At 43.8% G+C, this 1092063-nt stretch overlaps 8 protein-coding genes across 18 annotated transcripts; 2 read left to right on the top strand and 6 right to left on the bottom strand.

Annotated features, from left to right (window-relative positions):
• Positions 1-86890: 86890 nt before the first annotated feature.
• TOR4A (torsin family 4 member A) lies at positions 86891-146368 on the bottom strand. 2 transcript variants are annotated; one of them, XM_033959918.1, is made up of 4 exons: positions 146224-146368; positions 107478-107711; positions 106839-106924; positions 86891-90341 (listed from the first exon to the last, which is right to left on the bottom strand). In XM_033959918.1, exon 4 carries the CDS (start codon positions 90290-90292, stop codon positions 89033-89035), a length of 1260 nt encoding a protein of 419 aa, XP_033815809.1. In that variant the 5' UTR covers positions 90293-90341; positions 106839-106924; positions 107478-107711; positions 146224-146368; the 3' UTR covers positions 86891-89032. The 2 variants fall into 2 exon arrangements, with proteins under 2 accessions (XP_033815809.1, XP_033815810.1); XM_033959919.1 differs by lacking the exon at positions 106839-106924.
• Positions 146369-453334: 306966 nt separating this feature from the next.
• ANAPC2 (anaphase promoting complex subunit 2) lies at positions 453335-593003 on the bottom strand. Of its 2 annotated transcripts, none has more exons than XM_033960663.1 (14): positions 592875-593003; positions 592105-592301; positions 588093-588706; positions 570991-571123; positions 543240-543414; positions 513684-513803; positions 508489-508606; positions 493367-493566; positions 490426-490567; positions 478895-478970; positions 476514-476717; positions 472242-472371; positions 457713-457948; positions 453335-454372 (listed from the first exon to the last, which is right to left on the bottom strand). In XM_033960663.1, the coding sequence occupies exons 2-14, from the start codon at positions 592189-592191 to the stop codon at positions 454160-454162; spliced, it is 2448 nt and encodes an 815-aa protein (XP_033816554.1). In that variant the 5' UTR covers positions 592192-592301; positions 592875-593003; the 3' UTR covers positions 453335-454159. The 2 variants fall into 2 exon arrangements, with proteins under 2 accessions (XP_033816554.1, XP_033816555.1); XM_033960664.1 differs by lacking the exon at positions 592875-593003 and adding an exon at positions 592592-592807.
• Positions 593004-593085: 82 nt separating this feature from the next.
• SSNA1 (SS nuclear autoantigen 1) lies at positions 593086-614039 on the top strand. Its single transcript, XM_033960666.1, has 3 exons — positions 593086-593282; positions 598183-598382; positions 611432-614039. Exons 1-3 carry the CDS (start codon positions 593231-593233, stop codon positions 611543-611545), a joined length of 366 nt encoding a protein of 121 aa, XP_033816557.1. The 5' UTR covers positions 593086-593230; the 3' UTR covers positions 611546-614039.
• LOC117367759 (tigger transposable element-derived protein 1-like) lies at positions 603743-605637 on the bottom strand. Its single transcript, XM_033960665.1, has one exon. The coding sequence runs from the start codon at positions 605556-605558 to the stop codon at positions 603843-603845; it is 1716 nt and encodes a 571-aa protein (XP_033816556.1). The 5' UTR covers positions 605559-605637; the 3' UTR covers positions 603743-603842.
• A 10849-nt stretch (positions 614040-624888) lies between the features above and the next one.
• TPRN (taperin) lies at positions 624889-711006 on the bottom strand. The gene is made up of 4 exons (XM_033961408.1): positions 708320-711006; positions 646425-646647; positions 629296-629420; positions 624889-628714 (listed from the first exon to the last, which is right to left on the bottom strand). Exons 1-4 carry the CDS (start codon positions 710873-710875, stop codon positions 628652-628654), a joined length of 2967 nt encoding a protein of 988 aa, XP_033817299.1. The 5' UTR covers positions 710876-711006; the 3' UTR covers positions 624889-628651.
• A 188-nt stretch (positions 711007-711194) lies between these two features.
• NDOR1 (NADPH dependent diflavin oxidoreductase 1) lies at positions 711195-971623 on the top strand. 3 transcript variants are annotated; one of them, XM_033961410.1, is made up of 15 exons: positions 711195-711239; positions 781865-781999; positions 804145-804222; positions 826157-826254; positions 828459-828557; positions 839094-839195; positions 842970-843173; positions 869925-870046; positions 871142-871362; positions 886246-886353; positions 886605-886719; positions 914293-914439; positions 936411-936529; positions 964012-964106; positions 968143-971623. In XM_033961410.1, exons 2-15 carry the CDS (start codon positions 781865-781867, stop codon positions 968285-968287), a joined length of 1788 nt encoding a protein of 595 aa, XP_033817301.1. In that variant the 5' UTR covers positions 711195-711239; the 3' UTR covers positions 968288-971623. The 3 variants fall into 3 exon arrangements, with proteins under 3 accessions (XP_033817301.1, XP_033817300.1, XP_033817302.1); XM_033961409.1 differs by lacking the exon at positions 711195-711239 and adding an exon at positions 778218-778354; XM_033961411.1 differs by lacking the exon at positions 711195-711239 and adding an exon at positions 778757-778770.
• TMEM203 (transmembrane protein 203) lies at positions 764357-778642 on the bottom strand. 6 transcript variants are annotated; one of them, XR_004540902.1, is made up of 3 exons: positions 778124-778261; positions 771463-772552; positions 764357-766808 (listed from the first exon to the last, which is right to left on the bottom strand). XR_004540902.1 is itself a non-coding variant. In XM_033961415.1 (2 exons), exon 2 carries the CDS (start codon positions 772434-772436, stop codon positions 772026-772028), a length of 411 nt encoding a protein of 136 aa, XP_033817306.1. In that variant the 5' UTR covers positions 772437-772552; positions 778464-778642; the 3' UTR covers positions 771108-772025. The 6 variants fall into 6 exon arrangements, 5 of the variants coding, with proteins under 5 accessions (XP_033817306.1, XP_033817303.1, XP_033817304.1 ...); XM_033961415.1 differs by lacking the exons at positions 764357-766808; positions 778124-778261 and adding an exon at positions 778464-778642 and having other exon boundaries at positions 771108-772552; XM_033961412.1 differs by lacking the exon at positions 764357-766808 and having other exon boundaries at positions 771108-772552.
• A 40965-nt stretch (positions 971624-1012588) lies between the features above and the next one.
• On the bottom strand, positions 1012589-1052785 carry RNF208 (ring finger protein 208). 2 transcript variants are annotated; one of them, XM_033962173.1, is made up of 2 exons: positions 1052712-1052785; positions 1012589-1017525 (listed from the first exon to the last, which is right to left on the bottom strand). In XM_033962173.1, the coding sequence occupies exon 2, from the start codon at positions 1016494-1016496 to the stop codon at positions 1015699-1015701; it is 798 nt and encodes a 265-aa protein (XP_033818064.1). In that variant the 5' UTR covers positions 1016497-1017525; positions 1052712-1052785; the 3' UTR covers positions 1012589-1015698. The 2 variants fall into 2 exon arrangements, with proteins under 2 accessions (XP_033818064.1, XP_033818063.1); XM_033962172.1 differs by lacking the exon at positions 1052712-1052785 and adding an exon at positions 1052257-1052481.
• Positions 1052786-1092063: the final 39278 nt, after the last annotated feature.

A 1092063-nucleotide genomic window follows, 5' to 3' on the forward strand; every position in this document is an offset into this window, starting at 1 on the left:
TGTACAGGGAAAGGGAGAGGGAGGGAAAGGGGAAGAGAAATGCCTCTCCTGCACAGGAAAGGGGGAAGGGAAATGATGCTTCTGTTGCTGCTGCACCCAATTGGGGAAAGAGAGGGAAGGAAGGAGAAGGGAGAGGAGAGGAACAAGAGAAGAAGCCAAGTTCATGGGAGGGAGGGAAGGAAAGGAGATATCAGACCATGGAGGGGGAGGGAGAGATGCCAGGGCATGGGGGAAGGGAAGGAGACAGATGCCAGACCAGGGGAAAGGAAGGAAAGAGATGCCAGACCATGGAAATAGGACGGAAGAAGAGAGAGATAGGAAAGGAAGGGAAGACATGGAAACGTAGATTTTGAAAAGAAAGCAGAAAAATTGAATATTAAGTTAATGCCAAAGATGGATGCAAGGCAGAAAGTGAAGATGGAGAGAAAAACAGTCAAAGGACAAGAAGGCCCTGTAAACATAGTTGAAAGCACAGAAAAATAAAGTCACCAGACAACAAAGGTAGGGAAAATGATTTTATTTTAAATATAGTGATTGAAATGTGCCAGTTTTGACAAAGAAAAGATATTAAACTTTAAATGTGAGGGCTGCAGAAAAAATAGTTAATGTCTTATTAAAGAAATGACAATTTTGCATGAGGTAAAACTCTTTATAGTTTATATATCTTTCCTTTTAACTGTTAAAGGAAAGTTTTATAAACTATAAAGAGTTTTATCTCATGCAAAATTGTCATTTCTTTAATAAGACATTAACTATTTTTTCTGCGGCCCTCCAAGTACCTACAAATCCAAAATGTGGCCCCGCAAAGGGTTTGAGTTTGAGACCACTGCACTATATCCTATTCTTTCTCCACTGCTCATGAATTCCCAGCCATCCTTCACCACCCCCTCCCACCAACAGAACTCCATCTCTGATGTACTGGATATAGATAAGCAGACCTAATTATATGACTCAAATATCTAGTTGGAGCACAGAGGGCAATCTGGCCAATCAGAAGTTGGAAAGGACAAAGATTTTTAATCTGCCTGACCTTTGAAGCTCAGAGAATAGAAGAAGCAAAAGTGGTGCTTGCCTGTAACTCAGCCGGTTTGCTCTTTCTAGGTTGGGCAGTGGGGCATAAACAGTTGAGTTTACATGAGATTAGCTGTAACCACTAGGAGAGAGTGTATCACTTCTCTATGGAGCTCTTCTTGTAGTTTTACTTGCGGAACCTGCTGCCAGGTCTCTATGATTTGTGACTGGGACATTGCTATATTCTGTATACAGAGGATAAAGGCCCTACAGTATGAAGTACAGAACAGTACTCAGCAAAGTTCCTGGGGAGACTGAATAACCCTTCACATATAGCACATGGGCATAGATGACTTGAAACCTAAGGAGAGCAGTATTCCAATTGAATTAATGAAAGGTTCAGAAGGTGCTAACATGGCCCTCACTCAACTGTGTCAACAGATTTTGAAGGAGAAAACATGGCCAACTGATTGGAGAAGATCATTGTTCATACTTATACCGAAGAAAGGTGATGCCACGGACTGTAACAACTACAAAATACTGATGAAAATAATACAACTAAGGTTACAATCATACATTGAGCAAGAACTACCCAATGTCCAGGCTGGTTTCAGGGACGTTAGATAGATTGCGAGCCCACCGGGACAGATAGGGGTAATACTTGAGTACCTGATTGTAAAACCGCTTAGATAATCTTGGCAAAAAGTGAAAGATTTGGGAGCCATTTTTCAGCTGGCTTATCCCTGCAAATGCCTCATTAAATATTTGGGGACAAAATATACTTTCTTTGTTTCAGAACACCTCAGGAGCTTTCTGGACATGAAAAAGATCTTCAGGGACTAAATGGGTATTATTATCTTCAGGAACTAAACGGGTATTATTATATATTAGAGTTGTTGTTTCTCGCTAAAGCCATTTTCTTGTAATATAGTAGCTGATGGCAGATAAAGACCCAAATGGTCCATCCAGTCTGCCCAATCTGATTCAATTTAAATTTTTTTTTCTTCTTAGCTATTTTTGGGCAAGAATCCAAAGCTCTACCCAGTACTGTGCTTGGGCTCCAACTTCTGAAGTCTCCATCAAAGCTCACTCCAGCCCAGCCACACCTTCCCAGCCAATAAAATCAGTTAAGAAATCCCAATAAATAAGCTAGGGTTCAAGCCCTACTAATGTTTAGGGGAGTCGTGATTTTTGTTTTCTCAGGTCCCTTTGTGCTGACCCTTTCCCTCTTTGTATTTATATTGGGGTCTAAGAAGTGTTTTTGTTACTTATTCTGTTTGATTCTATATTATATCTTTTCATGTTGCTTGAACAAGTGTATTACTTGCTATGATTTTCAAATGATATAAATAAATAATTTTAAAAAAGGTAATCTTGATTAGTGGTATATAAAAAAACCTAATAAACTTGAAACTTGAGAAAAGGTCAAGGAACAAGAGACATTATTGCCAATATTAGAAGGTTATTGGAGAAGAGCAAAGAATACCAAAAGCTCCTACACCTTCCTTCATCGACTACAGCAAAGCTTTTGACTGTGTGTATCACAATGAACTATGGAAAACTCTAGCACAAATGGGAATACCCAAACTGAGCTGATAAAGAACCTTTATCTTTTTTTTTAAAATATATTCCACATATCCTACAATTCTATGTGGATTACAAATTATTCAGGTACTCAAGCATTTTCAAGAAGCTGCAGTAAGAACTGAATAAGGCAACACTGATTGGTTTCCAATAAAACGTGGCGTCAGGCAAGGATGCATCTTGTCATTTTACCTGTTCAAACTTTACAGCAAAGTCATCTTCAGGAAAGGCAAAGAAGACATGATGCATCTACAGAGAAAAAAAAGTCAAAAGTCATAACTTGGGAGTAGAACTGAAAATAAACAAGACAAAAATCATGAACCCAGAAAATGATGAAGATTTTGAGCTTGGATATTCTGTTCACGGTGGAGGATCCTGAAGGCTCCTTACCTGCTATATTAGGAGAGTTGGAGGAATTTGGTGCGGTATCGGGCTTTCGAGTCAATGTTGGAAAATCTGAGCTCCTTAATATTAACCTGTCTGATGACCGAGTGTCTTACCTTCGGGACCGGTTTTCGTTTCGGTGGGTTCAGCATTCATTGCGATATCTTGGGGTATGTTTCGGACCGCCGGGAGTGGATCTCTATGATCTGAACTTTCCTCTGCTCTTCCGCCGCATCCGACAGGACTTGCTTAGTTGGAAGGATCAGTACTTTTCTTGGTTGGGCAGGGTGGCAATTGTGAAGATGATGATTATGCCGCGTCTTTTGTTCTTATTCCAGGTGTTACCGCTCTGGGTGGGCAGGAGAGCGTTGGAGGGGGTTCAAAGACATATCTTCGATTTTATTTGGGCTGGTCGGAGGCCTAGAGTGAGTAGGAAGGTCTTATGTATGGGGAGGAGCGATGGGGGACTGGGGGTTCCCAATGTGGTAAAATATTATCAGGCTGCCCAGCTGCGCGCCCTTTATAGTGGCAGACGCAGACACCGAAGCCGTGGGTGAGGATAGAACAAAGTTTAAGTGATGGGGTGCCTTTATTACATCGGCCATGGTTACCTGGCAGGGTGCGGTGGGTGGGCGGTCTGTCCTCGGTTAGAACTGCTTTGAGGGTATGGAACCAGACCCGAAGGGGTTTATTGTTGGGTAGGCGCCACTCCTGGTATACCCCGTTGAGACATAATGCTGACTTCCCACCGGGAAGGGGAGTGGGAGTGTTTGCTACTTGGGAATCTAGGGGCTTAGTATGTGTGGACAATTGTGGGATCCGGTTTTGGGCCGTATTAGACCCTTCACAGAGCTCCGAGGCCAGTTTGACTTTGGGGTCCGTGATCTGTTTCCCTATATACAAGTTGTTCACTATATCAGGACCTCGGGTCTACTGGGGGAGTTGAGGGGTGGCAAGACTCCCTTTGAGCTGGTGCTGGGTCCGGTGCTCCGGAAGGGAGCTCTATCTGCTGTGTATCGGTGCCTTAATAGTCGGGGAACCCAACATCCCTACATGAGGGCTTGGGAGGGTGATTGGGGTTCTGCTATTTCCTGGGACACCTGGGGGGACATCTGGTCAGAGATCTCCTCAGCGGGTATAGCTGCCTTGCTGATAGAGAATGGATATAAGGTCCTCTTTCGTTGGTACTATACCCCACAGGCTGTGGCACGTTGGCAGGAGGGTGCGAGTGTTCTTTGTTGGAGGGGCTGTGGGGAGGTGGGTACATACTTCCATATGTGGTGGCAATGTGGGAGGGTATGCGGGTTCTGGACTGGGATTTTCTCTCGAGTGTCCCGGATCCTGGGTATCCAGATTCCGGTTGATTGGCGTCATGCCCTGTTGTTCTGGCATCATTTGGATCTGGCTTGGGGGGATTCTCTGTTTTGCAAGTTGGCATTTACTGCTGCTAGATTGGCAATAGCCTCCTTATGGAATCAACCGCACCCTCCCACATGGGACATGGTGGAGCAACGCTTGCTCAATTGGCAGCTCCTTTACCATTTAATGGCCCTACGGCATGGTAAATTACATGGATATGCTCACATTTGGCGTAGATTTCAGGCTTCTGTGGGGGGTTGTGGCAGGGGTGGCTGGGGGCCTTGATTTGAGCTTGGGGCTGGACTGGAAAGATTGGGACTTGGGGGAATTCATAATCATTTTTCTCTTTCATTTTTGGTTTGCGTATAACCTTGGATGTATCTCAACCTATTGGGTGCTGTGGGTTTGGCGTTTTGTCCCTGGGGGGAGGGGGAGGGGGTATGGGCTGTGTTCTGGTGGGTATATTAGTCTGTTTTTGTTGAACTGTAGGGATTACATATGTTTTTGCTCTGGGCTTCACTTCGGACGTTTTCTGGAGTGTGGTGTCTTGCTTGTTGTTCCATTGCTGTTGTATCTCCTATGTATATGTAATACTTGCTGTGTTTATTGTTAATAAAAGCTTTCATTTAAAAAAAAAAAGATTTTGAGCTTGAAGGTGATAGATTGAAATCTCTTACAACTTCTATTCTGAGCTCTTCTGTAAACAAAGAAGCAACTAGCAGGGAAGAAATACTCTGCAGAATAACACTTGGTTTCTCTTCAATGAAGGCTGCTGACAAAGTTTTCAAAGGCAAGGAAATAATCCAAATGAATATCAAAATTATCCACACACACTCATTTTCTCTGGTCAATTACAGATGCACAAGCTGGACACTACGGAAACAAGACAGAAAGAAGATTGACTCATTTGAGTTTTGGTGCTGGAAAAGTATTTTATGTATGTTGTGGACTGCCAGAAGAACTAACAAATTCTGGACTAGAACAAAACAGATTTCTTTTTAGATATGTAATTCATGAAGTTGCTAGGACTAGAACACGAGTCGGTGGCACCTAACTAACTCACTAACTGTATATTGGTATATATGCGCAACAAAAAAATTAAATTACTCTCTATGCATGTATTCATTACATATAAAAATTTTCCTGTACATTGCAACTCTGCCCCTGCTCTGCTCATGTAAACCGCCTAGAAATCATCTGTTTGTGGCGGTATAGAAGACTAAAGTTATGTTATGTTATATTATGTCACTGGGAATACCTAAACACGGCAATCATATAAGAAAATACTGTCTTAATATGCATATATAATCGCAAGGGAAGGTCTTGCCTCACAAACTTACTACATTTCTTTGAGGGAATAAACAGCCAGATAGACAAAGGGGAACCCATAGACATAATTTACCTCGACTTCCAAAAAGCTTTCGACAAGGTACCCCACGAACGACTGCTTAGGAAGCTGTGGAACCACGGAGTGGAGGGGGATGTATACCGATGGATTAAACACTGGTTGGCGGGCAGAAAACAGAGGGTTGGAGTGAAGGGCCAATACTCAGACTGGCAACGGGTCACGAGCGGAGTTCCGCAGGGGTCGGTGTTGGGACCGCTCCTGTTCAATATATTTATAGACGATCTGGAGACAGGGACGAAATGTGAGGTTATCAAATTTGCAGATGACACCAAACTCTGCAGCAGGGTTAGAACCACGGAAGACTGTGAAAACCTGCAAAGGGACCTAACGAAGCTGGAAGAGTGGGCCAAAAAGTGGCAGATGCGTTTTAATATAGAGAAATGCAAGGTCATGCATGTTGGGAAAAAGAACCCGATGTTCAGCTATACAATGGGGGGAACATTGCTAGATGTGAGTACCCTTGAAAGAGACCTGGGTGTGCTGGTGGATACAACAATGAAAGCATCAGCACAATGCGCGACAGCCTCAAAGAAAGCAAACAGAATGCTGGGTATCATCAAGAAGGGTATCACGACCAGGACAAAGGAAGTCATCATGCCACTGTACCGTGCAATGGTGCGCCCGCATTTGGAGTACTGTGTCCAGTATTGGTCGCCGTACCTCAAGAAGGACATGGCATTGCTTGAGGGGGTCCAGAGAAGAGCGACGAAAATGGTAAGAGGTATGGAAAACCTTTCATATGCCGACAGGCTAGAACAGCTGGGGCTGTTCTCCCTGGAAAAGAGGAGACTTAGAGGAGACATGATACAAACTTTCAAGATCCTGAAAGGCATAGATAAGGTAGACAGGGACAGATTCTTCAGACTGGGGGAACAACAAGTACAAGGGGGCACTCGGAGAAACTGAAAGGGGATAGGTTTAGAACCAATGCCAGGAAGTTCTTCTTCACCCAGGGAGTGGTGGACACATGGAACGCACTCCCGGAGGTAGTGGTGGGGCAGAAGACACTACAGGGATTCAAAGAAGGTTTGGATAAATTCTTGAAGGAAAAGGGGATTGAGGGATACAGATAGAAGTAAGGATAGGTTTTTTTTAGGGCAGGGAACACTTGACAGGTCATGGACCTGATGGGCCGCCGCAGGTGCGGACCGCTGGGTGCGATGGACCTCTGGTCTGATCCCGGTGGAGGCAACTTCTTATGTTCTTATGTTCATGTTTAAACAGGTTTTTCATGCAAAAACTCCTTTTAAATTAAGAACATAAGAATAGCCATACTGGGTCATATCAATGGTCCATCTAGCTCAATATCCGGCTTCCACAAACCATTCAAAATAATGAAGGGAATAGACTTAGCAGATAAAGACAGATTGTTCACCCTTTCCAAGGTAGGGAAAACGAGAGGGCACTCTCTAAAGTTGAAAGGGGATAGATTCCTTACAAACGTAAGGAAGTTCTTCTTCACCCAGAGAGTGGTAGAAAACTGGAATGCTCTTCCGGAGTCTGTCATAGGGGAAGACATCCTCCAGGGATTCAAGACAAAGTTGGACAAGTTCCTGCTAAACTGGAATGTACGCAGGTGAGGCTGGACTCATTTAGAGCACTGGTCCATCCGGCCAACGATTTAAAGGTACCAGGGGGAGGGATTGAGGGGGGGGGATCGTGCGGTCGGCAGGGGGGTGAGTCGAGGGCAGGAAGGCCTAGGATCCATCCTTCCCATATTTTAGGGGGAGGTAATGGGTTCGCCTGGGCAGGAGGAGTTAGGCAGAGCAAATCAGGCCAGTAGAAGGCCGCGAAGCAGCGTGTTTAGAGTGCTGCGGCCGCTGCTGGAGTCAGGACGTTTGTCGGGACCACGGGAAGGGGGCGGCAAGGGCCTAAGGGAGCCGGCCACACCGCAGGAAGGGAGGGTCAGATGGGAGGGATAGGGGGCTGCTTTGGGGGAGGGATGTGCTGGGAGGCAGACAGCTTTGCTTGGTGGGGGAAGACAGAAGGGAGGCCACAGAGAGACAGTCAGGGAGGAACTTGAGGGGGAGAGGGAAAGGAGGCTGCTTTGGGGAGAGGGGTGTGTTGGGAGGTAGACAGCTTTGCTTTGGGGAGGGGAGACAGAAGGGGGCCACAGAGAGACAGTCAGGGAGGAACTGGAGGGGGAGAGGGAAAGGGGGCTGCTTTCTAGCACCCATTTATGTAACGGGCTTTAACACTAATAATAATAATAATAATAACTTTATTTTTCTATATCGCCATAGTCAAGCGACTTCTAGACGGTTCACATTGAAAGAAGGCTGGACAGTCAGATCCTGATTCTGTATAGGACGCCCGGGAGAGGTGTCCTATACAGAATCGGGCCTACACTAAACCCCGATTCTGTAACCGGCGTCCATGTTATAGACGCCGGTTAGAGAATTGGGTTAGATTAGACACGGGCCGCTACATCAAACGTACTGCACCCTAATCAAACTGGTTTCCGTAAACACCATAACACAGAGTATTCAATGTTAGGCTTGGTATCCAACATTCATTACTACTTAGACCACCATAGATCGGTCGCTCTTTTTTCTTTGGATCTTTCAGCAGCTTTTGACACTATAGATCATGCTCTCCTACTCAATCGTTTGGAATCCTTCGGTATTGGAGGACAAGTACTACAATGGTTTCAATCCTTTCTTTCCAACCGATCCTCAACTGTCAAAATCAAAGAAGATCACTCTACCCCTTACACTTCGCTTTTTGGTATATCTCAGGGTTCTATTCTATCTCCTCTTTTATTCAATATCTTTCTTTCACCTTTTCTTACTATATGTCAATCACTAGGCTTTACAACTTTCTCCTACGCTGACGATATCCAACTTCTCCACCCACTTGATCCCGGAAACTACGATGAAATTATAGCCATCAACTCCAAATTGGATACAATAAAAAATTGGCTCTGTAATAATAAACTCTCTTTAAATATAAAAAAAACACAAACAATGTTATTTACATGGAAAAAAGACATTATACTAATTTCTCCTTTTTTGCTTGAAAATAATCCAATTGATTCTGTCTCATCCATAAAAATATTAGGAGTTATAATTGATACGAACTTATCTTTTCATGATCATATAAGTCAAACGGTTAAATCTTGTTTTTATAAATTACGTCTGATAAGATCCATTTCATCCTTCTTAGAACCAAAATCTGTTAATATCCTTGTCCACTCCATGATCATTTCCAAATTAGATTATTGTAATTCTTTGCTATACAATATTTCCCAAAAAGAAAAGAAAAGACTTCAAATAATCCAAAATACGGCCATAAAACTTATACATAAAGCAAAAAAATATGACCATGTAACACCCCTTCTTATTAAATCACACTGGCTACCTATTAATCATCGCATAACTTTTAAAATAGCATTTTTAGTCTTTAAGGTTCTAATATATAACACCCCTCAATTTATATCTAGAATGATTATCCCTTATCATTCTAATCGAACTCTTCGCTCATCACAACAAGAATTACTTTTGGTCCCTTCACTCAAAATTGTGGGAACACGGAGAAACGATATGTTCTCTGTTTTAGCTCCCCAACTCTGGAACACTCTGCCTCTTTTTATTAGAAAGGAGAGAGATATTATCTCTTTTAAAAAACTTTTAAAAACTTTTTTATTCAATGATGCTTTTAATGAATAATTTTTCTCTTATTTTACAACCCTTCTTTATGTTTTTTTCCCAATATATGTTTTTTTCCTTCAACATTAGAAAATATGTAACTTTTCCCCCCTTTCCTCCCTTTCTCATGTTTGTTTTTAATGTATTATTTAATTATTTAACAAATACGTGTTTTATTGTGTTTTTTTTAACGTTTTACTAAAATGTCTGAATGTTCTCTTATAACTTGTTTTTAAATGTACATCGCTTAGAATGTTTTAAATAGGCGATTCATCAAAAATAAAGTGAACTTGAACTTGAACTTGAACTACACTTATCGCGGCAAGAGATATGTATAGCGGCCGCCTGTCCCATCACTGGAGGAGGATGCCCAACTCCTCCTGCTGAACCCCGAACCCCCCCTACCCCCCAAACTCGTAGTCGTCGGCAGGAGGATGCCTAACTCCTCCTGCCGGAAAGCCAGACCCCCTCCGGACCCCCCCCAACTAACCTCCCTCCTCTAACTAACCTTTAAATGTTGGTCGGCTGGACGGGTCTTGCTGCCGTCCAGCCGACAGGCCCGCCTCGTGGAAATGAGACGGGCCCGCCCCTTCCCGTCCCATCCCCACTAAATCTAAGGCCTGATTGGCCCAGGCTCTAGAAGCCTGGACCAATCAGGCCTTAGGCATAGCGGGTCCGCCCATCCCCACTAAAACTAAGGCCTGATTAGCCCAGGCTAGGCACCTGGGCTAATCAGGCCTTAGATTTAGCGGGGATGGGGCGGGCCCATCTCATTTCCATGAGGCAGGCCTGTCGGCTGGACGGCAGCAAGACTCGTCCAGCCGACCAACATGTAAAGGTTAATTGGGGGGAGGGTCCGGAGGGGGTCTGGCTTTCCGGCAGGAGGAGTTGGGCATCCTCCTGCCGGCGATTATGAGTATTGGGGGGAGGGGGGCTCCGGGGTTCCGGCAGGAGGAGTTGGGCATCCTCCTGCCGATGATGGGACAGGCGGCCGCTATACTTATTGCAGCAGGGAGATCTCTTGCCGCGATAAGTTTAGCGGTCGCATCTACTTACAATGTAGACCAGCATTTTGCTGGCCTACATTTTAAGCGTCTCTTCCTCTACTAGGGAGACGCGTAGGGTTGCCTAGGTTCGCCTAGGGCCCTTAGGCGAGCTTAGGCGTCTTGCGGGTCTCCCTAGGCTCCCGGAGGCGCCTTCAATATAGGCGGCCTGCCTGGGAAGCATTTTTTTTTTTTTTTTTTAAACGTGCATCCCAATTGGCTGATTAGACAGCTGTAGGACGCCTACAGCTGCCTAAAATCAGGACGCACTTTGCAGAATCAGGGCCTCAGTGAATAACAAGAAGCCTAAAATAGAAAAGTTACATACTAATTGGAGTTCCATGGGTAAAGAATACATGAAAATTGGAGCTTCCTGAGAGATTGAAATAGCGTTTACAGAGGGGAATATCATAGTAAGAGAGGGTGATCTGTTTTAGTCAATGAATTTGTCGAATAGGGTGGTTTTAATTGATTTTCGGAATGCATTGTAAGTCTGTTTGGGTTTATTTATGCAGTTTCTCAGTCAGACTTGCTGTCTATTCGTTTGGAACGTGAAGGTTCTATCCAGGAAGGATTTGTATCTGCAGCCTGTGATCTTTGGGTATGCAAAAATATTTTTGTTTCTGGTTGTTCATGTGGGGTTGTGCAGAATGAAGTGAGTTTGCAGGTAGGAAGGTGCTAGTCCCCAGACTTGTTTGAAACAGATACATGCAAATTTGAATAGTATTCGCGCTTCTATTATTAGCCAGTGCAATTTTTTATAGTAGGGGATAATGTGGTCTTTCTTTCTCAGTCCGAAGATTAAGCGAACAGCGGTGTTTTGTACTAATCTCAATTTTTTTTACTGTTTTTTGTGAGATACCCAGGTAGATGATGTTGCAAGTCTACTGTGGGGCTCATTTTCAAAAAATGAAGACATCCAAAAACTGTCACAAAAGCAGTCTAGACAGCTAGGGAAGCCGGAAACATCTAAGTCACATAATCAAAAGTTTAAAAAAAAGATGTCCAGGAGCGGTAGACATTCAAGCAAAAGACGTCCAATATGTGGGCATTACATGGGAGTGCTTACAGATTGGGGCCTGGATTCTCTAAATGGCGCCGTTGTTAGCAGCCACTTTAAAAGTGACCACCGATTGCATGTCAATAATGTGATAGCGCTGTTTAGAGAATTGTGCTTTCGGGAAGGGTAGGCACCGGAAATATAGGCCAGGGTTTCCAAGGCCTACATTTCCAGTGTCTACCTTTAGTATAAATCATGTTTTATTGGCACACCATCAATAAACACACAAGACAACACGACCATACAACAAGGTCGCGAACATCAAATGTACCATCAAACACATTTTCACCCCAACCAAAGAATCCCCCAATCCCCACCCACTCCAAATCCCAAACCCCCACCCCAACCCAAACCCACACCATGAGACCCATTCCATACCCAAAACCCCCCAGCAAGAAAGGATTATGCTGAGCAAGCTGTTTGCTTATGCCGCTCAGCACAGATCAAACAAAACAAGAGATCCAATTCCCATCCTCCCACCCACAATGTGTAATCCCACCCTACCCCCTGAACTCCACATACGTCCAACCACTCATACCTACCTTTCACACTCTCTCAAACATCCACCCACCAACCCGGGGAAAACAGCTGAGAGCATAAGGTATCAACAACAGAGTGAATTCAAGACCAGACTTCTGGCCCTAGGGGAAAGCGAGGAAATGTAGGGGTCCCAGGTCCTCCAGTGTCTACCTTTGACATGAATCATACCTACCACCAACACCTAAGTTAAGGCGCCGTTTATAAAATATGGGCTTGGACGTCCAAGTTTGATAACAGAAACTACGACAATTTGTTTTGGGCGCCACCAAAGACGCCTACAGTTAGACCCATTTTAAAAGTGTATAAGGTGAGTCCCAGACTGTCTTTTGACTCATTAACAATCTGGTTGTATTGGAGAGCTAGAGCAGAGCGTTTATTTGAATAATTAGAGTTCCTGAGTGCTAGATTGGCTGTCTCTGTCCCTATCTCAGCCTTAACTTAACCTGCCCCACTTCTCTAACAGACCCATTTCTCATCCCACACTCATACCTTACAGCCCCCTGCTATCCCACTTCCTCACCCCTTCTACCTGATACTGGCCTCTCTACCTCTCTTCCATTTCCATTCATTTCATTCACTCACTCAGCTTGCTCTCTGTTGCTGTGCTGTATCTTTCTGTCTGTCCCATGCGCCAGGAGCTGCAGAGTGAGTACTGATTGTCTTACCTGTGTCTGTCTGCTATGTCTGTTGGGGTGGGCTGTCTGCTTGAGGACTATCGTTGCTGGCTGTGTCTGGGATAGGGAGTGCCTTGGGGTCATTTGTATAGGGAGGGGAGCACAACCTTTGGTAGGTGGTGGAGTTAGCAGGTATAGTGGGCTGCACGTGTGGTGGTGGTGGGTCATGGACGGTGGCAGAAGTTCTGCTGTGGGAGGAACATATTGGGACAAATCAAAGGTCCATCAAGCCCAGTATCCTGTTTCCAACAGTGGCTAACTCAAGTCACAGGTACCACATTCAGGCATATGTAAATGGCAACCCACTCCTTTCCTTTGGTATAGGCAGAGAGGTTCTATCCCCTGGGGCAAACAGTTATATATATAATAATAATAATAATAATATAACAGTTTATATACCGCAAGACCGTGAAGTTCTATGCGGTTTACAATAATTAGAAGATGTTACAGTTTGAATGGATTTAGCAATGTTCTGCCGGTTAACATTGATTGAAAGATGCTACAAGTTGAGTGGAATTAGCAAAGTTAGAAACTAGTGATTAACAACTCTAGGGATCAGTTATTATGGGATGAGGTTAGTTGTCTAAGTACTTTAGGAACAGATATGTTTAGGCGTTTCTTAAATTCCCCATAAGTAGTAGACGTAAGCAATTGTTCTAGATCTTTACCCCATAATGCTGCCTGGTGTGAGAGGAGATGTTGATGATGTCTTTTGAATTTACATTCTCTAACCGGAGGGGAGACAAAATTTGAGTGTGAACTCTTATGTCTGTTGCCCCTGTCTCTTATGTCTGTTGCCCCTGTATCTCTTGAATCAACATATCTACTTCAGCATCTGAGAAATTAACCTTGTGGCTGGTCCATCTTCCTCAGCTTTATGGAGCCATCTCTACTGAAAGCTCCTAGTTCCACTCAATGCAACAGTTTCCAAAGACACTAAAAAAATCTACTCTTGGGCACTCTCCAATAAGCTAAAATTAAACACCACTAAAACAAAGTTACTCTGGATCCATTCTGCCACTCAGACTGTCCCTGTGACCCTATCCCTTCCCTCAGGTACAAAGCTCAACGTGGGAAAAACTTCTAAAGTACTTGGTATCCTGCTAGACTCCACTCTCTCCTAATAACCCCAAATATTCAGCCTCTGGGAAAAAAACTTTCTACTGCCTAAAGCAATTAAGACTGATCAGACCTTACTTCTACAACCACCACTATGCTGGTTCAAACACTTGTCCTAAACCAACTATTGCAACTCCCTCTATGCAAGCATAATCTCTTCTTACATGCACAAACTCCAAATGGCTCAGAACAATGCAATCAACCTGATCTTCAGCTTAAAGAAATATGACCCAGTTTCTGCTTATTATCGCAAACTTCACTGGCTACCCATAAATGCTTGGATCTTATTCAAGCTCTCCTGCATCACCTACCATGCCCTCGACTCCAACTCTCTAGAACAAATAATTCACTTGTTCTCTGACTCCTCCTTCACATTGCACAGAATTAGAAACACCTGCCAACTGATCTTCCCCTCATCCAGAGGAGTGAAATACAAGCGCATATTTACTTGTACAGCCATGAAAACCTGGAACAATCTTCCCACATCTATAAGTACAGAGACAAACTATCTTACCATCAGAAAAAAAAGCTGCAAATGTACTTCTTTAATGAATTACGTGCTACTCAGTACCTCTACTTAACTGCCATGCTAAGAATCATCATCATTCTCTTACCCACTTGATTTTAGCTGTACGCTCACTTTATTCCATTCATAAATCTGACTTAAGCTGTACGCTACCCTTTCCGTTCATGAATCTGTAATTACCTTCCCCCCCCACTACGGTTTATCCCAGTTGTCTCAAACTCAAACCCTTTGCAGGGCCACATTTTGGATTTGTAGGTACTTGGAGAGCCTCAGAAAAAATAGTTAATGTCTTATTAAAGAAATGACAATTTTGCATGAGGTAAAACTCTTTATAGTTTATAAAACTTTCCTTTAACTATTTTTTCTGCGGCCCTCCAAGTACTCTATTTTTTCTGCAGCCCTCACGTTTAAAGTTTAATATCTTTTCTTTCTCAAAACTGGCACATTTCAATCACTATATTGAAAATAAAATCATTTTCCCTACCTTTGTTGTCTGGTGACTTTATTTTTCTGTGCTTTCAACTATGTTTCCAGGGCCTTCTTGTCCTTTGACTGTTTTTCTCTCCATCTTCACTTTCTGCCTTGCATCCATCTTTGGCATTAACTTAATGTTCAATTTTTCTGCTTTCTTTTCAAAATCTACGTTTCCATGTCTTACCTTCCCTTCCTATCTCTCTCTTCTTCCGTCCTATTTCCATGGTCTGGCATCTCTTTCCTTCCTTTCTCTCCCTCCCTCCTTCCTTCCTTTCCCCTGGTCTGGCATCTGTCTCCTTCCCTTCCCCCATGCCCTGGCATCTCTCCCTTCCCCTCCATGGTATGATATCTCCTTACCTTCCCTTCCTCCCATGAACTTGGCTTCTTCTCTTGTTTCTCTCCTCTCCCTTCTCCTTCCTTTCCTCACTTTTTCCATTTGGATGCAGCAGCAACAGAAGCAGCATTTCCCTTCCCCCTTTCCTGTGCAGGAGAGGCATTTCTCTTCCCCTTTCCCTCCCTCTCCCTTTCCCTGTACAGCAACAGCAGCATTTCCCTAGGAGTCCCCCTTTCCTATGTAGCAGAAGCATTTCTCTTTCCTCTCCCCTTCCATTCTCTTCCTTGTGGAGCAGCAGCGTGTCTGGCCGGCTCGTTCCGTTCAAAGCCGCTCCTTGTGAGATCTGCGTCTGAAGCCTCTCTGATGTTGTGACGTCAGAGAGGCTTCCGATGCAGGAGTGGATAGCACGAGGAGCCGCCAACTCGCGGCTTTGAATGGAACGAGCCGGCCACACACGCTGCTGCTCGTAAAGGAAGGGAAAGGGGAAGAGAAATGCTGTTGATCGTGTCCAGACCGCGGGCCGCAAATAAAACCTGGAGAGCCACATGCGGCCCGCGTGTTTGAGACCACTGGTTTATCCCTACCTTCAGAGCTATGTGACTACTCCCCCCATCACCCTATCTACTTGCAACATATCTTACACTCATTGATATGATGTAACCACTTCCCCTAATTTCCTTACAGACCTCCCAACTTGTAAATCGCCTAGAACCTGTACTGGATAAATGCGATACAGAAATTCCGATTAGATTAGATTTGAAAATTGCATTTTGGGCGTTTATTTAGTCGTTTCTAGACATTCTGGGTGAGCCATGGACATCCTGCAGATGGACAGCCAATATTTCAAATATGGTCAAATCAGAAGGACATTTATGGGATGTGCTGCCCTCTAGATGTCATTTTCAAATGTTCTCTAGGATGTCTAAGGGTATCTGCACAGTAAATGTCCTAGGGAACATCATTTTCATTTCCTAGGACATCCATAACGTTGCAACCTGTAGAGCTTGGAATGTGAATTGACTCTCCATTCTCTCCACAGGGTAGATGCCTGACATTGTGGATGCACTGAGCCTGCTGACTCCTCCTGCTGTACCTATGATCAGGTAAGCTACCACTCCTGCTCAGACTGTTCAATCTCTGGCCTTGGCTAAGCAACTGCTCCATCTGCCTCCTAATAGTTTCTTCTTTTCTGTATTGCAGGACCTGGCCACTGGACAGCAGTTGCTACAGCCATTGACCACAATAGCCTTTATTATTTCTGGGAGATTTCAGACCTACAGTACTATGTAACACTGTTTCATAACTCAGAGGAGGGTACCCTTCCTTTATGGGGAACATAGGCCCAGCAAATCCATATCTCCCTACTGTAGTCACAGGATTTGGAAAAACAAGTTTTCAAAAACAATTGAAACCTGCAGTTACTGTAAGGATATATTCACAATTAGATGAGACCCCAAAATGTAAGGATATGGCTCCACAATTGGCTAGTCTGTTTTGGGTGTGCAAGAAGTCCTGGGTCCTATACCCTCAGAGGCTCCAGATTCCTTGCCCTAACATCCTCATTCGATCTGTAGCTGTGACCACCAGCCCTACACACCAGAAAGGACGCTGCCTCCAACTGCTCCACCATCAAATTCTGTAAATACCACCCTTCCCCTCTCTGCAGATGAGCTTCAATGTGGAGAAATGTAAGATCTTGCACATAGGGAAGGGGAACTCCATGTACAGCTATACGATGGGAGGGAGGGTACTCGGGGAAGGCAGCCAAGAAAAAGATCTGGGGGTATTGGTGGATAACATAATGAAGCCGGCGGCGCAATGTGCAGCGGCCTCAAAAAAAGCGAGCAGAATGTTGGGCATTATCAAAAAAGGTATCACTACCAGAACAAAGGAAGTTATCCTGCCACTGTATCGAGCAATGGTGTGCCCACATCTGGAATACTACGTCCAATACTGGTCGCCATACCTCAAGAAGGACATGGCAATACTCGAGAGGGTTCAGAGGAGAGCAACGAGGATGATAAAGGGTATGGAGAACCTTTCATATGCCGAACGGTTAGACAGGCTGGGGCTCTTTACCCTGGAAAAGTGGAGACTGAGAGGGGACATTATAGAGACTTATAAAATCAGAAAAACTGAGAGGAGACAGATTCATAACGAATGCAAGGAAGTTCTTCTTCACTCAATGGGTGGTAGACACCTGGAACGCGCTTCCCGGAGAGGTGATAAGACAGAGTACAATTCTGGGGTTCAAAAAGGGACTGGATGACTTCCTGGAAGCGAAGGGGATAACAGGGTACAGATAGAGGTTTACCTTACAGGACATTGAGCAAATAGGGTATGGACATTTTAGGTTAGGTAGGGAAACTTTCAGGTCAAGGACCTGGAGGGCCGCCGCGGGAGCGGACTGCCGGGCACGATGGACCCCTGGTCTGACCCGGCAGAGGCAATGCTTATGTTCTTATGAACATCATCTGTTAATGTTAATGTTCACAATTCATCACCCCACTCCCTAGACCTGGCCAATCATCACCAATACGTTCAGGAACTTTCAGGCTATTGACCCTGGAGCCCTCGTCACCACTGTTTCATCTCTCTCCTCAGCTACTATATCACACAAGAATGTCAACGAAACCATCCTCTTCTATAATACCATTCTCTCTCCTGTTTCAGACACCCTTGTTCCTCCAATTTCATGCTCTGTTAGGTGTGCCAAGCCCCAGCCCTGTCTGACCCCTTACATCTGCTACCAGCGTTCCTGTGCTCGTTCCACTGCATGTCTCTGGCTTAAATCCCATGCGCATGCTAACTTCATACACTTCAAATTCATGGTGGCATCATTCTAATCTGCCCTCTCACTGGCCAAACAAGAATACAATACCCACTTAACTATCTCTCCTAGCTCCAACCCTCACTGTCTCTTTACCACACTGAACTCCCTACTCAAAGCACCCTCACTGCCTATCCCACCTTCAATTTCTCCCCAGACTATGGCAGAGCTCTTCTACATTAAGATCCAGAAGATTCACCTTGAGCTCTCAACCAGGCTGCCTCCCCCGTTCCTTGTACTAACCTCCCCTAAACATCTGCCACCCTTTTCTCCTTCTCCGTAATCACCGAGGAGGAAACCGCACATCTTCTCTCATCCTCCAAACCCACTACCTGCTCCTCTGATCTGATTCCCACTCACCTACTCAGCGCCATCTCGCCCGCTGTCATCCCTCCTATCTGTCACATTCTCAACCTATCGCTTTCCACTGCATCTGTCTCTGATGCTTTCAAACATGCCACTGTCACACCCCTCCTCAAAAAACCCTCACTGTACCCCAACTGCTCTTCCAGCTATAGCCCCATCTCCCTCCCGCTGTTCACCACGGTTGCCTAAACTTCTTCTCCTCCCAAGCTATTCTTGATCTGCTTCAGTCAGGCTTTCACCTGCTGCATTCCATGGAAACTGCCCTTACTAAAGTTTCCAATGACCTGTTCCTGGCCTCATCCTTCTCAATCTATCTGCCAACTTTGATACTGTTGATCACCACCTACTCCTTGATACACTGTCCTCACTGGGATTCCAGGGTTCTGTTCTCACCTGGTTATCTTCCTATCTCTCGTATTGAACCTTCAGTTTATGAAACAGTAGTTCCTCCTCCATAGCCATTTTGCTATCAATTGATGTACTTCAAGGCTTGGTCCTGGGACCACTCCTTTTCTCAATCTACACTTGCTCACTTGGAGCGCTGATCTCCTCCCACTGCTTCCAGTATCATCTGTATGCTGATGACACCCAGATCTACCTCTCTGCACAAGATATCTCTTCTCAAACCCAGACCCGAATCTCAGCCTGCCTGTCCCTACATTGCTACCTGGATGTCTCACCGCCATCTAAAACTGAATATGGCTAAAACAGAGCTGCTCATCTTCTCACCTAAATACACCTCCCCACTTCTCCATTCTCTATCTCTGTGGACAACACTCTCATCCGCTCTGTTTTGTCTGCTTGCAATCTCGGGATCATCTTTGAGTCCTCTCTCTCCTATGCCCAGACACAACATGTCGCTATAACCAGCTTCTTCTTCCTCTATAATATTACCATAATATCCATGCCATCATCATCTCACGCTCAAATAATTGCAAATTACTACTCTCAAGTCTTCCGTTCAGCCATCTTTCTCCCCTTCAATTCATCCAGATTTCGACTGCATGACTCATATTCTGTGAGAGCTACTACACTCATGCTATTCTTCTCCTAAAGTCACTTCATTTGGCTCCCCATCTGTTTCCGAAAACAATTAAAACTCTTCTTACTGATCTACAAATGCATTCACTCAGCTGCCCCTCACTGTCTAACCTTTTTTTTTTTTTTTTACTACAGAGACTGCTGGGCAGGAGCATAAAAGGATTGCTCCTGCCCTACCTCTATGCTAGACCACCAGTGACTTGCAGGGGGACTGGGAGGGGAGAGGAGTGGTTTGATTAGTTATAAAGTCACTGTTGGGAAGGAAGAGAGGGAGGGAAGGATCGGTAGCTTTGGCTCCCCTCACCACTGGACCAATGGGGCAGTAAGGACCAGGAGGAGGGCGGATTGGCAGTCTGGCTGGATGCAGTCAGCAGACAGGACACCTCAGGGAAGGGAGGAGGGGTCGCTTTTGCCCCGGTACTTGAATATAAACCATTGTTTTTTATTTGAATTAACATTTTTCCTCTAAAATAATGTTATCTCAGTTTACGTATATTCGGATAGGTTTATCTTTGAGTATATACGGTAACCAGTTAAGTCTTATTGCTGAATGTAATGAATTACAATTATCGGGATAAACTTATCTGGATAACCTTACAGGTATTTGGGGAGCCCAACAACTAGTTAAGGTTAACTAGACAACACTGTATTCATCTTTGTCTGGCTGAACTAATAAAACTAAGATTTATCCAGGTAATTTCTGAAGATGCTCGGACAAATCATTTGAATATTGGCGGTAATGTAGCCAGCAATGATGCAAAGTCCTTGGGTTCTTTTTATTTGCAGCCTTTGTATCACTTCTCAAAGGGAAAATACAGTACACGCACCCTTTCCATTTGAAAGTTGCCCCATGGAAAATAAACAGACATTTGTATTCCATTCCATTCCATTAGTGACTTTTATTCCGCCTTTACCTTGCGGTCCTAGGCAGATTACAAGAGGTATTCTGGACATATCCAGGCAAATTACAGGATTAGGAACAAATAACAGGGGCCAATTACATGTTAGTTATTTAACCGGAAAGTTATAGGATCCGGGAATAAATTGAAATGATCAGATATGGCATTAGTTTGTCCTGATCAAGTTCTTGAATAACAAGGTCTTTATCTTTCTTCTGAAGGTTTTGTAGTCTGGTGTTGTGATCAATAGGTTGGAAAGGTGGTGGTCTAATTTTGCTGCTTGTGTATAAATTTAAGTGTGTTCATATGCCTGTGTGAAAATGCAGTAAATTAATGCTGTTTTCTATCCCGAAAACCCTTTTCTCTGTATGGGTAAACATGTGCATAGAAGTCAAGTTTTAGACCACCTTCTTACTCAGATAATCAGTATACAGTATTCCTAAATTATTGCTTTAGTTGCATTTAAATCCTTTCAGGCTAGAAACATAGAAACATAGAAAGTGATGGCAGATAAGGGCCATGGCCCATCCAGTCTGCCCACACCAATGACCCTCCCTTACCTCTCTCTGTGAAGAGATCCCACGTGTTCATCCCATTTAGTCTTAAAATCAGGCACGCTGCTGGCCTCAATTACCTGTAGTGGAAGACTATTCCATCGATCCACCACCCTCTCGGTGAAGAAGTATTTCCTGGTGTCGCTATGCAATTTCCTGCGCCTGATTTTCCACGGATGCCCTTTTGTTGTCGTGGGACCTTTGAAAAAGAAGATACCCTCCTCCACCTCGATACGGCGCGTGAGGTATTTGAACGTCTCGATCATGTCTCCCCTCTCCCTGCGTTCCTCTAGTGTGTAGAGCTGCAATTTATCCAGCCGTTCCTCATACGGGAGATCCCTGAGTCCTGAGACTATCAGGATCAGAGAGAAAACCCAGGGCTGGCCCAATTATTAGGTAAGACTAGGCAGTTGCCTTAAGTAGCAAGTTCTTTGGGGTAGCAATTAGCAGCTCCAGTCAAAGAAATAATCTTTAACAACTACACACTCAAAGAACCATCAGCACAAATGTTAGCCTACATTTTTATAGGATGTTTGTGCAATGATAATTGTTGAGTTTAGTGATCAAAGTCTTGAAGGGCGAGCAGCTGCAGGCTAGGAGCATAACAGTTAATTTTGTGTGTGTGTGTGTTGGACACATATAAGGCTGAAGGTTCACCTTCTGCACCAGCTGTAACAATATGTAGAATCCAGTAGGAGCTGGGTATAGATTCATCTGAAGTACTTCAAACACATTTTGAAGTGGGTGGGAAGAAACACTTGTTTCAGGTTTTATGCTCAAAGACATGTGCATTGTTTTGCTCATATTTTTATCTTTGTACCCTACATCATCTGGACCCCTGAGGAAGGCGGTCTTGCCGAAACACGGACTGTGTAGGGGTCCGTCAGGACAATCATACGTGTATTACTAATTCAGACTTTTATTTGTATTTTTATTGTGAAGAACGAATAAAACCATCTTTCAGGACATCATTTTATCTTTGGTTTGTGTTAACTGTGGCTCATTGGGTCTCCTTTTTTGCTTTTTTGAAATAAACAAATAAAACATTTGGTCTAAAAACAAGCAATTAGAAATAATTTAGGTTTATTTTGTGACCAAGAACCTGGACTTCAGTAGATAAGCCAAATAGAAAGGAACTTTAGAGCTGAGCGGTATAGAGCTCTCTTCACCACAGAACAATTGGTGTGAACACTGAGCTTCCTCTCTATAAGCAGCCTGTTCCTGTTTACCTAAAATGCAATGTATATTCATCGGATCGATGAATGGCTGTTTAGCTTTGCTGCACTTTTTTTGCTATTTAGAAATCATATGTAGAATTTGCCTTTCCTTTCCAGATGTGTGAAGCGTTTATATCAGATTTTAATAAGACTTGAAACTCGAAGTTAAAAAATGAAAAGAAATTCAACATTTAACAATTTATTCCATATATAAAATGTAGAAATACATGAAACAGGTAGTTATTTCCACTAATAAATGGATGATCACCTCCACCTACCAATAAATAAAAGAAAGCACATTTACAGTGATAGATTCAAATTCTAGGTCTTCATTGTACAGATGCAGCATAGTATGTTCATGTGGCTACCTCTGGGGTGTATTGCAAAGCACTCTGCACACTCCAAGGACTTTCGATAGCATTATGTTCCTATAATTACAGCCATATAAACAGAAGTATAGGGAGATAATATGAATATAAAAGGATTATAGTACAAGAACTGGATTCAACCCATATCCCTCCTTACCCTGACTGTACTGCCCTTCCTTCCATTTCTCTTTCAGTTCAGTACCAGTGAGGAGATACAGAAATATTCGCTATTAACATAAACAGCTACAAAAATGGGTATAACATGCTAGTGTCATTCAGCAGGTTCTCTGGGTAATTGTTCAGTATAATGTGTGCCAAACTCCATGAAAGTACAGTCTAGGAGGTTTGAAAAGAGGAAGCACCTCTGAGTTCTATATGTAGCACATGCCTTTATCATTGTTATTTGATCTTAAATGAATTTCTCTGACTCATTGTCAGAGGCAGCATCTGCTACAGTCTCAGCTCAGCCCTGCTGGGATTCGCAGCCACCTGTGAAGCGAAACACATTTTCACCTGTTAAGCCTTCTCTCTGGTTTGGGCTAGCTTGTCTCCGGCTCCCATGCCGTTGACCTGGTTCAGGTTCTAGTCCTGCAGGATTTTCTCTCCTGACACAAAAGCATATTTTGATTGGTGTTCAATGGACCGAGATGTCTTTCAGTCTGTCACCCTGAAACTGGAGACGATCCATCCTTGTGAGCATAATTGTGCACCTCCTGTTTGAGGTACTGTTGGTAGCGGAATTCACAGCTAGCGCTGGTTTCCCATCTCTGAAATAGCTTGCTAGCCCTGACTCTTTTCTGTGTAGCGTGCCCCGTTCTGCGGACCTGTCCGTGACAATCTCCATCATAGGCAGTCTGTTCATGAGCAACCTGAAATCAGGCTCACGATCTCGGAGACCTTCAGGAAGCACCAATTCATTCTGTGCAGCTTCTTCTGTACAGACCTGGAGAAGCACCACTGCACCAAGGAAGAACAGCCACCTCTTGGCTGGGTCTTTCTCCGTGGGAGGCAGGTATTTTTTCACTTGAGCTGGGTACAGCACTCTTCGGGGTCTCCTCCTCCTCATGGCTGGTTGTATGCACTTCCTGGTCACCCTGGGAGCACAGTCATTGTTAGGAAGGCTCCTGGTTTTGCTTCCCATGGTCACTCCCTGGTTGGAGACATATGCTTCTTGGCTGAGTGACAGCATGCCTTCAGCAGATTTTATGCACATTGTTCTAGATGGTCCTGCTGAGATTCAATATTCACAGTCTTGACCAAGATGCTGAAATCTTGCCACTGATGCCCCTTTTGTCAATAGCCTCTTTCTCAGATTATTGCAGCAGCTAGTGGAGCCCAGAGTTGCCCTTGGAAACTTGGCTGTGACTTCTGGCTGCTTCCTGGTTGGTTTGATCTGATTTTAGTCACATCTGGTAGCTGTGCTATAAATACTCTTTTCTCCCTGTGAAGTCATTGTGGGTGGGGTATATGTTGGCCAACTCATAGGAGACACATTGGAATGCAACCACCCAGTGTACTTCCATTTACCAGCCCACCCCAATAGGGGGTTTCCCTCCCTTCCGCCTTCACTTTCGTCTCTGTTTTGGGCATGCCTTTCTAAATTCTGCCCTCAGGTCTTTGGTGTGGGAAGAAGCATAATACATTTTTGGTACTTAATGCGCCTATTTAAATCTTTTCTTCATCTGCCCTCGAGATGCCTCAATTGCCTTAGATTCTTCAGAGATAACCATAGGAATCTTTAGTGATTAAATACAATTAGCTGATTAACAAGTGGGTAACAGTTATTAAACCTGTTAATCTCACTGCCTGGAGCTGCAATCATCCCTTTACACTCTTTCCTGTAACACTAAAAGAAATTGCACTTGTTCAGTGCAGACAACTCATATTCTAAGGAGGTTTTAAGATTCATCTCTTGTTTAAGACCCTCACAAGCCACTGTTTCGGTGTGACCTTGGTAAATGACTTTATCCTCCTTTGCCCCTCCCTTTCTCAAGTTACCCAGCTCTCACTGGGAAATAATAACACCATTGTCCTTTTCTCCTCTTGGCTATAGAACTGGTGCACCAAAGAAGCGAACATAACAATAGTAAAAATGTACTGACGGGTTACCCACCATAGAGATGTTTGCAAGACAAAAAGTGTAAGGGACTTTAGTATTCTGGATGGACAAAAGGTGTTTTGTAAACCACATGACATATGATCTTCTATGTTCATAATCTCAGCAGCACAAAGAATATGCAATCAGCATAATTGCATGTTGTCGCAACCGCGGTTCCTGATAGGCCAAGCGAACCGAGCTATCTACGACAGATACTGACTTGGCGAGTTGGCGTGTTCCTTCCTACCAAGGAACCCTTCAGGCTCTTCTCTAGGCACCAGCCTAGGGTGTATAATATCAGGTAAATGACCAATACCTTACAAGCAAGGAAAACACACATCCAGAAATGAACAAAAATTTGTGCTTTTATTTCTGACCCCTAGTCAGCTTGCGTTGATATTGTCAGCAGGTTGCAATATCTTTTCAATACACAGTCTGGTTCTAGTTCAAAAACAAAACAACAAAACTGTGTCTAGACGTTTAGTCTTTACTTTACCAGTTCTCACCAGCACAGCACTTTTATAGTTGCAATTTCATTACTCTCCTACCACAAAAGTGCAGGAGAAAGGAGCAAACAAATACAGTACATGCTGCAGAAAAATAAAGCTTTCAAAAGACAAAATCAATCTTTCCTAGAAACTCCTAGGTAGATTCTTCCTTTTTTTCTGAGCAAGACCTCAGGAGAACTTGTAGGCAGGTTAGTTCACCAACTCTTGATATTTCCACAAAAATTCATACAGTGGAAAACACATCCAAAGGGAATACTCATGTTATTACAGCATGTCCCTAGTTCAGCCTGCATTGACTATCACTGGCTGAAAACCTGGGCTTAGCAGAGCAAACATACTTTAAAATGCTAATGAGTTCAAGGCTTAAGTTCTTCTTCACAGTACATACAATTTAACACTTTAGTAGGTCAAACAAAACAGGATAGAAAAATAAACCCGAGCCAAAAATTTCCTGGCAAAAGGTAAAAATCAAAACAAAACTCACAACTCTCCTTAGCTTGTGTCCATGGCTTCCATTCTCAATTCTGGAACAAACGGCTCACAAGTATCCATTGCTTCAAAACCTTCAAGCTGCCTCTCAGCTATAGTGGAAGGCACCTCTGAAGTAGAGAGTTGCACGGGGACAGAAATCCCACTCATCCCCGCCCATCCCTGTCAGGATCCTCTCCATCCCCACACTTCCCCGCCAGGATCCTCTCCGTCCCCACCCGTCCCCGTCAGGATCCTCTCCGTCCCCATCCATCCCCACAAGGAATTACCTCCATCCCCGCCTGTCCCCATAAAAAGCAGCAATTACTTCTGACAGGATCATCAATTCCACAGTTTTTTTGTGTTTGCGCTGCTGTTTTCCTTGTGGAATCTCTTTGGTGGAACCCTTTTTTTGTTTTCTGTTCAGGTAATTAACTTATAAACCCCATCTTTTACTAAGGCTGACATGCCCATTATATTATATGGACGAACCCTGCTTCCAAAGCCTTCCATCCCCATGGGAGTCCCATTGGCTAGAGGGGGGTCCCCGTGGGAGTCCCGTGGGCCAGAGGGGAGTCCCCATGGGAGTCCCAAAGGTTAGGGGGGATTCCTGTGGGACCCCTGCAGGACCCGTGGGACTCCTGCGATCCCCGTTCCCGTGCAGACCTCTACTCTGAAGTATCCACCATTTCCCAGTCTCTCTCCTCATCAGAGTTCAGCTGGGGAGACAAGCACTGCTTTCTCTGAGGCTCTCTCTGCTGCTCTCTTTGCCCTTCTTCCTCTGTGGCTCTCACTTGTCTCACTTTAACTTGATCCAAGCCACACCTCCACAACCTGGAGAAGGGGAAGGGAGAAAGCTCTCCCTGCAGCTGTGAATGCTCTAACCTCAGCTTCTTGCTGGTTCTCTGCCTTAAAGGGACTTGCAGCCTTTTAGATTCAATGTTTTGACTGGACTGCAAACAGGCTTAAACAAGTTGTAACACAGTATTCTATGTTCTAACTGGCATTCTCTCTCTCTGGCTTATCTTCACTAGTGCAAGTGTAATCCCCTCCTTCTCAGACTGAGATAAAAGGTATCCCTCTTGAAATAAGATTTGTTTTGTAGTCGTGCACACCGAGGGTTAAACTGATGCCTTTCCCCAGGAGAAAGAGTGAATTACATAAGAAATAGTAATAAAATGGTATAACCTTGAAATAAAAATATTTATTAAATATATAATAAAAGAGATATAAAGAAGCACTAAGGATTCAGTATCACCATACTACCGGCAGTTACATTGGCTACCGATGGAAGCATGCATAAAGTTTAAATTTGCCTGTTTCTGCTTTAAAGCGCTAAAAGGACTTGCCCCTAAATACATAATTTGACCTTTTCTCCTTCTCTGCCAACAGACACAAGAGAAGCTCATTCCTACTTCGTTTCCCCCCCAGTTAGAGGTTGTAAACTGAAAAAACACCATGAACACCTTCTTTCACATCAAGAGCATTGTGGGGTAAAGACCTAGATCAACTGCATTCGCCCACTACTTATGAGTAATTCAGAAAACGTCTAAAAACTCAACTGTTCCTAAAGTATCTAGACAACTGACCCACTCATCTTCTTTCTCCTCCATAGTGATTCCTCTGTCCTATTAATCTCTTTCTCCTCAACAACGCATTTCCGGTCCTATTAACTCTCCTCTTCCCTCCTCTTAAATTCAATCAATTTGTACCTTGCTTAATCTATTGTAAACCGCATAGAACTTAACGGTATTGTGGTATATAAAGTGTTATTATTATTATTATTTAAATTATAAATAATATATAATAAACAAATGCTGTATATCAAATATAAATTTCCTTTAGAAATCACAGGGATAATACTAGTTGAAAACTAGAGGAAGTCAGAAATTGCTTGAATCAAAAAATATGAACTGACCTCACATTCAAAATAGTAACCTAACTATGGACCGTGACCAGAAATTTTTAAGTTACTCAGAGACGTGAAACTCTACAAGGAAGGTATACACCCTCCTAGAGATGATACAGAGTTTACCTTCCAGTCTGTTTCAATGCTGGTCACGCTCTATAGCAGGTTACAAAAATAAATAAATAAAGGTTGTCACAGTCTTTCAAATGCTTAAAAATGTGTAGGAGTTCTTTCTTCATATATTATATCAAACGAACATCACTTAAGATGGATAAGTAGTAATATGATGACTTAGCTTTATGAAGGGTTGGGGTCAATCAAAAAGAAATATACAAGATGGAGTCAGTCCAAAGGGTAGCTATTAAAATGATCAGTAGCCTTCGTCATAAAGTATATGGGGGCAGACTTAAAGGAGTAGAAATTCAGCTGCTGATGGTCATGAATATCCGGTGTTAATTTGGGCTGCCTGGCCACTGAAGCTTACGCAGGTCCCAGCCAATATTCAGCCAAGGCCCCAACTGAATATTGGCCAGGACCTACATTTTAAAAACTGGGCTGTTTTGCTGACCCTTCCCAGTAGCTTCCTCCTAACTTTCTTTCCTTCCTCCTCCTCCCAGCCCATGACAGGCAGAAATCCTTCCCCCCCCCCCCCCCCAGAACGAATCCCCTGGGCCTTCCTTAGTTCCCTGGGCCCATCCACTCTTACTTGCAGTAGTTGTGTAGTACCAAATTCTTTCAAGCTCTAGAACAGGGGTGTCCAATGTCGGTCCTCGAGGGCCGCAATCCAGTTGGGTTTTCGGGATTTCCCCAATGAATATGCATTGAAAGCAGTGCATGCAAATAGATCTCATGCATATTCATTGGGGAAATCCCGAAAACCCGACTGGATTGCGGCCCTCGAGGACCGACATTGGACACCCCTGCTCTAGAATATCTCCATCAAGAAAGATTTTGCATCTATAATAAAGTGCATCCACAGTGTACAGATTTTCACCAGATAAAAAGAGTGGGCAGGAAATTAGAAATGCTTTGGCAAGGTGTTCTGAAACCTGAGAATAGTATTGCGTATAGGTGACAGGTAAGAGAATACAACTGAAAGGTCATGGAGACTAAAAATAGTTTCTTGGAGATAAGGATTTCTCAAATCATGAACTGTGCTTGAACTTCTGATGAATCTGCAAAACTTTCATAATCAGTTAAACCAGGATAAAGTATGATTTCAGTTATAGAAATTATGATATACAAGTATTTGGCAAATGTTTTATAGAAATGATTACAATAATTTATAAAGAGCTAAAACTGTGTTCAGCCAATCCAGACTCTATTACGAATTATGAATTTGGTATGGTATCTGTTACTGAAATTAAAGATATCCTAAATATAGTACCTAGGGGGACACAAATACCATGAACGAGCCTGGCAAAATTCTCAGTAGTAGAGGCCACCTTCTGTTGCATCTCTAAGGTGTCAGCATTTCTTCTCCTCTCTCTACCCTCTATCCTCGCCCTCTGGGCAGGGCAGGATTAACCAATAGGCTAAGTAGGCACATGCCTAAGGCCTGAAATGGTCAGGGGGGCTCGATGAAGGATGGCATCAACATTGTTTTTTCTAAATGGCGATGGGCCCCTCCAGCATCAATTGGCAACACGAGCCACCCCCGATCGGCAACGCGGGCCCCACCCCGATCAGCAACGTAGCCCCCCCATCGATGGAAAGTAAGACAAGTAAGCAGCGTGGGTAAGAAAGGCAACAGGAACTGTAATTGTGCAAGTGGTGCTGCTTGCCCAAAGCTTCCCTCTGACGCAGCTTCTTGTTTCTGCTTGGGCGCATGGTGGGGTGGGGCGGGGCAGGGGGGCCCAGTGTACTTGTGTGCCTAGGGGCCCTCGACGAATTAATCCTGCCCTGCTCCTGGGGCCCTTAAAATTGACAGAAGGCAGACAGCAGAGGCTGCAAGATAAACAGACTTCCACTGCTACATCCCAACCATAAGAAGTGACATCAGAGAGATGGGATGCGGCAGTGAAAAGGCTCTGGTGGCATCAGCCAGAGGCAGTCTGTTTACCTTGCTCCCTCTGCTGTCTGCCTAAGGTCAATTTTGAGGGCCCTAGGGGAGTGAAAGAGATGCCAGGTTCTGTGACGGAGAGGGGAAAGGAGTAGTGAAAGAGATGCCAATACCTGAGGGGGGAGGGCAGAGGAAAGAGGGATACTATACCAGCTAGGAGAGAGGCAAGTGAAATGAAGGTGCTGGAACCTGTGGGGGGGGGGGGGGGCAGGGGGAAGATCCAAACCTAGAGAAAAAAAGGTGAGAAATGATTCTAGACTAAAAAGAGTGAGTGGAGGGAAGAAAGAAAGAGATAGATGCTGAAACTTAGGGTAAGTAGAAACATAGAAACATAGAAAGATGACGGCAGAAAAGGGCCAAGGCCCATCAAGTCTGCCCACTCTATAGACCCTCCCCTTAATATTAGCCAATGTTCTACCCTGATCCACTTAGGGATCCCACATGGGCGTCCCATTTATTCTTAAAATCTGGCACGCTGCTGGCCTCGATTACCTGTACTGGAAGCTTGTTCCATTGATCAATCACTCGCTCCGTGAAGAAATACTTCCTGGCGTCGCCACGAAATTTTCCGCCCTTGAGTTTGAGCGGGTGCCCCCTTGTGGTTGAGGGGCCTCTGAGAAGGAAAATGTTATCTTCCACTTCTATACGTCCGGTGATGTATTTAAACGTCTCAATCATGTCTCCCCTCTCCCTGCGTTCCTCGAGAGTGTAGAGCTGCAAACTGTTTAGTCTTGCTTCGTACGAGAGACCTTTAAGCCCTGAGACCATTCTGGTGGCCATCCTTTGGACCGACTCGACCCTCTGCATGTCCTTGCGATAATGTGGATTCCAGAATTGCACGCAGTATTCCAGATGAGGTCTCACCATGGTCCTGTATAATGGCATTATGACTGCAGGCTTTCTGCTGACGAAACTTCTACGGATGCAACCCAGCATCTGTCTTGCCCTTGATGAAGCCTTCTCCACCTGATTGGCAGATTTCATGTCTGCGCTGATGATTACTCCTAAATCTCGTTCTGCTGAAGTCCTGGTCAAGGTCTCCCCGTTCAAGGTATAAGTTCTGCACGGGTTTCTGCTACCCAGGTGCATGACCTTACACTTTCCAGCATTGAAGCCCAGCTGCCAGGTTGAGGACCAGCTTTCCAATGTACGTAGGTCCTGCGCCATACTATCTTGTAGCTTGCCCTCGCTTACCATATTACATAGTTTGGTGTCGTCGGCGAATAATGTTACTTTACCATGAAGCCCTTGAGTCAGATCTCCTATGAATATGTTGAAGAGGAGTGGACCCAAGACCGAGCCCTGCGGCACCCCGCTGGTCACTTCCGATGTCTCAGAGAAAGTACCGTTAACCATCACCCTCTGAAGTCTGCCACTCAGCCAATTATTGACCCATGCCGTCAGAGTCTCTCCTAACCCCATCGATTTCATCTTGTTTAACAGTCTGCGGTGTGGGACGCTGTCAAAAGCTTTACTGAAGTCCAGGTACACTATGTCCAGTGATTCTCCTTCGTCCAGTCTTTTTGTTACCCAGTCAAAGAAGCTGATGAGGTTTGATTGGCAGGACCTACCCTTGGTGAATCCATGTTGATTGGGGTCCCGTAGATTCCCTTCGTCCAAGACCGTGTCCAATTGGCGTTTGATCAGTGTTTCCATGAGTTTGCATACTATCGATGTCAGACTCACCGGTCTGTAATTTGCAGCCTCTGTCCTGCATCCCTCTTTATGTAGAGGAACGACGTTAGCTGTTTTCCAGTCCAAGGGGACTGTCCCTGTACTCAGTGAGAGATTGAAGAGCACGGCTAACGGTTCTGCCAGGACATTACCTAACTCCCTGAGCACTCTGGGGTGCAGATTGTCCGGTCCCATGGCTTTGTCCACCTTGAGTTTTGTTAGCTCAAAGTAAGCCTCGCTGGGTGTGAATTTAAAATTCCGAAATGGGTCTTTTGTGTTTGACTGTGGCTTCAATTGAGGGCCGGACCCTGGCGCCTCGCAGGTGAAGACCGAGCAGAAGTATTCATTTAGTAGTTCGGCCTTTTCGAGATCCGATTCTGCGTAATTCCCGTCCGTTTTTTTCAGGCGTACTATCCCGTCTGTGTTTTTTTTCCTGTCACTGATATACCGGAAAAAGGATTTGTCCCCTTTCTTAATGTTGTTTGCTAGAGTTTCTTCCACTCGAAGTTTGGCCTCCCTGACTGCCGTTTTGACCTCTGTGGACTTGATTCTGTGTAGCAGTTGATCTTCACTTTTCCCCGTGCGTTTGAAGGAAGCAAATGCGTTTTTCTTCTCCTTAACGAGACGCGAGATCTCTGCGGTGAACCACTGGGGTTTTTCTTTTCTTCGCCGTTTGTGTGATGATTTTATGTAACGGCCGGTTGCCTCGTGTATGACAGATTTCAGGGATGACCACATATCCTCCACATTCCCTGTCTCAGTTTGGACCTGGAGCGCCTGATGGACGAAGACTCCCATGCGTGCAAAGTCTGTTCCTCGGAAGTTGAGTACCTTTGTTTTAGTGTTTGATCTATAGAAACCTTTCCTCAGGTGGAACCATACCATGTTATGATCGCTGGAGGCTAGCTTATCTCCCACGAAGACTTCTGAGACGCTTTCCCCATTGGTGAGTACTAGGTCAAGGATCTTTTGGGCCCTAGTGGGCTCCATTACCATTTGATTGAGGCGTGCTCCTCTTATGGAGGCTAATAGCCTCTTGCTGCCGCTGGTTGTTGCTGAAGGTGTGCTCCAGTCTACGTCCGGCATATTGAAGTCTCCCATTAGTACAACGTCCCCCCGTAGAGCGATATTTTCTATGTCTTCGATTAGTTCCGTGTCCTTGTCTTCCGGTTGTCTTGGAGGTCTATATACCACACCAAGATACAGGCATTTTTCTCTCCCTCTGGCCAGGTTCACCCAGAGGGATTCCCCGGTGTACTTAACGTCCGTGATTCTGGTGGTTTTGATGCCTTCTTTAATGTATAGCGCTACCCCTCCGCCTACCCTGCCCTCTCTGTCTCGACGAAGTAAATTGTAACCCGTAAATTGTAACCCGTAAGTAGAGAGAAGAATGGGAGAGACCCTGAATCAATGGAAGGCAAGAGTGATGCCAAGGAGAGGGGGGAAAGAGAGAGGGGGAGACACTGAGTATGAGGTGGGGAGTATGGAAGGAGTGGAAGTGAGAGGCAACAAAATGGATAAGCCAAGTAACAGGGACACAGAGAAGGGATGTTGGGCACAGAACAGGTATAGGAACACTAAGAGGGAAGGTGCTGAAATTGAAGGGAAGATAGCGAGCGATGAAATATGGATAGTGGACATAGAGAGAAAAGAAATATCAAAATGATGGAAGACCCTATAAAGAGAGTTGAGAAGAAAGCATAAAAGAGAAATAACAAAGATAGGAAAAAAGTATTAATTGTAATATGTCAGCTGTAGGAAATGTGCATCTCTGATATGTGGGAACAGACAATGAGCACGCAGCAAGAGCCGGAAGTATGAAGAAATGTCTTATTTATTTCAGTTTGGGATGTACAATAACATGGATCCATGTTATTGTACATCCCAAACTAAAATAAATAAGAGTGCTCATTGTCCATTCCCACTGTCTTCTTTGCTGTTTGGTACCTGTGAGTTTTCGTCCTGTTGGACTTTTGGTTGTGTGATATGTTGTATTTCAGCTTCCATTTCTATTACTATGATAGGTATAGGTCCGGAATGTATTTGTTTTTTGCAGGGTTTGTTTATTGGAGCTTTGAAAAGGTGTCTCGTTCATTCCTCACTCTCCTCTCTACACTCTTTCCTGCCCCCCCAATTCCCTACTAATTTGGGAGAGATAGTCTGGAACCCATTCCATCCTAGCTACCTCACTGATAGTAGTACCCTGCTACCTTGCTCTTTGTGCACTCATCTCATATCATTATGCATGTTCAATTATGGGTTCCAGAACCTAAAGTCCTTTTCTACATTTCATTTCTTAAATATAATGTTCCACTTACGGCAGAGCCCTATAGGAGATTACTATGCAACAAAATGTGAACGCATTAATTTGCAAATCTGGCACACCACCCTATGTGCTTAGTGAAAGTTTCCTCACCACATGGATGGATATATGGTCTCTTTTTGGTTGAGACTTGAAAGGTGATAGTGTCTTTCTTTAGGTCCCAACTTAAACTGAGGCTGTGTTGTAATGGAGGTATGTCTATTCACAAGTCTAAGTTCTTCAAATCTTTGGAAGGGTCTTAAGAGAATGCTTTCATCACCTCAGTGCAGTTGGAAGCTATCTTGTGGAGTCTCATGTTGGCCTCCAATGACATTGTCTGCATTTTTCTTAACAGATCAGTGACTTCTGCTTCACTAAGTACAGGCTTCAATCCATCATCTACACCACAAAATGCCAGTGTCTGCATCATATCCCCTTTCTCCTTCTTTTATAGTTCTTCTGAGTACAGAGGTGGCAACTGCCAGCAGATAACTGTTGCCAAAGACTTGGACTCACAGGCAAGGGGAGGGCAGAGGGGCAGTCCACCCTAGGTAAGGCCCATAAGGTGATGCTCTGCTGGCATCAGGCTTTCCTTTCTGCTGGGGCATCTTTGCAGAAACAGGAAGTAGGTGGGACATGGCAGAGAGGAAGTCCTGAAGTTGGCAAGAGCAGCAAGTTATGAAGGACAGGAGGGGCTGATGACAAGGGGGGGGGGGAGAGACAAAGATAAAGAGAGAGAGAGAGGGAAGGGAGAGGGAGAGAAATGTTGCATCTGATTGGGGAGAGGGAGGGAGAAGGAATACCTGGGAAAAGAGAGGAGAGGAAAGAAAAGAAAAGAAAAGAGAGATGCCAGACCATGGGAAAGGGAGGGAAGGAGGGAAAGGAAGGAAGGAAGAAAAGGAGATGCAAGATCATGGAGGAGGAGAGATAGATGGAAGGGAAGGAGAGGAGAGAGATGCCAGGGCATGGGGGAGGGGAGGGAAGGGAAGGAGACAGATCCAGAGAGAAAGGAAGGAGAGGAGATACCAGAGCAGGGAGGGTGAGGGGAGATAGAAGGCAAGGAGAGGAGAGAGATGCCAGACCATGGGGTGGGGTGGGAAGGAAAGAAGAGAGAGAGAGGCCAGAGCATAGGGGAGGGTGGAGACAGAGAGAAAATGGGAATGGGTGAAGCTGAAATGAATCATGTATAAAGGTGAGAAGGGGCGCAGGATAGACAGTTTATGGAAGGGACACAGAAAGAGGGAAGATGCCATATGGAAGGGGGAGAGGGCGGACAGTGGATGGAAAAGAGAAAGAGGGCAGACAGTGGATTGAAGGGGCAGAGAAAGAAGGCAGGTGCTCCATGGAAGGGGGAGAGGGGACAGAGGTTACATGAAAAGAAGAAAGTGAAGAGAAGATGATTAAAGCAGAAACGACAAAAGGTAGAAAAAAGATTTTTATTTTGTTACTTTAGAATAAAGTACTATTGTAGCTCTATTGATAAATGTTTATAAATAGAAAATGGAAATAAGGTAATATTTTTATTGGACTCATTTTAATACAATTTTTACTAACTTTCGGAGGCTAATACCCACTTCCTCGTGTCATGACAGGATACCATGATAGTAGTATACTGACCTGAAAAAGGAGGTTTTGGCCTCTGAAAGATAATTGAAAAATGGATTAGTCCAATAAAATGGTATTTAATTTTCCATTTTTAGTTTTATTTCTATTTGTTAATTTATAAAATGGTGATTGTTATTTGTTAGGTTTTTGGGGCTTTTTTCCAAATTTACATCTGCTCTCTTTATATTTAGCACAGTATTAGAGAACATGTGCCACTGTTTCTGTGGTGTTGTATTATATGTATAGACTGGCTTCTTGGTGGTTTAGTTTAACTTTGGCTCCATATTTCTATTTTTAGTTTGTGATTACTTATTTCATACTGGGCGAAGGTGTATCTGTATTCTGTATATATGGAAAGCAAATGGTTTTCTGTTAACACTGACTATGCAAGATCTATCTGTATTAATTTGGCTTGTTTAGATTTACAATAGATGTATTGATGATCTAGTGCTCACTGCAATGTATAAGATGCTTCCTTTTCCTTGTTGCACCCTTGTGTGACTCATGGATTATTTTTTTTAAAAATTGTTTTTTGTATAGAGGAGGGGGTGGTAAAAAATGATCGGCCCTGGGTGTCAAATATGCTAGGTACTTCTGTGGTAAGTAAATTAATGAAAATGCTTTTAAAACAGAGAATAGTGAATTTTCTGGAATCCAATAGATTATAGGACCCTAGACTAGAAGCAAATCTTGTCAGACAAATCTAATCAATTTCTTTAACTGGGTGACCAGAGTACTGCATTGGCTGACAATGGAAGCGCGAGTGAAGTTTAAGTTTGGTTGCTTCTGTTTTAAGGCTTTGTTTGGTTTAGCTCCCAAATATATAATTGAGCTTTTCTCTTTTGCAACCAACAGACATAAGAGAAACTCGCATCTGAATTTTGTTTTTCCGCCTGTTAGAGGATGTAAACTTACAAAACATCATCAAAATCTTTTTTCATATCAAGCAGTGTTATGGGGTATAGATTTAGAACAATTGCTTTTGCTTACTGATACTTATGGGGAATTTAGGAGACATCTATAAGCATATCTGTTTTCGAAGTATTTAGGCAGCTAATTTGTAAAAATTTTATTATGCACTATTTTGATCATTTTAGTGTCTCTAATTATTAGCTTTTAACTTTTTTAGTTCTATTCAACTTCTTTTATTGGGTTTTTTTAACTATTGTAAACCGCATAGAACTTTACGGCCTTGTGGTATATAAACTGATTATTATTATTATTATTTATGGTGTGTTTTGATTTTAGCAAAGTCTTTGGCAGTGTTTCACATAGGCATCTAATAAATAAACTGAGTGCCCTCGGTATGGACCTTAATGTGATGGAGTTGGTCAGAAACTAGTTGAGTGGAAGGTGACAGAGGGTAGTGGTCAATGGAGATTGCTCTGAAGAAAGGGTATGCATTTGGTAGAGACCTCAAAGGAAGGTTTGGTTCTTTGGTCTGTTCATTTTAAAATTTTTGTAAGTGATATTGATGAAGGGCTGTCTGGTAAGATTTGCCTCTTTGTGGATGATACCAAAATCTGCAATAGGGTAGCCACATCTGATGGCATGGATAACATGAAGAAGGACCTAGAAAAACTTGAGGAATGTCTGAAATTTGGCAGCTAAGATTTAATGCTAAGAAATGCAAGGTCATGCATTAAGGCTGCAAAAACCCAAGAGAATAGTACAGTTTAGGGAGTGAAGAACTTTTGTGGATGAAAGAAGAGTGGGACTTGGGTGTGATAATATGTGATGATCTTAAGGTGGCAAAATAGAATGAAAAAGTGATGGTGAAAGCTTGAAAGAAGCTAGGGTACATAGGGAGAGGAATGGCTATCGGATAGAAAACAGAGGGTAGGGTTAAATGGTCACTTTTCTCAATGGAGGAGAGCAAATGTTGGAGTGCCGCAGGGGTCTGTATTGGGACCGATGCTATTTAACTTATTTATAAATGATCTGGAAATTGGAACAATAAGTGAGGTGATTAAATGTGTAGATAATAATAATAATGACAGCTTATATACCGCAATACCGTGAAGTTCTATGCGGTTTACAGAAGATTAAGCAAAGGTAACAAATTGATTGACATTAAGAGGGGAGGAAGAAAGAGAATTAATAGGACAGGAAATTCATTGTTGAGGAGAGAGTGATCAATAGGATAAGTTAATCACTATAGATGACACTAAACTTTTCAAAGTTGTTACAATGCATGCGGATTATGAAGAATTGCAGGGGGACCTTAGGAAATTGGAAGACTGGGCGTCCAAATGGCAGATGAAATTTAATGTGGGCAAATGCAAAGTAATGCACATTGGGAAGAATAACCTGAATCACAGTTACTGGATGCTAGGGTCCACCTTGGGGATTAGCACCCCGAAAAAGTATCTTGCCTGCCGCGAATTCTATGCTGGGCTGCTGTGGGGCCTTGAGAATCTACGCATGCTCAAGGCCTTCTGGCTCTCACCTTCTCCGAGATTCTCATGAGATTCTCGGAGAGGGTGAGAGCCAGAAGGCCTTGAGCATGCGCAGATGCTCAAGGCGCAACAACATCCCAGCACAGAACTTGCAACAGGGTCTTCCAGCACCAGAATTCACAGCCGGCATGCGTATGTCCTGTGGGTTGGCGCGTGCCAGTGTCCGCTGCAGGTAAGGGTTTGGGTATGGGCTGCAGGGGGGGGGAGAAGCTGGTTCCCGGGGTGGGGTGAAGCGAACAGCACCAGTGGCCTCGGGTTGTGGTGTGCTGTTTTTGGGATGTGCTGGGGGGGGGGAAAGAAGCCGGTTCCTGGGGTGGGGTAGGGTGGAAGCCAGCAGCCCCAGTGGCCTCAGGGGTGGGGTGGGGGGATCTGTTTTTGGGATGTGGAATGAATCATCCGAGTTTCCCTTACTTCCTACGGGGAAACTCTCTTTGATATATGAGCGCTTTGGTTTATGAGCATGCTTCTGGAATGAATTATGCTCGTAAATCAAGGTACCACTGTACTTTTCTACAGAAAGGGTGGTAGATGCATGGAACAGTCTCCCAGAGAGATGGTAGAGATAGAGACTGTGTCTGAATTCAAAAGGGCCTGGGATAGGCACATGGGATCTCTCAGAGAGAGAAAGATATAACGGTTACTGCAGATGGGCAGACTAGATGGGTCATTTGGCCTTTTTCTGCCATCATGTTTCTATATAAACAGGATGGAGTCGTCCAGAAGAAGGCTACTAAAATGGTTGGTGGCCTTCAGTGTAATGAGTATGGAGACAGACTTAAAGATCTCACTATGTATACTTTAGAGGAAAGGTGTGAGAGGGGGGATTTGATAAAGATGTTTAAATACTTACATGGCATAAATGTACATGAGGTGAGTCTCTTTTAATTGCGAGCAGGCTCCGGAATGAAGGGGCATAGGATGAAGGAGGAAAGGGATAGATTCAGAAGTATCCTCATAAAATACTTTTTCTCAGGAGTGGTGAATGCTTCCAATGGCCTCCCAGTGAAGGTAGTGTTGGACAAGGTGTCTACCAGTGATTGACATGCAGTAGGTGCCTGTTTTGCAAGCGCCTACAATGGCAAATACTGTTTCCAGAATCAAGCCCATAGGATCTTATTTTCAAAGGTGGGAGAGGGGAGATATGATAGAGATGTTTACATATACAGTCAAACCTCGGTTTGCGAGTAACCCGGTTTGCGAGTGTTTTGCAAGACGAGCAAAACATTCTCGCAAAACGTGTCTCGCAAACCGAGGTTTGACTGTATATGTAAACATCTCTATCATATCTCCCCTCTCCCACCTTTGAAAATAAGATCCTATGGGCTTGATTCTGGAAAGGTAATAGATTGATTGACTTTAAGAGGGGAGGAAGAAAGAGAATTAATAGGACAGGAAATTCATTGTTGAGGAGAGAGTGATCAATAGGATAAGTTAATCACTATAGATGACACCAGTGGCGTACCTAGGGTATGTGGCACCCGGGGCCCATCATTTTTTGACACCCCCCCCCCCCTCATGGAAAAATTTTTTTTTTTTTTTTTTTTTGCAATAACCATGAAATGGAATAAATGGTCAGAATAGAAACAGGCAGTGAAAATTTTCTTTTATTGAACCTCATTTATGTAACCATTATTCCAAACATAACATAACATAAATTATGTCGGAATTGTCATGACATCAGAAGTACATATGGAGTAGTTGCAGGTGATGCTTGGGACAGTTCTGATTATGTTAGTTTGGTTTTATGTGTTTTTTGAATAGAAGGGTTTTTATTTCTTTTTTTAAGGTTTTGTAGTTTGTGGTCGAGGTCAATAGGTTGTAGAGTTGGGGGTCAAGTGTTGCAGCTCGAATGGCTAGGAGGTTGTCGAACAGTTTTTTTCTTTTGACGTTTTTGGTTGGAGGGTGTGTGAATGGTGCGTGAGTTCTCCTATGTCTGTTTGAAGTGGATTGAATTATTTAGCTGAAGAAATTAGTTACCTCCCCATTCCACACACATTAATTCTCTTCCATTTTTGTTCCCATTATAAAAAAACACTGATAAGTTCCCAGGAAAAAAATACATTAAAATAAGAAGTGAAAACAAAGGCCCCTACAGATGAGAACATAACATAAGAATAGCCTAACTGGGTCACACCAATGGTCCATCATGCCCAGTAGCCCATTCTTATGGTAGCCAATAGTGCTGCCCGATTCAGAGAAAAATATTTCATTCGATTCGATTCACCCTGTTGAATCGATTTTTCGATTAGATTCACTGTTAATGACACCGCTTTTTAAGTTTAAACAAAGTATAACAATAAATTTCACAACAACAATAAATTTCACAAAGTACTTAAAAAAAAAAAATCACATTTTTCCATTAAAGCAGTTCTGGAGACATTTGCTTGAACAGTCTTTTTTCCCAGTCCATAAGCAAGCAATATGAAAAAGATTTCCTTAATTATCTACTCAAACATTTTTGCTATTTACTTTCATTGTACCTAGACTATTATTCAGTAGAAAAAATTTAGTTTGTTCAATCAAGCAGAACATTCACTCATAGAAGTCCAATGTCCACACAGGATTTGATTGAACAAACCATATTTTTTCTACTGAATAATAGTTTAGGTATACTGAATAGCAAAAATGTTAAAGCCACACAGAAAAGCAGTAAAAGTCAATAGGTTCTCCAAGTGGGAACAACCTGATGTCTCAGCACTTGAGGAAAAGACCACGTAATAATGTTTATAAGATAAATCATATAAATGATTATACTGAAGCAGGGTGTCCTCAGCGTGAGAGGTAAGCGAGAGGAGAGAATTCTCCAGTGCTTTACACAATAAGGCTCCTCTGCCTGCAGTGCACACCATCATAGGACACCTCAGGTGTGCTCAAATTAATCAATGTGATAAATTAAACAGTGATAAACAATTGGTCAATCACAAGAGTGCAAGATCAAACAGGTTGTTCCCACTCAGAGAACCTATTGACTTTACTGCTTTTCTGTGTGAGTAGATAATTAAGCAAATTTCTGATAGCCTACAGAACTGATTCTCACCTTCCATCCCCAGCCCCCAAGACTTACCAGACCCCCCCTGCCGATGCATTTACTTACTGCCTGAACTGGATATTAAATCGTGGGGAAGAGAGGAGAAATGCGGGGAAAGAGCCAGCCAAAACTAGTATTTGTTGCTGCTGAGTGCACCAATCCAGGGCAAGCAGACGCTTCCCCCATGTCTTAATAACAGACAATGGACTTTTCCTCCAGGAATTTGTCCAAACCTTTCTTAAAACCAGCTACGCTATCTACTTTTAACATAACTTCTGGCCACTTCATTTTTAAGCTTAGATCTTTCCTTCCAAACAGAGACCTTGCTAGATGTCAAATACAGCACAAGGTAACTTCACATGGACTTAACTGTGCAGGAAATGAATCTCCTCATACACCCACCATATAGTGCAAAAATGTGCAAAGGTCTGTTTTTTTCTTTCGATCACTACATAGCCTAATGCCACACAAGCAGCGCTGTTACAAACATATTCTGAAGGTCAATGCTAAGGTTGACAAAGTTTCCTTCCTTGGACCAGAAGGAGATACTGACAAACCACTGGAAGAGATTCTAAAACAACTACCCAGAAATAACACCCAAAGACCCACTCAGTGTGTGAACCAGTTGAGTGGAGTGGACTAACTGGGGGTGGAAATGGGCCCAGAGTTTGCTCAGCAGAATTTCCCAGACTACCTCTTCCTCTCAACACACTGACATGCTACCACCACCACCAACACTAGGAACACCTCACCGAGTATGCCAGCAATGCTTATAAACTTTATAAAACACATTATTATATTTTCTTATAAAGCATATATTTTAACTGAACTCAGCCTTGCCATTCACAAAAATAGAAAAGTTCCCATTTCAAGCTGTCTCATGTACACTTTTCAAATCTAACATATTGTAATCACAAAACAGAAAATAAAATTATTTTTTCTACCTTTTGTTCTCTGATCAATATTCAAATCTTGTTGGTCCCAGGCTCTTGTTGTCTTGCTTGCCAGGGTCTCCTTTCTCCGTGCTAACCATCCGTCTGCCATCTCTGTTCTCCCCTTCCCTCTCCCGGAGATCTGGCATCTTTCCTTTTTTTTGTCTCCATCCACAGATTCACCTTTTCTCAACTCCCCACCACCCCAGGATCCACCATCTCTCCCTTTCTGTTCCCAACTATCCTCCTATCCAGTATCTCTATCCCCCCTCCACACCATCCCCTGTTTCCAAGTTCTCTCCCTTTCTGTTCCTTCCCTCCCTAAATCCCATTATGCACCACCTCTCTCCCACTCCTCTGTTTTTAGACCCATTATTTCTAACCCCCAAAGTCTGGCATATGCACGTATCTTTGAACCCCCCCTTCCCTCTCTCCCTCTGTGTACTTTTACACCAGGACCCCCCTCCCCCGAAGGTCTGTCCCCCCTCAGAAGGGCTACACCCCACCCCTGAAGACCTGCACCCCCCGAAGGACTTTACCTCCCACCCGAAGGTCTGTCCCCCTCTGAACGCCTAAACCCCACCCCTGAAGGCCTGCACCCTCCCCGAAGGATTGTACCCCCCACCCGAAGGTCTGTCCCCCCCTGAAAGCCTGCACCCATCCCGAAGGCCTGCACCCACCCCGAATGCCTGCACCCACCCCGAAGGCCTGCACCCACCCCGAAGGCCTGCACCCCCGAAGGCCTGTCCCCCCCCCTTGAAGGCCTGACCCCCCCTTGAAGGCCTGCCTGCTTGTCCCCCCTTGAAGGCCTATCCCCCCTTAAAGGTCTGCCTGTCCCACCCCCTTGTAGGCCTGTCCCCCCTTAAAGGTCTGCCTGTCCCACCCCCTTGTAGGCCTGTCCCCCCCTTGAAGGCCTGACCCCCCCTTGAAGGCCTGCCTGCTTGTCCCCCCTTGAAGGCCTGTCCCCCCCCTTGAAGGCCTGCACCCCCCCTTGAAGGTTGGCACCCCCCCAAAGGCCTGCACCCCCTTGAAGGCCTGTCCCACCCCCTTGTAGGCCTGTCCCCCCCTTGAAGGCCTGCCTGCTTGTCCCCCCTTGAAGGCCTGTCCCCCCCCTTGAAGGCCTGCACCCCCCTTGAAGGTTGGCACCCCCCCAAAGGCCTGCCCCCCCTTGAAGGCCTGTCCCCCCCCCCTTGTAGGCCTGTCCCCCCCTTGAAGGCCTGCCTGCCTGTCCCCCCCTTGAAGGCCTGCACCCCCTTGAAGGTCTGCACCCCCCCCCGAAGGCCTGCACCCCCCCGAAGGCCTGTCCCCCCACTTGAAGGCCTGCCTGCCTGTCCCCCCCTTGAAGGCCTGCACCCCCTTGAAGGTCTGCACCCCCCCCCGAAGACCTGCACCCCCCCTTGAAGGCCTGCCTGCCTGCCTGTCACCCCCCTCCCCCTTGAAAGTCTGCCTGCCCGCCCGCCCGCCCCACCCTGAAGGCCTGATGCCCCGACCCACCCCGAAGGACCATTCGCCCCCCTGGCCTCCCCGCACTACCTATGAAGCAGCCGCAGCAGGATCGCGACGTCAGCTATCTTTGCGCTGCTTAGGAGCTGCTTCCTGCGCCGGGCTACCTTAAGCTACTGCCCCCCCCCCACGCCCGAAGGACCGCTCGCCCCACTGACCTTCCAGCACACCTATGAAGCAGCCCGCAGCAGGATCGCGACGTCAGCAATCCCTCAGCTGCTTGGGCGCTGCTTCCTGCGCCGCGGTCCCGCCCCCTCCTCTGACGTCAGAGGAGGGACGGGACCGCGGCGCAGGAAGCAGCGCCCAAGCAGCTGAGGGATTGCTGACGTCGCGATCCTGCTGCGGGCTGCTTCATAGGTGTGCTGGAAGGTCAGTGGGGCGAGCGGTCCCTTCGGGCGTGGGGGGGGACTGAGCGGCAAGGCCGGGAACACCCCCTCAGGGCTGGTACCCGGGGCGGCCCGCCCCCCCCGCCCCTCCCTAGGTACGCCACTGGATGACACTAAACTTTTCAAAGTTGTTACAATGCATGCGGATTATGAAGAATTGCAGGGGGACCTTAGGAAATTGGAAGACTGGGCGTCCAAATGGCAGATGAAATTTAATGTGGGCAAATGCAAAGTAATGCACATTGGGAAGAATAACCTGAATCACAATTACCGGATGCTAGGGTCCACCTTGGGGATTAGCGCCCCGAAAAAGGATCTTGCCTGCCGCGAATTCTATGCTGGGCTGCTGTGGGGCCTTGAGAATCTACGCATGCTCAAGGCCTTCTGGCTCTCACCTTCTCCGAGATTCTCATGAGATTCTTGGAGAGGGTGAGAGCCAGAAGGCCTTGAGCATGCGCAGATGCTCAAGGCGCAACAACATCCCAGCACAGAACTTGCAACAGGGTCTTCCAGCACCAGAATTCACAGCCGGCATGCGTATGTCCTGTGGGTTGGTGCGTGCCAGTGTCCGCTGCAGGTAAGGGTTTGGGTGTGGGCTGCAGGGGGGGGGAGAAGCTGGTTCCCGGGGTGGGGTGAAGCGAACAGCACCAGTGGCCTCGGGTTGTGGTGTGCTGTTTTTGGGATGTGCTGGGGGGGGGAAGAAGCCGGTTTCTGGGGTGGGGTAGGGTGGAAGCCAGCAGCCCCAGTGGCCTCAGGGGTGGGGTGGGGGGGATCTGTTTTTGGGATGTGGAATGAATCATCCGAGTTTCCCTTACTTCCTACGGTGAAACTCTCTTTGATATATGAGCGCTTTGGTTTATGAGCATGCTTCTGGAATGAATTATGCTCGTAAATCAAGGTACCACTGTACTTTTCTACAGAAAGGGTGGTAGATGCATGGAACAGTCTCCCAGAGAGATGGTAGAGATAGAGACTGTGTCTGAATTCAAAAGGGCCTGGGATCTCTCAGAGAGAGAAAGAGATAACGGTTACTGCAGATGGGCAGACTAGATGGGTCATTTGGCCTTTTTCTGCCATCATGTTTCTATATAAACAGGATGGAGTCGTCCAGAAGAAGGCTACTAAAATGGTTGGTGGCCTTCCGTGTAATGAGTATGGAGACAGACTTAAAGATCTCACTATGTATACTTTAGAGGAAAGGTGTGAGAGGGGGGATTTGATAAAGATGTTTAAATACTTACATGGCATAAATGTACATGAGGTGAGTCTCTTTTAATTGCGAGGAGGCTCCGGAATGAAGGGGCATAGGATGAAGGAGGAAAGGGATAGATTCAGAAGTATCCTCATAAAATACTTTTTCTCAGGAGTGGTGAATGCTTCCAATGGCCTCCCAGTGAAGGTAGTGTTGGACATGGTGTCTACCAGTGATTGACATGCAGTAGGCGCCTGTTTTGCAAGCGCCTACAATGGCAAATACCGTTTCCAGAATCAAGCCCATAGGATCTTATTTTCAAAGGTGGGAGAGGGGAGATATGATAGAGATGTTTACATATACAGTCAAACCTCGATTTGCGAGTAACCCGGTTTGCGAGTGTTTTGCAAGACGAGCAAAACATTCTCGCAAAACGTGTCTCGCAAACCGAGTATTGACTCGATTTGCGAGCACCCCCGATAACCGGCATCGCTCCCCGCCACTCGCAAAGGGCCCCCTCCTGCTCGAATCGGCACCCCCCCCGCGAGAACAGGAACCCCCCGCCCGACCAACTTTAACTCACCCCCCCTTTGGCACCGGCACGCAGCCCACAAGTGCCGGTGCCGCTTGAAGATCTTCTTCTTCCCAGTCTCTGCCGGCTTTGAGCATGCATCTGCGCATGCTCAAGCCCTTCTAATTCTCCCTCTCGCCGGCTCGGTGAGAGGGAGAATTAGAAGGGCTTGAGCATGCGCAGATGCATGCTCAAAGCCGGCAGAGACTGGGAAGAAGAAGATCTTCAAGCGGCACCGGCACTTGTGGGCTGCGTGCCGGTGCCAAAGGGGGGGTGAGTTAAAGTTGGTCGGGCGGGGGGTTCCTGTTCTCGCGGGGGGGGGGTGCCGATTCGAGCGGGGGGGGGTCTTTGTGAATGGGGGGAGCGGTTCTTGTGCCAGTGCCAGACGGGGGGGGGGGGGGTGAGTTAAAGTTGGTTGGGCGGGGGTGCCTGTTCTCACGGGGGGTGCCGGATCACACGGGGGGGGGACTTTGTGAGCGGGGGGGAGCAGCACCCTGGCCTTGGTGGGGGGGGAAACGTATGAAAGTGAGTTTCTATTATTTCCTATGGGGAAACTCGGTTTGATAAACGAGCATTTTGGATTACGAGCATGCTCCTGGAACGGATTATGCTCGTAATCCAAGGTACCACTGTATATGTGATGTAAATGTGCATGAGTCAAGTCTTTTTCATTTGAAAGGAAACTCTGGAATGAGAGGGCGTAGGATGAAGTTAAGAGGTGATAAGCTCAGGAGTAATCTAAGGAAATACTTTTTTTATAGAAAGGGTGGTAGATGCGTGGAATAGTCTCCTGGAAGAGATGGTGGAGACAGAGACTGGGTCTGAATTCAAGAAGGTGTGAGATAGGCACGTGGGATCTCTTAGAGAGAGGAAGAACTAATGGTTACTGTGGAAGGGCAGACTGGATGGGACATTTGGCCTTTATCTGCCATCATGTTTCTACATGTCTAAGTGCTTCTCACAAATTTACAGCTACCACGAAGATGGTTAAATGTGAGCGAGTTCTCCATCTGTATACATGAGTATTTAGTAAAATATGTGTGTACATCACAACTCCACCCTAGTTCCACCCAAACTATTCCCCTCGGAATTCCTATAACCAGTGCACATAGAAGTGCATTCAATCTTGTTGGCATAAGTACATTTATTCAACCAGTGTTTTAAATGAGCCGCTTTTTATATGGAAATGCTTTATTAAAAAATTACCCCCAGAGAAGACGTTCCAAAAGCTATTTACCAGGCTAAATGGGCTATTTGAAAATTGCCTACTCTCCTTATAAGTGATGGACTGTACTGGCTATTGTTCTTTGTTACCTTTAAGAAGTGCTACCTTAGGTGATTGCCTAGTCTGCTAGCCCTACTGCTCTCTTCACGTGGCACACAGAGCTCTAAAAATGCAACTCAGTGTTGCTCTGCAGCACCCCCTCTGATTTCAGTATTTTCACTTTAAGTACAGTAAACTTTTATGGGATATATATTCAAAGCCACTAGGGGTTGTGGCAGCCATTTGGGGGCAATAGCAGGAGTTAGTGGGCATTGCTTTAGTCCATTTCCCCACTGGACCACCAGGAAAGGGGCAGGTAAGCTCAAAATTGTAGGGGAGGGAAGCTTGCTGTTTTTGAGTGGTTAGAGAGGGGGATCAGTGGGGAGATAGAGTCTTGCTGTGCTTCTAGGGGGTGGGAGGGGGATAGGTATTGAAAGAGGGCAGATCTTTGGATCCCGGCCAATACTGAGCCTGGACCCGCATTTGTCTCTTGGTTCCTGGCTGAATATCAGCCAGAAAGCACATAAGCTCTAATATCTAGCCTTTGAGGAATTAGCCCTTGGATATTCAATGCTGGTAGTCTGACATGGCCCAGTATTCAATATCTGGGTCTAATTCTGCCCATGACGCTCAGCATTTAAAAAACATTGACTGCTGTGGGTTGATGTGACTATTGACCCTGTCGTATTTTGCATTAGATTTAGTACGTAGAGAAATACCTAGATGCTTAGTGGGAACTTTCAAGAGCCCTTTCACACAAATCTGCCATGGACAAGCTGTTCGTTTAAGGACAGTCTGAAGTGCTTGCAGCATAATAAAGATTTTGTATTAGATCTGAGAATGTTGTTCGTGAGTAAGTCACCAGTCTAATTTCCCAATGAACATAGTATGCCTGAGCACGAATAAAGGCTTTATTGTCACATGCAGGGAATGCTTATTCATTGTGTTAAACATTACCTAGAGGCAAATGAAACTGCCATCTCTAATTTCATAGCTCTTCTACTTTTAGCATAGGTTGTTATTATACAGTGAGGTATGTGTGTGTACTGAATCCAAGTATATTATATAAGTGCAGGGGGTGTGGAACTGAGGAATGCTAAGACTCTGCATGATTATTACATGATCATGCAAGGGGACCAGGGCACTGAGTGTAATGAAAGTTCAAATTCAAGTAGATATTGAAAGCAACTATGTAGAGGTAGGCTTCACTAGAGGTAGATCTTATCAGACTAATTTGATTAATTTCTTGAGGTGACTAGAGAGTTGGATCACGGAAGAGCTCTAGATGTAGTCATTATAGCTTTCAGCAAAGCCTTTGGCACAGTTCCACATAGGCAACTTATAAATAATTGCATTTGGTAGAGACCCTAAAGTAACTAACTGAGCTAAAAACCAGTTAAGTGGAAGGTGACAAAGTGTAGTGGTAAACCACTATGGGCTAGATTCACTAAGCCCACTGATCGTGTTTGCAATCGTGTGCCGACCCAATTTTCCTCCGACCTGATTCACTAACCTCGTGGCTGATCAACCTCTGATCCAATCCGATCCACACATGCAAATGAGGGGAAACAGCATGCAAAGTAGAAAGGCAGTGATTCACTAAACAAAATCTGTAACACCGGCTGGGCTGGCCGATCAAAAAAGAAGCGACTGCTGGGGACCAGTCGCTCATGTCCTTTCTGACTGTACTGCTCTCTGCCGCCCTGCTGTCATGATGTATGCAGCCATCTTACTCACGAGCCCTTGGTTTTAACAGAACAGAACAAGCCATGAGGAAGGATAGAGGAAAGCAAGTTAGTTCCATTTTTAAAAAAGCTTTATTGTCGCAAGCCCATGGTTTTAATCCATCTTAAACCCGCGGGTTAAAACCATGGGCTCGCGACAATAAAGCTGGTTTCAGTTGGAGTAAATTCTTACACCCACTACTGAGTGCATATCTCAATGCTATGTGCTATTCTATAAGAGGTGTCCATTCTGGAATATCTTTTATATGGAAAGATTAGGTTCTTACCTCAATAATCTTTCTAGTAGGATGGCATATGAGTCTTGAACCAGTGGTTATTCTCCTTTAATCATGAGTTGTGTAGAAGGCTTCATCTACATTTTTTGGCTGCTCATCCTGCATCTCTGGACTGTAATGTAGTTCCTCAGTTTGTACCAAAGCAGTTGAAAACCAATATAAGCAGAACAAGAAAAAACAGGAGGGGGTACAGGGACTTCCCCGACAAATGCAAATATGTTCTGCTCTATAACGATTACAATGAATAAATCAATTTCAATAGAAACATAACTTAAAACAAGGTGGAAACGACCAAGCCACCTGCCTGAGTGCAACAAGCACTAACACTTATGTAATACCTACAGTCTCTCACTTGGCTCTTCACAGTAGAGAGGTATCTCATCACTCTTCGCACCTGTTTGACAATAGAGAACCAAACATCTGTAAATACAAACTTGTCTGAGACAGTAAGCAGGCTAAGTGAAATCTGACAGGGCAGGCCTTCAAGCCTCATATGCCTTTCTACTAGTAAGAAAATTATCAAAGTAAGAACTTAATCTTCCTTCCTAGTGCAAAAGGCATATGAGTTTTGAACCAGTGGGACATACCAAAGCATTCCCCTGAGTCTAGATTGGGGCAGACAACCTACTGCTAGCCACAATTCTCATAGAATGTACTCTCAAAGAAATTGGTGATTGCTTACGACACGTGATATATGCTGAACAAATCCATACAAATGCCATACAAATCCATCTGGAAATGGAAGCCTTAGAAGCTGGCTTCCCCAGGTGGCTAGGACTCATTAGCACAAAAAGATGATCTGAGATATGAAACTCATTTATCACCCTGAGATAATGAAAAACTCTCCTAACATCTAGTAAAAAAGACTTTGGAACACAGGTAGACTTCCTGATTTATGTGAAAGGCTGAGACCACTTTTGGCAGAAAAGAAGGTACTGTGTGCAATGAAACACCTGATTCTGTAAACCAGATCCGAGATCCTCTTGCTGAAGTGATAGCTATCAGAAAAACCATCTTAATGGTAAGATCCATCAGTGACACCTCTTGCAAGGGCTTGTAAGGGGCCTTGGTGAGGGCATGCAACACAATGTTATGGATCCAAGACTCTGTAGACTACAAACTATATAGAACACAGCCATTTATCTCCTCTCCTGTGCCTCACACTTTGATCGCTTAACCCCTCTATATCTTCAATATCACTAGTTAACCCATTTCTTTTCGCATTTGGGTCAAAATCCTGATTCTAACATTCAAATCAATTCATTGTAATAGTCTAGCCTATTTATCTTCTCTCATTTGCTCTTAGGGGCTGATTCTAAAAATGAGTGTTCTGATTGTAGGCGGCGGTAAGTGTCCTACTGCCGTCTGGCAGCCAATTGGGATGCACATGAAAAAAAAACCAACAAAGCAGGACACCAACATTGTAGTCATTTGTCACAGGTCTAAGGAAATGGGTAGGGACAATTAGGATCACCCAAGTCTGGGCATGGGTATGGTTAGAGAATTGCATGGGGAAAAAAATTTGTCCCCTCTGCCCCTTCCCTGTGAGTTTGACCGCGTCCCGTCCCCATGAGCTTGATCCCCATCCCCGCGAGCTCAGTCCCCATCCCCGCGAGCTCAGTCCCCATCCCCGCGAGCTCGGTGCCTGTCTCCTCCACGCAAACCATCTGATCCCATCCACACAAACCATCTCCCTTCTGTGTTCCTATTTTCCCCATTTCTAATATCTCCCCTCTGTATCTGTATACTTCCTCCTGTGTCTGGCATTGACCCCCTGTGTCCATGTATCTTCCCTTTATGTCTCAGTCCCTATGCCCCCATGCATATAATCTCCCCTCTGTTTCTGTTACCTTCCTGTGTCCAGATTTCCCCTCTCTTCCTCTTCCTCACCAATGTGTCTCTCTCCTTTCCAACCCCATCTAATTTCTTTCCCTCTTTCTCCCCCTGCTTCCAGCATCTGGCTCACCTGCCTGTCCTCCTCTTTCTCTTTCCTGCAGTGGGTTCAACATTTGTCTCCCTCTTCATCCCCTTGGCCCAGCATCTCTTTCCCTTTCACTCCCTCCTTCCTACTGTGAGGGAACACACACGGTCACGGATTGCATGGTCCAGCAGCCCCCTCCCACCCGATTGCCGCGTCCCGTCACCTCCTTCCCTCCCCTAACCTTATGTGGTGAATTTAATTTTTTTTCTCCCAGCGGCACACTTTCAACAAGACACACATGCAGCTGCTTCAGTTGAATCTTCTCCTCTGATGCAACTTCCTGTTTCTGGTTCCGTCAGAGGAGAAGATTCGACTGAAGCAGTCGTGTGCGACTTGTTGAAAATGTGCCGCTGGTAGCAGAAAAATTAAATTCACCACATAAGGTGAGGGGAGGGAAGGAGGTGGCGGGACACGGCGATCAGGCAGGAGGGGCTGCTGTACCACGTGATCTCTGATTGCGCGCGTTCCCTTATTTCACCGCTTCACAGGGCAGTAAATGGCCTTGTCCCCGTCCCCACAGCGACCACTATTTTTTCTCTCCTCGTTTTGGTGGGTTACCCATGGCTCCCATCGGCTAGCCACAGGTAACAGCCACCGTGCCATTCTCTAGTGGGGTTTTGCTCAGAAGTGGCCTACTCATCTCCCTAGTGCTGTGACAGATGTCTGAAATGTAGGCCCATAGGAGGGGCCTTAGGAATCTGGGCCAATCAGGGTCTGAAGAAACACTAGGACCACTGACAGCAGAGCCTTGAAAGGCTCCATAACCTGCTTAGCATATCAACGCTGAGAGATTTTCCAAGCCTTAGCATAGACTAGCACAGTTGCCGATTTATTAGATCTTAGAAAGGTAGCCATGACCATCTCCGAGTAGCCCTTATGCACTAAGACTGTGTGCTCAAGAGCCATGTCACAAGCCCAAAGTATTCCAGATTTTCCAGGAAAACTTGACCCTGTGATAGAAGAGTTGGATAAAGAGGCAGTTTGAGACACTTGCACCTCTAAAGATGAATCAGATTCATGTCCATAGCCGATGCAGCCAATCTGGAGCAACCAACCTTTTTGCTGTCCTTACTTTAGCTGGGAACTTACTCAGCTAACAGACTATCTCTGCTAACCAGGTAAATTCCTATGCCACATCAATTCTTCTCCTAAAACTGACCAGATAGTACTACAGTGGTCACATCAGAATCTCAATGGCACTGTGTGGTTAAATACCACTAATAAGAACATAAGAATTGCCGCTGCTGGGTCAGACCAGTGGCCAATCATGCCCAGCAGTCTGCTCACATGGCGGCCCTTAGGTCAGAGACCAGTGCCCTAATTGAGTCTAGCCTTACCTGTGTACGTTCTGATTCAGCAGGAACTTGTCTAACCTTGTCTTGAATCCCTGGAGGGTGCTTTCCTCTATAATAGCCTTTGGAAGAACATTCCAGATTTCTACCATTCTCTGGGTGAAGAAGAACTTCCTTACATTTGTACAGAACCTATCCTCTTTTAACTTTAGAGTGCCCTCTCGTTCTCTCCACCTTGGAGAGGGTGAACAATCTCTCTTTCTCTACTAAGTCTATTCCCTTTATTATCTTGAATGTTTTGATCATGTCTCCTCTTTTCAAGAGAGAAGAGGCCCAGTTTCTCTAGCCTCTCACTGTATGGCAACTCCTCCAGTCCCTTAACCATATTTGTCACTCTTCTCTGGACTCTTTTGAGTAGTACTATGTTCTTTTTCATGTACAGTGACCAGTGCTTTGACATGCAGCTCCTGATTGGTGAGGCCCAACTTTAGTACAGGAAGAGGCGGTCGGAGCATACCACGAGTGATTTCCTTCACTCACCGGCACTCCAGCTGCCCTCTCTCCTGCCTCTCCAGCTGCCCTCTCCTGCCTCCCCTTCGCAGTCAGAAAATACCACGAATGACCGGGACCATGAAACACGGACTGCAAATTTGCGGGGGAGCACTGTATAAGATTTTTGTTACCGACATGCATCACCTTGCACTTATCCACATTGAACCTCATTTGCTATTTCGCGGCCCATTCCTCGAGCGTGTTAATGCTTCATTGTAGGTCTTCACAATCCTTCTGTATCCTCACTGCTCTGAATAACTTTGTATCGTCCGCAAATTTCATCACCTCGCTCATTGTACCAATTTCCAGGTCATTTATAAATATGTTGAAGAGCACCACCCCTAGCACCGAACCCTGCAGCACTCCACCTGTGACGCTTTTCCAGTCTGAGTATTGTCCATTTACCCCAATCTCTGTTTCCTATCCGCTAACCAGTTTTTAATCCACGTGAGTATATCACCCTCGATGCCATAGCTCGCAATTTTTCGAAGTAGTCATTCATGTGGGACCTTGTCAAACACCTTCTGAAAATCCAGATATACAATGTTGACCGGGTCACCCTTGTTTACTCCGTCGAAGAAGTGTAGTAAGTTTGTCAAGCAAGATCTTCCTTTGCTGAATCCGTGCTGGCTGGTCCTCATCAGATTGTGTCCGTCAAGGTGATCAATGATGCTGTCCTTTATCAGCGCCTCTACCACCTTTCCTGGTACCAAAGTCAGACTCACTGGTCTGTAGTTTCCCAGATCTTCCCTTGAACCTTTCTTGAAGATCGGCGTAACATTTGCCACTTTCCAGTTTCCGGAATCCTTCCTGATTTGATTGAAAAATTGCCTATTAGTTGAAGCAGTTAAGGTATAACCCCTTTCAGTTCCTTGATTACCCTTGGATGGATGCTGTCCAGTCCCGGGTTTTTATCATTTTTAAGCCTATCAATCTGCCTGCATACCTCTTCTAGACTGACCGTCAACCCTGTCGTTTTTTTTTCCTGTGTATAGTCTGTCAGTTTCCGGTATATTGGATATATTCTCTTCGGTAAATACAGATGCAAAAAATGTGTTCAGTTTGTTGGTGATGGCTTTGTCCTCCTTTAGTACTCCCTTTATTCCATGGTCATCTAATGGCCCTACAGCTTCCTTCGCGGGTTGTTTCCCCTTAATATATTGAAAGAACCACTTAAAATTGTTTGCCTCCTTGGCTATTTTTTCTTCATAGTCTCTTTTGGCCCCTCTCACCACCTTAAGGCACTTGCTTTGATGTTGTTTGTGCTTTTTCCAGTTTTCATCCTTTTTCATTCCTTAAACGAAGTCTTCTTGTCTCTGATCGCTGCCTTTACCGCTACAGTGAGCCATGCCAGTTCCTTGTTCTTTTTCCTCTTGGAACCCTTGTTGATACTCGGTGTATATAGATTTTGCACCTCGGTGACTGTATCCTTAATAAGGGACCATGCTTGCTCTAGTGTTTTTACAGTGCTTAGCCTCTTCCTAATCTTCTTCCCCACCATGACTCTCATCCCTTTGTAGTTTCCTTTTCGGAAGTTCAGTGCTGTGGCCGTTGTTCTGGATCGATGTTTTGTTCTTGTGTCCAGGTTGAAGTGGATCATATTGTGATCACTGTTTCCCAGCATCCCTTCTACTTCTATACCTTGTGCCGGTCCTCATAGTCCATTTAGAATTAAGTCCAGAATTGCATTTCCTCTCGTATTTTCCTTGACAAGTTGTTCACCTATAGCATCCAGGTGACAAGCAATCACCTATAGCATCAGGAACTTGGTCTCCCTACTGTAGCCAGAGGTGCCTAGGTTCCAATCTATCCCCGGATAATTGTAATCACCTATGATAACACCGTTGCCTCCCTTGCAGTTGCGTTTAATCTCGTCCATCATTTATTCATCAGTCTCTTCGGAGTGCCCTGGAGGTCGGTAGTAGATGCCAATGTTCGTCTCTGTTCCATTTGTTTCTGGTATTTTGGCCCATAGAGACTCTACCTTATTCTTCATTTCCGTTGTATTTTCTCCGGTAGACTTAATTCCCTCTTTTATGTATAGGGCAATACCCCTACCTTTTTGTCCTACTCTGTCTCTGCGGTATAGCTTGTATCCCGCTAGCACAGTGTCCCATATGTTTTCCTCATTCCACCATGTTTCTGTGATGTCAATGATGTCTAGGTTATCTTTTTGTGCCATAGCTTCCAATTCCACCATCTTATTCCTTAGGCTCCTTGCGTTCATGTACCTACACTTAAGTTTGCAGCCTGTTACTTTCTTGCATTTCCTTCCCTCTTCTGTCTCCTTCTCTTCTGTCTCTTTCGATGATCCGGTGAGTCTTCCCCGCAATCTTCTTACATGGTATCCTCTGGGTATACCTTTTCCCTAACCATCAACTCTTGGTCAACTGTCAGGTTTCCCCTTCTTCTTAGTTTAAAAACTTCTCAATTTTTCGCTTGATGTTGCTTGCAAGCAGCCTCGTTCAGTCTCCGCTGAGGTGGAGTCCATCCTTCCTGTATAGCTTGCTCTTCCCCCAGAACGTCATCCAGTTGCGCACAAAGTAGAATCCTTCTTCCTCACACCTGTGCCTCATCCATGTGTTGACTGTTGCAGCTCCGTCTGCCTCTTCCCGTTGGCCCTGGGTACTGGCAAGATCTCTGAGAATGCTACCCTTGGCGTTCTGGTCTTCAGCTTCCTTCCTAGCATCCAGAACCAGTTTTTCAGTGTTTCCTTGCTGTAGTTCCTGTTGCTCATGTTGTTTGTCCCAACGTGGCTCACCACCGCCATATCTTCCCCTTTCACGCTGTCGATGATCCTGTCGATGTGGCTCATCAGCCGATCCTTTCTTCCTCCCGCTATGTGGCTGTCGACTTGTCTGATGATGGAGGCCCCCATGACAATTGCTGGCCTCTCTATCTTGTCTTATCTCTCGAGCAACAGGTCTGTGTCCCCGGTGTATATCATCTCTCCAGCCATAGGTCCGTGTCCTCTGTGCACATCCATCTTCCCTCATCCTGGCATTGGCTTGCACCAGACTCATCTTCCTGTGGGTTTCCTCTGCTGTTTTCAGGTCTCGCTGCTGTGTTATCTATTTCTTCTTTGTGATTGTTATCCAGGTGGTTCTCACTCACTGTAGGTGTATCTGGGCAGTTCCACTGTTGTTGATGATTTTCCACGGCCTCTCTGTATGCCTTTTTGATGAACTTCTCTAACTCCCTGACTTCTTCCTCAACGGTTCCCTCTGTCTTGAAGTTTTCTGCCTTTCTGTCCTCCTCCTCCACTGCTCGAAGTGCTTCTAGTTCTAGTACTCTGCCCTCCAGTTCCTCACATCGAGTGCATACATAAGACTGCCTCCCAGAGGGGAGGTAGTCATACATATGACAAACAATGCAGAAAACTGGGTAGCTCAACATCCTGCTTCTGTCTGCAGCTTCCATTGCTGTCTGCTTGCTGGTCTGAAGTGGCTTCTCCCTATTTCCCAGGTACTCTATGCTTCTTGTTCTTCCCTATATGCCTTCTCATGCTTTGTCTGAAGTGGCTTCTCCTTGTGTAAGAATATGTGTAGCGTCCTTGTTGTTAATGTGCAGTCCCTCTCTTGATTTTAAACCTGCTACCCCTGTTGCTTGTGTGTTTCCTCTGTGTCTGCTGTGTTTCCCCTCTGCTATTACTGTGTTTGTTTAACTGCTGCTTGTCTGTCCTGTTGCTCTTGTGGTACTTGCCTGTGTAGGTGTCCTTCCCTAGTGTTTCTTCTTTGCAGTGACTCGTCCCTTCGCAAAGGCGCTCTCGCTAAGGTGAACACCTTTAACGCTTGCCTTCGACGTGTGCCGAACAGCTGAGCGCCGTTGGCCCCTCCCATTTTAAGGGAGAGCTCCTGATCTGTGCTTCGCTGATGTCGGAGGGGTGGGCAGAGCTTCCTGTCACCGCTGCCCCTCACTCTCACCTGCCTTCTCTTGCCCTTTCCCTTCTTACTCTGCTCTTTCTCTTCAACTGATTTTCCTCCTTCTCCTGCCTCCCGACTTTCACCTGGCTGCCCTGCTCTCTGGGCACAGTGGTGTACTCGTCGTTGGCCCTTCCCCTCTTAAGGGGGAGCTCCGGATCTGTTTTTCGCTGATGTCGGAGGGGTGGGCAGAGCTACCTCTCACCGCTGCCCTCACTCTCGCCTGCCTTCTCCTGCCCTTTCCCTTCTTATTCCGCTCTTTCTCTTCAGCTGATTTTCCTCCTTCTCCTGCCTCCTGACTTTCTCCTGGCTGCCCTGCTCTCTGGGATGGTCTCCTCACTGTGATTTAATCACATGGCAGCACCAAAGCAGAAGCAAGAGGACATCATTCCTGCATCTTTCAAAATATGGGAGTTTGAAGGGTCTGGAAGGTCCTTGGGGAGGGATCAGGGGTAGGAATGGTGGCACTAAACAGCATGGAATTTTTTTAAAATATCAGGTAAGTGATTGTTGCAATTGTCTGGATCTCGCTGCATCTGGGTAGGTAGAACCAATGTTTCAGGCATCATGCTCTGGCTTTCTTCAGTGTGCTGTGAGATTTACTGTTTGTCTTTTGTGGATATATTGTGGATCTTTAAACCTGATTGGCTGGGGCTGATCAAGGGAGGCTACAGCCCCTGCCCAACAAAGATACCCCAAATCAAAAGTTGTGCAAGTATGCATTTCCAAGTGAAAATATTTATTCATATGCATTTTTAACAAATGTATATTACACACATTAATTTTCTGCATGTATTAGTTGTATATGTTTTGTGCCTTCCCATATTAAATTTGCTTTTCATTTATTTTATTTGCCAATATACCTGAAAGGAGTGCTTTTAGACCTTGGCCTACTAGTTTCCTTCTCTTCTCTGAGGAAACTTGTGTCATCAGTTTTTTTTCTTGGGTTTGTTCACCTCCTGATAATTTTTAAACTTTCGGGTCGGTTTTGAAGCAGCGTCGAGGAAGGCCAACTCTGCTGTTGAGCCTCCTCTTCACAGCCCTACTCCAAGGCCGTTGACTTCAATATCCAGCTCTACCTCAGCTACTCCGGTGCTTCAGGGGAACCGTGTAAGAAAGCTAAGAAGCACAAGCATTGTTCCTCCTCTAATGCTGCTGCAATGCATGCATCTTCTCCAGCAAAGAAGCAATGACTGGATGCCTCTGCATAGGCGCATTCTGTGCTGTCTACTGCACAAGTGCCAGTTCCAGTATCTGTGCTGCCTACTGCACAAGCACTATCTTCACAGCAGCAAGTGCATTCTGTGCCACCAACTGCACAGGCACTCCACCTCCAGCAACTGACACCATATGTACCGACTACCATACTGGTCCCCGCTCTCCAAGATCATCTGAATATGCTGCTCTGGAATGGGCTAGCCGGGCTACTGCAGTCACATGCTGTGCTCAACGGGGTCTGAGCAAAGTAAGTGAGATACCTTAGGCTGCCACTCTCAGGCTCCTGTATGTGTGTTATGTACACTTAATGAAGGTGTTGATAACATACACCTATCACCTGCTTCTATGGCTGCATCATCATTGGGAGGGCGGGGCGTATCATCTGACTCTCGACACTCTTCTTGACGGCCTATTATGGCATCCACTTCGATGTTCCCCTGAGGTCACAGCTGTACTCCTAGACATCACAGCAAGACCAGGCATCCTGCCAGATGCTCCCCTCATTGCTCCTGCCAATGTCTAAGATGAGGACTAAGATTCTGACTTGTCTCTTCCTGTTTCTAGCAGGCCTGACTACAACGATGACTTCTCTTGAGGCAGCCTTTCAGATTCAGAAACTACTGTTCCAGCTCTTCTCTCTCTTTTTAGTCTTTCAGATTCACCTTCACTGCCTGAGCAGACTCTACTCCCTGCCAGCCTCTCCTTTACCAAACTACAAATGGGTAAAGTGTTCTATAACATCTATTACAAGTATTTTTTATGCTGAAGAGGAGAACAGTGTAAATAGTTAGCCATTGCTTGTGTTGTCTCATCAACTGAAAGCACTAGCAAAGTTGTTTTTGATTCAAGTTAAAACCTGGTATGCACTATTTTATTTCCATAAAGTCTGATGCTAAGCTTGCCTGGCCTGTCAGGACTTCCTGATCCTGACTTTGACCCTCAAATAAATTATTTGTGTGCCCTTCTTCCTACCATCCCAGGCAGGAACTAGGCAGCTGCCTAACTCACATTATGAATGAGGAGTGGGGGGGGGGGTGTGTGTATACTAGCATGGTATTTTTATTTGTTAGCCAGCCTCTGGCCAACTCAGCCACTTTCAGTCAGTAAACAGTACTTGGCCTTAGCCAGGGGGGAAGATGAGTAGGGAAGACAATGGCAAAATTGCCTCACAAATAGCCTACCATGAAACCATTCCACAAATGGCAGCTCATATAAGTCATTCATACCTTGGTACTTGTTTACAGGGGTCTACCTTTACCTTTAGTCCAGATAGGGATGTTTTTCAAGTGCTCTATCCTTGTTTTCTTAAATTCTTCTTAAACATGGGAGAAACACAAAAGGTGAAAAAGTTCACATAATTAACTGCAGTAGCAGAGTACTCTACAGCTCACTAAGGTGGAGCTTTTATTGGGCAGAAGCTGTAGGGTATTCTGGAATACATTCTCAAGATCCTTACAAAGTGAAATATTCCGCAGACTCCAGCTTCATCATACGTATACATGTGTCCTCTTTAGCCGGTGTAGTGACTTGTAATACTAGGGTTAAGCTTAGGTGTGTTCCAGGTAACTGAGAAGGTGAGACAGTTGCCTGGGTGTGGAATGATTCACCCAGGCGGTGGCTGCATAGTTAGGGACCTGCCACAGGCCTTTCTGTACCACAGAGACATAGCATGCTATCTTGGATGCTACACTTAAATATTCTGATGCCACTGAGTCATCTATTGACTATACATGGGGTTACTGGCTGATTCCTGGTCATTTGGCACACCTGAACAGACTAAATTAAAGTTATATTTAGTGTTAGGCACCATAAAAAAGTTAATAAGTATAATCTTTATCTTACCTTAATGAGGTAGGCCTGTCTATTGGTTTTGTCAGTTTCACACTTTTTTTTTCTCTGTACACTTTTCCCCTCTCAAATAACTATTTTATTTTTGCATTTGCATTAACTAACTTTAAGATTATTATCTGAATTATTTTCACTTATCCCTTTGCTTTTACACTTCCATTTCCAGTTGGAAGGTTCAGCGGGAGCATCTTCAATTTAATTTAATTTTACCTGTTTTAACCTTTACTTTGACCCTGCCAACTTTCCACAATGAAGCTAATCTCACAAACACATACCCAGATCACCCTACTGATAATCCTCTTCTTAACCAGCTATGAACAAAATCCACCACCTAACCAGGAGAATTTCAATAAACAGAAGCTCAAACCACTAGACCACTAGACTAGATATTTCAACACTCCATCACTCCAACATGGGGAAGAAGGCCAATAAACCCCAGGACCAAACCTCACCCTAGATCTCTCATCTACCCCAAAACAACCCACAACCCTCAAACAGAACTCACCACACTTACATGTACCTACATAAACATCAGAGCCATAGGCCCAAAAACAGAACATATCAAAAACTGGATAAAAAACGAAAAACCTAGACTGCCTCTTCCTCACAGAAACCTGGCTAACATCAGACACAGATCCCAGAATAACTGAAGTCTGCCCACAGGGATACAACATAACAGTGGTCTGCAGAGAGAAAAAGAGAGGATAAGGACTAGCAATCTTAATAAAAGAATCCCTAATCCTAAATTTACTTGAAAAATCATCCACCCCATACATGGACCTTCTAGCCTGCCAATTCTCATGTTCCACACTAAAAGGTTCACTAAACTGCATGCTCTGCTACATAACACCAGGAAACTAGACCATAGTAAGGCCTGGACTTGAAGACTTCATATACAGAAACTCACTAACAGCAACCTACAACCTAATCCTAGGAGATCTAAACCTACACCTTGAAGACCAATCATCCAAACAAATTGATAACTTCCTATTATTTCTCGATGCCTTATCATTCCAGATTTTAGACCCACAAACCACTCATGAGAAAGGTCACCAACTTGACATCGCAGCCTTCATGACCCATCAACCATCTCAATCAGAAATTCATACATCTAGTGGAATATGATCCCGATCCCTCTGGTCATACCACTACACATACTCCTTCAACATCAACTGGACCAAAAACAAAACCACACCAAAATCCCAAAAAGTAACCTACACCTCACATTGAGCCAATCAAATTCTGGAATAAAATAGATGATACAATACAGGAATGCAACCCCAAAGACTTCATTTCACAATGGTATAAACTGAGCACTCACATCCTTGACGAACTAGCCCCAATACAAACCAGAACCAGCAGATGATCAGACCAATGGTTTGACAACGAACTACTCCTACTCAAAAGACAATGTAGACGACTAGAAAGAAAATGGAGAAAGACTAACCTAGAACATACAAAAAACGCCTGGAAAAAACTAAACAAACTATACAAACTACAACTAAAGGATAAGAGAAAAGCATACTACACCAACTTAATAGGCACAGAAACTCAAGACACCAAAAAACTATTTCAAATACTAAAAGATCTAACTGACACCAAACCCTACCTGACCACTAACAATATCTCCCCTCAGCCACCCTCTTAGCAGAACACTTCAAAAACAAAATTACAAATGCCAGAGCTACCCTCAACGTACCCCAACCCACCTAAAATAAATCACAATACCCCCCACAGAAAAAGAATCAACTGCTGCAGACAGAACTTGGTCCCATTTCCCCACAATGGTCCGACCTTAACAAATTCTACAGAAAGTACAGCCATGCATCATGTGACCTCAACCACTGCCCATCATATCTCTTAAAAACCTCCAGCACAAAATTCCGTGCCCTACTCCTACAATGGATACAAACCATGCTCTAAAATGGCCTCTTCCCAACTGGCCTCAGTGAAATTGTCATCACACCGATCTTAAAAGACCCTAAAGGAGCAATGGACCAACCATCCAATTACAGACCCATTGCCTCAATACCTCTCTATGTCAAACTAACAGAAGGGCTAGTAGCCAAACTCCTCACTAACTATCTGGAAGACCACAACATACTCCACCCCACGGAATCCGGCTTCAGAACCAACTTCAGCACAGAGACACTACTAGGTTCCCTTGTTGACACAGCTGGACAACACCTCAGCACAGGCAAAAAAATGCTGCTCGCACAACTGGACCTGGTAGACCATAACATCCTACTGCAAATTTTGGACACAATAGTTATCACTGATAAGGTATACTCATGGTTTGAAGTATTCCTCAAATCCAGAACCTACAGAGTAAAGTTGAACAAAGAAAAATCAGAACCTTGGTCCAACCTCTGTGGCATACCCCAAGGATCCCCACTATCCCCCACTCTCTTCAATCTCTATACTGCCTCCCTCGGTGCCTGCCTGGACAAACTAGGCCTAACCTCATATAGCTATGCTGATGACATCACCATTCTCATACCTTTTGATCAACCAAAGCCCTCTATGACAGACACATTACACCGAACACTAGAAACGATAGTAACATGGATGAGAGATCATAAACTGAAGCTGAACCCAGACAAAACAATATTCTTCCTCCTCGAAAATAACAAAGTCCCAACCATAACCAATATAGAAATTAACTCAATCAATTACCCCATTCAACCCACCCTAAAACTACTAGGAATGACGGATAGATGCTGCACCATGCAACCACAAATCAATACAACAATACAGAAATCATTCGCAGTTATGAGAAACTTAAGACGTTCGAAAATTCTTCGATAGAACACAATTCTGGCTCTTAGTACAATCCCTAGTCCTAGACCTTTTAGACTATTGCAACATTCTCTACCTCCCCTGCCCAGCAACAATGATAAAACAACTACAAACAATCCAAAACACAGCACTGAGACTTATCTATTCATTGAGGAAACATGACCACATCACAGAGGCATACCTAAACTCACACTGGCTTCCAATTCCGGCAAGAATACTATTCAAATTCTACTGTCTACTATTTAAAACCATAAACGGCGACAGCCCAACCTACCTGAACAACCGTCTCATCCAAACTAAATCAACTAGACATAGGAAAACCCACACTTAGGGCCAGATTAACCAATAGGCCCAATAGGCACATGCCTAGGGCCTGAAATGGTCAGGGGGGCCCGATGAAGGAGGGCATCAACATTCTTTTTCCAAACGGTGATGGGCCCCTCCAGCATCGATCGGCAACGCGGGCCCCCCCGATCGGCAACGCGGCTCCCCCCCATCGACAAAAAGTAAAACAAACAAGCAACGCGGGTATGAAAGGTAACGGGAACTGTAATTTTGCAAGCGGTGTTGCTTGCCCAAAGCTTCCCTCTGATGCAGCTTCCTGTTTCCGCCTGGGCGCATCAGAGGGAAGCTTTGGGCAAGCAGCACCGCTTGCAAAATTACAGTTCCCGTTGTCTTTCTTATCCGCATTGCTTGTTTGTTTTACTTTCCATCAATAGGGGTGGCCGTGGTGCCGATCAGGGGGGGGCGCTTTGCCAATCAATGCTTTGGGGGGGTGTCGCAGTTCTAAAAAAAAAAAAAAATTTCAGAGTGAAAGGTGAGTCTTGAGGTGGGCCTGGCATGGAGGGAGAGAGAGAAGGGGGCAAGGCAGAGCAGGGCAGATGATGGATGTGGGAAGAAAGGGGCAGGGCAGATGATGGAAGTGGGAAGAAGGGACACAGAAGGGAGCAGGGCAGATGATGGATGTGGGAAGAAAGAGGCAGGGCAGGACTGATGATGTACATGGGGAGAAGGGAGACAAAAGGGAGCAGGGTAGATGATGGATGTGGGAAGAAAGGGGCAGGGCAGGACAGATGATGGATGTGGGGAGAAGGGAGACAAAAGGGAGCAGGGCAGATGATGGATGTGGGAAGAAAGGGGCAGGGCAGAACAGATGATAGAAGTGGGGAGAAGGGAGCAGGGCAGATGATGGAAGTGGGGAGAACTTGTGCCCAGCCCTCACCTCCTCACCACTGCTACTGCTTTCCCACATGCTGGATAGAGGGAAGAAGATAGTTAGTGAGATAGTGGAGGGGTGAAGGAAAGGGTTGACAAGCTGTGAGTAGATTCAGTGAAAAGAGGGAAACTGAGGGCTGAATAGGAAGAAATAATTTAATTTAGACAGCAGCAGAAAATAGAGAAGGAAGACCAGAGAAGAAAAGGAAAGGGAAGAGAGAGGAGAGAGATGCCAAAAAATGGGGAAGGACACAGATATATCACATTCAAGTGAAGGAAATGAGAAGAGAGCATTGCAAGCGTCCACCACTCGCTGTGTAAAACAGAACTTTCTGAGGGGCGACAGGCCCAGGACAAATGTCAGAAAGTTCTGTTTTACACAGCTTGTGGTGGACGCTTGGAATGCTTTCCCGGAGGAGGTAGTGACAGAAACCTCCATTATGGGATTCAAATGCAAGTTTGATGCACACCTCCTTGCAAATCACATTGAGGGATACGGGAAAATAAGGTCTTCATCAGGGAACACCTAGGTCTTCATCAAGGAACACCTAGATTGGCCTCCGCGTGTGCGGGTCACCGGACTAGATAGACCAAAGGTCTGATTTGGTGAAGGTATTTCTTATGTTCTTATGATCGTAAAGTCGTCTGCATAACTGAATAATTTTATTCCTAGTTGGGACAGTTGTGTACCTAATGTTGACATGTAAACATTGAAAAGTAATGGGGATAGTGGTGACCCTTGTGGGACGCCAGATGTGTTACTCCAGGCGTCCGAGAGATTGCAATCAAAACGAACTTGATAGGTGCGGGATATAAGGAAGCCTCGGAACCAGTCTAACACCTCTCCTCTGATACCAAATGCATCTAAGCATTGTAGCAATTTCCCATGGTCTACTAAGTCAAAGGCAAAACTCATATCACATTGCATAATCAGGGCATTGAGGCCTCTACTAAACAAGGAGCGTAAGTTATCTAATATGGCTGCAATTGCTGTCTCAGTGCTAAATAAAGGTCTGAAACCAGATTGGGTTTCATATAGGAGAGAGAACTGGTCAAGATATTCCATCAATTGGGTGTGCACTAATCCTTCCATGATTTTTACAAAAAATGGAATGGAAGCTACTGCTAGTGATTCTTTACTAGCTAATGCTAGTGATTCTTTATGATTTATGGGAATTGGGGTTATTATAATGTGACCATTATTAGTAGGGAATTTTCCATTTTTTTAATTTTCGGACAAATAATTCAACAATGTTAGTTTAAAGTCTAATAGGGCTGTTTTCATAATTTCTGTGGGACAGGAATCCAAAACGCAGTACGATTTTGTGTACTTATTGTATAATTTGATGTAATTATTCCATTCTAAATTTTGAAAGGAGCTCCAGATCATATCCACTCGTATTTCATTTCCTTGTCTGTTAACTATTTGATGTTCATGTATGTCGTTTGCTGAGCAGTTATTCCTTAAGTTTTTAATTTTTGAGTCAAAGGGCTCCTTTTATCAAGGCGCGCTACGGCAGCCTAAAATCCTAACGCCTCATCAATGGAGGCGTTAGGTACTAGCGTGGCAGGCGGTTTAACGTGCAGTATTCCGCGCGTTAAACCGCTAAAGCGCCTTTGTAATAGGACCCCAAAGTGTTGTGCTAGATCGTTTGCTGAAGGTAACTTAATGTTATGCATGGGTTGAGTGTGGCATATGGTATCAAATAAATTTGTAACCAAGTTGAAAAATTATTTTGTATTGGTTCCTGTCGAGCTAATATTGGATGGGTCAATTTTGGATGAGTAGAATGCTTTGCGTTTATCTTTTATCAATTGTTTGTAACTTTTTATGTTGGATCTCCAGATATTCCGGTCTGACAGTTTTCCCAATTTTTTTCCAGATCCTTTCAAGGCGTCTTACTACTTGTTTCATTTTCAAAAGTTCAGCGTCGAACCATTTATTATGTTTATTTGGGCGGCGTTATACTATTACGTTTAGGGGCAATATTGTCTAGGATGGTTGTGCTCGTTTTCATCCAGTGATCCCAGAAATCACCCCCTCTTCTATCTCTGTTTGTAGTTCATATTGAGACCAATATTCCTCTGGGTTGATATGGCCCCTTGAGAGATATTCTTTTTTTTTAATCTTTGGTTGTGTTTTAGAATTTAGATGAGTCCAGGATAGGGTAAAATAGTAAGTGAAATGATCAGACCAGATGTCACGACACCAGGTGCCCTCCGGTAGAGAGATGGAAGGATCCAGAGACTCCTTTGTGGACATAGCTACTACATCTAAATGATGTCCTTTTTCATGTGTTTGTGTGGTTAGAGGGAGGTTATAATTAAGCAAAGATATGAAGTTTTTAAAATCTTTCGCTTCTGGGTTGCCCTCTTCATCTAAGTGTAAGATTATGTCTCCTGCGATAATATTATATAAAGGAGCAATTGAATTATGTAGAACAAATTTGCAGAAGTCCTCTCTGGCTTTTGTCCAACTTTTTGGTGGGACATAAAATAGTATGCAAGAAAGGGATTCTTCTAGTTCCTTATTGCTAATTTTGCATGCTAGTATTTCTAATTGATTGGTCATTTTGGAATCCAATAGTTCAAGTTCAAATCCTTCTTTAGAAACAACTGCAAAGCCTCCCCCTCTTTTGCCATCCCGATTTAGCTTGAGAATTTTGTAGTTATCTGGTAGAAGGTCATTTATTATTGGATCTTCTTCAGACATTAACCATGTTTCCGTTAGAAAAAGACAGGCTATTTGTTTGCTGATGATCCAATCTTTGATTAAAAAAGCTTTGTTTCTTACGGATCTGGTGTTAAGGTATGCGCAAAGAACAGAAGTGGGTGTGATAGGTCTGGCGGGTGTGGTGGTTCTAATAGGTTTTATTTCCCTTGTCCTTTTTCTGAGGGTACATTGGTGTCTTCCGTTGCTTGTAATTACTTTAATAAGATTTTCTCTATCTTCCCGTTGGTTAGTTAGGAGCCTGAAAGGTTCTTCGGGGTAATGGACTATTTGTAGTTGTGGATAGAGTGCATTAGTATCCTTAATGCAACCAGATGTTAAGTAGATCAATAGAATCAGTAGTAAATTCATGGTTGTAGATTAATGTGACACCTTCCTATTGCAATAACTATATTGATTTCCCTAGCCTGATCTAATTTCTGAGTTTCTTAAGTGATAGTCAATTTTTGGATTATTTAAGTGATACTGAGCGGTTTGCTCGGCCCTTAAGAGTAGTTGAATTCTGATCGTATTGGTTATGTTGAGGGGGGTTAATTCCCTCGGCCCAGATCTCGCATAGTTCGTCTGGGGCAAGTCTTAATTGGAAACTTTTTCTTAGCAGTACACTCCAGGTCTTGGTAACAGTTCTAACGCCTATTGGAACCCATCCCACCCCTTAAGAGGTTGGGAGTTATCAAAAAGGCATTATCAAAAAAGGTATCACTACCAGAACCAAGGAAGTTATCCTCTCGCTGTACAGGGCAATGGTGCGACCGCATCTGGAGTACTGCGTCCAGTACTGGTCGCCGTACCTAAAGAAAGATATGGCGATACTCAAGAGGGTCCAGAGAAGAGCGACAAAAATGATAAAGGGCATGGAAAACCTCTCGTATGCTGAGAGGCTGGAGAAGTTGGGGCTTTTTTCCCTGGAAAAGAGGAGACTTAGAGGGGATATGATAGAAACTTATAAGATCATGAAGGGTATAGTGAAGGTAGAGAGAGACAGATTCTTCAGACTGGCGGGGGCAACAAGAACTAGAGGACACTCAAAAAAATTGAAGGGAGATAGGTTTAGAACAAATGCTAGGAAGTTCTTCTTCAACCAGAGGGGGTGGTTGAGCAGAGTACGGTTTTGGGTTTCAAAAAGGGATTGGATGAATTCCTGAAGGGTAAGATCCAGGGGTACAATTAGAGGGTTACTATACAAGACAAAATGCTCTTGAGTAATAGATCACTACAAGTCATTGACCTGGGGGGCCGCCGCGGGAGCGGACTGCTGGGCATGATGGACCTATGGTCTGACTCGGCAGAGACCATGCTTATGTGCTTATGAGTTAATGTTAGGGCCGCAGGAGGGTGTCGGGAGATGGAGCTGGTCTCCCACGCCGACCCGATCTCCTTCCCTGCAGTGGAAAGGCAGGGTTTCTGTTGGGGCAGCTCCCGGTTTCAGTGGAGCTGCCCTGAAGAGGCTGGAGAGCGTCTGTGCAGAGCTGCAGTGGGCGTCGAGAGGCAGAGCTGGTCTCCCACGCTGACCCGATGTCCTTCCCTGCGGTGGAAAGGCAGGGTTTTTGTTGGGGCAGCTCCCGGTTTCAGTGGAGTTGCCCTGAAGAAGCTGGAGAAAAAAAAATTCTATTTTTTTATTTTTGCTTTAGGATAAGGTATTATTGTAGCTGTGTTGATAATTGTTTATTAATAGATAATGGAAATAAGATGATACTGTTTATTGAACTAATTTTAATACATTTTTTACTAATTCAGAGACCATAACTCATTTCCTCAGGTCAGAACAGGGATACTGTAAAAGCAGTATAGTTTACTGATCTGAAGAAAGAGGTTTTAACCTCTGAAAGCTAAGTAAAATGATGGGCACTAAATTTTCTTCCCGCTATGCCCCATGCCTCCTACCCAGTTTGGATGACAGCGGTAATGAGTGGATCCCTGATGAAGCTGAGGCGAAACATGTCAGGTCCTACCGCTAAACGCTAAATCAAAGAAAGTTACATCATTATAAGATAAGTGAAAGTTTAATTAAAAATTAAAATTTAAAGATTAAATTAAGTATTAAGAATTGAGAACGTCATATAAATATAAAAGCTGTAAAACCTTTGACCAATGAGGACTGGCATAGTAAGCTCCCCAGAGAAATATGCTGTATGGATGGAGGAGTGGTGGCTCTGAGGTCTATGGTAAGTCAGCTGATATGACTGTGATAAATGTGATATGAAGGAGAGTTAATGAGAAGAAAGTATCTTAGAATATTTTTTTGAAGTAGTGTCAAATCTTACTATAGCATGTGACAGTCCAAAGGTTATAATGCATGCTCCTTAAACTCTCTTTATTAAACTCAGGGCCTGCTCAGGCAAAGTCTGATTGTTGCCCATATAAGGGATGCTTAAACAAGATAAGAGATAAGAAAAGGGTAAACCTGTGTCAGGTTAATATGTGGCAAGAGTCTTGTGACAAAAGGGGAGAGGGGAATGCCTCAGCATTCTGTCTCAAGGTGCAAACCTTTTTCCTTGCTTTGTCAAGAGGGAAAGAGAAAGGATTCATACTTCTACACAAGGCCTAGATCCGTACACAGACCCTAGATCAGTGTGCCAACCTGGCCTGGTTCAGAACTACCTATGTCCTGACCTTGCCTGTGTTCTGATGCCCTGGATCAGAACTTATCAGATCTCCATCCCTACATTTCCCCTTATTTTACTATTTTAAGGGCTTTACAGAGGTAGGGCAAATCTGCTCGGGATAATTTGCGACAGCGGCCAGAAAATGGACTTATGAGCAAGTTAAACAAGGAAGGCAGGCATTGCAGAAAACAACAGAGGGTAATCACGAGACCTAATCCAAAGAGGAGATATTGCAGAATAACCCAGATCCACTGGCCAAATGGGAGCCATGCCCATAAAGCATTCCAGCACTCTGGTGAGTTATCGTGTTCTTGAATTAACAAGCTAAGTGCTGTGTGAGGTATGATCGATGTTTTTTGGCTAATGCACAAGCTAAGCGTGATAAAAGTTTATTGATTCTATAATGCTAACCCAGAGGATGAGGTGCACCAAGTCTAATTGTCAGACGGAGCAAGCAGGGCGAGGGTCGGCGAGAGTCCCTGTTTCCCGGTGCCATTTGTAGGAATGTCACACAGGAAACACACACATGTAATCTTAGAGTCGGGAAGGAGGCGCTCTAAATGGATGGTCTCTCCCCCTTTTATTGAGAATTTTCACTAGGTGCTTTGAATGAAAGGAAAGTCTTTATTATATGATATATGTGTTATGATATATTGAAAAGTTGGGAGGGAATGGGATAAAATATATTGAGTATGATTGATTATAGAATTTCAAGTGATATATTTAAGTTAAAATGAGGTAACTTTTTGTTACACTTGATGTAAGTTATAAAAATGAATAAAGAATTAAAAAAATAAATAAAAAGAAATCAGCATAGGATCTGTTTTACTACTTGGGATCTACCCATGAACCATCCCCCTACCCTCCCTTCCCCACCCCCAAAAAGGAAGGAAGGATGCCCACTCTCTCCTGCCACCGGATGCTCCCCCGAACTCCCCCTCCCCAGTAACTTTTTCCGAAGTTGCAAGCATGAGGGAAGCCACGATCAGCTGAGGGCAAGGGATCAGGTGCTATTCTCTAACCAGCGCCTGTGACATGGATGCCAGTTAGAGAATCGGGGTGGTTAGGCAGGGTTAGGCATCTGTCCATTAGGACAGACGTGATTCTGTATAGGACGCTTGTGTGCAATTCTCAGCAGCTGCTTAGGCGGTTGTTGAGACGGACATCCTATACAGAATTTCCCCCTCAGTGCAGAAGATAAACAGCTTCATACAAGACACCACAGACTTCCTGAACAAATAATATCAAGCAGTTACCAATTGGTGCGCTTTTAGTCACAATGGAAGTAGAATCACTATACAGTAATATCCCCCATGCAAATGGCATTGCCGCATGTGAAGAATTCCTAAAACCATCTACCCTGGCCCACCAACACTCACCAGAGACTATTACAGCATTAATCAAATTCATTCTAACTCACAACTATTTCCGCTTTAACAATGATATCTACAGTATCTGCAAATCATGGGCACTGCTAAGGGCACTAGGATGGCACCACAATATGTAAACCTCTTCATGGCAGAACTAGAAGAGACATTTCTAAATACATATCAGACTAAACCTCTGAAATACCACCGATATATTGATGACATTTTTATGATTTGGACTGAGGAAGAAAAGACCTATAGACAGATGTAGCTACCTCCACAATCCCAGCTTCCACTCCTCACATATAAAAAAAAAAATCCATTATACACAGCCAAGCCACATGATACCACTATATCTGCTCTGACCCGGGAGACAAACATCTAAAATCCTTGATTAAATCATTCAAGCAAAAAGGATACAACCCTAAAATAGTCTCCAGGAATATTGCCTCATCCCTTAAAACACCCAGAGAAAACCTATTGCACTACAAAGACAAGAAAACCACAGAAAGGACCCCCTTTGGTAGTGACATACAATCCAGAGCTGAAAAACTAAGAACAATTCTAAGAGATCTACAACCACTACTCCAAGAAGATGAATTACTAAAATTACAGAGTAATGCTTTTAAAACCAATAGGAGGAAATATTTTTTCACTCAGAGAATAGTTAAGCCATTTCTAAAGTGAGCCAAAGAGGTGCTGGGTACTGGCAATATTCAGTGGATGAAACAGGACAGCATAAATAGCAATCCAAACTTTAGTTGTTTGGTTATGTGGGTGCTGGCACTGAATTTCAGCCAGTACCTGCATATTTGTCAGTGATATCCTGCAGCTTTAACATTTGCTCCCTTTCTGTTCACTTAAATTGCTTTGAATATTGACTGGATAGTTAAGTACAGCACTAGCTGTGTGAATGTCTTAGCAGAGGTAGGGAACTCCGGTCCTTGAGAGCTGTATTTCAGGATTTCCCCAATGAATATGCATTGAAAGCAGTGCATGCAAATAGATCTCATGCATATTCATTGGGGAAATCCTGAAAACCCGACTGGAATACGGCTCTCGAGGACCGGAGTTCCCTACCCCTGTCTTAAAGTAACATACAGTATAACAGAAAAGTATTTCCAATAAAAAAAGACTGTGTTAATGTAATTGATATCCTTCAGCACCTTTTACTTTGTTGTGCCTAGGCAACACTAGGGATTTCTACTAGTAAGCTCTTTCTCTCTCTCTTCCTACACCAATAGCTGGTCCCTGTCTGTCTCACAGATTGTCTGTCTGAAGGCTTCTCATCTTCTTGTTATGGATTGTCAGTACCTGAGGCGGGGGACGGGATATAAAGACAGCAAGTCTCACACAACAAGATCTGTCTCTATGGCACAATTTCCAACACATTATGAATATTTACAGTCGATTATATTTCACCTCCCAGCACCTTCCAAGGCAAACTTGGTTTCCAAGTGTTATTTTAAAACAATTATCAGCAACAGCAACCAGGTTTTTTATTACATAATTATAGATAATGATTATCAGTGCTCTGACAGCTACCTATTTATAGGACAGGTGTAGCTCTCTATTTTAGGCTGAATTCTTTTCTCCTTTTCCTCCAGCACAAGTGATGCAGAAGCCAATTCCAAATACCACAAGAAAGTGTGGAGAGAAACTATGACTGAAACCGTCCAATTAAGCATACAAGAAGATCATGTTGAGTCTTTCTACAAGAGACTCTGTGATTGTACTGTTATGGTGAACAGGTGGATTTTGTCTGCATGATACACTATTGCAGTGTGCGTAAAATTCTTTGTTCCCTGATGTAAACCCTGAAGCACTGCAATTGTTAGAGGTGACACTGCAAGATTTTGATTTGATCAGAGATTTTCAGAACCCTGCTCAGGGGGATTTGCCACCAAACTACTTCTTAAAAGATACCTGCCAGAGTTGTAAGCAGGAAGGACACTTAGGGCAGGATGCACAAAGCACCAACACCACAGTAAAAAATAAAGTGGTGGGAGCGACTTTTTCTAAATGGGTGATTCTCAGCACAAATAGCATGCAAATTATATGCATGCTATTTATGCGGTGCAGCCCTGGTAAAAGGGGGAGGAACTGTGCCTGGCACCTGCTCAGAAGAGCAGTTGCTAGGCAAAACTCCTCTCCCCATCCCTCCTGTCAAAATTTTTTCTTCTGCTGCTGCCTCCTTGCTGGCTGAGCTGATTGCGGCAGGGGAATCCCCAATCAGCTGAGCAATCAGTACTCCCCAAATATGCCGATTGGCAACTTTGGGGATCCCCCTTCCTCTCAGCTGTTTGGGGCTTATATGGTATTTAGGGGCTTATACGGTCTTTAGGCCCCTCCCAGTGCATCTCAGGATGCCCTGGGAAGAGGCAGTGCTGCCGCTTTGAAGAAGTGGGCCTTGAGGCAGGAGGGAGCGAGCATCCCTCCTGCTAATCTTTCATTAAAAAAGGTACTGGGTGTCAGAGGTCACAGCCCAAATGGCCAGATGGGGGGAGGGTCTTTGAGCGGGGGGGGGGTCAGTGGGAGGGGGATGGGGTCCCTGCTGAGCTGCAGACTTTCTTTTGGAGGGTGCAGCTGTTGTGCATGTGTTGTGTGAGTGCACAACACAAGCACAGCATATACCGGCAGCTCCATTGATTATTCGATGCTGGGGAGGGGGGGGGAGGGGATTTCTGTTTGTACATCATAAGGAAGCTTATTAGACTATTAATAATATTCCTTGTAATGCATTTGCATAGGGGTCTTGGTGGCTGCTATGACGTTCGGTAGCAGCCATGGAGAACCCGTTTGTGTATCAGGAGTATGACTGTTTTAACGAGTCTTACTACCAAGGAAAGCTTTTGAGCATCAGGATCTTAGTAGGAAAACATGAAGACATACAAGGAAGAAATAACTGGCAGATGGATCTTTCTGTTGTTATAGTAATACTAGAACTATAACACATCTCAGAAAGTAGTTGGATCTGTCTGGCAGGATTACATTTATGTTTGGAAAACTGGATCAGTACAATGGGGTATCACCCAGAAAGATCATGTGGACCTCAAAGTCTGGTAGAAATCTGTAATGCTCTTCCAGAGGCTGTTATAGGGGACAGCACCCTCCAGAGATTCAAGAAAAGGTTAGACAAGTACGCAGGTAAGGCTAGACTCAAATAGGGGCCGCCATGTAAGTGGACTGCTGGATACGATGGACCACTGCTCTGACCCAGCAGCAGCAAATCTTATGTTCTTATATGGCTGCTTGGACTCTTGTGGTACCCTGTAGTGCTGACTGATTCAGGAAAAAAATATTTCTAATCGATTCAGCCTATTGAATCGATTTTTTGATTCGATTTTCCTGCACAATTGGGTGTTTTTTTTCCCATACATCCTGGTGAGTTTATTTTATAGCCTCTTCACCCCCTTTGCCCTCTCCTACCCACACTAGCACTGTGGTGTAAACAAAATAAACAAACAAAAAAGTCTTTTCCTCTCTGTTAAATCCTAGCTCATGTTCGCGGTCTAATACCAGCTCTGGCAGGATACAAATTTCAAATCTGACACATTGTAATCACAAACAGAAAATGAAATTATTTTTTTTACCTTTGGTCATTTTTTAATTCATGTTGGTCCCAGGCTCTGCAACAAACGTCTTCTGATAACTTGCTTGCTAGGGTCCTAGCCCATTTGTCATTTTCTTCTTTATCCATCTTCCATTTCTGTCCTCCCCTTCCATTTCCCTTTCCTCCCCTGGAGGTCTGGTATCTTTCCTTTTTTCTGCCAATATTCCCGTAGCTGCAGCAATGGACCCTCACCATACCCAGATCCACCATCTCTCCTTTTCTCAACTACCCTTTCATCCAGCATCTCTCCCTCCTTCCTCACCAGCTCTCCCTTTCTATTTCTAACTACCCTCCTATCCAGTATCTCTATCCCCCCCCACACCATCCCTTGTGTCCAACTTCTTTCCCTTTCTGTTCCTTCCCTCCCTAAATCCCATTGTCCAACATCTCTCTCTCTCTCCTGTTTTAAGATCCATTATTTCTTCTATCCCTCTCCCCCAAGTCCATCTCCCCCATCACCACCCATCTTCTCCCCCTCCACCAAGTTCATTTCTCCCATCCATCTTCTCCCCATCTCTCCTCCAGTCCACCAACTCCCCCAAGTCCATCTTCCCTTTTCCTCCATCTACCTTTATTTTGATGTTACAACGTGTTGCCGGTGGTGGTAGTTATTTAGCGATCCACTCCTGCCACCACTCCTTGCGTCTTCTCTCCACTGTGGCCTGCCCTCAGTGAAAACTTCCTGTTTCTGCTTGGGTGGTCAAATGGAGAGAAGATGCCCGGAGTAACGGCAGGGTAATGAATTGCATTCACTACCGCTGCTTTTGCTTGACCAGGGAAGACAGGAGACATACTAATACCCGGGAAGGAGAGAGCCTTGCTGCCGCTGATCTGCATGCAGAGACCCGTTCGGGATTTCCCTCTACCACCGGAGTCCTTTTTTCGATATAACTTCCGATTTTGCAAAACCGGATGTTACATCAGAAGCAAGGACTCCGGTGGCAGAGGGAAAGCCTGAATGGGTCTCTACCAAGGGGGCCGACGAATCAGTAAGTCCGATTTTCTTCAAAAACATATTGATTCGAATCGATTTACCTGAAGTGAATCGGTGAATCGATTCGAATTGCGAATCGGGCACTAGTACCCTGTGGTTGGACATGAGGAAGAAGGATTGGATATTAATGTAAAAAAGAACTATGCTTGTTGAGCTATTTATTGGAGAAAGGTAGAGTGTCATGGAGAAAAATTGGAAAAAAAAACTGTCTAAGAAAAGTAAGGATAGCTTAGAAACTGTCAAACTTTATGGCTGGTAGTTGAGATACATACTCAGCAATATACATAGGAATAACCAACCAGACTGTATGGATCAATGGTTTTTTTCTGTTCTCATCTCTTATGTAGGTGTTATTATCTAATCAATCAGTGGTTCTATAGGAGACTAGCCTTTTTCTTAGATTGCAATCAAAAGGAGACCGGCCTTTCTTCCTAATGTAACTTAACTGGTGTTGCCTGCTGATTCTTGGCTACCTGGGCTAAAGAAGACAGGAAACACTGGCTAGGATGATGACCATAGAGGTTTTCAGTGCGGGCCGGCAAGGTAAATGCTCTGATGCTCATAGAAATTCAATGAGTGTCAGAGCATTTACTGTCCCAGCCCATGCTACAATCCTCTAGCACAGCTTGATAAAAGGGGCTGTTTATTATGACTCTAAATCCTTATAAAGATGGGCCTGTTCAGAAAACTACCCCAGCAAACTGCCAAATGGTGTTAATTTTTATTTTTTTTTTCTAAAATTCTATAAGTGGAAAAAAAGACCTCAATGCCAGTGCTCAAAAGGTGATTATACCTTGCAAGCTCCTATCATCATTGGTAATTAAAAAAAAACTCCACTGCAAAAAATATTTTAATCAAAATTTAATCTCTATATATTTTAAATGTTTCACAATTTGAAAGCACCATTTGCCAGCTGGGTAGTCTGATCAACATTCATGAGATTCTATGCTAAGGGATCTCTTGTCAATGTAATGAATTACTTATCTGGAACTGTCACTTCTTCCGCAGCTTGATCAGATTCACTTTTCCTAACTTCCTTCAAAGTTGTAAACATCTCTTCCAGTTCTATAATACCAACAGAGGTACTCTCCATTTTGTTTATTAAATAAGCTGCATCAGAGGAAATTATATCACAAAAAGTTTCATCCTGCATGAAACTCAAATCATTAGCATGGCTACCAGCTGATCTCTAACTTTAAATGCACTTCATAATGATATAATCAATCATGCAACTCTTCCTTTCGCAATCAAAAGAAAGTCTGCCATTCCGCTATAGTATTAAGACCTCTTGCTGCTGTTGGCTGCATGAAGATTGAATTACAGAGGCCATGGAGGAGGTAGGAGGGGGAGTCGGGAGAGCCGGCTAAACCCAGACAGTCCTCTATTACTACTACTATTAATTATTTCTATAGCGCTACCAGACATATGCAGCGCTGCAGAGTCACAAAGAGTAAGAAAAAAGTCCCTGCTCGAAAGAGCTTACAATCTAAACAGGCAAGACAGACAAACAGGATGTCATGAATACAGTTAAGGGGAATGGTTAATCAGCGGGCTGGGTTGGAGGGCAGAGGAGTAGGGTTAAGGATTGAAAGCTATATCAAAAAGGTAGGTTCTCTAAAAAGAGGATGTCTGGGTTTTCCCAGACATATATTTTTACGGAACCTTTTTCTCAGTGTATGTGCCAAATTGTATTCCATCAGTTATATTGGGGGCAGATATTCTTAGAAAACAAAAGTGGCAACTGGAGCTTGCTAATTCATGTTTAGGGTACATCGTTTGCCAATATACAAGGTAACGTTATTCAGAGTTCTTTGACAAGTTTCTTTAGAAGTTTGGCTGCCAGTACTTCTTTCAGTACATTCCTAAAAGTCTTTTTCAAGACTACCTGAAATAGAGATAGCACTATAATATCTAGTTATCAGTTTGGTATATGTCCCCTGAGGATCCTAGTTGGGACTTCCCATAGGAACTTTCAGTAAAATACTGTGACATTGGCTTTGCCTTTCTTTTGTTTTACTAGAAGCAGGAGTAATAAAGGTAATCAAGTCCTTACAATTCACCACTGTATCCAGTGCTTAAGAGCAACAAACTACCACCTGGTGGTTGACTTTAGAAAGGTAAATGAGGTTTTGAAAGACAAATTAAATATTAGCTGAATTGTGGCCTGAATATGCAGTGGGTTTTTTTAAAAGCATATTTGTATTTGCCCAAACTATGGAAATAACAAGGTTTATGTACAATTATAGACAGAATCCTCCCGGATATTCAGTAGGACTTAGCTGGCCGAGAACGGCTCCTGGTTGATTGTCTGCCAATATTCAGTGGGAGATAGCAAGCTAACTTCCAATTGGATTTCCTGGCCAGCCTGGTGACCAGCTATGTTTTGCGACATAACTGGTCACCACCAATTTTCATCGACTGGCTGGCTGGCTGGCTAAGATAGACCCACCTGACTGATAGTCTTATCTGGCAAGCCATTATAAATCAGCTTGGCCAGCTAAGTGTGAGCTACCAATCTTTACCTTGGGTATTCAAAGCCAGCAACACCGACATTGAATATCTGAGATCGCCTCCCATGGTTCACCATCAGGCCCTAAGTATTTATTCATCTACCCCGAGCTTTGAAGCACAGTCCAACAATCTTTCACAGGGTAGTGGCAGCAACCATTGAAATCCAAGATAGTGAGAAAATGCGATGCGTGTGTTTCATTATGTAGATGACATCTTAATTGCAGAACAAACAGAAGTAGTGATTGAGATCTCTGGAATCTCTGGAATGGTTATAGACATCGGTTTTATTATTGATTGTACATGGCTTTTCATGGATAGGTGGTTATCAATTTCTACTCCTAAGATTCGGGATTGTAGTTCTAATGGAAAGATTGTCATCTACTGTAATCCTTGGAGTGTAGCATGGGTTGGTTGAGGAACCTAGCCAAAAGAATTTGGTTTTGTTATTATTTAGTTTGAGCCGGTGGGTTGAAGTCCAGTTTTCTATGATGTGAACACATTTTTGGACAGTGGTGAGGGTATTGACTAGTACAGTCATTACAGGTAGCATGATCATTATGTCATCTGCATAGGTAAAATATTTTATTTGGGTGAGATCTAGGTTGGCTTCCAAGAATTGCATTAGGAGGTTGAACACTGATGGTGAAAGTGCTGAGTGGTTAGGAAGCCTTGGAACCAGGAGAGGACTGGGCCGCTAAATCTAAAATTACTGAAGATCTTGGACATTTGATCGAAGTCTACTAGGTCAAATGTGCTGCTTAGGCAAATTGAATCATGATTGTGCTGTGACTCCTGCTTAGTCATTCTTTTTAGTATGTTACTAGTGCTATGATTTTTCCTGAATCCCGATTGTGAAGGGTGGAGGATATTGAAGTGTTGTAAGTAGAATTTGACATATCCCTACATCATTTTAATGAATAGAGGGGATGGAAGCTACTGGTCGATAATTGGCTACATCAGAGGGGCTGAGTTTTGGGTTCTTGGGAATGGGATTTGGGGAAAAGGCCAGTTGTTAGGTGACAGTTGAGCTATTGGGTTATTTTTCCTATGGTTGTTGGGGAGGATGTTTTGATCAGGTAAGATGGACAGGTGTCAAAGCTGCGGTATGCTATAGAGTATTTTAGCAGAAACCATTTTGTACCTTTGAATGAAATCTCTTCAAAATCATTCCAAGATCTGTCTGCTGGTATTTCCATAGCTGGTTTTGTTGTCGTGGGTCTAGCTGGATTGGTGGGGGGTAGCTGGTCTCATATGGATTGGATCTTTGTTTTAAAATAGTTGGCTAGATCTGGGGCTGTTGAAATAGAGTGGATGTCACCATTTGTGATCTTGTTTGTGTTGGTTAGGTATCTAATATTGATGTTGATTTTAAGATAATCTGAGCTGATCTGTTTAGAGTAGTACTCTCTCTTTTTTTGCATCACTATTGATTGTTTTCTGGGGATGGGTGTTTATGCTAATAGCGCTCAGCTTGTCAGCAAGCTATTTTTAGGGACATAAGTGCTGGGTCAAACCACTTCTCTGATGATATTTGGATTCTTTTGCTGCTTTTGAGTGGGGCTGGTTTGTTTAGGATTTGTTCACTTATTATTTTCCAATGGTCCAGGATGTCTTAGTCAGGGATGGGGAGACATAATGATGAGTTATCTAATTCCAGTATGATACAGGGGCTATTTTGCTTCTATACTACAAGGTTACTTGGAGGGTCAGTTTGGTTATTGATATCTCTTTCTCAGAATATGGTGAATTTTAGGAGTAGGTGGTCTGACCAAGGTACTTTGAATAGGGAGTTATAATTCTAGGTAATTTGTGCTTTTTGCTTAAGTGGAGGAGGCAAGTAGATCTAAATGATGGCCCTTTTCATGTGTGGGTTGTTGAAACAAGGGTTTGAAGTCTAATTCATTTAAGAGGTCAATGAATTTCAAGGTTTGAGATTTTGAGATTGAGTCTAGGTGGTGAAGGGACACACATATATCTTATAAGTTTTCTGGCTCTATTTGTGCTGGGAAACACAGACACAGTTTGTTTTGATTCTGCTGATATGTACTGAGACAAGGTCATTTAATCTTGTTAATGAAGCTAGCTACTTGGGACAATGGAGGTTCGACCCCTCCACAGCTATGTTCTGGTTGAGAAAGATAAGGGAAGCTTTAGATAAGACACTGTTGCTAAGACAGCACCTTTAGATGTTAAACAATGAAGCACATATACTGTTCACCCATCCCCTTTTCTTGTGTTGGTTACTTTTTTGAAGTTTATGTATCCTGTCACCAGATATGGTTTGTACTCACGTCATCTGCTAATACCACTGACCCATGTAAAAAGGTATAAAACTGGATGTAAGACTAATAATAAACAGACAATTTATTTGGGACAAGTCTGAGTATCCTTCCTTCCTAAGGGGATTGCCTCCAGATATCTGAAAAGGCGACAGGGTGTGTGCAGGGCGGTTTCGGGACCAAGAAATGGACCCCGTTCGTTTCAGGTGGAAGTTGAGGTCTCCCATGATGAAAGTGGAGTCATATTGTACCGTGGTTCTTGAAATGATATCTGAGAACTGTGGTTAAGCTTCTAGCCACTTTCCAGGAGGGATGTAGTATGTAGCAGATGGAGTATTGGGAAGAATCACTGTTTATTTCTATCATTAGTAGTTCTAGAGAGATGAGTTATAGATTCCATGATTTTGATGTGAAAAGATGATTTGTGCAGTATCTCCAGCTGCTGCCCCTAAGACCAGTTCTCGATAGGTGGCAGAGTAGTTGTAATCTAGGGTCATCTTTCATTGGTATCCATGATTCAGTTAGGAATAGAAATCCAGGTTGTAATTCTTCAAGCAGATCTTTTATACTTTCAGTCTTGTTGACCACTGATCTTGCATTAACATATCCACATAGGATTGAGACAAGTACAACTTCATTAGTGTAAGTGGTTGGGATTCTTATTAGGTTGTGATGTGATTATGGTGTGGTTATCTATGTCTCTGTGATCTAACCAGTGTTGGGATTACCCATTGCATGTGGTCAGTGCAGTTGATCATAGGGTAACTCCATGATGGGCTGTGTGTTCTAAGGCTGTGTGATCTACTGTTGGAATGGGTGAAGTAGGCTTTGGTTCATCTGGTGCTGATCAGTAGGCAGCGAATTGTTATGAGAAACCAACTCATTTTGGTTAGTTCACTGTAGAAGATTGGGTGGGTGTTGTAGATGTATTTGAGTGAACTCACATTCAGAGATTAGTGCCCTATACCAGGTAAGTTTGGTTAGATGCTGTAATTGTCTGAGTTTGGTTCAAAAATCCCGGTTTATATTTGAGTATATATGGTATCTTCAATTCATAAATTTATTATAAAACAATGAAATTTATATAATTTTGAGCTTGGAGAAATTGGAAACATGTATAAAACACAGATGATATTTGATCTTCCCAGCAACAGAACTGTGGCAAGCCTAGGAGATAAAAATCTTTTGAGGACAACCAGGAATGCTCTCTCTCTTGTTTGGTGAATGGAATCAATTTGAGGTCTGTAGTCATTTTTGCAAAGAAGACATTGCCAAAAACAGTTAAATTTCTACCATGAATTACTGTGTGTATATATGTCAAAGCCTAGATGGATGAAGAAATAACCAAAATATGGCTTGACGAGATTTGGAATAGATGACTGGGTATTGCTTTGAAGAAAAAAACATCTTTGCTTGTTTTTTAAAAAACACTTATCTGAAGATATCAAATAGAAGGCAATGTCTCCTCAGACTACTCTGGTAGTTATACCAGGAGGTCTTATATCTGTTTTACAACTGTTAGATGTTTGAATAAATCTTTCAAGGATTGTGTACAAAAGATGTGGCATGGTGAAACACGCTTGACAAACCCAGAAATCTGATGAAACTAGACATTGCAAAGTGAACCAGAGATACTTGGGAAGACATTCCAGAAGATATGATTCAACATACTTTCAAAAAATATAGTAACATAGTAACACTGTAAGGGGAAATTCTAGAAATGACGTCTAAATTTAGGTGTCGGTTGATGTCCTACCAGTATCTAAGTTAACAAACACTGTTTATAATGGCAAAAAAACAGCACCATCCATCCAGTCTGCTCAATAGTTAAACACATTTTATATTCATGATTAAATTAAACTGTACCGGCCTTGGTTCTTCAATTTATACCCTTCATTTTCTGATTACTTTATTTTCTTTTATTCCACCACTACCTTGCGGTTCGAGGCAGATTACAAATGAAAGAGATTCTAGTCATTTCCAGAAGATTACAGGGAAGCTATTGGTTATAACATTTGGAGCCTAGTGATGGAGTGAGGATATTGGTTGTATCAGGAGTTTGACCTGACATATTTCTTGAACAGCTTGGTTTTTATTTCCGGAATGTTCTATAGTTTGGTGCCGAAATCAGTAGATTGGAGATGTAGCTGTCTAGTTTCACTGCTTGCGTGGTGAGTAGTCCATTGTGTATTTTTTTACACTGAATGCCTTTGATTTGGGGGGGGGGGTGAAGGGTGTCTGAGTTCTCCTTGGTCTGGAAGAGTTGTTCCAAGTTAGGCTAGTGTTCAGGTAGGATGGTCCATTGCCATGTAGGGTTTTGAAGAGAATGCAATAGAATTTAAAAAGTATTCTTGCTTGTATTGTAGCCAGTGTGTGCCTTGGTATGCACCGGTAATGTGGTCACACTTCTTCAGTGAGCAGATCAGTCTATCTTGCACTGTTTGTATTGTTTTATCCTCTTACTCATCCCATGCTTTTTTGAACTACATGTTATAAGCAATGTCATGGATGACGTGAGAGACCGCCCAGAACGCCCTCATTCGATAATTAACAAGCCAGCCAGGAAAGGAAGTTTTCTCGACGTGTTCCGGTGGTGGGAACCTGCCCACGCCACCAAAGACAGAGGGGTCACCAGCGGCCCTGCCCGCAGGGTGAGCGAGCCCCGCTCCACCTCCTCCCCACAACCAGCTGGAAGAGGAAACTTTCCCTTGAAACTCCAGCGGCAGCAACTGCGCAGAGAACTGGAGGAAACATTGTTACGTGAATCACTACAGCAGACGACCCACCTCTTCAGCAACACACCCTTCAAGAGACCTAGCCGATGCCCCTGTACAGAAGTGCTGAGAGGTAAGGAGCCATCTTCTTCTCTTCTCCCTCCAATCCACACATCAGATACAACTCCCACTACCGACCAGCCTAGCAAAGAGCCCACAAGTGAGCACAGCAGACTCCCCAACCTAACAGGACAGAGAGGAAGGGAGTCGCTCTCTCCTCCTCTACCTTCCCCAATATATCTCTACACTTCTCAGAAACTTGCACCTCACACCATATTCCAGGCAAAGGTATATCCTCCACCGCACACAATAACACAATGACACCTGGTACAACAAAAATCATACTCGTCCATCTACTACTCTTCCTATTCCTAACCAACAGAAAAACAACAGGGTACCATACATCCTCAATCCCAATCATAACAGAATCCTACAGGCATCCACAACCATCCAGGAAACTCTACTCTCCCAGAAATCTGATAGACTGCTCTTCATTCAACCATAACAGCATTCCTACCAGCTGTTATGGTTGAATGAAGACCACCTCCAAAACCAAGGTCAACAGTCCACAACACTCACCCTCTAACAAAAAATCTCCTCCACCCAAAATGCACCTCCTTTCCGCACACAAATTATACCTCATTAGCCTGTGCATATATGAACATCAGATCGATAGGCACAAAGGACTGGATAGTTAAAGAACAGTTAAGTTGCTTATTCCTAGCTGAAACCTGGCAAACCTCCGACTCAGACCCCTGCATCACAGAACTCTGCCCTAAGGGATACAAAATAGAGTTGGTCTGCCAAGAAAAAAAGCGAGAAGGAGATCTAGCCATCCTACTCAAAAACAACATCAACATAAAGATTCTAGACAAACATTCCACCCCCCATTTGGATCTTCTAGCCTGCCAACTATCTGACAATTCACTCATAGGTACCCTGACCTGCATTCTTTGTTACATAACACCAGGAAAATGGAATGCAAACAAACAAGCACTCGAAGAATTCATTTACTAAAACTCTCTAACATCACCTCATAACCTGCTTCTTGGAGACATAAACCTCCACCTAGAAGACCACACCTCCAAACAAGTAGAAAATATACTCTCATACCTCAAAGCACTGACCTACCAGATCCTCAACCCCCAACCCACAAACGAAAAAGGCCACCAACTAGATATCGCTGCATACATGTCCCAACACCCTCACAATCCTGATATCCACATCTCAAACGGGGCCTGGCATCCCTCCCTCTGGTCAGACCACTACAAATACACCTTTAACATCAACTGGGTTCAATGCAATAACAAACAACATCCCCTCAAAATCCCCTTCAAAACTCGCCAAAAAATTGAACCCTCCACATTCTGGGATAAAGCAGACTCCGCAATCGCTACCATAGCCCCCAATAAATTCATATCCCAATGGCGAACTTTAAGCAAACCATCCTGAATGAGCTCGCTCCAGAAAAATCAAAACTCAGAATCTGCAGATCGTCAGCCAAATGGTTCGACACTGAACTTCTCCAATTAAAAAAGCACTGCAGACAACTAGAAAGAGAATGGAAAAAAGAACCTAGAACACACCAAAATAGCATGGAGAAGCCAAATCAAACAATAAAAGAACAAACTCAAGGAAAAACGGAAAGCCTACTACTCCAAAATGGTAAGCACAGAAACTCTAGACACAAAAAAGCTAGTTAATCTAGTAAAGAACCTCACTGATACCAAACCTTTCCTAGCTACACAAGGAAGCCATCCACCGACAGCCATCCAACTTGCAGACCACTTCAAAAATAAGATCACCAAGATCAGAACTACCTTCAACAATACACACATCCACCTCGACGAGATAACTACAAACCCTTCAATAGGAGAAGCCATTGCTGCAGACAGAAGCTGGACCAACTTCCCAGTAGTACATTGGTCTGATATGAATCAACTCTACAAGAAATACAGCCAAGCATCATGCGACCTAAATAACTGCCCCACCTACCTGATGTCAAACGCCTCCACCACATTCAGAGCTAGCCTCATGCAATGGATACAAACCACATTAACGGAAGGAAAATTCCCACAGGACCTAGGAGAGATCATAATCACCCCAATTATGAAAGATCACAAAGGCCCAATAGACAACCCCTCCAACTACAGACCCATCGCTTCAATACCAATATACATTAAAATAATAGAAGGTCTAGTTGCACAATTCCTCACTAACTACCTGGAAGACCATAACCTACTTCACCCCTCACAATCAGGATTTCGAACCAACCACAGCACAGAGACACTACTAGTAACCCTACTAGACACAGCTCGACAGCATATTAGCAAAGGCAAAAAGATGCTGATAATCCAACTTGATCTCTCTGCAGCATTTGACCTGGTCGACCATTCCATACTGCTAAAGATACTTGACACCATTGGGATCTCTGACAAGGTATACAATTGGTTCCAAGGATTCCTCAAATCAAGAACCTACAGAGTAAAGTCCAACGATAACAAATCAGAACCATGGGCCAACCCCTGCGGAGTTCCACAAGGATCACCACTATCACCTTCGCTCTTCAACCTCTTTATCTCCTCCCTTGGAACCACTTTAGACAACTTAAATGTTACATCCTTCAGCTACGCAGATGACATCACCATACTCCTCCCCTTTGACCCAACAGAGCTCACCTCAACAGTAAAACAGGAAAAAACACTAGACGCAGTGGAAAAATGGATGGTAGAGCACAAACTGAAATTAAACTCAGATAAAACAAAAATCCTTCTGCTCGAAAAGGCCAAAACCCCCACCATCACAGAACTGGAAATTAAGAACACCAAATACCCAATACAGCCCGAACTTAAACTCCTAGGAGTAACGATAGACAGATGCTGCACAATGCAGGCCCAAATCAATAAGACAACCCAGAAAGCTTTTTTAATTATGAGAAATCTACGTAAAATATGAAAATTCTTCGACCCAGAGCAATTCAGGCTAATTGTCCAATCCCTAGTCTTAGGTCTACTGGACTATCTACCTTGCCCTGCCAACATGCTAAAACAACTTCAGTCTATACAAAATACCGCTCTCAGACTGATCTACTCTCTGAGAAAATATGATCACATCACCACTGCCTTCCTAGACTCTCACTGGCTACCAATACAAGCACGAATTCAATTCAAATTCTACTATCTATTATTCAAAGCATTAAACGGCTCTGCCCCCTCCTACCTAAACAACCGCCTAAATCAGATCCTCACCACAAGACAAAGAAGAACCCTGACCCCATTTGCCTACCCTCCGCTCAAAGGCACTCAGTGCAAGAAGATGTTTGACAACCTTCTTGCGACGCAAGTAGTGAAACTTGACCATTCCATCTCCAATCTGCTGACGGCAACGGGCGACTCAAAACATTTCGAAAAGAAATCAAAACCCTGCTATTCAAAAAATTTATCCAGATACCTTAACCCTCCCCCTCTTCCCTCTCCTCCCTGATAAATTCCCCTCCCAAAGCCTCCACTTTAGTAATCTCTTCCTTCTCAAAATGCCAACCAAGAATACAGATCCCTAAAATGTAATGTAATCTTATTTGTAACCTATTTGTAATATTACCTAGAAATGTCCAGTCATCTTACTATCCAATTTGCAAGTTCTCCTGGAAATTATCCAGCTATCTTACCTTTTTTGTAACCAAAAAACAACTGTAACGTTACTGGAAATGTCCAGTTAGCTCTTTTGTAATTCGCCTTGAACTGCAAGGTATAGGCTGAATAGAAGTCACTAATGTAATGTAATGTAATGTAATGATGTGCTGTATGAGAACAACAACAGCAGTGATGATAATGACAATGATGACATTGATAATGATAATGTCTATGCTGATAACATCAAAGAAGTTGATTTCTATTGTCTGTTTGGAAATTCTCATGATGAGGAATCCTGTTTTGAAGAACTATAAATTATTTATTGATGATTAAAATCTACATGAAGTTAATAAATGTATTAAAGTTTGGGGAAGGGTGGATGCGGGTAGAAAACTGGGGATTACAGTGCGCCATTTTCATGCCACTTCTCTTTCTTCTGTGTTGAGTTTGTGCCCCCTCCCCCTTGAAGCTGACCTGTCCAGAGAAGCCGCAGGCACCACCGGGGTTCTCTGCCTACCCCCCACTGAAGCCGATGCTTGGCAAGGATCCCTCCCTACTCCCCTGTCTGCCCGCCTGCTGCACCACCCCCCACCCCCAAAGATGACCCTGCCACCTCGCTGGAGCAGACACACTCCATCCCCCCCCTCAGCAGCAACTCCGCGCAAGGACGGGCCAGGGCGCGTGCAGCGACTCACACATTGCACACGGCCGGCCCACAAGCCTTTCTCCCGACGTCAATTCTGATGTTAGAGAGAAGGCTCCGGGCCACCCTCCTGCTGGAACCCCCCATCCTAAAAAGTAGACCACCCAGACCCCGCAAACCCATCTGACTCCCCCTAAGCCCACCCCACCCTTTTTATTAAAAGGGGGGATAAAGCAGTACTAGCTCCGATGCTCATAGAAATTCTATCAGCATCGAAGCTTTTACCGCCATGGCCGATGATAAAAAAGCCTAATGTGGCTTCATAAAAGGGGGGAGAGGGTATAAATGTCTAGTTATTTGTATTATTTACACTGGGCTTCATTGGTTGTAGCAGAATTAAGTGTTTTATTGTATTGATTAATATTTTTGAGGGGTTGTGTCATGGGTAGGGAAATAGTGGTAAGTGTTCTTGTGTTAATGACAATAATGCATCACTTGCAAATAAAAAATATGAAAATTCTTTATTTTACTGATGAATTAAACCTGAGCTTAGCACACAGGAAGTCCAACATAAAAACATGGTAAGCTAATTTTTTTGGACTGGTACAATGACATCAATCTAGTTCATCTCTGGTTTTTCCTTTCACTTATTCATAATTAGGGATTCTTTGGTCTTCTATCACAAAAAGGAGAGTGGGAAAATAAATTCTAACAATCAAAAAAAATTCCACACACCAATCTTTTAGGCTATACCAGACAGTCTTCACAACAAAACATGCAAGTGTTTGAATAAATCAACAATTTAATTAAAGAAGGACAAAAGCATCAGAACCCAGTTTGAAGGACACTTTACCTTTAAACTAAAATGGAATAAAACACCTCATTGGCTAAATAAACCTTCCCTCCAAACTTTTCAAATATAAACACTGTCAAAAAGAAAATTCTTTCTTGGAAAAACTTAGTATGAAAAAAACTTTACTTATCTGAATGTTCTGATAAATGCTCAAAAGGCATGGTCCAACCATGCTAATAAAGCTGCATCAGGGAAACAGGGCCATATGTTCAAACTAGCTACCCACTCAGAAGTTCAAAATATGTGGACTTGTGGAGAGACATAAGAACATAAGAATTGCCGCTGCTGAGTCAGACCAGTGGTCCATCGTGCTCAGCAGTCCGCTCACGTGGCGGCCCCTGGGTCAAAGACCAGTGCTCTAAAATGAGTCCATCCTCACCTGTGTACATCCCAGTTTAGCAGGAACTTGTCCAGCTTAATTTTGAAACCCTGGAGGGTGTTTTCCCCTACAACAGACTCTGGAAAAGGACAACTTGGATGTTTCCTGCTAAGGTTAGAAGTATAGAAACGTCCATTTCTGAAAAACGAACTGCTAGATGCCCAAAAATATATATTTTTTGGAAAATTGCCTAGTTGGACGTCCAAGCTGACAGGACATCCAACCTTTAGGACACTTAACTTTAAACCCCATTTTCAACCACAAAACTGTCCAAGTTGAAAACGTCCAAATCCAGACCATTTGGACATGGGGTAGGCCATCATTGTAATGGACTGGCCACACAGACATGCCAACAGAGCAGTGGAACACCTCAGAGGGCACTGCTGTGAATACACATAAAGGGTACCAGAAGTACACCTCATCATAATCCCGTTATAATTTATGGTAAGTCCCCCAAAACTTCTCCCAAACCTACTATACTCACCTGTCTACCACCCCAGTAGCCCTTATAGCTGTAAGTGACACCTATATAGCAGTATAATAGGATTTTGGTGAGTTTTGGTGGCCTCACACTTTCTACCATAAATGTAATGGTTAGAGGGGTCCTCCTCTTGAAGTGTTCACTACCCTCACTCTCCAAGTTACTTAAGACACCTGTGTGATGTTCTACTAGGCTTTTTCCCATACCAAGTACTGCTGTTCTAGAGACATGTATGTACTGTTTCATTCAGATTCTTGTGGAGTGGAAGGGGGGTCAGTGGCCAGTGGGGGTTTAATACCTTCATGTATCCAGTGGACATCTGGTCATTTAAGTACTTTTATGGCACTTAGACACTTCTAAAACAAGTGTAGCCCGAACGTCTAAGTTCTATCCAGGACATCTTGAGAAAGGTTTGATTATCACTGCAAGATGTCCATGTTAAACATGCCCAAAGACTGCTCAAAGCACACCTATAACATCCCTCCCAACATAACCCCTGTAACTCTGGACACACCGCAGGCAAAATGTCTTGCTATGTATCCAGAAAAACAGCTTCAAAAATTGGCACTTGACTTATGTTGGTTTTTGGACATTTTTATCTTTTCATTATGAGCCCCATATTCTTTATGAGCACAGTGGAAATGATGTATATGATGTCACCCACTATATTAAAATGAGAAAGTTTCCTTTGGCCGCCATCTTTGAGAACTTCTGGGCAGGTTACCAATTTGAACGTATGGCCCTGTTTCTCTGATGCAGCTTTATTAGCAAAATGCTAGCCACCATTGGTTGGACCATGTCTTTTCAGCATTTTTCTGAACATTCAGATAAGTAAAGTTTTTGGCTGGCCTGGGTTCTAGTTGTTCACATACTTTAGATGAATAGAAAATGCCTATGCAGCCAAGTTCCCATTCTAGTTCATCACTACAACAAGTTAACTTTGGCTCCAACCTGTTTGCAGCCTGTAGTGGAGTACTGTCTGTCTTCTCTAGTGTAGTAGTTAATCTGTCCTGCTAAAGTCTCTATGTGTTTGTTATCAGGATAAAAGCCTTCCCTCATCAGTTCATCTAGAAAACAATGCATGATATGGCTCCTCTCCAGAAGAATGAACGGAACAATATCAGTGTAGTTCCAGAGTGGATGGTGCTGCTGCAATGTTGACCGAATGACACCGATGAGGTCTCCATTCATACTGTGTGAGTTCAGGATATCAACAGAAGCATTATGCAGGACATACTTGGTGATCTCATTCCCTCCAATATTGCTTATCAGGACATAGATAGCATTAAGGAATTCATTGGTTTGATTGGACCAAAAAAAGCCATTCAGTGTGTCCAATAGAGCAGGAGGCATCAGTTCTACTTCATCAAAAATAAACACTGGGATCTTTTCTTCAATTTCTGCTTGGCTGACCATAGTAAAAATCTTGCTAGTCAAATTCAGCTGGCAGGAGATGATATTTTCATTAGCAGGACAATGGTGCATCACAAAGTACTGTAGTACAAATTCGCCATCCATGACTGAGCGGAAATGTCTAGCTAGCAACCGCCCTACATAGCTCTTTCCAACCCCACTAGGACCATGAACAGACATCACAAGAGGTTTGTTATGGATGTGGGTGGCCAGATAGTCCTTTAAGAGGTTCATAATGATTTCCATGGCTATCTTCTGTCCAAAAACTTCTCGCTGTAAGGTCTTCTCAAGCCCATCCAAATCATACTTCTGTAGGTTATCATCCAGGTTCTCAATTGCATTTAGTATCTGAAAGCAGATAATGGCAATCAGCAGTAGAAGGCAGCGTTTGGCCTTGCTCTTTTGCTCTAGAGGAAGGTGTTTTTTTGTATTTTCAGGGTACAACACAGCTCTGGACTTTCGGCTTTTCTTTTTTTTCCTTTGATTCAACATGGAAACACGTTCAAGTGTTGGGGTGTCAAAGGTAAAATATTGGGGTTTATGAAATCCCTCTGTGTCCACAAGCATTTTTTGGTTTATGCACGGATGTTTTTGTATTAGCCTGATTTGTTCTGATTCCAAGGATTTCTCCCCAGTCAGATCCAAATGGAGGCGACTCTTCCTCAGGATCCTTATTTTACGTCGAAGGCGGACCACAGCCTGCACAGGAGACACCAGGCAGACCTTCTGAGGTCTGCTGGGAGCCACAACACAAGGGTCACTCTTTTCCATTTTTCTTACACCATTCAGATTAACTTGAAGGAATGCAAATCAGTCTTACCTGGGAAAAGAGAGAAAGATTGATCAGATGAGGAAAGGGGACTTGTATACTGCCTTTTTGTCAATTTAGCATTTCAAAGTTGACATTCAATGTGGTGGATACTGGAGGGGCCTAAGGCCCTGATTGGTGCAGGTGCTTATAAAAAAACCCAAGAAGAGGAGAGCAGAAAAGACTACAGGGTGAAACTGAAAGAAGCCAAGAGAGAGATACGTTTGGCGAAGGCACAGGCGGAAGAACAAATGGCTAAAAATGTAAAAAAGGGAGATAAAATTTTTTTCAGATATATTAGTGAAAGGAGGAAGATAAAAAATGGAATTGCTAGGCTAAAAGATGCTGGGAACAAATATGTGGAGAGTGATGAGGAGAAAGCAAATGTGCTAAACAAATACTTCTGTTCTGTGTTTACAGAAGAAAATCCTGGAGAAGGACCGAGATTGTCCGGCAAAGTTACACGAGAAAATGGAGTAGATTCTGCGCCGTTCACGGAGGAGGGTGTTTATGAGCAACTTGAAAAACTGAAGGTGGACAAAGCGATGGGACCAGACGGGATCCATCCCAGGATACTAAGGGAACTCAGAGAGGTTCTGGCGAGTCCTATTAAAGACTTGTTCAACAAATCTCTGGAGACGGGAGTGATTCCTGGGGATTGGAGGAGAGCGGATGTGGTCCCTATTCATAAAAGTGGTCACAGGGATGAAGCAGGAAACTACAGGCCGGTGAGCCTCACTTCAGTTGTTGGAAAAATAATGGAAGTGTTGCTGAAAGAAAGGATAGTGTATTTCCTTAAATCTAATGGGTTACAGGATCCGAGGCAACATGGCTTTACAAAAGGTAAATCGTGCCAAACGAACCTGATTGAATTTTTTGATTGGGTGACCAGAGAGCTGGATCGAGGACATGCTAGATGTAATTTATTTGGATTTCAGCAAAGCCTTTGATACAGTTCCTCATAGGAGGCTGTTGAACAAACTTGAAGGGCTGAAGTTAGGACCCAAAGTGGTGAACTGGGTCAGAAACTGGCTGTCGGACAGACGCCAGAGGGTGGTGGTTAATGGAAGTCGCTCGAAGGAAGGAAAGGTGACTAGTGGAGTCCCTCAGGGTTCGGTGCTGGGGCCAATCCTGTTCAATATGTATGTAAGTGACATTGCTGAAGGGTTAGAAGGAAAAGTGTGCCTTTTTGCAGATGATACCAAGATTTGTAACAGAGTAGACACCGAAGAGGGAGTGGAAAATATGAAAAAGGATCTGCAAAAGTTAGAGGAATGGTCTAATGCCTGGCAACTAAAATTCAATGCAAAGAAATGCAGAGTAATGCATTTGGGGATTAATAATAGGAAGGAACCGTATATGCTGGGAGGAGAGAAGCTGATATGCACGGACGGGGAGAGGGACCTTGGGGTGATAGTGTCCGAAGATCTAAAGGCGAAAAAACAGTGTGACAAGGCAGTGGCTGCTGCCAGAAGGATTCTGGGCTGTATAAAGAGAGGCGTAGTCAGTAGAAGAAAGAAGGTGTTGATGCCCCTGTACAGGTCATTGGTGAGGCCCCACTTGGAGTATTGTGTTCAGTTTTGGAGACCGTATCTGGCGAAAGACGTAAGAAGACTTGAGGCGGTCCAGAGGAGGGCGACGAAAATGATAGGAGGCTTGCACCAGAAGACATATGAGGAGAGACTGGAAGCCCTGAATATGTATACCCTAGAGGAAAGGAGAGACAGGGGAGATATGATTCAGACGTTCAAATACTTAAAGGGTATTAACGTAGAACAAAATCTTTTCCAGAGAAAGGAAAATGGTAAAACCAGAGGACATAATTTGAGGTTGAGGGGTGGTAGATTCAGGGGCAATGTTAGGAAATTCTACTTTACGGAGAGGGTGGTGGATGCCTGGAATGCGCTCCCGAGAGAGGTGGTGGAGAGTAAAACTGTGACTGAGTTCAAAGAAGCGTGGGATGAACACAGAAGATTTAGAATCAGAAAATAATATTAAAGATTGAACTAGGCCAGTTACTGGGCAGACTTGTACGGTCTGTGTCTGTGTATGGCCGTTTGGAGGAGGATGGGCAGGGGAGGGCTTCAATGGCTGGGAGGGTGTAGATGGGCTGGAGTAAGTCTTAACAGAGATTTCGGCAGTTGGAACCCAAGCACAGTACCGGGTAAAGCTTTGGATTCTCGCCCAAAAATAGCTAAGAAGAAAAAAAAAAAAAAAAAAAAAAAATTTTTAAATTGAATCAGGTTGGGCAGACTGGATGGACCATTCGGGTCTTTATCTGCCGTCATCTACTATGTTACTATGTAAGGCCCCTCCTGTAGGATCCCTTAGGCCACCCCCCATAGGAGAGGGCTAGGGGATCTGGCTAATCAGAATCTTAGGCCATGCCCAGTGCATCCCAGAATGCACTGGGAGATAGGCCCAAGCAATTTATGTACTAAACATAGCAGGCTAGATCAGAATTTTGGGAGCTAACAGGATTCTACCCCTGAAATGCTCTCGATGTAGCCACTGAAAATGACTGGAAAGCCACATATAAGTGAGTTTACTGGCTGGCGGCCATTTCAGGCTGTTTAACTCACTTTGAATGTTGACTGATATGTAAAAATATTGTTTGATATTGTTGCCTTTGCTATTGTACCTAATGATTGCCTCACTGATTGTGACTGCCATGAAAATGACTTTAGAAAGTAGCTGATTGAAAAAAATAACTATGGATTTGTCTGAGTTACTGTGTGAGCGGACTGTATAAAAGTCTGAGAGAAGCTGTTTATTAGTCTCCTGATACAAACCAGTTCCAGCCCTAGTCCCAAAACCAATACAGTAGAATCCTGATTAACCGGTATTCAAGCAACTGGCATGTTCACACAACCAGCAAAAAAATTTGCTGGCAAAAAAATCAGCCCTGATGCAGCAGCAGTCCTGAGCTCTGAATCACACCTCCCTCCTGTCCTGAAGCAGCAGCAGCAGCCCTGAACCACAACCCCCTTCCTCCCTCCAGCCCCAAAGCAGCAGAAGTGGCAGCGGTCCTGAACCATGAACCCTCTCTCAGTCCCTCCCTCATTTACTGAAACAGCCACGGCAGCTGGTCAGCAGACACAGTGCTGAAAACAGGCTGCTTGCGGCCAGCCCCAGCAGGGTCTTTTCTCTGGCACATCACTTCCGACCCTGCAGAGGAAAGGCCCTGTTTACAGCACTGCCTCTGCTGACTGGCTGCCACTGCTGCTTCAATAAATGAGGGGGGATCCAGGAGGCCAGGCCCACACAGAGGGAGGGAGGGAAGATGGGAGTGAGGTGGACCACAAGTGTGTGGTGGGGAAAGTCCAGCAGGGTGCAGGGGAGGGGACATGTTGGACCCATAAGTAGGGGGAGAAGGGGGAATAGAAATTGGGAGAGAAGTGAATGCAGTTTACAGAATTATATGGCGCAGGACCTGCTTACATTGGAAAGTTGGTCCTCAACCTGGCAGCAAGGCTTCAATGCTAAGAAATGTAAGGTCATGCACTTCGGAAGCGGAAATCCATGCAGGACGTACTTCTTGAACGGAGAAACTTTAACTAGGACTTCAGCAGAACGAGATTTAGGAGTAATCATCAGTGCAGACATGAAAACTGCCAATTAAGTGGAAAAGGCTTCATCTAAGGCAAGGCAGATATTGGGTTGTATCAATAGAAGTTTCGTCAGCCGAAAGCCTGAAGTTATAATGCCGTTGTACAGGGCCATGGTGAGACCTCATCTGGAGTACTGTGTGCAATTCTGGAGGCCACATTACAGTAAAGATGTGCGCAGAATTGAATCGGTTCAGCGGACGGCCACCAGGATGATCTCGGGGCTCAAGGGTCTCTCGTACGAAGAAAGACTGAACAAATTGCAGCTCTACACTCTCGAGGAACATAGGGAGAGGGGAGACATGATCGAAACATTTAAGTACCTCACGGGACGTGTCGAAGTGGAAGATGATATTTTCTTTCTCAAGGGACCCTCGGCCACAAGAGGGCACCTGCTCAAACTCAGGGGCGGAAAATTTCATGGCGACACCAGAAAGTTTTTCTTCACAGAGAGAGTGGTTGATCATTGGAACAAGCTTCCAGTGCAGGTGATCGAGGCAGACAGCGTGCCAGACTTTAAGAATAAATGGGATACCCATGTGGGATCCCTACAAGGGTCAAGATAAGGAAATTGGGTCATTAGGGCATAGACAGGGGGTGGGTAAGCAGAGTGGGCAGACTTGATGGGCTGTAGCCCTATTCTGCCGTCATCTTCTATGTTTCTATGTAAGGGGGAGGAGAGAGAAGGGGGAAGAGAAAATGACACAGAAAGAAGGGAAGAACAGATGCTGGACCTACAAGTGGGGGTGGGGGGGATGATAGAGTGAGGTGGAAAGGGAGACAAAGCTATTTGTACAGTAACTCTCAAGCAATCAGAAACTACAGTTATCTGGCATCCACCAATCCTTATGGGTGCTGGATAACTGAGAGTTTACTGTACTGCTGATATAAAGGATTATCTACCCTCTGTGTACCAGCTAGGTAACCATTAAGACAACTTTGTTTAACCAAGCTTTTCTTGAAGGTTATTTTATGATTGTTTTTGCTGCTTCTGTGATTGTGTGTCTTGATTTTATTGTGTATGTTTTATTGTACCCCACGCAGAATTGTGGGATGCTGTGGGTAATAAATTTTTAAATAAATAAATCAATAAATAAATAAGTCAAACCATCAATTACTGTCAGGGAAGCTAGTTTCTGAACTCTGTTGTAGAATGTAGAATTCAGTCAATATTCAGCCAGTGGCAGTCAGCGTTTTTTTAAATTCCATCTGCTGCAAGCTGAATTAGGCCCTGATATTCAGTGCTGGCACCTATTTGAGTATTGACACTGAATATAAGCTCTGGCCAGCTCTTGCTATATCCAGAATGCAACAGCTTGGATGTAATATTTTTGGGATGCCTAAATGGAGGTGCTCTGTTATAGAATTGCCCACATTCTTTTCAAAAATATACATTTAATACAGTATTTTGAGGATTTAACAAACAAAGCAGTGAGATGCAGATAACAATTCCAGGTGGGTAACTATGTAATAAAGATCAAAAGCTGAATAAGTAAATCACTTTATTATGGAGACTAGACACGGCTGTGTTTTGACACACATTGGACAGAATAATCCAAATCATAGTTACCAGATGCTAAGGTTCATCTTAGGAGTCAACACCATTCCCCCCTCAAATAAATCTAGATGTCATTATAGATAATACGCTGAAATCTTCAGCCCAGTGTGTGGCAGTGACCAAAAAGCAAACCGAATGCTAAGAATTATGAAGACAGGGATGGTATCTCTCCATAGGGTGACCTCACCTTTAGCATTGTATTCATTTCTGGTGGCCGTATCTCAAAAAAATATATAGTGAAATTAGAAAAGGTTCAAAGAAGAGCAACCAAAATGATTAAGGAGATGGAACTCCCCTCATATGAGAAAATAATAGAAGTTTGGGCTCTTCACCTTAGAAAAGAGATGGCTCAGAGGAGATATGACTGAGGTCTGCAAAATCCTAAGTGGTGTAGAATGGATAACAGAGAATCAATTTTTTACTCTTTCAAAAACAACAAAGAATAGGGGACACTCAATGAAGTTACATGGAAATACCTTTAAGATCAAACAAATTTTATTGATGCAAAAATCAATTTTTATTGACGGCGACACTAGGGTGTGCAGACTAGATGGGCCGCGGCCCTTATCTGCCGTCTTTTTCTATGTTTTTAATGGCAAATTTAGGAATATAGCTAATACAAAGAACATCTAAAGACCTGCATCAATTTCAAATTGTAACATCAAAAGACAGAATAATATAGAAATATTGACACTGCAAGAATGAAAATACAATAGTGAAAAGTACATAATATAACAACATTCCTACCCCCCTCACAACCTCAAGAGATGTGAACAATAAAGAAATTAGGCCATAACTATACAAAAAGAATAAATAACTCTTCGACAAGCCCAACAGAGGAATAACCCAAAGAAATATTATAACACACCAAGACCCTGGATTATTATGAACCCCAGTGAAACCCCTTCTTAGACCATTAATTACCAGCCCTCCCAAACCCTAGAGCGAGTGAGATATGCTCTGTGGAGAATTTTGTCTCCTGTAAAGAGGCTGCCTTCATATGGATATAAAGGGTTTGAAAAAGTTGGTGAAGGTCATGGACAGTAACGTCCAAGCCCAATTCTTTGGTCCATTCTTGGACCAAATAGGATAAACAGTCTCTACCCTGAGAATCCCTACCAGCTGCATACCAAGTGGAGATCCTATTAAGAAGGGAAGCAGGTCAAGGGTCCCATAAGCCCACTCATCCCCAGACGCCCGAACCAAAGACAAGTAGTAGTGCCTAATTTGGAAATGGGTGAGAGACTGAGCAAGAGGCAGGCCCCAAGCCTCCCCAACCTGGGATAGAGAAGGGAACTGTCCCTCCCAGGTGAAGTAGCGCCCCCAAGGTTAGGTACCTCTCCCTCCTGCTCCCCCAAGCCCACTAACCCACCGATACAAGGAGAAAAAGCAGGGTTATGAAGGAGAGACAAAAAGGGTGAGGATGTAGGTGATCTACCCTGTTGCAATCTCCACCACCGCCAGGCTTTGCTCAGGGGCATGAGAAAGGAAAACACAGGAAGAGGAGGTTCTGCCCGCCCCCCCCCCAGAACTATGTAAATGAGAAGATAGCGCCCAAGGCAAGCAGACATCTGTAAAGAAATCCAGAGGGGAATACCGATGGGAAGACATCAAGTGCTCATGGGTCCACCGGAGAAGGGCCGCAACATTATAAAGACGGAGGTCAGGTAAACCGAGGCCACCCCGATCTCTGCTTTGGGTCAATTTAAGAACGCTGTTATGGGCCATCCTGCCTCTCCAAAGGAGCGAGCAAAGCACAGATTGGAAAAGTCATTCTTCACTGCGAGAAATCTAGATGAGAATGGTTTGGAGTGGATACAAGAGCTTTGGAAACAGAACCATTTTGATTAAGGCCACGCGTCCCATCAAGGAGAGAGGGAGCGCACGCCATTTATGACATAGAGTTTTAATCTTTACAATAGTGGCTGATATGTTGGCTTCATACAATTTTGGGGGGTCACGGTATAGCATAATACCCAAATATTATAGCTTCCCAGGTGCAATGCCAATTCCCAACCACCCGCGCCAGGGCTCGGAAACGTCCGCCCCCAGCAGCAAGGCCTCAGTTTTGTCAAAATTAATCTTAAGGCCAGAAAATCGCCCGTACCTGTTGATGATGTCCATAAGGTAGGGCATTGTACGATCAGCATGCCCAAAATACAACATGTCATCTGCAAACATGCTGATGCGAAATTCGCAGGCGCCCAAGTACCTGGCAAGATCCCAATAGAGTAAAACAGATTTTATGCTGCTATCCTAGAAATATGAAGTGGATTTTCCCCAACTCCTGTATCTCTCTTTCACACTCTCCCTTCCTCCCCCTCCCCATGATCTTCTGTTCAGGTTTTCCTTCCGTGACCTCGCCCCAAACTGCATCTGGCCAGCATCGAGGCCTTCTCAATGCAGTGTACAGGGCCCTGCCTACTGTGACGCAATTTCATTTTTTTGCACAGGCAGGGCCCTGTAGAGAGAAGGCCTTGATGATGAATGGATATAGCTTGTGGTAACTGCTGCCAAGATGTGGATGGAAGACTCAAACAGAAAAGTATGGGGAGAGAGTGAGGATAGGGTTATCATATTTGGGAAGACAAAAAAGAGAACACATGACCTCACCCCTGGTCCCACCCATACCCCACCCTCACTCAACTCACACCCCTCTTCTCGCCATGCCCTACCCCTGCCTCCCATCAGTTCCAGTCCTGCCCCTGTCCATCCCTACGCCTTTCCCCCATTTCCTTAGTCCCCCTTCCCATCCTTTGTACCTTTTAACCCCTCATCTACCCTTCATAGTATTTCATCACACTTTCAGTCCCAGCTCCATCTCTATCTCTCCTTCCTAGGGTTACCAGATTTTCTGGAACGAAAATCCGGACCCATGGCCCCGCCCCCCCAGTTCCTCCAATCCCCGTCCCATTCTACCTGAATCACGCCCCGTTACGCCCCCCCCCCCCCGCCCTCTGCCCCAATCCCTCAACCTATTCTCTTGTCGGAAGGGCATGTGCGCATGCGCTGGTGTGATGCGATGATGTCACATACATGCACGTGACATCAACGCATTGCATCTGCGCATGCGCAGATGCCGTCCTGACATCGCTGCTAGCTGGAAGCTTTTCAAAACCCGAACAAAGTGCCAGGTTTTGAAAAGCCGTCTGGACCACCAGACATGTCCTCGAAAAGGAGGACATGTCCAGGGAAATCCGGATGTCTAGTAACCCTACTCCTTCCCTCCCTTGCCTCCAAGGCCATTCATCTATCCCTGTCCATGTATTTTACCCCATCCAGCTTCTCTTCCTTCTTTACCCTTTCTCCTATACCCCCAACCACAGGATCAATATCTCTCTCTTTTCTCCCCATGGAACTGCATCTCTCCCCCTCCCCAGATCTACCATCTTTCTCAATCTACCCTCCCATCCCAGCATCTGCCTCCCTCTAAACCATCTATTCCCCAAAAGCTCCCCATGGTAGCATCTCTCCCTACCTCCTAGCCAAGGGTTCTTCTCTCTGTCTCTCCTTCAACCCCCCTTGGCATGTGCTTTTGTCTGTGTATGTGTGTCTCTCTTCTTCCACTCCCCCAGAAGGATCCAGACAACCTCTCTCTCCACCTCCCGACTCCCCCACATACCTGCTCTCTGGCCGCTGCATTGAATCTTTGGGCAGAAATCCCACCCGTCCCCACATGTCCCGCCAAAGTCTCACCCGTCCCCACCCGTCCCCGTGAGGAATCCCACCCGTCCCCGTGAGGAATCCCTCCGTCCCCACCCGTCCCCGCGAGGAATGTCCTCCGTCCCCGCCCGATCCCGTGAGGAATCCCCTCCGTCCCCGCCCGTCCCTATAAACTTCAGAAATAGTTATTTCATTTAATTATGCTACTGAATTAAAGGCTCTGGTAGAAACCCATTTACAAATAAGCAAAAAGACTTTATTAATTTGGAAATATTAATTGGGAAGAATACACACTTTGTAAACGGGTTTCTACCAGAGCCTCTTTTGTTTATAAATTTTTATCAACACAACTAATATACTACTTTATCCTGAAGCAAAAAAAAAAGAAAAAAAGAAATAGAATTATTTTTCTACCTTTGTTGCCTGGTTTCTGCTTTCCTCATGTTCTCATTCAGTTCCTTCCATCCACTGTCTCTCTTCCTTCTGCGTCTTCCATTTGCTCTGTTACTGTGCCTCTCCCTTTCTCCCCCCTTCCAAATTGGTCTGGCACCCATCTTCTTCCCTCTGCTCCCCCCATAGTCTGGCATCTCTGTCTTCTTCCCTGCCAGCGTCTTCTCCCCACTCTCTCTTCCCCATTTCCTTTCAGCGTCCTTCTCCCCCCCATCTTCCCCATGTCCTGTCAGCGTCCTTCTCCCCCTTCTGTCTTCCACAAATGCTTTCAGTGTCCTTCCCCCCCCACCCCGTCTTCCCCATGGCCTTTCAGCGTCCTTCTCCCCCCTCCTTCTCTCCCGCCCGGGTGCAGCACAGCCGGCCAGGTCCCCTTACTTTTGTGGCGCTTCCGCGATCGACAGACCGACAACAGCCCCGGTCTGACAAACCTACCTGCCCTTAACCACGAATTTAAATTTCCTTCTTACAGCTGCTGTAAGAAGGTAATTTAGATTCGCGGTTAAGGGCAGGGAGGTTTGTCGGACCAGGGCTGTTGTCGGTCAGTCGGGTTAGCTCCACAAAAGTAAGGGGACCTGGCCGGCTGTGCTGCACACGGGGCGGGGCGGACCACCCCCCTCCCTTGGTAGCCACTCGAGCCGCGAGGCTACTCCTCCTTACCTACCCTGCCTGCAGCACAGAGCCGAACGGAAGTCTTCCCAACGTCAGCGCAGACGTCGGAGGGAGGGAGGGCTTTGTTTACCGACGTCAGCGCTGACGTCGGGAAGACTTCCATTCGGCTCTGTGCTGCAAGCACAGCAGGTAGGGAGAGAAGCCGCGTGACTTAGTACATCCAGCTCCGCAGGAACCCCGCGACCCTCAGAGGCGTCCCCACGGGATCCCCGCGACCCGTGCAGCTCTCTATTGCGGACCTTCCCGCGTGCCAGCTGCAAGGCCTTCGCGTGCCACAGCTGGCACGCGTGCCATAGGTTCGCCATCGCTGGCCTATATGCTTCCTCTCCTCCAGACCTCATTCCCTCCCCCAACTTTTTCTTCCTCTCTCCCTGCCCTTTCTTTCTTTTTTCTCTCTTGATGCCCCCTTTCTTTATTTCTGTTTCCCTTCTGTCTCCCTGCCTGCCCCCTTTCTTTCTTTCTTTCTCCCTACCCTCCACAAAGCCACTGCTGCCACCATCGGGGGAAACAGGCCCCAAAGCCACCGCCGCAACCATTGGGGGAAACAGGCCCCAAAGCCACCGCCGCGGCTGCCCCAAGCTCTCTTTGCTTCCCCCAACGTCAATTCTGCCTTCGGAGAGGAAGTTCCGCCCAGCCAGGCAGCGATTGGCTGGCCCGAACTTCCTCTCCTACTGCAGCCTTAGGAGGGGTGCACAGCCGGGGCGGACCGCCCCCCCCCCTTGGTACACCACTGAAGATGTGGCAGCGGCTCCTCTCACGAATCCCCACCGGAAGTCCGATGCAGTCGGGGATCTTGAGAGGAGCCGCCGCTGCATCTTTCAACTTTAAAATACCCCTAAGGCCGCTGCTGCTTCCTCTCACCTCCGCCCACCCTCGAGTGAGCGACGCCACTGAAAATAGTGAGCGATCACTCATGCGCTCAGCTTAGAGGGAACACTGCTTTAAACACTGTGCCACACTCTCCCTTACTCTGTCTTAAAAAAACAATAACATAGAGAGAAACTAAAATATCCAGAAAAGGGGAACAAAATTTATAAAGGGAATAAAACAGCTTCCCTATGAAGAAAGGGTAAAGAGATGAGCAAAGATATGTAGTTTATATCAATTTTAATAAATGAAAAGATCAGGGTTTTTCAGCTTGAAAGAGACAACTGAAAGGAGGTATGATAACAGGTTTACAAAATCATGGAACATAGAACATGATCATAGAACATGATTATTTGTTCCATCAAATAGCACTAGAATCAAAGTACACTTCATGAAACTAACAGGTATAAGGGAAGGGATTTGAGGTCTAGTTCATACCATTTTTCAGTAAAAGCTCAAGGTGAGTTATATTCAGGAACAGTAGGTATTTCTCTGTCCCTGGAGGGCTTGCAGTCTAAGTTTGCACCTGAGGCAATGAAGGGTTAAGTGACTTGCTCAAGACTACAAGAAGGTTCAGTGGGATTCCTTGGTTCTTAGGCCACTGCTCTGACCATTAGGTTAGTCCTCCATTTCCCTGGTCTGTGGCTCCCTACTCCCCACTACATTCCAATCTCCAAACTAGAGAAAATAATTTTATGAACAATAAAGCAGTAGCATTTGTTGCTGAAAGTAGTATTCAAGACTTTAATACAGCATTTTGACAGTTTCCTAGAGAAAAAGTCTAGAAATAATTATTAGCCAGTTAGACTTGGAAAAGTCACTGCTTACCTTATGTGAGCTGGACGCACTAGCCACTGTTGGAGAGAAGATTCTGGACTCAGTGAACCTTTGGTCTGACTCAGCCTGACATAGCTTATATTTTCATATTTATTAATAGTAAGAGTGCGCATAGTCAGTAGCAAGATAAGTGATAATCCTGCCTCCTAAAGATCCTGTCACCAAGCATTCTAAAGCCTTCATGATAATAAACAAAATACCCATATTAACATAGCTGTTACTGAAAAATGCATGCAAATATACTAAAAGCCAGACTTGACTAGGGCTCACAAGGAAATGCTCAGATATTGAAATGTAGATGTTATAAATTTGTGTCAGGGGATTTTTGGCGGTAGCTATTAGGGCTGCACATTTAACACATTATTAAAGAGATTAACAAATTTATATTTTTGAGCATTAAAATAAATTTAATTTGATTAACAGTATGGAATCTTCCTCTCTCCCCTTCGCTCTCTAACAGTGTGGAGGGGCATAATCAAAAGATATGTCTAAGTCTATTTTGGGCCTAAGTCGCTAGTCGCCCAAAGTCAGCAGTGTCTAAAGATCATTCTCGAAAAATACGTTCAAAATATTTTTATTTTTTTTCGAAGATTGTCTAATTATACATCCAGCCGTTTGATTGGCCAGACCGCTAAGTCGTCTATCTTTATACTCCATTCTCGTCCAAGTCAAAAATGCCTAGAACAAGACCTTTTGGATGCGAGGGGCCAATCGCTGGCCTGGACCTTATCTCTGACATCAGAATTGACGTCGGGAGAACACTTGTGGGCTCAATTGCATGCTTCCGGTCCTTCCCTTCATGGAGTTGCGGTTGCAATGGGTGAGCGGCAGACCAGGGAGGAATTGGCACAGCAGGGAGGAAGGCAGGCAGACTTTGGTGCGGGAGGGAGGCAGACTTCGGTGCGGCAGGGAGGGAGGGAAGAAGGCAGACAGGCTTCGGTGCGGGAGGGAGGAAGGACAGGAACTCAGGACATAAGAAGGAAGGAGGGAGGGAGAGAATAGAAAGAGACAATTGTTGGGCCTGAGGAAAGAAAGAAAGAAAGAAAGAAAGAAAGAACTATCTAGTGCAACCAGAAATCACCAGACTCCAAAGGTAGGATTTCAATTTAGTGATCAAAATCTGTCTGCTGCAGTATATTTGTCTATTTTTCTAGGGGGCTGGGTTCAGAGGCACAATTTGGTTCAGAATATTTTTTTCTTGGTTTTTCCTCTAAAGCTAGGGTGTGTCTTATGGTCAGGTGCGTCTTATGGAGCGAAAAATATGGTATTTCTGTTTGGATTATGAGCCCCACAACATCTCACTTCTCAAATGTGGCTCTGAAATGGCAGCAGCGGTAGCTTTGGGGAGCAGTAGCAGTGAGAAAAACTGTGGATTTCTGAATGGCACACTACAGAACCTGCTGGTTTAAATCAGGAGGTGGAGTGGTGGGCATTCCTGTAAGAGTCATAATCAACAGTTTTCTAACAAATTGATATTGTAACATCTTTGGTGATTTAATTTAAGCCAACTTCTCCTTTGAAGATTCAGCAGTTTTTGTTTCTCCACTCGTCCAATTGCAGATATCTGTATTTGTCACATGACTTGAGTTTCCATTTTTTAAAAAGGGAGGAACTATCCTGTCAGCGTCTTTTCTAACTGGTCTCCCGGAGTGCTGCCTCTCCCCCTGCAATCTGTGCAAAACTCTGCTGAACGACTCATCTTCATTTCTTGGTTCCATAACTAAAGCACACCGGACATTGGCGCGCCGACAAAGACGCACTGACATTTGCACACAGGGCGTATGCACGCCGCAGGTCCTGCCACTTTAAACCGGTAACGTTACCGTTGTGAGGGGGGTATAGGAGTAAGCCCTCCAGTACATGTAGAAGTCTTACGCTCCCATTGAGGGGGTTTGGAGGGGTGAAACCCCCCCCCCACAAGCACACTTAAAAGTTCCATTTTCTGTTAAGTTTTTGGAGTTTGAGAGTTTTTCCGTGTAGTGGGTTTAAAGCGGCAGGACGTTTGTCAACACGTCTTTATCGGAGCTCTTTTATCCTACGCTCAATTGACGGGTCACCTCGTTTCTCAGATGTGCTTGTCATCAGTGTATATATCTTTTTGAACCATTTTCAAAAAAAGCATGTCCAAAAGAAAAACGCACAAATCAAGCCATTGGAATGTAGGAGGGGCCAGCTTTTTTAGTAGACTGGCCACACAGCCCAGCACAGCAGTGGGGCACCCTAGGGGGCACTGCAGTGAACATCACATAAAAAGGCCCAGGTGCATATCACCATAACCTCCTAGTAGAATATGGTGAACCCTTCAAAACTCACCCAAAACCTACAGTGCCCAATTGTACACTACAACAATAACCCTAATGCCTGCAGGTGTCACCTATATGTGGTATAGTGGGATTTTAGTGGGTTTTGGAGGGCTCACATGTTCCACCATAAGTGTAGTAATTAGAGATGGATAAGGGCCTTAGTCCCCATCTCTATGGTTCACTACACCTCCCAATAGGCTACTTCAGGAACCTGCCTGCTGCTCTACTAGGACTGGTCATAACATCTGAAGCTATCATACATTCATAAGAACATAAGAATAGCCTTACTGGGTCAGACCAATGGTCCATCTAGCCCAGTAGTCCATCCTCATGGTAGCCAATCCAGGTCACCAGTACCTGGCAAGATGTGGATGGAAGACTCAAACAGAAAAGTATGGGGAGAGAGTAGCAACATTCCATGCTACTGATCCAGGGCAAGCAGTGGCTTCTCCCATGTCTTTCTCAATAACAGACTATGGACTTTGCCTCCAGAAACTTTCTTAAAACCAGCTACTCTATCCGCTCTTACCACAACCTCTGGCAATGCGTTCCAGAGCTTAACTATTCTCTGAGTGAAAAAATATTTCCTCCTACTGGTTTTAAAAGTATTTCCCTGTAACTTCAAGTGTCCCCTAGTCCTTGTAATTTTTCAGAGTGAAAAATCGATCCACTTGTACCTATTCTACTCCACTCAGGATTTTATAGACTTAAATCATATCTCCCCTCAGCTGTCTCTTTTCCAAGCTGAAGAGCCCTAACCTTTTCAGTCTTTCCTCATACGACCTTAGGCCCCTCCCCGGATGCAACTCAGGAGGGGCCTTAAACAACCTGGGCAAATCAGAGTCTCAGGATGCACCAGGAAGGGGAAGGCCCACCATTTTGAAGAGGCGGGCCTGCTGGTCAGAGGGAGTAGGCATCCCTCCGGCCAGCCATCTGAGAATAAGGTAAGGGAGAGAGGCAGGGGTTGTTGGAGGCACGGGGGGAGGGGGGTTTTGTGGCGGCGGGAGAGCGTGGACATCTCTCCCACTGCTGAGAGGAGTTGGCATGGGGGGGGGTTGGTTGGCAGCGGGAGACATTGGGCATCTTTACTGCTGTCTAGGGGTGTGTCAGTTGGGCAGGAGAGACTGGGCATCTCTTCCGCTGCCAGTGATGTGTGTCGGTTGGTGGCAGGGGAGCGTGGGCAACTCTCCTGCTACCAAAGGGAGGTTGGGTGTTGATAGGTGGCAGGAGACATTGGGCATTTCTCCTGCTGTTGTTGGGGGGGGGGTGTTTATTCTGCGCATGAGCCTATCAGTATAACTAGCGATGGGCACATGCCAATTTAGTGAGTCTTCGCTACTCTCCGCCAATCTCATTTGCATGAGCATTTTTGGGAGAATGACTCGCTTTTTTAAATCGCTACTATAACAGCTGTGATAGCAGACCGTCGGTTTTTGGAAAATCTAGGCCAAAGTAAGATCTTCCTCAATTACATCTGTTTCCGTCCCTCCTGATCTCCCCATTTCCTGAAATAAGCTCCTGATCCTCTGATTCCCCATTCTTCCAAGGTGACCCTGAGATCCTCTGATCCTCCACCCCAGAAAGTCTCCCCCATGCTCTGATCCCCCACCTGTTAAGAGATGCCCCTGTTCTCCTATCACTAACCAAAAATTCCCTGGTAGTCTAGTTGACTTCCCCAACACCACAAAATATATCCCTGAGAGTCTATTTAACCTCCCTCATTGTGGCCCCCACACCTCTCCTCCATGTGCCTTGAAGAAGAGGCAGGAATGATACCCACTTTGTACTGCCTCTGCACTGACATTTTCTATAATGGCAGCACCTGGCCCCAATGAATGCATCTTGGAACGCAACACGTGTGGTCCGTCTGCTAAAAAAGAGAATTTTTCCTTTATTTGGTAGCAAACTACCAAATTGGATATTACCAAAATAAGGGAAAGTTTTCTTATTTGCCAGAATGATCCTGTGCGGTGTGTCCCAGAATGCATACTGCAGGATTGGGTACCACAATTTTGGAGGATTGCAACATAGAGGCAGGAATGCGTGAACATCATTCTTGCCTCTTCTTCAAGGTACCGGTATTAATTTGGGTGAAGGGGTTCCTGAAGGACGGCAAATCCACTAGACTACCAGGGATACTGTTTGACAGGAGTGGGGTCCACTAGAGTGTCAGAGCCTTTTTGTGCAGAAGGCTTTTTAAAAATATCTCTCTTCCTGTCAACGCATAAACTAATCGCCACTCACACATTTACAGGAAAGGGACCATTTTAGCAATGAACTACTGACTACTGCAGTGGTGTGCACTGCCTTTTATTATACTGCACATTTTTTTAATGCTGCAGTAGTTTGGATGCTGACTGTTTATTGCATTGAGGCATTAAATTTCTGTAGCAAGCTTGTGTGAGAAGCCATGTGCTGAGCCACTGGCATGCAGCTGTAATGTGTGGCTTTCTGCATCAGCCCCTAAATGCATATTTCATTCTGACATGATAAAGAGAGAATAACTCTAAGGTTAGCACAGATATATTAAGTTAGTTCAATAAAAAGGTCTCACCTACAGCTGGTTGTTGACCCTTTCACATGTCCAAATTGGTCAACACGGTATCCACAATTCTTTGTTCAGGAGTTTGTTTTTAAAAACTGTCAGAGAAATATTAATAGAGCATTTTGAAACCAAGGACCCCACATCCAAGCAAACACAGAACACAAGAATTACTAAGCAAAGCTCTCAAAATATACTCACAAAAATTAGGAGCAAAATATCACCTACTGATTGTTTGTTGATCCTTCTTTGCAAGCAAAGAGAAAAGCTGACTCTAGAGACAGTGACATCTGACAATGATTAGGGTGTGTCTAGCAAGCAAGTAAAACTCCCTCCTCTGCTCCCAATATACCAATCACCAAAAAATTTCTTAAAAAAAAAAAAAGAGACTGTAGGATCATTTAAAAGAACCTTTTTGGGTAAATTATAACTTACTGAAAAAGGAGACATAGTTCCAATAAAGCAATCTAGAATTTTAATATATTAAAAGTGTGTTAATAAAGTGAATGAGCGTCCTAAAAAAAACAAAACAAAACCATAAATCCAAGATAAGGTCATTGAAAGTCATATGTGAACTTATCTTGTTGTACAAAAAGGGAGTGTCACAACTGGGTTGGTTTAGCTCTGCCAGCGACATAACCATTTACTCACCTCTAGGCCATCTACCCAGAGTCCAGGAGAAAGGAATAAAGATTCTGTGTCCCAGAGACTTGCCCTTAAAAAGATAGTGTGTATTTGGTAAGCGAGAGAGGGAGAAGCCTGGATAAGGTATTTCATTCCAAGTCATGAGTGACGTATGAAAACTCTAATCCGATCTGATTTATTGTTCACCAAATCCTCAAAAAGTATTCAAGGCAGATTACAAAATGAAGAATCCAGTAAACTCTGAGGAATACAAAATATAAACAGAACATAATTAGGAGCCTAACTATTTGTCATTTAGGTAGTTTTTTTAAACAGTGACATAATAAAACAAAGGCACCTAGTGGCAAAGTAAGGGTAAGCGCCCCCCCTCCCTCCAGTTGCGCGCACGCCCCCTTCCCTTTCCCCGTACCATTTTAACTTCTTTGGCGTGAGCAGCATGCCCATGTCGGTGTCGGCTTGCCCTTTGTCGTCACTTCCTAGGCGCAGGTCCCCAAAGTGACATCAGAGAGAGTGCTGATGCCAATGCGGGCAGCAACCTCGCACCGGGGAAGTAAAAAAAGTTCAGAGGAAGGTAAGGGGCATGCAAGTGTGGCAAGGAGAGGTTTGGGGGGGGGGCAGAGAGGAGGAGGGGTGCCGCGCCCTTAGGAAGACTGCACCCGGGACGGACCACCCACCAATACCCCTTTACTATGCCACTGTAGGCGTCTTGTATCCTGATTACATGTACACTATTCCAGACATAGATAGCCTGAACTTTTTTTAAAAAAAAGAAACTATTCAAAATCTTCTTATAACATACCGTATTTTTTGCTCCATAAGACAAACTGTTTCCACCCCCAAAAAGGGAGTGGAAAAGTGGGTACGTCTTATGGAGCAAATACACCTCTCCCCCTCCCCCCCACCCAGTACCTTTTTAAAGTTGCAGTGCTCTCCTGCTGGACGGCTGTCTTTGGAAGCAGAGCAGAGCGGCGCGACTCAGGAGTGCGACCTTTGTGCTTCCTGCCTGGTCCAGCACTGCTCAGTGATTGGCTGATGTCAGTTCTCAATAAGAACTGACCTCAGCCAATCAATGAGTGGCGTGGGACCAGGCAGGAAGCGCAAACACATCGCACCACTCTGCTTCCAAAGACAGCTAAGAACATAAGAACATAAGAAGTTGCCTCCGCTGAGTCAGACCATAGGTCCATCCTGCCCAGCGGTCCGCTCCCGCGGCGGCCCATCAGGCCCATCGCCTGAGTAGTGGTCTATACCTATCTATACCCTTCAATCCCTTTTTCTTCTTGGAATCTATCCAAACGTTCTTTGAAACCATTTAATGTTTTGTTGTCTACAACAGCCTCTGGAAGCGCGTTCCATGTATCCACCACCCTCTGAGTGAAAAAGAACTTCCTAGCGTTTGTTCTAAACCTGTCCCCTTTCAATTTCTCCGAGTGCCCCCTTGTACTTGTGGTGCCCCTTAATTTGAAAAATCTGTCCCTGTCTACTTTTTCTATGCCCTTCAGGATCTTGAAGGTTTCTATCATGTCTCCTCTAAGTCTCCTCTTTTCTAGTGAGAAAAGTCCCAACTGCTTCAATCTGTCGGTATATGGCAGATTTTCCATTCCCTTTATCAGTTTAGTTGCTCTTCTCTGTACTCCCTCAAGTACTGCCATGTCCTTCTTGAGGTACGGCGACCAGTACTGGACACAGTACTCCAGATGCGGCCGCACCATTGCACGATACAGCGGCATGATGACTTCCTTCGTCCTGGTCGTAATACCCTTCTTAATGATACCCAACATTCTGTTTGCTTTCTTTGAGGCTGTGGCGCACTGCGCCGATGCCTTCAGTGTTGCGTCTACCATCACTCCCAGGTCTCTCTCCAGGTTACTGACCCCTAGCGGTGTTCCCCCCATTCTGTATGTGAACATCGGGTTCTTTTTCCCCACGTGCATGACCTTGCATTTCCCTATGTTGAAGCTCATTTGCCATTTTTCGGCCCACTTTTCCAGCTGCGTTAGATCCTTTTGGAGATCTTCGCAGTCTTCCCTGGTTTGAGCCCTGCTGTATAGTTTGGTGTCATCTGCAAATTTAATGACCTCACACTTGGTTCCCGCCTCTAGGTCGTTTATGTAAATATTGAACAGGAGCGGTCCTAGCACCGACCCCTGTGGAACTCCACTCGTGACCCCTTTCCAGCCTGAGTAATGGCCCTTTACTCCAACCCTCTGCTTCCTGTTTGCCAGCCAGTTTCTGATCCATCGGTGGACCTCCCCTTGCACCCTGTGGTTCCATATCTTCTTAAGCAGTCTCTCGTGTGGTACCTTGTCGAAGGCTTTTTGGAAGTCAAGGTAAATGATGTCTATAGATTCCCCTTTATCCACCTGGTTGTTCACCCCCTCAAAGAAGTACAATAAGTTGGTGAGGCATGACCTGCCCTTGCAGAAGCCATGTTGACTCGGTTTTAGCTGCCCATTTTTTTCGGTGTATTCACAGATGCTGTCTTTAATTAGTGCCTCCATCATCTTTCCCGGGACTGAGGTCAGGCTCACCAGCCTGTAGTTTCCTGGGTCGCCCCTTGAGCCCTTCTTGAAGATGGGCGTAACATTTGCTATTTTCCAATCCTCCGGGATCTCTCCAGTTTTTAAGGATAGGCTGTATATCTGTCGAAGTGGCTCCGCTATTTCGTTTTTTAGTTCCTTGAGTACCCTTGGGTGAATGCCCAGCAAGAGAGTGCCGCAACTTTAAAAAGGTACTGGGGTGGCTTCTGACTGTGGGCTGCGGGCGAGCAGGCAGCTTCGGGTGCTGGCGGTTTCGGGCGGGCTCCTTCGCTGCGGGCGGCTTCTGACTGAGGGCTGCAGGGGGGCGGCTTTGGGTGCAGGCGGATTCTGGCTGTGGGCTGCGGGTAGGCTGCTTCAGGAGCGGGTGGCTTTGGGCTGCTTCATGCTGCTTAGCACCAAACCACCAGACGCACCTCCCTTTAGAGGAAGAAATTTGTTTTCCTTGGTTTTTCCTCCTCTACAGGGGGGTGCGTCTTATGGACGCGTGCGTCTTATAGACAGAAAAATATGGTAAACCAGCCACAGATAGAAAATGAGGCAGTAGCATATCTTTAAACTGAAAAGAGAAAGATAATTTATCGAGTGCAGCGAGGGGAGCCAATACAAGATGGTGTCTCATTAACATTAGCGCTGCGAAGGGCTCCATTTGAAAAACTTTTTCCTCGAGCTGGAGAGCTCTAAATCACTGTCGGAGATGGATAAAAGAAAGGGGACAGTTAGGACTTACCCTTCTGAGTCCTCTCCTCTTCCCCTTTCCACCATTGATAAGTTTGTAATCCGCACAGCGCGACTCCCTGGAGCAGGTGCATGCGCAGAGGCGGCCCTACCTGAGCTCAACGTCACTCTGAGCCCGGAGGAGAGACTTCCGCCCTCTGACCCAGACATGGGATCACGCACAGAACAGCTGATGAGCCCGCGGGAATTGAATTACTCTGTGATTTTCTCACCATCTGAGTGTGGCAGGAGCTGCCAGAGAACTAAGAAACAATATGGGAGCAGATTCTATGCTTACCTTGGAACTTGAAGGGGCTGTGGGAGGAGTAGAAGGACGACCCCGAGAGAGCTCCAGGACTGAAACTTTGGATCATCGGTAGAATATTGGTGAGTGGCTCTTAACACCTATGGCCAAGCCCTCCCATATTACATTAGACTGTAGCACGCTTGGAGAAGATTTTCATAGGGAACAAGGTATTGGTGGATAATTCTTTGCAAGACTGTCAAACACGTATTGTCATCCAGGAAGCAAAGAATATTGAGATTGAGAAGGGTCTGGAGGAAGCTCAATGAGATCTTAGAGAGATAAAATCAAACACCCAGACTTATATGCAAGAAAAAATGGAGAATTACACCCGAAGGTTGAATCTGCGTTTTGTTAACTTTCCTCAATCCAAGAACATAGCCCCCATTGAAATGCTTAAGAAATGTCTGATGGAAATTCAGGGGGTTCCAAAGGAAGCTGTGCCTCTGGTTTCTCGAGTCTATTTTTTGCCAGGGAAAAAACGACAGGCTCATGTCTAGGAAGATCTTAGTATGGACAGTTTGAATATCACACAAATGTGAGAACTACACTCCTAGTTACATTTGTATTTGAGTCTGGGTAATGAGATTGTTTTTTTCGTAATTCTGATAAATTGTTTTTGGGAGGAAAAGTATAGGCATTTCCTGATAATAATAATAATTTTATTTTTGTATACCGCCATACCCCGAAGAGTTCTAGGCGGTTCACATTGGTTAGACAGAGATTACAAGTAGTTACATATCAAATTGATCATAGAGTTGTAAACAATATGGAGATAGTAGTTACAAGTGGTTGCATATCAAATTGATCATAGAGTTGCGAATAGCAAGGAGAGAAGAAGAGGGGAGGGAGGGAGACAGGGGAGGGAAGTGGGTCAGAAGGGGGGAGGAGGAGGATAGAAAAGGGGATTAAGGGTCTTGATCTCGAAATAGGTGAGTTTTGAGTAATTTTCTAAAGTCGAGGTAGTTGTAGGCCTTGAGGACCATTTGGGCTAGCCAAGGGTTTAGTTTGGCGGCTTGATGTCTGTGTAGATACACAGGAAAAAAAAGGAAGCAATTCCTAATGTTGCACCCCCAGGTGTTATCCCTGGAAGCACATTTCTTTTTACGTTTTCCTTGTAAATGTTTGATTCAATTTGAATCAAATAGGTATCTTTTCTTTGATCCCAAACAATTAAAGGCTTTTCTTGAAAATAAGCGTAAAATACAGGTTCAGACTTCGGGTCCGAGGGAAGAACTAAAAAAAAGTAGCTTATAGGAAGAAAAATGTATAGCTAATGAGACGTCACTTATTTTCTATTGGATAATTTCTATTGGAGTTTCCACCACCACCGCTACTACACGCTGCTACACGCGGCTGGAGAGAGGGAGAGGGAGAGCAGAGGGAGAGCTGTGTAAGGCGCTGGGAGAGTGGGAAGCGCCAGCACAAGCATCGAGGACTTCGGGGAAGCGGCGTGAGTAGCTCCGCCCACCCCATTGCATCAGTAGCCAGCGACCAGGCTCCTCTATAAAAGGAGGCGAACCAACGGGCACTGCTACAGCTTCCACCACCACCACTACTACATGCTGCTACACGCAGCTGGAGAGAGGGAGAGGGAGAGCAGAGGGAGAGCTGTGCTAGGCACTGGGAGAGTGGGAAGCGCCAGCACAAGCATCGAGGACTTCAGGGAAGCAGCGTGAGTAGCTCCACCCACCCCATTGCATCAGTAGCCAGCGACCGGGCTCCTCCACAAAAGGAGGCGAGCCAACGGCGCACAGCCATCCGGCGCGCAGCGAAGGTGAGCGGCGAAGGCGCTTGCCTTAGCGAGAGCGCCTTTGCGAAGAGCCTTAAGAAGAGCCTAATTACAGACAGGACAAACTTCTCTGTTAAGATAGAATTTCTCTAATCTTCTCAATTTTCTAATCTATTTCTCTAAGTTAGTTTCGGATCTAATGTGTAAAGATAGAGAATTCCAGATTGTGGAGGTACTTAAAGATCTCAAACATGAAATTGCTGATTTGCTCTTAGTGATCTGTAACCTGTCACTAAAATTGACTGTAGTACCTGAAGATTGGAGGATAGCCAATGTTATGCCGATTTTTAAAAAAGGCTCCAGGGGTGGTCTGGGAAATTACAGACTGCTGAGCCTGACTTCAGTGCCGGGATAAACAGTTGAAACCATTATAAAAAATAAAATTACAGAACATGTAGACAAACATGGTTCAATGGGACAGAGGGGATGGCTGCTAAATCGGTTCCAGATGATTTAGTGTGGAAGTATTTTACCAACCAATTATCAAAACAGCTCACTGTGGTCTTTTCCAAGCTTCCTGGTAGACTCCAACTCTGCCATGCAGATATATTATAACGAGGTCATTAATATTAATGTAGTAGTAAAATGAACTCATCAATATTTAAACAAGTGATTCTTTAACATTGCCTGGTGATTCTGTAACCTCGTTGTGCTACATTTGTGGGCAAAATTTTTCGGCAGGATCTGAGCTGTCATAGCCTTACTTTCTAGTCAGTGCCTGAGCGCCAATTTGATTAGGCACTGACAGGAAAGTATGGCTTGAGAGCCCAGACTCCCCCTCCCCACACAAATTAAAAAAAGACCCCTCCCCAATCCCTCCTAACAACCACTGCACCTTTAAACAGCGTAATGCCCAGTCCCTCCCACTGCAGGGGTCCCCCAACAATCCTAGACACCTCTATGCACTTTAAATTGAAGGATGGCAGGAGGGATGCCCAGTTCCTCCCGCTGTTTGAGGTCCCCCAGCCTCCCAACAAACTCCCCAACACCCCTCACACTTTGAACTGAAGGATGGCAGATGGAATGCCCACTCTCTCCTGCCATCAAGGTCCCCTGCTACCCGATGACTCCCTGAACCCCACATCCCCCTTGACAACCCCCTGCACCCCCCATACCATGAAGACAATGATCAGCTAGAAGGATGCCTATTCCCTCCAGTCGGCAGGCCCACATAGGTGTCTTATCGACAGAAACTGGAATGAATTCTCCCCTGTTACCTCTCCAGATGTCTCACATTTGTTGAGGAAACTCTCAAAAAATTCTGTTGTTTGAATTAGAGAATGACACAGGGGAAAAATCTGTTACCGTCTCCACCCTGTCCCCATGAGCTCATTCCCGTCCTGTCCCCGCAAGCTTGGTCCCAGTCCCCGCGAGCTCAGTCCCCGCCTCATTCTTGTGAGCTCGGTCCCCATCCCCGCAAACCATCTGAGCCCATCTGCACGAACCATCTTGCTTTTGTGTTCCTATTTTCACCATTTTTAATATCTCCCCTCTGTATCTGGCATTCCCCCCCCTGTGTACATATACCATCCCCATGTATCTCCCATTTATGTCTTTGTCCCTAAGCCCCCAAGCAATTAATTTCCCCTCTGTTTCTGTTACTTTCCTATGCCCAGATTTCCCCTCTCTTCCTCTTCCACACCAATGTGTCTCTCTCCTCTCCAACCCCAACTAGCTTATTTCCTTCTTTCTCCCCCCATTTCCAGCATCTGGCTCACCTGCCTGTCCTCCCCTTTTTCTTTCCTGCTGTGGGTTCAATATTTGTCTCCCTCTTCATCCCCAGCCAATATCTGCCCAGCCAATATACTCCTCTGGGATTTTCACGATGGCTGACAAATTTTGTTATGACACAATTAATGTGGAAAAAAATTGTCATTCACTGATCAAAATACCAAACAAAAAACGAACACAGTATAAACTTTTACAGTGATATCAAATTTATAATAATAAGGAAGAAGACCTCAAATATTCCCGTGTCTCAATATTTTGAAGATTTAAATAAGGAAAAATAATAACAGTAAAAAGAGGTCACTTATGGTGAAGGCACAATTATAATGAGGTTTTTTGACTGAGACATGGGGGTGTCTGAGGTCTTTTTCATCATTATTATAAATTTGATGTCACTGTAAAAGATTATACTGTGTTCATTTTTTGTTTGACAAATTTTGTTAACATATGCTTAGGAAGAGGTATGTATCCTAAAAAAAATATATGCTATCACCCTGACCCCTATATTGTACCTAAGGCATTGCGGTTAGACCTATAGAGTTGAAAGCTTTAGGCTGATGGCAAGAATACCATGGCCTGCAAAACTGTTAGAATTCTGTGTCAAAATACAACTGACAGACTTCTTAAATTGGACCAATGTATTTCACAGTTCACAACACAGTTTCAGGAAGTCACATAGTACAGAATCACTACTGCTTGAATTGACATTAATTGCTCTTATTGACTGATCCGGAGCGTTCTTTATCGCATCTGCTTGATGCACTGACTGAATTTAGCTTCCATTCTGGATTTTAATTGAATTACCAGAACTTGATGGTTCTTCCATTCCAATCGTCATTACCTTCTCAATGGACTGGTACCTTTCCCTTAACCTGGACGCCAGGTAAAGTAGTATATCTAGGTATAACAATACTGCAAGATCTCACTCAACTTCATGATATAAATATTAAGCCATTGTTGTAGCGCAGAGAGCCACGCTGAATGGCCTGCACTGCTCCCGACGCTCATTGGAACTCTATGAGCATTGAGAGCAGCGTAGGCCATTCAGCGCGGCTCACCGCGCTAAAAACTGCTATCGCAGTTTCGTAGAAGAGGAGGTAAATCTCAGCTTTTGATGTGGCGTCATTTTCCAATTTCTTTGATGGGGCAAATTGCTCTTTATGATAATTTTACCTCAATGGCTTTACATTTATCTGATGCTTCCTCTTATTCTTTCCCAAAAAATTGAATGTTATTAAGCATGTAATATCACTATGCTATTTAAATTCATAAATATCAATTCATTGTAAGTGAATATTGCTTTTATAAAAAACTATAAATTAAATCTCTTTAATCAATTAAATCTCTTTAATCAATTAAAGATTTAATTTATAGTTTTTTATAAAAGGAATATTCACTTACAATGAATTATTTATGAATTTAAATAGCATAGTGATATTGCATGTTTAATAACATTATTTATTAGATAGGCATAATATTTTTAACATTTTAATTATTTATATTAGAAAAGGTTAGATTATTATTAATGTGCATAACACATTAATTGTGATGAGCATTTAAGTTGTTGAAGTATTTAATTGCTGTATGCTTTATTAGTAGCATTTGTGAGTAGAATTTTTTTTTTTTCAGTATTCAATTTGTGTATTATTTATAATAGTACAGAAGCTTTAACACAGTCCAACGGATGTTGATGTACAAGTAAACTATATTTCTATAAATGATACTTTTGTATTGTATAAAGCGCCTCCATGAACCCTTGAGAAAGCCTTTTGGGCGAAACGGGTCCCGTCAGGGCATGCTAGAGACACTGCATTAAAACGATAAGTAATATAAAAAATTTTGTCTACTAGTTTTTATTTCTGGATGAAATGATACAGAAGTATTTTGACTAGTTACTTCACATTAAGGGGGCAATGAGAAGAGCCTTTTCCTGACTTTTTTTGGTTGGGTGTATAGACTTTGATGATCTTGATATCTCCATTGCCATCCCTTGGTTGAATCTGAAGAGTGAGGATATCGGTTTCTGTGGTTGTTTCCAGTGAAGCCTCACCTTTTCATCTTCCATACTGGTTTAGTGTTTGAACCTACAACCTCAGGGTGCTGAGGTTATAGCTTTAACCGCTGCGCCACACTCTCCTACTAGAGAGGCAGAGCTTCAGATCACCAAGGGCAACTTGGCCACCTGGGAACCTGGACACCAGACTTACACAAAACATAACAGTTCAATAGTGACCCAGTGATCGACACACATTAAGGAGAAATGAGACAAGGACGTCATGGACCATTGTCCATTCCAAAGACTCAGAGACTCTCTCTTTTCTCTCTTTTATGTTGTTTGTTTGTTGGGGTTGTCAGTCTTTCGCTTCAGCTCCTGCAAGACTGCCATCAGAGACATCAAGACAAGCAGGAAGTCATCAAGTCTTCAAGTTCCAGTTACTTTTGGACTTTGTATGGACTGTATGGTATTAATAAGTTTGAATAGTAATAGTGGTATCTACAGATATTAGGTAGTGAATGTTCTTCTCCCAGACAGGGCACATTGAATGTGTAAATAAGGTTTATGGCTTTAAGACAAGTTCTCAGAGTGCATTGCTGTATCCCTGGTGGGTTGATACCCACCTTCCTCTTGCTTGGTTTGGTTGGTTTATTTTTTTTGCTCTAACTATAGTAGGTGCTGGTTGAGTGCAGATTCTGTGGAAGAAGAAATCCTTAAGAACAACTGAACTGTAAGCTTGTTTACTTCTTTGTTTTAGTTTGCTATTAAAGAAACTTGTTTAAGGAATCATATAGTCCAGCCTGGTAATATTACTAGCTACAGATTTAATGAGTTTATCTGTCTGGGATAAAGTTCCTCACGAGAGGCTCCTGAGAAAATTAAAGTGTCATGGGATAGATGGTGTTCTTTCCCTCAAAGAATTTTTTAAATGTAAACCGCTTTGTTATGTGCACCATTTACATTTCTCATCACATTTCTCCTGAAAGAGCTAACACTACTGTGAATAAGCCCTGGGATTCTGGAGTACAGATGCTGCACTATAACTTGAAAACTAGTACTTATTGCTCACCCTGTAGTTGGTTTCTCTTTATCAGTGGGTTTCTGGTTCCTCTTTCTGTCTGTGGTTACCTCTTTTTAAGTTCCTCTTGTCTTAATCTTGAGTAACATCTGTCCTCAAACTGACTTTACTTTTCGTCTTTCTGCATAGTCAGGAAATTGTTGTTATGTTATACACGGAAATGCAATTGTGAAACACTACATGTTTTTAATGTCATAAAAGAGAGCAAAATCTAACATATTTATGTTATGACCTGTATACCTGGATGCCCTATGAGCGAATAACAGACACCTAACATCACAGCTGAATAATTACGCACTACTGAAGAATATGCTCAGACTGGAGGATTTAAAGCAGTAGTAGCAAAGTAAACTATAGTTTTGGGGAATCAACTCAGTATATGTGAGCTGGATTGGCCACTAATAAATCATTGAGATATCTAATTTTTTTAGGTTTCATTGAATTCCTTGAGAATTTTAGACAATTATATTTCTGAAAACTCTTCCTATATAAATATAAAGTAGAAATACATCAGGGACTGCTGAAGGACAAATATTCATCAAAGCTTCGTGCATGGCTATCTGACTCTCAGGACAAGGGAAAGTTTCTAGCAGAGGAAGGTAATATAATTATCACACCATTAATTAAAAATATTAAGGACCATTTAAAATTATTTGAAGTACTAGACGCATTAGGAATTCAAGGGAAGGTTCTGTCATGGTTCAAAGGGTTTCTCAAACTAAGATCATACCAAGTTAAATTCAAATAACTTATTATCTAACATTTGGAAGAACCCCTGTTGAGTTCCCCAGGATTCTCCACTTTCTCCTACATTGTTCAATGTTTACCTTTCTTCCTTGGGTTATATATTAAGTGATTTGGGGGTGAAATTGTTTAACTACAAAGATGACATCACAATTATTATCCCATGCAATACTGACTTATCTAATAATACCCATATTATTGAGTCTGTGGATGCAGGAATTTAAATTTAAATTGAATCAAAATAAAACCAAATTCTTTTTTGCATCCTCACAAAAGAACTGTATTGAATCTTCAATTAAGACTAATTCATCATCTTATACTATGGGCTCCTTTTACTAAACTGCACTAGTAATCTCTTTTGTGGTGACATACGAGTTTGTTTAATTACACATGGGATTATTGTTTCTTCTGATTGAGATTTCTTATAGTCTAACAACATTTCCCTAGGATTGTGTAAAGCTCGTTTTTTGGCTTTCTTCACTATAGTCTCTGGGTAATCTCTTGTACAAGAAGCAAAAATATTAGAACAAAGACTATTGTCAAGAGATTACCCAGAGACTATAGTGAAGAAAGCCAAAAAACGAGCTTTACACAATCCTAGGGAAATGTTGTTAGACTATAAGAAATCTCAATCAGAAGAAACAATAATCCCATGTGTAATTAAACAAACTCGTATGTCACCACAAATAATTAAGAAATATAAAAGACATCTTCCACTACTGAAAACTCTCCCCTGCTTTGAAAATAAGCGATTTATTTTTTCCCAGTCAAGAAATAAGAATCTGAGTGACCTGTTATGTCATACTTCTAAAGAAAAATTTATAGATGAAGATTTAAACACTATATATGGACACAGGCCATGTGGCCACTGCTCAAATTGCAACATAATGGCTACTGTTTCTAATTTTATTAATCCTACTGATGGTAAGAATTATGCTTTACATCACCTGTCTTCATGTCAATCTATAAATATAGTTTATGCAATGCAATGTCCATGCGACCTATTATATATAGGTCAAACATCAAGGACTTTAACTGTAAGAATAACTGAACATAAAAGTTGTTTTAACACCCGTAAACTAACAGCTCCATAGTTGCTCATTGCATCCAATTTGGTCATAAATTTGAAAACTTGAAATGTTGGGTAATTGAGAAATTGCCTTTCACCCAGAGAAGAGGAGATATCAGAAGAGTGTTGTGGCAGAAGGAGCAACAGTGGATCAATAGATTACAGACTTTGGAACCGTTGGGTCTAAATACAGTACACGAATGGCAACCTTTTTTCTGAAAATGAATATTATCATTGAACTTGTCAATTTATGATTATTTAGTGGTGTTGTTATATGCCGTTGTTTAGCCTATCACGCATCACGTTTGGTGATGACGTCATGACGCCCGGTTCGTTTTGTCTTTATTCGAGCCGGGCGCGTCTCACAGTCCCAGCACCATTTTGAGAGGAGCCGGCTTCACTACCTGTGGATTGTAAGAAGCAAGGAGACATTTGAAGATGGCATATATCCCCTGAAGTAGCCCTTTCCAGGCGAAACAGAAAGCCTTTTCTGTCGGGATTAGGAGTTGAAAGCCTCTTTTGAAACTTCACACCTTCAGATGAGTGTATTCCTTCCTTAATTGAGATTTCGTGCTCCATGCCTCCAAAAACTACTTACATAAGTGAAACTGAGCTGTGGCCCTCACTATTAATTTAGTTTAGTTTGGGATTCTGGTCTTCAGTGTTTGACACAAATAATACATGGAATTTCGTGTTCACAGCTGTCACTATATTTTTTAAAAAAAGCTCTTGAAAAAAAACACGACTCTGTATGAATGGAAATGAGTTTGTAATCTACTTATTTATATGTATGCGGAGTTTTTTTATAAACCCGTGATGATGTGTTGAGGGCTGGGTACTTGTGTAGTCCCATCCTCCTACAATTGAGGTTTATTTTTCTCCGTTTTATTATGATTTTTCATACAGTTTATGTTATGTCAGCACCTTTTGTATATATGGCCTGAATGTTTCCCTGCTATTAACTACATTCTACAATACGTATTTAACACATATTTATTAATTATTACGATTGTACCTCATAAAATTGCTAGCAGACTCAAATTGATACAGAATACTGCGGTTAGATTAATTTGTGGTCTGAAGAAATACGATCACATAACTCCACTTTACTGGTGAGCTGCATTGGCTCTCAGTGGAGGCATTAGTTGTTTTCAAGTTGGGATGGTCTGTGCTATAAAGTTGCTTTTGGATTAGCTCCATCTTATCTAGCTGAGATATTTCTTATAGCACCTTACAAGAATAGTAGAAAGTCACATGCTCTGTTCGATTTTCCATCAGTTAAAGCAGGGGTGCCCACACTTTTTGGGCTTGTGAGCTACTTTTAAAATGACCAAGTCAAAATGATCTACCAACAATGAAATTGTTTTAAAAAATACAAAGCACACTGAAAGGCAGAGAAAATGTTAATTATCATCCATATTCCGGGTATTTTCAAAGAGGTCAAGGCAGATGACTCTAAGCAATGTCACCTCAGTAACAACCATACAAAAATAGACAAATATACCCCATAGAAACATAGAAACATAGAAAGATGACGGTAGAAAAGGGCTATAGCCCATCAAGTCTGCCCACTCTACTGTCCCACCCCATTAAGTCAGAGTGCTGCTTAACCCACGTAGAGATCCCACGTGGATGTCCCATTTATTCTTAAAGTCGAGCCCGCTAGTGGCCTTGATCACCTGCACCGGTAGTTTGTTCCAGTGATCCACCACCCTTTCTGTAAAGAAATACTTCCTGGTGTCACCACCAAATCTCCCTCCTCTGAGTTTGAGCGGGTGCCCTCTTGTGACTGAAGGTCCCTTAGGAAAGAATATGTCGTTTTCCACTTCGACACGAGCTGTGACGTACTTAAATGTCTCAATCATGTCACCTCTCTCCCTGCGCTCCTCTAGAGAGTAGAGCTGCAACTTGCCCAGTCTTTCCTCGTATGAGAGACCCTTGAGTCCGGAGACCATCCTAGTGGCCATTCGCTGGACTGACTCAGCTCGAAGTACATCTTTACGGTAATGTGGCCTCCAGAATTGCACACAGTATTCCAGATGAGGTCTCACCATGGTTCTGTACAGTGGCATTATGACTTCAGGTTTACGGCTGACGAAGCTTCTATTGATACATCCCATCATCCGCCTTGCCTTGGATGAGGCCTTCTCTACTTATTTGGCAGCTTTCATGTCTGCACTGATGATTACTCCCAAGTCCCGTTCTTCTGAGGTCGTAGCTAGTGTTTCTCCATTCAAGGTGTATGTTCTGCATGGATTTCTGCTGCCGAGATGCATCACCTTACACTTCTTTGCGTTGAAGCCCAGCTGCCATGTTGAGGACCAGTTTTCCAACTTGATCAGATCCTGCACCATACCATCCGTGAGATCGCTTTCACCTACTATATTACACAGTTTGGCGGCGGCGGCAAACAGCGCTACTTTTCCCTGAAGCCCTCGGGTCAAGTCCCTTATGAATATGTTAAAAAGGGATGGTCCCAGGACTGAGCCCTGCGGCACTCCACTAGTCACCTCCGATGTCTTAGAGAGGGTGCCATTGACCACCACCCTCTGAAGTCTTCCACTCAGCCAATCATTGACCCATGCCGTTAGTTTCTCACCTAACCCCATCAATTTCATCTTGTTTAATAGTCTACGGTGTGGGACACTGTCAAACGCTTTACTGAAATCCAAGTACCCCCTCCCTTTTTACTAAACTGCGATAGCAGTTTTTAGCACAGGAAGTTACGCTGAATGCCCCATGCTGCTCTCGATGCTCATAGGTTCCCTGTGCTAAAAAACGCTATTATGGTTTAGTAAAAGGGAGCCATAGTGCAAAATATAGACAGCAGATATAAATTCTCAAAATGGACACATTTTGATCACTAAATTGAAAATAAAATCATTTTTCCTACCTTTGTTGTTTGGTGATTTCATGAGTCTCTGGTTGCACTTTCTTCTTCTGACTGTGCATCCAATCTTTCTTCCCTTCTTTCAGACTCCTGTATGTTTCCTCTCCTCCAGACCTAATTCTCTCCCCCAACTTTTTCTTTCTGTCTCCCTGCCTCCCTTTCTTTCTGTCTCCCTGTTCTCCCTTCTTTCTGTCTCTCTGCCTGCCCCCTTTCTTTCTTTCTCCCTGCCCTCCCCCAAGCTACTCGGTTTGCTACCGCCACCATTGGGGAACAGCCCCTAAGCCACCGCCGCCCCAAGCTTTCCCTGCATAAGTGTCGCGCTGACCAGCATTCCGCTCCCTGACGTCAATTCTGACATAGGAGAGGAAGTTCCGGGCCAACCAGGCATTTCTCCCCATTCCATCCAGCCTGAGCCCCATCTCTCCTTGATCCAGCATTTCTCTTCTGTGTCTGTCAGAATTACCATTTCACCTATTTTCCAGCATCACCCTTCTTTGTGTCTATCTCACCTATATCCCTATCTCACCACTTTTTCAGAATCTTCATTCGTCTCTGTCCTTGTCTTTACCCCATGTTCACCATTTGCCCTTTCAATGTCTTTATCCCCCCCCCTTTTTCAGCATTATTTCTATGTCTCCAGTTCACCTCCTCTTCATGTCCCCTCTGTATCTCTATCCTTATTCAGTGGGTCCTGCTTACCCTTTCTCTTCTTTGTGTCACTATCTCCATTTTTAGTTTTCCCCCCTTTTCCTTTGTTACTGCACCCTGTAGCCAGAGTCTTCCCACCCTCCCTCTACTCCGGCCCAGCCCAGTATGAAATATTTCCTTTTGTTTCCCTCCCCTCTCTCTTCTCCTCCCTCACCCACGAGTCCTGCATCTGGCCCTCTCCCTTCCACCTGCATCCAGCCACACACCCTGCCCTGCGGCCCTCTTCAGCAACTCGTCTGCAACGGTGATCAAGACAAGCTGCCGACATCGAGGCCTTCCCTCTGCGAGTCCCGCCTTCGTGGAAAAAGGAAGTTGAAACAAGCAAGACTCGCAGAGGGTAGGCCACAATGTCAGAAGCTTGTGTCGATCACTGCTGCTGACGAGTTGCTGAAGAGAGCCGCGGAGCAGGGGGTGTGGCCGGATGCAGGTAGAAGGGAGAGGGCCAGATAGGAAGGCTCCTGGAAGAGGTAGAAGCTCAGGAGCATGACACCGACCACGGCCAAGATAATTTCTTTTTCAGGTTGCTGCCGCCGCCAACGCCCCCCCAAAATGACAAAAAACAGACTAAAATGGATGCTCGGCATCGTCGTCTTTGATGTAAGGGAGAGGAAGGCTGATCGGCCTGGTAGATTGGGACGGCAACACGAGTCTATCACGGAGCCCGGGATGGGCTCCGCGATCGACTCACATTGCCGTCCCGATCTACTGGTCGATTGCGATCGACGTATTGGGCACCCCTGAGTTAAAGAATGTGAAAGTAAGAAATATCTTGACCACACGCTGGCCTATCAAGCAGCACATTGCGACAAAGATTTTCGATATTTAATACGTACATCTTTCTCTTACAAACAATACAATTTAGAAAACAACTGAAAACATTTCTTTTTTCAAAATTTCTTACGAGTAATTTAGAACATAATTGAAAACTTTCTTTTTTCTAAAACTTCTGATCCTATATTTTCTATTGTATCTTTTTGATATTATTTTGTAAACCGCATAGAACTTTTGTTGGTTATGCGGTCTGGAAGTCCGATGTTATGTTATATCACACTGATATGTAAATCATAAAAACAGCACAGATAATTGAAGAACAGCAAATATCAAAATATGACTGTAGCACGAATAGGTGAAAAGCAGCTCTTTATAAAAAAAAAAAATATGAAGATGCTATACTCATACATGTAAAGCATGAGTACAACATAAATAGCTGAAGCATAGATCTTCATCAGACCCCAATTCAGGTATCACAATAAATAGAGCATCAGAATTTTATGTAGACAGGAAAATATGTAAAGGGTGAATATGGCAGGACTTGGAACTGATACACAACATTTACTCCCAAATAGAAGAGAATGCATTATAATAAAAAATAGAAAGCAAACTTGAGAATAAGATTGAAAGACAAAACAGGAAAGCTGAGAAAGGCAAGCTGAGCAAAGCAATTTCACTGAATTAAAGATCAGAGAGAGAACCTTTATACAAACATTCTCCAAAAACAGAATACTGTAAAACCAAGGGGTGTGTCATCTATTACAGTATTTCTCAACCTTTTCAAGCCAAGTACTCTCTAAGCCTAACAAATATCAACCTCATCTGGAGTACTGCGTCCAGCATTGGTCGCCGTAGATGAAGAAGGACACGGTACTACTCGAAAGGGTCCAGAGAAGAGCGACTAAAATGGTTAAGGGGTTGAAGGAGCTACCGTACAGTGAAAAATTAGAGAAACTGGGCCTCTTCTCCCTCGAACAGAGGAGATTGAGAGGGGACATGATCGAAACATTCAATATACTGAAGGGGATAGACTTAGTAGATAAGGACAGGTTGTTCACCCTCTCCAAGGTAGAGAGAATGAGAGGGCACTCTCTAAAGTTGAAAGGGGATAGATTCCGTACAAACGTAAGGAAGTTCTTCTTCACCCAGAGTGTGGTAGAAAGCTGGAACGCTCTTCCGGAGGCTGTTATAGGGGAAAACACCTTCCAGGCATTCAAGACAAAGTTAGATAAGTTCCTGCTGAACAAGAACGTACGCTGTTAGGGCTAGTCTCGGTTAGGGTGCTGGTCTTTGACCAGAGGGCCACCGCGTGAGCAGACTGCTGTGCATGATGGACCACTGGTCTGACCCAGCAGCGGCAATTCTTATGTTCTTAACCAAGTAACCCCGCCCAAGCTCTGCCCCTGTCTCCACCCCCATAATAATAGTAGTAATTGTAATGCAATTTCTTACATCCATTTTTCATATACACACAATATATTCTTATTAATACATAATGGTAACCATAAAATTAAAAAAAACAAAAAGCACACTGTACGCAGAAAAAGTTATTTATCATTTATATTCAGGTTTTCAAAGAGGTCAAGGCAGATGACTTTAAAATATGCAATGTCACCTCAGTAACAACTATAGCAAAATAGACAAATATAGTGCAAAATATAGACAGCAAATATAAATTCTCAAAACTGACACATTTTGATCACTAAATTGAAAATAAAATCATTTTTCTTACCTTTGTTGTCTGGTGATTTCATGAGTCTCTGGTTGTAAACTAAACTAAACTAAACCTTAGGTTTGTATACCGCACCATCTCCGCAAGCGCAGAGCTGCTTCTTCTCCTCCAGACCTCATTCCATTACCCAACCAACATCTCTCTCTGTCCCTCCATGAGTCCAACTTTTGTTTCCTCTCTCCCTGCCTCCCCGCCCCACCCCCAAAGCCCCAAAGCCAACCCTGCCACCTGCCACACTCCATTCCCCCCACCAACTTTTTCTTCCTCTCTCCCTGCCTGCCACTTCCCCCACTGAAGCCACTGTCGCTGATTTCTCCCTGTCTCCTTGCCCCATCCCTGAAGCCGACCTTGCCACTCGACACTCCATTCCCCCAAACTTTTTCTTCCTGTCTCCCTGCCTGCCCCCTGTCTCCCCACTGAAGGCAGGGCCACTGCTGATTCTTCCCTGCTCCATCCCCATAGCTGACCCTGCCACCTGACATGCTCCATTTCTACCCCCACACTGCCGCAAGAGGGACGGGCCAGGTGCGTGCAGCGACTGCATGCAGCCAGCCCACCGGCTTTCCCCCAACGTCAATTCTGATGTTGGAGAGAAGGTTCCGAGCCAGCCAGGCAGAATTGACGGGGGAAGGCTTGTGGGCTGGCCGCATGCAGTCGCTGCATGTTCCTGGCCTATTCCTGTTGCCACGGCGGCAGGGGTGTGTGGGAATGGAGCGTGACGGGTTGCAGAGTCAGCTTCGGGAGTGGGGCAGGGAAGAATCGGCAGCGGTGGCTTCAGTGGTGGTGGCTTCAGAGGGGGGGGGGGGCGTCAGGCAGGGAGAGATCCCAGGACGTGGCCAGCTTGCTTACGCCCAAAAGGCAGCCTGTGAACCACAGGTTGAAAAACAATGATCTACTACACTAAAATAATGGATTGAACTAAAAACATTGGGCTATGATTTATTAGGCAGAAATAATGGTTAGCAGACAGTGCAGCTTTTCATTTGACTAGTTTAGTTTAATGCATTCATGAAGAAATTGTGAGGATTACGTATTGCACTAATGTTTGGTACACGAATGTCCAACCTTGATCCTCGAGAGCCTCAGTCTAGTTAGGTTTTCAGGCTTTCTCCATTGAATATGCATTAGATTATTTGTATGCACTGCCTCCCTTGTATGCATATAGATCTCATGCATACTCACTGTGGAAATCCTGAAGACTTGATGAGGGCTGAGGTTTAGCTCATCTACTGAATCCCCTACTATAAATGTTACCACACACCAGCTGGGATAATAGGAACACAGAAGAGAGATGCTGAACTTGGGGGGCATAGGCACACAGAGTATGGGTTAGGGACATAGAGTAGTGATGATAAATGTGGGGAGATGGACACAAGAGAAATGCTGGACACAGATGTATAGAGGACAGAGAAGGGAAAGATAAGTACACAGAGATGAAAGATGAATGGTGCACATAGAGAAAGAAGAAATGTCAAGTGAGCAGGAGACCCTGGCAAGTGATTTAAGAGAAGACAGAGGGGGGAAAAACCAGAGCCTGGGACCAACATGACTTCAAAAATAAAATGACCAGACAACAAAAGATAGGAAAATAATTTTATTTTCTATTTTATGATTAGAATATGTCAGAATTGAAATGTGTATCCTGCTGGTGCTAGTATTGGACATGGGCAGAAATTTGGGAGGACAGTCCAAAGCCCACTATCAAGCCTGTCACCTTCAGCTTCCAGCAGGTTTATAGCTTTCTCTGGCCAGAGAGCAGTTGCCCTATTTGCTCCCCTAACACTATCCTCAGCATGTGTGATCTTTATATTTTGCACAGTATAGGAATAAATGGTTTTCTTTGGTGTTGTGCAACATGAAAGGTGTGGCTTCTTGGGATATTGGTTTAATCTATGTTTATCATTTTTGGTCAACTATTATGCATTTGACATTTGTGTGACTGAGATATTCTAATAGAATGAATTTTCTATGTAGAATTCTGTAGTAATTTGGCTTGTTCAGTTTTCCCAATAGTGGAGGGTTATTTGTGAGGAGAGACAGGTTTTGGTGATCCTTGTTAAGAACATAAGAATTGCCTTACTGGGACAGACTGAAGATCTATCAAGCCCAGTATCCTGTTTCCAACATTGGCCAACCCAGGTCCTAAGTATGAGGCTGAATCAAAAATTAAAGGCAATTGTTAAATTATGCAATTGCCGGAATAGAGCTAGCGAAATGCAACATACAAGGTCTTACAAGTGCACAAACTTGCCTCCGTGCACTTACGTTGGCAGCACTGTACAAACAACTCGGTAAGGTTTCATAACCTTGGTATATCAGTGTCTCACAGCTGTGTTTGTGTTGACGTGTGCTGGTGTCTTGTTGAGTGGCATTCATTATTGTTGTTGCATGTTTTTGTATGCCATCATGAGAATGTTGGAGCTTGAATTAGAGCAACGAACAAACATTACATTTCTTGTTAAACTTGGTAAGAGTAGAAGTGAAATCAGGGTCATGTTAGTCCAAGTTTTGGGGGATAATGCCATGAAGAAAATGGCAGTGTACAAATGGATTAAACGTCACTCCACTCCTGAGAGATTTTCATTGGCTTCTGATAAAGTCAAGACTAATGTATAAAGCTTTGACTCTAACTTTCAAAGCATTACGGACAGGGCAACCAAAATATTTAGCTAATCTTTTGATCCCATATAGACCAGCTAGAAATTTATGTTCCACTAATGGTTATCAATTATCCTTACCTTCAGTCCGTTTATCCCCATTTTTACTAAACTGTGATAGCGGTTATTAGCATAGGGAACTGCGCTGAATGCCCCGTGCTGCTCCCGACGCTCATAGAGTTCCTAAGTAAAATGAGGCGTTAGTGAAATTAACCTCTATAATTCTGTTGGGTTTGTTTTGTTTTTTTTTGCTTCTGTACCGTTGCCATTAGAATTATGTAGTGAACTCTCATATATTAAATTTAGAAGTCTGTTAAAAACTTATCTTTTCGTATTGGCATACTCTTAATTGCTTTTTTCAATCAGGGGATATTTACCCCCTTTTCTATTAAGCTGTGCTAGCAGTTTTTAGCGCAGAGAGCCGCGCTAAATGGCCCGCGCTGCTCCTGATGCTCATAGAAACTCTATGAGTATCGGGAGCAGCGCGGGCCATTCAGCACAGCTCCCCGTGCTAGAAACTGCTAGTGTAGTTTAAGGTTAAATATGTTTATTAATTTTCAAAGTGCATAGAAAAACATCCGTAACAAAATACAACAGGATACTTACAATTGTGCACTGATACAAACCCTCCCTCCTATCCCCCCATTCCCCCCAAAGAAAACCCCCACACAAAAATCCCTGAGCACATTGAAATAAGAAAAAGCAGATTACAAATTCAAGAATCTATTCAGGCCATAGGAATAAGGGTCAACCAAAATCGCTCCCAAATCAAAGTAAATCTGTGGCCCGGTCCCATGTCAAGATCATTAAAATGTCTACGTTCCAATGAAGCATGTATGATCATTAGTGATCTCCATTGACTATAAGTCGGGGCATCACTGGTCAGCCATTAAGTTAGTATAGCCTTCTTGCCTAACAGCATTGCTCGTGCCACAAAAGCTGAAAGGCCTTTAGGTTTAGGAGAAGCAATATCATAGAATCCAAATAATGCTCTGGGGGTCGGGATCCACTGCCGACCCCAGAGAGAGGTAATATAGGATCCCAAACGATTCCAGAACTGAAGAATACAAGGGCAAGACCAAAACATATGTCCCAAGGACGCATGCGCATGTATACATTGAGGACATTGATGAAGCTGAGTGATGCCCATCCGGTAAGCTCATATGGGCAATATGTAGAGGCGTAAAATAAACTTTAACTGCATTTCACAATGTTGAATGTTAGAGGATACCTTTCTCTAATTTTTTACAACTTGCTGCATCTGATGGGAGATAAGAACACACTGTAGATCCTAATCCCAGGTTACTGCTAAAACATCAAAGTTTGTGATTCCGGAGAAAGTAATAATAATAATAATAATAATAATTTTATTTCTTATATACCGCTGTACCGTGAGGTTCTAAGCGGTTTACAGTATAAACAGAAGAAATGCAATAAGTAAGATTAATTAAGATGAAGAGAAAGTACTTAGAGTTCCCTGACCGTCCCAAAGGCTCACATTCTTGCCAAAGTACTTGAGAAAAATAAATTAGTTAGGTTATAAACATAGAGTAGAAGAAGGTAGGAAAACAGTTCATAGGAAAATTAATTTCGAATACATTATACATTATATATTGTTCAAGGTGGAATACAAATTATAGGAATTACCAAAAGAATTGCGTAATATAGATTATCTAGATAAATTACATAACAGTGATTCGTAATGCCGCTTTATAGAGCGATGGTCAGACCACACTTGGAATACTCTGTCCAACATTGGTCTCCATACCTAAAGAAAGATATAAAACTGCTGGAGAGGGTGCAGAGATGAGCAACGAAGCTAGTGTGGAGAAACTGGATTACGAGGAATGATTTAAAAGACTGGGGTTGTTCTCCCTCGGGAAGAGGAGACTGCGAGGGGATCTGATCAAGACTTTCAAAATTCTGAAAGGAATCGACAATTTAGAGCAGGAAAAACAGTTATTTACAATGTCCAATGTGACACAGACAAGAGGACATGGACTGAAGCTGAGGGGGGACAAGTCCAGGACAAATATCAGGAAGTTCTGTTTCACGCAGCGAGTTGTGGATACCTGGAATGCTCTCCCAGAGGAGGTTATTGCAGAATCCACCATTCTAAGATTTAAGGGTAAACTAGATGCACATCTCCTTATGAGAGACATAGAGTGATACAGGTAAGAGTAATCTAGATGCACATCTCCTTATGAGAGGCATAGAGTGATAAGGGTGACTAAAATTATGCCAGGGTACACCTGGTGGGGCCTCCGCGTGTGCGGAACGCCGGACTTGATGGACCTAAGGTCTGATCCGAAGACGGCAGTTCTTATGTTCTTATGACTGTGAGAAGCATAGTAGACCAAGTAAACATTGATAGAGAAACAGGAGAAAATCTTGGCATGAGAAAGGAGAGTGCAAAAATGGTACCAAAGGAGCTCACCAATGAAGAGTCGAAGTTTGCCAAGACCTTTTGGAGAGGCAAGATGATGTTTTGGGCCGTGTTATCACTGGTGATGAAACATAGGTGTACTAATAGAACCCTGAAATAAAGGTCAAACTGCACAATGGAAGTCAGCCAATTCTCCATAACCAAAAAGGTTCTGCCAGTCCATATCAAGAGTCAAAACAATGTTACTAACCTTTTTTTGATATCAGAGGGATTGTTCATTATGAATTTGTACCAAATGGACAAACAGTTAACCAAGTTTACTATTTGGAAGTGCTGCAAAGGCTGTGTGAAAAAGTTACATAAAAACGACCAGAACGTTTTGCCAACAACTCATGGCTCTTGCATCACGACAATGCACCAGCTGTCGGTGAGGGAGTTTTTAGCCAGAAAACAAATAACTGTATTGGAACACCCTCCCTACTTACTTGATTTGGCCGCCAATGACTTTTTCTTTATCCAAAGATAAAGGATATATTGAAAGGAATATATTTTGATGGCATTCAGGACATCAAGGGTAATATGATGACAGCTCTGATGGACATTACAGAAAAAGAGTTCCAAAATTGATTTGAAGGGTAGTATACACTAGGAACTGGTATCGGTGCATAGCTTCCCAAGGGGAGTACTTCAAAGATTGACCATACTGATATTCAACAGTGAGGTATGTAGCACTTTTTCTGAGATGAGGTCATGAACTTAATTGTCACACCTTGTATGTACTCGTACATTGCCTGTTGGATAGTTCGTCCATGTACAGTGCAGCACTTGGCTTTTAGTCATGTGGCAACCATGAGGTCAGAAACATGGACGCCTCATTGCAAGATTGTATCATCAAAGAACAATGTGCAGTAGTACACTTTGGGCAAAGGGAGTGAAACTTGTGGAAATTCACTGTCAGATATCGACTCAGTATAGACATAACACCATGAATCAACAAAAGGTTTATAAGTGGGTAAAAAGGTTTAAAGCAGGAAGAACAGGTGAAACCAATGAAGATCGTTCTGATTGCCTATCAACATCATGTACACAAGAGCACATTGTCAGGGTGGATGCCTTGATTAGAGAAGACTGAATGATAACGGTGTCTCAATTGACTCCAAATTTGGATATCAGCTATGGATCTGCATTTACCATAATGCACGATGACTTGGGGTACAGGAAAGTTGGCACACGATGGGTTCCCAAACAGCTTACTGATCTGCACAAGCAACAGTGTGTGGAGGTTGCGACACAGTTCCTGAGATGGTATGAAAAAGATCAGAGTATTTTGTCACCAGCAATGAGAAATGGGTGCATCACTGTGACCCAGAAAGCAAAAGAACGCATGAAGAAGTACAGGAAATGATGTTCACCTGGCTTCGGGAGCAGCCAAAAAACTTATTCTCTGCAGGAATGCAGAAGCTAGTTGAACAATACAACAATTGGAAAAGTGATATGTTCAATTGCTCACAGTTACTTCTATTAAAGCCGTTAAATGTATTTTGCCTTTACTTTTTGATTTACCCTCGTACTTAGCTAGATCCCAAGTAGTAAAACAGATTTTATGCTGCTTATTCTAGGAATAAGCAGTGGATTTCCCCAAGCCATCTGAATAATGGCCTATGGACTAGAGAGCTGCACGGGAACGGGGACGACGGGAATCCCGCGGGACCCGCAGGCATCCCGCGGGTTCCCCCTTCGGGTTACGGGGATCCCGTGGGGATGCCCCTAGGGACGCGGGGATCCCATGGGGACGCCCCCTAGGGTCGCGGGGATCCTGTGGGGACGCCTCCGAGGGTCGCGGAGTTCCTGCGGGGCTGGATGTACTCAGTCGCGCGGCTCTTCTTCTCCCTACCTTCTCTGCTTGCAGCACAGAGCCGAACGGAAGTCTTCCCGACGTCAGCGCTGACGTCGGGAAGACTTCCGTTTGGCTCTGTGCTGCAAGCAGTGCAGGTAAGGAGGAGAGTAGCCTCGCAGTTCGAGTGGCTACCAAGGGAGGGGGGAGGTCCGCCCTGCCACACCCCGCCCCGGTTGCAGCATAGCCGGCCAGGTCCCCTTACTTTTGTGGCACTTCCCCGACCGACTGACAACAGCCCCGGTCCGACAATCCTCCCTGCCCTGTAGCCGCGAATCTAAATTATCTTCTTACAGCAGCTGTATTAAGGTAATTTAGATTTGCGGTTAAGGGCAGGGAGGTTTGTCGGACCGGGGCTGTTGTCGGTCGGTCGGGGAAGTGCCACAAAAGTAAGGGGACCTGGCCGGCTGTGCTGCACCCGGGGCGGTAGAGAAGGAGGGGGGAGAAGGACGCTGAAAGGCCATGGGGAAGACGGGAGGGGGGGGGGAGGACTCTGAAAGCACTTGAAGACAGAGGAGGGAGAAGGACGCTGAAAGCACATGGGGAATACAAAGGGGTGGAGAAGGATGCTGAAAGGCCATGGGAAGGGCGGGGGGGAAGGACTCTGAAAGCACTTGTGGAAGACAGAGGGGGGAGAAGGATGCTGAAAGCACATGGGGAAGACAAAGGGGTGGAGAAGGACGCTGAAAGGACATGGGGAAGACGGGGGGGGTGGAGAAGGACGCTGAAAGGCCATGGGGAAGACAGAGAGGGAGAAGGACGCTGAAAGGACATGGGAGAGAAGGACACTGAAAGTACATGTGGAAGACAGAGGGGGGAGAAGGACGCTGACAGGACATGGGGAAGATGGGGGGAGAAGGACGCTGAAAGGAAATGGGGAAGAGAGAGTAGGGAGAAGACGCTGGCAGGGAAGAAGACAAATGCCAGACTATGGGGGGAGCGGAGAGAAGAAGATGGGTGCCAGACCAATTTGGAAGGGGGAAGAAAGGGAGAGGCACAGTAACAGAGCAAATGGAAGATGCAGAAGGAAGAGAGACAGTGGATGGAAGGAATTGAATGAGAACATGAGGAAAGCAGAAACCAGGCAACAAAGGTAGGAAAATAATTATATTTCTTTTTTTTTATTTTGCTTCAGGATAAAGTAGTATATTAGTTGTGTTGATAAAAATTTATAAACATTAGAGGCTCTGGTAGAAACCCGTTTGCAAAGTATGTATTCTTCCCAATTAATATTTTCAAATTAATAAAGTCTTTTTGCTTATTTGTAAATGGGTTTCTACCAGAGCCTTTAATTCAGTAGCATAATTAAATGAAATAACTATTTCTGAAGTTTATAGGGACGGGCGGGGACAGAGGGGATTCCTCGCGGGGACGGAGGGGATTCCTCGTGGGGACGGAGGGATTCCTCACGGGGACGGGTGGGGACGGGTGGGATTCCTCACAGGGACGGGTGGGACTTTGGCGGGGACGGGTGGGATTTCTGTCCCTGCGCAACTCTCTACTATGGACATCTCTTTTAGGAAATTATCCAAACCTTTTTTAAACCCTGCTAAACTACTGTAACTGATTTCACCACATTCTCTGGCAACTAATTCCAGAGTTTAATTACACATCGTGTGAAGAAATATTTTCTCTTTTTTTGTTTTAAATCTACTACTTAGTAGCTTCATTGCATGCCCCCTAGTCCTAGTATTTTTGGATAGAGTAAACAAGCGATTCACATCCATCATTTCTACTCTACTCAGTATTTTATAGACCTCAATCATATCACCCCTGAGTTGTCTCTTCTCTAAGCTGAAGAGCCCTAGCTGCTTTAGCCTTTCCTCATAAGAGAGTCATCCCATCCCTTTTATCATTTTTGCCACCCTTCTCTGTATCTTTTCTAATCCTGCTATATCTTTTTTCAGATATGGTGACCAGAATCGCACACAGTATTCTAGGTATGGATATACCATAGAGTGTTACAAGGGCATTATAAAATTTTCATCTTTACTTTCCATTCCTTTCCTGATAATTCCTAGCATTCTCTTTGCTTTCTTAGCCACCGCCACACATTGAGTCGAGGGTTTGAATGTATCCTCAACGATGACACCTAAATCTTTTTCCTGGGCAGTGACTCCTAATTTGAGTTCTTCTTTCCTGCATGGATTAGTCTTCCAATCACACAAGGTCCTACTGCAATTTTTCTCAATCCTCTTGCAATTTAACAACCTTGTGTCATCAACAAATTTAATTATCTCACTAGTTATTCCCATCTCTAGGAAATAAGTGGAAAGCCAAGCCTCCCACTACCTGGACTCACCTCTGAGTCATCCTATAAAGCAGTGCTTCTCAACTCGGTCCTAGAGTACCCCTTTGTCAGTCAGGTTTTCAGGATATCCACAAAGAATATGGATGAAAGAAATTTGCATATAATGGAGGCAGTGTATAAAAATCAAGTTTATGCATATTCATTGTGGATATCCTGAAAACCTGACTGGAAAGGGGGTATTCCAGGACCGAGTTGAGAAACACTGCTTTAAAGCATGAGACAGCCAGCGGAAGAAGTTAAACTAGCAGCTGTGGACAGAACAAACATAAGAACATAAGAACATAAGTAGTCGCCTCCGCCGGGGCAGACCAGAGGTCCATCCCGCCCAGCGGTCCGCTCACGCGGCGGCCCATCAGGCATATTGCCTGAGCAGCGGTCCCTGACTAATTTTATACCTACCTCTACACTTATCTCTAAACCTTCCACTGCTCTTATCTGTACCCCTCAATCCCTTTGTCCTCTAGGAACCTATCCAGGTCTTCCTTGAAACCCTGTACTGTGCTATTTCCTATCACGGCCTCCGGAAGGGTGTTCCATGTGTCCACCACCCTCTGTGTGAAAAAGAATTTCCTTGCGTTTGTTCTAAACCTGTCCCCCTTCAATTTCATCGAGTGTCCCCTTGTTCTTGTGGTTTCTTTCAAATTGAAAAATCTGTCCTTGTCAACCTCGCTTCCTCCATACTACAGCCCATCATCTTCAGTCAGTGCTGCTCTCAAGCTGGCCAATCTCAGCTATGCTTTGTAACTGCATGTGCCAGCCTCTGCACAGCCAATCACAGGTCGATCTGTGGGAATAAGGGAAGCAGGCAGCTCAAGCAATGAATGCATGGCAACTCAGAGGGTGTGCCACTTTTGCTTCACGCAATTTGATTGGTTGAGCATGAAGCATGCATTAAACTGCATCAATCAAAAAGTAAACAAAAAAGAAAAGGTGCATGGAAATGGATTCACTGAATCCCATGAAGGCTCTGACTGCATGCCACTGATACTAGCCAGTTAGTGGACAGAAAAGCACTGCTATAAGGCTGTTTCCACTTTGCCCTAAGTCTACCGCTAGACCCACCTCAAATTAGCCAGTTTCAGCATAAGCACTTAGAGGGGATATTCAGTAGAACTATCTGGTTAAGTGACACTGAATTTCCCCATATAGCCCCATACAAGTGATCTACCGTAAATGTCCAGGAGTCTCTCCTGGCTGTTCAAATCGCTTTTAATATCGATCCCTAAATTTTTAAAATGAATAAACAAGTTAATAGTCAGAGATCCTAATTTTGCATTAGTGATCTTTGTAGCGTTTATTTTCATACTTTTGTTCTTTCGTCATGTTTTGGCAGGCTCTCTTTGTATGTCTTTTAGTTTCAAATGCAAGACTTTTGGCATGAAAGTAGTAGTACATTATCTCCTTTTTATCTGTATGAATTTCTTTAAATATTTTTTAGTCCTCTTAACTTTCTCATTAATTTCTGTGTTTTAACGTGCCCAGTAAATGCTGTGTATTTTCATGTGTAACATTTGTCAAGACCTGTCCATGCTACTTAAATTCCTACATTTCTCCATGAATATTCAATTCAATGTAATCAGTTCAAATCTTTTAAAACTGAAGCTACTTCAGGACTTCTAATAGACCTCCCAATTTAATATTTAGAGAATAATCCTTGTGAACTGAGACTTCACTAGTACTTGTTTTGAGTGGGTGAAGACCCTAGAAAAATTAAGTGAATCCAGACAGAGCTTTAAGAGCCAGAGGCACTGTTGCCTTTAGAAGACAGCAATCATTATGTGACAATATTGCAGTGGGGAAGCAAATGTAAACACTGGAAAAATTATTTGCCTATTCTGTATAAAATTCAAAGTATTCCTGCAGAATATTTTGATAATCTGTAATTTCAAAGAATCATAGAATGAAAACGGAAGAAACCTCACATGATCCACACAGTTCCCCCACCACTTCTCCACACAAAGTCTGCTACATTAAAAGCCAATCCACACAGGTGTGTATTTGATTATAAAAAGCTCCAGTGAAAGAAATTCCCCTCTCACCTAACCCTAATGTAGTCTGGTGTTTTCCTCAGTTAGAAAGGTTCCCCAAAGATCTAAATGAAGTCTCTCTTACAGCAGTTTAAGCCTGTTACTTCATGTATTATTCCAGGGAGATGGCAAAAAAAACCCATCATTTTTTTAGAAAACTCCCTTTTCTATATTTGAATGTTACCACCTCTTTATCCTTCTCCAGGGTAGATAAATCCAGCTCCTTCAATATACTCCCATTAGTGATATTATCTACTTTTCTTCTGATTAGATAAATGTTACATCAGGGAAAACTAGGGAGGTAAAATTCCTAGACATAATAAATAACTGCTGAATTGAGAAGAGGGAGCAGGGCTATTTTAGATCTGGTCCTCAGTGGGATTCAGAGCATAGTATGAGAGGTAATGATGTTGAGTCCATTGGGAAACAATGATCATAACAATCAAATTTGAGTTAATATGCTAATATCTGAAGTCAAAGGAGATCTACTGTAGCGTAGATCTAAAAAGAAGCTAAAAGAATCAGCTACAAAGGCTAGGACTTTAAATCAGGCATGAACATTGTTTAAAAATACCATATTGGAAGACCAGACCAGATGTATTGAAAATATTAACAAAGATGGAAAGAAAAGTAAACATCAGCCAGCATGGTTAAAAAGTGAATTGAAAGAGGTTTTAGAGCCAAAAAAATCATTCAAAGAATAGAAAAAGGATCCAAATGAAGAAAATAAGAAGCAACATAAGCACTGACAAGTTAGATGCAAAGCATTTATAAAGAAGGCTAAAAGAGAATATAAAGAGAAACTTGCAACAGAAGCAAAAACTCACTGTAACAATTTTTCAGGTACATCAGAAACAATCCATGGAACCACTAGATTATCAAGGAACAAAAGGGGAACTGAGGGAGGACAAGGCCATAGTGTAGAGACTGAATTAATTCTTTGCTTTGGTCTTTACAAAAGATGTAATAGATCTACCTGATAATTCAAAAGGAAGGAACCCCCCCACACACACACCGAACAAACTAGGTAAACCAAAGAAGGAGTGGGGATGGGACTGAACACATCAACCTTAACGAACAAATACAATTTTATTATAAGCAAAAATACCATAAAATCATATCATATATATACAACCAAGCCTTATAAAAAGTCCAAGTCTTGTGAATTTTGTAGACCCAACACGGTCCGTGTTTCGGCTTCTGTGGAGAAGCCTTCCTCAGGGGTCGGTCCAGTAGATGGCGCTCAATGAAAAACTCTTGCAAGTTTCCATGGCATTTTTGGTGTTTTATATGCTCTCTTCCATCCAACATTTAAAGCATTGTCATTTGAAGGCTTCTCCACTAGAGGTCTGCACAGGAACGGGGATCGCAGGAATCCCGCGGGGGTCCCGCGGGAATCCCCCCTAACCCACGGGACTCCCACGGGGACCCCCCTCTAGCCAACGGGACTCCCTCGGGGATGGAAGGCTTTGGAAGCAGGGTTCATCCATATAATATAAGGGACACGTCAGCCTTAGTAAAAGAGGGGGTTTATAAGTTAATTACCTGAACAGAAAACAAAAAAAGGGTTCCACCAAAGAGATTCCACAAGGAAAACAGCAGCGCAAAAGAAACTGTGGAATTGATGATCCTGTCAAAAGTAATTGCTGCTTTTTATGGGAACGGGCGGGGATGGAGGTAATTCCTTGTGGAGATGGGTGGGGACGGAGAGGATCCTGATGGGGACGGGTGGGGACGGAGAGGATCCTGATGGGGACGGGTGGGGACGGAGAGGATCCTGGCAAGATCAGGTGGGAATGGAGAGGATCGTGGCGGGGACGGGCGGGGATGGGTGGGATTTCTGTCCCCGCAAAACTCTCTATTCTCCACAGAAGCTGAAACACTTGCTAAAAGAGCCACAATTGCTAAAAAAGCAAACCAAGTGTTAGGGATTATTCAAAATGGATGGAGAACAAAACTGAGAATATCATTCTGCCTGTGTATAGGTCCCCAATGCTGTGAATGTTGTGTGGCATTGAATGATTAAATAGGGCTTGAGGTCAATGGAGAGCTCATATGTTGCATTTTGTATGTATGGAGGCCATGTATGTTTCTGATTGGGAAATGAAGCAGGGTAGACTATTTCTCATGATTTGGCAACCTTTTTAAAGAACATTGACACCTGCTGCTTGAAGTCATGTTTTATTGAGTAGATCTTAAAAAAAAATTTTTTTGCCAGTCTTGGGAGGGAGAATGGGTAGGGGGGGTTTTGGGAGAGGGTAATTAGTTGAATAGTCTTTCTTTTACATAAGAATTGCCACTGCTGGCCCAGACTAGTGGTCCATCGTGCTCAGCAGCCTGCTCTCGCGGCAGCCCTTAGGTCAAAGACCAGTGCCCTAACTGAGACTAGCCTTACCTGCATACATTCTGGTTAGCAGGAACTTGTCTAAGTGGCTCGGAGGAAGGAAAGGTGAGTAGCGGTGTCACTCAGGGTTCGGTGCTGGGGCCGATTCTGTTCAATATGTTTGTGAGTGACATTGCTGAAGGGTTAGAAGGAAAAGTGTGCCTTTTTGCAAATGATACCAAGATTTGTAATAGAGTAGACACCAAAGAGGGAGTGAAAAATATGGAAAAGGATCTGCAAAAGTTAGAGGAATGGTCTAATGCCTGGCAACTAAAATTCAATGCAAAGAAATGCAGAGTAATGCATTTGGGGATTAAAAATGGGAAGGAACCGTATATGCTAGGAGGAGAGAAGCTGATATGCACAGATGGGGAGAGGGACCTTGGGGTGATAGTGTCCAAAGATCTAAAGGCGAAAAAACAGTGAGACAAGGCAGTGGCTGCTGCCAGAAGGATGCTGGGCTGTATAAAAAGAGGCGTAGCCAGTAGAAGGAAGAAGGTATCAGTGCACCTATTTATAGGCTTACCCACTTACGCCAGATCTATGACAGGCTTAAATGGGTGACCTAACAGCAGCAAGAAGTGCATGGAACTTGCAGTATCTTATATGTTGTGCACATAAGTGGGAGACAAAACCATGTCCTTCCTAAGCTACACCATAAGAACATAAGAATTGCCGCTGCTGGGTCAGACCAGTGGTTCATCGTGCCCTGCGGTTCGCTCCTGCGGCGGCCCCTAGGTCAAAGACCAGTGCCCTAACTGAGACCAGCCCTACCTGCATACGCTCCAGTTTAGCAGATCAAGGGGTTTTCCCTGCATAAGAGTGCTATTATGCACCTGGGCAGCCAAGAATGTTAGATGTGCAAAAGACTACAGGTCCCAGAGTACCCTGCACTGCTTGGCTGAATGTTGAATCTCCCAAGCCCCAAGAAGGAAACAGTGTTCAGGGAGAGAGACTGTCCACAAAACAAATAGAGTAGAACAACTACTCGCTTGATGAATGGAAAGTAATTTATAAAGAGAGCCCTCAGTCACACAACCAACCTCCGACCTCTGGAGGAAATGGTTGCCACTAATTTGCACCTAGAAGGTGTCAACTGTGAAACATCCTAGGGCTCTCTGTGAATTTAGTGCTAAATAACACAAAAGTGCTGTGGTGCAAATAAATCAAAAACGTGCAATGCAAGCAGTCTCTCCCCCTGAACCAGGGGGGCAAAAGATACAAGTGTCCAAATTCAATCTATTAAGGCCAAAAGAAGATACTTAGCTTCTCTGATAAGCAGTCAGCAAGTCACCAAACGTCCAATGGGACTCCGTTTCGGGGGAGCACTCCCCCTTCTTCAGGAACGACTGACGCTGTGCGGGAGCCTGGAAATCAAAAGGCTACAGCAGATTGGCGATAGTAGAAAATGGCGCTTGAACCAGAACAGACGCCTCTGATTTAAACCTGCAGACCAGGAGGCGTGTCTGTGTCAAGTCACATGACTCAACCGGGTGCTAATTGTAAAGTGTAATGAACCAACCAGTGATGAGATACTGGTGGTCACAAAAATACAATGATACCAAAAGTAAGAAAGAAAGATCAAAACATGTGATACCATTCAATATATTCGTTGTGTCCTGTGGGGATCAATGATTGAAGTTCGTAAATCCAAAATTGTTCCCTCCTTTGCAACTGGGTAAGTTGATCACCCTGATACTCAGTAAAGATCTGTTCGATGACTAGCCATCTCAAGCATGAAAAGCGTGTTCAAATTGTATGCAGTGAGGTACCATCGGAGATGTCATGGACCTAGTGTTGATCCGGCTACGATGTTCTATCAAACGGGTTCTGATGGCCCTTTGAGTGCGTCCGACGTATATCATATCACATGGGCATATAATAATATATATGACCCACTTAGACGTACAGGAAGTGTCCGATTTATGAACGTATTGTTTATGGGTCCTTGGGTGTTCCCACATGGTGCCTGTGATTGTAGTGGCACAAATATCACAGTTGTTCCCACATTTATCATGATGGCCCCACCGGCGTCTGTTGGTACGTTCAGAGATGTATTTAGAATGAACTACTCGGTCAGCAATATTCTTCGGACGTGAATAGGCAATGCAAGGTAAATCCCGGAGATCAGGGTGAAGCTGAAGAATGTGCCAATGAGACCTGATACTCCGGGCCACCTCACAGGCTTGGTCGGAGAACGTTAATACGCAGATAGTTTTGGTGTCAGCGCATTGAGGGGCCTGGGAAAGTAACAGGGATCTGTTGGCAAATAGAGCCCTGTTGTAGGCCTGAGACAGAACTTTATGGGGATACCCCCGTTCTCTGAAGCGAGCATATAAAATTCGAGCTTGCCTGCGGAACTCACTCAAATCCGTGCAAAGTCTACGAGCACGTAGAAATTGGCTAATGGGCACAGACTGCTTGAGTTTAGTAGGGTGGCAGCTGGTATAATCCAAGTAGTTGTTTACTTCCACAGATTTTCTATATAAGGTGGTGACTAAAATATTATCATTTTTCTGAACCCAAACGTCCAAAAAATAAATTTTCTTGTTATCAAAAGACATGGTGAATCTGAGATTCATCTGAATCTGAATCTGAGATTCACCATGTCTTTTGATAACGAGAAAATTTCTTTTTTGGACGTTTGGGTTCAGAAAAATGATAATATTTTAGTCACCACCTTATATAGAAAATCTGTGGAAGTAAACAACTACTTGGATTATACCAGCTGCTACCCTACTAAACTCAAGCAGTCTGTGCCCATTAGCCAATTTCTACGTGCTCGTAGACTTTGCACGGATTTGAGTGAGTTCCGCAGGCAAGCTCGAATTTTATATGCTCGCTTCAGAGAACGGGGGTATCCCCATAAAGTTCTGTCTCAGGCCTACAACAGGGCTCTATTTGCCAACAGATCCCTGTTACTTTCCCAGGCCCCTCAATGCGCTGACACCAAAACTATCTGCGTATTAACGTTCTCCGACCAAGCCTGTGAGGTGGCCCGGAGTATCAGGTCTCATTGGCACATTCTTCAGCTTCACCCTGATCTCCGGGATTTACCTTGCATTGCCTATTCACGTCCGAAGAATATTGCTGACCGAGTAGTTCATTCTAAATACATCTCTGAACGTACCAACAGACGCCGGTGGGGCCATCATGATAAATGTGGGAACAACTGTGATATTTGTGCCACTACAATCACAGGCACCATGTGGGAACACCCAAGGACCCATAAACAATACGTTCATAAATCGGACACTTCCTGTACGTCTAAGTGGGTCATATATATTATTATATGCCCATGTGATATGATATACGTCGGACGCACTCAAAGGGCCATCAGAACCCGTTTGATAGAACATCGTAGCCGGATCAACACTAGGTCCATGACATCTCCGATGGTACCTCACTGCATACAATTTGAACACGCTTTTCATGCTTGAGATGGCTAGTCATCGAACAGATCTTTACTGAGTATCAGGGTGATCAACTTACCCAGTTGCAAAGGAGGGAACAATTTTGGATTTACGAACTTCAATCATTGATCCCCACAGGACACAACGAATATATTGAATGGTATCACATGTTTTGATCTTTCTTTCTTACTTTTGGTATCATTGTATTTTTGTGACCACCAGTATCTCATCACTGGTTGGTTCATTACACTTTACAATTAGCACCCGGTTGAGTCATGTGACTTGACACAGACACGCCTCCTGGTCTGCAGGTTTAAATCAGAGGCGTCTGTTCTGGTTCAAGCGCCATTTTCTACTATCGCCAATCTGCTGTAGCCTTTTGATTTCCAGGCTCCCGCACAGCGTCAGTCGTTCCTGAAGAAGGGGGAGTGCTCCCCCGAAACGGAGTCCCGTTGGACGTTTGGTGACTTGCTGACTGCTTATCAGAGAAGCTAAGTATCTTCTTTTGGCCTTAATAGATTGAATTTGGACACTTGTATCTTTTGCCCCCCTGGTTCAGGGGGAGAGACTGCTTGCAGTGCACATTTTTGATTTATTTGCACCACAGCACTTTTGTGTTATTTAGCACTAAATTCACAGAGAGCCCTAGGATGTTTCACAGTTGACACCTTCTAGGTGCAAATTAGTGGCAACCGTTTCCTCCAGAGGTCGGAGGTTGGTTGTGTGACTGAGGGCTCTCTTTATATACTTTCCATTCATCAAGCGAGTAGTTGTTCTACTCTATTTGTTTTGTGGGCAGTCTCTCTCCCTGAACACTGTTTCCTTCTTGGGGCTTGGGAGATTCTTTTTCTTACAGTCTTTGTCAGCTCCCAATTTTTCGGGTTCTTTTTTGATTCAGTTGGCTGAATGTTGAGACAGAGGGGCGAGACTTGGGGGAGGAGCATTTCTGCCCAGACCTGACTTAGTGAGGGAGGTCCTACAAGGAAGACAGGTCAGGAAAAGATCCCTGGTATATACGTTTGGCTGAACTAAGCCAAAATATTGGTCTGTTTAGTGTGAGGCAAATTTAAAATAATAAAAAGTGGTTTTCCCTTATGCTGTAGTGTTTTATCTGCTGACCTCTCCTAGAAAGCCAAGACAGCCTTCCACACCACGTTGTCTGTTACATATGGTGTTTCTAGCTGTTTTTTTGTAAGTTTCTGCCACAAAGAAACTGGATTACAGGGAATTCCAGAGGGTTTATTTTACAGTGGAACCTTCCTACAGGAGTGTAGGAATGTTTTGAACTAGAGAGCTGCATGGAAATGGGTCCTACAGGAATCCGGCTGATCCAGCGGGGATCCCATGGGTCCGTGGGGTCCCCTTCTCTGTGTTCACAGAGAACGCACAGGGATGGAGGCATCTCGAGGTGCTCCCACTAATGTTACTTCACTAGCACCTTCTTCTTCCTGCCCTCCAGCCATACTCTTCCTTACACAAAGCTGCTTGCAGCGCTCTCTGCACGCTACCCGCAGCCAACTCAGAAGTCTTCCCTTCGACGTCAGAGCTGACGTTAGAGGGAAGGCTTCTGGTCAGCCATGTGCAGTGTGCAGGAACCACTGCCCATGCCCCTGTGAAGAAGCGAGTAAGGCAGGAAGGAGGTGGCCCACCTGGAGGCTCTGTCTGGTACACTCGCAGAAGGGGGCGCAAGTACTTGAGCCAAAGAAGGGAGAGGGGGAGCAAGTGAGCACATTGGGACAAGGAAGGGAGAGAAAGGAGGCATGAACTTGGGACAAAGGAAGGAGTGCGTTGGGACATAGAAAGGGCCTGAACTTCAGAAAAAGGCTGGAAGACAGGAGAGAAGGAGGGGGCACGAACTGAGGACATAGTATGGAAGGAGGGAGGGAAAGAGATGCTGAGGTGGGGGAGAGAATGGAAAGGGAGACTTGGGCATGGGTGTGTGAGTAAGAGGGAAAGAGATGATACATATGGGGAAAAGAAGAAAAAGAATTGTTGGGTATAGGAAGGGAGAGGAGTGAGGTAAAAATGCATAGGGAAGAGAAAGATTAGAGTGAGAAATGTTGGATGTGGTGGAGAGGGAACAGTGGGACAGATTGAAAGGAATGCAAGAGGGAGGAATGTTGGACATGGTAGTGAAGAGAATGGAGGGAGAGATGTGGCATGGTGCTGGAATAGAAGGAGAAATGTTGGGTATGGGGCTGGTGGGTATGGACAAAAGATGTTTAACATGGTCCAGAGGATGAGAGAAGGAGAAATGTTAGATGTGGCAGTAGAGGGGATGGAAGAGATGCACCCTGGATCCCCCTCTCTCTCCACTCCCTTTGCAGCAAGGAAGAGAATGAGAGAAAGAGAGATAGTGAACAGTGAAAGGGAGACATGTTGCACATGAGGATGGAGGAAAGAGGAAGAAATGTGGTGCAGAAGGGGGAGGGGGAAAAGAGGGAGAATGATTCAGGATAGAAGGGAGTGAGGATGCTGTGCAATGGGAGGGAGGGAAGAGAGAAATGCTGGACCATGGTAGGAGAAACCAATGGACAGCAACTGCTTGAAGAAGAATTTGCAGAAGCCAGGAAAGCAGAAAAAAGAGAAACTGGAACCAACTTGATGGAAAAATAATTCTCCAGACAACAAAGGTAAAAAAAAAGGAGTCTGAAATATGGTAGCTTTGGGAAATGTATGCAGATGTCTTTGTATTGTGTTCTATAGAAAAGGAAATGCATTTCTGGTTTTATTTCTCCAGTGTTGAGGTACTTGCTGACCCTTGCTGTGGCTGGTGGGGGATCCCCAAGCACCACCTGCTGAGGATCTCCTCCAAACTGCATTCTTAAGTACCAGTTGTACTTAAGTAGGGCGTTTGTAACTCGGGGACTGCTTGTATATCAAATCAGATAACATTTTAAAATGTCTATTACGGCAAATAAAATTTTGCAAACAGAAAACCCTGCACCGACATAAAAATATACGCCATGCTTTGGGGCTGAGGAGGAACCAAAAGTCCAGAAAGAACACAACTCCAGATGTGTCAATACAAAACTAATTTACAGCTTTCATGAGACATTGCCTGAAAAAAAGCGATGTAACACCTGGATTCCATCTATGCTGTGCTCCATATCTGCACAGTGCTGAAACTTTCTACAAACACTGCTGACTTTTGGTGAAGTTCAGTAAAGCTGCATCTCCCCTCCCCCAATGCCACCCAGTTCAGAGGAAATTTCACTTCTGTTGCCCAACATTTGGAAGAGAGCCTTTTTCTTGAGATAACTAAGTTCCGTGTCATTGCTCTTGCTGTATATGGTAAACAGCATAGTTTATACAAGGAAGCACAGGACAACACATATGTGCTGTATAGTTGCACACGACAAATCAGTAGCATACAAACTGATAAATCGAAAGTTAAGACGGTCAAAAGCAGATGGCGCTCCAAGGCTCAGTTGTTGCAGAGAAAGCTCTTGGATGGGAGGGGTGGCGGGCCGAAGACAAAGCACAGACTTGTCAAGGTCTTAGAAAGAGCAGTGAACTAAAAGTGTACATGGCCAAGCTCAGGATGCCGCTCCCCTCCCCCTCCCCCCCCGTGCCCTCCAGTTGAACCCTGCTCAAGGATGGTTCAGGTCTTACCATAAAGTTGGGCTGCTCCTGAAACTGGGCTCAGTATTCGAGTCCCATCCTAATCAATGCTGCTACCGAGCAGTCTCCTCGAGGCCTACTTAGAAAATGTGCTAATGAAAAAGGAAGAGAGCCGAAAACCACTTCCATCCTCTTCCCACATTACAGCAGGCTGCGATCGAGGGGAGGGGGGAGGGAGGGGGGAGGAAATATAAAGACTTTGGTTCTGCCTCCTTCCTTAGAGATACGATAATATGCAGAATGCAAATTTTATATGAACAGAGCCAGAGTTTTTCTCCTAAACACCTGAAACAGTTCTATTCCTGCCCAGTCCAGCTGACAGCTCTCATCCTCGCTTTGCAAAAGTACAGCAGAACTCCAAAAATCCGAGCTCATTTCAGTCTGGATTTGGGGATTTTCTGGATTCTGAGGCTGTACTTAAAATTCAAAATTTAAGGAAGAATAAAGAGGTGAACTGGCAAATTTTGTTGATTTATTCATTAACAAATACAGAATGTTTCATTTATCAGAACATACAGTACAAAGAAACTTAAATATTATGTCTCATTGAATTAGACCACATTAGGAGAGTCATAGAAAATATAGATATTTTCCTGTAAACTTTGTTTTTGAATATTCATTTTAGAGGAAGAACATTCAAAGTGTCTTGCCACCCCATCCAGCATCTCTCTTCCCCCGTCTAGTGTCTCTTCCCAATCCCATCTCACTTCCTCATCCAGTGTCTGTCATTTTCTATCTCTTCCCCATCCAATGTCTCTCTCCAGTGTTGCCAGATACTTTTTTTTATAATCCTGTCCAATTACCTTGAAAAAGCTGCCCCAAAACAGCCCAATGTCTGAGGGAGTGCTGAAAGTTCTCAGCCCAACTAACCTCAGTTGGGACAGTCTCCATCAAACAATTAGTCCAGGGAGTTTACACTTTTTCATTCAGTACTTTTCCGACGGAACAAAAAAAGTGGAAACTTGCTGGACTAAGTGTATAGCTAAGGTGACTATATGTCCAGTTTTCAACGGGACTGTCCCTTTATGGGACTGACTGTCCCATTGTCCCGACCCACCGCTTTGGGACGCCAAAATGTCCCGTTTTCAGGGACAGCGTCCCGAAGCTGTGCGCGGGGACAACGGATCGGCGATTGCTTTCCCTACTTCCCTGCCGCGGCCTTTCAATTCAGGCATTGCCACTAACCATCCTCTCTCTTGGGCATCACGGGGCTTGAAGTTGCTCCACGAATCTAGGGGTGGAAATGGTGAGCGTTGGAACTACGACTACCGAAGTGCAGTGCTCCAGACTGGCCATTCCCCTCTTGAACCGACGGTCCCCCAGCTAAAACGTGGCTTCTTGGCTGCCTGAATGGAACATATTCTCAGCCGCGTGACCGCTAGAGTTCCTGCTCGTGCCACGCTGTTCTTGTTGCTAAAAGGATGAGTAAGTGGCTCGTGCTAGCGGGACGCTCTATAGTGAAAACTTCGCAGCAAAGTAGGCAGCAAAAATAGGGTATATATGTGTGAAAAAGTACAGATGCTGATGAAAAGTTCTAGCCCAGCAATGGCGGTCGCTGATGGGAATTAACAGATGGTGTAGCCAGAACTTTTCATCAGCATCTGCACTTCACTGTACAGCATCTGTAGTCTACTTCGGTTGGAATGGCAAGGTGATGATGATGTGCCCAAACTCAGTGAACCCGCTTTCAGATGTGCAGAGTTTGGCATCAGTGGACATGGAAAGGAGGCACTAGGGACACTAAGGACACAGGATAGAGGCACCGGGGGGCACTAAGGACATGGGAAAGAGGCACTGGGGACACTAAGGATACAGGACAGAGGCACTGGGGGTACTAAGGACACGAGACGGAGGCACTGGGGGCTCTAATGACACGGGACGGAGGCACTGGGGGCATTAAGGACATGGGAAGGAGGCACTGGGAGCATTAAGGATATAGGATGGATGCATTGGGGGCACTAAGGACATGGGAAGGAGGCACTGGGGGAACTAAGGACACAAGATGGAGGCATTGGGGGTACTAAGGACATGGGAAGGAGGCACTGGGGGCACTAATGACACGGGATGGAGGCACTGGGGGCATTAAGGACATGGGAAAGAGGCACTGGGGACACTAAGGATACAGGACAGAGGCACTGGGGGTACTAAGGACACGAGACGGAGGCACTGGGGGCTCTAATGACACGGGACGGAGGCACTGGGGGCACTAAGGACATGGGATGGAGGCACTGGGGACACTAAAGACACGGGATGGAGGCACGGGGGCATTAAGGACAAAGGATGGAGGCATTGGGGCACTAATGACAGGACGGAGGAACTGGGGGCACTATTGACACGGGATGGAGGCACTGGGGGCATTAAGGACATGGGAAGGAGGCACTGGGGGCATTAAGGATATAGGATGGAGGCATTGGGGGCACTAAGGACACGGGAAGGAGGCACTGGGGGAACTAAGGACACAGGATGGAGGCATTGGGGGCACTAATGACAGGACGGAGGCACTGGGGGCACTAATGACATGGGATGGAGGCACTGGGGGCATTAAGGACATGGGAAGGAGGCACTGGGGCATTAAGGATATAGGATGGAGGCATTGGGGGAACTAAGGACACAGGATGGAGGCATTGGGGGTACTAAGGACATGGGAAGGAGGCACTGGGGGCACTAAGGACACAGGATGAAGGCACTGGGGGCACTAAGGACACGGGAAGGAGGCACTGGGGGTACTAAGGACACAGGATGGAGGCATTGGGGGCACTAATGACAGGACGGAGGCACTGGGGGCACTAATGACACGGGATGGAGGCACTGGGGGCATTAAGGACATGGGAAGGAGGCACTGGGGCATTAAGGATATAGGATGGAGGCATTGGGGGCACTAAGGACACGGGAAGGAGGCACTGGGGGAACTAAGGACACAGGATGGAGGCATTGGGGGCACTAATGACAGGACGGAGGCACTGGGGGCACTAATGACACGGGATGGAGGCACTGGGGGCATTAAGGACATGGGAAGGAGGCACTGGGGCATTAAGGATATAGGATGGAGGCATTGGGGGAACTAAGGACACAGGATGGAGGCATTGGGGGTACTAAGGACATGTGAAGGAGGCACTGGGGGCACTAAGGACACAGGATGAAGGCACTGGGGGCACTAAGGACACGGGAAGGAGGCACTGGGGGTACTAAGGACACAGGATGGAGGCATTGGGGGCACTAAGGACACGGGAAGGAGGCACTGGGGGCACTAAGGACACAGGATGGAGGCATTGGGGGCACTAAGGACACGGGAAGGAGGCACTGGGGGCACTAAGGACACAGGATGGAGGCACTGGGGGGCACTAAGAACATAGGAAGGAAGGAAGGAGGGAAGGAATAGAAAGGGACAATTGTTGGGCCTGAGTGCAGAAAGAAATAAATGAAAGAAAGGATACACAGTCAGAAGGAAACACAACCAGAGACTCATGAAATCACCAGACAGCAAAGGTAGGATAAATGATTTTATTTTCAATTTAGTGATAAAAATGTGTCAGTTTTGAGAATTTATATCTGCTGTCTATATTTTGCACTATATTTGTCTATTTTTCTATAGTTACTGAGGTGACATTGCATATTTTAAAGTCATCTGCCTTGACATCTTTGAAACCCCCCCAAATATAAATGATAATTAACATTTTCTCTGCATATAGTGCTTTGTAGTTTTTTAAAATTTTAAGGTTACCATTATGAATTAATAAGATATTATGTGTACATGAAAAATAAATGGAAGAAATTGGGGGCGGGGCTAGGGTGGGATGGGCGGGGCTAGGGTGGGATGGGCGGGACTGACAATTAATAGATGTCCCCTTTTGATGAAAAAAATAAATGGTTACGTTATGTATAGCCCTCGATGGAGACTGCATTGGAGACTGCACTTAGAGCACAATTTTAAACAAGCCGTTTATTTTCTAAAAATCCATTGCTTGAACCTATATTTTTTTTAATTAATGTCTCTCGGTGAGACACTTATATCATTATAAGCGTGCCAGTTTCCTAAGTAAACATACAGTGTGAGAAGTGGGAAGCAAAATAGGAACCTATGGGGAGCCATTAGAATAACAAAATGCTGCAAAACTTCTATTACCGTATTTTCACGCATATAACGCGCATACGTGTATAATACGCATACGCGTATAGCGCGCGGGTCCAAAGCATTTCTGTAAAAAAAAAATTTATATAGCACGCACACGCGTATACCGCGCATGCTGCTATAACCTCCTCCCACTCCCGTTTACTCTTCTGGCCTGCGAACCGGCATCCTCCCCCCCGCTCGCGTCACCCCCCTCCCCCGCGATCCTACATCCCCCCAGCACCGCAAAACATCTCTTACCCGACTTACGAGACCAGAAGGCTTTGAGCATGCGCAAACGCTCAAAACCCAGTCCAGCCCGGCACAAGGAAGAAGGAGGATCTCCCTCGCACCGCCCAGCCCAGCCCAGCAACAACGAGGGAGGATCTTCGGGCACTGGCACTGGCACGTCCTGTGCATTGGTGCTAGTGCTGGTGCCCAGTCGGGTAAGAGATGTTTTGTGGTGCTGGGGGGGATGTAGGATCGCGGGGGAGGGAGGGTGACGCGAGCGGGGGGGGATGCCGGTTCGCAGGGAGGATGCCGGATCGGAATAAAAAAAAAAAAATTGTACAACGCGCTCACGCGTATAACGCGCAAGGTTATGCACGGTTTGTAAAAATCGTGTATAACACGCGCGTTATATGCGTGAAAATACGGTAAGTCTTAGAATATGCCAGTGCCAGCAAACAGATAGCTGAGAACTTTTCAGCACAACACAAATATTTTCAGAGATGTACTGTACATTTCTCAAAACAAATGTATCCAAGACACCCCCCACACACACACAATGAAGAGCAACAATTTTGGTGAACCTGGAGAAACAGCAGATAGAACAGAATGGGCACTTTTGCACTTGTGGACTTACAAGCTCATTTTGAAAAAGAAACTACACATGTATAGGATTGCCAAGTTTCCAAGTTTATTATAAAAATTTGATTAATCGCCTATCACATTTTCTAGGCGATGTACAATTTCATAAGTAATTAAATAGGGGTGACAAATCTAACAAACAATATTCAAAATGAATTAAAACTAATAAATACAAACTTTGCTATACATAGTTTAACTTATACATATAATTTCAAGGCATTGCCTTATTGCCATATTTTTCTCTGCAAAATCCCGGGCGCCTGGCCCTGCCCTGTTCTGTCACCGGCCACGCCCTGTTCCACCTTCAGCTCTGCCCCCTGAAAGCCTCATCTCATTATTTTTGACCTCCGGCCAAGTCCGGGGGCCTCAGAGGCCCACCACACATGGCCAGAGCTTTCCAAAACCCAGACAACTGATGGGTTTTGGAAAGTCCATCCAGGCACCCAGACAGTCCAGACGTCTGGTAACCCTGCACATGTACAACAAAAAACTCGAACACTTTGTACTTGCCTTAACTAGGGTAAAGGCTGTATTTGAAAACCAAATCCGGTGTATGCTCCCTCTCCTCTGGAATGTCTCTTTTCCCTCCATGCTTAAATCTAGTCATCTTGAGGGGGGGAAAGCAGTTTTATCTCCTAGGGTTTAGCTGGAAAATGTTTCTTCTTATGCCAAAGAAATACTGGACAACAAACTTCAGGTATAGGAGAACATGAGACAGAGAGAGAAGTGACCAAGAGAAATGTATATGAGATACACACAAGACTAGACTCTGATTATAATTGGCTGTGGGGAGAAGGTGGGCAAGGGCCATCATTGGTGGGATACTGAACACATGGTCTGCATTTAGTGCTGATTTGCTAAATGTCAAGCCAATTTGAGAATACCATGCCATAATGCAGCCTAAATTACAGCACAGAAGTCAGACTTACTGGCTTGTAATTCCCTATTTGTTCCTTATTTTCACTTTTATGTAAAGGGACTGTATCTGCCCTTCTCCAGTCCTCCGGTACCACTCCCAAATCTACAGAAGCATTGAAAAGGTCAGCGGAGCCACCAGAACTTCCCTAAGTTCCTTCATCACCCTCGGATGTATACCATCCGGCCCCATCGCTTTGTCTACCTTTAATATAGCTAGCTCCTCAAGAACACAACCCTCTGCAAATCGATCAGGTCTACCACTGCTCCATCCCTATTTGCATTTGTTTTCTGTGGTCCCGCTCCTAGATTGTCAGCCATGAACACAGAACAGAAATATTTGTTAAGCAATTCATCCTTTTCTGCATATTCCTCCCTTCACTTTTGAGTCTCATAGTGCCACTTTTGCAATTCTTCCTATTACTGATATATTTCAAAAATGTCTTGTCTCCCCATTTTACCATGTCAGCTATTTTTTTTCCATTTGTATCTTTGCTTTCCTGACTACTCGACCAGCCTCTCTTATTTTTTCCATATATTTTTGCCAGTCTTCCTCTTTCTGTGATCTTTTGTAGTTTATGAAAGCTAACCTCTTATTCCTTACCATCTCAGCTTCTATTTTTGAGAACCAAAGCGGCCTTCTTTTCCTCTTACTTTTACTTACTTGCCTCACAAAAAGGTTTGTCTTCCTTATAATTGCTCCTTTCAGTTTTGCCCACCACCTTTCCACTCCTTCCGGACTTTCCCACCCAGACAACAATTTTTTGATGTAAACCCCCATCTGAACAAAGTTAGATTTTTTTAAAAAGTCTGGAACCTTTGATTTTGAATGAGCCCTCTCTATACCTGTCTTAATATTAAACTGTACCATGCAGTGATCACAGGATGCCAGATGATCACTCAATGTAACATCAGAAACACTTTCCCCGTTTGTAAGCACTAAGTCCAGTATGACCCCCATCCTGCGTGGGTTCCATTACCAACTGCTGGAGAAAGAAGTTACAGTGGGAATTGAACCTAGATCCCCAGAATCGCAGTCTGCTGTGCTAACCATTAGGCAACTTCTCCCAACAAGGCAACCACAGTTCTACCTGCCTCTGAAGGATATTTACTGTAATTTAATTTTGCTTTGACTTGATGCTCTTTCTACAGTATAAAGGGATCGTCTGTGTTTATAATAGTAGTAGTTTATCCCATGTGTTTTTGAATTTGGTCACTGTTTTAGTCCCCACCTTCTCCCATGGAGGGTATTCGTGGCATCCATCACATGTGCCTATCATTTTGATTATGAAGAGCATGTGGTTTTATAAAGGAGGTTAATATGTGTATTGAGGTTTCTTCCCATTTGTTACTGTTGAAACAGAATTAAAGAATGACACAGATACAAATAAACTAACAATAGAATATAGAATATCAAAGTAAAGGAACTAATAGTAGGATAAGATTAATTAACTAACAAGCATTCAATAAATTAGTAACAGTAAGTGGGGGCTTAGGTACATTTTAGGCTTTTATAAATTATACGAGGACGCACAACATATGTTCATATAATGATTCAAAATGTGTGATCGTGGCACCGAGGTACCTCCCTCTTCAAACCCAGCATGCACCCAAAAAGAGGGAGAAAAAGCCTCAGACTGATGTAGCAGTATAGAACCAAAAGGTACAAATCAAAACTGCTTTTGATACTTTCACTGGCAAAAAACTCCCTCACAGAACAGCTCAGGTTTAGAAAAGATAAAGTCACCACATACATCAATATGCTTAGTAAGCTTGTTTTTTGCTTAGAACTCTGCTCAGAGACATGAAGGCTGATTGCTCGGCCTCACCTACCAATCATTGCAGTGTTCAAAAAAAGCTTTTGAATCTTAAATATTCTTTGTATGCGCTAGCTTATCCGCTATGCTAAAGATATTAATATTTTCATAAGTTTTTGTGAACTATACAAAATGACTTAACTTTGAACAGTGACTGGTTCCGACGTGCACGTTTCGTTTGCTGCGTCAGGGAACCGACAATAACAGCTGAGTTTTAAAGCTGGTAGTGAAGTCACTGAAACAGAAAATAAATACTGTAAATACTTATATAATACGATGTAAATACAAGTAGTAAAGTAATACAGCACTATCTTATGGCTATTAACTGGAAGAGCGCACTCACCATTAGATTACAAAACTGGATATCTCAAAAAAGTGTTTCTTCTTAAGCGTTTCAAACAGGGCAAGCAAAGTACAGACGTTATTTATGGGTAATGCAGAGCCGGTGAGACTGTCACGTCAGAACGTTGAACGTCACTGTCCCGGCCTGCCGAATACTATTGCATCATCAAACTTTCTGATTGGAACAAAAATCCTCATTCTCAATAGAAACCTGTTATTCACTAATGAAATCATACTGAAAAAGTGAATGAATAAATGAAAATAGAATCAGTAATGTACAAAATGATCACAAAAAAGCTCTCCACTCAACTTCACTGTTTAACCCCCGGGGGAGCAGAGTGCCCAAAGTATAGATCCATATCTGCTCTAAGGCATACAGTTTGGCTTTCATATCGCCTCCCCTAGGGAGAATAGGGGCATCTAGAATGGAAAAACGCTGAGAGGATATAGGATGTTCATGTTGAAGCCAATGTGGTGTAAGAGGGGCTTCTACAACTGCTTTAACTATCCTGCTCACGTGTTCCCCAATGCGTACACGTATCTTTCTGACAGTGTGCCCTACATATAACATCTGACAGGGACATTGAATGATATAAACCACATTTTTCGTGTTACAGTCAGTAAGGGCTATAGATCTGCGATTAATCACCCATTCAGGAAGTTGTAAATCTTCCAACTTGACACTATACTGACATATAGAACACGCAGTGCATGGTGAGTGAGTGCCTTTCTCATGCTGTCTAAATGATTCGGAACGGTAAAGGGCTTTCGTAAGGTGTTGTTTCAGGTTCCATGTTCGTGAATAAGCAAATTTTGGAAAAGTGTTGAAACATTCATGATACTGTAAAATACCCCAATGTTGTTGTATAATGTGTTTTATCTGAAAAGCATGTTAAGAGTATGGCAAAACACATACTGTTTCAGCTTCATTGGATTTGGCAGAAGGGGATAACAACACTTCCCTATTAGACCAATATGCTCTTTTATAAGCTTTCTTTATCACAGAGGTAGGATAACCTCTTTCTTTAAACCGCACTTTCATTTCTTCAGCTTTACATTCAAATTCAGTCCTGGATGAACATAATCTTCTTAACCTTAAGAACTGACCCATAGGGATATTTCTACGTAGATGCCTTGGATGATAGCTGTCATATCTGAGAAGATTATTGCGGTCTGTTGGTTTCCTATAGATGGAAGTACTGAATTCCCCATCTATGATAGAAATACTCATATCAAGGAATGGTAAGGAATGAGTATTAGATTGAGCAGTGAATTGTAACGTGGGGTCTTGTTGATTCAACCACTCTAAAAAATGCTCTAATTCACTATTTGTGCCCACCCAGACTGCAAAAACATCGTCTATATATCTTTTCCATAATAGAAACTTTGCAAAATGTTGAGAAGGGTATAAATATTGATCTTCAAATGCTGCCACCTAAAGGCATGCTATAGTAGGTGCCATCTTTGCTCCCATGGCTGTGCCACAAATCTGAAAGAAAAAATGTCCATCAAATTCAAAATAATTCTTGCTCAATGCCAGCCGCGCTATGGTGACTAAAAAGTCAATCCTCTTGACAGATAAATTTTGAAGACTCAAATATTGTTGTATAATGGAAACAGCTGCTTCTTGTGAAATGTTCGTATACAGGGCAGCAATGTCAAGGGTGATTAAAATGGCATGATCTGGAATGTCCTTATAGGTGTTCAAAACATTTATCATGGAGGCCGTATCCTTTACATAAGACGCACTTAAAGGAACTTGATCTTTAAGTTGAAGGTCCAAAAATTCCAATAGTGGCTCTAAAATAGAGCCTATGCCCGCTACTATAGGGCGTCCCGGAGGATCTATCAAAGACTTATGAATTTTTGGCACGAAGTAAATGACGGGTGTAATTGGATGTTGACATATGAGAAATTTATATTCACCTTCAGTGAGAACTCCTGATTCTAAAGCTTGTACTAATAAGAAAGAAATAATTTCTTGTAATTCTTCTAAAGGATCATGGTCAATGGATTGATAATATGCCACATCAGATAACTGTCGCCATGCCTCTCGCGTATATGCACTGGTATCCATGATGACTATTCCTCCCCCTTTATCTGCAGATCTAATCACTATGTTTTTGTCTGACATCAAATTGTTTAATGCTGTTCTCTGTGCTGATGTTAAATTATTTCTGATCAAAATAGGTTGGGTTTCCAAAATGGCTAAGTCACGTTCAACTAACTGTTCAAAAGCTTTAATATGGGGATCAACAGGTCCAGGAGGACACCACTTAGATCTAAGTCTTGGGGTAGTTAATATTTGCTCATTGTCCCCCTCATTCTGCTCACTCATTTGATCAGTACCATCTTCCCACTTATTATCAAAAAAATATTTCAGTTTGAGCTTACGCATGAATTTATAGAGCCCTATTCGTGTGTCTAAAGGATTATATTTTACAGTTGGAACATACGATAACCCTTTGTTTAGGAGTTCTAATTCAGGCTTTGTCAAAGGTCTACTTGATAAGTTAAAGATATTGGATTGGACTGCTATGGTCGTGTCGTTTTTTGCCTGGTCGATCTTGAGCTGGTTGCTTTTGCATTTGTGGACAAAAAAGGCTTCTTTGAAGTTGTTGTACCTGGACCTGTGACTAAAGATACAGTTTTTGATGTAGCCTGTGTATCTTCTTCTGACGTGTCACTGGATGTTTGTGCATATGGTTGACGTTTAACGGGTCTTCGCCTAGATTTATCCATCCAGTTGTATACAAAACCTCTTTGGTAATCGAGTTCATCACGTCGCAATTTCTTAATTTTTGAAACTTTCAAATCAGCTTTAAACTCATCAAGTTTCTTTTGAAGATCCTGAAATTGTGTATCGTATACATCAGGTTGTACAGTAGTTTTCAAAAAGTCAGTATAGGATTGTAAATCAACTTTATACTGATCAATTTCTACTTTGGTTGTTTCAATAATTAACAACATTAAATCGTATGAACATTTATTTAAGATGGCATTCCATTTTTGCACAAAATTGCTATTATCTAGAAAAAGACGGGGTTCAGTACGCATTCTCAGGCCTCTGGGTATGCGTTTAACTCTACAATATTCAGCTAGAGTTGCTGCGTGCAATTCAGCACGTATTATCCTTTTATGAGTGGATTCAATTTGGTCCCAATCTGAAAAAGCAGTGTTTTGTTCAGAAGCACTGAATAAATGAAACTCTGCTAGAAGGTCCATAGCCTGCTGCTCACTATAAGACATGGTGATGTCCCATCCAGTGGATGCCATAATTCAACCTAACCCCTTCAAATGAAGTTGCAGACTAAGTCAAACAAAATATACAGGGGTAACTCTTACACAATAAGGTTACTGTTGAGTGATTAAAGAAATCGGTAGCACAAAAAATAAAGTCACCACACTCATTAATATGCTTAGTAAGCTTGTTTTTTGCTTAGAACTCTGCTCAGAGACATGAAGGCTGATTGCTCGGCCTCACCTACCAATCATTGCAGTGTTCAAAAAAAGCTTTTGAATCTTAAATATTCTTTGTATGCGCTAGCTTATCCGCTATGCTAAAGATATTAATATTTTCATAAGTTTTTGTGAACTATACAAAATGACTTAACTTTGAACAGTGACTGGTTCCGACGTGCACGTTTCGTTTGCTGCGTCAGGGAACCGACAATAACAGCTGAGTTTTAAAGCTGGTAGTGAAGTCACTGAAACAGAAAATAAATACTGTAAATACTTATATAATACGATGTAAATACAAGTAGTAAAGTAATACAGCACTATCTTATGGCTATTAACTGGAAGAGCGCACTCACCATTAGATTACAAAACTGGATATCTCAAAAAAGTGTTTCTTCTTAAGCGTTTCAAACAGGGCAAGCAAAGTACAGACGCTATTTATGGGTAATGCAGACGCTATTTATGGGTATTTATGCAGACGCTATTTTTGTGATCATTTTGTACATTACTGATTCTATTTTAATTTATTCATTCACTTTTTCAGTATGATTTCATTAGTGAATAACAGGTCTCTATTGAGAATGAGGATTTTTGTTCCAATCAGAAAGTTTGATGATGCAATAGTATTCGGCAGGCCGGGACAGTGACGTTCAACGTTCTGACGTGACAGTCTCACCGGCTCTGCATTACCCATAAATAGCGTCTGTACTTTGCTTGCCCTGTTTGAAACGCTTAAGAAGAAACACTTTTTTGAGATATCCAGTTTTGTAATCTAATGGTGAGTGCGCTCTTCCAGTTAATAGCCATAAGATAGTGCTGTATTACTTTACTACTTGTATTTACATCGTATTATATAAGTATTTACAGTATTTATTTTCTGTTTCAGTGACTTCACTACCAGCTTTAAAACTCAGCTGTTATTGTCGGTTCCCTGACGCAGCAAACGAAACGTGCACGTCGGAACCAGTCACTGTTCAAAGTTAAGTCATTTTGTATAGTTCACAAAAACTTATGAAAATATTAATATCTTTAGTATAGCGGATAAGCTAGCGCATACAAAGAATATTTAAGATTCAAAAGCTTTTTTTGAACACTGCAATGATTGGTAGGTGAGGCCGAGCAATCAGCCTTCATGTCTCTGAGCAGAGTTCTAAGCAAAAAACAAGCTTACTAAGCATATTAATGAGTGTGGTGACTTTATTTTTTGTGCTACCGATTTCTTTAATCACTCAACAGTAACCTTATTGTGTAAGAGTTACCCCTGTATATTTTGTTTGACTCAGGTTTAGAAAAGGGCAAAGTCATCCGGAGGCATGTTCAAGGACTTAGCTGACAAAAGACGACTTGAGCTCCAACGCTGTCACATCTTCTCCAATCTTCCCAACAAGCGACCTTGTTTCACCAATGTTTGGCTCATCAGGGGAACAAACAATACAGCCTTGAAAAGTGCAGCCACGCTGAGACCAGCCCCAGCTGGCTGTATTGTCTTCTGGAGGCAGAGGCGGCAGAAGCAGTCATCGTGGGACCTTGCTGGTTTGGAGGGAGAAAGGCACATAGAAGGGTGGTGGAGGGAGAGAAAGGGGGATTAGGGTGATATGGAAGGGTAGTGGAGGGAGAGAAAAGGGGCAGATGCTAATGGAAGTGGGGGGAAGGGAGAGGAGAGAGTGAAATGTCAGACCATGAGGGTGTGGGAGAGGGAAGGGAAGAAGAGGAGCGGAGAGAGATGTCAGACCATTGGAGGAGGGAAGGGAAGAAGATGGATACCAGACCAATGGGTATGAAGGGAGAGATGGAAGGGGAAGGCATAAAGTTTCTGGAAGGAGAACAGAAGGAGAGAAGATGCCATAGAGAAGGGGCAGAGAGAGGGTAGACAGTGGATGAAAGGAAGAGAGTGACAAGAAGATGAGGAAAGCAGAAACCAGAGAAGACAAGGTAGAAAAAAAATTCTATGTATTTATTTTTTTGCTTTAGGGGAGATGCATCACTGTTTCTATGGTGTTGCATTGTATGCAGAAGCCAGTTTCTTGGTGGTTCAATTTAACCTTTGTCTACATATTTCTATTTTATCCCCCTGTTACAAAACTGTAGAGATTTTTTAGCGCCAGCTGTGGTGGTGACAGCTCTGATGCTCAGAATTCTATGAGAGTCTGTTACCACCATGGCTAAAAACAACACTACAGTTTTGTAAAAGGGGGAGGAGTTAGTTTGTGATTACATATTTCATACTAGGCGATGGTGTTTTCTGTATTCTGTGTGTTCAAAAAGACATGGTTTTCTGTTAGGATTGACTGTGCAGGATTGATCTGTACTAGTCTGGCTTGTTTAGTTGTACAATGGGAGTATTGATGTTGTACTGCTCACTGCAGTATGTAAGATGCTGCCTTTTCCTAGGTACACTCTTGTGTGACGTGTGGATTGTTACTAAAAATCATGTTTTTCATACAGATGGGAGGGTGTAAAAAAATGATGGGCCCCGGGTGTCACATATGCTAGGTACAGCAACAAAAAACTCAGATATATTGAAAACCAAACGTATGCAATGGTAAACACTTTCAATAATGACTAGAGAGATGTTAAAAAAAAGTGTAAGAACAGTAGAGGCTCTGTACCATATAAAAAATGAAGGAAAAAGCCTCAGAACAGGCCCTCTCACCTCCACAAAGGTGGATAGTATAAGGTGGTCAAGCGGTAACCTCACTGGCAAAAAACCTTCAATAAATACTAGGCACTTGAGCTTAAAACTGTGCTTCACTGATAGATAAGTAAAACAGATAGAGGAAAAAATCCACTTATCTTCACCGATCAGCAGAAGATAAGTGGATTTTTTCCTCTATCTGTTTTACTTATCTATCAGTGAAGCACAGTTTTAAGCTCAAGTGCCTAGTATTTATTGAAGGTTTTTTGCCAGTGAGGTTACCGCTTGACCACCTTATACTATCCACCTTTGTGGAGGTGGGAGGGCCTATTCTGAGGCTTTTTCCTTCATTTTTTATATGGTAACAGAGCCTCTACTGTTCTTACACTTTTTTTGAACATCTCTCTAGTCATTATTGAAAGTGTTTACCATTACATATGCTAGGTACGCCACTACCTGAAACCCTTTTTTAAAAATCGGCGTAACATTGGCCACTGTCTAATCTTCAGGTACTACAGATGATTTTAACGACAGGTTACAGATCACTAACAGCAGGTCAGCAATTTCATGTTTGAGTTCTTTTAGTACCCTGGGATGTATACCATCCATCCAATCCAGGTGATTTATCACTTTTTAACTTGTCGATTTGGCTTAGTACATCTTCCAGATTCACCGAGATTTCTTTCAGTTCCTCCGCATTGTCACCTTTGAAAACCATTTCCGGTTCAGTTAGATCTCTTACATTTTCCATAAAGACCGAAGCAAAGAATTCATTCAGTCTCTCAGCTATGGCCTTATCCTCCATGAGCACCCCTTTTGCTCCTTGATCATCCAGCAGTCCCTTGGATTCCCTCACAGGTTTTGCACTTCTGATGTACCTAAAAAAATTGATATGAGTTATTGCCCCTTATAAAAGTTTCTCTTCATATTCTTTCTTAGCTTTCTTTATCAATGCTTTGCATCTAAAATATACACTATGGGGCTCATAATAATTTTTTTTTTAAAGTCCAAAACTGGCCTAAGTTGGTACTTGGACGATCAAAAAGATAGGTTGTCCAAGTACCGATAAGCAAACTGGTTTTAGACATATCTAAAACCAGCTTAGGCCTTTTCACTGCCTCTGTATGCCCAGAGCGAAAAGGGGCATTTTTGGAGGAGTGGATAGGACAGGAGGTAGGCGGTATGTGGGCCAACCTAGACTTAGTCGTCTGGCAGCCATAACCATAAAACGTTGACAAGTTGTCAGATGGAACTTATAGGTTTTGACTTAGCCGATGTCAAAACAGGCATAACTGCCGCGATCAGCTCAGCAGCCTAGACAACCCTTCCCCCTGCACTCATAACGATTGCAGGAGAAGAGATGCCCAATATCTCGTGCTGCCACCTCCCGAAGCGGCATGATCTTCACCAGCAGGAGGGATGTCCAGTCCCTCCTGCTAGCATCTCTACCGAAGTGCATCTTTGCCGGCAGGAGGGATGCCCAGTTCCTCCTGCTGGCACCTCTTCCAAAGTGGCTCAATCTTCGCCAGCAGGATGGATGCACAGTCCCTTCTGCTGGCACCTCTTCTGAAGTGGCGCATCTTCGCCGGGAGGAGGGATGCCTAGTCCCTCCTGCTGGACACCCCCACCCCCCCGAAGCGGCGCAAACTTTGCGACACTCCCCACCTCCTTTAAATCCCCTGTCTTGGAATTCTGCAAGATCTGACATTACCAGATCTACTCAAAAGTTTAAATTGTCCTTTCCTACGTCGAAAGGCGTTATCTATATTGGCAAATAATTTTCCTGCTCAACAGCACGATCTGAGCACTTTCCAACTATTTCAAAAACATCTGAAAACTTGGCTATTTTCAAAGCTGTAAATTCCGCTCCTCTCCATACTATTCCAAATACACATTGTATTTGTTCTCTTTTCTAATTTTGTAAACGTGCCATAAGAACATAAGCAATGCCTCTGCTGGGTCAGACCTGAGGTCCATCGCGCCCAGCAGTCCGCTCACGCGGCGGCCCAACAGGTTCAGGACCTTTGCAGTAATCCTCTATCTATACCCCTCTATCCCCTTTTCTAGCAGGAAATTGTCCAATCCTTTCTTGAACCCCAGTACCATACTCTGCCCTGTTACATTCCAGGTGTCCACCACACGTTGGGTAAAGAAGAACTTCCTAGCATTCTTTTTGAATCTGTCCCCTTTCAACTTTTCCGAATGCCCTCTTGTTCTTTTATTCTTAGAAAGTTTGAAGAATCTGTCCCTCTCTACTCTCTCTATGCCCTTCATGATCTTGTAAGTCTCTATCATATCCCCTCTAAGTCTCCTCTTCTCCAGGGAAAAGAGTCCCAGTTTCTCTTTCTCTCTCTCTTTCTGTCTCTCTCCCTTTCTCTCTTTCTTTCTATCTCTCTCTCTCTTTCTGTTTCTCTCTCTTTCTCTTTCTTTCTATCTCTCTCTCTCTCTCTCTTTCTGTTTCTCTCCCTTTCTCACTCTCTCTCTTTCTGTTTCTCTCCCTTTCTCTTTCTCTCTCTCTCTCTTTCTGTTTCTCTCCCTTTCTCTTTCTTTCTTTCTCTCTCTCTGTTTCTGTTTCTCTCACTTTCTCTCTCTCTCCCTTTCTGTCCCTCTCTACTCTCTCTATGCCCTTCATGATCTTGTAAGTCTCTATCATATCCCCTCTAAGTCTCCTCTTCTCCAGGGAAAAGAGTCCCAGTTTTTCTTTCTTTCTCTCTCTCTCTTTCTTTCTCTCTCTCTCTCTTTCTGTTTCTCTCCCTTTCTCTTTCTTTCTATCTCTCTCTCTCTTTCTGTTTCTCTCCATTTCTCTCTCTTTTCTCTCTCTCTCTCTTTCTGTTTCTCTCCCTTTCTTTCTCTCTCTCTCTCTTTCTGTTTCTCACCCTTTCTCTCTCTTTCTTTCTATCTCTCTCTCTCTCTCTGTTTCTCTCCCTTTCTCTCTCTCTCTCCCTTTCTGTCCCCCTCTACTCTCTCTAAGCCCTTCATGATCTTGTAAGTCTCTATCATATCATCTCTAAGTTGCCTCTTTTCCAGGGAAAAGAGACCCAGTTTTTTCCAATCTCTCAGCATTTGAAAGGTTTTCCATCCCTCTAATTAGACGTGTTGCTCTCCTCTGAACTCTCTCGAGTAATGCCATATCCTTCTTAAGGTATGGCGACCAATATTGGATATTGAATGGGAAAAGCTTAGCTTCAGTTTATGGTATACCTGCATATGTGCAGATGCCCTCCTGGTGCAGCTCCGAGCATGAGAACAGGTTGGGGCAGAGCTGGGTGGAACAAGGTGGACCTGGGGGCGGGGCCATGGGTAAAAGGACCACTAAATTGGCAGATAAGGACCAGAAATCTGCCATATTTGCTTCTTTTTACAGTGCTATAGTTGCCGAGCTCTACTGTTATAGAAAAGATGTGGTATATATGCCTACTTTAGTTTAGTTTAGTTTATTCGAGCATATATGACATATATAAAGTTATCATACATCCAGTTTTGAACGGGACCTTCCTGTTTTTAATTACCATGCCCCATTGTCCTGAAGCACAGCTTCTGGATGGCAAAATGTCCCGTTTGTGGGGCCCAGGATTTCTCCCTACTTCTCCCTGCTTTCCTGATGCAGCAACACCAAGGTGCAGCGACTGCACTGCACAAGCGCCAGGCCCACAAGCCTTGCCCCTCCCCTGCCTCCCCCCGACATCAATTCTGACGTCGGAGAGGAAGTTCCAGGCTGCTAGCCCGTAACTTCCTCTCTGATGTCAGAATTGACATCGGGGGGGGGGGGGAGACTTGTGGGCCCGGTGCTTGTGCAGTGCAGTCACTGCATGTGCCTTGGTCTTGATGTGTTAGGGATGCAGGGAGAAGCAGAGTGCGTTGGGGAAGTGGGAGCAGGGGAAGCAGGTTGTGTCAGGGAAGCAGGGTGCATCGGGGGGGCAGGGGAAGCAGGGTGGCTTGGGGGAAGCAGGGTGCATTGGGGGGCAGGGGAAGCAGGCTTCATCGAGGAAGCAGGGTGGTTTGGGGGCAGGGAGAGAGAAAGAAAGGCAGAAAGAAAGAAAGGGGCAGAGAGAAAGAAAGAAAGGGGGACAGGGGAAGCAGGCTGCATCAGGGAAGCAGGGTGGCTTGGGGTTGAGGGACAGAGAAAGAAAGAAAGGGGGCAGGGAGAGAGGAAGAAAAAGTTGGACTCATGGAGGGACAGAGAGAGATGTTGGTTGGGGAAGGAAATGAGGTCTGGAGGAGAGAAAGCATGCAGGAGGCAGAAAGAAAGGAAGAAATATTGGATGCACACTCAGAAGGAAGTGCAATCAGAGCCTCATAAAATCACCAGACAACAAAGGTAGGAAAAATGATTTTATTTTCAATTTAGTGATCAAAATGTGTCCGTTTTGAGAATTTATATCTGCTGTCTATATTTTGCATTATGGAGTAACCCGAAAAGCCTCCCTCAAAATCACCTTCGGGAAGGAAGGTATCTGCACATGCACGGATGCCACACGATGACGTCACCCTGGTCAATTTAGAAGTAAGTGAGATTGTTCCTTAAAAAGGAAATTACTGTATCAAACTAGCTAACCTGAGTGTAGAGGAAAGTAAAGTTTATTTTGAGATAAAATAGAAATCCTGATATGTTTTAAAACAGGTGCTGATACAGCTGGCACAAGATATATATATTGTCATATTCTGAAAAATAAATTGATTTTAAATTAAAGAACATTTTAAAACCTCTACATTTTATTGAGTGAGTGATTGGTCTAACTAAGGTTTCCAAGTAAAGCTGTGAGAGTGTGAGGAAGCTGAAAGCAACAGTAAAGAACTCTCCTGTTAGTGGTTTTAGGAAGAAGTGAATAAGATTAGTCCAAGTCAGAAAACCAAACAGGGTTCAACAAAATTTATTTTTATTTCTAATTAGCTGATACAGTGTCAATGTATCCTGATACAGGCAGGTAATTATTTCAGATTTCACATATATAGGGAGGCAGGCTTTTTCCTATTGTTTTATTTAAGATAGTTTAACTGGATGGAGACATCAGAGAAACCTTACAGTTGAAAAGTACAAGACAGATGAACTGAAACTCAAGAGAGCTTAAATCACAGATAAGTAAAGAAGGAAGAGGAAAAACAAACATTTATGTATATGTATACCCTAGAGGAAAGGAGGAACAGGGGAAATAAATCAGATGCTCAAATACTTGAAAGGTATTAATGTAGAACAAAATCATTTCCAGAGAAAGGAAAATGGTAAAACCAGAGGGCATAATTTGAGGTTGAGGGGTGGTAGATTCAAGAGTAATGTTAGGAAATTCTTCTTTAAGGAGAGGGTGGTTGATGCCTGGAATGCGCTCCCGAGGGAAGTGGTGGAGAGGAAAACGGTAACAGAGTTCAAAAAAATGTGAGATGAACACAGGATCTCTAATTAGAGAATAATGGTATATATTGAAGAACTAAGAACAGTACTGGGCTGTGTCTCGTATATGGCCATTCAGTTGAGGATGGGCTGTGGAGGGCTTAGATGGCTGGGATGGTTTAGATGGGCTGGAGTGAGCTTTGACGGAGACTTTAGTAGATGGAACCTAAGCACTGGGTTCTGGCCCAGAAATATCTAGGCAAAAGGACAATTTTAATTAAACCAGTAATTTAAAGAGAGGGTAAGGTTGGGCAGACTGGATGGATTATTTGTGTCTTTATCTGCTGTCATTTACTAAGTTACTATTTATACATCCAAAGAACTGAGTTATATAGGCCTATCACTTATATATTAGCAGAATATCTGGACTGATTCTGATAACTGAAAAAGAAATTGAAACACATTTCACAAAGGTTTCTTGTTGTTTAAACTTTTAAAAAAGAGATTTCTGGTGATTTTTGACACAAAATAATTATCTGAAGTTGTTGAAATGTTTTTTTTACTATTACATAGAAACATAGAAACATAGAAATAGACGGCAGATAAGGGCCACGGCCCATCTAGTCTGCCCACCCTAATGACCCTCCCCTACCTTTGCCTAGTGAATAGAGCCCACGTGTCGATCCCATTTGGCCTTAAAATCAGGCACGCTGCTGGCCTCAATCACCTGCAGTGGAAGATTATTCCAGCGATCAACCACCCTTTCAGTGAAAAAGAATTTCCTGGTGTCACCTCGTAGTTTCCCGCCTCTGATTTTCCACGGATGCCCTCTTGTTGTCATGGGACCCTTGAAAAAGAAGATATCTTCCTCCACCTCGATGCGGCCCGTAAGATACTTGAACGTCTCGATCATGTCTCCCCTCTCTCTGCGCTCCTCGAGCGAGTATAGCTGTAATTTGTCAAGCCGTTCTTCATATGGAAGATCCTTGAGTCCCGAGACCATCCGGGTGGCCATTCTCTGAACCGACTCCAATCTCAGCACATCTTTGCGATAATGTGGTCTCCAGAATTGCACACAGTATTCCAGGTGGGGCCTCACCATGGATCTATACAATGGCATAATGACTTCCGGCTTACGGCTGACGAAACCCCTGCGTATGCAACCTAGGAACTGTCTTGCCTTGGATGAGGCCTGCTCTACCTGACTGGCAGCCTTCATGTCCTCACTGACGATCACCCCCAAGTCCCGTTCTGCTACCGTTCTTGTTAGGATCTCACCATTAAGAGTATAAGTCTTGTATGGATTATGGTTGCCTAGGTGCATGACTTTGCATTTTTTGGCATTAAAGCTGAGTTGCCAGGTCCTAGACCAGCGCTCCAGTAGGAGTAGATCGTGCATCATGTTGTCGGGCATTGAATCTTCGTCCGTTGTGCATTTTCCCACTACATTACTTAGTTTGGCGTCATCGGCGAATAAGGCTATTTTACCTCGAAGCCCTTCTGCCAAGTCTCTTATAAAGATGTTGAATAGGGTCGGTCCCAAGACCGAACCCTGTGGCACTCCACTGATCACCTCCGTCATTTCTGAGGGGGTGCCGTTCACCACTACCCTTTGAAGCCTACCACCAAGCCAGTTCCTAACCCATTTCGTCAATGTGTCACCTAATCCTATAGAACTCATCTTGTTCAGCAACCTGCGGTGTGGTACGCTATCAAATGCTTTGCTAAAGTCCAGGTACACGATGTCCAGGGACTCCCCAACATCCAGCTTCCCCGTCACCCAGTCAAAGAAGCTGATCAGGTTGGATTGACATGATCTCCCCTTAGTAAATCCATGTTGACGGGGGTCCCGTAGATTTTCCTCATCCAGGATCTTATCCAATTGTCGTTTGATCAGAGTTTCCATAAGTTTGCTCACTATAGATGTTAGACTCACTGGTCTGTAGTTTGCTGTCTCCATCTTTGAGCCTTTCTTGTGGAGTGGAATGACGTTAGCCGTCCTCCAGTCCAACGGGACACTTCCTGTACTAAGGGAGAGGTTGAAGAGTGCCGACAGTGGCTCTGCCAAGACATCACTCAACTCCCTAAGCACCCTGGGGTGTAGGTTGTCAGGCCCCATTGCCTTGTTAACCTTGAGCTTTGACAGCTCATCGTAGACACTGCTGGGCGTGAATTTGAAGTTACTAAATGGGTCAACTGAGTCTGCCCTTGTCTGTAGTTGAGGGCCAAGCCCCGGCGCTTCACGGGTGAAGACTGAGCTGAAGTATTCATTTAATAGCTGGGCTTTTTCGGAATCCTTTTCCACATAGTCTCCGTTTGGTTTCCTAAGACGTACAATCCCGCCAGAGTTTTTACTTCTATCACTGATATACCTGAAGAAGGATTTATTTCTCTTCTGGATGTTCTTTGCCAGAGACTCCTCCATGTGAAATTTAGCCACCCTGACTGCTGTTTTGACTGCTTTTGACTTGGTCAGGTAGTCTGCCCTAGAGTCTTGTTTCCCCGATTGTTTGTAAGAGATGAATGCTTTTTTCTTTTCCTTGATGAGGTCCGAGATCTCCGCAGTGAACCATTGCGGCTTGTTGTTTCTTCGCCGCTTACTTACTAATTTAACATAGCGGTTTGTCGCTTCTTGTATGGTGGCTTTCAAAGTCGACCACATTTCTTCCACGCTATCTGTTTTTGTTTGGCTTTGTAGCGCCTGGTGAACAAAGGAACCCATGTCTTGGAAGTTTGTGTCCTTGAATTTGAGGACCTTGGTCAGCGTGTTAGATTTAGTGAAACCTTTCCTAAGATTGAACCATACCATGTTGTGGTCACTGGAGGCCAATGTATCGCCCACCGAGACCTCTGTGACACTTTCTCCGTTGGTAAGTAATAGGTCCAGTATTGCCTGATCCCTTGTTGGGTCCAACACCAGTTGCTTCAGACCGGCTCCCTTCATAGAGTTTAATAGCCTCCTGTTGCTGCCAGAATCGGAGGTTAGTGTATCCCAATCCACATCAGGCATGTTGAAGTCACCTAACAATACTGTGTCCCCACGCAAGGTGATATTTTCTATATCCCCAATTATTTCCATATCCAGGTCAACCTGTTGTCTTGGGGGTCTGTAAATTACGCCAAGATACAAGCATTTGTCCTTCCCTCTGGCCAAATTAACCCAAAGGGATTCTCCAGTGTATTGGACATCTGAGATTCTTGTGACCTTAATGTCATCTTTAGTATATAATGCTACACCTCCTCCCAATCTGCCTTCTCTGTCCCGGCGAAGCAAGTTGTAACCCGGTATGACCATGTCCCACCCATGGGAGTCTGTGAGCCAGGTCTCAGATATCGCCACCACATCCAGGTCGGCATTCCTCATTTCTGTTTCCAACTCCAGGATCTTGTTTCCCAAACTGTGTGCGTTGACGTACATAGCCCTCCATGTTGTATTTTTGTTACATATCAGTGGGGATATACCTTCTTGAGCTACCTGAACACCCACAGCATAATTTGCGTTATATATGTTCCCTCCAGACCCAGCAATCTTTGCGTTGTATATGTTCCCCCTGGAACCAGAACTACAATGTGTATTCCCCACAGACCCAGATCTACAATGTGTATTCCCCAAAGACTCAGAATTACAATGTGTACTCCCCCTAGACCTGGAATTACAATGTGGCCCATACTTATGATGTGAACCTACCCCCGACTCGAAGGTGTGTGTACTCGCCCCTGACCCAGACTTTCGGTGACTACTTACCACATCCTCAAAACAGTATTTGCAGTTTAGTTCGTTAGGTATGTTGTTTGTGTCTGTACCCTCCCCCGACTTACCTAGTTTAAAGCCCTGTGAAGTAGGCGGGCTAGACGGTGTCCAAGGACATTCTTCCCTCTTCTGGTCAGGTGTAGGCCGTCGTGTCCATGTAGTCCGTGCAAAGCTTCCCCATTCCATAGAGCATTATGGACCCCTATTCGATTACAAAAATTGGATAGCTCTAAGTCTAATAAATGTTGGCACTGTCATCTTGAAGCAGGGACTTTAGATCATTTATTATTCTATTGTCCATTTGTTCTGACTTTTTGAAAATCAATTTGGGACCAAATTAATTATTTATTAGATAATCCAGTGGCATTGTCATATGATACTGTGCTGTTTGGTATGGCAATGAGAGCAAAAAGTCAGATATCTACAAATAATAACAAATTATTACTTATAATGACTGGGGTTGCCATTCAACAAATTACTTATAACTGGAAGAATTGGAATAGACTAAATTATAATTTTGGGTGGAATTCTCTATGTCATATATATAAAATGGAAAGATTTATTGCAATACAGAGAGGGTGTTTTAGGAAATTTCAAGATGTGTGGGAGCCATTAACAAAATATTGTACTGATTAGAAGATATCTTTTCCCTTAAATTTACAGGTTCAATTATGAGGAGGGAGGGGGATAATTTTATTATCTTATTATTATATATGGTACAATGTATTTGATTATATAATGGGAAGGTTGGGAAGGGTGGGTGATAATAGCATATTATTTGTACTCGATGATTATTAAGTGATATATTTATGATTAATTTGTTTTAACATATAGATACACTTATTGTATGTTTAAAAATGAATAAAGAATTTAAAACATGAAGTTGTTGGAATTGAAAATTCATATTTGGTTATATTGTAAAGGCAAACAAGCTAGCACTTAAACTGGATCCAGTACTAGAACAGAAAAGGAAAACTACATATGAGAAAAGTTTCCAGATTTTTAAAAAATTAGAAACATTTTTAATTAGTCACATAAGGATTTCAAATTTGTTTTTAATTGATTTTAATGTTTTTAAGCTTATTTAATCATTTTTTTAAACAGCCAATAGTGCGGAAAATTGGTGTCAGGTCAAAACTGCGGAAGACAAAGGCGCGCGCCGACAACTGAGCGCAGCGCGGAGGCGCGCGCTGAAGAAAATAACTGTTTTTAGGGGGTCCGACGGGGGTGTGTGCGGGGGGAACCCCCCACTTTACTTTATACAGATTGTGCCGCGTTGTGGGGGCGTTGTGGGGGGTTTGGGGGGTTGTAACCCCCCACATTTTACTAAAAACTTCACTTTTTCCCTAAAAACAGGGAAAAAGTTAAGTTTACAGTATAATGAGGGGGGTTGCAACCCCCCAAACCACCCACAACGCCACCGCAATCTGTATTAAGTAAAGTGGGGGGGGCTCCCCAACAAAACCCCCCATCGGAGCCCCTAAAAACTGTCATTTTCTTCATCGCGCGCCTCCACACTGCGCTCAGTTGTCAGCGTGTGCCTTTGTCTTCCGCGGTTTTGTCTATGAACCGGAAAATCAGCCTTTGCACTCTGAAACCAGTGTCACTGCCATCATTACACTAATGCACTTTGTAGCCACACTGCAGCTCTAGGCCGGGACTCAGCAGCGCTCTCAGTGGCTACATACAAAAAGTACACCGGCGTGTGACCCAATAGGCCAGGGGTAGGGAACTCCGGTCCTCGAGAGCCGTATTTCAGTCGGGTTTTCAGGATTTCCCCAATGAATATGCATGAGATCTATTTGCATGCACTGCTTTCAATGCATATTCATTGGGGAAATCCTGAAAACCCAACTGGAATACGGCTCTCGAGGACTGGAGTTCCCTACCCCTGCAATAGGGAGTCACCCTGCAGACACTGCTTTAATAAATGAAGCAAACAAAAAAACATAGAACCAATGCACACAGCTTCAGTTTGGTTCTTCAAAAGAAAATTTAATTGTCAGAAATTTAATTGTCACAACTTACATTTGAAAAACTTGTAACATCTAGCCTGATTCTCTTTCACATTAAAATAATTTCTAGCCAGTTTCCCTCTTAGCAATAATCATAAGTTGAGAGTGTTCTAGTGATCTCTTGTCCCACCCCATTCCTGAGTAGGTGCTCTCAGCCTGTAGTACCTCAGTCGTTAGCGACTAAAATAAGACTGGGTTGCTTTCCTCAGCACAATGGGCTAAATACAACACTTTTTTTATTTCCAATCTCTCTCCCCCCCCCCAACACACATATCAGCTTTTATATGTTGGATAATACTTCACAGCCAATAAAATTTAATCTCACCTAGTCAAAAAGTTTTATCTTCATTCAGAATGATGTACAGTCAATTTTAACATTTATATCTTGCAGTTCCCAACTTTTCATATGGAAAATCCATTACTGCTCTAAGCATAATAATTTCTTTGTCTGGTTCACCCCCTCTTTTCCCGTAAAAACGGTACTTGAGCCATATACCATGTCTTCATCCTGCAATGTGCTTGTAGTTGTCTCTGATGGGATTTATTCCTCACATATAAATCTGAAATGTTTGCAAAGTCATAACTTGGAGCCTCTGGGGTTAAAAGCCATTTCTTTAATTCACTCCCTTGAACAAGACTACAGATAATAAAGTTGTACTTTTCTGCAATTCAATTTTGTAAACACTTTTACCAACCTTCATAGACAAGCCTAGATTCCCAAAATGATCTGAGTAAGGATATTAAGTGAAGGAAAGCAGAAGCCAGGCCTCTGCTGGAGGCTGAGGAATGCCTGGAATGTTTCTTCTGCAGCATCCAAAATGATTTTAGCAAGCTAAGACTCAACCTAGAAGGTAGACCTTAAACAAAGTGTTCTGACCCAGCCTACTATTAAGCACATTACAGGTACAGAGTAGAAAAGGAATGCTACTTCTTAGAATGCCAAGAGAAGCCAGCACCTCCACGAATGCCAACCTGCCAAACAGAGAGCCTTATGGCATTATGGCTTTCCCAGGAATCCCAGCAGAGGGTTACATAAAAAAGAAAGAGGGGGAGGAATTGGATTGGTTTTGTAGAGGTTTTTAATGCGCAGTATGTTGATGCATAAATGATAGGCTTATTTCTAGTTAGTATTTTCAAGATATGTAAAATCCAGCATATTGTACATGCTCCTCTTGATGGAGTCTACTTAAAACTGTTCTCACTTTATCTAACCTTACAGGTTCTTAAGCTTTCCCTTCAACATAACTGTGGAAAAACATGCCAATTTAGAAATATTAATGAAGTACTAGTATAAGGCTAGTATTCTTCTGGAACTAGTAAGGTCACTAACTACACTATCGGCCTCTTTTACAAAGCCGCGCTAGCGGCTGCGCTGCGCTAACGGCCCCAAAGCCCATAGAGATTTAAAGGGCTTCAGAGCTGTTGCTGCCCGGCAGCCGCTAGTGCGGCTTTATAAAAGAGGCCGTATGTATGACCCCTTTGCAGAATGTAAGGAGCACCCTCAGCGTGAGTTTGAAAGCTTTAAAGAGCGACTCAAAGAGCAGCTCTAATGCTTAGAATAGCAAAGCCAGCAAACACTGAGCAGAGATTACCAATCACCGCCAGCTGCACACTATCATCTGGGTGCTCCTGGGTGCTTTAAAGTGCAAATCAAGTGCAAAGAATGTGCAATAAATAAATACCGTATTTGCCGGCGTATAAGACGACTGGGCGTATAAGACGACGCCCCAACTTTTACAGTTAAAATATAGAGTTTGTTATATACTCGCCATATAAGACTACCCCTTCTTCCGCACACCTTCTGCACAACAAATAAAACTTAAAAGAACATCAGAATTTATTTCAACAATTTTAATTAATTCACTAAAGCTGAATAGAACAATAAACCCATGGGAGCTGCCATGCTATTTGTTTTCTAAACTGTTAACCAAACTGAAACTGTCAATGATAGAAGGAAGATAACACATAGAGGGAGAGAGCAAGTGCCGGGCAAGTCCCTAGCAAGTTTGCTGGCATGACAGTTTCCCTTTAAAAGCCTTCAAAAGCCTCCTGTTCGCCCCCGCAACTTCCTTAAGGGCTAGACTCCACACACGGCCGCATGTGCGAGAGACGTAGTAAAGAGAAAAGGGGTGGGGCCAGAGCGCCGCTGCTTCCCACTGCGCAGGATGAAGGAGCTGGCACCCTTGTCACACTGATGTCCCGCCATGGCCCCGCTGATGTCCCGGCAGGTTTACTAGTACCGTAAGCACCGTAAGGAGGTAAGGAAGGAGATGTTAGGGCATGTAAAGTAAGGGCATGTAAACAGTACCCGGCGTATAAGACGACCCCCGACTTTGGGGAGGATTTTAAGGTACTGAAAAGTCATCTTATACGCCGGCAAATACGGTATATATAAAAGTGGAAGACAAAATTCACTGGCCTGCAATGCCCCAAATGCCTAACCCACTGACCTGAACAGAGAATGAAAAAATTAGTCACTTGTCTCTCCAGTTACTTAGCTGAATAAAGGTGCTGTAGTCAAATAGTAGCAAGGAGAGCTTTCAAACTCACGCTGAGGGTGCAACTTATCTTAAAAATTTAGATTTGAGGTTTATATATTTTTGGTGGAGTCTACTGAGTTAACTTTCCTGTAATGTCCTAGGGTACGCCCAACTTATATTTTGGTGTCTTCTGGAAAGAAAAACATTGTAACTTTGAGTAGTTACCTACTTATAGTTCCAATAAATACTAGGCATCCAGATGGTGAAAGGAGTGAAGGAGAGTATCATGGAAGAGTAAACTAACCTATGCACTTTTAATAATGAACCTATTGCGATTCCTTTGTATTGAAGTTGCCATATTCCCTATATAAGGAACTGGCCTCTGACCTGAATTTAGAACGTACTTTGTCTACCTTTAAAGTTTGTATGTCCTCATATATCGATATCTTAATAAACAATTATTGGTTTTGAGCACAGACGAGTGGCAGGTGGCAGAGACAGTGAACTTGCTGTGATGGTCTCTATTATAACTGACTCCGTGACTTTTCACTAGAGTTTGGTTATGGGTCTGAGCGTTCATTTAGAAATCTAGAGTCACTGTGTGACCATAAAAGTATTTGGTTGTTTATTTATGTGGAAATAAGGTGATTATTTTTTGAATTGTTATATGGTTATCACCTTTGAAGAAACAAGGTCCCTTATATTTTATGTGTAATACATATATGTTCTGTCATTTGTTCTTTATAATGTAACATAACATAAATTTTTATTTTTATACCGCTCAAATGCCTTTCGGTTCAAGGCGGTGAACAACAAAATACATCAAGGAAAATTGTTAGCATTGAAGACTGGTTGAACCATACCACGGCGCATAGATATTCCCTGTCTATCCCAGACCGGATCACAATCTATGCTTAGTGGTCTAAACAGTAAATGGTAGGAGAATAGAAGAATAAAATAGTATTAAAATCGCAGAAAAGAAGAGAAAAATGGATTAAGAAAGAAAGCAGGGTATAATCAAAATTTTTTTAAAAAAAATTATATATATATATATATATATAATATAGATAGAAAGATAGTTCGGCTCAGTTCAATGAAAGGCTATTGGAGGTAGGATGACACAGCTGACAAACACACCAAGTCTACCCAGCAAGCAGGCAGGCCAAAGGGAAGAAGGCAGGCCCCAGACAATCCCTCGCAGTCAAACCACCATCAGCAGAAGGAAGAGTCGAGCCGATATAATAGTCTCTACCAATTTGCCCAGCACCAACGTCAGACTCACTGGTATTATGGCCATAGAACCCGTGCCGGAGCAAGACTTGGGCTCTGGGAGATATTACATTTACATTACATTACATTTGTGATTTCTATTCCGTCTGTGCCTTGCAGTTCTAAGCGGATTACAAATAAAAGAGATCAGGACATTACCGAGAGAATTACATTACAACGTAATTACAACGTATTCAATATACTTCATTGTTCCAAAGAAAAGATCCAACGATTGGAGACCAATTCTGGACCTCAAGGTGGTCAATGCAGTCTGAAAGTCCCTCGATTCCATATGTTGACGGCACACTCGGTGATCACATTGGTGGCACTGGGGGAGTTTCTAGCCTCCCTGGATCTGACTAAGGTGGATCTCCACATTCCCTTTTTCCCAGATCAGCGGAAGTATCTGCGGTTCCATATTCTGGGGTGACATTTCCAGTTTGTGGCACTGCCCTTTGGTTTGGCAACAGCACCCTGGACCTTCACCAAATAATGGCGGTGGTGATGGCCCATCTGCCCTTTGTGGGTGCCCTGGTTCACGCTTATCTGGATGACTGGTTGATCAGAGTGCTCTCTGTCTGAAGGGTGTCAGGCTGTCCATGTTGGGTGATCAATTTCAGAGTCACCTTGAGCCCACCCAGGATTTGGAGTATCTGGGAGTTTGGTTTCACACGGGTCAGAACAAAGTGTCTCTGCCCATGTCCCATGAGGAGAGGCTATAGCAGGTTATCAGGGACCTTCTGGCCACTCCGGTCCCGATGGCTTGGCAGTATCTGCAGGTTCTGGGGACCATGGTGGCATCGATCGTAGTCCTTGTGCCAGAGCCCACCTGTGTCTGCTGCAGGATGCCCTGCTTTTGCATTGGAATCCACAATGGGATCAATTACATGCACCCCTGCCCTGGATGATGGTGGCATGGAAAAGTCTAGCGTGGTGGTTGCGTCCTCTCTCATTGTCCCAGAGTCTTCCGCTCCTGGTCTCGGACTGGGTGATTTTGTTGACAGATGCAAGTCTCAAAGGATGAGGAACTGTGTGCATGTCTATCCCTGTTCAGGTTCAGTGAATGCCCTCAGAGCGCAAGTAGTCAATCAATTGCCTGGAACTGCAAGCGATTCATCTGGCCCTTCTCCTCTTCTAGAGTCATCTCCGTCATCGAGCTGTCCATGTGTTCTTGGACAGTGCCACAGTGATGGCTTACGTCAATCGTCAGAGGGCACGAAGAGTCCCTCTCTGAGTGTAGAGGCTCAGCTGCTCTTTTGGTAGGCAGAGAGACGCCTCTTGGCACTGTCTGTGGCACACATGACAGACTTTCTCAGTCATCAGATACTGGACCCTGGAGAGTGGTCACTTTCTAAGAGCATTTCATTGCATAACGGATCATTGGGGGTATCCCACGTTCAACTTCATGGCGATAGCAGCCAACAAGAAAGCTGACTGTTTCATCAGTCATCGGCAAAAGACCAGAAGCAAAGGCCTGGATGCTCTGGTTCAGCCCTGGCCCCAGAAGAGTCTTCTTTATGTCTTCCCTCCATGGGACATGATATTGCGTCTGTTGAGGTGCACAGCGGCCTACGAGGGTCATGTGATTCTGGTGGCACCCAATTAGCCAAGGCAGCCATGGCATGCCAACTTGGTTTGGCTCCAGCAGGTTCGGGGACTCAGGCTCCCTTGTCATTAAGAACATAAGAATTTGCCTCCGCTGGGTCAGACCAGAGGTCTATCTATATCTTTCGATAACTTTTTCTTTCAAGAATTTATCCAATTTCTCTTTGAAACCCTGTAAAATTCTCTGTCCTATCACACCCTCCAGAAGCGCATTCCAGGTATCCACCACCCTCTGAGTGAAGAAGTACTTCCTAGCATTGGTTCTAAACCTGTCCCCTTTTAGTTTCTCCGAGTGCCCTCTTGTTCTTGTAGTTCCCCATAAGCTGAAGAATCTGTCCCTCACCACATTCTCAATGCCCTTCATGATCTTATATGTCTCTATCATGTCTCCTCTGAGTCTCCGCTTCTCCAGGGAGAAAAGCCCCAGTTTCTCTAGCCTGTCTGCATATGAAAGGTTTTCCATACCCTTTATCATACGTGTAGCTCTTCTCTGGACCCTCTCAAGTATCGCCATATCCTTCTTCAGGTACTGCGACCAGTACTGGACACAGTACTCCAGATGCAGGTGCACCATCGCTCGATACAGCAGCAGGATAACTTCCTTCGTTCTTGTTGTAATACCCTTCTTGATAATACCCAATATTCTGTTTGCTTTCCTTGAGGCCGCTGCGCATTGTGCCATTGACTTCATTGTGGTGTCCACCAGCACTCCCAAGTCCTTTTCAAGATTACTTTCTCCCAGCACTAACCCCCCCATTTTGTATCTGAACCTCGGGTTCTTTTTCCCTACATGCATGACCTTGCATTTCTCCACATTGAAGCTCATCTGCCATTTATTTGCCCACTCCTCCAGCTTGTTCAGGTCCCTTTGTAATTCTTCGCATTCCTCTACTGTTCTAACCCTGCTACAGAGTTTAGTGTCATCCGCAAATTTTATAACTTCACACTTCGTCCCTGTTTCTAGGTCATTAATAAATACATTGAACAGCAGCGGTCCGAGTACTGACCCCTGCGGAACACCACTCGTGACCTCTCTCCAGTCTGAGTAGTGGCCCTTCACTCCCACCTTCTGCTTCCTGCCTGCCAACCAGTGCTTAACCCATCTGTGTACGTCGCCTTACATCCTGTGGTTCCACAGCTTCCTAAGCAGTCGCTCATGGGGTACCTTGTCAAAGGCTTTTTGGAAGTCAAGATAAATGATGTCTATGGGATCTCCTCTGTCCATCTGTCTGTTTATCTCTTCAAAGAAGTGCAGTAAATTCATTTGACACGATCTTCCTTTGCAGAAGCCATGTTGGGTCATTTTCAGTAGCCTATTTCTGTCTATGTGCTCACTGATGCTGTTTTTTATCAGTGCTTCCACCATCTTGCCCGGAACCGAAGTCAGACTTACCAGTCTGTAGTTTCCCGGGTCCCCTTTCGATCCCTTTTTGAAGATAAGTATAACCTTTGCTACTCTCCAGTCCTCCAGGATCTCCTCTGTTTTCAAGGATAGGTTACAAACTCGTTGGAGTATTTCTGCTATTTCATTTTTCAGTTCTTTTAATACCATTGGGTGGATTCCATCCGGGCCCGGGGATTTGTCTGTTTTCAATCTATCTACCTGCTGAAGGACATCCTTGAGGCTTACCTCTATTTTCAATAGTTTTCTTCTTGGTCTCCATTGAAGATTTCCTCAGGTTCCGGAACGTTGGCTGTGTCCTCTCTTGTGAAGACTGATGAGAAGAACTTATTTAACCTATCAGCCACCTCTTTTTCCTCCTATACTACTCCCTTTCTATCTCCATCATCCAATGGTCCTCCCTAGCCGGTTGCTTCCCTTTAACATATCTATAGAACGATTTGAAGTCTTTTGCTTCCCTAGCCAGTGTATCTTCATATTCTCTTTTTGCTCTCCTAACCACTCGGTGGCATTCTTTTTGGAGTTTCCTGTGCTCTTTCCAGTTATCCCCGTTTTTGTCTTTTTTTCACTTCTGCAACGATTTTTTTCTTTTCTCCTGTTGCTTTTTTCACTGCATTTGTTATCCATACTGGGTCTTTTGTTTGATTCTTTTTGCACCCCTTTCTAAATCTGGGGATGTACAGATTTTGTGCCTTCTCACACAGTGTCCGGTTACGATACAAGATCTGGACCACTTTGGTCTCTTGAGCACACGGCCTGGACTAGCCGGGGATATTCTTCAGCGGTAACTGCCACGGTGCTTCACATCAAGAGGACGTCCATAATGGGGGTCTATGCGAAGGCTTGGAGGTATTACTAGGCCTGGTGCGCCCTGAGGCCGGTGGACCCTTCTTTTCCATTGATTCCTCAGTTCCTGGAGTTTCTTTAAGATAGCCTGAAGAAAGGTCTAGCAGTAGTTTTGCTCTGAGTACAGATTGCTGGGCTTTTGGGTATGGACCCTCCTTCCCTGAGGGGCTCATTGGCAGTCCATCCAGATATGGTTTGTTTTCTGTGGGGAGTGTTGCAGCTCAGGCCTCCCTTGTGCTTTCCTTATCCAACCTGGAACCTTAATTTGGTTCTTCGCTCTCTTGCTCGCCCTCAGTATGTGCCTCTAGAGCAGGTGTCTTTGATGGATCTCACACTAAAGACGGTATTCCTGGTGGCTAATTCCTCAGCCCACAGGGTTTTGGAGCTGCAGGACCTCTCCTGCAGGGTTCCTTTTCTGAGGATTATGGATTCCACGGTGATGCTTCTTACTGTTCCTTCCTTTCTTCTGAAAATGGTTTTTGCTTTCCATGTGAATCAGGAAGTCCGGCTTCCTGCTTTTGCTTCCTCCGGTTCACAGGAGCAGGACCTAGTGTTGTGGGTCTTTGGACGTCCACAGAAGTTTATAGTGGTATCTGGAGGTCACCAACCAGTTTCGCCTCTCTGACCACCTGTTTATCTTGGCGGGTCTTGCCTGCAAAGGGAAACCAGCTTCTATGACTACCATTTTCAGATGGATTTGCATAGTCATTTCCACAGCTTATGTGGCAGTTGGAAAGAGGCCTCCTCTTGGGGTCCAGGCTCCTTCAACCAGAGGAGTTTTCCTCCTCTTGGGCAGAGTTGTCGGCTGTTTCTCTGGATGAGATTTGCAGTGCCTCTACCTGGTCCTCCCTGCATACATTCACCAAGTTTTATAGGATCGATGTGGCGGCCAAGCAGGATACTGCTTTTGGTGCCTCTGTGTTGGCAGAGGGCTCATCGGTCCCACCCTGAATTTTTGGGACTCCTCAGTTATGTCCCACTGGTTCCGGAATAAAGTGGGATTGTACAAGAATGAAAGATTAAGTTCTTATCTCTGCTAATCTTCATTCTTGTAAATTCACACTTTATTCCCAGAGCCCGCCCTATACTTGTTGATTCGCCAATTGTCTGCCTTTACAAATACTGGTAAGCTGTGTTTCTGTCCAGTTTATATTAGAGTGCCATTAGAATGGGGATATCACTCAGTTTGGGGGGGTCACCAGTTAGGGCACCCTCTTCTGTCAGTGCATTTTGTTTCTACTTCTAGTACTGTTATTGTCATTCAAGTTACTGATGTTTGTTATCCTGATTTGATTATGTTCCCTTGTTGCTGTTTTGCATTTATAATTGTGAGCAGAATATAGTAACCCGGTTTGCGAGTATTTTGCAAGACGAGCAAAACACTCAGCAAACTTTTGATTCGCAAACCGAGTGTTGACTCGATTTGCGAGCACCCTCCCGATAACCGGCATTGCTCCCCCCCGCTCGCAAAGGCCCCCTTGCTCCAACCGGCACCCCCCCCCCCGCGCGAACCGGCCCCCCCGCCCGAACAACTTAAACTTACACACACACCCCCGTCTAGCGCAGGCACAGATCATGTGCCTAGAAGATCTTCCGGCTTCTGCCTGCCTGCCTTGAGCATGCATCTGCGCATGCTCAAGGACTTCTAATTCTCCCTCTCGCCGAGATTCTCGGCGAGAGGGAGAATTAGAAGTCCTTGAGCATGCGCAGATGCATGCTCAAGGCAGGCAGGCAGAAGCCGGAAGATCTTCTAGCCACACGCTCTGTGCCTGCGCCCGACGGGGGGAGGGGGCGTAAGTTTAAGTTGTTCGGGTGGGGGGGACCGGTTCACGCGGGGGGTGCCAGTTGGAGCGAGGGGGCCTTTGCGAGCGGGGGGGGAGCGATGCCGGTTATGGGGGGTGGGGGTGGGGGGTGGGAACGTATCAAAGTAAGTTTCCATTACTTTTTATGGGGAAACTCGCTTTGATAAATGAGCATTTTGGATTACGAGCATGCTCCTGGAACGGATTATGCTCGTAATCCAAGGTACCACTGTACTTACTTGATGGGGAGTATCCTCGTCCTCTCTCATATTCTTATCCTCTACAGATGTTCTTGGCTGCTTTCAGACTGACTGGTTAGCATGCTCAGAGAGGAGGTATGTAAGGGAGGGGGAGAAAAAGCCTCTGAAGTTTTGAGGCTTCCTATAGACCCTGGCGGGTGGAGGGAAATAACCCTCTGGTCCCGGAATAAAGTGTGGATTTTGTGGCCGGGCCAGTCCCCAAATGAATAGGAAAACCTGGCTCGGACCGCAAGAAAGAATTTTGTAATGCCTTTTATGTGCTTAAGTGCAGGAAAAACCCGGATACCGGATTTCTGAAAACAGCATCAGGTTTATTAGTGTCCAAAAGAAAGAAAATGAGGAAAACAAACAAACTTGGTGCTTTGGACTTTCTCTCAGCCCCAGCTCGTATTCCCATACTGCTCAGTCCAAGGGCATTACATTAGGCTCAGTACCGCACTGGTTCAGTCCTCATCATCAAATTAATCCAAATTCAAAACCAAAAATAAACTCACCCTGGATCAGGGCATTCACTGTTCTGACATCCCCTTTTAGGCTTTATCAGGTTGTCCTAACCACAGTTCCTTGCTTTACAGCTGAGCACGGCCCGTGCCCGCTTTATCACATCTCAGTTATCTTCACAGTCACAGTTCAAACCCAAATTAACTTTGCTTCTGGCTTTAACACGCTGTTCACTGTAGGAATTTCACTCAATTAGGCAGGGCTGCCCCAGCCCTGCTTCAGCTCCAGTTTAAACGAAGCAGAAACTCTTTCTACAGGACAATACAGGGCCCTCACACACTATATTCTTCTAGGTCCATGTCCTCACCAAACACACTACCCCCAGGGTCACTATACATTTCCCACTCACACTCTTGGGAACCCTGGCCTTTCCATTTCCACATTCATTCCAGGCTTTACATCCCATCTCCCTCTCTGCATGTCTGCCAGCTCCCCTGCAGCATTTCCATTAGGGTAAACTTCCAGCCCTTCCCTCTGGGGTTTAATAGGCAAGTCACTATACCTCCTGTGGGTTATACTGCCTCTCCTTGTGGGCTGGCCTCCTGCAAAACATCCCTCCTGGGGCTTAGGCAATGTGTGGAAGCTAGGATCACCGTGGGTTGTTTGGCTTTCCCAATCAGAGCCAGCTGAGCCTCCCTCCTGCTGCCTCTGCTTGTTTCCCATTTGAGGCTTCCCAGCCTGCAAACTCCGGGGTCTGACTCCACCCCTCTCCAAATTGGTCTCAGGTTTCTCCCCCACTTGGGGAAAGGAGTGATAGGGGAAATTATTAGTTTTCAGTGCCCTCCCTATCTGGCTCTTGGGCTGTGCTGTGACCTGCCTTTTCTCTCTCTTGGCTGAACCAGCTGTCCTGGGTCAATGCCGGATTATACAGAGCCCCGTGCTGCATGCTGGGGAGGTTTAACAGTCCTTTTCACTGGGACAGGAGCTTCCCTGTCACAATTTACAAGAAAGAAGATTAGCAGAGGTAAGAACCTAAGGGCAAATTCTATAAGAAGCGCCCAAAAGTTAGGTGCCTAATTAGGCATTGTTCAGCGCGATTCAAGTAAAATTGGGTGCTGTTTAATGAATCAGGCTGAGCGGAACCTATTTTGGATGTGCCCATTAAATAGGCCAGCTCTAGACACAACTAAAAGTTAGCGTTTGAGCGTTTGAGCATGCTTAAGAGCAGTGATTCTGACATGTAGCCACGCCCAAGCCTAACATGCATAGCGCCTATTTTTTTGAAGGCCGCCTAAATTTTTAGAGGCGCCTTGTTACAGAATCACGCTTTCTTGATAAGCACCTATGTTTCAATCAGTGCTGATTAAAAAGCTCAATTGAGCTTGTTATTCAATTTAGATAGGCGCCTATCTAGTGGGTGCCTCCAAAATAGGTGCCTACTTTGGGCGCTGGTTACAGAATTTGGGCCCTAATCTTTCGTTCAGACAAGAACAGATACAAAGCTTTTTTATGTTGATTTTTCTGTAATGTAATTGGAATTTGTAACCTGTGGGAATGTGCATCTCTTTTCATATTTTACATAGTACAGAGGAAATGCATTTCTTTTTTCTGTTTTTCCAATGTTCTATTGCATAGGTTTGTCTTCCTGGGGTTCAGGTTTTGTCTGCATATTTGTATTTTTTATTTTTAGTTACTTATTCTGTATTTGTTGAAAATCTGTTTGGTAGCAGTGCAGCTTATACTGTTTTCCCCTTAGAAGGTGATGGTGTATTGGTATTCTAGATCTCAGTGTAATTGAAGTGCTGCCTCTTCATAGACAGGGTTGCTGTTTGAGCTCCTTCAGTTCTGTAACAGCATGACAAGCTTGATTTATAGGTTCTAAGTGTATGTTTGCAGGATACTGTGGCCGTTAGTATAAGAGTTTGCTGCTTCTCAGTCACTGGATTTTTGTAGTATCATTAACGTGACCATTTATTTTTTTTCATCAAAAGGGGACATCTATTAATTACAGGAGAGACAGGACACACAAGAAGGGTGGAGGAATAGCGCTATACATAAAAGACTCCATACCCTCAACCAAAATGGAAACAGCAGTAAGGTCGGAAGGCTTGGAATCAATATGGGTTAAGCTACCAGGAGGATCTGGAGCAGACATCAAATTGGGTCTATACTATCGTCCGCCTGGCCAATCGGAAGAAATCGACCGGGACCTGGAGACGGAACTGCGGCAGGTATGCAAGAATGGAAGTGTGGTGGTGATGGGAGACTTCAACTACCCTGGGATAGACTGGAGTATCGGGCACTCAAGTTGCGAGAGAGAGACCAAATTCCTGGAAGCCACGAGGGACTGCTTCTAGGAACAGCTGGTCATGGAACCTACACGAGGAGAAGCTACTCTTGATCTAATCTTCAGTGGACTGGGGGGACCTGCAAAGGAAGTAGCGGTATTAGACCCACTGGGAAACAGCGATCACAACATGATCCAGTGCAGACTAGAACTGGGATCATCCAGGGTGAAAAGAACCACAACAACAGCGCTCAACTTCAGAAAAGGGAATTATGATGCAATGAGGAAAATGGTGGGGAAGAAACTCAACGGCAGCACAAGGAAGGTAGAGTCCGTAGAAAGCGCCTGGACCCTGCTCAAGCGTACGGTGCACGAAGCACAGAACCTGTACGTCCCCAGGTTCAGAAAAGAGTGCAAGAAAAATCGAATAAAGAACCCAGCATGGATAACGGCAGTTGTAAAAAAGGCGATCAGTAACAAGAAAGCATCGTTCAAAAAATGGAAACAGGATCAAACGCAGGCCAACCAAAAGGAACACAAGGAAAGCCAGAAGGAGTGCCACCGAGTGGTTAGGAGAGCAAAGAGGGAATATGAAGAGAGACTAGCGGGAGAGGCAAAAAATTTCAAATCATTCTTCAGGTACGTAAAGGGGAAGCAACCAGCGAGGGAGGAAGTGGGGCCCTTGGATGATGGGGATAGAAAGGGAGTAGTGAGGGAGGAAAAAGAAATAGCTGACAAGTTAAATGACTTCTTTACGTCGGTCTTCACGAGGGAGGACACATCCAACATTCCGGAACCAGAGGAAATAGAAAATGGAGATCAAGATAACAAGCTGGTCAAATTAGAGGTGAGCCAGGAGGATGTCCTCAGGCAGATAGACAAGCTAAAGAGCGACAAGTCGCCAGGTCCGGATAGCATTCACCCAAGGGTGCTCAAGGAATTAAGGAATGAAATAGCAGAGACACTTCAGCAAATATGCAACCTATCCCTAAAAACTGGAGAGATCCCGGAGGACTGGAAAATAGCTAATGTCACGCCCATCTTCAAGAAGGGTTCGAGGGGCGACCCGGGAAACTATAGGCCGGTAAGCCTCACATCGGTCCCGGGAAAGATGATGGAGGCACTGATTAAGGACAGCATCTGTGACCATATCGAAAAAAATGGACAGCTAAGGTCGAGCCAGCATGGGTTCTGCAAGGGTAGGTCGTGCCTCACAAACTTGTTGTACTTCTTTGAGGGGGTAAACAACCAGGTGGACAAAGGAGAACCCATAGACATAATTTACCTAGACTTCCAGAAAGCCTTCGATAAGGTACCACATGAGCGGTTGCTCAGGAAGCTATGGAACCATGGGGTGCACGGGGAGGTCCACCGATGGATCAAAAACTGGCTGGCAGACAGGAAGCAGAGGGTTGGTGTAAAGGGCCATTACTCGGACTGGCAAGGGGTCACGAGCGGGGTTCCTCAAGGATCGGTGCTGGGACCGCTCCTGTTTAACATATTCATTGACGACCTGGAGGCGGGAACAAAATGCGAGGTCATCAAATTTGCAGATGACACCAAACTATTCAGCAAGGTTGAAACCACGGTTGACTGCGAGAATCTCCAAAGGGATCTTACGACATTGGAAGAATGGGCGAAAAAGTGGCAAATGAGCTTCAATGTAGGGAAATGCAAGGTCATGCATATAGGGAGAAGGAACCCGATGTTCACTTACAAAATGGGGGGATCAATGCTAGGGGTCAGTAATCTGGAAAGAGACTTGGGAGTGATGGTAGACACGACATTGAAGGCATCGGCACAATGCGCCACAGCCTCGAGGAAAGCAAACCAAATGTTAGGTATCATTAAGAAGGGTATCTCGACCAGAACGAAGGAAGTCATCCTGCCACTGTACCGGGCTATGGTGCGCCCGCATCTGGAATACTGTGTACAGTACTGGTCACCGTACCTCAAAAAGGACATGGCAATGCTTGAGGGAGTCCAGAGAAGAGCAACTAAACTGATTAAGGGTATGGAAAACCTTACATACACTGACAGACTGAAGAAGCTGGGGCTGTTCTCCCTGGAAAAGCGGAGACTCAGAGGAGATATGATAGAGACCTTCAAGATCCTGAGGGGCATCGAAAAGGTTGACAAAGACAGATTTTTCAATTTGAAAGAAACCACAAGAACAAGGGGTCACTCGATGAAATTGAAGGGGGACAGGTTTAAAACAAACGCAAGGAAGTACTTTTTCACACAGAGGGTGGTGGACACATGGAACACCCTTCCGGAGGCCGTGATAAGAAATAGCACAGTACAGGGTTTCAAGGATGACCTGGATAGGTTCCTGGAAGACAAAGGGATTGAGGGGTACAGATAAGAGCAGTGGAAGGTTTAGAGATAACTGTAGAGGTAGGCAATAAAATTAGTCAGGGACCGCTGACCAGGCAATATGCCTGATGGGCCGCCGCGTGAGCGGACCGCTGGGCTGGATGGACCTCTGGTCTGCCCCGGCGGAGGCGACTACTTATGTACTTATGTACTTATGTACTTATCAGTCCCGCCCCAATCCCACCCTAGCCATGCCCTAATCCCATCCTAGCCCCACCCCAATTTCTTCCATTCATTTTTCATAATGGTAACCATAAAATTTTAAAAAACTACAAAGCACACTATATACAGAGAAAATGTTAATTATCATTTATATTTGGGGTGTTTCAAAGATGTCAAGGCAGATGACTTTAAAATATGCAATGTCACCTCAGTAACTATAGAAAAATAGACAAATATAGTGCAAAATATAGACAGCAGATATAAATTCTCAAAACTGACACATTTTGATCACTAAATTGAAAATAATTAATAATTTATTTAAGAACATAAGAAGTTGCCTCCGCTGAGGCAGACCATAGGTCCATCCTGCCCAGCGGTCCGCTCCCGCGGCGGCCCATCAGGCCCATTGCCTGAGCAATGGTCTATACCTATCTATACTCCTCAATCCCTTTTTCTTCTAGGAATCTATCCAAACCTTCTTTGAAACCATTTAAGGTTTTCTTGTCTACAACAGCCTCTGGAAGCGCGTTCCATGTATCCACCATCCTCTGAGTGAAAAAGAACTTCCTAGCGTTTGTTCTAAACCTGTCCCCTTTCAATTTCTCCGAGTGCCCCCTTGTGCTCGTGGTGCCCCTTAATTTGAAAAATCTGTCCCTGTCTACTTTTTCTATGCCCTTCAGGATCTTGAAGGTTTCTATCATGTCTCCTCTAAGTCTTCGCTTCTCCAGGGAGAAAAGTCCCAACTGCTTCAATCTGTCGGTATATGGGAGATTTTCCATTCCCTTTATCAGTTTAGTTGCTCTTCTTTGTACTCCCTCAAGTACCGCCATGTCTTTCTTGAGGTACGGTGACCAGTACTGGACACAGTACTCCAGATGCGGCCGTACCATTGCACGATACAACGGCATGATGACTTCCTTCGTCCTGGTCGTAATACCCTTCTTAATGATACCCAACATTCTGTTTGCTTTCCTAGAGGCTGTGGCGCATTGCGCCGATGCCTTCAGTGATGCGTCTACCATCACTCCCAGGTCTCTCTCCAGGTTACTGACCCCTAGTGGTGTTCCCCCCATTTTGTATGTGAACATCGGGTTCTTTTTTCCCACGTGCATGACCTTGCATTTCCCCACGTTGAAGCTCATCTGCCATTTTTCGGCCCACTTTTCCAGCTGCGTTAGATCCTTTTGGAGATCTTCGCAGTCTTCCCTGGTTTGGGCCCTGCTGTATAGTTTGGTGTCATCTGCAAATTTAATGACCTCACACTTGGTTCCCGCCTCTCCTTTTGATTATTGAAGCATAAGGGGGGGGAGGATTTTATATGTATAAAATTATATGATTATATTGGAAGAAGGATGGGAGGGCGAAGTTATAGTTTGATTTCAGTGAATGTATGATTAATAGGTATTATTATAGTTTATATGATTGTATAATGAATTACTTGTTTAAAGTTTTAAAATGAATAAAGAAATTTAAAAAATAAAATAAAATCATTTTTCCTACCTTTGCTGTCTGGTGATTTCATGAGTTTCTGGTTGCGTTTCCTTTTGACCGTGTATCCTTTCTTTCATTTCTTTCTTTCTGCATTCAGGCCCAACAATTGTCCCTTTCTATTCCCTCCCTCCTTCCTTCCTATGTCCTTAGTGCCCTCAGTGCTTCCTTCCTATGTCCTTAGTGCCCCTTCCCATGTCCTTAGTGCCTCCAGTGCCTTCATCCTGTGTACTTAGTGCCCCAGTGCCTCCTTCCCATGTCCTTAGTGCCCCCAGTGCCTCCATCCTGTGTCCTTAGTGCCCCCAGTGCCTCTTTCCCATGTCTTTAGTGCTCCCAGTGCCTCCTTTCTATATCCTTAGTGCCCCTAGGGCCTCCTTCCCATGTCTTTAGTGCCCCCAGTGCCTCCTTTCTACATCCTTAGTGCCCCTAGGGCCTCCTTCCCATGTCCTTAGTGCCCCCAGTGCCTCCTTCCCATGTCCTTAGTGCCCCAAGTGCCTCCATCACGTGTCCTTAGTGCCCCAGTGCCTCCGTCCTGTGTCCTTAATGCCCCCAGTGCCTCCTTTCCAAGTCCTTAGTGCCCGCAATGCCTCCGTCCTGTGTACTTAGTGCCCCCAGTGCCTCCTTCCCAAGTCCTTAGTGCCTGCAATGCCTCCTTTCTATATCCTTAGTGCCCCTAGGGCCTCCTTCACATGTCTTTAGTGCCCCCAGTGCCTCCTTTCTACATCCTTAGTGCCCCTAGGGCCTCCTTCCCATGTCCTTAGTGCCCCCAGTGCCTCTGTCCTGTGTCCTTAGTGCCCCCAGTTCCTCCATCCTGTGTCCTTAGTGCCACATGTGCCTCCATCCCGTGTCCTTAGTGCCCTCAGTGTCTCCATCCCGTGTACTTAGTGCCACATGTGCCTCCTTCCCTTGTCCTTAGTGCCCCCAGTGCCTCCTTCCCAAGTCCTTAGTGTCCGCAGTGCCTCCGTCCTGTGTCCTTAGTGCCCCCAGTGCCTCCTTCCCAAGTCCTTAGTGCCCCCAGTGCCTCCGTCCTGTGTCCTTAGTGCCCACAGTGCCTCCGTCCTGTGTCCTTAGTGCCCCAAGTGCCTCCTTCCCATGTCCTTAGTGCCCCCAGTTCCTCCGTCCTGTGTCCTTAGTGCCCCCAGTGCCTCCTTACTGAGTCCTTAGTGCCCTCAGTGCCTCCGTCCTGTGTCCTTAGTGCCCCCAGTGCCTCCTTCCCGTGTCCTTAGTGCCCCCCAGTGCCTCCGTTCCGTGTCTTTAGTGCCCTTAGTGCCTCCTTCCTGTGTCCTTAGTCTCCCTGTGCCTCCTTCCTGTGTCCTTAGTGCCCCAGTGCCTCCTTCCCGTGTCCTTAGTACCCCCAGTGCCTCCTTCCCGTGTCCTTAGTGCCCCCAGTTCCTCCGTCCCGTGTCCTTAGTGCCCACAGTGCCTCCGTCCTGTGTCCTTAGTGCCCCAAGTGCCTCCTTCCCATGTCCTTAGTGCCCCCAGTTCCTCCGTCCTGTGTCCTTAGTGCCCCCAGTGCCTCCTTACTGTGTCCTTAGTGCCCTCAGTGCCTCCGTCCTGTGTCCTTAGTGCCCCCAGTGCCTCCTTCCCGTGTCCTTAGTGCCCCCCAGTGCCTCCGTCCCGTGTCTTTAGTGCCCTCAGTGCCTCCTTCCTGTGTCCTTAGTCTCCCTGTGCCTCCTTCCTGTGTCCTTAGTGCCCCAGTGCCTCCTTCCCGTGTCCTTAGTACCCCCAGTGCCTCCTTCCCGTGTCCTTAGTGCCCCCAGTTCCTCCGTCCCGTGTCCTTAGTGCCCCCAGTGCCTCCTTCCCGTGTCTTTATTCCCCCCCAGTGCCTCCTTCCCAAGTTCTTAGTACCCGAGGTGCCTCCGTCCTATGTCCATAGTACCCCCAGTGCTTCCTTCCTATGTCCTTAGTGCCCCAAGTGCCTCCTTCCCATGTCCTTATTGCCCCCAATCCTGTGTCCTTAGTGCCCCCAGTGCCCCCGTCCTGTATCCTTAGTGCCTCCAGTGCCTGCTTCCTATGTCTTGCCTTCCAGCCTTAGTACCACCCCCTCCCACGAAGCCAGCCTGACTGCCTACCTCCTTCCTCCCTCCAGTGCCTGATTCAACCCTCCCCCCCGCCCGTGTACCGCCACTGCCTTCCAGCCTCCCTCCGTCCCTCCCTTCCGCGCCGATTCAAACCCCGGTCCGCCGCTTCTTGCCTTTTTCCCGATGTCAATTCTGACGTCGGAGAGGAAGTTCCGGGCTAGCCAATCATTGCCTGTTAAGGATTTCAGGATATACACATGAATATGTATGAGATGGATTTGCATGCACTGCCTCCTTGAAATGCAAATCTATCTCATGCATATTTATTGTGGATATCCTGAAAACCTGACCTGCCTGTAGCTCTCGAGGACCGGAATTGCCTATAGAATGAAGACAATCCTCCAGTGGTGTTAAATCAATATTAAATGATGAAACTGGAAACAAGAGTAATATGTCATCAGAATACGTATAAAATCTAGTTTTGAAAGGCTAAGTTTCCCTTTTGAAGAAGAATTGACTAGTATCCTCCATACTGCATAAGACATTGAAGGTGGAGGCAGTGGTGCCTCTCCCCACCCTCTTCTCCACCCCCACCCCCACCTCCACACGCTTCTTTCCCGCCTCCTCCTGCCATGCGCTCACCAATTCCTTTCTCTGTACCTCTGTAACATTCCAGGTGCGAGCAGCAACACCCAAGCTGCTGTTGTGCCAGCGTCGGCTCTTCCTCTGACATCACTTCCTAGACACGGGTCCAGAAAGTGATGTCAGATCAAGAGCTGACACTGGCGCGACATCATCTTGGGGGTTGATGCTCGTGCCAGGAGCATAACAGAGGTATGGGGAAGGGAAGCGGCGTGCATGTGCAACAACGGGGAGGGTGGGAAAGGAGGGGGAGTGGAGAGGAGGATGGGTACCTACGCCATCTTCAAGATGGCACCTAGGACAGACCCTCTTCCCCTTACTATGCCACTGGGTAGAGGTGGAGCACCTTCTATTGTGAAATGCAGTTTATGAAAGAAGCTGAGTTACTGGGCAAAACCAGACAATTATTGCTATGCTATTAGACATGAACTCCAGTGGTTGGAGGTCAGTGAGGGAAAGAGACAAGACCTGAATCATTTTGATTGTATAGGGAAGAGAAGACAGCCATGAACTACTGTTGGGTAAGTGAGATGATATAGGAATCCCTCTGCTTTCTCACCACACAAAATTAAGATACTAACACATTGACCTCATGCAGCAGAAACTTGCAGTGAAAATCTATTAGTCCAGGAAGTTACCCAGCCAGTTATGAAATGCAAGGTCCTTTCACTCATGCAGGTTTTCAAGAGAGAGTAAGAATGCAATCTGATGCTGGCCCAGTGCCTCAGTCTTTGGCGTCATGGAGGCTTGTCTGTTTATCTTACGGAGATTTTTCTAGCGTGTTAGTCATAGTTTTATTACTGTGGGCTTATTATCTAAGATGTTGACCTTTCATTTGCTCAGTACAAGTCTATCTGGCTCTGAGGTTGGTCCATCTCTGCAAAGTGAAAAGTTTGTCTTTTGCAGATTGAAGAGATGTTCAGATTGCAAATAACAGGAGTGCAAATCTAAATCTATCAGCTTTTCCCAATATCGCTGAGATCTGCTGCCAAAGCTGGGTCCTAGCCTACTGCTGACCTCTGAATCCCAGAAACTGCTTGAAATCCTGAAGGCTTCTAGACTAAAAATGTTCAACGTGTTTGTGTGAAATTCATTCAGTTAGAATACAGAAATATATTTTTTTTTCTTTTTTCATTTCTTCAATAGCTTTTTTCTGTCTGCCAGACCATTAGAAAGTATGAAAGTGTGTCACATTTTGGCAGAGACAGTGTAAGATGGACAGAAGCAGAGAAAAGGGCACAATCAGGGCCAGATTAATGAATAGGCCCAAGAGGCACGTGCCTAGGGCCCGAACTTGTCAGGGGGCCCCACTGAAGAAACAAATAACAGACGGCTCAGCATTGGTTTTTTTGAGACAGCCACGGGCCCCCAAGAAACTAAAATCGGCCTCAGGCGCCTCTCTTCCATCCAATACTGGTTCTTACATCATCAGCTTAATCTATAAACAGCTTACAAAATATTTTGATTTCACTTCACTCTGCTTCCTATTTTATATCTAGGCCTTTCTTTACCTTTCTTGGTTTAGTTATTTCTGACTGTTCATACATTATTATATTGTTGCCTCTTTTTTAGGGGGGAAACAAGATTCCACATAATAGATTCATTGAGGTAACCCACACTTTTTTACTTTGTCTTTTTCTCTGCTTCTGTCTGAGCTATAGGTTTTTCATCTCTGAAAATGAGGTTGTATGCTGTGGCAGTGCTTTATTTTCTGGAAACCCATACAATTGCTGTATTTTAGCTAAGAATAGCGAAGAAGAAAAATGTAAAAAATTTAAATCGAATCAGGTTGGGCAGACTGGATGGACCATTAGGGTCTTTATCTGCCGTCATCTACTATGTTATTATGTTACTATTTTCCTAGCCCACAGCTTCTATTATTCTTGTAAGGGATCTCATTTAGGTCTATGTGTTTGTTTTTAAGTACTGATGGCTTAGGGTACTGTACTGTAGAGACAGGCACAAATTACAGCAGATATGATTATGCAACCTTTGGGATTTGGAAGCTAATAACATAGAATTACGAACTTCTCCAGAATTCAATTAAAACTCTGGCATTTTCCATCAACACTTTCCATCAACACTGTGCTGCTTTCCTACATGCTGGATGGGGGGGAAGAAGATAGAGTTAAAGAGATAGTGGAGGGGTGGCAAGCTGTGAGTAGACATAGTGAAAACAGGGAAACTGAGGACTGAATAGTAAGAAAAAATTTAATTTAGAAAGAGGCAGAAAATAGAGAAAGAAGGCCAGAGAAGAAAAGGAAATGGAAGAGAGAGGAGAGAGAGATGCCAAAGAATGGGGAAGGAGGCAGAGATATCAGATCTGAGTGGAGGAAATGAGAAGAGAGAGATGCTAAAAACCACATGGGAGTAGGAAAGGAGAAATGGAAGGAGAGAGATGCCAGATCATGAGGGGAACAGAGGGAAGATGATGGATGCCAGACCAATGGGGAGGAAGGGGCAGGAGGAAAGATGGCAGGGGTGAGAGTTTCTGGAAGGGGCAGACAGTGGATGGAAGACAATGACAAGAAGATGAGGTAAAAGGGATATATATATATAATTTAATAAAAAGCATAAAAACAAATAAGAAAACAGGTAAATAAATGGGGCAGGGCAGGGGGTGGGGTGTGGACGGGGCAGGGGTGGGGTTGGGTGGGGTATAGGTGGGGCAGGGCCAGGGGGCCCAATGTACTTGTGTACCTAGGGGCCCTCGAAGAATTAATCCTGCCCTGGGCACAATTCCTCACAGAAATATTGGGGAAAAAGCATATGGTAGTTTGTGAAATTTGCCCTGGGTATAAAAATATCTAATTACACCACTGCACTTTGGTTTTTCTTCAGGTACCATTTCTCAAGGCTAGACTCTAGAAATCCTTTTACACAATTAGAGATAATATTTGCATCAGCTCGAAAAGAAAAATGGTTGGAATCAGTTCCTGACAGACTTCTATGAGGGAGTGTTTTATAGCACAGTAGGATGCTGCCCAGATTATAGCAAAATGCTGGAGAATGGCCAAATGGAAGATAAGATTATGCTATTCCCCAAACACATCAAGGAAAACTGCTGTGGCCCATCTGAAGACTTACAAAGACAAAGTGGAATTGTCCCAATCAGAATGGTGAGCACTAAAAAGTGTCCTTCAATTCATCTGGTAAATGCAAAATGCCTTTATTGGTACAAGGTCTTGTGTATACATCCAATGACTCAACGACCCGACATGCACATGTTTCGGCCCAACCGACCTGCCTCAGGAGTCTACAAATACATACATGGATGTACACAGGTTAAAAACATACAAATTATTTATAACAAAAATAAAAGAATTAATGTATATAAATAAACATGTGAAATATGATATAAAAAAACAGCAAAGAATAATCACAACTGCTTAAAAATACAATACAAATATAGACATGTGAATTCATTAAACCTTAAATGAACCATATTTAAATTGATCACTAATGCTAATATATACATTAGAACATAAGAAGTTGCCTCCACTGAGTCAGACCAGAGGTCCATCTCGCCCAGCGGTCCGCTCCCGCGGTGGCCCACCAGGTCCGTGACCTGTGAAGTGGTTTTTGTCCACTTTTATAACCTACCTCTAGTTCTATCTGTACCCCTCAATCCCCCTATCCTCTAGGCAGTGGCGTACTAAGGGGGGGGTGGGAGGGGCGGTCCGCCCCGGGTGCCAGCCATGAGGGGGTGTTCCCGGCCTTGCCGTTCATTCCCCCCCACCACCCCCGAAGGACCGCTCGCCCCACTGACCTTCCTGCACCACCTGTGAAGCAGCCCGCAGCAGGATCGCGACTTCAGCGATACCTGAGCTGCTTGGGCGCTGCTTCCTGCGCCGCGGTCCCGCCCCTCCTCTGACGTCAGAGGAGGGGCGGGAACGCGGCGCAGGAAGCAGCGCCTAAGCAGCGCAGAGATCGCTGACGTCGGGATCCTGCTGCGGCTGCTTCATAGGTGGCGCAGGAAGGTCAGTGGGGCGAGCGGTCCTTCGGGGGTGGTGGGGGGGGAATGAACGGCAAGGCCGGGAGCATAGGTAGTGCTGCTTCATAGTGGTGCGGGGAGGCCAGGGGCGAGCGGGCAGGCAGGCAGGCTTTCAAGGAGGAGGGGGGTGACAGACAGGCAGGAAGGCCTTCAAGGGGGGACAGGCCTTCAAAGGGGGGGGGGGACAAGCAGGCCTTCAAGGGGGGGACAGGCCTTTGGGTGTGTGTGCAGACCTTCAAGGGGGAGGGACAGGCCTTCAAGGGGGGGCAGGCAGGCCTTCAATGGGGGGACAGGTCTACAAGGGGGTGGGACAAGCCTACAAGGGGGTGGGACAGGCCTTCAAGGGGGGAACAGGCCTTGGGGGGGTGCAGGCCTTTGGGGGGGGTGCAGGCCTTCAAGGGTGGGACAGGCCTTCAAGGGGGGTTCAGGCCTTCGGGGGGGTGCAGACCTTCAAGGGGGTGCCGACCTTCAAGGGGGGTGCAGGCCTTCGGGGGGGTGCAGACCTTCAAGGGGGGGGGGGACAGGCCTTCAAGGGGGGGACAGGAAGGCAGGCCTACAAGGGGTACAGGCCTACAAGGGGGGAGGACAGGCCTTCAGGGGGTGAAGACCTTCAAGGGGGGGGGACAGGCCTTCAAGGGGGGGGGACAGGCAGGCAGGCCTTCAAGGGGGGGGACAGGCCTACAAGGGGGGAGGACAGGCCTTCGGGGGGGTGCAGACCTTCAAGGGGGGGGACAGGCCTTCAAGGGGGGGGACAGGCAGGCAGGCCTTCAAGGGGGGGACAGGCCTACAAGGGGGGGGGACAGGCCTTCAAGGAGGTGGGACAGGCCTTCAAGGGGGGTGCAGGCCTTCAAGGGGGGACAGGCAGACCTTTAAGGGGGGACAGGCCTTTGGGGGGGACCCTGGTTTAGAAGTACACGGAGGGAAGGGGGTGTTCAAAGAGACGTGCATATGCCAAACTTTGGGGGGGAGGAAGAAATAATGGGTCTGAAAATAGAGGAGAGGGAGAGAGATGATGGACCATGGGATTTAGGGAGGGAAGGAACAGAAAGGGAGAGAAATTGGACACAAGGGATGGTGTGGAGGAGGGATAGAGATACTGGATAGGAGGGTAATTGGGAAAAGAAAGGGAGAGATGGTGGACTCGGGTGGTGGGGAAGGAGGGAGAGATGCCGGATGAAAGGGTAGTTAAGAAAAGGTGGATCTGTGGAGGGAGATGAAAAAAAGGAAAGATACCAGACTTCCTGGGGAGGGAAGGGAAATGGAAAGGGAGGACAGAGTTGGCAGATGGATGGTTAGCATGCAGAAAGAAGAAAGAAGGAGACCCCAAGTTATCAGAAGAAAACCAGAGCCTTGGACCAACAAGATTTGAAATATAACCAGACAACAAAAGGTAGAAAAATTAATTTTATTTTCTGTTTTGTGATTATAATATGTCAGATTTGAAATGTGTATCCTGCCAGAACTGGCGTTGGACTGCAAACGTGAGCTAGGATTTAACAGAGAGAGGAAAAGTCCTTTTTGTTTCTTTATTTTATTTACACCACAGCGCCAGTGTGATTAGGAGAAGCCAAAGGGGGTGAAAAAGCTATAAAACCCACCAGGAGTTTTGAAAAAAATCACCCAACTGGGCAGGAAAATCGAATTGAAAAACCAATTCAATAGGCTGAATCGAATCAAAATTTATTTTCCTGAATCTGGCAGCATTAGTTTGCGCTACTGTCTTAGACTTTAGGACCTGGGATTGGGGAGAGATGGCATCCTCAGTACTTTATAATGCAAGTGAAACGAGGATTTGGTCAGACTTTTGAAGGGTCTGCAGAAAAAAAATATTGTATAGGCCGGGGACATGAGACGGCAGGAAATGGGAACTTTTCTTCCTTCTATTTTTGTGAATGGAAAGGCTGAGGATGTCAGAGAGTTCAGTTAAAATATGTGCTTTATAAGAAAATATAATAATGTGTTTTATAAAGTTTATAGCATAGCTGGCCTACCCAGTGAGGTGTTCCTAGTGGTGGTGGTGGCAGCGTGTCAATGTGTTGAGAGGAAGATGTGGTCTGGGAAATTCTGCTGAGCAAACTCTGGGCCCATTTCCACCCCCCAGTTAGTCCACTCAACTGGTTCACACACTGAGTGGGTCTTTGGGTGTTGTGTTGGGATCTCTTCCAGTGGTTTATCAGTATCTCCTTCTGGTCCAAGGAAGGAAACTTTGTTATCCTTAGCATTGACCTACAGAATATGTTTGTAACAGCGCTGCTTGTGTGGCATTAGGCTATGTAGTGATCGAAAGAAAAAAACAGACCTTTGCACATTTTTGCACTATATGGTGGGTGTATGAGGAGATTCACATTTCCTGCACAGCTAAGTCCATGTGAAGTTACCTTGTGCTGTATTTGACATCTAGCAAGGTCTCTGTTTGAAAGGAAAGATCTAAACTTAAAAATGAAGTGGCCAGAAGTTATGGTAAAAGCAGATAGTGTAGCTGGTTTTAAGAAAGATTTGGACAAATTCCTGGAGGAAAAGTCCATAATCTGTTATTAAGACATGGGGGAAGAGTCTGCTTGCCCTGGATTGGTAGCATGGAATGTTGCTACTCTTTGGGTTTTGACCAGGTATTAGTGTCCTGGATTGGCTACCATGAGAATGGGCTACTGGGCATGATAGACCATTGGTCTGACCCAGTTAGGCTATTCTTATGTTATGTTCTCATCTGTAGGGGCCTTTGTTTTCACTTCTTATTTTAATGTATTTTTTTTCTGGGAACTTATCAGTGTTTTTTATAATGGGAACAAAAATGGAAGAGAATTAATGTGTATGGGATGAGGGGGTAACTAATTTCTTCAGCTAAATAATTCAATCCACTTCAAACAGACATAGGAGAACTCACGCACCATTCACACACCCCCCAACCAAAAACGTCAAAAGAAAAAAACTGTTCGACAACCTCCTAGCCATTCGAGCTGCAACACTCGACCCCCAACTCTACAACCAATTGACATCGACCACAGACTGCAAAACCTTTAAAAAGAAATAAAAACCCTTCTATTCAAAAAAACACATAAAACCGAACTAACACAATCAGAACTGTCCCAAGCATCACTTGCAACTACTCCATATGTACTTCTGATGTCATGACAATTCAGACATAATTTATGTTATGTTATGTTTGGAATATAAGAAAATTTTCACTGCCTGTTTCTATTCTGACCATTTATTCCGTTTCATGGTCATTACAAAAAAATATTTTTTTTACATGGGGGGGGGTGTCAAAAAATGATGGGCCCCGGGTGCCACATACCCTAGGTACGCCACTGCCTCTAGGAACCTATCCAAACCTTCCTTGAACCCCTGTAAAGTGCTCTGGCCTATCATCTCCTCCGGAAGCGTGTTCCATGTGTCCACCACCTTTTGGGTAAAAAAGAACTTCCTAGCATTTGTTCTAAACCTGTCCCCTTTCAATTTCTCCGAGTGACCCCTAGTGGTTGTGGGTCCCCACAGTTTGAAGAATCTGTCCTTATTCACTTTCTCTATGCCCTTTAGGATTTTGAAGGTTTCTATCATGTCCCCTCTAAGTCTCCTCTTTTCCAGGGAGAACAGCCCCAGCATTTTTAACCTGTCAGCGTATGATAAATTTTCCATACCTTTTATCAGTTTAGTCGCCCTCCTCTGCACTCCCTCGAGTACCGCCATGTCCTTCTTGAGGTACGGCGACCAGTACTGGACACAGTACTCCAGATGCGGGCGCACCATTGCGCGATACAGCGGCATGATGACTTCCTTCGTCCTGGTTGTGATACCCTTTTTGATGATACCCAGCATTCTGTTTGCTTTCTTTGAGGCTGTCGCACACTCCGATGGTTTCAATGTTGTGTCCACCATCACCCCCAGGTCTCTTTCAAGGTTGTTCACCCCTAGCAATATTCCTCCCATTTTGTAGCTGAACATCGGGTTCTTTTTCTCTACATGCATGACCTTGCAGTTCTCTACGTTAAAACTCATTTGCCACTTTTTTGCCCATTCTTCCAGTCTCGATTAATATCCTATATATTGTATACCATCACAGTAAATACGTGAACGGTTACAAAAAGCAACTCAATAAATATATGCAATTCATATTAAAGCAACTCCCATCTAAAGAGCTTAAAAGAGATATAAAAAAATAAATGTTATTCAGGAGTGAGGTATGGGACTACTAAAGCTATATAAGAAATTGTATAAAAAAAAGTTTAAATATTACTGCTACCAAGCTGTACATAAATATGCAAGATTGGAACAGAAAGGATGATTTATATGGACTATATTGAACTGTAAAAAGACATTGTAAAAGCTGAAATAAATTACATAAAACACAATGGGGTTCATAATCGAAAGAGAAAAACGTCCAAAAACCGGCCTAAGTCGGCACATGGATGAACATTTCTCAAAAAAGTCCAAGTGCCGATAATCAAACTGGGTTTTGGACGTATTTCTAAACGACTTAGGCCCTCATAGTGCCACTCAACATCCAAAGCTAAATGGGGCATTTCGGGAGGCATGTCGAGGGCGGGAATTGGGCAGGACATGGGCCGACTTAGACTTAGCCGTACAGCACGTATAACCGAAAGTTAAACAACAGAGCCTAGAGGAAGCTTGGACGTTTTGACTTAGATCATCTAAAACATGGTCTAAGTCACTAAAACCCACCTAAACTCACCATATATGCACTGAAAACACATAAAACAGACCCCCACACACTACCCCAGTGATCACCAACCCCCTCCCACCCCCATAAAAATTTTAATCATAACTTTAAATTTCAGCCTCCAGACCATCATCACTTGGCTGCCTAGCATAGGAAAGCCTAGTCGTCCGGCCCAGAGGCAGCTTAAGTCATCTTGGGGGTGGGTTTGTAGAGAGATGGACCCATGCCCATAAGCCCCTGTAATCACTGTATTGATATTGAAACATGTGCACTCCCCTATACACCCCAAAACCCTTTTGGACTTGCATATAAGTGGCTGCTGCATCCATAAGGACTATAGGGATGGTAGATAAGTGGATCTAGGGGATTCTGGAGGTGGTTTGGGGGGCTCACCGTCACCTATAAGGGAGCTATAGTGAGGGGAAGCCATGGCACCCTGTTTGTGAAGTTCACAGCAGTGCCCCACTATTTAGGTGCCCTGTCTGGGTGTTCTGTCACTCACTTTGCAGGCCCCTCCCATGTCCAACAGGGCTTGTTCTAGACGTTTTTGACTTGGACGGACATTTGGACGAAAATGGACTAAAAAGATAGATGTTTTAGATCAAATCTACAGGAAGTATAATTTGGAGATTTTCAAAAGTCAAAAGACGTTAGACATCTCTTTTGAAAATGGTACTTAGGTTCTTTTTGACTTTGGACGACTTGCGAAATGGACGTAAACGGACTTAAACGTCTCTTTCAATTATGCCCCTCCACATATATAACACATACCTTATGAGTCTTCAACGGGTGTATTAGAAAACCGTATAAGATACAAAGTAGCACACACCCTTTACAAACGGGTACTAAAATAAAAGATTCAAATAAAACGATTAAAAACTCATATAAAATGACACCAAAAACCAGCCAACCAAATAGCGCAAAAAATGTGCTAATTACCATATGATGAGGAAGTAATGATCATATATTGAAAAAATGTGTGAAACAACATATACGGAAAAAACGGCTAGAGAAGGGGATGAAACTATCCAAAAAAAATCCTGCCGAAGACCAATAAGCCAAGAACCAGAAGAGAAGGAAAAGAACTCAAAAAAATAGGACCCAAAGAAAATATATAAAATAATATACCATTTTTGGCATGGACATATGATTACATAAATAACCTGAGAAGACTGACAATCACTATACTCTCTCAATTTGATTTTAACTCCAGTAACAGGATGTTCATAATTCTCAATGGTCATACTATGTTTGCATATTGAACAGTGCCCACAGGGTATATAACCAACATGATCAGTATTATTTAATGGTAATTCAGGGAGAGTAGAAGGCACCAACATATCCCTAAGATTTCTATTTCTAGAAAATGCTATTGTTGGTGTGATCTTCTCAAAGCACTCATGAGTTTGTAATATATGCCAATTTCTCTTAATAATACTTTGTATATCGTGAGAAAGATGAGAGAATCTAAACATACACACTAACTCTGATTTGGGTCTAGTCAATACCTGATTCAACAGTTCCTCCCTATATTTCATTTGTGCCTTTTGACGACATTCACTGACACATTTCTCTGGATAACCTCTTGCTATAAAATTATTTGTCATCGACGGTGCTTACCATTCAAATTCATCCATGTCGGTACACAGTCTATGTAATCTTAAAAACTGTGAATAAGGAAGGTTCTTTTTTAGACTTTTGTTATGAAAGCTAGTGAAATGGAGGTAAGTATTTCTGTCCGTATTTTTCTTATAGATGGTAGTTTTCAAACCATATTCTGTTTTATAAATCTGGATGTCCAAAAATGAAATGGACTGATCGTTATACTCCATCTTGAATTTTAAATTGACGTCACATGTGTTCAACCACTGGTGAAAACTAATTAATTCATCACTACTACCTCTCCATAGTATAAATACATCATCAATGTATCTCATATAGAGAACAATATTCCCTTGAAAAGGATGCGATCCTAAAAAATTCTCTTCAAATTCTGCTATGTAAAGGTTTGCTCTAAGTGTTTTTTCTATGATACCTAATGCTGATAATTGAGGGATATAAGTATATAAAGACTCTATATCCATGGTGACCAAAATAATGTTAGAGAGAATCACTTCATATTGTTCAATAATATTAATCATGTTAGATGAATCTCTGATATATGATTTGATACATGGAACAAAAGGTCTAAGAAAGAAATCTGCAAATTTTGAGAGTGGTTCTAAAATTGAACAATTCCCTGAAATAATTGGACGCCTAGGTGGATTTGTACATGATTTATGTATCTTAGGGAGCATATAGATAGTAGGAATGGTGAGATGACTAACAGTTAAGAATAGACTTTCTTTCATAGTAATATACCCTGCACCCTTAGCTATTGAAATCAAAGAATCAATATCTGCTTTAAGCTGTACAGTGAGATCATCAGTCAATTGAACATAATAAGTTTGATCAAACACTTGTCTTTCTACTTCTGCAACATAAAACGACCGGTCCATGATGACAATTCCATCCCCTTTGTCCGCTGGTTTAATCACTATATCTGTATTGTCCCTAAGATCTTTATTTGCTGAAAATTCACTCTTAGAAAGATTATAGAATAACTTATTTTTATGATCCCTTTCTAAGATTGCAATATCATGTAAAAAACATTGATGAAAAGCTTCAATCAGTGGATCCACAGGCCCCGGAGGGATCCACTTAGACGCCAGTTTCAAAACTGACAAATCCACTTGAGATGGACTATTTGAAAAAAGTGTGTAATTTGAAGTTTCCTTTGAAACCTAAATAAATCTATTTTGGTTTGAAGTGGATCATACTTCCAATAGACTGCATTGTCAAAAAAGATGCATTCGCACTCATAAACAGTCGAATAAAAAAAACCTCACAATCAAAATAAAAAACACGCTCTCCATTCTACAAAGCTGTTAAGTCCAATGGGTGCACAGGTTTGTAAAACAAAAATCCAGCGCTGTTCTCTACGTAGCAACAGTTGTCTAAAGTTTTTGACAGGGACATTTTATGATGTGTACACTACCCCATAACTTTCACAGTCTGTAGCACTATATAATCTATAGCTTTTTTGATCTGCTGGATTCACAAAGGATGCTGTCTATTGGAAGTATTTATGAAATGTTGTGACGTCATCATGTTTGTCACGTGATGACATTTGAAGCTTTAAGTCAGTGAACGCTGAGAGGCCATTTTACAATAGGAGGTGAAGCTGGTTAACTTACGCTGTGAGCTGGGCCATTTTTTTGTATTTTGTGTTTTGTTGTTTGGAACTTATGTTTTACAATACAAACAAGTTGTGTTTTTTGTTTGTTTGCAGCAATTCCCTGATGAAGTTTGGTTGCAAAACAGGGAGCCTTGTTGGAGATTGTGGAGATATACTGCCAGTGGTGAGGAGTTTTTAGCCGCTGTGCCTTTGGCACATGCTCCACTGTGTGGGTTTTTTCCTGCTTCTACATCCCAGTACTACTAGGAAGACTACTATGAACACTATGTTTACAAAGATAAGTGTGATGCTATTGTGATATACTACAAAAGTTAATGATATTTAGTAATATTTTTCCACTTATCTTGGAGTTTTTGACCCAGGATGTGTCTGCCTGTCTTCAAAGTTGGTATTTTGAGTGTGGCTTGTCTATATGGGCAATGATTTTTTGCACCCTTATTAGACACTGAGGTCTTTTCTCCATTTTGATGTATGCATTTCTGTAGTGCTGGGTAGATATCTAGATATAGTTTAGGTGTATATGCATATACACAAACATGAACATAAGCAAATCCATAAATCTATATAAATAAATAACCAGTAAATTAATAAATAAATATATTAATAAATATAATTACAGCAATAGATAAATAAATAGGTCAATTAATAATTAATTATCAATTATGGAACACTAAATAAATAATTAAATATATATATATAAATATACCGAGGAGTGTGTAAATGAATAAATAAAAAATTGACTATATAATTAAATAAATAAATAGGTTGATAAATAATTGGGCATATAAGTGAATATATTTTTAAATATATGAAAAAAATGAAGATAAATACTAATGATTAAATAAATGTCCATATAAATTATATGAAACAAAGAAAATAAATAAATAAATGGCTATATAATCGGATAACAATAAATAAATAAATAGATAATTAGACAAATAAATAGTCAAATAATAAACAAGCCCCATAATTTTACAATTCAAATTAGCAACAACTACCAGTTGTATCATATCACATGTATTGAAACAACTCAAAAAATGTATGATGCATATAGAAAACAAAACAAAAATATTCAATTAGAGAAAGATTATTGACAAGAGGTTTTAACCCTAAAGAAAACCTTAGTTATCCTAACAGGGGATTGTTTAATCAGATCTTAAATATTGAACGTGAATTAAAATGCGCTATACAGAGACTAGTACTGATAAAATACGCATTATGTTAAGAACATAAGAAGTTGCCTCCACTGGGTCAGACCAGAGGTCCATCCTGCCCAGCGGTCTGCTCCCACAGCGACCCATCAGGTCTATCACCTGTGCAGTGGTCCCTGACTATTCCTATATCCTATCTCTACTCCTATCTGTACCCCTCAATTCCCTTATATTCTAGGAACTTATCCAAACCTTCTTTGAAGCCCTGTAACGTGCTCTGGCCTATCACGTTCCATGTGTCCACCACCCTCTGGGTAAAAAAGAACTTCCTAGTGTTTGTTCTAAACCTGCCCCCTTTTAGTTTCTCCGAGTGCCCCCTTGTACTTGTGGTTCCCAACAGTGTGAAGAATCTGTCCCTGTCTACCTTTTCTATGCCCTTCAGGATTTTGAAGGTTTCTATCATGTCTCCTCTAAGTTTCCGCATTTCTAGGGAGAAAAGCCCCAGCTTTTTCAACCTGTCAGCATATGAGAAGTTTTCCATACCCTTTATCAGTTTAGTCGCTCTTCTCTGGACTCCCTCAAGTACTGCCATGTCCTTCTTGAGGTACGGCGACCAATACTGGACACAGTATTCCAGATGTGGGCGCACCATTGCACAATACAGTGGCATGATGACTTCCTTCGTCCTGGCCGTGATACTCTTCTTAATGATACCCAACATTTTGTTCGCTTTCCTTGAGGCCGTCGCGCACTGTGCCGATGCCTTCAATGTTGTGTCTACCATCACCCCCAGGTCTCTTTCAAGGTTACTTACCCCTAGCAGTGATCCCCCCATTTTGTAGCTGAACATCGGGTTCTTTTTCCCTACATGCATGACCTTGCATTTCTCTATGTTAAAGCTCATTTGCCACTTTTTTGCCCACTCTTTCAGTATCATTAGGTCCCTTTGCAGGTCTTCGCAGTCTTCCGCGGTTCTAACCCTACTGCAGAGTTTGGTGTCATCCGCAAATTTGATAACCTCACATTTTGCTCCCGCCTCCAGGTCGTTAATAAATATATTGAACAGGAGCGGTCCCAGCACCGACCCCTGTGGAACTCCGCTTGTGACCTATAGCCAGTGAGTAATGGCCCTTTACTCCAACCCTCTGTTTCTTACCTGCCAGCCAGTTTTTGATCCATCGATGGACATCCCCTTCCACCCCGTGGTTCCACAGCGTCTTAAGCAGCCGTTCGTGTGGTACCTTGTCGAAGGCTTTTTGGAAGTCAAGTTAAATGGTGTCTATGGATTCCCCTTTATCCATCTGGCTGTTTATCCCCTCAAAGAAGTACAGTAAGTTTGTGAGACACGACCTTCCCTTGCAGAAGCCGTGCTGGCTCGCCTTCAGCAGTCCATTGTTTTCTATGTGATCACATATGCTGTCCTTAACCAGTGCTTCCATCATCTTTCCTGGAACCGAGATCAGGCTCACCGGCCTGTAGTTTCCCGGGTCACCCCTTGAACCCTTCTTAAAGATGGGCGTGACATTCGCTATTTTCCAGTCCTCCGGGATCTCCCCAGTTTTTAAGGTTAGGTTACATATTTGGCGAAGTGGTTCCGCTATTTCGTTCCTTAGCTCTTTGAGTACCCTTGGGTGGATGCCGTCCGGACCCGGTGATTTGTCGCTCTTTAGTCTGTCTATCTGTCGGAGGACATCCTCTTGGCTTACGTCTAGTTGGACCAGCTTTTCATCCTGATCCTCATTTATGATCTCCTCGGGTTCTGGAATATTGGATGTGTCCTCTCTCGTGAAGGCTGACGAGAAGAACTTATTTAACCTGTCAGCTATCTCTTTTTCCTCCTTTACCACTCCCTTCTTGTCTTCATCGTCCAATGGTCCCACTTCCTCCCTGGCCGGTTGCTTCCCCTTCACGTACCTGAAGAATGATTTGAAGTTTGTTGTTTCCCCCGCCAGTCTCTCCTCATATTCTCTTTTTGCTTTTCTAACCACTTGGTGACATTCCCTTTGGTGTCTTTTGTGTTCCTTCTAGTTGTCCTTTGTTTGGTCCTTTTTCCATTTTCTGAACGATGCTTTCTTGTCACTTATCGCCTTTTTCACTGCATTTGTCATCCACACTGGGTTTTTGGTTCGATTCATTTTGCACCCCTTCCTGAACCTGGGGACGTACAGGTTCTGTGCTTCGTGCACCATGCTCTTGAGTAGGGCCCAGGCTTCCTCTACGGTCTCCATCTTCCCTGAGCTATTGCTGAGCTTCTTTCCCACCATTTTCCTCATGGCCTCGTAATTTCCTTTTCTGAAATTGAGTGCTGTCGTTGTGGTTCTTGTTACCTTTGATGATCCACTTTCTAGCTTGCACTGGATCATGTTATGATCACTGTTTCCTAGTGGCGCTAGTACCGCCACCTCTTTTGCGGGCCCCCCTAGCCCGTTGAGGATTAGGTCAAGAGTGGCATCTCCCCGTGTTGGTTCCGTGACCAGCTGTTCCATGAAACAGTCCCTCATAGCCTCCAGGAATTTGGTCTCCCTCGTGCAGTTTGAGCGTCCAATACTCCAGTCTATCCAAGGGTAGTTGAAGTCCCCCATCACCACCACACTTCCGCTTTTGCATACCTGCCTCAACTCAGCCTCCAGGTCCTGGTCGATTGCTTCCGGTTGTCCAGGTGGGTGATAGTACAGACCCAATTTTATGTCTGCTCCAGGTCCTCCTTGTAGCTTAACCCATAGTGATTCCAAGCCGTCCGCCCTTACCATTGTTTCCATCCTGGTTGAAGGAATGGAGTCCTTTATATATATCGCTATTCCTCCACCCTTCTTGTGTGTCCTGTCTCTCCTATAGAGTTTATACCCTGGTATGACCACATCCAGTGTTCCCTCTAAGCGGGCGGGTGTTGTGAGCAAACTTTTTTCACTGTGAGCTAAAAATATCGGGCGCCAGCAAGTTATGAGCCAAATAAATATGTTGCTTTCTACCACAGAACTTCCTTACGTTTGTATGGAATCTATCCCCTTTCAACTTTAGAGAGTGCCCTCTCGTTCTCCCTGCCTTAGCTACTAAGTCTATTCCCTTCAGTACCTTGAATGTTTCTATCATGTCCCCTCTCAATCTCCTCTGCTCAAGGGAGAAGAGGCCCAGTTTCTCTAATCTTTCGCTGTACGGCAACTCCTCCAGCCCCTTAACCATTTTAGTTGCTCTTCTCTGGATCCTTTCGAGTAGTACCGTGTCCTTCTTAAAGTACCAGTGCTGGACGCAGTACTCCAGGTGAGGGCGTACCATGGCCCGGTACAGCAGCATGATAACCTTCTCTGTCTCTTCAGTCCAGCATCTGCCCCTTCCATTCACTGTCTGTCTTTCCCTGCCATCTCTCCTCCTGCCCCCCCCCCACCCCCCAATTTGGTCTAGCATCCATCATCTTCCTTCTGTTCCCCTCATGGTCTGGCATCTCTATCCTTCCCTCCCCCCTGTGGTTTTTAGCATATCTCTCTTCTCATTTCCTCCACTCAGATCTGATCATTCTCTGCTCTCTCTTCCCTTTTCTTCTCTGGTCTTCCTTCTCTATTTTCTGCCTCCATCTAAATTAAATTCTTTCTTACTATTTAGTCCCGTTTCCCTCTTTTCACTGTGTCTACACACAGCTTGTCACCCCTTTCCCTCACCCCTCCATTATCTTACTATTTTCTTCCCCCTTTCTTTATCTCCTCCTTCCATCCAGTATGTGTTCTTTCCCCACTTCCATTCAGCATCTGCTCTCCCTTCTCAACTGACATCCATCTGCCTTCTGCTCTCTCTCCCTTCTTCTCACTTCCATCATCTGTCCCCTTCTCTCTCTCTCTCATCTCCTCCATTCCATCATCTGCCCCTTCTCTCTCTCTCTCTCTCTCCCCCCCCCCCCAACTTCCATCATCTGCCCCCCTTCCCCTCACCTTTGTGGGTCACTTTCTTTCCCCTGAGGGTGGCTCATGTCACAGGGGAAGCTTTGGCCGAGCAGAACCGCTTGATTGACAGTGGAACTTACTTGATTGATGTCGATGCTGGGGCCCGTTGCCGTTTGAAGGAAAAAAAAAAAGGTGGAAAAAAGGAACCTGTAAAGGCGAGAGGAAGGGAAACCTCCAGGACAGCTGCTTTTTGCCCTCCTTCAGCGGCCCAAGAGTTCAGACCAGCAGCGGCAGCTCTGTATGCTTTTAACTTCGGCACAGAGCTGCCCCTAATCAATAGTTTAGCGCGGTTTCATGAGGCAGCCTCGGGGCCTTTGATAGCCGGCCCGCTTCGATGATGCGATGTGGGCCGGCCTAGCAAAGGCCCCGAGGCTGCCTTATGAAACCGCGCTAAACTATTGATTAGGGGCAGCTCTGTGCCGAAGTTAAAAGCATACACAGCTGCCGCTGCTGGTCTGGAGGTGCGGAGACAAGGCAGGAGGCAAACGCGGTGGAAGGCAGGAGTCCCGGCGAAGGCAGGAGTCCCGGCGAAGGCAGGAGTCCCGGCACAGCGACTGCAACAGGAAGTTGCAAGTCAGCTGACGCCGGCCTTTCGTTGCGGCGGGGACCGAATCCTTCGCGGACCGGCAAGATTTTGTTTGCGGACCGGCGGTTGAAGAACTGTGCTCTACACTGTGTGCGCTGTGACGAGAAACATGTGCGCTGCGAGGTAATATTTTGTGCGCCAGCGCACCCCAGCGCAGCTTAGCGGGAACATTGACCACATCCCATTTGTTGTCATCAGACCACCATGTTTCTGTGACTCCAATTATGTCTAGGTCCTTCTTGCTGGCTATGACTTCCAGCTCTCCCATTTTGGCTCTTAGGCTCCTAGCATTAGTGTATAGGCAATTTAAGTCCCGGTTGTTTGCCTTCCCTGTTGGTTTTCCTCATGGTTTGGGGCTCCTGCCAACCCCCTCATGGGTTGCCAGTCCCCGAGCCTTGTTTCATTCATCCTCGTCCTGCGGTGTGTCTATCTCGTCCTCAGCCTGCTTCCCCATTTTTGGATGCCCCTCTGGCTCCTGTTGTTCTCTCTTAATCCTGCTTGCTAGTTTCATTTGTGCCTTGGGCCCCTGCATTGCATCATTGGGTCCTTTTTCCAAAAGTTCCCACTCAGTCCCGAGCCCTCTTTTACAATTTCCTGGCTCAGTATCCTTGTTTGATACTTTTGTCCGATGTGTCAAGGTCAGATCGACTATCGGCTTTCCCCTTCTCCTCAGTTTAAAGCCAAGTCTATGCCGCTCTGGACGTTGCGTGCCAGCATCCTCATCCCAGCCATGCTCAGGTGCAGTCCGTCCCTCCTGTAGAGCTTGTTCTTCCCCAAAAAAGTTGTCCAGTTCCGTACAAAGTAGAAGCCCTCCTCTTCGCACCATCTCCTCAGCCAACCGTTTATTGCTTGCAGCTCGGTCTGCCTCCTTGCATCCGCCCTCGGTACTGGCAGGATCTCTGAGAAGGCTATCTTCCTTTTCCTCAGCTTCAGTTTCCTCCTCAGGATCTTGAAATGCTCAGTTAGTGTAGTCCTGTTGTAGTTCCTCCTGCTGACGTCGTTGGTTCCAACGTGGATTATCACTGCTGTCTCCTCCGTCTCAGCTCCTTCCAGGATTCTCTCAATTCTGTCGATGACGTCCTTCGTTCTCGCCCCCGGGAGACATGTCACCAGTCGGTCCTCTCTCCCTCCTGCTATGTGACTGTCCTCTTCTCTCAGGATTGAGTCTCCCACCATGATCGCAGACTTCCCCTTCCTCAGCTGCCTCTCTGGTCTCAGGTCTGTATCTGTGGCACGGTCTGCTAATCCTTCCTCCGGGTTCTGTTGGGTCTCCACCACGATCGCAGACTTCCCCTTCCTCAGCTGTCTCTCTGGTCTCAGGTCTGTATCTGTGGCGCGGTCTGCTAATCCTTTCTCTGGGTTCTGTTGGGTCTCCACCTCTTCTGCCTGTCCAGATCCTCCGCAAGGTCCTACTCCCATGTCGTCTGGTGGATTCTGTCCTCCAACTGTTGGTTCCCTTCTGATTTGCTGGTGGTCCTGTGCCTCCACCATCTTGCAGGCCTCCTTGATGAATTTCTTGAGCTCTCTAACTTGCTCCGTGATGTGGCTCTCTCTGGTGGTATCCTCAGTTGCCCAGCACGGTTCCTCTACATCATCAAGCTCAGAGGATTATGGAAGAGAAATCTAGATCCATTCATTCTGAGTCAGCAAAGGCTGTTTGTTGCTTCAGTGAATATGTAGCGGCTTGCAGTCCAATCTTTCCTATGACATAAGATGTGTTTAATGGAACAATGGCTTGCCTATAAGCTGAAGTTTATGATGTATAAAAAGTTCCCAGAACATCCAGAGCCTATGTTCCAAATATGCCTACAAGGGCAGAGGCTTGTGTGCCATAATCATAATTAGATGTCAATGCTTGTACTACAAAAATGGATATCAGAACAGCAGGTACGTGTTCCCCATAAGCAGTTGTCCATGTTCCATAATCAGCAGCCAAGACAGAAGTCTATGTCGCATATGCAGCCTGCATGCATAGGCAGTTGCCAATGGAGCAGAAGTCTAGGATCTGTAATATCCTAATAGAGAAGCTTTGGATCTATAGGTGGCTGTCATTGTAGCAGCAGATGGTATGATAGAGTAGTTATTTCTGGTGGGTAATCGTCGTATTGGGCTCTAGTTTTTTCCATAATAGATGGAAGAAAGTGATGTTTGTTTGCAATAAAGATCATATCTGTTTGAATCAAGAAGTCAATGGCGCTGATTATACGAAGAGGCCATAGCAAATAGAAGGGCATAATATTTACTGTATTAACTTTGAATTGGTCATAGTCACCCATAGACTGATGGATATCCTGATATTCCTTTGTTCTCTGGTTCTTGCCACCCTGTTGTCTTGATACCTCATTAGTACCTTGCCCCTTTTTTTCAGAGATTTAGTAGCTATCTGCTTCTTTCTCCGTATGAACAAATGTATAGTTTTTCAGTACATCACACACCACCACCTTGCTGTAAAATTTGAATAATTTTATATATTTTGTACATTGTTAACTAACATTTGTATCTGTTCCATTTCAAAAGTGTTTAAAAGATCTTTATAAAGTATAGGGGCATTTAACAATAAGAGAATCTCTTAACCAGCACTAACTTACCAAAAAATACTAATTCTAAAAAAAAAAAAAAAAAGATAGAAACATGTCACTATAAATTTTTCAAGGTGGCAAAAGTAATGAGTTTAGATATTCACCAGCCGCCTCTATAGTATCAAATGCTCACCACCCAGTTGAAGTAAAGACTCAGAGCACAGCCGGGTAAGCTAATGTAACGCTGTTTCTTCTGCAAAAGAGTTGCACAAATAGGGGTGAATTTTCTTTGTTTGTCCATTAGGGAAATTGAGTAATCTTGAAATAACTGTATTCGATGATCATTATATTATAATGAATCTCCCATGAAGCCTGTATTGTTGCATTAGCGCTGCTTTGCAGGCATAATTATGTATTTTTATAATAGTAATTCGGGCTCTGGCGATTTTCCACTTTATGACTTAGGCGATGTGCCCTCTCTATTCTCATGGGTCGCAAACCCATTGGAAATGGTAAATCTTCTTGCAGCCATTTTTCCACAGTTGATAGCAGATTAGAGTCAGTAATAGTCTCTGGTAACCCTACAATTTGTACATTGTCCCTGTGGGAGCAATTTTCCAAGTCATCAAGTTTTTCTTCCTGGCGATGAAATCGCTCCCACAGGGACTTTAGGGATTCTGAGACCGTTGTAGAGTCTTCAATATCTGACACTCGTATTTCCAGTTCCCCTGTTCTCTGTGAAAGATCTAAGAATAGTGCCTCCATTTTAGATAATTGATTAGTAATCTGTGTGAAACAAGTATCTAGTACCTGGGCTACTGCCATTGTAAGTTTCTTAATACAATCAGGAGTCATACTGGTTGTAACATCTCCTGATGACCCCACCATATTGATTGACGGTTAGTATGTTTTTTCTCGATCTTTTTCTTTACAGGATGGTTTAGAGTTCATTGAAATTGCTGAACAAAGCAAGTGTCCACTCATAAAAAGAAATAAATGCAATTCAGGGTACAGTGGATTCAATGTGAAAGTTAAAGATAGCCGTTAAGACCTGAGGAACAGGAGCTCAGCATGATCGTGTCCTGCCGGCTCACTACATCAGCTCGCAACCTCTAGCAATTTAATGCCTTTTATAATACTCTTTGGCATTCATTTGCAAATATGTGTTTGTGCTCTCATATTAGTCATGCGTGGCATGCATAATATCTCATTGGACTTTATATGCATCTAATATAATAAAGAGCTAGCCGCGCATGCGCACTCCTATTTGCATGTTCTGTGCGTGTAGGTCTATGGCCGAAGGAGTGCGCATGTGCGCTAATACATCACCAGCCTATCACCTCCACAAGCTGGACCGCAGCCAGACGACGATCTCCGTTCCTCCTGCCGCCGCCGATCTCCGTTCCTCTTTTGCCGCCCACCCCCCTTCTCTTCCCACGGGCCCGAATGGCGATTCCAGCAGTGTGTGCATCAGTCTTCACACGCTGCTTCGGGCCCTTCTACTGCCCTGATTTGCTCTGCCGCGTCTCTGATGATGTCATCAGGGACGTGCCAGAGTAAATCAGGGCAGTAGAAGGGCCCGAAGCAGCGTGTGGAGACTGATGCAAGTGCTGCTGGAATCACCACCTTTGTAGTCCGGACCGCAGGAAGGGAAAGGAGGGGGGTAGAGGAAACGCTAATGCTGCTGCACAGGGAACTGGTGGGGGGGAAGGGAAATGGAGGGGGAGGGAATGCTGCTTTGGACAGACAGACAGAGAGAGGAAGGGAAACACAAAGAAAATAAGAAAGACACAGGGGCAGGTGCACAGGGAACTGGTGTGGGGGGAGGGAAATGGAGGGGGATGGAATGCTGCTTTGCACAGACAGACAGAGGGAGGAAGGGAGACAGAAAGAAAAGAAGAAAGACACAGGGGCAGGGAGATACACAGAAAGACAGACAGGCAAAGGGGGACAGAGACAGACAGAAAGGACAGCGGGAGCCGCGTCAGGAGGGGTGCGGGATGCGGCAGTGGGAACTTTTTCAATGGGTGCAACTGGGCGGCTGTCGGGAACCTCTGATCAGGGGCAGAGCAAAGTAAGAGTATCATAGGGATAAGAAGGAGGATGGGGGATAAAAAAGGAAGGGATGCCTACTGCTGGACAGGAGGAGAAGGAAAGAGATGCTGATGGACAGGGGAGGTAAAGAAAAAGGAACGGAGGACTAATGTTGGACAGGGGGAGAAGGAAAGAGGTGCTGCTGGGCAGGGGGGAGATAAAACAAAGGGAGAATGGCTGCTGCTGCATAAGGAGAGCAGTGAAGGGGTGGTGGTGGACACAGTGGAGGTAAAAGGAAGGGAAAATGGACAGGGGGAGCAGGCAAGGGATGGTGATGGACAGCCAAGGAAAAAGAAAGGCAGAAAGTAAGAAAGCGGCTAAGGAGAGAGAGAGAGAAAGAAAGAAAGACAGACACACACATATGTTCTAGCACCCGTTAATGTAACGGGCTTAAAGACTAGTATCATATAATTTGTGCCGCCAGCCATTGCGCATACCTCTGGACGGCTGGATGCACATGTGATTACTCATTCCCATGAGCCTCCAAATAATAGTCAGAATGGTCTAAGACTTTAATTCAGCAATTTCTTTATTTTTCTTGCAAAAAAACCAAACAAACAGAACTGGACTACAAACAGTGCTGTGGAGAATGCCTGTAATCCTTGACAGTTCAAAATATTCCACTTCAACTTCAAACAGGACAAAATAATCACTTTGCAATTCAAACAGTTTTTGGGGAAAGAAACCCTTGTGTCTAGGGTCTCCAGGGCAAACTGGAACAGCTTTAGCAGAGGTCTCTCCCTTTTCCCTCTGCTGAAGCAAGGTTTTACAACTTTCTCTCTTTCCAATGCTCTTTTCAATGCTGCCTTTTGTGTGGAGTATGGGGATATGTTTAAGCTCATTACCCCGATGTCAACTCCTCCGATACCGGCCCAGCCTGAGCATCACTCCACATGAGATGCCGGTATTACCACTGTTCCATCGATACACTGTCATGGCTCTCGACACAGGTAATAATCCAGCCATGCATCGAAGTATTATGCCTCCAGACACCACTCCAGTTCATCGAAGTATCATTCTTCTTCTTCTCCTCGACGTTCTCAGTCCAGCAAGTGTTATTGTAAATCCAAACATGCTGTTTCTAAACATCCAGATAAATGTAAACATCTTGCTTCACCTTCATCATCGGACCAGCACCATTCAAAGTGGCAGCATCAATCTCCATCACTGCTCATTGATTCTGATCTTCAAATAGATTCTAATGTTGACGTTTCTCATTCGACCACAGAGGCTTTATGATTCTCCTGAGCCACAATCTCCATCTAAGACTCCTCCTAGGGAGACATCCTATACAGAGCGACTTTCCTTCACTCATTTCATTAGACAGTTGGGTAAGCTGGATGCAGATTTCAAACATAGTGCTGAATTTTTGGAAACCATGGACTATGATCAGCATCCTAAGGAACTTATTAAACTTCCTTTGCATGGGACCCTTCATAAAAATTGGGAATCTCCTCTCTCTGTACCTGTTGCTCCCAGGAAGCTGGACTCTCTCTACAGGATTATTCCCAGTCCAGGTTTTGACAAACCTCAACTGTCTCATCAATCTCTAGTGGTGGAGTCCAGACTGAAAAAAATCTACGCCATCCAAAGTTTATGCCTCGGTCCTTCCAGGTTGAGAGGTACATTCCATGGACAGTTTTGGGAGACGTCTTTACCAAAACTCCATGTTGGCAAATCGAGTCATTAACTATAACTTCTATTTCACATGTTACCTGAAATATCTGGTTAAGCAATTGCCTACCTTTCAAAAATATCTTCCATCTCACCGAGTGAAAGATTATAAGAACATTGTTCACACCCTTCCTCAATTGAGTTGCTACATGGTTCAGTCTGCTTATGATGCCTTTGAGTTGTCTTCCAGGGTTTCTTCTATGTCTGTGGCCATGAGGAGATTAGCCTGACTCAGGGTTGCTGACATAGAGGTCAACCTCCAAGACCAGTTGGCCAACATCCCTTGTCTGGGGGATGAGCTTTTTGGAGACTCAATGGAAAATGCTACTCAAAAGCTCTCAGCACATGAAAAATATTGGGATTCTTTGTTTAAACCTAAATCCAAGCCTGCTTCAGTGAGACTATTCAAGCCCTCTTCTTCATACCAAAGGTGCTTTCAGCCAAATCTGCTCCATCCAGGCCTCAACAGAAGAAACACAAGCAGCAATGTCCTCAGAAACCTCAAGCGTCTGCTCCAGCCAAATCGACCCAGTCTTTTTGACGGGCTCCTCAAGAGCATAGTTGCATCCCATTACATCAGCCTCTCCCTCAGCCAATCAGGGGTCATTTCCAACTTTATTTCCTTCATTAGGAATTGATCACCTCAGACCTCTGGGTTCTACAGATCATTTGAGAGGGTTACTCTCTTTATTTTATCACTGTTCCTCCAGATCATCCCCCAAGAGAGTCTGCTTTAAACCCTCACCAGTAATCCCTTCTTCTTCAGGAAATTGATTCTCTTCTCCTCCTCAATGCCATCAAGAAGGTTCCTCCAGATCAGCAGAACCGGGAGTTTTACTCCCGCTGTTTTCTAGTCCCAAAGAAGACAAGGGGTCTCCGACCTATTTTAGATATCAGAGCCCTCAACAAATTTCTTGTCAAGGAAAAATTTAGCATGCTATCTCTAGCCACTCTATATCCCCTCTTAGCTCAAAACAGTTGGCTATGCTCTCTAGATCTCAAGGAAGCCTACACTCATATCTCCATTCATCCGGCTTATAGGAAGTACTTCAGATTTCAAGTGGCACACCACCACTATCAATACAAAGTTCTACCTTTCGGGCTGGCATTCTCTCTCAGAGTCTTCACCAAGTGCCTTGTGGTTGTGGCAGTGGCCTTGAGATCTCAGGACTTTCAAGTCTTCCCCTGCCTAGATGACTGGCTCATCAAGGATCCTTCATCTCAAGGAGTGATCTTAGCAACAAATCAGACCATACTATTTCTTCAGAATTTGAGGTTCAAGATTAACTTCCCCAGATCACAACTTCAGCTATCTCAGAATCTCCAGTTCATTAGAGCTCTGCTCGATGCCACTCAACTCAGGGCGTTTCTTCCTCAACAAAGTCAGGACACTTTAATCCAACTTTGTCATCAGATCACCCAGCTTCAGTTAATTTCAGCCAGGCACATGATCGTTCTTCTGGGTCACATGGCATTGTTTATAGAATTTCCCCTTAAATCTATTCACTATGGATATCTTGCAAACCTGACTGGTATGGGGGTACTCCAGGACTGATTTGAAAAACAGTTTATGCTAGTACGCCACCATTCCCCCTGCTGCATACTCCCTCAGAATCAGCCTTAACCAAGCTAACTCCTCCTTAGTGGGAAGTGACACAGACAGGAGGAGTCAGGGAAGCAGCTACCAGAAGTATATAATAAGGCAGAGCCAGAGCTAGGTTCAGGAGGCCCAGGAGAGTAGGAGGAAGATATAGGGCCAGCATACTCCTTGACTTCAGGACCAAGAAGTCCTCTTGGCTGAGGAAAGCTAATTCTGTGTACTAACTACATTTGTCCCTGGTTTTGAGGTCTAGCAAGGACAAGGCCTCACTATCTGTTTGGTACAGGCAGTCCCTGGGTTAAGAACAAATTCCATTCTTAAGTTGAATTTGTATGTAACTCTGATCCTGTATAGTACACAGTCTATAAAAACATTAGGGCATCCGTATTTGAATACCACTATCGCTTCGAGGGGCAGCCAGTGGAGTTTTTGGTAGTAGGGAGTTAGATGTTCCCAGTTTTTTAACCTAAAGATCAATTGATTGCCGAGTTTTGGATGATTTCAAGTGATTTTTTTGAAAGACCCCAGATAAATGATGTTACAGTAGTCGAGTGAGCTTAGAATGGAGGATTGCACCAGTAAGCGGCATAAGACAGCATCGAAGTATTTTCTGATAGTTCTTAATTTCCACAATGTTGAGAAGCTTTTTCTGACCAGCAAGTCGGTGTGAGTTTCAAGGGTAAGGTAGCGGTCCAGTGTTACTCCCAGAATTTTTATTGAATCTGTAATCGGAAAGACTTGACCATTCAGGGAAATTGATGAATCTTTGATTTTGTCATTCGGACTCACTAGGAAGAATTTGTTTTTTTCTGAATTGATTTTTAATTTGAATTTGGCCAATCATAGATCGATTTGTTTTAATATGGATGCCAGGTCTCGGGGGATAGGTTTGTTAGGGGAAAGACTAAGGTGATGTCATCAGCATAGATGTAGAATTTGATTTTTAAACTTTGCAATAGGTTCCCCAGTGCGGCAAGGTAAATGTTGAACAGTGTGGGGGATAGGGGGGAGTCCTAATATTTTGGGGAACTCCACACAAGTTTACCCAGCTGAAGGAATGAGTGTTGTCGCTGTAAACTTGGTAAGATCGTTTAATCAAAAAACCCTGGAACCATTTTAACACATTACCAGACAGACCGATTGACTCCAAACAATCCATAAGAATGGTATGATCAACTAAGTTGAAGGCACTGCTTAGGTCGAATTGCAGGACCAGTACACTTGAGCCCTGGCTGTGTTGTTAATAAGATTATATTGCGTATATATATGAAAAATGAATGGAAAAAAATAGTATTACACTTAATACTATCATTATTATAGGGTGGGGTCAGGGGCGGAGCTTGGAGGTGGATCAGGGGTGGGATTTGGGAAGAGTCTGGGTGGAGCTTCAGGGCTCCCCCAAACAAAAAAGTGTTCCGCTGCCTATGGGTAGGGAGTTTCTTTATTCTTGTTTCATGTAAAAATTATAAGTGCTTTTATGGAATTATTGTTAATGTTATTTTCTTTCATGCATTATTGTATGATGTTCTTAAAGAAATTAATAAAAAAATTTAAACCAAGAACTCTCACCCTCATCACTAAATCATTTCTGGTGGCTTAGTAAGGGTGAGGGGCGCCTGGGGCAGTGGTGCCCCTCCCCGTCCTCTTCCCCGCCCCCCCTCCTACCATGCCTGCGCCCCTTTCCTTTCCCCGCACCTTTTTAACTTCTCCAGCATGCACAGCATGCCCACGTCGGCGGTGGCTCGCCCTTCGATGTCACCTAGGCTTGGTTCCCAGAAGTGAATTCAGAGAGAGCGCCGATGCCGACATGGGCAGCAACCTCGCACTGGAGATGTAAAAAAGGTACGGAGAAGGCAAGGGGTACGCAGCATGGAGAGGAGCGGGGTGGGGGGAGGGGGGACAGACAGAGAGGAGGAAGGGTGCCGCACCCTTAGGAAGACCGTGCCTGGGGCGGACCACACACCCCTTATTATGCCACTCCAGTTATTTTCTAGGCATTCCAAAATCCAACTGTGGCACTGAGTCAAAGGTTTCTTTGTAATCAATCCGAGCTACATTCAAGTGTTTTTAAAACAGTTGCTTTTAATTTCTAAAAGGAAGTTCACACACATCCCAGGAGGGAAGGGGGAAGAGGAAATATACTTATATCATTTTTGTGAGACATAAGTGCTGTTTTATTGTATCATTTGTTTGTATATTTTATTAAACTTTGTATTTATTTCAAAATTAATAATTACAAACAAAACAGTTGCATTCAGGTAAAATATGCATCTTAACACCACCTATATACTGTAGTTTGCAGCTGGTTTTCTGTGTAGGTAGCTGAGGGTGAGAAAACAGCATATGCACATTTAAAAATGTGAATTTTAAAACACGTAAAAGTGTGTTTTCCCTCACTGACTTACACATACCCAGAGGCATGTCCTTTTTTAATGCAGCTAAAATGCATGCATTGTGAATCGCACATCCAGTACAATCGGTAGCACTTATCCAGCTCCTACCCAGAAAAGTGCTATTTGCTCCTTTTCTAAAATTTCAGTCCTTCAACCTGGACTTTAATTTGAAATTAAGATGATGCAAGCAGAGTGAAGGCAGACTGCTCTGTGATTATGTTGCACTACCAGCTGTGGTGGCTGAGGATTAGAGCACTTCTTGGGTGGTACAAAGCAGCCATCGCTCCCTGAGGCAAGTAGTAATCTGTCATAATTGCACAGAACTGCCATATTTTATTACTGGATCACAGCAGTAGCTTAGGAGGATTCTGTAGCATGTTCTCACCTGCTGTCATGAAAGTGGAAGGATCTCTAGGCAGAAGAGCATAGGGGACCAGAGGGGAATGCGTTAGGTATTGAAGGGTCAAAATGAATTGACATATTCACACATCACACCCACCGTAATGGCATTGCCCTCTGCTATTTTGGCACGCAGCACTCATGAGCTTTTTCTGTGCAATTTCCATGTATGTTGCCAGAGCCATAGCAAGAGATTTTGCAAGTGAACCTGTCATTTTGATAGTCTCTTTCGTCAGTCGTGTAAGCTATAAGCTAAAGACAAAAAGTATGCAAACAACTTCAGGCAGGAAATAAAAGCACAACAGGATAGCTCAAGCAGAAATAGCTCAAGCAGAAATATCCCCATTGAGACGTAACAAAAATACAACATGGAGGGCTATGTACGTCAACGCACACAGTTTAGGAAACAAGATCCTGGAATTGGAAACAGAAATAAGGAATGCCGACCTGGATGTGGTGGCGATATCCGAGACCTGGCTCACAGACTCCCACGGGTGGGATATGGTCATACCGGGTTACAACTTGCTTCGCCGGGACAGGGAGGGCAGAATGGGAGGAGGTGTAGCATTATATACTAAAGATGACATTAAGGTCACGAAAATCACAGATGTCCAGTATACTGGGGAATCCCTTTGGGTTAATTTGGCCAGAGGGAAAGACAAATGCTTGTATCTTGGCATAATTTACAGACCCCCAAGACAACAGGATGACCTGGATATGGAAATAATCGGAGATATAGAAAATATCACCTTGCGTGGGGACACAGTATTGCTAGGTGACTTCAACATGCCTGATGTGGATTGGGTTACACTTACCTCTGCTTCCGGCAGCAGCAGGAGGCTATTAAACACTATGAAGGGAGCAAGACTCAGGCAACTGGTGTTGGAACCAACAAGGGATCAGGCAATATTGGACCTGATACTTACCAATGGAGAAAGTGTCACAGAGGTCTCGGTGGGCGACACATTGGCCTCCAGTGACCACAACATGGTATGGTTCAATCTCAGGAAAGGTTTCACTAAATCTACCACACTGACCAAGGTCCTCAAATTCAAGGACACAAATTTCAAAGAAATGGGAGACTTCGTTCACCAGGGGCTACAAAGCCAAGCAGAAACTGATAATGTGGAAGAAATGTGGTCGACTTTGAAAGCCACCATACAAGAAGCAACAAACCGCTATGTTAAATCAGTAAGTAAATGGCGAAGGAACAATAAGCCACAGTGGTTTACTGCGGAGATCTCAGACCTCATCAAGGAGAAGAAAAAAGCATTCATCTCTTACAAAAAATCAGGGAAGCAGGACTCTAGAGCAGACTACCTGACCAAATCAAAAGTCGTCAAAACAGCAGTCAGAGAGGCTAAATTCCACATGGAAGAGTCTCTGGCAAAGAACATCCAGAAGGGAGATAAATCCTTCTTCAGGTATATCAGTGACAGAAGAAAAAACTCAGGCGGGATTGTAAGTCTTAGGAATCCAGACGGAGACTATGTGGATAAGGATTCGGAAAAAGCCCAACTATTAAATGAATACTTCTGCTCAGTCTTCACCCGAGAAGCGCCGGGGCTTGGCCCTCAGCTACAGACAAGGGTTGGCTCAGTTGACCCTTTTAGTAACTTTGAGTTTACGCCCAGCAGTGTCTACGGTGAGCTGTCAAAGCTCAAGGTTAACAGAGCAATGGGGCCGGACAACCTGCACCTCAGGGTGCTTAGGGAACTGAGTGATGTCTTGGCGGAGCCACTGTCCGCGCTCTTCAACCTCTCCCTTAGTACAGGCAGCGTCCCGTTGGACTGGAGGACGGCTAACATCATTCCACTCCACAAGAAAGGCTCAAAGATGGAGACAGAAAACTACAGACCAGTGAGTCTAACATCGATAGTGAGCAAACTAATGGAAACTCTAATCAAACACCAATTGGATAAAATCCTGGATGAAAAGAATCTACGGGATCCCCGACAACATGGATTTACTAAGGGGAGATCATGCCAATCCAACCTGATCAGCTTCTTTGATTGGGTGACGGAGAAGCTGGATATTGGGGAGTCCCTAGACATCGTGTACCTGGACTTTAGCAAAGCATTCGATAGCGTACCACACCGCAGGTTGCTGGGCAAGATGAGTTCTATAGGATTAGGTGACACATTGACGCAATGGGTTGGGAACTGGCTTGGAGGTAGGCTTCAAAGGGTGGTGGTGAATGGCACCCCCTCCGAAATGACGGAGGTGATCAGTGGAGTGCCACAGGGCTCAGTCTTGGGCCCAATCCTATTCAACATCTTTATAAGGGACTTGGCAGAAGGGCTTCGAGGTAAAATAACATTATTCGCCGATGACGCCAAGCTAAGTAATGTAGTGGGCAAATGCACAACAGACGAAGATTCAATGCCCGACAACATGATGCACGACCTACTCCTGCTGGAGCGCTGGTCTAGGACATGGCAACTCAACTTCAATGCCAAAAAATGCAAAATTATGCACCTGGGCAGCCAAAATCCATGCAAGTCTTATACCCTTAATGGCGAGATCCTAGCAAAAACGGTAGCAGAACGAGACTTGGGGGTAATCGTCAGTGAGGACATGAAGTCTGCCAATCAAGTGGAGCAGGCTTCATCCAAGGCAAGACAAATAATGGGTTGCATACGAAGGGGTTTCGTCTGCCGTAAGGAGGAAGTCATTATGCCATTGTATAGATCCATGGTGAGGCCCCACCTGGAATACTGTGTGCAATTTTGGAGGCCACATTATCGCAAGGATGTGCTGAGACTGGAGTCGGTACAGAGAATGGCCACCCGGATGGTCTCGGGACTCAAGGATCTTCCATATGAAGAACGGCTTGACAAATTACAGCTATACTCGCTCGAGGAGCGCAGAGAGAGGGGAGACATGATCGAGACGTTCAAGTATCTTACGGGCCGCATCGAGGCGGAGGAAGATATCTTCTTTTTCAAGGGTCCCACGACAACAAGAGGGCATCCGTGGAAAATCAGGGGCGGGAAACTGCGAGGTGACACCAGGAAATTCTTTTTCACTGAAAGAGTGGTTGATCGCTGGAACAGTCTTCCACTACAGGTGATTGAGGCCAGCAGCGTGCCTGATTTTAAGGCCAAATGGGATAGACACGTGGGATCTATTCACAGAGAAAGGTAGGGGAGGGTCATTAGGGTGGGCAGACTAGATGGGCCGTGGCCCTTATCTGCCGTCTATTTCTATGTTTCTATGATTAGTCTAAAGTCTGCTCTGTTTTGCATCTCCATCATCCCATATTACTGGAGAGATCCTCAAAGACAGGATTAACAATACATATAGCCCCCCTTTTATCAAGCTGTGTTAGGGTTTTTTTTTATCACAAGTCGCGAGTCCTAGGAATTCTATGAGCGTCGGAGCTCTTATCCAGCAGTCCGCAATAAAAAAAAAAACCCCGTAACACAGCTTAATAAAAGGGGGCCATAATATCGTACAAAGAACAGCTCAAGACACACCTGTTGTACACAGATGATGTGGTCATTTTATGCTCTACCCCAGAAGGTTTGGAAAAGAACCTATAATTGCTGCAAATCACCTAGGAAAGAAGATAATATTATACTTTACAGAAAATGTTTTTAAAAATCTCCAACATTAATTTTAATCTAGGGCACCTGAGAATTCAGCATGAAAAAAGGTAGCAGGAGAGAAAAGGTAGCAAGAGAGAAAAAAGGTAAAGGGTCATGGATTTGATATACTGCCTATCTGTTGGGTACAACCAAATCCATTTACATATATTATATGCAGATACTTTCTCTGTCCCTAGTGGACTTACAATCTAAGTTTTTTGTACCTGGGACAATTAAGGGTTACATGTCGTGCCCACGTCACAAGGAGCTGCAGTGGGAATCAAACCCAGTAGGCAGGTAGATTCTTGGTTATCTGTTATCCAGTGAACATTATGACCTTTTCCAGAAAGGGTCAGAAGCTGATAGAAACTCAAAGACTATAGGAATTTCTATGATAATCAGTGGAAGGAACTGATGATAGCAGGAATTCTCCCTCACTATAAAATAGGAACTCAATATCGAATCTGTTGTTTTTGGCATTTTACAGTCTCTCTAGCCACTTAGCCTAGGCCCAGGGGGGAGAGCTTTACAGCGAAAACCTTAGCAACATAGGTCCCAGGAAAAGGAACCTACATGCTATGCCACCTAGGCTTATATATTGAAAGACAATAGGAGAATGAAGAACACGGGAGACAGAACCGTTTTAGTTGTTGCCCTGTCAAGTGCTCAAGGATTTGAGGATCCCTCTACATTTCTTCTGAAGTACTCAGGAGAAGGAAACAATAGACTATATTTGTGCTTTCCAGAAAGGCACTCTGGCCATATATTTTATGGTTTAGGAATATCTCAAGGCTGAAGGATAATACTTTCATTCACATCTTCAGGATTCCTGAGGATCCCAGCACAGCTAATTGGATCCTCATTCAAATTCAGCATCTGAGCTCAGAGTCCCTGAGTCACAAAGCTACCATCTTTTGGACTTAAGTGAAATCCTAAGAGTGACTGTGTCATCCTGTATGTTCCTAGTAGCAGGACATGAGATAAAAAGCTAGAAGGATGCTAGGGTGCATAGGGAAGGGTATGGCCAGTAGGAAAAAGGAGGTATTGATGGCCCTGTATAAGACTTTGGTGAGACCTCATTTAGAATATTATGTACAATTCTGGAGGCTGCACCTTCAAAAAGATATAAAAAGGATGGAGTCGGTCCAGAGGAAGGCTACTAAAATGACGCAAGATCTTCATCATAAGGTATATAGGGACAGACTTAAAGATCTCAATATGTGTACTTTGGAGAAAAGGTAGGAAAGTGGAGATATGATGGAGATATTTAAATACCTACGTGGTGTAAATGCGCATGAGTCAAGTCTCATTCATTTGAAAGGAAGCTCTGGAATGAGAGGGCATAGGATGAAGTTAAGAGGTGATAGATTCTGGAGTAATCTAAGAAAAGGGTGGTAGATGCATGGAACAGTCTCCCGGAAGAGGTGGGGGTAGACAGACTGTGTCTGAATTCAAGAAAGGTGGGATAGGCATGTGGGATCTCTTAGAGAGAGGAAGAGATAATTGTTACTGCGGATGGCCAGACTGGATGGGCCATTTGGCCTTTATCTGCCATCATGTTTCTGTGTTTAATCCATGCTATTCTCTATGGTGGGACTAGAGAGATAAAGCACTTACTGATAAATAATAATAATAATAATTTTATTTTTATATACCGCCAAAGCCAAAGTAGTTTGAGGCAGTTTACAATAAGAAGAGCTGGACATTCAGCGAAAAAATAAACAATGAAATCATAGAATTTATGGATATTTGTAAGGAGGAAGGGGGACAGAGGAAGTTTACAATGAGAAGAGCTGGACATTCAGTGAGAAGAAAAAAATAAATAATGAAGTCTTAGAATATATATGAGTAGAGTACAGGTAAGAGGTATTATGAGTTCTTGGTTACAAATCGGTTAAACAGGTTGGTTTAACTAGTTTTCTGAAGTTGAGGTAGGATGAGGAGTGCTTGATGATGTTACCTAGCCAACCGTTCTGTTGACTTGCTTGGAAACCAAGGGTTCTGTCAAGGAATCTTTTGTATCGGCAGGTTTTTATAGTAGGGTGGCTAAACATATGTATTCTGCGAGTAGGTCTGATGGGAGTGAAGTATCTTGAAAACTTTATAAATGCTTATTGCTACTGTTGCTTTACCGTCTGTTGCCTCTGCCACATTACCTCATGTGATTGCATTAACTCTCACATTCTATAAAGTCTGCCTACAATTAGGAACCTACATTAGTGCATCTAGCTGATGTAGGTGCCTAGCTTAATTGATTAACAGACTTAATCAGTGCCAATAATTGACACTTAACACCTCATAATCGGTGTTCATCGAAAGGTGCACAACTTACAAAGTATGTTTCTTTAAAAAAAATTGGCACCTAGTACTAAGTGCATGGGCTTTTTCGATAGTGTGTCTATGTCCGGCTTTGGACCTATTCCGCAAGACATCCAAATATTGGGGCAGGTAAATATCCATTTTCAAATATCCAAATTTTTTTTTTGGGGGGGGGAAATGACCTATTTGGCTTTTAGAATGTTTAACTATTTGGGCTATTTTCGAATACAAAAAACTCCATGTTCAAAACATCCTGGTCCAGATCATTTGGATATGGGAGAGGCCAGCATAGTAATGGATTGGCCGTACAGACATCCCAACAGAGCAGTGGGGCACCTTAGAGGGAACTTCACATAAAGGGTGTCAGATATATATCTTACCATAATCCCCTTAACCTATTATACCCACCTGTCTACCACCCTAATAGCCGTTATGGCTGCAGGTGGCACGTATATGGCTGTATAATAGGGTCTGAGTGAGTTATGATGGGTTCATGCTAAATACCATTAATGTTATAGTTAGAGTGCCTTATAGGCCTGGGTACAGTAGCCCACCCCGCCCAAACAGGAGATCCCACATTGCCACGGTAGAGACACAAAAAAAACCCAGAAGGGGACCTGTGGTGCTCAATATCTTTATTGTAGTGAAGACTCGACACATATGGTTTTCAGCCATGAGGCCTGCCTCAGGAGTCTGAACTTCAATGCAATGTTATGTATTGCTGTATTTCTACCTTTTATGTAACTCAAATGTGTAAACAAACAGTTGAAGCTGACAAAAATGATGAAAATGTGTCCGCCGGACCCAAAAAGTCTGATGGTTTCACCAATTTTCTTAAACGTTTAAGATATTGAGAACCACAGGTTGCCTTTTCTGGGGGGGGGGGTTTGTGACACTAGCCCACCCACCAGGAAACGCTACACACCTGATGCTCTACTAGGTTTCCCCATACCAGATGCTGCTGTTCTAAAACCAGATATCTACCTTTTTGTTCTCATTGTTGTATGGTGGAAGGGTGTCAGTAAACACCAGAGGAGTGTGGGGGTGTCTTACATTAATGCATGCAGTGGTCATTTGAACAATTTGGGCACCTTTGTGGCACTTAGACACTTCTAAAACAGGTCTAGCTCCAAACATCTAAGTTCCGTCCAGGACATTTTGCAAAACGTTTGATTATCGCTACAAGATGTCCAAGTCTAACATGCCCTTAAGCATGCCCAAAGCATGCCCCTAACAAGCTTCCATCACACCCATCTTGAGCTCTGGACATAAGAGGCTGGGACACTGTGCTGGACATCCAGAAAGGCGCTTTCAATTATCGGCACTTGGATGTCCTAGCAATTAGGCCATCCAAGTGCCAATTTAGGACACTTTTTGGGCATTTACATTTTTTGATTATGAGCCCCATAGTTAAAAATGGTCATGGTTAGGGGTGGATTGTGGGTGTGTTTTTGAGTTAGGCTCCTGTTTTTGACTTAGGCGCTGTTGTGCGCCTAACTTAGGTGCAGGCATTTAGGCCAAGAAAACCCTGGCATCAATACAACGCGCCTAAACTCAGGACGACTGCTTAGGCACCTAACTTTTATAGAATTGCACTTTGTGCCACACTGGTCAGCAGCATTGCTTTAGGTGCTTATAGAATCAGGGCTTAAGTGACTAAGAGATCGATATTGAAGGCAATTTAGTTGGGCAGGAGAAGCTGCTGGCAGATTGAATATCTGCTGATATTCAGCGGCATTTAGTTCTAACCATTTAAACTGGGAGCCAGCTATTTTGTGGGACAGCTGGGGAAAGAACTGGCACTTATGTAATTAACTGCTGATATTCGGTGCTTAACCACTCCAATTAGCCAAACATATCAGCTCACATAAAACGTAGCACTATCTTTCTCCAGTTTTGCTTAGCTGGTTAAGTGCTGAATATCACACTTAATTGGGTAAGGGATAGCTGGCCACACAAACCAGGATATTCAATACTGGTGCAAATGCCAATGGCAGCCAAAAAACGCTGATCTCTTGTGGCTGAACATTTATCTCTACGAAATAGATGGTTAAGAACACATTATCTGGAAATGGCTGTTATTAAGTGGATTAATTTAAACAAAGAACTGTTTATTTGGCTGTCTTGTATAAACTAGTCCTGGCCCTGGTCCCAACAATAATTAAATTCTGTTTATGCACTGGGTTCCCGCCACTATGGGCATGCACTAGGTGACTGCTTAGATGATACATATAATCAGGGTTACACTAAATTTACCTACATGACAAGTAAGGAGAACCTCCCCTGAATTATGCAATACCGTGGCCTAGAGTTATCATATGGCTCCAGAAAAAAGAAGACGGATTAAGATATCCGTTTTTTACTTCCATTGAAATCAGTGGAAGTAAAACCCAGATGTCTCAATCCATCCTCCTTTTTCTGGAGCCGTACAGTAACCCTAACTTGGCCTGACATCAGACCCTTATGATAGCTTCAAATTTATATAAAGAACTTGCATTCTGTAATGAAATCCTTGGCCGACATCAACCCACCAAAACTCTCTCCCGCCTCCAAAGGGTGCATAACGCCGCAATCCGCCATCTTTAAAACCTAGGCATCCGCGACCATGTTACCCCTGCATTAGCTTCCATGCACTGGCTGCCCATTCAAAAAAAACTCTGCACCTCGCTTTCAAAACCTTCCATGAAACGATTCTGTACTACATGAATACTAAATTACAAATCTACTTCCCAAAGCGACCACTGAGTTCCCAAGGAGAAAAACAACTGACCACTCCCTCAAAACTGAAACAGCCCGCAAACGCTCCTACTCACATTTCATACCCAAACTTTGGCACACAATCCCCCCCATCTATCAGATCACTAGATGGACTCTGGAACTTCAGGAAGGCCGTGAAAACCTTCCTCTTTACTAACCCAGTGCCTTAAAGTCATTCACCCAGAAATACCACTCAGTCAACCCACCTATGCCACCTAATCTCACCAGATGCTACTTAGTGCATATGTTTTATTGTCATGTCTATATCGTAATTTATGTAAATTATGTCATCTCTGTTCTGTCTGGATTATTATGGATGTACTTTGTAACCCGTTCTGGGCTCCTTTGGGAGGACGGGCTAAAAAATTGAATAAATAAATAAATTACTAGAAAAAGAATTCAATAGCAACATTCAACCAATTCTGTAGGAGAATGAAGTCTGTAGCCAACCATTAACCTAACACTGCACCACAATGGATGCACAGCAGAACTAGGACATTTTCCCATATTAAATATAGAAACAGTGCTCTGCCTCTATGCTCTGTGTGCATGTTTATTTTCAGCTAATGCTTTCTGCTTAGCTATTTTTCCATTATTTAGCATGCTCTCCCAATAATGCCCAGAACAAGTTACAAAACTATATATATACACTAGTTTTTTAGCCCATTACATTAACGGGTGCCAGAATAGATGTGTAGACTTAGGCATTTCTTTCTTTCTCTTTCTGCCCGCTGTCTTTCTTTCTGTGTCTCCCCCCTGTCCAGCAGCAGCCCTTCCCTGCTCTCCCTGTCCAGCAGTAGCCCTTCTCCCTTCCTTTTAGCTCCCACCTATCCAGCAGCACCCTTACTTTTTTTCTGAAACAGCTGTGCCAGGACCCGCCACAGGCTCGTTGTAGGGATAGGGAAACCGCCGCAGGCTCATTATTAAGCTGGCTCTTTTTTCAGCTTGGGAAACTGCTGCAAGTGTCGCAAACTGCCACTACCGCTGGGGAAAGCAGCGCACGCGTCGCAAATTGCCACAGGCTTCTACTACGCATGTGGGGACATGGTACCATGGAGGCATGGCACCACAGTGATTGAAGTGCGCATGCGCGCTAAGGGTTTTATTATAGCAGATAAGATTAATCATAAAACATAAAATGACAGCATAGTTAATATAAAACTAAACAATGTAACTTATCACAGATTCTATACACAACTCTGAAGAGGAGGAATTGTTCGGAGTTGGAAGAATTCAAACATCAAGCCAGCCTTATGGAACACAGATTTTATCAACGGGGGTACCCCAAGCGAGCTCTCAAACAAGCTTATTTGAGAGCTCGATATGCTCAAAGGGAATTATTATTGAAGGAGAAAGAGCAGAAGGAAGATGAGGACAAACTGATATGTGTTCTTCTGTTCTCAGAAGCTTCTAAAGCTGTGATTCAATCGATGAAAACATATTGGCACATATTAGAATTGCATAACATCTTTACTGAATTCCCTCTGATAGCGTTTCAAAAAGGCAGGACCATCGGCCAGAAATTAAATTTCAAAAAATTTCACTCCTTCACTAGTAATGCGCAGGGTCACCATGGTAGATGTGGGAGATGCCAGTGGTGCAGCACCACCATAGAGGGTGGTAGGTGGGAGGCACCGGGCAAAAACATGACAGTAGTTTCAAGGCATAACACTGACTGTAATAGTAGTAATGTGATATACGCAATAGTATGTCCTTGTAAACTGATTTATGTAGGGAGAACCAGTCGCCCGGTAAAGATCCGGTTAACTGAACACAAATCCCGTATAATTAATGAGATTGTGCAAGCACCAATAGTACAGCATATGAGGGTATTTAAACATACAGTATCAGATTTAAGGTGGCGTGTCATTGATAGCATACAAGAAGGGAGGGTGGGAGGGAACATTGATGAAGTTCTAAATGTGAAGGAACAGCGTTGGATCCACTGGCTCAATTCTGTGGAGCTGGCTGGTTTAAATACTGAAATAGAGTGGGCCACATTATTCTAACCCTAGCCGGTAGAATTGGGGGTTAATTTATGAATGAATGGTCATTTGTCTTTTATGAATGAAGGGTCACCTGTTTAGTTAGTTTTTTTTAAGTGCTGATGTCAGCACCGAGCAGCCCTCTGATAGGTTTCAGGCTGGAGAGAGGGGGGCGGGTCTTTCAGTGTTTGCACTATAAAAAGAGACCTTAAGCATGCCACCGCCATCTTGTATCTTAAGAGTCTATGCGGGATGGTGGTTAACGGCAAGGTAAGAGACAGCAAAAGTTTTGGTTGTGGTAGTTTATAGTATGGGACTAAGGGAGTTGCGTGAGAGGCTTAGTAACATGATTCTGTAATTTTTTCTTTAGAGTGGATCCCTGACGAAGTGGCAGCGAAACATGTCGGGTCCCACCAGCCTAAGTACAGCAACACTTTTGAAGATAAGTACATAAACTTCATTAGTCGTTTTAAAGTATAAAAAGTGTTCAAAATAAATGTAAAATTATTGAGCATCAGCCATTAAAAATTTAAGCCTTGACCGATGAGGAGGTTACACATGAATCTCCCCGTTAAGAGATCATAACCTTTATGGGACGGAGGAGGGGTGTTTCTGAGGTCTATGGCTAAAACAGAAGTAGCAACATCAGTTAAAGATTTAAAGGAGTAACACAGAAAGAATATTCTAAAGGTTGGAAGCTTGGAATTTGATATTGTATTTAAGGAATCTCAATAATGGCATATGGACTTCTCCTTTAGGAAGTTATCAAAACCTTTTAAAAACCCTGCCAAGCTAACTGCTTTTACCACATTTTCCAACAATGAATTCCAGAATTTAATTACACATTGAATGAAGAAACATTTTCTCCTGTTTGATTTAAATCTACTACTTAGTAGTTTCATTACATGGCCCCTAGTCCTAATATTTTGGGGAAAGAGTAAACAGCAAAGAACATACAACATCTCCAGGGTGTTCAAAACGCAGCAATCAGACTTCTAAAAAACTTCCTTGCCCGCAACCCTGTCTTACAGGCACTATCATCAGCTCACTGGCTGCCCATAGCCAAATGTTGTGTCTTCAAGGACCTGATGCTAGCATTCAAATCTTTGCACAACATGGTGCCAGACTACATGACAACCAAGCTTCCTCCATAAGTGCCAAACAGGTCCCTCCGCTCCCAGGATGAAATATGCCTCAAAATGCCCCCTGGTTGTGCCCTTCAGCTGCAAACTGGCAAATGACGTACTAAATACTCCCCCAATATTCGCGGGGGTTCTGTTCCAGGAACCCCCAAGAATCATGAAAAAACGCGAATATGGTTTTCATGGGAGAGACTGGAGAGGGCAGCGGGAGAGGCAGGAGAGAGCAGCTGGAGTGCTGGCGAGTGAAGGAAATCACTCGCTGTATGGTCCAACTGCCTCTTCCTGCACTAAAGTCGGGTCTTCTGATTGGTGAGGCCCGACTTTAGTACAGGAAGAGGCAGTCGGAGCATACAGCAAGTGATTTCCTTCACTTGCCGGCACTCCAGCTGCTCTCTCCTTCTTCTCCAGCTGTCAAGTTACAAGTTTATTATTTCTCTTGATTAATCGCTTAATCAAATTCTAAGCGATGAACATTTTAAAATACATTCAATGAGAGACAAACAGTACAAACTTTAAATAATAACATCGGGTAGATAACTAATACATGTTCTCATTACATAAGGTAAGATAGGGTTTTGAAATACAATTGATTAAAGAAAAGCAAAGCAAAGGAAAAGCACAATAGGGAAACATATAAAGCTAAAACATAAAATAATAAAATCACTGGCCTTAAAATTATTGAATTAAATATTAAAAGCATCATTAAAAAGAAATGTTTTTAAATTACTTTTAAAGTCCTCTCCTAGTTGGCGGTTTGCGGTCAGAAAATACCATGAATGACCAGGACCGCAAACCACCAACCGCGAATGACCAGAGGAACACTGTACTCCCATTTCTTGCCAAGCCACTGGAATCATCTGCCCCCATGGATCAGATCCCTTGAAGGACTACTCAACTTAAAGAAAGCAATAAAAGCATACCTCTTCACCTAACTCCCCTGCCTACGACCGATGGATTGCAAAGAAATGTATATTGGTACTAGATCCTTGGTATTTGTCAAGCTAGGATAAAAACTTGTGTTGAAAAACCTTGCACTGTAACTATGGCAAATTGTAACCTGTAAATTGTATATTATGTATGCTAACCTGTAACCCATTGTGAGCTCTTTGGGGAGAACAGGTTTTTAAATGAATTACATAAATAAACAAGTAACTCATATCTACCCGCTCCATTTCACTCAGTATTTTATAGAACTCAATCATATCTCCAGGCTGAAAAGCCCCAGCCACTTTAGCTTTTCCTCATAGAAAAGTTGTCCCATCCTTTTCATCGCCCTTCTCTGTATTTTTTCTAATTCCGCTATATCTTTTTTGAGATGTGGTAGCCAGAATTTCACATAGCATTCAAGGTGCAGCCATGCCATAGAGTGATACAAGGGCATTATAACATTTCCATTCCTTTCCTAATTCCTAATATACTATTTGCATTCTTAGTCGCCACCAAACATTGAGCAGAGGGCTTCATCATATATCTCAATGATAACACCTAGATCCTTTTCCTGGACAGTGACTCTTAACAATTGTAGTGGTGTTTCCTTATTCACATCTGAAGGCCTCTCTGATGTCATAAAGCCTGAACCATTGTCTGCAAGAAATCTTTCCAGCCTGAACCATGCACGGAGAGAGAGAGAAGAAAACATCTTTGCTGTTTATGCCTGCCGATGCATTCTGGGTATGTACCAGAACTGTATTCTAGTCAAGGACATCCAGCTATGCCTGCATGCTCAGCCTGTGTGAATCTTGGGGGAGGCATTGCTCCTGTGCTGTTCTTATCTCTCTGAAGACGCCTTTGTTACATAGCCTGTGCGAGACTCTATACAGAAAGGCTATTCATCTAAGTTCTGTTTCTGGATTGGTCCTGAGAGGTCATCTGACAAGAACCTGATGAGAATGTACAGTGTCGGCATCTATGAGACAAACATGTTTTTTTTCTGTTACATAGAGCATTATGGACCCCAGTTCGGTTACAAAAATTGGATAGCTCTAAGTCTAATAGATGTTAGCACTGTCATCTCGAAGCAGGGACTTTAGATCATTTATTATTCTATTGTCTATTTATTATGACATTCTGGAAATCAATTTTGGACCAAATTAATTGTTTATTAGACAATCCATTGGCATTGTCATATGATACTGTGCTGTTTGTTATGTCAATGAGAGCAAAAAGTCAGATTTCCTCAAATAATAACAAATTATTACTTATAATGACTGGGGTTGCCATTCAACAAATTACGTATAATTGGAAAAACTGGAGTAGATTAAATTATAATTTCTGGTGGAATTCCTTATGTCATATTTATAAAATGGAATGATGTTTTAGGAAATTTCAAGATTTGTGGGAGCCATTAACAAAATATTGTACTGATTAGATGACGTTTTTTTCCCTTAAATTTACAGGTTCAATTATGAGGGGGGAGGGGGGGAGTAATTTTATGATTACATATTGTACAAGGTATTGATTATATAATAAGAAGGTGTAGGAAGGGTGGTAGATAAGAATATATCATTTGTACTATTGATGATTATTAAGTGATATACTTATTGTTAATCTGTTTTAACATATTGACACACTTATTGTAAGTTCGAAAATGAATAAAGATTTTTTTAAAAAAAGAAAAAGAACTTGATGAGAAGGTGCCTAATTATTATTAGTCTGTGCTAAGGTGTGGGAAAGCTCGGATCTTAGTGCTGTGCTCTCTACACGGATACCTTCTAATAATTAAGAATTATTAGAAGGTATCCGTGATAAGTTACCTCTTGTGACTCTCTGCCTGAGAGAGAGAAAACGGACTTTTATACAGATCTGGATTCCATCACATAAAGGAAACCTTTGCTGCTAACCTAATTTACAGCTGTTCCTGTGACTACCGGACTTTGTTCCTGAGCGGAGAATTCATATCTTCTGTGCTGAATAGAAGACAACTTCCCTTTCCCCTGATTCTGTGCTAAGGCCTAATCGGATGGTGAGAAAAGGAAATTTATCTATCTTATCAGCTGGGGTTAGATAAGAGAATTCTATTGTGGTGTGGGACAAAGAAGTGAAGTTCCTGGGGTGATAAACTGTAATAGATTGCTACTAATCAGGAATTATTATTATAAGGAAATATTAGTGTGTAAGAATTAGTATATTCACTCATTTACTTAGGGATTATTGTGTAATAATTATGTAATGAGATACATATATGTATTCAGAGACATTGTGAACAAATAATTAGTTTATTATTTACTGCTGGCTTGTGAATTATATTTTTCTATTTCCATAATAAAAATATTTCATATAGCCTTGGTCTCTATTCTTAGTATAAACTGGCAAGATAACGAACCTTGGGTAAGGAGTTTATGGTTTCCCCTAGAGAAAACTAGACATGTAACTTGTTTATTTAGTGCTACTTTATTACAACCATACATCTACCTACAGCATCCCTACATCACGTAGCTATAGTTCGAATTCTTCTTTCTCACATGCATCACTTTGCACATACTTACATTAAGTGTCATCTGCCATTTTGATGCCCAGTCTTCCAGTCTCACAAAGTCCTCTTGCAATTTTTCACAATCCTCTTGATATTTAACTACTTAGAACAACTTTGAGTCATCAACAAATTTAATTATCTCACTAGTTATTCCCATCTCTAGATCACTGATAAATATTTATTTATTTATTTAATGTGTTTTATATCCCATTCTTCCCACAGAGCTCGGAACGGGTTACAGGTTAACATATATAATATACAGTTAACAGGTTACAATTTGAATATCTTAAAAAGCAGTGGTCCCAGCACAGACCCCTGGGGAACCCCACTATTTATCAATAATATATACAGGAATAAGAGAAAACTAATTTATCCACAAACAATACCTCTCTTTTGTGCCTTCAAATCTATAAATCAGCTTTGAAGTATGATAAATCTTCTTTTACCAATTATTGTCTCAAAGATAATAAATATTGTATGAGACAATAAATGGTAAAAGAAGATTTATCATACTTCAAAGCTGATTTATAGATTTGAAAGCACAAAAGAGAGGTATTGTTTGTGAACCACATTATTTACCCTTCTCCATTGAAAATACTTGGTGACCATTTATTTTTCAACCAGTTCTTAATCCATAATAGGACATTACCTCCTATCCCATGACTTACTAATTTGCTCAGGGGTCTTTCATGAGATACTTTGTCAAATGCTTTTTGAAAATCCAGATACACAATATCGACCGGCTCACTTTTATCCACATGTTTATTCACCCCTTAGCACACCACTCCTGTACTCTGCAATGAAACATCAGAGGGTGGTCGACTCGGTGGCATGATCCATCCATCCATTCACCCCTTAAAAGAAATGTAGTAGATTGGTGAGCTAAGATTTCCCTTGACTAAAATCTATGTTGGTTTTTAGGAGCATTTTCAAAACTCTTAAGACATCCAAGAAATGGCATACATTGGCACTTGGACGTCTTAATTGCTGGGAAGTCTAAGTGCTGATTTTCAAAACTGTTTTTCTGTACATCTTGCAATCTGTCCTAGCTGCTGTGCATCAAAAACTAAAAAAGGCATGTTAGAGGCGTGTTCTGGGCTGGCTTTGGGAAGGCTTAGATGTCTTATAGTAATAATCAAACCTTTCTCAAGTGTTCTGGATGGAACTTAGACGTATGGAGCTAGACCTGGTTTTAAGTGTATCTAAGTGCCGAAAAGGTGCTCAAATTGACTAGATGACCAATGAAAGGATTAAGTTATCAATGGATAGCCTCAAACAAGCAATTTAATTGTCTAGAAGCCATTTTTGGTCAGTTAAATCACTTTGAATATTGACCCCTTATGTTCTTATATTTATTTCAATTGCCAAACTTACCCCCTCTTTTATGAAACTGCGCTAGCAGTTTGTAGCGCGGAGAGCCACGCTGAATAGCCCACACTGCTCCCGACACTCATAGGAACTCAATGAGCATTGGGAGCAGTGCAGCTCCCTGTGCAAAAAACCGCTAGCGCGATTTCGTAGAAGAGGGGGTTAGTTTAAAATAATTTTTTTTTGAAGTGCTATTTTAAGTATCTTCCACACCAACAGCTTGTTTTACAAAGCCGCACTAGCAGCTGCCGTGCAGCAAAAGCCCCGAAGCCCTTTAAATCTCTATGGGCTTCAGGGCTGTTACCGCACAACAGCTGCTAGCGCGGCTTTGTAAAACAGGCGCCAAATCTTTCTAAAACTGATGATGGATAGAAATTCCTTCCAAAGAAAAGTACCGTAAGTCAGCTTTAGTAAGCATGGGTAGTTAAACAGTGCCACCTTCAGAAAACTCTGTGGTTGCAGCAGCAAATAACAGATTTCAGGGACATTATGAACATAATATTAAAACGGTTACTTTTAAGCCCATAAAACAGGGGTAGGGAACTCCGGTCCTCGAAAGCCGTATTCCAGTCGGGTTTTCAGGATTTCTCCAATGAATATGCATTGAAAGCAGTGCATGCAAATAGACCTGAAATCCTGAAAACCCGACTGGAATACGGCTCTCGAGGACTGCAGTTCCCTACCCCTGCCATAAAAGAACAAACTGATTTTCAAACATATTTATTATGCAGCTGTAGGGCTAAAGAAGTGTCTCTCTTTTAGAAGGGTCAACCCAAATAAAAGTAGTTAAAGGAATGTACTCTTTTGCTACATTGGGTCCTTGCTGCAGAGGTACTGCAATTTTTTGTTTCTCTTATATGCAGTTTCAGTTGGTTTTTTATACAACTGAAGATCTTGAGAAACAGGAGTTCCACTTATTGTCTCTATAACCAATTAACACTGGTCAACAAGCATTTTGCTACTGGAGTTCTGTGACCTGTACCTTAACAAGGGCCACATGCTGACTTTAAATCCGAAAAGTTTTCGTCTATCACATCCTGTTTTTAAGCTATGTGTCAGTTTGTGTTTATATCATTTTTGTCATAACGCTTCGGTGAAGTGCCGGTAGTTTACTGTTTCTGTAACACAATATTGCATTTTAGGACAGCTCATCAATCACATATACCAATAATTTGAAACTTTATACTAAAAAGTGATTGTGCTGCTTTTACTACTTGTGAATTTTTAAATTTTGTTTGGTTTTGTCTAAGATATTATAATTATGAACAGACGAGGTTGTGTTAACCATCCTGATCATTTCTGTTATGTCTGCGGACAATTTACTACACAAGATCAGTGAAAGAATCTGTCCAGCAGACTTCAAAGTGCATACAAGTATTATTTTGGCTGTAAAGCTGGCAACCAAGATAAAGCGTGGGCACCTCATGTGTGCTGAACTGTCTGCTATTCCGGATTAACACAGTGGCTGAATGGGAAATGGAAGAAGATGCCTTTTGCTGTACCCATGGTGTGGCGTGAACCAACAAATCATCACTCAGACTGTTATTTTTGCATGACAAAAATTGCTGGATTCACAAAGAGGAATAAATACAGTGTTATGGCCTATAAGAGATTCCCTCTCATCACCCCTGCCTACATCACATCCAAACTCCCTCAATATACTCCCGCCCGCCCACTCCACTCTCAAGCAAAGAAACGACTATACATCCCTCAAGGAAGATCCCTCTAAATGGAAACAGCTCATAAGCACTCATATAGCCACTTCATCCCCTGTCTTTGGAACCAATTGCCTGCCCAGATAAGATCACAAGACTCGCTGATGACCTTTCAGAAAACGTTGAAGACCCATCTCTTCAATTGAACAATGCTAATGGACTACCTCTTCCTAGCTCCCCTTCATTTCTCCTCTCTCCTCCCTCTCCTGTTCCCTGATCCCCTTCCTCTGACGCCTTGCTCCCCTACCGCTCCCCCATCTCTGCCCTCCCTTCCCTTGCTCCCCCTCCCCTTTTCTCTCTATGTCCCCTCACCTGCCTCTTCTTCGAATGCCTATAATTTTTTTGTCCTGTAACTTTACTCTGAATGTCAATTGTAACCCATTCTGAGCTCCCGGGAGAACAGGATAGAAATCTAAATAAATAAATAATTGTGTATCCTGATTGCCTGTCAGCAATTAAACCCATTCCTCATAACTCAGAGAATCCAGTTCCAGTTCCTCCTTCCACATCTGCAGCACAATGTGGTGACAGTTCAGATGAAGAATGTGCCTCTGATGCTGTGGAGGAGTTGTATGAACCTGAAGTGGGTGAAAAACAACCTCACCTACTAACTCAAGAAGATCTTAATGATCTGGCTAGAGACTTGTCACTGTCAAGGAGAAAGCAGAATTATTGGGTTCAAGGCTGAAGCAATGGAATCTTTTAAGGCAGGACACCAAAATATCTTTTTTCCATGATTGTCACGCCATCCTGCTTGTGTTGATATAGCAAACTGTCTAAAAAAAAAAAAATCAGTAATGTGTATCTCAGAAACCTGATGTGCTAGCGGAATTTCAATTATAGATCTGAAATCAGCATCATTAAATTAACTAAGAACACTTCTTAAGTTCTCAGTGGCAAAGAAAAACTTTTTTTTGTTGACCAGTTATATTTTTTAACCTGTCTTTCAGAGGGAGCCAAGGCTGGATTTTAGTACCCTAGACAGGACCTGATGGCAAGGGCATGGATCTTCCCTTGGAGAGCTGAGAAGGAGACTGGAAAACAGGGATATGTTGGGTGAGTGCAATGGCTATTTAAGCCTTTTGAAATGGCACTGGTGGGACAGCCCTAAATGAAGTGAGAGAATTCTTTGTGGCATGGAAAGGTAGGACTGGATTCTGTAATTGATGCCAAAAGAAGATAACACGTAAATTTAGGCCATCTCATGTCAATCACACTTAGGCGCCAATTATAAAATTGCGCTTAGCGGTTCTTAACTTAAAACATAGGCATCTGTAATGTAGGCCTGGATTTTACAGGACTACATTATAGGTGGCTAAGTCCTTTAGAGAATCATGCCTAGCAACACCTAAGTCACTCTCCACCCCTAAACACGCCTACTTTGGTATTAGTGTGCTAGGCACCATGTGCTAAGCATCTATCTTTTGTAGAATCACGCCTAAGAAAATGGCCACCTATCACCCAATTTAGAGAATATGGGCCTTAAACATTGCCATATTAGGGAAGACCAAAGATCCATCAAGTCTTGACATTGACCTGAAATCCATCAAGTCCTGGATTGACAGTGGTCAATCCAGGTCACATGAACATAGCAAGATCCCAAAAGAATGAAACAGATTTTATGATGATTGCTCTTAAGGCACAGTTTAGCAGTGCAAAGTGAGCAAAATAGTGATGAAATATAAAACTTTCAAATACATGCAAAGTACTTCATTATTATACAAATTGAATACCACAGATTGCATATAACTTCATGACTTGCATTATTTATGGAAAGATAATGCCAGCTTTGGACTCATTTTATCTTTAATCACCAAGAACCATGGGCCACTAAATATTACATAAAAATCAGAAGTTTGTACAGCTTTCAAGATGGAAACTGGGTGATTAGAGCTGAAGAACTATGATACAAATTCTGTAAACGGCACCTAAATTGGCCGGCACCTAGAAAAATGGCGCCGGCAAAATGTCAATCACAATTAGGCTCCGTGAACAGAATTGTAGCCAATGGCACCTAAGAAAAAACTTAGATGCTGGTAGAGTATGAGGGGCCGCTGAAAACTTCTCAGCCTAACCAAGAAGAGAATGATGTGGAGCCATGAAACTTATGAGTTATTCCACATTTTTAGACACTTTTCATTTCGTTTCATATGCTATGTAGTCAGGCCACAAAGGATTTAATTTGTAAGGGACTTGAGCATGTAAAAAACACATTTTACATGCTCAAGTGAACTACAAAATTATCCAGACTACAATGAGCAGCAATTGTATCTGCATAAATAGGACCACATAAAAGTCAGATCTATCTTTATGTGGTAACCCATAGCAGATTAAGTGCTGAATATCACACCTAACTGGCTATTGAGATGTTAATATTATTTGTGGTTATAGTGTGTCTAAGTTCAACAGTGAACATATCTTACAAGAAGTCCATTTTCAAAACTGATGGACGTCCAAAATTTTTTTTTCTTAAATAACCTATTTGGATGTCATGGCCCCTAAGCACATCTTTTTTTAGCTATTTTTGAATACCAAAAAGTCCATGTTCAAAACATCCTAATCCAGAACATTTGTACGTGGGAAGGACCAACATAGTAATGGACTGACCACCCAAAAGAGCAGTAGGAAACTGCTGTGAACTTCACATAAAGGGTGTCAGATGTATTGTATACCTCACCATAACCCCCTTATAATTTATGGTGAGCCTCCCCCAAAACCTACTATACCCACCTGTGTACCACCACAATATCCCTTATAGCTGCAGGTGGCACCTATATGGCTGTACTGTATAGTAGGGTTTGGGTGGGTATATACTTAATGCCATAGATGTAGTTAGAGTGCCTTATGGGTCTGGGTCCTACTCTCTCTGGTTCACTAGCCCACCCACAAGGCTACTTAAGACACCAGTGTGCTGCTCTACTAGGCTTCCCCATACCATATGCTACTGTTCTAGAGCCAGGTATGCACCTTTTTGTTCTCATTTTTGTGTGGTGGAAGGAGGTCAGTCAGCACTGGAGAAGTGTGGAGGTGTCTTACCGTGATGCATGCAGTGGTCATATGGTCAGTTTGGGCACCTTTGTGGCACTTAGACACTTCTAAAACAGGTCTAGCTATGAACGTCTAAATTCCATCCAGGATGTCTTGGAAAACATTTGACTATCTCCGCAAGATGTCCAAGTCTAACCCACCCATATGCATGCCCAAAACCTGCCCATAACACACCTCCACCACATCCATCTTGAGCTCTGGATGCACAGAGGCTGGGACATCTCACTAGACATCCAGAAAGGCAGTTTCGATTTCGGCACTTAGACGTCCTGGCGATTAGGAAGTCCAAGTGCCAATTTAGAATATTTATCAGTTATGAGTCCAATAGGCTCAGCATCTTGACTCCATTTCTTCTCTCTCTCTCTACTTCTTTATTCTCTTTTGTATTCCTCTGCTCTTCCCTTTTCTTCTTTTCATTGTATTGATTTATTTACATTTCTTTCTATTAAACTTTAGCCGTTTCACTGGCTGTCCAATAAACTCCAATAAACTTGAAACTTGACTTAAAAATCATTATAGATATGCTATAGAGTTTGAGAAAGGTTGCTTTATTTCATATCAAATGAAAAGTGTTAATCCAACTATATTACTAGATTAATAAACTGTTTAGCAAATTAGGCATGCTCTTATTGATCTCTGGAATATTCTTCAAATGGATCCAGTTTTGAGGTATATCACAGGAGATTCACCAGCCATTACCTTCAAAGGAATAAACATATTAGAAATTTAGCCCTTTGCATTTTGTAAAGACATAGCTAGAAAAATGAATAAAGAATAAAATAATTGCAATATCTATGTGTGTTATTGTTTTAGCATACCTTAGTAATATCCTCTTAATTGCATGGGGTAGCAAAACTGATGGTTTTAATTTTGTGACCCTGGAGAAACTGGTAACTTGTCTTCTGTAAGAAACAAATGTGAGAATAATAATTTTAAAAAGCCAAGTTTATAAATAGAATTTAAGCAAATGATTAGACTATAAAAGAGATAAGATAACATTTAATAATGTTTTCAAATGCCATCATTGCTTTAATCATCACATTATTTGTGCTTTTATGGCATGTTATATTATACTTAATACTGTAGGATGTGCTTTCTTTCAAATTTCAAAATAATCAAACAACTGAATGTGAAGTATTCCGTTCCCAGAACTCCTGCAAAAGAACCACTAAGCAGTTGCCAAGGGGACCATCATTACACTCCCACGTCCTCTATAATTAGAATGACCAAATTAAAGTTGAAGCTAAGCACTTATCTGGGTGTCAGCAGGCACTCAAAATGCCTCAACTTAGAGTGCTGATCGATGATTAAAATTACAAAGACTAGGAGACACTCGATGAAGTTACACAGAAATACTTTTAAAACCAATAGGAGGAAATTTTTTTCACTCAGAGAATAGTTAAGCTCTGGAACGCGTTGCCAGAGGATGTGATAAGAGCGGATAGCGTAGCTGGTTTTAAGAAAGGTTTGGACAAGTTCCTGGAGGAAAAGTCCATAGTCTGTTATTGAGAAAGACATGGGGGAAGCAACTGCTTGCCCTGAATCGGTAGCATAGAATGTTGCTACACCTTGGGTTTTGGCCAGGTACTAGTGACCTGGATTGGCCACCTTGAGAACGGGCTACTGGGCTTGATGGATCATTGGTCTGACTCAGTAAGGCTATTCTTTTTTTTTTTTATTTTTTTATTTATTTATTTATAGAATTTTACAATATTTCCAAGCATATACATCTTGTACAGTAAAGTGAGATCAAACAACATATTAAACAAAAATTTCCAAAATTAATATTTACTACAAAGATATACTAATCTAGCTGATCTCTCACTAGTCCTCAATATTATTGGATCCACGTTTAAGAGTAGAACATATATAATTCAAATTAATTAAATAAGAAAAAATCCTTATCTGACTAAAGTGCAGGGAGCTAACTTTCCATGGACGTTGTTATTCCTTTTTCAAGACGTTTCATTGAGAGAAAACTAATCAGTTGAGTTGGCTCTGTAAATATATACTTCAATGATAAGTATCTAACTACACATTTACATGGATATCTCAAAAAGAAAATACCCCCTATTTGAGTCACTCCAGGTTTTAGAATTAAAAATTCTTTCCTTCTTTTTTGAGTCTCTCTAGAGACATCAGGGAAAATCTGAATATACTGCCCCAGGAAGTCTTTGGATCTATTTTTAAAGAAAAGTTTTAATATCCAATCCTTGCCTGGAGCCAAAGCAACAGACAACAAGAGAGTAGCTGGAACAACCATTTCTCTATCTGATTGTTCCAGTATTGCCGAAATGTCCAATGACCTCTCCCGGGGTTCCTCAATTTTTTTTTTTCCTTCTTCTTTAAATTGGGGCTTAGCAGGTAAATAATACACTCTTGTAAGAGGAGGTAAGGAATTTTCAGGAATTTCCAAAATTTCCATAAAATATCTTTTCACCATTTCTCTAGGAGAAGTTGACAGGATCTTTGGAAAATTTATAAATCTCAAATTATTTATTCGACCATTATTCTCCTGCACTTCTAACTTCTTCCTGAGTAATATATTATCTTTAACCAGCATATCTTGATTTTGTTTCAATAGCATTAACTCCTTATTTGTATTTTGTGTCTCTGTTTTAAATTGCGACATATCCTGCTTTAAAACTTTTATTTCTTCCTTTTGTTCTTTTAATTCTTTATCCAAACTTTTTATTTGAGGATTTAAGGAATTCCCCAAATTCACTACCAAGTCCCATAATGCTTCAAGTGTGACTGTAGGAGGTTTTGTAGGTGAAAAAAGTTGTAATGGTGTAGTATCTAAATGTTCTGAAATTAGCTTTACCTCAGTGCCGTCTTGTATTCCTCCAACCTCTGTTGACCCGGTCGCAAGTCCTTGCAGAGAGATCCTTCCACTCTGCGTTGTCATATTCGGCGAGCCCTCCATACTAGCCTCTGTGGACAATGAAAAAACCACCTCCTCAGGTGGATTCTTGTCCCGTGGGGAGCTGGCAGCTTGCGGCGTCGGTTGAAGGGGTGGCGTCCCAACGTCGGGGCTAAGAGTGATATCATGCTCAGGGGAACCCACCGCACTACTCTCCGGCGGTGTCCCCAATGAGCTAGCCCCCGACCCTTCTTGTTCCCGTTGTAGACGTCGGAAAAAGTCATCAATAGTAACCACTGGAGTTAAGGGTCGCCGGGAGGCTCCTCCGGTGTTCCTTCCTCGTCTTTTCGGCATTTTAAAAAAAAGAAAAACTTTAGCGGCGTCCTCACTACAGCAGACATGGAATGAACATCTTAGATCCAATAATAGGGAGCAGAATCCGCACCGGGTCTATGTACCCCTAATAAAAGTTGCCCACTACCGGCTCCCGGACTCCACGTGGCTCCTAAGGGGCTCCCAAGGGGCCTTGCGTGCCCTTTAGGGCACGCCCCTTAGGGCACGCCCTGCGGCCGCGCGGCTGCGGCCGCAACCGCAACAGCGGCTGCCTTTTAAGATGTTGGAGACGGACCCAGTGACGTCAGGGGTCCGTCCCTATAGATGCCTGACTGCGCCGCCAGTCGGGAAGGGAAGCCGCCGCTGCCGGAATCCGGGACCAGCAAACAGGTCACCCACAGCTCTCCTCCAGTCCGGTAACTGCTCCCAGTATTACCGCAACAGCGGCTGCCTTTTAAGATGTTGGAGACGGACCCAGTGATGTCAGGGGTCCGTCCCTGTAGATGCCTGACTGCGCCGCCAGTCGGGAAGGGAAGCCGCCGCTGCCGGAATCCGGGACCAGCAAACAGGTCACCCACAGCTCTCCTCCAGTCTGGTAACTGCTCCCAGTATTACCGCAACAGTGGCTGCCTTTTAAGATGTTGGAGACGGACCCAGTGACGTCAGGGGTCCGTCCCTATAGATGCCTGACTGCGCCGCCAGTCGGGAAGGGAAGCCGCCGCTGCCGGAATCCGGGACCAGCAAACAGGTCACCCACAGCTCTCCTCCAGTCCGGTAACTGCTCGTAAGGCTATTCTTATGTTCTTCTTATGTTTTTATGGCTCAGCAGGAGGTCTTTGATAATAAAATATACCCTGTGCTCCATTCACCAATCTTAAAACTTCCCCTCTACCCAGACCTGAGTTTTGCCATGTCGGTATCTTCAGGAGGAGTAACAAGTGCTATCACAAGCACAGTAATATAGCCTATTGGCGTCAGTACTCCAATGCAATCCTTCTGGAGCATACCAAGAAGCACTTTTACAAAGCTGCGATAGAGGTTTTCTACTGTGGGCCGGTGAGGTAAATGCTTCAACAGTCATAGAATTCCTATGAGTGTCAGTGCATTTACCTCACTGGCCCACAGTAGAAACATCTACCGTAGCTTTGTAAATGGAGCTCTTAATCTTCAATTGCTTCAAGGTCAAACTTAGATTGTAAGCCCTCTGAGGACTAGAAAATATCTGAATTTAATTCACCTTGAGCTACATTAGAAAAGGCATGAGCTAAATGCAAATAAATGAAGCACAGATTTTAACAAGAACAGAAAGGGCAAGTTAGCATATGCAAATCAGCAAATTCTGCAATTAAGAATGAATAATCTCCCATAGAGGTTTCATCTTCCAGAGGATTTATAGGAAAAATCAACACTTTAAACAGGGTACAAAATCAAATGGGCAGGCTGAACCAACATTGGGGTGGCTTTTTTGTTTTCCCACAATTTTAGTAGCAGTGCTATGCATAAATTGCAGCCTTGCCAACAATTTCATCACAGTCTCTAGATCATCAGAGGCGCAGAAGTAGAGAATGGCACAGTGACTATTTGCCATGATAAACCACAGCAAGCCACAAGAATGGGAAACAATTTGGTCCGTTTGCTGTGAGTTTAGGAGCAAGGCTTTTCACCACCCCGCTGAAGCGGTATAGTTCCCACAATAAAGGATGACTGCCACGAGTCACCTTCCTCCCCTCCTGGCCAGTAGCTCCTATCCCTCCCTCCCTTGCAATTGTGGCCTGCTTTAAAAGCAGCAAAAAAAAAAAAAAAGCCCCAAACCCTGCAACTCCCTTCTTCCAGCCAAGTACTTCCTTCTTATGTAACTTCTAGTTTTGCCGGAAGTTACATCAGAAGGAGGGACTCAGTCAGAAGAAGGCCACGGAGCAGGACTGTCTCTTTGGTCGCTGGAGCTTCTTAAATGCTGGGAGGCCTGGGGTGGGAGGCGCAAAGGGGCCGACCTGGTAGGGGAATCACAGGGTCTTGGGGGGGTTTCCTGCTTTTAAAGGGGGCAGGGTTTGCTGGCATTGTAGGACCCTTAACCTGATGGAGGGAGGAAGGCTGCTGGGCCTGGGATCGGGAGGGTGGGGGCTGCTGCTGCACTCATGAAGGACCCATGGAGGGGAGACTGGCTGGCTCCAGAGCTGGAGCTGGAGACAAGTGCTGGATCTGGTTTGGGGACTGGGGGGAAAGGAAAAAGATGCTGGGACTATGTGGTAGGGGGACTGGAGTTAGAAGGAAGGGAAAGTGCCAGACTCACACCTAGGTGCTGAAGGGAGGGGATAGAGGTGTTGGACCCATGGAACCCATGGACTAGAGGGAAAGGAATCTCATGAGCTAGAGGGAAAGGAGAGAGATGCAGGACCTGCAGGGAGGAGGAGAGAGAAGGGAAGGGAAAAAGTAACATTGAACCAAGGGGATGAAGGAAGAGTGAGTGAAATATTAAACATGGCTAAGGGAGAGAGGAAAGAGAGACACATTGGTATAAGGGAGTAAGAGAGGGAAAAGCTAGCCACAGGGAGATAGTGGCTGGATGGGAGCATAGGAACAGGGACAAAAAGGGGAATGCTGCAAGGGTGTGGTATATGGGCACAGAGGGGTAATGCAGGGTATATGGACACAGAGAGAAGATGGCTAGACATGTTTAATTTCAGATGGTGGTGGGACATCCAGGCAGCAATGTCAGCGAGGCTGAGACCTTTTCCTGGATTTTAGGTGAAATTCCAGGGATATAGAGGTAGATCTGGGAGTCATCAGCATATAGGTATATTTAGTATAAGATATGTAAATGCACTACACCATGTTGCCCAAAAGCACCAAACCATCAAAGAACACCATTTGAAGCTCGGGTATGGATAACCATCACAGAAACACTCTAACTCTGTGTAATAACACCATTACCAAAGCTCATATAGCTCATGTATTGTATTGTAACACTTTACTGAAGCTCATGTATCGTAACACCAATGTAGAAGCTCATATAAACTGCTCTGAATTGACTACCCAGCCATTAGTAATGGAATAAAAGTTTTTAATAAAAATAGGTGATACTGGAAGCCATGGGAGGAGATCAGGGTGCTGAGGGAAAAGGTGTACAGAGGCAGGATAGCAGCAGAGGAGGACCCAGCAATGCAAACACTAAAGGTGCGATGGGAGAGGTAGGAAGTAAACCAGGAGAGGACAGATTCGCTGAATCCAAGTGAGGATAGCGTATCAAGGAGTAAGCTAAGCTTATCTTCGCAAAAAGCAAATTCGACCACGTCTCACCACTTTTGTCCAAGCTCCACTGGCTCCCGATAATCTCCAGAGTCCACTTCAAATGTGCCTGCCTTACTTTCAAGATCCTACACGGCATTCTCCCCCCTTTTATTCCTCTTTCTTGGAATTCCTCTAACCCCAATTCAACCAGATCTATCCAAAAACTGAAACTTTCCTTTCCCTCTCGAAAAGGCGTTTCCCTTGTAGGAAAACTAGGTTCCTCCCTCCCTTTCAGAATCACTGAGCTCTGGAACAATCTTACCTCCCCTCTTAGGAATCTGAGCTCCCTCCAAATCTTCCGTAAACATCTGAAAACCTGGTTATTTTCAAAAATGTAACTCTTCCTCTCTCTGGTTACTCTGTCCTAAATTTTCTCTTCATTTTGTCTTTTCCTTTCACTGGAGTTCCTTTCTACCCTAACCCTTGTTAACCGTGTCGAGCTTTGCGAATATAGAGATGATGCAGTATACAAACCCAAGGTTTAGTTTAGTTTAGTTTATTTATTCATTCATTCAGTTTTCTATACCATTCTTCTAAGGAAAGTCAGAACGGTTTACATGAATTTATGCAGGTACTCATTAACAGTATCTAAAGCAACAGGCAGGCCAAGAAATTATGAGGATCACGTAAAGGACCTTAGATCTGGCCAGGAATAGGACACTGAAAACTTTGATGAGGGCAATCTTTGTGAAGTCTAGGGGGTGAAATCCAGATTGTAGAGGATCAGGAGTCTGTCAAGATGAAAGGAAGTCAAGACATTGATGAAGGACAGCATTCTTGAGAAGCTTGGATAGGAACAGAAGAAGAGAGGCAGGGCTATAGTTGGACAGGCAGGTAGAGCCCAGCAAGAGTTTTTTTAAGAAGCGGCTTAACCACCACATGTTTGAAGACATTGGGGACAGTTACAGTGGAAATGGATATGTTGAGGATATGGCAGATGGGAGGGATAACAGTATTTATTTCAAAATTTATATACTGCTTAAACCAAAGCAGTGTACAATCCTTGTTGTGAGATGTGAGTGTACAATCCAATATGTGAGATGGGGGTCAAGTATTGGAGTGGAAATAGCCCTACATGGCAATGGACCAACCTACCTGAACAATCGCCTGACCCAGAACAACACCTCCAGGCCTAGGAAAACACAGGCACGTTTACTCCCCCCCCACCCCACGAATACACACACAAAGTCATACAATGTAAAACTAGACCACCACCTCTCCAACCTACTGATCACAATACCAGACTACATAATCTTCAGGAAAGAATTTAAAAACATGTTATTCGGGAAATTCATCAAATCTAGCAAATGATCTAAGAGACCTTTTCAATCTATCCCCAGAGCCTAACGCTTCATCTAATAATCTATCTTGTAATTTTACTGGGTATTCCCAGATCACCTCTTTTGTAATCCGCCTAGAACTGCAAGGTATTGGTGGAATAAAAGACACTAATGTAATGTAGTAAGCTTAGCTGAGGACAGAAATTGTGCGGTTTCTTCATGATTTCAGAGAAGGAAGAAACGTCGGTGGTAGTTGTAGGAGGGTCAAAAGGGAGGGACAAAACAAAGGGAGGATGTTCAGGTGCTTCCTGAGTTGTTTGGTTGAAGGAAGAAGGGATGGTGTAAGCTTTAAGGTCAGGAGAGTGGGTGGTGGAAAGGGGAGACGGATGTGACTGCAGCAAATTCAAGGGCGATCATGTGAACCTTGTCACTTTTCTTCTGTCCTAACTTTATCCAAATAGTTATTAATTAGCAGATGAAATATTGCCACTAATCCAGGAATCGCCCTTATTCTTCCTGTGAGCAAACTTGGTGCTATCCAGATAGCATTGGGGTGGTCCACATAATAATCTTCAGTGACATCATCTGAATAATGTTACTGAAAATTACTGACAGGCCTAACTTAGCAGCACTTCTCCAGGCAGCAGTTACCACTACCCAGATGAGTACTTTTGAAACTGGGCAATGAATGAACAAGGATTCTAAGTTAACTCCTTACAGCATTTCCTAATCTCACCTTCTATAATGGAAGAATGCAAGGTCCATGGAAACATGTAAGAGAAACTAATAGAGGAAAAGATGACGCAAGATGGAGGGAGAGATGGGAGGCTCCATAATCTGATGCTGGAGCCTAATGATTCATCTGTGAGACTCTCAGGGAGAATACACAGACCTTGGAAGTCTCAGAGATATATAAGGGACACAAGATGAAGGATGGTCCTTAAGAAGTATCCATCACCTCTTCTGTGTCCACTCCATCCACCTCCATTTTTTCATCACCTTCCTCTGTGAACTCCATCTCCTCATCTTCCATCTGCATTGTGTCCACAGGCATGCGCCTATAGTTGCTGGAGTCACAAGGCCACCTCCTCTTCCTCTGAAGAGCTCTGGAAAAGAAAGAGCAAAAGAGTTAAAGCATACACCTGTGGCTGCCACTTCAGAAAAGGTTTCTGACCTATTCAGAGCTAGAAATATTCTCCATATATCTAAGAATCTAAATTTAAAAGAGAAAAAAATGAAGTCAGTCTTTTCCATCCCCCTTGGTGCTTAGTAAAAATGATGGCAGATAAAGGCCAAATGGCCCATCTAGTCTTTTCCTCTCTCTAAGAGATCCCACATGCCTATCCCATGCCTTTTTGAATTCAGACACAATCTCTGTCTCCACTATCTCTTCCAGGAGACTGTTCCACACATCTACCTTTCTTTCTGTAAAAAAGTATTTCCTTAGATTACTCCTGAGCCTATCACCTCTTAACTTCATCCTATGACTTCTCATTCCAGAACTTCCTTTCAAATGAAAGAGACTCAACTTGTGTGCATTTACACCATGTAGGTATTTAAACGCCTCTATCATATATCCCCTATCCCGCATTTCCTCCAAAGTATACAGATTGAGATCTTTAGGTCTGTCCCCATACTCCTTATGACGAAGTCCAAGCACCATTTTAGTAGCCTTCCTCTGGACTGACTCCATCCTTTTTATATCTTTTTGAAGGTGCGGCCTTCAGAATTGTACACAATATTCTAAATGAGGTCTCACCAAGGGGCATCAATACCACAGGCCATACCTCTTCCTATGTACCCTAACATCTTTCTAGCTTTCGTCATCACCTTTTCAACCTGTTTGGCCACATACAATCACACCCAAGTCCCGCTCGTCTGTCGTGCACATAAGTTCTTCACCCCCTAAACTGTAACATTCCTTGCACTTCTTAGCATTAAATTTTAGGTCCTAAATTTCAGACTATTCTTCAAGCTTCGCTAGGTTTTTCTTCATGTTATTCACACCATCCAAGTTTATTTACATTTTAATATACCGACCATCATCATGTATCTGGCCGGTTTACAAAGCTAAAAACATTAAAATAAATTTAAGAATGGGGGTAAAAAGAAAAGGGTGTCTACTCTATCGTAGATTTTGGTATCATCCACAAAGAGGCAAATCTTACCTGAGAGCCCTTTAGCAATATCGCTTATAAAAATGTTAAAAAGAACAGGCCCAAGCAAGGCAGGATTAATTTGTTGAGGGCCCTTAGGCACACAAATACACTGGGCCCCCTGCCACAGCCTTGCCCCCATGTATTTACCCATTTTCTTCTTTATTTCTTTATTTCCACTTTATTTCTTTTATTTTACAATTCAAAACAAACAACGATTATCACATCAGTGCCAGTGGACAGTTTTCTTCTATGAAACCTCTAAACTTCTCTGGACAAATCCCCCCTTCCTTCCTAGAGGATGAGATCTTCAGCTGGCAGGGCTTTGGGAAGCCCACCCATTTATATTTTGCATTTAGGTAGGAGGCATGGGGCATGGCGGGAAGAAAATTTAGTGCCCGTCATTTTATTGGACTAATACATTTCTCACTTAGCTTTCAGAGGTTAAAACCTCTTTCTTCAGACCCTGTCCTAACTTGAGGAAAGGAGTTATGGATCTGAATTAGTAAAAAATGTATTAAAATTAGTTCAATAAACAGTATCATCTTATTTCCATTTTCTATTAATAAATGATTATCAACACAGCTACAATAATACCTTATCCTAAAGCAAAAATAAATAAATAAAACAAATAGAAATTTTTTTCTACCTTTGTTGTCTGGTTTCTGCTTTCCTCATCTTCACATTATTCTCTTCCTTCCATCCACTGTCTGCCCTCTCTCTGCCTCTTCCATATGGCATCTGCTCTCTTTCTATGCATTTTCCAGAAATTGACTGCCTCTCCCTTCCATCTCTCCCTCCCCTCCCCCCATTGGTGTGGTATCCATCTTCTTCCTTTCCCTCCTCCAATGGTCTGGCATCTCTCTCCTCTCCTTCCCTTCCCTCTCACACACCCCCATGGTCTGGCATTTCACTCTCTCCTCTCCCTTCCCCCCACTTCCATCAACATCTGCCCCCTTTCTTTCCCTCCTACTCAATTCCATCCAGTATGCTTCCCCCTTATGTCTCTCTTTCCTTTCCTTGCACACCAATTCCATCAGCATCTTCCCCTTTTCTCTCCCACCACCACCCTTCCATACCATGCTGCCCCACCATCCTTCCCACCACCCTTCCATACCACCCTGCCACTTTTCTCTCTCTCCAACACCCTTCCATACCATCCTTCCCACCTCCCTTCCATACCACCCTGCCCCTTTCTCTTTCTCCACCACCCTTCCATACCATCCTTCTCACAACACTTTCATACCACCCTGCCCCCTTTCTCTCCCTCCACCACCCTTCCATGCTCCTTTCTCTCTTCCCCTCCAAACATTGCAGCTGCCGGCTCTGCCCTCTGAGCTCCTTTGCAAAAGGCAGCCCAAAAGCAGAATTAGAAAAGCTGACAGCAACAGCCCCCCCGGCATCAATGGCAATGGGCCCCCCCTGCATCAACGGCAACGCCTCCCCCCCCCTGCGTCAACAGCAATGGCCCCCCCTCCCACATCAATGGCAATAGGACCCCCACATCAATGGCAATACCCCCCCCCCGCATCAATGGCAACGGCCCCCCTCCCACATCAACAGCAACACAGCCAGCTGTTACAGGAAGGTCCTGCGATGACTGCGTCTGCCAGTCCATCCCCCTCCGACGTCATTTCTTCCGGAGCAAGTAAGTGACGTCGGAGGGGATGGACTGGCAGACACAGTCATTGCTGGACCTTCCTGTAACAGAGCCAGCCTCATTACCATTGATGCGAGGCGGGCCAATTGCCATTGATGTAGGGGGGGGGGCACGTTGCCGTTGATGCCAGGAGGGGGTGGTTGCTGTTAAAAAAAATGGCAAGGTGAGTCATCCTCCTTCAGCGGGCCCCCCTCACAGTTTTGGGCCCTAGGCATGTGCCTACTGGGCCTATTCATTAATCTGGCCCTGGACCCAAGAACAGAACCTTGATACACACCACTGGTAACATCCTTTTCTTCAGACCAATCTCCATTAACCACTACCCTTTGTCGTCTTCCACCCAGCCCGTCACTTTGGGGCCCATCCCAAGGGCATTCAATTTATTTATTAGACGTCTATGTGGAACACTGTCAAAGGTTAAAAAAAAAACCAAACAAAACAAAACTCCCCACTGATAGGGGAGAAAAACTCTTTGGTCAAAAAAACAGGCTTAAGTAATGTTCTAATTTAGGCTGCTTGAAATGGGCAGTTGTAAAAGTACTATGAGAAGTTGAGGACAAATGGATCAAAACACTTATCTCCAACATGTCATATAAATCTTTCACACAGCGGGCTCTCAATTTCTCTGCCTTATGTCAACGATTATTGTAATCAAACATAAGTGTGATCCTTCAAGATCCAAAATTCGATAGCTGGCAACTGGCTGCATCAGGAGAGTACCCTGTCTCTCTCACAAATGCTCGTTCTCCAGCAGTGGACAACAGTGGAAGCCACTATGACCATTTTGTAATAGCGGGATATCAATAAATTATAATAAACAATAAATCACAGGAAAATCAGGGATCACTTGTCAAAAGGTTTGTAGATAAGAACTGCAATTGCCATTTTTGGGCCAGGCTATCTCAAGAACTGGAGGCTGAGAAGCATAACAGAAAACCTACAAATACAAGTTACAAAAACAATCCCAGGAGAAACTTGAACACCATCACTCACGAACGACCTGAAGCCTACTCAGCAATACTACCTATACCATGCTGCTATATAAATACAAGATCTGTATGCAACAAAACCTCCCTGATCTGAGATATGATACTAGAATCTGAACTAGGAATAATGTTATTATAGAAACATGGCTAAAAGACAAAACTGACCCTATAGCATTGCCCAGTGGGCAATAAGATGATACAGATCAACAGACAGAGCAAAAAGGGAGGAGGAATATCAATAATACGAAAGTTTCTTAGAAATGGAAGCAGTTAGCTCCCTAAGCAAATCAGATATAGAGCTATTATTTTGTCAACATTTTCCTTTCTGCCACTGATAGGTGACTTTAACCTACCCTTAGAAAATACTTTAAATGAGGATGTTAATGAACTGGATCAATTCCTCAGCAATTTTTCATTTCTATATACAGCCAGCCACAGACCTTACACATGAAAAAGGCCATACACTACATAGATATAGTCACAACAAATGAGCCAAGACTGTTGTCCTATACAAAATGGTTACCCCCTAGTCTGGTCAGACCATTATATATCTAGATTCACCTTAAATTGCAGAATACCACATACTAACCCTGGTCCAAAAAGAAAATTGATGAAGTGTAGAGGGAAAATAGATGCTCAGATATTCTAGGAAAAGATGGGAACTTTTCTACAAACAATGAACTCAAATCCAGACCAAAATCATATAGAGTGGACAAAATCTATAGAACTCGCATTAGAATTAATAACACCATTAGTAGAAAGACCATGGTATTCAGCAGAGCCGAGAAGCTTGAATGCCAAAAACTAGAAAGGGCTTGGAGGGAGTCAGGATATCAATTACTTAGATGCAATTGGAGGAAACAACATACACATTATAGTAGACAAATTAAATTATACAAACACAAATATTACTCAGATATGATTGGGGTTGACAAGCTAGACCTAAGAAAGATGTACAAAATTCTGATAAACTGACTTACTGCTCATTGGTGACTGCCTAAAATGTAGATCCCCCCTACAAACCTAACTCATTAGTATTATACTTTGTGAACAAAATCGAGAATATATTTAAACTATTTGGAAACACTACAGACAATCAACCAGATTATGTTAACTCTAACGGTAACATAGTTGATATATCAGTAGATAGAGTATGGACTTTCAATACTGAGACAGCAATGGAATTAAAACCTTTAGTGGACAGACTATCTGGAACGGGATGCCAACTGGATTTATGTTCATCCAGCCTCTACAGCAGGGCTGCCCACACTTTTTGGGCTTGCGAGCTACTTTTTAAATGACCAAGTCAAAATGATCTACCAACAATAAAATTTTAAAAAAAACACAAAGCACACTGTACGCATAGAAAATGTTAATTATCATTCCTATTCCAGGGTTTTTCAAAGAGGTCAAAGCAGATGACTCTATGCACTATCACCTCAGTAACAACCATACAAAAATTAACAAATATTCCCCCCTCTCTTTTTACTAAACCACGATAGCAGTTTTTAGCGCAGGGAGCTGCGTTGAATGCCCAGCGCTGCTCTCGACACTCATAGGCTCCCTGCGCTAAAAGCCTAGGTTTAGTAAAAGGGGACCTTAGTGTAAAATATAGACAGCAGATATAAATTCAGAAACATTTTGATCACTAAATTTAAAATAAAATAATTTTTCCTACCTTGTCGGATGATTTCATGAGTCTCTGGTTGCACTTTCTTCTTCTGACTGTGCATCCAATCTTTTTTCCCTTCTTTTAGCCTGTATGCTTCCTCTCCTCCAGACCTCATTCCTTCCCCCAACTTTTTCTTCCTCTTCCCTGCCCTTTCTTTCTCTCTGTCTCCCTTTCTTTTTTTTTCTGTTTCTCTTCTTTCCTTCTGTCTCCCTGCCTGCCCTTTTTCTTTCTTTCTCCTTGCCCTCCCCCAAGCCACTGCCACTGCCATTGCCATCGGGGACCAGGACCCAAACGCCACCAATAACAGGCCCCAAGCTCTCCCTGCTTCGGCCAACCAGCATTCCTCTCCCCGACGTCAATTCTGCCGTCGGGAAGAGGAAGGCTGATCAGCCCAAGATCGTGATCAACCTATTGGGGGAAATGCTGCCAGGTCCTGCCTTCGCGGAAACAGAAAGTAGGCAGGACCCGGCAGGAAGAAGAACAAATGGTTCACTAACCTGTCTCCCGCATTAGCCCGTAGCGAACGCTTGCTTTAGGGCTCTCAACATGTGCGTGCCGGCTTCCCTTCTCTCCCCCCCCTCCGGACATAACTTCCGGTTTCGGAGGGAAGAGAAGAGAAGCCGGCACGCACACGTTAGAGCCCTGAGCATAAGTTCGCTACGGGCTGAAATCTCCAAGCTGTTTTTTTGGGGTTTTTTTTAATGATCAGCAGCGGCAGATGACAGCTGGGCGGACCGCCCAGCTAAAAGGCTCTAGGGAGAACACTGGAGAGGAAGGCTGATCGGCCCGTAGATCAAGACGGCAACACGAGTCTATCACGGAGCCTGGGATGGGCTCCGCGATCGACTCACGTTGCCTTCCTGAGCTACTGGTCGATCGCGATCGACGTATTGGGCACCCCTGCTCTACAGGGATATGCCGGAAGAAATGCTGAACTGGTTAGCTAAGATGGCTAACTCTATACTGAGCTCACTAGAACTATGGCACTAGTTTCAGTAGTCCTTATTCCAATATAAGTCCAGAACTATTATAACAAGTGTATACTGGATAAGAATCTTAACCTTGCAGACTCATGAGTGGATAAATGAAAAAGCCTCAGCCCCACCACTCCACCGCTGTAATATCTTGTTACTGCGGGAAGAAATTACGTGGTGCAATCATCACTGGCTATTTCATTCATTTATAAGTGCTTTTTGTTTAAATAGTATGTTTAAATAAATAATTTATTAGGTAATAGTAAGAAATACTGAGGTTCAGTGTACTTATCTTATGCCAGCTAAACTCTGGGAACATGACCCGACATGTTTCGCACTGTCTGTGCTGTATCAAGGGTCCCCCTAAAATAGTAACAGGAAGGTGACATTGGTGCTTATTCTATAACATCACCCCACCCGCTAAGTTTTATAAGTAATTACTACCCAACTTTAAAATCCAAGTGTCTTACCGGGTTGCCTATGTCATCCGACATACCTAATAAATAATTTATTTAAACATACTATTTAAACAAAAAGCACTTATAAATGAATGAAATAGCCAGTGATGATTGCACCACGTAATTTCTTCTCGAAGTAACAAGATATTACAGCGGTGGAGTGGCGGGGCTGAGGATTTTTCATTTATCCACTCATGAGTCTGCAAGGTTAAGATTCTTATCCAGTATACACTTTTTATAATAACTCTATACTGAGGCAAGGATGGTTTTCAGAAGAATTTGGAGAAATTCTACTTACTCCTGTGCCAAAAGGAGCAGACCTAGACCTAACCAAAACAGCAAGCTACAGACCAGTAGCAAGCATAACATTTATGATGAAGTTGATACAGTTTGTAGTTGCTTCCCAACTAACCACTAGATGCACTACAGTCAGCGATCGTCGCTAACCCTGCTTTCACAGCTTTAACGACGATTGCTTTTACCAATCCAATTCACAAAATGGCTCATAGTGTTTTTTCCCCTTGATCGCCCATTTTCCGATCCAGCCATGCAAATTAGCTAAAACCCCATGCAAAGTAGCCAAGCGATTGATGCACTAACATCACTTGGCTATGGAAAAACCCCATAAAAAAACCCTTTTGAAAAACCGACTGGTCTAGACCTCTCGGTAGCTGTGTTACTGACAGATCTGCCTGTTTTTTTTCATTTTTTTTCAATGGCACAGATATTTTGTGTGTGTTACATATACAAAATATCTGTCCCATAAAAAAAAAAGATTAAAAAGTTCCCCACCGCCGATGACGGGCCTCCCCCAATGACCCCCAACAAACGTGGCACCGGGAATCTACCCCTGAGAGAAAATTGGCAGGAGGCTCTGCCAAAGGAGGCCCACACAAACCATCTCCTACCCGCCTCCCTTCCTCCCCCCCAAAAAAAGGCAGGAGGGATGCCCACTGCCTCCTGCCAACAGAGGCCCCCTGAACTATTCTGAACTCTCCCCCATTCCTCCCAAGAAAAACAAAGGCAGGAGGGATTCCACTCCCTCCTGCCACCAAATGCTTCCCCGAACACCACCCCTGTACTTTTGGTAGACGTTGGGAGCTGGAGAAAAGCACGATTCCTCCAGGTCCAAAGCCAAAAGGTAAAAAATGATGGGCCTTCTCATCCCCTGTGCACCATGTGATGCATGGAGAGGCCCTGATTGGCTCAGATGCCTAAGGCCCCTCCGAAGGGGTGGGGTTTGGGGGAGCATCAAGTTGGAGGAGGCCGAGGGCATTCCTCCTGCCTTTTTTTTTCTCATGAGGAAGGGGGGAGTGTAGGGAATGGTTCGGGGGGGGCCTCCATTGGCAGCAGGGAGTGGGCATCTCTCCTACCTTTTTTATTATCTCAGGAGGAAGAGGGGAGGGGATGGTTTTGGGGAGCCTTCAGCTGGTGGAACTGTGTCTCGGTGTCCCTTTTTCTTGGGGAATGTGGAACCTCCCTCTGTACTTACAGCATTAGTTTTGTGCATAACTGAGGCGTGTTGAAAGAGCATTGAACTGATTGAAGTACTATATGGTCATAAGAAGAGGTTTTTGACCAATGAAGCCAAACTGAGGTTTTTTCTCCACTTATTTTTCTTTTTCTCTCTTTTTTGTGTTTTCTGCTCTATTGTTCTGTTAGGTATGCTTGGTTTGTGTGCTTGGATGGATGGATGTTTTCCTTATATGTGTATATTTAGAGTATGAGCTTATATATCTAGTGATTATACATGCTCTTTCCTTTTTTTGTTTGTAGTGTAATTGAAATCAACTATTATTAAACTGTTGCCCAATTCTCCAGCTTTCCTAATCTCTGAAAACATTTCATCTGTCTGCTCATTTTGTCCCAGGAGACAGTAGTATAACTCTAACTTTATATTCCTTCCCTTCACACATGGAATTTATATCCATATGGATTCTACACTGCTATCTATGTCATGCAGAATGTTAATTTTATTTGATTCAATTCCATCTTTAACATATAGCACAACCCCCCCCCCTCCAATTTGATCTACTCTATCCTTGCAATATAATTTGTACCCAGGTAATACAGTGTCCCATAGATTGTCCTCCTTCCACCAGGTCTCTGAGATGCCTATTAAATTTACCTCATCATTCAGTGCTATATACTCTCCTATTTTATTTTTTAGGCTTCTAGCATTTATATACAGACACTTCAAATTGTGTTTTTTTCCTTGTAACTACAGGCTGCTGAGAAGACAGGGAAAATCTGAGTCTTTTATTCCTCCTTCCTCTTAAATCCTCTTGGCATTCTTTCATCATTAATGGAACCTCTCTACTGGGACTTCCTAAATATCCTGTTTCAATAGTATCTTTCAAGGATACCTCACACCGAACCATCCACTCCTGGGTGACTGTTGGCTTTCCCCCGCATCTCAGTTTAAAAGCTGCTCTATCTTCTTTTTAAATGTTAGCGCCAGCAGCCTGATTCCATCCCAATTAAGGTGGAATCCATCCTTTCAGAATAAGCTCTCCCTTTTCCAGAAGGTTGCCCAGTTCCTAACAAATCTAAATCCCTTATCCCTGTACCATCATCTCAACCACACATTGAGACTTCGGAGTTCTGCCTGCCTCTCAGGTCTTGCATATGGAACTGGGAGCATTTCTGAAAATGCTACCCTGGAGGATCTGGATTTCAGCTTTCTACCTAAGAGCCTAAATTTGGCTTCCAGAACCTCCCTCTCACATTTTCCTTTTTTCATTGGTACCTACATGTACGAAGATAGCTGGCTCATCCCCAGCACTATCTAAAATTCTATCTATGTGATGTGTGAGGTCCGCCACCTTCACACCAGGCAGGCAAATGACCAAGCAATCTTCATGCCCATTAGCCACCCAGCTATCTACAAGCCTAATGATTGAATCACCAACTACAACAGCTGTCCTAACCCTTCCCTCCTGGGCAGAAGCACCTAGAGACACATCCTTGGTGCGAGAAGATATTGCATCCCCTGGTGGGCGGGTCCTAGCTATAGGATTATTTCCTACTTCACCAGGGTGATGCTCTCCTTCTAGGAGACCTGTCTCCTCAAGGCAACACAGGGACTACCAGACTAGAGGTGGGACTTCTCTACAACATCACTGTAGGTCTCCTCTATATACTTCTCTGTCTCCTTCAGCTCCTCCGCTACTCTAGCCTCAAGGGAATGTGCTCATTCTCTGAGAGCTAGGAGCTCTTTGCAGTGAGCACATACATATAACTTCTCGTCAACTGGGAGAAAATCATACATGTGACATTCAGTGCAAAGACTGGATAGCAACCCTCTTGCTGCTGGACTACTGTCTGCATCTTGTTATTGAGCTGATTAATTCATTTATTAACTTTATTAAGCTACTAGAAATATATTAGACTAGTATAGAGAGCCTTAGGATTTTATTATATGCTTTATTTAGTGTTTCTTTCTTAGACAATCTTAGGGTTATATTGTATGCTTATTTACTGTTTGATTCTTTATAGGTAATGACATATAATGAGTTCTCCTGATGTCCTAATTAGAATAATTGACTATAAATTAAGACTATAAGTAAATAAATAAGCTAGGGGTATACGTGAGAGGGGAGGGCAGGAGTGGAGACTAAGCCAGCTGCCATACCCTGCTCTGCTTGCCAGAAACTATCTCTAGCAGAAGTTTGTGGTCCTGTGTTTGGATAGGGGTTATCTGTGTTCTGCATGTATGACCAAGGCCAGGTGTTCTGGTAGGAATGAATGTTGAGAAGCATGCAGTGTAGCTTAATTTTGTGGTTAACCATTATATATTGCTAATAAGATTATATTGTGTGTTTATATGGAAAATAAATGGAAACAATGGCATTACAATTAGTACCATTATTATGGGGGTGGGGACTAGGGCAGAGCTTGGGTGGGTTCTAGGATGGAGCTTGGGCATGGTCTGGGACAGAGCTTTTGCCCCCCCCCCCTCTCCCTCCTCCCATACAAAAAAATGTTCAGCTACCTATGGCCTGAAGTACAAGTTTGGTACTTTACTAAGGACCAGAACAGGGTAACAGCTCAGCTATAACTTAGATTAGTTCCAAGGAAGAGCTGTGTCCATTCCGTCTTCAGACTGAAGAAACAGTGGAGCAAACAGCTTATAAGCACAACCATGTCCAGGAGCCAGCATCTCATAGCACACCCAGAATCTCGCTGTGGCACAAAGTTTGCGATACACTTCCCTAGCAGGAGGCTTTAAAACTAGCTTGCTATCAAAGTGTGTCAGATTTGCTGCTTCTGCCTGTGGAAAGGAAATGCTGTTGCTCTGCAAAGTGTGTGCCTTGTTGTGGGTAACATTTCAGCAATGAGCAATTTTTACAAACCATAATTTTTAGCATCATTGGTTTTATGTGCTGTTTTAGGCCCTTTCCTCTATAGGAAGCCAATTTAACTTATATTTGGTAAAGAAGGAATCTAGCACATTCCCAACAAAGTCCCCCCAGCAACAATCTAGCTGCTGCATTCTGGATAATTTGGGGTTTCTTAAACAAAGCCAAAGATAAACCTATAGTATATATAAAATACTGCAATAATCCAGAAGACCTAAACAAAAAACGCATATGTAATTGTTATCAATGCTTTCCTATCTAGAAAAGGCTTCTATTGTCTAATTATCCTTAATTTTAAAAAATGTATTTTGCAAAATCATAGCTATCTGATTTTTCCCAACCCCCTCTGATCCCAATATAATACCCAAATCTCTGCCCTAATGTAGGACACACACCTAAATCATGTAGGGAAATATTACTTAAGCCCAAACAAATGGTTTTACTTACATTGATCATTAGACCACTAGAGGTTGACCAATTATTCAACTCCAACAATTATTCAGCTTGATTATTGTGAGATCTTTATTTCATTCTAACAAAATCAACAATTAGATGTCATCTACATTTATGAACATCTAAATATCATACCTATGGATCAAACCCCTACAGGTTGAAGATAGATATTAAAAAGCAACGGGGTTAAAGGTGAACTCTGAGGTACACATTTTCATTGTTATATTTGGGACCAACTGCTTTTATACCAAGCATGAAAAGATCTATCTACCAGAAACAAGGCCTTGGGCATTTTACTTTAAAAGTTGCCTTTATCTAGTTCATTTATAATTACTTAGGTATATCAGGTCAGATAACATGGCTTCAGATTATAGCTGGAACAGGCTGCCAGAGTCAATACGTCATGCTCCGTCTCTAGCAATATTCAAATCCAAGCTAAAAGCCCACTTTTTTGAATCTGCTTTCAACTCTTAACTCACTATCAGATACCGTCTACCCATTGTATCATTCCTTCTTCCAGAAACAACCCCAACCCTGAGATGTCCTGTTTGTCCAAATTAGATTCTAAGCTCTTCAGAAAAGGGACTGACTATTGAATGTTAAATGTACAGCACTGCATATGCCTTTCAGCGCTATAGAAATGATAAATAGTAGTAGTAGTGAAGAGAAGCGCAAGGGTTGGCAGAGCCGCCCTGTGAATCACTGCTGCCACTGACAAATCTAAAGGTAGACATGGGGGATATGGAAAAAAATGCTGATCAGGGGGGAGAGAGTGAAAGATTAGATGCCGGGGGGGAGGGAGAGAGAGTTGACCAGCAGATTGGCTGACCAGCAGCAAGATGCCGCTCCCTCAACAGTACCTGATATTGGACTCAGGGGCAGTGGCATATCGAGGGCCCCCCGGGTGCAGCCCATAAGTGTTCACAATTTGCTACTCTGCCGACGTCGGGCCTTCCTCTCTGCCGGGTCCCGCCCGAAGCCAGCAAAAGCCATGAGTTATGAAGGCTGCGCTGCCGACAGAGGGGGGGAGTGACAAGGAAAGAGAGGGGAGGGGAAAAGAAATGCTGCAGCCAATTATGGAGAGAGGGAGGGAAGGAAGGATGGAAGGAGAAGGAAGACAGGGGAGAGAAGAGGAAAGAGAGATGCCAGACAATGAGGAAGGGAGGGAAAGGAAGGAAAGAAAGAAAGGAGATACCAGAGCATGGAGGGGGAGGAATTGATGCCAGAGCATAGGGGGAGAGAAGGGAAGGAGGCAGAGATGCCAGACCAAGGGAAAGGAAGGAGATGAAATGCCAGATCATGGAGGGGGAGAGAGAGATGGAAAGGAAGTATAGGAGAGAGATGCCAGTGTATGGGGGGAGGAAAGGGAAGGAAAGTAAAGGAGACAGAGATGCAGTGTGGGGTGGAATGGGAATGAAGGAAGAAAAGGAAAAGAGAGTGATGCCAGAACATAGGGGAGGGGGTAGAGACAGTGAGAGAGAGAAAATGGAAGGGGTTAAGCTGAAATGAATCATGCCTAAAAGGAGTGGTGCACTTGGCTATGCTGTCATTTACTGTGTTACCCTCTAAAAAGCTGCTTCTATAGGTAGTTGGCCAGTCTTGCCTAATAGTTGGGGAAGCCCTTGCCCCACCCCTATTTTGGATGCCGGGGGGGGGGGGGGGCCAGCTCATCCCTTGCCTCAGATAGTAGACTGGCTTGAGCTGCCTCTGGCCCCAGGTGTCACTGCCTCAAGTGAGTGTCAGTGGCAGATTCTGTAAGAGATTCATCCTTAGTATATAAACTATCCAAAAATTATTTAAAGTGGGTTCATATTGAAGATGATTTATAAAGCAACTGACCATTCTGATCCTTGATTTTCCCCACCACTTGCTCAGCTCGAGCTTTATGGAGTTTATAAGCAAGGATAGAGCTAGCCCTCCCAGAATATTCATAATGTCTCTGTCTAATCTTATCTAAAGCAAACTGGAGGTCCTTCTGGTACAAACTCTCAAGAGAGAGTCTGGCTTCACAAAGGGCCTTCAAAGTTTTAAGGACTCTAATTGAGAGATCAAGGAAGTAAAATAATTCCGAAGAGACTCCTGCCAGCTCCTTTTCAGTGCAGCATGTTTTAAAAAGAAACCCCTGGTCACTGCCTTTAAGGAATCCCAAACAACTGATATTGAGGGATCAGAGTTCAAATTAAGTTCTAAATATTCTTGTAGATATCGTTTATACTTCTTTACAACAGACTCATCCTTAAGAAGAGTGTTATTAAGGGTCCAGAACTGTGGTCACAGGTTCAGCAATAAGATCTAATATACCCAATTTACAAGGAGTGTGATCAGAGAAAGTAATATTGCCTATGGAAGTGTGACCAACCCAGCCCCTAAATTGTGAATACAAGAATATGTAATCAATATGGAATTACTGAACATATGAAGAGGAAAAGTATTGTTACATTCTCTCCAAACATCATAAATCCTCTGGTCTTGAACACTAGTAGAGACCAAACTTGGATCAAGACAAGCATTAAAATCACCTGCACAAATCAAGGGACCTTTAAAAAAAACACTCAACTGAAACTTCAGGGAATCCAAAAATGCAATTTGCCCTGAGTTAGGAGCATATACGTTTGCCAATGTCAGTTCCACTTCCTCCACCAAAACCTGCTCTTGGGGATCTCTATACATCTTACATATCTGGATTTTAAGGTACTTATGAAAAAGTATAACTACACCTCTCTTTCTAGCATCCTGAGAATCTAAAGCAAATATATGCTGTGAGTTCACTCTAGGACAGGGGTGTCAAAGCCCCTCCTCGAGGGCCGCAATCCAGTCGGGTTTTCAGGATTTCCCCAATGAATATGCATGAGATCTATTTGCATGCACTGCTTTCATTGTATGCTAATAGATCTTATGCATCTTCATTGGGGAAATCCTGAAAACCCGACTGGATTGCGGCCCTCGAGGAGGGACTTTGACACCCCTGTTCTAGGATGTAGTAAATGCTTATATTGCTTTCAGAAATGAGTTTCCTGAAGAAAGGCCACCATGAACACTTTGTCAAAGGTGGTTACATTTACTGGGTGAATTAAGGCCATGGACATCAATAGGGACTACATTTACTGTGGATAGGATATAGGATACTGTGGATAGACATAGGATTACATAACAACCACATGCAAAATAACAGATAGCAACCCTAGTCATTAAAAAAGAACGCAAACTTTATCACCCAACCAAAACCCCAAAAGAAACCCAAACCAAACAAAGAAAACCTCAGAAAAGTATCTGAACCCCTCAACAACAAAGAGGGGCATTTTCGTCCAGCTTTGGACGTTTCCTGCAAGACATCCAAAGCTAGAATTGGAAAAACATACATTTTTGAAACTGGCAAAACCTCTACTGCCCAAGAATATATTGTTAGCCTAGGAAGGGGTGGGGGGAGGGAAGAGAAGGAGGTACTCAGGAAGCAGCTCTCAGGAACAAAAAGGGCAGGGCTAGAGAGAAAGAAAGGAAGCTAAGGGGAGGAGAGCAAGAGAGAGTATCCTGACTACAGATCTAGTTATTCCCTTTTCAGAACTAACTGAAGAAACCAGAAGAGGATTTAAGGTGGGAACTTTTATTCTTATGCCTGGCTGAACCCACAGAACAGAGGCAAGCTGAGAGAAATGTGTTTGGGCGGGGAAGCTTCTAAGCAAGTTTTGCTCCCAGTTATTTTGTTCTATCCCACTTTTCCATGGACTTGAGGAACCTCGAACTATATTTTGAAGTATGTAAGGCAACAAACTGTAACCCAGAAGAATAAACCTTTTTCCTTCAGCACATTTTTATTTGTGGTTTGTCTATGTGATTGAATTCTCTCCTGACAGCTGTGAAAGGGTATCACAGTGCCCAATATTCAAGACAATTTCATTGGGCAGGAAAGGCTTTTGACCAGTTAAATCACACTGGCCAGACCATTTGCTACTATTCAGTAGCACTTAACTGGACAACGCTAGTGAATATTATCACTAACAACCATGACATTATCTGGTTAGTGTCAGGATGATATGGGAGCAGCTGAGGGTCAAAGTCAGGGCAGAGCTTCAGATATTCAGTTCTGGTATATGCTAGCTATGACTTTGAATATCAGCCCTAACTTCTGGGCCCCACTAAACACTTAGATATTCAGAACTGGTGCCCAAATGAGTGTCATAATTCAGTTTAATCTCTCAAAAATACTGACCACCACAGGCTGAATATATAACTGGAAGCACAGAGAGGCACAATAGTGAAAAGATGCAGGTTCAGAGAGAGAGAGTCAAAATTGTCAACAAAAACAACATTGCAAAACTCTCACAGCATCTTAGCAGTTCAGTAATCTACTTCTGGCAATGGGGGAAAAGGTATTCCCCAAATGCGCAGAAACCGCCGGCCTGCCAGAGACTCCAAGGTACAAAGCTGGGTGCGTTCCATCTTCAATAAGGTGGTCATTTGCTGCATCCACTGTTGAAGAGTAGGCGCCTGTTGCTCCAACAAAGCATTAGAAGTATCGCCCGTTGAAGAAAAGGAGAGTAGCCCCTAGGTATAGGTGATTGCAGAGAGAAAACATAAAAAAAAATTTGTGCCTCCAACTTTATGCCATACTTCCAAAGGGAGGAGAGAGCCCGCAACAACCGGTACCAGAAGCACTGCACTGGAGGGCACTGCCAAAACATGTGACCCAGAGTAGCCTCACGACTGCCACACTTGGGACAATTGGAGGTTGGAGCTATCCCAGCCAAGTAAGCCCTGCAGAGAGACAAATGGAGGCGAAGAGCAAATTTATATTGCAGCTCCCAACACGAACAGCAAAAACAAAAGTCTTAAAGGTACCTCCAACAAGGTAATGTTGAGAGGTACCTCCCATGCTGCGGCATACGTGCAATACACAAGGGTGGGCGAGGAGTCCCAGAACGCTCGATGGTGGTAACTCAGAGGAACCTTATTCTGAGTCCGCAAGGTGAATAGAAATCCCAGTTTCTCCTGAACATCCTCAGTGAGATTAGTCCAACAAAGACTCCTGAAATAATGCGAACTTGTATGTAAGGAAAAATATCCCTTGGAGAAAGAGAGAAGTCCCTTTGTAAGTCCAAAAAGGGCATCATCCTGCTCTCCTCTGTTAGCACATGAAAAAGATGCAGGATACCCTTCTGTGCCCAGCGTTGAAAATCTAGAGAGGAAGTACCCACTGGAAAGTGCAGATTGTGTCTGATGGCCAAGTATGGGGAAGCCTTGGTTGAAAAGTGTTGGCGTCGTAAAATCCATCTCCAGGCAGCAACAGCAGAAGGAAGCAGATGAGACAGTGTGGCAACAGGCAGTGGACGGAAGCCCATGACATGGAGGTAACAACTGAAATGCACAGAGTCCATGAATGAAAATTCGAGGCTAGTATTAGTAAAGTCTTCAGCTGAGCGAAACCAGTCACTGACATGCCTCATAACACAAGCAACTGTAAGGAGTTTGACATTCAAAAGACCCATGCCCCCATAGAGGCCGGGGTACAAATAACAGTGTAAGGGAGCCATGCCATCTTTCCCAGCCACAGATAGGCCTGTAAATGCTGCCGTAATCTCCGTTTATCTCTACCCCTCAAAAATAGGGGTAGGATTTGGAAAACATCCAACCACTTAGGAGCTAAAATCATATTAAATAAATGAATTCTACCAAGCAAGAAAAGAGGGTACGCTCGCCAAAGATTTAACTTCACAGCAGTATCTTGAAACAAAGGCTGTACATTGAGAGTATACAATCGAGAAAGGTGAGTAGGAATTAAGACCCCTAAATATTTGATAGAATCTGTCGCCCACTGTAAAGGGAAGGGACCCACCCATGAAGCCCTAACCTCTGGGAGTAAGGGGAGAGCCTGGCACTTATAATAGTTCAAGGTAAACCCAGAGAAAGCCCCAAAACGAGAGATAGTATCCAAGAGAATAGGTAAAGACTCCTGGGGGTCAGTCAGAACCAGCAAAAGATCATCAGTGCAGGCAAATGCCTTGACTGGGACCTCTGACAGTCAATAAAAGATTAATGAACACGTCAAAGGATAAAAAGATATCTGAAAGGAGGGTGTAGACAACTAGAAGCTAACCATTGTACAGTACCCATTGAACATTTCTTACCGTTTCTCGGAACCAAAACCAGCATCCCCACAGGCCTGCCCTTTCTCTGCTGTCTTGTTCCTCTGCCTGATTGCTTCACTGATGTCCATCCGGGTTGGGATCTGAGGTCAATGATCTCTTTTGTCCCTTCCTCTCTGCTGTGGTAGGGCATCCAGCTTTAGCTTACAATGTTCAGCTAAAGGCTATTGGCCATCTTTGCTTTTCAGGCCCCTGTTTAACTACAACAGTGATGAGGCAACAGTGCCACACCCCACCCCAGTTAAAGGCCACTGCTTGCAGCCCAAGATTAGCCATAGCAGAATGAAGTCACTTTATCCATCCCAGGCTAGGAGCAAATGCTTCTTGCACAACTGTGGCCACAGCTTGGAGGTTCCAGTTTTACTCATTGTCATCAGAATTCAGTGATTCAATGTAAATGTGCACCTTTGCTTGTAAATTGTCACTAGACAATACTGTACTGTCTAACCAAATGTCAAATGGTCCCTGCCCTGGTGAGCTTAGAATCCAAGTGAAGAATAATTAAGAGGCTAGAAAGAGGAAAAGAGAGGTTCAAGGATGGCTTGGCATATATCCAAAAGCTGCACTATACCATCTCCATCTCAGCAAAAGGCACCAGCACTGGTGCTTGTAAGCTCCCTGTTCACTGTTAACAATTCCATTCTAAAACTGATGCAGATAGAATCACTGATCTTGGAGATTCCAGTGATTTCATGGCAACAGAACAGCAAAACAATAAGAACTTATAAACCTAACAGAAGAGGTGAAAGTCCAATAATCTACCTCACCAATTCCACTCACCTAAACAGTTTCATTAAGTGGTTAGATCTTGGAGTGGTCAGTTTTTGGTACAATATACCCTTCTTTTTCACGTCTTGATAATATGGAATATGATCTGGGGCTAGAAAGAAATCTATTTGGGGGGGGATTTTCAAACTATGCATTTTGGACAAAGCTCATTTATATGTTCTATTTACAGATAGGGTTCATGTTAACTAAATTGTAAGCTCTTTTGAGCAGGGATTGTCTATTCCATATTTGATGTACAGCACTGAATATGCCTAGTAGAGGCATAGAAATTATAAGTAGTAGCAGCCACTGTGAAAACACATACATGCTTTCATTGTGAGACTTGCTGTTTTTATGGCAATTGTCATATGGGTGATTTATGCAGGCAAATTCCTTTGTAAGAACAGAAAAGACTTAGAAACTTGCTGTGAGAAGGGAATATTTTATAATACTTTTTTTTTTTTTTTATAATAATACTTTTGCTAATACCTTTTGCATATTCTGGTGGTAATTGTTGCATGTTGCAGATATATGCCGGAACAGTAGGAGGAAGGAGGAGAAAGAACTGCAGAACATGCTTTCTCAGCAGCTACAGAGTAGAATGGACAGTAGCTAATTGAAGGACTAAGCATGTAGACAAACCATATATGGGTGAAAGTAAATTAGGTTATAGTCAGATGAAGGAAGGGAAGATCAAGAGTAGTGGGAGAAGTAAACAAAGGCAGGGAAAACGGAAGTATAAGTAACAGTTGATAGGTTGTCCGAGGATGTGAGCTACCTCTACCCTGACCAATGGGCTCATAGACAGGAGGTACCAGAATATAAGAACTATCTATCCAGTATAATGCATAGCTACAGTCAGCTTTGTGTGCATGACACCTTTTCTTGCATGAGAGTAAAATAAAACTAATTGTTATTTCACAACAGAGTCCGTCCTGAGTTTTTCCAGTAAGAGCTCGTTGTTTCTCATACTTGCTCTTCACTGGAATGAGACTGCCACTATATATACACAACAGTAGAAATGACAGATCTTGCTATGAATAATTGGATATGACATTTGAAATTCTCAAAGAAAAACTTAATTTGGTCTTCATAGAGTTTTATACATACCTACAAAGTAAATGTTACTTTTCTACATAACAGAAAAGTAAAATTCTGTAGAGGTGTTAATAGCCAATATTTACGTATACATGTATATTGTTTACTGGTTTCTTATACCCTTTGGTTATATTGCAAAGTTTAAAAAAATAAATATGAAAAAATATTTATTGCTGACTATACTGTAGTGCTTCCTTATGGGAATCCCTGAGTCCCAGACAGGTTTTGAATGCTTGATACCTCCACCTGAGGAAGAAGGTTGTTATCAAGTGCAGGACCTAAGAGGCAGGCAAAACTTTGAAGTCTCTATGACTGGTTGAAACAGGTATAGGGATGAGGGATTTACCCCCTCTTCTACAAAGCCGTGCTAGCGGCTGCTGCACGGCAACAGCCCTGAAGCCCTTTAAATCTCTGTGGGCTTCCGGGCAGTTACCGTGCGGCTTTGTAGAAAAGGATGTTAGATTTTTTAGGAACTGGGCAACATTCTGGGAAATGGGGAATACTGGTGATAACATTTAAAAAGGAGATAGAGCAGCGTTTAAACTAAAAAAGGGGAGGGAAGCCAACAGTCATCCAGGAGCACATGGTTCAATGTGTAATATCCTTGAAGGATACTATTGAAATAGGGCATTTAGGCACTCACAATAGAGAGGTTTCAATAATAGTGAAAGGAAACCAGGAGTGTTTAAGGGGAGAGTAGAGTAAAGGATACAAATTATCCCAGTCAACTTTTAAGCAGCCTACAGATGCAGGGAAAAATATATTTACAAATGGTTCCCGTACATAGACGATGTTCTATTACTCTGGACTGGAACCAAAAAAGAACTTTTGATATTTAAAATTTGGCTTAATAGTTGTGATTCAAACATTCAATTTTCCATGGAGTATGCAGTTAACAACCTAACATTTTTGGATTTGATTATCATACAAAATACTGATCATTTTGAGTTTGATACGCACATAAAAACCACTGACAGAAATACTTTTTTAGATTTTAGAAGTTGTCATCCTTTGGGGCTTAGACAAAATTTACCTTTCTCCCAGTTCCCCCGTCTAAGATGCAACTGCTCATCTTTATCCAGTTTTAAAAAAACAAGCTAAAAGATTGAAGAACAAACTAAAGGAAAGAGGATACCCTGATCATTTCTTGAAACAAGCATTCAAAAGAGCAAGATATTACAATCGGGATTATCTTCTACATTCATCTGATAAATCCAAAGGAGAAGCAGTAGAGGAAACTTCTACATGCGTGTTACGTTACTCTATGCATGGCAATTCTCCAGCCAGGATCATTAAAGACAACTGGAAAATCATGCAAGCTCACCCACTGTTTGAACAAGTAGATCTAAGAATAGCGTTTTCACGAGAGAGAAATTTAAAAGATCTTTTAAGCCCAGCGATGATAATGCATCCACCATCTAGAGACCCATGTTACCACATGGGTTTTTTAATGTGGGAAATGTAGTTGTTGTGAAGTTACTCTGCCCACAAAAACATTTACTAACCCTGTTAATGGTAAAAGTTATACCATCAGACACTTTTTGACCTGCAATACAGATCCCATTATTTATGTGTTAGTATGCCCATGTTCCAAATGGTATGTCGGAATGTCAACCCGACCTTTTAGAACCAGACTAACAGAGCACAAATCCAATTTAAAAAATAACAAAATGACAGCTCCCCTAGTTGAACATTGTGTTCAATTTAAACACAAGTTCACTGACCTTAAATGCTTTTGCATTGACAAAGTTGAAATCTACGTCAGGGGAGGAAACAAACAGCGGCAATTACATCAAAAAGAATGCCGGTGGATTTTTGCTCTTAATACAGTTAAACCAGTCAGTTTGAACAGTGCCATAGATTGGTATGCTTTCTTTTAATTATCAATATGTAGTAACTGTGTAATATCAAATAGAGTTTGGAGTCAATTAGTGACATCATCAATCTCTGGATATCAAATACAGTAGTGTACTTCCGGCAGTTTGCCGGTGCCATTTTTGACCTGTGAAGTGCGGGTCTAGCTGTGCACAGTGAGTACCTTCAGTTAGTACATTTTTCACTTGACTGTTTGATTTTGTTTTCGAGCATAGATAACTAATGTTTGCAATCTCTTTTACAGCCTGATTAGAGCTTGACCCTTGATAAAGCCTTAATCGGTGAAATGGATCCCGTCGGGCTCCCTGTGTACCGGCTGAGCGTCCCTGCTACACATTCAGCGACTAACCAAAGATAAGTGTCGCTAGTTATTATTATTTCTGTTAAGTTGCATGTATTTCAGTACATTTTGAAACAAGAACGCTTCAGAGATTTCTTACTAAAAAACGTAAAAAAACAAAATATGAAAACCCAATGAAAGATAAGTGCTTACCTGCCACCAGCTGCTACAGTGATTACATTGAGCAGCGCAGGACTCTGAGGGTTTCATAGATAAACCAGAATTACTCGACTAGGATAGTTTCCAGTCAAGTATAACACAAGTTCGTTGCACTTTGGAGAGTTAGAGTATAGACATTAGAGAATGACACGGTGACAAAATTCATCACCGTTCCAGTCCCCGCGGATAACCGCGGGAAATAATCCCATGTCATTTTTTTGTGTCTTTTTCAACCTCAGTCCTTCTACACCAGCATTCTTCAAAGCAAAGCTTGCGGGTCAATGGTTGTGGCCATTCATACTCTGATTCTTCCCTCTCTCCTTAAAGAATGACATGAAGATTGTTTACCGTGGTTATCCGCGGGGACGGGAACGGTGATGAATTCTGTCACCGTGTCATTCTCTAATAGATATCTCAAAGACCTGGTGGAAGGAGAACAATCAGTGGGACACTTTGTTATCAGGGTACAAATTATAATTGCAATGATAGAGCAGATCAAATTGGAGAAGGAGGGAGAGAGTTGAGCCAAATAGAAACATTCTACATGAAAGTATGAATCTCTATGGATAGAAATTTCTTGTGTGAAGGGTAGGAACCTAAGAACTTATGAATAGTCATACTGGGTCAGATCAACAGTCCATCTGGTGTAGTATCCTGTTTCCACAGTGGCCAATCCAGGTCACAATTACTTGACAGAAACCCAAATAGTAGCAACATTTCATGCTACCAATCCTAGATGTCATAAATGACTGCTTCATGGATCAACTGCTCTAGGAATTGACAAGAGGGAGGGCTCTTTTAGATCTAGTCTTTAGTGGAATGCAGGGAATAGTATGAGAGGTAATGGTGTTGGGTCCACTGGGAAACAATGATCATAGCATGATCAAATTTGAGCTATCCAGAGTGAAGTCACAAAGGAAATCTACTGTAGCAGTATCTAATTTTCAAAATGAGAAAAACTGTTTAAAAAAAAAAGGCTAAAGGGATCAACCACAATGGCTAGGACTTTAAATGGACACAGTAGAAAAGAAAGAAGAGTTCTTGCCTTGGGAAAATGAATATGAAGACAGAGGAGGCAAGCGAGATGTGTAAAACCAGTCAGGAGTCACATTTATTGAATTGACATATGAATTGACAATATATGATTTAAGCCAGGGATCTCAAAGTCCCTCCTTGAGGGCTGCAATCCAGTCGGGTTTTCAGGATTTTCCCAATGAATATGCATTGAAAGCAGTGCATGCACATAGATCTCATGCATATTCATTGGGGAAATCCAGAAAACCCGACTGGATTGCGGCCCTCAAGGAGGGACTTTGAGAGCCCTGATTTAAGCATAAAAAAGAGCTGTACTGAAACAGAGTATGTGACATCTTCACAATCAAACGTGCCAAAGCTGAACATGTTCAATTGTGAAGACGCCACACACTCTGTTTCAGTACAGCTCGTTTTGTTTTTGTGCTTAAGTCACGTGGTGTCCCATGAAGAAGGCATTTTTATTGCCGAAACTCGGATCCAAGCTGGGACTCTCAATGGACACAGTTGGACTTATGTGTCCCAAATATGTGAATTTTGAATTTGATAAGTCAATTCAATAACTGTAACTGCTGGTTGGTTTTACACATCTCGCTTGCCATTTCTGTCTATATTTGCGAGCAAAATTTCCGGCAGGTCTGAGCTTGCAGCCTTACTTTCTGGTCAGTGCCTGAGCACTGATTGGCTCAGGTATTGACAGAAAAGTAAGGCTCAGACCTGCTAGAAAATTTTGCTGCTGCCAAGCAACACCCCCCCACCCTGACACACTGCAACAATCCCTGATTACACCACCACCCCCGGCAGCAGGAGAGATGCCCACTCCCTCCCACCACCATGCAACAACCCCCGATAGCCCCACACTCCGCAGCAGCTAAGGCTCCTAGGCCAATCAGAGCCTTAGGATCCTCTCCGGATGCACCGGGGTTGGGCCTAAGGATCTGACTGGCCCAAATGCCTAAGGCATCTCCCATATGAGGGGCTTTAAGTAATCTGGATTAGAGCCCTAGGCCCCTCCTCAGCGCATCCCAGGATGCACTGGAGAGGGGAAGGCCTATCATTTTGAAGAGGCATGCCTGCTGGCTGGATGGGGTAGGCATCCCTCTGGTTGGCCTTTGTAAACAAAGTAAGTGGGGTGAGGGGGTTGTCAGAGGCACAGGAGGGGTCATCAAGGGCACAACGGCAGTGACAGGAGGGAATGGGCACATTTCCCGCTGCCGGGGGTTGTCGAGGAGGGTTGCTTGGTGATGGGAATGGGCATCTCTCCTGCTGGGGGGGTTGCATAGTGATAGGAGGGATTGGGCTTCTCTCCCACTGTTGGGGGGTGTTGGGGGGTTGCTTGGCAGTGAAAGGGAGTGGGCATCTCTCCCGCTGACGGGAGGAGTGTTGGGGGTTATTGCATGGCATCGGAAGGGAGTGGGCATCTCTCCCGGTGCCGAGGGGTTTCTTGACAGTGGCGGCGGGAAGGAGTGGGTTTGCATCCCTCTGGCGATCTTTGATTTGGGATCTTTTTTTTTTTTTGCGTATTTATTCTATCACCAGCGATCAGCACATGCAAATTTAGCAACCCTCCACGTCACTCCATGAACCTTATTTGCATGCACAGTTTTTTAAAGAATAACTTGCCTTTATGAAATCATTACAATAGTGTCCACAACAGCTGTTCAACGGATTTTACCGAGAACATTTGAGAATCTTCCCCCTAGTGAGAAAACAGAACAATGGTACCGCTGCAAGATTTCTATAGAGAAACATTCCAACTAATAAATTCAGAATGAAATACTTTTTTCTGCTTTTCTTGTCTGAGTATTTTATTTTTCCATTCACTTTGGTAGCAGTGTCTTTTTGTTTTTTCTTTATTTTTTCTTTCTGTCTTTCTAGGGTGTCCTGTCCATTTGACATATCTTCTCTCTCCGTGTTCAATTTCCATCTTCCCTTTGCATTCCTATCTATCCTGTCCAGCATCTATCCTTTGTGCCCTTGTCCCATTGTACCCCTGTGATCACTATTGCCCTTCTGTGTCTCCATCCCCTGTCCTGCAGCATTCCCCCCCTGTGTATCTGTCCCTATCCTCCCTCAATCCCTAGCATCTCTTCTCTGTGCATCACCACTCTACTTTTCTGCCCACATCCCCAATCTTATTGCTTGCATGTCTCCCTCTCTATTCCTTCCTCTCCCCCTGCAGTCTGCATCTCTACCTCCCTGAGTCCAGTGTCCCCTCCCCCCTCTTGTCCTGATCCAGTCTCTCTCTTTCTCTTCTTCTCCACTGCCCTCCCTCCAGTCCAGCAGCACATTTTCCTCTTCCACTCTAAATCTAGCAGCACCTCTCCTTCTTCCTTCTCTCTCCCGAGTCCAGCAGCAACTCACCCTTTCACCTCCACCAACACAACCACCCAGGTTTATCAGCACCTCTCCTCCCTCCTCTGCTCCCAGTCCAGCAACACTTCTTCCTCTCACCTACTCCCACCACCCAGGTCCAGAAACATCTCCCCCACTGATCTCTCCCCAACACCCAGGTCCAGCAGCACCTCTCCCTTTTCCTCTCCCCCTCTGGAGGCAGGCCCATCTTAGCAAAGGCCCCGAGGCTGCCTGAAGGTAACACAGCTGATCAGGAAAGTATAACACAGCTTTGAGTTGCTAGTGTGGAGGGTGTGGGGGGAGGGAAATGGCAATGGCAAGTGGGCAGTGGGGAAGGAAAGTAGGAGAGTAGGAGAGATGTGATTGTGAGGGCTGCAGCAGCAGAAAGAGGGTGGGAGAGAGCGGCACTGGCTTGTTTTCTACTACCATAGTATTACTGCGGTACTGGTTCCTGTTCCCATGGCACTACTGTGAAATGGTCTACTGGTACCATGGAAATACCGAGGGCTTCCCCAACACAGTCCCATTACCGCAATAATTACCATGATAACCATGGTATTACCGCAGTAATGGTTATGTGTCATTCTCTAAAGAGTATCTTGGACTAGGTAAACCAGATAATAAAGACATAGACTGGACTGATATTTTGAGCTAAGAGATTATTCTGCAATTCTTGAGCCTGTGAAGTAACAAGGCTCAGAGCTATGAACCAATAAAGAGTTTGTTGTACCTTTCAAATGTGTCTGACTGGATGTGCCCAGGTTTACTTAAGAATTAAGAAGAATTGCCGCTGCTGGGTCAGACCAGTGTTCCATTGTGCCCAGCAGTCCACTCCCGCGGCGGCCCTTACGTCAAAGACCAGTGCCCTAACTGAGACTAGCTTTCCCTGCATACGTTCTGGTTCAGCAGGAACTTGTCTAACTTTGTTTTGAATCCCTGGATGGTGTTTTCCCCTATAACAGCCTCCGGAAGAGCTCTTACACTGTGGCACTCTGGCTCTTACACTGTGACATAAAGGAAATATCCAAAGTATGAATATATCCCTTCACAAAGTATTCAAACATTGTGTGAAGAAAGATATAATACTAACACAGCTGAAAAAATGTTGATGAAGACGATGCATCAGCTACTTTAACCAATATTAAGAATGGCTCAGATAATTGTGCAGTAGCAGGATACTTTGTGCTGAAGAACTGGTTGCAGGATCAGATGGCTCAAAGGAAGAGGCATTGACACTGTGTTGATGTTTTTGTACAGAAAATCCATGTGCTTTCTTTATGAAATGGAAAATCGTCACTGTTGGCCTTGCAATTAAGTAGCATTTTGACAGAAATTGAAGCAAGCAACCTAATAGTGGCTTTGTTATGAGCTATGATACTTCCAGTGTCCCTGCCATTTGGACAACTGGACATAGAGCCACTGCTTTGGGAGATTGAAAGCTTCTCCATGGAAGTTTATTGACTGGATTGTGCAGAAGTAAGATAGTTTCTGACAGAGGAGACTTTTTTATGAGACTTTTCCAAAAGCAACTTTTTTTTTCAGCATCCAAATGCTCTCTGAGTTGATTAAGATGATCTCTTCATGCACTCAGAAACCTTCAAGTATAATGTTTACAGTCCTCTTAGTCATGTTCAGGATGAGGCATAGGAGGCATTTGGGGCCTGATTCTGTATATAGCACCCAAAAAATTGGTGTCAACTAGAACGGCACTTAACACAATTCTACAAGGTTTGTATACCCTTAATTAAATTGCGCTTATCACCTTTATGAGTCATCTAACTTAGGCATGCCCTTTTAGGTCACCTAAATGCCTGTACCTAAGTTGTACACACATCGGGTGTATTCTATATCAATGAGCATAGCTTTTAGGAATGCTCACAATATGCCCCTGGCCATGCCTCCTTTTCAAATTCACGCATTGCATCTGGCACATACTTTTTGTAGAAAAGTGCTTTCCAAATTGTGAGCATAGCTTTTAATTAGTGCTAATTAGCATCAATTATTAGGTATTAATTGCCAATTATCAGTGCCTATTAGGCCAATTAATCAATTAAATTGAGCATGCATATTAGCTTTAAGCACCAATGTGCGCATACAACCTTAGGTGCCATATACAGAATTCTAGGGTTGGTGTGCTACATTTTGGGCATGGTCAAAAGCCCAACTTAGGTGACATAGCAACATCTATTTATTTTTATTTATTTATAGTCCACCTATAAACTAGGTGGATCACAATAAAACATCCATAAAAACTTTACATATACAACTATATAATTCAATGTAACAACATGAGAAGAACTCTTTAGAGATTCAATGAAAAGCAATGTCAGAGAATAAATTAATGGGAGAATTTTGTTCCATTTCCATTCAGCTAGAGGAAAAGACAAAACTGAGGAACTGTAGAAACCACTGCATGCTGGAAGAGCCATGCAATGCATACTCAGAACTTTGCACTGCAGTTCTAAGCTCTGGGAGATGGAACAGTTCCATCCCAGCATTCCATTTCAGCCTACTGGAAGAAATACCAACTTCTGTGTCTAACTCAATCATGCTTTGTAGATGGAAAACCACTGGAAGGAGCAAAAGGGGTGCTCAGAGAGGATAAGGCCATAGCGGAGAGACAAAATGAATTATTCAAGGGTGATGATGCGGAGGAACTGAAAGAAATCTCTGTGAATCTGGAAGATGTACTAAACCAAATCGACTGGATGGTATACATCCCAGAGTACTAAAAGAGCTCAACCATGAAATTGCTGACCTGTTAGTGTTCTGTAACCTGTCACTAAAATCATCTGTAGTACCTGAAGATTGCAGGGTGGCCAATGTTATTTCGATTTTTTAAAAGGGTTCTTGGGGAGATCCAGGAAATTACAGCCTGACTTCAGTGCCGGTCAAACTGGTGGGAACAATTATAGAAAATAAAATTATGGAACACATAGACAAACATGATTTAATGAGACATAATCAGCATGGGTTCAGCCTAGGGAGATCTTGCCTCACCAATTTGCTTGTGAATAAACATGTGGATAAAGGTGAGCCAGTTGATTTTTAGAAAGCTTTTGACAAAGTTCCTCATGAAAGGCTCCTGAGAAAATTAAAGAGTCATGGAATAGTTGGCAAAGCTCAGTTGTGGATTAGGAATTGGTTATCGGATAGAAAACAGAGGGTAGGATTAAATGGTCATTTTTCTCAATGAAAGAGAGTAAACAGTGGAGTGTCGCAGGGATCTGTACTGGGACCGGTTTGGAACGATGACGAGTGAGGTGATTAAATTGGCAGATGACAATAAACTGTTTAAAGTTGTTAAAACGCATGCAAATTGTGGAAAAATTGCAGGCAGACCTTAGGAAATTGGAAGACTTGGCGTCCAAGTGGCAGATGAAATTTAATGGGGACAAATGCAAAGTGGTGCTCATTGGGAAGAATAACCCAAATCACAGTTACCGGATGCTAGGATCCACCTTGGGGGTTAGCGCCCAATAAAAGGATCTGGGTGTCATAGTAGACAATACGATGAAACCTGTCCAATGTGCAGCGGCAGCCAAAAAAGCAAACAAGATGCTAGGAATTATTTAAAAAGGGATGGTTAACAAGACTAAGAATGTTATAATGCCCTTGTATCGCTCCATGGTACGACCTCACCTGGAGTATTTTCAATTTTGGTATTATCTCAAGAAAGATATAGCAGCACTAGAAAAGGTTCAAAGAAGAGTGACCAAGAAGATAAAGGAGATGGAACTCCTCTCGTATGAGGAAAGACTAAAACGGTTAGGGCTCTTCAGCTTGGAAAAGAGACAGCTGAGAGGAGATATTATTGAAGTCTACAAAATCCTGAATGGAGTAGAACAGGTACAAGTGGATCAACTTTTCACTCCGTCAAATATTACAAAGACTAGAGGACACTCAATGAAGTTACAGGGAAATACTTTTAAACTCAGAGAATAGTTAAGCTCTGGAACGTATTGCCAAAGGATGTGGTAAGAGCGGATAGCGTAGCTGGTTTTAAGAAAGGTTTGGATGATTTCCTGGAGGAAAAGTCTATAGTATGTTATTGAGAAAGACATGGGGAAGCCACTGCTTGCCTGGGATCGGTAGCAAGAAATGTTACTACTCTTTAGGTTTAGGCCAGGTTCTGGTGACCTGGATTGGCCACCATGAGAATGGGCTACTGGGCTTGATGTTCCATTGGTCTGACACAGTAAGGATATTTTTATGTTCTTATGTCCTTTCATTGTTTTTCTGTTTTCATGTTTCATTGCCCATAAGCACCAGTCAAGTCTGTAAAGATATGATTGGGTCAGGATGTTTTATGTTTTATTAAAACTTGTTATACCGCTTGTTCTTACAACAGGTCCTAGCGGTTTACAAATAAATGATATATAGAAAAGAACTCCATTTTAAAAATAGGACAGACCTATACAAATACAAACACATTCTTCCCACATGAAAACTCTAACCTTCCAGTATAAATTCTATGCCACAGGATTCTCACTTAAAGATCCATTTCCCTAATATATATGAATTATTTCTGGCAAAACTGTATCTTGTCCAAAGGCTTCACAAAAGTAAAAAGTTTTCAGCATGGTTTTAAATGCTTTAATATTTCCCTCTTATCTCAATTCCTGTGGCAACTGATTCCATAATTGTGGAGTAATAAAATAAAATGCTTTATTTCTCGTTGACCCCCATCTAGCTCTACTGGGATGTGTTACTGGATGTTTTTATACAGTATGAATATGTGCATTATTTTATAATCACTCTAGATATTGATAACTTGGAGATAAATAAAGTCCTACCATATATGATACCACTCGTTTAGCCCTTTCCAACATGACTGCTTCCGGAAGTGCAGGAAATGTTTTGAAAACAGCTTGAAAAATGACAGCTGCTCAATTTTGTGCAGGATCTTAGAGCTTGCTCTCTGTTATCAGCGCTCTGACAGCAGAGGTTTCTTTATTTTTTTTTCCACTGGTACTGGTAGAGTCTTGTTCTCACTAGCAGTCATGCCTGGTAGAAGGAAAACCCCTGTGTGATTAATAACACTATTAATTGGAACTGATAAGAGATAATTGTCTACCCTTTCGGGTTTACATACAGTAATTGCATTTTCCAGAAAAACAAAGCTGTTTCCAGCTAGGAGTCATGGCAACAAGAAAGTAAACAACAAAGCAGAAAGCCAAAGGAGAAAGAATATATTAATCACACATCTGGTGTAAAGAAAGTGATGGTAAAGATAGTGAAGAGCCCAAACTATTGACCCAATTTGTATCTTAATATTTTACAATGACTTGTAAGAAATGAAAATACAGTACTAATATTTTCTAATAGTGTTAATTATTGCAGAATAACACAGAGGGGGTGAACACTTAAATTGTAATTGTATAACACTTGCATATGATCAGGTGTGGTCAAATAACTGCAGAGAAACTATAAAGATATTACTAATACATATAATTCTAATAAGGCAGGAGGTCACTAAAGAGGTAATATTATAAAGAATATATTAATAAAATGGTAATGGAAAACTAAAAGAAATACTGGTAAAATTCCAGGAGTTTGTCTAACATTGTGCAGTAAGAAGTAGTGCTGACTCAAAAGATGGGAAGGGGGCATTCCTGGGACACTGAATACCTACCTCAAATAAACATTGTATCGAGAGAGTCAGCAGAACTAATCATAAGGACTATTGTTTAAAAAGAAATTGCATGGTTGCATGGTTAAGCATGTCACGTGAGGGGCGAGTATGTGAAAGGAGGGAACAGTGTCCAAATATGGGCAACTGTGAATACGTCCCAAGTTCATGCTCCCCTCCCTCCATCCATGCTGTATCCCAAGTTCAAGCTCCCTCCCTCCTTTCTTCCTTCCTTCCATCCTATGTCTAAAGTTTGTGCTCCCTCCCTTCCTTCTGTGTCCCAACCCAACCCTTCCTGTGCCAATGTGCCCTCTTCCTGCCTTCCTGTCCCAACACGCCCATGGTTGTCCTCCCCTCCATTCTGCACCCCAAATTCGTGCCTCCCTCCCTCCTATGGGTAAAACCCAGATGTCTCAACCCGTCTTCCTTTTTCTGGAGCCATTTGGTAACCCTAGCCACAGATGCATCTCAAGACTTTAGAACTAAAAGGCTGTTCCTGATATGCCTGGCTCTGTGAAGTAGCAGGGTGTAGGATTTTTCCTTTTAAGTTAATAAACAATTTTCCTTTACTTTTTGTGCTTGTGTCTGGCTGTTTGTGTATCAGCCCAGACCCAACCATGCTTGCGCTGTTACATGTGGTGTCATAAGTAGGATCCTACTCAACCCACCAGAAGATGCAGACCCCACAAACTTCAGGATTTGGGCCTGAGTTTAACATCCTGTTATACTTTGAAGCTAAGAAGGTTAGCTCCACCTTGAGAGAGGAACCTTTAGCATTACAGTTAGTGCTGGACAGGCAGGATTTTTTTCTTGTGCTCTAGTGCTGCCAGTAAAACATGGAGAAAGTAATGCAGATCATGATGGAGGGACAGCAGTAGCAATTTATTCAAACCCAGCAGCAGTTTATGCATGTGTACTTGGAACAGTAGTAGTAGGTTTTACAGAAACTGGTGGAACTGCAACAGGCCTCTCAGGCCCAGTCATCCCCAAGATTACAAGGATCTAGGACCCACTCAACAGCGTCTGTGCCCATATTACCTAAAATTACACTGGAGGAGGATCCGGATCATTTCTTGGTGAATTATGAGAGGTCAGCCCGCTTAGCTGGCTGGCCAGAGGTGACATGAACTACATATCTGAGAAACCTGTTAACTGGTGGCAGCCAAATTGCCCTTCAAAATGCCAACCCCAACAGCTGAGCTGCCTATAAAATTGTTAACAAATTAAATATAAAATAGACTAACTCCAACAAAGCTATAGTCTCTAGAGAGTGATCAAATTTTTGTATGGTACGCTCAGAGATATGAAACTCCAATGGGGAGTGACATCACCCCCGTGGTAAGAGTTCACCGGATCAGACCGAGGTCCATCTTGTCCGGCGATCCGCGCACACGGTGGCCCATTTAGGTTCTCCTTTTTGGAGACCCGGATTTCCTGTATCCTTCAATATGATTTACAAGAAGGTGTGCATCCAACTTTCGCTTGAAACACAGAACAGTAGTCTCCGCCACAACCTCCTCCGGGAGAGCATTCCAAATGCCAACCACTCGCTGTGAGAAACAGAACTTCCTGACATTTGTCCTGAACCTGCTGCCACTCAGTTTCAGGCTGTGACCCCATGTCTGTGTCACTTCCGAAAATGTTAGCAATGCTGCTTCCTGGTCTATTTTATCAAATCCTTTTAATATTTTAAAAGTCTATCAAATCCCCTCGCAGTCTTCTCTTCTCGAGGGTGAACAGTCCCAGTTTTCTGAGACGTTCTTTATAGCTCAAATTCTCCATACCTTTGACTAGTTTCATGGCTCGCCTCTGCACCCTCTCCAGCAGAGTTATATCCTTCTTAAGGTATGGAGATCAGTGTTGGACACAGTATTCCAAGTGTGGTCTGACCATTGCTCTGTAAAGTGGCATTATGACCTCTTCCGATCTACTCGTGATCCCCTTCTTAATCATGCCCAACATCCTGTTTCCTTTCTTCGCCGCCGCTGCGCATTGAGCCGAAGGCTTTAGGGTTCTGTCAATCAGTACCCCCAAATCCCTTTCTTGTTCGCATTTGGCTAATGTCACCCCCAACATCTTATACTCATGTTCTTTGTTTTTCTTTCCTAGATGCATCACCTTGCATTTGTCTATGTTAAAATTCATCTGCCACTTTTTTGCCCACGTTTCCAACTGGTTTAGATCCTTCTGAAGTTCCTCACAGTCCCGTAGAGAACCGACCGCCCGACATAGTTTTGTATCATCTGCAAACCTTCTGGTTCAGGAGCAAAGAGACCCAAGCAAGATCTCCCAACACCATCTAAGGTGCCTTTGCCAGCTGAGACAGGGGATATTACTGATCCTATAATGCATGAGTTAAAAAAAATACAAGATCTTATACAGGGGAACACGGAGAGGCTCAACTCCATTCAAACTGAGGTTTTTAACTTGTCAAACAAGTTAACAATTTGTTACACAAGCGCAGACCAGCTAGAGGAGAGAGTTGCAGCAATAGAAAAGGATACGAGTCAGACATCAGCTAACAGGAAAATAATTAAACAACTTGTGAAAGACATAGAAGTAGCTGACAACTACAACAGAAGAAATAACTTTCATTTATTAGGACTTCCGGAGGGAGTGGAGGGAACAAATATTCAGAGGATTTCTTACCTGGTTTTTTGTCCCTCAAATTATCCTCTCCTTTTGAAATTGAGTGGGCTCACCGCTTGCCGGCTTACAGATCAAGCAAGCAGGTAGGACCAAGACTTATAATTGTTAGACTTTTAAGGCATCAATAAATGATGCAAATCCTGATGGCAGCTATGCATATCAGACCTCTTAAATGGCAGGATAATAAGATCTCAATCCTGCCAGACTTTGCCAAATGAACAGCAGCTGTAAGAAAGGAGTTCCTTCTTTTGCAGCCACAGCTTCGGCAGATGGGGGCAGTTTGGATTTTTTTTACCCGGCTTATGCGGGAAACTATTAATAATAAAACCATTAACTATGACAATCCCAAGGACCTAAAGGAATTCATTATGAAGCAGGATGAATGGATGGATTAAGGCTAATTCTGGATTGAGAGAGGTCCCTATCATGGGATATAGTGAATGGTGGGTGATATCAGCTGATTTGTTCTTATTGCTAATGTGTAATTTTTGAAGAAAAGTGTGTTTTACACTGAAATTGAAGTTTGCATTGGTGGGCAGTTAGTATTGGAACTCAGATAAATTAAATTTTCTAACTGCCTTTCATGTTTATTTCGCATGATCCTCATTTGAATACTAGTGATGACATGATCTCCAACTGAACTGGATTGGCTCATATTATGAATTATTTCGTGAAGCAGACAGCTGAGTGGAACACTGATTGTGTGAGTCCAGGAAGAGGATTGCTGAGTAAAAGAGGAGTTCTACAGAGGGATTGGAGTATTCCATAGGTATACAGTTCCAGGGGATGGAAAAGAGGCAGTGTCAGACTCAGATGCTTCTTTTCTCCCCTTTCAGTAATGGGCCTGATGGCATGATGTTTGAGAGCTGCTCTTGTGTCAGTAATTGTAATGGCTATGCTCAGGGTTTAGCCCAACATCAATGTCTGCTTTTCATCAGCTAAAATATCGCCCACCAAGTGTTGCTATTGCTGGGATATCACCTTCAGGAAGGTGTCCTGTGTTGAGGAGGGTGTGGCAGCAGCAGGAGTGGCTAATGGAGTATTACTGTTGGCAATAATGGGACTATGGTGGTACCAATAGCGATGGCGAGAACATTTACAGCAGAGGAGGCAAAAGTGGGAAGTACAGCTACAGCGGTAATGGGGCACCTACAATGATGCCAAGGGCATCTATAGTAATGGTAGTGGTGGCAATGGGAAGGATGCGCCTGGTCACTAATGTTGTTGTGATCTCCCCCTCCCCCTTATCTCTGGGACATTGTGGAAGAGCAAGAGGGAGGAATGAAGGGGAGAACGAGAAAATGACACAGTGTCCCTAACACTTACGGCTCCTTTTACAAAGGTGCGCTAGCGTTTTTAGCGCATGCTACAATGCCGTGCACCCTAACCCCACGCTACATGGAAAATGCTAACGCCAGCTCTATGGAGGTGTTAGTGTCTAGCGCGCGCAGCATTGTAGCACATGCTAAAACCACTAGCACACCTTCGTAAAAGGAGCCCTTAGTGTTCTCTTTGGACTTGTATCTGCCTGCTTCAAGTAGGTTATGCTGTTAAACTGTTCTTGCAAATGCTTGGTAAAGGTACATATGCTGGATAAAGGAACATATACCATATAAGCTGGACAGTAAATTCTGTCCCTGCTGTTACATGGATTAGTATTTGGATTAAGGTGTTTCATTGCCTTCTCTGTTCCTCAGGGTGACTAAATATGTAGTCATGTGATCAGATTGTATGTTATCATCTTTGCTGTCTGAATATGCATTAATAAGAGTTAGATGGGGAAATAATTTTAGGGTTATGAAAGAATGTAGTAAGGAAGGCATTTGGTTTCATTCATAGAATTTAAATAGCTCATAATTAAAATTAATTCAAGTACTTGATTTATATATTTGAAGAATGTAATGAAATGGGAAATGTTTTATTTTATAGTGAGGTTTTTATAGGAGAGGAAAGAGATTTAATAAATGCAAAATAAAACAATAACTTATGGAATTATTATTGATGTTAATTTATTTAATATTATAAAAAGGCTAAATATATGTCTAAATTGAAAAATTTTAACATAGCTTTTGGTAACAGGGTATGTAAGGGAATGGAGTGTAATGCAGATTTAGTTAATGTTATTGAGATTGTATAGGAATTTTATGAGCTCTTATGATTATCTAGGAAATACTAGGTTTAGTTCATGAGCATTGGTAGGATTGATTTTATATATTTGATTAATTAATATATTTATATTCATATATTTGTATATCTTTTGAATGTAATGGTGGTTGGGAATTCTTTATTCTTAAAACAGGGTTATTATAGGAAGGGAAGGGACTAGTAAGATAACTCCAGTGATGTTTTTATGTTTTGAAAGGGTTTACTTTAATATAGTATTCTTTTCTTTATATTGGATAGAGTCAGTGTAGGGGGAATTATGGGTCTGACTATAGACATTCAAGCTGACCTATGAGTTTTTCTCGGGGGGAGAAATGGGGAGGGAGATGGGAGGATGGGGGTTTACAAGGAGTTGGGATGTGTGTGGACAGTATGATTTTAAATTTGTTATACGGAAATTACTGGCTTCCTTTTTATTATTTTGGATTAACATTAATGGGTTTAAAATTTTATTCATTAAACGTTAATAGTCTCAATCATCCTGTAAAAAGGAAAAAGTCCTTAATTTTTTTTGCAAAATCAAAATGCAGATATATATTTCATACAGGAGACCCACTTGTCCACAATTGAATCTGCTAAGTTAGAAGGGGGCTGGATAAAGCACTGTTTCTTTGCTCCTGCGATTGGGATAAAGGCAGGAGTAGTAATCCTGATCAATAAGAAGTTTTCTGCCACATTTGATAACTTTCGGGCTGATCCTATGGGTAGATAGCTTCATGTTAATATGACTTCAGGTAAAAATACCCTGATGCTTTTTAATAGTTATGCACCTAATTCATATCAGGCTGAATTCTTTAAAAAACAAAAAAACAAAAAACTCCAACAAATAATTCTGTCACTGGCTACAACTAATTTAGTTATGGCCGGAGATTTCAATGCAGTCATGGATCCATTAATTGACAAACAACCCAGTAAACAATTAAAATCTTTAGGTCTAGATAACTTTATACAGTCATGTGGTTTGAAGGATATATGGCGGATTCTCCATTTTAATGCTCGCAAATTTTTGTTTTATTCCCAAATTCATAAATCATTTTCAAGAATTGATTATTTTTTTGTTTCAGATCATTTAATCCAACAGGTTATAAAGGCCAGCATAGATCTGATTCGTTTGTCAGATCATGCTGGAATTTGGATAGAATATCAGTTTACTGAAGAAGATTTTAATAGGCCTGTATGGAGATTCAAACTTTCTTGAGGAAATTCAATTAAAAATGAATGAATATTTTCAGCTCAACTCCTCAGAGGAAATCTCTTTGGAAACTATTTGGGATGCTTTCAAAGCTACAGTGAGAGGGCAAATAATTTCGTATTCGGCACATATTAGAAAATTGCTTAAATTAGAATTTTCCAATCTGGAACGAATCATTTTGACTTTAGAGTCATAATTGGCTTCAAAATGGGATCAAGACACTTTGGGCTCATTTTACGAAGCCGCGTTAGCGGCTTTATCGCACGCATATTTTTAGCGCGTGCTAACCCCTGTGCTAACCGAAAAACTACCACCTGCTCAAGAGGAGGCGGTAGCAGCTAGCACAGCCGGCAAATTAGAATACGCTATTACGCCTATTAAACCGCTAACGCGGCTTTGTAAAAGAAGCCCCTTGAATGCTGTGTTGAAAGCTAAATACAAATATAATGAGATTTCCTCACAATTAGCTAGGAAAGATTTGTTCTCTCAGCAGGTTCTGTATTATGGAAACGTGAATACAGCGGGAAAATTATTGGCTAATTACCTTAAAGCAAAAAAAAAAGTTAAAATTGTGACCATTAAAGATGAAAAAGGTAAAATTCATAATTGTACTGCAGAGGTTTTAAGACAATTTGGGGGTTATTATAAAGCTTTATATTCTTCTGAGCTTTATTGAAATAAAGAAATTGAAGGAAGAGAATTTTTAAATTTAATTAATGGACCCAAAATTCCAGAGCATATAAAAAGAATTCTTGAAGCACCTATACCATTTAAGGACCTCCTGGCAGCATTGAAGTCTCTCAGAGTTGGATCTGCTCCGGGTAGTGATGGATTCACAGTGGAGTTTTTCAAATCTTTTCAAAATATACTACCTCATCTTTTAAATTTATATCAATCACAACTAAGGGTTGTATTTCAGGTACTATGGCGGAATCTTTAACCATTGTTTTGCCAAAGCCAAACAGAGATCCCATGTTGGTTTCAAATTACAGGCCTATTTCTTTAATTAATGTGGACAGGAAAATTCTGGCTAAACTATTGGCACTGAGGTTAGCTAAGGCTCTCCCTTATATGATTGGTATGCATCAAAATGGTTTCATTGTTCAAAGACATTCTTCAAATAATACCAAATTGGCATTTCATATGCTAAATTTAGCGAAAACAATGGATGATCTGGCCTCCTCTATCTCTTTGGATGCAGAGAAGGCTTTTGATCGGGTCAAATGGACTTTCATATATCAAGCAATGGACTGGTTTGGAATAAGTTCCGGATTTATTCAAATGATTCAAACCTTGTATAGTTCCTCTTCTGCCAGACTATATATTAATAATACATTTTCAGAGCATTTTTGTATGAAGAGGGGAGTTAAACAAGGATGTCCCTTATCTTCTTTGCTTTTTGATATTGTTTTAGAACCCTTGGTGTTGGCGATTCAGCAGGCAAAAGAGATACAGGGAATTCCATATGCAGGTCGAGATTATAAGGTTTCGGCCTATACAGATGATATTTTGTTTCATTTGAAAAATCCTGAATCTACCATCCCGCATTTACTGGAATTGATTGATCGATTTGGTAAATTTTCTGGTTACAAATAAATTGGAGTAAATCAAAGGTTCTTCCTTTAAATGTGCATTCTGTTAAAGCTTTATTTGATCTATTCCCATTCCTTTGGAAAGAAGAGGGTATAAAATATTTGGGTATAATGATTCAAAGAACATTGGAAGACACAATGACAGTAAATGAAAAATCCTTATTATTGAAAGTCAAAGGAGGACTGACTGTCTCCTGTCAGAGTTCCCACTCTCCAGTCATGCACCCCTGCAGCCACTACCGGCATTTGCTGACAGAGGAGAGGTCCTCTCTCCTCAGGATAAAGAACGGGTGAGCCGCGGAGATGAAGAGGGCTGACTGTCTCCTGCCGGAGTTCCCACTCTCCAGTCAGGCACCCCTGTAGCCACTACCGGCATTTGCCAACAGAGGAGAGGTCCTCTCTCCTTGGGATAAAGAACAGGTGAGCCGCAGAGTTGAAGAGGCTGACTGTCTCCTGCCGGAGTTCCCACCCTCCAGTCAGGCACCCCTGTAGCCACTACCGGCATTTGCCAACAGAGGAGAGGTCCTCTCTCCTCGGGATAAAGAACAGATGAACTGTGGAGTTGAAGAGGGCTGACTGTCTCCTGCCGGAGTTCCCACTCTCCAGTCAGGCACCCCTGCAGCCACTACTGGATTTGCCAACAGAGAAGAGGTCCTCTATCCTCGGGATAAAGAACGGGTGAGCCGCGGAGATGAAGAGGGCTGACTGTCTCCTGCCGGAGTTCCCACTCTCCAGTCAGGCACCCCTGTAGCCACTACCGGCATTTGCCAACAGAGGAGAGGTCCTCTCTCCTTGGGATAAAGAACAGGTGAGCCGCAGAGTTGAAGAGGCTGACTGTCTCCTGCCGGAGTTCCCACTCTCCAGTCAGGCACCCCTGCAGCCACTACCGGCATTTGCCGACAGAGGAGAGGTCCTCTCTCCTCGGGATAAAGAACGGATGAGCCGCAGAACACAGCCCGCAGACTCGTGACCAAGGCCGCGTGACCAAAGGGGTGTGGTCAAAGGGGCAGGACACACCCCTTTAGAGCCCCTTCAGAACCAGGAGGAGCAAAGAGCAGTTGGGAGGAAATTATGGGAAAATGAAAAGCTAAGATTATTTCTTCTTCTTCAATAAATGTAATTGGACCAATGGATCATCATTTATCCTTACTATGCGGAACTACTGTAGAAGGTAAGACTGATTTGTATGCCCAATCTGCCTCTCTCTCATCTGGTGAACCCACAAATCCACCTCAACCTCTTATGTCCTTACCAGAGAAGGATGACTCCGTTTCCTTGTCAGGTTCGGATTCAACTTCTCTATTACTTTCTGAGTTGGACTTTAAAAATATATCGAAGGGGGAAAAATCTACTACTGTATCACTTGTGTTAATGCCTACTGGTCCTATTTCTAGGCCCGAGTTTGGCAATAAACCTATTACACTTCAAGATGTGTGGACTGTAGTGAATAGACTTGAGAACTCATTATAGGGCACAGTAGTACAACTTTGTCAATTTTCCTCAGAAATAACAAAAAAAGTGTCTGAGCATGATTCTCAATTGGCAATAATGGGAAAGAAATTGGATAAAGTGGAAACATCTGTTTCTGTAATGCAATCTTGTGCTGTATCTCATGTTAAAGATAATACTTTATTACATTTGCAGATGGAAAAATTGGGAAACGCTGAGATCTAGGAACCTCAGAATTCTGAATTTTCCTATATCTCATTACCTTTCTCCTTTGGAACTACTAAAAATGTGTTTAAAAGATGTACTTTGTTATATTCACATAGAAAATTTTTCCCCAGATAATCTTTATTATTTACCTAGGGGTTCCAAAAAGGTTTCAGAAGAAGGAGAGAAAGATCAATTAGCGTCACCAGATAGTTTAAATATTTCTCAATTTCTAGAGTAACTTTTATGACAGAAATGGAAAAACAAGATATTCTTAAACTATATTTTATAAATTAAAAGTGCCTTGTTCTGTGGTCAACAGATAAATATTTTTCCAGACATCTCTAAGCAGACGCAACACAGGAGAAAGCAATTCCTACAACTCAAGGCTAGAGTCTTGAATGTGGGGTTTTCATTTTTTCTTAAATTCCCATGCAAGTGTTTGGTGACATATCAGAATACTAGAAATATTTTTCTTGATCCAGCTCACTTAGAAAATTTTCTTCAAAGATAAACCAAAATTAGATATATTACCTGTAACTGATGCAGAGGCTGAGATGGAGAGATGGAATGAATATGGATAATTAATTGCCTGATTCTAGAGTGTACTAGTATATATTTTTATTTTATTTCTTGTATTAAGTTTGAGACTACGGCAGAGAAATCAGCTCTCTATAATGTGGACTTGATAATATTTGTATTTTTAGTTTGAATTATTTCCTATATATTTGCTTGTATTACCTTAATCTGTTATAAGTTGTAACAAATTAATAAATTTTTTTTTAAGTTCAAATGCTTTATTAAGTTTTCAAGAAACAGTAAGAAACATTAAACAACAAGATCAAGCTTGGAAAAAAGGCAATGTGTCATTATAGACCATTATATAGTAATCATTCTGAAATCAGACATTGCATTGCAAAACAAAAGAAAATAAACAAAACATAATGCAGCGAAAATGAAAATAAAATAAAAATTGACTGCTTGGCTATTAATCTTATGCATCATCAATATTGCAACAAGCATACATACCATATCAATCAGTACAAAAGTCCAGGAACAGTTGCCAGATATTATTAGTTTTGTGTAGAGTCCCTTTCCGTTCAGCAGCTACAAGTTCAAATTTAGCAGTAAGACATGCCTGATTCCACCATGCTGTATATGTTAATGTAGATGAAGACTTCCAATTAGCTAATATCTGTTTAATAGTGATGGATAGTAAAGCTTTGAGCAATTTGGCTTGAGGTTCAACAAGAGGAGTCTTAAGACCATGATGGCCATACATCACAATTGCTAGTGTAATTGGTTCTGAAATGTGTAGTATCGCACTGATAGTTCGCCAAATTTGTGACCAATAGTGTCGTATAATGGTGCACTGAAAGATCATGTGATCTAGAGTTCCAGGAGATGTGTGGCAGGACCAGCATTTACCATCCAATGAATTGGCCTGATGTGCAATCTTGGCCAGTTTTATTGGGGTCCAGAATGCTTTGTGGATAAGAAAGAAAAGGGATTGAGTGATAGCTGAAGAGGCGAGTGTCGAGTGGGACAGTTTCCATATATCACTCCAATCATCTACATCTAGTTCTAATCCTGTGTCACTGCTCCACAGCGAGTAGAGAGTTCAAATTAATAAATTTATAAATTAAAAAAAAAAAAAAAGTCAAAGAAATGTGTGAGCATTGGAATCCATTACATCTTTCTTGGTGGGGGAGAGTCCAAACCATCAAAATGATGATTTTCCCTGTGGTTTGTTATCAAATGAGTATGTTACTGGTTTATTTTCAAAGTTCCTTTTATAAGAAATTAAATGGGATTCTCACAAAATTTATTTGGCTGGGTAAAACTTCTTGAATAGCTTTAGTATCTTTGCAAAAATCACAATCGGCAGGTGGGGTAAATTTACAAAATTTTATAGGTATCATCAAGCCTTCATATTGCGTCAGGGTATGTATTGGATCCTTCCTGAACTCATGGAGAATCTACCGGACTGGCTGATATTAGAGAGTCATCTCATGTCCCCTTTACATCTGAGCCTATTGTGAGTATCAAGCTGCCTAGAATATATAAGGACAATAATATTCTTTTTTCCACCTGGAATACATTAAAATTTATTAATAATTTAACACCTACTCCAATACAACAATCCATATGTCAATCTCTATGGTTAAACTCCAAGATACAAATCGGTGAGTCTAAAATCCTCTGGAAACATTGGCTGCAGGCAGGCATACGTACTTTAGATGATGTGGTCTCAAATGGGAAAATGCTAAATTTATTACAACTGAAACAATCATTCAACATATCAAAGTCTCAAGTATATAAATGGTTGCAGTTGAAACAGGCCATTCAGAAAGGGTTCCCTGATTGGCACAACTTAAAAAATCAATATACCTTGCCGGGCCTATGTTTCCAGACAGATTTGCAAGGGCATCAGGCCGCCATGTGGTATAAATTAATATCCGAATATTTGAATAAAAACCAAAACCAAGCCTAAAAGGCATTTGGAGCATTGAGATAAAGCAGCAGATTTATGCTACTCAATGGCCACGGATTTGGACTTGGAGAATGAGATGTACAGTGTCAGCGTCAATGAGACAAACCTGTTTTTTGTTTTTTTCTGTTAAATAGAATTTTTTGGACTCCTGTTCGTTTGCAAAAGTTGGATAGTTCGAAGTCTAATAGATGCTGGCACTGTCATCTTGAAGTAGGGACACTAGATCATATGTTGTTTTACTATCCCTTGATACTCAATTTTTGGAAGTCTATATGGGATAAAATCAATAGGATATTGGAAACTTCTAGCCCAATGTCGTATGACATTGTTTTATTCAGAACTTTATTACAACCCAAGTGTCTAATTATTGCAAGTATGAACAGATTACTAGCTATGCAGTTGATTACAAAAAATTGGAAAAACTGGGATAGACTTAATTTTAATTTTGGATGGGAAACCCTGTGCCAATTTTATAGATATGAGCGAATGAATTCGGAACAACTGGAACATTATAAAAAATTTAATGAGACTTTGAGGCCATTTGCAAAATTTGTAAAAACTGATCACTAGTATAAGCCTTTGATTTCTAAAAGGAGGTTCACGCACATCCAGGGAGGGTGGGAGGGAGGGACAGGAGGGGTGAAATATACTTATATTATTCTTGTTAGATAAAAGTGCTGTTTTATTGTACTATTGTTTGTATTTTCTATTCACTTTGTATTTATTTCAAAACTAATAAAGAATTACAAAAGAAAAGAGAGAGAGAGGTTCTGGCGGGTAGTATTAAAGACATAGAGGGGCATAATCAAAAGGAACATCTAAGTCCGTTTTCATCCAAGTCACAAGTCGTCCAAAGTAAAAAACAGCTTAGGACATATTTTTGAAAAATACATCCAAATTATTTTCCGTTTCGAAAAACGTCCTACCAATCTGATCGTCCTGCCGATCTGATCGTCCTGCCGATCTGATTATCCAAGCTGCTAAATCGTCCATCTTTAGACCACATTTTCATCCAACTTTTCATTCAAGGCAAAAACGCCTAGAAACAGACCTATTGGACGTGGGAGGAGTCTACAAAATAATGGACTGGACAACCAGACATGGCACCTAAATAGTGGAGTACCTTACAGGGTACTGCTGTGAACTTCATAATAAGGGTGCAATGTCTTCATCTCACTACAGCTCCCTTATAGATAATGGTGAGCCCCCCAAACCACCTCCAAAATCCACTAGACCCACCTATCTATCACCCCAATAGCCCTTATGGCTGCAGAAGCCACTTAAAGGGCAATACAAAAGGGTTGTTTGTTTTTTTTTAGGGAAGTGCACATGTTTAACCAGCAATGCAATGATTACAGTGGCTTATGGGCATGGGTCCTCCTCTCCATGAGTCCCTAACCCACACCCAAGACGACTTAAGCCGCCTCTGTGCAGGTCGACTAGGCTTTCCTATGCCAGGCTGCCAGGTGATGATGGTATGGAGGCTGAATTTTAAAGGTGTGATTATGACTTTTAGGGGGGGTTGGTGATCACTGGAGTAGTGTGTGGGGGTCTGTAGTTTGTGTCTGCAGTACTTATCTGGTGACTTTCGGTGGGATTTTGTGACTTAGACCATGTTTTAAATGGTCTAAGTTACAACATCCAGGTTCCGTCTATGTTGTGCTGTATAACTTTCGGTTATACATGCAGTACAACTAAATCTAAGCCTGCCCACATCCCGCCCAAATCCCGCCCTCGACACTTCTCCTGAAATGCCCCATTTAGCTATGGTCGTTCAGCGGCACTGTGAAAGCCTAGGTCGTTTTGAAATAAGTCCAAAACCCGGTTTTATTATCAGCACTTGGACGTTTTTGACTGATGATCGTCCAAGTTCCGACTTAGGCCGGTTTTTGGATGTTTTTTTCTTTTGATTATTAATGCCCCTTATTCAACAAATCTCTGGAAATGGGAGTGGTTCCTGGGGATTGGGGGAGAGTGGATGTGGTCTCTATTCACAAAAGTGGTCACAGGGATGAAGCGGGAAACTACATGCCGGTAAGCCTCACTTTGGTTGTTGGGAAAATAATGGAAGTGTTGTTGAAAGAAAGGATAGTGAACTTCCTAGAATATAATGGGTTACAGGATCAGAAGCAACATGGCTTTACAAAAGGTAAATTGTGCCAAACGAACCTGATTTAATTTTTTGATTGAGTGACCAGAGAACTGAATCAAGGACATATGCTAGATGTAATTTACTTAGATTTCAGCAAAGCCTTTGATACGGTTCCTCATAGGATGCTCTTGAACAAACTTGAAGGGCTGAAGTTAGAATCCAAAGTGGAGAACTGGGTTAGAAACTGGGTGTCGGACAGACGCCAGAGGGTGGTGGTTAATAGAAGTCACTCGGAGGAAGGAAAGGCGAGTAGTAGAGTCCCTCAGAGTTCGGTGCTAGGGCTGATCCTGTTCAATATGTTTGTGAGTCACATTGCTGAAGGGTTAGAAGGAAAAGTTTGCCTTTTTGCGGATGATACCAAGATTTGTAACAGAGTAGACACCGTGGAGGGAGTGGAAAACATGAAAAAGGATCTGCAAAAGTTAGAGGAATGGCCTAATATCTGGCAACTAAAATTCAATTCAAAGAAATGCAGAGTAATGCATTTGGGGATTAATAATCAGAAGGAACCGTATATGCAGGGAGGTGAGAGGCTGATATGCACAGATGGGGTGAGGGACCTTGGGGTGATAGTGTCCGAAGATCTAAAGGTGAAAAAACAGTGTGACAAGGCAGTGGCTGCTGCCAGAAGGATGCTGGGCTGTAGAAAGAGAGGCGTAGCCAGTAGAAGGAAGAAGGTGTTGATGCCCCTGTGTTGGTGAGGCCCCACTTGGAGTATTGTATTCAATTTTGGAGACCATATCTGGTGAAGGACATAAGAAGATTTGAAGCAGTCCAGAGGAGGGCGACGAAAATAATAGAAGGCTTGCATCAGAAGACGTATGAGGAGAGACTGGAAGCGCTGAATATGTATACCCTGGAGGAAAGAAGAGACAGGGGAGATATGATTCAGACGTTCAAATACTTGAAAGGTATTAACGTAGAACAAAATCTTTTCCAGAGAAAGGAAAATGGTAAAACCAGAGGACATAATATGAGGTTGAGGGGTGGTAGATTCAAGAGCAATGTTAGGAAATTCTACATTACGGAGAGGGTGGTGGATGCCTGGAATGCGCTCCCGAGAGAGGTGGTGGAGAGAAAAACAGTGACGGAGTTCAAAGAAATCTAGAATCAGAAAATAATAGTAAAACCAGTGCTGGGCAGATTTGCACGATATGTGTCTGTATATGGCCTTTTGGTTGAGGATGGGCTGGCTAGGGCTTCAATGGCTGGGAGGGTGTAGATGGGCTGGAGTGAGCTTTGATGGAAACTTCAGCAGTTGGAACCCAAGCACAGAACCAGGTAGAGCTTTAGATTCTTGCCCAGAAATTGCTAAGAAGAAAACATTTAAATTGAATCAGGTTGGGCAGACTGGATGGACCATTCGGGTCCTTATCTGCTGTCATCTACTCTGTTACTATGTTACATTTCATATGTATTTTATATCAAGTATCTTATGCATGTTCCTTTATTATAATCATGTATCTGTCCTATGATTTTAATTCATTTTACCTAATTCATTTTTATTATTCATTTATTTGATTGATATTGATTTGCTTGGAGGTTTTATTGTTTTGGTTTAATTCAAACAATTTTAATTTATTGTTTAATTCAAACAAATTTAATGTCTACATTGTAGCTTTAACCCCTTACAGCCTTAGGGGCACAATGTGTGCTGAATTTAAATAAACCACATACCGGTATATCTTATTGCTTTTGGTCTGCTTTGTGTTATGCTGCCTGCAATTGTTTGCAGATTATCATTTTTCATTGTGTTTTCTGTTAATATTTCCTAAGACATGACAGAAACCTTAGCTAGAGATGAGTGATGACTATTATTGTTTGTTAGTGATTGTCTCCTGGGATGCAGCCGTCTGTAAGTGGTTGTTCAGGAAGTCATTTCCCTCCATTTAGTAATAATTAGAGAGGAGTTTTCCCCCAGGCAGCAGAGGCCCTTGTAGTTAATCTGTATGTATCTGTCTTGTCATTCCACATTCTGCTCTTGGTCCTCTGGCTTGCACTTCTTCCCTGGAGCAGTACACACTCCCTTTAGTCTGTCTCTATTCCTCAGCAGCTATAACATGGACCTCTCACGCAACCTGCAATATTCAGCTCGCACCTTAAAAACAACAAAAAAAAAAACATTGCTAAGTACATTCTGCCAACAATTCAGCAGACACGGGTACAGTCATAGATGCAAAACTTCTGTACTACAAAAACTACTTCAATGGAACCACTTGTATGTAGAACCCAATAAATGTACTTAGCAAATGGGAGATTTATGACAATCAATTAAGAAATAGTGGGTCAATATTCAAAGCAATTTAAGCAGGCAGGAGGGGCTCTTTCCCACTTAAATCATACTCTGCAGGCTGGCCATTAATTTTCAGTTTCACTTAACCAGGCAGTGCTGCTGAACATCTGGACCAACCAGCTGTTAACAACATTAACCAGAAAGAAGTGTTCTGAGGATAGAATAAAGGAAGAGTTGGCAGCTATGCGGATGCCAGCAATATTCAATGCCAGTGCTCACATAGCTAAGCAACCAAATAGGGCCACATAAACAGCAATCCTAAGGGTGGTCACAAAGCTATGTAGGTGCTGGCACTGAATATCAAGCCCCTGAGGTTTCCGATTAGCAACCAAAGTTGTCAGATGATCTCCCCTCCCGTCACAATATATGGAAGTCTGACCACTATCAGTAGTTCGGTGAGACTTCTGCTAGAGGTCATGGCAGCCATTTTAGACCACAAAGCTGCTAGGGGCAGGAACTAAGTTGGGATCACTTCTGCCCAGAATACTCCCACTGGTATAGTCTCAGAAGTCCTGATCTGGGGTTGGAGTGGCTTGGGAGAAAAGGTTTGATCTCAGGGAGGATTCAGGAGAGGGGCTGGAATAGGCAGAGGTGGGGGAAAGAAAGTAAGGGACCCGCATAAGTATCTCATGCAGGTCCTGGTTGAATATCAGCCGGGACCCACATAAGGTGGTCAGCAGCAGTCAGGTCAGACCCGGATATTCAGTGCTGGTGCCCGGACATGGCCTGGCATTGAATATCCAGGTCTAACTTTGGCTGAATATTGATTGGCAGCTTTTCAGGGCTTTACTGGTCTATGCTAGTCCATTGGAAATCACTACTAGTGATAAAAGAGATGGGACGACTTCCCTATGAGGAAAGGTTAATGCGGCTAAGGCTCTTCAGCTTGGAGAAGAAATGGCTCAGGGGTGATATGATAGCGGTCTATAAAATAATAAGTGGAATGGAAAGAGTAGGTGTGAATCACTTGTTCACTCTTTCCAAAAATACTAGGACTAGGGGACATGCGATGAAGCTACTAAGTAGTAGATTTAAAATAAACCAGAGAAAATATTTGTTCACACAACATGCAATTAGACTCTGAAATTTGTTGCCTGAGAATGTGGTGAAATCAGTTAGCTTAGTGGGGTTTATAAAAGGTTTATATAATTTCCTAAAAGAGAAGTTCATAGGCTATCCATTGCTTATTCCTGAACTTATCACTTCTTAACTTCATCCTATGCCCTCTCATTCCAGAGGTTCCTTCATTTGGAAAAGACTCACCTCCTTTACATTAATGCCACAGAGATATTTAAATGTCTCTATCATATCCCCACTCTCCTGTCTTTCCTCCAGAGTATACATAGTAAGGTATCTACTGTATCTACTGAGAAAAGTCAAAGCTGAAAGTCATAACATGAAATTAGAATTGATCATAAACAAAACAAAGATCAGAAACATGGAAAATAATGAAGATTTTGAGCTTGAAGGCAATAGAAGTTGTAATGGATTTCAATCTCCTGGGCTCTTTTGTAAACAAAGAAGCAACTAACAGGGAAGAAATACTCCACAGAATAGCACTTATTTGCTCTTCAATGAAGGCTCTTGATATTCAAAGGCAAGGAAATAACACTCCAAACAAAGATCAGACTTGTCCATGCACTCATTTTCTCAGTAGTCAATTACGGATGTGCAAGCTGGACACTACAGAAACAAGACAGAAGGAAGATTGACTCATTTGAGCTTTAGTGCTGGAGAAGGATTTTATACATGCTGTGGACCGCCAGAAAAATGGACAAATCGATTCTGGAAGAGATCAAATTGGTGATGTCACGCGAAGCCCAAAGTTATGACTGTCTTACTTTGGTCACACCGTTAGAAGAAAAGGACATCATGTTTGGGAAGATTGAAGGAACCAGGCATAGAGGGCGACCTGCAATCAGATGGCTGGACACATTGGAAAAAAAAACCATGGGGATGACGCTGGAGGACCTTAGCGGACTAACAAAGCCAATTTTTAGATATATAATTCAAGTCACTAGGACTCGAACACAAGTTGATGGTACCTAATTTAGTCAGTAATGGTTAGCATTTAGAAAAATGCTGACTGTTTCCAGCTGAATATCAGGGGGAACTTGTTTAAGATTAGGACTGCATAGTCAGCTTTTTTATTTTTGTGTGGCATTTGCAGTTTTGACTATTGGCCCCCAGAGGTTTATTTTTGAATATTTAGAGATCAGTATCCACATAGAATTAGAATCAGATGCTGAATGACTGAATAAGGGCTGCTAGGGGACTGATATATATATTTAAAAAGAGTGGGGATAAGATAGAACCTTGGAGAACACCACAAGCCAGGAGCAGAGCAGGGAGAAAAAGAAGCAGGTGCAAGGATAAGAATACTTTTCCTGTATATAAAGCACTGAAGTGCCTCTGTGAATGGATCAGGAAAGAAAAAGAAACAAAGCATCTTATGATTTGGGATTTTTAATTGCTAGTTTAAAGGGCAATAATTAAACTTTACAGGAAGCTGGCAATGCCTGTATGCCTTTTCAAAAGGAAACTTTCTGCAAATTTCCCTTTGAAAAACTCTGAAGGACACAGAGTCAGACCCTCTGTTGTAGACGCCTGAAAGAATGCATGTACTTTCTGTGCCTGCTCCACTACTGCCTCTGCTCACAATGCCACCCACCTTTGCAAGTCTAAAATTATAGGAGCAAGGGACGATCATTGGTTTAAAGTGGGAAAACTCATTTCAGCAACAAAATGACAATTGCTTCTTGCCCCCTCAATCACTCCAAATGGGTAGTAGAAACAACTGCTTGAAAAAACATGCATGTGCTTAGGGTTTTTCATGTAGCAGTGTTGCCATCTTGTGGCCCTGTTGTGTACTGCAAGTCTGTTTGTCAGATTTTAATTTTCACTTACAATATTTATCAAAAGTAGGAAATCTTTGTTGTTGCCCTAAATTAATTTTTGACTTGCTGTCAAGAGCTATACTACGATCCCCCTTCCAAACTTTTACCAGATATAGGAGAACATCTAGGAGTTGCTCGTGCCTATAACAATCCATGGAGATCCTATGGGGTTCCTCTGATTCGTGACACTCCAAAAGTCTTGAAATAAGGAAAGAACAAGAACAAGAATTTCTATTAACAGTCACCTTTCTGAATCCTTCAAACCTAATAGAGGCACTCGTCAAGGATGTCCATTATCTCCTTTACTCTTTAATTTAGCTTTGGAACCTCTATTGGTGACCATAAGAGCAAATTCAGACATCCGTGGCTTTAAACAAGGTGGCTGCGAAATCAAACTCTCTGCATATGCGGATAATGTTATGCTTTATATAACCTTCTTCAAAAAGAGAAAATATAATACAGTGGTACTTTGGATTACGAGCTTAATCTGTTCCAGGAGCATGCTCGTAATCCAAAATGTTTGTTTATCAAAGCGAGTTTCCCCATAGGAAATAATGAAAACTTGCTTTGATAGGTTCCCCCCCTCCCCCCCGAGGCCAGCAGCGCTGCTCCCCCCCACGAGAACCGGCATTGCTCCCCCCGAAGGCCCCCTCCCGCGAACCGGCACCCTCTCCCTGCGAACCGGCACCCTCCACCACGCGATCCGGCACCCCCCTGCCGTGACCTGAGGTCCCCCAATCCACCTGAACCCTCTTCTTATTTAGTGTAGCCTCTGCACCGGCACCAGCATGTCCTGTGCGTTGGTGCCGGTGCCCGAAGATCTGCCTCCTGTGCTGGGCCTTGAGCATGTGCGCATTCTCTCGAGAGAACTTGAACTCTCAGGCCTTGAGCATGCGCACATGCTCAAGGTCCAGCACAGGAGGCAGATCTTTGGGCATCGGCACCAACGCACAGGACATGCTGGTGCCGGTACGGAGGCTACACTAAAGTAAGAAGAGGGTTCAGGTGGGTTGGGGGACCTCAGGTCGCGGCGGGGGGGGTGCCCAATGGTGGCAGGGCGGATGCCGGATCGTGGGGGGGAGGGTGCCGGTTCGCGGGGGGGCGCTCGCAAATCGAAGCGCACTCGGTTTCCAAGGCGCCGATTTTACGAATGTTTTGCTTGTCTTGCAAAACACTCGTAAACCGAGGTACCACTGTATTTTTAAAATATTCTTAACTACATAATTAATAGTGCTCAGTGAAAACCAATACAAACTTCAAGGTATAAGAGCATGGGACTCTACCAGTTCAGGCTTAAAGACATCATAGCACTCTTCCCTTCCTACCAATATAATAACTAAAGCTCAAAGAAGCTAAAGCTCTAAATAAACATAAGAGAGAGGGGTACTTATCTCTGCTGGAGTTGTCATTAAGTCCCGAGCTTCTGCTTCAAGTCCAAAAAGTGCTTAGTGCTCCCCATTCACTACAAAGGTTCAAAAAAATGCAAAAAAAAACACAAACGCAAAAAATAAATACCAAAAATTAGAAAAATAAAATCAACACCACTATCCATTTAGTCCATCTTACAAAAATCCATGAGATATCCTGTTTATCCTTTTAAAACTTCCTTGACACAGTATGTGTAGTGCAGTAATTGCTTGCTTTTTCAAGAGGAAGATTTGCTCAGCACTCTAGCAATAGCAACATCATATAAGTAAAAATTCAAATCTTCCTCTTGAAAAAGCTAAAGGGGAAACACGTATCGTGTCAAGCAATTACCACACTACACATACTGACTTGAAGCAGAAGCCTGGGATTTAATGACAACTCCAGCTTTCACTGAGCACTATTAATTAATTAATTATGTAGTTAAGAATATTTTTAGAACATTATATTTTCTCTTTTTGAAGAAGGTGATTTTTGCAACAGAGAATTTATATTTATATATTTGTAACTCCCATTTATACTAAGTGTGTTGATGCTTTATATAACACCAGATTCTATACCCCAAGTCATTCAGGTAATTAAGTCTTATGCACTGGTGTTGGGCTACAAATTAAACATGTCTAAATCTGAATTAATGCCTCTGAACTGGAATGAAGGAAAACAAACTATCAACTCCTTTGTTTTTTTTATGGAATGCCAATAAATTGAAATATCTTGGTCTTCTCATTGGTCCAACTTTGGAGGATACTGAAAAATTGAATGTAGATTACTTGATGTCTATAATTAACATATAAATGGTCTCCATTAAAAATCACCTAGTGGGGGCATCTGGCAATGATCAAAATGATGATTCAACCTAAAATCAATTATATATTAAGTATGTTACCATATTTATTACACAAGAATGTGTACTGTGATATTGAAAGAAATCTGAGCAAATTCTTGTGGAAAAATTGCCAACTCCGGATTGCAATGCATAAACTCAAAAATAATAAGTCAAACGGGGGAGTCAACTTCCCAGATTTTCTTAAATACCACCAAGCATTCATAATGAGCCAAGATTCTTTAAGGATCCTTAATGATAGCATGTATGATTCCCTCTCCCCCCCCCCCCCCCCATGGCTGTCTCTGGAAAAAGTCCTTTATGGTTCCAACAACCTTTCTCTTATCTTATCATTATATCCTCCTGTGAAATAAAACAATTATATTTTCTGTTCTACATATAAAGTACTTATGCAATTTGATGGTGCTACGAAAATCAGCTGGAAAAACTCTACTCTTATCTCACTAAGGAATAATAACACTTTTAAAATTAAAAACATTGCCTTAAATTGGCCTATTTAGCAAAATTGTGATATATGGTCATTACACGATCTTCTTGGGAATAATCACTGATTGTTCTTTGAAGAAGTATGTGACAAATGTTGCTTACCTGTCAATCAATTTAATAATTGACTCCAGTTGAAACACTGTGTTTGTGCTTCTATACCTGATCTCCTTAAATTGAAATCTACACATGACCTTCTTCAATATATTGTCACTATAACCCCACTTAGGATTGTAGCCTCCAAATGGTACGTATTGTTGAGACAAACCTCCTCAGTGTCTATATCACAAATGATGAGCACATGGTATGCTGATTTTAAAATTTCAGCTGATTATGAGATATGGCAAAAAGTGTGGACTAGGGTATTTAAATCCATTCGATCGGCAGCAGTCCTACAATCAATTTACTTTTTACTACATTGGTCACATTGGACACCACAGAAAATCACTAAATTTTCTAATAAAGGCTCCAATCTATGCTGGTCCTGTGGAAAATTTGTAGGCACGCTACCTCACATGATTTATCTATGCCCACATCTTAAATTGTATTGGGAAAAAGTCTGGAACACTATATCTACCATTTTAAACATTAAAGAACCCCTACACCTTAAAATTATTATTCTTGGTCAACAGGACCTTGCACATTCTTTGTCTGAATACAATGCCTGTTTGCTTAATATATTACTATTTTTGGCTATAAAAAATACCCTGCATTGTTGGAAGGACTTATCTACAGTAGAATTCATTGTATGGTGGAACACGGTATGCATAACTACCAAATTTGAAAGTGTTATTGCTGAAAAACATAACTCTACTAGTTCTTTCCACCAAATTTGGAGCCCTGTCCAAACTTGTTGTGCTTTGGATCATTGACATGTAGTACTTCAGTGTTAATATATGAGTTACTAAGTTAAGCTATTCTTTGAAGCTTGTTGGGAACTCTTCATGCATACTATCAGCCATAGTTAAATGTACTGGTCTTACTATATATTGGACATGAGACACTAGTTGTATGGCCTTATAGTCAACATCATTTTATGTATATCATTCGTGTTATAAGCAACTAATTGATTTCATGTTATAGTTAACTACTGTATATTTGTATATTTTTATTAATTGTATATTTCTACTGATTTGTATATTTTTATTATTTATCTTAAAATTAATAAAATATTAAAAATAAAGACAAAAAAGAAATCTCAATAAATCATGAGAACCAGCAGGTTTCAGATATGTTTTTAACTCACAAAAACTCAACTCAATAGCCCATAAGCAAGTTTAATTTGCAGTATTTCTCATAAAATCAAACATTTACAAGAAATATTATTTCAAAGATATTCATTCCTTCCATACACAAACTCCAGAGCAGACCTAGAAAATTTCACTCAGCAGCCCGACCATTTTCTCACCAATTCCTGATGCTGCTTTAGGCTCTCTGCTTTCCTCTCACAATAAGGGTTCTGGGGCGCTTAATGCAGCTTCCTGCTGGAGACTCTCTGTCTCTCATCTCTATGTTATTTTTATTATTAATCTTTTGTTAACCGCATTGAACTTATGGTTACGCGGTCTATAAGCACGATGTTATGTTATGATCTTCTTGCTGCTTACAGGCTTTGTGCATGGGCCCATCCACTGAGAAGTCCTCATCATTTTCCACCCTGTCTCTCCTTTGTAAGTTCTTATAATTTATCTATTTATTAAATTCCTATTACTTTCTTTTTCCTTCATGATTAAGACTCTCTCCCCTTCTTGCTATCCCCTCCTTCTTTCCCTCAAACTTGCTTTCCTCCCAAACTTCTATGACTATCATCACTAAAATAAACCAATTTTAAATGCAGCTGGCACAGAGCTTGGTGCTGAAGATGTCACTCAGATTGTGCAGGTCCTGCCCCCTCTGACACAAACTTCCTTCTACTGTATTTAAACCGCTTTGAGTGTGGTTGTATAAATACAAGTCCCAATTCTTTTCCCTTCCCTTTAAAAACTTCAAATCACTAAAATATAGATCCCAATAATTTAAATAACCTTAAATAAAAGAATAGAAAACATCTCATGAAAAAAACCCACACTGCTAAAACTCATTTAATTTCTCAAAATCAAAATTGCTAAAACTTCAGTGAGCTTTGGAACATTTACCTCGCCGGCTTGCAGTAGTAACCTTTACTGCAGCTTTGTTAAAGGAGCCCTCTGTTATGGAGGCCATATTTTGCTAAGAATGTAAAAAAAAGACTTGAAACAGTTCAGAGGCAAGTGATCGAAATGGTATGAGATCTGCAACAGATAATGTACAAGAAGAGATAGAAGTCCTGAAAATGCAAATCCTGGAGGAAAGAAGAGATAGGGAGATATAGTACAGACAATAAATACTTGAAAAGTATTAATGAGTAAACAAATCTTTTTTCAGACAGAGAAGCTGTAGAACTAGAGGACACAAAATGAAGCTGCAAGGAGGTAAGCTTAAAAGCAACATCAGGAAATATGTTTTCATGGAAAGTATGATGAATTTCTGGAAGGTCCACCCAGTGTAGATGATGGGGACAAAAAAGTTATAAAATTCAAAAAGGCATGGGATAAACAAAGAGGTTCCCTGTACAGTATACCAAAAAAGATAACCCAGACAGGCAAGTTCAAAGGTTGAGAGGAGGTAACTTGCACGTTCTGCAGAGAGTGGTAGGTACAACTTTAGCCGCTTTGCTGGGCAGATTAGATAGACTTTGGTGATCTTTATCTGCCATATACTATTATTTTCCTGTGATTACATGCATATATTTAATTAAATGTACAGTATGCAAGTAATTATCTCTGCCAGTGAAATTATATCCCTTTTTATTGCAGCTAAAAGTTCAAGCATTGTGAACTGGCTGAAAAATATGCATTTTTGCTTCTAGATAGGGAAGTTCAGTTATTCTACTTGCATTGCCCATTCCTCTACCACTAACATTTTATCTGTATCATTTCTGAATAAAGCTTTGTAAATTTACCTCACATTCAAACACCTAGATAGGTCCCTCCTGGGGATCACCAATTGAAGGTCAGCAAAACAGAGAGAAGGAGGATCTTAAAGGATTTCTTACTTATTCTAACTGAATGTCTAACTAAACTAAACTAAACCTTAAGTTTATGTTTTGCATGTCCTTCTGATTTTATATATTTCATCTGCATTTAATCACAAGAAGGCTTGCCCAGTGAATAGATTTTTTGAAGTTGTAATCTTGCCTGAACTGGAGTTTGCCTGCATCTACAGCCCAAGTGAAGACAGAAGTAACATGGCAAAGAGCATCTTCCAGTATGTGCAACTCAAATGCAGCAACAGCAGAATAACTTTTTACAGCATGAGGAGCCAGAGAAAGGAGGCTCAGCCAAAGTGTCCTGGCAAAGACCGGAAGGTTGCCTTGTTATCGGCTGGTCTTTCAGGAACAGTGTTTTGCCTTCTGAGTCTGACTTGCTGGTTGATCTTGTACTCTCCTTTTCAGATTTGACTGCTAGGAAGATGCCCAGATCCAGGTCGAGCATGGCAACACCTCCTCTTGGGGTGGGTGTGTTTTGACGACACTGTGGACAAGGGATCCATCTTTGCTCATTGGTGATTGCATCCAGCTTCCTGATGCATTCCTGGCAGAAGGTGTGTCCACAGTACAGTCTGCGTGGAAGCCTGCTGGACACATTGTATGAACAGTAGCAGACAATGCAGTCTATCTTACTTATGTCCCTCTGTGAGATCTGGTCCTTGAAGTCAAGGGTTGTGACTAGTCTCGGCCAAGGCTCTGACCTCTCAGCCCAGTCTGTGGTAGCAGCCTTCTGAGACATGCTAAAGAAAAACAGAATAGTAAGAAATTACTATTGGGAAGACTGGATGGCAAATTTTGGTCTATATCTGCCATCATGTACTATCCAGTCAATATTCAGTAAGTGTTTTTAATTGAAAATAGTTTTTATTCAGGATCACAAAAAGAAACATCATCAAACCTCAGGAACCAGATCACAGAAGAATATAGTACAGGATTTCCCAAAGTTAACCAAAAGTATGATCCCCATTATTAAATAAAGCATCCCCACCCTTTCTCTGCAAAACTTCTCACATGAACACCATGGTCTGTGGCAATACTGTTTAATAATGTTTATCTAGAAATATGAATGTTAAAAGCCTAACAACTGACTTTCTACCAGATGAATGGATGACAGCTATTCTCTTTCCTATTCCAAATAAACATTCATTAGACTTATCTCATCCTAGTAGTCATCAACCTCTGTCAAACTTGCTTTTTCTATCCAAACGTCTAGAGCAATTTGTTTTCCTACAACTTACACAACATGTGGACTCCTCTAATTTCTTACATCCATCTCAATCTGGTTTTAGGAAACACACCATTCCACAGAGACAGTGATTGCATCACTTCTAAATGATTGTCATTCTGCTATTGATAAATGTAACCAGGGTTAAAAGTGTAAAAGTTACTTGAGGTGAAAAACAGGGCTTAAAGAAGCAGAGAGGATCTGGAATGTAAGAATTGTGTTTTTTTCCTAGTTTGAGAGGTTTGGTTTGTGTGTCTTTTGTATTGGTGCAGTTTAGGTATTCTGTTGCTGATCTCCTGCACAGGTTTGCTGTCCTAGTGCAGAGATCAGCATCAGCTGTATGAACATTCTAACTGTCAGATTTGACAGTTGGAAGGGTGACTTGGATCTGTGTGGAGGTGTTTTGGTTTCTGTGCCTGGTGAGAAGGTAATTATGGTGGGTTTTATTTGTGAAGGATTGTGAAATTCGGGTTAAGGTCTGAAGTTTGTCTCTCCAAATTTTTATTCATTTTCAAAATTACATAAAGTGTAAGTACATATTCAATCAGATAATCAATGCAAATTTCACTTACATTCTATCTTTGGTTAATTACATAACTTCTTACCCCACCCCCTCCCATCCCTCCCTACCATATAACTAATAATCATATAAATACACATCAATACCACAATCCCCACCCTACCCTTTTAAACTGATATATTTAAGGGAAACGTATCCATTTACTCTGTACAATATCTTGTCAATGGTTTCCACACATCCTGAAACTTCTTAAAATATCCTCTTTGCAATGCAATGAATCCTTCCATTTTATAAATGTGACATAAAGAATTCCACCAAAAGGTGTAATTCAATCTCCTCCAATCCTTCCAATTGTATGTAATTTGCTGAATGGCAACACCAGTCATTATTAGCAGTAATTTATTATTATTTGCAGAAATTTGACTTTTTGCTCTCATTTCCATACCAAATATCACAGTATCATAGGATAATGCCACTGGGTTATCTAATAAATTATTAATTTGGTCCCAAATTGATTTCCAAAAATTCATAATATATGGGCAATGAAACAATAAATGATCTAAAGTTCCTGCTTCCAAATTACAATGCCATCATCTATTAGACAAAGAACTATCTAATTTTTGTAACCTAACGGGGGTCCATAACGCTCTATGTAACAGAAAGAACCAAGTTTGTCTCATAGATGCTGACACCGTACATTTCATCCTCCAAGACCAAATTCGTGGCCATTGAGATGCAGTAATTTCAATCTTAATCTCAATGCTCCAAATATCTCTTAAACCATTTTTAAATTTCTTTTTATTAAATCCGCCTAACACTTTATACCACTGGGCGGCCTGGTGACCCAAGAAGTCTGTCTGAAAACACAGAAATTCCAAACTGTGATGTTTATTAAGGTTTTTCCAATCAGGGAACCCTGCCTGAATGGCATGCTTCAGTTGCATCCATCTAAAATTTTCTGATTTATTAAGACCAAATTTGTTTTGCAACTGTGAAAATTCAAGCATGGTACCATTAGAAATAACGTCATCCAATATTCGTATTCCTGTTATCATCCAATGCTTCCAGACTAGTCTCTCCCCGCCAATTTGGATCTTGGAATTAACCCATATAGACTGTTTTGTAGATTTATGAATTGGAATAGATGTTAAATTGCTTACATATTGCAACGTTTTCCATGTGTCTACTAGTATGATATTATCTTTACTGTAACTAGGCATTTTGATACTGAGTACCTGGCATAAACGCAACGGAGACATGAGTTGCCATTCTACCCATAACCAATCAGGGAGTGTTTCCATGAGTTCTGGGAGGACCCAATACATACCATGGCGCAAAATATAGGCTTGATGATACCTATAAAAATTTGGAAAATTTACCTCTCCCTCTGAAATTGGTCTTTGTAAGGATACCAGAGCCACTCTAGGAGTTTTACCCAGCCAAATAAATTTTAAAAGAATACTATTTAATTTTTTATAAAAGGACCCTTGAAAATAAACCGGCAACATTCCCATCTGATAGCAAATCACAGGTAAAATCATCATTTTAATAGTTTGGACTCTCCCCCACCATGAAAGATGTAAAGGATTCCATTGCTCACACATCTCCGTAACCTTCTGTAATAATGATTTTTCATTTATTTTCATTGTTTCATCCAATGTATTTTTAATCCAAATACCTAAATACTTTATTCCCTCCTCCTTCCAAAGAAATGGAAATGAATCAAACAATCCTTTTGTACAATGAACATTGAGTGGAAGAATTTCTGATTTATTCCAATTTATTTTATATCCTGAAAATTTTCCAAAATTCTCAATTAATTCAAGTAAGCAAGGAATGATTTTCTCAGGATTTCTCAAATAGAGCAATATATCATCCGCATAAGCCGAGATCTTATATTCCCGATCTTTATGAGGAATACCCTGAATCTCCTCTGTTTGCTGAATGGCTAATAACAAGGGTTCCAATACAATATCAAAAAGCAAAGGAGATAAGGGACAACCTTGTCTAACCCCCCTTTGCAATTTAAAACCTTCTGAAAAATTATTATTAATATATAATTTAGCAATGGGGGAGCTATACAATGCTTGAACCATTTGTATAAAACCTGAGCCAATACCGAACCACTCCATCGTTTGATACATAAAGGTCCATTCAACACGATCAAAAGCCTTTTCTGCATCAAGTGATACAGAAAAAACTGGATCTATTAAAGCTTTGGATAAATTCAACATATGTAGTGCAAGCCTAGTGTTGATAGAAGAATGTCTTTGAGCAATGAATCCTGTTTGGTGCATACCAATAATGAAAGGGAGAGCTTTAGCCAAACGTATAGCCAAAATCTTAGCTAAAATTTTCCCATCAACATTAATTAACGAAATAGGCCTGTAATTTGACACCAGTGTGGGATCTTTATTTGGCTTTGGCAAAACTATAGTTAATGATTCAGCCTTGGTACCCATAATACAACCTTTATTAAGTTGAGTCTGATACAAATTTAATAAAAATGGCAACAGGGTAATTTGAAATGATTTATAAAACTCCACAGAATAACCATCTCCACCTGGAGCGGATCCAACTCTAAGGGACTTCAGTGCTGCTTGCAATTCGTTTAATGATATTGGCTTATCTAAACTTTCTTTTACTTGCTCAGGAATTTTCGGTCCCTTAATTAACTTTAAAAATCTCAAACCATCCTTTTCTTTATCTAAATAAGTCTCAGAAGAATATAAGTTTTTATAAAAATTTAAAAATTGTTTTAAAATCATTCCAGTTTGAGAATAAGAATTCCCCCTTTCATCTTTAATCATTACTATCTTTGTTTTCCGTTTTTTTTGCTTTTAGATAATTTGCTAACATTCTTCCCGCCTTATTTGAATTTCCATAATACACTGCTTGTTGAGAGAATAGATCTTTTCTAATCAACTTAGAGGAAATTTCATTATATTTCCCTTTCGCTTTCATGAGATCTTGTAATACAGAATGTTCCCATTTCTCAATTAATTTTGACTCTAATATCTTTATTTCCTGTTCCAAATTATAAAATTGTTTTTTAATTTGTTTTTTAAGATATGCCGAAAAAGAAATAATTTGGCCTCTCATAGTTGCCTTAAAAGCATCCCATAATGTTTCTATAGAGATATCTTTCGTATTATTAATTTGAAAATATTCATTTATTTTCACTTGCATTTCCTCAATAAAATTTGGTTCCACCAGCAGTGTATTATCAAATCTCCAGATTGGTCTATTATCCTCCTTATCAATTATCTTTATTTTAATCCACACCCCACCATTATCAGACAAAATAATTGGATCTATGGAGGCTTGTGTTACTTGTTGAACTAATGTACTAGAAACAAATATATAATCAATCCTTGAAAAAGACTTATGAACATGGGAACAAAATGAAAATTCCTGATCATTAAAATGAAAGATTCGCCATATATCTTTCAGATCACAGTTTTGTATCAAATTATCTAGCCCTAATGATTTCATTACTCTACTAGGTTTTTTATCCATAATAGGATCTACAACAGCATTGAAATCCCCAGCCACAACTAGATTAGAAGCAGCCAGTGGTAATAATATTTGTTGTAAAGATTTAAAATATTCAAATTGATTAGAATTAGGTGCTTATATATTGAAAAGCGCCATGGAAATATTTCCCAGAACCATTTCCACATGCACCCACCTTCCCAATGGGTCAGCAGTGATTAGGTTAAAATTTGCATTACATCTTTTATTTACCAGTATTGCAACACCTGCTTTCTTCTTGACAGCTGGGGCATAAAAAACTTGCTTAATCCAACCACCTTTTAGCTTTTGAGACTCTACTGCTGACAGATGAGTCTCTTGAATGAAACATATATCAACACCTTGATCTTTCAAGAATAAAAGTGTTTTCTTCTTCTTAATTGGATGGTTTAAACCGTTGACATTTAGTGAAAGTATTTTAAGTTCCATTTAAATATTTATCACTGTCATAAATCTTTCCCAACATAAATTTCAAATTATTATAATATTCCCTTTTTCCGAACATTTCCCTTAATTTATCATTATACAATTCCCTTCCCTCTCTTAAAATTTTATAAAATCTATTCATAATACACAAAAAACCCTCCCCTATTCCCACCCTTATCCCTCCCCCATGCATATTGCGATAACTTGAAGTCATAAGAACAACCCAGCAAACCCACTCTCCTCACCCATAAGCATTTTGTATTACTATTTCTTCTTTTAAAATATCTCTTATTCCAACCACACATTTTAAAAGGAAGTTTTGTAAACAGCTTTGGAAACCTTTTCCTGAGAATATCTGTTGTAAATTTTATTGAGAATATGTATTTTTGTGATTTGAAATATAGGAGTGATTTGAGATATAGGAAATTTGAGTGATTTGAGATTTAGGAAATTCTGGGAAGGGAAATACTATAGGGAACATCAATTATCTGGGTTTTTTTCTAGCTTAGAAAGTATGTTAGGTATCCGTGGGGTTTCTAGATGTAGGATAGGGTTTTCCCTTATTGATTTGTTTTAGTTAGAGTAGTAGCTTGGTTTCAGGAAGGGAGAGTCTGCTAGCAACAGTGTCCGAAGATCTAAAGGCGAAAAAACAGTGTGACAAGGCAGTGGCTGCTGCCAGAAGGATGCTGGGCTGTATAATGAGAGGCGTAGCCAGTAGAAGGAAGAAGGTGTTGATGCCTGTACAGGTCATTGTTAAGGCCCCACTTGGAGTATTGTGTTCAGTTTTGGAGACCGTATCTGGCGAAGGACGTGAGAAGACTTGAAGCGGTCCAGAGGAGGGCGACGAAAATGATAGGAGGTTTGCGCCAGAAGACGTATGAGGAGAGACTGGAAGGCCTGAATATGTATACCCTAGAGGAAAGGAGAGACAGGGGAGATATGATTCAGACTTCAAATTCTTGAAGAGTATTAACGTAGAACAAAATCTTTTCCAGAGAAAGGAAAATGGTAAAACCAGAGGACATAATTTGAGGTTGAGGGGTGGTAGATTCAAGAGCAATGTTAGGAAATTCTACTTTACGGAGAGGGTGGTGGATGCCTGGAATGCGCTCCCGAGAGAGGTGGTGGAGAGGAAAACTGTGAATGAGTTCAAAGAAGCCTTGGATGAACACAGAGGATCTAGAATCAGAAAATAATATTAAAAATTGAACTAAGGACAGTACTGGGCAGACTTGCACGGTCTGTGTCTGTATATGGCCGTTTGGTGGAGGATGGGCTGGGGAGGGCTTCAATGGCTGGGAGGGTTTAGATGGGCTGGAGTAGGTTTTAACGGAGATTTCGGCAGTTGGAACCCAAGCACAGTACTGGGTAGAGCTTTGGATTCTTGCCCAGAAATAGCTAAGAAGAAAAAATTTAAAAAATTTAAATTGAATCAGGTTGGGCAGACTGGATGGACCTTTCGGGTCTTTATCTGCCGTCATCTACTATATTACTATGTTACTATATAACAGCGTGCCAACGTGATACCCCTACATAGAAAGGACTTAAAGCCTCAAATACCCTAACCTGAAAAACCTCTAAGAAGAACTATACAGAGGGGAAGTAGAATTTCTTTGTCTAGATTTGATATACAGCATTTGTTTATTAAATTTTATTTCTATTTTAAATTTTGAATCCTTAGTGCTTCTTTATATCTTTTTTATTATGGGTTTAATTAATATTTTTATTATTACATTCATTTTTTTTATATATATAATTCACTCTCCTGGGGGAAAGTATCAATCAAATAAATCTTATTTCAAGAGGGATACCTTTTACCTCAGTCTGAGAAGGAGAGGGTTACATAAGGGTAAGGTGATTCTTCATCTCTCTCTCTAGATCTTACAGAGGCTTTTGATTTTGGTAAGTCACTCCCTGTTATTGTCTCAGCTTGCTTCATTAGGTATTTCAGGCACTGTCTTGCAATGGTTCTCTAGCTTTCTCAGTAGATGATCATTCACAGTATCTCTCCCCTCTTCAGCCTCTGCTTCTTTCTCTTCTCAGTGTGGTGTTCCACAGGGTTTGGTTATTTCCCCACTATTGTTGAACTTCTTTTTGAGTCCATTGGCATTACTCATCCAAGAATTTCAGGTGAAGTGCTACATCTATGCTGATGCAGCAAAAATTTCTCCTATGAGCGACCAATACACTGGGAGATTACTATCATAATGAAAAAAATGATAATAATAAAGTGTATAATTAAATGAATTAGTTAATGAAATTGTGATGGGTCCTCAGTTTACACAACTCACAATCAGGACCAGCCTTTAATGTAGAGTTAAAAGAGTGTAACCCCAACAGGGTTTTTCACTGGTGTAACATCCCTGGACCCGTAGTGAATTTTGTGAAAAATGTGCAAAAACACAACTAATCGTTCATCAATTGTAATCTCTCCTGGTGTCCCCCGTGAAACCTCCATGTTCCCCTGAAGGCCTGGTGTCCCCCCTCCCGAAGGCCTTCATGTCTCCCTGAAGTCCTAGTGTCTCCCCCCCCTTGAAGGGCTGTATGCTCCCCTGAAGGCCTGGTGCCCCCCCGAAGGCCTGCATGTTCCATGAACGCCTGGTGTCCCCCCTGAAGGTCTGCATGTTCTCCTGAAGACCTGCATGTTCTCCCTTGAAGGCCTGCATGTTTCCCTGAATGCCTGGTCCCCCCCCCTGAAGTCCTGTTGTCTCCCCCGCCTACGAAGGCCTACATGTTTCCCTGAAGGCCTGGTATCCCGCCCAAAGGCCTGGTGTCCTCCACTGAAGGCCTGGTGTCCCCCGCTGAAGGTCTGCATGTTCCCCCCTGAAGGCCTGCATGTTCCCCTGAAGTTCTGATGTCCCCTCCAGGCGGCCTACATGTTTCCATAAAGGCCTGGTGTTCCTGCCCCGAAGATCGGCATGTTCCTCTGAAGGCTTAGTGTCCCGCCTGAAGGCATGCATGTTTCCCTGAAGGCCTGGTGTCTCCCTTTAAGGCCTGCATGTTCTCCTGAAGACCTGGTGTCCCCACTAAAGACCTGCATGATCCCCTGAAGGTGTGGTGTCCCCCCCTGAAGACCTGCATGTTCCCCTAAAGGCTTGGTGTCCCCCTCCCCCCGAAGGCCTGCATGTTCCCCTGAAGTCCTGGTGCCCCCATCCCCGAAGGCCTGCATGTTCCCCTGAGGGCCTGGTGTGTTCCCCTAGAGGCCTGGTGTCCTCCGCTGAAGGCCTGGTGTCCCCTCCTGAAGGCCTGCATGTTCTGAAGACCTGCATGTTCTCCCTTGAAGGCCTGCATGTTTCCCTGAATGCCTGCCCCCCCTCCTGAAGCCCTGTTGTCTCCCCCTCCCCAAAGGCCTGCATGTTCCCCTGAAGGCCTGCATGTTCACCTGAAAGCCTGGTGTCCCACCCTGAAGACCTGGTGTCCCCTCCACCCCTGAAGGCCTGCATGTTCCCCTCCCGCTCTTACCTCTTACCTCCCGCTCTTAGCTGCTAAGATACTGGTAATTGCGACAGCCTGCAGAGATGATCACCATCAGAGGAGGAGCAGGACCACGGCAGATTGAACGTGCTTCTGAGGATGACGGCAGCCTGCAAGGATTGCTACTACACCAGCGATCATCTCTGCAGGCTGCCGTAATTACCACTATCTTAGCGGCTAAGAGCGGGAGGCCGGGGGGACTGCAGCACTCCCCGACTGACCCTTTAGGGGGCAAAGGAGAAGTGGCAGCAGCAATGGACAGCCAGCAAGAGGCTGTGCTGCCGCTCCTGCTTTAGGGTGCGAGGGGGGAAGGTTGGTAACTGAATCGACGAGGCTGATTTTTTAAAAAAACATTGATTCACCCAATTCGAATCGGTGAATCAATTCAAATCGGAAATCAGGCAGCACTAGGGGAGACACAGACTGTGTCTAATTTCAAGGATAGGCACATTGGATCTCTTAAGGGGTCAAAATCCAAAACACAGGCTATGTCACGGGCCAGACCTCGCCCCCATAACAGTACTAATTGTAACATTTTTTCCATTCATTTTTCATATATACACATACCATATAATCTTATTAATAACACATGATGGTTAACCACAAAATTAAACTACACAAAGCACACTGTATGCTTCTCAACATTCATTCCTACCAGAACACAGATAACCCCTATGCAAATAGGGGACTACAAACTAAAAGTACTAATATAAACAAACGAAACCCTAAGATTCAAGACTCTGCATGTCGTACAACCCCAGAAAAAAAAAGAAACAAATGTATTTCTTTCTGAACAGTGCAAAATACAAACAGCAGATGTAAATTCTCAAAATTGACAATTCAATCACTAAATTCAAAATAAAATCATTCCCCCTACCTTTGTTGTCTCCCTCCCCCCATGTTGTGCTTCAATTAGGTGCCTCCCTCTGGCGGGTGTCTTACTTTCTGGCCTGCTCCCACCTGGCCGTTTTAGGCAGCCTGTGATGCAACGAGGAGCCACCAGAAGATCACAGCGGGGGCATCGCACCATGGGCCACCTAAAACAGCCAGGTGGGCTGGATTTGGCCTGCGGGCCTTGAGTTTGACACCTGTATTTTAGAGAGACGAAGAGATAATGGTTACTGCGGATGAGTAGACTGGATGGGCCAGATGGCCTTTATCTGCCATCATGTTTCTATGTAACTTTACTTTATGCATTAGTTACTTGGAAGCTTGACTACTGAAATATTGTTTATGTGGGTCTTCCTTTGGTGTCTCTCAAGAAGTTTCAAACTAATCAGTTCACTTTAATCTGACTATTGTACTGACCCTTGCTTGCTGTTTCAATCACGTTAATCCTCTTCTGATAAAATAACATTGGCTCCCAGTGAAATACCGCATAGAGCACAAATTTCTTACATTGGCCTTTAAAACATTGCACACTGGACTCCCTTCTTACTTAGCCTCTTTTATTATCTCATACCACCCAATACTTTCATTTTGATCTACTTCTTCTCATCAATTAAGTACTCCTGCTGACTTTCTTCTACATGTTATTCTGCTTTGGTGCCATCATTATGGCATTCTCTTCCTTCTGAACTCCATTTTGAGATGTCATATCTTAAATTTTGTGCTCTTCTTAAATCCTTTCTTTTTATGAGGATGTTTGGTCAGGATGGTTGAGTTTGCTGTCATGTAGCTCTGTGTTGGACTGAAATAATAGTCTGTGTGGGGGGGGGAGTTCCTCTCTCTTTCCTATTTATGATGTATTTCCTTTCTGGCTTTTAATTTGTAAATCACCCTGATATTTGTCGAAGAGTGGTCTAAAAAGTTCAATAAACAATAAAACTGAAATAGCACAACTCAGCTATTTTATAATTTCTGTGGTACAATCAAAATGGTTTACTTATTATATACAGGTACTTTCTTTCTCTAATGGGCTCACAATCTAAAATTTTGTATTTATCTTGGCCCTGGCACTGAATATCAGTTGGGAGCTGGATAAGGAGGTGTCACTAAGCCTCCTTAAACAGCTCACGTGGCAGCTCTTTCAACCACACCTATCCCACCTTCTTCCCTCAGTCCGATCTCCCCCTTGCCTCCAGAGTCAGAATCCCCAATCAGTGGCGTATAGAGAGTAAAAGGCGTTCCTCCCCTGCTCTCTTCTCCACCTATCCTCACCCCTACACTCTCTTTCCCTGTCCCCACTACCGCCACAACCACTGTCATGCGTGTGTGCCACTTTTCTTCCCCTGTACCTCTGTAACATTCCTGGTGCGAGCAACAACCCCCAACCGGCTGTCACACCTGTGACGTCACTTCCTAAGAGGGTTTCAATGGCTGGGATGGTTTAGATGGGCTGAAGTGAGCTTTGACGGAGGCTCCAGTAGATAGAACCAAAGCACACTGCTGGGCAGAGCTCTGGGTTTCTAGCCCAGAAATATCTAAGAAAAAGGACCATTTAAATCAAATTATTAATTTATAGAGTGTGTATGGTTGGGCAGACTGGATGGACCATTCAGGTATTTATCTGCCATCATTTACTATGTTAAAATACTGAGAAAATCTGGCAGGAGTACAGCCTTTAAAGGGTTTATACCAGATATTGCCAGAATATGGTAAAAGATCCAATTAGGAAGGCAGAACTTGGAAATAAGCTTATAAAGGACAATATATCACAGTACTCTAGTGCCTTAAGGCATAGATCAAGATGACATAAGACAAGTGGCTCAAACCAGTGTACAACTAACTCAATTGCCATTTTAGTGTGGGCTGAAGTAGAAGCATTAAAGATACATGCTAGCAAGAAGCAGCCATAAAATTAATGAAGATCTGACTAACAAAGGATAATTGGTGTGTTCAATGCCTAAGTCATGTTCATTGAGACTTTTCATGCATGTTTTCCTCTTGTATGCAGAAGAGGTCACATAAAGCCAGGAAGCTGTAATTCGAGAAAATTTTTAGTACAACTTCAGGTACATCAAGTATGGCTAGAGACTCTGATGCCAATGTACAACCACGTACTACTCCAGCATTGACACCATCATTGGGGGAACCTCATAAGCAATCTAAGAAACACAAAAGTGTCTCCCTAGAAGCATGCATCGGCATCATCTCAAGCATTATCTCCATCAATGCACTTCAAGCACTGATGTCTAATTGCCATTGCTACAGTTGGTGTCTCCTCTAAGGCATACCTCAACATTGAGATTCCCAATGCCTTGACACCCAATGCAGCCAGCGTACCTTGCCAACACTGGTACCAGCATCATTGCTACAAGAACAGCTTCCAGTTCTATTGCAATAAGAGCTAGCTGGGATACTGTAGTCGCACCAAAATTATATACAGGATGAGAAAGAACATATATTCATTTCAAAAAATACCCTTCTCAAATGTCATTTCAATTTTCTTAGTCCAAGTTATCCAGAGGTATAAATCCACTATGGATAGCTCCTGAACTTAAATCCTTTTTAGTTACTATCAAAGGGGCTGAGCCTCAGATCCCCGTGTGTTGTATGTGTTTTACAATCACACTAGAAAGGGAATTAACTTCACTGGCTCATGCTCCCCCTCCTGTCCTGTTGTTAATCAAAAACACTTATAGTTCTTAAACTTATAGTTCTTAAAGCAGGACTTAACTTTTAAATCCCGGGCAGGGTTTGTTGAAAATAGGCAGTGAAAGTCGTTGTTACTTAATGTTTCCTGCTGTCTCTGCTAGTCCCTTCGTCCATTGAGTAACAACGACTTTCACTGCCTATTTTCAACAAACCCTGCCAGTTCTGTCCATTGTTCATACAGACAATACTCAGAGTAGAGGCTAACAGATATGCCTCATGCCACAGGCAATGATGGTTTGCCTCACTGAGCCTCTTCTCCCTCGAACAGAGGAGATTGACAGGGGACATGATCGAAACATTCAAGGTACTGAAGGGGATAGACTTAGTAGATAAGGACAGGTTGTTTACCCTCTCCAAGGAAGGGAGAACGAGAGGGCACTCTCTAAAGTTGAAAGGGGATAGATTCCGTACAAACATAAGGAAGTTCTTCTTCACCCAGAGAGTGGTAGAAAGCTGGAACGCTCTTCCAGAGGCTGTTATAAGGGAAAACACCCTCCAAGGATTCAAGACAAAGTTAGACAAGTTCCTGCTGAACAAGAACGTGCACTGGTAGGGCTAGTCTCAGTTAGGGTGCTGGTCTTTGACCAGAGGTCCGCCGTGTGAGCGGACTGCTGGGTATGACGGACCACTGGTCTGACCCAGCAGCGGCAATTCTTATGTTCATATGTTCTTATGGTCATATCCTCCACTCTCTGATGGGAGCATACCTGTAGTCCAGTTCTTTTTCACAATACAAGGTCTAGGTGGATTTGCAACCATGGAGCTCCAAACTTTACAAAAGGGGTGCCTCAGCTTCTCCTTACGGATGTGTCTGTATAATAGAAAAGGGAGAGATTGTAGTGTATTAGATGAAGTTGGTTGTACCTGCACTAACACTGATCCTGATACTTTGCTATGGCTGCCCAGCTGCTAACCTATTAGAGTTGCCTGATAATTTCTCCATATCTGAGAAAGGCTGATTAGACCACCTCTCAAGATGAATGGATTATCTAAACCCATTAATCATTATTGAGCACAACCAAGCTATACAGAGAGGGCAGCATACTAGACAATGTTATAATGTAAATTAACTAAACTGTTTAGATAAGGACCAGTACTCACTGATAACCATTTATTATCTAAGCGGCTGCTTACTGAATATCACTAAATATACTTAACAATCTGTAGGAATTGCAATTAACCAGTTTAATGTGCAGCTAAATTTCAAAACATAAATAGTAATTAATATCTGCATAAATTCGAGGCATTTATGCAGGTGTTGACTCATTATATTAATGAAAGGAGGAAGATTTATATTAGTGAAAAGAGGAAGATGAAAAATGGAATTGCTAAACTAAAAGATGCTGGGAACCGATATGTGAAGAGTGATGAGGAAAAAGCAAATGTGCTAAACAAATACTTCTGTTCTGTGTTCACAGAAGAAAATCCTGGAAAAGGACTGAGATTGCCTAGCAAAGTTACACGAGAAAATGGAATAGATTCTGCACCGTTCACGGAGGAGAATGTTTTATGAGCAACTTGAAAAACTGAAGGTAGACAAAGCGATGGGACCAGACGGGATCCATCCCAGGATATTAAGGGAGCTGAGAGAGGCTCTGGCAAGTCGTATTAAAGACTTGTTCAACAAATCTCCTGGGGATTTCTGGAGTTGTTCCTGGGGATTGGAGGAGAGCGGATGTGGTCTCTATTCACAAAAGTGATCACAGGGATGAAGCAGGAAACTACAGGCCAGTGAGCCTCACTTCAGTTGTTGGAAAAATAATGGAAGTGTTGCTGAAAGAAAGGATAGTGTACTTCCTTGAATCTAATGGGTTACAGGATTCGAGGCAACATGGCTTTACAAAAGGTAAATCGTGCCAAACGAACCTGATTGAATTTTTTGATTGGGTGACCAGAGAACTGGATCGAGGACATATGCTAGATGTAATTTACTTAGATTTCAGCAAAGTCTTTGATACGGTTCCTCATAGGAGGCTCTTGAACAAACTTGAAGGGCTGAAGTTAGCACCCAAAGTAGTGAACTGGGTTAGAAACTGGCTGTCAGACAGACGCCAGAGGGTGGTGGTTAATGGAAGTTGCTCGGAGGAAGGAAAGGTGAGTAGTGGAGTCCCTCAGGGTTCGGTGCTGGGCACCGATCCTGTTCAATATGTTTGTGAGTGACATTGCTGAAAGGTTAGAAGGAAAAGTGTGCCTTTTTGCAGATGATACCAAGATTTGTAACAGAGTAGACAGCGAAGAGGGAGTGGAAAATATGAAAAAGGATCTGCAAAAGTTAGAGGAATGGTCTATTGTAGCCGGCAAGCTCCAGGCAAGGTGTCTTGGGTCACCGGTACAAGTAGACTCTTGTGAGTCGCTGCGGGCTTCACATGGATATGTTATTTTAGCGTTCAATGAAAGGGACACCATCCAAAAAGTAATAGGTCCAGTGTCAATGAAATCAAGGCTTTTAATCTTCAAAATGAAAAAACCCCAACTTATTTGTCAGGATTAATCAACAAAAAAAAATCTCTCTTTCTCAGAGGTAAGTTTTCTTTCAAATTCAAGTCCAGTTAGAGTCCATTACAAAAGAAAGGAAAACTTTTCAGCCAAAAACAAAACTCCAAGTCAGTGCAGTAATACTGGCTTCTTCAGCAACCAAATGCTGGAAAGACAGTGTGCTCCGTGTGGTCTTTAATTGCCAGAAATTAGGCCCACTATACCACCATGTAAAACGGGGCAAACCCCACTGTCTCCGCGTACCACAGTACACTTTCCTCAAGGAGAAAGCACAATTAAGCTTTCAAAAGGAAAAACAAAACTTCAAAATAAAAGTTCTTATTCAGCTCCAAAGCAGAGAAAATTCACTCTAGCATGAGTCAGAATTATTCAGTTCTGGAGACAAGGTAGGCAAAAACAAACTTGCAATAAACTTCAGCAAACATTCAGATACTTGCTTTTGTGAGGCAAACCTCCAGAGGAGCACTTTCAGGAGTCAGCACAGCACTAGCTTCAGGGCTTATTTCCAACTCCATTGGAAGCGGTTCCTCACACAGACTGGAAGTTACTTCTTCTCCAGCCTTTGCAAACTCCATAGCCTCAGGAGCTTGGCTGCTATCAGGAGCTCCCAGCCCTGAGCACTGTGACCTCTCCTGCTGCTGTTCCTCTCTCTTCTGATTTTCTAGGAGCATAGTCTTCAGGGATAGCAGCTTGCAGCCCCGCCCCCAACCCTCAGGTGGAAAGGATTTCCGGTGATTCACTTTAGGACACAGAGGGGGATGGGAACCTACCACTGCTGCTCTCTTACTCCCTCTACTGGCCCCAGAAGGAAATTCAGTCTGAGAGACAGAAAATTGTGTATAAGGCAGATTATGGGCAGGGTCTGGATTAGCACTGGGACCTGCACTAGGGACACTCCTAGCAGGCATAGTCTGCTTATCACAATATGTATACCCTACAGGAAAGGAGGGACAGGGGAGATATGATTCAGATGTTCAAATACTTGAAGGGTATTAACTTAGAACAAAATCTTTTAAAGAGAAAGGAAATTTTAAAACCAGAGGACATAATTTGAGGTTGAGGAGTAGTAGATTCAAGAGCAATGTTAGGAAATTCTACTTTATGGAGAGGGTGGTGGATGCCTGGAATGCGCTCCCGAGAGAGGTAGTGGAGAGGAAAACGGTGACTAAGTTCAAAGAAGTATGGGATGAACACAGAGGATCTAGAATCAGAAATAATATTAAATATTAAACTAAGGCCAGTACTGGGCAGACTTGCATGGTCTGTGTCTGTATATGGCCATTTGGGGGAGGATAGGCTGGAGAGGGCTTCAATGGCTGGGAGGGTTTAGATGGGCTGGAGTAGGTTTTAACGGAGATTTCGGCAGTTGGAACCCAAGCACAGTACCGGGTAGAGCTTTGGATTCTTGCCCAGAAATAGCTAAGAAGAAAAAATTAAAAAAATTTAAATTGAATCAGGTTGGGCAGACTGGATGGACCATTCGGGTCTTTATCTGCCATCATCTACTATGTTACATTAGCAAATTGCTATTCAGTTGTATTTAAAAGGCTAAATGGATAGAACGGGGGTCGGCAACCTGCGGCTCCAGAGCCGCATGCGGCTCTTTTCCACCTTTGCTGCGGCTCCGGTAGTGTGTCACGCAGGCATGCAGTTACAAGTCCGGCGTCGCGGCGGGAAATAGCCATGCTGAGCAGTGAGCTCAGCACATACACAGATGAAAGCCTTGCTTGCTGATTGGTCCGGCGGCCCCGCCCCGCCGTGCCGCCAGACCAATCAGCAAGCAAGGCTTTCATCTGTGTAGTGCTGAGCTCACTGCTCAGCATGGCTATTTCCCGCCGCGACGCTGGACTTGTTAGGTGCACGCCTGAAAAAGAAATCATCCTGGCCGGGGTCGGTGTCATGCTCCGGAGATCTACAGCCTTCCTATCTCCCTCTCCCTTCTACCTGCTTCCGGCCACATCCCCTGCTCCGCGGCTCTCTTCGGCAACTCAGCAGCAGCGATCGACACAAGCTTCTGACGTCGGGGCCTACCCTCTGCGAGTCCCGCTTGTTTCAACTTCCTTTTTCCACAAAGGCGGGACTCGTAGAGGGAAGGCCTCGATGTCGGCAGCTTGTCTTGATCACTGCTGCTGACGAGTTGCTGAAGAGAGCCGCGGAGCAGGGGGGTGTTGCCAGGTGCAGGTAGAAGGGAGAGGGCCAGATGCAGGACTCGTGGGTGAGGGAGGGGAAGAGAGAAAGAAAGAGAGAGGGGAGGGAAACAAAAGGAAATATTTCATACTGGGCTGGGCCGGAGTGGAGGGAGGGTGGAAAGATTCTAGCTACAGGGTGCAGTAACAAAGGAAAAGGGGGGAAAGCTGAAAATGGAGATAGTGACACAAAGAAGAGAAAGGGTAAACAGGACCTACTGAATAAGGATAGAGATACAGAGGGGACATGAAGAGGAGGTGAAATAGAGACATAGAAGTAATGCTGAAAAAGTGTTGGGGGGGAGATAAAGACATTGAAAGGGCAAATGGTGAACATGGCGTAAAGATAAGGACAGAGACAAATGAAGATTCTGAAAAAGTGGTGAGATAGGGATATAGGTGAGATGGACACAAAGAAGGGTGATGCTGGAAAATAGGTGGAATGGTAATTCTGACAGACACAGAAGGGAAATGCTGGATCAAGGAGAGATGGGGCTCAGGCTGGATGGAATGAGGAGAAATGCCTTGTTGGCCCGGAACTTCCTCTCCTACGTCAGAATTGACGTCAGGGAGCGGAATGCTGGTCAGCGCAACACTTCTGCAGGGAAAGCTTGGGACAGTGGTGGCTTGGGGGCTGTTCCCTGATTGCGGTGGTAGCAAACCAAGTGGCTTGGGGGACGGCACGGAGACAGAAAGAAGGGGGAACAGGGAGACAGAAAGAAAAAGTTGAGGGAGAGAATGAGGTCTGGAGGAGAGGAAACATACAGGAGGCTGAAAGAAAGGAAGAAAGATTGGATGCACAGTCAGAAGAAGAAAGTGCAACCAGAGACTCATGAAATCACCAAATAGCAAAGGTAGGAAAAATGATTTTATTTTCAATTTAGTGATCCTGTATATAGCATTAAGATAAGAAACAATATATGCAGTGTTAGATTTGTTTTATAATGGTTTTGCGGCTCCAAGTTTTTTCTTTTCGAAAACGGGTCCAAGTGGCTCTTTATGTCTTAAAGGTTGCAGACCCCTGGGATAGAACTTCTGTTTCGTTTGAAGAGACATGCAAGGCCAATATTTCTGCCCCAAGACAGAGATGGCCATAGGCCTAGTTCTGTAAAACCATGTAACCCTGTTTGGCTTAGGGCAGTAGCATACTAAGGGGGGGTGCACGCCCCAAGGGGGTGCACAGCCGGCCACCTTTCCTATTTTGCCACTCACCACCGTATCCCGGCACCGGCTCCCCCGCAGCGTCATTCCTTAACCCGGCCGGCCGACAACTGGTAGGTGCAGACAAAAGATGAGGCGGGCTGGTGGGCGGGGAAAAAGCGTCGAGCCCACAAGGCTTCACCTCCGGCGTCAATTCTAACTTCAGAGGGTAAGTTCTGGGCCAGCCAATCGCTGTTTGGCTGGCCGGCAACTTCCTCCCCGTTAGAACTGGCGCCGGAAGTGAAATCTTGTGGGCCTGATGCTTGTACGTGTCGGGCCTAGCTCGGGGAAGGAGCAGGGAGAAATTGGCTGCCGGCTTGGGGGTGGGAGTAAGGAAAGAATCGTGGAAGTGGAGAAATCGGCACGATGGCTTTGTGGGGGCTAGGGGGAGAGAGAAAGAAAGGCAGAAATAAAGAGGGGGGCCAGGGGGAGAGAGAAAGAAAGGCAAAAATAAAGAGGGGGACCAGGGGGAGAGAGAAAGAAAGGCAAAAATAAAGAGGGAGACCAGGGGGAGAGAGAAAGAAAGGCAGAAATAAAGAGGGGGGCCAGGGGGAGAGAGAAAGAAAGGTGGAAATAAAGAGGGGGCAGGGGGAGAGAGAAAGAAAGGTGGAAATAAAGAGGGGGCAGGAGGAGAGAGAAAGAAAGAGGGGGGGACCAGGAGGAGAAAGAAGAAGGATCAAAAGAAAGACCAGAGACCAGACAAAAAGGTAGGAAAAATGATTTTATTTTCAATTTAGTGATCAAAATGTGTCCGTTTTGAGAATTTTTATCTGCTGTCTATATTTTGCACTATGGCCTCCTTTTACTAAACTGCAATAGTGATTTTTAGCGCAGGGAGCCTATGAGCGTCGAGAGCAGCGCGGGGCATTCAGCACAGCTCCCTGCACTAAAAACCACTATCACGGTTTAGTAAAAAGGGTGGGGGTATTTGTCTATTTTTGTATAGTTGTTACTGAAGTGACATTGCATAGAGTCATCTGCCTTGACCTCTTTGAACCCCCCCCCCCGAATATAAATGATAATTAAAATTTTCTCTGCGTACAGTGTGCTTTGTGTTTTTTTTAATTTTATTATTGGTAGATCATTTTGACTTGGTCATTTTAAAAGTAACTCACAAGCCCAAAATGTGTGGGCATCCCTTCTGTAAACAGTGGTGTCTGTCTCAGCTTGTGCTCCCTCCGGTGGTTGTTTCACTTCTAGCCGGCTCCCCTGCTCAAAGCCGCGGGTATTGGCTCCTCACGCAATCCGCGGCTGCGTCAGAAGTGTTCCCTCTGATGTCACAATGTCAGAGAGAAGGCTTCCAACGCAGCCGCGGATCATGTGAGGTGTAGATGCCTGCTGCTTTGAGCAGGGGAACTGGCCAGACATGCTGGGCAGGGAAGAGATGTTCCTGCTGCACAGGGAAGTGGGGGGAAAGAAATGCTGCACAGGGAAGGGAGGAGAAATGCTATTGCTGCACAGGGAAGGGGGTGAGAAAAATGCTGCTGCTGCACCCAATTGGGGAGAGAGAGGGAAGAAGGGAGACGGAAGACAAGGGAGAGGAACCAGAGATGCCAAGTCCATGGGAGGGATGAAAAGGAAAGGAGATACCAGACCATGGAGGGGGAGGAAGAGATGCCATGGCATGGGGGGAGGGAAGGGAAGGAGATAGAGGTAGAGATACCACACCATGGTGTGGAGTGAGAAGGAAGGAAGGAAGGAAAGGAGAAGAGAAAGAGAGAGATGCCAAAGCATAGGGGAGGGGGTGGAGACAGAAAAATGGAGAGGGCGTGAAGCTGAAATGAATCATGTACAAAGGAGAGAAGGGACCCCGGATATACAGTTTATTGAAAGGACATAGAAAGAGGGAAGATGCCATATGGAAGAGAGATAGGGTGGACGGTAGATGGAAGGGGCAGAGGGAGTGTGGGCAGTAGATGGAAGGGGTAGAGAGAGAGGGCAGAAGCTGGGTGGAAGGGGCAAAGAGAGGGCAGATGTTGCATGGAAGGGAGAGAGGACAAGTGCTGTATAGAAAGAAGAGAGAGAAGATGATTAAAGCAAAAACGACAAAAGGTAGAAAGATTATTTTTGTTGCTTTACTTAGAATCAAGTAGTATTGTAACTGTATTGATAAAAGTTTATAAATAGGAAATGGAAATAAGGCAATTTATTGGACTACACCCCTTTCCTCAGGACAGAATAGCATAACAGCAGTATACTGTACTGTTCTGAAGAAAGATTTGGCCTCTGAAAGCTAATTGAAAAATGGATTAGTCCAATAAAATGGTATTTTCTTATTTCTCATTATTTGTTTTATTTTTATTTGTTAATTTGTAAAGTGGTGATTGTTATGTATCAGTTTTTTCAAATTTACATCTACTGTCTTTATATTTTGCACAGTATTAGGGGACATGTGTCACTGTTTTTGTGGTGTTGTGGTGTTGCATTGTATGTAGAGTCTGGTTTCTTTGCGGTTCAATTTAACTTTTGTCTACATATTTCTATTTTTAGTTTGTGATTATTCCATATTGGGCGAGGGTGTATCTCTGTTCTGTGTGTATGAAAAGGACATAGTTTTCAGTTGGCATTGACTGCAGGATCAATTGACTGTGCGGGATCTGGCTTGTTTAGTTTTATAATGTATGTGTTGGTGTTCTAGTGCTCACTGCAGTGTTTAAGATGCTGCCTTTTCCTAGGTACACTCTTGTTGTGCGATATGTGGATTGTTACTAAAAAATATATTTTTCATATAGATGGGGGGTGTCAAAAAATGATGGGCCCCGGGTGTCACATATGCTAGGTACGCCACTGTCTTAGGGGATGCACACTTGAAACATTGGTTGTGGCAGAACATTACCATATAGATTAATGCAATCTACCTCTACAATCAAGATGTGGAGAACAATGAAAAAAAAAATAAAGCATCAAAAGATATTATGCTGCCCCTGTGGAGAGGAGGGAAGAGAGAAGGTGCTGGGGGGAAGGTAAGATGCTGGATGGTGTCACAGCTACCCTTAGGCCTGAGCATATTTAAGTGTCATGTGACAGGATTGTTGCTCACTGTTAGAGGGTATGCTGAAGTTTAGGAGACTAATGAATTTAAATACCAACACGATACAGTTACTGGAGCTGAATTAGGACCATGCTTTATTCATGTTCAGTTCAAAATTAAACCAATCCCCCCTGGTCTTTCAGTGACCAGCAGAAGAAATCAGGAAACAGTTCTCCAGGGTTTCCCTGTGCCCTTCCAGACTACTGTAATGCTCTGGTCAGCTTCTCAGCATGCCATGTGCATAAAACAATGGAAAATGAAACAGGTAAGCTTTCACGCAAAAGAGTCCTGGCTTCCCCTGCTTTGCAGTACAAGGTTTCAGCCTATCTTTTAATCTAATCTAATCTGTAGTCTTATATACTAGGTCATTCCCAAAGGGACTCGAACCGGTTAACAAAGCATTATCTTAAAACCATAGATAAACAGTTATAAAAAAGGAAGAATCAATAAATATCTACATAGAGTTGTCAGGTAGAAAATTCTATCAATTATCAGTAAGATATTTTGTTAATAGATACGTTTTTAAGGTTTTTCTAAAACAAGTCAGCGAAGAGAGTTCTAATAACTGACGGAAGCTCTTTCCAAATTTTAACCATAGTGAATGGCAAAGCAGTGGCGTACCTAGCATATGTATGAACAACACTTCCAATCAAAGACAAAAGTGGTCATAAGATGTTATAGTAATGTAAAAATGCTGCAGAAGCTCTATGAAACCAGTGTCAATTCTTTATCACTCTAAAAGAAGGAAAAACGCCTCAGACAAGGCCCTCCCACCTCCACAAAAGTGGATCTTAAAGGTGGTCAAGCGGTAACCTCTTAGGCAAAAACCTTCTTACAAAAGTGAGCAGTGGAATCAAAAACTGTGCTTCACAAATAACAAATGAAAGATAGAAGCAAAAAAGCCACTTATCTTAGAGCTGATCGGCACACCGACGGAGGCCAGCGTTTCACCGACAGGCTACATCAGGGTGTGACCCGACCGATCAGTCTGCAAAGAAAAGAAGAAAACATAGGAACTTAGCAGTTTCTCAGTAAGTTAACTTCTTACTATAACAGAGCAAAAACGTACCTAAACAAGAGCGAATATCAACGCTTCAAAAAGTCCAAAAAATGGCTCCCATGGGGCGGTTCTAGACTGTCGATTTTTAAATCTTCCCGGTGGGACACGTCACCAACCGGAAGTAGATGAAAGGATAACATAACAACTGAGAAGAATCTGTCAGAAACAATCTTATCACCTCCAGCGAAGATAAATAAAAGTTGTATGTATAAATTTTGTTTATATAATTAAATGTTCATTATTTTACCTCTCATTTTTCTTCTCTTTTGTTCTTTATTTTTTATTTTTTATTTTTTATTTTTTGTTTTTCTTTCGTTTTTCTTATGTTTTGGATTCGGATGTTATATTAAAGTCCTCAAATTCTAATGTAGCGCACTCCAATCCAGTCTCTGATTTAGCCCAACAGGCTCTTCACTGTTGAGCAAGTGAATCCAAAATTGCTCTGCTCGCAATAAACGAATAGGGCGATTGTTAACACCTTCTTCAATGTGATCTATGACAAAACAACGTAGATCTTCGAAAGTGTGATTTTGTTCCAAACAGTGTACTACCAAAGGAGCTTGCAACTTGTTGTTATGTAGGCAACTCTTATGCTCTGTAATACGCCTTCTAAAGGCCCGTGTAGTTTGTCCTACGTAGATCTTTAAACAAGGGCAAAAAATGATGTATACTACGAACGTTGTGGAACAAGACGTGAGATGTTTGAGCCTATACATTTTTCTTGTGCCTGGATGTACAAAATGATCAGTAAACTCTACAGTGATAGCACATGTTAAACACTTTCCACATTTGGAATGTCCTGTAGATTCAGTGCTTGATCCTCTGATTTGAGATGAAACAAAACTAATATCAGCAGGACTAAGTAATTCCTTCAGATTTTTCTGTCTAGTGAATGCTATACGAAGATGAGTTTCAGTGTGTGTGGGATGTACTGCCAAAAAATCCCAATGTTTCCTCAAAATCTTAGTAATACCATTCACACTCGGAGAGTATTGTAAGACACATGTGGCTATATCATCTTCTGTTGTTTTGTCTCTAGGAAGGAACAAAAGGTCCCTATTTAAATATTTCGCTCGTTTGTAAGCTTTTCTGAGAGTATGTTCTGGATAACCCCTGGTTTTTAATCTAGTGTATAATTGTTTACTTTGAGATTTATAGTCAGATGATTTTGAACATAGGCGACGATATCTGAAAAACTGTGATGTAGGGAGGCTGCGTTTAAGTGGTAAGGGATGATTGCTTGAAAAATCAAGAAAAGTGTTTCTGTCGGTGGCTTTCCTAAATACAGTAGTATTGATGGTGTCGTTGTTTTTCATGATCGTGACATCCAAAAAGGAAATCTGTTGAGAGTGACATGTCATACTAAATTCTACTTTAGGATGTCTAGAATTGAGCCACATATGAAATTGATCGAGTTCTTCTCTTGTCCCTGTCCAGATGACAAAAATGTCATCTATAAATCGCAGCCACATCGTCGTCTTGTTGGAAAAAGGATTACTAACTATCCAAAGATTTTCAAAATGCTGCATAAACAAATTAGCTACAGAGGGAGCCATGGTCGCACCCATGGCTACCCCTGAGACTTGTTGAAAAAATTTGTCTTGGAATTTAAAGTAGTTTTTTTCCATTGCAAAAGACATTAATTTAATCACAAAGTCCACAGGGACCCGAGTTATTGGAATATTGTTTAGGAAATCACTAATGATATCAACAGCTTCTGCCTGGGGAATGATAGTGTATAAGGACTTTACATCAAAAGTCACAAAAAACGTTATTTTTTTCAATGTTCTTAACTTCATTCAATTTAGAAAGAAAATGTGAGGAATCTCTTAGATAAGAAAAACCCTTAGATACTAAAGGACGTAGAAATGTGTCTACAAAAGTGGACAAAGGTTCTAAAATAGAGCCTCGGCTCGACACGATGGGACGTCCAGGAGGATTTCTCACATCTTTGTGTATCTTCGGCAAAACATAAAAAACTGGAACTCTTGGTTCGACGATGTTCAGATAGTCAAATTCCTTTTTATTTAGAATCCCCTTGTCCAGGGCTTCCAAAGTGAAGTCCCTAATTTGAATTGCCAGATCAGGAGTAGGATCTTCCTGTAGTTCTACATAATCAGTTGGTTCTTGTAGTAATTGTAGAACCATCGTTTTGTAGTGGTCCATATTGAGCACCACCACCGCCCCACCTTTGTCCGCTTTGCAAATCCTGATGTCCCTGTTGGATTGCAAAGTTTTTAAAGTAGTAAACTCGTCCTTAGATAGATTGTAAGGTTGGTATCTAAAAGTTTTTTTGTCACACTGTCTTCTCACATCTCTAGTGACTAACTCCTTATACAGGGTTAAATGAGGACTGGGTGGAGTGGGAGGAACCCATGTTGATCTTTTACGAACAATCGAGTCGTCAGAATCCTGAAGAGGGAACTGAGTAAAGTATTCTTTCAAATGGAGTTTCCTGAAAAACCTCTCTAGGTCAATCCTTAGTTGAAAAGTTTGAAGGGGTTGGACTGGCACAAAGGTTAAACCACGGGATAGAATGGAAAGTTCTACCTGATTCAGGGGATGTGTAGAGAGATTAAACACTACTTGTTCCTGCTGGTTCTTCCCCTGGTTTGTGCCCTGGTTCCGGGGCGTTTTGTACTCCGCCCTCTTGGTTTTCCCCGTGTCCCTTGTCCGGACCCACCCGGTTGACCCTGTTCTAAAAAATCTTCTTCAGAATTAGAAAGAGATCCACCCTCTGACGGATCTGAAGACTCAAATTCTTTAGATTTTTGCTTAGATGGATTTGTAAGCCATGGGTATACTTTCTTATTGATGTAATCATCCTCATCTCTTTTAAATTTTTTTATTTTATTTTTTTGTAAGTTGGTTTTGAAAGATTCGATCTTACGTTGTGTCTCTGCTAAATCCTTTTCAAAAGTATCAGGAACCAAACTACTCTTCAATTCTCCCAGTTTGGTATCTAAATCAAACTGAATAGATTCTGTAGTGACCCTGGTTTTTTCTATTATAAGGACCATCAGATCCAAAGAGCATTTGTTAAGAATGCCGGCCCATTGTGAAAGAAAAACAGGATCATCTGTAAACAGTGTGGGTGGTTTGATCATTCTAAGGCCCCTCGGGATATACTCTTTTTTGCAATATTCTAAAAGAGTAGCCCCGTGTAAGGTAGCCCTCACCATTTTCTTAGCCAGTGTGATATAGTCCGCCCAAGTGGTATCTGTACCAAAGCTTTCGGGAAATTGAAAAATAGACGGTCGCTGAAGTAAATCAGATACAAAATCTGTAGTAAATCCAAAGCCTGTGTTCCACCCATGGGATGCCATATTCTCAATTCCTATGAAATAGCTGTAAACAACACAGATATGTTGGAAATCAATGTATGTATGAACAACACTTCCAATCAAAGACAAAAGTGGTCATAAGATGTTATAGTAATGTAAAAATGCTGCAGAAGCTCTATGAAACCAGTGTCAATTCTTTATCACTCTAAAAGAAGGAAAAACGCCTCAGACAAGGCCCTCCCACCTCCACAAAAGTGGATCTTAAAGGTGGTCAAGCGGTAACCTCATAGGCAAAAACCTTCTTACAAAAGTGAGCAGTGGAATCAAAAACTGTGCTTCACAAATAACAAATGAAAGATAGAAGCAAAAAAGCCACTTATCTTAGAGCTGATCGGCACACCGACGGAGGCCAGCGTTTCACCGACAGGCTACATCAGGGTGTGACCCGACCGATCAGTCTGCAAAGAAAAGAAGAAAACATAGGAACTTAGCAGTTTCTCAGTAAGTTAACTTCTTACTATAACAGAGCAAAAACGTACCTAAACAAGAGCGAATATCAACGCTTCAAAAAGTCCAAAAAATGGCTCCCATGGGGCGGTTCTAGACTGTCGATTTTTAAATCTTCCCGGTGGGACACGTCACCAACCGGAAGTAGATGAAAGGATAACATAACAACTGAGAAGAATCTGTCAGAAACAATCTTATCACCTCCAGCGAAGATAAATAAAAGTTGTATGTATAAATTTTGTTTATATAATTAAATGTTCATTATTTTACCTCTCATTTTTCTTCTCTTTTGTTCTTTATTTTTTATTTTTTATTTTTTATTTTTTGTTTTTCTTTCGTTTTTCTTATGTTTTGGATTCGGATGTTATATTAAAGTCCTCAAATTCTAATGTAGCGCACTCCAATCCAGTCTCTGATTTAGCCCAACAGGCTCTTCACTGTTGAGCAAGTGAATCCAAAATTGCTCTGCTCGCAATAAACGAATAGGGCGATTGTTAACACCTTCTTCAATGTGATCTATGACAAAACAACGTAGATCTTCGAAAGTGTGATTTTGTTCCAAACAGTGTACTACCAAAGGAGCTTGCAACTTGTTGTTATGTAGGCAACTCTTATGCTCTGTAATACGCCTTCTAAAGGCCCGTGTAGTTTGTCCTACGTAGATCTTTAAACAAGGGCAAAAAATGATGTATACTACGAACGTTGTGGAACAAGACGTGAGATGTTTGAGCCTATACATTTTTCTTGTGCCTGGATGTACAAAATGATCAGTAAACTCTACAGTGATAGCACATGTTAAACACTTTCCACATTTGGAATGTCCTGTAGATTCAGTGCTTGATCCTCTGATTTGAGATGAAACAAAACTAATATCAGCAGGACTAAGTAATTCCTTCAGATTTTTCTGTCTAGTGAATGCTATACGAAGATGAGTTTCAGTGTGTGTGGGATGTACTGCCAAAAAATCCCAATGTTTCCTCAAAATCTTAGTAATACCATTCACACTCGGAGAGTATTGTAAGACACATGTGGCTATATCATCTTCTGTTGTTTTGTCTCTAGGAAGGAACAAAAGGTCCCTATTTAAATATTTCGCTCGTTTGTAAGCTTTTCTGAGAGTATGTTCTGGATAACCCCTGGTTTTTAATCTAGTGTATAATTGTTTACTTTGAGATTTATAGTCAGATGATTTTGAACATAGGCGACGATATCTGAAAAACTGTGATGTAGGGAGGCTGCGTTTAAGTGGTAAGGGATGATTGCTTGAAAAATCAAGAAAAGTGTTTCTGTCGGTGGCTTTCCTAAATACAGTAGTATTGATGGTGTCGTTGTTTTTCATGATCGTGACATCCAAAAAGGAAATCTGTTGAGAGTGACATGTCATACTAAATTCTACTTTAGGATGTCTAGAATTGAGCCACATATGAAATTGATCGAGTTCTTCTCTTGTCCCTGTCCAGATGACAAAAATGTCATCTATAAATCGCAGCCACATCGTCGTCTTGTTGGAAAAAGGATTACTAACTATCCAAAGATTTTCAAAATGCTGCATAAACAAATTAGCTACAGAGGGAGCCATGGTCGCACCCATGGCTACCCCTGAGACTTGTTGAAAAAATTTGTCTTGGAATTTAAAGTAGTTTTTTTCCATTGCAAAAGACATTAATTTAATCACAAAGTCCACAGGGACCCGAGTTATTGGAATATTGTTTAGGAAATCACTAATGATATCAACAGCTTCTGCCTGGGGAATGATAGTGTATAAGGACTTTACATCAAAAGTCACAAAAAACGTTATTTTTTCAATGTTCTTAACTTCATTCAATTTAGAAAGAAAATGTGAGGAATCTCTTAGATAAGAAAAACCCTTAGATACTAAAGGACGTAGAAATGTGTCTACAAAAGTGGACAAAGGTTCTAAAATAGAGCCTCGGCTCGACACGATGGGACGTCCAGGAGGATTTCTCACATCTTTGTGTATCTTCGGCAAAACATAAAAAACTGGAACTCTTGGTTCGACGATGTTCAGATAGTCAAATTCCTTTTTATTTAGAATCCCCTTGTCCAGGGCTTCCAAAGTGAAGTCCCTAATTTGAATTGCCAGATCAGGAGTAGGATCTTCCTGTAGTTCTACATAATCAGTTGGTTCTTGTAGTAATTGTAGAACCATCGTTTTGTAGTGGTCCATATTGAGCACCACCACCGCCCCACCTTTGTCCGCTTTGCAAATCCTGATGTCCCTGTTGGATTGCAAAGTTTTTAAAGTAGTAAACTCGTCCTTAGATAGATTGTAAGGTTGGTATCTAAAAGTTTTTTTGTCACACTGTCTTCTCACATCTCTAGTGACTAACTCCTTATACAGGGTTAAATGAGGACTGGGTGGAGTGGGAGGAACCCATGTTGATCTTTTACGAACAATCGAGTCGTCAGAATCCTGAAGAGGGAACTGAGTAAAGTATTCTTTCAAATGGAGTTTCCTGAAAAACCTCTCTAGGTCAATCCTTAGTTGAAAAGTTTGAAGGGGTTGGACTGGCACAAAGGTTAAACCACGGGATAGAATGGAAAGTTCTACCTGATTCAGGGGATGTGTAGAGAGATTAAACACTACTTGTTCCTGCTGGTTCTTCCCCTGGTTTGTGCCCTGGTTCCGGGGCGTTTTGTACTCCGCCCTCTTGGTTTTCCCCGTGTCCCTTGTCCGGACCCACCCGGTTGACCCTGTTCTAAAAAATCTTCTTCAGAATTAGAAAGAGATCCACCCTCTGACGGATCTGAAGACTCAAATTCTTTAGATTTTTGCTTAGATGGATTTGTAAGCCATGGGTATACTTTCTTATTGATGTAATCATCCTCATCTCTTTTAAATTTTTTTATTTTATTTTTTTGTAAGTTGGTTTTGAAAGATTCGATCTTACGTTGTGTCTCTGCTAAATCCTTTTCAAAAGTATCAGGAACCAAACTACTCTTCAATTCTCCCAGTTTGGTATCTAAATCAAACTGAATAGATTCTGTAGTGACCCTGGTTTTTTCTATTATAAGGACCATCAGATCCAAAGAGCATTTGTTAAGAATGCCGGCCCATTGTGAAAGAAAAACAGGATCATCTGTAAACAGTGTGGGTGGTTTGATCATTCTAAGGCCCCTCGGGATATACTCTTTTTTGCAATATTCTAAAAGAGTAGCCCCGTGTAAGGTAGCCCTCACCATTTTCTTAGCCAGTGTGATATAGTCCGCCCAAGTGGTATCTGTACCAAAGCTTTCGGGAAATTGAAAAATAGACGGTCGCTGAAGTAAATCAGATACAAAATCTGTAGTAAATCCAAAGCCTGTGTTCCACCCATGGGATGCCATATTCTCAATTCCTATGAAATAGCTGTAAACAACACAGATATGTTGGAAATCAATGTATGTATGAACAACACTTCCAATCAAAGACAAAAGTGGTCATAAGATGTTATAGTAATGTAAAAATGCTGCAGAAGCTCTATGAAACCAGTGTCAATTCTTTATCACTCTAAAAGAAGGAAAAACGCCTCAGACAAGGCCCTCCCACCTCCACAAAAGTGGATCTTAAAGGTGGTCAAGCGGTAACCTCATAGGCAAAAACCTTCTTACAAAAGTGAGCAGTGGAATCAAAAACTGTGCTTCACAAATAACAAATGAAAGATAGAAGCAAAAAAGCCACTTATCTTAGAGCTGATCGGCACACCGACGGAGGCCAGCGTTTCACCGACAGGCTACATCAGGGTGTGACCCGACCGATCAGTCTGCAAAGAAAAGAAGAAAACATAGGAACTTAGCAGTTTCTCAGTAAGTTAACTTCTTACTATAACAGAGCAAAAACGTACCTAAACAAGAGCGAATATCAACGCTTCAAAAAGTCCAAAAAATGGCTCCCATGGGGCGGTTCTAGACTGTCGATTTTTAAATCTTCCCGGTGGGACACGTCACCAACCGGAAGTAGATGAAAGGATAACATAACAACTGAGAAGAATCTGTCAGAAACAATCTTATCACCTCCAGCGAAGATAAATAAAAGTTGTATGTATAAATTTTGTTTATATAATTAAATGTTCATTATTTTACCTCTCATTTTTCTTCTCTTTTGTTCTTTATTTTTTATTTTTTATTTTTTGTTTTTCTTTCGTTTTTCTTATGTTTTGGATTCGGATGTTATATTAAAGTCCTCAAATTCTAATGTAGCGCACTCCAATCCAGTCTCTGATTTAGCCCAACAGGCTCTTCACTGTTGAGCAAGTGAATCCAAAATTGCTCTGCTCGCAATAAACGAATAGGGCGATTGTTAACACCTTCTTCAATGTGATCTATGACAAAACAACGTAGATCTTCGAAAGTGTGATTTTGTTCCAAACAGTGTACTACCAAAGGAGCTTGCAACTTGTTGTTATGTAGGCAACTCTTATGCTCTGTAATACGCCTTCTAAAGGCCCGTGTAGTTTGTCCTACGTAGATCTTTAAACAAGGGCAAAAAATGATGTATACTACGAACGTTGTGGAACAAGACGTGAGATGTTTGAGCCTATACATTTTTCTTGTGCCTGGATGTACAAAATGATCAGTAAACTCTACAGTGATAGCACATGTTAAACACTTTCCACATTTGGAATGTCCTGTAGATTCAGTGCTTGATCCTCTGATTTGAGATGAAACAAAACTAATATCAGCAGGACTAAGTAATTCCTTCAGATTTTTCTGTCTAGTGAATGCTATACGAAGATGAGTTTCAGTGTGTGTGGGATGTACTGCCAAAAAATCCCAATGTTTCCTCAAAATCTTAGTAATACCATTCACACTCGGAGAGTATTGTAAGACACATGTGGCTATATCATCTTCTGTTGTTTTGTCTCTAGGAAGGAACAAAAGGTCCCTATTTAAATATTTCGCTCGTTTGTAAGCTTTTCTGAGAGTATGTTCTGGATAACCCCTGGTTTTTAATCTAGTGTATAATTGTTTACTTTGAGATTTATAGTCAGATGATTTTGAACATAGGCGACGATATCTGAAAAACTGTGATGTAGGGAGGCTGCGTTTAAGTGGTAAGGGATGATTGCTTGAAAAATCAAGAAAAGTGTTTCTGTCGGTGGCTTTCCTAAATACAGTAGTATTGATGGTGTCGTTGTTTTTCATGATCGTGACATCCAAAAAGGAAATCTGTTGAGAGTGACATGTCATACTAAATTCTACTTTAGGATGTCTAGAATTGAGCCACATATGAAATTGATCGAGTTCTTCTCTTGTCCCTGTCCAGATGACAAAAATGTCATCTATAAATCGCAGCCACATCGTCGTCTTGTTGGAAAAAGGATTACTAACTATCCAAAGATTTTCAAAATGCTGCATAAACAAATTAGCTACAGAGGGAGCCATGGTCGCACCCATGGCTACCCCTGAGACTTGTTGAAAAAATTTGTCTTGGAATTTAAAGTAGTTTTTTCCCATTGCAAAAGACATTAATTTAATCACAAAGTCCACAGGGACCCGAGTTATTGGAATATTGTTTAGGAAATCACTAATGATATCAACAGCTTCTGCCTGGGGAATGATAGTGTATAAGGACTTTACATCAAAAGTCACAAAAAACGTTATTTTTTCAATGTTCTTAACTTCATTCAATTTAGAAAGAAAATGTGAGGAATCTCTTAGATAAGAAAAACCCTTAGATACTAAAGGACGTAGAAATGTGTCTACAAAAGTGGACAAAGGTTCTAAAATAGAGCCTCGGCTCGACACGATGGGACGTCCAGGAGGATTTCTCACATCTTTGTGTATCTTCGGCAAAACATAAAAAACTGGAACTCTTGGTTCGACGATGTTCAGATAGTCAAATTCCTTTTTATTTAGAATCCCCTTGTCCAGGGCTTCCAAAGTGAAGTCCCTAATTTGAATTGCCAGATCAGGAGTAGGATCTTCCTGTAGTTCTACATAATCAGTTGGTTCTTGTAGTAATTGTAGAACCATCGTTTTGTAGTGGTCCATATTGAGCACCACCACCGCCCCACCTTTGTCCGCTTTGCAAATCCTGATGTCCCTGTTGGATTGCAAAGTTTTTAAAGTAGTAAACTCGTCCTTAGATAGATTGTAAGGTTGGTATCTAAAAGTTTTTTTGTCACACTGTCTTCTCACATCTCTAGTGACTAACTCCTTATACAGGGTTAAATGAGGACTGGGTGGAGTGGGAGGAACCCATGTTGATCTTTTACGAACAATCGAGTCGTCAGAATCCTGAAGAGGGAACTGAGTAAAGTATTCTTTCAAATGGAGTTTCCTGAAAAACCTCTCTAGGTCAATCCTTAGTTGAAAAGTTTGAAGGGGTTGGACTGGCACAAAGGTTAAACCACGGGATAGAATGGAAAGTTCTACCTGATTCAGGGGATGTGTAGAGAGATTAAACACTACTTGTTCCTGCTGGTTCTTCCCCTGGTTTGTGCCCTGGTTCCGGGGCGTTTTGTACTCCGCCCTCTTGGTTTTCCCCGTGTCCCTTGTCCGGACCCACCCGGTTGACCCTGTTCTAAAAAATCTTCTTCAGAATTAGAAAGAGATCCACCCTCTGACGGATCTGAAGACTCAAATTCTTTAGATTTTTGCTTAGATGGATTTGTAAGCCATGGGTATACTTTCTTATTGATGTAATCATCCTCATCTCTTTTAAATTTTTTTATTTTATTTTTTTGTAAGTTGGTTTTGAAAGATTCGATCTTACGTTGTGTCTCTGCTAAATCCTTTTCAAAAGTATCAGGAACCAAACTACTCTTCAATTCTCCCAGTTTGGTATCTAAATCAAACTGAATAGATTCTGTAGTGACCCTGGTTTTTTCTATTATAAGGACCATCAGATCCAAAGAGCATTTGTTAAGAATGCCGGCCCATTGTGAAAGAAAAACAGGATCATCTGTAAACAGTGTGGGTGGTTTGATCATTCTAAGGCCCCTCGGGATATACTCTTTTTTGCAATATTCTAAAAGAGTAGCCCCGTGTAAGGTAGCCCTCACCATTTTCTTAGCCAGTGTGATATAGTCCGCCCAAGTGGTATCTGTACCAAAGCTTTCGGGAAATTGAAAAATAGACGGTCGCTGAAGTAAATCAGATACAAAATCTGTAGTAAATCCAAAGCCTGTGTTCCACCCATGGGATGCCATATTCTCAATTCCTATGAAATAGCTGTAAACAACACAGATATGTTGGAAATCAATGTATGTATGAACAACACTTCCAATCAAAGACAAAAGTGGTCATAAGATGTTATAGTAATGTAAAAATGCTGCAGAAGCTCTATGAAACCAGTGTCAATTCTTTATCACTCTAAAAGAAGGAAAAACGCCTCAGACAAGGCCCTCCCACCTCCACAAAAGTGGATCTTAAAGGTGGTCAAGCGGTAACCTCATAGGCAAAAACCTTCTTACAAAAGTGAGCAGTGGAATCAAAAACTGTGCTTCACAAATAACAAATGAAAGATAGAAGCAAAAAAGCCACTTATCTTAGAGCTGATCGGCACACCGACGGAGGCCAGCGTTTCACCGACAGGCTACATCAGGGTGTGACCCGACCGATCAGTCTGCAAAGAAAAGAAGAAAACATAGGAACTTAGCAGTTTCTCAGTAAGTTAACTTCTTACTATAACAGAGCAAAAACGTACCTAAACAAGAGCGAATATCAACGCTTCAAAAAGTCCAAAAAATGGCTCCCATGGGGCGGTTCTAGACTGTCGATTTTTAAATCTTCCCGGTGGGACACGTCACCAACCGGAAGTAGATGAAAGGATAACATAACAACTGAGAAGAATCTGTCAGAAACAATCTTATCACCTCCAGCGAAGATAAATAAAAGTTGTATGTATAAATTTTGTTTATATAATTAAATGTTCATTATTTTACCTCTCATTTTTCTTCTCTTTTGTTCTTTATTTTTTATTTTTTATTTTTTATTTTTTGTTTTTCTTTCGTTTTTCTTATGTTTTGGATTCGGATGTTATATTAAAGTCCTCAAATTCTAATGTAGCGCACTCCAATCCAGTCTCTGATTTAGCCCAACAGGCTCTTCACTGTTGAGCAAGTGAATCCAAAATTGCTCTGCTCGCAATAAACGAATAGGGCGATTGTTAACACCTTCTTCAATGTGATCTATGACAAAACAACGTAGATCTTCGAAAGTGTGATTTTGTTCCAAACAGTGTACTACCAAAGGAGCTTGCAACTTGTTGTTATGTAGGCAACTCTTATGCTCTGTAATACGCCTTCTAAAGGCCCGTGTAGTTTGTCCTACGTAGATCTTTAAACAAGGGCAAAAAATGATGTATACTACGAACGTTGTGGAACAAGACGTGAGATGTTTGAGCCTATACATTTTTCTTGTGCCTGGATGTACAAAATGATCAGTAAACTCTACAGTGATAGCACATGTTAAACACTTTCCACATTTGGAATGTCCTGTAGATTCAGTGCTTGATCCTCTGATTTGAGATGAAACAAAACTAATATCAGCAGGACTAAGTAATTCCTTCAGATTTTTCTGTCTAGTGAATGCTATACGAAGATGAGTTTCAGTGTGTGTGGGATGTACTGCCAAAAAATCCCAATGTTTCCTCAAAATCTTAGTAATACCATTCACACTCGGAGAGTATTGTAAGACACATGTGGCTATATCATCTTCTGTTGTTTTGTCTCTAGGAAGGAACAAAAGGTCCCTATTTAAATATTTCGCTCGTTTGTAAGCTTTTCTGAGAGTATGTTCTGGATAACCCCTGGTTTTTAATCTAGTGTATAATTGTTTACTTTGAGATTTATAGTCAGATGATTTTGAACATAGGCGACGATATCTGAAAAACTGTGATGTAGGGAGGCTGCGTTTAAGTGGTAAGGGATGATTGCTTGAAAAATCAAGAAAAGTGTTTCTGTCGGTGGCTTTCCTAAATACAGTAGTATTGATGGTGTCGTTGTTTTTCATGATCGTGACATCCAAAAAGGAAATCTGTTGAGAGTGACATGTCATACTAAATTCTACTTTAGGATGTCTAGAATTGAGCCACATATGAAATTGATCGAGTTCTTCTCTTGTCCCTGTCCAGATGACAAAAATGTCATCTATAAATCGCAGCCACATCGTCGTCTTGTTGGAAAAAGGATTACTAACTATCCAAAGATTTTCAAAATGCTGCATAAACAAATTAGCTACAGAGGGAGCCATGGTCGCACCCATGGCTACCCCTGAGACTTGTTGAAAAAATTTGTCTTGGAATTTAAAGTAGTTTTTTTCCATTGCAAAAGACATTAATTTAATCACAAAGTCCACAGGGACCCGAGTTATTGGAATATTGTTTAGGAAATCACTAATGATATCAACAGCTTCTGCCTGGGGAATGATAGTGTATAAGGACTTTACATCAAAAGTCACAAAAAACGTTATTTTTTCAATGTTCTTAACTTCATTCAATTTAGAAAGAAAATGTGAGGAATCTCTTAGATAAGAAAAACCCTTAGATACTAAAGGACGTAGAAATGTGTCTACAAAAGTGGACAAAGGTTCTAAAATAGAGCCTCGGCTCGACACGATGGGACGTCCAGGAGGATTTCTCACATCTTTGTGTATCTTCGGCAAAACATAAAAAACTGGAACTCTTGGTTCGACGATGTTCAGATAGTCAAATTCCTTTTTATTTAGAATCCCCTTGTCCAGGGCTTCCAAAGTGAAGTCCCTAATTTGAATTGCCAGATCAGGAGTAGGATCTTCCTGTAGTTCTACATAATCAGTTGGTTCTTGTAGTAATTGTAGAACCATCGTTTTGTAGTGGTCCATATTGAGCACCACCACCGCCCCACCTTTGTCCGCTTTGCAAATCCTGATGTCCCTGTTGGATTGCAAAGTTTTTAAAGTAGTAAACTCGTCCTTAGATAGATTGTAAGGTTGGTATCTAAAAGTTTTTTTGTCACCTAGCATATGTGACACTCGGAGCCCATCATTTTTTGACACCCCCCCATCTGTATGAAAAACATGATTTTTAGTAACAATCCACACGTTACACATGAATATCTAGGAAAAGGCAGCATCTTACATACTGCAGTGAGCAGTACATCAATAAACCCATTGTAAAACTAAACAAGCCAGACCAGTACAGTCAATCCTAACAGAAAACCATGTCTTTTCGAACACACAGAAAACACCTTCGCCTAGTATGTAATCACAAACTAACTCCTCCACCTTTTACAAAACCGTAGTGTGGTTTTTAGCCACGGTGGTAACAGCTCAGATGCCAATGCTAAAAAACGCTCTACAGTTTTGTAAATGGGGAGATAGAATAAAAATACGTAGACAAAGGTTAAACTGAAGCACCAAGAAGCTGGACTCTACATACAATGCAACATCACAGAAATAGCTATGCATCTCACCTAAAGCAAAAAATAAATAAATAAATATAATTTTTTTTCTACCTTGTCTTCTCTGGTTTCTGCTTTCCTCATCTTTTGTCACTCTCTTCCTTTCATCCACTGTCTACCCTCTCTCTGCCCCTTCTATATGGCATCTTCTCTCTTTCTATTCCCGTTCTAGAAACTTTATGCATCCCCCTTTCATTTCTCCCTTCACCCACATTAGTCTGGCATCCATCTTCCTCCCTTCCCTCCTCCAATGGTCTGGCATTTCTCCTCTCCTCTTCTTCCTTTCCCTCTCCCACACCCACATGGTCTGGCATTTCACTCTCTCCTCTCCCTTCCCCCCACTTCCATCATCATCTGCCCCCTTTCTCTCCCTCCACCACGCTTCCATACCACCCTGACCCCCTTTGTCACCCTTCACCATGTTTCCATACCACCCTGCCCCCCCCTTTGTCACCTTTCACCATGATTCCATACCACCCTGACCCCCCTTTGTCACCCTTCACCATGATTCCATACCACTCTGAATCTCTTTCTCACCCTCCACACCTTTCCATGCCACCCTGACCTCCTTTCACCACCCTACTATGCTTCTTTCTTTCTCCATCCCAAAGGTCCCGCGATGACTGCTTCTGCTCCATTTGGAAGAGGTAAGTGACGTTGGAAGGGGGCTGGGCCGGCAGATGCAGTTAGTTGCGGCAAGATCCCGCGATGACTGCGGCTGCTGGTCCACACACACCCTCTCGACGTCACTTACCACTTCCGGAACAGAGGCGATAGATGGCGCAGTCATCGCGGGACCTTCTCACTTCAGCGTGGCTGCCGACTCTGCTCTAAGTATGGCAGCCACGCTGAGGTGCCTTTTGGAGCAGCGCGGGAGGTTCCGGATCTGGCCGGCTGTGCACCCCCTTGGAGCGTGCACCCAGGGCGGATTGCCCCCCACCCAACCCCCCCCTTGGTTCGCCATTGTGGCAAACAATCTGAAAACCTACCTAAAGTTTGAATCCCTTTAATGGCAGGGAACATTAGTGTAAATTTATGTATATTCCTTGTAGACTGAAAACGATGGGAATTAAAAGAAAGGAAATAATGGGGAGAAGATACCATGTAAACTCTTAAAAATCACATTTGTACATTTAAACTAGATCCTCCCATATATCAGAAGCCAGTGCAATGCCTTCAACAATGGAGTAACATGATCATATTTATTTTTACCATAAATTATTTTGGCAGCCGTATTCTGAATGAGTTGTAATCTTATTAAGTTGCATTTGCTTAAACCTACGTAAAGGGAATTAGTATAGTCCAGATAAGCTAATATAATAGCCTGGACCAGTATAGTAAAATGATGTTGATGGAAAAAGCTGTGAACTCTCCTCAGCATCCGTAAGCTAAAAAATCATTTTTTGGATATGGTATTAATTTGATTTGTCATAGAAAGTGTGGAATCCTTAACAAAACCCAGGATTCTAGATGAATGTTCAATCTTTAAAGAGTCACCCGAACTTAATCTTATAGAAAAAGGTATATTATGTGTAACAGGACCAAACCATAACAGTTTGGTTTTAGTGGCATTTAACTTCATACGCACAAAGGAGGCCCAATCTTGAAGTCTAGAAATGCAAGAATTAATATCTGCTGTTGAATTCAACAATGATGGATCCACTTCAAGTAGGATAAAAATGTCATCAGTGTACATAAAAATTGAGATAGATAATTTCAAATATTTCAATGTTGTCATATATATATTAAATAATATGGGTGACAATGGAGAGCCCTGAGGTACTCCGCAAACAGGGGGCCACGGTGGAGAAAATTTATTCTTAGTGTGCACTTGATACGATCGTAGTTTTATAAAACCACTGAACCAGTTCAAGACTCCTTGATCTAATCCGATATCAATCAAAAATTGTATAAGAATATCATGATCCACGACATCAAAAGCTGCCAAAAGATCAAACTGTAGCAAGACAGCACAACGGCCATGGACCAGGAAATGTTGAACCTTCGCAACCAATGAAATAAGAAAAGGCTCGGTACTATCATTTGGACAGAATCCATACTGAAATGGAAGTAGTATTGAAAATTTATCCAAAAATAAAAGCAATACTTTTCTCAAGCCTTTTCAGGGAAGTGCCTCACTGTATATCCCAATCCCAATGACAAACACTGGACTGCCAGCTTTTCTAATCACTGGCCGGAGAGTGCTGTTTTGTGTGATGTAACTCTATAATTATTTCACACGTTCCCACCTCAAAACACAAAACAGCAGCAATCCTGGGTTCTTGTCATCCCCCCCCCCCCCCACACACACACACACACACTTGCAGGAGGGAAACAAAATACACCACAGGAAAAAACTCCCAAAACTTCAATTGTTCTTGACTAGCCTTTGCTAGCAAACAGTCCTGAATCACAAACAGCTTCTTATTCCAGCAACAGGCTTTCATTCCAGCAAATAGTCTCTTGCAGTGGTTGAAAGGACACATTTGAAAGGATAAGTTTTCTGTCTCTTGTCTATGCTGGAGGTAATCAAAAACTTGATGTTTGGGAAGAGGTCATTTAATCATGTTAACGAAGTTAGCTGTCTGAGACAATGAAGGCTCAACCCCCCACTGCCATGTACCGGTTGAGATAGATAAAGGAAGCTTTAACACCTTTAGATTCAGACAAAGAAGCACATATCCTGCTCAACCCCCCCCCCCCCCCCCCGTCTCTCTTGTCCAACCCCCTTTTCTTGTGATGGTTACCACTGACCCATGTAAAAAGATATATAAATGGATGTACACTGATAATAAAAACAGGCAATCCCTTTAGAACACTGTCTGCGTATCCTTTCTTTCTAAGGGGAATTGCCTCCGGATATCTGTACCCAGGCGACAGGGTATGGGCAGGGCGGTTTCGGGACCAAGAAATAGACTTTGTTCGCTTCAGTTGGGGGCTTGTCCGGGATGGGCTGGACATTACCAATATTTTGTGAGTATTTCTGAATTTTGAATTCTGTTCTTTAATACTCACTGGTATTGGCATCCTGTTCCAACCCTTTATTTATATTGTGGGGTTTTTGGGAAACCCGCCACGGTTACTGTTCTTTTGGGAAGAACAATATTAATGTGGAGTTTTCGGTAAGCTCCCGCCGCGAAAATAAGCAGCTGCCATTCTTTTGGGAAGAATGAAATTAAGAATGAAATTATTTATAGAAACGCCTGCCCACTTCTGCTGTCTGTACCACTCTTTGCATGCGCTTTTCTCTTCTATCGCTTAGATAAGATTTTATAGAGTATAAAATTATATTGTATATTATTAATGTACCTTACTTATAAGGTAAGGTAAGCAAAAATCTCTGCATTGTTATATTGTTTTTGTTATTGCAAAAATTCCTGCATTGTGATATTGTTTTTGTTATGGGTCATAAGAACATAAGAACATAAGCAGTGCCTCCGCCGGGTCAGACCATAGGTCCATCCTGCCCGGCAGTCCGCTCCCGCGGCGGCCCAGACTGGTCACGACCTGTCTGTATCACCAGAAGAGGCTCCCTTGCCACCTTGGTTTCTCATTTAAATCCTGTCTTCCTATCGAAGTCCTAACCTTCCGGTCTTGCACATGCACGACCTGGTTTGGTTTCTGTACTCATTACTTGATTAGCTTTCTATACTTGTGTTACATCCCAGCTCCTCCCTCAGTATCCCACGATCCCTTTATCCTTCAGGAATCCGTCCAATCCCTGTTTGAATCCCTGTACCGTACTCTGCCTGATCACTTCCTCCGGTAGCGCATTCCAAGTGTCCACGACCCTTTGGGTGAAAAAAAACTTCCTTGCATTTGTTTTGAACCTATCTCCCTTCAGTTTCTCCGAATGCCCCCTAGTATTTGCTGTCCCTTTCAGTCTGAAGAATCTGTCCCTATCCACCCTCTCTATGCCCCTCATGATCTTGAAGGTCTCTATCATATCTCCCCTGAGCCTCCTCTTCTCCAGAGAGAAAAGCCCCAGCCTATCCAACCTCTCGGCGTATGGGCAGTGTTCCAGCCCTTTTACCATTTTCGTTGCTCTCCTTTGGACTCTCTCAAGTACCGCCATGTCCTTCTTGAGGTGCGGCGACCAATACTGAACGCAGTATTCCAGATGTGGACGCACCATCGCTGGATACAATGGCATGATGACTTCCCGTGTTCTGGTTGTTATGCCCTTCTTTATGATGCCCAGCATCCTGTTGGCTTTTTTCGAGGCTGCTGCACACTGTGCAGATGGCTTCATCGATGCATCCACCAGCACACCCAAGTCTCTCTCAAGTCTGCAGTCTCCCAAAAATACCCCCCCCAATTTGTAGTTGAACAACGGGTTCTTTTTCCCTATATGCATGACCTTGCATTTGTCCACGTTAAAGCGCATTTGCCATTTGTTTGCCCAGTCTTCCAGCTTGTCCAGGTCCCTTTGTAGGTCCTCACACTCCTCCCTGGTCTTAACTCTGCCGCACAGTTTGGTATCGTCTGCAAATTTTATAACCTCGCACTTTGCCTCCTTTTCCAGGTCATTGATAAATATGTTAAAGAGTAATGGCCCCAGCACCGACCCCTGTGGCACACCACTTGTGACTCCCCTCCAGTCAGAATATTGACCCTTTACTCCGACCCTCTGCAGTCTACCCGACAACCAGTGCTTGATCCATCTGTGCACATCCCCTCCCACCCCGTGGTTCCACAGCTTCTTAAGCAGCCTTTCATGTGGCACCTTGTCGAAAGCCTTTTGAAAATCGAGGTAAATGATGTCTATGGGTTCCCCATTGTCCACCCGACTGCTTATTCCCTCAAAGAAGTACAGAAGGTTCGTTAGGCACGACCTTCCCTTACAGAATCCGTGTTGGCTTGTTCTCAGTAGGCCATTCCTCTCGATGTGCTCGCAAATGCCGTCCTTGATCATAGCTTCCACCATCTTCCCTATAATTGAAGTCAGGCTCACCGGCCTGTAGTTCCCGGGGTCACCCCTCGATCCCTTCTTGAAGATAGGTGTGACATTCGCCAATTTCCAGTCCTCTGGTACCTCACCAGTTTTCAAGGATAGGTTGCAAACATGCTGGATTGTGCCCGCTATTTCTTGTCTTAGTTCCTTCAGAACCCTTGGGTGGATCCCGTCCGGGCCCGGTGATTTGCCGCATTTCAGCCTGTCTATCTGTTTGAGGACATCCTCCTTACTTACCTCTATGTGTTCCAATTTTTCAGCCTGTTCCCCATTCATGAGCTCCTCTGAGTCCGGTATATTAGATGTGTCTTCGCTCGTGAAAACCGACGAGAAGAACGTGTTCAACCTCTCAGCTACCTCTTTATCCTCCTTAAAGGGTCATAAAGGCACTTAGGATTCTCCCCCTCCTAGACAGATGAGACTTTGTTCGCTTCAGTAATAATAATAATAATAATGGTAATAACTTTATTCTTCTATACCGCCACAATCTTGCAACTTCTAGGCGGTTTACATTCAAGAGAGCTGGACATTCAACGATTTACAAAATGTGGAGGGAGTACAGAGTACAGAGACTATTAGGAATCAAAATTACAAAATATAATGTTTGCTAAGAATTTCGGAGCGGACCTGTAGGGAGGAATCGCAGCTTTCCTGAAAAAAGGGGAAAAATTACAATGTACAGTTTGTTTAGAGATTCAGAAACAGCAAGAATTAGGATTTCAGAGAGCATTGTGAAAAGAAACAGAGTACTTGGTGAGGTTCTGTTTAGGTGATGTATCTGTCGAATAGGGTAGTTTTTATGAGTTTTCTAAAGGCATTGTATGTTAGTTCGGCTTTATTAATGTAACTGTCTAACCAATGTTGTTGTTTATTTGCTTGGAGCATGAAGGTTCTGTCCAGAAAGGTTTTATATTTACAATTGATTATGCTTGGGTATGCAAAAAGATAGCTGTTTCTGGTTTGTCTTGTTGGGTTGTGGAGTGCGAAGTGGTTTTGTGGATACGTGGGAGCTGGTCCCCAAGCTGGCTTGAAACATATGCAGGAGAACTTGAATAATATTCTTGCCTCGACTGACAGCCAGTGCAGTGGTTTGTGGTGGGGGGGTGACATGGTCATTCTTTTTTAATCCATATATCAAGCGGACAGCTGAGTTCTGAATGATTCTAAGCTTCCTCATTGTTTTTTTGAGTATACCCAAATAAACGATATTACAATAGTCCAGGGTAGAAAGCACTAGTGATTGCACTAGTAATCTAAACGATAGTGGGTCGAAGTATTTTTTGATGGTCTTTAATCCATAACATCGTGAAACATTTTTTTGCCACTATATTCGTGTGTTCAATCATTGTGAGGTGTGTGTCCAATGTGACTCCCAATATTTTTATTGTGTTGGTAATTGGGTAATCATGGTCTTTTATATGTAGCGTTGATTTGGTAATTTTATCCGTTGGGCTTGCAAGGAAGATTTTTGTTTTTTTCTGTGTTAAGTTTAAGTTTGAAGTTGCTTGTCCAATGTTCTAGTTCGGTCATTATATGAGTAATGTATTTTGAGGTTTCATTTGTTATGCTGTTCACTGGGATTAGGATGGAGATGTCGTCTGCATATATGTAATAGATCAGGTTTAGTTTTTGCAGTAAGTGTCCTAGAGATGATATGTAAATGTTGAATAGGGTAGGTGAAAGTGGTGAACCCTGTAAGGCTTATGTTGTCCGTGTGTGTGATACTTTCCTTCCAGCTCACATCTTTCTGTGTCACCAATCCTTTCCCATATACGTTTGCACTACTTATAGGTTTAAATTTCTGCCGTTTCTTGTGCTGTGTCGCCGGAAAGAAAAAAATTCCATTTTAGGTTTCAGGTTTGTTTGGGGAACTTACCAAAACAAAATGAGAAAGGGTAGAAATACATTTGTGCAATGAAAAAGAGAGGGAGAAGGATCAAAACTAAAGGTAGGGAACAAAAAAAATAAATAATCTAGCACTTTGTAGAAAAGATTAAAATGAATAAGAAAGGCAAGGAGCAAAGTTCCATTACAGTCCTTAAAAGGACTATTATACTCCAAATCAGTGTTCCCTCTAAGCGGGCGGGTGTTGTGAGCAAACTTTTTTCACTGTGAGCTAAAAATATCGGGCGCCAGCAAGTTATGAGCCAAATAAATATGTTGCTTTCTACCACAGAACTTCCTTACGTTTGTATGGAATCTATCCCCTTTCAACTTTAGAGAGTGCCCTCTCGTTCTCCCTGCCTTAGCTACTAAGTCTATTCCCTTCAGTACCTTGAATGTTTCTATCATGTCCCCTCTCAATCTCCTCTGCTCAAGGGAGAAGAGGCCCAGTTTCTCTAATCTTTCGCTGTACGGCAACTCCTCCAGCCCCTTAACCATTTTAGTTGCTCTTCTCTGGATCCTTTCGAGTAGTACCGTGTCCTTCTTAAAGTACCAGTGCTGGACGCAGTACTCCAGGTGAGGGCGTACCATGGCCCGGTACAGCAGCATGATAACCTTCTCTGTCTCTTCAGTCCAGCATCTGCCCCTTCCATTCACTGTCTGTCTTTCCCTGCCATCTCTCCTCCTGCCCCCCCCCCCCCCCCCCCAATTTGGTCTAGCATCCATCATCTTCCTTCTGTTCCCCTCATGGTCTGGCATCTCTATCCTTCCCTCCCCCCTGTGGTTTTTAGCATATCTCTCTTCTCATTTCCTCCACTCAGATCTGATCATTCTCTGCTCTCTCTTCCCTTTTCTTCTCTGGTCTTCCTTCTCTATTTTCTGCCTCCATCTAAATTAAATTCTTTCTTACTATTTAGTCCCGTTCCCTCTTTTCACTGTGTCTACACACAGCTTGTCACCCCTTTCCCTCACCCCTCCATTATCTTACTATTTTCTTCCCCCTTTATTTATCTCCTCCTTCCATCCAGTATGTGTTCTTTCCCCACTTCCATTCAGCATCTGCTCTCCCTTCTCAACTGACATCCATCTGCCTTCTGCTCTCTCTCCCTTCTTCTCACTTCCATCATCTGTCCCCTTCTCTCTCTCTCTCATCTCCTCCATTCCATCATCTGCCCCTTCTCTCTCTCTCTCCCCCCCCCCCCCAACTTCCATCATCTGCCCCCCTTCCCCTCACCTTTGTGGGTCACTTTCTTTCCCCTGAGGGTGGCTCATGTCACAGGGGAAGCTTTGGCCGAGCAGAACCGCTTGATTGACAGTGGAACTTACTTGATTGATGTCGATGCTGGGGCCCGTTGCCGTTTGAAGGAAAAAAAAAAAGGTGGAAAAAAGGAACCTGTAAAGGCGAGAGGAAGGGAAACCTCCAGGACAGCTGCTTTTTGCCCTCCTTCAGCGGCCCAAGAGTTCAGACCAGCAGCGGCAGCTCTGTATGCTTTTAACTTCGGCACAGAGCTGCCCCTAATCAATAGTTTAGCGCGGTTTCATGAGGCAGCCTCGGGGCCTTTGATAGCCGGCCCGCTTCGATGATGCGATGTGGGCCGGCCTAGCAAAGGCCCCGAGGCTGCCTTATGAAACCGCGCTAAACTATTGATTAGGGGCAGCTCTGTGCCGAAGTTAAAAGCATACACAGCTGCCGCTGCTGGTCTGGAGGTGCGGAGACAAGGCAGGAGGCAAACGCGGTGGAAGGCAGGAGTCCCGGCGAAGGCAGGAGTCCCGGCACAGCGACTACAACAGGAAGTTGCAAGTCAGCTGACGCCGGCCTTTCGTTGCGGCGGGGACCGAATCCTTCGTGGACCGGCAAGATTTTGTTTGCGGACCGGCGGTTGAAGAACTGTGCTCTACACTGTGTGCGCTGCGACGAGAAACTTGTGCGCTGCGAGGTAATATTTTGTGCGCGTGCGCACGTCAACGCAGCTTAGCGGGAACTGAGTCCAAATGCGTCTTTAAAAAAAAAAAGAAAGGCCTTCAAGCTACTTTTAAATTTATCAAGTGATGAAATTTCTCTTATATAATTTGGTGAGATTTTACTATCAAAAGTCTTTGTAGTGTTACCTGTGCCAATTTGCATTGTATGATTTGCTATTATAGGCTTGCTAGAGTGTGTTGCATGTAAGAATATTTGAACTGCTCTGACAAAAAGCATGGTCCAAAGTTTAAAACAGTCACTCAATTAAGACACGCCACATCTGTACTAATAACTTTTACTTTTTTACCTTGGCCAATCAGACCTTAGACTTAGTGGGGATGGGCGGACCCGCTATGCCTAAGGCCTGATTGGTCAAGGCTTCTAGAGCCTGGGCCAATCAGGTCTTAGGCTTCGGCAGGATGGGCCGGGAAGGGGCGAGCCCGCCTCATTTCGACCAGGCGGGCCTACAGGCTGGACGGGCAAGAACCGTCTGGCCTGAAGAACAGGTTAGTTTGGAGGTTTGGGGGTTGTTAGCACCGGGAGGGGTGTGGGGGGGTGCGTCTTCGGGCAGGAGGGATTGGACACCCTCCTGCCAGCAATCGGTAGTGTCGGGGTGGGAGGGAGATCGGTAATGTCGGGGGGGGGGGCGGTCGGTAGTGTCGGAGGGGGGGGCATCCGATCGGACAGGCCGCGGCCCGCTATACTTATAGCGGCAGAGAGATCCCTTGCCGCGATAAGTATAGCGGCTGCGTCTACTTACAATGTAGACCAGCATTTTGCTGGCCTACATTTTAAGGTTTCTTCTTCTACTAGGGAGACGCGTAGGGCCACCTAGGTTCGCCTAAGGTCCGCCTAAGGCCCTTAGGCGAGCTTAGGCATCTTGCGGGTCTCCCTAGGCTCCCGGAGGTGCCTTCAGGCCTGCCTGGGGAGTATTTTTTTTAAAAACCGTGCATCCCGATTAGCTGATTAGACAGCTGTAGGACGCCTACAGCTGCCTAAAATCGGGACGCACTTTTGGAGAATCAGGGCCTCAGTGCCATCAGCTGTCCAAAGACTTAGATGAGACACAAATTGATATATCCATGCTGGGAACCCAAATTGTTCAAGCTACAAATTCCTTTTTAGCTGTAAATGAACAATTAGAAGAGGCCAAGGCAGAATTAAAGTATTTAAAGTCAAAATGTGCCTCACAGGGACAGGTTAATGCTGTGTCCTCACAGATTCTGCCGTCTGCACCAGTGCAACATTCACCCTATCATTCACCCTATAATCCTTGTAGTCAGTTTATTGAAAAACAAAACACTGTTTTTGTAGCAGGCCAGCAAAAAGGTAAACTAGCTACAGATGTAGAACAGGAAGAAGAACCGACAAACGAAAGTGAGGAAAATTCATTACCAGGCCAGAGCAATACCAATAGTACCCCTATAAGTGACACAGCTCCAGTAACTGTAGTGCTGCAGGGACATATGAAGGACAGCGACAATGAAAGAATAGTAACTTATTGAATAGCTTAATTTAATTTGCTAAGTGATTTACAAATAAAAACAAAAGATGTACACATAAGCTTATTTATAGTAAACTAGTCTTTAAGCCCGTTACATTAACGGGTGCTAGAATATATGTCTGTCTGTCTTTCTTTCTGTCTCTCTCTCTCTCGCTGTCTCTCTCTCTCTCTCTCTCTCCTTGGCTCCCTTTTTCTGTCTGTCTTTCTGTCCCTCTCCCTAATAAACTAAACAACTTCAATGGTAAGAACAACAAAGTTAAATTGGCAGGAGAGGTAAACAACATTGCCAATGCAAAATTAAACTACCCAAATATGGTACCACATACTATTGTTATTTTGTTTACTCCCTGGAGAATTCTGCAAATTCTGTATTATTTGTAGTATTTTTGCACAGAAGTTTTCTATAAGGCCTGAAATTCTCTCCTTCCTTTTTCCTCCTCAGGCTCCAGCCTCCCAGTTCTCTCTACAAACCCAGCAAGAACTCTAATTCTGTCTGTCCCAAAATCTTCTCCAGCATGCAGTACTCAAACCGCTCATTCTTTCTTCCCTCTAGACATACCCTGACCTCTAATTCTTCCTTCCCCCCCCCTCAGACATACACTCCCACTTCTTATTCTTTCTCTTCCTGTTCCCAGGTATCATTATATCACTTCCCATGGCACACAGTCATGCTTGATCTCATCCCCCTCCCAAAACACACCAGTAGAATACTTTCACCTTTTTCTGCCACCTCTCCCATCCATATGATGAATATTATGCTTTCTCTGCTCACCTCTCATTCTTCTGGTGCACCCTCCAAAATCCCCAATGAAACACATTCAGCGTAGTTGCAGCATTTCCCCCACCCCTTCCCTTCTCTTACCGCGATCTTGCCTGCTCCGTTCGGCCCCTCCCCCGCATTCTGGCCTGCTGCGATCTGGCTGCTCCGTTCGGCAGGAGTCCTCTTATTTGTCGGCCCCCTCTTCCCTTCCCTTCCCATGGTCTTGAGCTTCGGTCTGGTCGCTCGCCTTGCCGGTTTTTTTTTTTTAGTTGAAAGACGCGGCGGTGGCTCCTCTCATGATCCGCACCTGTGTCGGAAGTCCGATGCAGGCGGGGATCATGAGAGGAGCCACCGCTGCGTCTTTCAACTAAAAAATGCAATACGGCATCCATGTTGCAGGAAATAGTGCGAGTTGGCGAGAGCCGGGGACCGCCTCAAGCGCTGTGTTGGGGGGTAGGCAGGCGCGGGGACCGGGATGCACGCTTTCGACATCGAGTTGCCGCCATTTTGAAGATCGTTTACCCTGCTCCTTGCCTTAGTATATTTTTAATTTTAAAGACACGGTGGCGGCGGCTCCTCTCAAGATCCCCGACTACATTGGACTTCCGACGCAGGTGGGGATCCTGAGAGGAGCCGCTGCCTCGTCTTTCAACTTAAAAATATAGTAAGGCAAGGAGCAGGGCAGACCGAAGAACAGCAGAGTTTTGTGCAGTTCGAGAGACGAGGTGGTAGCATGCAGAGTGAGAGGCGGGGATGAGGAAGGCCGCCGCAGATGTGTAAGTTTTTTTTTAAATTTGAAAGCCGCCGCCGCAGCCGTGAGTAAAAAGCGAGTAGGTGGTGACGTAAAACCCGCGCATGCGCACTCGTATTTTCGCGACAGATCAGGGAACACGTTTTTTTAGTGCGCATGCGCGGCCTATCATTTTATTATATTAAAGATTACATGAGTCTGACATATTGACCTACAAGCTAACAGATACATAAGGGAAAAAGGGCAGAACTACAATTGTATTAATAAGGCACAAAAGAAGACATGAATGGTGACAACAATAGGAATGGGGAATAAATAAATTAAAGGCGTCTTTAAAAAGGAAGCTCTTCAGATTGTCTTTAAAATGGTTTAGGCCATTTTCTTCTCTTACATGCTGAGGTAAGGTGTTCCATAATTGTGGGGCCATTTCAGAGAAGATATCATGACGACGAGTTCCGATAACTTTCAGCGATGGAATTGTTAAGAGTTTTTGATTAATGGATCTTAAAGAACGTGATAAACTATGGGGAATAAGTAGTTATTAATGAATTGTGGTTCGTTCAAAGACAGTGTTTTAAAAACTAAAAGTAGGATTTTAAAGGTAATGCGATGAGTAACAGGAATCCAATGTGATTCGATCAGGATTGCAGACAGAGCTTGATAGGTGTTGAAGAGGTTTAATGAAACCTGGACCCAAGAGGCAGGTCTTAGTGTCCATGCAAATATGGATTCCCTACTTATTCAGACTTTCCTTTCTAACCTCCGTTCTCCTTTGCAGATTCTGGTCAAACAAATGATTTCAGAATGGCCCACTAGTTCTCGTGCAGAAGTTCAGAATAAATTATTGAAAAAGGAGCAGTGCGGGATTTGAACCCCCAAACCTCAGGTTCCTTAGGCTGTAGCGCTAACCACTACGCAACACTCTCCTACGCTTTGAGATCTCTAAGCCTCGGGAAATCCTGCATTATCAGGGCCAGCTACCCACCTGGGGACCCCGTCTGTCCGCTCCTCGCGGAAGAAGGGGTCGTGGGTTTCATAGGGGGCGGGCCCCTGCCTCCGATCGAGGTGGTAATAATCCATCCAGAAGTACTGGATGTTTTAATTGCGGAGACCCTGGTCACTGGCTTAATCAATGCCCATCTGGCCGGTGCCCAAAGCCGCCCTTCGGACGGACTTTGGTGCAAAGAGGGGAAACCCTGTATACCAGCTGCCATTGTTATTGTTGACATGTTCTCCCGATGGCCTGAAGTTTTTTCCCACTACAAATGAAACTGCTCAGACTATGGTGAACATTTTACTTCCCGAAATCATCCCTAGGTGGGGATGTCCCACACACATCAACTCAGATAATGGTCCTGCTTTCACTGCCAGAGTATGCAAAGATTTAGCTATCGCACTCCGCATTGAGTGGAAATTAGAGAGTTGTGCGGGGACAGAAATCCCACCCGTCCCCGCCAAAGTCCCACCCGTCCCCACCCGTCCCCGTGAGGACTCCCACCCGTCCCCACCCGTCCCCGCGAGGAATCCCTCCGTCCCTACCCGTCCCCGCGAGGAATCCCTCCGTCCCCGCCCGTCCCGGCGAGGAATCCCCTACGTTCCCGCCCGTCCCTATAAACTACAGAAATAGTTATTTCATTTAATTATGCTACTGAATTAAAGGCTCTGGTAGAAACCCATTTAAAAATAAGCAAAAAGACTTTATTAATTTGGAAATATTAATTGGGAAGAATACATACTTTGTAAACGGGTTTCTACCAGAGCCTCTAATGTTTATAAATTTTTATCAACACAACTAATATACTACTTTATCCTTAAGCAAAAAAAAAAAAAAGAATTTTTTTCCTACCTTTGTTGCCTGGTTTCTGCTTTCTTCATATTCTCATTCAATTCCTTCCATCCACTGCCTCTCTTCTCTCTGTGTCTTCCATTTGCTCTGTTACTGTGCCTCTCCCTTTCTCCCCCCTCCCAAATTGGTCTGGCACCCATCTTTTTCCCTCCACTCCCCCCATAGTCTGGCACCTCTGTCTTCTTCCCTGCCAGGGTCTTCTCCCCATTCCCTCTTCCCCATTTCCTTCCAGTGTCCTTCTCCCCCACCATCTTCCCCATGTCCTGTCAGGCAGCATCCTTCTCCCCCCTCTGCCTTCCCCATGTCCTTTCAGCATCCTTCTCCCCCCTCTGTCTTCCCCATGTCCTTTCAGTGGCCTTCTCCCCCCTCTGTCTTCCCCATGTCCTTTCAGCGTCCTTCTCCACCCCTTTGTCTTCCCCAGTGCTTTCAGCGGCCTTCTCCCCCCTTAAGCGTCTTTTCTTCTCCACTCCACCTTTCCTCCCTCCCTGCCCCTTACCTTTGTGGCGTTTCCGCACCCGACCGACAACAGAACAGGCCCGGTTGGACAAATCTCCCTGTCCTGTAGCCGCGAATCTAAATTACCTTCTTGCAGCAGCTGGAGTATTGAACTGCTGTAAGAGGTAATTTAGATTCGCAGCTACAGGGCAGGGAGGTTTGTCGGCCGGGCCTGTTGTCGGTCGATCGGGGGACCTGACCGGCTGTGCACATTCTTCGGGGCGGACCGCCCCCTCCCCCCTCTTTCATTCGCCATTGCCTTCTTCCTACCTGCCCTGCCGCACACAGCCGACCGGAAGTCTTCCTGATGTCAGCGCTGACGTCGGAGGAAGGGAGGGCTTTGCTTAAGCCCTCCCTCCGACGTCAGCGCTGACATCGGGAAGACTTCCGTTCGGCTGTGTGCTGCGACAGTGCAGGTAAGGAGGAGGAGACTACCCTCGCGGCTCGAATGCACTGCGATCCAACCCCGCAGGAACCCTGCGACCCTCGGAGGCGTCCCCACGGGATCCCCGCGACCCTAGGGGGCATCCCCATGGGATCCCCGTGACCCTAGGGGGCGTCCCCACAGGATCCCCGTGACCCAAAGGGGGAACCCGCGGGATCCCTGCGGGTCCCGCGGGATTCCCGTCATCCCCGTTCCCGTGCAGCTCTCTAGTGGAAATTTCATCTCCCATATCACCCACAGAGTTCCGGTATTGTCGAATGCATGAACAGGAATATTAAAGACAAAATCTGGAAAGCCACAGCTGGCACATTTGTGAATTGGAAAAAATTCCTTCCTATTGTTTTAGCTGAAATTAGGATGTTGCAAAATTAAAATGTTGGTTTTTTTCTTTTCTTTTTCTTAGCAGCAGTTCGGTTATATACATAGCCATCCCAGTTTGGGCACAAGGATATTTCTGGTGTTTTCCAGGGATCCTCTTTGTCACTGCAGAGATAAAGACGATCCAAAGAGACATTAGCTTTTCTGAATATGGAATGGTTATGCTATGCATTATTTGTCCATATACTTTACTCATGTGTTCATCTTTGTTTTGTTTTTCTATAACAATGTGTTTATTTCCAGAGATAAGTTCAGCTCTGAACACTTGACCAATGGAAGAATAGTTTCAAGCCTAGAGCTATGTGTTTTGTGTTTTGTCTGTGCCATGTGGTCTGTGTTTTGTCTACTTGTTTTAGTTTGAGGGGTACCCCAGGATACATAACATTGGCCATTTCTAGAGCTAGCTCTTTTCCCACTTTTTACTAGCCCAAATGCGCAATGTTCTTTTTTCCCTATAGTTTGCATATGCTAAATGTAGCTTAGTTAGGGGTTATATTTTTAAGAAAAGGTTTTACTCTATATCTATACAGTGTTTATTCTATGGTGCTCACTAGATATGAACCATTCAGTACACATTTCTGACATAATTTTTTAAAATACATTCAGTACAGAATTATGGTCTCTCTGAATTTCCATAATGGCTATATGCAGCACACAAAAACATATCTTTTTGGAATGTCTGATTAAGAACCTTAAGTACCTGAGTATTGTCTCTCTTTTGCCATAACTATAACAAGTAAATGCATTAATATTGTCACATGTTGCCACATTCAGTACAGGCAACCTGGTTTCTCTCTCTCTCCATTCAGTACAGGCAACATGGTTTCTCTCCCGTTTTCTATCTCTTATTTGGATCACACTGAAGTACAGCTGCTGAATGATATCTGGACTCTTTTCAAGCTGGTGTATCCCTCCCCTGTATGCACAGACATCATTTAAAGATCCTGGCGTGCATCTCACCAGTTTAAAGAGACTGTAATTCATCTTCCTGCACCCTGACTGCAAAGACTTTTCCACACATGCTGTACACAATGTTTCCTGTTCATCGGATATACGGATTCATGATAGCCACCTTCCTAAGAACGCTTTGCTGTACAATTCCACCTATTTAACCTATTCTATGGACATTCCAGACTTTATTTCATATGCTGTGCATCCACTACCTCTTGATATGGGGAATGAGACATTCCACAAGCTGCTGAACTTTACTGAACTCCATGCCTACATGGAGAAAACCTCCAAAGAAGTGAATCATACTATCACTTTTGAAAATGGACAGATTGCACAAAATTTGCTCCGAGATGCTCATGTCTCAAGTTTGGGAACTTTTCTTTGAGTATTTGCCCATTGCAAACCACGTATTTAATGTTTTAATTCACCCTATCGTTATCTTAACTATTCTACAAATTTTGCTATGTATTGTTATTCTCCTTTGCTGTAGAGTGAAACACGTGTACACTTCTTTTCTCACAAGGTTCCTTCTAGCTTTTAAGGCAGTTATACATGAATTTCCAGTATCTTCTCTGACATTTGGCTAATTTGGTTCTAATTTGGTTTTAATTTGGCCTATATTGCATTACCATTACCAGGGTCAGAGATAATATTATCCCATATCCCATACTTACATACTCTCTCATGACATCTTTTTACCTTTTATGCCCAAACCTCCTGAGAAAGCTTCCTGCATCCCTTATGCACCGTTCATTCGCTCAACGACGGGTAAGATATAGATACGACCTATGCAACCTAAGACAGAGGTTTGAACTCATAATGGGAACTGTTTATCTTCATAGCTTGGAGATTCTGCAGGACAGGGGACGTGCTGATAGATAAGCGAGGCATCTGTGAAATGCAGACTGGCTAAGGGTACCACAAGCTTGCTTTCATTTCAAAGAATATGGGAAATTATGTCAGTCTCACTCTGGAATATAGATGCAAATAGATCGCATTCAGGAAGATGGTTTCAAGTAGTCCTGATTAAATCATGATTAGCTAAAAGGTGTTAATGTCTCATTAAGAGGGTGCTTAGGACAATGGGTCCAGGTGCACAGATAACTAAGATTAATCAGAAACTATTGTCAGAGGCATACTGGAAATTACATTTGATTGCAAGCCTATTACTGTGTTTATTCTGTATTTTAGAATAAGTTTCAAAACTATAAAAGCCCCCTCACACTCTACCTGAAGCTTGGGACATCGCCCTCCCCATCCCCCTGTTTTTCTCTCTTTCTTTGTGTGTTCTCTCTCATTCACAAGAACACAGAAGCAGTCCCTGTACAGCTCCTAAATCCCCTCCTCAAGAGACATATCTAGAATATCTCTCTTTCCACGCTCATGCTGTGCATTTATGATGTCATTTTCATGACGTAAGAGGGGATTGAAAGAACACATTTGAAAGGATAAGTTTTCTGTCTCTTGTCTATGCTGGAGGTAATCAAAAACTTGATGTTTGGGAAGAGGTCATTTAATCATGTTAACGAAGTTAGCTGTCTGAGACAATGAAGGCTCAACCCCCCACTGCCATGTACCGGTTGAGATAGATAAAGGAAGCTTTAACACCTTTAGATTCAGACAAAGAAGCACATATCCTGCTCAACCCCCCCCCCCCCCCCGTCTCTCTTGTTCAACCCCCTTTTCTTGTGATGGTTACCACTGACCCATGTAAAAAGATATATAAATGGATGTACACTGATAATAAAACAGGCAATCCCTTTAGAACACTGTCTGCATATCCTTTCTTTCTAAGGGGAATTGCCTCCGGATATCTGTACCCAGGCGACAGGGTATGGGCAGGGTGGTTTCGGGACCAAGAAACAGACTTTGTTTGCTTCAGTGGTTACCAGCAGAAAAAAGGTTTTAAAAATAAAACTTTAACTTTTCAACAAAACTTTATCCATGTTCTGTAGCAAGTAATAGTTTCCACTAGTGCTGCCCTATTCAGGAAAAAAATTTTTGATTCGATTCAGCCTATTGAATTGGTTTTTTGATTCGATTTTCCTGCCCAATTGGGTGTTTTGTTTTTTTCAAACATCCTGGTGGGTTTATTTTATAGCTTCTACACCCCCTTTGCCCTCTCCTACCCACACTGGCGCTGTGGTGTAAACAAAATAAAGAAACAAAAAGGACTTTTTCTCTCTGTTAAATCTTAGGTCACGTTTGCGGTCTAACACCAGCTCTGGCATATTGTAATCACAAAACAGAAAATAAAATTATTTTTTTCTAGCTTTTGCTGTCTGGTTGTCTTCTAATAACTCACTTCTTTCTCCATGCTAACCATCCTGTGTCCTCCCTTTCCATTTCCATTCCTTTCCCCTGGTCTGGCATCTGTCTCTTCCCCCCTCCCCACCCATGCCCTGACATCTCTCCCTCCATGGTCTAGTATTGCCTTTCCTTTCCCTACCTCCCATGGTCTTGGCATCTCTTTCCTCTCCTCTCCCTTCCTGGGCTTCCTTATCCCTCCTTCCCTCTCTCCCCAATTGGGTGCAGCAACAGCATTTCTGTTCCCCCTTTCCCTCTCACTCTCCTCCTCCACTGATCTCCCCCTCCTCCTCCACTGCTCTGCCCCCTTCCCCATCCACTCTCCTCCACTGCTCTCCCCTTAGTCCTGCTGAAGCTTTCCCTCTTCCATTTTAAGTCCAGCAGCATTCTCCTCTGTTCCCAATCCAGCAGCACCTCTCCCTCTCACCTCCCTCCTCCACTCAGCTCCAACAGTACCTCTCCCTCCCCTCTACTTCCATTTCCCCCACCAACTAGCTGCAGCACCTCTCCTTTCCACCCCCAGGGCAAGCAGCACCTCTCGTCTCCGACTAGCAGGGCTCCTCTCCCTTCCCTTTCCCTCCCCTCTGACTAGAAGCAGTACCTTACCCACTCACCTCCCAGGTCTAGCAGCATCACTCCCTCTTCTCTTCGCCTCCTATCAGCCCCCCTCCCTCTTGTCTCCCAGGTCCATTGGCACCACGCCTCCTCCTGATTAACAGGCTCTCATCGGCTCTCACCAGTTTGTGGATTCCCCGGCCTGACTCGGCACAGCCTGAAGTTGTGTTTGACTCCGGTAAAGAAAGTACAAAAGAAAAAAAAAACAGGTGATTTTTCAAACCCTCCCCATAACACTAGCCTGTATTAGCAGCTGCACCGCTCTCTCCTTCCGTAGCTTTAGCGAGCCAATTCCCTTCTGCAGCCTCAGAGCCTCTGTTAGGCCATCCCGCCTCTGATGATGTAACTTCCTTCTTCCTCAGAGGCGGGACGGCCTAACAGAGGCTCTGAGGCTGCAGAAGGGAATTGGCTCACTAAAGCTACGGAAGGAGAGAGCGGTGCAGCTGCTGATATAGGCTAGTGTTACGGGGAAGTTTTGAAAAATCGCCTGGTATTTTTTCTTTTGTACTTTCTTTAGCCGGAATCAAACACAACTTCAGGCTGTGCCGAGTCAGGCCAGGGAATCCACAAGCCGGTGAGAGGGTGTAAAAAAAAATGTTTTGAGTGGCAGGATTCGTGAGCGCGATGACAGCCGGGCACGGGGAGGCTGGGCTTCGAATCGGAGAGGCTGATTTTTTTAAAATACACATCGATTTGAATCTATTCGAATCGGAAATCGAGCAGCACTAGTTTCCACAAACCTGATTGAATTTTTTGATTGGGTGACCAGAGAACTGGATCAAGGACACATGCTAGATGTAATGTACTTAGATTTCAGCAAAGACTTTGACACGGTTCCTCATAGGAGGCTCTTGAACAAACTTGAAGGGCTGAAGTTAGCACCCAAAGTGGTGAACTGGATTAGAAACTGGTTGACAGACAGACGCTAAAGGGTGGTGGTTAATGGAAGTCGTTCGGAGGAAGGAAAGGCGAGTAGTGGAGTCCCTCAGGGTTCGGTGCTGGGGCCGATCCTGTTCAATATGTTTGTGAGTGACAGTGCTGAAGGGTTAGAAGGAAAGGTTTGCCTTTTTACTGATGATACCAAGATTTATAACAGAGTAGACATCGAAGAGGGAGTGGAAAACATGAAAAAAGATCTACAAAAGTTAGAGGAATGATCTAATATCTAGCAACTAAAATTCAATGCAAAGAAATGCAGAGTAATGCTCTTGGGGATTAATAATCAGAAGGAGTCGTATATGCTGGGAGGTGAGAGGCTGATATGCACAGATGGGGAAAGGGGCCTTGGGGTGATCGTGTCCAAAGATCTAAAGGCAAAAAACAGTACGACAAGGTGGTGGCTGCTGCCAAAAGGAGCTGGGCTGTATAAAGAGGTGTAACCAGTAGAAGAATGAAGATGTTGATGTCCCTGTACAGGTCTTTGGTGAGGCCCCACTTGAAGTATTGTGTTCAGTTTTGGAGACCATATCTGGCGAAGGACCAGGGCTATATTAATGAATAGGCACAGGAGGCACATGCCTAGGACCCGAAATTTCAGAGGGGGCCCGAAATTTCAGAGGGGGCCCGCTGAAGGAGGACAAACAGAGAGCAGCTGCGCTACCGTCTCCCTTCACCTCACCTTTTTTTTTTTTTTTTTTTTTAAACGGCGACGAAAATGATAGGAGGTTTGAGCGGGAAAGGCGGGACAGGTGAGATATGATTCAGATGTTCAAATACTTGAAAGGTATTAAAGTGGAACAAAATCTTTTTCAGAGAAAGGAAAATGGTAAAAACCAGAGGACATAATTTGAGGTTGAGGGGTGGTAGACTCAAGAGCAATATAAGGAAATTCTTTACAGAGAGGGTGGTGGATGCCTGGAATGCAATCCCGAGAAAGGTGGTGACAATGAAAATGGTGACGGAGTTCAAAAAAGCGTGGGACGAACACAGGATCTAGAATCAAAAAATAATAGTAAATATTGAAGAACTGGGCAGACTTCCTCCACGGCCATTGACAGTTCAACTTCTGCCTGACCACTCAGCCCTGAAGTTTCTCTGCCATGCTTCTGTATTTCTCCCTCTCTAAGAGTGCTGCCCTCGTGTTTAAAAACCTAGTGTCCCGCCCCCAAACCCCAGGTGCGGAAGTTTCTCTTGGGTCTCTCCTCTGGTGTTTAAAGGGCCAACCTCTGGTAGGTCATGTGCACTGGGTTACAGGGCTATCTGCACTCTTACTCCCTCTGGTAATTTTAGATTGAACAACACCAGATTCAGCAATTCCTGTCTTTAACTGAGAAGAAGGGCTAGTGCCTTCTACAAATAGTTCTGTTATCATCAGGACACCGCTAGCAGGCATACCTTGATTATCACAATGGGTTGGGGGTTCCAACTGATAAGTTGTAGGGAGCATCTGAAATCTTAGCGACAGTCCTGATTTTAAATACTCTACAAAACTGGCATTCGGCACTTGTTGCCCCCACCCAACTCTCCATACCCTGTAAATACTACACAGACACGCTGCTCATCGACAAAAATGTAGATTTATTAATGGTCGCAGCCGTAAATGCCCTACTACACACATCTACAAACATCAAATACCAACATACCAAAATGTTAACCATGAACAATTTAGATACCAATGCATACATCGTATTCATTTACCATGAAAATTTATATATAGCATAGCACAACCTCATATTACTGCATCTCAGTTCTTATAACCATCTGCTGATCTATGTATTGCCCAGCATATCTAGCTGGGCTACCGTTGTTCTCATGGGACAGCCATTCAAGCTGCCCCGCTTTCTCCCCATCCCGTTCATGGAAGAGGGTCGGTTGTTGCAGTCATGCCACATGGCCTCCCCGTCATCCAAGCAGGGAGATATGCAAGCCTATGAGTGCTTACCTCACTTGATTCTGCAAGGCTATATGTTGCCACATCTTTTACCATCAACATCTTGTGCCTAGGCTCCCCCCCCCTATGATTTTTCCGCCACAACCTGAGATAGCGAAAACTCACTTATCTCGGGTCCCCACCAGGCATATGGCTGCGGCCCCTGACACCCCAAGTGGCCTTGAGTACAAGTATCCACACCAACATCTGCACCGAGACTAGCACCCCCTTTTTGGCCCACCCCATATCCAGACCCTCTATGTGAGTGCCCCCCACACGCCTGAACCCCAAACCTCAAAGACTCTCCTAAGTACTAAACATAATCTCTTACCTTTGGTCTAGGTCTCCTCAAAGACCCTCCTGATTACTGGACCTAACTTCTTACCTTAGGTCTAGGTCTCCTATGCCCAGGCAAAGAGGCACAAGATGTGCTACCCCAGGCCAGTCACCAGCAAACCGCAGTCAGCAGTCAATCGAGCTAGTCAGATCTCACACTGTATGTGAAAGAGGTTGTTGCGGTTGAAACTAAACCAAATGCAACTTACAAAGGAAACTTGACTTTAGCTGGGGGAAAGAATTGGACAAATTATGGTATAACCATAGTAGGGAAATCACCCCATGAAGACCGCCCAGTCCTGTGGGCCTCTCCTAATGGCAGGTTTATAGCTCAAGCGACTACCAGACTCTGCCGTTTGACAACCAGAACTAGAACTAGCAGTAATCAAAGGTGGTGAATGAGGCTACTGGCAACAGAAGAAATTGGTCTTAGTTTAAGGTGATGAACCTGATCTAGGAAGATCAGCTTACCCCCAGATGAAAGGAAGCTAATCAATAGAACTTCGTAACTGTGCACCCGCCATGTCCCCCCCGCAGCAGTGACCATCACAGCAGCACCGCTGCCCCTCCTCAAACTTACCAGCCGCAGGGACCTGCTAGACAAGAACACGCAGCCTCTATGGACCGGATAAAGATGATTCACTTAGAAAAGGAAAACCTTAAGGATTCAGGGAGAGAAGAGAATGTGAGCACCCAGAATTGTTGAGAAATATGAAGCATGCTATAAGTGTTTTTCCCCCTCCAATCACAGATCCCAGGACTGAATGCAGTGTGCAACAGCAACCCGTGCCTGACATCCCACAAGCAAATCAAACCTCCCAAGAACCCTTGCCTCCAAGTCCAGACCCGTGTGTAACTTCCTGCAGGAGCAAGTCAAAGCGTCCTGTCTCTGGCAAGAACAGTTTTCAGCGTCCTTTGGCAAGCTCAACAACCCGGGAAACCCCAAGGAAAGGACCAGGAAATTGGAATTGGAGCATACACATCTACGTTAAGTCAGTGCATGGCATATGTGGCCGTTCCATAACTAACATGGCTTTCCTATGTCATTGCCCTGTCTTATATGCCATCCGGAAATTATCCTATAATAGCCCAGAGATTCCATCTTCTGGCTCACTGTAAATAGCATAATTGCTCAATGGTGTATCAATGAACCATGAAGCCTATTAAATACCCTAAGCCCACCAACCGTACCATGTGCTCAAGAATGAGAGCCATGCAACATACTCCAAACTGAAGCGTGTGGCCATCCCAACGCAGACACAGAGCCCTCATACTCCAAAGCCCTCGCAGTGCAGCCGTTCATCGCTTTATAGCCACCGGCTAGAACTCTCTGACTCTGCCCTTATCAGAGCGCTCCAATATCTAATATATCCCAGACTGCAATTATCCTATGAGTAGCCCAGAAATTCATCTTTCGGCTCACTGTAAATCAGCATAATTGTGCAATAGTGTACCAGTCGAGCCTATTAATGGTGGCAAATAAAAGGCACATAGCCCATCCCATCTGCCCATCACAGTAACCATTATCTCCTGCTCCCCCTAAGAGATCCCACCCAATCTCACGTGTCAAACCCCAAAAAGCATGGCCTAACTCGTGTTCCCCACATAGCCGCCCCAGAGTCACAACTAATAAGGGAATCAACAAACGCCTTGAGAACCGCCTTCAGATCCAAATTGGCTGACATGCATACGAGACTATGCCGATGACCAGCAGCAAAGAACACCCGCCATATCAATTGAGAAAATCTAGCCAAGACATTCCATAATACTGCCCCTGGACACTCTCTGAAGGTTCCTGGTAAAGCGAGCAACACCACCAACAAATGGGCTGGAGCATGCACCTACTCCACTACCGGACTCCTGCCAAGGTGCCAAACAAACACTCGCCGGAGCCAGAGGACACATAATTCCAGCCAATGGCTGGCATATGCCATTGTCCCAATTTCCCTACATCCCCAAATCAGTCCCGGCTCCCAGCCGTAGGCGCCCATGCCACCAGCTCATGAACACCTGCTTCCACCTCCATTCTGGCATGCACACCCAACCTAACCGGTTACAGCACAATTATCCACTCAGACCCAGATCCCAAACAGTGGACACAGGGCAAAAATGGTCTTCCTTGTGCATCCCTGTCCCTGGCTATCAATGCCAAGTCAACAACCTCAAGGGCCTCCATCAACTGGACCCACTGCTACATCCATGTCCCTGGTGATCAAATGACATCTACCTTAAGACCATGCATGGTGCCACCAACGCCATCAAACTTCGTATTTCGTGCTATTTCAATGCCACCTTAACATTCTCCACAGGCTCAACCCAGCGCAATACAGAAATCCCATGTGCCTATTCCATTTCATTGGCTCTCTCATGCCTATCCCCATTTAGTCAGGTAGATCAGTTCTGTCGTGCCTATCCCTATTCAATCAGGTACAGTCCCTTATATCCTCAATCATTGCCACTTGCCATCCTCCGCTTCCGTGGGAGTACTACTGGAATTCTGCCTTTGTCTTTATTAGTTAAAATTTTTTTATTATTATTATTTTTTTTTTTTGACCATACCATGCTTATTGATCATTTGGTTTTGCTGCCATGACTCAGTTGTCAGTTACAGATGCGAAAGGTGGACACTATGAAAACAAGACAGAAAGAAGATTGACTTATTCGAGAGATCAAACCAGCTAAGTCACTCGAAGCCAAAATGACAAAGCCACAACTGTCTCATCTTGGTCATACCGCCAGAAGAGAAAGATCACTGGGGAAGGCCATCATGCTTGGGAAGATTGAAGGAACCAAAAGAAGAGGGTAACCAGCAATCAGAGGGCTGAACACGAAGCTCAACAACATGTGTCGTCGTCCCCCCTCTCCTCTGCCTTCCCTTCCTGCTACAGCCCCAGCACTGCCATTGCACACTACCTGGAGGGACAATTAAATAACCTGACATGATGGGGTAATAACCAACCTGAAACCCAGAACATGTTGGGTAATTTATTCTCTCTAGCCCTTACAACAGGGGAATTAGCCTGCATTACTAAATTAGGACCGATCATTACGAAGTGACCAAATATTACATTAGAACAACCCCCCTCTTTTTTTTTTAAAAAAAATTATGATAGCTAACGCAATTTTTCAACCCTCTAAATGTCTACCCAATAACCATTAAACTTCATTCAAGTACCACCCAATGAATTTGTGCTTTTGAGTATTCGTTACTTCCAGGTTCCAACCACCATTATGTTCACTTCAGGAAGGAAATCAACTATAGTTAAAACACTGGCATTTAGTAGCCTACTATGTGCATAATACATTGTGGCTCACTAGAATCCGGACTGAAGAGGTAACCAAATTCATTAAATAAAGATAACAAAGATTAAAACTGCTCAGCACGTGGAGAACCAAGATGGCCCCCAAACTCCCAGACCACGTGCTTATCCCGGCCCACTGTGTAGTTGCCAGCACAGCAGTACCCTAACCCACACTGCAACACCCGGCTGCCTACTGCGGTACCTAGCCCCTGGAAAACTTAAACAAATAGCACAACCCGTCAAATGTCCTGCCAGCAGCATAGCTGCTGAGACTGGGCCAAACGACTCAAGGATCCCAGCTATCTGCTTCCCCTATGGCCATTGCCATACAGCCAAGATGGTTCCGTAGTGTCCCCCAATACAGACCTCCTCATTCGCCACTGTTAACAAGTGGAGCACGCACCATGATCCATGCGATTCAGCCACTGGTGCGTGTCTACAGACCTCCTCCCCTGCAGCCAGCCCGGAACTGCCCTATGCTTCCTTCTCCAACCACGCTGCTCTCACCTGGAGCTCACGCCCCAACGGAGGTGTCCCGGAGACCCGGCGTAGCTAGGCAACCCCCCTCACAAACCTGCACACACACCTCAACAGCGCTGTCTTGAGAGACCCATCGCAGTTGGCAACCACCCTCACAAATCTGCACTCACACCCCAACGGCGCTGTCCCGGGAGACCCATCGCAGTTGGCAACCACCCTCACAAACATGCCCACAGTAGTGGGAGCCTTGAGCCCCCATCTCCCCTCCTCTGTCGGCTGCACCCACTGAGTGCAAGCTCGCAGCGGTCTGGGGAGATGCTGCATTCACATCCCAACCTGGACAGCACTGACACACCATGCCTGAATGCGAGCCCAGGCATGCGGCAGTCCGCTCCTGATGCTGAACATTATGCCTTAGTGTGCGGCACTACGGATGCAACAGCCCACCACTGCATCCCCTCCGGAGTGAACCCCTCCACCACGGCCTACCTGACCCTGCCTCGTGCTCCCTCCAGCAGGCCCATCTCACTCCAGTAGCTCCACACTGTCCTGGAGCCGTTCTCTCTGATAAGAAGGGAGTAGCAACTGGCTCTAGGCCTGCTCTATAATAAGGGAAGCGATTTCCCTTCTCCCTGCTCCGATCCCCTGGCAAGCCATGATGCTCCCGAGGTAAAGGCTGAACTGCAGCTTCTGCCGCAGTTCAGGTCAACTCACCCTCACTCGCCCCACCCCTTAAGCTTACCACCCTGTCCCTAATAGGCCTCTGACCCTGCTTCTCTCTGCCCCTGTTCGTCATCCCCCTCCCCACTTTCCCTTCCCGGACAACGGCCTCGGCCCTTTTGTCGCCGCAGCCCCACCTATAGGGTGGGGCACTTATCCTTTTTGCAAATATTTTCAGAATAGCCATTCTAACAGTTTATTTCCATTGTTTTCAGTTAAATTTTTACTTATTTACTTAACACTCAGAGCGGCATAAATTTTAAAAAATGTCTAAGTCCATTTTAGGCCTAGAGCGCTAGTCACCCAAAGTCAGCAGCATCTAAAATCCATTGTCAAAAAATGTGTCCCAAAATTTATTTATTTATTTTTTGAAAATTTATACATTCAGCCATTTGATCATCCAGACCACCAAGTCATCTATCTTTATACCACATTCTCGTCCATAAAATTGTCCAAGTCCCAAACACCTAGAACACCTTTTGGACATGGGAAGAGTCAGCAAAGTGATGGACTGGCCACCCAGACATGGCAACAGAGTACTGGGGCACCTTACAAAGTAATTCTGTGAACATCGCAAAAAAGGTGCCACATAAACATCTCACCACAACTCCCTTGCAGGTCATGATGAGCCCCCCAAAACCTACCATACCCACCTGTCTACCACACCAATAGCCCTTATGGCTACAAGTGCCACCTATATGGCAGTACAGTAGGGTTTTGTGGGTGCACATGTTCCACTATGAATGCAGTGGTTAGAGTGGCTTATGGGCCTAGGTCCTCCTCTCTATGGTTTACTAGCCCACCCCCCAGACTACTTAAGCCATCTCTGGGCAGCTATACTAGGCTTTCCTATGCCAGGTGTTGATGTTCTGGAGGCAGCTATGTATGTTTTTATTCCGATTTTTATGACAGGGGGGTTAGTGATCATTGGGGGAATGTGTGGGGGTCTGTACTTTGTCTCTGAAATGGTTATCTGGTCACTTTGGATACCTTCTGGGCACTTATACCTGTTTTTAGATCACCTAAGTCACAACGTATATGTTCCGTATAGGCAGTCTCATGAAACTTTCAATTATTGCTGCAGGACATCCCGCCCACCTCCCGCCCTAACCACTCCTCAAAAAATGCTCCTTTTTACTCTGGGCACACAGTGGCAGTCAAAAGGCCAAAGATGCACTTGGACGACCTGTCTTTTTGATCGTCCAAGTGCCTATGTAGGTGGGTCTTTAGACATATTTTCGTTTTGATTATGTACCTCTCGATGTTTATGGAGCTCTGTGCATTTTCAGTTCTGATGTCATATAATGTTGCGGTCCACCAGGGACAGTACTGACATTCATATGGTCCTCTGTGTATAAAGGTTGCCCTCCCCTATTCTAAGGTGACACAGTAGTTAACTAGACAGGCTGGACAGGGAAAATGATCCTTATATAATGATTTCTATTATGTTAATATATGAGCCTCCTAAAATTGAATGCATGCCTTTATTCTGTTATACAGTATTTTCATATATTATTACATAGCGAAGATATTCAATTTGGAGTTCACTATTATCCCCACATCCTTTTTTTCTACCTTTGTGTTGCCATACAACTAATTCTCCATTTAATATTTATGTATTCCGTTTTTACTAAAGCACAGTATAATTTCCTTTTATTCATTGCTCATTGTTTCTTCCATTTCTTAACATCATTTTTTGCTTCATCTGCTTATCTCTGATCTGAAGAAGGATTGCCTTTGACAGCTAACCATGCTCTAGTCTAGTTAGTCCAATATAAAAGTATCACTTGGATTCTTTTTGTTTTGCTTTCTTTTTATTTCTACATATTATCTTTAAATGGCTGCCACACCATTTCTATTAACATCATCTTGAAACTGTAACCTGTCCCTTCCAGCTTCAGACCCCCCTCAGCTCATAAGAGAAATACATTTCATTGTTCTTACCTGAGTGAACTCATTTTGGTTACTGCAGGCCAGTGCTAGGAGCAGGTTGCTGTGCTGGAGCTAAAGAGATACTGCCCATACCTCCAGATGCCACATATGTCACAGGAGCTTTTCTATGTGGCTCTGCCTTTCTCCTCTTCAGTACAATGCTGAGCAGCTCAGGTGACAGCCAGCACTAGAAAGGCTGCAGAGAAATATCACTTTACACTCTGACCTGACATTCATCACTGACCCCCCTCCTGTCCCATGTTTTTTCCAGGAAGATTTCATATTCGCTGGAATGGAAGCTTAAGAGGGAAGGATATCCTTTGTTGTAGAAGTTTATATTTCATTGAATATCTGTAGTGAAAATGTTTTATGAAACCCATTTGTGATCAAATAGCACATTTCTGAGCTAGACTAAGATTCATCCTTCTTCAGGGCTTCCAGATGGTATGTTTGGTGTGCTAGAATTCTGATGGCATATCTCTCTCTGGCTTTAGTCTAATACTCAGTGATCTTCAAATTCATCCAGCAAGAATTCATGAAATAGGGTTGGGATTTGTGGGAAGAATGGATGATTGCCTCTAGCACTGGGGTGGCTTGTCTGCTTCCTTTGAGGTGGCAAGGGTAAGGAAGGGAACCAATTCAGTATTAGAACTTGTAGCATTTGGTTCTACCCCCACCCTAAACTACCCCTAAGATCTCTAGGTTTTCAAACTTTGCTTTGTGTGGCCTCTAAGAAGCTGCAGTCCCAGGCAATCATCTAATCTAGCCTAGTGGTTGTGCTGGCCCTACTGTAAGAACGTAAGAACATAAGAATTTGCCTCCGCTGGGTCAGACCAGAGGTCCATCCCGCCCAGCGGTCCGCTCCCGCGGCGGCCCCTCAGGCCTATCACCTGTGTAGTGGTCCCTGACTATTCCTATAACCTAGCTCAACTCCTATCTGTAACCCTCAATCCCCTTATCCTCTAGGAACCTATCCAAACCTTCTTTGAAGCCCTGTAATGTGCTTTGGCCTATCACGGCCTCCGGTAGCACGTTCCATGTGTCCACCACCCTCTGGGTAAAAAAGAACTTCCTAGCGTTTGTTCTAAACCTGCCCCCTTTTAATTTCTCCAAGTGCCCCCTTGTACTTGTGGTTCCCCACATTGTGAAGAATCTGTCCCTCAGGCCCCTCAGGCCTATCACCTGTGTAGTGGTCCCTGACTATTCCTATAACCTAGCTCAACTCCTATCTGTAACCCTCAATCCCCTTATCCTCTAGGAACCTATCCAAACCTTCTTTGAAGCCCTGTAATGTGCTTTGGCCTATCACGGCCTCCGGTAGCACGTTCCATGTGTCCACCACCCTCTGGGTAAAAAAGAACTTCCTAGCGTTTGTTCTAAACCTGCCCCCTTTTAATTTCTCCAAGTGCCCCCTTGTACTTGTGGTTCCCCACATTGTGAAGAATCTGTCCCTGTCTACCCTTTCTATGCCCTTCAGGATTTTGAAGGTTTCTATCATGTCTCCTCTAAGTCTCCGCTTTTCCAGGGAGAATAGCCCCAGCTTTTTCAATCTATCAGCATATGAGAAGTTTTCCATACCCTTTATCAGTTTAGTCGCTCTTCTCTGGACTCCCTCAAGTACTGCCATGTCCTTCTTGAGGTATGGTGACCAGTACTAGACACAGTACTCCAGATGCGGGCGCACCATTGCACGATACAGTGGCATGATGACTTCCTTCGTCCTGGCAGTGATACCCTTCTTAATGATACCCAACATTCGGTTTGCTTTCCTTGAGGCCGTCGCGCATTGTGCTGACGCCTTCATTGTTGTGTCTACCATCACCCCCAGGTTTCTTTCAAGGTTACTTACCCCTAGCAGCGATCCCCCCATTTTGTAGCTGAACATCGGGTTCTTTTTTCCTACATGCATGACCTTGCATTTCTCTATGTTAAAGCTCATTTGCCACTTTTTTGCCCACTCTTCCAGTATCGTTAGGTCCCTTTGCAGGTCCTCGCAGTCTTCCGCGGTTCTAACCTTGCTGCAGAGTTTGGTGTCATCCACAAATTTTATAACCTCACATTTTGTTCCCGCCTCCAGGTTGTCAATAAATATATTGAACAGGAGCGGTCCCAGCACCGACCCCTGCGGAACTCCGCTCGTGACCCTTAGCCTGTCTGAGTAGTGGCCCTTTACTCCAACCCTCTGTTTCCTGCCTGCCAGCCAGTTTTTGATCCATCGGTGGACATCCCCTTGCAGCCCGTGGTTCCACAGCTTCTTAAGCAGCCGTTCGTAGGGTACCTTGTCGAAGGCTTTTTGGAAGTCGAGGTAAATAAGAACATAAGAACATAAGCATCGCCTCTGCCGAGTCAGACCATAGGTCCATCGTGCTCAGCAGTCCGCACTCGTGGCGGCCCCCCAGGTCCATGACCTGTAGTGTTCTTTCACTTAAGACATTTTATCCTTTATAGTACCCCTCTAGCTATACCCCTCAATCCCCTTTTCCTTTAGGAACATGTCAAACCCCTTTTTGAAATCCAAAATCATTCTCTGCTCTATCACCTCCCCCGGAAGCGCATTCCAGGTATCCACTACCCGCTGGCTGAAGAAGAACTTCCTAGCATTTGTTCTGAATCTGTCTTCCTTCAGTTTTCTTGCGTGCCCTCTTGTTTTTGTTTCCCCCGCCAGTCTGAAGAATCTGCCCCTCTCCACCTTCTCTATACCCTTCATGATCTTGTAAGTTTCTATCATGTCCCCTCTAAGTCTCCGTTTTTCCAGAGAAAAGAGCCCCAGTTTCTCCAGCCTCTCAGCATATGAGAGGCCTTCCATGCCCCTTATCATTTTTGTTGCTCTTCTCTGGACCCTCTCGAGTGTCGCTATATCCTTCTTAAGGTACGGCGACCAGTATTGAACACAGTATTCCAGATGCGGGCGTACTATCGCCCGATATAGTGGCAGGATAACTTCTTTGGTTCTGGTAGTGATTCCTTTTTTAATAATTCCCAACATTCTGTTCGCCTTCTTGGAGGCCGCTGCGCATTGTGCTCCCGACTTCATTGATTGGTCCACTAAGACCCCCAAGTCCCTTTCTAGGTTGCTCTTCCCCAATACCATCCCCCCCATCTTGTAGCTGAACATCGGGTTTCCTTTCCCTATGTGCAAGACTTTGCATTTCTCTACATTGAAACACATTTGCCATTTATTTGCCCATTCACTCAGTTTGTTCAAGTCCCTTTGTAGTTCTTCACATTCTTCAACAGTTCTAACTCTACTGGAGAGTTTTGTGTCGTCCGCAAATTTTATGACTTCGCACTTCATCCCTACTTCCAGGTCATTAATGAATATATATTTCTGAAATTGAGTGCTGTCGTTCTGGTTCTTATCACCTTTGTTGACCCACTTTCTAGTTTGCATTGGATCATGTTGTGATCGCTGTTTCCTAGTGGCGCTAGTACCGTCACCTCCTTTGCGGGTCCCCCTGAGCCCGTTGAGGATTAGGTCAAGAGTGGCATCTCCCCGTGTTGGTTCCGTGAACAGCTGTTCCATGAAACAGTCCCTCATAGCCTCCAGGAAATTGGTCTCCTTCATGCAGTTTGAGTGTCCAATACTCCAGTCAATACCGGAAATGTGGTGGTTATGGGGGACTTCAACTACCCTGGGATTGACTGGAGTATTGGACACTCAAACTGCATAAGGGAGACCAATTTCCTGGAGGCTATGAGGGACTGTTTCATGGAACAACTGGTCACGGAACCAACACAGGGAGATGCCACTCTTGACCTAATTCTCAATGGGCTAGGGGGACCCACAAAGGAGGTGGCGGTACTAGTGCCACTAGGAAACAGCGATCACAACATGATCCAATGCAAACTAGAAAGTGGGTCAACAAAGGTGATAAGAACCAGAATGACAGCACTCAATTTCAGAAAAGGGAATTACGATGCCATGAGGAAAATGGTGGGAAAGAAACTCAGCAGCAACTCAGGGAAGATGGAGACCATAGAAAAAGCCTGGTCCCTACTCAAAGACACGGTGCACAAGGCACAGAACCTGTACGTCCCCAGGTTCAGGAAAGGGTGCAAAAAAAATCGAACAAAAAACCCAGTGTGGATAACAAATGCGGTGAAAGCAATAAGTGACAAGAAAGCATCGTTTAGAAAATGGAAAAAGGACCAAACCTGGTTATGATTCTCAAAAAGTGGGTGAGAATCCCTGATACCCTATAACTTTGAGGAAGCAATAACGATTCAACCACACAAAGGGAATCAAATGAGAATCTTACTGCTTTCTTATAAAAAATGTGAATAAAGACTTCAGCCAGACAATAATCTCCAGCATATACACATCGAGCATGAACTCACAGTTTCAGAAGTGTCCATGAAGAGAACCAGAAGTGGCAAGAGATGAGAATTGGATTTATGTCGGTGTAGGGGAATTGTTAATAGGGTGGCTTCAAATGCTTTAGGAAGGAGTCTGGGAAGACAAAACAGGGAGGTAGAGAGAGAGAGAGAGAGAGAGAGAAATAGCTAAATTTACAATGAACTACAAAGCAGCCAAATGTACAAAGGAGCTACAAAGCAGCTACATTTACAATGAACTACAAAGTGAATGCTTCAGTGTTGCACACTGACCAAAAACTCACAGTTTTAGAAGTGTCCATGAAGAGGCAAGCAATTCATAAGACTCCTTGGAAATATTTAAGTCCCTAATCAGACCACTCAATTCATTCTGGTCAAAACGTTCACTATGTGAAGTTCTTTAGGAATCACTGTCACTGCCCCCACATTCTGTATCTTGTGTGATATTAGACATGCAAGACTCATCCTCTAAGAGCTGAAGTAGTTCACGGAAAGGTGAAATGAGTACAAGACCTGAGTGTGGAACAGATCTCCTGGCCGAAGGTAGATCAGGGTAAGACCACTTGTCATGATTATTTTGATTGATGCCTATGATATTAACAATACAAAAATAAGTAATTAAAGTGTTTTTTTTGGTTCCCTCTAAACCAGGGGTGGGCAAACATTTTGACTCGTGAGCCACAATGGGTTCTAAAATTTGATAGAGAGGCCGGACCAAGAGTTGGGGGTGAAAATAAAAGGGGAAAATAAAAGGGGAAAAAAGGTGGAGAAGAGGGAGCTCTTCTAAATCAGGGGGGTTTTCAAAGAAAATGAATGGAGAAAAAAAGGTGGAGGAGAGAAGGCTCTTCAAAGTCCCAGCCATAACCACCAAGCTTGCACAGTTTTCACTAGCTTAGAACACTAGCAATTTTTTTAAAAAACCCCACAGGGAAGGGGAAGGAGCCGCTGTGACGGCAAAGGATGCAGGGAGCTGGGCTAGCAGGCAGTTTTCCAGTACTCATGGGGACAAACAGACCTCCATCTCGGCTCTGACCTCCTTCTTCTCCATAGCCCACTACCACAGCACCTAGCAGGTGTAACCCAACCCAGAATTTGACCCAAAAACCTAGACCGCCATGCTGCCAGATTTCCTGCATGATTGGGGCCATCGTTGGGAATTGTATTTCAAAGTGGTGGGGCTCGTCCAATCAGAGTGCACCTCGCACCACACACCGTGCCCCCAGCGTTGCCCTCCTCCCTCCCGGCGGATCAGCCCAGTCACATACTGCTTCTGGCGCCTTTCCTCTCTGCGGCAGGTCCCCTTGTTCTCAGTGCGAGGGGCCGTCAGCATGACAACCTGCAGGAGCATGCCAGGCATGAGCCGCTCCGGCTCATGAACCTGTACCCGCTGTGTCGGCCTGACAAATTTGGCGTACTGGATAAAAAAGTTAAACGGGCCGGATATGGCCCACAGGCCATAGTTTGCCCATGTCTGCTCTAAACCATTGGTACTCCAAAATTTCAGGCAGTTTTCTTTCCATTTGTCTACTGGCGCAAATGCTCCGTACACGCTTGCATACAATATGAGGAGCAAGTGGCTTATCTTGATCTCCAAGCTTGACACCAAAATAACCTACATATGCTCTTTTTACAAACTTAGAAATAGGTTTCCTACTTGCTTTCAGTCTATACTCCCCACAAATATAGCAAAATATGTTGGGATGATTCAAGCAGCTCCATCTTGAAGTAGCCATAACCTCTATGGCAGATATGTCAAATTCTGGTCCGTGGGCCAAATCTGGCCTGCAGTGTAATAAAATTTGGCCCTCCAGGCAATTACAAATTTGCAATTAAGCTGGCCCGCCGGCAGACATTTTTTTTACCCATCAACGCCGCATCAGCTGTAGGTTCACGCGGCTTCCCGGTCTCAAATTAAAGCAGCCTGCAGAGGATCGCTGGTCAGCTGAAGCAATCCTAGCAGGCTGCTGTAGCCTCCCTCTACCGCGGTCCTGTGTCAGAGGAGGGTTGGGACTGTGGCAGAGGGAACATGTTGCGGAGGCCGATGGCAGCCTACAAGGATCGGTACAGCTGACTGGCGATCCTCTGCAGGTTGCTTTAACATGAGACCGGGAATCTGGGATAGAGGGAGGGAAGGAACAGAGGGCCAAATCTCAGGCCAAAAGGAAAGATGCCAGACCTTCGGGGGAGGGAAGGGAAACGGAAGGGAAGGGAAGAAGAAAGAAGGAGACCCTGGCAAGCGAGTTATCAGAAGACAACCAGAGCCTGGGACCAACATGATTTGAATAATGACCAGACAACAAAAGATAGAAAAAATAATTTTATTTTCTGTTTTGTGATTACAGTATGTCAGATTTGAAATGTGTATCCTGCCAGAGCTGGTGTTAGGTGTGAAGTAGAATCTAAAAGAGAGAGGAAAAGTCTTTTTTATTTATTTTGTTTACATCACAGAGCCAACGTGGGGTTGGAAAGGTTGTAACCCTATACTTATACTAAAATTAAGGGGTCCTTTTATTAAGTGGCACATTTAGCATGTGCTAAATCGGTTAGCATACCTTAATAAAAGGACCCCTAAGTATCTTAATAAAAAATTTGGCCTGCGACTTAGCCTAAGTTTTAGATTTCGGCCTCTTATGTGATTGAGTTTGACACCCCTACTCTATGTTATTCGATCTGCAAAAATGAAATGATATGAGTGGGAATATACACACACCTCCTACATGATCATAACTACAATACCCCCTCCGAATCTGCGGTTTCAATACCCGTGGATTTGGTTATTCTCAACTTTTTTTTTTTTAAGAAACGCTATCATGGATAACTTTCAGGGCCGGCTCTGACCCACCCCTGCCTCCCTCCTGCTTCCCGGTCCTTCCCCAGACATTACCTGGTGGCCTAGCGGCAACACATACTACTAACTCTAGAAAACACTACATTCCAAAATTGGTTTACCCAAGGACAAATCCAAAACATATGGGATAAAGCGGCTTTATAATAACCACACTTGGGACATGAACCTTCAGATACAAGTGTTGCACGATAAGCAGGTAATAATTTATATAACAATTTTAAAAATGTATGTATATTTGAACCTTGTAATTTGATCTGCATTTCCACATTCCATGCCTGTGCAATCGTATCATAGTCTAATGTGACAGGCAGGACCCTGTCTCATTCAGAGCCTCTGCTGCAAACCCTATTCTTGACAAACCAGTGCCTATTCCTAGGACCCGAAAGCAAACTGTACGGTCTGGCAGGCAGGTAGCTCACACCTCAGAGAGTCAGAGAATAGGACAGAGTGCAGCAAGTGCTCAGAATTCCTACAATCAATCACTGTGGCGCAGTGGTTGGATCTACAGCCTCAGCACCCTGGGGTTGTGGGTTCAAACCCCGTGCTGCTCCTTGTGACCCTGGGCAAGTCACTTAATCCTCCATAGCCCCACGTACATTAGCTAGATTGTGAGCCCACCGGGACAGAGAAGGAAAATGCTTGAGTACCTGATTGTAAAAACCGCTTAGATAACCTTGATAGGCGGTATATAAAATCCTAATAAACTTGAAACTTGAAACTATTATTCCATATTCAAAAGTACAGCAGTAAAAACTCCTTTTAAACCTGCAGCTTTACAAGCTGACATACACAGGGTTAAGGAAAGGGGTGGAGTCAGCAGGGCTGACATCTATCAAGCAGAGCTAGAGCCTGGGAAGAATAAAGCTTCCACAGCTGAGAGCTGGAGGGAGGAGAGGCAGGAACAAGAAGAGCTAGAATAATAATAATAACAGCTTATATACCGCAATTCACAGCCTGTGAAATGGAGAAGCAGGGCTGCTGAACTGAGGGACCTCCCAGGCACCTTGGAAAGTGCTGTTTCCTCTCTAATGCCTTTGCCTCATTCCAGGTTGCCGTCTGAAACTCCCAGACAGAGCAGGAATCATTTTTCCAGAGCCAGGTTAGCTTTTGAGGGGGAGATTCCTGGGGAGAACTGTAAGCAGGCTGGCTGGGAGAAACGGGAGTTTGTGCTGAGCGGGGGAAGGGAACCACATGGCAGAGAAGTAACTCCTATGAAGGTAAATGAACAAGAGTTTGAGAATAATATTGTAGATTACCCTATGGAATTTGAGTATGAACCAGAGGAAAGAATGTGTGTGGAAGGCATGGAAGAATAAACCTTATTTAGTTAAGAAGCCTTCCTAGTTGAAAGTAAAACAAGGATCCTGTAACTAGAAAAGATTGCAAACAAGGATTGTTTGAATGTGGGGACAGGTGTGTTTGAATGAGCTTTGGTGTAGTGGGGGAGAAAAGCCCAGCAGTGTTGCAATTGAGGCCAGATTTAAAACCAGGGCTATTGCAAGTACCAAAGTTTGTCCCTGTCCAGAGATATTGTTTACTTGGGAACACGGAAGGTGTACAGGGTCCATTTATCTGTATTTAGGTGGAGTTTGTTCCCACACTTACTGGCCCCAGCTAGAGAGAGAGTCAGGGCAGTAAGGTACGAGAGCTCTTTGGAGCCAGGCACAAGAGTGTGTGCTTTAATTAGACTGTGGAGAATAGTAGCAGTCTGTGAATTGAGTGCAGGCAGGAGTTGCTTGCAGGGCTGAGAGAAGCCAACGTGAACCCATTTACCAAGGCTGCGTGGACTGAGAGAAGACAGCAGCCCAGGGGCAAAAGCTGTGAAACCAATATGCTGTTTATTTTGAGTTGGAAAATAATAGAAATCCTGAACTGTGGGAGATCTGTAAAGTGTTCTGTATTTCTGAAGCATGGACTGAGTTGAAAGCCCGGATAGCGGATTTTGCAGCCAGTTGCCTGTTTAAAGAATTGTCATGGAAAATAAAAGTTTTTGTTTTTGAAAGTGCAAAAGGAAGAAAAGACTATTTATTTGTTGAAATCTACACACCTCATTGAAACTCTGTGGGGACTAGATCCAAGCATGTGTGGTCGGGGCTCAACCCCGCCACACTAAAGATGGAGAAAATTCTAAAAGAGTGTCTGAAGTATCTTAATGGTATTATTACTTGAGCTTCTAGCCAATATATTTCTGATAAAAGTTCATATATTTTCAGAAGCAATGTTGATGCTATCAGAGATTTCACATAATATCTAAGCTGCATATAAGAATAAACATGTAAATTATTCCAATTATAGATAGTACATAACTTAGAGAGGATTAGTAAAGTACCATCTTCATTAAGTATCTGATAAAGATAAAAAATGTTTTTCCTTGACATCTGAAATCTGATGTCATACCAGGGAGGAAAATCCTTAATATTTGGAACTCGAACTCTGCATTCACACAACTCAAAACACTTGAACATAAAATTAAACACTTAAACATCAATTTATTATGCCAGAAATTTGGCCGCAGCTTTATTAATTGAAATACTTAAATAACACTGCAATTCAACTTCAGTTTCATATCCCTCTCTTCCTAGGCGGCCTTCCATTTTCTTTTCCCAACAGCTAGTCAGTCCCGACCTAGCCGCTTCTCCCCAACATCCACTACATTAGATTACATTTTAAGTATCCCATCTGCAACACCTGCAGTGTCGCCCAGCCTCACCTGTCTGTGGCGGTGCCGCACACAGCATACAACATTATCATATCTTTTACTATTTCCCCACAATCCATGGCCACCTGGAAGTAACCCCACCCCATTTTCCGCCAAGCTGCGACAACCCAACCCCCCTTTTCCCAACACAGCACTGAACACAACTACTCAGTAAAAACGACCCCACACCAAAGCCAAACAGCCAAAACATACTCCCTCCCCCAACCTAAACCAAAGTAAAGCAGCCCACAGGAAGGGAGAGAATTAAACAAAACTACCCTCCAAAATTCCCAATTACCCCACGTTCCTCTTTCCCGCCTACTCTCCTCATACCCCAACCTCCCACAAACAATCTCCAACACTTCTCCCGCCCAAATCCACCAATCACATTCCTTCAATTCCCACCAATCACCACTCACCTACTCTTAATCTCTATCTCAATATTTCTTCTTACCACCAATCATCCCTTTTTTCTTCTTTCCCCATTCACTCCTATTACACTTTCCTATTAATCAAAATCCCCCCCTTCCTACCCTCCCCTTTTCTCAGTTCCTTCCTCATGCAGGGCTCGTCCAATATTATGCACCCTTTAAATTAAATCAAAGGGCTTTCTTTACCACAAATGGGCAACAGAGGAGTGGAACGAAAATCTAGACCTATCTGATTGCAAACTTGTCTCCAAGTAGATCTTAATGGAGCAAGAAAAAAATAACAAGGATTCCCCAAGACAGCAGGTGTATAAAGAAGATAACTAAAATGATATGGTTTCCAAAATTGTAATTCCACTGGAGTCCATGAGAAAAAAGTAGACAAAAAACAATATGCGAGGAAAGCCATTATGTCATTTGTATGTATTGATGGTATATTCTAGGGATTATCTCATGTGGATTCATTGTGGATATCTTACAAATCAGACTGGCATGATGTGTCTCAAAGACTGGGTTGAGAACCACAGGTGTAAACCTTTATACATGTACAAGATCTTTATCACAAATCCTTGGAACCAGTCATATTTTGTTTTTGGGAATTTTTCGGTTTTCAGAATGATAATTTTAAATCAGAAAAAGGCCATAAGACCATAAAATTGCCAGCAAACTTTCTTATTTCAAAATAAGGCAAATGTTGAACACTTCAAGCACTTTAAACACAAACTTGTTCACCAAAGAGCCTTCAGTCTGTCATATGTCTGCGCTGACATATCCCTACCTCAAATTTTAATGTAAACCAGATATAAAATATACTGTATAATAAAATATAGGAGTGCGCATCCCAACAATTTTCCAACACTGACACAGATGATAAACGAGCACCATGTTTATGGAATGTGTGTGCACGATTGAGAAAAGACTTGCACTATTCACAGAGAGCCCCTTTTACAAAGCTGCTATCATGACTTTGTAAAAGGGGCCGACAGATTGAGCAGTACTGGGGGAAGAGTCACAAATATTAAACACTTCAAGCACTTCAAATGCAAACTTATTCCAACCTGCACCCCCTTTTATGAAGCCACATTAGCCAGCCATGGTGGTAAAAGTTCCAATATTCATAGGAATTCTATGAGCATCGTAGGTTTTACTGCTGTGTCCGGCAATAAAAAATGCTAAAGTGGTTTCATAAAAGGAGGGATAGTTTTCAGTCACATAGAGGGCTCCTTCTACTAAGGTGCGTTAGGCCATCAGCGTGCGGATTAGCTGCAGAGAGGTGCGTTAGGTGGTCTGTTTACTAAATTGTATATTAGCACGCAATAATCCACGTGTTAATGTGTAACGCGCATATGGGCAGAGATAGGGGTGTTATGGAGGTGTGGTATAGGCGTGTCCAAGAATGTAGTTAGCATGACGCGTAGCATGGCTCTAACGTGTGTTTAGCGCATCTGTGTTTAACACCACAAAAATAGGTGTAGTTAACAGTTTATTTATGATGCGCGCTGTTTATCGTCACTAGCGCGCATTACTGCATGTATTGACATCACCTCATACACAACATACAGCCAATAAAAAGGGCAGGAACTGACAGGGGTAGCCATGCAATTGGTCACTAAAAATTGGAAGGATTTTGGATTAAATTTCACTTTTTGATGGAATTCATTATGCTTGTTTTATAAATACGAGAAAATGAATTCTGAACAAATGGGTAATAACAAGTTGTTTAAACTGACGTGGGGTCCATTGACCAATTTTATTAATTTTAATTAAATGGTTTATTCCCCTATTACTGGTTTGATTTGCACATTCATGGAAGGGGGTGGGAGGGAGAGGGATATTATTTTAGGATTTGTTTATTAATTACATGTATGTACTGTTGTATGGTTTTATTGAATAAATTGGAATTAGGGTGGGTGGGAGGGGGAGAAAATGGTTTCTCATGTATTTATTGATGGATGTAAGTGCTGTTTTTCAAATTACTTGTATGTATTCCTTTATGTACTATGTTTAGACTGAAAAACTAATAAAGATATATATAAAAAAAGGCAGGAAGTTGACGCATCCAGGAAGTGTTTGCAGTCATGGCTGTCTTCAGCTGGGCTGCACCACTGGCTCTCCTCATGATAGAGGAAGATAATGCATAGCAGCAGGGTGAAGACCACCCACCACAAATTTTGCATGAAGAGGCATTCCCCCAGCAGAGACCAGTAGCCCAGCTTGAGCAGCAGCAGAGGTGTGGGCGGCCTCATAGGCGGGAAGAACGGCCATGTCTCCCTCGCCTCTTTCACATCCAGAGGCTGTTGCGAGGCAAGAGGGAAGACCATGTGGTCAGGTTATACCGCCTCAGTTCTACTGCCATCTCAGAACTTTATGATGAGCTCAGGGCCGATCTGGAGCCCCTCATTACTAGATCGTGAGCCATCCCTGGCATCTGCAAGCTGCTCTCTGTCCTGCACTTGCTGGGGTCCGACAGCTTTCAGCCCTCCGTGGCTGCCTGGGAGGAATATCTCCATCCTCATTTTTAAGGTGTCTCCACCAGGTACTCGGTGCCATGATGGTCAGTGAGGAATTATATCTGTATGCCCAAAGGTCATGGGGGCCATCGATTGTACACATGTGGCATTAGTCCTGCCCAGTGCCATGGAAGCCTATTACTGGAACCGGAAGCACTTCCATTCCTTTAATGTGCAGGTGGTGTGCAACTCCGATAAGCAGATCATGAATGTGGTAGCCAGATTTCCAGGATCGACCCACAATTCATGCATCCTTTGACACTCGGCCATATTCCACCAGTTTGAAGAGGGCTGGCACGGCAATGGCTGGCTCTTAGGTAAGTGTAATAGGGAAATCTTTCGTGTCTATACTCTGTAGACTTGATTTAGGAAGCAGCACCCAGGATGCTGTGCGCCTGCTGTGTGTAGGGTTACCATATGGATGGATTGAGACATCTGAGTTTTACTTACATTGCTTTCAATAGAAGTAAAGGCCAGATGTTGCTATCTGTCCTCTTTACTTCTATTGCTTTCAGTAGAGGTAAAACCCAGATGTCTCCCTTTTTCTAGCTGTGTGGAAATTGCCAGCAGGTGCTGTCTCCACAATAATGGCTGTTTGATAAGACAGCCGCCTTGAACATAGGGCCAACATTGAAACTGCTTACATTTAAGGTGGCAATATCACGCTTACGAAGGCACATACTTATGGGCTCCTTTGATTAGGCCAGCATAACAATGGTTGTTTACCTAGTATGGGGGTCTGGCTATCGATGTCAACTTTGCCATATTTGTGCTGTGTCTGAATATACCAACTGCTATTGCATATTTACACATAAGTTACCCTGTTCCAGCCTGGGGATTTAGCTCACAGTCAAGGCCTTATGCAGACCTTTCAAGGCTCCTTTCCTACAGAGTCCCTGCTCAGAAGATAAATGTTGGGGGATTCCCTATTCGGCTGTTCACCTTTACGTCTGTTGGTTTGCAGAGCACTCCCACAGACCATGTGTCAGGAGCTTGCCACTGTCGGAGAGCAGGGAAGGACATGCTATAGGCCCAAACCGTTCCTCAGCAGGGTGGGGCAAGTGCTTTGGGAGATGAAAGGCTCCCCTCACCTTAGTGCCTTTAACAGGACCATGCTTTTTATAATTGTGTGCTCAACATGCCATCTCTGTGCACTACAGTTTATCATTCCAGCACACTTGTGAACATGCCAACAGGGGTGTGTGCCAGAGTCCTGGCAATGTTTGTCACTCAGGCCTGTGCAAATGCAGTATGCAGTATGTACACTGCCTCATCTCACTTGCTGACCTTTACATACAACAGTGGAGGTGCCTCTGTGTGTGCTCTCTATGGGTTTGGGATTCTGTCATCTGCACACTTACCTACACATAGAGGGGAAGGGCTGTCATATACAGCCATGTCAGAATGTCACACACTCTGCACTTATGATGTGCCAACAAATGCAGGATGTGAACATGGTGATGTCAGCTCCTACATTCCTCATGTATGTTGGCTACTTCAAAGACAACATTTGGGAAACACCTATGGTACTGGGGGGGTATGATGGGATGATTAAAAAAGGTACTGGGGGGGTTACGGGGGGATGATTAAAAAAGGTACTGAGCGGGGTGTAAAATTGTTAGTCGACAGGGACGGATCCCTCCTGTCCCGGCCTACCACTAGACCACCAGAGGGGGGCACAGGGTATAGAGCTTGGCAGAGAGGGGTGACAGGGTGCAGAGCTTGGCAAGGAGTGTGGGGCTGGGTGCAGAGCCTGGCAGGGAGAATTTGGTTCAGAATGTTTTTTTCTTGTTTTCCTCCTCTAAATCTAGGGTACGTCTTATGGTCAGGTGCGTCTTATGGAGCAAAAAATACGGTAGATTGTATGCCCTTCTGAATGTTAAATGTACAGCACTGTATATACCTTTCAGTGCTACTGAAATTATAAATAGTAGGTAGCTCTCTCAAATCTTTGCTGGACATAGGTCTAATGGGCAAGAGCCTTTCGCATATTTCCTGACAGGTTGTAATAATAATTCCTTTGTTACAGTGCAAAAAGAACTCCTCATACAGTCAGCCAGAGATTATTGATCTTGAATATGTATATAGGATGCACAAATGGATAGTAGTCACCAATGAATCCTGGTGCTGCAGTTCATGAGTTTCAGACTTATGCTAATTCAACCCTTTAGTATGTCTGTGTTTAACTGAGCAAAGCAAATATAGCCTAATGTAGTCATTACTGGCAAACTGCTGTTTCTGCTTGATTGCTACAACATGCTCACTAGCATGATGAAAGCTGAGTATTATGACCTGGCTACTTCAAGCCCCTGTTGCTACTGTGAAGTTTCAGATTCTACGAATATTAAATATTAAACATTGCAATACCAACTAGGATTCTACCTCTGTAAGCCAACACTTCAGAAAACCAGAACACTGTATCAGTGATTTTATGGTGAGAACACTAAAAGAAAAATGTAAGACAATCCAGGAATGTATGATCTTTGAAATCAAAATGATAAAATATTTTGACACCCACCAGCCAGGACTTAATAAAGATCTTAGTTTTCTGTCATAATACAAACCATAAAATTATACTGCTTTGTCACCTTCTTATCATCCATCCATATCTCTCTGTATCTCAAAAAAGCAAACCAGATGTTAAGAATTATTAGAAAAAGGATGGTAAATAAGACTAATAATAATGCCTCTGTATCACTCCATGGTGTGATTTCACTTTGAGTATTGCATTCAATTCTGGTTGCTGTATCTCAAAGATATAGTGCAATTAGAAAGGGTTCAAAGAGCGACCAAGATGAAAAAGAGGATGAAACTCCTTTCATAGGGAAAACTAAAGCTCTTCAGCTTGGAAAAGAGACGGCTGAGTGGTATAGAATGGGTACAAGTGAATCGATATTTTACTCCATCAAAAATTAGCGGACATTCATTGAAGTTCTAGGGGCATACTTTTAAAACCAACAGGAGGAAATATTTTTCACTCAAAGAATAGTTAAGCTCTGGATCGTCTTGCCAGAGGATGTCACAACAGCCATTTATATAGAAGGGTATAGAAAAGGTCTGGACAAGTTCCTGGAGGAAAAGTCCATAGTCTGCTATTGAGACAGACATGGGTGACGCTAATGCTTGCCCTGAAATTGGTAGCTTGGATTGTTGCTACTATTTGGGGTTTTGTCAGATACTTGTGTCTTGGATTGGCCACTGTGGGTACAGAATGTTGGACTAGATGGACAGAAGGGCATAAGAATAGCCTTACTGGGTCAGACCAATGGTCCATCAAGCCCAGTAGCCCATTCTCATGGTGGCCAATCCAAGTCACTAGTACCTGGCCAAAACCCATGGAGTAGCAACATTCCATACGACCTATCTAGGGCAAGCAGTGGCCTCCCCCATGTCTCTCTCAATAACAGACTATGGACTTTTCCTTCTGAAAACTGTCCAAACCTTTCTTAAAACCAGCTACGCCAGTGTTTTTCAACCTTTTTACACACGTGGACTGTCAGAAATAAAATAATTATTTTGTGGACCAGCAAACTTCTAAGACTAAAATTTAAAAAACACATTTCCGCCCCGTCTCCACAAGCTCGGTCCCCGCAAATCATCTGATCCCATCCACACAAGCCTCAGTTATGATTTTATATTGAACGTATTTTATTAAAGTATAAAAAGAAACGATATTCTGAACAATTGTCATTTTATAAATATAAATATACAGAGCAAGGACCAACAAAACCCCTGTCTCCCCTCCCCTTCACATAAATCCCCTCTACTTTCAAGAAAACTGAACAAGCCAAATTATTACAGAATGCTACACAGAAATATCATGCTAACAGAATACTGCAGTCACACATGACAGGAATAGTGTTAGGGGAGTGTCCCCTGGTCAGAGGGAGCCCTAAGCCAGCTGGAAGCTAAAGAAGCACTGTCTGGGCTTTGCAGTCCCCAGTTATTTTTCTAGCAGGATATATATTTCAAATCTGATATATTCTAATGACAAAATAGAAATACCTTTTGTGGTCTCTGCTTTCATCTTCTTTCACTCTTTTCTTTCCAGCATCTGCCCGTTCCATCCACTGTCTGCCCTCTCCCCCTTCCATATGTATCTGACTTCTTTCTATGCTCCTCTCCCCTTTCCATCCAGCCTGTGCCTCCTCACTCCTTTTTACATCATTCATTCCAGCTTCACTGCTTTCTTCATTTTTATCTCTCCTAAACCAGATCTAGCATCTTTATCCCTCTCTCATTTCTCTGCTGACCCCACTTTCCAGCATCAATCTCTCTCTACTTTCTCATTCCTCTGTCTCTCCCCTTTCCCTCATCTGATCTCTCCATTCCACCCTGACCCCCTTCCCCTCCTGTAATCTCCCTGCCAACTATTTCCTTCCTTTTTTCCTTCTCCCTTCCCTCCTCCCCTATCCAACATTAAATCTCTTCCCAACCCTTTCTCTCCTCCCCTCCCAGCAGCATCTCTCCTTCTACCTCCCTCCAGGTCTAGTAGCAGCTCTCCCTTTATCCAGCAGTTTCCCAGCCTCCAACAGTGGCTTCCTCCCCTTCCAGCAGCTCTCAGTACTTGCCTGCAGCAGCGATTTACTTAGGCAGCCTTGGGTCCGTTGCCGCCTCTGAGGAAAGAGGAAGTTGCTGGTGAATCACTGCCTTGGCAAGTACGAGAGCTGCTGGGAGGGGAGACAGCCACTATCGAAGGCTTCCCAGGATCTTGCTCCTGCGCACGCTGACCATCTCCCTCCACTTGCACCTATACCTGCAGCTCTCTCCCTTCTACCTGCACTTTTCCCATGGCCCTCTTCAGCAACTTGGCAGGGGCAGCGATCAAGACAGGCTGCCGACGTTGGGACCTTCCCTCTCTGAGTCCCGCCTATTTTGTTTCAACTTCCTGTTTCTAAACAGGTGAGACTCACAGAGGGAAGGCCCCATGTCGGCAGCCTGTCTTGATTGCCCGAGGCTGGGCGGAACAGCAACTTTCCAACACTACCGCAGTTGGCAGGAAATTTAACCACCGACTTGATCTCGCCGGCCCTGTGTGGACTGGCAGAAATTTTCTGCGGACCGGCGGTTAAAGAACAGTGAGCTATGTTATCCGTTCTTACCACAACCTCTGGCAACACGTTCCAGAGCTTAACTATTCTCTGACTGAAAAAATATTTCCTCCTATTTGTTTTAAAAGTATTTCCCTGTAATTTCATCGAGTGTCCCCTAGTCTGTGTAATTTTTGACGGAGTGAAAAATTGATCCACTTATACCCATTCTACTCCACTCAGGATTTTGTAGACTTCAATCATATCTCCCCTCAACTGTCTCTTTTCCAAGCTGAAGAGCCCTAACCATTTTAGTCTTTCCTCATACGAGAGGATTTCTTATCCCTTTATCATCTTGGTCACTCTTCTATGAACCTTTTCTAGCACCACTATATCTTTCTTGAGATAAGGAGTCCAGAATTGAACACAATACTCCAGATGAGCTCGCACCATGAAGCGATACAGGGGCAATATAACATTCCTAGTCTTGTTAACCATCCCTTTTTTAATAATTTCTAGCTTAATGTTTGATTTTTTGGCCGCCACCACACATTGGGCAGAAGGTTTCATTGTATTGCCCACAAAGACGCCCAGATCCTTTTCTCAGGTGCTAACCCCCAAGGTGGACCCTAGTATCTGGTAACTGTAATTTAGGTTATTCTTCCCAATGTGCATCACTTTGCATTTGTCCACATTAAATTTCATCTGCCACTTGGATGCCCAGTCTTCCAATTTCCTATGGTCTGCCTGTAACTTTTCACAGTCGTCATGCGTTTTAACAACTTTGAACAGTTTAGTGTCTTAAACATAGAAATGACGGCAGAAAAGGGCCACGGCCCATCCAGTCTGCCCACACCAAGACCCACCCCCTATCTACCTCCATGAAGAGATCCGACATGCCAATCCCATATTTTCTTAAAATCTGGCACGCTGCTGGCCTCAATTACCTGTTGTGGAAGACAGTGATCAACCACCCTTTCAGTGAAGAAGTATTTTCTGGTATCGCCATGAAGTTTCTCACCCTTGATTTTCCGCGGATGCCCTCTTGTCGCCGTGGGTCCTTTAAGAAAAAAGAGATCTTCTTCCACCTCGATACGGCCCGTGACATATTTGAACGTCTCGATCATGTCTCCCCTCTCTCTGCGTTATTCGAGTGAGTATAGCTGCAACTTATCCAGTCGTTCCTCATACGGGAGATCCTTGAGTCCTGAAACTATTCTGGTGGCCATTCGCTGAACCGACTCAACTCTCCACACATCCTTTGATAATGCGACCTCCAGAATTGCACACAGTATTCCAGATGGGGTCTCACCATGGATCTGTACAATGGCATAACCTGGGGCTTACGGCTGATGAAACTTCTAAGGATACAACCCATGATTTGCCTAGCCCTGGAGAAAGCTTTCTCCACTTGATTGGCAGTCTTCATATCTTCGCTAATGATCACGCCCAAGTCGCGTTCTGCTACAGTCCTTGCTAGGATCTCGCCATTTAGGGTGTAAGTCCTGCATGGATTTTTGCAACCAAGGTGCATGACCTTGCATTTTTTTGGCATTGAAACTTAGTTGCCAAGTCTTTGACCAATGCTCAAGCAGGAGTAGGTCCTGCGTCATACTGTCAGGCATTTTGTTGGGCATTGTGCTAACGACCGATGAGTTTTTGCCTACTATGTTGCATAGATTGGCATCATCAGCGAATAATGTAATTTTACCTCGAAGCCCCTCAGTCAAGTCACTTACGAAGATGTTAAATAGGATCGGGCCCAAGACCGAGCCCTGCGGCACTCCGCTGATCACCTCCATCGTGTCGGAGAGGGTACCGTTAACCACTACCCTCTGTCGTCTACCCCTAAGCCAGTCCCTAACCCATGCAATTAATGTTATACCCAGTCCCATCGAACTCATCTTGCTCAATAACCTGCGGTGTGGGATGCTATCAAACGCTTTGCTGAAGTCCTAGTACATGATGTCCAAGGATTCCCCTGTATCCAACTTCCTTGTTACCCAGTCAAAGAAGCTGATCAGATTTGATTGACAGGACCTTCCCTTCGTAAAATCATGTTGATGGGGATCCCGTAGTTTCTCCTCGTTCAGGATTGTATCCAATTGGCGTTTGATTAGCGTTTCCATAAGTTTACTTATTATCGATGTGAGGCTCACAGGTCTGTAATTCTCAGCCTCTGTCCTACTTCCCTTTTTGTGGAGTGGAATGACGTTAGCCGTCTTCCAATCCAACAGAACTCTTCCTGTACTTAGGGAAAGATTGAAGATCACCCTGGGGTGTAGTTTGTCCAGTCCCATGGCTTTGTTCACCTTGAATCTAGATAGCTCATCATAGACACTACTGGGCGTAAACTCAAAATTTTGAAATGGGTCTTCCGAGCTTTCCCTTGTCGGCAGCTGAGGGCCGGATCCCGGCGCCTCGCAAGTGAAGACCGAGCAGAAGTATTCATTTAACAGTTTGGCTTTTTTGGAATCCAGGTCCACAAAGTTCCCGTCGGGTTTCCTAAGGCGTACTATCCCATCTGTGTTTCTTTTTCTTTCACTAATGTACCTGAAGAAGGATTTATCGCCCTTCTTGACGTTCTTCGCAAGGTCTTTCTCCATTCGGAGTTTGGATTCCCTAACTGCCATTTTGACTGCTTTAGACTTGGCCAGATAGTCTTCCTTGGATTCTGTCTTCCCTGATTGTTTGTGGAGGATGAACGCCCTTTTCTTCTTTTTTATGAGGTCTAAGATCTCCGTAGAGAACCATTGTGGTCTATTGTTTCTTCGTCGTTTACTTACTGATTTGACGTAGCGGTTGGTTGCCTCTCATATGGTTGATTTGAGAGTTGACTACATCACCTCTACATTATTTGTTTCAGCTTGGTTTTGCAGCGCCCTCTGGATGAAATCTCCCATGCTTTTGAAGTTTGTACCCTTAAAGTTAAGGACCTTGGTTGATGTGTATGACTTTGTGAAACCTTTCCTGAGGTTGAACCGTATCTTGTTGTCACTGGAGGCTAGCGCATCGCCTACCGAGACCTCAGTGACACTTTCTCCATTGCTAAGTATTAAGTCTAGTATCGCCCGATTCCTAGTGGGCTCAAATATCAATTGTCTGAGTCTAGCACCCTTTATAGAGGTTAATAGCTTCCTGCTGCCGCTGGTCGTAGCGGAAAGTTTGGTCCAATCCACATCAGGCATATTGAAGTCTCCTAACAATACTGTATCTCCATGCAAAGTGATATTCTCAATGTCCTCGACTAAATCTTTATCCATGTCCTCCTGTTGTCTTGGAGGTCTGTATACTATGCCAAGATACAGGCATTTGTCCTTCCCTCTAGCCAAATTCACCCAGAGGGATTCCCCGGTGTACTTGACATCTGCGATCATGGTAACTTTGATGTCATCTTTAGTGTATAATGCTACCCCTCCTCCAATTTTGCCCTCCCTTTCCTGTTGTATCCCGGTATAGCCATATCCTACCCATGGGAGTCCGTGAACCAAGTCTCGGATATCGCTACCACATCTAGGTCGGCATTCCTCATTTCTGTCTCTAATTCCAGAATCTTATTACCCAAACTGTGGGCGTTAACATACATACCCCTCCATATCTTATGTTTGCTATGTGTCTGTGTAGATATTCCTGCCTGAGCTAGTTGGACTCCTATAATACTGTTTGCAATGTGTGTACTTACTTCTGACTCGGAAATGCAAATTTAATCACCTCACTCATCGTTCCAATTTCTAGATCATTTATAAATAAGTTAAATAGCACCAGTCCCAGTACAGACCCCTGTGGCACTCCACTGTGTACTCCACTGTGACCATTTAACCCCACCCTCTGTTTTCTATCCGATAACCAATTCATAATCCACAACTGAACTTTACCACCTATCCCATGACTTTTTAATTTTCTTAGGAGCCTCTCATGAGGATTTTATCAAAAGCTTACTGAAAATCTAGATACACTATATCAACCGGCTCACCTTATCCATATGTTTATTCACACCTTGAAAGAAGTCAAGCAAATTGGTGAGGCAAGATCTCCCTCAGCTGAACCCATGCTGACTCCTTCTCATTAAATCATGTTTGTCTACATGTTCCACAATTTTATTTTTTTAATTGTTTCCACCATTTTGCCTGGCACTGAAGTGAGGCTTACCGGTCTGTAATTTCCTGGATCTTCCCTGGAGCCCTTTTTAAAAATCAGCATAACATTGGCCACCCTTCAACCTTCAGGTACTACAGACAATTTGAGCGACAGGTTACAGATCACTAATACCAGGCCAGCAATTTCATGTTTGAGTTCTTTTAGTACCCTGCGATGTATACCATCTGGTCCAGGTGATTTATTACTTTTTAACTTGTCGATTTGGCTTAGTACATCTTCCAGATTCACCAAGATTTCTTTCAGTTCTTCCATATCATCACTCTTGAAAACCATTTCCGGTTCAGGTAGATCTCTTAAACCTTCTTCCTTAAAGACTGAAGCAAAGAATTCATTCAGTCTTTCCGCTATGGCCTTATCCTCCCATTAGTTTGATCCATTATGGCTATTCTTATGTTATGTTCATAACCAACCAGCCCTCCCTGTTTCTCACCTTATTCACCCCTTCCTTCTTCCTGTGAGACTGCCATTGGAATACTTTTATGTTTCACTTATATAATTACTAGTCTTTAAGCTCGTTACATTAATGGGTGCTAGAATAGATGTGTCTGTCTTTCTTTCTTTTTTTTTTCTCTCTCTCTCCTTGGCCACTTTCTGTCTTTCTTTCTTTCTTTCTTTCTGTCTCTCTCTCTCCTTGGCAGCTGCCTGTCTTTCTTTCTTTCTATCTTTCTGCCTTTCTCTTTCCTCGGCTGTCCACCAGCACCCCTTGCCTGCTACCCCTGTCCAGCAGTAGCCCTTCTCCCTTCCTTTAACCTCCCCGGTGTCCAGCAGCACCCCTTCCCTGCTTCCCCTGTCCAAAAGTAGCCCTTCTACCTTCCTTTAACTTCCCCCGTATCTAGTAGCACCCCTTCCCTGCTCCCCCTGTCCAGCAGCAGCCCTTCTCCCTTCGTTTTACCTTCCCCCTGTCCAGCAGCACCTCTTCCCTGCTCCCCCTGTCCAGCAATACCTGTCCAGCAGCACCTCTTCACTTCTCCCCCTGTCCAGCAGCAGCCCTTCTCCCTTCATTTTATCTCCCCCCTATCCAGCAGCACCTTTTCCCAGCTCCCTAATACCTGCTCCCAAACCGCCATTCCTACTCTTCCTCCATCCCGGTTTCCTGGTCTCTTCTGGCCCAACGGCATGAACCGCTGCTGCCGCTGCTGTCTGTCAGTGTCCCTGCCCACTGCCTGTCTGTTTATCATGCCCCTTCTCCTACCTACCTTTTTTTTTTTTTTGCAACCGGCGCACAGTAACCGCCACAGGATAAAGAAAACCTCTACACACACATGCGCCAAATGTGCGGAACATGCACGCGCCGCACACTTTAACATTTCTCTGCTGGCCACGAAGTTACGGATCACGGAGGCAGGGATCACGCAGGTAGGAGTGCGCATGCGTGCTTAGGGTTTTATTATTAGTGATACTGATTTGTCAACATTTGATTATTTCTGATCAGAAGAAAGGGTTACCTTCGAAAGCTAATCAAAAAATGCATTGTGTCCAATAAAAGGTGTCACCTTATAATTCCTTTAAGTTTTGTTTTATTTCTATATATTACCTTTAAAAGTGGACTAATACAGCTACCACACCATTTTACTCAAGATTCTTTAAATAAAGACTTCTTAGTGCCTGCAGTAATAAAGAAAGCAGAAACATCAGTGGAAAGCATAATAGACAACAACATGCAGCTCACTTCTTGACAAAGGCACTTGCACTTAGAGTATATCTGGCACCAGCAGCCCTGGTTTCAGGGCAGGAGTACAGCTAGCAGCTGTACTAGTCAGGGACAGCATCTTGTACTTCTTAACTTCCAGTTGAAATCCCAGCTAAAGTGGTTTGTGTGAAGTGAGATGGTGGTCTCAGTCTTGTTCTAGGTGTCGAAGCAGAAGTGTGAGCCCATTAGGGACAGAATCTCTGTATATAATATGTGTATCGTGTACTGCTTTGATTGTATCACAGAAAGGCAGTATTATCCAGTGCCTTACTCTTACCTGACCTTGACAACTCCTATCGGATTACTATGAATCTGTGTGAATTCTGCTGCATGCCTCCATACTGACCTGTGCTAACTAAACACATGGAAGAGAGAGACCAGCTCTAAGGAAGTAATTCTATAATTAGGAGTCCCCTGTTAGGTGCTGAATTGTTGCATTGGACCTGTTCTATAACGGCCTCTGGGCACTCTGATTCTGTTACAGAATACTGGTGTAAACCAAAATTTGATTGCCTAAATTTAGGTCCGCCCATTTACACCAGATAAATAACAGGCACACCCCATGTATAAGTTACAGTATTCTGAAAATTACATGTAAGTAGGAGGCATGTCCATGTCCTCACCCATGCTCCACCCACATGTATGCTCCCATATAGTTAAATGCTAATGCACTTTAGTAGTACCTTATAGAATAGCATATATTAGGCTTACACATGTACATGCTGATTGCCTATGAACTTATACACACAGTTATAGAATTGCCCTTCATGTGACCTCAAAACCACTGAAAATTTCAGAGATGCGAAGTACTGAAGGAATAAATAAAAAAATAAGGATTAATTTGCAAGGTGCACCAATGGTTCGCACTGAACATTTTTTTTTTAATTATTATTTTCTTTTTGCAATCGTTTGGTGTGTTCCCAACACCCAACCACCCCCTTCCTCCTACTGTATCCTCTCCCCCACCCCCCTAAAAAAAAATTAAGAGGTTCTGCTGCTGAAAAGAAATATTTGCAATTATTTGCAAGAGAGAGAACAGCTGGAATGTAAACCATCAGGAACAATAGCTCAGTAATCATGTATTTTGATCTTACACACTGCTATCTAAATTTCTGGCATCTGTGCTCCTATGAGGTTTGAGAGGTAAAACTATATGCCAAATGCACGGTCAGCCTAGCAGGGACCTGCATTCTCCATCCCTTCCCAACCTCAGTACTTAGCTCAGAGTACAGAATGATTGATATATGCATTTCTGTCCCAGTACTGGAGACTTGATGACACTGGCAGAATGCACTGATTCCACAGCAACCAACATGGCTCCTCCCCTACTTCAGGCTCCTGCCAGGCTGAAGCTATGGGAGAGGTTAGCAGCGATTGCTTAGAGTGCAGTGGGAGGGCTCACTACCTATATGCAGGTCAATAAAAGCCTTTCAGTTCTCAACAGGACTCTGGAAAGCAGCTTATGAACTCTGGAAACCAGAGACTGCCCTGAAAATTATCATTTTACTTACAGGTAAGGAGAAAACTCATTTCCAGCATAACAGCTCACTTTCTGAAAATCCTTGATTTTCCCATAAAATGAATGCATTCATTTTCAGTTATCAGGATTAAAAGACTAAAACCTGCAAGAAACAATGCAAAATAGAATTGGTTTAAAACAAGAATATTGCTGTATGTCTTATGATGTTGTACATTAAACATCCCTTCTACTTCTGATGAAATATTTTCCATCTGGTGGTGGGAATAACTTTGGACTTCTTGTGTAAATCTGATACTCTGACCTTGTCTGTACTTCAGATTCTCTCTAAAATGGGAATTAGACAGGCTGGCTAGGATGACCAGCAGGAGCAGTACCTGATTAGGAGAATGTTTCTCTTGCCACTTGCTCATCTGCTTTGCAGACACTTAACTCCACCTTGTGATCTGTTTAGTCTGCCTGGCTCTGTACTTCTCTTACTGCACCCTTTTCTGCTCACTTTGAGTAACCCACCTTGTGCAAACGCTATTATTGCTCTTCTGCCTCACTCGCTCTTCTCTCTCCTCTCCATCTTCTTTTTTTCAGCTTTGTTCTTTCTCTCTCGCTCATCTCTGCTTTATTTATGTTTGTAGAAGTATTTGGGTGTCTACATATCTGATCATGCAGGCAGGATGACCTATAACACGCATACATATACACAAAGAACACTCACTCCTATTTTCTTCTGTTATACTTTGTGATAGCCCTTCCAATGTATAAGGTTTATAATATAGGAGAAGGGATAGCCCTGGCAACGTAGAGCACAAGCAGCCACTCTACAGCTACATTACTGAGACTTGATTTTCTATAATTGTATTGTTTTTCAAGATACGAGGGACTGCTGAAAGTTCTTAGCTCAACCAAGAAGAGAATGGTTTGAAGCCATAAAACTTACAAGCTATTTCACATTTTTCTTGACACTTTTCATTTCAATGATATCAAATGAAACGAAAAGTGTCAAGAAAAGCTTAGAATAACTTGTAAGTTTCATCGCTCCACATCATTCTCTTCTTGGTTGGGCTGAGAACTTTTCCGCAGACCCTCATATTTATTGTCTTGATCAGCTTTTAGATTTACATTGTTATATGTAAATATGGAGGGAAAGGGGATGGGGTTTGATATACTGCCTTTCTGTGGTTACAATCAAAACAGCTTACATATTATATGCAAATACTTATTTTGTACCTGGGGCAATGGGGGTTAATAACTTGAAGAAAGAAACAGGGGAAAACAAAACCACAAACACAAATGTACCAGAACCAGAATGGAATTGTCCAGATCAGAATGATGTGCACTAAAAAAGTGTCCTCCAATTCATCTGATAATATGAAGATCTTTATTCGTTCAATGACACAATAATACATTCAATGACTCAATGACTTTCAATGACTCGACATGCACATGTTTTGGCCAACAGGCCTGTCCTAGGAGTCTTAAAAAGTCACGAATGGTGATATTCACAGCATGCTGCCGTTCAAATTGATTTAACCAGCCAAAAAAGAAGTGTCATCTTAGCATGGTTTCTACTTCATTGCAAATGGAGGTTTGCAATGAAGTAGAAGCCATGCTAAGATGACATTTCTGGTTGTGACTTTATTCTTCACAGGACTCTGCCTATGTCTGGCCTTGGAGGGAAGACATATAGAAGCCCTGCCTTTGGCCATGGTCGCACGAGGGCATCTAAGCCATTGCTTCCTGGCTGATATCTTTGACTGAAGTACCGCGTCATTTTTTTTGTTGTTGTTAGTTGCCAACCTCATCAAATCTAACAATGGACGCCCCAATGACTCACAATACTGAAGAGAATGCCCATTCTCTGGGATCCAGCTGAGAAAATCTGCTTCTACATTGTCCACTCCTGCTACATGTGCCACCGAGAGAGTCAGTAGGTGTATCTCTGTTCACAGAAACATTTGAGCTTCCATGTGTACAGCAGCACTCTTAGTGCCCCCCTGCCGATTGCCATAAGCTACCACTGTTGCATTATCTTAGAAAACTCACACAGCTTTGTTCCACAGTATACTTCTGAATGCCTGCAGCACCAGATGGATGGCTCTTAGATCCAAGTATTTGATTAACCACTTCTGGGAGGGAGACAAGTGTCCCTGAATCAGACGTTCTTCAAAATGCGCTCCCCAACTATAGAGACTGGCATCTATAGCCAGGATCACTCATGAGGAGATGTGGAGTGGAACTCCTTGGACCAGGGACTGAGTCTCCAGCCACCAGTTAAGACTTAGCCACACCTCCACTGTCCAAGATACATGCATCTATAACGCATCCCTATGTGGGCACCAGCAGGAAAGAAGAGCATCCTGGAGAGGACATAGGTGTGTCCTTGCCCAGGGAACCACATCTATAATTGCTATCATAGACCCCAGCATCTGCAGGTAATGCCAAGCTGTGGGTGCCAGCCTGTCCCAAAACTCCCTGATTTGTCATGTGAGTTTCTGGCAGAAAAATTTTGTTCTCCTTTGTGTTGAACAGAATCCCCAGATACTCCAGGAATTGTGTTGGGTCCAGGTGACTTTTCCAAAAGGTTGACCTCCCAACCCGGGTCTTGCAGGAGCTGAACCACACTCTACACTGCCATCCTCCCTTTGGATTTAGACAGAGCTCTTATCAGCCAGTCATCCACCCCCTAAGGGGGTACACAGCTGACCGGGTCTGGAACCTCCTGCCCTACTCTGCAAAGGACCTGCACCATAGCACGGCTTCTGGTCCACCCCCGCCGATGTACTTCTTTCAGAGCAGAGTCGGCAGCCATGATGAGGTCCTGCACATCCTGTAGCAAGGTCCTGCAATGACTATGTTTGTCAGCTTTGCTCCAGAACAAGTGATGTCAAAGGGGGTGGACCGGCAGCCGAGTGGAGGTGCAGGAAGGTCCCGCAATGGCCAGGCGAGAAAGATGTAGTACAGGTAGTGCGGTGCTCTGCTGAGATAAACGGGGAGACGGTAAGGCGTTCATTGGCAGTGGGAGCCTGACTGCGTGCACGAATGTTTGCTCTTTCATTCATTCCCACCTTCCAGACCTAGGGCACTTGCGGGTTTCAGGCATTTTCCTTCCGGAAGGGCCGGTTCAGGAGGATTGAATTTTTTCCCCCTACATTTCTGAAGTTGTTTTTGTTTTTTTTAAGTAATTCGTCTATTTCTGACTATGTGATTTTCTTGTGCACTGTTGAGGATTTTGTCTTTGTTTTTTATTGTATGGTTTTCGGCTTGTACGGCTTTTTTTCATCTTTATTGTATGTATCTCCGCAGTTTTATACCCTGTTCTGTGTCCTTGGAAGCCCTCCTTATGTTTTTTGTTTTCTAATTCATATATCCATGTTGAATGTATAAGGCTGATTAGGCTAGGCAGCGTGCTGTGATATATTTAAATATTATAAGCCTGGTTTATCAACCCTTTTCTTCCTGTTTATGGTTTGTTGTTTCCAGTTCAAGGACTGGAAGTTTGTTTTGTAAAATAAACTCATATTAAGGATTTTTATAACTGCATTACTAAAAATCATGTTTTTCATACAGATGGGGGAATGTCAAAAACTGATGGGCCCCAGGTGTCATATTTGCTAGGTACACCACTGCATCTTAGTAATGCCCTGATGTGAGGGAAAGCATGTGATCTGAGTCTTACCAGACGTCCAGATTTCCCCGGACATGTCTGGTGGTCCAGACAGCTTTTCAAAACCTGGCACTTTGGGTTTTGAAAAGCTTCCAACAAATTGCCGTCGGGCAGGAGGGCATCATGTCGCATCCATGCATGCGTGGATGTCCTTCTGCCTGACAGGGCTGGGATGGGGGCTAGGGTGTGATGAGGGCAGGGATTGGTAGAACTGGGCAGGCCTGGGGGCAGGTCTAGGGATCTGGATTTTCCGTTTGGAAAATCTGTTAACCCTACTTAATGGTGCTCATAAGCATGCACTGTGTAGCTGAGGACTGCAGAGTCTCTATCTTTAATTCTTGGAGAGACTCCATAATTATCTCCAAAAGTGCTGAGGGCTTAAATAGCCTATGCATAGTCGGGTCCTCTCCAAGATCCCGAGCCTCCATGTGTTCAGGATCCAGCTCTCCCAGCTATGAAGCAGAATCTCCTGCTAGTAAAGGCCCAGACTGAGAAAGCGAAGGCATAGAAACTGAATTCATATCATCCCAGTCCTCCTCCAACCAAACCCAAATCTTTTGCACATGGCTTTGCCGAGAGGGAAGTGCACCCTTGGAGGGAGAAACCCCTGGTGCCAGCATAACCGTTAACCCTGAGAATTTCATGGAGCCGCTGTTAAACAAATATGCTTCATACAGCATATTGATGAATTCTGGAGCAAATCATATCTTGGATGCCTCCAAGGTCCCTTGCGGTTGCTCCCGTGTACCTTTCAGGGAATTTGCAGCATGTGCACAGCTGCACTATACTGGGAATGCACTCACTCTTTTCCGGCTCTAACCAGGATTTTTGGCCTGGAACTTGAGCCAACTGGGATCCCACATCCCCAGGGGAACTAGAAGGGGCTAAACCCTTGGTTCCCACCCTCCCTCATGTGCCGTGCAGCACATGGAACACAGATAGTCCTCAGTCCACCAAATAGCACAAATCTGGCATGAATCCGATGTATCCTGGCCTGAGGAGTTCATCCCATCTGATTTTAAGCTAAAACAAAGTGTTTTGAGGCAGATGAAACTCTCAATATAACCAAACCAACCCATTCCATGTGAATTACCATACACAAATGTAACCAATCATCAATCTTCTTGTGAACCACAATGAATCCAAGGAGAAAATTGTGGGATATAAAATCCATATGATATGATTTTATTTTCATATTGGGAAATCCAAGATGGCCACTGTGGCAGCGATTCTAGCACCAAAAATGGGACTTACACTAGGGTTTAAAAAAATAGCAATCTCTAATCCCAGCGCCCAAAAAAATAAAGCAGTGTACTTGTGTGCCTAGGAGCCCTCAACGAATTAATCCTGCCCTACACATAAGTCTGGTATGATTTGCCTCTTTGTACATGGCATGGCATCTGCAATGGAGTGGACACTCTGATGGTGTGAATAACATGAGAAGAGATCTAGTATGAGAAAGGAGTGGAGGAGTAGCCTAATGGTTAGTGCAGTGGACTGAGCTTCTGGGGGACTGAGCTTCAGTAGGTTCAATTCCCACTGCAGCTCCTTGTGACCCTTAACCTCCCATTGCCCTGGGCTAAACCCCCCCCCCCAAAAAAAAAAAAAACAACTTACATTGTGAGCCTACTAGAGACAGAAAAAAGTACCTGCTTACAATGTGTATAGTGCTGTGTATGTCTAGCAGCACTATAGAAATGCTTAGTAGTAGAATTTGACAACTAAAATCATGCATTTGGGTTGCAAAAGTCTGAGGAAGAGGTCCATTATAAGATGAACAAAAGAAAAGCAAGACTCAGGGGTGATTATATCTGATGATCTTAAGGTGACCAAGGAGTAGAAAAGGTGACAGCAAAAGCCAAAAGGATATTTGGGTGCATAGGGAGAGGGAGCTCTGGAATGAGAGGCATAGGATGAAGGTAAAAACAGGATAGACAGAATAATCTAAGGAAATGCTTCTTTACAGAAAGGGTGGCAGACACTTTTTTGTTTCAAAGATATGAAATGAAAAGTGTAAAGAAAAGTATTGAATAATTTGAAAGTTTCAAAGCTTTACCTCATGCAGTTGGGCTGAGAACTTTTTAGCAGCCCCTTGTAATTCTTTGCCTGAGGCACTGAGAGAGGTACTTCAGCTGCATAACAGTGCTAAGGGTGAAAAGATTTATAATGGGACAGTGCTTTTTGCAAGCCATGCAGATGCTGAAACAGACAGAGCTAGATACTGTTCAGACAGAGAGCAGCAGAAAATAACAAAGAAGCTGGCAGCTCAGTGTGCTAGAGCAGTGTTTCTCAACACGCGGTACATGTACCCTTGGGGGTACGTTGCATGTCCGCCATGGAGAATATTCCCTGCCTGCCCGTCCTTTGAAGTCGAGCTGCCACTGCCAGGGATCCTTACTTGCTGCCCTCCCCACCTGCTGAAGCCACTGCCAGGGATCCCTGCCCACCCCCCTCTTCTCCCTCCCGAAGCCGATCCTCAGGGCTTCCCTCCGATGTCAGAGCTGACATCAGAGGAAAGCCTTCCGGGTCAGCGGAGGGGGGGGGGGGAGGAGGTTCCCAGTTACCACCTTCCTGCACTTGCTCCTTCTGCCTTCAGCGGCTTGTTGGGGGGACGTGCAGCTGGCAGCGGTTCACACCCTGCATGTATCTGACCCGGAAACCTCCTCACTGACATCGGAGGGAAGGCTTGTAGGTCAGCCACATGCAGCATGTGAATCACTGCTTGCACGTTCCTCCAACAAGCTGCTGAAGGTAGATGGAACGAGTGTGGCTCGAATAAATAAGGGAACATGATCTTTCTGGGGCAAAGGGAGAAAGGAGGGGGGAAGGAGCGTGTTGAGGCATTGAAGGGGCACAATTCTGGGACAACAGCTGGAAGGCAGGGAGGGGGCATGAACTTGGCTCAGAAGGAAGGGAGGTGGCATGAATATGGGGCACTAACTTGGAACATAGGAGGGAGGAAATAGAAAGAGAGAATTGTTGGGCATGAGTGTGTGAGTGAGAGGGAAGAGTTGGTGGCACATGGAGAAGGAAGAAAGAGGAAAATTGGGCAGACAGAGAGGAGAGAGGTAGAGATGCATGGGGAAGTGAGGAAGAGAAGGATGAGAGGGAGAAATGTTGGCTATGGTGGTGGAGAGGGAACAGAGGGACAGATTGAAGGGATGCAAGGGGGAGGAAAATTAGACATAGTGATGGAGGGGGGAGATGTGGCATGGTGCTGGAGAGGGGTGATAGAAGAAGAAGTGAGCATGGGGCTGGTGGGCAATGGTGAAAAATGCTGCACATGCTCCAGGAGATGAGACAGGGAGAAATGTTGGATGTGGCAGTAGAAGGGGTGGGAAAAATACCTGGATCTCTCAAGACAGATGGACAGTGAGAGAGAGAGAGGGAGACATGTTGCCAATAGGGATGGAGGAGAGAGATAGAAAAGTTGGACAGAGAGAGATATTGGTTGAGGAAGGGAATGAGGTCCAGAGGAGATGAAGAGTGCAGGAGGCAGAAATAAAGAAATATTGGATGCTCAATCAGAAGGAAGTGCAACCAGAGACTCATGAAATCACCAGCCAACAAAGGTAGGAAAATTATTTTATTTTCCATTTAGTGATCAAAATGTGTCATCTTTGAGAATTTATATCTGCTGCCTATATTTTGCACTATATTTTTTGTTTTTTTCTATAGTTGAAGATGACATTGCATATTTTAAAGTCATCTGCCTTTACTTCTTTGAACCCCCCCCCAAATATAAATGATAATTAACATTTTCTCAGTGTACTTTGTTTTCTTTTTAATTTTGTGGTTACCATTATGTATTAATAAGATTAAATTATGTGTATATGAAAAATGGATGGAAGAAATTGCATTACAATTAGTACTATTATTATTGGGGTGGGGTCAGGGGTGGAACCTGGGTGGGTCTGGGGTGGAGCTTGGGCAGGGGTACTCGGTTGATATTTGTTGGGGGTACTTGGCTTGAAGAAGTTGAGAAACACTGTGCTAGAATGTCAGCAGCTACTAGAAAGAATCTCACAATACACGTGGGGAACTGGAGTTACAATAACCTATGTATTTATTTATATTTCCATACCACTCAATCCAAAATTCTTGGCGTTATGTTAAAAACAATATTAAGTACACATTTCAATACAAATAACCTGCTAGAACAGTAGGCTCCAGATAAGAACCTTCATGTTGCCTAAAATAAGGTACACCTTTAGGGCTTCTTTTACTAAGGTGCGCTAGGGAATAGCGCATGGAATAGCGCGTACTACATTGCTGCACACGCTAGACCTTAACGCCAGCATTGAGCTGGCGTTACTTCTAGAAGCCTAGCGCGTGGCAATTTCCTGCTAAAAACACTAGCGCACCTTAGAGAAATGCCCTTATAAGTGCCAATGCTTACATGTGCACAGCCCCAAATGATGCTGCTTATTTTCATTTTGATGTGTGTAGTTTTTATTTAATTTTGTTTTGTTATTTGCAAAATGATTTGGCTGTCAAATATACATAGTTTTCAATTATTTTATCTTTATTTTACAAAAGCTTCTGCATTCAGTGCAAATTCTAAACATCCCTTTCCAGACCTGGACAACGTATAGAAAATTTAACTTTGTATTTTGCATTTTTTAATTTGTGCTATAATCCACCCTGAACCTAGACTTTGTTCCTTGGAAAAGCATAATATAACATTGAAATTAAGTTATATGTACAATATTTGTACAGTACTACATGCTTCCAGCAGTGCTTTAGAAGTGGTCTCTACTAGCCACAAGCAGGAAGATATGGGACCTTGGAAAGTAAAATAATGGAGCTAGTACCTTTTGTTAATTGACTACACAAATGACCACTAGCATCCCCTATTCATGTCCTACATAAGAGACACTGGCACTGCTCATTTATTTCCTGCCTAAGAGACAACTGGTACTGTCATTCATTCATGTGTCTTGTTTGTGTTTATTGCAGACTTCCTGTGAGATCTCGGCTATCTGACTTACAGCACTGCACCGAAATTCTTAAAACTTAGACAGGAATTAACAGAGGGATACTCATTTTTAACCCCTTTCTCAAATCATAATGGAGGTGAACTTAATTTCTGGTGGTGACTCCAAGACTGTACAGTTCCCCCAGGAACAGCGAGAATCTAGCCAGTTGAACGGCAAGGGCTTCCCTTTTACCTCCAGGCTAAAAGGTCTGGTGCAGGTCCCCAGGGTGGGCAGGTATTACCAGCATCAGGACACTGAGAATGGACTCTCTGTGGATTCTGCTACCAATTCTCAGGGCTTTAAGCTATGGCCTAAAATACTGCTAGGCCTGGGTGTTTTGTTCATGGTTACTCTTATGGTTCTGTTATTTTTGTGGAATTATAAATGCATTATGATTGATCGATTCTGTGAGGAAGGTAGGGAGGTGTTGACACCTGTCTTATTTGACAACAAAGCTACAGAAAGATTCTAAATCTTATCCACTTCCTAGCACTACATTAAAAGTTTGTCATGTTACAAATGTGAATGGCCTTGACAGTCTGTCAGCAAAATAATCAAACATTTCTTGTCTTTTTTCCACATATTCTATTTTCTTCTTCCCAACCAACTTTTATTAAGGAATCATTAAAAGAGAATTCTATAAGAGGTATATAAACCTATTATATAAAGAAAAGTAGTTGTGTTTACATTAAATAAGAGGCTGAGGAACTTTCAGTTTTGGTTTTGAGTTTGGGTTTCAGCCCCAAAAAAGCCTATGTGATCAGTTCCTCCCCCCGTCCCACTCAACCGACTATAGGCCCTCCCTGGGCCTACAATAGAAAGACCTGGAGGTTAATGGCTTCTTTGGAGGAAGGAATGAATCCCACTTGTTCCTGTCCTGTGCCACTTTTCCAACTTAATGGCTGCCGAAATTTCCATGGGAGGTCCATTTTACAATTGGAAATAGCACGGACAACCACTGTGTTGAAGCTTCTTATGATAGGCCTAGGGAGGACCTATGGTGGTTGGGTGAGATGGGGTGAAGAATAATAATGGAAGCGTGGAGAGAGTGGGCTACTTTCACCAAAGGGGTGGGATTTAGAGGGGGTTTTCTGGTCAGATGTGTGGGGAGGAATTTGAGGGTGCAATTTCATTTATAGTTTTGGTTTCTGCTGAAAATGAGTGGCCAGTTTTGGTCACAGATTTGGTTTCAGCAGAAACTGAAGATTCATGGTTTAGTTGGGTTGAACATTACATACACAAGCCCTATAGCTGAATTAAATGGCTAAAGCTAAATATTATCATATACATACATAAATTCTAAAGCATATTTACATACCTGCAGCTCTGTCCATTCTCCACCCAAACTCTACCTATGCACATACCCATCAGTAGAGCTTTACCAAATTTTGGGTTCAGCTTTGGCAACAAAACAGGCTTGAAATTTGGATTCAGTCTTGTACGGTTTTCAGCCAAAAATGCTGATGTATTTTTGGCCACAACTAAAACTATGCTGTGCAGCCCCCAATCCCTTCCCCTCTTCCTCTGCTCCTCCTGACACTACACATAGCCCACCCTGGGCCTACCACATCATTGGTGGTTTAGAGGGAGCAGGAGTGAATCCCAGTCGCTCCTACACATGTTGGCACCAATCTCAAATTGGCTGCTGGAACCTCCAATGGCAGTGATGAAACAATATAACAACAGCAAAAAGCCAATGCCATCTTTTGATCAAGAAACACATTTAAAGTTGTGATCCATTATTGCAGCACCGCTCTTGATGAAGCCTTACAAGATGAAATGGAGGCTCCATCGGACAATGTAATCTTGTGCTGTCATCATATGTGTTGTGTTCAAAAGAAAAACCTAACATAAGTGCTGTTTATGCTTAGCGCTATATTTTGTACTAAGCAAATATATTTTGCCTTTTGCACTTTAAAGTGTTTAAATTATTATCAAACTAGTCTTTAAGCCCGTTACATTAACGGGTGCTAGAACAGATATGTCTGTCTGTCTGTGTTTCTTTATCTCTCTCTCCTTGGCCACTGTCTGTATCCTTCTGTCTCCCCTTCCCCCCGAGCAAAGCTGTCTGCCCCCAGCACACACCAACCCCCAAATGTCTCTCCATGGCCCTCTTTTGTCTTCCCCCCCCAGAGCAAAGCTGTCTGTCCCCAGCACACCTCCCCCCAAAGCAGCCCCCTTTCCCTCTCCCTATCTCTCCATGGCCCCTTCTGTCTGCCCCTGCACACCACTCCCCCCAAAGCAGCCCCCTTTCCCTCTCCCTGTCTCTCCATGGCCCCTTCTGTCTTCCCCCCAGAGCAAAGTTGTTTGCCCCAAGCACACCCCTCCCCCCAAAGCAGCCCCCTTTCCCTCTTCCTGTCTCTCCCTGGCCCCTTCTGTCTTCCCCCCCAGAGCAAAGCTGTCTGTCCCCAGCACACCTCCCCCCCCCCAAAGCAGCCCCCTTTCCCTCTCCCGCTGACTCTCTCTCTCTCCCTGGCCCCCTTTCTCTGCCTGTCTTTCTGTCCCTCTCCCTGCCCCTGTGTCTTTCTTTCTTTCTTTCTGTCTCCCTCCTTCCCGCTGTCTGTCTGTCATTTTTCCCCATTTCCCTGTGCAGCAGCATTTCCATCCCACTTCCCTATGCAGCAGCAACAGCATTTCCCTCCTATCTCCCCCCCCCCCTTTCCTGTGCAGAAGCAGTAGCGGTATTTCCTTTTCTCTCCAAGTCCCTGTATAGCAGTAGCAGCATTTTCTCCCACCCCCCTTTCCCTTTCCCTTCTCTTCCCTTACCCTTCCCTGCTCCGTTCGGCCCCTCCCCTTCTTTTACTGCCGTTGTCCTGCTCGATTTGGCCTGCTCCTGACCCTCCCACCGCCGACAAACCTCCGGGTTCCAGCGGCGTAGGCAGCACTTTAAACACGCTGCTTCGCGGCCTTCTACTGCCGATTTCCTCTGCCGCTTCTGTCTCCGATAATGTCATCAGAGACACGGCAGAGGAAATCGGCAGTAGAAGGGCGTGAAGCAGCGTGTTTATAGTGCTGCCTACGCCGCTGGAGCCGGGATGTTTGTGGAGGGTCAACGGCCGGAGCAGGGCTGCTGTCCACCACTCAGTTGCTGCCACTGGTGCTGCCTACGCCGCTGGAGCCGGGAGGTTTGGAGAGAGCACAGTCGCGCGCCTTCAGCCACCGCTTGCGCCTCCAGCCCCTGCAAGCACCATGAAGTGTCAAATAGAATACTGCCACAGAAGCACACCTCACGGCGCCAGGAATCACGAATTTTCAAGAGCGCATGCGCGCTCTAGGGTTTTATTATTATAGATAGTAACACTAAATACTGGGGGGTTTTGACCGATGATTGAGCCACGACCTGCGTTTCAAACTGTCTCAGGAGTTTTGCTTGCCTGAATAAGGTTTCTGAGGTCTTTCCCCCCCCCCCCCTTTAAACACTAACCACTATACTGTACAGGTGAGTGCTTTAGCCGATGCCTTTGTGGTTGCACCTCCAATAGCAGTCTCAAAAGAAAACTGCGAGGGTCAGAAACTCTAATCCATACTGCATAAAACACAATAAAAGAGGTAGAGAAAAAAGCTCAGACTTATGTGGCAGTGGTAGAAATAACTCAAGTCCATACACCGCCTTAAACACAATCACTGATATTAAAAAACTCCAACCTCTTGCCCTGGATCAGTGGCATGGAATTCTGCTGCTATTTGGGTTTTTTCCAGGTACTTGTGACTTGGATTGGCCTATGTCAGGGGTAGGCAATTCCGGTCCTCGAGAGCCGGAGCCAGGTCAGGTTTTCAGGATCTCCACAATGAATATGTATGAGATGGATTTGCATGCACTGCCTCCTGGAGAAGCGGAGACTCAGAGGAGACATGATAGAGACATACAAGATCATGAAAGGCATAGAGAAGGTGGAGAGGGACAGATTCTTCAGCCTATTGGGAACCACAAGAACAAGGGGGCACTCGGAGAAATTGAAAGGGGACAGGTTCAGAACTAATGCTAGGAAATTCTTTTTCACCCAGAGGGTGGTGGACACCTGGAATGCGCTTCCGGAGGTTGTGATAGGACAGAGTACATTACGGGGTTTCAAAGAGGGATTGGATAAATTCCTGAAGGATTCGGGGATTGAGGGATACAGATAGAGGTAGAGGTAGAGATAGGACTATGAAAGGTTTAGTTGGGTTGAACATTACATACACAAGCCCTATATCTTGGAAAAAGGAGAATGAAGGGTTTCAGACAAAGGATCACTTTACAGGTCATGGACCTGATGGGCCACTGCGGGAGCGGGCTGCTGGGCGCGATGGGCCTCTAGTCTGACCCAGCAGAAGCAACATCTTATGTTCTTATATCCTGAAAACCTAACCTGGCTCCGGCTCTCGAGGACTGAAATTGCCTACCCCTGGCCTATGGGAAGACGGGATACTGGGCTAGATGGAGCACTGATCTGACCCAGTAAGGTTATTCTTATGTTCTCAATGCAACTTGCAATATAGAGAAGGCATCCAACAATCCACAATTTAAGTGCCCAAAAATAGTTCACAAACTTATCTGAGATGTTACAATCAACCGCTAACCACTGTCTCCATTTCTCATAGCCCATGTCAGAGGAATATAATTTCATCCCATACACTACACACCAACAATGGTGCCTGGTAATAAAAGAAAACCACAGGAGGAGAACTACTTCCATTTTTTACTTCTAGTATGTAAGCTCCAATCATATCTTGTCAATCTAAAAAAGAAAAAAGCAAACTAATTCTGGCATTACGCCCATCAGGCAAACAATTTGTAAAGAAAAAATCAAATTTGCTGTAATGTGGCAGTTGTGTTAACTGTGTGTAGGACAGACTTCATGATCTGTGAAAATTAGATTATCTGAACATAAATATAATATTGATCATAGCAGAGGAGTAGACCCTCTAATCATACATTGTTTGAAATTTCAACATAGGTTTGTCAACCTGAAATGTACAGTTTTGAAACCAAAGCAATTTAAAGAAGAAATTACCGGTACAACAAATTGACCAGCGCTGGATTTTTTTCTTTACAAACTGTTTGGCTTGATGGGCTTTAATGCTGGAATTGAATGGTTCACATTTTTTATCAACTATGTTTGTACACTTATACTGCAGATTGTTACACAGTGAATGACAGCAGAAAAAGATCCTCATGATTTATCCAGTCTGCCCAACAAGGCAACCATAGTCCTGTCCACCAATCCATGTAGGCCCAGGTCACCCATGTTTAAATGCTGGTTGTGAAGTCACCACCATGTCAACCATATAGGCAGTCAAACTTGAAGGGAATGATAAGTTGAATACTGTTAGCAGTACATCATGAGGAGCATTTGTGTAGGACATCAAAGTTCTGATTTTTATTTTATGTATGTAACTTTTTGTAAACCGTTCCTGTTCCCGTGCAGGCCTTAAGTCTCTGCTCCATTCCGGCAAGCTCTGTCCTCATCTGCACAAACCTCAAACTCTTTAAAATCATAAGTGTCCGAGGTTTGTGCAGTTAAGGCTGAACTTACAAGAATGGGGCAGGGACAGTATCAAAACTTGTGGGGACGAGACAGGGAAATTGAGTTCCTGCGGGGACGGGGAAAAATTTGGCCCTGTGTCATTCTCTACTTCTTAGGATGAGACCCTTGGGTATCTCCACAATGCAACTTTTAACTACTTTGGAGCAAAGCCTTGGGTTTCTCTGTAGGATTATAGAAGAAAGCCTGGCATATCCCCACTGTGGAAAACTAATTTTGATATATTAATTCAATTTTCTATACCATTCTCAGAATGGTTTACATTAATTTATTCAGGTACTCAAGCATTTTTCCTTATCTGTCTTTGTGGGCTTACAATCTATCTACTACTATTATTAAACATTTATAGAGCTCTGCATGATATATGCAGCTCTTAACAGAAATTTATTAATTTTTATTATTTATAAAACACATATACCCTAAGTAGTTTACAGTTTTCCCTATCTATCCTGCTGGGGTCACAATCTACCAAATGTACCTGGGGCAATGGGGGATTAAGTGACTTGTCCCTGGGTCACAAGGAGCAGCATGGGTTTAAACCCACAACCTCAGGATACTGAGGCTGTAGCTTTAACCACTTTGCCACACACTCCCTACACAAAAGAGAATGTTGACATGCTGAAATTGCTAAGAAAACCTCTTGTACTCTCCTATAGAAGCTTTATTTTACCATCAATAATTCTAGGTAACAGCAGCATGACCTGATACAAAACTTGTTATCACATAAAACAGAAAATATTTTTCTCAAAACTCTTTCTCCAAGCCTTACCCATATATTTCTCAGATGCAGAACCAGCCTGGCTACTATGAACTAAAACATGATGTCTCAGCCAAAACAGCTCCCAGTGAAAACAGAAACCTTAACATGTACCAGCAGAGGTTTGAACTGCAATTAATAGATTGCACTTTACATAGGCAAGAGATGTCAATGTGATAATGAGATTATGAAGATACTATGCTCTCTCCTGCAAAATTCAGAAATTGGTCAAATCATGGTACTGTATATTTTGTTATCATCCATAACCTTAGAAACCCTTTATAGTGCTGGCTGTGGTTTATACCACCATTTCCAGAGGGCACTGTAGCTCAGACACACAATTACAATGACAAATTATATCTAGGGCTTCTGATTTTAGGCATAACCAATAAAACACAGATGGAGCAATGGAAGCAATGTAAGTAAGGAGGACAGATTAAAGCAACAGGTTTTGTTTTCATTAAAAGCAATGGAAGTAAAACCCGGATGTCTTAATTTGTCCTCCTTTTTCTGGAGCCATATGGTATCCCAGGGGTAGGGAACTCCGGTCCTCGAGAGCCGTATTCCAGTCGGGTTTTCAGGATTTCCCCAATGAATATGTATGAGATCTATTTGCATGCACTACTTTCAATGCATATCATTGAGGAAATCCTCGAGGACCGGAGTTCCCTACCCCTGTAGTAACCCTATTTGCATTCTTTCTCCACTTGTTTATTTTTCACATTTCTTCTCCCCTTTGATTTTTACATTTCCTTCTTTTCCTACCCATTCTATGCTCTTACTTTCTTCTAGATGTTTCCATCATTGTTCTTTTCTTGCTAATTGCATTTATTATACTGTAGTTTATTTTTGTTTTCTCTTTATCCTATACCAAAGTATTTACTACACTCCCAGAATTTTCTCCCTCCCATCATTGTCTCCCATTTCTCACTTTCCTCTTGCTAACTCATACCTCTCCCCAACTCTCTCACACACTATATGCCTTGCTTCTCTCAACTCTCATATTGAGCATTTTGAGAAAAAATATTAAATTGTAGACTTTGCCACGTATTTTCAAACATGACCTGGAACTTACTAGAACATGACCTAGAAGATCTGAACAACAGATCCAGAAGAAGTAATATTAAAATTCTTGGGTTGCCAGGAATTTGTGAAGGTCCCAACATTTTCTCACTACCTGGCTTCCATATTGAATTTGATCCTCGGCTTAACCTTGAAAAAACTCACAGGTGTCATCTTTCCTCAAGCAAGGCTCCACACATTCTCACCCCATTACAACCATGATCCTTTATCAATTCAAATATTACTAACAGCAAAGGCTTAATCTCCATTAAAATATGAAGATTTTTCAATTTTGATTGTTGACAACTTGCATAAAAACACAGTTCTTCAAAGGAAGCTATTTTTGCTGAAGAGACCACATCTAAAAACAACGGAGCCAAATATGGCTGATTTTTTCCTGCTACAATGAAAGTGAAAGATTTTCTGGAATTATTCAATGTCAAAGATCCAATCTTCTACAAGAGTACCTGGAACAAAGAGGTTTTGCTGCCATGGAAGAAATCTTCCAAGTTAACTCTGACACTGCTTAATCTATGCAATCTTTCATTATGTTTGTGTCTGCTCATATTTAATCATGTTCCCTCCTCTGCATGATTTTAGTTTTTTATCTTATACAAGCGAACTGTTCAAGATCTGATATGGTCTTGCCAGAGCAGATAGCGTAGCTGGTTTTAAGAAAGGTTTGGACAATTTCCTGGAGGAAAAGTCCATAGTCTGTTATTGAGAAAGACATGTGGGAAGCCACTGCTTGCCCTGGATTGGTAGCATGGAATGTTTCTACTCCTTGGGTTATGGCCAGGTACTATTAACCTGGATTAGCTACTGTGAGAACAGGCTACTGGGCTTAATGGACCATTGGTCTGACCCAGTAAGACTATTCTTATGCTGATCCATTTATGATATTTTTCACACTGACATTTTTGTGTTAAATACATTATAGGAGGTAATCAGAATCTCTTGAGTTCTCTGTTTAGTCTTGTGTTAGGCACATACGAGGAATCCTACGTGGAATCTGAATCTGGTTCTCCACTCACTGGCTCGTCCACCCTATGAACCCCTGGATGGGATTTTTCCGAAAGATCTTACCATCAAGACTGTTTTCCTCATTGGCTGCAGAACTTACAAATAAATCCATCCCCCTCTGCTTGGTCATCTATCTGGACACTCCCCTCTAAGCTCAGTAGGTAGCAAAGTCAAGAGGATCTAGTACAAACAGGAAACACAAGGACTCATGGGCATGATGGCCTGTTATCCCTCCTACCTATGTGGGTGAGGGGTAGTCGCTGGGGCAGAAGGGCTTGGGCTCCCTCCTGCCTGAATCGTGTTGGGCGATGGAGGCTGCTTCGGGGCAAGAGTGCCTGAGCTCCATCCTGCCCATATCGGATTTGGCGGTGGGGACTGCTTCAGGGCAGGAGGGGTTGGGCTTCCTTCTGCCCGATCCGATCAGGGGGGGGGGTGGATCACGGCAGGAGGGATTGGGCATCTCTCCTGCAGCATGGCGATCCCCCCGAACCGCAGCACTTCGGGGGGGGGGGATCGCCATCGCTGTAGAGGAGATGAGCCATATCTCCTGCTGCGATCGTTGTTGGGGGGATGGATTCTTTAACCGGTGTTCTTTCTGACAGACACCGTTTACAGAATCTAGCTTTTAGGTGAAGGACTGGCTCCTCCTTCACCTAAAAGCTTTTGTTTTGGGCGTTTGGGACTTAGGCTCTTTTTGGTTGATTATGTGTTGTAAGTGTAGACATAGTGGTGGTCTGGGCGTTTATACAGTAGAGAGTTGCGCAGGGACAGAAATCCCACCCATCCCCGCCAGGATCCTCTCCATCCCCACCCGTCCCCGTCAGGATCCTCTCCGTCCCCACCCATCCCCGCAAGGAATTACCTCCATCCCCGCCCGTCCCCATAAAAAGCAGCAATTACTTCTGACAGGATCATCAATTCCACAGTTTCTTTTGTGTTTGTGCTGCTGTTTTCCTTGTGGAATCTCTTTGGTGGAACCCTTTTTTTGTTTTCTGTTCAGGTAATTAACTTATAAACCCCCTCTTTTACTAAGGTTGACGTGTCCATTATATTATATGGACGAACCCTGCTTCCAAAGCCTTCCATCCCCGTGGGAGCCCCGTTGGCTAGAGGGGTGTCCCCGTGGGAGTCCCATGGGTTAGTGGGGGATTCCCGCAGGACCCCCGCGGGACCCGCAGGATTCCCACGATCCCCGTTCCCGTGCAGGCCTCTATTATACAGCTGAACGTAGAGGCAGGCCATTCATAAAAAAACCTCATTTTGGACATTTTTTAAAATTATGCCCATCCACGAGCCTAAATAACCCATTTAAGAGTCAAAGATTTTGATCCTACACCTCTAAATTTACCCCTGATATCTTTTTTTATATAGGAAATTCATCTTAATGCTCATTCCCTTCATTTGTTAAAACATACCAAATATAGAACTCCTTTTACAAAGCCAGGGTAGTGATTCCAATGCTGCAAATATGACAAAGCTCATTCAAGTCCTATGAACTTTGTTGCATTTGCCGTGTTAGTTATTGCTACCATAGCTTTGTAAAATGAGCTCATAATTTAGGAGTTGATTCTCCTGCCATAGGGAAGAAGAATGGTACAATTATTTTTTTCAAGTCTTCACTTTATTAATTTATTTAAAAACATTTATATCTCGCATATCCACAAATAAGAACATAAGAATAGCCTTACTGGATCAGACCAATGGTCCATCAAGCCCAGTAGCCCGTTCTCATGGTGGCCAATCCAGGCCACTAGTACCTGGCCAAAACCAAAGGAGTAGCAACATTCCATGCTACCAATCTAGGGCAAGCAGAGGCTTCCCCCCTGTCTTAATAACAGACTATGGACTTTTCCTCAAGGAATTTGTCCATACCTTTCTTAAAACCAGCTATTCTATCCGCTTTTACCACAACCTTTGGAAACGCATTCCAGATCTTAACTATTGTCTGAGTGAAAAAATATTTCCTCCTATTAGTTTTAAAAGTATTTCCCTGTAGTTTCATCAAGTATACCCTAGTCTTTGTAATTTTTGACGGAGTGAAAAATCGATCCACTTGTACCTGTTCTACTCCACTCGACTTCAATCATATCTCCCCTCAGCCTTCTCTTTTCCAAGCTGAAGAGCCCTAACTGTGCGGGTTACAAACCCCTCCCCCCCCCCCCACTCAAACATAATTTAAATAAACAAAACCTATACAATAAAATACTTACACATCACATCTTAATCTTTCTCATAATGCACACTCTTACATACTGTTTAAAATAACACAATTGCCCTCCCAAAATTGAAACCAAATTCACTTAACTGCAATTTCTTCATCCTTTGATAAAGGGGGTAGATGGGTATATATGGAAGCTCAAATAGGAATATCCAGTTTCTTTTTTGTAGTTTTTTTTAATTTGCCTTATTCTACAAGGTGACTTTAATCTAATCTTAAATCTAATATTAGATCATAAATCTAGATGCCCAACCACAATTTCTAGAAGTAGATCTCTACTTCATGGTATTATATGGGACTTTGGATTAACAGACATATGGCATTACATCCCTCAATGTCTGATTTTTACTTTCTTCTCTATACCACACAACTTTCATTCTCCTATAGATTTCTTTCTTATTTCCATCTCAATCATTGTCAACACTGGCATTCTTCCCACTATATCAAACCATGCTCCCATACTTTTTTAATTTTACTCCTGATGGCCTTAAACTTACTAACAACAAGTGAAGTTTTAACTTAAACCTAGTTAATGAAAAGGCTTTAAGGAGACAGTCATTAAAGGAATAGAAACAAACTTGTGGCTCTTTCCCTGAGCATGGAGAAAGCTTTTGATAGAGAGGAAATAGCTCTATCAAATCATAAATTCATTTGGTTTTGGTTCATTTCTCACTAGAATGGTTCACCTTTTATATCAAGAAGATTTTGAATTTGAAATTCCACAATACAAAATACCAGATTAGAACAAAAAGTGGAATGAAAAATACTTCTTAATAATTTGTGTACCCAGAAAATTCACTTTTATGTAGAATTCACTTTTAGAGAGAAGAGACCTCAGACTTTTTACTGGTGCTTACAAACCAGCAAAATAGCTGTTCAGCTAAATTGAACCATCAATGGCCAATCAGGGACTTCTTTAGACTCCTCCCTAAGAAAATCCCTGATTGGCTCAGACACCTGAGGCCCCTCCCAAGGGAGGAGCCGGGGGTGCCTGAGCCAATCAGGGCCTTAGGCCCCTCCCCATACATCACATGATGTACCAGGTAGGACCTAAGGCCCACATTGCAGTGCAGGAGGCCGGAGTAGCAGAAGGGACTGAGCACCCCTCCTGCTTCCAACTGCTGGCAGGAGGGAGTGGGCATCCTTCCTGCTGCTTGTTTCGGGGGGGAAGAGAGGGAACGATGGTAGGAAGGAGTGAGCATCCCTCCTGCCATATTTTTAAGCATGGGTTGGGTATTTGGCGGGTGGGGGGGGGAGGAGGACACCAATGGCAGGAGAGACCAGGCATCCCTCCTGCCATTTGTAGGTCACAGGAGGGGCGCGCGTTTGTCAGGAGGGGCCAGTTTTTTAACAGGTCTATGCCTGTCTTTTATTCATTTTTTTGTAATGGGGCAGATATTTTGCATATGTAACACATGCAAAATATCTATGCCATGGAAAAAAAATGAATAAAAAAAGACAGGCAGACCTGTCAAAAAATCGCAGACCTGCTGGAAACAGTTACCAACAGGTCTGGGCAGTCGGGTTTTAGGATAGTAAAACCCAATTCAAAATAGCCTAGCAAATGCTAGTGAATCAAATGCTTGGCTATTTTGCATGGGGTTTTACTAATTTGCATGGGTTGGATTGGATTGGACAACATGTGGTGGGCCGTTTAGTGAATCAGGTGGGTAGCAGCAATCATCACTAAACCTGACGATTGCTGACTTTTGTGAATCTAGCCCTTAGTTCCTTAGTTGAGCTTTTTTGCCCTTGAAAATGTGGACTATGATTGTAATCGAATTGTTTCATTATGTTTTTCTTGTTTGTATTTCTTTCTTGTTTCACTCTCTTGTCAAGTAATATACAGTACTTCAAGTTTTTAATAAAATTTGATTTAGTTGCTTATCTAATTTCTAAGCAAGTTTACATACACTTGATCCCAACAGTTCTCTCGAAACATTAGCAATTAATAGGAAACTTGAACAGATTCACCAGTGGCTTGATACCAACAGATTAGCTTTTAACATTAATAAATCAAATGTTATATTCTTTCCTTGGAAAGATAGTTTCAAATTTATTTTTCCAATTTCTATTAAGGGTATCATTCTACAGTTGATAAGTAGCATTAAGATCTTAGGGGTTATCTTTGACGATAAATTAACCTACCATGATCATATTAGTAACATTGTTAAATCAACTTTCTACAGACTTCGTCAAATCCATTCAGTATCAAAATTTTTATGTCCAAAGTCTCTTAACATATTAATTCACTCCTTGGTTATTTCAAAAATCGATTATTGCAATGCCCTATTCAAGGGAATAGACCAAAAGGAAATCAGACGTTTACAGATCATCCAGAACACATCAATCAAACTTATAACGAAAGCTAAGAAATTCGATCACGTGACTCCTCTTTTTAAAAAAGCGCACTGGCTTCCTGTTGCACATCGCATTTATGCACATCGCATTTATCCATTATAATGTACATTAAAATGCACATCGCATTTATCCATTATAATGTACAAATTAAGTTTGCTTACCTTCAAATCTCTGATATACAAAACTCCAGCTTTCATTTACAAATCATTGATTCCTTATACCTCATCCAGATTACTGAGGTCCAATGGCCAACACTTATTAGTCATCCTCTCACTTAAAATTATTAATACACGACGGCACTTCATCTTTTCCGTTACAGCTCCTCAAACAGGGAATTCCCTCCCTATTTACTTAAGAGAGGAAAAAAATTTGGATAAATTTAAGAGCAAACTTAAAAGCTTTCTTTTTAAAGACGCCTTTAATGACTAAAAGAACTGTCTAGGAGTTTCATATTATTTTCATAACTTCTTTGAGATTTTTCATTCTTTCCCTTCCTATTGTTTTCAGCCAAAGTGTCTTTTCTTCTATTAACCAAATTGTATTTCTTTCCCCATCCTTTCCTCATGTTTTATTATGTTTGTAAAGTTAGTCTTCAATATGTTTTGTAAGGTTCAGTTTTTTTGTTAGTTTTGTTTGTCCCCCCAATTTTGTAATTTTATTGATTTGTTCATCGCTTAGAATTTTGAATAAGCAATTAATCAAATTTTATAATAAACTTGAAACTTGTAAAATGTAAAAGAGAAAACAAAAACATGATAAAAATGAAAACAATGCCATTGACATTAACAGAGGAAATACAATTTAAAAGAAACATCATCTAATAAATGGTATATTGAAGGGGAACAAATGTGACAAATGTGAGACAAAAGGAAATTGGGTTGGAACTACAAATTGGATAGGAACGAAAGCCAAATAAGGAGAAAACTGACCCCCCTCCCCCCCCCCCCCATTGTGAGGAAATCCTGAAGAGTTTTCTCCTTATTTGGCTTTCGTTCCTATCCAATTTAAGGAGCAAACTCTTCAGGACTTCCTCACAGTGGGGGGGGGGGGGGGTCAGTTTCCCACTTTTGCTCAGCTGCAAGCTCACTGGCACCTGCCCAGGACCCACTTTTGGGCTTACCTTCAAGTCCGGCATTACTATTTATCCTTTGGTCGTAAATGGGGGGATGTTTGGCTCTGTGGTCCCTTGGATGTTCAGTTTTTTTCAAGTACCTCCTGCTTCTAACAAATTAGCTACTTGGTACCGGATTCTGAAGAATGCAGTGGACCTGGGAATCTATTGATCGATTGGCTTCCCGGTGGCAATCAGAGCTTGGCACTACCCTGGATCGTAGGGCATTTTTAGATCTTTTTGCCACTATGCACTTCTTGGGGAGTTCCACAGATTTTCAGGAAATGCAATGTAAAATTCTGCATTGGGCTTATATTTCTCGGGCCCAGGGGGCTCGCATGGGCCTCTGGGAGGGAGCCGTTTGTACTAAATGTAATCGTTTTTTGGATACCCTCACGCACCATTTTTTGGAATGCCCTTCTTCGGCTTTATGGCTGAGAGTTCTTCCATTTCTGGAACGCATTCTTCAGCGAGCTGTGCCCTGGTCTTATGATTTCCTGCTGTTGGGTGACCAACGAGATTTGATTGAGGGAGGGCTTATGCTCCCCCAACGCAGGGTCCTTTACATGGCTGTCTTGGTGGTCAAAAAGCTCCTTTTGCAGCATTGGGTGGATGACTCGGTGGCCTCGTTTCCGCAATGGCTTACTCGCTTCGCTGAGGTGGGGCGGTATGAGCTTCGCTGGGTTTCTAGAGTTGAGACTCTGGCCCTCCGCGGCTATCACGATTTATGGAAGCGGGCATTAACTGTCTGTTCTAGCTCGGAGCCGGAGGACTCGGACCCCATTCCGTGATTATTACTTTTGGTGGGGCTGGTGCTTGATCTTTTCTTTTGTTTTCTCACCGGGAGATAGCACTTGTGCATGTGAGTGTATGTGTATTTGGGTGTTTGGTGGTTTAGGGTATGACTGTGGAGTGTTTGCGGTCTGCTTGTTGTGGTTTGAGGCCGAGTGTTTGAGGTTTGTGAGTGTCTGCTTGGGGGGTTTTGTACTTCAAAAACAAAATGTCAATTGTGTTGGGCATCTGACCATTGGGTTCCTGTTTTGTGACTCCTTTGGAGTCATGGGTTTCTAGAGTTGGTATCTATGCTTGATCTGTTTGTTCTGCTTGTTGTGATCTTGGTTGTATGTTCCCTTTGCAATTGCTAATAAAGATAATATATTTAAAAAAAAACAAAAAACAAATAAGGAGAAAACAAAAGGAAGGAATTAGAGAGATACTATGAATAATTAAATCAAGTGTTGAAAGCTTCTTTGAACAGATGACTCTTGAGAAGGCCTTTGAAAAGCTCAAGGTTGGCCTCCTCCCTTATGGGAGCTGGTAGGTTATTCCAGAATTGTGGGGCCACACTGAGAAAATGTCATGTCTTTTTATTCCTATTATTCAAAGGGAAGGGACCGTAAGCAATTCACTATCAGACGATCTAAGGATGCGGGAAGGCTCATTTGGAATAAGATATTTATCAATAAATTGGGGTAATTTAGAATGAATTGTTTTAAACGTTATTAATGAGATTTTGTAAGAGTTTTTGATTGATTGGCAGCCAATAGGCATTCCAAAGTAGGGGGGTTACATGGTAATATTTCCTAGATTTTGTTATTAATTTGATTGCATCATTTTGAATTATTTGAAGGCGTCTCAATTCCTTCTGGTTTATTCCTGTAAATAGACTGTTACAGTAATCTAGTTTTGCAATGATTAATGAATGAACCAATATATTAATAGATTTCGGTTCTAAAAATTTAGAGATTGACAGAATCATCCTTAACTTGAAAAAACAAGATTTGATTACAGAACTTATGTGGTTGTGAAATGTCAACTTTTTATCAAATATAAATAATTCTTGTAAATTTCATAAATAAAAGAATTAATCTTCTTAATCCCATTTCCAATATGATCCTGGAGACTTACTAGTGCGCTCCCTCCTGTGGATACAGCTGAGATCTCAGGTGATTGAATATGGAAAGAAGAGTACAAGATCTTCTGGAACATGGTAACAAATTTCCTAATCCCCTTTTCTAACTGCACATCAATGCTAGCAAGCTGGAATCATACCATAACCAACACACTGGACACCCTCACCCCCCCCCACTCCCGAAAAACAAAGCAACATCAAACTTCCCCCTGGTTCACCAAATCACTGAGAACAGACAAACAACTATGCAGATGACTGGAAAGGAAATGGAGAAAGAGCGGAACGCAGGAACACAGAACACTTTGGCGCAAAGCAATAAATAAATACAAACTGAACATATCAGAGGCCAAGAAAAACTATTTAGCCTCCAAACTAGGCACCAAAACATTAGACACAAAAAATCTATTCCTCCTGGTGCGATAGCTCACAACCCCACCGAATCAAGACTCCAGGGGTCACCCCAATAAAATCACTGCACAAGAACTAGCAGACTTCTTTCTAAATAAAATCAAGACAGTTCAATCCGAAGTAGCCAAAGTGACCATCACAGAACATCATACTCTTGACACTCCGTGGCATTCCACAGAACCCACTAAAGCAGACCAAATCTGGACTTCATTCTCCGGCCTGTCCCTCTCAGATACAACAAAACTATTATCCAAACTGTCAGCACGTCGCAGTCCCTTGGACAACCTGCCCCACCTACCTCCTTGCAACCGCATCCGAGCAAATCATCATCTGGATCACCAACCTTCTCAATACCTCCCTAAACCAAGGTCAATTACCAGAAACAATGGGAAAAATGGCACTTACTCCCATACCAAAAAATCCAAAGGCAGATCTCTCCATGGCCTCCAACTACAGACCCATCGCTGGCATACCTATTCTAACAAAAATCATTGCGACCCACGTATGTAAATAACTTGCAACCTATATTGAGCAACATTCATGTCTCCACCCAACCCAATTTGGATTTCATCAGGAAGTTCTTTTTCACCCAGAGGGTGGTGGATACATGGAATGCGCTACTGGAGGATGTGATAAGCAGAAGCACGCTACAGGGATTCAAAGAAGATCTGGACAGGTACCTGGAGGACAAAGGGATTGAGAGGTACAGATAGGAGTAGAGGTAGGTAATAGGGATAGGATTAGAGGATTAGTGGCAGTTACAAAATTAGCCAGGGACACTGTTCAGGCAATTAGGCCTGAGGGGCCGCCACGGGAGCGGACCGCTGGGCAGGATGGACCTCTGGTCTGACTCAGCGGAGGCAACTTCTTATGTTCTTAACACAGCACTGAACTTCTCATCCTCACTTTAATCACAAAAACCAAACAACTACTCAGTACAGGATGTCAAGCAATACTCCTGCAATTTGATATTTCAGCTGCCTTTGACTCCGTGGATCATCACCTTCTATTAACAAAACTGTCAGAAATTGGTATAACAGGAACAGTGCTAAAATGATTCTCTGACTTCCTACAAAACAGAGAATACATCGTCAAAAAGAATGAAGAAATCTCCAACCCCTGGAAGGCCTTTCTGTGGGGTGCCTCAAGGCTCTCCACTCTCCCCCATCCTGTTTAACCTTTTCATGAGTTCCCTCGGAAACATCAAACTTGATGATGAAAGCATAATGTCCTATGCAGATGACATTCTGCTCCTCATTCCCACAACCAACAAGCAATCAGATGTTACCAACAAAGTCTCAATCAATATTGAAAGAATCCAAAATTGGGCAACAAGCTAAAACTAAACCAAACCAAACTAAAATCAAAATCTTATACTTCCACACAGCCAAAAGACAGCACTGACAAGCATCACTCTCCGATTGGGCCACACCCTTGCTATCGATAAAAGCTCCAAAATTCTAGGCTGCATTCTTGATTCCACACTAACCATGGAAGCTCAAATCTCCAATATCTGGAAAAAGTCCCTCTTCACCATGAGGCAACTAAGACTCATCAGACCATACTTTCATCGGCATCACTTTGTTCTAATTGTACAGTTGATGATCCTACCACAGCTGGACTACTGTAACTCTGTCTACATAGGAACCAACACCGCACTGATCCATAAAATACAGCTGTAAGACTAATTTTCAACCTGAAAAAATACAACTCAATATCAGCCTTCATCAAGCAACTACACTGGTTATCCATCCCATCATGAATAAAATTTAAAACTTCATGCATCATATACCAAATAATTCACGGAAACTCAGCAGCTCCACTCAACCAGCTCTTCTCAAAGGCATGGTCTACCGCCCACAGAACCCTTAACAGGATACTGCTAAACCTTCCTTCAACAAAGAATCTCCAATACAAGCAAAATTTTCACTCTATGCTTACCTTCCTAGGAGTGAAAACCTGGAATGACCTCACTGAAATGACCAGAAGGAAACCCAACTACACCACATTCCGGAAAAAACTGAAAATCTACCTTTGACACTTGAACATCTCAGATCTTCCCCTGCCCAAATTGTTCTCCCCATTTCTCCCTGCCTCTCTCTGCTTCCTCTCACTTCTCTTTGTAAGTCGCCTTGAGCCTACTTAGGTATGCACGATGCAGAAATAGAAGATTAAATTAGATCTCTCTAATCTTTCAGTTTCTCCAGCTTCCAGAAAATGTAACTTCCAAAAATAGCATCTCTGCCATTCAAGTCTCTTGAAAGAGGAAGTCAAGCACAGGCCATAATGATGTTTATGGAGGAGTGTGTGACGCAGTGGTTGGATCTACAGCCTCAGCACCCTGGGGTTGTGGGTTCAAAACCCGCGCTGCTCCTTGTGACCCTGGGCAAGTCACTTAATCCTCCATAGTCCCAGGTATGTTAGATAGATTGTGAGCCCACCAGGACAGAGAGGGAAAATGCTTGAGTACCTGATTGTAAAAACTGTTTAGATAACCTTGATAGGCAGTATATAAAATCCTAATAATAATAAACTTGTTTATTCAGCTGCTGAAGCAGTTGGCAAGCATATGTACAGGATGTGCATATTACAGAGAGATTTGAGCTTAAAGACAGGTAATAGCTGTTTACTGTTCCTCACAGATGGCAAAAATAAAGTGCACAATCAGAGCAGACTCAATGGATTGCTCCTACATGCAGAATAACAAGCCAGCAAGAGAAGGATGAACAGTGTCTATTTTTGAAATGGTAGCTACTTCATCATGTACATAATGGGGTGAGGTGGCAGAATATTAATCCCATATTTCATAGGTTCTCAATCTCAGCCAAAAGGCAAATTAATCTTTCTCTACTTCTGGCTCAGACCCTGCTTGGATCTCCCTCAAAAAAAGTCCCAGGACCTGATTCCTCACTTGTCAGACTGTGGTGTTTCTTGTTATTGTGTATAACACTGGGTATGGATAGAAATGAAACATTTTGGGGCAAATTCTATAAAAAGCATCCTACCATTGTCTAACCAGCCAATTGGGATGCACATTTTTAGAAAAAACCTACCCAAGGCAGGTGGCCTATACTGTAGTTTTGTAGGTCTAGGGAGACATGTAGGGACACCTTAGCTCACCTAAGAATGGTCGTGGGCTCACCCAGAAGTGGCCTTGGGTGAGTTTAAGCGGCCCTAGGCAACTCCCTAGAGCTACGACAGATGTCTGAAATGTAAGCCATTAAAATGCTGGCCTACATTTCAAATAGACACAGGTACTGAGCTGATTGTGGCAAAGAAATTTCCCAGACGAAATCAGCTAAATGAGCAGGAGGGATGCCCACTCCCTCCCGCAGAAACCTCCAAACATCCACCCATGATGCAAGTGGGGCAGGAGAGATGCTCACTCCCTCCTGCCACCACCACCGTCGAACCCTCCCAACACTGTCCACGGCAGGAGGAATTGGGCATCCTTCCTGCCATGAATAGTGTCGAGTGGGGGTTTGGGGGTGAAGGCAGGAGGAATTGGGCATTCCTCCTGCTATGGACAGTTTCGGGGGGGGGGGGGGAGGGTGCTGCCACTCAGTTTTTCGTGGCAGGGAGATTTTCTTGCTGTGATCAGCTCAGTACCAATGTACAGTAATTCTCTAACTGGCGCCTGTTAGAGAATCGGAGTGGTTAGATGGTGTTAGGTGTCTGTCCCTTAGGGCAGACATGATACTGTATAGCAGTGTTTTTCAACCTTTTGACACCTATGGACTGGCAGAAATAAAATAATTATTCTGTGGACCGGCATCGGTCCGTGGACAAGCGGTTGAAGAACACTGGGCTAAGTTGTGGGCCAGACCCACACCCATCTCTACCCAATCTCCACCCCAGACCCCGCCCCCATAATAGTACTAATTGCACCTTGCACATCCCGTGCCTCATCTGGAAGCCTTCCCTCTGACGTTGCAACGTCAGAGAGAAGGCTTCCGGTTCAGGCGCAGGAGCCACTGCCCGTGGCTTTGTGTAATGAATCAGTTAGAAAGAGGGAGCTGGCTCGAAGATGACACTGCATCGATCGCACTGTGGACTGGCGGTTGAAGAACACTGTTTTGGGCCTGATGCACATGCTGGCCCTGTGGACCTCAATAATAGTTATGCTCAAAACACCTTGTACAGTCCAATGGGAATTCTGATTCCACTTCCTCAAAATGAGTCAGTGGTGTTGGAATTCTTCATCATTCCCAATATATGGAAAGTACTCAATATATTTTTTAGAGATATATATTTTTTTGTAGAGATTTTTATCTATTTTCTTATTTATTTTGCAACATCAATATAGCTTAAATAGCTTATATGTAGAAAAAGGTTTAAAAGTGCATTACTTAACTTAAATCCTTATCGGTTCCCCTTCCCAACCGATAAGGATTTAAGTTAAGTAATGCACTTTTAAACCTTTTTCTACATATAAGCTATTTAAGCTATATTGATGTTGCAAAATAAATAAGAAAATAGATAAAAATCTCTACAAAAAAATATATATCTCTATAAAAATATATTGAGTACTTTCCATATATTGGGAATGATGAAGAATTTCAACACCACTGACTCGTTTTGAGGAAGTGGAATCAGAATTCCCATTGGACTGTACAAGGTGTTTTGAGCATAACTATTATTGAGGATATCTTTTTATAACTTGAAGTGAGTCATAATAGTTTGGCAGATGGCCCTGTGGACCGGCAGGAAATTTCTGTGGACCGGCAGTTGAAGAACACTGCTGTATAGGACTCCAGTGTGCGATTCTCAACTGCTTCTTAGGTGGCTGCAGAAATCGATGTTCTATACAGAATTTCCCCCCTTGTGGCATTGTGAGACTTAAAACTGAAGGGGAGGAATATGTAGAAGCTGATAAAGAAAAGGTTGAATTGCTTAAATATTTCTGTTCTGTGTTCATGGCTGAAGCGCCAGGAGTGGGACTGCAGAAGACAAATGCGAATAGGGATGGAGGAGTGGTAGACCCTGATCAATTTCCAGAGAGTTGTATTCATGAGGAGCTAGCTAAAATAAAAGTAGACAAAGCGATGGGGCCAGATGGTGTACATCTGAGGGAGCTGAAGGAACTTAGGGAAGTTCTGGTGGCTCCGTTGACTGACCTTTTCTTTTTTTTTATTATTTTATTTTATTGCTTTTATACAAATACACAAGAATACTCTTGTTCCAGAAATGCAGAAAGAAAAAGAAATTCGTACATTTACAAAATTAGGAATATAACTTTTCCCCTTAGGCTACAAACTTAAAGAAGATTTCCCAAAGGAAGAATGAGGAGAACTTCAATCTTACAACATAAGTAAAGCAACTGGGCAAGCCCAGAACGGTATTGGCTTAACGGAAGGTCCCATTATCTCAAATGCTGATCTAACTAAACAGTTCCAGTCACCAATTTCTTCATATCTAAGAAGGCCCTTAATTGCTCAGGTAAATAGAATGTATATTTCAAACCAAGATATTTAATCAAATACTTGCAGAGATATGCCGACAAAAATGTGGCTCCTAATGCCAAAGTTTCAGTTCTCATTTCAAGGAATAATTTTCTTTGATCCTGCGTTTGTCATAGTGTTCCCGCTAAGCTGCGCTGGGGTGCGCTGGCGCACAAAATATTACCTCGCAGCGCACAAGTTTCTCGTCACAGCGCACACAGTGTAGAGCACAGTTCTTCAACCGCCGGTCCGCAAACAAAATCTTGCCGGTCCGCGAAGGATTCGGTCCCCGCCGCAACGAAAGGCCGGCGTCAGCTGACTTGCAACTTCCTGTTGCAGTCGCTGTGCCGGGACTCCTGCCTTCGCCGGGACTCCTGCCTTCCACCGCGTTTGCCTCCTGCCTTGTCTCCGCACCTCCAGACCAGCAGCGGCAGCTGTGTATGCTTTTAACTTCGGCACAGAGCTGCCCCTAATCAATAGTTTAGCGCGGTTTCATAAGGCAGCCTCGGGGCCTTTGCTAGGCCGGCCCACATCGCATCATCGAAGCGGGCCAGCTATCAAAGGCCCCGAGGCTGCCTCATGAAACCGCGCTAAACTATTGATTAGGGGCAGCTCTGTGCCGAAGTTAAAAGCATACAGAGCTGCCGCTGCTGGTCTGAACTCTTGGGCCGCTGAAGGAGGGCAAAAAGCAGCTGTCCTGGAGGTTTCCCTTCCTCTCGCCTTTACAGGTTCCTTTTTTCCACCTTTTTTTTTTTCCTTCAAACGGCAACGGGCCCCAGCATCGACATCAATCAAGTAAGTTCCACTGTCAATCAAGCGGTTCTGCTCGGCCAAAGCTTCCCCTGTGACATGAGCCACCCTCAGGGGAAAGAAAGTGACCCACAAAGGTGAGGGGAAGGGGGGCAGATGATGGAAGTTGGGGGGGGGGGAGAGAGAGAGAGAGAGAGAAGGGGCAGATGATGGAATGGAGGAGATGAGAGAGAGAGAGAAGGGGACAGATGATGGAAGTGAGAAGAAGGGAGAGAGAGCAGAAGGCAGATGGATGTCAGTTGAGAAGGGAGAGCAGATGCTGAATGGAAGTGGGGAAAGAACACATACTGGATGGAAGGAGGAGATAAATAAAGGGGGAAGAAAATAGTAAGATAATGGAGGGGTGAGGGAAAGGGGTGACAAGCTGTGTGTAGACACAGTGAAAAGAGGGAAACGGGACTAAATAGTAAGAAAGAATTTAATTTAGATGGAGGCAGAAAATAGAGAAGGAAGACCAGAGAAGAAAAGGGAAGAGAGAGCAGAGAATGATCAGATCTGAGTGGAGGAAATGAGAAGAGAGATATGCTAAAAACCACAGGGGGGAGGGAAGGATAGAGATGCCAGACCATGAGGGGAACAGAAGGAAGATGATGGATGCTAGACCAAATTGGGGGGTGGGGGGGGGCAGGAGGAGAGATGGCAGGGAAAGACAGACAGTGAATGGAAGGGGCAGATGCTGGACTGAAGAGACAGAGAAGGTTATCATGCTGCTGTACCGGGCCATGGTACGCCCTCACCTGGAGTACTGCGTCCAGCACTGGTACTTTAAGAAGGACACGGTACTACTCGAAAGGATCCAGAGAAGAGCAACTAAAATGGTTAAGGGGCTGGAGGAGTTGCCGTACAGCGAAAGATTAGAGAAACTGGGCCTCTTCTCCCTTGAGCAGAGGAGATTGAGAGGGGACATGATAGAAACATTCAAGGTACTGAAGGGAATAGACTTAGTAGCTAAGGCAGGGAGAACGAGAGGGCACTCTCTAAAGTTGAAAGGGGATAGATTCCATACAAACGTAAGGAAGTTCTGTGGTAGAAAGCAACATATTTATTTGGCTCATAACTTGCTGGCGCCCGATATTTTTAGCTCACAGTGAAAAAAGTTTGCTCACAACACCCGCCCGCTTAGAGGGAACACTGGTCAGGATGCATCCAAATCCTTTTCCCATAAAACAATAATTGAGATTGATGGAAATAAGTTCTAAATATGGCATTAATGTCTTGTTCAAAAACTAATACCAATAATGTGGCTCTTTCTGTTGATTCTGACAAACTGGTTTCAAGAAGGTCAGATACATTAAGATTTTTTCTTTTATCCAATTTCATTGCTCCCACCTCTAGATTTGATCTAGAGGGGTCATAAGCAAAGATTTTGGAAAATTCAATAAACACATATTTAATCTGCAGTTATAGTTTTCAAGCTCTTCTATTTTTCTGGTCAATACATTTTTATCCTTCACAATCCCAGTAGTCAGATTTTGTAGCTGTTCCACATTAAGTTTGACTTATTTTATTTCAGAAGCAAAATCCTCTTGTATACCGTCTACCTTTTTACCAAGAACATCTACAGTACTTACAAGTCGTGAAATATCATTTGAATACTTGCTAACTGTTCCATTTATAGTCTGGAGAAATGTTCTCCAGTCACCGCCGGTGTTTTCGACTGCTATGATGAAGCTTCAGCAGCGGCTCCCAACATACTATGCTTATTTGAAGTTCCCATGACATCTGCCCCTCACAATGGGGTTTCTCCTGCAAGAATAATTTCACAGGGATTCCCCAGCTCAGCCACAAAAGGAGCAGGACACGGCGATGGTACAGCAAGTGGAGGCGAAAGAGATGTTTCCAGGTCCAATTCCTCGGCATCTCCTCCTGCTGAGGAAACAGCAGACAGTACTCCAGTAATATCATGGGACTCAGAGGCGATAGTGAACTCCCGAATGGAGCGTTGCATTGGGGAAGAAGTCCTTGTCTCAGAGGGTTCAGCTCGGACATTTCCCTTACCCTTCGTATGAGGCATTATGGAGAAAGGTAAAGTTATTTGCAACTCTCTCCATTGTCAGTCGGGAATGCTATCACACAGCCACCGCCATCTTGGAAAAACCTTGACTGACATTTTCAATGAATCTCTAGAGTCGGGAATGGTACGGGATGTGGTCCCTCTCCACAAAAGCGGAAGTAAGGAAGAAGTAGGGAATTACAGACTGGTAAGTCTGACTTCTGTGGAGCAAATTAATGGAAACACGTTTAAAACAGAGAATGGTGAAGTTTCTGGAATCCAGTGGATTACAGGACCCAAAGCAACATGGATTCACTAGAGCACATGTGTCAATCAGAAGGCCTGCGGGGCGAATCCGGCCTGCCTGGCCTTTTTATGTGGCCCGCGACAATGCTCCTGAACTTCCCCTTCTCAGAGCCCAGCGTGTCCTCCCTCCCATCCCGGTTTGACATTGGCATCATGCCGGAAAGTCTACTGGCTTCGGCAGCAATTCAGCAATGTTGTCTGTGGCTCCCCCTCCTGCCTTCTGTCTGCCGCGGTCCACCCGACCAGAAACAGGAATTTATGTGTCATTGGAGACAGACCGCGACAGGCAAAAAGTAGGAGGAGGAGTCATGCACAACACTCAAGAATTGCTGAGGCTGGCAGATTCCTCAGCTTGGCACGACATTGGACCGGCGCCGGGGGGAAAGACACGCCACGCTGTGAGGAGAGAGGGACCAGTACTGGAGGGAAAGACAAGCTGGACTGTAAGAAGAGAGGGACCAGTGCTCGAGGGAAAGGCATGCTGGGCTGTAAGGAGAGAGGGACTGGCGCTGGAGGGAAAGGCAAACTGGACTGTGAGGAGAGCGAGATGAAGGGAGGTTGGATCTGGGGTAGTATGGAGAAAGAGGGAAAAAGATACTTAAAGGGAGAACCGTTGAGAAGAGAAAGGGTGAAATTGTGGACCTGGGGGGGGGAGGGAGGGAGGCAGGCAGACAGAGGGAGAGATGGGATGAGGGGCAGTTGGGAAGAGAAAGGGAGAGAAGTTGGATCTGGAGATGGAAGGGAGGGAGAAATGTTAGGCCTGGGGGTGGAAGGGAGAGAGAGATGCAGCATCTCTTTTTTTTTTTTTTCCCATCTCATTGTTTAGCATCAAGGGGGGAGGGAAGAAGAACAACAGAAAAGAGAGGGAGAAAAATGTTGGACTAAGAGGAGAGATAGGAGACCGGAAAGGAGATGGGAAATGGGAGAGCTACAGAATAAGAGAAGATGGAAAATTGATAGATAGCTGAAAATTTAAAAAGGAGAAGGATGAGAAAGAGGGCAAGATTTGAGTGGACAGAGGCAGAAAATAAAAAAGGAGAAAAGTTGAAAGGGGGCGTGGCTTAGCTGCGAGTGTGAATGGAGGGATAGTTGCTGAGCTCCTCTCTCCTTTGTCCTTGTTGGTTTCCTTATCGGCGTTTCTCAACCTAAAATATTTCTTTGATATAAGATTTTTCTTGCCTTAACTGATGGCATCCACAAGGCAGACTTGTTTGGATGCTGCTTTTGCAGCAGGCACAGCAAAACGCTCAAAATCTGATCCGCCTGCTCCATCCAAAGTGCCTTTACCAAAACTGAACAATTTGAACAGCTGATGGCTGTTATGCTGCAGGAGAAGCGGACAGATTTAAAAGACCTTTGGGAGGAATAATGCGGTGCCAAACTTATAAATTTGAACTTATGGGTACAATACAATTGGGACATTATAAGAAATTTAAGGAGATTTGGGATCCATTGACAAAATTTTGTAAAGATTAATTACTAGTTTTGCCCATTAATTATATCTATCTATCTAGGAAGGGTAGGTGGGGGGAGAATATTTTTTAATTGTAATTTGCTTATCTTGGTCATTTGTATTACTCTTTATGGTCTTTATATTGTATGAAAGGGTGGGGGGGGGGATGGGATATATACTTATATTAATTGATGGAATTAAGTGCTGCTTTATTTTGTAAATTGCTTGTTAATATGTTGCACTTTTTGTTGGTTCTAAAATGAATAAAGTTTTATTAAAAAAAAAAAAAGGGGGAAAAATCAATATGTTGGAGACAGGGACTAGAGCAAGAGAGAAGAGGAGAAAAAAATGGACAGCAGACATTGGAAAGAGAATTAGAAGATAGACAAAATCAGAGAAACTGGGACTAAAAGCAAAATGACCAGACAACAAAAGGTAGAAAAAATAATTTTATTTTCTATTTTGTGATTACAATATGCCAGAGCTGGTGTTAGACAGCAAGCGTGAACTAGGACTTAAAAGAGAGGAAATGTTTTTTAAAATGTATTTTGTAGCCGGTGTGGGGTTGGAGAGGTTGTATCCCTATACTTCTACTAAGACTAACCCCCTCCTTTGCTGGTGCACAGCATGGATTTTGGCAGTGGCAGCAATTGATCCGACGCTCACAGAAGTCCTGTGTGCATCGGAGTCACCACCGGCACTGGGGCCCACGCTGTGCGTCAGCAAATGAGGGAGTAAGTATCTTAATTAAAAATCCGGCCCACGACTTAGCCTGTGTTTTAGATTTCGGCACCTTAAGTGATTTGAGTTTGACATCCCTGTACTAGAGGCAGGTCTTGTCAGACAAATCTGATCAATTTCTTTGACTGGAAGAGGGAATGTGCTAGAGGGTGTATTTAGATTTTAGCAAAACCTTTGACAGTGTTCCACACAGACACCTAATAAATAAACTGAGTGCCCTCGGAATGGGTCCCAAAGTGACAGGCTGGGTCAAGAACTAAATGAGTGGAAGGCGACAGAGGGTAGTGATCAGTGGAGCCCACTTTGAGGAAAGGGATGTTACCAGTGGTGTGCCTCAAGGTTCTGTTCTTGGGCCTGTTCTTTTTATAAACGATATTGCTGCAGGGCTGTCAGGTAAGATTTGCCTCTTTGTGGATGATACCAAAATCTGCAATAGGGTAGACACCCAGAAAGGTGTGAATAACATGAAGAAAGATCTGGCGAAGCTTGAAGAATGGTCTGAAATTTGGCAGCTAAAATTTAATGCTAAGAAATGCAAGTTCATGCATTTGGGCTGGAAAAACCCCAAAGGAACAGTACAATTTAGGGGGTGAAGAACATATGTGCATGACAGAAGAGCGGGTCATAGGTGTGATTGTATGTGATGATCTTAAGGTGGCCAAACAGGTTGAAAAGGTGACAATGAAAGCTAGAAGGTGCATAGGGAGAGTTATGATCGGTAGGAAAAAGGTGGTATTGATGCCAGTGTTCCCGCTAAGGTGCGCTGGCCTGCGCGCGCGCACAAAATATTACATCGCAGCGCAAAGTTTCTCTTCACAGCGCACACACGCGTCGCAAAGGTAAGGGGAGGTAAGGTAAGGGGACGCATTGGGGGGATTGCACTTCCCCACAATTGCCATGCTTCGGTTCCTCTTCTTCCTTCCTTCCTCCCCCCCCCCCCCCCGCGGGACCCTGCGGCACCATCAACTCTTACTCCCTCTAATGTCGGCCCTGCAGCTCCAGACTTCCTCGCACCTTCTCCCCTCCCCCTTTGGGTCGCTATTATTTTAAATGTTATAGCCGCGGAGCTGTATCCATCAGTGGAGATGTCTAACCTCGGCCTGCCCCGGAACTCTTACTGCAACAGTGACTTCCTGTTCCTGCCTAGACGGGCGTCTGCTGCAGTAAGAGTTCCGGGGCAGGCCGAGGTTAGACATCTCCACTGATGGATACAGCTCCGCGGCTATAACATTTAAAATAATAGCGATCCAAAGGGGGAGGGGAGAAGGTGCGAGGAAGTCTGGAGCTGCAGGGCCGACATTAGAGGGAGTAAGAGTTGATGGTGCCGCAGGGTCCCGCGGGGGGGGGGGGGGATGAAGGAAGGAAGAAGAGGAACCGAAGCATGGCAATTGTGGGGAAGTGCAGAGCTGCAGGGAAGAGTGTTGCGGTACCCAGCTGGAGGGAGAAGGAAGATGAGGGAGGGAATTAAAGGAGATGCCAGGGCTTGGAGCATAGGAGGAAGGTATGCCAGTCTAAGGGAAAAGGAAGGGGGAGATGTGAGAGCATGGAGGGGGAACGAAAGATGGAAGAAAAGGAAAGGAGAGAGATGCCAGAGAATCAGGGAAGGGGAGATACCAGACTATGAGGAGAGGTGTGGGAGAGGGAAGGCGAGGAGAGAGATGCCAGACCAATGGGGTGAAAGGAGAGATGGAAGGGGGAGGCATACAGTTTCTGGAAGGGGCATAGAAGGAGAGAAGATGCCATATAGGGGAAGAGAGACGGCAGACAGTGAATGGAAGGAAGAGAGTTACAAGAAGATGAGGAAAGGAGAAACCACAGAAGACAAAGGTAGAAAAAAATTTCTATTTATTTATTGCTTTAGGAGACATGTGTCACTGTTTCTGTGAAGCATTGTATGCAGAGTCCAGCTTCTTGCTGGTTCAATTTAACCTTTGTCTATGTATTTTTATTTTATCCCCCCTTTTACAAAACTGTGAAGCGTTTTTAGCACCAGCCTTGGTGGTAGCAGCTCTGATGCTCAGAATTTTATGAGCATCAGAGCTGTTACCTCCGTAGCTAAAATCCACACTACAGTTTTGTAAAAGAGGGAGGGGTTAGTTTGTGATTACATATTCCTTACTAGGCGAAGGTGTTTTCTGTGTTCTGTGTGTTTTCTGTTAGGATTGACGGTGTAGGATTGATCTGTGCTGGTCTGGCTTGTTTAGTTTTACAATGGGTGTATTGATGTACTGCTCACTGCAATATGTAAGATGCTGCCTTTTCCTAGGTACTCATGTGTGACGTGTGGTTTGTTACTAAAAATCATGTTTTTCTTACAGATGGGGGGGGGTGCCAAAAAATGATGGGCCCCGGATGTTACATATGCTAGGTACGCCACTGTATGTAAAGATACCAGAAAGCTGGCGTAGCAAAAACTTCTAAGTTTTGAGTATTTAACCCTCCCACAATCTCACGGGCACTCGTTTCAAGTTTATTGAGATTTTGATTTAAACGCAATATCAAATATTTTCAATGCGTATAACAAAAATAAATTTGGGGAAATAAATAAAACCATTTGAACCAGTGTTCCCGCTAAGCTGCGCTGGCGTGCGCTGGTGCACAAAATATTACATCGCAGCGCACACGTTTCTCGTCACAGCGCACGATCGGAAGAGGCGTACGGCAGATGGCAGGGCGGCGAGAGGAGAATCGGGCGAGTTGGCTCATAACTTGCTGGCGCCCGATATTTTTGGCTCACGGTGAAAAAAGTTTGCTCACAACACCCGCCCGCTTAGAGGGAACACTGATTGATGCCCCTGTATAAGACTCTGGTGAGACCTCATTTAGAATATTGTGTACAATTCTGGAGGCCGTACCTTCAAAAAGATGGAGTCGGTCCAGAAGGCAGCTATTAAAATGGTGCATGGTCTTCATCATAAGACGTATGGGGACAGACTTAAAGATCTCAATCTGTAAACTTTGAAGGAAAGGCAGGAGAGGGGAGATATGATAGAAACGTTTAAATACCTATGTGGCATAAATGCACATTAGTCGAGTCTCTCATTTGATAGGAAGCTCTGGAATGAGAGGGTATAGGATGAAGTTAAGAGGTGATAGGCTCAGGAGTAATCCAAGGAAATATTTTTTTTTACAGAAAGGATGGTAGATGCGTGGAACATTCTCCCGGTAGAGGTGGTGGAGACAGAGACTGTGTCTGATTTCAAGAAAGCCTGGGATCGGCACGTGAGATCTCTTAGAGCAGGGCTAGGGAACTCCGGTCCTTGAGAGCTGTATTCCAGTCAGGTTTTCAGGATTTCACCAATGAATATGCATGAGATCTATTTGCATGCACTGCTTTCAATGCATATTCATTGGGGAAATCCTGAAAACCCAACTGGAATATAGCTCTCGAGGACCAAAGTTCCCTACCCCTGTCTTAAGAGAGAGGAAGAGATAATGGTTACTGCGGATGGGCAGACTAGATGGGCCATAGTAACATAGTAGATGACGGCAGATAAAGACCCAAATGGTCCATCCAGTCTGCCCAATCTGCCGTTTGGCCTTTATCTGCCATCATGTTTCTATGTGATGATGAGCGTTGGGAGAAGCGTGGGCCATTCAGCGTGGCTCTCTGTGCTAAAAACTGCTAGCGCAGTTTAATAGAAGAGGGGGTTAGTAATCATTAGGAGGTATTTGGGCTTTGGTCTTTCTGGAGTGGGGCAAGATCCCTGCTGAGGTAATGGGCAGGAGCGGGGCAAGAAGGGTGGGTTTTGCCCCTAGTTTGGGGCAGGCTTTGCATCCTCTGGAAAGGGAATTCACACACATGGCAAGGGCCCATGAGTCAGCTTCTCGGATCATTATTTTTCTTACACAATCTTGGTTTGATCAGGTGCCAGTTTGTTGTTGTTTTTTTTAAATTCTTTATTCATTTCAAAACATACACAAAGTACAATAAAATATACAACAGATGTTACAATAAACAGCACTTATAACTAACAAATAAGAATAGAAATACCTTTTACCCCCATCCCAGATGTGTATAAAAACTCTATAAAAAATGGAAGTTGTCAGTGTTAAGAGTTAGGCAACTGGCCGTCTCTGATCATGACTTGATCTGGGTCAGAGCTGTAGGAGAAGAAGCAAGGATATTCTCAGACCAGGAGATGGACTTTCCCAAAATATTTGTACCACACTAGTAAATTTGCACCACACTTACTCAAGAAGTGGGAAGAGTTTTGTGAAACTAAAAAGGAATGCCACCTTGTTCTGGCATATGAAAAAAAGCATTGATCCAGGGTAAAATATCTTCTGCGGCCAAACTGTTGAGAAAAGGCCTTGAATATTTTACATCTAGAAAACAAAACAATCTACAATGAGAATAGAGACTAGTGATATGCTCACTAGGGAGAGCAAAGCGCGTTTAATGGTTGTACAGATGGCATTGAACACACTTTTATGAGTGTGCAAAAGCCTAATGCCTCCTATAAATAGAAATTATACACTTTTGGAAATAAATCTAGTAGACTGCTTGTGAGGTTGGCGCATCCATCAGCTATTTAGTTGCCAAATCCCTTAATGATCCTATTTGTTGCATCTTTGATAGATGATGCAGGAAGATGCTACCTCTCATGCAGATATAGCAGCTAAGTTTGTAGACTTAAAAAAAAAATCTGTATGGCACAAGGAGGGAAGTTTTGAATCCTGAAGGTATTGATTTACTGCATTTAGAACTACTTACTCTGGTTCCTGAGGTCCTGGATCTGCTTAATGCCCCTATTTCCACAGAGGAGGTCTGAGCGGCGATCCATACTCTTCCCTTAAATAAAACAGCCAGGCCGAATGGGTTTCTGGGAGAACTTCTACGTTTTTGGAACCCCAATTGAGTGGACCCTTGGAGGCATATTTTTGTAGTACTTTGGTTACTAAACATTTCCCAGATGAGGTTAACCAGGCTTTGGCGACTTTAAAATCCAAACCTGAAAGGATCACGTGATGCTGTGAGCTGGTCGGCTGTGAGTTCGATCGGCTCCGGATCCCTGCCCCTCATCCGGCATAGAAACCGCACCTCGCAGTAGCGATTCTGCTCCCCCTTTTGCCAGCAACGGGTCGGTACTGCATGGACAAGTTTTTAAGCTCTCCGGGGGCACGGATGGCGGCGAAATCGGGGAAAAAAGAGCGCGAAAAGACGCGGCCCGGGGAGGATAAAATGGCGGCCGCGCCTCGTGCTGAGGCGGCGGCGGCGACAGCGGCGACAGTGGCATTTACCCCGGAGATGCTCACAGAGCTCCACAATGTGGTTCTACAGGCGCTGGGGCCGAGGATGGAGCTTATTTCTAGCCAATTAACCAAACTGGAGTCTCTGCTGGAGGACAACTCGACGAGGGTGACTGAACTGGAGACGAGGGTCTCGGCGGTGGAAGATGGGGCCACGGCAATGGAATCCACAGTGGCCTCCCTCACCAAGCAGCTACACTCTTGTCAAGACAAGCTTGAGGACTTAGAGAACCGTTCTCGCCGTGGGAACCTGCGCTTTATCGGACTCCCAGAAACCATCTCTGATACAGCGTTATTATCTGTGGTGGAGTCGTGGCTGGCTAGTGAGCTCCCCATGCCATCCTCATTGGGCCCAGCCCGCTTTGAGAGGGTACATAGAGTGGGTCCTAAAGGGGGTTCGGACCAGAGACCCAGAGTTATCATTGGAAAATTACACAATTATCGTCATAAAGTGGAACTGCTGAGAGCCTACCGTGCCCGACGAGAACCTCTGACTTATGAAACTTTACCGGTGCGCATTGGTCAAGATTACTCTGCTGCGCTGACTGACCGGCGCAAAGTCTTTCACCCCCTATGCGCTAAGCTGGTGGAACAAAAGAGGCGTTTTATGTTTCTTTATCCTGCAGTGCTGAAAATACACCAAAATGGGAAATGGCACGTGTTTGACTCTGCAGACTTAGCAGGGGAGTTCATTAATCGTGCAGAGTCCACGGCAGGAACTACATGAGCATAACATTCTGTCTTTATTGCAATGCTGGTATTGGGGGGTTTCACAAATTACTGCTGGTTGTTTAAATGTTGTAGGTGCAGTGTATTTCACTTTCTGAGGAGGATGGTGGGGATCGGATAGCCTCACACACGTGATTTGCTATCTTAAGTCCGGGAGGGTTTGAGGGTAGCCTTATCTTGGAGTAAGTGGGGGGATGGTAGGGATAGATTGGAAGGGGGGGTTAGGGGGTGGGTTGGGTTTGGGTAGGGGTAGGTGGGAGAGGGGATTGAGTTTTGTGCATTTGATCATAACACTCTTGTTTGCATTGTCCATTCTGATACAGTTTCTGATAATCCCAAATACTGTGCTTTTCTTGGTGACACCAACGGACAGACTTGTTTTCTATTCTCCCTGGTTTGGCTGGGAGCCGGGGAGACTCTGTAAGTGGAACTGGGCGCGTGTCTGTACCTTTCCTATTCCATGACTTCCCAAACTATTCGATTATTATCCTGGAATGTATGCGGTATAACCTCTCCTGTTAAGAGAAGTAAGATTCTTCAGCGTCTGCAGCATCATAGGGCAGATTTGGCTTGTTTGCAGGAGACAAGACTTTCTGATGCTGAACACGCTAAACTTCTTAGAGGATGGGTGGGGCAGATTTTTTGCTCTTCTTCCTCTAATAAGAAGGCAGGGGTGGTGCTCTTGGTGCGCAGGGGATTTCCGGGCAGGGTGGAACAACTTTACCGGGATACTTTGGGAAGGATTTTAATGTGTAAGGTTATTATGTCAGGGAAGGTTATCAATCTGTTAATGCTGTATGCCCCCAATCAATATGAGCACTCCTTTTTCACTTCTATCACGGGATTGGGAGTCCGAGATCCTACTAATCCTTTGATAGTGTTGGGAGATTTTAACCAAGTCCTGGACCCTAGTATGGACAGAACGGGACCGGGCTCCTCACAAAATCATGGCCCCACGAAAGGTATTCCATACTTATGCGACACTTTAGATCTTATAGACCCGTGGCGTGTACTTCATACCACGGAACGGGATTACACCCATCAGTCCCGAGCGCATCACACATTCTCCCGTATAGACTACATACTGACGTCCACTGCTTATTTGCCTATGATAGGAGCATCCGAAGTGGGTCCTATTTCTGTGTCTGATCATTGTCCTATCTGGATTGACATCTTAAGTGGTACGGATAATATGCCTGGGGGGGCATGGAAATTTCCTTCCTACCTATTTAAAAATTTGAATTTTCAAAAATATCTTACACAGAAATGGAATGACTATGAGGTTTTCAATGCACAGCATAGGAATACGCCCGTGCTCTTTTGGGAGGCTGCCAAATCTGTACTGCGGGGGGATATCATTTCCTATGTCAGTGCCCATAGAGCCCGCCTTTCCAGGGGCCTTCTTCATTTAGAGAGTGAATGTAAACGTCTGAAGCGAGCTCACCTTTCGCATCCTTCCCCTCAATCTCAGGAGGCCATGGTAGCGGCGCAGAACGCATTGAACACATTATTACATGAACGCACACAACATTACTTTCATTATTGGAAGTTTAAATTCTATAGGTTTGGGAATAGAGCGGGACGGCTTTTGGCTAACTTGACTAAACCTCACTGTCCTAATCGCCATATTTCCCGTATTTTGCTGCGATCGGGGGAGGAGCTCACAACCACTCCTGCAATATCCGCTGGCTTTCTCAAACATTATACGGAGTTTTATGCCTCCAGGGAAGGGCAGGGGGGACCGAATGCGGAGGATTATTTAATGGATGCGGGGGTACCCCGCTTGACCTCACTGGATCGTAACTACTTAAATCGTCCTATACAGGGTAAAGAACTTCAGGGGGCGGTTAAGCAGCTTAAGGGAGGTACGTCACCAGGCCCCGATGGATTTACTCCTGAATTCTATAAACTTCTTTTTCCTTCCCTCTGTGGTCCATTGGAGGCATATTTTACGGCAGCGCTTGAGGGAGGGTCATTCCCGCGGGGGGCTAACCAGGCAATCATCACCCTAATACCTAAACCGGGCAAACTTGATACGGACATTGAATCTTATAGACCAATATCACTAATTAATGTGGACATCAAAATATTGGACAAAATATTGGCTAATAGATTGGCCACCTTATTGCCCACTTTGATAGTACAGGAACAGGTGGGTTTTGTTCAACATCGCCACTCGGTGCTAAATGTTCGTAGACTACTCACTGCTCTACAGCGCTCAAGGGATTCTGATCTTCCAGGCATACTGGTGGGGCTAGATGCAGCAAAGGCTTTTGATCAGGTAAATTGGGGATATTTATTCCAAGTGCTCACATACATGGGTTTTGAGGGGTGGTTCCTGGACATGATACACTTGCTTTACACTGATCCTACGGCCTGCATTTCGGTCAATGGTACTTACACACCTGTTTTTTCGATAGCGCGTGGGACGCGGCAGGGTAGCCCTCTTTCACCTCTCCTTTTCTTACTCTACTTGGACCCTCTCCTGCGCACTATAATGCGAGATGACATTATCCAGGGTCTACCAGAGGGTAACTCCCAACTGAGGGTTTTAGCGTATGCTGATGATCTCTTGTTAACTTTGGGATCTCCCGAACTTTCTCTTACTAGAGCTTTAGAGTTGCTGGATGAGTTTAGTATGTACTCGGGTTTGGTACTAAACAAATCAAAGTCTTCAGTTTTGCCCTTGACCCCGGAAGTGCAGACACAGTGGAGGGGACCTTTTCTTTTATCATGGGCACCGGGTCATCTTACTTATTTGGGTGTGGTTGTCTCCCCTGATCTTTCCCAACTTTATGCTCTCAATGTGGACCCTCTAGTTCTTTCCACAACTCAAAAATTGGAGAATTGGAGGAGTTACCCGCTTTCTTTAATGGGTAGAATAGCGTTGTATAATATGATAATTGTGCCCCAGTGGCTCTATGTGTTTCAAATGATACCTGTATTATTCTCCACACGTCATGATAACATTCTGGGGAAATGTTTGCAAAAGTTCCTATGGGGTGGGAGGAGGGCTCGTATGTCTTTGGCTCATCTGGCGCGCCCTAGGGATCGCGGAGGATTTGGTCTTCGGAGTCTTCGTTTATTGTCCTGGGCGTGCCAGATGAGACATTTGAACGATTGGTACCGGGGAACTACACATTTTTCGGCTTCCACACAGGAATTGTTGCTCTGTGCTCCATATCATTTCAGTTACCTGCTACACACTTCTCACTTGCCAAGGAAGACCTCCTCAGCGCGAGACTTATTTCTACTGCCTTTGCGGCGTCTTTGGAAAGTGCTTTGTAATCAGCTCAAGCTCACCTCTCAGGTTACTCCTTACTTACCATTGCGGGGTAATGGTGACTTTACAGCGGGTATGGACCCAGTTTCTTCTCAAGTGTGGACATTGCCTACTAATCAATATATTTTTCAATTGGTGCACTCCACTGGCGCCTTGAAATCATTTGAAGAACTTCAGCGAGACCATGGCTGGAGGCCTACTGATTGGTTCTCTTACCTTCAACTTTCCTCTTACATTGCCTCCTTGCCACGGGACTCTATAGCGGACCGTTGTATGGAACTTCTATCTGAAGCGCTGAGCTTATCTGCTCAGGTACCGATTCCTTTGCGATTTCATCATCGTCATCTACAGGAATGTCTGGGCGAGCCTTCCTATGACTCTTATGCTTTAAAATGGTCACATGATCTTTCTTGTGAGATAACAGCTACTATGATCCGCAGGGGGGTCTTTCGAACGGCTCGAATTTCGCACAGTGTCACTCTGTTTGAAATGAATTATAAATTTTTCCATCGTTTGTATAGATCTACTTCATATCAATATCGTGCGAAGATGTGCCTGTCTGATGGTTGCCTTAAATGTTCTCATTCTCCGTCCACCTTGGGACATCAGTTCTGGATGTGTCCTCGGATTTACGCTTTTTGGCAACAGCTGTGTGTGCATATTCAAAACATGTGGAATTACAATTTTTCTTTGGATCAACAGATGTTGTTTACCCTTGACTCTGTGCCTCTGTCAGCTCCAAAGGGGTTTAGAAGCTTTCTTGCACGCTCTATACTATTGGGGAAGAAGACTATTCTACTTAATTGGATTTCGTCTGCATCTCCGACGCTTTCGCGCTGGCGGACACTGATGATACAGCACGCCTCCATGGAGCGCCTTTGTTTTGCTAGTCTGGACTCTGCACAGGGCAGATTGTTCTGTCATTGTTGGGCTCCCTTCTGGGATACTTTAACATCTAGAGCTCGAAGTCATTTGTTAAATGTTTGACTATAGAATTTGGACTGTACTAGAGTGGACCTTTGTTCTGATTTGTTTGTTTGGGTTATGGGAGGGGGGTGGGAGTGGGTGGGATGGGGGGGAGGGCTCAAGATTGTGTTGGTGAATTTGAGCAGAATTTTGGTATTCATGACATTTGTTGTACACCATGTGCACTTGAGTGCTGGTTCTTTTCTTATTGAAAATTTAATAAAACATACTTTTCAAAAAAAAAAAATCCAAACCTGAGAGGGAATCCCAGCAGGCATCTACCTATTAACCAACAGTGTCGATCTGAAATTATTTTCCAAAATTCTAGTTAAATTGAAGTGCAACTAGGTCAAATGCCCCCTGGCCAGGGAGAGCTCTAAGCCTGCTGGAAGCTGAAGGTAGTAATAGGCTTGGGGGTCCCCTCCTAAATTTTTGTCCTAGGCTCCAGGCATGTCTAACACCAGCTCTAGCAGGATACACATTTCAAATCTGACATATTATAATCACAAAATAGAAAATAAAATTATTTTTTTCTGCCTTTTGTTGTGTGATCATTTTATTGTTCAAATCATGTTGATTCCAGATTCCTGTTTCTCTCTGTCACTTGCCAGGGTTTCTGCCCATATGACATTTCTTCTTTTTCTGTGCTCACCATCCATCTTCCATCTCTGTGTATCTATCATTTCCCATGTTCAGCATTTCCCTTTACTGTGTCCCCCTATACTTCCCTTTCCGGTATCTCCCCTACATCCAAATTCCCTTAATTATCATCACCACACTATGTCCCTATCTCCTCCTCCTATGCTCCCCTAAGTCTAGCATCTCCCTTCTGTGCTCCTATTTTCTTCCATGTTTAGTATCTTCCCTTTGTGTCCATATAACCCCTTCCAAGTCTGGCATTGCCCCTTGTACTACTTATCATTTCTATAGCACTACTCAACATACACACCCGTGTCCGTATACTACCCCCAGGCAGCATTGCCTCTTTGTGTCCCTGTCCTTATGCTCTCCTCCAAGCCCATCATCTCCCTTCTGTTTTTGTATACCTATGTTCAGGTTCTTTCCTCTCTTCCTCCCCTACATCAATGTGTCTCTCACTGCTGTTTAGTTTTTCACTCCATCTTCCTAATCCCATAGAATTACCACATCTTTCCCTTCCCTTCTCTCCTCCTCCCTGTAGGTCCAGCACCCCTCCCATAGGTCCAACACCTCTCTCCCTTCCCTTTCCTCTAGCCCCTACCACAGGTCTAACACCTCCCTCCTTTCAGCTCCAGCACCCTTAGTGGGTCCAGAATCCTTTCTCCCTTTCTCTTTAGCTCCAGCCTTTAGCCAAGGGGTGGGCAAACTTTTTGACTTGTGGGCCACAATGGGTTCTTAAATTTGACAGAAGGGCCGGACCAAGAGCATCTTTCTATCCCTCCATCCCTCCCATCCCCCTGTACAGCAGAACCGTTGCCCAGCTTTTATCCTTTCCTCCCTCCCTCCCATTCCTTGTACAGCAGAACCCTTGAGCACCCACCCCCACCATGCAGCTGAACCCCTGCTGACCCTCCATCCTTCCCTCCCATCTAAGCCCCACAACCGCGAGCCCTACATCCCTCCCTCCAGAGCGGCGTCAGGCCAGCAGCACTCTAAACAGGCTGCTTGGCTGCATTCTCTTGTTCGGACCTTCTGTGTGCCGAGTTACTGGTGACATCACCAGTGATGTGGCTGAGGGAATTCCCCGAGAGGCCACAAAGCAGCCTACTTAGATTGCTGCCGACCAGATGCTGCTCTGGAAGGAGGTATGTAGGGCTTGCAGTTGGCGAGGTTCCGATGGTTGGCGGACTGGATTGCAAAACTAACCCGCAAGCTGGTTTGCCCATGACTTTAGTCTCTCTACCTTCCCTCCAGCCCCCCTCCATAGTTCAGTGCCTTTCTCCCTTCTCTCTAGCTCCCACCATGAGTCCAGTGCTTCTTTCTTTTCCCTCCAAATACAGTACTCCCCATACGTGGCTTCAGCATACTCTCTCTTCCCTCCAGCCATCCCTCCTGCCTTGCAGCTCCAAAACCCTCTCTCCACTGTCTCCAGCTCACAACCAGCCATCTTGCCAAGGGTCCAGCACTCTCTTCTCCCGCCAGCTTCCAGGTCCCCTCTCTCCCATAGGTCAAGCAGCAGCACTCTCCAGGCCCAGCAGTGTGATTGGCAGTGGCGGCAGCAGCAACAACCTCGGATCTAGCAGTGTATGTGGGTCTGTCAACACAACACCCTCTGCCCCATGGCAGAAACAGTAACAGCACTGGACCCCCTCCCCTATGGTGGCAGCAGCAGCAGCAGCAGCACTAGCACCCCCCCCCCTCAGGTCTGGCAGCACAGCAACTTCTTTCCTGGCAGCAGTGGCACCTTTCACCCTCTGGAGCTTCAGAATCTTTGCCACCAATCCTCAGAGGAATGCTCTGGGGTTCTCTCTCGGCTGGAGTCCTTCCTTCTGATGTAATGTTTTTGAGAAACAGGAAGTTGCATCATGAGGGACTCTGGCTGAGGGAATTCAGAAAAATTTGGTCGCAAAAATTAGTCAAAAAATTGATGCCATTCAATTCTGCAATTCAGCCCAATTATCACTGAATAATTTTTGCGACCAAATATTTATGAATAGATCATTTTTTAATTAAGTAAAAATGTTAGGATGTTCTTATGCTAGATGGCAAATAGCCAACAAGATATCTGAAAAAAATCTGACATCAGTAGTGATGTCACTTGCCGATGTTAAAAAAGTTGCATAAGCGGCAACCATCTTTGCAGAGTTTGAGTGCGACTGAGCCGTGTCGAAAAAGTGAGTGTTAATTAACCCCCTTTTATCAAGCTGCGTTGCTGAGCAGTGCAAACTAAATGCTGAACCACCTATTCTAAACTTATGGACAGTTCACCATTTAGCTCGCATTGCTCAGCAGCATGCTTGTTAAAAGGGGAGCAAGAATGGCTTTTTTTTTTCTTTTAAAAAAAAACTGATTGTAATACTTTTGTTTTGCAGTTTGATCCTATATACCCTGAAGCAGCAGATGGCAAAAATGCTAGCCACTGTCAGTGGGACTGAATTGTTATGTGCTCTGCACTATTAAGATAAGTTTACATGGAATTCACTTTAAAATATTTTGGGGCTCCTTTTACTAAATGGTGGTAGAGGTTTCTACCGCGAGCCAGCTCCGACACTCATAGGAATTCTAAGAGCATCAGAGCATTTAACTTGCTAGCCTGTAGTGCAAACCTACTGCCATTCAGTAAAAACCAGCACCAGTATTAAAGTTTTTGCATGGCATGAACAAGATATGAATAAGAAATGAACTGTGTATATCATTTTTGGAGTAAGGAGAGGAGATTTTTACCTATGAAGTGATTACTCTCCCTAGCTTGAAAGCTGCAATTTTCTGCTCCCTAGCAAGGTTCTGAGGCTTTTCATCCTCATTACTGAATGGTTTGCTTTGAATATTGTGCTTCCTCAAGTACAGCCACTATTTAGTGAGGTTTATTTATTTATAGAATTGTAATAGTAACTTCACAGCTTTTCCTTTTTTTTTTTTTTTAAATCTTAATGCAGGTTTAATTTACTTCATTTATGATGCATGTGTAAAAATACCAAACAGGTAGCATGATTCTCAGGATATCCCAACCCAAAAGTGTATCCCAGGATATGAATTACATGCCATTTGTAATGAAAACACTTAAAATAATTATTTTTACACTTCCAAATGGAAAATACCTTTTCAGGAAAGTGCCAATTGTTCATCAGAAGCTGGTCCAGCAATACAGTGTTAACAGTTCAGGCTCATCTAATTCATAGAAGAAACTATCACAGAAATCTCAACAACCCCGTCACATGAACTCTGTCAGTTCAAAAGTACCGGTATATGTTCACACCTGTGGATTGCTTAGTTTCAGCAGGCTCAGTGTAAAGAGCAGAATCAAGGAGATGAATGACTGATTTACAATCAGGACAAATGTCTCCAAAATCCAGTTACTGGGATAGCTGACTTGAGGAATGAAATATAACTCAAAAAATGCTAGAAATGAATAGATTGAGATAAAACATGAACTTGGCAGGTACATTATAACACCAAAGTGAATGTAGCTCTAATGCCTTTCCAAATGGATTCACCAACGACATTTGTAATTCAGGTATAATATCCCAATTTTCCTATAATATAGCTGAAGGAAGAGCTCATTTCCCTGATGAGAGTTCAATTCCACTGTGATTGCACAACTTCCGTAGTTTACTTAGATTGCTAAACTTAAAAGTTCCTTCTAATATACAAGGGGGTGCTGAAAAGTTCTCAGCCCAGCCAAGAAGAGAATGACATGGATATGGTTCAATCAGTAATCTCTTTACAGCTACAGTGGCAAAATAATGCCCAGAATTTAGGAAGTTGAAAAACAGGTGCCAGCAGCACTGTCAGATCAATTAGTGGGGACTCCCCGATGTAACATTTAACCAGTCAATGTTTAGCCCCAATACTGACTGGTTAAATGTTACATCGAGGAGAGCTAGGGAGGTAAAATTCCTAGATGTCATAAATGACTGCTTCTTGGAGCAACTGGTCCGGGAAACGACAAGAGGGGGTGCTATTTTAGATTTGGTCCTTAGTGGAATACAAGACATAGTACAGGAGTTAACTGTGTTGGGTCCACTAAGAAACAGTGATCATAACGTGATCAAATTTGAGCTGATACCGGGAGTAACGTCGCAAAAGAAATCTACTATAGGGGTGTTTAATTTTCAAAAGGGCGACTATGATAAAATGAGAAATATGGTTAAAAAGAAGTTAAAAGAATCAGTTGCAAAGGTTAGGACTGTAAACCAGGTGTGGATTTTATTTAAAAATACCGTCGTGGAGAGACACGGGGGGCGTGTGCTGGACAAGATGGCCGCGAGTAGCTGGCGTTGAGCACTCACGCAGGCTCTGAGCTGTTAGCTTTTACCTGATGGTTAAACGAAAGTCAAAGCTCCGGGTTTTCCCGGAGGAATCTTCGGTGGCAGCTGCGGGCCCGATGGATGCTTTCCTCCAGCGTGGGGCTGGAACGAGTCATCCGGAGTTTTCTTCGGCAGGGAGAGACGCGCTGGCTGAGGCGTCAGATCCCTCCCTCGAAGTAACATCGCTGTCTCCGGAGGAGCGGAGTCCTTCGAGTCGCCCGGGGGCGTCAGACCAGCAGATGGAGGTCGGAGCGCCCCAGGGTGTTTCCTCACCAGCGCAGCCGAGATCGGGAGACGTCTCGGTGGGCGGTGAAGGGAAGCCAAGTGGATTATCTGAGCACTTGGAGAAATTGAAACTGCAAATTCCTCAGGATTTCTTGAAATTGAACGTATCTTCAACTGAGGTTTCAGGTAACTTATTTGCAACAGAGGGTCAGGGGTCTGAACTAGTTCCCATGCAGAGACCCAAAGTTTTCACTATGGAAACATTATGGGAAGCAATATCTACATTACAACTCTCTTTAGGATCTCAAATGCAGCAACTTACCACAAGATATACAACTGTTGTTTCTGAAAATATGGAACTGAAAAATAGGCTATCTAGTGTGGAAACAAAAGTGGATGGACATGAGACCAGAATAAAATCTGTGGAGTCCCAGGCCTCGGTGTGGGTCAGGGATAGTGGAAATCTTAATTTTAAAGTTGAAATGCTGGAAAACATGACCAGAAGATGTAATCTTCGGATTATAAATTTTCCAAAACTTTCAACTATTTCTCCACAAGATATGTTTAAGAAATACCTGAAAGAGATTTTGAAAGTGCCCGAAACTTCTTATCCACCCCTCACTAAAATATATTATTTGCCAACTAGGTCTTTGGGTCAGAAACCAGGCCAGCAGAATTTGTCTGCTGATAGTTTGGACCTAACAAATTTCCTTGAGAGGTCGGATAATGAACCACCGTCAACTGCGACGCTGCTAGTACAGTTTGCTATAGACTCTGACAGAGAATGGATGCTTAAGATGTTTTTTAAGTTTAAGGATATACCATTTATGACAAAAACTGTGAGAATGTATCCTGATGTGTCAAGATTGACCCAAAAGAGAAGAAAACAGTTTCTCATTTTGAGACCGAGGGTCATACAGTTGGGTGCTACGTTCGTACTCAGATACCCCTGTAAATGTGTGATGGTCTATCAGGGGAATAGACATGTTTATTTTGAACCTCAGCAGTTGATAAAATTTATTTCTGCAAAAGAGCAAAGCTAATATTCCCGAGAGAATTGTAGTTACAACCCGCTTAGTTTAATTAGGTTCCTTGCCCCTACTCAATATCATCTGTATTTTCTTTGTAATGTTTGATTGAAAATTCAGCGAAAGTAGCTTTCTCCCCCATTATTGAGGTCTAATTTCTCCAAACCAGTATACTTAGAATTAGAAGGGAAAAATTTTTCCTATTGTGCTGTACTATTGTTTGTTTATTTTCTTTTTTGTATTTTAATTTACCTTTTTGATTATTATGTAACAATGGTTGAGACTGGTATTGGAATATTTCTTTGAATTGACTGTTTATTATGTCAAACTATAAAATTAAATAAAGAATTAAAAAAAAAATAAATAAATAAAAATAAAAATACCATCGTGGAAGCCCAGACCAGATGTATTCCACGTATCAGCAAAGGCGGAAAGAAGAGGAAACGAGAGCCGGTGTGGTTAAAAGGTGAAGTGAAAGAGGCTATTAGAAGCAGAAAACCTGTGAGGGACTCTGTGGGAACGTTGGATGATCAAGGAGTGAAAGGGGCGCTCAGAGAGGATAAGGCCATAGCGGAAAGACTGATTGAATTCTTTGCTTCAGTCTTTATGGTTTTCAAGGGTGATGATACAGAGGAACTGAAAGAAATTTTGGTGAATCTGGAGGATATACAAAGCTAAATCTACAAGTTAAAAAGTGATTAATTGCCAGGACCGGATGGTATACATCCCAGGGTATTAAAAGAACTCAAAAATGAAATTGCTGGCCTGCTGTTAGTGATCTGTAACTGTAGTACCTGAAGATTAGAGAGTGGTGAATGTTAAACTGATTTTTAAAAGGGCTCCAGGAGAGATCTGGGGAATAACAGACCGGTAAGCCTCACTTCAGTTCCGGGTAAAATGGTAGAAACGATTATAAAAAATAAAATTATGGAACATGTAGACAAGCATGATTTAATGAGACGGAGTGAGCACGGATTCAGCCGAGGGAGATCTTTCCTCACAAATTTGCTTGACTTCTTTGAAGGTGTGAATAAACATGTGGATAAAGGTGAGCCAGTTGATATAGATTTTCAGAAAGCTTTTGATAAAGTTCCTCACGAGAGGCTCCTGAGAAAATTAAAGTGTCATGAGTGGCAAAGTTCAGCTGTGGATTAGGAATTGGTTATCAGATAGAAAACAGAGGGTAGGGTTAAAAGGTCATTTTTCTCAGTGGAGGAGAGTAAACAGTGGAGTGACGCAGGGGTCTGTACTGGGACTGGTGCTATTTAACTTATTTATAAATGATCTGAAAATTGGAATGATGAGTGAGGTGATTGAATTTGCAGATGACACTAAACTGTTCAAAGTTGTTAAAACACATGCGGATTGTGAAAAATTGCAGGCAGACCATAGGAAATTGGAAGACTGGGCATCCAAATGGCAGATGAAATTTAATGTGGACAAATGCAAAGTGATGCACATTGGGAAGAATAACCCAAACCACAGTTACTGGATGCTAGGGTCCACCTTTGGGATTAGCGCCCAAGAAAAGGATCTGGGTGTCATCGCAGACAATACGATGAAACCTTCCACCCAATGTGTGGCGGTGACCAAAAAAGCAAATAGAATGCTAGGAATTATTAAAAAAGGGATGGTTAACAAGATTAAGAATGTTATAATGCCCATGTATCGCTCCATGATGCGACTTCATCTGGAGTATTGCATTCAATTCTGGTCTCCTTATCTCAAGAAAGACATAGTGGCGCTAGAAAAGGTTCAAAGAAGAGCGACCAAGATGGTAAAGGGGATGGAACTCCTCTCATATGAATAAAGACTAAAACGGTTAGGGCTCTTCAGCTTGGAAGAGAGATGGCTGAGGGGAGATATGATTGAAGTCTACAAAATCCTGAGTGGAGTAGAACGGGTACAAGTGGATTGATTTTTCACTCCGTCAAAAATTACAAAGACTAGGTGACACTCGATGAAGTTACAGGGAAATACTTTTAAAACCAATTGGAGGAAAATTTTTTTCACTCAGAGAATAGTTAAGCTCTGGAACTGCCAGAGGATGTGGTAAGAGCGGATAGTGTAGAGGGATTGGCTAGATGGTAGGCTTCAGAGGGTGATGGTGAATGGTATCCCCTCCAAAACGTCAACAGTGACGAGTGGAGTACCTCAGGGCTCCGTCTTAGGGCCGATTCTATTCAATTTATTCATAGGAGATTTGACCCAAGGGCTTAGAGGAAAGGTATCACTGTTTGCCGACGACGCCAAACTATGCAACATAGTAGACAAAAGCAGTGTGCCTGACTTTATGACGCAGGACCTACGGCAGCTAGAACAGTGGTCGTCAACTTGGCAGTTAGGCTTCAATGCTAAAAAATGTAAGGTAATGCACCTAGGCAAAAAAAATCCACACAGAACATACACACTAAATGGTGAAACCTTGTCCAGGACCACGGTGGAACGAGATTTAGGAGTGATCAGTAGCAATGATATGAAGGCTGCCAATCATGTGGAGAAGGCTTCGTCCAAGGCAAGACAAATGATGGGCTGCATCCGTAGGGGTTTTGTCAGCAGAAAACCTGAAGTTATAATGCCACTGTACAGATCCATGGTGAGACCTCATCTCGAGTATTGTGTTCAATTCTGGAGACCACACTACCGGAAAGATGTGTTGAGAGTTGAGTCGGTTCAACGAATGGCTACCAGGATGGTCTTGGGGCTCAGGGATCTCACGTATGAAGAAAGGTTAAAAAAATTGCGGATGTACTCACTGGAGGAGCGAAGAGAGAGGGGGGATATGATTGAGACCTTTAAATATATCACGGGGCGTATAGAGGTGAAAGATGATATCTTCAGTCTTACAGGGCCCACGGTAACCAGAGGACACTCGCTGAAAATCAAGGGAGGGAAATTTCAAGGTGATGCTAGGAAGTACTTCTTCACCGAAAGGGTGGTTGATCATTGGAACGAGCTGCCTCAGCAGGTGATTGAGGCCAACAGCGTGTCAGATTTTAAGAGAAAATGGGATATTCATGTGGGATCTATAGGAGAGTAAGAATCAGGGAGTGGGTCATTGGGATGGGCAGACTCGATGGGCTATGGCCCTTTTCTGCCGTCAATTTCTATGTTTCTATGTTTTAAGAAAGGTTTGGACAAGTTTTTGGAGGAAAAGTCCATAGTCTGTTATTGAGAAAGACACGGGGGAAGCCACTGCTTGCCCTGTATTGGTAGCATGGAATATTGCTACACCTTGAGCTTTGGCCAGGTACTAGTGACCTGGATTGGCCACCGTGAGAACGGGCTACTGGGCAGTTTGTAAATATCATGGTAGCCCTATGAACATTATGTTACAGCAGCTGTTTAAAACTCTTGGCCTGATTTGATGTAATAGTAAGAGTAATAGACCCTGATCAATTTTCAGAGGGTTGTGTTCATGAGGATGAAGTTAAGAGGTGATAGGCTCCGGAGTAATCTAAGGAAATACTTTTATACAGAAAGGGTGGTAGATGCATGGAACAGTCTCCCAGAAGAAGTGGTGGAGACAGAGACTGTGTCTGAATTCAAAAGGGCCTGGGATAGGTACGTAGGATCTCTGAGAGAGAGAAAGAGATAATGGTTACTGCAGATGGGCAGACTAGATGGGCCATTTGGCCTTTATTTGCCATCATGTTTCTATGTTTAAAGGGGCAAATAGCCCTGAGTTGCCTCCCCCTCCTCCCCAATTATCAAATTTACATGAGCCTAAAAAAGGTCAACCCTTCATATTCCCTGGCCAACCCAATATAACCCCTTTTTACCTTTGAGTCTCAATAGTTAGTAGCAGCCCTTCTCCCCATTCAATTGTTAAATGTGAAAAAAATTGTTCTATCTTTACTCCAGGATAGACTGAAGTATTCAGGGACAGAAGCAATATACAACTGCATAAATTTAGATATTGTTGCCAGCAAGACAAAACTGTTCGGGCATTGCTCCTGCCCTCAAACACTTCAATATGTCCTGAGGTAAAGGAGGGATAGCTGGGACTCGGGGAAGGGAGCAAGGTTTGGGTCAAGGATATAGTGTTATCAACCAATGCTGTTGTGGAGGGATGATTTTAGGATGGGAATGATGTGGTTGTGTGTGTGAGGGAGGGGGGGGGGGAGGTAAGAGACAAACTTTATTTTTTACCTGCATGAAATTAGTCATTGGGGAAGCCAATTTTGGATTGTATGTGTACCTTTATATAACTTGTAATGGGGTGACACAAGAGCATTGTCAAGTGTGTTAGCCTCTCAATGTTCTCAGAAGAAATCAACAGTATCTCTTTTGTTAAACTTTCTAAAAATAGACTGCAAAATTTATTGTAATGTGCATGACTATTTTAGTATTTATGAATTGCTTTCATGCATGTTTATGTCATACAATACATGACTACTCTTCTTACATTAGACCTCCTATTTTGTGTTATGTCAGTTCAGTTTTAATGTGTGTTAAACACAGATTTTGGTTTAGATAGATACATAGAGTAGATTTAGAGGCTATATTCTCTCACATTCTCAATAACTCCATCAAACTCACTGCTACATTATCTCAGCTAAGTACAGAGGTCCTACAGAAATTAAAGCTTTGTCCTATCCTCATTTTGAAGGGAGTAGGGAGATGGAAGTTTAAATCAACCCTTTTGCAAAACAGAAGGGTTGGGGGGAGGGGAGAGGGTACAGAGAGGTAGTTTGTGGTGTAATCAAACCTAACTACCCCTGCACTGGGGGTTCCTCAGGGTTCAGTGCTCTCACTGTTGCTCTTCAATATATTTCTTAGCCCTTTAGCTACTTTGATCCTAGATCATAATATACGTTTTCATCTATGCGGATGACATTCTTCTGATCGGTCCTACCTTACCTTTTGCACCTGATTTATCACCTCTACAGGCCGCCCTGTTCTCTTTAGAGGACTGGCTTGCATCCCACAAGCTGGTTCTTAACCCCTCTGTGATGATGATTTGCTGAATAATGGGTGCTCTTAGTGATCCTCAAATACTCCTTAACCTTTTCAGTCATTCCATTTTGCCTGTCAACTCATTCTGCTTTCTCTGGATAGATTCTGGTTTAAAATCTTTTTTATTACCCACAAAACAATAAGTTCAGGCAGTCTTGCATATCTAGCTATCTTGGTCATTCTGCAGATTCCTTCATATGCTCTTCGGTCTCCTGCTTATCATCAATTAATTCTCCCCTCACCCAGGTCCACACGTTATGAATCCATGTGAAAGGCTGCATTCTTTTTTCTAGCACCTAGTCTCTGGAAGTCTGCCAGTACACTTGAAGTCAGAATTGCCTATTAAGAATTTTAAAAACAAATTGAAGTCACATTATTTTCAAGTTAGTCTTGCTTCCTGACGGTGATTGATTTTGCATGTTGGCATAGAGGTCTCACAGTATTCAGTGGCTTACCTTTTCTATCTTCCCTGCCCCATCTTTCCTTTTTTCCATTTAGTCGTATGAATGTATGTTCTCTCCTGCCGGAAGTTGTAGTTCTTTTATTTTTGTATTTTATTGTGCTTTATATACTGTAAACCAATTCAGCTTTTATAAGACAAGGCAGTATATCAAATTTTATTAAACAAACATAAACATAACTGTGAAAATGGCCTGGCATAAAAAAAGAGTGTGCAGTTGATGGAAGAAAGGATTTTTCTGGCTATTTTTAACAGGAGAAATATAATTGTATTTTTTAAGTAGCTTTAACTTTTCTTACATTGTGCTTTTGTAACTTTACTAGGTTATGATTTCTAGTTTTGTGAGAAGAATGGGTAATAATAATCAAAATTGGAATTCTAAAAAAGCTGAGAGAGAGGCTCACGCTTTAGAGTGCAAATTGCATGAAGTGGCGAATGCCTTGTTGGGCAGACTGGATGGACCATGTAGCTTTGTATACTTTGCATTTCCTGTAGGGAATTTTACAATGAATGCATTTCCTCTCAGAAATGAGTGACTGAGGGATAAGGGTGATAGTGGAACAGCCTCCTAATGGAGAGTGGAAACAAAAATGAGATCTGAATTCAAGTACAGTAGTACTCCAACAAGCACAAAAAATCCTTTGTGAACTAGGATAAAACCATATAATCAAGTAGCATCCACAGATATATGTTAGGTAGAGAAAATGGGGACGATTGAATATATGGTTAGCTGCAATCTCTGTATCATAGGTTACTTTTATCATGATGGGATTCTTGATGGAGATTTTGGAAAGGTGAGAAAACACAGACACTGTATCTACTGTTGTCTTTGGAGTGATGCTGGTATGAGTTACTGAAATGGTGACAGAACATAACCTACATATTCACATTACTGGTGTATTGGTGTGATAATCACTGATGATCTGACAGAGTTCAGTCTATGTACCTAAATGTTATCCATGTACCCTAGCTGCAGTTTTTTGGAAGTCGATAGACACCACCAGAATATACAAGTTGCTGGTCACTGACTTTCTTGAGCAGAAAGCTCTGCAGCTCCTGGATATCAATCTCTGACACTACAGGGCCAGTCATAACAAACATCTTCAGCATGCTATGAATTCTTTCTAATGGCAGACTCTCCAGGTTGGTTAGCATCGCCTGGATATAGGTCCAGAAGAGCTGCAGAGAGGAAACAAAGTAGACAATTTCAAATACAGGACCAACGAACAAAAATATACAACACAAATTCCAAGTTGGTAAACTAGATAAGGAAAGACTCAAAATCTGTCATTTTCCAAAGAAAAATAAGTCTATTTAAAACACAAAACAAAAGCACCACTGGGTATCAGAAGATTTGAGACACAGACCTATGGAGTAGAGAATGACACAGTGGCTGTTACCCATGGCTCGGGCAGCTGGGAGACAAAAAAAGCCCAGAAAATTGCCACGGTAAGGTGAGGGAAAGGAAGGGAGGGAAATGCCCTCGGATGACTAGGAGATGACTTTGGTGATCGGGAGGGAGGGAGGATCTCGGCAATCGGGAGGGAGGAAGCATCTCTGGAAATCGGGGGGGGGGGGGGTGGCTGCTGGACCGTGCGTGCTGAAGGGAAGTGGAGAGGGAGGGGGGTGAGAGGAACAGACGCTGAAGGGAAATGGGGAAGAGAGAGTGGAGAGTGGGGGAAGACACTGAAGGGAAATGGGCAAGAGATAGTAGGGAGAAGACACTGAAGGGAAATGGGCAAGAGAGAGTGGGCTGAAGACGTTGAAGGGAAATTAGGAAGAGAAGTCGAGAGTGGGGATAAGACACTGAAGGGAAATGGGCAAGAGAGAGAGAGGGGAAGACGCTGAAGTGAAATGGGGAAGAGAAGTGGAGAGTGCGGAGAAGACGTTGAAGGGACATGGGGAAGAGAGAGTGGGCTGAAGACGCTGAAGGGAAATTGGGAAGAGAAGTGGAGAGTGGGGAGAAGACACTGAAGGGAAATGGGCAAGAGAGAGTGGGTAGAAGACACTGAAGGGAAATGGGCAAGAGAGAGAGGGGAAGACGGTGAAGGGAAATGGGGACGAGAAGTGGAGAGTGGGGAGAAGACGCTGAAGAGAAATGGGGAAGAGAGAGATACCAGACTATGAGGGAGCGAAGGGAAGAAAATGGATGCCTGATTAATTGGGGGTGGGGGTGGAGGGAGAGTTGGAAGGGAGAGAGAAGGCAGACAATGGATGGTATGAATTGAATGAGGAGATGAGGAAAGCAGAAACCAGACAACAAAGGCTGAAAAAAAAAATTCTATTTCTTTTTTTTTTTTTTTTTGCTTTAGGATAAAGTAGTATATTAGTTGTGTTGATAAACATTTATAAACAAAGCCCTGCCAGCTCAACATCTCTTTTTCTAGTTCAGCAGCCAGAACTTTGATTTATAAAATGACAATTGTACAGAATATTGTTTCTTTTTATTCTTTAATAAAATAAATTGAGTATAAAACTATTTGAGGCTTGTGTGGATGGGATCAGAAGGTTTGTGGGGACGGGGCGGAGACCGAGCTTGTGTGGATGGGATCAGATGGTTTGTGGGGACGGGGCGGGGACCGAGCTTGTGGGGATGGGATGGTGAGCGAGTTCGCGGGGACTGGACGGTGACAGGTTTGTGGGGATGGGACGGTGGCGGGGACAAATTTTTCCTTGTGTCATTCTCTATTACTGATCCCAAGACAAGCAGTGGCTTCCTCCATGTCTATCTCAATAGCATACTATGAACTTTACCAAATCTTTTTTCAACCAGCTATGCTAACCACTCTGAAAATGAGCTCCAAAACATAACTATTCTTGAGTGAAAAAATATTTTCTCCTATTGTTTTAAAACTTCATTGCATGCCCCTGAGTCTTCGTAAGTTTTGAAAGAGTAAAAAAACTGATTCACATTTACCTGTTCTACACCACTAAGGATTTTGTAGATCTCAATTACATCCCCCTCAGCCATCTCTCTCCAAGCTGAAGAGCTCTAGCCTTTCCTTTATATGAGAGGAGTTCCATCCCCTTAATCATTTTGGTCACTCTTGTTTCTAAATCTTTTAATTCTGCTATATCTTTTTTGAGATACATACAATATTTGAGGTGCAGTCGCACCAGAGTGATCCAATGGCATTATAACATTCTTAGGCCCAGATAAACAAAGCTCTGACACTATAGTAAAAAATACCGTGGTGGGAGTGTTTTTTTTTTTTTTTTACTGACAATGCTCAGCACATTAGCATGCAAATTATAAGCATGCAATCCATGCATAGATTTGCCAGTAAAAGGGGGAGGAACTGTGCCTGGTGCTTGCTCAGAAGAGCAATCACTAGGCATAGCTCCTCCCTCCTGTCAGGCTGCTCTTCCTGCCCCAAACAGCTAAGCAGCAGGACTCCCCAAAACCGCTGGCGGCATTGGGGAATCCTGCAGCTCAGCTGTTTGGGACAGGAAGAGCAGCTTTTTTTTCTTTAATGAGCACAGATGTTGTACATGTGTTACACATGCACATCATCATCTGTGCCCATAACAAAAATTTAAAAAAAGTTGTGCCAGGAGCACTTTTCCCTTCCTCATCCCACCATGATCCCCATACTGTACTTAAAAAAAAAAAAAAATCGGCAGGACGGTTCCCAATCACTCCTGCCACAGGGATGGGACCACCCCCAATGCCGCTAGGGGGATGCATCCCCCCTGAGCCTCCAGGGGGCCATCCACCCCCTGATGCTGCCCCACCCCTCATACCTTTTTTCCAGGTCAGCAGGAGGGCTGCCTACTCCTTCCTGCCAGAGAGGACACTCCCATCAACCCAGGACCCCCAACCCTACCATTTGGTTGAAAATCTGGCAGGAGGATGCCCACTCCCTCCTGCTGGCAGGCCTAACTCTTCAAAATGGCAGGCCTTCCCCTTCCCAGTGCACCTGGGAAGCACCGGGGAGGGGCCTAAGGCTCTGATTGGCTCAGATGTCTAAGTCCCCCTCCCCTGAGAAGAGCCTGAGGTGTCTGAGCCAATTAGGGCCTTAGGCCCCTCCCTGTGCATCCCAGATGCAACAGAGCCAGCTAGTCATGAACATTCAAACACTGGCCTGCTAAGTTTAGCGGGCAAATCAGAGTGTATAAATAGCAGTCCTATCTTTGTCCACTATTAACTTAACTGACCAGTGCTGAATATTCGTTTAGCTGGTTAAGTTAGAGCAAGCAAAAAAAACCAAAACCCTGGACATTCAATGCTAGTCGCCAGAAACAGCCCAACTCTGAATAGATTGAGTACTGGCATTGGGCCGACAGCGTGCTGCCCTGTGCTAGATGAATCTCAGACTGAGTCTTTAGACAAACAGAGCATCTTGATAGCTCAGCATCCCAAAAGCTACATGGCAAAGAATCTTGCAGAAACCATGATAGTATAGCTTGGAGCATGATTTAAGGCATAAGTTAGGTCTCAGACCCCCTCAAAGCTGATCCATAAACACCTCCATATCTCCAACAGCAAATAAGAACATGACATATAGAAGTTACTTACCTGTAACTCCTCTTCCTTCTGGTCAGCCTGCGATGCCATTGCCGAGTCACCTTCCTCATCGCTGTCTATAAGAACTACTTTCTCAGCTCGATCTTTCTGCTCCTCCTCAATCACTGTGAAGGTCCCTGGGGGTTCCTCACGCAGGACTCCTTGCTGCAGCCAAAAGGTCATTTTGCGTCTTAGTGAGATCAGTGGCACCTTAAGCACTTCACTCAGCTCCTCTAAGATCCATGTACCTAGATAAGGAGAACAAACAAGGAAAGGGGTGAAAAATATTAGGAGACAGCATCACCTTTCTGAGAACTGGGAAGCTCCTGACAGAGCACATGAGAAGTAGCAATAACTTCCCACTCTCTCTCCAGCTTCAGCATGAACCTTGACTTGTTTTTCAGCAGTTCTCCTAGAAGCATTATCAAGTACCTTTCTCCCATTTGCAGAGATACCCCACAAACTGACTGGTCCATATTATGTAGTTCACCACATAATTTCAACCAAATCAAACAGGATTTTAATTGTTACTCAGATCCAGACCATAAGAAGAAGATATCATAAATGTAACATCTCAATTTAACACATTCCAAACATGGTGATAACATTAATGCAAGGATCAAGCCTGGCATCTATTCTGCATTTACTACACAGGGTCAGTACTTACCACATGATACTACATTACATGTGGTGGCAGATAGCATGGATAGGTACTCTTCTGCTATTTGGCACAGAATGTAATATGGTGCTAATCCAGTAAATAAAGCAATACTGTCACAGCAATATACCTCCCCAATCCAATCCCTCCCAAGAAGTCCCTGACCTGATCGGATTCTCTCTCAAAAAGGCCCTCCTACCTAAATTCAAACCATAGTTGAAGCCCTGACACTTCACCAAGTTCCTCCTCTCATATCAACCCAACCCCCGTCCCCCTGGAGCATTCCTGGGACTTAATTGAACATTAAGAAGCTCAAGACATGATGTGGAGCCAGAGGCAAAGAAGGTAAATCAATTTTTAAAAATGCTCCCAAAGCTCAAAATAGAAAAGTTTTGTTGCTAGGGAACTCCGTTATCAGAAGCATAACCACACCAGCAAACCAGGGCTATCACAGAATGTGTCTCTGGAAGCATTAAACTGGGAACACGGTCTATGGGTCTCAACAAAGTGAAAAGTATTTCAAGTTCCTCAGCTAGCAGGAATATAAACCAAAGATTGAGAGTGGATATGGAATCTAAAGTTAATGTTGTAATCCAGCTAGGGACAAATGACTGGCCAAAAATAGCTCGCTTCTAACAAAGAGAGCTTTCAAGAAGCTGGGGTAGGGGACTAAAGAATTTTTGGAGGTACTACCTGTCTAAGGGGAGAGAGAGAGAGAAAAGACTACATAATACAGGGAACTTTAATTGGTGGCTCAAAACTTGTCAATGAGAAGGTTTTAGATACCAAGGTGGATGGAGCAACATGTGGAAAACCAAAACGGCTATTACTATAATAATGGGCCTATATCTTTCTGCAGCAAGAAAAATGATCCTTAATGAGAAATGTAGACAATAGGGCAATCATTCAAGAAGAACTATTTGTGTTTTAAAAATGAAAATCTCAGCATATCAACATCCAAACCTCCAAAATGTCTCAAATGCAATTTTAGAAAAGGCAGAGAAAAATATGATGTGGCAAAATTTTAAAAAATGGTCAAAGGCATGTTGGGGATATTTCAGGGGTGGTATAGTGTTCCTAATGTGTATCAGTGTTATTGGGTAGTATGTCGTCACAGGGAACCCAAGAAAAATGTCAGGATTTGCACCTGCTATAAAAGGAGAATAAATGCCACCGTAGCAAGTTTTTGTGACAGCTTGCATTGGTACTGACTGAAGGAGAGCTGATTCAAGAGGCTGAGTCTCCGACTGTCATCTCAGTCCAACCAGGTCTGTCTCCTAAGTCTTCTTCCCTACAAACTCCATTCATGCCCTTTAGTTCTAATGCCCCCATGTGCATCAGTTTGCACTTCCTTACATTAAACTTTAACTGCCAGACATTTGACCGTTCTAATTTTTGTAGATCCCTTCGCATTTTGACCTTGCCCTCCAGGAAGTCCATCCTGTTACAAACCTTGGTGTCACCTGCAAAAAGGCAAACTCTTCCTTCTAACCCTTTAGCCATGTTGCTCACAAATATGGTTGCCACATCTCAAAAAAGATATAGAGGGGCATAATCAAAAGGGACGTCTAAGTCCGTTTACGTCCATCTCACAAGTCGTCCAAAGTAAAAAAACAGCTTAAGACACATTTTCGAAAGATACATCCAACTTTTTTTTCGTTTCGAAAATCGTCTAATTATACGTCCTGCTGATCTGATCGTCCAAGTCACTAAATCGTCCATCTTTATACCACATTTCCGTCCAACTTTCCATCCAAGTCCAAAACGCCTAGAACAAGCCCTGTTGGACGCAGGAGGGGTCAGCAAAGTGATGGACTGCACACCCAGACATGCCACCTAAATAGTGGGGTACCTTACAGGGCACTGCTGTGAACTTCACATAAAGGGTGCCATGTCTTCTCCTCCCTACAGCTCCCTTATAGATCATGGTGAACCCCCCAAACCACCTTCAGAATCCCCTAGATCCACTTATCTACCGCCCCAATAGCCCTTATGGCTGCAGGAGCCACTTATATGCCAGTAAAAAAGGGTTTTGGGGTGTATAGGGTAGTGCACATGTTTAAGTATCAATGCAGTGATTATAGGGGCTTAAGGGCATGGGTCCTCCTCTCCATGGGTCCCTAACCCACCCCCAAGATGATTTAAGCTGCCTCTGTGCTGGACGATTAGGCTTTCCTATGCCAGGTGGCCAGGTGATGATGGTCTGGAGGCAGAATTTTAAAGTTATGATTAAAATTTTTATGGGGGTGGGGGGGTTGGTGATCACTGGGGTAGTGTGTGGGGGGTCTGTTTTATGTGTTTGCAGTGCTTATCTGGTGACTTTAGGTGGGTTTTTGTGACTTAGACCATTTTACATGGTCTAAGTCAATGGTTCCCAACCCTGCCAGTCGGGTTTTCAGGATAGCCCTAATGAATATGTATTGAGCAGATTTGCATGCCTGTCGCTTCCATTCTATGCAAATCTCTCTCATACATATTCACCAGGGCTATCCTGAAAACCCGACTAGCCTTGGGGTCCTCCAGGGCAGGGTTGGGAACCATTGACTTAGACCATGTAAAATGGTCTAAGTCACAAAAACCTACTGGTCTAAGTCACAACGTCCAAGTTCTGTCTGGGCTCTGTTGTTAAACTTTTGGTTATACCTGCTGTAAGACTAAGTCTAAGCCGACCCATGTCCCGCCCAACTCCCGCCCTCAACACGCCTCCCGAAACGCCCCATTTAGCTTTGGTTGTTCAGCGGCACTATGAAGGCCTAGGTCGTTAAGAAATACGTCCAAAACCCATTTTTATTATCGGCACTTGGACGTTTTTGAGAAATGTTTGTCCAAGGCCGGTTTTTGGGTGTTTTTCTCTTTTGATTATGAGCCCCATAGCATTTAATACTAAAACATGGTTGATGAAATCTGATGATTGTTTCATTAATGAGTGTTGTTCTTCATATTACAATGTTCTTTGTAGCTCTAGGAAATCCCAAAAGGGAGAGGGATTAGCTATAATGTCATTCTTTTCTGTTTCTCTAGTAAATTCTCTGCAAGTTAAAGTGTTGGAGTTTATGCTGTGTAAATTAGAGGATGACTCTGTGTTTGGTCCATTGGGATTACTTTTAGTTTATTGCCCACCAGTAACTGGACTGAAATTCAACCTCATTTATATAATGCTATTATGGAGTTTTCAATAAGATCTTGTAGAATTGTAATTTGGGAGATATTAACCTATATTTAGAAGACACGTCTGATTCCTCTGCTATAGATTTTATTGTTTTTTTAAAGGCTTTAAATTTTGCTTTATTACCAACAGTGCTCACTCATAAAAAGGGACATTCTCTGAATTTTGTAATTTTTTAAGACCCTTATTCAAAGACTAATTTTTCAGGAGTTCTGGTTACATGCAAAAATTGGCAGATATTTCCTTGATTGGATCATTCCTTTCTGGTATAAATGTCTCCGCATCAAAAGAATACAACTAGAACTATAGTAAACTCTAGAGGTAAGACAGATAAATCTCAGTTTTGGCAGCAGATGTCTTCTAGGATTCTATCTTCAGAACAAGATTTGTGTCCTGAAAAGTTATTGAATAAATGGAATAAAAATGTGATAGCTGTACTGAGGAGCAAGACAAAATGAGAAATTTGTTCCATGGTATTCTGAACAACTTTGTGCTATGAAGCATAACAGTATAAAGGTGGGAAAAATGGTGAAGGACTCTTAGTGATAAGGATACGTTTTCTTGGAGGCAATCTATTAGATTATATAAAAGAGGACTTATTGAAGCTAGGAAACAATATTACTTTTCATTAATAGCCCTGATCTTAATCCCATTGAGATGCTGTGGTCAAAAATTTGAATTTTGGCACAGAATGGAAACTTCTCTGTTGAGTTTGAAGATGTTCTCCCCATGAAACTAGGTTATATGTTCTCTTAGGCTTCCACAACCGGTATCATGCTTCTTGCAATTTTTCAAATTTTGCCGTATCTGGTCAGGTAGAACCGACATTTCAGCCATCATGCTGTGGCTTTATTCCGGATATGCTGTGAGGTCTGCAATTTGTCTCTCTATACAGTGGGTCCTCAAACACAATTTGTGACCAACGGACTTTCCCACCAAAATTCAAATTGGTTGGGGCTTGGGGTGAATGAGACAGGAATGTAAATTGGTCACCAGTCAGGTCTGAGGACTAGTGCTGCCCGATTCAGGAAAAAAAAATTTTGATTCGATTCGATTCAGCCTACTGAATCGATTTTTCAATTCGATTCGATTTTCCTGCCCAATTGGGTGTTTTTTTTCAAACATCCTGGTGGGTTTATTTTACAGCCTCTTCACCCCCTTTGCCTTCTCCTAACCACACTGGCGCTGTGGTGTAAACAAAATAAACAAACAAAAAAGACTTTTTTTTCTCTCTGTTAAATCCTAGCTTACATTTGTGGTCTAACAAAAGCTCTGGCAGGATACACATTTCAAATCTGACATATTGTAATCACAAAACAGAAAATAAAATAATTTTTTGGTCATTGCTCAAATCTTGTTGGTCCCAGGCTCTGGTTGTCTTCTGATAGCTTGCTTGCCAGGGTCTCCTTCTTTCTTCTTTCTCCATGCTAACCATCCATCTGCCATCTCTGTCCTCCCCTTCTGTTTCCCTTCCCTCCCCTGGAGGTCTGGCATCTTTCATTTTTTTCATCTCCATCTACAGATCCACCTTTTCTCAACTACCCTTTCATCCAGCATCTCTTCCTTTTTGTAACTTTCATCCTTAAATCCCATTGTCCACCATCTCTCTCCTCTGTTTTTAGACCCCTTATTTCTTTCCCCCCAAAGTCCGGCATATGCATGTCTCTTTGAATCCCCCCTTCCATCCCTCCCTCATTGTACTGTTATATTTTGAAAATACTTCTGGAAAAGCTCCTGTTTCTAAAAATTTACTTCCCCCAAGTTCACTCTTCACTTTTAAAACACACTAACTCTTCAAAAGTTAAAAGAAAAGGAATCCATTTGTTTTTCTTCATTGTAAAAATACTTGAGTTACCTAAAACTGTTACCTAAAATTAGAGAGGATAAGGAATCTAGGAGTATGGCTGAACCCAAACCTAGACATGACAATACAGATCCAACGAATCGTGAAAAATGCATATGGCAAACTCTACTGGGTTAGAGGACTTAAACCCTACCTCACCCAAGCAATGACCAACATAACAATATCCCTAGTACTCTCAGTCTTTGACTACTGCATGCAATCCTACTGGGTATCCTGAAGTGCATAATCAGGCAGTTCCAAATAGCACAAAATGCAGCAGCAAGATTCCCGATGGGAAAATTGAGGCTGATGAGTATCACCCCACTACTGAAAGAGTTACCGTACACTGGCTCCTGATTGAAAGCAGGGTGAAATTCAAGATCTTGCTTCTATCACACAAAATCATTCATCTCTCAGAACCATAATATTTAGCAACCAGACTATATAACTATATACTAGCATGCGCCCTGCGCACAAGCCACAAATACCTGCTGGAAATACTGTCCTTCAGAAACATTAGATATAAAAGCATCAGGATAAGAATGTTCTCAGTGATGGCTCCAAGTGGTAGGGATGGGATAGATCGACAGTTTTGGGGGAAAAACCATTTACAGGGTAGTGGGTCAGCTGTGGAGATGTATTTTTGGGACTTGGGCAGTTGCATTAGTCAGTCTGGGACAGTTTTCAGGCAGTGGTGCAGTTGCAGAGAATGCCAGTCCTTGGAATGATGGGACAACTATGGTGAGTATTTTAGGAGCAGTGAGAGAATAGGAAAAGATAGCTGGAAAGGAAGAATCCCCTGACTGCTATCTCACCTAATGTGACTTTCTATACTACAGAAGCTGGAACTCCTCCCACAGAAATACACAGGACCGTTTCTAATTTTTATTTGGAGGGGGGAAGGAACAGGGCTTATTTTTCTGCAACCTCCAATCTAATCTGGAACATTTTTAATTTGATATGTATTTTATTGCCATTTTCCACATGCCAAGTTTCATTCCATTCCATTAAAATTTTTGGATAGTTGTTTTGCTCCAGACAGATGGATATTGTAAGGGTCAAACCTCTTCATATAGATTTTACCCAGAGCTTCGCAACCACCTGCATTACTTCAAAGACTATGCTTTAAGCAGAATGAACTTTGCTTTATATTTGAGTGAACTTACAGTACATACTGTGTATGTAAGAGTGAATTTTAGCCCACATCTGCTCTTTAGCAAGAACTGCTCAAGGCCACTCAACTAATGCAACTTCGGACAAGCACTGCATCATACACTTTTTGACCAGGCATATACTGAGGGCAAGCTGATCTTAGTCACTAAGGAACCAGACCTCTGAATTCCTCAAAGGAAGTGGAGCCAAGTTCTTGGAACTGCAACCTTGGGTGATGCAATGTGATTATTTTTGGAGTGGCCAAGGCCATGAGGTGGAGAGTATATCTGATCTCCAGAGATAAGCCCTATGCTTAAGGTTATTAAAAGAAGCATTTCCAGAGAGCATCAAGGTTGGTTTCTGTCTGTCTCTAAAGGTCTGACCCAGGCGGTCTGACCCAGGCTGCAAATAACTCTGTTATTGTTCTACCCTTGGCATTTTGTAACTTCTGCTGGGCATCCTCAACTTGACTTCTGTGGTACCTTCAGAGATCCTCTGCTGGCCAGCCTCTACTCACCTGGACACAACTCCTTCACTGACAGTTCATATAGCTCCTTTATGCCCTGAAGAATTTTAAGAGGCACAATTTGAAACCTGTAAAGTAACTGTGTTTACTCCGAAGTGATGTACGCAATAGTGAAAAAGGGTTTATTGTATATTTCCTAGCATCCTAGCCGTTTCAGTGCACAAGTCTCATATCTCAGTTTTACTGTTTGACCACTTCAGTTGCCTCTTGTTTTAGGCCAAATGATATGATCATGTCACGCCTCTTTTAATATTGGCTCACTGGCTACCAATTATACATTGGCTGACATTTAAAATTCTGCTTCTTACTTTTAAAAAGTCAGACAAGCTCACACTCCAGCATTTCAGACTGACTGCTTATTTCTTATATTCTTACATGGACACTCCAGTCAACAAAATCTTCTAATTGTACCTTCTGCTTGTCATCTTACTTACAATGCCACTCGTAAAACTACGTATATTTTCAGTAACAGCACCTACAATATGGAATGACCTTCCATCATACCTTCGACATGAAACTTCCTTAGCTAAATTTAAGTCTAGTCTTAAAACTTTTCTATTCAAAGATGCTTATGATAAAGGCTACCTTATAATAAAATATTCATTTCATTGCCCGATAGGAATTACCTATACTAAATCCCTCGCCATCCTTCCTCATGTTATTTCCCTTCACTTTCTTTTCTATCAATATATTGTAGTTTTTCCCCCCTTCCTCTAATTATTTTGTCTTTCTGTATCTATCTTGTCCTTCCCTTTCTGATTTGTTTTTATTGATTTTATGTGCTCCCATTTTTTTAATAGTACACCGCTTAGACATGGTATTTGGGGTATATCAAGATTAAAATAAACTTGAATAAAATTCATAATACTGGTGTGGTTCATTGCTTGTCGGTATTGTGGATCAGGGGCTAGAACTTAGAACTCAAGGAACATAATAATAATTCAGAGTGCTAATCAGAAATCCATTATACATTCTCACTCCTCATTACACAGAACATAACAGCAGTTTTACTGGATCAGTCCATCTAGCCCAGTATCCCATCTTCATGGAGGCCAATCCAGGTCACAAGTACCTGGCAAAAACCCAAATAGTAGCAGCATTTTTTAATCTCACTTATTGTTTTACCACTTATTTTGTTTTATTTTATCATTCAAATTTCATTTAAATTTCCCCAGAATTCTATTGCTTCAACGGTTCTCCCTCTGCATCTATTCTTATCTCCCCTCTTTTTTCTACCTTTCAAAGTCCTTTAGATCATTGTAGTCTTATTAGAATGTTTATTTTCTTATTTTTCTCATCTATTCTCTATTTTATTTCTTCATTACTCTACTAATTGTCATTTTTCCAGGTACTTTAGTTAGATTGTGAGCCTTCGGGACAGTAAGGGAATTTCTAAGTACCTATTTTACTTATAATTTTAATGCACCCTATTGTCTATTTTTCTGTAAACCGCTTAGAATCCTAACGGAATTTAGCGGTATATAAGAAATAAATTACATTACATTACATTCCATGCCACCAATCCAGGGCAAGCAGTGGCTTCTCCCATGTCTGTCTCAACAGAAATTTATGGACTTTTCCTCCAGGAACTTGTCCAAATCTTTTTTAAAACCAGCTACATTAACTGCTCTTACATCCTCTGGCAACACATTCCAGAGCTTAAGTATTCTCTGACTGAAAAAATATTTCCTCATATTGGTTTTAAAAGCATTACTCTATAACTTCAAGTGTCCCCTAATTTTTGTAAATCTTAATGCAGTAAAAAATTGATCCACTTGTACTCGTTCTATACACCACTCAGGATTTTTTAGACTTCTATCATATCTCCCCTTAGTTGTCTCTTTTCTAAGCTGAAGAGTCCTGCTGACCTCTTTAGTCTTTCCTCAAATGAGAGGAGTTCCATCTCCTTTATCATCTTAGTCGCTCTTCTCTGAACCTTTTCTAGTGCCGCTATATCTTTTTTGAGATAAGGAGACCAGAACTAAACGCAATACTCAAGGTGAGGTTGCACCATTGAGCGATATAGAGGCATTATAACATTCTTAGTGTTGTTTACCATCCCTTTTCTAATAATTGCTAGCATCTTGTTTACTTTCTTGGCCACCGCTGCACATTGGGTGGAAGGTTTCAGCGTATTGTCCACGACACCCAGATCTTTTTCTTGAGCACTGACCCCCCAAGGTGTACCCTAGCATCTGGTAACTATGATTTGGCTTATTCTTCCCAATGTGTACTCCCTTTGAGAAATAGGAGCCATGCAAGAACCACTGTGTAGACCTATTTTTCACTTACAATGTTCTCAAACCTTTTTGTATAGTTCTTTCCAACTTCTATTGATTTGGAAATAGTAGCCTATGTATTTAAAGGAATTTGCCCTGTCTACGTTGCATTGAGAGCTAAGACCAATTTTTTTCAAAAGAACTTTCAGATACCTTTAAATTAAGGAGGTTTGTAAAATAAAAACCTAACATAGTACCTTTTTTGCTATTGCACCCATCCCTTGGAAATGAAGGCATATTGTCTCTTTTCAAAAGCATTTTGCAATATCATTATTCGATTAATTTGGATAATGCTTTATTCTCCAAATATGATGCACAATATCTGCCCATCCTGCATTTAATTTCAAGAATTTGTATTAAGAAGTTTGCTGACGGGGCTTTAGCTCTTATCGGCATCTTGATCAGATTTTGCTTGTAAAGAGAAGGTTATAAATCTAGAATTCTTTTCTAGTTCTTGTCACATTTAATATCTTATTTATATAGGCCCTCATTTTACAAGCTCTATTCAGTTTAATATTGTGACAGGGACCCTGCGCTACGCAGACAGGACTCAGAGTCCCACATTTATCATTGGCCCAGGCCTACCCCTGAACCCAGCTTTCAACTCCGGGCTGTCCAACAGAAAAGACTAGTTCCCTTTAAGGATCCAGATGAGGTAATCATTGGGGGAGGGACAAAGCCGGCAGAGCCCTTTTACCCAAGAAGCTGTTTGAGAAAGGGAGGAGGAGCCTGGTGCAAATTGTGCTAATTTGGCCAGAATCCAGTCATACTCGAGGGACTGGGAGATGAGTGAAGGTATTGAGAATGCCTCCAGCTTTGTGTTGCCAGTGGAGGAAAAACATGGATTTCAGTAATCACCTGGAACAGGTCAGAATGTTTAAACCCTAAAGTGGCTGCAATATTGTTTTTGCCTAGAGACTGCATGTTACAAATTGAGGTCAACAGAACTGTGTAGGCTCTAAAGACAAAGTTGTATTGTTTTGTTTACTATAGTAGAAAGTTTTGAAAAGGATTTTTGGTTTTCTTTTTGTCTTTTATGAATGCACCCAGTTTGTGAAATTCTTATGCCAAGAAAGGCTAAAATACCTGGACCCTGGACACTATGGGTTAGCAGCTGTAGTGTTTTTCTTGAACACCACTAACTGCCCAAGCTGTCTGGTAAATTTGGGTTCATTACCAGTCCAGCTAATGTACAGTAGTTAGCTGTGAAAGGAGCAAAAGAAGAAAATGTTTGGTTCATTTCCCTTTTGAGCTGGAGCAGGATAATCCAGATGGACTAGGACTGTGCTTAATCCTGGTGGACTATAAAATTGGACTTTTTGTTTGGGAGTTTTTTTCCTGGCGTGCTTAATTGACTGATTTGAAGACAAGTGCACAAGACTACCTGACATGAATTGGAGTGCACAGAGAAGCCATAAAGAAATAATAAATGTTTTTTTTTTCACAAGAATATGGTGTGCTGTCTGGTTTACTGAAGACAGCAGTACTCAGGCTGTGGCGTAGTTAATCCCAAAAGCCTCAAGAGATTGCACTGCCTGGGAGACACTGCAGAAGTAGTGTTAAAGGTCATGTTTACAATTTTATGCCATGTGGTAGGGTACCTAGGAGTCCCTGTCACAATATGTGCATAAAGCAATATGTATCCTTTATTTTGCACAAATATCTAAGTCCATGAATTAGGTCTAAGTGCAGGCAAATAACAATGGGGGGTGCAAGATCATAGATGTTTTGTTTCCATTTCCTAAAAGATTTGTCAGGAATTGCATCTGCTCCCAAGAACTCTACTAGAGATATTGAGGAGGGGGAATGGCCTTTTCTCTGCAGTTAAGACCCCACAGTCCTTGACTGGTTCTTGAAGTTCTTACGCTCCCGCTCCTACACAGTCAACATGAAGGGCATTTCTTCCTCCCCCTGGAACCCGATCTGTGGAGTCCCACAAGGCTCACCTCTCTCTCCTATCCTTTTCAACATTTATATGGCCTCCCTCAAACTCCTCCATCTCTCCCCCCTTGAAACACTTTACACTTACGCAGATGACATCTTTGTCCTCCTTGAGACCGACCAGAACCTCACCAACCTCTCTGCGAACATATCCTCATGTATTTCGAACCTTCAATCCTGGCCCACACTGTGCAGATGAAACTGAATGAATCCAAAACAAAACTTCTCTGGCTCGGCCCAAAATTGGACCAACTGCCCACCTCCATCCCTCTGTCCTCTGGCCCCACTCTGCATCTTGAATACTCAAGTAAAATTCTGGGAGTGATCATTGACTCTACACTTTCCTTTCAATGATCACCTCAACTCCCTAATAAAAAATGTTTCTTCAGCCTTCACATGCTGAGGAAAGTGAGAACCTGTTTCCATCAAAAACACTTTGCCGTCCTTGTCCAATCCACCATCCTTTCCAGACTGGACTATTGCAACTCTATCTACCTAAGCCTAACAAAGAAAAACCTTCAAAGACTCCAGCGGAATCAGAATGCCGCTGCTAAGCTTATCTTCACAAAAAGCAAATTTGACCACGTCTCACCGCTTTTGTCCAAGCTCCACTGGCTTCCGATAATCTCCAGAGTCCACTTCAAATGTGCCTGCCTTACTTTCAAGATCCTACACGGCATCTTCCCCCCCTTTATTCCTCTTTCTTGGAACTCCTCTCACCCCAATTCCACCAGATCCACCCAAAAACTGAAACTTTCCTTTCCCTTGTAGGAAAACTAGGTCCCTCCCTCCCTTTTAGAATCACTGAGCTCTGGAACAACCTTACCTCCCCACTTAGGAATCTGAGCTCCCTCCAACTCTTCCGTAAACATCTGAAAACCTGGTTATTCTCAAAAATGTAACTCTTCCTCCCTCTCTGTTTACTCTAGTCCTCTAAATTTCCTCTTCATCTTTCCCTCCACTGGAGTTCCTTTCCACCCTAATTCTTGTTAACCGTGTCGAGCTCTGCGAATGTTGAGATGATGCGGTATACAAACCTAAGGTTTAGTTTAGTTTAGTTTAACGCGTGCAATCACCGATCAGGCATCTCCCTTCCTTCCTTCCTTCCCTCCCCTTACTATGTCAATTTTGTGGGGAGGTTTTGTCTCCCAGCTGTCCGAGCCGGCTTTCATCATGAGAAGGCTTTAATCAAGTCGCATGTGGCTGCTGAAACGTCTCCTCTGACGCGACTGGAAACAGTAAGTTGCATCAGAGGAGAAGTTTCGGCAGCCACAAGCGACTTGATTAAAGCCTTCTTGTGATGAAAGCTGGCTCGGGCAGCTGGAAGATGAAAAAAAAAACAGAAAATCGGTAAGGTGAAGGAGGGGAAGGAAGGGAGGCAGATGCCCTCGGATGACTCGGAGATGACTTCAGCAATTGTGAGGGAGGGAGGATCTCTGGTGATCGGGAGGGGGGCTGCTGAATTGCGCGCGCATTGAAGGGAAGTGGAAAGAGAGGGGGAGTGAGAGGAACAGACGCTGAAGGTAAATGGGGAAGAGTCTGTATATGGACATTCAGTTGAGGATGGGCTGGGGAGGGTTTTGATGGCTGGGATGGTTAAGATGGGCTGGAGTGAGCTTTAATGGCGACTCCAGGAGATAGAACCTAAGCATATTACTGGGCAGGGCTCTGGGTTTCTGGGCCAGAAATATCTAAGCAAAAGGACCATTTAAACTCAATTAATTTATGGAGCAGACTGGCTGGATTAATTTATGGTTGTGCAGACCGGATGGATCACCTGGATCGTTATCTGCAGTCATTTACTATGTTAAGAGAGAGAGGAGATTTGCCTACTGCTCTTCTGTTTATTTTTAAACCTTCAATTCAATTTTGTCTTTCCCTTCCTGTTGTGCTTAACCTCTAATTGTTGACTCCTATATTACTTAGATTGTATTTCTTTCCTTGCCTTACCTATTGTTTCATTGTGTTCATAAATGAGTTCTTTTATTATGTTTTGCAAACTTAATCCCTTGTTAGTTATGTATGTTTATTTTATGTATATTTTAACTATGTATTTTGCTGATTTGTACATCGCTTAGAATTTGGAATAGGCGATTAATCAAATTGTAAATAAACTTGAAAACTTGAAACTTGAAGGGAAATGGGGAGGAGAAGTGGAAAGTGGGGAGAAGATGCTGAAGAAAAATGGGCAAGAGAGAGAGAGGAGAAGACGCTGAAGGGAAATAGGGAAGAGAAGTGGAGAGTGGGGAGAAGACGCTGAAGGGAAATGGGCAAGAGAGAGTGGGGGAAAAACGCTAAATGGAAATGGGCAAGAGAGTGTGGGGAGAAGACGCTGTCCATCTTCTCTGCTTTCTCTCCCCTAACATCTCCCTTCTTTCTCACCCCAAATCTGTTCTCTCTCCCTCCTCCCACTTTCCCATCTTTCAGATCTGGCATGTTTCCCTGTCTGCTTCTCCCTGCCCACGCAGTCCTACAAATTTGTTGTCTTCACCGACAGTGATAAAACCAGTCTGCCTCCACCAGACCCTTGAATTTTTCTTCTACTGCATCCTGCCTACATAGTAAAAGGGAACTGAAACAGTGTATAGTCCCCTGGGACTGCCCTGGAAGAGGTCTGGCTTTATTGTCACTGGTGAAGATATCAAGTTTGTAGGACCATGGATCAGGGAAGAAGTAGGGAAGGAAGAGGCCAGATGGGAAGGCGGGGGTGGGGGGGAAGAAAGAGGGGGAATACCATGGATCTATGCAGTGTTTTTCACTGCAAGGCCCACAGACTATATCTAGCCTCAAAAACTAGAATGATAGCATGGGCTTAGGATCCCCAGGGGCCATCATTGGCCCACAGAGGCCTTGCATTGAAGAACACTGTTGTAACAAATAGCTTTGCTAAAATCATGGACAGACTTATATTAACGTTTGAGAGTCCTGCCTCAAACCTATTCTACTACAATAATAATGAATGCCCAGCAGACTCACTCTTGCTCTGGAAGTTGAGGATTATTGCTGCATGTACAGGAGACACAGACAAAGAGAGAGTACGGTCTGCTAGCTCCACATCCAGATTTACCAGTCCTAGGTGATGTTTCCAGTTCAAAGTACGCATAGCCTGAAGAGAGGAAACAGCATGTTTAGAGCACACTTGGACCAGAAAATATAGGATCAAGCCAGACAGGGTGAACACATGGAAGTACTTTTAAATAGCTTTTTTTTCGTGGAGAACATTTTATCTGTAAAAAACGGATCTCATAAATTGTATGATGGTATGCATGCATAAAAGGTTGGTGCACTTACGCCAAAGAACTGAGCCTTCTTTTACACAATCTGACATAAACATTATCAGGGACATAGTTTGGGTGAAACTGCAATGTACACATGTATTTCATAAAATAGCAAAGATATATATATACACCTTAGCAGGTGTTTTCTAAGGACAAGAAGTATACATTCTCACATGTAGGTGATATCACCCATGGAACCTGGTAAGGACACTGAGAAGTGCACTGTCACTTTAAGTCTTTAGGCAGTGCTCATACCATGCATATGCAAGTGCCTTCCTGGTGGGTGGATTGTGAGAATATATGCCTGCTGTCCTCAGAGAACACTTGCTATAGGTAAGTATCTTTGCTTTCTCCGACAACAAGGCAGCATAATATTCCCACATGTGAGACTTCCAAGTTGAGAGGATCATGTGTCTGAAGGAGGTTAAATATTGAATTTACAGGAGTCTGGCACAATCCAACAGGGCTGAATGGAAAGTTGGCTTTTAGACAGTGAAAAGGTTCTGCTTGCCCAAACCAACTGTCTCTTCTGGAGTTATGTTCTAAAGAAAGATTATCTTGCCTCAGTAATCTTCTTTCTTGTAGATGTGTCTAATGGTCCTGAACACTAGGGTCTATTATTCTAACCGGCAAGTTGCTTGCAGAAAACTGTCAATCATGTTTTCAAACCCCTCCTCCTTCCCATGGAGCAGATCCTGCCCCCTCAATTTCTACAAAAGCAATTAAGTAGCACTATAATAAAAGATATAACAGGAAGGAAGGAAACGGAGAAAGAGCCCCAACACCACAATTTTGTTCTGCTCTGTAACAATCATAGGAAAAAAAACATCATATCTTCCAAATTTGTGCAACTAGCACCAACTATGTATAGAGCTTGTTGCTACTCGCATGCCCTGCAAACAAGCAGAACCTTGAACCAGAGTGTATGGACATAAGGAAATATTTTTACATCACACTCTTCTTAATTTTTTTTTTTTGTCTCAGATCCTCTGAGGGACAGAAATTCTTCAAATTCAGACTGATCCTAAGGCAGAAGGCAGGCAAAGCCCATACACAGGGTGACACATCTACAAGATGTGATTATTACTGAGGTAAGACACATGTACAAGAAAGATTATTACCGAGGTAAGAACCTAATCTTTCTTTCTAGTGCAATGTGTCTAGTGGTCCTGAACGCTAGAGATGTTCCAAAGCAGTTCCCAGTCTAGGGTGGGGCCGCTGTGCCAGTCCTTAATACAGAGGGGCTCTGAAAACAGCGTCCTTCCCAGCTGCTAGGTCTACCCTATAGAATCTCCTTGGGTAAGACAACTATAGTTTCAGTCCATGAAGCAGCAACTCCTCTAGTGGAGTGTGCTTTCAATGCGATCGGTGGTTGTTTACCATAGCCCACATATAGGAAATGGCCATTTTAATTCAGACAGACAGACAGAAAGCGGCCTAGGAGAGAGAAAGAAAGACAGACAGCGGCCAAGGAGATAGAGAAAGAAAGACAGACACACACATCTATTCTAGCCCCCGTTAATGTAACGGGCTTAAAACTAGTTTTGTATAAAATCCTGGTGGCTCCCTGTAGTGATATTGATCTCTTTTTTTGTGTGGATAAGCAATTATTAGTAGTGATTCAGAAATAATAGCTTCCACTCCTCCCCCCCCATTTATCAAAATGATGGAAAGATATGTCACAGAACAACTGGAATTCTATTTACAATGCTTCACAATAAGGAAAAATCACAGCACCGAGATGGTGGTCGCAACACACGGCAAAGGACTACTAAGCAAGAACTACTAATACAATTTGATCTAAGCAGTGCTTAGTAGAAGACTTAGTAGTCTTCGATCAAATGTCTGAGATCTTCAGTGATTTTGGATTTAGCTTCCTAACCAATTGGCACTTTCTGACAACTGGCACACTCCCAGTGAGGTTCGCCGTGGATCTCCACTTTCACTATTAGTGTTCAATCTTCTAATGCAATCCTAGGCAGCCAATCTAGATCTCACGTGAATAAAACATTTCACCTATGCAGACGACATAACGATCATGCTACCTGTTAACAACTGCATTAGCCAACACCCTCGCTACTGTCCAAAAACGGGTCCACATCATAGAAAATTGGACCTCAAACCACTGCCACAAACCAAATAAGAACAAAAACAAATTCCTTTGGATAGGACCCTCAACTGACTCACGCTACATTCCAAGGACCACAGTACATGACACAGACTTTCCATCAGAACTACAATCCCAAATCTTAGGAGTAGAAATTGATAACTACCTATCCATTAAGAGCCACGTACAAATCAATAATAAAACAATCTGTAATTTAACACTAGTTTTTTGCTCTAAAACACTGCGATTGCATCTACAACTAGTTCAAAATACAACAGTAAGACTCATATACAGACTATGGAAATCAGAAAACCTATAGCCCTACTATAGGAAATTACACTGGCTACCCATAACTGCAAGGATCAAATTTAAATTAGGCATCACTGCTTTTAAGATCCTGGCAACACCCCCCAACTACCTAACAGAGTTGACCATCCTACTCCAGGGCGCCTCCAACAGAAACCTTTCCCATTTAAAATTCCCAGCATGCAACAATATAAAGTCTACCAGGTAAATTAACCTATCCATCAAATATCTTTTAGCAAAATGCTGGAACCATCTACCATTTACACTATGATCTTGTGAAAACTATCTCAGGTTCAGAAAACTTTTAAAAAGCATTTCTATACTAAGATATGGAACCAACCCTGAAGTAACTGAAATGGAAATTGTAAAAACACTTCTTGTAATGCAATTCAATCTTGAACTGAATAGGTAAAAGTGATCAGATTTGATACAATCTCTGAAGTACACACAGAAAATTCAATAACTTTCAAAAGGAGACTATAATAACATGAGAAAAATGGTAAAAAAAAGAAATTTAAGAGGAGCAACTGCAGCAGTCAAAACTTTACTTCAGGTGTGGAAGTTCTTCAAAAATACCATTCTGAAATCCCAGACTAGATATATTGCATGTATTAAAAAAAAGGAGGCAGAAAGGCCAAATGACAGCTGGCATGGTTAACAAGAGAAGGAAGCTTTTAGTTAAAAGAAAATCCTTCAGAAAGTGGAAAGAGGATCCAACTGAAGATAATAGGAAAGAGCATAAGAAATGGCTAATTAAATGCAAAGCACTGATAAGGAAGGCAAAGAGAGACCTTGAAAGAAGATTGCACTGGAGGCAAAAACACATAGTAAAAGTTTTTTGAGGTATATTCCTCCCTCCATATTCATGGGGTTAGAGGCAAAGCCAGCCTGCGAATAACTTTAGGGCCAACTCTGACCCACCCTTGCCTCCCTCCCGCCTCTTGGACCCCTCCACAACTTAGGGTCAACTCTGACCCATCCTCGCCTCCCAGAACCCATCACAACTTACTTTTTAAAGCCCAGCGGTCTAGTGGTGAAGCGGGGCATGCGCGATCTTCCTATGCTCCTTCTCCCTGCAGAGCCACGAACATAAATAGCTCCTGTGAGTTCCACTAGTCTCGTGGAAACTCACAGCAGCCATTTATGTTCAAGGCTCTGCACAGGACAGGAACGTAGGAAGATCGTTCCTGCCCCACTTGTGACCTGGGTTGGCCACTGATGGAGACACGATACTGGGCTTGGTGGACCTTCAGTCTGTTCCAGTATGACAACTTTTATGTTGTTATGACTTCACTGGTGTAGAAATGAGGTTCATTCTTATAAGTGTAAAACTAATCCATTCGGAAGTATAGATGCAATAAGTCTATATTTGAAGGATGAAGTTTTCAGTCAGACCATTTTATCCAGATAAATGTCTTTGAACGTTTCCTTCATAACATACAGACTGTGGGCAATGTGCTTGCTTTAAATGAGGGTGTGCATGTCTAGTCCTGGCTTTCAGGTGTATCTAAGTTGTACTCTCTTGTTTCTTTGGCAGTGAAATAAAAGAGATCAAACCTTTAGTTTCTCGTATTTCTTTGTGTAGGCCTCCATTGACTCCTTAATTTGATCAGGCAGCTCCAGTTTCTCCTCTTTCAGAGGTGGCCAGAACTCACTGGACAGGATAACAGCAACCAGATTAAAGGGTGGTTTTTCCTCCTCAGGAAGCTTCTCCTCCTCATCTCGAATATTTGCATTTATGCGCCGGGAATCTGCCATATCCTGTATAAAGTTACAAAGGAAAGTTCACAAGGGTCTTATAAATCATCTCTTTCTTAAAATTTTTCTTTTACAGTATATGCATGTTTTCTTTTTCAAGTAAAACATAGATTGTCAGGAACATAAGTAAACAAGCACGGTAACTTGTAGCTGTGCTGGCTTTGGTGCCAAATGCCCTCCACTCAAAGCATAATAAAACACTCTTAAGCAAAACAAATAACTACCCACAAACTGTTTCTCCTTTTAAGTATGGACTAGAGTCTCACTGCCCTGCTAACCTCAGCAGGAATGTCCTACCCCTCAATGCCTCACCCAAAGGGCTCAGCAAAGACACAAGGGTAACAAGAATTATTCCAAATATTATGGATAAATTAGTATGGTTGACATGAGAGTTCACTTTACCAATGGTGTGCCTCAAGGGCCTGCTCTTTTTTTTGAAAGCAATATTGCTGAAGAGCTGCCAGGTAAGATGTGCCTTTTTGCAGATGATACCAAAATTTGCAATAGAGTAGACACTCCGGATGGTGTGAATAACATGAAGAAAAACCTATTGCCTCTTTAACAAAGCTGCACTAGCGGCTGCTGAGCGGCAACAGCCCTGAAGCCCTTTAAATCTCTATGGGCTTCGAGGCCATTAGCGCAGCACAGCCGCTAGCGCGGCTTTGTAAAAGAGGCCGCTAGTGAAGCTTGAAGAATGAAATACTGTTCCAATGCTACAATCACTTCCGAATCACTCAAAAATTGTTGCCCTTGCAAACGTTTTTAAAGTTTGGAAACAGAAAATAGTCAGGTGGAGCAAGACCTGGTGAGTAGGGTGGATGGTCTATGCACTGAAATCCCAACTGCATTAAAACACTCATCATTTTGCCAGACTTTTGAGCAGGTGCATTGTTCTGCAGCTTCCCTCTCCTGAGCCCTCTCCTGAGCCTGAGGAGCCAAGGATTTGTTCTGAATTTATGGAGGTGTCCCTAATGGGAAAAGCAAAAGTGTGTTTAAGTTCTGCAATAGTATAGTTTTTCCCTGTGTGGTTTTTTTTTTTTTTCTTGAGCTGGGCTGAGAAGCAGAACCTCTATAGAAGGAACCCAAAGGCTGTTTATGGGGAGTCTTTCTTTTCTTTCCCCTAAGCAAAGACTGTGTAATAAAGTTGAAGAAACCAGGAGGAAAGGCAGCAGAATTAAGAAGGTTTTCCCCCTGCCTGTTATGTATTTATGTTTTGGTCGTACTGCACTTTACTGGCTGAAAGGTTTTGGTTTTCAGAGGGTTTTTTTTCCCCTTTTCTTTCCCTCTTATTGCTAAGCTGGGCAGTCATTGCAGCCAGGTGGGAACTATTTTGCTCTAATAATTTGAGGAGAAGGTTTGAAGGAATAAAGCCAGAACAAGAGGCTTGGTATTTATTTTTGGTTTCATACTTGAAAGTTAATGTGGAACTTTGTCTCTCCTTTACATAAGCCAGACCTCATTCTTCTCTGTACCAAGAAGGAAAAGGTCTGATTCCTGTTGGAAATACTTACCTGAAAGCAGCCTAATTATACCTTAGCTTCCACCTGCAGCACAAGCAGTCTCAAGCAACCAAACTACAATGGTGAAGCTCAGTGTTTTGTTATTTTCTGCCTGTACTTTAATAATGCTCTAATGCCTGTAATAATGCTCTAATGCCTGTAAAGAATTGTAAGTCTTTAAAAGTACCAACCTAACAGAAGATTCCAAGTTGGAAAGTATTTTGTTTTGATACAAACTGTTACCTGTTTTTCTTTGATGTTTGCTAATTACCAGCCTAGCCATTCTGACCTTTGCCCAGTGAAAGGGCTAAATAAAAAGTTATTATTCTTGCACTAACTCTTTTGTGTGCTGGTGAATTTTTACTGGAGCAGCCAGTATATTTGAAGGCTCTAGGCAAGCCCTTGGGCCGGGGTTCATGCTAAAAGGGGTACATGCCAGGGATCGAGTTTGGTCCCCACTAGCGCCCTCTGCTGTCCTGACCAGAGGACAATACCCAAGTATTATCTTTGCTGCATATTTCCCTTAAGTTTCTAAGGCAAATTAGTAAAGAAACTGCACTCCTCTGATGTGATAAGTTTCTTGAAAACTGCCAAATTACAAAAGGAATCTACTCTATCCCTTAACCTCCACAACAAAGAACATGATATTTAGAGCACTCTCTAGAAACCCTGAGTACTTACCTTTAACATGACCTCACAGTAGTGCATCTGAGCTTCACCAAATCGTAGCTTCAACAATTCCACATTTCGAATTTCCCTAAAAACACAAGGGAAAATGCCAAATCATACACAGTATTTCTAATACTGCGAGCCTGGGGTCCCATCTCAGAAAGCAGCAATAGTAGTAGTAGAGTCCAGCAGTAAATGATTAGAAAAGAACATTTTTTTCTTGAGATGAAAGCCAGAAAATTGTGGTTCCCATTGCCCATCCCTAATTTTAAGCAGTAAACTGAGCAGAGATGCTGGAAATAAAAGAGCAGCAGCCGGCCCAAAGGTCTTATGGCTTAATATGACCATGTGCCCTGGTCTTTTGGGCAGCATTCTTGGAGGCTCAAGTGGTCTTATTGGGTGGTTTAGCTGGTGGCTGGTAAAGAAAATCCTTGGGATATAATTGTTCATGATTCTGGCCTCACTATCAGCTGCAGCAATGTGAAAAACAGCAACCATAGAATCTTTTTTTGCAGCCTCCTCTTCAATACAAGGGATCTTTGGGTTTTTGCCAGGTACTGGTGACCTGGATTGGCCACCGTGAGGATGGGTTACTGGGCTAGATGGACTATTGGTCTGACCCAGTAAGGCTATTCTTATGGTCTTATAATTACTTACTGGGTACAAACAATAACTTGTTGAAAGAATAAACACTTCTTTCCATCGATGTGAAGAGTTACTCCAGGAAAAACAGCTATAGTGGATACTATTCTGGCCACTAATTCTGCCAGGGTGGCATAAGAATCATAACTCAGCTGTCTGCTAAGGCTTACTACATGCAGGTAAGTGGAGTAGCAGATAACACTATAAGACACTTCGTAGCCAAATTTTAATACTTGCTGGCATTGTAGTTTAGAAGCTGGGACTTTAGATCATTTAATTTTTTTCTGTCCCTCTATAAATGTCTTTTGGAAGTTAATTTGGTCCCAAATTAATTCATTGTTAGAAAATCATGTTGCCCTTTCATATGATACTATATTATTTGGTACATCTATGAGATTTAAGAGTCCAATTTCAGCAAATAATAATAAACTTTTATTAATACTGACGGGGTTGCCATTCAACATATTACTGGAAATTGGAAGGATTATACTAAACTTAATTACCGTATTTTCTCGCATATAACGCGCGCGTTATACGTGGTTTTTACGTACCGCGCACACCCTTGCGCGTTGTACAAAAATTTTTTTACATAGTTCCCCCCCACGTCTGATTCACACCCCCCCCCCCCGCAGGACCGCTCGCACCCCCACCCCAAAGGACCGCTCGCACGCACCCGCACCCCCACCCCGAAGGACCGCTCGCACGCACTCCCACCCGCACCCACACCCCCACCCTGAAGGACCGCTCGCACCCCCACAGCCTCCCGACCCCCCCCCCCCCCATCATGTAGAAGCTCCTACCGGTGTCCTGCTGCTTCCTCTTGGCGGTCCCGACACGATCGGGGCAAGAGGGAGCTCAAGCCCTCTTGCCCCAGCCAACCGCGGCACCCCCAACACGATCGGGGCAAGAGGGAGCTCAAGCCCTCTTGCCCCCCTGACTCCCCGACACGATCGGGGCAAAAGGGAGCCCAAGCCCTCTTGCCCCGCCGACTCCCCAACTCCCCGACAATATCGGGCCAGGAGGGCGCCCAAGTCCTCCTGGCCCTGGCGGCCCCCCCCCCCCGCTAGTTGTTCGGGCCAGGAGGGAGCCCAAACACTCCTGGTCACGGTGACCCCCCTACCCCCACCCCGCACTACATTACGGGCAGGAGGGATCCCAGGCTCTCCTGCCCTCGACGCAAACCCCCCTCCCCCCACTGACCGCCCCCCCCAAGAACCTCCGACCGCCCCCCCAGCCGACCCGCGACCCCCCTGGCCGACCCCCATGACACCCCCACCCCCTTCCCCGTACCTTTGTATAGTTGGCCGGACAGACGGGAGCCAAACCCGCCTGTCCGGCAGGCAGCCAACGACGGAATGAGGGCGGATTGGCCCATCCGTCCCAAAGCTCCACCTACTGGTGGGGCCTAAGGCGCCTGGGCCAATCAGAATAGGCCCGGGAGCCTTAGGTCCCACCTGGGGGCGGGGCCTGAGGCACATGGGCTCAACCCGACCATGTGCCCAAGGCCCCGCCCCCAGGAGGGACCTAAGGCTCCCGGGCCTATTCTGATTGGCCCAGGCGCCTTAGGCCCCATCAGTAGGCGGAGCTTTGGGACGGATGGGCCAATCCGGCCTCATTCCGTCGTTGGCTGCCTGACGGACAGGCGGGTTTGGCTCCCGTCTGTCCGGCCAACTATACAAAGGTACGGGGAAGGGGGGTGGGGGTGTCGTGGGGGTCGGCCAGGGGGGTCGCGGGTCGGCTGGGGGGGCGGTCGGAGGTTCTTGGGGGGGGCGGTCGTTGGGGGGAGGGGGGTTTGCGTCGAGGGCAGGAGGGCCTGGGATCCCTCCTGCCCGTAATGTAGTGCGGGATGGGGGTAGGGGGGTCACCGTGGCCAGGAGGGTTTGGGCTCCCTCCTGGCCCGAAAAACTAGCGGGGGGGGGGGGGGTTCGCAAGAGCCAGGAGGACTTGGGCTCCCTCCTGGCCCGATATTGTCGGGGAGTTGGGGAGTCGGCGGGGCAAGAGGGCTTGGGCTCCCTTTTGCCCCGATCGTGTCGGGGAGTCGGGGGGGCAAGAGGGCTTGAGCTCCCTCTTGCCCCGATCGTGTCGGGGGTGCCGCGGTTGGCTGGGGCAAGAGGGCTTGAGCTCCCTCTTGCCCCGATCGTGTCAGGGGTGCCGCGGTTGGCTGGGGCAAGAGGGCTTGAGCTCCCTCTTGCCCCGATCATGTCGGGGAGTCGGGACCGCTAAGAGGAAGCAGCAGGACACCGGTAGGAGCTTCTACATGATGGGGGGGTCGGGAGGCTGTGGGGGTGCGAGCGGTCCTTCAGGGTGGGGGTGCGGGTGGGAGTGTGTGCGAGCGGTCCTTCGGGGTGGGGGTGCGGGTGCATGCGAGCGGTCCTTCGGGGTGGGGGTGCGAGCGGTCCTGGGGGGGTGAATCGGACGTCGGGGGGGGGCATCAGGCTTTCAGGGTGGGGACAGGATTTCAAGGTGGAGAGGAGAGTCGGGCGGGCGAAAGGAGAGTCGGGGTGGCCAGAGGAGAGTCGGGGCTGGCGAAAGGAGAGTCAGGCGGCGACGGGAGAGTCGGGCAGCATGCGCGGTATACGGGTGTGCGTGGTATATAAAAATTTCTGTACATAAATTTGTGTTTTTTGCGCGCTATACCCGTGTGCGCGTTTTACACGGGTGCGCGTTATCTATGTGAAAATACGGTATACCTTTTGGTGGAATTCAGTTTGTCATATTTATAAAATGGAGAGAGTGCTTGCTATACAGCAAGGAACGTATCACAATTTTAAAAAGATTTGGGGGCCATTGATTACATATTCTAATGATCAGACACCTTAAACACCTTGTTATTATATAAGATATAGGTAGGGTGGGATTGGGAAATATGATATTTGCTAATTGGTTTATTATTAATGGATGGGGTGGGTGGGGAGGGATTCTTTTATACTTTAATGATTATAAGTAAGAATGTCAAGTGATTTGTAAAAATTTTTGATTGAATATTATACACTTGTTGTAAGATATGAAAATGAATAAAGATTAAAAAAAACAAAAAAAAAAAACTTGGTTATCCTCGTAGACACATTTGCTTCAAATGATGTATATACTACTACTATTAATTATTTCTATAGTTCTACCAGACGCACACAGAGCTGCACAGAGTCACAAAGAATAAGAAACAGTCCCTGCTTGAAAGAGCTTACAAGCTAAATAGGCAAGACAGACAAACAGGATGTCATGGATACACTTAAGGGGAACAGTTAATCAGTGCGCTGGGTTGGAGGGCAGAGGAGTAGGGTTAAGGATTGAAATTTATATTAAAAAGGTGGGTTTTCAGTTTGCTTTTAAACAAGGGAAGGGGCTTGATGGACAACTTGGGTAATTTATTCCAGGCATAGAGGCAGCTAGATGAGTGGAGGAGAAGGGGAATGCTAAGATTGACTTATCTGAGGAACAGTTCTCTGGGAGGTGTATAAGGAGAGAGAAGCGAGGAGAGATATTGAGGAGCAGCAGAATTAACACACTTGTAGGTCAGTAATAAGATCTTGAGCTGTATGTGATGGCAGATAGGGAGCCAGTGAAGTGACTTAAGGAGAGGGGTGATATGAGTGTAGCGAGGTTGGTAGAAGATGAGTCGTGCAGCAGAGTTTTGCACAGATTGCAAGGGGGAGAGGCGACACTGCGGGATACCAGTTAGGAGCAGATTGAGGTAATCTAAGCTTGAGGTTACGAGAGCTTGACAAGGGTCCGGGTAGTGTGCTCAGAAAGGAAGGGGCAAATTTTGGTGATATTGAAGAGATAGAAGCGACCAGTCTTAGCAGCTCGTTGGAAATGCGTAGAAAATGAGTGGTCAGAATCTTAGACTATTCCAAGGTTGTGAACAGAGGAGACTGGAACAATGACAGTATTAGTTACCAAGATGGAAAAAGGAGGAGGAAGAGCAGAGGGTTTAGGAGGAAAGAGGAGCAGCTCAGTCTTGGACATATTTAGTTTTAGATGATGGCAGGACATCCAGGCAGCAATATCAGCCAAACAAGCAGAGACTTTTTCTTGGTATAGAGAGGTAGATCTGAGAGTCATCAGCATATAGGTGATACTGGAAGCCATGGGAGGAGATCAGTGCACCGAGGAAAGAGATGTAGAGAAAGAAGAGGTCCTAAGACAGAACCCTGGGGTACACCAACCGCTAACAGGGTAGCAGCAGAAGAGGACACACCAACATATAAACTAAAGGTGCGTTGGGAAAGATAGAAGGCAAACCAGGAGAGGACAGATTCATGGAATCTAAATGAGGACAGCATATCAAGAATTAAGCTGTGATTTATAGTATCAAAGGCAGCAGACAAGTCAAGAAGGATAAGGATAGAGTAAAGGCCCTTAGATCTGGCCATGAACAAGTCACTGCAGACCTTAGTGAGGGCAGACTCTGTGGAGTGTTGGGGGAGAAAACCAGATTGCAGAGGATTGAGAATCTGTCGAGTTGAAAGGAAGTCCAGGCAGAGACGAAGAATAGAATGCTCGAGTACCTTGGATAGGAACAGAAGAAGGGAGATAGTTGGATGGGCAGGAGAGGTCCAGCGAGGGTTTTTTGAGAAGCGGCTTAGCCACTGCATGTTTGAAAGCAGCAGGGACAGTTGCAGTGGAAAGAGATAGATTGAGAATATGGCATATGGGAGGAATAACAGCATGTGAGATGGGGTCGAGTAGAGGGGTGGGAATAGGGTATGAGGGGCATGTAGTAGGCATATTTTTATGTATGTTCTTAGTGTTAATCGTTTAGTTAATGTGAGCAGAATTAGTCCATCAGCACAGGAGCACTGGGCCACCGAACAACGGCCTGATGCTTCCAGGTCATCATTTAAAGGGGCAGCACATATAGTATTAATCCCCCTTAGTGGGCCTTGCTATCAAAGCCATCCCCCAAAAGTATCCCTAATAGTGACACCCTAATGCCTCCCCACCATGAAAACAACAAACTAACAAATGAAAGAACCTCCCTCACCCCAAGAAGTCTGCAAAGATTAGGGAAAAGAGATGAAGTCCAACTCCAAACTAAGCAGAAAATGAAAATAATTCTATAATTTAATTTAAGAGCATTAACCGGACAAGCCCTCAGTCACACAGCAACCTCTGGAAACTCCAGGGAAAAGCTGTCGCGAATTTACACCCAGAAAGGTGTTAACTGCGAAACATCCCCGGGCTTGCTCCGGATAATGTTTGTGGTGCTTAACTAGTGCAAAATGTGCAATGTGTGAAAAAACTCAAATGAAAAAAAAAACACACATTATCAAAATAAAGAAGGAATTCATCTCTTACCCCTAAGCTGGGGGCCAAACTGGAAAGTTAGTGTCCAAATCCAACCAAGCTCAAAAATACACAGGCTGTAAGGACTTAGCTTCTCCGTGTGTAATGGAAATGGTGATCCATAAGCAGTAAATGAAGTGAATGTCCAACGGACTCCGTTTCGGGGGTAAACCCCCTTCCTCAGGAACCGCACTGCTCGATGACTCTCAAGTTCGTGAATAAAGCAGGAAAGAAATGGCACTGGTTTGGAGAGGACGCCCTCTTTTTAACTCGCAGAAACAGAAACAGGTGAAATGAAAGAGTCAGGTGATCATGCACCTGACCAAAGCAGCTTGCAAAGGAACTTGAAGCAAATCCTTTAAAGAAACATTCACACTTAATAAGTGTGTTGCCACTCTATATAGTCATTCAGACCATTAGGGGTTAAAGATTGAAGCTCGAATATCCAAAATTGTTCTCTGTGTTGAAGTCGAGTCAGTCTGTCTCCCTGGAAATCCTCAAAAACTTGCTCCATAACAAACCACCTGAGATCTTGAAAAGAGTGGTCGGCTAGTATGCAATGAGGGACCATGGGAGCAGTCATGGACCTCGTGTGTATACGTGACCTGTGTTCTATGAGACGGGTCCTAATCGGTCTCTGGGTGCGCCCAACGTATAGCATGTCACAAGGGCACAGAATGACATATATCACCCAGTTAGACCTGCAGGTTGTTGACGATTTAAAACTGTAGCACTTTTTAGTTCTCGGGTGTTGCCAACTCTTTCCTTCTAAAGTAGAAGTGCAGATGTCACAAGTTGCACTGCATTTAATGTGTTGAGCTGTCACCGTGTCGATGTTCCTTGTGGTGTTGCTGGAATAACTGGAATGGACCAAATGGTCCGCCAAATTTCTGGCTCGGGAATAAGCAATCCTAGGAAGATCTTGAAAAGTGGAATGCAGTTGGAGAACGTGCCAGTGCTTACGGATGCTCCGTGCAACCCTGTTGGCATGGTTGGAGAATCTCAAGACGCAAGTGATACCAGACTCCTCTTGTGAGGAACCCGTGGGGGATAATAATAGTTCCCTATTGGCATACAGAGCCCGGTGATAGGCCCTCTGTAAAACCGAATAAGGATAACCCCTTTCCTGGAATCTGGTAAACAGTTCGCGTGCTTGTCTGTGAAATTCTGTTGTATCAGTGCACAGCCGTCTAACCCGTAGGAACTGGCTGATAGGGAGAGATTGTTTCAACCTGGTCGGATGGCAACTTGTATAGTCCAAGTAGTTGTTAACCTCAACAGACTTTCTGTACACAGTGGTCACTAAGGTGTGTTGGGACTTAATAACTGTCACATCTAAAAATGATATTTGACTGGCATTAGACTCCATAGTAAATCTCAGATTGCAATCTAAAGAGTTAAGCCAGTTGAGAAAATGCGGCAGTAATTCAGTTGGACCCGTCCAGACACAAAAGACGTCGTCAATAAAGCGGCGCCACATCTTAACATAAGTGAACCAGATAGAGTCGTACAGATAGCGTTCCTCAAAACTAGAGACATACAGGTTTGCAATGCTGGGGGCAACAGCAGTGCCCATCGCTACACCATGTTTCTGTAGGTAAAACTGGTGGTCAAACTGAAAATAATTGTGATTGAGTACCAGTTGGGCTAGTTGTATAAGAAAATCAGCCCTCACCCGATCATGGTGAACATCCTGCATGAAAATCCTGGAAATTAGTTCCAATGCTGCTGACTGGGGTATGTTTGAATAAAGTGATTCCAGGTCCATGGTGACTAGGATATGAGAGTCCTGTATATCTGTCAGTTGTTCTATGCTGGTCAAAAAATGAGTGGTGTCTTTAAGGTAGGACCTAGCACTGCTTACTTGGGGTTTAAGGAACCAGTCAAGGAACTTGGACAAAGGCTCCAGCACAGTGCCCCTAAGGGACACAATAGGCCTGCCTGGAGGAGGTTTTATCATTTTGTGGATCTTAGTCAAGATATGAAAAGTGGGACGTCTCGGAGAAGTAGATTTGAGAAATTTGGCTTCAGCTTTGGTTAACTGGCCCTCATCGTAGGCCATATCTACTATAGTCGCTATGGTGGAAATCAAGGTCTCAGTGGGGTCCCCTGCGAGGGGAGAATACACCCGGGTATCAGATAAATGACGTTCAACCTCGGTAAGGTATTGCTGAGTACTGAGAATGACAATAGAGCCGCCCTTGTCAGCCGGTTTCACGACACAAGAAGTGTCCTTACTCAACCTGGCAAGAGCGGCTTTTTCTTTGGTGGTCAAATTGGAGTACCTGCGAGCATGGGTGTTCTCAAAATCCTCCAGTCCCTCCAGGTCTTTAAGAACAAGTTCACGAAATGTGTGGATAGCTGGATCCAGTGGACCTGGAGGGACCCATTTAGAAGGCGCCCTGAAAATAGAAGGATCCAAGTTCTGAGGTTGTTGATGAAAAAATAACTTAATTTGGAGAGTCCTGATGAAACGCTCAATATTACTGCGTGTGATGAAGGGATCATGGTGGCATGAAGGGACAAAAGATAAACCTTTGTTTAATACCCTTAACTGCTCGTCCGACAACATGGTCCCTGATAAATTGTTGACTATGCATTGATTGGTCCTAATGATCTGGTTTGAGGACGGGACGTCGAGTCTGTGTTGGAATACTGGCCCCTGTTGGTACCCCTGTTGTTCCTTCTGCCGCCCCTTTGTCTCCGTTGTCTGCTCCGTCCCCCCCTGGGCTGAAAAACCGGTGATTTGGATCTCGGACTAGAGTCCTCAGAACCACTGCTGGAGCCTAAGTCCAAGTTCGCATGAAACTGGTCTGTACTAGACGCCTGGGTAGTGTCTTTAAATGTAAGCCAAGAATAAACATTACCCTTAGCGTAATCGTCTGCATCTCGTTGAAATTTCTTAATTTTAGATGCTCTTGTCTTGGTTCTGAGCTGGTCTAAGGACAATTGAATAGCTGGTAAATTATCCTGTAAAGATTGAAACATATCAGGTTCTTTGCTAATCTCTTCATGTATGAGTGTGGCCTGTGTGGTAACTTCTTGAGAAACCTCCTGGATCGTATCTACAATCAGCATCATCAAATCTATAGAGCATTTGTTAAGGATAGAAGCCCATTTACAAAGAAATGCTTCCCTATCCGTAAATAGCCCTGGGGTTTTTTGGATACGAAGTCCCCTAGGTATATACCGATGTTTGAGATATTCTACAAGAGACAAGCTATGTAAATCTAGTCATATCAAATTGCGTTGTAAATTGATCCAGGTTTGTTTTTTCTGCGAAGAATCTGCCCTCACACTCATGTGACCCTCACTCTCTAACAAGGAGGAACGTTTGGAATATTGGTCTATCTGATCTGCGGGATAAAAAAGGGTGCGCTGCCACTCCGGTATATCCATGGGTAAATGAATCTTGAACAAGACAAAAAATAGAACCCTAAATGGAGGAGGTACAACAACAAGCTAACAAATGAAAGAACCTCCCTCACCCCAAGAAGTCTGCAAAGATTAGGGAAAAGAGATGAAGTCCAACTCCAAACTAAGCAGAAAATGAAAATAATTCTATAATTTAATTTAAGAGCATTAACCGGACAAGCCCTCAGTCACACAGCAACCTCTGGAAACTCCAGGGAAAAGCTGTCGCGAATTTACACCCAGAAAGGTGTTAACTGCGAAACATCCCCGGGCTTGCTCCGGATAATGTTTGTGGTGCTTAACTAGTGCAAAATGTGCAATGTGTGAAAAAACTCAAATAAAAAAAAACACACATTATCAAAATAAAGAAGGAATTCATCTCTTACCCCTAAGCTGGGGGCCAAACTGGAAAGTTAGTGTCCAAATCCAACCAAGCTCAAAAATACACAGGCTGTAAGGACTTAGCTTCTCCGTGTGTAATGGAAATGGTGATCCATAAGCAGTAAATGAAGTGAATGTCCAACGGACTCCGTTTCGGGGGTAAACCCCCTTCCTCAGGAACCGCACTGCTCGATGACTCTCAAGTTCGTGAATAAAGCAGGAAAGAAATGGCACTGGTTTGGAGAGGACGCCCTCTTTTTAACTCGCAGAAACAGAAACAGGTGAAATGAAAGAGTCAGGTGATCATGCACCTGACCAAAGCAGCTTGCAAAGGAACTTGAAGCAAATCCTTTAAAGAAACATTCACACTTAATAAGTGTGTTGCCACTCTATATAGTCATTCAGACCATTAGGGGTTAAAGATTGAAGCTCGAATATCCAAAATTGTTCTCTGTGTTGAAGTCGAGTCAGTCCCCACCATGAAAGGCATACTCCAGGTCCAGAAAGAATCCCACTCAGTTAATGCAAATAGCGTTAAGTGCTTCGGTCCAGGAGTGTTGGACCACCAAAACTATCACAAAGGATCATCTTTTCATATAAGGGCAAAAGAAGCCCTTATATGGAAAGATGACTCTTAGCAGTAGTACTGCATGAGTACCGCAAGGGGTTGTAAGCAAAATTTTGGATTCTGGAACTAGTAAGGCAACAGCAACTAGGGACTGCTTCTGCCCATCCCCTAGACCACTTTGGATATTTTAAGTACGGGGGAGCACTATTCTGCAAGGGAAGGAAGGGGAGGCCAGCACAGGAGACTAGTACAATAATAATAATAATAACTTTATTCTTATATACCGCCAACAATCTTGCGACTTCTAGGCGGTTTACAATAAAGAGAAGTGGTTTACAATATAGAGAAACTGTAGATACAATAAAGAGAAACTGTACATCTGGTAATTCCAACATTAATAATATTAACAGCAGTTTGTGTGCCATGCTGCTTACACAAGATTAGAAATGTTCCTTAAATTGAATGGAGTGTTCATGGTTAGTGATTGGGTTGGGGTTTACAATTTACAGATTTGGGTATGTGGTGGTATTATGAGGGGGGCTGATGTTCTGGTTCGTTATCTAGGTATTTCAAGAACAGGTAGGTTTTTAGGAGTTTCCTAAATTCGCCATAGTTGTTTGTATGTGCAATTAGTTTTTCTAAGTCTTTGCCCCATGTGGCTGCTTGGTACGATAACAGTTGTTGATGGTATCTCTTATATTTACACCCTCTAGCCGGTGGGGAGACAAATTTCAGGTGTGTTTTTCTTTCATGTCTGTTGGTTGGGAATGAGAAGAGGTCTGTGATGTATTTAGGGGCTAGACTCTTTCAAAAAATAGCCAGGATGCAATGGGAAGCAGCTTAGAGGCCCACTGCTCCTGGGCACTAAATAACCGCAGCTGAAAGCTAGGCTTTTTACCATAATTTGAGGGCCATAACGCAACTTGTAGTAGATACCTGCTATTCACTGTAAGTTGCATTATGACATCTACATAGTAGTGAGCTGCTTTATGTGTATTTGCATGTTTGGCATCTCATTATTATGTGAACCATAATGACTTAAAATATTGCTGCATTAGGGTAGGATAAGCGGCATTAGCATCCTTTAAGTTGCATTAAGGGGCACATAATGCAACTTAAAGCTTCATATTCCCCCTAAATGACAAGTAAAGGAATACCTCCAGATGTTGCTGTATTATTAAGGAATGAAGCCTAAATTTCTGTCCAAAGAATTATCAAATGCCTCCCTCTTTCAGTCCATGTCAGGTTTTACCTTTCTGAGCTGTAGTTAAACTGATGCAGGAGCCGATCAGCCAGCAGCGTGCGATACTCATTGATGAACAGCTCCTTGCTACCATAGATACTAACTAGGAGGCTGATGATATCAGAGGAACGCCGCTTGGAGCTGGATTTACCTGAGACCAAAAACAGAAAGTGAAGCCCTGTGACTCTCCATACAATGAATTACAAAGTGACCCTCATTATGAAACTCCTCAGCCATACATGCAGGCCACTACCAGGGCTTCTTGCATAGCATTTTATTACAGTAATACAGCTTAACCACATTTCCATTAGGCAGAGTTACTGGATTTAAAGCTCATTTAGTTTGGCTTCCATATACATATGAGGGAAAGCATTACATATCACAAGTTTTGGAATTGCTTGAACACAGATACAACAGATCAATTAGCAGGCATCCACTTACTTTGCTCCTAAATTATGGAATTCCATGCAAGTGTTGGTTCATTCTGAAATGTGATTATTTAAGGATTTAAAACAGTGTATTGCAAACTGTGTGCCTTTTGAGATTTTAAGTGTGTCGTGGCTCACAGGGCAGGAAGAGAGGCTCTGGCGCCTGTGTCAGCTGACTTCTACTATCGCGTTGCATGTATCTTCAGGGACTCCTGCCTTCCTCGTCTCCGCACCTCCGGGACCAGTACGGCAGCTCTGTGTGCTTTTAACTTTGGCACACAGCTGCTGCTAGCAGTAGTTTAGCCCGGTTTCATCAGGCAGCCTCGGGCCCTTTGCTAGGCTGGCCCACATCGCATCATCGAAGCGGGCTGGCCTAGCAAAGGCCCTAAGACTGCCTGATAATACAGGGCTAAACTACTGCTAGTGGCAACTGTGTGCCGAAGTTAAAAGCACACAGTGAGCTGCCACTAGCAGTGACAGGAGAGATATTGCTGGACAGGGGAGAAGAGGTACTGCTGAACATTAGGAACAGGTAAGGGAGAAGTGGTAATACTGGACAGGGGAGGAGGGAAGGGAGAAGAGGTACTGCTGGACAGGGGGAAGGTAAAAGGAAGGGAGAAGAGGTGCTGCTGGACCTGGCAGAAACGGAAGGAAAAGAAAGGTGCTACACACTGGAGGGGAGGGTGAGATGCTGCATGGGGAGAGAGCATGTTATGTTGGGGGGTGGGAAGGAGAGATGCCACTCGAGGGAAGAGGCAAGGACAGAGAGAGAAAGCGTGGAGGAATAAAGTGTTGGATTCATGAAGAGAGCGAGATGGATGGGGAGGACAGAAAGGAGGGAAGGAGAAATGTTACACTTTGGGTAAGGGGGAGAGGGCAGAGTGAAAAGTTGGACTCATGGAGGGGGGGGGGAGAGAGAGAGCGATGTTGGTTGGAGGAAGGAAAGAGGACCAGAGGAAAAGCATGCAGAGGAAGAGAGAAAAAATGTTGGACTGGTGGAAAGGAGGGAGAAATGATGGACTGGGAGGGGGGCCAGAAAGGAGGAAGGGAAGGGAGATGGACTGCAGGGGGCAGAAATGAGGAAGGGAAAGAAAAATGTTACACTGGGGGGGAGGAGAGATGACTAAAGGAAGGGAGAGATATAAGACAAGGGAATAGAAGGGAAGGAGGGGAGTCTGGTAGCGCTATAGAAATAATAATAGAGAGAGATGCCAGATTATGGGAAGGAGAGAAGAGAGAGGTCAGACTGGGAAGGGGGGAAAGGAAGGAGAGAGATGTTGTCAGACCTCTGGGGGGGAAGGAGGGAAGGAGAAAGATGTCAGACCATGGAAATAGGGAGGGAAGGAGAGAGATAGTAGATTTTGAGAAGAAAGCAGAAAAATGGAAATATTAAATGTTAAGTTAATGCCAAAGATAGGTGCAATCCTGATCCAAACAGACCGGGGATTTTAAATTACAGTCCACTTGAGGAGGTAATACTTTCAAAATAGAACAAAACACAAAAAAAAAACCCTCTCATCAATACTGGGCAAGTTTCTCAAATAATATCATCATATAACATTTAAAGGCTTTAAAATATTTAAATGTGCTCATAAGCTCTTCAGCAAGACGCCACAGCAGCGGTACAATGTCGCTGGAAAGGTGCTTGAATTTTAATCATAACACATTGCATGATAGGTGCAAGGCAGAAAGTGTAGATGGAGAGAAAAACAGTCAATGGATAAGAAGCCCTAGAAACATAGTTAAAGCACAGAAAAATAAAGTCACCAGACAACAAAGGTAGGGAAAGTGATTTATATATAGTGATTGAAATGTGTCAGTTTTGAGAATTTATATCTGCTGTGTACATTATGTATATACGAAAAATGAATGGAAAAAATTACATTACAAATAGTAAAAGGGGTGGGATCTGGGGAAGAGCTTTGGTGGGTCTAGGGTGGAGTTTGGGAGGTCTGTGGTTGGGGGTACTAAGTTGATATTTGTTAGTCTTTCCCACTGGCATGCTCTACTGGCAATTCAAGGCCTGTCTGGAGGGCCTTTATGCATGCGGGAATGTCAGCGTGATGATGTCACACATGCGCATGATGTCATCATGGCGACACTGCGCACTTCTGGGTGCCTTGCGCCATGGCCACTACCTTTAGTGTGCCCTAGCTTGAAAAAGTTTGAGACACACTGATTTTAAAGCTGACCAGAACTTTTTACCAGTGATATTTTAGGAATTTTAGGTGATTTGATTAGTGTCTTTAGAGGAGCCAGTAATTTGCATATACTTTACATAGATATTTTGGGGGGATTTAGATTAGAAGTTAGGGTTTGTTTCATATCTTTTATTGTTTTTATTCATTTCTGTACCTTGACTTAGCTCTTTGAGCACATAATAAAATATAACAAAAAAAATTATAATAATAAAATAAGGATTTACTGACTAAAGGGACAGGAATCTAGAACACAAATGTACCAGACCTTTGTGCTTCACAAGTCTCACAGGGCCCAGTAACTAGATCTCAGCAGACACTCACCTTTACACTCGGTCTGGCCTGGATCAGCATCCACAGGGTCTGGCACCCAATCTTCAGGATCTGAAATATCATCATCACTGTCCTGGCTATTCTCAAGCATCACTGGATCTGCTTTCGAGAGCTCATTAGCTAAATCACTGGATCCCTCAGCATCTCCAGTCAGACCAGCCACAATCTGCCGCACTGTGTCATCTCGAGTTCTGGACAGCCAAACATATATACCCCAGTTATTTTTTTTCTCTAAGTAGTTTACCTCCCAAAAATATGTAAAATTGAAAAATCAAAGACAGTCAAGTGTCAGATGATCAAAAAACTGTCAAGAATCTACCATAAAATAGAAAACACCATAATTAAGGGCTCCCAAGAGGGCAATTTGCTCACTATCCATTTTCCATCACACATGGAACCAACTCCCCCCTCAACTCAGACTACAGAACTCACTAATGACATTCCGGAAAATGGTAAAGACCCTCCTCTTCAACTAAAGGTCACCCTCAGTCTACACCCAACCCCCTTAAACCCCACCTCTACCCTTCTATCTCCATTCTAATCTTCTGCCTAAATTTCTGTATAGTCCACTCTCAGCCTATACTCAAATAACTTATATCTAAACTAAACTACTTATATTTAACTTACTGTTCTTAATTTGCTGTATAGTCCTTATATCTAAACTGCTGCACAGTCTCGTATGCCCAAGTATTTAAGTCTACTGTATAATCTTGTATGTCCAATTCACTCCATTGTGAATGTTTACTTGTAAACCGTTCTGAGCTACTGGGAGGACGGGATAAAAATCTAAATAAATAAATAAACATGAAGATGGACTACATGAGAAGCGGATTTCCACTTCCTAGCTCCCTATCTCTGGCATTCATTACACTAATACCTCTGCTTGGAAACTCCATACTGGAAGCTCATAGCTTACCATAAAGTTCCTTCTTTCATGCCAGCATTTGGGCCCTTACTGCATTGTGGGAGATGGGGAAGAGGGAGAGGACTCTGGCATGTGCTTTTCTCTGTGATGAATTTTTTTTATGTTCTTAGTTATTGTTTTGTATTGTAAATCTCACTGGTGTGTATATGAAGGATGGTATAGCAAACTATAAAATAAACATAAAACAAACTGTAAGGTTCAAAGTTTGATTTATTTGAGATACTGCCCATTATTACAACAGCTAAGTGGTTAACGATAATAAAATACAATTATTGTAAAAGCAGGAAACAAAAGAAATTACACCATTTCACAGAGAGCAAGTATGCAAAAGAGCAGACAGTGGGCAGTGTATTGCATTCCACCGCATGGCATCACAGCTCTGGGCCCTTCAAGGTCCCTTAAGATGTGTAGATTTTTTCATCAGAGATGGCTGTGTTCATAGGAAAACTGAAAGACTGTTCCAGAGAGATGGCCCTACTACAGTAAATAGAGAGCTACAGAGATGAGTAAATAGCATATTTGAGGAAAAGATGGGATGATCAATAGAAGCTGATATGCCGAACAAAATTTATTTGATATGTAAGGAATCAAGTGTGGTGATAAAGACAGTAGAAGATCAGAAGAACCAGTCTGATGTATTTTTTAAATTTAGTTGCATTTTCAAATATACAGCATGTACCATGCATTAGGAAAATAAGTTTCAGTGCATAAAAATATATTCTTTTAACTAGGAAATACTACTAATGTGTATTATCACACATAAGAAAAATAACTTTACAGCACTGAACCTCATACTTACCATATCATATTAATTTCTTATATCCCGCAAATTTCAGCTTGGAATCATTGCGGTTTACAAAAGAATTACATGAATAGTTAGTAGAAGTTACAGTAAGGTTTTTAGGGCCCTACATGGTTAGATCACTAAGAATTACAGTGTCTTTAGCGCTTTTCTGAATTTGTAATATATAGGGAGTTGACACAAACTTAATGGTAGGGCATTCCAAACTTTGGGTCCCTGAAATTCGAAGGTGGACTCTAACAGCTTTTTTCATTGAACTTGTTGGGGAGATGGGAAGGCCAGTTTTAGGCGATGTGTTGTTCTTGAGTTAAGGGAAGAATGAGTGACCCTAATATCAGATATTAGTCCATCAGAATTCTCTCCATATATTGCCTTGTAGACCAGTGTTTCTCACCCCGTGGTACATGTACCCTAGGGAGTATGTGGCCTGGCTGCCAATTTCCACCTGTCCATCCACCGCTGCTGCCGCCACCGCCCAGGATCTTACATTCCTGCCCCCCTCGACAACCTTCTTGGAGTCGCACTCACTCCTTCAGTCTTCAGCAGTGCTCCTTGCGGTGGGTGGTGCACGTGATTCAGGCGCTGCATGTAACTGGCTGACCCAGAAGCCTTCTCTCCGACATCAACTCTGACGTTGGAGAGAAGGCTTCTGGGTCACCCACGTGCAGTGTGTGGGTTGCTGCTTGTGCCATCCATTGCGGGACTGCTGCTGGGGGCTGAGGACCGAAGGAGGAACGAGTGCAGTTCAGACAAGTAAGGGGGACATGATGTTTTGCGACCGTTTGGGGTTCAATAATAATTGACTTAGTACTACTAATAACAGAGCTTTGTATTACAACGCAGCTGAAGTGGTTTGCATATTTATATTACATACAGGTACTTCCTCTATCATTAGTGGACTTTCAATCTAAGTTTTATATCCGGGGCAATAGTGTCTTGCCCAAAGTCGCAAGGAGCCACAGTGGAAATCAAACTTGGTTCTGCTGTGGTTTAAGTGCCTTTTGTGTTAGGGGGCATGGCATAGGTGGATAATTTGACAAGAAATTCCACAGATTGTCTATTGGGTTGGATATGTAGTTTAATTTTGTGGTTACCATTCTGTATTGTTAGTAAGGTTATACAGTATTGTTTGTATATTAAAAATAAATGGAAGAAGTTTATAAAAAACCAAGAACTTGGCTGAGATTGGTTGTTTATAAAAAATAAATACTGTATAACAAATGGCATTACAATTAGTATTATTATTATAGGGGAGGAGTCAGGGACAGAGTTTGGGCGGGCCTGGGGCAGGGTACACGGTTGGTATTTGTTAGGGGGGACTTGGCTTGAAAAGGTTGAGAAATACTGTTGTAGACCATGCAGGCAATCTTAAATTGAACTCTTTTTTTTTTTTTTTTTACTGGTGTAATTTATCTAGTAGCAGACCAGGCCTCTCAAAAGATTAATCTGGCTGCTGTTTCTGGAGAAGCTGTAGTCTCTTGTATTCCTTTTCAGTGATACTATAGTACAATGAGTTACAATAGTCTAAGTAGGGAAGCAAAACAAACTGCAACTCTAAGACTGGTCTGGGGTTAGATGGATCTTAATGCTCTTAGTTTTCTTAGGCTTCCTTTTACGAAATTGTGATAGCAGTCTCTAGTGCGGGGAGCCGCGCTGAATGGCCCACACTACTCCTGACGCTCGACTTCCTATGAGTGTCGGGAGCAGTGCAGGCCATTCAGTGCACTTCCCCGCACTAGAAACTGCTATCACAGTTTCGTAAAAGAGGGGGTTAGTCTAAAAATGAATTTGGTGACTAAGGAATTGATCAGGTTTCCAAAGTTTAGATAAGAGTCCAGTATAACACCTAGTATTTTAGATGTGTTATCTATTTTCAGTTTTACTTCAGTAGCCAACACCAGGTCTGTTTGGGCATTGAATTATAATCACCAAACCAGAGCACTTTAGTCTTCAGCTTGTTAAGTTTAAGGAAGTTTTGTTGTGTCCATGCCCCAAAATCTTCAATGAATCGAGTTAAGAATTTTAGCATATAATCGAAGGTTTCTTTTGTCTGGCAGAGGAGGAAAATATCATCTGCATAAGAAAATGCTTGAACTTGAGGAGAAGAGAATCTATTACCCAAGGCACTTAGGTCTATGTTAAACAACTAAGGAGACAACAGAAAGCCCCGAGGTACGCCACAGGAGGCGTTCCAATTCTGAGACTTTTTATTTGACTTTCTAACTTCAAATGTTCTGTTTCCTAAGAATTTTGAGAACCATTTTAGTACCACTCCATGCAGGCCTAATGCATTCAGTTTGAGTAGTAGTAGGGAGTAGTTAACTGCCTCAAATGCTGCTGAAATATCAAACTGCAGTAAGACGGTCTGCTTGCCTTTGCTTAGGTGGTATTTAACTTTTGAGAAACAAAGGCAAAAACTGCAGTGATGATGTACAAGATGCCAAGTCTTTAATAAGCAATCATAAAATATAAATATAATCATAAAACAGTTTGTATCCAAAAAGGATTGATGAACCCGGACCCGACACGGTCCGTGTTTCGAAGAAACACTCCTTCCCTCAGGGGTCCTATGTTTTATATCCAAAAAAAAACCTGATGGATAAAAACTGGAATCAGCAGAATTTAAGCTGATCTGAATTTCATCTGATGCTGGAAGCTGCCTTCTGAATTATGGCAGTATTCTCGATTTCACCTTGAAGCAAACAGGCCTTGGAGTGTGTCAGTGGCCACTGAAGAATTCCCTGTATATGTTCAATTGTCTCACTTTGATAGTCTCTCTCTCACTCCATTCTTTCCCAGGGCTCTTCTGCCATTAGCTTGGGAAAAGTTCTTTCTCTGAGCTTCTTCTGCTCAGGGGAGTCTCCTTCGGGACTTTTGAGGTCAGTTCCAATAGTAAGGATTCTGTGCTGTGCATTGCCCTGAAACCATGTTGTAAATTATGAAACCCATGAATGTGGCTTAGAAAGTCTTTTTTTTTTTTTTTTTTAATTCTTTATTCATTTTCATATTTTACATCAAGTGCACAAAATATTGAATTACAACAAATTAATACACAATATCACTTTTATATCTACTACATAAAATTCTGAAAATATTTTTGTCCCCTCCCCCACCCCCTACCCTTCAAGAACTTTCCAATCACCTTATACACATTATATACCATATTATAACATATTATGTAAAATTGTTTTCATTACCCACCCCTCCATATGTGCCATAAAGAAGACAACGAAAAAAGAAAAGAAGAGAAAACCTACTATTCATTCACTACAATATTTTGTCAATGGCCCCCATATTTTTATAAATTTAGTATATGTCCCTCTTTATATTGCTATTGCTCTTTCCATTTTGAATATATGACAAATTGTATTCCACCAAAATGTATAATTAAGGTTACTATGATTCTTCCAGTTGTTGGTTATATGCTGAATGGCCACCCCTGTCATGACTAATAAAAGCTTGTTATTTTCTGGTGAAATTTGACTTTTTTTTCTCATCATCATTCCAAATAACACGGTATCATATGATAGTGCTACATGGTTTTCCATCAATGTATTAATTGTGGCCAAATAGCATTCCAAAAACTTTTAATGTGGGGACAATGATAAAGTAAATGTCCCAGGTTCCAGATTACAGTGCCAGCATTTATTGGACTTAGAACTATCTAATTTTTGCAAACGTACAGGGGTCCAAAACACTCTATGTAACAAAAATAACCAAGTTTGTCTCATAGATGCTGACACTGTACATCTCATTCTCCAAGACCAAATTAGTGGCCATTGAGATGCAGTAATTTGGTGCTTAATCTCAATGCTCCAAATGTCTCTTAGACCATTTTTTGGTTTTTTATTCAAATATCCAGATAATAATTTATACCACAATGCGGCTTGATGCCCTAGGAAGTCTGCTTGGAAGCATAAGAACTCTAAACTATATTGATTATTCAATGTTTTCCATTCAGGGAACCCAACCTGAATGGCCTGCTTCAATTGCAACCATTTAAAACTTTGTGTTTTACTAAGACCAAATCTATGTTGCAATTGTGAAAATTCCAGCAGTTTACCTTCCGAAATAACATCATTTGGAGATCGAATGCCTGCAATAATCCAGTTCTTCCAAAAGATTTGAGCTCCGCCAATTTTAATCTTGGAGTTTATCCATAAAGACTGATTAGTTGACTTGTTTATTGGGATAGGTGTTAATTTACTAATAAACCTCAACGTTTTCCAAGTATCCATTAATATCTTATTTTCCCTGTATCTTCTAGGCATGTTGATACTTGGAAGATGAACTAAATTTAGGGGAAACATAAGGCGCCATTCCAAATATAACCAATCCGGTGCATTATCTATAAGTTCTGGGAGGATCCAATACATACCCTGATGTAAAATATAGGCTTGATGGTACCTATAAAAATTTGGAAAATTTACCCCTCCCTCCTTAATTGATTTTTGCAAAGATACTAAAGCTATTCTAGGCATTTTACCAAGCCAAAGAAATTTCGTTAAAATGCTATTAAGCTTTTTATAAAAGGACCCCTGAAAATAAATAGGTATCATACTCATTTGGTAGCAAACTACAGGCAATATCATCATTTTAATAGTTTGAACTCTCCCCCACCAAGAAAGATGTAAAGGATTCCATTGCTCACACAACTCCGTAACTCTTTTTAATACAAATTTTTCATTTTCTTTTACTGTATCTTCAATTGTATTTTTAACTTGAATGCCAAGATATTTAAATCCTTCTTCCTTCCATATGAACGGAAAAGTGTCAAATAGTCCTTTTACACAATGAACATTTAAAGGTATAAGTTCAGACTTACTCCAGTTAATTTTATATCCTGAAAATTTACCAAACATATCAATTAATTCCAATAGACAAGATAAGGTAGACTCTGGATTCCTCAAATAAAGTAAAATATCATCCGCATATGCCGAAATTTTATATTCCATTTCAGAGTATGGATACCCTGTATCCCCCTTGCTTGCTGTATTGCTAACAATAAGGGTTCTAATACAACATCAAATAACAAAGGAGATAAAGGACAACCTTGTCTAACTCCCCTCTGCAATTGAAAACCTTCAGATAACATATTGTTAATATTTAATCTTGCAATCGGGAAGCTATACAATGTTTTTACCATTTGTATAAATCCAGAACCTATACCAAACCATTCTAAAGCCTGATGCATAAAATTCCATTCTACCCTATCAAACGCTTTTTCTGCATCCAATGAAACTGTAAAAGCCGGTTCATCCATTTTTTTTAAATAAATTTAACATATGAAACAATAATCTAGAGTTATTAGATGAATGCCTTTTAGCAACAAAACCAGTCTGATGCGTGTCTATAATATGTGGGAGAGCTTTGGCTAATTTCAAAGCCAAAATTTTCGCCAAAAGTTTATTATCCACATTTATTAAAGATATAGGCCTGTAGTTCGAAACCAAAGTAGGATCTTTATTTGGCTTAGGCAAAACAATTACTACTGATTCAGCCGCAGTACCTTTAATATCACCTTTTATAAGTTGTGTCTGATATAAATTTAGTAAATATGGGGAAAGGATATTTTGAAATGTTTTATAAAATTCTACTGTATAACCATCACCACCTGGAGCGGATCCAACTCTAAGAGATCCCAATGCTGTTTCTAATTCTTTTAATGATATAGGTTCATCTAAACTCTGTTTTATATGATCAGGAACCTTAGGTCCATTAATTAAATCTAAAAAATTTTTACCATCTTTTTGCCTCTCCAAATAAGGCTTGGAAGAATACAGGTCCTTATAAAATTTTAGAAATTGTTTTAAAATTATATCCGTTTGATTGGTTATTATACCATTATCATCTTTTATCCCATTAATGTTAGTTCTTCTTTTTTTTGCTTTAAGGTAATTCGCCAATAATCTTCCCGCCTTATTAGAATTTCCATAATACATTGTCTGTTTGGAAAACAAATCTCTTCTTATCATTTTTGAAGCTAATTCATTATATTTACCTTTTGCTTTCAAAAGAGCTTGCAATACATCATGTTCCCATTTACTTACCAATTTAGTTTCTAGTACAGTGGTGCCTCGCATAACGGACGCCTCGCACAGCGAACGCTGCGCACAACGAACTTTATGTCTTGATCCGTACAACGAACTTCGTTTCACACAACGAAGTCGCCCGAGCTGCATCCTTCCGCGCAGGCACTGCGCTTAACTGCCCTCTCTCCGCCTGGTTCCCTCTTGCCCCCCCCCCCGACTCCCCGACACGATCGGGGCAAAAAGGAGCCCAAGCCCTCTTGCCCCGCTGATTCCCCAACTCCCCACACAATATCGGGCCAGGAGGGAGCCCAAGTCCTCCTGGCCACGGCGACCCCCTAACCCCACCCTGCACTACATTACGGGCAGGAGGGATCCCAGGCCCTCCTGCCCTCGACGCAAACCCCCCCCCCCCCCAACGCCCGCCCCCCCCCAAGAACCTCCGACCGCCCCCCCAGCCGACCCGCGACCCCCCTGGCCGACCCCCACGACACCCCCAACCCCCTTCCCCGTACCTTTCTGTAGTTGGCCGGACAGACGGGAGCCAAACCCGCCTGTCCGGCAGGCAGCCATCGACGGAATGAGGCCGGATTGGCCCATCCGTCCCAAAGCTCCGCCTACTGGTGGAGCCTAAGGCGCCTGGGCCAATCAGAATAGGCCCGGGAGCCTTAGGTCCCTCCTGGGGGCGGGGCCTGAGGCACATGGGCCCAACCCGACCATGTGCCTCAGGCCCTGCCCCCAGGAGGGACCTAAGGCTCCCGGGCCTATTCTGATTGGCCCAGGCGCCTTAGGCCCCACCAGTAGGCGGAGCTTTGGGACGGATGGGCCAATCCGGCCTCATTCCGTCGATGGCTGCCTGCCGGACAGGCGGGTTTGGCTCCCGTCTGTCCGGCCAACTACAGAAAGGTACGGGGAAGGGGGTTGGGGGTGTCGTGGGGGTCGGCCAGGGGGGTCGCGGGTCGGCTGGGGGGGCGGTCGGAGGTTCTTGGGGGGGGCGGTCGTTGGGGGGAGGGGGGGTTTGCGTCGAGGGCAGGAGGGCCTGGGATCCCTCCTGCCCGTAATGTAGTGCAGGGTGGGGTTAGGGGGTCGCCGTGGCCAGGAGGACTTGGGCTCCCTCCTGGCCCGATATTGTGTGGGGAGTTGGGGAATCGGCGGGGCAAGAGGGCTTGGGCTCCTTTTTGCCTCGATCGTGTCGGGGAGTCGGGGGGGGGGGCAAGAGGGCTTGAGCTCCCTTTTGCCCCGATCGTGTCGGGGAGTCGGGGGGGGCAAGAGGGCTTGAGCTCCCTCTTGCCCCGATCGTGTCGGGGAGTCGGGGGGGCAAGAGGGCTTGAGCTCCCTCTTGCCCCGATCGTGTCGGGGAGTCGGGGGGGGCAAGAGGGCTTGAGCTCCCTCTTGCTCCGATCGTGTCGGGGAGTCGGGGGGGGGCAAGAGGGCTTGAGCTCCCTCTTGCCCCGATCGTGTCGGGGAGTCGGGGGGGGGGGCAAGAGGGCTTGAGCTCCCTCTTGCCCCGATCGTGTCGGGGGGTCGGGGGGGGCAAGAGGGCTTGAGCTCCCTCTTGCCCCGATCGTGTCGGGGAGTCGGGGGGGCAAGAGGGCTTGAGCTCCCTCTTGCCCCGATCGTGTCGGGGGTGCCAGGGACCACACGGAGTCACCCACCGTACCACCCGATTCGGGTAAGCGCAGGTATCGGTGGGTGGCTTATTTGCGGGGGGGTGCCTTATTTTACATTTTTTTCTAAAAAGGGGGGGCTGTCTTATTTGATGGCCCTGCCTTATCATCGGGGAAACACGGTAGAAAAAAAAAAAAAATGAACAGTTAAGTCCCAGTTTTTGCCGCTGAGACTCTGCCCTCTCACTGTAAAATTAGACTCTACTTAGTCTGTCTTTAAATTTAAAAAATGTGTGTTGTTTTAAAAAACAATTATGTTTTTAGATGTATCTAAATAAAAATAATAACCAAAAATTTATCTTTTTTTATGTCATCTTAGCATATTTTATGCTACAGAACGAATTATTTTTTTTAACATGTATTGTTATGGGAAAACGCGTTTCACACAACGAACGTTTCACATAACAAACTTGCTCCTGGAACGGATTAAGTTCGTTGTGTGAGGCACCACTGTACTTTAATTTCTTTTTCTAACTCTATATACTGCATTTTAATCTGTTTCCTAACAAAAGCCGAATAGGATATAATATGACCTCTCATAGTCGCTTTAAAGGCGTCCCATACATTTTCAATAGATGTATCTTCCACTAAATTAATTTGAAAGAAATCACTAATTTGTGTTTTAAAATTTTCCAAAAATTTTTCATCCACAAGCAATGCATTATCAAATCTCCAAAGAGGTCTTCTATTCTCTAATTGATCTAATTGTAAATCTATCCATACTCCCGCATGATCCGAAATGATAATGGGATCAATGGAAGCCTTAATCACTTGCTGCGCCTTATGTGATGAAATAAAAATATAATCTATTCTTGAAAATGATTTATGAACCTGTGAGCAAAATGAAAATTCCTGATCATTAAAATGAAGACTACGCCATATATCCTTCAAATCACATGATTGAACCAAATTATCTAAACCTAAAGATTTTATACTTTTACCTGTTTTTTTATCCATTAATGGATCCATTACAGCATTAAAATCTCCAGCCACCACTAAATTAGAAGCAGCCAGTGGTAACAACATACTCTGCAACTTTTTTAAGAATTCTGATTGATTCGAATTAGGGGCATATATATTGAATAACGTCAGGGTATTATTTCCCATACTCATATCAACATGTAACCATCTTCCATGTGGATCCGAATTTACTACCTTAAAATTGGCCATACACTTTTTATTTATAATAACTGCTACCCCTGCTTTTTTACCTGCTGCTGGAGCAAAAAAACATTCTTTCACCCACCCACCCGCTAGTTTCTGTGATTCCTTTATATTAAGATGAGTCTCCTGCAGACAATAAACATCCGCATTTTGCTTTTTTAAAAATGATAATACCTTTTTCCTTTTGATTACATGATTCAGGCCATTGACATTAATAGAAAATATCTTAAAAGACATAATATATTTTAAACTCCTCATCATAATCTTCCTCTTCCCTTCTTCCATAACTAAGATCTAAAGAACTTCTTCCAATGGCACACATTTTTACCCCTAAATTACCCAATCCCTTATTAATCTTTTCCTTAATCATCCTAGTAATATCTTTAATGCCCATCTTCTTCCCCCCCCTCCCCCCCCAATATAATGACTGCTTAAGGACACACATTGGACCAGTAATCCCAACTTTCCCCCTCCCCCCAGGCAACCAATATTTATTAATAACCCCTTTATCATTTATTAAGACAAACTCACTACCCCTCCACAATGTATCTAATTATATCTCTCTTCTAATCATAAAACCTTTTTTTTTTTTTAACCATTTTAAAGTAATTAATTTCTCTATCTGTTATTTAACCTTTGGTCACATAACCATATTTAATTCCTAACATTCCATCTTTATCTTCTCACCAATCTCTAATTCATTCCCTCAATATTTTATTTCATTCAACAAAATTCTATCATAAACATATATTTAATAAATTAGTATCATTTTTCCTATATCTCATACTATTCAATCCATCAACCCCTATCATCCTTTTAATACCCAAAAGCAAATATCCATATCTTCATATATTTCTTTAAAAATTGTTTTCAATTTTATAAGTTTTTATCTTCTATTTATATATAAACATTTTTATTTCATTCTCAAAAATAAAATTTTCACTTTATAATTTTTTTTTTAATATTTCCTCTTTTCCAAATTAAATCCAATCCTTTTAAAACTATAATATCACAAAATCAATCTTTACATTTAATCCTTTAGTCATCTCCTTCAGCTACCAATAAATTCTTATTATGTATCTTTCTTTTATATTATTCATTTTCCTTTCCTTTACTTGCATCTAAATGTCATATAACTTGTCCTGTCTATAATTAGTCCATTCTGCATTCTTCTTCTTGTTGTCCTTTCATTCTTTACTTTCTCATTTACTGACTTATTAAATTAACTGAACTTTCATATTTATTTCTTAGCTACATCCATCCACTCTTAAGACTCTTGACTCATTGTCATTTTATTTAATATCCTTTTAGTCTATCAATCCTGCTTTCTTCTTCTTCACATCTATTTATTTTCTTGTCCATTCTTCACTTTTCCCCTTTTGTTAATTTGTCAAGTCCATTATTCCTTCCAGTTCATTCTTTACTCCAGCCATCCATCCTTCAGTCTCCTAAAGTTCAGTCTAATAACTTCACTTAATGTCTTTCCAGTCCATTCTTCTTGCTTCTTTACATTCTTTTATTGTCTTTTTCACTTGTCCATTTTTATTTCCTGTTCTTTGTTGCATATTTCTCTTTCTCCAACAAACAAAAGTCCCATAGCTCTTTATATTAAACTTTTTGTTCAATATCCACCAATCCAGTCTTAATATTTATCCCTTCATTTCAACATCCATTGTGCTAAAATGGCATAGGTTCTGATTTTGAAAGAAAAGTCTTTAGCTTTTCCGGGTCAACAAAATACAAAGATTTATCCCCACAAGATACCCTCATTTTTGCTGGGTAATATAACCCATACTTATATCCTTTTTCCTTTAATTGAGGTCTCAGATCAAAGAATTTCTTCCTAATATTTGCTGTATTTTTAGCAAAGTCTGGTAAAAACCATATTTTGGACCTTTTATAGTTTAAATTTTTATCTTTTTTGGCAGCATTTAAAATTTCTATTGCTTGCTGGTATCTTAACATCTTGAATATTAATGGTCTTGGTCTCCCTTGATTTTCCAGACTTTTTATTGGAATCCTGTGCGCCCGTTATATTTCCAAAGGCTGTTTGAAATCCAACTGCAGTAATTTAGGAATTAGATTTTCTAAAAACTGTATGGCATTTTTCCCTTCCAAATTTTCCTGTATTCCAAAAAGTTTTATATTCTTTCTTCTTCCACGGTTTTCGTAATCTTCCAGCTGATTTTTCAATTGAATAATTTCCAAACTGTCATTTTTACATCTTTTTCCTCCACATTCTAAACCCTCCATTTTAGCTTCTAACTCTGTTGTTCTTTTGTTAGCTATTTCCATTTGTCTGTGTATATTCAGTATTTCTTCCTTCATTTCTGCCATATTACTCACATTCTCTTTCAGCATTTGTTTGATTTGCCTCAGTTCTCCCATAACTTCAGCTTTGCTTAACTCCTCTGACTTATCAGCAGGAAGCGGAACCTTACTCGGGGTAATTTGATCCTGCTTCTGCCTTTTCGCCGCCCCTCCAGTTTCACTTTTACTCTGTCGGGTGCTCGCCATGCTCCCGCTCTCCTCTCCGATATTTTCAGCCGAAATTAGTTTAAAAGGAAAATCTTTTCTTAATCAACCGTTGCCCAGGTAAGAGGAGCGCTGCGATCACACGTCCATTTTGTGTGCGCGCCAAGCCACGCCCCCAAGCTGTCAATGGCTTAAAAAGTCTGATAGCTGTGTATTACTACAGAATCCCAGTAGTTTAGCAGGCCAAGGTATTCCTGCCACCAGCCTAAAGTTTTCATCTTTGGTTAAACCTAGACAGAATGCTTTGGGTATAGGGGTCAAAGCAATGGCCGATATTGTTTTTTGATATATAAACTTTTCCAAACATATGTTAACAAAGTTTGTTAACCATATCAGAAAACCAGGAGGAGTGTGCTCTAGCAATTTAGATGGGCCAATATCTAAGCAAACCACTAAAAACCCTAAAGGACTTTGTGGCCAATAAAGTCCAAAATATATGAAAAAACAGAATTGGCCCACAGTCTATATTCAAATTCAAATATAATTTTGAATTTTGGTATGTTATTTAAAGAAAAGGATTGAAAGGAATAGTGTCAGTTCAATTTAGTAGTCATAAATCCACAAATGTGGAGGAAAACCTTTAAACTTAAATGTCATTACTCCCATGGACATTCAGTATGAGCCATAAAAAAGGCGCTCGATATATCCCAAAGACTCAGGTAGTAACCTTGCGATGACTTGCATCATCCAGACTTTTGTCTGGGTAAAAGTCACTGCCTCATACATCATGTTTAGTCCATGATATGGGAGAAAAAGACTTTAGATGTGGAAAGAATAATGTGTGAAAAAAATTGAATAAATAAATCACCAAACTATCCCTAACAATCCTTACTCCTAGAGTGAAACCACATAAATCACATAATCTCCCAAAGCTGATATAATAAAATGTCAATGGCTAAAATTGCCTGTGCTCCAATATAATGTCCATATCTTGATAGAGTGCCTGTGCTAATTCAATGGACAAAAAAATAATAAAAATTGTGTCAAAAACACCCCAAGAAAAGAAAACTCGAAAAATTGTGTAAAACATAAGAAAAAAGAGTCCAAGTATGTGAAATCATAAACTCAAAAAGGGCTAGAAAAGCGCCTTGTGAAAAAACTGTAACAAACAAGTAAATCCTGGGCGTACACTGGTCAAATTTTAAATCAAGTTCTTCAAAGACCAGAAGTTCTTAGGTGGATTATAAAAAACTACAGATTGTAAAATAGTAGAAAGGATGTTGTATTTCCCCCTAATTGTGCACTAGCCCCAGAGTTTTTGAAAAAATGAGTACTTAGTCAAATAAATAGTACTTAGCTTCGAGTATTGAAAGAAAAAAGTGTCCAATGTTAATCTCCACTTTTTCCAATATCTAAGCAACAGAATTTCTTTGAAAGTCTCCTCAGCAGGTCGGAGATATGTTGTGTGGTCTTCCAAAGTGTGTGTAAATGATTCCCTAACTTTCCTAATCTTTTATTGAAAATAAATTGCCAGATTTGTTTTATTAGGATGTTCAAAAGTGGAATTAGCAATTATATCTTTGATGGATATTACAGAATTGAAAATCTTTCAAAGACTCATGGAGGAATTTCTTGATTGATTAATCAAGTTATCATAGTAAAGTTTTTTAGCTTCTCTGCATCTTTACCCATAGGCTCTAACCTGTTCATAACTTCATTCCAAAATTCCTCTATTGGGATTTTACCTTGCCTTTCCATAAATGTTTCTTCTGTAGCTGCTGCTGTACTACCCTCTCATCTTTATCCACCTTTCAGGTACAATCACATTCAAAGCAGAATTTAACGACAATAACATTTCCACCTCTTCATGCACTGACTGAGAATCATCATAAAGCAACTGCAATAAAAAACTCATCAGCCAACTCTTGTACATCAAATCTAGGCCTTATCAATACTTATTTTCTTCTTAACTTTAGCTATTGAATAAAATGTAAGAGATCACAGAAAATGATCTGACCAAGAAACAGGATCTACTTACTGGTTTGTCCTACCTTAAATATTTTCGAATTGGTTCACATGCAACCTCGAGGATAACCATGGAAGGATCAAGCTCCCGCAGGGCTTTAATTGCAGAAATATACAGGGTTATTATGTCGGACGTATTCACACCTAAAACAAAACAACAAATCTCAGAAAACAAAAGAGTGATTCCTTATGATGTCTCCTCTCCCCAGGACTGAACCAAAAAGGCATACTTCCTTTCTGGGCAACCACAGTAATTTCTTAAGTTCTCCAGTGCCATACACATAAACTCTGAGAGGAAACAGTATTACCAAGGCCACCCCTAAGTAGGGAAGAACCCTACAGGCTAGTTGCTAGGTCACAATGAGACACAATCTGTAGATCAATTATGAAGGAATATGGACTATGAACAATAAAGATTTAGAAAAATTCATTAAAATGATTTTTTTGGGGGGTGGGGGTGGGGAGAGAAAATCATCACAATGTTACCCAAAATATGAAAGAGATTTTATAAAGGAGGAGGCCTGGTCTAGCAACACTGCTCAACTATGTATCAGAAGAGCCAAGCAACAGATGGTGCATATTCTTCTGAGAAATTGCTAAACAGGCGATATTACAGTAATCTAGTTGACTTAATATAAGGGATTGTACCAAAATTCTAAATGATGAAACGTCAAAATATGCTCTAATGGACCAAAGTTTCCAAAGAGTAAAAAAAACCCTTTCTAATCAAAGAGTCCACCTGGTCCTTCATAGTTAAACCTTGGTCCAGTATTACACCTAAAACCTTCATAGTAGATTGTCCTAAATGCAAATGCGTGTCGGGTACATATGTACATTCCTTTTTGGAGTGTCCTGCCCTATGGATTGGGGAGGGGTGCGTTACAGATGCTGGCAAGGGTCCTGGGGACGGGAAGTGGAGTGGGACTATGAAGTATTGCTCCTAAGAGCCCAGGGTCCATTGATCACTCAAGGGCTCACCGCACCTTAAAGGCATTTCCTTTAAACCTCTACTGTACACCTTAAAAAACTTAATCTTGTCCTACTGGATCTCTGAAGACTCACCACCTCTCACAATGGGTTTCACGCATGAGGGAGTTGGCTGGTTTTGAGATTCGGACTTATTGAGCATCCCTACATCCGGAAAGGAAAAGTTATGTAGCCTTGTGGACCCATTTTTTGGACTGCAACAGACAGGAGTGTTGAAACGTAATTACAGGTCCCACTCTTGCTACATATATTGCATTTCTTTGGGGGAGGGTTAGGGAGGGTGGGTGTGACTGAGTGTGACTAAGAGAGTGGAATGTGGAGGGAATGTGTGGAGTGTGGGTAATGGCTAGGCCCAGGGAGAGCTGGAGAGATGAAGACATAACAGCTTCATCAAATGAAGAGGACCACCTGTGGGTTTTAAGCAACTGGAGGAGGTTGGATTGGAGGAGGTGACATGATGAGGCTCTTCATCAAGTGAGAAAGCAACAGACATATAGCCAGATGGTTGGTGCCCAAAGGTACTTATATGGCATTGAAATCTTGAAATATAGTGCTGAAAGGCACTTGCAGAGCACTGATAAGATGTGAGCTAAGCACGTACTGAAGTGTTTTTGATTGTTGTCTCTCAATTTTTGTTTTGTAGAATGACCGAGACAGAAAAGGTAATGCAGTACTGATGATATAGGATATATGTTTGTAGGCCAGTCCTTTAAGCGACCACCAGAAGGTAAACTGTGTCCACATAAAGCAGTTGGTCAGGAAGTTATGGTGGTTGATTCTGGAATAGAGAGATGGAAGTTATTATACAAGGAGAACCAGGAACAAGGCTGTAAAGTACCGATACTGTAGATTGGTAGGCAGAAGGGAACTTTCATTCTGAGTCAAGAGTATTGAAATGTTTGAAGAGGAATGGGTTCCTTGACATTGAACTGAAGAAGTAAAGGTAATGAGGGTTGCCTTGGTTACTGTGGAGTCACGAGAATCACGGTGGTTGGATTCTGCTGAAGTGTGAATAAGGATTTCCATATCATAGGGATTGAAGGGAACACATGTAGAAACTGGGTTTATCCAAGCTGGAAAAAATTCAGTGGAATCCAAATGATGAGGAAAGGGCAGACTGGAACATAAGTGCTAAAGGTTGTGATTGTTGATAGAGAGTAAGAGACTTAATTGTGAAGATTCCCAAGTCAAGTAGAGTAGACGTAATAGAAATGAAGACACCAGTTGTAAGGCTGAAGAATTCTGATGACTGTTAAGAGTATTCTGTTTCTTTGCTAGCTTCAAAGAAGAGAATTGTATCGCCTCTTGACAAGAGGAGAAAGGTCTGTACACCCTTGGTTGATTATGTAGCAGATGGCTAGTAGAAGTAGTAGGAGCAGGAATACTCTGGGTGCTGATGCTAGGCCAAAGAGTAGCACCCTGTACTAAAGATGATGTATTCCTATCTGAAAGCAGAGGTACTTCATGTGGGTTGGAAGAATGGGGATATGCGTGTAGTCTTCTTTGAGATCCAGAGAGCAAAGCCAGTTGTTCTTCTCTAATAGGACAGCATGTGAAACTTTTCTTGAACTAAGAACTTGTTAAGGGCTCGGAGGTCAAGGAATGGGCACAGTCTTTTGGTCTTTCTTTGGTATGAGGACATATTTGGAGTAGAACTCTTGGCCCCTCTGCTGAGGAGGTACTGGTCAATGGAAATCAGTTGCAAAAGGTCCGTGAGTTCTTGTTGAAGAAGAGAGGCCTGCTGAGAGTTGAAAGAATACTTTCTTGGAGGTCTTTGCAGAGGTATTTGTGAAGATGAAGCATAGCCTTCACTGAAGACCTAGAAGCCCCATTGCTGGTGGTGATTAGGGTCCAACAATGTTGATAATGAGTCAGAGAACCCTCAATGGGATGAGGAAGGTGGTGGAATGGCAGAACTGTGGCTAGACTCTGGATATGAAAGTAACAGAAGCATTGGTAGCTCAGTGGCCAATTGGATTGTTGGAGGTGACGATGCCTTTGTCAACCATACTTTCAAATAGAGGAACAGAGCAGGCATGACAAGTAAATACTGTGCAACAGTTTGGATGCTGATTCCAGGCCATAAAGTAGTTCACTATATAGAAGGTGGGTTGGCATATTCAGAAATCACAATTACTGCTTGGGCTTCCATGAGACCTCAAGAACACTGCCATTGGTTCTGCTTCTGGAAGGGTACTTTAAAAAAAAAAGTATATGTGAAGAGCATGGAGGTCAAGAATTAGCAGATGACCTCCTATCTGGTTTGATATAAGAATGGAACCCCTTGATAGTGTTCAGAAATTGATAGAGAACTCTCTTTGCAGAGTGTCTGAATAGAGTTCTGGTAAAGGTAAAGCATATTCTTATTTCCCTCCAAGCAAGCTGACCAGGGTTAATGGTAGAGGATGAGTGAACCTCCAGTGGATGAGGATAGAGGTTATAGAGCACTGACTATGCATTTCAGAGTGTGCTAAGAGGTTGAGTGAACTTCTATTAAGTAGGAGTTTGAGAACGTTGGTTTCTAGAGTGCTTTGGAGCCAGAGTTGTGGAAGATGTTGATGGCATAGTGTAGCACTTTTTAAATGATGTAGTTGACTGTTTAGGATCATGCGATTTAGAGACTGAGGAAGAGGTCATACAGCAATCTTGCCTGGTGATCATCTGCATAGTTTTTTCAATGTGATTACTGAAAAGTTCATCTCTCATAAAAGGTGAATTTGCAAGGCGGTTTTGAACAGTGAGCCTCAAGCCTGATTCATGAAGCCACACTTGTCGTCTCATTGCAATGGACAAGGCTGTTGCTCTGGAAGTTACATCAAAAGCATCCTTGTGTTGTAAAACTGGAGATGTAAAACTGTTCTTCCAGAAGGAGCATGACGTTGTGGAGTATAGTTGGCTTCAAATCATCGTTGCTAGCTCCTGTTGAAACAGCTCGCGAAGTTGATCTTGATTGGAGGGATGTAGTTCTAAAGGTGTGGATGGTACTGATGGTACAAGGTGTTGAGGCATTGGTGACCTCAATGTCGAGGCACGCCTCAGAGGTGACACTTCTTGTAACGACAGAGACAAATTAATTTAATTATGTATTTTTAATGGGCATAACTTATGGGCAGACTGGATGGACCATTCAGGTCTTTATCTACTGTCATTTACTATATTACTATAACACTGTTTGGTATGCATCGACTTACTCGATGCTAGAGATGCCGATGTCATTTGGCGAGATGAGGCATGGGAATTATTTTTAGCCTGTTTACTGGATGGTGTCGGCATCGGTACCAAAGAAGTTGACATTGAATGATGCGGCGATTGTGTCGACATCTGGAGTAGAGGACATTTGTGATAAATCTTGAAGTCCAAAATGTTTCTCCTGCTGTAGAAGTCGAGCCTTCAAAGAATGTTTTTGTAACTTTGAACAACGTTGACAAGAGTCTACCCAGTGCTCAGGACCAAGGTACTGAAGACACCAATTGTGCGGATCAGTGACTGATATGGCCCTATTGCACCAAGAACAAATCTTGAAGCCAGTAGAAGGCTTTGACATCAAGGGAAAAACTACCTATGCAAGATCGAAGGAATCAATTTTTTCTCCGATTGTTGAGTAAATTTGGGGCTGAAAACGAGTTGATGCCGCTAGCCGGAAAACCAGCTTAAGGCCCAAAAACTAAAAAGTAAAATTTTCAAGAAAAACTCCTGAGAAATTAAAGTACCCCAAAAAAGCAAAGTAATGAATAAAAACGATACAGGAAGACATAAAAAAAGGGAAAAAATAGCACAATTGGAGAGACTCCAACAACACATGCCTTCTTAGCACTGCGGAAAACTAAGAACTGATGGGCCCACGAGCCAGCATCAGGCAGGAAGGTACTCGTGTATGTGCAGTATAGGCAATCTTGAAACTTTTAAAGAAGTTAAAAGTACACTTTTGCACTGTCCGTACAAGGCTCCATGGTTGACATCACTTAAATCTGTGAGAATACGCTGCCTGTTTTCCTGGGATAAAAAGCTTTACTTAGCACTTCATGCATTATCAGCAGCACATAATAGTGCTTCAAATGTATTATCTCCGATATAGAATAAGAAAGACATGGGAGAAGCAGAAAGGATTCTTAACAGAGAAAAATCATAAACAAAGCCAGAAATCACATAAGGGTCTATAGGCATGGAACATTCATCAGTAAGCATCCATGAGGGTCTCAACATCCTCACTATTTATTTTGACAGAAACACAGACCTGGATGCAGCAATCTTGTCTCCAGTGCAGTTTTAAGGGACATCAACAGTTGCTGTCTTTGGTTGGTTCTATCCAAGCAATATCTTAAGTCTTCAACTGCTGCTTTAGAATCTGGAAAATCTTCAAACAAACAAAAATAGAATTTCAGATCTTGCTCAACTACCATGTCTGCATACAGAGCGGGTGGTGATATGCTGCCCAACCAGTGACATAGTAAGGAGGGTGCAGAGGATGCGGACAGCCCCAGGCACCAAGTCAGTGGGGGCACTGGCACCTCTCTGCCCCACCCTGCCACCCCATGCCACCCTAGCACCATCCCTCCCCCCACCTCATACCTCCGTATTATCTTCGCTAACACAAGCAACTTCTGTCTGTTGCTCATGCCAGCCTGGTTCCCCTCTGAATCACTTCTGGGTCACGGGGACAGGAAATGACATCGGAGGGAAATCCAATGCTTGTGCGAGGAGCATGCTTGCACAAGCCACTTGTGCTGGCTAAGAGTAAGAGGTACAAGCAGGGGGAGGGAGAGCGCAAGTGTAGATTGGGAGGGCGGGAAGTAGCAGGGGGCTCAGAAGGAGTGGGGATGCAGAGAGAAGGGCATTGGGGCGCCTCCTACCCTTACTACACCACTGTGCTTAACTGACCACAGGAAAAAAACATTTGCTCAGACACTAAACACAACCTTTGATATCAGGAGATCCTTTACTACAAAGCTTGGCCATGAGAATCCAAGATCAATACCTCTCATATTCGATGTTAAATGAAAACTATTATAATTATAATACACCATAATTTAACCCCCTCTTCTACAAAGCCGGCTGCCGTGCAACAACAGCCCCGAAGCCCTTTAAATCTCTATAGGCTTCAGGGACGTTACTGCGCAGCTTTGTAGAAGAGGGGGTAAAAGTTGGTTATGATGAATTCCAAGCAATAATGTTAAGCCAGGGGCGAAAACAATTTAGAATGTTTCAAATCTCTTAAAATCTTTTCTATTTTCAGATGCATTTAACTAGGAGCTTCTATTCAATCGGCATATATTTATATCTCAGGCCAGACTCAGTGAGCATCAATATGGAATTAGAAGCATACATTTAAAATTAAAATTTCAATTGTATTTTAACTTAAATTTTATCATATGTTATCTATCTTTTATTTGTCTATAATGTAACTTTCAATTCCCACTCTATTTTAACCTTTATATTAAATGTAAACCATAGAGATGCATTTGCCAATGCAGTATATTAAATACTAAATAAACTTGGAAAACTTGAAACTTAATTGTCATCATGTTTAGGGCTGGGAAGGAGCTTTCTTCATTATTATACAACTGGCCAAAGATATGCAGACCCTGTAAAAAAGAGCTCTTTGCCATTCAGACATATGAACCTAATGGCTCTCTGCTTTCTTTCAACATACCTGTGCTAATACACAGAGTCCTTGCTGTGCTCCAAATGGCCGTGGTAATTGTTATAAAATTCACTTCTGGCTACGAAATTGCAGTAAACTACATTCTGTGGCTGTCTTTTCCTTACTCTGGAGATAATAGTTTTCTTTCTAACACCCAATGCTTTCTAGATCTAAGCCTAGATTCTAGGTGCATAAAAAACCGACGGGCTGCTGTTGCAGCCATTATAATAGCGATTTTAAAAAAGTAAGCCATTTTCCAAAAAACGCTCATGCAAATGAAGTTGGCGGAGAGTAGCAAAGACTCACTAAATTTGCATGTGTCCATCGCTGGTGATAGTGATGGGCACATGCGCAGAATAAACGCCAAAAAAACAAACCCAATAGCGGGAGAGATGCTCAATTTCTCCCGCCACCAACCAACACAGCGGCGCCAACCAACATACCCCTCGGCAAAGGGAGAGATGGCCAATCTCTCCTGCCACCAACCAGCACAGCACTACCAACCAACACTTCCCTCAGCAGCTGGAGGGATGGCCAATCTCTCCCACCACCAACCAACACACCCCTCGGCAGCAGGAGAGATGCCCAACCTCTCCCACCACCAACCAACACCCCCCCCCAGCACCGGGAGAAATATCCACACTCTCCCGCTGCCACACAACACCCACCACACCCCATGCCTCCGATGACCCCCACCCTCTTCCCCTTACCTTACTTTAGATGGCTGGCCGAAGGGATGCCCAGTCCCTCTAGCCAGCTAGCCCGCCTCTTCAAAATGGCAGGCCTTCCCCTCCCCGGTGCAAATCAGGGCCTGAGGCTCTGATTGGCCCATGTTCCTTAAGGTCCCGATGACATCAGTGATGCGGCAGAGAGAAGGCCACGAAGCAGCCTGTACAGAGCGCTGCCGTCGCTGCTGTGCTTTTTAAAAATGCTTTATTTATTAATTTTTGACATTCACATCAGTCAAAAAAGAGGAAAAAATATGATGCAAAGAAAATAAACAATACAAAATCTGAATCATATATATCAGGCAAATATTATATTACATGGTATAGTTAATCCACAATCTATATGTATGGAGACTGAGCTGAAAATTACTGAGATTTACCAAAGGAAAAAAAAAGATAACAGGAAAACTTATAGAAGAGGCATGAATGCCCTCAAACTATTCCTCTCTGAGCGAATTAAGAGATTGAAATAATGGGCTAATTGTTTATCATCTTTAGATGAAATAAATTTAGATAACTGCTGTGGCTCATAAAAAACATATCTGATGGGTATCTCAGGACAAAGGTCACCCCATAACTTCACAGCCTGAGGTCTCAAAATAATAAACTGCTTCCTTCTCTTCTGGGTAGGATGAGATACATCTGGATACATTCTTATATTATTTGATAAGAAGGAAAGCAATGTTACTTACCGTAACAGTTGTTATCCAGGGACAGCAGGCAGCTATTCTCACTAGTGGGTGATGTCATCAGACAGAGCCCCGGTACGGACGTCTCACAAGCACGTGTTGCTTGTAGAAACTTAAAGTTTCTAGATGCCCGCACCGCGCATGCGCCGGTGCCTTCCTACCCGGAGATCCGGGCGTGTCTCCTCAGTTCAGGTAGCTAGCCTGAGAAGCCAACCCAGGGGAGGTGGGTGGGACGTGAGAATAGCTGCCTGCTGTCCCTGGATAACAACTGTTACGGTAAGTAACATTGCTTTATCCCAGGACAAGCAGGCAGGTATTCTCACTAGTGGGTGACCTCCAAGCTAACCTCAGTGGGATGGAGGGGGAGTTGGCGACTTAAGAGAATAAATTTTTCAATACTGTTTGGCCAAACTGTCCATCCCGTCTGGAGAGGGTATCCAGACAATAATGTGAGGTGAATGTGTGAACCGAGGACCAGGTGCAAATTTCCTCGATTGGTGTTGATCTGAGGAATGCTACTGAGGCTGCCATTGCTCTGACCTTATGGGCTGTGACCTTACAAGGAAGTGATAATCCAGCCTGGGCATAGCAGGAAGAGATACAAGCCGCCATCCAATTAGAGATGGTGCGCTTTGATACGGGTCTTCCCAACTTGTTAGGGTCGAAGGAGACAAAAAGTTGAGGAGTGGTTCTGTGTGGCTTGGTGCGATCCAGGTAGAAAGCCAAGGCACGTTTGCAGTCTAGAGTGTGAAGGGCCGATTGTCCGTGGTGAGAATGAGGCTTAGGGAAGAATACTGGAAGTACAATGGATTGGTTGAGATGAAATTCGGAGACCACCTTAGGCAGGAATTTCGGGTGAGTGCGGAGGACCACCTTGTCATGGTGGAATACTGTGAATGGTGGGTCCGCCATCAATGCCTGGAGTTCGCTGACTCTGCGAGCGGACGTAAGGGCTACAAGGAAAAGCACTTTCCAGGTGAGATACTTCAGAGGGGCCCTGTTGAGTGGTTCAAACGGGGGCTTCATGAGGTGGGAAAGGACTACATTGAGGTCCCAAACTACTGGGGGTGGTTTGAGAGGAGGGTTAACATGGAAGAGTCCTTTCATAAATCTGGCGACCACCGGATGGGCCGAGAGGGGTTTCCCTTGTAGGGGCTGGTGGAACGCCGCAATAGCGCTCAGGTGGACTCGTATGGATGTGGACTTGAGCCCAGATTGAGATAGGTGTAGGAGATAGTCCAGCACGGAGGATAAGGAAGCTCGCTGAGGTTCCGTTGACTTAGAAACACACCAAGAGGAGAATCTGGTCCATTTTTGGGAGTAGCATTGTCGAGTGGCGGGCTTCCTGGAAGCTTCCAAGACCTCCCTCACTTCTTGTGAGAATTGGTGAGGGGTTACGTTGAGAGGAACCAAGCTGTCAGGTGGAGAGCCTGCAGGTTGGGATGAAGTAGTGATCCTTGATGTTGAGTAAGCAGTGAAGGAAACACTGGAAGTGGTACTGGTTCCCTGCTGCTGAGTTGAAGTAGGAGGGAGAACCAAGGTTGTCTGGGCCACCGAGGAGCTATTAGAATCATGGTGGCCCGTTCGAGTTTCAGCTTGACCAGAGTCTTCTGGATCAGCGGGAATGGTGGGAACGCATATAGAAATAGTTTCCCCCAGTTCAGTAGAAAAGCATCTGCCTCGAGGCGATGAGGAGTGTAGATCCTGGAGCAAAACTGAGGCAGTTTGGCGTTGTGGGGAGCCGCAAAGAGGTCTATCTGGGGCGTCCCCCATTGCGTGAAAATTTGGTGAAGGGGGCTGGAATGGAGAGTCCATTCGTGCGGTTGTAGCAGACGGCTTAGTTTGTCTGCTAAGACGTTGTTCTCCCTCTGGATGTATACTGCTCTGAGTAGGGTGTTGTGGCGCACCGCCCAGTCCCAGACTCGTAGAGCTTCCTGGCAAAGGAGGGCCGAGCCCGTGCCTCCTTGCTTGTTGATATAATACATGGCGGCCTGATTGTCTGTGCGAATGAGGATTACCATGTCGTGGAGTAGGTGTTGGAAAGCTTGGAGCGCATTGAAGATGGCTCTGAGTTCCAGTAGATTGATTTGGTGTAGTCTTTCCGCACTGGTCCAGAATCCTTGGGTGCGGAGACCCTCCAGGTGGGCCCCCCATGCGTAGTTCGACGAATCGGTTGTGAGAACTTTCTGATGGGGGGGAGAGTGCATCAGCAAACCTCTGGATAGATTCGAAGAGGTCATCCACCAAAGTAGAGACTGCCGAAGAGCAGGTGTGACTAAGATGCGTTTGGATAGTGGATCGGACGTTTGGTTCCACTGTGATGCCAGGGTCCACTGGGGGATCCTGAGGTGGAGTCTGGCAAAGGGTGTCACATGTACTGTGGAGGCCATATGGCCCAGGAGTACCATCAGTTGTCTCGCCGGTAGGGTTTGGCGGGTAGACACCGACTGGCTGAGATGAAGAAGAGACTCCATGCGTTGCCGAGGCAGGAATGCTCGGAGTCGGGTGGTGTCCAGGACCGCTCCGATGAAGGGGAGGGACTGGGTGGGTTGTAGATGAGACTTGGAGAAGTTGATCTCGAAGCCCAAATTCTGGAGGAAGTAGGTTGTAGCCAAGGCCGCCGAAGTGACCTCTGGGGCTGACGGGGCCTTGATGAGCCAGTCGTCGAGGTATGGGAATACCTGTAGACCCCTGTCCCGGAGTGCTGCGGCCACTACCACCAGGCACTTTGTGAAGACTCTGGGGGACGAAGATAGGCCGAATGGTAGCACTCGATACTGTAGGTGCAGATTTCCCACCCGAAATCTGAGGAACTTTCGGGAGGCCGGGTGAATGGGGATGTGAGTGTAGGCCTCCTTGAGATCCAGGGAGCATAACCAGTCGTTCTGCTCGAGGAGGGGGTATAGAGAAGCCAAAGTCAACATGCGAAACTTCTCTTTGACCAGGAACTTGTTGAGGGCTCGAAGGTCTAAAATGGGTCGCAGGTCGCCCGTTTTCTTCGGGACGAGGAAGTACCGGGAGTAAAACCCTCGGTTCAATTGGTCTGACGGGACCGGCTCGACAGCCCGAAGCTGAAGTAAGGTTTGGACTTCCTGAAGAAGCAGGGCGGTCTGCGTCGAGCTTGAAGGATACTCTCTTGGAGGATGGTCCGGGGGGACCCGGTGGAATTGAAGAGAGTATCCTTCTCTTATGATGGTGAGGACCCATAGGTCCGTGGTTATGGCCTCCCATCGATGGTAAAAAAGATGGAGGCGGCCCCCTATGGGAGAGGCCGAGGTTATGCTCCCGGGGGGGGGCGTCAAAAGGGCTGGGGAGCCTTAGGTACCGCCGGTGGCTGAGGTTTTTGCTGAGACTTCTGGGGAGGTTGTCTCTTCGCAGGCTGTCTCGCAGCAGGCGTTTGTCTGGGCATGTAACGCCGCTGGTAAATCAGGGGTGGCCTGGAAGGTCGAGACTGTTGAGGTTTGGGTTTGGGCCGCAGGATGGATTGAAAGGATTTTTCATGATCCGACAGCTTCTTGGTAACAGTTTCGATAGACTCATCGAACAGGTCAGCTCCAGCACACGGTACGTTGGCGAGTCTGTCCTGTAGGTTGGGATCCATATCGATAGTACGGAGCCATGCCAGGCGACGCATAGCTACCGCGCTTGCGGCGGCGCGTGCCGAGAGTTCGAATGCATCGAAGGAGGATTGCATCAGCTGGAGGCGTAATTGGGAGAGGGAGGCTACCACTTCCTCGAACTCGAATCGAGCTTGGTTGTCTATGAACGGAGTGAACTTGCGGAGCACCGGCAAGAAGAACTCCAGATAGGAAGAGAAAAAGAAGTTGTAGTTTAGCACCCGTGACGCCATCATGGAGTTTTGGTAGAATTTTCTACCAAATTTGTCCATCGTTCTCCCCTCTCGGCCCGGCGGTACAGAGGCGTAGACCTGGGAGGGATGAGAGCGTTTAAGGGAGGACTCGACCAGTAGGGATTGGTGGGAGAGTTGAGGGCCCTCGAACCCTTTATGGTGCACGATGCGGTATCGAGCATCGAGTTTGCTGGGGATCGCCGGTATGGAATACGGCGTTTCGAAGCACTGCATGAAGGTCTGGTCCAGTAATTTATGCAAGGGGAGCCGAAGCGACTCCGTTGGAGGGTTAGGTAAATGCATGGTGTCCAGATACTCTTTGGAGTATCGGGAGCCCGTGTCAAGGGTCACATCCAGATCCTCCGCCATTTGTCGGAGGAATGATGAGAAGGACAATTGTTCCGCCAGCGTCGGTCTGTGGGACGGGCTGGAGGAGGAGGAGGCCTCCAGGTCCGTGGACATCGGGGAGTGATAAGGAGAATCGGGCACCAGTGTCTCCTCGTACTCCGGGCCCCTCGGGGGGGACACCTCTGATGAGGAGTATCCCCTACGTTGCAGTTTTTTCTGCGGTGACACCTCCGAATGGCGTGAGGAGTGCCAGGATGAGTGTCTCGATCGGTGCCCGTCTCGGTGGCGGGACGGGGATCGGGATCGTCTGTGCATCGCATGGTCTCCCGAGGCCCCCAAGTGGATAGGGCTGGAAGCAGTGGATCGCAACTGGGTTTGCGATGCGGGTTCTTGCGATGCTACCCAAGTCTGGTAAGGAGTACGGAAGAACTCTTCCTGACTATGCCCAGGGCTTCGAGTATCGATCGGAGGTCTGGTCCCATGTTGGCGCGGAGGCGTAATGGGTTCTAATGGCGGCATATCGGTAAGCGAGGCTTGCCGCGTGGGCATCGCCGCCCTCCCCCGTTCGTCCTCGTCGGTTGTCGAGGTCGAACGGTGTGGGGGAGGGGGAGGGGGCGGACCGCCCCTTTGGACCGGTACCGGGAGGTCACCCTGTATGGCAGCGATGAGCCCGGGTCCGATGGTCTGCATGAGCTCAACGAATTGAGCTTCCAGCACGGACCGTAGCGAAGCCGATAAGGAGGGATCCGCACCGAAAGGGGGTCCTCCTGCACGGACATCGCGCTCCTTCGAGGCCGAGTGCTTCTGCTTAGTAGCTTTCGGCACTTTGATGACCATTGGTGGCACTGTGGAAGGAAGAGGTACCTGAACCGAGGAGACCGGGGCAGGCACCGACGTCGAGCTCGTGGATGGTGTCGGGGTGAGCGATGCCGGTTTCACCACACTCGATGCAGGAGTGGTCGATGCCGGTTTCGCCCGAACCGGGGAGGTATCAGATGAAGTGGAGGCTGAGGGATCCTTAGCTGCGTCCATCTTGAACATCGATTCCCACAATAGGCAACGCCGCTTGAATGAGCGTGCCGTAAGGGTAGAGCAAGGCCCGCACGATTTCGGGATGTGGTCAGGGCCCAAACACTGCAAACAGCGCCGGTGAGGGTCCGTGAGTGAAATCGCGCGTTGGCACTTGCTGCACTTTTTAAACCCGGTGATTGGCCGGGACATAGGCCGGAAAATCTCCGCCGCTAGGTCGAAGCCAGTGGGCCTGAGCCACGTGGCCGGCCCGTTCGACCTGCCGGAGGAAATAATCTTCTTTTTTTTTTTTTTTTTTTTACTGAAAAAGAAAAGAACTGTTAACTGTAATTAAAAGAAAACGAAAACGCGGACAAGGAAGGCAAATTTAACTGAATTCAGCTAGCGCATGAAGAAGTTGAACTTCTCAGCTCCGCGGAAAAGAAAGAACTGAGGAGACACGCCCGGATCTCCGGGTAGGAAGGCACCGGCGCATGCGCGGTGCGGGCATCTAGAAACTTTAAGTTTCTACAAGCAACACGTGCTTGTGAGACGTCCGTACCGGGGCTCTGTCTGATGACATCACCCACTAGTGAGAATACCTGCCTGCTTGTCCTGGGATAAACATCTTTATATTTTAAAAACAACTTAAGCATCCATTCCCTATCTGAATCAATAGCAAATTGTACTAATAAAGTAGCAAGTACTTGAGTCTCAGTGTCCGACCTCTCCAGGAAATTAGATAAATCTAAACCAGTGTTTTCCCTAGGGCTTTTTAGCCGGGCGGTCCGACCAGCTAATTTAGATGACCGCCCAGCTATCATCCGCTGGTGAATTCTGCTGCTGCCTGCTGCTCAACATTAAAAAAAAAAACAACAAAAAAAAAACCGGCTTGGAGATTTGACGCCTTAGCTCAAAGCGAACTTATGCTCTGGGGCTCTAACGTGTGCATGCCGGCTTCCCTTCTCTTTCCTCCGAAACCGGAAGTTATGTCCGGAGGGGGGGGGGGAGAAGAGAAGGGAAGCCGGCACACACACATGTTAGAGCCCTGGAGCATGCGTTCGCTACGGGCTAAGGCGGCACTAGCCTGCAATTTGTATTTGGTGTGTGTTTGCGATGGGCGGCTTTCCGATCAGGAAGACGGGCCTGGGTAGGTAAAAAATTGCTTTGGGGAAACGCAGCGCCGGCATGCTTCCTGCCTTCCTGCTGCTACTGTCATTTTCTATTCTCTATACCTTGGACTAGCAGCAGCACCGCTCTCTCCTTATTGTAATTTGCCTGACAGCTGCAGTAGTGTTATCGAATCAAATCCCTTCTGCAGCTCCACCTCCAATGATGTAACTTCCTTCTTCCTCGAAGGCCCCGAGGCTGCTGGAGGGAATTTACTCGCTAAAGCTACGGCAGCAGTCAGACAAGTTACAATAGAGAGCCTGTTAATCGGGAGGGGGGAGTGGTGCCAATGAACCTGGGAGATAAGAGGGAGGGGTGCTGATAGAAGGAGAGGAAAAGAGGAGAGAAGGGAGTGGTGTGCTAGACCTGGGAGGTGAGTGGGTAAGGGAAGGGAGAGAAGCCCTGCTAGTCAGAGAGGAGAGGTGCTGCTGGCCCTGGGGGTGGAAAGGAGAGGTGCTGCAGCTAGTCAGTGGGGGAAACGGAAGTAGAGGGGAGGGAGAGGTGCTGTTGGAGCTGAGTGGTGGAGGGAGGTGAGAGGGAGAGGTGCTGCTGGATTGGGAACAGAAGAGAGTGCTGCTGGATTTAAAATGGAAGAGGGAAAGCTGCAGCAGGACTGAGGGGAGAGCAGTGGAGGAGGAGAATGGATAGGGGAAGAGTAGTGGAGAAGAAGAGTGAGAGGGGATGGGGAAGGGGGAAGAGAAATGCTGCTGCTGCTGCACCCAACTGGGGAGAGAGAGGGAAGGAAGGAGAAGGAAGACCAGGAAGGGAGAGGAGAGGAAAAAGAGATGCCAAAACTATGGGAAGGAGGGAAAGGAAAGGCGATACTAGACCATGGAGGGAGAGATGTCAGGGCATGGGAGGTAGGAGGGAGATGCCAGACCAGGGGAAAGGAAGGAGGGAGGGAGAGAAAGGAAGGAAGGAGAGGAGATGCCAGATAATGGAGGGGGAGGGGGAGAGGAGAGATGCTAGGGCAAGGAGAAGGGAAGGGAAACTAAGGAGACAAATGCCAGACCAGAGGGAAAGGAAGGAGAGGAGGTGCCAGAACAGAGAGGGAGAGATAGGAGAGGAGAGAGATGCAAGAGCATGGGGGGGAGGGAAGGGAAGGAGATAGAGATGCCAGACCATGGGGTGGAGTGGGCAGGAAGGAAGGAAAGTAGAAGAGAGAGATGCCAGAGCATAGGGGAGGGAGTGGAGACAGAAAAATGGAGAGGGGATGAAGCTGAAATGAATCATGTATAAAGGAGAGAAAGGGCACAGGATATACAGCAGTGGTCTCAAACTCAAACCCTTTGCAGGGCCACATTTTTGATTTGTAGGTATTTGGAGGGCCGCAGAAAAAAATAGTTAATGTCTTATTAAAGAAATGACAATTTTGCATGAGGTAAAACTTTTTATAGTTTATAAATCTTTCCTTTTGGCTAAGTCGTAATAATAATATTGTAATTTATAGCTAAAGAGACATGTGATCAAGAAACTGTTTTATTTTACTTTTGTGATTATCATAAACATACCGAGGGCCTCAAAATAGTACCTGGCGGGCCGCGGGTTTGAGACCACTGATATACAGTTTATTGAAGGGACATAAAAAGACGGAAGATGCCGTATGGAAGAGAGAGATGGCGGACACTAGATGGAAAGGGCAGAGAGAGGGTGGACAGTGGATGGAAGGGGTAGAGAGAGCAGAGGCTGGGTGGAAGGGGCAAAGATAGAGGGCAGATGTTGCATCAAAGGGAGAGAGGACAAACGCTGTATAGAAAGAAAAGAGCGAAGAGAAGATGATTAAAGCAGAAACTACAAAAGGTAGAAAGAGATATTTTTTGTTGCTTTACATAGAATCAAGTAGTATTGTAACTGTATTGATAAAACTTTATAAATAAGAAATGGAAATAAGGCTATTTCTTTTGGACTAAACCCCTTTCCTCAGGTCAGGACAGGATATCATAACAGCTGTATACTGTACTGTCTTGAAGAAAGATTTGGCCTCTGAAAGCTAACTAAAAAATGGATTAGTCCAATAAAATTGTATTTTCTTATTTCTTGTTATTTGTTTTATTTCTATTTGTTTTTAATGTGGTGATTGTTATGTATCAGTTTTTTTCAAATTTACATCTACTGTCTTTATATTTTGTACAGTATTAGGGGACATGTGTCACTGTTTCTGTGGTGTTGCATTAATTTAACTTTTGTCTACATATTTCTATTTTTAATTTGTGATTATTCCATATTGGGTGAGGGTGTTTCTCTGTTCTGTGTGTATGAAAAGGACATAGTTTTCTGTTAGCACTGACTGTACAAAATCAATTGACTGTGCAGGATCTGACTTGTTTAGTTTTACAATTCGTGTGTTGGTGCTCTAGTGCAGTGTTCTTCAACCGCCAGTCTGTGGAATGGTGCCTGTGCGCAGAAATTTTCTGCCAGTCCACAGGGCTGGCACCTCCATCGGGCCCAAGACAGTGTTCTGAAGCGATCAACGCGGCGTCTTCGGGCCGGCTCCCTGAGTGCTGCAATGCACAAAGCCATGGGAAAAGGTTCCTACCCACATCCTACACCTCAGCTGGAAGCCTTCTCTCTGTCATATATACTAGGTACACCACTGGATTTAATGACCCTATTCTAACCACCAAATTTCCCTGTCCCACCCCACCCAGCTACTTTTTCATACCACCCGGCTGGAAAAAAATTCTGGGGAGAACACTGTAAACTATCAGCAGATAAATTCTGCTGATTGGGATTTTGCGACCTAATTCTTTTAGGTAGGTAATATATTTTGGAGAGAAGAGGATAAGAGGACTCAGGTACTTTCAAAACTTCATTTAAATAACGTTTAAACATAACTATTGCAGATAAAGAAAACACTTTTGGAAAGTTAATAATCCACAAATTATATCTTCTTATTGAATTTTCCACCATTTTTTGCTTGAAATGAAGCCTTGCACTATCCTTAACCCAAGTTAGTGCTTGTATTTCCAAAGTTTTTAATCTGGTGTCAAGGTCCTCCGATTTATTTTCCAAACTTGAAACTTTAGTTTTTAATTCCAAACTTTCTGAAAGTAATACACCCGATAGATCTAAAGAATCCTTCAGAAATAATGGTTATAAATCAAAAATTGGAAAAGATCAAGTTTCAAGTTTATTAGGATTTTATATACCGCCTATCAAGGTTATCTAAGCGGTTTTTACAATCAGGTACTCAAGATTAACTCTTGATTGGACGTACATATGCTTTTGTTGAACATTGAAAAATCCAAAGTAATGATCTTTCCCAACAAGAAAGGACTTTCTTTGCAGACCTCTCTTACATTCAAATTTCAACCTATTCAAACCATATCTTCACTTAAATTACTTGGAGTAACTTTTGATCACAAATTTAATTACCATCTTCATGTCAGTACAGTGGTCCAACGTTGCTTTTATAGGCTACGTACTATCAGATCATTATCGAAACTACTAGATGCCGCATCCTTGAACATTTTGATTCACTCCCTTGTGATCTCGTGCATTGACTATTGTAATGCCCTTTATAAAGGTACAACCAAAAAAGAAATACGAAGACTTCAGATAATACAAAACACCACTGTAAAAATCATATTCAATGCAAAGAAATCTGACCATGTCACCCCCTTTTGCAAGAAGTCCACTGGTTGCCAGTGGAACACAGAATCACTTACAAAATTCTTTTGTTAACATTTAAGACTAGACAAAACAATCAACCAGAATTTATAAATAATCTTCTTACCCCATATATTCCTTATAGGTCCCTAAGATCAACAGCTAGTAACTTTTTCTCTATACCGTCACTGAAGTTTATATATACAATTGAGGTCTACCATTTTCTCTGTCACTGCCCCCTCTCTCTGGAATAGTATTCTAAATTATTTACGCGAAGAATCAAATCTTAATAACTTTAAGACAAAGCTAAAGACATTTCTCTTCCTTGATGCCTTTGAGGCCTAACTGTCCTTTTAAGGGCATTTGAGCAAAAATACTATTGAGTTTAACAGCAGCCCTCCCTCTTGTTTTTCCTTAATTGTTTTCTTTTACTCTTGCCTTTTACCTTATGTTCTTGTTTGTCTGTGTTTTTAATTGTTTTTAAAAGTTTTTATAGTTATAGTTTGGTGACGTATTGTCACTTCAAACCTGTATTTTAGTTAAAGTTTGTCTTTTGCTTTTACAAATTTGTGCACCGCCTAGAAGGCTGATTGGGTGCTATAAGAAATTTTAAATAAACTTGAAACTTGAAAGTACAGTAGTACAACGTTGAGAAAGTTGCTGCATCTGATTTCCCAGAGAGATCTGGAGATTAGATATAGCTTCCCAAATCGACTCCATATTGAAGACTTCAGGCTTCTGTAGGGGCAGAAACCCAGTGCTGGAACCCTCTGCAGAAACACCAGTACCTGTATTTGCAGTAGTAGGAATCTTCAAAAAAATTTGTCTTGGTTCCAATCTCCCCTCCAGCTGCAATGCTGGCAAGAAGCTCTCCTCCTGTCTCCTCACAGGGCTAGATCCCCCGCCCTGTCAGGTCAGTGTGGGAGCGTCCTGAATCAGGCCTTGCGTCGGCAGCTCCTTCACCACTCCAGCTGCTCCCGCCGCCGCTTTGACGAGCCGGAGGACTTCGCTCCTCTGGGGATAAGCTGACACCCTCGAGGGAGGGCTCCTGTGCCTCAGCTAGCACATTCCCTCCTGCTGAGGCTTCCTCTGGTTGCTGCATTCAAGGCAACAAAACAAAAAGAAAGGTTCCAACCTAAACTGCAGTAAAAAAACAACCAAGAGCAAACAAGACAAAACTGCAGATCTGTACAAGACGTAGGCTTGATTTATTTGTGACAAAAAATTATCATATGCAAACCCTTTTACCAATCAGGGGACCCGACACGGTCCGTGTTTCGGACAAACCTTCGTCAGGGGTGCATGGTAAAAATAGAGGGGAAAAAACAAAAAATCACAAAAAAACTGTATAGTGGCAGCTCAGACTGCACGAGATCTCTTACAGAGTGAAGAAGGGGCGTTGCGGAGATCTCATTTCAGTATCCTCTTGGATCTGCAGTCTTGTGCCCAGAAACTGACTGTCTTCAAGCCTGCAAGTGCTTCAGTTGTCATGCAGAAAGGGCTCCGAGTCATGCTGCACAAAGGAGTCTATCAGCCTGATCTGAATTGCAGATTCTTCCGGGAAAACCTAGGCTTTGGATTTCCTTTTCACCATAAGGTTAGGTAAATTTTTAATAAAAATCGTGTCGGCATCTCTTCAGGCCACCATCTTAGTTAAGCTCCGCCCCCAATCCGTCGCTGCTGTTTTGAAGGCTTCGAAGTGGAGGTATGTATGTCAGGCTCACAGTGGGAGGATCGGTGGGGTTCCGCTGCACAGAGGGATATGAGGGAGAGATAGAAAAACGCTGCAGAGGGAAGGTAAGGCTCTGGTGGGGAAGACTGCGAAACAGCCCATTAAGAGTGCTGCTGCTGTTTTTGGAGGCCTCAGAGCTGCTGCACAAGTGGATGGGTGAGAGGCGAGGAAAGATGTTGCACAAGGGGGGGAGAGAGAGGAAAGAAGAAGAATTGGGGTAGAGGAGAGGAATGGAGAGATGATTGGCAAATCGGGCAGCACTATGTAGTGTCAGGGATGGAATTGGAGAGTGTCAGGGTGGCTTCGGTGGTCTACCTTAACTAGGGCTTATTTTTGGGGTAGGGCTTATATTAGGAGCATCTTTAAAAATCGGGATAGGTCTTATTTTCGGGGAAACACGGCAGTTGTGTTTAATGAACTATAGTGTTTCATGAATTATAGGGTGATGACCATGTGACAACTCTATATAAAACCTGCAAAAGAGTAGCTCACTAATACAAAATTCACCACACAATTGTTTCCCACGTACTCACCTTTATAGGACCCCCAGGGACCCCTGAAGAAGACTTTTTGTTGAAATGCGGACCGTGTTGGGTCCTGTATCCCTAGTGGACTAGGTCCTTTAAGGCTCTTATGTGGATGATTTACTTCTATGTGGATGATTTTAGTGTACCTTTGGAACTTTGATACTTTCAAATAAAATCCATTTGGGAACATCGTCACTCCACAGAGTTTTTTTAGTTTTCTCTGGATTTTCTTCTTTGTGGATATTTTGGGGTCAATTCCTTTTGTTTTTTACAAAATTTACAAAATTTACTTCCAACATATTTGTTGTAGATCTCAAGAAAACGAGCTTGCTGTCTTCAAGGACTTGTATTGCCTACCCCCATTTCTGAGATTGTAATCCAACCTTTAATTCATTGCAATCCATATAGCTTAGTAGAAAGTTTATTGGATTACTGTTAAATGAATACTTCTGCTCAGCCTTCACCTACGAGGCGTCAGGACTCGGCCCTCAGCTACAGACAAGGGTTGACGCAGATGACCCGTTTAGTAATTTCGAGTTTACACCCAGCGGTGTCTACTGCGAGCTGTCAAAGCTTAAGGTTAACAAGGCAATGTGGCCTGACAACCTACACCCCAGGGTGCTCAGGGAGTTGTGTGAAGTCTTGGCGGAACCGCTATCCGCACTCTTCAATCTCTCCCTTAGTACGGGTAACGTCCCGTTGGACTGGAAGACGGCTAACGTCATTCCGCTCCACAAGAAAGGCTCCAAGATGGAGACAGTAAACTACAGACCGGTGAGTCTCATATCAATAGTGTGCAAACTAATGGAAACTCTAATCAAACGCCAATTGGATACGATCATGAACGAGGAGAATCTACGGGATTCCCGTCAACATGGATTTACTAAGGGGAGATCCTGCCAATCCAAACTGATCAGCTTCTTTGACTGGATGTTGGGGAGTCCCTGGACATCGTATACCTGGACTTCAGTAAAGCATTCGATAGCGTACCACACCGCAGGTTGCTGAGCAAGATGAGTTCTATAGGATTGGGCGGGGCGACACATTGATGAAATGGGTTGGGAACTGGCTTGGAGGTAGGCTTCAGAGGGTAGTGGTGATCGGCACCCCCTCTGAAATGATGGAGGTAATCAGTGGAGTGCCGCAGGGCTCGGTCCTGGGCCCGATCCTATTCAACATCTTTATAAGAGACTTGGCAGAAGGGCTGCGAGGTAAAATAACATTATTCGCCAATGACGCCAAACTAAGCAATGTAGTGGGCAAAAGCACAACAGACATAAATTCAATGTCCGACAACATGATGCACGACCTACTCCTACTGGAGCGCTGGTCTAGGTCCTGGCAACTCAGCTTCAATGTCAAAAAATGCAAAGTCATGCACCTGGGCAGCCAAAATCCATGCAAGACTTACACCCTTAATGGCGAGATCCTAACAAGAACTGAAGCAGAACGAGACTTAGGGGTGATCGTCAGTGAGAACATGAAGACTGCCAATCAAGTGGAGCAAGCTTCATCCAAGACAAGGCAAATCATAGGTTGCATATGCAGGAGTTTCGTCAGCCATAAGCCTGAAGTCATTATGCCGTTGTATAGATCCATGGTGAGGCCCCACCTGGAATACTGTGTGCAATTCTGGAGGCTGCATTACCGTAAGGATGTGCTGAGACTGAAGTCGGTCCAGAGAATGGCCACCCGGATGGTCTCGGGACTCAAGGATCTCCCGTACGAGGAACAGCTGGATAAGTTGCAGCTGTACTCACTCGAGGAACGCAGAGAGGGGTGACATGATCGAGACATTCAACTATCTCACGGGCCGCATCAAGGTGGAAGAAGATATCTTCTTTTTCAAGGGTCCCGCAGCAACAAGGGGGCATCGGTGGAAAATCAGGGGTGGGAAACTGCATGGGGACACCAGGAAATTCTTTTTCATTGAAAGGGTGGTTGATCGCTGGAATAGTCTTCCACTTCAGGTTATTGAGGCCAGCAACGTGTCTGATTTTAAGGCCAAATGGGATAGACACGTGGGATCTATTCACAGAGAAAGGTAGGGGAGGGTCATTGGGGTGGGCAGACTAGATGGGCCGTGGCCCTTATCTGCCGTCTATTTCTATGTTTCTATGTTTTAATAAGGTGGGCTATCAAAGAAGCCATGTCTCCAAGTCTATGAGCTCCTTTGCGGCAAGGCAGGAACTTATCTGTTTTGTCACAGCAGAAAACAATAACCACAAGGATAAATAGTCCTACTTGGATGTGGGTAGGTCCAGGTTTTTAGGACTGATGGTGAAAAAAGCTGAGTGGATTTGCAAAAGGATTTGGTGTCTCGAAGGTAATAGAGCAGGTCTTGCCTGCAGTCTAGAGAGGACAAAACCTTCTCCACTGGCGACTCATGGGGTGCAGGGAAGGATGAAAGGAAAATGGATTGTTGAGATGAAAAGCCAAGACAACTCTGGGAAGGAACTTGGGATGAGTATGGAGAAATACTCTGTTGTAAAAGAAAGCATATAGGGAGAGTATTTGATCAGGGCCTACAATTCACTGACTCTTTTTTGCTATGAGAAACATGGTCTTCCAAATGAGATGCTTAAGAGATGCTATGCCTAGGGGTTGAAAAGTTTTTTTCATTAACTGATCCAATACCACACTGAAGTCCTAAAACATGGACAGATCCTTAAGGGGAGAATTTATATTGGTCAGTCCTCTTATAAAATGGGATACAAAGGAATGTGTGGAAATTGGCTTGCCATCAATCTGTTCATAGTGGGCCAACACTGCAAATAGATGAAAGTGCACTGGGATCATTTTGAATCAGACAGAAAGGAACAAAAAGCTGGGTGGACTTTCTATAGGCTTGTCTGCTCAAGAGAGAAAAAAGGCCAAGGTTTTCTGGCAGTCCAGAATGTGCAATGTTCTTTCACCCGGTTCCGTGGATGACGTCACCCATTTGTAAGAATATGCTGCCTACTTGTCCTGGGATAATGATATATATTGATAGGTGTATATCAAATAAAGGTGAACGATGTACTAACAGTTTAAAAACTGCCACTGTATCAGATTTAGAGGCCGACCAAATTTCAGTTTTAGTTACTGTGCTGAAACTGGCCCCAAATCTTTTTTCTGCCTGGTTTCGATTTAAACTTAGGGCTCCTTTTACAAAGGCGCGCTAGGGCTTTAACGCACGGAATAGCACGCGCTAGCCGCTACCGCCTTCTTTTGAGCAGGCAGTACATTTTATCGCGCGCTAATCCGGTGCGTGCGATAAAACCGCTAGCGCACCTTCGTAAAAGGAGCCCTTAGTGTTTTGGGTGGAAGCCAAAACTTATGCTTTGTCTTATTGTCTCTTTTGCACCCCCATGTGTCCAGACTGACTAATGGGCCAGAGATGGTTTCTCTTATTATGTGGGCAGGTGTGTTGGCCATAGGCACATAAGTGAAAGATATTTTCCTAAAAATTAAAAATAAAAACCAACATCCTGGTGGACATATCTGACTGAAGTCCAAAAGGAGGATATGTCCTTTTAAAAGAGGGCATATAGTAATCCTAGTTGTCATGTGGATAACTCCTGCTCTAACTACACCCTAGGCCAGAGGTTCTCAACTTCTTCAAGCCAAGTATCCACTAATTTTAACAAATATCAACCGAGTATCCCTGCCCAAGCTCCGCCCCCAGACCCAACCCCCATAATAATAGTACTAATTGTAATGCAATTTCTTCCATTCATTTTTCATATACACACAATATAATCTTATTAATACATAATGGAAACAACAAAATTTAAAAAACACAAAGCATACTGTACATAGAGAAAATGGTAAAGACCCTCCTCTTCAACTAAAGGTCACCCTCAGTCTACACCCAACCCCCTTAAACCCCACCTCTACCCTTCTTTCTCCATTCTAATCTTCTGCCTAAATTTCTGTATAGTCCACTCTCAGCCTATACTCAAATAACTTGTATCTAAACTAAACTATTTATATTTAAACTACTGTTCTTCATTTGCTGTATAGTCCCTATATCTAAACTGCTGCACAGTCTTGTAAATCCAAGTATTTAAATCTACTGTATAATCTTGTATGTCCAATTCACTCAATTGTGAATGTTTACTTGTAAACCATTCTGAGCTACTGGGAGGACGGGATAAAAATCTAAATAAATAAATAAATATTTGTGTTTTTTTCCCAAGAGGTCAAGGCAGATGACTTTAAAATATGCAATGTGACAACTATAGAAAACTAGACAAATATAGCACAAAATATAGGCAGCAGATATAAATTCTCAAAACTGACACATTTCAAAAATTGAAAATAAAATCATTTTTCATTCCTTTGATGGCTGGTGATTTCATGAGTCTCTGGTTGCACTTCCTTCTGATCGTGCATCCAATATTTCTTTCTTTCTGCCTCCTGCAATGTTCCTCTCCTCCAGACCTCATTCCTTTTCCCAACCAACATCTCTCTCTGTCCCTCCATGAGTCCAACTTTTCTTCCTTTCTCCTCTACCCATATTGACACCATGTCTCTCTCTCTCTCACTGTCCATCTGTCGTTCTCTCATTCCCTCCCTTCTTGCTGCAAAGAGAGTGGGGAAAGAGAGATTCAGGATGCATCTCTCCCATCCCCTCTACTACCACATCCAACATTTCTCCCTCTCTCATCCCCGGATCATGTGAAGCATTTTTCACCACTGCTCACCAGCCCCATGCCCATTTCTACTTCTATTACTCCTCTCCAGGACCATGCCACTTCTCTCCCTCAATCACTATGTCCAGCATTCCTCCTCCTTGCAGCCCCTTCAATCTGTTCCCTCTCCACCACCATATCCAACATTTCTCCCTCTCGTCCTTCTCTTCCCCATACATCTCTACCTCAATCCTCTCTATGCCTAAAAATTCTCCCTTTCTATTCTCTCCCTCCTATGTCCCAAGTTAGTGACCCCTTCCTCCCTCCCTTCTGTGTCCCACATTCATGCACATTCTGTATCCCGAGTTCATGCCCCCCTCCCTGCCTTTGTCCTAAAATCATGCCCCTCCCAGGTCCCAATGCGCTCCTTCCCCCGCCCTCCCAGATCATGTCCCCTCTCTCCCTTACTTGCTCGCTCCAGGGCGGCATTCACTTCCTTCAGGGCCATCCAGCTGGGCTGGTCCTTCCTGCCTTCAGCAGCACTTGTTGCAGGGATACAGGCAGCGGCTCTTACATGCTTGTGGCTGATCCAAAAGCCTTCCTTCTGATGTCAGCTCTGACACTGGAGAGAAGGCTTCCGGGTCGGCCACGTGTAGCGCGCAAGAGCCGCTGCCTGCATCCCTGCAACAAGTGCTGCTGAAGGCAGGAAAGAGTAGCCCACCTGGAAGGAGGTAACTGGGATCCCACGCTGAACAAGAAGGCTTCTTTCTGATGTAAGCCTTCCAGGTCAGCGTCGGCGGAAGGGGAGCGGGCAGGAAAGAGGGCATGGGATCCCCAATGGCGGCAGTGGCCTCAGCGGGCAGACAGGCAGGCAGGCAGGCATGGGATCCCTTGTGGCAGCACCCATTAAGGAAGAAGGGGGGTGGAAGACTCGCGCAGTGCCCCATATCCCCAACAAGTGGCTCACGTAACCAGTAACGCGTGTTGAGAAACTGCTCAAGGCCATCAAAGACTGTAAGATATCAAATAAAAGTAGCCCTCCCCCCCAGACTATATAATAATAATAATAATAATAACAACAGTTTATATACCGCAGTACCGTGAAGTTCTATGTGGTTTACAAAAGATTCAAAGAAGGATTCAAATTGATTGAACTTAAAAGAGGTGAAAGATGGTGGTTAATAGATCAAAAGAACCGTTGCTGAGGAGGATGAGATGTACGGGTCAGCTGTCTAGATACTTCAGGAACAGATGTATTTTTAGGCACTTCCTGAATTTCTCATAAGTAGTGGACGAAAGCAATTAAACTACTATGCAAGATTATAACTGCATTGCTTGCAAATGCATTACACACACACACAAAAAAAAAAAATCAGAGTGCTCCAAAAGCACAGTTACTTACTGTAACAGGTGTTATCCAGGGACAGCAGGCAGATATTCTTGACTGATGGGTGACGGCACCGACGGAGCCCCGGTACGGACAATTTTAGAGTGATTGCACTCTAAGAACTTAGAAAGTTCTGGTAGGCCGCACCGCGCACGCGCGAGTGCCTTCCCGCCCGACAGAGGCGCGCGGTCCCCAGTTATGATAAGCCAGCTAAGAAGCCAACCCGGGGAGGTGGGAGGGACGCAAGAATATCTGCCTGCTGTCCCTGGATAACACCTGTTACGGTAAGTAACTGTGCTTTATCCCAGGACAAGCAGGCAGCTATTCTTGACTGATGGGTGACCTCCAAGCTAACAAAAAGAGGGATGGAGGGAAGGTTGGCTATTATGAAAACAAATTTTGCAAAACAGATTGGCCGAAGTGTCCATCCCGTCTGGAAAAAGTGTCCAGACAATAATGAGATGTAAAAGTATGAACTGAGGACCAAGTGGCAGCTTTGCAGATTTCCTCAATGGGCGTGGACCGGAGGAAAGCTACAGATGCTGCCATAGCTCGGACTTTATGGGCTGTGACAGAACCTTCCAGTGTCAGACCGGTCTGAGCATAACAGAATGAAATGCACGCTGCCAGCCAATTAGACAACGTACGTTTAGAAACAGGACGTCCCAATTTATTCGGATCAAAGGACAGAAAGAGTTGAGGGAATGATCTATGGGGCTTAGTACGGTCTAAATAGTAAGCCAGAGCCCTCTTACAGTCCAAAGTATGTAGAGCCTGTTCTCCAGAATGAGAGTGAGGTTTCGGAAAGAAGACAGGCAGAACTATGGATTGGTTGAGATGGAATTCAGAGACAACCTTCGGGAGAAACTTTGGATGTGTACGCAGAACCACCTTGTCATGATGAAAGACTGTAAAAGGTGGATCCGACACTAGTGCATGTAGCTCACTGACCCTCCTGGCAGAGGTTAGAGCAATAAGGAAAAGCACCTTCCAAGTGAGAAACTTGAAAGAAGCAGTAGCCAAGGGTTCAAATGGAGGCTTCATTAAAGCGGAAAGAACTACATTAAGATCCCAGACAACAGGAGGGGCTTTAAGAGGAGGTTTCAGATTAAAAAGACCCCGCATGAACCTGGACACCAAGGGATGAGCTGAGAGGAGTTTTCCATGGACTGGCTCATGAAAAGCTGCTATAGCACTAAGATGGACTCTGATTGACGTGGACTTGAGGCCAGAGTTTGACAAAGAAAGGAGATAACACTGCACAACAAAGTTTTTGCTTCCTGAACACTGCTGGGTGTTTCTTATAGAATTTTGGGTGCTGATCATGAATATTACATCAAAAATTACCCATCACGTACCATTTCAGAGAAATCTTCAATTTTGTCGTGATTTTTTCTTATATTTGGATGCAAACAATTTTTTCTCCCATAAGTGTCTTATCAACAACGGTTTGTGCCGCCTGGGTATGTCCATGCATAAAATCTAGCCAGGTTGGAAGCTGTTTTATGGAAGATGACATCCTGGGCATGTCTGGGCAGGTCTGAACGAGCTTGCGCTGTCTCACCATGCTATAATGGTGGCTTCCATACACCGATCCTGCTCATTTGGTTAATATAGATAGTCCGTGTGTGTATATAGTATCAGTATAGTAAAGTATAGTAGTATAGTAGCTGTAGCAATATAACAGTAAGTAAGCTTGATGCTATAGACGTTTTGGTGTCGGGCAATATGTCTCGTCGGTGTCGTAACAGCCGCGACACATTCTGCTATATCTGTGGGGAATATACACTTACGCCTCAGAGACGTTCGATGACTGCCCTTGTAAAGAAAGCCTATCATCTGTATTTTGGCTGCAAAATAGGTGATCAAGACAAGCAATGGGCGCCTCACATTTGCTGTGCGACATGTGCTGTTAGTCTGAGAGCCTGGCTCAGAGGTACTCGAAAGACGATGCCATTTGCTGTTCCGATGATATGGCGAGAACAGAAAGACCATGTGACGGACTGTTATTTCTGTTTGACTAATGTGTCTGGTTTCTCTGCCAAAAACAAGAAGTCAATTGAATATCCTAATCTGCCTTCAGCAATGAGACCCATGCCACATGATGACAGTCTTCCAGTTCCGAAACCACCAGAGGATTGGACCTTAGACGAACCAGATGAAGAAACTGCAGTGCAGGGTTCTAACAGTGACATTGACCCGGATTTTGAACCATCCTCATCAGGCGATCCACATCTGATAACACAGTCCGAATTGAACGATTTGGTCAGAGATTTGGGTCTGTCAAAAGCAAAAGCTGAGCTGCTAGGTTCGAGACTGCAGGAATGGTGTTTGCTATCACCAGGTACGAAAATTTCTGTGTTTCGAGACCGGCATCATGATATAACCAAATTTTTTGCACAAGTCGACAGTCTCTGTTTCTGTTGTGACATTGAAGGATTGTTCTCGGTCTTTGGTTGTGATCACAACCCGGTAGAGTGGCGTCTTTTCATTGATTCGTCAATGTTAAGCCTGAAAGCTGTTCTGTTGCACAATGGCAACGTTTATCCTTCAGTACCTGTTGGCTATGCAGCACATATGAAAGAAACATATGAGAATATGGAAATGTTACTAAAGTATGTCCAGTATACCAGGTATAACTGGAATATCTGTGGAGACCTCAAAGTCGTTGCTCTGTTACTAGGACTGCAGCTTGGCTATACAAAGTACTGCTGTTTCATCTGCGAATGGGACAGCCGAGACAGAGAGTCGCACTATTCTAGAAAGAACTGGCCACTCCGTAAAAAGTTAGTTCCAGGACAGAAAAATGTAGCACATGAATCGCTTGTTGACCCGACAAAGATATTTTTGCCTCCTCTTCACATTAAACTGGGACTCATGAAGAATTTTGTGAAAGCAATGAACAAGGAAGGGGAAGGTTTTCGTTATTTAAGACAGATGTTCCCAAGAATAACTGATGCCAAGATCAAAGAGGGTATTTTTGTTGGCCCCCAGATCAGACATGTTATGAGTGACAAGCGATTTGAAGATCTGTTAGTTGGGCCGGAAAAAATTGGCTGGAAAGCCTTGAAAGACGTTGTTGACAATTTTCTGGGCAATTACAGAGCCCCAAACTACATTCAGCTGGTAGACAAACTTCTCAAAGCATACAAGAGAATGAAGTGCAATATGTCACTCAAGATTCATTTCCTCCATTCACACTTGGACTTCTTCCCCGCAAATCTCGGTGCTGTGAGTGACGAGCACGGTGAAAGGTTTCATCAAGACATAGCTACGATGGAGAAACGATACCAGGGCAATTGGAATCCGTCAATGCTTGCCGACTATTGTTGGATGCTACAACGTGATGCACCAGACACTGAATATAAAAGAAACTCGGGAGCAAAACACTTTTAATTCTGTTTCATTTAGTCGCTTGTGCGAAACGTAAACTTTACTGACAATAAAATATATAGTCAACATAAAAATGTCTATTTCTCATAGTTCTTACGTGATGCAGTAAAACCAAAACCATATTTGAGCATACCAAGTTGGTACCTGTCATAATCACCAAAAACTTTTCAGGAATCAAGACTTAACCAAAAAATTGTTGTGCAGTGTAATCCAACAAGGTCTCCACTGCAAGGGAAGTGGGATCATAATGATGACGAAGACACCATGAAGAAAACCGTGTCCACTTCTGATGGTAACATTGAAGAGTGGCCGGTTTCCTGGAGGCATCCAGAATTGAACGAACAGGCTGAGACAAGAGTGTATCATGAGAAGTCAGCCCGAGAGATACCAAGCTGTCAGGTGCAGAGACTGTAGGTTGGGATGTAGAAGGGTCTCCTGATGCTGAGTAAGCAGAGAAGGATACAGAGGCAGAAGAAAAGGTTCCCTGGAACTGAGTTGAAGTAGAAGGGAGAACCAATGTTGCCTGGGCCACCTCGGAGCAATCAGAATCATGGTTGCTTGATCCCTCTTGAGTTTGAATAGGGTTCTCAACATGAGAGGCAGAGGAGGAAAAGCGTACAGGAACAGATTGGACCAATCGAGGAGAAAAGCATCCGCTGCCAGACGGTGAGGAGAGTAGAGTCTGGAGCAGAATAGGGGCAGCTGATGATTGTGAGGAGCTGCAAAGAGGTCTATCTGAGGAGTGCCCCACTGAGCGAAGATGGATTGTAGAGTTACAGGATCGATTGTCCATTCGTGAGGCTGGAGAATTCTGCTGAGCTTGTCCGCTAAGGAATTCTCCTCTCCCTGAATGTAAATAGCTTTCAGGAATAGATGGTGACTTATGGCCCAAGTCCAGATCTTCTGGGCTTCCTGGCATAAAAGGCGAGAGCCCGTCCCACCCTGCTTGTTGATGTAGTACATCGCAACTTGATTGTCTGTGCACAACAGGACAACTTGAGGAAAGAGAAGATGCTGGAAGGCCTTGAGGGCATAAAACATCGCTCTGAGTTCCAGGAAATTGATGTGACGCTTCTTTTCCTGGGCAGTCCAAAGTCCTTGAGTCTGGAACTCGTTCAAATGAGCTCCCCATGCATAAGGAGATGCATCGGTGGTGATGACGAGTTGATGAGGAGGTTGATGGAACAGAAGACCTCTGGATAGATTTGAGGATACCAACCACCATTGTAGAGACTGACGAAGAGATGACGTCACAGATATGTGACGTGAGCAAGGATCCGTCGCTTGGGACCACTGGGTAGCTAGTGTCCATTGAGGAGTGCGCAGATGAAGACGTGCAAGGGGTGTGACATGAACTGTGGAGGCCATGTGACCCAAGAGAATCATCATTTGCTTTGCTGTGATGGAACGCTGTGGAAGCACCTGCTGACATAGAGATTGAAGCGTTTGAAGACGGTTGGACGGCAGGAACGCTCTCATGAGGACTGTGTCCAAGACAGCTCCTATGAAATGAAGTCTCTGAGTGGGGATGAGATGAGATTTGGGAAGATTGATCTCGAACCCCAAAAGTTGAAGAAACCTGATGGTTTGGTTGGTGGCCAGGAGAACAGTCTGAGATGTATTGGCCTTGATTAACCAGTCGTCCAGGTAAGGAAAGACCTGAAGGTGGTGAGAGCGTAGAAAGGCAGCCACCACAATCAGACATTTGGTGAATACTCTCGGAGAGGAGGCAAGACCGAAGGGTAGCACCTTGTATTGGTAATGACAACGATTGATCATGAAGCGTAGGTATTGTCTGGAGGCCAGATTGACCGGTATATGAGTGTATGCTTCTTTGAGATCGAGAGAACATAGCCAGTCGCCTTGATTTAGAAGAGGATAAAGAGTGGCTAGAGAAAGCATTTTGAACTTTTCTTTGACCAAACATTTGTTGAGATCGCGGAGATCTAGAATGGGTCTGAGATCTCCTGTTTTTTTGGGGACTAAAAAGTAACGGGAGTAGAATCCCTGTCCCTTTTGATCTAGAGGAACCTCCTCTATGGCGTTCAAAAGTAGAAGGGATTGAACCTCCTGGAGAAGAAGGAAAGACTGAGTGTGCGAAGCAGACTCTTTTGGTTGACTTGGAGGAGGTAGAGTCTGAAAGTTGAGAGAGTAGCCGTGGTGGATGATGTTCAGAACCCACTGATCTGACGTGATAAGTTCCCAACGGCTTATGAAATAAGAAAGGCGTCCTCCTATAGGCTGTGGAAGTTGGATAGAAGGAAGAAGACTGGCTATGTTCTGGAGAACCAAGTCAAAAGGGTTGTGTAGACTTTTGTGCAGGGGTAGGTTTTACCCCTGCTGTTGTTGCTGAGGTTGTCTAGCAGCTGGTCGCTGTTGCCTCTGACGTCTAGGTTGTTGTGCAGTTTGAGGCAGAGGACGAGCCACAAATCTACATTGGTAGGTAGATTGTGGACGAAAGGGCCTGGTTGGTGGAGGCTTCTTAGTTTTAAGAAGCGTGTCCCATCTGGTCTCATGAGCCGATAGTTTCTGAGTAGTGGAGTCCATGGAATCTCCAAACAGCTCATCCCCTAAGCAAGGTGCATTGGCTAGCCTATCCTGGTGATTAACGTCCAGTTCTGAAACACGAAGCCAGGCTAGCCTTCGCATGGCCACTGACATGGCTGTGGCTCTGGAGGTCAGCTCGAAAGTATCATAGATGGATCTTACCATGAATTTTCTGAGCTGTAAAAGAGATGTACAAGTGTGGTGAAAAGCAGACTTTTTCCGATCAGGAAGATATTTCTCAAAAGCAGTGAGAGTTTGTATTAGCTGCTTAAGATAGAAAGAGAAATGGAATGCATAATTTCCTGATCTATTTGCTAACATAGCATTTTGGTATAGCCTTTTACCAAACTTGTCCATAGATTTGCCCTCTCTGCCAGGAGGTACTGAGGCATAAACACTAGCCCCTTTGGACTTTTTTAAAGTGGACTCAACTAAAAGGGACTCATGAGGTAGTTGGGGCTTGTCAAACCCAGGGATAGGAATGACCTTATACAAGGAATCCAACTTTCTAGGAGCTCCAGGAATAGTTAAAGGGGATTCCAGATTCTTATAAAATGTCTCTCTCAAAATATCATGGAGAGGTAACTTAAGGTATTCCTTTGGAGGCTGGTCAAAGTCCAAGGCATCAAGGAAAGCCTTGGATTTCTTTGACTCAGCCTCCAAAGGAATGGAGAGAGAGTCACACATTTCCTTCAAAAATGAAGAAAAAGAAGATACTTCTGGTCTTGAGGAGGCTCCTAAAACAGACGGGTCCTCATCACCAGAAGAACATTCTCCCTCCGAAAGAATAGGATCCTCCGAGTCACCCCATAAGTCAGGGTCTCGAACCTGAAAACTCCGGTCTCGAGACTCTGGAGTGGAAGGCTCTAGATGCCGGGACTTGCGAAGAGACTTCCCCGACCTGCCTGATTCGGTACCGGGAGATGTCACAGTACGCACTGGAGCCGAAGTCTGTACAGCTTGATGGTGAGCTCTCGGCTCCGGCGCCAGAATCGGCATGGAGACCGAGGAAACCGACTGTACCGGTACCGATATAGTGGACGTCGATAAAATAGGACGGTCCACTATCGGTACCGGTGGCTCAGACCGGACTGGTACCGGTAAATTCGATGCCAGGGCTGGAGGTAGGAGGTGCTGTAGCTGTTCTTTAAGTTGTGCCTTCAGAACAGCAGCTATACGCTCCTCAAGGGAAGGCACCGGTACCGTCTTTTTCTTTAATGGTACCTGCGGTGCCGCTCTACGCTCCGAGGATGAGGATCCCGATGTCGAGGGGCTCACCTCTATTGGAGCGGAGCGCTTCCGTGGGCGCCTCGAGGTCGGCAGGATTGGACTCGCTGCCATCGAGACCGGAGGACGCTCCAACGGGGAAGGCTTCTTAGCCGGCTTACCTGGAGTCGACACCGCCGCGGTATCGCGTGGTGTCGATGTGGGTGCCGACTGTGCCGGTGCCGATGTCGGTGTCGAATCAGACATTTCGGCACCAAACAATAATTTTTGTTGAATCTCTCGATTTTTAAGAGTTCTCTTTTTTAAAGTTGCACAGCGGGTGCAGGTTGACGCTCGATGGTCGGGACCAAGACACTGGAGACACCAATTATGAGGATCAGTTAGTGAAATTGGTCGTGCACACTGCTGGCACTTTTTGAAGCCGGGTTGGGGGGGCATGAATGTAAAAACGGCTTCAGCCAAATCGAAGGCCGAGGCCTCAATGGTGGCTAAAGGCCCCGCCGGGGCAAAACCGAAAAACAGGCAAAAAAACAAAATGTTTTTTTTTTTTTTTTTTAAACAAAGAAAATAAAGAAAAAAGGAAAGGAAATAAGATTTCCTCAAAAAGTTTTCGCGAGCGGGAAGTTTACAAAAAATCCTCTCACAACAGCCGTTGAGAGAGACGCGTCTTCTTAGCTCCGCGGAAACTAAGAAACTGGGGACCGCGCGCCTCTGTCGGGCGGGAAGGCACTCGCGCGTGCGCGGTGCGGCCTACCAGAACTTTCTAAGTTCTTAGAGTGCAATCACTCTAAAATTGTCCGTACCGGGGCTCCGTCGGTGCCGTCACCCATCAGTCAAGAATAGCTGCCTGCTTGTCCTGGGATAATAAATGCTTTTAATAAGAAAGTTTAGCAGGAATTAAGTGGTAAATTTGAGATAAGCTCTTTAGGAATTAGCCTCTCTGTGGAGATCTGACATTAACATAGGACTTAAATGAGAAACCAAGGTGGCAAGGGAGCCCCTTCTGGTGATGCAGACAGGTCGTGACCTGTTTGGGCCGCCGCGGGAGCGGACTGCCGGGCAGGATGGACCTATGGTCTGACCCGGCGGAGGCACTGCTTATGTTCTTATGTTCTTAACTATCACTCCAAATGAGGAACTAAATCAGCCACTGTAAAAGCACTGTGCATTTTTGTTTCAGTTTCCATTAGCTGAGGTCCATGTGTGTGTAGGCTATATTGCTTGGAGGTAAAATAAGGTCCAAAAAATGCAAATTAAATCTAAAATCCAAATCCAAATGGCACCTCTGCCTTTTTGTAAAGGGGTACATAGTGCTCACCTCTGATAATGCCAAATAACTCTTCAATGCGCATGTTAGCATAGATACGATAGAAGAAGCGCTGCACGTGGCAACGCCAGCGTCTCAAGGTACTGCTGGCCTCAGATGACATGGGTATGGCATTTCTGTCCTGCAAGAACACGTTGCTGAGCCAACCAATCACCTTCTCTATCCACTATAGAAAGAGAGAACAAGAATTTCATGTTAAGGGATCCATAAGCAGTAACAGGAAATGCTTTATGGTGCTTGCTTTTGTAGCACAATGCTAAAGTAACAAGATTTGCCTTCACCCCCTACCCTTATGATTGAAGGTAATAAATAAAAAAATAAGGTGACACCTTTTTTATTGGACTAACTTAATACATTTTTGACTAGCTTTTGAAGGTAGAACCTTAGTCAAAGGCTCACAAAATCCCTGTGGGTAGATATGGAAAGTAGACAGAAAGCTAATTGTAGCATTACAGATTCCTTTCCTTTCCCTCCAAGATCACAGTAGCAGTGGGGGCATATAGGTGAAACTGAGGCGCAGATTCTCAAAACTTTAACGCCATCGCTAAACTGTTTTCTGGCAGTTTAGCCTGTACGCAGTTTAGCAGCAGATAATCAAAAGTGATATTTCCCTGCATACCTCTCTGCATAGGCCGCACCCATGTATAGGCTGCAGAAAAGGGTGGCCTATGTTTAAAAAATGGAAGATGGTACTAGCCCCAGCTTATCTTCCGGTACCTCCACTGCCTTTTAAAATCTTCTCCCCCCCACCCCACCCCCAGTATCTTTTTCAGAGCCCCCTGGACGACGAATCTTTAGTGGTGCAGGGCAGCCACAATCTCTTCGGCATCCAGCCTGCCCCCGCACCGCCCGCTGAATAGGCGACGTCAGCTCTCACTGGACTTGCAAGAACTGACGTCAGCCACTCAGTCAAACGGTGTGGGGACAGGCCGGATGCTGAAGAGATCGTGGCTGCCCTGCACTGCTGGAGATTCACCATCCAGGGGGCTCTGAAAAAGGTACCGGAGGGTGGGGGGATGATTTACAATCGCTGCATAAGCCGCCCCTTATAACTAGGTCGCACCCCATAAACAGGTTTGTAAAAGCCAGGTATAGGCCACAGCCTATATATGGGGAAATACGGTATCTCTGTCTTTAGCAAGATTTCTAGTAGTCTCTGACACTGACATGCAAATAGGCACTTCAACATTGAAATGAGCCCTCCAGTGGATTCTTAAAAATGCTGAGATAATTTCAAAAAGCGGCAACGGCTTTTGGCGACATAAATAAGCGATTGATCCAGGGGTGCTAGTCAGTGTCACAGACTGCTAGAAAGCCCCTGTGTTGTGATGCAGTGGGAGAGATGCCCATTCTCTCTGTTGCATCACAACACTACTTCCCAGCAGCAGCGGCAGCAAACACCTCCCCCCCCCCCCCCCCCCCGGAATGGTGGTGACACCCAATCCCCTGCAGCGGGAGAGATGCCCATACTCTCCTGCTGCCCTAAAATCAACACTGCGATACAATGTGATCCTCCCCATGCAGCGGGAGAGATGCCCACACTTTCCCGCTGCCTAAAATCTCCGCTGCGACACAACCTGGTCCACTCTCCCCCACTGGCAAGTCACCCCCCTCCCCCGTTTCCACCGTCTCATTCCCTCTTATCTCAAATAGATAACCCTGAGGGACAAAGACTCCCTCCTCCCATCTGCCTGTGTTGTCTAAAATGGGCCTTCCCCTCCCCAGTGCATCTTGGGATGCACTGGGGAGGGGCCTGAGGCTCTGATTGGCCCAGGTTGTATAAGACCCCTTCTATGGGAAGGGCCTTAAACAACTTGGGCCAATCAGAGCCTCAGGCATCTCCCCGGATGCACCGGGAAGGGTCCTAAGGCTCTGATTGGCCTGGACACCCCATAGTGTCCATGCTCTGTGAAGTTGCAGTCCGGCACCACAGGACTGCGTCCTTTCTTATGACAGGGGACCACCGGGAAAGGGACTGAAGGCACTGAAGCCACCGAGAAATGAACTTTAAGTGAAAAAATAAGAAATAGAAACAGAGCAACTGCAAAAGACTTTTGCATGGACTGCTTTCAAAAAGTGAAACTGGATTTAGCTCTAAGGCTGTGCTCAGAAAAGTTATGCATTTCTGTAATACCCGGATTGCGGGTTAGGTTTGAACACCTAGCATATGGAATCTGGAAGGGACATAACAGAATGGTGGTTATGTAGGGGGAAAGGGAAATTTAAACATATCTACATCCCAATTTAAAATCCTCAAACAAATGTCCCTTGCCCAAAGCATGCTGTACCATAGGTTTGCCAGCAACTGTCCTTTTGACTGGATTGATTTCTTAATATATTGCAATTTACAAAAGTATTACGTACAATTATACAAATCAATGCAAAAAAAAGCCCCCACAAAATATAAAATTGCTATAAACTTCTCAGTTTCATAAACCTTCAGTCCCCACAACCTATCAAGAATGAAACCATTTAAACAATAAAGTTTTGTGCATTTTTGTGTTCTATAATACTTTTATTGAAAGAAAGCTTGGTCTTACCTATATAAAATCAATATCTGTTATCATCTCTAAATCTTTGGGATTATATATACAATTGGCATTCACTCAATATCTATTATCATAACTCAATATCACTTGTTATTCTATAAATACTAGATTGTAAACTATAGTGTAAACTATAATGTGTAATATGCTCAGTGACCTCCACCGCAGTCATATCTCTTGGATATAGGACCCAGATTTAAAGGAACCATCGGCACACATTTATTTTCCACACATTTCTACATCAAAGTTCAATTTATCTAAGATAGCTCAACGTTATTTCTTTTGTGCTTATTAACTCTAAGTGTGGAAACAATGAAATGCACTTATCTGTGTGCTATGAGTTCCGTCGATTGAAGGCGTCTCTAAATCGGATCTTCACCAACACCCCTATTATCAAAATGAAATGAATTAAAATATACAATCTTTGTGATGTTCAATCATTCTTCTAAATCATTCTTATGATCCAGTTATATTTCTCCATAGTCCAATAACCAGCTATCCTCTATAGCATTTAATTGAAGCAGAGCTTCTACTTCTCAAAGAAGGGACGTCTGCTGAGGATTTGAAGATGGCTCTCTTGGAGGATGATTTGGAGGTATGGTAAGAAAAAGAAGAGAGTAACCTCCCTTGATTACTTTGAGAACCCAGGAATCCGCTGTAATCAGGGTCCAACGCTGGTAATAAATTTGCAGACGACTTCCAATTGGTTGAGGAAGAGGCTGAGATAAAGGAACAGCCTGAGTAGGCTTTTGAGGAGCTGCTGATTGAGGCTTCTGAGAGCGCTGCTGTTTCAGCTTTTTCTGAGGAGGTTGTCTAGACACAGGTTGTTCAGCAGTTTAATGCTTTTGATATGAATAAGAAGGTTTGATCGACTGTCGTGAAAATCGAAGGCTTTGTCTTTGGCTTGACCAAAGAATCCCATTTATGTAGCTGCTTCAATGGAATCCCCAAACAGCTCATCTCCCAGACAATTAATATTGGCTAATTGATCCTGAAGATTAACATCCATATTAGAGACTCTTAGCCAAGCCAGGCATCTCAATGCCATAGACGTAGCTGATGTTCTAGATGACATCTCAAAGCATCATAGGCTGACCTTGCTATACAGTCATGTGAAAAAATTAGGACACCCCCATGAAATATTCAGTTCTTTCTTAAGAAATGTTCACATATCGATGTCAAATCTTTTTTTAAATTTATCTCTGGAAAAGAAAGTGATGTAATTGCAGGTAAACAATAAAAATTGTCCTTGATTTACTCATGAAACAAAAGATATCCACAAAAAATATGTATTCTAATTGAGGAATAAATTAGGATACTCCCACATATCCTCCCACTTAAAGTAGCTCAAATCACACACAGGTGTATCACTTCAGGTGCATATGATTAGAACATTGTTACTCAGCATTTTAAAGGTTTGCCCTACTTAAACCTCAGACATTTACTATATTTTTCGCTCCATAAGATGCACCTTAGATTTAGAAGAGGAAAACAAGAAAAAAAATTCTGAACCAAATTCTCCCTGCCAGGCTCTGCACCCAACACCATACTCCTTGTCAGGCTCTGCACCCTGTCCCCCCTCCCTGCCAGGCTCTGTACCCTGTCCCCTTTCTTGTGGTCTACTGGTAGGCCAGAACAGGGCACAGGGAGGGCAGGCCTAGTGGTTGGCTGGCAGGTCTAGTGGCAGGCAGGCTAGCCTAGTGACAAGCAGGCTGGCCTAGTGGCAGGCAGGCAGGCCTAGTGACCTAGTGACAGGTAGGAAAGCAGGCCCCATACCCCCCTGTACCCCCCAGTACCTTAAATCATCCCCAATGTACCTCCAGTACCTTTTTTAATCATACCCCTCCCCATACCTTTTAAAATCCCTCCCTTAGACGGCTGTCTTGGTATTTTAAACATCCCCCCACCCCTGGTACCTTTTAAAATCCCTTCCTCTCTCGTTAGCTGTCTCCTCTTATTTCCCAGCCAGTGTCACACAGATCAGAAGAGCATGGAGGTCAGGAGCAAAGCTTTCTGCACTCCCACTTGGGCCTGTGCTACTTTCTGAATGGCTGTGGTCAGTTCTTGTGAGTCATCCTAGACAACAGAGGCATCACTCCTATCGGGATTGCATGCGGCTTTTGCAAGAGCACAACATCCGATATCATATAAAAAGTGTATCACATAAATTTATACAATTTCATTGAGTACACACTTGATATTCCTTCATGCATCACTGTAAATACAACATATCATTATATAATCCTTTACTATAATGTTGAAAAAGTATATAATACTTAATAAGTATACCAACTATAAATTTCTATCGTATAATGTTCATGGTTTGAATACTCCACAGAAGAGGAGCTTACTGTTTAAGGAATTGAACCGCCTGAAAGTGGCAGTGGGGTTTATTCAAGAAACACATTTTCAAACCAGATATGAAAAATTGTTATCCCATAGTGCTTATCCTTCTGTTTTTCTTGCCTCTAATAAAATTTATAAGACACATGGGGTGGGTATTCTGGTTCATAAAACTATTCAATTTTCACTGAGAGAGGTGATTCGAGATACTGAAGGGCGGTACATTCTTGTTAAGGGTGAGCTGGATGGGCGCTTATATAGTTTGTTGAACATGCATGCTCCCAATGCTGGCCAAAGTGCCTTTTTTGTGCTTTTGGAGTGTTTCTTGTTAGATCACGCGGAGGGGACTTCAACCTTACCTGTTATCCCCAGGAGGATAATTCTAATTCGGCTATCCGTTATGCTCCTGGGGGGGGGGGGGGTAAAACCATCGCACCTTTCTCCGTTTTCTTTGCCGTCATGATTTGGTGGATGTGTGGCACTTTCAGCATCCTGGGGTGCGGGGACTACACTTTCTATTCAGCATTGCATAACTCGTACACAGAATTGATATGTGGTTCACTCCTTGGGCCGTGTTGCCGAGAGTACTGGGATCTACTATTGAGCTTCGTGTGGGTCTGACTAGGGAGGGCTACTATGGATGGTGAATGAGCGATTTTCTTCTACGTGACCCCCATGTGCTCCCCTTGCTAGAGGCTGATGTTAAGGACTTTTTTGCTATTAACAATACTGGTGAGAGGAGCCTGCCGTACTCCTTTCGTTGGGCAGCGGTTTCGCTTCTCCTTAAGCCTGGGAAGGATCCTACGGTTTGCGGGTCCTACAGGCTGATTTCCTTATTGGGGGTTGATTACAAGCTGTTCACTCGCATCTTGGCAATGTGTCTCCAATGTTTTTTTGCCAGCCTTAATCCCTAATGATCAGTGTAGTTTCATCACCGGGAGACACCCAGGTGACAATGTTCACCAGGTGCTAGATCTCATCTGGGCGGCCCAAAATCTCTCTCTCCCTTCGGTCTTTCTTTCAGTTGACGCCGAGAAAGCCTTTGATAGGGTTTTCTGGCCATTTATGCAGGAAGTGCTTCGCAAAGTTGGGATTTTGGGTAATTTTTTACATTGGGTTACTTTCTTATATACCAATCATGAGGCTAGCTTAAGGGTGAATGGGAGGTTTACGGATTCATTTTTGGTAAGACAAGGGATGAGACAAGGATGCCCATTGTCGCCCCTCATTTTTGCTTTGGTTATGGAGCCCCTTGCTGCGGCCATCCGCGCTAATACCCGCAATCATGGCATTAAGGTGGGTGAGCAGGAGCATAAGCTTTCGCTTTATGCGGATGATATTCTTTTTACACTGACTCATCCTCTTCAATCTTTGCATGAGGTCCTTCGTCTGCTGGAGCAATATGGTGTAGTAGCTGGTTTCAAAATTAATGTTGTTAAATCTGAGTTGCTTAATATTTCCCTCCCAGATGATTTGGTTACTTTCTTGCGGGGGGCTTTTCTGTTCCGCTGGGCGGCTAAATCTATTCGGTATCTTCTCGGGATTTGGATGACTTTTTCGCCTAAACTATCCCTCCTTGTTGAGGACTGTCTTTGCAGATCTGAACTGCTGGGAGGGTTTACGTCTGTCTTGGATGGGTCAAATCAATGCCTTGTGCATGAATGTACTGCCTTGCTTTTTTTCTCTTGTTTGCCCTTCTCAATTCCTAAATTGTTTTTGGTGAAGTTGCAAAGGAGGGCTTTCAGTTACACTTGGAATCATAAACCACCCAGGGTGTGGAGGGAACGTATGTTTTGGGATCGGGTTCATGGGGGAATGGGAGTTCCTGACTTTGTAAATTATTATTATGCTGCCCAGCTGCAGGTTTTGTTTCATTGGGCATTTCTATCCCGGGGTTGGGTCTCCCTAGAGCAAGCCTTTCAACCTTCCTTTCCTCTTGCTGCTCTACCCTGGATGCCTTTAGAGACGATACGGGATTTGGCATGGGTAGCTTCCAATGGGATGCCTTGCACTTTACAGATTTGGGAACAGGTTCACAAAGCTTGGTTCCCACGACAGCGTTATTTTTATGCCACACTTATTCGGTATGCCCCTGGTTTTTTGCCTGCCCTTGAGTCTGGGGTATTTAGACACTGAGAGACAGGGGGACTTCGGTGCTTGGCCAATTGGAGCTCCAGGGGAGCTGGTCCCCTTTGCTGACATGTGCGATACCTATGGTCTAGTTTCCTCTCGCCGCTACCCCACGCTGTCCGCCTGCCTTCTATCTTGCCTGCCCTCTCCCACGCTGCTCCTCTCTCCTCTCCGCTCGCTTTCCCGGTGCCTGCAACCACCCGCACCAGCTAAAAAAGAAAGCTCATGAAGTAACTCATGAAAGACTTCTGAGGAAATTAGGAAGTCAGGGATAGGAGGTAGTGTCCTATTATGGATTAAGAACTGATTGAAATATAGTAAATCTTTACCTTTATTGAAAGCTTCTATACCACTACTAATATCTGGGGAGTCAATTCAGAGCGGTTTTAAAGAACATTTGTAATGGATTTAAAAATATTCCGCGCAAAAAGGCTTCATAAGAGGCCCATAGATTCAGATGGATTCCACTGTGATTATCGTCGACATCCTAGCTGCTTGGCCAGGGTGCCATATGAATTTTAGCAGTTATTTTTATTTTATTTTAAACAGTTTTATTCAAGAAAGGAAAGAAAAATACACAGGCTGAATGCCAACAAGCAAAATGTCATCACAAACATCCCCCAACCCCCTCCCACTGAGTGAAACTAAACAGAAAAATTCCCCAAACATCAGGTAAAATTGTCCAACATACAACATCCCAAGGCCATCCTGGCCCTCTCCAACAGCCATATTGAAGCCAAGTTCGGCAAAAAGAGCCACAAGTGTCTGTGCGTAAAGCAGTCAGTTTGGACATCAAATAAAGTTGCTCAAGCTTGGAAAGCAAATCAGACTGAGCAGGAAGATGAGGCTGTTTCTACACACAGAGCCCGGTCGCCATATCGACTAGTGCCACTAAGTGAGCCTGGTCATGCTCCAATCCCAGGGTTTATTAAGCAGGAAAACATCCATATGAAAGGATACAGGAGAATGCAAAACAGTAGATACCAAAGTATGTACCATCTGCCAGAAAGCCATCAATCGGGGACAATCCCACCAGATATGCCCAAAGGTCCCCAGCCCCCCACAAAGTCTCCAACAAAACCCATCACCATGCTGAAACAATCGGAGCAGTTTCTCTGGGGTATAATATCACTGAAATAATATCTTATAGCCCTGTTCAATCAAGGGGGTGGCCAAAGATACCTGAAGCAATGCACTATAAAACTGCTCCCATTGCTGAGCCTCTAAGTGGGACCCCAAAAAATCTTCCCATTTAGTCTCATAAGATTGGATAAAGGTCAGGTATACAATAGTGCCTTATATAATCTGGATATTAAACCCACCCCAGACCCCATACAAAATACCTGAAGAAAGGCTGAATCCGTCTCCGCCCACTCTGGGAGCACCCGTCTCCACACAAAATCACAGAATCGAGTATAAGCAAAAAAAATCTGCCCCTGGAGAGAGGCGCAGCGTGGGAGAGGGCAGGCAAACTAGAAGGCAGCCGGACAGCGTGGGGTAGCGGCGAGAGGAAGCTCCGCTCACCTCCCAGCGTCACAGCAGCGTCAGCAAACCCGGACTCCTCCTTAAAAGGGGGGGAGCCAACAGCGCGCAGCGAAGGCGAGCGGCAAAGGCGCTCGCCATAGCGAGAGCGCCTTTGCGAAGGAGCCTTGAGAAGGAGCCAAGAGCCCAGGCTGCCTAGCAGCAAATTCAAACTACTAAAAACTACAAAAAAAAAAAAAAGGTACTTTTCTTCACTTCTCATTCTTTTCTTCTTTCTCTACTCTTTCAGCTAGCTACATGCTGGGCACACTCCAACACACCGAGGAACTTTAGGTAAGAGAAAAGAGAAATGGAGGCAGCAGAAGCCCAGCGAAGCTTCCCAGTATACTGCATCGAGTGTCATATGTATGACTACCTCCCCTCCGGGAGACGGGCGTACATATGCAGTCGATGTCAGGAACTGGACAGCTTAAAGAAGGAGGTCGGGAGACTGCAGGTCAAGGTCCAGGAGCTGGAGGGACTCCGCACCATAGAGGAACCATGGGCAACTGAGGATACCACCAGAGAGAGCCACATCAATGAGCAGGTTAGAAACATAGAAACATAGAAGATGACGGCAGAAAAGGGCTACAGCCCATCAAGTCTGTCCACTCTGCTTACCCACCCCCTGTCTATGCCCTAATGACCCAATTTCCTTATCTTGACCCTCGTAGGGTATCCCATTTATTCTTAAAGTCTGGCACGCTGTCTGCCTCGATCACCTGCACTGTAAGCTTGTTCCAATGATCAACCACTCTCTCTGTGAAGAAATACTTTCTGGTGTCGCCATGAAATTTTCCGCCCCTGAGTTTGAGCGGGTGCCCTCTTGTGGCCGAGGGTCCCTTGAGAAAGAAAGTATCATCTTCCACTTCGACACGTCCCGTGAGGTACTTAAATGTTTCGATCATGTCTCCCCTCTCCCTACGTTCCTCAAGAGTGTAGAGCTGCAATTTGTTCAGTCTCTCTTCGTACGAGAGACCCTTGAGCCCCGAGATCATCCTGGTGGCCATCCGTTGAACCGATTCAATTCTGCGCACATCTTTACTGTAATGTGGCCTCCAGAATTGCACACAGTACTCCAGATGAGGTCTCACCATGGCCCTGTACAACGGCATTATGACTTCAGGCTTTCGGCTGACGAAACTTCTATTGATACAACCCAATATCTGCCTTGCCTTAGATGAAGCCTTCTCCACTTGATTGGTAGTTTTCATGTCTGCACTGATGATTACTCCTAAATCTCGTTCTGCTGAAGTCCTAGTTAAAGTTTCTCCGTTCAACAAGTACGTCCTGCATGGATTTCCGCTTCCGAGGTGCATGACCTTACATTTCTTAGCATTGAAGCCTAGCTGCCAGGTTGAGGACCAACTTTCCAATGTAAGCAGGTCCTGCGCCATATAATTCTGTAAACTGCATTCACTTACTATATTACATAGTTTGGCGTCATCGGCGAATAGTGTTATTTTACCTTGAAGCCCTTGAGTCAGATCCCCTATGAATATGTTGAAAAGGAGTGGACCCAGGTCCGAGCCCTGCGGCACTCCACTGGTCACCTCCGATGTTTTAGAGAGGGTACCATTAACCACCACCCTCTGAAGTCTGCCACTCAGCCAATCATTGACTCATGCAGTTAGTGTCTCTCCTAACCCCATCGATTCCATCTTGCTTAGCAGCCTGCGGTGTGGGACACTATCAAAAGCTTTACTGAAGTCCAGGTACACGACGTCCAAAGACTCTCCCAAGTCCAACTTTCTTGTTACCCAGTCAAAGAAGCTGATGAGATTGGATTGGCAGGACCTACCCTTGGTGAATCCATGCTGACTGGGATCCCGAAGATTCCCTTCATTCAAGATCGTGTCCAATTTGCTTTTAATTAGTGTTTCCATGAGTTTGCACACTATTGATGTGAGACTCACCGGTCTATAATTCGCAGCCTCTGCCCTGCAACCCTTTTTATGCAGAGGAACGACATTAGCTAATTTCCAGTCCAGGGGAATTTTCCCCTTACTTAGGGAGAGATTGAATAGCTCAGCCAACGGTTTCGCCAGGACATCGCTCAATTCTCTGAGCACTCTTGGGTGCAAATTGTCTGGACCCATGGCTTTGTTCACCTTGAGTCTTGCCAGTTCACTGTAAACTTCACCTGGTGTGAACTCAAAATTCTGAAACGGGTCTTCTGTGCTTTGTGTTGCCTTCAACTGCGGACCGTGTCCCGGTGCCTCACAGGTGAAGACTGAGCAGAAGTATTCATTCAGTAGTTCAGCTTTATCGGAATCTGCTTCCACGTAACTTCCGTCCGGTCTTCTAAGGCGTACTATCCTGCCTGTGCTCCTTTTTCTGTCACTAATATACCTGAAGAAGGATTTTTCCCCCTTTTTAATGTTTTTTGCCAGAATTTCTTCTACTCGAAGTTTTGCCTCCCTAACTGCCATTTTGACCGCTGTAGACCTGGTTCTATATTCTACTTTTGCCTCTCTTTTCTCCGTGCGCTTGTAGGAGAGAAACGCTTTTTTCTTCTCCTTAATGAGGTGCGAGATCTCCGCGGTGAACCATTGGGGTTTATTGTTTCTTTGTCGTTTATTTACTGATTTTATGAAGCGGCGAGTTGCTTCATGTATGGTTGATTTCAGTGTTAACCACTTAGCTTCTACATCATCGGTCTCCGCTTGGTCCTGCAGCGTCTGATGGACGAAATCTCCCATGCGTGCGAAGTCTGTGCCCCGGAAATTGAGTACCTTTGTTTTCGTGTTTGATCTAGGGAAGCCTTTCCTAAGGTTGAACCATACTATGTTGTGGTCGCTGGAAGCTAGCGTATCTCCTACTGAGACCTCTGAGACGCTTTCCCCGTTGGTGAGTACCAGGTCAAGGATCGCCTGGGCCCTAGTGGGCTCCATTACCATTTGTTTGAGACGTGCTCCCTTTATGGAGGTTAAGAGCCTCCTGCTACCGCTGGTTGTCGCTGAAAATGAGTTCCAGTCTGCATCAGGCATATTGAAGTCCCCTAGCAGTACAGCTTCTCCTCGTAGAGTGATATTCTCTATGTCTTCAATTAATTCTGCGTCCATGTCTTCCAGTTGTCTTGGGGGTCTGTATACCACACCTAGATACAGGCATTTTTCTCTGCCTCTTGCCAGGTTTACCCAGAGGGACTCCCCGGTGTACTTGACATCTGTGATCCTGGTGGTTTTGATGTCCTCTTTAATGTATAGAGCTACCCCCCTCCTAACCTGCCCTCTCTGTCCTGACGAAGTAGATTGTAGCCCGGTATAGCCATATCCCACCCATGTGAGTCCGTGAACCAAGTTTCAGATATTGCCACCACATCTAGGTTGGCATTCCTTATTTCAACCTCCAATTCTAGAATTTTGTTACCTAAACTGTGTGCATTGACATACATGGCCCTCCATATCTTGTGTTTGCTAAGTCCCTGTGAGGCGTATCCTACCCGAGTCGGTGTGACTCCCAAAGAACTGTTTGCAATGTGGGTACTTACCTTGGACATGGAAGCGGAGTTTCGACTCACCTCATCAGGATAATTCCTTTCTGCACTAATATGTGAATGGGTACCCTCCCCCGACTTACCTAGTTTAAAGCCCTGTGAAGCAGGTGGGCTAGTCAGTGTCCGAAGACGTTCTTACCCCTACTGGTCAGATGGAGTCCGTCTGGTCCCTGAAGTCCTTGTAGCGCTTCCCCATGGTTTAGGAATCCGAAGTTCATATCCCGGCACCATCCCTGTAGCCACTCGTTCGTCCTCAGGATACGTTCATCTTGCTCTTCCCTTGCCTCTAACTGGGAGGATCGATGAGAAAACCACCTGCACTCCTGTCCGCTTCAGCCTCTCACCCAGTGCTCCAAAGTCTCTGGTGATGGTCTCCAGTGTGTTCCTGGCAGTGTCGTTGGTTCCTATGTGGACAAGAAGCATAGGAAAGTGGTCTCGGGGCGTGAGTAGTCTATCCAGACTGGTGGTGACATCTCGTATCCTGGCTCCAGGCAGACAGCAGACCTCCCTAGAGAGCTCGAGAGATTCATCGAGGAGTGAGCAGAATGATTGCACACATGCGTACTAATAGCTTTCTAGGATTGTAAAATGAAATTAAAAAAATAATGATGCAAAATATTTTCATAAAATCCAAAATCTTATTTTTTATTAGATATCAATATTAGGTCATAAGAGTACGCAATTAATTTTATTAGCAAATCAATTGAGTATCTTTTGCATCAGAGAATTATTACAGAAGCCAAAACACTGGCCTTGCTCCTAACAATTCTAAAGTTTTTTTTCAGTTACATGTCCATATATAACTTTTGGTTTAGTGACATCATCAAGTCTGACGACCAATAACATTTCTATGGGTGGTCTTAAAGTTTAGACAAAGAAACATTCCTCCATGTTTAAAAGTTATACAAAGTTTTCAGAAAATTACTTTTGATTTCTGAATTAACATTATAACATTCAAGAGAATCTATAATTATTAACATGGTGCTGATAAATTCTCAGCCCTTCCATGCTGACAAGTTCTGAGTCTTAAAGGAAAAAAAACAAACTCCTAAGCTGACAGATTCAAATTGCATGGCCTTACACAGAAAGCTTACTCTGGAGAAAAGGGGGGGTTAAATCCCCCTCTCCTCTTCCTGAAGCGTGGGCTTCCAATGCCCCCCTTCTCCCTATTCTTGAGACGGACTCTAAATACTTCCAGATGTTGTGCTCAGGATTTTTTCTTAGTGTTTCTGCTTATAAAACCATTTATATATCACCACATATTACATTCATGGGCCCCAAACATTCATAATTTCATTCATATCTTGGCCATTCATACTTCATACATTTTATATCTCAGTTTGGAATATGGAGTCTAATATGCTTTTCCTAACTGGCCTGAGCACATCTGTTAACAATTAGAACCACGAGGCTAAAGGCGGGAAGCTGAACAAAGAACAGAAACTATTCACTGGCACAAGATGGTGACCTAAGACAGGACAGTTATAGCACATACAAAAGAACCTAAACTGGACTCCATGTAATCATGTAATCATGATTTCCACTATGATTTAGCTCAACAGCAAAGTACACAAGAAAACACCATTCTTTTCCTTATATTAATCTTTAGTGTGTTTTTTCTTCTGGCCTTAGCTACATTATATTTAAATGTTTTATTCACCTATTTTTCGTACGCTTCTATTTGGGCGCGGTCCTTAACTAACACAGATGTTTGTCTAACTAGAATTACCCAGAATCATACGAAAAACTGGCGCTACAAAAATACTGCACTATCATGCTTCTGACATCCATCTCAATATCGTCCCATAACGAGCCACGATTCAGTCCCCTCTTGGATATTACTGAATTTATGAAGTAATATTCATAATTGAGCTCGTGGTCTTATCTGTGGCGCTGAGGTTTACTCTGGGTACGGTTCTTCTTATGGATCAGTGTGTGTCTGTGCAAGTATATTCTTTTAAATGCCAATTAGATAGCAAAAGCCAGAAAAATGTACTACCTAGGCCTGCAACGGCAGGTGCCTAGAAGATCTTACCCAAAGCATACTTGAATTCTCTAGTGAGAATGCAAGCAAATCCCATCCACTATTCTAGATAAAACCCATCTAAGTGTACATTTATGTAAGTTGCTGTCTAAACCATATCATATAGGAAACTTACCATTCCAGTGATAGTTAGACAGTGTCTGTTCTAGGTGCAAGTACAGTCCTAGAGCAGAGACGTCTGTTGTTTTATTCATAGAGGTATTCATGAAACTCCAGTACTTTTAAAGTTTAAAAGTCAGAAAATTTAGAGAAAGTATAGTTAAAGAAAAATAGAACCCTAGATTTCCCTAAAATAAAGAGAACCTCAGTATTACCTAATTTAATTGGTCCCTATGCTCAAAAGTGTTATATTATAAAATCTTGGAATTAAATCAATAAAGTGTAAAATAATGCACAGTGTTAAGAAAACCCAAATATATGCTTAATATGGAAATGTACTCATGTGCAGATAATGCATGCACATCAGATATAAGTTTTCTTTTTCTGTATGTGTTGCAGGAACTCATTTCTCAAATTTAAATTAAAATCATTAAAAGGACTGATGATATCAGCTGTTAAACCCAATTAAACAATATTGTGGCACTGTGTTACAGCTTAGAAGCTGCCACTGTGTATAGAAATACAGTCATATGAAATAAAATTTAAAATACAGGATAAACAAAATATTTTCTGAGAACAATGCATGAAGACAATGATAAAGAAAATACAGTTATTAATACAATATCAGAATAAGTCTATGAAATTATGCAAAAGCATAATTAAAGTTCAGAAGCCTAATTCAAATGAAGTGATTTAAAGTAACATGGTTTAAGATAAAGTCTGTTTTTTCGTTCAAAATTTTTTATATGAGTCCAGAAATGTCTTTTGCAAATAGTTTTAGCAACTTGTAAGATCGGAGTCTCTAAATTAATTTCAGTGAAATTTAAATCATGGCTTTAAAAAGTTCATGCTGCAACGTTTTCATAATTCAAGCTTGGCTTTTTTGTAACTATGGAACTGCTTTTTTTTACACCCGTACTGGTACAACTGAAAGGTAAGCACAGCTCATTAGTTGAAGACAAAGGAACACTGAAATTCCCGCCGAAAATTCAGCATCGGAATTTTTCTCTGTGTTCTCCACAGCTCTAGTGGTGGAATGTGGTACTGCTGATCAGTGTAAATCCTGGAAGGAAAGCACATGTTCATTAACAAAAGAACAAAGAAAAGAGAAACACATGGCACGTTATCCCCTCTGCAAACAGTACTAATTCTTGTATTGCAGAGTCTTCTGTGTAGAATTGTTGAAAAGATTCAAAGAAGGTTCTTAACTGAAACACAAAACATACAGATTAAATAGACTTTTTTCAGGGTCCTGTAGTACCAAAATATGGCCACAGGAAAATTTAAACATGCAGACATATTCTCTACATGGTAAAATTAGACTTTCTTTTTTTCTAACATCAGGGAATTATTCTCAATTCCATATTCTTTATTAGGTTCCTATCCTGAAGAGCTTACTTGTAAAAAGTAAGCAAAATTTCAATTCCGAATTCATCCACTTACATAAAAGTTTATTATAATTGTTATTTTCCGTTAACCAAGTTAGCAAGCCCTTTGTTTCACATTTATTTCGATTTTCAAAAAAATATAGGTACTTAACCTCTATTTTTGTTAATCTTTTTATTTTAAACTTCCCAATTTAATTTTAAAATGCATTTAAATTTAATTACTCTCTAATCATACATTCCAGGCAATGCACAAGTTTAAAAATACTTTATAAACCATGCAGGGGCACAAAAATTCATATTCAAAACTAATTTGAACCCTGAGATAAAACTATAAAGGCAAGAATTTTTTTTTTCTCATGCACTGCTTTGCTTGCTCACAAAAACAATCTTTCTTGTAAGCATGGTATCTGTTTTTTGGAATAAATCTTTTTTCTTTTCCACAAAATTATCCTTTCACTGTTGAATACATTCCCAAGTCCAGCAGAATTCTTCCTTTTCTCCCATCTTCCCTATCGAACCTTCTCCTCATCTTCTGCCCGATTCCCATTTAAAATATCCCTTATAATCAGGTCATAATTCATAGCACATCCTTCCTTAACACGTCTCACAAAACTTTCTTCCACATTCTTGTACGTTCGTTCTACAGACTATCTCCCTGCTTTGAAATCGCCAGACATTTAACTTTCTTTTCCTTTTCACTTCACTTTCTCGTTTAAATATCACTAACAGTTCTGTTCTTCCAACATTCTGATAACCTTTTTAAAATATAAAGAAACAACATACAGGCTGCATAACATCTTTTTAATGCATTCTTTGACATAGCCCTAGGCTACAAACAGCTCTGAAGCTACTAAAGTACCTCAATTGTTCTTAACAGCACAGATCTACACTACAAAAACAACATACACAAACTTTCCGGAACTCTAAACAGCATGCTGGTAAAGTTTTATCAGAGAGAGACCACATTGAATCCTGATATTCACACTACATAAGCTTTTCTTTTTTCTACTACATCGGAAACAAATTTAAGCCACGGATATATAGGATTCTCATGTCTTGCTAAACTACCAGTTCTCAATAAACCCTTTTAATATGCAAACAGACTTGCTCCGAGACTTCTCAAAAAAGAAGAATCAAATTCGTTAACTGACTAGTATATAAGCAAATACCTGTTGGAAAATCTGTAGCCCTGAGACAAAGGACTCCATTTCTGCTTCATTCCCTCCCCCTCTTTCCTCACGTGATAGCTCTGTGGAAGGCATCGAGGGAGGAAAAAGGTGGGGGTGAAAATCCCCCATTTGCAGCCCGCTCTTTCAAACAAAGGAACAGCATAGAACGATAGGACTTCTTGTAAGATACCATTAACTTTTCTTTTCTTTTTCCAGAGACAAGAGAAACAGTTAGGGCAGAGCAAAAAAGACAGAGAGAGACAGAACTGGAGTTTAGAAAGACAGAGCTGAGAAACACAATTTCTTTTTTCTTTTCAAAGTAGTTACTTCAGATAGGCACTGAAAATGCAGAGGGAGACAAAGAAGGAGGGGGTGCCCTCAGCCCGTTTTTTCAAACAAAGAGACGGGACAGTGAGGGAAACTTTTCAAAGTCAGATTAAAACAGACAGTTTTCTTTTTCACAGAGAGAAAAAGTTAGTTCAGAGACAAAGCTTAGACACACAGCCGGAGAATATATATTTAAAAATGCCAGCACTGCAAGGGATTTTTTTTTTTCTTTCTTTTGTTCCTCTTTAACCTCATAAATATCCATTCCTACTTTAAATTTGTGTGCAATCACCCTGTTCATATCTTTATGATCAGGATATAACATACGCAAACACTTCAAAACAAACCCCAGGAGGTATTTACAAAACACACTGTAACAGGACAGCTGTAAACCCCGAAAGAAAAAGAAACAGAGAGAAAGAAAGTAAAAATCTGGCCAGAGAGAGACAGCAGAAATAAAGTCATAAATTATAATGAAGATACAATTTTTCTCTTAACCCCCAAATCTTAACAAACTAAACATATATTACAATATCCCCAAACACTATGCCTATATACAAAGCATTAATTCCTAAAATATAACTTAGCTTCAAAACAAAAGGGCCCTCCCAGTCTGTTAAGCAAAGAACAGACATACCTTATGTTGCACTGCCAAACGAAACCCAAAGTTTCTAAAAATGAAACCTAGAAATGCACAGTACGCTCCAGTCCCATCTGGGGTGCCATTTGAGCAGAATGATTGCACACATGCGTACTAATAGCTTTCTAGGATTGTAAAATGAAATTAAAAAAATAATGATGCAAAATATTTTCATAAAATCCAAAATCTTATTTTTTATTAGATATCAATATTAGGTCATAAGAGTACGCAATTAATTTTATTAGCAAATCAATTGAGTATCTTTTGCATCAGAGAATTATTACAGAAGCCAAAACGCTGGCCTTGCTCCTAACAATTCTAAAGTTTTTTTTCGGTTACATGTCCATATATAACTTTTGGTTTAGTGACATCATCAAGTCTGACGACCAATAACATTTCTATGGGTGGTCTTAAAGTTTAGACAAAGAAACATTCCTCCATGTTTAAAAGTTATACAAAGTTTTCAGAAAATTACTTTTGATTTCTGAATTAACATTATAACATTCAAGAGAATCTATAATTATTAACATGGTGCTGATAAATTCTCAGCCCTTCCATGCTGACAAGTTCTGAGTCTTAAAGGAAAAAAAAACAAACTCCTAAGCTGACAGATTCAAATTGCATGGCCTTACACAGAAAGCTTACTCTGGAGAAAAGGGGGGGTTAAATCCCCCTCTCCTCTTCCTGAAGCGTGGGCTTCCAATGCCCCCCTTCTCCCTATTCTTGAGACTGACTCTAAATACTTCCAGATGTTGTGCTCAGGATTTTTTCTTAGTGTTTCTGCTTATAAAACCATTTATATATCACCACATATTACATTCATGGGCCCCAAACATTCATAATTTCATTCATATCTTGGCCATTCATACTTCATACATTTTATATCTCAGTTTGGAATATGGAGTCTAATATGCTTTTCCTAACTGGCCTGAGCACATCTGTTAACAATTAGAACCACGAGGCTAAAGGCGGGAAGCTGAACAAAGAACAGAAACTATTCACTGGCACAAGATGGTGACCTAAGACAGGACAGTTATAGCACATACAAAAGAACCTAAACTGGACTCCATGTAATCATGTAATCATGATTTCCACTATGATTTAGCTCAACAGCAAAGTACACAAGAAAACACCATTCTTTTCCTTATATTAATCTTTAGTGTGTTTTTTCTTCTGGCCTTAGCTACATTATATTTAAATGTTTTATTCACCTATTTTTCGTACGCTTCTATTTGGGCGCGGTCCTTAACTAACACAGATGTTTGTCTAACTAGAATTACCCAGAATCATACGAAAAACTGGCGCTACAAAAATACTGCACTATCATGCTTCTGACATCCATCTCAATATCGTCCCATAACGAGCCACGATTCAGGAGGCCTGCAAGATGGTAGAAGCACAGGATCACCAGCAATTCAGAAAAGAACCAACAGATGGAGGACAGAACCCACCAAACGCCAGGGGGGAAGGACTTTGCGGAGGAACTGAGCAGGCAGAGACCCATCAGAACCAGGAGGATGGATTAGAGCAGTGTTCTTCAACCTTTTTACACCTATGGACCGGCGGAAATAAAATAATTATTTCGTGGACTGGCAAACTACTAATACTGAAATTTTTTTTTTAAACCATCGCCGCCCCGTCCCGCGAGCTCGGTCCCACAAAAAGAAACAATATTCTATACAATTGTCATTTTATAAATACAAATAATACAGGGCAAAGATCAACAAAACCCGTCTCCCCTTCCCTTCACATATATCCCCTCTACTATCAAGAAAACTGAATAAGCCAAATTATTACAGAATGCTACACAAATATCATGCAACAGAATACCACAGTCACACATGACAGGAATGGTGTTAGGGGAGTGGAACTAGGGCAACTGCCCCCTGGTCAGAGAGAGCCCTAAGCCAGCTGGAAGCTAAAGAAGCACTGCCTGGGCTTTGCACTCCCCAGTTATGTCTAGCAAGATACATATTTCAAATCTGATATATTTGAATCACAAGATAGAAATAAAATTATTTTTTTCTACCTTTTGTAGTCTCTGGTTTCTACTTTCATTGCCTTTTCACTCTCTTCCATTCAGCGTCTGCCCTAAGAACATAAGAATTGACACTGCTGGGTCAGACCAGTGGTCCATCATGCCCAGCAGTCCGCTCATGCGGCGGCCCTCTGGTCTAAGACCAGCACCCTAACTGAGACTAGCCCTATCAGCGCACGTTCTTGTTCAGCAGGAATTTGTCTAACTTTGTCTTGAATCCTTGGAGGGTGTTTTCCCCTATAACAACCTCTGGAAGAGCGTTCCAGCTTTCTACCACTCTCTGGGTGAAGAACTTCCTTACGTTTGTATGGAATCTATTTCTTTTTAACTTTAGAGAGTGCCCTCTCGTTCTCCCTACCTTGGAGAGGGTGAATAACCTGTCTTTATCTACCAAGTTTATTTCCTTCAGTATCTTGAATGTTTCGATCATGTCCCCTCTTAATCTCCTCTGTTCGAGGGAGAAGAGGCCCAGTTTCTCTAATCTTTCGCTGTACGGCAGCTCGTCCAACCCCTTAACCATCTTAGTCGCTCTTCTCTGGACCCTTTCGAGTAGTACCGTGTCCTTCTTCATGTACGGTGGTGACCAGTGCTGGACGCAGTACTCCAGGTGAGGGCGTACCATGTCCCAGTACAGCGGCATGATAACCTTCTCTGTCTCCTCAGTCCAGCATCTGCCCCTTCCATTCACTGTCTGTCTTTCCCTGCCATCTCTCCTCCTGGCCCCCCCCCCCCAATTTGGTCTGGCATCCATCATCTTCCTTCTGTTCCCCTCATGGTCTGGCATCTCTGTCCTTCCCTCCCCCCTGTGTGGTTTTTAGCATCTCTCTCTTCTCATTTCCTCCACTCAGATCTGACATCGTTCTCTGCTCTCTCTTCCCTTTTCTTCTCTGGTCTTCCTTCTCTATTTTCTGCCTCCATCTAAATTAAATTCTTTCTTACTATTTAGTCCTGTTTCCCTCTTTTCACTGTGTCTACCCACAGCTTGTCACCCCTTTCCCTCACCCCTCCATTATCTTACTATTTTCTTCCCCCTTTATTTATCTCCTCCTTCCATCCAGTAATGTATTCTTTCCCCACTTCCATTCATCATCTGCTCTCCCCTCTCAACTGACATCCATCTGCCTTCTGCTCTCTCTCCCTTCTTCTCACTTCCATCATCTGTCTCCTTCTCTCTCTCATCTCCTCCATTCCATCATCTGCCCCTTCTCTCTCCCCCCCCAACTTCCATCATCTGCCCCCCTTCCCCTCACCTTTGCGGGTCACTTTCCTTCCCTTGAGGGTGGTCATGTCAGAGGGGAAGCTTTGGCAAAGCAGAACCGCTTGCAAGGAACAGTGGAACTTACTTGATGTCATGCTGGGGCCCGTTGCCGTTTGAAGGAAAAAAAAAAAGGGACCTGCAAAGGTGAGATGAAGGGAGACCTCCAGGACAGCTGCTCTTTGCCCTCCTTCAGCGGCCCAAGAGTCTTTAGGCAAGCGGCAGCTCTATGTGTTTTTAACTTCGGCACAGAGCTGCCCCTAAGCAGTAGTTCAGCGCGGTTTCATGAGGCAGCCTCGGGGCCTTTGATAGCCTGCCCGCTTCGATGATGTGATGTGGGCCAGCCTAGCAAAGGCCCCGAGGCTTCCTCATGAAACCGTGCTAAACTACTGCTTAGGGGCAGCTCTGTGCCGAAGTTAAAAACACAAAGAGCTGCCGCTTGCCTAAAGACTCTTGGGCCGCTAAAGGAGGGCAAAGAGCAGCTGTCCTGCCGCTGCTGGTGTGGAGATGCGGAGACAAGGCAGGAGGCATACGCGGTGGAAGGCAGGAGTCCCGGCGAAGGCAGGAGTCCCGGCACAGCGACGGCAACAGGAAGTTGCAAGTCAGCTGACGCCGGCACCTTTCCTTGCGGTGCGGACCAGCAAGATTTTTTTGCGGACTGGCACCGGTCCGCGGACCGGCGGTTGAAGAACTTTGGATTAGAGGATCGAGCCACTGATATGGACATGAGACCCAAGAGGAAGCTGAGAAAAGGGAAATCTGCAATTGTGGTGGGAGACTCAATCTTGAGAGAGGTGGACAGTCACATAGCAGGAGGCAGAGAAGACTGACTAGTGACATGTCTCCCAGGGGCGAGGTCAAAGGACATCTCCGACAGAATCGAGAGAATCCTGAAAGGAGCTGAGACGGAGGAGACAGTAGTGATAATCCACGTTGGAACCAATGATGTCAGCAGAAGGAACTACAACAGGACTACACTGACCGAGCAATTTAAGATCCTGGGGAGGAGACTGAAGCTGAGGACAAGGAGGATAGCCTTCTCAGAGATCCTGCCAGTACCGAGGGTGGATGCAAGGAGGCAGACCGAGCTGCAAGCAATAAACGGTTGGCTGAGGAGATGGTGCGATGAGGAGGGTTTCCACTTTGTACGGAACTGGACAACCTTCCTGGGGAAAAACAAGCTTTACAGGAGGGACGGACTGCACCTGAGCGCGGCTGGGACGAAGATGGCAAGCAACATCCAGACCGGCATAGACATGGCTTTAAACTGAGGACAAGGGGAAAGCCGATAGTCGATCTGACATCGACACATCGGACTATAGTATCAAACAAGGATGCTGAACCGGGAAAAGGCGATAGAGGGCTCGAGAGTGGACACTTTTTGAAAAAAAAACCATAGACGCAATGCAGGGGCCCAAGGAACTAATGAAACTAAAGAGCGGGAAAAGGAGGAAACAGCCAGAGCCAGAGGGACATCCAAAAATGGGGAAGCAGTTAGAGGATGAGATAGGCACATCACAGGAGGGGGATGAGGACGAAACGGACACACCACAGGAGGAGGATGAACGGAACGAGGCTCGGGGACTGGCAGCCCATGAGGGGGTTGGCAGGATCACCAAACCACGAGGAAAACCAACAGAGAAGGTAAACAGCCGGGACTTAATTTGCCTATACACAAATGCCTAAGAACCAAAATGGGAGAGCTAGAATGTATAGCTAGTAAGGAGGACCTAGACATAATTGGAGTCACAGAAACATAGTGGTCCGAAGACAACAAATGGGATGTGGTCCTACCAGGTACAAACTCTATAGGAGGGACAGGACAAACAAGAAGGGTGGAGGAATAGCGCTATATATAAAGGACTCCATCCCTTCAACCAGGATGGAAATAACAGTAAGGGCGGACGGCTTGGAATCACTATGGGTTAAGCTGACAGGAGGAAATGTAGCAGACATAAAATTGGGACTATACTATCGCCCACCAGGACAACCGAAAGCAAACGACCAGGACCTGGAGGCTGAACTGAGGCAGGTATGCAAAAGCGGAAGTGTGGTGGTAATGGGGGATTTCAACTACCCTGGAATAGACTGGAGCATTGGACACTCAAATTGCATGAGAGAAACAAAATTCCTAGAGGCGGTGAGGGACTCTTTCATGGAACAGCTGGTCACAGAACCAACACGAGGAGATGCCACTCTTGACCTAATCCTCAACGGGCTAAGGGGACCCGCAAAGGAGGTGGTAATACTAGCGCCACTAGGAAACAGCGATCACAACATGATCCAGTGCAAGCTAAAAATAGGAACATCCAAGGTGAAAAGAACCACAACAACAGCACTCAATTTCAGAAAAGGAAATTACGAGGCCATGAGGAAAATGGTGGGAAAGAAGCTCAGCAACAGCTCAGGGAAGATGGAGACCGTAAAGGAAGCCTGGGCCCTACTCAAGGGCACGGTGCACGAAGCACAAAACCTGTACGTCCCCAGGTTTAGGAAAGGGTGCAAAAAGAATCGAACAAAAAACCCGGCGTGGATAACAAATGCAGTGAAAAAGGCAATAAGGGACAAAAGACATGATCGAAACATTTAAATACCTCACGGGACGTGTCGAAGTGGAAGATATTTTCTTTCTCACGGGACCCTTGGCCACAAGAGGGCACCCGCTCAAACTCAGGGGCGGAAAATTTCATGGCGACACCAGAAAGTATTTCTTCACAGAGAGAGTGGTTGATCATTGGAACAAGCTTCCAGTGCAGGTGATCAAGGCAGACAGCGTGCCAGACTTTAAGAATAAATGGGATACCCATGTGGGATCCCTACGAGGGTCAAGATAAGGAAATTGGGTCATTAGGGCATAGACAGGGGGTGGGTAAGCAGAGTGGGCAAACTTGATGGGCTGTAGCCCTTTTCTGCCGTCATCTTCTATATTTCTATGTTTCTATAAGAAAACATCTTTCAGAAAATGGAAAAAGGACCCAACAAAGGACAACCAGAAGGAGTACAAAAGGCAACAAAAAGACTGTCACAGAGTGGCTAGGAAAGCAAAAAGAGAATATGAGGAGAGACTGGAGGGGGAAACAAGAAACTTTAAACCATTCTTCAGGTATGTGAAGGGGAAACAACCAGCCAGGGAGGAAATGGGACCATTGGACGATGGAGACAGGAAGGGAGTGGTAAAGGAGGAAAAAGAGATAGCTGACAGGTTAAACAAGTTCTTCTCGTCAGTCTTCACGAGAGAGGACACATCCAATATCCCAGAACCCGAGGAAATCATAAACGGAGACCATGATGAAAAGCTGGTCCAACTAGAGGTAAGCCGAGAGTATGTCCTCCGACAGGTGGACAGACTGAAGAGCGACAAATCACCTGGTCCAGACGGCATCCACCCAAGGGTACTAAAAGAACTGAGAAACGAAATAGCGGAAACACTTCGCCAAATATGTAACCTATCCTTAAAAACTGGAGAGATCCCAGAGGACTGGAAAATAGCAAACGTCATGCCCATCTTTAAGAAGGGATCAAGAGGCGACCCGGGAAACTACAGGCCGGTGAGCTTGACCTCGGTCCCGGGAAAGATGATGGAAGCACTGGTTAAGGACACAATCTTAAGAAAACAATGGACAATTGAAGGCGAGCCAGCACAGCTTCTGCAAGGGAAAGTCGTGCCTCACGAACCTACTGTACTTCTTTGAGGGAATAAACAGCCAGATGGATAAAGGGGAATCCATAGACATCATTTACCTTGACTTCCAAAAAGCCATTGACAAGGTACCTCACGAACGACTACTCAAGAAGCTGTGGAACCACGGGGTGCAAGGGGATGTCCACCGATGGATAAACACTGGCTGGCAGGCAGGAAACAGAGGGTTGGAGTAAAGGGCCATTACTCAGACTGGCAATGGGTCATGAGTGGAGTTCCACAGGGATCAGTGCTGGGACCGCTCCTGTTCAATATATTTATTAATGACCTGGAGATGGGGACGAAATGTGAGGTTATTAAATTTGCTGATGACACCAAACTCTGCGACAGGGTTAGAACCACGGAAGATTGCGAAGACCTACAAAGGGACCTAACGAGACTGGAAGAGTGGACAAAAAAGTGGCAAATGAGTTTTAACATAGAGAAATGCAAGGCCATGCATGTAGGGAAAAAGATCCCAATATTCAGCTACAAAATGGGGGGATCATTGCTAAGGGTGAGCAACCTTGAAAGAGACCTGGGGGTGATGGTGGACACAACATTGAAAGCATCGGCACAGTGTGCGATAGCCTCAAAGAAAGCGAACAGAATGTTGGGTATCATTAAAAAGGGTATCGCAACCAGGACGAAGGAAATCATCATGCCACTGTATCGTGCAATGGTGCGCCCGCACCTGGAGTACTGTGTCCAGTACTGGTCACCGTATCTCAAGAAGGACATGGCAGTACTTGAGGGGGTCCAGAGAAGAGCGACTAAACTGATAAAAGGTATGGAAAACTTTTCATACGCTGACAGGTTGAAAATGTTGGGGCTGTTCTCCCTAGAGAAGAGGAGACTTAGAGGAGACATGATAGAAACCTTCAAAATCCTGAAGGGCATAAAGAAGGTAGACAGGGACAGATTTTTCAGACTGTGGGGAACCACAAGTACTAGGGGTCACTTGGAGAAATTGAAAGGGGAAGTTCTTTTTTACCCAGAGGGTGGTGGACACATGGAACGCGCTGATGACATTCAACTACTGCACCCTCTCAATCCAGAAAACATAGAAGAAATAAAAATTATCACTGACAAATTAGAAAAAATGAAAACCTGGTTAAACAATAACAAACTGGCTTTAAATACCCAAAAAACAAAAACCATGCTTTTCACTTGGAAAGGAGACATATTTCAAAAAATACCATTCATACTTAATAACACTCCTTTAGAATCGGTATCTAAGCTGAAAATCCTCGGTGTAATAATCGATGTTGATTTATCTTTTCATGACCATATCAGCGCAATAGTTAAATCCTGCTTTTACAGATTACGGCTCTTACGTTCAATTTCTACTTTTTTGGATGCTAAATCACTCAATATTTTAGTTCACTCTCTTATTATTTCTAAACTGGACTATTGTAATGCTCTCCTAATTAACATAACTCAAAAAGAAAATAGACGTCTCCAAATCATCCAAAATACAGCAGTCAAATTAATTTACAATGCAAAGAAATTTGATCATGTTACCCCCTTATTAATTAAATCACACTGGCTCCCTATAACCCATTGAATTACCTTTAAAACATTATTTTTGGTTTACAAAACATTGAGCTTCAATGAACCCCAATATATTGCAAAAATGATTGTTCCACACAAATCTTCTCGTCCTTTAAGATCCTCTTCATTAAACTTGCTTTCAGTCCCTTCATTAAGAATCATAGGCACAAGACGCAATGATATATTCTCTGTGAAAGCACCCACACTGTGGAACTCCCTTCCAAATTTTATCAAAAACGAAACAGACCTTGTTGCGTTTAAGAAAATTTTAAAAACATATTTATTTCAGGACGCATTTGTCTTATAAAACATAGTCATTTTAGGTTCCCGTACTCTTCTTTTTTCATCTTAACCCATTACTACCCAATGTGTTTTGCCCTTTGATGTCAAACTCTAACAGATAACAAAATTGTAACTTCTTCCCTTCCTTCCCACCCCTTCTTGTTCGTCAACCTCTGTCGGTCTCTTAAGTGATTTTTGTAAACTAAATGTATGTCTGTCTCTTAAGTGAATTTTGAAAACTAAATGTATTACCACACTCTGATGGTTTTTAACTGTACATCGCTTAGATATTGTGATAAGCGATTCATCAAATAAAGGTAAACGTGAAACTTGAACTTGAACTTGAAACTTGAACTTCCGGAGGTTCTGATAGGCCAAAGCACAGTACAGGAGTTCAAGGAAGGTTCAGATAGGTTCCTAAAGGATAAGGTGATTGAGGGGTACAGATAGAAGCAGAGGTAGGTTATAGAAATGGTCAGGAACCACTTCACAGATCATGGACCTAATGGGCTGCCGCAGGAGCCGACCACTGGGCGCGATGGACCTCTGGTCTGACCCAGTGGAGGCAACTTCTTATGTTCTTATGAAATGGCTTTTGAAAATCCATATACACAATATCAACAGGCTCACCTTTATCCACATGTTTATTCGCCCCTTTGAAGAAATGTAGTAGATTGGTGAGGCACGATTTCCCTTAACTAAATTCATGTTGGCTTTGTCTCATTAATCCATGCTTATGTATATGCTCTGTAATTTTGTTCTTCATATTTGTTTCTACTATTTTGCTCGGCACAAACAGACTCGCAGGTCTATAATTTCCCAGATCTCCACTAGAACCCTTTTTTAAAAAATTGGCATTACACTGGGCACCCTTCAATCTTCTGGTACCATGCTGGAGTTTAAAGATAAATTACTAACAATAGTTCTGTAAGTTAATTTTTCAATTGTATCAGCATTCTGAGATGTATTCCTTCTGGTCCAGGCAATTTGCTATTTTCAATTTGTCAATATAACATATAGCAGAGGTTTGTTTCAGTTTCTCCGACTCATCAACACTGAATACCATTCCTAGCAACCGTATCTCCTTCACATCTTCCTCGGTGAAGACCGAAGCAAAGAATTAATTTATCTCTCCACTATAGCTTTGTCTTCACTGAGCACCCATTTTACCCCTTGGTCTTATAGCTGAATTCAGCTGATATTACATCTCGCTATCCACTAGGCTTACCTGCTGAAACTCGCTGAGGAAAGAGCGTTCATACTCCCCTCTACATCTCTTCTCCATTCTCTCCTCAATCATCTTATGTAAGATTGTGGTGACTGCATCAGAGCTGACTCTCTCTAGCAAGTCCAATCTGTGCCTGCAGGATAAGAAGCAGGCAAAAAATGTAAGTCACTTTTCACTCTTATTGTTTGCTAAATTTAATAGATAAAATAAAATGAAATTAATCAGAATATATGAGTAAAGACAAATAAGCTATAAATACTTCAAAACTGATAACTTTTGACGGAGTGAAAAATCAATCCACTTGTACCCGTTCTACTCCAATCAGGATTTTATAGATTTCAATCATATCTCCCCTCAACTGTCTCTTTTCCAAGCTGATGAGCCCTAACCGTTTCAGTTTTTCCTAATGAGAGGAGTTCCATACCCTTTACCATCTTGGTCGCTCTTCTTTGAACCTTTTCTAGCGCCACTATATCTTTCTTGAGATAAGGAGACCAGAATTGAACGTAATACTCCAGATGAGGTTGCACCATGGAGCGTTACAGGGGTATTATAATATTCTTAGTCTTGTTAACCATCCCTTTTTAATAATTCCTAGAATCCTGTTTGCTTTTTTGGCTGCTGCCGCACATTGGGTGGAAGGTTTCATCATATTGTCTACAATGAAACCCAGATCCTTTTCTTGGGCGCTAATCCCCAAGGTGGACCATAGCATCCAGTAACTGTGATTTGGGTTATTCTTCCCAATATGCATCACTTTGCATTTGTCCACATTAAATTTCATCTGCCATTTGAACGCCCAATCTTCCAATTTCCTAAAGTGCATGTGTTTTAACAACTTTGAACAGTTTAGTGTCATCTGCAAATTTAATGACCTCACTCGTCGTTCCAATTTTCAGATCATTTATAAATAAGTTAAATAGCACCAGTCCCAGTACAGACTCCTGCAGCACTCCACTGTTTACTCTCCTCCATTGAGAAAAATGACTATTTAACCCTACCCTCTGTTTTCTATCCGATAACCAATTCCTAATCCACAACTAAACTCTGCTACCTATCCCATGAACCTCTCTTGAGGAACTTTATCAAAAGCTTTATGAAAATCTAGATACACTATATCAACCGGCTGACCTTTATCCACATGTTTATTCACACCTTCAAAGAAGTCAAGCAAATATATAATATAATTTTTTACACCCCACAATTGTCAACAAGGATTCATTGTGGTTAACAATAAAATTTGAGATCAAGCATTACAATAAGATTCTAGAGAGCATTGGAAGATAGCAGTCAGTTACAAGGAAAATAGATAGATTTTTAACATTTTCCTAAAGTTGTAGTACAAAGGGGCCTGATGTAGATATAATTATAATAATAATAGTTTATATACCGCAGGACCGTGAAGTTCTATGCGATTTACAATGATTAAAAATGCTACAAATTGAGTGGATCTAACAGAGTTACAATGATTAAAGATGCTACAAATTGAGTAGAACGAACAAAGTTAGAAGTTAGTGACTAACAGTTCTAGAGATCAGTTGTTGTGGGAAAAGTTGTGCAGATCAGCTGCCTAAGTATTTCAGGAACAGATATGTTTTGAGGTGTCTCCTAAATTCCCCATAGTTATCAGCATGCATAAGCAATTGTTCTAGATCTTTGTCCCATAATGCTGCTTGATAAGAGAAAAGATATTGATGACTGGTAAGAGGGCTGGAAAACTGCCCATATGCCGAGAGGCTGTATAAACTGGGGCTCTTTTCTCTGGAAAAGAGGAGGCTCAGGGGGGATATGATAGAGACCTTCAAAATACTTAGGGGCATAGAGAGGGTGGACAGGGACAGGTTCTTCAGACTAAAAGGGACGACAGGTACGAGGGGGCACTCAGAGAAACTGAAGGGAGATAGGTTCAAATCAAATGCAAGGAAGTTTTTCTTCACCCAAAGGGTCGTGGACAAATGGAATGCGCTCCCGGAGGAAGTGATCCGGCAGAGTACAGTACAGGGATTCAAACAGGGATTGGACAGATTCCTGAGGGAAAAGGGGATCGTGGGGTACTGAGGGAGGTGCTGGGGTGTTGCATAAGTATAGACAGCTCACCAGGTCGTGCAGGTGCAAGGCCGGAGGGTTAGGACATTGATGGGAAGATAGGACTTCGATGAGAAACCTAGGGGGCAAGGGGGCCCCTTCTGGTGATTAAGGCAGGTCATGACCTGTTGGGCTGCCGCGGGGGCGGACTGCTGGGCGGGATGGACCTCTGGTCTGACCCGGCAGAGGCACTGCTTATGTTCTTATGTTATGTCTTTTAAATTTACATCCTCTAACCGGTGGAGAAACAAACTTCAAGTGTGAGCTTCTCTTGTGTCTATTGGTTGAGAAAGAGAAGAGGTCAGTTATATATTTAGGGGCTAAACCGGATAGTACCTTAAAGCAGAAACATCCGAACTTAAACTTCGCACGTGCTTCCATCAGCAACCAGTGCAGGAGTCAGTAGGAAGGAGTTATATGATCGGACTTCTTCAACCCGAAAATCAGCCTTTTGCACCAGTTGTAATCACTGCATATTCTTCTGGGAAATTGCCAGATGGGCGATATTACAGTAATCAAGTTGGCTCAGTATAAGGGATTGTACCAAAATTCTGAATGATGAAGCATCAAAATATGCTCTAATGGACCAAAGCTTCCAGAGAGTTAAAAAAACCCTTTCTAACCAAAGAGTCTACCTGGTCTTTCATGGTTAGGCTCTGGTCCAGTATTACCTCCAAGACCTTCATAGTAGATTGAATATGGTAACTAAGTATATTAATGTATAGTGATGCTTTAGTGTCAAGTGGGTGTGGCGAGGCTATAAAGAATTTTGTTTTATCTGAGTTAAGCTTCAGCCTAAATTCAGTCATCCATTGTTCCATCAAGTTTAGTACTTCTGTTGCCTTAGGAGTAACTTCAGAGAGAGAGGTAGCGAATGGGATAATGATCGTAAAATCTTCTGCGTAACTAAACAGTTTTATCCCTAGCTGTGTCAATTGCGCACCTGATGATGACATGTAAACATTGAAGAGTAATGGGGATAATGGTGAACTCTGCGGAACGCCAGATGGATTACTCCAGGTATCGGATAGATTGTAATTGTAACGTACTTGATAGGTGCGGGACATAAGGAAACCTCGGAACCAGTCTAGCACCTCTCCTGATACCAATTGCGTCTAAGCATTGCAACAATTTCCCATGGTCCACTAAGTCAAAGGCAGAACTCATGTCAAATTGCATAATCAGGGCATTGAGGCCCCTGCTGAATAAGGAGCGTAAGTTATCCAAGATGGCCGCAATTACTGTCTCAGTACTAAACAAAGGTCTAAAACCAGATTGAGTTTCATGTAAAAGAGAGAACTGATCAAGATATTCCATCAATTGGGTGTGTACCAATCCTTCCATGATTTTTACAAAAAATGGAATAGATGCCATTGGTATAGTTGGTTACTAATGCTAAAGATTCTTTACGATTTTTTGGAATTGGGGTTATTATTATGTGACCATTATTAGTAAGGAATTTTCCATTTTTTTAATTATCAGTCAGATGATTCAGCAAAGTTAGTTTGAAGTCTAATGGAGCTGCTTTCATAATTTCTGGGGGGCATGAGTCCAAAATGCAGTATGATTTAGGGGTCCTTTTATCAAACCGCGCTAGCGGGGTTAGCGCGTCGGACATTTCATCAAGTGCTAACCCCTGTGGCTGGCGGTATTACGTGCATTAAACCTCTACCGCAGCTTGATAAAAGGACCCCTTAGTGTACTTGTTATGTAATTTGATATAATTGTTCCATTCTAAATCTTGAAAGGAGTTTCAAATCATAACCGCTGGTATTTTATTACCTTGTAAGTTAGCTATTTGATGTGCATATATAGCTTAATATTAAGAACATAAGAACATAAGAAATGCCTCTGCTGGGTCAGACCCGAGGTCCATCATGCCCAGCAGTCCGCTCACGGGATGGCCCAACAGGTCCAGGACCTGTGTAGTAATCTTCTATCTATACCCCTCTATCCCCATTTCCAGTAGGAATTTGTCCAATCCTTTCTTGAACCCCAGTACCGTACTCTGCCCTATTACGTCCTCTGGAAGCGCATTCTAGGTGTCCACCACACGTTGGGTAAAGAAGAACTTCCTAGCATTTGTTTTGAATCTGTCTCCTATCAGCTTTTCCGAATGCCCTCTTGTTCTTTTGTTATTAGAAAGTTTGAAGAATCTGTCCCTCTTTACTCTCTCTATGCCCTTCATGATCTTATAAGTCTCTATCATATCTCCTCTAAGTCTCCTCTTCTCCAGGGAAAAGAGACCCAGCTTCTCCAATCTCTCAGAATATGACAGGTTTTCCATACCTTTTATCAGACGTGTCGCTCTCCTCTGAACCCTCTCGACTAACGCCATATCCTTCTTAAGGTACGGCGACCAATATTGGACGCAGTACTCCAAATGCGGGCGCACCATCGCCCGATACAACGGCAGGATAACTTCTTTCGTTCTGGCTGTAATACCCTTTTTGATTATACCAAGCATTCTATTCGCTCTCTTAGCAGCCGCTGCACACTGTGCCGACGGTTTCATTGTCATGTCCACCATTACCCCCAAGTCCCTTTCCTGGGTACTCTTATTCAATAACATCCCTCCCATTGTATAGTTGTACCTTGAGTTTCTGCTCCCCACATGTAATACTTTACATTTCTCAATGTTGAACTTCATCTGCCATTTTGCCGCCCATTCTTCTAGTTTGTTCAAGTCCCTTTGCAATTCTTCTCAGTCCTCTGTAGTCCGAGCTCCATTAAATAGTTTGGTGTCGTCCGCAAATTTTATTATCTCGCACTTCGTCCCTGTTTCTAGATCATTTATGAAGATATTAAATAGCAGCGGCCCGAGCACCGAGCCCTGCAGGACACCACTCGTGACCCTCCTCCAGTCGGAGTAGTGACCCTTCACTGCTACCCTTTGTTTTCTACCCTCCAACCAGTTTCTGATCCATCTATGTACGTCTCCTTCCACCCCATGGTTCTTCAGTTTCCGGAGTAGACGTTCATGGGGTACCTTGTCAAAGGCTTTTTGGAAATCTAGATATATGATGTCTATGGGGTCTCCTTTGTCCATCCGTTTGTTGATCCCTTCGAAGAAGTGCAATAAGTTCGTTAGGCACGATCTTCCCTTGCAGAAACTATGCTGGCTGGTTATCAGAAGTTCATGTTTTTCAAAATGTTGATCGATGTTTTCTTTTATCAGTGCTTCTGCCATTTTCCCTGGAACCGAAGTCAGGCTCACCGGCCTGTAGTTTCCCGGGTCACCTCTTGATCCCTTTTTAAAGATGGGCGTAACGTTGGCTATCTTCCAATCTTCCGGGATCTCGTCTGTTTTCAGGGTTAAGTTGCAAATTTGCTGCAGTAGTTCCGCTATCTCCTCCTTTAATTCCTTCAGAACCCTAGGATGTATGCCATCCGGACCCGGGGATTTGTCAGTTTTTAGTTTTTCTATCTGCCTACGAACATCCATATTATGCATGGATTGAGTGTAGCGTGTGGTGTCAAATAAATTCGTAACCATGTTGAACATTTATTTTGTATTGATTCCATTCGAGCTCATATTGGATGAGTCAATTTTGGATGAGAAGAATGCTTTACGTTTTTCTTTTATCAATTGTTTGTAGCTTTTTGGGGTCGACAAAACTCAATTCCGGATCCTAGTTCAAGCCCTAATGCTGGGTCTACTAGACTATTGTAACATTCTCTATCTACCCTGCCCCGCGACCATGATTAAACAACTGCAAACAATCCAGAACACAGCCCTGAGGCTCATCTACTCTCTGAGAAAACATGACCACATCACTGAGGCGTATCTCCACTCACACTGGCTACCAATTCAAGCAAGAATACAATTCAAGTTCTACTGTCTTCTATTTAAAACCATGAATGGAAACAGTCCAATATACCTAAATAACCGTCTAATCTGAACTACCTCAACCAGACAAAGGAGAACCCATGCTTCATTCACATACCCCCCAATCAGAGAAGTCAAACGAAAAAAAACTGTATAATGGCCTCCTGGCCACACAAGCAGCGAGATTAGACCGCCAACTCTCTACTTTGCTGATAACGACCCCTGACTACAGAACATTTAGAAAAGAAATAAAAACCATACTATTTAAAAAATTCCCGATACCCAACAATTGAAACCAACCTAACGCCTCCCCACTCTCTAAAACAACCTAACACCACAAGAACTACTTCATCCCTATGAACCAAGTTGACTACAGTACTCCCTAACTATTCTATAATTCCTCTGGAAATGGCCAGATAGATCCTTTTTGTAATCCGCCTTGAACCGCAAGGTAACGGCGGAATAGAAATCACTAATGTAATGTAATGTCCTTTTATCAAGCTGCGATAGGGGTTTAATGCGCGTTAAAACCGCCTGCCGCACTAGCCGCTAGTGCCTGCTTTGAGCAGGCGTTAGTTTTTTAGCCGGACGCGGGGGTAAGCGCGTGATGAAATGTCTGACGGGTTAACCCCGCTAGCGTGGCTTAATAAAAGGACCCCTTTATGTTGGATCTCCAGTTGTTCCGGTTTGATACCTTTCCTGTTTTTTTTCCAGATCCTTTCCAATCGTCTTACTAATTTTTTCATTTTTAATAGTTCAGTGTCAACCCATTTATTATATTTATTTAAGCAGCTTTTACTATTTTGTTTAGGGGCAATTTTATCTAAAATGGATGTGCTTGCTTTCATCCAGTGATCCCAAAACTCAACTCCCTCTCCTATCTCCGCACGTAATTCGTATTGTGACCAATAATCCTCTGGATTAATATGGCCCCTAGTGAGATGCTCTATTTTTATCCTTGGGTGTGTTTTAGTTTTTAGATGGGACCAGCTTAAATTAAAATAATAAGTAAAGTGATCAGATCAGATATCATGACACCAGGTGCCTTCAGATAGAGAGATGAGAGGTAGAGATTGACATGAGGAAAAAATCTGTCCCCATCACTGCACCATCCCCGGCCCACTGTCGTCTTCCCCGCCCCGTCACCGCCATTCCCTTCTCTGCCCCGTCACCGTCACCACCATCCCCTTCACCGCCCTGTCACCATCACTGCCATCCCATTCACCGCCCCATCCCAGTCCCCGCAGCATCCATACAAGCCTCAGTACTGTAATATTTAGCTTATTCCTTCCTTATAAATCAAAGTTCTGGCTGCTGAACTAGAGAAAGAGATGTTCAGCTGGCAGGATTTGTTTATAAATTTTTATCAACACAACTAATATACTACTTTATCCTAAACCAAAAATAAATAAATAAATAGAATTTTTTTTTTCTACCTTTGTTGTCTGGTTTCTGCTTTCCTCATCTTCTCATTCAATTCCTTCCATCCATTGTCTGTCTTCTCTCTGCGCCTTCCATCTTCTCATTCAATTCCTTCCATCCATTGTCTGTCTTCTCTCTGCGCCTTCCATTTGCTCTGTTACTGTGCCTCTTCCATCACCTCCCCCCCCCCCCAATTGGTCTGGCACCCATCTTCTTCCCTCCGCTCCCCCATAGTCTGGCATCTCTGTCTTCTTCCTTCCAGCATCTTCTCCCCACTCTCTCTTCCCTATTCCCTTCAGCATCTTCTCCCCACTCTCTGTTCCCCATTTCCCTTCAGCGTCTTCTCCCCGCTCTCCCTTCCCCATTTCCCAGCGTCTTCTCCCCACTCTCTCTTCCCCATTTCCCTTCAGCGTCTTCTCCTTACTCTCTCTTCAACCTTTCCCAGCGTCTTCTCCCCACTTCCTTCACCCCACCTTCCCCAGGTCTCTTCAGCATCTGTTTTTCTCCACCCTACCTTTCTTCCCTTTCTCCTTCCCTGCCCCTTACCTTCGCTGCAGGCAATTTCTAAATATGTTTCCTACCAGCAGCCGGAGCGTTGAAATTGTGTGTGGCTGCAGGAAAAGTCGTCTCTGATGCAACTTCCGGTTGCGTCAGAGATAACCTTTACAGAAGCCACACATGATTTCAATGCTCCGGCTGCTGGTAAAGAAGCACGTTTAGAGAAATTCCCTGCCGCGAAGGTAAGTCAGGGCTGCAATCGAGCTCAGGTGGCGGCAATCAGGAAGGAGGGAGATGCTTCAGCGGCAATCGGGCTCAGGCAGCGGCGGCGATCAGGATGGAGGGAGGGAGATGCTTCAGTGGCGGCGGCAATCGGGCGGCGGCTATCAGAATGGAGGGAGGGAGCACGATCGGTGACCATGGGCATTCCCTCCCTTCACTGTGGAGACAAGGCTATTCACCGCTCCACGGGGCAGTGAATGGTCTTCTCCCTGAACCTGCGGCGACCACTTCCTTACTCTCCCCCGTTTTGGCGGGTTACCCAACAACTACCATGTCATTCTCTAAAGGGAGGATCTAAAATCTCCTTTGTGGACATAGCTACCACATCTAAATGATGGCCTTTTTCATGTGTTTGTATGGGTAAAGGGAGATTATAATTAAGCAACGATAGAAAGTTTTAAAAAATCTTTTGCATTTGGATTGTCCTCTTCATCTAAATTTAAGTTTATGTCTCCTGCAATAATATTATATGAAGGGGTAATTGAATTATGTAGAACAAACTTGCAGAAGTCCTCCCTAGCTTTTGTCCAACTTTTCGGTGGGGAATAAAATAATATACAAGAAAGGGATTCTTCAAGTTCCTTATTGCTAATTTTACAGGCTAGTATTTCTAGCTGGTTGGTCATTTTGGAATCCAATAATTCAAATTTGAATCCTTCTTTAAGAACAACTGTTAATCTTCCCCCTCTTCTGTCTTCACGATTTAGCATGTGAATTTTAAAGTTATCCAGTAGAAGGTCATTTATTATTGGATCCTTTTCAGACGAAAAACCATATTTCCGTTAGAAAAAGACAGGCTATTTGCTTGCTAATGATCCAATCTTTGATTAAAAAAGCTTTATTCCTTACAGATCTAGTATTGAGGTAAGCACAAGGAACAGAAGTGGATGTGATAGGTCTGGTAGATGTGGTGGTTCTGATAGGCTTTACTTCTCTTACCCTTTTTTTAAGGGTACGTTGATGTCTTCCATTACTTGTGATTATTTTAATGTAATTTATTCTATCTTCCTGATTATAAGCCTAATGGGTACATCAAGATAATGGACTGAGTGCAGTTGTGGGTAGAGTGAATTAACATCCTTAATGTTACCGCTTATTAAATAGATCAATAGAATCAATAGAAAATTCATATTTGCAGATTAATATGTCCCTTCCTGTCACAATAGTTATATTGGTTTCTTCTATCACTTCAGATTTCTAGGTTATTTAATTGGCATTAATCAGCCTTCTCGATCTTATAATGTAGTTGATTACAGATAGTACTGAATATGTTGAGGTCAACTCTCACAACCCAAATCTCACACAATTCATCTGAGGCCAGTCCTATTGAGAAATTTTTCCTTAGCAGTGCACTCCAGGTCTTGGCAACAACCTTGGGACCTATTAGTACCAACCCCACCCCCATCTTATGCAGGAAAGTTAGATGCTATGGCTCTCAAATTGAAGCATTTCAGCAAGCAAAAATTAAAGTCAAGCTTTTCATTGTGAGCTCAGCTGCTGAAGTTCTGCTGCACATGTGCTCGCCAGCACGTTAAGGGATCTGCTGGTTGCAGACCCGATCTCTCTCTCCTACCGTGGAAGGCAAGGTTTTCGTTGGGGCAGCTCCCGGTAGCAATGGAGCTGCCCTGAAGAAGCAGAAAGTCACTGGGAAGCGGCAGGGGGCATCGGGAGGCAGTGCTGGTCTCCCACGCCGACCCAATCTCTCTCCCCTACCATGGAAGGCAAGGTTTTCATTGGGGCAGCTCCCGGTAGCAGTGGAGCTGCTCTGAAGAAGCAGAAAGTCGCTGGGAAGCCGCAGAGGGCATCGGGAGACGGTGCTGGTCTCCCACGCCGACCCAATCTCTCTCCCCTACTACGGAAGGCAAGGTTTTCATTGGGGCAGCTCCCGGTAGCAGTGGAGCTGTCCTGAAACAGAAAGTCGCTGGGAAGCCGCGGGGGGCGTCGGGAGGCGGAGCTAGTCTCCCACGCTGACCCAATCTCTCTCCCCTACCGCGGAAGGCAAGGTTTTCGTTGGGGCAGCTCCCGGTAGCTGTGGAGCTGCCCTGAAGAAGCAGAAAGTCACTGGGAAGCCGTGGGGGGGCGTCGGGAGGCAGTAGACTATTGGTAGACTATTCCAGAGTTTGGGATCCTGGAATACAAAAGGTATATTCAAATAGTTTATCCATTGAACTTGGTTGGGGGGAAGGAAATGTCAGCTTGAGGCATTGTGTCTTTCTTGAGTAATGGAAGCAACAGGGAACCTTGATGCCCGATACTAGTCCATTAGAGTTATCTCTATAAACTGCTCTGTAGGCCATGCGAACGATCTTGAAATGAACTCTTTCATTAGCAGCCAGTGTAACTCTCCCAATAGCATGCTAACCTTCTTGAATTTGCATATTCCAAAAATTAATCTAGCCACACTATTCTGTAGTAGTTCAAATCTTCGATATTTCTTCTCTGTGATGTCCTAGCACAAAAAGTTACGATAGTCTAGATATGGGAGTAATATGGCTTGTGCAACCGTTCTGAAATTATTTTGGCTTAGGAGAGATCTAATCATTCTTAGTTGTCTTAGTCTAAAGAAGAATTTTTTGACCAAGGAGTTCAAGTTTATTTATAGCTTGATATACCGACCATCACAAGTATCTGGATGGTTTACAATAATAAGAGTTAAAATATTTAAAATAGCTTAAAAATAAAAATAAAATGAGGGGTGTAGGACATGGACGAAGTTAAGACAGGTGGGAAACGAAAGGTGCTGGGGGAGGAGGGAGATTTTGAATTACAATGTGTAAGTAAAAATAAAAGGGAGGAAAGAGGGAGGGGATACAACAAGAGGGAGAAGGGGATATCTCTTCTTGAAAGCGTTTATATGTCCATTAATTCTTGTTTTCCCTTTTTTTAAGTTCTTAATTGTGATTTTGATAAGCATCTTTAAAAAGAAATGTTTTAAGGTTTGTTTTAAATTTATTTAGCGAATTTTCACTGCGGAAGTGTGATGGGATTGTATTCCAAAGTGAAGGTGCGACTACGGAGAAAATGGTGTTTCTAATATAATATAGGTCCTTGATTGAGGGGACTGTTAATAAATTCTGATTGGTAGATCTGAGGGCCCTAGTAGGGGTATGGTAAAAGAGATATTTGTCTAAGAAAGCAGGCAGATGAAAGGTCTTCATTTTGAAGATTAGGAGGAGAATCTTATAAGTTGTTCTATGAGAGACTGGTAGCCAGTGTGACTCTCAGAGAAGTGGGGTAACGTGGTCATATTTTTTGGCTTTATAGATAAGTTTGATCGCAGTATTTTGAATTAGTTGCAATCGACGAGTTTCTTTTTGGGTTATTCCATGATATAGTGAATTACAGTAGTCTATGGGCCTGTTTTACAAAGCCGAGCTAGCAGCTGCCATGCGGCAACAGCCCTGAAGCCCTTTAAATTTCTATGGGCTTCGGGGCCATTACTGCGCGGCTTTGTAAAATAGGCCCTATGTGTGAAATGATCAATAAGTTGCAGACCAGCCTGAGCACAGCAAAACGAGATACAAGAAGCCAGCCAATTGGAGACTGATCTCTTGGAAATAGGAAGATCCAACTTGTTTGGATCAAAGGAGATAAAAAATTGTGGAGAAGATCTATATGAATTAGTCCTTTGCAAATAGAAGGCTAAAGCATGTTTGCAGTCCAATGCAGAGCTGATTCTCCAGGATGAGAATGAGGCTTGGGAAAAAACACTGGAAGAACATTTGATTGATTGAGATGAAATTCTGTAACAACTTTTAGTAAGAATTTTGGATGAGTGCGGAGTACCACCTTGTCATGATGGAATACTGTGAAAGGTGGATTCGCTACCAAAGCTTGTAGCTCACTAACTCTGCGAACAGACGTGAGAGCAATGAGAAACACTACTTTCCAAGTGAGATATTTGAGATGAGCCGTCAACATTGGTTCAAATGGAGGCTTCATCAATTTAACAAGAACAACATTGAGATCCCAAACCACTGGAGGTGGTTTGAGAGGTGGTTTGACATTGAAAAGTCCTTTCATAAATCTGGAAACCACAGGATGAGCAGAGAGAGGTTTCCCCTCTAGTGGCTGATGAAAAGCAGCAATTGCACTGAGATGAACTCAAATGGAGGTGGACTTGAGTCCAGATTGAGATAAATGAAATAGGTAATCCAGAACCAAAGACAAGAGGTAGAGTGATGAAGATCGCACCAAGCAGAAAACCTAGTCCACTTCTGTTTGTAACATTGCCTGGTGGCAGGTTTTCTGGAAGCATCTAAAATGTCTCTGACAGACTGAGAAAACTGCAGGTTTGAAATCATGTCGAGAGGTACCAAGCTGTCAGGTGTAGAGACTGCAGGTTGGGATGAAGAAGAGAATCGTGACTCTGTTTAAGCAGAGAGGGAAAAACTGGTAGAAGTAGTGGTTCCCTGCTGTTGGGATGAAGTAGAGAGAAGAACCAAGGTTGTCTGGGCCACCGAGGAGCTATTAGAATCATGGTGGCATGTTCTTGTTTGAGTTTGACAAGTGTCTTGAAAATGAGAGGGAACAGAGGAAAAATATACAGGAATTTATCCGTCCATTCCAGGAAAAAAGCGTCTGCTTCCAGACGATGTGGAGAGTATATTCTAGAACAGATCTGAGGCAGTTTGTTGTTGTGGGAGATGCAAACATATCTACTTGGGGAGTCTCCCACTGGGAGAAAATGTGATGGAGAGATGGAGAATTGAGTGTCTATTCGTGTGGTTGCACTAAATTTGTCCACCGGAGAATTTTCCACACCTTGAATGTAGACAGCTTTGAGAAAAATGTTGTGAGGAATTGCCCAATTCCAAATCTTCTGAGCTTCCTTGCATAGAGGTAGAGATCCTGTTCCTCCCTGCTTGTTAACGTAGTACATGGCTACTTGATTGTCTGTACGAATGAGTACTACTTGATCGCGAACAAGATGCTGAAAAGCTTTGAGACCATTGAAGATCACTCTGAATTCCAACAGATTGATGTGATTTCAACGATCCGTGGCGGACCAATGTCCTTGGGTACAGAGACCATCTAGATGAGCCCCCTAAGCATAAGTTGATGAGTCTGTTGTGAGAACCTTATGATGAGGGGGTGTTGAAACAGCAATCCTCTGGATAGATTGGATGAGAGCATCCACCATTGAAGAGATTGCTGTAGAGAAGATGTTACTGCAATGTGCTGAGAGAGAAGATCGACAGACTGTAACCATTGAGAGGCCAGGGTCCACTGAGGAATGTGTAGGTGAAGTCTGACATAAGGAGTCACATAAACTGTAGAGGCCATGTGACCCAGGAGAATCATCACGTGTCTCGCTGAGATTGACGAGAGAGCCGACACCTTTTGACAAATTTGCAAAAGGGCATCCTGAAGCTGTTGAGGAAGAAAAACTTTGAGCTACACAGTGTCTAGAAGAGCTCCGATGAAATGCAGAGTTTGAAAGGGCTGCAGCTGAGATTTGAGAAAGTTGATTTCAAATCTCAAACTTTATAGAAACCAAATAGTCTGTTGGGTCACACACCTCCCGTCTTCTTCGGAACAAGGAAATAACGGGAGTAAAACCCCGTGCCCTGCTGTTCCAGGGGAACCCTCTCAATGGCATTGAGAGTGAGCAGAGCCTGTATTTCCTGGAGAAGAATGGGGGTCTGCGAGGAATTGGAAGGAGACCTTTATGGTGGGTGATCTGATGGAATCTGAAGGAAGTGAAGAGAGTAACCTTCTTTGATGATTGAGAGCACCCAGAGGTCGGAAGTGATGAGTTCCCATCGGTGATAATAATGGTGGAGACGACCCCCGATGGGAAGAGGATAAGACAGAGACAATGGGACTGAAGTTATATTCTGGCTGAGATGGTCAAAAAGACTGTATGGGCTTGGCCGCAGCTGGAGTCTGAGGTTTCCGCTGACGCTGTTGTTGCAGTTGTTTCTTAGGTGATGGTCTGGAATTTGGTGCAGACCTTGGAGGATAATGCCTCTGGTAAGATAAAGAGAGCTTGAAACCTCTAGTAGCAGAGGGCTTAGACTTTGGTCTAACCAAAGATGCAAATGATTTTTCATGTTCAGACAATCATTTTGTAGCAGCTCAATGGATTCATCAAAGAGCTCATTCCCCTAGCATGGGATGTTTGCCAAGCGATCTTGGAGATTAGGGTCCATATCCACAGTGCACAACCAAGCCAAGCGCCATATGGCCACTGAGAAAGCAGTGACCTGTGAAGACATCTCAAAAGCATCATATGCTGCTTGAACCATATTAATGCGAAGTTGGGCCAGAGTATGATGCATGTATTGAAACTCAGACAGGTGATGAGAAGGTAAGTACTTGAAAAAAGAGGGCATGGTCTTAACCAAATATTTGAGATATGATGTGAAGACAAAATTATAATTCAAAATTCTATTCATCATCATGGAATTTTGATACAGTCTACGTCCAAATTTGTTCATGGTCCTTCCCCTCTTGTCCGGGTGGGATGCTGCATAAACCTTAGGATTACATCTCTTCAAAGATGACTTAACCATGAGAGATTGGTGTAAGAGTTGGGACTTTTTAAACCCTTTACAATGAACCATCTTATAATGAGATTCCAGCTTTGCTGGCACTGCAGGAACTGAATAGAGTGTATCAAGATTTAAGAGACTCTCTGGGAGGATGAGGCATTTCCAGTTCCTCTAAATGCTCTTTACTAGAATAATTTATAGATCTTTACTCATCTGACAAAGGAACTTTGTGAAGGACACTGGTTCAGATGAGGAATGTTCCTCCTGAGGAGATGGAGAATGAGAACCTGTCATTGAAGAACCTTGTACTGCTGAAAAAGAAGGTGAAGCCTCGCGTGAATATTGAAAATGGATGTTTGAGTCCTGAGGAAAGGACGTAGAAGAATATCTACTTCTGGAAGGAACAGGAGAAGCAGATCGTTTCATCTTGGAAGAACGTGCTGGTGAATCAGGTATAAACTTAGAAACATACTGCTCTGACTTAGACATCGGGGAGGAGGGTTTCGAAATACAGGATCCATGGTACAGCTGGTAACGAGGCTCTGCTGAATGGTGCCTTGATAATGGAGTCTGTAACCTTGAGGCGAGGCGATGGTGTACGATGCGTCGAGGCTCAATGTTCATGAGAGGGCAATTTCGGTCTCAAAGAGCGGCCCTTGGGAGAGGAGCCATGCCTCGACAAATGCTGCTTTGGCGAGGATGATCTGTGCCTCGAAGAACCGTAGTGAGAAAGATCCTAGTGCTGCCTCGGAGAACGATGTTTAGAGGGATCCTGATCCTGCCTCGACAATGGATGTCGAGGTGACACCGAAGCGTGGCCCGAAGAATGATACTGCTTCGATGGAGAAGCAGAAAGTTTACCTGGGGTCCAAGATCTCAGTGACCTGGATCGATGGTGCGAGGTATGACTCAAGGAGTTGGAACCATGTTGAGACACCCTCAATGGTTTGACACCCTCCAAATCTGCAGAGCGATGCTCAGGCTGGTCTGCAGTAGCGGTGTCGATGTAGGAGCTAACTTGGCAAACATTTTACCAAACTCCTTGTGCAAGATAGCTTCAAGCATATCTTCTAAAGCAGGCACCGATACCAATGGAGAAGCTGGTATCATCGGTTTGGCAATGCATTCTGTGGAGGAAGACAACAATGATGATGCTTCTCTGAGTGGCCAGCACAACTAGACTCGCTGCCTGAATGGCCTGAGACTCCGTCTGGGAAGCTGGTGGCTTCTTAACTAGCTTACCCTGGACTGGTGACATCGACTTGGACATCGATCTGTCCGGCGATGTCAGTGTCTTCAATGCTTTCCCTGAGGACGATGACTTTGTCAACGAGGTAGGCTTGATCGAGATCAATGGCTTGTCCGAAGTTAGATCCATGACCCCGAAGATTTTTTCTTGCTGAACCCGACACTTTTTGAGAGATCTTTTCTGAAGTGTAGCGCAGTGTACGCAAGATTCCTGACAGTGGTCTGGTCCCAGACACTGTATGCACCAATTAAGGGGGTCTGTTATTGATATTGCGCACTGACACCGTCTACATTTTTTTAAATCTGGTGACTGGACAGGACATGGAGGGAGAAATTGAAGTCTGCCGTCAAAATGCGAAAATAAACCTCTCTGTCTTTTTTTTTTAAGAAAAAAGAAACACGCGTGCAGCGACCAGTATGCAAAAAAAGAACACGAGCCGCGGCTGAAAGACAAAAAAAAAACAAAACAAAAACGAGTTTACTCTCACAGAACTTTGAAGTGATGGCTTCTCAGCTCTGCAGTAAAACTAGAACTGAGGAGACGCGTGCCCTACATCGGGCAGAAATGCACTTGCACATGCACGGTGCGGCAGTCGCAAACTTTCTGAAGTTCTTCAAGCAAGATTGCTTGTCATCTGTCCGCATCGGGGCTCCTTGGATGACGTTACCCACATATGAGAATATGCTTTCTGCTTGTCCTGGGATAAGCTTTTTTTCTGCAATTAAATTTCAGTTATGAATATATTATTTTTCCAGGAAACTAGTAAACATACAAATCATCTTAGGAAGTGCTATAAAGTAGGTTAAAGAGGCTGGGGCCCATCAGTGATTAGGAAACCTGGGTAACAGGGACAGAGACTAGCTTGTTTGGTCTGTGTAAATCAGGACATGGCTAATATTATGATTTTCAAATTCTTTTTCCTTTTGTGGTGCAACAGGTGTCATAAAAGCCTTGGCTCTAATGACACAGTCTGAATACTTACAGGATCATAGGAGGGAAAAAGAGGGATCTAATGGTTAAAGCAGTAGGCTGACAGTCAGGGTTCAAATCCCACTATAGCTTTTTGTGATCTCGGGCAAGACATTTAGCCCTCCACTGCCTTAGCTAAAACTTTGCAAGAACTCTGGGGACAGTGAAATAACTATTATGCCTGAACATAACTCACCTTGAGCTACTATTGAAAAAAGTGTGAGTTACATAAATCACTCTTTAAATCTTGTGACACAGCATGAGTACTTACAAGATCTCACTTAGTTGCTGAAACTGCTCCATGGCTGAATGGCACCAGCATGCTCCCTTGGTACTTTCACAACCACTGCACTCAGACTCCTCAGTTGTTCCATCCTCTGCATCACTCTCCCATTCATTTTCATTCATACCCTCAGCTGCAACATCCTCTCGCTTTCGTCTTTGCCTCATGTAGATCTTAAAGGAGCGGCAGTAAAATTGTTGGATCATGTCCTGTAAAGTCTTTGTGGTAGAGAAGAACAGGATAGCTTTAAACATAGTATAAACTTTCTCTCGAAGGCCTTGAGCTCCACACCCTAGAAGCAGACCCATGGCTGTCCACCTCTCCAAGATGTCCAGACTGTTCAAATAGGGATCCAATCGACGCTTAAGAAGACAGAAGGCATCCAGAAGCAGAAGGGTGCACTGCTGCTCTTCTACTGTGTTTTCATACTGTGTGATGCAGTTCCAAAACTCAGGGGCAATGCTTCCTTGCAGATCTGTCTGTAATACCTCCGCAAACCATTCTTCTATAACAGAATGCAAGTTATAGCGCTGCAACACTTCCAAAGCCCCCTTCATCTCTGCTTCTTGGAACTTCTCTAAAGAGTCAGATCGAGGAGCTGGCTGAAGAAAGCACATGTTTTGATACTATTATATCTTCTCCTGATAACAAAAATTGGTGCAATGATAGACACTGGAAAGCACATTCAGGGGCTTGCCCCGTTTGTGATTTTCTTACTATCTTTACTGGTTCTGAGCACCTAAGTCAGTTTAAGGTTTTAAAAACATTTTTAGTGGCCTGTTTTTTGTTGTGTTTGACCAGAATATTCAGCAGCACTCTGTGGATAGTACCGTTGAATATCCATACAAACTGCCTCAACTGCTGTAAGATTAGATACCAGCATCAAATATCTACATTTTTTTTTTATAACTACCACAGTTGGCATTTAAAACAATGCTGACTGTTGCAGCTCAATATTGATCTGAGGAAGTTTACTCAAAGCCAGGGCACAGCAAAGTGGAAAAATATAGGACCAAGTATTCACAGTGGAGAACTGGTTAATGTGGGAAAGGTTTAGGAAGAGAGGAAAGGCAGTGAGGAGCTGCAGAATGAATACACTTGGCTAGAACTGTATGTGGAAGTAGATAGGGGGCTCAATGCAGTGACTTGAGGGCTGTATAGGTATAGCACCACAGGATAAGAAAAGTTTAAGACCTACATTTCCTGAACAGATTTTTAGTTAACAGTGGTAGGTTTTCCTGTAAACCAGTGTTTCTCAACTTCTTCAAGTCAAGTACCCCCTAAGCTTAACAAATACCGAGGGTGGGGGGGAGACCCTGAGGAAGAACAGAGAGATGCAAAATCATCAGAGGAGGAAGAGAAAGGGAGACATTGCCAGTAGGGGTGGAAGAGAGAGGAAGAAAAGTTGGACTCATGGAGGGACAGAGAGAGATGTTGGTTGGGGAAGGGAATGAGATCCGGAGGAGAGGAAGCATGCAGGAGGCAGAAAGTGTTGAACTCATGGAGAATGAGAGATGGATAGGGAGGGAAGGAGAAATGTCACACTCGGGAGAAGGGAGAGAGGGTAGATAATAAAAAGTTGAACTCATGGAGAGAGATATGTTGGTTGGGGGAAGGGATAAGAACTGGAGGAGAGGAAGTATTCAGGAAGCAGAGAGAAAGAGATGTTGGACTGGGGGAAAGGAGGGAGAAATGTTGGATGTGGCAGTAGAGGGACTAGGAGAGATGCACTCTGGATCTCTCCCCACTCCCTTTGCAGCAAGGGAGGAAATGAGAGAAGAACAGAGAGAGAGAGAGAGAGACATGTTGTCAATGGGGAGTGGAGGAGAAAGGAAGAAAAGTTGGACTCATGAAGGGACAGAGAGATGTTGGCTGGGGAATGGAATGAGGTCCGGAGGAGAGGAAGCGTTCAGGAAGCAGAAAGAAAGAATATTGGATGCACAATCAGAAGGAAGTGCAACCAGAGACTCATGAAATCACCAGACAACAAAGGTAGGAAAAATGATTTTATTTTCAGTTTAGTGATCAAAATGTGTCCATTTTGAGAATTTATATCTGCTATATTTTGCACTATATTTGTCTATTTTTCTATAGTTGTTACTGAGGTGACATTGCATATTTTAAAGTCATCTGCCTTAACCTCTTTGAAAAATAAAACAAATATAAATGATAATTAACATTTTATCTGCATACATTGTGCTTTGTGGGTTTTTTTTTTTTAAATTTGTGGTTACCATTATGAATTAATAAGATTATATTGTGTGTACATAAAAAATGAATGGAAGAAATTGCATTACAATTAGTAAGCACTATTATAATGGGGTTGGGATCAGGGGCGGAGCTTGGGCTGGGGTACTCGGTTGGTATTTGTTAGACTTAGGGGGTACTTGGCTTGAAGAAGTTGAGAAACACTTGTCTAGGTAACTATGGAGTTCATTCAGTAAGGGCCCATTTTACAAAGCCACAGTAGCAATTCTCCCATGGCAAATGCATCAAAGTCCATTCAATTCCTATGGGCTTCAGTGCATTTGCCGTGGCAGAATTGCTATCACAGCTTTGTATAAGGAACTCTAAGGCAGGAACTACTGTCTCTGTGCTATGTCTTAAAAACCAGATTGCCGGGGCTGCAAAGCATTAACTGATTCAACATGGAATTTGAAGTTGGTTCAATATCACGCTCTCAAGTACAGTAGTTTTGAAAGAAATGGAAGGTTTGATACTGGTCAGTAGTTATTCGGAATAAGAGGATCTGCATTGTTTTTTTCAAGGGTGGCTTAAATGCTACTGGAACACTGCCTAAGTGTCAAACCTTAAAAAAGAAAGTCATATTGAGCATTGGAAAATACAGCAATTAATAACAATTAACTAATAAAAATAGTGCACATTTAATTTTCCCCACCACCAAATTTCCCCATCCTGCCCCGCCCCACCCAACTATTTTTTCGTGCCACCTGGCTGGAAAAAATTTCTGGGGAGAACACTGCATAGATATTACCTCACATTTGATCTCACTGACATGCTTTTACTAAATTACTTTATCACAAATTAACTTATCCATTTATAAGTACTTTCATTCATCATCGCATACCTCTTTGCATCCTCTTTCACTTCCACTCCTATAAACACTACTCGTATCTTTCCAATGTTCAAATACTGGTACTTTTGCTTACATTCTTAGGACCCCTGAGTATGATGTTTTAAATCGAAACACGGACAGTGTTGGGTTCTCACTCAGAGCATTTGTGGATTTCTTTTGCTGTTATACATTGCTTTATTAACTGAATAAAACGCCTGCATCATGTACACCCTTTCTGCAGTCTCTCCTTAAACCAAGTCTTCTATAAGAAACCTGGCTGCAGTAGCAATTCACAGATACTGCCGACAGCCAGCTTGGAACCTCTCTTCTGCTAAAACCTGTCCATCTGATGCAACTTCCTATTTAAGTTAGACAAGGGGAGGGAGAGGAGAGTGAAGAGACAGGGAGAAATGCTGGATCCTTTGGGGGTTCTGGGCTCCTTGCTGCTCTGTGCCCTTGCGCACTGCCTGGTGGCTCTGCCAGTCCACCACTTCTGCTTTTCTTCATTGCTTCCAGCTTTTCCCGGTTGGGCCTCTGCTACCTCTCCCAGCTTTCTCTGGTCCATACTGCCTCTGCAACTATCTGGAGCTGTTCTTATGGTTCTGCTGCTGCAAACAATCTCCCATAAGGAAGCTGATGTCATGTGGATAACCAGAAGTCACAAGTAGACTCCCTTTTTGACTGGCACTGAACATTAAGAGATTGTTTTCCATAGACAACAGTTTCTGTGATCCCCAAGCTGCTACCTATGTGCTTGCTGAAACTTAGATGCCAGATCTGAATTTTTAGTTGTTATGGTGACCTAGCACCTGAGGTTTATTGAACCCTACCTTAAACCACTTTACTAGGCAAACCAGATGGGTCACGTTGTTCTTTTTTTTTTTTTTTTTACCATTATTTACTACTATTTATTATGGTACTTACCAGTCCTAACGCCACTGCAGGAACAAGTCCAAGGCTCAAGGTGTTCCAGGCTGCTGACAGTTCAGCCAGTTCCATCAAAGTTGCCATTCTCCTGGCAGCAATAACAAGTCCTTCCACCTGTGTTACCTAGAACTAGCCTTCGCCAAAGCCAGAATAAGTTCATGGGTAGAGCAGTTAATAGGGAATGGTTGCTTGACCTGTCAAACATCACAAAAACATGAGCTAATGACCAGAGAACTAAAAATGAAATGTAGAAAGTTTCTTTTTCTCCACACTGTGCATAACTAAGCTGTAGAATCTGTGGTAATAAAATGAAGTAATGGCGACCAACATACAATAATACCAAGATCAGGTTTAAACAAACTCTTGGGGGGGAGTCCATATAAAAATACTAGCTACATAAACTAGGCAGAGTCATTGCTCACATCTAGAAACGAACTATGGGAAGATGATCTAATCAACTTTTTAGAATCTGCCGGGTACCTACATCCAGATTAACCACTGTCAGAGAAAAGATCCTAAGCTCGAAGGCCCTTAGTCGGGCTCATGGTATGCTTTTAAAACTCAATACTGCGATCCGGGAGCAGGAAATAGACCAGACTGTGAACTCTAGACCTGAGGTTCAGTTTCTCTCACTAATAAGTAAAAGCGAGTATCTGGCTTTCTCGTTTTGTAAACACGTCCCTGCTTCTCTATTCTGGGCATTGCTGTCTTCATTGAGAGAAAACTTATATTCCTGAGCTAGTACATGAGATAACATTCCTGCTTACCGCTATTCTTCTGGATTGTCGCATACCAATGACATACTACAAGTATCAACGACGCATATACCACACGTACGTATCACAGCATCCACGGCCCTGCCTTAAAAACGTATGCTAGCTACTTTTTATTATTTGCTGTCAATATCCAGGAAAGACGGGTTTTGCGTTTCAAGCCTCATTCTAGTCTGAGACTTTCTTTGGTGTAGGACCAGGAAGCGCAGCTGCCACCTTGGAAAGAGGCTTGGAACGCGGTGTTGTGTACGTCGCTTAGTGAGCGGGAAGCTTACGGTGGAGCAGTTGGTTTGAGCTGAGTTTGGGAAGTTCTGTTCGCTGCTTGTTAGGGAAAACAGCTCCTCTCCAGAATGAGTCAGCAGGGAGCAGCTCTGCAGACCTATAATAACGAACTGGTAAAATGTAAGCAGGGAATCTAGGGGGCAGAGGGAAGGGTTACTGCTTATCTCTTTATGCCAATTCAGTTTGTATGTAGTTTTGATTGTCCTAAGAAATGCAAAATCCTGTTTCAACGTATATAGTGGGGTAAACCCAGACTTGCGTTATTTTGTTTGCTGAAACGGAGCCCCCAACAACCCCAAAAGAAACTTGAGTTTGTTATACCGTTCCAGGTCAGATCTTTTTGCTGGTATCTGAATGCACAGCTCTCTGCTCTCTTGTAGTCAGCTGCTGTCTTTTAAGCTTGGGGGTGGCCATTGCTTCCGCCATCAATAATGGATACTAAAAACGGGGTAGTTTTTGAAAAGACGATTCTAGGGTAATAGTTGCTCTTAACATTCTCTTCTTTTTTTGAGCTTCCCTGCTCGCAGACTGAGTCGAAAGGACAGCATATAGTGCCCAGGCCAGTTGCTGTGTTTGTTTACATCTCACATCAGCATTAGTAAAATAAAAATTAAAAACAAATATCCCTTGTGTTATCCCTACCTGCATGAGCCAGATTTTCCAACTCAGAAAGAGAAATGGATTGGGACTTGTATACTGTCTTTTTGTAGTTATACAACCAAATGTTTACATACAGGTGATTCAAGCATTTTCCCTGTCTGTCCCAGTGGGCTCATGATCTACTGTATCTAATGTACCTGGGACAGTGGAGGATTAAGTGACTTGCTCAGAATCTCAGGGTTATGAGGCTGTAGCTCTAACCACTACACCAGGGGTCTCCAAAGTCCCTCCTCGAGGGCCGAATCTAGTCAGGTTTTCAGGATTTCCCCAATGAATATGCATTAAAAGCAGTACATGCACATAGATCTCATACATATTCATTGGGGAAATCCTGAAAACCCGACTGGATTCGGTCCTCGAGGAGGGACTTTGGAGACCCTTGCACTACACCACATTCTTCTGGGAGGTGGAAGAAAAGCATTTCCAAAAGGTGGACCTTTCACTGTATTACTACTACTACTAAGTTCTATAGACCAGTGGTTCCCAACCCTGTCCTGGAGGACCATCAGGCCAGTCGGGTTTTCAGGATAGCCCTAATGAATATGCATGGAGCAGATTTGCACGCCTGGCACCTCCATTATATGCAGAGCTCTCTCAGGCATATTCATTAGGACTATCCTGAAAACCCGACTGGTCAGGTGGTCCTCCAGGACAGGGTTGGGAACCACTGCTGTAGACGGTACCAGATATATGTAGTGCTGTGAAAAGGGTGTATTTATATAGTCTAGTCTGTTCTAAGTATGGTTTGGGTAGTCATGCACATATAGGTATATATAGTACTTTGTTTTTAAATGGCAATGTACCCATATTTGGAAACTTTCCCCTGAAGTCACCGCTACATTAATAAATATGTTGTGTGTGTAAGCTTCAGATGAGCAAGTAACAGACAAAAAAAAAGAGAGAAGGGGGCACTAATAGACAAGGAGCAGCATTCTGATAAAACTTCTTTTCTTTTTAAATGAATGTTGAAAAGTTATGGGGGGTGGGTTCTTTACAGATAACTTGTAAGAAAAGGGGTACAAAATCAACAGGAATAAAAAGGAAAGCAAGAAGGTTCACCATTTAGTCCTTACTCAAAGCCCACCATGTGTTGAGGTTGACTCCAACATATCCTAACAGGACAGACCCAGGAAATATCCCTTAGCTTAAGTCCAACACAGAAATAACCCCTTGTTATGAAGATATTATATCACAGTGTTCTTCAACCACCGGTCCGTGGACCTGTGTCGGTCCGCAGAAATTTCCTGCCGGTCCACAGGGCTGGCACGTGCATCGGGCATGAGACAGTGTTCTTCAGCCGCCGGTCTGCGGAGCAATTGATGTGGTGTTATCTTCGGATTGGCTCCCTCTTCCTCACTGCCGCATTGCACAAAGCCGCGTGCAGCGGCTCCTACACACATCCTGCGCCTGAACCGGAATCCTTCTCTGACGTCGCAACGTCAGAGTGAAGGCTTCCGGACGAGGTGCGGGACGTGCAAGGAGCCACTGCCCGCGTCTTTGTGCAGTGTAGCACTGAGGAAGAGGGCGCCGGCCTGAAGATAACACTGGGGGCGGCATAAAACAGCCATGTGGGAGCAGGCCAGAAGTTAAGGCACAGCATGGAGGAAGGGAGACAAACAAAGGTAGGGGGAATGATTTTAGTTTTGAATTTAGTGATTGAATTGTGTTAATTTTGAGAATTTACATCTGCTGTCTATATTTTGCACTGATCAGGAAAAAGTGTATTTGTTTCTATTTTTCTGGGGTTGTACTGCATGCAGTCTTGCATCTTAGGGTTTGTTTGTATATATTAGTACTTTTAGTTTTTGGTCCTGTATTTGCTTGGGGTTATCTGTTTTCTTGTAGGAATGAATGTTGAGAAGCATACAATGTGCTTTGTGTAGTTTAATTTTGTGGTTAACCATTATGTGTTGTTAATAAGATTAACTTATCTTCTCAAAAAGCAAATTTGATCATGTCTCTCCGCTCCTATCCAAGCTGCACTGGCTTCCTGTCATCTCCAGGGTCCACTTTAAATGTGCCTGCTTAACCTTCAAGATACTCCACGGCATCCTACCACCTCTTATTCCTCTATCCTGGAATTCCTCAAATCCATTCTCCACTAGATCCACGCAAAAATTAAAATTATCCTTCCCCTCCTCAAAAGGTATCTCCCTCGTCGGTAAACTCGGGTCCTCCCTCCATTTCAGAATCGCTCAGCTCTGGAACAGTCTCCCCTCCCCTCTCCGCGACTTGAGCCCCCTTCTACCATTCCGTAAGCTTCTGAAGACTTGGCTCTTCTCCAAAATGTAACCCGTCCCCCCCCTAGTACTATCACACCTAACCTCTCTCTTACTTACTTCTATATATCCACTGGAGTTCCGTTCCTTCTCTAACCATGTAAACCGTGTCGAGCTCCACCTGTGGAGATGATGCGGTATATAAACCCAAGATTTAGATTAGATTAGATTAGATTGTGTGTGTGTGTGTATGAAAAATGAATGGAAAAAATGGTGTTACAGTTAGTACTATTATGGGGGCAGGGTCTGGGGTGGAGATTGGACAGAGATGGGCGGGGTCTGGCCCACGACTTAGCCCAGTGCTCTTCAATCGCCGGTCCACAAAATAATTCTTTTATTTCCGCCGGTCCATAGGTGCCAAAAGGTTGAAGAACACTGCTATATCACATAAGAAAAGAATGAATTGAGCTGGATCAAAAAAGACATATTTAACATTCATATGATAGCTTATTTACTGGCTTTTTCAAAAAGAACAATGCACCAATCACCAAGGGGCAGTTAGGAAAACTTTTAACTATCCTCAAATTCCACCACCTACTTATTGGTTTTGTTTCAAATTCTCCATTTTCAGATAAATACAGTATTGTCTTTTACCAATATATCCATGTTCTTATTCCAACCACCTTCTCATCTAGTGTCAATTTTACTGTCTGGAGAAGGAAGTGATATCAACACTAGTGATGGCAGACTGATTACTCCGCTCCATGCATCCCCACAGAAAAACTGTGAATTATCATGCCTTTTGACTCCTTTTTTCACTCAGATCTATAGCCAACATAGTGCTTTCCTTGGGCGATCATTTTTTCATAAGCATCTAAACAGTATTCTGTTAGCCTGGCGGACCTAAACTACACAAAAAACCATCCTGATGACTTCAAGCACATGCATGGAGGCTGCAGCTGAATCAGTAGCTTTGGGGGCTGCAGAACTGAAAGTGAATTCAGTGACTTCTCAAGCAACCTCAAGCGAGCAATTGAGGGAATGGATGCAAGAGATTAAAGCTGACTTAAAAGCACTGCATGCAGACTTAATTGCATTGGGGACTGACTCCATGGGGATGCGGAAGTGCGCCTTGACAAAAATACAGTATCTATAGGCCTTCTGGATCGAAATACATTTGTGTCTAGGGATACCATGCTGGCACGGTAGTAGGAATGGCAGCTGTACCGCCTTCTTTCCTGTGTTTATTAGCCCTTCCCTGTGCATGAAAAAATCTGTGTCCTTGTACCCAAAATCTGCAAGAGGAGGTGTGGGAATTTCTTTCTGTAGGAGTAAAAATAAATAAGTGAAACTTAATCTACTAGCTGGATTAATGAGCTCCAGAGGCATCTGACCCCTGGGCCTTAGTTTGAGGTTCCTTATTTAGACTATATGGGCCATATTAAAGTATTTTTACCATAGGCCCAAATCTTTTAGTAAGCGGACCCCCTATAATGGTAAATAAAGACCATTAATGCATCTGGCCTGCTCAGCTTAAGAAATAAAAGAAGGGTAATACAAGAAGGAAATGCAATAATAATCAGACAGATATAGAATATACCCATGAGCACTAGATTAAATGATCTTTCTTTACAAAACTGTATAGATCTGCAGCTTTCTTTGGAAGTATGAAATGGTGATGTAATGTTGCTCCTGTTGGATATAATTCTGCTAAACAGATACATTGGAGAGAGGGGTATAATAACAAGCTCGACTCTGCATGGTAGTCACAGATGAGTGATTCAAATCATGTAATTGGGCTTCCTTACATTTCTCCTCCCTGGATCGTCTGTGCTTATATCATACATCATTGAATTCTTGTTTTCCCTCACCTCCACTGGGAGTCTATTCCATGTATCCAACACCCTTTCAGTAAAGAGATATTTGTAGGGAGTCCTCCCACAGAGTACATCTGAATGGACCCAATAGGCCTCAAAAGTCAGGAGATGCAAAAGTGTCTTTGCCATCAGTTCTTCTGATGTCTTTGTTATATTATCCTTTGAGAAATTGGGGGAGGTGTTTATTTTGTTTTTATTATGCTTTTGCAAAGCTATGGTCTAGACAGAGATGTTTCTGGTAGTAACTTAGTAATCTGTAAACAGGTATCGAAGACTTGTGCAGTAAAAGAGATGAACTGAATCGGCAGATTGTAATAGAAGAGGAGGAGAAGAACAAACTCCAAAATGACATCCGGGTCCTCACGGAGAAACTGTCTCGGGTTAATGAGAGCTTGGCAAGAAAGATGGCATCGCGCAACGAGTTTGACAGAACGATTGCAGAGACAGAAACTGCATATATGAAGGTAATGAGGGAAGCTGTGGAGTCTAAACTAGAGCATAAATCTAGAGGTAACTGTGCAAATATCAGGCTAGAGAAGTTGTAATCCCCATCACAGCATAGGTGCCATTAGCTAGATCTCTCTTAACATGTAGTGTACAAACCTGGTTGAGGTTGCTGAGATGAGCTTCTTGCTGTGGGTTTCCCAACCACGAGGGGTCATGATGTGAGGCTATTTGTGTTGGAGATTTGTAACTGTGACTTTGGATTCACAAAAGACTTGTAGGGGCATTTTCAAAACACAAAAAGGTCCAAAACTCAGCATTTGGACATTTTTCTCTGCAAACCAGCCGTGTGCCGATAATCAAAACGAACTTAGATGTTTTGCGAGACATTTCCCCTCCAAAATGTCACTCAGAAAGGGGCGTGTTATCCTAGGCCAAGCAAGCAGCATATTCTCATATGTGGATGATGTCATCAATGGAGCTCCGGTATGGACAGATTAAAACTGTAGTATCACACTAAGTTTGTTACAAACTTCGCGAGTGCCTTCCCACCCGATGCCTGCTCACACATCTCAGTTCTTCATTGTCTGCAGAGCAAATAAATACTTTTCTGACTGAACTCTGTTCAGTCTGCATTGCCTTCCTGCTTCAACGGTTATTCGTTCTAATTCCTTTTCAGTATCATTTCTTTTAAGTTTTTGGGGTTTTTTAAAGTATATTTTATTTTTTCTTTTCATTCTCAGGCTTCGGTCTGCGGGTATTTCCCTCGGCGAGTCTTCGTCATTTTTCAAAATTGAGTTTAATCTCGCCAAAAGTATTTTCCCTTCCATATCAAAACCTTTAATGGGTTTTCCAGTGCAATAGGTGAGACATTCTAGACCAGTGTCTCTCAAACTTTTTTGAGCCGGGGCACCTGGAAGTGCGTGGACATTGCTGTGATGACATCACATACATATGTGACATCACATTAATGTTCGCACCCTACAGATGGGCCCTGAGATGCCAGTAGGAGGCGCCAGCAGGGAAGCGGGCTGGAGAGAAGGAGAGGCGCTGGCATTGACTGATTGCCTACAGCAATGTTTCTCAACTACTTCAGCTAAGTACCCCTAAGTCTAACAAATATCAACTGAGTACCCCAACCACAGACCTCCCAAGCTGTGCCCTAGGCCCACCCAAGCTCTGCCCCAGATCCCACCCCCTTTACTAATTGTAATGCAATTTTTTTCCATTCATTTTTCATATAAACACAATATACACAGCAGATATAAATTTTCTAAACTGACACATTTCAATCACTATATTGAAAATAAAAATAATTTTCCCTATCTTTGTAGTTTAGTGACTTTATTTTTCTGTGCTTTCTGTGTATTTTCCAGTGTCTTCTTATCCAATGACTATTTTTCTCTCTTTCACTTTCTGCCTTGCATTCATCTTTGACATTAACTTAACATTCAATTTTTCCGCTTTCTTCTCAGAATCTACTTTTCCATGTCTTACCTTCCCTTCCTATCTCTCTCCCCTTCCCTCCCCGTTTCCATGGCTGACATCGCCCTCCTTCCCCCCCCCCAGTAGGCCAACATCTCTCTTCTTTCCTTCCAATAGGCCAACATCTCTCTCATTCCCTCCCTCCTCCCAGTGGTCCAACATTCTTCCTCCTTTCCACCAGTCCAACATTTCTTTCTCTCTTCCTCCTGCATGCTGCTTCTCCGGTCCTCCTTCCCTCCCCCAACCAACTTCTCTCCATGAGTCCTTTTCACTCTCTTCCCCTTCCCCCAAGTATGACATTTCTCCTGCCCTCCTTTCTGTCCTCCCCATCCATCTCGCCCTCTCCATGAGTCCAACAATTTCTGCCTCTTGCACACTTTCTCTCTCTCCTTGCCTCTTCCCTTGAGTGAAATCCCTCCTTCCCACCCCCCAACCTAATATGTTTTCTCCCCATGCACCATCTTCCCCTCCCCTCCAGTGTGCAGCACCTTTCCTTTCCCTCCCCTTCTGCCAGGTCCAGAAGCACCTCTTCTCCCTTCCCTTTCCCTCCCCACTGTCCAGCAGCACCTCTCCCTCTCCACATGCCCAGCAGTACCTTTCTTCCCTTTCCCTCCTTCCCTGTCCAGCAGTAGCTCTCCTCTCTAGCAGCAGCTCACTGTGCTTTTAACTTCCCCACACAGCTGCTACTAGCATTAGTTTAGACGCGGTTCCAACAGGCAGCCTCGGGGCTTTTGCTAGGCTGGCCCACCCACTTCTGATGAAAGAGAAAGTTGAATCATCGAAGCGGTCTGGCCTAGCAAAGGTCCCAAGGCTGCCTGATGGAACCGTGTCTAAACGAATGCTAGTGGCAGCTGTGTGGCAAAGTTAAACGCACGCTGAGCTGCTGGTCCGGGAGTAGGGAGAGAAAACGAGGAAGGCAGGAGTCCCGGGAGATATGCAACGGCAGCAGGAAGTTGCTAGACATGAATCGCTGGCGCCGTACCACGTGTTGAGAACCTCTGGCCTACAGGACGTGTCCTGTACGCAAGTCAGCTGGCCGGTGCCTCTCTTCCTCCTCAGTGTGCCGCAGCACACTTGGAATCTCAGGAGGCACACAGTTTGCGATACACTGTTCTAGACAATAGGGTTAATTTCCCCATACTCGCATGCTCTGCAGAAGGAAAGACTAATGTCTAAAATCTCACCTATCTACTGGGTAAGTACATAATCTCTTTTTAAGAAGTGCTTTAGGTGTCAGTAACCTATTTCCATCACCACCGAGTTGATTTTTGTCCTCGGTGTTCCACCTTACAAAAGCTCTCTATCAAGTCCCATTGCATCCAGCAGGAAAAGTTGTTCGATTCGATCAAGTCTTCAGAGCCATCAACATAACAAACTCCTGCATCTACATCGATACCAGATGATCTTCCAGCATCGTTAAAGCCAGCTAAGAAGCCATCCACTTTCTGAGCAAGCATCGCAGGTCTTAACAGCATCGAGTCCCTTGATGCAGACCAAACAGCGACACCATCGTTCTCCGGTGACGGGACAAAAGTGCGCAAGACAATCGAGTGTCGACAATACCGAGCAGACAATTGCGCGAACATCAGCGCGCTGGAATTAAACTTAATTTTAAAGTGCTCTGAGGGGGTGTGGGTGGGGGGGAACCCAACCACTTAAGTTAGTACTGTTGCCGCTGCCGTTGGGGGGTGTGTGTGGGGGTGAACCCCCCCATTACAGAGGAAATTGACGTTTTTCTTATTTAGTTTTGATACCACACATCTGTGTTAAATCAAGTGGGTTTCTGAGACCCTTTAACCTCCTTTCCCATATCTGACACTCTAAAGTGGGATAATTTGTATTTGTGGATTGTTTCCAGTTGATCCTACTTTACCATTTTCCAAGTCACTTAATCCCCCATTGTCCCAGGTACATTAGAGTGCGAGCCCACCGGGACCAATAGGGAAAATGCTTGAGTACCTGAATGTAAACCACTTAGGCTATAAGTGGTATATAAAGACTAAAAATAAATAAATAAATAAGACTATTGTATATTATCAATAATAATAAAACGCTAGAGCGCGCATGCGCTCTCGAAAATTTGTGAGGTGTGGCGCCATGAGGTGTGCTTCTGTGGCAACATTCTAACCTCACGGCGCATGCGGGGGCTGAAGGCGCGCGACTGTGTTCTCTCCCTGTCCTCGGCGCGTCACCGCCCGCCCTCACTCGCCGCTGCCTCTCACTCGCTGCCTGCCCGCATCCTCGCCGTGTCACCTCACTCGCCGCCACCGCCGCTGATCCTCCTCTTCAGAGCAGCCTGCGATCGTGGCCGGCTTTAAAGAACCTCGCAGACCGCTCTCCAACCTCAGTAGTTCGCTCCCTCTGACGCACGGGATCGCGTCAGAGGGAACGTGCTACCGAGTTGGAGAGCGGCCTGCTAGGTTCGCTAAAGCCGGCCACCAAGATCGCAGGCTGCTTTGAAGAGGAGCAGGCCAGAAGACGCCGGGATGGAGGGGAGGGTAAGAAGGGGATCAATACCGGGAGCCAGGGGGAGAGGGAAAGGGGCTTGCTTTGGGGGGAGGGGTGTGCTGGGGGGAGACAGAAGGGGCCATGGAGAGGGAAAGGGGGCTGCTTTGGGGGGGAGGTGTGCTGGGGCCAGCTTTGCTCTGGGAGGAGACAGAAGGGGCCATGGAGAGATAGGGAGAGGGAAAGGGAGCTACTTTGGGGGGGAGGTGTGCTGGGGACAGACAGCTTTGCTCTGGGGGGGAAGACAGAAGGCAATGGAGAGACAGGGAGAGGGAAAGGGGGCTGCTTTGGGGGGGAGGGGTGTGCTGGGGTGTTATGCCTCAGCATATTACTGACATGTTCAACATATTACTGACATGTATCCTCAACATATTACTGACATGTATCCTCAAGTCTGCTTATCTGACCTCTTTGTCCTGAGTGTTACCTTGATCTCAAAGGGACAGTAAAGCTTGCTTATTTGAGATCCTGACTTCCTTTGCATGCGTGCCGCTCAAATAACATCAGTAAAGACAGATGGGAAAAAAAACAAGTACCTCTTTGACCTGGGTGTTGTCAAAACAGATAACAAAAGACCAGGACCAGCTGTCTTACTAAGAGGCCAGTAACATCAAAAGGACTGAGAAACCAAACAAGTATCTGCTATCTTGACCTCTTTGACCTGGGTGTTGTCAAAACAGATAACAAAAGACCAGGACCAGCTGTCTTACTAAGAGGCCAGTAACATCAAAAGGACTGAGAAACCAAACAAGTATCTGCTATCTTGACCTCTTTGACCTGGGTGTTGTCAAAACAGATAACAAAAGACCAGGACCAGCTGTCTTACTAAGAGGCCAGTAACATCAAAAGGACAGAGAAACCGAACAATTATCTGACATTCTGACCTCCTTGACCTAAGTATTGCCAAAACAACATCAAAGGAACTGGAAGCCGGTTTTCTTCAACACCTCCTTCTGACATCCTGACCTGGGTGTTGTCAAAACAACAGAACAAAAGACCAGGACCAAGTGTGCCTGAATAATAGTGAAGGACTCTGATTACTGCAGGATCAGATGTATTACTATGAACTATATAAGAACAGAACTCTGCCCCTAACCTTAGAATCCAAGACGTCTACAGGGACAGAAGCCACGATGTCTAAAGGGACAGTCCTTTGGTCCCCCCCCGCCTATCAATTGCAAGGTTTCCCAATTGTGAAGGTGGTCAGTGTATGGGGTCCAGGTGATGCTATTTTATTCTTATATATATATATATATATATATATATACAGTGGTGCCTCACACAACGAACTCAATTGGTTCCAGGAGCAAGTTTGTTATGTGAAACGTTCGTTATGTGAAACGCGTTTTCCCATAAGAATACATGTAAAACAAAATAATTCGTTCTGCAGCATAAAATATGCTAAGATGACATAAAAAAAGATAAATTTTTGGTTATTATTTTTATTTAGATACATCTAAAAACACACATTTTTTAAATTTAAAGACAGACTAAGTAGAGTCTACCAAATCTTGCACATCTTCATCCATTTTCTGCTTTTTGGCCGATGGTTTCATGAAAAACCTGTCCAAAGTCGTTTGTTTTCCTCTTTTCTCCAACATCTGCCGGAAATAACGGACAAGAGTATCGGAGTAAAGATCGTTGATCCTGTTTGCTTCAGCTGAATCCGGATAGTGGGCATTGGTAAACTCCTGAACTGCTTTCCATTTGACCAGGATGTTCTTGATGTCAGCACTTGGGATTGGTTGATTGTTTGATTGTTGCTCCTCGTCATCAGATGACGCTTCCCTTTGAGCATTGTCCTGTTGCTGGACCAGAAGTGCTTGGAGCTCTTCAGTTGTCAGCTCTTCTTCGTGTTCCTCAATAAGCTCCTCTACATCCTCTTCCTCTACCTCTAATTCCAACCTTTGGGCCACTGTGATGATGTCCTTCACCACTTCTGTGTCATCAACTACTGCTTCTTCCTGGGTCCACGAAGGCACAAGCATCTTCCAAGCAGAACTTAGGGTCCTTTGTGACACTTCTTCCCAGGCCTTCTGTATGAGTCGTATTGCCATAAGGACATCAAATTTCTCCTTCCAAAACTTTCGGACAGTCATATTGTCTCCACCAAACTCGCATTCTTCAAACACCTTATTAAAGAGGGCTCTAGTGTAGAGTTTTTTAAAGTTCGCAATAACTTGCTGATCCATTGGCTGAATAATGGATGTGGTGTTTGGTGGCAAATACTGCACCTTGATAAAAGGATAATTTTCCTGCAATATTTCCTCTAGGTCTTTTGGGTGAGCAGGGGCATTGTCAAGTATCAGAAGGGCTTTGAGCGGCAGTTCTTTTTCCAGCAAGAATTTCTTCACGGCAGGAGCAAAGATTTCCAGAATCCATTCGTTGAAGATAACTTGGGTCACCCAGGCTTTTTGATTGGACTTCCAATGGACGGGCAGTTTGGACTTAATAACGTTATTTTTCTTGAAAATTCTTGGATTTTCAGAGTGATAAACCAATAGAGGTTTGATCTTGAGGTCTCCGCTAGCATTAGACGAAAACATAAGGGTAAGTCTGTCCTTCATGGCTTTGTGTCCTGGCAATTTCTTCTCCTCTTTTGTAATGAAGGTTCTGCTCGGCATTCTTTTCCAGAAAAGACCCGTTTCATCGGCATTGAACACTTGTTGTGGGCAGTATCCTTCATCCTTAATACATTTTTGAAAGTTAATAGAGAACTTTTCTGCTTCTTTCTTGTCAGCACTGCCAGCCTCACCATGCATAGTAACGCTGTGGATTCCACACCTTTTCTTAAATCTAAAAAACCACCCCCTGCTGGCTTTGAATTCTTCTTCATTAGCTTGATTGCTGCTACTTCCAGGGACGTTTTTCTTTAGATCCTCATAAATTCTCTTGGCTTTGTGACAGATAATATCTTGGGTTGTTACGTCACCTTTCACCTGCCTGTCCTTAATCCAAATTGCTAATAGCCTCTCCATTTCCTCGTGGATTGAAGACCTATGTTTTTCATGAAATAGTTTTGATACTCCTTTGGCTATTTTGGCTGATTTGATTGCATCCTTATTTGTCAAAATGGTGCAAATGGTGGTCTTGCTGAGGCCAAACTCTTTGACGAGGTCACACTGTTTTACCCCACATTCACTCCTTCTAATTATTTCCCGTTTAATTTCAACAGAAATCACCTTCCTGCTTTTTTTAGAAGCCATGCTTACTGTTTAAACAATAATTTTACTGTGAGAGAGGGCAGAGTCTCAGCGGCAAAAACTGGGACTTAAATCACCTTCCTGCTTTCTTTAGAAGCCATGCTTACTGTTTAAACAATAATTTTACTGTGAGAGAGGGCAGAGTCTCAGCGGCAAAAACTGTTCGTTTTTTTTTTTTTTTCCTAGCATCGGGGAAGCGGCGAGAGTAGCTCCGCCCCCCCCAACGCATCAACAGTAGGCGCCGGGCCCCTTCAGTCCGCCACTGCACAGGGAGCCAGGCGGAGAGAGGGCAGTTAAGCGCGGTGCCTGCGCGAAAGGATGCAGCTCGGGCGACTTCGGCGACTTCGTTGTGTGAAACGAAGTTCGTTGTGGGGAGCACGACATTAAGTTCGTTGTGCGCAGCGTTCGCTGTGCGAGGCGTCCGTTATGCGAGGCACCACTGTATATATATATATATATATATATATATATATATATATATATATATATATATATATATATATATATATGTATAATAAAGGATTATTGTTTATGCTTTTATATTGTCTGTGTGCTTTTCTGAGTGTCACTGATCATCCCATTTGACAGAAATAAGTGGCGGAACAAATTGGTACCAGAAGTGGGGTTGATCAATGTGGTCACAAAAGCACCAGATAAAACATGGGGTTGAAGAGCAGGCTCCCAATCCCTCCATTCCGGAGTGGAATGACAGTATAGGTAAATTAATGGCCACTGAATGGTCTATAGAAGCAGGATTATGTGAATTCTGTACTTTTGAAAGTGGGGATCCACATGAATTATGTGCCTCCTTACAAAAGGTGAAAATCTCAAAAGGAGAAGAGCAAGAAGGAATTTCTAGACAAGGAAGGATGATTTTGTCAGACTGGAGGAATTTGCATGAAGCTAAACAGGAATTACAATTGAAATTAGAAGAGCTGGAAAAGAAAAGGTATAATCAACAGCATGCCATTACAATGCTACAATGTCAGAATAAGTTGTTAATGGATAAGGTAGAAACCTATCAAAATGTAACAGAAAAGTCAGCTATGCGATATGCACAATATAAATACAAGAAACGGAGGTGGAGAGTGAGTTACAGAAAAGTTAAAATCTTAATTTATCATCTGCCGGATGATTGGAATCCAAACAAACGGGATGGGAATATTTGGGATTCAAATTCTAATAACAGTGAGGAGGATATTGTAACCGGCAGCCTCAGGGCAAGGTGTCTTGGGCCACCGGTACAAGAAAAATCTTCTTGTGAGCCGCTGCGGGCAGCACAAGGAAAAGAAAATAGCGTTTAGCAAAGGACACCACCACACCAGGTAAGTTCAGTTCAGAATAACTTCAGGTTTAATTTTTAAAGCAAGAATAAAGATCAAAACTTTGTCAGGATGTTTCTTATTTACAAGTCAAACTCACTGTCCATAAGGCAAATTCAATAAGTTGCCTCAGTCCATAAATTCAAAGTCCATCAGCATTTATCAAAGAAAAAACTCAAAAATACACTCTTCAGAGTTATCTTAGTTCCAAAATGAGTCAGGGTAATTTCCCTGGCTCCTCCAGCATCTGGGTGCTGGCCAGACAGAGTGTACCGTGTGGTGTTAAACTGCCATGCAAAATTGGCCCTCTATCCCACCACAATGACACGGGACTAACCCCACTGTCTGGGACTAGGAACAGCTTACTTTCCCCCACCAGAGAAAGAACCAAAACTTCTCAAAAAGAAAAACAAGCTTCCACATTACAGTCTTGCATAAAGTTCAAAAGATCATTTCTCTTCTGTTCTTCAGCTGGCTTTAAACTAGCCAACACAGTCAAACAATCACCAAAAACGAACTTTCAAGAAACATGCAATAATTAGTCACTTGCCTTCCACACAGCATATTTCCATAACTTCCCCAGGCAATTCAACAATGGATTCCACTTCCATATCCTGGGTTTCTTCCAACAGCTTAGGAGACATGTCCTCTCCAGCCTCTGTCAGCTCCATGGCTTCTGGAGTTTGGCAAGCATTCAGAGCTCTCAGCCCTGAGCGCAGGAACCTGTCCTCTCCCAGTGTCTGCTGCTTCTCCCTCTCAAGGTATTGAGACTTCAAGTTAAGCAGTCTGCAGCCCCGCCCCAAACCTTCAGCAGGAAGTAATTTCTTGTTAATTACCTTAGGCTTGTGTGGGGGATGGGAATCCTGCAGTTCTTCCCTCCTGCTCCCTCTACAGGTCACAGCCGGAAACTCATCCTCTGACTGCAACTGGGTTTTAAATGAAGGAGAATGTGTGTAGCCTAAATCTGAATTGTGCACTGCTCTAGGGCCATTCCTAGCAGGCACAGTCTGCTTACCACAATATATGTGTTGAAGGAGAGCAGGCAGAAAGTTTAGAAGCAAAGCCTGTGAGGAAACAAAGATTACAGGGAAATCTGCAGACAGGAGAAAATCTAGAAATAATGTTATGGAGGATGTTACTCCACAGGAAGTCATGGATACGATGGCACGCTTTACACAGCAGCCTGGGGAACCACTAATACAATGGGTAATTCGGGTGCAGGAGCTGGGTGCAGTAGGGATTATGGTGGATGCCACAGATGCCCCTAAATTTGTTCAAATTAGTCAAGAAGCAGCAGTACAAGATGCTTTACGGGAGGATCCTTATCCTGCAAAATATGCCCAATGGTTTTTATTAGAGATAATTAGTAGGGGTGTTACGAGGCGATATCCACTTGAATCTGATTGGCCCTCAAATGATAAAATTTGGTATACATTAAAAGATGCTCAAATGAGAATTAAGGAAGAGGCTATGAAGGTAGCCTTAGTAATAGGTCACGCTGACACATATATGTCATTACCTTTTACTGTGTCCATGAGAAATAAAATTATTAAGTATGCTGCACCGGCATACAAACAGGTAATAATAACTTTGTTAATCAATCAAATAGACAGGACTATTTTGGAAGCCTTAGAAGCGGTCCGACAGTTAGGAGATCGGGGGGACCGGGGACCTCAAAATACTTTTGATAAAAAGAGAAAAGGACAATCCAATTCAAACAGGGCTAATCAGGTGTCTCGGAGGAATATGTTTTTGGCATTAATAAAAGATGGAGTAAAGAGGGAAGAAATAGATGGGAAAGATACAGGGACGTTATGGGGAATGTACAAAAGTAGAGGACTGGGAAAGAAATCTATGTCCCAAGCACAAGTGAACAAAGGAGAGAGGGAGGATATTTTGGTGCCGACGGCTCCTCCTGAGGAAACTGCTTCCATTCTTTATCCTGATTTAAAAGGGTGGAAGTGTTGGGAGGATCAATAATGTGAATGCCGAGCCTCAGTGTTTGCCTGGACCAAATTAGAACAGCGTCCACAGGTAGAGATAAATCTGGGGAGCAAAAGGTACAAGCTGTAATGGACACTGGGGTGGAGGAATATAAATATCAGGATTGGGGGAAAATTATACAAGCAGGAAGAATATTACAAATTTTAAAGGTTAACATTACAGCTTTCCGATGGAATCTATAGTTTTGGTAAATTGCCAGACATTCCTATGAGAACCAATGCATTTTTACTATTCCTATAGTGGAGCAATGTCCAGAACAATTTGCATCCACTGGGCAAGGGAGGCAATATACATCTACCAGACTACCACAAAAATACTTACTTAGTCCCACTTTCTATCACAAGATTATAGCAGAAAGTGGGCAAAAGGATGCCGAGAGGTGATAGAGAAAGTTAAACAGAAAATTGTAAACTTCCCTTCTCCCCAAAGTAAAAAACAGACTTGGGCCTTTTTGGATTCTGGAGGCAACATATTTCACATCTGGGGTAACATATGGGGTAGGTTGGACAATAAAAAAGTAGAAATATTGCTAAGTGACCTTTATAATGTATAAAGTTTTGTTAGATAGTATAAGGAAGTTGCATTCCCAAGTAATTTTGCAAATGTGTCTTTTACCTCAAACACTAACATTGTGAACCACTGTACCTGCACGTAAACCTCTCTTGTATATTTTAAAGATTAAAACTTCCCTGCTTGCATTCTCTTACGATTGTGTGACAGAGCTTTGAAATGGAAGAAAATAGAAAAGAAGACCAGTAAAACTATATAGAGCAATTAACTTAAGTTTCTATCTCTCTTTCTTTTAGAAGCTTAGTATCCAGACATGGTCAGGAGAACCAATTTCACTGTGCTATATTTAAAATACTTCCAGCACTGTGACCTGATAGTGGGAATCCAATGGATACCAAATTTGTTTATGACTCTTTTGATTAATAGTGTGCTTATTTACAAATTAAATTCAACCCTGAATCATTACCGATGGAAGAAAGCATGCCGGAGCTCTGTGTTTGTCTGTTTCTGTTATGTGTTGTCTGTTTTAGCTTATGGGGTACCCCAACATCGCACATTGGCCATTTCCAGAGTTTATTCCACACCTTCTATTAGTCCAAATGGTACCATATCCCTTTCCAAAAAAAAAAAGATTCCCCCACTTATCTTATGAAAACCATGCTCACAATTATTTTATGCTATGGCTCATACAGCCCAATGATAATTTAGTTAGGGGTTATATTATAAGAGGATATCTGAAGAGAAAAAATTAGAAAGCTTTATACCTGGTAAAATGGTGTTCATTGGTATTTGATATTTGCTAAATAAAATAAAAAATGGTCTCTCTTTATTTAACTTACCAGGTATAAACAGTGCAGTGCACATCTCTGACATAAGTTATTTTGGTATTACAATCAGTACGTGTGTACGGTCTCTTTTAAATGACATAATAATTATGTCCAGAACATAAAAAGGTATTTTCTGAATGTCATACAGAATACCTTTAAGTGCATTAGTGTTGTTTCTCTTATCTCACACAAATACTACCTTACACACAAGTATTGTGTCAAATGTTATCACATTCTGTACGTGTGTATGGTCTCTTTTAAATGACATAATAATTATGTCCAGAACATAAAAAGATATTTTCTGAATGTACTACAGAATACCTTTAAGTGCATTAGTGTTGTTTCTCTTATCTCACACAAATACTACCTTACACACAAGTATTGTGTCAAATGTTATCACATTCTGTACGTGTGTATGGTCTCTCTTAAATGACACACTAGCTAAAAAATCCCCAGTGGGAAAACGTTTATATAGTATTATGTGCCCAATATTTCCCACTTATAACTAACTATGAATAAGGTTGCAAATGTCTTAATCTATGAGAGTTAGCCTCAGTAATGGAGCCTACGCGTGGGGGTCTGTTTTATGTGTTTGCAGTGCTTATCTGGTCTAAGTCACAACGTCCAAGTTCCGTCGATCCTGGGCTGTATAACTTTCGGTTATACATGCTGTATGACTAAGTCTAAGCCGGCCCACGGCCCACCCAGCTCCCGCCCTCGACACTCCTCCTGAAACACCCTGTTTAGCTTTGGTCGTTCAGCGGCACTATGAAGGTCTAGGTCGTTTAGAAATACATCCAAAACCCGTTTTTCATATCGGCACTTGGATGTATTTGGCTGGCTTTTGGACGTTTTTCTCTATTGATTATTAACCCCTTTATTCTAATGTGGGAAGTGTGAAAACAAAATCTTTTTGAGTTGGAAAGCATTGCACCTTCTATTTGGTCTTTTCTTAATGTAATGTTGAAAAAGCTGTTACATTATCTGGTCAGAGTACATTTGTAGTGATATTAGTCTGTAAAAGAAATCAGCTGTGTGATGTTGCCCAGATTGGATTGGCCAGAGTTGGGCTGTTGCATCATTCTTGTTCAAGAGACATGGCAAATAGTATGATGTGTATTCTGCAAGCTGACTATCATATAATATAGGCTGTAGTAAAATATATATTCCTTTATTTTACTTAACATTCATTGTTTACTTCTTCCCCTTCCAGATCTTGGAAAGTTCACAGACTTTGTTGAATGTGCTGAAAAGAGAAGCTGGCATATTGGCCAAACCTGGAGAGGTGAAAGGCAGTGGGCCAGCTATACAGCCCAAGGACGGCTAACCATTGCATCTCTTTTCTGCAAGCACAGAAGGATTTTTCTTCTTCTTTGGAAACTTGGCTCTATTACTTTACCTATGGAAGAAACCCTGTCAGTTTGTTTTGGCTTAAGTAACTTTTATAAATTATTATTGTACATTTTAGGTCAAATGGTATGCAATTTGTCAAGAAAATTTGCTAAAGGGTGATATTGAAAACGATTTTTGGCCAAGGTCATCACCACTGAATAAGAAGAAAAAAGTAGATCCAAGTTTTGGACTTGCAGGAATTAAAATTTCATAGTTTATTGGGGTAGCAAAACAAGTCAATAACACATATAAAAATCAGACAAATGCCAACAGTAATAAAACATAAAAATTGTACTGTGTGTAGAGAGGATCAACAGACCATACATGGTTAATTTCAACTATATCATATGCTAATCAAAAATAGTATGCAAATGGTCATAAACACATAATACAAACACAATATTTTATTAATGTCTGTAGGTGTACCTAACAACGCCATCGGCTGCCTGACTTCCAGCCTACTGTGCTAAGGTTAGTGCAGGTCACTCATTGTGTCCCCTAGTTGTCTCTGGGTTCAGATTGGGTTTTCATTTGTATTGTGTGTTTATGATCATTTACATACTATTTTTGATTAGCATATGATATAGTTGAAATTAATATGTTTTTTGACTTGGATTATGGATTCTATTGCATTACAAGATCACTGGCTGGTTCTTTTGAGTGTAAACAATTAATAGCAGTTTATATATCTGATTCTAATTTTTAATGTCTGTATTTGATATAGTTGTAATTATTTTATTTTCATTTTCACTTGGATCATGTGTTGAATTGCATTATAAGACCACTGGATGGTCCCTTTTGAGTTAAAACAATCAATTGCTGTCCCTACACTATTCTCATTTCCATTCGGTTTATTGTTTTTAATATCTGCTTGGGTTTCTTTCTCTTTTTGCCGTTATTCTGTATCATTTCTTAGGATCCCTGAGGAAGACATTCCATTGCCGAAACATGGACCGTGTAAGGTCTGTTGATCCTCTCTACACACAGTACAATTGTTATGTTTTATTACTGTTGGCATTTGTCTGATTTTTTATAATATGTGTTATTGACTTGTTTTGTTACCCCAATAAACTATGAAATTTTAACTCCTGCAAGTCCAGAACCTGGATCCACTTTTTTCTTCTTCATCCTTTGACTTTTGTGGTACCAAGGTCCTTTGCTGTGGGTAGTAGGACCGCCACTAGGGCGTAGACCACCCCACATTGTCTCTTGTTTATTGATCATCCCCACTGAATGCCACAGTGCCTTTACTGCTCCTATACCAATGAGGCTTTCCACTAGTTAGCAGGGTTTGAGAATGTAAAACATAGATAGATAGCTGGGAGTTGGAAGCTTGAACATCAGACTCGCACAGTAGTGCATGCCTATCTGAGTCAGAGGAATTCCATTTACAAAGGGAATGTTTTATAATTTTCTTTATTCTTGTCTTTTCAAAAGAGTACAACTAAAATGTTTTGTTCAGTTATGTGTTTTGACAATAACTATAGGTAAAAGGTATTCACACTGCTTTTAGGTTACTGCGAACAACTGTGAAACTTAGTTACAAGGCCAGACCCTGATTTACTGAGGAAAACATTCAAAGCTGATTAAATCAACTATCTCAGTTGCAACTTGCTGACTGCTCTACATAATTTCAGCTATAGCAACATAGTTTTGTTTGCAAGCATTAGGCATTATGGTGGGATCTGAAAGCTTTCATGTCTTTGTTATAAATTTTGGAAAAGAACCAACCACTTGACAGAAATTCAAAATTTAACTAGAGAACAGGAGTCTAGTATAATGGCTCCCAAGCCTGTCCTAGGGCAATTCCAGCCAGTCATGTTTTCAGAAAAATGGAGGAAAAGCCTCAGACAGAAGCCCTCCCACCACCACAAAGGTGGATTAAGGTGGTTGGGTGATAACCTCACTGGCAAAAAACCTCCATTTCACTCCCAAGTATAAAAACTTTAGCAGGGCTGTCTATGCAAGTTGATAGAAGAAAAGCTTTTGGTCTGAAGAGGAGTTTCGGCGTCCCGTTTAAAAGTTTGATCGGATTGTTTTACACCCTGAGGTAGCAGACTCGTGAAACGCTGGCCACCGTCGGTGTACTGATCGACTGAAGGGCTTAAGCTCCCTCCCGCCCCGATGTTGTCACGGGGTGCCGCGGGTGCCCGGGGCAGGAGGGCTTGGGCTCCCTCCTGCCCCGATGTTGCTGCGATGCCCGGGGCAGGAGGGGGGCTTGGGTTCCCTCCTGCCCCGAAGTCATGGGGGGGGTTGGGGTGGATTCTATAACCGGTGTTATTTTTGTCAGACACTGTTTACAGACTCCAGCTTTTAGGCGAAGGATTGGCTCCTCCTTCGCCTAAAAGCCCTTGTGTTGGACATTTGGGACTTAGGCGTTTTTTTGGTTCATTATAGGGTACAAGTGTAGACGTAGTGGTAGTCTGGGCGTTTAAACAGCTGAATGTAGAGGCAGGCCATTATCAAAACAAGGACGGTTGTTTTTGTTATGGACACTTTCCCTGCTTCTGCTTTCAACATTTAAGGCCTTAGGCCAAAAAGGGACTTAGACGGTTTTTTTTTATTATGCCCCTCTATGTGTACATGAAAAATGAATGGAAGAAATTGGGGGCGGGGCTAGGGTGGGATTGGCAATTAATTGATGTCCCTTTTGATGAAAAAAAAATAAATGGTCACTTTATACATACAATGCCTGCTTGATGTTTACTTGTGTATCAGGTCTTTCAAGACTAAGATCTTGCACACCGACCGGGCATTTAGGTATAGACATTATATTGGTATATCTTCTTCTTCTTCATCATTGGGAACTTCAGCAGTGTATTCTATCAGTTTTTAAGTTTTTTTATATTCTTGTTTTCTGCTCTAGGGGGGGAGGGGGTACCGGTAACTTCTTTTTGCCTTTACCTATAATAATTTTTGGAACTTCAGGTGAGACAATGTCAAGGTAGTTCAGGTTTCCTCAAATGTATCTGTGGTTATTTTGACTTCTTGGAATACTTGACCCATTTAGGCTTATAATTTTATTAAGTGATATAGCACTTGTTTGAATGGTGTCACTATGTTCTTTCTGGTGGTTATAATCCATATAGCTATGGAAAGGCTTAATAGGGTTAAGCAGCAAATCTGCATCCACTTCATCTCCAGTTATCCTAGAAAGTTTAATGCAGTTCAGTTGAGAGTACCTGATAGTGATTGGTCCATTATGCCTCTCGGTCCACACAAAGGGCCCTTTGGTGGGGCCTGCCTGTGGAGAGGCCCCCACCTTTAAGGCCCAGGATCTTTAAGGCATGGAGAGGATCTCAGGTTCTGTGGTTGAAGCATTTTCTGATAAGGTTGAAGTTTTACTATAGTTTTATAGACCACCCCACCCTAATGACCTCCCAGCTAGCAGCTGGCAGAAGGAACGGCATTTACCTCTTCTGATGCACCTGTTATGCCCCAAATGATGATATTTCATACATGGATAGTTTGTTTGCTGCTAGAGACTGTCAAGTCTCACAGGCCCAAGAAACAGGGTTTAACAGGGTTCACTGATGGCACATGGTATCTATTGGCTCAGGTGGCATGGTACTTTCCTTTTAACAATCTATTGCTATTCAGTTGAAAAAGTAGAATGTGTCCAAAATCATGGAAAAGTGATGCTGAATCCAAGGACTGCTTCCTGACTGCAAGTAAATGTTTTGTATTGTAGAGTGATTCTCTGTAGCCTTAGCAGGGAAACACACACACTCTCATTAGTGATGTCATCCAGTACAGCCTAAGGTACTGGAGTAGTTCTTCAGTTTAGAGATGTCAGTGTTTGACATCTCTGCACAGGCGCAGTAGTTCCTGCTTCCTTGGTGCCCCCCCCCCCCCTCATCAGTCCTTAACAGCTGTAGCTCATGCTGACAAGTTTTTCAGCTCTCTGGTTTCCCCTCAGACGTTTGTCATTTACAAGTCAATGAGTTCTCTGCTTCTCTCAATCAACCGCAATGTTAATTATGTTTTTAACATAAGAACATAAGCAATGCCTCTGCTGGGTCAGACCTGAGGTCCATCGTGCCCAGCAGCCCGCTCACGTGGTGGCCCAACAGGTCCAGGACCTGTGCAGTAATCCTCTATCTATACCCTTCTATCCCCTTTTCCAGCAGGAAATTGTCCAATCCTTTCTTAAATCCCAGTACCGTACTCTGCCCTGTTACAGTGCCTCCTGTGCCAATTACAATGTCAGTGCAGCTTTCCGCAAGCCTTAGAGAGACTGTCAGGGGACCAAGCTGCTCAGCAAGCCAATATCTTGCACATAGCTGTTGGGGACTCTGGATCAGTTACCCAGCACTTTGGCATTCAAAGTCCACCTCTTTGTCTCTTCACCCTGACTAAGTAAACATAAAGACATGAAAGGAAAAAAAAACCCCACTTCTCAATCGTCGGGTATACGTACTGATAACTAGGGAACCTCTCACAGCAGCAAATCCAAATCAAAACGTACCTCAACAGCTTCAAAAAGGCAATCTTGGTACTCAGACTCTGAATCAGTCCCTCTAAAACAGCTGAAGTTATCTGATCCCCCAAATGCCTCTCAATCCTGCAGCCCAGACACAAACAGGTGCTTCTCAGGCCAACATTAATTCAGCTCTTCTGTAACTACTTCAGTGCTTTGTGCATGACAGAAATTCCTCCAGTATTGCCACAGCAGTCTGTTTCTAGAGAATTAATTCAAATACAGAGCAGTCCCCAGACACCTCTTCCTGATCTGGACAACACTCACCAGAATGTGTTCCCTCTCCTCAGGAATCCAATCTCATCCCTGGCCCCTTAGAATCCATATCCTCATCTCTCTCTCAGACTCAGTCCTCAAAGACAAAGAATCTTTCTGAGTTCTTTTATACCAAATTAATTTTAAAAATCTATACATGACTTGGAAGCATCAAAAATTAAAGGTAATAAGAAAGACTTCAGGTCCATCCCACAATCCTGTTCAGCATCACCAATCCATGATCTCTTATTAAAACTTCATCTTAATATAAACAAAACACTTTCCTCCATGCCACCTATAGCCAGATGCTTAGAGCAACACTACAAAGTACTGCCAGTTCCAGGGCATAAGCAAAACAACCTTCCTTTATCAGTAATATCTGAGGTGGCTTTAAAGAAACACAAGATCACTAAGCTTCAAATATATGGTCCTCCAGGAAAGGACAATAGATATTTAGACTCCACAGGGGAAAAAAAGTGTACCAAAACTCTGCTAGCCCTTAAAATCGTGGCACATCAATTACAAATTCTGCACTTTCAACATGCAGTACTGCAACTGAATATGTTGCTTTCATTTTGCCCTTCAGAATTAAATGGTTACTTTCCATCTTAATGTGCAGGAAATCAAACTATCATCGTAGTGCCTATGAGTCTTGATACTATATCTAGATCTGCAGTAGCAGCTATTGCTGCAAGAACAACATAGCTCAAAGCTTCAGGCCTCTTGAGAAGAACTTCATGAAAGATTGACAGGTGCACCTTGCACAGGCAACAGTCTATTCGGAGAAAAAGTAAAAGATCTCAGGTTAAAGATAATTCTTCTATAATAAGAGAGCTATCTGATGAGCCTCAGGAATCTTCTACCCATTCAAAGAAAGTGCACCCTTATCAATACAGGCAGCCTGCCACTAACCCAGAAGTCTCTCCTCTGCCACAGAGGAGATTCTGGGTCAGTGACAGGCAGTGTATGGGAATTGCTGCCGATACAGTGACAAGATTTGAAGCTGACATAGCCAGTGGAGTGAGATTTGGCAGGTGAAAAGGGAATTTCATTCCTTCCGCCCATCCCCCTGTGCAGCTCTTTCCAATCGCCCCCCCCCCCCTCCAATGAGACCACAACTTTTGGGACTCCTAAAGAAGCAGCAGTAAACAGGCTGCTTGCGGCCTGCCCGCTAGGGCTTCCCTCTGCCTTGTCATCAGTGATACGGTAGAGGGAAGGCCCCGGCAGGCAAGCTAAGAGCAGCCTGTTCACTGCTGCTGTTTTAGGAGACCCGGAGACTCAGGACTCACTGAATCAGCAAATCTGATTTTTTTAAGGAAACTAATCGATTTGAAGCCGTGAATCGGGCAGCACTAGTGTGCACCATGAGTCATACTGGATTGGGGCATGAGTGTTGTTGATGAGCATTGCACACATACCCACTACCACATGCTGGAGCCCTAGGCTGCACTACACAGTCCTGCGATAAAAGCACTTCGCTAAACAATCCCATGATGAAAAGGCCATGGTGAACTGGCAGCTCTTAAATGGCCACAATGAATCATCCTAGGCCAGGGATGGGCAACTCCGGTCCTCGAGAGCCGGAATCCAGTCGGGTTTTCAGGATTTCCCCAATGAATATGCATTCGATCTATTTGCATGCACTGCTTTCAATGCATATTCATTGGGGAAATCCTGAAAACCCAATTGGATTCTGGCCCTTGAGGACCGGAGTTGCCCACCCCTGTCCTAGACCCATTTCAAATTTACTGTGCCAAAGAGAGATTCTTTCTGGAGCAGAGAGTGGTACAGTAACAAACTTTGTTCCCATGTTATTCTCTGAGACTAGCTTTAAACAAATAGAAGGAACAGCATCTATAAAATGCTAGTATAAATATGTACAAACTTAACGCATCTTAGAGAACTGGCAACTGAATTCAATGATTTAAAAACTGAAGCTGCTTTTTGATTTAAATGAACTACTGTTAAATATCATTTGTGCCATGTCTGCCTTTGATGTGGCAAGAAGAGTCTTGTCTGCTGATCAGATTCTTACCATATACAACATCCTTCCAACATGTACCTAGTTAATCAATATTGTACTGTTTCAGCAACAGATTCATCCTTTCTTGCTGGCTTCAAGGTACATTTCAGACATTTACTAGACACTTATATTCCTGTTCATCCACTTTCAGTATTGGTTCTCTTCTCCAACCATGTCTGAAAGACAATCTGATTATTTCCCAGATGATGTACAAACACAGGCAACTGAGGGGTCCTTTTATCAAGCTACGATAGGGGTTTAACACGTGTAATACCGCACATTAAACCGCTTGCCGCTAACACCTGCATTGAGCAGGCATTAGTTTTTTAGCTGGCTATGGGGGTTAACACGTGATGAAACGTCCGACGCGCTAACCCCGCTCGTGCGGCTTGATAAAAGGACCCCTGAATCTTTGAGAAGGTTATACCAATACTAGATCAAAATGGAAGGCTCTATTTCTAATTTATAAACAGTTGAAGAGACTATTGTCCCTTTTTGTACTTTAATAAATGATCTAAATAAAAATCATAAGTGTTTGAGGCTTGTGCAGATGAGGACAGAGCCCATGGGGACGGGGATAAGCTTTGTCCTCATGTCATTCTCTATTCTAGAGTTCATAAGATGTAATTTATACATGCAGCTTATCCAGGTGTGCTTGGAAGTTCTTTTTAATCAAGCCTATAACACCCAAAGATGGGAAATATTTCTGTATTTTTTTTCTGCCACATTTTCTTCGTTTCAGACTGCAATTATTTTTTTTTTATTTTTTAGTTCCAAACTTTATTGTTTTTATAAACCTTTAAGAAGCATCTCCCATTTCTCACAAAGGTAACAAAAAAATTTGTTTTCAATCAGATTTTGAATTTCATCGATAAAACACATGTTCTTCACCCAAATCAAACTGGTTTCAGAGCTCACCATTCTACCGAACACTCTCATCGGTCTTACAACAACAATTTTATACCATCTTGCCAACCATACATCAATCATCCTAATCATTGGACCTCTCTGCAGCATTTGATATAGTAGATCATTCACTCCTGCTCTCCAGATTAGCAAACATTGGCATTAGTGATCAAGTTCTTCAGTGGTTCCACTCTTAATTTTCCAAATGCTCTGCAAAAGTCAACTTCAATAACTCAGCATCAGATAACTGTGGAATCCCTCAAGGATCCATCCTTTCACCACTTCTTTTTAACATCTTTCTTGCCCCATTAATAACACTAGCACAATCCATTGGATTTACCTCCTATGCTTACGCGGACAATATACAACTCTTGCATCCCCTAAATATGGAAAACTTTAACGAACTCCTAGACTTAAATAGGAAAATGGAACATATCAGCCAATAGCTGAGGCAAAACATGTTAGCCCTTAACATTAATAAATCTCAAACACTACTTTTCTCCTGGAGAGAAGGGCTTAATTTGCTGGCGCCAACAGGTACTAAGCATCAAAATTCTTGGGGTCACATATTAGACCACTGTTCTTCAACCACCAGTCCGTGGACTGGTGCCGGTCCGCAGGAAATTTCTGCCGGTCCGCACAGGGCTGGCAAGATTGATGAACTTCAATTTCCTGCTGGTCCGCGCAGGGCCAGCGAGATCGATGAGATGTCATTTCCAGCTGGTCCGCACAGGGCCGGCAAGATCATGGGGAGCCTCCGACAGTGGTTTTCTTTCCTCCCAGCAGCGCAGCGATTCACTAAGGCAGACTTGGGTCTTTTGCTGAGTCGCGGCTGCCTCTGATGATGCAACTTCCTCTTTCCTCAGAGGCGGTGCGACTGCGCTGGCAAGTAAGGAGAGCTGCTGGAAGGGGAGAAAGCCATTGTTGGAAGCTGGGAAGCTGCTGGGCAAGGGGGAAAAAAGGGACAGTTGCTACTGGACCTGGAGGGAAAGAGAAGGAGAGATGCTACTGGGAGGGGAGAAGGGAAACGAGTCTGGGAAGCTGCTGGACAAGGGAAAAAAGGGACAGCTGCTACTGGACCTGGAGGGAAGAAGAGATGCTGCTGGGAGGGGAGGAAGGGAAAGGAAGAGAGTTACTGCTAGACAGGAGGAGGGAAGGGTGAAGGAAACAGCTGGCAGGGAGATTAGAGAAGGGGAAGGGGAGAGACAGGCATGAGAAAGTAGAGAGATTGATGATGGGAAGGGGTCAGCAGAGAGGGACAACAATGCTAGAACTGGTGTAGGAGAGAGAAAAATGGAGAGCAGTGAAGATGGAATGAATCATGTAAAAAGGAGAGAGGGGGCACAGGCTGGATGGAAACAGGAGAGGAGCACAGAAAGAAGACAGATACCATATGGAAGGGGGAAGGCAGATGCAGAATTGAAGAGACAGAGAGGGCAGACCCTGGAAGGAAGAGAGTGAAAAGAAGATAAAAGCAGAAATCAGAGATGACAAAAGGTAGAAAAAAATAATTTTATTTCTATTTGTGATTAGAATATATCAGATTTGAAATATATATCCTGCTAGAGCTGGTGTTAGACATAACTGCAAAGTCTAGGCAGTGCTTATTTAGCTTCCAGCTGGCTTAGGGCTCTCTCTGACCAGGGGGCAGTTGCCCTAGTTGCACTCCCCTAACACTAATTCTGTTAGCATATTTCTGTGTAGCATTCTGTAATAATTTGGCTTATTCAGTTTTCTTGATAGTAGAGGGGATATAGGTGAAGGGGAGGGGAGACAGAGGTTTTGTTGATCCTTGCTCTGTATTATTTGTATTTATAAAATGACAATTGTACAGAATATTGTTTCTTTTTATACTTTAATAAAATACATTCAATATAAAATCATAACTGAGGCTTGTGTGGATGAGATCAGATGATTGACGGGGACCTAGCTCACAAAGACGGGGCCAAACCGGGGTTTTTAAATGTCAGTCCTAGTAGTTTGCCAGTCCACAAAATAGTTATTTTATTTCCGCCGGTTCATAGGTGTAAAAAGGTTGATGAACACTGTATTAGACCATAAACTTACCTATCAAGAACACATCAGCCAAACAGTTAAACCTGCTTTCCTAAATTACGTATGATTAGGTCATTGGCAAAAGTTTTGGAACCCCCAGCACTTAACATCCATATACATTCCCTTGTCACTGCAAAACTGGATTATTCCGATAAAAGCAAGAACTCAATTCAAGTTCTATTGTCTGCTGTTTAAGATAACCCACGGAACTGCCTCCTGTTACCTAAACAACCGCCTAAACCATTACCGCTCATCCAGATCAAGAAGAACTCAAAACCTATTCACCTTCCCACCTAATAATGGAACCCGTCTTAAGAAACTATACGACAGCCTTCTAGCGACACAGGCAGCAAAAATTGACCCCACAATCACCAAACTAATGATCAATACAACAGACATCAAAGTGTTTCGAAAAGAAATCAAAACTATGTTTATAACCTAACTAATTTATTTTTCTCAAGTACTTTAGCAAGAATGTGAGCCTTTGGGACAGTCAGGGAACTCTAAGTACTTTCTCTTCATCTTAATTAATCTTACTTATTGCATTTCTTCTGTTTATACTGTAAACCGCTTAGAACCTCACGGTACAGCGGTATATAAGAAATAAAATTATTATTATTATTGTAATTCATTGTTAAAAAGCATTACTCAAAAACAAATAAGATTTCAACTAATCCAAAATACCGCAATAAAAATCATAACCAACTCAAAAAAATACGATCATGTGACACCTCTACTAAAAAACATTCATTGGCTACCAATACTGCATATTTCTTATAAAATTGTATTACATAACATAACTTTATTCTTCTATACTGCCACAATCATAAGACTTCTAGGAGGGTTACACTGAAGAGAACTAGTCAATCAGCGATTTACAAAATGCAAATAATAAAAGTACAACATATTTCTCAAGGATAGTCAGTATAAAATTATTAAATTTAGTATAACTTCTGTTTAGGAAATAAATCTTGTCAATCAATGCAGTCTTTTAAGATTCACCAGGTTAATCTTCCAACTTTTCTCGATAGGTTACTGATTCCTTACACTCTCTCAAGAACTCTCTTCCAGGATATATAAGAGAAGAAGCGACACTAGATAGATTTAAAAGCTCTTTGAAAGCTTTCCTTTTTAGAGATGCATTCGATAATTAGACTTCATATCCACTGATAGCGTCCCAGCCGACTGCTTTTAGCATACAGATTTTTCTTCTACCCCTATCCTAGTGTATGAGCCATTATTGCTGCTTTTCTATAAAATATTTGTAGTTCAATCCCCTTTCCTCATGTAGTCTGTATGTTTGTCCTTAAATGTTTCTTGTAAATCCCATTTTTTAGTAGATTTGTAATTCGCTTTGAAATCAAATTTTAATAAACATGAAACATGATGTAAAACATGTCTGGCATCTAGCTCCACCCCAATCTATTATGATACTAATCAACAAGCAATCTGAGGATAGATTAAGAACAGTAATTTTAGGCTCCAATTAGTAACCTGCAACATCGGCATGTATTAATGTTTAAGTAGCAGTTGTAGCATATGTTGTACTGGTAGCCAGATTCTGTTAAATTTGGCCTCAAGACCTTTTTTCCCATGACAGCTGCTTCATAATTGGCAATGAAACATATATAGAATTCCAGTATAACAGTGATGTGTTTTTCCAGGATAGCTTGAATGGCTACTGCTGTTAAAACAGAAATCAAACAAAGTTGATCTTCCATATAGACTGCAGAGTCACTGAGAATGTTGAAAATTAATTACTCCTTTATAAATGGAGTATTATTTAGATGCTGAATATGATTCCAAATTTGATGCCAAAAAGCGTGTTCTGATTTGTATTAGAAAAGCATGTGATCCAATGTTCCTTTTTTATAATCACATGTCTGTCGATGACGACGCCCATATGCAAGAATAGGCTGCCTGCTTGTCCTGGGATAAAACAGGTTTACAAACAGAAAATGTTCTATAACATGGCCTAAATGCAAGGTTTTGCCAACCTATCCTTCCAGAGAATTAACACGATAATAGCTGGTTTCTGTGTATTAATTTGGATTATTGGATTTTGCACAATGCTTTTAGCTCTACAGTCAGTGTGAACCTTTGATCTTCAGATGTTTTCTTTCAGTCAAGGCACCCGATAGAAGCTGTCCACCAGTTTCTGATGCGTAATGAATAACAGGTCCTGGGTGGACAAGAGGTACTGAAAATTCAAAACTCATAATTATACTGTACAACAGTGTTTTTCAACCGCTGTTCCGCGGCACACTAGTGTGCCGCGAGATGTTGCCTGGTGTGCCACAGGGCCGCCATCAGGGCAGTACTACCAGTCCTGCATTCAGGGGCCCGGAGCTGACAGGGGGCCCGAGGCAGGGGCGCCAGTAGCTCGCCAAGGCAAAGTGAGTCGATCACCCAGGACTCACTTTGTCTTGGCGATCTAATCTATCGAGCCGATAAGTCTTCTTCTCCCCGACGTCAATTCTGCAGTCGGAGAGGAAGTTCAGGCCAACCAATCGCTGCCTGGCTAGGCGGAACTTCCTCTCCGATTGCAGAATTGACGTCAGGGAGAGCATGCGTCGGCTTTGGGGCCTGTTATCCATTGGTGGCAGCGGCAGTGGCAGTGGCTTGGGGAACGGCAGGGAGAAAGAAAGAAAGAAAGGGGGCAGGCAGGGAAACAGAAGGAAAGAAGAGAAACAGAAAAAAAGAAAGAAAGGTCAGGGAGAGAGGAAGAAAAAGTTGGGGGAGGGAATGAGGTGTGGAGGAGAGAAAGCATACAGGCTGATAGAAGGGAAGAAAGATTGGATGCACAGTCAGAAGAAGAAAGTGCAACCAGAAATCACCAGACAAGGTAGGAAAAATTATTTTATTTTAAATTTAGCAAAGTAGAGGCAGTATTACCACAGTTTTCAAAGGAATTTGCCCAAATAACTTAATAGTTAACTGGGTAAATTCCCAGAGATGAAAACTTCCCTTCACTTACTATGCACAGTTCTGAATTTATATCTGCTGTCTATATTTTACAATATGGTCACCTTTTACTAAACCGCAATAGTGGTTTTTAGCGCAGGGAGCCTATGAGCGTCAAGAGCAGCGCTGGGCATTCAGCGCAGCTCCCTGCGCTAAAAACTGCTATTGTGGTTTAATAAAAAGGATGGAGGGTATATTTGTCTATTTTTGTATGCTATAAAAACCAAATACAGAGAGAGACTGAGAGCTGTTGACGAAGAGCTACGTGTGTGTCTTTCTTCGATTCCAGCCAGAATATCAGCTTTGTGTTCAGCCAAACAGGCCCAGGTTTCGCACTGAATAAAGTATTTTATAATTTTTCACTATTCTGTTTACTTAATATTTCATAATAAAGTAATTATAAAATACTTTCTTTGTGTTTATTTGATTCCTATTCAAGAGAATTACTTTATATATAGTCAATATAGGCACAGAGTTAAATTTTTTAACATTTTCTAATGGTGGTGTGCCTCGTGATTTTTTTCATGAAACAAGTGTGCCTTTGCCCAAAAAAGGTTGAAAAACACTGCTGTACAAAATCAAAATCCAGACAGGATTATTCTGCAGTGAAAATATTTATTGAAAGTGTCATTGCTTGAATAAAATTCTCTATCCAGTTACAAAATATGAAAGTTTTATATATTAAATCTATAACCACATATGAAAACTCAGACACCAAGGCAAGATCAGCAAGAGCGTCTGAGACAATAGTTTCTAAACATTTATGCATTTTTTTCCAAAGCTTCTGGATAAATTGCTTCTTCTGCCAAATGATCAAATCTCAGTTCATTACCCCTGTAATTAAGCCTGGATATTACTCTTAACAGCTGTATGTACATATCATTCCTTCTGGTCTCTGCAGCCTCCAAAGTTCCCAATAGTTGCCCCAGGGTCTATTTCAGGATCTCTCTAATAAATATGCATGGCATATTTGTAAACATGCATGACATATTTGTAAACAATCTCTCATACTTTTTTTTATTGCAGAGATCATGAAAATTAATTGATTAAAGAGAGAGAATGTTAAGGACTAGTATGAGCAACAATGCAGAATGATTCCCAAACTTTTCCTGGGGAACATCAACAAGTCAGGTTTTCAGGATATTCACATTAAAGATATGCATGAAATAGCCTATTTAAATCTACCTCAACTGGATTCAAATTTATTTCATGCATACTCATGAATATGCCAGAAACTTCAGTGACTGGTGCTGCCCCAGAACAGGCCTGAAAAATACATACAGGATTAACACCATCAGTGGCATCAAGCAACCATGCAGGACAGACAGAGTCCAGCAGAATGGTGGCTCCCAAACCTGTTCTGGGGGCCCACCCAGTCAGGTTTTCAGGGTATCTACATGAGATGAAATCTGCAGGCAAATTTCTTCATTACAGATATCCTGAAAATCCACCAGGACAGGTTTGGGAATCACAGCAGTATGGGAATTGCAGCTAACCTAATGCAGTATTTACAGTAACTGCCGATGAGAAAGAGGCACACACAGGGGTTACCTACAGGAATAACGGAGTTGATTTAGCAGAAATAACCAAACTAATCTAGAGCCAGGATATTCCAAGAGCACAGACACATCGGGGACAAAAGAAAGTAACATATATTAACAGTTCAGCTCACCTTTACAATTTCATGGAGTACATTAGACTTTGGCCATGCCATCCAAAGGCAGCAAGAAATTAGCTGATCATCCCAGCAGATTTCTGCCTCCCTCATCTATTAAGTGTTCCCTTAAATAATTTATTTCTAAATCAAGTGCAAAATACAGACACATACTGTCTATTTATCCCTAAAAGCAGCAATTAATCTCAATCATAAACAGTCATCATTAGTAAAATTCCCAGGTAACAAAATGGAAAATGTATGCGGAAGAACGCACAGGAACATGTTCCCCAGTCACATGGCCTCAAATTCACACACAAGTGAGTACTTCAGCAGAGATCTTAAGTTTCAGCATATGGAGTCCGCTTCCACAGAGGGCACATACCTACCAGTTTCAATGTATTTCTGACAGCAATATGCAAATCCCACCTAACTGCACACACTTTCCTGCAAAATGCCCACCGAGGAATGCCAGGTCTCTAGCCAAGCAGCTATGTTTGCTATGATGGGTATAAATTATGATTTTTTTTAAAAATTGTTTTTAGTTCTTACAGTAAGAAATAATGTGCTTAACTTGGGAATTTCTTGTGAAACCTAAGCCTGGATTGTCATTTGATTAGCAATCTCCCAACAATTTTAATTTAAAATTTAGAAAATAAGCCATTATTTTAACCCAAATGTGCGCTGTTTTGGACTTGTGGCAGAGTGTTGGTGCCCTCTAAACGACTGGCAGGACAACTTTTATGACATTTTGTTCATACCCAGGGTCTTCTAAGGTAAACAAATGGTCAGTCACAGAAACCTGTTCCAGCATTCCTGCCTGCTCCCATGAGATTTATAATTACAAGTACAGTATTTCAGCTAAAACATTAAACCTATATGGAACTGAACCAAACAACCGGATTCACTCTGGAAACAGTATATGGAGGGTTGCTGCCTCTCAGTTGTATAAAGACAGCATCAAGAAGGTAAATATTCTACCCATGGGGTTGAATTTGAAACCAAACTATTCAACTAACAAGGATCATTAAGAAATGTGCTCATTTGTATAGGCCTATATAAAACTAGCATTAGGTCAGGAAGCTACACAGTGGTTGCAATGTGCTAAGAAATGATGTAGGAGTGCAGATCAGTTTTTTTCTACCTTTTTGTCTTAAGCCTGCTGTATGGCCTCATATGTCATAAATGCCCCTTAACAAAGTGCTGTCATGACTCAAAGCACTTCAGACCTTGGACCATGCAAACAGCAGTAATCAGATTTGTTTCTTAATCCCTGCACTGGGAAGTTTGATCAGTGCTATCACTAAGTGACACTGGACACAGCAAGAAATGTGGTCTGAGGACTGGGCAGAGAATCCCTGCACTCTTCTATCAATGTGCAGCTATGATGCATTTCAACAGATTTCTTTACACACATTTTTACAGTACTGACAAAGAACTTTCAAGATTTGAGGGGGGAAGATGACAGGGGAATCTGTTGCCAGCCCTCACTAATACGGGCGTTAAGAGATATATCAATGTTGTTCTTCCACTTTACTACAGAGCAAGATGACCCAGCTCACACTCAGCTAGTGAACCTGTTTCAGGAACACTCCCAAGCCAAGCTCAACCAAAGCACCACAAAATATCACAAAACCATTCACTCTTCTTTCTCTTCGTATGGCTCTAAGCCTGTGCAGGGGAGCGAGTTTGTGTGATCTTCTGTGGAGCATTCCATGAATTATTACTATCTTCTGTTTGACAATCTAGGAGAGTGCAGGGCCTACAATGACTCTGCAGGGTTTTAGCAGAGCTGTTATAGGGACAATCAATCTCACCCGGAGGGACTGTCAGAACTTCCCCAGAGCCTACTCATCTCACTCACTCTCTTTTTAAACCAAAGATCATTACAGCACATGAACAAAATCCAGCCAAACTTTGACTAGCTGATATGAAAGTGACAGAAAGTACATACATTCATCCAAGAATACAATAAATGTGCTGTGTCCAGTGCTTTGAATTGTGTTCCTCATGCCAGCAAAGAGATTTTCCCCATAAAGGCATGCTGTGTATTTAACTGCCATCATGTCCTGAGATGCGATTAGTGGATACAGAGGCCAAGGAATGTGAGAATCCAGCCCCACAACAGGACTAACTCTGGGAGTGCCTCCTCTCACTGCACGCTCCAGTTGGTTCCACCATGAAAGATGAATGAATGTGCAACTATTAAATCTTTTAATATCAGAGGTCACAGTCATCTCGGCAGCAGTGTGTATAGATTTCAGAAAGAAAAAGTGAGGTTTGGGGGACTTTTTGCTCAGTACATAGCCAAGACTATGCACAATGTTACTTGGCAGGAGCTCCCAGTCCCACCTTGGTTTTCTACCCATCATCTACTATGATAAAGCAGGGTAAAAGGACCAGGCCTAGAGTGTAAGTCCCATGGCATGGAGTCTGGTTGGCAGCAATGTCCATACTTTGGATAGGAGGGGATCCAGCATCTGCAACACAGCAGCCAAAGATCTCACCGAATACAGATTCTTTGCTTCTAATATTCAAAGAGCCAGAGGTTTGGGCCTATCATCCAAACTCATCATTCCTGCCCTCCCCCTAGATGGAGTGTATAGGATATGCAGATGCACTAAACAGCACCAGGCATCAGGAGTACAGGAAACCTTTGGGGCAGGAAGGCACAGAAGGACCTTGCAGGTAGGTGTCTCACCCATCAGAAGTACAGAGCTGGCTCACTGCTGAACTCTGTGAGGGAGTGGCTGTCTGCTGGAGTAAGCTGGAAGAAAGGAACACAAAATCACAACATAACAGGGATATGAAGGAAAAAAATGCACTGGTGTAGCCACAGAAGGCTGGGCCCTACCACTTTGGACTCAGGCCTCCTCCAAATCTGCAGAACTTATTAAATGGATAGCGGGGTTGACAAAGCCCTGCCATAGAAATTCATTGCTGAGCCACTCCCTTCCTCCCCTTGCTGCTTTAGGAACAGGAAGAAGTTGTCAGTACGCCTCCAGCCACTGATATCAGGACTCCTCATGTATACTCAGTTCACACAAAAATTGATCATGCTTAGGGAGTCTAAAGTCAGTGGTTGGAAGCACACCACCAACTTCTTCCCATTTCCTAAAGCAGCAAGAGGAGGAACGGAGTGGCTTGTCAGTGAATTTCTTTGGCTAACAGGGCCTCAACATTCCCACCAGCAGTGGTATTCTTAACGTGGGTGAGGAAGAGGAGCGTAAAAAAATACATTGCCCCATTACAGTCCACTGCTCCCTCCCCCCCCATAATTGGAGAGCTGGTTACATTCCCAAAATCAAGTGCAAGGGAAAGAGTCAAACATAAGACAGGGCCACCCACCATGTTGTCTAGGAGACAATCGCTATCCTGGTGAGAGGGATCAGCAAAGGACAGTCTCTCTTCACACTTGTGCTCCTGCCAGCGACTAAACTCAATTGAATGTTTGGGAGTGTAACTGGATAAACCTGCAGAGAGAAAAAAGTATATGGAAGCTAAAAAGCTCAGCCTAATATGAAGGAACCCAGAGCAAGTGAGTTACAACATTCTCAGTTTATTATTTTAACTTTCAGAGCTCTCCAAATATTGGTGCAGCTTATCTCAAAATCTATAGCAAAATAGATCCCAAGCCTCTCTCTGCATTCTTCAGGAGCAAACTTAGCAATTCCATTGCAAAACAGGTTATTTAGCATTCATGAAGTTGCTTAACCATATCAGGAGTTCTCTGTATATTTATTCATCATTCAGTTTTCCATACCGTTCTCCCAGGGGAGCTCAGAACAGTTTATATGCATTTATTCAGGTACTCAAGCAGTTTTCCCTGTTTGTCCCAGTGGGCTCACAATCTAATGTACCTGGGGCAATGGGGGGGATTAAGTGACTTGCCCAGGGTCACAAAGAGCAGCGTGGGTTTGAACCCTCAATCTCAGGGTGTTGAAGCTGTAGCTTTAACCATTGTGAGATATCAGATACACAAGTGGGTAATTTCATTTGATAGTGCCAAAATAGAGTACCTCTTTCAAGAACTTTAACTGCACAACTTCTGAACATCCGAGGGGATTCCTACATGGTTCCTAGTCCTAAGCTCAATTCATATAATTTAATCACTTAGAGCTGTACTGAATAGCATTATCTTACTATTCAGCCGAATATGAACAACAGAACTTTAACAAAACAAACAGTAACCTTTTTGAACTGCCAATGCTCTTTCCATTTTAAACACATGACATACTGAATTCCACCAGAAACAATAATTCAACCTTGTACAATCTTTCCAGTTATACGTTATTTAAAGATGTGTGGGGACCATTTTTAAATTATTGTAATGAATAATTTACACTTTTCCCAATTTTAATTCTTACATGTGGATTGGGGGGGAGGGTTGGATTCTATTAATAATATATATGAATGATAAGATATTATATTCATGTGGTATATTTTTGTTGTTGTTGTATATGGAAGTGGGAGGGGGTGGGGGCTATATCTTTTTGTTGTATGATATGGTAGATTTTCAAGTGATATTGTATTCTAATTGTTTGATATTTACTGTACACTTGTTTGTGAATTATAAAATGAATAGAGAGGAAGTGACGTCACCGATGCAAACGGGAGCTTAATCTGTGAGCTCCGTTCGGGCCCGGCGCATTTTCACCGATTTTGCTGTGCAAACCGCGCAAAACTTACTTCCCTGCAGTGGAATGGAGGGAACGAGGTGCAGGGACCCCATGGCAACGCGCAAAAAAATCCCGATGGACAAGACCAGCCAGCGCACGCTGGAACAGGCACTGAGCCGGACGGCACATGGCGGCGCGGGCCCGGAAACGAGCAGTGGAGAGGCGGTGCAGTTAAGTGGGGCTATCGCGGCGGTGGCCGATATGCTGGTGGACCCGGTTCCCGAATGCTCATCCCCGGACCCGCTTACCAAGGCGGATATGCACTGCTGGATCTCAAAGGTAAAATCGGAGATTTCCTCTGTGGCGGTGCAGGTCCGGGAGGCGGTGCAGGAGTTGCGCACGGACCCTTGTGGAGGTGGGCACGCGCGTGGAGGTGGTGGAAATGCGACTGGATAGTTGCGAAGAGGCTGTGACCGGAGTGCAACGCTCCGTGGAAAGTGCGGCTGCAGACCACCAACTCCTTTTAGACAAGGTGGAGGACCTGGAGAACCGCACTCGGCGTAATCATCTGCGGGTGCGGGGTTTACCTGACCTACCTGAATATGTGCGCGCTACCACTATTAATTTGATTCGATGGCTGTTGCAGAATGACACCCTAGAGCCTGGTCTTGAGCGTGCTCATCGGGCACTGGGGCCCCGAACCACTGATCAACCTAAAGACCTAGTGATATGCCTCCAGAGCTTCGTGCTGAAACAACAGATCTTCCGTAGAGCTTGAGAGCTCGGCACGGTGACTTGGGAGGGACATCGGCTGGAGTTTTATCAGGACCTGGTGGCAGGTACGCTCCAGAACTATAATTTTTGGTGGAACTCAGTTTGCCATATATATAAGATGGAGCGTACATTTGCAACACAAAAAGGATATATGGATAAGTTCAAGAAGATTTGGGGACCATTAACAGATTTTTGCAATGAATGATTTTAATTTTTTTTTTCCCATAATAAGATAATGGTTAAAGAAGGGAGGGAGGGAAGGGGTAAGGAATTTATTCTCTTTATTATACATTATAAAAAATATATCATAATGAATAAATGATAGTCCTATGAGAAATTAATGTGATAAAGGGAGAGAAAAGGGTTCATAATTAAATAATAATTGATAAAATCATTACAATATATATGTTATATAAATTCATAAGAAAAATAATATAAAATATGGTTTATATAAAATACATTATAGAGATATAAAGTGTATTGTTAAGATAAATGTATGGAAAATTTATAACACTTGTTGATATGTGAAAAAATCAATAAAAAAAACTTAGAAAAAAAGAAGCGCCGGGCGTTCCGAGAAGTGACTAAAGCTTTGCAGCACAGTAACTTGCGCTATCGTTGGACTTATCCGTTGGAGTGGTTATTTCTATCAATGGAGTACACACTAAAGTCACCACTGTTCGTGAAGCCCGGACTCTGTTGCAACACGCGGGAATTGAGATTCCTGAAGAGCCTGCTCCTCCTGTGAGTGCGGGGCCCGGCCGTGTGGGGCTTCCGCCCGCCTCAAGATGGCAGCGAGTGGATCGTGGATCCCGGAGCGGGCGGGGAGGCCGTGGTGGTGGACCTTCACTTCCGGCTGCTGCCTCCTCCTCGAGTGGTCTTCCATGATGGTGGTCGGACTCCATCTGAGTGACTGTGGTCTCCTTCCCCTGCTATCGGGGGAATTTCCCTCTGTTGGGGTGTTATTTACCCCTGATGCTGGTGCTCCTGCATTCTGGGTTCTGGTTTGGAGCTTTGGGGAGACATTTTTGGACTGGATATGTTGTGTCGGGTGCGGGATGGTGCGGAGAAGTGGGGGGTTCTGGTGGGGAAGTGGGAGGGAGGGGGCAATGGATTCTAGGCTGTGGGGGGTTGTTGGGCAGGTGTGCTCAAATTGGGGATTGTAGTTTCTGCTATGTTGATTGCTGATTCTTGATTGTGGGGATATGAGATAGGGGCCTCGGGGACTGTTTTCTTCCTTGTACGTTGGTGGGAGATCTGCGGACTCTCACTCGGGTTATAGGGGGGTGGTGGGGTGGGGGGGGAGGGGGTTACAGGGATATCACTGTTTGGGTAGGGTCTTCCTTTATTTGGTGTCCATTTGAAGATGGGGGGGTTTAGGCTGGTCTCATATAATGTCCGGGGTCTTAATTCTCCCAATAAGAGGAGGGCTTTTTATAGGGAGTTGATTCGCCTGCGAGCGGATGTTTGCTTTGTACAGGAAACCCATCTGCTCTCGTCTCATGAATCTGTAGCACAGGATTCCTGCTTTCCCCAAACCTTCTGGGCCTCTAGGGTGGGCACGTCCAAGAGGGGAGGGGTGGGGATTCTACTCCGCAAGGGACTTCGTTGCGAAGCAAAAAGGGTGGTCAGGGATCCTCAGGGTAGGTATATTATGTTGGAGATCCTCATTGAGGGGTGTTTATATTCTCTGGTTAATGTCTATGCCCCTAATGAAGGCCAGGGGGCCTTTTTTCGTGATCTGGTGTCCCGGGTTCTCCGATTTAAGGGGGTGCTTTAATTGTGGGTGGGGACTTCAATCTTACTGTGGCCCCTAGTTTGGATAATTCGGGAAGGGCGGACCACTATGGGAGGAGGGAGCGTAAATTGCTGAGGGAAGCGCTGGCTGCTCTGAATGTGGTTGATTGTTGGCGTTGACTGCATCCTTCGGACAGGGACTACACCTATTTCTCGGGGCTGCATTCTACCTACTCTAGAATTGATGCTATATTTGTGGAGAGGGGGTTGCTCCGTCGGGTTGAATCGGCGGGGATAGAATCGATCACGTGGTCAGATCATGCTCCTGTTTGGACTAGGTTTCTGGGGGAGGGGGGGGGCTCGGGACAGAAATTTTGGCGTTTTAATGACAGCCTCCCCGATGACCCGGAGGTTGGAGAACAGATTGAGGGGTGGATAAGGGAATACTTGGAATTGAATTTGGAGTGCGGGGCCTCGATGGAGGAGGTTTGGGAGGGGTTGAAAGCTACCCTTCGGGGAAGGTTGATTACTCTGGCTTCTGCTCGGCAGCGCAAACGTAGGGAGGCTGCGGCGGTCTTGTTACTTACTATTGGGCGTCTGGAGGGTCTCCATAAGCGCCGACCTTGGGATGACGAGCTGCGTGGACACTTGTTCCAGGCACGCCGCGATCTCCAGGCGTTGGATTTGGAGCGCTTGCGATTCAATTTGCAGCTATTGCAACAGAGATATTTTGACTTCTCTAATAAGGCTAGCCGACTAGTAGCTCACCGACTGAAAGTGAGACAGACACGCAATCAAATTTTGTCCATTCGGGCGGCTTCGGGAGAGCTCTTGCATAAGGATGATGATATTCGAGCACGTTTTGTTGAGTTCTACTCCCACCTTTATTCTCCGGATGGGGCTGGGTCCTCGCCAGATCTTGATGGCTATTTAACTTCGGCGGGGCTGCCTAGGATTGAACCGGCAGATGCGACCCGGTTGGATCGTCCCCTCATGCTGATTGAGGCTAGGGGAGCTTTGCGCTCCATGAAACTTGGCAAGTCGCCTGGGATGGACGGCTTTACGGTTCACTATTATAAGCGGTTTCAAGATCTGTTGTTGCCCCCCCCTGCTCAGCTTCCTTAATTCTTTGGAGGGCGAAGGTGCGCTTCCGTTTTTCATGCGCTTGGCGGGTGTTACTGTGTTGGCGAAGGCGGGGAAGGATCCTTTCAATGTGCTTCCTATCGATCGATATCTTTGTTGGGGGTAGATACGAAGATATTTACACGGATTTTAGCAGATAGAATGTTGAGCTGGATTCCTCGGTTGATACATCCAGATCAATCGGGCTTTGTGGTGGGGAGGCAGGTGGGGGATAATACCCGTCGGGTTTTTAACCTGTTTGAGAGGGCTAGGGGTGGTGGTCGGGAAACGGTCTTCTTGTCGGTTGATGCCGAGAAGGCCTTTGACAGGGTCTCCTGGCCTTTTTTGTTTCGGGTCTTAGATTTTGTAGGTTTGGGACCTCGTATGCAGGAATGGATTCGGATCCTTTACACTCGTCCTGTTGGTTGTATTAAAGTGAATGGGGGTTATTCTGATACCTTTTCTCTGGGCCGGGGAACACGGCAGGGGTGCCCTCTTTCCCCGCTCCTTTTTGCACTGACAGTGGAACCTTTAGCACAGCGGGTGCGGATGAATCGGGATATCAGGGGAGTGACGGTTCTGGGCCGTAACGATAAGTTGTCTCTGTTTACGGATGACCTTCTTTTCATGGTGGAGGATCCAGAGAGTTCCTTGCCGGCCATCTTGAGGAAGCTAGAGGAGTTTGGCCGGGTGTCAGGGTTTCGTGTTAATGTTGGGAAATCTGAGCTACTTAATGTTAATCTACCCCCGGACAGAGTGAATCTTCTTCGGGCTCGGTTTCCGTTTAGGTGGGTGCAGCATTCTATGCGATATCTTGGGGTTTATTTTGGTCCGCCGGGAACGGAACTTTATGATCTAAATTTTCCCCCACTTTTTCGTCGTATCCAACGAGATCTGGCAAGTTGGAAAGATCAGTTTTTCTCCTGGTTAGGTAGGGTGGAAATAGTGAAGATGATGATTTTGCCACGCCTTCTGTTCTTATTCCAGGTGTTACTGCTCTGGGTGGGCAGGCGTGCGTTGGAGGGGGTGCAGCGGCACATTTTTTATTTTATTTGGGCCGGTCGGAGGCCTCGCGTGAGTAGGTCGGTTATGTGCTTGGGTCGGAGTGATGGGGGGTTAGCTGTTCCCAATGTGGTGAAGTATTATCAGGCTGCCCAGTTGCGAGCCCTGTTGGAATGGCAAGCGCAAGTCCCGAAGCCGTGGGTAGAGCTTGAACAACGCTTATCCGCTGGGGTGCCCCTGTTGCATCTGCCCTGGGTGCCTGGGAGGGTACGGCCTGAGCGAGTTTTGTCATCGGTAGACAGTCTTGCGGGTCTGGAATATGACCCGGCATGGTTTGTTGTTGGGTAGGCACCATTCTTGGTATACACCGTTGCGCCATAATGTGGCCTTTGAGCCTGGTCGGGGTGAGGGTGTGTTTGCTAGATGGGAGTCTCATGGATTGGTGTGTGTGGGTCAACTGTGGGATCCGCTCTCAGGCAGTATTAGGTCTTTTGCTGAACTTCAGGACCGCTATGATCTTTTGGCTCGGGATTTGTTTCCTTACTTGCAGGCTGTTCACTTTTTGCGGGCCTCGGGGGCCCTACGGGACGTACGGGCGGGTAAGACACCCTTTGAGTTGTTGTTGGGCCCGACTCTCTGGAAGGGTGCTCTATCTGCTATTTATCGGTGCCTTAATGGTCGGGGGGTTCGGCCCTTGTCTTACATGTTAGCTTGGGAAGGGGATTGGGAATCTGCTATTTCTCTGGATACTTGGGGGGATATTTGGAGAGAAGTTGCTTCGGCGGGCATTGCAGCATTGGTGGTTGAAAATGGGTATAAAGTCCTATTTAGGTGGTACTATACTCCTCAGGTTTTGGCTCGTTGGCGTGGGGGGCGAGTGCTCTTTGTTGGAGGGGTTGTGGGGAGGTAGGCACCTACTTGCATATGTGGTGGCATTGTGGGCGGGTGCGTGGGTTCTGGACTGAGGTGTTCTCTCGAGTTTCCCAGATTCTCACTTTGCAGGTTCCGGTGGACTGGAGACATGCCCTGTTGTTTTGGCACCAACTGGATCTCGATTGGGGAGACTCTCTATTCTGCAAGTTAGCTTTTACTGCTGCCCGGCTGGCCCTTGCATCTTTGTGGAATCAGGGGCGACCCCCCCCTTGGCATATGGTAGAACAGCGCTTAACTAACTGGCAGCTTCTTTATCAGTTGACGGCTCTAAGACATGGCAAACACCATGGCTATGCTCATATTTGGCGTAGGTTTCGGGCTTCTATAGGGATTAGTGGGAGGGGGGAGTGGGGGGTTGGATTGGATGTTTAATGGGGAATCTGGGACTGGAAGAGACCCTATCATGCCTGTTTTTCTTGGTGGGGCTAGGAGATCTTTTACCCAAAGGGGTGGTGTGGACATTGTGCTTTATCCCTGGAGGGGGTGGGGGGGAGGGGGTTTGCTGTGGTTTTGATGGGTTTGTGGTTGGTTTTTGAAATGTTGGGGTTATAACTACTGTTTCAGTTGCTGACAGCAATGTTGATCCTTTTCTTTGTGCTTTGCGGTTGTTGTGTGTCATTGCTGTATACTTTTGTGTTTTTCAATAAAAGCTTTTATTTGAAAAAAAAAAAAAAAAATTATAAAATGAATAAAGAAATATTAAGAACAAAACAAATAATAAAAGCAGCAACATGCAATGCCCACCCCTCCATCCCATTGGCACTTGAGAAATACCTTTCATTCTCTTATGTTGATGGAAGTAAAAGGCTAAACTTTCTCTCAAGATGAGTAAACAAGTTTGGCACCCGCGAACTTTGAAAAACCGCGATTATTGGATGTGGTTTAGGAGCGGGGATCGGAGGCGGGAGAGGGCTGCAGGGGCGATGGCAGTGGCTGCTGCTAGTGCCGATGTGGGAGGTAGCACTTGCGGCTCCAACCCGGGCCGGGATCACTGGTCAGGCAGAGCGGATCGGGGGGCCAGAGGATGCACAAAGTGGGGTCCCAAGTAGGTTAGGTAGAGCAGATCGGGTGCCAGAAGAGGCAGACAGAAAAAAACCACGAATGACTGGGGGTGCGAACTGTGAACCGCGACTTTGCAGGGGTATACTGTATATACAAACTGCCAACTAACATAAGTAGTCATCATTATCATCTACATATATATTTATTTATTCAATTTTCCATACTGTTCTCCCAAGGGAGCTCAAAACTGTTTACATGAATTTATTCAGGTACTCAGCATTTTTCTCTTTCTCAGTGGGCTCATGCAACTCCTGTATTGCATTCTGTTTGAGAAGGCTGGAGATGGGAAGAATAAAGGGTAACAGGGGGATGGGAGATCAGGGTGGTGGCTAGAGGGAATTTTAAACAGAGTCATAAAAGTCCAGCTCTCTACACGTTGTAACTATTTTGTCTTTAATTATCTTGGAGGATGGTATAGGATAAAGGAGATTAAACAAGGGGAGTTAAAAAGAGGATGGGGTAGTCTAAGGTGATTTGACACAAAAGAATTGATTTACAGGGGTGTCAAAGTCTTTCCTCAAGGGCCGCAATCCAGTCGGGTTTTCAGGATTTCCCCAATGAATATGAACGAGATCTATTTGCATGCACTGCTTTCATTGTATGCTAATAGATCTCATGCATATTCATTGGGGGAATCCTGAAAACCTGTCTGGATTGTGGCCCTCGAGGACCGACTTTGACACCTGTGGATTAGAATGTTCTTTGTCGTTTCTGTATTATTTTTATTGACATTGTTTAAACACAAAAAGCAGCAACATGAAATTAGAGATTAAGGGGCTCATAATCAAAACAAATACGTCTAAAAAGCCACCCAAATCGACTCTTGGATGATCTAAAAGACAGTTATCCAAGTGCTGATAATCAAAACGGCTTTTTAGACATATCCAGAGATTTTTTTTAGGCCTCTGAATCCCGCTGTGTGCCCTGAGCTGAAAGGAACGTTTTTAAAGGAGTGGTTAGGGCGGGATGTGGGCTGACCTAGACTTGGTAATACTGCAGGGATAATAATCGAAAGTTTTATGAGGCTGCCTGGATGGAACTTCGACTTAGGCAATCTAAAAACAGGTCTAAGTGCTCAGAAGGTAACCAAAATGACCGGATAACCACTGCAGGGACAAAATACAGACCCCCACACACTCCCCCATTGATCACTGAACCCCCTTCTCCCACACTGCCATAAAAAATCAGAATAAAAACGTACATACCTGCCTGCAGAACATCAGCACCTGGCATAGGAAAGCCTAGTAGAGCTGCACAGAGGTGGCTTAAGTAGTCTGGGGGATGGGCTAGTTAACCATAGAGAGGAGGATCCAGGCCCTTAAACCACTCTAACTACTGTATTCATGATGGAAAATGTGAGTCCACCAAAAACCCTACTGTACTGCCATAAAGGTGCCATAAGGATTATTGGGGTTGTAGACAGGTAGGTATAGTAGGTTTTGGAGGTGTTTTGGGGGGCTCACCATGACCTGCAAGGGAGTTGTGGTGAGATGTTTATGTGGCATCCTTTTTGTGAAGTTCACAGCAGTGCCCTGTAAGGTGCCTCACTACTGTGTTGCCATGTTTGGGTGGTAAATCACTTTGCTGGTCCCTCCCACGTCCAAAAGGTCTTTTTCTAGGTGTTTGGGACTTGGACAATTTTTGGGACGAGAATGTAGTATAAAGATAGACGTATTAGTGGTCTAGCCAATCAAATGGCTGGACGTAGAAGTAGACAATTTTTAAAAAAACATTTTGGACATATTTTTTCAGAATAGACCTTGGACACTGCCAACTTTGGGCGACCAGCGTCCTAGGCCCAAAACAGACAAACTTTTGTTTTTATTATGCCCCCCCCCTAAGGGCTAGATTCACTAAGCCCACCAATCAAGTCCCAACCACTTAGTGACCCCTTTGCGACCCGGACCTGATTCACTAACCTGCCTCTAGATCCAATTCCGATCCACGCATGCAAATGAGGGGAGGGACATTCAAAAGTAGGGAAGGCAGCGATTCACAATCAAAAGTAAGGAACTCTGACTGGGCTGGCCGATCACAAAAGAGGCCGATCACAAAAGTTGCTCATGTCCTTGCCACAGTAGAGGAGGTACATAAGAACATAAGAAGCGCCATCTCCGGAACAGACCCTAGGTCCATCAAGTCCGGCGATCAGCACACACGGAGGCCCCGCCAGGTGTACCTTGGCATAGTTTTGGTCCCCATATCGCTCTAAGCTTCTTGTAAAGAGAAGTGCATCTAGCTTACCCTTACCCATGTCACTTCATGCCTCTCATAAGGAGATGTACATCTAACTTACCCTTAAATCCTAGAACGGTGGATTCCGCAATTACCTCTTCTGGGAGAACATTCCAGGTGTCCACCACTCGTTGCGTGAAGCAGAACTTCCTGATATTTGTCTTGAACTTGTCCCCCCTTAGTTTCAGCCCATTTCCTCTTATCCATGCCACATTGGACATTGTAAATAACGTTTTTTCCTGCTCTATTTTGTTGATTCCTTTCAGTATTTTGAATGTCTCAATCATATCCCCTTGTAGTCTCCTTTTCTCAAGGGAGAACAACCCCAGTCTCTTAAGTCTGTCCTTGTAATCCAGGTTCTCCATACCTTTCACCAGCTTTGTTGCTCGTCTCTGCACCCTCTCTAGCAGTTTGATATCCTTCCTTAGGTATGGAGACCAATGCTGGACGCAGTATTCCAAGTGTGGTCTGACCATCGCTCTATAAAACGGCATTATGACTTTCTCCGATCTACTCGTGATTCCCTTCTTTATCATGCCTAACATTCTATTCGCGTTCTTCGCTGCTGCCGCACATTGCACCGACGGCTTCAGTGTCCTATCGATTAATACTCCCAGGTCCTTTTCCTGTTCAGATTTTCCCAGAGTTACACCTGACATACTATACTTGTGTTCCTTATTTTTTCTGCCTAAGTGCATCACTTTGCATTTTTCCACATTAAACTTCATCTGCCATTTATCTGCCCAATTCTCCAATCGGCACAAGTCGCTCTGGAGTTCCTCACTGTCCTTCTGCGATTTGATGGCCCGGCATAGCTTTGTGTCATCTGCAAACTTGATGATCTCACTGGATGTTCCATTCTCTAGGTCATTGATGAAGATATTAAATAAGATGGGCCCAAGTACCTAGCCCTGGGGCACACCGCTAGTCACATTTTCCCAGTCCGAGAACTTCCCATTTATGCCCACTCTCTGCTTTCTGTTCTCCAGCCATTTGCCTATCCATCTTAGTATATCTCCTACTATTCCATGGCCCTGAAGTTTCCTGAGGAGTCTTACATGTGTAACTTTATCAAACGCTTTCTGAAAATCCAAGTATATAATATCCACCGGTTCTCCATTATCAATTTGTCTGTTCACTGTCTCAAAAAATTGAAGTACGTTCGTCAAGCATGACTTCCCTTTCCTGAATCCATGTTGGCTGGCTTTCATCAGGTCGTGTGTGTCTAGGTGCCGGGTTATGCTATCCTTGATCAGCGCCTCAACCATCTTCCCAGGGACCGACGTGAGACTCACAGGTCTATAGTTGCCCGGTACTCCTCTTGATCCTTTTTTGAATATCGGCGTGACTTTCGCTATCTTCCAGTCGTCTGGTATCTGCCCTGTTTTGATTGAAAGGTCGGCAAGTTTTTGGAATAGTTCTCAGATTTCCACATTTAGCTCTTTCAAGACTCTCGGATGAATTCCATCCAGTCCAGGGGATTTGTCGCTTTTGAGTTTGTCGATTTGGCGGTAGGTCTGGTCCAAGTCCACGTCTACTGTGGTAAGGCTGTCCTCTGTTACTCCTTTGAACACTTTCACTGCTTCTGGAATTGTTGCAGTGTCTTCCTTTGTAAAGATAGACGCAAAGAATGAATTTAGTCTGTCTGCGATTTGTTTGTCTTCCTTGATGTACCCTTTCCTTCCCTGGTCGTCCAGCGGTCCCACCGCCTCTTTTGCGGGTTTTCTCCCTTTCACGTACCTGAAGAAGGACTTGAAGTTTTTGGCCTCCTGCGCTATTTTCTCCTCAGAGTCCTTTTTGGCATCCCTCACCGCCCTGTGACACTTCTTCTGATCACCCTTGTGTTTGTTCCAAGTTTCGATTGTTTTCGTGCATTTCCATGCTTTGAAGGAGTCCTTCTTTCCTTTTATGGCTTCCTTCACCTCTTTAGTAAGCCACGCCGGCTCTCTTTTGCCTTTGCTGACAGCTCACGGCCTGACTCTCCTGCTCTTGCTGCCCCAACTTCAGTGCAAGCCTGTGGTTTTAACCCGCATGTTTAAAGCGGGGCTGCATTACGACGTGTGCAACCCCGCTTTAAACCTGTGGGTTAAAAACACGGGCTTGCACTGAAGTCGGGGTGGCAATTGCAGGAGAGTTGGGATGAATCTCTAGGCCCAGGTGAGGCATGGTCCTCTTCATGACTCTTTTCGCTGGCTGCCATGGGGTGCGCACTCCAATGCTGGGGTAGGGGGTGCCGGGCCGAACAGGGGGAAACACCTGGGGAAGGTACCACGGCCTCCGAGGCTTGAGGAGGGGCAGGATGAGCTCGCATTGTCCTGCCCAGGTACAGCGGCATCGAAGCAAAAAAAAGCACAAAAATAGAAGTTTAAAAAACAAAAGAAAAGTTTCTATGGAGGGCAAATGCATGCGCAGTGTGATCTGGAGCTCTGCTGTCTTGTGTCCTGTGGAATAGGGGAAATTTTGAAGCTGAAGTCAAATTCATATTCTGTAGATGTTCAACACCTCCCGGTGCCATCTGAGAGTCTGATCCTCCACAAGAGAGCGTCTCCAATGAGGCGCTCCTCTGAGATGCACATCCTTCCGGGGTCAGAGGGGAAAAAACTCCCAGCGCCTCCCACTGCAATGTCAAATCACCTTGCATTCTTCCAGGCCATGGAGGCATCCCTGGTCGCACCTGGCTCAATGATATCGCGTCGTCCAAGACGGGGGGCTGCCCACCCCCGACTGCAGATACGCCCCGAGTAACAGGCACAGCAAAGGTGTTAATTGCTGTTTGCCGTGGCGTTGAGGTAGCAATAGAAGCGGGAGGAATTATCCTCTGCCTCCCTCTCCTCTTTGGCATATCCACAAAGGTAAATCGAATGGGCTAAAAGCCCAATGTAGAAACTTTAACTTTTTAAATGCCGAGAGGGGGGAGCCTCCAACTATGCGACATTCTCCGTCGCCAACTTGGTTTTTTTCTCCCGCCTTTCCTATTACTGTTATAGGGTTCTTTTCCTTTTTAATTTTTTTTTTTTTTAGTTTGAACACTGCTTTGATATTCTGGAAAGGCAGTATATTAAGGGCTCCTTTTACGAAGCTGCGGTTGCAGCTTCAGTGCGCGCAACTTTTCATCACGCGCTAGCAAAAAAACTACCGCCTGCTCAAGAGGAGGCGGTAGCGGCTAGCATGGCCGGCGGTTTAGCGCACGCTATTACACACGTTAAACTGCTACCGCGGCTTCGTAAAAGGAGCCCTAAGTGTTTTAAAAAAACCATAAACCAATGTTTAAATCTAGGGCTTGTGCTGCGAGTATACCTCAATCGCATGCAACAGATCAGAAAGTCTGACCATTTGTTCTCTTGGGGGGAGCTCGTAAGTCAAGCTGCCTCCAAAGCAACCATAGTTCACTGCATTAAAGAGGTGATTTTATCTTTGAAAGACTATCCAGTTCCAGATATTTGGCAGGTTCTCTACACAAGTCAGTCTTCATCTTGGACAGGATATTTTCTGGTTCCACCTATTGAGATTTGTAAAGCAGCCAAGTCAGATATTCTTTTATTCATTCACAAACATTACCATCTCTACATTCAAGTTAGGGAGGATGCAGTTTCAGGGTCAGAGTTTTGGTGACTGGGCTATCATTCCATCCTACTGAGTTACTGATTTCATATATCATAACCATGGTAACTAAACTGGTAGGATGATAAGGAGGAATAAATTAGGTCTTACCTGCTTATCTCTCACCAAGCAGCCCTATGGGGTAAAGACCTAGATCAACTGCTTTCGCCCACTACTTACAGTGAATTCAGGAAGCGCCTAAAACATACCTGTTCATGAAATACCTAAACAACTGTCCCGCTCTCCTCTCTCTCTCATCAATAACAGACCTCCTGACTCCTACCCTTTTCCTCTCTCCCCTCAAAGGCCCGCATTGAATTTCACGGTACTGTGATACCTTCAAACTGTTATCTATACCATATCGTAATTTTATTTTGCTGTATTCTTTGAAATGTGCGGCCGATTCCAAACTTCTATAATTTTGCCCTCTTTCTATGTACTCTGTATTTCCTGACTATCTGCATACTGTAATTCGCTGAATGTCCAGCTCTCTTGATTGTAAACTGCCTAGAAGTCGCAAGATTGTAGCGGTATAGAAGAATAAAGTTATTATTATTATTGTCCTACAACTGTTCGTTCACTTTTTCGATGGTACTCTCCTACCCGTGAGTAGCGGTCTGCTGATAGTTTGAGATTGCAAATTCCATCCTTAATAACTGTGAAACTTGTTGGTAATAGGAATTCCTTGTTTCGGTTCGGAGCCCGGTTCTATGGAATGCCTTGTCAGTTTCTATGCGCCAATTGACCATGCTTTGTCAATTTAGAAAAGAGGTAAAAACTGGATTATTTGCACATGCTTTTAGTCCAAGCAGTGGAGGCGTATTCAGAGAGCACAAGCAGTGGAGGCAGCCATTCAGAAAGCAGCGCGGGGCCGAGCAGGAAGCAGGAAGAGTTTGGCCCTTTCAGGTGTGCCACTGGCCGCCAAAAAGGAACGAGACAGAGAGGCTCAGTACAGGGCAGGGCGTGGAAAGATTGCTCCTGCCCCGTACACCGCTGGACCACCGGGGCTTAAAAATGGTAGGTAAGTGCACGCCGGGGGGCATGTTAAAAAAAAAAAAAAAAGTTAGACGGCCAGGACGGGAGACAGGAGGCATCCCTCCTGTCCTGGCCTACCACTAGACCACCAGAGGTAGGAAGGTAAGGCATGGTGGGTATAGAGCCTGGCAAGGAGTGAGGGGGCTAGGTCCAGAGCCTGGTAGGACAGGGAGGGAAGATGGCTGGGTGCAGAACCTGGCAGGGGAGGGCATGAAAGAGGGGACACTGGGTGCAGATCCTGGCAGGACATGGCACTTGAATATTAAGCCCCCGTCTTATATTCGAGTCAACCATTTTTCCTCCTTTTGGGGGGAAATGGGGGGTCTCGACTTATATTCGGATTTACTTATATTTGAGTATATACAGTAAGTCTTTCTCCAGATCCATAACCCTGTATGGCACAAGAGGGCCAGTGCTCGACTTCACCAACAGACTGATCCCAGGGTCTTGATTCTGGGTCTCTTTCTCATTCAGGATGAACAAAAGTCCATCATTTAGTTGTTAGCAAAATCCTGTACTTGTAAATATTAGGCTATAAAGTCCATCATATAAGCTCTAACTCTTGGTTCCTTCCTCAGTGACTTTTAATCCAGAGATTTTAATTATCCATACACTGTATGCAAATTAGGCCCCGAGGATGATAAAGGGCATGGAGAACCTTTCATATGCTGAACGGTTGGACAAGCTGGGGCTCTTTACCCTGGAAAAGCGGAGACTGAGAGGGGACATGATAGAGACTTATAAAATCATGAAAGGCATAGAGAAGGTGGAGAGGAACAGATTCTTTAGACTAGCGGGGACAACAAAAACAAGAAGTCATTCAGAAAAACTGAGAGGAGACAGATTCATAACGAATGCAAGGAAGTTCTTCTTCACTCAACGGGTGGTAGACACCTGGAACGCGCTTCCCGAAGAGGTGATAAGACAGAGTATAATTCTGGGGTTCAAAAAGGGACTAGATAACTTCCTGGAAGCGAAGGGGATAACAGGGTACAGATAGAGGTTTACCTTACAGGACATTAAGCGAACAGGGTATGGACGTTTAGGTTAGGTAGGGAACACTTTCAGGTCATGGACCTGGGGGGGGGGGGGGCCGCCGCGGGAGCGTACTGCCGGGCACGATGGACCCCTAGTCTGACCCAGCAGAGGCAATTCTTATGTTCTTATCTCTCTTCTGGTTTGGGCTCCTCCTCAGCTTATGAATTCTGAGAACCCCAGAAAGCTACTCCTTTGCCCCATGCTGTCAATCAATAAGCTGTAAATGACATTAAGTATTATGGGTAATTTCCTGCTCTCTCACAGTCAGTACCTGGGGTGCTAATGGCTGTGCCAGAAGAGTCCATAAACTCTATTTCTGATACTGGATCTTCTTCCAGTGGCTCGTACCTCTCTATTTCTATAGGAGTGTGTTCTTCCTGCCTTTCATGTCTCATTGGGAGCTCCAACCCATTGCACCTACTGGGATTCATAACATACTGACTGTGGATCCAGAGAGGCAAATCTTCCTCAGAGATATTCTCTTCCTTGACCCCAGCTTTGCAAAGCACACTAGGAATCGATGACCCTTTTCTCCCCTCCCTACCACGGCCTGGGAACTCCCTGGCTACTGGTGTTCTAGGTGTTCCCAAAATGTCTGCTCTACATGGATAAAGGAATTTAGGGTTCAGTTCATAGGCTGGGGCATAGGGATGCTTCTGAATGGCATATACAGCATACTCTGTTCTTCACTTTTGCAACAGAAAAATCTAGTAGATTTCTGTTCCAGCTGTTTAGCATGTTGAAATATTTTTAACAAGCATATTTTTAATAGAAGCATTCATTTGTTAATTCTAAGATTTCTTATTTATTGAAGAGATCTCAGTTCTTTTAAAGTGATTTTGTGATATTCTTTTTGCTTTGCTATGAAAATAGTGGCTAACCAAGGAGCTGTATATAGTTCTAAACTGATGACATCATAGCTTATTACTTCTCCACCTGCTGGCAGAAGAGCATAACCCAAGTATCTTGACTGGTCTGGAGGGACTTAAGGAAAGAAAATTAGCTAATTTATCCTTTGCTTTTAGTTGGAAAAGTGTTTTAGTAAGGTATGATTTATGATGTATGGAATTGATACCTCCAACTCCTATAGGGATAGAAGTGGATTAGAAATGTCCCAACCAAACTAAACTAAACTACCACCCCCACCCCCCATTCCTTTAAGACAGTCCATTGACATATTTCTGGCAGTACTGTTTTATAATAAGAGAGTGCCATCAATACACAGGGTGTCTCATCTAAGCCACTAGCATTCTGTCAGAGTTCTGCTAAGGCAGTAATGTGGTTTGCTAAGTGTGTATACACAATGTATTTCTCTCTCACCTGAATTGCTGGGATTCTGCTGCAGTGCCATACCAGGAGTTGTGCCATTTATGAAGCTGGGACGTGGGAGAAAGATTGAGTAAGATCTTTCCTCTTCCTCGGTCTCTGATACAGATACTTTATCTCCCTCCTCCTCTTCCTCTTCCTCCTCCTCTTCCAGTGAGGTCTCTGAAGGATACTCAAACATGGTCTGCAGACTATTTTCATTGAAAGAGATCTTCAACTGCAGAGGAAGACATAGAATGAGAGTCATTCAGTTCAGAAGAAATAGAACAGTATTCTTCAAGGACAAATCAAGTCAGTCTAAAAAGTTGACAAAAGCTCTTATCGATATACAGTAATTGTATAGTTCATAAATTCTTTATGCACAAGAGCAAGGAAATGGAAGTCACAAGGAAAATTTGTGGGGCACACAATAGATTATCATCTTGAATGTCTGAAAGTAAGCATTACAGTTCATCATGCTTATTAAACATTCTTCTTCTATTTGAACAATCTAAATCAAATTTAATTGGTAGAACTATGACTTGGTGGGATAATTTACATGACTAGAATACTGATCTGAAATAAACAAGAAGGGGTAAAGAGGGAAGAGACAGATTTATCTTTGGCTTCAAGAACCAGAAATGGACAATAAAACTGCTCAAAGTCTCTGGGTAAAATTGTTGTGGTTGAGTATTGGGCAGGCGGCAGTGGGTGGTGGTGGTGATAGTGGTGGTGGATGAAGCCTTTTATGGCCTAGTAGTTGCAATGGATTATTAACTGTCCAACAATCGGTTGGAAAGGATACAACCTTCCAGCAAAGTCATGGCATGGTCTACAACATTTTTAGTGTAAAAGGAAGGGAATTCTAGTGGAAAGATTATTCCAGAATTTATATTCAGTATGTAAATCATTTATTTTCAGGGGAGGGGGAATTCCGTTATTGCCTTGCCTGATTCCTCAATCACTGAAGAGATCCAGGGATTGAGTCCCTGGTCAAGATCTCTACATTCCAGTGGCAGATAGTCTAGAAATAGTGCAAGTAGCCCAGACCTCTTGACTCTTCTGCAGTAAATGTAGGAAACAATACATCAAGGTGCTGCTCTCACATCTCTCTTTAGGCTTAGGGAAATAACAATAAAACAGAAATGCTTCCATTCCTCTGCCACAACTATTCTAATTGTTCATTTTTATGTTACACAAAGTTCAGCAGGCACAAAAAGAGTCAAGGAAAAGTGAGAAGCAGGGGATAGGTCAGGACAGCAAACAAAGAAGAATTATGGAGAGAAATTGAAAGTTAAAAACAGAGAAGGATAGAACACAAAGTTTTATCATCAGTTTATATGAGCTCACTATAGCACTGTCATGTACACTGAACTTAATTTTTCAGTACCATGGGGGTAATTCTAAAACGAGGAACATGCATAAATTGCAGTATTCTAGCCACTTAAGCATATAAATATCCTCTTCTAGAACAGTGTTTTTCAACTTCTTCAAACAAAGTAGCCCCTAAGTCTAACAAATATCAACCGAGTACCCCCGCCCCTGATCCCACCCCCATAATAATATTACTAAATGTAATGCAATTTCTTCTATCCATTTTTCATATACACACAATATAATCTAATAATATATAATGGTAACCACAAAATTTAAAAAATAAAAATAAAAAATAACGCACAAAGCACACTGAGCACAGAAAATGTTAATCATCATTTATATTCGGGGGGGAGGGTGTTCAAAGAGGTCAAGGCAGATGACTTTAAAATATGCAATGTCGGATTCCGATGACATCACCCAACTACATGGCCGGTTAGAGTGTGAACTTTGACCCGCGATAGCAAAAAACCTCTTCAATTGTGCTACTCCTCCGGTAAGTTTTGCTGCTCAATCTGGGTGTGGGACTGGCGGTGGGAAACGATGCTGCCAAAAAAGAAGATCGTAGGTTTTAAACCGCTGTAAGGAGCGCTGGCAAACAGCCCATTGAACTGTGTGGGAGAGGACTCAGCAATGGTGGGCAGAGAGTCAGGAGAGAGCGACTCCGACCCTGAGTCGGTGCCAGATGAAGCCTAGGGCTCCACATCCTCTAAGCACTCTGCTTCCATCACTAAGGCTGATCTGTAGCAATGGGTGGCCGAAATTAAACAGGAAATGGCAGGAGTGAAGAGTAAAATAAAGAAGGCGGTTAGAGACATCAGACCTCACGGACCTGGTACAGCATGTCGAGGGCACAAAACAGCATTTAGGGGAGCAGGAGGAATCTATCCAGGAATTGCAGGCCCTGACCACAGAGACACAAACGCACCTGTTGGATTACTTAACCAGGGTGGAGGATCTGGAAAATAGATCCCAAAGAAATAACATTTGGCTGTAGGGGGTCCTGGATACTGAGTTATATAAAGATGCAGTCCAGATGGTAAAAGACTTCTATATACACATGTTGGGGGGCACGGAGGCCGGGGCCCTGGACTCTGTTCATTTGGCCCCACCTAAATTCGAGAGCGCGCACCAGGCCCAGGGACCACAACGCGGGGATGCCCTCAAGGTCATTATAGCCTGCTTCCATAATTCTTCAGAGAGAGAGAGAGAGAGAGAGAGAGAGGCTTTTGAAAAAGGCGCATATGATGGGACCTATTGATTGGAATAACTATAAGGTGAAGATTTTCCAGGATTTGTCATCTATCACATTACAGCACTTGCGTGAGTTCCATCCAGTGTTGGCTGTCCTGAAGCAACACAATCTTAAATATCGCTGGCTGTTTCCATTTGGTTTGCTACTAACCATCAACGGATCCCACAAAAAGGTCACCTTGGTGACGGAGGCGTGGAATATCTTGGAAAAAAAAAAAAACCCAAAACAACAAACAAAAGAGGGCCTAGTGACACCTGCTATGGAGGAGCATAGGCAAGCGGTGGCATCCAAGCTGGAGAAGTTTCAGTGGCAGACAGTGGCTGTGATCGGGGTTCACAGTTCATTTCCCATTTCTGAGTGCGGTGGGTGAGTTTGAGGGCAAAGTGCTGTGGGCATATCTCTTAAATCAACATGCAAGACACAGGAAAGAGGCAAACCGGGTGACTCTAAAATGGCGGCGCCATCGAGTCCTAGGGACTCCACGGAAGGGCCGGCCTGGATTGCGGAGATCACTAGTGAGGTCACTGGAGCTCATTTTAGAAAAAAGACTCATGCCCCTTGATCGTAAACTGGAAAACATTTAGGCCAAACTGGACAGTATGGGACAGGAGATCACGGCGTTCCAGCAGCGAGTTGGCGACTTGGATGATAGGCTGCAACACGTGGAGGACGCTCAGACTCACCATCAGCAAGCTATCTCCGTGCTTGAGGACTACATTGAGGATTTAGAAATCTCCATTTTATTGGACTTCCAGAGGATATCCCTGAGCGCGATCTGAGAGGTAAGTTGGAAACCTGGCTTGCAGCCTCGGTCCCTCAGTATTAAGAGGGCTCATAGACTGGGTCTGCGCTCCGCTCATCAGATCCGGCTCCGGGTGGTTATTGCCAAAATCTTGAATTTTGCCCACAAACAGGCCCTTCTCCAAGCTGCCATGGGGATCGCGCTCTCACTTACCATAATTCCAAGATACTTTGTTTTCAAGACTACTCCAGTAATGTGGCCCAGCAGCATTGAGCATTTGCTCCGGTGTGTTCTACCTTGCCGGCCCGACACATCCGCTTCGCGCTGCTCTATCCTGCACGCCTGAGGGTCCAGCATAATAGAGTCACCACGTTTTATTCTACAACAGCGGAGGTGCAGTCTATGGTGGCCAAGTGGAATATGGAGGTGCCTTCCACGAGTGCTGCCAGTGCTATTTTTTTTTACTGCTGGTCCTGCCTAATGGGATCCTTTCACTGGAGCTGACCTTGCAGCGGTTGCCCATTGTTCTGTGCGGGTCCTAGACCCGGGTTCAGGTTCTTGAATCAGTTTCTAGAGCAGTTTTGAGACTCTGGCTCTGTGGTTGGCTTTGCAGCTGTAAGTCCCTGCTTTTGCCCTCTAGTTCTTTTGTGGCAGTGACAACAACTGTTCGTGGAGAGTTTGCACCTGTTCCCTTCCCCCCACCCACCATCTGGTATTGATGCAATAAATTTAATCTTTTAGTGGTATTGGAGTCTATGTCAGCTTGGTTTTCTCGTCATAGGAGTAAGCTCTTCGTGTCCGTTTGGGCTTCCTATTTGGATACTTTACCAACAATAATTAAAAACAAAGTTGTCAATAGATTACGGAAGCCAGTGGTACCTCTCTTGCCAGTGGGGTGAGGGAGGGTTTGGAGGTGCGGTGGAGGGGGGGGGGGCAGCAGCGGGGAGGGAGTGGGGGGAGTTTTCATCAGGGAGGGATATAACTGAATCCAGGTATAAGAATCCAAACCTGGACTCTACTTGTCTTGTTAGTTTTTTTTGTTCTTTATGTGCAAATTGCTGTATCTGCTATTTTGCTTGTATCTTGCCCTTTGAATAAACAGTTGGTTAAAAAAAAAGAATAAACAGAAAAACTGGTTGGCGGATAGGAACAGAGAGTGGGGGTAAACGGACAATACTCAGACTGGAAAAGCGTCATGAGTGGAGTGCCACAGGGTTCGGTGCTCAGGCCTGTACTCTAACATATTTATAAGCGACCTAGAAATTGGCAGGACGAATGAGGTGATTAAATTTGCGGATGATATAAAACTATTCAGAGTAGTGAGGACCCAATAGGATTGTGAAGTCCTACAAGAGATAAACACACTCGAATGGGCCACAAAATGGCAAATGAGGTTCAACGTGGATAAGTGCAAGGTGAAGCATATCGGTAACAAAAATCATATGCACGAATACAGGATGTCTGGTGCTGTACTCAGAGAGAGCCCCCAGGAAAGAGACTTAGGAGTACTTCTAGACAAGTCAATGAAACCGTCCGTGCAATTCGTGGCGGCGGCAAAAAGGGCAAACAGAATGCTAGGAATGATTAAGGAGATCACAAACAGATCTGAAAAGGTTATCATGCCATTGTATCAGGCCATGGTATGCCCCCACTTGGAATACTGCGTCCAACACTTGTCGCCGTACATGAAAAAGGATATAGTACTACTCAAAAGGGTCCAGAGAGCAGCAACAGCATTTCCCTCCTATCCCGCCCTTTCCTGTGTAGAAGCAGTAGCAGCATTTTCCCCCACTCCCCCTTTCCCTACCTTATCTTCCCTGCTCTGTTCGGCCCCTCCCCCTTCTTTTACTGCTGTTGTCGATCCGGCCTGCTCCTGACCCTTCCACCGCCGACAAACCTCGGGGCTCCAGCGGCGTAGGCAGCACTATAAACACGCTGCTTCGCAGCCTTCTACTGGCGATTTCCTCTGCTGCGTCTGTCTCCGATGATGTCATCAGAGATGCGGCAGAGGAAATCGGCAGTAGAAGGCCGCGAAGCAGCGTGTTTATAGTGCAGCCTACGCCGCTGGAGCCGGTGCTGCTGCTGCTGGAGTCCGGGGGATTTAGAATAAGGGGACGTATACCTCGGGCTTGATCCGCGCGGCGGTGGCGTCTGACCCGGGAGCTGGTTCCCGACCCAACCACCGCCTCCTCGAAAACCCTGAGAGCGGTGAGACTGGTCGCCACTTCCGCCTAATTGCCTAGGTCTCTGTCCGTATGGCGGCGTGACAGGGCTCCCGAAACCCCGTCCCGGCGGCGGCATGGAGCTGGAAGAGCCCCCTCCCGCATAGGGTGATGGAGGGCTGCGAAAACCGCCCGGGCCACCGTTGTTGCTGCCGCCGAGATAAGGGGAATTGGGGGAGCGGTAGGTCTGCCTATACATTTCCTATACCGCTTACAAAGGCCGAGAAGAGTCCGTTGGAGGGCAGGGAGTGCTAGCGGCCGGCAGCGGTGGAGATCAGGGAAGAGCGTGCCTGCCACTTGTCTTGCCTCGCGTGAGGCCAGACCGTAAGCCGCGCATGCGCACTTCCTATGTGTGCTACAGCTCACGGAAAACGGACCCACGCATAGGAAGTGCGCATGTGCGGCTTACCGTTTTATTATATTAGATTTGAAAGCTGCTTGATGTTAATACAACTTTAATTTAATTCTTTGTGTGTGTGTGTGTGTGGTGGGGGGGACAATACCTACGTTAATAGTAAAGTTAGAATAGGATCATTAAATCCAGTGGCGTACCTAGTATATATGACAGCCAGTGCTAATCATTTTTTAACCCCCTCTTCTATATAAAAAAGCTATTTTTAGTAATAATCCATGAGTCACACAACAAGGGTGCACCTAGGAAAAGGCAGCATCTTAAACACTGCAGTGAGCATTAGAACACCAACACACATATGGTAAAACTAAACAAGCCAGATCCTGCACAGCCAATTGATCCTGTACAGTCAATGCCAACATAAAACCATAAGAACACAGATGGAATAATCACAAATATGGAATAATCACAAACTAAAAAAAGAAGATGTAGACAAAAGTTAAACTGAACCAAGAAACCAGACTCTGCATACAATGCAACACCACAGAAACAGTGACACGTCCCCTAATATTGTGTAAAATATAGACAGTAGATGCAAATTTGAAAAAACTGCTACATAACAATCACCACTTTACAAATTAACAAACAGAAATAAAACAAATAATGAGAAATAAGAAAATACCATTTTATTGGCCTAATCCATTTTTCAATTAGTTTTCAGAGGCCAAATCTTTCTTCAGAACAGTACAGTATACTGCTGTTATGGTATTCTGTCCCGAGGAAAGGGGTTTTGTCCAAAAATTGCCTTATTTCCATTTCCTATTTATAAACTTTAATCAATACAGTTACAATACTATTTGATTCTACGTAAAGCAACAAAAAAAATTTTCTGCCTTTTGTCGTTTCTGCTTTAATCATCTCCTATTCGCTCTCTTCTTTCTATTCGATGTTTGTCCTCGCTCCCTTCCATGCAACATCTGTCCTCTCTCTGCCCCTTCCACCCAGCCTCTGCCCTCTCTCTCTTTACCCCTTCCATCTACTGTCCACCCTCTCTCTGACCCTTGCATCCACTGTCCATCCTCTCTCTGACCCTTACATCCACTGTCCACCATCTCTCTGCTCTTTCCATCCAGTGTCCGCCCTCTCTCTGTTCTATATGGCATCGTCCCTCTTTCTATGTCCCTTCAATACACTGTATAGCCTGTGCTCTCTCTCTCCTTTGTACATAATTCATTTCAGCTTCACCCCCTCTCCATTTTTTGTCTCCACCCTGTCTCCACCTCCTCCCCGGCTTGGCATCTCTCTCTTCTCTTATCTCTCACTCTCCCTCCTTCTCTGGCACCTCCTCTCCTTTCTTTCCCTCTGGTCTGGCATTTTATGTCTCCTTAGTTTCCCTTCCCTCCCCCCATGCCCTGGCATCTCTCTTCTCTCCTTCCATCTTCCCCTCCCACTCCATTATCTGGCATCTCTTCTCCTTCCTTTCTCTCCTTCCTAGTATTTTTAATGCACAATTTTTGTACTATTTAGAGTACTGTATTTTTAATCATTGTTTGTATAAAGTCATTAACGTATGTAAACCGCCTAGAACTTTGCGGTAGCGCGGTATATAAATAAATTATTATTATTATTATTGGTCTGGCATCCGTCTCCTCCCCAATCCCCTATATGCCCTTACATCTCTCCCCCCCCCTCTCCCCAATGGTCTGGTAGCTCCTTTCCTTTCCCTCCTATGGTCTTGGCATCTCTTTCCTCGCCTCTCCCTTCCCTGGTCTTCCTTCTCCCCTCCACAATTGGGTGCAGCAACAGCACTTCTCTTCCTCCCGCCCCCCAAAAAAATGGGTGCAGCAGAACATTTCTCTTCCACCTACCCCCCATTTGGGTGCAGCAGCTTTTCTCTTCCCCCGCAAAAAATTGGGTGCAGCAGCTGCAGCATTTCTCTTCCGCCTCCCCCCCAAAAATGGGTGCAGCAGCTGCAGCATGTCTCTTCCCCCTCCCCCAAAAAAATGGGTGCAGCAGAACATTTCTCTTCCACCTACCCTCCCCCCAACTGGGTGCAGCAGAAGCATTTCTCCCCCCCCCAGTTGGGTGCAGCAGCATTTCTCTTCTCCCTCCCCCCAATTGGGTGCAGTGGCAGCATTTCTCTTCCCATCTCTCCCATCTCACACACCCGTTGGTGGAGTCGCTACAGACTAAGGCAAGTTGTAAGCTTCCCTCCATTGCTGACCTATCTTCCATAGGTCAGCTACGGAAGAAAGCTTACAACTTGCTGCTCTTGCTTGCTTCGGGCCTTCCTCATTGCCGGGTCCTACCTTCGTGGAAACAGAAAGTAGGCAGGATCCGGCAGTGAGGAAGGCCCGAAGCAAGTAAAAGCAACAAGTTGTAAGTTTCCCTCCATCACTGACCTATCTCCTGCCTTAGCCTGTACCGAACTCTTGCTCCAGGGCTCTAATGTGTGCATGCCAGATTCCCTTCTCTTCTCTCTCCAACCCACCCGCAACCCCCCACCCCCGGACATAACGTCTGGTTTCGGAAGGAAGAGAAGGGAATCCGGCACACACAAGTTAGAGCCCCGGAGCATGAGTTCAAGACGCTTGCTGGCGTTTAAAAAAAATAAAATAAAAAAAAAAGTCAGGCAGAAGTCAAACACTTTTCGGCGGCGAATCAGCCTGGGAAATCTCCAAGCCAGTGAGAGGTTTTTAAAAAAAAATGTTGAGCAGCGGCGGCAGCAGCAGGATTCGCGATTGAGATGACAGATGGGCGGTCATCTAAATTAGCTGGGCGGAGCACCCGGCTAAAAGGCCCTAGGGAGAACACTGAACATTATTATAAGAACATAAGAATTGCCGCTGCTGGGTCAGACTAGTGGTCCATTATGCCCAGCAGTCTGCTCCAGCAGCGGCCTTTAGCTCAAAGACCAGTGCTCTAATTGAGTCTAGCCTTACCTGCATATTTTCTGGTTCAGTAGGAACTTGTCTAACTTTGTCTCGAATCCCTGGAGAGTGTTTTCCCCTATAACAGCCTCCAGAAGAGCATTCCAGATTTCTACCACTCTCTGGGTGAAGAAGAACTTCCTAATGTTTGTACGGAATCTATCTCCTTTTAACGTTAGAGAGTGCCCTCTCATTCTCTCTATCTTGGAGAGGATAAACAATCTGTCTTTATCTACTAAGTCTATTCCCTTCATTATCTTGAATGTTTCGATCACATCCCCTCTCAGTCTCCTCTTTTCAAGGGAGAAGAGGCCCCTTTTCTCTAATCTCTCACTGTACGGCAACTCCTCCAGTCTTTTAACCATTTTAGTCGCTCTTCTCTGGACCCTTTAGAGTAGTACTATGTCCTTCTTCATGTATGACGACCAGTGATGGATGCAGTATTCCAGGTGGGGGCATACCATGGCCCGGTATAACGGCATGATAACCTTTTCAGATCTGTTTGTGATCTCCTTAATCATTTTTGGATGGAGACAGGATCAAGGATTTTCCTGAGATTCAGGAGCAGTTTCAGCTGGCGTTAGGGGATCTTTTCATTTATTTACAAGTTAAATATTATCTACAGCGAAATAGGGTGTCCCAGTTCCATGGTTTTCAGAGCTCTCGATTTGAAGAGCTCTTAGGAGATCCGGTAAGGAGGGGATGTATTTCTACTCTTTCAGTTGCTCAATTGGACATCTAGGCTGAAAGTATCTTACATGTTAGCATGGGAGGAGGATTTACACCACTCTTTTACAGTAGAGGAGTAGACTGATATTTCACACTGCTTGCAGCATATTGAGCTAGCTCCAATGCTGGTGGAGAACGTTGTAAAATTGTTGGTCCGTTGGCACCTCTCTCCTGTGCTGTTTCAAAAAATTACTCGCTCAGAGTTTGCTCTCTGCTGGAGGGGTTGTAGGGAGAGGTGGGAGCACTCATAAGTTGCACGTGGCTGCCCGGCCTGAAGCTTCCCCTCTGACGCAACTTCCTGTTTCCACCTGGGCAGATCATAGCAGAGAGGAAGCTTCAGGCTGGGCAGTTGCCTGCATCTTATGAGAATGGCCCCTCTGAAAAAGAAAACTTTGATTATGAAAGGTGACCATGAAGGTGAGAGAACGGAGGAAGATGTACCAATTAGGAGAAGAGGTTGAATGGTACTTGAGGTTTATTGTGTGCCATCAGGAGTGTGTGGGAAAGCAGCTGTGGGAAGGTGAAGGGGCAGGATACTCGATGGAAATGGGGTGGAGGGAGAGAGAGGAAATGGCAGAAATTGGATGTCAGTGGGAGGGGAAGGGGAGCAGATGCCGAATGGAAGTGGAGAAAGAGTGCACATACTGGATAGAAGGAGAGAATAAAGAAAAAAGGGCACATGTTGGATGGTGGAAGAGGATAGAGTGAGATACTAGAGGGGGTGAAGAAAATGAGTGGCGAGCTGTAGGTAGACAGTGAAAAAAGGAAAATTGAGGACTAGATAGTAAGAAAGAATTTAATCTAGATGGAGGCAGAAAATAGATTGAGAAGGAAGACCAAGAAAAGGGAGGAGAGAGATATGCCAGAGCATAGGAGGAAGATATACCAGATCTGGGGAGAAAAAAGGGGGAAGGAGACAGATACCACATCTGAGGGGAGGAAATGAGGAGAAAGAGAAAGATGCTATAAACTACAGGGGGGGGGAAGAAGAGATGGGAAGGAAGGAGACAGATGCCACAGCATGGGGGGAGAAGAGGAAAGAAGATGGATGCCACAACAATGAGGGGGGGGAGAGATGGAAGGGCGAGGCAGACAGTTTCTTGAAGAAGCACAAAAAGAGAAGATGCCATATGGAAGAGGAGGAGAGAGGGCAGACAGTGGATGGAAGGAAGAGAAAGGCGAGAAGATGAGAAAAGCAGAAACCAAACAAAAGTAGAAAAACATTCTATTTTATTTATTTTTTTGCATTGTAGCTGTGTTGATAAACGTTTATATATAGAAAATGGTAAAGCGATCCTTTTATTTGACTAATTTTAATGAAACCAAACCCCCCTTCTTCAGGTCAAGATAGAATACTAACAGCAGTATACTTTACTGACCTGAGGAAAGAGGTTTTGACCTCTGAAAGCTAACTGAAAAATATATTAGTCCAATAAAATGGTATCATATTTTGTTTTTATTTGCTAATTTGTAAAGTGATGATTACTATTTCTAAGTTTTTTTCAACTTGACATCTACTATCTTTATATTTTGTATAGTATTAGGGGACATATATCACTTGTTTCTGTAGTGTTGCATTGTACGCAGAGCCCAGCTTCTTGGTGGTTCAGTTTAACTTTTGTCTACATATTTCTATTTTTAGTTTGTGATTCAAGTTTTATTTAAAATTTGATTAATCGCTTAATCATACTTCTAAGTGATGAACATGGCTAAAAAAAGTTTTACAATATTCAGGGAAACAATAAATGAGACGTAGATTTGACTTATAGGATGTACAGTACAAGTAGGAGAAAAGGGGAAGAAATACAATAATTGATAGGAAATGAGACAAAATAAGAGGTAAAACAAAAGGGAGGGTTTAGAGGAGCTGAAAGAGGAAAAAGAAGAGAGTAAAAATTTGATTGAACATGAGATAATAAAAAAAAGAAATACGGTATTAACTTTATTAGAGAAATCAGAGGTCAACATTTGAGAGTGCTATCCTAACCTGGGGAGCTAACAGTCAAAAGCATCTTTAAAAAAAAAGCATTTTAACTTGCTCTTAAATCTGTCTATAAGACGCTCTTCTCTTAAGTGAATGGGGAGGGAATTCCACATTTGTGGTACCGTGATTGAGAAAATATATTGTCATCGTATGTTAATAATTTTAAGGGAGGGGACTGTCAATACTGGGCAAGGATGTTTCTGTTTGTATGAGAGACATGTTTTCTGTTAGCATTGATTGTGCAGGATTGATCAATCTGTACTAATCTGGCTTGTTTGTTTTTATAAAATTCAAAATTTGAGCACATTAATCCATTGTTTAAAGAACTTACACTAGCTCCCGTTTCATTACTGTGTTCAGTTTAAATATGCTTGTATTGTTTATTTTTATTTATACTTTTTTTATGTATACATAAAACAATATATATAAGAAATAGAGCTATGCCACATTAATAATTAAATTAAAGTTTACAAGTTAGGTCAAATCAGACTAAAAAACAAAGCATTAATTATGCACAGAACTCTAAATAAGTCCACATAAGAGAGGGGACAATTCACAATTCAGAGAGAATGTATACTTCAAGGAATAAAAAGAAAATCAAATACGCAGTGTTATATTACTTCATTCCACTCCACAAAAAGGGATGCAGGACGGAGGCTGAGAATTATAGACCGGTGAGTCTCACATTGATAGTGAGTAAACTTATGGAAACACTAATCAAACGCCAATTGGATACGATCCTGAACGAGGAGAATCTACGAGATCCCCATCAACATGGTTTTACGAAGGGAAGGTCCTGCCAATCAAATATGATCAGCTTCTTTGACTGGGTAACAAGAAAGCTGGATATAGAGGAGTCCCTGGACGTCGTGCACTTGGACTTCAGCAAAGCATTTGATAGCGTCCCACACCGCAGGTTATTGAGCAAGATGGGTTCGATGGGACTGGGTGAAACATTAACCGCATGGGTTAGGGACTGGCTTAGAGGTAGCCTTTAGAGGGTAGTGGTAAACGGTACCCTCTCCAATACGATGGAGGTGATCAGCAGAGTGCCGCAGGGATCGGTCTTGGGCCCGATCCTATTTAACATCTTTGTAAGAGACTTGGCTGAGGGGCTTCGAGGTAAAATTACATTATTCGCCGATGATGCCAAACTATGCAACATAGTAGGCAACCGCACAACAGATGAAAGCACAGTGCCCGACAAAAGCTCAATGCCCGACAGTATGACACAGGACCTACTCCTGCTGGAGCATTGGTCAAAGACTTGGCAACTAAGTTTCAATGCCAAAAAATGCAAGGTCATGCACCTTGGTGGCAAAAATCCATGCAGGACTTACACCCTAAATGGTGAGATCCTAGCAAGGACTGTAGCAGAACTTGACTTGGGGGTGATTATTAGCGAAGACATGAAGACTGCCAATCAAGTGGAGAAAGCTTCATCCAGGGGTAGACAAATCATGGGCTGTATCCGTAGAAGTTTCGTCAGCCGTAAGCCTGAGGTCACAATGCCATTGTACAGATCCATGGTGAGACCCCATCTGGAATACTGTGTACAATTCTGGAGGCCGCATTATCAAAAAGATGTGCGGAGAGTTGAGTCGGTTCAGCGAATGGCCACCAGGATGGTCTCAGGACTCAAGGATCTCCCGTATGAGGAACGACTGGGTAAGTTGCAGCTGTACTCACGAGGAACGCAGAGAGAGGGGAGACATGATCGAGACGTTCAAATATGTCACGGGCCGTATCGAGGTGGAAGAGGATCTCTTTTTCCTTAAAGGACCCACGGCAACAAGAGGGCATCCGATGAAAATCATGGGTGGGAAATTTCATGGCGACACCAGAAAATATTTCTTCACCGAAAGGGTGGTTGACCGCTGGAATAATCTTCCACAACAGGTAATTGAGGCCAGCAGCGTGCCAGATTTTAAGAAAAGATGGGATTGGCATGTGGGATCTCTTCATGGAGGTAGTTAGGGGGTGGGCCATTAGTGTGGGCAGACTAGATGGGCAGTGGCTCTTTTCTGCTGTCATTTTCTATGTTTCTATGTTTCTTCAAATAACCATTAGGACCTTACTATCTGGGATCAATTGGTATTACTTCACATTGAAGCACTAGGCATTACTACTCCTTTTCCCTCAAGAAAAAATTGCAACTGGGAGGGTTCAAAAAAGATAAGAATTTTGATCCAATTGAATCAAACACTTACAAGGAAATCTTAACTGAAATTTTGCTCCCAAAGTTACCACATATTATTTTAATTCAAGAAACCTTTTCCTCCTTGTCTGAGTAGTTTTCAAAACATCTGGGAACAGAGATCTTATTTTCTAAGAAGGACACCTCTTTAAATCTAAAAAATAGCCTCACGAGTGCATCCTTGTCTTGATTAAAGACAAATGTCACCAGAAGAGTAGAACAGCAAATGACTTCCTCTTCTGAGGTTTCCCAAAATTTTTGTAATATTCAAAGGGCTAGCCACCTCAGGTAAAGTCGATGAAGACGACGACTTCTTTTTAGATATAGGCAGAAAACATATTTTTTGAAGGGGAGGCAGACTATTCTCAGGGTATTTTAATACTTCCTTCAATAATTTATAAAGAAAGTCTTTCGGAGACATTGTCAGCAATTTGGGAAAGTTCCAAATCCTAAGGTTTAGTTTTCAAAATTTTCCACCTTCCTTGCAAACAATAGTCTATCCTGAGTTAAGGAAGTCTGAGAGGATTGTTACCCCAGGACTCGCTGGTCTAGGTGATCAACTTTTTCCCCATGAGTCTTGATTTGCTTCTCCGTTTTATCCATTTTATGAGCCTGAATAGTGACCTGGGGAAGGGTTCCAACACAAAGTTTGTGCAAGGAGTATAACGCCATCCAAATTGATTCCAGTGTGAATTCAGCTGGTCTTACCAGTGGAGGGACAGAAAAAGTCTGTCCAGCACTCGCTGAAGATTCCAACGCCTTCTCTACGTTAGATGATCCAGCTGCAGTTTGAAGTGGAGTCAGCAAGCCCTCAGGCTTCACTAGCGACATTGACTCCCGTCCCTGTGGAACGCCTGATACTCCCCAATCTCACGGCTGTAGAGGAGGGGCAGGTCCTGTGGGACTGAGCGAAGCTTCGCTCCCGAGAGACGAAATCTCTCTCCGATTCGGCACTGCTTGTTTGCCCCTGGGAGAAGAAGTTAGGAAGCCCGTTATCACCTCCTGCCGTAGTAAGGAGGGTTCAGTCTGCCAGGCTGAAGCAGCGACTCTTCCTCTTCTTTTTGGCATCTTAATTCCCGCTTTTACCCCGAAGAAGAATGGGTAAAACAGGTAGGAAATGTAATATCCGCAGGAGGTAACTTCTCAGTGTCCTCACTGCGTCACCATCTTGTTCCGTCTATCGTGCTTGTATTGTTTATAAAATTATTCATGGATTGTTTGACTCTCTGATACTCTTAACCTTAAACTTCTCAAGCATTTTGGGTTGTAGAAATGTTTCCCAAATTATTTTAGAAATGTATGTTGCTTAGAAAATTGATAAGCGGATTATCAAATTTAAATAAAACTTGGATATTTTATTTTGGACAAAGGTTTTTGATCAACCGGCAAAATTGCTTAATCTTTTTCCTTCCTATTCACTGCACTATGGAATGACCTTCACGTTCAGATACAATCATGTATTTCTTTTCAGGTTTTCCCTAACATTTTAAACACTACGATGTTTCAACGTTTTTTAGAATATAATTCCTAATGATCCATCTTAAAATCAACATATCTTTGTAAACATACTTTTATTGTAAACCGAGTCGAGCCCTATATCTTTAAGGATGATCCGGTATTTAAATCTAAGATTTAGATTAGATTAGTGCTTGCTGCAGTGTGAAAGATGATGCTTTCCCTAGGTACACTCTTGTTGTGCGCCTTGTAGATTATTACTAAAAATCATGTTTTTCATAGAGTAGGGGATATTTTAAAAAAATGATCAACCCCAAGTGTCACATATGATAGGTATGCCACTGGTGGGAGTCCAGGGGCCGGACGTACCGTAGAATCTGAAACCCAGTGTTTCAGGAGAGCTGAAAGAGGGGGATTTCACTTCAACTGCCAACCTACTACGTTCAAGCATTTTTTCATGCTTCACATTCATCTTGGGTTGTCGATCTTGTAACAAGTATAGTTTGGTAATAGGAGGAAAAAATTTCTACAAAAACTTTCTTGTTTTGACAAAATAAGCAAAGGTTATGGCAATAGGGTAGTTTTCCTATTTGGAAAGCTAGGATGATGATCAGTGTTTGCATGCTTCTATTTTCTTTGTGTTTCTTAAAACAAACACGGTACTGCTTAGGACAGTTATTTTTCTGCAGCTGTGCTAGATGTACACAGCCCTGTCAGATTAGAAAAATCAGCCCCTTTTAAGTTTTAAGTGGTTGCAGTTGAAGCAGGCTATTCAGGTGGGGTTCCCTGAATGGAAAAATTTAGATACTCAATATAGTCTGGAGTTCCTGTGCTTCCAAGCAGACTTCCTAGGACATCAAGCCGCATTGTGGTATAAATTATTATCTGGATACTTGAATAAAAAACCAAAGTGTGGTCTAAGAGACATTTGGAGCATTGAGATTAAGCATCAGATTTCTGCATCTCAATGGCCACGAATTTGGTCTTGGAGGATGAGATGTACAGTGTCAGCATCTATGAGACAAACTTGGTTCTTTTTGTTGCATAGAGTGTTTTGGACCCCTGTTAGATTACAAAAGTTGGATAGTTCCAAGTCTAATAAATGCTGGCATTGTAATCTGGAACCAGGGATATTAGACCATCTACTTTATTATTGTCCCTTCATTAAGTCATTTTGGGATTCAATTTGGACTCAAGTAAATTCTTTATTGGAAAACCATGTTGCGCTCTCATATGATACTGTTTTATTTGGAATGGCTATGAGAAAAAAAGAGTCAAATTTCGTCACATAACAACAAACTTTTATTAGTTATGACAAGGGTAGCCATTCGACATATTACCAACAACTGGAAAAATCAAAAAATCTTAATTATACATTCTGGTGGAATTCGTTGTGCCATATTTTTAAGATGGAAAGAGCAATAGCAGTACAAAAAGGAACATATAATAACTTTACAAAGATATGGGGGACATTGGAAAAATATTGTGATGAATAGACATTGTTCCTTTCTGTTCCTTTTCTTTTCTTTCTTAGTTTTATCTAGCACACTCAAGGGGGGAGGGTGGATCTGGGATATAATTAAATATGAGATGTTATAATATTGTTGTATAATATTGCATATTCTACTTTAATTGAGCATGGGATGAAGGAGGGGAGGGTGGAATTTTACATTATTATAGTTCATATGTTAGATAATTACAATGCTATATTGAAATTATTTTTATGATATATTTTTATGCACTTATTGTCGGACAAAACCAAATTCTTAATGCTCGAAACAGACAAAAACCCATCCATAACAGACCTGGAAATTAAAGCAATCAAATACCCAATCCAAACCTCCCTCAAAATCCTGGGAGTGCTGATAGACAGATGCTGCACTATGCAGACTCAAATCAACAAAACTACCCAAAAAGCATTCTTCACAATGCGCAACCTAAGAAAAATAAGGAAATTCTTTGACAAAGAACACTACAGGATCATTGTACAATCCCTGGTACTAGGTCTTGTGGACTACTGCAATATCCTATATCTACCATGCCCTACAAACATGATCAAAAAACTACAGACCGTTCAGAACACAGCTCTCAGACTAATCTACTCCCTCGGAAAATATGACCACATCACCAACGCCTACCTAGACTCACATTGGCTACCGATTAAAGCCAGAGTTCAATTCAAACTGTACTGTCTAATCTTCAAAGTTTTCAACGGTACTGCACCTGCCTATCTAAACGATCGCCTAAACCGTAACCTTCCACCCAGAATAAGAAGAACACTGACACCATTCTCATATCCACCACTCAATGGCACTCATCGTAAAAAGCTTTATGATAACCTCATAGCAACGCAAGCAGCAAAACTCGAACCCTCCATCACTAGATTGTTAACCTCAACATCTGACTTCAAAGCATTCCGTAAAGAAATCAAAACGCTGCTCTTCAAAAAGTATTTACAATCTACCTAATCTCCCTCTCCTCTTCCACCAACCAGGTTTGCTCACTCCCTGGCACCATACCATCAATCGACAAAAAATACATATAAAAAAAAATAATAAATAAATAAAAAAAAAAAAAAAAATACCTGGAACCTAATTCACCCTACCGAAACCGATTACCTACCAAAGTATGGAAACAGAATATTTGATATGTATAGTAATGTAACCTGATTTATCTTCCATTGTTATTATGTCTACACCCTCACTCTGTCATTAAGTCTATACCCTCAATCTGTATACTCCAATGTCATGTACCCTCCTGGAAATGTCCAGCTCTCTTCTTATGTAATCCGCTTTGAACCGCAAGGCACAAGCGGAATAAAAATCACTAATGTAATGTAATGTAATTTGAAAATGAATAAAGATTTTAAAAAAAGAAAAAAATCAGCCCCTTGATTTGTGTTAATTGTCTAGCTGGAAACCCTTGGCATATCAACCTTCCATTGGAGCCATGGCATTTCATTTTAATTTGATATAGAGTGGTGTACTAAAAGCCACACAAGGCTTGAAGAAAAACTTCTTTGTAGGTCGACATTGGGCTATTAAGGAACAAGAATAGAAGGCAGGGATATACTGGAAATTGTGGGATCATATGGGAGAGACTGAGAGAGTAGGAAGGAGATGAATGAGAAGAGGATAGTAAGTACAGAGGTGTAGATAAAAGGTATAAGGGAATAGAAGGCTGGGGAAGACATGAGAGGGGACATGGGAGAGCTAGATCATAAGGAAGAAGGAAAGTTGGCAAGTGGCTGTAAAGTATAAAGGACAAAGGTGAAATCTGAATGGATGGTGAAGCAGAAAAGTCAAAAAGGACAGGAAAAGCTAAAAAGGAAAGATCAGTATATCAAAGACAGGAGTAGTGACAGAATGAAACAAGATAGGAAAGAGGAGAAAAGACATATGAACAGCAACACAGGAAAAGGGAAAGCTAAGAGGCAAATTGGGATCAACATGATGGAAAAAATAAAATGTGCAGACAACAAAGGTAGATAAAAAAAAGAGTTTTATTTTAAATGTATAACCTGGAATATTTTAGCTTTGGGATACGTATGTGCCTCACAGATCTTTGTATTGTGTCCAGTGGCTTAACAGACAAGTGATGGGGGAGTGAGGGTGGACAGTGGCCCTGAGCCCAAAATGGGTGCGCACTAAATTTTCTTCCTGCCATGCCCCACGATTCCTACCCAAATGCAAAATATAAATATACACTTCAGACCTCACAGCATACCCTGAAGAGAGCCACAGCATGATGGCTGAAACGTCAGTTCTTTCTACACAGACGCGGCAAGACCTGGAAACCCGCTACAATTATAAATACCTAAGTTTGTGGGTTCCCAAAGCCCTGCCTTTTGAAGACCCCCTTCTCTAGTCCAGTGGCCAGAACTCTTCAAGCTCTGCAGCTGGTGGCAGCTCAGAGACACTGCCGTTAGCTGCAGAGCTTGGAGATCTCTGGTTGCCAGACCAGAAGAGGTGATCTTCAGCTGGCAGGGTTTTGGGATCTCTGCCAGTCACAGCAAGGGAGGTGGCTAATTTTTGGTGGACCTGGGCCTGGGATCTTTGTGTGTCAGTATAGAAAGAAGTGTTGTAATACTTGTTGAGTTTAATTTCTTGGGGGTTCCCAGTTTAGTTTCTATTTGTGATCCCTTGTTCTGTATTTGGGGAAAGTCTGTCTGTTTTGTATGTAAAGAAGTCATTTAAAGTTGTGGTAGTAATGGGAGGTAGGGATATCAGGGGGAAGATGCAGAGAAATATTACCCATCAAAAAGACATACCAGAAGCTTGTAATGAGATGTGTAGTGTAGCACAGATCACCCTGTTGAATACGTAACTTTCTTCAATGAAGATAAAGGGAATATCTTCTAGCTCTCACTCTGCTGGATTTAAAGGGTAGGAAGACACCATTTTCCTTAAATCTTCCTCTCCTCCTGTGCTTCAAGCTCTAGTTTAGGTGAATTTTGATGACAAGAGCAAGAATCTGTTTTCACATAGCAAACAGCATGCCATGCACTTTATAAAATGCAATAAGCATCACAGTCAGACAGCAGCTATTTAACTCTTTTCATAGAAGTCAAAGCAGTAACAAAATGAATTCTCATAGAAAAAGCAACACTATTCACTACTTAAAGAAGGACTCTAGTCCTTCTATTATTCAGTTGGCCAGGGCTAGGCAAGCGCAGAGACAGCATTTAGTCCTGGAAGGGGGGAAAGGGAAGCCCCAGTCATTACACAACAGTCTAGTAGTTGGATTTAGGGCCCTTGACTGAAGAGTACCAAAGAGAGCAGCCCCCAACCAAGGACTGCCCCTGTGCATGATAAATTAAAAGGAGAGAACATAGGTGCAGAAACCACTCCAAGCAGATAATAATAATTTATGGTGCCATATCCCAGCCCCAGTTCTGACTGAACCAAAGGCTTTCATAAGCAGAAGAAATCCCTGCCCTTCCCCCTCCTAAGAACATGGACAACATCCTCAATATGGTCAAAGTGAGTAATAATTATTTTAACTGGAATAAGGTGATAAGTAGGTTGCCACACTACCAATGCAAGGGAACATCAAATTCTGGCATAGAGAAAACACAAAGCAGGAAACATCGATTTTACAAACAGGCAGCTGAGGAGGGCAAAACACCACATAGGTGTTATTTTATCATTGTTAGTTTCCTTGGGATATCAACTAATGAAGCCAGGCAGCAGCATCAACCAAAACTGGGGCAGTTTCAGTAAAAGCAAGGACACTAACTTATTTAGTAAATGTACACCCCTAATGCTCTTGCAACTTACATAACCAGAACACAGGTTTAATTACATTTAGCAAGATATACAAAAACACCACAATGAATGCTGTATGAAGCATGTGGTATATCATATTTAACTAATGGTTAGAATGTGAGATAATGCCAACAGAGAGGCTAAATTACTGTACAAAGGCCAAAATAAAAGCAAAAGAAGTAAGCAGGTGATACAAATAATCATTGAACAAAAATACTAAAAGAAAAGCACCTTTAATAATCTAATCATCAAATTAACTAACAAAACTAGTAAGAAGCATTAAACCAGCCATCAAACTGCTTATAATTAGGCACATTAAATGTCACAATCTTTATGCAATAAAAACAAACAAATATAATGTAAAAGACTAATGAACCGTTCTGGATGTAGTCTCTTCCTTTTATGCAACCCACTACCAGCCAGTGACAGAAAAGGAGACCGCGGCTGCTGAAAAGTGAGCTCAGCTGTGCCTTCCAGTTACAGGCTAGGCTTCAAAAATCAGTCCTTTCACATTACCAATATTCAGTACACAAAAAGATGTGTTGTGTTAATTTTCTCTTAAATTGGGCTGTTCCATCCTTAACAAGTGCGTGTTCTCTTCCTGCTAGTAGACGGGGGTAGAGAAACTGAACTTCCCCAGTAACATCACTGGTATAACCTGCTGGTGCTCAGTGGAAAGCTCCAGCATGCCTCTACCAAACAGCAAAAAGCATACAATTAAGCATACATATATACCCTACACTTCAGCTATAATGAATCACATTTGTTTTCATTTTTTAAAAACAGGCTACTGAAGAGAAACAACAAGATCCCCAAGAGTCCTGGCAACCACAGTTTTCTGAGAGAGGGTTTAACGATGGTACAGCTCAAATAAAAGGAACATTTATGATTAAATTTCATCTTCCTTAGCCTCTGCTTAGCCCCAAGCAGACTGAAAGGTAAGGGAAGACAAGGCCCTCTGAATGATGGCTCTACCAAATGGGCACATCCAATAAGTAATACTTCATAAAGGAATGGCGCTATGACATTTCCACTCAACAGATGTCCTCAGGAGAAACTGCCTGTGTCCGAGTTGAGTGAACTCTCAATATTGGACACATTCAGCTCTCAAACATAGTCTGCCTTGAACCAATGGATAATGGCAGCTTTAAACACTGCCTGGCTCTTCCTAGGGCCATGGGAAAGAACAAAAATATGATCCAAGAGGCAAAAAATTAATCTCCCACAAGTACTTAAGCAAACGTCTGAACATCAAGCAGAGTCCAATCATTCATCCATAAAGGAGAGCAGACATATCTCCTGATTCATATGAAAGGGGAAGGTCCCTCTAAGGAGAAGATAAGAAACTGTTGATGGACAAAGAATCCTCCTAGAAGGAGAGATACGGTCCCAACAGGACAAAGCCTGAAGCTCTTAAACCTTCCTGCCAACACAATTGACACCAGGAAGTGTCTTCAGAGTGAGGTCCTTAAGGGAGGCAGACTTCAGAGGCTCAAAGAATGGAGCCAAGAACATTCAGCATTTATTTCAAATCCCAAGAGGAAAGAGATGGAAAAACAAGAAGATGCAAAAACAGTGACCTCTTCCAAAATGTGCGCAATGACCCCATGCATGGTGAAGGAAAGACCCAGGATTTTTTCTCAAAAACAAGAGAGCCACTAACTGAATCTTAATCAAATTCAGCATCATCCCCTTGTCAAATACTTGCTGCAGAAACCCAAGAACCTCTGAAATCTTTGCTTTCCAATGGGAAAGAACATTGGACAGACCAGATCTCAAAAACTTTTCAAACATGGATACAGGCCAGGAAAGTGGAAGACTTGTAGGCTCTTAAGCAGGGTGGCAAATCACCTCCTAAAAAAGCTATACCTAATCTACTACATATATGCAGATGACATTTCCATTTTAATCCCAGTAAACAGCATAACGAACAAGACCTCAGAATACATTTCTCAAATTATGACCGAAATAGAACACTGGACAATAAACTTCAAGCTGAAACTAAACACAGAAAAAACAAAAGTCTTCCTTGCAAGCCCAACAGACAAAATTACCAATACAATGTTACATATAAAAGATCATGCATTACTAAAACAATAAAAATATTGGGAGTCACACTAGACACACATTTGACAATGATGAAACACACGAACATAGTGGTAAAAAAATGTTTCCTGACACTATGGAAATTAAGGTCCATCAAAAAATATTTCAACCCACTATCATTCAGACTACTGGTGCAATCACTAGTGCTTTCAACACTGGACTACTGCAATATCATTTACATGGGTATACCCAAAAAAACTGTAAGGAAACAGGATTGTCCAAAACACAGCGGTCCGCACAGGATTGTCCAAAACACAGCAGTCCTCTTGATATTTGGATTGAAAAAGAGCGACCATGTTAGCCCCTACTACAGACTGCTTCACTGGCTACCAATGGAGGCGCGAATAAAGCACAGTTACTTACCGTAACAGGTGTTATCCAGGGACAGCAGGCAGATATTCTTAACATATGGGTGACGTCACCGACGGAGCCCCGGTACGGACCTTTTTAACTAGAAAGTTCTAGTTGGCCGCACCGCGCATGTGCGAGTGCCTTCCCGCCCGACGGAGGAGTGCGTGGTTCCCAGTTAAGATAAGCCAGCTAAGAAGCCAACCCGGGGAGGTGGGTGGGACGTAAGAATATCTGCCTGCTGTCCCTGGATAACACCTGTTACAGTAAGTAACTGTGCTTTATCCCAGGACAAGCAGGCAGCATATTCTTAACATATGGGTGACCTCCAAGCTAACAGAGAGGGAGGAGGGATGGTTGGCCATTAGGAAAATAAATTTTGTAATACAGATTGGCCGAAGTGTCCATCCCGTCTGAAGAAGGCATCCAGACAGTAGTGAGTAGTGAACGTGTGAACTGAGGACCAAGTGGCAGCCTTGCAGATTTCCTCGATGGGCGTGGAACGGAGGAAAGCCACAGAAGCAGCCATAGCTCTGACCCTGTGGGCCGTGACAGCACCTTCCAGTGAGAGACCGGCCCGAGCATAACAGAACGCGATACAGGCAGCAAGCCAGTTGGAAAGCGTCCGTTTAGAGACAGGACGACCTAGACGGTTAGGATCGAAGGTCAGAAAGAGCTGAGGGGACGAGCGGTGAGCCCTGGTACGATCAAGATAGTATGCAAGGGCACGCTTACAATCCAGGGTGTGCAACGCCTGTTCCCCAGGATGAGAATGGGGTTTAGGGAAAAAAACAGGCAACACAATGGACTGGTTGAGGTGAAAAGCCGAGACCACCTTGGGAAGGAATTTAGGATGGGTACGCAGAACCACCTTGTCATGGTGAAAAACAGTGAATGGTGGATCGGCGACCAGTGCATGCAACTCACTAACCCTCCTGGCAGAGGTGATGGCAATGAGGAAAAGTACCTTCCATGTTAGAAGTTTGAGCGAAGTTGTGGCAAGAGGCTCAAAAGAGGGTTTCATGAGGTCTGATAAAACCACATTCAGGTCCCAGACAACAGAAGGGGGCTTCAGAGGTGGTTTGACATTGAAGAGGCCTCTCATGAACCGGGAAACCAGTGGATGAGCCGTGAGAGGTTTTCCGAGGATAGGCTCATGAAACGCAGTAATGGCACTGAGGTGGACTCTGATTGAGGTAGACTTGAGGCCAGCGTCGGACAGAGAGAGCAAATAGTCCAGTACAGTTTCCACCGCTAATGAGGTGGGATCGTGATGATGCAGTAGACACCAAGAGGAGAACCTGGTCCACTTCTGATGGTAACATTGGAGGGTGGCCGGTTTCCTGGAGGCATCCAAAATGCGACGGACAGGCTGAGACAGATGCTCTGGAGAGGTCAGCCCGAGAGAAACCAAGCTGTCAGGTGGAGCGAAGACAGATTGGGATGCAGTAAAGACTGACGTTGCTGCGTAAGTAGAGTAGGAAACACAGGAAGAGGAATGGGCTCCCTGGAGCTGAGCTGAAGCAGGAGGGAGAACCAGTGTTGGCGAGGCCACCGAGGAGCGATGAGAATCATGGTGGCCCTGTCCCTGCGGAGTTTGGATAACGTCCGCAACATCAGAGGTAGGGGAGGAAAGGCATAGAGAAACCGATCCGTCCAGTCGAGCAGGAATGCATCTGGGGTCAGACGATGAGGAGAGAAGAGTCTGGAACAGAACTGGGGCAGCTGATGGTTGTGAGGCGCTGCAAAGAGGTCCACCTGCGGAGTGCCCCAGCGAGCAAAGATGGAGTGGAGTGTTGAAGGGTCCAGAGTCCACTCGTGCGGTTGAAGGATGCGGCTGAGATTGTCAGCCAAGGAGTTCTGTTCGCCCTGGATATAGACAGCCTTGAGGAAGAGATTGCGGGCCGTGGCCCAGATCCAGATGCGGAGAGCCTCCTGACAAAGGAGGCGAGATCCGGTGCCACCTTGCTTGTTTATGTAGTACATGGCGACTTGATTGTCTGTGCACAGGAGAAGAACCTGAGGGCAGAGAAGGTGCTGGAAGGCCTTGAGAGCATAGAACATGGCTCTGAGTTCCAGGAAATTGATGTGATGTTGACGCTCCTGAGGGGTCCAGAGTCCCTGGGTGCGTAGATCTCCCAGGTGAGCTCCCCACGCATAGGGGGAGGCATCCGTGGTTATGATCATGGAGTGAGGGGGTAGATGAAAGAGTAGACCCCTGGAAAGATTTGAGGAGTTCAACCACCATTGAAGAGATTGCTGAAGAGACGATGTCACAGAGATGGGATGAGAAAGAAGATCCGTGGTCTGTGACCATTGGTTGGCAAGAGTCCATTGAGGTGTCCTGAGGTGGAGTCGTGCCAGAGGGAGCACATGGACCGTCGAGGCCATGTGGCCCAGGAGTACCATCATCTGTCGGGCAGGAATGGATTGATGAAGGAGCACCTGACGACAGAGGTGGAGCAGGGTCCGTTGACAGTCGGAGGGGAGAAACGCCCTCATTAGCGTGGTGTCGAGAACTGCTCCAATGAACTGAAGTCGCTGTGTGGGAAGCAGATGCGACTTGGGGTAGTTGATCTCGAACCCCAGGAGATGGAGGAAAGAGATGGTGTGATGAGTGGCCTGTAGCACAAGTGGAGACGTAGGTGCTTTCACCAACCAATCGTCCAAGTAGGGGAACACCTGGAGGTTGTGAGACCTGAGGAAGGCCGCTACCACAATCAGGCACTTGGTGAACACCATGGGGGATGATGCAAGGCCAAAGGGCAGCACCTTGTACTGGTAGTGTTGGTGCTGTATCTGAAAGCGAAGGTAGCGACGGGAAGACTGATGGATGGGGATGTGTGTGTAGGCCTCCTTGAGGTCTAGGGAACATAGCCAGTCGTGTTGAGAGAGAAGAGGATAAAGCGTGGCAAGGGAGAGCATTTTGAACTTTTCCTTGACCAAACATTTGTTGAGGTCTCTGAGGTCGAGGATGGGACGAAGGTCTCCCGTTTTCTTGGGTACCAGGAAGTAACGGGAGTAGAATCCCTGACCTCTTTGGTCTGGTGGAACTTCTTCGATGGCATTGAGGAGGAGGAGGGATTGAACCTCCCGCAGGATGAGTGGAGTTTGGGAGGAGTGAGAAGCAGACTCTACGGGAGGATTGTTTGATGGAAGAGTCTGGAAATTGAGTGAGTATCCGTGACGGATGATGCTGAGTACCCATTGGTCTGATGTGATGACCTCCCAGCGTTGGAGAAAGATGGTGAGGCGGCCTCCGATGGGTCGAGGCAGAGGTACTGAAGGTTGGAGACTGGCTATGCCCTGGAGAAGAGTCAAAAGGGCTGAGCGGGTTTAGACTGTGGAAGAGGCTTGGCAGGCTGTTGAGATTGAGGACGGGCCTGGGCATGCTGTTGTTGTCGAGGTCGGCGAGACTGTTGTTGAGGAGGATTGAGGGGTCTGGCCGAGAATCTGCGCTGATAAGAGGGGTGAGGCCTGTAAGGTCGGGCAGGCGGAGTCTTCTTTTTAGGTTTTATCAGCGTGTCCCCTCTGGTCTCATGGGCTGAGAGTTTCTGGGTAGTTGAGTCCAGAGACTCCCCAAAGAGTTCATCGCCTAGGCAGGGTGCATTAGCGAGGCGGTCTTGGTGGTTTATGTCCAAGTCAGACACCCTCAGCCAGGCGAGACGTCTCATGGCCACAGCCAGTGCAGATGCTCGAGATGTGAGTTCGAATGAATCATAGATAGAGCGCACCATGAATTTTCGTAGCTGAAGGAGGTTAGAAATCTGCTGCTGGAAAAGCGGGATCTTACGCTCAGGAAGGTATTTCTGCAGGGCGGATAATTGTTGGACCAAGTGCTTCATATAAAAAGAGAAGTGGAAGGTATAATTATTCGCCCTATTAGCCAGCATGGCATTTTGATAGAGGCGTTTGCCGAATTTATCCATTGTCTTACCCTCTCTGTCAGGAGGGGTGGAGGCATAGACACTAGATCCCTGAGTCTTTTTTAGTGTGGACTCTACGAGAAGACTCTCATGGGGTAGTTGAGGCTTATCAAACCCCGGGATAGGGATTACTCTATATAAACTGTTCAGTTTCCTAGGGGCACCCGGGATAGTGAGGGGGTTTTCCCAATTTTTATAAAAAGTCTCCCGTAAGATATCGTGGACGGGTAATTTGAGAAATTCCTTGGGGGGTTGTTCGAAGTCCAAAGCATCTAAAAAAGCTTGGGACTTTTTAGAGTCGGACTCTAATGGTATGGAAAGGGCCGCCGACATCTCCCGAAGGAATTTAGAAAAGGAGGATTGTTCAGGCTTTGAGGTGGTATCCGCCATTGAGGGTTCCTCATCCGTGGAAGAAGCATCCTCCTCGGTACCGAGCGGGGATTGTTCCCATAAGTCTGGGTCCCTAATGGCCGGCTCAGTGTGGTGGGTCTTGGAAAGAGATTTTCCAGATCACATGGAAACGGTACCGGGAGAGGAAGAGCGGTGTCGATCTCTGTCCCGGGAGGAACGGTGCCGTTCCGGGTCCCGGGAGGACCGTAGTCGATCCCGGTCCCGGGAAGGGTCTTCCGCAGCGAGAGTGTGTAGCTCAGGTTGAGCGGATAAGACTGGCATGGAGGTGTTATGCGGTACCGAGGAGGCGGAAATCGATGTGCGGGGCTCGGGCCGGTCCGGTACCGGAAGAAGCGGTGCCAATAGGGTAGGCAAAAGTTGTTGGAGTTGCTGCTGGAGCTGCTCCTGTAACTTATCCTGGAGGATGGCCGTGATACGGTCCTCCAATGGAGGCACCGGTACCGTTTTTGTTTTCTTCGGTACCATAGGTGCCGCTCCACGCCCCGGCGATGAGGATGCCGATGACGAGGCACTCACCGAGATCGGGGCGGAGCGTTTACGGGGTCGGCGGGACGTCGGGAGGACCGGCGTCGCCGCTGTGGTAGGAGGGCGCTCAAGGGAAGCTGAAGGCTTCTTAGCCGGCTTACCTGGTGCCATCGACCCCGAAGAAGAAGGGTCAGGCGGCGCCGAGGTAGTCGGTGCCGATTTTTGCGGCGCCGTCGACGTCGGGGCAGGATCCATAGCAGAACCGGTACTGAATAGAAGATTCTGCTGGATCTGTCGGTTTTTAAGAGTGCGTTTCTTAAGAGTAGCACAGCGGGTGCAGGTGTCAGCCCGATGCTCCGGACCCAAACACTGCAGGCACCAGTTGTGTGGGTCAGTTAGAGAGATCGGGCGTGCACACCGCTGGCACTTCTTGAAGCCCGGTTGGGGGGGCATGAAGGGAAACACGGCCTCCGCAAAATCAAACCCGGAGGCCTGTATGATGACAACAGGCCCCGCCGGGGCCGGTTGATAAAACAGGAAAAAACGAGTTGTTTTTTTTTTTTGCAAATTAGAAAAAATAATGAACCCGAAAGGGAAAAAACAGAAAAAGAATCAAAAAAAGCGTGAGCGGGAAGGCAAAAAGAGAGTTTTCAACAGCCGTTGAAAGCACATGCGTCTTCTTCGCTCCGCGGAAACGAAGAAACTGGGGACCACGCACTCCTCCGTCGGGCGGGAAGGCACTCGCGCATGCGCGGTGCGGCCAACTAGAACTTTCTAGTTAAAAAGGTCCGTACCGGGGCTCCGTCGGTGACGTCACCCATATGTTAAGAATATGCTGCCTGCTTGTCCTGGGATAATATTCAAGTTCTCTTGCATATGTTTCAAACTGGTTTGGGGACTAGCACCTACATACCTGCTACCTCACTTCATTCTATACAGCCCTATGAGACAAACCAGAAACAGCAATCTATTTGCATACCCAAGCATTACCGGCTGCACATACAAAACCTTCCTGGATAGAACTTTTATGTACCAAGCAAACAAACAACACTGGTTAGACAGCAACATAAAAGGAGCAAGACTGACATATAATGCCTTTAGAAAAGCCATAAAAACTGCCTTATTCAACAGAATTATCACCTAAAAAAGTATCTACACCTACCTAACACTATATATGTCCACTCCTGTTTTTGCTGCCTTTTTAAGATTCTATATGCTGTATCTCCCTGCCTTTTGTAAGATTCTATATGCTGTATTTCCCTGCCTTTTGTAAGACTCTATATGCTCTTTGTAAGATTCTATATACTGTATCCCGGACTTCAACATATTGTAACTCGCTGACTGTCCAGCTCTCTTCAGTGTGAACCGCCTAGAAGTCTCACGACTATGGCGGTATAGAAGAATAAAGCTATTATTATTATTAAATGCTGCCTTTCAAATGGAAAGTTCCAGGTGAGAAAGAAGAGATCCAGTATCTGCCTGAGCAAGCCTGGCATGAGGAAGCAGATAATTTACCAACAGATAAACCAGATCCATGTACCATGGCCTTTGAGGCCAACCTGGGGCCACCAGAAGTATCAGCAAAGGATGTTAGGCTAACCTGCATAGTACCTGGCTTATCAGAGACTGGGGTGGGGAGGGTGAAGGGAGACAAACAAACCACAATGACTCTTCTCTGGGCATCTAACTCTTTCCAGTGACTGAAGAAGCACTCCTACCTTGGTATTACTGCTTGAGGCCATGGAGGGTCAAGGCCAGTTGGCCTCACTAGTCCAGTAGAATCTGAAAAGCAGCCTACTCCAGATCCTATTCTCCCGGATCCAGGAAGGACTGACTGAGGAAGTCCATCTGAACATTATCTTTGCTGGCTATGTGACTGCCACTGAGCTATATAGACCACTGGTTTGACCCAGTATAGCTATTCTTATATTATGTCCAGAAAGCAGCATAATCCAAGGTGAAGGGCTGGTTCTAAATACAAGATGAATGGAGTTTGAAGTTCTTATGGTATAAGTGGGAGAACAGAGAAGTGGTGAAGCTAAGAAGCATCTACACTGATGAGAAATAATGGATGAAATGTTTGAGGCATCAAGGATCTCTAGCAGAGGGGAAGATGAACAGGGCCAACTCAAAAGGTTATGGCACACCATGCCCTGGACCCACTTTTTTTTGGCACCCCATTCCCCATACCAGTTTCCTCCTCCCTCCTCTGACACTTCTGCCTGGTCCCAACCGGATATAGCTTCATAGGCTAGATGCCGCAAAGAGAAAGGGTCAGCATAAGTATCAAGCAGCAGCAACATCAAGAGTGAGGCGGGCCCTCCTTCATCGCAGCAGCTGGCCTATGAAGCCACATCCTGTTGGGACTGAGGAGTAGTGTCGGAAGAGGGAGGAGCCCGAGAGTGATCAAGTCATCTTATATCTTAAGATATGAGCTGAGATGGGTGACATGGCATCAGGCAATTGGCACCTGATCCATAGGTTAAGCTGGCCTCGAAGATTAAATTGTACTGAATGAGGACAACTGGCACAGACCAGAGTCTACAGAAGCAATACTGAACTGCATGTATGCAGCTCTGGAAGTCGTGGCGGCAAGAACATTGTTGGAACAGAAGGAACCATTAGACAATTAAACCTGAGAAATTTGAACTTTCAAAAACTGTTGAAGAATATTCTTGAAGAGCTATTTTATCTGTTTCTTAGGGAATGTTTTAGATATTGATCCAATAAACAGAAACAGTCCACTCTGCTCAAATCCAAGGAATCATAAGAACATAAGAAATGCCATTCACCGGATCAGACCCTAGGTCCATCCTGTCCGGCGACCCGCACACGCGGAGGCCAATCCCGATGTTCCCTGCCAAAGACCCTATTTACCCGTACCCCTCAATATGTTTTGCAAAAAGGTGTGCATCCAACTTGCCCTTGAATCCTGGAATGGTGGTCTCCGACACAAGCTCCTCCGGGAGAGCATTCCAAGCGTCCACCACTCGCTGAGAGAAACAGAACTTTCTGATATTTGTCCTGGGCTTGGTGCCCCTCAGTTTCAGTCCATGACCCTTTGTCCAAGTCAAATTTGACAATGTGAATAACGATGTTTTTTGCTCTATTTTGTCAAATCCTTTTAGTATTTTGAAAGTCTCTATCATGTCCCCTCGCAGCCTTCTCTTCTCGAGGATGAATAATCCCAGTTTTCCAAGAAGCAGAGTGAGCCTGATTTTCAAACAAGCCACACATTTATAGTAACCAATGTATATAAAACCATGTTTCGGCAATTATGTCTGCATCAGGAGTCCTAAATTATATTAAATAGATAAAAGTAATAAAATACTAAAATAATAATAAAATAAACTGAAACATATTAAATAGATAAAAGTAATAAAATCATAATAAAATATATTGAAACATATTAAATAGATAAAAGTACAAGAACAATACCAGGTACAAGTCAATTGGAATTACCTTACAGCTTCAGCCTGCAGCCGAAGATCGCTGTTATAGCGTATTTGCACTGCAGTGCTTTGAGCTGTTTCCTCTGCTGCAATCCCGCCCCTCCTCTGATGTCAGAGGCAGGATCGCGGCGGAGGAAACAGCTCAAAGCACTGCACTGCAAAGACGCTGAAACCGCGATCTTCGGCTGCAGGCTGAAGCTGTAAGGTAAACAGTTCGGGGAGGCCAGGGGGAACACGGAGGCCTTCCCGGGGGAGGGGGGGGTGCGCAGTCTTTCGGTGGGGCAGTCCTTCAGGGGGTGGGACAGGCCTTGGGGGGGGGGGGGGGATGCAGGCCTTCAAGGGGTGCACAGAACCAAAGTGGAATTGTCCGAATCAGAATGGTGCGCACCAAACAAAAGTATCCTTCAACTTATCTGATAGATCCAAATGCCTTTATTCATCCAAAGCCTCATAAATTCATCCAATGACTCAATGACAATTCCACTTTGGTTCTGTGCTTTTGAGTGTGTGGTTTTGTTTCCCCCGTTTCATTTTGGGCCTTCAAGGGGTGAACAGGCCTTTAACGGGGGGGGGGGGGGGGGGAGGGACAGGCCAGGGATGGTGGCATAGGCCTTCAGGGGGGACAGGCAGGCCTTCGGGGGGGGGTGCAGGCCTTTAAGGGGGGAACAGGCCTCTAAAGGGGAGTGCACAGTGCAGACCTTTAAGGAGGGGGACAGGACTTCAAAGAGGGGAGAGGCCAGTGGTCGTGGCATAGGCCTTCAGGGAGGACAGGCAGGCCTTCAAAGGGGGACAGGCCTTCAGGGATGGGGGTATAGGCCTTGAGGGGGGAGGTGCAGGGCTGCAGGCCTTCAGGGGAGGGGGGCCCTGGTGTAGAAGTACACGGAGGGAGGGAAGGAGGGTTCAAAGAGATGTGCATATGCCGGACTTTGGGGGGGAAGAAATAATGGGTCTAAAAATAGAGGAGAAGGACGAGAGATGATGGACAATGGGATTTAGGGAGGGAAGGAATAGAAAGGGAGAGAAGTTGGATGCAAGAAATGGTGTGGAGGGGGGATAGAGATAGTAGATAGGAGAGTAGTTGGGAAAAGAAAGGGAGAGATGGTGGACCCTGGAATGGTGGGGAAGGAGGGAGAGATGCTGGTTGAAAGGGTAGTTAAGAAAAGGCAAATCTGTGGATGGAAACAAAAAAAAAAAAAGAAAGATGTCAGACCTCCGGAGGAGGGAAGGGAAATGGAAGGGGAGGACAGAAATGGCAGATGGATGGTTAGAACGGAGAAAGAAGAAAGAAGGAGACCCTGGCAAGCAAGTTATCAGAAGACAACCAGAGCCTGGGACCAACAAGATTTGAATAATGACCAGACAACAAGAGGTAGAAAAACTAATTTTATTTTCCATTTTGTAATTACAATATGTCAGATTTGAAACGTGTATCCTGCCAGAGCTGGTGTTAGACCGCAAACGTGAGCTAGGATTTAAGAGAGAGAGGAAAAGTCTTTTTTGTTTGTTTATTTTGTTTACACCACAGCACCAGTGTGGTTAGGAGAAGGCAAAGGGGATGAAGAGGCTATAAAATAAACCCAGGATGTTTGAAAAAAAAAAAACACAAAAAAACCCACCCAATTGGGCAGGAAAATCGAATCAAAAAACCAATTCAGTAGGCTGAATTCAAATCGAAATTTTTTTTCCCGAATCAGGCAGCACTAGTTCTGAGATCCTTAGAAGTAGAAAAAGAACAAAGAGTTGCCATATTGGAACAGACCAAAGGTCTATCAAGCCCAGTATCCTGTTTCCAACAGTGGTCAATCCAGATCACAAGTACTTGGCAAGGTCCCAAAAGAATAAAACAGATTTTATGCTGCTTATCATAGAAATAAATGAATTTCTCCAAGTACAGATTACAGATTTATTTAATTTGATACACCACTATATTACAAAGAAATCTAAGCGGGTAGCCTTGTTCTCCCCTGGGGTAAAATATTTCAGTAGCTATAGAAAACATAGGGTTAATTATTTTAAAAAACCCTTTCCCCAGAAGAAGACAAAGGTTAACATAGAAAAAAAATTCACCCAAATATTTAGGACACCAGGGGGAATTAAAGTTAAATGCAAATGTAAAAAAATGCAAATGTAAAAAAAATATATATATATTATGCACTTAAATATACCGTAAACCCCCACGAATTCACAGTTCGCAAATAATGGACTCAGTAATTTGCAATATTTTCCAACCGCCTCTTCCTGGTACTAAAGTCATGGTTACACCAATCAGGAGTGCTTTGATACGCTATCTGGCGTATCAAAACAGCTCCTAATTGGTGTAACCATGACTAATATACCAGGAAGAGGCATTTGGAAAATGTGCCCGGCTTCATAAGTACAATTTAAGCACCCGCTGGTGGGTACCTTCTTAGCGCGCACTTGCTTGAAGTCTGAAGTTTCCTACTCCCTCCCTACCTTTAAAACTTAAAAAGGGAAACCTAAAATCTAACTAAATGTTCTTTCCTATCTAATCTCCCTCAAAGGAAAAGATAATTGTAAAAACCCTATTCCAAGCCCTTCCTCAATTATAAAACCAGCAATCATAAGATCTTTTCAAAATTAAAGTTTTCCTCACACAGGTTTAAAAATAATGTCCTGAAGGAATGGGAAACAACAAACTTCTTCACTGCAGGACAAAAGTGATACCCACCAGACAGTCACCCAGAAATATAAGTAACTCAGATTTTAAGATAAAAATCTATCCAGCAGAAGAAGCAGAAAGCAACAGAACTTTTTTACCAACCTCTCGTTTATGAAATAGTCTCTTGAGGGGAAAAAAAAAAGATTACCATAATTCATAGTAACATAGTAAATGACGGCAAATGAAGACCCGAATGGTCCATCCAAGTCTGCGAAACCGTACCCGCTCTATAAATTAATCATTTATTGCTACTTTTATCAAGCCGCGCTAGCGAGGTTAACACGCGTGACTTTTCATCACGCGCTAATCCCCGCGCTAGCCAAAAACTACCGCCTGCTCAAGAGGAGGCGGTAGTGGCTAGCGCGTCCGGCGGTTTAACGTGTGCTATCATGCGCGTTAAACCGCTAGCGCGGCTTGATAAAAGGAGCCCTTCATTTAAATGGTCCTTTTTCTTAGTTATTTCAGGGTCAGAAACCCAGAGCTCTGCCTAGTTAGTATGCTTAGGTTCTATCTACTGGCTGTAGCTGCTGCAGTCAAGTGCTACACAGAAATTCTGCGGAGTCCAAGGGGATCCCAGGAGGATGGAGATAGTTCCTGCAGGTTTCCCTTGGGAGTATACAAATTCAGGGGAAGATTCTCTCATTTTTGCTGTACAATCCAATGGGCCACTATTATAATGATTTTAAAAAGACGAGTTCTTCTTTAAAATACCATGCATGCAAATGAGGTTCACAGAGGGTCACTAACTTTGCATGGGATGAGTCGCTGGTGATAGCGATCGGCACATGCGCAGAATACACCTGAAAGTTAAAAAAAACAAAAAAAATAAAGATCCCCCCTGTCTTTTTCAGTAAAGCCTGTCGGAAGGATGCCTACTCCCTCCGGCCAGCAGACCCATCTCTTTAGATCTCTTCAAAATGGCAGGCCTTCCCTTTCCCAGTGCATCCTATGGGAGGGGTCTTAGGCATCTAGGCCAGAGACTTAGGCCCCTCCCCACTGCATCCCAGGATACACCAGGAAGGGGAAGGCCCACCATTTAAAAGGCAGGCCTGCTGGCCAGAGGAAGTATGCATCCATCCAGTCAGTCTTCCTGAAAAAGGTAGGGGGATAACAGGAGGGAGTGGGCATCCCTTCTGCTGCTGGGAAGGAGGGATGTCTGAGGGAGGTAGTTTGACGATGTTGGCGGGAGGAAGTAGGCATCCCTTTTGCTGATTTTCCAGGGGAGTGGGGTCTGAGCTGTCAAACCTTACTTTCCTTTCAGTGCCTCAGCCAGTCATCACTCAGGCACTGATAGGAAATTAAGGCTACAACAGCTCCCACTTAACGGAAAAATTTGCCCACAAATGTACTAACAACGAGGTTAGAGAATCACCCAGCAATGATAGAGAATTGCCTGGATTGCTCATTTTAATACTAATTACCTCATTGTATTACATTTGCATGCAGAGTTAGAGATTGTTAGAAAGCTCAGAAAAGACCCCAGTGAGCTGTTTTGTCAGCCGCTAAAATACATGCTTGCTAAACCAGCTGGTATAGGTTTAGCTAACATTGTTAGGGGCATGGTAAGATTTGAGAATCTTCTCCTCAGTGAAAGTGACCCAGGGCCCTCCAAGACATCCAATTAATACCTCCTCCTCCCTAATTCAGAACAGCTGCACTTGCTCTCTGCTTGGGCTGATGCAGCACCGGCCAGTAGTAGAAATCACCTATCTACTGGTGCATGTGCACGGTAACCTCTATGTGCAATTGGCCCATCAATACGAGTCTTGCTGCATCAGCCTGGGCAAAGAGCAAGAACGGCTCTACTGAATTATTGAAGTGAGGACTTGGGAGGATTTTCTTTACAGTGCCAGTTAACTTAGCCATTGCATTTAAGACTGTGTTTGGTTTAATTTTCTTAAAATGCATTTATATAAAATTAAAAAGAAAGCAAAACAAAGTACAAGAAGCCTGCAGGTCTGTTTGATTCTCCAGTTTCCAAGTAGTTCATTTTTTGCATAAGCCAGGGTTTAATTTCTTGCAAGTTCAAGAAGGAAGCAAAATCCCCAGAAAAATAATTGTACAAGCAAGCTTACCTGGTTTCTGAAGTTTAAATTTAAGAACTGGACATAAGTCCTGCAGAATTTTCTTGCCTTTTTGCTCTTTTTTTTTTTTTTTTTAATTACAGAGGGCACAGGGAAGCGAAGACTCTTAGAAAACAATCTTTGTCTCCAAACTAGGCAAGCAAACCTCACAGGTTTTGTTAACTGTTTTTCTCTACTTTTGACCAGTTCAAAAATTTGACTTTGTATTAAATTTTTTTTTGAAAGTATTTATCCAGGAATAGTTTATTTATGTAATCAGCATCGTTGCTGATCTTATAATACCTGGTGCATTATTTTCACACTTATTGCTTTTGTAGCAAACCATATATCATTTCTTCCTTTTACACTCCCTTTAATACCCCATATTCTCATACCCCCCAAATCTGAGTTTCATTCTGCTCTACCTTTGTCTATATTTCAACCCGATTCTTGAAAATTGGACTCTTGATACCTTGAAAACCCAGCAAAAAAAAAAAAAAAATTGCCCTACGGCATGGTAAATTACATGGATATGCTCACATTTGGCGTAGATTTCGGGCTTCTGTGGGGGGTTGTGTGGCAGGGGTGGCTGGGGGCCTTGAGTTGAGCTTGGGGCTGGACTGGAAAGATTGGGACTTGGGGGAATTCATAATCATTTTTCTCTTTCATTTTTGGTTTGCGTATAACCTTGGATGTATCTCAACCTATTGGGTGCTGTGGGTTTGGCGTTTTGTCCCTGGGGGGAGGGGGAGGGGGGTATGGGCTGTGTTCTGGTGGGTATATTAGTCTGTTTTTGTTGAACTGTAGGGATTACATATGTTTCTGCTCTGGGCTTCACTTCGGACGTTTTCTGGAGTGTGGTGTATTGCTTGTTGTTCCACTGCTGTTGTATCTCCTATGTATATGTAATACTTGCTGTGTTTATTGTTAATAAAAGCTTTCATTTAAAAAAAAACAAAAACCCAGCAAAAATGATAGAAAATTACAAATACATTAAAAGACCTGGAAGAAATGCAGCAAAATCCTGCTCTAAATAATGAGGGGCCAAATTTAGTATGGCTTCTGTGGGCAGGATAGACTCCTGCTCATATAAACCATGATGAGCAAACCAAGAGTCAATTAAGCAGCACTTTGACAGATGGTACCATTGAAAATCAACTTTGATCACTGCTATTCAGTCCACGGTTTGCCTTGACAATTTTTGTACCTTGCAAATGTGCAGTGAGGTGAAAAAGGTTTTACTCACTGCCGTACAGCAAAGGAGACAAGATATAGCTGCCACTAGATGGTGTGAGCAGACATGAGGATCCACCTACATATATTTATTTCTTCAGGTAATGCCCCGTCACCATAGGCTCTGAACAGGATGTACCTAACTGGGAACTATCCTGCCTTCCAGCAAAGTTCAGCCTCAGCTCTCTCACACCCCCAGCTGCTATCGGTCTCTGTGCATATTAGATACCTCTCATTCTCTGGGCACGTACACACACATACATTTTTAAATATCTCCAAATTCTTCCTGCTCAGTTTGGACTAGATTTGACACACATTACAAGTCTGACAAACCATTCTATGAGATAATATGTATTTACTTATTTTTGTTCTTTAAAAACTATTATTAAAATCTTAAAATTGATGAAAGTTTATTTCAAGAAGAAATATATATATATATACACACTAGTCTTTAAGCCCGTTACATTAACGGGTGCTAGAGTAGATGTCTGTATGTATGGTGTGTTGTTTTGTTTTTTTATTTGTCTCTCTCCCTGGACGCTGTCTGTCTGTCATTCTTTGTGTCTGTGTCTCTCCCAGGTCCCCTGTCTGTGCGTCTTTCTTTCTGTCTGTCTCCCTGGCCCCCCCTGCTTGCCAAAGCAGCCCCCTTTCACCTCTCCCCCTGTTGTGCAATGCCTGCCTGCTTCGTGGCCCCCCTTCTGTTCCTCCCTCCCCCCGATTGCTGTATGCCCCCAGCACAACTCTCCCCCCAAAGCAGCCCCCTTTCCCCCTGTTGTGCAATGCCTGCCTGCTTCATGGCCCCCCATCTGTTCCTCCCCCCGATTGCTGTCTGGCCCCAGCACACCCCTCCCCCCAAAGCAGCCCTTTTTCCTGCCTGCTCCATAGCCCTTCTTTTTCGCTTCCCCTCCCTCCATCCACCCATGGTTGCTTCCGCCGCTGCCGCTCATGTTCAAAGCGGCCTGCTTAGGTTCACGAACGGCTGTAGTGAACCTCGCAGGCCGCTCTCCATATGGTAGCATGTTCCCTCTGATGCAATCGCGTCAGAGGGAATGTGCTCCATGTGGAGAGCGGCCTGCGAGGTTCGGTACAGCTGGCCGCAAACCTCAGCAGGCCGCTTGAAACAGGAGCAGCAGCAGTTGATGCGGGAGGGGGGACTCGTGGACGTGTTCCCTACCGGACACTGCCGCCGCCAGCGCTGCTCCGCACCCCCTTCATCTTGTCCTCTGGTGCGGCAAGCCAGCGCATGCGCGTAAGCCACTGGCCATCCGCCTCGGAGGGGGAGGAAGAGAAAGAGCGGAGAGGCGGCGACGGCAAAGTTAGTGTAAGGGAAACGCTGCGTCTTTCAACAGGGAGCAGGACAGAGCGTAAGCCGCGCATGCGCACTTCCTATGTGTCGCTACAGCTCACGGAAAACCGGCGCACACATAGGAAGTGCGCATGCGCGGCCTAGCGTTTTATTATATTAGATAGATAGATATATATGTTGTTTTTTTGTGTTTTTTTTTAAGAGACAAGGATTCCTGACTGGCAGGGAAGAATAATGAGTAAGGAGTAAACCTGCACCTTAAGACCTCCCAAAGAAAATCAGACACAAAGAGGTGGTAGGCAAACAGATGGCCTTCCCTCCCCAACAAACCTGTTTCTTCTGTTCACAACCATGTTAGGAGCCTGGGGCTGCACCAGCAGTACTGTGTACATAATCTCGATACCTTAAAAGGTATATGAATTGCTAAACAAAGCAACACAGAGCAGGGTGTGGTACCCGAAACTAAGGAGGCCTAAGATGAACACATACCTGGTTAGAGGCAGTAAAGTGCTAAGTAAAGGCAGCCCACAAAGCACCTCTCCCCACCATCCACACTCTCCCCAGCTGAGACTGATTATCCCCCCCCACACTGCTTCACTTCAGTGCCTGTAATCATCCACCACACCCCATTCCCAACAACACTTATAACCCAGTGCTACAACCCCTCTCTCATCCAACCAAAAAAACCCCAAAAGTAACAGCATCTCATCTGTAATTTCTGTATCACACCTCTCAGTACCTAATGGATCCCCAAAAATAGACCAGATATACTGAACAATTTCTCCATCTGGCCTAATGCCATTACTTGGACTACACACAACCTAGCCCATTTCTTGAGAGCAAATGTCCAACCAATTTCTGCTGCACCTTACATGTCAGAAAGACTGTGGCTACAATTTGTAATTTAACATGTTAAGGAAGCATATGAAGAAACATGCAAAATGATGCTTACAGAGAAGAAAACTATATACAGGACCCTCAGTCTTCAGCAATTCTGTGGCTCCAGGAAGGACCACAAAATCCAGTCCACAGCACACAAGACAAGGTTCCAAGTCAAGCAGCACCAGCATCCATCTATCTGTGCATGTCTCCTCCTCCCCATCAGTTGCTAATTCTTATCCAGACTTGGTAATCTAACAGCCTCAGCTCCTTCTGTAGTTGCTTCTTCCCATATACCTCAGTCTGAAAATCATGCTTTTAATAACATGGTGCAAAGCTACCAGTATAAAAAAACTCTGGGCCTGATCTTCAGAAGAAAAAACAGTGTGCATTATTTTCAAATCTTATGCACAGAATTTTCAATTTTTTTTTTTGCTCTGAATTCCTCCAGAAGTAAGCAGGGCAGTGTAAAGAAGGCAGCATCAGCAGAAAGCTCTTTACTCTTCCTCCCACCTTGTCGCCCCCCCCCCCCCCACCACCAGTGCGCACACACTCACTCCCCTCCCCCCTCCCGCCCTGGTCCAATCTCTAGCCCAGTGCTGATCAAAGTGGATGCATTTAGACCGCAAACTCTTCTGCCTTTTAACAATGTGGTTCACACTTTTCAGCGCTAAAGCAGAGAGGAAGAGGATACAATCCAATGGGAAGCCACTCTCCTGCTTGGAAGAGGATGCCAAGGTGGGAAGGGGGGACTGGGATAAAGGGAAAGGGAGCAAGTCATCTGTGCTGTAAGACAAGAGAAAAGGGAGAGGGAAGAGAAGTATCTGAGTGCTGGGGTACAAGAGCTGGGGGTGGTATGTGCAACTGGGATGTTGGGTATGCCACAAGTATACAGTATATGGGGTGGTAGGTATCAAGTAGGAAAGCTATGATGAGCATGGTATCTGCAAAACAGCTAAAAGGGTTTAGGCTGGAGGAAGGAGGTTGAGAGTTAGGGGGAGACAAAAATCAATTGGGGGGGAAGTGTATGTGTGTGCCAGGAGCAAGAATGGAGAAGGAGAACTGATGGGGAGGGAAGGGATGCCTAATGGAGTGGAGAGGAGAGGGGTAGTAGGAGCTAGAGAATGACACGGTGGCGGTTTACCCGCGGCCACCGCATTTTAGCCGCGGGTCGAAAACGGGGAAGAAAACTAGCAGTCGCTGCGGCGACAAGGCCATTCACCGCCCGCGGGGCGGTGAATGGTCTTGTCTCCGCAGTGAGGTATCAAGGATCGCGCGGTCCCCGCAGCCACCGCCCGCCTGCCCGTAGCATTTAGCCAGCTCCCTCCCTCCACCTCACCTTAAATTTCGAGTTTTCCGGCTTCCTTTTTTCCGAGCCGCACGTGTTCAAAAATCCGTGCACGTGCGGCTGCGCGAGTCAATCAATCTTCTCCTCTGACGCAACCGGAAACAGGAAGTTGCAGGAGAGGAGAAGTTTGATTGACTCGCGCAGCCGCGCGTGCACGGATTTTTGAACACGTGCGGCTCGGAAAAAAGGAAGCCGGAAAACTCGAAATTTAAGGTGAGGTGGAGGGAGGGAGCTAGCTAAATGCACGGCTTTTTGAACGCGTGCGGCTAGAGAAAAAGGATGCCGGCAAACTCGGAACGAATATAAGGTGAGGTGGAGGGAGGGTGGGGGCTGCTGGACCATTCTTCATTACTTTGCCATACTAATTCCATTCTATGTTAGGTGCCACGGACTCAGATTCGAGTCCTAGCGATGATGAGTTAAAGATCCCAAAAGAAGCCAACTTCTAAATCCAGTGGTTAGAGCTACACTACACTCCTTGTGACCCTGGGCAAGTCACTTAATCCCTATTGCTTCTGACACAATGGGCAGTTCCAAAGACCAAGACTGGCCAGTGTCAAAGACAGGATGCTGAGCTTGATAGACCCTTAGTCTCCACTGTTTTTAGTGATCAACAAAGTTCTATGTTTCTATAATCACCCTAATTCTGTTATCATTGGACTAGATATTCAAAATGATTTAAATGGCCAGGACAGGCTCCTGGCTGTTCAAATCATCTGTCCAGGGCTAACCAGGCATTTTCAATCTTCATGTTCAGCCCAAATGGTGTCGCACAATTCAGCAAAAATACCCAATGTTGTTCCTCATAATTTAAATATTGCTCATAGAAGGAACAACATTGGGTATTTTTGCAAATGGAAGTTGGAGGGTTAATTCCCTTGAAACAGCCAATTGAGTGAAACATGAATTCATGCTGGGACACAAGATAGGTTGAATTTGTTTTGAATTTAAAAAGAAAAATGATCAATGAAGAATACTATAATGGCAAGAAAATATAATGATAAAACAGCAACTAATTTTGCCTATTTTTATATATTAAAAAAGTACTACATAAGGTGAATGTCCATATTGCTGTCTGTTGTTCTGCTGAGCACTGGCATTGAAACAGCAAAATGCATTTATTGCATACTTGTCCTCTGTCGCAAACATTATGGTGGTATATTAGTTGTGTTAATAAAAATTTATAAACAAAGCCCTGCCAGCTGAACATCTCTTTCTCTAGTTCAGCAGCAGGAACTTTGATTTATAAGAATGGAATACGCTAAATATTAGAGTACTAAGGCTTATATGGATGCTGCGGGGACGGTGACGGGGCGGTGAATGGGATGGCAGTGGCGGTGACGGGGCGGTGAATGGAATGGCGGTGACGGGGCGGTGCAGAGGATGGTGGGCCGGGGACGGGGCGGTGACGGGGACAGATTTTTTCCCCGTGTCATTCTCTAGTAGGAGCTCCACCCTGGAAAGATGGTCCACATGGAGCCTTGTTAATCAGGAGATCTGTAGCTCCAGAAGCTGCTGAAGTAGCCTATAAGGCAGGTATACGCGTGTGCGTGCTATATAGATTTTTTTTTACAGCAATGCTTTGTTCCCGCGCGCTATACGCGTATTATACACGTATGCGCGTTATATGCGTGAAAATACGGTAATGTAATGTAATGTTATGAAGTTTCATAGTCTGGGAGTCACATTTTTCCCCCCTGGTATTTAGTATTTTTAGTATTCCTAGTATTTAGTATTTATCTATCTTCAAGTGGATTTGATAATGGCCTGTTGTAGCTCTGCCTAGGTGCTTCTCCTCATCTAGCTCCTTACCCAGTATTTGTTGACTCTATCAAGTATATGTGTGAGTTATGGTATAGTCGGCGGCTTTTTTTTTTTTTTTTTTTTTTTAATTCATGAAATTTGGACAGGAGTTTAAGTTACATCAAGTGGTGCTAGGTTTGTTTCCCCCCTTTCCCCTATGAGACTAAAGTCTGCTCCTATACTGGGAATGCTTCTTCACAGCTGAGCTTGACGGTTTTAAAGCTATTGTCTTAATGCAGTATTTGGGGTACACCTGGTGGTCTGGACCCCTCCCCCCTCCCCCCTCCAGCTTTGGTACACCTCCTTTACAAAAGAACATAAGAGTTGCCATACTGGGACAAATCAAAGGTCCATCAAGCCCAGTATCCTGTTTCCAAGAGTGGCTAACCTAGGTCACTAATACCTGGCAAGATCCCAAGGAATAAAACAGATTTTATGCTGCTTATCCTGGAAATAAGCAATGGATTTCCCTGTCCATTTTAATAATGGTTTATGTTTTAGGAAATTATCCAAATCCTGTAAAGCTAACTGCTTTCACCACATTCTCTGGCAATGAATTCCAGAGTTTAATTACACTTTGGGTGAAGAAATATTTTCTCCAATTTGTTTTAAATCTGCTACTTGGACCTTCATCGCATGCACCCTAGTCCTAGTACGAGATTTTTGGAAAGAGTAAACAAACAATTCACATCTACCTATTCTGTTCCACTCAGTATTTTATAGACCTCTATCATATCTCCCCTGAGCTGTCTCTTCTCTAGGCTGAAGAGCTCTAGCCCCTTTAGCCTTTCCTATTAGGGAAATAGTCCCAACCCTTTTAACATTTTTACTGCCCTTCTCTGTACTTTTTCTAATTCTACTATATCTCGGCGTTTTGTTTTTTTTTAACAGATGTGGCAACCAGAATTGCACTCAGTGTTCAAGATATGGCTGTATCACGAAGCGACAGAGGGGCATTATAACATTCTCATCTTTGTTTTCCATTCCTTTTCTGATAATTCTACGTCTAATAATTGTACGTCAACTCAACTTGTACCCCACTAATCTTCTGTAAACCGCATAGAACTTAACGGTATTGCGGTATATAAACTGTTATTATTATTATTATTATAATTCCTAACACTTCCTTTTTCTTTCGTAGCCACTGCCGCACACCGAGATGAGGGTTGCAACGTATCTTCAATGATGACACCTAGATCCTTTTCTGGGCAGTGCCTTCTAATGTAGAACTGTGCATCATGTAGCTGTAGTTTGGATATTTCTTTCCCATATGTATCACTTTGCACTTGCTCACAGTAAACGTCATCTGCCTTATTGATGTCCAGTCTCACAAGGTCCTCTTGCGATTTAACAACTTTGAACACCCTTGTGTCATCAGCAAATTGAATTACCTCACTAGTTATTCCCATCTCTAGATCATTGATATATTTGTTAAAATGCAGTGGTCACGGCACAGAGCCCTAGGAGCCACTAAATTTATCATTCTCTATTGAGAATATTGACTATTTAACTCTCCTGTTTTCTTTCTTTTAACCAGTTCTTGATCCATAATTGAGAGATGTTCCCTCCAAGGGAGTAGAAATAAGGAAAGAGGAATTGAGAGTCTACTGCTTGGAGGGAAAGAGGAAGAGTTGGAGATTACTGCTGGGAGTAGGCAGGCAAGGCTGCAGCTTCTGGAGGTAGGTGGGTGCTATACCATTCCACCCACCTTCAAAAGGCATTTGACAAAGTACCTCATGGCATCTGAGGAAATTAAAAAGTCATGGTATAGGAGGTAATATCCTGTTCTCCCCCTCCCCCATGCCCTCCCAAGAAAAAAGAACCAGACTCTCTTAAAAATTTTTAAGTTGATCCTACCAATGGAGCTGCTGGAGAATCTTCTCCTTATAGCAGGGGTAGGAAACTCTGGTCCTCGAGAGCCATATTCCAGTCGAGTTTTCAGGATTTCCCCAATGAATATGCATGAGATCTGTGTGCATGCACTGCTTTCAATGCATATTCATTGGGGAAATCCTGAAAACCCGACTGGAATATGGCTCTCGAGGACCAGAGTTCCCTACCCCTGCCTTATAGGTCCATGCCAGCCAATCAGGGATAGAGAGGAGTGAGGTAGAGATGCATGGGGAATAGAAGGATGAGAGGGAGAAATGTTGGATATGGTGGTGGAGAGAGAACAGAAGGACAGATTGAAGGGGATGCAAGGAGGAGGAATGTTGGAAATGGTGATGGAGGGACAGATGAGGCATGGTGCTGGAGAGGGGTGATAGAACGAGAAATGAACATGGGGCTGGTGGGCAGTGGTGAAAAATACTGCACATGATTCGGGGGATGAGAGAGGGAGAAATGTTGCTAATAGGGGTAGAACAGAGAGGAAGAAATGTTGGACTCATGGAGGGAGGGAGAGAGATATTGGTTTGGGGAAGGAAATGAGGTCTGGATGAGAGAAAGCATGCAGGAGGCAGAAAAATAAATATTGGATGCACAGTCAGAAGGAAGTGAAACCAGAAACTCATGAAATCACCAGACAACAAAAGTAGGAAAAATTATTTTATTTTCAATTTAGTGATCGAAATGTGTCAGTTTTGAGAATTTATATCTGTCTATGTTTTGCACTATATTTGTCTATTTTTCTATAGCTGTTACTGAGGTGACATTGCATATTTTAAAGTCATCGGCTTTGACCTCTTTGAAAGAAAACCCCCCCATTACATTGCATTACAACGGGGTTATTTTAAGAAATTTCAGGATGTGTGGAAACCATTAACAAAATATTGTAAAGATTGATTGAAATTGTTTCCCTTATATTTATCAATTTAAGGTGTAGGGAGGGGGGTATTTTATTATTACATGTTTTATATGATAATGGATTATATGGGAGGGAGGGATGGGAAAGGGGAAGGGATAAGAATTTATGTAATGTACCAATGATTGTAAGTGATGTATTTATTGTTAATGTGAATGAATATATTTAACACTTAATGTAATTTTGAAAATGAATAAAGAATTTAAAAAAAAAAAAGAAACCCCCCCAAATACAAATGATAATTTAACATTGTTCTCTGTGTGCTTTTTTTGGGTTTTTTTATTTTGCAGTTACCATTATGGATTAATAAAATTATATTGTGGGTGTATATGAAAAATGAATGGAAGAAATTGCATTACAATTAGTACTATTATTATGGGGGTGGGGTCTGGGGCGGAGCTTGGGCAGGGGTACTCACTTGATATTTGTTAGACAGGGGGTACTTGACTTGAAGAAGTTTAGAAACACTGCTCTAGACAAATTCCATCCCATCTAAACATAGAAACATAGAAAAGTGACGGCAGAAAAGGGCCAAGTCCCATCAAGTCTGCCCACTCTATTGACCCACCCAGCCACCCTTTGAGAGATCGCACTCTGATGTCCCATTCCCTCTTAGAGATTCAACATGAGCATCCCATCTGTTCTTAAAATCTGGCACGCTACTGGCCTCGATCACCTGTGCTGGAAGCTCATTCCAATTGTCAACCACTCTTTCGGTACAGTCTCCAGAATAGCACACAACACTCCAAATAGTATTTCTATATAAGCCTCTGATAAGACTATCACCTCCTTTTCCTTAATGGCTAATCCACTCTTGATACACTCACTCATCCTTCTGGTTTTTACTATCACCATATCTATTTGGCCACCTTAAGTTTATCAAGATACAATCGCTTCCAGGTCCCTGCTTGGTCCCTGCTCTTCTTTCATACACAATCACCCCCTAGATTATACTGCTTCTTTGGGGTTTTATATCCAAAAAGAAGAAGCCTGTAATTTTTTTTTTTTTTTTTTAGCATTGCATCTCAAGTCTAAGCTGTCAAATTCTGGACCACTCTTCAAGCTTCGCTGATTCCTGCTTCATGTAATGGAAATGCCTACTTTCTTAAACAACACAAAAACATTAAAAAGAATCCGACCAAGACCAATCCTTGTAGCATATTATCAGCCATGCTCTTTTCCTTAGAGGGAACACCATTTACCACTATCCTTTTTCGCTATTCACGTAACCAGTTTCTAACCTATTTAGTCACTTCAGGGCCCATACCAATGATGGTTAGTATATTTATGTTGCCTACGCAGAACCATATCAAAGGTTTTGCTGAAATTTAAGTATGACATATCTAATACTCCCCCTTGACCCAACTCTTCTGATTTATCTGACAAGACCATCTCAAGTAAAACCATGCTGCCTAAAATTGCTTGATCCATTAGAAATAGGCTTAATATTACAGACAAGCAAGATTTATAAAGATACATCAATCATTACAATTAATGAGAGAGAAAAGACAGTTTACCTGCCTTAGAAACAGAAACATAGAAGATGATGGCAGAAAAGGGTCACGGCACAACAAGTCTGCCCACTCTGACCCACCCCCTAAATTCTTCCCTGAAGTGATCCAACATGCTTATCCCATTTTCTCTTGAAGTCCAGCGTGCTGCTGGCCTGAATTACCTGCAGTGGAAGACTATTCCAATGATCAACCACCCTCTCGGTGAAGAAGTACTTCCTGGTGTCACCATGAAATCTCCCACCCTTGAATTTCAACGGATGACCTCTTGTCGCCTTAGGTCCTTTGAGAAAAAAAGATATCCTCTTCTACCTCAATAGGGCCCATGAGATATTTGTACGTCTCAATCATATCTCCCCTCTCTCTATGCTCCTCGAGTGAGTATAGCTGCAATTTACCCAGCCTTTCCTCATACGGGAGATCCTCGAGTCCTGAGACCATCCTGGTGGCCATTCGCTGAACCGACTCCATTCTCTGCACATCTTTTTGATAGTGCGGTCTTCAGAATTGTACACACCAAGGATCTGTACAACGGCATTATAACTTCGGTCTTCCGGCTGACGAAGCTTCTTCGGATACAACCCATCATTTGTCTAGCCTTGGATGAAGCTTTCTCCACTTGGTTGGCAGACTTCATGTCTTTGCTAATGATTACTCCCAAGTCCCATTCTGCAGTGGTTCTTGCTAAGGTCTCGCCATTTAGGGTGTAGAGTCCAGAGGAAAGACAGAGAGGGGAGGGGTGATGTTCCAGAGAGAGGGGGGTGTTGCAGAGAGGAGGCTTTTATACGTTGGAGTCTTATTCTAAAAATAGAAACTATTGTATTTCCCAGTATCTTTCTGTTTATAATTTGTAAACTGTTTGAAACAATGCTTAGTTTAATTGATAAGGAGGGTGTGATACTTGCAGGCATGGTAGATGGCATTAGTCTCTGGCTTCTTTGTCCCATTCAAGGAGCATATCTTCTTGATAAGCAATCTAGTCTGGCTGGATGCTTAATGTATGTGAATTCTGTGCAAGAGCATTTAGGGTCAATCTGCATCAACATTCTAGAGTCAGATTGATACAATATCCCATAGGCCTCTGCTGCCATTGGTTAGACCACCTGAAAATGCTGACTGCTAGCAATGCTAGGCTGACACTCCTCACTGCCACTTTTATGTAGAAAGACCACATCTTGCCATTTCCAATACGCCAGGAACACTCCTGGTTCTAAAGCAGCATTGAAAAAGGTCAGACTGAACTTAGTTCCTTCAGTATCCTTGGATATATCCCATCCTGCTTCATTATTTAGCTTACTCCTAATTTAGCTAGCTCCTCACAAACACAGACATCTGAAAATCATGTGATATTTGCGCTTGTTTTCTGTGCTGGCCCTTCATCTGTAACCTATGACAAAAACATCCAACTAAAATTCTTTTCATAAAGAAATGGTTTTCAAGAATTAATCAGTTACAATTTGTAGGCTGGTGTCAGACTACCACTATAGGCATCACCAGCAGCTCCCACTGCATAGATGATGAGCACAACAGCCAAACCTGCACATGGTGACAGTCATTAACATATTTATTTATTCATTCATTTATTTAACCTGTCCTCCCAAAGAAGCCCAGAACGGGTTACGAAGGTACATTCACAGTATAGAAGGACAAAATTATTGAAAGACATATTTGGCAGACATAGCTTAGAAAAATTTGTGGCATTCGTAGAAAATATTACATGGCATAGTATAGATTTAGGACAGCATTCACTGTACTGACAGAACAGAACATAATTGTACTAAAGCTTTAATGCTGTAGCGAGTACATGATTAGTGGTCGGCAGTTTAGGAACCGTGAGTAGCACTGGTCATTATGGAGCTCGTGAGTAGCGTTGGACTACAGGAATATCACCCTAACCCCCACTGCATTCCTTGCCGTGATTATTTACTGCTATCAAGAATTAGAGAGTCACACATTTCAAGAAATCCCCGAAAAAGTCTTCATACCGCAAGTTCCTTCCTTCTTCCCACTAACTTCCCGACTCCCCGAATCTACCTGATCTTCTCTTTGTCCTCCCTGGAAATGATCAGATATCTTCCTTTGTAATCCACCTTCTATTAACTCTTTTCTAATCTGCCTTGAATCGCAAGGTAATGGCGGAATAGAAATCTCTAATGTAATGTAATGTAATTTTCAATGGTCAGACTCACAGTAGTCAGACCGGTTTTTACAATACAATTTTTATTTATATACTGCCAATACCTCTTCGAAGTTTACAGCGGTTCACAAACAATGAAGTATCTAATATTAGATTTTTGGAAAAATATCCCTAAGTTTCCCTATTTACTAAGTTTCACAATTAGATAGTGTAAATTGGGAATTCAAAGAAACTCAGTACCAGTGCAATATGAATAAATATAAGAGAGTTAGACCCCTACATTTTCTGGAATGAGATTAAAAATAGTGAGGTTGAAGATTCAAACATATTTTCTGAAAATTGGAACTTGATGGCGGAATCCACTTTGCAGTAGCAATCCCCTTTGAAACAGAGGAACTAAGAAAAGGAAGATGATTAAATAAATCTACTACTTAGTAGCTTCATTGCATGCATTTTATTTTTGGAAAGAGTAAACAAGCGATTCATAGCCAGGACAGACAAGGAAAATACTTGAGTAAAATGTTCCTCGAAGCACCAGCGGCAGCATCCTGAGCCACAAATCCTCCCTCAAGCTCCAAAGCAGCTACAACCAGCGCAGCAGCGATTGTGAGCCACAAAACCTTCCTCCCTCAAGCCCCATAATGGCAGAAGCAGGCAGCGGTCTTGAGCAGCAAACTCCTCACTCTTCCTTACCCGAAGAGCAGTGGTCAACAGGAGGCATCCTCAAAACAGGCTGCTCGTGGCCAGCCCTGGCCTGTTTTGATCACACAATTGGTTTTTGTGTTGGATGTATACCAATTATTTCATTGATTTGCTTTATGGTTTCATTTCTTAGAGTCATACTCCATCAACACCTGATTTTAATGTTTTACACTGTGTATTTTATTACTTGCCAGATATATATTTGTCAATAATCCTTTTAAGCATTTTTTAATACTTTTATTTGATACAATATACTTTTATTTGTGTAATCTAAATTGATTTATTTTTGAAATGTGTTTGTTTTATTTATTCTTTTTAAATAAGGTCTAATTCTTAAACAATTTATGAAGATATACATAATTATTTAATTTATTTATTTATATTTCTATCCTGTACTCCCAGAAGCTCAGAATGGGTTACCAAAAAAAAAAAAAGACATTCACAGTACATTAATGACATGACTGGTTGCAAAACAAGACGTATATAGGAGGAAGGATATAATATATAGAGGAGTCTGTCAGCTGGTGTCCGTTTAGTTGAAGAGGAGGGTCTTCACTACTCTTTTTATATGTATATGCATAATCCTTTTTGATCACCCACTCTTTTCTTAACTCAAGAACACCACAATGCCTCAAACTGGCCTCAAACAAGTTCAACGAAAAACAATGTTCGAGTTTATCTTCGAATTTCAGGGGCCCAAAGTTTGGAATGTCCTAAGGTTAAGTTTGCTTCAACTCTCCGCCTATTACAAATTCAGGAAAGCGCTAAAGAGGGAGTGCACTAGATACGGTGTATTTAGATTTTAGCAAAGCCTTGACAGTGTTCCACACAGACGTCTAATAAATAAACTGAGTGTCCTCGGGATGGGATGCAAACTGATGGGCTGGGTCAAGAACTGGTTGAGTAGAAGGCGATAGAGGGTAGTAATCAATGGAGATCACTCAAAGGAAAGGTATGTTACTAGTGGTGTGTGTCAAGGTTCTGGGGACTATTTTTTTTAACATTTTTATAAAAGATATTGCTTAAGGGCTGTCGGGCAAGATTTGCGTCTTTGCTGATAATACCAAAATCTGCAATAGAGTAGAAACCCAGAAAGGTATGAATAACATGAAGAAAGATCTGGCAAAACTTGAAGAATGGTTTGAAGTTTTGCAGCTAAAATTTAATGCTAAGAAATGCAAGATCATGCATTTGGGCTGCAAAAACCCAAGGGAACGGTACAGTTTAGGGGTGAAAACTTATGTGCATGACAGAAGAGCAGGACACACACACACACACACTGGGTGTGATTGTATGCAATGACCTTAAGGTGGCCAAACAAGTTGAAAAGGTGACGGCGAAAGCTAGAAGGATGCTAGGGTGCATAGGGAAAGGTATGGTCAGTAGGAAAAAGGAGGTATTGATGCCTCTGGTGATACCTCATTTAGAATATTGTGTACAATTCTTGAGGCTGCACCGTCAAAAAGATACAAAAAGGATGGAGTCAATTCAGAGGAAGGCTACTAAAATGGTGAGTGGTCTTCGTCATAAGGTGTATGGGGAAGATCTCACATCTATATACTTTGGCGGAACTGCGGGAGAGGGGAGATATGTTAGAGACATTTAAATACCTACGTGATGTAAATGTGCATGAGTCGAGTCTTTTTCATTTGAAAGGAAGCTCTGGAATGAGAGGGCATAGGATGAAGTTACGATGTGATAGGCTCAGGAGTAATATAAGGAAATATTTTTTTTACAGAAAGGTGGTAGATGGGTGGCTGTGGAACACAGTCTCCCAGTGGTGGTGAAGGTGGAGATGGTGGAAACAGACTGTCTGATTTCAAGAAAGCCTGGGATATTCCATGGGATCTCTTAGAGAGAGGAAGAGATAATGGTTACTGTGGATGGACAGACTGGATGGGTCATTTGGACTTTTATCTGCCATCATGTTTCTTCTCTCTGTAATTTATTTGTGATCTAACTGTGAAGAGACCTAAAAACCTTACTGTAACTTCTACTGACTATCCTTGTAATTCTTTTGTAAACTGCAATGATTCCAAGACGAAATTTATAGGACAAGAACACAGAACATAAGAATTGCCATACTGGGACAGACTGAAGGTCCATCAAGCCCAGCATCCTGTTTCTAACAATGGCTAACCCAGATCCCAAGTAGTAAAACAGATTTTACGCTGCTTATACTAGGAATAAGCAGTGGATTTCCCAAGGCCATTTCAATAATGACCTATGGACTTGTCTTTTAGGAAATTATCCAAACGTTTTTATACTCTGCTAAGCTAAACTGATTTCATCACATTCTCTAGCAACAAATTCCAGAGTTTAATTATACATTGGGTTTAGAAATTTTTTCCAGTCTGTTTTAAATCTACTACTTAGTAGCTTCATCCCATGCCCCCTAGTCCTAGTATTTTTGAAAAAAGCAAAACAAGCAATTCACATCTACCTTTTCCACTCCACTCAGTATTTTATAGACCTCTATCATATCACCCCTGAGCTGTCTCTTCTCCAAGCTGCTTTAGCCTTTCCTCATAGGGAAGTTGTCCATCCCTTTTATCATTTTTGTCGCCCTTCTCTGTATCTTTTCTAATTCCACTCCATCTTTTTTGAGATATGCGACCAGAATTGCACACATTATTCAAATTGCGGCCGTACCATATAGCGATACAAAGGAATTATAACATTTTCATCTTTGTTTTCCATTCCTTTCCTGATAATTCCTAACTTTCTATTTGATTTCTTAGACACACATTGAAATGAGGTTTCAACATATCCAGGCAGTGAATCTTAACGTGGAACCTGCATCATGTAGCTATAGTTCAGGTTCCTCTTTCCAAAGTGCATCACTTTGCACTTGCTCACATTAAATGTCATCTGCCATTTTGACTCCCAGTCTCCCAAGGTCCTCTTGCTATTTTTCACAGTCCTCTTGCGATTTTAACAAATTTTGTGTTATCAGCAAATTTAATTACCAGTATATCACTAGTTATTCCCATCTCTAGATCACTGATAAATATGTTAAAAAGCAGCAATCCCAACACAGACCCCTGGGGAACCTCACTATTTACCTTTCTCCATTGAGAATATTGACCATTTAAACCTATTCTCCATTTTCTGTCTTTCAACCAGTTCTTAATCCATAATAGGACATTACCTCCTAACCCATGACTTTCTAATTTCTTCAAGAAGTCTTTCATGAGCTACTTTGTGAAATGTCTTTTGAAAATCCAAATGCACGATATCAACCGGCTCACCTTTATCTACATGTTCATTCACCCCTTCAAAAGAAATGCAGTAGATTGGTGAGGCAAAATTTCCCTTGACTAAATCCATATTGGAGTTCTCTCATTAATCTATGCTTATGTATATGTTCTCAAACCCTTGTGCAGATGAGGTCAGAGTTTGGACAGGGACAGGGACAGATCTGGGGACAAATTTGTACCTGCGTCATTCTCTATACATAGGTCTCCGATTACATCGTTTGAAATGTTATCAACATCTCTCTATAATGACAAGGAGACTTATGAACATCCCATGATTTTTCATTTGCTATATTAGTACAAACAGTAGGGAAGCCTAATAACATAACATGTTTTGACTTTCCTGAGATTAGAACTGAACTGGCATATTCTTCTTTAGAAAAGCAAATGAATAAATCAATATATAGAGGTTAAGTTGAGAGCACAAGACCAGTGGATGCTCCACCACCTGTGGCAACAAAGGAAAAAGTGAATGAATAGTTTTAGAAGCCACTGGAAGAAAAAAAAACAACCCAGACACACTGACCTGATGATTTTGTAATACAGAAACATAGAAATGATGGCATATAAAAAGCATACAGCCTACCAGTCTGCTCATTCATATCACCTATCTCTAGTATCTTTTCCTCTCCCTTACAGATCAACTGTGCTTGAACTATACATTCCTGAATTCAAATATAATCTGTCTTTCACCACCTGCAACAGGAGGTTTCCACACAACTATCTTTTACATAAAGAGCTATTCCTCTAGAGTTTCTCAACACACAGTACGCATATCCTTAGGGGTACATGAGACGCTTTTTGAGGGTATACTGCACTGCCTAGGTCTCCTGCCCCCCACCCCCTTCCTCCTTAATGGACACCGCCGGGGATCCCATGCCCTCCAGGTGAATTCCCCCCTCCTTTGAAGCCAACCAGAAGGCTTCCCTCCAAAGTCAGAGCTGACGTCAGAGGGAAGCCTTCCGGGTCAGCGGGGGATCCCAGTTACCTCCTTAAGGGCCATTCAGCTGGTCTGTTCCTTCCAACCTTCATTCACACAAAGACGTGGGAATCGGCTCTTGCACGCTGCAGGTGACTTACCTGGAAGGAGCAGCCCAGCTGAATGGCCCTGAAGGGAGCGAGTGCAGCCCTGGAGCGAGCAAGTAAGGGAGAGAGGGGACATGATCGTGGGACAAAGGGAGAAGAGGGGATGAGGAACATTGGAACATGGGAGGGGACACAGAAGGAAGAGGGCACTAACTTGGGGCATAGGAGGGAGGGAATAGAAAGGGAGAATTGTTGGGCATGAGTGTGTGAGTGAGTGCACATGGAGAAAGGAAAAAAGAGGAGTGAGGTAGAGATAGATGCATGGGGAATAGAAGTATGAGAGGAAGAAATGTTGGCTATGGTGGCGGAGAGAAATCAGAGGGGCAGATTGAAGGTGATACATGAGGGAGGAATGTTGGACATAGTAATGGAGGGAGAGATGTGGCATGGTGATGGAGAGGGGTGATAGAAGGAGAAATGGGCATGAGGCTGGTGGCCAGTGGTGAAAAATGCAACACATGATTTGGGGGATGAGAGTGAGAATGTTGGATATGACAGTAGAGGGGGTGGGAGAAATACACTCTGATCTCTCTCTCTCTTTCCCCACTCCCTTTGCAGCAAGGGAGGGAATGAGAGAAAGACAGATGGACAGTGAGAGGGGAGAGACATGTCAATTGGGGTAGAGGAGAGAAGAAAAGTTGGACTCATGGAGGGACAGAGAGAGATGTTGGTTGGGGAAGAGAATGAGGTCCAGAGGAAGCATGCAAGAGGCAGAAAGAAATAAATATTGGATGCATAATCAGAAGGAAGTGCAACCAGAGACTCATGAAATCACCAGATAACAAAGGTAGGAAAAATTATTTTATTTTCAATTTAGTGATTGAAATGTGTCAGTTATGAGAATTTATATCTGCTGTCTATATTTTGCACTATATTTGTCTATTTTTCTATAGTTGTTACTGAGATGACATTGCATATTTTACAGTAATCTGCCTTGATCTCTTTGAAAAAAAAAACCTCCCAAATATAAATAATAGTTAACATTTTCTCTGTGTACAGTGTGCTTTGTTTTTTTAATTTTGTGGTTACCATTATGTATTAAGATTATATTGTGTGTATATGAAAAAATGAATGGAAGAAATTGCACTACAATTAGTACTATTATGGGGGTGGGGTCAGGGGCACTTGGTTGATATTTGTTAGATTTTGGGGTTCTTGACTTGAAGTTGAGAAACACTGCTCTTAATTATTCCCTCCTAAATCTATTTGCTTTCCCCTTAATCCTAAACCCTCTCATTCCAGGGCTTTTTTTCAACTGAAAGAGGCCCATCTTCTATGCATTTATGATATAAAACACTTAAAATACGTCCATGGCAGATCTCCCCATTTCTGCCTTTCTTCTAAAGGAAACACATTAAAATCTTTAGGTCTGTCCTTATACGCTTTTATGACAAAGACCACTGATCATTTTAATAGCTAACTCTGGACAAACTCCAACCTGTTGAGATCTTTTTGAAAATACAGTCTCCAGAATTGTACACAGTATTCTAAATGAGGTCTCTGAAGCTTATACAGATGCATTATCACCTCCTTTTTCTTGCTGGCCATGACTCTTATGCACACAAGCATCCATCTGGCAATTTTCAAGTAGATGCAAGGCCCAAAAGGTTGTAATCTCAGGGTAGTCAAATCAGAAGGAAAACTGATGGGCCCAAAAATAATTAATAGACTTGAAGGAAAAGCAGCAGCTAATAAATGAGGAAGCTGGGGGAGAGGCAAGGCAATTCAAGGAGAACAGCTAGACAAAGGGAGGAGAGCAGCACACTTTTTTAATACTGGAAAGGGCTCAGAACTTGAAAGGTAGGGAAACATTTAAGAGATGACAACAGCTCCAATATAATCTTATCAAACCTTACAAACTATAAAAAAAAAAAAAAAAAACACACTGAGAAACTAGAATGTTTAAATAAGAAATATCAGTAGGAACAGAACCCCCTATACAAATACAGAGGCCAGCGCCAGATAACAGCAGCGGCAATTCTCAGAAATTTTATTATATAAATGTGTAATTCTGCTAGTCATGTCATAAGTGAATGCCATGTTTTACTGCCTTCAGCAAATAGTGCTTACTGGATCTGAGGGAGTTTGGCTTTTGTTGTAGGGGCCTGGGGTATATGGGCAGACTATTTATATTTTATAAGAGAGAGGATTTATAGGTGGTTAAAGTGAAAAACTCATGATCCGTTCTTGTATACACTGAGAACCAAAAATAATCCCCAGGAAATGGACAACCTGGCCTGAAAAGCTGCCAAGTGCCTAAAAGATTTATGCAGCAGCAGCTAGCAATACCGATCCCTGCAGGGATTAGTAATTCTGTTCTGTCAGAGGCAGTGAATAAAGGGCAGGTCCATCTTATGGGGGAAGATATCCTACAGTTCTTTGCACTGGTGAAAGATTCGCTCAGAAAGGGACCTGTATATGAAGTTAAAAAAATTAAAGTTTTGTGATGCAAACAGCAGAAAATGAGGACTTCTGAAAAACTGCACATTGAGTATGAAACTTATGTATATGCTTCTGGGAGTACGGTAAGTTGGTGATCCCATCTTTCTGACAAATTTACCAGAAACTAGTTTCCAAACATGCTTAGAATGGAATCCTTGTTTTCAAAGTTTTAAAAAAATTACTCAAAACATATCTTTTCCTTGATGCTTTTGATGTAACAAGTTATTTGTATCTGATGGACATGGGGATGGTGAACAATCTGGCCTATGCACAACCTACAGCATACTGTAACTTTTTTTATATAGGAAATATATTATTTCTTTCTTGCTCATCAATTTTCCTTTTTTTAATGCATATAATATAAACCACTTTGATGGTACACCAAGTAGCATCCGATCAAGTTTTAAACAAACTATAAACTGAAACCAAGTAAGCAACTCTACCTGCCTATTGCCATCTCACCAACTAATCAACACGATTCACCATTCAGCACTCATGCTAATTGGTAACCAAGGGCTCCTTTTACAAAGGTGCGCTAGATTTTTAGCGCACGCACAAAATTATCGCGTGCTATAGTGCGCGGTAGCCGAAAATCCACCGCCTCCTAAAAAGGAGGCAGTAGTGGCTAGTGCACTTGGGACTTTAACGTGCGCTATTGCGCACATTAAGGCCCTAGCTCGCCTTTGTAAAAGGAGCCCCAAGACTTTACCCATCACAAATTCTTCCGATTTGGTATCCCATCCCCCCATAAATTACAGACACACAGATACAAGACTCCCTGACAACAGACTTCTCTGATTCAGGGTGAAAATTCTTGCGCTGTTAATAATTTGTTTGTATAATTTCTTGGGTCAGCTCAGTTGTGAGTGAAGTGTACTGCCACGTGGATTCTGTGAGCTGGTGTCTACTCCTTCTATGGCAGAGGAAACATTCACAGCCCCTTGTAGGAGGGAGTCTCAAGTCAGTGTGTAAACTGGAGTCATATTAAAGCATTCCATAGCTGCAGTTTATAGCTTCCGGCTCACCTTTGCTCTGATCACTGGGCTGAGGTGGAATGGCAACACAAAAATAGGGGAAACCCCCCAGATCGTTACATGCAAAGGTTCCCGACACCACAGCCCAACAAATGCAAGCTTCAATGGAGTGGGAAGTCCAGAAAGGAAAATGAGGAAACTGCCAGGCAAAAAAAAAAAAAATCCTGTGTAGAGTCATGACTGTAATTGTACACCACAAAGAATTAAACATATGGCTGTATTACCTGGCGACGCTGTAGAGCGCCAGACCTTCAGGGTCACACCCAAACCAGACTTGTGCCTCCACCTGCCCTAACTGCTAGTCCAAGATTGCAGCACAACATGCTCCAAAGAAAAGTTATTTTTTTTCTGAATAACCTCCAAACCACAGCAAAGTCAATAGGGGTTCCAAAGACATCATGTAGCAAGTAAATTCACCCTCTTAAGGAAGCAGCCACCTGCACAGCAACTTGGGCACCTTTAGTGGTATGTAATAGGACAACTCTCAGGGCAGCTCAGTTACTGCTCAGTAAAAGGTGCACAAGCCAATCTCCAAATCAGGCTTCACTACTTACAATATCAGGTAATTGCCAGCAGACTGAACAGAAACTACATTCACTGGGCAAAAACTGCTTGTTTTTCAGAGCTGTGGATACAAGTTAATTTGCTGACCAGTGGTATAGCGAGGGGAATGAGGGGTGGACAGACTGCCCCAGGAGCCAACACCTCTCCTTTCAGCCCACCCACCTTTTTAAATCTTCACCTTCTGCTCACACCAGCCTCAGCTCTCCTTCTGATGTCGCTGTATCAGGAAGTGACATCAGAGGGAGAGCTCAGGCCAGCACAAGCAGGCAGGAGATGCTGCTCACTGCCAGCAAAGATTTGAGGAAGGATGCATGGCACAGAAATGCTGGGTGCCTCCTTCCCTCGCTATGCTGCTGACACAACTAAAATTTGCTCCAGGTCTATTAGACTGTGAGCTTGCCAGGACAGATAGGGAAAAATGCTTGAGTACCTGAATGTAAACCACTTACACCTTGTTCAAGTGGTATATAAAAACCCCATTTCCTTTCCTTACTCCTGCTTCACACAAATGTGGACTACAGGGTAATACAATACTGCCAAAATCCTCCTCCAAATTTTTCATATCACAGATACTCAGTGTCAAAAATCTATGGCCTGCCCCTCTCAGACCTATAATCATTTGCTAGGGACTAAGTGGGCAGATGTTCAAAAAGGAATATTGTTACTATTTAGGGATAATTCTCTACAGGTTGCTAAAAATCAAGCCCAGGATGCTATGTGCTAAATGCAAATTCTATAATTGACAATTGTGTGTGTAATTGTCATTATAGAATACCAGCTTAAGTCCAACATTTGAGGTATTACAGTTTACACCAGTGTTCTTCAACCACCGGTCAATGGACCAGTGCCGGTCTACAGAAATTTCCTGCCGGTCCACAGGGCCAGCACGTGCATCAGGCCCAAAACAGTGTTCTTCAACCGCCGGTCCACGGTGCGATCAATGCGGCGTTATCTTCGAGCCAGCTCCCTTTTCCTAACTGATTCAGTGCACAAAGCCACGGGCAGTGGCTCCTACGGGCATCCTGCATCTGAACCGGAAGCCTTCTCTCCGACATTGCAACGTCAGAGGGAAGGCTTCCAGATGAGGCACGGGACGTGCAAGGTGCAATTAGTACTATTATGAGGGCAGGGTCTGGGGTGGAGATTGGGTAGAGATGGGCGGGGTCTGGCCCATGACTTAGCCCCATGTTCTTCAACTGCCGGTCCACGGACCGATGCCGGTCCACAGAATAATTCCTTTATTTCTGCCGGTCCATAAGTGTAAAAAGGTTGAAAAACACTGGTTTACACCATGTCAATAGCTGTTGTAAATGTCACAGTGGTGCTATGTAGAGAATCCCAGCAGTTACTTATGCTTAAGTTCTGGGCATGCCTATGCCTATGACATGCCCGTACCCCTCCCATTTCTACATCTCCTTGCTATAGAGTTTATACATTACGAGGTACATAATCGAAACAGAAACACATCTAAAAACCTGCCGTGAGTTTCCGTAGTCTCTCGAGACCACGGCGGGAGCTCAAGGCAGCCATTATCTATTGGCGATCTACACGGAGCAGGAGCGTAGGAAGATCGCTCCTGCCCCAGAAGCCTGCTAGACCACTAGATAAGGCCGGGATGCCGGGGGGAAGGCAGGAACATGATAAAATATGGGGTTCCCCCCCCCAAAAAAAAAAAAAAATTTGTGAAACCGCAAGTGTGGAAATCGTGAATGGGGAGGGGAAAGTGTAAGTGCCCAGAAGGTATCCAAAGTGATCAGATAACCACTGTAGACACAAAGTACAAACCCTCACACACTCCCCAAGTGATCACTGACAACCCACCACCACAAAATCGGAATAAAAAAGTACATACCTGCCTGCAGAACATCAGCACCTGGCATAGGAAAGCCTGGTAGAGCTGCACAGAGGTGTCTTAAGAAGTCTGGGGGGTGGGCTAGTGAACCATAGAGAGGAGGACCCAGGCCCATAAGTCACTCTAACCACTGCATTCATGCACCCACCAAAACCCTCCCAAACCCTACTGTACTACCATATAGGTGGCACCTGCAGCCATAAGGGCTATTGGGGTGGTAGACAGGTAGGTATAGTAGGTTTAGGGGGGGGCTCACCAGGACCTATAAGGGAGTTGTGGTGAGATGTCTATGTGACACCCTTTTTGTGAAGTTCACAGCAGTACCCTATAAGGTGCCCCACTACTGTGTTGCCATGTCTGGGTGTCCAGTCCATCACTTTGCTGGTCTCTCTCACGTCCAAAAGGTCTTGTTCTAGGCATTTTTGACTTGAACGATTTTTTGGACAAGAATGGGGTATAAAGATAGATGACTTAGCGGTCTGTTTCTGGACGATCAAACGGCTGGATGTACAAGTAGAAGATTCTCAAAAAAAAAAAAATGGGGGGATGTATTTTTTGAGAATGAACTTTGGATGTTTCTGACTTTGGGTTACTAGCAACTTAGGCCCAAAACGGACTTAGACTTTTTTTTTAATATGCCGCTTCACAGTTATACGAGGGAGTGCTGAAAAGTTCTCAACTCAACAAAGAAGAAAATGACATGGATATGGTTCAATCACTGATCGGAAACAATGTCAAACATATAATTTCGTTTCTGCAAATTGTCACGTAACAAAATAAGATAACACTTTTCAACTACAGTGACAAAATAACGCTCAACATTTAGGAAGTTGGTTGGTTGGGCTGAGATCTTTTCAGCATCTCCTCCTAAAATAGCATATAGAATTACACATGTAACTGCAAATTAGTACCAATTCGCAGCTAATTTGCCAATTAAGTTACACATGTAACTGTAGGTATTCTATAACCTGTATCCTAAGCATATAATTAAGCATGCAAGATTACAGAATAAGAGGTTATGGCTCAAAACTGCACTGCTCACCTAATAGTACCAGAATTTGGGAACTTTTTCCCTGTATAAAGCTTCCCTGTATAAAGCTTCTACATCCCCAGGGCACCATCACTTAAGTACTACTGGAAGGTATCATTTAAACATATGCTTTGTCCTTCATTTTGGATCTGGACCATTTCTAAAGCAAGAATTTGTACTATCCTATAGATCAGTGGTCTTAAACTCACAGCTCAAGGGCCACATGCAGCCCACCAGGTACTATTTTGAGGCCTTCAGTATGTTTATCATAATCACAAAAGTAAAATAAAACAGTTTCTTGATCATATGTCTCTTTAGCTATACAGTACTCTCCCGATATTCACGGGGGTTCCGTTCCAGGAACCCCTGCGAATCTTGAAAAACCGTGACTACGGTTTAACGTGGGGAAGACTGGAGAGGGCAGCGGGAGAGGCAGGGTAGAGCAGCCGGCGAGTGAGGGAAATCACTCGCTGTATGCTCCGACTGCCTCTTCCTTCACTAAGTCGGGCCTTACCAATCAGGAGCTGCATGTCAAAGCAGCTCCTGATTGGTAAGGCCCGACTTAGTGCAGGAAGAGGTGATTGGAGCATACAGCGAGTGATTTCCTTCACTCGACAGCGCTACAGCTGCTCTCTCCTGCCTCTCCAGCTGTCCTCTCCTTGTCGGCGGTTCGTGGTCAGAAAATACCATGCATGACCGGGACTGCGAACCGCCGAAGGCGAACGACCGGGGGACCACTGTAAATTACAATATTATTAAGACTTAGCCAAAAGGAAAGCTTTATAAACTATAAGGAGTTTTATCTCATGCAAAACTATCATTTCTTTAATAAGACATTAACTATATTTTCTGAGTTCCTCCAAGTACTTACAAATCCAAAATGTGGCCCTGCAAAGGGTTTGAGTTCGAGACCATTATAGATGTATATTTATAAGTTCCCTCCCTCAGACAACCACTACCATTACCTTTTTTCTACTGGAATCATGTTTGGATAGGCATGACTTCTCCAGCGACATGTATCCACCAATCACCTCAATCTCACCGACAGTGGGGTAGCGCTTTTTATTACAGACTCCTAGATCAGAGCCCTCCATAGATTCAGCTTTTAATCTGGAATCAACATCACAGCCAGAATCCTGCTCTCTATCTGTGGCATCAAAGCCCTCATCATCAGGAGCAAACAGTTTGTGCTTAGGCACCACGGTGAATGTATTGCCTTTTTTGAAATGGAAAGAAGATGGTCCAACCTGAGACTGTAAGGAAAAAGAAGCAGGCTTACTCCCTTTCTCTTCTGCATGAACCATGTCATCAATGTTTGTAACAGGGACATCCAAGCTGTTAAACTCCCTGTTGAAAATGTTGGTAATGGGGACCTTGATAGTCTTTTCATGCTCCTCATCCTTCATATTGCTGAGATACTCCAATTCTGCTCCATGATCAGTAAAGGAATGACTCTCGGTTACTGAAGAATAAGGGAGCAGCTCCTGTCTCTGGTCAACCTTGGGCAGGGGCACCATTGACCTATCTGTGGATTCCATTCTTTCTGCATCAGTATCAGTGGGATGCACAGAAGCTTGTTCAGATGTGAACTCCTCCTTACTGTTCTGACCACCATGCTCTCCATCCAAATATGTAAACTGCATTTGGCGGTAGCTGAAATTGGAAGCACTATGCTCATTATTTGGCTTTTCCACGTTTCCTTCTTCCTCTAGATATGAAGGAGGTCCCAGCCTCCTTTTGGGGATGAAGGTGAACGAGTTCTTGGATTGCATTCGGATGTTTGCCAGGGCTATTGCCTGGACATCATCTGCTGGGATGTTTGCAAGATCTGACTTAGGAGCAGGCTGAATCTGGAAGGTATCATTGCTGCTGGTGGCTGCTGATACCTGCTTCTGTTGATTGGGAGTGAAACTGGTTACTTTCTCAGGGAGATGGCTCAGCCCTGAGGTTTCGTATAGTGAGGTATTAGGTTTTGCACAAAATTTTGACCTAATCAAATCCAACTCAGATTTTGGCCTCCATGTCTTTCCTCCTTTGAACAACTCATTAGTAGAAGAACTTACAGTGGATGGCACAAGTCTATTCTGTTCAGAAACACTGCTAGGAAGTCTCTCTTTCTCTTCAGTATTACCAGACAGAATTTCCTGGATTATGATAGACTCTGCTGACATTAAGTCCAGTTCTGAATGGACTACATGACCGTTGGATAGCAGCAAATCCTTTTTAGATGGGACACTTTCTATGGCAGAATGTTTTGCCTCTATGTTGCTAAAACCTTTTGGGTACACTGTAATTGTGCTGTTACCCGTTTTCTGAGAAAAATTCTTCAGTTTAGTCTGCTGCATTTGGTTCAAAGGGAAGTTTTCAAACATCTCCCTAAAAGAGGATACACCTGGGGACTCTGGCTTATCCTCCACATTAATAGGTTTTTCAGGAGACAGAGGTTGTAAAGGCAAGGAACGTGAAAAAGATCCAAGATATGCAGAAGGGGACAGAGGGCTTGAAGATGTTGATTTAGGAGACATTTGTTCAGGTGGAGGAGATAAGACAGACATGCAGCTGTGTTTGGAAGGCAACCAGGGAATTGGCCCATTGAAAGCAAATCGAGAAGTAGCCTCTGACTTGCTGGACATCTTGTGAAGGGAACTTTGGCTCTGCCATTCCAATGCTGCTGGGGAAAGAGGAGATTTTGGCAACATGTGTGGCTTGTAGCTCAGGTTTTGATCTAAGAGGCTATCTGAACTTCTTGATCTCTGAGGCCTAACATAACTCTGGTCAAATTTTTCCAGCAAACGGCTGACCCTGCCACTGTGACCCATACCATCATCCAGAAAATTACTGAGCTTTCCCATGCCCTGTGTTTGAGTTGGGGCACTGAGCTCTTCCTGGCTCTGACTCAGTGAAGATTCATAGACAACCACCTCAGAGGCCCTGATCTCGGTCACCTTGTTGTCCCTTCTAGTCAGCAATACATCTAGGGGATCTGTGGCACTATCAGCAACCTTGCGCTCGGAGAAGTAATCCGGATCAGACTCAATGATAATGATATTCTCCGCACGGATGGTCCTGATGCCAGGCACATTGCTGTAGAGCTCCAGCAAATGTTGGATGGGAGTTGAGTTGTTACCTGACTGAGAGCCGCTAGAGGTCCGGAGCTGCTTCAACCGCTGCTTCCTTTCCTTCTCAAGTCTAATAAAGGGATTCTGATGCAAGGGTCCCAGGCTTTCCTGCAGCACCAGGCTCTCCCGATCCGTCCCAGCACTACTCTCCATGGAGCTCTTCGTCGGTTTTCTGGCCGGGGAGCGTGGCCGCGGCTTGCTCCGAAAGCCGACATGCTCGCTGCGCTTCCTACCAGGGGAGAGCTCCCTGCCCGGGCTTCCAGCCGCCTTGGCCCGCTTTCGCTCTAAGATCTCCCGCTGCCAGGCCGGCATCCTGCCCCGCTCTGGGCTACGTGGTGGCGGCTCCCGGGACCAAATGACGCCGCCGCCGCCGCTGCTACCACTTGCGGCCGCAGAAAGCATCGCGGGACCGAAGCCTTGCAGCAGCTCCCCGGGACTAGAGACTCCGAATCCCGTCTCCGGCCGCACCTGATCCCTGCTATCTCACAGCTTCCTAAACATCAAACCCTCCCTCCCCTTTTCCTAAAGGGTCACGAGTCACCTGCATGTTCAAGCCTCGCTCTGAAAACAGCAGCCAACCCCGTCAGATCACGGGCAGCTTCCGAACTAGGAAGTCGCAACGAGTTTTGATTCATCTGCCCCGCCTTAGCGAGGAACGCTTCACTAGGCACCTGCTGCTTGGGTTGAACTCCGCAGCAGTTAACCACACCCCCTTCCTGGACCGACGCCATTAAAGCCACGCCCATTTCCAAGATCGCAGCCACCGGTAGGAAAAAAGTGGTGGGTCCCGGGAAATAAAAGTTCCTGTTCAGATAGTCGTTGTTAACTCAGGAGTGCTATTACATTCTTTAGCGTAGACCAGGTTAGTAGGATCTTTACCGTAAGGATGATTTGTGTGTCAATGTAATGGGAATCTGAAAACAGAGTTGGACGTCGTAAAACGCACACCTACGTCCAACTCTTTTGAGATTCCCGTTACATTTTCTCCATATATCTGAAGTAAAGGTCAGCCGACAAAGAGCCCCTTCGACAAAGCCGTGGTAGCAGTTTTCCCGCAGCAAATGCATCGACGGCCATGGAAATTGAATGGACGTCGGTGCATTTGCCGAGGGGGAATTGCTTCCGTGCCTTTGGGGAACAAAAATCTTTTTTCCAATAGTTTAAAGTACACTAAAGGCAACCAGACGGTTTTCCTTTACAAACATCAAGGCTGGTAAAGTTTTTAAATTTACTTTTTAAAAATTTCCCAACTCAATGGAAGTAGTAAAGATTTGTACAAGTATCTGGGGCAAAATAACTTTCTGGCTCCAACTGAGGCGTAGTAAGGGGAAGCGGACCGCCAGGGCGCTGTATTGGTGAGGGGCTGACACCTCTCTCCCTCCCCCCCCCCCCCCAAGTAACACTTCCCCGCAGCTTAGTAAGGGGGGTGTGGAGTAGTGCTGCCTGATTCAGGAAAAATTTCGATTCGATTCAGCCTATTGAATTGATTTTTCGATTCGATTTTCCTGCCCAATTGGTTGGGTTTATTTTATAGCTTCTTCACCCCCCTTTGCCCTCTCCTACCCATGCTGGTCCTGTGGTGTAAACAAAATAAAAAAAATACTTTTCCTCTCTCTGTTAAATCCTAGCTCACCTTTGCTGGCTAACACCAGCTCTGGAAGGATACACATTTCAAATCTGACATGTTGTAATCACAAAACAGAAAATAAAATTATTTTTCCTACCTTTTGTTGTCTGGTCATTTTTCAAATCATGTTGGTCCCACGCTCTGGTTGTCTTCTGATCAGGCTCTCCTTTCTTCTTTCTCCGTGCTAACCATCCATCTTCCATCTCTGTCCTCCCCTTCTGTTTCCCTTTCCTCCCCGGGAAGTCTGGCATCTTTCCTTTTTTTCATCTCCATCTCCCCGCAGCTGCAGCGATGGACCCCCACTATCCACAGATCCACCATCTCTCCTTTTCTCAACTACCCTTTCATCCAGCATCTCCCTTCTGTGCCCTTGTCCCTATTCTCCTTACCAGTAGTGTCCCCCTTGTGTCCTTGTTCCTATGCTCCCTCCATGCCCAACATCTTATCTCTGTTTCTTCCTATATCCAGCTACTTCTTTCGCTCTTCCTTACCTCCTGAATCCCCTTCCCCAGGTACAGGCCTTCTCCTACTATCTCTCCTGCCATCCTGCACCCTGCCCACCTACTTTGGAGCAGTATCTGTCCTTCTTGTACCCTTCCCCTTGTCTTGCATTTCTCTCTCCATTAGTCCAGCATCTCTCCGTCCTCTGCTTTCCTCCCCCTCTTTTTGGTTTGGTTTCTCTCTTGCCTTCACCCCAGGTCTGGCATCTCCCCTCCCCTCTTTTACTCCTTCATCCTCCTCCCTCTGCATAGGCCTACCTCCCCGCTGCAAAGGCACTCTTCCTCCTCCTCCCTCTGCACAGGCCTGCCTCCCCACCGTGAAGGCCTGCTCCCCCCGCAAGCCTGCATGTTCCCCCAGCTTCTCCGCTTTTATCTTAAGTAGCTAATACAGGAGCCTGCAGGATCACTGATGCTATAGCGATCCCTGCAGCTGCCTGTCGTCCTCAGTGGCACGTTCCTCTGCCGCAATCCTGCCCCTGACGTCAGAGCAGGGACAGAACCATAGCAGAGAGAATGTGCCACCGAGGACAACCAGCAGCTGCAGGGACCGCTATAGCACCAGCGATCCTGCTGGCTGCCATATTAGCTGCTTAAGGTAAGAGCAGGGAAGCTGGGGGAACATGCAGGCCTTTCCAAATGACCCTCCCCCCTCAAGCAGGAGCGGCAGCAGACAGCCAGCAAGAGGCAGCGCTGCCTTTTCTACTTTAGGAAGGCGTGGAGGGAAGGGTCGGTCATTGAATCAGGAGGCCGATTTTTTTTTTTTTTTAAATTGAATCAGTTCGAATCGATTCACCTCATTCGAATCGGTGAATCGATTTGAATCGGGCAGCACTAGTGTGGAGGGTGCAGTTTGCTTGGGGCACAGTCTTCCTAAGGCGTAGCAGCACCCCTCCTCCTCTCCACCCATGTGGGCAGCAAAACTGTATGAATGGGTAAGAAAGAAAATGCTATAGATCTGGTATGCTAATGCTTTGCTTGCTGCAATTGGGAAGAATGCAAACTGTATTTAAGTTTATGAATCAATGTTGGCTCTGATGAACTGTAAGATATGAAACTATCTTGAGTTACAATTTCATTGTCTAATATTATCTCCTGTTTCTACTGTAATTATACAGGATTGCATGTTAGGATTTAGAATATTGTATTTGCATGTGACTGTGTTTGTGATATCTCAAGTTTTAAATAGTGTGTGGGGTTTTTTTTTAATTGAATCTGCCTGTTAGAGGAACTGAGCTTTCGTATATTATTCATATCTAAGAATTCTGGGAAATGTAGTATACTTCTCTAACAGGAAATTAATTGAAGAAGACTTATCCTTTCTCTTTTATATTATTTAAGCCTCAATAATTGGGATTATGTAACCTGTAATTCTATGTTTATTTACCAGGTGGAAGTAAACATGATGTAGTTTTATTTGTGATAGTGTTATCTACCTGATGATCTCTCCTCACTGTTAAATCTGAGTGAAGTTTACATTGCCATCTCATTTGGAAAAGATTTAAGGAAGTCCTTTTGATCTCTGTCCTACTAAATAAAAAAATAATAATTAGAAATATTCTGGGTTTAAGTAATTATGACAGTGGTCAAATGTCTTAGAATCAGTTTAATGTCTGAGTTGTTTAAAAAATATTATAACTTCTGCCTTTTAACTTTGTGGTTTGAGTGGTATGATTATGCTTTGTTTACCAGTTTCAATGTACCTTGGACAGCATTAAAGATCTTATGATGTCATCATTTTTATGATATAATTCATATTGGACAGCTGAACTGCGGTCATTTTGGATTATAATCAGTGTAACGTATGTCCCTTGAAGAAGGTAGTTTATTCTGTCAAAACTTGAATCCTAGTTGGGATTGTACACTATTGCATTTACACAATAAAGACATGTTTGGCTGGACTGGACATCACACTTGCATAGCAGCTGTTTTAGTGTTTTGTTTCTATTTCTCTAGTGTTGTAATACATGCCAAGTTCAACTTCTTGGAGTTCCCAGTTCAATTTTTGGGATCCTTTGTTCTGTGCTTTGTGAGGATTTGTTGGTATAGTAATGGCAGGTAGAAAGAGTGGAGGGGAGACAGGGAAGTGAGGGGATGGGAAGGGGACACACACACACACACACACATTTTATTTTCTGACCTAGGCCTCAGCATGTCTAACACCAGCCCTGACCCTTGCTATAGCTAGAAGGGCACTCCAAGCATTGCCTGCTGAGGACTTCCTACATAGCCAGACAGACAGAATTCCCTTCTGCCAAGCTCTGCAGTGTGCTGCATCATCCTTGAGTCACCGACAACTATGCATGTATGGGGTACCGACAATGGTGGCTCAGAGACAAACTTGGTAAACTAGAATTCTGGCCACCTTCAGAGGAAGACTTCAGCTGAGAGCTTGGGGATCCTCGTTAGCTAAAGGATTTATATTTTGAGTTGTGAGGTGCTGGGGTAGGGCCTATTCAATTTAGGCTCAGGCCCTTCCAAAATTGGCTATCTGGCTTCACCATTGTGTAGGATACTTGGTTACATGAGAAAATTTTAACATATGGTGAAATTGCCTCTGCTATTTATAACTATTTTCAGATTCTGACATAAAAGGAATGCATTGGAACACAGGGCATTTGGGAACATGATTTACAAGTCACTTTGACGGATTCTCATTGGCAAATCTTTTTGGATTCATGACTCACAATTTACTTTGTCCGCATCTGTAACTTACTCATCATTTTTTGTTCCTTTTTCATCACACTCTATGGACACCTGGTCAAAAGCATGGCACTAGCACTACCCTTGTGCCAAGTAAAAACACCAACAACACCCCAGTTAAGCTTGTCAGGGCTGATCAGTATAGATATGACATACACATCACAAAGGTAAACCCCTATTCTGAGCCTAGGAATAGCACTGCTGCTGATAGAATGCCAGAATCCACTGCTAAACACAGCCAGGGAAAACAGGGTACTTCCCTTTTAAAGTTGCTAGCTATGCAGGTGGAGGTGGCGAGGGATGCAGAGTAAGTCTCCTGCTTCCTTTTCAGGTACCATCCCTAAGAAGCCGACGGAGTCTGCATCCATCCAACCTGGGGCTCCAGGTTTGACTCCGTCTTCTAGACCTTCTAAACGTGCTTCCAAGTCTAGGGAATACTCTCGATCGAGGTCGCCCTCCTTGGAACGCACGAGACCTCCTGTGACTCCGAGTCCTTTGGTCTCCGTACCCATGTTTGAGGATATGCTTAAGTCAATTTTGACTACGCAAATTTCCTCGATAGTGGCTCAATTGGTCCCGACCTCGACTCTGTCTTCGCAACTCCAGCCTGAGCAGCAGTCTGTACCTCGTCGACGATCTCCTCGTCGCAGGTCTCGATCCAGGGTTTCCTCGTCGGATTCCTCATCTGAACGGGTTGCTAAACAATCATTGCCTCGATCCAAGCATAGATCTCGGTCTTCGAAGCTCGCTTCCACGAAGAGCTCGAGGCATTCGGATCTCGCTTCCAAGATTGTGCCTCGCTCTCATAGTAACATTGCCTCTTCAGTTTCATCGAGGCATTCGAGGTCGAGGACTCCACCTTCGAGGCGTTTGTCTCGAGATAGATCTCCTCTGGCTAAGCCTCGTACTCCGCGCACCTCTCCAACTCGGAGTCTTAAGCGGAAGCATTCAGCCACTCCTCCTCTGACGGGCAGTGGAGCATCATCCATCACTTTACACCTTGAATCGGAGCCTGTATCTCAATATTCACGCGAGGCTTCTCCATCTTTTTCAGTGGCGCCTCATACTCGTTCTGCCTCCCCTGAAGAAGCTTCGACCTCGAAGTCTTCTTCGTTTGCGAAATTTGTCTTCGACATGGGGCAGGCGCTTAATATTGACTTACATTCAGATTCAAAGTACACGCCTGAATATCTGGCGGATATGGAACTTTCTCATCCTCCTAAGGAGACTTTGCGTCTACCCATGACACCGGTGCTGAAGCAGACTTTTCTCCGTAATATGGAGACTCCTTACTCTGTGACAGCTATTCCATCGAAGCTGGAGTCTCGGTATCGCACTGTTCCATGTAAAGGTTTTGAGAAATCTCAACTTTCTCATCAATCTCTAGTGGTGGAATCGTCCCTGAAGAAGGCTCATCCTTCTAAGGTGTCTGCAACAGTTCCTCCAGGACGCGAAGGGCGAACTATGGACAAGTTTGGGCGCAGACTTTATCAAAATTCAATGATGACAAATCGAATTTTGAATTACAACTATGTCTTTACTTCATATTTTAATTATTTTTTGAAGCAGTTGTCATCCTTTTGCCCAGACTGGCCCAAAGAACGCCTTTCTGAATACAAACACATTCTTCAGTCTCTCTCTCAACTGCGTCTATTCATGTTGCAGGCATCTTATGATGCTTTTGAGCTGTCCTCCAGGGTCTCGGCATTTGCAGTGGCCATGCGACGTCTTGCATGGCTCAGGATAGTAGACAAGGATCCCAATTTACAGGATCGTTTAGCCAACCTGCCGTGCCTAGGTTCTGAGCTTTTTGATGACTCTATTGAAGCAGCTACTAAAAGGCTTTCTGAGCATGAGCGCTCCTTCGCCTCTCTGCTTCGTCCGAAACCAAAACCTTCTGTGACTAGAGCTTACAAACCTCCAGCTCGTCGTTATCCGATGAAGTCTACTCCGGCTTTTTCTAGGCCTCCACCTAGACGGCCACAACAACAACGTCCTCAAAAGTCCCAGGCGCCTGCTCCAACCAAAACAGCTCCGTCTTTTTGACGGTCCAGTGGTGAGCATTCCAACCTCCTTACATCCAAATTCCTCCCTACCCATCGGAGGTCGCCTTTCCCTTTTTTCATCTGTCTGGGAAACCATTACATCGAACCTTTGGGTCCTTACGATCATCCGCGAGGGATACTCTCTGCGCCTACTTCAGGTGCCCCCAGATCACCCTCCAGGAGAGTGTCTTTCCAGTTCCTCGCAACTCCCCCTTCTTCTTCAGGAGGCTCAGGCACTTCTTCGCCTTCGAGCGGTGGAGGAGATTCCTCCTTCCGAACACAATCGGGGGTTTTACTCCAGATACTTCCTAGTTCCAAAGAAGACGGGGGATTTGCGACCCATTCTGGATCTCCGAGCTCTCAACAAATTTCTAGTCAAAGAGAAATTTCGCATGCTCTCTCTTCCGATTCTGTACTCCCTCATGGATCAAGGGGATTGGATGTGCTCACTGGATCTCAAAGAGGCTTATACTCACATTCCTATCCATCCAAATTTTCGCAAATATCTCAGGTTCAAGGTGGGGAACCTTCACCTTCAATACAGGGTTCTTCCATTTGGCTTGGCAACCTCTCCTCGGGTCTTCACCAAGTGTCTAGTTGTGGTAGCCGAGGCCCTTCGGGCTCGGGGACTGCAAGTTTTTCCTTACCTCGACGATTGGCTTATCAAAGCTCCTTCTCTTCCAGGGGTTACTCAAGCGACCCTTCAGACTATTTCTTTTCTTCAAAGTCTGGGGTTCCACATAAACTTTCCCAAATCTCAGTTGGTTCCAACTCGATCGATCCAATTTATTGGCGCAGTGTTGGATTCTATTCGCATGAGAGCTTTCCTCCCCCTCAATCGGCAGGATACTCTCTTGAGCCTTTGTCATCACGTAACTTCCCTGTCGACTCTCACGGCTCGCCAAATGATGGTACTTCTCGGACATATGGCATCTACGGTGCATGTGACTCCATTTGCAAGACTCCACCTTCGCATCCCTCAGTGGACACTGGCGTCCCAATGGCAACAAGCCATAGATCCACCTTCTCGTCATATAGCGGTGATGCCTTCACTAAAGAAGTCTCTTCGCTGGTGGATGCTCTCTTCAAATCTTTCCAGAGGTTTGCAGTTTCACCATCTTCCTCATCAGAAAGTTCTCACAACAGATTCGTCCGAGTACGCATGGGGAGCCCACGTAGATGGTCTCCGTACGCAAGGGTTATGGACTGCCACAGATCGTCGATGTCACATCAATCTGTTGGAACTCAGAGCGATATTTCGTGCTCTCAAAGCTTTCCTTCACCTTCTTCACGACCAAGAAGTCCTTGTTCGGACGGACAATCAAGTAGCAATGTATTATGTCAACAAACAGGGCGGGACGGGTTCCCACTCTCTGTGTCAGGAAGCTCTGAGGTTGTGGCATTGGGCGATTTCGCACAACATCCTTCTTTGCGCTGTTTATATTCAGGGTCTTCAGAATTGCCTTGCAGACAAATTGAGTCGTCTACTTCAACCTCACGAATGGACGCTCAACTCCCCCACACTTCGTCAAGTATTCACTCGATGGGGGACTCCTCGGGTGGATCTTTTTGCGTCACCCAACAACTTCAAACTTCCTCTGTTTTGTTCCCGCATCTTCTCACCTCTCCGTCTCGAGGCGGATGCTTTTCTTCTGGATTGGAGGGGTCAGTTCCTATACGCCTTTCCTCCTTTTCCTCTGATTCTCAAAACCCTTGTCAAGTTGAAGTCGGACCATGCCACGATGATTCTCATAGCGCCTCGGTGGCCCCGACAACCTTGGTTCTCTCTTCTTCTTCAACTCAGAATCAAGGAACCTCTTCTTCTGCCAGTTTTTCCTTCTCTGCTCACTCAGAGTCAGGGATCTTTACTTCATCCAAACCTGCAGTCTCTTCATTTGACAGCATGGTTCCTTTCTACCTGACGGATTCTGCTAAATTTTCTCAGTCTGTTCAGGATGTATTCCTGGCTTCCAGAAAACCGTCCACTCGTCAATGTTATGGTCAAAAGTGGACCAGATTCTCGTCTTGGTGTTCCACTCATAGTCTTCAGCCAAACTCTTCTTCTTTGGCTTCTGTTCTGGATTATTTGCTTCATTTATCCCAGTCAGGTCTTCAATCCACATCTATTAGAGTTCATCTTAGTGCAATTGCTGCTTTTCATCAGCCTTTGGATGGGAAACCACTCTCGGCACACCCTCTAGTTTCTCGTTTTATGAAGGGTCTCTTTAATCTCCATCCACCTGTCAAACCGCCTCCTGTTGTATGGGATCTTAATGTGGTCTTTGCTCAACTGATGAAGCCTCCTTTTGAACCTATTGACTTGGCTCATTTTCGATATCTTACTTGGAAAACTGTTTTCTTGATTGCTCTCACTTCAGCTCGTCAAGTTAGTGAGTTGCAAGCTTTGGTCTCGGATCCGCCTTTCACAGTTTTTCACCATGATAAGGTGGTGCTCCGTACACATCCCAAATTCTTACCTAAAGTAGTGTCTGATTTTCATATCAATCAGTCTATTGTCCTACCGGTATTTTTTCCTAAGCCACATTCTCACCCTGGTGAGGCGGCTCTACATACTTTAGATTGTAAACGTGCGTTGGTTTTCTATCTTCAACGTACTCAACCTCACAGAACTTCTCCTCAACTTTTCATTTCTTTTGACCCAAATAGATTAGGTCATCCCGTCTCGAAGCGTACTATCTCCAACTGGATGGCTGCGTGCATTTCTTTCTGCTATGCTCAGGCTGGTCTTCCTCTACAGAGTCGAGTAACGGGCCACAAAGTCAGAGCTATGGCGGCTTCTGTTGCTTTCCTCAGATCAACTCCTATTGAGGAAATTTGTAAAGCTGTCACTTGGTCCTCGGTTCACACTTTCACTTCTCATTATTGTCTGGATACTTTATCCAGGAGGGATGGCCACTTTGGCCAATCTGTTTTACAAAATCTTTTTTCTTAAATTGCCAACTTCCCTCCTCCCTTTTACTTAGCTTGGAGGTCACCCATGTGTGGGAATATGCTGCCTGCTTGTCCTGGGATAAAGCACAGTTACTTACCGTAACAGGTGTTATCCAGGGACAGCAGGCAGATATTCCCACAACCCTCCCACCTCCCCTGGTTGGATTCTTAGCTTGGTATCTGAACTGAGGATCCTCACAGGAGATGCGTCCCCTAGTTCGGGCGGGAAGGCACGCGCGCATGCGCGATGCAGCACTCGAAAGCTCGAGATCTTCAAGCAAGTTGCTTTCGAGGCTGTCCGCTGCGGGACTCCGTCGGTGACGTCACCCATGTGTGGGAATATCTGCCTGCTGTCCCTGGATAACACCTGTTACGGTAAGTAACTGTGCTTTTTTGATTTATGTTTTCTGGACTTTTTTTGAGAGACTGTGTTTTGCTTGAACTTTCATGTGAGGAAAGGTGTAATGGACTGTGAAATTGATTAAACCTCACTATTATTGCAAGAAAATTTTAACGAGGGCAAGTAAAGCCTAGAGGCCCTGCTAGGCCAGGGCACTTAACTTTTGTGCACCTTCTGAATATTTTTGGTTTTGACCAATTTGCCTTTTCTGAGATTGCAGTATCAAATAAACCTGACCCTGTTGACTACTTACTTCCAGATACTGCCTGAATCTATATTGAAATTAAGAATTCCACCTTAACAGGGACTTCCTCTATCTTGGGGAAGCACGCTGGGCCTATGTAAAGTGGTGTGTGCTGGTCCCTACTCTTGCCTGAGGGACGGCTATGCTACAACCTGTAAAGTCTAAAATGTAGAAAGAGCTGCAGCACCCACAGGCAGGTACTCACCCCTGGGCCACCATTGCAGACTTTGGTTGTGGAACGAATCTTCTGAGTTTGCATTATGGCCTATGGGGAACTTTGCTTTGATATACGAGTGCTTTGGCTTAGGGAACGAATTATGCTCGTAAACCAAGGTATCACTGTATTATAGAGGAGGAAGCAACAGGTTCTAGTGGTTTGTTGGATCTGAGTAGAGAAGGACAGAGAGGAGTCAAAGATAGTTTCAGATTCTCCAAACTCTATATAGTGGTGTATACTGGTTAATGATTCAGCAGATTAGTAATCAGAAAAGACTGCAGGCATGAACTCCAGCAGAAAAACAGCTGAACACTAAATTAAATACAAAACAATGGCCTTAAATACCAATAATAATAGTTAATCTGAGTTGAATCAGTGGTCTTATACAGAAAAGGGATTAAAATTCCCAGTACTTAACACTTCTCTTCAGCAACAGGAGTCACAAAAATCTAGTTTAAATTCTGAAACACACTTTAGAAGTTCTTATTACTTTTCCTTTGAAATATAACTCCAGACTTCCGGTGACGTCACGATCCAAGATGGAGGGTTAGAGACTTTGCTCTGACTCTCCCCTCCAGAGCGCATTACTTTCCCGTTGCGGGACGCCGAATTCAGAGTGCCCGAGGGCGGAAGAGTGTGGGGGAAGCTCGGGGCGCTTGCGGGATGCCATCAAAAAAACGAGTGGAGCCCGGCAGATTGTCGGAGCGTGGAGGTGAGCAGGGAGGCCTCCGCCACGTGCGCGGGACCTCGGGCTTGTCCGCGCGCGAGTCGGGAGACAGCGCGTCGGAAGAAGAATCGGAGCGCGGTGCTTCCCCGAGGCTACGGCGAGCAGGGTCGGCGGCGGCAGTTACGAAAGCCGACCTGAAACTGTGGGCTACGGAAATTAAAGAGGAGGTGGCGGCTGTGAAAGGCAAAATAAAAGAGGCCGTAAAAGAGATAAGGCAGGACTTTGCAGACTTGCTGGGCAGAGTGGAGGACACTGAAAAGCGCTTGGGAGAGCAAGAAGAGTCGGTTCAGGGACTCACAACTCAGGTGAAGGCAGTCCAGAAAGATCTTCTGGACTGCTGTGCCCAGGTGGAGGACCTGGAAAATAGGTCCCGACGGAACAATGTTCGGATCCGGGGAGTTCCGGAAACAGCTGAGTATGGGGACGCTGTGGCAGTGGTGCAAGAGCTCAGCCGGTTCCTGCTGGCTGATGGTGGAGCCCCTGATAACACTTCTGGGGGCCTGAGAGTGGACAGGGCGCACCGAACCCTGGGTCCGAAGAATGGGGATTACCCGAGAGATATTATTGCTTGCATTCACCATTTTCCTGATAAGGATCGTCTGGTGAAGAAGGCTAGAGACCTGGGTGTTATCAATTGGAAGAATTTGAAAGTGGAGATATTTCAGGATCTCTCGAGCATCACTTTGCAGAAGAGGAGGGAGTTTCGCCCATTGCTGGAGGTGTTGAAGCAGAACAACTTGAGATATCGCTGGCTGTTCCCGTTTGGTCTACTGGTTACTTTTAATGGAGTGCATAAGCGGGTGACGACCGTGGCGGAGCTGCAGGCGGTACTTCTGAAGGAGGGTCTGGTGAAAATGGGAGATTCTGTTCTGAGCAAAGTGACGGCGCAGAAGTTGGAGCGGTATCAGTGGAAAGCGGTGCCCCAGAGACGGAGAGGACGGCAGAGCGCTCGACAGGACGGAGAGGCAGCCGAGCTGAGTGCAGCTGCGGCCCCGGACACTTGAGTGGCTGGCTGCGGGCGGTCGAGACTACCCGCTGCTGGGTCCTGGACCTTGATGCTGATCTAGTGTTGACTTTGGGAGTGTGACTGGGCATGTATGGGTGAGGGTCTGGGGAATGATTGGTGGGGGGTCATGGTGCATATGAGGTGTGGATGTGGGGACGGGAGGTATCACAAAGGTGACATGGGGGGGTGGTGAAGTCACTTGAAGTCTTGGAGGGAGTGGGGAGACTGGGAGTGTGGGTTAGGTGGGGAGGGGGGTGGGGAGAGATGGGGAGGGGAGGGGGGTGGGGAGAGATGGGGAGGAGAGGGGAGGAGGGAGGGAGGGAGGGACGGGGAGGGGGGGGGACTAGGTTACGAAGGGAGAAGGTGGGGGGAGGTGCAGAGGTGATGGGAGTGATGTCTATAGCCGGGGATGGGGGGGGATAATGTACTCAGATTGGGCAGTTTGAATGTTAAGGGGCTTAACATGCCACGTAAGCGGCAACTGTTGTTGAAAGAAGTTAAGCGCCTACGATTTGATATCTGTTTTGTTCAAGAAACTCATTTTGTAAAAGCTGGGGAAAAGCTTGTACAGTTTCGGGAGTATCCCGTGAGGGTTTGGGCTTCTAATAGGGTGGAGCGGAAAAAGGCGGGGGTGGGGATTTTGTTCTCCCACAAGTTGCGGGTGGTCCCAGATAAGGAATGGAGGGATGAAGGAGGGAGGTGGCTTATCTGGACTGGTACTGTTGATGGGACTCGGGTAACGTTGGTTAACTTGTATGCACCTAACTCTCAACAGGGTCCCTTTTTCGACCTCCTCCTGTCTAAGATCTTGTCGGTTAAGGTGGGGCCGGTGGTGGTGGGGGGGGATTTTAATTTGGTTCTTAATCCAGAATGGGATTCCACGGGCAAGGGGGGTGATAGACTTAAGAAGGATAGAAAATGTTTGGAGAGATTTCTGGAAGTCCTTAATGTGGAGGATGGGTGGCGGGTTCAACATTGGATGGGTCGGGACTACACTTTCTATTCCCCTGTACATGAGGTATACACTCGCATTGATATGGTATGTGTGGATAAAGGGTGGGGGGGTAAAGTGATAGATACCAAGATTGATACCATTGGATGGTCAGACCATGCCCCGCTCTGGGTGGATCTGAAATGGGGAGGACCTAGGGGGGGAGATACGTATTGGAGATTGAACGATGCCCTGCTGGGAGATCCGAAAATAGTACAAAAGCTGGAAACGGGGATTTATGACTTCCTAGAGTTTAATAAGGTGGATCAGTTCTCCCCCATGACGATCTGGGAAAGTTTAAAAGGGGTGTTAAGGGGGGAATTGATCTCTATAGCAGCCTATAAGAAAAAGTCCCGGCAGCAGGAGGAACTGCAGCTCCGGGAGACGCTCCGCACTCTGGTGGATCAACATAAGAGGGGACAGGGAGGCCCGCAGGTGAGGCTTCGGCTTCAGGAAACCCGAATGGCCCTTGGGAAGTTGGAAGATGAGGTGATTAAGTTTAATCTTGAGAAGTTGAAGCTTAAATATTTTGAATCGGGAAATCGGGCTAGTAAGCTTTTGGCTCATAGGGTCAAATTGCAGCAGTCTAGGAGTAATATTTTGGCTATTAAGGAGCGAGATGGCACGGTACTTACGGACGAGGTAGGAATACAAAGGCGGTTTCGGGAATTTTACCAGGAGCTATATACACCAGAGCTTAAGGGCTCGGAGGTGGAGAGCCAAGCCTATTTGAGGGATTTAGGGTTGCCTTCCCTATCTAGCTCGGATGCACTGGGGCTGGAGGGGGATATCACGGTGGAGGAGGTGTTGCACGTTATTAGACATTTGAAGCCGGGTAAGTCACCCGGACTCGACGGGTTTACTGGGCTGTTTTATAAGAAACTTTCTCCCTTGGTTGCACCTTTATTGACTAGACTATTTAATTCCCTGAAAGAGGGAGAGCGCTTGCCATTCTATATGCGCTTGGCAGGGATTACGATACTCCCTAAGCCAGGGAAAGATCTGTCTGTGTGTGGTAGCTATCGACCTATCTCTCTCTTAGGAATTGATACCAAAATCCTGGCCCGTATTCTGGCCGATAGGATGGCGACCCATATGCCAGACCTGATCCACCCGGATCAGGTGGGGTTCATTGGGGGGCGGCAGGCGGCGGATGGTATTAGGCGGGTGTTGAACTTGGTGTGGGAAGCCCGTAGATCAGGGTCCCCTTGGGTGGCGGTTGCGGTGGATGCCGAAAAGGCGTTCGACCGGGTGGATTGGACGTTTATGGAGGCGGTGCTACACCAGATGGGATTTGGGTCGCGATTCATTTCTTGGATCCTTACGCTATACCATAACCCGATGGCTTGTGTCAAAGTTAATGGGGTCTATTCCAAGCCCTTTGAACTACATCGAGGGACGAGACAGGGGTGCCCGCTCTCTCCCCTGCTGTTTGCTTTGGTGATTGAGCCTTTGGCTCAAAGCATCCGTCTGTCTCGGCTTGTGAAGGGGGTGCAGGTGCAGGGGGGTGAACATAAACTGTCCCTTTTTGCGGATGATATCTTGGCCATTGTGGAGGGGTCGGAGAGGTCGCTGTTGGCTTTGCGGGATTTGATGCGGGATTATGGGCGGATTTCGGGCTTTAAAGCTAATTTGTCTAAGACGGAGATCTTGAATATTTCGGTACCAGCGGCGGAGGCCCTGGAACTGCAAAAGGGGGTACCCTTCCGTTGGGTGACGGGCCCTATTAAATATCTGGGGATATGGCTTGGGGTGGAGTGGGATACCCTGTTCCGCCGTAATTATCTCCCTTTGGGAGAGACAATGCGAAGGGATCTTGATAGATGGGACCCTCTGTACCTTTCCTGGATGGGCAGAATGGAGGTGGTACGTATGATGGTCCTGCCCAGATTTCTTTATCTCTTTCAAGTGCTTCCGGTTGAGGTCCCTAAAGCTTGCTTTACGCGCTGGCATAGGTCCCTTTTGCAATTTATATGGAAGGGTAGGCGTCCTCGGGTGGCGAGATATGCCATGTTCAAATTTAAGGAGGAGGGAGGACTGGGGTTACCCAATCTGGAACTATACTACAGGGCGGCGCAGCTTAGGGCGGTTGTGGATTGGCATGCGGATCCAGCTAAATTGTGGGTTCGGGTGGAACAGGGTCTCTTGGGAGATCCTAGGGGCATACCGGCTCTGTCTTATCTACCGTGGGTGGGCTTGAGGGAGACGGATATTGCTTCTATTGCTAATCCTTTTATAAGATGGACGCTACGGGTCTGGAAGGGGGCGGGTAGAAAACTGGTGGGTAGGATGCAGGGTCTACATTTTTTGCCTATTAGGTATGCAGAGGATTTTGTTCCGGGTAGAGAGGGTGGAGTCTTTTGTAGATGGGAGCGAGGTGGGCTGAGATGGTTTGGCCAACTGTTGGAGGGGGAGCGAATTCGTGGGTTTCCTGAAGTCCAAGCCTCTTTCCATTTGGAGCAGCGTGATGTATTCCCCTATCTACAGGTGAAGGATTATATTATGCGCATTAAAGCGGGGGACCCTACAGCATATAAGTGCTCGAGGTTTGAGTTAATGTTGGGGGACCCAGTGCGTCGGGGCTGCATCTCACAATTATATCGCTTACTGCTTGCCGATCCTGATCGGAAGACCACATATATGAGGGCGTGGGAGGTAGACTTAGGGCACACCTATACGATTGAGGAATGGGAACAAATAGCATTAAGAATACATCATGTGGCGGTGGCTCCACAATTGGTAGAAAACGCTCTTAAACTCCTTGTGAGATGGTATGTTACTCCTGTGGTGCTTGCAAAGATGGGTACCTCATGTGCAGGGGAGTGCTGGAGAGGGTGTGGCCTGAGGGGTACATTCATTCATATGTGGTGGGAGTGTCCCCGTCTTGTGGATTATTGGACTCAGGTGTTCCGCTATGTGGGGTGCCTCTTGCAATGTCGATTGCCATTTGGAGCGGAGACGGCTTTGCTGGGGGTACTCCCAGGGACAGTGGAGGCTACGCAGGACAAGTTAGTTAGATTGGCTTTTACAGCTGCTAGACTGGTGCTGGCATCACTATGGAAGAGCCCCACGATACCTACGGTAGCGATGATGCGAGTGAAATTAGGATGGGTATGTGAGAAATTTAGGCTGTCGGCTCTACTTACTCGCCAAAGGCGACAGTTTGAGGACCTATGGGGAAGGTTCCTAGAGATGGAGGGAAACTCTGAGTAATTTGTATTACATGCTTAGATGGTGCATCCCCGAAGGGGGACCACCATTGCATCTCTTGCATATTAGGATTATGTTATGTTACTTCTTCCTTTTGGATGTTTCATGTGGGGGGGGGGGAACTAGATGTTATTGGGAGATGGGTAATTTAGAGGGTCAGGGGGGGGTTGGGGGGGGGAAGGGGAGGGGTGGGTTGGGAATGGGACATGGGGAATCTAATGTTTACACTGTATTCATGAATGTATGGTTTTGATGTACAGGTGTACCTGTAGTGCTTGTAACGCAGTGGTTAAATAAAGAGTTACAAAAAAGAAATATAACTCCAAATTTAATTTAGAGATCTCAAGAAATTATGAGAACCAGCAGGTATCAGATAAATTCTTGACCCACCACTCACACAAACTCAGGTGTATACACCTTTCTCAGTGCACACCTTAGCTCAACAGCCCTTAAGCAGGTTTAATTTGCAACATTTCTCATTAAATCAAACATTTACAGGAAATATTATTTAAAAAATATCCATTCCTCCCAAAGACAAACTCCAGAGCAGACCTAGAAACTTTTACTCAGCAATCCCACCCAGTGGTGTGGTAAGGGGAGTGGGGGGCGGTCCGCTCCGGGCACCATGTTGGAGGGGGTGCTGACACTCCCCACCTCTTCACACTCCTCCCCTTGCCATGCATGCACCCCCTTCCCTTCCCCTGTACCTCTAGTTCTTCACCACCACATGCAACAATTTCAATGTGCGCCTCACAACCACGCCATCTCTCCCGCTGACATCACTTCCAGGTGCTGCACATAGGAAGTGACATCAGAGGGAGAACCGATGGGGTAGCAAGGAGCACGTTGAAGTTCTTATTGCTCGCAGAGATGAACAACTAGAGGTGTGGGGAAGGGAATGGGCACCCGGGCGGCAGGAGGGGAGGGGTGCCGCCTCCCCAGACGCCTCTCATCTTCACTACGCCACTGGTTCCACCATTTCCTCACCAATTCCTGGTGTTGTCTTAAGCTCTCTGCTTTCACAATAACGGTTCTGGGGCTGTTAATGATCTTATTAAGTGCAGCTTCCTGCTGGAGACTCTGTCTCTCATCTTTATGATCTTCCTGCAGCTCACACAGGCTCTTTGCATGGGCCCATGCAGCCCTCATCATTTCCCTCCTGCCACTCCTCTGTATGTGCTTTAAATGTATTAGTTTTTTAATTCCTGTTACATGGAGCCATCAAAACTGAATATTCATATAAGCTGAAGCACTGGAGAGCACTTGGGGTCTGGTAGAAGATCAGAGCTGCTTCTGCAAGCAATTGGGAGAGGTGTCAGGTCAAAAGTGCGCCGGGACAAAGGCGCGCCCAGACAATTGAGCGCAACGCGGAGGCACACACCGCTCAAAATTACTGTTTTTAGGGCTCTGACGGGGGGGGTGTGGGGAGAACCCCCCCCACTTTACTTAATAGACATCGCGCCGCGTTGTGGGGGGTTTGGGGGTTGTAACCCCCCACATTTTAAAAGTTAAGTTTACAGTAAAATGTGAACGGTTACAACCCCCCAAACCCCCCATAACGCCGGCGCGATGTCTATTAAGTAAAGTGGGGGCGTTCCCCAACAAAACCCCCGTCGGAGCCCCTAAAAACAGTAATTTTGAGCGGCACACGCCTCCGCGCTGCGCTCAATTGTCCGGGCGCGCCTTTGTCTTTCACGCCGTTGTCTATGAACCATTGGGAGACAAAAGAAGCTGCAAGAGGAGGGGATAGAGGATTGAAGAGAGGCTGTATTATGGGGGGGGGGAGAAAAAAGAAAAGTGTCTGTGCCTTGGGGGGTAGAGAGGTTGCACTGGGGGTATGAAAGGGAGCAAAGAGAGGCTGCACTATTGGGAGGATCTCAAAGTCCCTCCTTGAGGGCCGCAATCCAGTCGGGTTTTCAGGATTTCCCCAATGAATATGCATGACATCTATTTGCATGCACTGCTTTTATTATAAGCTAATAGATCTCATGCATATTCATTGGGGAAATCCTGATAACTCAACTGGATTGCGGCCCTCAAGGAGGGACTTTGAGACCCCTGTATTAGAGAGGTGAAGGGGATGCACTGTTGGATAGGGTTATCATTTGGCTCCAGAAAAAGGAGGACGGATTGAGACATCCAGGTTTTACTTCCATTGCTTTCGGAAGAAATAAAACCCGGATGTCTCAATCCATCCTCCTTTTTCTGAAGCCATATGGTAACCCTATTGTTGGGGGGATGAAGGGGAGAGAGACAGCATTTTCAAAATGTATTTGGACATATAGGGGCCAATGCAAACAGCTACTGTGAGCTCAGCTACATGGTTATCATGTAACCCGACCAGACCCTGCTCCCGCCACATCCCGATAGCTTTCTGCACTGGTATTCCCCTACCCTTACATGATTCAACACAACTACACTTCTTCTTCTTTCCCTCACTTAAAATAAAAACACACTTTTCCTGATGTCTAGGAGTACTCCCTATCCTGCTGACCAGGCCCCCTCCCCCCATCCCTGGCTTAATAAGACAAATTTCCCAGTATCTAGGGCACCCCAGCCCTCTCCCTACCACTAGACACAGGGTTATTTTTTTAAATGTCTCCTCTCCTGACAATGTGTAAGGAAATCACTGCTTACAAACTGACAGGAAGGGTGAACATTTAGCAGTGAGCTGCAAATTACTGCCATGTGTTCATGTTAAATTTATTTCAACACTTTACATTCGGTCTATGCGATTTTGTTGTACACTGCCAAGAATGGTAGATTGTATGATTTATATTTATTTTACATAAATAAATAAAAATGATTGACTCCACACAACTGAGAAAGCTGGTTCATTGTTAAGTGCCCTTCCTGCCAACCACAAGGGCTGAGTAGCAGGGGAAGTCCTAGGTTAAGACTTGTGAGGGAATTAGAAAAATTAAAATACCTGCCTGCTGTTTTTTAACCACAATCCAAAATCTTGGGTTATCAAATGTTATGCCCTTCTTTCTTTAAGTCACCCGGGGTCCATTAGGTTTATAGGTAGTTTGGAAAGATGGAGTTGGGGCGAGGGTAGGAGTTGCGGGAGCCAGTGTCAAAATTAACGATTCGCCTAGGGCACTTAAAATGTTTGCAGTAGCCCTGATTAACAAATATACTGCAAGATGATTCATTCCTTGATTTATGACTACACCAACAGGCTTGAGCAGAAAAAAAAAAGATGGCAACAGACAATGTTTACAGTAACTGTTGTTTAAGTTGCTGCATGCAAATGTTTTATGTAATCGGTCATGCATATTATGTAACTTGATGTTACATAATTGCAACTATAATTGATTTCTATTGTTTATAAAGTATATTTTGAATATTGAAAAAAATCACAGCTTACAAAAGCAGTATGTACAATTGTTGTTTGGCTGAAAAAAATAATCCTGCTGTTTAAAGAAACAATAATAATAAAGTAAAACCAATTGCTGAGTCAGTATCAGGGCAGGCCCAGGGAGCTATTTGTTCTCAAGCCTCAAGTAATTCCTTCAGCCTGATTTGAAAAGAGTAAGAAATATTTCTTCTTTCTGCTGGAAGCTGCAACAGATCATGGATCAAAATAGCAGTTGGACTTTCGCCCCTGGAAATGGATACGTGTAAGAGGGGCCGCTGAAAAGTTCTCAGCCCAACCAAGAAGAGAATGATGTGGAGCCACGAAGCTTACAAGTTATTTCACACTTTTCTTGACACTTAAATGAAACAAAAAGCGTCAAGAAAAGTGTGGAATAATTTGTAAGCTTCATGGTTCCACATCATTCTCTTGGTTAGGCTGAGAACTTTTCAGCGGCCTCTCATATATAACAATAACTTTATTCTTATACCGCCACAATCAGACGATTTCTAGGCGGTTTACACTGAAGAGAGCTGGACAATCATCAAAATACAAATAGCAAAAGCATTTTGTATTTCGCTGATTGTCCAGCTCTCTTCAGTGTAAACCGCCTAGGAAGTCTGATTATAAAGGATGTTGAGCTCATATTTGGGTCAAAGATGCTGTAATAAATGCAAATTACAGTACTATAATAATATTATATAATACAGAGAGTCTTAATTCCACCCATTTTAGTCATATCTCCTTATCTTTTAAGCTCTTTTTCCCAACATCTCTTATGCTTTCAAACATTACAGTATATATGTGCTGATTCAGGTTTTGTGGTTACTATAGGGCACAGGATATACTGTGATACATGTTTGTGCCTGTTGTAATATGTGTGTATGTTGTCATAAATAGTTATGGACAGACTAGTTTTTGTGGTTCAAGAGATTTTTGGAATGTAAGGAGTTGTGCTTGAGGGGAGGAATGCCGATAGACCTTGGGGGTGACCATGAGGGTACCCCGAGGTTGATGACCAGCAGAGGGTCTGGTAGTGATCAAGGAGACCAGAGAAGTTACTGGTGACCCGGAGGGGGGGTGGGGAGGTGAGTGATGGGGCTGTCTTCACAGAAAGCAGCTGAGGGACAGTTTGATGATCTAACATATTTTGGTATACAGGTAGTCCCCGAGATACAGACACCCGATTTAAGTACAACTTGTACTTAAGAACACGGTTGTGGCTTCATTTGATTTCATTGAGCAGTATTTCCAGTGGCATAGATCCTACATGTCTCCTGTAGCAGATTCAGGAATGATGCATGGCCACTTTAAGAACAGTGTGTGGTTGTGCATGCTGTACCTTAGAGGGGACACTGGTCAGGACAGTTGGCCTTTTTGTCAGCTGGGAGCAGAGGTAAACAGCAAGAATCTTAAAAATCTATACAAGTTTTGAAATGCATACAAATCCAACTTAAGAACAGCTTTAAAAACATAACTCGTTCTTAACCCGGGGACTGTCTTTACCAACAAAATATATGGAGTCAATTTTGTTTGAAAAGCAGAATAAAATTCAGGAGTAAAACCATCATTACCAAGTGTTTTAAATTTTTGTAATGATGATATAGATGCAATAATTGCCTCACATGTAATTTTGTTCCATCTTTTCCTTCTCTAAACAACTTAAATGTGATTATGGAATGTTAGACTAAAAAGAGTTCATATTATTACTGTTCGAACTTTCAGATGTATATAAAGATTTATAGAATATAATAAATTGTATATCGTCAGATCTAGTAAGCAAATTGCCTGATGAATCAGTAAATGTGTAATCAAATTCCTTTGTTTTTTCCTTTGAATAATTAGCTAGAACTCTTCCAGCCTTATTAGATGTTTCATAGTATGAGGATTTCTGTACAAATATTTCTCCCCTAGCCTTTTTGCTTAGCAGCTTATATGCAAATTTCAGTTTAATCAACTAATTTGCTGTATCAGAATTTCAGCGTTCAATTAATTTGTTCTCAAGAGCCTTTACAGATTTTTCTTGCTCAATAATAAGTGTTTGATTTTTCTTTTTAATTTTAGCAATATATTAAATAATAAGGCCTCACATAGGGCTCCTTTTACTAAGGTACGCTAGTGGTTTTAGCGCTCGCGCTACACACTAACACCTCCATAAAGCTGGCATTAGTATTTTTGTGTAGCGCGGGGTTAGTGTGCAGTAATCTTAAGTAAAAGGAGACCATAGTTGCCTAAATACATCCCATAGTAATGGAATGGATGATACAGATCCAGTATTAGTATTAAAGTAAACATCTATAGCTGTGTGCATATGTTTAACAAAATCCTCATCCAACAAGGCAGCATTAAAATCTCCATATAGGAGGGGGATTAAGGGAGATGTTAAGAATAAACTCAAAGGAAATACCAGCATGATCAGAAATTAAGATACTTTCAATTGAGGAATTAATAGCCAAATCCACAAAAGTAGTAGTAACAAGGAAAAAGTTAATTCTGGAGAAAGATTTATGTCCTGGAGAATAAAATGTATATTCTAGCAATGAAGGATGATGAAATCTCCAAATATCATTCAATTTTAATTCATCAATGAGATGGTGTAATTCCTTATTAATAGCAATGATAAGATTGGGAAAGGCCTTATCAAGCACATATCCTGAATAAAAATTCTATAGCAGCTACAGAGGGAGCATACAGGTTTAGGATGGAATATTCAAAGTTGTCAAGAGAAAGATTCAGCAATATCCACCTTCCTTCCATGTCAGCAAAATTATTAATAATTTTAACATTAATAGTATTTCTGATTAGAATGGCAACACCTCTTTTTTATGTATGGCAGGAAAGAAAAAACAGTGTTTAACCCATTCTCCCTGCAATTTATTTGATTCTTTCTTGTTAAGATTAATTTCTTGTAACATACAAATATCTGATATACTTTTTTTTTTTTAAGATAATTCAGTACTTTTTTCCTTTTAATGGGATGGTTAAAGCCATTATTATTAATTGAAAATACTTTTAGTTATGTCATTTTAGGGATGCAAAATTAAGTAGGATCATACACATAGCATTACTTAGTTATATATAAGCATTATAGGCTTGTACATATGATTGGAAATAGAAAGGAGCTAAGACATATCAGACAATACTATATGGTCATTTAAGTACCCGTCCTTAATTCTCAACTGGAACTCACCAATACTGGTCTGGTAATTATCAGAAAATAATAATCCATACACAAAGAAAAAATGAAATAAAATGAAAAATAATACCTCCATCAATTTTAACTTCTCCAAATGCGAGCATAGCATCGCAGGATAAGTGGAGCTCAAAAGCCAGTCTCCCTCCTTATAAATGTCAAGTGAATTCTATATAACTCCAGCACATTCTTTATTCTGTATTCTGTTATATAACATATAATATATTAAGCATAACAATAAACCAGTAAAAGTAAAAAAGAGCAGAATGTTCATGATATAACAAACCAGTGAGATACGTATACTTTTATATAGTCAGCAAATGAAGCTTCGTATTCATCCTGGAACAATCCATAGTAGTATGAGATAATGAAATACTAATCAGGTTGGTCTTTTAAGAAAGTCCTTAAATTATTCTTTGAGCTTTTCTGGATCATCAAAGTTTTGGGTCTTTATTTAGACGCATAACTTTAAGAACAGCAGGATAGAAAAGGCCATATTGTGCCCCAATTAACTTTAATTGTTGCCTCATGGCAAGAAATTGTTTATGAAGCCGAGCCTTGTGAGGAGCAAAATCTTGCACAATAGTAATCCAAACTCCATTCCAAGTAAAATCTTTTGTGTTCCTCGCTTTAGTAAGAATTTCAATAGCCTGAGGGAATCTCAATACCTTCAGAATAAAAGGTCGAGGTCCTGCCATGTTATCAGGCCTGTGTGCAGGAATGCAGTGTGCTCTTTCAACTTCAAACAGCTTCAAGAAGGAAATATGTAGAAGCTTAGGCAGGAATTCCTGAATAAATTTAATAGAATTCTGAGATTCAATTCCTTCAGGCAATCCTAATATTCTTATGTTACTTTGTCTATTGTTATTTGCCTCCTTCAGGTCACACTTCAACGTTTGCAAGTATTCATGATCCATGCGCCATTTGAAAGCCTCATCCTCTAACTTTGAAATGCGTGTTTCAGCATGTGACATGCGTTCACTGCATTCAGTAATTTGTACTCGGCGGCTGCAGAGAGAAGCAGGAGCTAAATCGGAGGAATCCGGGGCAGCGCAGAGGAAAGGCAAGGTCGGAGAGGGGAGGAAGCCAAACCGGAGAGCAGAGGGGAGATAGCTGGATCGGGGTAGCGGCGAGAGGTAGCTCCGCCCACCCCCACCGCGTCAGAGGTCGCGTCGGAGCCCGGGCCGCCCCTTTAAAAGAAGGGGGGCCAACGGCGCACGGCCGTTCGGCGCTCGCCTTAGCGAGAGCGCCTTCGCGAAGGAGCCTTAAGAAGGAGCCCAGGCAGCCCAGCAGCAAACCTAACTTTAACCTAAAAAAAAAAAAATATATATATATAATTTCTTCTCTCCACTTTCTTCTTTCTCTGCCCTATCGGCTTCTCATTCTTCTCTCTCTCTCTCTACCCTTTCAGCTTCTCATTCTTCTCTCTCTCTCTACTCTTTCAGCTAGCTGCACGCCGGAAACCACTCTCAACCACCGAGGGACCATAGGAGCAAGGAGAAAGAAATGGAGGCTACAGGAACCCAGCAGAGCTACCCAGTTTACTGCATCAGGTGTCATATGTATGACTACCTCAACTCCGGGAGGCGGGCATACATATGCAGTCGGTGGAGCTGGATAGCCTGAGGATGGAGGTCGGCAGATTGAGGGTCAAGGTCCAGGAACTGGAGGGACTACGCAACACAGAGGAGACGAGCTGGTCAAACAAGGACACAGACGGAGCAGGCCTCATTGTGGACCAGGTGAGGGACCTCGAGAGATTCATCGAAGAGGCCTATAGGAAGGTGGAAGGACAGGACCAGCAGCTGTACAGACGGATGTCGGCAGACGAGACCCAGGATCCACAAGGCGACATCGGGGAAGGACCTAGCGGAGGAACCACACAAGAGGAGGAGACCGTGACTCACCGAGACCCCGAGGGAGAGACACCGCACTACACAGAGGACACGGACCTGAGACAGAGGAGGTTGCTGAGGAAAGGGAAGTCTGCTATTGTGGTGGGAGACTCGATCTTGAGAGAGGTAGATAGTCACATAGCTGGAGGAAGGGAGGACCGGCTAGTGACTTGTCTCCCAGGGGCCAAGATACGAGACGTCACTGATAGGATCGAGAGGATCCTGGACGGAGCAGAGACAGAGGAGACTGCGGTGATAATCCACGTCGGAACAAATGATGTGAGCCGGAGGAACTTCAGCATGGCCACGCTGACTGACCAGTTCAGGGTCCTGGGACGTAAACTGAAGCGGAATACCCGGAGGATAGCATTCTCAGAGATCCTGCCTGTACCGAGAGCAGATGCAAAGAGGCAGGCAGACCTCCAGGCTGTGAATACATGGTTGAGGAGATGGTGCCAGGGGGAGGGCTTCCACTTTGTGAGGAACTGGACGTCGTTCTGGGAAAAGAGTAGGCTCTACCGGCGGGACGGCCTGCACCTGAGCACAGAGGGAACTAGACTACTGGCCACCAATGTGAGGAAGGAGATCGAGAGGGCTTTAAACTGAGGAGAGGGGGAAAGCCGACAGCTGATCTGATGTTGACGCTTCGGACAACAGTATCCAGAACAGATGCTGAACGGGCTGACTGCATAGAGGAAGTAGAGAGACCGATGGATCTTATGATCAGACAGCGAGGGAAACAACAGGTAAAGGGAGCTTGCTGGGAGGAGACTAAGGGGCATGGGGACACAGGGGGACTGGGTGGCACAAGGGCGAAAACGGAGGGCAATATAGGGGTGACACAAGGCGAGGGGGATCGAACAGAGGCCAGGGCCCAAGAGGGGGCAAGAAAACCCGGAGGAAAAGCGGGGAAGTGGGGTGACGGGAATGTGGGGAAACTGAAAGCTACGAGGGTAAAAGCTGAGGGCAAAGCAGAAATACAGGGAACAGGAGAGGCAGCCCAGGTAAATGCAGAGGTGGAGGAAAAACGACGGGACCTGCGATGCTTTTATGCAAATGCAAGAAGCCTCGCGGCCAAAATGGGTGAACTAGAGGTCGTGGCCAAGGGGGAAGACCTGGATATAATTGGAATTACAGAAACATGGTGGACAGAGGAGAATCATTGGGATGTAGCGCTGCCGGGGTACAAACTCTACAGAAGGGACAGGACCCACAAGAAGGGGGGAGGCATAGCACTATATATAAAGGACTCTATCTACTCAGTCGGGATGGATATGGCAACGAAGGCAGAGGGGCTGGAATCGCTATGGGTCAAATTGCCAGGAAACAAGTGTGCAGGCATAAAACTGGGGCTGTACTATCGCCCACCTGGTACACCGGAAGGAGTCGGACACGACTTGGAAGCTGAACTGAGACAGGAGTGCAGGACTGGAAGTGTGACAGTGATGGGGGACTTCAACTACCCGGGGATAGACTGGAGTACGGGTCACTCCAACTGCACTAGGGAAACAGGATTTGTAGAAGCTGTGAGGGACTGCTTCATGGAGCAACTGGTCAGGGAACCGACGCGAGGGAGTGCTACTCTTGACCTCATCCTGAACGGATTAGGGGGGCCTGCAAGTGGGGTAGAAGTGGGAGGACCACTAGGCAACAGTGACCACAATGCGATCAGATTCACATTAGAAAGGGAGACACCCACAGTAAGGAGGACCGCAACAACTGCGCTCAACTTCAAGAAAGGAAACTATGTTGCTATGAGGGAAATGGTGGGGAGGAAGCTCAAAAACATCTTTAGGATGAAGACTGTGGAAAGCGCCTGGACCCTATTCAGGGACACCCTGCAGGAAGCACAAAGAAGGTACGTCCCCAGTTTCAGGAAAGGCTGCAAGAACAAGAGGTCAAAGGACCCAGTTTGGATCTCAACAGAAGTAAAGAGGGCAATAAATGACAAAAAAGTATCCTTCCGGAGATGGAAAAAGGACCCAACGGAGGAAAATCACCAGGCGCACAGGAATTGCCAAAAGGAATGACACCGAGAGGTTAGAAAAGCAAAAGGAAAATACGAAGAGGGGCTGGCCAGGGAGGCGAAAAACTTCAAGGCATTCTTCAGTTACGTAAAGGGGAAGCGACCAGCGAGAGATGAGGTGGGGCCGTTGGACGATGGGGATAGGAAGGGAGTGATTAAGGAGGATAAAGAGATAGCTGAGAGGTTGAACACGTTCTTCTCGTCGGTTTTCACGAGAGAAGATATATCTAATATACCGGACTCAGAGGAGCTCATGAGTGGGGAACATGCTGAAAAATTGGAGCACATAGAGGTAAGTAAGGAGGATGTCCTCAAACAGATAGACAGGTTAAAATGCGGCAAATCACCGGGTCCGGACGGGATCCACCCAAGGGTTCTGAAGGAACTAAGACAAGAAATAGCGGGCACAATCCAGCATGTTTGCAACCTATCCTTAAGAACTGGAGATGTACCAGAGGACTGGAGATTGGCGAATGTCACACCTATCTTCAAAAAGGGATCGAGGGGTGACCCCGGGAACTACAGGCCGGTGAGCCTGACTTCAATTATAGGGAAGATGGTGGAAGCTATGATCAAGGACAGCATTTGCGAGCACATTGAGAGAAATGGCCTACTGAGAAAAAGCCAGCACGGATTCTGTAAGGGAAGGTCGTGCTTAACGAACCTTCTGTACTTCTTTGAGGGAATAAGCAGTCGGGTGGACAATGGGGAACCCGTCGACATCATTTACCTCGATTTCCAAAAGGCTTTCGACAAGGTTCCACATGAAAGGCTGCTTAGGAAGCTATGGAATCACGGGGTGGGAGGGGATGTGCACAGATGGATCGAGCACTGGTTGTTGGGTAGACTGCAGAGGGTCGGAGTAAAGGGCCAATTTTCTGACTGGCGGGGAGTCACGAGCGGTGTGCCACAGGGATCGGTGCTGGGGCCGTTACTCTTCAACATATTTATCAATGACCTGGAAAAGGAGGCAAAGTGCGAGGTTATAAAATTTGCAGACGATACCAAACTGTGCGGCAGAGTTAGCTCCAGGGAGGAGTGTGAGGACCTGCAAAGGGACCTAGACAAGCTGGAAGACTGGGCAAACAAATGGCAAATGCGCTTTAACGTGAAAAAATGCAAGGTCATGCATATAAGGAAAAAGAACCCATTGTTCAACTACAAAATGGGGGGTGCATTGTTGGGAGAAAGCAGTCTTGAGAGAGACTTGGGTGTGCTGGTGGATGCATCACTGACGCCATCTGCACAGTGCGCAGCGGCCTCGAAAAAAGCCAACAGGATGCTGGGCATCTTAAAGAGGGGCATAACAACCAGGACGCGGGAAGTCATCATGCCATTGTATCGATAGATGGTGCGTCCTCATCTGGAATACTGCGTTCAATATTGGTCGCCGTACCTCAAGAAAGACATGGCGGTACTTGAGAGAGTCCAAAGGAGAGCAACGAAACTGGTAAGAGGGCTGGAACACTGCCCATACACCGAGAGGTTGGACAGGCTGGGGCTCTTCTCTCTGGAAAAAAGGAGGCTCAGGGGTGATATGATAGAGACCTTCAAGATCATGAGGGGCATAGAGAGGGTGGATAGGGACAGATTCTTCAGGCTGAAGGGGACAACAGGTACGAGGGGGCATTCGGAGAAACTGAAGGGAGATAGGTTCAAAACAAATGCAAGGAAGTTTTTCTTCACCCAAAGGGTCGTGGACACTTGGAATGCGCTACCGGAGGACGTGATCGGGCAGAGTACGGTACAGGGATTCAAACAGAGACTGGACAGATTCCTGGGGGATAAAGGGATCGTGGGATACTGAGAAAGTATAGAAACCCAACCAGGTCGTGCATGTGCAAGACCGGAGGGCTAGGACTTCGATGGGAAGATAGGACTCATCAGGAAACCAAGGTGGCATGGGGGCCCCTTCTGGTGATTTAGACAGGTCATGACCTGTTTGGGCCGCCGCGGGAGCGGACTGCTGGGCGTGATGGACCTATGGTCTGACCCGGCGGAGGCACTGCTTATGTTCTTATGTACTGAAAGTTTAATCACATTTGATTGAAGTTCAACTATATTTTGAGCACTGGATTGAATCAGTGACTTAATTGAAGACAGTTCATTCATGATAGGATCTATAAGATTGTGCAGTTTTCTGCTAGCTGCCATTTTAAGAGGCGCTGGAAAATAGGGTTGCCAGATGGCAAAAAAAATTTTCAGCCCAACTCATGGCAAAAAGTAGCCCAACCAGTGTCGGAATAGCCCAAAAAGTAGCCCAAACAATTGCTGCTAGAAAAGCCTCTAATTTATCAAACAAATTGTTATGCAAATATAAACTGTTTATTTATACACTGCATATATCTCAAACAGTCCATCATGGTGTACAAAAGACCAAAACTCAAATACAAAACATTCAGGATAACACAATAAAAACAAGCATTTAACGTAAAAGTCCTTCCCAAAATTAAAAGCTCTTCAAACTTCTAGACCTTGATTTTTGACAGCTCGCAGTAGACGCTGCTGGGTGTAAACTTGAAATTACTAAACGGGTCAACTGATTTAACCCTTGTCTGTGGCTGAGGGCCGATTCCTGGCGCCTCGCGGGTGAAGACTGAGCAGAAGTATTTATTTAACAGTTGGGCTTTTTCCAAGTCCGTTTCTACATAGTCTCCGTCTGGTTTTCTGAGATGTACTATCCCGCCCGAGTTCTTATTTCTGTCACTGATATACCTGAAGAAAGATTTATCTCCTTTCTGGATGTTCTTTCCTAGAGACTCCTCCATGCGGAATTTGGCCTCCCTAACTGCTGCTTTGACGGCCCTTGACTTGGCCAGATATTCTACTCTAGAGTCCTGTGTCCCTGATTGTTTGTAAGAGATGAATGCTTTTTTCTTCTCTTGATGAGGTCCGAGATCTCCGTAGAGAACCACTGTGGCTTGTTGTTCCTACTCCGTTTGCTTACTGATTTAACATAGCGGTTTGTTGCTTCCTGTATGGTGGCTTTCAAAATTGACCACATTTCTTCCACGCTGTCGGTGTCTGCTTGGCTTTGTAGTGCCTGGTGAACGAAGTCTCCCATGTCTTGGAAGTTTGTGTCTTTGAATTTGAGAACCTTGGTCATTGTGGTAGATTTCGTGAAACCTTTCCTGAGATTGAACCATATCATATTGTGGTCACTGGAGGCCAAAGTTTCACCCACCGAGACCTCTGTGATACTTTCCCCATTGGTAAGTACTAGGTCCAGTATTGCCTGATCCCTTGTTGGTTCAAATACCAGTTGCCTGAGTCTTGCTCCATTCAAAGAGTTTAATAGCTTCCTGCTGTTGCCGGAAGCAGAGGAAAGTGTGACCCAATCCACATCAGGCATGTTGAAGTCACCTACCAATACTGTGTCACCCCGCAAGGTGATATTCTCCGATTAATTCTATATCTAGGTCATCATTGTGTCTTGGGGGTCTGTATACTACGCCAAGATACAGGCATTTGTCCTTCCCTCTGGCCAAATTTACCCAAAGGGATTCCCCAGTGTACTGTACATCTGTGATTCTGGTGACCTTAATGTCATCTTTAGAATATAATGCTACACCACCTCCCATTTTACCCTCCCTGTCCCGGCGAAGCAAGTTGTAACCTGGTATGACCATGTCCCACCCGTGGGAGTCTGTGAGCCAGGTCTCAGATATCGCCACTACATCCAGGTCGACATTCCTCATTTCTGTTTCCAAGTCTAGGATCTTATTTCCCAGACTGTGGGCGTTGACGTACATAGCCCTCCATGTTGTGTGTTTGTTGTATCTCAGTGGGGACGATCCCTCTTTATCAACTAGGACCCCATTAGCATTATTCTCATGACTCTTACACTCCCTAGACCCAGAGCTATAGCTTGTACCTGTCTCGGACTCCCCATGACTATAGTGTGCTCCTATCTTAGACTCGGTAATGTGTGTACCCTGTGGGGGTATTCCCGTTTGGGCTACTCGAGCTCCTTTAGTGCAATTTGCAACATGTGCACTCTCTCTGGTCCCAGAATTACAGTGTGTACTCCCTCTAGACCCAGAATTGCTATGTGTACTCCCGCTAGACCCAAAATTGTAATGTGTCCCAGAAATATAGTGTTTACTTAGCTCAGTCTCAGAAGAGTATTGGTAGCTTAGCTCGTCAGGTGGGTTGTTTGTGCCCGTACCCTCCCCCAACTTACCTAGTTTAAAGCCCTGTGTAGTAGGCGGGCTAGACGGTGTCCTAGGACGTTCTTCCCCCTCCTGTTCAGGTGTAACCCGTCTGGTCCCAGCAGTCCTTGCAGTGCCTCTCCGTGATGTAGGAACCCAAAGTTCATCTCCTTGCACCATCCCTGCAGCCAGTCGTTCGCCCTCCGGACTCGATCCTCCCTGGCACTGCCCTTGCCCCTCACTGGGAGGATTGAGGAGAAGACCACCTGTGCATCCATCCTCCTCAGCTTCTCTCCCAGGGCTCTGAAGTCTTCGGGTATGCTCTCCGGGGTGCACCTAGCAGTGTCGTTGGTTCCGACGTGGATGAGAATCATAGGGAAGTGATCCTGGGGTTTGATGAGTCTGCCCAGGCTAGCGGTTACATCCCGGATCCTGGCCCCCGGCAAACAGCAGACCTCTCTTGATTGCAGATCAGGTCTACAAATTGGTCCCTCGGTGCCCCTTAGCAGCGAATCCCCAATGACCACAACTCTGCGCTTTCTAGGGGTGGGCCGACCTGTTGACTCTGGAACCGGAACCGTCTGCTCAACCACTTCTTGTACCTCGTTGTCAGGACCCTCCTGTTGCAGCTGGTATCTGTTCTTAAGGGGGATATGTGGTATCGATGTAGAGCTGCCCTGTATGTGAGAAAGAGAAACAGAATGAGGTTTTCTGCGTTATCCTGTGGAGGAAGTCACCAGCTGCCAGGAATCAGCGTCTCCAGTGACTTCCTGAATTCCAACGGTTGGATTCAAGTCTGAAGTTTTGGAAGCTTTGGGAGCTTTGGGTGTCTCAAGGATGGTCTTGTCAGGCTCTCGTTCGGCGATCTGAGACAGCTCCTGGATTATTCCGTCAATGAAGGTCTCGTCATCACGGATGCTCCTTAAGCGTTGAATCTCCTCTCTCAGGCTCCTCAGCTCTAGCAGAAGGCTTTCATCTTGCTGAGTGGAGACTGAAGACCTCTTTGAGGGGATGGCCTCGGTCTGTACAGAGACCTCTGCCCTCAGTCCAGGCTCCCTCTCTGTCTGTACGAAGACCGTAGCCATCCCCTGGGTACTTTCGGCGACTGAGCTGCCTGTCTTGACTGAAGTCTTGCTGCCTCTAGTTCTGCCTGCCATATTTAAAGGTTTTTTATTATTATTATTATTTATTTATTTATTTATTTATTTTTTCTTTTTTAGATATTTGTCAGAATGGGGGCTGTTAGGAGTTTAGTAATTATTGAATATGTGATAGATATGCGTGTGGCGTGTTTGGGGGCCCAGACTATATGTGTGAGAATGTGTTTGATTATGTGTGTGAATTGTGGGTGTGTCTTTATATTTGAAATATGAAAAAAACAACAACCCACAATTACTATCAACACTTTAGGTTTTGAACATTCTAGAGGTACTATATGGAAATGGTTAAGCTAGCGCCAGGGACCTGTTATATTGGGTTTTCTATTCCCCCTATGTGAATCCTATCCGATCAAAGAGAAGCACTCCACTTATTTCTGAACAGTTCAGAATGATAAGACAATTATCCACCCTTATTGAAACTGTGGGTAATGAAACAACAGCAGTTACTTAATCTCTTTTACTAGAGTTACAACACACACGTATTGAAGCCCTTCAAAATCGGATGGCACTTGACTATCTCCTTGCGGCCCAAGGGGGGTACATGTGCCCTCATTGAACAGGAGTGTTGTACTTCTCTTCCTGATTCCTTCTTTGACCAGCAAGCACATATAACATCTTTGGCCAAGGCATTGCAGACCTAGGAACTATTTCAGGTTGAGGATAAAGGCTGGGTTTGATTGGCTAACTGCATGGATCCCTAATATATCATGGGTATAAGGCCTATTAGGTATTTTACTAGGCCTGGCATTTGTCTTTCTGGTTGTGTGTTGTAGTTTGTCCTGTTTAATTGGCATTTGAAGAACATGTCTGCAGAGAGTAACTCCCAACCTTACGCTGATCCATAAGATTGGTCTTGCCCACCGCAACCCCATAGTGGATCAAGGTAAGACCACTGAAGCCCCAGGTGTGAATCCTGCTTTGAGGAGTCAAACCAGGATCCAAAGAGGGGACTGATGAGGCCCTTTTGATCCTGGGCATGGCAGCCTATTAAAAATGGACAGATATGTGGTGGAATGGGCAAACATGAAAAATAAAATAGCCATTATATTTTTCCTCCCATTGCTCTGGATTTACTAGTCAGGGTTTGATTTATAAGATAAGGATCTAATCCAAGAGCAGAGGAGAAGGGTTTATAATTGGCTATATAAAATTACAATTGGATAAGCCAGAACACAAACCAGATAAGACAAATATGGGATAATATATTGACCTAAATATGTGTTTTTTGCTGAGGTCACTGGAAACAGGAGTAGGCCTTCTCTCAGGTCACTAGAATTAATATATAAGCTCTGTTGAAGACCAGAGCAGATACACCCAGGCTGTAGCTTAGTTTTATGAAGTTCCATTGTTTCAATGTGTCTCCAAAGACCAGTGGCAGATAAGGTTTGGCTTTTGACCTGGTTGCTATAGAGATGGACTTTTCTTCTTACTTCAGAGATTACATTCCAGGGGAGGGGGTTCCCTCTTCTTTTTTTGCAGGGTAAAGTTAGAAATGCTAATTGGATATACAAAAGGCATATATGAGGAATAAAATTTTAGTAAACTATTAATGTAGGAACTTTCCTATTCAAGGGTTCAGATTGAAATATAATTATCTCTAAAAATTGTACTGGAGGAGTCATATAGGAAAATGTAGGTTTTGTGGGAGTGGATTGGCCACTTCCTCTTCTCTTTCACTGAGACACAGGATTTTCAGTGCATGCTTTTAAGTGACTCAGTAACATGGGAGCAACAGTTTGACTGTTAAGGAGAAATGATTTAAAGCTGTGTGTATGAATAATTTTTTCCTCTGTAAGTATATTGTAATACTTTTTCTTGGTTTCTTCTGTACCTTTTCTTTATTAGATAAGCTAGTATTAAAATGTAACTTTTAGGAATTCTTGTGTGAAAGGGACAGGCACTCCCCCAATATGCATGCAAGCGCCTTATATGGTATCAAGTATTCTTGACCAATTATATGCAGGCAGTAAAATGTCGTCATGTATTAGGTATATTTAAGTGAACCTAGCAGAATGGAAATTTGAGGGCATTAAGTCAGGGAAGTTGCACTTACACTCTCTGACTTGTTCCTCCATTGTACAAATGAATGCCTTGAAACAGGACTGTCTGTTAAATTTTAATAAACAATATTTTATCAGAAATATTTGTACAATTATTATCATTTCAGTGCACCTATGAGCAGGGTAGAACCAAAACTCTACTCACCCTTGAAACAGCGGTGTGCGAAACATGTCGGGTCCAACCCTCCCAAACCGAGCTATAGAATTTAAAGAATGAACGCTGAATTAAATGAACTCAAAAATTGTTACAAAGCTAAGCTAAGCTAAGCTTTAAGGATCTATTTATTGAATTTTACTATTAACTATTTACGAAATATGGTGCATAGCAATAGATTAAGCACTAAGCACTTTTGAGAGGGAAATTGATTTAATGTAGCACAAAGCACAATGCACTTCAAGAAAAATTAAAACACAATGATTTAAGCAGTATAAAGGAGCCAATGAGGATATTACCACATAAAGCTCGAAGCTATGAAAGAGATTTGATGCGGTGGAGTGGTAGGGTTGAGGCTCATAAATCTACTGTTTACACTTCTTCCTAAAAATTTCTTTGTGGTAGCTTGGGGGTATATATTATTTCGACTTTATAAAAGAGACACCTTTCCTGGCTTCTCACCTGAACAGCTCATTATAAAATCACCCCTACTAAAGGCAAAAGCCATTCACTCAGGTAAATATTTTATTTGACAACTGCCCACTGTTTCTACTGACAAAAGTATATGTTGATGGTTCTGAGTTTCTATTGCTGTTAGGACACTGGGTCAGCTTAACCTTAGAACAGTTGACATCCTTTTGTAATGGTTAAACGCCATTTTTCTTTTGAAGTATACACCAGTTATTATAGGGAGGGGGGAGGATATAATTATTTTTTTTTTATTGTTCAGTTTAGAAAATATTAATGGGTTTGATGGGTGGGGTGAGGGTTAAATATTTGTATTATAAGCAGTGTTCCCGCTAAGCTGCGCTGGGGTGCGCTGACGCACAAAATATTACCTCGCAGCGCACAAGTTTCTCGTCACAGCGCACACAGTGTAGAGCACAGTTCTTCAACCGCCGGTCCGCAAACAAAATCTTGCCGGTCCGCGAAGGATTCGGTCCCCGCCGCAACGAAAGGCCGGCGTCAGCTGACTTGCAACTTCCTGTTGCAGTCGCTGTGCCGGGACTCCTGCCTTCGCCGGGACTCCTGCCTTCCACCGCGTTTGCCTCCTGCCTTGTCTCCGCACCTCCAGACCAGCAGCGGCAGCTGTGTATGCTTTTAACTTCGGCACAGAGCTGCCCCTAATCAATAGTTTAGCGCGGTTTCATAAGGCAGCCTCGGGGCCTTTGCTAGGCCGGCCCACATCGCATCATCGAAGCGGGCCGGCTATCAAAGGCCCCGAGGCTGCCTCATGAAACCGCGCTAAACTATTGATTAGGGGCAGCTCTGTGCCGAAGTTAAAAGCATACAGAGCTGCCGCTGCTGGTCTGAACTCTTGGGCCGCTGAAGGAGGGCAAAAAGCCTTTACAGGTTCCTTTTTTCCACCTTTTTTTTTTTTCCTTCAAACGGCAACGGGCCCCAGCATCGACATCAATCAAGTAAGTTCCACTGTCAATCAAGCGGTTCTGCTCGGCCAAAGCTTCCCCTGTGACATGAGCCACCCTCAGGGGAAAGAAAGTGACCCACAAAGGTGAGGGGAAGGGGGGCAGATGATGGAAGTTGGGGGGGGGGGGGGAGAGAGAGAGAGAGAGAGAGAAGGGGCAGATGATGGAATGGAGGAGATGAGAGAGAGAGAGAAGGGGACAGATGATGGAAGTGAGAAGAAGGGAGAGAGAGCAGAAGGCAGATGGATGTCAGTTGAGAAGGGAGAGCAGATGCTGAATGGAAGTGGGGAAAGAACACATACTGGATGGAAGGAGGAGATAAATAAAGGGGGAAGAAAATAGTAAGATAATGGAGGGGTGAGGGAAAGGGGTGACAAGCTGTGTGTAGACACAGTGAAAAGAGGGAAACGGGACTAAATAGTAAGAAAGAATTTAATTTAGATGGAGGCAGAAAATAGAGAAGGAAGACCAGAGAAGAAAAGGGAAGAGAGAGCAGAGAATGATCAGATCTGAGTGGAGGAAATGAGAAGAGAGATATGCTAAAAACCACAGGGGGGAGGGAAGGATAGAGATGCCAGACCATGAGGGGAACAGAAGGAAGATGATGGATGCTAGACCAAATTGGGGGGTGGGGGGGGGGCAGGAGGAGAGATGGCAGGGAAAGACAGACAGTGAATGGAAGGGGCAGATGCTGGACTGAAGAGACAGAGAAGGTTATCATGCTGCTGTACCGGGCCATGGTACGCCCTCACCTGGAGTACTGCGTCCAGCACTGGTACTTTAAGAAGGACACGGTACTACTCGAAAGGATCCAGAGAAGAGCAACTAAAATGGTTAAGGGGCTGGAGGAGTTGCCGTACAGCGAAAGATTAGAGAAACTGGGCCTCTTCTCCCTTGAGCAGAGGAGATTGAGAGGGGACATGATAGAAACATTCAAGGTACTGAAGGGAATAGACTTAGTAGCTAAGGCAGGGAGAACGAGAGGGCACTCTCTAAAGTTGAAAGGGGATAGATTCCATACAAACGTAAGGAAGTTCTGTGGTAGAAAGCAACATATTTATTTGGCTCATAACTTGCTGGCGCCCGATATTTTTAGCTCACAGTGAAAAAAGTTTGCTCACAACACCCGCCCGCTTAGAGGGAACACTGATTTATAATAGTAAAAATATCAAGAGATGTATGAATGTTTCTGATTTGATATTTTTACACTTAATGAAAGTTTGAAAGTGAATAAAGATTTTAAAAAAACAAAACCCGGTTGCGAGTTCCTGAGAACTCGGCAAGCCCAATAGCTCTGGAGGTAGTGTTTCTTCTGCATTCTGCATTGCTCCCATTGTCCCCCAGTCTCACGGCTGCAGAGGAGGTACTGGTCCCGTGGGGCTGAGCAAAATATCTCTCCCAAGGGCTGAAGTCTCCTTCACATTCAATGCAGCCAGAACGCCCTGTGGCAAAGATGAAATGAAGCTTGTGATTACCTCCTGCCGCATTAAGGTAGGCTCTGAGTGCCAAATTAAACAGCCTCTCTACCTCTTCTTTTTGGCATACAGAAGTTTCCCTCAAATATTATTGAGCAGGAAATATACAAACAGGAGTTAACTTCATGTCATCTTCACTACACTGTCGTCTTGTACCCTCTAAAAATTGAAGGAATTTGAGTTTCTTTCTTAGAGGTGAAATACTGATCTTCAAATTGGAATCAATGGGGATCAGTTTAAACAATGTCTTTGGAGCTCTTGCAAGCTAACAAAAAATGTTTTACATTGGAAAATGCAAAACAAATTATTGATGCACTTCTATATTTCTCCTCATAGAGACTTTAAGGCTACTTTCCATCAGGAGGATCATTGTTTAAAATGTTTTCAACCTGGAGTAATTCTGAGCCACATGTTCTGGTCCTATCCTCTAGTGATTCAGTTCTGGCACCCTATTTGTGCATGTCTCCAGAGGCATACCTAACATATGTGACACCTGGGGCCCATCATTTTGTAACACCACCTCCTCTATATGAAAAACATGATTTTTAGTAATAAATCCACGTCACACAAGTGTACCTAGGAAAAGAAAGCATCTTACATACTGCAGTGAGCAGTAGAACAGTGTTTCTCAACACGTGGTAAGCGTACTCTTAGGAGTACACGTGCTGCTTGTTAGGGTTATGCAGCCTGACCACCGCGGAGGATATCCTCTACCCGTTAGTAGAAGCCACTGATATGTAAGTAGCTGACCTGGAAACCTCCTCTCTGATGTCAGAGTAGACATCAGAGGGAAGGCTTGTGGGCCAACCATGTGCAGCGTGTAAATCTCTTCTTGTGCAGTTTCTACAAGGAGTTCGCTGGGCACGGAGGGAGTGAGTGCGGCTCCAAGTAATTGGGTCAGCTTCGGAGGGGGGGGTGCGAGTGAGCAGGCAGGGATCCCCGGCAAAGGCTTCAGTGGGGGCAGGCAGAGAGGGATCCCCTGCGTACAACTTAATTTTGGGACAAAGGCTGGAAGGCAGGAAGGGGGCATGAACACGACACAGAAGGGAGGAGGCATGAATATGGGACCCAGAAGGAAGCACTAACTTGGGACATAGGAGGGAGGGAATAGAAAGGGAGAATTGTTAGGCATGAGTGTGTGAGAGATGATGCACATGAGGAAAGAAAGGGAAATTGGGCATAGAGAGAGGAATGAGGTAGAGATGCATGGGGAATAGGATGAGAGGGAGAAATGTTGGATGTGGTAGTAGAGGGGATGGGAGAGATGCCTGGATCTCTCAAGACAGATGGACAGTGAGAGAGAGAGAGGAAGACATATTGCCAATAGAGGTGGAGGAGAGAGGAAGAAAAGTTGGACTCATGGAGGGACAGAGAGAGATGTTGGTTGGGGAAGGAAATGAGGTCCAGAGAAGAGGAAATGTGCAGGAGGCAGAAATAAAGAAATATTGGATGCACAGTCAGAAGGAAATGCAACCAGAGATTCATGAAATCACCAGACTACAAAGGTAGGAAAAATGATTTTATTTTCAACTTAGTGATCAAAATGTGTCAGTTTTGAGAATTTATATCTGCTGTCTATATTTTGCATTATATTTGTCTATTTTTCTATAATTGTTACTGAGTTGACATTGAATAAAGTCATCTGCCTTGACCTCTTTGAAAAAATACCACTCAAATATAAATAATTAATATTTTCTCTGCGTACCATGTGCTTTGATTTTTTAAAATTTTGTGGTTACCATTAAGTATTAATAAGATTATATTGTGTGTATATGAAAAATGGATGGAAGAAATTGCATTAGAATTAGTACTATTATTATGGGGTTGGAGTCAGGGGTGGAGCTTGGGTGGGGGTACTCAGTTGGTATTTGTTAGGCTTAGGGGGTACTTGGCTTGAAGAAGTTGAGAAAGACTGCAGTAGAACATTAATATAAAACAAACCAGAGAAAATTGACCCCCCAGGAAATCCAGAGAAGAAAGTCCAAGAAAAACCAAGAAAACACTGTGGAAGGGAGGTTTTAGTCTACAATAGGGGAGGGGATCCTTGGTCCTCAATCCAGTTGGGTCTTCTGGATTTCCCAATGAATATGCATGAGATCTATTTGCATACAATGGAGGCAATGCATGCAAATAGATCTCATGCATATTCATTGAGGAAATCCTGAAAACCCAACTGGGTTGAGGACCAAGGTTCCCCACCCCTATTGTAGACTAAAACCTCCCTTCCACAGCGTTTTCTTGGTTTTTTCTTGGACTTTCTTAACCGCCTATAACTTAACTTAATCATGGGTATCTGAACAGTTTCAAAGCATTGTTTCCTTTCAAGGACTTGTTTTATTTCCTGAAATCCTAAATTGTAACATCTGTATATGATGCTTGTTTTGTTTCAGGCTATTTATCTGATGCCTGGTTTGTTTATGACTATTGCATGCCTTTTGTCTAACAGAGGATAGAAGTTGCTCACTCCTGGTCTAGAAGCATCTTTCTCATAACAGTCAAAACATGTCATACAAAAACACATATGTTGGTCACAAATCTGCAGGGTAGTGAAAGTGAGAAACTTGGCAAAGAGCGAAGAGAGAAGGAAAGACATTTACTGAAGACTCCCGAGTAGAAGGTTGCAAAGATTTATGGCAGGGCTGGTAATTTGCACAATGAGCAGTTCAAGAACAGTTCTGGCAGGAGATAGGCCATGACTCAGTGCTGAGTAGGCAAAGGTTCTGTTGTTTATGTACAATGTCATTTTGCGAAGAATATACAGAGCTAGAAAAAACTGATCATGTAGAAGGTATCATATCCATGGGACCAGAGTGACTGTAGGCAATGGAAGCATTGTGTGGGTTGAGAACCTCCAAAGAAACAGGGCAAGAGGATTAATACTCCATGAACTGGTCTTCTGCATCCACACAAATTGGGCATCTTGCAGTGTATTGAGCCAACAGGTAGATTAAGATGATTTTCACATGATTTGAGTGGTCTTGTGAAACATCACTACAAAAAGGAAGTCACTGAGTTGGTCATGATACAGGCAGAGCTGTTCAAGTTTGTTATTTCAGTAGGATATAGACCCTAATCAAACTGGGTTCCGCATAAACCATTTGACGGAGACTTCACTCCTTGCACTCACAATGATAGTTCTAAATTACATGGATCAACTTAAGTCAGCTTTACTGATTTTGTTAGATCTTACTGCGGCATTTGACACCATCAATCATGATATTTTACTGAGTCAACTACACAATACTGGCATCACTGATAGTAGTCCTACAATGGTTCAAATCCTATTTAGAAGATAGAACCTATAAACTGAAATTACAAGATCAATATACAAAGACCTATTTGTTGCCATGTGGTGTACCTAAAGGGTCAATCCTAGCCCCCATTCTATTTAGCATCTTTATGTCCTCTCTATTTATACTTGCACAATCTATTGGGTTCACAATATTTGTTTATGTAGACAACATCCAACTTCTTCATCCAACTGACCCAAGAGATAAAATATATCAATAAAAAACTTGAACAGATCTCCTTGTAGCTTTATACAAATCACCCTTCATTAAACCCTCAATATATATATTTTTTTTAGTTCACAGAACATATTATATTGTTAGGCTTCTTTATAGCAGTCTTTTAGCTGTGCTGCTGCTATCTTTGTCACCACAAGACCGCTTGAAGTTCACTGGTTCTCTTGCTTTCTTAAAGCTTTACTATTTGCAACAAAGGTAGACCAATTGCTTCCATCTCCATTAATACTATCAAAAGTTCTCGACAACACTAAAGATTCTCGGAGTCACTTTTGACTCAAAATTAACTATCAAAACCAAACTTCTACAGTACTACAAGGTAGATATTATAAACTTTGCCTAATTTGTTCTATTTCCTTTGGCTATTAATATAATTGTTCATTCTCTAGTAATCAGTATGTTAGATTACTGCAATTCATTATACTACAGAGCTAAACAAAAAGATATGCGTCATCTCCAACTTGTACAAAGCTCTGCAATAAAACTAATAACAGTAAAAAAGAAATTCGATCATGTTACACCATTGTTGAAATCAGCACACTGGTTACTGATAAAATATTGCTTGATATATAAAATCATACTTTTGGTTTTCAAAACATGCTATAAATAGATTATCACCATACCTGGATAATTACTTAATACCCTATTCTTCAATACGCTCGCTATGCTCTTTACAGAAAAACCTTTTAGTAATTCCATCAGTCAGCCAGAGATCGTTATTTTGCAGTCATTGGTCCTCAATTTTGGAACGCTCTTCCAAATTACATTCAAATAGATTTTCAGAAGGCGTTTGACAAGGTTCCACATGAATGACTACTTCAGAAAATTGCGAGCCATGGAATCGAGGGTGAAATATTCACTTGGATTAGAAACTGGCTGGAGCATAGGAAACAGAGAGTGAGGGTAAATGGACAATGCTCAGACTGCAAGAGCGTCACCAATGGGGTGCCGCAGGGCTCGGTGCTTGGACCCATGCACTTCAACATCTTTATAAACGATCTGGACATAGGAATGACGAGCGAGGTGATTAAATTGGCGAACGATATGAAGTTATTCAGAGTAGTGAAGACACAGGGGGACTGCGAAGATCTGCAACATGACTTAATCAGGCTCGAGGAATGGGCATCGACATGACAAATGAGGTTTAACATGGATAAGTGTAAAGTGATGCATGTCAGTAACAAAAATCTCATGCACGAATACAAGATGTCCGGGGCGGTACTTGGAGAGACCTCCCAAGAAAGGGACTTGGGAGTTCTGATTGACAAATCGATGAAGCCGTCCACGCAATGTGCGGTGGTGGCGAAAAAGGCGAACAGAATGCTAGGAATGATAAAGAAGGGGATCACAAACAGATCGGAGAAGATTATCATGCCGCTGTACCAGGCCATGGTGCGCCCTCACCTGGAGTACTGCGTCCAGCACTGGTCGATGTACATGAAAAAGGACACAGTACTACTCGAAAGGGTCCAGAGAAGAGCGACTAAGATGGTTAAGGGGTTGGAGGAACTGCCGTACAGCGAAAGATTAGAGAAACTGGGCCTCTTCTCCCTCGAACAGAGGAGATTGAGAGGGGACATGATTGAAACATTCAAGGTACTGAAGGGAATAGACTTGGTAGATAAGGACAGGTTGTTCACCCTCTCCAAGGTAGGGAGAACGAGAGGACACTCTCTAAAGTTGAAAGGGGATAGATTCTGTACAAACGTAAGGAAGTTCTTCACCCAGAAAGTGGTAGAAAACTGGAACAATCTTCCGGAGTTTGTCAAAGGGGAACACACCCTCCAGGGATTCAAGACAAAGTTAGACAAGTTCCTGCTGAACAAGGACATACGCTGATAGGGCTAGTCTCGGTTAGGGCGCTGGTCTTAGACCAGAGGGCCACCGTGTGAGCGGACTGCTGGGCATGATGGACCACTGGTCTGACCCAGCAGAGGCAATTCTTATGTTCTTATGTAAAATCATGAATGTTTTAAAACATTATTTAAAACTTTTCTGTTTAGATGCATGTGACCAATGAAATATATAGGATGCAGGAAACATGTCAGACCCTGACATATTTGTCAGGGTCTGACAATAAGCATACAATCAGCTTTTAATTCTTATATTCTATTTTTCTTTTATCTACTATTGATTTTGTAGTTCTGTCTTTTAATATTTTTAGATATTAATTTTATGTAAACCACATAGATGTTCTCCCATTGCAGTATATAAATTGTAAAATAAACTTGGATAAATATAAAGAAGATACAGTTTTCTGCATCACGACTCAGATTTAGACTTAGGCAGCCAAAGCAAAACAGCTAAGTAGCCATTAACATTTCTGGGAAATTAGAAGCATAGCATTTTTGTTGCAACCCAAACAGCTTTGTGCAGTAGGGAATGGGAAAAGGAGAAAGATCAATCATTTGGAAGCAGTTGTACTAGCATTCTTTTTCTTAAGCCAAGGCCAACAACATAGTGAAAAAAAAAATATTTGGAGTCTGTTCAGAAATTCAGGACAAAGGTTGGGAAGCTTCATACTTTCAGTCTCAAAGAAAACATTTTCTATTCGTTACCAAGTGACAAAGTGACACGCACTAAGCAGACACTGGAGCAGAGGTTCTCAAATCCAATCCTCGAGGTTCAGCCTAGTTTTCAGAATTTCCAAGATGAATAACTCCCACCCACCCTTAGCATATATCTTCTTTTATATTCAACAAGTGTTTAAGCCCGTTACATTAATGGGTGCTAGAGTAGATGTGTCTGTCTATCTTTCTTTCTCTCTCTCTCCTTTTCCGCTGTCTGTCTTTCTTTCTTTCTTTCTGTTTGTCTCTCTCCTTGGCCACTTTCTACACTCAGGCCCAATTGTCCCTTTCTATTCCCTCTCTCCTTCCTTCCTATGTCCTTAGTGCCCCCAATACCTCCTTCCCATGTCCTTAGTGCCCCAGTGCCTCCTTCCTATGTCCTTAGTGCCCCCAATACCTCCTTCCCATGTCCTTAGTGCCCCAGTGCCTCCTTCCCATGTCCTTAGTGCCCCCAATATCTCCTTCCCATGTCCTTAGTGCCCCCAGTGCTCCTTCCTAAGACCCCCTCACTGCCTTCCAGCCTTTGTCCGACCCCCTCCCCCAAATCTAGCCAGTTTACCTCCCTCTCTCCCTATCTGCCATGCTAAAGCCAGCCTGCCTCCCTCCAGCGCCGAAGCCTGCCCTCCCCCGTACCGGCCCCCGCTGCTACTACCTACAATCTGGCCTACCGCCGCTTCAAACACCCATGGTCCACCGCTGCTGCCGTCTGCCAAAACTGAATGAAAAGGAAAAGGGTCCGCTGCACACAAACCGCTGAACGCATTGAACACTGCCATGAAGCTACAGATCATGGAGGCAGGGATCACGAAGTTGTAAGTGCGCATGCACGCTTAGGGTTTTATTATGATAAGATTATTCTAATTAGGATTTTGAAACTTTTCATAACAGAATTTTAATTAGATTAATTGCTTGCTGAGAAGCAAACACTAAATAAATCACACAATATAATCTTAAGATTTTTTTTATTAGTCTACTATTCCTAGTACCATAACAATTTTAATTAATTAAACCTCTGGAATACTAAGATCCAGATTGCAGTCCAGCATCAGGAGGGATGCTATCCAGTCTTTTATACTGAGGGTCAGATGCACTAAAGTCAGCGATTGTCAATCGTTGCTAAAGCAGTTAGTGACGATCGCCTTTACCGATCTGATTCAGAAAACGGCTCACCACGTGGTTTTCTGAACGATCGCTAATTTTCTGATCCTACCTTGCAAATAAGTTCATTAATATTGAAATGCCATGTAAACTAGCAGAGCGATTCATGTTCTAACAAGGCTGCCTGATGCACAAAAAAGTAATCACTTTTAGCGATCCCAAAAAAACAACTGGTCAAGACTAGTCACTTACCTGTCTAACCATAGTTTAGCCCTTTTAAAAAAATTTTAATGGGCACAGATGCTGTGCATGTTACACATGTACAATATCTGTCCCATTAAAAAAGAGCACCCCCCCCACACTGATGATGGCCCCTCCTCAATGTCATGTCCCCCCGATGAACCGACATCCGACCCCCCCCCCACCATGGCAGTGAAAAAAGCAGGAGAGATGCTGACTCCCCACAATGAGAGAAAATTGGCAGGAGAGATGCCCACTCTCCCCCTGCCATGGCAACTCCCCCTAGCATGAGAGAAAATTGGCAGGAGGGATGCCCACTCCCTCCTGCCAATGGAGGCCTCTCCACAAACCATCCCCTACCCTCCCCCCCAAAAAAAGGAGATGCCCACTCCTTCCTGCCACTGAATGCTCTCCTGAACCCACCCCCCAGTATATTTTTCTGAAGTTGGAAGCAGGAGGGAAGCACAGTCCCTCCACCTTCAAGGCCCACCGATCCAAAATGGTGGGCCTTCCCTCCTCGGTGGCTTAGGCATCTGAGCCAATCAAGGGAGCTTCTGGTGGCAGGAGGGAATGGCCACACCCTCCTGCTTTATTTTTTGGGGGAGGGGATGGTTTGGGGTTTCAGGAGGGCATGGCCATCCTTCCTGCCAATTTTCTCTCATGCGGGGGTAGGGGGTCACCATGGCAGGAGGGAGTGGGCATCTCTCCTGCTGTTTTGCTGCCGCAGGGGTGTGGTCGGCATGGCAGGAGGGAGTGGGAATCCCTCCTACCATTTTTTTCTTGGGTGGGCAGGATGGCAGGAGGGAATTGACATCCCCCCTGCCATTTTTTGCTAGCGTGGGGTGGGGGGGTATTCCCGGTGCCACATTGTCGAGGGCAGTCAACAGTGGTGGGGGTGGTTTTCTTTTCTTTAATAATAGGGCAGATATTGTGTGTATGTAACATGCATAGCATCTGTGCCTATTATTAAAAAAAAAAAAGTTTCCTGCCCCAAACAGCTGAGTGGCTGGAGGCTGCTTTTGGGGCTTCCCCTGCCGGCTTTGCTGAGAGTCGCTCTCACAGCGATCAATCAGAAAGGAGAGTTGGGGATTACAATAACATAACATAAGTTTTTATTTATATACCACACAAATGCCTTTCGGTTCAAGGCGGTGTACAATGAACCTCCGCGTGAATCATTTGCATGCAAACTTTTTAATGCAATAGCTCTTTTTGAATTGGCCAAAAATCAGATCAGAGCAAACCCACATGGTCTTACCGATCCTCTTTAGTGCTTCTAGCCCTGAGTGTAGTGATGTACCAAGGGGAGGAGTAGTCCACCCTGGGTGCATGGTCCAAGGGGATGTATAACCAGCACACCGGGTCCAGGATCTCCCACCCTACTCTGCCATTGCTGCTTTCCCGAACCAGTAGCAGCAGTAAACTTTAAATTCAGTCATCACAGGCCCTTCCTGCACCTCCCCGTGGCTGCCACAAAGGGTGCATTTGGACTTGTGATGCTCCTGCCTAGAGTGCTCACAGTCTGAGTTTGTACCTGAGGCAATGAAGGGTACATGATCACAAGGAGCTGCAGTGGGATTTGAGATAGGTTCTGGTTTTCAGACCATTGCTCTACTCTTCCACTTCTAATTTAATTTAATGCAGAGTTTATATACCGCTAAATCATCACACTGGCTTTGAAGCGGCTTACAAAACAAAACAAAACAAATCTGACATACAATGGTCAAAAATCTAATTAGTTACTTTAAGTAATTTCCCTCCCTGTCCCAATGGCCTCACAATCAAATTGTAGTACCTATAAAAAGAAATGAGCAAACAATTATTATAATACATAACAGGCACAGATGAAGGAAGAGAGAATAATAATACAGTAATTCAATAAAAACATAACAGGAGAGAAATACTCCAAGAAGCAGTTATTGAACAGATAGGTATTTAATAAATAGGTAAGTTTTAAGTAGTTTTCTAAAGGTGTGGTAATTAAGTTCTGTTCTTAAGGGTGCTGGAAGGGTATTTCATGTTCTGGTAGCAGTAAACATGAAGAGGGTGTTGAATATTCGTTTGTATTTCTCTCCCTTAGATGAGGGGACAATTTAAATTATTTAATACAGCTGATCTTGGATATTAGCATGAATCATTCAGATTTATTAATAGTAGGTGATTGTGATATGCATATAATGGAGTGAAACAATTTTATTTTTTTCTTATTAATCCTTATTAGGTTTTAATCTTTGGATTTTCCCACCTATGTGAAAGGACAACAATGTTTAGATTTGGTATGTTTATGAACTCTTGGAACCTTATGGTTAGGAAGAAAAGATATGTCTGCTTTCCCAGTTATTTAGTTGTATCATTTTTATGTAACCCTGGTCCCACTCACAGAGTCCATGGACACCATCTAAGCTCTTTGGTTCAAGCACCTTGGACCAGAACATACCTTTCAGGTTGGAATATTGACCTGGGCACAGGCAAGGCTAGGCTAAATTGCAGTAGGCCATGGGGTTTAAGGCACCACCCTTCAATCACTCATATAACACAGCCTTAAGCAAAAAATGTACTCCCACTCCAGAAATGCTTTCAGTTGAACAAAATTTTACTAATAACTCGCAATATGTATAAAAATCTGGTAGTATCAAACCAAATGTCTCCCACTCATATTGGTGTTTCCCTCAAGAACATTCCTGAGGGGTTCATATGATAAAAAAATCTTCTTTGTGCAACTAGTTACAAAAGTTCAACCAGTCCTTTTCTCTTCCAGCCCTATCCTATCTGGCATGGTAATCCAGAACTGCAATTATCTGCACTCACCGAGCATGTGTCCCAGCGGGCTTTCCCCCAGCTGCTGGATTGACTCAAGACTCTGTATGTTAATACACACAGGAGTCTAATATAGTAACATAGTAGATGACGGCAGATAAAGACCCGAATGGTCCATCTAGTCTGCCCAACCTGATTCAATCTAAAAATTGGTTGGGTTTTTTTTTTTGTTTTGTTTTCTTCTTCTTCTCCTTAGCTATTTCTGGGCAAGGATCTAAAGCTCTGCCCGGTACTGTTCTTAGGTTCCAACTACTGAAGTCTCTGTCAAAGCTCACTCCAGTCCATCTACACCCTCCCAGCCATTGAAGCCTTCCCCAACCCATCCTCCCGCAAACGACCATATACAGACACAGACCGTGCAAGTCTGCCCAGTACTGGCCTTAGTTCTTCAATATTTACTATTATTTTCTGATTCTAGATTCTCTGTTCATCTGAGTCTGTATGTTAGATGATCTGTTTCACTAACTGCTTTCAGAAGGATGTCAATCACATATTTCAGCCCCCCCTCCTTCACCAATGGAGTATAGTGCCCTCTTCAGATTGTACCATTATAACAGAAGAGATAAAGAGGGGCATGGAGAACTTCCTCAGAGATATCATACATTTCTGTTCTGCTCTGAAACTCATGAAAAAGGACAAAATTATCATAGATATATCAACGACCAAACCTGCTGTGTGCAGCTAACACTATCACATACAGAGTTCCAAAGTTCAACAAACTTAGTACTTTATTAGTAGGCCATGGTCAGCCAACTGACAGGAGAAGAACTCCAGTTCTGGACCAATAGACTTGTCCAAGACAGAAACAGGCGAGTTGCAAGACCCATAGGGCAGGAAGTACAGACTCCTATGTGTATTAACAGCAGGATTATTCAGGTAAGAACCTGATCTTTGATTCTGCTACATAAAGACAGGCATCAGACATCTACAGTAGGACAGATGAGCCTGCCTGCAAAACTGAGGACTCAAAAGCAGCATCCCATTGAACCACCACATCCACTTTGTAGTACAGTACATTGATGAAATTGCCAAGCGATTCCATCTGGAGGCTGGTCTGCCTCATCTTGACTGATAAGAACAAAAAAAGATGATTGGAAAGTTGAGAATCATTGGTCCTTTCCAAGTAGTAGAGTAAAACTACTTCTTCGTACATCCAGCCTCTGCAATACCTTATTTTGCTTAGTCAAACCTGTAGGATGAAAAGTGGGCAAACAAACCTCTTGGTGGATGTGAAACTAGGGAGCACAGGCTCCTGCCAATGTGCAAGGGTGCAGCTGCTGATCTGGCATCATTGTGGCTTCTTGGAGGTTGAGCTGACACGAGACCCCGAGGGTTGCTGGTGTCTGGTGTTGCCAAATCTCTATCTGGATCCTTGATATGATTTCTGAGCATTGGAACCTGCTTAGTACTGGTGGGAACGTCGTGAGGAATGAAAATTGCCTCTGCCTCCCCTAGTAGATTGGCAAGAGCTGCTATCTGGCAGAGATTTAGGGTGGTGATCCGCCATGGTGGCCATAAGGTTGTCATATAACATCTGCCCTTTGAAGGGCAGCCTGCTTAAAGTGGCTTTGAAGGCTGAATTGCCCGCCTATTGCCTGATCCAGAGCATGCTGAAGGCTAAAACAGCATATGCTGACACCTTGCTCATGACTCTAATAATGTCATATAGAGCACTGTTCTTCAACTGCCGGTCCGCGGACCAGTGACGGTCCGCAGGAAATTTCTGACAGTCCGCGCAGGGCTGGCAAGATTAAAATGACCTTAGGTCCGTTTTCAGACTTCCTGTCCTGTTGTCCCCACACACAGCTTCGGGACAGCGTCCCAAAGCTGTGCTCAGGAACAACGGGACAGGCGATCATTTCCTGTCCCACCCTCCTTCCTTTCCCTGGGTCCCCTTCTCTTACCGCCCTGCCGCTACTGCTAAAGCAGACAGGAAGTCTTCTTTCCGACGTCAATTCTGACATCGGAGAGGACGTTCTGGGCTAGCCAATCGCTGCCTGGCTGGCCCAGAACGTCCTCTCCAACGTCAGAATTGACGTCGGAAAGAAGACTTCCTGTCGGCTTTAGCAGCAGTGGCAGGGCGGTAAGAGCAGGGGAAAGGAAGGAGGGAGACCTTTTTTTTTGGCCAGGGAGGGAGGGAGGTAGGCAGGCAGGCTGGCTTCAGGGGTGGGGATGGGACAAAGTGTGGAAGGCAGTGAGAGGGACATGGGAAGGATGCATTGGGGGCACTAAGGACATGGGAAGGAGGCACTGGGGGGACTAAAGACAGGAAGGGGCACTAAGGACATAGTAAGGAGGGAGGGAAAAGAAAGGGACAATTCTTGGGCCTGAGTGCAGAAAGAAAGAAATGAAAGAAAGGATACACAGTCAGAAGGAAATGCAACCAGATACTCATGAAATCACCAGACAGCAAAGGTAGGAAAAATGATTTTATTTTCAATTTAGTGATCAAAACGTGTCAGTTTTGAGAATTTATATCTGCTGTTTATATTTTGCACTATATTTGTCTAGTTTTCTATAGTTACTGAGGTGACCCAGCTTGCAGAAACGGGGTTTTTAAATTTTAGTCCTAGTAGTTTGCCGGTCCACAAAATAATTCTTTTATTTCTGCCGGTCCACGAGTGTAAAAAGGTTGAAAAACACTGATATAGAGCATCTGCCACAGAATCCATCCCCTCCATCACCAACCAGGGACAGATGTCTTCCTCCTTAGTAGGACTCTGCATTAACCTGGTGTGGCAGGCGCATGCCACAAATAAGGCTGCTGCAGTTTTGATCCCCAAAGCTAGTGCTTCAAATTGCCTTTTAAGAACCACATCCACCTTGCGATCTTATGCATCCTTTAACATCACTCCTCCCTCACTAGAAAGGGAGATACTTGAGCCAATGTGGTGATTTCCAGATGTGCAGGAAAAAAAGGTGGTCTGAGCATTTGTGCTGCTCATGACCGTACACTGTGAAGTGGATGGCTACTATAATAATATGTGGGATGGTAACTGACTTTAAAAGCCGCCACACTGATGGATTTTCTCCTTGGTCGAGAGCAACTATTGTTTCTGGACTCCCAGTCTCTGACTGGTAACTGGAATTCTCCAGGAAAGCACTGAGCCCTGGGACAATAAAGGCATGGAGTTTAACCTCCATTCCTCCCAGTCATGGTCTGCTTGATTACTTAGGCTGGGAGTTGGTTTTCTCCACTGCAATACCTCCTGGAAAAGGGATCTCTCCCTGGTCCAATGCCACTGCGCCCCCATGCATCGCAGAACATCCCAAATCTGTCAAATAAGCTTTCCACAGGAGATTCATAAACTCTGGGGTAAATCCTTGAACAGGTGGCCCCATAGACCCCTGTAGGACCTTAGCATGGCTTATCTTGGGCTCTGCAGTGCCCACGCACTTGCGGTGTGAGTTTTTGTTGTTTGTGGTCTTTGGTAGGGATTCTCTCCCTACAATTCAAACCCTCTGTTGTTTCTAAGCCCGATGACTCAGAGGAGGCCGAATCCAAAGCTTCCACCCCTCCCTTGTGTTTCCTGTGGCATGCAGTACACAGACGCTCCTCAGACTACCATCCAGCGCAAAACTTCCATTCCAGTCAATTTTGGACCAAATCGAAGGGTTTTGAGGCAGATGGAAGCTTTAGAGAAAAAGATCATTTAAAATCCAAGATGGTCACCACCATCAAATTCACACCAAACAGGGCCTGTGGGGGCTCCTCTGAAGTTCAAAAAACTCATAGAAAGGAATTTTGGAGAAGGGGGACCCTAAGAAACCCTTAAAAATAACTTTTCCTGACAACCCCACCTCCACGCTCACCCCGAATATCCTCATCAGGAATGGGCTGTACTTTGCTGGTGCCTGGCTGTGTCAGCTTTGCTTCAGCCTGACTTAATGGAGAAAACTTTTTGCCTTAAATCCTTGTTGTAATTAAACCACAACTGGAGATCTTCAGACTGCCAGTCAGACAGACACCAACCAAGGACTCCCCCACAGATCCTCATGGCACGATGGGGGGGGAGATTAGCACAGCCAGATCCCTGAAACCCAAGGAGAATTAATTACACAGGTGCCCTACAGCCAGCACTCAGGTCTCTAACAAATAAGAAGGTGAACTGGCTCCCAGGGAATGGGCCCTGAATCTCGGAGAAATCCAAAGCAGGATGGCGCATCAAGTCCACCTGGGGATTGTCCTGTGAGCTGCAGTCCTCCTTGTAGTGTCTGCGTCCTCTTCCAGGCAGAGTAGTTCCAAAAATGGGGTGCTCTAGGCACCAAAGCCTTACAAAACCAAAGAAAAATACTTGAAAATAATAAAAACCGAACAGAGCAGATAAGAACATATCTTCTCAGTTTGCTTCAGAAGGCAAAACTGAAGAGAGCACTATAAGAACATAAGAATTGCCACTGCTGGGTCAGACCAGTGGTCCATCGTGCCCAGCAGTCCACTCACACGGCGGCCCCTAGGTCAAAGACCAGTGCTCTATATGAGCCCAGCCTCACCTGCGTACAAATTACAACCACTAAGCAAATTGTCAAGGGTCTAACAAAATTGCAACTTCTAATGATAGAGACTCCACCCAATAAAGGCTGTTGGATTTTCAGATACTACTGGAGCAATAGCCCCCGATAAAAGGGGATTCAGCAGCTGAGAAGCATTGGCAGCAATGCTCCCTTTCCAGGAGAGGTACAGCTAAAAGTAGAGGTGGGGCTTTGGGATTCAACAGTAAAGCAAAGGAGAGAGGCCAAGCACAGATCCCCATCATGACAAGCTGTTCCAATGGTCCAGCTACAGCTGAACTCCTTTGGGTACAGTGAGAAGAGAAAAGGGGGATGAAAACCATTATGGTACATAGGCCAGACAAGAGGGTTTTCCTATCTAAATGGAAATACTGTATGGGGATTAGTACCCCAAATTGCTTAGTGGCTATCTGATATCCTAGAGCAGTGTTTTTCAACCTTTTTTGGGCAAAGGCACACTTGTTTCATGAAAAAAATCACGAGGCACACCACCATTAGAAAATGTTAAAAAATTTAACTCTGTGCCTATATTGACTATATACAAAGTAATTCTCTTGAATAGGAATCAAATAAACACAAAGAAAGTATTTTATAATTACTTTATTATGAAATATTAAGTAAACAGAATAGTTTACTTTTAGTGAAAAATTATAAAATACTTTATTCAGTGCGAAACCTGGGCCTGTTTGGCTGAACACAAAGATGATATTCTGGCTGGAATCGAAGAAAGACACACACGTAGCTCTTCGTCAACAGCTCTCAGTCTCTCTCTGTATTTGGTTTTTATAGCATACAAAAATAGACAAATATACCCTCCATCCTTTTTATTAAACCACAATAGCAGTTTTTAGCGCAGGGAGCTGCGCTGAATGTCCAGCGCTGCTCTTGACGCTCATAGGCTCCCTGCGCTAAAAACCACTATTGCGGTTTAGTAAAAGGTGACCATATTGTAAAATATAGACAGCAGATATAAATTCAGAACTGTGCATAGTAAGTGAAGGGAAGTTTTCATCTCTGGGAATTTACCCAGTTAACTATTAAGTTATTTGGGCAAATTCCTTTGAAAACTGTGGTAATACTGCCTCCACTTTGCTAAATTTAAAATAAAATCATTTTTCCTACCTTGTCTGGTGATTTCTGGTTGCACTTTCTTCTTCTGACTGTGCATCCAATCTTTCTTCCCTTCTATCAGCCTGTATGCTTTCTCTCCTCCACACCTCATTCCCTCCCCCAATTTTTTCTTCCTCTCTCCCTGACCTTTCTTTCTTTTTTTCTGTTTCCCTGCCTGCCCCCTTTCTTTCTTTCTCCCTGCCGTTCCCCAAGCCACTGCCACTGCCATCGGGGAACAGGACCCACCAATGGATAACAGGCCCCAAAGCCGACGCCGACGCATGCTCTCCCTGACGTCAATTCTGCAATCGGAGAGGAAGTTCCGCCCAGCCAGGCAGCGACTGGCTGGCCCGAACTTCCTCTCCGACTTCAGAATTGACGTCGGGGAGAAGAAGACTTATCGGCTCGATAGATTAGATCGCCAAGACAAAGTGAGTCCTGGGTGATCGACTCACTTTGCCTTGGCGAGCTACTGGCGCCCCTGCCTCAGGCCCCCTGTCAGCTCCGGGCCCCTGAATGCAGGACTGGTAGTACTGCCCTGATGGCGGCCCTGCGGCACACCAGGCAACATCTCATGGCACACTAGTGTGCCGCGGAACAGCGGTTGAAAAACACTGTCCTAGAGAAATACATAAGAGATTCTTCTATTCTTTGTGTAGTAATGCTTCAGGGGGATTAATACTTAAATTGCTGTTGGTACTTTTCTGTGACTCTGTCCACCAGTCTTGTTCACAGTCACACCTGTTTATTTCGTTTTCCTGGGAGGAAGAGGAAAATCTAACCTGCTAACACACTTCTTCCCTAGGTCCCCTGCACTGAGTATTCAGAGACTGATTGAACCTATCTGAAGGGGACTATAAAGAACAGCTAATTTATAAAATAGATACTGCTTTAAAAGATCACAGTTCTGAGATGCAATTACAGTAATGCTGCCTCTGATGATCCTGTTAAAAAAATGGTGAAAAGCAGTTTAATAGGTCAAATAAACATTCTAACTTAAGAAAAAAAAATGATATAGCAGTCTCCTCTGTCAAAATAAAAGGGGGAATTCTGAAGGAAAGGATAAGGAGATACTGCAAAGGCAGAGAAAGGCTAAGAGATGGGGGAAGCTGGTCTGGACAGGATGAGATGAAGTATGGGGAAGGGGAGTACTGGGCAGTGCACCATGCTGGGTGCCATAAGCAATCAAACACAGTCTTTCACACCCATGCTGACACTTTTCCCGATCTTTGCCAGCCAGGGCCCACCTACTGCATGGGAACTTGCTCACATCAGCTGCACTGGGCCAACAGTCCCAGCAGGGAGGGAAAGAAACTCCATTTATTATAAGTAGATATTTTCCTTTATACAAAGCCCACTGCGGGCACATCGGACTCCTGAGCTTAGATCCTCTTAGAAGTAAAAGTAAGCGAAGTTGAACACAGGAACATAAACAAAGGACAACAGAGCAACTGTACCTTTATTCTTTAAATTCAATTGCTGAAGGAAGCTAATATATATGCATAAAGTGTTTGCCATAAACCTACCTACCCTCCCTAGTCCCACTTCCTACCTTGGAAGATTTAAGGGGAGGTTAGGTTCAAGTCTACTGTGAAACCTGTGATTTAAGTTGGAGTTAAGTTGCAACTTCCAGCACTGCAGTTATTAGCTTTTTGTACTTGAAACGACGCTTAAACACAGCGCCTCTGGAAATTTACAGTTATATTAGGTTGGTCAGACCATGACACATTGTATGACTTTTTAGTCTTGGATTGTTGTGTCTGGTATTGAATGTAACCAAATAGGTTGTAAGCTTGGCTTAAGTCTGATTTGGAAATTAAGCACGTCGCCTCACCTCCTTATGTGCAAATCAGATCCATACATTCCTTAGTGTTGGTGTTTATACTCTACTGGTAAAGCAGGAGGAGCTGAAAGATGTAATTGACATCCTTCTACAAGTAGTTTGCAAGTATGGATTGATTACCTAACGTACAGACTCCTGTTTTAATGTAACAGAAACCTCTGCATCTGGAAGAATGGGAGGCAGGCAGCACATTCTCTTCTATTCAGCCACCTTTCCCATTCTACACTCCTTGCTTTTATAAATCCTTTCCCTCTTATTTCTCTTTTCTCATTCCCTTCTTCCTCTCTCTTTCCCTTCTTGTATCTTTTCTTACTCCCTTTTATCCTCGTTTCTGTTTAACCTCCATTCCCTTCCCCAGTCCTGCAGTCTTGGAGCGCGGAGCACAAAACACATCAAATATCTCTGTTTTATGGCCCTAGGACTGCCATTCCCACCCAGTTCTTGGGCATGCCTTGTCCCTCCAGATTTTCAGGATATCCACAATGAATATGCATAAGATAGATATGCATGCACTGCTTCAATTGCATGCAATTCCAACTCAAGAATATTCATTGTGGCTATCCTGCAAAACCAATAGGGTTAGGTGTGCCTCAAATACTGGGTTGGGAATAGCAATTCCAACTCAAGAATATTAATTGTGGATATTCTGCAAAACCAATAGGGCTAGGTGTGCCTCAAATACTGGGTTGGGAATAGCTGCCTAAGGAGCTAACCGCATGCATGCACACATACTCCTCTCCTGCTGTTGCAGCCCTGAAGCAGAGAAATAAACATTAATCCCCAGCCTACATCACCATAAGTGGGGGAGCTGCTCTTGCCAGTACTGCTGGTGTCCAGTCCATCACAGGTCAAACCAGGGCTCATTTGCAATCTGAGATCAAAGATGGGTATGTATATTCACTCTTGGCAGGGTTAGCAGTCCTGGGTTCTGGAGGTAGTTGCTCTTTTTGACCCTATCACTCTCTCGCCTTGTTCCTGAAGCTGTCATTTTGCTGTCAGAGAGGATGAAGAGGATCTGAGCAATGGAGAAGCTCAATAGGGAGGGATAGAACAAACTACTGAGATGAAGAAGGGCTGCTCTCAACTTGTTGGTTCAATTTTCCAACCTGCAAGACATGGGGAGCACAAGAGAGGTAGGAAAGAGTACATGGGAAAAGAAGCCTTACTCTTAGGCAGTGGCGTACCTAGGGGGGGGCGGGGGGGGGGCGGGCCGCCCCGGGTACCAGCCCTAAGGGGGTGTTCCCGGCCTTGCCGTTCAGTCCCCCGCCACCCCCGAAGGACCGCTCGCCCCCCTGGCCTCCCCGCACCACCTATGAACAGCCGCAGCAGGATCGCGAAGTCAGCGTCAGCATCCCTGCGCTGCTTCCTACGACGCGATCCCGCCCCTCCTCTGACGTCAGAGGAGGGGCGGGACCGTGGCGCAGGAAGCAGCAGGGATCGCTGACGCTGACTTCGCGATCCTGCTGCGGCTGTTCATAGGTGGTGCGGGGAGGCCAGGGGGGCGAGCGGTCCTTCGGGGGTGGCGGGGGACTGAACGGCAAGGCCGGGAACACCCCCTTAGGGCTGGTACCCGACGCTGACTTCGCGATCCTGCTGCGGCTGTTCATAGGTGGTGCGGGGAGGCCAGGGGGGCGAGCGGTCCTTCGGGGTGGGTCGGGGCATCAGGCCTTCAGGGTGGGGCGGGCGGGCAGGCAAGCAGGCTTTCAAGGGGGAGGGGGTGACAGGCAGGCAGGCAGGCCTTCAAGGGGGGACAGGCCTTCGGGGGGGGGGTGCAGACATTCAAGGGGTGCAGGCCTTCAAGGGGGGCAGGCAGGCCTTCAGGGGGGTGCAGACCTTCGGGGGGGGGTGTAGGCCTTTGGGGGGGTGCAGACCTTCAAGGGGGTGCAGGCCTTCAAGGGGGGAAAGGCAGGCAGGCCTTCAAGGGGGGGTGCAGGCCTTCAAGGGGGGGTGCAGGCCTTCAAGGGGGGTGCAGGCCTTCAAGGGGGGGAAAGGCAGGCAGGCCTGCAAGGGGGGGGGCAGGCCTTCAAGGGGGGGTGCAGGCCTTCAAGGGGGGTGCAGGCCTTCAAGGGGGGAAAGGCAGGCAGGCCTTCAAGGGGGGGACAGGCCTTCAAGGGGGGGGGGGGACAGGCCTACAAGGGGGGGGACAGGCCTACAAGGGGGGGGGACAGGCCTACAAGGGGGGGTGCAGGCCTTCAAGGGGGGGTGCAGGCCTTCAAGGGGGGGTGCAGGCCTTCAAGGGGGAGACAGGCCTTCAAGGGGGGGAAAGGCAGGCAGGCAGGCCTTAAAGGGGGGACAGGCCTACAAGGGGGTGGGACAGGCCTTCAAGGGAGTGAAGGCCTTCGGGGGGGGGGGGGTGCAGTCCTTCAGGGGTGGGGGTTAGGCCTTCAGGGGGGGACAGACCTTCGGGGGGGGGGGAAAGTCCTTCGGGGGGGGCAGGTCTTCAGGGGTGGGGTGTAGCCCTTCGGAGGGGGGACAGACCTTCGGGGGAGGGGGGTCCTGGTGTAAAAGTACACAGAGGGAGAGAGGGAAGGGGGGGTTCAAAGATACATGCATATGCCAGACTTTGGGGGTTAGAAATAATGGGTCTAAAAACAGAGGAGTGGGAGAGAGATGGTGCATAATGGGATTTAGGGAGGGAAGGAACAGAAAGGGAGAGAACTTGGAAACAGGGGATGGTGTGGAGGGGGGATAGAGATACTGGATAGGAGGATAGTTGGGAACAGAAAGGGAGAGATGGTGGATCCTGGGGTGGTGGGGAGTTGAGAAAAGGTGAATCTGTGGATGGAGACAAAAAAAAGGAAAGATGCCAGATCTCCGGGAGAGGGAAGGGAAACGGAAGGGGAGAACAGAGATGGCAGACGGATGGTTAGCACGGAGAAAGGAGACCCTGGCAAGCAAGACAACAAGAGCCTGGGACCAACAAGATTTGAATATTGATCAAAAGGTAGAAAAAATAATTTTATTTTCTGTTTTGTGATTACAATATGTTAGATTTGAAAAGTGTACATGAGACAGCTTGAAATGGGAACTTTTCTATTTTTGTGAATGGCAAGGCTGAGTTCAGTTAAAATATATGCTTTATAAGAAAATATAATAATGTGTTTTATAAAGTTTATAAGCATTGCTGGCATACTCGGTGAGGTGTTCCTAGTGTTGGTGGTGGTGGTAGCATGTCAGTGTGTTGAGAGGAAGAGGTAGTCTGGGAAATTCTGCTGAGCAAACTCTGGGCCCATTTCCACCCCCAGTTAGTCCACTCCACTCAACTGGTTCACACACTGAGTGGGTCTTTGGGTGTTATTTCTGGGTAGTTGTTTTAGAATCTCTTCCAGTGGTTTGTCAGTATCTCCTTCTGGTCCAAGGAAGGAAACTTTGTCAACCTTAGCATTGACCTTCAGAATATGTTTGTAACAGCGCTGCTTGTGTGGCATTAGGCTATGTAGTGATCGAAAGAAAAAAACAGACCTTTGCACATTTTTGCACTATATGGTGGGTGTATGAGGAGATTCATTTCCTGCACAGTTAAGTCCATTTTTTCTACTGAATAATAGTATAGGTACAATGAAAGTAAATAGCAAAAATGTTTGAGTAGATAATTAAGGAAATCTTTTTCATATTGCTTGCTTATGGACTGGGAAAAAAGACTGTTCAAGCAAATGTCTCCAGAACTGCTTTAATGGAAAAATGTGATTTTTTTTTTTTTAAGTACTTTGTGAAATTTATTGTTGTTGTGAAATTTATTGTTATACTTTGTTTAAACTTAAAAAGCGGTGTCATTAACAGTGAATCTAATCGAAAAATCGATTCAACAGGGTGAATCGGATCGAATGAAATATTTTTCTCTGAATCGGGCAGCACTATTGGCTACCATGAGAATGGGCTACTGGGCATGATGGACCATTGGTGTGACCCAGTTAGGCTATTCTTATGTTATGTTCTCATCTGTAGGGGCCTTTGTTTTCACTTCTTATTTTAATGTATTTTTTTCCTGGGAACTTATCAGTGTTTTTTTATAATGGGAACAAAAATGGAAGAGAATTAATGTGTGTGGAATGGGGGGGGGTAACTAATTTCTTCAGCTAAATAATTCAATCCACTTCAAACAGACATAGGAGAACTCACGCACCATTCACACACCCTCCAACCAAAAACGTCAAAAGAAAAAAAACTGTTCGACAACCTCCTAGCCATTCGAGCTGCAACACTTGACCCCCAACTCTACAACCTATTGACCTCGACCACAAACTACAAAACCTTAAAAAAAGAAATAAAAACCCTTCTATTAAAAAAACACATAAAACCAAACTAACATAATCAGAACTGTCCCAAGCATCACCTGCAACTACTCCATATGTACTTCTGATGTCATGACAATTCAGACATAATTTATGTTATGTTATGTTTGGAATAATGGTTACATAAATGAGGTTCAATAAAAGAAAATTTTCTGTGGGAGCATTTGTTGGAACTTCTGTTATCCTGATTTCTTCTATCTGTGGGCTTTCTTTAGCTAACCTACTTATCTGGGGCTTTCCACTTCTGCAGCTGCCCTTTTCACGGTCCACTTTGCGCTTGCACTCTCTGGGGAGGGGGGGTTGGGTCTGGGCTTGGTGGGGTAGGTGTGTCTGGTAGTTTTGTCTGGGTGGTGGCTGGGTGTTTCTTGGGTGCTTGTTGTGCGGATTGGTGTGTCTGGTGAGCGGTCTGGGTGTTGTTGCTTGTGGGGGTTTTTTTCATTATAAAATATGGCTGAGGGTCTAGTCCGGCTTATTATTCTTGTGGGTTCTGGGGTGGGATTTGTTTGCTTGCCCCAAGTTTTGGCCTTTTGTTGTGTATTGCTATGCCTCTCATTGGCAATTTTCTCTTGGGAGAGGCTTGTTCATGCTTGTTGTTGCTGTTACTCTCATTCTGTGTTCTTTTTGATAATGTATAAGTTTCTGTACAGACCATGGTTGCTTGTCTGGACCTTTTGCCATTCTCAATAAAAATACTTTGGAAAAAAAAAAAAAAAAAAAGAAAATTTTCACTGCCTGTTTCTATTCTGACCATTTATTCCATTTCATGGTTATTGCAAAAAAAAAAAAAAAAAAAAATTTTACATGAGGGGGGGGGGGGGGGGGTGTCAAAAAATGATGGGCCCCGGGTGCCACATACCCTAGGTACGCCACTGCTCTTAGGGTCTCTATCTCAGTTGGAGGACAAGAAATGCATGGAGGGTTAGAAAGACTTGATGCAAGGCTTTAGAATAAGGTCCTATATTACTCTGTTTGAGACTAAAGATAAAACTTTATCTGTAAGGAGAAATACTTTACTTTGCCAGATGGTTGCACAATAGTAAAATATAAAATGTCACTACCAGGATCATATGGGAAAAAAAAAAACCCCCAACCAAAAATGTTATCACACAGTACTATAATACATAAAGAATTTTCTTTATAAAACTATATGAATAGTAATCTATTTGAGACCAAGGCCTCAAGGTAAGGGGTCATTGTTTATCAGTGAACCGCAACTGGAACAAGGATGGCAGTTCATATCACTTATCACTGTTCCCCGTGGCCCTTCCCAGGGCTGTTTGAACTCTGCAAAATGTAGTGTCATTTTGGGTCTCAGCCAGTGAAGAATGTGTGGAGGATATCAGAAATTTAAAGAAAACTCTGGCATCTCAGATGCAGAACCATTAATGGGACTTGTGTGTGCAGTGATGTTTTATTACAGTAACCCAGGATTGGTTTGCACTTGTAGTTGTGAATACAGATTTCTCACCTCCCTCATGCCTTTCAGTGCTGGCCATTCATGGTGCAACTCAGAGAAAGCACACACTAGCACAACATGTGACCAGCTCTTCTATAACCAACGACACAGGCGCATCACCCTACACCCGCAGCCCAGGGCTTCATGTGGTTTCTGCTTCAGTTTTTCTCAAAGTGGAAAGGATCAGCTTATTTTACAAAAGCAGCAAATACTGACTATGGTGCCTGATTTCTTGACTATTGCTTCTTCTTTAGGTCTTATTCCTAGGTCCTTTTTATTTCTTCAGTTGTCTATATTATATTTGGCCTTTATAACGTTTTCAGGCATCACATCAATTCATGTAAAGATGAATATTAAAAATGAAAACAAACAAAAAAAAAAAAAGATGACAAAGCAGAACGTCCCAAATGATTTCAGAAAAAGTGTTAAGAAAGAAAAAATTTGGTCTATGGAATACAAAGATTCCTCTCTGCAGACTGTCTCTGTCAAGCTGCAGCTGAAGGATAGTTTGCCTATACCAGTTCTGGTTTAACTGAGCTACAAACTGTTCTAATTTGGAAGGCAGGGCATGCTGCTCAGTTGACTCTGCATGCTCGAATCATGAGAAGCTGAAGCAATATGAACACAGGAGACATGATGAGCCCATACCAGAGATCTGGATTTCTCTGTACAAGTTTCTGACACAGGAGCATCTCAAAGACAAACTTCAGGCTGAGGATGGTCAGGATCCAGAAGAGGCGAAGTACAGCCAGTCGCTTCTCGCCATCCTGAAACAAGCGCACTGAAACAATAGCAGTGAAATACGTACCAAGGCCATCAGCTGCAAAGAATGGAATAAAAACATTCCACCAGCTCAGACCTGGAGCAAAACCATCTACCTTCACTGCCAGCAGCACTGAGAATATCAGAAGGGCAAAAACATGTAGGAAAACCTCAAACTGAGCCAGGCCAAGCCATTGAACCAGCTCCCGCAAAGAAAAGAGCATTGTTTCAACGTCCTGAAACCAGCGTGATATTACTGGTCACCAAACTGTCACATTTCCCACAGGGTACTCTTCATGGTAACCAATAGCAGCCAGTTGTGATTGAAGAAGGGAAACAACTAGAAAGGGAAGAAAAGAAAGTACACTTCAGAACACAAGAAAAATCAATTCAACAGATCACAAAATGCATTCCATGTACACCTAACTACAGGACATTATTAAAAAGATATACTGTACAATGAGCAGATGTGGTAACTTGGGATAGTGGCAGTGAATAAGAGGTAAGGGATGTAGTCCCTCTTGTGTTAGAACTCTTTTCTCCTTCCTGATTTTCCATAAATTTATGAAAACACTTATTTCAACAGTTCTTAGAAAATTGTTCTAAGGAAAATTAGTTATCTTCTCTCTAAAACAGGGGTATCAAACTCAATCACATAAGGGGCTAAAATCTAAAACACAGGCTAAGTCACGGGCCAGATACTTAGTCTTAGTAGAAGTATAGATCCTTCCTCACCCTGAGACACCATTCCAGCAAATTACCTGATTATTTTCACCTCATAGATGTTACCATATTTAATCCCAACTTTATTCAAATAATCATTCTAAGCTTTTTTGTTAGGGGAGGTGAAAGTTCCGCCCCAGATCCCACCCCCATAATAAGTCATGTGAAAAAATTAGGACACCCCATGAAATATTCAGTTCTTTCTTAAGAAATGTTACATATCGATGTCAAATCTTTTTTTTATTCATCTCTGGAAAAGAAAGTGATGCAATTGCAGGTAAACAACAAAATTTTTTTTTAATTTACTCATGAAACAAAAGAGAAAGAAATTAGGACACCCAAACATATCCTCCCACTTAAAGTGGCTCAAATCACACACAGGTATATCACATAAGGTGCACATGATTAGAACATCGTTACTCAGAATTTTGAAGGAGCTTTGCCCTACTTAAACCTCAGACATTTAATTTGGTGTGCTCATGACTGCTGCGGTGAGAGCAAACACCATGGTGAGATCAAAAGAGCTTTCTGAGGCCTTCAGAAAGAAGATTATAGCAGCTTATAAGTCTGGTAAGGGATTTAAAAAGATCTCAAAAGAATTTGACATTAGCCATTCCACAGTTTGGAAAATAGTGTACAAGTGGAGGACTTTCCAAACAACTGCCAACATGCCCAGGTCTGGCTGTCCAAGCAAGCTGACCCCCCAAGCAGACCGCAAGATGCTAAAATAAGTCTCCAAAAACCCTAAAATATCATCATGGGGCCTACAGCAGGCTCCTGCTACTGTTGATGTGAAAGTGCATGCCTCTACAATCAGAAAGAGACTGCACAAATTTAACTTGCATGAGAGGTGTGCAAGGAAAAACCTTTACTCTCTAAGAGAAGCATCAAGGCCAGACTGAAGTTTGCCAGAGAGAATGTAGACAAACACCAGGACTTCTGGAATAGTGTTCTATGGACAGATAAGTCTAAAACTGAATTATTTGGACACTAGAAAAGAGGACATGTTTGGCGTACACCAAATACAGCATTCCAGGAAAAGAACCTCATACCAACTGTGAAGCATGGAAGTGGAAGTGTCATGGTTTGGGAATGCTTTGCTGCAGCAGGACCTGGCCAGCTCACCATCATAGAATCCACCATGAATTCTACCATGTATCAGAGGGTGCTTGAGGAACATGTGAGACCATCTACATAGTAACATAGTAGATGACGGCAGATAAAGACCCAAATGGTCCATCCAGTCTGCCCAACACGATTCAATTTAAATTTTTTTAATTTTTTCTTCTTAGCTATTTCTGGGCAAGAATCCAAAGCTCTACCCGTTACCTGAGCTCCCGTAGTATCCTGGGATGGATCCCGTCTGGTCCCATCGCTTTGTCCACCTTCAGTTTTTCAAGTTGCTCATAAATACTCTCCTCCGAGAACGGCGCAGAATCTACTCCATTTTCTTGTGTAACTTTGCCAGACAATCTCGGTCCTTCTCCAGGATTTTCTTCTGTGAACACAGAACAGAAGTATTTGTTTAGCACATTTGCTTTATCCTCATCACTCTCCACATATCAGTTCCCAGCATCTTTTAGTTTAGCAATTCCATTTTTCATCTTCCTCCTTTAACTAATATATCTGAAAAAAAATTTTGTCTCCCTTTTTTACATTTGTAGCCATCTGTTCTTCCGCCTGTGCTTTCGCCAGACGTATCTCTCTCTTGGCTTCTTTCAGTTTCACCCTGTAGTCCTTTCTGCACTCCTCTTGGGGGTTTTTATATTTCACGAACGCCAACTCTTTTGCCTTTATTTTCTCCGCCACTAGTTTGGAGAACCATATCGGCTTCCTTTTTCTCTTATTTTTATTGATTTTCTTCACATAAAGGTCCATAGCCATTTTTATCGCTCCTTTCAGCTTAGTCCACTGTCATTCCTCTTCTCTTATGTCCTCCCATCCTAACAGCTCTTTCTTCAGGTACTCTCCCATTGCATTAAAGTCCGTACGTTTGAAATCTAGGACTTTAAGTAATGTGCGGCCGCTCTCCACTTTAGCCATTATATCAAACCAAACCGTTTGATGATCGCTACTTCCCAGGTGAGCACCCACTCGAGCATTAGAGATACTCTCTCCATTTGTGAGGACCAGATCCAATATCGCTTTTTCCCTTGTGGTTTCTGTCACCATTTGTCTGAGCAGAGCCTCTTGAAAGGCATCCACAATCTCCTTACTTCTTTCCGATTCAGCAGACGGAACATTCCAGTCCGCATCCGGCAGGTTGAAATCTCCCAACAGCAGAACCTCCTCTTTCCTTCCAAACTTTTGGATATCCACAATCAGATCCTTATCAATTTGCTGCATTGAGTCGGAGGTCTGTAGACTACACCCACGTAGATAGAAGTTCCATCTTCTCTTTTCAGAGTGATCCATATCGCTTCTTCCTCTCCCCAGGTCCCTTGCATTTCGGTCGCTTGGATATTGATCTTTACATAGAGAGCTACTCCTCCACCTTTTTGACCATCTCTGTCCTTCCTAAAAAGATTATATCCCGGTATGTTTGCATCCCATCCATGTGATTCATTGAACCATGTCTCTGTGATAGCGACAATATCTAGATCTGCCTCTAACATCAGGGCTTGCAGATCATGAACTTTGTTGCTTAGACTGCGAGCATTTGTGGTCATCGCTTTCCAGCTATTTTTCAGCGGTAATCTCTTTTTTTGTATGGATTTTTGTTTCGTTTCACTTTCCATTGCAATACTAAGAAGTTGCTGATATTGTTTATATTGCAATCTTTACTACTATCACATCTTTTCTTTTGCCGGGGGTAGTTTCTATAATTGTCCTTCATACATACACCACCCCCACCTTCTAATTTAAATGCCTAGAAACATATTGTCTAAATTTCTCTGCAAGGTTTCTTTTTCCTGCTGTAGTAGCTTCTTGTCCTTCCATGTATTTCCCCATCCTCCTATGTACCTGAAGCCTTCTTGATGACACCAGGCTTTGAGCCATCTATTAAAGTCCTCTGTGTTTTTCACTCTTTGCTCTCCCTTTCCATATGCAGGCAGTATTTCAGAAAAAGCTAAAGTCTTTACAAAAGGTTTCAAATCCTCACCAAGCTCCCGAAAAGTTTTCTGTGCTGCAAGTGTGGAGTTGTTGGCCAGGTCATTTGTTCCCAGATGGATAAAAACATCAGTGTTAAAATCCTTAGTTTCTTCCTTAATTATAGTCTGTATTTGCCTGGAACTCCTGGTAGCTGAGGATTCTGAAACACATTTCACTATTTTGGTCTCCTCGCCTTGTGTTCCAAGGTTAATGCCTCTGATGATGGAATCCCCCAACAGTAATAGTTTTCTGGTTTTGGCTTTTTTATTTGAGCTTAGGGTGCACTTGTTCTCTTGAGTTACCTTCATTGGTTCCAGTCCCACCTCCCTTCTGTTTCCTCATAGTTAGCTATCGGCCACCCCGAAGTGCCTGAAGTATAGCTGTTTTGTGGGCAAAATTCAGGACCTTGAGGATTATCACCCGGGGTCCAGCAGCCATGTCCTGCCAAAGGGGCCCAAAGACTCCAATAGTCCCAGCAGGGTAGGAACCCAGCCCTCAAAGAAATACCTGAGTTCCGAGTCTGGCAGAGATTAAGGGAGCCTCACAAACTGGAGGTTATTCCGGCGGGCCTTGTTCTCCAAATCCTCAATCTTTTCCTCTAGGGCCTCCAAGTGTTTCAACTGTTGTTGTTGGGCAGACTCCACTCCACCCACGTGGTCTTACACTTTGCTGACCTGCTGCTGAAAATGTTTTATGTTGCGACCCATTCCATCCAACTTCCCTTGAAGCTTTTCTAATTTCACTTCAATCAGTGGAAGGCTTTTGTCCAGAATAGATTTGAAAGATGCTGTTACCTCAGTGGTGAGCTCCGTCACCCATATGGATGCAACTGAGGGGCCCGCTAGGCTCAGGGCAGCCAACATCTTGTCTTCCATCATTTGGCTCTGCTCCCTGTCTTTCTGTATCGCCTTTGCTGCCATAGGTCGCTCTCAAACTGCAGCAATATGCTACCGGCGGTGCTTTAATCTCCACTCTACCGAATAAGGTCTTTTAAAGGGATCAAAAGTTGTTAAAATTGGGTATTTTCAGGCGGGTGGCAGGAGAGATGATTTTCACTGTCCTCTCTTAATCATAGCGTCACATGACCCTATAAATGGAAAGTAATTTTAATACGGAAATGAACAAAACATATGCAAAGAATACACAGAAAATAAACACGTATATGTATGTTAAAAACACATGATACACGTCGAAAGATGTGTGAAGAGAAAACCAAAAGATGGTTTCTTCGCTCTGCAGAAAACAAAGAACTGATGGTCCCACAAAAAGGCACCTGCGCAGGTGCAGTACAGACAGTCTTGATTTCTTCAAGTGACAGTTCACTTTAGACCCGTGGTCTCAAACTCATGGCCCACAAGGTACTATTTTGAGGCCCTCAGTATGTTTATCATAATCATAAAAGTAAAATAAAACAGTTTCTTGATCATATGTCTCTTTAGCTATAAATTACAATATTATTATTAAGACTTAGCCAAAAGGAAAGATTTATAAACTATAAAGAGAGTTTTACCTTATACAAAATTGTCATTTCTTTAATAAGACATTAACTATTTTTTTCTTAGGCCCTCCAAGTACCTACAAATCCAAAATGTGGCCCTGTAAAGAGTCTGAGTTCGAGACCACTGCTTTAGATGGTCCATGCTGGGTTCCGTGGGTGACGTTACCCACATGTGAGAATATGGTGCTTGCTTGTTCTGGGAGAAGAACTTATTACCAAACAGCCAAGCATGTACACCTGCCGTTCAAATAACTAGGCAGACCGGATAGGCCAATTCTCTTGTCCAGTACCATCTACTGAGTTGCTAGCAGTAGCATCCATTTTTACTCCCCTCCCAATCTTAATACGCACCTCAGCGGCACAACAGCTAAGCATTCTGTTTGGAACAAAATTATTTATAAAAATTCTCAGGTAATACCACAGATGGTGAGGCTAATACTTCACAATCGTTACAGCTATACCAGAACACCTCAGGCAACGCAATACAATACTTATCTTTGATCTTCATCTACTATGCAAATTTTATCTTAAACACGTCCACGAAAATGGTTATCGCACTCTGCTTCCTAAAATTATTAAAACCCTTCACTCACCCACCTCGCCACGAACGTATCCTGAAACCCTGCAGTATTACAGTACAATCACTTTCCGTCGCTCAGGGGCTGACATCATTCCGGAGCGCCACGAACTTATCCTGAAATCCTGCAGTATTATTGTACAATCACTCATGCATCACTTTCCGTCGCTCAGGGCCTGACATCACCCCGGAGCGCCTCGTAGAATACGGAAACGCCAGTACTTAAGAATATGGGGGTGTCTGTGGCGGAGGTAAGCGATATCTGTACATTTCGGTGTTGTTAATTTCTCTTTTCCGTTCCTCATTCATCCTGTTGAATGTATTATCGCGTAATGGCTTGAACCAGTAGCCTACCGGTACCTGTGAGTGGGTCTGACTCTGTCGGGCGCTACAGTTCAAAAGGTGTGCTCTGTTGTTCCCAGGCCCACTTGACAGGGAGGATACAGGACAGTAGCGCAGAATGAAAAGGCAGTCCCGTCGGCAAAGAATGAGCTGAATTCAAAAAACGTTTAAGGGGCGGTTGAGGAAATAGAATGTAGGGGAAGAGCGAAATTGGGGGGGGGGGGGGGGGGAGAGGAACAGAGGACGGTACATAAGAGGAGTATCTGCAAACTGAGTTGCAGAGGGAAGGAATGTGGGAGAAGGGGAGGATCCAAGCGGGAGTGAGGTAGAGATTTGCGCAGGGATAGAAATCAAGCCTGTCCCTGCTAGGAGTCAAACCCATTCCCACCCGTCCCTATAAACTTCAGAAGTAGTTATTTCATTTAATTATGCTACTGAATTAGAGACTCTGGTAGAGACCCATTTACAAATAAGCAAAGTCACTTTATTAATTTAGAAATATTAATTGGGAAGAATACATATTTTGTAAATGGGTTCTACCAAAGCCTCTAATGTAAATATAAATACTCAGCTGATGAGGACCCCCAAGCTGTCAGATGAGGACTTCCTCTCCAGTTGGCCGGGGATCCCTTTTGCCAAGCTTGGTAGGCAGCAGTAGCGTCCGAGTCACAGATGCTTGCACCTCGGTGGCTTATGGATGCTGCCAGTGATTGCTGTGCTTGGTGGAGGGAAGTTCTGGCCGTCTCTAGAGAAGTTCCTCTGCTGGCAGTGCTTGGGGATCCCCACCAGCCACAGGGTCAGCAAGTAGTTCAGCACTGGAGAAATAAAACCAGCAATGCATTTTCTTTTGAACACAATATTATTATTATTATTATTAAGTTCTTATATACCGCCATACCCAAAGAGTTCTAGGCAGTTCACATCAATTAAATTAGGATCCGGTCTGAACACGGATTTACAACATTTTGTCGGAATTACAAGCAACGAGGAAGGAAGTATTGGGGTTTTAGCAGAAGTTTATCATAGTTGGATTGGAAAAGATGAGGGAGGGAGAAGGGAAGTCTCCAAACCTTTGTTGTTTAGAGACTTATTTTTTCCATCAGGTTGGTCCCAGTTGGGGGTTTTTCTGCTTTCCCATCTTCTGTAAATTATTCTGTTGTCCATTGGTTCCTCCTACCAGGGTCCAGCATTTATCCCTCTCTCATCCCCCGGACCATGTGCAGCATCTTTCACCCCTGCCCACCAACCCCATGCCCAACATTTCTCCTTCTATTACACCTCTCCAGCACCAAGCCATATCTCTCCTTCCATTCCCTTCACCACTATATCCACCATTCCTCCCTCTTGCATCCCTTTCAATCTGTCCCACTGTTCCCTTTCCACCACCACATTTCTTCCTCTTCCCTATCATCTATACTTCACTCCTTCCCTATGACCAAAAATTCCCTGTGTACATGACCATCTCTCTTTCCCTCTCATTGACACACCCACATCTAATTCTCCCATTCTATTACTTCCCCCACCTCAGCATCTCCCTTCCTTCATCCATCCTCTCTCCCAAGTTCATGCCTTCTGTGTCCAAAAACACACAACCTCCCCCCTCTTCTGTGTCCCGTGTTTGCCTCCCACGTTCCTCCAGATAACAGCAGGGGTTGAAGGCAGCAGTAATAAATTAGGAGCTTCTGTACCAAAGAAAATGTGCACATTTATTGGAAGTCACTCTCTCTCCTGTGAGCCAAAATGTTTGTTAGCTAAACTTATAAGGTAAAAACTGCACACATAGAACCTTTAAACTACCAAACGCACTTACAGGGCAATTAAGGTTTAAAATTTCAAACTTTTCAGCTAGACATGGGCAAGAAAAATAAAACAAAGTTTATTAGATAGGTCGGGACTCTGACCGTGAAAGTTCAGTGAAACAGCCTCTCTTTTGACCCAGTCTTGAAATAACACGGTAACACTGTGAATAATCCAGGGAAAAGGTAGGCACTTACCCTAAGAAGGTAATGTATTTGGGATCTGAAGCTAGGCTGGCATCGATTGTTAGAGAGAGGAACTGCAGGTTCAGCTGGGCTCTTGCCTCCTAGAGTTTGATTTAAAGTTTCAATTCCACAGAATCCCTTCAAGAAGCAATGCGAGCCTGCTTACACTGCAGCATGCACATCGTAGCTGACCGGAAGTGTTCCTCCGACATCAAAGCCAACGTCGGAGGGAAGGCTTCACGTCAGTCACATGCAGCATTTTGATTTGATTTGATTCAATTTTCCTGCCCAATCAGGTGTTTTTTCAAATGTCCTAGCGGGTTTATTTTGTAGCTTCTTCATCCACCCCATCTCTCCAACTCCTTGCCGGCGCTGTGGTATAAACAAAACAAAAAAGACTTTTCCTCTCTCTGTTAGGTCCTAGCTTACACTAGCTGTCTAGCACCATCTCTCGCAGGATACACATTTCAAATCTGACACAAAATAGAAAATAACTTTTTTCTACCTTTTGTTGTCCGGTATTTTTATTATTCAAATCATATTGGACCCAGGCTCTGGTTTGTTTGTCTTCTGTTAACTTGTTTGCCAGAGTCTCCTGCCCATTTAACATTTTCTTCTTTCGCCGTGTTCACCATCCATCTTCCATCTCTGTACCTTTCCTTTGACTGCCATATCCAATAAATCTGTTTCTTTCTCACTGTCTACCATCACTCTCTGCCCTTGGTCAAACATCTCTGTTCCCCTCCATGCAGCATGTGTCTTCCTCCCCTCTATTATCATGTGCAAAATTTATTTCTTTCCCCATGCACCATCTCTCCCTGCCCTCCACCCTATGTTCAACATTTCTTCCTCTCTCTTCTCCATGCATGTCTCCCTCCCCTCCACCATATGCAGGATATCTCGCCCCTTTCTACCTTTGTTGCATCTCTCCCTTCCTCTCCTCCATTCCATCTCCATCAATTCTTCTTCTCGTCCCCCCTGTGCAGCAGCTTTCCATCCCTCCCTCCCATCTCCCTGTGCAGCAGCTTTCCCTCCCATCCCCCTGTGAAGCACCTCCTGACCGACCCCTCTCCACTGTGAGATCTGACATCTGAAAACATGTAAATTTCTGCTTCCCTCTACCACCAACTCCCACTGTACTTCCCTTTTAATTTTTGTAAACCGTGTTGAGCTCTATATTTGTAGAGAAGATGTGGTATATAAACTTAAGGTTTAGTTTAGTTTAGTTTGACATAGGGGCCTCCCAAAGCAGCAGTAGCGATGGCTGATGGGAAGAGGCAGCACTCTGAACAGGCTGCCTCTGGCTTGCCCCACCAGGGCTTCCCTCTGCCGTGTCCACAGTTCTTGTGTATGCATGTACAGTATATCGCTATTGTTGCATATGGATCTCTGCAACTGTATCACTAGCTCCTGACTTTATCCCCCTTCCCCCTACAGATGGCAGAACGGAGATTGTTAGTGCTGTTTGGCAGCCAGACTGGGACAGCAGAAGATATGGCTGAGAGGATCGGACGGGAGGCTAAACGTCGACACTTTGTCTGCAGGATAGAGGCGCTAGACAATTATTGTGTGGTGAGTTTTCTTATATGTGATCCTCTCTTTTATTTAAGATGAGTTGCAGCAAAGCAATCTGCCCTGCGTTTGCTTAAGAGCAGTTTAGAGATGTGCAAAGATCCTCGGCTCAGGGGGGATGATACATACAGCTGCCAATGTCTTCTTGAAGAGTCACACATTGATTCATGAGGATAATTGGTAGAAAAAAATGAGAAGAGCTAGCTCTGTTGCATGCTGGCATGCAAAAGGTCCCCAGTTCAATTCCTGAATACAGTTGGCTGGGGAAGTTGTGAACCATAGCTCATTAATAAAAATCATTATCCCAGGACAAGCAGGCATGATATTCTCACATGTGGGTGACGTCATCTACGGAGCCCCGATGCGGAAGCATTTTCAAGCAAACTTGATTGAAGATTTAAGTTTGCTCTGCTGCTCCACGCATGCGTGCCTTCCTGCTCCACTAGGGGGTGCATCCCCTCGTGGTCTCCAGTTCAAAATTTTCCGCGAGCCTAGAAGACGTGTTTTTCAGGCTCTGCCCCAACTGCCTTCTAGCACCGCGATTTTTTCTTGTTTTTTCACGATTAAGTCGCTGTGCGCGAATTCCTTACCTTTTTACTAGAACGACAGAAACCTCGAACCGCCGTACCTCCAAGAAGGCCCGAGGTTCACCAACCCTACGAGGCCGTTCTCCCACACCTCGTACAGGACCACTAAGGGTGGCTGAGTTATCACTCTCCAACCCGCGTATCCTCCGAACTCCCCCTCGGACGCATTCTCCGAGGGAGTCCGGATCGAGGTCACCAATCCGACATCGATCGGTACCCCTAACCCCGGCATCGTCTCCGAGGGGCTCCTCGAGACGCCGAAGATCGACAACCCCGGAACACTCTCACAGTGCTTCCCCAACTTCGGAGCATGGATCAGAGCATGAACCTCGATACTCGAGGGAAGCCTCCTTATCCTTCTCCACCCGACAAAGGTCTCGTTCCCTGACCCCGCACGGGGCTCCGGGGACATCTCGCCCATCCTTCACTCGCTTTGTCCAAGACATGGGCCACGCATTGGACTTAGATCTCCAGTCCGACTCCAGATACTCTAAGGAGTACCTGGCGGAGCTGGATATGCCATCACTGCCCAGAGAGTCCCTTCGCTTACCACCTAACCCGGTACTCCAACAGGCCTTCTTCAGGAACCTGGAGACCCCCTACATGGTCACGGCCGTACCCTTCAAAATGGAGGCCAAGTACCGCACAGTACCTTATCCGGGATTCGAGCAACCACAGCTCTCCCACCAATCGCTGCTAGTGGAATCCTCCTTGAAAAAGGCTCACCCGTCCCGGGTCTCAGCAGCGGTACCCCCAGGCCGGGAAGGCCGAACCCTGGACAAGTTCGGCAGGAGACTATACCAAAACGCAATGATGGCCTCTAGGGTGCAAAGCTACACTTTCACCTTCACATCATACCTCAAACACCTCATTGGACTATTGAGAGCCTTTGAGACTGACCTACCGGCCTCCCGGCAGGAAACGTTCGGCCTGCTTTTAGAGTCCCTCTCCAACCTGCGCCTTCATCTATTCCACGCGGCCTACGATGGCTTCGAACTCTCCTCCAGAGAAGCAGCCTTCGCTATCGCCATGCGCCGACTAGCTTGGCTGCGCCTGGTCGACATGGACCCCAACTTACAGGACCGGTTAGCTAACCTCCCCTGCGTGGGAAAGGAATTGTTCGATGACACTATCGAGGCGGCGACAAAACGCCTCTCCGAGCATGAACGCTCATTTGCCTCCCTTGTCCGGCAAAAACCCAAACCGCCAGCGCCCAGGCCATACAGGGCCCCTCCGCGCCGCTACCCACAAAAGTCCACCCCTGCTTTCTCGCGGCCCCCACCCAGACGTCCGCAAGCCCATCACAGGGCCATGCCCAAGTCCCAACCGCCCGCGACCACCAAACCATCCCCGTCCTTTTGACGGGACACGCGGAAGGGGGCGGGCCCCCTCCGCCATAGTCCCAGGCCGCCTTCCCATCGGAGGCCGACTCAAAGCCTTTTACCCTCGCTGGGAACAACTCACGACGGACGCATGGGTCCTTGGCGTGATCTCATCAGGGTACTCTCTCAACTTTCGGGCCATTCCCCCGGACAACCCCCCAAGGAATTGCCCTCCCAACAGGACTCAGCTACCTCTACTCCTCTCCGAAGCTCGAGACCTGCTTCGCCTGAGAGCAGTGGAGAAGGTCCCCCCCCGACCAACGGGGAAAGGGCTTCTACTCCCGTTACTTTCTGGTACCGAAAAAAACGGGAGACCTACGCCCAATACTAGACTTGAGACGCCTCAACAAATTCCTGGTACGGGAAAAGTTTCGGATGCTCTCACTACCAACACTCTACCCCCTGATCGACGAGGGCGACTGGCTCTGCTCCCTCGATCTCAAGGAGGCGTACACACATGTCCCAGTGCACCCCGCTCACCGCAAGTTTTTGCGTTTCCAAGTAGGGGACTGGCACCTACAATACCGAGTCCTCCCCTTCGGACTAGCATCATCACCTCGAGTCTTCACCAAGTGCCTCGTGGTGGTAGCAGCAACCTTACGCTCCCAGGGCCTCCAGGTATTCCCCTACCTGGACGACTGGCTAATCAAAGCCCCGTCCAAAGAAGGGGCTATCTCAGCGACCCAACAGACTATTACCTATCTACAAAGTCTGGGGTTCGAAATAAACTTCCCAAAATCTCAACTACGCCCCTCACAATCCCTACAGTTCATCGAGGCCACGCTGGACACGGTTCGCCTCCGTTCCTTCCTCCCCCCTCCGCGCCTGGAGGCGTTAGTAAGTCTGAGCCGAAGGATCTCTCGGCTGACCTCAGTATCAGCCCGACAGATGATGACCCTCCTGGGCCACATGGCCTCCACCGTCCATGTCACACCCTTCGCCCGCCTCCATCTGAGAATCCCTCAATGGACCCTGGCGTCTCAATGGCGTCAAGACCGGGACCCGATCGACCACTCCGTGACAGTGACTCCTTCATTGCAACGATCGCTCCGCTGGTGGGCCGACTCTTCAAATCTTTCCAAAGGTTTGCTCTTCCTCACCCCACCCCACAGCAAGGTACTCACCACGGACTCGTCGGAGTACGCTTGGGGAGCCCATCTGGACGGCCTGCGCACACAAGGAATGTGGTCAGCACAAGACCGCCGTTGCCACATCAACGTGCTAGAACTTCGGGCCATCTACCTCGCAGCAGTAGCCTTCCAACATCTGCTCCGCGACCGAGTGGTTCTCATCCGAACCGACAATCAAGTAGCGATGTACTACGTAAACAAACAAGGGGGCACAGGATCTTGGCCCCTTTGCCGGGAAGCCCTGCGCCTCTGGAAATGGGCAATCTCCAACAACACCTTCCTACGGGCGGTGTACATACAAGGAGAACAAAACTGCCTGGCGGACAGACTCAGCCGCCTCCTCCAGCCACACGAGTGGTCACTACACTCTCAGGCCCTACGAGGAGTGTTCGAACGGTGGGGGACGCCTCAAATAGACCTGTTCGCGTCCCCTCACAATCACAAGCTGCCTCTCTTCTGCTCCCGGATATACTCCCCGGACCGGCTCGAGGCCGACGCCTTCCTCCTCGATTGGGAGGGAAGGTTCCTGTACGCGTTCCCGCCGTTCCCTCTGATACTGCGGATGCTTGTCCACCTGAAAACAGTACAAGCCACCCTGATCCTGATTGCCCCTCGCTGGCCACGCCAGCCGTGGTTTTCCCTTCTACTTCAACTCAGTGTCAGAGATCCACTGCCTCTGCCTCTGTTTCCCTCTCTACTGTCACAGGGTCAGGGTTCACTGTTACATCCCAATCTTCAATCTCTTCATCTGAATGCTTGGTTTCTCTCCCCCTGACTGCTCTCCCCGTGTCTCAATCAGTCAAGGAGATATTGGAGGCCTCTAGAAAAACCTCGACGAGAACCTGCTACTCCCAAAAGTGGACCAGATTCTCAACCTGGTGCTCCTCCCACAGCCAGGACCCGGTGTCGGTCCCCGTCCCCCTGGTCCTTGACTATCTACTTCAACTATCTCACTCCGGCCTAAAGACCAACTCCATTCGAGTACACCTCAGTGCGATTGCGGCCTTTCATCAGCCCCTGGAAGGGAAAGCCCTCTCGCTCCATCCCTTAGTCACTCGCTTCATGAAGGGCCTGCTGAACGTCCACCCCCCTCTCAAACCTCCCCCGGTGGTTTGGGACCTTAACGTGGTTCTGGCTCAACTAATGAAACCTCCATTTGAGCCCCTAGACAAATGCCATCCAAAATTCCTCACTTGGAAGGTAATTTTCCTACTTGCACTCACGTCCGCACGGCGGGTTAGTGAGCTACAAGCTCTGGTAGCGGACCCACCCTTCACGGTATTCCATCACGACAAGGTGGTACTCCGCACCCATCCAAAGTTCCTACCTAAAGTAGTGTCTGATTTCCATCTCAATCAGTCCATTGTCTTACCTGTGTTTTTTCCCAAGCCCCACTCTCACCCCGGAGAAGTGGCGCTCCACACTCTTGACTGCAAAAGAGCGTTGGCCTTTTACCTCCAACGCACTCAGCCACACCGGAAAGTCCCACAACTGTTTTTGTCCTTCGACCCAAACCGGTTAGGTCACCAAGTTTCCAAACGCACCTTGTCCAACTGGTTGGCCGATTGCATCTCCTTTTGCTACGCTCAGGCTGGTCTCGCGCTGCATGGTCGAGTAACGGGACACAAAGTCCGAGCGATGGCAGCCTCCGTAGCCTTCCTCAGGTCAACACCTATTGAGGAAATCTGCAAGGCTGCCACATGGTCTTCGGTTCATACCTTCACCTCCCACTACTGTCTGGACTCCCTGTCCAGAAGCGATGGCCGGTTCGGCCAATCGGTGTTGCGAAATCTATTTGCTTAAATTGCCAACTTCCCTCCATCCCTCTTCAGTAAGCTTGGAGGTCACCCACATGTGAGAATATCATGCCTGCTTGTCCTGGGATAAAGCACAGTTACTTACCGTAACAGGTGTTATCCAGGGACAGCAGGCATATATTCTCACAACCCACCCACCTCCCCGAGGTTGGCTTCTTGGCTAGTTAAGTGAACTGGAGACCACGAGGGGATGCACCCCCTAGTGGAGCAGGAAGGCACGCATGCGTGGAGCAGCAGAGCAAACTTAAATCTTCAATCAAGTTTGCTTGAAAATGCTTCCGCATCGGGGCTCCGTAGATGACGTCACCCACATGTGAGAATATATGCCTGCTGTCCCTGGATAACACCTGTTACGGTAAGTAACTGTGCTTTCTGTTACGTCCCTTCTGGATTCCATATGCTAGGTCAGGGGTGCCCACACTTTTGGGGCTTTCGAGCTACTTTTAAAATGACCAAGTCAAAATGATCTACCAACAATAAAATTTTTAAAAACACAAAGCACACTGTACGCAGAGAAAATGTTAATTATCAGTTATATTCCAGTGGTTTTTCAAAGAGGTCAAGGCAGATGACTTTATGCAATGTCACCTCAGTAACAACCATACAAAAATAGACAAATATACTCCCTCCCTTTTTACTAAACCGCGATAGTGGTTTTTAGCACAGGGAGCTGCGCTGAATGCATCACGCTGCTCTCGACGCTCATAGGCTCCCTGTGCTAAAAACCGCTATTGCGGTTTAGTAAAAGGGGGACAAAGTGCAAAATATAGGCAGCAGATATAAATTCTCAAAAAAAGACACATTTTGATCACTAAATTGAAAATAAAATCATTTTTCCTACCTTTGTTGTCTGGTGATTTCATGCATCTCTGGTTGCACTGTCTTCTTCTGACTGTTCAGCCAATATTTCTTCCCTTTTTTCAGCCTCCTGTATGCTTCCTTTCCTCCAGACCTCATTCCCTCCCCCAGCTTTTTCTTCCTCTCTACATGCCCCCTTCTTTCTTTCTGTCTCCCTGCCCCACTTCTTTCTGTCTGTCTGTCTTTCTCTCTCCATGCCTCCTTTCTTTCTTTCTGTTTCCCTTCTTTCTTTCTGTCTCCCTGCCTGCCCTCTTTCTTTTTTTGTCTTTCTTTCTCCCTGCCCTCCCCCAAGCCACTGTTGCCGCCATCAGGGAACAGGTCCCCAAGCCACCGCCGCCGAATTCTTAGCTCTCCCTTCTTCCCGATGCGGTAAACGACGCAGAAGCGCCGGGCCGACTAGCCTTCCACCCCGAGGTCAATTCTGACTTCGGAGAGGAAGTTCCGGGACAGCCAGGCAGCGATTGGCTGGCCTGGAACTTCCTCTCTGACATCAGAATTGGGGGGAGGGCAAGGCTGGTTGGCCCGGCATTTCTGCATCCTGCTTACTGCGTCAGGAAGCAGGTAATAATAATAATAATAATAATAATAACTTTATTCTTGTATACCGCATTACCATGGAAGTTCTATGCGATTAACAGAAGAAGAGACTGTACATTTACAGCGATATTACAATTTCGTTAATATTAGATTTACATTTTGGATGATACATATTCGGTCAGGTTACCTTTACATTTTTGACAGTAAATATCCTGTGAAGTTATTTGGCAGCTAGGTTATATGTTCAGATCGGTTACAGTTGCTATACAATTGCTATAGATAGATACAGATAGCGTTACAGATAGCAGTGTTGCATGAGGCGATAAGGGTCTAGGGGGGGAGGTCAGAAGGGAAGGGAGGAGGAGGGAGGGTTAATCAGAGGAACTTGTCAAAGAGGTAGGTTTTGGTTAGTTTCCGGAATGTTTGATAGTGGGGGGAATTGGAGATGAGGGTAGAGAGGCATTGCAAGCGAGAAGGCAATGCGAGTCTATCACAGAGCCTGGGATGTGCTCTGCGATCGACTCACATTGCCTTCGCAATCTACTGGTCGATCGCAATCGAACTTTTGGGCACCCCTGCGCTAGGTGTTCAGTCCCTTCCCACAATCTGGGAGTTGCAGAAATCCAAACACTTCTGAGCACATGTTTCTCCCCCTTAGAATGTGAACTAGAGCCATCTACAGTTGCAACCTATCTTTTTGCCTAGAAACTCCCTCAACCCTTCACCAGCATCAGTAAATAATCCTATATGAAGATATAGTGTAACACACTGTATGTAAACCCTATATTTTAGCACTGTGAATATAAACTGTAACCTATTCTGAGCTATTTGGGGAGGATGAAATATAAATCTAAATATACATTTCTGCAAGCAAACTGTACAGGTCTTGCAGGACTTTTCAATTGCTCTGCTTTTTCGCTTAAAGTTCGACTTTTTTTGCGTCTTCAGTGCTTTGAGACCCCTTTCCGATGGTCCCCTGTCGGAGGAAAGGACACAGTTCCGCGGAGCTGGACTGCTGCTTTATGGAGAAACTTTGGTTGATCTGTGGAGCCATTCTACTGTGTACCACCATTCTTGGACTTTGGGTCCATTCCCCTGGGAATTCACTTGCCCGCTGACCTTGTCAGAGGTTTAGCTCAGGCTGTATGCATCCTGAGCAAAAATCCCCAGGTTTCAGGCTGCAGTTCTTGCACCTGGTCATGTGGAGAGAATCTGTTCAAGTTTCAAGTTTATTGTATATTTGATTAATCGCTTACTCAAATTTCTAAGCGATGAACATATCATTAAAATTACATACAATTAAGGGGGCAGCAAAACAAGCAGAAACTAAACAAACGTAACATGTTAAAGACTAACAGTACAAACATGTAAAAAACGAGAGGAAAGGATGGGTAGAGAAATATAAATTGCTGATAGAAAAGAAGACAATTATGGTAAAAAAACAATAGCTGCTGTGTGAAAATGCTGACAGGCAAGACACTTCAGTGACTGTGAGTAAACCTTCATTATTTCTGGAACTTCGGGGGCATAATCAAGGCACACATTCAGCAGATTAGAGGCTGGGGAGTCCATCCCAGACAATTTTTAATCAAATCGAGGAGTTTTGAGGCAGAAATAAAACTTTGAAAAAAAAGACTGATTAAAATCCAAGATGGCTGCTGCCAGCAAATTTGGGTTCGCAAAATGATGGTAGTTGTGGTGGCTTTTCTCTGCTAGCAGGGTGTCCTGGTTCCTCCTTTCTTGAACGATTGACTGTTCCGGTCTCCGTCTTGACAGGATTGTGAGAGTGCATTGGAGACAGTGGTGTGTCTTCTACAGATTTTAGGTTGGATTGTCAACTTCAGGAAGTGCCAGTTGACACCATCCCAATCCTTGGAGTCTCTGGGCTTCTTTGTGACAGGCAGGGCCAAATGTTTCTTTTCGAGGTCCGCAGATGGAAACTTCAACAGCAGATCAGAGATCTCCTAGACTGTTCCCATGGCCTGGCATTATCTGCAGGTGCTTGGGTGCATGGCAGCCTCCTTGGAGGCGGTCCCCTGGGCCAGAGTGCACATGTGCCCTTTACAGGAGTCCCTCCTCTCTCAGTGGTTTCTGCAGTGTCATCACCTTCAGATGCTGTTCCCCTGGACGGTACTAGCTCACAACAGTTTGGGTCTTAGGCTTCGGGGGTAGTTCTCCTCCAGGGTAGTTTTCTTCAGATCTCAGAGTGGATGACTCTTATGACGGATGCCATCCTGTTGGGTTGGCGTGCTCACTGCGGGAACCGCTCCATTCAGGGGCAGTGGACTCCTTGTCCAAAACGTTGGTCACTTATTTGTCTGGAGCTCTGGGTGATTCAGCTGGCATTACTCGTTCTCTAGCCCATTCTGGAGGTAACAGTGGTGCAAGTATTCTCCGACAACACCACGGCAGTGGCATCTATAATTCGTCAATGGAGCACAAGAAGTGCTCCCTTGGGCCAGGAAGCTCATATGCTGTTTTGCTGAGCGGAATCGTATCTTCTGTCCCTCTCGGCAGCCCGTGTGGCCAGAGTTGACCATGTACAGGCAGACTTTGTAAACAAGTCCTAGACCCGGTAGCATGGTCCCTCTCGCAGAAAGCTTTCTGTCTGATCGTGCAGCATTGAGGGCAGCCCCTGCTGGACTTGATGGTTTCAGCAGAGAATGCGAAGGTCAGGCACTTTTTGAATCAAAGAACAGAGTGCAGAAGCTTAGGACTGGATGCCTTGGATCATCCCTGGATGGCACATGAGCTCCTTTATGTGTTTCCTCAGTGGCCTCTCTGGTTGGTCGTGTCATTCGCTGGAAAGCGATGCATCCCGGTCTTGTGATTCTAGTTTCTCCAGTCTGACCTTGTCATCCGAGGTTTGCGGCTCTCATCCGTCTTCAGTGGACAGGAAGCTCCAACTTCCTCTTCATCACTACCTTCTCAGTCGGTCCAGTGCCCATGGAGAATCCACAGCACTTTGGTTTTCCAGCATGGCTCTTGAGCATTCAGCTTTGATGAAGCACAGTTATTCAGATGTAGTCATCTCAACGCTTTTGCGATCAAAAGAACCCTCTTCTGTGGCTTTTTATGCCAGAACCTGGAAGGCTTTCCAATAGTGGTGTGCTAAGGCCCTTTTCGGTGGTCCTGGGGTCTTTTCAGGTGAGCCTAGAGGAGGATTTAGCAGTGGCCTCCCTTAAAGTTCAGGTTGCAGGCCTTTTGTGCTTCATTGTACGCAGAGGTTCTAGTTCGCTTACTGATCATCCAGATGTGCCCAGATTTATGAGAGGAGCACTTCATTTGTGGCCTCTCTTGCGTCATCCTCTTTCTTTGTGGAATCTTAACATCGTTCTTCATGGCCTTGGAGGAGCCTCATTCGAGCCTCTGAGGGATGCTACTCTTCTGAATCTGATGATCAAGACTGTCTTTTGGGTCGCCATTGTCTTGGCACAGTGTATTTTGGAACTTCAGGCTCTTTTGTTCATGGAACCCTTTCTCTGTATTACGGATGCAGAAGTTTCCCTCTGTACTGTACCTACCTTTCTACCGAAGGTGACTTCTGCTTTTCATGTCCATCCTTTTCCCATTTCTAAATCATTTCTAAATATGTTAAAAAGCAGTAGTCCCAGCACAGATATCTAGGAACTCCAGTATTTATCTTTTCTCTATTGAGAATATTGACCATTTAACTTTATTCTCTGTTTCTATCTTTTAACCAATTCTTAATCCACAATAGGACACGCCTCCTATCCCATGACTTTCTGATTTCCTCATGAGTTGTTCATGAGGTACTTTATCAAATACCTTTTGAAAATCTAAATACATAGTATTGAATGGCTTACCTTTATCCACATATTTACTCCTTCAAAGAAATGTAGCACATTGGTGAGACAAGATTTCCCTTGACTAAATCTATGTTGGCCTTGTCCCAGTAATCCATGCCTATGTATATGCTCAGAAATTTTATTCTTTATAATAGTTTTTGCCATTTCTTCCAGCACTGATGTCAGACTCACTAGTCTATAATTTCCCAAGTCACCTCTGGAACCCTTTATAAAAATTGGAGGATAGCTAATGTAACACCAGTCTTCCAGTACCATGCTTGATTTTAAAGATAAATGACATAGTATTAATATGTTTTTAGTTCTATCATTACTTTGGGATGTATATAATCTAGTCCAGGTGATTTGCTATTCTTTAGTTTGGCAAATTGCCTTATCAGATTTACAGAGATTTGTTTCAGGTCTCTGATGTCATCATTAAATACCATTTCTGGCATTGGTTTCTCTCCCGTATCTTCCTCAGTGAAGACTGAAGCAAATAATTAATTTAGTCTCTCCACTATGGCCTTGTCTTCTGTGAATGCTCCCTTTAGCCCTCAGTCATCTAGTCCAACTGACTCTTATTGACTTCTTGCTTCTAATATACCTAAAAAAATGGTTTTACTATATTTTTGCCTCCAAAGCAATTTCCTTTTCAGTTTCTCTTTGCCTTCCTTATCAGCGCTTTTAATTTGTCTTGTCATTCCTTATGTTGTTTTCTGTTATCTTCAGCTGGATCCGTTTTCTGAAGGAAGTTCTTTTAGTTCTACTTTACTTTTTGACCATGCTGACTGTAGTTTGGCCTACCTTCTGCTTTTTTTTAATATGTGGAATATATCTGATCTGGTCTTCCAGGATGGAATTGTAGAACAACATCCATGCCTGATGTAAATTTTTGACCTTTGCAGCTTCTTCTGTAAGGTTGTTTGTTTGTTTTTTACCATTCTCCTCATTTTTATCTTCTTTTTTTGAACGTTAAATGCTATTACATTGGATTTCATGTGTGTGTGTACTTAAGATATATCAAATGCGATCATGTTATGGTCACTGTTGTCATGTGACCCCAGCACAGTAACCTCTTGTTGGTTCCTGAGCCAGTTGTTCTGTAAAACAGTTCTTGATATGATCAAGGAACTTTTCCTCCTAGCATGCCCTGATGTTACATTTATCTAGTCCAGGGGTAGGCAATTCCAGTCCTTGAGAGCTGGAGCCAGGTCAAGTTTTCAGGATATCCACAATAAATATGAATGGGATAGATTTGCATCTCAAGGAGGCAGTGCATGCAAATCCATCTCATACACATTCATTGTGGATATCCTGAAAACCTGACCTGGCTCTGGCTCTCGAGGACCGTTATTGCCTACCCCTGATCTAGTCAATATCAGGATACTTGAAATCAACCATTATTATTGTGTTATACGGTTGATTAGCTTTCCTAATTCTGCTAACATTTCTATATCTCCCTGTTCTTTCTGGCTTAGTGAATGGTAGTATACTCTTATCACTATTCTTTTCCTTCTACACATGGAATTTTTATCAGGTGGTTCAACACAAAAGCATGGAGGGACTGCTTTAAGACACACCCATTGGTGCAGCGTCACTTGTGACAAGGAGAAAAAGCATGCCAGGTTCTGAAGGAACTGTGTTTTCTTTCATCTTTTCTAACTGCTGCTCTTTCTGGGGATTCTATCAGTTGGTTCAACACAGTAGCACGGAGGGACTCGGATGTGTGATCTACAATCCAAAAAAGAGTCATCTAACAAACCATCTAAAATAAGCCAGCGTTTGTGGCTGGTGCTGCAGCAGCACTTCCCTAATGGCTTGGAGAATGCCTCTTACACCCAGCTTTCAGCCCAGAGCCTCTGCTTGCATCTAAGCACCCAGCCCACAACTTCTTCTGGAGTCCCATGGGAGGACGGTCCACCTCTCTTCATTATGCCATCTCAGAGTGGTCTGGTGGAGCTGCAGCGTTTGGTTCCAGCCTTTCAGGAGCAGGGAAATTGAAGCGGAGGAGTCGCTTTTGTGTAGGGTGGCCAGATATTACAATCGTAAAATCCAGACACCCTAGACCTATCCCCAGGCCCGCCCATCTCCGCCCCTGCATACGTGGATACCACATGATGACGTCATGCGCACATGTATGTGTGACATCTTCCTGGGGCATCCGTGCATGCGCAGAATCCCTCCTGCCCGACGCGATTGAGAGGAGGTTTTTCAAAATCCGGACAAAGTGCAGCCACAATATTCACATAAGGGTTTGCATCCAAATGCAGGTGTATCTTAAACAGCTCAAACAACGTGATTACCAAGTTGATCAGCCCATTAATTGGAATATTAATTGACTGTTAATGACAGGAACAAGTTCTGCAACAGAAACATAAAAAAGCTAACATATTCTGAAATCCCTACAGCAAACAGTCACAAAAACATTAAGGGATACTACCTAAATACCCGCTCCGTGAGAAACAAAGCCCACATAATAAATGATTGGATACTACAAACAAAACCTGATCTCCTGTTTCTGACAGAAACATGGATGATCTCTGTTATCCCAGGACAAGCAGGCAGCATATTCTTAACGCATGGGTGACGTCACCGACGGAGCCCTTGGTACGGACCTTTTTAACTAGAAAGTTCTAGTTGGCCGCACCGCGCGTGCGCGAGTGCCTTCCCGCCCGACGGAGGAGTGTGTGGTCCCCAGTTTCTTCGTTTCCGCGGAGCGAAGAAGACGCGTGTATTTTTCAACGGCCGTTGAAATCACTTTTTGCCTTCCCGCTCGCGCTTTTTTTCCTAATTTTTCTTCTTTTTTGCCTTCGGGTTTCTTTTTCTTTGATTTGTAAAAAAAAAAAAAAAAAAAACTTAGCTTTTTTTCCCCTTTTTTCGATTTTGCCCCGGCGGGGCCTGTTGCCATTATACAGGCCTCGGGGTTCGATTTTGCGGAGGCTGTTTTCCCCTTCATGCCCCCGCAGGTCGGTTTTAAGAAGTGCCAGCGGTGTGCACGCCCGATCTCCCTCACTGACCCACACAATTGGTGTTTACAGTGTTTGGGTCCGGAGCATCGGGCGGACTCCTGCACCCGCTGTGCCACTCTTAAAAAGCGGACGCTTAAAAACCGACAAATTCAACAAACTCTTTTGTTCGGCACCGGGTCGACGATGGACTCCTCGGCATCGACAGCGGTGCCACAGAAATCGGCACCGTCTACTTCGACACCGCCCGACCCCACATCGGCGTCTCTGGCGCCAGGTAAGCCGGCTAAGAAGCCTCCCTCTTCCCTCGAGCGCCCTCCAACCACGGTGGCGACACCGATCTTGCCGGCCTCGCGCCGACCCCGCAAGCGCTCCGCCCCGATTTTGGTGAGTGCCTCATCATCGGCCTCCTCATCGCCGGGGCGTGGAGCGGCATCTAAGGAACCGAAGCAAAAGAAAGCAGTTCCGATGCCACCCCTAGATGACCGTATTTCGGCCATCTTACAAGTTCAACTCCAGGAACAGTTGCAGCGACAGCTCGAGCACCTGTTGCCCACTATCCTGGCACCGCTCCTTTCGGTACCAGACTGGCCCGAGCCCCGTACCGAACCCCCGGTATCCACCCCATCGGTACCTATCAACACCTCCATGCCGATTCTTTCGGCGGAGCAACTTCATGCCCATCCAGTGGTTCACTCCCATACCACGACGGATCCTCCTCGGGACCGGGCAGGACACCATACTTCCCAGGACCGGGATCGACGTCGGTCCTCTTCTCCCGGTACCGTTTCGGTGCGCTCTGGAAAATCTTTATCCAAGACTCACCATACCGCACCTTCCACCCCGGTGTCTAGACATGCACCAGAGGTCCGGGACCCTGACTTATGGGAAGAGTCCCCTCCCGGTACCGAAGAGGATCCCTCCTCATCTGATGAGGATCCATCGGCACCCGATGCCACCTCCAAACCGGAGCAGTCCTCCTTTTCAAAGTTCCTCAGGGAGATGTCTGCAGCCTTATCCCTCCCTCTGGAATCCGACTCTAAAAAATCTCAAGCCTTCCTGGAGGCTTTAGATTTTGAACAACCTCCTAAGGAGTTCCTCAAGCTCCCAGTACATGACATCCTACGGGAGACCTTTTACAAAAATTGGGAGAACCCCCTTACGGTACCGGGGTCCCCCGTAAACTGGACAACCTCTATCGTGTCATCCCTATTCCAGGGTTCGACAAGTCTCAATTGCCCCATGAGTCCCTTCTTGTTGAGTCCACCTTAAAAAAGACTCAGGGCTCCAGTGTCTATGCCTCTACCCCTCCTGGCAGAGAGGGTAAGACCATGGACAAGTTTGGCAAGAGGCTCTACCAGAATGCCATGCTGGCCAACAGGGCGAACAATTATTCATTCCATTTTTCATTTTATATGAAACATTTGGTCCAGCAGTTGTCCGCCCTCCAAAAGTACCTGTCGGAGCGCAAGGTTCCACTCTTTCAGCAGCACATCTCTGGCCTCCTTCAATTACGAAAATTTATGGTCCGCTCGATATACGATTCCTTCGAGCTCACCTCCCGTGCCTCTGCCATGGCCGTAGCCATGCGCCGCCTGGCCTGGCTGAGAGTCTCAGACTTGGACATCAATCACCAGGATCGTCTGGCCAATGCCCCCTGTCTCGGGGATGAACTTTTTGGAGAGTCCCTGGATTCCACCACCCAGAAACTCTCAGCCCATGAAACCAGGTGGGACACCCTGATTAAGCCGAAGAAAAAGGCTCCACCTGCCCGACCTTATAGACCTCAATCCTCTTATCAACGCAGGTTCTCAGCCAGGCCACTCAATCCGCCTTCTCAACAACCTCGGCGGCCCCGTCAGCAACAACACCATGCCCAGGCTCGTTCTCAGACCAATCAACCCAACAAGCCTCTTCCACCTGTAAAGCCGTCTCAGCCCTTTTGACTCTTCTCTCCAGGGCATAGCCAGTCTTCCACCTTCGCTACCTCTTCCACAACCAATCGGAGGTCGTCTCAGCATATTCTCCAGCCGTTGGGAGGTCATCACATCGGACCAGTGGGTCCTCAACATCATCTGCCACGGCTACTCTCTCAACTTCCAGACTCTTCCACCGGACAACCCTCCCGTAGAGTCTGCTTCACACTCAGCTCAAACCCCCCTCCTCCTGAGGGAGGTTCAATCCCTCCTCCTTCTCAATGCCATCGAAGAAGTACCTCCAGAACAAAGGGGTCAGGGATTCTACTCCCGCTACTTCCTGGTTCCCAAGAAGACAGGAGACCTCCGTCCCATTCTCGATCTCAGGGACCTCAACAAGTGTCTGGTCAAGGAGAAGTTCAGAATGCTCTCCCTTGCCACGCTCTACCCTCTTCTTTCTCACCACGACTGGCTATGTTCCCTGGACCTCAAGGAGGCCTACACTCACATCTCCATCAATCCGACGTCTCGCCGCTACCTGCGTTTCCAGGTACTGCACCGTCACTATCAGTACAAGGTGCTACCGTTTGGCCTCGCTTCCTCACCCAGGGTATTCACCAAGTGCCTTATAGTAGTAGTGGCCTTCCTCAGGTCTCACAACCTCCAGGTGTTCCCCTACTTGGACGATTGGTTGGTGAAAGCACCTACCTCTCAACTTGTGCTACAGGCTACTCATCACACCATCTCTCTCCTACACCTCCTGGGGTTCGAGATCAACTACCCCAAGTCGCATCTACTTCCCACCCAGCGACTTCAATTCATCGCAGCTGTTCTAGACACCACACTAATGAGGGCTTTTCTTCCCTCCGATCGTCAGTGGACTCTGCTCCATCTCTGTCGTCAGGTGCTCAAACATTCCTCCATTCCTGCCCGACAGATGATGGTCCTCCTGGGGCACATGGCCTCGACAGTACATGTTCTTCCTCTGGCACGTCTCCACCTCCGCACACCTCAATGGACTCTCGCCAACCAATGGTCACAGACTACGGATCTTCTTTCTCATCCCATCTCTGTGACATCATCTCTTCAGCAATCTCTCCAATGGTGGTTGAACTCCTCAAATCTTTCCAGGGGTCTGCTCTTTCATCTACCCCCTCACTCTATGGTCATCACCACGGATGCATCCCCCTATGCGTGGGGAGCTCACCTAGGAGATCTCCGCACCCAGGGGCTTTGGACCCCACAGGAGCGTCGACATCACATCAATTTCCTGGAACTCGGAGCCATGTTCTACGCCCTCAAGGCTTTCCAACATCTTCTCTGTCCTCAGGTTCTCCTCCTGTGCACAGACAATCAAGTCGCCATGTACTACATAAACAAGCAGGGCGGCACCGGATCTCGCCCCCTTTGTTTGGAGGCTCTACGCATCTGGACCTGGGCCACGGCCCGCAATCTCTTCCTCAAGGCTGTCTATATCCAGGGCGAACAGAACTCCCTGGCCGACAATCTCAGCCGCATCCTTCAACCTCACGAGTGGACGCTGGACCTTCCAACTCTACACTCCATCTTTGTTCGCTGGGGCACTCCGCAGGTGGACCTCTTTGCAGCACCTCACAATCATCAGCTGCCCCGGTTCTGTTCCAGACTCTTCTCTCCTCACCGTCTGGCCCCGGATGCATTCCTGCTCGATTGGAGGGATCGGTTCCTGTATGCCTTCCCTCCACTTCCACTGATGTTGCGGACCTTGTCCAAACTCCGCAAGGACAACGCCACCATGATTCTCATCGCCCCTCGGTGGCCTCGTCAACACTGGTTCTCCCTCCTGCTCCAACTCAGCTCCAGGGAGCCCATTCCTCTTCCTGTGTTTCCTACTCTACTTACGCAGCAGCATCAATCTCTACTGCATCCCAATCTGTCTTCGCTCCACCTGACAGCTTGGTTTCTCTCGGGCTGACCTCTCCAGAGAATCTATCTCAGTCGGTCCGCCTCCTATTGGACGCCTCCAGGAAACCGGCCACCCTCCAATGTTACCATCAGAAATGGACCAGGTTCTCCTTGTGGTGTCTCCGGCATCATCATAAACCCACCTCTTTAGCGGTGGAATCTGTATTGAACTATTTGCTCTCCCTGTCCAATGCTGGTCTCAAATCTACCTCCATCAGAGTCCACCTCGGTGCCATCACTGCGTTTCATGAGCCTATCCTCGGAAAACCTCTCACGGCTCATCCTCTGGTTTCTCGGTTCATGAGAGGTCTCTTCAATATCAAGCCGCCTCTTAAGCCTCCTCCTGTCGTCTGGGACCTGAATGTGGTTTTATCAGCTCTCATGAAACCTCCGTTTGAGCCTCTTGCCACAACTTCGCTCAAGCTTCTTACCTGGAAGGTGCTGTTCCTAATTGCCATCACCTCTGCCAGGAGGGTTAGCGAACTGCATGCACTGGTCGCCGATCCATCGTTCACTGTTTTTCACCATGACAAGGTCGTTCTGCGAACCCATCCTAAATTCCTTCCCAAGGTGGTCTCGGCTTTTCACCTCAACCAGTCCATTGTGTTGCCCGTCTTCTTCCCTAAACCTCATTCGCATCCTGGGGAACAGGCGTTGCACACGCTGGATTGTAAGCGTGCCCTTGCATACTACCTTGATCGTACCAGGGCTCACCGCGCATCCCCTCAGCTCTTTTTGTCCTTCGATCCTAACCGTCTAGGTCGTCCTGTCTCCAAATGGACGCTTTCTAATTGGCTTGCTGCCTGTATTGCGTTCTGTTATGCTCGGGCCGGTCTCTCACTGGAAGGTGCTGTCACGGCCCACAGGGTCCGAGCTATGGCTGCTTCTGTGGCTTTCCTCCGTTCCACGCCCATCGAGGAAATCTGCAAGGCAGCCACTTGGTCCTCAGTTCACACGTTCACTACTCACTACTGTCTGGATGCCTTCTACAGACGGGATGGACACTTCGGCCAATCTGTGTTACAGAATTTATTTTCATAATGGCCAACCATCCCCCCTCCCTCTTTGTTAGCTTGGAGGTCACCCATGCGTTAAGAATATGCTGCCTGCTTGTCCTGGGATAAAGCACAGTTACTTACCGTAACAGGTGTTATCCAGGGACAGCAGGCAGATATTCTTACGTCCCACCCACCTCCCCGGGTTGGCTTCTTAGCTGGCTTATCCTAACTGGGAACCAAGCACTCCTCCGTCGGGCGGGAAGGCACTTGCGCACGCGCGGTGCGGCCAACTAGAACTTTCTAGTTAAAAAGGTCCGTACCGAGGGCTCCGTCGGTGACGTCACCCATGCGTTAAGAATATCTGCCTGCTGTCCCTGGATAACACCTGTTACGGTAAGTAACTGTGCTATACTGACACTATCATGAAAGAAATCCTACCTCAGGGATACAAAATTATCCCACTATCAAGAAACTGGAAAAAAGGAGGAGGACTAGCGATCATCCTAAAAGAACACTTCGACTACATCAAGACCGATTCCAAATCTTCAGAAAACCTTGAAATACTAACTTGCAAAATCACTAACGCACAGTTAGAAGAATCACTGATCACAACTCTATTCTATATCCCACCCAAAAAATGGTCAAACGCAAAAGAGAAATTCGCCGAATTCCTTACCCTATCTACCCTAAAAGTATCATACAACCTGCTTCTGGGAGACATAAACACTCACCTAGAACAAAAGACAAAACCAGAAATAACTAAAATTGCCAACCTCCTAATGTCACTGGACTTTCCAAATCCAGACGCAGAAATAACCCATGAAAAAGGACACAAACTAGACTTAATCACCTTCTCCCACAAAGAAACAATAGACCCCAAAATACAATATTACCCAGGACCCTGGGAAAAATGCATCTGGTCAGACCACTACATTGGCAAGTTCAATCTACACTGGCTAAAACAGAATACACAACAAAAACACAAAAACGTCAACACGAACACAATAACCAGCCGTGGCATTATTAACCCAACCGAATTCTGGACCCACTATGAGTTACATCCCATAACCAATGAAATTCAGGATTTCCCCACAAGATGGGAAACTTACAGCAAAGAACTCCTAGACCAAATAGCACCATATAAAACATAAAAAAAGAAAAATAGACCACCAAATGAATGGTTTGACTGTGAACTACTAACCACCAAACAGGAACTAAGAAAATTGGAGAGAATCTGGCAAAAAACAAACAATGAGTCAGACAAGACAAGCTGGAAACAAAAAATGAAAATATTCAAAAATCTGATCAAAGAAAAACGCGCTAAGCATTATGCAAAAAAAATTGGTACTTCAAAAATAAACAGCAAAGAATTGTTCAAACTAGTAAAAACAATAACCGATACAACACAAATACTGAAAAAGGACAACGAGCCCACTCCATCGGCACAAACCCTAGCCAACTTCTTTCAAAATAAAATCGCTGAGCTAAGAGCAACTCTACCCACAACCACAACAAATGCTCTTCAATACCTCGAACTCCACGACCAAGACACCAGAGTAGACATGATATGGGACCACCTCGAATACCCAAACTGGCATCAGTTCCTAAATTTATTCAACAAGTACACCAAATCTAACTGTCTACTTGACGCATGTCCCCCAAAAATCATGACAGTTGCCCCTCCAGAATTTAAAAAGGAACTATTCGCATGGCTAACAACCGCCCTTACAAGCGGAACATTAAACAAAAAAATGGGACACATACTAATCACTCCAATCCCTAAAGATCAGAAAACCTCTTCAGCACTGACATCCAATTTCAGACCCATAGCAAGCATTCCCCTTTTCACAAAGATACAGGAAGGATTGGTCAACCTTCAACTAGTAAACTACCTGGACAAATTTAATATCCTTAGTGAACACCAATCAGGATTCAGAAAAGGTTACAACACAGAAACTGTCTTAGCCTCCTTACTGAACCACCTCTATGACCTCTTTAGCAAAGGCAAAAGCGCACTGATTTTACAATTAGACCTCAGCAGCGCGTTCGACCTGGTAGACCATGAAATCATGCTACTGTGCCTTGAAGTAATGGGAATTTCTGGAAAGGCAAAGAAATGGTTCCAAGAATTCCTAACAAACAGATCCTACCGAGTAATCAGCAATGGAAACTACTCCAAACCATGGAAAAACCCGTCAGGCGTGCCTCAAGGCTCCTCACTATCGCCCACTCTTTTCAATATCTATATCACCTCCTTAGGTCACCTCCTACAAAAACTAAACTTAATACACTACATTTACGCAGACGACATATCCATCTAATCCCCTTAAATGACATCACAAAAGAAATTGTAGACAACCTCTCAAACATAATGACCGAAATCGATAAATGGACCACCAATTTCAAACTGAAATTAAACGCAGAGAAAACAAAAGTCTTTCTGGCTAGTCCTAATGACAAAATTACGAGAACAGCGATAAAAATAAACAATCACGAATACCCAATATCCAAAAGCATAAAAATACTCGGTATCACTGTAGACACACACCTAACTATGACTGACCACATAAACTCACTAGTGAAAAAATGTTTTTACACGCTATGGAAACTAAGGACCATAAAAAAATACTTTGACCCAACATCATTCAGGTTGCTGGTACAGGCGCTGATCCTATCCATTCTTGACTACTGCAACATCATCTACCTGGGTATCCCACAAAAAACAATAAAAAAACTGAGACTAATACAAAACACCGCCGTTCGCCTAATTTTCGGACTAAGAAAAAGCGACCACATCAGCCCCTACTATAAAAAGCTGCATTGGCTACCAATAGAAGCGCGAATATTATTCAAATTTGCCTGCACCTGTTTCAGGCAAGCCTGGGGACTAGCACCTTCTTACCTACAAACTCACTTCATCCTACATAACCCCACACGAGCAACCAGAAACAAAAACATCTTTGCATACCCAAAGATTACAGGCTGCAGATACAAATCATTCCTGGACAGAACCTTTAAGTTCCAAGCGAACAGACAGCAAGTTTGGCTGAAAAACTACATAAACGAACCCAATCTGACATACAGTGCATTCCGAAAATCGATCAAAACCGCCCTTTTCGCCAAATTCATTGACTAAAACTGTCCCCTCCCTCACTAGGACTTCCCCCCTGTAAACGCCTTTTTCTTGCTCTCAAGAAGCTCCTTTCATGTATTCAGGTAGTCCCTACCCATAGAACTCCAATTAATATGTAAGTACTAAATATTCAGGTACTCATAACCCATAGAACTCCAACTAGTACATAAGTTTCCCATTTAGATTATTGTATAGTATTTGACTCATTGTATGGTATTGTACTTAGACTTATTGTATTGTATTGTATTTAGACTCATTGTAATGTATTGTATTGTACTGTATTGTAAGTAGACTTATTGTATTGTATTGTATTAAGACCTTTTGTTATTCGCTGAATGTCCAGCCTTCTTACAATGTAAACCGCCTAGAAGTCGCCTGACTATGGCGGTATAGAAAAATAAAGTTATTATTATTATAAGTTATATGCTGATGTTTATACTTTTTCTTTTTGTACTGACCAATCTTAATAAGAAGGGCCCATACCAGTGGCGTAGCGAGGATGGGTGGTGTCGCCCCCCCTCTCCCGCCCTCCTCTCCACCCCCCGCTCCTTCCGAAATGCCTCCCTGCTGTGTGCCTACCCCCTTCCCTTCCCCCGTACCTTTTTAATTTTCCAAGCGTGAGCAACATCACAAACATGCTACCTGCGTCATGTCTGTTATCCCTCTGATGTCACTTCCTAGGCGCAGGGCCCGGAAGTGACATCAGAGAGAGGTGACACCAACCTGCTCCCCCCCCTTTACTACGCTACTGGCCCTTAGCTTTCCACAATGCCATAGAAATACCACAGAATCTGTTTTGTGCAGTGGAATTGCAGGAATATGAGCCTTCATTTGCTCATCTTACCCATTCTGAAGCTGCTTCACTTGCTGCGGCACTAAGCAGCAACTCACTATCTCATTGTACTTGCTAAAGGTCTGCATTGCTCTATGCCTACTGCTGGAGGTAGTCATTTCAGAACTTCCGGGGTCCCTTGGGAGTGACTAATGAAAGCTGCAGCAACATCTAAATATTGAATCTTCTACCACTGGAACTTCAGTAATGTCATCTCTTTTTGTGTCTGCATGCAGGCTAACCTGATCCACGAGCCACTGGTGGTGTTTGTGTGTTCAACTACAGGTCAAGGAGACCCTCCAGATAATATGAAGGTAAGGTACACTATTGGGGGATCTACCTTTGTGTTTGAGTCTGTCTGCTTTTGGCTTCATGTCTTTTCTGCAAGTGTATGTGTAGAGTTACCAGATTTCCTCTTTTATAAAAGAGGACACTTGGCCTTGCCCGGTTCTGCCTCCCAACCCCAACCCCACACAATATCACCTTACGGGGGGAGGCTGTACTATTAGGAGACTTCAACATGCCTGATGTAGACTGGAACACACTATCAGCGACAACTTGTGATAGCAGGATGATATTAACGTCCATGTAGGGAGTACGGCTCAAACAGATGGTACTAGAGCCCAGGCCATCCTGGACCTGGTACTTACGAACGGGGAAAGCGTCTCAGAGGTCTCGGTGGGAGAGACGCTAGCCACCAGTGACCATAACATGGTATGGTTTAACCTTAAGAAAGGCTTCCCTAGATCACAAACAAAAACAAGGGTACTCAATTTCCGGGGCACTGACTTCGCACGCATGGGAGATTTCGTCTATCAGACGCTGAAGGTTCAGGAAGTAACTACTAATGTGGAAGCTATGTGGTCAACCTTGAAATCGATCCTTCATGAGGCAACTATCTGCTACAAAAAATCGGTAACCAAACAACAAAGAAAAAAGAAACCCCAATGGTTCACAGATGAGGTATCGTGCCTCATCAAGGAGAAGAAAAGAGCATTTCTCTCATACAAATGCACGGGGGAAAAAGAAGCAAACATTGAATACAGGAAAAAGTCTGCAGCAGTCAAAACAGCAGTCAGGGAGGCCAAAGTTCGTATGGAAGAAACTCTAGCAAAGAACATTAAGAAAGGGAACAAATCCTTCTTCAGATACATTAGCGACAGGAAAAAGAACGCAAACGGGATAGTACGCCTTAGAACACCAGACGGGAATTATGTAGAAACAGATTCCGATAAAGCCAAACTACTGAATGATTACTTCTGTTCAGTCTTTACCTGTGAGGCACCAGGGCACGGGCCTCGGCTAGCAGCAAAGCAAAGCATGGAAGACCCATTTCAGAAGTTTGAGTTCACACCAGCTGATGTTTACAAAGAACTGTCAAGACTCAAGGTGAACAAAGCCATGGGACCGGACAATCTGCACCCAAGAGTGCTCAGAGAGCTATGCGATGTTTTGGCGGAACCGTTAGCAATACTCTTCAATCTCTCCCTAAGTACGGGGAGAGTCCCCCTGGACTGGAAAACTGCCAACGTGGTTCCTCTGCACAAAAAGGGTTGCAGAGCGGAGGCCTCAAATTACAGACCAGTAAGTCTCACATCAATAGTGTGAAAACTCATGGAAACTCTACTTAAAGAGTTCATGAAATATAAAAAAACCCAAGAAGAGGAGAGCAGAAAGGACTACAGGGTGAAACTGAAAGAAGCCAAGAGAGAGATACGTTTGGCGAAGGCACAGGCGGAAGAACAAATGGCTAAAAATGTAAAAAAGGGAGATAAAAATTTTTTCAGATATATTAGTGAAAGGAGGAAGATAAAAAATGGAATTGCTAGGCTGAAAGATGCTGGGAACAAATATGTGGAGAGTGATGAGGAGAAAGCAAATGTGCTAAACAAATACTTCTGTTCTGTGTTCACAGAAGAAAATCCTGGAGAAGGACCGAGATTGTCTGGCAAAGTTACACGAGAAAATGGAGTAGATTCTGCGCCGTTCACGGAGGAGGGTGTTTATGAGCAACTTGAAAAACTGAAGGTGGACAAAGCGATGGGACCAGACGGGATCCATCCCAGGATACTAAGGGAGCTCAGAGAGGTTCTGGCGAGTCCTATTAAAGACTTGTTCAACAAATCTCTGGAGACGGGAGTGATTCCTGGGGATTGGAAGAGAGCGGATGTGGTCCCTATTCATAAAAGTGGTCACAGGGATGAAGCAGGAAACTACAGGCCGGTGAGCCTCACTTCAGTTGTTGGAAAAATAATGGAAGTGTTGCTGAAAGAAAGGATAGTGTATTTCCTTGAATCTAATGGGTTACAGGATCCGAGGCAACATGGCTTTACAAAAGGTAAATCGTGCCAAACGAACCTGATTGAATTTTTTGATTGGGTGACCAGAGAGCTGGATCGAGGACATATGCTAGATGTAATTTACTTGGATTTCAGCAAAGCCTTTGATACAGTTCCTCATAAGAGGCTGTTGAACAAACTTGAAGGGCTGAAGTTAGGACCCAAAGTGGTGAACTGGGTCAGAAACTGGCTGTCGGACAGACGCCAGAGGGTGGTGATTAATGGAAGTCGCTCGAAGGAAGGAAAGGTGACTAGTGGAGTCCCTCAGGGTTCGGTGCTGGTGCCAATCCTGTTCAATATGTATGTAAGTGACATTGCTGAAGGGTTAGAAGGAAAAGTGTGCCTTTTTGCAGATGATACCAAGATTTGTAACAGAGTAGACACCGAAGAGGGAGTGGAAAATATGGAAAAGGATCTGCAAAAGTTAGAGGAATGGTCTAATGCCTGGCAACTAAAATTCAATGCAAAGAAATGCAGAGTAATGCATTTGGGGATTAATAATAGGAAGGAACCGTATATGCTGGGAGGAGAGAATCTGATATGCACGGACGGGGAGAGGGACCTTGGGGTGATAGTGTCCGAAGATCTAAAGGCGAAAAACCAGTGTGACAAGGCAGTGGCTGCTGCCAGAAGGATTCTGGGCTGTATAAAGAGAGGCGTAGTCAGTAGAAGGAAGAAGGTGTTGATGCCCCTGTACAGGTCATTGGTGAGGCCCCACTTGGAGTATTGTGTTCAGTTTTGGAGACCGTATCTGGCGAAAGACGTAAGAAGACTTGAGGCGGTCCAGAGGAGGGCGACAAAAATGATAGGAGGCTTGCGCCAGAAGACGTATGAGGAGAGACTGGAAGCCCTGAATATGTATACCCTAGAGGAAAGGAGAGACAGGGGAGATATGATTCAGACGTTCAAATACTTAAAGGGTATTATGTAATGTAATGTAATGTAATTTATTTCTTATATACCGCTACATCCGTTAGGTTCTAAGCGGTTTACAGAAAATATACATTAAGATTAGAAATAAGAAAGGTACTTGGAAAATTCCCTTACTGTCCCGAAGGCTCACAATCTAACTAAAGTACCTGGAGGGTAATAGTGAAGTGAAAAGTAGAGTTAGAGGAAAAATAAAAATAAAATAAACATTTTAAAAAGACAGCATTGATCTAAATACTTTGGAAGGTAGAAGAGAGGAGAGAAAGGAATAGAAGCAGAATGGGTCAGCGTCAGTGATGAAGTGGAGCAAGTAAGTTTAGGAGGAGCGATTGACGTATCCAGAAAGGGCTTCTTCTGGCCGACAGTCCCAGGATGCCTATGTCTCCTCCCCTGCGATGTTCTCCCATCCATGCATTCCCTCCCAGACACACTGCCCGTGCCCCAGCCGCTCCAAGGAGGCTGCCCCAGATGAGGTCCACGGTGAATGCAGGATTCTCTCCTCTGCGGGAAAGCCGCCTGGAGCCGACAGTCGATCTTCTTAGCGGATTGCAGGGGGGGAAGAGTTCACACTCTTGGTAGGATCGGGTCTGAGTGCTCTCGGTGGTTGTGGCTGGTCTCATTGCTGCTTAGATGTAAAAGCAGTTGATCTCCACTGCTGCTGATATTTAAAAGCAGGCAGATTGATCTCTCCAATGGACTGCAGGGGGAGGAGTTCACGCTCCTGGCAGGATCGGGTCTGTGGGCTCTTGGTGGTTGCGGATGTTCCCGCTGCTGCTTAGGTGTAAAAGCAGTTGTTTTCCCAATGCTGCTGATATTTAAAAGCAGGCAGATTGATCTCTCCAACAAATTGTATGGTGAAGAGCACACACGTCTGGCTGGATTGGGACAAAGGCTCTCGATAGTAGCGGCTGGTCTTGGTGCTGCTTAGGTGTAAAAGCAGTTGATCTCCTACTTCTGATGATATTTAAAAGCAAGCATATTGATTTTTCCAACGGAATGCTGGGGGAAGAGCTTACTTGTTTGGCTGGATCAGGGCAAAGGGCTCTCGGTAGTGGTGGCTGGTCCTGTTGCTGCTTAGGTGTAAAAAACAGTTGATCTTCCTAGTGTACTGCAGGGGGAGGTGGAGCTCAAACTCTTGGCTGGATTGAATCTGTGGGCTCTTGGTAGTTGCGGATAGTTCCGCTGCTGCTGAGGTGTAAAAAGCAGTTGATTTCCTACTGTTGCTGATATTTAAAAGCAGGTAGATTGATCTCTCCAATGGACTGCAGAGGGAGGAGCTCACATGCCTGGCTGGATCGGGGCAAAGGGCTCTTGGTAGTGGTGGCTGGTCCTGCTGCTGCTGAGGTGTAAAAGCAGTTGATTTCCTACTGTTGCTGATATTTAAAAGCAGGTAGATTGATCTCTCCAATGGACTGCAGAGGTTGGTGGGTTGGTCCCTTTGCTGCTTAGGTGTAAAAGCAATTGATCTCCCACTGCTGCTGATATTTAAAAGCAGGCAGATTGTCCAGGGAGAGGAGCTCTGCACTCAAACTGCCATCCTCCTTGCCTCCAAGTTCCGCAACGTAAAACAAAATCTTTTCCAGAGAAAGGAAAATGGTAAAACCAGAGGACATAATTTGAGGTTGAGGGGTGGTAGATTCAGGGGCAATGTTAGGAAATTCTACTTTACGGAGAGGGTGGTGGATGCCTGGAATGCGCTCCCGAGAGAGGTGGTGGAGAGTAAAATTGTGACTTAGTTCAAAGAAGCGTGGGATGAACACAGAAGATTTAGAATCAGAAAATAATATTAAAGATTGAACTAGGCCAGTTACTGGGCAGACTTGTATGGTCTGTGTCTGTGCATGGCCGTTTGGAGGAGGATGGGCAGGGGAGGGCTTCAATGGCTGGGAGGGTGTAGATGGGCTGGAGTAAGTCTTAACAGAGATTTCGGCAGTTGGAACCCAAGCACAGTACCGGGTAAAGCTTTGGATTCTCGCCCAGAAATAGCTAAGAAGAAAAAAAAAAATAAAATTTAAATTGAATCAGATTGGGCAGACTGGATGGACCATTCGGGTCTTTATCTGCCGTCATCTACTATGTTACTATGTTAAAGGGAAATTAGACACGATATTGGATGAGGGGAATCTGAGGGATCCCTGTCAACATGGATTCACTAGGGGCAGGTCATGCTAGTCCAATCTCATCAGCTTCTTTGATTGGGTGACAGGAAAGCTAGACTCGGGAGAGTCTCTGGACATAGTATACTTGGATTTCAGTAAAGCTTTTGACAGTGTCCCACACCGTAGACTATTAAACAAGATGAAATCGATGGAGTTAGGTGAGAAACTAACGGCATGGGTCAACGATTGGCTGAGTGGAAGACTTCAGAAAGTGGTGGTCAATGACACCCTCTCTGAGACATCGGAGGTGACTAGCGGAGTGCCGCAGGGCTCAGTCCTGGGACCATCCCTTTTTAATATATTCATAAGGGACTTGACCCGAGGGCTTCAGGGTAAAGTAGCGCTGTTCGCCGCCGCCGCCAAACTGTGTAATATAGTGAGTGGAAGCAATCTCACGATTGGTATGACGCAGGATCTGATCAAGTTGGAAAACTGGTCCTCGACATGGCAACTGGGCTTCAACGCTAAGAAGTGTAAGGTCATGCATCTCGGCAGCAGAAATCCATGCAGAACATACACCTTGAATGGAGAAACACTAGCTAGGACTTCAGAAGAACGGGACTTGGGAGTGATCATCAGTGCAGACATGAAGGCTGCCAAACAAGTGGAGAAGGCCTCATCCAAGGCAAGGCAAATGATGGGATGTATCAATAGAAGCTTCGTCAGCCGCAAACCTGAAGTCATAATGCCACTGTATAGAACCATGGAGAGACCTCATCTGTGTGCAATTCTGGAGGCCACATTACTGTAAAGATGTGCTTCGAGCTGAGTCGGTCCAGCGAATGGCCACTAGGAAGGTCTCCGGACTCAAGGGTCTCTCATACGAGGAAAGACTGGGCAAATTGCAGCTCTACTCTCTAGAGGAGCGCAGGGAAAGGGGTGACATGATTGAGACTTTTAAGTACGTCACAGGTCGTGTCGAGGTGGAAAACAATATATTCCTTCCCAAGGGACCCTCAGTCACAAGGGGGCACCCGCTCAAACTCAGAGGAGGGAAATTTAGTGGTGACACCAGGAAATATTTCTTCACAGAAAGAGTGGTAGATCACTGGAACAAACTTCCGGTGCAGGTAATCAAGGTCACAAGCGTGCTCGACTTTAAGAATAAATGGGACATCCACATGGGATCCCTACGTGGATCGAGCAGCACTCAGACTTAATGGGGTGGGTCAGTAGAGTGGGCAGACTTGATGGGCTGTAGCCCTTTTCTGCCGTCACCTTTCTATGTTTCTATGTTAAACCTTGTGTTTCCTTCCTCAAACTCTAGAGGGCCTCCATGCATGCGTGGACGTCGATGCAATGACATCACGCTCATGCGTGTATGCGTGTGATGTAATCATGTTAATATCCACACGTGCACAGAGGCCACCCAGATGTGATCCTGACCTTGGGGCCTTCCAAAACCTCGGGGCCTTCCAAAACCTGGATAAACTGCCAACAAATATCTTCCTACTTGGGGCCATGACACCAATAACGCTTCACAACATTCATTCTGACCAGAACACCTGGCCTGTGATCGGTCAAAAAAATGAAAAGTTCCGTGCAACCTTTTCATTTTTTTGACCGATCACAGTTTTTGAACTTGTACATGGTGTGACTTTGCAGCAATTTTCAACTCTCAGTTGGCGGGGTCTCCTGAAGCAGACACCGAAACGGGGCCGCGTCGGGACCCTGATGAGCTGTTCTTTGCAAATAAGCTAAGTGAAGCTTTCATATTGCTAAGTGACAACCTGAGTGCAATTACTCTTTGGAAATCCCTTTTTGAAAGCATTTTTGAAAGCATTATCATTAAGAGCTATATTATATATATATACAGAAATTAATTACTTGAACACCTTTGAGTTGGATCCGCTTTTATCAATAATTATGTTATGATTGGATGATAAACTCTTGCCCCAAGAGGGGGTAACCTCCTCCTCTTCAGAGTTTTATGTCTCTGAGCTGAGTTACTGTATAGTGGTTCCTTCTCTTCTGGTGGTTTAATTGACTTGAGTCAGTCTCTTAATTACAGCTTAGTTTCTTTTCTGACTCTTTTGATACATTGTCCCTGCTGTATTGGAAACATCCTTGAAGACATGACACAACTGCAAATAAAAACTAGAATCTGCAGGTGCTCAGACAAATGGTTTGACAACAAACTACTACAACTCAAACGACAATGCAGAAGTCCTTGAAAGAGAATGGAGAAAAGACAACCAAGAACATACAAAAACAACCTGGAGAATACTGATCAAACAATACAAACGCTAAAAGAAAAAAGAAAATCACACTACACCAGTCAAATAGGCACAGAAATCCAAGACACCAAAAAACTTTTCAAACTACTAAAGGAACTCACAGACACCAAACCCTACCTAGCCACCAAAACCACCTCTCCCCACACAGCAAACCAACTGGCTGAATTCTTCAGAAACAAAATCTCAACAGCCAGAAACACTTCCATCGGGACCCCAAGCCATCTCGACGAAATCTCACTACCACCTATAGAAAAAGAGGCCTACGCAGCAGACAGAAACTGGTCAGACTTCCTAAACTTACAGTGGCCTGACCTAGAAAGACTCTACAACAGATACAATCATGCAGCCTATGACCTCAACCACTGCCCCTCATATCTGTTAAAAGCAGCCAGCACTAAATAGAACATAAGAACATAAGATGCGCCATCTCCGGATCAGACCTTCGGTCCATCAAGCCCGGCGATCCGCACATGCGGAGGCCCTCCCAGGTGTACACCTGGCATAATTTGTAGATTTACTATGTTTTTCAGATAATCCCCTGATGCAGCCGATGCGCGAAACAGGGCCTGTCGGGATATCTATATGAAGTATTTAACGATATCTAACTTTACTTCCTAAGTGTAGTGAAACTGCACTGGGTTTTTGACTGCAGTCCGCAGCGATTTTGCAGTATTATCAGACAAGATTGACAAGATAAGTGCCTAAAATAGTGTTTAAATTGAACTTTAAAATATATTTAACACTGAGTTAAGAGAAGCATTTGATAAGAATAATACGGAGTTTTGTGAGACCGAGGATGTATTTCTCTATGGCAACAAAATACTTGCCATAGAAAGTTTCCTCAGATTATTCTGGAGAAACACTGAGGTCTCTTTCTCCGTTTGTGGAAATTGAAGAGCAAAAGGCATCTGTTACTGATAGTACGAATTTAGATGTGTGGTAATAATTTGTAGTCACCCATATCCTTCTATGCCTCTCATAAGGAGATGTGCATCTAGTTTACTTTTAAATCCTAGGACGATCGATTGCGCAATAACCTCTTCGGGGAGAGCATTCCAGGTGTCCACCACTCTCTGCGTGAAACAGAACTTCCTGATATTCGTCTTGAATTTGTCTCCCCTCAGCTTCATTTCGTATCCTCTTGTATGTGTGCAAGTGGACAATGTAAATAGTTTTTTCTGCTCTATTTTGTCAATTCCTTTCAGTATTTTGAAGGTCTCGCAGTCTCCTTTTCTCATGCGGTGAATCAGTTACATGCTAACAGAGAACCAGTTTCCACAAGACCTATCTGAAATCATCATAACCTCTTTCCTGAAAGACCCAAAAGGAGCTACAGATCAGCCATCCAATTATAGACCTATAGCTTCCATACCGCTTTATGTCAGGCTAATGGAAGGCCTCGTAACAAAACTTCTCACCGAATACTTAGAAAACCACAACATACTCCACCTCTCACAATCAGGATTCAGAAGCAACTACAGCACAGAAACACTACTAGTCTCCCTCTTAGACACAGCCAAACAGCACCTAAGTAAAGGCAAACAAATGCTACTCATACAACTCGATCTCACAGCGGCATTTGACCTAGTAGATCACAACATCCTACTACAAAAACTGGAGGCAATAGAAATCACAGGCAAAGTCTGCAATTGGTTTGAAGGATTCCTCCGCTCAAGAAAATACAGAGTTAAAGCAAACAAGGAACAGTCAGAATCCTGGAACAACCCCTGCAGAGTCCCCCAAGGCTCCCCACTATCTCCAACACTCTTCAACCTTTACAAAGCCACACTTGGCACATGCTTAGACAAAATAGGAATAACTTCATACAGCTAAGCAGTTGACATCACCATCCTCCTGCCTTTTGACCAAACCAACCCCAACACAACGAACACACTGCACTAGAAACAGTGTCAAAATTGATGAGAGACCACAAATTAAAGCTGAATCAAGACAAAACCAATTTCTTCTAGAAAAAAAACAACAAAACTCCAACCATAACAAACCTAAAAATAGACTCCATCATATACCCCATGCAACCCAACCTAAAACTGCTGGGAATAATGATAGACAAAGGCTGCACCATGCAACTTCAAATCAGCAAAACGATCCAGAAGGCATTCGCAACCATGTGTAACCTAAGGCAAATCCGAAAATACGTCAACAATGAACAATTCAGACTCTCGGTACAAGTTCTAATCCTAGGACTACTGGACTCCTGTAACATCTTATACCTGTCATTCCTAGCCAACATGCTAAAACAATTACAAACAGTCCAAAATACAGCTCTTAGACTGATTTACTCGCTGAAAAAATATGACCACATTACCACCGCCTTCCTAGATTCACACTGGCTCCCAGTACAAGCACGCATACAATACAAATTCTACTGCACCCTATTCAAAGCCCTAAATGGAAACGGACCAAGCGTTAGGACCACGGTGGAACGCGATCTAGGGGTGATCATTAGTGAGGACATGAAGGCTGCCAATCAAGTGGAGAAGGCTTCCTCCAGGGCAAGACAAATGATGGGTTGTATCCGTAGAGATTTTGTCAGCAGGAGACCTGAAGTCATGATGCCGTTGTACAGATCCATGGTGAGGCCTCACTTGGAGTACTGTGTTCAGTTCTGGAGACCACACTACCGTAAGGACATGCTGAGGATTGAGTCGGTTCAGCGAATGGCCACCAGGATGGTCTTGGGGCTCAAGGATCTCACATATGAAGAAAGACTAAAAAAATTGCGGTTGTACTCACTTGAGGAAAGAAGAGAACGGGGAGACATGATTGAAACATATAAGTACATCACGGGACGTATCGAGTCGGAAGATGACCCTGAACCACCAGAGGGCATCCGCTGAAAATCAGGGGAGGGAAATTTCATAGCGACTCCAGAAAGTACTTCTTCACTGAAAGAGTGGTGGATCATTGGAATAGACTCCCACTGCAGGTGATTGAAGCCAGCAGCGTGACGGATTTTAAGAGAAAATGGGATACTCACGTGGGATCTTTAAGGCAGTGAACTCTGGGGGGCGGATACTTGGAATGGGCAGACTTGGTGGGCTATAGCCCTTTTCTGCCGCCATTTTCTATGTTTCTATCAGAGCAACCGCCTAAACAGGAAAAACACATCCAGACCAAGAAGAACTCAAGCACACTTTACCCATCCCCCAATCAAAGGTATACAAAGCAAAAAAATATATGACGGACTATTAGCCACCAGAGCAGCGAAACTAGACCGCCACCTCTCCAATCTGCCAACTACGACGCCCAAATACAAAACATTCAGGAAAGAACTTAAAACCTTTCTATTCAAGAAATTTGTCAAATGATCTAACTAAACCTGATCGACCCTCCACAGATCCCGACACATACTACATCTATTAACCATGTATTCTCCCTGGAAATGCCCAGACCAGCTCTTGTAAACCGCCTAGAACTGAAAGGTACTGACAGGATAGAAGACACCAATGTAATGTAATGTAATGTTTGTTGTTTGGTGATCTTATTTTTCTACTCATCTTTTCCCAGTCTCTGGTTGCAATTCCTTCTGTCTGTGCTCTTAACTGTGTTTCCATGGCCTTCTTATCCAATTGCTGTTTTTCTCTCCTTCATTTTCTGACCTATATCCATCTTTGGCATTAACTTTTAACATTCAACTTTCTTCCATTTTTCTGCTTCCTCCTCAAATCTATCTACTTTTCCATGTCTTCCCTTCCATCTATCCATGTGTATACTATCTTCTTCCTCTTTCTTTTCCCTTTCATTTCTTCCTTTCCCCACTCCTCCCATCCCTTTGTACCATCTCCTCCCTCACTTTCCCCTTCTCCTTGCCCACCGCTCATATCGCTGTGCACCATGTCCTCCCTCACTGTCCCCTTTCCCTCCATCCCTGTGTACCATCTCCTCCCTCTCTTTCCTTCTCCTGTGGTCTGACATCTGTCTTCCCCCTTCCCCCCTCTTGTAGTCTGGGATCTTTATCCTCTCCTTCCTATGGTCTGACATCTCTGTCCCCTCCTTCCTTTCCCTCCCCCCCCTTTGTGGTCGGTCATCTCTGTCTTTCCTTTCTTCCCCTCCCTCCTCCTTCCATTCCCTGATCTTCCATCTCTCTCTTCTTCCCCTACCTCCTTCTCCATCCTGTGGTCTGACATCTCTCTCCTTCCCTTCCCTCCTCCCGTGATCTGGTATCTCTATCTGCCCCTTCCCTTTCTTCCCCTGGAGGTCTAGGGCATCTTTCCTTCCCTTTCCTTCCCATTGCTGTGGTCCAACATTTTTCTTATCCACCCCCCCCCCCCCCTCTAATCCTGTGCTTGCTCACCTGGCTCCTGTAACCCTTCAGCCATCGTCAGCATCAGTGAACAAAACACACTGCCTTCGGCAACCCAGAAACTTTTTCTCTGCAGAGAGAAAACTTCTGAGTTGCCGTCGTCAGCGTGTTTAGTTCACTGATGCTGATGATGGCCAAAGAGTTACAAAGATACAAAAATGAGGCAAAAAATGTCAATAAGGACTCTATGAGTGTGTCTATCAGCTAATCACTCCTAACAAACCAAACCACACAGGTACCAAATATCAATTGAAGGATAGGGGCGCTCTCAGTGTGAGGTTGTTAGCGACGGGAGAACAAACTCCAGCGCTTCCACTTACAAAGACGGAGGTGAATCACCCCGCCTGCACACCATCATCGGGCGTCCCTAGTGTGCAAAATCAACTGTGCAGAATTAATAACAATAAATAAGTCACAAACAGTGAACTAGTGAGAGAGTGAATCAAACTGAAAACCCACTCATAGAGTCCTCCCCAGCCTAATCCCCAAGATACAAAATGAAACCACAGCCAACTTAGCTTTTTAAAGCGAGCCAAATGAAGTCAATGAGCATTGCAGGAGACCAGAATAGTCATAGGATCAACCGGTTTCGGGTGAAACCCTTCATCAGGATCTTAAGGCTGGAGCAGAACCGGCTGGGAGGGAAGCAGGAGAGCCCGCAGAAGCAACTGACTGGGCTTAAAAGCAGATCCAAAATGACATCAGCCACTTTCAACCAATCAAAAACAACTAAGAAGAAAAAACAAGGAGGAGTCACCACTAGCTCAAACTATGGTGTTCCACTCCACACATTCATTCAGACCCCCCGGAACGACCGTGTTAAGCTTGAAAATCCAATGTTGTTCTCTCAATTGGAGTTGTGTCATTCTGTCTCCTCTATAGGTATCAGGAATTTGTTCCAGCACCATCCATGTTAAGTGTTGGAATTCATGGCCCAATTGTAAACAATGGGAAACCATAGGAGCCGACTCGACAGCCTGGTGAAGTCTACTCTTGTGTTCCGTCAACCTGGTTTTGATCATTCTACATGTGTGACCTATGTAGGATAACCCACAGGGACAGTTGATGACATACACAACCCACCGTGATTCACAAGTGGTGTGACTCCTTAACTGAAATTCCCTGTGGGTATAAGGATCATGCCAACTAGATGCAGTAATGGTGTTTGCACACATGGAACAACGTCCACAAGGTAGATGAGAGCCAGGACTGCTGTTGGTAACCCGAGTAGACAACAAATTCTTTAGATTCCTAGGGTGCGAGAATGCAATGAGGGGGGGTTCCTGAAAGATAGAGTGGAAACTCAAAACCTGCCAGTGTTGTCTGATAAAGGCAGCCATTTGTTGAGCCCGAGGGGAATATGTAACCACACATACTTGTCGTTCAGGATCAGAACGCTGAACATGATGGAGCAATAGTTCAGGATTAGCATGCCGGGCACGTAAATAAGCTCGTCTGATAGTCCACTCCGGGTATCCTCTTTCCAAAAAACGTTGGGATAAATCCCTGTCCTGGATTTTAAATTCAGCCAGGGAAGAACAAATCCGGCGAATTCTCAAAAATTGACCGACCGGAATAGCCTGTTTGAGTCTGGAAGGATGACAACTAGTAAAATGTAAATAGGTATTCCGGTCGGTCACTTTTCTAAACACAGACGTTGTCAGTTTCCCCGCGCTCTTGGTCACCACAGTATCTAAATAAGTCACTGAAAGAGCACTTGTAGTGGCAGTGAACTTCAGATGAATGTCCACTGAGTTGAGCCAGTCCAAAAACACATGAAAACGAGCCAAGGAAGAGTTACAAAAGCTTTAGGTGAGCAAGCACAGGATCGCGGGGGGGGGGGGGGCTGGAGAGGAGGAGGACTCCAGATAGGTGTGCATGGAGACGAAGAGGACTACGGATAGGACATGGAAATCCGGACATCTGGTAACCCTATGTATGTGGGTATGCGACCATAAGAAGCATGGAGAACAAGGGGTAGTTGCCCCTAAGTGCTCCGTTTTAATAGGAAGAGGAGGGCACTATAAAGAGATTTGCATTTGAGGTCTCCTGATTCATTTAAAAAAATGGAATGTTAGCAGAAGAAGTACTGAGTGAGGATCTGCTAAGGGAAAGAAAAACTCCATTGGAATATCTTACTTGCTGGCATTCAAACATGGGAAAAGGTAAAACTTGGGCTTCAGTAGTTTATTTCATTGTCCTTTTTTTTTTTACTTTTTCAGTATTCTGCTTTTTCAGCAAAGTCAGTTAAGGCAATATTGCAGCTGTTAGTCTCTGTTAGGTTTTTATATAAAAATATTTTTCTGTTACATCCCTTCTGGAATCCATACTGAAGGTGATTTATTTAAAAATTTATATACCGCATAAAAAATATGTGGTTTACAAAATTACATTCATACATATTAAAAATGCTAAACATGTTTTGACAAGACAAACACAATTAGTTTTTGGTTTTAAATTCTTTATTCATTTTTGCATGTTACAACAAGTGTAGCAGTTAAACTCATATGAACTTAAAGATACACACTTGATTAACTCTCATATATGCTTTAAGACAAAAGATAAACACAATTAAAAAACCCCACTCGCGAACCGAGTCATGCAGAAATCCACAAACTTCTCTGTGCACTGCTCCTCCCACTTAGCTAAGGTGCACAGAGCCACCTACAGTTTTTATTTCTGCAAGCGAACCATGCAGAAGTCTTTCTTATCTGATCTGCTACCTTTATTATTTTTTTCTGTGTTTTTTTTCAATGGTTTTGGTGCCTTGAGACCCCTTTGGAGGGGTTCTCTGCCTGGGAAAGGATTCATTTTCTGGAGATCCAGACCTCTGCTCTATAAAGCAAGCTTTGGGTGGACTTGCGGAACCATTCTGCTGTGTGCCGTCTTCGGAGCTCAGGATCCATCCCCCTGGGAGCATGCTTACTTCCTGGCTTTGTCAGAGGTTTAAGCACAGGTGGTTTTACGTCATGTGTGATAGTCCTTGGGGTATCAGGGCGCAGGGTGCATTTTCCTGCCCCCATATGAGGAGGTTCCCAGGGCAGGTCTTGGTCGGAGTCTATCCATCTGGCAGCCCAGTTCCTGAAGATAGTGTGGCCTGGTGAACCTCTGAGGCAGAAAATCTTTTCCCTTCACTTCAGCTACACAGACAGAGTTGACAGGCAGGCACTGTGGAAACTATTAAGTACAGCCCTATTACTTCCTATGGGAGATTTGGGATGGAGGGTCTGAAAACAGGGTTTTCAGCCATTTCTGGGGATATGGATCAAGTCCCTCACTCACAAAAACCCATTTTTATTTTTCTATTGGGTCTCCATGAGACGTTTAGGCATGAATTACCTGGCAGCAGCCATCTTGGATTTTTAGCAATCTTTTTTTAAACTTCAAATTGCTGCCTCACAACCTGTCGTTTGAACTCCTCCACACCTATAGATATGAATTCATGTCTGGATTGCACTGCTTTATCGACTGAGGAGTGTCCATGTACTGTGTACCATGGTATGTGGGGAGGGGGGGAATGGGCGGGTGCTTCGGGCCTCACCTCATCTGGGTCATCCAGGGCTGCAGAGCCTGCTTCGGTCCGGGATAGAGGCAGAAATTCTTGTCCAGTGCCACCTTTCGGTGGTGTTGCAAAGAGAAGTCATCTTACAACCCATGTCTTGGATTTGCAGAGAGCAATGCCCAACCCCTCCTGCCCAGGCAACCCCCCCCCCCCCTCCTGTGTTGCAATCCGGGCAGGAGGGAGCCCAATCCCTCCTGCCCTAGTGACCCCACAACCCGCCCTCCTGCCCTAGTGACCCCACAACCCGCGATGTGATCCGGGCAAGAGGGGCCAGTCCTTCGCCTAAAAGCTGATTCTGTAACCGATGTCTGTAAAAAACAACACCGGTTATAGAATCCACCCCCCCCCCCCCGAATCCAAACTCCACCCTCCCAACGATTGCGGCAGGAGAGATGGATCATCTCCCCTGACGTGATGGCGATCAGCCCACCTCCGAACTGCTGCCGCCCGCAGCAGGAGAGATGCCCAATCTCTCCTGCTGCGGTTTGTGGCAGTTTGGGTAGAGGGGTGATTGCTATCGTGGCAGGAGAGATAGCCAATTTCTCCTGCCACGTTCCAACCCCCCCACCGAACTGATCCAGGCAGGAGGGAGCCCAACCCCTCCTGCCCAGGCAAACCCCCCAACCCGTGATGCAATCCGGGCAGGAGGGAGCCCAACCTCTCGTGCCCAGGTGGCCCCCCCCCTACCCCACAAAGATACGGTCAGGAGGATTCCAAGGCCCTCCTGCCCACAACGTACCCCCCGAACCACCCCCAACTTCTACATTTTGAAACAGGATACTGGCATGGAGTCTGATCCAGCATGGCAATTCTTATATTTTTGTACAACGCTTAGATTTAAGTGATTCATAATTTTTAAAAATATTTTAACATTATAGAATACTAATTTCCTAATGAAATGTTAAATTTGATGCTAATATGTGAGTTACCGTATTTTCTCGCATATAACACGCGCGTTATACGTGGTTTTTACATACCGCGCATACCCTTGCGCGTTATACAAAATTTTTTTTTACATAGTTCCTCCCCCCCCAACGTACGATTCACCCCCCCGCAGGACCGCTCGCACCCCCACCCCGAAGGATCGCTTGCACGCACCCGCACCCCCACCCCGAAGGACCGCTCGCACGCACTCCCACCCGCACGCGCACCCCCACCCTGAAGGACTGCTCACACCCCCACAGCCTCCCAACCCCCCCCATCATGTAGAAGCTCCTACCGGTGTCCTGCTGCTTCCTCTTGACGGTCCCGACACCCGACACGATCGGGGCAAGAGGGATCTCAAGCCCGCTTGCCCCAGCCAACCGCGGCACCCCCGACACGATCGGGGCAAGAGGGTGCTCAAGCCCTCTTGCCCCCCCCCCCCCCCGACTCCCCGACACGACCCCCACCCCCCGCTAGTTGTTCGGGCCAGGAGGGAGCCCAAACCCTCCTGGCCACGGCGACCCCCTACCCCCACGTTTTACACAGGTGCGCGTTATCTACGTGAAAATACGGTAATCAAGTGTGTATCTTTAAGTTTTATATGAGTTTAATTGATACACTTGTTGTAACATACAAAAATGAATAAAGAATTATAAAATTAAAAAAATATATATATATTCTTATTAGTTCATTAGTTCAACAAACAAGTGACATATTTTTATTGGACTAGCTTAATACATCTGAAACATGTTTTATTTCTTTTTTTGTGTGTAAAAACTTTTTATCAAGGCGTATCATGCGCACACAAAGGTTTGACTTATTATACAGTGGTCATCAGAATATAGAAAAAGAAACTATAAGCAATTATAATCATCAAGATCTAGGTACAATGCTAATTAACTGAGGCCTGGATGCACTAAACCAGGGGTATCAAACTCAATTTCATAAGGGGCCGAAATTTAAAACATAGGCTAAGTCACGGGCTGAATTTTTAATTAAGATACTTAGGGGTCCTTTTATTAAGGTACGCTAACCAATTTAGCGTACGCTAAATGCGCACCTTAATAAAAGCAACCCTTAGTCTTAGTAGTAGAAGTATAGGGTTACAACCTGGTCATTATTATTTAATTATTTTTATTAATTTTTCAAATGACATATCAAATATTCACTTGTACAGAAAGTAAGTTAGTAAGGATGAGAACTATATCCAATATAAATCATATACAGTCCAATAAAGAAACTAAATACAAGAAAATCTTCTAACCAACTCAACTCAAGTCCTCAAATGTAGATCCAAGATTTCATTAGAGCGAACAAAGAAATATTATTAAAAGAAAAATAGAATGCAGACAAAACTGAGAGATAGGCAGATATATAATTATGGAGCTGTTGTTTTCTCTTTATCCAGTCTAGACGTTGCCAGAAAAGCTGTTAATTGTTGTGGTTCAAAGAAAACATATTTAAATGAACGGTAGTAAATAATACATTTGCAAGGATGTCTCAGTAAAAAGTTGCTCCCAGTGATGTGACTCCAGGTTTCAACATCAAAAATTCTCTATGTTGCTTATGAGTTTCTCTGGAAAGGTCAGAAAACATTTGTATTTTACAACCAAGGAATTCTTTGTGTCTATTTTTAAAGAAAAGTCTCAATAACCATGTTTTATCAATAGCGAGAGCTACAGTCAAAATCAATGTGGAAGGTACAGCTGTTTCTCTATCTGAAGTTTCTAACAATTCAGAAACATTCAATAATACTTGATTTGATGCTTTAACTTGCGTTTGGGCCCCTTCTTTATTTGGCAAGTAGTATACTTGAGTAAACGGTGGTAAGGTTTCTTCTGGACCTGCTGCTCAGGTCCTGGACCTGTTGGGCCGCCGCGTGAGCGGACTGCTGGGCAAGATGGACCTCAGGTCTGACCCAGCAGAGGCATTGCTTATGTTCTTATGTTCTGACACTTCTAATATTTCTATCAAATATCTCCTAAGCATTTCCCTAGGAGTAATCGAAGTCAATCTAGGAAAATTAATTAATCTCAAATTATTATTCCGGGAGTTATTTTCAAGTGTCTCTAATTTTCTTCTTAAATTAATATTGTCTTTAATTAGGGACTCCTGTACTTGTTTGGTAATAGAAATTTCTTGATCAAGTTTTTGAGTCATAGCTTTTGAAACAGTCATATCCGTTGATAAATCTTTCAGTTCTCTAGAGTGTTGAATCAATTTCCCCTCTATATATTGGAAATTGGGACTAATAGTCTTAGTGAAATTTGTAATCAAGTCCCATAATGAATCTAAAGTCACTTGTGCTGGTTTTTCAAAAATTGGAAAACTTTGCTGAGTATAGAAATGCTCACCGTCAAAAGAAGAAAAGTTTCCCTGGATAGGTACTGGCTGGGATCTTTCACCTCCGGTAGTTTGTTCTTCCCTGGTTTCTTCTGCAGTTACTCTCTGAACAGAGAGTACTGCCTCCTCAGTCTCCTGTGATGACTCTGCTGCCTCTCGAAGGACTTCCCCCATCTCCGCAACCTGGTCATTATTCAAATCATGTTTCCCTTCCCTCCCTCTTTCTTTCAAGCTGTCTTCCTTTTGTTACACTTAGTGATGTCACATCCTTCTCTTGCTCCTGTTCCTACTCCAGCTCACCATTCCTAGACATAGTAACTGCAACAAATGTAAAGCTCTGTTTACTCATCTATCCCCCTATTCCTGACTCTCCAACTCATCACTCTCTAAACAGCTCAATCATTTGTCCTCTCGTTTCTTCTTTCCCCTCCCTCATTCAATTCTCCTCTATCCAGATCGCTCCCACTGTCTTCTCTACAGAGAAAACTTCCTTTTACCTCCACCTCTCCTCCCCAGTCCCCCCCAAATACTAGCACCCCCAATCCCCCAACCACTGTAATAAGGTTTCAATGGTATGTAAAATCCTTACCACAGTATTTTCAAATAACAGTTGTCTTGTCCTTGAAACTAAAGTCATTGTTCATAAAAACCTTTTTGCTCTCCGATGCCATTTTCTCTCTTCACAGTGCCTGTGTATTAAACCGTGATAGCGTTTTTTAGCACCGGGAGCTGCGCTGAATGCTACGCGCTGCTCCCGGTGCTAAAAATTGCTAGCGAACTTTAGTAAAAGGGGGAAACTAAGATTCTTCCCCCTTTTACTAAAGTTTGCTTACAGTTTTTAGCACCGGGAGCAGCACGCAGCATTCAGTGTGGCTCCCGGCGCTAAAAACCGCTATCGCCTGCAGAGGAAAGTCGCCACCTCCTCCCACCCGACATACCATGTTGTCAGTCCAGGATGCTGGAGGGAGGAAAATGAGAACGCTCACTCCCACCAATCGGGCATCAGTTGCAGCAGTGACGGACAAGCCCGAAGGCCATTGAGGAAGAGTGCCGACCCCAGCCATTCATGTGTTCTCTCTGCCGCGGGAAGGAACAGTGGGCCAAATCTCAGCCCAGATCGTGGGCCAAATTTGGCCCGGGGGACAGAGTTTGACATGTCTGCACTAACTCTCTATCATCTAACAATCATTGCTAAACCAGTTTGACTGTTTTAGTGATGACCTAATTCGCTGACCCGATGTACACAGTGGCCCACTGCGTACTTTTCTGCGCATCTGTACATTCTCTGACTTTGCTATGCAGATGACCTAATTAGTATTACAGTGAGGTCATTAATATTAAAACTAGTCCACCGAATGATGTCCTAACATTGTTTTGCCATGCTAAATTTAGCAATTACCTCAAATGACACCAATAAACTGACAGGTGCAGACCAGTCGGTAACTGTGTTACCGACAAGTCTGCCATATTTTATTTATTTTTTTAATGGGCACAGATGTTGTGCATGTGTCTGTATATGGCCGTTTGGTGGAGGATGGGTTGGGGAGGGCTTCAATGGCTGGGAGGGTGTAGATGGGCTGGAGTAAGTCTTAACAGAGATTTTGGCAATTGGAACCCAAGCACAGTACTGGGTAAAGCTAAGAAGAAAAAATAAAAAAATTTAAATTGAATCAGGTTGGGCAGACTGGATGGACCATTCGGGTCTTTATCTGCCGTCATCTACTATGTTACTATGTTACACACGCACAATACCAGTCCCCATTAAAAGAAAAGTCATGCCACTTCCCCCTCCCCCCAGTGACAGCAACGGGCCCCCTAGATCATAGCCGCCCCGCTGATGACAGCCACACTCCCCGATGACATTTGCTGCACCCCCACCCACCCCCGATGGCAATGGACTTCCCCCAAGAGACAGAAGGAGTGCCTGCTCCCACCTCCCTCATCAACCTGGCCTTTTGTAGTGCATTGGGGAACCTCAACCACCTGCCCTCACCCCCCCCACTCCTTCCCCTGACTACCCCACCAACAAGTACCCAAAAGAAGGATCTGGTGGTCATTTGGGCTGGAGGGAGTCAGGTCAAGCGCACCCCCTCCAACCCCCTCCCCCAATAACTCATCGTAAAAATCCAGCAAGAGGAATGCCAATTCCCTCCTGCCAGCAGGCTTTCCTCTTCATTATGGAAAATTCTGGGATGCACTAAGGAGGGGCCTAAGACATTGATTGGCCTCAAGAAGGCCCCCTCCCATAGACCAATCCCATAGGACGGGCCTTAAGTATCTGGGCCAATCCAATAGGAGAGGGGCCTTAGGTATCCAGGTCAATCAGGATACCTAAGTGTGTTACAGGATACACCGGGAAGGCCTGCCATTTTGAAGAGGCGGGCTTGCTGGCAGGAGGGAATGGGCATTCCTCTTGCTATATTTCTGTGATGAAGTACCCCGGAGGAGGTATGCTTAAGCTTGGGAGTTCTGAGCTGACTCTCCCAGACCACCCAGACCTTCTTTTGGGTACTTGGTGGGGAGGTGGCCTTTGTGTCGGGGGAGGGGGGTCCAGGTGGCCCGGATGCACTACAAAAGGACAGGTTGCTAAGGCAGGAGGGAGTGGGCATCTCTTCTGTCTCTTGGGGGGGGGAGAAGCCGTCGTTGGGGGGAGGTTTGGCAGCTGTTGTCGTTGGGGTGGTTATCATTGGGATTGCCCACACAAATCTTTTTTAATGGGGACATGTATTATGTGTGTGTAACACATACATAAAACATCTGTGCCCATCAAAAGGAAAAAAAAAATTTTTTCTACCCTGAACAGCTGAGGAGGCTGCTTCGGGGCTTCCCCTGCCGCTCAGCTGTTTGGGCTTCTGCTGCCAGCTCTGCGCATGTGTGAATGTCATTTTTCCAGTGACTGGTGGAGTGGAATTACGGCCAATCTCCGCAAAAATAATTTGCATGCAAAGTCGGTTGAGCATTGATTGACGTTTTAAAATCAGACAAGGGATCAGCCCACAGCAACCCACTCAGTTTTAGCGACCATTTTTAGTGCATCCAGGCCTAAGTGCCCACTCCTAGTGTGTAGAAACCAATACTTTTCACATGGTTCATTTAAAAACCCCAACCAAACTAGATACATATCCCCACATTGATCCGCTACATCCATTCAGAGTATCCACACATAAAACTAGAATGTAATTCAGAAAGCCCTATGACAGAGAGAAAAATACATGTTTTATTTCTAAACTAATAAGCCTGAGGAAATTTCGTACAGAAACTTGGCCCTGGTCTTATGCACATATGAATTTCTGTGCATGAGTAATCAAGAGTGTATTGCTATGTGCTCCTTCCCTTTCTACTCATGAATAGAGCAACATATTGCCTCTGGCACAAGCTGCAATTATATTAGTCTTTCTTCATATTCTGTGTTCTCTTTCTTTTTTTGTAGAAATTCTGGCGATTTATCTTACGGAAGAATCTGCCTCCAGCCTCCCTGTGTCAGGTGGACTATGCTGTCATGGGGCTTGGAGATTCTTCTTATCCAAAGTAAGCTTCTGTTCTTTTTGTGTGGCTCTTATGTTCTTATGTTCAGTCCTAGGCTACAGTATAAACTGTTAGATGGGAACAGAGAGACAGGAAGTTGGCATGATTTTGAAGCTCACAGGCAATATCTTAGTTACTGCTTAAGGAGATAAAACTTGTTAATTCAGAACTGCTGCTTCATCTTGTCATGAAGGAAGGCCTTTTTAACCATGGAGCAGAAAGTGTGACAGAAGGCAGCAGCTGAGGCTGAGAAACTGAATGATATGAGGGTCTGCACTAGTGCTGCCCGATTAAGGAAAAACATTTTGATTCGATTCAGCCTATTGAATTGGTTTTTCGATTCAATGTTCCTACCCAATTGGGTGTTTTTTTTCAAACATCCTGGTGGGTTTATTTTATAGCCTCTTCACCCCTTTTGCCTTCTAACCACACTGGCGCTGTGGTATAAACAACATAAACAAACAAGACTTTTTCTCTCTCTGTTAAATCCTAGCTCACATTTCAAATCTGACATATTGTAATCACAAAACAGAAAATAAAATTAGTTTTTATACCTTTTGTTGTCTGGTCATTATTCAAATCTTGTTGGTCCCAGGCTCTGGTTGTCTTCTTATAACTTGTTTGCCAGGGTCTCCTTCTTTCTCTGTGCTAACCATCCATCTGCCATCTCTGTGTTTCCCTTCTCTCCCCCAGAGGTCTGGCATCTTTCCTTTTTTTCATCTCCCTCCACAGATCCACCTTTTCTTAATTACCCTTTCATCCAGCATCTCTCCCTCCTTCCCCACCACCCCAGGGCCCACCATCTCTCCTTTTCTTTTCCCAACTACCCAACTACCCTCCTATCCAGTATCTCTATCCCCCACTCCACACCATCCCTTGTGTCCAACTTCTCTTCCTTTCTGTTCCTTCCCTCCCTAAATCCCATTGTCCATCATCTCTCTCCCTCTCCTCTATGTTTAGACCCATTATTTCTTCCCCCCCCAAAGTACGACATATGCATGTCTCTTTGAACCCCCCCGTTCCCTCCCTCCGTGTACTTCTACACCAGGGCCCCCCTTCCATGAAGGCCTGCACCCCACCCCTGAAGGCCTGCCTGTCCCCCCTGAAGGCCTGTGCCACCATCCCTGAAGGCCTGTCCCCCCCTGAAGGCTTGTCCCCCCCTTAAAGGCCTAGCCCCCTTCCCTGAAGGTCTGTCCCCCCCCGAAGGCCTGAACCTCCCCCTGAAAGCCTGCACCCCGCCTCTGAAGGCCTGCCTGTCCCCCCTGAAGGCCTGTGCCACCATCCCTGAAGACTTGTCCCCCCCTTAAAGGCCTGTTCCCCCCTTAAGGCCTGCATTCCACCCCTGAAACCTGCCTGTCCCCCCTGAAGGCCTGTGCCACCATCCCTGTGCCACCCCCCTGAAGGTATGTCCCCCCCACTTGAAAGCCTGCATCCCCCCTTGAAGGCCGGCCTGCCTGTCCCCCCTAAAGGACTGCTCACCTCCCCCCCTGGAAGGCCTGCGTGTTCCTCTTGGCCTCCCACTGGTGTCTGGCTTCCCCCCTGGCCTCCCTGCACTGTTTACCTTATAGGAGCAGCTTGCAGAGAAGATCGCTGTGCTAGCAATCTTTGCAAACTGCTTTGGAGCTGTTTCCTCTGCCGCGGTCCCGCCCCTCCTCTGACGTCATAGGCAGGATCGCTGCGGAGGAAACAGCTCTGAAGCAGTTTGCAAAGATCGCTAGCACCGCGATCTTCTCTGCAGGCTGCTCCTATAAGATAAACGGTGCGGGGAGGCCAGGGGTTGAAACCGGACACCAGCACTTCCCGACTAACCCTCCCCCTCGCCCTCTAAAGCAGGTGCGGCAGCGGCTGGCCAGCAAGAGCAGCACTGATGCTCCTGCTTTAGGGGCGAGGGGGGAGGGTCAGACGAATCGGGAAGCCGATCTTTTTTTGTTTTAAATTGATTCGAATTGATTCACCCGAAGTGAATCGGTGAACTGATTCGAATCGTGAATTGGGCAGCACTAGTCTGCACTAACATATGAGGTACTGTGAATGATGCCAATTAATATAATTCCATGCAGGGTTACCACATACAGATGTTAACTAATACTCTGAAATGCAGGTTGGCGGGGGCATTTTAAACCTTTATTGGTAACAGATCAAAAGGAAAAGTCAGTGCTGTAGGAAGTCAGCACTGACCCTTCTTTCTGTATTCCTTTCATCTGTAGGTTTAATTTTGTTGCCAAGAAGCTGCACAAGCGGTTACTTCAGTTGGGTGGATGTCCCATCTTGTCTGTGGCCTTAGCAGATGACCAGCATGAGCTGGGGTAAGCAGTTGGTAAGGTCAGTCCTCCTATCCACCCTCCATAGTGCTGGGGCAGATGTTCCTGTATCCTAGGAGATAGTCCAGACTGAAGTTTACCTAGTTTAATTTCTATCATTTTGCATCTCAAGTTTTAATTCCTATCATTTTGCATTTCTTCTCAGTATGAATTTAAATGGGATATCTATGCTCTTGCATTCCTTTTTGTTTGTTTCAATAAATGTTTAAGTTTTCTTTTTTTATTAAGAGTTTTATTTCTATTACAGTACATAATATACGAGGTGTGAGCCAAAAGTTCCCAGAAAAATACTTTCCCGCCACAACAGAGTGTGCTTTGCTGCTACACCACAAGATGTTATCTCCAGTATCACTAAGGAACTAGTCTACAAGTTATCGTTGCTGTGGAAAGCAGTGTTGCTGTTTTTGTGAAGTTCTGTTGAAGCCATTTCGCAATCAGCATTATCACTGACTTAAAGGAACAAAGAATTTGTGTGAAATTTTGTTTCAAACTGGGAAATATGTTAGCGTAGACCCACCAAATGTTAAAATGAGCATTTGGGGATGAAGCTATGGGTCACACAAACCTACGAGTGGTTCAAGTGGTTTAAAAATGGCAGAACATCCATGGATCACCACAGCAAATGGCAAAACATCCTGGGATCACCACAGCAAATGTGGCAAGAGTTTGTGAAAAAATCCAGAAGATTGATACTTAATAATTAATGACCTTTGTGAAGCCCTTGATTTGTCATTTGGGACTTGCAGATGAATTTTAACTGATGAATTGGAAATGCAAAATTTGTGCCTTGTCTCCTGCCAAGTGAACAAAAAGAACATCGAGTTTAAGTGTGCATGGAGCTCAAACTAATGACCCAAACTTCATTTCTCAGATCATTCATTACTGGAGATGAAACATGGGTATATGGCTATGACCCTGAAACGAAACAGCAATAGTCTCAGTGGAAGTCACCAAATTCACCAAGACAGAAAAAAGCACGTCAAATCCAGAGCAACACGAATGTTGATCTGTTTTTTTTATATCAAAGGGCTTTTCCACAAGGAATTTGTCCCACAAGGGTAAATAGTGAATGGGCTGTTCTACTGCAGTGTTCTGAGGCATTTAGAGAACAGGTTTGACTGAGATGTCCCGATATGTGGAGCAACAAATCTTGGGTGTTGCATAATGACAACGCTCTGGCCCATTCCTCACTCATCGTGCGTCAGTTTTTGACTTCCACAAACACGACTGTCATTCCCCACCCTCCTTACTCACCCTTCTTAACCCTCTGTGATTTGTTTTTGTTTCCCAAAAATGAAAATGAAGCTCAAGTAAAAAAGATTTGAGACGGTAGATGAGATTAAGAGTACTATTTTTTTTGAAAGGTGGCTGGCTACTTCTTTGAAACTTTCAGAAACTCTGGGTCTGTTCTGAATTGAGAGAGCGCACAGGATCAGCATATGGCAAGTGACATTGTCGTGACCCCGAGTGATAATTGTTTCATCTGATGTGGGAGCTTGCTCTTATTCTCATACCTCTTTAAAAGCTTGGTATAAGGCTGAAGCATTTTCATCTGGTGTGGGAGCCTGCTCCACCTATTCTCATACCTTTTTTGAAAGCTTGGTGTTAGTCTTGAACTGAAGAACTGAGGAAGATCGATATTTTATGGCAGATTATGAAGTTAAATTGGAAGTTTTAATATTTTATCTCGTTAGGAATTTTATTCTATAATGGCATCTTGTAACAAATATCAACTGGTATTGGGTCTATTATATCTGATTTGTTATAAAAGCTGGTGTAGTGACGAGCGATTCTTTGAACCTATCCCAGTTCACCTTTCTTGGTACCGCCCAGTTAAGATGGTTAAATTATTTAGTTCCCATCAATTTCTATATGATTGTCTAGAATCAGGTCCTATGCAAATCCGTGTAATGATGTCTAGTCGTAAATCCCACAAATTTTATGGTAGAGAACCTAGAGATAGAGTATTAAAAAAGCTTGAACACACGGACTTATTGACTGTCCCAGATTTTCTTAACTTTAAGGGCTACTATCTAAATATTAGATCCATAAGAAATAAAACTCAGATCCTAAAAGATTGGCTAGAGGAAATCGATCCTGATTTTCTATTTTTAACAGAAACATGGTTGGTCTCTGATAAAGATCCCATTTTGAATGAATGCCTGCCTCAGGGATATAGCATACTTCCACTATCTAGAAGCTGGAAAAAAAGGGGTGACTTAACATTAATTTTGAAAGATTTGTTTGATTTTAGCAGGTTGGACTCCAAATCAACGGAGGATCTTGAAATTTTGACCTGCAAGATCTCAAGTACATATTTGGAGGATTCACTAATAACAACAATATTTATATTAACCCTAAGAGATGGATTAACGCTAAAGAAGATTTCTATGAATTTCTTGCAGTAAATACATTTTTTTTTTAAATAATTCTTTATTCATTTTATATTTTACATCAAGTGTACAGAAATATCAATATTTAATATACATCACTTGAAAATCTACAACTTCTCTCAAAAAGAAGACTTAACCCCATCCCTCCCCCCAATTCGTATTAAACAAATACATACCACATAATATAATATCTTATTCCACATTTTATTAGTGAAATTCCTAAAACCACCCCCCACCCCAAATCAACATGTAGGGAAAAGTGCTAATTATTCATTATAGTAATTTATTAATGGCCCCCACCCATTTGTTGAATGGCAACTCCTGTCAAAATCATTAAAAGTTTGTTATTATTAGAGGATATTTGACACTTAGCTCTCATAGACATGCCAAATAAAATTGTGTCATATGACAATGCTACATGATTTTCTAGCATACAATTTATTTGATCCCAAATCGACTGCCAAAAAGCCTTAATAAATGGACAGTAAAACAATAAATGATCTAAAGTTCCAGCATCGAGATGACAATGCCAACATCTATTAGACTTAGAGCAATCCAATTTTTGTAAACGAACAGGGTTCCAGAGTGCTCTATGCAGCAGCGGCAATTCTTATGTTCTTAAAGGCACAACCTAAACCTACAAATACCAGGGATGCCGTCTCCTGGAACTCGGCATTGCCCATCATCCAGGCATGCATCCAAATCTCATGCTTCCTCTTATTGATCCAGTTCCTCAAGGCATCGTTCCTCCTCTCCGAGACATTCTCACTCCAGGAAGTCTTCTCGCAAGTCCAAGCATATTTCTTCTAAGCATTTGGAAAAGCGTAAACACCGCACACCTTCTCCATCACCAGAATGTATTGTAGTGAAGAATGAGTATATTACGGTGTGTCTGATTTATTTATTGCCAGGGATGGCTGCGAATCATGGGTTCCCATTTTTAGATTTTATAATGGGACTAAATATTGATTTTAACAAACTCTGTATTTTAGGGGATTTTAATATTCCTATCAATCCGCAGGAAATTGAGGAATCTGACCCAGATCACGTTGTATTTGTGACTCTATCAGCATTGATGTTACAACAGGTAGTGAAGGAAAGTACTCATCAGGCTTAATTTTTATGTCTCATGATTGCATGCAGTTGTTTGATGATACTTTGAATGCATAACAGGTATTATCCCAGGACAAGCAGGCAGCATATTCTTAACGCATGGGTGACGTCACCGACAGAGCCCCGGTACGGACACTTTTGACTAGAAAGTTCTAGTTGACCTCACCGCGCATGCGCGAGTGCCTTCCCGCCCGATGGAGGAGTGCATGGTCCCCAGTTTCTTCGTTTCCGCGGAGCGAAGAAGATGCATGTGTTTTCAACGGCCGTTGAAAAATCTGATTTTGCTTTCCCGCTCGCGCTTTTCTCCATTTTTTTTTGCTCTTTTTCCCTTCGGGTACCTTTTTCGTTCTTAAAAAAAACAAAACAAAAAAACTTTACTTTTGTTTTTTCCTTATTTTTCAGGCCGGCCCCGGCGGGGCCTGTTGCCACCATACAGGCCTCCGGTTTTGATTTTGCGGAGGCCGTGTTTCCCTTCATGCCCCCTCAGCCGGGCTTTAAGAAGTGCCAGTGGTGTGCACGCCAGATCTCTCTCACTGACCCGCACAATTGGTGCCTACAGTGCTTGGGTCCAGAGCATCGGGCTGACACCTGCACCCGCTTTGCTACTCTTAAAAAACGCACATTAAAAAATAGGCAGATCCAACAGAATATCCTTTTCGGTACCGGATCTGCCATGGAATCTGCCGCGCCGTCGACGGCACCGCAAAAGTCGGCACCGACTACTTCGACGATGCCTGATCCTTTCTCGGGGTCGCTGGCACTAGGTAAGCCGGCTAAGAAGCCTTCCACTTCCCTTGAACGCCCTCCTGCCACAGCGGCGACGCCGGTCCTCCCGGCATCACGCCGACCCCGCAAACGCTCCGCCCCGATTTCGGTGAGTGCCTCGTCATCGGCCTCCTCATCGCCGGGGCATGGAGCGGCACCTATGGTACCGAAAAAGAAAAAAGCGGTACCGGTGCCTCCTCTGGACGACCGCATTGCGGCCATACTCCAAAGCCAATTGCAGGAGCAACTACAGCAGCAACTCCAACACTTGTTGCCAGCAATGTTGGCCCCGCTCCTTCCGGTACCGGACCGGCCCGAGCCTCGCACCATATCACCGGTGTCGACCCCATCGGTACCGTTGAACACGTCCATGCCGGTGCTCGCGGCTGAACGACTCAATCCTCCCGTGCAACCACGCTCGGATGCCGACCCTCCCCGACATCAGGATCGACACCGGTCCCCCCGAGACCGGGACCGGCACCGGTCTTCCTCCCCCGGTACCGGCACCGGTCTTCCTCCCCCGGTACCGTCTCGATGCGCTCTGGCAAGTCTCTCTCTAAAACTCGCCACACTGAGCCATCCACACCACCGTCCCGTCCTACACACCCCGACGTCAGGGACCCGGACTTGTGGGAGGAATCCCCACCCGGTACCGAGGATGAGGCTTCGTCAACGGACGAGGAACCCTCGATGGTCGATACCGGTTCCAAACCTGAACAATCCTCATTCACCAAATTTCTTCGGGAAATGTCGGCGGCTCTTTCTATCCCATTAGAATCCGACTCTAAAAAGTCCCAGGCCTTTCTCGATGCCCTAGACTTCGAACAACGCCCCAAAGAATTCCTTAAGTTACCCGTCCACGACATCTTACGGGAAACTTTCTACAAGAATTGGGAAAACCCTCTCACTGTACCAGGAGCCCCTCGAAAACTGGATAGTTTGTACAGGGTCATCCCGATCCCGGGGTTCGACAAACCTCAACTACCCCATGAATCTCTTCTAGTTGAGTCCACCTTAAAGAAGACCCAGGGCTCCAGTGTTTATGCCTCCACCCCTCCTGGCAGAGAGGGCAAAACTATGGATAAATTTGGCAAGCGACTTTATCAAAACGCAATGCTTGCCAACAGGGCTAACAACTACACCTTTCACTTCTCCTTCTACATGAAGCATTTGGTGCAACAACTCTCATCCTTGCAAAAATATGTCCCTGAGTGTAAGGTCCCCCTCTTTCAACAACAAATTTCCAGCCTACTTCAACTACGGAAATTCATGGTTCGCTCCATTTATGACTCCTTCGAGCTGACTTCTCGAGCATCTGCCATGGCTGTTGCCATGCGGCGTCTGGCCTGGCTGAGAGTTTCTGATCTCGACATCAACCATCAAGACCGCCTGGCGAACGCACCTTGTCTTGGTGATGAATTATTCGGGGAGTCTCTGGACTCCACAACTCAGAAACTCTCGGCTCACGAGACAAGGTGGGATACTTTGGTGAAACCCAAAAAGAAGGCTCCGCCTGCTCGCCCCTACAGACAGCAGTCCTCTTACCAACGCAGGTTCTCAGCCAGACCTCTCAACCCGCCACAACAGCAGCCTCGCCGATCTCGTCAACAGCATCAACCTCAGCTCGCTCCCAGTCTCACCAACCTGCCAAGCCTCTCCCTCCGTCAAAACCATCTCAGCCCTTTTGACTCTTTTCTCCGGGGCATAGCCAGTCTCCCACCATCGTTGCCTCTTCCTCAGCCTATTGGAGGACGCCTCCAACTCTTCCTCAGCCGTTGGAAGGTCATCATATCAGACCAGTGGGTCCTCAACATCATTCGCCACGGCTACTCTCTCAACTTCCAGACTCTCCTACCAGACAGTCCTCCCATAGAGTTTGCTTCCCATTCCTCCCAAGCCCACCTCCTCCTGAAGGAGGTCCACTCCCTCTTTCTTCTCAATGCCATCGAAGAGGTACCTTCAGACCAAAAGGGTCAGGGATTCTACTTCCGCTACTTCCTGGTTCCAAAAAAGACAGGAGACCTCCGTCCCATCCTCAATCTCCGGGACCTCAACAAGTGTCTGGTCAAGGAAAAGTTCAGAATGCTCTCCCTTGCCACGCTTTACCCTCTTCTCTCTCAACACGACTGGCTATGTTCCCTAGACCTCAAAGAGGGCTACACTCAAATTCCAATCCATCTGACTTCACGTCGCTACCTCCGATTTCAGATACATCACCGCCACTATCAGTACAAAGTGCTACCCTTTGGCCTCGCATCATCGCCCAGGGTGTAAATCAAGTGCCTTATTGTGGTGGCGGCCTTCCTCAGGTCTCACAACCTCCAGGTGTTCCCCTACTTGGACGATTGGTTGGTGAAAGCACCTACGTCTCCACTTATGCTACAAACCACACATCACACCATCTCTTTCCTCCATCTCCTGGGGTTCGAGATCAACTACCCCAAGTCGCATCTACTTCCCACACAGCGACTTCAGTTCATTGGAGCAGTTCTCGACACCACTCTGATGAGAGCGTTTCTCCCCTCCGACCGACAACGGACCCTACTCCACCTCTGTCGTCAGGTGCTCCTTCATCACTCCATACCAGCCCGGCAGATGATGGTCCTCCTGGGCCACATGGCCTCGACGGTCCATGTGCTTCCTCTGGCACGACTCCACCTCAGGACACCTCAATGGACTCTTGCCAACCAATGGTCACAAACCACGGATCCTCTTTCTCATCCCATCTCTGTGACATCGTCTCTACTGCAATCTCTTCAATGGTGGTTGAACTCCTCAAATCTTTCCAGGGGTCTACTCTTTCATCTACCCCCTCACTCCATGATCATAACCACAGATGCCTCCCCCTATGCGTGGGGAGCTCACCTGGGAGATCTTCGCACCCAGGGTCTCTGGACCCCTCAGGAGCGGCAACATCACATCAGTTTCCTGGAACTCAGAGCCATGTTTTATGCTCTCAAGGCCTTCCAGCACCTTCTCTACCCTCAGGTTCTTCTCCTGTGCACAGACAACCAAGTCGCCATGTACTACATAAACAAGCAAGGCGGCACCGGATCTCCCCTCTGTCAGGAGGCCATCCGCATCTGGACCTGGGCCACGGCCCACAGTCTCTTCCTCAAGGCTGTGTATATCCAGGGCGAACAGAACTCCCTGGCCGACAATCTCAGCCGCATCCTTCAACCTCACGAGTGGACTCTGGATCCTCCCACACTCCGCTCCATCTTTGCTCGCTGGGGCACTCCTCAGGTGGACCTCTTTGCAGCTCCTCACAACCATCAGCTGCCCCAGTTCTGTTCCAGACTCTTCTCTCCTCATCGTCTGGCCCCGGATGCATTCCTGCTCGACTGGACGGATCGGTTCCTCTATGCCTTTCCTCCACTGCCTCTAATGTTGCGGACGTTATCCAAGCTCCGCAGGGACAGAGCCACCATGATTCTCATCGCTCCTCGGTGGCCTTGCCAACACTGGTTCTCCCTCCTGCTCCAGCTCAGCTCCAGGGAGCCCATTCCTCTTCCTGTGTTTCCTACTCTACTTACACAGCAGCATCAGTCTCTACTGCATCCCAATCTATCCTCGCTCCACCTGACAGCTTGGTTTCTCTCGGGCTGACCTCTCCAGACAATCTGTCTCAGCCTGTCCGTCATATTTTGGATGCCTCCAGAAAACCGGCCACCCTCCAATGTTACCATCAGAAGTGGACCCGGTTCTCCTCTTGGTGTCTCCTTCATCACCACGATCCCACCTCACTGGCGGTGGAAGCTGTACTGGACTATTTGCTCTCTCTGTCCGACGCTGGCCTCAAGTCTACCTCAATCAGAGTCCACCTCAGTGCCATCACTGCGTTTCACGAGCCTATCCTCGGAAAACCTCTCACGGCTCATCCCCTGGTTTCCCGGTTCATGAGAGGCCTCTTCAATGTCAAACCACCTCTGAAGCCTCCGCCAGTTGTCTGGGACCTGAATGTGGTTTTATCCGCCCTCATGAAACCTCCTTTTGAGCCTCTTGCCACAAATTCGCTCAAATTTCTTACGTGGAAGGTGCTTTTCCTCATTGCCATCACCTCTGCCAGGAGGGTTAGTGAGCTGCATGCACTAGTTGCTGACCCACCTTTCACTGTTTTTCACCATGACAAGGTGGTTCTGCGCACCCATCCTAAATTTCTGCCCAAGGTGGTCTCGGACTTCCACCTCAACCAGTCTATTGTATTGCCTGTCTTTTTCCCTAAGCCCCATTCTCATCCTGGGGAACAGGCGTTACACACGCTGGACTGTAAGCGTGCCCTTGCATACCACCTTGACCGTACTAGGGCTCACCGCTCGTCCCCTCAGCTCTTTCTATCCTTCGACCCTAACCGTCTAGGTCGTCCTGTCTCTAAACGGACGCTTTCCAACTGGCTTGCTGCCTGCATTGCGTTCTGTTATGCTCGGGCCGGTCTCTCACTGGAAGGTGCTGTCACGGCCCACAGGGTCAGAGCTATGGCTGCTTCTGTGGCTTTCCTCCGCTCCACGCCCATCGAGGAGATCTGCAAGGCTTCCACTTGGTCCTCAGTTCACACGTTCACTACCCACTACTGTCTGGATGTTTTCTCCAGACGGGATGGACACTTCGGCCAATCTGTGTTACAAAATTTATTTTCCTAATGGCCAACCATCCCTCCTCCCTCTCTGTTAGCTTGGAGGTCACCCATACGTTAAGAATATGCTGCCTGCTTGTCCTGGGATAAAGCACAGTTACTTACCGTAACAGGTGTTATCCAGGGACAGCAGGCAGATATTCTTACGTCCCACCCTCCTCCCCGGGTTGGCTTCTTAGCTGGCTTATCTTAACTGGGGACCACGCACTCCTCCGTCGGGCGGGAAGGCACTCGCGCATGCGCGGTGCGGTCAACTAGAACTTTCTAGTCAAAAGTGTCCGTACCGGGGCTCCGTCGTTGATGTCACCCATGCGTTAAGAATATCTGCCTGCTGTCCCTGGATAACACCTGTTATGGTAAGTAACTGTGCTATTTGGTGTAATCATAAGCTGCTATCTTTTAGCCAATCTATGAATATCAGGAGATGGAGACACATAAAATAAGATCTAAATTTGACGTAAAATATTTAGAAAGAGAATGGTTATCTTGTGTAAAATTAGATGAGAATGATACAGTTGATGTAATGGTGTTACATTGGAATGAGAGTTTAACTGAAGCACTGAATATTGTAGCGCTAGAAAAAACAATAATGTTGAAGGTACAATATAAACCTTGTCCATGGAGATCAGAGGTGATATCCCAGGTTGGGAGCGAGGTTAGAAGAGCAGAGCCTCTATGGCTTAGGACGAATGATACTGATTATTATGAACTTTAGACTACATCTTATGGAATATCTTAGCTTGTGTGAAAATGAACAAAATCAATACTAGGAGCGGGTTGTTCAAGCCCTGAATCGACCAAAAGAATTATTCACTACAGTTAGATATTTAATCAATGGATATGATGGAACAGTTGAATATTATGATCTGGATGTGGAAAACTACACCCAGTGGGATCTGAATATTGATTTCCCTGGTTCTCTGCCTGATGTTCTTGCCACAAGATTGCTCATCCACTGAAGAGAAGAGAATTGAGGTCATTCCTGAGCTTAGATCTCCCCCATGGATGCACAAAGCTCCAAGCACATTATGGCTGAGTACCCCCCCAAAATGGCAGCCTATAAAAAAAAAATCTTGAAAAAGTTGTTTCTTCTTTTTCAGCTGTAGAATAGAAACAGCAACCAATCAACGTGAGAAAACTCAACGGTTGGCAAAGCTTACAGTAGCATACAGAAGATCTAGGCTTGATTCTCAGGATTGGTTTCTGTACCATAGGCCAGCTAGTGTTGAAGAGACCTCACTCGCATACCTGTTGGTGGGGGGGGGGAGAGGGGAATGGGAAGTGTTAGCATTTAAACAGCAGCATGATCCAAGGCTAATAGCAGAAGAGGGCAAATCCTAAAGAATCCTGGGATTCATGACTTCTAATGCTACAGTAGTTCTACAGACATTCTATAATCTTGGACAAGTCACTTTTACTCCTTGCATAACTGTACTTTGGTTGTAATAGCACATTGTTTCCTTTCCCTAAGTCCCATTAGAAGCTGACTCCATAACTGATGGTCATGCATTTGGAGGCTCTGAGGATGTACAAGTGTAGATTTGATTGTTACTTCTTGTTGTAGAAAGTATTATAAATAATTAATTTCTCTCTCTTGTGTGTCCATACCTGTGGCAGCCCAGATGCAGTTAGTGACCCATGGCTGAAAGACTTATGGAGTAAGATTCTATTGCTGTATCCACTGCCCCAAGGACTAGATGTAATCAGTGATGATGTGTTGTAAGTATTATAATGGATAGAGAGTACTTTCTTCAAATCAGAGTTTCTTAATCAGTGTTGCCCACAATCCCAAAGGGTGCTGGAAGAGGTCAGACAGTGGATAGAAAAGGGCCTTGAAATCTAAGACAATTTACTGAAACTTTCTAGATGGAATGAAGGCAGCATTTGGCCTTAGGACAGTATTTGGCAGCATACTATAATTTTAGTGACACGTTAGCAGCTAATAGGAATAACTTTCAGTAGTCACTAGAGGATATATGATTTAGAAAGGTGTGAGAGGGTTTCATTGATCAGTTAAAGGGGTGCAGGAACCCAAAAAAGGATGATAACTCATGTTTTAGATACATACATTGAAGCCTGTGATATGGTTTATTAAGATGTGGTAGCCCAGGTGTTGTAGTGGTGGCACATCTCATGAAGAGATCTGTGGTACTACAACTGATATTGCAAAAAATTCTACACTCACAGGAGTGATATTCTTCTTGCAACTCTGCCTCATAATGAGGGTAATTTTATAATAGATTGCTACACATGTCCATTTTTAGCTTTTATAAGGACACGAAGGCACATAGCCATCTAATGTTTATAAAATATTAGGGGTAAACTGGCAGAACCAAGGGGCTGGATTAAACTGTGAATATATATGCCTGCTCTGGAGCAAGTATAAATGCTGGCATGTAAATTACAATTCTGCTCATGTGCTGCACAAACTCTGCCCAGAATATGGGTCACACAAATGGATTGGTTTTCTTGGCACTGTACATACTTTTATACACATAACCCCTTGAGTAATCCTATATAATAAAGAGCTAGCCGCGCATGCGCACTCCTATTTGCGTGTTCCGTGCCCTGTAGGTCTGTGGCCGCATGAGTGCGCATGCGCGACTCGCCAGACTTACTTCCCAGCATCCGCGATTTGTTTTTCTCCGTCCCCTTCAGTCCCTCTAAAGCTTCGGACTACGGACCTCCAAAGCCGCCGCGGCTCCTCTCTCATCTTCCGACGCAAGTGCAGCTCATGAGAGGAGCCGCGGCGGCGATATTTTCGCAGTGCGCATGCACGCTTGGCTGTGGCCGGTTGACAGAGGCAGCAAACATGCGCGACTCCCCCCTCCCGCCCTCACCCACCCACCACCAGAGAAACATCGCTATGGCTGCCCGCATTGGACCACGAAGAGGTCATTGGGAGTGTTGGTGGCGGTCACGTGCACAGAATTGCCGCTCCAGACCTCCATCCAGGAAAAACGACACTACCAGTAGAAGTTTATTTTTAAGATTAAAGGTGCTGCGGCGGCTCCTCTCATGAGCCGCACCTGCGTTGGAGAAGGCTTCCAACACAGGCAGCGATCCTGAGAGGAGCCGCGGCGGCACCTTTAAACTTAAAAATAAACTTCTACTGGTAGTGCCGTTTTTCTTCCTGCTCCCTCTCTTTCACTGAATGAAGCATTGCGGCAACAAACAGTTCTAATGGTTTCCCATGGTTATCCACTGGGGTGGGAACGGTGATAAGAACATAAGAAGTTGCCTCCGCTGAGTCAGACCAGAGGTCCATCGCGCCCAGCGGTCCGCTCCCGCGGCGGCCCATCAGGCCCATTGCCTGAGCAGTGGTCCTTGACTATTTTTATAATCTATCTCTAATCCTATCCCTATCCTTAATTCTTATCTGTACCCCTCAATTCCCTTGTTCTCTAGGAACCTATCCAAACCTTCTTTGAAGCCATGTAACTTGTTCTGGCCTATCACAGCTTCTGGAAGTGCGTTCCACATATCCACCACTCTCTGGGTGAAAAAGTACTTCCTAGCGTTTGTTCTAAACCTGTCCCCTTTCAATTTCTCTGAGTGCCCCCTTGTACTTGTGCTTCCCCATAATCTGAAAAATCTGTTCCTGTCCACTTTTTCTATGCCCTTCAGGATCTTGAAGGTTTCTATCATGTCTCCTCTAAGTCTCCGCTTCTCAAGGGAGAATAGCCCCAGCTTTTTTAGCCTGTCAGTATATGAGAGGTTTTCCATACCCTTTATCAGTTTAGTTGCTCTTCTCTGGACTCCCTCGAGTACTGCCATGTCTTTCTTGAGGTGCGGTGACCAATACTGGACACAGTACTCCAGATGTGGGCGCACCATTGCGCGATAAAGTGGCAGGATGACTTCCTTCGTCCTGGCCGTGATGCCCTTCTTAATGATTCCAAGCATTTTGTTTGCTTTCCTTGAGGCTGTGGCGCATTGTGCCGATGCCTTCAGTGTTGTGTCCACCATTACTCCCAGGTCTCCTTCAAGGTCGCTCACCCCCAGCAGTGATCCCCCCATTTTGTAGCTGAACATCGGGTTCTTTTTTCCTACATGCATGACCTTACACTTCCCTATGTTAAAGCTCATTTGCCACTTTTTGGCCCACTCTTCCAGTGTCGCCAGATCCTTTTGGAGATTTTCGCAGTCTTCCATTGTTTCAACCCTGCTGTATAGTTTGGTGTCATCTGCAAATTTAATGACCTCGCATTTTGTTCCCGCCTCCAGGTCATTTATAAATATATTGAAAAGGAGCGGTCCCAACACCAACCCCTGCGGCACCCCGCTAGTGACCCATTTCCAATCTGAATAGTGACCCTTCACTCCAACCCTCTGTTTTCTGCCTGCCAGCCAGTTTTTGATCCATCGGTGGACCTCCCCTTGTACCCCGTGTTTCCATAGTTTCTTAAGCAGTCTTTCGTGTGGTACCTTGTCGAAGGCCTTTTGGAAGTCAAGGTAAATGATATCTATGGATTCCCCTTTATCCACCTGTCTGTTCACCCCTTCAAAGAAGTGTAATAAGTTAGTGAGGCATGACCTACCCTTGCAGAAGCCATGCTGACTTGATTTAAGCTGTCCATTGGTTTCGATGTGTTCACAGATGCTGTCCTTGATCAGCGCTTCCATCATCTTTCCCGGGACCGAGGTCAAGCTCACCGGCCTGTAGTTTCCCGGGTCACCCCTCGAACCCTTCTTGAAGATTGGCGTGACATTTGCTATTTTCCAGTCCTCTGGGATCTCTCCAGTTTTTAAGGATAGGTTGCATATTTGTCGAAGTGGCTCTGCTATTTCGTTCCTCAGTTCCTTGAGTACCCTTGGGTGAAAGCCGTCTTGAGTACCCTTGGGTGAAAACCATGTCATTCTCTAGTTCATTGCTTTAACTGGTATGCTCACCATGCTGGTTGAAAATCTGGTCCTTGTTGTTTGTTTTCAAAATTTAAAACTCTGTGGGGAGAGAGGGGAGTGGAGGGGAGTCCATTTCTGAATCAACCTCTGTGATTTCTTTCTCAGCATTGGGAGGAATCTCTTCACCATTTCAGCTCCTTTCTGCGCTGTATCCCCACCATTACTTGATTGATGCTTCCAAACTGAGTGTCTGGCTCTTGGTTGGGAAGAACAGGAAGCTAGTTTGGGAATTTTAAAATTGAATAACTCCCAAATTACTTTTGAGATAGGTGCTAATACTGTATGCTCCAGCTCAAGCAGCTTCAAAACACAGCAGTAAAACTGATCTCAGGGGCTAAGAAATGGAACCATGTCACCCCTTAGCTGAGAGGCAAGATCCATAAGAGAGACTTTTGTACCTTTAAAAGGTCCTGTTTATTCACTGAAGCAGTGGTCTTCATTGCTACCCTATGTGAGGCACAGTAGTGAATTTTGCTATGAATGCTGTACTCTAGAATCAATGACTTCCACCTTTGAGATAGAGTTCTGGAGTGCTTTGTATGGAGAAGGCTGCTATTTTGTTGTGGAAAAACTTATTTTTTTTTCTAGGTTGCCACCAAAGTTCATACTCCATTTCCTGGATGATGACATTCATAGCAAGAACAATGATGTCCAAAGCCTAAACCTGCAAACCACTCCATCAGAGCAGCAGCCATTCCTTGCACCCATGTTGTCTAATGAAAGGGTCACAGCACAGTCTCATTTCCAAGATGTGCGACTCATTGAGTTTGATATAACCAATTCTGGGATGAAGTGAGTAACAATGAAGCAGAGTCAGTATGCTGTGTTATTTATGGGTACTATAGGAATGTGTGTATGTAAGGAGAAAAATATATTTGTCTTAGAGTGGAGGCGTAGTCTAATGGTTAGTGTAGTGAGTTTTGATCCTGGAAAACTGGGTTCAATTCCCATTGCAGCTCTTTGTGACCTTGGGCAAGGCACCTAACCCTCTACTGCCCCAGGTACACACTAGGGACAGGTACCTGCATATAACATGTATAGTGCTGCATACATCTAGTAGTATTATAAAATTATGATTAGTAGTAGTATTAAAATCGTGGGTGTGTATGGACAGGTAGCTTGCTCAAGACCACAAGGAGCTGGTGAAGGATTTGAACCTGGACCTCCTGTTCCAAGTCCATTGCTCTAAGCATTAGGCTATTCCTCTACCCAATTAACTGGATAGTGCTGTGAAATATTAGCACAGATTACCACAACACTATCTGTTTCGTGCTGGAGTGATCCCTGACATTACATGATAACTGATGATATGCAGTGCTAGCGCTTGAATATCTGGGCGAGTAGGACCTCACAAATAGCAATCTTAGCACCTGGATAATTTCCAAGAGCTGTGGAATACCTGGACATTTAGGGCTCCTTTAACGAAGGTGCGCTAGCGTTTTTAGCGCACGCACTGAAAAACTACCACCTGCTCAAGAGGAGGTAGTAGTGGCTAGTGCGTGCGGCATTTTAGCACGCACTATTCCGTGCGTTAAGGCCCTAACGCACCTTCGTAAAAGGAGCCCTTAGTGCTAGTATTCAGATAGGGGCTGATATTCAAGATACAAATTAAGCTGTGGTTTATAAAAATATAGGCTGCTGTGGGCTGATATTGACCAGCAACTTAATAATATAGTAAATGATGGCAGATAAAGACCTGCATGGTCCATCCAGTCTGCCCAACAGTCACATTCATTTGAACCAACAATGAAGTAATTATTTATTTTACTTGCTAAGTTCCCATGTAAGATATCTTCCCCTCTCCCCGTACCTGTACTCAGACAATATGAATGTGGTACAAGATATGCCTACCTGTTCCTGATCTGTCCTGCCTCTTATGGATACAGAAGTCCATCCAGAATCAGCTACACTGTCCCAATCTGTCTTGCCATGTATTGGATGAAAACTGTATAAGTCCGTCCAGTATCAGCTTTACTTCCCACTGCTGGGGCTTCAATTTAAGCACTGATTCTGCCCCACTGCTGTCAAAGCTAACTCCCGCCTGTCCCAATCTGTCTTGCCATATACTGGACATAGACTGTATAAGTCCATCCAGCATCAGCTTCGCTTCCCCACTACTGGGGCTTCGGTTTAAGCACCGCTCCTGTGCATCATAAACAAAGTTATAGTTGTTGATCTGTTAAGTTTTGTGTCTATACAATCCTCTATCTATTTAAGGATCCTTTGTATCCCATGAATTTTTTTAACTCAGTCACTGTTTTTGCCTCCACCACGTCACACTCCACAGGGAGGGCATTCCAGGTATCTCCCATTCTCCTCGTGAAAAAGTATTTCCTGACATTCCTCTTGAGAGAAATAGTGTGGTGGACATGTTAGTCTACTCTTCAAGATAATATGTAGAAATAAAACAGTAAAAAAATACCTCTTTTATTGGACTAACTACATTAAGTTAGACCAGTAAAAAAGATATTACTCCTAAGTCTACTACCCCACAACCTCATATTATGTCCTCTAGTTTTACCACTGGAAAAGACTTGTTTATAGATTAATATTATTCAAGTATTTAAACATCTGTATCAGAAGGGGGTGTGGCCAAGATGGTGGCACTAAACTAGACACGCTGAGAACACTCTCGTTAGTGGGGAAATTTTTCCTTTCACCTATGCCACATACCAAAAAAAGGGCAGTGTTAGGGTGCCTACCTCCTCAATATCCGCAGCTGCCCACAACCAGTGAACAATTGAGCAGTGTCTAGCAACACTTGCTCAGAGAACGGGTGAGTTTAGCCCTGCTATGGAAGAGATTCAGGGGCGATCGATCCTGTTGGGGATGGAGATCTCGCTCTCACCCGCACCGGATGTCCCGCTTTCCTGTCCGGCTGAAGATGCACCTGAGGTTCCTGCGGAGGAAGGGTCCATAGCAGATGAGCTTCTGCCAATGTTTACCAGCTCTGGGGAGTTATTCCCTGACAGAGAGGACACTTTGGTAGCCATCTTGAAGATGCTGGATATTGCAACCAGGAAGACTTCAGAGGAGGTAAAAGCCTTGGGGATGAAGTTAGATAACGTCATAAAAAAATCTGAACAAACCAATATTGAGACTAAGAATACTTTAACTAAAATACAAAATGAAGTACAATCTTTGCAAACTTATAAGACTGCTGTAATAAAAGATAGTGTTTTGCTACACCGGAAAATAGAGTATAGAAAATTTCAACCGACGGTTAAACGTGAGGATTTTGAATTTTCCTAAAACTCTGGGTATTTCTTCATATGAGATGTTTAAAAAGTATGCAATGGAAATTTTGTCTTATTCCTCTGAACGTATTCCACCATTGAATAAAATTTACTACTTTCCATTGCCCAAAAAGTCTGCCCAAGAGTTTATGGAAGGAGAGAAGATACTTGTTCCTCAGACAGACTTGAACAATATGTCTGCAATCCTAGAAGAATCTATTTCTGAGGTGGCGGAGAGAACTACACTACTGATTTCCTTTGATTTTCTTTTTTTTTTTTTCATTATATTTTTATTTTCAAATTTCATAAAAAGTGTACATAATAATAAAATATATTTGATACATGCATGGTATCACTTTTATATCTATCACAATGTATATCTGAATTTGATTTTCCCCTTCACCCTCCCCCCACCCCTTCACCACTTTAATATAATATTTTCAAATTTTATAAAAGTATATAACATATTAGAATACAATTGATAATTATTCAATAATATATTTATATCTAATGCAATATATTCTGGATAAATTTTATTCATTTTCCCTCCCCCCACCCTTCTATTATCCCTTAATCATTTGTTACATTTTGTATCATATATTATAATATATTATATCTAAATTGTTTTCCTTACCCCCCCCCTATATGTGTGTCATAATAAGATCTCTAAAAGAAGAAAGGAAGAAAAAGTATTCTATTATTTAATCATTACAGTATTTTGTCAATGGCCCCCATATTTTTATAAATTTATTATATGTCCCTTTTTGTATTGATATTGTTCTTTCCATTTTAAAAACATGGCATATTGTATTCCACCAAAATGTATAGTTTAGGTTGTTGTAATTTTTCCAATTGTTAGTTATATGTTGAATGGCAACCCCTGTCATAATTAATAAAAGTTTATTATTTTCTGGTGAAATTTGACTTTTTTTTCTCATCATTGTTCCAAATAAAATTGTATCATATGATATTGCAATATGATTTTCCATTAATTTATTAATTTGTGGCCAAATTGAATTCCAAAATATTTTAATATAAGGACAGTAATATAATAAATGATCTAATGTCCCTGGTTCTAGATTACAGTGCCAGCATCTATTAGACTTAGAACTGTCTAGTTTTTGTAAACGAGTAGGGGTCCAAAAAGCTCTATGTAATAAAAAGAACCATGTTTGTCTCATAGACGCTGACACTGTACATCCCATTCTCCAAGACCAAATTAGTGGCCATTGAGATGCATTAATTTGATGTCCAATCTCAATGCTCCAAATGTCTCTTAGACCATTTTTTGGTTTTTTATTCAAATATCCAGATATTAATTTATACCACAATGCGGCTTGATGTCCCAGGAAGTCTGCTTTAAAGCATAAGAACTTTAAACTATATTGATTGTTTAATGATTTCCATTCAGGGAACCCAACCTGAATGGCCTGCTTCAATTGCAACCATTTAAAACTTTGTGTTTTATTAAGACCAAATCTATGTTGCAATTGTGAAAAATCCAGCAGTTTACCTTCTGAAATAATATCATCTAGAGATCTAATTCCTGCAATAATCCAGTTCTTCCAAAGGATTTGGGTTCCGCCTACTTTGATCTTGGAGTTTATCCATATGGATTGATTAGTTGATTTATATATTGGGATGGGTGTTAATTTATCAATAAATCTCAATGTTTTCCAAGTATCCATTATTATTTTATTTTCTCTGTATCTTTTAGGTATATTAATACTTGGTAAATGTACTAAATTTAGGGGAAACATAAGGCGCCATTCCAAATATAACCAATCTGGTGCATTATCTATAAGTTCTGGGAGGATCCAATACATACCCTGACGTAGAATATAGGCTTGATGGTACCTATAGAAATTTGGAAAATTTACCCCTCCCTCCTTAATTGATTTTTGTAAGGTTACTAAAGCTATTCTAGGTGTTTTACCAAGCCAAAGAAATTTTGTTAAAATTCTATTAAGCTTCTTATAAAAGGACCCCTGAAAATAAATAGGTATCATACTCATTTGGTAGCAAACCACAGGCAAGATCATCATTTTAATAGTTTGAACTCTCCCCCACCAAGATATATGTAATGGGTTCCATTGTTCACATAACTCCGTTACTTTTTTTAATACATATTTTTCATTTTCTTTTACCGTATCTTCAATTGTTTTTTTAACTTGAATGCCTAGATATTTAAATCCTTCTTCTTTCCATATGAATGGAAAAATATCAAATAATCCTTTTACACAGTAAACATTCAAGGGTATAATTTCAGATTTATTCCAATTAATTTTATAACCTGAAAATTTGCCAAACTTATCAATTAATTCCAATAAAGAAGATAAGGTAGACTCTGGATTTCTCAAATAAAGCAAAATATCATCAGCATAAGCCGAAATTTTATATTCCATATCTGAATATGGAATTCCTTGTATCTCCCTCGTTTGCTGTATTGCTAACAATAAGGGTTCTAATACAATATCAAATAACAAAGGAGACAAAGGACAACCTTGTCTAACTCCCCTCTGCAATTGAAAACCATCAGATATCTTATTATTAATATTTAATCTTGCAATCGGGAAGCTATACAATGTTTTTACCATTTGTATAAATCCAGAACCTATACCAAACCATTCTAACGCCTGATACATAAAATTCCATTCTACCCTATCAAATGCTTTCTCTGCATCTAATGAAACTGTAAATGCCGGTTCATCCATTTTTTTTGACAAGTTTAGCATGTGAAATAATAGTCTAGAGTTATTGGAGGAATGTCTTTTAGCAACGAAACCCGTTTGATGCATATCTATAATATGTGGGAGAGCTTTGGCTAATCTCAAAGCCAAAATTTTAGCAAAAAGTTTATTATCAACATTTATCAGAGATATAGGCCTGTAGTTCGAAACCAAAGTAGGATCTTTATTTGGCTTAGGTAAAACAATTATTATTGATTCAGCCATAGTACCTTTTATATTACCTTTTATAAGTTGTGTCTGATATAATTTTAATAAATGTGGGGAGAGGATATTTTGAAATGTTTTATAAAATTCTACTGTGTAACCATCACCACCTGGAGCGGATCCAACTTTAAGAGATCTCAATGCTGTTTCTAATTCTTTTAATGATATAGGTTCTTCTAAACTTCGTTTTATATGATCAGGAATCTTAGGTCCATTTATTAAATCTAAAAATTTTTTTCCATCTTTTTGTTTCTTCAAATAAGGTTCGGAGGAATATAGATCCTTATAAAAATTTAAAAATTGTTTTAATATTATATTTGTTTGATTTGTTATTATACCATTATCATCTTTTATTCCATTAATGTTAGTTCTCCTTTTTTTTGCCTTAAGATAATTTGCTAATAATTTTCCCGCCTTATTAGAATTTCCATAATACATCGTTTGTTTAGAAAACAAATCTTTTCTTATCATTTTTGAAGTTAATTCATTATATTTACCTTTTACTTTCAAAAGAGTTTGCAAAACTTCATATTCCCATTTGCTTATCAATTTAGCTTCTAATATTTTTATTTCTTTTTCTAATTCTATATGTTGTTTTTTAATTTGTTTCCTAATAAAAGCTGAATATGATATGATATTACCCCTCATAGTTGCTTTAAATGCATCCCATACATTCTCTATAGATGTATCTTCCACTAAATTTATTTGAAAAAATTCATTAATTTGTGTTTTAAAATTTTCCAAAAATTTGTCATCTACAAGCAATGCATTATCAAATCTCCAAAGAGGTCTATTATTTTCTAATTGATCTAATTGTAATTCTATCCATATTCCTGCATGATCCGAAATGATAATAGGATCAATGGAGGCTTTACTCACTTGTTGCACTTTATTTGTTGAAACAAAAATATAATCTATTCTTGAAAATGATTTATGAACCTGTGAACAAAATGAATACTCCTGATCATTAAAATGAAGAATACGCCATATATCTTTCAAATCACATGATCGAACTAAATTATCTAGACCTAAAGATTTAATATTTTTACCTGGTTTTTTATCCAATAATGGATCCATTACAGCATTAAAATCTCCAGCCACCACTAAATTAGAGGCAGCCAGTGGTAATAACATATTTTGTAGCTTTTTGAAAAATTCTGATTGATTCGAATTAGGGGCATATATATTAAATAACGTCAGGGTATCATTTCCCATACCTATATCGATATGTATCCATCTTCCATGTGGATCTGAATTTTTTACCTTTATATTGGCCATACATTTTTTATTTATAAGGATTGCAACCCCTGCTTTTTTACCCACTGCTGGAGCAAAAAAACATTCTTTTATCCATCCACCTGATAATTTCTGTGATTCCTTCATATTAAGATGGGTCTCTTGCAGACAATAAATATCTGCATTTTGTTTTTTTAAATATGTTAATATTTTTTCCCTTTTAATTACGTGATTCAGGCCATTGACATTAATAGAATATATTTTAAAAGACATTATATATTTTAATACTTTTCATTATCTTATTCCTCCTCTCCTCTTTCATATTTAATAACCAAAAAATTTTCTTCATGACACACATATTTAACCCTAATGTATCTCCCTTAATTATTCTAATAAATATTCTTCTTATCCCTCCCTTTCCCACCCAATACATTGGCTGCTTAAGGATACACATTGGAACTATAATCCTAACATTCTCCCCATTCCAGGCAATCAATATTCAATTGTTTAAATAAATTTCCCTTCTATCTATCTATATTGATCTTTTATATTTATTTAATCATTTTCCATAACATTTTATTAATGTATCATTTTCCATTTAACAATATGTTAATTTGTATTTCCTTAGTATTATGATTTCAACATATAATTATTTTAAACTTATATGCAGTGTATTATTTAATAATTTTCATATATTCTGTTCTTTCTTTCATATAATTATTATTGTCTTTTCTTTGTGTTGTTTTCCTCCATTTCTTCAAATATTTCGATATGTTGTATTTTCTAATTTTTCATAGAGTCTTCAAAACCTTTTTAATATATTTTGTTAATATATCATAGGTTCTGGTTTAGAAAGAAACTCTTTTAGTTTTTCGGGATCCTCAAAATATAAAGACTTGTCTCCAGATGACACTCTCATTTTCGCTGGATAGTATAGACCATATTTAAATCCTTTTTCTTTGAGTAGAGGTCTCATATCTAGTAGTCTTTTCCTTTTAGTTGCTGTGTTTTTGGCGAAATCTGGTAAAAACCATAATCTTGATCCTTTATAATTTAAGTTTTTATCTTTTTTTGCAGCATTTAGTATCTCTAGTGCTTGTTGGTATCTCAACATTTTGAAAATGATTGGTCTTGGTCTGTTTTTATTTTCTAAATTTTTTATTGGGATTCTATGCGCCCTTTCAATTTCAATTGTTTGTTTCAAGTCTAATTGTAGAATTTTTGGAATTAAATTTTCAAGGAAAAGGATAGTATTTTTTCCCTCTAAGTTTTCTTGTATTCCAAAGAGTTTGATGTTCTTTCTTCTTCCTCTATTCTCGTAATCCTCCAGTTGATCTTTTAATTTATTTAATTCCAGGTTGTCGTTTTTACATCTTTTTGATTCACATTCTATAATTTCCATTTTTGATTCTAGTTCAGTTGTTCTTTTGTTGTTAACTTCCATTTGTCTATGTATATTTAAAATTTCTTCTTTCATTTCAGACATATTAGTAATAGTTTCTTTCAGCATTTGTTTGATTTGTTTTAATTCTTCCATGACTTCAGCTTTGCTTAATGTGTCTGATTCTTCGATAGGAAGTGGTATCTTGCTTGGTGTTATTTGTTCTTGTTTCTGTCTTTTTGCAGATGTACCTGTCTCATTTTTGTTTTGTCTGGTACTTGCCATGTTATTGTTCTCTTTTCCTTGGTTATTATTATTTCTTGTATTTAAATCTTTTAGATTTGGTATTCTTAGGTTTTTAATCTCTTTTCTTCCAAGATTTTGTTATCTCTTTGAATTAGAAATTTTTCTTTTTAAGCTCTTTTCTTTTTCCTTTACCAATATTAGTTTGAAAATTCTTTTCTCACTTTCACTTTTTCAATGATGTAGGGGAACTCTTTTTTTTTTTTTTTTTTTTTTTTTTCTCTCCTCTTACAAGCCCAATCGCAGCTCTGATTAAGGAGAGCAACACTTTTTTAGAGTTATTTTTTCTATTTTGACCAACTTTAAGCAATTTTCTTCTGTTTTTTCTCAGCGTCTCTCAAATTCCTCAATATCTTGCTATTTCAGTTTTTTAAAGTTCCGTTGAACCTTTTTTTTTCTGTCTCCTCTCTCACAAGCCCAATCGCAGCTTTGTCAGAGGAAATTGATATTCATTTCAGTATTTGTTTTTTATTAGTAAGCTGATATTTATTTGTCTTCAGTGCTTCAGCACCCAATTTCTAAGAGAAAATGCAAGTCCTCCTCTCTCTCAATTTTTTTTTTTTTAATCCCCTTTTTTATCAAAGAATAATCTTTTTTTCCAATATAACTGGTCAGAACACAAATTCCTTTTTTATAATTTTTCCAGTCAATATTGATCTTTCACTTGTACTTCGCGGTTTCAACGCTGCATTCAATTTCAATGAAACCGCCAAAATCACAAATGGTTCTCTGCCTTCCCGTTTCTTGTCTGCACTTATCTCACTTCAACTGCCGCAATTCAGGTTATATTTTTTTTTTGGTTATATTTGATCAGATCTCAATCTGGTCTTTCACATTCATCAGTATCAGTACTGCTGCAAAGTTTCTCGAATCAGTTGAAATACAGACAGTTCTCAACTTTCCTGACTTTTAACAGCTTCCTTTTTTTCTGTTTCAGTATATATTGTTCAGAATATAAACTTTTCTCCTCTTTTTTTCTATTTCGCCAAACTGTTCAATCACATATACCACGCGGTTTCAGCGTTGCATTCAAACTTCAATAAACCGCCAGCACAAACGGTTCTATGTCTTCCCGACTTTCATCAGCACAAATCCCGCTTTAAATATAGCAATTCGGCTTTTTTTTTTTCTTTAGTTATATTTTGTCAGAACATATCCATTCTTTACTTTTTCTCAATCTAACATATATCTCATAGTCTCTTAAAATCGCCGACACTGACAGCTCTCTGTTTACCGACTTCCTTCAGCTTTTTTTTTTTCAGTTTACGTTCGTCTCTCCGTCTCAGCACTGCTTTTAAGTCTCTCCAAACCTCCGAAAACACAGACTACTTTCTCGATTCCCCTCAGCTTCTTTGTTATATCTGATCAGAATATAAACATATACTTCAGCGCTGTATTCAATTCTATGTAACCGTCAGCTCAAACGGCTCTCCGCTTTTCCGTCTCCTGTCTGCACATACCCTTCTTCAAATACCGCAGTTTAGGATTTTGTTTTGTATCTTTTATTCAGCTTTCCGTATATATATTTTTATATTATTATTTTGAAGGAAAAATAATTTTTTCTTTATTTCATTGCCTGGATGGTGAGGAGCTTCAGGATCACACCTCCATCCGTGCTCGCGCTAAGCCACGCCCCCCGATTTCCTTTGATTTTCAACAGGACCTGGACTCATTTATGAAGTTATATTTTAGGTTTTCAAAATCTTTGTTTTATGGGAAAAGAGTATGGGCGTATATGGACGTTACAAAGATTACCCAGGAGAGAAGGAAGCAGTTTGGCCCTGATTCTCCAAAAGTGCGTCCCGATTTTAGGCAGCTGTAGGCGTCCTACAGCTGTCTAATCAGCCAATCGGGATGCACGTTTTTTTAAAAAAATGCTCCCCAGGCAGGCCTGAAGGTGCCTCCGGGAGCCTAGGGAGACCCGCAAGACGCCTAAGCTCGCCTAAGGGCCTTAGGCGAACCTAGGTGGCCCTACGCGTCTCCCTAGTAGAGGAAGAAACCTTAAAATGTAGGCCAGCAAAATGCTGGTCTACATTGTAAGTAGACGCAGCCGCTATACTTATCGCGGCAAGGGATCTCTCTGCCGCTATAAGTATAGCGGGCTGCGGCCTGTCCGATTGGATGCCCCCCCCTCCGACACTACCGACCGCCCCCCCCCCGACATTACCGATCTCCCTCCCACCCCGACATTACCGATTGCTGGCAGGAGGGTGTCCAATCCCTCCTGCCCGAAGACGCATAGTCTAAGGTCTGATTGGCCAATCAGGCCTTAGATTAAGTGGGGATGGGCGGACCCGCTATGCCTAAGGCCTGATTGGTCCAGGCTTCTAGAGCCTGGGCCAATCAGGCCTTAGGCTTCAGCGGGATGGGCCGGGAAGGGGCGAGCCCGCCTCATTTCGACCAGGCGGGCCTACAGGCTGGACGGGCAAGAACTGTCTGGCCTGAAGAACAGGTTAGTTTGGAGGTTTGGGGGTTGTTAGCGCCGGGGGGGGCGGGGGGGTGCATCTTCGGGCAGGAGGGATTGGACACCCTCCTGCCAGCAATCAGTAGTGTCGGGGTGGGAGGGAGATCGGTAATGTCGGGGGGGGGGGGGGCGGTTTGTAGTGTCGGAGGGGGGGGGCATCCGATCAGACAGGCCGCGGCCCGTTATAATTATAGCGGCAGAGAGATCCCTTGCCGCGATAAGTGTAGTGGGCCGTGTCTAATCTAACCCGATTTTCTAACCAGCGTCTGTAACATGGACGCCGGTTACAGAATCGGGGTTTTAGTATAGGACGCCTCTCCCGGGCGTCCTATACAGAATCAGGGCCTAGGTGTCTTGCGGGCCTCGCCTTCAATATAGGCGGCCTGCCTGGGGAGCATTTTTTTAAAAAAAAAACGTGCATCCCGATTGGCTGATTAGACAGCTGTAGGACGCCTACAGCTGCCTAAAATCGGGACGCACTTTTGAAGAATCAGGGCCTTTTTGTCTTTGAGGCAGGAAACAATAGCTTTGGGAACCTCCTTTTTGTTTGCATATCCTTGTAAGTGCATTATAAAATATACACAACTTAAATATGTATTTTTTCTCCCTGATCAGTTAAAATCCTTCCTGGAGCTGAAAAAGATGGCTTGAAGTTGACCCAGTGTTAAAAGAGATAGCAAGTAAAGTGTAGTGTTATAGCCTTTCTTTGGAATAATTTCCTTTTTATAAGCCTCAAGTTGTTTTTCTGAGTAACCCCCCCCCCCTTGTAATTGTGGTCTAAGGAGGGATAATTAATTATACCATTTTTTATTTTGCTTGTATTAGTATTAAATTCGTACTGTATTGCTTGACAAGAAGTTTATTTTCTTGTAAAATTGTTGGAAACTATAAAAAAGAATTTTTTAAAAAAACCATCTGTATCATATCTCCTCTATCTCTTCTTTTCTCTAGGGCAGGGGTTGGCAACCTGTGGCTCATGAGCCACATGCAGCTCTTCTGCCATGTGGCTATCGCCATCCAGGCCCCTTTAATCTTTCTTCCAACTCCATGATTTCACCCCTCGGGCCTACCAAGGGACCTGATGGTCCAGTGGGGGATTTTTGTGGCAGGAGTGCATCCCTCTCGCTCCTGCCTCCTCGTGGCTGCCTTCTAAAATGGCTGCCACAACCTCTCACAGAACTATAGGAAATGCCGCAAACAGCTGTGAAAGGTCACAGCATCCATTTTAGAATGCAGCCATGTGGAGGCAGGAACAAGAGGGCCGCACTCCTGCCTCAAGGACCCCGCTTGACCACCTGGTATCTCAGGCCCGGGGGGGAGGAGGGATCATGGGGTTGGGAGGGAAATTAAAGGGTCAGGGACTGGAAAGGGGAAAAAACCTTGCTATGGGTTGGAGGAAGGGGGACAGGCAGGGAAGGAAGAGAAGTGCAGTGACCTGCAAGGGGTTGGAGGGAAGAAAGAGGGGAAAGAAGCTAGACCTTGGGAAAGGAAGAAAGAGTGAGATACCTGGAATATCTCAAACTTCCTTTTCTATCCTTTGCGGCTCTTTGTAAATCTTGGATCAAATTTTTAGGATAAATTGGCTCTTTAGTTTAAAAAGGTTGCTGACTTCTGCTCTAGGGTATACGTATTCAGGTGTTCAAGCCTCTTCTCTTATGTCTCTCGGCGCAATCCTGATATCATTTTCGGCACATTCTTTAGGACCGCTTCAAGTCTTCTTACATCCTTAGCAAGATACGGTCTCCAGAACTGTACAAAATATTCCAAGTGGGGCCTCAACAACAACTTGTACAGGGGCATTAGCATCTTACTTTTCTGCTAGCAATTTCTCCGTCTATGCAGCCCAGCATCCTTCTGGCTATGGCCACTGCTTTGTCATATTGTTTTGCAGACTTGAGATCCTCTGACACTATCATGCTAAGGTTCTTCTCCTAGTCCATTCTTCTGTTGCGGATACACAGGAGTCTGTACTTGAGCTGTTGATTACCACTTTCCATGAAACTGCAGAAGGATATCACTTTAAGAACTTGAAACTCCTTCCCTTCTGCAGTGAAGAAGGGCTCCTTCTTCAGTTTTTCCTCCTACACGCACGCTCTGAAGGTGTGTTTTGCTCTCTTGTTATTTTGGAGTATTTTTCTGTTGATTTTTAAAAATTCTTTGTGACTTCGCTGCTCGGAGGGCCCCTGCTCAGGCAAGGGAAAGGATTCAGTCACACATGGGAGGACTGCTGCGTAATTTCTTTCCCTGTCACTGTGTGTGGAATCTCAGGGGTGAGAATCAGTGGTCATGATCCATCCAACACCTAGCCTCCTATGACTCCAGCATTGGCATCAACGCTGAGTTCATTTATGCTATGTCCAGTGCATTGGACATTGGGCTCCTTACATAGGCAAAACTACATCATCTTCATGAGTCTGAAAAGACATAGCACATAAGAAAGCTAAGAAGCACAAACATTTTTTGCCTTCTAGGCATGCCACTGCATCCTCCCAGGTATCAACTTTCTCGACACCCAGTAAGTGTTGACACAAAGATGACCATTCTCTTTCCATCCAGATGATGTCTCCTCATAGTTGTGCCTCAGCATCAAAGTCTCCCATGCCACTACAACTGTTACAGCAGATTGTTTCCATACCATTGTTTGTCGCGATAGTAGCACGGACTCTTCAGGAAAAGATCCAGGCTATTTTCCAGCAGGAGCTTTTGGGGCTTCTGCGATCGCAGCCTTCTCAGGCATAAAGAGATAGATATAATTCTGCCTTAAAGAAAATGGCTGCAGTGACCCCTGAATTTGGAGCTGGGGATGCACAAAAGGGACAGGAAGAAAACTGTATGAACCTTGAGTTTAATCCATTTAAGCAACGGTGAGTGACTTGCAGAAATGACTAGAAGACGTGCGGAACACCAAGAATCAGAAGAGGGTGGATGGAGACTTAGATTATCAGTGCATTGCCACCTGTGGCTTGGTAATGGTGCTAGCTAATAATCTTCAGCTAAAATCTTTCAAGCTTGGGCAAGGCCTGTGTACATGCAGGGAGGTGAGTTATATTAGAAAATTCCTCGAATTAAGGGCGGTCTATGTGCAGAACCATGAGTGTAGAAAAATACCCCGAATTGGGTTGGCCATGAGTAATAAACAAGCGATTACAAGAAAATAGAGTACAAACAAGTAATTACTAGAAAATGTGTATGAAAAATGCAATTTCAAGAAAATACATACATAGTAGGTAGGTGGGATGAAGGGGCGTGTAAGGAAGTATGAAGAATGTATAAAGATCCATGTAATATAACAGGAATCTGGAAAAAGAGCTTTGATTTTTTAATTCTCTTTTCCTCCTTTTCCAGTACTTCATGACTTGTAAGCTGCATTGCTTTGCTAATGGACTCAATAAACTGCCATTTGATTGCAGAACTAAGGCCTAGATTCACTAAACCTCCAAACCGTGTGTGATCCGATTCCGTTTGCATGCCGGCTGACCAGTTCAGTAAAGGCCTGCATGCAAATGGAGACAATCGTTAACATGCCCTCCTACCCACGGCCAGAACGATACCCGCTCATGCGCATACCCTGACAATAGTGACAGGAGAAGCAGCCTCCTGTCACTGCTGTGAGGATTCAGCCCAGCCCAGATCTCTCTTGCCTGCTCTCGGATTCTCCTGCTCTCTGCCGCCGTTCCCTACAGTGCAAGCCCGTGGTTATAAAGTGGGCCTGCACTGCGGGGAACGGCGGCAGAGTGCAGGAGAGTCCGGCAAGCAGGGAAGAGAGATCGGACACTGCGGCCTGCTCTCTGCTGCCCCGAAGTTGTGCCCTGACTCTCCTGCTCTCGCCCTGAATCTCTCCTGCCACCCTGCTCTCGCCCCGAATCTCTCCTGCACTGGGAGCCCATGGTTTTAACCTGCTGATTAAAGTGGGTTAAAACCATGGGCTCCCTGCTCGACAAAAAAGTTTAAAAAAAAGGAAAAGTTCTTTTTAAAAAAGTCGTGATGCCCCCCCCCCCCATGCGCCGATGCCTCACAAAAGGCAGGAGGGTTGCCAACTCCCTCCTGCCATGTTACCCTCTTGGTCTGGTCTGGCTGGGCCCGGCCCACCTCCTTCCCTGTTTCAAAATCTAGTCAGGCCGCCGGAAACACCCACCTACCCATAAACAAACTGCAGGAGGGATGCCACCCCCAGACACCCCTTACCCATTCCAAGCCTCCTTTCCACCCCTCCTCCCCGTACCTTTAACGGAGCAGGAGGGATGCTCAACCCCTCCTCCAATGACTCCAGCGACAACTCTGAGGTATGTGATGCACGGGAAGGAGCCTAAGGCCCTGATTGGCTCAGGCTCCCACCTTGGGAGGGGCCTGGGGCACCTGAGCCAATCAGGGACTTCCTTAGGGCTGAACCTTAGGAAGTCCCTGATTGGCTATTGCTTTGACCAATCAGGGACATCCCTTCTGCAGTATGTTTATTGGCGGGCCCGTCCCGGCCAGCCAGCCTGACTAGATTTAGAAATAGGGAGGGCCCAGCCAGACCAGGAGGGTAACATGGCAGGAGGGAGCTGGCAACCCTCCTGCCTTTTGTGGGGCATCGGCGTGGGGGGGGAGCAGCGCGACTTTAAAAAAAAAAAAAAAACTTCTTTTTTTTTACTTTTTTTTATCGGGCAGGGAGCCTGTGGGGAGGGCAGCGTCGGGTGTTTGCAGGAGGGAGTGGGTCACCGGGGGGCCCTCAGCTGTTTTTTGACAGACCTGCCTGTCTTTTCTTTTTTTTTTTTTTTTTTTTTTATGGGACAGATATTATCCCAGGACAAGCAGGCAGCATATTCTTGACTGATGGGTGACGGCACCGACGGAGCCCCGGTACGGACAATTTTAGAGTGATTGCACTCTAAGAACTTTGAAAGTTCTAGTAGGCCGCACCGCGCACGCGCTAGTGTCTTCCCGCCCGACAGAGGTGCGCGGTCCCCAGTTTCTTAGTTTCCGTGGAGCTAAGAAGACGCATGTTCCAACTGCTGTTGGAAAATTTTTTCAAATTTTTCTCGCCTTCCCGCTCGCGCGTTATTTTCTTGTCGTGATTTATTCACCTTATCGTTTCTTTCTTTTATTTTTAAAAAAAAAAAAAAGTCCATTTTTTTTGACTTTTTTCCGGTCAGCCCCGGCGGGGCCTGTTGGCACCATCGAAGCCTCGGGCTTCGATTTTGCTACGGCCGTTTTTCCCTTCATGCCCCCTTCACCGGGTTTTAAGAAGTGTCAGCGGTGTGCACGTCCTATTTCCCTTTCCGACCCGCACAAATGGTGCCTTCAGTGTCTGGGTCCGGACCATAGGGCAGAAACATGCACCCGCTGCAGTTCTCTCCAAAAGAGAACTCTAAAGAATCGCCAAATTCAACAGCGAATTCTTTTCGGTGCCGCCATGGAAGTTCCCCCGGCATCGACACCGTCATCTTCCTCCAAATCGGCACCGGTGACTTCGACACCACAAGATCCATCCTCGGTGTCGCACCCTGTAGGTAAGCCGGCTAAGAAGCCATCCCCTTCTGTCCTTAGCCCACCAGTTGAACAAGCAGTGAGCCAAGTCCTGCAGACTGCGCGCCGGCCTCGCAAACGCTCCGCTCCTATTGAAGTCACTGCCTCTTCATCGGCATCGACTTCGCCTGAGCGTCAAGCTGCACCGCAGGTACCGAGCAAGAAAAAAGCGGTACCGGTGCCATCGGGACCGTCTCTGGATGAGAGAATAGCATCCATCCTTCAGGTCCAGCTTAAGGAGCAGTTACAACACTTGCTCCCGGCTCTGCTGACTCCGAGCCTTCCAGTGTCGGTACCTACTGAGCATTCGGTGCCGATCGTCGAACAGCCTGTTTTGTCGGCATCGACGTTGTCGGCACCACAAAAATCTGTTTCTATGCCTGTTCTCTCGGCGGAACCGAAGTCTCTTCGAAGCACTGCTTACTCGACTTCGGAGCCGGTGCCATTCTCTGACACCCGTACTGCTGAACAGTCACCCGGTACGGTGTCCATGAGATCTGGTAAATCGGTACGCAAAACCAAGCATACCGAACCTTCTACCCCACTTTCTCAGGGCCGTCTGTCATCGGTACGGGACCCTGATTTGTGGGATGATTCTGATGACCCCCTCGGTACCGAGGCAGATTATTCCTCGGAGGAGGATGTTACATCGGTGCAGGATCCTGCTGGTAAGCCAGAGCACTCGTCCTTCACCAAGTTTCTTAAGGAGATGTCGGACACCCTTTCCATCCCTCTAGAGTCTGACTCTAAAAAATCCAAAGCATTTCTTGATGCTTTGGATTTTGACCAGCCTCCGAAAGAATTTTTAAAGTTACCCCTCCATGACATCTTGAGGGAAACTTTTTACAAAAATTTAGAAACTCCTCTCACCGTTCCAGGAGCCCCTAGGAAGCTGGAATCGCTTTACAAGGTTATTCCTATTCCAGGGTTTGACAAACCCCAGCTGCCCCATGAATCTCTGCTGGTGGAGTCCACCCTCAAAAAATCGGCAGGCTCTAGTGTATATGCCTCTGTCCCTCCTGGCAGAGAGGGCAAGGCCATGGATAAATTTGGTAAAAGACTTTACCAAAATTCAATGCTGGCCAACCGTTCAGGTAATTATGCGTTTCACTTCTCTTTTTACCTGAAACATTTGATTCAGCAAGTCTCTTCTTTTCAAAAGTATCTTCCTGACCGTAAGCTTCCTGCATTCCAACAATGCACTTCCAGTCTCCTACAACTCAGGAAGTTCATGGTCCGGTCCATCTATGATACTTTTGAACTCACATCCCGAGCCACGGCTATGTCTGTAGCGATGAGACGATTGGCATGGCTCCGAGTCTCCGACCTTGATGTGAACCACCAGGACCGCCTTGCCAATGCTCCCTGCCTGGGTGATGAGCTCTTTGGAGAATCTATGGATACCACCACTCAAAAGCTCTCTGCCCATGAGACGAGGTGGGATACTTTGCTGAAAAATAAAAAGAAGCCTCCTCCTCCTCGTCCATTTAGACAGCAGCCATCATATCAGAGGCGGTTTTCTGCTCGGCCAGTTCAGCCTCAACCTCCACAACCTCGGAGGCAGCGGCAACAGCACCAACAAGCACGTCAGCAACAGCCGCCTACCATAAAGCCTGTCACTCAGACTAAGCCGACACAGCCCTTTTGACTCCCTTCTCCTGGGCATTGCCAGTCTCCCTCCCTCCTGTCCTCTTCCACAGCCCATAGGAGGTCGATTAACCATTTTTCACTCTCGATGGGAGGTAATCACCACCGACCAGTGGGTGCTCTCGATCATAGCCCATGGCTACTCCCTCAATTTTCAGACTCCCCTGCCGTTAGGCCTGCCAAAAGAGTCTGCTTCCAACAAGTCTCAGTCCCTCCTTCTCGCTCAAGAGGTTCAATCCCTCCTTCTTCTCAATGCCATCGAAGAAGTTCCTCAAGATCAGCGAGGTCAGGGTTTTTACTCCCGGTACTTTCTAGTTCCCAAAAAGACCGGAGACCTCAGACCCATCTTAGATCTCAGAGATCTCAACAAATGTTTGGTCAAGGAGAAGTTCAAAATGCTCTCTCTTGCCACCCTCTACCCTCTTCTCGCTCAGGGCGACTGGCTATGCTCCCTCGATCTCAAAGAGGCTTACACACATATTCCTATCCATCTGACGTCCAGGCAATATCTGCGCTTTCTCATCAATCAACATCATTATCAGTACAAAGTGCTACCCTTCGGCCTGGCCTCCTCTCCCAGGGTATTCACCAAATGTCTGATTGTGGTAGCGGCCTATCTCCGCTCTCACAACTTTCAAGTCTTCCCTTATCTGGACGACTGGTTGATCAAAGCTCATTCCCCTCAGGCGGTTCTGCTTGCCACCAATCAGACCATTCACTTCCTTCGACTATTAGGGTTCGAAATCAATCTACCCAAGTCTCACCTCATTCCGACCCAGCGACTTCAATTTATTGGAGCCGTTCTGGACACTGTTCTGATGAGGGCGTTTCTTCCATCCAACCGCCTTCACGCCATCCTCCATCTCTGTCAGCAGGTGTTTCAACAGATTACCATTTCTGCGAATCACATGATGGTGCTATTGGGGCACATGGCTTCGACAGTACATGTCACACCCTTCGCACATCTCCACCTGCGTACTCCTCAATGGACCTTAGCGAACCAATGGTCCCAAGCGACGGATCCTTGTTCACAACACATATCTGTGACCTCGTCTCTTCGACAGTCGCTTCTTTGGTGGTTGACATCTTCAAATCTATCCAGAGGTCTGCTATTCCATCTACCTCCTCATCAACTAGTCATCACCACAGATTCCTCCCCCTACGCCTGGGGAGCTCACTTGAACGAATTCCAAACTCAGGGATTTTGGACTGCCCAGGAAAAGAAACACCACATCAATTTCCTGGAACTCCGAGCGATGTTCTATGCCCTCAAGGCGTTTCAACATCTTCTCTTTCCTCAAGTACTACTCATTTGCACAGACAATCAAGTTGCAATGTACTACATCAACAAACAGGGAGGAACGGGCTCTCACCTGTTGTGTCAGGAAGCCCAACGGATTTGGTCTTGGGCGACAGCTCGTCACTTATTCCTGAAGGCTGTCTACATTCAAGGGGAACAGAATTCCTTAGCGGACAATCTCAGCAGAATTCTCCAACCTCACGAATGGACTCTCGATCCCTCGACTCTTCACTCCATTTTCGCTCAATGGGGCACTCCTCAAGTGGACCTTTTTGCAGCTCCCCACAACCATCAGCTGCCCCTGTTTTGCTCCAGACTCTACTCTCCTCACCGTCTGGCGCCCGATGCATTTCTCCTGGATTGGACCAGTCTCTTCCTATATGCTTTTCCCCCTCTACCGCTCATGCTGCGAACATTGTTCAAGCTCAAGAGGGAACAAGCCACCATGATTCTCATCGCTCCACGGTGGCCCAGGCAACATTGGTTCTCCCTTCTACTTCAACTCAGTTCCAGGGAACCCATACCTCTTCCACTGTTTCCTTCTCTGCTTTCTCAGCATCAGCAGACCCTACTGCATCCCAACCTACAGTCTCTGCACCTGACAGCTTGGTATCTCTCGGGCTGACTTCGGCTCACTCGCTTCTTTCTCAGCCTGTCCGCTCTATCATTAATGCTTCCAGGAAACCGGCCACGCTCCAATGTTATCAACAGAAGTGGTCTCGGTTTTCTTCCTGGTGCCTCTTACATCACCATGATCCCATGTCTCTAGCAGTGGGACTGGTGTTGGACTATCTTCTTTCCTTGTCTGACTCTGGTCTTAAATCTACTTCTATCAGAGTTCACCTTAGTGCCATTGCTGCCTTTCATGAGCCAATTCATGGAAAACCCCTCTCGGCTCATCCTTTGGTTTCTCGGTTCATGAGGGGCCTTTTCAATGTGAAACCACCTCTCAAGCCTCCTCCTGTGGTCTGGGATCTCAATGTGGTTCTTGCCGCTTTAATGAAGCCTCCTTTTGAACCTTTGGCCACAGCGCATTTCAAATTTCTTACCTAGAAAGTGGTCTTCCTTATAGCTCTCACTTCTGCCAGGAGGGTCAGTGAACTGCATGCACTAGTGGCCGATCCACCTTTCACTGTTTTTCACCATGATAAGGTGGTTCTCCGTACACACCCCAAATTTCTTCCTAAGGTTGTGTCTGACTTTCATCTTAACCAGTCCATAGTCCTGCCTGTATTTTTTCCAAAGCCTCATTCTCATCCAGGTGAACAGGCTTTGCATACCTTGGACTGTAAATGTGCTCTGGCTTACTATCTTGAACGTACTAAGCCCCACAGATCATCTCCTCAACTATTTTTGTCCTTTGATCCTAACAAGTTGGGTCATCCTGTATCTAAACGCACTCTCTCCAATTGGCTTGCTGCTTGCGTTTCTTTCTGTTATGCTCAGTCGGGCCTGACACTGGAAGGTTCTGTCACGGGCCACAAAGTTAGAGCTATGGCAGCGTCTGTAGCTTTCCTCCGATCTACTTCCATTGAGGAAATCTGCAAAGCTGCTACTTGGTCCTCGGTTCACACTTTTACATCACATTATTGTCTGGATGCATTCTCCAGACGGGATGGACACTTTGGCCAATCTGTTTTACAAAATTTATTTTCCTAATAAGAACATAAGAACATAAGAAGCGCCATCTCCGGATCAGACCTTCGGTCCATCAAGTCCGGCGATCCGCACACGCGGAGGCCCTGCTAGGTATTCACCTGGCTTATTTTATAGCCAACCATATCTTTATATGCCTCTCTCAAGGAGATATGCATCTAATTTGCTTTTGAAGCCTAGGACTGTCGATTCCGCAATAATCTCCCCTGGCCAACCTTCCCTCCATCCCTCTTTTTGTTAGCTTGGAGGTCACCCATCAGTCAAGAATATGCTGCCTGCTTGTCCTGGGATAAAGCACAGTTACTTACCGTAACAGGTGTTATCCAGGGACAGCAGGCAGATATTCTTGTGTCCCTCCCACCTCCCCGGGCTGGCTTCTTAGCTGGCTTATCTTAACTGGGGACCGCACGCCTCTGTCGGGCGGGAAGGCACTCGCGCGTGCGCGGTACGGCCTACTAGAACTTTCAAAGTTCTTAGAGTGCAATCACTCTAAAATTGTCCGTACCGGGGCTCCGTCGGTGCCGTCACCCATCAGTTAAGAATATCTGCCTGCTGTCCCTGGATAACACCTGTTACGGTAAGTAACTGTGCTTTTTGTGTGTAACACATGCAAAATATCTGTGCCATGGAAAAAAATGAATAAAAAATACAGGCAGGCCTGTCAAAATGCTTTCAGACCTGACGGTAACTTAGTTACCGACAGGTCTGCAGCAGTTGGGTTTGCCAATAGTAAAACCCGACTCAAAATAGCCAAGCAATTGTTAGTGAATCAATCGCTTGGCTATTTTGCATGGGGTTTTACTAATTTGCATGGGACGGTTGAGATTGGATTGATATAGGTGTTAGTGAATAGTGCAGGAGGGAAATCTGGTCATAAAGGGCTCGCAAACCGATCGGTACATGATCGGTTTGCTTAGTAAATCTAGACCTAAGTATTGAGTCTTCTTTTTGGTAAGCTCTTGAAAATTCCTATAGCAGCAGAAAAGGGATTTTCAGGCATTAAAAGCTTCTATGCTTGCCTCAGCCCAGCACAGACCCTTGGGGAACCCTACTATTTACCCTTCTCCATTGAGAATATTAACCATTTAAACCGATTCTGTTTTGTCTTTCAACCAGTTCTCAATTCATAAAAGGAGATTACCTCCTATCCCATTACTTTCTAATTTCCTCAGAAGTCTTTCATGAGGTACTTTGTCAAATGCCTTTTGAAAAGCCAAATATATAATATCAACTGGTTCACCTTTATCCACATGTTCATTCATCCCTTCAAAGAAATGTAGTAGATTGGTGAGGCAAGATTTCACTTGACTAAATCCACGTTGCTTTCTCTCATTAATCCAAACATCTATATATTTTGTCATTTTGTTCTTTATAATAGTCTCTACTATTTTGCCCAGCACTGATGTCACTCACCGGTTTATAACTTCCCGGAACACCCCTGGAACCTTTTTTAAAAATTGGCGTCACGTTGACTACCCTCCAGTCTTCTGTTACTATGCTGGTTTTTAAAGATAAATTACAAATTACTAACAGTAGCCCTGCAAATTCATTTTTCAATTCTATCAGCATTCTGGGATATATACCATCCAGTCCAGGTGATTTACTACTGTTCAGTTTGTCAAATTGACCCATTACATCATCCAATGTTACAGAGATTTGTATGAGTTTCTCTGATTCATTAGAATTGAATACAATTTATGGCACCGGTAACTCCGCTGCATCTTCCTGGGTGAAGTCCGAGGCAAAGAATTAATTTAATATCTCTGCTACGGCCTTGTCTTCCTTGAGAGCCCCTTTTATGCTTCAGTTGTCTAGCGGTCCAACTGATTCTCTTTCCGGCTTCTTGCTTTTAATATACTTAAAAAAGTTTTTACTGTGTGTTTTTGCTTCCATTGCAATTTTCATTTTAAGATCTCTCTTTGCCTTCCTTATTAGCACCTTGCATTTGACTTGACATTCCTTGTGTTGTTTACAATTAGTCAGATCCTTCTTCCACTTTCTGAAGGATTCTCTTTTAGCTCTAATAGCTTCCTTCACCTCATAGTAACATAGTAACATAGTAGATGACGGCAGATAAAGACCCGAATGGTCCATCCAGTCTGCCCAACCTGATTCAATTTTTTTTTTCTTCTTAGCTATTTCTGGGCAAGAATCCAAAGCTTTACCCGGTACTGTGCTTGGGTTCCAACTGCCGAAATCTCTGTTAAGACTTACTCCAGCCCATCTACATCCTCCCAGCCATTGAACCTCTCCCCAGCCCATCCTCCACCGAACGGCCATACACAGACACAGACTGTGCAAGTCTGCCCAGTACTGGCCTAGTTCAATATTTAATATTATTTTCTGATTCTAAATCTTCTGTGTTCATCCCACGCTTCTTTGAACTCAGTCACAGTTTTACTCTCCACCACCTCTCTTGGGAGCGCATTCCAGGCATCCACTACCCTCTCCATAAAGTAGAATTTCCTAACATTGCCCCTGAATCTACCACCCCTCAACCTCAAATTATGTCCTCTGGTTTTCCATTTTCCTTTCTCTGGAAAAGATTTTGTTCTACGTTAATACCCTTCAAGTATTTGAACGTCTGAATCATATCTCCCCTGTCTCTCCTTTCCTCTAGGGTATACATATTCAGGCTTTCCAGTCTCTCCTCAAACGTCTTCTGGCGCAAGCCTCCTATCATTTTCGTCGCCCTCCTCTGGACCGCCTCAAGTCTTCTTACGTCTTTCGCCAGATACGGTCTCCAAAACTGAACACAATACTCCAAGTGGGGCCTCACCAATGACCTGTACAGGGGCATCAACACCTTCTTCCTTCTACTGACTACACCTCTCTTTATACAGCCCAGCATCCTTCTGGCAGCAGCCACTGCCTTGTCACACTGGTTTTTCGCCTTTAGATCTTCGGACACTATAACCCCAAGGTCCCTCTCCCCGTCCGTGCATATCAGCTTCTCTCCTCCCAGCATATACGGTTCCTTCCTATTATTAATCCCCAAATGCATTACTCTGCATTTCTTTGCATTGAATTTTAGTTGCCAGGCATTAGACCATTCCTCTAACTTTTGCAGATCCTTTTTCATATTTTCCACTCCCTCTTCGGTGTCTACTCTGTTACAAATCTTGGTATCATCTGCAAAAAGGCACACTTTTCCTTCTAACCCTTCAGCAATGTCACTCACAAACATATTGAACAGGATTGGCCCCAGCACCGAACCCTGAGGGACTCCACTAGTCACCTTTCCTTCCTTCGAGCGACTTCCATTAACCACCACCCTCTGGCGTCTGTCCGACAGCCAGTTTCTGACCCAGTTCACCACTTTGGGTCCTAACTTCAGCCCTTCAAGTTTGTTCAACAGCCTCCTACAAGGAACTGTATCAAAGGCTTTGCTGAAATCCAAGTAAATTACATCTAGCATATGTCCTCGATCCAGCTCTCTGGTCACCCAATCAAAAAATTCAATCAGGTTCGTTTGGCACGATTTACCTTTTGTAAAGCCATGTTGCCTCGGATCCTGTAACCCATTAGATTCAAGGAATTACACTATCCTTTCTTTCAGCAACACTTCCATTATTTTTCCAACAACTGAAGTAAGGCTCACCGGCCTGTAGTTTCCTGCTTCATCCATACATATCTCATTATTATATAGAAAGGGATTTATTTACACATGATATTTCATTCTTCATAAATAAAATATTCAATTGGACTATAAACAAATGTAAAAATGAACGTTCCATAACCCCCTTTCCCCCAACTCCCAAGTAGCAGCAACAACAAAATCACTCACACTGTTTACTAGGGTTACCAGATATCAGGGAAAACCCAGACATATTCTCTTTTTCATGGACTATCTGGGTGCCCCGGACGGTTTATGAAAAATGGAGGAGTCTGTCTGAGTTTATATGGCTCAGCCGGCTCTCCCGACTCCCCCACCTATTTCTTCAGCTCCCCTCCCTCCATTCTGTTTTTCCAATCCCCCTCCCTCCCTTTATCCATGCTGTTTCTCCAGTCCCCTACTGTCCCTCCGCCGACCTCTGATGCTGCTTGCTTCCCCTCATGATCTATCTCCTGACCCTCTCTCCTCCCTCCTCCCTGGTTGGTTGCCTTAATTTAATCTTCAGGCAGCCGGCGGCAGTAATAATGAGGTGAGCTTGCTACTGCTGGCCTACCCTGGAAGCGCTTCTCTGCAAGTTCCACCTATGCGGGAACAGGAAGTCACTGCAGAGAGACAGCTTCCAGGGCAGGCCGGCGGAAGCAAACTCACCTTGTTGCTGCTGATGTCGACTGCCCAAAAATTAAATTGCAGCAGCTGGCTGGGAAGGAGGTAGGAGAGAGAATCAGGAGATAGTTTGTGGGGGAAAACAGTATCAGAGGTCAAAGGAGGGAGGGAGGGAGAGGGTTGCTGGAGAAACAGCATGGAGGGAGGAAGGGGGCTGAAGAAACAGCATGGAGGGAGAGGGATGCTGGAGAAACAGCATGGAGGGAGGAAGGGATGACTGGAGAAGCATTATCAAAAGGAGAGAGTGCAGGAGAAAAGATAATGAAATAGGGTAGTGCTGGATGGGAGGGGAAAGACAGAAATAGCAGAAGAGGAGGTTGGAAGGAGAGAGGGGGCACCTGAAGGAGGGGTTGGGGTTGGAAGGAGATAGAGAGAGAAAGAAAGAAAGCACATACAGGGGGTGGAGGGGGAAGGAGAGAGAGAAAAGCACCCTGTAGGGTAAGAGGGATGAAAGAAGAGAGAGAGAGAAGCACTAAGGTACAGAGGATGGGAAGGGGGGACCAAGGAAATGGGTGGAGTATGGGCAGTGCTGTAGGTCGTGTCCTCTTTTTTTTTTTTTTTTTCCACAAATACGGTAACCCTACTCTTCACTATTAATTTGTTTACTCGTTGTGACAGTAGATTTGTTCAGTCTGTCTTATAGAATCTCCTTGAGGTTTAGAAACCAACTGTATCCCCACCCCCAGGCCCATTTTACTTGGTTTAAAGACTTCCTATGAGTAAAAAAAATATGGATAAAAAGCTTGTTGCCACCAAAACCAATTTTGTTCTCTGTTGGCAATACTTTACATTATGTTTTATTATTGAATGTTGCCTATAGCTAGGGAGTCCTACGTATAAGGATTTTGCTATCCTGTTTAACATAAAAAACAAGGTTTTTACCAGTAGCGGATGCAGGAATCAAAGGTCTCATATACTCTCCCACCTTCCCTAGGAGAAGTTTTCTAAATAATCTATTTAGGAACTGAGGTTGCCCCATGTGACCATACAGTATAACATAACATAACTTTCTTTTTCTTTTTCTTTTTTTTTAATTCTTTATTCATTTAAAAAATGACAAACAGGTGATTAATATTAACACATTACATTACTAATAAAATATACAACACTTGACATTCTTATACATATAATCCATTTAAGTAGAAATTATAACCCTTTCCCCCTCACCCAACAATTCTTCAACAGAAATCCAATCATTAAATAAATATATTAATCATCCAATTTCCCCCCTCCCCCAATAAAATACATGTATCCATCAGAAAGGAAAACAATTATCATTTATTACAATAATTCTCTAATTATTTGGTAACTTTATTTTTCTATACCGCCTTAATCAAAAGAATTCTAGGCAGTTTCCACAGAAGAGAAAAATTGGACAATCAGTGAAATATGGGAAATATTGCATGTGCACAGTAGACTGTACAAAGAAGTTCTAAGTCAAGAAGGTTAAATGTCACCCATTCAGTCTTATTGTCCTCAGAAAAACACCTGCTACAAATAAACATCTTGGTTTATTCTCACTATGTTGTGCCAGTGTGGCACTGGAGATGTGATAATATCTTCACATCATGTCTTTCAGGTATTCTGCTGGGGATGTGGTGATGATCCAGCCTCAGAACATACTAGAAGATGTCCAGCAGTTCTGTCAGCTTCTGCAGCTCAACCCCAGCAAGAGGTTTATTCTAGTTCCGAGTGATCCTTGTAAGTAATGCCCCAGTCCTCTTGGTCTTTTTTCCCCTTGCACATTCAAATCCAGAAGAATACTGCTAGATTTAATGGGTCTGTTGTTCAACAGCAGTAGCAAACACCTTTGTATGTTGAGTAATGTTATGAGTTTGAGTAGTGCTTCTGAACATACAGTTATGTGACAGTCAGTGCTACCACTTTTCCATTTGCGTTAAACCTGTTACTTCACCAGCTTAATTTAAAAGGATAAGTATTCTGCAGAGCGACTGAATTTTGCTGCTCTCTGAATATCTTTTTGAACTTCCTGATTCTGGCCTGCCTCTAATCCAGGGGTCTCTAAAAGATTTCAGGCTTAAACATTTTAATTGTCAGAACTTAGACATCTTTAAAGGTCATCCCTGTACGTTTCCCTGTGGGATGTCCATGCTTCATATAATCGAACTGTGTTAGACATCTTTTCGTTATTACTTGCTTTCCAGAGATGTCAAATGTCGGTGACGTAAATGTGCATATGCACGTTCTATCGATTATTCCCCTTCAATGCACAAATCGTCTTTATTCAAAGCCTTTGCAAATTGTTTCATCTGGCTATCATTATGATTCTATCTCGTGCTACCAAAGGTTCATTGATTACATTTTGTCCTCCAACCACCATATATTCCCTCGGAGGCCAATCTTTTTTTGCCCAATGTTCATGTTTGGCTCTACTATCCCAAAGGCATAAATTCAACCATATCTAATAAACTAGAGCTGATGCAGTCTATCCAATGCAGTTTTCTGAATTAGCACCCAAATAACCCCAGGAACAGGTAAAAAAAAAAACAAGGCACCACAAACATTTTTTTATCCATCATAGAATTTTAATTTATTCTGTGGTTTTTTTCGATTTAAGTTGTAATCTGCTTTGAACCTAAGTGGTGGTGTTGGAATACAAGTGGTATATTAGAATAGTTTATATTAGTCTTGGAATGCCTAAATGGAGTTACCCATTTGTAGAATTGTATCTTTAAAGCAGCCAGTGTAGAGCTCTTACTCTTGTGGTGGTGCAGGTAAAAAGTTAGTGATATTGTCATCTTGTTATGCCTGTATATTTTTTTCTTTTCTTTGAAGCAACCTCTCTTCCTGCCCATCTGCCACAGCCTTGCAATGTACAGTACCTGGTTGAACGTTACCTGGATATTTCTTGTGTCCCACGACGCACCTTCTTCCATTTGCTATCGCACTTTTCTTCAGATGAGTTGGAACGGGAGAAACTACAAGAGTTCAGCTCTGCCCAAGGCCAGGAAGAACTGTACAGCTATTGTAACCGACCACGCAGGACCACCCTAGAGGTAAACAAAGGACTGACTGCAAGAAATGCAACGTCTCGGTACACAGAAGTTCATACAACCAGAATGCAGTTTAGTATTCTGGTGGTAAAGGATCTGAACCAATTCCTCTTTGTGATGTTACTGTGGCCCCTCCCAAGCAAGCACTCAGGGAAGACAGCAGATTTATCTCTCCATCCCCCATCTCTCTTGCACTCTACCTCTAGTTCTTCCCCCGCTGCCTCTGACTGACTGACTGTGACTCCTCCCAAGCAAGCACTCAGGTGACCTCACTAGCTTTACTATCTATTTAATCTGAACCCTCTCTGGGCATGTGCTCCTTAGTGCACTCCTTTGTGCACCTCCTGAGGGCACCTCACTATTCTCACTGCTTCACTTCTTGTATATTTAGGCAAGCTGCAGCAATGAACAATATATGAGTGTGTGAAAGAATGTATCTGTTATAACCAATGGGTATTGTGCATATAAGCCTAGAATTGTAGGATATGCGGGTTATACATTTTTTGATAAATAAATATTTTTAGTTCCTTTCTCTGTTTCTCTCTTTATCGCTCCAATTCATTTTCTGATTCTCATACTCACTCTTTCCAATCTTACTCCCTTTCCCTCTCCTCTCCATACCACATGTCTTCACTATCCTTCTCCTTTTCCTATCCCATCACCAGCCATCCCATCTACCTTATTCACTGCATTCAAGCTCAAGCATTCTCTCGCTTCCATTCATCCCTTTTCCTTTGAGCCCCACCCATCTTCATCATTGTCGTCATTATTCCCCTTTGCTTTGGTGCACACTCTTACTCCTTTTGCTCACTGCAGGGGATGTCAATCCCAACCCTGGCCCTCCACACCATCTGCTTCCCCACATTCGTAACTGCCCTAACTTTTAACCTATTATTCTTCAGTCCTCCTCTCTCCCTTTTTTATGTGCCTGTGGAATGCTCATTCTGCCTCCAACAAACTGCCCTGCATTCATGACCTCTTCATCTTCCAGTCCCTCCACCTGCTTGCTCTAACTGAGACATGGATTTACCTTGAGGACTCCACTGCAGCTGCTTCCCTCTCCAATGGTGGCTACCACTTCTCCCATACACCACACCCTACAGGTCGAGGTGGAGGTGTTGGGCTTCTTCTCTCTCTCCTTCTTGCAGATTCCAACTTCTTTTCGCATCTCAATCCCACAGCCTTTCCATATTTGAAGTCCATTCCATCCACCTATTTACTCCTCTTCCTCTTCGGATAGTGGTCACTTATTCTTCCCCCAATATGTCCCCTTCCTCCTTTCTCACTGAATTTGACTCCTGGCTTTTGGGCTTCCTTGATTCATCATCTTCCTCCCTCATTCTTGGGGATTTTAACTTTCACCCTGACAATCCCACTGACACTTATGCTTCTAACTTTCTTGCCTTAACCTTGGCATTTGACCTCCAGTTGTGCTCCACTACCTCCACTCATTGGGATGGCTAATGCCTTGATCTTGTCTTTTTCTCCAACTGCTCTCTCTCTATAACTTCTCTACTTCACTTCTTCCCATCTCTGATCATCGTCTGATAACCTTGCCCTCAGCCATGCCAAGTCATCACGAAAAGGTTTCAAAATCTTCAAGACCTCGATTCTTCCATGCTCTCAACCACTGTTTCGCCTCTCCTTGCTTCCACTACTTTAACCAAGTCTGTTCCCGAGGCTGTCTTGTTGTACAACTCTATTCTCTTCTCCGGACACCCTTGCTCCCACTGTTCCCTGCATACCAAACCTCAACCTTGGCTCACTCCCAGTATCCACTACTTACGTTCCTGTACCTGCTGTGCCGAGTGCGTTTGACTCAAATCTTGTACACACGCTGACTTTTTTCACTTTAAATTTATGCTGACCTCTTTTAATTTTGCGTTTACATGGGTCAAGCAAGACTAATACATCTAACTAACTCTCTTTCTTCCAACTCCCACCGTCTCTTTGCCATGCTAAACTCCCTCCTCAAGGCGCTCTACCTCTGTCCTCTCCTTCTTTCTCTCCCCAGAGTATGACTGATTGTTTCCATGACAAGTCCACAAGATCACTATTGAATTCACTGCAGTCAAATCCTTCTCCCTTACCCACCATCTGCTCTCATGACCTTCAAACTCACACCACCCCTTCTTCCTTCACCCAAACAACTCGGGAAGCACCCTGTGCCTGGTCCCACTCTTGACCCTCCGTCAACTACTGCTGACTTTTCTTCCTTCTCTGAAATCACGGAGGAAGAAACTGGATAACTTCTGTCTTCAGCCAAGCCTACTACATGCCCCTAAGACCCTATTCCCACCCCTCTACTTAACCCCATCTCATATACTGTTATCCTTCCCATCTGCCATATTTTCAATCTAACCATTTCCACTGCAATGCTCCCTGATGCTTTCAAACATATGGTGGTTATGCTGCTTCTCAAAAAACCTTCACTGGACCCCACTTGCCCGTCCAACTATCTCCATGTCTCCCTTCTTCCATTTCTATCCAAGTTACTTGAGCGTGCTGTTCTCTATCACTGCCTTGACGTCCTATCATCTTGACTGATTCTTGATCCTCTACAATCAGGCTTTCACCCCCAACACCACAGAAACTGCCCTCACCAAAGTCTGCATTGACCTGTTCATGGCCAGATCTAAGGGCCTTTACTTGATCCTCATTCTTCTTGACCTGTCTGCTACCTTTGACACTGTTAATCACAACTTCTGTATCACCTGGTAGACTAGTATAGTCCTTACGAATGGGTTATATGCCTCACTGCTACCAGCAGGTGGAGACTGAGAACAAACTTGTATATCAGGATAGATTCCCCCCCTAGCAATCCAGTCTGTCTCAGTCTCCGTAGCAGATGGTAAGACTAATTTGGCTCCCCTCTTAGCACTGTTGGAACTTTGTTTTGGACTCCTGGGTTCCCCTTTGTGCTGGATAGAGCTTGGACGGGTCCTGTTTGGGGATCCGTCCGACCTCGGGGGTGTTAAACCAGACGGGTGTCATGCTGGGTCCCTCCCCCCACCTTCCTCCACCTCCCCATATTTTTGTACAAGTGCCTCAGCCCCCTGGTTGGTCAGCCCTCCAGCTTTGAGAGCCATGGAGTCTGTTCTGTTTAAGTAAAAAAAAGCAAAAATCCTAAAGTGTGCCATTCTAAAGGGCTCATTTCCCTTTAAAACTGCCTTTTTTTCTGTGTTTTCTCAACTAACCGGCACTTTTCCTTGCAGCTGGGGTAGTTTTCAGCACAATGAGCACTTTTAAAGGGAAAAAGTGCTGATTGTGCTCCAGATGTGAGCTACTCGCGGCCGGCCTGTGCAAGCGTTGTGCAGGCCGGAGCTATAGGGTAGCCTCGTCGGCAGTGGATGCCGGTGGCCAGGGCATCCCGCCGCATATACCTCACGAGTCGGCTTTGGATCGCGGGGAACCCGGCATGCAGAGGGTTCCCCAGCCACCAACGGTCAAGGAGAAAAGGATTCCCTTGCTGCCGGAACAGCTGGGGATTCCCTTGTCACATCGGTCGGTTCCTCGGCCTCAGTGTCAGGAAAGTCCCAGGCTTTTCAGACGCAGCAGCCTGCAGAAGCTCCAATTTTGGTGGTTTCAGGTCCAATTTCAGCGGGAACCTCCTCCTTCATTTCAGTTACCTCAGGTAATACCGAGGCAAGGTATGGCAGGGTCCCCTGATGGGGCAGGGAGTTCCTTGGAGCCATCAGAGGTCTTTCCCCCTGAATTTATGTTAGCACTTTGTAAAGCTTATGTGCTGGCGACTGGAGGTTCACTCTGGGGTCTCGGGGGGGGGGGGGTTCCCTCAACATCTTCTCTGGTGTGGCCCCATACAGCGGCCCCTCTACTCCTCTCTCATACAATGCCCGAGGGTCTCTTAGGATGAGGATTTTTGCCCAGAGGAGCAAGATGTGATGGATAAGGACTTGGACCCATGGGGAGATTTCCAGGAACCTCTTGGGGGATCAGATTCCGCCAGCGAGGGATTCGAGCACCCCCCAGCTGTTGAAGATGCAGCTGTGGTGCGCATTTTTCAGCGAAAAGAACTTCATGAGCTAATTCTTCAGGTCTCCTCAGTTTTGCTTAAGGGGATCCGCTCTGCTTCCCTCTCTTTTCCTACGCATCAGGATATTCGGGATATTATGCTCGCACAGTGGCAGGTGCCGGAAGCTCCCTTCAGTTTTGCGCGCTCCATGGCCTGCCTGTTTTCCATTCCTGAAGGGGATAGGGACACTCTGAAGTCGCCTGTTGTGGACGTGGTGGTCTCGGCCATCTCTAAGAGGCATATTGTGCCTGTTAAGGGCGGTGCAGCCTTGAAGGACCTGGAGGAGTGTAAGTTGGAGTCCTTCCTTAAACAGAGTTTTGATGTGACAGCTCTGGCGGTCCAGGCAGCAATGTGTGGCGGGCTGGTGGCTCGGGTGTGTTTTTGCGAGTCCGAGCATGTGCTTGACTGAAGATTGGGAATTGCTTAAGCACAAGGTGGCAAAGATTGAATTGGGTGCATCTTATCTTTCAGATACCATGTATGACCTCTTGCGATCTTCTGCCAAGTCGTTGGCGTTTGCAGTGACTGCTCGCCGTACCTTGTGGCTTTGCGCTTGGTCGGCGGATTCAGCGTCCAAAGCTAAGTTGACAAAGTTTCCTTTTAAAGGATCTTTCTTGTTTGGTGAGGACCTGGACAGGTTGGTTCAGACTCTCACTGATTCTAAAGTGCCTCATTTGCCTGAGGATAGGTCTAGGCCGCTGGCTCGAGGTGGTGCTGCTCATGGGCGTGGGCGTGATTTTTTCCACTTCCGCCCTGGTCAAGAGGTTGCCTCTTTTCAGTCTCTTGGGCTCCCTAGAGGCAGGTTCTTCCAGCGCATCCAGTCCTTTCGTGGGGCCTGCCGAGATGTGGGTAGGACCCCCGCCGGGTCCCCTGCCACCTTTCCTGCCCAATGACTCATTGCCAACACCCGTCTTGGTTCCGGTGGGTGCCTGGCTGAGGAATTTTTATCCAAAGTGGGCAGATATCACGTCCAATCAGTGGGTTCTGTAGGTGATTCGGGACGGTTATGCTCTGGAGTTTGCCCATTCCTTGCCAGATCGTTTTCTCACTTCTTTGCAGGTGGCGTGGAAGCAGCAGGCCTTTCGCCAGACCCTTCAAAGATTGTTAGATCTCCACGCGGTGGTTCCCCTGCAGGAGTGGGGCACAGGTTGGTACTCGATTTCCTTTGTGGTGCCAAAGAAAGAAGGGACCTTTCTGCCCATCCTGGGTCAACAGGATTCTTCACGTTCCTTCCTTCCGCATGGAAACTCTGCGGTCTATGATTCTGGCAGTTCAGCCGGGAGAGTTTCTGACCTCTAGATCTGACCGAGGCCTACTTGCACATTCCTATTCGGGCCTCCCATCATCGCTTCCTGCGCTTTGTGATCTTGGGGCAACACTATCAGTTCTGTGCACTTCCCTTTGGTCTGGTGATGGTGATTGTTGTGGCGGCGTTGCGAAAAGAGGGCATTCTAGTTCATCCCTACCTGGACGACTGGTTGATTCGAGTGAAGTCGTTTCAGGAGAGCACCGGGTCATAGCTCGGGTGGTGGAGTTTCTGCAGTCACTGGGATGGGTAGTCAACCTTTCCAAGAGCTGGTTGTCTCCATCTCAGCGTCTGGCATATCTAGGAGTGCTGTTCGACACCTACTTGGTCTTCCTTCTGGAGACCCGGGTAAGCAAATTGCAATCTCAGATTCGCCTGCTTATGGCGTCCCGGTGTCCTCAGGTGCAGGATTTCCTCCAAGTTTTGGGGTCGATGGCGGCTTCCCTCGATATAGTGAGGGGGTCGCAGGCCCACATGCATCCTCTTTAGTATGCTCTTCTTCGGAGGTGGTCGCTTCAGAGGTACAGTCTGGATCACCCTGTTCCGCTTCTGGGCTTGGCTTGGGGCAGTCTTTGTTGATGGCTCCAGACCCCCCATCTTGTAAAAGGGGCAAGTCTGGACCAGCTGCAGTGGACGGTGCTGCTCATGGATGCTAGTCTTCTCGGTTGGGGAGCTTAGTGTCTAGGTCCAGGGAGGAGGTTTCTTGGTCAATCAATGTCTTGGAGACCAGAGCCATCCGTCTGGCGTTGTTAGCCTTTCAGCCCTTTCTGATGGGCAAGTCAGTCAGGGTTCTTTCGGACAATGCCACGGCGGTGGCCTATGTCAATCATTGGGGGTCATCCGGAGCACTTTGGTGACACAGGAGGTGGCTCTGCTCATGGTCTGGGTGGAGTCGCACCTTCAAGAAATATCAGCATCCCACATAGCTGGAGTGGAGAATGTTCAAGTGGACTTCCTAAGTTGTCACGTGCTAGATCCGGGAGAGTGGTATCTAAGCCCCGTGGCCTTTCAGTTGATAGTGCAGTCTTGGGGGTCAACCCCTCATGGACCTGATGACTACAAGCATCAATGCCAAAACGCCACGCTTCTTCAGTCGTCACAGAGACGGTCAGGCCGAGGGCCTAGATGCTCTGGTTCAACCATGGCCATCGGAGGGGCAGAGTTCTTCTCTGCATAGTTTGTCATCTGGGCCTTGTGGATCTGGTGGCTCCGGACTGGCCCATGCAGCCGTGGTACGCGGATCTGGTGAGGCATCTGGTGGCGGAATCTCTTCCTCTGCCTTTCTTGGACGACCTTCTGACTCAGAGCCCCATTCCGATGTTCAATCTGGGTCTCTTCTGTCTTATGGCTTGACTCTTAAAAGGGATTGCCTAGGTAAGAAGGGGTATTCAGATAAAGTGATCTCAAACTCTCTTGGGGTCCCGAAGACTTTCTACCTCTCGGGCTTATGTGAGGGTTTGGTATCTATTTGAGGAGTGGTGTGCTGCCCGTGGAGTGGTCTCTTTTCACGCTTCCCTGCCTACCATCTTAGAGTTTTTGCAGGATGGCCTGGACAGGGGACTGGATTGGTCTTCATTCCGGGTTCAGCTTGTAGCCTTGTCAGCCTTTCGTGGGTTATTGAAAGGTCAGCGTTTGACTGCCATTCCTGATGTGATTTGCTTCTTGCGGGCAGCCAAATTGCTCAAGCCTCCCATATGACCCTCTGTTACTTCTTGGGATCTAAATTTGGTTCTGTCAGTTCTAGTGCGCCCTCCTTTTGAACTGTTGGGTGACTGTTCTTTGAAGGACCTTGCTCTTAAAGCGGTCTTCTTGGTGGCCATTACTTCAGCTAGACGTGTTTCTGAGCTGCAGGCTTTCTCTTGTAGGCTCCCTTCTTGGAGTTTTCTAGGGAATGGGTTGTCTTGAGGCCTGTTCCTTCCTTTCTGCCAAAGGTAGTTTCTCCTTTTCATGTCAATCAGGCAGTGGTCCTCCCGGTGTTGGGTAGCCGGGAGGGCTCTTCCGAGCAGAGACAGTTGTGCAAGTCAGTCGCGTCCTTCGGTCTTATGTGCAGAGGACCCAGGAGATCAGGAAATTAGATCATCTCTTTGTCCTTCTAGCGGGTAAGGGGGATGGCGCTTCTAAGGCTACTATTGCGTGCTGGACCAAGGAGACTATTGCTTCCGCTTATCTTCTGAAACAGGAACCTGTTCCAGAATTTCTCAAGGCTCATTCCACTAGGGATCAAGCAGCTTCTTGGGCTGAGTCTTCACTAGTGCCTCCAGTGGATATTTGTAAGGCTGCAGTTTGGTCTTCCCTGCATTCCTTTGTCAAACATTACCGTGTGAATGTTCAAGCATGTCGGAATGCGGTATTCAGTGCACGTGTTCTGGTGTCGGCTCTTCGGGGGTCCCACCCTTAATGGGTACTGCTTTGGTATGTCCCATTCGTAAGGACTATACCAGTCTACCAGGCAATACAGAAGGAGAAATTAGGTTCTTACCTGCTAATTTTCTTTCTGTTAGCCTATATAGTCCCCCACCCTATCTGTCTTTGTGACGTGATTGCGGGGTTTTGTTTTGCTCGCTTGCAGATTTTGTGTTTCTCTGCCAGGGAGAAGTAAGAACAGCGGCTATGGCTTAGCTGGTGAGATGTGGGGATGTTTCTATACCAGGATTAAGTCCGACACATGTTCCAACAGTAGTTTATAAGTATTTGTTGTTTTCCACTCCTGTTTGGAGTGTGTTATACTGTTTTCAGTTGAAACCTTTCCTAGGTTCTGCTTGGCTATTCTGCAGACTGGATTGCTAGGGAGGAATCTATCCTGATATACAAGTTTGTTCTCAGTCTCCACCTGCTGGTAGCAGTGAGGCAAATAACCCATTCGTAAGGACTATACCAGTCTACAGGTTAACAGAAAGAAAATTAGAAGGTAAGAATCTAATTTCTCCTTATTACTCTTCTACAGATCGCTATACGTTCATTGCCCCTTCGGCTCAGAGAACCTCCACTCAGTTTTCATGTCTGCTAGCGGGCACAAAAGTCACAGGACCGTATGCAACCTAAACAACAACCCAGTTTTTGACTCTTTCATGGAGGGCATTGCTCCATGCATTTGTCAGTGCCAGCCAACCTTCTGATTGGAGGCAGGCTGCTCCTCTTTCGAGAGAGTTGGTCTGTTATTACTTTTGACTGTTAAGTTCTTCAGGTTGTTTGACAGGGTTGCACTGTCTGTTGGTAAAGCAGGTCTCCCACACTTCCACCAAGAGAGTCTTGTTTCAACTCCCTCCAAATATGGGTACTTCGTCAAGAGCTCTAGATCTTATTTCAGCACAATGCCATAAACCAGTTCTCTTCTTATGGAATATAATAAATAACCTGCTTCTCAGAATAGCAAGCTCCTCTCAAGTAGCCCCAGATGCTTTCCTCCTCTATTGGGGGATGGATCTACTATATGTTTCTGCCCCTTCTTCTCATTGGGTAAACTTTTCTCAAGACCAAGAGACCATGATCCCAATTGCTCCCTATTGACCTTGGCAAATTTGATACCCTCTGCTACTGGGACTATCATACAGAGCAGGCAGTCCCTCCTTCACACTGACTCCCCTCGCTCATCCTGACAGCGTAGTTCTTGATGACGTACATAGATGTAGTCTCTTTAAACTTTACAGAAGACATACCCAGAACACATATAGCTTTTTAAACACCTGCCATGTTGCCATTTTAAATGGTTTAGTTTTTCCCTTTGATGTTCAGCTGGTACACTTAATCCTACTACGTTCTCTCTTCCTTCTCTCTTGGAGTACCTCCATTTTCTAATTCTGGACTAAACTTAACTCTGTAAGAGTTCACCTGAGTGTAATTGCCACTTTCCACTTAAGGATTAATGATAAGTCAATACTGTATATGTTTATCCTTTAGTAGTTTGGTTTTAAGACAAACCGGAGAAAATATTTCTTCATACAATGTGTAATTAAACTCTGGAATTCATTGCTGGAAAATGTGGTGAAATTAAGTTAGCTTAGTGGGGTTTAAAAAAGGTTTGGACAATTTCCTAAAAGAGAAGTTTATAGGCAATTATTGAGATGGCTTGGGGAAATCCACTGCCTTATTCTTAGGATAAGCAGTATAAATTGGGATATAGCTAGGCCAGTGTCTCAAACTTTCTCGAACTGGGGTACACTAAAGGTAGTGGCCACGGCTTGAGGCACCCAGAAGTGCATGGACATCGCCGTGATGACATCACACATATGCGTGACATCATCACGTCTACGTCTGCGCATGTGCAGAGGCCTCCAGATGGGCCCTGAGACGCCAGTAGGGGTGCCAGCAGGGAAGAGGGCCAGAGAGAAGGAGCTGATTGCCTACAGCAGTGTTTCTCAACTACTTCAAGCTAAGTACCCCCTAAGTCTAACAAATAGCAACTGAGTACTCTAACCACAGACCTCCCTAGGCCCATCCAAGCTCTACTCCAGATCCCATCGTCTTTACTAATTGTAATGCAACTTTTTCCATTCATTTTTCATATACACACAATATACACAGCAGATATAAATTCTCAAAACTGACACATTTCAATCACTATATTAAAAATAAAATCATTTTACCTACCGGTGATCCTCTGCAGGCTGCTGTAATTAGCTTTAAATGGGAGACCGGGAGGCCAGGGGGGAAGCCAGAGGACACTAGAGAGAAGGGGGAAACATGCAGGTCTTTGGCGAATCGGGCAGCGCTGGCGCTGTACCACGTAGGGAAGTCAGCTGACAAGCACCTCTCTTCCTTCTCAGTGTGCCGCGGCACACTTGGAATCTCAGGAGGCACACAATTTGAGATACACTGAGCTAGGTACTTGAGACCTAGGTTGGTCTCTGTTGGAAACAGGATATTGGGCTTGATGGACCTTCGGTCTGTCCCAGTATGGCAATTGTTATGTCCTTATACCAAACCCCCTAACAAGCTTCCTCTGGTGACTAGGATCTGCCTGCCACCCTCATGGCTTTCACAAGGCCTCTCTTTGAATCTCTCTATTTATTTTCTGCATTTTTATTCTGCACTATCCAACAACAAATTCCACAACTTGTATATTGATTCAAAAAACATTTTCTTTATCTTAGTTTACATTTACTCCCTGTCAGTGATATTTCTGTTTATCACTGACCATATAAGCATTCCAAGTTGGATCTTGCTAGAGGCTGACTGAATTTTAGCTTTGGCTTTGGTGCTAAAACAGGCCTAAAATTATGATTCAGCTGTGTTTCAGTTTCCGTCAAAAATGTTGGCATGTTTTTTGGGCTGAAACCAAAACTTCCTCCTCCCCGATCAAACGCGACACAGAACCCAGCCTCCCCACAACTAAAAGCACTGCTCTCCCACCGCCCTTAGAAGCCCTGGTGGTTCCTATCTTCATTGTCAAAATGGCCACTAAGATTTTTAATGGCAGTCTCATGAGACTGCTGCTGAAAGTCACAGCAGACAGTTTGAAATTGGCGCCATCATAGGCAGGAGCAACTGGGGATTGCTTCTGCCTCTGTTTGGCCATTAAACCCTCCAGGATTTAAGTTATACTTGGGGGCAGGGCTGGCATTAGGGAAACAGGACAGCTGCCTTGAGCCCCACGGTTCCAGGGGGCCCCACAGTCTGGGTATCTCTTCCCCTCGTTGATCTAGCTCCCTCCCTTCCCCTCACCTTCGCGGTCGTCTTTGAAGATCAACCTTCTTCTTTTCAGAGGTGCGCCAACAGGGTAGACACTCTCACAAGCAACCAGCGGCTGCCCCAAAGCTTTCCCTCTGACACAACGTCTTGTTTTCACTTGGGAAGATCATTGCAGAGGGAAGGCTTCAGGTTAGCTTGTGAGAGTGTCTGCTGCTCTGACGCACCTCTGTAAAGGAAACATTTGGTCTTCAAAGGCGACCACAAAGGTGATTAGAAGGGAGAGAGCTACACCAACGAGGGGACAAGATGCCCAGACCACAGGGTCCCATGGAGCTATTTTAAGTTAGCTCAAGAGATAAGAGAGAGAGAGAGAGAGAGAAGGGTGAAAACATGGATCACAGGTGGGGGAGGACTAGAAGAAAAACATATTATCAAAGAGAGGTGGGGTGCAGGAGATGGAGACCGAGAGATGGTGGGCAATGTGATGGATGGGAGGGATTTTTTTTTTGTAATTCTTTATTCATTTTACATCTTACAAATGTATCATAAAATAACATTTGAATTTATACAATATCACTCGATTCTCTAGCAATTTAACTTAAACCATAATATTTAAACCCTCCCTCCCAACCCTACTAATTCATATGTAGTACATATAATATATAATCTAATCATTTAATATCAAATCAGAAATCTCACCCCCCCATACTTTGCAATTATATCTATTAGGGAAAATTGATAATCCAATAATTACTCATTACAATATTCTATTAATGGCCTCCAAACCTCCTGAAAATTATTAAAATTACCTTTCTGCAAGGCTAACATTCTTTCCATCTTGTACATATGACATAATGAACTCCACCAAAAACTATAATTTATTCTATTCCAATTTTTCCAATTAAATGTAATCTGCTGAATGGCAACTCCTATCATAATAAGTAATAGCTTATTATTCTTTCCAGAAATTTGACTTTTCTTCCTCATTGACATTCCAAATAATATAGTATCATAGGATAGAGCCACAGGATCTTCCAACAAACAATTTATTTGGCCCCAAATCGATTTCCATAAAGCCAAAATGAATGGACAATAGAAAAAGAAATGATCTAAAGTCCCCGAATTTGGTCTTGGAGGATGAGTTGTACAATGTCGGCATCTATGAGACAAACTTGTTTTTTTGTGTTGCACCGAGCTTTCTGGACCCCTGTTCGTTTACAAAAATTAGATAGCTCTAAGTCTAATAGGTGTTGGCATTGTCATCTCGATGGGAGGGATTTTATAGAGGCTTAGGCAGCCCTCCAATTTGGGGAGGGGGCAACACATTTCTTCTCTCTCCTCTACTTCCTCTTCTGCAGGTAGTCATGCATTTTTTTTCCTCTCGCACTTCCTATGGTCCTGTGTGTCTCTCCTCCCCCCTCCCCCCACAACGGTCCAGTGTCTCTTTCCTCTACCCCACATTCTGCCGCTTTAGTTCTACAGCATCATCTCTTTCAAGGTAGCCTGCCTCTTGCCAACCCGGAAGTTATCGCTCTGTACAATGCTGCAGAAAGAAAGCTTCTAGTTGTCAAGAGGTGAGACTGCCTTGAAAGAGTTGATTCTGGAGAACTAAGAACATAAGAAGTTGCCTCCACTGGGTCAGACCAGAGGTCCATCATGCCCAGCGGTCCGCTCCCGCCGCGGCCCATCAGGTCTATGACCTGTGAAGTTGTTCCTGACCATTTCTATAACCTACTTCTGCTTCTATCTGTACCCCTCAATCCCCTTACCCTTTAGGAACCTATCTAAACCTTCCTTGAACCCCTGTACTGTGCTTTGGCCTATCAAAACCTCTGGAAGTGCGTTCCATGTGTCCGCCACCCTCTGGGTAAAAAAGAACTTCCTAGCATTTGTTCTAAACCTGTCCCCTTTCAATTTCTCCAAGTGACCCCTAGTACTGAATTGGCAGTGTGTGGGGGAGGGGAAGTGAAAGAGAGCCGCACCATGGGGAGAAGGGAATAAAAAGAGAGATAGAGAGACACTGGACTTCATAGACTATAGGGTGGGGGGGGGGGGGCAGAAAGTTGGACAGTATATGCCCTGCCACTGGGGGAAGCCTTAGCTAAGAATGGAGGGCTGGAACCCTGAGGCTTCTCTGTGGCTATGTCCTTGGAGAGGGAAAAGAATAGCAGAGATGCTGGATCCAGGGGAAGTAGGATGGTTGGAATGCCAGTTAGAAAGAACAAGAACTATGTTGGAGCAAAGAATGAGAATGAGAAATGTTGGATGGTAGGGTGGGCAGGTGGGAGTGATGCTGTATCATGGGGCAAGAGGAGGGAAAAAACATCAGGAAAGAGAACAACAGCAATGTTGGACCATGAGGGATAGGAGAGAGGATTTGATATGATAGACAGGAGGGAAGAGAGGTGGGATAGGAAGATGGTGGAGGAAAAAAGACAGGGAGATGTCAGACCATGGCAGGAGAGGGACAGGAGATGCTGGGTTACCAGAACAGAGGGAGGAGATATACTGTAAATTGTGGAATCATGTGGGGGAGATTGAGATGGTAGCAAGGAGATGGATGAGATGAAGATATTAGGTACAGAGATATAGATGATAGATATAAGGAATTTGGAGGCTAGTGAAAGCACGAGATGGGAAATAGGAGAGCTAGAGCATGAGAAAGGGAGATGAAAAGTTGGTAAGTAGCTTAAAAGTAAAAAGAAGAACAAGGATGAAATTTGAGTGGACAGAGAGGCAGAAAAGTAAAAAAGGGCAGGAAGAGCTAAAGAAAAAATCACATCAAAGACAGGAGTAGTTTGGGAATGAAACAAGACAGGAAAGAGGAGAAAAGACATGTGGACAGCAACCAATGGAAAGGAATTTTCAGAAGACACAGGAAAACAGAATAGATGAAATGGGACCAACATGATGGAACAATAAAATGTCAAGATGACAAAGGTAGAAAAAAGTATTTTATTTTAAATGTACTACCTGGAATACGTTAGCTTTGGGATATGTGCATCACAGATATTTGCATTGTGTTCAGTGGCTTACCAGACAGCTGATGGGAGGTGGGAGTGAGCAGTAGCCCTGAGCCCAAAGTGGGTGGGTGCTAAATTTTTTCCCGTCATGTCCCATGCCTCCTGCCCAAATGCAAAATATAAATACCTAAGTTGGTGGTCTTCCCAAAGCCCTGCCAGCTGAAGACCAGAACTTTTTAAGCTCAGCAACTGGTGACAGCTCAGGGACACTGCTACTAGCTGCAGAACTTGGAGATTTCTGGCTGCTAGACTGGAGGAGGTGATCTTCAAATGGCAGGGTTTTGGGATCCCCACCAGCCACAGCAAAGGAGGTGGTACTCTTGTGTGTTCAGTACAGAAAGAAGTGCATATCTGGTTTTTTTTTCCAGTGTTGTGATACTTGCTGTGTTTAATTTCTTGGAGTTCCCGGTTCAATTTCCATTTGCGATTTCTTGTTTTGTATTTGGTAAATGTGCTATCTATGTTTTGTGTGTAAAGTCATTTAAAGTTTGTTTTATCTGTGGTAGTAATGGGAGGTGGGGATATCGGTGGGCGGGTGCAGAGAGGAGGGGGTATCAGGGGCCCCCTCCTTAATCTTCCCTGGGCCCCAACATATCTAAAACTGGCCCTTCTCGAGGAGTCAGGCTCATGTGTGGGTCTGGGGGAGCAAGTAAGTACTGTTCAGGGAGCGAAGGCAGTTTCAGCTAAAGCTGAGTGACAAATTTTGTCCACAGATTCAGTTTTGGCTAAAATTGAAAACTTGGCTTCAGTTGACCTCCAGACCTTGATAAGATCCTGTTGTGGACTGTATTGGAAAGGGGAAAAATGATTAATTGGAAAAAGAATGAAAGGCCCATAACCATATGTAATATATGTAGAGTAATCAGATACACACTCTCACAATGTTCTTTTCTTAGGTGCTTTTTGATTTTCCTAACACCTCTTCCTGCATTCCTCCTGAATACCTGTTTGAGCTGATTCCAAGGATTCGTCCACGCTCTTTCTCCATCGCATCCTCCTTGCTGGTGAGAACTCCTGTTTCCAGTGTGCAGTGTACAGCTACAGTAGCCAGCTCTGAGATTCTCTGTCTACATTTCCTCCATCTTCTGGGTAGAGTGGGGAGTGGCTGCTTTTGGCATCACTTTTAACTAAAGTCAGCAGAGGAATTGAAGTTTTTCCCATGTGTCACATATCACTCCTCCTTGTCTCGTACTTCAGCCACATGTTATGTTCCTCACCTTTGATTCATCATTCTTGGATTTTTTTGGCTTTGCAGACTCATCCCAACAGAATCCAGATCCTGTTGGCTGTGGTTCAGTATAAGACAAGACTCAGTGTGCCACGGCGTGGTCTGTGCTCCTTTTGGCTGGCATCTCTCCGTCCAGAGGATGGTAAGACTTAAGGAAAATGGTGGGAATATGTCATGGTGCTATGGTAATACATACAGTAACTATTCATAATGTTTGCATGAACACCAGTCTATATGGATTCAGTAGATTGTACAGCAGTAGAGGTTGTACTGTAACTTTCCCAGGATCACACATTGTTAGTAGCATGGCGAGAAGATGACTCAATGAAGGTCACACAGAGGCAGTTGCAGAGCAGAGATTGGAAGAGAAGGTGACTTAATGAAGGTCACATAGCAATACAGTAGCAGAGGTTATTCCCTGGTGCCTCAGCTCTGTTGACTTGTAGTTATATACAAGCAGTATAGCTATCACATATCCACACCCCCAGGTACCATAGTTCTCTGTAAAACATAAATACAGAGTTATACACACATTCCACATTCATTCCTTAAAAACCCTGACCAGGTCTTCCTGACCTCCTGGTCATCCCTGGACTTCTCATCTCTCCAGGCTTCTCCTGAGTCCCTCCTGAACCTCCATTAGTCCTACAGGTCTTCAGCAGCGTCTGGTTCCATTACCAGTCCCTCTGCTGGTTGCCACCGTCCCAGCTGGTCCCTCCGCCAGACCGCTCCTCAGTCCTTTGGTCAGTGCTCCCAGAGTCCTTGGACTCTCCCAGCTCTCCATCACTAGGTTGTCTTATCCAGCACCATGCACTCTCAGTCGTCTTCTCACTGACGCACGCACTGAGAACTCGCCTGGATACTTCTTCACCGGTCCCACCTCCGGTCATCAAGCCTAAGCCCCTCAACTCCAGGCTCTACTGGATTCGTGGCTACTTCTTCAGCTCTTTCCCTGCCGGTGTATAGGTTCCCACAGACCCTCCCATCACCGGGCTTTCTCTGATGCACCAGTCCCTCCTGTCAGGACTGGTCAGCCACACAGGGCCAGATCTCTCTCTTTCTGCCATTGTATCAGTCCCCACAGACCATCCTACCACGAGACTTCCGCTCTCTGCTGCACCAGTCCCCCCTGTCAGGGCTGGTCAGCCTGACCACTCTACTCCCCTGCACTGGGGAAATGCAGGGTCACAGACAGGTGCATTAGATTCTGTTTGGTGCTTGAAATTGCCAGCCCATTGCTTGATCAGGTTATGACCTCATGGTCCGCCATCTGTTCAAACTCTTGGCTCTGATGGATCTTATTACTGATTCTCTGTGGGAGATAAATTTGGACTCCCAGTAGGTCCCCAATGCTCCCTGCTGTATAATGAGTAGAGTGAGAACCCAGACATCTTTTTTTTTTTAATTCTTTATTCATTTTTAGAGTTTACAGTAAGTGTATAAGCAAATAAAAACATTTTAAACTTAAATACAACACTTAATAATCTACAAAAAAATCAATTTAGAATTTATCTTCCCTCTCTCCCCCTTAATCAATAATAATCTTTGAACACATAAAAACATATTATAGTCCCCATCCTTACATTCCTTACATTTATACAAAGATCAAAATCTACCTACCTACTGGGAATGTTACCAGTTTTTTTTCAGGGTTTTTTAAATAAAAAGTTAAATAGTATTTTAACAAAATTTATTTGGCTGGGTAAAATTCCTAGAATTGCTTTAGTGTCTTTGCAAAAGCCAATTATGGAGGGGGGTAAATTTTCCTAATTTCTATAGGTATCATCAGGCCTATATTTTGCGTCAAGGTATGTATTGGGTCCTCCCAGAGCCCATTGATAATATCCCAGACTGGTTTTGGTTAGAATGGCGACTCATGTTTCCTTTGCGACTTGGTCGTGTACTTAGTATCAAAATGCCTAGGCTATATAAAGAACATAGAATATTTGTTGATACATGGAAAACTGTACAATATGTAAATAGTCTAACTCCTATTCCGATAAATAAATCAACAAATCAAACGATTTGGCTTAACTCCAAGATCAAAATTGGCGGTTTTAAAATTATCTGGAAGCATTGGATGCTGGCAGGAATACGTACATTGGAAGATGTAATATCTAATGGTAAGCTGCTTGAGTTTTCACAATTGCAACATAAATTTGGTCTCAACAAATCACAAAGTTTTAGATGGTTACAATTGAAGCAGGCCATTCAGGCGGGGTTCCCTGAATGAAAAACTCTTAATAATCAATATAGTGTGGAATTCTTATGCTTTCAGGCAGATTTCATGGGGCGCAACCTAGAGAATTTAAGAAAAGAAGGAAATTATCAACATTTAGAAATCAAGATCGTTTGTATCATATTAATCATATTAATCAAGGTAATCAAGACCATCAAAGAAAAAACAAGGGAGATAGACAAGGTACCTCTGTTCCCATTATCCAGTCACCTAATGGTACCATCAATAATAGACCATCAACCTCGGCCTCTCAAATGAGGAAAAGAATTAGAAGTGACTCAGATGAACTTTTTGTATCTCCACTCAAAAGCCCTATTATCCCTGCCTCTCATCTTGATTCTCATACTCATACAGATAATTTTTTAGAAAGAATATGGCCCGAAAAAGGGCAGATACAATCGAACAACTACAGACCGTTTATGAAACATCAGGGTCTAAATACACGAGGTGCTTATCAGTATTATCAACAAAACAGATACCTGCAGCCTCAACAGTACCAAAACAGGTCTTTTTATCCAAACAGAGGAAGAGGAAGAGGCAGAGGAAGAAGCAGAGGCAGCATAAGTTATTAAATAATCCTCAACTCATGCCACCTCAAAATCAGAGAGATGAAATTCCTATATTTAATATCTCCCATTTTAGTCTTTCTCAAGTTCAAACAGATGTTTTGCGTAAAGGTCTATCTTTTGTCCCATCAAGTCCATATGATTCATTTCAAACGAAAATTGATCTTTTTAGATTTCAGAGAAAACTCCAGATTATGCACTTTTTTTCAAATAGTCCCTCTTATATTGATATGTCTGTTCTTAAACCTGCATCAAATTGGTTTCCTCCGGGTCCTACAGACCCACTTATTGAAGCATTTCAATCATGTGTCAGTCATGATATTGCCATTTTAGAAAAAGAACACAAAAAGAAAATGTTCTTTAATCTTTCAAAAACAGAACAATCTGCTGTTAAAGAACTAAAAGAAAATACTAACATTGTTATCAAACCCGCTGATAAAGGTGGTGGGATTGTCATTATGGATCGTTTGTCATATATTTCTGAGGTAGAAAGACAAATCTTTGACCAAAAATACTATGCACTACTGCAAATGGATCCTACTGAACAACTTAAAATAGAGATCGATTCTCTAGTTAAAATAGCGAAAGAAGCAGGTTATATCACCATGAAAGAGAGTTCTTTTTTGACTGTTGATTATCCTATTATTCCCACCATCTATATGTTACCGAAGATACACAAATCCAATACTAATCCTCCAGGTCGCCCTATCATTTCTGGAAATGGTTCAATTTTAGAACCTTTATCAAAATTTGTAGATTTTTTTCTAAGACCGTTTATTCCTTGTATTAAATCATATGTTAGAGATTCTTCACATATGATTAATATTATTGATGAATATGAAGGTTTGCTGAATGATATTATATTAGTTACTATGGACATTGAATCACTATATACAAATATTCCACAATTGTCTGCATTGGAAATCATTGAAAGAACACTTAGGAAAAGAGAAACACATAAAAGGATACCCAATCATTTTATACTCACATTATCAAGCATAGCATTGACGAATAATTATTTCTGTTTTCAAAATCAATTTTTTCAACAGATTAAGGGGACAGCCATGGGATCTTCCATGGCTCCGGACATTGCCAACCTCTATGTTGCAGAGTTTGAGGATGTTTTTTTACAAACACATCCTTTTCAGAATAATGTTGTGCTGTACAAAAGATACATTGATGACATTTTTATATTGTGGAGGGGAACAAATGAAGAACTCAATAATTTTCACCAATGGTTGAACACGTGTGATGAAAATCTGAGATTTAAGATTGAACATAATAGTGAATCCATTTCTTTTTTAGATATGAGAATTTTTAAAACGGTTTATGGTTTAAAAACCACCATTTTTAGAAAAGACACTGATAGGAACTCCTATCTGCATTTTACAAGTTTCCATAATAGGAGTCTTAAGAAGAATCTTCCTTTTTCACAGTTTTTAAGATTACGCAGACTTTGCACAGACATTGAAGAGTTTGAGAAACAGGCACCGGCTATGCGACACAATTTTTTAGCCAGGGGATATCCTGAAAAGTGTGTTGATGAATGTTATCAAAAAGCTCTTACAAAACACAGAGATGACCTGTTACATCAAGCTGCAGTTAGATCAAAACCTGAGTTGGTATGTACTTTGAGGTTTTCATACCTCTCTAGTGATATTCAGTATATCATTAGAAAAAATTGGCACATTTTACAGCCCCATGCTTGTTTTGAGAGGATCAAACCAGTAATAGCATATTCAAGAAATAGAAACTTAAGGGACATTTTAGTACCATCTGCGTTACCAGGAGCCCCAGTTGTTAGTGATGGTCCCGTAGGACACATACCTTGCGGACATTGTTCTGTATGTAAGCATAGTATGACGGTGACTAGTTATGAACATCCAGTGACGGGGGTCAAAATAAATTTGACAGAATATAGTGATTGTCAGACATCACAAGTGATTTATGCTATCATTTGTCCTTGTAAAAAATGGTACATTGGAAAAACAAAACGTATGATTAAAACTAGATTAATTGAACATAGGAGCTGTATTAGCAGAAATGTACAATCTGCCCCGATTGTTGAACATTGGTACGATAAAGGACACTGCATTACGGATTTAAAGTTTTTTGTTTTAAAAGTTGTTAAAACCAGATGGAGAGGTGGTAATTCGGACAATTTCCTTTTAAAGGAGGAACAACGCTTTATACACAATTTTAATACCATCAGTCCACAAGGTCTTAACATGGAATTAGATTTGAGATCTTGTATGTGAGCCCCCTTTATATATATATATATATTTTTTATGATGAGTATTATTGCAGTTGCAATATTTTTGCCATTTTTATTCTTTATATTTTGCCAGTTTTTAATTTTATCTGTTTTGTTAGTGCTTTTTTGTCAATTTTATATACACTTATATTTTTTCTTATGTTTTTACATTGATTTGAATTTTATTCGTTTTTTATGTTTATTTTCCTTCTGTTTTTTGTTTTTTCCTCTTTTGAGGACTTTATAGTATCAATTGGCTTCATGGCACGTTTCTCTTTAGATACTGATGACGTCATCACGTTTCTTACGTCATCACGTTTTTTCTGCTTTTTATTCACTGCCTTTTTGCGACCTGTCCAATTTTCAATTTCACTTTACAGCCAGCATTCGCATGACGGCGTCTTGGTAAGCGTCCCTCTTTTTATCTTTATCTTTATTTTCATTTTCTACTTACTTTGCCTTTTAGTTTCACTTTTAGCAGCGTTTGGGGTACTACATTTTTCACAGCTCCGTTCGGGCTGTGGCTCTATAGCCACTTTTATTGTGGTTTTAATTGCTGGTTCCTTTCAGCACCATTTGGGCTGTGGCACTATAGTCATTTTTTCTATGCGTGTTTTCAACTGTGCTTTTTAGTTGCTTTTGATTTTCAATCACAGCTCCGTTCGGGCTGTGGCTCCATAGCTACTTTTACTGTGTTTTCATTTGCTTTTTACTTTCAGCACCGTTTGGGCTGTGGTACTATAGTCATTTTTTCTATGCGTGTTTTCAACTGTGCTTTTTAATCACTGCTCCGTTCGGGCTGTGGCTCTATAGCCACTTTTACTGTGTTTTTATTTGCTTTTTACTTTCAGCACCGTTTGGGCTGTGGCACCATAGTCATTTTTTCTATGCAAGCATTCATACAACTACGTTTTGACAAAAGATTTTTGTGATTTATGTACATTGAAATGTGGTACTATAGACATGTTTTATTTATTTATTTATTTTTTTAATTTTATAATGGCATAGTTTATATATATATATATATTTGTTTGTTCTACCGTTCAGTAGATGTACCTTTTCCATTTTTAGATAAATACAGTTTTCTAGAGTGGTCCATACACCAGGTTATTTCATACCCAAAGATCTCTAAGGTACTGCAGTGTTCTTATTACTATTATTCTAGTTACTTAATCCTTTTTAATATTGACGTTTGCTGGGTTAGTTGTCTTTGGTTTAATTATATCCTTTTTTTATAGATATCTGCTCTTTTAGTGACTTTATTTTAATATATTTTATATATTTATTAAAAGTATGTAGATACACCTTTATTAGTTTATGGTGATTGAGTATATAGTGATTAAACATATGGATTTGTTTTTTGGCTTATTGTTGTTGTTATCTTTTTACTCCAGAAAATACACTGATGCATTGATTGATTGTTATATCTAGATTGTGCTCTATTTTAAATTTATTTGCTATATATGGTTTATTTTAAATTTATATATGTTTTTATATGATACATTTATGTGATATAAGTTATTTATACTTTTTTATATATATATATACATTTATGTGATATAAGTTATTTATACTTTTTTATATTTGGTGTATTAAAATATATGGTTGTGTGTATTGGTTAATCAATATTGCTGTTTCTTTTATAATATATTTTTATGTGTTAATATATATTTTGATAGTGTTTATATGTTTTCATATATGTTTAAATGATTTTATACATTGCCTATAGACTCCTGACGCAGGCCGTAGGGCCGAAACATGTACATGTCGGGTCGAGTATTTTTGGAAGAATAAAGGATCACCTGATTATTCAGATGAGTTGAAAGACATTTTTATTCATTGCACCTTTTCTTATTGGACAATTCCACTTGTCCCCATCATCAGATTTCATGGGGCACCAGGCCGCACAGTGGTATAAATTAATATCTGGATTTGTGAATAAAAAAACAAAAACTGGTCTTCGGGACATTTGGAGCCTTGAGATTAAGCATTAAATTAATGCGTCTCAATGGCCACGAATTTGGTCTTGGAGGATGAGATGTACAGTGTCTGCATCTATGAGACAAACTTGGTTCTTTCTTTTGCATAGAGCTTTTTGGACCCCTGTTCGTTTACAAAAACTAGATAGCTCTAAGTCTAATAGATGTTGGCACTGTCATCTTGAGGCTGGGACATTATATCACCTTTTATTCTATTGTCCATTTATATTAGTATTTTGGAAATCAATTTGGCCTCAAATCAATAGGATGTTAGAGAATCCGGTAGCCTTGACATATGATACTATTTTATTTGGCATGTCAATGAGAGCAAAGAGTCAGCAGATTAAATTACAGTTTCTGGTGGAATTCTGTGTGTCATATATATAAAATGGAGCGCACAATAGCAACACAAAGAGGATATTTTGGTAAATTTCAGAAGATTTGGGGACCATTAACAGATTTTTGTAATGAGTAATAACGTTTTCCCAAAGTAAGATATTTGACATGGAGGGGTGTGGGTGGGTAATAAATATTAAATCCTATAATGTATAAGAGTATTTAATTGTTTGGTTTGTTTTTTTTATAATTCTTTATTCATTTTCATATTTTACATGAAGTGTACAAAATATTGAGTTACAACTAATGGATACACAATATCACTTTTATATCTATTACATAATATTCTGAACAAATTTTTTTTATCCCCTCTCTCACCCCCCCACCCTTCAAGTACTTTCCAATCACCTTATACATATTGTATACCATATTATAACATGTTATGTAAAATTATTTTCACTACCCCCCCTCCATGTGTGCCATAAAGAAGACAAGAAAAAGAAGAAAAGAAGAAGATAAATCCTATTATTCATTCAGTACAATACTTTGTCAATGGCCCCCATATTTTTATAAATTTAGGATATTGTATTGCTATTACTCTTTCCATTTTGAATATATGACAAATTGTATTCCACCAAAATGTATAATTAAGGTTACTATGATTCTTCCAGTTATTGGTTATATGCTGAATGGCAACCCCTGTCATGACTAATAAAAGCTTGTTATTTTCTGGTGAAATTTGACTTTTTTTTCTCATCATCATTCCAAATAACACTGTATCATATGATATTTCTACATGATTTTCCATCAATTTATTAATTTGTGGCCAAATTGCATTCCAAAAACTTTTAATGTAGGGACAATGATATAGTAAATGATCCAACGTCCCAGGTTCCAGATTACAGTGCCAGCATTTATTGGACTTAGAACTATCTAATTTTTGCAAACGTGTAGGGGTCCAAAAAGCTCTATGTAATAAAAAGAACCAAGTTTGTCTCATAGACGCTGACACTGTACATCTCATTCTCCAAGACCAAATTAGTGGCCATTGAGATGCAGTAATTTGATGCTTAATCTCAATGCTCCAAATGTCTCTTAGACCATTTTTTGGTTTTTTATTCAAATATCCAGATATTAATTTATACCACAATGCGGCTTGATGCCCTAGGAAGTCTGCTTGGAAGCATAAGAACTCTAAACTATATTGATTATTCAATGTTTTCCATTCAGGGAACCCAACCTGAATGGCCTGCTTCAATTGCAACCATTTAAAACTTTGTTTTTTACTAAGACCAAATCTATGTTGCAATTGTGAAAATTCCAGCAGTTTACCTTCCGAAATAACATCATTCAGAGATCTAATGCCTGCAATAATCCATTCCTTCCAAAGGATTTGAGCTCCGCCAATTTTAATCTTGGAGTTTATCCATAAAGACTGATTAGTTGACTTGTTTATTGGGATAGGTGTTAATTTACTAATAAACCTCAATGTTTTCCAAGTATCCATTAATATCTTATTTTCTCTGTATCTTCTAGGCATGTTGATACTTGGAAGATGAACTAAATTTAGGGGAAACATAAGGCGCCATTCCAAATATAACCAATCCGGTGCATTATCTAACAGTTCTGGGAGGATCCAATACATACCCTGACGTAAAATATAGGCTTGATGGTACCTATAAAAATTTGGAAAATTTACCCCTCCCTCCTTAATTGATTTTTGCAAAGATACCAAAGCTATTCTATGCGTTTTACCAAGCCAAAGAAATTTCGTTAAAATGCTATTAAGCTTTTTATAAAAGGACCCCTGAAAATAAATAGGTATCATACTCATTTGGTAGCAAACTACAGGCAAGATCATCATTTTAATAGTTTGAACTCTCCCCCACCAAGAAAGATGTAACGGATTCCATTGCTCACATAACTCTGTAACTCTTTTCAATACAAATTTTTCATTTTCTTTTACTGTATCTTCAATTGTATTTTTAACTTGAATGCCAAGATATTTAAATCCTTCTTCTTTCCATATGAACGGAAAAACATCAAATAATCCTTTTACACAATGAACATTTAAAGGTATAAGTTCAGACTTACTCCAATTAATTTTATAACCTGAAATTTTGCCAAACATATCAATTAATTTCAATAGACAAGATAAGGTAGACTCTGGATTCCTCAAATAAAGTAAAATATCATCCGCATAAGCCGAAATTTTATATTCCATATCAGAATATGGAATACCCTGTATCCCCCTTGCTTGCTGTATTGCTAACAATAAGGGTTCTAATACAACATCAAATAACAAAGGAGATAAAGGACAACCTTGTCTAACTCCCCTCTGCAATTGAAAACCATCAGATATCATATTATTAATATTTAATCTTGCAATCGGGAAGCTATACAATGTTTTTACCATTTGTATAAATCCAGAACCTATACCAAACCATTCTAAAGCCTGATACATAAAATTCCATTCTACCCTATCAAACGCTTTTTCTGCATCCAAGGAAACTGTAAAAGCCGGTTCATCCATTTTTTTTTATAAATTTAACATATGAAACAATAATCTAGAGTTATTAGAGGAATGTCTTTTAGCAACGAAACCCGTCTGATGTGTGTCTATAATATGTGGGAGAGCTTTGGCTAATCTCAAAGCCAAAATTTTCGCCAAAAGTTTATTATCCACATTTATTAAAGATATAGGCCTGTAGTCTGAAACCAAAGTAGGATCTTTATTTGGCTTAGGCAAAACAATTACTATTGATTCAGCCATAGTACCTTTAATATCACCTTTTATAAGTTGTGTCTGATATAAATTTAGTAAATATGGGGAAAGGACATTTTGAAATGTTTTATAAAATTCTACTGTATAACCATCACCACCTGGAGCGGATCCAACTCTAAGAGATCTCAACGCTGTTTCTAATTCTTTTAATGATATAGGTTCATCTAAACTCCGTTTTATATGATCAGGAACCTTAGGTCCAATAATTAAATCTAAAAAATTTTACCATCTTTTTGCCTCTCCAAATAAGGCTCAGAAGAATACAGGTCCTTATAAAATTTTAGAAATTGCTTTAAAATTATATCCGTTTGATTGGTTATTATACCATTATCATCTTTTATCCCATTAATGTTAGTTCTTCTTTTTTTTGCTTTAAGATAATTTGCCAATAATCTTCCCGCCTTATTAGAATTTCCATAATACATTGTCTGTTTGGAAAACAAGTCTCTTCTTATCATTTTTGAAGCTAATTCGTTATATTTACCTTTTGCTTTCAAAAGAGCTTGTAATACATCATGTTCCCATTTGCTTACCAATTTAGTTTCTAGTATTTTAATTTCTTTTTCTAACTCTATATACTGTTTTTTAATCTGTTTCCTAACAAAAGCCGAATATGATATAATATGACCTCTCATAGTCGCTTTAAAAGCGTCCCATACATTTTCAATAGATGTATCTTCCACTAAATTAATTTGAAAGAAATCACTAATTTGTGTTTTAAAATTTTCCTAAAATTTTTCATCCACAAGCAATGCATTATCAAATCTCCAAAGAGGTCTTCTATTTTCTAATTGATCTAATTGTAAATCTATCCATACTCCCGCATGATCCGAAATGATAATGGGATCAATGGAAGCCTTAATCACTTGCTGCACCTTATGTGATGAAATAAAAATATAATCTATTCTTGAAAATGATTTATGAACCTGTGAACAAAATGAAAATTCCTGATCATTAAAATGAAGAATACGCCATATATCCTTCAAATCACATGATTGAACCAAATTATCTAAACCTAAAGATTTTATACTTTTACCTGGTTTTTTATCCATTAATGGATCCATTACAGCATTAAAATCTCCAGCCACCACTAAATTAGAAGCAGCCAGTGGTAACAACATACTCTGCAATTTTTTAAAGAATTCTGATTGATTCGAATTAGGGGCATATATATGGAACAACGTCAGGGCATTATTTCCCATACTTATATCAACATGTAGCCATCTTCCATGTGGGTCCGAATTTAATATCTTAAAATTGGCCATACACTTTTTATTTATAAGAACTGCTACTCCTGCTTTTTTACCCTCTGCTGGAGCAAAAAAACATTCTTTCACCCACCCACCCGTTAGTTTCTGTGATTCCTTTATATTAAGATGGGTCTCCTGCAGACAATAAACATCCGCGTTTTGCTTCTTTAAAAATGATAATACCTTTTTCCTTTTGATTACATGATTTAGGCCATTGACATTAATAGAAAATATCTTAAAAGACATAATATATTTTATACTCCTTATCATAATCTTCCTCTTCCTTTCTTCCATAACTAAGATCTAAAAAACTTCTCCCCATGGCACACATTCTTACCTCCAAATTACCCAATCCCTTATTAATCTTTTCCTTAATCATCCTAGTAATATCTTTAATACCCACCTTCTTCCCACCCCTCCCTCCCCAATATAATGACTGCTTAAGGACACACATTGGACAGTAATCCCAACTTCCCCCCTCTCCCCCAGGCAACCAATATTTATTAATAACCCCTTTATCCTTTATTGAGACAAACTCACTACCTCTCTACAATATATCTAATTATATCTCTCTTCTAATCATAAAACCTTTGTTCTTTTTTTTTTTTTTCCATTTTAAGGTAATTAATTTCTCTATCTATTATTTAACCTTTAGTCACATAACCATATTTATTTCCTAACATTCCATTAATGCATTTTTATCATTTCACCAATCTCTAATTCATTCCCCCAACATTTTATTTCATTCAAGAAAATTCTATCATAGTCATATATTTAATAAAAAGTATCATTTTCCTATATCTTATATTATCTAATCCATCTTCTCCTATCCTCCTTTAAATATCCAACAACAAATATCCATCTCTTCATATATTTCTGTTAAAAAAAAAAAAAAACTTCAATTTTATAAGTTTTTATCCTCTATTTGTATTTAAACATTTGTATTTCATTTTCAAAATAATTTTTTTCCCCCCCCTTTTTATATTTCCTCTTCTCCAAATTAAATCCAAACTTTTTAAAACTATATTATCACAACATCAATCTTTACATTCCTTCAGCTACCAATAAATTCTTATGTATCTTTCTTTTATATTATTCATTTTCCTTTCCTTTACTTGCATTTAAATATCATATAACTTGTCCTTTCTATCATTAGTCCATTCTGCAATCTTTTCCTTATTGTCCTTTCATTCTTTACTTTCTCCTTTTCTGACTTATTAAATAAACTGAACTTTCATATTTATTTCTTATCTCCATCCATCCACTCTTAAAGACTTTTGACTGCCAATTGTCATTCATTTTTTTTTTTTTTATAATATCCTTTTAGTCTATCAGTCCTGCTTTCTTCTTCTTCACATCTATTTATTTTCCTATTCAGTCTTCACTTTTCCTTTTGTGTTAATTTGTCCAGTCCTTTAATCCTTCTTGTTCATTCTTTACTCCAACCATCCATCTTTCAGTCTCCTAAAAGTTCAGTCTAATAACTTCACTTTAATGTCTTTCCAGTCTATCCTTCTTTCTTCTTTACATTCTTTTATTTTCTTTTTCACTTGTCCATTTTTATTTCCTGTTCTTTGTTGCATATTCTTCTTTTTCCAACAAACAAAAGTCCCATAGTTCTTTATATTTAATTTTTTGTTCAATATCCACCAATCCAGTCTTAGTATTTAACCCTTCATTTCAACACCCATTGTGCTAAAATGACATAGGTTCTGATTTTGAAAGAAAGGTCTTTAGTTTTTCCAGATCAACAAAATACAAAGATTTATCCCCACAAGATACCCTCATTTTTGCTGGGTAATATAACCCATACTTATATCCTTTTTCCTTTAATTGAGATCTCAGATCAAGGAATTTCTTCCTAATATTTGCTGTATTTTTAGCAAAGTCTGGTAAAAACCATATTTTGGATCCTTTATAGTTTAAGTTTTTATCTTTTTTGGCAGCATTTAAAATTTCTATTCTTTGTTGGTATCTTAACATCTTGAATATTAATGGTCTTGGTCTCCCTTGATTTTCCAGACTCTTTATTGGAATCCTGTGCGCCCGTTCTATTTCCAAAGGCTGTTTGAAATCCAACTGCAATAATCTAGGAATTAAATTTTTTAAAAACTGTATTGCATTTTTCCCTTCCAAATTTTCCTGTATTCCAAAAAGTTTTATATTCTTTCTTCTTCCACGGTTTTCATAATCTTCCAGCTGACTTTTCAATTGAATTATTTCCAAACTGTCATTTTTGCATCTTTTTCCTTCACATTCTAAGCTCTCCATTTTAACTTCTAACTCTGTTGTTCTTTTATTAGCTACTTCCATTTGTCTGTGTATATTCAGGATTTCTTCCTTCAGTTCTGCCATATTACTCACAGTCTCTGTCAGCATTTGTTTGATTTGCCTCAGTTCCCCCATAACTTCAGCTTTGCTTAACTCCTCTGATACATCAGCAGGAAGCGGAACCTTACTCGGGGTAATTTGATCCTGCTTCTGCCTTTTCACAGCCCCTCCGGTTTCACTCTTACTCTGTCGGGTGCTCGCCATGCTCCCGCTGTCCTCTCCGATGTTTTCAGCCGAAAACAGTTTAAAAGGAAATCTTTATTTATTCAACGGTTGCCCAGGTAAGAGGAGCGCTGTGATCACACGACCATTTTGTGTGCACGCTAAGCCACGCCCCCCGTATTTAATTGTTTTTGATGTATTGGGAATGGAACTTTTTGTAAGGGGAGGGAGGGGTTGGGAGGGTTTTCTAACTTGATATCAATTGTTTAGAATAGATACTAGGAATAGTTCATAATATTCAAAATATTATAGAATATAGGTATTGGCTGAAGTTATATTTTTAATGATATATGAAAGTTAATCATGTGTATATTTATAAGTTCAAATGATTTTTCTTATACACTTGTTGTAATATGTAAAAATGAATAAAGAATTTTAAAAAAAGACATGCATATTTAAGGGGGAAAATAGTATTCATTCGTTACAATAATTTGTTATAGGCTCCCAAACATCCTGAAATTTTCTTAAATGCCCCTGCTGTGTGGCTATTACCCTTTCCATTTTATATATATGATATAAAGAATTCCACCAGAAACTATAATTCAATCTATTCCAATTATTTGTAATCTGTTGTATGGCAACTCCTGTCAAAATAAGTAAAAGCTTATTATTGTTAGAAGATATTTGACTCTTAGCCCTCATTGACATGCCAAACAATACAGTATCATACAATAATACCATCGGATTTTCCAATAAACAATTTATTTGACCCCATATTGATTTCCAAAAAGCCATCTTTGTTTCCCTGGCATCCTGATATCAAAGTTTTGGTCACAGAGCACTGGGATTCTCCTGAAGAGTTTCTTTTTTATATTATATATTTATTGTATTTAAACAAATTATCAAGAATAAACTTCTTGTACAGAATATGATTAAGACAATTCAATAGTCTTTCAAAGAAGAAAGAAAAAGCATTTTACAAGAAAACTTATTTGCTTAATCAATTTTAAAGTCCCATATTGAAAGATCCAGGATGCTAATCATGAATGAAAAACAAAATGAAGAATAAAGACAATATTTACCAATTAGGCGGATAGCTGAAAGTGATTTTACAGGAGAATTCTAATTAATTAAGTTGTTACTATCTCCCCTTCAAGACATTTCATGGAGAGAAAACCCGTTAGCTGTGAAGGTTCAAAAAATATATAATTAAAAGACTTGTACTTTACAATACACTTGCATGGATAACATAATAGGAATAAAACACTCATCGTAGTAACCCCTGGCTTTAGAAGCAAGAACTGTTTTCTGTGTTTCTGGGTTTCTTTTGTCACGTCAGGAAATATTTGAACTTTCTGTCCCAAAAATTCTTTGTCTATTCTTGAAGTACAACTTTAAAATCCAATTCTTATCGGGTGCCAGAACCACTGTAACTAATAAGGGAGCTGACCTGACTACCTCCTTCATTGAGGTTTCCAGGATCGTTGTTAAATCCATCTGTTCACCCTCTAATGGACGTTGTTCCTCCGATATTTTTGTAGGAAGATAGTATATTTTTGAAAAGGGAGGAAAAGTATCTTCTGGAACATTAAGTACTTCAAAAAAATATTTCTTTAAGACTTCTTTAGCAAACAATGATGGTACTTTTGGAAAATTCAATAATCTAAGATTATTTAATCGATTATTGTTTTCCAACATTTCCACCTTTCTTCTTAAATTAAAGCTGTCTTTAATTAAAGTTGTTTGTACACCATTTACTTCCAATATCTCTTTCTCAATTTTTTCCACGTTAGCTTTTACGACCATATTATCCTGTTTAAATCCATTTAATTCCTCCTCTTGTTCCAAAAGTTTCTTTTCTAAATCCTTAATTTGTGGTAACAAAGTCTGCCCTAACGTAGCTACCAAATATACTTGCAGTCATTAATCCAGCTTGTACCGTTTCCAGGATCTTCTCCCCATGTAGGTCTTGTCTTTCTCCTTGCCCCTTCGCTGTTTTCGCCGCAGATGCAATCTCATCCAGTGCTTCACTCAATTCAGCCTCCCGGGAAATGGGGTCTGCCTCTTCAGACTGGCTGCTTCACCGTGGAGAGCTAGCACTCTGCAGTTGAGGGGGGCGGGGTTCTGGCGTCGGGGCTCAGCGTCGACTCTAGCCCAAGGAAGCTCGCAGCAGCCTCACTCCTAGCTTGCGGTTCCAGCGGGCGATTCCCCGACAGTATCGACTCCTGCTGTAGATGTTTCAGAAAATCATCCATAGTCGTTTGGGGGGGTTTCCAAGCGCCTTGAGGCTCCAGAGGCGCTTTTCCCTCTCCTCTTCAGCATCAGGTAAAATTCAGAAGGTAGTTAGTTATCGAATTCTGAGAGTGTCTCACACACACTCAGCAACTCGCGGCCATCTTGGATCCTGAAGAGTCCCTTAAAGTAGCCAAGACCATGGCTCAGCTGCATCCAGTGTCACAGGAGTGTCACCAGCTGTTCACTCAGCCCAAGGTTGATTCCTTGGTAGCGCAGGTTACCAAACACACATCCCTACCAAGTGAGGGAGGCGTGGTATTAAAGGATATGCAGGATATTCAAGTGGATGTGTTTCTCAAATGGCAGTTTGGGGCTTTGGCCTTAGGGATCAAAGCAGCCCCAGTGGCTCCCTTTGTGGCATGCAGCTGTATTCCTAGGTTACAGAGTCTTGAGCTAGTAGGTAATGAACCTTTGCCCCAGCTCCTATTGGCAAGGGTGGATTACATGGCGAATGCTCTTAACATTATGATCAGAGTCATGAGTATGAGTCATGAGGGATGTTATTAAATGAGAGTACCCAAGAAAGGGACTTGGGGGTAATGGTGGACATGACAATGAAGCCGATGGCCAGCGGCTGCTAAGAAGGCAAACAGAATGCTAGGCAAAATCAAGAAGGGTATTACAACCAGAACGAAAGAAGTTATCCTGCCATTGTATCGGGCGATGGTGCGTCCACATCTGGAATACTGCGTCCAATATTGGTCGCCGTACCTTAAGAAGGACATGGCGTTACTCGAGAGGGTTCAGAGGAGAGCGATGCGTCTGATAAAGGGGATGGAAAACCTTTCATACGCTGAGAGATTGGAGAAACTGGGTCTCTTTTCCCTGGAGAAGAGGAGACTTAGAGGGGATATGATAGAGACTTACAAGATCATGAAGGGCATAGAGAGAGTAGAGAGGGACAGATTCTTCAAACTTTCGAATAATAAAAGAACAAGAGGGCATTCAGAAAAATTGAAAGGGGACAGATTCAAAACGAATGCTAGGAAGTTCTTCTTTACCCAATGTGTGGTGGACACCTGGAATGCGCTTCCAGAGAGCGTAATAGGGCAGAATACAGTACTGGGGTTCAAGAAAGGATTGGATAATTTCCTGCTGGTAAAGGGGATAGAGGGGTATAGATAGAGGATTACTGCACAGGTCCTGGACCTGTTGGGCCGCTGCGTGAGTGGACTGCTGGGCACGATGGACCTCAGGTCTGACCCAGCAGAGCCATTGCTTATGTTCTTATGTTCTCAGTTTCCGCCTATTCGATCCCAACCCATTGAATGCTCTGGATCTGGCAATGGGCTGGCGATTTCATCTCCAAGGCTAACCTCAGCAGACTTACTTTCAATGGACAAATGTTGTTTAGAAAGAGACTGAATGATCTCTGACCAGCATGACAGATCATCGACCAAAACTTCTGCCTAACAGCAAGACAGTATATTTTCTGTTTATTTCAAGATGGTGTTTTTTTAAACCTATGATTGACATCTACCTGCTGGTAATAAGCCTTATGCAGTAAATATACTGATGAGTGAAGGCATCTGAGGTTTTTATACCATTATTTTAAAGGTTAAAAAGGAAAAAAAAAAAAAAGAGTTATGGTGTGACTATCTGTTCTCCACAGATTAATATTTGGTTTAGATTTAGAACAACAATTGTTTGGAGTTTCCCATGTTTTGTGATTAAGGACTCTATGTTAGGACCAGGGTAGGATTAATTCATCGAGGGCCCCTAGGCACACAAGTACACTGGGTCTCCTGCCCCACCCTGCCCCACCTCCTGCCCCGCCCCCATGTATTTACCCATTTTCTTATTTACTTCTTTATTTCCACTTTATTTCTTTTATTTTAAAATTCAAAACAAACAACAAAGATTACCAAACCAGTGCCAATGTAAAGTTTTTCTTCTATGCAACCTCCAAACATCTCTGAACAAATCCCCCTTCCTTCCTAGATGAAGAGATCTTCAGCTGGCAGGGCTTTGGGAAGCCCACCAATTTATATTTTGCATATGGGTAGGAGGCATGGGGCATGGCGGGAAGAAAATTTAGTGCCCATCATTTTATTGGACTAATACATTTCTCACTTAGCTTTCAGAGGTTAAAACCTCTTTCTTCAGATCAGTAAACTATACTGCTGTTACAGTATCCCTGTCCTGACCTGAGGAAAGGAGTTATGGTCTCTGAATTAGTAAAAATTGTATTAAAATTAGTTCAATAAACAGTATCATCTTATTTCTATTTTCTATTAATAAACGATTATCAATACAGCTCCAATAATACCTTATCCTTTAAACAAAAATAAATAAATAAAACAAATAGAAATTTTTTCTATCTTTGTTGTCTGGTTTCTGCTTTCTTCATCTTCTTATCATTCTCTTCCTTCCATCCACTGTCTGCTCTTCCATGTAGCATCTGCTCTCTTTCTATGCCTCTTCCAGAAATTATCTGTCTCTCCCTTCCAACTCTCTCTCCCTCCCCCCCCATTGGTGTGGCAGCCATCTTCTTCCTTTCCCTCCTTCAGTGGTCTGGCATCTCTCTCCTCTCCTTCCCTTTCTCACACCCCCATGGTCTGGCATTTCACTCTCTTTTCTCCCTTCCCTCCCACTTCCATCAGCATCTGCCCCCTTTCTTTCCCTCTAACCCAATTGCATCCAGTATACTTCCCCCTTATGTCTCTCTCCCTTTTCCCTATATACCAATTCCAACAGCATCTGCCCCCTTTCTTTCCTTCCAACCCTATTGCATCCAGTATCCTTCCCCCTTATGTTTCTCTTCCCTTTCCTTGAACACCAATTCCATCAGCATCTGCCCCCTTTCTTTCCCTCCACCACCCTTCCATACCATCCTTCTCACAACCCTTCTATACCACCCTGCCCCCTTTCTCTTCCTCCACCACCCTTCCATACCATCCTGGCCCCTTTATCTTCCTCCACCATCCTTCCATACCACCCTGCCCCCTTTCTCTTCCTCCACCACCCTTCTCACAATCATTCCATACCACCCTGGCCCCTTTCTCTCCCTCCACCACCCTTCCATGCTCCTTTCTCTCTCCCCCTCCAAACATTGCAGCAGCTAGCTCTGCCCTTTGAGCTCCATTAGAACAGCTGACGGCAACGGGTTACCCCCCTCCTGCATCAATGGCAATGGGCCCCACCCGCATGAACGGCAACGGGTTCCCCCTGCATCAACGTCCCCCCCCCCCGCATTAACGGCAACGGGCCTCCCTCTGCATCAATGGCAATGGACTCTCCCCCCCCCCGGGCATCAACGGCAATGGGCCTCCCTCCCGCATCAACAGCAATGCGGCCGGATCTCTTACAGGAAGGTCCCGTGATGACTGCATCTGCCGGTTCATCCCCCTCCGATGTCACTTCTTCTGGAGCAAGTAAGTGACGTTGGAGTGGAATGGACCGGCAGACACAGTCATCGCGGGACCTTCCTGTAACAGAGCCAGCTGAATTGCCGTCGATGGGGGGAGGAGGAGGCCCGTTGCCATTGATGCGTGGGGGGGAGGGATGTTACCATTGATTCCGGTAGAGAACCTTTGCTGTTTAAAAAAAATGGCAAGGTGAGTCGTCCTCCATCAGCGGGCCCCCCTCACATTTTCGGGCCCTAGGCACGTGCCTACTCGGCCTATTGATTAATCCGGCCCTGGTTAGGACAGACTGTATGTGTTCTTTATTGAGGAAGGTGTGTGATTTTTCTAGGAATTTTTGAAATAATTCCTTACTGTACTTACCCCATATAATAATAATAGCGTTATTTATATCCCGTCATACCTTTCAGTTTAAGATGGTTTATAAGAGACGCTGCAGGAGTGCAGCGAAGTTACATAAAGAGCATGAAGTAGGAGTAAACAAACAGGCGTATAACATAATCATATATATCAGAAGGCAGGAGCATGCAAGTAGACATAGATGAAATCATTTGAGGAATTTTAAACGAACTTGTCAAATAAATGGGTTTTCAGTGATCTTCTGAATGATTGGTATGAAGATGAGTTAAGGAGTAAGTCACTTAGAGTTTTGTTCCAGGTTCCTGCTTGGAAGGAAAATCTTTTGAATTGGCATCCTTTGAGATTCAGAAAGGCGAATAGTAGTGTTCTGCGTGAGAGGCGAAGTTTGTTTTGGATAACAAAGCATTTCGGAAGATAGTTGGGTGCAATACCGAATAGTGTTTTGAAGCATAAGCAACCAAATTTGAAAATTATTCTGGCCTCAACTGGTAGCCAGTGCAGGTTTTTGAAATATGGAGTGATGTGGTCGGAATTTTTCAGGTCAAAAATCAGTCGTATGGCAATGTTTTGGATTGTTCTCAATCTTTTGGTAGTTTTTGTTGTAAGATCCTAGGTAAATGATGTTGCAGTAGTTGAGTGAGCTTAGGATTAGTGATTGTACTAACAGTCTGAACGATGCAAAATTAAAATATGGTTTTATTGTACGTGGTTTCCATAATAGGTAGAAGCATTTTATTTTTTTTTTTACTAAGATGTCAGTGTGGGCGTCGAATGTCAGTTGTTGATCTAAGGTCACTCCTAGGATTTTTATAGTGTGGTTAATAGGAAAGTTTCTCCCTTGTAAGCTGATGGATGGTACTTTGTATTTGTTGGGGTGGCCATGAATATTTTGTTTTTTGGGAGGTTTAGTTTTTGTCCATTATTCTATGTGATCAATGACAGATGAAATGAAGTGTCTGGTTTTGGTCGATAGTATGGAAAAGGGGATGATGATTATGATGTCATCAGCATATATGTATGTTTGGAGATTTAGTTTGGATCATGAACAGGGTTGATAATAGTGGGGAGCCTTGTGGGACACCACAGGAGTTGGTCCAAGATTGGGAGTAGACTTATTTATCCCAGGACAAGCAGGCAGCATATTCTTAACGTATTGGTGACGTCACCGACGGATCCCCGGTACGGACACTTTTAACTAGAAAGTTCTAGTTGACCGCACCGCGCATGCGCGGGTGCCTTCCCGCTCGACGGAGGAGAGCGTGGTCCCCAGTTTCTTCGTTTCCGCGGAGCGAAGAAGACGCATGTGCTTTCAACGGCTGTTGAAATTTTCTACTTTGCCTTCCCGCTCGCATAATTTTCTTCCTTTTTTGCCTTTTTCCCTTCAGGTTTCTTTTTCGTCTAAAAAAAAAAAAAAAAAAAAAATTATTTAATTTGTCTTTTCCTTTATTTTTCTGGCCGGCCCCAACGGGGCCTGTTGCCAACATACAGGCCTCCGGGTTTGATTTTGCGGAGGCCGTGTTTCCATTCATGCCCCCTCAGCCGGGTTTTAAGAAGTGCCAGCGGTGTGCATGCCCGATCTCTCTCACTGACCCGCACAATTGGTGCTTACAGTGCCTGGGTCCAGAGCATCGGGCTGGCACTTGCACCCGCTGTGCTACTCTTAAAAAACGTACGTTAAAGAATAGGCAGATCCAGCAGAACATCCTTTTTGGCACCGGATCTGCCATGGAGTCTGCCACACCATCGACGGCGCCGCTAAAGTCGGCACCGACTACCTCCACACCGCCTGATCCTTCCTCGGGGTCGATGGCGTCAGGTAAGCCGGCTAAGAAGCCTTCCACTTCCCTTGAACACCCTCCTGCCACGGCGGCGACACCGGTACTCCCGGCATCCAGCCGACCCCGTAAACGCTCCGCCCCGATTTCGGTGAGTGCCTCGTCATCGGCCTCCTCATCGCCGGGGCGTAGAGCAGCACCTATGGTACCGAAAAAGAAAAAAGCGGTACCGGTGCCTCCTCTGGACGACCGCATTGCGGCCATACTCCAAACTCAATTACAGGAGCAGCTACAGCAACAACTACAGCACCTGTTGCCAACAATATTGGCCCCGCTCCTTCCGGTACCGGACCGGCCCGAGCCTCGCACCATACCACCGGAGTCGACTCCATCGGTACCATTAAACACGTCCATGCCGGTGCTCGCGGCGGAACCCATCAACCCTCTCGTGGAACTACACTCTGATGCCGATCCTCTCCGACATCGGGACCGTCGCCAAGCCGACCGAGACCGGCGCCGCTCCTCTTCCTCCGGTACCGTCTCCATGCGTTCTGGCAAATCTCTCTCTAAGACTCGCCACGCAGAACCATCCACACCACCGTCCCATCCTATACACACCGACGTCAGGGACCCGGACCTCTGGGAAGAATCCCAACCCGGTACCGACGATGAGGCTTCTTCAACCGACGAGGAGCCCTCCACAATCGATACCGGTTCCAAGCCTGAACAATCCTCGTTCACCAAATTTCTTCGGGAAATGTCAGCGGCTCTCTCTATCCCATTGGAATCTGACTCTAAGAAGTCACAGGCTTTCTTAGATGCCCTGGACTTCGAGCAACCCCCCAAAGAATTCCTAAAGTTACCCGTCCACGACATCTTACGGGAAACTTTCTACAAGAATTGGGAGAACCCTCTCTCGGTACCGGGGGCCCCTAGAAAACTGGATAGTCTCTACAAGGTCATCCCTATTCCGGGGTTTGACAAACCCCAACTACCCCATGAATCTCGTCTTGTCGAATCCACCTTGAAGAAAACCCAGGGATCCAGTATTTATGCTTCTACCCCTCCTGGCAGAGAGGGCAAAACGATGGATAAATTTGGCAAGCGCCTTTATCAAAATTCTATGCTTGCAAACAGAGCCAATAATTACACCTTTCACTTCTCCTTCTACATGAAGTATCTGGTTCAACAACTCTCTTCATTACAAAAGTATCTTCCTGAACGTAAGGTCCCTCTTTTCCAACAACACATTTCCAGTCTGCTCCAACTCCGCAAATTCATGGTGCGCTCTATTTATGATTCTTTCGAGCTCACCTCTCGAGCTTCGGCCATGGCGGTTGCCATGAGACGGCTGGCCTGGCTGAGAGTTTCCGACCTCGACGTTAACCACCAAGACCGCCTGGCTAACGCACCTTGTCTTGGTGATGAACTTTTCGGAGAGTCCCTAGACTCCACCACCCAGAAACTCTCTGCTCACGAGACCAGGTGGGATACTCTCATCAAACCGAAGAAGAAGACTCCACCTGCTCGCCCCTATAGACAGCAGTCTTCATACCAACGCAGATTCTCAGCCAGACCTCTTCATCCACCTCCGCAACAACCTCGCCGACCTCGTCAGGCTCGCTCCCAATCTCATCAACCTGCCAAGCCTCTCCCTCAGTCAAAACCTTCTCAGTCCTTTTGACTCCTTTCTCCAGGGCATAGCCAGTCTCTCACCAGCGTTACCTCTTCCTCAACCTATCGGAGGACGCCTGCAACTTTTTCTCAGCCGTTGGGAGGTCATCACGTCACAGTGGGTCCTTACCATCATTCGCCATGGCTACTCTCTCAACTTCCAGACTCTTCCACCAGACAATCCTCCCGTGGAGTCTGCTTCTCACTCCTCTCAAACCCTCCTCCTTCTCAAGGAGGTTCAATCCCTCCTTCTTCTCAATGCCATCGAAGAAGTCCCCCAAGACCAAAGGGGTCAGGGATTCTACTCCTGCTACTTCCTGGTACCCAAGAAGACAGGAGACCTACGTCCCATCCTCGATCTCAGGGACCTCAACAAGTGTCTGGTCAAGGAAAAGTTCAGAATGCTCTCCCTTGCCACGCTTTACCCTCTTCTCTCTCAATATGACTGGCTATGTTCCCTAGACCTCAAGGAGGCCTACACTCACATTCCAATCAACCAGACTTCACGTCGCTACCTCCGGTTTCAGATACAGCACCATCACTACCAGTACAAAGTGCTACCCTTTGGCCTCGCATCATCGCCCAGGGTATTCACCAAGTGCCTTATTGTGGTGGCAGCCTTCCTCAGGTCTCACAACCTCCAGGTGTTCCCCTACTTGGACGATTGGTTGGTGAAAGCACCTACGTCTCCGCTTGTGCTACAAGCCACTCAACACACCATCTCTTTCCTCCATCTTCTGGGGTTCGAGATCAACTACCCCAAGTCGCATCTGCTTCCCACACAGCGACTTCAGTTCATTGGAGCAGTTCTCGACACCACTCTGATGAGGGCGTTTCTCCCCTCCGACCGTCAACAGACCCTGCTCCATCTTTGCCGCCAGGTGCTCCTTCATCACTCCATCCCTGCTCGGCAGATGATGGTCCTCCTGGGCCACATGGCTTCCACGATCCATGTGCTCCCTCTGGCACGACTCCACCTCAGAACACCTCAGTGGGCTCTAGCCAACCAATGGTCTCAGACCACGGACCTTCTTTCTCATCCCATCTGTGTGACATTGTCTCTTCAGCGATCTCTTCAATGGTGGTTGAACTCCTCCAATCTTTCCAGGGGTCTGCTTTTTCATCTACCCCCTCACTCCATGGTCATCACCACGGATGCCTCCCCCTACGCATGGGGAGCCCACCTGGGAGAACTTCGCACACAGGGTCTCTGGACCCCTCAGGAACGTCAACATCATATCAACTTCCTGGAACTCAGGGCCATGTTCTATGCACTCAAAGCTTTCCAACACCTTCTCTACCCTCAGGTTCTTCTCCTGTGCACAGACAACCAAGTCGCCATGTATTACATAAACAAGCAAGGCGGCACCGGTTCTCCCCTCCTCTGTCAGGAGGCCATCCGCATCTGGACCTGGGCCACGGCCCGCAATCTCTTCCTCAAGGCTGTCTACATCCAGGGCGAACAGAACTCCCTGGCCGACAATCTCAGCCGCATCCTTCAACCTCACGAGTGGACTCTGGATCCGACCACACTCCACTCCATCTTCGATCGGTGGGGCACTCCTCAGGTGGACCTCTTTGCTGCTCCTCACAACCATCAACTGCACCTTTTCTGTTCCAGACTCTACTCTCCTCATCGTCTGGCCCCGGATGCGTTCCTGCTCAACTGGACGGGTCGGTTTCTCTATACCTTCCCTCCACTTCCTCTGATGTTGCGGACGTTGTTCAAACTCCGCAGAGACAATGCCACCATGATTCTCATCGCGCCTCGGTGGCCTCGCCAACACTGGTTCTCTCTTCTGCTTCAGCTCAGCTCCAGGGAATCCATTCCTCTTCCTGTGTTTCCTACTCTACTTACGCAGCAACATCAGTCTCTACTACATCCCAATCTGTCCTCGCTCCACCTGACAGCTTGGTTTCTCTCGGGCTGACCTCTCCACAGAATCTGTCTCAGCCTGTCCGTCGCATTTTGGATGCCTCCAGGAAACCGGCCACCCTCCAATGTTACCATCAGAAGTGGACCAGGTTCTCCTCTTGGTGTCTACTGCATCACCACGATCCCACCTCATTGGCGGTGGAAACTGTACTGGACTATTTGCTCTCTCTGTCCGACGCTGGCCTCAAGTCTACCTCCATCAGAGTCCACCTCAGTGCCATCACTGCGTTCCATGAGCCTATCCTCGGAAAACCTCTTATGGCCCATCCCCTGGTTTCCCGGTTTATGAGAGGCCTCTTCAATGTCAAACCCCCTCTGAAGCCTCCTCCAGTCGTCTGGGACCTGAATGTGGTTTTGTCAGCCCTCATGAAATCTCCGTTTGAGCCTCTTGCCACTACTTCACTCAAATTTCTGACATGGAAGGTGCTTTTCCTCATTGCCATCACCTCTGCCAGGAGGGTTAGTGAGCTGCATGCACTGGTTGCCGACCCAACTTTCACTGTTTTTCACCATGACAAAGTGGTTCTGCGCACCCATCCTAAGTTCCTTCCCAAGGTGGTCTCGGACTTTCACCTCAACCAGTCCATTGTTTTGCCTGTCTTTTTTCCCAAACCCCACTCTCATCCTGGGGAACAGGCACTGCATACGCTGGACTGTAAGCGTGCCCTTGCTTACTATCTTGATCGCACCAGGGCTCACCGCTCATCCCCTCAGCTCTTTCTATCTTTCGACCCTAATCGTTTAAGTCGCCCTGTCTCTAAACGGACGCTTTCTAACTGGCTTGCTGCCTGCATTGCCTTCTGTTATGCTCGGGCCGGTCTCTCACTGGAAGGTGCTGTCACGACCCACAGAGTCAGAGCTATGGCTGCTTCCGTGGCTTTCCTCCATTCCACGCCCATTGAGGAAATCTGCAAGGCTGCCACTTGGTCCTCAGTTCACACGTTCACTACTCACTACTGTCTGGATGCCTTCTCCAGACTGGATGGACTCTTCGGCCAATCTGTGTTACAAAATTTATTTTCCTAATGGCCAACCATCCCTCCTCCCCCTCTGTTAGCTTGGAGGTCACCCATACGTTAAGAATATGCTGCCTGCTTGTCCTGGGATAAAGCACAGTTACTTACCTTAACAGGTGTTATCCAGGGACAGCAAGCAGATATTCTTAGGACCCGCCCTCCTCCCCGGGTTGGCTTCTTAGCTGGCTTATCTTAACTGGGGACCACGCTCTCCTCCGTCGAGCGGGAAGGCACCCACGCATGCGCGGTGCGGTCAACTAGAACTTTCTAGTTAAAAGTGTCTGTACCGGGGCTCTGTCGGTGACGTCACCCATACGTTAAGAATATCTGCCTGCTGTCCCTGGTAAGTAACTGTGCTTTACTGATGGCTTGGTAGGATCGATTTTTCAGGAAGCCTTTGAACCAATTTAATACATGGCCAGAGATACCTATGGCATCTAGATAGCTTAGTAGTATGTCATGGTCTACCAGGTCAAATTGGAGAACTAGTGCAAAGTTCCCTAAGCTGAGTACATGGGAAATGTAATCCACAGTGGAGGCTATGGCTGATTCGGTGCTATAGTGTATATGGAATCCTGATTGATATTTGTGCAGTATGGAGAATTTTTTCAAGTAGGTCATCAGATCAGTGTTGCTTAGCCCTTCCATCAATTTGGTGAAGAAGGGGATTTTGGCTACGGATCTGTAGTTGGTGATTGTTGATATGGGATCTTTATGGTTTTTTACGATGGGTGTGATGAGGATGTGCCCGAGGTCGGCCGGAAATTCACCAGTAGACATTAGAAGTGAAATCCAGTCAAAAAGCATGGCCTTGAAGGAGTTGGGGGCTGATTTCATGATTATGGGTGGGCAATTGTCTAGGAGACAGTAAGAACAGGCATATTTTTTTATAAAGCTTGAGAAATTGGAACCAGTTGGGGGTTTTGAGGTGATTCCAGTACCTGTCTGCTGGGGTTGTTTGTGTGTGGGTATGGTTGATAGGGGATAGTTTAGTGGGGAATTTTGGAAGGAGGCTCTAAGTTTGAGAACTTTTGTTTTGAAGTAAGAGGCAAAGTTCTCTGAAGATGGTAGTTGGATGGAAGAGGATCTTTTGAGGTGGTCTATCTCAAATAGGGTGTTAATTAATCTGAAGAGTTCTTTGCTATTAGTTGTGGAGGATCCTATTTTGTTAGAGTAGAAGGTTTGCCGTTTTTCCTTAGTAATTCTTTTGAAGGGAGTCTCTGTAGGTTTTGTTTTTATTTTAAGTCCTTTATTTGTCCTGTCTGTATGTCCTTGTAAGGCTCCCCTTTGTTTTTAATATTGTAAAATGCTTAGAATTCATGATAGGCGTTTCAACAAATTTTAATAAAACATGGAAACTTGATGTATTAAATCTCTTTGATCCATTTGCAGGTGACATCCTGGTGCCACTTTGGGTTAAAAAAGGAAACCTGATGTTCCCTTCAGACTTGGAAACTCCTGTCATTTTGGTGGGTCCAGGCACTGGTGTAGCACCTTTCAGGGCAGCAATCCAGGAGAGAGTTGCCCAGAAGAAGAAAGGTGAGGACAAAGTTTGTTGGAAGTACAGGACTTGTCTGGGTAAAAAGGATAATGGAGTGAAGATGGGTTTGTGTGGGTTAGGCTTTGCTTCTGACAAGACTATTACATGGGCCTAAACTCAGGAAAGATGGCTTCCGAGGGAACATTCAGCCAACACAGATAAAAGGTACTATATATCTAATTAATCTAACAGAAAGCTGCAGTGAATGCTATGGGGCTATGTTTTCATTGCTTAAAACTGTATTTGATGTATTGTTTCTCCAAATCAGATCCTGGGAAAGTTGCAGTTAGCAACACAGTTGTATCTTTAGAGCATAGAGCTGAGAAGTAATCTTTTAATTTTCTTTCTGGCTTATTTCTCACCCCTCCCACCTACCAGTGTTCAACTTTTATTGTAAATCTTCTAGTTTTTGCCCACTTTTAGCATAATGTACTTACACAGTCATCACTGGATTCGTGGTGAAATATGATACCTAGTGTACCATGCCTGCTATCATGGTTTTATTTTAATTTCAATTTTTTTATTATCAGTGTTTAACAATATTTATTATTATTATTATTATTCTGTTCTATACATCTTAGAAGAGTAGTAAAGGGTCATGGATTTGATATTCTGTCTCTGTGGAACAACCAAGTGGCTTACATATATTATGTGCAGGCACTTTTCTCCCTGTAGTATTTTTTAAGCTCCTTATCTATAAATTTATTAAACCAGAGACAACAAAATACAAAGAGCAAAATACAAAGAGCATTATTACATATACATGTACAGTATTGTACAATATACACATACAATATGTCCTGTCTATAAAATTTTTTTATTGGTTTTTGAAAATAAATATGCATTCACACCATAACAGCAAGATTACATCAACTATGCAATAAACAGCAAGCTAAGATTGTCAAAATATAGCAACAGTATACAATACAACAAGTTCCCCAGACCCCATCACCCCCAAACACCAGAGGTAATTCCTATGACCACAGTCCACCCCTCCCCCTCCCCCTCAACAGGTCAGCATGGTGAAAAAGCAATAGGGGACACTTAAAGATCATGCAAAATGTCCCCCAATTTTTTCCAAGTAGAACTGTGAGATACATAAGTAAAGCGACATTTAGCCACAGCCATCTCCATCTTCCCCAAGGACAACAAATGATTAAGCCATTCATCATGTGTTGGAGCTAAATTACTTTTCCAATGGTTTGCTATTAAACATTTGGCTGCCGCCAGACCTAGGTGAAGGAGCTGAGTGTGCCATTGATATTCCCTATTATCCCAGGACAAGCAGGCAGGTATTCTCACTAGTGGGTGATGTCATCAGACAGAGCCCCGGTACGGACGTCTCACAAGCACGTGTTGCTTGTAGAAACTTAAAGTTTCTAGATGCCCGCACCGCGCATGCGCCAGTGCCTTCCTACCCGGAGATCCGGGCATGTCTCCTCAGTTCTTTCTTTTCCGCGGAGCTGAGAAGTTCAACTTCATCATGCGCTAGCTGAATTCAGTTAAATTTGCCTTCCTTGTCCGCGTTTTCGCTTTCTTTTAATTACAGTTAACAGTTCTTTTCTTTTCGTAAAAAAAAAAAAAAAAAAAAGAAGATTATTTCCTCCGGCGGGTCGAACGGGCCGGCCACGTGGCTCAGGCCCACTGGCTTCGACCTCGCGGCGGAGATTTTCCGGCCTATGTCCCGGCCAATCACCGGGTTTAAAAAGCGCAGCAAGTGCCAACGCGCGATTTCACTCACGGACCCTCACTGGCGCTGTTTGCAGTGTTTGGGCCCTGACCACATTCCGAAATCGTGCAGGCCTTGCTCTACCCTTACGGCACGCTCATTCAAGCGGCGTTGCCTATTGTGGGAATCGATGTTCAAGATGAACGCAGCTAAGGATCCCTCAGCCTCCACTTCATCCGATACCTCCCCGGTTCGGGCAAAACCGGCATCGACCCCTCCTGCATCGAGCGTGGTGAAACCGGCATCGCTCGCCCCGACACCATCCACGAGTTCGACGTCGGTGCCTGCCCCGGTCTCCTCGGTTCAGGTACCTCTTCCTTCCACAGTGCCACCAATGGTCATCAAAGTGCCGAAAGCTACTAAGCAGAAGCACTCGGCCTCGAAGGAGCGCGATGTCCGTGCAGGAGGACCCCCTTTCGGTGCAGATCCCTCCTTATCGGCTTCGCTACGGTCCGTGCTGGAAGCTCAATTCGTTGAGCTCATGCAGACCATCGGACCCGGGCTCATCGCTGCCATACAGGGTGACCTCCCGGTACCGATCCAAAGGGGCGGTCCGCCCCTCCCCCTCCCCCACACCGTTCGACCTCGACAACCGACGAGGACGAACGGGGGAGGGCGACGATGCCCACGCGGCAAGCCTCGCTTACCGATATGCCGCCATTAGAACCCATTACGCCTCCGCGCCAACATGGGACCAGACCTCCGATCGATACTCGAAGCCCTGGGCATAGTCAGGAAGAGTTCTTCCGTACTCCTTACCAGACTTGGGTAGCATCGCAAGAACCCGCATCGCAAACCCAGTTACGATCCACCGCTTCCAGCCCTATCCACTTGGGGGCCTCGGGAGACCATGCGATGCACAGACGATCCCGATCCCCGTCCCGCCACCGAGACGGGCACCGATCGAGACACTCATCCTGGCACTCCTCACGCCATTCGGAGGTGTCACCGCAGAAAAAACTGCAACGTAGGGGATACTCCTCATCAGAGGTGTCCCCTCCGAGGGGCCCGGAGTACGAGGAGACACCGGTGCCCGATTCTCCTTGTCACTCCCCGATGTCCACGGACCTGGAGGCCTCATCCTCCTCCAGCCCGTCCCACAGACCGACGCTGGCGGAACAATTGTTCTTCTCATCATTCCTCCGACAAATGGCGGATGATCTGGATGTGACCCTTGACACGGGCTCCAGATACTCCAAAGAGTATCTGGACACCATGCATTTACCTAACCCTCCAACGGAGTCGCTTCGGCTCCCCTTGCATAAATTACTGGACCAGACCTTCATGCAGTGCTTCGAAACGCCGTATTCCATACCGGCGATCCCCAGCAAACTCGATGCTCGATACCGCATCGTGCACCATAAAGGGTTCGAGGGCCCTCAACTCTCCCACCAATCCCTACTGGTCGAGTCCTCCCTTAAACGCTCTCACCCCTCCCAGGTCTACGCCTCTGTACCGCCGGGCCGAGAGGGGAGAACGATGGACAAATTTGGTAGAAAATTCTACCAAAACTCCATGATGGCGTCACGGGTGCTAAACTACAACTTCTTTTTCTCTTCCTATCTGGAGTTCTTCTTGCCGGTGCTCCGCAAGTTCACTCCGTTCATAGACAACCAAGCTCGATTCGAGTTCGAGGAAGTGGTAGCCTCCCTCTCCCAATTACGCCTCCAGCTGATGCAATCCTCCTTCGACGCATTCGAACTCTCGGCACGCGCCGCCGCAAGCGCGGTAGCCATGCGTCGCCTGGCATGGCTCCGTACTATCGATATGGATCCCAACCTACAGGACAGACTCGCCAACGTACCATGCGCTGGAGCTGACCTGTTCGATGAGTCTATCGAAACTGTTACCAAGAAGCTGTCGGATCATGAAAAATCCTTTCAATCCATCCTACGGCCCAAACCCAAACCTCAACAGTCTCGACCTTCCAGGCCACCCCTGATTTACCAGCGGCGTTACATGCCCAGACAAACGCCTGCTGCGAGACAGCCTGCGAAGAGACAACCTCCCCAGAAGTCTCAGCAAAAACTTCAGCCACCGGCTGTACCTAAGGCTCCCCAGCCCTTTTGACGCCCCTCCCGGGAGCATAACCTCGGCCTCTCCCATAGGGGGCCGCCTCCATCTTTTTTACCACCGATGGGAGGCCATAACCACGGACCTATGGGTCCTCTCCATCATAAGAGAAGGATACTCTCTTCAATTCCACCGGGTCCCCCCGGACCATCCTCCAAGAGAGTATCCTTCAAGCTCGACGCAGACCGCCCTTCTTCTTCAGGAAGTCCAAACCTTACTTCAGCTTCGGGCTGTCGAGCCGGTCCCGTCAGACCAATTGAACCGAGGGTTTTACTCCCGGTACTTCCTCGTCCCGAAGAAAACGGGCGACCTGCGACCCATTTTAGACCTTCGGGCCCTCAACAAGTTCCTGGTCAAAGAGAAGTTCCGCATGTTGACTTTGGCTTCTCTATACCCCCTCCTCGAGCAGAACGACTGGTTATGCTCCCTGGATCTCAAGGAGGCCTACACTCACATCCCCATTCACCCGGCCTCCCGAAAGTTCCTCAGATTTCGGGTGGGAAATCTGCACCTACAGTATCGAGTGCTACCATTCGGCCTATCTTCGTCCCCCAGAGTCTTCACAAAGTGCCTGGTGGTAGTGGCCGCAGCACTCCGGGACAGGGGTCTACAGGTGTTTCCATACCTCGACGACTGGCTCATCAAGGCCCCGTCAGCCCCAGAGGTCACTTCGGCGGCCTTGGCTACAACCTACTTCCTCCAGAATTTGGGCTTCGAGATCAACTTCTCCAAGTCTCATCTACAACCCACCCAGTCCCTCCCCTTCATCGGAGCGGTCCTGGACACCACCCGACTCCGAGCATTCCTGCCCCGGCAACGCATGGAGTCTCTTCTTCATCTCTGCCAGTCGGTGGCTACTCGCCAAACCCTACCGGCGAGACAACTGATGGTGCTCCTGGGCCATATGGCCTCCACAGTACACGTGACACCCTTTGCCAGACTCCACCTCAGAATCCCCCAGTGGACCCTGGCATCACAGTGGAATCAGACATCCGATCCACTGTCCAAACGCATCGTAATCACACCTGCTCTTCGGCAGTCTCTACTTTGGTGGATGACCTCTTCGAATCTATCCAGAGGTTTGCTGATGCACTCTCCCCCCCATCAGAAAGTTCTCACAACCGATTCGTCGAATTACGCATGGGGGGCCCACCTGGAGGGTCTCCGCACCCAAGGATTCTGGACCAGTGCGGAAAGACTACACCAAATCAATCTATTGGAACTCAGAGCCATCTTCAATGCGCTCCAAGCTTTCCAACACCGACTCCACGACATGGTAATCCTCATTCGCACAGACAATCAGGCCGCCATGTATTATATCAACAAGCAAGGAGGCACGGGCTCGGCCCTCCTTTGCCAGGAAGCTCTACGAGTCTGGGACTGGGCGGTGCGCCACAACGCCCTACTCAGAGCAGTATACATCCAGGGGGAGAACAACGTCTTAGCAGACAAACTAAGCCGTCTGCTACAACCGCACGAATGGACTCTCCATTCCAACCCCCTTCACCAAATCTTCACGCAATGGGGGACGCCTCAGATAGACCTCTTTGCGGCTCCCCACAACGCCAAACTGCCTCAGTTTTGCTCCAGGATCTACACTCCTCATCGCCTCGAGGCAGATGCTTTTCTACTGAACTGGGGGAAACGATTTCTATATGCGTTCCCACCATTCCCGCTGATCCAGAAGACTCTGGTCAAGCTGAAACTCGAACGGGCCACCATGATTCTAATAGCTCCTCGGTGGCCCAGACAACCTTGGTTCTCCCTCCTACTTCAACTCAGCAGCAGGGAACCAGTACCACTTCCAGTGTTTCCTTCACTACTTACTCAACATCAAGGATCACTACTTCATCCCAACCTGCAGTCTCTCCACCTGACAGCTTGGTTCCTCTCAACGTAACCCCTCACCAATTCTCACAAGAAGTGAGGGAGGTCTTGGAAGCTTCCAGGAAGCCCGCCACTCGACAATGCTACTCCCAGAAATGGACCAGATTCTCCTCATGGTGCGTTTCTAAGTCAAAGGAACCTCAGCGAGCTTCCTTATCCTCCGTGCTGGACTATCTCCTACACCTATCTCAATCTGGGCTCAAGTCCACATCCATACGAGTCCACCTGAGCGCTATTGCGGCGTTCCACCAGCCTCTACAAGGGAAACCCCTCTCGGCCCATCCGGTGGTCGCCAGATTTATGAAAGGACTCTTCCATGTTAACCCTCCTCTCAAACCACCCCCAGTAGTTTGGGACCTCAATGTAGTCCTTTCCCACCTCATGAAGCCCCCGTTTGAACCACTCAACAGGGCCCCTCTGAAGTATCTCACCTGGAAAGTGCTTTTCCTTGTAGCCCTTACGTCCGCTCGCAGAGTCAGCGAACTCCAGGCATTGATGGCGGACCCACCATTCACAGTATTCCACCATGACAAGGTGGTCCTCCGCACTCACCCGAAATTCCTGCCTAAGGTGGTCTCCGAATTTCATCTCAACCAATCCATTGTACTTCCAGTATTCTTCCCTAAGCCTCATTCTCACCACGGAGAATCGGCCCTTCACACTCTAGACTGCAAACGTGCCTTGGCTTTCTACCTGGATCGCACCAAGCCACACAGAACCACTCATAAGAACATAAGAACATAAGAAGTTGCCTCCGCTGAGGCAGACCATAGGTCCATCCTGCTCAGCGGTCCGCTCCCGCGGCGGCCCATCAGGTCCATTGCCTGAGCAATGGTCTATACCTATCTGTACCCCCCAATCCCTTTTTCTTCTAGGAATCTATCCAAACCTTCTTTGAATCCATTTAGTGTTTTCTTGTCCACAACAGCCTCTGCAACACTCCTCAACTTTTTGTCTCCTTCGATCCTAACAAGTTGGGAAGACCCGTATCAAAGCGCACCATCTCTAATTGGATGGCGGCTTGTATCTCTTTCTGCTATGCCCAGGCTGGATTATCACTTCCTTGTAAGGTCACAGCCCATAAGGTCAGAGCAATGGCAGCCTCAGTAGCATTCCTCAGATCAACACCAATCGAGGAAATTTGCAAGGCTGCCACCTGGTCCTCGGTTCACACATTCACCTCACATTATTGTCTGGATACCCTCTCCAGACAGGATGGACAGTTTGGCCAAACAGTATTGAAAAATTTATTCTCTTAAGTCGCCAACTCCCCCTCCATCCCACTAGTGAGAATACCTGCCTGCTTGTCCTGGGATAAAGCAATGTTACTTACCGTAACAGTTGTTATCCAGGGACAGCAGGCAGCTATTCTCACGTCCCACCCACCTCCCCTGGGTTGGCTTCTCAGGCTAGCTACCTGAACTGAGGAGACACGCCCGGATCTCCGGGTAGGAAGGCACCGGCGCATGCGCGGTGCGGGCATCTAGAAACTTTAAGTTTCTACAAGCAACACGTGCTTGTGAGACGTCCGTACCGGGGCTCTGTCTGATGACATCACCCACTAGTGAGAATAGCTGCCTGCTGTCCCTGGATAACAACTGTTACGGTAAGTAACATTGCTTTATTGTACAAACCCAACAAATAGCCCTGAGATGTTTCTTCCACCGGACTGCCAACTGATTCGGACAGAGAATGAACCACTCTCCTCCAAAATGGGCGTAGTACCAAACAGTCCCACCAGATATGTAAAAAGGACCCTACAGCATTACCACATCTCCAACATTGATTAGACACCCCAGGAAACATTCGGTGCAATCTCTCCGGTGTATAGTACCACCTGGTCAGTACCTTGTAAGCATTCTCCTGAACCAGTGCATAAGAGGATGCCCTATAGATCCCGCATATAACCCCCCATTCTTTAGAAGTAAACAACTGTCCCAAATCCCCCTCCCAATGGGTCATATAAGAAAAATGAATATGAGAATGCCCCCGCCAGTACTGATACAACACTGAGAGCGGTCGAGGAACCTTCTGAAGGACCATTCCACAAATTCTCTAAATGTTCCTGCCCCAGAGGTGATCGAGATCCCTAGCCCTGGGCATGCATAAAATGATGGATCTGATAATAAGCCAAATAGTCCCCAGCAGACAATCCATATTTCCACTGGAGCACTGCAAAAGATAGGACCCCTGTAGGCCCCAATAGGTCTCTAAATTTTATCAACCCTTTCTGAGCCCATTGATGAAAGACTATTATCCCTTCCCATCAGAAACTGAGGCTCAGCTTGTATAGTTGCCAGAGAGGACACTAGAGCCCCACTGCCCAATTTAGCCCGTGCTCGGCACCACAACAACACAAGATGCCTAAGGAAAGGATTATCAATGCTTTGGAGCCAGGAGCACTGCGTACCAGAGACCCAAAGCTTATGTTTCAACAACCCCAGACCCCCCATTCACTTGCTCCAACTGCACCCCACTCTTAACGTCACAAATTTCCCAATCCAAAAGCAATTTAATCTGGGCTGACTGGTAATACCACGATAGATTAGGCACCCCTCTACCTCCTACCTCTCTAGCTGCCCACATCAACTTTTGAGATAATCTGGGAGGCTTTCTCTGCCAAATAAAGCTCCTAAGCTCCACCCCCAAATCCACCAATTCCGTAGGGGGCACTGGAACCGGCAACATTTGGAAAAGGAATAACAGTCGTGGTAGCACATTCATCTTACTACAGCTATCCGTCCCTACCATGAAAGCCATAGACCATTCCATTGCTATAAGTCACGTCTAATGCGCTGATAAATGGGAGGATAGTTCACGGCATATAATTTAGAAAGATCTTTAGGAATGTGAATGCCCAAATATTTAATCCCTTGCGAGGCCCAGCAAAAAAGAAAACGCCCCCGAAGCCCAGCAACCTCCAAATCAGTCAGTGTCAGGTTCATAATTTCCATCTTATCCAAATTTATTTTAAACCCCGAAACCTTCCCATACTCATCAAAGATTTGTAATAAACGTGGTATGGAAACCTCCGGTTCTACCACATATAAGATGTCATCCGCAAATAGCGCTATGCAATGGTCCACCCCTTGCTGCGAGATCCCAAATAGTTCAGGGTGATTCCGGATGTACAATGCTAGCGGCTCGACCGACACAGCAAACAAAAGGGGTGAGAGTGGGCACCCCTGATGTGTCCCCTTATAGATCGAAAAAAAAGTCCATATAGGACTGATTCACCCTAAAACAGGCCCGCGGTTTTTCATAAAGGGCTTGTACCCGCGTACTAAAGGAACCCCCCAGACCCATGCGCCCTATAACATCCCAAAGAAAACCCCACAAGACCCAATCAAAAGCTTTCTCAGCGTCAATGGCCATCAGGACTGCCTTATCAGGGCGTGATTGTGCTGTCCATAACAGATGTAACGTACACCTTATATTATCGCTCACTTGTCTACACTGGATAAACCCAAATTAATCTTGATGGACCAGAATGGGTAGCACCTTCCACAGCCGTAGGGCCAAAACCTTAGCCAAAACCTTAGCATCTAAATTCAATAACAAGATTGGACGATATGATCCATAATGCAAAGGATCTCTCCCGGGCTTCAAGAGGATCGCCACCCCAGCCTCTCCCATTGAGTTCAGTAAAGAACCTCCCTGAGGAACTCCATTAGCCACCCTTACTAATAAAGGCCCCAATTGTTCAGAAAATTGTTTGTAATAACGACTGGTATAGCCATCCAAACCTGGAGATTTTCTGTTTTTCAACAACTTAATCACTCCAAGAACCTCCGATAAGGTAATGGATTCCTGACCGATAGCTATGGGATAGGTAGTACATAAGAACATAAGAATTGCTGCTGCTGGGTCAGACCAGTGGTCCATCGTGCCCAGCAGTCCGCTCACGCGGCGGCCCTCTGGTCAAAGACCAGCGCCCTAACTGGTACGTTCCGGTTCAGCAGGAACTTGTCTAACTTTGTCTTGAATCCCTGAAGGGTGTTTTCCCATGTGACTGACTCCGGAAGAGTGTTCCAGTTTTCTACCACTCTCTGGGTGAAGAAGAACTTCCTTACGTTTTTCGGAATCTATCCCTTTTCAATTTTAGAGAGTGCCCTCTCGTTCTCCCTACCTTGGAGAGGGTGAACAACCTGTCCTTATCTACTAAGTCTATTCCCTTCAGTACCTTGAATGTTTTGATCATGTCCCCTCTCAATCTCCTCTGCTCAAGGGAGAAGAGGCCCAGTTTCTCTAATCTTTCGCTATATGGCAACTCCTCCAGCCCCTTAACCATCTTAGTCGCTCTTCTCTGGACCCTTTTGAGTAGTACCGTGTCCTTCTTCATGTACGGCGACCAGTGCTGGACGCAGTACTTCAGGTGAGGGCGCACCATGGCCCGGTACAGCGGCATGATAACCTTCTCCGATCTGTTCGTGATCCCCTTCTTTATCATTCCTAGCATTCTGTTCGCCCTTTTCACCTCCGCCACTGAGATTGTGCCCCATACAACCATGTATAAAAGCTCAAAAACGCCTGATGAATTGCTGAGTCAGTAACCTGCACCTCCCTGCTGTCATCACAGACCCGAGCAATGGTGGTCCTAGCTTGCTTAATCCGTATATATCTAGCCAGATAGGCACTGGCTTTATTACTATGTTCATATGTTAACTTAAAACAGACTCTCATTCGTTCTATCTCCTCCACCTGAATTTGGTACAACTCATCTCTCACCCTCTGCAATTGGACCAAGATCTGAGGGTCAGGTCTGGATTTATGAGCAGTTTCCAGCTGAAGCAGACGTTCATGGAGCTGAACAAAGCTTTGGGTTCTCTGTCACTTAAATCTAGCCCCCCACTTGATAAGTTCCCTCCGAACCACCACTTTCAGGGCATCCCACAATATAGCATCAGAAACCTCCCCATTATCATTCAGTTCCAAATATTCCTGTATAGTTTTGCCTACCGCTTCAACCACCTGAGGAGCACTCAACAGTGATTCATTGAGTTTCCAATAGCATCTGTCCCCTTGTTCAAGAAAACCCTGACAAGCCACCCATACTAGGGCATGATCAGAGATATGCTTTGTTTCAAGTTTCAAGTTTATTTGTTCTTAATGAATCGCCTATTTAAATTGCTAGGTGATGTACAACATCATAAAATATACAAATAAAATATTGGTGTTAACATATAAACTAACTAACTAATTTCTGATCTTTTCAGCCCTCCCCCCTGATTCCTATGTATCCATATCCTGTCTAATCTAGTGTAAGTTTTATGAGCATGAGAGTAAAAGGTGTAATTCCGTTGGGAACCATGTAGCAACCTCCAATTATCAATCAATCCCAATGAAAGCATCAGAGCCCAAAAAGCCTTGCTATGGCTCTTGATGGCTCTCCTCCCTCCTCCTGAATGATCCAAGGAAGGATCTGGTGGAACATTAAAATCCCCCCCCCCCAAATAAACTGCACCCTGCACAAAAGTTCCCAAGTCCTCCTGGAGGTCCCGAAAAAAAGCTGCTTGAGCCGCATTGGGTCCATAGTCATTGACAATAGTAAGGGCATGACCCTGCAAGGTACCTCTCAATGCCAAACATCTCCCTAATTTATCCCGATACACCTGATCAATCTGGAGACCCAGTCCCTTTCGGACCAGAATAGCCAACCCCCCGGCCCTTTTAGTGGCTCCCTCCCCCTGATGAGTCCAAATCAAATCAAATTGCAGCTTTTGAAGCAAGATCACATCCTGTGGTCTCAAATGTGTCTCTTGTATTAAACAAATATCCCATTTCATATGCTTTATTTCTTGAAAAACCATGCTCTGCTTACCCGGACTATTTAACCCATTAACATTCCAAGATCCAATGATCACCTCTGGATCCCCATTCTCTAACCCCCCCAACCCCCTACTCTGCTGTCTGCCAAAAACAATCCGTCAAGTTTTATTAAGATTTGTTATCTATGCAATATCTTATATTTCAATGCGTATAACATTTTTTTAAAAAGGGGAGGACAAAACAAAACATTGAATACTAATTATATATGTTCTAATACATAACTGGTACAAAAGGCAAGGGGGATAAACTACAATCTTTAAAGAAAGAGAAGAAACATTTAGGGAAGAACACATTTGGTGGGAACTCATAAGAGAAAAAAGAAATAAAAGGGATAATTTTTCGACTTATGTTCTGCCACTAATTTCTGACAAGTGGGATGATCAGTGACACTCAGAAAAGCACACAGACAATATAAAGCATAAACAATAACACTTTATTATATACATATAAGAATTAAATATAAATTATCATCACCTTGACCCCAGACCATCCTCACCATTGGGAATCCCTGCAATAGATAGATGGATAGACCAAAGGACTGTCCTGTGAGACGTGGCCAAACGTCATGGATTCTACTGTCAGGGTCAGAATCCCGGTCTTATATAGGATGCACACTGCGGAGTTCATAGTAAAAGCATAAACAGCTGGTCCTGCTGTTACAATTAGTCCTGCTTTTTTGTTCTGTGTTTTGACAACACCCAGGTCAGGATGTCAGAAGGAGGTGTTTGCAGAAATTGTTTTCCCTTGAGACTGGTTTCACTGTCCCTTTGAAGATCAAGGAGGTTAGGATGTTCACTGTCCCTTTGAGGCTGTTTGGGCAATTCCTAGGTCAAAAAGGTCAAGATAGCAAATACTTGTCACCGTCCCTTTCTTTTTGATGTAGTTTCCCATCTGTCTTTACTGATGTTATTTGAGCGGCAAGGAGGTCAAAGAGGTCAGGATCTCAAATAAGCAAGGAGGTGTTGCAGTTTATTGTCTCTTTGATGCTATCCAGTTGTCACTCAAATAAAGGAAGTCAGGATAGGTGTTGCACTGTCTCTTTGATGCTATCAAGAAGGTGTTACAGAGACCATCTGTCTTTCCTTTTGGTGTGGTCAAGGTAACACTCAGGACAAAGAGGTCAGATAAGCAGACTTGAGGAGACATATCAGTAATATGCTGAGGTATAACATTCCACTCCTGGATACTCAAGTCTGCTTCTCCAAATTAAGAAGTCCTCCGAATTAGGGGAGAGAGTGTCCGACAATTAAGAAATGTTAACATAAAGATAGCTAAACAAATTTATAGAGTACAAAATGAAGAAACACCTTTTATGCCATATCACTGCCTCTAGTAATAGCATCCCACCCATGGAGTGCAGTGGTAGCTTCAATATGATCTGCCACAGAATAATTCAGTCACTGCAACACACTAACATTCTGTAAACATACTGAAAAGGGAGCTTGACTAGCAGGAATCACAAGTTCAACAGTACTAAGGACACATTGTTTCATTTCAAAATTTACACCATTTTCTATCTAAGGGTACAGAATGTGATGTGGTTTTTAAATCAATGCGATAAGATACTTTCTGGTATGTGGGGGAATCTTTTTTGGAAAGGGATATGGTACCATTTGGACTAATAGAAGGGGTGGAATAAACTCTGGAAATGGCCAATGTGCAATGTTGGGGTACCCCATAAGCTAAAACAGACAACACATAACAGAAACAGACAAACACAGAGCTCCGGCATGCTTTCTTCCATCGGTAATGATTCAGGGTTGAATTTAATCTGTAAATAAGCACACTATTAATCAAAAGAGTCACAAACAAATGTGGTATCCATTGGATTCCCAATATCAGGTCACATTGCTGGAAATATTTTATGTTTAAATATATTTATTGATTTTCAAATCATATAATCAAGAATACCTTGTACAGAAAGCAAATTAGCAATTCTACATAAAGCAAGAAACATTCCAATAACATTAAATCATATATTAACTAAAATGCTCAAGTCCTCAAATTTGGATCCAAGATTTCTTATAAAATAAAACAAAGATAGAAGAATTGAACTTAATGTACACTCTTTCATAAAGTTAGCTGGAAGGCTGATTGCTGGGATTAACCAATAGTCATAGAGCTTATGATTTTTTCTACCTCCAATCGGGAGAGCGCTAAAAAAGAAGTCAACTGATTAGGCTCAAAGAAAACATATTTAACTGATCGGTGATGCACTATACATTTACAAGGGTGTCGCAAATAAAAAGTAGCACCCAAAGATATAACACCTGGCTTCAACAAAAGAAATTCACGACGACGCTTTTGCGTCTCTCGTGATAAATCAGGAAATACCTGCACTTTACAACCCATAAATTCTTTCTGTCTATTTTTAAAGAACAGTTTTAACAACCATACTTTATCAATAGAGAGAGCTACTGTTATAATCAAAGTGCTCGATTCTACAACCTCTTTATCTGATTTTTCCAATAACTCTGATACATCCAATAGTCCTTGATCCGACGGCTTTTTTGGTAATTTAATCTTATTAGGTAAATAATAGACTCTTGATAAAGGAGGTAATGAATCTTCTGAGGCCCCCAAAACTTCAAGAAAATATCTTTTAAACATTTCTCTAGGAGGTGTCAGTGGAAGCCTAGGAAAATTAATGATTCTTAAGTTATTGTATCTGGAGTTATTTTCTAAGTTCTCCATCTTTCTTCTAAGATTGATATTGTCTTTCATTAAAGTTTCCTGTAATTGTTTGGATGATTTAATGTCCTGTTCAAGCTTTTGAACAGAGGAATTAGAGGCAGTCATATCCTTTTTCAGTTCTTTAAGTTCAGTAGAATGTTGAGATAATTTCCCCTCAATTAACTGAAGTTTGGGACTTATGGTCTTCACTAGTCCGGCCATAAGATCCCATAGTGAGTCCAGAGTTACTTCTGAGGGTTTTTCCAGAGAAATTACAGGTAAAGAAATGTCATAGTGCTCACCGTCCAGTTGAATAACTTGACGCTGTCCCTGAAGGTTAACTCGCCTCTCAGATGATTCCCCCTCAGCTTCTTCAAAGGAGCTCATATCCATAGGAGCTCCTGTCAGCAGGCTCTGTGATGGACTACTTGCCTCAGGGGAAGACAAGACCCCGACCTCCGGGGTTACCTTACCCCTTGGAGAGCTGCTTAGCTGAGGTTGCGGGGGCGGCGCCCTAACGTCGGGGCTCAAAGATGTCTCCAATCCCGGAGGAATCTCCACGGCCTCACTGACGCCGCTACTCCTCTGCGGGCCTCCCTCCGACGCCGAAAAAATACCCTGCATCCGTCTGATGAGTTCCCCGATGTCACCAGCCGCGGGGGTGGTCGTGGGCCGCGAGGCACCAGCGGCACTACGGCCCCTCCGTTTAGGCATCGGGTAAGTAATTGAACCGCTTGAAAATTGTTTGAAGAAAAATCCTCAGAGCGGCATCTCAGCGCGTCCAGCCTGACGCCATCTTGGATCCTTGCTGGAAGTATTTTAAATGTGGCACAGTGAAATTGGTTCTCCGGACCATGTCTGGATACTAAGCTTCTAAAAGAAAGAGAGATAGAAATTTAAGTTAATTGCTCTATATAGTTCTTCTTTTCTATTTTTCTTCCATTTCAAAGCTCTGTCACACAATCATAAAAATTCAAGCAGGGACGCTTTAATCTATAAAACATATAAGAGAGGTTTACGTGCAGGTACAGTGGTTCACAATGTCAGTGTTTGAGGTAAAAGACACATTTGCAAAATTACTTGGAGTGCAACTTCCTTATACTATCTAACAAAACTTTATTTATTATTCTACTTTTTTATTGTCCAACCTACCCCATATGTTACCCCAGATGTGAAATATGTTGCCTCCAAAATCCAAAAAGGCCCAAGTCTGTTTTTTACTTTGGGGAGAAGGGAAGTGTAGCTTTCTCTATCACCTCTCGGCATCTGTAAGTATTTTTTGTGGTAGTCTGGTATATGTATATTGCCTCCCTTGCCAAGTGGATGTAAATGGTTCTGGACATTGCTCCACTATAGGAATAGTAAAAAATGCATTGGTTCATGTTTACAATTTTTTGTGGAGATCAGTACTACTATTGGTTTCCCCACCACTACTGATCTCATAGGAATGTCTGGCAATTTACCAAAACTATAGATTCCATCGGAAAGCTATCATGTTAACTTTTTTTGGATATCTGGCAAGGAATCCCATAGATTAATCCCAAATTGATAATTGTCCAATTTTAAAATTTGTAAAATTTTTTCTTCCTGCTTGTATAATTTTCCCCCCAATCCTGATATTTATATTCCTACACCCCAGCGTCCACTACAGCTTGTACCTGTTGCTCCTCAGGTTTCTACTAAATATTTATCTCTACCTGCGGACGCTGTTCTAATTTGGTCCAGGCACACACTGAGGCTCGGCATTCACATTATTGATCCTCCCAACACTTCCACCCTTTTAAATCAGGATAAAGAATGGAAGCAGTTTCCTCAGGGGGAGCCGTTGGCACCCTCTCTCCTTTGTTCACTTGTGCTTGAGGCATAGATTTCTTTCCCAGTCCTCTACTTTTGTACATTCCCCATAATGTCCTTGTATCTTTTCCATCTATTTCTTCCCTCTTTACACCATCTTTTATTAATGCCAAAAACATATTCCTCCGAGACACCCGCTTAGCCCTGTTTGAATTGGATTGTCCTGTTCTCTTTTTATCAAAAGTATTTTGAGGTCCCCAGTCCTCCCGATCTCCTAACTGTCGGACCGCTTCTAAGGCTTCCAAAATAGTCCTGTCTATTTGATTGATCAACAAAGTTATCATTACCTGTTTGTATGCCGGTGCAGCATACTTAATAATTTTATTTCTCATGGACTCAGTAAAAGGTAATGACATATATGTGTCAGCGTGACCTATTACCAAGGCTGCCTTCATAGACTCCTCCTTAATTCTCATTTGAGCATCTTTTAATGTATACCAAATCTTATCATTTGAGGGCCAATCAGATTCAAGTGGATATCGCCTCGTGACACCCCTACTAATTATCTCTAATAAAGACCATTGGGCATTTTTTGCAGGATAAGGATCCTCCTGCAACGCATGTTGCACTGCTACTTCTTGACTAATTTGAACAGATTTAGGGGCATCTGTGGCATCTAACATAATCCCTGCTGCGCCCAGCTCCTGCACCCGAACTACCCACTGTATTAGTGGTTCCCCAGGCTGCTGTGTAAAGCGTGCCATCATATCCATGATTTCATGTGGAGTAACATCCTCCCTAACATTATCTCTAGTTAGATTTTCTCCTGTTTGCAGATTTCCCTGTAATCTTTGTCTCTCTCCTGTTTGCAGATTTCCCTGTAATCTTTGTCTCCTCACAGGCTCTGCTTCTAAACTTTCTGCCTGTTCTCCTTTAACACATATATCCTCCTCACTGTTATTAGAATTTGAATCCCAAATATTCCCATCCCGTTTGTTTGGATTCCAATCATTCGGCAGATGATAAACTAAGATTTTAACTTTTCTGTAACTCACTTTCCACCTCCGTTTCTTGTATTTATATCGTGCATATTGCATAGCTGACTGTTCTATTACATTTTGATAGGTTTCTACCTTATCCATTAACAACTTATTCTTACATTGTAGCATTGTAATGGCATGCTGTTGTTTATTCCTTTTCTTTTCCAGCTCTTCTAATTTCAATTGTAATTCCTGTTTAGCTTCATGCAAATTCCTCCAGTCTGACAAAATCATCCTTCCTTGTCTAGAAATTACTTCTTGCTCTTCTCCTTTTGAGATTTTCACCTTTTGTAAGGAGGCACATAATTCATGTGGATCCCCACTTCCAAAAGTACAGAATTCACACAATCCTGCTTCTACAGACAACTCAGTGGCCATTAATTTTCCCATAATTTCATTCCCATTTGGAATGGAGGGATTGGGAGCCTGCTCCTCAACCCCTTGTTGCCTAGTTAGCTTTCCTGACGTCATTAGATCAACCCCACTTCTGGTGCCAATTTGTTCCACCACTAATTTCTGACAAGTGGGATGATCAGTGACACTCAGAAAAGCACACAGACAATATAAAGCATAAACAATAACACTTTATTATACACATATAAGAATTAAATATAAATTATCATCACCTTGACCCCAGACCATCCTCACCATTGGGAATCCCTGCAATAGATAGATGGATAGACCAAAGGACTGTCCCGTGAGACGTGGCCAAACGTCATGGATTCTACTGTCAGGGTCAGAATCCCGGTCTTATATAGGATGCACACTGCGGAGTTCATAGTAAAAGCATAAACAGCTGGTCCTGCTGTTACAATTAGTCCTGCTCTTTTGTTCTGTGTTTTGACAACACCCAGGTCAGGATGTCAGAAGGAGGTGTTTGCAGAAATTGTTTTCCCATGAGACTGGTTTCACTGTCCCTTTGAAGATCAAGGAGGTTAGGATGTTCACTGTCCCTTTGAGGCTGTTTGGGCAATTCCTAGGTCAAAAAGGTCAAGATAGCAAATACTTGTCACCGTCCCTTTCTTTTTGATGTAGTTTCCCATCTGTCTTTACTGATGTTATTTGAGCGGCAAGGAGGTCAAAGAGGTCAGGATCTCAAATAAGCAAGGAGGTGTTGCAGTTTATTGTCTCTTTGATGCTATCCAGTTGTCACTCAAATAAAGGAAGTCAGGATAGGTGTTGCACTGTCTCTTTGATGCTATCAAGAAGGTGTTACAGAGACCATCTGTCTTTCCTTTTGGTGTGGTCAAGGTAACACTCAGGACAAAGAGGTCAGATAAGCAGACTTGAGGAGACATATCAGTAATATGCTGAGGTATAACAACTTACTTGTAGGATTAAGGTCTAAAAGATTTAGTGGTTGGTAAGTTATGCTGTCCATGTTTCAAATGCGTCCTTATAAAGAAACCTTTTTAAGGAACGCTTGAATTTTTTCTAAGGAAGGTTCATTTCGTAAGTATAATAGTAAATTATTCCAAAGCTGGGGTGCTATAACCGAGAAAATGGTAGATCTCCTGGTCCCTATTATTTTTAAAGAAGGAATAGTTAATAAATGTTGTTGTGTTGATCTAAATGCCCTAAATGGAGAATACGGTATCAAGAGACGATCCAGAAATGTCGGAGCATGTGATTGTTGAATTTTAAAAGTTAACAGTATAATTTTAAAAGTTATTCTATGTGCAATTGACAACCAATGTGCAGCTTGCAGAAGTGGTAATATTTTTTTGAATTAGTAATAATTTTTATTGCTGTATTTTGTATTATCTGTAGCCTTCTTATTTCTTTTTAAGTTATGCCATGGTATAAAGTGTTGCAATAATCTAGCCTAGAAATGATTAATGAGTGTATTAGAATGTTAAGAGCTTCAGGTTTTAAAACTTTTGATAATGATCTGATGAGACGTAACTTATAAAAGCAATTTTTAACCACTGAACTAATTTGGTCATGATAAGAAAGTTCCTGATCTAATGTTACTCCCAATATTTTTGTTGTAGTTACTATTTGGAGAGGGATTTTGTTTAGGAGTATCTGTGATGAAAATTTAAGATCATTTTTCCATGGGAAAAACATTGCAGAAGATTTTGTTGCGTTCAGGGCCAACATATTGTCCTTAAGCCATTGGCTTACTTGTTTTAACTTGTTGTTTATAGTTGTTATCTCATTTGGGTCTGCTGAGTTTAAAGGGTACAGGAGTTGAATGTCATCTGCATATGCGAACGAGGAAAATCCAATGGACTGACTGAGGGTTAAGAGAGGTGATAAAAAGATAATAAATAATAGTGGGGAAAGAATTGAACCTTGCGGAATTCCGAAGGAATTGGTGAAGTTGTTAGATGATGAATTATTAAAGATGACTTTAGCTGACCGATTTTGAAAGTATGATTTAAACCAATTTAATAGTTGGTCGGAAATGCCAACTGAAGATAGTCTTTTGATGAATAAGTGATGGTCTATGGTAACAGATAAATCAAGTGAAACCAGAAGGACAGATTTATGCTGATCTAAGTGATACTGTATGTTAGTTGTGAGTTCTATCATAGAATGCTCAGTTGAATGGTTTGATCTAAAGCCTGTCTGATTGAGATGAAGTATGTGAGTTTTTTCTATAAAGTTGGTTATATGATTAAAAACAGCTTTTTCTATTATTTTGGGAAGAAAGGGAAGATTGGCTATGGGTCGGTAGTTTGATTTGGTTTCTGTTGATTCTTTTGGATTTTTTATAATTGGTCGGATGATTGCCTCTATCCATTCTTTCAGTATGAATCCTATTGTTAGACTAGTTTCTATCATTTTCAGAATAAAAGGCCCGAAAAAAGAAAAATACCGTTTTAGAAAAGATGGAGAAATTGAATTAATGTCTGAGCCCTTAGTATTGGTGCTTTGCAAAAGTATTTTAATATCTTCTAATGTTGGAATATTAAAATCTGTCCCCTCCCCCCCCCTCCCCCACCCCCCTCCAAGTAGTTGATCCAGACACGCTCGGATCAGCCATATCAAGAAAATGAGTCAAATCGAAGAGGCTCATACACATCACAAGCACCTACTCTAGTCATGCATCACTCCGGCGCCCCCTAATATAGCAGTCCACACACACTTCATACTCCATATTTTCAGAACACTCATCCCCAGTACCCGCTTCCCCTCCCAATTCAGCTCTATTTCCCAGCCCCTTTCAAACCCATGTAATAAGACAACTGTAAAACCTTAATGCAGAAAACCAATACTAGCTCGTCAGTACTTAGCAGGCTATGTCCCATCAAACACATCCATCCCCCACAACTTCCATGTCTACATAATCAATCCCCACAGACTACCCCCAAACATACTCTTTCCAAAAAGAAAAGAATAGAAAAGACAAAGAAAAGACAAAAATACTTTCTCCCCGCTCCTGACCTACAAAAGAGCCAGTACTATGAAACAGTAATTCAGTTAACTATGCAACTGGAAACAATAAAACAGTTCAGGTATCCTGTTCTGAAATCAAATGAACCCCTCCAGGAGCCTGCTGCCGCTTCCCTCCGTTCTCTGCACTCATGCTGGGTGAACTCCACTCAGTCTGTTCCAGAGGCATGCGGCAGCCCAAGTCCTTCATAGCCATCCATGCATCTGATATCGAGTCCTCCTTGCGATGTTTCCCAGATGGCTCAGAGCAAGTAGACATGTTTGACGCACAATCTTGACATTACTGTGACAGATTTCCACTAAAAACCAAATAGGAATATGTGCTGGGGTACCTGACCATACTAGGGATTTGAACCCATGACCTGTGGAAGATGGAAGAAATGCCTTTAACCACTGAGCCACAGAAGCTTCCTTTTAGGCAGGGGTTCCTGCATGTGAGATGATACCTTAAGAGATCATAACCGTCTCAGGGTAAAAATAAGTTTCTCTCTGGACTCTGGAAACAACAGAGTGCAAATGTAAATTGCAAAGTCCTCTTGATACCTGTCCACAGCCCATACTCTCTTATGATACCAAAACAAAGTTGTAAGGGGGGGGAGTTGTGTGGATTTGAACCCAGGACCTGCGGAAGATGGAAGAAGTGCCTTTAACCACTGAGCCACAGGAGCTTCCTTTTAGGCAGGGGTTCCTATTATTTTTTAGTGACATTCTACCATCTAGGTGCATATTGATGATGTCACAATGATATCAAGATTGTGCATCAGACATATCCACTTGCTCTGAACCACAGCCATTGTGAGTAGGGTTTCTCTTTTTATTTTCTTAAACTTTGGGAATGAGGTTTAATATGCAGTATATATATATATATTTCCATGTGCTTTGCTTGAGTAATGTATTATTAAATATCTTTTTACCTTAATATCAAACTGGAGTACTCTTTACCCCCCCCCCCCAAAAAAAAAAAACCCATACCACTATATCTGGACGCCTCCATCACGCCTAACTCGCACCTAGCTAGCACCCAGTTCATGCCCAAAAGTAGACCTGGTTTTGCAACACCTACATTTTAAGCAAGAATATAGATGCGTTAGGACGCTGAGCGCCATGCAGTTATGTAAATGGACGTCCATATTAAAACCATGCCTATCACGTTAGGCGCAGCTTTTTCCAGTGGACGTCTATGAAATTGTAGATGCTTATTTTGTGAATCGTGCACAGCCTTTGGACGTCTGACTTTCAATTATTGCTTGTTAAAGTTATTGTGCTTATTATTCAATCTATTTGGATGCCTAAGTTGTTGGACACCCAAGTTGTGGACACTAAACTTTAGGCGTCTTTTTTAGAATTTGCCCCTAAAGGTCTAGAGATACTCTTTAATGTCTCTCATATCCCTCTGAGTTATTCTGGATTTTCGTAAGTTAACTTAATAGATTGCAGTAGATAAATTCCAAAATGGCTGTTCCTACTCTACTCAGTAAAGTGTTTAAGAATGCATCTGCCTTTGTTTAGGATTACAAGTTCTCTTGTGTTTTCTGTTTCTCAGGTAATTGCTTATTTTTTGGCTGCCGGAAGAGGCTTCAGGATTATTACTGTGAATCGGAATGGGCAGAGCTAATGAAAATGGGATTCCTGACCCTATTCACAGCATTCTCCAGAGATCAGGTCAGTCACTGGGTGGATAGAGGAGAAGAATGTCTATGATTACATTCATGCACACTAGGGTGGTCCAAAAAAATTAACACATTTTGTTTGTCCACAAGGCTAATTTTATCCCTTTATATAAAAATGAAAAACACAAAATTTTACTTAAAACAAGTTTAGGAGTCGCCCCACCTCACTGTTTTTTAAACTACCATTAGGCTTAACAGTATATCGTAATTCATGTGCACTTGACAAATATTCAACGGTCTATGGCATAAGTAGATTGATTTTTCACTCCATCAAAAATTACAAAGACTAGGGGGACACTCGAAATTACAGGGAAATACTTTTAAAACCAATAGGAGGAAATATTTTTTCACTCAGAGAATAGTTAAGCTCTGGAACGCATTGTTAGAGGTTGTGGTAAGAGCGTATAGCATAGCTGGTTTTAAGAAAGGTATAGATAGTTTCCTGGAGGAAAAGTCCATAGTCTATTATTGAGAAAGACATGGGGAAGCCACTGCTTGCCCTGGATCGGTAGCATGGAATGTTGCTACTCTTTGGATTTTGACCAGGTACTAGTGAACTGGATTGGCCAACATGAGAATGGATTACTGGGCTTGATGGACCATTGGTCTGACCCAGTAAGGCCATTCTTATATTTTTGATGCAGAAGGAAACTTCTTTTGGTGCTGGCCACTAGCTGGAGAACAAATTGATTCTGTTCTTTATCTTTTGTCAAAGTATCGTTGTGTTTTTCAATGAGGCTTAATCCCTCATTCTGCTGCATCATTAATAACAATCAATTTGGATGTCCAGTTCCAAAGTTCCTTGAAAAGTGGATTGTCAGTCCACTTGGGAGGATATTTCTTCAGGAATATTTTTCCTTTGTTGATCCTCCTTCAATCAAGAGATCAAAAAATGAGGAATATTTTTCCTTTGTTGATCCTCCTTCAATCAAGAGATCAAAAAATGACTTTGTTCTCTGTGTTATAAGACATTCAAAGGTCACATGGTCTGTTTCATCTGTGTGCATGAGACGTCTGGCGAAAGTGGAAGAGCAGATGGCTAGAAATATTAAAAAGGGAGACAAAATTTTCAGGTATATTAGTGAAAGGAGGAAGACAAAAAATGGAATTATGAGACTGAGAAGAAAGTATGAACCGCTATGTAGAGAGTGATGAGGAAAAAGCAAACGTGCTAAACAAATATTTCTGTTTGTTGTTCACGGAAGAAAAACCTGGAGAAGGACCACAATTGGCTAGCAAAGTTACACCTGAGAATGGAGTGGATACCATACCGTTCACGGAAGAAAATGTTTGTAAACAATTTGAAAAAGTGAAGGTGGACAAAGCAATGGGACCAGACAGGATCCATCCCAGGATATTGAAGAAGCTCAAAGAGGTTCTGTCGGGTCCTTTTAAAGATTTGTTCAATAAATCTTTAGAGACTGGAGAGGTTCCAAGGGACTAGAGAAGAGCAGATGTGGTCCCTCTTCACAAAAGTGGTCACAGAGATGACGCAGGAAACTACAGGCCTGCCCATAAGCCTCACTTTGGTTATTGGAAAAATAATGGAAACATTGTTGAAGGAAAGGATAGTGAAATTCTTAGCATCTAAAGGATTACAAGATCTTAGGCAACATGGATTTACTAAAGGTAAATTGTGCCAAACGAATCTTATTGAATTCCTTGACTGGGCAACTAGAGAATTGGATCAAGGACACGTACTAGATGTAATTAACTTAGATTTCAGCAAAGCCTTTGACACAGTGGGAATTATGATGCCATGAGGAAAATGGTGGGAAAGAAACTCAACGACAGCGCAAGGAAGATGGAGTCCGTAGAAAATGCCTGGACCATACTCAAGGGCACAGTGCACGAAGCACAGAACCTGTGCATCCCCAAGTACAGGAAAGGGTGCAAAAAAAATAGAACAAAAAACCCAGTGTGGATAACAAATGCAGTGAAAAAGGCGATAAGTGACAAGAAAGCATCATTCAAAAAATGGAAAAAAGACAAAACAGAGGAGAACCAAAAGGAACACAAAAAAACACCAAAAGGAGTGTCATCGAGTGGTTAGGAAAGCAAAAAAAGAATATGAAGAGAGACTGGCAGGGGAAGCAACAAACTTCAAATCATTCTTCAGGTACGTTAAGGGGAAGCAACCAGCAAGGGAGGAAGTGGGACCCTTGGATGATGGGGACAGAAAGGGAGTGGTAAAAGAGGAAAAGGAGATAGCTGACAGGCTAAATAAGTTCTTCACGTCAGTTTTCACGAGGGAGGACACAACCAACATTCCGGAGCCCAAGGAGATCGTAAAAGGAGAGCAGGATGAAAATCTGGTCCAGCTAGAAGTGAGCAAGGTGGATGTCCTCAGGCAGATAGACAGGCTAAAGAGCGACAAATCACCAGGTCCGGATGGCATTCACCCAAGGGTACTCAAGGAACTAAGGAACGAAATAGCTGAGCCACTTCGACAAATATGCAACCTATCCCTAAAAACTGGAGAGATTCCGGAAGACTGGAAAATAGCAAATGTCACGCCCATCTTCAAGAAAGGCTCAAGGGGAGACCCAGGAAACTACAGGCCGGTGAGCTTGACCTCGGTCCCGGGAAAGATGATGGAAGCACTGATTAAAGACAGCATCTGGGAACACATCGACAACTATGGGCAGCTAAAGTCGAGCCAGCATGGCTTCTGCAAGGGCAGGTCATGCCTCACGAACTTATTATACTTCTTTGAGGGGGTAACCAGCCAGGTGGATAAAGGGGAATCCATAGATATCATTTACCTTGACTTCCAAAAAGCCTTCGACAAGGTGCCACACGAAAGACTACTAAGGAAGCTATGGAACCATGGGGTGCAAGGGGAGGTCCACCGATGGATCAAAAACTGGCTGGCGGACAGAAAACAGAGGGTTGGAGTAAAGGGACATTATTCAGACTGGCAATGGGTCACGAGCGGAGTTCCACAGGGGTCGGTGCTGGGACCGCTCCTATTCAATATATTCATTAACGACCTGGAAGCAGGAACAAAATGTGAGGTTATTAAATTTGCGGATGACACCAAACTATATCGCAAGGTCAATAACATGGAGGACTGCGAAGATCTCCAAAAAGATCTGACAACACTGGAAAAATGGGCCAAAAAGTGGCAAATGAGTTTCAACATAGGGAAATGCAAGTTCATGCATATAGGGGAAAAAACCCGATGTTCACTTACAAAATGGGGGGATCAGCGCTAGGGGTGAGCGACCTTGAAAGAGACCTGGGAGTGATGGTAGACACAACATTGAAGGCGTCGGCGCAGTGTGCCACGGCTTCAAGGAAAGCAAACAGAATGTTGGGTATCATTAAGAAGGGTATCACGACCAGGACAAAGGAAGTCATCCTGCCACTGTATCGTGCTATGGTGCGCCCGCACCTGGAGTACTGTGTTCAGTTCTGGTCGCCGTACCTCAAGAAGGACATGGAGGTACTTGAGAGGGTCCAGAGAAGAGCAACTAAGCTAATAAAGGGCATGGAGGACCTCTCATATACTGACAGATTGAAAAAGCTAGGGCTTTTCTCCCTGGAAAAGCGGAGACTTAGAGGAGACATGATAGAAACCTTCAAGATCATGAAGGGCATAGAAAAAATAGACACGGACAGATTTTTCAAATTAAGGGGATCAATAAGTACAAGGGGGCACTCAAAGAAATTGAAAGGGGAGAGGTTTAGAACAAACGCCAGGAAGTTCTTTTTCACACAGAGGGTGGTGGATACATGGAACGCGCTACCAGAGGATATGATAAACAGGAGCACGCTATAGGGGTTCAAAGAAGCTTTGGATAGGTACTTGGAAGACAAAGGGATTGAGGGGTACAGATAAGAGTAAAGGTAGATTATAGGGATGGGATTAGAGGTAAGTTATAAAATTAATCAGAGACCACTGTTCAGGCACTGGGCCTGATGGGCCGCCGCAGGAGCGGACCGCTGGGCAGGATGGACCTCTGGTCTGGCTCAGCGGGGGCAACTTCTTATGTTCTTAGTTCCACATAGGTGACTCTTCAACATATTTATAAACGACTTGGAAATTGGTACAATGAGCGAGGTGATTAAATTTGCAGACGATACGAAGCTATTCAGAGTAGTGAAGACGCAGAAGGATTGCGAAGACCTGCAACAGGACATAAACACGCTCGAGAAATGGGTTGCGACATGGCAAATGAGGTTTAACGTGGATAAGTGTAAGGTGATGCATGTTGGTAACAAAAATCTTATACACAAATACAGGATGTCCGGGGCGGTACTTGGAGAGACCCCCCTGGAAAAAGACTTGGGAATACTGGTCGACAAGTCAATGAAGCCATCCGCACAATGTGCGGCAGCGGCGAAGAGGGCGAACAGAATGCTAGGAATGATTAAGAAGGAGATCACAAACAGATCGGAGAAGGTTATCATGCCTCTGTACCAGGCCATGGTATGCTCTCACCTGGAATACTGCGTCCAGCACTGGTCGCTGTACATGAAGAAGGTCACGGTGCTACTCGAAAAGGTCCAGAGAAGAGCAACTAAAATGGTTACTGGGCTGGAGGAGTTGCCGTACAGTGAGAGATTAGAGAAACTGGGCCTCTTCTCCCTCGAAAAGAGGAGACTGAGAAGGGGACATGATAGAAACAATCAAGATACTGAAGGGAATAGACTTAGTAGTTAGACAGGTTGTTCACCCTCTCCAAGGTAGGAAGAATGAGAGGGCACTCTAAAGTTAAAAGGGGATAGATTCTGTACAAATGTAAGGAAGTTTTTCATCCAGAGAGTGGTGGAAAACTGGAACGCTCTTCCAGAGGTTGTTACAGGGGAAAACACCCTCCATGGATTCAAGACAAGGTTGGACAAGTTCCTGCTGAACCGGAACATACGCAGGTAGGGTTGATCTTAGGGCTCTGGTTTTTGACTTGGTAGCCGCTGCAGGTGCGGACTGCTGGGCATGATGGACCGCTGGGCACGATGGACCACTGGTCTGACCCAGCAGTGGCAATTCTTATGTTCTTAAATAAACTCCATATGCTGAAGTTAGTGCCCAAAGTGGTGAACTGGATTAAAAACTGGTTAATAGACGCCAGAAAGTGGTAGTTAATTGAATTAGCTCAGAGGAGGGAAAGATGAGTAGTGGAGTGCTTCAAGGAGACCGATTCTGTTCAATATGTTTGTGAGCGACATTGCTAAAGGGTTAGAAGGTAAGGTTAGCCTTTTTGTGGATGATACCAAGATTTGTAACAGAGTGGACACCCCAGAGCAGTGGTCTCAAACTCAAACCCTTTACGAGGCCACATTTTGGATTTGTAGGTACTTGGAGGGCCGCAGAAAAAATAGTTAATGTCTTATTAAAGAAATGACAATTTTGCATGAGGTAAAACTCTTTATAGTTTATAAAACTTTCCTTTAACAGTTAAAAGGAAAGATATATAAACTATAAAGAGTTTTACCTCATGCAAAATTGTCATTTCTTTAATAAGACATTAACTATTTTTTCTGCGGCCCTCCAAGTACTCTATTTTTTTCTGCAGCACTCACATTTAAAGTTCAATATCTTTTCTTTCTCAAAACTGTCACATTTCAATCACTAAATTGAAAATAAAATCATTTTCCTACCTTTGTTTGGTAATTTCATCAGTCTCTGGTTGCACTTTATTCTTCTGACTGTGTATCCAATACTTCTTCCCTTCTTTCAGCCTCCTGTATGCTTCCTCTCCTCCAGACCTCATTCCCTCCCCAACTTTTTCTTTCTTTCTCTATGTCTGTCTTTCTCTGATTCCGTGCCCCATTTTTTGCTTTGTTTCTGGTTCCCTGTCCCCCCTCCTTCTTTCTTTCTTTCTTCCTTCCTTCCTCCGTGCCCCATTTTTTGCTTTGTTTCTGGTTCCCTGTCCCCCCTCCTTCTTTCTTTCTTCCTTCCTTCCTCCGTGCCCCATTTTTTGCTTTTTTTTCTGGCTCCCTGTCCCCACCCCACCTTCTTTCTTTCTATCTTCTTTCCTGCCCTCCCCCATGCCACCGCCGCCGCGGAATAGGCTGCTGCTGCTGCTGCCACTATCGGGAACAGGCCATCTCCCTGCTTCTCTTCTGCATGGGGCCGACCAACTCTCGTTGCCCGATGTCAATTCTAACGTCGGAAAGGACGTTCCGGTCAGCCAGGCAGCGATTGGCTAGCCAGAGCGTCCTCTCAACGTCAGAATTGACGTCGGGCCACCAGAGTTGGTCGGCCCCGCAGGGAAGAGAAGCAGGGAGATCAAAGAACACGGTGCTGGCCTGATCCCCGATGGCAGCAGTGAGAAGGGAAGGGAAGCAGGTTGGGCACCACTGCTCTAGACGAGCCGCAAGCCGCATTCTAGGGAGAACAGTGGACCACCCCCCCTTGGTACGCCACTGGAGCAGCAGCATGTCTGGCCGGCTCGTTCGTTCAAAGCCGCGGGTGGCGGCTCCTTGCAAGATCCGCGCCTGCGTCTGAAGCCTCTCTGATGTTGTGACATCAGAGAGGCTTCCGATGCAGGAATAGATAGCGAAAGAGCCACCAACCCACGGCTTTGAACGAACGAGCCGGCTGCTGCTCCTAAAGGAAGAGAATGATGCCTCCAGACCACGGGCCGCAAATAAAACCTGGAGAGCCACATGCAGCCCATGGGCCGCGTGTTTGAGACCACTGCCCCAGAGGGAGCAGAAACATGAAAAAAGTTAGAAGAATGGTCTAATGTCTGGCAACTAAAATTTAATGCAAAGAAGTGCAGAGTGATGCTTTTCTTTATTGGGGGGGGGGGTGTTTAGAAATCCGAGGGAACCGTATGTGCTGGGAGGTTAGAGGCCGATAAGCACAGATGGAGAGAGGGACCTTGGGGTGATTGTATCTGAGGATCTAAAGTCATCTGAACAGTGTGATAAGGCAGTGGCTGTAGTCAGAAAGTTGCTAGGCTGTGTAGAAAGAGGAGTAACCAGCAGAACAATGGAGGTGTTGATGCCCCTGTATAGGTCATTGGTGAGGCCACACTTGGAGTATTTTGTATAGTTTTGGAGGCCTTTTCTGCCGAAGGATATAAAAAGACTTGAAGTGGTCCAGAGGAATGCAATGAAAATGTTAAGTGGTTTGAGCCAAAAGATGTATGAGAAAAGACTGGAAGACCTAAACATGCATACTCTGGAGGAGAGGAGGGCCAAGGGAGATATGATACAGATGTTTAAATACTTGAAAGGTATTAATATAGAACCAAATCTTTTCCAGAAAAGGATAATGGTAAAACTAGAGGGCATAACTTGAGGTTGCAGGGAGGAAGATTTGGAGTAACGTTAGGAAATTCTTTTTCATGAAGAGGATGGTGTATGCCTGGATGCCCTCCCAAAGGAAGTGGTGGAGAGGAAAACAGTGATGGAATTTTAAAAAGTCTGGGATAAACACAGATGATCTCTAATTAAAAAATGAATGGTATAAATTAAAGAACCAAGGCCAGAACTGGACAGACTTGCATGGTCTTTGTCCCATATATGGTGATTTGGTATAGGATGGGCTGGGGAGGGCATCAATGGGAACTCTACTAACTTAGAACATGAGGACGTTACTGGCCAGACTTTACAAAAGATATCCTGCAAACAACGAGATGGGTGGATATGCTGGAGTGAGCTTGGACGGCAACATTGGCAGTTGGAACCTAGGTCAATAACAGCTGGACTTTACAGTCTAGGGCCCAAAAATTTCAAAGAAAAGAAACATAACATCTGATTTCTAGACCGCATAGCTGTGAAGTTTGATGTGGTTTACAAAAAGTTATTAAAGAAAAAAACCCACAAATTAAATGAACATCCTATAGGGAGGATCTAGTTAGCTATGAACCTGGAAAAAAGGAATGTTTTAATTGTTTTTCTAAAATGTAGATAAGAATGAGATGAAAATAGAAATTGTTGAAAGTCCTTATCATAGAAAGCTGCCTGAAAAGCAAGAGTGCGATCATGGTATTTTTTTTTTTTTTAGCTTTTACAGCCCTTAACAGATGATAATATAAAAAGGGCATGAGATCTTCTACTGTTTTTATGAAAGGCAATGGAAAATGAGGCAACCAAGTAGAAAGGGGCTTGACCAAAGGCTACTTTATAGTACATACAGCCTACTTTGAAGATTATGCAGGACTCCACAGGGAGCTAGTGCAGTTCCTGATAAAAAGGGGTTAGATCAATGTATCGCAAACTGTGTGCTGCGGCTCACAAGTTTCAAGTTTATTAAGATTTGTTATCTACGCAATATCATATACGGTACTTCAATGCGTATAACAATTTTTTTTTTTTTGAAGTAAAAATAAAAAAAATGGGGAGGACAAAACAAGACATTGTAAACAAATTATTTACGTTCTGATACAAACTGGTACGGCAAGGGGGATGAACTACAATCTTTAAGGCAAGAAAAAGAAACATTTAGGGAAGAACACATATGATGGGAGCATATAACCAGAATATAAAGTAAAATAAAGAATAATTTGACGATCTACTCATAAAACTCATTAAAAACTCCTGGCGAGAGGCACATTCTGTAGGAAGTCAGCCGGTGTGGATGACTCTCCTCCTGGTCGGCCTCTCTCCTCTTCTCCCTGCACCTCCTGGATCCCTGTAACGGCAGGGTTGCTGCAAGATGGGCTTCTGCGCATGACATCATCACATCAGCTTCTGGGTGCCTTCTGGCCAGGGCACTGCATTTAGTGTGCCGCCGGCTGGAAAAGTTTGCGGGACACTGAGTTAGATGATCAAATTTCTTCAAGCCATAAATAAGCCTAACTGCGATATTCTGGATAATTCTTAATCTAGCATTGTTTTTCTTTGTGCTTGCAAGGTAGATAATATTACAATAGTCCGTTTGGCTCAATAATAATGATTGGACCAGAGATCTGAATGCGGAGGTGTCAAAATAAGGCTGGATAGTTTGCAGATTTCAGAATGTGTGGAACCCTTTTTGGATCACAGTGTCAACCTGATTTTTCATAGATAACTGTTGATCTAGAATAACACCTAAAATTTTGATTGAGGAATGAATCTGATATTGAGTGTTAATTTAAAGTTAAAGATGGTTCAAAATCCATCTTATGAGGAGAGGCAAAGAAAAATTTCATCTTTTGCAATTTAATCAAGTATTTTAAATGAGCATAGCTAATGGGCAGACTGGATAGACTGTTCAGGTCTTTATCTGTCATCATTTACTATGCTGTGTTTACTATAAATGTCTGGCAATGGTGGATGCTGTATTTTTACACCATTTGTAGCTTTGTTTCTGGTGTGATTCTGTCATCAAAAAGACAAGTGCTGCTAGGTGCTCGAACAGAAACCATAGAAGTCTGGAAATGGCTGTGAGCACCTTGTTTGCAAAAGTTTTATACATGTAGTTTCTTCAGCTTCCTAACGCAAGAGCCTCTGCATTGTTCCGGTAACCTGGCTCGATCCCATATCACCATCACTGACTCACATGCCGACTTATAGCTTTCTGGTAAAGGTTTTCCTTCATCAGTGATGAAAGTTGACCAGTCGAAGCACATCCAGTCTACATGGCAGTCTAGCAGTTGACAGCTGACAGACAGGAGCCAGTTTTTGGGTGCAGATTGCAAACTAGATGACGCCATACAAACTATTTATGCACAATCACTTACATACACAACACATAAGCAAACAGTGTATGCTGGGGAGACCTCTAAATATTGTCCAATGAAGCTGAAATTTGACACATGAGTAAGACATACCAAGTGGACAAAAATAAGCCTTGTGGACATCAGGTTTGACAAGATTGATTTTTTTTTTGCATACTGCCGTGGACTACCCTAATGCACACAAACATTCCCATAGCCATCCCTGGAATTTGAATTTTTTATTTATTTGATTTTTAAAATTCTTCAGTTATATACCTTTCTCATTTATTTACTTAAATTCTTATATACTTCCAAAGTGGCAAACAAAACAGTGTACATCAAATAAAACAAAACATACAAAAACAACCAAAACCACCCAATCATATTTTCTTTATCTCTGACTTGCAAACCGTAACTTTGGAAGAGCCTTGGTAATTTAGTCTATAAAGGTATAGTTACTTAAAATGGACTCCTCCATAAACAACGTTCTCTGATTTTGCTGCACTCTTGCATATCTTCCTGGATCAGGGTTTCTACCTTAAATTTGTCCATGTGCTTGTGACAAACATTAACTTTGTCTTAACCCAAGGATTTGTACAAGTTAATGTAATTAGATTAGTAAATCTGAAGCAGTGGAGAGTGAAATGACTTTTCCCAAAGCATCAGTGGGAAAAGCAAGATTGGAACTGTAGTTTGCCTGGTATTCAACCTGCTGTTCTGACTATTAGGCTGCTACTTTATTCTGCCTCCATCACGCATACATACATACATACATACATACATACATTACACATCTTCCATTGCATCAATCTCTTTGACCATTTGCATGTTCCTTCTCAACCCATCTGCACAGATAGCACAGTTACTTACCGTAACAGGTGTTATCCAGGAACAGCAGGCAGATATTCTTAACGCATGGGTGACGTCACCGACGGAGCCCCGGTACGGACCTTTTTAACTAGAAAGTTCTAGTTGGCCGCACCGCGCATGCGCGAGTGCCTTCCCGCCCGACGGAGGAGTGCGTGGTCCCCAGTTAAGATAAGCCAGCTAAGAAGCCAACCCGGGGAGGCGGGTGGGATGTAAGAATATCTGCCTGCTGTCCCTGGATAACACCTGTTACGGTAAGTAACTGTGCTTTATCCCAGGACAAGCAGGCAGCATATTCTTAACGCATGGGTGACCTCCAAGCTAACAGAGAGGGAGGAGGGATGGTTGGCCATTAGGAAAATAAATTTTGTAACACGGATTGGCCGAAGTGTCCATCCCGTCTGGAGAAGGCATCCAGACAGTAATGAGTAGTGAACGTGTGAACTGAGGACCAAGTGGCAGCCTTGCAGATTTCCTCGATGGGCGTGGAGCGGAGGAAAGCCACAGAAGCAGCCATAGCTCTGACCCTGTGGGCCGTGACAGCAACTTCCAGTGAGAGACCGGCCCGAGCATAACAAAACGCAATACAGGCAGCAAGCCAGTTGGAAAGCGTCCGTTTAGAGACAGGACGACCTAGACGGTTAGGATCGAAGGTCAGAAAGAGCTGAGGGGACGAGCGGTGAGCCCTGGTACGGTCAAGGTAGTATGCAAGGGTACGTTTACAATCCAGCGTGTGCAACGCCTGTTCCCCAGGATGAGAGTGGGGTTTAGGGAAGAAGACAGGCAACACAATGGACTGGTTGAGGTGAAAAGCCGAGACCACCTTGGGAAGGAATTTAGGATGGGTACGCAGAACCACCTTGTCATGGTGAAAAACAGTGAACGGTGGATCGGCGACCAGTGCATGCAGCTCACTAACCCTCCTGGCAGAGGTGATGGCAACGAGGAAAAGCACCTTCCATGTTAGAAGTTTGAGCGAAGTTGTGGCAAGAGGCTCAAACGGAGGTTTCATGAGGGCTGATAAAACCACATTCAGGTCCCAGACGACAGGAGGAGGCTTCAGAGGTGGTTTGACATTGAAGAGGCCTCTCATGAACCGGGAAACCAGTGGATGAGCCGTGAGAGGTTTTCCGTGGATAGGCTCATGAAACGCAGTGATGGCACTGAGGTGGACTCTGATTGAGGTAGACTTGAGGCCAGCGTCGGACAGAGAGAGCAAATAGTCCAGTACAGTTTCCACCACTAATGAGGTGGGATCGTGATGATGCAGCAGACACCAAGAGGAGAACCTGGTCCACTTCTGATGGTAACATTGAAGGGTGGCCGGTTTCCTGGAGGCATCCAGAATGCGACGGACAGGCTGAGACAGATTCTCTGGAGAGGTCAGCCCGATAGAAACCAAGCTGTCAGGTGGAGCGAAGACAGATTGGGATGCAGTAGAGACTGACGTTGCTGCGTAAGTAGAGTAGGAAACACAGGAAGAGGAATGGGCTCCCTGGAGCTGAGCTGAAGCAGGAGGGAGAACCAGTGTTGGCGAGGCCACCGAGGAGCGATGAGAATCATGGTGGCCCTGTCCCTGCGGAGTTTGGCTAACGTCCGCAACATCAGAGGTAGTGGAGGAAAGGCATAGAGGAACCGATCCGTCCAGTCGAGCAGGAATGCATCTGGGGTCAGACGATGAGGAGAGAAGAGTCTGGAACAGAACTGGGGCAGCTGATGGTTGTGAGGCGCTGCAAAGAGGTCCACCTGCGGAGTGCCCCAGCGAGCAAAGATGGAGTGGAGTGTTGAAGGGTCCAGAGTCCACTCGTGAGGTTGAAGAATGCGGCTGAGAATGTCGGCCAGGGAGTTCTGTTCGCCCTGGATATAGACAGCCTTGAGGAAGAGATTGCGGGCCGTGGCCCAGGTCCAGATGCGGAGAGCCTCCTGACAAAGGAGGCGAGATCCGGTGCCACCTTGCTTGTTTATGTAGTACATGGCGACTTGATTGTCTGTGCACAGGAGAAGAACCTGAGGGCAGAGAAGGTGCTGGAAGGCTTTGAGAGCATAGAACATGGCTCTGAGTTCTAGGAAATTGATGTGATGTTGACGCTCCTGAGGGGTCCAGAGTCCCTGGGTGCGTAGATATCCTAAGTGAGCTCCCCACGCATAGGGGGAGGCATCCGTGGTTATGATCATGGAGTGAGAGGGTAGATGAAAGAGTAGACCCCTGGAAAGATTTGAGGAGTTCAACCACCATTGAAGAGATTGCTGAAGAGACGATGTCACAGAGATGGGATGAGAAAGAAGATTCTTGGTCTGCGACCATTGGTTGGCAAGAGTCCATTGAGGTGTCCTGAGGTGGAGTCGTGCCAGAGGAAGCACATGCACCGTGGAGGCCATGTGGCCCAGGAGGACCATCATCTGTCGGGCAGGAATGGAGTGATGAAGGAGCACCTGACGACAGAGGTGGAGCAGGGTCCGTTGACGATCGGAGGGGAGAAACGCCCTCATTAGTGTGGTGTCGAGAACTGCTCCAATGAACTGAAGTCGCTGTGTAGGAAGCAGATGCGACTTGGGGTAGTTGATCTCGAACCCCAGGAGATGGAGGAGCAAGATGGTGTGATGAGTGGCTTGCAGCACATGCGGAGCTTTCACCAACCAATCGTCCAAGTAGGGGAACACCTGGAGGTTGTGAGACCTGAGGAAGGCCGCCACCACAATAAGGCACTTGGTGAACACCCTGGGCGATGAAGCGAGGCCAAAAGGTAGCACTTTGTACTGATAGTGACGGTGCTGTATCTGAAACCGTAGGTAGCGACGTGAAGTCGGATTGATTGGGATGTGAGTGTAGGCCTCTTTGAGGTCCAGGGAACATAGCCAGTCGTGTTGAGAAAGAAGAGGGTACAGCGTGGCAAGGGAGAGCATTCTGAACTTCTCCTTGACCAGACATTTGTTGAGGTCCCTGAGATCGAGGATGGGACGAAGGTCTCCTGTCTTCTTGGGAACCAGGAAGTAGCGGGAGTAGAATCCCTGACCCCTTTGGTCCGGAGGCACCTCTTCGATGGCATTGAGAAGAAGGAGGTATTGAACCTCTCTCAGGAGGAGGGGGGTTTGGGGGGAGTGAGAAGCAGACTCTACGGGAGGATTGTTCGATGGAAGAGTCTGGAAGTTGAGAAAGTAGCCATGGCGAATGATGTTGAGGACCCACTGGTCCGATGTGATGACCTCCCAACGGCTGAGGAAGATGTGGAGACGGCCTCCGATTGGTTGAGGAAGAGGCAATGAAGGCGGGAGACTGGCTATGCCCTGGAGAGAAGAGTCAAAAGGGCTGAGAGGGTTTGGAAGGTGGCAGAGGTTTGGCAGGTTGGTTGGACTGAGAACGAGCCTGGGTGTGGTGGTGTTGCTGACGGTGCCGCCTAGGTTGTTGTGAAGGCGGATTGAGCGGTCTGGCTGAGAACCTGCGTTGATATGAGGACTGAGGTCTGTAAGGTCGAGCAGGTGGAGCCTTCTTCTTGGGTTTAACCAGTGTGTCCCATCTGGTCTCATGGGCCTAGAGTTTCTGGGTGGTTGAATCCAGGGACTCCCCAAAAAGTTCATCCCCAAGACAGGGAGCGTTGGCTAGACGGTCTTGGTGGTTGATGTCCAAATCAGATACTCTCAGCCAAGCCAGGCGGCGCATGGCAACAGCAATGGCAGAGGCACGAGAGGTCAGCTCAAAAGAATCGTAGATAGAGCGTACCATAAATTTCCTCAGTTGAAGGAGACTGGAAATTTGTTGCTGGAAAAGTGGAATCTTTCTCTCAGGAATATATTTTTGAAGGGCGGACAGCTGTTGGACCAGGTGTTTCATGTAAAATGAGAAGTGGAACGTGTAATTGTTCGCCCTATTGGCCAGCATGGCATTCTGGTAGAGCCTTTTGCCAAACTTGTCCATAGTTTTGCCCTCTCTGCCAGGAGGGGTGGAGGCATAAACACTGGAGCCCTGAGTTTTCTTCAAGGTGGACTCAACAAGGAGAGACTCATGGGGCAATTGAGGTTTGTCAAACCCCGGGATCGGGATAACCCGGTAAAGGCTATCTAACTTACGGGGGGCCCCGGGGACTGTAAGAGGGTTCTCCTAGTTTTTATAAAAGGTTTCCCGTAGGATAATAATAATAATAATAATAATAATAACTTTATTCTTATATACCGCCAACAATCTTGCGACTTCTAGGCGGTTTACAATAAAGAGAAGTGGTTTACAATAAAGAGAGACTGTAAATACAATAAAGAGAAACTGTACGTACAGCGAATTAAAGGGTATAGCATTGTACATCTGGTAATTCCAACATTAATAATATTAACAACAGTTTGTGTGCTGCAAGACCAGGAAGTGCCATGCTGCTTACACAAATTTAGAAATATTCCATGAATTGAATGGAGTGTTCATGGTTAGTGATTAGGGTTGGGGTTTACAATTTACAGGATCGGGTATGTGGTGGTATTATGAGGGGGGCTGATGTTCTGGTTCGTTACCTAGGTATTTCAAGAATAGGTAGGTTTTTAGGTGTTTCCTAAATTCGCCATAGTTGTTTGTGTGTGCAATTAGTTTTTCTAAGTCTTTACCCCATGTGGCTGCTTGGTACGATAGCAGTTGTTGATGGTATCTCTTATATTTACACCCTCTAGCCGGTGGGGAGACAAATTTCAGGATGTCATGCACGGGTAACTTAAGGAACTCCTTAGGCGGTTGGTCAAAATCCAGGGCCTCTAGAAAGGCTTGGGATTTTTTGGAGTCTGACTCTAGAGGGAGAGACAAAGCCGCTGACATCTCCCTGAGGAACTTGGAGAACGAGGATTGTTCAGGTTTGGAAGTGGTATCGGGCGCTGAGGGTTCCTCGTCCGATGAGGAGACATCCTCCTCGGTACCGGGAGGGGATTCTTCCCATAAGTCCAGGTCCCGGACCTCCGGGTGCGCATGCCAAGAAACCGGGGTGGAAGGCTCGGTATGGTGGGTCTTAGATAGAGACTTGCCCGAGCGCACCGAAACGGTACCGGGAGAGGAAGATCGGTGTCGGTCCCGGTCCCGGTCCCGGGAAGAACGGTGCCCCGCCCGGTCTCAAGGCAGATCTGTAGTGGTATGTGAGTGAACTACAGGATGGGCACGGAGTTGTTCCGCCGAGAGAATCGGCATGGACGTATTAAGTGGCACCGATGGGGTGGATACCGGTAGTTCGGTGCGGGGCTCGGGCCGGTCTGGTACCGAAAGGAGCGGTGCCAGGATAGTGGGTAACAGGTGCTGGAGTTGATGCTGCAGCTGTTCCTGTAATTGCGTTTGGAGGATGGCCGCGATGCGGTCATCCAAGGGTGGCACCGGAACCGCTTTCTTCTGTTTCGGTTCCATAGGTGCCGCTCCACGCCCCGGCGATGAGGAGGCCGATGACGAGGCACTCACCGAGATCGGGGCGAAGCGTTTCCGGGGCCGGCGTGAAGCCGGTAATGCCGGTGCCGCCCCTGTGGCTGGCGGGCGCTTGAGGGAAGAGGAAGGCTTCTTAGCCGGCTTACCTGGCGCCAGCGGCGCCGATGTCGGATCGGGCGTCGTCGAAGTGGTGGGTGTCGATTTTGGCGGTACCGCCGTCGACGCAGTGGATTCCATCGCAGACCCGGTGCCGAATAGGATGTTCTGCTGGATCTGGCGATTCTTAAGTGTCCGTTTTTTAAGAGTGGCACAGCGGGTGCAGGAGTCCGCCCGAAGCTCAGGACCCAAACACTGCAAGCACCAATTGTGTGGGTCAGTGAAGGAGATCGGGCGTGCACACCGCTGGCACTTCTTAAAACCTGGCTGCGGGGGCATGAATGAAAATACGGCCTCCGCAAAATCAAACCCGGAGGCCTGTATAGTGGCAACAGGCCCCGCCGGGGCTAGTTCGAAAAAGGAGAAAAAAGAAAGTATTTTTTTAATTTTTTTTTTGCAAAGGAGAATAAAAAGGAACCTGAAGGTAAGAAAAGTAAAATAACAGGAAAATTTCGGGAAGGCAAAAGTAGTTTCAACGGCCGTTGAAAAAAACACGCGTCTTCTTCGCTCCGCGGAAACAAAGAAACTGGGGACCACGCACTCCTCCGTCGGGCGGGAAGGCGCATGCGCGGTGCGGCCAACTAGAACTTTCTAGTTAAAAAGGTCCGTACCGGGGCTCCGTCGGTGACGTCACCCATGCGTTAAGAATATGCTGCCTGCTTGTCCTGGGATAAATATTTTACCCCTGCTTCTTATTTACTCATAATTTAACAATTTTAAGAGTAGCAAATCATCTGGACTGGATGGTTTACATCCCAGAGTATTGATAAAACTTAAAAATCAATTTGCAGAGCTAGTGTTAGTATGTGTACTGGTAATTTATCTTTAAAATCAAGCATGGTACCCGAAGATTGAAGGGTGGCCAATGTAATGCCAAATTTTTTAAAGGGTTCGAGAGGTGATCGGGAAATTATAGACTGGTGAGCCTGACATCAGTGCCAGGTAATATGGTAGAGACTATTATAAAATACAAAATTATAGAGCATATACAAAGGCATGAATTAATGAAACCGTGTCAAGGGAAATCTTGCCTCACTAATTGTTCTTTGGAAGGATGAATAAACATGTGAATAAAAGTGAGTTAGTCGATATTATGTATCTGTATTTTCAAAAGGCATTTGACAGAGTACTCATGAATGACTCCTGAGGAAATTAAAAAGTCATGGGATTGGAGACTGTGTCAAAGATAGAAAACAGAGTAGGGTTAAATGTCATTCCCAATGGAGAAGGGTAGATAGTCGGCATTGCTGTGCTGGGACTGCTGCATTTAACATATTTGTAAATGATCTAGAGATGAGAATAGCTGGCAAAATAATTAAATTTGCTGATGATACAACGTTTATTCAAAGTTGTTAAATCACAAGAAGATTGTGAAAAATTACAAAAGGACCATATGAGACTAGAAGACTGGGTATACAAATGACAGATGTCATTTAAAGTGAGTACATGCAAAGTGATGAACATAAGAATTGCCGCTGCTTGGTCAGACCAGTGGTCCATCGTGCCCAGCAGTCCGCTACCGCAGCAGCCTTTAGGTCAAAGACTAGTGCCCTAACTGAGTCTAGCCTTACCTGCATGCGTTCCAGTTCAACAGGAAGTTATCTAACTTTGTCTTGAATCCATGGAGGGTGTTTTCCCCTATAAAGAAGAGCGTTCCAGTTTTCCACCACTCTCTGGGTAAAGAAGAACTTCCTTATGTTTGTACGGAATCTATCCCCTTTTAACTTTAGAGTGCCCTCTCGTTCTCCCTACTTTGGAGAGGGTGAACTATCTGTCTTTATCTACTAAGTCTATTTCCTTCATTATCTTGAACGTTTCGATCATGTCCCCTCTCAGTCTCCTCTTTTCAAGGGAGAAGAGGTCCAGTTTCTCCAATCTCTCACTGTACGACAACTCCTCCAGCCCCTTAACCATTTTAGTTGCTCTTCTCTGGACCCTTTTGAGTAGTACTGTGTCCGTCTTCAAGTACGGCGACCAGTGCTGGATGCAGTATTCCAGGTGAGGGCATATAGTGGCATGATAACCTTCTCTGATCTTTTCGTGATCCCCTTCTTAATCATTCCTAGCATTCTGTTCGCCCATTTCGCCGCCGCCGCCACCACCACACATTGCGCGGATGGCTTCATTGACTTGTCGACCAGTACTCCCAAGTCTCTTTCCTGGGGGTCTCTCCGAGTACCACACCAGACATCCTGTATTCGTGTATAAAATTTTTGTTACCGACATGCATCACCTTACACTTATCCACGTTAAACCTCATTTGCCATGTCGCAGCCCATTTCTCGAGCGTATTTATATCACGTTGTAGGTCTTCCCAATCCTTCTGCGTCTTCACTACTCTGAATAACTTCTGCAAATTTTATCACTTCGCTCGTCTTACCAATTTCCAGGTCGTTTATAAATATGTTGAAGAGCACGGGTCCAAACACTGAACCCTGCGGCACTCCACTTGTGACGCTTTTCCAGTCCGAGTATTGTCCATTTACCCCCATTCTCTGTTTCCTATCTGCCAACCAGTTTTTAATCCATGTGAGTATTTCACCCTCGTTTCTATGGCTCGCAATTTTTCGTAGTAGTCATTTATGCGGAACCTTGTCGAACGCCTTCAGAAAATCCAAATATACAATGTCGACCAGGTCATCCTTGTCTATCTGCCTGTTAACTCCCTGAAGCTAGAAAAAACACTCCAGAAGAGAAAGAAAGCCAAGAAATCACCTTGAATTTCAGAAGAAACCAGAAAAGTAGCAAAACAAAGAAGACAAGCAAAACTTTCTGGTGATAAGAGAAAAAGTATCACAAATGCACCAAGTGTTTCAAGTTTGACAAGACAGAGAACGATATCTAAAGGATATTTCTTACATAGTAACAGTAACATAGTAAATGACAGCAGATAAAGACACGAGTGGTCCATCCAGTCTGCCCAACTATACATGCTCCATAAATTAATTTAGTTTAAATGGTCTTTTTTCTTGGTATAATTCCACTTTATTCTGGGACCACTGGGTTATTTCCTTCCACCCGCCAGGGTCTGTAGTAAGCCTCAAAACTTCAAAGACTTTTACCCCCGTCCCTTACATACCCTCCTCCCTGAGAATACTCACCAGTCTTTTACAAGCTAGCTGTAGGAGCTCATCTTTTCTGCTCATGTTTTATTTTGTGATCTTTCAGTATTTTTAGTTCGCAGTTTTCGCCCTCGTGCTGTGGAGGTCCCCTGCGGGAGATCACAGACTATGGGAGAATGTCTGCATATCAGATTGGGGCTCTGGGACCTTTCCCTTGGGAGCTAGCTCACCCTAGGTTTGTCCGCTAGTGGGTGTAGCGCAGGCTGAGATGGTTCCATGGAAGCGCAATTGGGATCAGAGCCAAACTGCGCTTTTCCGCCAGGCATTTGCTCGGTGTGCCCAAGGGTGTCGGAGGTCTCCGGTCTTGCTTATCAGGACTGTGGGGCAGTCAGAAGACTTGAAATCCAGATTTCCAGTTCACTGAGGCAAAGGATCTCCCAACAAGTTGTGTTCAGCTGCAAGCAGTTTCTCTCATTCAGGGTAGTGAGTAAAATGTTGCAGTTTTCCTGTGGCACATGGTTCTGTGAGAGCAAGCTAACAGCTTAAATCAGAGATTTGGGGGAGGGGTCTTTAAAAAGGGAGTTTTAGGTAGTTTCCCTGAATGTCCTATGCCCCCCCCCCAAAAAAAAAAAAATCATAAAATCTCTGTTTTTAAGGGTTCTCTGTGGTTTTCCTGGGCTATTTTTGTCAAAAACAGGGCCTCAGTGGCCATTTGGGATTTTTCCCACATCTGATTTTAAAAAATTATTTTTCATACTTGCCAGCTTCATTTTTTGAAAGAAAACCACATAGATGACCTCCCCAGGGCAGGATGGGATGGATTCATACCTCTTTTGCGGTAGATGGCTGTCGGTTGCGCTCCACTGCAGACCACGAGGATCTTCAAGCGCCTTTTGCCCCGACTCCCATGAAATTGACGTCAGGGGGCCCTGAGGAGTGCGCTGGCAATGTTTTGGTGAACCACAAGTGCAGCTCCAGTGAAAAACCTCATAAATCTTTCAAACATTCCAAATCTGAGATGCTGAAGTCAGTTCCCGCCACAGAGGATGGTTTTCCCCTGGAATTTGTGCACATGCTTTATCAGGCATACTTAGTTAAAAAGAACCTGCCTGTTTCCCTTCCACTGGCTTTTATGCTGATCACAGGGTCCCTGCTCCAAGGGACCAGGGACTTTCTACTTGTCTTCCTGCGAGTGTACCGGGGAGTAAGTTGGCTGTGCCCGCAGTTGTTGCCATGCACTCTTTCCATTCCTCTGCTTTCGGAGGGCAGCTCTACGGCAGCCACGGACATGGCGAATCTGGCAGATTTCCAGGATCCGGACTGGTGCGGAGCCTGTGATTTGGGGGAGGACTCCACTGTGCGCAGGTTCTTCTAACCCGCACACCATGTGGATTTAATCTCCTGATTTTCTGCAGGAATTGAAGCTATAGACAGACCAGCTGGTCTCTGCTGAATGTTCCCTTATGAGTGACCAGAGGCTACAATCTGCCTCTTTTCCTGATCATCCTGATGTTGTCTGTATTCTTACAGCTATCAGGGAGACTTCTGAGGGTCCCTTGAAATGTGCTCGAGCCATGGTGCAGCTTTATCCCATGGTGGATGGCTTTAACAAGTGCTTTACTTCACTGAAGGTGGATTCTTTGGTGGCACAAATCACCAAGCTTACATCTCTCCCTAGACGATGGGGGCATGGGGATCTTGAAGGATGTCCAGAACCTACGTGTGGATTTTCTCCTTAAGCATCTTTTTGATTCAGACGTAGCTGGGATCAAAGCAGCGGCGACCTTCTCTTTCGTGGCTCGGGCATGCCACTCTAAGCTGACATTGTGGTGCTTCAGGATTTGGATTTTCTCAACTCTAGAATAGATTACATGGCGGCTGCCCTGTATAACATCTTTAACATTTTCACCAAGCTTGGCGCCTATTCTGTTTCAGCTCTTAGGATGCTCTGGATCCTGCAGTAGTCTGATGATTCATCTTCTAAGGCTACATTGAGCTGATTGCCCTTCAAGGGTCAGCTCCTGTTTGGACAGGGTCTGCATTGGAGACGGTGTGCTCGGTGATCTCATCGGTGGTGCTGGAGGAGTTTCTAGCCTCAAAGACAACGAAGATGAAAGTGAGGTAATTCAAATCTTGATAAAGCAAAACTCCACCTCATAGAGTGAGGTGGAGTTTCTAGCCTCCCTGGATCTGATGGAGGCGGATCTCCACATTCCCATTTTCCCGGACCACTAGAAGTACCTGTGATTCCATATTCTGGGGCAACATTTCTAGTTTGCGGCACTGCCCTTTGGGTTGGGACAGCACTCCGGAACTTCACCAAAGTGATAATGGTGGTTACAACCTATCTGCGCTCCATGGATATCCTGGTTCACCTGTATCTGGACAACTAGTTGATCAGAGTGCCCTCTGTTCAAGGGGCATAAGGCAGTACAGTTGCTTCAATGTCCGGGTTGGGTGATCAATTTCAGAAAGAGTCCACCCAGGATTTGGAGTATCTGGGAGTTTGGTTTCACACGGATCAGAACAAAGTGTCTCTGCCCGTGTCCTATCAGGAGAAGCTACAGTAGGTTATCAGGGACCTTCTGGCCACTCCAGTCCCGACGGCTTGGCAGTATCTCCAAGTTCTGGGGACCATGGTGGCATCGATCGATGTGGTTCTTTGGGCCAGAGCCCGCCTACATCTGTTGCAGGATGCCCTGCTTTCATGCTGGAATCCATAACGGGACCTATTACATGCATCCCTGCCCAGGATGACAGTGGCGTGCAGCAGTTTAGTGTGGTGGTTGCGTCCTCTCTCATTGTCCCAGGGTCTTCCGCTCCGGGTCTCGAACTGGGTGATCTTGTTGACTGATGCAAGTCTCAAAGGATGGGGAGCTGTGTGAATGTCTGTCCCTTTTCAGGGCCGGTGAGCACCCTCAGAGCACAAGTGGTCGTTCAGTTGCCTGGAACTGCGGGCAATTCGGCTGGCCCTTTTCCTCTTCAAGAGTTATCTCCATCATGATGGGGAGCTGTGTGAATGTCTGTCCCTTTTCAGGGCCGGTGAGCACCCTCAGAGCACAAGTGGTCGTTCAGTTGCCTGGAACTGCGGGCAATTCGGCTGGCCCTTTTCCTCTTCAAGAGTTATCTCCATCATCGTGCTGTCCATGTGTTTTTGGACAATGCCACGGTGGTGACTTCCGTCAGTTGTCAGAGGGCATGAAGAGTCCCTCTCTGAGTGTGGAGGCTCAGCTGCTCTTTTGGTGAACAGAGAGATGCCTCATAGTGCGGTCTGTGACGCACGTGGCAGGAGTGGACAATGTCCAAGCAGACTTTCTCAGTTGTCAGATGCTGGACTCCCAGAGAGTGGTCACTCTCTTGAAGAGCTTTCGTTTGCATAGTGGATCATTGGGGTTGTCCCACGTTCAACTTCATGGCAACGGCGGCCAACAAGAAAGCCCTCCGTGGCCCATAATGGGCGTCTGTAGAAGTGCATAGCAGCCCACGAGGGTCTGGTGATTCTGGTGGCACCTGATTACCTGAGGCGTCCGTGATATTCAAGTTTCAAGTTTTATTAAAATTTGATGAATTGCTTAATCTTAATACAAAGCAATGTACAAGTCTAAAAACACGTAATACATTTCTCAATACGGTGGGACAAGCTCATTAATATACACCAAACGATGGACAAAAACAGACCCTAAAGAAAAAAGGGAAAGAAATACAATATTTGACAGTAAAGGAAGACAAATAAGGAAAAAATGATGGGGGGAAATGACAACACTAACAGTCTGGCAGAAATGAAAATAGCAATAAAGTTCTAAAAAAGTTAACAGTTAAAAGCATCTTTAAAAAGAAAGCATTTCAACTTGCTTTTAAATCTGTCAATAAGACGATCTTCCCTTATATATATTGGCAGGGAATTCCACAATTGCAGAGCAACGACAGAAAAAAATGTATTGCCTCCGAGTGTTAATAGATTTCAAAGAAGGGATGACCAACAAGTGTTGGTTGTTAGATCTAAGTGATCGGGCAGGAGTATAGGGTATTAAGACGCGCTTAATGAAGGCCGGGATTTTATGGAATATTGATTTAAATGTTAATAGGCAGATCTTATAAGTTTTTTGGTGTACTACCGGAAGCCAATGAGATTTCTCAAGAAGTTGGATCACGTGATCGAATTTCTTTGCTTTCCATATAAATTTGATGGAAGCATTTTGAATAAGCTGTAACCATCTTGGTTTGGCTCCAGCTGTAACCATCTTGGTTTGGCTCCAGCAGGTTCTGGAACTCTGGCTCCCTTGTCATTCTCACCTTCTCACATAGGGTCCAATTACAATTAAGGATCTGGACCGCTTTGGTCTTATGGCATGGCTCTTGAGCGCACGCAGCCTTGACTAGCCAGGGCTATTCTTCAGCGGTGATTGTCACGTTGCTTCACAGCAAGCGGATGTCCACAGTGGCGACCCATGTGAAGGCTTGGAGGTGTTACCATGCCTGGTGCGCCACGAGGCGAGTGGTCTCTTCTTTTCCATTGATTCCTCGGGTCCTGGAGTTTCTGCAAGATGGCCTTAAGATAGGTCTAGCAGTAGCTTCGCTCCGGGTACAAATTGCTGGGTTTTCGTGTATGGGCCCTCCTTCCCTGAGGGGCTCATTGGCAGTTCATCCAGATGTGGTTCATTTTCTGTGAGGATCGTTGAATCTCAGGCCTCCCTTGCCCAACCTGGAGCCTTAATCTGGTTCTGCGCTCTCTTGCTTGTCCTCTGTATGTGCCTCTAGAGCAGGTGTCTCTGATGGATTTCATACTCAAGACGGTCTTCCTGGTGGCTGTCACCTCAGCCTGCAGGTTTTTGAAGCTTCAGGCCCTCTCCTGCAGGGTTCCTTTTCTGAAGATTACGGATTCTGTGGTGATGTTGCGTACTGTTCCTTCTTTTCTTCCGAAAGTGGTTTCCGTTTTCCATGTGACTCAGTAAGTCCAGCTTCTTGCTTTTGCTTCCTCTGGTTCATGGGAGCAAGACTGGGTGTTGCGGTCCTTGGCCGTGCGCAGAAGTTTATTGTGGTATCTGGAGGTCACCTACGAGTTTTGCCTCTCTGACCACCTGTTTGTCTGCTGTTCTCAAGACTGACAGCAATTTTCAGCAAAACAAAGACAGGAGACCACGGGGCTACAGTGTTCCTACTCACAGTTGCTGGTCCCGCCCACCTCTGACAACACTTCTTGTTTCCGAGCAGAGCCAGCAGTGCAATTAGGAACAGTAGAGCCTCACAGTCTTCCTTTCTTTGTTTTTGTTGATTCTCTCTGGATTTTTGGGGGGTGGGTGCATGGCATTCATGCCCCCCCCCCCCATTTAGAGCAAGGGAGGCTACAGCCCCTACCCAAGATACCCCAAATTAAGAATTTGTACAAATATATGTATTTTCAATTGAAAATATTTATTCAATATCTGTTAAAAGCCAACTAGTTACAAATACAGCCTTTCCATAGAGTTTCAATATAATTTGTACAAAGGAGAAGTCTTACAGAAAGTTCCAAACCATATACTGTCTGTCCAGAGCTCTCAAATTTATTCCAGGTTCACTTTCTTATGTCAAATGATTGTGTGACATCATTTCACAAACTTCACACAATTGGTCAAAGCATTTGCATTCCATAAAGGAATTCTTTACAATTTGCTCTATATGATACCATTTCAGCACAGAAAGCAGGGCCCCTTACAGGAGGCCAGAAATCATGCGTTTGTAGCAAAGGCCAGAGAGATCTCTGCCAAACTGGTTTGTTCTAAATTTTGAGAACAGCAAAATATACGTATATTCCTATTAAATGCACACAAACACATGTGTTTATGTTTATTTAAGATTTGATATACCGCTCCTGCATTTTACTGACCTAAACGGTTTACAATGTATCAAACTAAAATGAAATTAGGTACTTGAGAAAAACTACCCTATCTGTCCCAAAGGCTCACAATCTAGCTAAAGTACCTGATAAACTAAAAATAAGTAATAACAACATATAATGCATTTCCAAGATCAAGAATCAAAGAAATAGAAAATTAAAAATAAAATAAAACAAATTTAAGAGATAGAAAAGTCTCTGAAGCGGCCTGATAGTAAACAGTCATATTTTAGTGCAGGTCTTAAAACAACTCCCAGCACAGCACACTTCACAGATCTATCACTGGCAGAGCTTGAGAGCATCAAAGAAATGAACATTTCTAAAACATATCCACTAAAACTGTTATATGAAATAAATAAATCCAAATCAACATGAATCAGTACAAATTAATGCAGATTGTGGTCCCCATTCCATTATTCAATTCGGGAGAGCCATTTGAAAAAAATGTGCTTTTAGATGTCTCTTAAAATTTTGAAATGATTTTTCCTTCCTTAACTCTACTGGTAAATTGTTCCACAATATTGGAACTAAGTAGAAAAATGCACCATTTCTGGTTGAGGCAAGGTGAGCCTTTGAAATACTTGCATTCTGTAATCCCAGGCATGCATACCACACCACACACCATACAATTTTATGTACCTGTTATAAAAAGGAAATATCAAATAAGCAAAGCTTTTAACTCTAAGATCTAACTAAATAGTTATGAAAGCAAAAAAAAAAAGAATGCAGCAGAGAGCAAAAGCGGGAAGCTTGAGCTCAGCTAACATGCCCAGAGCTAAAACCAGGAACTAAAGTTGGGGGGCAAGGAATTTTTTGGTTGAAAGGTAAAGTTTTTAGATCTCTGCCTCCATAGATTTCAATTTAATTTAACTTTTATTACCTGAGTTCTTATTAAAGGCCCAGCAAGAAAACACACACACTCACTCTCTCACCCTGCTTGCTCATACACAGTTTCTTGGTAATCTGCTAGCTGCATACCTTTATAAATATAAAAATGTTTATATTTCCTTTTATGTTTGCATATACCAACAAATTGATTCCTTCATACTCCCCAGACTTAGAAAGGTTTCCATCCCTTGCTATTTGGGCCATAGTACCACATCTTTAGTTCCAACACTTATGTCTCAAACTATGACAAGACATTAGATTACTGGCAACCTTTTTGTTCTGTCTTGGCGCCTATTTTACTTGGTGTCCTCTTTCTAATTGTAAATCTTTATAATGCCTTCAGGAAAAGCTGTATAAAGCATGAACATAAGAACTGCCATCTCCGGATCAGACCCATGGTCTATCGAGTCCGGCGATCCGCACACGCGGAGGCCCTGTCAGGTATACACCTGATGTAGTTTTAGTCACCCATAACCCTCTATGCCATTTTCATAAGAGTACTATGGCTTTTCATGGAGGTATTAGAATACTGCTGATCAGGCAAGAAAGATGGGGAAGAGGCCTGCTATTGTTTTGACTTGTCTCTAAATATTAATGTGCCATTTTTCATTACTATACATTTACCAGTGGCCAGTAAACATATAAATCCTCCTATCGGCCAGTATCAATACACTAGGGGACAATTCTATAACTGGGCACCTCTATTTAGGCACCCCAAGGGCATTTGATAGAAGGTTCCATTATAGAGTATTAGCATAGCGCTGGCATAAGTACAAGTGCCTAAATGTGGTAGGACGTGCTGAGGATCGAGTCGGTTCAGCGAACGGCCACCAGGATGGTCATGGGGCTCAAGGATCTCACGTATGAAGAAAGACTAAAGAAGTTGCGGCTGTACTCACTTGAGGAAAGAAGAGAATGGGGAGATATGATTGAAACGTATAAGTACATCACGGGACGCATCGAGTCAGAAGATGATATCTTCTGGCTCATGGGACCCTCAACCACCAGAGGGCATCCGCTGAAAATCAGGGGAGGGAAGTTTCATGGCGATCCTAGGAAGTACTTCTTCACCGAAAGAGTGGTGGATCATTGGAACAGACTCCCACCCCAGGTGATAAAGGCCAGTAGCGTAACGGATTTTAAGAAAAAATGGGATACTCACGTGGGATCTTTAAGGGAGTAAATTCAGAGGGGGGATACTTGGAATGGGCAGACTTGGTGGGCTATAGCCCTTTTCTGCCGCTTTTTCTATGTTTCTATGAGTATGGATAACTTTAAATATTCTGTACATTATGCATATAAATGGGATCCCCACCTATGTCCTGCTTATGTTCCTCCCCTCGATATGCCTCCCTTCGCAGATACACTCTCATTATATGTTAAAGAGAATGTTTACCAAATAGTGCTTAAACAGCATGCTGACATTTACGTGTATAAGTGCTAATGAGCTAAACATTTATGCATGTAAATGAGTGATGAGGTTATAGAAATTACTTTATAGTGGCTAGATATGGATGGTGGCTTGTAGAATATACTGTAGATTCTCAGTGCCACTGACTACTTATGTAGTGGCGCTGAATGTACTTTTTTTTAAATACTGCAGTGGCATTTAAAAAATATACTCTGACTACTGATCTCTTTTCTCTGTAGGAGGATAAAGTATATGTTCAACATCGGATTATTGAGAATGGACATCTTGTATGGGATCTGATCAATAATGGGAGAGCTTGGATTTATCTAGCTGGGTGAGTAAATAGGTGCCTGGTTTATTTCTAGGAAACAAATGTAGGCGCACATTTTGATGGAAATGTCTGTAAGACTCAGGCTTTCCATGTCTCTGCTTCTCCATGAAAGTCTTACATTAATGTTTTTTTAAACTCTTTTTAATTTAATTGAAACAGGAAGTACTGAATATTTCCAACAGAGATATTCAGGGAGAAATTCTATAAATGAACTACAAGTTAGATGCCAAAAAACTGGGAACTGAGAGAAAGTGTTCTTGGAGCAGCACTGGTGACGGAGAGTACTGGCTGCTATCCTGTTGGACTGGATTTGCGTGCCTTTTGGTCGGTTTCCTTTGCTTAAAGTGCCCTATTGAACAGCAGGCACTTTGTAAGCCACCTACCTGACATTGGGGGCTTCACTCATTGAGTGAAAAAGCGGACGCTTCAGTGGCACGCTGCCACAGGGCTTGGCCAAAGGGGTGTGCCCTAAGGGGCACGTTTAGCCCCTTGGGAGCCACGAGGATCCAGCCATGAGGACTACTGGGGTGGTAGACAGGTGGGTCTAGTAGGTTTTGAGGGTGTTTGGGGGGGCTCACCATGACCTACAAGGGAGTTATGGTGTGATGTTTATGTCAATTCATCCAATGTAAATTCATCAAGTGCAATTTCTTTTCAACATTTTGCAAGATTGCTGATGTTTCTGATGTTCAACCATGGGATCTTCAGAAAACCAGCTCGGTCATTCGACTCAGGCTGGCTGGACTCCTCATTAGTCCCAATGACTTATTATCTATTTATATTCAATTGATTACTTATATCAAATTTCTTGAATTCATTTTTCTTTATACTTCTTACATTTTATTTTTGTTCTTTTTAACCACTTTTAATCTACTAAATACACCAAGAGTAGATAGTACACTTCTCCCTCCGTATTCGCGGTTTCAGCATTCGCGGTTTCGATTATTCATGGTTTTTAGCTTGCTGGCTCCTCCCCCCAAATTACATCAGCTTGCATAGAGAAATCGTTAATTCCAAGTGTTTACAGAGAAAATCACTGATTCCCAGCACTTCACCGTGTTTTGCCTCTCCTTCAGGAATAGGCCAGGTCTCCCACCATGTTATTCATGGTTTCACTATATTTGCGATGGTTTTTAATAGAAAACAGCGAATAACATATGAAAAAGTTATGTTGTTTTTTGTTGGGTTTTTTTGGAACCCACACAACTGGAGTCATTTCTTCAAGCGAATGAGAAACAATTTGAAATGATTGTTTAGGCTTGACTTAAGGTCATAAAATTGATTACAGTGCCTAGAGTAATTTTAGGACTTTGTTCCCATTTTCTTTTTTTTCTTAGGATTGTTTCTTTTAAAATTAGAACACTTTTCTCTCACTTATTGTGGGCTTGATGGAATTGCTTATAGGACTTTTTTTTGTAATTCTATTTATATCACTCCCAAATACAGACTGAGCATTCAGAACAAAGCAATGCAGTAACAGTATAGCAACAACAAAAGTAACAACACAGTATTCACAAAAACGGTGCACCCCTCAGCCCAAAAAATGTCTAGAAATCTCCCTCCACTATAACCCTCCTGAAGAACCTAACCCCCCATCCTCCCTGCCATCCCCTTCCCCCCCCCCCCCATGATGCTAGGGCTTATTTTCGGGGAAACACAGTATTAGATCTTCAGCTTAGCGGGAAAAAGAAGGGCAAACTGTATATGCTTTTGGTGCAGTTCAGCTGAAGAGAAATCCGGGTAGAATAGTCCTGAAAGCAAAGGACCAGTGCATTTTCATATCTCAAGGGTCCCTGCGCCCAGATCACTTGTAAAATCTCCATTTTGTGCACACAATTTAAAAGTTTGATGATCACGACTTGGGGATTACTCCCAGGAGCCCTCTTTGGTCCCAAGCGATGAGCTCTTTCGATTCGGAGCAGTCCTGCAGTCGAGTGCAGTGCTAGGGTCTCCGCCAGCCAAGTCCCCGCAATTCCTGCTCAACAATGGACTCTAGCAAACCCACCAGACGTAAATTTCCCCAGCATGAGCGATTCTCAAGTTCGTCTAATTTATCTTCTAGGGACTGTAGTTTGGTCTGCATTGCCGTCTGGGATGTTTTTATGCTAGAAACATCATCCTCCAGCGCGGAGACTCGCTGGCAACATGCAGCAAACTCCCTCTTAATGGACTCCAACTGTCCATCCACTACCTTGAGCTTATCTGTTAATGCCTGAAGCCGCTGATCTAACAAGGGTTTTATTACCACTTTTACTTCGGTAACAATTTCTTGCAGCCAGACAGAGCTGACAGTAGAACCTTCTGGGCCTACTCCATCGGCCATCTTGGAATCAGACGGTTTCTCTTTCTCTTTGCAAAGGGCTTTAGTGGCCATTGCCTGTGGGGAAGCTCAAATCCAACCCGTACTGGTAAAAGAGGCAGTTAGACAGAGAGGAAGGTAAAATTTTTGATGAAAAACCACAAACGAAATAGATAAATATCACAGATAAGTGGAGAGGGGTGCAGGAGCTCAAGGCAGGCACGTCTGCTCCTTAGCTCAGCATCACGTGACCCCCTTGTTCTATATTCTTTACTTTGTGTAATAACATTGTTTGAAATTCTTAATTTAAAAATACTTGGGAACTAAGTGTACATTCTATAACAGTAGAGTTGTGTGCTAGGTCTGTTCTAGAAAACCTAGTGTAAGTCAGTAGTTATGCACTAAACTTTAGTGACGCATCAGACGAAAGGCTCTGCTAGGACTGACCATGAGCAGCCTGTTTTGAGGCTGCCTCCCTCTGACCACTGCACATTGGGTAAGGAAGAGAAAGAGGGAGGGGAGAGCGCGAGGGAGTTCGTGGCTCAGGACCTCCACCTGCTTCTGCCATATCAGGGCTTGAGGGAGGGAGGAGGGCTTTGTGGCTCAGGACCACTGCTGCATTGGTACTTCAGGGCGGGAAGGAGGAGGATTCGTAGCTGCTTGGGGCTTGAGGGAGGGAGGATTTGTGGCTCAAGCCCTCTCCCCATGCATCACATGATGCACCAGGGAGGGGAAGGCCCGCCATTTTGGACTGGCGAGCCTCAGAGCAGGAGGGACCAAGCTTCCCTCCTGCTTCTGACAAAAGTACGGGGATCGGGGGAGCACTATTGTTTTTTGTGGGGGAGGGTAAGGGATGGTTCGGGGGGGTGTGCCTGGCACAGGATGAGGGGGACCTCCATTGGCAGGAGGGAGTGAGCATCCCTCCTGTTGATTTTCGCTGGGGAAGGGGGTCAGTTCCTTGTGCCATTCGGTGGTGAAACCTCGGGGGGGGGGGGGCTTTTTTCTTTAATGAGACAGATATTGTGTGTGTGTAACACACACAGCATCTGTGCCTGTTAAAAAAAAGGGCTGAAATATCAGTAAGACAGATAAGTGACTGGTCTTGACCAGTTGCTTTTTTTGGATCGCTAGAACCCATTGCTTTTTTTGTGCATCGCCAAGCAATGTTAGTGCATCAATCGCTCAGCTAGTTTGCGTGGTATTTTAATATTAAATAGTTAATTTACATGGCCAGATTTGAAAATGGGCGATCAAGGGGAAAAACACACAATGATCCGTTTTATGCATTGGGTCGGCAAATGTGATCATCGCTAAAGAAGTCAAAACTGGTTTGGCGACAGTCATTGACTTTAATGCATCTAGCTCTCTGTCGTCTTTGTGATGAGTGAGTGGATATTCACATGCTTAACACTGGGAGTTAAAGAAAGGTATCTGCATGGTCAGAGTAAGTAGGGGAGATAATTTCACAGCTTACACCAGGGATTTCAAAGTCCCTCCTTGAGGGCCGCAATCCAGTCGGGTTTTCAGGATTTCCCCAATGAATATGCATTGAAAGCAGTGCATGCACACAGATCTCATGCATATTCATTGGGGAAATCCTGAAAACCCGACTGGATTGCGGCCCTCAAGGAGGGACTTTGAGACCCCTGGCTTACACTGAAAGGGATACTGTATGTGTAACATTTGGAGAGATTCCAGATGATTGATGCCATGTGTGTATCTTTTTTCTTCTATCACCAGGAATGCCAAGTTAATGCCAGAAGCAGTAATCAGTGCCTTCAAGTCTGTTTTCCAGTCTGAAGGAGGGATGTCCCCTTCAGAAGCTGAACAATATCTGGCAATGCTTGAACAGTCACATCAATTCCAGTCTGAGACCTGGTCTTAACTCCAAAGAGAGCTTGGAGCTGTATCTTTCATCTGGTTATAACAGTGGGATATAGAGTCAGCGGCTGCACAAGTTGCTTGTGTGCCACTAGAATTCAATGTCAGCTGTAGTACCTTCATCAGGGTTTGACAGTGGAACACAGGGCCAGTGGCTGTACCAGTTGCAAGTGTGTCACTCAGGAGTTCAGGGTAGAGAATGACATAAGGCAAAATTTGTTCCAATCCCTGTCCTGTCCCTGCGGTTATTTGCATGTCCCCATCCCTGTTTCATTTTCTAGTTCAGAGCCAAGGGCTGTATCAATCACTCATGTAGTATTCTCTTATGGGTTATTATTCCATCGATTCATATTCTGAAACATCTATTGAAGACTATCGGAGCTCTTCTGTGCGCTGTGTATACCTTGAAAGCTACTCAGTTCCATGTGGTAAAAATTCTTGAACTATTTCCAGTAAATGCCTAAATTCTATGTTCTTAGAATGTGTAGGTTTGTATTTCCTTGTACACTGGCCTATTGAGAACTAGCAGAATATACCTGTGATTAAGCCCTCCAAATACTCTTCTCACTATATCCTTTAACCTTCATTGGAGTTCCTTTCTCTCCCAACTCTTGGAAATTGTGCCGAGCTCTACGATTGTGGAGAGGATGCGGTATGCAAACCTAAGGTTTAGTTTAGTTTAGATTAGATAGAACTGCAGTGGGATTTGAACCTGACTTCCTTGGTTTTCAATCTGCCACACTAATCATTCAACTACTGCTACTACTTATAATTTCTATAGCGCTGAAAGGCATATGCTGTACATGTCCATGTCTGAAGGGCTTGCATTCTAATTTGGACAGATAGGACATAGAGGGATTGGGGAGTTTCTTGGAGAGAGAATGATAGGATTGTTTATAGGTAATTTTACGGTGAGTGGGGTTGGGACTTGAAAGCAGCCTCAAAAATTGGGCTTTTAGTTTGGATTTGAATACTATTAGAGATGGAGCCTGACATAATGACTCAGGCGCTATGTTCCATGCATATGGTGCAGCAAGATAGAAGGGACGGAGTCTGGAGTTGGCAGTGGAGGAGAAGAGTATGGATAAGAGGGACTTGCCCAATGAATGGAGTTCATGGAGGGAGCATAGGAGGAGATAAGTGAGAAGAGAGATTGAGAGGCTGCAGAGTGAATTCACTTGTTGGTCAGTAAGAGGAGTTTGAATTGCATTCGGAAATGGATGGGGAGCCAATGAAGTGACTTGAGGAGAAGGGTAAAGTGAGTATGGTGGCTCTCGCGGAATATAAGTCATGCAGCAAAATTTTGCATGGATTAAAGGGGAGAGATAGTTGAGAGAAAACCTAAGAGAAGCAAGTTGCAGTAATCTAAGCGAGAGGTGAGGAGAGTGTGAATAATATTTGGTGCAGTAATACACCACTAGTCTCAATCACCATTAATGGGAGAACTTATTCCACACCTATGGTTACCAGTGACTCTCTTGCTTTTCCAGACTTTTTTTTAATGTGGTGTGCATCCACTCCCTCTTGGCATGGGAGAAGAGACTTTCCATAAACTGCTAACTTTATAGGACTCTATTGATCAACATGGCCCTTTAATTGGCATTGTTGTTCAGAAGTAACATGTGTTTTCTATGGCTCTTATGGGAGATCTGCATCTCCAAATGCCTGTTACTTGGCACTGTTGCTCTCATTCAACATCAAGTTATGTAAAGCAGCCATTTCACCATCTGCCAATTAAAGGGTTAAGACAACTTCCAAAGAAGTTAATTATACCAGTCCTGTTGAGAATAGACGGATTCACCACACTATTGAAAATTTGCTACAAAATGCTCAGGTGTCTGGAAACTTTTATTTGGGTATTCACCTACTGCTGATCATGTCTTCAAAGTTCTTATTTACCCTATCATTATTTTAATTGTTGTACAAATTTGCTATGTACTGTTATGATTTTCCTGTACTGCAAAATGAAACATATGTACATCTCTTTGCAGTGTATATCTTACAAAATACCTGTAATGTTTTGAGAAAGTTACACATGATTTTCCAGCATCTATTTCTGACACCAAATAATTTGCCTAATCTGGCATTGACTACTGCATTACACACCAGGGTCAGCTATAGTATATGGTTTCTTCCCACATCATCATATCCCCACTCATGGCATCCTGGGACATATAGGCTTTAACCTCCTCAGAAATTCCTGCATCCCCTATGCACTGTTCATTCTCTCTGTGATGGGCACAGAGGTGGCCTATTGGGCTTCCTTGCCCAGTAGTGGTTGCTGTACTTAAGACACAAGGTTTGGACTCATAATGGAACTTGCTTCTCTCCATAACCATGGAGACAATACTGTGCAGAACAGGAGACCTGCTGAAATAGCAGAATATGTAGTATTGAAGGTAGGAAAAGCATGAGAGTGGCAAGCTGGTGCCATTCACAGAAGAAAGAGTTTATGAACAACTTGAATAATTGAAGGAGGACAAAGCCATGGGACTGGACGGCATCCATCCAAGGATATTGAATGAGCTTAGAGAGGTTCTGGCGGTTCCACTTAAAGATTTGTTCAAAAATCCCTGGAAACAGGAGTGGTTCATGAGATTGGAGAAGAGCAAATGGTTCCAGAGATGAAGCAGGAAACTACAGACCTATAAGGCTCACTTCGGTTATTGGAAAAATAATGAAAGCGTTGCTGAAGGAGAGGATAGGGAAAGTCCTAGAATCAAAAGGATTACAAGATCTTTTTTTTTTTTTTAAATTATTTATTAATTTTCAAGTCACATACAAAAGTGCACAGAATATATAATCAATTAATACAATAATCAGCACTTACATCCAGACAAATAATAATATAAAGTACATTCCCCCACACACACACACCCTCCCTGGATGTATGAAAATCAATTCGGAATCAAAGGCTTATTTGTTCAATCAATTTTTACAAGTTCCGTTAATTGACCCAAGTCTCTTTAAATTTTTTATAATGCCCCAGTTGTTACGAATTCATTCTCTCGTATCTATAAAATTGACATCAAAAGTTAAAATTCAGTCTGTCCCAGTTTTTCGTTATCAACTGCTTAGTTATCCCTGTCTTTATAAGAAGAAGTCTGTTTTTGCTTGCAATAACTGGACTCTTAGGTTTTAATAAAGTCCCAAATAACACTATGTCATAGGACAATGGAATCAAAGCTTCCAATATCATATTGATTTTGCCTCAAATAGACTTCTAAAAATTGAGTATCAATGAACAATAGATTAGCAAGTGATCCAGTGTCCCTATATCAAGATGACAGTTTCAGCATCTATTAGATTTTGAACTGTCTAACTTTTGCAAATGAACAGGGGTCCAAAAAATTCTATACAATAGAAAAAAACAAGTTTATCTCATAGATGCTGACACTATATATCTCATTCTCCAAGTCCAAATCCGTGGCCATTGAGTAGCAGAAATATGCTGCTTTGTCTCAATGCTCCAAATGTCTTTTAGACTTGTTTTAGGTTTTTAATTCAAATATTCTGATATTAATTTATACCACTTGGCTGCCTGGTGCCCTTGCAAATCTGTCTGGAAACATAGGCCCGGCAAGCTATACTGATTTTTTAAGTTGCGCCAATCAGGGAGCCCTTTCTGAATGGCCTTTTTCAACTGAAACCATTTAAATCCTTGAGGCTTTGATATGCCAAATGATTGTTGCAATTGTAATAAATTTACCATTTTCCCATTAGAAATTCCATCTTCCAAAGTATGTATGCCTGCCTGCAACCAATGTTTCCAGAGGATTTTAGACTCGCCGATTTGTATCTTGGAGTTTAACCATAAGGATTGACACATAGATTGCTGTATTGGAGTAGGTGTTAAATTATTAATAAATTTTAATGTATTCCAGGTAGAAAGAAGAATACTATTGTCCTTATATATTCTAGGCAGCTTGATATACAAAATGTGGTTAAGACGTAATGGGGACCTGGAAATTGGTATGACGAGCGAGGTGATTAAATTTGCGGACGATACAAAGCTATTCAGAGTAGTGAAGACGCAGAAGGATTGGGAAGACATAAACACACTCGATAAATGGGCCGCAACATAGCAAATGAGGTTTCACGTGGATAAATGTAAGGTGATGCATGTCGGTAACAAAAATCTTATACACAAATACAGGATGTCTGGTGCAGTACTCGGAGAGACCCCCCAGGAAAGAGACTTGAGAGTACTGGTCGATAAGGCCGTCTGCGGAATGCGTGGCGGCTGCGAAAAAGGCAAACAGAATGCTAGAAATGATTAAGAAGGGGATCACGAACAGATCGAAGAAGGTGATCATGCCACTGTACTGGGCCATGTTATGCCCCCACCTGGCATACTGCATCCAGCACTGGTTACCGTACATGAAGAAGGACACGGTACTACTCGAAAGGGTCCATAGAAGAGCGACTAAAATGGTTAAGGGACTGGAGGAGTTGCCGTACAGTGAGAGATTAGAGAAACTGGGCCTCTTCTCCCTTGAAAAGAGGAGACTGAGAGGGGACATGATCGAAACGTTCAAGATAATGAAGGGAATAGACTTAGTAGATAAGGACATGTTGTTCACCCTCTCCAAGGTAGGGAGAACGAGAGAGCACTCTTTAAAGTTAAAAGGGGATAGATTCCATATAAATGTAAGGAAGTTCTTCACCCAGAGAGTGGTGGAAAACTGGAACGCTCTTCCGGAGGCTGTTATAAGGGAAAACACCCTCCAGGGATTCAAGACAAAGTTAGACAAGTTCCTGCTGAACCTAAACATACGAAGGTAAGGCTAGTCTATTAGGGCAATGGTCTTTGATCTAAGGGCCACCGTGGGAGCGGACTGCTGGACACGATGGGCCATTGGTCTGACCCAGCAGCGGCAATTCTTATGTTAATATCAGCCAATCCGGTAGATTATCCATGAGTTCAGGAAGGATCCAATACATACCCTTACGCAAAATGAAGGCTTGATACCTATAAAAATTTGGAAAAGATACTAAGGCTATTCTAGCAGTTTTACCCAGCCAAAGAAATTTTGTAAGAATCCCATTTAATTTTTTATAAAAGGAACTTTTAAAATAATCTGGTAGCATACTAATTTGGTAGCAAACTACAGGTAAAATCATTATTTTGACTGTTTGAACTCTCCCCCACCAAGAAAGATGTAATGGATTCCAATGCTCACACTTTTCTTTGACTTTCAATAATAAAGATTTTTCATTTACTGTCATTGTGTCTTCCAATATTCTGTGAATCATAATACTGTCATTGTGTCTTCCAATATTCTGTGAATCATAATACCCAAATATTTTAGACCCTCTTTCTTCCAAAGGAATGGGAATGGATCAAATAAAGCTTTTACACAGTGAACATTCAATGGAAAAACCTCTGATTTACTCCAATTTATTTTATCTAGAAAATTTTCCAAAACGATCAAGTCAATTCCAGTAAATGAGGGATGGTTGATTCAGGATTCTTCAAATGAAGCAAAATATCGTCTGCGTAAGCTGAAACTTTATAGTCCCGACCCATATATGAAATTCCCTTTATCTTCTTTGCCTGCTGAATGCCAACAACAAGGGTTCCAAAACAATATAAAAAAAAGCAAAGAAGATAAGTGACATCCTTGTCTAACTCCCCTTCTCAGACAAAAATGCTCTGAAATTGTATTATTAATATACTAGTGTTTAAGCCCGTTAGATTAACGGGTGCTAGAATATATGTGAAAATTACTGAAAACTTAATGTGAGAGCTTTAATATCCATTGTATGGTTGATTTATTTAAAGTTTTTATATTTTTCCTATTTGTTGCATACTTTGTGCTTAATAAATTGTTTTTTTGTCCATTTTTTCTGCAGATCTGTATAAGTCTGAGTGTCTGTGTGTCTCTCTCTCCTTGTCCAGTGTTTCTTGTGTTTTGTTTTTTTTCAATGTCTCTTTAGATCCCTGTCCAGAAATTCTGAGTGTCTTTGTCTCTCTCTCTCTCCTTGTCCACTGTATTTTTTTTTTTCAATCTGTCTCTTTAGCCCCCTGTCCTTCTGTAAGTGTCTGTGTGTCTCTCTGTCCTTGTCCTCTGTGGTGTTTTGTTTTGTTTTTTTTCAATCTGTCTCTTTAGCCCCCTGTCCTTCTGTGAGTGTCTGTGTGTCTCTCTCTCTCCTTGTCCAGTGTTCCTGTCCTTCTGTGAGTGTCTGAAATTTGTTTTGACAACTCTGGAAGCAAAGAAGAACATACATACCTCTTTACTTGCATTCAGGTTGGGTTGAGCTGCCACATTTGTTCTGGGAACATCACAAAGCTGTCTGCCTATATTTCTCCCCAGCCAATTTCCCTCCCTCTCAAGTCCCTGTGCACCACTTGCCAAGGCGCATCCTCCCACGACCCCGGTCTGCATGTTTAGGTGTGGCTGTGAGTTCGGGCTCTTCAAATGAGCTGATAATTAGGTGTGTGTGTGAGTTCGGGAGGAGCTGGCGCTTAGTTGTGCCTGTGATTTCGGGCAAGGTCGGTGCATAGTCGGCCTGGAGGAGTCGATCGGGCTGGGTCTCCCTTGCGCGATTGCAAGGTGGGCTGCGTGGGAGTTTGGCTTGTGTGAACAGCGGGCGTAGGGCTTCGTGTGGGGAAGAGTCCCGCCTCCTTTTTCAGTTTTTGTATCGCTGGTACTGTCGGCTTGGGCCACGTGCAGGAAGAGTTAAAAGCAGTGCTGGGGGCTCGGTAGGTGTTGGAAGAAGGCTGGGGAGCCTCTCAATGGATCGCTAAAAAAGGAGGTGGGGGTGGGCACTGCGAGAATATCTGTCGGGGGACTTTCGCCACAAGGGAGCCATTTTCAAAGCCGCCGCCGCCGCAGCTCCTCTCATGAGCTGCACTTGCGTCGGAAGATGAGAGAGGAGCCGCGGCGGCTTTGGGGGTCCATAGTCCGAAGCTTTAGAGAGACTGAAGGGGAAGGAGAAAAACAAATTGCGGATGCTGGGAAGTAAGGCTGGCGAGTCGCGCATGTGCACTCCTGCGGCCACGGAACTACTGATCATGGAAGCACGCAAATAGGAGTGCGCATGCGCGAGTTAGCCTTTTATTATATAGGATAATCTTGCAGAAGGGGAACAAATAAAACCAGAACCTATTCCAAACCAATCCATTGTTTGGTACATAAATGTCCATTCTACACGATCAAAGGCCTTCTCTTCATCCAGAGAAACAGAGAAGGCCGGATCATCCATAGTTTTTGCTAAATTTAGCTTATGAAGTGCCAATCTAGTATTGTTTCCAGAATGTCTTTGAGCAACAAAACCCATTTGGTGTATACCAATCATATAAAGGAGAGCCTTGGCTAGTCGTAGAGCCAATAATTTAGCCAAAATATTCCTGTCCACATTGATTAAAGAAATAGGCCTGTAGTTTGAAACCAACATGGGATCTCTGTGTGGCTTTGGCAAAACAATGATTAATGCTTCCGCCATAGTACCTGATATACAACCCTTAGTCAGTTGTGATTGATATAAATTTAAAAGATGAGGTAATAGTACATTTTGAAAAGATTTGAAAAACTCCTCTGTGAAACCATCACTACCCAGAGCTGATCCAACTCTGAGAGACTTCAATGCTACCTGGAGTTCCTTAAATGATATAGGCTCTGGAACTTTTGGCCCCTTAATTACAAGATCTAAGACAACATGGTTTTACTAAAGGTAATTCGTGCCAAATAAATCTAATTGAATTCTTTGACTGGGTAACCAGAGAAATAGATCAAAGAACCGTATTAGATATAATTTATTTAGATTTCAAAAAAGCCTTTGACACAGTTCCTCATAGGAGGCTCTTAAACAAACTTGACTGGCTGAAGTTAGGACCCAAAGTGGTTAACTAGATTGGTCAGCTGCTAGAGGATGGTGGTTAATGAAATTCGCTTGTAGGAAGGAATAGTGAGTAGTGGAGTGCCACAAGGATCAGTGTTGGGCATTCTGTTCAATGTACTTCTGAGCGACATTGCTGAAGTCTTAGAAAGTAAGGTTTGCTTTTTTGCAGATGATACTTAGATTTGCAACAGGGTGGACACCCTGGAGGGAGTGGAAAATAAGTGGAGAGTGATACACTTGGGGAGTAGAAATCCAAAGAAGCGGTATGTACTGGGAGGTGAGACTGACATGCACAGCTGGGTGGAGGGACCTTGGGGTGATAGTGTCTGAGGATATGAAGGCAGCGAAACAATGTGACAAGGTGGTGGCTTTAGCCAGAAGTATGCTGGCCTGTATAGAAAGAGGCATAACTAGTAGAAGAAAGGTGGCGTTGATACCCCTGTACAGGTCATTGGTGAGGCCCCTCCTGGAGTACTGTGTTCAATTTTGGAGGCCATATCTAGCCAAGGATGTAAAAAGACTTGAAGCGGTCCAGAGAAAAGTGAAGAAAATGATATGGAGCTTGTGCCAAAAGACGTACAAGAAGAGATTGAAAGACCTGAATATGTATATTCTAGAGCAGGGGTGTCAAAGTCCCTCCTCGAGGGCCGTAATCCAGTCAGGTTTTCAGGATTTCCACAATGAATATGCATTGAAAGCAGTGCATGCACATAGATCTCATGCATATTCATTGGGGAAATCCTGAAAACCCGACTGGATTCCGGCCCTCGAGGACCGACTTTGACACCTGTGTTCTAGAGGAAAGGAGAGGGATAGGGGAGATACGATACAGACATTTAAATACTTGAAAGGTATTAATATAGAAACAAATCTTTTCCAGAGAAAGAAAAATGATAAAACTAGAAGTTATGAATTGTGATTGCAGGGTGGCAGACTTAGGAATAATGCATGCGTCTGGTAGCGCTATAGAAATAATTCATAGTAGTAGTAGTTTGGAAATTCTTTTCATGGAGAGGGTGATAAATGCCTGGAATGCTTTCTCTAGGGAGGTGATGGAGATGAAAACGGTGGCAGAATTAAAAAATGTGTGGGATGAACACAGAGGATCTCTAATTAGAAAATGAGTGGTATAAAACACTAAGGCCAGCACTGAGCAATCCTTCACGGTCTGTGTCCCATATATGGTGATTTAGTCTAGGATGAGCTGGGGAAGGCTTTGATAGAAGCTCCATTGCCAGGATGATTAGGATAGGCTGGAGTGGGGCTTCGATGGCAACTCCAGCAGGTGGAACCTAAAGACAGTACTGGGCTGACTTATGATCTATTGCCCAGAAATATTAAAGAAAATACAATTTAAGCATATACTGTATATCAGGGGTGCCCAAAAGGTTGATCACAATCGACCAGATTGCAAGGGCAATGCGAATCAATCGCAGAACCCGTCTCTGGCTCTGCGATACACTTGCATTGCCTTTGCATTCTCCCTGCTTTCCTGATGCCGCAAAAGCCAGGCCTGTGCAGTCTCTGCAAAAGCGCCGGGCCCACAAGCCTCGTCAATTCTGACGTCGGAGAGGAAGTTCTGGGCCAGCCAATCGCTGCCTGGCTGGCCCAGAACTTCCTCTCCAACATCATAATTGATGTCAGGGGGAAAGGCTTGTCAGTAGCCCCTTAGACAGAGATAGAGAAAGCCTCCAATGTGTAAGCCAGGAAAGATCTATATCCAGACATGCAACAAAAGGCACTGTGCACTGAAAGACAAATGCAGGAGAAACCAGAGATTGGTACTTTGCTCACTGCTTCTCCTGAACATAGAGCATGGTTCCTAAGATATCTGGTGCCCTATACAAAGAGATGAAGTGGGGCACCTTCAAGAGAGCCCCATATTGAGAAAGCAAACCACTCCAAGAAGGGAGGAATGGGACTTGCATACTGCCTTTGTGGTATTCAAAGTGGTTTATATATACCCAGGGCAATGGAGGATTAAGTGACTTGCCCAGTGTCACAAGGAGCAATGCTGGGATTCAATCTCACAATCTCAGGGTCCTGAGGCAGCAGCTCTACCACTAAGCCATTCCATTCAAATGCAGCCTTGAAAAGGTGGGCTTTTAGTCTGGATTTGAATATTGCCAGGGCAGAGCTTGACGTACTGACTCAGGCAGTCTATTCTAGGCATATGGTTGCAGCAAGGAAAAAGGAACTTAGTCTGGAGTTGGCAATAGAGGAGAAGGGTACAGATAAGAGAGACTTGCCTGATGAACAGCATTCTCGGGCGGGAGTTTAGGGAGAGAGGAGTGAATGCACTTGCAAGTCAATAGGAGGAGTTTGAATTGTATGTGGAAATGGATAGGGAGTCAATGAAGTGACTTGAGGAGAGGGGTAATGTCATGAGGCAGAATTTTGAACAGATTGATGGGGGAGAGATGGTTACATGGAAGACCTGTGAAGCAATTTGCAGCAATATAGGCGAGAGGTGATAAGGGTTTGTTAATGTGCTCAGAGAGAAAGGGTCAGATTTTGGAGATATTATAGAGAAAGAAATGACAGGTTTTGATGGTATGTTGATTTGTGCAGAGAAAGAGAGAGAAGAATCAAAGATGACCCCGAGGCTATGAACTGGTGAGACAGGGAGGATGAGAATATTATCCACTGAGATAGTGGGGGAAGGGGAGAGGTTGGTTTAAGGGGAAGGATAAGTAGTTCAGTCTTGGTAATGTTCAATTTTAAGTGGTGGAGGGACATCCAGGCAGCAATGTCAGACAGACAGGTTGAGACTTGGGCCTGGATTCCTGTAGAGATTTCTGGTGTAGCGAGGTAGATCAGGGAATCATCAGCATAGAGATGATATTGAAAACTATGGAAGGAGATCACAACACCAAGGGAATGAGTATAGAAATAGAAAAGAAGTCCTGGGACAGAGCCCTGGGGTACCCCGACTAGAAGAGGATCCACCATTGCCTACACTAATGGCTATTTATTCTTACCCTCTGTTTTCTATCTGATAACCAATTCCTAATCCACAACTGAACACTGCTTCATATCCCATGACTCTCTACTTTTCTCAGCAGCCTCTCATGAGAAACTTTATCAAAAGCATTCTGAAAATCTAGATACATTACATCAACTTGCTCAGCTTTATCCACAACTTCAAAGAAGTCAAGAAAATTGGTGAGACTGAACCCTTGGCTGAACTCATCCTGATTCTGTCCCATTAAATCATGTTTGTCTACATGTTCCTGATTATACAAACAACTGGGGAGATATACAATGTTATTCTGTGATAGTTATTTAATCAAATCTCAAATTAATCACAGCTATATGATTATAAATAAAATATAATATAATTATTGTGAAGTGTTCAGACCAATACCCTTTGATTCAGTGATCTCACCAAACTGGGGTATATTAGGGACCATCATATCACTTCAATGTCCCTGTGCCAGCCTGCTCCATTTTTGTAATACTACAAACAGTATTGTATAAGTAGATAAAGATCACTTATCTTTAAGATGACTTCAATGGACTTGGCGGCAGAATCTTTGGAGGGGCAAAATAAAAAAAAAAACGTCTAAGTCCCCTTTTGGCCTAAGTCCCTAAACGTTCAACCCAGAAGCAGGGAAAGTGTCCATAACCAAAACATACGTCCATGTTTTGATTATGGCCTTCCTCTGCCTAAACGCCCAATCTCCACTACGTCTAAAAGTACCCCCACAGCACATCTACACTTTTTAACTATAATGAAAAAAAAACACGCCTAAGCCAAAAACGTCCAACAGAAGGGCTTTTAAGCGAAGGAGGAGCCAGTCCTTCGCCTAAAAGCTGGATTCTGAAACCGGTGGGAGAATTGAACTTGGTGGAGGGGGGAGATGGACTTGGGGGAGATCATGGATAGAAGAAATGAGGATCTAAAAACAGGAGACGGAGATAGATGGTGGACAATGGGATTTAGGGAGGGAAGGAACAAAAAGGGAGAGAATTTGGACACAAGGGATGGTGTGGAGGGGGGGAATAGAGATACTGGATAGGAGGGTAGTTGGGAAGAGAAAGGGAGAGATGGTGGACGCTGGGGTAGTGGGAAAGGAGAGAGAGATGAAGGATGAAAGGGTAATTCAGAAAAGGTGGATCTGTGGATGGAGATAAAAAAAAGGAGAGATACCAGACCTATGGGGGAGGGAAGGGAAACGGAAGGAGAGGACAGAGACAGAAGATAGATGGTTAGCACGGAGAAAGAAGGAGACCCTGGCAAGCAAGTTATCAGAAGACAACCGGAGCCTGGGACCGATAAGATCTGAATAATGATCAGACAACAAAAGGTAGGAAAAATAATTTTATTTTCTATTTTATGGTGTTAGACCACGAATGTGAGCTAGGATTTAAGAGAGAGGAAAAGTGTTTTTTGTTTGTTTATTTTGTTTACACCACAGCACCAGGAGAGGGCAAAGTGGGTGAAGAGGCTATAAAATAAACCCACCAGGATATTTGGAGAAAAAAAAAAAATCTACTTGGGCAGGAAAATCGAATCGAAAAACTGATTCAATAAGTTGAATCAAATCGAATTTTTTCCCCCTGAATCGGGCAGCACTAGTGGGCACACCTGCAGTAGAGGCAGTGCCCCGCCCCCCTAGAGCAGGTGTCAGAGCTTTCAGTTCATACCAGAAGCAACTACACACCCTATTCACATACCCTCCAATCAAAGAGGTTAAACGGAAAAAAAAAACCTTTAGGACGGCCTCCTAGTCACTCAAGCAGCAAAACTAGATAACCAAACCTCCAATCTTCTGCTAACAATCACCGACTATACCCTGTTCAGAAAAGAAATAAAAACCATACTCCAAGAAAACTCTTCTTTTTCCTGACTCTCTGAGACAACCTGATCTAATCTTTTGTAATCCGCCTTGAACCGCAAGGGAATGGCGGAATAGAAATCTCTAATGTAATGTAATGGAACTAGGCACTGTTTGCTTTGTGTATCAGGCGCTCTTAGTACCAGCATCTCGTGCACTTGGACCCTAACACAAAGCCTCAAAGCCACGCCTTCACCTTTATAGGTCGTTTTCTGGCAGCTGGGGTAGCTCTGTCACTGGCTGGGAGACCAGTGAAGCAAGTTTGGTTGGCGCAGAGCTCCAAAGAGCGCTGGAGGCCGCGGGATTGATGACGGAAAGCGCACCCTGTCTCCACGGGGAGAGCGGCGGGCTGCGCGTTACGGAGGAGAAAGATGAACGATCGAGTTCACTCGGGCCGGGGGCTGCAGAGCTTCCGAACAAGAAGGGAGGAGCGGAAGAGGGCGGGGCCTCCCAGAGCAGCTCCGACGCCGCAGAGCTCGAGTGCCCGGTGTGCACGGAAGCCTACGACGGCGCCGAGCACCGGCGCAAACTCCTGCATTGCCGCCACGCGCTCTGTGAGCAGTGCGCGCGGAGTGTTCTCCAGCACACCGGCCAGGCGGAGGTTGGCCGCCTCTCGTGTCCCCTGTGCCGCCAGAAGACGCCCGTGCTGCAGTGGGAGATCCGCCGGCTTCAGGAGTTGATGTTGGAGCGGGACTGTTTGCAGCCCGCGCAGCCGCTCCTGAGCCCCGCGCCCGGCTTGTCCCCGGAGCAGCGCCCGCCCCCCTCCGGCCTGATCGGCTGTCTGCCTTGCCTGCTGCGAGGACTACGAGTGCTGGAGCGCCAGAATCGCCCTTGCTACCGCTTGAGCCTGGGATTGGTGTTCTGCCTGGAGCGGCTCTGCCCACTGTTCCTCTTCGTGCCCATCCTGCTACTTGTAGTCTTCCTGCTCTTTGTTAAATAGTGGCCTCTCGATACGGGGAGGGGGAAGCATTTTGGCCTGCTGGGATTCTGAGCCGGAGCGACTGCCTCCTAAAACCCCTTTGTTAGGAAATGCTTTTACGTACCTCACTTAGAAATTTGAAAAAAATCTCAGTATGAATTTCACTCTGTTGCTTATTCAGCTCTGATATTTTAAATGGATTGGCTTTCCAAATAGTGGAAATTAAATTTGTTTTCAGGCTTGTATACAAAGACGTCTTGTGATTATTAATGATATTTTATGGTGCAAACAAAATGTACTGTTCTCAACAAAATCACATTTGTGAAAAGCAAACAAGATATAGCCCAAAATCAATATAAAGGCAATTCAGGGATAAGCAGCTTAAAATTTGTTTTTATTCTTTTAGGATATTTGCCACGTACTTGTGACTGTTGGAAACAGAGGACCCAGTATGGTAGTGCTTATGGTCTTTATGTTGTTAAGTTTATAGAATAGTGGCATGTGTGGGCTTGGTGCTATCAATTGGCTCCCCTCTTACTGCTTGACACTACTTTATAGCATTGGCATGCAGCTTATAGTGTCTAACTGAATATAGGCTGTTATCTATAGGTGGAGCATGGGTGTGTAGCCATGTGATGTGCACAACTTAAAGAATACTGTTAATTGTGCAAATTACATGTCACACTTAGACACAGCAACTTGACCTAGCATAAGTGGTTACACCTGTTTCAATATGCCAAAGCTGCTTTATATTCTGCAACAGAGTAGGTGTGGCTCAACACATTACAGAATTAGCACTAAGCATATCCTAATTGCACCCTATACAGTACAGTATGTGTATAATTAATTTCCAGATGCAGATATGCCTTTCATTTAGAATTGATTCCTGGCAACCATAGAATGAGAGGTTCCCTCCACCCCCCTTATGGTTTTCTTGTTATAATACAGGATTGGTTTGCCATTGCCTTTGTCTTGCCAAAGTCCTCAAGGAACTGCCATGGGTTTTGAACCTAGGCCATTTGGTTTGGTTTGCTGCTCTAACAATTAAGCTAATTCTACACATACAAAATATCTTTAATAATATACATATGAACAACTCATTTCTTTGAGTGAAGGGAGCTCAAATCAACTTGTAACCACACAGAGTAATGAGTTACCATCTTTTCATCATTGTAAGACACATTTGAAAGATTCTACAGCTTTATTGTAATATAGCAATATAGCATGTACAAGCATTATAGTTTTTAGCTGTTAGATATTATTACCTCCTTGTACATCAGTATTCCACAAGGGGAACTTACAATTAATTGGAAGGAAATTAAGTTTAGAATTTCTACCAGTGGATTTAATGTTTTGATTGATTTTTTTTGTGTGTGTGTTTTGAATCAAAACTATTTTGTGTTTTATGGGAACATTTTTTTTCTTGTGTATACTCATGGGGGTTACTGTAACCTTATCAGTTACATGCCTTTATGTAACCAGTTTGAAGCTCATTTTATTTAGGATTCTTTGTTAGCATGATATTTTTTTTGTATGGAAAGCTCTGTAGATAAATTGATATCATTTTAGTGGTTGAACCAGTAGGATGACAATTTGAAATTTATACCAAGTATTCCTAAATTACTATTTCTTTTCTGGATTTACAAATAATTGCCCAAGAGGTGGTGTTCTATATACTCTGTTTTCAGAAAACTATCGCTGTAACAGTCTACTTTATTATCAATATTTGCATCCCAAGGTTCTATGGGAAAGTTATAATTTGAAGATAATGGATATACCCCATCGGAAAATAGAAAAACTTTAATAAGAGCAAAGTATTCCAATTGTGATTTGTTAAATAATACTGGACAACAGTCTTCATCAAAACAAACATAAAAAATGATAGTAGATAAAAGACCACATTTGTGTGTGTGATTTATCAAACCTAAGCCACTAAGAAGATTATTTGTAAACTAGTCTTATAGTCCATTACATTAACGGGTGCTAGAATATGTGTGTGTGTGTCTGTATTTATTTATTTCTCTCTCTCCTTAACCTGTTTCTGTATTTCTGTATTTTTTTCTTTCCGTCTTTATTTTTCCTCGGCTATTCAGAGGGGAGGGTGCAGCCTGGGGGTGGGGGGTCACTTTATTATTATTTTTTTTAGGATGATTCTTATCATTCCTTTCTCCTGCCTTCAGCTTCCAGCTTTCCTCGCCCGTCCCCTCTCGCCTTATGTTGCAAGCTGCAGACTCGATTCCTCTTCTCTGTTCCCCCCTCCCCTAATAGTCTGTAGAGGAGAAGAGCAGGGAACCCAGGTGTCCCTTTGGGGTGAGTGAGGCGCCCTCCCCTCCCCCCATGGATTTGCTTCCTTGGGGAGGGAGGGGGGGGCAGATCATTATCGATGTCGAAACTTTCTTTTGCTTTCTTCGTCTCGGAGTTTGAGGAAAAACAGGAGCTGCGCCCCAGGCCTAATGCACTTGGACAGACTTCCCCTGCCACAGGGCTCTACCCTACACGTTTGTGTGAATGAGCGCGAGCGGAATCCCTGGGGCAGGGGCGACAGAAAAGGAGGAGCCAAAGGAGTGACAGTAATTAAATGCTGATGATAAATCCTAATACTAATAAATCCTAAATGCTGACTGTAGCGGTGGGGAGGATGGAGCTTGTACAGTTTGAGTAGCAGAGAGGAAGGCGGAGGGCAGAGAGAGGGAAAGCGGGAGAGTGTGGGGTGGGGGCAGGTTTAGCCTTTGAAAACCTCCTGCGATCATTTCTTGTTATATGATAGCAGGAGGAGAGGTGGCTGCACGGGAACTCCAGTAGCCACATGGGGCTCTAAAAAAAAAAAAAGAGCAAAACTCACACACACTTTTTTTTTATGCGTGCTATGTTTTAGTTCTACGTCGCAGGGGAGGACTCTTTAGTTCCCAGCAAACAGCGCGGCGGCACCTGCTGTTGACGAAATCCAGGTCCCTGTAATGGCGTAGGAAGGCCGCTGCAGCCTCCTTCCCAATCTGTGCTGTAGCTTTAACGATTGGGGAGAGCAGTTCTTTGCCGGTTCCGGCACAAAGGCGAGTCGCGAGTGTGGGGCCGTTACTGCAGTGGCGCGAAGTGGAGAGCAGGGAGCCTGTGGTGACGTAGTATGCGTGCATGCGCACTCTTGCCGGCACAGCGCGATAGATCAGGGAACACGCGGCGAGAGTGCACATGCGCGCGTAGCATTTTATTATTATAGATACCATATTTCCCCGAAAATAAGACAGTGTCATATTAATTTTGGGTTTAAAAAAAACGCACTAGGGTTTATTTTTGAGGATGTCTTTATTTTTTTCATGTACAACAATCATCTCTCCCTTCCTCTCCTCCACCCCAATTCTTCCTTTTTCTCCCCCCCCCCTGTGCAGCAGAACCCCACTGACCCTCACACTGTAAGACTGACATACCTTTGAGACCTCCTAAAGCAGCAGGGGTGGGGGTTGCTGAATCAGGCTGCATTAGTGTCGGGATGGAGTCAGAAAGGGTCGGGGACATTCATGGGGGGGGCTTCAGGGGTCAATCTTTATGAGGGCTTATTTTTGGGGTAAGGCTTATATTAGAAGCATCTTTAAAAATCATGCTAGGGCTTATTTTCAGGATAGGTATTTTCAGGGAAACAGGGTATTGGCATGTTCTTGGCACTTATGAAGATTTCCATGGATTTCCTCATTTATTTATTTTACTAATTTTATATTCCAGCTAAAAACTATGCAAAGTACAATAAAGCATACATAAAATATAAACATCAGAATAAATAAAGGAGTATGCTAAACCTGTATTCTGTAATGTCCCTTTCAGATTCCATATGCTAGGTGTTCAATCCCAACCCGCAGTCAGGGTATTGCAGAAATCCACACTTTTTCTGAACACCTTAGGCTGAGAGTCAGTAAACAACCTTAGTTTCAATTTCTGCAAGCAGTCCAAGCAGAAGTCTAGTCCTGTTGCTCTGCTTCTATGTCTTATTTTTTCACTTAAAGTTCACTTTTTGGTGGCTTCAGTGTCTTGAGACCCCTCCCCAGTGGTCCCCTGTTGGAAAAAAAGGATGCAATCCTGCAGTGCCAGACTGCAGCTTCACAGAGAAACTCTGGTTTCAAAGTTTCAAAGTTTATTATTTTTCTTGATTAATCGCTTTATCTAATTCAAAGCGATGTACATAGTAAAATATAATTAAAAGAAAACATACAATACAAACTTTAAATACTTACAATGAATAATAAAAACTACATTACATTGGGTAAGAGGGGTTTATGAAATACATTTGTCGAATAAAAGAGATACATAGGAAAAACACAAAAGGGGAAACATTAAAACGAATGGTACAAAAATATTGGAATTATTGGTCTGAATATTATTAAATTAAGTATTAAAAGCATCATTAAATAAAAATGTATGGTATATCTTTAGAGCCAACCTGCTGCGTGCCACCCTCTTCAAGTGTCCAGGGTCCTTTCCTATGGAAGTTTGCTGGTCAGTGACTCTGTCACAGGTTTCTAGCGCAGGCTGTGTGCGTCTGGACAGAAACACACCCAGTTTTCATGTCGCAGGCTATCTTTCTCATCCCTGACTGCGTGGCAGAGGATCTGTGGGGCAGAGGCTAGTCGGTCTTTGGCTGGCAGTCCAAAGATCTTCATTCCTGTGCATTTGGCACTATTACTGAGGCAGAAAGTCCTTTTTCTCCACTCAGTTGCTTTAAAAACACTGATGATAGACAAAGGCACTACAGAGATTGAGTACCTCCATTATTTCCTATGGGAACTTCAGGGGTGGCTTGAGGATTGATTTAAACTTTGTTTTTCCACAGTGTCTTTGGATAGGGTTCAGGTCCCCCAGACCCCAAATTGCTATTTTTTATTTTCATTTTTTTGTTTATTTTTGCTATTTTGGCACGAATGTGTGACGGCAGCCATCTTGAATTTTTTAAAAAATTATTTCTTTTTTTTAACTTTGATTTCTGCCTCAAAACCCCCTTGATTTGACTTAAAATCGATTAGGATGGAACTAATCTATTGAATCTATGAATCCGTTGATCATCACCTGCTCCTGACAAAACTCTCTGTGATAGGGGTAACAAGATACGGTTCTGCACTGGTTCACTGACTTCCTCATGAACAGAGAATACACCATCAAAAAAGATGGTGCTTACTCCAACAACTGGAGGGCCTTCTGTGGAGTTCTGAAGGGCTCACCGCTCTCTCTATTCTATTCAACCTGTTCATGAGCTCACTCGGAGACATCCAACTTGAAGATGAAAGCATAATGTCATACGTGGATGACATCCTACTCCTCATTTTGGCAGCAGAAAACCAAGCTGACACTCCCAAAAATGTCTCGGACAATATAGAAAAAAAATCCAAGCCTGGGCAACTGCTCAAAAACTAAAGCTAAATGCCTAACAAACAGCACACTCCAAGCAGGCAGCACTGTAGAAAAAAAACCCTCAACAATTCTAGGCTGCTTCCTAGACTCCACATTATCCATGGATCCTCAAGTATCCTATCTCCGAAAGAAAGCTCGCTTCACCATGAAACAGTTAAGACTCATCAGGCCATACTTCCACCAACATCATTTTGCCCTCATTGTCCAGATGATGATACTATCCCAACTGGACTACTGTAACTCCGCCTACTTGGGAATCAATACCATCATCCACAAATTGGAAGTTATTCAAAATTCTGCAATAAGACTCATCTTCAGCCTGAAAAAATCCAGACATTCCCTTCCCCAACTTTTTTTCCTCTCTCCCTGCCCCCTTCTTTCTGTCTCCCTTTCCCCTTTCTTTCTCTCTCCATGCCCCCTTTCTTTCTTTCTGTCTCCCTGCCCCCCCTTTCTTTCTTTCTGTTTCCCTTCTTTCTGTCTCCCTGCCTGCCCCCTTTCTTTTTCTCCCTCCCCTTCCCCAAGCCACTGCTGCCGCAATTGGGGAATAGGCCCCCAAGCTCTCCCTGCTTCCCAACACAGAAGAGTCAGGCCGACCAGCCTTCCTCTCTGATGTCAGAATTGACGGGGAGAGGAAGGCTGATCGGCCCAGAGCTTCTGCATCCTCTTTACGGCGCCGGGATGCAGGTATAATGCGAAGGCAACTTGAGTCTATCACGGAGCCCGGAATGGGCTCCATGATTGACTCGCATTGCCTTCGCAATCTACTGGTCGATCGCAATCGACCTTTTGGGCACCCCTGGTGTAGAGGGAGACAGAACTGCAGTTGAAATGAGAAGGGGGAAAGAGCTGTTTGGAGTAGGTAGAAGCAGCTTGTCTCCCTGGTTAAACCAAGTTTCTAAGGTTTTTTTTTTATTAATTTGATATACCACCTTATCTTTTATTTCAAGTTGGTTGTACAATAAAAATTAGGGTATTACAAATAATGCATCATAAAAAAATAAGACCCATGACTGGACAAACAGGTACAAATGCAAAAGAGGGGAGAACTACAATAATGTTTAAAGAAAAGATACAAGGAAAAGAACAAGCAGGTGGGGTTATGACAAGTAGGTCCAATGCAAAAGGACTAAAAAAGTTTAAAAATCCTTAAAAGGACACTGTTTCAAACTTGGAAAGCGTCTTTTAAAAAAAATGTCTTAAGAGATCACTTGAATTTCTCGATGTTTGTTATCTCTCTTAATGCATTCGGTGCTGAGTTCCAAAGGGTTGGGACAACTACAGAAAAAATAACATTTCTTCTAGTATTTATATAGTTCAGGGATGGGATTGCTAATAGATTTTGATTGGAGGATTGAAGAAGATGTGATGAAGTATATGGTATCAAAAGTCTATTAATAAATTCCGGCTGGCCTGTGTTTCTTGTTTTAAAAGTCGGTAATAGTGTTTTATAAGTAACCTGGTGATGGATAGGGAGCTGACAGAGAATGTCTCTAAGCAGCTGGTTACCTCTATGCATATAGCTTTGGGGATCAGTGTCCTAGAACCCTGAATCTACTGGTAAAGGGGGAATTTCTATATGTCCTATCTATGTATCCTTTTTACCTGATGGAATTCTGGCTTGCTTCCTGTGCACATAAACATAACCAGCCATAGGTTATCAGAGGAGGCCAGCAGTTACACTGGGTCAGACCAATGTTGCATCGAGCCCAGCATCCTGTTTCCAACAGCAGCCAACTCAGGTTACAAAGACCTGGCAGGATCCCAAAAGGTAGGTAGATTTCAAACAATCAGAGATAAACAATGGATTTCTCCAAATCTACATGGCTAACAATTTATGGACTTTTCCTCCAGGAACTTATTTAAAACCTAACAACTTTTACCACACTCTCTGGCAATGAATTCCAGAGCTTAATTAAATGTTGAGTGAAAAAAATACAAGCTCACATTTTCTCCATTTTGTTTAAAATGTACTGCTTAGTAACTTCTTGAAGTATCCCCTAGTCTTTGTACTAGATAAGTGTTGCTTGAGAGTTATAAAATATTTTGTCTCCCCACCTCACTCTTCCTCTCTCTGTCATCCCCCTACCTCATCTTGTAGGTCCAGCATCTTTCTCCCTTTGGTCTAGGCCACTTTTTCTCTTCTCCCCTACCCACACACATGTTCCCCCCCCCCCTCCAGTCTGCCCTCCCCTCACCAAAGCAGCAGCCGGTCAGCAGAGGCAGCACTGTTAGGAGGCTGCTTGTGGCAGCCCCAGGAGGGCTTTTCCTCTGCCACATCTGAAGTGATGTGTCAGAAGAAAGGCCCTGCCAGGGCTGGCCACAAGCAGCCTGCTTTCAGTGCTATCTCTGCTGACCAGCTGCCACTGCTGCTTTGGGCAAGGGAGGTAGGGATGAAGGGGGCATTCATGGCTCAGGACCACTTCTGTTGCTTCGGAGCTGGAGGTAGGGGGGGTTGCGTCTCAGGACCACTGCTGCTGCTTTGGGGCTGGAGGGAGGGAGGTTTGCAACTCAGGACCACTGTTGCTGATGCTTCAGTAATTGGAGGGGTTACATCCTCTATCATTTTCATTGCCATACGTTGATCCTTTTCTAATTCCTCTATATCTTTTTGAGTTGCAGCAACCAGACTTGCAACACAATATTTAAGATGGCAGTCGCACAACTGAGTAATATAGAGATATTATAAGAACACTAGTCTTTAAGCTCATTATATTTACGGGTGCTAGAATAGATTTGTGTGTCAGTCTTTCTTTCTTTCTGTCTCTTTCTTTGGCCGCTGTATGTCTGTCTTTGTTTTGGTGTCTGTCTGTTTTAATCTGTCTCTTCTGTAGCCCCCCTGTCCTTCTGTGTGTGTCTTTTTTTCTGTTTGTCTCTCTCTCCTTGTCCAAAGTTTTTTTGATTTTGTTTTTTGTTTTTTCTTTAAATCTGTCTCTTTAGACCCCTGTTCTTCTGTGTGGTTTTTTGACGGTCACCTTCTGTCTATCTCTTTGGCTGCTGTCTGTATTTCTTACTTTTGTTCTCTCTGTCTGTGTCTCCTATTATTAACCAGCATTCCCTCCCCCTCCATTTCCCTCCACCAACACTACTTCCCTTTGCAGCAGCAGCGTTTCCCCTATCCCCTCCCCCTTTCCCTTCCCGCGGTCTGGCCGGCTCCCTTAGTCCCTTTCCGCCCCCCCTTCCCGCGGTCCCGACAAACCTGCGACTCCAGCAGCGTCTGCAGAACTGTACACATGCTGCTTTGAGGCCTTCTACTGCCCTGATTTGCTCTGCTGCGTCTCTGATGATGTCATCAGGGACGTGCCAGAGTAAATCAGGGCAGTAGAAGGCCCCGAAGCAGCGTGTATACAGTGCTGCAGGCTGCTGGAGTCGGCAGATTTGGAGTTGGGACTGCGGGAAGGGACTAAATGAGCTGGTCGGATCGCGAGAAGGGAAAGGGGAGGCGACGGCAAGGGAGTAAGTGAGCCAATCTGATCGCGGGAAGGGAAGGAGGGCGGCAAGGGATTAAGTGAGCCTGAAGCCGCGAGTGTGGGGCCGTGTCTGCAGCCGTGCAAGGTGGAAATCAGGGAGGCTTGTCTGGCACGCATGCGCACTCCGACCGCCACAGCCTGACAGATCAGATCTCAGGGAACACAGGGTAAGAGTGCACATGGGCGCTTAGCATTTTATTATTATATAGATATGAACATAAGAATTGCTGCTGCTGGGTCAGACCAGTGGTCCATCGTGCCCAGCAGTCCACTCATGCGGCGGCCCTCTGGTCAAAGACCAGCGCCCTAATTGAGACTAGCCTTACCTGTGTATGTTCCGGTTCAGCAGGAACTTGTTTAACTTTGTCTTGAATCCCTAGAGGGTGTTTTCCCCTATGACAGACTCCGGAAGAGCGTTCCAGTTTTCTATCACTCTCTGGGTGAAGAACTTCCTTACGTTCGTACGGAATCTATCCTCTTTCAATTTTAGAGAGTGCCCTCTCATTCTCCCTACCTTGGAGAGGGTGAACAACCTGTCCTTATCTATTAAGTCTATTCCCTTCAGTACCTTAAATGTTCTGATCATGTCCTCTCTCAATCTCCTCTGTTCAAGGGAGAAGAGGTCCAGTTTCTCTAATCTTTTTGCTGTACAGCAACTCCTCCAGCCTCTTAACCATCTTCTCTGGACTTCTCTTAATCTGGACTTCTTCATCTTCTCTTAATCATCTTCTCTTTTGAATAGTAGCGTGTCCTTCCTCATGTACCGCGACCAGTGCTGGACGCATTACTCCAGGTGAGGGTGCACCATGGCCCGGTACAGCAGCATGATAACCCTCTCTGATCTGTTCGTAATTCCCTTCTTTATCATTCCTAGCATTCTGTTTGCCCTTTTCGCCGCTGCAACAAATTGTGTGGATAGCTTCATTGACTTGTCGATCATAACTCCCAAGTCTCTTTCCTGGGAGGTCTCTTCAAGTACCGCCCGGACATCCTGTATTCGTGCATGAGATTTTTCTTACTGACATGCATCACTTTATACTTATCCACATTGAACCTCATCTGCTATGTTGATGCCCATTCCACGAGCCTGATTATGTGAAGTTGCAGATCTTTGCAATCCCCCAGTGTCTTCACTACTCTGAATAACTTTGTATCATCCGCAAATTTAATCACCTCACTATGTCCAGATCGTTTATAAAGATGTTGAAGAGCATAAGTCCAAGCACCGAGCCCTGCGGCACCCCACTGAGTATTGTCCATTTACCCCCACTCCTATGCTCCAGCCATTTTTTAATCCACATGAGTATTTCACCCTCGATTCCTTGGCTTGCAATTTTCTGAAGTAGTCATTCATGCGGAACCTTGTCATACACCTTCTGAAAATCCAGATATACAATGTCGACCGGGTTGCCATTGTCTATCTGCTTGTTTACTCCCTTGAAGAAGTGTAGCAAGTTTGTCAAACAAGATCTGCCTTTGCTGAAACTGTGCTGGCTGGTCCTCATCAGCCCATGTCCATCATTGTGATCAATGATGCGGTCCTTTATCAGCACCTCTACCATCTTTCCCGGTACCGAGGTCAAACTCACTGGTCTGTAGTTTCCCAGGTCTCCCCTCGAACCTTTTTTTCTTTTCTCTATTCATTTATTAATAATTCCTAATAGTTAATTTATTATCCACAATTACCCCTGAATTCTTTTCATGGGTAATAATTCCTGATGGGAACCTAGTATTATGTATCACAGCTATAATTTGTGTTATTTTTCCCAATGTGAATCAGCTTACACTTGTTCATATTAAATTTCTTCCTTCCATTTGGAAGCCCAGTCTTCTGGTCTTACAAGATCTTTCTGCAATTTTTCACAGTCCGCTTGAGATTTAAGAACTTTGTATAATTTTGGGTCATCTGAAAATCTGATGATTCCACACATTGCTACTATTTTCAAGTCATTTATAAATATAGTAAAAAAAACAAACCCCCACCTGTCCCACTACAGATCTGTGGTGCATTCCATTATCCTTCATAATTGATAAAATCACAATTTAGCCTTTTCTCTGTTTGTTTTATTAATAATAATAATAATTTTATTCTTATATACCCCATAGACATCATATACCTAGATTTCCAGAAAGCCTTTGACAAGGTGCCTCATGAACGTCTACTCCGGAAACTGAAGAACCACGGGGTGGACGGAGATGTGCATAGATGGATCAGAAACTGGTTAGAGGGTAGGAAACAGAGGGTAGGAGTGAAGGGCCACTACTCAGACTGGAGGAAGGTCACGAGAGGTGTTCCGCAGGGCTCGGTGCTCGGGCCGCTGCTTTTTAATATATTCATAAATGATCTAGAAACAGGAATGGAGTGTGAGATAATAAAATTTGCAGATGACACCAAACTATTTAGTGGAGCTCGGACAAAGGAGGACGGCGAAGAATTGCAAAGGGACTGGAGGAAGGTCACGAGAGGTGTTCCGCAGGGCTCGGTGCTCGGGCCGCTGCTTTTTAATATATTCATAAATGATCTAGAAACAGGAATGGAGTGTGAGATAATAAAATTTGCGGATGACACCAAACTATTTAGTGGAGCTCGGACAAAGGAGGACGGCGAAGAATTGCAAAGGGACTTGGACAAACTAGGGGGAATGGGCAGAGAGTTGGCAGATGAAGTTCAATGTTGAGAAGTGTAAAGTATTGCATGTGGGAAGCAGAAACCGAGGTACAATTATACGATGGGAGGGATGCTATTGAATGAGAGTACCCAAGAAAGGGACTTGGGGGGTAATGGTGGACATGACAATGAAGCCGCCGGCACAGTGCACAGCGGCCGCTAAGAGAGCGAATAGAATGCTATGTATAATCAAGAAGGGTATTACAACCAGAACGAAAGAAGTTATCCTGCCACTGTACCGGGCAATAGTGCGTCCGCATCTTGAGTACTGTGTCCAATATTGGTCACCATACCTTAAGAAGGATATGGCGTTACTCGAGAGAGTTCAGAGGAGAGCGACACGACTGATTAAGGGGATGGAAAGCCTTTCATATGCTGAGAGATTGGAGAAACTGGGTCTCTTTTCCCTGGAGAAGAGGAGACTTAGAGGGGATATGATAGAGACTTACAGGATCATGAAGGGCGTAGAGAGGGACAGATTCTTCAAACTTTCAGAAAATAAAAAAACAAGAGGGCATTCAGAAAAGTTGAAAGGGGACAGATTCAAAACAAATGCTAGGAAGTTCTTCTTTACCCAACGTGTGGTGGACACCTGGAATGCTCTTCCAGAGAACGTTATAGGGCAGAGTACGGTACTGGGGTTTAAGAAAGGATTGGACATTTTCCTGCTGGAAAACGGGATAGAGGGGTATAGATAGAGGATTACTGCACAGGTCCTGGACCTGTTGGGCTGCCGCATGAGCGGACTGCTGGGCGCGAATGACCTCAGGTCTGACCCAGCAGAGGCATTTCTTATGTTTATGTTACCGCCAAAGCCACAACAGTTCGAGGCGGTTTACAGTAAGAAGCGCTGGACAATCAGCAAAGAAACAATACAAATCACCAGAAATACATACATACAGGATAAAAATAAAGTAAAACAATGAATCCTTAGGTTACAAATCGATCAAACAACTGCGTTTTTACTGATTTTCTAAAACTAAAATAGGATGGAGCGCTCATGATAGTATTGAATGACCCCATGATAGTATTGAATGACCCCAACCAGTCATTCAATTTACCTGCCTGGAAAGCAAGAGTTCTATCCAGGAATCTTTTATAATGACACAGCCCAGTCCAGAACAGCATGTTGCAGTTTATCCTGTGATTTTATTTTTTATTTTTTTTTTAAGTTCCTTTGATATTACCCCATTGCATGCAGGGACTTGTAGTTCTGTTTTAACCTGTTCTGGGCTTCTCAGGGAGGATGGGATATAAATCGAACTAAATAAATAAATATATTTCCCAGTTGAATTCTCTATGAAAGGCAACTTACTTTGGTAGCACCCCCTACCCTCTTAGCATTGCTTCCAGCACCCTTCCTCCCCCATCTCCCTGTGGAGTTTAGCATCAATCCCTCTCTTGGACTGGCCGATGGCAACTTGTCATGCTGCTGCTACTCCTGCTGGTGACCAACAAAAACTTTAAAAGACGGCAGAGGAGTTAGAAAGGTGAGAACAGTGCCAGACCTGCAGGAAGGAGGAAGAGAGAAGGGGAGAGACTGGACCAGGTAGGGGGGGGGGGAAGAAAAGTCTTAACCTATAGACCAGATGAGGTCAGAGGCTTGGTATTTTGGCATCTTAGTCACCAGTGCCCTGGGTCAGAGCCTCACATGGTCCATTGATTAAGCTGGCCCTTTGCTACAAGTCCATGCATGCAGTGGGGTAAACCTAGGACTGTTGGCTGAATCTGGATCCTATATGTGTGTGTGGGAAGTTTGTGGCTTCTGCCTTTCCTGTATCTGGTGTGCGTGCGTGCTTGCTTGCATGCATGTGTGTGGGAAGTTTGTTGTGCTGCCTGCCTTGAACATAAAAGAATGATTTTGGTTTACACTGCTGTCAGTTTAACTCCATTCTCTCATCAGCGAGGTGTAAAAGCTGTAGGTGGATGAGGCAGCACTTAACTGATACCCTTTTCAGCTTCCTCCCTGTCCTTGGGCCTTGACAGGTGTTAGAGCCCTTGAGCTGGAGGCAGCTCATTGATGCCCACCTGTCACTGGTGACTTTGGTTGAGAGCAGATGTTCCAGTCCTCTGCTCCTCCCATGTACATTTGAGATAACAGAAAAGTTCATGAAGAAAATATCCTGAAAAGCCAGAAATAGCACAGCCTGTGGGAGCTGTGTGGGTGCTTATATGCCAGCGGGGGGAGGGGGGAGGAGAGTCCTACAGGCAAGGGGCTCGGGAGAGGAGGGGAATTTAGGGATCTATGCATTTTCTTAATTTACTCATGTAGTTAGTGACTAATTGCAGCTGAAACATCCATGGTTTCAGTGCTAGGATTCTGCACACTGGGGCTCCCAAGCACAAGGTAGGGCTGATCTTGGCTTAGGTGGAGGCACTGCACATCCACTCCTGGCACTGACTTTTTTTTTTTTTCATTTGGGGTTTGATTTCAGAATCTAAACTAAACTATACCTTAGGCTTATATATCGCATCTTCTCTATAACAGTAGAGCTCAGCATGGTTTACACACTTAGAAAAGAGAACAAGTACAATGTGGATTTGGACTAGTATGGTTTACAATTTTGAAAATCTGCTGCTTGGACTGGGGTTGTGGGGAACTGTTCACACTCCACAAGCATGGGGCCAGGAGGAGAGGGGAGAAATGAAGGGCATCTTAGTCATTGCATAACACTAATAACTGGCCAGACGCAGGTTGGACAGTGGCCAAGAACTGTCACAAAAGCACAAATACAATTCCTGTTAAAAATAAGCGTGTGTGTGTGAGAGAGAGAAATGTGACAGCTAAAGTAGGAGATATTTGTATTTGAGTGTGGGAATATTCAAACGTGCTTAAGAAATAAGGCACTATATCAAACCTATAATTGAAGTATTCCCTCTTTATAATGATAGGCATAAGCCACCCATAAGTATTAGAGAAAGGGTTTGTTTCAGCAAGCAGTGTGCTGAAAGATACAGTACTGTGAAGGGGTTGGGGGTGTGAGAGGCAAAAATTAAAATGGGGGAATCTCTGTATTAGCTGAAGGTAACAGGATGAGCTGTTGGGTTTTGATTAACTGATCCTTGGCAAGAAAGATGTGTGCTTGCTTAACATGCAAAATTCCATCTGCAGCTGCCATTACTGTTGCTGCTTTTTTGTCTGTGATAGTGTGGGCCTGGAACCTGAGTTTTTAGTTAGAAGTGGCTCAAGAAGGCTTTTCGAGGCGAAGGATGAAAGTATGACCCCCCCAGAAGTCATCCTCTTAGAGCTCTGATCAAGGAGTGAGATAGTTTGAGAAGGGGTCTCATCACTCAGAACATTTGTCAGACCATCACCCCCTCTCTCTCCTCTTCTATCCCATAATGCTAGTCTTTTTCCCCCCTCTCCAACATAAAAGCACAGAGTACAAATGGCATCTTCACCCAACAAGAGTTCAGCAGTCTCCATCGATTCCCCATACAAGAACTCCCTCTCTCTGTCCTCATCCCCTCCCATGGCAGTAGTACTTTATTAAAAAAGGGAAACAAATGAAGAGGTTTCTCATGCTTAGCTAGAGTGATTTGGCCTCAGCTAGTTCTAGGCCTGACCTCAGAAGGTGACATGGTGGCTTGAGGAGTGGGGAAAGTTAAAAACACAGTGCTTCAGTGTATGAATTCTGGTGGTGGGAGGAGGGGGGGAGCAGTTGGAGTCAGCAGGGGTTGAAGTGGCTTCCAGAACTGACCCACAAACTAGCCATTGCAGTTTTAAGAAAGCTCAGGCATTGGAAGTCTTTAAGTCCCTCCTCTCTTTTCCTACTTTACTCCCTTCCCCCACACACTCATACCTTTCCAGATCTCTCTGCCCCATGCCCACTCACCTAGTAGCTCTTCCCTCCCACCTGCTCCTGTCCTCCATTTTACTAATGCTCTATACTCCCCTCTCCACTCCATATACTCCCCCTAGTCACTCATTTACTTCTATGCTTTCTTCATCCTCTTTTCCACTGCATTCATCCCCCTCATTCATGTTCCGTGCCCTCTGTTCTCTTACTCCCATCTGCTTCTTAGATCCTGTCTGCTGCACAGCAAGTAATGCAATAAGTAGCAAAAGGAAGCTCAGACCAGAGAGGAGCAGCAACTGTAGGCCTCTTCGTTGTGTTCAGCCAGCATTCTGATTCATGTATTGTGACTCTTCCAGGTCTTCAGTGCTGGTTGAGGGAAGCAGCAGTAGAAGGTTGCTGTTCTGAGTTGTGGGAGGCCAGATAGAGAAACCATCAAACTACACAGCTCTTCAAGCTGCACTGACCTCCAAAAAGAAAATTCAGACCCCAATTGGAAGGTTTGTATTAGATACCCCTGAGGTAATGGCCTTAGCTGCCTTAATTATACTGTAGCTAGTGCCATTCACCTGTAATGTTAGCAGTGTCTTTCACAGTGAGTTGGCGGCAGAGGTTAGATTAGCACTTGAACCTGTAGCTGACATAACTGGGTACTATCAGAAATATCACACAGTGAGACTAGATTAGAAGCTGAGCTGCAGCTTCATAGCTCTGTTCAATAGGCAAGCAGATGCACTGCTAGTCCCTGATTCTGAGGATTCAGAAGTCTGAACTCCTTGTTTTCAGTATCTTCTGCTATTATACTTGTGTTTTTAGGAAAACTATGTGCAGAGATAATCTGTGCTCTCACTTCCAATATAATCTTTATTCAGGATATGATTTACAGGCAGGATATAACACACTGGTACTTTCACATCCAGCTGCATTAGGAGTAAGCATTTGGCCTTGTTCTCAAAGACAACATTCTCTCCCTTCTTCAAATATCTGCTGGGAGACTTAGACTAGACGTAGCTTTGTGACCCTTTTCTTCCCAGTGCATACTGGTACATGTCACACTGATTTCAGCTAGAAGACAAATGACTCCAAAACTCAAAGAGCAGACCTAATCAAAGCTCACATGGTCGAGGTGTATCTTCAATATGGGGCACTTTCTTTACAGCTGAAAGACTCAACATCCCTGAAATGGGTCACCAACTCTATATTCTGTGGTGGTGCGAGGAGAGGAGAATATAGGGAAGTGGGAAAAATTTAGCTCGCATCTTTATGTTAGAAAAGTACATAAAGGTAAAAGGAAAAGAAAAGTACTTTGTAGTAGCTGAAAAGGTAAGGGAAAAAAGGTTAGTCTTCATAAATTACATTGCAGAAAGAAGAAGACAAGTAAAAATATGTAGAAAAGCTACGAGAAGTGAGAAAAGCTGTCAGAAAAGCAAAGATGCAAATAGAAGAAAAGTTAACCAATACAGTAAAATTGGGGGCAAGACATTTTTTAAATATGCAGGTGATAGGAGGAAGTGTCAAAATGGCATTGTGAGGTTCAAAGGTGAAGAGGACAAATATGTAGGAACTGATAAGGATAAGGCTGAACTGCTTAACAATTATTTCTGTTCTATGTTTACAGACGAAAGACTGGGGGTAGGACAGTAGAAAACAAAACAAATGGGAATAGATGCATGGTAGACCAGCATAGATTCTCAGAAAATTGTGTTTGTGAAATTAAAAATAGACACAACAATGAGGCCTGATGCAGTATATCCAAGGGGCTCAAGAAACTCAGAGAAGTTATGGTGGCTCCATTGTCTCATCTTCTCAATGCTTCTTTAGAGTCTGGAGTGATCTCGGAGGAATGGAAAAGGGAGGATGTGGTCCCTCTGCACAAGAGAGGAAGTAAGGAAGAAGTTGAGAATTACAGACATGTAAGTCTGACCTCGGCAGTGAGTAAACTAATAGAGACGCTTCTTAAGCAAAGAATAGTGAGATTTCTAGAATTGAATGGACCCGGGACAGCATGGTTTTACAAGAGACAGGTTTTGTCAAACAAATCCAATTGATTTCTTTGACTGGGTGAGGTGCTAGATGTAGTGTATTTGAACTTTAGCAAAGCTTGATATAAATTAAAGAACTAAGGCCGGTACTGCACAGGCTTGCACAGTCTGTGTCCCATATGTGGTGATTTGGTGTAGGATGGGCTGGGGAGGGCATCAATGGGAACTCCAGTAACTTGGAACATGAGGATGTTACTAGCAAGACTTTACGGTAGATATCCTGCAAACAACGGGATGGTTGAATAGGCTGGAGTGAGCTTGGATGGCAACTTCAGCATTTGGAACCTAGGACAATACCAGACTTTACAGTCTACAGCTCAGAAAGATCAAAGAAGAGACAAGTTAATCTAATCATGTATTTTTAATGGATATAATTAATGGGCAGACTGGATGGACCGTTCAGGTCTTTATCTGCCATCTTTTACTATGTTACTATGTTTTTAATACAGTGCCACATAGGCTATTGTTAAATAAACTGAGTGCATTCAGTATGGGCCCTAAAGTGATGAACTAGATTAAAAGCTAGTTAAGTGGAAGGAGACAAAGGGTAGTGGTAAATGGAGTTTGCTCAGAGGAAAAGGATGTTGTTAGTGGAGTGCCATAGGGATCTGTCCTTGGACTGGCTCTTTTTAAAATCTTTCTTAGTGATATTGCAGAAAGACTGTCTAGCAAAGTGTCTTTTTGCAGATGATACCAAACTCTGTAATAGGGTACACACCCGGGAGGGTGTGGATAACATGAGGCAGGATCTAGAAGCTTAAAGAATAGTCCAGTAATTAGCAACTGATTTAATGTAAAAAATGTAGGGTCATGCACTTGGGCTGCAAAAATCCAAGAGAATAATATAGTATAAGGGGTGAAGTACTTCTGTGTAAGAAAGAAGAGCGGGACTTGAGGATGATTGTTTCTGATGATCTTAAGGTGGAAAATAGGTAGAAAAGGCAACAGTTAAAGCCAGAAGGATGCTAAGATGCATAGGGAAAGGAATGACCAGTAGGAAAAAGGAAGTGATACTGCCATTGCATAATCATCTGGTGAGGCCCCATTTAGAATACTGTGTGCAATTCTGGAAACTGCTCCTTCAAAGAGATATAAATAGGATAGAGTCGGTCCAGAGAGCTGCTACAAAATTGGTTAGTGGTCTTTGTCATAAAGTGTATGAGGATAGAGACCTCAATATGTAAACTTTTGAGAAAATGCGGGAGAGAGGTGATATGATAGAGACATTTAAATATCTCCATGGCATTAATGTATAGGAGGTGAGCCTTTTCTAATGAAGGAAAACTCCAGAATGAGAGGGCATGGGATGAAGTTAAGAGGTGATAGGCTTAAGAGTAATCTAAGGAAATACTTTTTCACAGAATGGGTGGTAGATGCTTGAAATAGTCTCCCAGTAGAAGTGAAGACAAAGACTGCCTGAATTCAAGAAAGCATGGGACAAGCACGTGGGATCTCTTAGGGAGAGGAGAAAATAGTAGATGCTGAGGATGGGCCATTTGGCCTTTATCTGCCATCATGTTTCTCTGTTTCTTTTTTGTTAACTCAAGAAATTTACATTCCAGGTACAGTAAGTCCCTGAAGAGCTTACAAGCTAAGTCTATACCTGAAGCAATGACTTGCCCAAGATCACAAGGAGCTGCAGCAGGATTTTAACCCAGCATATCTGGTTCTTATCTTGCTGCTCTAATCATTAGGCTACTCCTCCAAACTGAGAGCATTGCCCTCAGGGAGGAAGCAGAACTGTCGGCTTTCTCCTTCTTACTAGTTTAAAAACGTCTCAATTTCTCTCTTGATGTTGCTTGCAAGTAGCCTTGTTCCGTCTCCACTGAGGTGGAGTCCATCCTTCCTGAATAGCTTGTTCTTCCCCAGAACGTCGTCCAGTTGCGCACGAAATGGAATTCTTCTTCCTCACACCAGCGCCTCATCCATGCGTTGGACTACTTGCAGCTCTGTCTGCCTCTTCTCGTAGGCCCTGGGTTCCGGCAGGATCTCTGAGAATGCTACTCTCGGCGTTCTGGTCTTCAGCTTCCCTCCTAGCATCTGGAATTAGTCCTTCAGTCCTTCCCTGCTGTAGTTCCTGTTGCTCACGTTGTTTGTCCCATGGATCACCACCGTCATATCTTCCTCTTCCACGCTGTCAATGATCCTATCGATGCGGCTCACTCTTTCTACCTTGGCTCCCGGAAGGCAAGTCACCAGCCGATCCTGTCTTCCTCCCACTATGTGGCTGTCGACTTGTCTGATGATGGAGTCCCCCACAACGATTGCTGTCCTCTCTATCTTCTCTTGCCTCTCTAGCCACAGGCCCGTGTCCCTGGTGTATGACCATCTCTCCAGCTGTAGGTCCATGTCCTCTGTGCACTTCCATCTTCCCTCATCCTGGCATTGGCTTGCACTGGACTTGTCTTCCTTGTGGTTGTTCTCCAGGTGGTCCTTACTCACTGTAGGTGTATCTTGGTCCTCGCTCACTGTAGGTGTATCTTGGCAGCTCCGCTGTTGTTGTTGGTTTTCCTCAGCCTTTCTGTATGCCAGTTCAATTAACTTCTCTAACTCCCTGACTTCTTCCTCAATGGTTTCCTCTCTCATGTCAACTACACAAGGGGTAATACCAAGCCCATTAAGGTCAATGTTTGTTTTTTTTTTTTTAATTTTAAACACTGATTGCTGCTTCCCCAGTTATTCAGAGGTAATATCCAGATAATGGCTGGAGTTTGCAGTCAGCACTGTGGCTCTCTGGACAACTGTGATGTTCAGCCTCTATCTGAACAGCCAATTCTGCATACACTTAGGGGAGGGAAATGGGATGGGATTTTATATGCCGCCTTTCTGTGGTTACAATCGAAGCAGGTACTAATTTTGTACCTGGGGAAATGAAGGGTTAAGGGACAGCTTTTGTTCTGTCCTATGTTGTGCTGATATTTATCTTGGTAGCAGTGCTGAAAATTGCCACTATCCAGATAACAGCTGGTTCCTTCCCAGCATTGTCCATTGGCTGCTTCAGCATTACCTGTTCAATTTAACGCTTAACTCTATGCAAATCCGTTCAATTAATACTTAACTGCATGTAACTATGCTTAATTAATGTAAATCTGTTCAATTAATACTTAACTGCATGTAACCATGTTTAATTAATGTGAACCACCTAGAACTCACTGGGTATGGCGGTATACAAGAATAAAGTTATTATTATTATTATTATTACCTGGATAGTGCCAGGTCAGTCAGAGGAAATATTTTAATTGCAGTATCCAGCCAGTGCGGTTTTGTAAATAAGAAAAGTTCTTTTGAATATCACAGGGCGGTATGCGAGGCCAAGGATGATCAGTATAAGTTTGTCATGAGAATTATTTTTCTCCAGTGAGGGTGTTCAAAGTGACCCTATGATTCGTGGATTTGTGCCCTAAGGCCTTGATTCTGCAAAGTGCGTCCCACTTTTAGGCAGCTGTAGGTGTCCTACAACTGTCTAATCAGCCAATCGGGATGCACGTTTAAAAAAAAAAAAATGCTCCCTGGGCAGGCCGCCTATATTGAACGCGCCTCCAGAAGCCTAGGGATGCCTGCAAGACCGCCTAAGCTCGCCTAAGGGCCTTAGGCGAACGTAGGCGGCCCTACGCGTCTCCCTAGTAGAGGAAGAGACGCTTACAATGTAGGCCAGCAAAATGTTAGAGCGGTGGGGGGGCATTAGCACAGGGGGGTCCAGGGGGAGGTGCCCTCCTGCAGGTGGCGTTGGGCACCCTCCTGCCGGCGATCGGGGTGTCGGGTGGGTGGCGTCTACTCTTAACCCGTTTCTGTAACCGGCATCTGTAACATGGATGCTGGTTACAGAATCGGGGTTAGTGTAGGCCCGATTCTGTATAGGTCACTCCTCCCGGGCGTCCTATATAGAATCTGGGCCTAAATGTCTGCAGTAAAACTCCTCCTTGAGTGAAGTCAAATGTTTTGGCACTGCCTCCTTGTTATTTTCTGGAAGTATATATTTGATTTCATCTACAGGACTCCTATTTGATGATTTTGTTGTTTCCTTTTTAATTCTGAAAGGATTCTTGAAATGTGTGACCCTGATGGCAAAGAGAACAATTCTGTGGCTATGGGTAACAGCTGATGTTCTAATAATACAGATGTGATATATACAAGTGATTACACAGACATTTCCTTGACCAAAGGATTTGCATTCCAGAAAATTTGGGAACCTTTCTGGAACACACTGACTCCATAAGATCCTTCTCCAACTGGGGATGGAGAGTAATGTTAAATTTGATAAATGATACATTATTGTTTTGAGTTTGTGGTTTTGAGGCCTTGAGCATAGATTGTTATTGGTGATTTTGTATACAATTTGTGCACAGTTATTTTGTATGACTAATTATTTTGAGGATGTGACTTGCTTTTGGCATTAAGTTCTCATAAAAAGTATTTAGACATAAAAACTGGAGGCTTTCTGATCCATTGACTCAAAATCGCCATTTTGAGCCAATCAGGACCTTCGGCCCCTCCCATTGCATCCCAAGATGCATTGTGAGGGGGAAGCCCTGTCATTTGCAGCACGCCGCCTTGTAGGCAAGAAGAAGTGGGCTTCCCTCCTGCCGTTTTCTCATCTGAAGGTCCATGGGGTCCAGGGAGGGGGCCCAGGAATGTTGGGGGGATGTGGGGGGATAAGTGGAAATGTCAGGGGATGTTGGGGAAGGTCCAGGGATTTCAGGGGGAATCCTGATCAACTAAGCCACCAGGAATCCCCGAAACTTGCTCAGCTGATGGGGATTCCTTCTGCTGCGATCAGACAAGGTCATTGGTGGGTACGTCTACAAAACTTGCTTTTGTACGGTTTTCATGTGGACATTTTTATTTTTGAAAATGGGCAAAAAAGGTAGACGTTCTAAGAACCAAAACTTATACCTAGTTCATTTTCAAAAATAAAAGATAGATGTTTGGCAGCTTTGAAAATGGACATTTTTCCTACCGGGCTTGTGGACGTCTTGCACAAAGCATCGAACCTTAGACTTAGGCACACTTTCAATTATGCCCCTCTAAGTGATTTATATTCAGTTACTGAAGTGTTTCTCCCTTATCTGTGCTGATGGGCTACAAGGAGCAGTGCTAGGCTTGAACCTGTAATCTCAGGGTGCCGAGGCTGCAGCCCTAGCCACTAGACCACAATGCCACAGGGATCTGTACTGGGTGTGCTGCTATTTAACTTATTTATAAATTATCGGGAAATTGGAACAATGAATGAGGTGATTAAAATGTGTAGATGACACTCAACTGTTCAAAGTTGTTAAAATGCATACAGACTGTGAAAAATTGCAGGAAAGTGGAAGACTGAGCATCCAATGATAGATGAAATTTAATGTGGACAAATGCAAAGTGATGTCATTGGGAAGAATAACCCAAATCATAGTTACCAGATGCTATGGTCCAGCTCTGGGGTTAGCACACAAGAAAAAGATCTGGGTGTCATTGTAGACAATACATTGAAACCTTCCACCCAATGTGCAGCAGCGGCCAAAAAAGCAAAGAAGATGCTAGGAATTATTAGAAAAGAGGTAGTAAACAAGACTAAGAATGTTATAATGCCTCTGTATTGCTCCATGGTGTGATCTCACCTTGAGTATTGTGTTCAATTCTGGTCACCTTATCTTAAAAAAGATATATCAGAATTAGAAAAGGTTCAAAGAAAAGCGACAAAGATGATAAAGGGGATGGAACTCCACTCGTATAAGGAAAGACTAAAGAGGTTAGGGTTCTTCAGCTTGGAAGAGACAGCTGAGTGGTGTAGAAGTGGATCAATTTTTTACTCCATCAAAAGTACAAAGATTAGGGGAAATTACAGGGAAATACTTTAAAACCAATTGGAGGAAATATTTTTTCACTCAGGGAATAGTCAAGTTCTGGAGCACATTGCCAGATGATGATGTGCTGAGAGCAGTTAACGTTGCTGGTTTTAAAAAAAGGTTTAGACAAGTTTCTGGAGGAAAAGTCTATAGTCTACTAGTGAGACAGACATGGGGGAAGCCACTGTGTGCCCTGGATCAGTAGCATGGAATGTTTCTACTAATTGAATTTTTGTCAAGAACTTGTGACCTGGATTGGCCACCATGAAGATGGGATACTGGGTAGATGGACCATTAGTCTGACCCAGTAAGGCAATTCCTTTGCCCAAAGAGACTGAGTAGGGGTTAGGGTACTGTGCAATCTCTCAAACATGCACAGGGTAACAAGCAATCTCTGTTTAATCACTGCTTTCTTGTCAAATTGTTTTAAAATCTGTATGCAGCACCCCTGTACTTCTGGGAGCATGAGAGTCTTCTGACTTCCTGGATCTGACTGCAAGGTCACTTATGAACATTATACAGTACAGTGAAGCAATCAGATTCCGTACCATGTGGGGTTATCTCTGATCCCAAGCTTCAGGGAACTAACAGGCTATCATAAGGTGGGCTAAGATTAGCATGCTGTATTATTTCCACAGTACACAATCCTAGTGCTCTAAAATGACTTCCCAAGTAGGTAGGGTTGTAGCATACTAAAAATGTGTGCTGAAATGGAATTCCATCCATTGCAGGTAAGTATGCTAAAAATGAGTGCACTTTTTATCTTCAGCTCTAAGGGGTCTTTTATGAAAGATTAACACATGTTATCTGCCACAGGACTCATCTTATTCCTAAGGGCTGTCTGAATCTACTCATTGAAATCAGTGCTGCAGATCCCAAAATACATCAGGATAAGGTTGTCAGAAATCCAGCACTGGCCCAAAATGTCTCTCCTGGAACTGGGTAACTTGGCAGCTCTGTATAATCTTTTAAATACCAAGCTCCTTCTTCATGTGCATAACTGGGACAGCTCTCATGCATACAGTTTTTCTAAATTCTCTCTCTATAAAATCGTGTGTGTGTGTTCCAGCATAACTCTGAAACGCATAGGCAGATTTCAACCAAACTTGGTATACATATTACTTACTATCTGGGGAAAAATACTGTGGGGTGGGAAGGGGTTGACATGTAAAAATGATCAAAAACAAAAAATTTTACTATGTAATCCATAGTTTTTGGCCTCGCTGAGATGATGTTCCAGCATAACTTTGAAACGCATGGAGAGATTTCAACCAAACTTGGTACACATATGACTTACTATCTGGGTAAAAATACTGTGGTGATGACATGTAAAAATTATCAATAAATTTGGATAAATAAATATCCGGGTAATACCAGGTAATCAGTAAAAAAAATATTTGAAACATAATTTATCAAGATTAGGCTTCATGGACTAGTCCTTTTCATGTTCTGTCCTACCATGTGCCAGGGTTTGGGTTAAATTTTGAGAATGTACTAGTGCCAGGTATGTTCCTGAGGCAGGGAGGAAAGAAAATATATGAAAACTTGGGCTGGATCAGCCTGAGGAGATAATTTAGCAAGTACACATACTAGAGCATGGGAACTAAGGACTCCTGAACATGGATCCAAAAGCAGGTGCCACCCTGCATCTCTGAGAACAAGGCTGAGATGCTCATTTCTTGCCATTTGGTACCAAGCATAAATTTGGAGAAAAGGGCATGTTACTGAGACAAATATTAAGTTTTGCAATTGGTGATGTAGCCTAGGTGGGCAAGGACCCACCCCTTTGGGCTCAGGCCTCCAAAGACAGCACACTCTTACTGCAGCTGGCAGGGATCCCTAAGCTCTGCCAGCTGAAAACCTTCTTGAATGTGAACAGTACTCTCAATACAGCTTCATAGTTGACAGCAGATCTCCCTTGCTGTCTGATACTAGCACCCAGCACATGCTCAGTTTTCATGCATGTGCAGGAAAATCAACAAACCAAGTATGTGCTGAGTGCTGCTGTTGGGTGTCTTAGAAACATGATGGCAGATAAAGGCCAAATGGCTTCTGACTGTGGAGCTGTGTTGAAAAGTGTCTAGATTGTGTTCAAGGAGATTTTCAGCTGGTGGAGCTTGAGGATCCCTATCAGCTCAGGTATTTAATATTTTGAATGGGGGGGGGGGCAGGATGTAAAGATTACATGTGCCCACCCAATTTGCCCAGCAGCCCACCCAGAATTCAGGGCCTGGCTAAGCCTCTGTTTGTAATGATGTGGACCAAGGGAGACAGGGTTCCCAAAAGCTGTATTCTATGGTTTATAATCTGTTGCCTTTATCAAAAGCAGAGCCACAATTTCCAGGATTTAAAATGCACCAGTGATATTGGACTTGGACTGAATTACATACAGGTATAACAAGTATTTTCCTTGCCCCAGGGGGGCTTCCAGTCTAAGATTATACCTCAGGTAATGGAAGGTGAAGTGACTTGACCAAAGTCACAAGGAGAATCAGTGGGAGAAGCAGGCTTTGAATCCCGATTGCCCTCAGTCTCAACCCATTGATGTGACCAATGAATTTACATTTCTGACTGAATGCATTAAGGTAAAGCCAGGGCTGGATACTTATGTTTCTTATGACATAAAGCCAGTTACCAGCTATACAGCAGCAGCAGCAGCATCCGTTTCAAGGAAGACCTATAATGAAGCCTGCTCTTTGCCTTCAGCCAGTGTTGCCATGGGCTTTGTTTTTGAGTGCAACAAATAGAACTCAATCATTTTCAGTCTGATCTGGATTCAGTCACTTGCCTTGTCAAAACCCCAATGAAAAGTGAGTTACATTCAGGTACCGTAGATGTTTCCCTGCCCTAGAGGGCTTACAAGTTGAGGCAACAGAGAGTGAAGTGACTTGCCTAAAAGTATCAGTGGGAGAAGTGGGATTTGAACCCTGTCTTTCCAGGTACTATGCCTGCTTTACCACTGGGTTATTCATCCACTACAGAGCTGGCTGATTTCTGAATTGGCTAGGAGGTAATTGCACAAATGCATATTTGGAAACAAGGAAGAAAATTTTAGGTTTATCAATGATCTAGGTCAGTAGAGGCAAGCTCAGCAAGTCCTAATTTTACACTCCTGACCCAATTATAGTTGTATGCAGTGGACAGAAGCTAGGACTAGCTCATCCTGTCTCTGATGACACAGTTATTTGGTAACTTTCTGTTTCCTCCTGAAATATATTGCAGATTAGGGTAGCCATCTCACCTAGGTCAATCCTGATGGACCTAACCAGTTCCAGTTCTGATTTGCTGAATATATGGACTTGAAATTCCAAATTCTCTTGCAAAGGCAGGCCCACCAGAACTCAGAGCTTCCAAATTATGCAGACTTTTTAGCTAGCAGTGTGAGATTTATAATCCTTGATTCTACCCATTGATATCAGCACTGTAAATCTCATAATGCATCAGGATAAAGTTGTCAGAAATCCAGGACTGTCCTAAAATCTTCCTGGGCCTGGGTTTTCTAGTGAGCCTGTACCACTGTTGTAGTGTTGGCTTCCTATAGAAGCAGCAGGATTGCCAATACATAATACAGTGGTTCTCAATCTATATATTCCTCGGGATACTCCCAGTCATTTGGATTTTCAGGATATTCACCATGAATATGCATGAGAGAGTTGCATACAATGCCTGTTTTATTTTTTGCAAATGTTATCTCATGCATTCACTCTAGATATTCTGTAAATCTAAATTTCTGGGTGTGGCCCAAAGAGGACTGGACTGAGAATAACTGAATACACCAACAGGTAAGTTCAAAATCCTGCAGTGCCCAGGACTCTCCCTTGGGTCTTGCTGCAGCTCTGTGATACAGTTTTACACCTTAAGGAAAATGAATTTTAGTAATAATAATCATTACAGTATTAGAACAAATGGCCTTGGTCTCTGCTGTCTCCTGGTGATCATATCCCCTTTCTCAGGTTCCCTCACACCCTTCTGTGAAAAGAACATGAAACTCAACTTTCATGTGGGTGGCGCCTAAGCGCAGGGACCGATTTAGCCTACCCTAAAGCATGCTGGGCCTTGCAGTCCTCTGCTCTTTACTTTAAAAATTAATTCCTCAGTATCTAAAACATCAAATTGTACCATATTAAAGCCCTTATGGCCCTGGAAACAATAGGGATGATAGCCCATAGCAGTAAACAGTTTGTAAGCCCCTCACAGCTGTGGGCTGAACCAACTCCAGATATTCAGTGCTGAGGCATGTGAGCTGACCTCAAAGTTAACTGGGAACTAGCCGTTATTCAGAGTGGTGCCTAGCTAACTCAATGCAAAACGTTTGGATAGCCTTTTTGCTGTCCTCTCTTTATGTACCTACATGATTGATTAGCAGCTCCATTCCAACTTCACCCCAGCCTACCCCTAGCATAACCAGTTAGGGAATAGTTGGTTAGTGGAGATTTTCAGCAACACTACCCACTTAAGAGCTGTTCAGCTCAGTGGGATTTAAAAGGGCAGGAGCCTCTCCTACCCCATTAAACATGAGGCCTAATGTCTATTTCACCAGTGAATGCAACAGGTTAGAAAGAGCTGTGACTTCTTTCATTTTCTGATGAATTACACTTTGTAATGTGTTCATGAAGGTCTGTAGATATTATTTTAAAGAAATCATTTTTTTAAAAATGAGATAAAGCTGAAGCTGAAGGTGGCAGCAGCTGCTGCTGTGCCCGAGTCCAGTCTTAAAGACAGAGCGACACACAGCGGTTGGGTTATTCCAGACAAGTTGAGTAGGGAAGTTCAAATCAGAACCACAAAATTAGCTGCATTCTATAGAAGCTTAATGTCTAATGATAATGTTGTCTTTGTACATAAATGCTCACATTTTCCCTGATGCAGCGCTGAGAGCACTGTGAAACACTGGCCACAGTCAGGACAGAATGTAAGCAATAACCGCTCCCCAGTCCTGTAATGACCTCCCATTATTTATTAGAGAGGAAAAAAATTTGGACAAATTCAAGACCAAACTTAAGAGTTTCCTTTTTAAAGATGCTTTTAGTGAATATATTTAAAGATTTTGTCTCTTTTTATCTCATATTTTATTACAAACTATATTTGTTTCCCCTCCTACTGTTTTTTCCTTAAATATATTTAAATTAAATATTGATTGTAATCCATTAATAATTTTCCCTTTTGTTTTGATATTATATGTATAGGTTAAACTTTGTATAGGAATGTTTGTATTTGTTATTTTAATTTGACATGACTTTTGTTTATTTGATTTGTTACCCGTACTTGATTATTTAAGAAATTGTACATCGCCTAGAAATTCGAATAGGCGATTAATCAAATCATATAATAAACTTGGAAACCTATTTAATTTAGATTTTGCTACTATATTATCACTGTTATGATGGTGTGAATTACATGAGAAAGACCTAGCGAAGCTTGAAGAATGGTCTAAAGTTCGTCAGCTAAGGTTTAATGCTAAAAAGTGCAAGGCAATGCATTTGGGCTGCAAAAACCCAAGGGAACGGTACAGTTTAGGGGATAACAAATTGTTGTCCATGAAAGAGGAGTGGGGCTTTGGTGTGATAGTAAATGATGATCTTAAGGAGGCCAAACAGGTTTGAAAGGTGCATAGGGAGAGGTATGGCTCTGGTGAGACCTCATTTAGAATATTGTGTAGAATTCTGGAGACTGCACCTTCAAAGAGATATACAAGAGGATAGAGCCGGTCCAGAGGAAGGCTACTAAAATGGTTGCTGGTCTTCATCATAAGGCTTTTGGGGACAGATCTCAATATGAAGGAAAGGCAGGAGAGGGGCGATATGATAGAGATGTTTAAATACCTACATGGTATAAATGCGCATTTGAAAGGAAGCTATGAAGTGAGAGGGCATAGGATGAAATTAAGAGGTGATAGGCTCAGGCTTAGGGAGAAGAGGAGGTAGTGGATACTGTGGGTGGGCAGACTGGATGAGCCATTTGGCCTTTATCTGTCATTACATTTCTGTGTTTATATGATATGGACTAAATAGGATGCTTGAATGATGATGGAAAGCTTTTATGCCTATGATTGAAAGCTTGCTAAGCACAAAACATTGGGGGGGGGGGGGGGTTAGCTTCTCAGGCTTTTCCTTTCATGCATCCTTAATTAGAGATGTTTGAAGAGTTATATAATATTTGAAGTGATTTAGATTTGGGAACACATTTTAGTGAAGTAGGATTTTGTGGTTCTCATCTAACATAGTAACATAGTAGATGACGGCAGATAAAGACCCGAATGGTCCATCCAGTTTGCCCAACCTGATTCAATTTAAATTTTTTTAATTTTTTCTTCTTAGCTATTTCTGGGCAAGAATCCAAAGCTCTACCCGGTACTGTGCTTGGGTTCCAACTGCCAAAATCTCCATTAAAATCTACTCCATCCCATCTAAACCCTCCCAGCCATTGAAGCCCTCTTCAGCCCCTTCTCCACCAAACGGCCATATACAGACACAGACCGTGAAGTATGCCCAGTACTGGCCTTAGTTCAATATTTAATATTATTTTCTGATTCTAGATCCTCTGTGTTCATCCCACACTTCTTTGAACTCAGTCACCGTTTTCCTCTCCACCACCTCTCTCGGGAGCGCATTCCAGGTATCTACCACCCTCTCCATAAAGTAGAATTTCCTAACATTGCTCTTGAATCTGCCACCCCTCAACCTCAAATTATGTCCTCTGGTTTTACCATTTTCCTTTCTCTGGAAAAGATTTTATTCTACGTTAATTCCCTTCTATCCATATTCTTTCTAGGTAGCCCCAAAACCCAACTGGCTGTGAAATTACCCAGACAAATATTGGAAGCCCTGGAGAAACAGCTGTAGCAGGAGTAGTGAGTCCAGGAACCTCTGATCCACCATAAGGATTAGAAGAATGAGTCTGGGGTTGGCCTTATTTAGAGCTGAGAGATATCCCTAAACTATAAACTATATAAAAAAAATAAAATCCCCTGAGATATGAGCACTAACCTTTTAAAAGCACAAAGGCCATGGCACTGAGAGATATCTATTTGGGATATGACCCCACTCAAAATCAAGAAGCACATTGGGTCAACAGATAAGAAATCTGATTGAAGATTTACATATCTTGAGTGGCACTATCTATAATTATAAGGTACCACCACTAAAAATGCATATATAACTTTAAACAGATAGATAGATCTGCTATTTACCCACCAGCTCTTGGGTGGATATCTTATACACTCAGTAGTTGAAAAGTTTTTATGTGTGTCATAGTAACATAGCAAATGACGGCAGATAAAGACCCAAATGGTCCATCCAGTCTGCCCAAACATACACTCTATAATTTAAATTGTTCTTTTTCTTAGATATTTCTGTCCCAGAAACCCAGAGCTCTGCCCGAAGTTGACTCCACTGGAGTCTCCGTCAAAGCTCACTCCAGCTCATCTAAACCATCCTAGCCCATCCTCAACTGAATGGCCATATAAGTGACACAGACTGTGCAAGTCCGCCTAGTACTGGTCTTAGTTCTTCAATATATACAGTACCATTATTTTCTGATTAGAGATCCTCTGTGTTCATCCCACGCTTTTTTTTTTTTTTTTTAAACTATGTCACTGTTTTCTTCTCCACCACTTCTCAAGTTGTGAATGACTTCTAGAGTATTTTCTTGGCAGACAACTAACAGGGTGGTTTCTTACTGCCTTCCCCAATCATCTTTATTTATTGAAAGCAGATGGATGGCTGAGTTGGCTAGAGGATGGCTACATTATAGAAATCCCAATATGGCATTCAGACGCAGGTTGCGGGTATAGGCAGTTATTTACCAATTGCATCATGAGACATCAGCTGCTGAATGTATATAGTTTTTTTTTCTGACCCCAAACCATGCCTCTTTTTTCAATGTGTAACTTTGGCAATTTTGATCAACAAGAGAACGAGCAGACCCCCAAACGTAGACTGGAGTGGACATTTTAAAGGCAATAGATCCCTGCTTCCACTCCAGTCTATGTTTGATGGTCTACTCTTTCTTCTGCTGATCCAAGCACTGCAGATTCTTGTCTCTGCTTTGATCCCATGAATTTTGAAAAAAAAAAGCACTAAAGCAGGTGGCACCGCTGCCATCACAGAAGTTCTTTTAAATATGAACCTGAGATTTTGAGTTGAAATAATGAGAACAGAATGTACTCATCAGTTTAATATAACATATCCTCAAAAATGAGGATAAGATTATCCTTTTCCCAAGAGGCTGTGTGTAGGAGAGAAAGGGGATATTTTGTTCCATACTAACTATGCAATAATAAGAACTTAAATACTCTATTATTTTAAACACATCAAACTTTGGCAAAACATTTGAGATGGCAATATGTGGCAATATGTGGAAAGGGTCAGTGGTCTAACACACCACCATACTGAACCAGTGAAAATCTCTCCAGCTTAATTTGTACCAATCACATGTGTCATTGGAAGATAAATACTGTTGCCTCCAGATTCCATTGGTGTTAGGCTGTAGTTGACTTGGGTAAGCCTTTCAGTATTGTAAGATCACAACTAGCCATGGCTTTGTACATTTTTGGTCTTGCAAGGAGCCATAACACAATACACCACCACCTGAAGATGGTAGAAAAGTCCAAGAGGAGGGTTTCCAGAAGGATGTATAACAGAGGGCTGGAAAGTCTCCAGGATGTACAGGAACAGATAGTGTGAAAGCCACGTCCCTGGGCATTGTAGCAGCATTGCTCACAATGTCTGTGGTTTTGAAGTGTTGCTGAGAGGTCATAGCTGGTAGCCTGGATCCCAATGGGATGAAAGGATTCAAGTTTTGGACATCTTCCCTTCCTTACAATAATAAGGCACTCCAGGGTGTGTGCTGCTGTCCTAACATTACACACCACAGGCGTGTCATGAGACTTTAGCAGACCTTCCAGCCTAAGTCACTGATTAAAAGGATTGTCTGGTTCTTTTACGCAGAAAGACAAAACTTCAGTTATAAAAGACTAATTTGGCTGTTGCTGAGACAGAGACAGGGAGTAAGCGTGCAAAGCTGAGCCAAGCCAAATAGTAGTCATAGCTGGATGAACGCTGGCACACATTAAGTGGGGGTGGAGGGGGTAGGGATGGACAAAGCTGTCAGCCTTCTGCTGCCAAATAACACGTGGTGTATGGTGTACAAATCTGAGGATGTTTCTCCAAACAACATATCCCCGTAGTGGAGAACATGCAAACAAGGCAATCATATTTATAAAAAAGATGGAGAGCGAAAGAACTGTGAGCCAACAGGCTGTCCAGGTGGGGCTATTTTCCTTACTCAGAGGAAAAATAAAAATGGATCAGTGGACTCTCAGAGGACATGCTGATCCAGAAACTTAAATTAATCCCAGTTAGGGTTAGAAATTAACTACAGGCATTCACTGGGTATTCTTGCCTTGTTCTGGAATATCAGAAGAGGGTGAACTTGGAGGCTACCAATTTTCTGATTTCAAGCTGCAGCAATAGTTCTGCCAAATTCTTGAGTCCTGCCAATAGCCAAATCTTTTGAGATCAGGAGCCCATGTTTTTTCACGCTATAATAAAAATACTTTGGCCTGGAGGGAGATATTTGGCTCTAAATCATGCAGATTTTATTAGGTACAAAATTTTGCATTTTTCCCCAATTAGAACTGCCAACTTTTAAACACTGAAGAGCTGTGGTAGCCCTTAAACCACATTCTTCCTTCCCCATAGTCACCTGTTTCCTTGGAATTGAACCCTCTCTAATTTCTCCTTTATTTTCCCCTTGTGTGCCTTTTCTGATCATGCAGGGGCCATTCTAAGCCTGAGTGTTGGGATGATAATGACAACTTGTGGGCCTGGTACTGAACCAATATACATTCTGCTCCCAGGCTCCATTCCCCCCTGGCTTTTTTATGGGAGGTGCTTTGGCCCAGGTACCTACCAAGTCAGTTGCTGTTGCCACTATGGTTGAGTCCCTGTGCAATAAGAAAAGTAAGATAGAGGAGAAATGGGGGGAGGGGGGACTGGCCTGAGGAGAGATAAAAGAAGAGCTTTTCTTAGAGGCCAGACAATGAAAAAATACCTTGACTATTCTCATTGAAATTGGTTGGCAACTCTACCAAAGGTTACATTTTTGATATTCAAATTAATAATAGCACTCCTTAGTTTTTAAAGAAAGACATTTGGAAAGGTCCCACATATATTTTTTTTAGCTCTATAGACTTATTCACAAGCTATAAAACCCTTCCCTCCGCAGCCAAAAGTGAGCTGAGGCTCTGAGCATCACTGAAATAGAACAGTTAGAAGCTGCTGTCTCTTATAAGCAGTACAATAATATTCACCCTGCAGTGCCTTATTACTCATACCATGGTTCAGTGGTTCAAAGATAGGTCCCTTATACCAGTTCTTGTGTGCATTCCAGCCATCATTTGATTCAGATCCTACCTTCCAGAGGCAGTGCAGTTCACAGTGTCACCTCCATGTGACTGGGTGACCACAGATCCATTGGTTATTAAAGAAAGCATCAGCCAAACCAATTGCTCCACCTGGGATGTTACAGTTCGTGAATTAATTCTGTACTACCAAAAAGTGGCATAGGATGAATCTGCTCCTCTCTAAATGAGGAGGCATCTAGGCATCCTAGAGGCTACATGATGGTACAGGAAGACAGTGGATTGCGGATCTGACAGGTACAGGCTGCACCACAGTACTGACGGAAGGTCTGGTAGCAGCTTCGATCGGCATCACTGCTCCACTGGACAGGATTGGTGGAGAGAGCCTCTGCAGGCAGTCTATTCAGAATGCTAGTGTTCACTGCTAGTGCAGCCAGGCCATAGTCTGTGAAGAGCACTGTCTCTCGCTTGCAGGTGGGGCAGGAGATGAATTTGTACTTGGGACAAGATTCATAAAGAATCTGCAGGCATTCCTCACACACAGAGTGTAAACAGGAAAGGATGCGGGGTCGCTTGTTGGTGAAGTTGTACATGTGCCCACATGTGGGGCACTCCAGCGGTTCACAGGGTGTTGATGGGTGTAGCACATATTGGTTGACAATTACTTCATCCGATGGAGTTTTGCGGTGGTAACAAATCTCTGAGCTGGCTTTGCGCTGGCCTGGGTAGATTTTTTCCCGACGTGGTGGGGGTGGTGTTCTTACCAGAGCCAGGGAGCTCTGGGTATTTTCTAGAACAGGGATGTCACTGCAGGCCTGGTTGACAATAATCTCAGACTCTGAGGGCCAGGCCCGCTTGGCCACCAAGGGAGGATCCCTGCGCGGTGGAGGTATGTATCTTGGCTGAGTGTTCTGGCACTCTGAGAATTTCTCAGCTTGGATGATCTTCATGGTTTCCATTTTAATGATGACCTGCTGCCCTCTCAAACACGACATGAGGATCTTTTTCACATTACTGTCCGTAACTCTGCTTTGTCCAAGGGTCGCCTGCATGTGGCTGGAAGGTGCTTGAGCCAGTCCCAGAGGAAATGGGCCTGGGACAGGAAAAGACTGTAAAAGGAAGTCAGAGCAAGTGTTTCCAGATTTCCAAATATACAAATTTTGGTTATGGTGGTCTGTGTCTTTCTACACTGTAACAAATTGATGTTAAAGGAATCCTTCCTATCTTATGGGAGTTGTTTTGTGCAAATAAAGCATTCTTCACTCTTGAAGAATTAATATGTAAACTTTTATCATAATTCTAATCATTTTCCCTAAATTCTGATCCCACAATTTTATTATCCCTCCAATTTCTTGTAATACTGCAGTTCTTAACACTTTTGAGTAGTATTAGGTTTTCAGACTGAAGTGCTCAAGGTGCTTAGCTCAGGGAAAACAGTTTACAAAAGCCAGTGTCACCAGATTTTCAACCTTGCTTCCATGCAGCAGCTGAGGAAAAGTTAAGAATGCCAGTGTGTCTCCAGGATGGAATGTAAGCCAGGCAGTCTGAAGGGCAGAGGTATGCAGCAGGGAGGCATACCAGGGCTCTTGTGTACCTTCCCTTAGGTTTCTCCTCCCTTTGCCTTAGGTCTGTTTATGGATGAGGGCTGTGCAGGCCTGTGGAATGCACCAGCAAATTCTTTTGCTCTGACTTGCTGACCTCTCCCACACCAGAGTCAATTGCATGGTAAGAACCTAAAGTTGCCCCTGGCAAACAGCCAAGAGTTTGACCCATATCCTGATATTCAACTGTACTAATCAGATATTCACAAGGCAGAGTTCCTCCTGATAAATTTGGCTGGATTGCATATGCACCAGACTCTGGACACGGATTAATCTCAGGTTATTACTGCAAATTATTTGTAGTACAGCTTTCAGAGTCTCAGACCTGGTTCCTTCGTTGACTCTTCTTGGTTTCTTAGGCCAGGTTCCCACTCGGTTCTTCTCAAAGTCTCAGGCCCAGTTTTTTGATTCCTCAGTTTCTAAGGTTTGGCTCCAACTCAGATGATCTCAAAGTCTCAGGCCTGGCTCTCTCTCTCTCAGCTATAAAAAATAAAAATGTTATATTTTAAGTAAGGAATATTCAAAAGGCACAATCAAGATATTTGTATTCTAGTACTTTTCATGTATCTTAAAACATATGAACCCTAAACTACTGCAAAGAACCCCTCCCCATTAGATTATTTAACTGTTCACTTTCTGTTTATAAATACCAATGAACAAATTTTAAAAAAAGAACTCTTCCCCTTCTATACAGCTCTTCTCAGTAACTGGATTCTCTGTAACATGAGGATGAATTGTAACTATTCAGCCTGGCTGGAGCCAGAGGCTATAACTGACACAATAAGATATCGGCTGCCACTGAATTATTATAGTAGTAGCAAATAGAAGGCCACAGAATGAAAATAAATAAATAAATAAATAAATATATATATATATATATTTATAGTATTTTGCCATAAATAAATTCTTTCACAAATACTGCCCATGGTATATAGAACCTGTAGTCATATGATACCATTTTCTGGTCACTTTTTGTTTGTTGAATCCTTGTCATGTAACAAGGAAGCAACCAATGAGACACAATCCACCTAGGTCCTAGACTACAATATGCAATTCCCTAGCAAGATATGCAGCCAGTAGGCCAGGCTCTGGTGTTAGGGGCCCAGGACAATATTGAGCCTGTGATCGTCAATATTTTTTAAATGCAGGCCGCCACAGGTTTTTCTAGACCCAGATATTCAGCGCCAGGCCACATCCAGATACTGGCACCAAATATCCGGTATTAAATGGCTGTCGATAGTTTCCCATGTACCACTAATATTCAGTAGTCGTACCAAAATGGTTAACTGGTTAACTTACAGCAATTTTTTTTGACCAGTTAACCAGTTAGTTATCTGGTTAATATCAATGGTGCTGGATAATTCATGATTCCAGCAAGATTCTGCCTCCAGACCATCTTGTCACTACCCAGATAGTGCCAAAGTATTTGGATTTGCGATGAACTATCCAGGTACATGCTGTTGAAAATCTGGGTTAAACCCAATCAGTGGCCCATATCCTGGAGCCCTCCAATTCAGTTAAAACATGCTGAATATTGACCTCTTTGTAGATAAGGTTGTTGGAAAAAGCTTATTAGGGTCCTGCAAGTGATTCCAAATGCCATTGCCCAGTTCTTAACAGGCTGCAGTACATAAGAAGATATTATACCCTCTTTGGCGCAGTTATATTGGCTTCCAAGAACAGAGAGGCTTTAAGTGTAAGATATTGACCTTGGCCTTTAGGGTTCAGGAACGAAGGACTTCAGGGTATGCGCCACCTCAAGCTCAAAGCTTAGAAAGTCAGGATCTTCTGGTGACACTCCAGTGAGGGGCAGAAGGTTGATGGAGATTTGGATCATAGCCTTTTCACTCACTGACCCTAAGACTGAGGAGTAACTTAGTAGAAGAAGTGAGAATGAAGTCAGAGCAAAATTGCACTGAAGTTACATTTATAGTCTGCTTAACCCTAAGGAGCTTAAGGTAGATCACAATCATAAAAAAAAAAAAAATTCCAAACACTGAGAACAACAATAAGCAACACAAGAAAAGAAATGAACTAATGAAACCTGATTACTATAATAATAAAACAAATTAACCCAACAACGCTTCTTCATGCATTATAAAGATGTTTATGACAACCGTCAGGTTTTCAGACCTTGATGAAAAGCGAAGTAAGAATGAATCAACATCTCAAGAGAGATGGATCTGAATAATGTGATTCTTTAACAAAAAACTCTTTTAAGTGGATATTTTTCAATGATGGAAGTTTAATTTGAACCCACCTAATGGTTTCAAGATTGAATATGTCATTCCAAAACATTGCTTAAATATACTGGTACTAAGTGGTAATTGAAACTAGATTTGCACCAAAATAGGTAGCCAATGAAGTTTGATTCAAAAAGGGGTAGGTTCTCTCGTCTCCAATTTCTCTGTATCAGAATGTCGATTATCCAAATTCCAATTATCCAGATTGCTTCAGGGGTCTCACTTTATATTTGAGTCCCCCCCCCCTCGAAGTACTATTCCTATCACTCTCAATTTCGTAAATTGCTGGAAACGTTGTTACAATGGTGTGCAAAAATCTGGAATAAGTAGTAGTAATGCTGTTTTGAAGATTCAGTATCCGATTTTTCATGTAACTGTAGATATTATGGTGGAACATCATATATTTTGTGTTTCAGTGTTCACTCTTTCAAATGCAACTAATTTTGTACATTGGATATGTATTTATGTTATCTGCTGCTTAGCAAATAGTAAAGTTAAACAGAATTGGATCACGCAGTAAAAGTGGATTCAACTTTGTCCAATCGCATTTACATAATTCTGATTACAAGTTCACTTCACCTCAGATACTTTTAAAGGTGATTTCTAGGTGATGAATGCAAGCCAAAGGGTTTGAATGTATCTAATGTCCATTGAAGATTATGGCTTGGGGTCAATGGTGCTGAGACATCTACAAATTATCAATAGCATGGTAAATGCCAAGTAGTACACAGGTACTACAGAATTGTATGATTCCATCAGTAGATAAACTTTTCCAGGTGGCTACATATTTTAGGATGTGAATGCCCCATGCCATTGAGCAAAAGAAATTCAAGATTTGTATCCTTGATTAGCCAACTCCAATCTCTTGACTTTAATTTTTTTTTTAATTTACAAAGGTAGCTTTATCGAGGTTATGAGAGAACAAAATACAGAAAAGAACAGCTATTATATGACAAGGAGTATAAATCCCACACCAAGAACCAGGAGGAAACATACTTAGCATGCCCTAAAATTTTGAAAGATTTTTATATATGCCCCCACCCAAAAACAATTCCTACCCCTTTCCCAACAATCACATCACCAGCCTAGCGCCCAAAGAAAAAGAGTACTGTAATGAGAAAGAAGGGTCAAAACATATTCATGACCCAATAAAGGGCAGCCATATCTTCTCCCACTTGGGCAAGGCCTGTCTCTTCATCTCACAAACACACCAGGGCATATTATACCACAATCAGTGGAGGAAACCGGGCTGCTTCCAGGTCAAGTTTCAAGTTTATTATATTATTTGATTGAACGCTTTTCAAATTACAAAGCGTTTTACAAAAATAAAATTGGATTTGAATAAACACATATACAAATTAAATAAAATTAACTGGTTTAAAAAAAAAAAACATACAAAGTTAACAACTAAAACAAGGGTAACAAACTACATGAAACAATAGGAACGAGGGAAAGAAATACAATTTTGAAAGAAAGAGTCCATGTAAGGGTAGTACAATAGGAGGGTGTGAGGAAAAAAAAAATTGAGAACAGAGAAAAGGTCAAAGGGAAAGGATGGTAAGAATTGTAAATGACCAAGAAAGTGGACATTCAGTTAAAGGCTTCTTTGAAAAGAAGGCACTTTAAGCTATTCTTAAATTTTTGCAAGTCCTGTTCAAGTCTTAGGTATAAAGGGAGTGAGTTCCAAATTGTTGGGGCAGTAACCGAAAAGATAACGGCAAGGCGAGTTCCAATGATTTTTAAAGAGGGAACATATAGAGTAGATTGAGAGGATGATCTAAGAACTCTAGATGAACTATATGGAATAAGGAGCCTATCTATGAATGCAGGAGTATTGTTTTTTATTGTCTTAAAGACTAAAAGAGCTATTTTATATGTTATCCTGTATGAAATTGGCAGCCAGTGGGCTTTTTGGAGCAATGGTGTGACATGATCGAATTTTTTTGAACCTGAAATTACCTTTATTGCAGTGTTTTGTATGAGTTGAAGACGCCTTATATCCTTTAAATGAGCCCCTTTTAATAAAGAGTTACAGTAATCTAATTTTGAAATCACCAGGGAGTGAATTAGAGTATTAAGGGAAGATGAATCAAGAAGGGGGACAAGCGAACGAATCATTCTTAGTCTGTAGAAACAATTTTTAACCAATGCACTGATGTGAGGACGGAAAGTGAGATTATTGTCTATTATGACACCCAAAATTTTTGTATTGGTAGTTTGATTAAGGGGTTTGTTGTCGATTATAATTGGGTTAACGAGTTGAACCCCTTCTTTCCCTGAGAAAAGCACAGTTGTGGATTTATTGATACTAAGAGACAGTTGGTTAACATTCAACCACTCGTGGATTTTGGCCAGCTTTTGGTTAATATTGAATATATCCTGGGAACTTGACGGATCAATGGGGTGCAAAAGTTGGAAATCATCAGCGTAGGCATACACTGTGAATCCTATAGATTGACAAAGGGTTAGAAGAGGAGCCAAATAGATGTTAAACAGAAGTGGGGATAATATAGACCCTTGTGGTACTCCATAGTTTGTTTGATACAGTTTTGAAAAAGAGTTGTTAAAATGCACTGTAGAAGATCTATCTGTAAAATAAGATCGGAACCAGTCTAATACTTGATCTTTTAGGCCGATGGAAGAAAGACGGTGTAGTAATAAATGATGGTCAATTGTATCGAAGGCTGCCGCTAAGTCTAAAGAAATGAGAATAACAGATTTGTGTTGATCCAAAAAATAGTGGATAGTTGTGACAAGACCTACCAGAGAGTGTTCTGTAGAATGATTCTTATGAAATCCTGCTTGGTCCTTGAAATCATCAGTCAAGCAACATTGAAGCACTGCTTAGCAAACAGGCAACCATCTCTCTTGGCTCATGGGAGAGGCTTGTTCTAGAGAAAAATCGCAGTATCCCAGTGAATGGCATGCCTGAGCCAGCGCTGCATATAGGCTTGGATAGATTTCCAAAAAGCAGTCACCTTTCGACAAGTCCATCAGATACGGCCCAATTAATTTGAATTGGAAACTTGTGGCATGAAATAGCACTGGAAATATCCAAATAGCAACCTGCATCAAAGACAGCTGACAGAAAAGACAACTATAATGAATCCCGGGGGAAGGAGGGCGGAAGGAGGGTATTTTTTTTGTATGGTTCTATTCCCTTATGAAAATGTTGGTTGGGTGAGGGCGGAGTTAATGTTGTATGGATTCTGATTGATTATAAGTGCATATATGATTACTATTATTTGTATAGATATTGTATTGCATTTTTGTTAGCTTTAGAAACTCAATAAAGATAAAAAAGACAACTGACAGAGATCCTCACTGTAGCTTGGAATCAAATGGTCACCAGCTACCATCTTCTAAAGTTGGTCCATTCAGAGCCAGGATAATGCAAAGCCATCTGCAAGAGTAAAGGCTGACCTACCAAATATTAACCATCACTAATACATACTCAATGGCCATTTTCTTGCCATATTAAAAAAACACACCTTTATTTTATCATGGAAACAATATCTGAAAAGCAGCTAAGCCACAGTGAAATAGCAACGTGTAGATTGGTTCCTGTGCTTTATGCTGTTTCACATTTCTAACATGCACTTATGGCCTTAATAACATACAGAATCGTTGTACAGGAAGCCACAAAGAATAATAACACTAAATAAGCACACTTTAAAAATGAAATAAATGAGCAGCCTATTTTAGACCTTTACACACCACTATATTCAAATAAAGGTGATATATGCAATATATCTATCTGTCTATGAGGGGGTGCTGAAATTATCAGCCCAACCAAGAAAAGAATGAAGTGGCTCTTAATGAAATAAGATAATACTCGTTTCAGCTACAGCGGCAAAATAACGCTCAGAATTTAGGAAGTTGGTTGGTTGGGCTGAGAACTTTTTAGCACTCCGTGTGTATATATCAAAGGATAGGAGAAAGATTTGGGAAGGGTGGCCAAGGGATATAAGAAGTGGATAAGTTATAAGATGGGGGCTTGTGATTTTGAGCTGTGATTCATAGTAGTTAACAATTCTGAATGTTTGGGTTTTTTTGTCTTAAGCATTTTATCAATTCTCAAGTCCTCATTTATACAACTTCAGTCATTTTACAGTGTGTTCTTCAGATGGAAATTGTAATCTCAAAACTGAAATCCTGGGAGCTATCATTCTCTTATACAAGAGGATTTTGCTGCAAGACAACAATGGCAGTGTCCAGTCCACTACCTTTGGGGGACAAAAAAGAGCTATATTGCAAAGGTCCAACCAGTAGCTAGGATTGAATGGTCCCCAACTGGAAAATTTAGCTGCACCCCCTGCAGTGCCATCTTTCCCAAGGTAGCGGGGAATGGGGAAAGATAAATTCAGATTGTAAACTCTTTTAAGCAGGAACCGTCTCTTGCAGATTTGTTGTACAGTACCATGTGTGTCTGGTAGCACTTTATAAATAATAAATACTAGTTTTAGTAGTAGGAATCCCTTCAGAGCTTCAGTATACAAATTCTGCAAATAACAAGTACATTCCAGACCTATATGGAAAATCTGACTTAAAAGAAATAAAAACTGAAATGCAAGATATTAGAGATGCACATTTCCCAAAGCAGACATATTACAATTAATAAATGCAGAAAAAAAATTTATCCTTGTTGCAGGTTTCCGGGTCTCACTGTGTCTTGTCAGGTATAACCAAAGTTTCAGTAATTTTTGAACTGTTCTGATGATAAAGAAGGGGATCACGAACAGATCGGAGAAGGTTATCATGCCGTTGTACTGGGCTATGGTGCACCCTCAACTAGAGTACTGCGTCCAGCACTGGTCGCCGTACATGAAGAAGGACATGGTACTACTCAAAAGGGTTCAAAGAGCAACTAAGATGGTTAAGGGACTGGAGGAGTTGCCGTACAGCAAAAGATTAGATAAACTGGGCCTCTTCTCCCTCGAGCAGAGGAGATTGAGAGGGGACATGATCGAAACATTCAAGGTACTGAAGGGAATAGACCTGGTAGATAAGGACAGGTTGTTCACCCTCTCCAAGGTAGGGAGAACGAGAGGGCACTCTCTAAAATTAAAAGGGGATAGATTCCGTACGAATGTAAGGAAGTTTTCTTTCACCCAGAGAGTGGTAGAAAACTGGAACGCTCTTCCGGACTCTGTCATAGGGGAGAACACCCTCCAGGGATTCAAGACAAAGTTAGACAAGTTCGTGCTGAATCAGAACGTACGCAGGTAGGGCTAGTCTCGGTTAGGGTGCTGGTCTTTGACCAAGGGGCCACCACGTGAGCAGACTGCTGGGCACGATGGACCACCGGTCTGGCCCAGCAGCAGCAATTCTTATGTTCTTATGTTCTTACACCAGCTTGTTTGATTTACTATGCTGAAGCATGTGCTTCTACACCAGTTAGGAATTTGTTATACTAGTAACCCTGCTAAGCTAACTGATTTCACCCCATTCTCTAGAAATGAATTCCAGAGTTTACACATTGTGTGAAGAAATATTTTCTCTGGTTTATTTTAAATCTACTACTTAGTTGCTTCATCGCATGCGCCCTAGTGCTAGTATTTTTGGAAAAAGTAAACAAGCAATTCACATCTACCCTTTCCACTCAACACAGTATTTTATAGACCTCTGTCATATCGCCCATGAGCCATCTCTTCTCCAAGCTGAAGAACTCTAGCCCCTTTAGCCTTTCCTCATAGAGAAGTTAGTTGTCCCATTTCTTTTATCATTTTTGTCACCCTTCTTTGTATCTTTTCTAATTCTGCTATATCTTTTTTGATCTATGGCAACCAGAATTGCATATAGTATTCGAGGTGCAGCCATAACTTAGAGTGATACAAGGGCATTATAATATTTTCATCTTTATTTCCTATTCCTTTCCTGATAATTCCTTAAATTCTATTTGCTTTCTTGGCCACCGCCACACATTGAACTGAGGGTTTCAACATATCCTCAACTATGACACCTAGATCCTTTTCCTGGGCAGTAAGAACATAAGAATTGCTGCTCCTGGGTCAGAACAGTGGTCCATCGTGCCCAACAGTCCACTCCCGCAGCGGCCCCTAGGTCAAAGACTAACTGACACCAGCCCTACCTGCGTACATTCCGATTCAGCAGGAACTTGTCTAACTTTGTCTTGAATCCCTGGAGGATGTTTTTCCCTATAACAGCCTCCGGAAAAGCATTCCAGTTTTCCACCACTTTCTGAGTAAAGAAGAACTTCCTTACATTTGTACGGAATCTATCCCCTTTTAACTTCAGAGAGTGCCCTCTCGTTCTCCCTACTTTGGAGAGGGTGAACAACCTGTCTTTATGTACTAAGTCTATTCCCTTCAGTATCTTGAATATTTTGATCATGTCCCCTCTCAGTCTCCTCTTTTCAAGGGAGAAGAGGCCCAGTTTCTCTAATCTCTCACTGTACGGCAACTCCTCCAGCCCCTTAACCATTTTAGTCGCTCTGCTCTGGACCCTTTCAAGTAGTACTGTGTCCTTCTTCATGTACGGTAACCAGTGCTGGATGCAGTATTCCAGGTGAGGGCGTATCATGGCTCGGTACAGCGGCATGATAACCTTCTCCGATCTGTTTGTGATCCCCTTCTTAATCATTCCTAACATCCTATTCGCCCTTTTCACCTCCGCTGCGCATTGCGCGGATGGCTTCATCAACCTGTCGACCAACACTCCCAAGTCTCTTTCCTGGGGGTCTCTCCAAATAATGCCACGGATATTGTGTATTCGTGTATAAGATTTTTGTTACCGACATGCATCACCTTACACTTATCCACGTTGAACCTCATTTGCCATGTGGCAGCCCATTTCTCAAGCGTGTTTATGTCACGTTGCAGATCTTCGCAATCTTCCTGCGTCTTCACTAGTCTGAATAACTTAGTATCGTCTACAAATTTAATCACCTCACTCGTCATACCAATTTCCAGATCATTTATAAAGATGTTGAAGAGCACGGGCCCAAGCACCGAACCCTGCGGCACTCCACTGGTGATGCTTTTCCAGTCCGAATATTGTCCATTTATCCCCACTATCTGTTTCCTATCCGCCAGCCAGTTTTTAAACTCCTTTCAGTACCTTAATTAAACTAAACTAAACTAAACCTTAGGTTTGTATACTGCGCCATCTCCACAAGCGTAGAGATCGGCACTGTTTACAGAGTTAGGATAGAAAGGAACTCCAATGAAGGGTTATAGGAAAGGAACAAGAAGAAAGAGAGGGACAAGGGTCCCAGAGAGCAGGAGGTGTTAGATTTTTGAAAAGAGCCAAGTTTTCAGGTGTTTGCGGAAGAATTGGAGGGAGTTTGAATTTCTGAGCGGGGATGTGAGGTTGTTCCAGAGTTCTGTGGTTCTAAAGGGGAGGGATGTTCCTAGTTTTCCTGCGCGGGATATACCTTTTGTAGAAGGGAATTAATTAAAAATTAATTAATTAAAAATCATCAGCACTAGACATAACGAGATCTTTTCTATCACTGTGCCCCAGCTTTGGAACTCGCTCCCAAATCATCTTAGAGAGAAACCCATACTAGGGAAATTTAAGAGTTCCTTGAAAACTTTTCTCTTTAAGGATACGTTTGAAACTTAAATTTACCTACCTCAGCATAGCTAAACAACTGATCAGTTAATCATTCAATTTTCTTAAAGATTTTTCCAGTCATATACCCTTCCCTTCGTCTTCTCAATTGTTAACTTTTCTTTATACCATTGTAGTTCTTCCCCCAGTTCCAGCATCTCGCCTCCTCTCTTCCTCTTTGCTCATTTTTTTTTCTCTCTCCCCTCTGCTTCCCCATTTCAAGGCTGGCATCTCTCTAACCCTCCACTCCACTCCCTGCTGTGTCCTGCCTCTCTGATGTAACTTCCAGTGGGTGGGATGTGGCAAAGGCTAGGCTGGCAGGGCTGGATAGAAGCAGCCTGTTTTCAGCATGGCCTCTGTCAGCGACCTGCTGCATGTTGGGAGGACTGTAGGGGATGGGGCTTAGAGAGATACTGGACCTGCAGGAGGACAGAAGAAGGGAGGGATGCCGGACTTGCAGTAGGGGTAGGGATCAACCTCAGGCAGCCCTTTGGGTGACCCTGGGCATTTTGCTGGGCTCACTCAATGGTAGCTTCACTCCTGAGACCAATTTATTACCAGACAGCCATAATGTGAAAGCCTTTCTCTAGAAGGAATTCTGACCAGAACTAGTGTTAAACATGTAGGGCCCCAGGGTAGAAACAGAAGAGGCCCCCAAAGCCTCCCTTCAGGCTATGATTCCTTCAGCTTCAGGCATGTTTGGGGCTCCCTTTGGCAAAGGGGGCCTAGGGCAATTGTTACCATCCCCCAACACTGGCCCTGTTTCTGACCAAGCTCCTCACCTTGCTGACCCTGCTGTACAATTCCTGCATTGCCAACCCATCTCCCTGCAATCATGAGACTTCAATGTAGTTCTTGTTTCTGAACTTCCATACTAGTTCCTTTTCACCATTACCATCCAGCTATACTATACTGAGTTAAGAGAAAACCAGTTGGACCAAAGTACAGTGGAACCTCGGTTTGCGAGTAACGCGGTTTGTGAGTGTTTTGCAAGACGAGCAGAACACTCAGCAAACTTTTGTCTCGCAAACCGAGCACTGCCCCGATAAACGAGCACTTACAGTTGCAGGAAGTGCCGCTTCAGGGGGATTCTTCTTCCATCTGCCAGCCAGCCTTCCACGCCGGGTGCCTTCTGCATGTTGGAGTGCCTCTATCTGAGCCCACGCAGCCGAGTGCCATCCCACCTTCACATGGCGTATGATCACGCACAACGTCAATCATCGACGTTGTGCGTGATCATATAGAACGTGCAGGTGGGACAGCACTTGGTTACGTGGGCTCTCATAGGCTCTCCAACATGCGGAAGGCACCCGGCGTGGAAGGCTGACCGACGGACGGAAGAAGAATCCCCATGAAGTGGCGCTGTGTGGGCTCAGGGGTTCTTCAGCGGCTGGCAGACAGACGAGGTATCCCCCCAAAGTGGCACTGCGGGGTTCTTCAGCGGCTGGCGGACGGAGGAGGCGTTAACTAGAGCCCCGGCACTTGACACCCAGCACCTGACAGGTACAGACTCCTGGGCTACCCCTTGCCATTTCCTCGGCACCTTTTGGGTTCTGGAACTAATTGTCAGCATTGCCATTATGGCCTATGGGGAAAGTACTTTGGATTACGAGCATGCTTCTGGAAAGAATTATGCTCGTAAACCAAGGTACCAATGTATCATAATGAACAGGAGCTAGGCTGGTAGGATCTCATGAATAGCTCTGCGTCTGTGGTCCATAGTTTCGTGTGAGGCCTTGTTGCAAGGAGTTGAACAGCATAGCAGGCTTTATCCTGATTATCTCAAAAAGACATGGTATGTTAAATGTCTGTTATTTTCCACAATAAAGTGCAGATATTAAAGATTAATTTAATAAAATATTGCTAGATTTCTTGCATGTTTTTTTTTTTTTACCAATGTATCATTGCTGAGTGTGAAAACATAAAAGTTATAGCTATAATACCATGAAATTTACTCCATTAAACAAAATTTATAGCATATTTTAAGAAAAACTGAGCTTTTTGTAATCAGTGGCTTTGAGTGACCCCCAGGATGGGCTTAAAAAATGTCAAAAAATGATTTTCTGATCAAGCACACTCAAATTCTTGGGAAAATCTTCAATTTGCATAGTTTTCCAACTTTATATTTTTCTGGACAACTCCTCTCTTATGAAGAAAGACTAAGCCGTGCTAGAGCCTTTTACAAAGCCGCCTTAATGTGTGGAATAGCACGTGCTAAATTGGTGCGTGCGCTAGCCGCTTCCTTTTGAACAGGCAGTAGATTTTTGGCTAGCACGCGCTAATCTGGTGCGTGCGTTAAAAAAGCTAGCGCACCTTTGTAAAAGGAGCCCTAAAACAGATAGGGCTCTTCAGCTTGGAAAAGAGATGGCTGAGGGGAGATATGATTGAAGTCTACAAAATCCTGAGTGGAATAGAACGGGTACAAGTGGATCGATTTTTCACTCCGTCAAAAATTACAAAGACTAGGGGATGCTCGATGAAGTTACAGGGAAATATATATATATTTTTTTAAAATTTCTTTAATGAGAATTTTTTTAAAACCAACCAAGAGAGACTTGTACAGGATAATACAAGGAAATACTTTTAAAACCAATAGGAGGAAATATTTTTTCACTCAGAGAATAGTTAAGTTCTGGAACGCATTGCCAGAGGTTCTGGTAAGAGCGGATAGCGTAGCTGGTTTTAAGAAGGGTTTGGACAATTTCCTGGAGGAAAAGTCCATAGTCTGTTATTGAGAAACACAGGGTAAGCCACTGCTTGCCCTGGGTCGGTAGCATGGAATGTTGCTACTCTTTGGGTTTTGGCCAGGTACTAGTGACTTGTATTGGCCACTGTGAGAATGGGCTACTGGGCTTGATGGACCATTGGTCTGACCCAGTAAGGTTATCACTTTATCTGACAGGCAAGACAAAGCGGTATATAGGCTATGCAATCAAAGAAAGGAACTACATAAGGCCCCCTTTTATCAAGACGCATTAGGGATTTTTATTGCTGGGTGCTGCGGTAAAAGCTCTGATGCTCATAGAATTCTTATGAGCGTCGGAGCTTTTACCACAGCGGTCGGCTAAAAAAATCCCTAACATGGCTTGATAAAATTAAATGCAAAAGGATCCATCCTTACCATCATTCATTCATCAAAAAGATACAATTAATATTAGAAGAGTGGACGATGAGATGGCAGATGAAGTTTAATGTAGAGAAATGTAAAGTCTTGCATGTAGGGAACAGAAACCTGAAGTACAATACGATGGGACGGCTGGTAATGGGTGAAAGTACCCAAGAAAAGGACTTGGGGGTAATAGTAGACAACACAATGAAGCCGTCGGCACAGTGCGCAGTGGCCTCTAAGAAGGCGAATAGAATGCTAGGTATTATCAAGAAAGGCATTACAACCAGATCGAAAGAGGTCATCCTGTTGTTGTATCGGACAATGGTGCGTCCACATCTGCGTCCAATACTGGTCGCCATACCTTAAGAAGGATATGGCGATACTCAAGAGGGTTCAGAAAAGAGCGACGCGATTGATAAAAGGTATGGAAAACCTTTCTTATGCTGAGAGATTGGAGAAACTGGGGCTCTTTTCCCTGGAAAAGCGGAGACTTAGAGGGGACATGATAGAGACTTACAAGATCATGAAGGGCATAGAGAAAGTGGAGAGGGACAGATTCTTCAAACTTTCAGAAACTACAAGAACGAGAGGGCATATGGAAAAATTAAGAGGGGACAGATTCAGAACCAATGCTAGGAAGTTCTTCTTCACCCAAAGGGTGGTGGATGCCTGGAATGCGCTTCCAGAGGGTGTGATAGGACAGGGTATGGTATCGGGGTTCAAGAAGGGATTGGATGAATTCCTGAAGAAAAAAAGGGATAGAAGGGTATAGATAGAGGATCACTATACAGGTGCTGGACCTGATGGGCCACCACGTGAGCGGACTTCCGGGCAAGATGGACCAGCAGAGACACTGCTTATGTTCTTAGGTGAGACGCACAACCAAGATCCACCCTAAAAATAAGTTATAATATAATACAACGTCTTGTATTCTGGAATTTTCTACATGGAATCAATGTGGCTCACCTCAAAAGGATTTTACATTAGTGACGCAAGATTAAAGATAAGCAAATTTAACATTGATAGCTCAGGTGTAGAGGGAACAATAGAAGGGATGGGGATGAAGTCGTCGAGAAACGTTTAGTAGGTACAAGGGAAAAAGGTATATCTTTATTTTTTCCTGAAGTGACAGTATGTGGTGAGTTGACACAGATATGCAGGCAGACTGATCCATATGTGTGGTCCTAGGAACTCAAAGGTGAAGTTAAATATCTTTTTCTGGCATACTTGTTTAGAAGACAGGAATGGTACCTTGAAGTACTGCGTAGACCTTGAATTGCGAAAGGTGTGTGAGCCCTTAATGTTGAACACTAGGCTTTTAGAATTGTCTCTGTAGATAGCCTTGTAGATCATACAAGCTAGTTTGTAGTGAATTTTTTTCCCACTGGTAACCAATGTAGTTTAAGCAGCAAAGGACAGGCCCGCTCAAAACAACTGGATTGAAAAATCAGCCTTGCTGCTGTGGTTTGGAGCATTTGCAGTTACTTCAGTTCTTTCTCTGTAATGCTGTTGTAGAGCGAGTTACAATAATCTAGGTAGGGCAGTAGGACAGCTTGCACCACCTTTCTAAAACTGTCTTGGGTCAGAGCCGACCTGATTGTTCTCAACTGTGTTAGTCTGAAGAAGAACTTCATTACCAAGGATTTGGTCTGGTTTTTGAACAACAGAGAGGCGTAAGCTTTTGGAATAGCCAGGTTTTAATTGCAGACTTAAAACACCTTAGAGAGATTTGCTGCAAATTATCAAAGGTAAGGTATTCCAGAGCACAGAGGCTGTGAAGAAAAAGTGCTATGCCTTGTAAGACTAATCAGTGTTTATTTACGCTGGATTTTACTAAAGTGTGGAAGAACTTCTTACTGCGGGCCGGTGAGGTAAATGCTCTGACGCTCATAGGAATTGAATGAGTGTTGAAACATTTAAACCTCGCCAGCCTGTGATAAGAAGCTCTTCCGTGGTTTAGTAAAAGGAGCCCTTAATGATATGGGTGCATATGGGGGGGGGGGGGGAGGTGGATATGATTTTTCTTCAGGCAAGAAAAGGTGCAGCAGAGATCTCCTTTAGGTTCTAAAGGAAGGGCCTGACTTCACTGTCTAAGATCTAAAGATATTCCTTCAATAAAACAGCAAAACTAGCAAAAAACAAAACACAACCCCAAAAACCCTAATATATAAATAATTCAGCTACTAAAATCACCCATGTGGCATGTGGGATCTCTTGGGGGAAGAAGTTAGGGGGTGGGTCATTAGAGTGGGCAGACTTGATGGGCTGTGGCCCTTTTCTGCAATCATTTTCTATGTTTCTATATTCCTCTTTTAGTTCTGGTATTTATTTTAGCTATCTAGAATATCTGTGTTTAAAGTTTTTGAAAGCATTTGCTTTATAGTCATCCCACCAATATGCTCTAGATCAGGGGTGCCCAAAAGGTCGATCGCAAAAGCAACGCGAGTCGATCACAGAGCCCATCCTGGGCTCCGTGATCACGTTGCCTTTGCATTCTCCCTGTTTCCCGATGCCACAACAGGTCAGCAGCAACTTCAGAAGCACCGGACAAGCTAGCCTCCCTCTCCCTGATGTCAATTCTGACATCGGAGAGGAAGTTCCGGGCCAGCCAATCGCTGCCTGGCTGGCCCAGAACTTCCTCTCCAACATCAGAATTGATGTCAGGGGGAAGGCTGCTGGCCTGTTGCGGCGTTGGGAAACAGGGAGAATTCGGCAGCAATGACGGCAGTGGTTTGGAGGCCTGTTCTCAGATGTCAGTGGTGGCTTGGGGGCCTGTTTCCAGACAACAGCCCCGATGGTGGCTTGGGGGAGACAGAAAGACGGAGAGGCAGAACAGAAAGACAGACAGGGAGACAGAAAGAATGAAAGGGGACAAGGAGACAAAAAGACAGCAATAAGAAAGGAAGTAAGTAAGGGGGGCAGGGAGACAGACAGAGAGAAAAAGAAAGAAAGGGGGGCAAGGAGAGAGGAAGGAAAAGGGGGAGGGAATGGAGTGTGTCGGGTGGCAGGGGGCAGGCAGGGAGAGAGGAAAAAAAAGTTGGACTCATGGAAGGACAGAGATGGTTGGGGAATGGAATGAGGTCTGGAGGAGACGAAGCATGCAGGAGGTAGGAAGGAGGGAAGAAATATTGCATGCACAGTCAGAAGAAGAAAGTGCAACCAGAGACACATGAAATCACCAGACAACAAAGGTAGGAAAAATGATTTTATTTTAAATTTATTGATCAAAATGTGTCCATTTTGAGAATTTATATCTGCTGTCTATATTTTGCACTATGGCCCCCTTTTACTAAATTGCAGTAGTGGATTTTAGCGCAGGGAACTTATGAGCGTCAAGAGCAGCGCGGGGCATTCAGCACAGCTCCCTGCGCTAAAAACTGCTATCACAGTTTAGTAAAAAGGAAGGGGGTATATTTGTCTATTTTTGTATAGTTGTTACTGAGGTGACATTGTATATTTTAATGTCATCTGCCTTGACCTCTTTGAAACACCCCCGAATATAAATGATAATTAACATTTTCTCTGCGTACAGTGTGCTTTGTGTTTTTAAAAATTTTATTGTTGGTAGATCATTTTGACTTGGTCATTTTAAAAGTAGCTCGCAAGCCAAAAAAGTGAGGGCACCCCTGCTCTAGATAAATCATGTGAACTCTGTGTTGATGCTCATGAAAACACTATGGGGTTCATAATCAAAAAACTAAAATATCCATAAAACCATCTAACATGGTACTTGGATGTCCTAATCGCCAGGACATCCACGTGCTGATAATCAAAACCCTTTTCCTGGATGCCTAGCAAGATGATTCTCCAGCTGTGCATTCCAGAGGGTGTGCTGGGAGGAGTGTTATGGGTGGTCTTTGGATGGCGTTCACTTGGACATCTTATGGTGATAATCAAACCTTTTTCAAGACATCCTGATTAGGTTTTGGAGCTAGACATGTTTTAGAAGCTTCTAAGTGCCAGTACCACTGGATATATTAAGCTTATAACCCCCCACCCCAAAGATCTGAATGAAATAGGACATACCTGTCTCTAGAAAAGCAGCACTTGGTATGGGAAAACCTAGTAGAGCATCACACAGGTGTCTTAACCTGGTGGATGAACTAATAAACTACAGAGAGAAGGACCCAAGCCCATAAACCACTCTAACCACTACATTTATGGTGGAAAGTGTGAACCCCCTAAAACCCACCAAAACACTACTCTACTGCCTTATAGGTGCCAACTGTAGCCATGAGGGCTATTGGGATGGTAGTTTGTCTAGTTGGGTCTGGGGGAGTTTTGGAGGGCTCAGCACAAATTATAACATGTATATGGTGAGATATACTTCTGGCACGCTTTATGTGAAGTTCACAATAATGCCATCTAAGGTGCCCGACTGCTTTGTTGGCATTTCTGTGTGGCCATCCCATCACAATGCTGGCACCTTCAATGTCCAAATGGTCTGGATTTGGACATTTTCAACTTGGACATTTCTGTGGTCAAAAATGGAGTATAAAGTTAAGTGTCCTATGGGTTGGATGTCCTGTCGACCTAGACATCCAAGTAGATGATTTTCAAAAATATATTTATTTTTTGATGTCTAATACTTCGGCTTTTGAAAATGGACATGTCTGTTCTTCCGACTTTGGACACTTAATGGGAAACATCCAAATCAGACGGAAAGCTACTACTCCAAAATGCTAGGCAAGGAAGCCCAAGACACAAAAAAGCTATTCAATCTAGTAAAAAACCTCACTGATACCAAACCTTTCCTAACTACTCAAGGAAACCACCCACCAACAGCCATCCAACTTGCAGACCACTTCAAAAACAAGATCACCAAGATCAGGACCACCTTTAACACCCCCCCCCCCCCCACCTCGATGAGATAACTACAAACCCTACAATAGAAGAAGCCATCACTGCTGACAGAAGCTGGAACAATTTCCCAGTAGTAAACTGGTCTGATATGAATTGACTCTACAAAAAATACAGCCAAGCATCATGCGACCTAAACAACTGTCCCACATACCTGATAACAAACGCCTCCACCAAATTCAGAGCCAGCCTTATGCAATGGATACAAACCATGTTAACAGAAGGACAATTCCCACAGAACCTAGGAGAGATCATAATCACCCCAATTGTGAAAGATCACAAAGGCCCAATAGACACACCTTCCAACTACAGACCCATTGCGTCAATACCAATATACATTAAAATAATAGAAGGTTTAGTCGCACAATTCCTCACTAAATACCTGGAAGACCACAATCAGGATTCCGAACCAACCATAGCACAGAGACACTACTAGTAACCCTACTAGACACAGCTCGACAGCACCTTAGCAAAGGCAAAAAGATGCTGATAATTCAACTAGATCTCTCTGCTGCATTTGACCTAGTCGACCACTCCATACTACTACAGATACTTGAAGCCATAGGAATCTCAGGCAGGGTATACAACTGGTTCCAAGTATTCCTAAAATCAAGAACCTACAGAGTAAAGTCCAACGATCTCAAATCAGACCCATGGTCCAACCCCTGCCGAGTTCCACAAGGATCTCCACTATCACCTATGCTATTCAACCTCTTTATTTCCTCCCTCGGAACCACTTTAGACAACTTAAATGTTACATCTTTCAGCTACGCAGACGACATCTCCATACTCCTCCCCTTTGACTCACCAGATCCCACCTCAACAGTAAAACTGGAAAAAACACTAGAAGTACTGTATTTTCACGCATATAACGCATGCGTTATACACGATTTTACAAACCGTGCATAACCATGCGCGTTATACGCGTGAGCGCGTTTTACAACTTTTTTTTACATAGTTCCCCCCCTGACGTCCGATTCACCCCGCAGGACCGCTCGCACCCCCACCCCGAAGGACCGCTCGCACCCCCACAGCCTCCCAACTCCCCCCCCCATCATGGAGAAGCTCCTACCGTTGTTCTGCTGCTTCCTCTTGGTGGTCCCGGCCCTTCTGTGAGCCTTGCGTCTGCGCTGCTTCCTCTTCTGGCGGTCCCTTTCAGGACAACGGTAGGAGCTTCTCCATGATGGGGGGGTCGGGAGGATGTGGGGGTGCGAGCAGTCCTTCGGGGTGGGGGTGGTGGTGCGTGCGAGCGGTCCTTCGGGGTGGGGGTGCGAGCGGTCCTGCGGGGGGGGTGAATCGGCATCGGGGGAGGGGCATCAGGCTTTCAGGGTGGGGACAGGACTTCAAGGGGGAGAGGAGAGTCGGGGCGGGCGAAAGGAGAGTCGGGGCGGCCAGAGGAGAGTCGGGGCGGGCAAAAGGAGAGTCAGGGCGGCCAGAGGAGAGTCGGGGCGGGCGAAAGTTTCCAAGTTTCCAAGTTTATTGGTTTTTAATATCCCGATCATAAAACAAATATCTGACCGGTTAACAATAATATGTGAGATAGGAAAGAAAGAATAGTTTAATGGTGTATTAGAAAGATTAGTAAGAAAAATAAAAAAAAATAAAAAAACATAAAACATACGGACAAACCTGACAGTGAGGATGAGTGGGGAGGAAGGGAAAAGTTACATAATCTTAGAAGAAATGGGATAGAGGGAAGGGATATAACACAAGGTGTAAGGTGAAGAGAAGGTTAGTTTTGAGAAAGAGATCAACAAGTGAACCAAGAAAAGATTAGGATTTGGCAAAGGCATCATGAAATAGATAAGTTTTGAGATTAGTTTTAAATTTTGGTAATTGGATTTCATCCCGAAGAAATTGAGGGAGAGAATTCCATAAGGTGGGGGCAGTTATAGCAAAGTTGGTATTTCTAGTGTAGTAGGATTCTTTTAAAAAAGGAATGAAAAGCAGTTTTTGATCAGTTGATCTTAAGGAACGAGAAGAACTTTGGGGAATTAATAGTTTATCTAGAAATAAGGGCAGGTGAGAATGTTTAATTTTAAAAGTAAGCAGTATGATTTTATAAATTATCCGATGGGTGACTGGGAGCCAATGAGCCTCTTTAAGAAGAGGAGTGACGTGTTCGAACTTACCAATTCTGTAAATAAGTTTGATTGCGGTATTTTGAATGAGTTGTAACCGTCGAAGTTCTTTTTGGGGAGTCCATTTAAAAGAGAGTTACAGTAGTCTAAGTGGGAGATGACTAAAGAATGAATTAAGGTATTAATCGATTCAGGAGAGTCGGGGTGGCCAGAGGAGAGTCGGGCGGGCGAAAGGAGAGTCGGGCGGCAACGGGAGAGTCAGGGCGGCATGCGCGGTATACGGGTGTGCGCGGTATATAAAAATTTCTTTACATAAATTACAGTTTCCCGCGCGCTATACCCGTGTGCACATTTTACACGGGTGCGCGGTATATGAGTAAAAATATGGTAGTGGAAAAATGGATGACTGCCCACAAACTGAAACTAAACACAGACAAAACAAAATTCCTTCTGCTCGAAAAAGCCAAAACCCCCACCATCACAGAATTAGAAATTAAGGCCACCAAATACCCAATACAGCCCGAACTTAAACTCCTAGGAGTAACGATAGACAGATGCTGCACAATGCAAGCCCAAATCAATAAGACAACCCAGAAAGCTTTTTTAACCATGAGAAATATACGTAAAATAAGAAAATTCTTCGACATAGAACAATATAGGCTCATTGTCCAATCCCTAGTCTTGGATCTACTGGACTATTTCAACTCCCTCTTTCTGCCATTCCCTGCCAACATGCTAAAACAACTACAGACTATACAAAACACTGCTCTCAGATTGATTTACTCACTAAGAAAATATGACCACATCACCACTGCTTACCTAGACTCACACTGGTTACCAATACAAGCACAAATTCAATTCAAACTCTACTGCCTACTATTCAAAGCATTAAATGGCTCTGCCCCTTCCTACCTAAACAACCGCCTAAATCAGATCCTCACTACTAGACAAAGAAGAACTCTGACCCCATTTACCTACCCTCCACTCAAAGGTACTCAGCGCAAGAAGATGTTTGACAATCTACTTGCGACGCAAGCAGCATAACTCGACCACTCCATTTCCAACCTGCTGAAAACAACGAGCGACCTCAAAACATTTCGAAGAGAGATCAAAACTCTGCTATTCAAGAAATATATTCAGACACCTTAACTCCCACCCCCTCCCTCACCTCCCCAGTAAATTCCCTTCTCAAAGCCTCCACTTCTCTGGTAATTTTTTCCTACTCTAAATATCAACCAAGAATACAGTTCCCTAAAATTGTAAAGCTCCTGGAAATGTCCAGCTTTCTTAGTTGTTATCCTATTTGTAATATTGCCTAGAAATGTCCAATACTTATTTGTTATCTAATTCGCAATATCTCCTAGAAATATCCAGCATTCTTATCTCACTTGTAACCAAAAAATTGTAACTATCCTGGAAATGTCCAGTTAGCTCTTTTGTAATCCGCCTTGAACAGGCGGAATAGAAGTCAAGGAGGGTGGAAGAGGATAAACTTCAGATGAAAGATGAAGATATACCAACACCAACACGGAAGGGAGAACAAGAAGCAGATGACCCCAAAGAAGACACCCACAGAGGAACACCACAAGAGGGAGAGAAATTGGCTAATCGATGCCCAGAAGAAGAAAGAGCGAAGCATACCGGGGACATTGACCTGAGACCGAAGCGAAAATTGAAGAAGGGAAAGTCAGCAATCCTAGTGGGAGATTCGGTCCTAAGGCATGTGGACAGCCACATAGCAGGAGTGAGAGAGGATCGACTGGTGACCTGCCTCCCAGGAGCAAGAACCAAGGACATCGTGGACAAAATTGGGAAGATCCTGGAAGGAGCGGAGACGGAAGAGACCGCAGTGATGATCCACATTGGGACGAATGATGTCAGCAGGAGAGACTACAGAAGGAGCACGCTGATAGAACAGTTCAAGATCCTGGGAATGAAGCTGAAGATGAGGACCCAGAAGATAGCGTTCTCAGAGATCCTACCGGTACCGAGGGCAGATGTGAAAAGGCAGGAGGAACTACAATCAATAAATGCGTGGATGAGGAAATGGTGTGAGGAAGAAGGATTCCACTTCGTGAGGAACTGGACAACGTTCTGGGGCAAGAGCAAGCTCTACAGGAGAGATGGACTGCACCTGAGCACGGCGGCAACAAGACTTCTATCAAACAACGTCAAGAGAGGAATAGAACAGACTTTAAACTAAGAGGAAGGGGAAAGCCGACAGTCAACCTAGCGTCGATGATTCGGAAGAAGGTATCACGTGATGATACTAAGGGAATGCAAGGCTCGGAAGAAACAAAGGACAAATTACAGGAGTCGAATAACCCAGAAGAAGTGGTTAGAAGGAGTGTACCAAAAGAGAAGACACTAAAGACCGAAACACAGGGAAAGGAAATGAAGACACTTAAATGCCAGGATCTAAACTGCATATATACTAATGCAAGGAGCCTAGGAAACAAAATGGGGGAATTAGAAGCCGTGCCCAATGCAGAAGACTTAGACATCATTGGAATCTCTGAAACATGGTGGAATGAGGAAAGCAAATGGGATACAGCACTGCCGGGATTTAAGCTCTATCGCCAGGACAGGTCAGGACAGAAAGGAGGTGGAATAGCCCTATACATAAAAGAAACCATACAATCGACAAGAATAGACACAGCGGAGACGACCAACAAGCTGGAATCGCTATGGGTTAAAATACCAGGAAGAAAGGGACATGAAATAAAAATGGGCCTATACTATCGCCCACCCGGGCAAACCGGAGATATCGATAAAGAAATGGAAGCCGAGATGAAACAAGAATGCAAAAACGGTTGCACAGTTATTATGGGAGATTTCAACTACCCCGGGATAGACTGGAGTCTTGGAAACTCAAAATGCGCTAGGGAAACAGAATTCCTGGAGGCTACACAAGATTGCTTCATGGAGCAGCTTGTTAGAGAACCGACGAGAGGAAATGCCACTTTGGATCTAATCCTAAATGGGTTAATGGGACCAGCAAAGGAAGTGGAAGTAGTGGGACCGTTGGGAAACAGTGACCATAACATGATCAAGTTCAAGGTTGAAGCAGGAATACCAAAAGGAAAGAGAACCATGGCGACCACTTTCAACTTCAGAAAAGGAAACTATGAAGCAATGAGGAAAATGGTAAGGAATAAACTTAGGAACACTTCCAAGAAATGGAGGATGGTAGAACAGGCCTGGTCTTTTTTCAAGGACATGGTGAGCGAGGCGCAAAATCTTTACATCCCCAGATTCAGAAAGGGGAGCAAAAAGAGTCAAATAAAGGACCCGATATGGATGACTAAAATAGTGAAGGAAGCGATAAGTAATAAGAAAAATTCATTCAGGAGATGGAAAAAGGACAAAACTGAAGGAAACTGGATAGAGCACAGGAAGTATCAAAAAGAATGTCACCGTGTGGTTCGAAAAGCTAAAAGAGAGTATGAAGAGAAGTTAGCCAGGGAGACTCGTAATTTCAAACCGTTCTTCAGATATGTTAAAGGGAAACAGCCAGCTAGGGAGGAGGTGGGACCGCTGAATGATGGAGTCAGGAAGGGAGTAGTGAAGGAGGAGAAAGAAGTCGCGGAAAGACTGAACATGTTCTTTTCGTCTGTATTTACAAACGAAGACACAACCAACATACCGGAACCTGAGCAATTCTTCAATGGAAATCAAGCAGAAAAATTAACATTCATGGAAGTGAGCCTTGAAGATGTGCGCAGGCAGATAGATAAACTAAAAATAGACAAATCTCCAGGTCCGGACGGAATCCATCCAAGGGTTCTGAAGGAATTAAAGGAGGAGATAGCAGAACTACTGCAGCAAATATGCAATCTATCCCTGAAAACAGGCGTGATCCCGTAGGATTGGAAGATGGCCAACATCACGCCCATCTTTAAAAAGGGATCAAGAGATGACCCGGGAAACTACAGACCAGTGGGTCTGACCTCAGTTCCCGGAAAAATGGCAGAAGCACTGATAAAAGAAAGCATCGATGATCACTTGGAAAGAAACAAACTTCTTATAACCAGCCAACATGGTTTCTGCAGGGGGAGATCGTGCCTAACCAACTTACTACACTTCTTCGAAAGAATTAACAAACAGATGGACAGAGGTGACCCCATAGACATCATATACCTTGATTTCCAAAAAGCCTTTGACAAGCCATGAACGATTACTCCGGAAACTGAAGAACCATGGGGTGGACGGAGACGTACATAGATGGATCAGAAACTGGTTGGCAGGTAGGAAACAAAGGGTAGGGTTGAAGGGACACTACTCTGACTGGAGGAGGGTCACGAGTGGTGTTCCGCAGGGCTCGGTGCTCGGGCCGCTGTTATTTAATATATTCATAAATGATCTAGAAACAGGGACGAAGTGTGAGATAATAAAATTTGCAGATGACACCAAACTATTTAGGGAAGCTCGGACTAAAGAGGACTGTGAGGAATTGCAAAGGGACTTGAACAAACTAGGAGAATGGGCGACAAAATGGCAAATGAAGTTCAACGTTGAGAAATGTAAAGTATTGCATGTGGGAAGCAGAAACCCGAGGTACAACTATACGATGGGAGGGATGTCATTGAATGAGAGTACTCAAGAGAGGAACTTGGGGGTAATGGTGGACAGGTCAATGAAGCCGACTGCACAGTGCGCAGCGGCCGCTAAGAGAGCGAATAGAATGCTAGGTATAATCAAGAAGGGTATTACAGCCAGGACGAAAGAAGTTATCCTGCCGCTGTATCGGGCGATGGTGTGCCCACACCTGGAATACTGTGTCCAGTTTTGATCGCCATACCTTAAGAAGGATATGGCGTTACTCTAGAGAGAGTTCAGAGAAGAGCGACACGTCTGATAAAAGGGATGGGAAACCTTTCATATGCTGAGAGATTGGAGAAACTGGGTCTCTTTTCCTTGGAGAAGAGGAGACTTAGAGGGGATATGATAGAGACTTATAAGATCATGAGGGGCATAGAGAGAGTAGAGAGGGACAGATTCTTCAAACTTTCAAAAAATAAAAGAACAAGAGGCCATTCGGAAAAGTTGAAAAGGGACAGATTCAATACAAATGCCAGGAAGTTCTTCTTTACCCAACGTGTGGTGGACACTTGGAATGCGCTTCCAGAGGACGTTATAGGGCAGAATACAGTACTGGGATTTAAGAGAGGAATGGACATTTTTCTGCTGGAAAAGGGAATAGAAGGGTATAAATAGAGGATTACTGCTCAGGTCCTGGACCTGTTGGGCCGCCGCGTGAGCGGACTGCTGGGCAAGATAGACCTCAGGTCTGACCCAGCAGAGGCATTGCTTATGTTCTTATGTTCTAATGTAATGTAACATCCTTTTTGAAAATGGCCCTCTACAAAGGGGGAGAGTGTGGTGCAGTGGTTAAAGCTACAGTATCATCACCCTGAGGATGTAGGTTCAAACTCATGCTGCTCCCTATGACCCTGGGCATGTCACTTAATCCTCCTATTGCCCCAGTTACATTAGATAGAAACATAGAAGATGACGGCAGAAAAGGGCTACAGCCCATCAAGTCTGCCCACTCTGCTTACCCACCCCCTGTCTATGCCCAATTTTCTTATCTTGACCCTCGTAGGAATCCCACATGGGTATCCCATTTATTCTTAAAGTCTGGCACGCTGTCTGCCTCGATCATCTGCACTAGAAGCTTGTTCCAATGATCAACCACTCTCTCTGTGAAGAAATACTTTCTGGTGTCGCTATGAAATTTTCCGCCCCCGAGTTTGAGCGGGTGCCCTCTTGTGGCCGAGGGTCCCTTGAGAAAGAAAATATCATCTTCCACTTCGACATGTCCCGTGAGGTACTTAAATGTTTTGATCATGTCTCCCCTCTCCCTACGTTCCTAGAGAGTGTAGAGCTGCAATTTGTTCAGTCTCTCTTCATACGAGAGACCCTTGAGCCCCGAGATCATCCTGGTGGCCGTCCGCTGAACCGATTCAATTCTGTGAACATCTTTACTGTAATGTGGCCTCCAGAATTGCACACAGTACTCCAGATGAGGTCTCACCATGGCCCTGTACAATGGCATTATGACTTCAGGCTTTCGGCTGAGGAAACTTCTATTGATACAGCCCAATATCTGCCTTGCCTTAGATGAAGCCTTCTCCACTTGATTGGCAGTTTTCATGTCTGCACTGATGATTACTCCTAAATCTCGTTCTGCTGAAGTCCTAGTTAAAGTTTCTCCATTGAAGAAGTACGTCCTGCATGGATTTCCGCTTCCGAGGTGCATGGCCTTACATTTCTTAGCATTGAAGCCTAGCTGCCAGGTTGAGGACCAACTTTCCAATGTAAGCAGGTCCTGCGCCATATAATTCTGTAAACTGCATTCACTTACTATATTACATAGTTTGGCGTCATCGGCGAATAGTGTTATTTTACCTTGAAGCCCTTGAGTCAGATCCTCTATGAATATGTTGAAAAGGAGTGGACCCAGGACCGAGCCCTGCGGCACTCCACTGGTCACCTCCGATGTTTTAGAGAGGGTACCATTAACCACCACCCTCTGAAGTCTGCCACTCAGCCAATCATTGACCCATGCATAAGAACATAAGAACATAAGCAGTGCCTCCGCCGGGTCAGACCATAGGTCCATCCTGCCCGGCAGTCCGCTCCCGCGGCGGCCCAAACAGGTCACGACCTGTCTGCATCACCAGAAGGGGCTCCCTTGCCACCTTGGTTTCTCATTTAAGTCCTATCTTCCCATCGTAGTCCTAACCCTCCGGTCTTGCACATGTACGACCTGTTGGGTTTCTATACTTATTACCTGGTTAGCTTTCTATACCTGTGTTACATCCCAGCATCTCTCTCAGTATCCCACGATCCCTTTATCCCTCAGGAATCCGTCCAATCCCTGTTTGAATCCCTGTACCGTACTCTGCCTGATCACTTCCTCCGGTAGCGCATTCCATGTGTCCACGACCCTTTGGGTGAAAAAAAACTTCCTTGCATTTGTTTTGAACCTATCTCCCTTCAGTTTCTCCGAATGCCCCCTCGTACTTGTTGTCCCCTTCAGTCTGAAGAATCTGTCCCTATCCACCCTCTCTATGCCCCTCATGATCTTGAAGGTCTCTATCATATCTCCCCTGAGCCTCCTTTTTTCCAGAGAGAAGAGCCCCAGCCTATCTAATCTCTCGGCGTATGGGCAGTGTTCCAGCCCCTTTACCAGTTTCGTTGCTCTCCTTTGGACTCTCTCAAGTACCGCCATGTCCTTCTTGAGGTGCGGCGACCAGTACTGAACGCAGTATTCCAGATGTGGACGCACCATCGCTCGATACAATGGCATGATGACTTCCCGCGTCCTGGTTGTTATGCCCCTCTTTATGATGCCCAGCATCCTGTTGGCTTTTTTCGAGGCTGCTGCGCACTGTGCAGATGGCTTCAGTGATGCATCCACCAGCACACCCAAGTCTCTCTCAAGTCTGCTGTCTCCCAACAATGCCCCCCCCAATTTGTAGTTGAACAACGGGTTCTTTTTCCCTATATGCATGACCTTGCATTTTTCCACGTTAAAGCGCATTTGCCATTTGTTTGCCCAGTCTTCCAGCTTGTCCAGGTCCCTTTGCAGGTCCTCACACTCCTCCCTGGACCTAACTCTACCGCACAGTTTGGTATCGTCTGCAAATTTTATAACCTCGCACTTTGCCTCCTTTTCCAGGTCATTGATAAATATGTTGAAGAGTAACGGCCCCAGCACCGATCCCTGTGGCACACCGCTCGTGACTCCCTGCCAGTCAGAATATTGGCCCTTCACTCCGACCCTTTGCAGTCTACCCGACAACCAGTGCTTGATCCATCTGTGCACATCCCCTCCAACCCCGTGGTTCCACAGCTTCCTAAGCAGCCTTTCGTGTGGCACCTTGTCGAAAGCCTTTTGAAAATCGAGGTAAATGATGTCTATAGGTTCCCCATTGTCCACCCGACTGCTTATTCCCTCGAAGAAGTACAGAAGGTTCGTTAAGCATGACCTTCCCTTACAGAATCCATGCTGGCTTGTTCTCAGTAGGCCATTTCTCTCGATGTGCTCGCAAATACTGTTCTTGATCATAGCTTCCACCATCTTCCCTGTAATTGAAGTCAGGCTCACCGGCCTGTAGTCCCCGGGGTCACCCCTCGATCCCTTCTTGAAGATAGGTGTGACATTCGCCAATTTCCAGTCCTCTGGTACCTCTCCAGTTTTCAAGGATAGGTTGCAAACATGCTGGATTGTGCCCGCTATTTCTTGTCTTAGTTCCTTCAGAACCCTTGGGTGGATCCCGTCCGGGCCCGGCGATTTGCCGCATTTTAACCTGTCTATCTGTTTGAGGACATCCTCCTTACTTACCTCTATGTGTTCCAATTTTTCAGCCTGTTCCCCGCTCATGAGTTCCTCTGAGTCCGGTATATTAGATGTGTCTTCTCTCGTGAAAACCGACGAGAAGAACGTGTTCAACCTCTCAGCTACCTGTTTATCCTCCTTAATCACTCCCTTCCTATCCCCATCGTCCAACGGCCCCACCTCCTCTCTCGCTGGTCGCTTCCCCTTTACGTAACTGAAGAATGCCTTGAAGTTTTTCGCCTCCCTGGCCAGCCCCTCTTCATATTTCCCTTTTGCTTTTCTAACCTCTCGGTGGTATTCCTTTTGGCATTTCCTGTGCGCCTGGTGATTTTCCTCCGTTGGGTCCTTTTTCCATCGCCGGAAGGATACTTTTTTGTCATTTATTGCCCTCTTTACTTCTGTTGAGATCCAGTTAGTGTCTCTCCTAACCCCATCGATTCCATCTTGCTTAGCAGCCTGCGGTGTGGGATACTGTCAAAAGCTTTACTGAAGTCCAGGTACACGACGTCCAAAGACTCTCCCAAGTCCAACTTTCTTGTTACCCAGTCAAAGAAGCTGATGAGATTGGATTGGCAGGAACTACCCTTGGTGAATCCATGCTGACTGGGATCCCGAAGATTCCCTTCATTCAAGATCGTGTCCAATTTGCTTTTAATTAGTGTTTCCATGAGTTTGCACACTATTGATGTGAGACTCACCGGTCTATAATTTGCAGCCTCTACCCTGCAACCCTTTTTATGCAGAGGAACGACATTAGCTAATTTCCAGTCCAGGGGAACTTTCCCCTTACTTAGGGAGAGATTGAATAGCTCAGCCAACGGTTTCGTCAGGACATCGCTCAATTCTCTGAGCACTCTTGTGTGCAAATTGTCTGGTCCAATGGCTTTGTTCATCTTGAGTCTTGCCAGTTCAGTGTAAACTTCACCTGGTGTAAACTCAAAATTCTGAAACGGGTCTTCTGTGCTTTGTGTTACCTTCAACTGCGGACCGTGTCCCGGTGCCTCACAGGTGAAGACTGAGCAGAAGTATTCATTCAGTAGTTCGGCTTTATCGGAATCTGCTTCCACGTAACTTCCGTCCGATCTTCTAAGGCATACTATCCCGTCTGTGTTCCTTTTTCTGTCACTAATATACCTGAAGAAGGATTGGTCCCCCTTTTTAATGTTTTTTGCCAGAATTTCTTCCACTCGAAGTTTTGCCTCCCTAACTGCCATTTTGACCGCTGTAGATCTGGTCCTATATTCTACCTTTGCCTCTCTTTTCTCTGTGCGCTTGTAGGAGAGAAACGCTTTTTTCTTCTCCTTAATGAGGTGCGAGATCTCCGCGGTGAACCATTGGGGTTTATTGTTTCTTTGTAGTTTATTTACTGATTTTATGAAGTGGCTAGTTGCTTCATGTATGGTTGATTTCAGTGTTAACCACTTAGCTTCTACATCATCGGTCTCCGCTTGGTCCTGCAGCGTCCGATGGACGAAATCTCCCATGCGTGCGAAGTCTGTGCCCCGGAAATTGAGTACCTTTGTTTTCGTGTTTGATCTAGGGAAGCCTTTCCTAAGGTTGAACCATACTATGTTGTGGTCGCTGGAGGCTAGCGTATCTCCTACTGAGACCTCTGAGACGCTTTCCCCGTTGGTGAGTACCAGGTCAAGGATCGCCTGGGTCCTAGTGGGCTCCATTACCATTTGTTTGAGACGTGCTCCCTTTATGGAGGTTAAGAGCCTCCTGCTACCGCTGGTTGTCGCTGAAAATTAATTCCAGTCTGCATCAGGCATATTGAAGTACCCTAGCAGTACAGCTTCTCCTCGTAGAGTGATATTCTTTATGTCTTCAATTAATTCTGCGTCCATGTCTTCCAGTTGTCTTGGGGGTCTGTATACCACACCTAGATACAGGCATTTTTCTCTGCCTCTTGCCAGGTTTACTCAGAGGGACTCCCCGGTGTATTTGACATCTGTGATCCTGGTGGTTTTGATGTCCTCTTTAATGTATAGAGCTACCCCCCCCCCCTCCTAACCTGCCCTCTCTGTCCTGACGAAGTAGATTGTAGCCCGGTATAGCCATATCCCACCCATCAGGACAGACAGGGCTCATAAGAGAATGGTATAGAAAATTGAATGAATAAATAAGTATGAATACAGCAGAAAGATGCCCTCATGTAGGGTGCAATTCTAAAACCCATAAAATGAATAACACAGACTGGATCTTCCTCAGTCTGTCACATTTAAACATAAAAATCATGAATACAGAATGGATAAATGAAGGAGAGATCTTTCTCAGACCCTCCTACACTGAAACCATGAATACAGCATTGACAGCTGAATAATTGATCTTCTTCACATGTCATACTGGAACATATAATAATAAAGCAGAAATAGCTGAAGAAAGAGGGGGTTTGACTCTAATAAAGAGTAGCTGTCATTTATTTCAAAATAGGGGAAAATCTCAAAAATAAAACAGATCAAACACAAAATAGTAACCAAAACTAAGAGTGAAAGCAATAGAGACAAAACCAGTTACAGTTACTGTGCTTATATTCAGCTTTTAACAAATTTCGTTGTAAGCAGATAACAAAACAAAGCAGGCTGATATGTTTAGTTCTTCCCTCTCTCTTTCTCACTCCTCACTGATATATTTATGGTGAACTACTTAAATATGCTTTATGGGTCTGTGGTATATCAAAATAAAGTGAAATGGGAAAAGTGAATATACTAAAGACATATATGAACAGGACAATACAAAATCCTGAGATACTGACCGAGATCCAATGCAGGGGTCTGAAGAATAATTTGCTTTATACATTTCCAAGCTTCTTGTAAAACATTGATCTTGATATCTTACCACATTTCCAGCACTCATAATAATAACAGGAAATACCCTTATGTCCCTCCTACATCTCCTGCTGGTTCCGTGTTTTGTGTGTATTTCCCTGAGTACTTTCATTATATTTTATACCGCTTTGTTGCCTTTGATGCGAAGTTGTTAATCAAATCAATAAACCTTAAACCTTAACAGGAAATATCTTCTTTAGTTCTTTCCAGGCTTCCTGTCTGAGGTACAGTCAGTTTGATTACACTTGCAGGCCAAGTATGCATTGCATAAGACCTGATAGATATGCAGATAACGTGGAGGGACTGGGATATACTGGGTAGACTAGAGCCCTTCAGGGTGGAAATGAAGGTAAAGAGGGGGGAGGAGGAGAACAAAAGAACATCAGAATTTATGATGCTTATCCTTGGAATAAGTCAAAAAGAACAGGGGAACATAGAACATACAAAACAATGAGGAGTGAAAGTGTGAACAATATTCAAAAATAACACATCCCTCCAAAATAACAAATTTATTTATAAAGAAGCTTTACATATGGTAGGATAAGCTCAGAGACATGAAGGGGTAATAAACGGGGTAAAAAAAACCAACCACCTCACCACCCAATCATCGCTGGTATCCTCCACACTTTTTAGCTTACTCAATTTGAATTATCAAAAACTAGTGAACTTCAAAATTACTTCAATAAAGCTTAATTGTTGAAAAAAGCACTTAGCTATAACATGGTTCTTTGGTTGGGTTTTTACCCCATTTATTACCCCTCCGTGTCTCTGAGCTTATCTTACCATATGTAAAGCTTCTTTATAAATAAGTTAGTTATTTTGGAGGGATATGTTATTTTTGGAATTAGGCAGCAGTGGATTTCCCCATGCTATTTCAATAATGGCCTATGGACTTCTTTTTTAGGAAATTTTCCAAACATTTTTTTAAACCCTGCTAAGCTAACTGATTTCACTACATTCTCCGGCAACGAATTCCAGAGTTTAATTACACACTGTGTGAAGAAATATTTTCTCTGGTTTGTTTTAATCTATTACTTAGTAGCTTCATCGCATGCCCCCTAGTCCTAGTATTTTTGGAAAGAGTGAACAAGGGTTTCACATCTACCCTTTCCAATCCACTCAGTGTTTTATAGACCTCTATCATATCACCCCTGGGCCGTCTCTTCAGTAAGATTGTGACTTTGAAATCTGAGCAAATTACTTGGTTGTACATTGGAAATACTCAGACATAATGTTGTGGTACAAATGTGTCCCTATAGAAGCTAAAACTTATCTGACATTAAGTGCTATCAGTTAGAGAGAAAAATTATCTGATAGACTCAAGTCTATATTTTCCTTCATATTACTGATTATTTTAGAATTAGCACAATTACACAGGGTGTGTGTATCCCAATATAGTATGAGGGGCCACTGAAAAGTTCTCAGTCCAGCCAACAAAGTTGGGGCTGTCTCCATCGAGGGCTATACACTTTTTTTGTTCCGTTGGAAAAATACGGAATGAGAAAAGTGGAAAATCACTGGGCTAAGGCCCAAATTTTGTATCCAGCGCCTAAAGTTAGGCACCTATTTCGGATGCGCCCAACTAGATAGGCGCCTATCTAAATTGAATAAAAGCTCACTTGAGCTTTTTAATCAGCACTGATTGAAACATAGACGCCTATCAAGAAAGTGCGATTCTGCAACAAGGCGCCTCTAAAAATTTAGGTGGGCTTCCAAAAAAAAAAAAAAAAATAGGCGGTATGCATGTTAGGCGTGGGGGTGGCTGTGTGTTAGGCGCCTTCTTGCAGAATCACTGCTCTTAAGCGTACTCAAACGCTCAGCTAGGCCCCTAACTTTTAGTTGTGCCTAGAGCTGGCCTATTTAATGGGCCTCTCAAAATGGGTTCCGCTCGGCCTGATTCATTAAACAGCACCCAATTTTACTTGCATCGCACTGAACAGTGCCTAATTAGGCACCTAACTTTTGGGCGCTTCTTATAGAATTTGCCCTTAAGTGTACAGCCCTCGATGGACACTGCCTCGACTTTGTTGGCTCGGCTGAGAACTTTTCAGCAGCCCCTCGAAATACTGTATTTAAGTTTTAATGCCACAGTTTGGCATTTCGAGTTCAATTCTATGTTTTAGAATGTTCATACCTTATTCTAAATGTTTTAGAATTGCAGCCTTAAAATCCAGAGTGATCTATTTGGATGGGCTAATACCATGCATGCCGAACAGCTTTGCAGTGTGACAGCCACACACAGAACACCCTCCAAGAGCCTCCTAGCATCACCGCACCACACACGGAAAATAGCCTCCAACAGCTTTCTAGAATCTCAGCGGAAGAAAGAATAGCCTCCAAAAGCTTCAGAGCATTACTGCTGCACACAAAACAACCTCCAGCAGTCTCAAAGTATCATCAGTGGCCTCAGGGGGGGTCAAAGCTGTACAAATAACAGTCTCTTAGAATGACAGCTCTACACAGAACAGTTTCCAGTGGCTTCAGACTATCACTGCTACACACAAAACAGCCTCATAGCATCACAGCTGCTAGTGGCTTCAGAGGGTCACAGCGGCATACAGAACAGTATCTTAGAATTACAGCTTCCCAAAGAATAGTTTCCAGTGGCCTCAGAGCATCACAGCATCATTCTACAGTGGCCACAGAACCTCCAGCCTCAGAACATCACAACTGCTTCATAGCATTATATGTATTTATTTATTTTTATATTTATATACCACTTATAGCCTAAGTAGTTTTACATTCAGGCACTGAAGTATTTTTCCCCATCTGTCCCAGTGGGCATACACTCTATCTGATGTACCTGGGGCAATGGGGCATTAAGTGACTTGCCCAATGTCACTCCCACAGCCATACACAGGACAACTTCCAATAGCCTCAGAACATTACTACTACACATAGAACAGCCTCATATCATCATCCCCCATAGTTGCACACAGAACAGTATCCAATAGCCTCAGAATATGAGCTGCACGCAGAGAAGCTTCATTGCATTACAGTGTCATAGCAGCACACAGAACAGCCTTCAATGGACTCAGAGCACCACTGTGGTACAAAGTGCAGCCTCCAATGGCATCAGAGCATCACTACCACACACTGGGCAGCCTCTAGTAGTCTCATAGCATTATCACCGCATACAGAACAGCTTCCAATGGCCTCGGAGAATCATGGCTGCACGCACAGCAGCTTTCACAGATCACAGCCTCAGATCATTATTGCTTCATAAAGAACAGACTCAAGCGTTTGCATTGCATCATCTCTGCACACAGAACAGCCCCCAGTGACCACAGATAAACTGCCTCCTATGGCCTTAGAACGGTGCTTGTCAATCTTTTTGAAGATGACCCCCATGACTGCAGCCAAATAAAATTGTGTGACCCCTCTCCCGAGAAGTGCGGAATAAGGATGCCACCTATGGAGAGCCTATCCAGGTCATGACTTCAAATCAAAGTTTTGTGACCTCAGTTGGGGTCCCAACCCTCAGTTTGGGTAGCTCTGCCCTAGAGCATCAATGCTGCACACAGAACAGCCTTGGAGCATCACAGTGTCACAGCTGTACTAAGAACAGCCTCCAATGGCCTCAGAGGATCACAGCTGCACACAGAAGAGCTTCTAATAACCTTAAGGCATCAATACCAGACCCCAGAGCTTCACTACAAGACCCAGAACAGCTTCCAGTGGCAGTATAGACACCATTCCGTTCTCCATCCTATGCACCGGTACTGCTGATTGTACCGGGAAATGCCACCACTGCTCTTAACCCCCCTCCCGGTGCCCTTTGAGATCTGCAGCATTGTCGTGGCGACTGGTGCTACTGATCTGTGCAAATCGGTGGAGCGGTGACACAAAATGGTGATGCGAGGTACAGCAACCCGGGAAGGCCAATCCTGGTCCCATTCCACGGTGCATGCAGGGGCAGGGACCTGTCCTGGTATTCTGATGCAACGCACCCAGGGTCCTGTCCTCATAGCCAGCGGCGGGGACCTGTCTTACTTATTTGGGCTACCTTTGTATCCGTGGGCGGTGACCTTCCCTGGTCATTTCCTTTGGCGCTCTAGGGAGAGGCAGGTGAATTGGAAGCAGCCTGGCCCACGAGTGCCAGATCCGTCCTGGGGGGGCGCGCGCGCGCCCGTGGAACGACGCCCCAACGAGACGGCGCGGCTTTTACCTAGAAAGGGCAGCTCTCCTCGCTCGTTTGGCTGCCCGGGCGGCTGGTTTCATTCTCATCCGAGCAGGTTCACCCCGAGCATCCCTCGGCTCCCGCCCGCCGGATTCGACAGGAAACGTGGCCTCTCGCCGGGGCTCCGTTTCCCCCCCAACCCGGCCGATCTCGGGGTCGGGGAGGGCTCAGAGCGGGCTCTCCTTCGTGCCTGGCTGCAGTGGGTACTGCAGTGCTCTCTCTCTCATCTGCGCAGCTCCTGCTCTAGCCTCTTCCTCCCTCTCCCTCTCCCCTCCCTCTTCCTCTCCTCCCCCCCCCTCTCTTCATTCATGAAGCGCGGTTACCTTGTTCCCATCCTTCGGGGGACAGACGCAGGCTGAGCGAACTGGGCAGGTTTGGGGTGCCCCGGGGAACGGCTTTATTGGACAGAGGCAGAAGCCGAATACAATAACATATATACATACATAGGTGATGACAGCGGAAAATGGCTCGCCGCTCTTTCCAGTCTGCCCAGTTATTCCTGTCCTTTAATGCCAAGTGTATGTCCCAAATACCAGACGTAGAGTGTGATCACCTCTAGGCTAGCACTCATGGAGGCTGCTCTGCCCTCCTGCCTCCTGGAGAGATGAGCATTCAAGATGTTTTAGCTCTCCTCATACACAGAGACACACGTTTGCACAGTCATAAACAAAGAATCATCTCTGCCCTACAAAACATGTATTTAGTACTACATAAGAGCCACCCCCCTTCCCAGTCTAGCCAGAAAAGGCAAGATAAATAAGCATGTATGGAATCAGGGAAACGATTTCAAGTCCCCAAGAGGGATTAATAGGTACAATTTAATTAAAGAAATGCACCATGTTATCTGGTTAAGAACATAAGAATTGCCATCTCCAGATCAGACCCTGGATCCATCAAGTCCGGTGATCCGCACACGCGGAGGCCCTGCCAGGTGTACCCTGGCATAGTTTTAGTCCCCATATCACCGTATGCTTCTCAAGGAAGATGTGCATCTAATTTATCCTTACCCGTATCACTCTATGCCACTCTTAAGGAGATGTGCATCTAGTTTACCCTTAAATCCTAGAACGGTGGATTCTGCAATTACTTCCTCTGGGAGAGCATTCCAGGTGTCCACCACTCGCTGCGTGAAACAGAACTTCCTGATATTCGTTCTGGACCTGTTAGATACAGCTGTAAGACCAAATCTTGCTTCAACAAACACAGTCATAGGAAGATGAAAAAAGCTGGCACATAAGGAACCATATGCAAGGCTGGTGAAAGGGTATTGGGCACCCCGGGTGAACCTTGAGCCTTATCCCCTTTTCAATTAGCTTTCAGGTTTCCAGCAAGCCTTCTCCAAGGTTTGAAAACTAACAAATTTTGATACATGCACACAATTGAATAAAAATGCATGATTAGAAATTAAACTTTGATTTATATATATATACACTTTTATAGCTCTGGCACACTAAACAGAGCAAATGTTTTTCATGGTGCAATATAATTGAAATTATAAAACTTCAAAATCAACAAAAGATTAAATCTGAAAGTTATTTATTTAAAGTTCTTTAAGCTATGTATGGGCAATTGTAACAACAGTGAAACTAAAGTAGATAATAGAATTGCTAATCAATGTGATGGATGTGCTTGTTTGTTTTTTTTAGTGCAAATTAACTCAAAATGTGTCTTGATAGTTGACAAGTAAACACACATTCCATCATTCACCATCTGCAGTCTTTTTTTCAATTTAATTTCTACCAGAGCTGAAATTCCAAGTTCACAAAGATAGGAAGATCCAAATAACATGACAACAAAGACTTGATTGCTTTGTTGCCCAGTTAGGATAACTACTGCATAAAAAATAAAACTAAAATTACTTGCTGTTAGTTTTCAAGGACCAATCACGTCAAAGAATGATGCTTGTCTGGATGGTTGTATCCTTATGCACACAGATGCTCATAACATTAACAGATTCTTGTTTATGTGACCTACATGTCATCTATTCTAGTGTATACTTATGAAGGGAATTTTTTAAAATAAAGTAAAATTCTGGAATCTCTTTGGGGCACACCGTTTGAGAGACACTCTCCCCATAGCTAAAAGAATGTACTGACAGTTCTTTGAATTTGTGTGACTGTCAGGACCTGTTATTTGCTTTTATGGTTTATTACCAGTTTTGATCAAAGGTGGTATTACAATCAGCTACTCAACTTTGATTGCAATTGCTTTTGCAGCTCCACAGAAGTCTAGGCAAGTGCCTATTCACACCTAATGGTTATGCCAGCTCTGGATTGTAAGACTCATCTAGTCTGACCAATTGAAATACCAAACACTAGCTGAACTGTGACTTCCCTTCACTTTTTGAAACTAGTAATCATTTGTGCCCACAGGCCTACAAGTCATGTACGGTAGTTAGTAGGAAAATGGCCCCTTTTCTATTATGTACCATGATGTTGGGTTAAATTCATTCAAGAATGGAGGTCAACAAACATAATAATAATAATAACAGTTTATATACCGCAATACCGTGAAGTTCTATGTGGTTTACAAAAGATTAAGCAAGGTACAAATTGATTGAACTTAAAAGGGGAGGAAGAAAGAGAGTTGGTGGGACAGGAAATCCATTTTTGAGGATAGAGAGATTAATAGGATATGGTGATCAATATCGAGGGGGAAGGAGAAGAGGGTCAGTTGTCTAGATATTTTAGGAACAGCTCCCTTTCTCCATCATTGTCTAAAGATAAAAGTTCTGGCCCGGTATCATTAGGAATTGATGAAAGAGGAGCTACGGAGTGTAGGTCAATAAGAAGAGTTTGAACTGTATGCGGAAATTGATAGGGAGTCAGTGAAGTGACAAGGAATTGGGGCTTTTTCTTCAGCGGCATAGTGACACTGGCAGAATATGAGGCATGCAGCAGAGTTCTGAACAGTTTGAAGGGGAGAGAGAAGCAGGTTGCAGTAGTCTAGGCAAGAGGTGATGAGGGTATGGATGAGGGTCTTGGCAATGTATTTAGCAATATTGTAGAGATATTGTAGCGATATTGTAGAGAAAGAAACATCAGGTTTTGGCAGTCTGGATATGTGAGCCGACAAGACAGGGAGGATGAGGGTGTTATTCACAGAAAGAGAGAACAGAGGGAGAGGAAAGACAGGTTTAAGTGGAAAGATAAGGAGCTCAGCCTTGACCATGTTTAATTTTAGATGGTGGCGAGACATCCAGGTAGCGATGTCAGACAAGCAGGTTGAAACCCGGGACTGAATGTCTGTTAACATTTCAGGTGTAGAGAGATAGATCTGTGAGTTGTCAGCATAAAGGTGATACTGAAAGCCATAGGATGAGATTAGAGCACCAAGTGAAGAAATGTAGATGGAAAAAAGAAGTGGTCCCAGGACAGAGCCCTTTGTTTAATTAAAACTAGTCTTTTCTTATGCAATACAAAGAGCATAAATTAAGTATTTACCAATGGTCAATATTCTAACTCCTGGAGTAACCCCCTCAAGGTTCCCCATTATCACCTACTTTATTTAACATTTATGTTGCTCCTTTGGTGGACTTACTACAAAGTCTTAATGTGATATTTCACATCTATGCAGATGATATCACTATTCTGATACCAGTTACTTCCATTACTACAGAGTTAAAAAATCAGATTACTTACATCTTAAATCAGATTGAAGAATGGACCATAAATTTCAAGTTGAAATTAAACACTGAAAAAGCTAGATTTTTTTCTTGCTTGTCCAAATGATAAAATCACTGACAAGATTCTTAATCTAAGAGGCCTTGAATACCCTATAGTCTCTTCTCTAAAAGTTCAGGGAATTACATTAGACCGTCATTTAACCTTGATGGAACATACTGATATACTTGTAAAGAAATGTGTTTTTTGCATTATGGAAATTGCAAACCATCAAAAAATATTTTGACCCAATTCCATTTAGATTGCTAGTGTAGGCGTTAATTCTTTCCATTCTCGATTATTGTAATATAATCTATCTGGGATCCTATAAAACAATACTTGGAAGAATGAGACTAATCCAAAATACAGCAGTTCGCTTAATTTTTGGGTTGAAAAAACAAGAACGTGTCAGCCCTTATTACCAGCAACTGCACTGGCTACCTGTAGAAGCCAGAATACTTTTTAAGTTTGCTTGTATTTATTATAAACTGTTGTCTGGATTATATGCAAATCTCTCTCATACATATTCATTAAGGCTAGCCTGAAAATCCGATTGGCCTGGTGGTCCTCCAGGACAGGGTTGGGAACCACTGGTCTAGACCAGTCAAGTGTACTCATTTATAAGCCTATTTATATTTCCAAATCCAAAAAATTGCAGTTATAAGAAATTTTTTGCTAGGACCTTGGCCTTTCAAGTGGGTACAGCTCAATCTTGGTTAGGTAACTTGATTCGTCGAACTAAATCATACTGTTCTTTTAGGAAACTAGTAAAGACTTAGCTGTTTAAGAAATTTTTATCTGTTTAAAAACTATGCAATTATATTTGTCTTATGCTCACTGTATTTTATCACTGATTGTCCAGTTCTTCTTATCTGGAAACCACCTAGAACTCTTTTGGGTGTTGGTGGTATAGAAAAATAAAGTTAATATTTTCTGGACACAAAAATGTACAAACAATAAGACAAATTCATAATTAGTGTATGAGATAGTAAGTGAATCCCCAGTTTCCTTCATCAGCTACCGTAATTGTTTAATTAGAATCAGGTGCTTAAATATTTGGGTAGCAATAAAGGAGACGAATGATAGCATCCAAAGATCTCAAGGTGGCAAAGCAATGGTATAAGGCAGTGGTCAAAGCCAGAAAGATAATAGGCTGCATTCAGGGTAGAATTAACTTTGGTGAGCCCTAGGCAAGGAAGCAATGCTAGGCCCCTCCACTTTATGAGAGTTAAATAAAAAGTAATGCCTCTACCTCCATAATTCAACAGATGGCAGCACTGATGTGCTACACGTGTTCACTTGTTCTTTGAAGTCTCTTCAGCTGGTGAGAAGTGTTTGTATAAAAATGTTGTTTTGCTATTGCTTGTGAAATGGAAGCATACAGTGAGCACTCAGTGTGATTTAAGCAACATGCAATGATAGAATTTCAGACTGTTGAAGAAGTCCCTCCAAATTGAATTTAACTGTTGCATGCAGGTTGCTATAGTGATGACTGTATTGAAGTGAGTACTGTACATTCCTGGGCCAAAAAAAAAAAAGAAAGGTTGTGGATCAGGAAAAGCTCGTTTGTGTGATCAAAAATGGTGGACAACCTGTGACAGGAATGAACGAGTCTCCCAAGAGAAAGTTGCTGAACTCGTAAAGGACAATTGAAGGTTCGTTTGAAGCCCTAGAAACTTTGAAAGAATGATTGAGAAGATTGGAAGCTGTGACGGGATATATGTCCTGTAACAAGGGCAAGAGGAGCTCTGGGTTCCCCAATAGAATTTCAGGAAGACAACATGGGTGTGAGAGTAGCTTAGTTGTTCCTACTCCTGCTATAGGGTGGTCCTAGTCCTGACAGAAAACAGAGGAAAGAATAAGCTATCTATATTTTCCCCAGAGTGTTGTTTCTTCAAGAATGGGAAAGACTGGATGAGCATTTGCATTGGACTTGATGAAATGATCTACATAATCATTTGCATATGAATGAGAACAGAGAAAAAGGACCATTTAGAATTGAAGAAGAGACTCTTAATGAACTGTTTTGAGCCTAGGGACTAAGGGTGATTTCCTACCCTAATCTGAGTTGTCCAAGGGATGTACAGACAGGCTGAGAGTGGTCTCATCCTGAGAATATGAAGGGGTTACTTATATGGCTTTCAGGGAAAGAAGACAGAAAGTGGTAACCAGAGAGTCCAGCAGGACCAGTGTACCACATTAGATGTAGTGACTGAAGAGTTCAGCAGGACCAGTTATACTGAACTCGTAAAGGACAATTGGAGGTTCGTTTGAAGCCCTGGAAACTTTGAAAGAATGATTGAGAAGATTGGAAGCTGTGACGGGATATATGTCCTGTAACAAGGGCAAGAGGAGCTCTGGGTTCCCCAATAGAATTTCAGGAGAGTAGCTTAGTTGTTCCTACTCCTGCTATAGGGTGGTCCTAGTCCTGACAGAAAACAGAGGAAAGAATAAGCTATCTATATTTTCCCCAGAGTGTTGTTTCTTCAAGAATGGGAAAGACTGGATGAGCATTTGCATTGGACTTGATGAAATGATCTACATAATCATTTGCATATGAATGAGAACAGAGAAAAAGGACCATTTAGAATTGAAGAAGAGACTCTTAATGAACTGTTTTGAGCCTAGGGACTAAGGGTGATTTCCTACCCTAATCTGAGTTGTCCAAGGGATGTACAGACAGGCTGAGAGTGGTCTCATCCTGAGAATATGAAGGGGTTACTTATATGGCTTTCAGGGAAAGAAGACAGAGTGGTGACCAGAGAGTCCAGCAGGACCAGTGTACCACATTAGATGTAGTGACTGAAGAGTTCAGCAGGACCAGTATACTACAGTGACCCATAGTGACCAGAGAGTCTAGTAGGACCAGGGGACCTCTGAAGCCAGAGTGATCATGAGGACTCAGCCTATACTATCAGGTAGCTCTTAATGTGACTAAGGCAAAAGTAATGATCTTCCCATGGAAGGAAGGACTCCAACAGGACCAACCAATCACTCTTAAAGGTTACACTCTCCAACAAGTAACCTCTATTAAAATCTTAGGGGTAATATTTGACCAGAAATTGTCTTATCATGAACACATCAGTAACGTAGTTAGATCCACCTTCTTCAGATTATGGCAAATTTGTTCGGTTTCCAATTGGCTAGAATATACTGATTCATTCACTGGTCATTTCCAAAATTGACTATTGTAATGCTCTTTTTCAAGGTATTGCATAAAAGGAAATCAGACGCCTTCAACTTATCCAGAACACCTCAATCAAGCTTATCGCGAAAGCAAAAAAATTTGATCACGTTCACCCCTCCTCAAAAAATTTCATTGGCTTCTGGTGTCACATAGAATAACCTATAAAATAGGTCTATTAACCCTAAAATCACAGCTGTTCAAAGTACCAGCCTTCATCGATAGAGTCTTAATCCCTCATAACACCTCTAGAGTTCTTAAATCCAATGATCAGCATCTGCTAACCTTTCCTTCTCTCAAAACCATTAACACACGCAGGCAATACATTTTTTCAGTCACAGCCCTGCAACGGTGGAACGCACTACCTATTTATTTAAGGGAAGAGCGTCAGATAGATAAATTTAAAGATGCATTTGACTGCTAGCTCCCTTAAGTAAAACTACTAATTTTATATTAGACTTCTGATTTATTTTGATTTTTAATTTTTATTATCACTTCCTGTTATAGTTTCCCTTATTTGTCTTATTTTCTATCAACTATTGTATTTATATCCTACCCTTTCCAATGGTTCCATTTGTCTTGTAAGTCACATCCTTGGCTTTGTATTATTCCCTTGTACATAGTTGTAAATGATTTTAACATTGTGCATCGCCTTGAATTTTGATTAGGCAATTAATCAAATTTTAGATAAACTTAGAAACTTAGCAAGCAGTGAACTTTGACCATGAAGACTCAGCCTACACTCTCAGGTAGGCAGCAAAGAACAGCGTGGCCATGAGGACTCATCCTACACCCAGGGCAGGATTAATTCTTCAAGGGCCCCTAGGCACACAAGTACACTGAGCTTGCCTGGCCCTGCCCTATCCACACCCCACCCTGCCCTCATTTATCTGTTTTCTTATTTACTTCTTTATTTTCACTTGTATTATTATTTTTTTTTTAATTCAAAACAAACAAAGATTAGCATACCAGTGCACAGTTTTTCTTCTATGCAACCCCCAAACATCTCTGCACAAATCCCCATTCCTTCACTTCACACCTACTTACCCAGGACTTTAATTCTGAACCCTTTCCATACGTAGATAAAAGTGTTCAAATATATTGTAAAGCAGTAATATTATCCAAAATATGTTTATATTAATAACCAAGTTTAGAACGCCTCTCAACTGCCTCACTCTATATCGATCAACTGTAACCTATATGTGTGTAAACAACCAAAACTGTAACTCCTCTAGTACGTTCCACTCCATGTATGTTAACTTGAAACGAAACAAAAAGGCAAGCAGTCCACCAAAGAATCCAACATGAAACAAAAGAAGATGAGCAGACAATAAGGAGTTTCAAATCAGGTTTATTGCATGGCTGATGCATTTCACCAAACAAGACTAGTCAACACTAACAGAAAACCATGTCTTTCATACACACAGAACACAGATACACCCTCACCCAGTAAAAATAGAAATATGGAGCTAAAGGTTAAACTGAACCGCCAAGAAGCCAAACTGCATACAGTGAAACACCACAGAAACAATAACTCCTCTAGTACGTTCCACTCCATGTATGTTAACTTGAAACGAAACAAAAAGGCAAGCAGTCCACCAAAGAATCCAACATGAAACAAAAGAAGATGAGCAGACAATAAGGAGTTTCAAATCAGGTTTAATGCATGGCTGATGCATTTCACCAAACAAGACTAGTCAACACTAACAGAAAACCATGTCTTTCATACACACAGAACACAGATACACCCTCACCCAGTAAAAATAGAAATATGGAGCTAAAGGTTAAACTGAACCGCCAAGAAGCCAAACTGCATACAGTGAAACACCACAGAAACAATGACACATAGCCCCCTAATACTCTGCAAAATATAAATATAGCAGATGTAAATTTGAAGAAACTGACAAACAATCACCACTTTATAAATAGAAATAAAACAAAAATTGAAAATAAGAATATATCATTTTATTGGACTAATCCATTTTTCAATTAACATTCAAAGGCCATAGCCTCCTTTTTCTGGTCAATATAGTATACTGCTGTTACATTATACTGTCCTGACCTGAGAAAGGGGGTTTTGGTCTCTAAAAGTTAGTAAAAAAATGTATTAAAATTAGTCCAATAAAAAGATTACCTTATTTCTGTTTATAAAAGTTTTTATCAATACAACTACAATACTATTTTATTCTAAAGCAACAAAAAAAATATTTTTTCTACATTTTGTTATTTCTGCTTTAATCATCTTGTCTTCACTCTCTTCTTTCTAGCCAACATCTGTCCTCTCTCTCTCTTCCATGCAGCATCAGCCCTTTCCATCCATTGTCTACCCTCTCTCTCTGTCCCTTCCATCTACTGTCTGCCCTTTCCCCGTTCCATATAGCATCTTCCCTCTTTCTATGCTCCTTCCATAAACTGTCTATCCTGTGCCCCTTCTCTCCTTTGTACATGATTCATTTCAGCTCTGCCACCTCTCCATTTTTCTCTATCTGTCACCACCCCCTCCCCTAGGCTATGGCATCTCTCTCTTCTCCTTTCTTTCCTTCCTACTCCACGGTCTGGCATCCCTGTCTCCTTCCCGTCCCTTATTCCCTGGCTTCTCTCTCCTTTCCTTTTCTTCCATCTCTCCCCCTCCATGCTCTGACATCTCCTCCTTCCTTTCCCCCCTTCCTTTTCCCACCTTCCCTCCATGCCCTGGCATCTCTTCCTCCCTCCCTCCCTTCCTCCCTCTCTTCCTTCCACGCCCTGGCATCTCCTTTCATTCCTTCCTTCCTTTCCCTCCCTCCCTCCCTCATTTTCCTTCTCCCTCTCTTTCTTCCTCCATTTGGGTGCGGAAATTCTCTCCCTTTCTGCTTCCTTTCCTCCTTCTGTCACCCCATCCCCAGTTGGCAGTGCAGTTCCAGTTGAGTTTCAGCACAAAGTTCACAGTCAAAGTGAAAGGTTTTATCCCTCTAGAATCTTCTTCCAAAACTTGAGTCAAATTTAACATATCAAAGGTTAGGTGCTACCAGTTGACCAGTATCTCTATGATATGGTGGATACTGGCACCTTCAAAATTCAGGCACCTTCAAAATTTCTGAAAGATAACACTGAAATGTAAGCAAGGGAGCCACAGGGGGGAGTTTAGAATATATAAAGTTTTCCTTCTCAAAATTTTTTCCATATGCTCAGTTTTTCTATTCAAAACTTCATCCCTCCTTGATCAGTAAAACATGATTATCCATCATAGTCACAAGTCTGTTTTCGATAGACAAAACTTTCTGTTTCATTAAGATTACTCTACCAGTATGATCAGATATTTATACAGATAGAGACTCAAGTTTTTGAGATATGGACTTTTCCTTACATCCCAGAGGGAGTCAAGCATGATAAGAAAAGGTTTTAAAGCAGAAATTGACTTACTGAGATGACCTACCCCCCCCCCCCCTGAAAAATGCCTCTGCTGTAAAAGCAGTGGTGGTAAATGTTTCAAAGGGTCACTAAATTTGACTATGGTTAGAAAAGACCTGTGAGAGGAGTTGGAGATCCCTTTTCCCAGGAGGGAAGGGGGAGGTTATAAAAGAGAAGAGGGCTTTTTGGTTGTTCCTTTCTCCCGCCAAAGCCCTGAGACCAAGGGAGACTCCCAGAGAGATTTGGGAGGAAACTGAAGAATAAGCTGGAGTAGTCAGACCCAGGAAGAACTGGAAGTGACAGGAAGAAATCTGTTGATGGAACCAATGTGTCTACTTTCACAATGAGTTCACTGTAAATAGTTAAAGGTTGTTCTAAATCAAATTCATTAAAGTTCCAGTTTGGTTCACTTACACCTCGGATTGACCTGTTGGTTCATTAGAAGGGAGAATGAGGAGTTCGAGTGGAGTGAGTGAAATCCCAGAGTTGCCCATCTTCCAGCCTACCAGAGTTATCTGGCCCTGGCCTATGCCCAAACTCATGTGAATATTGTGAGCAGATAGACTGTGTGTGATTATCATTCATCTTTTTGTGGGCCCTAGTACGGGGTCTGAGGCAAACCCCCCAATCCAAAAAAGCTGGCCAGAATTTGCTATGTGGAGGTGTGGGTGGGCAGGACACCAGGGCTACATAAAAATGGCACCCTTATTGGATGTTAGGATGGAAAATTCCAGGAGGAGAAGATCTTGGTGGAGATGACCGACAAGGAGAAGTCATGGAAAGAGTCCCCACCAAGAATGTGATTGCCAGCAGGTCAAAGTTCAGGCAGGAAGAAACTGAAACCAAAATGGCACCCGATCTCATCAGCAAGAAGCGTAAGGGAAGGAGACACTGGAGTCCCTCACCCCCAATTCTGGTGATTGAGGGAAGCGCATTATGATGTCAGTGGAATGCAAAGGGAGAATTCTGGAGAGAGTAGGAGGAGTATAGACTGGAACTACACCCCGAGCGAGGACCAGAACTGCACTTGTATGGGACTTTGCACATGGAGAACGAGGGCAGAAAGAACTGTGTCTGAGCTGTAGGGACGAGAAAATAGTCAATGATGAAGCACCACTGCCATTGAGACCGCTGGCAAAGATAGGGACTTTGTGGGAAATGTAATCAGTGGTCTGAGTGGGACCCGAGGGACTGAGCTGCCTGTGCAGTTACATTGCCCATGATTACAGAGAAGAGTCTTCCAATGGAAAAATTCTGGTGGATTTACCAGTTCCTCTCTGCGAGGGGAGGACAATCTGGTACATGAAATGAGAGGGGAGATCTGCCCAGAGAGTAGTGAACCCAGACCGGCTCCTACAACCTCTTGTGGGGGTCTGGTTTGGGAGATCGAGACTTTAGGAACAGACCCCCCTGGGACACAGAATCAACAGGAGAGAAGCCACACGCGGGAAAGGGGAATTGGCTCAATTCCAGGACTTGAGTGACTTTGCCTGAGTATTGCAAGAACTAAAGGGCTAGCCAAGAGTTAAAACAGATCTTGCAATTTAGTGAAGTGTTGGGAGGTCTGTCAGGAAACAGTTTGTAGGACTGGTTGACCAATGTCATAGAAAGAGGTATTACAGTGTGGCTCGTGCTCTTCCAGAAGGGATTTTTGGTGAAGAAGCCTGACCTCTTGTGGTACAGTTAAGATCATAACATAACATAACACCGGATTTCTAGACCACATAACCAAAAAGTTCTATGCGGTTTACAAAAACTTTATCAAAAAGATACAATGAGAAGTATTAGATCAGAAATTTTTGAAAAAGGAAAATTTTCAGTTGTTTTCTGGATTATCTGTAAGAAATTTGGAGAAAAGAATAGTTTTCAGTTGTTTTCTAAATTGTTCATAAGAAGAAGATGAACGTATTAAATGCCGAAAATCTTTATCATGATGTGCTGCTTGATATGCCAGCTTATGGTCAAGATATTTCTCACTTTTGCATCCTTTAACTGGTGGAAAAACGAGCAGAGCATGTGATTTTCTGCTATACGAAATATTTCAACTAGATATGATGGAGCTAATCCAAAAGCAACTTTATAACATAGGCATCCCAACTTGAAAGCAACTCATGCCTCCACTGGGAGCCAATGCAGCTCACGATAAAGTGGAGTCAAGTGGTTATATTTCTTCAGACCATAAATTAGTCTGACCATGGTATTCGGTATTAGTTTGAGTCTGGTCATATTTTTCTTGGTGCTTGACAAGTAGATGATATTACAATAGTTAAGAAGGCTTAACAGTAAAGACTGAACAAGAATTTTAAAAACAGAAATGTCAAAATATGGTCTGATAACACGTAATTTCCACAGAGTGTAATAATATCCCTTATGAATCACAGCATCAATCTGATTCTTCAGGGTCAGATGTCGGTCAAAAACTACGCCTAATATTTTAATTGTTGAACATAAGGTATAAGATGATGAATTTATCTTAATTGATAATTCAATGCAGTTCTTTTGTGAGGATGCAAAAAAGAATTTGGTCTTTCTTGATTCAATTTCAATTTGAATTCCTGCATCCAAGAATACATTAGATTCAGCACGGACTCAATAATTTGAGTACTGTTGGATAAAACTGCGTTGCGTGGGATGATAATTGTGATATTGTCTGCGTAGCTAAATAGTGTCACGCCCAAATCACTTAATATATAACCCAAGGAAGAGAGATAAACATTAAACAATGTAGGAGAAAGAGGAGAACCCTGGGGATCTCCACAGGGGTTCTTCCAAGTATTAGATAATAAGGTGTTAAATCTGATTTGGTATGATCTTGATTCAAGGAACCCTTTGAACCATGAAAGAATTCCTAGTGCAGTGATGGCTAACCTTTTTGAGCCCGAGTGCCCAAACTGCCGCACAAAACCAAAGAATTTCCTCAAAGTGCCAGCACGTCAATTAAACCTTAATAACAAGATTTTAGTATCTAAAAACTCTTTATAAAGTTGCCTGAACTATGTAACATCATTTTTAAAGGTTGGAATCTTTGTATTGTCAGAGAATCAATTTGATTCACAATCCTTTGGTTTTCATTTCAATTTATTGGCAATTTATAATGTTTTAATGATTTCATTCATGGGCCGAATACACACATACTTTTCTCTGTCGCCGCACTCTTTGACCAAAAGATTTGTAAGCCTGCAACCACGTCAAGGTAGACTCTTTCAGCAGCTCCCCTCCCTCCCCCTTACCTTTGTGGCCAAGTCAAAATGATCTACCAACAATAAAATTTTAAAAACACAAAGCACGCTGTACGCAGAGAAAATGTTAATTATCATTTATATTCTGCGGGTTTTCAAAGAGGTCAAGGCAGATGACTTTATGCAATGTCACCTCAGTAACAACTATACAAAAATAGACAAATATTCCCCCTCCCTTTTTACTAAACCGCGATAGCGGTTTTTAGCGCAGGGACCTGCGCTAAATGCCCCACGCTGCTCTTGAAGCTCATAGGCTCCCTGCGCTAAAAAACGCTATTGCGGTTTAGTAAAAGGGGGCCATAGTGCAAAATATAGACAGCATATATAAATTCTCAAAACGGACACATTTTGATCACTAAATTGAAAATAAAATCATTTTCCTACCTTTGGTAATTTCATCAGTCTCTGGTTGCACTTTATTCTTCTGACTGTGCATCCAATATTTCTTCCCTTTTTTCAGCCTCCTGTATGCTTCCTCTCCTCCAGACCTCATTCCCTCCCCAAACTTTTTCTTTGTTTCACCCTGCCCCCTTCTTTCTTTTTCTCTCTCTCCATTCCCCCTTTCATTCTGTATGTCTGTCTTTCTCTCTCTCTCCGTGCCCCATTTTTCTTTGTTTCACCCAGCCCTCTTTCTTTTTTTTTTTTTCTGGCTCCCTGTCCCCCCCTTTCTTTCTTTCTCCTTGCCCTCCCCTATGCCACCACCATTGCGAAAATGCTGCCACCGCCATTGGGGAATAGGCTGCCACTGCCGCTATCGGGAACAGACCGGCGCCGAGTTCGCCCTGCTTCTCTTCCCCGCGGGGCCAACCAACTCTCGCCACTCGACGTCAATTCTAACATCGGAGAGGACGTTCTGGGCCAGCCAGGCAGCGATTGGCTGGCCCAGAACGTCCTCTCCGACATCAGAATTGACGCGGGTGGCGAGAGTCGGCCCCACAGGGAAAAGCAGGGAGAACTTGGCACCGGCCTGTTCCCAATGGCGGCGGTGGCATTCAAGTGGCTAAAGAGACGCAGTTTGAAAGCCTAGGGAGAACACTGGAGGGTGGCCAGCTGTGCACCCCCTTGGGGCGTAAAACCGGGGCAGACCGCCCCCACCCCCACCTTGGTATGCCACTGTCTGTACCTCACTCCCTCCCTATGACCAAAAATTCTCCTTTATTCTATTCCCCGTGTACACAACCATCTCTTTCCCTCCCTTCCTCTCTCCCAAGTCCTTGCCTTCTGTGTCCAAAAACCCATTCCCTCCCCCACCTCAGCATCTCTTTCCCTCCTTTCCTCTCTCCCAAGTTCATGCCTTCTGTGTGCAAAAACCCATTCCCTCCCCCACCTCAGCATCTCTTTCCCTCCCTTCCTCTCTCCCAAGTTCATGCCTTGTGTCCAAAACGCACTCCCTCCCCCTTTTGTGTTCCCCGTTTGCCTCCAAGCCCATCTTAGCAACTTTCTCAGCAAAATGTAGCTCGAGCCGCGTAGGCTTGTCTTCTATTTCCTGCCTGTCCCGCCGCGCACACATAGCCGACCAGAAGTCTTCCCCGACGTCAGCGCTGACGTCAGAGGGCGGGCTTTGCTTAAGCCCTCCCTCCGATGTCAGCGCTGACGTCGGGGAAGATTTCCGATCGGCTGTGTGAGCGGCAGAGCAGTCAGAGTAGAAGACGAGCCTCGCGGCTCGAGTTATATTTAACCCCGCGGGTCCCCCATCGTCCCCGTTCAGCTCTCTCTCCTGTGCACCCCCTAGTAGTACTGCCCTGATGGCGGCCCTGCGCATGCCAGCTGCAAGGCCTTCGCGTGCCACAGTTGGCACGCGTGCCATAGGTTCGCCATCGCTGTCCTAGTGTATCCAAAACTTCAAGTAATTTGAAGTGGTCTATCAAATCGAAAAAGGGACATGGTGTATAAACTGTGGGATATAGTTTAAACTTGAGTAATATGTACCAGAAACAGAATTAATGATGAGTGTGAAATAAAAGTTAAGCATTTCATTCAGAACATCTGGATGAAATGTGTTATGATATAGCACAGTGAAACTATAGAAAGTGATAGAGATTGTGTCTGAATTCAAGAGAGTGTGAGACAGACACGTGAGATCTCCTAGAGAGAGGAGGAGATAGTAGATGCTGCCAATGGGCAGACTGGATCATTTGGCCTTTATCTGCCATTATTTCTCTATGTTTCTATGAAAAATATATATACATGTAATAAAAGAGAAGGCTTTAAGCATTATTTTCATTTTGTATTCATGATATTTTAATTTAAATAAAAGTTATGGGAGTGGAAGTATTACTTTTAATTTTTTTTCCATTATTTATTGAATATTGCATTATACAATAACAAAATATAATACATAGCATAATCTCAACAGGTTGAACATAATTAAGTACACAAATGAGGCCATCATTAGTTCTCACTGCAGAGGAAAACTGACAGAGAATGATAGATCAGGTAAGAAATGGTGGTCATCAACTCTTTCTGCCACCTGGAGAACAATGTATGAGACTGGAAGGAATACACTGGTTTCTCTAAGCGTGAAGGTTTTGGCCTCCCTCCACCCAACCATTGTTTCAGCCAGCAGCTTTCTTACCAGGGCAAATACCTGGCTTGGCAACTATTGAGAGAGGCCACTTCTAAACAGTCCACTGAGGATACAGCAGTACACAATGGAAGCTTGCGTTAAAGAAATACACTCTGTTTACATATTCTATTAAAAGCAATCTGTTCTCATGAATGTGGGGACATCACTGTTACTACCCATACTTAATAACAGCATAAGTAACTTGATCTTGAAGTCTTGATGACTTTCGGCTTGTCTCGATGTCTCTGACTTACCGGCAAATTCTCTCTTGCAGTCTTGCAGGAGCTGAAACGAGAGACTGACAACACAGACAAACAAACAATGTTAGAGAGAAAAGAGAGTCTCTGGAGTGGACAATAGTCCATGATGTCCTGATCACCATGTTTTTCCACAATGTAAAAAGATCACTTTGGTGACTGGTCAGATAAAAGTCTTTGCTGTTCCTTTGTTTACTGTCTTAATTTCCAGTTTATGAACTTTCCCATCCTCACATGGGAAGGTTTTACTCAGTGGCGTACCTAGGGTATGTGGCACCCGGGGCCCATCATTTTTTGACACCCCCCCCATGTAAAAAAATATTTTTTGGAATGACCATGAAACGGAATAAATGGTCAGAATAGAAACAGGCAGTGAAAATTTTCTTATATTACAAACATAACATAACATAAATTATGTCTGAATTGTTATGACATCAGAAGTACATATGGAGTAGTTGCAGGTGATGCTTGGGACAGTTCTGATTGTGTTAGTTCGGTTTTATGTGTTTTTTGAATAGAAGGGTTTTTATTTCTTTTTGAAGGTTTTGCAGTATGTGGTCGATGTCAATTGGTTGTAGAGTTGGGGGTCGAGTGTTGCAGCTCGAATGGCTAGGAGGTTGTCGAACAGTTTTTTTCTTTTGATGTTTTTGGTTGGGGGGGGTGTGAATGGTGCGTGAGTTCTCCTATGTCTGGTTGAGGTGGATTGAATTATTTAGCTGAAGAAATTAGTTACCCCCTCATCCCACACACATTAATTCTCTTCCATTTTTGTTCCCATTATAAAAAACACTGATAAGTTCCCAGAAAAAAAATACATTAAAATAAGAAGTGAAAACAAAGGCCCCTACAGATGAGAACATAACATAAGAATAGCCTAACTGGGTCAGACCAATGGTCCATCATGCCCAGTAGCCCATTCTCATGGTAGCCAATCCAGGACACTAATACCTGGTCAAAACCCAAAGAGTAGCAACATTCCATGCTACCGATCCAGGGCAAGCAGACACTTCCCCCATGTCTTAATAACAGATTATGGACTTTTCCTCCAGGAATTTGTCCAAATCTTTCTTAAAACCAGCTACACTATCTGCTTTTACCATAACTTCTGGCCACTTCATTTTTAAGTTTAGATCTTTCCTTTCAAACAGAGAACTTGCTAGATGTCAAATACAGCACAAGGTAACTTCACATGGACTTAGCTGTGCAGGAAATGTGAATCTCCTCATACACCCACCATATAGTGCAAAAATGTGCAAAGGTCTGTTTTTTTCTTTCGATCACTACATAGCCTAATGCCACACAAGCAGCGCTGTTACAAACATATTCTGTAGGTCAATGCTAAGGATAACAAAGTTTCCTTCCTTGGACCAGAAGGAGATACTGCTAAACCACTGGAAGAGATCCCAAAACAACACCCAAAGACCCACTCAGTGTGTGAACCAGTTGAGTGGAGTGGACTAACTGGGGGGTGGAAATGGGCCCGGAGTTTGCTCAGCAGAATTTCCCAGACCACCTCTTCCTCTCAACACATTGACACGCTGCCACCATCACCACTAGGAACACCTCACTGGGTAGGCCAGCTATGCTATAAACTTTATAAAACACATTATTATATTTTCTTATAAAGCACATATTTTAACTGAACTCTCTGACATCCTCAGCCTTAACATTTACAAAAATAGAAGGAAGAAAAGTTCCCATTTCCTGCTGTCTCATGTCCCCGGCATATACAATATTTTTTTTCTGCAGACCCTTCAAAAGTCTGACCAAATCCTCGTTTCACTTGCATTATAAAGTACTGAGGATGCCATCTCTCCCCAATCCCAGGTCCTAAATTCTAAGACAGTAGCGCAAACTAATGCTGCCAGATTCAGGAAAAAAAATTTTGATTCGATTCAGCCTATTGAATTGGTTTTTCAATTCGATTTTCCTGCCCAGTTGGGTGATTTTTTTCAAAACTCCTGGTGGATTTTTCACCCCCTTTGGCTTCTCCTAATCACACTGGCGCTGTGGTGTAAATAAAATAAAGAAACAAAAAGGACTTTTCCTCTCTATGTTAAATCCTAGCTCACGTTTGCAGTCCAACACCAGCTCTGGCAGGATACACATTTCAAATCTGACATATTATAATCACAAAACAGAAAATAAAATTAATTTTTCTACCTTTTGTTGTCTGGTTATATTTCAAATCTTGTTGGTCCAAGGCTCTGGTTTTCTTCTGATAACTTGGGGTCTCCTTCTTTCTTCTTTCTGCATGCTAACCATCCATCTGCCAACTCTGTCCTCCCTTTCCATTTCCCTTCCCTTCCCAGGAAGTCTGGTATCTTTCCTTTTTTTCATCTCCCTCCACAGATCCACCTTTTCTTAACTACCCTTTCATCCGGCATCTCTCCCTCCTTCCCCACCACCCGAGTCCACCATCTCTCCCTTTCTTTTCCCAATTACCCTCCTATCCAGTATCTCTATCCCTCCTCCACACCATCCCTTGTGTCCAATTTCTCTCCCTTTCTGTTCCTTCCCTCCCTAAATCCCATGGTCCATCATCTCTCTCCCTCTCCTCTATTTTCAGACCCATTATTTCTTCCTCCCCCCCCAAAGTTTGGCATATGCACGTCTCTTTGAACACCCCCTTCCCTCCGTGTACTTCTAAACCAGGGTTCCCCCCAAAGGCCTGTCCCCCCTTAAAGGTCTGCCTGTCCCCCCTTGAAGGCCTGCACCCCCCTTGAAGGCCTGTCCCCCCCTTGAAGGCCTGCCTGCCTGTCCCCCCCTTGAAGGTCTGCACCCCCCCCCGAAGGCCTGCACCCCCCCGAAGGCCTGTCCTCCCCCCCTTGTAGGCCTGTCCCCCCTTGTAGGCCTGCCTTCCTGTCCCCCCTTGAAGGCCTGTCCACCCCCCCTTGAAGGTCTGCACCCCCCCCGAAGGCCTGCACCCCCCTGAAGGCCTGTCCCCCTTTGAAGGCCTGCACCCCCCCGAAGGCCTGAACCCCCCTGAAGGCCTGCACCCCCCTTGAAGGCCTGTCCCACCCCCTTGTAGGCCTGTCCCCCCTTTGAAGGCCTGCACCCCCCCGAAGGCCTGTCCTCCCCCCCTTGTAGGCCTGTCCCCCCCTTGTAGGCCTGCCTTCCTGTCCCCCCCTTGAAGGCCTGTCCACCCCCCCTTGAAGGTCTGCACCCCCCTGAAGGCCTGCACCCCCTTTGAAGGCCTGTCCCCCTTTGAAGGCCTGCACCCCCCCGAAGGCCTGAACCCCCCCGAAGGCCTGCACCCCCCTTGAAGGCCTGTCCCACCCCCTTGAAGGCCTGTCCCCCCCTTGAAGGCCTGCACCCCCCCCAGGCCTGTTCCCCCCTTGAAGGCCTGTCCCACCCCCTTGTATATCTGTCCCACCCCCTTGTAGGCCTGTCCCACCCCCTTGTAGACCTGTCCCCCCCTTGAAGGCCTGCCTGCCCCCCCTTGAAGGCCTGTCCCTCCCCCTTGAAGGTCTGCACACACCCCCAAAGGCCTGTCCCCCCCCTTGAAGGCCTGCCTGTCCCCCCCCCCTTGAAGGCCTTCCTGCCTGTCTGTCACCCCCCTCCTCCTTGAAAGCCTGCCTGCCTGCCCGCCCGCCCCACCCCGAAGGACCGCTCGCCCCCCTGGCCTCCCCGCACCACTATGAAGCAGCACTACCTATGCTCCCAGCCTTGCCGTTCAGTCCCCCCCCCCGAAGGACCGCTCGCCCCACTGACCTTCCTGCACCACCTATGAAGCAGCCGCAGCAGGATCCCGACGTCAGCGATCTCTGCGCTGCTTAGGCGCTGTTTCCTGCGCCGCGTTCCCGCCCCTCCTCTGATGTCAGAGGAGGGGCGGGACCGCGGCGCAGGAAGCAGCGCCCAAGCAGCGCAGAGATCGCTGAAGTCATGATCCTGCTGCGGGCTGCTTCACAGGTGGTGAAGGAAGGTCAGTGGGGCGAGCGGTCCTTCGGGGGTGGTGGTGGGGGGAATGAACGGCAAGGCCGGGAACACCCCCTCATGGCTGGCACCCGGGGCGGACCGCCCCTCCCGCCCCCCCCCTTAGTACGCCACTGGTTTTACTAAAGAGCCCCAAAGGCCAACTGTTACGATGAGCCTGACTGTCCTTCAGCAGTACGAGATTTCCTTCTTATAGTTTCAGCCAGAGATCTAGGTTAAATTTGCTGGTGACACAAAGTTGTTTAAAGTTAAATCACAAGAGAATTGTGAAAATTTGCAAGAGGACCTTGGAAGACTGGGCATCAAAATGACAGATGATGTTTAATGTGAGCAAGTGCAAAGTGATGCATGTGGGAAAGAGGAACCCAAACTAAAGCTATGTGGTGCTGGGTTCTGTGTTAGGAATCATAGAAACATAGAAACATAGAAATAGATGGCAGATAAGGGCCATGGCCCATCTAGTCTGCCCACCCCAATGACCCTCCCCTACCTTTCTCTATGAATAGATCCCACGTGTCTATCCCATTTGGCCTTAAAATCAGGCACGCTGCTGGCCTCAATAACCTGAAGTGGAAGACTATTCCAGCGATCAACCACCCTTTCAGTGAAAAAGAATTTCCTGGTGTCCCCGTGCAGTTTCCCGCCCCTGATTTTCCACGGATGCCCCCTTGTTGCCGCGGGACCCTTGAAAAAGAAGATATCTTCTTCCACCTCGATGCGGCCCGTGAGATACTTGAATGTCTCGATCATGTCACCCCTCTCTCTGCGTTCCTCGAGTGAGTACAGCTGCAACTTATCCAGCCGTTCCTCGTATGGAAGATCCTTGAGTCCCGAGACCATCCGGGTGGCCATTCTCTGGACCGACTCCAGTCTCAGCACATCCTTACGGTAATGCAGCCTCCAGAATTGTACACAATATTCCAGGTGGGGCCTCACCATGGATCTATACAATGGCATAATGACTTCAGGCTTAAGGCTGACGAAACTCCTGCGTATGCAACCTATGATTTGCCTTGCCTTGGATGAAGCTTGCTCCACTTGATTGGCAGTCTTCATGTTCTCACTGACGATCACCCCTAAGTCTCGTTCTGCTTCAGTTCTTGTTAGGATCTCGACATTAAGGGTGTAAGTCTTGCATGGATTTTGGCTGCCCAGGTGCATGACTTTGCATTTTTTGGCATTGAAGCTGAGTTGCCAGGACCTAGACCAGCGCTCCAGTAGGAGTAGGTCGTGCATCATGTTGTCGGACATTGAATTTATGTCTATTGTGCTTTTGCCCACTACATTGCTTAGTTTGGCGTCATCGGCGAATAATGTTATTTTACCTCGCAGCCCTTCTGCCAAGTCTCTTATAAAGATGTTGAATAGGATCGGGCCCAGGACCGAGCCCTGCGGCACTCCACTGATTACCTCCATCATTTTGGAGGGGGTGCCATTCACCACTACCCTCTGAAGCCTACCTCCAAGCCAGTTCCCAACCCATTTCGTCAATATGTCGCCCAATCCTATAGAACTCATCTTGCTCAGCAACCTGCAGTGTGGTACGCTATCGAATGCTTTACTGAAGTCCAGGTATACGATGTCCAGGGAGTCCCCAACATCCACCTTCCTTGTCACCCAGTCAAAGAAGCTGATCAGGTTGGATTGGCAGGATCTCCCCTTAGTAAATCCATGTTGACGGGGATCCAGTAGATTCTCCTTGTTCAGGATCGTATCCAATTGGCGTTTGATTAGAGTTTCCATTAGTTTGCACACTATTGATGTGAGACTCACTGGTCTGTAGTTTGCTGTCTCCATCTTGGAGCCTTTCTTGTGGAGTGGAATGACGTTAGCCGTCTTCCAGTCCAACGGGACGTTACCCGTACTAAGGGAGAGACTGAAGAGCGCGGATAGCGGTTCCGCCAAGCCAAGACATCACACAACTCCCTGAGCATCCTGGGGTGTAGGTTGTCAGTTCCCATTGCCTTGTTAACCTTAAGCTTTGACAGCTCGCAGTAGACACCGCTGGGTGTAAACTCGAAATTACTAAACCGGTCATCTGCGTCAATCCTTGTCTGTAGCTGAGGGCCAAGTCCTTGCGCCTCGCGGGTGTAGACTGAGCAGAAGTATTCATTTAACAGTTGGGCTTTTTCCGAGTCCACTTCTACATAGTCTCCGTCTGGTTTCCTAAGACGTACTATCCCGCCGGAGTTCTTATTTTTGTCACTGATATACCTGAAGAAGGATTTATCTCCTTTCTGGATGTTCTTCGCTAGAACATAAGAACATAAGAACATAAGCAATGCCTCTGCTGGGTCAGACCTGAGGTCCATCGCACCCAGCAGTCCGCTCACGCGGCGGCCCAAGCAGGTCAAGGACCTGTGCATTAATCCTCTATCTATACCCCTCTATCCCCTTTTCCAGTAGGAAATTGTCCAATCCTTTCTTAAACCCCAGTACCATACTCTGCCCTATTACGTCCTCTGGAAGCGCATTCCAGGTGTCCACCACACGTTGGGTAAAAAAGAACTTCCTAGCATTCGTTTTGAATCTGTCCCCTATCAGCTTTTCCGAGTGCCCTCTTGTTCTTTTATTTTTTGAAAGTTTGAAGAATATGTCCCTCTCTACTCTCTCTATGCCCTTCATGATCTTGTAAGTCTCTATCATATCCCCTCTAAGTCTCCTCTTCTCCAGGGAAAAGAGACCCAGTTTCTCCAGTCTCTCAGTGTATGACAGGTTTTCCATACCTTTTATCAGATATGTCGCTTTCCTCTGAACCCTCTCGAGTAACGCCATATCCTTCTTAAGGTACGGCAACCAATATTGTACGCAGTACTCCAAATGCAGGTGCACCATCGCCCGATACAACGGCAGGATGACTTCTTTTGTTCTGGCTGTAATACCCTTCTTGATTACACCTAGCATTCTAGAGACTCCTCCATGCGGAATTTTCACTTGGCCAGATAGACTTCCCTAGAGTCTTGTTTCCCTGATTGTTTGTAAGAGATGAATGCTTTTTTCTTCTCCTTGATGAGGTCCGAAATCTACGCAGAGAACCACTGTGGCTTATTGTTCCTTCGCCGTTTACTTACTGATTTAACATAGCTGTTTGTTGCTTCTTGTATGGTGGCTTTCAAAGTCGACCACATTTCTTCCACGTTATCGGTTTCTGCTTGGCTTTGTAGCGCCTGGTGAACGAAGTCTCCCATTTCTTTGAAGTTTGTGTCCTTGAATTTGAGGACCTTGGTCAGTGTGGTAGATTTAGTGAAACCTTTCCTGAGATTGAACCATACCATGTTGTGGTCACTGGAGGCCAATGTGTCGCCCACCGAGACCTCTGTGACACTTTCTCCATTGGTAAGTATCAGGTCCAGTATTGCCTGATCCCTTGTTGGTTCCAAAACCAGTTGCCTGAGTCTTGCTCCCTTCATAGAGTTTAATAGCCTTCTGCTGCTGCCGGAAGCAGAGGAAAGCATGTCCCAATCCACATCAGGCATGTTGAAGTCACCTAACAATACTGTGTCCCCACACAAGGTGATATTCTCTATATCTCCGATTAATTCCATATCTAGGTCATCCTGTTGTCTTGGGGGTCTGTATATTACGCCAAGATACAGGCATTTGTCCTTCCCTCTGGCCAAATTTATCCAAAGGGATTCCCCAGTGTAGTAGACATCTGTGATTCTGGTGACCTTAATGTCATCTTTAGTATATAATGCTACACCTCCTCCAATTTTGCCCTCCCTGCCCTGGCGAAGCAAGTTGTAACCCGGTATGACCATGTCACACCCATGGGAGTCCGTGAGCCAGGTCTCAGATATCGCCACCACATCCAGGTCGGCATTCCTCATTTCTGTTTCTAATTCCAGGATCTTGTTTCCCAGACTGTGGGCGTTTACGTACATAGCCCTCCATGTTGTATGTTTGTTACGTCTCAGTGGGGATGTTCCCACTTGAGCTACTTGGACACCTTTAGCATTATTCGCATGATTTGTACTTTCCCTAGACCCAGAGTTACAACGTGCACCTATCCCGGACTCCCCAGACCCAGAACTACAGTGTGTTCCTATCCCAGACTCAGAAATGTGTGTACCCTTTGGGGGTATTCCCGCTTGGGCTACTTGAACTCCTTTAGTACAATTTGCAATGTGTGTTCTCTCGCTGGACCCAGAGTTACAATGTGTACTCCCTCTAGACCCAGAATTACAATGTGTACTCTCCCTAGACCCAGAATTACAATGTGTACTCCAACTGTGCAAGGGAAACAGAATTCTTAGAGGCTGCGAGGGACTGCTTTATGGATCAGCTTGTCAATGAACCAACAAGAGGGAATGCCACTCTTGACCTAATCCTCAACGGACTAGGGGGACCAGCAAAGGAAGTGGAAATAGTAGGACCACTAGGAAACAGCGATCACAACATGATCCAGTACAAATTAGAAGTAGGTACAGCAAAAGGGAAAAGAACCACAGCGACAACGTTCAACTTCAAGAAAGGGAACTATGATGCTATGAGAGCAATGGTAAGGAAAAAACTCAGAAAAAGTTCAAGAAAAACAGAAAGCGTAGAGCAAGCCTGGTCTCTATTCAAGTGCACAGTGCAAGAAGCACAACATATGTACATCCCCAGATTTAGAAAAGGGTGCAAAAAAACCGAGCAAAAGATCCCGCATGGATAAACAATGAGGTGAAGAATGCGATAGGAAACAAGAAAAAATCATTCCGGAAATGGAAAAAGGACCAAACTGGGGAGAACTGGAAAGAACACAGGAAAAGCCAAAAAGAGTGTCATCAAGTGGTTAGGAGAGCAAAAAGAGAATACGAAGAGAGGCTGGCCAGGGAGGCAAAAAACTTCAAATCGTTCTTCAGATATGTTAAAGGGAAGCAACCGGCGAGAGAGGAAGTAGGACCTTTGGATGATGGAGACAGAAAGGGAGTGATAAAGGAGGAAAAAGAGGTAGCCGACAGGTTAAACAAATTTTTCTCGTCAGTCTTCACAAGCGAGGACACATCCAGTGTACCAGAACCCGACGTGATCTTCCACGGAGACCAAGAAGAAAAACTGTCAACATTAGAGGTGAGCCATGAGGATGTCCTCCAACAGATAGATAGATTGAAAAGCGACAAATCACCAGGCCTGGATGGTATCCACCCTAGGCTACTAAAAGAACTAAGAAATGAGATAGCGGGAATACTCCAACGAGTTTACAACCTATCCTTGAAAACTGGAGAGATCCCGGAGGACTGGAAGATAGCAAATGTTACACCTATCTTTAAAAAGGGGTCAAGAGGAGACCCGGGAAACTATAGGCCGGTAAGTCTGACATCGGTTCCGGGCAAGATGGTAGAAGCACTGATAAAGGACAGCATCTGTGAGCACATCGAAAAAAATGGGCTGATGAAAGCGAGCCAACATGGCTTCTGCACTTCTTTGAGGGGGTAAACAAACTTACTGTACTTCTTTGAGGGGGTAAACAATCAGTTGGACAAAGGGGAACCCATACACATCATTTACCTCAACTTCAAAAAGGCCTTTGACAAGGTACCCCATGAGCGGCTACTTAGGAAGCTGTGGAACCACGGGGTGGAAGGGGACGTGCACAGATGGGTCAAACACTGGTTGGCAGGCAGAAGGCAGAGGGTTGGAGTGAAGGGTCACTACTCGGGCTGGAGGAAGGTCACGAGTGGAGTTCCGCAGGGGTCTGTTCTCGGACCGCTGCTGTTCAATGTATTTATAAATGACCTGGAAACGGGGACGAAGTGTGAAGTTATCAAATTTGCGGATGACACTAAACTCTGTAGAAGGGTTAGAAATGCGGAAGAGTGTGAGGACCTACAAAGGGACCTAAACAAACTGGAGGAGTGGGCGAAAAAATGGCAGATGGACTTCAATGTAGGGAAATGCAAGGTCATGCATATAGGGAGAAAGAACCCGATGTTCACCTACCAAATGGGGGGATTAGTATTAGAGGGAAGTAACCTTGAAAGAGATTTGGGTGTACTGGTGGACACAACAATGAAGTCAACAGCACAATGTGCAGCAGCCGCGAAGAAGGCAAACAGAATGTTGGGTATTATTAAGAAGGGTATTACGACCAGAACAAGAGAAGTCATCCTGCCGTTGTATCGGGCAATGGTGCGCCCGCACCTGGAGTACTGTGTTCAGTATTGGTCACCGTACCTTAAGAAGGATATGGCAGTACTTGAGAGGGTCCAGAGGAGAGCGACACGAATGATTAAGGGCATGGAAAACCTTTCATACACTGAAAGATTGGGGAGATTGGGGCTCTTCTCCCTGGAAAAGCGGAGACTCAGAGGAGACATGATAGAGACCTACAAGATCATGAAGGGCATAGAGAGAGTAGAGAGGGACAGATTTTTAAAACTTTCAAAACATAAAAGAACAAGAGGGCATTCGGAAAAGTTGAAAGGAGACAGATTCAAAACGAATGCTAGGAAGTTTTTCTTTACCCAGCGTGTGGTGGACACCTGGAATGCGCTTCCAGAGGACGTAATAGGACAGAGTACGGTACTGGAGTTCAAGAAAGGATTGGACAATTTCCTGCTGGAAAAAGGGATAGAGGGGTATAGATAGAGGGCTACTGCACAGGTCCTGGACCTGTTGGGCCGCCGCGTGAGCGGACTGCTGGGCACGATGGACCTCGGGTCTGACCCAGTGGAGGCATTGCTTATGTTCTTATGTTCTTATGTACTCCCCCTAGACCCAGAATTACAATGTGTACTCCCCTTAGACCCTGAATTACAATGTGTACTCCCCTTAGACCCAGAATTACAATGTGACCCAGAATTATAATGTGAGCCAACCCCAGACTCGAAAGTGTGTATACTCTCCCCTGACCCAGATCAGTGTTTACTTACCTTAGTCTCAAAAAAGTATTGGCAGCTTAGCTCGCCAGGTAGGTTGTTTGTGCCCATACCCTCCCCCAACTTACCTAGTTTAAAGCCCTGTGTAATAGGCAGGCTAGACGGTGTCCAAGGACGTTCTTCCCTCTTCTGGTCAGGTGTAACCCATCTGGTCCCTGTAGTCCTTGCAACGCCTCTCCAGAAGAAGGATCTAGGTGTCATTGTTGAGGATACATTGAAACCCTCAGCTCAATGTGTGGCAGCTGCTACGAAAGCAAAATAGAATATTAGGAATTATCAGGAAAGGAATAGCAAACAAAGATGAAAATGTTATAATGCTCTTGTATTGCTCTACGGTACAGCCACACCTTGAATACTGTGTGCAGTTCTGATCACCATATCTCAAAAAAGATATAGTGGAATTAGAAAAGGTACAGAGAAGGGTGACAAAAATGATAAAAGGGATGGGATGATTACCCTATGAGGAAATACTAAAGTGGCTAGAACTCTTCAGCTTGGAGAAGAGATGGCTCAGGGGTGATATTATAGAGGTCTGTAAAATAATGAATGGAGTAGAAAGGGTAGATGTGAATTGCTTGTTCACTTTTTCCAAAAATACTAGGACTAGGGGACATGCGATGAAGCTACTATGTAGTAGATTTAAAACAAACTTGAGAAAATATTTCTTCACACAATGTATAATTGAACTCTGGAATTCATTGCCAGAGAATGTGATGAAATCAGTTAGCTTAGTGGGGTTTAAAAAAAGGCTTGGATAATTTCCTAAAAGAGAATTCCATAGACCATTATTGAGATGGATAAGCAGTATAGAATCTGTTTTGCTACTTGGGATCTTAAGTACTTGGGATGTGGGTTGGCCACTGTTGGATCAGGATACTGGGTTTGATGGACCTTTGGTCTGTCCCAGTATGGTAATTGCTATGTTCACTTATTACGATATTGAAGAGTAGGAAGATATTATCTCTTCCAACACTTCCAGAAAATATATGTGAGATATTGCACTTGCTTCCACTGATGTTTGTAGATGTTGCCATCCTTAAAATCTCTAGGTGGAGCAGAAATTGTGTTGGTTTTCTGTGTTGGAAGCATAGCTGGTGTCAAGATCAATAGTGACTTTGTATCTGAAGACACTGGTACTAGGAATCTGGCATACATAACTGCTGCAACCTCTGCAAGAAAGGTGATTAAAGCTTTGTGTGTTAATCTCAAATAATCAGTCTCTAACAGCTTGGCATTAAGAATCTGCCGAGCTATTCCAATCGTGCGCTTCCATGCTCCTCCCGTATATGAAGAGTGAGGAGGATTGAAGACTCAAGTGCACTTTTGGACCTTTCTATTGTGAATTGGTCCAACTTGACAGATGGAATATCTAATTCTCTGCAGACCCCTACAAAGTTGGTTCCACAATTAGAATGGATTTGCTTGACTAGACCTCTTATGGAAAGGAATCTCTGCATGGCGTTAATGAAACTTGAAGTATCCACTGATTCAATTACTTCATTGTGAACTGCTCAAACACTCATGCATGTGAAGATTACAGCTCAACCTTTATTGCTGGGCCCTCCACCTCCTATGTGCTGAATTACGATTGACCAGGATCCAAAGACGTCTAGACCCACATAAGTAAATGGTAGTTCAGCACTGAGTCAATTTGCTAGCAAATTTGCCATTCTTTGTTCTTGAAGTTTACCCCCTTAGTCTGCGACACTTCACACAGTAGTGAATTATAGAAGCAATACTGCATTTTGCTCCCATGATACATAATTCTGCTGCTCTCACAACTCTTGCTTTGAAGTGTCTGTCTTGGTGTTTAACTTGCTCGTGATAGTATTGCACAAGCAAAGTTGCAAAATGGTGTCAACCTGAAAAAATAAGAGGGTTCTTCTCACCCCTTTCTAGTTCTATTTGGGTAAGGTGACCTCCAACTCTCAGGAGGCCTTCTTTGTCAATGAAGGGCTCAGCTTCAGAAGTGGGCTGTCTTTTGGAAGGTTCATACCCTTCCCAATACATTTTAATTCTTTTGCATACATTTCTTGTTGTACACAATGTAAGATGGTATTTTCTGTCTGAATGATCTCATTCACTGATAGAGGTTTCGTGCAGATGTGCCAGTAGTGAAGTGTCAGATTTTTTATCAGCTGGTCGACGATATAAAGTTGCAAAGTGGATCAGGTATGATGTCCAACTTGAGAAATGAGAAAATCAGTGAGCTCCCATGTTGTTGTCAGTCACAATCTTTGTAGCAAGAATAGTCATTTAATGGATGTATCTTTGTGACAGAATCAGGGTCTATGAGCTCAAAAGAGTTCTCCACAGCTGAAAATGTATGACCAGGTTGCAAGGGAAATTCTGGTCCTGCTAACCAGATAGTTTCCATTAGCCAGGAAGCTGGCACAGCTTTGGTTACACAATATGCTGGATTCTGATTAATTGGCATGTAATGTCACTGCTCTGGTTGTGTTGACTTTCTTATATGTTCAATTCTGTTGTTAACATACACACAAATTCGTTCTGTATCAAAATTCTTATGTCCCAAGTCACTTAACACATTAATTCACTCTTTGGTTATTTCAAAAATTGACTATTGTAATGCCCTATTTAAGGAAATAGCCCAAAAGGAAATAAGACATCTACAAATTATTAAAAATGCCTCAATTAAACTTATTATGAAAGCCAAGAAATTCGACCATGTATCACCCCTCCTTAAAAAAAAACATTGTCTTCCAGTTGCTCATCACATAACATATAAAACATGTTTGCTAACTCTCAAGTCCCTTCTGTATAAAACCCCCATCATTCATAGACTCTTGATTCCTTACACCCCAGCAAAAATATTTAGGTCAAACGACCAACATTTATTGATTGTTCCCTCTCTTAAAAACATTAATAAATGTCAATTTATCTTCTCCGTTACAGTGCCCCAAACATGGAATTACCTCCCCATGTATTTAAGGGAAGAGCGCCTTCTTGACAGATTCAAGAGCAAGTTAAAATGCTTTCTTTTTAAAGATGCATTTGACTGTTAGTAAGCTAGATTAGGAACCTTTAATTAATTTTATTTTCTGACTTATTCAAGTCTTCCGCTTTTACCTTCCCTGTTGTTTTTTCTTTATTTGGCTCATTTACTATCAACAATTGTATTTCTTTCCCCATTTTTTCCCTTTTGTTTGGTATGTTCTGTCTGGTTAGTCAAAATTGTTTGTTCTGTCCCCCCTGAAATTTTTAATTTTACTTTTCGTACATCGATTAGAATTTTTTTTTTTTTAATTTATTTATTTATCAATTTTCAATTACAATCAAGTTAACACTTGTACAGAAAGATAAAGTTAAGCAGCAAATAAAATACTATATAAATTATATCCTACTAACCCAATAGTCCGAGATAACTTAATATAGCTTAACTTTAACTCAAGTCCTCTACAATAGAACCAAAATGTAGAAATCAGTGAGATGATAACAAAGAATTAGAAATGAAGATAAAATAAAGGTTGTTGGCTGAGACAGGAAATCAAAATCTATGAGTGTTTCAAATATCCACTCCTTTTTTCAGGAGAGCAGCTGACAGGAAGGTTGTCAGTTGACTAGGATTAAAGAAAACATATTTTTGCGATTGATACACTATCACACATTTACATGGGTGACGAAGAAAATAGGTCGCCCCAAGATCAATAACTCCCGACTTTAACAACAAAAATTCACGTTGACATTTTTATGTATCTCATGACAGATCTGGATACATTTGTATTTTATACTCTAAAAAGTCTTTCTGTTTATTCTTGAAGAAAAGTCTTAATAGCCAATAGGTGTTAAAGCAACTGTAAGAAGAAGTGTTGCCAGCTTTGCAAGTTCGCTATCTGAAAGTTCCAAAATTGTAGAAATATTAAGTACTCATTGACCATCTTATTCCTTTGACTTTTCTTCCCTTTTTATTGGTTAATAATACACTTGGGTAATTGGTGGTAGCAATTCCTCAGAAATTTCCAATACCTCCTTCATATAGCGTTTCAACATATCTCTAGGAGTTACTGCCGCTACTCTAGGGAAATTAATTAGTCTTAGATTATTATTACGAGAGAAATTTTCTAAAGACTCCAATTTTCTCCTTAAGTTAATGTTATCTCTCACAAGTGTTTCTGTAATTTGTTTAGAAACTTTCACTTCTTGGGAAGAATTCAAAATTGAATTTTTTAAATCTTGTAAGTCAACTTTAATATTCTTAATTTCCTTTTCTTGAGTATTAACTTTATGCTCTAACTGAGAGAGCTGAGGATTAACAGATTTAGTCAGATTCGCCACTAGATCCCAAGAGTTACCTCTTGGGTTTTTTTTAATGTAGAGAAGAATTTTTTAGAAGAAACAATATCCTCACCAACTGAGGTTCCTTCGTGGCTGCTGGTCTCCTGCTCACAAATCAAATGTGGCGCTGGTAAGTCCCCAGGTTCCAAAGGGACACTCTGCAAATGCGGAGAGTCCCACTCCAAGGTCCCCTGCATGTTGCCACCAGCCTCGGGGGAGAGTCTCACATCGACTCCCGATGGTTCCTCGACCCGCGGGGAACTTGCACCCTGGGGAGGAGGGGGAGGCACTCCAGTGTTGGGACTCAAGGTAGTTTCCGGGCCCAAGAAGATTGCTTCTGCCTCGCCCCGGTGCGCCTCCAGCAGACGACCCGACGCTCCAGCGATGTCCTGCATTCAACGCAGAAGCCAATCCATACTGCCGAAAGCGGTCGGGTCCGGGCGCCGCGAGGCTCCAGTAGCACTACGCCCTCTCCGCTTCGGCATGTAGAGGTAATTTTAATATGGTAATAAAAAATAGAAAATATTGGAGAGCTTCTGAACCGAAGCGCTCAGTCAAGCCTTCAGTCCGCCATCTTGGTTCTCTCTCTCGATTAGAATTTTTAATAAACTTGATACCTAGATATTTAATAAACTTGAAACCTAGATGATTTTTTTCAATGAAGAAGTTAACTGCATTTATTTGAATGTCAAGTTCTTTGAATATCATTTCTGTTATTTCTACAGCTAGTACTGCTCCACAATGCCTGGGACCATCTCTTAGATGTACAAAGTTTAGAGCTGTATGCACCTGGTAGCGCTATAGAAATAATAAATTGTTGTTATTGTTGGTATGATTAAGTTGAGGTGATAACTTTCTTTGCAAAAGATGAATCCCACTTGGGACGCTTCATTTGTAACTGTAGCTTTCAAGTAAGCCACTACTAAGAACATAAGAATTGCCGCTGCTGGGTCAGACCAGTGGTCCATCCTGCCCAGCAGTCCGCTCATGCGGCGGCCCTTAGGTCAAAGACCAGTGCTCTAAATGAGTCCAGCCTCACCTGTGTACGTTCCAGTTTAGCAGGAACCTGTCCAACTGTCTTGAATCCCTGGAGGGTGTTCCCCCCTATAACAGACTCCGGAAGAGCATTCCTGTTGTCTACCACTCTCTGGATGAAAAAGAACTTCCTTATGTTTGTACGGAATCTATCCCCTTTCAGCTTTAGAGAGTGCCTTCTCATTCTCCCTGCCTTGGAGAGGGTGAACAATATGTCTTTATCTACTAAGTCTATTCTCTTCAGTATCGTGAATATTTCGATCATGTCCCATCTCAGTCTCCTCTTGTCAAGGGAGAAGAGGCCCAATTTCTCCAATCTCTCACTGTATGGCAACTCTTCCAGCCCCTTAACCATCTTAGTCACTCTTTTCTGGATCCTTTCAAAAAGTACCATGTCCTTCTTCATGTACGGCGACCAGTGCTGGACGCAGTACTCCAGGTGAGGGTGCACCATGGCTCGGTACAGTGGCATGATAATCTTATCTGATCTGTTCGTGATCCCCTTCTTTATCATTCCTAACATTCTGTTCGCCTGTTTCGCCGCCATCGCACATTGCGCGGATGGTTTCATCGACTTGTCAATCAGAACTCCCAAGTCTCTTTCCTGGGAGGTCTCTCCAAGTACCACCCTGGACATCCTGTATTTGTGCATGAGATTTTTGTTACCAACATGCATCACTTTACACTTATCCACGTTGAACCCATTTGCCATGTCAATGCCCATTTCTCGAGCTTGATTATGTCACTTTGCAGATCTTCGCAATTCCCCTGTGTCTTCACTACTCTGAATAACTTCGTATCATCCACAAATTTAATCACCTCACTCGTTGTACTAATGTCCAGATCATTTATAAAGATGTTGAAGAGCACTGGTCCAAGCACCGAGTTTCAGTACGAGTATTGTCCATTTACCCCCCACTCTCTGTTTCCTATGCTCCAGCCATTTTTTAATCCATGTGAGTATTTCACCCTCAATTCCATGGCTTGCAATTTTCCGAAGTAGTCGTTCATATGGAACCTTGTCAAACACCTTCTGAAAATCCAGATATACAATGTCGACCGGGTCACCCTTGTTTATCTGTCTGTTTACTCTGTCAAAGAAGTGCTGCAAGTTTGTCAAACACGATCTGCCTATGCTAAAACCATGCTGACTGGTCCTCATCAGCCCGTGTCCGTCATGGTGATCAATGATGCCGTCCTATATCTACCATCTTTCCTAGTACCGAGGTTAGACTCACCGGTCTGTAGTTTCCTGGATCTCCCCTCGAACCTTTCTTGAAGACCGGCATTACATTCGCCACCTTCCAGTATCTTTCCCGATTTGATCGACAGATTGGCTATTAGTTGAAGCAGTTCAGCTGTGGTCCCTTTCAGTTCTTTGATGATCCTCGAATGGATGCCATCCGGTCCTGGGGATTTATCGCTCTTAAGCCTATCAATCTGCCTACATAGCTCCTCTAGACTGACCATCAATCCTGTCAGTTTTCCGTCTTCATTTCCAGCATATAGCCTGATGGGTTCCGGTATGCTGTGTAAATCTTCTTCGGTAAATACAGACGCAAAAAATGTGTTCAGTTTGTCAGCGATTGCTTTGTCCTCCTTTATTGTCGCTCCCTTTATTCCATGGTCATCCAACAGTCCCACCGCTTCCTTCGCAGGTCGTTTCCCCTTAATATATCGAAAGAACGGCTTGAAGTATTTCGCCTCCATGGCTATTTTTTCCTCGTAGTCACTTTTGGCCCCTTTTACCACATTATGGAACCTGTTGTTGACCTTTTCCATTCCTTAAATGAAGTTTTCTTGTCTCTGATCGCTTCCTTCACCTCTACAGTGAGCCACGCCGGTTCTTTGTTCTTTTTCCTCTTGGATCCCTTATTGGATTTTGCGCCTCAATGACTGTGTCCTTAAAAAGGGACCAAGCTTGCTCTAGCATTTTTACAGTGCTTATTCTCTTCTTAATCTTCCTCTCTACCATGAGTCTCATCCCTTTGTAATTCCCTTTTCTCAAGTTCAGTGCCGTGAAGTTCACTGCTGCTATGGCTTTTTTAGAAGCATCTGAGAAGATTCAGATTTCTCTGTGACAGTAGTACTGAGTGTTGCAAGAACATAAGTGCGTGAGATGTGCACTTGCTCAAGATAGGGATGCCATATTTAAGAATGGAGAAACCCAGAAGCATGGCATTGATGCATGTGATGTCATCTGCGCATGCTTGTTGAAGGCCCTCCAGATGTGGCTGGAGCTCGGGGCTTTCCAAAACCTGGACAAACTGCCGGGTTTTGGAAAGTTCATCTGGAAACCCGGACAGTCCTCTAAAAAGAGGACATGTCTGGGTTTTCCTGGATGTCTGGTAACCCTAGTTCAAGAATATTAAGAGAATCTCTCCATTTCTCCCATTCTTGTTGCATTTCTGGTGACAATGGAACATCCCACTCAGTACTTTGAGAAAGCTTTCTTAGGAGGGATCTCCCTTGAATGGTTAATGGGTCTACAAACCTCAGTGGATCGTATAGGCTATTAACTGAAGATAAGATACCTCTGCATATATATGGTTTTGCCTGGGTGGACATTTGAAATGTAAAAATGTGTCTCTTTAGGTCCCAATGCAGACCAAGGTTTCTCTGAAGCGGTGGGGTGTCTACTCTGAGATCTAGATCTTTTAAATCCTTGCCACGATCCTCTGCAGGAAATGCTGCCATTATTTTTGGACTGTTAGAAGTGATTTTGTGAAGACTGAGAGTAGCTTCTTCCACCATTGTTTGTGCTCTTTTTAGCATATCAATTGCTTCTCTGGTTGTAGGCAAGGACTTCAAGCCATCATCTACATAAAAGTCCTTTTCAATGAAGAGTCTGGCAACTGTGCCATACTCTTTCTCTCTTTCTTGAGCTGTCCTCTTAAGCCTATATGTTGCCACTGCACTTGATGGACTATTGCCAAAGACATGAACTTTCATTCTATATTCTACAGTCTCTTGAGGTCATGGTTACAATACCACAGAATCTCAAGTAGTTTCTGTAATCTGGATGCTGTGTGTAATCAATATTTGCTGTCTACTGTTATGGCAATAGGCTCTTTCCTGAAGCGAATCAAGAATCCTAGTAAGCTGTTGATCATGTCAGGCCTGAAAAGCAGCATATTGTTAAGAGAGAATCCTTGGAATTGAGTATTGGAGTCAAACACAATCCTTCTCTGGCCTGGCTTTTATGGATGGTGCACGCCAAAGGTAGGTAAGTACCAGCATTTTTCATTATCTTTCAGTAGTGGAGCTGGTTCTGCATGGTCATTATCCAGCATGTTCTGCATGAATGTTATGAAGTGCTCTTTTGTCACTGATTTTTATTTGCAGGGTCTTCTGCAGTGAAGTAAGATGAGATAGAGCTTGCCACCCAATTGTTGGACTCATCTCTGAAGAATTCCTTGCCCATGATTTTCAGGAACTCTCTATCCTCAACTGAAAGAACATATGAATTGCCATACTGGGATAGACCAAAGGTCCATCAAGCCAAGTATCCTGTTTCAAAACAGTGGTCAACCCAAGTCCCAAGCACCTAGCTAGATCCCAAGTAGCAGAACAGATTCTATGCTGCTTATCCTTGGTTTGTCATCATCTTTGGTGATTTGGAACTTTGCATTGCCCACATGATCTTCTGGATCTGGTGATGAAGTGTTCTGATAGGTGATTGAGCTAGATTCTGGTTCTTCCCAGCTATAAATTTTTTATTACTTGCAAATAATTTTGAAAGGCTTGAACGAGGTGATGTACCCATTGGCACAGATGCACATCTTGTACACATCTACATTTGGTCTCCTCAGCTCATTGAGGCAGACATCACCTACTATCATCATCCATCCCAGGGTGAGTCAGTAGGCATATGGAGCATCAGTTGGACCTGCTCTTGATTCAAAAACTCTGACCAGAGCTGCTATATCTTTTCTTTTGTGTTATGGAATAGCTAGTGTGTGTTGATTTAGAAATCAGTTACTGTTTAAATAAGCCAGAATGAATAGTTTAGTAGTGAGGAAGTTTTATGAGAAACTGAGGTTGAAAAGTGATAAACCAGATGAAAGAAATTTTGAAGTAAACTTTAAGTTCTGTGTATGATGTAAAATCAATGGCAATATCATTTCAAGTACCAACTTCATCAAACATCTCAGGTTAGTTTCTCATGTTCATATAATTTTCAATTATAGGGCGCTAGTTTGGCAGGTTAAAGTGTGGTGGCAGCACATATTTCACCAACTGCCTCCATTTGTTAAAATGCTGTTGTGATTTATAACTATCCCTCCCTTTTACTAAGCTGCGGTAGAAGTTTCTACTGTGGCCTGGAGCACTAAAAGCTCTGACGCTGCTCCAACGCTCATAAGAATTCTTAGTAAAGGGAGGAGGGGGAGATATCTGACAAATTATTTAAAAAGCTAAATCTACCCTGTTGCAAGTCAGTTGTTATGTAAAAATTAAAGTAAAAATGAAATTTAAAATCACTTAATCTCTTCCTTAATTGAATTTTTTCACTTATGCATTATATTCTTTGATAAATTAATTTATATGCAAAACATTCCATTAAACACAAATAACATCCTAGTCATCATGCAAGGTCCGAGACCATGCAGTCAACAAGGACAAGAGGATTATCAATCCAAGCATCCTGAGCCACCAGCGAAAAAATTTATCCAAGTTCCACCCAACAACTCTCTGCTCAATCAAGAAACTATTTCACAGAAAGTTTGATCATGAAATTTTGATGATTGCAAAAAATATAATGCCACTTGCAACAGTTGAATGAAGTGGCTTCAGATAGTTTTGCCAGTGATATATGCTTGCTGTCCAACTTCCAAGTAGATGCAATCCAACACAAAGCTTAAACAAATTGTATGGTATTCACAAAAACTTGATTATTACAGATTTACAACAGCAGAGCAGATCTTTGGAGCAGCCACAAGTGCAGTTTTCTTGGGATGACTGATCACTGCATAAACAAGGAGACATTATTGCACTGTTTGAAAGTTTAAACATTCCCACTTTGGGGAGAATATTGCTCAAATGATGGCTGAACTGCTCACCACATAACAATCAAGACCATCTGCTATGTTACTGACCATACAGCAAATGTTACATGCCTCGCATCTTCTGAATGACATTTGCGCTGGTGGCATTGAAGAGAACGGTAGTTCATGTTCAACAGATTCCAATAACCAGTCACTTTCCGAGTCAGAGGTAGTCAAAGCTGCTGATGTCAGATCTCTGTTTGATGCAGTCGAAAGTGAAACATGCACTGATAACATTGACTCCAACTGGTTTCACAAGCACAAGAGATATACCAATCACATACTCAAGCTTAGAGCAGCTGTTGGCAGCTTTGAAGCACAAAAGGATTTGCACTACAAGCTAATGTTTGACAGGGCCATGTCAAAAATACAGGCTCTTAGCAATACAGTCAATTGGGGCCTGATTCCGTATAAGACGCCGGTCTCAGTGGCTGCCTAACAGCTGAGAATCGTGTTCCAGCGTCCCATGAAGAATCGCATCTGCCCTAATGAACAGACGCCTAACCCCACAATTCTTTAACCAACACCCATGTCACTGGCGCCAGTTAGAGAATCGCTCCTTAGCCTGATCGCAAAGATATGTGGCTCAGCCGCCTATCTTTGCTGAGGGATCCCTTGCCATCAGCTGATTGTGAGAAGGGAATCCATGATCAGCTGAGCTGGCAGGTTTCCATGAAGCCACGCCTTTGGAGAGTCCTGCCAGCCAGGGCTGGATTAAAGGATAGACCCAGGAGGCACATACCTAGGGCCCGGAATTGTCAGGGGGGCCCTAGGGCCGGCCTTAGGGGGGAGAAAACAGGGCAGCTGCCCTGGGCCCAACAGATCCAGGGGGCCCCGCAATCCGAACTTCTTGATTGAACTCCTACATTGTCCTTTTCAGAGGGGCCCCGACATGGCAGCTGTTCTTACAAGCTGCCGACAGCTGCCCCAAAGTTTTCCCTGTGCCACGATCTGCCCTATCGGAAATGGGAAGTTGCGGCAGAGGAAAAACTTTGGGCAGCCGCCGGAAGCTTGTGAGAACAGCTGCTGTGTTGGGTCCCCTCTGAAAAGGACAATTTTGGCTGCAGGGGAGAAGTGATCTCTTGCCTCGCCTCCTCCCCCCATCAGAACGCCTCATCTTTTCCCCCAAGGCAGGGCTGGCATTGAAGGGGAGCAAGGAGAGTAGCTGCCCCGGGCCCTTGCCTTCTCTTTTGAGACACGATGGTCGTCTGCTTTCCTCCTGCTTCCCCGACGCGGCAGGACCACAAGCCTTCTTCCTCTCCCCCCCTTCCCCAACATCAATTCTGAAGTTCCGGGCCAACCAGGCAGCGATTGGCTGGCCCGGAACTTCCTCTCCGACATCAGATTTGACATTGGGCAGGAAGGCTTGTGGGCCTATCGCATTGGGGAAGCAGGAGGAAATCGAGGGCAGTGGCTTGGCGAAATCAGCAGCAGCAGTGGAGAGAGAGAGAGAGAGAGAGAAAAAAAAGGGGAGGGACAGGGAGAGAGAAAGAAAGGAAGAGGGGGCAGGAAGAGAAATAAAGAAAGGGGACAGGGAGAGAGGAAGAAAAAATTGGACTCATGGAGGGGCAGAAAGAGAGTTGTTGGTTGGGATGAGGTCTGGAGGAGAGGAAGCATGCAGGAAAAAAAAGGATGCACAGTCAGAAGGAAGTGCAACCAGAGACTCATGAAATCACCAAATAAAGGTCAGAAAAATTATTTTATTTTCAATAGTAATCAAAATGTGTCAGTTTCTTCAAATTTACATCTGCTATATTTCTATTTTGCAGAGTATTAGGGGGTTATGTGTCATTGTTTCTGTGGTGTTTCATTGTTTGCAGTTTGGCTTCTTGGTGGTTTAGTTTAACCTTTATCTACATATTTCTATTTTTAGTTTGTGATTACTTATTCTATACTGGGTGAGGGTATATCTGTGTCATGTGTGTATGAAAGACATGGTTTTCTGTTAGCGTTGACTAGCCTTGTTTGATGAAATGCATCGGGCATGGTTCTTGGGAGCACCTTGAATAAACTTGAATCTCCTTTTTTTCTACTGATCCTCTTTTGATTCATGATGAAATCTTTGGTGGACCGCTTGCCTTGTTGTTTCATTACAAGTTAACATACATGGAGTGGAACTTACTAGAGGAGTTACAAATTTGGTTGTTTATACATACATATGGGTTACAGTTGGTTGACATAGAGTGAGGTGTTGTAAACATGGTTATTAATATAGACTTATATTTTGGATAATATTGCTGCTTTACAATATATTTGAACACTTTTATATATGTATGGAAAGGGTTCAGAGTTAAAGTACTGGGTAAGCAGGTGCGAATGGAAGGA

Source organism: Geotrypetes seraphini, chromosome 10 (genome assembly GCF_902459505.1).
Source record: "Geotrypetes seraphini chromosome 10, aGeoSer1.1, whole genome shotgun sequence".
NCBI lineage: Eukaryota > Metazoa > Chordata > Amphibia > Gymnophiona > Dermophiidae > Geotrypetes > Geotrypetes seraphini.

Coding starts and splice junctions, on each gene's coding strand:
- ANAPC2 (XM_033960663.1), bottom strand. CDS start 592,191: ATGGCAACTTTGATGGAACTGGCTGAACTGTCAGCAGCCTGGAACACC. Junction 543,415..570,990: donor TCCTCAGCGAGTTTCAGCAG/GTAAGCCTAGTG, acceptor CTCTTTCTATAG/TGGATAGAGAAGGTGATTGG. Junction 472,372..476,513: donor AGAAATACGAGAAACTAAAG/GTTTGATCTCTT, acceptor TCCTCTCTTCAG/GCTATGCGTACTTTGAACTG.
- TPRN (XM_033961408.1), bottom strand. CDS start 710,875: ATGCTTTCTGCGGCCGCAAGTGGTAGCAGCGGCGGCGGCGGCGTCATT. Junction 646,648..708,319: donor ATGATTCCAGTAGAAAAAAG/GTAATGGTAGTG, acceptor CTTCCTCTGCAG/TTGAAGATCTCTTTCAATGA. Junction 628,715..629,295: donor ATTGTCTCCTAGACAACATG/GTGGGTGGCCCT, acceptor CCTTTCTTCCAG/CTTACTCCAGCAGACAGCCA.
- TMEM203 (XM_033961415.1), bottom strand. CDS start 772,436: ATGCTCTTTTCTTTGCGGGAGCTGGTTCAATGGCTTGGCCTGGCTCAG.
- NDOR1 (XM_033961409.1), top strand. CDS start 778,334: ATGGGGGTGTCTGTGGCGGAG. Junction 870,047..871,141: donor TCTAGTTCCGAGTGATCCTT/GTAAGTAATGCC, acceptor TTTTCTTTGAAG/CAACCTCTCTTCCTGCCCAT. Junction 886,354..886,604: donor CCATCGCATCCTCCTTGCTG/GTGAGAACTCCT, acceptor TTGGCTTTGCAG/ACTCATCCCAACAGAATCCA.
- SSNA1 (XM_033960666.1), top strand. CDS start 593,231: ATGAGTCAGCAGGGAGCAGCTCTGCAGACCTATAATAACGAACTGGTA. Junction 593,283..598,182: donor TAATAACGAACTGGTAAAAT/GTAAGCAGGGAA, acceptor ATCTGTAAACAG/GTATCGAAGACTTGTGCAGT. Junction 598,383..611,431: donor CAGAAACTGCATATATGAAG/GTAATGAGGGAA, acceptor TTCCCCTTCCAG/ATCTTGGAAAGTTCACAGAC.
- RNF208 (XM_033962173.1), bottom strand. CDS start 1,016,496: ATGCAGGCGACCCTTGGACAAAGCAGAGTTACGGACAGTAATGTGAAA.
- LOC117367759 (XM_033960665.1), bottom strand. CDS start 605,558: ATGGCTTCTAAAAAAAGCAGGAAGGTGATTTCTGTTGAAATTAAACGG.
- TOR4A (XM_033959919.1), bottom strand. CDS start 90,292: ATGGAAAAGAGTGACCCTTGTGTTGTGGCTCCCAGCAGACCTCAGAAG.